Source organism: Lepisma saccharinum, chromosome 6 (genome assembly GCF_977018435.1).
Source record: "Lepisma saccharinum chromosome 6, izLepSacc3.1, whole genome shotgun sequence".
NCBI classification, from domain to species: Eukaryota; Metazoa; Arthropoda; class Insecta; order Zygentoma; family Lepismatidae; genus Lepisma; species Lepisma saccharinum.
In genome coordinates, this window is record NC_139234.1 from 43,197,964 (window position 1) to 44,125,634 (window position 927,671).

At 38.2% G+C, this 927,671-nt stretch overlaps 8 protein-coding genes and 1 long non-coding RNA gene across 17 annotated transcripts; 5 read left to right on the forward strand and 4 right to left on the reverse strand.

The window, feature by feature from the left end:
• Window positions 1-124,980: 124,980 nt before the first annotated feature.
• Window positions 124,981-126,549, reverse strand: LOC145989373 (uncharacterized). Its single transcript, XR_014441829.1, has 3 exons — window positions 126,460-126,549; window positions 125,692-125,841; window positions 124,981-125,271 (listed from the first exon to the last, which is right to left on the reverse strand). It is a non-coding gene; the product is annotated as an uncharacterized LOC145989373 (long non-coding RNA).
• An 87,468-nt stretch (window positions 126,550-214,017) lies between these two features.
• Window positions 214,018-443,620, forward strand: LOC145988719 (metabotropic glutamate receptor 5-like). Its single transcript, XM_083123827.1, has 11 exons — window positions 214,018-214,071; window positions 264,738-265,540; window positions 368,479-368,725; window positions 388,393-388,628; window positions 396,946-397,115; window positions 408,598-408,677; window positions 413,985-414,162; window positions 419,764-419,896; window positions 427,682-428,597; window positions 434,654-434,790; window positions 439,836-443,620. Exons 2-11 carry the CDS (start codon window positions 264,871-264,873, stop codon window positions 440,267-440,269), a joined length of 3,201 nt encoding a protein of 1,066 aa, XP_082979953.1. The 5' UTR covers window positions 214,018-214,071; window positions 264,738-264,870; the 3' UTR covers window positions 440,270-443,620.
• LOC145988718 (uncharacterized) lies at window positions 297,474-661,081 on the reverse strand. Of its 4 annotated transcripts, XR_014441777.1 has the most exons (24): window positions 660,615-661,081; window positions 650,854-651,027; window positions 648,563-648,764; window positions 636,961-637,142; window positions 634,044-634,139; window positions 632,835-633,041; window positions 631,017-631,781; window positions 623,694-625,114; window positions 571,455-571,516; window positions 568,487-568,692; window positions 566,990-567,277; window positions 565,767-565,931; window positions 560,567-560,763; window positions 559,199-559,406; window positions 555,087-555,572; window positions 553,384-553,482; window positions 540,421-540,681; window positions 538,395-538,517; window positions 537,089-537,262; window positions 533,655-533,778; window positions 526,579-526,714; window positions 525,663-525,865; window positions 522,684-525,199; window positions 297,474-297,485 (listed from the first exon to the last, which is right to left on the reverse strand). XR_014441777.1 is itself a non-coding variant. In XM_083123825.1 (23 exons), exons 1-23 carry the CDS (start codon window positions 661,023-661,025, stop codon window positions 525,105-525,107), a joined length of 6,282 nt encoding a protein of 2,093 aa, XP_082979951.1. In that variant the 5' UTR covers window positions 661,026-661,081; the 3' UTR covers window positions 510,784-525,104. The 4 variants fall into 4 exon arrangements, 3 of the variants coding, with proteins under 3 accessions (XP_082979951.1, XP_082979950.1, XP_082979952.1); XM_083123825.1 differs by lacking the exon at window positions 297,474-297,485 and having other exon boundaries at window positions 510,784-525,199; window positions 560,567-560,760; XM_083123824.1 differs by lacking the exon at window positions 297,474-297,485 and having other exon boundaries at window positions 510,784-525,199.
• LOC145988716 (malonyl-CoA decarboxylase, mitochondrial-like) lies at window positions 457,537-491,423 on the reverse strand. The gene is made up of 10 exons (XM_083123821.1): window positions 490,943-491,423; window positions 489,397-489,537; window positions 481,923-482,063; window positions 481,283-481,438; window positions 472,941-473,133; window positions 472,206-472,303; window positions 466,861-467,005; window positions 465,390-465,608; window positions 461,293-461,398; window positions 457,537-458,982 (listed from the first exon to the last, which is right to left on the reverse strand). The coding sequence occupies exons 1-10, from the start codon at window positions 491,378-491,380 to the stop codon at window positions 458,850-458,852; spliced, it is 1,770 nt and encodes a 589-aa protein (XP_082979947.1). The 5' UTR covers window positions 491,381-491,423; the 3' UTR covers window positions 457,537-458,849.
• Blos3 (Biogenesis of lysosome-related organelles complex 1, subunit 3) lies at window positions 491,618-501,044 on the forward strand. Its single transcript, XM_083123823.1, has 5 exons — window positions 491,618-491,753; window positions 493,692-493,773; window positions 497,437-497,524; window positions 499,662-499,808; window positions 500,661-501,044. The coding sequence occupies exons 2-5, from the start codon at window positions 493,699-493,701 to the stop codon at window positions 500,894-500,896; spliced, it is 546 nt and encodes a 181-aa protein (XP_082979949.1). The 5' UTR covers window positions 491,618-491,753; window positions 493,692-493,698; the 3' UTR covers window positions 500,897-501,044.
• LOC145989375 (uncharacterized) lies at window positions 571,881-597,085 on the forward strand. The gene is made up of 8 exons (XM_083124718.1): window positions 571,881-571,999; window positions 580,590-580,753; window positions 581,159-581,320; window positions 586,886-587,014; window positions 589,512-589,690; window positions 592,050-592,321; window positions 594,310-594,446; window positions 596,891-597,085. The coding sequence occupies exons 2-8, from the start codon at window positions 580,598-580,600 to the stop codon at window positions 596,960-596,962; spliced, it is 1,107 nt and encodes a 368-aa protein (XP_082980844.1). The 5' UTR covers window positions 571,881-571,999; window positions 580,590-580,597; the 3' UTR covers window positions 596,963-597,085.
• LOC145988720 (uncharacterized) lies at window positions 597,389-621,856 on the forward strand. Of its 3 annotated transcripts, XM_083123829.1 has the most exons (9): window positions 597,396-597,506; window positions 604,207-604,477; window positions 604,804-604,907; window positions 607,253-607,414; window positions 608,148-608,276; window positions 613,980-614,107; window positions 615,659-615,936; window positions 620,717-620,853; window positions 621,720-621,856. In XM_083123829.1, exons 3-9 carry the CDS (start codon window positions 604,860-604,862, stop codon window positions 621,801-621,803), a joined length of 966 nt encoding a protein of 321 aa, XP_082979955.1. In that variant the 5' UTR covers window positions 597,396-597,506; window positions 604,207-604,477; window positions 604,804-604,859; the 3' UTR covers window positions 621,804-621,856. The 3 variants fall into 3 exon arrangements, with proteins under 3 accessions (XP_082979954.1, XP_082979955.1, XP_082979956.1); XM_083123828.1 differs by lacking the exon at window positions 604,207-604,477 and having other exon boundaries at window positions 597,389-597,506; XM_083123830.1 differs by lacking the exon at window positions 604,207-604,477 and having other exon boundaries at window positions 597,442-597,528.
• A 422-nt stretch (window positions 661,082-661,503) lies between the features above and the next one.
• LOC145988722 (uncharacterized) lies at window positions 661,504-695,904 on the forward strand. The gene is made up of 4 exons (XM_083123831.1): window positions 661,504-661,659; window positions 672,681-673,169; window positions 685,753-685,995; window positions 694,709-695,904. The coding sequence occupies exons 2-4, from the start codon at window positions 672,700-672,702 to the stop codon at window positions 695,364-695,366; spliced, it is 1,371 nt and encodes a 456-aa protein (XP_082979957.1). The 5' UTR covers window positions 661,504-661,659; window positions 672,681-672,699; the 3' UTR covers window positions 695,367-695,904.
• A 2,055-nt stretch (window positions 695,905-697,959) lies between these two features.
• On the reverse strand, window positions 697,960-855,293 carry sev (receptor protein-tyrosine kinase sevenless). 4 transcript variants are annotated; one of them, XM_083123832.1, is made up of 38 exons: window positions 855,110-855,293; window positions 821,847-821,906; window positions 783,805-783,864; window positions 783,318-783,411; window positions 778,215-778,435; window positions 775,973-776,209; window positions 770,279-770,426; window positions 769,584-769,700; window positions 766,257-766,563; window positions 764,468-764,686; window positions 763,433-763,752; window positions 761,928-762,247; window positions 758,333-758,533; window positions 756,834-757,023; window positions 755,680-755,841; window positions 755,005-755,166; window positions 753,518-753,693; window positions 752,697-752,906; window positions 751,354-751,542; window positions 750,165-750,434; window positions 748,559-748,764; window positions 746,046-746,156; window positions 740,228-740,424; window positions 738,887-739,081; window positions 735,431-735,648; window positions 729,742-729,889; window positions 727,782-728,038; window positions 726,647-726,801; window positions 720,030-720,235; window positions 718,958-719,200; window positions 717,151-717,375; window positions 715,245-715,552; window positions 713,383-713,577; window positions 711,117-711,355; window positions 710,452-710,643; window positions 708,807-708,961; window positions 704,137-704,187; window positions 697,960-700,860 (listed from the first exon to the last, which is right to left on the reverse strand). In XM_083123832.1, exons 1-38 carry the CDS (start codon window positions 855,221-855,223, stop codon window positions 700,085-700,087), a joined length of 7,854 nt encoding a protein of 2,617 aa, XP_082979958.1. In that variant the 5' UTR covers window positions 855,224-855,293; the 3' UTR covers window positions 697,960-700,084. The 4 variants fall into 4 exon arrangements, with proteins under 4 accessions (XP_082979958.1, XP_082979959.1, XP_082979960.1 ...); XM_083123833.1 differs by lacking the exon at window positions 704,137-704,187; XM_083123834.1 differs by lacking the exons at window positions 783,805-783,864; window positions 821,847-821,906; window positions 855,110-855,293 and having other exon boundaries at window positions 783,338-783,411.
• Between the last annotated feature and the right edge of the window lie 72,378 nt (window positions 855,294-927,671).

Here is a 927,671-nt window from a genome sequence, read left to right on the forward strand (position 1 = left end):
TATTATTATTATTATTGTTATTGTTACCACTTGTTTTCTTAAAAATTACATTGAAATTTCCATATTCTGTATATCTGCATGTAATTTGCATAACTGTACACTTAACATTAATTCTTGCACGACAAAAGCTGTTTTTTATACTTATATCAGTGTAAAATAAACTGTAAGCATAAATGTAACCCTACTTCAAATAATAATAATAATAATAATTGCTGTAACTTTTGACCTGTAAGTCACAGAAAACAATATATTTTGTTGTAAAATATCGCTACAATTTCAGCATTCGAATTTATTTCCAGAAATCTAAGGGGGGAAGTGCCCCGCCTGACCCCCCTTGCAGGCGCCCTTGTTTTCTCTGTCACTCTGTTACTATATATTTTCCTCCAGATTTCTTCACTTGAGAGTGAAAACTCAACACATCTTGTTTATTGATTCACCTAATCACCATTCTCTCTTTTTCTTTTTTGCTCTCTCTCTCTCGCACGCTTGCGCCCACGCCCTTTTCCTTCTTCATTATATTTTACCTCTTCTTTTCCTCAATCACTATCTTCCTTTTATTTTCTTTAAACTTTCTCTTTCTTCTCTTTCTCTCCCGTTCATCTCTCTCTCTCTTACTCAATAATTCTTTCTTTCATTGATTGATTCATTGATTTGGTGTTTTAAAGTTCACTTTATGTACAGGATAGGGACACCGAGGGACGAGGTCCTCCAGCCTCCTCTCGCCACGCACACATATCACCCTCTCCTGGCGTACTTGGCGTCGACTGCTAATCTAGCTATAATCTTACCAGGAGCGGTAGTGTCCCAAAGGAAAGGATGAACGGAGGATGCAGGTGATGGTGGAGAGGTAATTAACCTTGGTGCCTATCTTGAAAAACCAAGGTGTGTTTACTGTTTTGATGTTTTCTCTATGTATAGTATTTGTGCCAGAACAAAGATAAGAAAGAATAAATACTATGAATAAATTCAAACAACATATATAAATAATATAGAAAATAATAATGAAAGTGATATGTCAGAAATGATTGACTTATTCAGTCCTTAGACCAATTCCAATGATGTTTGCTCAAGTAAAAGTATTTAAGACATCACAATCACAATTTACAATCCCTTGTCTTTGCTTAGTAACGTATAATAAAATATGATATGATATAAAATAGAATAAATAATATGGATGATTATATAAGAAATATAATACAGTATACCAAGCACAGAACACTGATACATAATTAAGATTAATACTGTGGATCCTTAGATCCTTTAGCCTCCCAAAGTGAGGGGAGTTGCTAGACCGGATGATGGCTTCTTCTTCAGTCTCCTTTCTTCGACTTGGATTTAGTCTTCCGCATCTAGAGGTTCCTGGACGTCATCCAATGGATAAATGTAAAGTTCATGACAGATCCGTGGATGAAGTTACGCTAGTCCATGGTCCATTACCAGGCTTCTTGGAGTGATCACACTCAGTATCCACTTATCACACTTTACTTTTAAATCTACACTTAGGGATACTCATACAGTCTTCCACTAATACACTATCCATTGAGGTCCACTAAGGCCAATTGCGGACCGTCTTTTAGTCCATGACGGTTCCTTGGTTGTTATGTCTGCCAGCACCAGCCAGAGTTACGTTGTTGAGTATTCTGGTATGGTTCCTCGTAGTGATTTTACATAGCATTTCCATTGTTTAATGCTGTAGGGCCCATTTCATAAAAGTTCACTTCACTGGATTCTTCAGACACTTCCAATTCTTGATATTGGGATTTCCTTTCCAAGTTACTGATTCTGCTAATCTTCTTTCTTGATAGAGTGAGTTGAATTGCGTCTTCATTACGCTTCACTCTCAATTCTGGGATGTAGCTCTCCTCTTCTAAGGTTGAGATTTTCTCTGCCAACCTATTGATTCTTGTAAACCTTTCAGGTTTCCAGATGTCAGCTGCTAAGGTCTCTTCTAGAAGTCGCTGCCTTAGACTCTTAATTTCATTACTAGAATGCTTAGTGCAGTATCTTCAACGCCACATGTCAAACATTGGTCATTGTGACTTAAGTTAAATTGCTTGAAGTAAGACTTGTATGGTCCATGGCCAGAAATCAAATGGTCCATGCCCCTTGTTGGTTTAAAAAACGTTTTCCTTATCCTCACTTTATGTACAGTAAGGCTAATCGGGACTGGACCCACAGTTTAAAGTGGGATCCGAACCACTTGTGGCTCCACCGTGTATTCAACCCAGAACTCATGTGTGTCAATTGACACACAAAAGTGCGTAATTTTTTTGACTCCAATGACACATTAAAAATGCATCAAACTGAAAGATGCACCTAAATGCATCAAAATAAATGTGTCAAATGATTCACTAAAATGCATCAAACTGAAAGATGCACCTAAATGCATCAAAATAAATGTGTCAAATGACACATTAAAGTGGATATTTCGTTTGATGCACCTAAACGTGTCGTTGGAGTCAAAAAATTTGATGCATCTTTAGTGTGTAGAGTGACACATTGAAATGCATCAATTTTTTTCTTTTTCTTGCTCATGCGGGTTGCATACCTGCAAGGCAAATGTTCCAATACATTTCTCCACTAAAAAATATTTCACTTTTCAAACACTCTCTTGAAGCACTTCACATTTAATGTGCTTCAGTAGTGTTGTATATGCTGAAAAAGTGATGGAAAGGAATATTGTCAATATTATATATTCTGCAAGTGTGTTAAGTGCATTCTATAAATTATTTTATCATTTATAGTACACTTCCCACATTTAGAACATGCTGAAAACACTTCTTAGTACACAACGAAAGAATTTATCAGTACTGAAATATTTTAGGTGGAGGGAGCTTGTAAATTTCTCTAGTGCAGGGTAATGGGGGTGCTAAGCTACATTTAATTTAAATATTGGGCTTTTCTTGTTCACATTTGTGCATATATAAACACACCTTTCTGTTTCAAAGTGGCATGGCCTTGTGAGTTCACGGTTGGTTATATGTGCAAATTTTGAATTGAATATTGAAACTGAAATGACACTTTCAGGAGATATTGAAAATAACTTTTGCACAATATGAGAGATCATAGCTGAAAAAAGAAAGTAAATAAATTTTTCTTCTCATTAAATCTACATGTTTATGCCTTGTCGTGTATACATGCAGATTAACAATCACAGAATAAACCAAATAGGAAAAAAATTCAATTATGAACAAAAAATAAATGATGCAGAAGTAAAGAAGCATTGTCATTAAACAGAAAAAAATCAACAACCTGTAACCTAAAATGAATATAAAACACAGAAACACTATGAATACCATTTTCAATCACCACACCATTGTTGCTAATGAACAATAAGATAAACTTAGGTGCAATTCATAGTAACAAATGATACAGAAGATCCTGAGACAGAACATTTATTGTTTGTCACAGATACACTGGTGCTTAATGCATAGTCTGCTTTCGATCCTTGAACTTCTCACATAAGATAGATGACTTGAGGTGACAGTCTGTCTTTATGGCCTAATAGTATACATATACTGGACTAATACCATACATGTAGCACAACTTTTGGGGTAGTCTAATTCAAAACTATAGTATATGTCAACAAGTGCATAGATAAATGTTCGTAAAGTGACACACTGCACTTTCTAGCATCTGCAGCTACCGGGACAACATTCCTTCCACTAATAGTGCCAGATAGGGTGCTTCTTTCTCAAAACTTTTGTTACCAAATGGTGATACTTCCTGAAAATAAATGAAGCATGCATAAATATCATATTTTTTTCTTGAATTTAATTACAAAACATCACATTTATTCCTGATCAAGTATTATCCAATTAAAACAATCTCTCTCTCGCAATGAGACTTAATGTCCTGACTATGCATCAACCCACAAAAAAAGAAAAAAAATACATGGTAGAACAATGCCCTCAAATGGCTGTTGTACACTGACATTAAATTTGACTTATTTAATATCTGCCATGATCCAAGAACACAAATCATCACCATGCTTTGACATTCAAGCAGATCTATGTACCAATTTGTTTCCATTTTACGTACACTAAATTACATGACTCCACATCAAGGGGTCAAGGCCTGCCAGACAGACAGCTTTTCATTGGATAATATGTGCTTAATGCATTGTGTACCATCAGCACTGTTATTGGTGTTCAAGCTCACAGTATTTTATTTATTGCATGTAGCTCCCCAACTGTTATGATGTTGGGTTAATACAGAACTTTGGAACTCCAAAGAGTTCAAACCAAGAACCACTCATATTAAAGACAACAACAGTAACCAAGAATTCAGCTCTTCTATTTTACTAATGACTACAAAATATTTAGAATCCAACTAGTCAACTTCTACCCCTTTAGTATATTACTTTCACTGTTCCTCCCCTCAACTACAGCAATTAAAGTTTGTATGCGCTTACCTTTGATGCATTTGAGCTTCGAAAATATAATAATTAGGGACTTATGTGAGACTAAAACAGATGAAGAGAATGCATGGTTTTAAATTATGTAATTTGTATATGAATTACAATTGGAAACCCTTCATGACTTATCTCTCTTTCCTTCTCTTCCCTCCCCCTCTCACTCTTTTCTCCTTTCCATCCCACCACCTCTCTTTCCCTCACAAAAGGATAGAAAATTTGAGAGGGAGAGAGAAAGGCATACGGAGGGCTCACTCTATCACTCTCCTCTCCTCTTCTTACTCTTTTCTTCCTTCTCTCTTTCCTTTTTCTGTTCCTTCAGAGAAAGGTTGACTGTCTCACACACATATTTCTCTGTCTGTCTCCCTCTAGGAGAGAAGAAAAATGGAAGAAATGCAGTGAGAGAAAAAGGGAGAGGAGAAAGAGAGAAAGGGAAGATGACACACACACACATATTTCTCTCTCTCTAAATGAGACACACACTCTCATACATATGTGTGTGTGTTAGAGAGACGAAAAATGACAAATCCAGTGAGAGACACAGAGCGGGAGAGAGAGATAAAGGAGAAGAGGGAATAAAATACATGAGTGAGGGAAGGAGTCTATTTCTCTCTGACAAAGAGAGGCTGAATAGAGAAAGCAAGTGGAAAGAAAAGAGAAAAGACAGGATGAAACAAAAAGAAAAACAAATAAAAGGAGAAAGAGTTCTCTCTGCTCCTCTACCACTTTCCATGACTAAATGTCATTGTAATAATTAAATTTCCAAGTCTTTGATGTGCATAAAAGTTTGTATGTTAACAGAAAAAAATACCATTCCATATCTCAAGCAATTAAGAAAGTGAAAGAGAATATACATGACTGTTTCTCGTGTTGGCCATTATTTATGTATAGTTAAGTTACTTAAAATAATTTATCATTTGCACAAAAAAATATTTAGAGTGGTGTATTCTGGATTTTCCATCTGTGGATGACAGTTTGTATTTAAAGGTGGTAGGAAAAATTTAGACTCAATATTACTTTATGACTTAAAAATGCATATTCCACATGTCATTAGGATAATAGGCATTGCTACAGACACTTTTGAAAGGAAGCATAAAAAGAGGTAATATGCACAAACAGATAAAATAAAATAAAAGAGGCAAGATATAGTTATTGCACATTAAGCAGCATAAAAGCAAAATTAAACAGCAAAATTGACATGATATCCTTATCTATAACATCTATAAGTATAAAAATAATTTTCCACAAGAGAATTCCACTACTGAAAGAGAGAGAGACAGACAGACAGACTACGAACATTAACAGTTAAGCATATTGAATTAACCTGAGTCTCATTTATAAAGCTGGTATCAAAGGTATGAGGGGGTTAAGATCTGATCATTATGTCATCTAATAAGAAGCTATTCAGATTGTGAGTGATGTTATGAGTTATCAGGATTTTTGAAAGGAGGAGGGGTACATATGCTTATTTTTTATTAATGAGCTCTCAATTTGCCATTTTTTCTGCCTTTGATGTTTTTTTAAACATTTTTTAAGGAATACTGAGCAAAAGAGGTGGTTATAAGTTGTGACCCCCACCAACCCCCTTTTGATATGCCACATGGATGTTGTGTCAAGCAGTTTAATAAATCTGAGCCTTAAATGTACCTAATGTTGAAGCGAAGGAAATATATTCTGAAGACAGTTTAATTTAATTCAACTTTGACTTCTTCTATTTATATTTGTTAACTCGCAAGTCCAAATTTCAAACACGAGGAACACTTTCATCATGGTAAATTGTCTACGGAAAGTGAGATCTTGCTATCACTGATTGATTTGGAAATGCAAATATTCATGTTTCAGATAACAATATGTAACATACACTTACCTTTTGCATCCTTGGTGGGTAGATATCCACAATAAGCACAGAATAATCCCTCTTCAGTCGAATCATATGCCTCACAATTCTCTGCACGACAATAGCTTCTGAATATTTCTCTCTTGTCTTCATGACAGGAACAATAGGTGCCTTAAGAATAATAATAAAAGAAACTTTTGCATGAGAACTAGTGATATCAAAACAAAATACTAGTTGAGTATATCAATTTAATGGCACAGTTAAGAATAATGAACAACAGACAAGTAGCATTTAATTTTTTTTTCTTTTAAAGTCCTAGGATGATCATTTCATTCTTATTACTAAGATGAGTGATATATATTTTTTTTTATTGTTTAAAGTGATGTTACTATGGAATGTTAATTCGATATTATCCATTGTCTAGTTCTTCAAACTACACTGGATATGGAAAATATCCAATTAATATTGCGTGCTAATGTGGCGCGCCCAAGGAGAGTTATTGGTGGGGGTTATAACCCCCTTTCGCCTGCACTTAAAAAAAAAAAAGAAGAACGCCAGACGTACGAAAAGATGGCAAAATGAGAACGGACCACAAAAAAAAGTGCACACGCCACTGATAGAACCATTGTCTCTAGCATTCATGGATTTTTTAATATAATATTTCTTATCTTTCACATATATAAGGTTAAGATATTCTAGATTTTTATTACGCCTACTCCTCTTTTCTAAAAGAAAAAAAACAACATCCAGAATGTGTAAATGCCTCTCGTTCGTTTCCCTATTTCTTTCCCCCTCTCTCTCTTCCCTATTTCTCTCTCTCCCATGTACTCGTATTTTTTCCCTTTACCCTCTCCCTCGGTCCTTGTATTCCGCTTCCCCCTCCTCTTCGGGGTATGTCTGTGTATCTTTTCTCTTTCCTTCACTCTCTGTCCGGTTCTTCAATTCTCTTCCTTTCTCATATTCTCTGCCGCTTCTTTCATCTATTTTTTCTCTCCTTTAAAGCACTTCTTTCTTATGATGACATGCGAACATGATGTAAATATGTCCAACATCTCCACATAAGAAAAAGTGTTTTAAAAGAGATAAAAGAAAGGGAGATGGAAGAAGCGGCAGAGAATGTGAGAAAGGAATAGAATTAAAGAGTCAGACAGAGAATGAAGGAAAGAGAAAAGAGACAGATAAAGATAAAGGAGCGAGTCGGGCACACACACAAGGTGAAGAGAGAGAGGAGGAGGAAGAGAAGATAATTGTTTGAATTGTTGGTTTTAACTCCACTTTATGTACAAATAGGTTGGTCGGAACGGACCTATAGTTTAAAGCGTGATCCCAACCACTGAGCAATGTGTCTGCAGCAGGTATCGAACCCGAGATCCTTTGATTACAAGCCAATGACGTAATCAGCCATCGGGAGGGAGACCGAGGACAAGAGAGGAAAGAGGCTGAGTCAGAGACAGACGGGCGAGAGAGAAATAGAGAAACACAAGAGAGATAAAGCAATAGAAAAACGAGCGAAATAGAGAAGCAAGTATTGGAGAGAATTATATATATATATATATATATATATATATATATATATATATATATATATATATATATATATCTGTGGAGATAGTAAAAGAGAGAGAGAGAGAAAGAGGAACAAGTAGAAAAGAACAAACAGAAATAGAAAAAGACAGAGAAAGAAATATAAAAATGGAGAATGAAATAGATGAGAGAGAGAAATATAGAAGCAAAGCAAGCGAAAAGAGGCAGGCAAGGAAGAAGAATAATAACAGAGAGACAGATAGAGAGAGAATAAAGAAGAAACAGGCCGAAAATGTGAGGGTAAACATAGGGAAATAAATGCTCGAAAACAGAGGAAATAAACAGGAAGGAAGAGATACTAAAATGAGAAATGAAGATGGGAAGCTTTAACGGAAAAGAAATAGACAAAAATGTTACAAACAAAAGGGAGAGAGGAATAAGAAGGCAGTTTTTTATTCCAAAAAGAGAATGAGGGATCAAGTGACCGCGAGAGAGAAAAAGTGTGCTTTCTGCCATTTTGAAATTTTATATGCCTGTATATTTGCTTCACGGCACTGGGATTGTCCGCAATGACAAAAATAAATTAAATAGGCAGAGAACAAAAACAAGGAAGCATTGAACTCTCACCTAACACATAACTTAGTTCTTGCAACTATTTAGATAACAACGAAGCTTAATGTGAAACTATTATGGTATGGTAAATAATGGGCCCTGAAGCTAATCTCCCATTTTGGTGTAATCGTTGGGTCTGACCAGGTTCTTTCCTTTATTCGCGCGTTTATAATTAGGCAGTTAAATCAGAATTTCAGCGAACAAAGAAACATATAAAATGAAATTGTAGAAAACATGCATAAATACTTACTTTTCTTACTCCGAAAATCTGTGGTGGTAGTTCGTTCTCTCCTGAATCTGCACAGAACTACAATACACAGTACACAATGCGAAATGAAGCACTACTGAAACACGTGTCGCGAGAAGACGCCAACCAAGCAAAATGCTTCCGGCGATTGCGAAAGTTGTCGTCAACCCCTCACGCCTCTGAAGATGTACCGTTACGGTGATGAGTCATTAGGGGTGGTTTGTCCAGAATTTTTCAGTAGGGAGCAGGTGGAAGAGTAAGAATAAACTTAGAACCAAAATAACCATAAGTTGGGACTCTGGGAAATATTTCAGGAGGATGTTACTAACATGACAGTAACTTATCTGTGCTAACATCATATTAAGGAAGGTAGGTTATTCTGTGTGTGTGGCTGCACCAAAACTCTTTCCTGTTTTGATTTGATTTTTGTTATTTAGCTTCGTATCACTTCCACTTTTGGCTAATCGCGACGATGAGGATGAGTGATGAAATTGATGAAGACACACGCACTCATCTCCAGTCCGGGATTCGATCTCGGGACCACTTTAGTCGTAGCTCGTTGTGGTCTTTCATATCTGTGCATCGTTAAAAATAATAAACAGACAAATAACTATTCGGAACAAATGACAATTGAAATTTGGATAAAATGTGCGGCTTATATTCGGGCCAATACGGTATACCTATAAAAAGAAGCGAGGCGAATCCAGTTTCTATCTAATGAACGTACGGAAGTCTCTCCAAAGTATATTCAATTCAATGTCAATTTTATTGTTTGTAAGGTAATAATAATAACCAGCGCTCTTTTTCTGGTATATTTTAAAATTTATAAACATGCCGCAATATTTTGAATAGTTCTTACGATGAACACAAGAACAAACAGATTTGAAGTGTACCGAAACCTTTCTTCCCAATAATAGAACATTGATAACAACACTAATAAAACGGAAATTTTAACTTCCTATGGCTGAAGGGCAATAGGTCAAATCTTACTCTTAAAACCCTGTGCTTAATATAATAATTTAAAAATCGGGACTTACATCTGCTACACTTAACATTCGCTAACATTTTTATCGAAGAGAGTTCACCAAAAATGTGCAAAACGGGTATTATTTTTACAGTGTACAAACAATGTACCAAAAATACAATATTAGTGGCTTGTACGTACATGCATGTGTGGCACCAATTGTGATGTGACATTTTAATTAGGAAATATAATTTAGTTACTGCAAATATATTTACTTTGTCTGTTGATTCTTTACATTTTTCTTACTTCGGTTTATTTGTGAGCTGCGTTGTCGACTTGTAATCCAGGGGTCCCGAGTTCGATACCCGGTTGAGGCACATAGTGGTTCGGATTCCACTTTAAACTCTAGGTCCAGTCCCGATTAGCCTTACTGTGCATAAAGTGGACTTAAAACACCAATTCAATCAAACAATCAATTTGTAAGCTGATAAATTAAAAATTCCTTTCATATTATCGTAAGAGTTCAAAATTTATTTTCCATATAAGGTAAGTAAAATCATCAAACAGTTGCTTAGAAAGAATTATGCATATAAGTGTGTAAATTGAAAGATATGCATTTAGATGCATAAAATCCCATCGGACGGGTAATTGACACACTAAGATGCATCAAAAGACACACTCCACAGTCGAAATCCCATTTGATGCAGTGAAAGTGCGTCAAACCCGAGACAATTTCTAATAATCCAAGATTACACGTTTAGGTGTGTCATTTGATGCACTAAAAGTGCATCAAATTCGATTTGATGCATTTCGAGTTCTCTGTGTAGGGGAGGCCATTTTTCATCTTTCATTTTAGTCATTCCACACTTCTACTTCGTTTTCTTCATTGCTTGACGTTTCTCCTCTCTCTCCCTCTCGCTATCTCTATCTATTTCCTTTTACCCTGTCTGTACCTTTCTTTTTCTTCCCTCTCTGTCACTGTGTCTCTTTCCCCACATTTCTCCGTCTGCCTTTGTGCATCTTTCCCCCTCTCTCTTCATATCACTCATTTGTTCGTTCTGTTTCTCTCCGCTAAGACGCCCCGAATCGCACAATACAACCTAGAAGAAATTTCCGTAGTCTTCTTCTTATGAAATCAAATTTACCTTGAATTAGGTTGAATTATCCTTGTAAATAAGAGAAAATATAGAAATTAAGACAATTCTATGAAACATTACTTTTTAATGGAAGACAAGAAAGATATAATACTCTATCCATTGTTTATATAAAGTTTCAAAGAGGAAGTTTTTGTACTGATTTGCTCGTTACTTTATAAATATTTCCGTCACGAGTTTCAGCTCCATCACTTGAAAAATCGCACAATCTACGTAAGTTTAGTTCGGGAGTCGAATTCAGATCCTTCTGAGTTGAGAACGAGTCTGGAACGAGTAGCCATATGCGAGAACACTTAAACTCGGCGATAAAGCAGTTTAATTTTGCCCGTCCTCCCGCTGAAACAACAGAGAAGGACAATTACACACAATGAGAGTTTGATTATCCAATTTAGCGGAGTTGCCCTCAAGCGGATGCTCTTGATAAGGCACGAGTCGACATTTATCTCTGTATTATTATGCATTATTTTAACATAAATGTGTTTTCCCTTAGCATTCGTTCAGCCTGCTTTTTTCGATAAGGAAAATTGCAATTCGCCCTCCTAACATATGATTTACATTACATTTTTTGCCTTCATATATCTCTTTATAATATATGCAATTTGAGGTTTGACTAAATCTCCGTTTGCACATTAGAATAGCGCGTCTCTTTACAGACAGATGTATAGGCGCCTCGGTGTGGTCGACTTTTGAGCTCACGACAGAAGTTCCCGCGTTTGAGTCCCGTCCTGGACACTGGTGTTCATTGTTAGTGCCCCTTCATCAATTTCATCCTATCATCACCAATCATCTTCGTCCCAATTAGCAAAAGTGGCCGAAAAGAAACATAAAATAATCCAAATGGAATTGTTAACAAAAATATGCTGTCAGAGTTGCCACAGTATATATGGCGTCACGTGACGTAAACTTTCAAATTTGATTGATTTAGACGCTATTCGTGACCCTCTATATTTGTTTGGGTTTATTTTTCAAAATCTATGTTCCTCTTTTCGTAAATTGGGAATTTTAGAATTTTAAACCACTTAGCAGAGATACATGTTTTTATTAAACAGGCACGTCTTATGGACCATTTTACAAGAAATCCAACTTACCAAATTAAAAATTAAAAAAGGAGAATCTAATGGGAATTTAATGCAATGACACAGATATTTCTCTTTGTGTGTAACGATACAGATCAGAATTGAAATAGAGATATGAGTCTATGAGATAAATATGCCCTGTTAAATACGCAAATAAATGTAATAATTTATAACAAGATTCATAAGTTCTTCACAACAATGAAACTTATTCTGTTGAAAACAAGACGCCTACAAATCAGTAACAAAATTCCATTTATTGAGCTAAATATGCAGATTCAAAATGTTAATAAAATATATTTTCCAGGCGAACGCAAAATAATGCTGTATAAGAAACTTTGCAATACCAACTTTGAGTAAAACCTTAGCTGCAGCTTGTTTTATTTTTGGTTATTATATTTGATTTATTGTTGATATTATTGATATTAATATTGAAGTTAGCTTCAGCAAAATCGGACGGTTGGTTCATGAGCTATAACTATTTACAGTTTTTCGATTTAATTTCAATATAAACATTTTTCACGTATGCTTTATTGACCAGTTTAAAAATATTAGTTTTCCTAAATAGGCTGAATGGACAATGCGCTCAACAATGTGCAGACAATATTCTGATTCAGAACCAACAGAAAAGGCTTTGTCGTGACAGCAATTGAGTTATCTAGCAACAGTTCATCTGCAACGGAAATCAAGCCTATTTCGAGATTTCAGAAGCTTTTCGAAGAATTGAGCACCTTTGATGGATTCTACCAGGACGTTCATTATCGTCACAATTACCAAGAGTAACAGATGATATTCACAGAACGAGAGAGATACGTTGATAGGCAGTGTGAAGAAAATACAATTTGAAAGGATCGTAGAACCGCGAAAAAAGTGATAAAGTTTTAATAGGTCTTGTGTTCAAGATAAGTGAACTACGTTCATTTTGCATCACGTTCTGAAAAGTCTCGGTGGAGCCACGATTTTAAGGAGAGTGTCATAGCCCTAGCGCGCAAGGAGATTGGACAAGTTACCGTGACGTGGAAAATCCCTACCAGAAGGGAACGTCACCTGCAATCAGCCTATGAAACTTTTACTTAGGTTAAAAGGGCAGATTGCAAGCATTGAAGTCTGAAAGGACATCTAATATTTTTGTTGTTGTTGTTTTGTTTACAATGATCGCAAATTAAAAGTTTCGTCTTTTACTTTATGAGAATGAAGTTATAATAACTACTTGTTACTCTTATGAGTTGTTCTGTAACAAGTGAAGCCATGCTTTGTTAACTGTGAAACCTTTCAAAACGAGGGAACAAAACTTGTCAATTTCTCTTCTTTGTCTGCCTCCCTCCATCTCAGAGAGTCCGAGGATTTAACTCTCAGTCCACTCATTGTCCCTTCGTTCTGCAAGAAATCACGCACAATGGTATTTGTTACTCTAATCCTGCTCTCGCGCCTGAAAGCACGCAACCAACAACACGGCGATCAGATGCTGATTCCCACGCTCTCAGGTCTTTGAACGAGTCCGACAAAAGAATCCGAATTGTAGAATGTATTTGCTTTGCCTGGCAGGTGTTATCCACGTGACCTTATAGAACTTATTGTCGTATTCATTTAGAATGTTACATGGTTTCCTTGTCATTCTTCACATTACCGTTTCCATCTTGTATTCGTGGAAGTCATTACTTTTGTGAAATCCCTGATTTCATGCTTCTTTTGTGGAATGTAATTTCTTTAATCTTAGGGAGAGTTCACACTGAAGCGACAAGCGGCAGACATGTGTAGTTTCAGGATTTCACCAATCGATTACAAGCTTGTGTGGCCTGCCATGGCGCTACGGTGTGAAACGTTGCTGCTGATTGGCTCGTTCCCAAACGTGTGCCGCTTCGATCTGAAATCTCACTTAATGTCGTGTTGTTAACTTTACACCATTGTTTTAAAATTTATTTCTACTTTGTACGTCGGTTTTCTACCTCACGGGATAATCGCAACAAACGTTAAAGTCTATCAAAGTCAATGAAAGTTTTAAGTCCAATTTATGCACCGATAGGATAATCGGGACTGGAGCTACAAATAAAAGCGGAATACGCACCGCAGATCGAACCCGGAACACCTTGAGTACAAGGCGACAGCGTCACTACTACGCCAATGATGATTTGATGAAGAAACACACCCCTTGGACTCGAAGGTCAAACTTTACTTGGGGAGGCCATCAATTGACCACTCAGCGCGTTTTATTTCTTAGGTCCATGCAGTGTAATTTAAGTGAAAGTGATTCAAAAACTAAACTGAACTCCTTGGCCCAACAACACTTTGAGGACCAGGGCCTGTAAAGCGGCCATTTCATTGGCTGACCTGTGGTCAGCGCGTCGAATCCCATCGTCACTATTTTCTGGCTTTCGAGACCGCGATTGGTTCATCTACACACCGTGAGTTTAAAGAAGACATGAAATTATTCACTAGATCTGCTCCATGATCCCTTGCTGAAAAGATAGATGCCTGATTGGTGCAAAACACCTAAGTGCTGACGTGCCTATCAGTTATACACAGAAGGGTCCCGGGTTCGAATCCCGGTCGGGCTTGGTTGTTTGTGAATGTCCATTCATCAATTTCATCACTTCATCACTCATCCCCATCTTCGCAAATTAGCCAAGAGGCACAAAACGCGAAGTAAAATAAACTAAATCAATCAATCAATCAAGTTATACACAGACTGCGATAATGCCAAGGTAATGGCGTCGCCAGAGTTGGTTCAAGAGTGGTAATCATGGTTTTCTTTTCCCCTCTCTTTCTCTCATTACCTTACTTCCTTTCTGTCTATTCTATATCATTGTTATCATTCTCACTCTCTCTCTCTCTCTCTACTTCTTTCCTCTTTTCCACATATTTTTCTATCTCTTTCTCTCTCTTTTCCTTCCTCATTCTTTCATCTTTTCCTTTCTTATCTTTCGTTTCATCTCTCTCTATATATCTCTTTTCTTTTAGTCTCTACCCTTTGATCTCTTTCTTGTTTTGTTTTCTATATCTTCCCTTTAATCTTTCCTTCAATTTATCTCTTTCTCTATCACTTACTATCAGTTTCTGTTCCTCATTATATTTTTTATTAAATTGTTGATGTGTGTTTCTAACTGCACTATAAATAAATTATAAAATTCTCATATTGAATTTTTTACGATGGCCGCGGTGGCTCAGTCGGTAACGAGTCTGACTACCATGCTATAGGTCCCGGGTTCGATCCCCGGCCGGTTCAAATCCGGGAACTTTTCTAACGTTGGAAGCGGCCCCGGCGCCCACCGAGCGTCGAATAACATAGGTACCTGGGGGAAACCCTGGGGGGTAAAGGCCGCCAGGGGCATGGTGCTGATCACATCACCCCCATTCACGACCGGATCAAGAAAGTGTGGGGCGTTACCCACGCACCCCCTATACGCCTTCATGGCGTGGTGCTAAGCACAGGGGAACACTTTACTTTTTCCATATTGAATTTTTGGGTGCTGACGTCACCTTAATTTACAGTCATTAATAAACATAATATCCTCACCGTATCCGCGCTCGAGAATTAATGCTCGGCATACATCGTAACGAGGTTTGATTTAATCCTCCAATTGCTCCAATAACTGCTGATGTTCTAATTGTTAAAATTAGAATTATGTTTAAATTGTCAATTACATAACTAAGTAATGTTGATGGAGCAATTTTTTGAATAGTTGCTATTACTAGACAGTTAATTCATGTTATTCCTTCTATAACTTCTGGTATCCAAAACGATGTATACATAGGTCTTTCCGCGTCATGTAGTATTTCGCGCAGTTTTGGATCCAAGGAAAATCTCCGCGTTAATATTCATAATATCTGCTTCTAGGTTAGGAACATTATCGAAAGTTTGACTTTTTTTTTAATAACGGTTTTGCAAACATTCGGAGATAGCAAATCCGTGGGAATATATTTGGCATATATTTGTTAACTTATTTACAAACATAAATTTACTTTTGACTCTTAGTGACTTTGTTCTGAGTGGTGGTAATCTCTATCAACTTTACCTTACTCACTAGAGTGCTTAGAAATTTTTTATGGGTAATATGCGTATGCAAGTGGGAACTGCTTCTTTCTTGGCATATTTTCCTAAATCCAGTGTTATTTTTATGAAAACTGGGCCAAGGAGTTATGTTATTACCCGCACCAATAGGCCTAAGCGCGCCATTGACTTTTCTTCCTTCCATCTTCCATCTCAACGCTGTGTGTTTTTTGAAAGCATTTCTGATAACATAAGTGCTACAGAGAATGCTTCAGTTTATAAAACAAGCCTTAACATTGGCCCACTACCTAGATTTACGAAACTATGGATAAATTATGGACGTATGGTGTTACACCTCGTAAGAAGAAAAGGTAGAAATAAGATTAAAAAAAAGATAGGAGAATGGAAATGATAACAACAGCTGCTCCGGAGTTCGCGGAAGAGAGAGAAGGGGGCGTGGTTATTGTGACGTAACGTGACGTCGACTCAATGTGTCTGGAACGCTGCCAGTGTCTGGTCCAGTGAGACCTCAGCCGCGAAGCTGAACGTTGGCGAACATCTCCGGTTCTTCTCGCGTTTTCTGTTTTACCACGTGGGACATCGCGTTACGTGTTTTCTGAATGAAGTGTTGTGTTATATTTTGAACGCGGTAAACTATGGGATTGGATATAAATAAGTGGTAATCATTATCGTTCCACTGTTTTTTTCAAAACGTCCAACGAACACTTTTACAGCGATGAACACGGTCACCCTATTAACTGAAGCGGTGTGATAAAACTACATGGTACTACACCTTAGATTGAATTACAAGAAGAATATTTCAATGCAAACAGCCGTGAAAAATTAGAGAAAATTAAAAAACAAATGCTTCATTTGACATATAACCACAATCTAGATTAAATTTCGGTTACCAATAGATTTTGGCAATTTGTGATAGAAAACAATAACTTCTCTGAAAAAATGGATGTCTATATTTGAACACAAATAATTTACTTAGAACCTGACATCTATCGGTGACTAAAGTAATCTCATTTTCATTCGTGAGATAGTATTGTTTTACTTCACAAACACTTTTTGTTATACATACGTAAAATAATATGGCGCCGTTTAACTTTTATCCTCTGTGAATATTTGTTATTTTCTTTTTATTTTATGCAGTGAAGGGCTTTGTAGTTTGTTTTGAACAGTTGCCAGTAACATTATTATTACTAATCAAAGCGTGACCTTGTTTTCGTGTGTTACTATACATTCGGTATGTAGCTACGAGTTTAGTGGCAGTGTATATTTGACAGTGTGGAAAGTGTACACAACGGCACAAAACCATCACAAGCTCGACATCAATCATATCATCATACTATACGTAAGTAATTTATGAGCAAAACTAGTTGCTTCTTTATGTAAAAAAAAAACTCTTTCGTGAATAAGTTTTTCGTTTTAATTTCTAATTGGATACAAATTAAATTCTCTGGTCGAATAAATCTTAGAGTTGGGTATTTAATACAGAAAGACAAAAATAATTTTATGTATGTGAAATAGATCTATAGTTTTTATATCTGATATAATATACAGGGTGTCATCATACATCACCGACAAATTTTCATAGGTAAAGGACATCAAAACGAACAACTTTCCTAGGTAAAAGTTTGCTCGTTAAGGCCTTGTTTCGATTCCATCAGCGCTCACAAATGTACATATGTAGTCATGTTTACCCAGATTCAAGTTGGCCACTGCCACTTGCCGTGTTATAGCTTTTTCGTACGTTTTCCGACAGAAACGATAAACTAGAGTGGCAACCTTAAATCTGTCACGCATGGTTGCATACGAACAGGCTAGAAAATTTGGTTTTAAAGAGTAGTATATTAGAAGCAAGGTCTAAACAGGCAAAACGTTTATATTAAAAGTTGTTCGTCGTGAAGCTCTCTGCGCGCGATGATTTTTTTTTGTCGACACCCTGTATATGTATATGCGGAGACGTAATTTCAATTGCAAGATGAGGTTTTAGATTCTTCATGAAAAGCATAGGAATACACTTTTGAGGGTGGATTCACTTTCTGCAGGATTGAGATCTGTTTTCAGGTGTGGCCAAGATGCGTAAATAGACGTTTGCGTAAAGTGGCTGCATCTATAACCTACATTTTTTTGTGTATAAGGGTCTTGTTCGGTGATAATTCCGGCTGATTTATATTGCATCACAAGCATTTTCCCTTGACTGGATGCCACATGTTGCCAGACACAGGATCAGTGACGTTAGCTCCCGAAAGCTCGTCCAAGACTCGCCTATACAAATTACCGAATGAATCTTTTGTTGCTACGAAAGCCGCTAGTCGAATTTCATGTTCATGAAGAACCTATAGACTGACCTAGAGAACCTTGTATTTTATGTCTTCTACACACACACACACACACACACACACACACACTATATCCTGAATACTGACATGTGTACATATTCCCATTTTTGTTAGCCATGATGCTTTTGGTTTGTGATAAAATAGAAACCGTCATTATTAATCTGTAAGTAATCGAGGTCGTCCTGAATTTAGCAACGCTAACTCAATGATAGTAACCTAAAAGTAATGGTAGTTACGATTACTTGTATAAATTCGATAAAGCTATAGTAACGAAATACCCAAAAGTAATACATTCCTTTCGATCCATTATTTCACCCCATCCCCAACTTTAGTCTTGTGTTCGATTCTTATTGGAGACTCATTTAAATGCTTTGAATCGCAATTTCAACTATATAGGTCTAGTCCTGTGTTTGTAACCGTAATTCTCTACCTTTAAAAGTAAGGGAAAGGCGAGATTTAACAATCCTCTTTCCAACTATCTGTGTTCTCTAGATGCTAAGGTGAAATAATTTTCGTGGAAAAGACTTGAGTGTTTTGGGTAGATGGGTAGATTGCAGCATTCATTCGGAATAAGGTTGTCGAGCTTGAAATAAGTCGTTTAATAAAGAAAGTGTACAAGGTATATTGCATATGTAGAAAGAATAGAATAAGGAGAATGGTCATTCAAGCAAAGCTGACACCCTGTTCTATCTCATTTTATTTGTTGAATACTTATATTATGTTCCAGAAACAAAAGAAAACACATTCAAGTTTTCATTTGTTTATTTAATTATTCCATTAATGATTGATTGATTGGGTTTATTTTACTTCACTTTTCTGCCACTTTTAGCTAATCGCGACGATGAGGATAAGTGATGAAATGATTAAATTGATGATGGGACACTCAAATAACACCTAAGACCAGGCCATGATTCGAATCCGAAACTACTGTCGTAGCGCGATGTATTAATCACTCCGCCATTGTACAATCTTTGATTGTGTGTAATTTGTTTGGAAGAAAAACTCCTGCTGAAGGAAACTGTAAAAGTAATTTAGTTAGTTTTCAAGCAGTAACTCAATAACTGTAACTGAGTTACTTTTTACAATGAGTAACTACTATAACTCGGTAACTTTTAAAAAGTAACTTTCCGAACACTGTAACGTATTCGAGCATAAAATTGATTTAAACCCTCGCTAAAAAGTTTTGAAACCGTTCGAAACCAGGAAATGAAAAGCAAACCAGTCACGTTACACGTGGCCATTTCCGTTTCCGAAAGAGATCCCCTTTAAGCCAAGTACAAAATGTATATTGAGCCCCTCCCCCAGAATTGAATTCTCATAGCGTCGTTATGTCTCTGACTAGAGTAAAGAAGTCTCGTCGTAAGGAGTGCTCTAAGCCCTTGTGCTTTGTCAAAAGGAAGTTCCAGTCTGGCGGATCCACCCCCTACACCCGCCCTGCCTTAATTCGCCAAAGCCCCTTTTCAGCCCTGAACACACTCTTGTTCTTTCATTAGGTTTCTAATATCTCCTCTTCTTCTCTCGAGATGGAAAGCATCTTAGCCTTTTCATTCTTTCTTCTTTTTAAATAAATCCCTATTCTGAGAGATGGGAGGAATATTACTCAGTTCTTCTTTTCTGGGTTCTTAGACTGACTGAAATTTAATGTTTGCAAGACTTAGTGTCCCTTCACATATCCTTCACTTGTTTCAGTGTGACACCGCCCCGAAGGGAAATCTCTACCAGACCCTTTGGATATATTTTTTTTCTCAAAAAATGTGATCCATTTTCCTGTTCGTAATTGTATTGAAATTTATTTTTCGGTAGCTGCCCTTAAAAAAGACGTTATGTAATGATCTCCCATAGTATCGATATATTTCCCTTAGATTATGCTTTGTTATTTTCAATATTTCAGCGTAAAATGATCACTATATGCTGAATCTGAAATATCCTAAATAAAAAAATAAACGCAAAACAATAATCATACACAAATCTTTATTGCAACCTGCGTAATCCTCGAACTACAAATGAAAATATTTTATAATAATTTTATTAATATGCTTGAAATACTGCACATTTAATGTTATTGTGATAATTGAAGTTTTTTTAAAAAAAATGACTTTTGAATTATTGTAATGTGGCCGCGGTGGCTCAGTCGGTAACGCGTCTGACTACCATGCTCAAGGTCCCGGGTTCGATCCCCGGCCGGTTCAAATCCGGGAACTTTTCTAACGATGGAAGCGGCCCCGGCGCCCACCCAGCGTCGAATAACATGGGTACCTGGGGGAAACCCTGGGGGGTAAAGGCGTGATGCTGATCACATCACTCCCACTCACGACCGGGATCAAGAAAGTGTGGGGCGTTACCCCCACACCCCCTATACGCCTTCATGGCGTAGTGCTATGCACAGGGGAGCACTTTACCTTTTTTTTCATGATTGTAATGTATGACACTTTTAATAATAAGTATGTGAAAAAGTAATGTTAAAAAATCATACACATCCATATTCATTCAATTATACACTAGTATACCAATTAAGAATACAATAGGGGCAAGCCAAGCACAAGAACAAACGCCAGAGCTTACATTGATGTTATTTGAATTATGTACTATTAGTAGGGAGACAAATTTATGGTAAATAAAAACTGAGGAGAGCGGTAAATAAAATGTTAGATCAGCGGTATATACCAGCGGTGGAAAAAAAAATGACACACACTTTTTAATTATGAGAGGAAACAACATACAAAAGAGCTATAAATTGATAAACTACTTCATTTTTATATACTGTACACATACACAAGAACTTAGCTGTCCAATCAAGAAGAAAACATCAACACAAAATCTCTTCATTTCTAAATTGCATATCTCAAGTGATTTATTTATTGTATGTATTTATCCTTGCTGTCCAACAAATAAAATAATCACTACTGCACATACACAACAACATGTTGAAAATCACATGATGATAAACAAAATTCATTCATGACTGAACACAAATGAAACCATTGTTTCCCTTGATGTGGGGGAACAGACTAATCTTATCGCTGTTACAGCTAGCAAGTTCAATGAAACTGGAAGTTGAGTAGACATTCGGGAGAAGAAAGGAATGCAGCTTGACAGGGACCGAAGTTTTCGAACTGAGATTATGTGCATGGGAAATCCAAATTTGCAGCGTCTTCCTGATGTGATCGAAGATAAAACGTTCTTCAGCTGCAAGTGGTAGGAAACTTTAGGCAAACGTGTCGTTACAAATCGGTTTTTGCGTGTTTTCTACTTAATTTGATGATATTTCACGGTTATTTCGCAAAAAAGCGTTCATTTCGTGGAAAAGCACACATTTCGCATTACTTCGCGAATAAAACTCATGCATATTTCATCATTGGGGGTGTAGTTACGTGCAGAATGTTCAAAATTGCATCTTATTTTCACATTTCGCGATTTCGCGGATCGCAAAAATTCAATGTCCCTAACTGTTAGTAAGAAAGGTTGATTATTGGCTACCATTAGAGACAGCATCTTGTAATGTTATATAAAGTGAATAATGTCCTCAGTTGAGGTTGAGGGTGGGTTAGAAGATAGAGTAAATCCTTTCTTCAACGCTTTGACCAGTAGTTCTGAATCGTTTTGAACGATTTACTCCTTCATCCAGAGAAGACACGGAAAAATAAGAAAAATACAAATGTAGTTTTTTGGCTGAAATAATACATGCTTTCTTACCGAAGACTGTTTTACTCTTCTCAGACATTTTAGCTGTAAGCTTTGGACAGATTATGTAATACATTACTTTTTGCATAAGTCGGAACACGTAACCTCTGGAGAAAGTTGGAACGTGTTAGCTTTGGCAAAAGTTGTAACGTGTTACTTTCGGGAAAAAAATGTAACACGTTATTCTTGGCAGAACGTTACTTTTGGGACATGTTGTAACGCGTTACTTTTGGGAAGTGCTGTAACACGTTTTATTGGGAAGAAGTTATAAAGCGTTCACTTTTGAAGGAGTTACAACGCGTTAACTTTGGGAAAAATTGTAACGCGGTACCTGTAGGAAAAGTTGTAACGAGTTACCTGTAGTTGTAACTCGTTACTTTATAGAAAAGTTGGAACGCGTTACTTTCGGGAAAAGTTGGAGCGCGTTACTTTCGGGAAAAGTTGGAACGCGTTACTTTCGGGAAAAGTTGGAGCGCGTTACTTTCGGGAAAAGTTGGAGCGCGTTACTTTCGGGAAAAGTTGGAACGCGTTACTTTCGGGAAAAATTAGAACGCGTTACTTTCGGGAAAAGTTGGAACGCGTTACTTTCTGGAAAAGTTGGAGCGCGTTACTTTCGGGAAAAGTTGGAGCGCGTTACTTTCGGGAAAAGTTGGAACGCGTTACTTTCGGGAAAAGTTGGAACGCATTACTTTCGGGAAAAGTTGGAGCGCGTTACTTTCGGGAAAAGTTGGAGCGCGTTACTTTCTGCAAAAGTTGAAACGTTTTAACTGCGGGAATAGTTGAAACGTTTTACCTTCAAAGAATTTGGAAGGCATTACTTTTTAAAATAAATTCTCCAACTCTGCTTGAGAATTATTGGCTTCCTGAATGAACCCGCATGCCTAAGGCAGGAGCAAGTCGATAAGGTTGAGGTTTATGTTTAAGTAAATTGGATCGTTATGTTAATCCTCCAACCCTCTGTTCCTGCAGTTCCGGACGCTGGACCGCGAATCAATGCGGAGGAACGTGTGGAATGAGGAACCTCGCTCCTCTCCATTATCAAAGGTGGATATTCATCATAGATAGCGCAGCGACGTTTCTGCCTCTTAATTGGAATTGTCTGCAAAAATAAGTAGCTCCATAGTTTGGTGGTGAGGAAGATGATATTCCAGAAAATCAAGAATCGGGAATCGATATGTGGGTTTAATTAAATCTGGCTCGGTAGAGAGAATGCTGGTAAGGTTTCTGGTTTGCGTACTGGTGTGTGGAGATTTCCTTTTCGGCAGGTGCTAAACTGGAAAAGCTTGGAAAATGACCTTGTGTTTCAGAAAACATCTCTGGAACAATTCACAATTTCAGTTTTTTACTCTGCTGGTGAGAGTTTTCGAAATTGCTGAAAATGTGCTATTGTATTGTACAGAGGAATGAAGAGAAACACACTTTAGCATTTAAGGTAAAGGCAATGTTGCACCTTGCACTGTTGGATTCTGGCGGTAGAGATGAACACATTTTCGATGTGTCAGCCATCTAGAGTCTTTCATAAAGTATTCAATACTTTTTGAATGCAACCGATATGTTGTTATTAACTGTCACTCCAACTGGCTCCGGGTTCGATACCCGGTGAAGGCACATAAAGGTTCGGATCCCGCTTTAAACTGTAGGTCCAGTCTTGATTAGCCTTTCTGTGCATAAAGTGGACTTAAAACGACACATTTTTGTTTCCAAGTGGCTCATTCTGATGTCACCAATTTCGGTCGGGTGGGTAGGGTGCGAAATATTTCCAGGTTTATTCTGCTTTGGTGATCATGATTGCTAATATATGTTTTCCTCTCTCCCCTTCACTCTCTACTTCTGCCTGTCTCTTTTTCTGCATTTCTTTCTTTATTTCATTTGATTTCTCTATTTATTTTCTTCTCTCTTATCTCTCTCTTATATTCTTGGCCTTTTCTCTTATATATCTCTATATTTATATGGTCCATTCTTAATTGTTTCTCGCTTTTTCTGTCTCCTTATCTGTCACGTTATATATTTCTGTCTATCTCTTTTTATTTTCCCTTACCCTTCTTTCTTAATTTATATATCTGTTTGTTATATCCCTGTCTTCGTCCTTTCATACGTTGCTCTAATTTCTTTCTATTGTCCATCCTGCCTTCATCATTCACTTTTTTTATTTTTGCCTCTCTCTTTTTCGTTCTCTATCATTCTTTTTTAATTTATTTCTCCATTTATTTTCCCTCTTTCTCTCCCTCTCTTTCTATTATCACCTTTCCTTATATATTTCTTCTTGTCGTCCTTTCTTCATTGTTTTTTTCTTTCCCTCTCCGCCCCTGTGATTCTCTGTCAATCTTCACTTTCTATCTCTCTGTATCCCTTTGTGTGTTTGTGTAATTCTTTCCCTTCTAAAAATATTTCTGCAAAGCCGTTTATGTATGCATGAACATTTATTCTCACCGTTTTCTATTTTTTCTACGGCAAATTGTATTGTAATTGCCGGATTCATAGTTCTAGCTACAATAAACTTGAGTGGACACTGAATTAACGGCACATCTATAGGAAAACTTTTCACATTTTCAGACTTTCGTTTACTTTGAACGTCCTGCTGCATGTAAACACGTATCCACACATCGAACGATCATAATGGTAGCGACACTAGCGCTCCGGTGGCAATTTGAATCGCGAATTGGAGCTAACGAGAGAGAGAGAGAGGAGGGGAGGAGAACTTTCGTGGACTAACGGACATTAGAAGGACGAGTATTGCTTTTAACACCTCTCATTCTGTTTCGTTTTCTCCCTCTCTCTCGGCAGGACAAATCATAATGTGCTGGCGCATTGTCCTGTTACAAAACCGTTCTGTTTAATTCAGCTCGCTCTTTCCTTCTAACATTTTTGGTCTGTTTCCTCAAATATTCTGTGAAATGTTCGTTTCAAAAATAACACCAAACGATTGATGAGACTAAATTCAAGTATGTTTTCTATGTTTGAAAAGATCGTGTTGTTTCCGCCAACCTTTTACGCACTGTTTCGTAGAACGTTGGCAAACAACAATTTTCTATGAGACTTCTCTGTAGTATGAGTTTCAAGAGACACGCTACAATAAAGAATATTTGTTTTCGTTATCGTATAACTATGAGGTAGGTTTAGGTGAATGTAATCCCGCTAATTGGAACCTACTGGAGATTTCCAGAAAACTAACAGGGAGTCCAGCTAACTGAAGCCTTCCAGGAAGGTTTTCCATAGTTCCAGCATGCTGGAAAGTATATCGAGAAATAGAAGACAACGAGTATGAATGCCAGCGGTATTTACATCTCATTCTATAGCCTCGTGCTATTTTAAATTTACATAATATCCATAAACAAACATCAGATATGCATAAAATAATTTATGGAATGTAATAGGAATATGTCAATAGGAAAAGCAATGGCGTCTCCAGAGAGTTTCGTTTGGAGAGGGTGCTAATAAAGTATGGACAAATATTATACTTCGGTGGTGGTAGTACCTTCTAATATTCCCGTTTTATTTTTTTATTTCTCTCTTTCTTGCTTCGTCTCTTTTTCATTCTTTTTTACGCTGTTTTTCTGATTCTTTCTGTCATACTGTGCTTCTCTCTCTCTCATACTTTTTATCTTTATTTATCTAGTTCTCTCTCTTACAGTTTTTCTGATTTTGACTTTTCTTCTGTTTCTCGTTTTTATCTTTCTTTCTCTCTTTCTCTGTTTATCTGACCCTTATTTTTCCTTCTCTTCCTATTTTTATCTTCCTCTGTTTTCCTGTCTTATTTTTCTTCTGTTTCTTGATTTTTATCTTCCTACGCCTATGTCTTTCTCTATTTTTATGTGATTTTTCTTGTATCCATTTCTTTTTATCTTTTACTCTTTCTTTCTTTCTTTCTCTGTTTTTCTGTCTGATTTTTCTGTTTCTTGTTAGTCTTCCTATTTCACTCTTTTTCCTCTTTCTGTAGCTTTCTTTCTTGCTTTGTTTCTGTATGTATCTTTCTCTCTCTCGCTCTGCGATTTCTCCTGTTTCTGTCATTCAATAACTTTCTCTTTATTTAAGTGTAATTTTCTATATATTTCTGTATTACATCACTGTGTGTTTCTCTCTCTCTCTCTCTCTCTCTCTCTCTGTGTGTGTGTGTGTGTGTGTGTGTGTGTGTGTGTGTGTGAGAGAGAGAGAGAGAGAGAGAGAGAGAGAGAGAAAGAGAGAATATCACTCTAGGATAAATAATTTTGCAAATGTCTCATCTAGGCTAATTTGGTGGGCAGAAGGGTGGGTAAAGATTATTTTACGGTGGGTTAGAGCCCACCCTCACCCATGCCGTATCGACGGATCCGAAGAGAACAAAAATAAGCAAAGCATAATTTACCTACTGTACATCTTAGCTGTCTCCTACACAGCATATGCCCCTTCAAGAACAGAGAAAAACTTTTGGTAGGTGGCTTCGGTGCGAGCGCGATATCACTGTAATTTCTCAGTCCTTCCACTATTTGGGCCCACATTAAATTGTGTATACTCTGTCTCTGGCATTCCTGGAGCAAGCTAACGAAAACAAGTCTCTGCGCAAGTAGTGTCGTGAGACGGCTCCACCAATGAACACGTAAGATGGAACTGGAGGGGGAGGAAGCGACTGCAGTTACCAGCCTTCGCAGTACTGCTTCCCTCTGCCCACTCATTTCCCCCACCCCCTTCTCTGTCGCTATGGGCGGCTTGCACCACAGATTACAGGGATGTGGTATAACTCTTGAGAGGGCAGATTTTTATGAAAAAGAAGTAGGACAGATTGCTCAGGTCTAAAATCGAATGGAATTGGTAATTGTTTAAAATAGAAGAGGGAAGAGCGGTTATGGTATTCGTAAGGCAGACTAGGAGTAAAATCATGTTAGTAATAAGGAAACAGTGGCTACTTTTTTCACAAGCATGAACCCGTCGACGATTTTTACGTGCTGTTTTCTAAGATTGATAACTGAAACTTTTAAGTGGAAAGTATTGTTTTCTGCTGGCTCTATTTTCGCCAATTTGGACGCTTTTCTTTAAAGACTATTTTCCTCGTTTTCTCTTAAGCACCCTTTTCAATGAACGGCAGCTATTGGACCATTAGTGGGGGCATTCATTCCAGAAGTGCCCCCTGTTTGCGAGCGTGGAGGGAAGGAACCTCTAGCAATCGGCTTTCAATCTAAATGAAGCGAACTGGATCAAGAAGGTTCCAATTATACCTCGCTCGATTATGCCTGCAAAATTTTCCGTTCACAACTAAACCGTTTGGAAGAGAAGGTTAATCTACCTCAATGGACGTCAAGTAAAAAATGATACGAATTTCTTAACTTTGGCACTATCTCCTATCTGCAGTATTAACGTTTCTCTGTTTCCTATTTTGTATTCTTACGTCATTCTCGTCAATCTCGCTTCTACCTGGTACATCCTGGAAACTGCATTCGTGCAGGCTAACGTGGTTCTGGTGCCTGCATTCACAGACAGGATCATGATCTGTGGGAAGTTTGAATTTGACTTAAAATTTTGGGTGCGTCAGCACTTAGGCTATTTTGCACCCGTCACATTATACGAGGTCCAGTCCCTTACCGTAACTAAACATAACTGTAATGTTGTGTAATTAAGATAATAAAATATTCTGGCTTAGGTTAAAGGCTGAGGCTGTAAAAGGGCACTCAGCACACATAAGGACAATAAACAGGACAATACACAGAATTGTACTTTCCATATGACCAGACGCCAGAGCCTCGTTAGTCTGCAAAATGCAGTCCAGGGTGTACTACGTGGAAGGTCACTCTTTATACACCTTGTGGGAAGTTGATTGTATGATTTGGTTTATTTTACTTTGCTTTTATGCCACTTTCGCTAATCGCGAGGATGAGGATGAATCACGATGTGATGAAATTTATTAAGGGACACTCACAATGAACAACCATGCCCAGGCACTGGCGTACGCAGAAATTTTTTTTCGGGAAGGACTGGAATTGTAAAGGTGGAATAGTACATAACTAAGGGGTGTCTCAGAAATATTTTCGTTTTTGAATCCGCCCTCCGGGGCAATTCACACATTACGGAGAAATGAGATAGATCGCAAACGCTTGGCAACATTGTTAATATTTAGTTGCCATGGAGCGCTTTCCGGGGTAGCAACGTGCTTTTTGTGTTCGTGGGTTTTATAAAAATAATGATTCTTATGTTGTTGTGCGTCGTTTGTACCGGCATCTTTATAACCTGGCAGGAATGAGAGACGTCCCAAGCGCAAATTTAATTAAATATTGGGTGAGAAAGTTTGAAAACACTGGAAGCACTATGACAATGAGACCGAAGACAGCATTATTTAAATTGAGCAATACGAAAAAGCAGATTCCTTAAATTTCCATCAGTCGCATTTTTCGCAATACACCCTGTGAAAACATGAACGGTCACCATTTGTCCAATACTCTTTTCCACAAATAAAAAAATAATGTTTAAGCTTTCTTTTGGTAATAAATTTATCTTTATACAAAAAATTTAAGTATTTAATAGTTTTATAAAAATGAAAATATTTCTGAGTCACCCTTTACTTTCTAGAAGGACTGTATACACAATAAAGTATTTAGTGTATTTAGTGTAACTTTCTACTCTTAAAAATGGCAATCGGAGGTTATTTTAAGGGAAGTTTGCTTTTAGCAGTGTGGTTTTTGACAAGTTCTTCACTGATTTCATTTGAAAAATGTTCATTTAAAAAAAAGAAAATAGGAGGGGGCTGTAGCCTCATCAACCCACCTCTGCGTACGACAGTGTGCGTAGCGCGCTGTGCGAACCACCTCGCCACGGAAGTCTTGTGTTTCATTCTCGTTGATATAAAATTAAAAATTATTATTATTAAAATTAATGATAACTATTATAAACCAATAATAACTATAAATAGTTTTGGGCGAAAAACTATTATTAAGGTTCCATTAGCTTCCCTGCAAACGCCACTGGAGATTGTATTGCAGTAAGGCAAACCCTGACGTCATAGTGCCACCTGTAAACACTGTATCACTTCATCAGAATAATTAACTGAAAGTTTTGAAGACGAGAAAATATAGAAATGACCGAAATGAGAAATGAACTTTAAAGCGGAGCATTCCAACTCGCATAGAATAATGCAAAATTATACAGTCGCGCATTCCTCTTTGTTACGCTCTTTCATTTAATTTCACATTAAAATAACTCGGGGTATTTGAATTACTACGGTTTCTCAGGAGCGTGAAATGAGGGTATTTGGCCACGGATGGCGTTATACGGGCCTAGACCTACTACGTGATTACGGCTGCATACCTGGTGAATGTTGTAGGTTGTATTGTTACTCAGTTTTTCCCTGAAGAGGCGCTGCTTTCCCTGAAGAGGTGCTGGTTTGTTGTCATCGTACCAGAGCGAAAATAAAAAAAGAGAAGAATTCGTTCCATTCAGTAATGTGCTTGGAAATGCACATATAGTCAGAAGAATTAACACTGGTGTTGAAAAGATGACACTTTTTCAGAGTACAATATCTCCTAAACTATTCACTCCAATTTATCGAATTACCAATTTTACCGTTATGACGTCATTTCTCGCCCACTGATGCCCTTTTACTAATCTTTATTAAGTCACCTGTTATCCACCCTCCTAGCGCTATGACAAGTCCATACATGCATAATGGAGACTGGGTTTTCTCAGATTTTATTCTTGATAAGCTTCATAGTTAAGTCACCTACGTGCAAGTGAAATCTAGACCAGGAAGATGCTCATCATGTTACATTTGAATGTCCACTTTATACCACTCAAAGGGAGATGTTATTCAAGAATCTAATAGAAAAAGGAATACCTCTCCCAACTTCTTTATTCTCTTTAATATCGTCACCAGATGTAACAATAGTATTTATCATTTGTAGATTTTTTCATAATATTAATGTAGACATATGAAAATTGTAAATATTCAAAATGTGTAACTTGATATAGTCACAATTGTATTTATTATCAATTTTAGAATTTGCATGATATTGATGTAGATATATGAAAATTGTATATACTTAAAATTTGTAATTTGATGTAACAGTATCATGTTACACGCATGACTTATTTTTTAGGGCACTTGGTGTAGAGCTGGCATAACGGCTAAAACCAATAAAGTATGTATGAATGAATGAATGAATGATAAGCTTAATGCTATAACAAGAAATAGACTTAAACTAACAAGAAAACAATAACAATGTATTTTGTTTGTGTTATTCCAGTGTCAAAGCTTTGGTTTCGTGGATAGAGACAATATGGAAACGAGAATATGAACACTATATTGAAGATTGGAGAAAAACTGGAAGAACAAGAAAGGTAAGTAAATTTGAAAACTTGTTTTTAGCTTATATGGACAGTAAATGTGAAATTTAAATTAGTTTCTGTACAGAGAACAGTACTTTATGTTCGCAAAGCATTTATTCGACCGTAAAATCCGGATCTTTTTACTGCGAATGTAAATATAAAAAGATCAACAACATAAATACTATATTTTATTGTTCAATTCAAGAAGGAACATTAATCAAAAGACAAAGTGAAGATGTGCAGAAAATTTATACACGAATTATACTCGTTTAACTGGTGAGGGAAAATATGTTCTACAGCGCACTATATTTTATAGCTTTCTATTGCTATACTTTTTACTATAGGCGGATCTAGATTTTTTTTCTGAAAGGTGCAGAGAATATACTGTAGCATATGATAATATTAACTCTGAAAATATAATGTGTAGACTTTTCTACTTACCAAAACATTCTCGCCTGTGCGTGTAAAATATTTACATCAAGACAATTACAATGGCTCGCTTTAGGTCCAGTTTGTGGTCAGATAATAATCTAATGGGAAATGGACCTTCAAAGTGAAATCATACGAACAATTATACAATAATATACCTCTACCAGGAAATAAGTCCAGAATCCTTTGATAATAAAGTTATAGTATTATTAGTTTCTTGGTTTAAGTTATTTGTATTAACAATGATTACAAAAAAGGGATAGGCTTGAGAATTAATTTCCTCAAGCGAAACTGTTACAAAGATGAGAAATATTTAATCTAGAATGCTCTCGCGTTGTGTCCACCAGTTAACCCTTTCACCTCCAGACAGAGAAACGTGAAAACCCTCTACATCCCAGGTTCTAATGTAAAATCTTCAATAATAAAACCATTTAATATTCCATGACAAATATTGCCTGAATCTTCATTCCAATTAATATTGTATTTCTTTGAACTTTGTAGGAAGTTCAGTGATAACCATAATATATTTTTGTTTTTATATACTGTGTTATGTAATAGTACATAAAGAAATAACAATACATAATAAACATTATATATAATATATATTGTATTATATATTGCGTCATTATTCACTCGTAGCTACACATTTTGTAAATATTACATTGTTATATGGATATGCATAATATAATACATATAATACATAAACAAATACATATTAGTATACATAAACGAAGTACAGAGTAGTACAGCAAGTCCAGATGAAAACTTCCTACTTATTCTTGTTCATTCTCTACTTCTTTGTTGTTTTTTGAACTTTGTGAAATGTTCAGTGATAACGATAATATGATTTTTAGTATTTATTTTTATATTTATATACTGCGTTATGTAATAGTACATAATGTAATAATATATATATATATATATATATATAACACATAAAAGATATACATTGTATTACATATTGTGTCTTGACTCGTAGCTACAAATTTTGTAAATTTTACATTGTGATATGGATAACATAATAAATATAATACATAAAACAAGTACATAATAGTACAGCAGATCCAAATGGAAACTTTCTACTTCTTCTTGTCCTTATGGTACTTAGCAAAGTGTTCCGGAGAGCATGAACCAGGTTCATCTGGCAAAACTTTCCACCTATCATATGATAATGGTGTGTCTTCTTCATCTTCCGAAATGGATTCCGAAGATACGTCAGATTTTGTAGAGGCTCCAGAATTCTCCGGAATATAGTATGAATCACTAAAAGAATTCATTTTCGGAATGAAAGAAATCAACCGTCCTTCTTCGTCAACTCTCAACAAATAGGCACAACAAACGCTCGTTGCTTCTTTCCATATATGGTCATAAGGGGCGCCACTGTTTCACACCCTGCTGGTTATTACGGAAGGCAACAATAGAACCTTCACGGTAGAGCGTCCCAGAAAGAATTTCCCTTTTCCCTGCCTCAAACCAGATACCCACGTTTACAAAGAAAACAATACATTACGAACACATCATACGTGATGTGCTTGGTCTGCACGACCATTCTGTCAACACATCATACGTGATGTGCCTGGGGGTGAAAGGGTTAATGTAACTTTTCTACGAACAAGCCCCGTATTCGATTTCAGGTGTCAACTTATCTAATTGTGTAGTAAATCTAATCCAGATTAATGAATTTGTACTAAACTTCGTTTAATTCTTTCATAGTCTGAAAAAGGGCTGCTAGAACATTTTTTGTTTGTTGCAATATGATGCTATGATGCTTATTCTTATTCTTTAGGAGGGGCAATACCTCTGTTTCCCTCGCTAAATCCGTCAATGTTTTTCATCACTTCAGGTATTTAATCTGCTTTTTATAGTATAACACTTGAACAGTGTTGAAACTCATTAACGTATTTACTCTGAACATCATAAGAAGATTGGGAACAGGCTATTATTGAAGAGTATCATAATTAACACAATGCGATTAACACTTCTTGCACTCCAAGTGTAACTATATCATTATTTCTTCAGCTTAAACAGCGAAACTTTCTTTCAAAGCTCCCTGTTTTGTATGCTAATTGGATGAACTCCGTGTTGCGTCTGAAGTCTCTTTAGCTGCTTGTATGGCGGAAACGAAACCACTTGTTGGTCCCACGCGATTCGCGGTACAAGATGCACTGCGAGCAAATTTGTGTTGCTAACGAATTTTACCACAGAAACGACAGCAACTTCTACGAAAGCCTCCACTGTGCTCCAGCAGTAAATGCAGTACGTAGAGCGACGCGGTAACCATAGAGGACCAGATGGTTTTCGCGAACAAGCAATATCTAGACTTCTATATGATAAACTGCATTAGCTGCATTTCCTGACAACGTAGAGGAAGGATGCAATTTCGTGAAACGTTGTAGAAGATTGTAACAGGTAATAAAGGGAAATGATGTTTCTGGAAGAATTCGAATTTTGGCTTGCTTTTATCTAATGCTTATTGATTTAATTAAACCCTTCACAATTGGGGAGTAGTTTGTGCATTTGAATTTAGATGTTTGTTTGTTTGTCTGTGTTTTGGACATGAACAGCATTGTTTCAGCTTTCTAGATGGTTTTCAGGTTAGAAATCATTGATAAATAACAAAAAAATTGATATAATTGGAAAAATTAACATCCATATTAATGAATTTTCTACGAAATACAAAAAAATAGTAATAATAACATAAGCTTCATAGAGAGAGACATGTCGGTCCAGTTTAAGGTGCCGGGAAACTGCCCGGTGGTGGGACTTCCCCCTTGAGTAGACAAAAATTAATTAAAATTACTGCTGCATAACATCATAAGTATATTGCAAAATCATTTAGCAATTTAAGGTAAGAGATTACTGTTATTTTGATATCGTTCTCTACGTATCAAATAATACATACCTACAATAAACGTGATCTTTAACAGTATAACTTGCGGCATATACAAAACAAGGCTATTTTTTTCCTCTTTAAAACCGTAAATATATAACATGATAATGTTTGTTATTGAGAGCTGGGGGAGGGGGGGGGCAGCGCGGAAAGTTTGGAGACGTTAGGATAGATATTGCAAAAGGGGGTGCCAAAAATGAAATTCGCCCGGGTCAAAAATTTATCTATAGCTACCCCTCGAGAGAGAGATATGTTGTTTTCGTCTCCTCCTCCTCCTCTCTCTCTGTAGGCTCATCCAGTTTGCTACACTTTTTGCCACCAGGTTTAGTGCAGGTGCATCCTATTATCCTATTGGCAGGCCGGTGCCAGGAAATTGATTTCAACCAAGTAGACAAGAATAGCGGTTGTTACGTCCGCGGTTAGGAGTATGAAAACTCTTCTACACCCAGGGCTTGTTGGGTTTAATTAATAGTCTCAGTTACTATATTTAACACTTTATTAACCGCAATTGACCTAACTAGAAACTAATTAGCACTCGTCACTCAACACGTTTAAAGGACACTTCCACTAAGAATCTTAACAATGCACATGCCTTGCAAAGTCGAATCCTTCCTTTAAATTCCAGATGCTATTTTCAGCAGATTAGAAAACAGTAAAAACCACAAGATTACTCACCAATAAGTCTTGGGAAAACACAAACTTAGAATAACTCTCATGTAGAGTTCGAAGTGGTCGAAAAAAAAACCCGGTTTTTTCTTAAACGGATTTTTTTCCCCATGGCTTTTTTGGTTAGGCAGACACACCAAATATGCTGCCTGACACCAAATCGACGAAGTAGACGGCTCGGTGTTAAACTTTGTAACCAGCTAGATCCGAGAATGCAAAGAGAGTCAAAAAGTGTAGAGAAACTAGACGAGGCTTGTGTGTTTGGGGGGGCGGATATTGTGTTTAAAACAAATTATGTTTAGGCAATATACAACACAGCTGTTCATAACAATACCATGTAGCTAACTTCTCCGAAATTTTTAAACGAAGAACACAATGATTTTGTCAAGTTCTATTTCAAGAAATGTTCATTACAGAAGTGATATCAGGTCGCACACACATCCTGTTCATCGTTGCTCCTCAAAAGTTCTTACATTCATATTTTAGAAACGATAATTGATTGCAAAACGTTATTTTATGTAAAGAAAATCCGTGTTTACTTTCTAAAGAGGAAATGATATTTGCTTTTCCTTCGGATCTTTTAAAAGAGAAATACAGATGAAATGTATCAATTGCATGAAAGTGTAAAGTTTCAAGTCCACCTGCTCCTTATCACTTCTTATAGTCATTGAATGAACAGAAAGAAGAGGCCAAAAAAGGACACAGCATCACGCACGCCCTCTATATTGAGAAATATAGCTTCTTTTATTACTTTCCCGCCGTGTGAAGGAAAAGTGGTGAGTTTATATATAGTGTCACTTAGCTCTATTCAGAGAGCGAACCAGGGCCTGTCAGCAGAGTGTCTAAAGGGTTGATTCATTGATCTCTTTTTTCAGGGGCGAGTTAAACCCCTCGTCATTAATCATCATCAACAAGAGGGCCCTGTATCATCTTTCCCTGACCGCAAGCAAGGGAGACAACGCGTGGACCACACTTTTAATTTACCGCCCATTACTCACTGTTGAGTAAAAAGATGAAGGGAAAAGCACAGTTAACATTGAGGATATAGAAAACAGCAACAAGAGGGCTGTGAGAAAGATCACGGATAAGAAGATTCAAAGAAACAAAATAATAGACACAGACAAGACAATGGAAACAAACAAGACCAGAATAAACCGTGGCAAGATTATTTTCCAGTGTTTGGTAACAGTGCACAAGTCCACCATCTTGAAACGCTTTTAGATAAAGGGATTTCCCCCGCATATACTGAAGGGTGCAAAATTGCCGATGCCCTCAAAAATTTTAAATCAATCAATCAACCATCTTGAAACGTGTCGACCGATTTCAGTGAAATGCCACATCAGAATAGACCTTCAGATATCTAAAGTAAGTCTTAAAGCTCTCCTGGCGACGAATGATGAAAGTTTATCGTATTATCTGCAAATGCAGGAAAGCATACATTGGGCAGACGGGCAGGACAATAGAAGGAACACCAAAGTTACATCAAGAATTTTCATCCGCAAAAAGTCGAGACTAGCTGAACATTCAATCAACGAGGGCCATAGATCAGATTTCAGCAATACAGAAATCATAGCCAAAACTTGAAACTACTGGGACCGCATCATCAATGAAGCAACAGCCATTCATGAAGAAAAAGAGAATCTTCATCGCGACACGGGGCTCGAACTGGACCCAGCCTGGCTAGCGACAGTTAACCAGAAACGCGGACGCAGCAGATACGGCCCGATTGGGCAGTGATAGCGTCATTGTCTTGTAATCAACGGTCCCGAGTTCGATACCCGATGGAAGCACATAGTGGTTCGGATCCCACTTTAAACTGTAGGTCCAGTCCCGATTAGCCTTACTGTGCATCAAGTGGACTTAAAAACACCAACTCAATCAATCAATCAAAAAAGCAGCAGACACGGCACCCGATTGGTCCGCCATCTTCACTGGGATCCCCTCCACGAACGTATATACACCGGGTCGACACTCAGGACTGCACTTCTACCCTGAAGATAAGAGTGACGTTAGCTCTCAAAAACTTAGAATCTTTTCTACAACTCACCTGATCGATAGCCACAGAGAATCTTTTCATCTTCAGATATCTGTCATCAAACTTTCGCCTTAAAAGTTTTAAATTTACAAATCATTCTGGTCACAATATTAGACAGCAGTGCTTTAGTCCCAGAATGTTCACAGAGTAGGGCGGAGACCATGTTTCCAATGACTTTATATACACGTACTCACACACTCTCTAGCATTCTAAAACAAGTTCTTTTGTTCATGGCTGCAGCAACACAACTTTCCACTTATTCCTATCCGCGGGAAGATGATTTCGAGCCTTGTACACTTATAAAATGTGGCACTTTGTATGAACAGAAGTCTACAGTCATTTGGATTCTACTTTGAAGGTCAGTCCCGATTAGTTTATCTGACAACAAACTCGAAATAGAAATGAACCCTATTGTATTGATGTGAAATTTCTTTCTCACACACACACAAACACGTATTTATGTACTTAGGCTGTTTCGAAAATCTGCATACCCGGTGGAGGCACATAGTGGTTCGGATCCCACTTTAAACTGTAGGTCCAGTCCCGACTAGCCTTACTGTGCATAAAGTGGACTTAGAAAACAGCAATTCAATTCAATTCGAAAATCTGCACGTTATATTTCCAGTGTTACATGTTATGTTCTTACAGTATATTCTGTGCCCTTCCTACAAATAAAGTTCTACAATTGGATGAAAAATTATAAATACTCGAGTTTGGACTCCGATTACAAATTAACCAGTAGACCTACAGAAGAACGAGTTACATCAAAATTTAGCTTATTTAATTCTGCGTTTATCTATGCTAACCAATTTTTTTCCGAGTATGCCTTCTGTTTTTTTATCGTCGTGAGAACAAAAAAAGGGCCGGGTTTTTTGAGTTTTGAAAACGGTCGCTATCTTTGAAATTCTGTAAATCAAAAACGGGTTGTCCGATCGTTATGATATTCTAGTAGCGTGCAGACAGAAAGGTTTTAAATACAATTTTTAATTTTCAGGTTTTCAAAATTGCTAAAAAGAAAATAGCAATTTTTCGGAACAGCGTTTTCTTAGTTTTGGGTAGTGCTACAAATACAATATTGGTCTTACGTAGAAATTGTCAGCGAAAAATGCAGGCTCGACCAGAACTCGAACCAGGGAGCGAGTCCTAGTCGAACCTGCATTTTTCGATGAAAATTTCTACGTAGTACATCTCCTGTGTGTGCCTAATCTTCAATAATATTGGTCTTGTTTTGAAGCTCTTTGCATTTGATTTTAAAATGCCATATTATTGTCAATTCACATTGCGAAACAGATTTTTATTCAGCGGAGTAAATCTGTACGTGGAACGTGGCATTGACTCGCAGCGCCCACCGGCAGTTTCCATGGTTCAACGGATATGGCTGTGTATTTCAAAGACAGCTATCGTTTGCAAAACTCAAAAAACTCGACCCTCCTTTTCTCACGACGAGAAAACATAGAAGGCATTTTCGAAAAAAAAACAAGTTTGCATAGATTAACGAAGAATTGAATAAGTTAAATTATGATGTAACTTGTTCTTCTGTAGGTCTACTGGTTAATTTTTAATTGGAGTCCAAACTCGAGTATATATAATTTTTAATCCGACATTAGATCTGCATATGCGTGCATGTGGTTTTTGTAGGTAGTCTGTGGCCAGTTTGTCGACGTTGCTTCTCTGTGCAGCCCTCGAGTTCTATTCCCGTAAGAGACCCAAGCATTTGTCTCTTCATGAGAGAAACATCACATGGAAATGCATAAAGTTTTCGAGTTCGTAATGAAACGCGCGGAAACTTATTTGCCTTTGGAAACACCGTGGATTTGTATGTCGTGCCCTAACGTAGAGAAGTAGTTGTCACGCCCTCTAGAGCATTTACGTGAAAAGTGACGACCTGTACCAAGTAGACAGTTGAGAAGAAGGAACCCTCAGCTTTTGTCGGCTAGGAACAAGGGGAAAACATATTGCTGCCATTTTTTGTTAGAAAAATTGTCGCCAAATATCGTAGAGTTTGGACAGCTCTGTATCACAAACCGTTATCATAAATAATATTTCGTATTTCCTTGACAAAGAAGTTAGTATTAGGTTTAATACTCTCAGCTGTGTCTTTCATATTTGTATAGAAACAATTTAGATAATTTATCGAGAAGCAAGAGCTCTTTTGCCAAATATATTTAGTGACATACACATATTTATATGATTTTTTCTTTCAAAATGAGATGTTTCTGGTTCCGGTTATTTGGAAGGCAGTGGTTTGAGTTGAATATTTGTTTAATTTGATTATATCATCTGGACGAAGCTACCCCCATCTCCCGGTGCACATATTTTAAGTCAGTGCATGGATTGAACATTATGCTCTTAGGATGATTTTGCTGGATTACGTGTAAACAATGAATCTCCAAAAAAGCAAGATAACTTGGATCATTTTTTAAAAGGGTAAAATGTATTAACCTTGTGAGTTTCTCCACATGAACTACTGCTGTACACATTTTCCGTTATTTCAAAATTTCTTGTAGCCTTACACAAGCTTCTACGTGCCCTTTGCGTACTAACGCCATTAGCTTCTTATTGGATAATGTAATTAACTGCACATGCGTAAAGATGTGCAAGATGTACGCGCAAATAGAATTTTCTTTCCGCGTTTACCACGTATACATTTAGAAGTTGAATATGTGCATTATGTGATTGAATAACATAACAATATCATTTATAATTTAACATCAGTGGCGTCGATTAGGGGGCGTAGGGGGCAGTTGTCCCTGTAATTCTTGTCTTTTTTGCCCCCAATATTGACTCTTAATGCTAAGCCTCGTCTACAAAGAGAAAGTAAACTGTCCTTGCCCTTTCCAGTTTTGGCATCCAATCTCCTCTACTGTTAAATATATTAAAATGTTATTAAAAGTTCACAACTGTACATACATAGTATGTCGCTGAATGAATTTCCTTTTCATCATACTTATATTCACCTAGCATTTTAGTTGTAGGTACTGAACTTCGTGTTTAGCCTAGTGCATTGGAATTCTCATGTTAATGTAGGCTTAATTCCCTGCTTCTGTGACAAAGCTAGTTGTTTTTAAGGAACTACATTTTTGAGTTTTGTTATAAAAACATTTAGACAGTGGGAAGATTTGAATAATACTGCGAAACTTCTAGCGTATAGTTTAATTTTTATTGTAAACAGAATTGTAGATGGCACTGTAAAGCAGAAAAACTTTCTTCAAACTTGAACAAGTTTGCAATTTAAACTTTTAAAGACCTATTATAAATCTTTGAATTATAATATCGATTTTATGTTGTTAAGAATGTAGAAGATCATATCATCAGCAGATATGAAAATATGTAGCGAAAAATCAACTGTATCACCTAGCTACCTACTTATACACATATGGTAACCCTTTTGGTTTTATTAGAAAACTAACTGGTTTAATTGACTTCGGTACTAACTCAATTTCTAAGGCAGGTTCATGATAGTGAGTGACTCTTATACTTGATGCAAACCTAACTTTACAGAGTTTGCAACTGCTCGCAACTATAAGCAGGCCCAAAGTGGAGGAAAAAATATGACTTGTATATTCCAAAGCTATCTTGTTCTTTCTGGCTTAGAAATTCCAAGGGTGTTGTTCAAGCTGTCGTGACGAAATTGTAAAGACAACAATTGAAGCGTTCACACGATAAACGTAAAACAGCAAATGAAACACGAAAGAGGGGATTTTTTGTTGTGCGTTTATTATTCCCAATATACTTCATGCACGGTACAGATAACAGTTACCTAGCCAACATGAATACTAATTCTATTCATACTCTGTGAATTTTGTCCACCTTTACGTCATTTTGGGGACTTACTTTTTTTGCTGTTTCAGAATACTAATCAGCATAACTAGAAACAACTATTCTTAAGGGGCCTCCACGATAACGTCGTCGCCTTGTAATCAAGGGGTGCCGGTGGAGGCAAATTGCACAGTGATTCGGATCCCACTTTAAACTCTAGGTCCAGTCCCGATTAATCTATCTACACATAAGAACAACAATTTAAACTATCCTTGGGGAGCTTTCGCACCGAAGTGACAAGCGACACGTGCACCTTCAGTCTATAGAAAAACATTCACCGCGCATGCGCGATCAAGACATCGAAACTACAACGGTCTGATAAATACGTGCAGCTACCTGTGTGTTATTTCTGTACGAAAGGTTTGCATTTATATCCGATGGTTCGTGTCCCAAGTGATGCGTGACGCCTAGGTCAAGTTTTCTGCTCATTTTTTTACTATAGAGAAAGTTGATTTAATTTCTGTTGCTATTAGTTCCCCAGACGACATTATTTTTACAATACTATAAGGTGTTTCACTGAATGTAGAATATACTACTGTCAGATTTTTTAAATTCCTGTTCCCAAAGGCATTTCAAAATAAAACTTACACAAGACAGAGATTACATTTAACTCTGTAACATACCCTATTTCTAAGAAAATTGAAGATACACCGTTTTCGATATTCAAGGTCAAAGATCACGTCATGTGAACTTGAAATGAAAATTTCCATATGTTTATATGAGACTACTTTTTACGATAATTATGCTCCCTTAGCTTCAAGGCAAGCCCAAGAATGAAATTTATGCTACAATTAGAAGAAAAGTTATGTTGTTTTTGTTAACCTTGTAAGCATATTTTTCTTATAAAGTTGGCAACCCTGCACCGAGGGTTAAAATTTTACACATCCAAGTTACTTCATGTACTCTACCATTCTACCAAAGTTCAAGAAAATATGAGAAGGTCAATTTGAAAAGTTCATTTTTTCTAGATGATTTGGCGTGGAATAACCGAGTTACTGTTTAGTCTGTGATCGAGAAATCACAGCATTCCCCATCACTGATACTTGCTAGATATTTTAACAAACTAATCGAATCGCCATAACTTGCAATGGAAATTATCACAGGTTCGAGTGATAAATCAGTACCACAAATTCGATGCAAATTGTGTATTATTGTAATGCAAATTGTCTAAAAATGTTTATTGCAATTCTCTATGTACAATATGTAACAATTACACGTGACATCGATATCTGAGAAACTACATTAGTAGTGTCATCTACGGTTATTAATATGAATATACTCACAACTACAGATCAAGCTAAATTAGAATGTTCAGAGAGCCTTCTCTGTATGTTTGGATGAATAGGAGTGTAACGCATTCGGGAGATGGAAGGTTCAAATCCCTTTGATGTTCATTCTAGCTGAGGTTTCCCGCGTTTTTCCTTTCTATTGTCGTTACAATTTCAGGCCATGAATAACAGAAAGGTGCAAATAATGACATGAAAATATAGTGAACAATGTGTTATGCACGTGTCAGACAAAAATTATAACCAATGACTTATCGTGATGTGGCGCTCATAATTGTATGTTTATATATACAACAATTACAACACTGTTTCTTTGTGTAAGCAGAGTTCGATTAAACTTTGTCTGCGTCCGTTGTTCTACATTGACCCTTGTCTACAGTATAACTGCTCCAATTCCGTATTCCCAAGGTCTTGTTTCAGTCAGTCCATCCATCTATAAGAGCGACCACAAGGAAAAAACCTTGGACGAAAAGTCCCCGCGCATCTTTCTCTTCTTCCATTCAGCTCGGGCCATAAGAAGCATTGTCCACTCCCCCCTCCCCTCCTCGCGGGAGTACAGTGCACAGGAGTCGCGGATCTGCGCAGGTTTCTTTGCTTGGTTTTTTTATATACGTTCTAATCTTGTCTTTTCAAGGTTCTTAAAGTCAGCTTTCTGCGTGGGTACTGCTCATTCATTGTAAATAAATTTCCCAACCATGGGATCTCCCCATCTTTGACGTTACCCTAACATTCGTTATTTTAATCGGTTCACGAGCCATTATCAGTGTCGTGCCTCCCTGGTAGCGTAGTGGTAACGTCGCCACCTTCTAATCAAGAGGTCCCGGTGGAGGCACAATGCACAGTGGTTCGGATTCCACTTTAAACTGTAGGTCCAGTCCCGATTAGCCTAGCTGTGCATAAAGTGGACTCAAAAAAAATCTCTATATTTGCACTCCCGTGTCTAGTTGGTTACAAAGTGAGTCATTGTTCGTTGATTTGGTGTCGTGTAGTGTATTTGGTGTTTGCATCGTTTGCACTATGTTTTGGAGCGGTGTACAGTGTGGTGTATCATCACGTGATACGCGATAACCAATCAAATGAACGTTGAAAGCAGCAGACAGTCATTTGTTTAATCTTTGGGACTTGAACACCTCTATTCTTGCGTACAGCGTCTAACTTGGTTGAACAAGATTTGCATGCACCAGCCTGAAAGTGGGATGCACCTGCACCACACCGAGTGTTAAAAAATGTAGCGAACTAGACGGTGCTATTGCTTTGTTGGCCATGTTTATCTAACTATGAGAATGAGGATGAACAATGATTAGGTGTCACGCTCTAAATTGTAGGTCCAGTCCCGACTAGCCTAACCGAGCATAAAGTTGGCTTAAGATGAAACTATTATCATATTATTATTCTTCAAATATCCTGAGCCTATATCCCCCACCCCCTTCACGATCGACGCCTGTCGACCTTCCTAATGGTTTTCCCAGGTACTTAGGCCAAATCCATTAAATCAATGCAGATTAGATCATTTACATCTACCGGATATGCCAGGAAAGACATAGACTCGGAAGAAAGTGACATCTTCTCGGGTTTCCCTTCGGAGACACTGTTACGCGCCTTTGAAGATAATCTTCCGAAATAGCTTATAAAGGTGGGGGGGGGGGGGAGCCAAGATTTTCAAGATCCTCCCTTTCTTCTCTTGGCACGGAATGATGGCTTCCTTATCCACTCGGACGGGAAGATCACAATTTCACGCCAATTAATTCTCTTACTTTCTCTCGAGCTGAAGAGGATAAGGAGAAGAGAGCTAACGTTCTTCAGAGTTGATCTTAGAGTTTGCAATGCCTCTAGCCTTAATTGGTCTGCAGAACTGCGCAATTTGGTTTCAACATTGCTGCAATGTCATTGTCTTAGACCATTGATAAAAAAGACTGACTGACGTTCCTTTTATTTTTCGAATGTCCTACATTAAATTACACTTTTCTGTCTACTATCGTTCTTGCGTAGCCGAATGGTTAAGGGAAGTAGCTAGGACCGTGTTAGAATCGACAGTTGTTGTCGCGTACACTCTATCTTGCAAAAATGTGGAGCAAGGTCGCACATGATGGTAGATAAGGGAAGAAAGCCAGTGGGCTGGTAGCTGCAGCCAAATTTTCCTCTTCATGGATTCACATCCTCTCACGCGTTCATTGGTCGAACCCTCTCGAGTCATTACTTACGCAGATACTTGTTTTCGTTCTATTGCTCCAGAGATTCCGGTGATAGAATATTCCAAGAATAGCGTAATTCTATCTGGCCTTGAGAGACAACAATCAATTATGTGATTTTCTGAAGTTAAGTACAGTATGCGCCAAAATATACAGTACTGAAATGAAAAGATGAACAAAAGTATAAGACATGTTACAATATAGTGACTGGTCTATATGCAACCCAAATAACAATCGTGCCTTTTGGGTTGCATGACTGTCAGGAAACCTAAAGTTAGGTTAGGTTAGGGCATGTGGAGTGGACGATTGTCATTTGGGTTGCATATAGCCCAGTCACCTTTTTCAAACTCGGTCCACCTTCACGACCGCTTCCGTATGAGCGGAAATAATGCTCAACTATGAATACTTTTTCCTCCGTCGAAAGACCCATTTCCAACAACAACTGCACAACACAACTTCCTTTTCACTACTGCGAACACGTGCAGCTGGACCTATGCCCCGTCGACAAACGCAACCACGTGTTCGAGATGCGCGAGTTTCAGTACTGTATATTTTGGCGCATACCGTATTTTGCAAATGTAAGTTTAACGCAACAAATTGTGTTATTGCCCCACCCATTTGTCTGTTAAAAGAATAATTTAATTTATTGTTACAGATTACATAATCCAAGGAATTATCATGAAAAATTCAATCGACGCAGTGTAGCTTACCCATGTATTTTCAAAAGTGGAAAGTGGGTCCATCTCGCGGTGACTTTGTGCATCTCTGTATTAGGCAATCAGAAAAGTTGCCACAAGTTCAACTTCTTATATAACATAATTTAAGGGAAAATTTGTTAAATTGGAAATTAAATTAACATTGTCAAATCGACAGTTCTGATCTAAGGAATCTGCAACATTTTCTTGCACTTTTTGATATATACCTGCTTACAACATAAACATTTAACAATCTTAATCTTAGCTGAGCTGATTAATGTGACTTTTTACTGTCCATAAGTTTAAAATAAAAACACCAGTACGAGAATATTCTTAAATTTTACTTTATTACGATAAGCAATTTTCCAAGGAGACATAGTGGCTAGCTATTTTTTTACTCGAATTTGAATGGAAGCAAATATATCAATTATACCGTCCATTAAGTCATGTTCAATGTACATTTCTGGAAAAGAATCGAGCTTTCTTCCACCCTGCATTCGATGACTGTACTATTTCAAATTAATTCTGGTGATTATTTATACATTTGAAAAATTGGCTCGGTTTTCAGTAGTACCTCGATATTTTTGTAGTCAAAACTTGCTAAACATGTACATAAATATGTTGAAAAGTAACTGAATATGTAAAAATATAAAATAATATTTTGTTGTTATTTTCTTCATTTCTGGGTCTCCCGCGGTAATGTCGTCGCTTTGTAATCAAGGGGTTTCAGATTCGATACCCGGTGGAGGCACACAGTGTTTCGGATCCCACATTAAACTGTAGGTCCCGATTAGCCAATCTGGGAATAAGGTGGGCATAAAACAACAATTCAGTCAATCAATGTCTATGTATATAAAAATTGATGTATGTGTGTATATATGCGTGTATGTTTGTTCCGGCATAACTCTCGAACGCCTGGAGCAATTTCAACCAAACTTGGAACACGTATCACTTGCAATCTCGATAGAAATTCTGTGGGGGGTAAGACAACCCTGGCACCCCTAGGGCTGGGGCTGGGAGGGAGTGATATGTAAAAATAATCGAAAACGACCAATATTAGTGTGGAATCCATAGTTGTTGGGGTCGCTAAGATGAATAGTGACACTCCTAATGCCTTTCAACTCCAAGTTCATCACCTATCGGGATGGGGGTTGAGATGGGGTGAAAATTAAAATGTCAAAAATGACCAAGATTAGTGTCGAATCTATAGTTTTTGGAGTCGCTAAGATGAATAGTGACTCTCTCAATGCCATTCAACGCCAAGACACTTCTGGCACTCCTAGGGATGGGGGTGGAAAGGGGTGACATGTAAAAATAATTGAAAACGATCAATATTAGTGTGATCCATAGTTTTCTGGGTCGCTAAGATGAATAGTGCCTCTCCCAATGCCGTTCAACTCCAAGACACTTCTGGCACCCCTAGGGTTGGCGGTGGGAAGGGGTGACATGTAAAAATAATCGAAAACGACCGATATTAGTGTGGGATTTATATTTTTTGGGGTCGCTAAGAGGAATAGTGATACTCCCAATGCCGTTCAACTCCAAGACACCCCTGGCACCCCTAGGGGTGGGAGTGGGAAGGGGGTGACATGTAAAACGACCGATATTAATGTTGTATCCAGAGTTTTCGGGGTTCCTAAGATGAATAGTGACACTCCCAATGTCGTTCAATTTATTTATTCTTGCTTTTGGAGGTGGAACTAAAAATGATGTTCATGAATTTGTAAAAGATATTACTTTATAATTTGTATACTGTACTTATACTTTTAAATACCTGTAGGACCTAAATAAAATTAATTACATTTTACGCTGTGGTTAGAATTCATTAAACACCCGGGCAACGCCGGGTGTTTAAATAAATAAATAAATGTCTTTATTTCTGTACTATTTTTAAAGTTCAGATAGATTTCTCGGGAATTTCCGTCAGGCGTACCACCACCTACAGTCACTTTGCGGAATCAGCAGGCGTTTGCGAAGTATGGCGTTAGGAAGGAACAATGTATAAACAGAACCTTGATTGTTGCGATGTGATTTTCATGAATTTCAAACAAGATTAAGTGGAAGTAAGGCGACAAGCCTGCCACAATCAGATAAAAATTACCGATCTTTTAAGAGAAATTATATATAGAATACATGTCCCACAAATATATCTGCATTACTCAATGAGTAGAGAAATGGCGCAAATACCAAATTATATGTAAAAATAAGTAGCCTGAACGAAAAATTTGTAATATACCTCAAAATATTTAAAAATGATATTCATGTACGTAATGGTTCCTAAGATTAAAATTCTCCGACTTTTGCCATTTTTACTTAGCTACAAGCGGAGAAAAATATGTAATTGAATGTAGGCTATAATATATAGAAATCCGAGTCCTACTTTTGTGTAATTTTGCCTATATTAAATGAGGCAAATCGAAAGTGAACAAATACACTCTTGAAGGAAGGTTCACGACAAAATGAGTAAACCTCTGCTGATGCATCCTTTGTAAGTAATGTCAATTGACAAAGTAAAGTGTAAAGTGCTCCCCTGTGCATAGCACCACGCCATGAAGGCGTATAGAGGGTGTGGGAGTAACGCCCCACAATTGGCAACTAATACACAATTTGTTAATATTATTAATTAAAGACGTAAAATAAAAATAAATAAAGGCAAAAGTTATCTATTTATCTGTTTATTTATATTAAGTTATGTTCACTAGTTTTGTAAAGTTCCATGATTTTGCGTTTTAAAGATATTCCGCCGCCTAGGCTACTGATTAATGTGCCACTGGATACAATAATTCTTGCTTTGGTACGAGTGCCTCTTTCACGTGACTTTACGGCGCATGCCTTGTCTTACTCTCAACTATAACACTTCTCTTTATCTATATTAGATCATTACATAATTCACACAAACAGTAACGTATACATACATATAAATAAGGCCATAACTAATAATATTCATTGTTGTTGAATACATACATACGTATATATGTTTTTGTCGTTCTTCAATGTACAAAGAATGTAGTATGAATCCAAAATGCTTCTCATTAATCTTCTATTAAAAATACGTGTTGAATGAGATTGCTTTATAATATGTTGGAGCGTATACCAGTCTTGGGCTACTGATAACAGTAAAAAGAGTTCGGAAAGTTGGTATTGTAAATGGATTGGAACTTTGAGACCTTCTGCTTCATAGATTGGGGTTTCCTAATGGAAGCAATCTCTCAAGAATCTCCTGGAGAAAGTACATTCTATACAGAAACCCTAAGCTTTCGATACCTATCTTTCGAGTTGCCAGTTCTAACCTCATTGGAATCCTAAACTTCTGTGTTCACTCAGCGCTGTGAGGAGAATTGGGGAAACCATTTGAAAAGAAGTAGCGGAGTCCTGTTAAGAAAGCCAAAGTACGCTTTAATGAAAATAAACTTGGAAGTCCCTGGTCCTGAGCGTGGCCCACCCCGTGCAAAGAATGAAATAAAAGGTGGGGACCCCCCCCCCAGAAGCACCCCATACATTCGAGGGAATGCGCTTAGTTCCTTGTACCTTAAGATAAACCAGGACGTTATGCTCTGAATCTTGGTTCCCCCATTTTACTTTGCAAAACAAATGTATTATTTGCAAAGAAAGAAAAATGGGACATGCACACATACAATTATGTTTGATCCCGTGATTGTTCCGGTTCTCCGGTACAATTTCGGTTTACATTTTGTCTTGCGTTTTACATTTAATACATGTGTCATTATAAAGCTTGATTTGTGAACATGATATATATAATACAGAACTGTGTATGCAATCATAGTAAATTAACTTAGTAATACGTAATTAGGATTAAATACATTATAGTAAACACTGGTATCTTTGATACTATTGTGAGATTAGTTAATTAACTGAACATCAATTTTTTTTTAATTATACGCGTACATCCATACATTTATGTTGATACCGTGATTGTTCCGGTTCACCGGTACAATTTCGGTGAGTGATATTAGTTAATTAATTAACTGAACGTTAACATAAATTGACACTCAACTAGCCAACATTTACAACTACTCTTAGTAGATAGCATACAATGCGGTATAACACATTACAGATTAGTAAGATACAAGAGGTAGAATTAGGTGAGAAATACATAATCGTGTGTTCACATAGTAGACAAAAATATAATCTATGTGAAAATGCAATAGGCAAAAATTTCGTTATCAAAATATGAATACCAGAATATATTTTTATTTGAAGATGTGCCCATCGCCCATCGAAATCCACTGGTCGGAAGTAGCGCGCCACTTGTAGCGTCGCTACTGTAGCTAGCTACAAAATTTGTAGCTGTAGCTGTAGCAGAGCTACATTTATAAAGTTGTAGCTGTAGAGAAGCTACAAAATTCCTGTAGTTGTTTACATTTCTTCTCAATATTTTGAAGTAAATTTTGAATGTGGCAACAGCGTCAAGAAAAAGTCGACAATGAAGCTTACTTGTGCAGGAGGTTCGTAAATACATTGAAATACAGATACTCAAGATTATAAATATATTGATATCGCAGATTATAAATATCCGCGTAATTTATTTTATTTTATTAGTATACAGGGTGATTCTAAAGGTATAGTACAAACGAAAACCACAGATACCTCCCATGAAATAGAGACGAAAGTTCCCCTTCCACTTTCCCGAGAGATGCCTCCGCGAGGAGCTAGACAACGCCGAAAACGTGTGAAAATGAACTTCACACCTCTGTACAGCCAGTGCCAGTGAAGATAGAAAGGCGGAACAAACGAAGTCAAAAGGAACACCAAAGTCGCCCATCCGAAAAACACTAGGCGGCAGCTGCGCAACGCATGCGCATGGGGTTCCACAAAGGAAATAGGAGTGTCCCGCAAGACAAGTGAAGGGAAAGGGTAGCGATCGACAACGGTTGGGACAAAAGAAGCAATGAAGCATGAAGTAGCAATTGCACAGCGGGAAACAAACACATGCAGCGCGTGGGGAGTCCCCAAACACAGTGGGGAGACACCGCAGCAAGAACAAAGCACGGTGCAACAAAAGAGAAAGAGGACCGGACGGGGAATGGTACCTGTCAAGGAGACAACAAATGCGGGACGAGGGATTCCCCGTAGCAGCACCGAGGGGATGTCACACAGAGGTCGTGCGCCAGCAGGACAAACACTGCAACTACGGGCACAGGAGGTTTATTGCCACGCAAAGTGCACTTACAGATAGGAATAGTACGTAGTACGTAGTCGTATCCCGGACTGACGTTGTTACAAAAGTTGCTCAAATTGACGACCACCACATTCAATGCAGGCATTGCAGCGTCGCAGGAAATTCTGGCGAACCCTATCAAAAATCCCTGGCATGGTACACACCTCGGCCGATGCTGCAAGTATCCGCGCTACCAATGTTTCCTTGTCAGGCACCGGGGTCTCGTAGACGAGTGTTTTCACATGGCCCCACAAGAAGAAATCCATTGGTGTGAGGTCAGGCGAACGAGCGGGCCAGGGGACGGGCCCTCTCTGCCGATCCAGCGCTGGGGGTAGGTACGGTGCAAAAGGGTTCGCACTGTGCCATCAAAATGTGCAGGCGCTCCATCCAATTGAAACCACATACGATGTCGCACGTTGAGGGGTACGGTACATCTTCTAGCAGCTCTGGAAGGACTGATGCAAGAAAGGTGCGATAGAGGCGGCCATTTAAACGTGGTGACAGCAGGTATGGACCGATAATCTGTTCATGGATGATACCTGCCCAGATATTCACTGCAAACTGGGTCTGATGGTGCACCTCGACTGCTGCATGTGGATTTTCATAATCCCACACATGGCTGTTTCGGCAATTGAAGATGCCCTCACGGGTGAATGTTGCCTCGTCCGTGAAAAGCACATGGCGCAAGAAACTGGGATCGTCGGTACAAAACTGCAACAGTCGTTGACAGAATTACACACGTCGTGGGTAATCCCCAGCCTGCAACGCGTGGACTCGCTGTGGATGATACGGATACAGCAGATCATCATGAAGGACACGCCACACTGTCGACTGTGATACTCCCACTGCGCGTGCAATGCTACGGGTGCTAGTGGACGGTGTGTCGTCCACGCGAGCAAGTACGTCCTCCTCGACCGCCGCGGTGCGCACATGTCTTGGGTGACCGACATGATGGCCTGCACGTAACACACCCGATTCACCAAGGGTACGGTGCACGTTCGAAAACAACCTGCTGTCGGGTTGTCGCCTCTCCGGATACCGTCCGCGATAAAGGCGTGCAGCTGCTCAGCCATTGCCATCTGCAAGGCCGTAGACAAAATGCATGTCCCTCAGTTCTACAAATGTGTAGCGTTCCATCGTACGGTGAGGATAGTGCCAATTATGGAATACTGTACTGCAGTGCACAGGTGGCACACACACACACACACTGGTCACAACGGCTTCGAAACAACGTACTCAAATGTCGTACGTCAAGCACACCACCACCGCATCGGCTCCCTGACGCTGCACTTCCAATCAACCCACACGTCCGCACGGCGCTGTGGTACAATCAGCTGACGTTCCTGAGCCACCCGTGCCTGTGCTCTTCACTACCTGACCACTGCCGTCAGGTGGGGCCATGTACTTTGGGGCCTTGTCATCGTGGAACACATGTAGCGTCCTTCATTCTTGCCCCATTCACCCACAACACGTACTTCGTCCGTCTTGCTCGAGCCGACGGGGAGCACTACGTACGATCGTGTGGTGTTTGTGTACACCAATGTGGGGTAACCCAGCAGTTGAACAGACGTGCATACCCGCACGTAGCTTCATTACACGATTGTCCCACGCAGTTTATCTGTCCAGCCTTGCTCGGCCCGGTCTCACACCCACGCGGCAGTGTGCGGCTGCGGTGGTGTGAGGCCACACTTGGTTTCGGAGCGGAAGGCTGCGGCCGAGGAGGGACTCGAGTTGTTCGGCTGGGGTTGCGCTCGGAAGCAAGCAGCCGCGTCAGGTCTGGGAACGGTGGACCTGGTGATCGGGATGGAAACATTCCGACCTCGTCCATTAGTGTCGTCCACCGTACGGAGTGGTGGGGTCCGTACGACACTCCAGCAGCCTTTCGCCCGCTCCCACCCAGCGATGTGCCTCCGGCTTCATTTCTAAGAGACTGATTGGGCCCCATCACGACGTTTGTTACAACGTCAGTACGGGGTACGTGGTCCTATCTGTACGTGCACCTTTCATTAGCAATAACCTCCTGTGCCCGTAGTTGTTGTGTTTGTCCTGCTGGCGCACGACCTCTGTGTGACATCCCCTCGGTGCTGCTACGGGGAATCCCTCGTCCCGCATTTGTTGTCTCCTTGACAGGTACCATTCCCCGTCCGGTCCTCTTTCTCTTTTGTTGCACCGTGCTTTGTTCTTGCTGCGGTGTCTCCCCACTGTGTTTTGGGGACTCCCCTTGCGCTGCACCGCCAGCGCCGCCATTTCTGCCCCGAACCATGTACGCGTCTGTTGCCTGTCGAGTGTCACGGACCACTTTGCTTGCATTCTCGGTGTGCTTTTACATCCTACGTCGTCCTCCCGTGGTTCTGCAACCCCGCACAACTTTTCTCGACTGCACTGCTTCAGTCATGGTGTTTGTTTCCCGCTGTGCAATTGTTACTTCATGCTTCATAGCTTCTTTTCTCCCTACCGTTGTCGATCGCTACCCTTTCCCTTCACTTGTCTTGCGGGACACTCCTATTTCCTTTGTGGAACCCCATGCGCATGCGTTGCGCAGCTGCCGCCTAGTGTTTTTCGGATGGGCGACTTTGGTGTTCCTTTTGACTTCGTTTGTTCCGCCTTTCTATCTTCACTGGTACTGGCTGTACAGAGGTGTGAAGTTCATTTTCACACGTTTTCGGCGTTGTCTAGCTCTTCACGGAGGCATCTCTCGGCAAAGTGGAAGGGGAACTTTCGTCTCTATTTCATGGGAGGTATCTGTGGTTTTCGTTTGTACTATACCTTTAGAATCACCCTGTATGAATAATTCTAATATCCAGATAACTAACTGACATATATGAATATATTCCAGCTAACAGCCTAGGCGTCTTTGAGTTGCATCGCTATTTTGGGGAGAAACATGCCTCATTTGCTCCACCTCGGGAACAAATCCTGTGGATATCATGTTGTAAGAGACAGCAAAATGCCATTAATTTTTGTGCAAAACACAACTTGATGGAAGAACGAGCGATACATTTTCCACTATAATGTTGAATTGCTGTTTTAAGTTCACTTTAGACACAGAGAAACTAATTGGGACTGGACCTACAGTTTAAAGTGGGATCCGAGCTACAGTGCCATCATGAACGTCCGGAGGGGGGGGGGCATGGCTCGCCTCCCTGGAAAATAAAAGTCAACCAAAAATTATATAATTCACACATATAATTTCATTTCAACCACAATAACTTGTACATATAATTATCACTGGCCAACACACATTTTGGTGCCTCAAATGTTAGGCCTGTTTCTGGGTATACTTGACCTGCTGATTCCAAAAATGGTACCAGTTTTCCCCTATCAGCTCTATTTTTTTTAGATATAGTACATATGTCATATGCCACTCTTTGTTCTGCTCGCCCATAATCAATATATAAAAAATAAGGATATTTTAATGTGTTTCTATATTAATGTATTTTAAGCATGAAGAAAACACATTAAAAATTAAAAGAAAATTGGTCTTAACCATCTTCAAGTCTACACAAATCACTGAATGATGTTCTTGGTACTTTATCTTTTCCAAGACTAAAGAGAGAGTGTTGTACTTTACTTTCATCCTGATGGAGTGGCCGATTGGAATAGAACCACGTTTGTTGTCGTTACTTGTAAGAACACATTTCAAACTACGCTTTGAACTGTCAATGAAAAGATGCCTACCACTTGGGTTATATTCTGAAAGATCAATTTTTCTCAGAAGGCTTCCGATGTCGTTGCAGAATACTAAGTTCTTGTCTTCGGTAATGAATGGCAGCAAATCTTTTTCTCTCGTTCGATAAGATGTAATTTTCACTCCAGTCTGGAGGCAAGACTCCTTGGAAAGATTTAAGTCCATGATCAATTACTCTATTCATTCTGGTCAAAACGTTCACTATGTGAAGTTGATTGGAAATTACTGTCACTGCCCCCACTTTCTTTACCTTGTGCGATATCAAACGATATCAGACATGCAAGAGAGCTGTGGTAGTTCACGGAAAGGTGGGAGTGCGGAACAGGTCTCCTGGCTGAAGGCAGATCTGGGTAAGACCACTTGAAGCGATTATTTCGATTGCTGCCTGTGATATTAACCAATAATAATAATAATAATAATAATAATAATAATAATAATAACAGCTATCGAAATTTTTTTCTGTTCCATCCACACCATTGGTACTCCAAATATCAGGCAGATTCTCATTCCATTTGTCCTCTGGCGCGAATGCTCCGTACAAGTTTTGCATACAATATGAGCGCCCATGGCTAATCCTGATCTTCATACTTGACACCAAAATAACCTACATATGCTCCTTTTACAAACTCGAAAATAGCTTTCCTACTGGCTTTCAGTGTGTACTCGCCACAAATATAACAAAATACGTCGAGATGATTGAAGCAACTCCGCCTTGAAGTAGCCATAACATCTACGCTGTTCGATCCGCAAAAATGAATTGATATGGGTGGGAATAGTTGTGAAACAAAGGTCAATTAAATTTTAAAATGTGGGTAATTTAAATACAATAATTGCCAAGTCAAATCAGAAAGCTTGTTATGACGTCCCAGTTCTGCAGAAGAGATCTCTTTTAAAGAGCGGACTAAAATTGTATACATTCATATCTATCATATCATATCCATATCTCAGAAACTAGAGCTGATGCAGTCAACCCAATGCAATTTTCGGAATCGGCGCCCTCCAAAATCACAGGAACAGGCTTTAAAAACAAGTCACCAAAAAATATTTTCTTTTGTTGGGCAGTGTTATCGCATGTACATGATAACTTCAAATTGAATGAATGTTTTTTTTTTATGGGGGAAAATGTGCCTTGTTTGCCCTCCCTGGAAAAAAATACTGTGGACGTCCATGTGTGACATGTGCCTCTCCACTATAATGACAAAACAATAGTGCTAGCAGTCAATGGCTCAGTACGCTAACAGTACATAGGATCTCACCAGCAAGAAATTATTGTTACAAGAATGATACACATACACTTTCTGAAATTGCAATTATTCTCATAATAATATTTCTTCACAAATTTTACAATTACAGTACGTTGGGTACATTCGAGTTCCCTCAATGAATCCCTGAATCCAAGACTACTCTGAATCCAAGACGACTCCGAATCCAAGACGAAGACCCCCCCCCCCCCATTTTTCAACAAGGGATTACAGAAAAAGTATTTTCAAAACTTACAAATGCTTACCTTATTACAAGTAACTGAAGGAGACAATAAAGTAACGGTACACAAGAAATAAAATCAGATACAGACATCCCTTAGTCAAATAAAGTCAAGAAGATAACGTATACGTACCACCTTTGTATAGTACGGTATATCACACTTTACTACAAAGTTTAAAAGTGTAATCTAGAACGTCTCACAACAATTGATAAAAAAAATGTTCGCCACAACACTCACTACGTGCTATCGCACAACAATGCTCAAAGCGCATGTGAACGTTCAAGGCTAATGGAAGCTCGTGGTTCTGTTCAGTAAAGAAAAGAAAAACTTCACATCATATGCCGCGAAAGCAAGACGACTCCATACTTCTGGGAACGAAATTGTAGCAAAAAACCTCGTCTTGTATTCAGAAATATACGGTTTTTTATGATATTGTAAAAAGTAAGTACGAGTTATTAACTTTCCTCCAGAAACGAAAATTTTCTTTAGCTAATATACAATTTCCAAATTTATGTAAAAGGTATGCCCAAATGAAAGGACACTACGGTTATATCTAAAGAATATCATATTACAGAATATTTGCATTGCATAATATGTGAAGTACAGTTAATATGTAACATGATACCTATACATAATTGCCATTGAAATTGATGCAATGATCCCAGTTCGTAGGAAGGGAGTGGATGGCTTCAGTGTAGAAACTCCTGGGTTGCTTAGGAAGTTAGGGATACAGTTTTCCACGGTGTTCTGCACTTCCTTGTCACAGATGAATCGTTGACCTTTCAGTGATTGTTTTAAGGGGCCGAAGATATGGGAGTCACATTGGAAAATATCGGGGCTGTACGGAGGATGTGTGAGGACTTCCCATTGAAATGTTCTCAGCAGGTCGAAGGTCCTCTTGGCCACATGTGACCTAGCGTTGTCCTGGAGCAGCACTATCCCCTTCGAGAGCTTACTTCTGCGCTTGTTTTTGATGGCATGTTTAAGCCTCAACAACGTGTTGCAGTACGGTTCAAAATTCACTGTTTCACCCCGTTCCAGCCAGTCGATGAACAGAAGATCTTCAATCCAAATTGGATTACAGCTCTCTGCACTGATCTGGAGGAATCCATAATGCACCCGTCCACGCAAAACCACTCTCGGCAACTGAGGAATCGGCAGGCGAAATCGTTCGCTACACCTGCAAACTGTGACATACACCGCACCATCTCTCGGCAAACATACTGTATTTACCTTCTTCGATTAGATACAATGCCGCTACAGCAAAGGTCTCCTTTTCATTTGGGCATACCTTATATTTATCCTACTTTTATGTCACTTTTCTGTAACTTTCGCTAATCATGACAATGAAGAAGAATGATGAATGGTGATGAGCAGTGTTGGGAATGGAGGAGCAGGATGATCCCATCCTCCCAAATACGCGATTTTCCTACTTTTTGTTTGGAGTCAGCTTTATACACAGATAACCTTATCGAGACTGAATCCGAACCACTATGTGCTTCCACCGGGTATCGAACCTGGTGCACTTTGATTACAAGGTAGAAGATAGAATTGATAAATATCACATTTTTATGTTATTTTTCTTTTGCACAACACATTATAGTTAATTTCGATTCATATGATAAATTCCAAATTATTTTTTAAAAAGCATTCAGTGACAGAAATATTTGTATAAGACTTAATGAGAACACACACACGCGTAAGACTTCGTTTCATTCATTTTCCACGTGGGCAGCATGAATATTTAATTAACAATAGATCATTACAAAGCATAGGCTAGTTTACCCTCCAATTATTGCTCCTTCTTCCATTTTATTTCATTATTAAAATCTGCACAGACGGTAAAACATATCAGGCTATTAAAAAATGAAATATTTATTCTCAAGAAAAATATGTTGGTATATAAATATAAATAATCCTACCAAACCTTACTTTATGTAGTTGTAATCATTGATTTGGGTGTCATCCTAATTGCAATACTCATCTATCAAATTTGAATTGATTTGCCGCTTATATAGGTACGTTACTCTCAAACACTATAGTAAAAATAAATATCTGAAGTAACACTGTTATCAAAATTATCGAATGGCTGGAATCATGATAACAATTAATATCTATTTTGCAAAGTACAAATATTTTACATAGGGACTTCTTTAGAATATCCATGTGGTTGTTTTAGGTTTTTTCATTCAGAAGTAGCGTAAAAGTAGCGAAGTAGCAAACAGGAGTAGCGTAGCGAGCTACATTTTGGTAAATGTAGCTGTAGCTGTAGCAAAGCTACATTTTGGACAAGTAGTTGTAGCTGTAGCGAAGCTACTTTTAAAATGCAACGTTCTGATCACTTTCCAAATCTATGACAGCCATCGAGTAACCCCGCCAAATCAAAAACTCTGTCCAATAACCATGGCTTCATTCATATGGCAAATTGTTCGCAGTTTCTCTTGTGTTTAATACCATTGGTGCACATATCCTGTATGAAGTGAAGCGTTGGACAGAAGTGTCATAGGAACTCATGGTACACTTAAAAAACTTCACCAAAATGCACCTTCTTCTCCAACTCTCGGCAGTATACCACTAAGTGAAGTGGATACATGCAAAAACTTGGGGATTGTGTTCGATAGACACTTAAATTGGGAGGCACAAGTAGAATGTATTGTGAAAAGCTGTATGGGGAAACTTAAATCTTTGTATCATTCAAAACACACTCTGGACGCTACCTTATGCAAGCACTCGTCCTATCTACACTAGACTATTGCGTTCCAGCGTACAGTAATATCTCCCAGGGCCTAAACTATAAACTTCAAAAAATTCAGAACTGTTGTATACGTTTCATATTTAACCTAAAAAGAAAAGAACATGTATCCCCATACTTAAAGAAACTTTCTTGCCTAAACATTACCAATAGAAGAAAATACTTAACACTCACCTTGATGCACAAAATACTTAGGAGTGACCCCCCAAATATTTATTCGATAAGATATGCTCTCGTAGAACTTCGGTCGAACATAATATCCGCAAAAAACACAATCTAAAAATCCCCAAACATAAAACCGCCACCTATAACAAGTCCCTCGTTGTTACAGGGATAAGGGAATGGAACAAACTGCCTGCACCATTGACTAACATTATTTGCCATCAAAGTTTTAAGAAACATCTAAAGAACTTACTATTGTCCCAACATTAACCTTAATATGTAAAGAATTGCACCTGCACTTACACATTACACAATGCATACCTAACACCCCCCCCGCCACACACAATGAACTACTGAAGACTTATTACTTATCTATTATTATACTTATCAATTCAATGTATCATTTTATTATTGTATAATCTTTACATTATCTTTATTGTATTATCATGATCAATGTGTTTTTTTTTCTATGTTTTTATTCATTTATTGTATCTTTGACAAGGGTTGGTTGTAAGAACGGCCCACGAGGCCGAAACACGCCTGCTTAAATAAAGACCATTCTATTCTATTCTATTTGCAAGTAGCTTCCCAATTGTCATCACGACGCTGGATCAAGGCCGAAATTTCGGGGACTCACATCGAGAATCAAACCCGGAACCTGTCACGTGCCAGTTTCGATGACACAATGAAGATTGCAAGGAGGAATGGTTTCTCGGAATCGACGATAGATGGCAGCACGCCATATAAAGAAGAGCAGAGCTCATTGTATAAACTAGGAGCGGAGAAGAGGGATTATATATATTATAGTAAATTGAGAAATATATAAAAGAAGAGTTCAAATACTATAATAGAAGTAAATAGAATGATGTATATAGTAATTTGAAAGAATTAAGAATATAGCCGCATATGAAACGTTTAGGAAATTTATTAAGCGAGCAAATGAATTCAGAAATGTATCTCAATTTCTTTTTGATTCTCTGACGAGGAGAACATCGTCAGCTTTTGCATTTGTCCGTTCCCCGGTGGCGCTGTGGTCAATTAGACGCCCCGAAGCACTTTACGGTTGCGCTTCTTTTTTAGTCGCACTGGGCCATTGGCAGCGCTTGTTATTAGCGATCCTGGTTATTCCCCTTTGGTCGTTACATAGGAGGTGGCGCTAGTGTCAGTTTAGTCGACCCTACTCCTTTATATAAGTATAGCTTGTATCGTTTGCCAGAGAAACCGGGAAAAGGAAAGAAAACATGTATAGGGCATAAAGAAAAGGAAGCGAGACGACGCAACTAGATTTCTTATATATAGAAGAAATAATAAAATAAGTATTTTCCATAATCAAAAGAAGAAGAAGCCTATTCGATAATCAAAAGGAAAAGAAGAAGAAGCTTTTTCCATAATCAAAGAAGAAAAGAAGAAGCCTTTTCCATAATCAAAGAAGAAAAGAAGAAGAAGCCTTTTCCATAATTAAAGAAGAAGAAGCTTATTTCCATAATCAAAAGAAGAAAAGAAGAAGAAGCCTTTTCCATAATCAAAGAAGAAGAAGCCTATTCTATAATCAAGAGAGAGAAGAAGAAGAAGCCTTTCCATAATTACGAAGAGAAAGAAGAAGATTTCCTTTCAAGAAGAATGTAACCGATGTAAATTTTCGATATATTTCAATGTCGCTATATATTTTTCTCTGTATTTTGTATAGTTCTCAGAATTTAGATCCGCATTTAACTATATCCTCTTGGCTATAAAACGCTTTGGAGGGCTGTTGCGCAATGGAGTTATTATACACACACATACACACACGTGACTGTGTGTGTGTGTGTGTGTGTGTGTGTGTATGTATGTATGTATCTACATAGTGAAATATACAGTTTATAAGTGTAGAAACTCATTTACGAGTTGAAAATGTTTTTGCACAATTTCTTTAAAGGATAATTATGGTGTGCCCCTTGGAAGAATATGCAACAGTTGTTGTCACTTGTCTCGAATGGAAATGCAGCACGAGTGTTGCATACGAATTTGTGCTATGTTTTGTTTTTGCTTCCCTATTAAAAAATAACAGTGTAGTGTGACTGAAAATAGAAGCCTTGGTTTCATAATATGAAGGGACTTACCAGAAGCTTCATCATTGGCATCTGAAAACTAACAATAAGCTGATCAATTAACATAAATGACGTCACGCTCACTTTGACATCTGAAATAAATCGATCATACCTCTCCAAGTAACAATAAACCTTCAATGAACCATTCACTCAGGTAAATAAAGAGATCATTCCAACACCTCACGAAAGATGACCGTGAACCAAAGAAGAAATACGAACTTCCAAACAAGAGTTACATGTTTTAGAACTAGAAAAGCTAGAAACTCAACTCCATTTTATCTCCACCGAAGAAATATACAAATCTCGTTATTTTTGTTTAATGTCAGAATTCTTCTTTGTGCGTAAGCTCTCTTCATCTTATAAACCGAAATAAGAAAATCTACGCAGTTCTGAAAACTCGAAAGTAAATTTAAATCCTTTGCTGAGAGATAAATCCTACATAGAGCACAAATGCACCAAAATCTTTGCTGTTCTAAAGAGGCATCACCAGTACAAGATGATATTAACTTTCTGGAACTTTTAATGTAACTTCTTTACAAACATTTAACTTTCGAGTCCGGGCTTAAACCAGTTGAATTTCAAGAGAGCGTTCTTCAGATAAAATGAGACTAGCAATTTACAAGGATTTATTCAACTGCTTCAACGATCATCTAGAATCGCATGTACCCTTAATTAGAAGCTACATCACTAGATGTCACTATTATCGTTCTTATAGCCATAGGCGTAGCTAGAACTTTATATTTGGGTGTGCACAAAGAAAAATAATGAGGTCTTATACCTTTTTAATAGCATATTTTGCAAAACAATCACTTGGCTCTTTAACTGCACTGATGTTTGTAAAGGAATATAAATTCACTAAATGACAGTGTTGAAAATTTCTGAATATATGTAGTAGAAGAAAATCAAATTGCATAGAAATTACACACACACACAAAATGTTCATAAATGTTACAAACAAATACATCAAAATACACGTCATCTATAACAAGAGACATCTGTCAAAAGGTACAATGTTCATAAACTCATCAATAACTTCATTTACATCAATCGACTAAGCTTTTTCCTGTTCCACAAATAGCAAGAGCAGGGCTTCCAATCTACCCTGCTTCTGAGTTGCTCTTAATTTAGTTTTAACTTGGGTAAGCTTGGAGAAAGCTCTCTCACACGTGCAGCTTGTGACAGGCATAGAAGAAAGGCGCTGCAGTACAGAGTAGAATGTAGTAAATATCTTCTTTCTCCAATGACATAAAAAATTGAAATCTATAGACATCAGCGATAATGCACACGTTTGTACCAAGTAATGACATTTTCAACTTCTTACAAACTGCTGCTTATTTTCTCTCTTATTGAAATATCTGTCTTTAATTCTCTTTGATAAAGCAGACCATTAGGGTGTGCCTAGGCACACCCGGCACACCCCGTAGCTACGCCTATGCTTATAGTGTATCGAAGTGTAAGAAAGCATATATGTTTAAGTAAAACAAATTTTCTAATATAAAGAATTATAATTTCTGTGTTTTTTTATAGTACGCAAAATATATTTACAATTAAGTATATACAATGTGCTTTTAAGTAGACTCATGTGCAGTCTACTTAATGCTATGTTACTACTATATTAATATGAAACTACTGCAGTGCTAACTACTATTGTTGATCGATAGGTTTTGTAATTTTGATTTCGTGAAAATTGTATGCGACGGAAACAACATCGAAATTTCACTCATAGGAACGTTGTTCGCAAAAGTTAAGAGTTGTAAAAGACATGAGAAAACTACCGAACGCATACACACGAAATACTGGTCTGAAACCTTTAGCGTTGTTTCTTTCAAGTTTCTACTTACCTCCCCCTATTCCGTGTAGATTCATCTTCTCGAGCTGGTATCGTCTTCCGCGGTCGGACAGTATATGCCAGCTACATGTTCTAGCGTTCATTATGTCAAGAGATTGAAGGTAACATGAATGATTTGTGAACAGTGCTTAAGGTACGCTTCATACAGAAGCATTTTGCTTGCATAAATGATACGTAAATGCTTCAAAAAACCTTATAACTTTTTTAAATACCTGACAGTACTTTACATGGAAGCATTTCGTGTAACATTCCGGTTAGCATTTGCGATTGTGATGTGGAAGCCTGTGGAAAACATTAGATAATATATACACCACGAAAGGTGCACAGAGATATACAGTTTTTATTTGATAACTAATAAATCTGAAGAGAAAGAAATGTAATTTAAGAGAGGACATGGTTATTTTATTAATGAGATTTCGTGTAACAAACTGAATCTCTGCAATTTTTTGTAACATTAAGTAACCACCAACCTAACCTATATATTGAGATATTTCTGTTAATGAGCCAGTGCCCGGTGTTTACAATTGAAACAACTATTGTATTCTTCCATACGTGTACTGCATGCGCTATGAACTATGTGTTTAAGCAGCGCCATTGATTTGTATCTAAATCGTTTCTTTCCTCTCAGTTGAGCAATTTTTACTTTTAAAAATGTGAAGTAATACAATGTTTACATCGCACTAGGACGCCGTGCACATGTGACGTATAGCTTACTTCTGATTGGTTATGCTACGCGAGATGCTGAGAAAACTATAATCTGTCCCGGAAATCTCTGAGGCGAGCGAACGAAAGCAAGTCTCTGCGGAAGTAGTTAATCGAGAGTGCTCGACCAATGAACACGTGAGGAGGAACGGGATTGCGTGGAGGGGGGAGCGACTGTAGCTACCAGTCTTTGTAGCAGCGTGTACTGCTTCGCTTTCACCCCTTCTCTGCCATTATACGCAGCCTAGCATCAGAGTTCCCGGGATAGAATATAGGACTAGTTCTATCTGTGAAATATGCCATGTATGCTATGACACTAAAATGCTATAAGATTTACACGGTAGAATTGGATCGTAGCTGAAATGTTAAGAAAAATGCTTTCGTTCAAAGCGGACCTTATCCCTACGCCTTCAGCGATAGGTAAATACAATCTCAGATTTAGTTCAGGAGCTTAAAGAAGAGATAAACACCAGGTCAACAGAAGACAGTGTTAAGAAAGTAATTTGGAATCACTTCATCAATCGCTTGACATCAATTTTAATTATATTTACATCTGGAGTTTTCAGAAGCTTGGAATCCGTATAATGAAATTATAGAGCAGTGAGTTCCTTGTATGAAACAAAGTGAAGACTTTGCCATTGAAAATGGTTTCCTTGTACCCATTTCCTTCAATGCCGAAACTTTATGCATTATAAGTTTAGATATTTAGTTGAGTAAATTAATTGAGTAGCGTTGTCGACCATGGTGAAGATTCTTCATGAAGTTGCTGAACTTTACAATTAAATGTTTCTACATTTTCAAATAGGAAATTCTTATGACCATTATTGCCATAAGCTTTTATTTGTTGAGCTTGTCGACTTTACAACTTATGATACTGACAGTCTACTTTTCCGTAAATCAAAATGGTCGTCACAGAGTAATAAATATAGGTCTTATTGGTTTTGAGTAAGGATGGATTTTTATGACCTGAATATCACCAAACTCTGACCGAAAATTTCTATAAATAAGCCCTAATAACAATATTTATTTGCAGTAGAAACTGCCACATGAAAAATGCTGGAGAAATCTGAAGGGGAATTGACTGTTGTTTATGATTATGCTGTGTCAATTGTATAGGTAATGAAACTTTTTGAGTCATACTGTTTCATATTTTTTTACATTTTACATCTGACAACATCGCCTCATTTTTTGTGCGCAATCCTGTACATTGTGACAGCTTGTCAACGGCTTATCAGATACCTCTGATAAAACCGGAAAAGTGTGCGCAATCCGGCTGTAGCCGTTCTGTGTGAGTGTCCCTTTATGAATTTCATATCATCACTCATCCTCATCTTCGCGATTAGCCAAAAGGGAAAGAAAATCGAAGTAAAATAAATCAAATCAACATCCATTACACGGAAATCCCGACAATATAGAATCGCCTTGTATATCCCCACGAAAAATGCAACGTGGGACACCTACATTACAAACCGCCTAAAAACACCAAAGCACGTCTTTTAGCAACAAGGGATTCTCCAACACTAAGTATCAAGCTCTGTTCGGCAGTTATCCTCCATTGTATCTTGCCAGGATCTAAGTTCATTAGTGCCTTTTCACGGACACCTCGAACAATAGAAGAAATAGATCTGGTCCGCCCTGTCAAGTTTTCCCAATATTTGGAGCAGAGCGAAAACATCAGCCAGCCAATGCCCAGCAGCAGGCTCGGCCAATTTGACGCCGCCAAAACCGCCCCGAAGTCATTTAAGAAGTTTCATTTCGCTTATGACGGTCTCTTGGCTCGCAAGGCATGTTTCCAGGGCGGCTAGATTACTTGGGGAAGAAAAGTGGTTGGTCCACGTAATTCTCGGCACGTTTCTATTGTTCTGTTTGTTGCGGCCGTGAATGGATGGGATGCAGTTGTAGGGACAGGAATCACAATATCGCTGGAGTAGCGTTGCGACAAGAATGTTGACCGCAAGTGTGGAGGAGGAAATATTACCAGGAAGAGTATTTCGGTGAGCGTGCTAAGTACGTTGTACTGTAAGCACTTGCGCTGTACAATCTGTCTTAGGAATCTGTGGAGAAAGGACGCGCATAACGGCAGAAAACGGGAGAAAGCTAGTGGGCGGACTGGACCTGCAATCTAAACTGGGATCCGAAGCAATGTGCTTCAGCGTGTATCTAACCGGGAACCTTTTGGTTACAAGGCGACGATGATACCAGTGCATCAAACTCAGTATGAACGATTGATGGTATAGTCTTCCACAATGCTTGAGCCAGATTATCCCCCCACATCCCTCCCTTGGTTTCCACTATCCCTTCTTGTCGCCGCAACCGAATTGCGTACACTTTAGATCCAGGATTGCACACAAATTTCACTGACCTGTTTTGCGCACAGATTTTGATCGAACGTTGCCACTTTGATAGTTTTAAAGTCTGTGCGCAAAACTGTTTTTTCTTTAGACAAGAAGAGAGAAATTAGAAATAAAATAGTAAATCATACCAATTTACACAAACTCAAAAATTAGGTTACGTTAGGTTAGGTTAATGACCTCAAAAACAAGTGTAAGTCCACACACACACATGCGCAAACAAACACAACAGAAGTGAGAACGGCTTGAGAACATTTTACATCTGACAACATCGCCTCATTTTTTTGTGCGCAATCCTATACATTGCGACCACTGATAAAACCGGAAAAGTGTGCGCAATCTGACTGTAGCCCTTTCTTGTATCCAAAATGTTTTTAAGAAATGGAAGTGTACTAATGCTGACACAGCGTGTGTGTGAGTGTGATGTGTGTATAGACATACGCTGTAACACAATTAGTACACACACACACACACAAGGCCGTAGTGGTACAGTCGTTGCATTGTACTGAAAATGTTCTGGGTTCGATACCCGGGATTCCACTTTAAACTGTATGTCCAGTCCCGATTAGCCTATCTGTGCATGAAGTGGACTTAAAAACTCAAACACACACGTACAAGGTCAATCACTTAGATTAGTAGATTCGAATGTTCCGAGGTTCGAACTGCGGTCTACGTTCTACAGGATGGCTACTCACCCAGAATCCCTTTACTTCCGGGAAATATCCTTGAATTTTTGCCTCCGGGAATTTGTGTGTGAATTCTACTTGAATTTTTTCGTTAGACGTGAAGAATTACAACTTTTATTAATCCAAATACCACTGATTTTAAATATATTTATAAATTCCTCCAGACACGTTTCTCACAGTTTAGCTATTATTTTTATTGAGGAAGGAAAAGAAAGCTGCGTGGAAAATAAAACAGAATTCTCTCAATCCATTTACTTTCTTAGTGTCCTTTGCAGAATGATCTATCTGACAGTGACAGGTGGAAGATTATTGCAAGATAAGATATCTTGTAGTTGATTAGGTACATTTTAGTTTAAAATTCTTATACAATAAACAATTTTCGTAGATTATCATATCCCGTAACATTTGTAACTTGTGTTTGTAGATGTATTTCGAGTCTAAATATGTGAAATGGCAAATGTAGACTCCGCACCTTAAATTAAATATTTTAAATTATAACTAACTAACTAACTAACTCTCTAGCCTTCTTAAACCCGAAGGTTCATGGCTGCAGCAACACAGGCCTTCCATCTGTCCCTATCTTGAGCAAGATCTATATACTCTTTTCCATCCCTACCGATTTCCTTTAAATACATCTCAACGTTGTCCCTCCATCTTCGTCTTGGCCTTCCTACAGGTCTCTTACCATCAGGTTTCCCAACAAGAATCCTATAAACTCCTCTTTCCTCTCCCATTCGTGCCACATGGCCTGCCCACCTAAGTCTTCTTGATTTAATTAAATAATAATATCTGGACATGAATACAAATTATGTAGTTCTAAATTATGTAACCTTCTCCACTCACCTGTCTCCTCATCCCTTTTAGGTCCAAAGATTTTCCTAAGGATCTTATTTTCAAATACTCTTAATTTATGTTTCTCTTTCAATGTAAGGGACCAAGTTTCACACCCATATAATACTACAGGCAAAATTACTGTTTTGTATATCTTAACTTTTAGTTTCTTAGATATTAAACGAGAAGACAAAAGTTTATGAAGAGAGAAGTAACATGCATTTCCTGAATTAAGCCTCCTTTTTATTTCCTCTTTAATATAATTTTCATTTGTTAATACTATTACTCCTAAGTACCTTTATTTGAATTTGGAAACCGGTTCAAACAAGTTGTTATCAATAATTAGATTTTAATAATATTTAAAATTATATGCAGATTAATTGAATTGAATTAGGAATGTTTGATATATTGGAATCACACAGATCCTTTATATTGTTAATATACGAGTATATTAACAGATATTCGTATATCTGTGGGTGTGGGAGGGTGGGTTGTGAGATTCAGTAATACGTAAGGTTGAAAGAGAGAAAACTTCTGCTTGTACCCTTGAATGTTTTGAAAGTTCACCTTGAAAACCGGGAGTTATACTTCAATCTTGTCATGTCCTAGGTTAGCCCCCTGTTCTAAGTGTCTCTCATCATTTTCACCCAGCTATTATTCATATCCATCGCAATTAATTAAAAGTGGTAAAAAAGAAAGACAAGAAAATTAAAAAAAAATATTCTTTAAGTGTTCGTGTATGTACTATATTCACTGGAGTTGCAAAAAAGCCGGCTTTTTTGAATGGACTGTTTTTTCCGATAAAAAGCCGTTTTTTTTGGCTTTTTTTGCTTTTTACCAATTACAGCTAACCTTTTTCACTTAAAGATACTGTTATGAGTTTACAGGTTTGTAGTGGCATATTTTACAACTAGTTAAAAAAAATTACATCATGTAGCAGCCAAAAGACAGATACTGGCCAATCCCAGTGAACACATATTGCATAGCGGTTCAGATACAATTTTAACCCTAGCTAACCAGGGAGTTGGGGGGGGGGGCTTCGCAGGCCCACCACCTCTATTTTTTTTAGATTTTTCAACTGTTTGAAAATAATAAATTACATTGTTTCCTAGAATGTTCCCAATATTTCTTTATTACTTTTGTTCATAAAAACATAAATGTAATGTAATTAGGAGGCAAAATGCACTTGGTGGGCATATCAGGCGGCATCTTTGAATGTGCCTCATTCGAGAAACTCATGCCAGTGACAGTGTATAATTGATTGGTAATGATAGTAATTATTATATTTAATTAACAAATACACTTCTGCAAACAAAAAAGCATTAATAAAAAATATGGATTTTGTGAGTTTTAGTGAATGATAAAATATAGCCTATGTGACACACATGGTTATTATTTTTTATTAATGACTAATTTTTGTAATTATTCTAATTAATAAATAACTGCTTATGTAATCAGCAAAGGAAGCAGAGATTCAATAATAAAATATTTTCTTGAATTTTAGGAATAAAAGAAGTGTGGGCCTAGTCCCCGGTATGTAAGTTTCTCGTACGGCACGGGTAAGCTAGGGTTAAAACTGAACGTGTAGTCCTGATGAGCACATTTGACCATGAAATGGACTTAAAAACAAGCTTTTACATGTTTGTGTGTCAACTTAATGTTGATGTCATAAAATATGAAACAAATGTTAATATCAAAATATTTTATGTTTCGGGACAATTAAAAATCTTTGTTCACAATACACATGCAGAAGTATACGAATTACGTGAATGTCTCAATATATCCTGTTTAACGGAGCTTTGAGACGAAAGCGATACGTGACTCTTGGAAACCAACCCTTAGAAGTAAATGCAATCTTTCGAACCGAAGCAACATAAGCTGCAAGTGTCGCTTGTCACTTGGTCTGTACAGTATTTTCAGGGAACTTTCAGACCGAAGCAACTAATGACACGTGTCACTTGGAAGCAGACCCTCAGTAATCCATTCAACCCTTTGAATCGAAGTGCGACAACGAGCTAAACATGTCACTTGCATGTTGCTCGGACAATACTGTTTTCTCAATGGCGTGCATCGTGGCGCTTCAGTCTGTTGTTCTTGCATGCAAGGGTGAATGCTTTGCTATATACTGAAGGAGACTGTGTCGTTTGTCATGTGTGACTTCAGTCTGAAAGCTCCTTCAGTGGCACACATCGTGTCGCCTCGTTCTTGTTTGTGCATGTGTGGTGAATGCTTGCTTATAGACTGAAGGGGTCCATGTCGCTTGCCACTTCAATGTTACACCCCCCACTGTCATGTGTTGCTTTGGTCTGAATGTTCTCTATAATTTTAACAAGATTGTTAGTTATTTCATCGGAGATTAAGATTTAATTTAGCCTGTAAATTACAGAAAACAAGTTGCAAGTACTGTCGGAAAAATGTTGGCGTTTTGATAAAAGGTTCCTTTCATACTCATAAATGGGCCTCTGGAGTGGCATAAAGTAATGCTGTTGCCTTGTAATAAGAAGGGGTCTGAGGTCCAATCCTCAGTGGATGCAGAATGCTTCAGATCTCATTTCAAACTGTAGGTCCAGGCCATTTGCGGCCAGTCTTATTTGCTTCTGCTTAATTTTTAGTGCCAGTGTTTTTCAACCGCCGGTCTGCAAAAGGTCCGTTGCACCCAGAAGTTGACGCCTAATTTAAATCTAATTTTATATTTGACAGCAAGTCTATACTTAATTGAACTATGATTAGCTATACCATAGTTTATATATTAATATTAATTAAGGGTGCATATTAATTTCCATATAAACTTTAAAGATAAGAAATGTATTTATGAGTGAAATTGTTGGGATCAGGGAATTGACTTGTAAGAAATAAATTTATCGGACTGTGGTCTCACAATGGTTGAGAATTTTTGCAACAAGCAGCCAAAATACCTCACTAGTTGCTCCGTGCTCAGGTTTAGCAGCCATTTAACCAAATTATACATGATGTAGGCCTACTGGAAAGCCAGAATACAAATATATTTTACTGAACACAAAATTTCATGTAAAGAGATTTGATACTAGATTTTCAAAAGGTATAGCAGTATTTTCTTTCTTGCTTCATGTACGTACGTGTTCGTATAAGAAATTCAAACATTGAAAATCATATCATACTATTAGGTTCCATTAGAAACACATACAACTACTCTAGTTATGTAAATATGTTTATACTACATCGATATATTTAACAAGCCTGCCGAAATATGAAAATAACACTCGGAAAGAACCGCCCATTCAAAAAAAGCCAGCTTTCTTGAAAACACTGTTTGTCTAAAGTGTAAATCACCAATCCCGAGACCTTCTGTAAACAAACCGTCTCACCGATTCGATGTATCACTCCGCGTCCGCTGATTCATGACCGCCGACTACCGATATCATCTGTTGTTACACTTATAGTTCGCCGCACCTATTCATTTTATATAAGAGCCAAAATTGATGTCTAACAGAAATATTGTTGAATTAAAAATTTTCAAATCTTATTTTCTACTGTTATATAATAACCTGTCCCATGTGTATATTTACTAACAAAAACATAGTACGCTAAATTTTCCTTTGTTATCAGTGACAAAGCAAAGACAATCGTAAGCATATTTAAACTATACTTTATTTCAGTATTTCACTCACACCAAAACATTTCTCAATATTGTTGACGTGCAGAGTATTGTATTCTGGTGGCAGAACGAAAAGATCGCCACTTTTTCAATCAGACTCAAATCAAGGGCAAGCCGAGAAAAATGAAACGTTGATTCTTCCTCTTCACTTTACATTTCATAAGTCACGACAATACCCAAACTGTTGAGACGGGGGGAAAATATGTATTTTTAATTCAATGGAAGAAGGGGTTCACTTATTGCCAAATATTCGTCACGGCTGTCTTCGGATTCACTTTCCCTGTCGCTGACTTGGACAATAAATCTTTCAAAATTCAAGTTCTCAGTTAAATTGTCCACATCCCACAGTTTTCTCTCTTCTTTTTCAATAACGTGTCAAACTGAATCTGCCCAGTTGATAGCTGAAATTTGAGCAATGCCACTCTCAGCCAGTCTCTTCACTTCTTCAAGCTTGAATGTTTTGTTGTTCCTGGCAACATACCCTTTGACTTGAGCCCATATCAGTTCAATGGGATTGAGGTTACAGTGGTAAGGGGCAAGCGCAACACAGTATGACCCGCTCTCCTTGTCATTTCCTCTATCACGTAACTATCGTAGCTTGGCTTCAAGTGGGAAACTTGATCCAAAAGTTCCAACTTTAATTAATCAGCAGAAAGTACGACATCTTTGCCACGTAGCCATTCTAAAATATCACCTTTCCTCCAAGCAGTGGTCGGTAATTTTTCGCATTTCACGCTATGATAGGGAGCATTGTCGAGCACAATAACACCGTCCGCATTAAGTTTAGGAAGGAAAGACGAAAACCACTCTTTAAAAACATGACCGTTCATGTCTTCATGGTAATCGCCAGTCGTCTTGGACACAAAAATAAGTTCCGCACCTTCAACAAAGCCATTTTCACTTCCAATGTGAGTGATAATGAGTCTTTTGCCTTTTCCTGATGGTTCTTTAAGTCAAGTTGATAGTCCTTCGAGGAAAGCTTGCTTCTTTGAGGTTATAGTGCTATCATGCCACACCTTGATTACAGTGTGCCCCGAATTCACCCACGTTTCATCCAAGTAATAGATTTCCTTACCTTGGTTTCGTCGTTCCCGAATGGATCGGAGGTATTTTCGTCGCCAAACAACAATATCATCCCTATCAACGAGTGCTGCTTGTCGGTTCCTCTTTCCAAAAATAAACCCAACATCCAGCCAGAGGCGGTTTAACGTAGACACACAGAAACTTGGAAGATCTTCATCATTATTAACTTCAGTTAATACCTTTTTCAAAGTAGGCACTTCTTGGTTTAAAAAGAAAGAATGCACTTTGCGTCTTATTGCACTTATTTCGAAATCGTCATAACACGAGACACAACTTTGTGTTTTTTTTTGGGGGGGAGACAACTTTCCCGGTCATTTTTCTCTCTTTCATAACCCTTAAAACTGCTGACACTGACACACCACTGCACTGGAATACCAACTTAACCACTTCTTTTACTGGTTTCTCAGGATACCACTGACAGAACGTTACATAAATATTGAGTGGAATCTGTTTCTCGCCCCTTTTCAAAGGCTGTCCTTGCTGGTGCTTTGAAAACAAGCTCGGAGAACACGGAGATTCCCGCACGCATAGAACTCGCCATGTTGAAAGTGGCACAACTTCCTTGCTGTTCACATGATTATTTTTAGAAAATAACCGATGTTATAAAATATCATTATGCACACAAATCTCTAAGCTCATTGAAAGTTAGAATGCATATTCCTACAAAATGTTCACACTTATCTTGCCTTGCCATGTCACCAAGTTATTTTCCGAAGTGCACTATATTTGGCGGAACAAAATTCGTTATTAGGATGCTTGCCAAAGTTTCCAACAGCAATAAATTTACAAACTTTATTTGTCTTGTTTTGATCATCATCATCAATATATATATTGGACTTACAGCATTGCATATGGCTGTTTATGCCCATTATATATTTTATTTACATAAAATCTACAAACAAATTTCAAATACACTCCTATCTATATCAAACCTTAGAAATATACATTACCATGTTATATCATTTTGTCTAAAAAAATGCAAGTAAAATATATTCAATTCGCATGCAAGAAAGAAGCCAAATATATGGGAAATGATTACTAGTGAAAAGAGTTAACCATAAAGATAAAGAAGTAAAAAAAAGTGCTCCCCTGTGCATAGCACCACGCCATGAATGCGTATAGGGGGTGTGGGGGTAACGCCCCACACTTTCTTGATCCAGCGTGAGTGGGGTTGATGTGATCAGCAAGATAACCATAGAGGTGAAGCAATAAATAGAAAAGAAAGAGCATTGGGTTTAAAGTGAGACGTCATTTGCGGCAGCGTATCCCATACTACAAATTGGCCGTTGTTTTACCTTACATAATGAATCCTGTAACAATGCTGGATTTTCGTGTGAATTATTTTACTTCTATGAGTTTGCAATGCTTTCTGCATGCACGTGGTTTTGTTTAGAGAAGGTCTCAGTGATTTGAACTTTAGCTACAAATTTCATATTGTCAATTGTATTTTATATGTAGAAATGAGTGTCTATTTTACGGTAGGGAGATAAACGAAAACCATGGAACAGGAAAAATACTGCCAACTCCTGTATTTTCAATGATTTGAGATACTTTTGTGAAAAAAAGCGAAGTAAAATAATACAAATCAATCAATCAATCACACACTCTATGAAAACTCACGGACATTTCAGGGTTGATATCCACGAAACTCAATGAAACTGTTGCAACCCAGATGTGTACGTGACTGTACGTATGTAGTAGGCTACGTAGCGGCCAAAACGTGTTATGTGATCAACTTTCGATCTTGTCACCGAAATTTCCGGATTCACATCCGGACCTGGCCACGAATGTACTTTGTGAGTGTACCTTCATATAATGTAACTTTCACACATTATCATCGTCGTGATTAGCCAAAACATAGATGCAGAGCGACGCTACATAACAAGAACACAAGTACAAGATCAATGGACAAACAACAACTTATTAGTATTCGATAATATCACCTTGCTAGCTTCTATCCTACACGGGTTCGACAACACCACCAAGCGCCACCTACATGCCTTACCTGGATAATGCAAATTACAATTTCAATTCGGTCTCCTTTGTAGAATAAAATTGTGCCAGCGCCCTTGGATAAGCTGGAAGATTCATCCGAATTGCAAATGATCCTCGCAACATGTGTTTTCATTTTTGCGGGTTTCTAAAGACTTAATGTGATGATTACTCCTCTTTTTCTCTCACCTTCATCGTTGAACTTTCTAAACTTCTCTTGTTGCTAGTTTCTGGCTTTGCACCAATTGGTGACGTCACCTCCCAGAATCCATTCTACAGTAATTTTACCGGAAGTTCACGGAAATTTGAACGTTAGTTTAATTGCCGTAAATTTGAAGTCTGCTGCACCAAAAAATGAATAAATTTCAATGCAAACTGAGGAGGGCACAGTGTTCAAAAGAAACTGCAAAATAATTAGATCTGTGTGGATCAGTCAGTCATTTTGAATCCAAATATGTTTTTACTTTTATCCACATATCTAGCTGTTTTTAGAATATAAAAAGGAAATATTTTCCACTTTTTTAGCACCTAAAAATCGGCTATCTTATAATCACTCATCCTCATCGTCGCGATTAGCCAAAAGTGGAAGAGAAGCTGCGCTAAATAGCAAAAGTAAAACAAAACCAAATCAAAGATATGCAAACCGCTGTGGTGCATTCGGTATGTCGTCTGACTGCCGTACGGGAGACCCGGGTTCGATTCCCGTAGACTGTTATTTCAGGAGGGACTGTTTCCAGCAAAGTCCTTAAACTGAGTAGCTTTGGGGTTCACCCAACCTCTAAGGGTACCTGGCTAATAAAGGCGATCCCATCATCTTCAGAAATGGCGTGGGCGATTGTGAATGAGTGGTGCTCTATCTCCATACCCCTCCACATTTCTTTACGGGATGTTGCAATGTACGAGGGGTACCCTTGCCTGTATCTCTCTCTCCCCCCTTCTTTTTCTCTTTCCCTCGCCTTGTGTCTCGAATATCGTTCTCACCTTATCTCCGTGCTTCGACTCCAGGGGTCCCTGGTTCGAATCACGGCCTGGGCAAGGATGTCTGTGAGTGTCCATTCATCAATTTCATCATATCATCGCTCATCCCCATCTTCGCAAATTAGTCAAAAGTAGCACAAAAGGCGAAGTAAAATAAAGCAAATCCATCAACCATCACCCTATCTGCCACTTACCCCAATTTATGATGGAAAGTAGTAGTACTAATTTTGAGAATAACTATCTCATTGTAGTTTTATTAAAATTTATATTTAGTTTTTTATCTGAAAGTTTTGATTGAGCTTGGCCCCTCCACCTACCCACTAAATACGCCACTGCTTATTTCTTGTTCCGAGACAAAACACAACGTTGTCTAGATTGTCGTTAGACTGATTAAAAAACATCCTCCATTTCATTTCTTAACTTCCTTTATCTAGGTCACTTTTACTTGAGTTGTTCTGCTCAATTTACTAGCTCCATCCATTCACTCATTCTAACTCTGTTCACGTAACAATCTTCCATGGTCCTATCTTCCATACACAGTCTATATTTCATACTTACAACTTCTTCTTCAATAACCTTACAATTCTTTCGCAGCAAGAAAAATGGAGGTCGTGAAAAATGGTGTTGTTTTTATGGCCGTATCAGCTCCTTGCAGCATCGAACTGGTCCGGAAAAATTTCTGGCAAATTTTGATCTCATATATTTTGTTCCTTCAACTGTTATTTCCAAGTTGCATCTCGGAACCATGCATTTCTCTGATCGGACGTCCTGTTTATTTTGAGCCACGAAGTCAGCAAACTTATTGAAGATGCACGTGACCGTTCATCAGTCATTGTTCATTGGAGGTTGAGCGTAAGGGTACTCTTCAATTAAAAGCTTACTTGACGTTTCATCATTCAGTCTATGTTTGAATTATACAGGGTGCTCTGAAATTCCCCTTACAAACTGCTAGGGCTAGTAGAGGGGACTGATTAGACAATATTTGGAATAGGAACCCATGTCCGGAAACGTACCATTTCCGTGCTACAACCATGACAATGTGTCGGAATTGCCTGTGTTGGTATGCAACCTTATAGGTAGTACATGGCGTCAGAAGATCACCTGATGGCACGTGACGTCCGTCAGGAACTGTGGTTTCAGCACGATGTGGTCCCGCCTCACTTTACATGTGACGTTCTGAGACATCTTAACCGAAAATTCGAGCAAAGGTAGATAGGCCAAGGTGATCCAACCGCGTGGCCCCCACGATCGTCGGATTTAAACGCCATTGAACCATTTCTTGTGGGGTCGTATGAAGAGTATGGTGTACGAGACTCCTGTAGACAGAGGACGAACTGCTGGCAGGAGTTATGATCGCTGCACAAGAGATTGACGAGACACCAGGTGTGATGGAGCGAGAGTACCGGAACATGCTTCGTCGGTACAATGTGTGCAATGACGTTCGTGGTCGTCACATCAGTGCCATATGCGACACATCCAGTGCAGAAGACAGAAACAAGTTGTTGCGTTCCACTGTCGACACAGGTGTTATTTCTTGTTTCCTTGGCATTGTTACCAAATAAATTTGTTTGTATTATGGACTGAGTCACACGTCATTCACTTCTGTACCTTACGTAACACCACACTTGACATGGTTGTAATAAATTATTACACTTTAGGTCATCAGGTGATCTTCTGACGTCATGTACTGCCTACCTGGTTGCATACCAACACAGGCACATCCGACACATTGTCATAGTTGTATCACGAAACGATACGTTTCTGGACATGGGTTTCTATTCCAAATATTGTCTACTCAGTCCCCTCTACTAACCCTAGGAGTTTATAAGGGGAATTTCCGAGCACCCTGTATATTATATATATATTATATCGTGGGACTTGGCACTACTCAGGTACTAACTGGTCATGTCTCCACATATAAAGGGTGCAGCAGAAATAGTTAGACGATGTTTTTTTGCAAAATTCTTACTTTAATGAACTTTTATTAAAAAAAAACATTTATATGCCAAGAATTTATATACAAAAGCATTACATATGGTAATTACTTCTTTAAAATTATTTCACTGAGGTGTGTACCATGGGTAGTCAAACAGATCTCTGCACGTCGCCTCAGCGCACTCCCAGCTCGTTGCACCATGTTGAGCGGGGTTTGTTGGATTGCAAGTTGAATTGAGTCACGCAAATCCTGTAATGTTGCAGGTTTATTTGCATACACTACTTGCTTCAAGTAACCCCACAGGAAGAAGTCACATGTCGATAGATCCGGCGAGCGTGCAGGCCAAAGAACATTGCCGCGACGAGAGATAACTTCCAGGAAACATCCTCCCAAGAATGTTGATTGAAGCATTTGCTGTGTGTGACGTGGCTCCGTCTTGTTGAAACCACACCCGTGTAAGGCGACGCCGTCTCAGTTCTGGGAGAACGAAGTTTTCGAGCATGGCCACATATCGAGCGCACGTGACAGTTACAGTGTCACCATCCTCGTTCTCGAAAAAGTATGGTCCAATAATTCCATCAAAAGAGACGCCACACCATACTGTTACTTTAGGGCTATGAAGGGGCACTTCATGCAGCAACCTTGGATTTTTGTTTGCCCAGTAACGGCAATTATGCTTATTCACACAACCATTAATGTGGAAATGAGCCTCGTCTGACATGATTAACCTGTGCAGAAAGTTAGGGTTCTCATTAGTCATTTGTAACACCCAATTACAGAAGTGAACGCGTTCATTGTAATCTTGAGGGAGTAACTTGTGAATCATCTGAATTTTGAATGGGTGAAAGTGTAGGTCCTGGTGTAATATTCGCCGCACACTCCTATCTGAAATGCCAAGTGACACAGCATGCCTACGAGCTGAACGCCTCGGACTTTGTTCCAATGCCTCTCGAACCATCTCTATGTTTCCTGGTGTCCTCACTGTACGATGACGACCAGGGGATTTCTTTGATGTTGCAGACGCCGAAGCTCGGAAATTCTTCACCCAATTAAGAATAGTTTGTCGTGTCGGTACTTGTCCATTTCTACCAATGTTAAAATGACGCCTGAACTTACGCTGCGTAATTGTTGCAGAGTCTTTGTTCTTCAAAAAACACTCCACAGCGAAAGCGCGATGTTCGTTCGGCCAACGCTACATGTCTACTGACGGAAGGATTACGTAATACTTAAAATACGGCACATGCGCAATGAACATTCGACCAAAACTACATGCATACAAAATGCTTTGAACCACTTTACAAAACAAAACCAACAATGAACATTTTATTTATCGGGATACGTTTCTATGTTCATTTTACATCGTCTAACTATTTCTGCCGCACTACTTGTTGCTAAATGAAGCTTCGAAGTATTCTTCTCTGTTCTACTCTCTCTCTCTCTTTTTCTCATTTCTCTTCAACCCGTCATATCTGAGTAGTTGTATTTACAATAGAATGAGGACCACTTATAAGTGTAGAAAAGAAGAGCTCAAATAATTAAACAGCCGATTTGCCTACACTTAAAACAATGCCAAGAGGGGCTTATACCCCAATTCTTCCAGTGTGATATGCTCTGATTTTTTAAGAATTTTGAATTCTAGTGTAGAAAAGATGAATCCCCCTCAGACAGATTTGCCTATACTTAAAATTATGCCAAGTTCCTATATCATCTTATTGTTTATAGTGTGTTTTTCTGTCAAAATCCCAGGAATTGAATTCAAGTGTAGAAATGGTGAGCCCCCCCTCAGATTGATTCTGCCATGTGTACAAAGGCTGAATTTCTCAGTTTTGTTGTCTATAAGCTTGTCAAAAAATATGCCTTTCTTGACATTGTATTGGCTATACTTGAAATTAAGCGAAAAATACTTATATTCTCATGGCAAAACTTCCCGATCAATACAATAGGACAGGTGCGGGCGTGCATAATTAATTGCCTGCATGTTCTTCTAATCTTTTGATCAGTCACATGTCCCGTGACTTTTATTTATTATTGCACGCCTGGGAGATTATATCTGCTGACATGCAAGACATATAATCTATACTCTGCTCTTTCATGTTTCAGAGAAAATTGCTAGCATAGCAGATATAATCTCTAATTTACTGGAAGAGCAGAGAACTTCACTCTTCCATGCTCGAGCTAATTCAAGTTTTGCCTTCTTGTGTTAATATATACCGAGAGAGAGTTACAAGAATATTTATTCCACAATTCAAAGTCCCACTTTGAATTGTATTTGGCAGAAGTACTGTAGACATAATTCCATGGCTTATATGAATCAAGAGGCCCCCCAGGTTTCAAAACCTGGCAGAGTGTCTGAGCCTTCCTGACGGCAAAATGTTGGTATTATTGCCTTGTAATCAAGGGGATTCTGTGTTTGAGTCGGACTTCTAGAATTGTTCTGTGACTCTCTCATTTCTTACATCATAAACATATGATTTTTCCCCTATGAGAATAACACTACATATGGTGTCATCGGGGAGTGTATCGTGGAATTCACAGATAATTTTAATGTTTGTCCTGTCATTAACCACAACTTGTTTCCTTTTTGAAGTGTTGATTACAAACATGGGTCTCTGTGCTTTGAATTCATCTGGTGTGTAATACATGTCAGTATTGCCAGTAGTGACTCTTTTGTATGATGAAAATGCCTCATATAATTTGAGGAAATCATCCTTGGACATGTCTAAATTATAATTTTCTCTAGGAAATACCTCATTTCTGCCATTTTTAAGATATATGTTCTTGATGTTGCAGTTATCAAATTTACTTGAATTTTTTTCCTGATTATTGTGTCTTCCAGTCTGAAACAGTACCACCACAAAATCCGGCATGTCGTATTGTATACTGGAGAATGAATTTGTAGCATCAAACTCATAATAGGTACCAGTTGCGGGCTTCTGTACACATTGATATGTATAAAATTGTAAAGGAACCTGTGGATTTTTTAGAATATCTGCTTTGTATTTAAGAGCATAACTGGCTTCATATTCAACAACCGGGATTCTTAGCTCCATAGTCTGAATAATGCACTTGCCCTCATCAGGCAGGGTATTAGGCAGAGCTTCCCCTGTAGAGTTTATTGCACTGTACCTCATCAAGGCATTATTATCATTGGCAGCTCTTCTAAATGTGATTCTTAAACCACCCTTCCACATAATATCTTTGTAATCTGAGAAGAATCCTGGCAACAGGCGCATGGGGAACAATACTGTGTGGCTTTTGGATAATATTTTATCACCAGCCTCAAATCCACCTATTTTGTAGTAAGAAGCCTCGGTTTTGGATAATTTTAGTGTGGCCAAAGCTGTGGAGGTAATGCCGGGATAATCTATTCTGTTTATAACAACACCATGCTTTCTGATCTCAATTTCAGAGAACAGATGTGGCACAAAATTGTCTACCAATCTTATATTTGAATTTGCCGGATAATCTGTACCATCGAGCTTTACAACATCAAATTTGATGTATAGATCTGCTCTGTGGGGGTGTATAAATCCATCCCCTACATCAAGATCAACCTCAATCTGTGTGTTGGGTTGATTTAAATTTGCAAATGTCCTCCTGTTTGGAGGGAATGATTGTAGCTCATAACTCTCAATATTTTCCATTTTTTTCTTGTATGTATTTTTATTTAAATATTAATCTCTATGATAGCAGTATTTGTGGCTCCAGCAAAATCAACTAATTCTTCTTTTTCATTAGTGACCATTAATTCAATGTTATCTATTCTATTATGGCACACAGGAAAATATAATGTGGGGGATGGAGTGTAGATGATGGACTCCATACATTCAGAATTAGGTTTGAATGTTGCAATAATGCCAGTTTGTTTGTGAGTGCCTATTCCATTTGATTTGGTGATCATACCCTCGGCCACATTAGAGTGAATATTTAGAGTCTCTATGGCTAAGAATTTAGGTATATTAATAGCAGTGTGTTTGATGGCTGGTTCAAGTTTTGTGTTGTTCTCAAATCCTAACAGCTCTCCTATAGTACCCAGATCCACTGTTTCTGTAGCAGATACAATCTCTACTCTGTGAGTGACAGAATTTTGAGTTAATACTATACCTCTGGGTAATTGAGCATTTAGAGTAGATAGATTATATTGCCCTGGAGTGATGACAATTTTTTGATCCCCTACTGCAATTGTGTTGTTGTGGTGTGTAATATTAGGGATCAAGTACATGCCTTAAAATGCTCTGAGAGCTATTGTTTTGGGATACACTATGTCATCATGTAATTTGAGTTTCAATATTGAATTTTGGCTGGTGAGATGGAATACCCCCATGATGTTTCAGATACCACAAGGTTTTTTGAAAATCTTTAATTGATGGTTTATTTATTTGAGACATATATCTAAGAACAGATAAACACAAATGTCCACAATTAACATCTTTGAAGTTTTGAACACGGGCATTATTGTAATAAAGATTAGTTGATTTTAGATATTTTACTAAATTTTCAGGTGGAACACCTCCAAATGAATCAAACACAAATGCCTCATCTTTTAAATATTTAAGATAACAAATCCAGTGAGTGCCCTGATTTTTGTACTTATCCAAATAAACAATGCCACACTCTTTGTTGAGTGGTTGTTCTGGTAAAGAATCAGACATGTACACACCTCTAAAATGTTTGATGCCCAGTGGCTTGATTAAAGCTTCAATATCTTGGTTTGTAAGCGGCTCTTGTTTTTTTAAAACTTATTCATGGCTCTGTTAACACCTTTGCCTTGTTTCTCCATGGCCAGGTTATGGCGCTTCAATTCATCTAATTCTGCCCTATTCTTCTTGGCATCTATTATTGTTTTTGCTATGGCAGCTGATCCCCCAGCCAAGCTCCCAACAGCCCCGAGAGCAGCTAAGATGGCAGGGATAGTAAATATAAATCCCCCCACATGTGATTTTTTTCTGGATTGTTGTATTTTTTTTTAATTGGGGGGTACTAAGTAACAATTTCATACCATGGCCCTTTGCAATACAAGAATTTTTTTCTTGCGCTGCTTTTTGGTTAAAAGGCTATCAATAGTTTTAAGAGATTTAAGACCTGCATAAGGTATTTGATACATAACACCCTTGTCCTTCATTATAGGTTTATTATATACATATTCACAACCCCCACCCCAGTTTTTGTTTGGTGTTCATAGCTATGGTGGTTCCCAATGCTGCTATTTTTTCACTTAAAGAAGCATCTTTGCTTACAAATCTACCAAATGCAGCCTCTTCTAATTTCTTGTCTGCAACATGTCTCTTGTCAAGATCAGAATGTGTGTTGTATGCTATGTCATGGTCTCTACAAGCAGCATCTAGGGGATTAACACCAGGATCACCTCTGTTCAATCTATGATCCAATTTTGTGCCTGGACCACAATACTGATAGCCTGGAATGTGTAGTTCAAATGGCAGCTTGTTTATAATGTCATTAACCAGCCCCCGACCCTGAGAAATATTCCAAAATTTAGGTGGTAGAGTATTAATAATTTTTATAAGATATCCAATCCCCTTAGTGTCATTCACTATAAAATTAGACAATTTTGTGCTTATCATGTCCATAATTCCAACCTTTTCATTGTAAAAATTGTGGTTGCCAGCATTTTCCTCCCCAGCTATCACCAATAACCTATCTACAAGTTTCCTGACATCATCAACCCACACAAATTCTTTGGGCAGGGTGTTGTATTGTTTGATTTCACTGCCAGTCTTGATCTGTGACCACATGGGCTTGATTAAATTGTTGTATTTTGCTCCACTGCTAGACTTGACTCTTTTTTGCGTGGGATCATTGTTCTGGTATAGAGCATCTGATTTTATTAATATTTCTTTGTAATGTTCATAATCTTGATCTGTATAGCTGCCAGGTCTCTTCCTAGTCATCAATTCCCACAATCCAGGTGTGCCAAGATATTTAACAAAAGCACCTTTTTCTCCAAGATGAGATTCTGAATATACAATTAGATCATCTCCCAGAAATGTTACTCTGAAATTGCCAATTCTATGTATGATGCTACCATCACGCTCTGTGTCAGCATATAGGCCAAATACCTCATCTTTGTTGTCTTTAGGTGTGCTTAAATATTTTTGAGCAAGAAGACCCAATTCAATAGGATCCTGAGTAGCTTCAATTCTTCGAGGAGCAATAGGACTTGGTGTATGAATACTAGAAAGTGGGGTGAATGGATAATCTAATATGTTCCTTGCAGCTACAGGTACAAGCTCTGTGATCAAATTTTGATTTTGCTCTGTAACAGTTTTGATATTTTTACCTAATTCACTAATAGCATCAATAATAGGCTGTTCTGTTTGCTTGTGTTTTTCATAGATTCCTCGGTTCTCTGATTTCCATCCCTTAAATCTTTTTACAAGATAATCTCTTAATTTAAGATCATCAATAATTGGCCTTTTCATGGTTATTTATATATGTTTCAATGTCTAGAAAATTGTTAATTTTATTTCTATATTTACCAGTATTAGGTGTTCTTGTCATATCAATTGTAACAAACCCATAACTGTCCTGGTTCCAGTACCTACTGCAAATCTTAGAAAAATCATTGTAGCTCAGGTCCCCACCTACATATTCATCATGTATGTGTTTGAGGTTGGTATGATCTTGATGAAACACACATATAAAATTGCTGTTGTCTCGGATCAGCTGCTTGGGTATTTTTGAAAAAGTCTGTGCCAGGTAGAAGCAATCAATGTTTTTGTGTCGGCCCTGTGTAAAGAAATTTCTAACCTTGTTTTGATTATCCAGTATAATGTCATCAAACACAACAACAGAATTATCGAGACATTCATGGAGTGGCTTATCATCTGGTTCAAAAGTGGCTATATCCAGTCCATCGTATAGCTTCATCAGTTGCTGATATTTTAATTGTTCCAAGCTCTTAGAAAAAAACATACAAGTGCCTATTTTTCCAGTCTAACCAGTTGGGTGCCAATAAAAAATTATCAATCATTAGTGTAGTTTTACCACAAGCAGATGGCCCAACAATAAGACATCTAATATTATCAGGCAGCAAGTTGCCATTTCTCTTATTCTGCTGTTCAGGTTCTGGCAGCCTTTTTATAACATCCCAGGTGTTCATATTATCACTTTGTTTGCCTCGATCCAGCTGTGTTCTGGAAGTCCTAGCCATTTGACAAGTAACTTGTTGCCTTTTCTGCGGATGATTTTTTCTATGAGATATGTGTCAGGCTGTTTAGTTTTGTTGAGTTCTTCTTCATAGAACCTGCCTTTGAGAATTTCTCCTCGGTGGTCTTTTATTATATATGTGTTAAGGGTCCCAGGTTTAACTTGAACCACTGTAAATAATTCAGTGCTCCAGTTTCTTGTAAAGCCTCTTTTGAATAAGTGCTTATATGTGCTGATTCTTACTTGATCACCCACCTTGTATTTGGCTTTTTTTGTTGTTGGCTGGTATCTAGGATAATAAACAGTGCTGATCAATTTCTGCTCATCAGATGAAGTTACTTCAGAGGGTTTCATGTTGATTGTGGAATGGACCGAGTTGTTATATTTTTGTAGAAGTTCTGGAAGAATATTAATCCATTTATAATTACCTTGAAGTGTAAATTGTTTATACATAAGATTTTTTAGGGTTTTGTTGAATCTCTCTACAATTGAGGCCTTGAGATCACTGTAACTCGAGTAATGTTGTATTGACTGGCTTTTAATAAATTGTTGGAACACAGAATTATAAAATTCTTTGCCATTATCTGTTTGCAAATAGCGCGGTGATCTTCCACTCTGATTGATGATTGTTCTGAAGGCTTCTGTAACATATTTTCCAGTCTTGGATTTGAGTGGCACAGCCCAGGCAAATTTTGAAAATGTGTCTATTACAGTGAGTAGATACTTGTAGCCCTTGTTGATTTTGTCTAAGTTTTTCAGCTGTCCACTTGCCATCTCAATCAAGTCGCTTTGCCATAAATCATCTATGCTTTTTGTGACTACTGGCAGTCTCTTAAAATTATGTCTGGCTTGTCTGTGTAATTCATCAACAATAATTTGTCTAGACATAATATGTAAACAAGTATATTGCAACTATAGGGTGTTCAGCAGCTGATACTGCAGGATTTTCTAAATACAGTTTGTCTCCTATTTGTATATTAAATTCCAGAGAGCCATCATCTTCAACATAAGATGTTTCTAATGTATTGGGATCTGTAAAATCCTCTAACTCTACACTGGTGATTTTCACTTTGTTATCAGCATTTGTTATTGATAAGATAGGGTAGTGGTGTGCCTGTGGTTGAAGCCATTATTTGATCTTGATTGGTCTCAGTGTGCCCCCAACAAAAAACTGGTAATAAAATTGTGCAGGGGACAGCATATATATTTTGCCACCTGGTGTAAATGGTGAATCATATTCTTTGTTGGGGATGCTGTACAATTCAAGAATTACTGTATGTTTAGGATTCTCGATTATGCCTGTTATTTCTTTTTCTGCTGTAAGCAATCTACTTGTTACAGATTCAAGGTGCTCATTGATGGTCCTAACAACATCATCATGGCCTGGCTTGATTTTTATGTCCACAACAAGTTTCTTGTATTGTTGCACAATCTCTTGTAGCTGCGTGGCAAAAACAGACAGAGCATTTGCTTGATTGGATTCCATGGTCCCCAGATGTTGCTTGATATTAGCTACAATTTGCTGTAAATTTTCAACAACTGCCAATTTTGAATTTTGAGCAGTAAGATCATGGACCTGTCTTCTGATATCCTCAAACAGGGCATGCAGTTCATTAATATGTTGATTGGTTGGTAAAGTGGCCACTGTCTGAGTAAGTTGTTTGATCTCTGTCTGGATATTCTTGATATCTTCTGATTTCAATATGCGATTCACAGCTCTCTTAATATTTTTAAGTTCCTGTGATGTAGGCAGATTTGATACAGTATTTTGCAAAGATTCAAGTGCCAATTTCACATCATTTAATTCAGAAGCATCAACCACACCACGCATAGCATCTTGGAGCAGGGCTATATCTGCCTGAGTAGGTGTCGATTGTTGTAAAATGTCAAGCTTTGTTTGGATATCATCAATCAAGTGATGAAAATGAGATAGCTCAGATTCAGTGTTGAGGTTTTCAAGCTTTGTGATTTGTTGCTGGACACTGATAAGAGTATCTACAATACCAGGCAATCGGGATTCTAGAGTTTCTTGTACATTTGTCAAATCATTTTGCACTGCTGCTATTGTACCCTCAAGATGGGTTATGGTACTTTGAATTTTTCCAAAATCTTCATATGTTTCAAGCTGCAACTTGATGTTGGCAACATTCCGAGTTATTGCACTCAAAGCATCAGAAGATGGCAAGTTGTTCATAAAATTTTCAAGTGTCTCAATTTTTTCTTTAACCTCGGCTATGGCATTGTTCAAGGGGTCCAGATTAGGTATGTGTAATGATTGAATCTGTTCTTTTAGAGTGGAAATCACTAAATCAAAATCTTCTTGTGATTTTATGCTTTTGACAATTGTTTGGAGCTGTGCCTGGACATTATTTATTTGCTCTTCCAATTGTTGTTTCAATTGCTCAGAGTTGATGGCCTGGGTCTTAAATTTGGCTTGAAGAGCTGCTACAGCTTCTTCTAAACTTTGAAAATTATCTAATGTGGCCAAATCAGTATATTTCTGAAGCAATAATTTGAGTTCAGAATCAATTTTAAGAAGAGGGGTCCATGCATTGTGATTGCAAATTTGTAATTTCTAGTTGAAGACTGGCATTCAGTGTGGTTTGTAAAGCTTGTAAATCACTTCTTAATTTCTTGACTCTGACATCAAGCATCAGAATCTCATCACTGTGATCTTCATGTCTTGTATGGCCAAATATATCATTAGGCATTTTTGTTTTAGTGGTTATTTATTATTGAATATCTAATTCTTAATTCTATAAAAAAAGGTATAAGCTTGTCATATGATCCCGGGACCTCAATATATAAGCAGTCACCAGCAGAAACAGTATATACAGTGCCAGAAACCATGTTTGAGTGCTTAATTCTATAAATATTTCTCCCTATTGAAATCTTGACATCACCCTCAGGGGTTGTAATAAATTGTAATTGCCCACCTACAGGTAATTGGTAATAATTTAAATTATTGTTAAATATGTACAATGTTTTACCTGTTTCATCATCAACATCTGTAAGTATGCTGTTCAGATGAATAATTAACAAAGCACTTAGTTTAGATATTATATCAGGAGAGGCTTGTGGTGTTGGCAGCTCCATAATAGCCTGTTTTTTGAACCCAAATAAGTTCATAGGCATGTTTATTTATTTCAAATCATGCTCTGTGATTGGGCATTGATTACCATTTTTCAAATCACAATGACCCCATGGTAGAGTATGTATGCCACATGACAAAATGCGTCTCTTATCATCATGTGGGTCCAGAGCCACTTTTCTTACAATATTTGTAGTCAACAAGTGATTTTTACTCTGAATTCTGGATTCTGATGTTCTGATTGTGCTACATGATTTGAGGCAATTTTTGTAATCTTCAAATTCAAGCTCTTTGTCTACAGTCACTTTGCCAATGCCCTTGGCCTTTTTGGCAACAACCCCACTACATGTTTCAAAACTGTACATCTTGGCCCTTAACCCAGCAAATGCCAGAATAACATCACCAAGTGTCTCATCTTTTAACTTGCCAGGCACGTTTTTGTTGTGGGGTTGAATCCTTGTATGTTCACTGCTATCAAAATATTCAAGCAATTCAGGCTGTGACATATCTTGATAAACATCTTCTGTCTGAATATCAAGAACAAAACTATCTGTGTCCATGTACATCAGTTTTACACGATCCTTATCAAAAGGCTTCAACACATCATAATACAATTTTAACATGTGTAATTTGGCCAATTCCAATATCACAGCCCCCACATAAATAGGCTTATCAAACTTAATCTTTGTTTTTTTCATGTTGAAGAGTGCCATATTTTCATCATAAATTCTTCTATAATTGAAATTAGGCTTTGCAATCAATTTTTTGCTCAGGCTGGGGTCAGTAATTATTTTAACATCGGTATGTTTTCTGACATTTTCAATAGTTTTGCCATACACAGAATTGACCATCAATTTAAACAAGGCCTTATCAAATTGGCTCATTGCAGATGTTCGAAGCTCTGTGTTTGTATCAATATATGGCTTCAACCATCTTGAGTGCCTGAACCTCAAAACTTTGCCAATTTTGGTCACTTGAACACCATGATGCATCAGGAACTGGAGGTTTTTTGTAATATATGACATAACCCTGTTTTGGCTCCAGAGTCATCATCAATTTCTTCTGTTTAGAGCCAGGTGAGCACTGAACCTCAGGAATTGGGGGCAGATCAGAAAATTTGTTGTGTAAATTATCAGGAATTGTCAGATCAACCTCTAAGAATAGGCCATAGTCACTGTCATCAAAATCCTTAAGATCTTCAATATTGAAATCTTCAACCCATTCAAGCCCTGCATATGGCAGTTTATCCATCATGGCATAACCATACAGGCTGTTTGCATCTACATACAATATATAATTTGATGGCAGTGCTGGATCATAATCAGGAATATATTTGTTATTAGCTCTGGCATATCTCTGAGAACATTGCACCATGCCCCCTCTTATACATTGCTCCAAAAACAGATACATATCCTGATCCTTGATCAGATCCAATTGCATTTTAGTGTTTAAAAACATTGCAGACCATGCTAGGCCCGGAGCACTGTAAAAATACATTGGATCCAGTTTATAATTTTGCATGCAAGATTTTCTGAATGCCTGAAGTATATCAGCCAAGAGAGTAACATCAAGTTTTAAATATGGCATGTGATAATCACCAAATGTCTGGCATTTTAAATTGTTCCACATCAACTGGGCATGGTGATAATCTTCATCAGTGATTCCAGATCCTCTGATTTTGCTGTAAAACTCTTGTTGTGGTGGCAGAGAACACTCATCAAATTTAGAAAAATCTGTAACATAGTCATATGGATATACACCCTTCCGCCTAATTAATTTCAGGTCCTGATTTGGAAACATGGTACATGTGATTTTGAATTGATCATCAGATAATTGAGTGGCCAGTGTAGCCAGGCTAGCCGATAAAATTCTGTATGAATCAAGAAATCTTAAGTGAATAGGAACACCATTAACTTTAATTATTTTGCTAATAGCTATATATTTCTCATCATTTTCAGCTAAAATATTTAAATTCTGCTTGTCAAATCCCTCGTACCTGATCAAATGATGAAAATCATAATTGGATGCTCCATGGCAAAATATAGGGACAAATTTTGGTCTCTGGATCTTAATATTACAGCTATTACACAGGGCCATTAAAAATTTACCATCTGTATGAGAATGGTGATGTACCTTGATATTTGTATCTGAAAATTCAGAATCACATACCGGGCATTTTTCTGCATTGTTGAAATCTTTAATCTGTTTCTCTGTTAAAGGCAACATAGGTTTTGATTTTAATAAGATATTAGATGCTATGTCATGGCACTCATTTTCTATTCTATGTGCAAATTTTTTGATGGCATCTGGTCCCATGTATATATATTCTTTACTAACAACACCATCCTGTACAATCACATAACAAAAACTGGAAGGTTCATGTAACTGGTATGGTGTAATTGAAGATTCTTCAGGATCTGGATTGCAGAATGCAAGAGGTTTGAGGTTTGATTCAAAATCAGAGACTATATATGCTGGGTGTTCCAACAAGGCTTCAAATTTTTTTGAATTTTGCATTTTCACTTGGATTAGGCATCACCATATGAACAGGTTTATGATTTTTACAGTATTTTAAATGTTCAATTTACTTGTTTTTAGCAATTTCTGCATTCTCTTCACAAACACTATTCACCATTTTTCTGCCATCAAATACAGTTAAACATCTTCTGCACAACTTGAATATTGTATTGGATTTGTCTAGTTGTGTTCTCACTAAAGCTTCAAGATTATGTATCAGAGTGTAATGATATGTGCCATCCCCTTCAATTAAGAGCAGATCAATCGGAACAGCAGAATCATCATCAAATGTACTGATTCTGAGAGGTGCTATCAAGCAATTGCCACGGCCAGTAGAACAAATAAATACATTAATAGATAATTGTTTACCATTGATATCCCGGGCCTTTTTTTCAAATTTATCAATATTCTGAACAGACATTGGTTATTCTAAGCCCTTCATTGCTTCATCGAAATTGTGTTCATATTGTTTATAATAAGTTATTCTCTCAGGATGCTTTAAAACTGGATACGAAGCAGCTAAAATACACCACAAAAAGCATTTCTCGTCATTATTTTCTATATTAACCACGGCTTGTTTGTTTTTAATATTGGCAGGTAATGGCAGATATGTAGATCCTTGTAATGGGCTGAATTCAGAAATATTAACATATAACTTGTGTGGAGAACCGCATAGGCTCCATCCAGACTCTTTTGCTGCAAATTCAGAGTGTTTAATATTCAATTGATCTATCAAACTGCTTATTATTTTGTCTAAATTTGCATTTGAATATACCGGTACAGTTTCTGTTATGTGCGGCTGTGTAAATTTTGTGCCATTTGGTTTCTTATATTGTGCAAACAATTTGAGGGACAGCTTATAAGAGCCATTTTGTGCATTTAGAATTGCCTGCACATCAGAATTTATACTGTTCAAAAAATTCTTAATACCACATCTTGGCTCTGATACAAACCGGTAATCCCTTAATTGGCCATTAAAACTGCTATGGATAGGTGCTTCATAGCGTGGCTGCTTTGCCGGTCTAGCATTAACAGGTGTTTCATGCTTCCTTTTCAGACCAGATGTAGATGGTTGTGGGGGCAATGTTGATGACTGTACATAAGAATTACACCTATGCCATTTGTAATATGCCTTGCTTAATATTTTATGGCATCTTGGACACATTTTTGTGGTCTTTCTGCATTTCTTACGGTCGCAAATATGCCGGTGCCTAGACCAATTAGAACTAGATATATTTTTATTACACTGATTGCAATATTTTTGATTTGGCATTTTTGTTGTTTGTTTATATAAAATTTCCTGGTCCAAAAAAACAGAACTATGGACAATATGTCAAAATAATTATAACAGCAGTTAATAGCTGAGCTGTTATATACCCAGACAACAGCAATAACTAGGCTCGGGTAATCCCCAATATAAAATAATTTTGCTCTTTTATGCTGTTGTATAACACACTTTACCAGGTTTCAGATCTGGGAGCTATTCAGTTGTATATCAACTAGCAGTAATTATTCTCAAAATCTCACGTGTGGAGATATTATTTTGCCACATGTATTTCAATCTTACACATTTTATCAAGACTCAAACCCGAGCCTCTTGTTTACAAAGCAGCAATATTAACACTTTGCCATCAGGGGAGGCCTCACATTTTACCAGGATTCAAACCCATAGCTCTTGTTTACAAGGCAGCAATATTAACACTTTGCCATCAGGGGAGGCCTCGCAAGCAATTTGCACACCTGCCCTTGCCCTAATATATTGATCGGGAAGTTGAAGAGCAAAAAAATATAAATATTTTTGGTTTAGTAATCAGGGGCTTCTGTGTTTGAGTCAGCCCCCTCTAGAATCAATCTGAGGGGGGCTCACCATTTCTACACTTGAATTCAATTCCTGGGATTTTGACAGAAAAACACACTATAAACAATAAGATGATATAGGAACTTGGCATAATTTTAAGTATAGGCAAATCTGTCTGAGGGGGATTCATCTTTTCTACACTAGAATTCAAAATTCTTAAAAAATCAGAGCATATCACACTGGAAGAATTGGGGTATAAGCCCCTCTTGGCATTGTTTTAAGTGTAGGCAAATCGGCTGTTTAATTATTTGAGCTCTTCTTTTCTACACTTATAAGTGGTCCTCATTCTATTGTAAATACAACTACTTATCTGTGCTTTCTGTCCCTTAATCTCTCTCCCTCCGTCTCTCTTTCTAGGCTAAGTTTTTTCTCTCTCTCTCTTCTTCTCTGTACGCGGTATTGTTTTTCTCTCCCCCCTCTCTCCCTATGCATGTGTGTGTGTATATATATTTCTTCTTCTATCTCTTAGGTTATTATTTCCCTGTCACTGTCTGACTGTGTAAGGGGTGACCTTTTCTCAACACACCCAACCTCTCTTCCAATATCTTCATAGTAGACCTTTCATTCTCATCTTCAAAAGTGGTAGGAAAGCGAAATAAAATAAAGCAAATCAATCAATTCGAATCCTTCCATTTCTTTCATCTGTCTATAGTCCGTTCTCCTAATTCTCTCTGTACATGTCTCTCCTTCTTGTTTATTCTCTATGTTCCTTTCTTTCAAATTCTATTTTTCTATCTTTATCCTTCTTCCTGATTCTCCCTATTTTGGTCTCCATTCCTCTGTTTCTTTTACCACCTGTCTCTTTCTTCTCCATCTTCTCTTCTGAAGCTTTCCCTATCTCTATTTCTTTCTCCATTTATCTCTCTCTCTCACACTTTGTCTCTCTTCCTCTCCGTGTCTCGTATGCCATTCTACCTCTTTCCCTTTATTTATCTCTGACTGGTGTCAACTATGTACAATGTTGCACCTTACCTGCCTCCCCACACGCCCATATTACGTTCATAGGAATAGCTATCCAGCTGTTACATTATAGTCTCATAACTCATAATGAAAGTTAGAAGATGCAAACCATCCTCTTAAGTTTAACGCCTAGCGAGTGTGTGAGAGAAGGGGAGATATGAGAGTATCTACATTTAAAAGTCAAATTCCTTACCACGAAGCTGCGGTTAGCATACTAAGTGGCTTGCCAAGCAAGGAAAAAAACTGTGATCGGAATGATTTATGCATTAAAGACGAAGCATGCAGATGTGTACAGCATCTTCTTTTTAAATTGGGAAAAATCTTTGAAGTTTGTGGAGAACGTGGTGTGAAGGGAGGATGTGGGTTGTGACGGATATCGGAGCTTGGACGGACGTCGTCAACAAATGATCTGTTTAATATATGTATATATATATATATATATATATATATATATATATATATATATATATATATATATATATACCTTTCTCTCACTGTCGCTCCGTCTATCTCAAAATATCTGTGATTTGTCTTCTCTTTCTTCTTCTCTCTTTCATGTCACTATCTCCCCGTTTTCACTCTCTCTCCTCTCTCTCTCTCTCTTTTTTCTCTCTCTCTCTCCCCTTTGCAATTTATTTATCACTGCAAATCTCTGTCCTTTTATCTATCTTCTCTATTTCTGCTGTCACTTTTCCTATTATATTTTCTCTCCCTCCCCCCTCTCTCTCTCTCCCTCTCTTTATCACTCCCTCTCCAGATTTTCGTTCGTTTCTTTATAACTTTGGAAGGGAAATTTGCCCCTCATGGCTTTGATAACAACTGGTACCGAAAATACTTTTTATTGACCACCACATTTACAAAATATCTTCATTCTGTTTAAAATCAAGTTGACTACGAATTCTACATGTTAAATTAAAAAGCAAATTAATGAATAAAGAATGATCTTCTACATTACTTACCAGCCAATATATTTAGTTTTAATGTAAGACAAATGTAATTAGGAAATTAAAAATTGTCCGCGAGAGGGGAGGGCACGCCAAATAAAATCATTCCTCATATTATATAAAACAAACAACTACTCATTAGCATATGTATTTTTTAAAAAAAGTACTAACACATTCGTTTTAAAAGAAATATGGCTATGATTAAATTGCATGCAATAGTAGAAAAAAAGCGAACAATCGCAATGCATATCTTGCAACAGAAACACACAAAAAAAGCTTAAATTCATAGCCGTTTTTTTCAAATGACAAATATCGTAACTAGAAATTCTTCCAGTTAACATTATACGATTTATAGAATATTACTGTTTAAATATATTTTGTACGAATAAGTTACACAATGAATAAAAATATGTTTCAATTCACAATAATACTTGCAAAAATTTATTAAATAATCCATTACAGCACAATAGATCTTCTATACGATCCAAGGCCAAGAAATTATCATACTTAACATTGTGGCGCCTGCGACGATCTGAGGCCAAGAAATTGCTCCAGTTAACATTGTGGCGCCTGCGACGATCCGAGGTTATGAAATTGTTCTAGTTAACATAGTGGCGCCTGCGACGATCTCAGGCCAAGAAATTGCTCCAGTTAACAATGTGGCGCCTGTGACGATCCGAGGTTATGAAATTGTTCTAGTTAACATAGTGGCGCCTGCGACGATTCGAGGCCAAGAAATTGCTCCAGTTAACATTGTGGCGCCTGCGACGATCCGAGGCTATGAAATTGTTCTAGTTAACATTGTGGCGCCTGCGACGATCTGCGGCTAAGAAATTGCTCCAGTTAACATTGTGGCGCCTGCGACGATCCGAGGCTATGAAATTGTTCTAGTTAACATAGTGGCGCCTGCGACGATCCGAGGCCAAGAAATTGCTCCAGTTAACATTGTGGCGCCTGCGACGATCCGAGGCTATGAAATTGTTCTAGTTAACATTGTGGCGCCTGCGACGATCTGAGGCTAAGAAATTGCTCCAGTTAACATTGTGGCGCCTGCGACGATCCGAGGCTATGAAATTGTTCTAGTTAACATAGTGGCGCCTGCGACGATTCGAGGCCAAGAAATTGCTCCAGTTAACATTGTGGAGCCTGCGACGATCCGAGGCTATGAAATTGTTCTAGTTAACATTGTGGCGCCTGCGACGATCTGAGGCTAAGAAATTGCTCGAGTTAACATTGTGGCGCCTGCGACGATCCGAGGTTATGAAATTGTTCTAGTTAACATAGTGGCGCCTGCGACGATCCGAGGCCAAGAAATTGCTCTAGTTAACATTGTGGCGCCTGCGACGATCCGAGGCCAAGAAATTGTTCCAGTTAACATTGTGGCGCCTGCGACGATCCGAGGCTATGAAATTGTTCTAGTTAACATTGTGGCGCCTGCGACGATCTGAGGCTAAGAAATTGCTCCAGTTAACATTGTGGCGCCTGCGACGATCTGAGGCTAAGAAATTGTTCCAGTTAACATAGTGGCGCCAGCGACGATTCGAGGCTATGAAATTGTTCCAGTTAACATTGTGGCGCCTGCGACGATCTGAGGCCAAGAAATTGCTCGAGTTAACATTGTGGCGCCTGCGACGATCCGAGGCTATGAAATTGTTCTAGTTAACATTGTGGCGCCTGCGACGATCTGAGGCTAAGAAATTGCTCCAGTTAACATTGTGGCGCCTGCGACGATCCGAGGCTATGAAATTGTTTTAGTTAACATAGTGGCGCCTGCGACGATCCGAGGCCAAGAAATTGTTCCAGTTAACATAGTGGCGCCAGCGACGATCCGAGGCCAAGAAATTGTTCCAGTTAACATTGTGGAGCCTGCGACGATCCGAGGCTATGAAATTGTTCTAGTTAACATTGTGGCGCCTGCGACGATCTGAGGCTAAGAAATTGCTCGAGTTAACATTGTGGCGCCTGCGACGATCCGAGGTTATGAAATTGTTCTACTTAACATAGTGGCGCCTGCGACGATCCGAGGCCAAGAAATTGCTCTAGTTAACATTGTGGCGCCTGCGACGATCCGAGGCCAAGAAATTGTTCCAGTTAACATTGTGGCGTCTGCGACGATCCGAGGCTATGAAATTGTTCTAGTTAACATTGTGGCGCCTGCGACGATCTGAGGCTAAGAAATTGCTCCAGTTAACATTGTGGCGCCTGCGACGATCTGAGGCTAAGAAATTGTTCCAGTTAACATAGTGGCGCCAGCGACGATTCGAGGCTATGAAATTGTTCCAGTTAACATTGTGGCGCCTGCGACGATCTGAGGCCAAGAAATTGCTCGAGTTAACATTGTGGCGCCTGCGACGATCCGAGGCTATGAAATTGTTCTAGTTAACATTGTGGCGCGTGCGACGATCTGAGGCTAAGAAATTGCTCCAGTTAACATTGTGGCGCCTGCGACGATCCGAGGCTATGAAATTGTTTTAGTTAACATAGTGGCGCCTGCGACGATCCGAGGCCAAGAAATTGTTCCAGTTAACATAGTGGCGCCAGCGACGATCCGAGGCCAAGAAATTGTTCCAGTTAACATTGTGGAGCCTGCGACGATCCGAGGCTATGAAATTGTTCTAGTTAACATTGTGGCGCCTGCGACGATCTGAGGCTAAGAAATTGCTCGAGTTAACATTGTGGCGCCTGCGACGATCCGAGGTTATGAAATTGTTCTAGTTAACATAGTGGCGCCTGCGACGATCCGAGGCCAAGAAATTGCTCTAGTTAACATTGTGGCGCCTGCGACGATCCGAGGCCAAGAAATTGTTCCAGTTAACATTGTGGCGCCTGCGACGATCCGAGGCTATGAAATTGTTCTAGTTAACATTGTGGCGCCTGCGACGATCTGAGGCTAAGAAATTGCTCCAGTTAACATTGTGGCGCCTGCGACGATCCGAGGCTATGAAATTGTTCTAGTTAACATAGTGGCGCCTGCGACGATTCGAGGCCAAGAAATTGCTCCAGTTAACATTGTGGCGCCTGAGACCATCCGAGGTTATGAAATTGTTCTAGTTAACATAGTGGCGCCTGCGACGATTCGAGGCCAAGAAATTGCTCCAGTTAACATTGTGACGCCTGCGACGATCCGAGGCCAAGAAATTCCCCTAGTTAGCACTGTGTCTGGGAGAGCAGAAAATATTTATAGGTTGGGCGTATGCATTACTTGCTTTAGAATCTTTCTGGGAACAGTAATGTTCTCTATTAATATAAATCCTTTTTTGAAATAGATTATGATAAATCGTTTTTACTTACACACATCATTTCTTATATTTTCTCATAATATTGTTTCTCGTAAGGTACATATTACGTTTCCTCTATATTTGAAAATGAACAACAGAGATATTGAAAATACTTCTCTCCTATGCAACAGAAAATTAAGTTGAAAACATAAGGACTGTTTTATATAAGGTATACTGTTAGCCTTTTTTAATTTATAGCGGTAAAATTTAAAGGAATATTTATTATAAATATTTTGGGACATATTCCATACATTAATATCAAGATTCAGGAATTCAAAAGTGGCTCATAGTAGTTATCACCCGTTCCAGTTTTCAAGTGAGATAAACCTGTTGCTCAATTTATTATTATAAAAATATCTACTGAAGAGGAGACTAAGGCATGTTGTAGTAGAAATGTCAGTTGTATTGCAGCGCGAACATATCCGTGCACTTGAAAAATATGCACTACAATCTTTCCCCTTAATTTTCACATTCGACACTAGGGCTGCTGCTTCGAGGTCAGAGCTTTAAGCATACTGTGGATCATTAGTAGAGATGATGGTAATGGTAATAACAATAGTATAATATACAATAAATATACAATTGTGTACGCCTGTGGAGTTCAGTGTGCCGAACAGGTGAAAGTCTGATGGGGGCAGGTCTGTACTGTATGCTGGATGCTTGAGAATTTCCCAATGCCAGGAATTGACTTTTTGCGTCACTGATGCTGCCACATGGGGACGAGCATTGTCACGAAGAATGATTACCTCCTCCAGAGATTTTGTTGGACGTTTACGGCGCAGAGCAGCTCGTAGACGATCCAGTGTTGCATAATATGGAGCATCATTTACAGTTGCTCTTTTTACCACAAAATCATCAAGAATGACACCCTGGCTGTCCCAGAAAACGGTAAGCAAATCCTTTCCTGCAGACGGATTTGTCCTGAGTTTTTTGGGTGGGGTCGAGTTTGTGTGTTCCATACCATACTCTATCGCTTTCGTTCCGAGGTGTAATGAAAAACCCACAATTCGTCCCCGGTAACAGTGCGGTCAAGGAATGCGTTTCCAACACTATGGTGCCGGAGCAAATGCTCAAGGCTGTATCCCATACGGTCTGATGGTGTATGCACTATCGTATGAAATGCCCACTGCATCCGCTGTTGTTTGAATTGTTGACCGCCGGTCCTCCTGAATCAATGCCTCCGCAGCATCAACATTGCGTGGGATGTGCGAGGCCGTCCAGAACGGGATTCATCGAAGACATTTACACGCCCTACGTTGAACATTGCACACCAGTTACAGACATTTGTGAATGTCGTGCACGTGACACCATACACTGCACACAACTCACGATAGATTTCATGTGGTTTCTGTCCCTTTGACCACAGAAACCGAATCACACTCCGGAGCTCAACTGTGTCGAATGTCTCAAGCGTAGCCGCCATTTCGAAACGACTGCCTCTCGGCGTGCGCGAGGTGCACACACCTGCCATCTCGTGGAGAGGGAGCGAAATACATGTACTTCCATTGTATATTTCAGTTTTTGTGAATACATTTCCGTTTGGCTGTAAAAAATTACCCAATTACTTTTTGATATCCCCTCGTATCTGCAGAAAACATAAAAGTATTCTTCGGTTTCAGGTAATTATACATAATGTCCAATGTTGTCGTAATATGTGAAAGCTAAGATAAATGCAGTACCTGTTGTATACTTTATCCTACGACCTTTATCTTAAAAATGTTAAATAGGTTACCACATAATGCACAATAATAATTACCGATTATGAAAGTAACGATAGAATGTTCTCACCTACCTATTTACTAACGAATATTGTTTAAACAAATGATACCGAAGTAAAAACTGACGGATTATATGCATACAGAAAATTTTAGCTTGTTATTGTGATACATAATGTGACGTTGCCATAGAAAAGATGATTGTTAAGTTTGATATGGAACTCACATTGAAGTCATACTTTGTTGTATACTGAAACCTGATGGAACGATAAGTGTAGATCACTTAAGTTGCCGATCAGTATGAGATGAAAATCATGTTTTTTTTGTTTGTTTTTTTGCCACTTCGAAACTTCCACAAATGAAGTATACAACTTCAGAGTGCAGAGGCGTCGTCTGAAGGGTGTTCACGGAGCACAGGAACCCCCAACCAAAAACGGAAAATTTTCAATTTGTTTTCTTTTCTGCACAATAAAACATTACATTTCAGTATACTTACTTTACAAAGCAGCTTTATTCGTTCTTAAGGTCTTCACAATGCTTCAAATTTCCCAATTTCTCCGACTGTTGACAAGAAAAGCTCACCAGGTTAAGGAGCGAGAGCCCGGGGCACATTTGGCGCTATGAACTCCCTCTTCTGTATTCTTCCTGTGTTGTTGTAGCTCTACCGAAGGAACCGAGAGAAACCAAGGGGAACTGGAGATCGGAGCACGTGCGCCTTCCGAAAGAACACTCAACAGATGGCAGCAACTGTTCGGAGCATGCCGATAGCGGCGGAAGGGCGAGGCATTTTATTTCTCTTTTCGTTTAGCTTGTGTATCTGTATTGGGGAAAAGTAAGCAGTAGTTAAGATATAATGCAAGCACTGTTTGCATTGTTATAGTAATTCCTAAAAATTAAGGCCGCAAACCTCCTCAACAACTCCATTGCAAATAGTTGTCGCGCAACCAAAACCTAGCATGGCGAAGGTTTTTATGTTCTAAAACACTATATCACCAAAATGAGCAGATTTACACTTACATCGATAGTTAAAATATGTTCCTTAAACCTTTAGATAATGGACATGAGTCAAAACAAAGGAGACTAAGACACTGTTAGCAGAAAATAATATTTATCTTGGTACATATATAAAACGAGTATGGATAATTACCAGTTACATATTTTGGAAATATATTATAATTGTTATAAACTCCTACAGATAAGCTTTAAAGCAATAATTTTTAAGTATCGCGAGTTGAAATATAGGGAAGCTGCTGTGAAATTACAAATAGCTATTATAAAACAAACATATTCGACGGAATCATGATTAGCTAAAATGAGAGCGAAGGTTAAGTCTTAGGAGCAAGAAAAGGAATTTCCGAAACTAAAATATAGAGAAAAGTAATTGTTTATTGGTTTTTGGTTTATTTTACCTCGCTTTTCTGCCACTTTTGGCTAATCGCCAAGATGAGGCTGAGTGATGACATGATGAAACGGATGAAGGAACATTGACAAAGAACATCCATGTCCTTGCCGGGATTCGAACTCTGGACCCATAGAGTTGTAGGACGCTGTGATAACCACTCTGCCACGGAGTTTGGCGAGGAGAAAAGTAAGGAATTTCAATAATTCAAACTTGGAAAAGAATTTTTGCATTGTTTAACTTGGTAATTTTTCCTTGTTTTTTTAGAGAGTTTTCACGGGCTACGGGCGGGGGGGTTAAGCGGACACGATAATTTGCAATAAATTAAAATTGGCCTGTATTTTGTAAATGCATTCTCTCTAAGCACACTTGCAGAGTGTCTACACAATGCGAAACAAATACAAGGTCGCAGGTTCGTATCCTCGATAAAACACGCGCTGTTATATTCGTACTTTTATGTTGCTTTTCTTCGACATTTGGCAAAGACACTAGAAGGGAAAACAAGAAATCTTAGCTTCGATTCGTGGCTAAAATTTCGCCTTTTCTTTCTCGATTTACCAATGTCACTTAGGTTCACTGTTCTCTTCTCTGCGATGGTGATCAATAATTGATTTCTGTGTGTGTTTGTAGCCCCCTCGGTCTGGGGGAGGAGGGTTTAAATTTTCTCTGATTTTAGGCTGGTTGTGAACACCCAAGGATTTACTCCACGCGACGCCACTGTCAGAGTGTAATAAAAATAAAATGGAAATACAGGGTGATTATAAAGTTTCGATCCATTTAGCTAAAATGAGAGCGAAGGTTAATTCTTAGGAGCAAGAAAAGTAATTGCTTATTGGTTTTTGGTTTATTTTACCTCGCTTTTCTGCCACTTTTGGTTAATCGCCAAGATGAGATATTAGAATCAGTAGTGGGATTGGTGATATAACCAGGACAAGAAAGGAAGAGCTCCCCTCAAGCAGATTTGTTTACACTTAAAACAGGCTCAACATGCCCATATGAGCTTTTTGCTCAAGTGTAGAACCTTGCCTAATCCAAGATTTTTGTAAAAAAGCCCTCATGGACTCCATGAGAAAGGAAGAGCCTCTCCCAAACAGATTTGTTTATACTTAAACCTAGCTCAACATGAGTATTGCTCTAGTGTGGAACTCTCTCTAATCCAAGAATTTTGCTCAGAAAGGAAGAGCCTCTTGCCTATACTTACAAAAGTTGCATTAGCCAGATTTTTGTCTATAAACTTGTTAACACCAGAAATTAAGCCAATACATACACACATACATACCTATATATACACATATTTACTTCCAATTTAAGTTCAATTGGACCCCTGCTACTCTCACAACACTGACTGATGCAATACTCGGGAATTTCTGTAACTAGCGGCGCTGGGGAGAACATGTAAAACAAAAATCAATACCAGTGCTGCTAGTTACAGAAATTCCCGAGCATTGCATCAGTCAATGTTGTGAGAGTGGCAGGGGAGAACAGATGTGTTGTTAACAGTGCTCCTCATACTTACAGACCTGTTTGGTTTAAATATTCATATTGAACAATATAAAATCTGATATTTGTTGTAATCCACTCTTATTTAGGGCCAGGCTTATATTTGCCCCAGCTTGTTATACAAAAATCAATACATAACAAGGTCATTGCTATTCGAGATATGCATGTTCGTGCAGGTATTTGCGGAAGGTCAGTGTGAATGAATATTTTTCCACTTGTGGGCTATTGGCCTTACAACCTGTCATAAGATAAGCATAGAGATTAGATTTAAAAACCCAGGAAATTTTATATAAATACCAAATACACACACACACACACACACATACACACACACACACACACACAGTACAGTGTTGAACCCAACTGATCCAGCATAGAGTTTTGAATTGAAGCCCGGGAAATATATATAATAAACCAACAACAAAAATGCCGAATCAAAAATATTGTAATCAATGCAATAAAAATATATTTAGCTCTAATTGGGCTAGACACCAAAAGATTTGTAACCCAGACAAATGCAGAGCTCCCACAAAAATTTGCCCCAAATGCCATAGAAAATATAACATGCAATACTTCACATATACACATAAAAATACTTGCTCTGCACAGTCATCAACATTGCCCCCACAACCATCCACATCTGGTCTGAAAAGGAAGCATGAAGTACCTGTTAATGCCAGAGCAGCAAAGCAGCCACGCTATGAACCCATCCATAGCAGTTTTAATGCCCAACTTAGGGATTATCGGTTTGTATCAGAGCCAAGATGCGGTATTGAGAATTTCTTGAACAGTGTAAAACCTGATCTGCAGGCAATTCTAAATGTACAAAATGGCTCTTATAAGCTGTCCCTCAAATTGTTTACTCAATATAAGAAGCCAAATGGCACAAAATTTACACAGCCCCACATAACAGCAACTGTACCCGTATATTCAAATGCAAATTCAGACACAATAATAAACAGTTTAATAGATCAATTGAATATTAAGCACTCTGAATTTGAGGCAAAAGAGTCTGGATGGAGCCTATGCGGCTCTTCACACAAGTTATATGTTAATATTTCTGAATTCAGCCCATTACAAGGTTCTACATATTTGCCATTACCTGGCAATATTAAAAACAAAACAGCCGTGGTTAATATAAAAAATACCGACCAGAAATGCTTTTTGTGGTGTATATTAGCTGCTTTGTTTCCAGTTTCAAGGCATCCTGAAAGAATAAGTTGTTATAAACAACATGAACACTTTTTTGACGATGCAATGGAGGGTTTAGAATATCCAATGTCTGTACAGAATATTGATAAATTTGAAAAAAGAGCCAGGCATATCAATGGCAAACAATTATCTATTAATGTATATATTTGTTCCACTGGCTTGATAGCACCTCTCAGAAACAGTATATTTGATGATGAATCTGATATTCCGATTAATTTGCTCTTAATTGAAGAGGATGGCAAATATCATTACACTCTGATACATAATCTTGAAGCTTTAGTCAGAACACAACTAGACAAATCTAATAGAATATTCAAGTTGTGCAGAAGATGTTTAAGTGTATTTGATGGTAGAAAAATGGTGAATGGGGTTCGGGAAGAGAATGCAGAAATTGCTAAAAACAAGTTAATTGAGCATCTGAAATACTGTGGCAATCATAAACCTGTTCATATGGTGATGCCAATGCCAAGTGAAAATTGCAAATTTAAAAAGTTTGAGGCCTTGTTGGAACACCCAGCATATATTGTCTGTGATTTTGAATCAAACCTCAAATCTCTTGCATTTTGTAGCCCAGATCCTGAAGAATCTTCTATTACACCATACCAGCTACATGAACCTTCCAGTTTTTGTTATGTGGTTGTACAGGATGGTGTTGTTACTAAAGAATATTCATACATGGGGCCAGATGCCATCAAAATATTTGCACATAGAATAGAAAATGAGTGCCGTGACATAGCATCTAACATTTTATTAAAATCAAAACCCATGTTGCCTTTAACAGAGAAACAGATTGAAGATTTCAACAATGCAGAAAAATGCCCGGTATGTGGTTCTGAATTTTCAGATACAAATATTAAAGTGAAACACCATTCTCATACAGATGGTAAATTCTTAATGGCCCTGTGTAATAGCTGTAATATTAAGATCAAGAGACCAAAATTTGTCCCCATATTTTGCCATGGAGCATCCAATTATGATTTCCATCATTTGATCAGATATGAGGGGTTTGACAAGCAGAATTTAAATATTTTAGCTGAAAATGATGAGAAATATATATCTATTAGCAAAATAATTAAAGTTAATGGTGTTCCTATTCACATAAGATTTCTTGATTCTTACAGAATTTTATCTGCTAGCCTGGCTACACTGGCCACTCAATTATCTGATGATCAATTCAAAATCACACGTGCCTTGTTTCCAAATCAGGACCTGAAATTAATTAGGCGGAAGGGTGAATATCCATATGATTATGTTACAGATTTTTCTAAATTTGATGAGTGTTCCCTGCCACCACAACATGAGTTTTACAGCAAAATCAGAGGTTCTGGAATCACTGATGAAGATTATCACCATGCCCAATTGGTGTGGAACAATTTAAAATGCCGGACATTTGGTGATTATCACATGGCATATTTGAAACTTGATGTGACCCTCTTAGCTGATATATTGCAGGCATTCAGAAAATCTTCTATGCAAAATTATGGACTGGACCCAGTGTATTTTTTCAGTGCCCCGGGCCTAGCATGGGATGCAATGTTTTTAAATACCAAAAAGCAATTGGATCTGATCCAGAATCAAGATATGTATCTGTTTATGGAGGAAAATATAAAAGGAGGTATGGTGCAATGTTCTCAGAGATATGCCAGAGCAAATAACAAATATATGCCCGATTATGATCCAGCACGGCCATCAAATTATATAGTGTATGTAGATGCCAACAGCCTCTATGGTCACGCCATGATGCAAAAACTGCCATATGCAGGGCTTGAATGGGTTGAAGATTTCAATATTGAGGATCTTCAGAACTATGATGACAGAGAACATGGCCTGTTCTTAGAGGTTGATCTGACAATTCCTGATGATTTACATAACAAATTTTCTGATCTGCCCCCAATTCCTGAGGTTCAGTGCTCACCTGGCTCTAAACAGAAGAAGCTCATGATGACTCTGGAGCCAAAACAAGGTTATGTCACATATTACAAGAACCTCCAGTTCCTGATGAAACATGGTGTTCAAGTGACCAAACTTGGAAAAGTTTTGAGATTCAGGCACTCAAAATGGTTGAAGCCATATATTGATACAAACACGGAGCTTCGAACATCTGCAAAGAGCGAATTTGATAAGACCTTGTTTAAATTGATGGTCAATTCTGTATATGGCAAAACATACCGATGTTAAAATAATTACGGACCCCAGCCAGAGCAAAAAATTGATTGCAAAGCCTAATTTCAATTACAGAAGAATTTATGATGAAAATATGGCACTTTTCAACATGAAAAAAACAAGGATTAAGTTTGATAAACCTATTTATGTAGGGGCTGCAATATTGGAATTGTCCAAATTACATATGTTAACATTGTATTATGATGTGTTGAAGCCTTTTTATGGTGATAATGTAAAACTGATGTACATGGACACGGATAGTTTTATTCTTGATATTCAAACAGAAGATGTTTATCAAGATATGTCACAGCCTGAATTGTTTCAATATTTTGATACCAGTGAATTGCCAGACCATTTGAATATTCAACCCCACAACAAAAAGGTGCCCGGCAAGTTAAAAGATGAGACACTTGGTGATGTTATTGTGGAATTTGCTGGGTTAAGTGCCAAGATGTACAGTTTTAAAACATGTGATGCTGTTGTCAAAAAGGCCAAGGGCATTGGCAGAGTAACTGTTGAAAAAGAGCTCCAATTTGAAGATTACAAAAATTGCCTCAAATCCCAGAATTTAATCAGAACATCAGAATCCAGAATTTAGAGTGTGGATCACTTATTGACTAGCAATATTGTAAGAAAAGTGGCTCTGGACCCACATGATGATAAGAGATGCATTTTATCATGTGGCATACATACTCTACCATGGGGTCATTGTGATTTGAAAAATGGCAATCAATGCCCAATCGCAGAGCATGATTTGAAATAAATAAACATGCCTATGAACTTATTTGGGTTCAAAAAACGGGCTATTATGGAGCTGCCAACACCACAACCCTCTTCTGATATGCTGTCTAAACTGAGTGGTTTCTTAATTATTCATCTGAACAGCATATTTACAGATATTGATGATGAAACAGGCAAAATATTGTACATATTTAACAATAATTTAAATCATTACCAATTACCTGTAGGTGGGCAATTGCAATTTATTACAACTCCTGAGGGTGATGTTAAAATTTCAGTAGGGAGAAATATTTACAGAATGAAGCACTCAAACATGATTTCTGGCACTGTTTATACTGTTTCTGCTGGTGACTGCTTATATATTGAGGTCCCTGGATCCTATGACAAGCTTATACCCTTTTTTATAGAATTAAGAATTAGATATTCAATAATAAATAACCACTAAACAAAATGCCTAATGATATTTTTGGCCATACAAGACATGAAGATCACAGTGATGAGATTTTGATGCTTGATGTCAGAGTCAAGAAATTAAGAAGTGATTTACAAGCTTTACAAACAACACTCAATGCCAGTCTTCAATTAGAAATTACAAATGTCTAGCAGAATTAGATGAGCAGAGGCGCCATAACCTGGCAATGGAGAAACAAGGCAAAGGTGTTAAGAGAGCCATGAATAAGTTTAAAAAAAACAAGAGCCGCTTACAAACCAAGATATTGAAACTTTAATCAAGCCACTGGGCATCAAACATTTTAGAGGTGTGTACATGTCTGATTCTTTGCCAGAACAACCACTCAACAAAGAGTGTGGCATTGTTAATTTGGATAAGTACAAAAATCAGGGCACTCACTGGATCTGTTATCTTAAATATTTAAAAAATGAGGCATTTGTGTTTGATTCATTTGGAGGTGTTCCACCTGAAAATTTAGTAAAATATCTAAATTCAGCTAATTTGTATTACAATAATTCCCGTGTTCAAAACTTCAAAGATGTTAATTGCGGACATTTGTGTTTATCTGTTCTTAGATATATGTCTCAAATAAATAAACCATCAATTGAAAATTTTCAAAAAGCCTTGTGGTATCTGAAACATCATGGGGGTATTCCATCTCACCAGCCAAAATTCAATATTGAAACTCAAATTACATGATGACATAGTATATCCCAAAACAATAGCTCTCAGGGCATTTTACGGCATGTACCTGATCCCTAATATTACACACCATAACAACAAAATTGCAGTAGGGGATCAAGAAATTGTTATTACTCCAGGGCAATATAATCTATCCACTCTAAATGCTCAATTACCCAGAGGTGTAGTGTTAAGTCAAAATTCTGTCACTCACAGAGTAGAGATTGTATCTGCCACAGAAACAGTGGATTTGGGTACTATAGGAGAGCTGTTAGGCTTTGAGAACAACACAAAACTTGAACCGGGCATCAAACACACTGCTATGAATATACCTAAATTCTTAGCCATAGAGACTCTGAATATTCACTGTAATGTGGCTGAGGGTATGATCACCAAATCAAATGGCATAGGCACTCACAAACAAACAGGCATTATTGCAACATTCAAACCTAATTCTGAATTTATGGAGCCCATCATCTACAATCCATCACCAACATTATATTTTCCTGTGTGCCATAATAGAATAGATTATATTGAATTGATGGTTACTAATGAAAAAGAAGAATTAGTTGATTTTGCTGGAGCCACAACAACTGCAATCATAGAGATTAAGATTTAAATAAAAATACATACAAGAAAAAAATGGAAAATATTGAGAGTTATGAGCTACAATCATTCCCTCCAAACAGGAGGACATTTGCAAATTTAAATCAACCCAACACACAGATTGAGGTTGATCTTGATGTAGGGGATGGATTTATACACCCCCACAGAGCAGATTTATACATCAAATTTGATGTTGTAAAGCTCGATGGTACAGATTATCCGGCAAATTCAAATATAAGACTTGTAGACAATTTTGTGCCGCATCTATTCTCTGAAATTGAGATCAGAAAGCATGGTGTTGTTATAAACAGAGTAGATTATCCCGGCATTACCTCCACAGCTTTGGCCACATTAAAATTATCCAAAACCGAGGCTTCTTACTACAAAATAGGAGGATTCGAGGCTGGTGATAAGATATTATCTAAAAACCACACTGTTCTGTTCCCGATGCGCCTGTTGCCAGGATTCTTCTCAGATTTCAAAGAAATTATGTGGAAGGGTGGGTTAAGAATTACATTTAGAAGAGCTGCAAATGATAATAATGCCTTGATGAGGTACAGTGCAATAAACCCTACAGGAGAAGCTCTGCCTAATACCCTACCTGATGCAGGCAAATGCATTATTCAGACTATGGAGCTAAGAATCCCTGTTGTTGAGTATGAGGCCAGCTATGGTCTTAAATACAAAGCAGATATTCTAAAAAATCCACAAATTCCTCTGCAATTTTATACATATCAATGCGTACAGAAGCCTGCAACTGGCACATATTATGAGTTTGATGCCACAAATTCATTCTCAAGCATACAATATGACATGCCTGATTTTGTAGTGGTACTGTTTCAGACTGGAAGACACAACAATCAGGAAAAAAATTCAAGCAAATTTGATAACTGCAACATCAAGAACATATATCTTAAAAATGGCAGAAATGAGGTATTTCCTAGAGAAAATTATAATTTAGACATGTCCAAGGATGATTTCCTCAAATTATATGAGGCCTTTTCGGCTTTCAAGAGAGTCACTACTGGCAATACAGACATGTATTACACACCAGATGAATTCAAAGCACAGAGACCCATGTTTGTAATTAATACTTCAAAAAGAAAACAGGTTGTAGTGAATGACAGAACAAATATTAAAATTATCTGTGAATTCCACGAGGCTTTACCCGATGACACCATATGTAGTGTTATTCTCATAGGAGAAAAATCATATGTTTATGATGTAAGAAATGAGAGGGTCACAGAGCAATTCTAGAAGAATTGCATTGTTTTAATATACAATTTGAACCTGGTATCCAATTGAACTTAAACAAGAAGTAAATATGTGTGTGTATGTGTGTGTGTATGTGTGTGTGGCCTATTTTTATGTGTAGCCAAAAAAAATATCAAGAGGGGCATATTTTTGACAAGTTTATGGACAACAATCTCACAGAAGTACCTTTTGTAAGTATAGGCACATCAATCCGAGAGGGCTCTTCCTTTCTCATGGAGTCCATGAGGGCTTTTTTACAAAAATCTTGGATTAGGCAAGGTTCTACACTTGAGCAAAAAGCTCATATGGGCATGTTGAGCCTGTTTTAAGTGTAAACAAATCTGCTTGAGGGGAGCTCTTCCTTTCTTGTCCTGGTTATAGCACCAATCCCACTACTAGAATCAAACCAATACTGAGAATGGAAAACCTAACACTTAGTAACACATAATCTATCTAAACTTGGGTCTCCCCGATGGCGCAGTGGTAGCGTCCTCGCCTTGTTTCTGATAATAATATCTACAATCTGCGCACGTCTTGACATTACAATTTGGACCAGGCTTTCATTCTCTTAATGTTCATACTCTTAAGGTGCGAACATTCTTCGAGTGGGTCACTTGTAAATATCTATCTATGTATAAAACAAGGAGAGTGACACGTGAATGACGGAACATCTTAAATACATCTGCTGATGTTCCTCACAACTTACTCATTTAATTTCAGGGGTTTTCTTTTTGAGAATATTAACGGTGTGTTTTATCACACAAGAATTTTCAATTTTAGCACTTGTTTTAAATATCGAGGCTTAGCAGCAACTAAAAAATCTCAATTTCAAGTAGTCTCGAGTAACAATCACGTTCTCTGAACGAGTAGTAGTCACAATTCTATTTTTGTGCTCCATTACGAAACCAACGTGCACTTGTAAAACAAGCAAATCCCGACAATTTTTATTTTACAAAAATTCAATTTTCTGTTAAAGTTAAATGAGAGGACTACCATTGACTTATTTTTAATAGCCTGGATGACTGATGTGGAGAGGGGTACCTCCTCTCATGTGCCCCCCTGGCTGTAACATAAACTCTTCTTCCTTTAGGATTTCTATTATTTTTCCCATCGCATATTCAGTGCCAACTTTGCGATTCTGTTTGGCAAAGTGTATGGGGAAGGGGTTTATTTATTCTTCAAGCTTTCTCCTGGACTAGGATAACACTATTTCCGAAAGAGTTTTTCTTGCATCATTTTCAGGAATTGCAACAGCACTATTTCTGTCTCGCTTATTCTTATTGCGTTTTTTCCTTTTCGTTATTTAGTGTTGCTTTTCTTCCATATTCGGCTACTCGCGACGATGAAGAATGCCCAAGCTCAGGCGAAATTCGAACCCGGGGCCCTCGCATTCTAACGAATTGTGATAACTACTTCGTCACGAATATAAAAAACGCGTTTCTTTTTCAAATAAATTTCAGAAATTTTTCACATTTACATTGTAAACGTGGAAAATCCAGTTAATTAATATTTACGCTGCAATCTTTCCTTTAGGCCTCTCTTTGAGTCTGAGACACACAAAATTCCCTACATGGTTAATTGATTGATAGTAAGCAACACTGCTGCTTTCCTAACACTTACTTCGGCTGTAGTTCCGGCCACGAAGCTGGACCAACTCAAACGAGTGTGCCACTTTTTGTGAACAGAAGTGTACAATAGACAGCCGCCAACGCGAAAGAACATTGGTCAGCAGTTATGATAAAGACTGGAATGGTTTTAAAGTGTACGACCAGTGGCAAACCTTTGCGGAAATGACTTACCTAAACATGTGTCAACCAACAGAACGCATGTGGAGTTCTACTGACCATGTTATGTGAAACATCCACAGTTGGCAAACATAATAGAAATATAATTTCTTCATTTTTTTCTTGTAGTTTTATTTCGATTATACTCCGAAGTTGTATACTTCATTTGTGGATAGCCGGTATAATGCATAAACTTTAATAAACACGCACAATATATATAAAAATCATTTAACATCACATAAGACCATAAAGTAAATAGTATAATATAGCAGAACAACAATAGAGGGCAAAGTACAATTATATTGTTTATAAAAGCAAAACGAAAACCAGAGAACACACGATTATGACTTCTCAAACAGAAAAATAACAAGCTATAGTTTTGTTTAATATGAAAACGCGATTTGCATTATAGGTAGTAGAGAAAAATTTACATGTCCCTAGTTCGTTGATTAGATATAATATAAGTAACGAGATAATAAGTGATAAGTAATATGAGTAATGTACATATTACAAACTTCCTACAATCTCGTTCTTGTAAACAGGCGAGCATATGAAGCTATATTTTACAGCACGTTAAAGTATCATTTACTATGTCCTAAAATTCCCTAATTCACAAATTATTGCAATACCTATCAATTGTTAATCTATCACAAAGAGGCAAAAAGTCTGCTCAGGACAATTTATGATGAGTTTATGTAAAATCGCAAAATCTTATTTTTGGATACCTGTATTGTTACTGAGATTGTTGACAAGGAACGGCGGGGAGGCACATTTGGGTATTTTATCTCTCCATTAATGATTAGAACCAACATTATTAGATGGACCAGCGCAAGGTTCTACGAAGGCAGTTGTCCAAGGTTCGAACCCAGGTTATATCTTTATGTCGCTCCCAACATCTTTTTCATTATATTTCTGAATGTTAGCATGTAATGTTGCTCTAAACTATACCTATTCTAGCACTACGTTTCGAGAGAGCCCCACATCTCTCGTCCTCAGGTGACATTTCTTTGGCCGGTGGTAAGAATTGAGCCTAACTGTGATTTTTACTACAAATCGATACAATACCTGGATCTAATACAGCCATGTTTGAAAGATATCTCGAGACATTGGAGCATGCTCCATCTCTCGAATATGCGAATCCCTCCCTCACATTTCCCTTTGTATATACTATGCATATATATATAAACTAGCTCGCGTGAGCATGAGCCAGCGATGGGTATTTTGCAACTGTAGTTTTCAGAAGAAACTACTCTGTTTTAACGAGAACTAAATTTAGCGTTCCACTGGATTCTTTCAGTGAAAATTGAGGACTGAAGAGGACAAATTTGTATCTTATTATTTCTACGCCGCTCGGCACAGCCAACCGAGCGTTTCTTTCCCTCCGCTGTTCTCAACTGGAAGGAACTTCAAAAGTACTTCAGTCTGGATTTTCTTTAGTTTCGTCTTTTCGCTTGTTTGCTAGTTTGTTCCCTGCGCGACCTTCTTTTTGTAAGAACTTTGCAGGTGCAGTGGAAAGGACAACACCGCCAGCGCCGAACGGCGAGAGTGATTGATCGGCGACCAATCAGAAGCAGGTAAACAGAAACTCGGCGTTTCTTTCTTTGATGTCAGGTAGCAGGTTTGGGAAATGCGTTCTTTTTTCTTGTCGTCTCACGGAGAAATTCTTCTTACTTTCTTTCTTTCACTGTTTTGTCCTCTTAATCTCTTAATCTCTTCGCTTCTCATTCTCTATCTCTCTTCATGTCCATCTGCCGGCTCGATGCCTGAGTACATTAAGTGATCGACTTTCGGACGCGCCACTAACGTTTCCGGGTTCGAATCCTTGTCTAGGCTTACCATACGTCCGGGATTAGCCCGGACAGTTCTGTTAGTGCTGTCCGGGGTGATGTTCGGGTTTACAAAATGTCCTGGGTTTTGAGAATCTGAACATAAAAATAGCTACCGATATTGAATATTCACGATCAGAATTTATGGCCGGCAAGGATCGATCGATTATAAGGATCGATCGATTATAAGGATCGATTTGATTATAAGGATCGATAGGTTATAAGGATCGATTATACATTTTCTTCCTTCGAGATATCGATTCCAAGCGGTTCCATTTCCGTACTTCTGTGAACGTGTTGGTGGTCTTGCAAGCGTGTGAAGTAACTCGTCTACCCGTTTTTGATAATTATAACTATTTACATTTGGCAATGGGCAAAAGATAGTGTGTATTTAACGTTAACCTGCAGCAGGAATACAAATTCTTGAAACTGTGTAACGACAGTGACAGTGAACGTGTGCAATGTACACTCTGTAATGGAGTATTTTCTATTGCAGATAAAGGAAGAGGTGATATTGAAGACAAATGGTTAAAAAGTTATGACCCAACATTTTCATCTACTAGAACCAAAACCGAGCCAATAATTGTTAATGTTATTTCGCCATTCATTTTCGATAATGTGTTGCGATCTTTTGAAAACATTAATTATGTTACAGTATCGATGGATAGTTCAAACAGAAGTGAAGTAAAACTTGTTCCAATTGTTATAAGATATTTCAGCATAGAGGAGGGAATTCAAGTTAAACTTTTACATTTCGATGAAGTGTCAGGCAAAACTACTCAAATTTTTACTCAGTATCTTTTACAGTGTGTGAAAAAATACGAACTTGAAGAAAAGTTGGTTTGTTGTACTGCTGATAACACTAACAGTAATTTTGGTGGTGTGAAGAGAAAGGGGGAAGAAAATGTGTTTAGAAAAGTTCAGAGTGATTTAGATAGGCCTATATTAAGAATTGGTTGTTCAGCCCATATTGTACACAATGCAGTACAAACAGCATGTGATTCTCTACCCCTTGACATAGAAGTTATTGTTGTATATTTTTTTTAAATATTTTCACATATATACAGTAAGAGTAACAAAACTTAAACAGTTCTGTGAATTTGTGGAAACAGATTACAAAAAAGTATTATCTCATAGCAGCACAAGGTTCCTTAGTTTGTTGCCTGCACTCTGAAAGAAAATAATTATGTTCAGGAACAAAAATTCTTCTCAAGCGTAGGCAATTGTCATAATTCTAGTATCCAATACTTAGAGTTGGGGAGAAACAGTTTTGATAAAGTTAGCAAGTTTCAGTGGATAAATTTACAAACTGAAATTGCCTGGCCTGATTTACAAGAGAGTGCACAAGTTCTTAATTCAATTGTAAAAAATGTCATAAATATTGATGACATATTTGATGAACGTACATTGTTGAACAAGGTAATTCAGAACCAAAAGGTAGGTTGCGGTTCAACTTCTGAAAAAGTAGCAGATACTATTGAAGAGAAGTGGCAAGCAATTTTTAAGATGTTTCAAAAGACTGATATTTCATGTACCAACATTTCTAAAATGGTTGAGTTTGCTATGTCTTTGCCTGGAACATCTGCTCCAGCTGAGAGAGTATTTTCAATTATGGGAAATATTTGGTCTGCAGAGAGAGGTAGGCTTCTAGTATCCACTGTTCAACATCTGCTGAATGTTAAATTAATTCAGAACTTTCATGTTGTGAATTTTATGATGTTATTAAAACAAACAAGCCATTTTTGAAAAAAGTCATGTCTAGTGAAAAGTACAAATGAGTCAACTAACAGATAATGCTACCTAGAACAGAGAGGCTTCCTATACATCAGAAAATGTATTATTCAATTAAACATTTGAAAATTAATTGATTGATTTTAGAAAATAATGTTAATATTTTCTCTTGTACAATTTATAGTTTAATGTTTCAATAAAATGTTAAGGCTTTTAAGTAATTTCAATGTATTTTTGTAAAAAAACTAACATTCAGCAGTAACGAGTTGATCGCGAATATGTCCTGGGTTGGACCCAAAAAAATATGGTAAGCATAACGATAATAGAAGCAAAAAAGTCTCAGTAAACATGGGTCCGCAAACGAGCCGTTTTCGATATAATTGCGAATGTGTGATTACAAGCCGCCACTGACTTCATTGGTTGTAAACGTCGTCCTAGTTGGTAAAATGCTAATAATACAGTAAGGAAAGCCATTGTAGATCTCATTGCTTTTATTGAACATTCTACTTACTTTAACAAACGTTAGTATGTTACATGTTTCAATTACTGTACACTCGTACCTGTTAAAGGAGGTGTTCAAAGTGTCGTCCTTGCATCTGGATGCAATACTGTACGCGATTCCGCATTGAGTTTCGAGTTCTTTCGAACACCCCAGGTTCATTTCGGAATTGATCACAAGCATGTACAATTCTCTGTACTGATTGTATCCATCCTGTTTGATTACAGCATGTAACATACTAACGTTTGTTAAAGTAAGTAGAATGTTCAATAAGAGCAATGAGATCTACAATGACCTTCCTTACTCTATTATTAGCATTTTACCAACTAGGACGACGTTTACAACCAATGAAGTCAGTGGTGGCTTGTAACCACACATTCGCAATTATATCGAAAACGGCTCGTTTGTTTTAATAACATCAGTGGCCGCGGTGGTTCAGTCGGTAACGCGTCTGACTACCATGCTAAAGGTCCCGGGTTCGATCCCCGGCCGGTTCAAATCCTGGATCTTTTCTAACGTTGGAAGCGGCTCCGGCGCCCACCCAGCGTCGAATGACATGGGTACCTGGGGGAAACCCTGGGGGGTAAAGGCGGTCAGGGGCGTGATGCTGATCACATCACCCCCCACTCACGATCGAATCAAGAAAGTGTGGGGCGTTACCCCCACACCCCCTATACGCCTTCATGACGTGGTGCTAAGCACAGGGGAGCACTTTACCTTTTTTACCTTTTATTTTTTATTACAACGCCACCTCTCGGAAATCTTCTGTTTTGTAAACAAAGAGCAAACTTCGGAACGCTCAAGGAGTAAAGCACTCGGTGTTTACAAAATGCAATCAGTGGAGGCTTCGAATCACACATTCGCACACATTATTAGCATTTTACAAACTAGGACGACGTTTACAATCAATGAACTCAGTGGCGGCTTGTAACCATACATTCACAATTATCTCGAAAACGGCTCGTTTGCGGACCCATGTTTACTGAGACTTTTTTGCTTCTATTATCATGTATTTTCAACTGTGTCAGTTTGTGCTATTACTTATGACACACCCTGTATAGTGTTGGTAAGAACCATCGGTTGAACAGTTTATGCCTCAGAAATAGATGAAAATATGGCTGCAAAACCACCCGGCGCAAGGAAAACTAATTCAGGAGCTTGTGCAAGACGTTCGTGACAAGTGTTGTAACATGTCAAAGGAGCCACTTTGGAGGTTGAAACAGCTCCAGAAGACTATATTGCTCAATGTCTTCAAAGTATTTTCTCCCAAGTTTTTTCTTCAAAAATTGACGTGATTATCAGTATTATTAAAGTTAATAACAGTATACAAACTTACAATTATATCAACAAGAAAATAATATACAATAATATGCTGTACTGTATCCCTTACGGGGGTGTACTTCCATGTAGTACACCCAATTGTTAACCTCACTTACACGTAGTACGTCCTGGACTGCATTTTGGAGACTAACGAGGCTGTGGCGTCTGGACCTACGGCCAGTTTAATCTTCGTAGGACTGTGTGTGTGTTGTCCTGTTATTTTTCTTTATATGTGCTGAGTGCCTTTTTACAGCCTCAGCTTTTTACCAATGTAAGAATATTTTAATCCTCAGAAACGTGGGCCCCGTATAGTGTGACGAGTGCAAAATAGCCTAAGTGCTGACGCACCTAAAATTTTTGATTCAAATTCAAATGTATGTCTTACGCTGAAACGCAATGGTAAAAATACGAGTTTCATATTTTAAAAATGCCTTCTCTGTTGTAATATGCCTCATTTATGCCAATCATCAGTATGTATTATCGATGCCATTTTTATTTTTGCAGACATTAATAATGTTTTCATTCATATATTTAATGAAAACATAACCCAAAGTTAAATGAAACATTATTGTGGTTTCCCCTTAACGTTTCATGAAACTCAGCGTATACCCTCTGATAAATTTGAGACTACACCACTGCGTACAACGTACTTTTTCCTTTATTTTTCGTAATAATAAGCACTGATTCGGTTCCCTTTACAATGAAAAGTAAAAATAATGAGCTAATTTAAATTATCGTCAGTTTTTGATAACTGACTGCCGGCGTAGAAGGGCCATTCAGCACCATGAGTAGGGTGATGACTAGGAAGCGGAAGTTGATGACCTAAAAAATATAGGTACATGACCTATAGAATGTCCTAAAAAATGAGGAAAAATGACGTAAAAAATGCAAACAAACGACCATTAAATTTGTTAGTTAAAAATTGAAATGAAAAGGAAATTAAACAAAATGCAATCTTTCTTTCAAAAAAAGGCACCAAATGATATCACATGCACAGTCAATTAAAATATGCATCCAGGATTTCCAATGGAAACATCCGAATAATTTTAAAACAATTTAATGAAAAAAGTCGTATACACTCAATCAAGAATATTACCAAAATGAAAGAAGTGACAAAATATGACGAAACAATACACCGAATATTGCGAAAAATGACTGAAAAATGCCAAAAATCGGGGAAATGACCTAAAACCTGAAAATTGGAAAAAATGCAAAAATATACACTTTAAAATTACCTTTTTTGTGTTCTAGACGAAGTGTAATATTGTGTGTATCTAATGGGCATCGTGTCCGAGATGTCAGAAAAGAGATGACATTTCATCTACTTTGCTCCCTAGTGATGACAAAATTAAGAAATAGGATGGGTCAGGTTACACTTGAAGCTTCAATGAAAGTGCCAACTGTAGGGTACGAGGAACTCACGGATAGTTTCATTGATTATGTCACCCACAGATAAGCGTATATTGTAAAAGCTTCCAGGCGTTAGTTTGCTGTTTCCTGTAAATTTAAGTTATTGCATGCTATGATACACTCCTCACAAGAAGTTTGGAATATTGTTATATTAGGCAATAGGTGATATGTCGGCGAAAACACAAGAACGTGCAGCAGGCAGATACCATGTGTTATTGCATTCCAAGGCTGTGGCAATCACCTAATGCCTAATTATCAATATTCCGAACTTTTTGTGAGGAGTATATTATGCTATTGATTCTCATAATCGCATTCTTAAAATGATAGTTGAGTATACTTAATTCGATTTAATTTACAATTTATTTTACAAATATTAGTAATACAATTTGATGGCTATGACATTCCCCCAATAGGACAATAGAACAGCGCTGTAAAGAACTCCAAAGCAACATCATGTATTTCCATCCTGAAAATTCAGGTCTAGCAGAACATTCAATCAATGAGGGACATAGACCAGATTTCAACAATACAGAAATCATAGCCAAAACTTCAAACTACTGGGACCGCATCATCAAGGATGCAATAGCCATTCATGAAGAAAATTATAGTCTCAATCGCGACACGGGGCTCGAACTAGACCCAGCTTGGTTAGCGTTAAACTGCAGGAGGCTTTAGAAAGAGCGCTTCGCGGGCTAACAGCAGTCGTCGCTCGCACACTATTGCCGATACTCTCGTGTCGTTAGGGTTACCAGATCGCTATAAGGGAAATGTAGGACATGCTGTCCCAAAATGTAGGACATTAAGTCAAAATGTAGGACACAAAAATTCTCAATAAATAATTCATATTTCTATAGAACACGTTAGAAAGTAACTAAGAAATGACAATTTTTAGTTCTAAAAAATGACTTTTTAATGAATTTTTAAATATAAAATTTCAAAACTTGCAATCATAATAAACAATGCACCTCTTACTACATGATTTAAGTGATTCTTCTCAGAGGAGCCAATGTTTCTCAAAATTTACGGTTTAGTCAAAATATATTTATGTTAGAGTGGACAGTCAAACTCCTTGAAATTATAGGGACCAGTACCAAACATTTTACAGACTTTAGGAAAGAACTAATTTCTATCGTGAGTCTGTTGTGCTGATGGTAATGAAAGTACTCTCTCAACATTTGAATTATGACCTGCAATGGCCAACAAATTTGGTTTGAGTTGCTGTTTTAAGTCCACTTTATGCACAGTAAGGCTAATTGGGACTGGACCTACAGTTTAAAGTGGGATCCGAACCACTTGTGCCTCCACCGGGTATCGAACCCGGGACCCCTCGATTACAAGGCAATGACGCTACCACTGCGCCATGGGGGAGGCCCGCAATGGCCAACAAATATTCAGCAATTACAGTAATTTGAAATGGTTCCAGAAGTTTCATCTTGAGTAGTTTTTAGTTCAATAACAGGGTGTCTACCAAAGTAACACATCCAGAATTCTCGACTTTTTCTGGACTTTTCTTGACCTTTTTCCTGTTTTTCTCAACATTTATTTATTCAACCCCTACTTAGGTAAAGTTGGAAATTAGTAATTAAGAAAATAAATATTTATTTAATGAACACCCCTACCAAGGAGCCAGTTAAGATGAAAACTGATGCTGTATTTAAGAAGCAGTGACGTGCACTAATGAGTAGCTAGTCTAGCACAGATAGATCAACCAATCTCATGTCTCTAATTATTTTCAAATCACAATATTTATTGTCTTGATGCCTCAGTTCATATGCAACACTTCTTTCCACGCGCTTCTCGTCCCTCGATGTGATCAGCTGGAAAGGCTGGATACCCTAGCTGGCTCTTCTTCCGCCTTACCAGATCCAGGTATAGACAACCGCCCGAAGGCAAAGGGAAGATTTTTGCCTGTAACTCCCTTGCCCCCTCGCCCCCCGCTCCAATGGTTGAAAGCCCGTGGTTTCAGGTCCTCCAGTCTATCTCCTATAGGACAGATAGGGGATTGGTTTCTCTTCGATTTCTTTGTAAATCCTCTAAAGAACTCAGGGGAAAATTTTGTGCAGTACTTATGTTCTCTGTACTTACACAACCTTTTATACGTTGTACAATATGTATGTATAATATGGGATGTAGTTTTATTTGTATATGAATGGGAACGTACTTGTATTAGGTGCAGACAAAAATGTTATGGTTTCTTTTCTCTTTTTTCAAATATGGAATATATAATGATTAAATAACAAATATTTGCTAACGCTCTTTCTCGCTCTCGTTTTAGTAGTGTTTTATTTAAATATACTAATAATTTAGCCTCCAATAAAAAAATGGGCAAGCTAAACAGTCGGATGTATAAATTTGGGCAAGAAAACGCGCGTTCTAATTGTTGTTGTTGGTTTGGTTTGGTTTATTTCACTTCACCTTTCTGCCACATTTGGTTATAGCGAAAATGAGGATGAGTGATGATATAATGAAATTAATGAAGGGACCTCACAAAGAACAATTCAGGCCGGGATTCGAACCCGTGACGAGCGCGCATTCTTGTTCCTATGTGTTGTACTCTGCAGTTAATAATGAAATAATTTGGAATGAAAAATGTATCCCAGAACTCAAAAAGCCAAATGAATATCAGTGAAGAAAGTTGAAAAAAGTTTGTTTTGTTACCTGTTTATCTCCTCTCATATATTGAATTTTTGCCACCTCCCATCGTTTTTGTATAGATTTAATCGTGATAAATAGCTAATAAGCTTATGGAAGTTACGAGGGACAATCATAAACAGAGAACTCTGGACTCCTGATTTCACAGTGCCCTGCGGATGCACTGGGAGGAAATTATTTCTATTTTTTTCCATCACTTTATAAATTCTGCCATGACGATGAACGTTGATTAAATTAAACGGATGAAGAGTGGTGACAAAGGAACACTCATGCACAGGCCAGGGCTCGAGCCCGGATCCTTCAGTAACGAGATCGTGAGATGGAGAAATTAGGGTAATCAAGGAATGCAATTTTCTTGGAAAAACGTTAATCATATACAAATATAAAAATACAATTGAAATTTACGTACCACTGAGTAAATACGCAGTTTGTTTTTCCGATAACCACGTATCCGAATAGTTAGAGCTTTCCACTCATCCTTGTTGCCGGCCGACCTCCGTGGAGGAGTGCAAGTGGCCCCGGATCGGTACTCGGTGGTTCGGATCCCACTTTAAACTGTAGGTCCAGTCTCGATTAGCTTCTATGTACATAAAGCGGAGTTAAACACCAAATCAACCAACTGCGGGGAGTGGTTATCACCAGGAGTTCTTGGTTCGAACCCCGACCTCGGCATGGGTGTTATTTGTGTTTCTCTCTCCATTAATTGTATTGTATCATCTTCGCGATTAACCAAATGTGTCAGTGATTCTAAGTAGAATAAATCAAATCAAATCATTGGTTGATTGTTTGATTTGGTTTGTTTTACTTCGCTTTCATACACTTTTGGCTAATCGTCAAGATGATACGATAAAATTGATGAAGGGACAAACACAAGTAACACCGATGACCAGATCGGGGTTCGAACCCGGGATCTATGGCTTAACAGTCAAATCAACATGTTTTGGATTTTCGAAAGTGGGTGGGATTAACGTGTGCTTCTTTTCAGTAGTCCTTCCTCATTTTGCAATCCTTTCCTTTCTTTGACGTTCTATTTTTAGGAATACTGGGCCCTAAAGGGGGGAGGGGGATTATGACCCACACCAACCTCCCTTGGGCACGCCACTGATTGCTACCCCAAGTGTCGACATCACCGCACGTCACTGTTAAGAAGAAAGACTGCTTTATCTATTAATGCATCCTGAACTGTTTTTGGAGAATAGCGAGGCTTTGGCGTCTGGACTCACAGCCAGTATAATCTTATGTGGGGCTTGTCTCTCTATATATTTGTGATTGTCCCATCATCCATCCTATCTTAACACCCTTCATCATCCTCGCGATTAGTCAAAAGGACAGAAAAAGTTAAGTAAAATAAACTAAATCAACCAATCAGTATTTGTTATAGCAAAAGTTCTTGACCTCAAGAATAATTTATTGCCTTTTTATTGACTTCTTGACCTACTTCTAGATTTCTTTACTTTTTTCTTGACTTCCATGACTTTCTTGACTGGCAGACACCCTAATTAACTTTATATCCCCTGCTTTACAATCAAATTATATTACATATTGAATAAGAATGGGAAACACCTTGTTCCATCAGTATAAACCCAAAAATTTGTTCATTAATTGCTTTTATTTTCCCGTTTATTTAAAAACAGGACAATCTTCTTTTATTTTTAAGCAATGATTGAATCAAAATAAATTTCACTATTGAGTTTGGAAGCGCAGTCCACAGACTTGTAACTTGCATAATTTTTTTCTCTTACGTATTTCCCTAATGAATATTATGTGACGCTCAAAATGTAGGACATTTATGATATTTTTCAAATTCCTCCCGGACGCCGGACATAAGGCTTAAATGTAGGACATGTCCGGTAAAATCCGGACGTCTGATAACCCTACGTGTCGTCTGCTCCTCGGCCGAACAAACAGGTCGAGGTAGCAAGAGGCAGAGGTCACTCACCAGAAGCGTGCAGCGAGCTAACTGTGGCAACCGGGCTCGCTCATTCGCGGACCTGATTGGTTATCGCAGACGCACCCCCATATTGTCGTCTGCTGCAAGCTCGCGAAGCGATCTATCTAAGGCCTCATGGAGTATAGTTAACCAGAAGCGCGCATGCAGCAGACACGCCACCCCATTGGTTCGCCATCTTCACCGGGAGCCCCCCCCCCCTCCCACGAACGTATATACACCGGGTTGATCAGATCGTACGAACTTTCCAGCCTGATCATTACCAGTGCGTAGTTAGAGATCGGTTAGTTCATCGAACTCTCCAGCCTAATTATTGCCTATTTTTGAGGGAGCAGGAAAAGGTTTATTATTCATTTTGCCTTGACTCATCTCACTCAACAGGTCGCTAGGTGCCGGGGCTTGCCCCGAGTTGGTAGCTTCCTGGAGATGAGGCCTTGCTCGAGAAAAGAAAAGGTTTATTATCCAGAACTGCACTTCTACCCAAGATAGAGATTAGGTAAAGCCTTCCGAAGATTGCGGATCTTGCGCGAACGCGTGACGTCACCGGAGAGGCAGTGAGTGAGCTCGGCTGAAGCAGACGGCCCCTAGCATTTATATGGCAGATTTAGAGAGCGAAAGTATATTATTACTTCTAAGAGGGGGGAAATATTAATTGTCATCCTCCAAGATGGTATTGAGGCATCCTTTTAATGATTCGTAACATAATTGAAAACGCGCTACTTTTAAAAGGGGGCAAAGTGCATGTGAAAAAATGTATTTTGAAAATCCATATTCCTGAAACTTTCTGACCGATACGCTACAAAGAAAGTTGCGTGTTCTCTTTTAGGATTTCGTCATTTTACAAACTAACTAACTCCCTAGCCTTCTTAAACCCGAAGGTTCATGGCTGCAGCAACACAGGCCTTCCATCTTTCCCTATCTTGAGCAAGTTCTATATACTCTTTTCCATCTCTACCGATTTCCCTTAGGTCCATCTCAACGTTGTCCCTCCATCTTCGTCTTGGCCTTCCTACAGGTCTCTTACCATCAGGTTTCCCAACAAGAATCCTGTAAACTCCTCTTTCCTCTCCCATTCGTGCCACATGGCCTGCCCACCTAAGTCTTCTTGATTTCATTATTCTAATAATATCTGGACATGAATACAAATTATGTAGTTCTAAATTATGTAACCTTCTCCACTCACCTGTCTCCTCATCCCTTTTAGGTCCAAAGATTTTCCTAAGGATCTTATTTTCAAATACTCTCAATTTATGTTCCTCTTTCAATGTAAGGGACCAAGTTTCACATCCATATAATACTACAGGCAAAATTACTGTTTTGTATATTTTAACTTTTAGTTTCTTAGATATTAAACGAGAAGACAAAAGTTTATGAAGAGAGAAGTAACATGCATTTCCTGAATTAAGCCTACTTTTTATTTCCTCTTTAATATAATTTTCATTTGTTAATATTACTCCTAAGTATTTGAATTTGGAAACTGGTTCAAACGAGTTGTTATCAATAATTAGATTTTGATTATTACCTAACACTTGGTTTCGGCCTGTAAGCATATATTTAGTTTTCTCTTTGTTAACTTCCAAACCTATCTCTTTAGCATTTTTGAAAAATATTTTAGCATTATTCTTAATTGTAATCACATCATCCCCTAGTAAGTCTACATCATCTGCATATGCTAACAACTTAGTCACACCATTTAATTTTAGTCCTTCGTTAGTTTCTTTTACCTTCCTAACAGCATATTCTAAGGCAAAATTAAAGAGCAATGGAGATAATGCATCTCCTTGTTTTAACCCATCATGAATTGTAAATTTGTCAGACACATTAATACCCACACGAATTTTACTTTCTGTTTCACTGGTGCATATTTTTATCATACTAACAAGCTTCTTAGGTATTCCAAACTCTACTAATATATTATATAATTTATCTCTTTTGACCGAATCATATGCTTTTTTGAAATCAATGAATAGCTGATGGACATTTTGATTATATTCCCAGTTTTTTCAAGTGTCTGTCTGATGTGAAAAATTTGATCTGTAGTTGATCTGTTACGTTTAAATCCACACTGATAATCACCTATAATTTCATTAGCATATGGTGTTAGTCTTGTTAAAAGAATGTTAGACAATATTTTGTATGTTGTTGAGAGTAGAGAAATTCCACGGTAATTATTGCAGTTCATTTTATCACCTTTTTTAAACACAGGAACAATTATGGATTCTTTCCACTGTTGAGGGATTTCTTCTTTATTCCATATTATACAAATTAATTTATGAATTTGACATATTTTACAAATCGTAATATAATTTTAACAAAAACGTGGCATGCTAAAGAGAAATTAAAGAGTTAAAAAAATTATTGATTGATGGACTTAGTTTGTTTTACTTCGCTAATCTGTCACATATGGCTAATCGCAAAGATGAGGATGCGTGATGATATGATGAAATTGATGAAAAGAGATTCGAACCTGGGGGCCCTTGGCATCGTAAAGCGTTGTGCTAACCACTTCGCCACGGAGGTCAGCATTACAGGAAAATAAACAGAAAATGACAATAGTATGGCATCTATGTTTTATTATGCGAGAAACATTTGCGAGGAGGTTATTGAAGTAACAAATATTTATTACAAGACGTTGTGATGAAAATTATTAATATATCTGAAATATCGAGAGTTGACCTTGCAGTCTCTAAATGTATGATACTTTTAGGGTTACGCAAAACCTTTACTCAAAATTGCTAGTGTAAATTTATAAGCTATTTAAATTTAAATCTTATTCCTCTTCGAAAAAAGAAACTGCCAAGTCAAATTAATATTTCGTATAAATACATATATATTTTTCTTTCATGAGGCCAGGACAGTATTTGGAGGGGACGGTGGCTTGGGAAGGCTATAGCCCCGGATCTCGATCTGCAAAGGGGCTTCCAGTGGGAAAACATTGCTATGAAATAGTCCCGAAGAAGGGGCGAATTATTATTTTTAAATGGCTCAAGAATACAAAGATATAAGTGGACATTTGACAAGCTTAGTCTAAAACTTACAACTGAAATCGTACGTGAGTGGGGGGGGGGGGGCTACGTGAGGTAACACAGTGGAATATGATTCACAATACTAAAATTAAAATAAATATGTGGGAACAATAGAAATCAAAATATGTTGTAGCTAGTGACGGCGCAATAGAAAAGATGGAGGGGTAAATCATATTTTCCCGGGGCAATCATGTTTATTATTCCGTTACATACGACACAAAAATGCATATTTTGGCTAAAAGAGCATTCATTCATTTATTTATTTTTGTCGTTTTACTAGGGGCAGATAAGAGAGAGAGAGAAATTGTCGAACGAGAATAGGGGGCGTTCCTGCCCCCTGCTGTAGTGTGGTCACTGCCTATAGCTATGCTGGAGAAGAATGCACCAATTAATACGTTATTAAATAAAACAGATACTTTTAAAAATTTTAATCAAATTAATGGTGACCTATGATTTAAATTTAGAGAGAGCACATACCTGTTCAATTTAATTTGGATGAGTTAACTTCTGAAGCCTGCCATTCCCGAGCCTTCTTCTGGTGTAACTGCACTACCCTTTGAGCCCTACCTGCTGCGTTCAGGTGGCGAATGCGAATGGAAGTCCGAGTTCTTGAATAGGTTTTATTGACTTCAGGATGAAGCCGCGGATATTTTTCTGATAGTATCTTGAACAAACTGTTCATGACAAATGGTTTATTAGACAAACTATTGCTGTGCAAGGTTAAGAAGACCATTTCAAATTGTTTAATGATGACATAATGTATCTACGGACAACCGCGCATACGATCTGCGCAGCGGAACGAGCAGAATACTAATTAAAACAAATATGTGACAAATATATATATAAAATAAAACAACGTGTTGAAGCTATTGACGGCGCCAAAGAAAAGACAGAAGAGAAACGCGAGTGCAGTGATATTTTACGGGAAGCAGTCACCCTTACATTTACATACAATATTCAAAAGTTCTGCTTTTAGATCTCGCACAATGCCTTTTTCACAAAAATGGGCAATCCCCCCTTTCTTCTATCAATCTTGTATTTTCTTTTACTTACGCAATTACCGACTGGAAAGCTGTGATATTTTAGATTTCCTCCGTTAGTTTTCTGATAATAGTTTTCACAGCTTTCCATAGCATTTAGGCATGGTTTCAGTTGACAAGAACAAAATAATATTTTTCAAAACATACAGCAAAAAGATATCCAACGCGCTTAAGTTAAACCTTCCTTACATTGGAAGCCTGGAGAGAAGAAAACAGGGGTTCTTTGGTAACACGATTTCTTGAAAACCATTTTACACATTTGAATCAACTTTGTGATAAATTGATTAGAAAGGATGAATCTTAACAGTAAAACTTGTAACTTTTCCCCTGCTACTATATTTTAGAAGATATTCGTTGTCAAATATCTCAATATTTGCATAAGGAACCAGCCTTTTCCGTGCCGAAAGTTTCGACGATGACGTAATGCATCCACGGACAACTGCGCATACGATCTGCGTCGCCGAGCGAGCACCCCCTGACTTCTACCCTGAAGATGAGAGTGACGTTAGCTCTCGAAAGCTTGGAATATTTTCCACAACTCACCTGGTCGATAGCCCGAGAGAATCTATTCAACAAAATCATTATTCTCCATGACATTTAGCATTTCCTTATGGGAGGGGCACGAGCTCCCGTGCCCCTCCAGCTTCAGTGATAGATTCAGTAATTATATTTAATTCGATTTAATTAGATATAAGAGGTAACAGGAAATTTACAAATATTACTATATTATAATTTGATGCCTATGACATTCCCCCCTGTGAAGTTTGATGCTCCCTCTGCAGTAAAGTGGCTGCATTCCCCGGTGCTCCTCATTAGACCTTGTTTCCGAAGTTCCGGTTGTACTCCTGGAAGGCGCAATACGCCAGCATCGCGTTGCCCTTGTCGCAGTGGCAGAGCCTGAAGATGAGCTGCACCCACTCGCACTCGCTCTTCACCTGGAGGAAGCGGCAGTAGAGCTTGGCCGCCTAGAACAACGATGAAACAAGTGAGAGAATCACGTTAGTGTCACAATCTGATTCTGATATAGGCAACCAATTCCCCAGCCCAGACTATGGATGCTTTATACGAATTCTTAGTTTTCATCGGTGAAAGCTGAAGCAATGTTAATTTTTTGCATCGATTTTAGTAAGCACCAACAACGAATGATTTGATAAATTTAGTTACATAGCGTCGCTTTTCTGCCACTTTTGGCTAATCGTGTTGATGAGAATGAGTGATGCCCATGCCTAGATATATATTTTAGAATCTAAAACTCGTGCAGTCAAAATGTTTGTTTTAAGTCCACTTTAAAACACAGCCAGGCTAATCAGGACTGGAACTGCAATTTATTAATTTAATATCAGAACTACTGTGGAGTCGAACCCAGCACTATTCATCCTACTTACTGTGCAGATGGACTGCGCCTTGAGATTCTCTGCATAGGAACAGCCGATGCCCGGCACTGCGGTGACAGGTTTGTCGCACATCGGGGCACACACGAGCTTGGCGTGCTTCGGTGACACTTTCCTTGGCATGGCTGCTGGTGCTGGAGATTCCTGGAAATCATCAGAAATGTTCAAGTATTTGCAGAAGTACTTTCCTACACAATACCTTACTCCTAGTCTTAATCACTAACACTTGAAATATATCTAAACACGGAAAAATAAATTTCTCTAATTTAAATACTGCCGTTAGAAGCATATTCTGACACTAGTTTTACTTTAAATGTACATAATGCTTAAATTCCACCTATGTACTTTAGATAGGACCCAGATCAACCGTGGTGATCACAGCGCGCTCCGACGCCAGGGGTGCCGGGTTCGAATCCCGGTCTCATCTTCGATGAACATTTCATTAACAGAGAGACCCAATTCACCATGAAAATATCAAAATGAAAGTGGAAAGTCAGTGGCATAAGCTGTGCAAAAACCACGAGGAATCATAGAGACGTATTTAGCTGCCTAAGCTGGTTTCCATATTACAATAAATATCTAGCTCTCAACTGCAATCTATATGGTTAAAACGCAATTTAAAAATGTCATTAAGATTCATGTATGATTCGAATTTTCGACAATCTCAAACTTCCCACTTTCGAGCATTAAATCTAAATATTAAGTTGTTATAGTAATTAAAATTAATATGCTACAATGAAGTAATACTACTAGAATACATACCTTCGAATTTTGTGAGTTACTTTAATTTTGATGTTCAGTGGGCCGAAATATTAGGGGTGGAAAGTTTTTTAGACGCCTAAATTGTTGCCAGGTAATAAATCAACAATAGATAAAAATGTCGTATTTCAATTGTTTAGTACCAAGAATCGAAATTAATATTTGGAGCGATTCTCAGAATTCCTCAAAGCAGGGAAAAGCTTGTTTTTAGGTTATACAAGAAAATAAATAGTTTAATGTTTACGTATAAGATCTGGTCAAGCTACAAATGTCCAAAGTCTATATAAAAATCAAAAATTATAATTCATCAATGTAATCATGTGAATAATCTGCTGAGAACCTAACACAGTTTCTATTTTAACTATTCTGCGGCAATAGATAAACTTGTTAATAAGCAGCTTAAGAGTCAAATTTGATTGTCTTTAACAGTTGCGGCGATTAGGGAGGCGTGGGGTGCCGTTGCCCCTGCACTATGGACTCTTAATGGTAAGCCTTGTCTATCAAGGTAAAGTAACCTGTCTTGGCCGCCCCCTTCCTCCATCTTTGGTATCCAATCACCGCTACTGGTCTTTAAACTTGATAATTTATTGTATGAGCCTAGAAACCAAATTGATTATACTTTCTTTCAAAAGATAAGCAGAACTGTCAATTTATCTAATTATATTTATCATTTAAAATTTCATGTAACTTTTATATCATTGACAACATTTAATGGAAATTTACAATATTAAGATATTTTAAGGTTCAATCTGGTCATGTAAAACCTTTTTTGGTTTGTCCATTAAATTTGTTTTTTTAACTCTTATTGGAAAAATTACATTTCCTATAATCCCAAGAAATAAATACATAGATTAGCACACTTCGTAATGTTTGAATTGTCAATTCTCAAAATTGACGACGAATCCAAAAGAAAGAAAGAACAGAGAGATAGGAAGAGAAAACAAGATAGAGAAAACGAAAATAAAGGATACAGAATGAAAGAGACACAAAGAGATAACCAGGAAGAAAAGGAAGGAAGAAGAATGAAATAGGAACAGAGAGAGGAAGAGAGAGATTAATGGATATGAAAGACTTGAGGGAGATAAAGAGAAAAAGTAAAGAAAGTAAACGAGATTGATAAAGAGACAGAATGAAAGAGAAACAAACAGATAAACGGGAAGATAAAGTGAGGAGGAATAAAGAAAGACAGTGAGAGGGAGAATAAACCTTAGCATCCATGATAGCGAAGCAGACGTACAGGCAATACTTTATCCACCCTTGAATCTACTCGAACGAAATTCTTTGACGATAACAATTGGCTCATCATTAGCTACAATAAAACCAAATCATTTTATTCACAAATGGAGTGCCATTATTTGTATAACCCTATTAATTTCCTCTTTAGTAACTAAATAACATCGACTTTTACAAAACATGTTCTTTAACGAGTTTCGTCACAGGCATATTACCTCGACACTTTTCAGGAAATACGTGGAGAGGTCGAGCTAATGGCACAAGTGCTTTGCAATCAGTCATAGAGAGCAAAGCGAATCACAACAAAGCCGTAAAAGAACCATATTTTCCAATGCCGTGTAATTTCAGTTCATCAACAGAATAATTCGGTTATTGTGGGAGTGTGACGTAACCAGAGAGAGGGGAAACAAAAACACCGCATTGTAATTAAACTTAATTGCTGCAGCTGACATTCGAGATCACCTCGTTACGATGCCGCCACAAGGTCTGGGGCAGTGAGATATGTATGGAGAGAGAGAGAGAGAGAGAGTGTGGGAGAAAGTGAAAGTGATGGACCAGAAAGTAGAGGGAGAGGAAGAGAGATAAAAAGTGGGAAAGATGAGAAGGAGAGAAAAGCGATGAATAACAAACGAAATAGAAAGGTAGAGCAGTGAAAGGAAAACAGAAAAATACAGCAAGAAGAAGAGAGAAGAAAATAACGAGATAGAGGAATGAGAAAACGAGCAAACGAGAAAGAATGGAAGTTAAGGGAAATGGAGAAAGAACGAGAGCGAGAAAGACAAGAAGAATATGAAAACAAGAGGAAAACAGATGAGAAACGATTGAGAAAAAGTGGGAACAAGGGACATATAAAGAAACAGAGATAACTAAATTATAAATGGACTAAAGGAAAAGGGAGAAAATAAATTGAGAAAAGAAGCAACTGAAAGATAAGAAGAGAAATGAAAGGATATGGAAAGATCGAGCCAGAGAATGGGAAGGAAAGAAAGAAACAAGAGACTGAGGAAAAAGGAGAAAGAAGAACAGAAAAATATAAAACTAAGAAAGTAAGAGAAGATATGAAAAGAGACGAAATAAAAACGGAAGAAATTAAGAAAAAAGGAAGAGAGGAACGAAAATGAACAGATTGAATGAATAGAAATAAGAAAGAAATGGATAACGGAAGAAGAGGGAGAGCAATATATAACGGAAAGTAGAAAGGGGAGAGAGATTTGATGTCACGACATCTATTAACATTCGAACGACAAACAATATAAATACTGCTAATTCTCCAGTAATAGTACAGGGAAACCATAGCAACTAATGTTTACCATTTAACTGTGATATGATTTAATCCAAAATTAGCTATATTTTCGATAAGAATATGCTACTTATAAAGCATGAGATATTACAACCCAAAACTGGGAAACTGTCAAACTAAATCAGTCAACATGTTGGTCGATAATGATTTCATTCAACTTGTTACTCTGCAATCTTAATCTGTTAACAGTACTGTTTCCATAAATACTATTTATGCAATGGCTGGTGCGGTACAACTAGTTTCGAGTATAAAACTCACACAGCATTATGATCTGTACGTTTTGAGCAATAGTAGCGTATTAAATGTTATTTTTTTTATCCATCAATATTGTCAATCTTTATCACCTATTGTTACACATATGTACTTTCAAACATTTTGTTTTGAGCAATGGTAGCGTGTTAAATGTTATTTTTTTATCCATCAATATTGTCAATCACTATCACCTATTGTTACACATATGTACTTTCAAACATTTTCTTGTGAACATTTGGATGCAGCTCCCTCTAGACAACTATGCAAAGTATTAACTGATGATTCTTTTGGCGTGATTAATTTTAACCAAACATGAGCACGTGTTTCATTTTCATATGCATTTCCCTCGCATAGTCTCCAAGATCTGCGTTGGTCCAGTCGATTGGCGACCTCTGTGGGGGAATGTGGTACCATGGTAGAGATGCCGGGTTCGAATCCTGGGAAAGACATGGATGTTTGTGAGGTATATATTAAGAATACTGGAAGTATCTGCGATTACTTTAAAATTCGCCATACTCACTAATTTTGGCCTCGTAATCACGAATCTGCAGCAAAAAATTGACGGTCACGTCAGAAATTGCGAAATAAGCGTGTCAATTACAGCTATGCAATAACATGGAAACCATGTTTCTGATATGAAGACGTCTTCCTTTCCGCACAACGGTCTTGCTACCGTAGTCATTACACAACGTTGCTCAAGTCTTGTGCAATAATTGAGACCCATTGCATGGAGCGTTCATTTGCATGTGAGAAAATGGCGTCTTGGGTAAAGTTGAAGTCCTCCTCCGTAGCCGAGCGGGTTAAGGCGTTCACTCGTCTTAAGATCGTTCGCTGCGGGACGAATCCGGCTCTGGTCGGAATTTATTCGGCCTACGTATAGGGCCGGTGGCAACCGATCATCGTGAGGAAATTGGGGAGCTTCGAATGAGTAAGCGTAATCCAGTCCCGGAAACCTCCTATAACGGCTGGGGATACGTCGGGTTGACCCCCCGGCTATTCCAATACTGGTTGCAGATCTCCACGCTTAGAGGTGACGAAGGAAACCGTGGGAGGGAGACCGGCAGTCGGTAAGTAAGCCAAGGCCCTTCAGGGCTGTTGCGCAAAGGATTATATTGGGTAAAGGTGAAAAATATGTTTACCCCACGAACCATTCACGTAAGGTTAGGTTAGGTTAGGTTAGGCAAGCATAGTAAAAATTAAGGGTGATCGTAAACATAGTTTTGAAACGTTAATCATTGCTAAAAATAGTTGTTTTCTTCATAAATCAATGGTGTTTACTCCAATTTTTTCAACTTATTTCTCAATTTCTATACGTGGACGCCAAATTTTAAATGCAGATTCGTGATTACGAGGTCACAATTAGTGAGTGTGCCGAATTTTAAAGGAATTGAAAATACTTCCGGTATTCTGTATTTGCTCGGTTTGTGATTGTGCCTGTCCTGTTAAAAGATTTAAGAGTTAAAAAGTTAATATTAGAAAACGAGAAAAATGACAATGTAATATTTGAAAAAGAGTTTGTCTGCCACGGGGAGAACCGAGTTCGATTTCCAGGATGGGTGATTTAAGGTGGGAATTTTTCAAGCAATATTCCTGCATGGAGCGGGTCTGGGTTTCACCCATCCTCTAAGAAATGGACACCTTGAAGCAGGGCCTTGATTGTGAATATTTTGGGGGAGCTATTTACACGTCTCCCTCATATGCTTTCACGGCATGGTGCACTGAACAGAGGATAGATTTGCCTTATCTTTCCTCGTATAGTTTCTAACCGGGTGCGCCTCCATTATCCTAGGAAAAAGTTACAGCCATACATCTTGGGGTTCAATACACATTGACAAATAAGGTCTAGTTCACAGCTACCAAGCCCATCCTTTAAACATGACAAGGGTGTGTGATTCCCAATATCATTGTATTGGGTCGCAAAAGGTTGCCCGGAATGTTCTTATCTCTTCCATCCTTGGCGTCTTCATCCTCTAATAAATGTGTAGCGGCGGGGAGGACGAGAGTGGCGAGACCGTGGTGCTGCTCACATCACCTCTACAGTGGCCAAGATCGAGAATGTTCTTTCGTGGCATAGGTTGACATAAGATTGCCTTTTCACAGCCCCTTTGTACCTTCATGGCATTGTGCAATGAACACAGTGAAACTTGATGTGTATACTTTGTATGGGCCGACTCGATGGCGTGGTGATAACGTTATCGCATTGTAATCAATAGTCCAGTAAAAGTAGGCAAAATGTCATCAAAGAATGGAAAAAATTCAAACAGAGATAATAATTGGTAGATATCACCAGTATGGTATTTCAAACAACATACTAAAAGTCCCCGACAATCCGAGTTGTGCTCTGTCCGCCATATTGGAAAATGGCGGATGAACGGTGACGTTTGATCATAATTGCTTTATTAACTAAAAATGGTGAAGGTTGAGCCGAAAATGTGTTCAGACATAAATTAAAGAAAATAAAATTTCCAATAACTGTAAGAAGATAAATTTTTGTGATTTAACCAACCTATCTAATAATGTTAAAAATAAATTTAACCAATATAATCCAATAATGTAAAAAATAAATTTAACTCTGTGGAAACTTTTCCCATTATTTTGTAATCAAATTTTCCTGGTGTTGATTGAAGTTTTACACTTTTATTTCGCGACTTGTAACGAATAATATATATTACTGACCAAGCTTCTTCCAATCCGCTTCTCATCATCATGTATCCTATCGCTCCCTTGTACGACATAAGCATGTGGAATCCACCTAGACGAAGGACAACTGACGACATATCTCCGTTGTCTAGAGAAGCCGCAACAATTTCAGAGGCATTCAGATATAGAGGTTGGTCGAAAGTAACAATACATGTATTTTGACCATGTTTCATGTATTCTTCAACTGCGAACATAAGGGATGAGTATATGGCGTCTGGACTTGTCGGCAGCAGCTTTATAAATGGTAATATACTTATTTCAGAAATGTGAAATGTATTCCTTGCTACCTTCAGTGGCAAGCTCCATATAAATACTCCAACTTGGACTTGGTGACAAGGTAAGGTGATTTCCACACATCTATACAAAATCAAGAAGTGATGCAACATGCACTGATGGTGCTACCTGTTTGGTGTATTCAATTTCTTTAATCTTGATTTTCTCCAGACCACGGACAGCAGGCATAACGTATGTGCGTAATGGAACATTACCAAATTTGGCAAGGTAACATTCTGGTGGTTGCTTCTTCAATCGAACAATTTATTTTCTGGGATGAACAGATCTTGCAGGAGTAGTGCACATAATGCTCCCCGTATTGTGGAAAGTTCCTAGTCTGTCCAAGGTCCGAACATTGACGTCTGCATTATCAAAAACAAACTGATTCAATAATTCCTTGTCAACAACAATTTCCTCATCACTTAACATTGCAGAACTAAGATACAATACGGCTTCATTGTAGGATGCACATAAACTCATGCTTGATAACATATCAATAATATTTCTTGAACCAAAATATCTATGTGGATGAACTGCAAGTCCAATCAGAATCATTGAATTGAATGACCGTGGTCTTACTTCTGATATAATAGCATGCTCAATACACGCACATTTTCTTTTGATGGAGTCTTCATTTCCTTTTATTCGTTTCATAATCACACCCTCTGTAAAGACCCTTAATGTCTCTGGAACCATATCATCAGCTGTCTTCAAGCATTAATGTGGATTTGGATACATATCTTTAGCATATGTTTCAGATCGTATATCTTCCCGAATTATTGCGGCAGCAGTTCTAACAATTCTAAGTCTTTCGTTCTTTGGATCTTCTTCTTCCTGTGTGTACCAACTTTTGGATAATATTTTATATCCTGTATCACGGAAACATACTGTAGTGGTTTGCCCTTTACGTGTTTTATTATCATGTCTTCTCCATAGTGATCACATAGGTGTTTCTTAAAAGTTGTTTCTGAGACATCAGTATCTTGTGGAAGATATTCCTTCATCTTCGTCATAAGTTGATTCATCGAGTACTGACACTTGTCGTTATTATTATCAAGGTAGCAGCATAACTGCAGAAATGCTATAGAAATACACTCATCTTCAGGCCTACCACGTTTTCCTGATGTAGGTGAAGATGTGTAAAATTTAGTGAAACAAGGATGGTGATACCTAGCCTCAAGTGCAACTAGATCAATAACGGTATGCATTCGATCAAGCACTGTCCTTCCCCAATCATCGTTCCTCTTGATGGCAGCTTCAATGATTTGCTCCTTGAATGCTAAGGATCGAACTTCAAATATTTTAACTCGTCTGTTCACATTTTTGTTTTTCATTTCTGCTTGAAAATCACAAATTTCACTGCAAGACAAGCAATCACATTTGAAGTGAAATATATGTACTGCTGATCGAAGGAGTATTGAATTTTGTGGTGAACAATTACTTGCAGCAGTAATACTACTCTCACGAGTATAGTCTTTACGACACTTAATATGTAATCTCACATTCGTCTCATTTTCCAATTTCTCAAATATTCCATCCTTTTGAAGTAAACTGCTCCTCTTTATAGCATTTAAGCCTTTTATCACAACCACAGTGTCACCTTCACTCAACGTTTGTTCACAAATAATACAGTATTGGGTTATATCCATTGTTGCCTTGCCAAAAAGGTTATTCAGTTTGTTTTCTGAAGATCAGATCCATTACATCGAAGTTCCACAACGGGCAGCACCCTTAAAGACATTACATATATTATTAACAGTGAAATGGTAGGTTAAATCACAAAAAATTATCTTCTTACAGTTATTGGAAATTTTATTTTCTTTAATTTATGTCTGAACACATTTTCGGCTCAGCCTTCACCATTTTTAGTTAATAAAGCAATTATGATCAAACGTCACCGTTCATCCGCCATTTTCCAATATGGCGGACAGAGCACAACTCGGATTGTCGGGGACTTTTAGTATGTTGTTTGAAATACCATACTGGTGATATCTACCAATTTTTATCTCTGTTTGAATTTTTTCCATTCTTTTTTCTAATTTGCCTGGACTACAAGGGGTCCCCTGGAATCTCGGGAGCGAACGAACGAAAGGAAGTCTCTACGCAAGTTGTGACTCGAGAGGGCTCGACCAATGAACAAGTGCGAGGGAAGAGGGTTGCATGGAGGGAAAAATGCGACTGCTACCAGCATTTGCAGCAGCGTGTACCGCCCAATCGTTTGCTCCCCTTGTCTACCGCATTGCTGCACAGATTCCCTGGATAGAGTATAGTGGTTCGGATCCCACATTAAATTCAGTCCCGATTAGCCTATATGTGCATAAAGTTAAATTAAAATCCCAAATTCTCAAGGGTACTTATATATATATATATATATATATATATATACACGTATATACAGGGTTCCTATAAATTAGTTATACAAAAGTTACCGTTAATTGTGAAGATAGTGTATTTGTAACAGAAATGTTTTATACATCAATGAATACAGCATAACTTCAAGTTTTTTCTACAAGTGTTCAATATGTGATCCTTTCAACACACGGCAAATGTCCCAGCGGTATTCGATTCCCTGCCAAAGCCTTTGGAGCATGTCTGCATCTACGTTATCCGGACCCGCAGCTCGTCGACGTTGCTGGGAAGAAGTAGAACAAACACACGTTATTTAATGTAACCCTACATAGATAAATCCATGGGGCTAAATCAGGCGAACGAGGTGGCCACGGAATCGTTCCACCACGTCCAATCCAAGTCGGTACCTCACGATTGAGGTAGGCGGTTACTTCTTTATGAAAATGCGTAGGAAAATGAAATCAGCACCCATATCTTCACGCAATTGTGGCATTAGATAATTCTCAAGCATGTCCAGGTATGATATGCCTCTGACAGTCCATGATGACTGGCGCAATACTAGAGAAGATAAGCAAACGTTCACGCCTCCAGTGGCGGCGTCTGAAACTAACAACTGGAAGCAAATGAATAATAAACTTGCAGATATGCTGTATTCATTGATGTATAAACTATTTCTGTTACACATACACTTTCTTCACAATTAACGGTTACTTTTGTATAACTAATTTATAGAAACCCTGCATATACGAAGGTTAAGTCATAAGTCATGACAACTATTTTTTTCCCTCGCAAACAGGGGACAACACGAAAAATCTAAGATGTACGTTTGAAAGTGTATGGATTGTAACTTCGAATGAAACCACCAGATGAAGTCTGGATGGAGGAGACTTTCGTAGGGAAGAGGCAGAACACAGGATATTGAACAACAGTGTTTTATTATGAGGCAGATCGGCAGTTGACACTCTGCCCCGTTTGAAGGCCTCCACCCACCTCGCCACTGTTCGAATACACCCAGAGCTTCCTGTAGCTCCGTATGGCATTCCCGTGTATTTCTGCCGCGGAGAACTTCTATTTTAACGTACGAACGTTGGTTCTGCTTCATGACCTCCATTTTCGAACGCTGTCACTCACCGACTGAACTTGGGTGTGTGCTTACTACCCCTTCGTTGCTCACATACACCATCTGGTGGCTTCTTTCGAAAGTACATTCCATACACTTTCAAACGTATATGTTAGATTTTCGTACTGTCCCCTGTTCGCGAGAAAAAGAAATAGTTGCCATGACTTATGACTTAACACCCCCCCCCTCACACACACACACATATATCGTATATATTATATGCAAATATAATTGTGCATATTATGGAAATAAATCAAGAACTGAGGGAAAGATGTGTAGCCTATCTCGGTGAGGGATTCGTTAGTATAACGTGCTATGAAGCAAGGGATCCTAGTAGGGTTTATATTCTGGATATGAATGTGCGTTAAAAGCAGCTATTTTTCATCTCTTTTCTTCTACTTTATACCGCGTTTGTAACAACCTGTCCCGCTTCCCGCTCTTGCTGATCGCTGGCTTTTCTAGCAGAAACCAAGCGGCATTGCCGCTGCAGACCGAGTGAACTCCGTGCTTGGAAAAACCGAAGCCAGGCTGTGAATAAAATACGCGGAAATGCACAAATACACACAATTTCCCTTCCTGAATGTTCCAGCTAAAATTACACTAAACACAAAAGGGACACAAGCAAATATCACCAGAATAAATTCCATCCTGGATGTTTTAAAACGCACACTAATCAGCACCACGCTTACAAAACAAGCTTCTTCAACAAGACACAAACAAAGCACGTGAGTTAGATCGCAACGTGGCAACAACGTCTACGTAAGCGCCTCTCTTTTGGCTTCCATTCGCTCCTCGCTGCCCAGCAGACGACTTTTTCCTCGTTTCTCATTGGCACCGAATCTGTCGAGCGATCGCTAGCGCGGGAAACGGGACAGGTTCTAACAAACGCGGTATAGATTTACGCATCGGATTAAAAATTATAGATACTCGATATTGGACTCCAATTACAAATTAACCAGTAGACGTACAGAAGAACGAGTTACGTCAAAATTTAGCTTATTCAATTCTGCGTAAATCTGTGCTAACCAATTTTGTTTCTATTTTTTATCGTCGTGAGAACAAAAAAAAGGGAAGTTTCTTTTAGTTTTGCAAACTATCGCTCTCTTTGAAATTCTATAAATCAAAAACGGGTTGTCCGATAGTGATGAAATTTTAGTACGGTGCAGGCAGAAAGGTTTTAAATACAATTCTTAATTTTCAGATTTTTAAAATTTGTCAAAAACAGTTTTTCTTCATTTTGCGAAACACCTTTTACTCAGTATTGCGTAGTCTTACAAATACAATATTGGTCCTGTTTTGAAGCTCTTTCCATCTGTTTTCAAAATCCATTATCATTGTCAATTCACATTGCGAAACAGATTTTGCACAGATTTCTATTCAACGGAGGAAAGATGTAGGTGAAATGTGGCAACATCGCAGGCAACGACTCGCAGTGCCAGCCCGCAGTTTTCACGGTTCAACGGACATCGCTGTGTGCCGTTTAAAACCGTTTTTTATTTATAGAATTTTAAAGAAAGCGATCGTGTTTGCAAAACATAAAAAACCAACCCTTTTTTTTTAAAAAAAAATTGATGGGCATAGATTAACGCACAATTTAATAAGCTAATTTCTAATTAGTTTTTTTAGGCCTACTGGTTAATTTTTAATTGCAGTCCTAACCGCACACTCCCTATACGCCTTAAAGGCGTGGTGTAAGACCACAGGGGAGCACTTTACTTTTTTTTTACTTTAGTCTAATCTCTAGTATCTATAATTTTTAATCCGATAGTAGGTTTTGAGCCTGGAACCTTCGGTTGCAAAATATTGAATCGATCACTCAACGCTAAGGAGCACGAACTGCTATCACCATCATCATTAACCTCGAGGATAGAAAAAAATATATAAATAATAGATATAAGGTTAGCGTGTGTACCATGCAGGAAGTGAAGTAAGAGAAGATTCTAGATTCATCGTCACTGAAGATCGAAGTTCATTACAAAATGATCACCACTTAGCCGTTAGCGAGGAACTCGTTTACACCAGCTGCTCTTCTTTCCACAACAACTCCGCTAATCCTGGAATAGCCCTTACTATTAAAAGGTTCAATTAGTTTTCATTAAAAATTTCTTCCGGGATAGTGAAGGAACAAATTGAATCTTGCAACTTGCAACGGGGGAAGTTGCACCTGTCAGAAAATTAGTCATGGCGGTCCGGTCGGTAGTGTGTCTTAATTGCCACACAGGAGATCCTGTGTTCGATTTCCGGGATGAATGATTTCAGGTGAGAAATTTCCCAGCAATGACTCTGCATGGATCTGCTCTGGAGGAAGAGCCAGCCGGAGTGTGGTGCTCATACCATCATCACCACAATAAATGTCCGACATTGATTGATTTATTTTACTTTACTTCGCATTTCTGCCGCTTTTTGGCTAATCGCGAAGATGAGGATGAGTGATGATATGATGTAATTGATGAAGGGACACTCACAAAGAACATCCATTTCTAGACCGTGATTCGAAACCGAAAATCTTAGCGTGCTGTGCTGAGAACTCCGAAATGTCCGAGATTGTGAATGTGTGGAACCCTACCTCAACAAACCTATGCGTCCATTCATGGCAAAGTGATTTAAGGTGTGACTTTTTGAGAAAGATTACAAAAGCCACTGTCACTTGCACGTAGTAAATACAGCGTTAAAGACCAACGAGGCTCTGGCGCCTGCAGTCAATATAATCTGCTGACTTCTGTGTTGTGTCGTTTATATGGGATTGTGATAGCGATGAAAGTTTACTCTGATATCGGATAATTTTCAAATTAATCGGATATACTGATATCTGATTTGTCCGGATATTCGGATTATCCTAATTATCCGGATACCCGATACATCGAAATTCGGATTATCTGTATATCCGAATGTGTGCATTATCCGGATAGTTTTATCGTTTATCCGTCTTATTGGCTATCCACATATTCTTTTATTTCATTATTTGTCGTTCTTATTTCACTGTACGGATTTTCTACAAATCATTCATCAAATCTGTACTATCCGGGTATCTGAATTATCCTGATATCCTTACTATTAGGATATTAAGATTATCAAGATATCCGTACTATTAGGATAATCGGATTGTACGGATATCCGTTCTATTAGGATATTAGGATTATCCGAATACCCGTACTATTAAGATATTAGAATTATCCGGATATCTGTACTATTAGGATATTAGGATTATCCGGATATCCGTACTATTAGGATAATCGGATTGTCCGGATATCCGTACTATTAGGATATTAGGATTATCCGGATATCCGTATTATTAGGATAATTGGATTGTCCGGATATCCGTACTATTAGGATATTCGGATTATCCGGATATTCGTACTATTAGGATATTAGGCTTATCCGGATATCCGTACTGTTATGATATTATGATTATCCGGATATCCGTACTATTGGGATATTAGGATTATCCGGATATCCGTACTATTAGGATTATCCGGATATCCGCACTATTAGGATTTTCTGGCTATCCAAATTATCAGGATATTCGGATAATTGAAATCCGAATATCCGTTATCCGGATTTTGTGACCATTCCTAGTGTGTGATTGTCCCTTGATCTCATCCCCATCGTCGCGATTAACCAAAAGTGCTATAAAATCGACGTGAACTAAATCAACTGATATGCGCAGATGTAGCTTTACCTTAAGCATACGCACACTTAAATATTTTACGAGACGTACTATACATGAGCCACGCTAACTCCCAGCTACCATTCACAGCGCAGAATGGTTAATTTGACAAAATCCTGTTTCCCACCTTGCAGCTTCAGGGAGGAGGTATTCTAAGGTTGCCTCTTGTTGCCCAAACAGGGCGGAACCGGTAGGCCTAATTGGCTGTTTGACTGCAAGTTTCTTCGTAGGTAAACACGGAAACAGCGATTCACTGACATAAAGACGAGTGCAAGGTTAGGAGTTGGCTTGGGTTGGTTCTAAAATAGATGAATATTTTTGGGGCATTCCCTTTTCACGGGTAGGACACACAGACTATATTTTTGGCATTGAAGTAACTATTTTGCTGATAGTTCAGCAACATTTTTCTTATAGTTTCAGTGCAATGAATTATGAAACTAAACACTGTTGATTAAACATAACTACCCTTAAAATACTTTCCCAGATTTATAGTTATAATTGAACAATTTTGTGTCACGTGCGGGACAGATAAAACCAGGGTTGTTAAATGTTCAGGAACCCATACATTCAAATGCGTTCTATTGGGTTCTGCTGTAGGACCGGAACCTTTTTTCTCGCACAATTTAAATTCGGTCCAAGTTGCGTATTGTTACATTGAAAATCCTGGACCGTATTTAAATTGATGCGGGAGAAAAAAGGTTCCTGGACCGAATTAAAATTCTTCCGGAAAAAGTACCTGGACCGAATTGAAATTCATTCTGGAAAAAAGGTCCCTGGACCGAATTTAAATTCATTCAGAAAAAAGGTTCCTGGACCGAATTTAAATTCATTCAGAAAAAAATGTTCCTGGACCGAATTTAAATTCATTCAGAAAAAAGGTTCCTGGACCGAATTGAAATGCTTTAAATATGAAAAGGTTATACACTGTCTAGAACTCATTTTTGTTTGCTTACGGTATTTTCTCTCCCAGTCCGGGATTGAACTTTACAATTCCTGGACTACGGTTGACCGATTAAAAGTTGCTTTCTAAAAATGTCCGCGAGTACGTTTTACATTGGAATGTCACACTGCGGTTGTAGAAAACGTAGCGCAGGGAATAAATCAAAAAGCTGTTGTTCTCTCGTGGGCCAAGTTCAAAATCTCCCTTGTCGAAGAGTTACTGTACATAAAGCAATGGACTATATTTGTGTGGCGTCACATTTAATTTAAACAAACCCGTCACGTGTTGCTCCGGCATCCGATTCAGGAACCGCAGCCATTAGGAGCCGTCGATGAGGTAACGTGAGGCTGCTGTGTTCCCAGCAGATTGAACTATATGAAATAAAACCGTCATAATTTCTGAACGGTTCGCTTGATGACGTCCAAACTGCGTGGCTGGCCACAGGGCATGATGGGAATTCGTATGCGCATGCGCACGCAACGTGTTGATGTCGGCCATTTGCAAGTGAAAATGTCACGGTACAGCGTGCAGGAGCGTATATCACTTGTGAAGGCCTATTATGCGAGCAATAACAGTCAGATTGTGGCGCAAAGGAAGTTTGCGACCGAGTACAAGTTAAAGACAACCGGTCCAAGTGTGCTAACAATCAAGAATTTGATTCACAAGTTTGAGAGAACAGGTAGTGTTTGTGATGTGGTTCATGCAAGACGGAGCTCGACCCCATCGGACCATGAGAGGGTTTGACGTCCTGTAGGAGTATTTTGGGGACCGCATTCTGGCTCTAGGGTACCCAGAGGCCACTGGAAGGGGACTCGCTTGGCCGCCATATTCCCCGGATCTGAACACATGTGACTCATTTTTGTGGGGCTTTGTTAAGGACAAGGTGTACAGAAATAACCCCAAAACCATTGCCTAGCTGAAAACTGCCATTCAGGAGGTCATCGACAGCATCGATGTTTCGACACTTCAGCGGGTCATGCAGAATTTTGCTGTTCGTCTGCGCCACATCATCGCCAGAGATGGCAGACATATCGAACATGTCATAACGTAAATCCGAATGTCTGTAGTGCCGTTTACATGTGCAATACAATTTGTGTACTACGTGGTTTATCACTAATTTCCGTTTTATTTCATATAGTTCATTAATTGTCACCCTGTATCACAACAGGGACGGGCCATGGTGGAAAGACCATGGGAACGGGCAGTGCCGATACAACCAAGTGAATGAACGCACGCGAGAGAATGGGGCTACATGGAGAGGGCCAACGTGACTGCAGAGTTTGCGTTTCGCCCATTTCTACCTTGTACAGTAACTTAGATTCTCGAGACAGCCAGCACCTGGATTCTTTCATGCTCACAAGTGGACAATTGTTTATCGTCAGGTCCGTATTAGATCCAAGCTGCGTATTGTTTCATTGCAATACGGAACTTGGACCCTATTTACACTGATTCTAAAAAAAATGTTCCTGGACCGTATTTAAATTGATCCTGGAATAAAGGTTCCTGGACCGAATTTAAATTGGTTCGGTAAAAAGGTTCCCGGACCGTAGTTAAATTCATCCGGAAAAAAGGTTCCTGGACCGTATTTAAATTCATTCAGAAAAAGGCTCCTGGACCGTATTTAAATTGATCTGAAAAAGACGTTCCTGGACCGAATTGAAATACTTTACAGATAAAAAGGTTCTTTACGGTCCAGAACCTTTTACGCTTGCTGATTTTCTCTCCTGGACCGGAATTGAATTTATCTAAAATTCCTGAACCTTTAACAACCCTGGATAAAACAGTGCCTCTTTACTTAATAAGAAATGTATTTTAATTTCTGTGAATTTTCAAATTAAAAAAAATAATTTATTTAAGACAAAGAGAGAAGGTAATTGACCTTTCAATATTCTAGTAGACTTCAAGTGTTTGAGGTTGACAATCATTTTCCAGTGGGGGCTTGTCCCCTTTGTCCCATTCCGGACGTCCGTGATTTGACAAGTTATTAACTAAGAAAGAATGAAGAAATCATGATGTATTTGACGTGGGTCTAGGAGAATTGTCTATTTGCTAATTTTTGCTACTTGGTGGGGGCGAAGGGGTCTATACCTATTGTTGGAATTTCCCACCTACTGGAAATTTTCAAAATACCACACTGAGATAAATGCTTCTGAGAGTAACAAATGAAATTTTAGTAACACTATCTTAACGCCGTGCTGATGGATGTCTGATCCATTACGAACCGTCAGCTTTTGCAATTGTTAGATTAGCAATGCTCCTTCATCCTTGTGACTAAAGCAAAGCACTTCGAAATTCAAAGCAGCATTGTGCAGCTAATTCGTCCACGAGATTGCTTTAGGAGTAATTGAATAAGGAACCGGTGGGGGGAAGGGGGGGTTCGATCCTTTGCCGAATTAAGTTCAACCGTGATTAATAAACGCCAGCACTTAAGCCGAACCGAGCACGTCCTCTACCACAATGGAGGGGCCAAGTGTCTCACAATATCGGTGAGAGGAGTGACTTAGCTTCGCATTGAAACTTAGAGCTCTGTTCGTCGCATTCATTGTGAAGGATATGTGTTGGGGCAAGTGGGAGTGTTGTGCTCTGTGTCTGAAGAGGAAATTATTGCCAACAGGATGTTCAAGGACGAAGCTCGTCCTGGTTTTAGGTTGTGTAGAAGTGTTTCAGTGTGATTACCGTTGTTAAACCTAGCCTGTTTTGTTATTTTTTTTCATTTAAGCGAGTTTCGTTTAGAGATGGTGTCAGAGGTGCCTTAACTCATCCTACTCCCAAAGGAGAAATTGTTAAAATCATTAGAACAAACGAAAAAATGAAACAAAGGGGAGAACAACGAGCTAGAGAATCCGAGGAAGAAAGAAAGAACGAAAAATAGAGGGAAAAGAAAATAGAAAGAGAAACAGGTGGAGAGAGATAGAAAGGTGAAGAATATAGAAGGAGAAATAACAGTAGAAAGAAAGAGACAGAGAGACAGAAGGAGAGAGAAACAGAACATAGGAGAGTATAACACAAGAGATAGGGTATGATAGACGAAAGAAAGAGATAGAAAAGAAAGAAAGAAGATACAGATACAGAAGAAGTAAGAAAAGGAGAAAGGAAAAAATTGAGACAGAATTAAGAATAAAAACTAGAAAGATAGAAAAAAGAAGAAAGGACATAAGAAGGATGAAAAGTAGAGAGAAAGAGATAGAGACAGAATAATGCATAGTGGGAAGAGAGAAGAAGAAAGAAACAGAGAAAGAAAGACAGAAACAGAAGAAGGAATAAAATGTGTAAAGAAGGATGAGAAACAGAAAAAGAAATAAAAGAAGAAGGAAAAAGATACAGAAAATAAATAAAAGCAGAAGGAAAGAAAAGAAAATAGAATAAATAGTAAAAAGAGAGAAAAATGAGAAATATACAGAAGAAGGAAAAACAGGAGAAAATTACTTACTGGTGATGTAGATAAACAAGATGGTTTGTTATTCTGTTCTCCATTCCTCGAGCATGCTGCATTACATGCGACCGCCAGGTGCTAGGAAATTCTTTGCTTTACTACTTGCAACCTGCTTTATGTTTATTACCACCATCCTTCAACCACAGGTGGAAATCTTCTTCCTCCAAACATGATTTGCGATATATGTATTCAATTCTTATTTGTATTAGAAGACTCAAATCTTGAAACATGTACAGAATTATTTATAACAGCATCTCATTCATTCACCACGCTCGATGGGAAGTCCAAAAGGATACCTAGGGAACTGTTTGAGCTTCAAGAATCAGATGTTCGGTTCCTTTACCATTAGAAAGCTTTTATGTATCATCTTGGCATAATCGGAATAACTAGAATAGTGTAGAGAAGCGGTCACAAACAGATGGGGAATTAGTATCTGCCCCATAATGCACTCCATCATGCATGCATGCAATGAAGTGATGATGTAAGCGTTCAGAGACATGAATATAGAGTCGGAGAGAATTGTAAATTTCGTGTACGGGACAATTGACTTCCTGCGAAAGATTGTCACGGGACATATTGACAAAATAAGGGACTGTCCCTTAAAATCCAGGACGCCTGGCAACCCTGTGCCGTAATGACCTACACGCTGTGAAAGTACGCATGTTTTTGGAATAAGTGTAACGTCGTTGATTTTCAAGATACACACGTTTTATTAACAGAAAGATGACGTCCTAGTTGCTGTACACACATCCGGATCCTCAAAGTTCCGCATTACCCTTGTCAACATTTCATCTGGCACAGCTGTAATTACTTCACGAATGACAACTTCCAGCTCGTCGACTGCACGAGGTTTGCGAACGTAGACTTTCGACTTGAGGTAACCCCATAGAAAGAAGTCGCAGACAGAAAAATCTGGGGAGCGTGGGGGCAAAGAGACATCGCCGAAACGTGAAATTATGTGGTGTGGAAACATTTGACGCAGAACTGCCATCGTAAGCCTTACTGTGTGAGCGGTGGCTCCATTTTGTTGGAACCACATGTCTGCCATGTTGACCCCTCGACGTCGAAGTTGTGGACCCAAAAAATTGCGAAGCATGCCGACATAGCGCTCCGACGTCACTGTTACTATAGCCCCTCTCTTCTTCAAGAAAGTAAGGTCCAACGATCCCCATTTTCGAAACGTCACACCATACTGCCAACCTTCCTACGTACTATGGAGAGGTATAATACTCGTGGGTACTCCGGTGCCCAATATGGACAGTTTTTCTTATTGACATAACCATCCACATGGAAATGTGCCTCATCGCTCATCATCAACACAACATCATCAGAAGCAACAATTGTTGGCAAGGGCAGTGCGGAACTTTGAGGAGAGGCTCCAGATGTGTGTGTAAGGACGTCATCTTTTCGACACCATCTTCCATACTTAAATCATCACTGTATACCTATTCAAACTGGATTTCTTACCGAAGGTTTTGGTGTTAATAAAACGTTTGTATCTTGAAAATCAACGACGTTACACTTATTCCAAAAACATGCGTTCTTTTTCGCCACGGGACAAGATCGAGATAGAGACGGATGTTTATAAAGTGAGACGATATTGAGATTCTGCCAATACTAGTTTCGTCTTGTAGCCTCTTCCAAATTGCAAAATATGGAAAACGCACGAACTCTGAAAAAAAAGAAAAAAAAAGAACCGATCTTTTCCATTAAATTATTCTCAAGAGCGTGGCTGTAAATAGGATGTGCCTCATGAGGACGTCATAACCGCTTCTTATCAGCTTTCGCAACGATTCCAAACCGCTCTATCCCTGGGCCATCCCATATCCCAATGGTCAGCCTGCCGTTGGTGTTCCTATCTTTATTACCAAACTTCGCTGGAGGCACAAGGTGAATAACTGCCCTTTTTTCCCCCAGATGGAAAGAGCAAGTGCGAGTCATGTGCTATCCTGGCTATAAACCACGTTGTTACAGCGTCTCTTGCTTTCTTCTTGTACTTTGGAAGGTCACGCGGTGATTCCCATTCAACGATAATACTTCCGTAGCGCGATGGAATTCTGTTTAGGAAAAATCCTAACGTTGTTACTTTGCAACCAACAAGTCTCGGGCCAATCCCAGGTGAAACAATTCCTCAAATAAACACCAATTTTATAAATTTTGGCTCAGATAAGCTAATCGGGACTGGATCTACAATTTAGAGTCTGATTCGAATCACTGTGCAATGCGCCTCCATCTTCAAAGCTGTATTTAGAGAATCACGGGGAGTCGTGACATCCACCCCAAAAGATTTACCAAATTCAAAATTAAAACAGAAAAATACTGTTTTACTGTTGTAGGTATAATATGAAATTGATTCATTTCCGAAAAACTCGTACTAAAGCAAGGATTAGGTTGTGATTATACACAACTTTCCGCTGTTATCCAGGAATATCAGGACTGCAGAAAAGAAGCAGGCAGGACTATGTTCCCTACTCGCAGCATTGCATCTGATTTTCTATCTGAGGAAATTTATCTCTATTACACGATTATCTTTCTGAGCTGAAAGCTTATGCGTGCAATATTTTCAGTTTGTACTAAAAAAAGAAAAAGGAGAATGTTCTTACAGCACTCAGTAATGAGATGTAGACTTGGAGACCTGTGTCGGAATATGGAGCATGTTCATGTGTGTAGAAAGTGACGATATGTATATGTGTGTATGTGTGTGTAAAGAGGGTGTGGTAAACGACAAAAAGAGTATATTCGATAAAGTGGAAGTTACAAAGCAAATTTAATCTCTTGTATAATTATACATATAATACATATATATATACATAATACATATATATATATATATACATATAATTATATATATAATTATAATCGAAGGGTTTTCAGTTTATTTCCAAATTCTCATCTAGATACCGTTGATAGTCTCAATTAACCTACACGTGCATAAAAAGGATTTTCAACAAACTTTGCCTTGGGGTTTCGCCACGACAACAGCCTGCCGTCTTGTAAGACGTTGAAATAGCAAGGCAAGATTTTAAAACCATCTCCTACCCTATATGTTAGCATCCATTAGAGCTTTGAGTCCTGAGTGTTGACACACATGTCAATCCAGAAGCCTGCCTCAGACTTTGCAAACACATTACTGCCATCTTTCGGCTTCCTCAGCAATTAACAACACTTCCTCCCCACCTGCAAATATTTAGAAAGATAACCGTTGTAGGGTCTTAAAACTTCAACCTTGTGTGCGTTTCTTTGTTCCTATTTTTACTTTCCTCTTCCCGTTGTCAGCCCATCATTAACATTGACGCAATTCCTGACCTTAAGTCCTTAAGAAAGCAATTTTTGAAATTGTAACAAATGTTATTTCTTATCAAACAATGACGGTTGAACAATTGAAATAATGTCGTATGCTTACTGTGTAAATATAAAAGTTTTGTTTTTAATGTATGCTTTGGTGATTTCTGGGAATATTCTCGATAGGATTAAATTTAAAGTCGATTTATTCCCCAGTTTCACTTATTCATTAGTATTAGTAGATGTGCTTCGATATGGACCAAAAGTATCTTAACATCAATGGCGTAGCATGAGCATTTCGGATGGGAACGCCAAGTTAGAAGGAAGGGTAGGCCTTTTTTTTTTGCTTAAGAGTTTACTTATGGAATTAGCCGACATATGTATTGTGTATTTAAAATCACAATCTCATTGTGTTTATTACATTAAGTCAGCCGGGTTCCGATAAAACATGATCCATGCTTGTTTTATGTAGAAAATAAGATGCCTCAGTGTGCAATAAATGCTTGGAGCACTGGTGTTTTATACCATTTTTAATTAGATTGCTCAAGTCAGAAACACCGCACACCATTCGGAGTATTTTGCTCCACACGTAACACATGTGTAGCAAAACAGTATTTTATAATCAAGGAAACCTTTCGGCATGACGCAAGTAATTAAAAAACCTACCTCAATCACAAGCGCCTTTAGAACAACAGTAGACTTCATTGTTGTGGATGATACAACTATTGAATTATTTGGCTTATTTTACTTCGCTTTCTATCACTTTTGGCTAATCGCAAATATGAATATGAGTGATGATATTGATGAAGTTGATGAAGAGACACTCACAAAGAACAAACATGCGTAGGCTCGGGATTCGAACCGGAAACCTCTCGCGCTGTGCAAAACACACTGACACGAAGGGGGGGGGGGGGTGGATGATCCAACAATCGTACACTCTACTGACGTAACAGTGCCTATTAGTAGTAATTCAGAGTTTCAGACCACTGTTTATTGTATCTTGAGAATGCTGATAAACATTTTAAAATAATTTTGACAAGAGATCATACAATGTTAAGAGTTTTGAAACGAATACTAAACATTTCCACTGGCACAATATTAGGCAGTTAGATACTAACGAAAAAATATTTTTTTAAATAAATAGTTTTGTGGGTTAGGTGGTAGAGCAGCCACAGGCTGAACTTCTACCACGAGGACTTTATCAACTTGTTTGACAAAAACTTTTTTGTTCTTTTAGTTTTTAATGCACTTCACTGTTCTTGCGATAAATTCCACGATGCAGTGGTCATTAAAGAAAGATACGTCAGTCAATATTGCTTATTGTAGCATCACACAGCATGAGCAGAGGCACGAGCGCGAAAAACCGGGGAATTCTACTTCTGTCGTCTGCATCGGAAGTACAGCGCCTTGAATCGGAAGGCAGGAAAAGTCACATGGCCCCTAGAACCAATCAGGTCTCCGTACGCCCGCGTATGGCGAGAGCATTTCACCCGTGCTGTAGAGATCCAAGCCACACGCTTTCCCTCCTTCTCTCTGCCTATAGGCAGGCATGGTCCCGTACGCCAAACCTAGCCGGCGTCCGGCAAGCAAAGACATTAGAGAAATGCTACAAGGAGAGCTGTTAGTGGAGCGTTGTAGACGGATCGCGAAAAATAGCTTTTATAATGCCATTATGCTCAAACATGTATATAATTAGTCACGTTTTACTTTATATTTACAGCATTTTCGCATTTTTAAAATTTTAAATCAGGGAACGCCGGGCGTATGGGCGTATTAGGACGCTACGCTACTGCTTAACATGTACTAATATTGCTATCCAGATTTTGAAGTGGCACAGCTAAGGATTACATTTAAACTACTCGATGTTCTTACGGATCTATTCTATTCCTCCAACTCAAGCACAATTTTAATGTTCGCTGACGATTGTAAGTTTGTAAGAGAAATTAAAAGTCATGACCAGTGGCGCCAACTTATATGGACCCATGGGGCCCGAGCCCACCCAATAATTTGTCGTGTTATTATTATTATATTTATTACCGCGATTCGTGGTGGAGTGCTTGTTGAAATCAGCTAATAGCAGACTTTAAAAAAAAAAATAAGTTAGGGTGTATCATTTGTGGGCATTATGGCGCAAAGGCTGGAAACTGATTATTAACCCTTCTTAATGTTTTTACATCACAATTTTGCTGAAACAAAGCATTCTTGAAGGTAATTATACGTTCAGTACCCTCTTTCCAACGAAAGAAGCATAATTACGGTATTCTTGTTATCCTTATCGACTCGAAACACACATCTCAACCATCACAAAAAAGGCAGTGCATTTGCTGTACAGATTCTCAGAAGTTTTAATCCAAAAGTTCTTTTTATATACTTCAAAACATTTCTGTCCCCCATTCTACAATAGATAGCGTTCACCGATCTGGAACGTGACTGTCCATTGTCATATCCCAAGATGGACAGTATTCTCAGCTTTCTCCTACGTCGTCAAGAGTCTCGGTTCGAATCCCGGCCTGGGCATGGGCGATCTTTGTGACTGTCTATCATTTCATCACTCAACCTCATGGTCGCGATTTGCCAAAAGTGGGAGAACAGCAACGCTAAATGATAAATCAAATCAGCTTTCTCCCCTCTATCGTTCGACATAGAGTAACAGGCCTGAGATCTTCTTAAAAACTTACCCAGAATCTCGTAAATACATTGGATATAATACATACGATCACTAATGGTAACTTCAGATGCAGCATCCCACTTCACGAACTCTCCCTCAGAGTGCCTAGACATAAAACACGGAGCAAGGAAACTTTCCACACTACAACTCCCAGGCTCTCACTCATACAACGTTCACTATTCCATAGGTTACCGAATCTATTTACCAACATTTTCAAACAAAGTAAATACAGGGTGACAGTTAATGAACTACATGAAATAAAACGGAAATTAGTGACAAACCACGTAGTACACAAACTGTATTGCACATGCAAACGGCACTACAGACATTCGGATTTAGGTTATGACATGTTCGATATGTCTGCCATCTCTGGCGATGATGTGGGGCAGACGAACAGCAAAATTCTGCATGACCCGCTGAAGTGTCGAAACATCGATGCTGTCGATGACCTCCTGAATGGCAGTTTTCAGCTCGGCAATGGTTTTGGGGTTATTTCTGTACACCTTGTCCTTAACATAGCCCTACAAAAATGAGTCACATGTGTTCAGATCAGGGGAATATAGCGGCCAAGCCAGTCCCCTTCCAGTGGCCTCTGGGTACCCCAGAGCCAGAATGCGGTCCCCAAAATACTCCTGACCGTGACATTTTCACTTGCAAATGGCCGACATCAACATGTTGCGTGCGCATACGCATACGAATTCCCATCATGCCCTGTGGCCATCACGCGAACCGTTCAGAAATTATGACGGTTTTATTTCATATAGTTCATTAATTGTCACCCTGTATCTTGTTACTCGTTTATTAACTCCAAGCTACAAAAATAGATATTCATAAGTTATGCTATTGTGAGTTGTGACACTGAACTTTTTTATCTTTGTACTGTTTTGTTTAACACTATTTAGTTTACTGTTAGAGTCGTTTCTTTCCGGTATAAAACGGCTTTTGCTGAATTGGAAATGTTCTTAAGTACATGGTGTTCCATAATTCCCTCCGGGATTTCGGAAGTCGGTTGTCCAGAGATCAACTCATCAACTGATGAGAAGAGATCCAAGTTGTTAACCCACCTTATAATTGTTTGCTATGTCTTCCCGTGGTGACTTGACAGACGTCATTCTGTAATATTGCTCGTGTACGGTCCACAATCTCAGGTGATGGCAACGACCGCCTGCCTGTCCGTTTTACGTCTACCGAGTCACCAAGGAAGGGCATATCGAACATTTGCAAGGTTGGTTAACAACTTGGATATATATACTCTCTTCACCGACATGCTCTCATCCCCACGGGTCGGTGTAAATAAATGGATTTTCTACCCAAACATTACGCCATTCAACAAGTTTGTGCAGCTATTTTTCTCCCTTTTTCCGCTGTGTGGCAGCAGCGTCAGTGGTAGGAGGCAGTGTGGTGCAGAATGGCATCGTTCTCAGCCAAATACCTAAGTCATGAACTGAAATTGCTACTGCCGAAAGTAACATAGAACATCTGTACCCCTCCCACGAAACTTGGACAGGTACTGACACAGTTGTTCCCGAATTCGATACTCCGTGGAGTAACATGGTGGGGCGGATCCAACTTTTGATTTGATTTGATTGGGGTGGGGGAGCATTTCAAGATGCAGGCTATTTTTTCCCGTCACGCAAAAAGGGGATAAATCCCATAACCAAAGCAAAATCGAGACGGGACCCTAACAGTAATATAAAATATATCCGATAAAATGTTTCTATCTCAAATAACCATTCATGCAGTATTTAACTAACTAACTAACTCTCTGGCCTTCTTAAACCCGAAGGTTCATGGCTGCAGCAACAAAGGCCTTCCATCTGTCCCTATCTTGAGCAAGATCTATATACTCTTTTCCATCCCTACTGATTTTCTTTAGGTCTATCTCAACGTTATCTCTCCATTTTCGTCTTCCTACAGGTCTCTTACCATCAGGTTTCAGACTCTGCACCAAGTACAAATGTAACAAGATACAAAAACATGACGATATATATACACAAAAACTACTCCTCCCCAGATTATTAGAAAGTTGTTCTGGAACATTTCCCTCGTCAACTGTACTTTCACCTAAAAGGCTAATCATATTTACTTCCATCTTGAATGTGGTTGGACTCTTTATCTCACGCTCTTTTTCCTTCATTCTTCTTCCTTCTTCTCTTCTCTTTCTCTTTTGTTCTTTCCACTCTTTCTAACACCTTCTTCCATTCTTTGTTTAACTTTAGTCCCCCATTCCAGTTCATTGTGTCTTCTTCACCTTCTCTATTTCCTTGGCCTCCTTCCATTTTCTCACTAGTATTCTCTTCTCCCTTCCTATCTGCTTTGCCTCATCCCACTCTATGTAATGTCCTGTTTCTCTCGTGTGTTTAAAAGCATGTTTTTGTATCTCGTTACATTTGTACTTGTTGCAGAGTCTGAAGAAGACCTTGCTAGAAGGTTGAAACGTTACGTTTAGTTTATGATTTATAATAAAATAAATTACTGCCTTGGTCAGCATATTGAGTTTTTTAAAACACAAATTCAATTAATCAAAAAAAAAAACGAAATAGCTTTGTTATGTACAAGCTTTTGTTTAGTTTTTGTATTAATACAAAACTATTATAATTTATAATTATGTTTGACTTGCGTTCTTCTTTTATTGCACGCATATTGTTATTGGTGTAGACAGAGTAATAATCTCTTGAAAAAGAGAGAAAGCATTCTGCACTCAGTATTTTGTGTGTTTTTTATATTATGCTTAGTAAAGTACATAAGAAGTAAATACTAATTGCATATATCTTGTTGTTACAAGAAAAACTCTCCCCCCCGAGAAATTTTTGGTGGGGGGATTTTTGAGGTCAAGATTGTTGGGTAGGGGGGAAATCCCCCTGTCCCCCCAGGGTTTCGCACCCTGGTGTTGAACGTTGCAACACCGCACGTACAAAGAATTCTGTTGAACCTTGGAAACTTCGGGCTGTCACTGCGGGTCATCCCTAGGCACGCCTTTGTTCATAATAAAATATCTCTACAAAGTTGCTAAAGCCAAAAATGCAAAGATGAAAAAAAATAATCATATTTCTCAGGATTGAACATTGAAATTAAGATAAGTGCAAGAATATTCCTTGAACAGCTCCGCATGAGATTCACGTCCAGCCTCTTGTAGTAATTAGAAAGAAAGGAGCTGATTAACGTGAGAGATTCTGAGCTTGAAAGGAACGAAAAAAAAACCAAGGAAAAAATCCAGCGAGAACTCAACACTAATTAAGATAACCCAACTTATCTCTTAATTCCCCGATCTTCACGTCCACCCCGTTTTGGTTAAAAAAGTTTGCAAGAAGTAACTTGAAGTTATTTATACAGTTGATTTGTTCCCTTTCTTAAAACCCCCTCCCCACCTTCCACCTCCACAACTTCTCGTGACAAACGAACCGAGACACACAAGTAGAAAAGACAGTGTCGAGAAGCAGCGTTGCCAGCTCTTGAATTAATAAAAGTACCAGATGAGATGTAAAATTATTAGTGTGTTGCCAAGGGGCTGTTGGAATTGCGCACATTCATAATTTTGAAAAACGAAGTTGTTGTCGTTATAAATAATATTATTTTCAGATGCTTGTTACTTATAGTAGGACCCTTCTCTGTTGTCGAGCGTATCGAGCGTTTGACTCGAGTGTGTTATACGAGGGGCGGCTGAAAAGTTCTCGCCCGATCACGAAGAAAATGATCTAGAACCTCAACCTGAAGTTCAACACATATAACAACAAGACATGACATGTCCCTGCTATGTTGCTGATATCACCTCTGAATCATTGCAAAATCTTTGACTTTTAGTGTATTTTAAGGTTAGGAAATATATAAAAGTCAGACAGAACAAAATCTGGTGAGTAGGGTGGATGGTCAATGCACTGAAACCGCAAATCCTTCAAAACAGACAGTGCCTTCTCAGCTTTGTGTGATGGAGCATTGGCCTGCAACAACAGATTGCCATTCATATTCTTCTCCACCACGGTTTCTTCAATGAAACAAATGAAAGAGTAGTGTTATGATCTTGCAAATTGGCACATTAGGCAACAAAGGAACGTTCTTTTCAGCGTGAATGATAAAATAGTATACATTAGGAAATGAGGTTGGGCCTGGAACTTTTCAGCCTCCCTCATATGTGTGTGTGTTTGTGTACACACACACACACACACACATACTCAGAAAAGGAAAATACCTTTAAACAGGAGGTACACTATTTTCTGGCTTTGCATCCCTCTTAATGTCCTCCCTCTTGTTAATGAATGTTGCCTTTAGGTGATACTTTGAACCAGTTCTAGATTAAAAGAGTGACAATGGACGGTAACCAACTACTAATCCACCACCGTATCTGTAGATCTGGCTTGGCAGTGGCACTAGTGTCGAATGTGTAAGTCATGAGAAAACCTGTAGTTCTCATACTTCCCGCCAGCACAGATATCTTGGCGCTGTAATAATATTGGACACTGTTATTTACATTTCAACATTGCCATGTTGGCTCCCAGTAGAAGTTTTCGTATGTAGAGTTTAATTATGCTAGGCGTCAGGACCAGATTTAGGGGAGGCTGGGTGGTCCTCCCTCTACAAAGATATATTCCCTAGAGAAAAATTGACTTTGAAAATAGCTATAAAATGGGGAAAATAAGATGTTTGAAATGTGACGTAGCCTAAAAGTAATAACTGAAATTGTATGATGATTGTATTGGTGAGTCCAGCCATGGTTATGGCTGTTCTTTTGTGTCTTTCCATCAATTTCATCTAATCATCTGTTGTCCTCACCGTTGCGATTAGCCCAAACGGGAAGAAAAGCGACGCTAATTAACACAAAAAATAAAGACAGCGCTATATAAGGGAGCCCTCATGATGCTATCTCCACACTGATAAACTTAGCACCAAAATTATGTGGTTGGCAACATTGCCGAGGAGCCTTCATTTGTTCTGCCGTGCTGCAAGATGGGGGGAAAGTCCCTGCGGAGATGGTGTCTGTTCTGAGATCACTGCGAATCCAAGTCTCCACCGACGACGTCTAAGAGTTCCGGAGATAAGAAGAGCATCTCTGCTGGGATAAACGACATCAGCGACGGTTCTCCAGCGGAGGAAAGTCTCTTTCCTCGAGCCCCCCTGGGGGTTCAGAAAACCGCTCCTTAAAGTCTCTCGCCGTTCTATGAAGTTTTGAGGTTCTCCCGAACCGGATTACGAGGCTGTGTTACAAGGGCTCTCGGCTCGATACAAAGAACTGATTGGTGGTGTTTTTCTAGGGATGTTTGAGAGGGAAACGCCCGAATCAGCTCTCATCTGTCTCTCCCTTCCCGTGCTTTTGTCTTTTGCGGGGTGGAACATACATAAATTCATATAAATTTTTTGGTCTCTTCTTGAATAATTCATGAGTTGTCGGTGATGTTGTGGAGTTTCTCAGATTGAGGAGTTACTTGTTACGTTCTTAAAGCTGTAATGAACGTATTAGGAAACAATTCGAGCAGATAGGAAGTTTCTAGGTTACTAACCAGTACAACTGCAAGAAGAGGAAGCATTTTTTTTTTACATTCAGGTAGTTTCTACGTTACTAAATCAGTGCAGCTGCATGAAGAAACGACATAAACTTAAAGTTAGCGTTTTTATTATTTCATGTAACCTGGAAACTACAATTGCAAGAGGAAACAGGGTATAATTTGAGGTAGCATTTATATTTAATGTAGTTTCTAGGTCATTAATCAGTACAACTGCAAGAAGAATCAGAATAAACTTAGAGCTATCGTTTTACTATTTCATGTAGTTTCCAGGTTACTAATCAGTACAACTGCAAAAAGAATCAGAATAAACTTAGAGCTAGCGTTTTACTATTTCATGTAGTTTCCAGGTTACTAATCAGTACAACTGCAAAAAGAAGCAGAATAAACTTAGAGCTAGCGTTTTACTATTTCATGTCGTTTCCAGGTTACTAATCAGTACAACTGCAAAAAGAAGCAGAATAAACTTAGAGCTAGCGTTTTACTATTTCATGTAGTTTCCAAGTAGTATAAAAGTATATATTATAAGCACAAAAATTGTACAAAAGAAGAGCTCTTATGATTAAACAGCCCGATTTGCCTACACTTAAAACTATGCCAAGATGCCCTTATTCCCTATTTCTTCAAGTGTGATATGCTCTTAATTCCAAGAATTCTGAATTCTAGTGTAGAAAAGAAGAACCCTCAATAGACAGATTTGCCCGATTTGCCTACACTTAAAACTATGCCAAGATGCTCTTATTCCCTATTTCTTCAAGTGTGATATGCTCTTAATTCCAAGAATTCTGAATTCTAGTGTAGAAAAGAAGAACCCTCAATAGACAGATTTGCCTACACTTAAAACTATGACAAAAAGGGCATATAGCCCAATCGGCTATGTGTGTACATATTTAAATCTAAAGAATTCTGAATTCTAGTGTAGAAATGAAGAACTTCTCTTAGACAGATTTGCCCATGTGTGTAAAAGCTACATCTCTCAGTTTGTTGTCCATAAACTTGTCAAAAATATGCCCCTCTTGTTATTGTTTTGACTATACTTAAAACTAGGGCAAAAATGCTTATAAGAGCTTTTGCTTACACAATAATATAATATAATATATGCTTAAATACTTACTACCTGGAATATGCTCAATATTTTAATTGGACACCAGCCTCAACTCATATATCTAGTACTAAAACAATGTAATATGCAGAAATCTTCTAGAATTGCTCTGTGACTCTCTCATTTCTTACATCATAAACATATGATTTTTCACCTATAAGAATAACACTACATATGGTGTCATCAGGGAGTGTATCGTGGAATTCACAGATAATTTTAATGTTTGTCCTGTCATTAACCACAACTTGTTTCCTTTTTGAAGTGTTGATGACAAACATGGGTCTCTGTGTTTTGAATTCATCTGGTGTGTAATACATGTCAGTATTGCCAGTAGTGACCCTTTTGTATGCTGTAAATGCTTCATATAATTTGAGGAAATCATCCTTGGACATGTCTAAATTATAATTTTCTCTAGGAAACACCTCATTTCTGCCATTTTTAAGATATATGTTCTTGATGTTGCAGTTATGAAATTTACTTGAATTTTTTTCCTGATTATTGTGTCTTCCAGTCTGAAACAGTACCACCACAAAATCTGGCATGTCATATTGTATACTGGAGAATGAATTTGTAGCATCAAACTCATAATAGGTACCAGTGGCGGGTTTCTGTACACATTGATATGTATAAAATTGTAAAGGAACTTGTGGATTTTTTAGGATATCTGCTTTGTATTTAAGAGCATAACTGCCTTCATATTCAACAACTGGAATTCTTAGCTCCATAGTCTGAATAATGCACTTGCCTTCATCAGGTAGGGTATTAGGCAGAGCTTCCCCAGTGGAGTTTAATGTACTGTACCTCATCAAAGCATTATTATCATTGGCAGCTCTTCTAAATGTGATTCTTAATCCACCCTTCCACATAATATCTTTGTAATCTGAGAAGAATCCTGGTAACAGGCGCATGGGGAACAGCACAGTGTGGTTCTTAGATAATATCTTATCACCAGCCTCAAATCCACCTATTTTGTAGTAAGAAGCCTCGGTTTTGGATAATTTTAGTGTGGCCAAAGCTGTGGAGGTAATGCCGGGATAATCTACTCTGTTTATAACAACACCATGCTTTCTGATCTCAATTTCAGAGAACAGATGCGGCACAAAATTGTCTACCAATCTTATATTTGAATTTGCCGGATAATCTGTACCATCGAGCTTTACAACATCAAATTCGATGTATAGATCTGCTCTGTGAGGGTGTATAAAGCCATCCCCTACATCAAGATCAACCTCAATCTCTGTGTTGGGTTGATTTAAATTTGCAAAGGTCCTCCTGTTTGGGGGGAATGATTGTAGCTCATAACTCTCAATATTTTCCATTTTTTTTGTATGTATTTTTATTTAAATATTAATTTCTATGATTGCAGTTGTTGTGGCTCCAGCAAAATCAACTAATTCTTCTTTTTCATTAGTGACCATCAATTCAATGTTATCTATTCTATTATGGCACACAGGAAAATATAATGTTGGTGATGGAGTGTAGATGATGGGCTCCATAAATTCAGAGTTAGGTTTGAATGTTGCAATGATGCCAGTTTGTTTGTGAGTGCCTATGCCATTTGATTTGGTGATCATACCCTCTGCCACATTACAGTGAATATTCAGAGTCTCTATGGCTAAGAATTTAGGTATATTAATAGCAGTGTGTTTGATGGCTGGTTCAAGTTTTGTGTTGTTCTCAAAGCCTAACAGCTCTCCTATAGTACCCAGATCCACTGTTTCTGTAGCAGATACAATCTCTACTCTGTGAGTGACAGAATTTTGAGTTAAGACTATACCTCTGGGTAATTGAGCATTTAGAGTAGACAGATTATACTGCCCTGGAGTGATGACAATTTTTTGATCACCTACTGCAATTGTGTTGTTGCGGTGTGTAATATTAGGGATCAAGTACATACCATAAAATGCTCTGAGAGCTATTGTTTTGGGATACACTATATCATCATGTAATCTAAGTTTCAATATTGAATTTTGGCTGGTGAGATGGAATACCCCCATGATGTTTTAAATACCACAGGGCTTTTTGAAAATTTTCAATTGATGGTTTATTTATTTGAGACATATATCTAAGAACAGATAAACACAAATGTCCACAATTAACATCTTTGAAGTTTTGAACACGGGCATTATTGTAATAAAGATTAGTTGATTTTAGATATTTTACTAAATTTTCAGGTGGAACACCTCCAAATGAATCAAACACAAATGCCTCATCTTTTAAATATTTAAGATAACAGATCCAGTGAGTGCCCTGATTTTTGTACTTATCCAAATTAACTATGCCACACTCTTTGTTGAGTGGTTGTTCTAATAAAGAATCAGACATGTACACACCTCTAAAATTTTTGATGCCCAATGGCTTGATTAAAGCTTCAATATCTTGGTTTGTAAGCGGCTCTTGTTTTTTTAAAACTTATTCATGGCTCTCTTAACACCTTTGCCTTGTTTCTCCATGGCCTGGTTATGGCGCTTCAATTCATCTAATTCTGCCCTATTTTTCTTGGCATCTATTACTGTTTTTGCTATGGCAGCTGATCCCCCAGCCAAGCTCCCAACAGCCCCAAATGCTGCTAAGATGGCCGGGATAGTAAATATAAATCCACCCACATGTGATTTTTTCCTGGATTGCTGTAATTTTTTTAATTGGGGGGTACTAAGCAACAATTTCATACCATGGCCCTTTGCAATACAAGAATTTTTTTTCTTGCGCTGCTTTTTGGTCAAAAGACTATCAATAGTTTTAAGAAATTTAAGACCTGCATAAGGTATTTGATACATAACACCCTTGGCCTTCATCCTAGGTTTATTATATACATATTCACAGCCCCCACCCCAGTTTTTGTTTGGTGTTCATAGGTATGGTGGTTCCCAATGCTGCTATTTTTTCACTTAAAGAAGCATCTTTGCTTACAAATCTACCAAATGCAGCCTCTTCTAATTTCTTGTCTGCAACATGTCTCTTGTCAAGATCAGAATGTGTGTTGTATGCTATGTCATGGTCTCTACAAGCAGCATCTAGGGGATTAACACCGGGATCACCTCTGTTTAATCTATGGTCCAATTTTGTGCCTGGACCACAATACTGATAGCCTGGAATGTGTAGTTCAAATGGCAGCTTGTTTATAATGTCATTAACCAACCCCCGACCCTCAGAAATATTCCAAAATTTAGGGGGTAGAGTATTAATAATTTTTATAAGATATCCAATCTCCTTAGTGTCATTCACTATAAAATTAGACAATTTTGTGCTTATCATGTCCATAATTCCAACCTTTTCATTGTAAAAATTGTGGTTGCCAGCATTTTCCTCCCCAGCTATCACCAATAACCTATCTACAAGTTTCCTGACATCATCAACCCACACAAATTCTTTAGGCAGGGTGTTGTATTGTTTGATTCCACTACCTGTCTTGATCTGTGACCATATGGGCTTGATTAAATTATTGTATTTTGCTCCACTGCTAGACTTGACTCTTTTTTGTGTGGGATCATTGGTCTGGTATAGAGCATCTGATTTTATTAATATTTCTTTGTAATGCTCATAATCTTGATCTGTATAGCTGCCAGGCCTTTTCCTAGTCATCAGTTCCCACAATCCAGGTGTTCCGAGATACTTAACAAAACCACCTTTTTCTCCAAGATGAGATTCTGAATATACAATTATATCATCTCCCATAAATGTTACTCTGAAATTGCCAATTCTATGTATGATGCTACCATCAAGCTCTGTGTCAGCATATAAGCCAAAGACCTCATCTTTGTTGTCTTTAGGTGTGCTTAAATATTTTTGAGCAAGAAGACCCAATTCAAAAGGATCCTGAGTAGCTTCAATTCTTCTAGGAGCAACAGGACTAGGTGTATGAATACTAGAAAGTGGGGTGAATGGATAATCTAATATGTTCCTAGCAGCTACAGGTACAAGCTCTGTGATCAAATTTTGATTTTGCTCTGTAACAGTTTTGATATTTTTACCTAATTCACTAATAGCATCAATAATAGGCTGTTCTGTTTGCTTGTGTTTTTCATAAATTCCTCGGTTCTCTGATTTCCATCCCTTAAATCGTTTTACAAGATAATCTTTTAATTTAAGATCATCAATGATTGGCCTTTTCATGGTTATTTATATATGTTTCAATGTCTAGAAAATTGTTGATTTTATTTCTGTATTTGCCACTATTGGGTTTTCTTGTCATATCAATTGTGACAAACCCATAACTGTCCTGGTTCCAGCACCCACTGCAAAACTTAGAAAAATCATTGTAGCTCAAGTCCCCACCTACATATTCATCATGTATGTGTTTGAGGTTGGTATTGTCTTGATGAAACACACATATAAAATTGCTGTTGTCTCGGATCAGTTGCTTCGGTATTTTAGAAAAAGTCTGTGCCAAGTAAAAGCAATCTATGTTTTTGTGTCGCCCCTGTGTAAAGAAATTTCTAACCTTGTTTTGATTATCCAGTATAATGTCATCAAACACAACAACAGAATTATCGAGACAGTCATGAAGTGGCTTAACATCTGATTCAAAAGTGGCTATATCCAGTCCATCATATAGCTTCATCAGCTGCTGATATTTTAATTGTTCCAAGCTCTTAGAGAAGACATACAAGTGCCTGTTTTTCCAGTCTAACCAGTTGGGTGCCAATAAAAAAATTATCAATCATTAGTGTAGTTTTACCACAAGCCGATGGCCCAACAATAAGACATCTAATATTATCAGGCAGCAACTTGCCATTTCTCTTAATCTGCTGTTCAGGTTCTGGCAGCCTTTTTATAACATCCCAGGTGTTCATATTATCACTTTGTCTGCATCGATCCAACTGTGTTCTGGAAGTCCTAGCCATTTGACAAATAACTTGTTGCCTTTTCTGCGGATGATTTTTTCTATGAGATATGTGTCAGGCTGTTTAGTTTTGTTGAGTTCTTCTTCATAGAACCTGCCTTTGAGAATTTCACCTCGGTGGTCTTTTATTATATATGTGTTAAGGGTCCCAGGTTTAACTTGAACCACTGTAAATAATTCAGTGCTCCAGTTTCTTGTAAAGCCTCTTTTGAATAAGTGCTTATATTTGCTGATTCTTACTTGATCACCAATCTTGTATTTGGCTTTTCTTGTTGTTGGCTGGTATCTAGGATAATAAACAGTCCTGATCAATTTTTGCTCATCACATGAAGTTACTTCAGAGGGTTTCATGTTGATTGTGGAATGGACCGAGTTGTTATATTTATGTAGAAGTTCTGGAAGAATATTAATCCATTTATAATTACCTTGAAGTGTAAATTGTTTATACATATAATTTTTTAGGGTTCTGTTGAATCTCTCTACAATTGAGGCCTTGAGATCACTGTAACTCGAGTAATGTTGTATTGACTGGCTTTTAATGAATTGTTGGAACACAGAATTATAAAATTCTTTGCCATTATCTGTTTGCAAATAGCGCGGTGATCTTCCACTCTGATTGATGATTGTCCTGAAGGCTTCTGTAACACATTTTCCAGTTTTGGATTTGAGTGGCACAGCCCAGGCAAATTTTGAAAATGTGTCTATTACAGTGAGTAGATACTTGTAGCCCTTGTTGATTTTGTCTAAGTTTTTCAGCTGTCCACTTGCCATCTCAATCAAGTCGCTCTGCCATAAATCATCTATGCCTTTTGTGACTACTGGCAGTCTCTTATAATTATGTCTGGCTTGTCTGTGTAATTCATCAACAATAATTTGTCTAGACATAATATGTAAACAAGAATATTGCAACTATAGGGTGTTCAGCAGCTGATACTGCAGGATTTTCTAAATATAATTTGTCTCCTATTTGTATATTAAATTCCAGAAAGCCATCATCTTCAGCATAAGATGTTTCTAATGTATTGGGATCTCTAAAATCCTCTAACTCTACACTGGTGATTTTTGGTTTGTTGTCAGCATTTGTTATTGATAAGGTAGGGTAGTGGTGTGCCTGTGGTTGAAGCCAATATTTGATCTTGATTGGTCTCAGTGTGCCCCCAACAAAAAACTGGTAATAAAATTGTGCAGGGGACAGCATATATATTTTGCCTCCTGGTGTAAATGGTGAATCATATTCTTTGTTGGGGATACTGTACAATTCAAGAATTACTGTATGTTTAGGATTCTCGATTATGCCTGTTATTTCTTTTTCTGCTGTGAGCAATCTACTTGTTACAGATTCAAGATGCTCATTGATGGTCCTAACAACATCATCATGGCCTGGCTTGATTTTTATGTCCACAACAAGCTTCTTGTATTGTTGTACAATCTCTTGAAGCTGGGTGGCAAAAACAGACAGAGCATTTCCTTGATTGGATTCCATGGTCCCTAGCTGTTGCTTGATATTAGCTACAATTTGCTGTAAATTTTCAACAATTGCCAATTTTGAATTTTGAGCAGTAAGATCATGGACCTGTCTTCTGATATCCTCAAACAGGGCATGCAGTTCATTAATATGTTGATTAGTTGGTAGAGTGGCCACTGTCTGAGTAAGTTGTTTGATCTCTGTTTGGATATTCCTGATATCTTCTGATTTCAATATGCGATTCACTGCCCTTTTTATATTTTTAAGTTCCTGTGATGTAGGCAGATTTGATACAGTATTTTGCAAAGATTCAAGTGCCAATTTCACATTGTTTAATTCAGAAGCATCAGCCACATTTTGCATAGCATTTTGGAGCAGGGCTATATCTGCCTGAGTGGGTGTTGATTGTTGTAAAATTTCAAGTTTTGTTTGGATATCATCGATCAAGTATGAAAATGAGATAGCTCAGATTCAGTGTTGAGGTTTTCAAGCTTTGTGATTTGTTGCTGGACACTGACAAGGGTATCTACAATGCCAGGCAGGCGAGATTCTAGAGATTCTTGTACATTTGTCAAATCACTTTGCACTGCTGCTATGGTACCTTCAAGATGGGTTATGGTACTTTGAATTTTTCCAAAATCTTCATATGTTTCAAGTTGCAGCTTAATATTGGCAACACTCCGAGTTATTGCACTCAAAGCATCAGAAGATGGCAAGTTGTTCATAAAATTTTCAAGTGTCTCAATTTTTTCTTTAACCTCGGCTATGGCATTGTTCAGAGGGTCCAGATTAGGTATCTCAAGTGATTGAATCTGTTCCTTTAGAGTGGAAATCACTAGATCAAAATCTTCTTGTGATTTTATGCTTTTGACAATTGTTTGGAGCTGTGTCTGGACATTATTTATCTGCTCTTCCAATTGTTGTTTCAATTGCTCAGAGTTGTTAGCCTGGGTTTTAAATTTGGCTTGAAGAGCTGCTACAGCCTCTTCTAAACTTTGAAAATTATCCAATGTGGCCAAGTCAGTATATTTCTGAAGCAGCAATTTGAGTTCAGAATCAATTTTAAGAAGAGGGTCCATGCATTGTGATTGTAAATTTGTAATTTCTAATTGAAGACTGGCATTGAGTGTGGTTTGTAAAGCTTGTAAATCACTTCTTAATTTCTTGACTCTGACATCAAGCATCAGAATCTCATCACTGTGATCTTCATGCCTTGTATTTCCAAATATATCATTAGGCATTTTGATTTAGTGGTTATTTATTATTGAATATCTAATTCTTAATTCTATAAAAAAAGGTATAAGCTTGTCATAGGATCCCGGGACCTCAATATATAAGCAGTCACCAGCAGAAACAGTATATACATTGCCAGAAACCATGTTTGAGTGCTTAATTCTATAAATATTTCTCCCTACTGAAATCTTGACATTACCCTCAGGGGTTGTAATAAATTGCAATTGACCACCTACAGGTAATTGGTAATGATTTAAATTATTGTTAAATATGTACAATGTTTTACCTGTTTCATCATCAACATCTGTAAGTATGCTGTTCAGATGAATAATTAACAAGCCACTTAGTTTAGATATTATATCAGAAGAGGGTTGTGGTGTTGGCAGGTCCATAATAGCCTGTTTTTTGAACCCAAATAAGTTCATAGACATGTTTATTTATTTCAAATCATGCTCTGTAATTGGGCATTGATTACCACTTCTCAAATAACAATGACCCCATGGTAGAGTATGTATGCCACATGATAAAATGCATCTTTTATCATCATGTGGGTCCAGAGCCACTTTTCTTACAATATTGCTAGTCAACAAGTGATCCACACTCTGAATTCTATTTTCTGATGTTCTGATTGTGCTACATGATTTGAGGCAATTTTTATAATCTTCAAATTCAAGCTCTTTGTCAACAATTACTCTGCCAATGCCCTTGGCCTTTTTGGCAACAACACCACTACATGTTTCAAAACTGTACATCTTGGCCCTTAACCCAGCAAATGCCACAATAACATCACCAAGTGTCTCATCTTTTAACTTGCCAGGCACCTTTTTGTTGTGGTGTTGAATTTTTGAATGTTCACTGGTATCAAAATATTTAAACAATTCAGGCTGGGACATATCTTGATAAACATCTTCTGTCTGAATATCAAGAACAAAACTATCTGTGTCCATGTACATCAGTTTTACACGATCCTTATAAAAAGGCTTCAACACATCATAATACAATTTTAACATATGTAATTTGGCCATGTTTGAGTTTGTAGTATTCCTTTTCTTTCTTTGTGTACTTATTTTTACCATTTTAATTATATTTCAATAATATGCTTTTTCTCAGTTACACGTTTTTACCCTTCTGTCCCCCATAAAACGTATAACTGAGATTTCACTGTACTTTCATTTTAGTTCTCTTGTCGATTAACTTGCTTTTGAATAACTTTAGTTATTTATATTTAGTTTAGTATCAGATTAGTACCGAAAATATGGATCAGATAAGTAATATATCATAAACAATAAATGAAATATGTAAAATGGTCAATTATAATCTAGATATGACTTACATAGATGTTAGACCTTCCTCAGAACAATTTTATTCTTCAAAAACTGACACACAACGTGAGATATGACTTTTGAGTTTGTGTCAAGATGCAGGAATTTAAATTCCTGTTGCAGGTCCGTATTGAAACTACAAATACATTTTTTAGCTATGCTTATTTTTTTCGGTAACACTTTCATATAGGGGTGACTGATTTCTTACTTTTTACAGGAGAAAGTACTTACGCAAATCATTTTTTGCAGCGTTGTGGAAGTTCGTAAATGTAGTTTTGATCCATTTTAATGCGAATGCATGTTGTTTTCTGCGAAAATCTCTGTCCGACACGCTGTTTCTGCTGCCGCCATTTGCTTTCTGCAAGAGAGCACAATGTTCTGTGTGGTAGTTGACGTAAACCCCGTAGTCAGTGTTTCAAACTTGCGGTGTTTTCACTATAACATGACGTGTCGAGTATTTTTTTTTTTTTTTTTTTTAACAATGGTTGTCTAACCTAACCTTAAAGAAAATGGTTTGTGGGGCTAACGTCAATGGTTTGCGAGGTATTAGCATAATTTCAAAGCCGGGCATGAAAGTAGGTATTTTCTGGTGAACAAGGTTGCAACACTGCATAAATCGACAAAGCACTCTCACAATGCACGATGAACCAGTACGCTATCACCATAATGTGTGTTGCAGAATCGAAATAATGAGTAACAGTAAGTACTCTTAAATGTGAGAAATAGACATTATTTTCGTTAGAAATTCATTATTTCACCTAAAGAAATGTTCCGCAATGCAGAATAGTACGTTAGCAATGTAAGAAAGTGCGAAATAAATGATTTATAGGTGTCACCCCTACAGTAAAGTAGTACCATTAAAAAATTGCAACATTTTTTTTTTTAGCGTGAAATGTCTCTTAAATTTATATTTGGTTTTCAAACTACAGTAGAGCGTCGATTATCCGAAGTAATTGGGGGACATGGGTGTTCGGAAAACTGGTTTGTTCGGATAATCGAACTGTACATGTTTATTTGCCAAAAAGAAGTACTGTACAGTAAATTTATTCATAAAAACAGGCATCTCTTTAAGTATGTATTACAAAGTAACGTACAAAGGGAACTTTAGTAGGAATATATAGTATGTGGTACAGTTTATTAAACAAAAATATGTACATATTACATACGCATTTTGCATGTGTAGTAGTTGTGATGTGCTTGTATGTGGGTTTGTCTTGTGTAGTAGCTGTACTGTCTAGTGTGGTTGTGTTTATCTTGTGTAGTAGTTATGCTGTCTAATGTGTTTCTATTTGTCTTGTGTAGTATCGGTGGTGTGTATGTATGTGTCTTGTGTTGTAGTTGTGCTGTCTAGTATGTTTGTGTAGTAGTTGTGCTGTCTAGTATGTTTGTTTTGCGTAGTAGTCGTGCTGTCTAATTTGTTTGTGTTTGTCTTGTGTAGTAGTTGTGGTGTGTTTGTGTTTATATTGTGTTATAGTTGTGATGTATTTGTGTGTGTCTTGTGTAGTAGTTGTGCTGTCTAATGTGTTTGTGTTTGTCTTCTGTAGTAGTTCCTCCATTCATATTGGGGGTTAGGCGTAGAGCTGACAACTCTGCACTGTAAAAAGCCATGTCAAGAATCAGCAATATAAGGCCATGGATGTTCCCAAGGTAAAATATTCCGGAGGTAAAATAGTCCCCCGTTCGGATCTCCGGGTGGGGACTACTTTGGGAGGTCCCTGGACTAAGGATAAGATCTACGTTAGGAATAAGGATATTAAATTAGGCACCTGGAATGTTCTGAGCCTTTACCGGCCTGGGGCATTTCAGTGTACAGTTAATGAGATAGTTAAGTATAAATTAGATGTAGTAGCTGTCCAGGAAGTTAGGTGGCCAGGAGAAGGGAATTGTAAAACTAAAAATTATACTTTTTTCTATGGTGGTACTGAAAATCATAATTTTGGAACAGGCTTTTTCATAAATAATAGAATTATCTCGGCTCTTAAAACAGTAGAATTTATTAATGATAGGATATCATATGCAGTTTTACAGGGTAGGTGGTGTAAAATTATTTTAATAAACATACATGCACCAACGGAAGATAAAGATGATAATACTAAAGATGATTTTTATACAGAGTTAGAACAGGTCTTTGATAAATTTTCTCAGTATGATATGAAAATTCTGTTAGGTGACTGTAATGCACAGATTGGCAAAGAAGAGACATTTAAACCCACAATTGGTAAAGAAAGTCTACATGAATTAAGTAATGATAATGGTATAAGATTGATTACTTTTGCAACCTCAAAGAATTTAATTGTGAAAAGTACCACTTTTAAACATAAAGATATCCATAAATATACGTGGTCTTCTCCAGATGGTAAAACTCATAATCAGATAGATCATATTCTCATTGATAAGAGAAGGCATACTAGTATAATTGACGTTCGTACACATAGAGGTGCTGACTGTGCCAGTGACCATTATTTAGTAATTGCTAAATTAAGAGAAAGACTCTCAGTGATAAACCATAAGCAACAAAATCTAAAAATTATAAAATTTTATACAGGAAAGTTTACTGATGAAAGAATTAAGAAAGATTACCAAATTAAACTGTCAAATAGATTTGATGTTTTGCAGGATTTAAATGATGATGAGAATATAAATGAAACAGACGTAAATAAGAATTGGGAGCACATACGTAATGCAATAGAATCAGCAGCTAAAGAAAGTATAGGATACCATAAACCGAGAAAAAGTAAGCCATGGTTTGATAATGAATGTCATAATCTAATAGAAATAAGAAATCAGGCTAGACTTAGGTGGTTAAATAACTCTGATGATACAAATCTAAACAATTATAATAGAATAAAGCAAGTTAACCGCACGTTTAGAAGTAAAAAAAGAGATTACTTGAAAAGCAAAATTAACGAAATTGAAACAAACAACAAAAATAAAAATATCAGAGATTTATATAAAGGTGTAAATGAGTTTAGAAAGGGGTGGCAACCTAAAGTAAACTTGATAAAAGATAAAGACGGTGATTTTCTTGCTGACCCAAGCGATATTCTAAATAGATGGAAGAACTACTTTAATGACCTTTTAAATGTCCATGTAGGAGATAAATCAGAAGAGAATGAAGTGCACACAGCAGAACCTTTAGTTCCAGAACCTAACTTGACTGAAGTTAAAGATGCTATTAAAAGGCTAAAGAATAACAAAGCACCTGGCATTGATTTAATACCAGCTGAGTTAATTAAATATGGTGGAAATTCATTAATATGTCAAATTCATAAATTAATTTGTTTAATATGGAATAAAGAAGAAATCCCTCAACAGTGGAAAGAATCCCTAATTGTTCCTGTGTTTAAAAAAGGTGATAAAATGAACTGCAATAATTACCGTGGAATTTCTCTACTCTCAACAACATATAAAATATTATCTAACATTATTTTAACACGACTAACCCCATATGCTAATGAAATTATAGGTGATTATCAATGTGGATTTAAACGCAACAGATCAACTACAGATCAAATTTTTCACATCAGACAGACACTTGAAAAAAAGTGGGAATATAATCAAAATGTCCATCAGCTATTCATTGATTTCAAAAAAGCATATGATTCTGTCAAAAGAGATAAATTATATAATATATTAGTAGAGTTTGGAATACCTAAGAAGCTTGTTAGTATGATAAAAATATGCACCAGTGAAACAGAAAGTAAAATTCGTGTGGGTATTAATATGTCTGACAAATTTACAATTCATGATGGGTTAAAACAAGGAGATGCATTGTCTCCATTGCTCTTTAATTTTGCCTTAGAATATGCTGTTAGGAAGGTAAAAGAAACTAAAGAAGGACTAAAATTAAATGGTGTGACTCAGTTGTTAGCATATGCAGATGATGTAGACTTACTGAGGGATGATGTGAATACAATTAAGAATAATGCTAAAATATTTTTCAAAACTGCTAAAGAGATAGGTTTGGAAGTTAACAAAGAGAAAACTAAATATATGGTTACAGGCCGAAACCAAGTGTTAGGTAATAATCAAAATCTAATTATTGATAACAACTCGTTTGAACCAGTTTCCAAATTCAAATACTTAGGAGTAATATTAACAAATGAAAATTATATTAAAGAGGAAATAAAAAGTAGGCTTAATTCAGGAAATGCATGTTACTTCTCTCTTCATAAACTTTTGTCTTCCCGTTTAATATCTAAGAAACTAAAAGTTAAAATATACAAAACGGTAATTTTGCCTGTAGTATTATATGGGTGTGAAACTTGGTCCCTTACATTGAAAGAGGAACATAAATTGAGAGTATTTGAAAATAGGATCCTTAGGAAAATCTTTGGACCTAAAAGGGATGAGGAGACATGTGAGTGGAGAAGGTTACATAATTTAGAACTACATAATTTGTATTCATGTCCAGATATTATTAGAATAATTAAATCAAGAAGACTTAGGTGGGCAGGCCATGTGGCACGAATGGGAGAGGAAAGAGGAGTTCACAGGATTCTTGTTGGGAAACCTGATGGTAAGAGACCAGTAGGAAGGCCAAGACGAAGATGGAGGGACAACGTCGAGATGGACCTAAGGGAAATCGGTAGGGATGGAAAAAAGTATATAGACCTTGCTCAAGATAGGGACAGATGGAAGGCCTGTGTTGCTGCAGCCATGAACTTTCGGGTTTAAGAAGGCTAGAGAGTTAGTTGGTTAGTTAGTTAGTAATTTGGCCAATTCCAATATTACAGCCCCTACATAAATAGGCTTATTAAACTTAATCTTTGTTTTTTTTTCATATTAAAAAGTGCCATATTTTCATCATAAATTCTTCTGTAGTTGAAATTAGGCTTTCCTATCAATTTTTTGCTCCGGCTGGGGTCAGTAATTATTTTAACATCAGTATATTTTCTGACATTTTCTATTGTTTTGCCATACACAGAATTGACCATCAATTTAAACAATGTCTTATCAAATTGGCTCATTGCAGATGTTCGAAGCTCTGTATTTGTATCAATATATGGCTTCAACCATCTTGAGTGCCTGAACCTCAAAACTTTTCCAATTTTGGTTACTTGAACACCATGATGCATCAGGAACTGGAGGTTTTTGTAATATATGACATAACCCTGTTTTGGCTCCAGAGTCATCATCAATTTCTTCTGTTTAGAGCCAGGTGAGCACTCAACCTCAGGAATTGGGGGCAGATCAGAAAATGTGTTGTGTAAATCATCAGGAATTGTCAGATCAACCTCTAAGAATAGGCCATAGTCACTGTCATCAAAATCCTTAAGATCTTCAATATTGAAATCTTCAACCCACTCAAGCCCTGCATATGGCAATTTATCCATCATAGCATAACCATAGAGGCTGTTGGCATCTACATACAGTATATAATTTGATGGCAGTGCTGGATCATAATCGGGAATATATTTATTATTTGCTCTGGCATATCTCTGAGAACATTGCACCATGCCCCCTCTTATACATTGCTCCAAAAACAAGTACATATCTTGATCTTGGATCAGATCCAATTGCATTTTAGTGTTTAAAAACATTGCAGTCCATGCTAGGCCTGGCGCACTGTAAAAATACATTGGGTCCAGTTTATAATTTTGCATGGAAGATTTTCTGCATGCCTGCAATATATCAGCTAAGAGGGTCACATCAAGTTTTAAATATGCATTGTGATAATCACCAAATGTCTGGCATTTTAAATTGTTCCACATCAACTGGGCATGGCGATAATCTTCATCTGTGATTCCAGATCATCTGATTTTGCTGTAAAACTCTTGTTGTGGTGGCAGAGAACACTCATCAAATTTAGAAAAATCTGTAACATAATCATATGGATATACACCCTTCCGCCTAATTAATTTCAGGTCCTGATTTGGAAACAAAGCACATGTGATTTTGAATTGATCATCAGATAATTGAGTGGGCAGTGTAGCCAGGCTAGCAGACAGAATTCTGTATGAATCAAGAAATCTTAAGTGAATAGGAACACCATTAATTTTAATTATTTTGCTAATAGATATATATTTTTCATCATTTTCTGCTAAAATATTTAAATTCTGCTTGTCAAACCCCTCGTATCTGATCAGATGATGGAAATCATAATTGGATGCACCATGGCAAAATATAGGGATAAATTTTGGTCTCTGGATCTTAATATTACAGCTATTACACAGGGCCATTAAGAATTTGCCATCTGTATGGGAATTGTGATGTACCTTGATATTTAGATCTGAAAATTCAGAATCACATACCGGGCATTTTTCTGCATTGTTGAAATCTTCAATCTGTTTCTCTGTTAAAGGCAACATGGGTTTTGATTTTAATAAGACATTAGATGCTATGTCACGGCACTCATTTTCTATTTTATGTGCAAATTTTTTGATGGCATCTGGTCCCATGTATATATATTCTTTACTAACAACACCATCCTGTACAATCACATAATAAAAGCTGGAAGGTTCATGTAATTGATATGATGTAATTGAAGATTCCTCAGGGTCTGGGCTACAGAATGCAAGAGGTTTGAGATTTGATTCAAAATCACAGACTATATATGCTGGGTGTTCCAACAAGGCTTCAAACTTTTTGAATTTGACATTTTCACTTGGCATTGGCATCACCATATGAACAGGTTTATGGTTGCCACAGTATTTCAGATGCTCAAGTAACTTGTTTTTAGCAATTTCTGCATTCACTTTACAAACCCCATTTATTATTTTTTTACCATCAAATACAGTCAAACATCTTCTGCACAACTTGAATATTGTATTGGATTTGTCTTGTTGTTTTCTGACTAAAGCTTCAAGACTGTGTATCAGAGTGTAATGATATGTGCCATCCCCTTCAATTAAGAGCAGATCAATCGGAACAGCAGAATCATCATCAAATGTACTGATTCTGAGAGGTGCTATCAAGCAATTGCCACGGCCAGTAGAACAAATAAATACATTAATAGATAATTGTTTACCATTGATATCCCGGCCTTTTTTTCAAATTTATCAATATTCTGAACAGACATTGGATATTCTAAACCCTCCATTGCTTTATCAAAATTGTGTTCATATTGTTTATAATAACTTATTCTCTGAGGATTCCTTGAAACTGGAAACAAAGCAGCTAAAATACACCACAAAAAGCATTTCTCATCATTATTTTCTATATTAACCACGGCTCTTTTGTTTTTAATATTGGCAGGTAATGGCAAATATGTAGATCCTTGTAATGGGCTGAATTTAGAAATATTAACATAGAGCTTGTGTGGAGATCCGCATAGGCTCCATCCAGACTCTTTTCCAGCAAATTCAGAGTGTTTAATATTCAATTGCTCTATCAAATTGCTGATTATTTTGTCTAAATTTGCATTTGAATATACCGGTACAGTTTCTGTTATGTGGGGCTGTGTAAATTTTGTGCCATTTGGTTTCTTATATTGTGTAAACAATTTGAGGGACAGCTTATAAGAGCTATTTTGTGCATTTAGAATTGCCTGCACATCAGGATTTATACTGTTCAAAAAATTCTTAATGCCGCATCTTGGCTCTGATACAAACCGGTAATCCCTTAATTGGCTATTTAAACTGCTATGGATAGGTAGTGCATAGCGTGGCTGCTTTGCCGGTCTAGCATTAACAGGTGTTTCAAACTTTCTTTTCAGACCAGATGTAGATGGTTGTGAGGGCAATATTGATGACTGTACATAAGAATTACACTTATGCCTTTTGTAATATGCCTTGCTTAATATTTTTTGGCATCTTGAACACAATTTAGTAGTTTTTCTGCATTTCTTAGGCTCACAAATATGCCAGTGCCTAGACCAATTAGAACTAGATATATTTTTTTTGCATTGATTGCAATATTTTTGATTTGGCATTTTTATTGTTTATTTATATAAAATTTCTTGGTCCAAAAAAACAGAACTATGGACAATATGCCAAAACAATTATAAGAGTAGTCAGTGGCTGAGCTAGTGCTTTTATACCCAAACAACAGCAATAACTAGGCTCTAGTGATCCCCAATATAAAATAATTTTGCTCTATTATGCTGTTGTACAACACACTTTACCAGGTTTCAAACCTCAGCAGTATATCAGCTAGCAGTGAATATTCTCAAAATCTCACGTGTGGAGATATTATTTTGCCACATGTATTTCAATCATCTTACACATCTCACACATCTTACCAGGGATCAAACCCGAGCCTCTTGTTTACAAGGCAATAATACCAACACTTTGCCGTCAGGGAGGCCCACACACTCTACCAGGTTTCAAACCTGGGGGCCTCTTGATTATAAAGCATATAAGCCATGGAACTATGTCTACATTCTATTGAGCATCAGAACCCAGGAGTTATGAGCTCTATATCAGCTAAATACAATTCAAAGTTGGACTTTGAAATGTGCAATGAATATGCTGTAAGTCTCACTCGGGTTTATATTATCAGAACAAAGCAAAACTGAATCCAATTCAGGCATATATGACAACATGCAAGAGGCCAATGTTCTTTTTACTAAGAATTTCCCTTGGAGTCAATAACATGATGGCATGTATAGAGAATTTTCCCTGAAAGGGTACAGTGTAGATTTTATCTCATGCTTGCATGCATGAGATAAAATCTCCCAGGCATGCATAATTTATTGCCGGCCAGGACATGAAACTGATCAAAAATTAGAAAGAACATGAAACAATTTGCACGCCTGCCCTTGTCCTATTGTATTGATTCTGTAAGTTGTAGAGGATGAGAATATAAGCATTTTTGCCCTAGTTTTAAGTATAGGCAAAACAATAACAAGAGGGGCATATTTTTGACAAGTTTATGGACAACAAACTGAGAGATGTAGCTTTTACACACATGGGCAAATCTGTCTAAGAGAAGTTCTTCATTTCTACACTAGAATTCAGAATTCTTTAGATTTAAATATGTACACACATAGCCGATTGGGCTATATGCCCTTTTTGTCATAGTTTTAAGTGTAGGCAAATCTGTCTATTGAGGGTTCTTCTTTTCTACACTAGAATTCAGAATTCTTGGAATTAAGAGCATATCACACTTGAAGAAATAGGGAATAAGAGCATCTTGGCATAGTTTTAAGTGTAGGCAAATCGGGCAAATCTGTCTATTGAGGGTTCTTCTTTTCTACACTAGAATTCAGAATTCTTGGAATTAAGAGCATATCACACTTGAAGAAATAGGGAATAAGGGCATCTTGGCATAGTTTTAAGTGTAGGCAAATCGGGCTGTTTAATCATAAGAGCTCTTCTTTTGTACAATTTTTGTGCTTATAATATATACTTTTATACTACTTTTCCAGGTTACTAATCAGTACAACTGCAAGAAGAAGCAGAATATACTTAGAGCTAGCGTTTTACTATTTCATGTAGATTCCAGGTTACTAATCAGTACAACTGCAAAAAGAAGCAGAATAAACTTAGAGCTAGCGTTTTACAATTTCATGTAGCTTCCAGGTTACTAATCAGTACAACTTGCAAGAAGAAGCAGAATAAACTTAGAGCTAGCGTTTTACTATTTCATGTAGTTTCCAGATTACTAATCAGTACAACTGCAAAAAGAAGCAGAATAAACTTAGAGCTAGCGTTTTACTATTTCATATAGATTCCAGGTTACTAATCAGTACAACTGCAAAAAGAAGCAGAATAAACTTAGAGCTAGCGTTTTACAATTTCATGTAGATTCCAGGTTACTAATCAGTACAACTGCAAAAAGAAGCAGAATAAACTTAGAGCTAGCGTTTTACTATTTCATGTAGTTTCCAGGTTACTAATCAGTACAACTGCAAAAAGAAGCAGAATAAACTTAGAGCTAGCGTTTTACTATTTCATGTAGTTTCCAGGTTACTAATCAGTACAACTGCAAGAAGAAGCAGTATCAAGAGTTATTATTAGCATTAGAGCAGTAGTTCCCAATGTGGGCTCCACGGCGCCCCAGCTGGCTTACAGGGGTGCCGAGAAATATTCCATTATTTATTGGATATTTATATGATTGTTACAAATATGTGCTTATTTGGTACAATTTACACATAAAATGTAGTGTCTAAAACACACATTAAGAAAATATTTTAGAATATCCCATCCCTTTGTCCCTTTCTTTACCATATGTAATGAAGAGTTAAATTATTTCTCTCGCACTTCAATATTTGTTGAGGCTGTACTTAAATAATTTAAATCAAAACTGGTCATTAACATGTTAAAAACATTTAATATTATTTTACTTCAATTTGGATCCACACTTCAGCATTTGATCCCATCACTTGATGACGTAAAAGTATAAATACGTACGTAAATAACCTGTCCCCTGTGCAGATGGATGTTGGGCTACAATTGTTCTCACGGGAACAATTATTCCTCCAGGAAAAGTAACTGCTACAAATGCAGCGAGTGTAGCTATTATCTGAAGAAACGCATGATAAAGTAAGAGCAGGAAATATTATTCATTCTCCTTCTTAAATGTTTTCTTTCGTCATCCTATTTTAAACATCGTGCTCTACGTAATTACTTTCTGTTCTTACGATTTGTATCATTCTCATATTGTTCACTAAAATATTAATATTCGCATGAATAACGTTAAATAATTCAATTATAGTTATATATTATTAGAGTAATCGTTTTCGAAGATTTCTCCTTTGAATTGCCTAGTCTTATTATTGATTGAGATATTTGAAAACATCCAGTAGAGGCGATATTCAGTGACCGTTCTTAAAATCTTAAAACTTTGTATAGCGACACAGTGTGTGGTCAAAGTAACGCGCTACGAGGCCAGAGATCACAGGTTCGAACCCTGGAATCGGGTATGAATGCATCATTGTGTTTCTCCCATTATCTATTCATCCTCATCGACAAGATTAACACACGCTGTAGAAAAGTTACGTAAAATAACGAACACAGACACACACATGTCAAAAGCTTTCAAAGTGCGTTTTAAGTCCTCTTGAAGAACATATGGGCTAATCGGGACTGTGGGCTTACAATTTATAGTGGAATCCGAACCACTATGTAACTTCATCGAGGATAGAACTCGGGACACCTTGATTACAAGACGATGACGTTATCACTACGCGATGGGAGACACACACATACACAGAGGCACCTACAGTCAGATAGATAGAGAGAGAGAGAGAGAGAGAGAGAGAGAGAGAGAGAGAGAGAGAGAGAAAGAGAGAGAGAGAACAATTTTTGCTTGATGATTTAAAGTTATGACCGATATTTGCATTTAAATATGGCGGTAAATGTCTGTTCTATCGGAGACACATTTCTAACGCATATTTTCAGTTTCAAATGGTTCGTACTTACCAATTGTGTATTGCTGAACCTATTTCAAGGTGCCATTATGCTTTTTACATGAAAATAACTTCGATTTTTTACATTACGAGTAATTCTTTTAGGTCCTTTCTTCCGTTGCGGAACATAGAATATTTCGCGCACAGCTGTGGATCATCACGCGTTGTGCTTGTGTTTTGTCGATTTGGAGTGGGCATGCAGTGTTGCAACCTTCTTAACCGAAAAATACCTACTTTCGTGTTCATTATGTCATCACAAGCCATTGACGGTAGCTCCAAACACCAATCCCGATAGCCCCAAAAACCATTCACGATAGCCCCAAAAACCATTGACGGATAGCCCCAAAAACCATTCACGATAGCCCCAAAAACCATTCACGTTAGCCCCACGAACCATTTCCGGCAAGGTTAGGTTAGGTTGGGTTAGGTTAGGTAAGCATAGTTAAAAAAATAAAAAATAAAAATTCTGGTAAAAAAAAAGGCACGTTTGGAAACACTTCTCCTCTCGCGAGACCGCGTGACTTTCGACACTCGCGCTATCTGCAGGTTCATAATGGAAACAACGGCATAATGTTGTCGCTTCGCACACAAGGCTACATTATTACATCAAAAGTGCTTATTTTCTGTTGTGCAGCATTCCATAGTGACAAAATACCTCCACGAAGTTTGATAAATGCAACAGAAACTCAGTTCCGTAAGTAGTTTCTCCAGTAAATTTGAAGAAAAGTGTCTCCGATATAACAGACATTTACCAAGATGGCAATTTCGTGGTACGTAAGCCCGGGACTGCTTCTAATTCTATTTCTGGTCTCACCCAGTGCTCGGAAGAGGAAATTCCCAGCTGGGGGGGTGCGTGGAGGATGCTTTCTCAAATGACCCTAGCTGAGGCAATGATACGTGATAATTTTCTTAACTCTAGTATAGCATCCTCCTCACTTCGAGCACTAGTCTCACCAAAAGCTCTTCTATAAAGGAAACGAGCAAAAATAGCTTATGCGTTCCCAAAATCCTGATAGGACTTTGTCAACAGTCCCAAGCATGGAGTGTCATGTAATGGTCCACTGCTTTACTGCCGCTTTAATTGCTTAAGATCTCTCCTCCGAACATCACCAAACTCATTACTCTCCGCCCTGGTAACGACCCTCTATCTACGCCACTGTTCTTTTATCTGATAGTGTAAACAGCGTGACAGCACGAGCAGCACTCTGTCACTTGAGAGCTTTCATTATCCTCCCCTCTCCTCTTCTTGCGTAACAACGTATCCCATGTCGCACGACACGTTTCGCCTCACTGAAAGTAAATATTGACCTTAAAATGTTGCTTGAAGCTACTTTCATGGGGCCCAAGAATAATATTTTCGAAGCTTTTTTTTTCTGCCATTTATAACACTGCCTTGTACCTATTTTCCATATAAACCCTACATTTCTCACACCCTGATTGCTACTTAATGGCATACATTGTCGGAGAGACGTATTGCTTCTCGTTTGAGGATTTCACTATTCAATTCGGTAGATGGATATTTATATATTTAAGGTGGGTCTTACAGAATCTTTAGAATGAGGGGGCAAGGCAAAGGAAATGCGAATTCTTTGCGAATTATGAACGAGATGCGTACTTATATTTTGAAATATGAAGTTAAAAACAATTTCTATTTGCCGTAAAACTCTACAAAAATCAATATAGTTAATAATATTGCGTAAATACGCAATGTGTCTTTGGGCACACACAGACGACGTGAACGCACGTGTAGTGGACATCACAGAAACGAATAACTATTTTTCTTCATAAAATTTTGCTAGTTCAGTCCCTTGTTCGATGCTACAGGCCCGCGAAACACATAATACATCCATGTGAACAGTTCAGTTAAAAACCATCAAACTAGATAAAAATATTGAATTTCAAAACGTGGTATAACTACCAATTTATTATTAATAATAAGTTTATTATAAACCTGAGTACAATTTATCAGCATTTAGTGTAATTTTTCCACATTTGGAAGTTTGAATGAAAATTAGGAGAGAAAAAGTCTCATGAATTGATGGCATGACACACATATGTGTAAAAAATTAACACATATTTGTTCGTAACAAAAAGTTCAAAGTATTATGATGGAAATTTTGTTTTCGGAGCAAAATAATGTGCATTTGATTGTAGCTACATCTTGCGGTTCTCATTTGAAACACAATTTTCTTCTTTAGTGCATAAGCTGATTATAAACCGAATTGTATTGCTAATGTAGATTTCGTTTCTTTTCTTTCTAATGTTCGAATGTAATCGCAGTTAAACAAGAGATTCCTGAATGACCGATTTAATAACATTATATTTCGGAAGAGGGAGGCCCTTCAAAACTCGAGACCCTATGCGATGGCACCGTAGGCGCCGATTTCTTCCGATATTTGGACGGGGGGCAAACCTAAGCAAAGCGTAAATACACACTTATTTCATTTGCGGGGTGGGGGCAAGTTTTTTCAGTAGTAGGGACAGACTTGAGAAAAACCTTTCAAAAATTGTAATTTTCTTTTGTGAAACATATAAATAGTCCAGAAGCCGTTCTGTTGACCTCTTTCTTTGTAAGTTCAAGAGCAGAGAGAAATAGTCCATATTACTGCATTGTCCTTAAAATTGGCGAGACACGAGCAAGGCATCTTGTTGGGCAAAGAGGTTTAATATTGAATGGAGGGCCACCACAAGAAGTGGATACTATATTTTCAAAGTTTAAATCAAAATAATATACCCTGAGTTTTTTTCTGAATCCACTGTGTATTCGAAACAAGAAATCTGGTAAAACACAGACATGCTGGACACTATAAAGACTTAGCTGGGCGATAGACTCTATATTGATTGATTGATTGTTTTAAGTCCACTTTATGCACAGTATGGCTAATCGGTACTGGACCTATAGCTTGAAGTGGGATCCGAACCACTATGAGCCTCCACCGAGTATCGAACCCGGGACCCCTTGATTACAAGGCGACGACGCTACCACTTTTTTTTTTTTTTTTTTCTTTTTTAATATTCTTTATTTTATGCAGTAGGGACTACTTACATGATCCTATGATAACAGTACACATATATCAGATCTATATTACATAATTAGGTGTATTTACAAGAAAAGGGCCTGCAAAAAATTTGCATAGAGTGTTTTGCGGTTGGCTTGGTCCATCTGGTAATAATTCTCACTGTAGTGATATTGCAGCGAAATTTGCATTGACACTGAATTATGTCCTAAAATATAATAAATATATTGAGCTACTAAAAACTGGACCGCTCTTACTTTAGTAAGAGGGAAGAACACAAAATCTGGTAACAGTAAATGATCTACAGTAAATGTATCGGGCGATGTTCTACATATAGTACCAAGGCATTTACACAAATACTTCCATTGATCTACCGTTGCGGGACATGTTGCGAGGCGATGTCGTAAAGTGTCTTCAGCTTGATGACAATTGGAACATACAGCACTGTCAGTCATTTTGTATCGCCACTTTCGAGCACCGGTCGCAATGGCATCGTGAACTACTAGGTACCACAAAGATCGAACGCGGTTAGAAAGATGAGAGGCAGATATATTTCTCCATACGTTTGACCACACTACATTAGTTCGGAGAAGCACAATTCGTGGCTGGTGTTGTAGTCTGCAAGTCAATTGGTTATAGAAAAATTTCACTGTCATACCATCGACGTCCATGTGAGGTGAACCGATTAGGAGATAGCAAAACTCGACAAGAGTTGTCCTCAAATAGTTGTAGTGGGAAGGGATCTTCCCTGGATAAATGGGTGTTCGCAGTTCCACTTCATCTATCAGCGTATGTAGTATTCTTGCTGTTAAACTATCAGGGTATTGCAGAAGCAACTCAATGTTCCGTTGTAGAAACAAGGCTGAGGCTTGTCTCTCCACTTGGCGCAAGTTCAGGCCTCCTTTACTTGCTGGGAGGCATAACGTTTCATGTGCGACATGAAACAAATGTGCATGCCATATGAAGCGCGTTATCATCTTTCGTACTTGCGCCGCGTCTTTCGCAGTAACAGGCAAAACTTGCGCAGCATACCACAACTTCGATAATGCAAACATGTTCACATACTGTATTCTAGAGCGTAAGGATAATTGTCTATAACGATTCATGTTCAACACTGCCTGGATTTTTGGGAGAATAGTTGTAAAGGTTCTGGAGACAGTCTCTGTGATGGTCGTAGTGAAGTTTATTCCCAAAATTGTCACTTTATCAACAATAGGTATAGATACAGATTCAGTCCACAGAGTGGGGTTACACCCTAGGGGTAGGATTTTAGATTTATTCTGGTTCAAACTAAGGCCCGTCTGCTTTCGTAACGTTTCAAGTACGGCCTCCATACGAGTCAAGTCTAACCGATCTTTCACGATTACGGTCACATCATCTGCGTACGCACATATTTTGTGGTCTCTCCCAAGAAGCCTGAGTCCCTGAAGTTTTGCATGCATCAGTCGTAAAAATGGAGCCAGAGCTGCGCAGAATGCAAATAAGGAAAATGGACATCCTTGACGAACAGAGCGCTGAATAGAAAAGGCTTGCAACAGAAAACCATCGATAGATAACTGAACTCGAGCTTCTCTGTATAAGCTCTGTATAGATTGTACAAAGAAATCACCACATCCCACTTTACCAAAGTATTGGAAAAGATAGTCATGTCTGAGGGAGTCAAAGGCACTTTTGAAATCTAACGCCACTAAAGCAGCTTGAGAACCTTCAATATCTTGCATAGAAGCGATGATGTCACGTACACTAGTTAGAATGTGAAATATTTTACCACTTGTACCATATACATATTGATACGGCCCTAATAAAGTATCCGCAAATTGTTGCAACCTTCGGGTGATCAAACGTGCAAAGATTTTATAATCAGCACATAGTAATGTGATTGGCCGGAAGTCTTCTGGCTTTCTGGGCTGAGATATTTTGGGAATCAAAACCATAACACCCGTAAGACTCGTTCGTCCAAGGCGTTTCTTCGTAAATACCTCATTGAGCCAGCGTGTGAACAGTGGAGCCACCGTTGTCCAAAAGGTTTGGAACAATTCTATCGGGACACCATCGATTCCCGGAGCTTTACCTCTTTTTCCACTGTGAACAGACTCGTACACTTCTTTCTTTGAGAATGGCTGTTCTAAATAGCGACGGTCATCTTCCGTTAACATGGGGAGGTCCATCCCTTGCAGTGGAGTGCGACGGGAACTTTGATCTTCCTTCTCTTTAAACTGAGCTGCATAAAAGTCCCGTAAGTACTTTCGTATTAACTGGGGTTCGTTTAGTCTTCCCGTGGCTGTATCGAGACACGTTATTCTCTTTCGCTGTGCACTGCGTCTCTCTGCTAACACCTGCACCAACGAGGCTTCTTCTTGTGCATCAAACATAGGAAGACGACTCCTAACATTGTAACCTTGCATACGCTCTCTGTGCATGCTCAGCAGCACTGCTTGCACTCGTTTCACTTCTTGACGCACTGGCTTCCCTTGTATTAGCTGTGTTGTTAGTTCGTGAAGCACTCTGTAGTAAAAGTTATATTTCTTATTGAAATCTGCGTATTTGTCACGACTATATGCTAAACAGAAATATTTAATGGAGGGTTTCAGAAAAGTGTCCCACCACATAATAATGTCAGTTTGACGTACGCTCATTTCTTCCCACTTCTTCCATTTTTGTTTAAATTCGGTACGAAATTGTTCATCTTCCAATAACCGTACATTGAACTTCCAAAATCCCCGCCCTCGTCCAACTGAAGGTACATCCAAACTCATGTCGAGTTGGACACTTAAATGATCACTAAAGCAGGTTGGGAAAATTCGAATCGCAGATATTTTGCTAATCATGTGTGCACTAACGTAAAAACGATCAAGCCGACTCGCTGTGTCGGCACGTATGTATGTGTAGCCGTCTATATTCGGACCTTTAGCCATCCAAACATCGTGCAGTTTAAACCCTTCAACCAGCGCCTGCAAGCTAGGTGATGTATGGAATCCTGGATATTGGTCCTGTCTTCTTAGAGTACAATTAAAATCACCCACCAGCACAATGTTTTGACGGGAGCCACCTAATGCCTTCGCCACGTCTGTAGCGTAAAATATGTTCCGAGTATTTCTAGCGTTGGTACCTGATGGTGCATAAACATTACAAAACCATATGTTTCCTATTTGGATACATGTGATACGACCAGACGGGTGATGGTAAACTTCCCTTATATGAAGACCTGATTTCACAACTATGGCGGTTCCTAGAGAATTGTGAGTAAAATTGTTATACACGGTATATTCACTGCCCAGACAGAAATCATCGGTCCCGACTTCTTGCAGGAAAATTACATCCAGGTGACTTTGCTTAATATAGTCTAAGAATGCATGATGCTTGACACTAGATTTCATCTTGTTAATGTTTATTGTTGCAAAATGATATATTGGGGTCGTCATGTGGGATTCTGTACTAGTGTATCCGGTGGGAATGTTATGTGCATTTACTGACGTTAAACTATTTGCCTTTTTCAATTTCACTACGACATGCGACAAACATAACCCTAATACCATTATAACGCGGACAACACACTTCATAACGAGGATATGGTAGACATATATCACACATTGACGTCAAGCGACCAATCAGAGCCGCCACTAGATTTCGCACTTTGTTCTCTTGTCGCACTCATCGTTCTACGCAGTCGCCGAGACACTGGAGACACCGAACGATGAGGGCCATCTTGCCGCCGTGTCGACGCCGTATCGTTGGCAGGGAGACTGCGTTTCTTCTTCTTTTTTGGTTCCTTCGTTGTTTTCGGAAGAGTGCCTGATGCGGGGGACGCCGTCTCGGAGTTCCCACCTTCACCTGCATGGTCATCATCTGCCTGCTGCATCGGACTATTGGGCACCTCGAGGGTAACGTCCATTGTTTCTTCCCCATTCTTCTCTGCTACGTGGGCTGCTTGGTTGACATTAACTTGGTCCACACTGACGGGGTTAGGAACGTCTGCTGTTGTCTTGTTTTCTACACTGGGTGGTAAAGTGGAATCTGGTACGGTATTTTTAGGTACACCCTGTAGTGAAGCTTGTACGTTGTGCTCATTTTCCTGGTCTCCGGAGCGTTTCAGATGCACAGGTAGTAGAGTGGGTGTCGGGGTCATCATTTTCTCATCAGCCGGAACATTCCTCGGGACAGGACGCGCCGCCCCGGCATAGGACGTATCTTCGGGTTTCTCCATTTGACGACGTCGGGACGGACAGGTAACGTAAAAATGGTCACTAAGGTCACAGTAACTGCAAGTACGGTCTTGCCCGCTATATGTCACCCAGTATCGTCCGCCACTGATTGTGACGTACGATGGAATCGCACGAGTTAGATTCATTTTGGCGATTTTACGGCCAGTTCTTACAGGATAAATGTGATCACTGGAATACCGTTCATCGTCCAAGGATATTATCTGACCGTACGTACTCAGGACCGATCGAATGGCGTCATCGGACAGTTCACTCGGTACTACGTGCATTCTAACTATCACGTAATTTGCATCCGCCCACGTAACAAGCACTGGACAATCCCCGTCTTCGTCACTATATTTATATTCTCCGTTTGACTGTAGCAACAACTGTTCACACACTACTTTCGATAGTAGTTTCAGAAAGATACAACGTCTATAATTGTCTACTTCAATACTTACGACTTGTTCCGGTTTCAATTTCATGGTCTTGCTGATCCAATTGTGTATTTCCGTCGAAGTTGGTTTCCTTCGCACTTGACTGAAGTTCAGTTTTAGTGTATTCAATCTCTTGATTACCATATTGGCAGCGTCGCCGTGGTTCACTTCAACCGGACTCGCGAGTAATACGCGCTACGTGACTTCGAGCTATTAGAGAGACGCGCAAACACAACCGTCTCAGACCACTGCTCGAGCCAGACTGGGCCACTGCGCCATCGGGGAGGCCTGATAGATTCCATTTTGTTGGCGTGCCTATTTCAAAAGATAATCCTGCGTAATGTACTGCATCTTTAAATCAAAGTTCTTGTATGTAAAAGTTTAATAATCGTAAAAAGAAGAAATAATTCTAATTAGAAATCGTAGGAAATCAGGATCTAAAATGTTCTCACACAGAATCCTCAATTATTTTATGACATTTTCTTCACAATATGTTGCTCCAAAATGAAACAATGTTGAAAGTTATACATTGGGCCCCTATAGATGGGGCCCAAGTGAAGTTTAGCCCCCGCCCCCGGCCATCCCCGTTTCGGCGCCCGTGGTTTGCACGCGTCGCCAACCCCTAACGTCGGTCACGCTTTCTAGATACTTAGTATCTCTATTCTGGATCCAAAATATTTTTTTGTTCTGGAGAACTAGAAAATAAAGTTTGTTTTTAAGTCCACTTTATGCACTGATATGCTAATCGGGACAGAGCCTAAAGTTTAAAATTGGATTAGAATCTTTATTTACCTCTTCAGAGATCTAAGCCGGCGCCCGTTGATTACAAGTGTTACTACCATGCCATCGGGGAGGCCAACTCTAAAGTACTTCCTGGAGTTAGATAAATTCCAAATATGTAAATAGTAGCTGTATGAATACACCGCAATGTGAAGTGACAAGTGTGAAATCGACTAAAATGAAGAAACGGCAACCATTCGGTTCCCATCTTATCGTGTGTAATGCATAAGGTGCATTGAGAATTCGTAGCTTTTCAATTTTGTATTTTTCGTATTTTGAGTCTCTTTTCTGTTAGCTTAGGTTAATTTCAGCGATAGTGATTAGATGAAAGTGAAGGAAATCGTGGACTAGAACCCGAACTATTAGGTGATCGATCAGCTTATCAGTCGACTACTCACGGAGCAGGCCAAATTCGTACTTAACTTTGTATAAGTTTAGACATACGTATATATATATGTGTGTGTGTGTGTGTGTGTGTGTGTGTGTGTGTGTGTTTATGTATTTATCTCCCTCCCTCCTTTCTGTCTTTCTTTTTCTTTTACTTTGTTGCCTTTCTCTATCTGTTTTCCATTCTTTATCTTGATTCTTCCTGTCTCTCTCTCTCTCTCTTACTATCTGCTCCTAACTTGATTGAATTGTTGTTTCAAGTCCACTTTATGCACAGAAAGGCTAATCGGGACTGGACCTACAGTGGGATACCTCTGCTTCTAACTACCTCTTCCTTTCCCTTCTCTCAATAACTTTTCTTCTTTCCCTTTCCTCGTTTCTCTCTCACTCTCCCTTTCTCTCTCCCTCTCTCTCCCTGAGTCCGTGTATTTGCTCTTTCCCTTGCCATTTGGAAGAATGTATTAGTTGAGCGTGTATATTTCCATGTATATTGTGGAACATTGGCGCTAATGAGGGAAGTTTTGATCCATTTTTTTGCTCAATTGTAATGTAAACAATTTTATAACATGTACAAAGACTAAGCAAGTACGTATACATGAGTCGAACCATACATGGGCATATCCAGCGGGGTAAAGAAGGCAATTAATTACCTTCCTTGGGAAACGAGTGGTGAACATGTTTAACCTGTTCATTGTGCTTTTTTATGTGAGAAGTAAAATAAATGTTATTCCCTTTTCAAATAATTCAAAATAAATCATTGCCCCCTTGGGGAAAGTGTTGTTTGCTCAACCTGGAAAAAGTATTGCTTTGTTTGTCCCTCTCGGAAAAAAAGTTTGTTTTTAAGGACGCCCATGGAATCGCGTTTGAATCACGTATTTACACTCATGAACGTTTAATTAACACAAGTGCATTCATGTGTAATAAAAAGATTTTCCCACAAATGGGTATCAAGTCCATTATTTTCAACTGAAAGTACAGAAAATTGTTTACGTAAGTCTACGTTTAAAAAAAAAAAACAAAAAAAAAAAACAACATGATTTATATTTTAACTGTCATTACAGCAGTGATAAGTAGAATGAATGCTGGAGAATTTGTTAGAGGGCGGTACTTAATTTGCACAGAAACTAGAGTTTGTTTTCCGACTACATAAGCTAACTAAAATACAGTATCTATTGTATTTGTTAGTAATCAATCAAGTGTTTCGTAAAATCTTACCTTCAATCCAATAAATCCTTTATGTGGAACAAGAAAACTGTTGACTCTGTTGAAAGCCGTTAAAATTTCTTAAAATATATTGCTTGAATACACTTCATTCATAAATACACGTAAGTTTTGAATTTGCATAATCAGGAATCAGCGGCGGCGCCAGGATTATTCATCTGGGGGTGCGATTCTGAAAATAAGGAAAACATGAAACGCGCATGCAACCTTTCAAAACTGGGGGAGCAAGGTGCAAAAACTGGAGGGGGACAAGGACAGATTACTTTCCCTTGGTAGATAAGGTTTAGCATAGTGCGGGGGCAAAAATAGCAAACAGCGGGGGGCAACTACATCCCTAATCGCCGCCACTGATTAACATAAATTGCTGACTGAAATTAAAATATATAACTTTAGATTGACATTCATTTTCCAGGAATGCTGCCCCCCACCCCCCGCCCTCCCTGGACGTCCATGATGATATGTATTAAATCTTCTACTCCAAGAGAGTGGTCATACAGTGTAAAGATTCAGATACATGTTGCAGTTTTATTGAACTATGGAGTGAAATACAAAGTAAAATCATCCTGCCCTTAAAAACACAATTTTTGAACTTTTTCAATGTAACCAATAGAGGTACAATATACATAGTATATTATATCTTCCGTCTGCCACAAGACAAAATGCGAAGAGCACAGCAACTGTATCTTCCTGCCGCACTATCCCCAACAACGAACTGTAAAATTTCTTCGTGAACATTGGCCTCATCCTAACAGTTGTTGAAAAAGCTTGAAATGTTACGTGGGACAAATACATAGAACGTATTAAGAAGAAAACTACCCTTCATGTTACAACTCGCATTAAATAATTTCCCGAGCACTACCTGGTGATGCCTTAAAAGCAGCTGAAATTTTTGCTCCAGTGTAAGGAAGAACAAGAAGGCGGAAAATAAACCTTTTATCGACAATGGAAAAAAGACAAAACATAACTCACATTAAGCTATAGGCAATTATAAAAAACCACGAACAGACCACTTGAAGAAACAAAAGAAGAAAAAATTCATAACAACAATGCTGACGAAAGGAAAAAAATGGCCGCTGATCTTTATAGAGGCTGCCGCCAGTACAGAAAAGTATTGGTACCTCTTTCAGTGCTTCTTGCCTGTTGCATACAATAATAACGGTCTTACTTCAGTACCTATCATTCGGCGCTCAATATGACGACATCACATAATATTACATATTAATGTTAGTGTTTTCAGTTGAACGTAGGGGGTGCTGAAAGGGGTGCGGAAGAAAATTAAGGAGCACGCAAGCACCCCCTCACCCCACCCTGGGGCCGCCCCTGTCAGGAATATAAGCAGTATTTCTTGAACTTTTCGTTGATGAAGGATGTGGTGATGACCCTGGATTTTATGGCGTTTAATAATTCCTCTCAATGCAAATAGTAGGGAATGTATGGGAAAATTTCTGCAGTTTTTAATAGAAGCATGCCGTTTGACACAGATATATACCATCCCTATAGAAAGCTGACGCAAAGAAATCAACCTTAAGATTCAAAATGATGGCTATTTTTAAATCTAGAGGATATAATTTTTATAAATTATGTAAGGCTCGTCGTATGCAACATATCGTTTCCTGCATTTTCGACCGTATCGCAATTGATGGAAACAGTTAAAATATCATTACTGAAAAAAATAATCTTACAGTTAATTTAATTTTTCCCCAAAAAAGTTAATATGGGTTAAAATTATATCTCAGGTAGATTAGGTATCAAATTTTATCTATGTATTCGAGAATCGTGAATGTGTGGAGCCCTACCTAAACATCCCATCATGTTTCAATGTGCGGGGAGTAGTTTTACCCACTGGCGTACGCAGAGTGAGAGCTTATGGGGCTGCATCCACCCTAGAAATTTTGAAAAAATCAAGAATTTCAAATAACGGCAGTAGATAAACATCTCGGGAAACACCAAAGTGATAAGTGAAATCCCGCCGATTGCAATTTTTTGTCTCTGAATAATCTTTAAGACGATGTTTAAACATGGTAAGTATGCAATGTTTTATAGTGTGTGCCCAGAACGCAGCTATGTAATATCCACCTGTACGTACAATACCAGCCCTCCCCGAAAAAAAGTCCTGTGTACGACACTGTTTTTACCAATTTTATTGCACTGTAAAAGAATAGATTTCAGTGTTTTTGTTGTTGTTGTTGTTGCGTTTACACGTATACAATCTACTCCAGAAGCAAAAGCAAAGTTATGCTTTTTCGTGCTCATAAGTTTCGAGCGTTTCATTTTATATTGTCGGTTGAAAAATCGTCTATACTGTAAAAAAATGTCCTTAACCTTACGGTAAAATCTACTGATGGTGCACCGTAAGTTCATTCTACATTATTTTCAAATAGGAGAAACAAATACCAAAATTACAAATACCGTACATGACTACAACTAGTGTACGCAGGTTTTCTTTCGGAGGGGGCTCGAATTGTAAAAGTGGATATGCATAGCTGCGTTCTGGTGGGGGGGTTTACACTATAAAATACAGGGTGGCACATATTGTATCTACCAATTTGAATTGGCAACCCTGCCAGAATGCACGTGTGGCATACCTACATTCGTGGAGAGTTGTGCGTTGGCCGATGCAGACGTCGCTTGTCCAAATAGGCACCAGGCACTGCTGTGGAACAAAGAAGATCGCCATGCACCTGTTCCAGAGACACACAGCGTTCTGAGGTGGCTTAGACAGTGGGTAATGTTGCGAACTGTCAGTTCAGAACGCGGTATTCCACAGGACATGTTGAGACGCGCGTCATGAAAGCCTTTCCGTATCGCCTCGAACAGTGCATGCAAGCAGAAGGAGGACATTTGGAGGACGTTGTCTTCAAAGTGCACTGATCTATGTATTGTCCATATTATACTTACTTACTTTACCTTGCGGTGTAGAGGTTTTCGAGAAGGATTGCCATCTGTCCCATGCCTTGCATTAGATCTTGCACTTCTTTCCAGTCACTGCCCCTTACTTCCACAGCTCTCTTTACATCGTCTTCCCACACTTTTCTAGGTTTTCCTCTTGGTCTTGTCCCCTGCATTTTCACTTCGTAGACCGCTTTGGCTACGTGCATTCCAGCCATTCTCTTCACGTGACCAAACCATCTTAGTTGGCTCTGTTCTACTTTCTCTAGTAAGGGAGAAACTCTCAAACAATTTCTTATGGTTTGATTTCTCAGTCGATCTCTTATTGTCTTTCCTTCAATCTTACGCAAGAATCTCATTTGCATCGTCTGCAGTTTACCTTGGTGTTTTGATGTCAACGTCCAGCTGTGCATATTATACACTGTATTAAATGCCTATGTGTATATTTTTATTTCATAACCATACAAAGTTACTACAAGCACTCACCTTCTTTCCATTGTCATTTGAAGTTGAAGTACCAATTTTGACCTTCGATTTAAAAGTTGTTCCAAGACAAGAATGGTAATCGGGTATCAATTTAAGGGTGGTTTTCCTTCATCACTTTGGTGTCCCGAGTTCTTTAATGATTTCATTTGGAAATTTTGAGGCGAACGCTAGCGATAACTACAAAGAGTTTAAAGTGTATTGTAGAACTGTTGTAAAACGTTTTTTTTTATTACCATGAAGGGTGCAGATTGCCACTAAAATACAAAATAGTATATGTGAAAGTCCATTAAGTTGATAATGAAGTAACAACAGGTTTACCCTACCGCCACTGGAGGGCACTGCATGCAAATAAATGAAAGGCGAATAACGCAGAGGCATTGCTATCCCTTTGCTTACGGTGTCGTGTGCTGTTTTTGCAGTTAGTGTTTCTTTTACGGTAGAGTAACTGTAATTTTACGGTCACGTCACTGAGAGTCCTACCTGCCGTTGATTTCGCACTAAAATTACGCTCAGTTTTGTGTACATTGTACATATGTGGAAAAAAGATCAACTGACGACGTAAAAAGGGAAGTTCATTTTGAACTGATATAACGTCAAGAACCAGCAGTTGCACGTAACCAAGAGCGGAAGTTTTTTATCACGCGAATGATAAACCAAGATTCTCCGGAAATGTATAAAACGAGATCATATCTTGATAAAAAAAATGTAGGCTAATGTGTTAGTATGACGTAAATGAAGAATTTTCGTCAAGGCGCATTATGTGGCAAACAAAGGGATCTCTATAAGCGTTTCCTTAGTTTTTCAGAATAGCACAAAAAGTAGAGATAATACCTGAAAACTGCAACATGCCGTGAAGGCATATAAGGGGATGTGGAGGTAGGACTCGACACATTCACAATCTTTGCCATTTTGTTTGTGGAGGTGATGTGATCATCACCACACTCTGGCTGTCTTTAACTGGATGAATCCCAGAGTAACTTCATGCAGGGGCATTGCTGATATCACTCATCCCGGGAATCGAATCCGATTTTCCCGCGTGAAAGTCATGCACTCTACCCACTGGACCACCGCGGCTCATCCCGCAGTGCACTTTGGGAAGAAACAGCATGAAGTCGGGCAAGCAGATTCACACGTGTTAAGCAAGGCGTATGAGAAGCCTTCTTACGGCGAGAAATTTGTGATATTTTATTCGTACACATTCCTCATATGATCATGATAATCGTACCTTAAATCGCTTCGGAAAAGATCATGCACACAATGCTTACCCGGTATGTTTCCAGTGCAGGATCTGATCTGTTTGCCCGAAGTAAGCCGGTGGAGCGTGATTTCGCGCAGTGAATTGTGGGAGAAGCTGCTGTTCGCTGAATATCATCCATTAGAAACGGCGAAGCGTGAATGTTCTAAATTTAGCGTGCAATAAGCCTAGCTTCTTTGACTTAGGCGATCCGAAACCGTTCACCTTAGCATCCAGAGAAGACACATCATTGGAATCAGCAGTGTTGCGAAATTTAACTCTTCCCCCGCGTTACAAATTTTCAAGTTAACAATTTAAGTGTCGTAAAGTAACTGTACCAATAAGTGTTGGCAATGTTACTTCTAATACAAAAAAGGTAACTCTGTTACAGTTACATCTACTTACATTTAAAAGTAACTAGTTAAAGTTAGAATTACACAAAAAGTAACTGTTACTTGTAAGTTACAGGTAACTTACTTCCAAATACTGCCAGTAATTCATAATAAGTCTGAGAATATATTTGAAAGGATGCTACACAACGTTACAGGCAATACTAGAAAGTGGATTGAAATGCTCTTTTTTTCTTCTTTTTTTAACAAGTTTATTGAAATTTTCGTCTTACAGAACTCCAGTCTGCTGCAAACTTCTTGGCCTTTCTTCCGAAACTTTGTCTCCCTTTGAAGTGTAACGTGGCATCTCTCTATCAAAACTTGGACTTTCATACCCAGGAGATCCCTCAGAGTTGGAAAGGCGTCCCAAACGTATAATTTGGGAGCCGTCCTCGGTGATCGAACCCATTTACCGGAGGCTTAGAGCTTTGATTAACTTTGTGATCACGAGCCTTCAGTCACTAGTATGATTAATGGCACGTGACTCGCCGCAGACCTGCCGGTAGACGTTTGGCACATTGCCATGCTTTGTAGTTGGCGCTATTCATCAATTGCTATGTGACGGGTACTTAACACCGTGATCAGGTTTGAGTAACGAGGGGAAATTTAACATGCTGGTAATCTTGGTTTAATAGACGGTTTGTTTGCAAAGGGGAGGGTGACATTGGCACCGCGGTGGGAGGGAATGTTATACTGTTATCTTATTTAGCATAAAATTTCCAACAGAGTTACTTTTAGGAAACAGTAGCAGTGGTGCCAACTTTTGAGAAACATTGGATGAGCTGAACTCGGAGATTTGTTTTATAATTTCATGCAATAATATGCCATAAGTAGTAAAATGCCTTTTTTGTTCCTTGGCCAGAAAATGTACGATTTAACGTTTAGAACCCGTTTTAGGTCATTTCTGTGCGAAATGCATGAATTTTATGGTGGCCGATTTTGCCTATTTTGAAATTCGCCAATTTTTGAGAGCTTCTAGTGCGTTTCGATCCTCATCCTGGTGATAAGCTTTTATATCCCTTGCTTTCCTAATAACGATTTGACTACGGATGATGTAAATAATATAAAACACTGAAACGTATCAAATTGCAGATGTAACAAACTATTATGAAATATTTTGCTAACACTCAGTCAGAGATTAAGTTGTGAGAATTCTTTAAATGTATAATGCTGAAACATTTTGTTATCTTAAGCGTGTGGACTTTATTTCTAAAATAAAATATATTAACAGGAAGAGAATTGGGTGGCCTTGAGCCCCACAGACCCATTTAAGTTGGCGACACTGACCAATAGTATAATACAGTAACTTCTTACTTTCAGATCACACAACAAATGTTATGATTTGCAAAAAGATTTTCCTTCATTGTAGTGAGTTAAACGTTTTGACAAATAGGAGAGCAACTATGAATTTCAGTCTATTAATGTTGAAATGCGAGAACATGATGAAACAGGTTGGAGCGATATGCTTCATGGGTACTAAACAGAACATTGCCATATCGCCTAGTTTATTTGTTGTAGTCTTTTAACGACTATCTATTGAGAATGAATTGATTATTTTTCGATTGCTGCTCTGATTTTATTAATTAGTATTTGAATCAGATTTCATTGCACTAGATTTCATCTTTCTAGCTTTCGCAGTTTCCTAAATAGCCAAATGGGAATAACTATGGCTTTTATGAAATCATTAATTATTTTATAAGAAAATACAGTGGGTTCGTTCTGGCTCTGGGCCGAGTTAAAGCGTGACCAACTATGAATAACTCTTATAGAACAGGTTAGTACTCGTTATGCAATATAAATACATAATGTATAATTGTCTACATGCTAAAGATATGTGCGTATATAAGCGACACGTTACGCAACGATAATGCGGGCATCTGCGCCATGTCACACGCTATCTCGGCCCAGAGCCAAAACAAACGAATTGTATATCTCTACTTGTGTTAAACGTGATCAGTGCAACTACAAGAAAAAATGAAAAATAGCAAAACGTGTTCACGGCGCCATCTTATGTGAACAACTGTTACTAGCTTCTGGTGACGAACCCCGTATCAGCACAGAAACTACATATTGCTCTACAAAGAAGAGAAAAACCTTCTGGCGCTGTCGTAGAATCTTCAAATGTAAGCTAGTTTAGGGAGCGTGGATGATGTAATTAGCTGCTTGCCAAAATATGCGGTGTCCTTCAACACATCATAGTCACCCTTATTCATTTCCAAGTGTTTTGTATCATCACGAAGGGGAATGCAGTACCCAGCAAAAGCAGAGATGTAATATTTAATGTAGTTAATTTCTTGACAATGAAAACAGGAGAGGGACTTTCCCGAAACTGTGGAGTAATAAACCCATCATTGGCCAGAGCCGTTCAGCAACTTTCACTATCAAAAATAACGAGTTACACAAAATCGTATAACATTAGAGGTACAATAGTGCAGATCATTATCCATATTTTCCTGGAAACTGACTGCAAAGCCGTAGCGTGTCCTTGTCAGTAAAATGCATAGCGCTGCAATATGGGAAAAATAGACCTACCATCCTGAAACACTTGACCAATTACACTCAAACAAGGCAACAGATCATTTCTTTAATTATGTTGACCCAATAACAATTTCAGCTGAAAACCCCTATATTTACGGCTGTTATGTTGGTTACAAAATTGCTGATATGTTCACTTTTACACTATTTCTCTTAGACTATTTACTATAGCCTATTGCAAACGTTTCATTCCTCCGTGACGGAGTGATTTGCACAGCGCGCTACGACACCAGAGATCCCGAGATCTAATCTCGGCAAGGGTGTTCTTTGTGACTATCCCTTCATCAGTTTCATCTTCATCTTCGCGATTAGCCAAAAATGGTAGAAAAGCGAAGAATAATAAAGCACATCAACCAAACGTTTTATTGATATATAATAACTGAAGAGTTGCTCTAACACTCTCCTGAGTTTTAGAAGTGTAAAAAATTGGGCAAGAGATGGATAAATTATTAAGGAGGTCATTGGTAGCATCGTATGTACGACATTCGGAAAGTAAAGAATGTTTGCGCATTTTGGGAAACCTGATGGTAAGAGACCTATAAGAAGACCAAGACGAAGATGGAGGGACAACGTTGAGATGGACCTAAAGGAAATCGGTAGAGATGGAAAAGAGTATATAGATCTTGCTCAAGATAGGGACAGATGCTGCAGCCATGAACCTACGGGTTTAAGAAGGCTAGAGAGTTAGTTAGTTAGTTATATAGCCCGTGTAACTGTTTCGTAGCAGCTGTTTCATTCGTTAAGTGTGATGTAGGAAGTTGCCTGGTACAGGAGCCGCAACGAGCTCTGACGTGACCAAGGGGTCTGTCAAGCGCGCGAGGCTCGCGTAGCAATGGAAGCTTACGGGAAATATCTTCATTGTTAATTGTCCATATCTTGGTTCTATCAACCATTTGCAGTAGGATAATAGGCAAAAAAGCAAGGAATGACACCTAGGTAATAATATGAAGAAGTTTACAGCACGTAATTACAATAAATGGCGTTACACAAATCAAGCAAAAAGTAATCCTCTTATATCACCGCTACATTGAAATCTGAAGTTGTGTACGGGTAAATAAATACAATTTTACATATTAAATATTTCGCTACCACATCAATACTTATTATCCATCATATCTTCAAATTTTCACAGATGTTTGTTGTTTATAATGTGTTCATAATAATTTATATATCTACATAGTGTATATATAGGATGTCGTTCTTGTTATTTGACGTCGCTTTTCTACGTTTTTAGGGTAACCGCAACAATAAAAATGAATGATGAAATTATAAATTTGATGTGAGCGTAGGCTAGATTAGTGTGGCAAGCACTGGCGTACGCAGGGGGGCTGAAGGGCTGCAGCCCTCCGAAATTCTTAGAAAATAAAAAAATCAAATGAAGGCAGTAATGAAGTGAAAAAAGATCTTAAAATGACCCCCGATAACCATTTTTGTGTCTGAATAACTTTTTAAACGAAGGTTTAAAATGGTAATTGGTGCTCATATCTAATGAAAATAGAGCACCGACAACGGGATATCATTTCGGCGATATATTCTATGAACCAATCTCATTCTGTTCAGTAAAGGTTAGATTCATGGCACTGAACCCGCGTTCACATGCAGCTTTGGTACAATTTGAATTGAATTAACATAATCCTTGAGTGAGGTGGAAATGTGTTTTGGATTTTCTTTGTAGATGTGCAAATCTTTAACTAGTGATGCACGGACACATGATTTCGCTTACATTAAAGTTCACCTAACATGTCATTATAATACACGCATTTTTAATAATCTAAATGCCATGTGTGTGGATTTAATAGGACTACATGCGAAAATAAACCTAAGTCTTCAAACCAGCTATTTATATTGTGCATCAAAGATTGAAGAAATTGCTTTCGAACGTATGGTTTGATCTAACTTCTGAACTAGAGACCTACTACACGGTGAATCAGTCGTTTTCAATGTTTCAGGAGTAACCATGTCAATATTTTTCTTTGTTATAAGAACCGAAGGATTTGGTGTTGCGTATACAATGACAGTACACTCAGAGAGTGTAGAGAGTCTTTAAATATAGCAAATTCGATCATATGTTCAAATGTTCTACAAATCCTTCAAACCTGAACCTCCCAGGAGTCGATCAGGATCCGTCTCGACTTGTTTAAGACACAACAAAACACTGCAGATCTCAAAACCGCTCGAACAAGATTAAAAGACATATGTCAAAAACACAGCCCATCGATAGAAAAGTTCTTGCGAAACACCAGCAGTCTGAAAAACACTTAATACGTGGCATCTTAAAGAGCGACAGCCAGGGGCTTTTCAAAAGCATTGAGTGGGCTTGAACACTTGAATTACAAGTTCACAAAAAATCACAAATTATTGAATTGACCCCATGATCCTATGTAATTTGGCGTCACTGTACACAGTCGCTATAAATTGCGTAACGTACGCAACGTTTGTATGTATGGTGAACTGAAACACCATAAGTACGATATAGTTTATAAGTGGGTTGGAAATAATTATCCCTGGTTGAGATGTGTCATTCACAACAAGAGATTTCATGGTTCAAAAAAACGGCGGTATCCCTCCTATCGACTCCTCAAATCGCACCCTGCATTAAAATGAATATATGCATGTTTGCTCGCTACTTTCCAATGACAAACTTCTGATTTTCCGTTCCATCATATTCGAAATGAGCCCAAAACGAGGACTAGAGCTGTTTCGGAATTATCTGTCTTTAAAAACTACCATAAATTCTAAAATAAATAAATAAATAAAATATATTTACGTAAACTTTGGATTAAAAGAAACAGAATACCGTGTGTGCTCTTCTAAAATGGAATTCTCTATACACCAATATATACATTATCATTATATACAATATATATGGAGAACGAATTTTGTACCCCAGATGAAAAATGTTCCTGCGCCACCGAACGCACTAATGCACCATCCAAGTTTAGAAGTTCAGCCCCCCGCCCCCCCCCGAAAAAAATTGCAGCGTACGCCAGTGGTGGCAAAGCTATTCAAATCAAAATTTCCCTGGTAACTGCCCACAAACTATGGGAAAATTGCAGAAATATTCTACCTAAACTGTTTTGTGTTTAGAAAACTGTAACTGAAATACGTATATTTTATTTTTGAAAAATTAAAATATGCTTTTTAGAAATTGTAAAAAGGATAAAATCTAATGTCGTGGGAAAACGTAATCCCTCAATAAAAGATTACCCACTCCCCCTTTGTGGATGAATCACAAAGGAACTCGTGCCAGCTCGATGGCCAATGTGGTCAAGCGCGTTAAGTGTTCCACTTTGGATCCCGTCGGTGATGTTCCCGAGTTCGAATCACGTCGTGGGCATGGATATTCTTTGCGACAGCCCTTTCATCAATTCCATGTGATCATCACTCATCGCCGCGAATAACCAAAAGTGGTAGAAAAGCGACGTCAAATAACAAGTACATAAACAACAGGCCTGGCCTCTGTCTTGGTTTAGCAATGTGATTTGTTAATCACTATACGGTGGAGGCTGCACATGCTTCCACACGCACACACACACACACACACACACACAGTAGAGAGGCTCTGGCGTCTGGACTCGTGGCCATTATAATCCTTGGTGGGTCTCGTATTGTGTTGTCTTCACATGTATATGATTGTCCCTTCAACCACCTCATCTTATCACCCTTCATCCTCATCTTCGCGATTATCCAGAAGTAGCAGAAAAGCGAACTAATAATAAATCAATATGTGTGTGTATGTATATATCCTGTATTTAAAGGCGAATTTCTACCACTTGGGTTGATCGCTACGATGAGGATGAATGATGAACTAATGATGTGAAGAATGAGACAAACATTGCTATATGCTTTACTATGGTTCGAACTGGTGCTTCTGGCTTCCTAAAGCGTTATGCTGTCATGAAAACCGGTCATATACATGTAGAGGGACTTACTTAATCCTTTTCGTCAAATCTTACTCTCTCTCGACCCTGTTGCACTTACGTCCATGGTATAATTAATTAAGTTAGTCATCTATTTGCACGAAAATATGCCCACGAGACACTACCCCCACCCTTCCAGCACACACACACAGGCCTCTAAAATTGTTTGACTTTACGATTTTTCGGGTGTTCTATCTATTGTGCTCGTCTCAAGATGAGACTCTCATTTAATAATCATTTCACTTCATTGCTGTGCCTTGTAATGAAGGGGTCCCGGGGTCGGTGCCCGATGGAGGCACATGGTGGTTCAGATTCCACTTTAACCTGTAGGTCCAGTTCCGATTAGCCTTACTGTGCATGAAGTGGACTTAAAACACCAAATCAACCAACTTTATTGCTGCGTGTAGAAGTGCAGACAAATAGTGTTAAGGAACCAAAGACATGGATTCCCTTTTTGCTGAATTTGTTCGTGTGCCATCAACAGTTAACTTGAAAAGTTACGGAAAAGCAGTGAAGAAGAACTACATCTTATAAACATTGCTTACCAAGAGTTATAATCGCCTCCATGAGGCGATAAACCTGTATGGTTTTACATGTTATTAAACGGCCCGCAACTGAGCAGCCTCCTTTTTGACGCCACTCTAGCAGAAGACATTCACGCGCCGCCGTAGCGCAGGAAGCCGGAATAGCACCCCTGCCGCCGACCTGTTCACGTGGTGAGTGTAACACGTGAACTTGCCGCTCGCTCCGACTCTAACGTCCGCACATCACACGGAACTGGATTTCCAGTAGGTATGCCCTAGTTGGCGCTGGACTTGCTATCAATTTGCTAGTTTTCGCCTCACACGACACTTATCAGCGTACTTGTCGATAGACTTTTGTTCCCATACGAGGGAAGTTTAAATGGCGGCCGCGTGAGATGTAAACAATGTATCACTTCACATTTTTAAAGGCCGATAACTATTCAACCGAGAGGAAAAACGTTTCGTATAAAACGTTATTAGGCACACAACAATGGCGCTGCTTAAATACATACTTTACAACGTTTACTGTACACGTACGGAAGCATATTTTAGTTGTTTCAAATGTAAACATCGTGCACTCGGCATAGATGGTATAACTCAACGCGCCTTTCATGCTGTATACGTTATACATTGCTGGAGTAACACTCGGAAACCACAGACAAAAACGCTCCTTTGCACACTCACAGATTATCATCACATGGCGAAACTTTGTTCTGATTGGCTGTTCCACAGAATCCAGTCGAGGAAAGCAAGTAGCAATTAGAACATGTCCTATTCCTCCAAACCAATCAAGCAGTCAGTCAGGCGGCCATGATTGCTACCTAGAAAGTTAGTTCAGCGCCAACTAGGGCATTCCTACTAGAAATCCATTTCCGTGTGATAGGGGCTTAAGGTACGTGGCGTGATTTGTTTTTGCAGGCGAAAAACGTTAGATCCAGTGACATTCATCGAAGACTTGTTGCAATCTATGGCAAAATGTTATGAACGTGGCAAGGATCAGGAAATGGTGTATAATTGTTAGGAATGGGCGAACAGGTGTTCATGACGCGGAGCGATCAGGGCGACACTGTTATAGCGGATGCACTGAGAGAAAAGGTGGACCACATCATTCAAGACTGTTACCTTTCTTACAAAGCTGAAGGAGCACTTTGCTGGTAAATGCTTTGCAAGTGATGATGAACTACAGGATGCTGCTGTTGTGGACTGGCTGAATTGCTAGGCTGCAACATGGTACGAAGATGGGATAGTTATACTGATGTCGCGGTACGAAAAGCTCTTCAATGTCAAAGGCGACTGTGTGGGGCAGTAGGTTTATTCTGTCTCTGCAATATTTTCAGTAAATATCTTTGTGCGGCGAAACGTTCCTTACTTTCCGAATAACCCTCGTTGATTTGAGTTACAGACACCAAGATCGGTTCTGAGGCTCACATTTCATCACGAGGGTTTCAGCAACGTTATATTGTGAAGAATGACTCAGATAACGTACAACCGAGATTCTACCGTAGCTCTAATTCATTCCTTTAAAAAGCAAGTTGGGATGATGTAATGCAGAATTTCATCTCTTATCTTCCACAACGAGTATTGGCAAATGGGTTGTCTTTACTTGCGGTTAATAATGGTAGGATGCTTATGTCGCATGACTAATATTACATAATGCTATCGTATACGCCAACGCATTTGTATAAGGAAACTAATTTCTAGGAATCCCTGAGGATTGCCACATCCTCCTGTTGGCCGGGGACAATTGGTCACATCCGGACTCTCCGCAGTAGCACGTGTGCCTCGGAAAGTGACAGTGGTCCGATCGTATCGTTGCTGTATCGCGTGTGGTGTAAGGCAGTGTCGCCGTTATTAGCTTCGGGTGGTGTGCATTAGACGTGTGTCTCCGTGAAAGTGAAACAAAAGATGTGATTGTATTGTGACGTTGCGTCCTTGCAGCTAAGTGACCAAACGGCAGAAGCTACGAGCGTGGAGTGTAAGGTAAATATTTTATATAATTGCTTCCTTTCCTGTAAAAGTAAGCAACATATGAAATGTAGCAGTGGTTAAGACGAGATGCTTTCGGTTATACTACAGATAAACGTACATTTATAATCTGCTCCGGTTGTCACGGCTCGTAAGATCCCTATTTCCCTTTTATACAATATATCTCTTTCTCAGTGTTAATCCGTCTCTCTCTGCCTTTCTCGTATCTTCTTTCTCTCTTTATTCCTCTTCCATTATACCCTTCTCTTTTCCAACGCTTGTTTCTCTTTTCGTCTGTTTCCCTTTTCCTATTCTTACACACTTCTCTCTCTCTCTTCTTTTTTCTCACTCTCTTTCTTCCTCTGTTTTTACCATTTTGTATCTTTCTCCCTTTTATTTTTCTGTCTCTTTTTCTGTCTTTTATACATTTTCTCTCTTTCTTCTTCTATCTTTTTTCTGATTCCTTCTCTTCCGCTGTTTTTAACTTTTTATTTTTCTCTCTCCCAACGTCGATTATTTCTTTTTCTCTTTTCTCAATCTGTTTGCTATACATTTCTTTCTTCTATATTTTTATCTCACTCTCCTTGCGGTTTTCATGCATTCCATTCTCTATGTTCCTCTTCTTCTATCTTTCAATTTACCCATCCTGGTTTTCCCTACGTTATGCTCTGATACGCTGTAAAAAGTTGACAGGAGAAACCACGGTCCAAGACTCGTCAATTTCCGTTGCCATCCAAGTACTAACCGTTTTTAATGTATTAACGACCATGACATAGTTACTTTGATTAATACTACTTTAATGTTTCCGTTTTTGAAAATGCATTTATGATGCAAGAATATTTTTTTTGTGTTTTCTGAGTTTCTGTTTTAAGTCTACTTTATGAACGAGCAGATAAGCTAATCGGGATTGGATCTACAGTTAATGTGGGATCCGATCCACTATGTGCCTCCACTGAGTATCGAACCCGGGACCACTTGATCACAAGGCGATGACGTTTCCACAGGACGTATCCCCTGCATCGGGCAGACTGTGAAATTTTAACGGTCTAAATTTTACCAGTGACTTCTAACAATGGAAACTCAGATTCAGGAGAACAAAACACGAAATATGAATCTTTACTTGGACTACAACGTTGCAATGAAAAGTTTAAGAAAATAATGTGTAGATTATAAGAATTCAGGGACAATTCATAAATCGTGTAACTAAGATAATGGCTATAAATTTAGTTTTGAGCTAATAATCTTAGATCAACTGCAACTTGTATTTGAGCAAAATCGGTCAACGTGTTTCAAGATAACACATTTTAAACCTGCAGTAACTAAATTAAACTTTTTCAGATCACAGTGTCCTGCCTGCTTATCTTAATGTGGAGGAGAGGTTAACAGAAAACCGTACTTTACTTTTGAAGAGACAACATTGGGAACTAATAACTCATGTTTTCCATTCCAGGCATACATCCTTTCACATACTATTAAAAAATGTTTAGACGGAAAAAAGAAAACTGTAATGCGATATACTGAAGGTTGTGACAATATTAATATAAGCCCCGTCAAGTTAGAACCTGACTTTGTGACTGTACCTCCTGGACCTTCTTTTTCCACAAAGTGAAAGTTTCGTACCCCTAACAAATTATGGTAAATCACGATTCAAAAGTCGGGTTCCTCCAATGTACAAATTAATTTTCTTGTCGCACGACAACGCGACTCGCTTCCAATAAAATCGCGAAATCAGTGAACACTATGAGATGGCTGAAATGTGGAACATCGCTTCCCCAAAGCAATAGTACCGCACATGTAAATTTCGTTACTAAATAATCAGATAGTTTACATGCTTCACTGTTAGCAATACACGGGGATCTGTCATCGGCCTGCTATCAACAATGCAATTCGTCAACGTGGAACTTATGGCAAAGTAATTTACATGTCAAAATCTTCCCTCGCCACAAATGCTTTCAATCAATCAGAACATCAACGTCGTTCCATAACGGAGGGAAATTGAAAACGATATAATTATTAAATGTGAACATCTCTCTCGTGGCCAACTCGTGGGCATTTCATCTCGCCCCCCCTCTCTCTCTCTCTCTCGTTCTCTCTGTGTCTATGTGTATGTTAGGGTGTGTGTGTGTGTGTGTTTCGCCTCTATGTTCTTCTCTCAAATTGTCTGCTATGGCTCTTCTCTCTTTTTCTCTCTGGCTGACTTATTTCCCTTCCTTTTTCTTTTTCTGTTTCTGTGTGTGTCTTTTTATGTCTCCTTTTTTCATCTCTCACTCTATCTCCTCCTTGCTTCTTTATATCTATTCTGTTCCATCCTCTCTCTCTCTCTCTCTCTCTCTCTCTCTCATTTCCTTTATCTATCTATTTTTTCTCTGTCTATGTCTGCCTCTCGAATCTTTTCTTTTAATTTTCTCCACTTTGTCTCTCTTTTCTCTTATTTCTTATATTTATCATATTGACTCTCATTCCACATCGGTTGCGTTAACCTCTTCTCTTCATTGTCTCTTTTAAAACGTTTCCTTCATGTGATGACACATAAACTTACCACTTTCAAGATCAAAATGTTTGAATTTGGTACCCCTTTGGAAAATATTCTGAGGGTGATTACTAGGGCTAGGATAATTATGCATTTTGCATATGCAAATGAATATTTAAGGATTTTTAACTAAAAATGCATATTTCATATGCAGATGCATATTTGTATGAAAATAAGTTGATGTTGTGCATATTTTTGTACCCACAACCAACATCGAGCATATACTGTATTTATTTTTCATCTCCTCGCTTCTCTTTTCTTTATCTTTTCTGTCTTTCTTCTTTACTTTTTCCTGGATTGTATGAAATGTGGCAAGTACGTCATTCTCACCTCAAGAATCGACTAAGCTGACAATGCTGCGTGTAAGTTTCTTATCGCAAATGGAAAACGTGTGAATGATCTGGAACTTGATGTGTCTGACTTTGTTGCCCAAGAATACAGTCCACTTATATCTTGCGAAGTGGAACGTGTGTTTACTGATTATAAGACTATTCTAGCTGAAAACAGAAGGAATTTCAAGTTCGAAAATTTGAGACATGTTGTTATCAAATGCAATCATGATTTTGATCTGTAGTGTAGGCTATTGTGTTTCATTTAACGCAGAACCATATTAATTGAAAAAATCTGTTTAGCGAATGAGCATTCAGAATAATGCATATTCATTGGCTGGCATGTAATCTTTGTAATGCACAGCATTTATAAATTAAACATGTTTTTTAAGTGCATATTTTACACTTTTTAGTGCATATTTTGCGTTTTTTTTAGTGCATAGCTATCCGAGCTCTAGTGATTACATTACATTATCTTTAGAAAGCATTAATTACACAAGTGTCGTTTGATATAAATTTTCAACGTCCGAGATTCTTCGACTGGCCACTTCTATGCATCCATCTTGGCGAGGCCGTTAAGAAATGCTGCTTTATGTATGGGATACATACAACTTCATTTGCAGGCAGGGAGAGGGGGAAGCGCCTGGTCTCAAAGTTGTCGGCGGAAAGGAGGGGAGGGGTAAAGTTTGTGCCTATGAGTTTGTAATGGATATAAAATATGTTGCAATGTGGCTAATAACCTTTAACGAACTCTTAATAAGTTATCGAAAAGAAATCAGGTGTGCTATACGGCTGAGCAGAGGGGTATGTTCAGATAAATTCGTGGTGGCCTAGTGATGTGCCTCTTGTCAATGGACAATTACAGTCCTACCGTTGTATCCCCCGGTGTCCAATCACAGCGCAGAACGGTTATTTTGACAAAATCCTGCTTCCCTGCTGGCTCCCTGCGGGAAGGGGGAATTTAAAGTTGTCGCTTCATGCCCAATCATTAGGCCTAAGTGGTTGTTTGACCCCGAGTGCTTTCGTAGGTAAACGCGGCAACAGAGGGTCACTGCCATAAAGGCCGCCTTCGCGCCGGACGGCGGGACTGTAGTTTTCACCATGATTCTTCCAGCGACCTCAGTGACGGAGTAGTCAGCATATCGCGTTACGACGCCAGGGGTCCCGTGTTCGAATCCCTGCCTGCACATGGGTGTGAATGGCCCCTCATCACATTATCACTCTTCCTCATCGTCGCGATTAGGCAATAAGTGGCAGAAAAGGAAAAGGGAAGGCTAAATAACAAACTCAAACGAAATTAAATTCTAGCGTACTAGTAAATTAGCCATGAACCTCATAGATAATCACCGGTTTTCGGTTGGCAATCGAAACTGATTTCTCGTCATTGGAAAAAAAAATCACTCTTAATCACTTTACTATTTGATTGACCTCTTTTCTGATTTGCGAGCCATGATGCAGCCATAAAGGCAGGCAGCCTATGCGAATGTGCTTCTGTAAGCAGTGACGATTGGCAGATAAATGGTAAGCAAACACAAGCGGATCATTATGCAATCTGCTGCAGTGTAAATTGCATCAATGTGCGGTTGCACGAAGCCTACCCTCGGGTGGCGAAGGGTGGTATTGATTAATGAAATGCATTTTTTGCAAAAAGGAGACCGTAATCTGCATTCCCCTCCTAGCATTTACATAGCAACAATAGAGATCGCATTTAGAGGGTTAGGTAGGCAAGGCATTCAGTGTGGTGCTGTTGAAACGTGCGAACGTTGACACGATAGCATTCACTTGCAAGCCCATAGGCAGTAGCTCGGGATAATCAGTAAATAAGATAACAAGTGTACTGAGGTGATTGGCTTTAGTGACAGGTACAGTTATGAAGAGAAGCGCCAATTGTAATAGCAACAACGAGAGATATACTTGGAACTTGAAACAGCTATGAAAGGCTCACAAACATGGATCCAAAATACTCTCTTGCTTTCTCTTGCATGTCTTCTCTCTCTCTCACTGTCTTGTCTGGCCATGTTCGTCGCCAGGACCTTTTGTAGATGTTGTTAGGCCGTTGTAATATTGAACAGTAGAAGCAATGATAATAATAATAATGAAAATCAAATAATTATTACAAACTATAATGAACAGTGATGTAAAAATAATAATCAAATAATTATTACAAACTATAATGAACTGTGATATTATAAGTATTATTATACCCTAGGGGAGATTTCTATTCGATATAGCATATGAGTGAATATCCGTCACAAGTGTTCAGAAAAGTATCGTGTTTTTTTACGTTCCATTTTTGGGCTTTAAAATGTGTTTCTTCCCCTTCACTTAACAGTTTTCATTATTCCCATATATTTCATGATGTCTCTTACAATCTTGCATCTACTTTGAACGATCAATATCAAACAAACTTCTCAAACTTTCCCTCTCTCTCTCTCTAACTCTCTTACTTTCTATCTCTCTCTAACTCTCTTACTTTCTATCTCTCTCTAACTCTCTATATCTCTTCACCTCTGTCTATCTCTAACTCTCTTACTCTGTATCTCTTTCTAACTCTCTTACTCTGTATCTCTTTCTAACTCTCTATCTCTAATTCCCTCTCTTTAACTCTCTCTCTCTCTCTAACTATCTCGCTCTCTCCCTATCTCTCTGCAACTCTTTCTCTCTAACAGGCACACTAAATCTCCTTCTAACACACACATACTCTTTCTCTCTCTTTCTCTATAACACACACTCTATCTATGCAAATTGCAACAATAAGTTCAACGCTAATTACCAATTAACCATAAGGTGGCTAAGCCATGATGCAAACACAACTAAACATGTCACTTGTCAGGGCATTTTCACATGTGATAAGAAAGAACCATTACTGGGAATATAATCACGTATCCCTGAATTTCAAGCCCACACCAAACCATTAGCATATCGGGAGATCTTACTTACCCATGGTGAAGCCTCAGAGATATAGCTTAACCCTATTTGGGGAAGGATGTAATGACTGTTATGATAGGTGAGAAGTGAAATTATCTCTGCTTAACGTGGCCATACCCCTCTACACATCACCTTGGATAGCGTAATAGCGAAAGCGTAAAGCACCACGTCATTACAATACGGTGCTAGATTCACGTGCTGTGAACGCACTAATGATGTTCCGACTCGCGAATGCTTATCCAGGCTTACATAGTTTGACATTGATGATGTTTTCGCAAGCGTTTGTTCCCAAGATTCCTTGCTTATTTTATTTCAGAATGGGATGTGTAAAGGACATAACGAGACATGTATACAGAGAGAGATGGGAAAGAAAGAGAGAAGAAGGGAGAATGGAAGATACGCAGAGAGAAGTTGGAGAGAGGGTGCTAGGGAGTTGAACGATTAATTAATTGTGAAATTGTGATCCAGTCAGCTTGTTGATTTAATATGGGTACAGCCTCTCAACAAGGCAATGTATATCACTCAATGAACTTGGAAACCTGCAGACAATTCCCCAAGAAGTAGATGAAATATGGCTACGTCATGATTTTGTCATCAGAAGAAGGAATTATTTTAAAAGAGAGAAACTAAGAAATTTAAGAAACGACGGAGAATAAGAGAAAGAAAGATAAAATAATACGGAAGGGAAATAGAAATAAAGTAGCGAGAGACTGAGATAAAAAAGAAATGGAAAAGAAGTTAAATAAGATGCAAGTGAAAGATGGAAGTACAGAACAGAGAGGGAGAGATTAAGGGAGAAAATGGGTAGGAAAATATGGACAAACGTATACTCAAGAAGAGAGAAGATATGCGCACTGGCGTAGCTATACGCGGGCTCCAGAAATTTTGCCCAACCCTGTTCTACAAGGCATTGTTTGCAGACACAAAAATAGCCATTCTTTATAGATTTTGAGATGCTAAATTAAAAAATGATATCACTTTTCATTGACTTGTTTTTGTTTTCATCATAAGCAAGGAAACGTACCTGATATCTCCCGCAAACTTTTGTTTCATTTGTTGTTTTAGTCTACTTTATGCACAGATAGGCTAATCGGGACTGGAGCTACAGTTTAAAGTGGGATCCGAAACGTTGTGCAATGTGCAATCTCCACCGGGTATCGAACCCCGCCACAGGGGAGACATCGAAATTTTTCTACTTCCCTATAGAAACAACTTCATCTGATTCACCCTTTTCACATCGTTGCGATTAGCCATAAATGTCAGAAAAGCCACGCAAAATTAGGATATTTCGAGAACGAGACTAGAGTTAGATATCAAGGCGAGACCGAGTACGAATTAGGTTTCCTCAGACGAGACTAAACTTGATGGTATCTTGAACTCACCACCCTTATCTAAACCTTAATTACATGGGTTTGGTTAATGAACACGCGAATCGAACACACAACGTCTGTTCTCGTCACGTGCCACGGAAGCTGGCTGCTGCACGTGGAGTGGAGGAGGAAAGGATGTCGAGGCAAAAACTAATGAATTTACGGCGACGCGAATCGTGGGTCGTGTACACGAGCAACAGGTAATGAATGAGGAAAACGTTCATTCAGACGATAAAAAGGCAAAGTGCAGGTTGAAAGATCGTAAATTACAGTGTAATTTAGCGTGGGAATTTTGTTTCCTTTGACAATGTACTATTTTAGACTGCAATGTTACTTAATGACGTCATGCTTTTCCAGAGACCTAAAGACGACGTGGTTGTGACAATTTGAAGATATTGCATGGCTTTTCCCCGCTTCCTTGGGCTAATCGCGACGATGGGATGAATGGTGATTAGATGAAGTTGATGAAGGAGTACTCTTTAAAGAAACACCCATTCAAGGGTTCGAAACCGTGATACTCGGTGGCGAGGACGCGAATCGACCACTCAACCCGCTTGACCACGAAGGCTTAATGACCTCAATAACCTATGCGGTGTTAAAATTAATGCGGTGGCACCTTTTATATGCTGTTTACATTTTCAAAAACCTGAGTTGACCGAGACGAGAACGAGGAATATTTATAAAGTAAGACGAGACCGAGACCGCCAATTCCCGTTTTGATAACATTTCTACATACACACGCACACACACATTTCTGCGTGCTGTGAAGACATATGGTGGATGTGAAGCAGGAGTCCGCGTATTCACAATTTCTTCTTTTTTACTTATTTATTTATTTATTTGATTTTTTAAGGTGATGTGATCAACACCGCGCTCCGGCCGCTTATACCCACCTGGAGTTGCCTGCAATTACCCATTTATCACCCGGACACGCGTTCCTATTCAAAAGACCATCTACTGCGTCCCTCTCTCTACAAGCCCTAGGAGTTTGTATAGTTAATTTTGAAACACCCTGTATAGAACTAAGGAGAAGAAGTCGGAAATTCGTAAGAAAATCACAGAAAAGCTATATCAAAAGAAGAAATAAAAAAGAATACTAAGGCACAGAGGGGATGATTTGACAACACTTTTTCACATCCATAACATCGTAATTGTATGAATTCTTAACACACGGGTATATTATTATTTTAAAAAAAAACTGTTGTGCGCCCTTAACATCTTGGATAATGTATCCTTCATAACAGTTTGTTCCTTTTTAGCAAATAATCTTGCTTTCGAATTTGTGAACAAAACTGATGCTTGGTTGAACAGTTTGGTACATAATTCCTGGCCACTATATAAAAAGACTGAAATGAAGCAGACATTGATATACGGGATAACAAAATAATTAAGTGAAGTTTCGAGACTGATTGACAACATACATGAACCAGGTCAGTGTCAAGTCGATGCATGCATTTATTTCTCGCTCAGCAAAAATAACGAGGTCACCATGGTGATTTATCGATTAGTGAAATGAATAATAAAGTATGTTTTCGGAAGCATTCTTTATGCACTTTATTCAGTCTGTTGGCGCGTTCATAGCTTATTGTGTTTAGCGTTGGTGGTGGAATTTATCACTTTAAATTTGCAGTTTATAAGATTTATTGCTGGAGTTTTACAGTGAGTACGGCTTACATCTAGCATTAAATTGTACTTGTGATAACTTCGTCGTGTGAGAACCAGAGTGACACGACTCGACCTTACTGCAAAGGATTATGAGTGAAGATATCTATCGGAATCCAAATAGTGCTCTTCAGAGGAGTTTATTTAAACATAACTGAAAACCGTATTTTTGGAGTAACGTTCCGCTGGTTCTTATACGACGAATTTAGGCTTCTTATCGGTGAAAGCGTAATTAATTTTCTGTGGTCTTTGCAGCGAGTCATATTCGACTTGGCTCGTCCCGGTGATTTTCCTGGGAATATAGCCCAGAATGCGCATGACTGTACTAGGGATGGTACCGGACACGAGACAAGACTCGATGTCGAGACGGTGTCGTAAGAATTGGACGACAAGGAGAACGAGACTTCACACCCACAGGTTAAGTGCGAAAGATTGATAGATTGGGTTTATTTTACTTCGCTTTTCTGCCACTTTTGGCTAATCGCGATGATGAGGATGAGTGATGATATGAAAAAATGTATGAAGGGACACTCACAAAGAACATCCATGCCCAGGCCGGGGTTCGAACACGAGACACCTGGCGTCTTAGCGCCCTGTGATAAGCGCTTCGTCATGGGTTAAGTGTGAAAAATGTGTATATTTACATACGTATATACGTGACACTATTTAACTTAACTAAAATGTGACATTTGTTGATTTCCTTCTGTGTTTGACATCTGCAACAACCATTCTTGCGCTCCACTTTCCCTAGGACCTTTTTGATTCATGACTGGGATGTTTTGGTGAAAATGTTTCCAGTGTTCACGCACGGCACCTACATATTTCAGGGAAGAAATCCAGATGGGAGTCCAAGAAATGTATTTTGAGGAACATATTCCACGCCTCCCTTCCCTCCAGTTTCTTTAATGGCTGTAAGATTTCTCCACCAATCTCTCTTTGTAAAACTTTCAAAAGACAGACATTGATTTTTCAACTTGGCATAACAGATCTTCCAATTTTTTTATCTCGAAGCAAAGCTCCTATTTGGGGGGAGAAGGGGGTAAAATATTTCCGGTCGTGATTTTAACATCAAGAATACGAGGAGGATTTTCTCTTCCAATTAAAAACCCAACAATGAAAATTCCTAACTTTATATGAAGTGAACAGGTAAGAATCATAAAGTTGACTAGAGAGTGATGAACAACCTTTATATATTTTGGTCCAGGAGTAAGATATTACTTCTTTAGCCATTCCTGCTTAATGTAATAATTTCTCTTACATCTGATGTCGTATTCCAAGAATAAAAAAAACAAAATTGAGTATAACGAAGCTTCAAGTCTACTAACAACACAATGATTTTTAAGTTGAAATATATGTGGTTCAATTGTACTTTGGCTTCCAGCAGCATTTTCATATAATCTCTTTATCTTAGTTGCATAATCTAATGGCACAGAAGGAAATTTGTTCCCATTGTGCAACATCACAGTCTTCAAATTAGTTTTAGATGTGAAAATGAACAGCCCTCATTCGTTTGTTTTATGTTCATGACCAAATTCATTCATCTCAGAGCAAACATTATTACAATAGAATAAATAATCTTCTTCAGAATAGAAATTTTGAAACTCTCCTTGTGTTTACGAAAGACGCGTTCTACAGTAGTGCTGAAGAAGGCAGTCAGTTTAGAACACCAAAGTTCTGCCTGACTTTTTTAGACACTTTCAAATCCTGAACAAGAGCGTATAAATCATTTTGTGCCAACAGATTATATTCACAGGAATTCTTATTTCACCTAAATTTGTGGGCAGGTTAGAAATAACATGATTTTGTGTCGATGAACGGGATTCGGCGAAGCAGGAATATTGAAAATCAGAAACCAAAATTTTTATTCTAACTATGGTAGAACATAATTTGGACCTTGTTTTACTTTTCTACATAACACTAGTCTAGTCAACACATTTGCGCCACCGTAACGTCAGCTGGGAAATGCCACTCTTGCAGAATTCCGTTTCAGCATGACGTAACCACCGGCGAACATCATCCTTCACCTCGTCATCGTTGTCAAAGTTGATACCCGAATGGTGTTCTTCAACGGAGCAAACAAGTGAAAGTCGGACGGGGCTAGGTCTGGAATGTAGGGAGCGTGGAGCATTAGCTCCCAGCCCATCATTTCAATTTCCAGTACTTTGCGCCTAGCTGTATGGGGACGGGCATTGTCATGTTGCAAAATGATCTTGTACTTGTGATAACCAAGAGTCTTTATGTTTAGCACTGTGTCCAATGTTCAGATAATGTGCAATTTCTCGTACAGTTATCCTTCTTTCACTTCGGCTAAGCTCATCAATCCGGTTCTTATTGTTACGCGTGGAAGCTGTTTTCTGCCTGCTACTACAAGGCTTATCAACAATGTCTGTGTTACCATGTCTAAAATGTTTCACCCAGCTTTTTCACTGTACTCGTACTGAAACCCATGCAGGCATCTCAATAGAAGTTCTGTAAATGATGATGAATTTCTGCAACTTCAACGTTTTCTCTAGCAAGAAATTCCACGACAGCACGTTGACGAAACGAACGCCTGTGGATGCCATTTTCCTTCTACCGACAGCAATGACAGTGAAACTGCGCATTTGCCAGCATGTGGATCATGCAGTGGACCAGGCACGTATCCAGGAATTCCTTTCGGGGGGGGGGAGGGAGCTAAATACTATTTTTTAAAGGTGTATAAATAGAACCTAACAATTGTATGTTGTAAGTTTAAGGCCAGTGGTGGTAATTGGGTTCAAAAATTGGGGGGAAAGTTTACTTTCTCTTGGTCGACAAGGCTTAGCATTAAGAGACCATAGTGTGGAGGCAAAAAAAAAAATGGGGAACAACTATCCCCTAAATCGTCGCCACTGTTTAAGGCTGTTATTTTAATCAGAACGTGAAATCGGAACATTTTCTACCACTCAACTCTTCTGTTTCCATGCATTAACATTGTGTGCCAAAACCATCTCAGTATGTGTGTTTGTCCATTTCTTCTCATCACGCATCAAAACGTCTATGTAACAGAAGTGTTTTTACGAAGCTGTTACACATGCATGAGATGCATAATCCACTCGACAACGCGAGAATCAAACTGTATGCTGGCAACTGGACGCAGACAGTTCTCGAATATTTCTCTCTGATTTGAGCCTGAACACCATTAATGTGACTTGTCCTCCCATGTTTGCAACTCTTACAAAAGCTGAAACCCACCAAATTGTTCATATTCAGGCCTAAGCACTCGGAAGTGTTCAAAATTGTCTGTTGAGTGAATGTCGGGTATTTTTTATGCCATGAAATTCTCGGACTGCATATACGAAATTTGGTTCTGGTACAACTAAATCATCACTCGCAACTTTGTATTCAGTTGATCTGTGCAGCTTATTTATTTTTTAATAAACCACTCCAATACCCGGTACTGCCGAGGCTCCGGAAATTCTGCTGTCGTCAATGTCTTTAGCTTTGGGCCCGAACTGGAACTAGTAGTAGACTTCGTTACTATACGGTATTTAGTCCTTTTCATTTTCGAATCACTAGATCTTGTAAAGCAACCAATGGACACTGACTGACCACTAATCGACTGTATGAACACTTACCTCTGAAGTCTCAACCGATTCTGTTGTGCAGATTAACCGCGAAATTGAATCCGCGTATTTATAGCCTCATTATATTCTAGAACGTTCCACAGATAAAACGATTCGTAAATATTGCCAGTAGTTCGACTCCTTCTCTTAATCAAGAAGTTCCTTCTCGCTCTCGCCCCTACCAGATATTAAAAATTAAAAAATTACAACGAATCGCCCTACGTGTGGCGCTACCTTTGTTGTGCAGCTTCCAAATGCTGACAAGTTTATACATAGTGCTCAAATTCGTTGCGACAACACCGACAGCGCAAGAAAAGTTTACGTGCAATATTATCAACAACAGGGTTATAAAACATTCTCCGTCTTGCCTTGATAAGTATTTCTCTCCATCGTCACATTATTCAAGAAGACAAAAACCTAATTTTATGTAGTATAAACTGAAAACTTTCCTGGTGAAGGCTCGAGTCCCTGATCCCCACTTTGGATACGCGCTATTAACAATAACAGGGTTATAGAACTTCTCCGTCTTGCCTCGATAATTATCTCTCTCAAATTATCATCATATTATTCAAGAAGCCAAAAATCTAATGTTATCTAGCGAAAAACTGAAATTTTCTGAAAGGGGGGGTCGAGCTCCCTGATTCCCACCTTGGATACGAGCTATTAACAATAACAGGTTTATAGAATATTTTCCGTCTTGCCTCGACAATTATTTCTCTGCTTAAATTAACGTCACATTATTTTATTTAACACCACAAGAAACAAAAAATCTCATTTTATCTAGTGTAAACCCCTAAGCCCCCCTTGGATACGTGCCTGCAGTGGACAACAGATGGCTGTACCTGCCATACATGTAGTTTCAACCCGAAAGGTCAAGGCCTGAGAGTAATCGAACAAGGTTCACGACTTTCAATACGTACCTTGCATATTTGGTTTCGGTGCAAGAAGTATTAGATTTTGTGTATCAAAAATCACGTTGACTAGTAGGCTATAAGAAAAAATTCGAAAGCAAGAACTCGAGATTCTCATTAAAATGATACACAAGATGCACACTTATTATTAAATAAACATTTGTAATTTTTAAATTGTGTTCCTTAAATGTGTTAGTAGTATTTACGTTTGTCTTAATTTACGCTAAGAATTTGGTGTTTGTGTAATGTTTGTAAAATGCATTTTAAATTTTGTCTCCATCTATTTCTAGGCGCTACAGTTTATGCTACACATGCTTTAGGGACCATTGCACAATATTCGTTTACCAGGTAGGAGAAACATTTCGCCTTTATTACTTAAGAAATTAGTTAAGATAAGATATACTTTAAATAATTTAGGTAACAGGTGCCGTATCGGACAAGATGCCGTTGTACTTGATTCAAAAATGTTGCCACAGTTCTTGGTGCCACTAAGAGCGGGAGTAGTTGTCGTTGAACGCTGTTGGAGTGTCAGTCGTATAGCTAGAGTAGAACAGTTAGAGATAATCTTGTGCGTACATTGTTTTGATGCAATGAAAATGGACTTAGATCTGGTAATGAATACGTATTAAGGGGAAGGAAAACAGGTTTTAATTACAACTAATGTTTGAAGCGGTAGCATTTCTGTTCTGGCCTTGCAGCAGCGACACCCATTAGATAGCTTTGAATTTATTCTCCTTAAATTGATGTGATTTCGGTTACGTCCTACAGTTAGTCACAACAATGAACTTGATCCTTAAGTGCATTACATAAAAGTCACTGTAACTAGTGGAATACTTCATTGTTTTTGGTGTTCCGGATTGCTTATAGTGACTTTCCACCATGGGCGTCCGAATTATATTTTCCTGGGAAGGGGAGCGAGGCATTTTCCCCCAAAACACTGCTTCAGTTTAAAGTTATCGTGTCCCTGCGACGATCTGAATCACTTCTACTAGTAATTATGGTTCCTTTATAAAAATTAATGTAAATTACCGTGACAAATAAACATTAGCATGTGTGTTAGGTATATAATATTTGAAAATAAATAACGTAGTGATAACGTAGTCGCCTTGTAATGAAGGGGTCCCGGGTTCGATTCCCGGTGGAGGCACATTGGACATTGGTTCGGATCCCCCTTCAAACTGCATAAATTGGACTTGAAACTACAATTCAATGCATTCAAAACAATGGTTTCGCCGTAATTCAAGTCACCAAAGCATAGTAAGCATGTAGTCGTAGCAGTTTTGGAGCTCCGTGTTTGTCCTTGCGTCTATCGACCCCGAAATGCACGATGGGATTGAACCAATTTCTCTTGTGAGACCGAGCAAGAGAGTGGCTTTAGTTTCCTGTCGAATGTCTATTTTTAAATATGACCTCTCCAAGAAAGATTTTCTGGAGAAGTGGTCGTAAAGCCATCAGAGGAGCAGTAGATTGGTAATGTTTGAGGGGGAGGATGTGTAACGATTGAGTGCAACTGTCTCCAAACGACATTGTGTTCTAACATGTGAAAGCTTTTTCGGGAATTTACTTCTCGAAGTGTTTTATTTTAGGTTAGGATTCAGGGTCCATGAACAAGCTACACATCCTCGTGTGGTGCTACGAAGAAGCAATGTTTTGTGAAATGCATTTTTCAATTGTTGAAGCAAAAGTGGGTTCAGTTGAGTGAATTATTGTTCACAGTGCAGGTAGAAGAAATAAATCTTGCGTTAAAACTCAAACTGTTGATTAATCTAATCAGTTATTTAATGTAATTGTAAACTTTTCCAAAAATACAAAATGTTCCACAATTACCTACATTGTAATATAGGTATAAATACACTGCCTACTGTACGTGCTTTTGTTTACTGTACATAAGCTGGCGCAACTTTTGCGAAATTCCATTAACAAGGAGAAAGACAACATAAAAATTTGAAAAGTTTATATTTGTTATTCTCATATGTAGAATAATTGGGACTGTACCTGCAGGTTACATTGAGATCCGACCCACTGTTCACTGTCCCTGACCAAAATCAAACAAAGAAAAGAAGAAAATTCCATTGGTTGACGCTTTATGTGGTCGACCGCCACGGAATTCCGGTCTAGCCATGGTTGTTCTTAGTGTCTCATCAATTTCGTATAATCATGTTCCATCCTCGCGATTAACCAAAGTGACAGAAATGCGACCCTGAATAATAAACATTTGAGCTAAAATCACGGCCCTTGAAATCGGCTGAACACGGGGATACCACAATAATACAGAAACTATATAGGGTAGTGGACAGTTTATTTTTATGCTCAGATTAGCTATTTGGGATGAGGTCTACGGTTTAAAATGGGATCCGAACAACAGTGTAAAGTGCTTCCATCGAGAATTGAACCCGGGACCCCATGAACGCAAGGCGACGGATTACCATAAGGAGACCTGTGTGAGACTGGTTTATTGTAAACAATGTCCATACTGAGCTTCAAACCCTTAAATACAGTTGATACACTTTATTAATTTAATTAATAGTGTATCTTCAAGAAGGCAGTCGTGCAATCCACTTCACTGACTGATTAATTTAATTAATAGTGTATCTTCAAAAAGGCAGTCGTGCAATCCACTTCACTGACTGGTAAGTCAACAGTGGCGTAAATAACACCCTGGCAACCCCCGTGGTGCGGGGGGCGCACGGACTTCGGGGGCGCAGTAACAAGCTAACATTGATAAAAAATTACTTGAGGAGGAGAATGACAAGAGTGAGATTATTCGGAATGGCGCTGTTAAGCATCAAAAGCAATCGGGCTCGATAATTGGACGACCAAACTAGCACAAGAATTTGCTCCCATCAAAAAATGCAGAGGACTGGTAATGGGCATTTCACAATTTTTGTAGTAAAAGTGTTTTTTTCATATAAAATTATAATATATATGTTTTTATAGTTTCTATGTTGTCTTAACCTTTCGTACCAGTTTTTACATTGATTCAAATTACATGTAAGTTTTTTTCATATTGGCATATACCTAATATAAATATAGGCATGAATTAATATTTTAACTAACTTTTTCTTAAACCCGAAGGTTCATGGCTGCAGCAACACAGGCCTTCTATCTGTCCCTATCCTGAGCAAGATTTACGTATCCTTTCCATCCCTACCGATTTCCTTTAGGTCCATCTCAACGTTATCTCTCCATCCTCGTCTTGGCCTTCCTACTGGTCTCTCACCATCAGGTTTCCCAACAAAGAATCCTGTAAACTCTTCTTTCCTCTCCCATTCGTGCCACATGGCCTGCCCACCTAAGTCTTCTTGATTTAATCATTCTAATAATATCTGGACATGAATACAAATTATGAAGTTCTAAATTATGTAACCTTCTCCACTCACCTGTCTCCTCATCCCTTTTAGGTTCAAATATTTTTCTAAGGATTTTATTTTCAAACACTCTTAATTTATGTTCATCTTTTAATGTAAGATACCAAGTTTCGCAACCATATAATACTACAGGCAAAATTACTGTTTTGTATATTTTAGCTTTTAGTTTCTTAGATATTATACGAAGAAGATAAAAGTTTATGAAGAGAAAATTAATATTTTAGGGGAAAATAATTAAACGAGTAGGGGCGCATAACTGAAAGTTGCGAGGGATGGGGGTGGGGGGTGCAGAGCGTTTTAGTTACGCTACTGTAAGTCAACCCAGAAAACGTACGTCTTGATATCCATCCACTTGGTCCTGGTGCGACTTGTTTTTTGATCCAAAACTTCCCTCCCTTGCTCCTTATAATCCTGCACCTGAGTTGAAAAGAGCTTTAAAACCTACCCCAACAAACACGAACGCCACCTAGGAAGATAGGACGTCGGTAAAAATAACAAATGAACAGCGTTAGAGATATCGTTCTCCCAACGTTTTCGCCGCGGGGACGAATTGAAAAGGCAGCAGAAAGAAGAGGAAGCGAAGTGGGTGAAAATATTGAGCCGTTTCTATCTATTATTCGTGAACTTTATCGCATTTCCCCCCTTCTTTCATTCCACGTGGAACGCATTTAACGTTTTTCAGTGCATGGGATGAAACGATAGACAACAGCGTCAAGGAATGTAGCTCACAGCCAGTTCCAGCCGCTCACACCTGTCTTCTTCTTTTGTGTGTGTGTTTTGTAGTCTGTGATCTCTCTCGCTGTCGAAATTCCGTATTCACTGAATGGAAGATATTCGAGTAAAAGACACAGGGGTAGACGATATGGAACGAATTTCTATCTGCAACTCATAAAAGGGAAAAATGTAAGAAAGACTGCGTGAAATATTCATGGAGAGAGGAAGCACACGCCAAGTGGACGTGCGAAACAAGATGGCGGAAAGAATACGTTCCTGTAGTCGCTCGAGAATCGACTCCAGAAGTACACTCTCTAACACGACGTGAACTACGTCCTCAGGAAATATGCAGGTACTGGAACTATCGGAATTCTATACGGGTGATATATGATGCCATGACAAGGGAAGTTCTTGTTGTACACGATATTGTTCATGTTTTAACGCTGACACATCGCGTATAACAAATAGACTCGCCTACCAGTGGTGCGTTCAAGGGGGAGGTGGGGGTTATTCTCCCTCTTCGGTCCAGCTTTCCTTTAAAAAAAAAGTCAGGGTGGATGATAAAATGTAGACCCAGCAACCGAAAAAAGTCATAACCGAGTGCGAAATTCCTGGACACGTCACCCCCCCCCCTCCTTTCTCGAGAGTCTACCAGAATTATACGTTCTCCCGGCTCCCGTAAAACCGCTAGAAGTAATAAAAAACTCTTTTGGAATTCCATGATTTGAATATGTATATAAATGTATATTTATACAGTACAGTTCGTGTGCTTCAAGAGTGTCGTATACTGGCTAACATTACACGCCAGGTCTGAAACATGTAATAGTCGAGTTTTTGTGGTTTGTTTGTTTCCTTAGTTACCTACTTTTTTTCACCATGGCTGTGTTTTAATGTGTATAGCTTGTGAAACTTTCTTACTTGCAAAGTCTGTTAATCTTTTGTGTTTGAATGTTTTTGTTGTAAGTCCATTTTATGCACAGATAGGCTGATCGGTTTAAAGTGGGATCCGAACAACTATGTACCTCCTCCGGGTACCAAACCCGAGACCTCTTTGATTACAGAGCGACGACGTTACCACTATACCATCAGGAAAGCTCGTAGTGTTTTGGATTCAGTGTCATTTACAAAATTTGTAAGACGTTCTTCGTCTAATGAGATCCGATAGAAAGTTTCTTGCGGTCATTTATTTCAATTTGAATTATGAAACATTTCCCAGCTTAATTTCATGAATGTGCCAATAATAGCTCTGCATGTGTTCACAAACTATCGAGAATATGCATTAATAGCGATGCATAAAGAAATACACTGTAAAAGATTTCAACGTGCAATGGTAATTTTCAGACAGTGTTATTTCTTATTTTACGTATTCCATGTAAATGAAGAACAGCGTACTCTGGGCCTCCCCCATGGCGCAGTGGTAGCGTCATTGCCTTGTAATCAAGGGGTCCCGGGTTCGATACCCGGTGGAGGCACAAGTGGTTCGGATCTCACTTTAAACTGTAGGTCCAGTCCCGATTAGCCTTACTGCGCATAAAGTGGACTTAAAACACCAAATCAAACCAAACAGCGTACTCTGTACGTCAACTTCAAGTATTGTAATACGAGTAATATATACACCTCGAAATAATTTGTAGCATGTAAATGAACTTAACTTACTCTTACAATGTAGCTACCGTACATTGACGACACATTTCTGGGAAATTGTTTGGTAACATTTTTGCTGAAAATGTGGAATCGTAATACAAACAAATAGACCTGAAGGGAGTGTAGGTATAACGAGTTAAGAATATTTTGGAATTGGCAAGCATAAGCCTAAACAAAAGCGACTGTGAAGTATCTGATTCGTGGGGCTACATCTAACAAAAAGAAGTTTTGTTGCAATATCCATAGGAAGTGGCCCAGAACTGGTAATTCTACAATATTAGAAAAAATATAATTTTGTGCATGATGTCACCTATCTATCAATATTTTAAAAGTTACAACACTTTATCTATATCACGTTTGTTTTAGAAATGGAAACTATGTTTCCATTGTGACACATAGTAAATTGTGCAGGGCTTTACGAAATCAATATTGCTGAACAATAGACAGCTGGAAAAAAATAATTCTGCTCAGCCGAGTTCGGAGTTCGTGTTACTATAACAACGTATTTACCCTCTTCCTTAAAATACACCATTTAGTTTTAAATGCTCGTCATATTTGTTAAGTAAGTACTAGGACCTCTCCGATGCCTCAGTGATAACGTTGTCGCCTTGTAATGAAGACGTCTCGGATCCCACGGATCCCGCTTCAAAGTGTAAATCCAGTACCATTAGCCTATCTTTGCGTAAAGTGGACGTATTGAGTAAAAGTAAGTACTTTCCAGATTGAAATAAAGTTATTACTTTCCTTAGTGTCCTGTCCTATACATGCCATGTATGAGCACAGTTTAAATACCAAAGGGGTAGCTTTATTTTTGTGTATTTATTATGGATACTTTGTAAACCAAAGCAATTAAAATGTAATTCATGTACTATAAACCTTTTAGGAAATATATGATCTTTAACAGTGGCGGTGAAGGGGGACGTGGGGGGAAGTTGTCCCCCACTTTTTGCTACTTTTGCCGCCGCACTATGATAAACCTTTTCTACTCAGGGAAAGTAAACTGTGCTTAACCCCCTTCCGCAGTTTTGGCCCCTTGCCCCCCTAGTTTTGAACAAAATCCCCGCCACTGATCTTTAATTCTCGCCATTTTTCAGTTTCATGTGAGTTGAATATGCGTATACATGGTGTTCTAGAGGTGATGGCGCAAACGGAAACGGTGAAAATTGCACGATAGTAGAAGCAAATAAGTCTGAATGAAACATAGGGTGTAATACTTACCGTTTGCGATATAATTACGAATGTATGGTTACGTTGACACAGTTGAAGAAGTGTGGCAGAGAATTGTACGTGCTTGTGAAGAATTCCGAAATAACCCGTGAGTGTTCGAACGAATTCGACACTCCACGCGGAGACGACTTCAGTCTTCCGTCCAGATGCAAGGGCAACATTTTGAACACCTCCTGTAACAGGTACGAGTTTCATTGTATAATAATTATAACATACTGTACATTACAATAATCCTTTGTAATATAAGCAACAGTAATGTCTAGCGAGGTGAACCTTTTAATTATGTTATTTGTTACTAAGTAGGACTGTAGCATCTCACACGTGAAGAGCACACGATGTTTACAAACAATCAAGTCGATGGGGGATCATAACCATACATTCGCAATTATCTCGTAAACGGTTAGTATTCGACCTCATATTTACTGAAACTTTTTTTGCTTCTACTATCGTGTACATACAATTTCACCGTTTCAGTTTGAACTATCACTTTTGGTACACCCTGTACTGTCAACAGTGACCAAGCGTCACACATCTGTCTTCCATGTAGATTTAAATGCATTACTTAGGATATCATTCCGAATGTTTCATATTTGACAAATTAATGACATAATTAAAATTATAATAGTCTTATTCTGCAGAGTATTGATATTTTAAGTAGTACAAACTGAGCATACACAACAAACGTACCTCCGACCTGGTTACAGGGTGGATAAAAGTCATGATTTTTATTTAAAAAATAATTTTTGTTGATTTTTTATTTAAATCTGATTTTTTTATTTAAATCGATTTTTTTTAAAAGTAACTGCTTAAAATTGCTTGCATGGTTTTTGTCACTATGCACATAGATATATATTTTTTATAGAAAGGCTTTTTCTAGTAAATGGCTCTGTTAAATATTTGAACAGTTTGATTAAAGCAAATAAAAATATATACGAAACACACATTTTTCTGTTTCTGATGCTGTAACTACAATGGAAATGTTTGTTGAGTTCGTTAATGAAACTAATAATAATTTCAGTAACTTTTCTTGAAGTGAAACTAAAACATTCTGGACTTACTCTATAATGTAACTTATAATATTAACTTAGTCTTTGTACCTCGATTTTGGAGATTTTTAATGATAGTTCGAAAAATATCAACTGCAATGTATATTTACAGTTTAATGAATTGACACTATTTATGGTTTAACATGATTATTACGACGTATTTTGTATATTTTTCTACACAAAATGTTTGCTATTTTTGCTCATAAAATTATTGAATTTTAAATCAAGATGAAACCTGTGTTTACCTTTCCTTTCGTATGAGCTTCACAGCATCAGTACATACATTTTATATCCTTTATTTTCCTATCTCAGAACCTAATAATCACCATTAAATCATTACGAGAGCAATGTACTTCACCAAAATGTTTCTGATATCTACAAAATCCTTATCTACATTATTCTATAAATTATTTATTTAGAGTGATTTAAATCAGTGATTTTTTTTAAAAAGAATCACCTGATTTAAATCGCGATTTAAATCGTGATTTAAATCAACCTGATTTAAATCAATCCACCTTGCCTGGTTATCTTCTGACTAAGAATTAAGGTTCAACTATAGTGGGCCTTAGACAGTACTGGAGATATTTATGCTTGTAACTATACTGTAATTCTTTCTATTTTTGGTTGAGGATTACATACAATCAAAATCCTTATGGAAAATTTGAAAACTTATTTGGATTTTTTTTCAAGATGCGCTATATATCTATATCTTATCTTGACCGTAAGGCGTGAATACACATGAGAACATTGATGAAAAGCGTTATGGCCGAAAGAAAAATGTGGAGACGGTGAAACAATTGCCGATAATGTAAAAATGAATGAACTATGAGGGAAATGTAAGCCGCTGGGATGCGTTCTTAAATTGTATTGTAGAGAGTAGCAGTGATTGGGTGCCAAAACTGAGGGAAGGGGGGGGGGGTAAAGACAGTTTACGTTTTCTTGGTAGACAAGAAAATTAAAGCATAGTCCGGGGACAAAAATGTGGCATATAGTGAGGGGAGGTAAGTACCACCCACATTCACCCCTAATCGCCGCCACTGATTGTAGAAGATGTCAGCAGAGAATAGTATGTGAATGAGGACGTCGACCTAGGGCGTACCAAAGGGAGGGGCTGCAGCGCCTCCAAAACGATAAAGGGATAATACAAAATTCTGAGAAAAATTTACGGTCATTACGTACGAGAAATATGGACTTACCCCATTTGGTTTTAACTTACTCGTTTTATTGTGAACAGGATTTTGTACTATTTAATCTTCATCTCCTCAGTGGCAGCTATTGGGAGGGAGGGGGCAGTTTCCCGTTCAAATTTTGCCACTTTTTGCCCCAGCACTATGCCCTCTTAATGCTAAACCCTGTAAAATGCCCTTGCACCCCCAGTTTTGGCACTCAATCGCCGCCACTGCGTCTCCTAATAGAATACTTGAAGCAATAAGTACAGCTCTCTGCATAATATTATCTTGGGTACGATACTTGATTCGACAGGTAGTGAAGCTGAGTAGAATAGAGTGAGAAATATTTCATTGAAGGAATGCATTGCACAGGGAGTGGGTAAGGAAGACCAGTGTGTGAGTGGAAAGGCAGGTTGATTAGATTGTGAGAAGAAGCAAGGGCTGGATCGTAGAGTAATGACGAAGTGGAAACTGTGGGGAAAAGGTCAGATGGATGTTCAGGTCGAAAGAGAAGTTCGTCGCATTGTTTTCGGAACATATTCAGCTGACTGCGCAACAATAGTTAGCGAGCCTACATACAATGTAGAGCGTCAGGAAGAGGATTAACGACAGGTGCGGAGTTGAGATTACGTCAAAGGCTCGCTTGCTGATTGGATGCGTCGGAAGTTATGGCTCGCTTCCAAGCTGCAGATCTACGAAGATAACCTCCCTCTAGTGCGGAGTGTGAGAAAAATAGTGAAGAAAGGAGTAGTGTGCCCTAAACGGTCAGAAAGAGTCCAAGGAATAGGTGGAAATAGTTGAAAACGTGGGAAGAAGAGGGTAGGAATGGATCAAAGTAGAGAAGTGGCAGATGGTTGGAGAAAATATAGATACGTGTAGGTTGACAGAGTGAGGAACCATGAAACAACAGATGAAGCCAGAAACTGGAAATAGAAAGTGTGATGATGCGAAGGAAACTAAAATCCAATGACCACAAAAGGAAAAGTCGTATTGGAAAGTATTTATTGTTGTCAAACTGAACTGAAATGTCAGTGTTTTTAGCTAAATAACTGTAGTTTTCTGAACGCAGGTAATTTCACTCTTGAGAGAACAGCTTTGTGATGGTGTCCAAAAAACGAGCCTAAGTTCCGGAGGCTGCAATTTACAGAGACATAGACGAGTACATTCGTGATCTGGTGGGCTGTCACACGCACTTCATTCGTCTAATGGCCATCGGATTCTACCATCAGCATGTTCCCACTTCGCGTGTCATTACGTCATTAGCAGGTGACGTAAAGTGCATTTGGTGTTGCCACAATAGAGATTGTAGCAGATCTGCTCGGAAGTGGCATTGTGACAACAGTACTTCAGGAAGCTCCAACCTTGCCGGGGAAAAGCCCACACACAACGCAATGTAACTGTCCGAGTGTGTACAGCCGCACATACACACGCACACGCATTATCTGCGTAATGAGTGAAAGCTGTGGACACTAATCGGCCATAATGTGACAATTATGATTGTACTTTCCAGTTGTATTGTCCAATCCATAAAAGGTACTGGACATGTAAATTGCCACTTTCAATTGGAATCCTCAGGGTAAATTATGAAATGTGTTTCAAGAATTTCTCTCCTTTTCCTTTCGACATTTACATTCGCAATATGTGAAACAATGTAACTACACGGTCACTTATACATGCGAGTATGTGCTGACCAATTACATCAATATTTAAAAGAGTTTGTCTTCACTCACGAATCATCAACGCACGACCCAAAGCTATGGCCCTAGAAACTTGTATGGACATACTCTCTATGTATGTATGACACACACACACTGATATATATGTGTACATATACTCGCTGATACAGTCGGTAGAACGTCTAACTCGGGTTTGATTCGTTGGTTTGGTCGGGCGATAGCGTTAGGTGATCGACTTTCGATCTCGCTACCAAAGTTCCCGAATTCAAGTCCCGGCCTCGGTGTGTGTCAATTTCATCTAATTGTCGCTCATCCTCATCGTCGTGATTAACCAAAAGTGTAAGAAATGCAACGCAAAATAACAAAAATACAAAATAAAATATCACAAATATAAATACAAGTATATTCCTGAGGTGGGTTATTTAAGGTGGGAATTTTTGCATCCATGTCCCTGCATGTATCAGCTCTGGGACCAACCACTAAGTCTGTAATAAATGAGTGCCGGTTGGGCAAGGGGGGTATAGTTAACTGGAGCGTAGTGATGATCACAAAACCTCCGTTTTGAATGTGTGGGGCCCTACTATCTCCACATTCTCCGTAATATACCTCATACCATATATATATATATATATAAGTAAATAAATAAATAATATGTGTGTGTATTTATGTATGTATCTGTGCAGGCTCGTACCCAAGGGGGGGCATGCCACCCCCCCCCCTCAAGCCATGCAAAATTTTTAATTTGAACTTATAAAAACCTACTAAAATTATGTTGATGGTTTTTCAAATTTTGCATGAATTTCGATTTTGACCTTGCACAAATGAATAGGTTGTTTCTGGACAGAGGCAGGCTCTAGAAGTCTGCAGTCTGCAATATTGGGCTATTTTAGTTCTATAACCATTGATGCAAGACCATCGGACGTTCCGATTTAGTCGGGATAGTCCATTACTTTTAATCCATGTTCCGACTTTTTCGGCTCGACTCGGACGCTACTTGTTGTAAGGGAAGAAAGACTCTTGCGCCACTACAGACATTGTACTGGTTATGTAGGACTTTCTGTAGAATACTGTGTACATTATTAAAATTGTCTGAACTTTTTATGAGTCAAAAACAGTTGTTTGACACTCGACAAATAGGAACCCCTTGATTATTGAATGGTTTCTTCTATTACAGTGTCACTAATGTTTAACATAATTAGAACAGAGGGGAATTTTCTATACTCTTTACATTATGGAAGAAAGGTTCCTCAATGACTGCAATACAAAACCAACTATATAAGGGCTATTTAGCTGTCCACCCGCACCGCAAGGTCTGTGACCCCTTTTCACCACCACTGAGCAGAAGGATAAAAAAACTTTGTTTCTTTCTCCGACATGAGGGTTTTTCTGCAACTGATGTCCATTTTGCCACTCAATGACTTAGAGTTAATTAATATTATGTAAATAGGAGAATCCACTTCACAGCAGAATCGTTGTAAGATTTTTGGGGCAAAAATTGCCTGAAGTACTTTTAACATATATTGTTATTTGTCCAAAGCACTCAAGAAATAAGTACATTATTATTTACAAAATTCTGTCAATCGGAATTTGTTTTACTGCAACTTTTCTTCTTTTCTATTTGTAATTGTCTTCAACATAAATACACAGTGGTGTGACCGTACAACAGACAACTTTCACAGTGTGCAGAGAACATCAAGGTCAAAAATTTCGATGCTACAAGCCGTTGAAAGTGGCATTTTCTATCCCATATGTATGCAACCCAATTTAAAAGCTTCTTTGTTGCCACTGCCATTTATTTTTACTGTCGAATAAGATTCTAAAAGCGAAAATACACCATAGAAACAATATTATGCCAGCAGACACACTGCCAGAGTGAAGTCACTTAGCCGTTCCCTTCATATAATTAATTTAGAAGGTTCGCACTGAATCCAAAGTCCTGGACAACTGGAGGAGTCAGGAAAACAAGGCTAGGACTGAAGTCATTGGAAACAAATGATTTTTTAAAAAAAATTCAAAACCTGGAAAAGTCGGGGGAATTAAATATTTTTTGCTTGGCAGAATTTGTAACCGGAAACACGTTTCGTTTTATCTTCCCAACAATTTTCCTTTTTGGGTAATATTGCTTATAAAAGGGTTCTTTCATTTTATTTTTAATTTATTTTCAAAAATGTTCAACAAATGTGATTCATTTGATTACCTTACAAAGTTGAAGTGTAACTCTTATTTTTTAGCATGTTAAATTATTGCACAGTTATGTAAAATACCTGGAAAAGTCAGGGACTTTGCAAAGTGGGTGTGCAGTGGCGTACGCAAGGGGGGGTTACGGGGTTCAAACCCCCCTTGAGCTTGTGAAATATTATGAAAAATGCTGTGGAAAAAAATTAAATGGCCAATTTACCACAGTCAAAGATCTGGGACAATACTATTACTATTACTACATATACTACTACCACTAATAATAATAATAATAATAATAATAATAATAATTTGAATTATTATTTCCATGTAGCATGGAGAAAAGCACAGCATTCCAAGCACACGCGTCTTTCGGAGTGATGCCTTGAAAATAAGCACAAGTTCTTGAAAGTGAAATATGAGGGTAACTATGATTTAAAAGAGAAATAAAATGTTTTGTATTTCAGTTGCAACAATGTTCAATACTCTGGCGTACGCAGTTTTTTTTTGGGGGGAGGGGCCGGAATAGTAAATGTGGATAACACATGGCTTCGTTTTGGAGGGCAGGATGCATAATAAAATATTTCGTATTTTTGGAGCTTTTCAGTCTATTAAAATTGTATTCAAAGACAAAAATGGTAATCGGGACTCACTTTAAAAGAGGTTTCGTATTTACACATTTTGATTTTTTAAAGTTCTTAACGGATTTTTATTTGAAAATTCTGATTTTCTCAAAATTTTGGTAGGGGCTGTAGCATCATCGATAGAGGCATGCATATTTCGTTTTTGACAAAAAGAAAACGAAATTTGAAATAACACATTGCAATGTTAATTTTTAAGGTTTCTGAAAGGTGTGAGGTGCATTTTCCTACCCTGTTTTGTCACGAAATGATGCGAAATGAACTGCAAAATGCGAAATAGACTCTTAAACACGAAATTTACCGTTTATATACCGACGCGACACTTTCTGAAGTCTGAAGTATCCTGTGTGTTATGCAATTCACGGAAAATTGATTAATTTTGCTGTAAATACTTGAAAAGCAAAAATGGACTCCTCTATACAGGAATAAACTTAATATTCTGGTAAGTATTTAATGTGCTATTAGAAGGGATATGTTTATTTTGTGTAATAGTACAGTTTTTAAATCAAATTGGGATTATATTCACATTTTTAAAACCAAAATGTAATTTTATATACCGCTTTTTCACCGCTATAACAGCGAAATTTCATTTTATTTACAGCTTTTGAACCCGAAATTGACTCTGTTTTTATACTGAAATTTTGCTTTTTTATTTACCAAAAGTATGTGCCTCTAACCATCGGCCATGCCTCTACGTACACCAGTGTTCAACGAACATGTATTTTTTTTTGTGTGAACAATGAGAATTAACTAAAGAAAGTTCTTGGTTCGTTGTTAGAGGCTAATGTATAGACAAAGGCTAGGCGGACAAGAATACAGTCACCAGTCTGCCTTCCCATTGTATTATTTACCGCAGCACGTTTGAATGTCTCTCTTTAAAATGTCTCACCTTGTTGACTAGACAATTATTCAAACGACAATAAGCTTAACTATTGGAAAATGTTTTGTTGGTAAGAACAGTGAGACAATCCAGATGTGAATTATCGGGGACATTTATGCGGGGAAGAAGCCGGAAAAATTCCAACCAATTTCGGGAATCGAATCCGGATCTCCCGCGTGATTGTGAGATGCTCTACCGGCCAGACCACCGCAGCTTCTTGGATGAGTTCGATCCTTTAATTATTTCAATTTATTTTAATATATTTTTTTTTGTTTTATGGATTTTCTTCACCCTTAAAATGTCTCACCTCGTTGAAAAAAAAATGCTGCCAGGATTTGATAAAAATTGAATTTCTCTATCCACCCTCTCCTATACACCCCCCATATATATATATATATATATATATATATATATATATATATATATATACAGTGTATAATATGAGAGATAATTTATGAAAATTCGCCTATGGGTCTGGCCCCCCTCAAAAAATCCAGGGTACGAGCCTGTATGTATGTATGTATGTATCTTGTGTATATACAATTACTGTGCTTGCATTGTGAAATGCGTGGTCTAAGGGAAGAGATGTGTGAAATTCAGACTAAGGACTCTCCCTCCCTGTATATGAATGTGTTATATAATATTAAATAGCACATCATTCCACTATATGAAAACTAAGACCTACAGATGCAAATTAATATTTAGTTGATAGGGCTAAAGAGTTTTCTTTCCTCCAGAGAAAGATCCACGAAATATACACTGCATTTGAAGAAACAATCCTTTCTTTAATTGAGAAATCGTGAACAAATCTTGCTTGATATTTCATTTCGATGTCGTGGATATTCTTACCAGATATTTTTCCGCAGTAGTGTTATAAGCGTTTCTGAAAACAACTTTCATGCTTTTTAATAGAAAGCAGAAAAAAGGGATAGAAGTTGAAAGCCTTATTTTATTACGTCTTTTGTAAAGTCAGCTTTCAGATGCGCTCCATTTATTGGTACCTACAGCTTCCTTTATAGTTTCCGAAAGAGGTTTTTTCGAAAAGGAGAAAAACGTCCCACGTTTCATGTTAGGTCAAGCTTCAGAAGTAGAGTTTCTTTCATTGCTGAAATTGAGAGATGTTGATGTCAATAGAAGCGACTTCAGTTCACGAACGATTGGATCGATAAAAGCGTTCAGAGCGCTCCAAGCGGAGATAAAACGTTACTAAAAGAGTACACAGAAAAATTTATTTCTCCGGCATAACCAAATGAATTTGGCTTAGCTATTTAGTTATGTTATTTGTTTCCACCTTAGTAATTTAGTTAAAATCAATAAAATTTTTTGCTTCAGAATGGTAACACACCGCTAGGCTTTATTTTTATAGCATTTTCAATGTCTCATATAGGGTGCCAAAATTATGCAACTGGTTGTACTTAATAATTTATCTCAGAAAAACATACCCTAGTTTTTTTTTAATATTTATTAAAGTAGCACAATTATTGAATATCTCTGATATTCAAATTTACAAGGAACAAAGACCATTTATATTACAATAGTTTTAGGTTTTCAGTTCACTTTATGCAGAAATAGGCTAATGGGAACTATACTTACAGTTTAAACTGGGATCCAAACCACTATGTGCCTCCACCGGGTATCGAACCCGGAACTCCTTCATTACAAGGTGACGACAAGAAATAATATTACAATAGCAGTTATCATATATGTATTTAGTACATGATAAACAATATTGTTTTGTCTTTCCAAGACTTCACAATATAGTATTGAGGTAACCAATCCCCAGACTTATACTCTCAGATTATATAGTAATAATAGCAAATATATGATATAGCAAATTGTAAAGACAAGAACAATTATTTTATGTTATAGTTACATGAATTGATAATATAATTATAACATATAACTGATGTTCTTGTAGCTATGCACTTTCTCTTTCGAATGCCGATTTCAAGGTTTTTGATATAACGATAATGATTACATCATCATATATGACAGGATGTCTACTTTACTTGCGGCAATTTTTTAATCCGTCATACTTGGTCGACACAGATACGGAAATTTTGGGGGCTTAAATACACTATGTTATTCAGCGTCATCTAAACTAACTCACCGCCAAAATCCAATAATTTCCTCAAATACTCAGTACATAAGCTTCACCCCACGAGTGAACTCTGAGCCAGCAAGGTTAGTGTAGCATTGTAAGAGGGGCGGAAAGGAGGAAAGCGAGGGAGGAGGCGTTGAGGTACAGTGCGTAGACGATCATCGTCAACAACAAAATATATTGGACTTTAAGCTTTACATTTGGCTGTTTTCGTCCAGAGCGTGGAGAAGAGAAGCGTGGGTGTTCAGAGTGCTTGCCAGCCTTCACAAGTGCACACGGGTTGCCCAAACATGTTTTGCACTGTGAATGTCCTGGATGTAGACCTCTTACTGCGCACTCTATATTTACCTAAATATTATCTGCTTTGGAATCCAAATAGACGCATGCAGACGATTTGCAAAAATGTTTTATTGGGGTAGTGTATACGTAAGATAATATACTAAGCTGGAAATGTATTCAGTTAATATTCTCCTTGCATTTATAGACATCCTAAGCTCATAACCATCCACGATATCAACGGCAGTGGAACGAGTGTGGAATATTTCGAACAAAAAAACCCATAAGAGCCAGTGCCAGGTATTCACGTTTCTCTCGAGATAGGAAAAGCGTGAAATCCCATCTGGAGAATCATGTTCACTCTGCTGTGTCATCTGCTTACAGGTCTTCGATTGGGAAGAGTTTCGTCTCTCTCTCTCTCTCTCGCCCTCTTTCTCTCTCTCTGAGATTCTAAATTAAATTCTTGATAAAGTGTCATTTCCATTCGGTGGCTCTGTGTGATGCAGTGGAAAGACTAGGAAATCTCATATGAAACACCAGTTTCTTGTTCCTAAAGAGAATACATGGCGAAGAGGATTAAGGAAATCGAATTGCAACCAGCTGTCCGAGAAATATCCTTTTAAACGCAGTATTTACCAACACAGGTTAAATTTCTAAAGAAGATTATCCTGGCAGCTGAATCCAAGAAGGACTTTTTTTATTGAAGCAAGGCATGTTCAGAAGAAATCTACATACGTTTCACCTACAATTGGACAAAAGTAATCACGTGATTATTGAAGAGAGCTGAAAGGAAGAGGTCCGATGTTGATTGAACTTTCTGTTCTAGTTTGTTTCTCAACAATCCTCATACATATTCATGGGTGCATAGTTTTTCAATGTAGTGAGTTACAAATTATGGAGATTACGTAATTTTAATACGTATGAAATTAGTATTCGCAACATTATCATGATCCATTTATGCCTAAGTAGATAATCTAAAAGAGAGTTGAGATATTCAATAGTACAAGAATAGTAAAGCTCCCTCCCTGTGCAGTGCACGTGCCATGAATGGGATTTTGAGATAGGGCCACAAACATTCTCGAACTCGGCCATAGTGGAGGTGATGTCATCAGCACCACGCTCAGGATTTCCATCATCAGCACCAGCTCCGACCCTTTCTATAGTGATTGTAGGTTGGATGAATTCCAGAGATTCTCTATGCATTAATGTATATTGTAAAACAGAATAATGTAACAAATACCTAATATCAATCGATTCATTACTTGAACAATTAGAATTAGAAGAAATTACTTACTTACTTACTTAGGTCTAACTACTTGAATGTGGAATCTAAACCTATCTCTAAATTTTAGTATATTAAACAATGTACAAAGTACATTCGTAAAATATTAAGACTGTAGGATTTAGGATCCTGACCTTCTTTGTATTTCATCTTTGAAAGCACAGGATGGGTCATTAGTAGGGAAAGAAACGTCATCAAAAGTCTAATACATGATATCGGAAAGGAGAAAAACTCTTGGGTATGTTATCAATTTGTAGCCATCTTGAAGTCCGCTTTCAAGAAGAGTCAACTTCATTTTGTTTTTTTGAGTTTATTTTAAGGTCACTTTGTGTACAGAAAGTCTAATCGGGACTGAGGCTATAGTTTAAAGTAAGATCCAAATTATTATGTACCTGAAATCCGGGACCCCTTGATTACAAGGCGACGACGTTACCACAACACCACCGGAGAGAGACCCAAATTCATTTTTCATTTTCGTGAATGGAAAAGTGATCATATGACATCAAAATGGGGTATAATTTCGTGATATACATGATATTTGATTAATTTCAACGTAACCTGAAGCTTTATGCTATGCTTGGTAAGAGTGAAATTAGATATACATGGAATCTCATGATAAACCTACAGCAGTCACAACGTAACACCTTTGCAGCAGCGGCGATTGTGTACCAAATCTGGTGGGGCAAGAACAGTTTACTTTCTCTTGGTAGACAAGACTTAGCATTAAGATGCTATAGTGCAGGGGTAAAAATTGGCAAAAGTGAGCGGGGACAACTGCCTATTCCCCACCTAATCGCCTTCGCCAGTAGACTTTTTTGTAGATCAAGTACCGTCCAAGGAATATACAGGTTGTGCACATGATTTTCTTATACTTTAGATAAACAAGTGTACAACCTGTATGCTTCCTGGAGGAAATTTTATCTGCGCAAAGACCTTACATTACGAACACAAAATCAGTGTGAGATTCCGTGTATATCTAAATTCACGACTTAATAAACCTTTTCGAGCAGGCCTCATCTTCAGGAAGGTATCAACTCGGGGCAAGCCCCGGCACCTACCAGCCTGTTGAGTGAGAATGAGTCAAGGCAAGGACTAAATAAACCTTTTCCTGCTCCCCCCTAAAAAAATAGACAATAGTTAGGCTGGAGAGTTCAATGAACTAATCGATTTCTAATTAAGTTATGCTTTTAATTTCTATCTAAATTCACGGTCAACAGATTGTAACAGATTGTGCATATGTTTCAACATTCTCTCTTACATTTCATAGCAAAGTTACATCATTATCAGACAAATTAAGACAACAGTGGAATAATTACCATAACAGTATGTAATATGTAGGAAAAAAAGAATCGTTTTGTTTAATCTCAAGAGACAAAACTTGGGACTACAGAGATATTTCGTCTTTCAATCTCGTGCTACGCTCTATCGGAAAACAAACCAACTTAAACATTTCTGCGCATGGAAATAATGACAGCGCAGTATAGAAGTGAATTTTCATTCTATGGAACACCAGGATCGAAGTGGTTAAAACTATGACCTCATTATCACTGCTCTAAGTACATGAGCTTTGGAATAATGTTACTGAAAAATTACAAATACAATCTTGTTCACTGGTGGCGTTGTCGATTCCGCATAAGGCAACACTATCGTATGAGTTTTTCATGGAAAATTTCACTCTACACCCAGACTACGTCATCATAAGACACACACACTGTAGTTCTAGTAACCTTTATATCTAATTTTTCGTATGATCATACCGAATTCCGAACATTATAATTTGATTTACGGTACTCAATGCAAGGCAGTTATGGACTTTGAATCTCAGAAATAGATTCTAATTACTGCAATCTGATTGGCAACTCTAATGGTATGAATGTTGTTGAGTAGGTTATTAGCCAATTATCAGATAGAATTACTAATAACGTAACCTGCTACTGTTTACATTGAATGGATTAATTAGCATTTGTGTTTCAATGGCTTATTACAAGCGCAACCACTAGCATACGCAGAATTTTTTTCGGAGAGGGCGAAATTGTAAATACACACCATAAAATATTTCATAATTACAATTTATTTACAATTCGTTTTGAAAGTTGTTCTAAGACAAAAGTGAGAATCGCGTTTTCAGGTGAGTTCGCATTTATCACTTTGGTTTTTCCCGAGTTATTTACTGCTTGCATGAGAAAAATATGATTTTCTCAAAATTTCCCTGCGTACGCCAGTCACAACAGATGTATCCTTGCTTTCCCTGAAGTGGAGAGGTTTGCGAAAGTGTCGGGTAGTAAAGCAACGTAAGAAAGGCAGCACTGTAACTTGAGGCTTACCTGGGGGGGGGGGGGAGGGGGACATGCACCTAAGGTTCCACTGTGATCAATTTTAATAAACCTGAAAAGTTTGGGGTAGAGCACCCCTTATTCTACCGAAGTTACATTTGTCAACATACATACAGTGAAAGTATGGTTAATAAAATCCAATCCAGGCATTTTTCGGCTACATCTACACTTATACAGTCACGGACACTTCTGGGATGTAACGAATCCTTTGAAGGATATGTTACATACAATCCACAAGGGTCCGTGACTACTTGAATGTCACACAGACACATATTATTTTTTTTGACGCCGTGTGTTGGAGAGGGGACGGAGAGAGGGCGCTTTCTCATTCCACAATGTTGATCACTTTAAAAGCCCAACCGCAAGTAGTCTACATGTGTAAAACTTTGCATTTTTTTTTTTTTCTACAAGCATGTTTACAGTCATAAAATCTATATCATGGTCCAGTAAAAGAGCAAGTGCCGAAAGTGTTTCCTTCGTAAACAACGGAAAGCGATTTGAAGGTAAATATTGTACACAGGGAACTGAAACTGCTGACTCGGGAATATGGATTGAATCCTTTCGATATCCAGAACGATGGAAAAGGAGCAGAATCAAAATAAGTGGAAGCAGCTCTGGCAGTCTTCGGATCAAGAATTTTAGTGCAAACAGCAGCACAGTAGACAAGGATAGTGGCTTTGTTACAGTTGGATGTTCTGGAATGCTTTTCCTCGAATGTTTGCTATATGTAACGGGAACGGATTTATAGGCAGTAAAACATGCAAAATTAGCAGGCAAATAGGCACCCAAAACTGACGAATATAGGCACTTAAAAAGCAGGATAAAGTTTTAAAAAGTACACCAAGCCAGCAAGTAAATGTGAACCTGTAATTAATTTTCTGAGTCAGTTGACTTGAATTGTTTATATACTACATAATGTTTCCGTCGTTTTCCTGTTACTTTTGGTAAATCGCGACGATGATGATGCACAGGGGTTCGATGAAATTGATAAAGGGGCACTCACAAAATAACAGATTACCTTCTGGTACTTTGAAAAGAGCCAAAATATCGAAAGCAAAATGGAAATAAGCAATAAATGCATTTCTATGCAATTTTACCTAATTCATAATAAGCATTTATTGGACTAGGAACAACATAAGACATATTTAAAGCATTAATGATTAGGTTTTACCACAACCATGGAGGGCTTATACTTGTGCCAAGCATGGACTTCCGCCACCCGCCGCCCCTGCAAAATGAATGTACACCTAAAAAGTATATATTTTACACATCATTTCATTTCAGTCATAGTAGTATACGTTAATTATTATAAGGATGTTCAAGGAACATAATAATTTGAGACTGAAGCAGTGTTTTCAGGGGGCATCACTATTATGGGGGGGAAATATGCCTCCTTTGCTCCCCTGGAAAAATACCTTTCTTGCCCTCCCTGGAAAAAATCCTGCAGACGTCCATGGTGCTAAGATATCTGAAACCTAGGAAAATATGAGAATTATTACAGGCTTCCCCTCCTCTTTCTTTCACCCCCCCCACCCCTTGCTGTTCACCGCGGTGCTGTTAAAGCTAGGTCATTACTATCTGCATGACTTAACTAGCAACTCTCTATACCAAGGTGTCAATCAAGTACGGAGATAAATCAGTGATAGTAGCCGGAGCGTGGTGCTGTTCACCTCAACTTCAGTTGCTAGTAGACCAACAATAGCTGAACCTCGCCTACCAATAAAGTAATTGAATTCGATACAATACAATTCAATTGAGAATGTATTTTGTGTCATAACACAGTGCAATGTACAGGAATATAGATAGCTTAATACATTTTATAATCACGCGTCATCCAATGAAAACGCCGCTTTGGTAGGTGCTGGTCCCTTAGAGGCCTGTTGCGTCATGTTTTTTTTTTAGTTTAACTTAGTTAACATAACCACGTTAGTCCATATGGCGTCTTACTGATTCGCGGGAGACAGGGATTCAGCTCCCGGACTTGGCCGATTTTAGGTGGCTCTGAGGTTCACTCAGCATCTAATAAATGGGTACCTGGAAGCAACTCTGGAGGTTAAAAGCAATCGAGGCATAGTTCTGATCACATCATTTCCACAAATGGTCCAGATTGTGAATATGTTGGGCCCAACATCTACATTCAGTCATGACATGTTGCAATGTGTATGGGGCAAGCTTTACCTCATATATGATACGTCAAGAATCGGTATCATTGGTATGTGATTCCCTTGTAAGTTAATACTATGAAATTATAGCAGACCATAGAATGATTGAAGTTTCGTGCTTTTGTTCCCATAATAAGCAATCAACATTCTGACCCTGCTCTCCCTCAGACACACACACACACACACACACACACACACACAGACAAACACGAGATCTCGAGCAAACCCTGTCGTCAATGGATATTGGCTAAATTTCCGAAACTCCCTTCCGGCAAAATGGTCCAGTAATCATTTAGACTACGGGATGCTGTAATGGACATACGTCGAAGTTCGTCTGTTTGAAACACTAACTGCTTTTTAGGTCGTTCCCAATCTAACCACCGAGGTTTGAGTCGTGAATTCTGTAGGATTATCCAAAGCGAAGGAACACATTACCCTCCGTTAATATTGGAATGCTGGTAGTTGCACTTGTAATAGGAGAGTAATAACGTTCCATCAAGGTATATAGGGCGATGGAGATAGAGTTCTCGGCTTTCCTTTGATGGGCCTGGAATTATTAATGGTGAAGAGGTTATAGGTTTGAAATGAATCCGTCTACTCTGGCGCAACCTTGCTCCCGTCAGCTTTTTGTAAGCCATCCATGGTGAGCCTCAGGGCCGTATCAAAGTTTGTGGAGGCCCCTGGGCAAAATGTTTTGTGGGGGCCACCCATTTTTTATTATATTTTACTAGGAGCTTTATTTGCTAAATATGTTAACCACCAATTTTCAGCAGTTGACATTGTAGACATGATTTTAGAATCAGTAGTCATTCACAATCGAACATATCGCAGATAGGTTTGCAGGGAGAATAGCGTAGTGAAAAATAAAGTTACAAAACGAAAATTGTAGCGCTATAGCAGCAGTAAAATTCTGCGTCTAAATGTCTACAGTATATTATGAAGAGTGAACACCGTATCTACAATATATAGTAAATACTAAGGAGGTTCAGACGGTAATAGAGAACTGAGCAGTAGACTGTACTTACGTACATAATTTATTATAAATGATATTATTTACAATTAAGAGTAAATATGTCACTACAAATGCACGGTCCATCTACTGGACAATTACCGATAGGTTCATTGTGGAAATTGTAGTAACTACACTTTCTTCAAGAAAATTACCAAAGTCTTAACACTTACAGTAGATACACTTTTCTTGCCTTTTTCGCCGAAAATTAATCTACTATATCATCGAAGTCCAATTCACGAAGAAGTCCATGTTCAATTAATTATAAAGAGAGATTGATAAGCAATCCTGTCCCATGGTAGCACGAAGCCTGTTTTTCACTAATTTCATTTTTGAGAAAGATCTTTCTCCGCTGCAGTTTTTTACCATTAAGACCAAATACATTCTAAAGAGAATTTCGACATTGGGAAATGTACTGCGGAACGGGTCCTTACATACAATATTATACATAGTTCCATTGGGATGTCTTCCTGATGTTTGACATTGCCAGTGCTTAGAACTCACAGTTCAAATACGAGGTTATTAACGAAAGAAAGTTATGTACTTCGTAGGGTAGTTTATTATCTTAATCGTAACTGAGAATTGATTGTTTGAATAGGTGTGCCTTATTTCCACACCACAGCCAAATCATTCCATGGTATAAAGTATACTGACCTTCAGATATCTACAAGCGACTGAGAGCTGTGCTACAATTGGATCCAGAAGAGTGTAGACGTAGGCCAATATTGAAGGTTTTTTTATTTTTAAAATACAACTTCTTATGTAATTTTTCAGAAGCATAGCCAGCTGGTTAAAATATTTTTTGGTGGAGGCCCTTCACAGCTTCCCTTTGGTGGGGGCCCCGGGGCAATTGCCCCAGTTGCCCATAGGTTAATCCGGCCCTGGACTGAGCCTTCTTGGCACCTTTTCCAAAACAATTTTCCGCACCCTTTTGCTCGTGCTGTTTGCAATTGTTCACAGTTAGAGCGGAGATGAATCAACCCGTGCCTCTGTCCATGCAATGCAGTTCGTAATGGAATGAGGGGAGCTTAACATAAATTCTGATCTGTGGTAAAAGAAGCACCAAAGAATCAAGCAGAGAAAAATTTGGTTTATTACCGCCGCAATATAAGTTTTCCACCTGTCTGGGCAATATGAAACCACTCCTGACCATCCTTGCTAATTTCTTCTAGGTTCCGTCTTAATTGTCATTTTTTTTTATTTTCTCTTCCTCTGTTTCTCTGTCTTCTGTCTCTACGTCTCTCTTTGTTTTTCTTTTTCTGTTTCCCATTCTTTTGTCTCTCTTTTTCTTCATGTCTCTGTATCTTTTCTCTTTCTCCGTTTCTCACTCTTCTCGCCTCTGTATGTGTGTGTGTGCAAAAGAAATAGTTCCTGCCTCTTCCTATACTTCTCTTTATCTGTTCGCGCGTGTGTATTTCCTTTATTTTCCTCCCTCTCTTCCCCTTTCTCCTTCCGCTCTCTTTTTCTCTCAGTGTGTTTATCACTTTCTCATTTTACCTGTCTATCTATCTCTTCAACTATTGAGCATGTTAGAGTCGAATTACTTTCGGAACATCTCCAGCGGACTACGCGAGTCTGTCTAGCGAGCCTAGTGGGCGTGTAGAGCCTGAGCAGGGGGCTTAGCAATAGGTTCTGGGTTGAGATTACGTCAGCGGCTCGCTTCGTTGATTGGCTGCTTCGAGAGTTGTGACTCGCTCCAAAGTTTCAAATGCATAACAGTCAAAGACGTTATGGAAATAATCTCCCTCTACTTACCACTTTCAATTCTGACACTCTAACAGCTAACTGTATGATACATTTCTTTATTTAAATTTAAGAAGGAGAAATTTGTATATTACAATATGATCTTTACAAATATAGGCGCGACCATCTCAGCTGAGCGACTGGGGAGAGTATCACTCTTTCGGAGCAGATTGCGTCGAAGGCAATCTCTCCCCTAAATGCCCTTTTTTACCGGTTGTAATCAGTCCCAATAGCCCCTGTGGTCGCCTCCATCAAGGGTAATAAAAGACAAAGCCTCCAGATGAGGTGCTGAACCAACGCTCTCTTTTGAGCTCCCGTTGAATTCGCCCAAGGAGAAGAATAATCCCTTAAGTGGGAAGGTAAGTTCCCCATATTTTCCATTCCTGGAATTTCAGTCCGGGTCCATTACTGGCTTAATGACTGTTTTTACATGCGGAGATTCCCCGCTGCGAGTTTAATGGATACTCTCTGAGAACTACTTTCGGCTTTTTTTTCCTTCACCAGGTTTTCGTTTTAGCTTCTTTACGGCTTCGAATGAAATTAGGGAGAGTATTGCATTAGGCAAGTTATTTCTCCTTTGCTTAACATGCTGCAGCTTTCGTTTTCAAGTAAATACGCGCATATTTATGAAACCACAGTCTAAAAACTCTGACTTTATCTCTGTTGTATTTTTACTTTCTTTTTCTCCTGTTTCACTCTCTCTGTTCGTATCTTTCATATCTCCAAATGTATTTGTCTCAATCTCTCGTTCTTATTCCCTCTCTTACTCTGCCTCTTTTTCTCTCTTCCTGTTTATTTATTGGTTTGTTTTTTCACTATTTTCTTTCTTTACTTATTTAATTCTTCCCTTGTTTCTCATTGTTACTGGATATCTGTGTCCATTGCCTTATACGTATAAAGGGAGGGTTTAACGGGTACAAACCCCTCCCACTGATTTAGTAAATAATTTCCACTAATTACAAAATCAAATTAAGAATTTTGAAAAATGTATTTATTGTTCATGAATGGCCATAATTCTTCAATTACAATAATGTTTATTTTCTTCATAACCTAAGAATGTTTCAGAATTTCTTATGGAGAACTTTACTGTAATTGGCAATAATTAATTGCATGTCCCAAGAAGTGAAAATTCAGACATATTCAGATAGAGTTTTCAAAAGTTGGAAATAGGAATGAACTCCTACAATAAACATACTGAAGAAGAATATTTAGTTATTTTTATTTATTTAAGTGATGAGCATGATTTTACAACAAGGTGCATCACTATGTCAAAACTGGTTAAACAAAATTACAGAATTGAATTATAAAATAATACAGTGGATTCCATTGTCTTATATTTACATCATCATAAATTCAAATTGTAGGTTTCAACACGATTAGCTCGTAAACCTCTGGCCTTATTTGGACATGTAAGAATTGAGATATACCTATGGGAATATCTGGGAATTTTGGTCATCCAGAAAATAAAGACCGTTTGGTTATACAAAATAAAAAACAGAATATTTATTGGAAAAAATAATTCTGTTACCTACCTGAAGCTTCCTTCACTTCTCTACATAATCACCTGCTACATTTAAACATTTGTCGTATCTGGGCACGAGCTTCAGAATTCCCATGTTATAATCTTCTGCCGCCAGTTCACTATGGTCATGGCAACCGTCTTTTGGGATCGTAAAGGTGTTCTTTTGGTGGATTTCATGCCAAAATGCACTACGATCAATGTAAATCGTTAATGTGAGACTCTAAGAAAACTACGGCGAGCCATCCAAAAGAGGAGGCGAGGAATGCTTTCTGGAGGAATTGTGCTTCTGCACGACAATTCCCGCCCTCATACTGGTGGTGCAACTCAAGAATTGCTGGATCAATTCGGATGGGAAATTTTTGATCATCCACCCTATAGTCCGGACCTTGCTCCTAGCGTTATCCACCTTTTCTCTAAGCTGAAAGAGTTTCTGGGCGGTAAACGTTTTGGAAGTGATGAAGAGTTGGAGAATGCAGTGGCCACCTGGCTTAATGAACCTTACTCACATATTATCAAAAAAATATTCACTCAATTTGGAAAGTTAAGATCTGTACAAAATTTATCCTTTTCATTTTTCTTCTTTCTTCTAACGTAAACATATTCAACTGTGTTAACCATTCAGAGTAATGTTGGTCATAGTATTTTTTTTAAACTTTGTGTATAATAACATGATAAATAGTTTTTGAACTGATTCAACTTTTTGAAGGTGGACTGGTGGCTGTCAGAAACCATAATTCATTAGTATATTCAAGAATAGGACGAACTATAGTTTTTATACAGGAATATTAAGGTATCTTCTTTTTTAAAAACTTTCCATTAGTCATCATTTTATAAATATAATAATTAGCATCAAACAATAGTTATTACTATTATTATTAACGGTCTATAACTATTAAAATTTTACTATCCTTTGGCTGCTGAAAGTTAAACCCCTTCCAATATTTCACTATATATACGGCCATGTCTGTGTCTTTATACATCTTCCCGGGAAATTTGCCAAATACAACACTGTCTAAATGTTTGTAGAATCCTTCAAGGTAGTACCCTGAAAATAAACCAATACCTCTGGGGCTGACGCCATATTGAAGGCCTTACCATAGAGTTGGAACAACGGACACAGCAACAAATTTGGATATCATACAGGTCCTTTAATTCACTTGACATTATACAATAATTAAATACGTTTGCACACACACTGATGAATACAAAAGCCCACATACGACAGGATAACTGAAAATGTCCTTCCCCCTGCCGCGAGCCGACATGCACCATGTCGCTGGGTTATGAATATCGCGCGATCACAAGAAGTTCCCAGCGGGAGTAAAAAGAAAACAAATGCGGAAACAATTACATACAATCTCAAACACCGTCTCTGTCTGTGTGTGTGTGGATGTTGAGCTTTGTATCTCCCAAATCAAAAACATTCCTGCACCACCATGCGAGGGTACAATAGAATGACAGTGTGACGTGAGAAGTGTTAACATTTTCGAAAGCTAGTAATTCAGAACCTAAAATGATAATAGTGTAGTTAGCGTTAAATTTAACCGAATCAATACAACTCGGATTAAAACATAAAACTCTTCACGTTGCATACAGACCTGTCATATCTTCGCCCAAAGTGGAGGTGTTCGATGTAACCCGCCGTCATCTTGAATTTCTTTCTTTGATCTCTTTAACACTCAATATCTTGAGAATCACTGAATCGATTTTAACGATCTTTGTGCAATTAAGGAAACAAAATATTACTACATATATAATATATATGCTAATATATAACATATGTGCTAATATACACATATAGTGTATAAACAAATTATATTGAAAAAATAATAAAGGCTTTGTAGATTTATTCTTTGTTTTCCAGACATAAAGAATAAAATTTGAATCATTACTTAGATTTACTCAATTTAGGTCGGTTTATTGAAAAGGGTTGTCAATAACGTTTCAAAGAATATTAAATAATCTTTAATTGTAGGTGTTAAATATGAAATTTCATTAGATATGAACGGAGTGACACCCTTTTAATTGACGGTGTGGTTTAGAAATAAACAATGCAAATGCGATTGATTAATTGATTAAGTTTGTATTTTAAATCCACTTTATGCACAGTAAGGCTAATCGGGACTGGACCTACAGTTTAAAGTGCCTCCACCGGGTATCGAACCCTCGACCCCTTGATTACAAGGCGACGACGTAACCACTGCGCCATCGGGAAGGCCCTCAATGCAAATACGAGTAGTCAAACATTGCACATTAGCACATTTACGCGCATACACTTACTTATATACACCACACCACAAGGCTGACAAGGATTGTTGTTCAAAGTTCATTTTCATGTTGAAATTATCTGTCATATCAGGTTCCTTTCCTCTTTTTTGAAAAGAATATATACGTTGATTTTGTTCTAGGCGTAAACTACGTCACTATCAGTCAGCAGATTACAATGTTCTGACGTCGTATATTACAGTGTCGCATAGCTCACAGACCCATTTACTAAGGATGGATTGGCCTTGTGGCTTTGTATTTAGCACGGAGCATATCCTGCGGGCAATAGAACGAATATGAATAGGGGACTTTTGTTAACTCAATATACATAACGTCCAAAAGTTTCCATGCCTCCAGGCGCCTGGAACTTCTGCAAGCACCAACTGAATTGTTCAGTCTCGAAACGGGGTGGAAGGATATGTGACGTTACGTTGGTAACAATGCTGTGCCGTTTTGCATACGTTAAAGTATATTGCTCGTTATAATGGCGTTCTTCAGAAACTCTTGTCATTAATAGGAAACTTTCCCAAGGTATACAGCTTACGTAAATTTAATTATTTGTATTTAAACTCGCTTCCTATGCCGATAATTCTCGTTATAATTCCACTTCATGCGGACCTCCGCGGAGAAGTGGTTGGGGCTTGGGTGTTTGTGAGTGCGTCTTCTTCAAAATCAAAGTGTCAGAGAAATAGAAGTAATATAAACGAAATCAAATCAAATCAAATAGACTTTATGCTCACATAGGTTAATTGGGACTGGGTTTGCAGTTTCAAGTGTGACCAGAAGCACTAGGCAATGCGCATCTTAACACTTGATTACAAGAAGACAGAGGGTACAATGTTTCTATTGAAACTACGAGACCTATCCAACCCTTTTTCCCATTTAAAGATCACGAAGTATTCCTGCAGGACGTCCCTCTAAGCGTATAGGAAATAATTTTCAACATTCGAATTGCTCTGTAGTGTTTTGTGTGCTTACGTAAGATTTTTATGATTCGTTCTTCGTGAAAATATCATCCTCTTACGATGATCAAGACTCGTCGAAATCGTAAAGTTTTTGGGAACCCATTCAATAACCATTGACCAAAGAGAAAATGCTTCCTTGAAAGGTTGATCAAAATTAAAGAAACTATCAAACGAGGCGTTTCGGTTCACTATATTCGTTTTCTTAATTGCCATTGTCAGTTTCTACAATTTAAAAGCCATTCAGAGAGTATTAACCTGTTACATAACTACAGACTCATCCTGTATGTAGCCGCTATGTAGAGTGTCTGACTAGCACGCGGGAGACGCGGGTTCGATTCCAGGCGGGGTGAAATTATTTCAGGTGAGATTTTTTCCAACAATGTCCCTGCATGAAGAGAACTCTGGGATCCACCCTGCTTCTAATGACAGAGGTAGTAAATATGTGTGACCCTAACTCCACATTCCAGTGTGTGTGTTTGTGTGTAATGGTGTCGCCCTACAACAATATTTTCACAGCATGTAGAGGACATCAAACGAACAATATTTCTTAATGACGTTTTGGAAAATTAAGATCTTGATTCGAAGTTACGAGTCGGGATTTGCATTTTCTGTCCTGTGTAAATGCATGGCATTTATTTTTTCTGTCGAAAACGACGAACGTATGAAATCTTTACCTAACATAAAAGCATACAATAGGATGTGCAGCGTAATCATAGATTCATAATTTAAGGGGCATTGATTAAATCCAACGATTTAGCATTGCTGTTCCTCTGCTGTAATGATGCTGTATCTGTAGTAGAATTAATCGTTTTTTGTGTGTTATCCGACATAGAAATAAGGGACAGTAGCAACCATGGTTCTGTGGTCCATGCACACAGGATAGAAAATGCCGTCTCTCGAGTGCTTGTAACTGTGGGCAGCTGTTGAGTAGTGTGGAGGAAAAGCTCCTCACATTCTTGATTACGGCCATACTTGATCTTTCGGCCGCCTTTACCCACAGGTTAGACCAGAGGATGGGTGTACCCCAGAGCCACTCTGACTACCATCCATCATTGGTTTTCTAAAGCAGTTCAATTGAAGCAAAATCAGATATTTGACATATTTGCGTTTCATAATACTACTGATAACGATGTGTATGTATGTAAATGTTTGTTCAAAGTTAAATTCATAGATGTGGTATTGGTTCTAGTCAAAGTTGTGCGAGTTAAGTGTATACTCACCTCAATTGGTACTCCGACATTTTGTTTCTTTATGCAGCATATTTGCAGAAGATATAATTCAATCTAAATGTGTATCAATATACGCTGTATAAAGCACAAGTTATTACCAACTTCGTTGATCCTGTACAACATGAATATTGAATATCTTAGGTTCATTCAGCAAGCGAGCAAGGTACTGATAAATTTTAGCTGCACTAGTTTCGAAGCCAAACCGGTTTTTCCTAAGAAATTCTCCTTTCAGGGAACATACTATTCAGAAGCACCCTCTAGGGAGCACTAAACATGCCCCATCGAACAGCAGGAATTTCAATCTCGAAATGCTCATCATTCAATCTCCTTTAGCAACGCACCCCCTTGATTAGGCACCCAGAAAGCCATGAGTTCGCAATCTCCAACACAGCACGATATCCTTTTGTTTAACAATTCCGACAGCACTCCATGTTTCTATTGTGGAACTGTCATGAATAAGTTAGAAAAGCATATCGCAATACTCATTTGGCTTTCAAATGAACTCGCTGGTGAATGGGGGGAGAGCATGCAATATGGTAGCAATACAACGTCGACGGACCTTGGTAGCAATTCATTGTTTTAAAACTGGGTTTGTGAGCGTGCCGATTCCTTTACCGAAAAATACGTTCCAGCGGTTTTCGAAACTTTTCCAGTCAGTGTATCAACTCCCTTTTACAGAATGCACGAGCATAGCTAGGATTTCTTTTCGGTAAAGAAACGGTGTGTTGGAAAATAGTTGGGGGAACATGACCATCCTTGCCGAAGTTGGAAACATGTTGCTTAACACAATATGTACTATAGAAAACTTTTATCGCACATAGAACACCAAATGTGTTGATCGACATGAATGTGTATATATAATTTTTAAACTCCAGTAACACACTTGAGTGCATAAACTGCTAATAATGCAGTTTCTGTGCATCAAAATAAACCGAGAATTCCTCAAAGGATGCTATGATCGGCCACTGTTCGGTGCGATGCACTAAAATACATAATTTGAACAGATGAAATACTATCATTTCAAAGAAACAAAACTTACTCTTTAACTGTGACAATTGATGCACCAAAAGTACATCATGCTTGATTTAATGCATTCTCAAGTTCTGTGTGGTATTTTTATTATTATTATTATTATTATTGAATTAAATTGTTGTTGTTTTAAGTCCACATAATGCACAGCTAGAATAAATGAAATCAAATAACATCAGTTCCACTTTATGCTCCCATAGGCTAATCGGGACTGGATCTACAGTTTAAAGTGGGATCCGAACCACTGTGCAACGTGCCTCCACCGGGTATCGAACCCGGGACCCCTTATTAGTATACAACTATGGACAGTAAATTTTGGCTGTACGAAAAGGGATGCATGGATTAAAACAGAGATGTACCCTCGTTTGCCTCCTCCCCTTTCCCCATCACAATGGCACTCATTTACGAATAGGGATTGAAATGGAAGCGATTTTATGACAAAATGCGAATTAGTGATAACGTGATAACTCGTATAAATTAGGACTTCGACTTTAATACTATCTACGACCGTTAGATGACAGAAGCGAACTTAATAGTCAAACTTACAAAATTCTCATGTTTCCAATGGTTTTGCTGACCTTTTTGATAAATTGAATGATGCGGTTTAATAACAGTTGTATTATGATTTTTACGAATAGTATGAATTGCAAGTTGGTATAGTTTATTGTTCACATTTGTTGTGATGGAAAACAGAATGAAGTTATTTGATGACAATATAGGTTGTACATGGGGCATGCCAATTATAATAAAAAAATAACCCGTGGCTCGACAGCCCTTGAAAGGTCTAGGCAGATCTCCCGACTGCCAGTCTCCCTCCCACAATCCTGCCTAGAGGTGTGGAGATCTTCAACCGGTAATGGGGTGAGGTGGGGTCAGCACGTCGAACCCCCAGTCGTTATAGGAGATTTTCGAGACCGGGTTACGCTACTCACTAGCAGCTCCCCAATTTCCTCAGGATGGTGGGTTGCCACCGGTCCTATACACAGGCCGATAACCCAGAGACTGAACCCATGCCGTCCCGCAGTCGCATACCAATCATACCAATTAGGATATTAATAGCATCCTATGTTGTTGACTTGATATTTCATTTGTCAATACACTAACACAGTAAAGAATGTAGAGGTAGGACCTCGCATATTAAAAATCTCTGACATTTGCGAAACACACCACTCACCGGCCTCGTTTAACTCCCCTTCCAGGTACACAGTTATTAGAGGCTGGGTGACCCCCAGAGCCGTCCATGCAGAAACATAGCTTCAAAGATTTCCACCTTATATCACCCAACCCGGGAATCGAACCCGGGTCTCTCGAGTGGGTTGAACAGTCGGATGACGATTTCGCTACACTAGATTCCGGTTTCGAGTCCCAGCTTGTGCGTTGGTGTTCCTTCGTCAATGTGTCTTCATTAATTGTATCTAATAATCACACATTATCATCGTCACGATTAGCTGAAAGTGGATAAAAAGCAACGTCAAATAAATAATGCAAAATAATATACAGCGTGTCCACAAAGTCCTGCTACCGTTACAATGTTGCAACGTGTTCTACCACTCTCAAAGTTTTATTTACAATTACCAGACTCAATATACCACACACATTGTGCCTTCTCCTGTGCTGTCGTCATTTTGATGAGCTGTAGAACACGTTGCAAAAACCGCATGTCTTTATCTCATATAGTTTAGGAGTTAAGTTTCATCGTAGTGGTAGCAGGACTTTGTGGACACGCTGTATTTTCATTCACTTGCTTTACGTTCATTGTCACAGTTATTCTGTCCCGGAGTTACACCTTTTCTAAAGCGATATTGCGTTGGAGGAGGGAGGGGGGGGGGCGTGTATGTTCACGTATGTGTGTAAGTCAGCAGTGGCTTTGATTGATTTATTTGTTCTATTTTATTTCGCTTTTCTGCGATCAAACTGATGAAACGACAATCAGATACGCACATGCACAGCCCTACAGAGCATTATACTGGCTGAGAGACCAGACGCCAGAGCCTCGTTTGTCTGCAAGATTGCAATCCACATTGCACTACTTGGAAGAGAGGGAGTGAGCAGTGGCGAACACTCCCTTCCAAACAGGGATGCTTCAAAACACCCATCCACGTCTTCGTATTTAAGAGCGTGCGCATATATAAATCGCTTCATCTTTCTTTCCAAACTCACTATGTTGATTATAATGTCCAACTTCAAGTGACCACTCACCCCTACGCAGAGGTAGCGAGCGCACTCTTCTCCGCTGTCAGTGAACCGACTTCTTTGGAGGAATGGTTAGCACAGCGCACCACGACGCCAGAGGTCACGGGTTGGATATGGGTGTTCTTTGTGAATGTCCCTTCATCAATTTCATCATATCATCACTCATCCTCATCTTCGCGATTAGCCAAAAGTGGAAGAAAAGCGAAGTAAAATAAACCCAATAAATCAATCCACTTTGAGAGAGTGATGACTAGAGCCCGGAAGTTTGGCAAAATGCCTCTTTTTATCTACTGCATATATTGATAAAATTTTTCCGGATATACGTTTTTTATGTTGTTTCGAATGTTTTGGAAGCCTTTTCATTTTGCCTATTTTGCCTATTTGGGACCCCACTGCCAATTTTTAATTATAATGCCTTTTTCTGCCTTTTTCAATGAAATTTGACCAATTTTCTTTAAAAAAATGTTGGCATTTATTTTTCTTCCGTTTATTACTTGAATAATTTTCGCCTTATTTAACTCACGCATGTTTCAACATTGCTGAAGGAGAAAAGTGTGAGAAAAAAGTATTTCATGCTGAGTTAGGATATTGCCTTTCGGTTAACATTTTCTTGTGCATGATTGACTGCTGAAGTGGAGAGGTTGATTTCGAACACATAGAAGATATTTCTGAAATCTCCCTCTCGAACCCGAAAATTTCAGGAAGTTGCGCCTGAGCTTAGTTTACCTCCGCAACCAGTCTTGACAAGATGGGGTACCTGGATATCAGCAGCTATATATTATGCTAACAACCTTGAAAAAATCAGTGAGATGATCGATGCTCTTCCAGAAAATGAAGCGGCTTCAATTCGTGAATTGAAAAACCCCTGTGCTATTCAGAACTGAAGAATGAACTGTCGTTTATTTTTGCACATTATTGTGCATTGCCAGAGACAATTACAAAGCTAGAAAAAAGAGGCGAGACTCTTGTAGCATCCATGAAAATCTTCGAGGAATCTATGCAGCAGATGATGGAAGTGCCAGGAGAAAAGGGGTCAGCTGTTGCGGAAAAGTGCAAACGTGTAGTGAGTGCAAATAAGGACTTGAAACAATTGAAAACAATTTGTGATATTCTAAAAGGTGAAAATGCTGTTACCAAAATGAGTCCAGCTACATTAGCTTGTTTTATGTATGCTCCAATAACTTCTGTCGAAGTAGAAAGATCATTTTCTATTATGAAGAGCATTCTCTCTGACAGACGACTATCAATGAATGTTGAGAACTTAAAAAAAACAACTTGTAGTTATGTGTAATCAAGACGGAGAAAATTGAAATGCTCTTCCCAATGTAGATTTTAACATTTTGCCAGAGATGATAGATAAAAGTAAGTGACTTCCAAATGTGCCTTTCTTCGCTTTATTTTGCCTTTTTTTTCATTTTTAGTGCCTATTTTCCACATTATAAATGCCTTTTTGCCTGCCTATTTTAACGAAAATAAATGCCTGAACTTCCGGGCTCTAGTGATGACTCACTTCTTTGTGTTTCGCGCTGTCTAATGGAGTTTTGAGAGAATTACGCAAACGCACACACACACAGCGAACGAGAGAGAGAGAGAGAGAGAGAGAGAGAGAGAGAGAGAGAGAGAGAGAGAGAGAAATGCGAGTATTTAGGGAATATAGCATTGAGTAAAACTAAGGAAATTTTCTATACGTGTGTATCGGAGTAAAGACTCTATTGAGTATACATGTGTATTAGGGTGGTCCATTATAATATGGGCAAAAAAAAAATACGATTTCAAAGCATAGTTGCTAATTTTGTTCCATTAGTTCTATACATACTCTGTGCAAAATTTTGTGGAAACATAAAAATATTTTGAGGTCGCTCAAAACCCTCAAACATTTTCCACGCTATATGCTATATGAAGTATCAAACAGTTTTGCATATACAGTAGAGTCTCGTTTATCCGACCTTAGCTTATCCGACATTCCGTATTATCCGACATACCACCGGAAAAAAATATCATAAATCGGCAACAAGAACTGCAAGTTGCGAGCGTGAGCGTAGCCTAATCTATTTTTAGTTTCTCTCGACTCTACCCTGTGGCGCGCCCACGCAGTTAATTTTTTCTGTATTGTTGTAAAACATGATTACTGTATTAGGTTCATAATGTGTAAAATTATAATATTAGTTTAACGTTTAATAGGCTTTTTCTTAACACCTCCCTATTATCCGACATTTTCACTTATCCGAAGTTCCGCCGGCCCGTTTATGTCGGATAAGCTACACTCTACTGTATACCATGTTGTTATATAACTTAAAACAAATAGGTTATTTTACATTACTTATTAGCGTTCACATATGTTTATTCGATTTACTAATAAGATGAAATAAGTGTATAAAAAAACAACAGTGGATAAAAAAGTCCTGCAACATAATTACTTCAGTTTGAGTCAAAGCTTCATGGAGAGCAAATGTAGGGGACTGATTGTGAAGAAGAAATTTAGAAGGTTCTGTAGAAGTTAATATTTTAATGAACTTCATCTACCACTCAATTAATTGTTTCATATTTGTGTGTTCATATTTTGAACAAGTTAGGTGGGGGGGGGGGGCTGGAGTTGAGGTGTTCATTTGAATTTCTTGCAATCTTAGATTCTATCAACCTTTAGGACAGGAAGTTCACGATACTTACAGCAGCTATTAGTGCTACAACTAATGGCAAGAATCTTGACAGTCGAATACTATAAGGTTCCACAGTGAAGCACAAGCGAGCTGCCCATCAGGAAATCATTGACAAAACGTGTACGTGAGGAAGTTTGTAACACCTAAGAACTTCCCTTAGCCTTGTACTGGGATAGTATGTTGATGAAAGATAGAACAAATCAATCGAATCTGAAAGCAATTGTGGATAGACTTCCAGTACATACCTGTTACAAGTTACGAAGGTAGCAAAATACTAGGTTCTGCAAAGATATCATCTGGAACAGGATAGATGGAAAACCATTCAAGAGCTAGCTGCTCTTTTGGGAGGTGGTTCATGACATTGTGTGCATGGATTTCGATACAACAGCCTCTAAAACAGTAACGATGAGAGGTGTCTGCATTCTGTTGGAACAATGCACTGCAAGAAATTTGATATATTTAGCTTGTAGGCACCATATCCACAAACTGCAAGGAACAAGTTGGAGGCCCATTTGCAGTATCTTGGAGCTGAGCTGATTAGAGAGATGGTATCTTTCACTTAAGGCTTGGGATGAATACTGGAGTTCAAGATGCATGAAACTGATAGACTCCCAAAGCTTGGAAATAAAGGGTCTGTTTGATTTGATTAATTCAGTCTCTCGTTGCATCTTCTTGTGTTGATTTCAGGTTCCAAAATGAACCGAAGAGATAGACTGACTCGCACAAATTCTAAGAAATCAACGCAATCGTTGTCACGATACTGTTGAACGTTTAGTGGCTCTTATCTCCAACTTTAATGAGTCAATAACAAGGAAAGGAAGTGAAATAGAGAGCCTAATTCAGGTAGTTGGGCACCATGGAAGTCATGTTTCAGACGCTTGGTTTTGTATTTTATAGAAGTTGATAATGATATGAAAAATCTAAATTTAATTTATTTTTGTGACAAATTGCAATTCTGAGAAAATAATTGTATTTTGGAGATAATAATTCATTTTATAGTGCAAATAGTACAATTTATTTACTAATTTTTGAATGATGTAAACGTCACATATATCCCATATACGTTACGTATACATCCTTATGGCAAAGCTTCACGTCGCTTGAGCGACCTCTAAATTTTTTTCCAATTTGGCTGAACTTTTGCAGTAAACTATGTTCATGGGAAAGGAACAAAATTAGCAACTAAGCGAAATTAAATTCGATTTCTTTTGACCACCCTAATGTGTATAAGCAATCATGATGTTCCTGCTAGAATTGTGATCAGAACTGTAACTGCAACACACCATTGGGCTAACTGAAAGAGATCGCCGACGTGTTGCCCGCCTAGTGAATGCAAATCGCTTCCAAATCAGGCAGGAATTTCGTCAGGCAGTTAGCGACGGTCTTCGTAGGACAGAGCTGAACCTGCATACCAATTACAAGAAGCGTATGTGTCAAAGCTTTCACTGAAGTTTAAACAACATCCGTTAAAGTAAATGTTTGCATTAGTGCGAACCATGAAACGCATACAATATATGAACATTCAGAAAAGTTTAGTATCTTTATGAACCGGGATGCAAAATATAGCAAATGCTAGGTATTTGCCTGTTAATTATGGCGTTGCCATCGGAGGAACAGAGTTGAAACTGATTGGAGGCAAGTTGCACAGTGGTTCAGATCACATTTAAACGGTTCCAGTCCCGATTAGCCTATCTGTGTATAAAGTAGGCTTAAAAGAACAATCTCTACATATCCATCCAACTCTCGCTTTTGATTGCACGCGCGTGTGTGTCTGGTGCTAATTCTAGAATGATATGATATAGAAGATTTCCCTTGTAAGCTGTTTGTATTATGCAACATACTGAGTGATACACTAAGACTATGTCACATTGGCCTTCCCATTGCCCACCAGCTGACGACGGCTCTGCTCGAACACTTGAGGCTCTTTCGCCTTCCCGGTAACGTCATTGCCGCCGTGTAATGAAGGGGCCCCGGGCTCGATACCCGGTCGAAGCACATAGTGATTTGGATCGCACTTTAAAATGTAGGTCCAGTCCCTATTAGCTTCTCTGTGCATAAAGTGGGGTTACAACGAGAACTCTAAAAAATCGAAGCTATTTCCACGCCCCCTATTGTAGTTAGTTATGTCTCTGACACACACACACACACACACATACACATGAAACTATCATGAAAGTAAGTTAATATATTCATACACACAAATCTCTAAAAGTGTATGCTCTACAAAACACTAAAGAAGATTGAATTGGTGTTTTAAGTCCACTTTATGCACAGATAGGCTAATCGGGACTGGACCTACAGCTTAAAGTGGGATCCGAACCACTATGTGCCTCCACCGGGGATCGAATCCGGGACCCATTGATTACAAGGCGACGGCGCTACCACTGCGCCATCGGGGAGGCCACATTAAAGAAGAGAATTTACATTCCACTTTGCGTGTATATACGGCTTTGATGTGTTGGGAGATTGGAAACACTGTCGATTTCCTCTGCCCAATACGATACCCATGGTTCGGGTGTATGTAGTCACACGGCGTTTTGAGCTCCCTCGTCTAGTGACGTCACGATAAATGTTCTCGTTGTTACGTTTAGTTCTCAGCATAATACAGTGGCGGCGATTAGGAGGGCGAGGGGAGCAGTTCCCCCCACACTTTTCACCATCTTTGCCCCCGTACTATGCTAAAACTTATCTAACATGTTACATAGGGAAATAAACTGTATTTACCACCACCCCACACACAGAAAACTAAATGCATCATATCGATTGATGAACCGTAATACATCGATTGATGAACTAAAGTGTGTTTTGTAGCTTCTTCAAAGAATCAGATTCATATTTGATGCATTTTGGAGCATTTTTATATGTGGTGAAAGAAACACCAAAGTGCATCATTTGATTCAAGTGAGGATTTTTTTCAGTCGAGATGCACTTCAATGCATTAGTTGATATTCCTTGATGCACCTTCCTGCATCTTTTTGGATGATGCACTTAAACGTTTGGTATGAGCTAATGACTTATATAGCTCAGACGAAACGTTTAAGTCCATCATCAAAAAATATGCACTCTGGTGCATCAAAACGCATCAGCTATAGCATTAAAATGTATCTCCACTGAAAGAAAACCTCACTTGAATCAAATGATGCACTTTGGTGTTTCTTTCACGACATACAAAAATGCATCAAATGTGAATCTGATTCTTTGAAGAAGCTACAAAACACACTTTAGTGCATCAATCGATATGATGCATTTAGTTCTCTAAGTGCAGTTTTGGCGTATTGTCCCCACCTCCAGTTTTGGAACCCAATCGCCGCCACTGAGCATAAATAATACATTTTTGGTCAAGTTCCGAAATATTGCAGTGTATTTCTGCTAAGAGAACTAAACCTAACCAAACAACGAAGGCATTCCGCACTGACGTCACTAGACGAGGGGCCTCAAAACGGTGTGCGACTAGTGAGACCCATGGCTCAGTGGTTCAGGGACGAGTGACAAAGTAGAAGTATTGCCCCTTCTCGCGTGGATTAATACATAAAACACTGCTGCAAAGTTAAGTTGCCTTCAAGCATGGAGTAGGCGAGGAGGAAGCTCTTAGTTCAGCATGTATGACACCAATGATAATAAGTAATCGTCAGAAACAAGACGTGCACACCAGAACACAAGTGTTGCGATTGGCGGAATTATCCGTCGACAAAAACTGTGCCATTATCTCTTGCCTGAAGGCCCTGGCTCCAAGTGAAGGTCAGGCCTACGCAGTCGTCATTCCTTCCACCCTGCAAGGCCACGTTGATTGTAACTTCCTGCTTGGCTTACTATCAGTGTCTACAGTGCAGAAGTCATTGGAGATATGATACGATGAACTTTCAACATCAGGCCGGTAAGTTTTGCGAATGTTACTCCTTGTCCACGTGTGCTTGTTATTGTTATCGATTTCATCATCATTCATCCTCATCGTCGCGATTAGCCAAAATTGAAGAAAAGTGACGTAAAATAACCAAATCAATCATTCAAGTGTACCAATGTAACAAAACGTGTCAGAACCTAAACGCATGGTCTATACTTGAAGTGCGAAGAGAAATTACCGTACACGCATATCTGGGAAGTAAAAGTTATTATGTAGAGAAGTAATATTAATGGTAAGGTATAACGTTTTCATTTTTCTACGTATTTGAAAATGTAATAAAAGTGTTAGTTATATATCAGATAAAAACTCAACTGCAATTGAAATTGAAATAATATCAGTCTTTGTATGCAGTGCCATCTATTAGACGTATTTATTCATATAGTGATGCTTTCTTGAAAATGAAGGAATGATAATATATAGAGCATTTTCCTGTTTATTAAATTGAAAACCATAATTTTTTTTATCGTTTTCTTACAATACAACACAAATTCATAAACATACTCGTATATTTACTCAATGATAACTAGGATTGATCACTAAAAATAACAGAACATCTTCAATTTCTTAAACTTTCCTCACTCTGTGGAAATATAAAAAGAACAGAGAGAGAGAGAGAGAAAGAAGTGGAGAGGAAGAAAGAGAGAAATAAAAAGAGAGAACGAAGAAAGAGATTCAATGGAAGAAAAGAAATGATTGATTGATGTATTTGATGTATTTTACTTCGCTTTTCTGCTCCTTTTGGCTAATCGCGAAGATAGGGATGAGTGATGATTTGATGAAATTGATGAAGAGACTTTCACAATCCATGTTCATGCTAAAGCGGGATTCGAACGTATAAAGACTCGTAGAGCGCTGTGCTAACCACTCCGTCACGGAGGTGCGCAGGCAAACAAATAGAATGTGAAAGGCCACGAGGAAGAAAGAAAATGAGAGAGAGAGAGAGAGTAATTGAAGAAGAGCAACAAGGGAAAGCCTTACTCTTGCAAATTATCCTCTTGAATACACATGCTATGAGTACCACACAAAATATTCAGAAACTTGATATGGTATTGGTTTCGTTGTATGCCTTTCTAGCCAGTATACAGTGGACCTTCACAAGGTATATCAAAGCTATTAGGTTACATAATTTGCTCGACATAGTGCGTTTGGTACATTTATAAAACAAAACTAGAAAAAAAATGTGCTTTGTTGGCCCTTCCAATAGAAGCACCAGTCCTTTGTGTTCAAGTATTTCTCCCGCTTTAACTCTCCCATTTTTCATGCAACTCAGAGGCGGATTCTCCAAAGAATTCCAGCAAGACACTGATTCCCTGTTGCATCTGATTCATTAACTGCAAAAAGCGCTTAACCATTTGATATCGACACGTCTTCCTTCTGGGATTAATTAATATCATTTTAAGTACCAAAATGGTAAGGGATTATCTCATAAAATGGCTGACACTGTTCTTTATCCCACTGCTGACGCGATTGTTGCAGATGCGTAAACACAAACATCGAATTTGGTAATGAACTAGCTGTTTGCGGAAGGTTTGCATTTGACAACATTACGCCTCTTCCCCCCTTTTCACTTCTTCGTTGCTAATGCGCTTATCCGATGTTCATTCTGGCACCAGTTGGAATTGTTGAAACCATACAGGTCATGTGGGCATGTTCGTAAAGCCAGAAACGCACATGTATAATTTAACGGTCATCTGCCTATACATACATGATGTGTAGATCTGTGTAGTTCTGTGCTTGTTTCCGGTGATGAAGTCCTGTTATGCAAATCTGGTTTGGTGGACGACCAACCAAATGAAGTACTTCATTTGTTGCTATGATGTTTAACTCTCCGCTAGTGTGTATAATATCCATCAGCTACATATTACTTACTTGTACATCCAAAGACACTTGCAACCAATTTTCTAAGGGTGGGGACATAGGTGGATGTAGATTTTTCTGGGAGGGGTACAGATTATGTTGTAATGATATGTTACACATCGTAGCACTGGAAATATGATGTACAAATTTTTCTTCATAAATTCCTATTACACACTTCTAGGGGTTGTAGAGGAAACTTAGTAGATCAACTGTTGATAAGGAACCCCTTGTCCGGAAACGTACCGTTTTGGTACTTACAGATGAAAAGATCACCTAATTTCATATCTCCCGCTTTACCTGCGTCACTACAAGAGCTGGTCGATGTCGCGACCCTGAAGTTCGTTGCAAACAGTGTACCTCCGAAGGATGTTTGTTTACACAGCTCAAAAATACTTGGTGTGTGGTGAATCGTGTCTGCTGCAGCCAGAACTCATGCAACCAAGTCTTCCTCCGACAATACAGGATTCTCATAAACAAGACTCTTCATGTGGCCCCATACGAAAAAGTCAAGAGGAGTTAGATGAAGCGATCGTGGTGGCCAAGGAGTTGGTCCACCGCTACCTATCCACCTGTCCCTGTATGTTTGATTGAGATTAGGTGTGAAATTTAATCAGGAAAAAATGCGCCCGGGAAAAATGCGCTCTTGCAATAAAAGTGGGAAAAATGCGCCCTCCCAAGAGTAACCACATTAGAAAGTGGGAAAAATACGCCCAGCACACATGCCCTTTACCAACTAATCCATTGAAGGGTTGGAATTCCCGGTTATCTAACTCTGTTCATTTGTTTGCTTCTATCGCACACCTGGTAAGCTTTCCAATAACTCAGCAGTCATTACCAACCCATCTCTGGCACAGGTCAGGTGTGTGTGTGTGTTTGTGTTTCTATCATCAGCTCAACAGATCACAAGTGCAAACTGGACGTCGCCAAAACAGAAGTCCGAATTAAGCGAGTGACAGCTATAAAAAGCGAACAAGAGAAGGTGACGAATCTATGTCTAAGCTCTACCAGGAAGAAATGGGTCCCTTGTTTAATCAAGGATTCGACCTCGTGGCGGAAGTTCCTGTGTACTCCAGCTTCAAACGCAGCATGAACTATGTGAGGAGGCAGGTACAAGGAGATCGTCGGGACCCGAATTCCAGACAGAACATTGTTTTATCTGAAGAATACCTGACGTACATCCAAAAAATGTAGTAAAAGATCTTCAACGGAGGTCACAAGATATGGTAATACAAATGTAAATAAAAACTTTAATGAAATAAAATACAAATTACAACATATTAAATAAAAATTACAACATATTAAATAAAAATTACAACATATTAAATAAAAGTTACAACATATTAAATAAAAATTACAAAAGTAAAATAAAAGAAAATATGACAAAGGACATCATCTCCAGCTTCTAAACACGCCAGAAAAGAGAATATTTTTACTGTACTTCAAAAAAAAATATTCACGTCAAAACAATAACAAGAACTTGCTTTAGGGACAATTTGTGGACAGATACACAAATTGGGACTGGATCTTCAAAGTGGAGTCCAAACCACTGTAAAATGTATCACCACAAGGAAACGATTTGATTATAATGTGACACCATTAGTAGATTTTTGGAAGTGGAAGTAGTTCCAGTTTATTTGTATTAACAATGATTACAGAAAGGTACAAGCTTTGGAATTAATTTCCTCAGGGGACACTACCAGAAACATGGGAAATATTTGACATAGAATGCTCCCGCTTTGTGCCCTGTTGCATTGTAATTAACAAGTCAAGGATTCGATTTTAGGTGTAGACTAATTTAAGTGTCTAGTAAATTTAGCGTCATAAATATATTATATTTGTGCTAAAATTTGTGTATTTTACTGTCTGAAAAAAGGATTGCTCGAAAATTGTTCGTTATAATACAATGCTCTGAATACTTTTTAAAATATTAATCTTTCGTATTGGGAAGGGGACGTGTCCCCATGCCCCTCCCTTTAAAACTTCCAATGGATAGGGTGATACGGCCTAAAATCTTTCTAGGTCAATGTTAATTTGCTTTGTTAATTGGTTGGAGTTGGATGGAGTTCTGTATAGGAATGTACGCTTTAGAGACATGCATTAACTTGATGTTCATATTAAAATGATCTGCGTGTATTATTAGGCTACTTCTATTAGTATTTTGTTATTTTGCGTCTCTGTTTCTACCAGTTTTGCCTAATAGCGACAATGAGGATGAGAACAGAAAGGGTATATATAAAAAGATCTGGAAAGGGGCAGGGAAACCAATGCACTGACCTCCCGCTGAGTATCGCCATTCGCAAGACGTTTTGTAATAATCCGTTGAGAGGCGCTGAGAGGCACCACTCACACTCTTGCTTCCACTTATTCTGCAAAAAAGAATAAGAGATGGCGCTGCTGAATTTCACCGCTGTCGAGGTCAAAAACTGACGTCACCAAACTACCCCCTCCCCGGAGGGATGGGGGTTCCCGAGGAAACTGCCTCTTATATACCCTTATCTGTGGTATGAGTGATATGTTGAAATTGATAAAGGGGGAGTTACATAGAACACCCAGGGTCAGGCCGAGACGGTGTTCATTGTTATTATTACTACCATGGTTGGTAATATAGCAGCTTTATTGATCAATATAGTTTCTTTTGACAATGATTAGAACAAAGATCCCTTAACTCTGCGTTGATCGAAAACGGTCTCTAGTTCCGGGTGTGTGGTTTTAATGTCGTTATTTATCAAGTATTATTGTGTTGTCAACGCCTTCCCTCTGTCTAGCTGAGTTTCTAACCTTCCTCTTTTACACCGTCATTTTGTTTTCAGTGTTAGTTAGCTCTTCGAGCCGCTAGGGGTGATTCGTTGATGCCCCTTGCTGTCTGAGTGCTGCATTGCGCGACTGGAGAAGGGAGAACGTGATTTTTATAATTTTATAGAATTTCAATTTTTATAGTTTTATAGAATCTCGATTGTTGATAGAAAAGATCTAATCGTAATATTTGAGGATTTGGTATTTTACACCATTAATTTAGTATATTTGAAAAACCCGATCTCTGGTACTGTGCGCGACTATCGACATAATTTTTCTTGCGCGACCCACGAAGGAAGGGTTAGAGACTGTGGTTCGAAACTAAGCCGCGCGTCAGGTCAAGTTTGCAGCATGTTTTATGTATTAATCCGCTTTTGATCATCCATGCCAGTCTTACCTGAACCACCGAGCTCTTCGTATCGCAGACAATGAGAGAATCGGCAGTATTGCCAACCCATCAACACATCAAAACCCGTACATGCATGTCAAGTGGAATGTATTTCTACTTCTTTAGTCTCCTAAACCACACAATTTTTAATTTTTAAATCACTTTCTGTGCATAAACTGTGTAATAAATGTGTTATTGTTTAATCGCGAGATATCTTCGAAACATGAGGGTGCGTGTGCAGGGGAGAATTAGGTTGTATCGAGCGATCAAAAAGAAAGAAAGTAAAAGTAAACGACAGGCGTCCCTTCAATTTATGGTGAGTTATTGCTTTTGGTTTACAAAGATTCAATTTATTAAAAAGTTTGTTGCACCATATGCAAGCATCCGTTCCTTTTAAGACATATAAACTTGAAGTTTATATACCACAAAAAACAGCGTGATTTGTTATTGATGGTGTTATACAATGTACCAGTTAACGACAAGTATGATACGTAAAATAACTTTTTGAAAATCCGGAATGTGCAGTTCAATTTTGTATTCAAAATTAAACTTATTTTTTGCTAGAGAAGGGCATTCACTTCTCACAAAACTATGCCATTTGTGCTACGGATTCCTTACAATACCGGACCTCCCCGATGGCGCAGTGGTAGCGTCGTTGCCTTGTAATCAAGGGGTCCCGGGTTCGATACCCGGTGGAGACACAGAGTGGTTCGGATCCCACTTTAAACTGTAGGTCCAGTGTACTGTGCATAAAGTGGACTTAAAACACCAAATCAAACCAAAACCAAATTATCCTTACAATACCAGAAGTTACTGTTTGCGCGATAATATTAAGGGGGTGCTTCGCAAGGATAATTTCATGCAGCAAGCACGGGTGTTCTTTGAGAATGTTACTTCATCAATTTTTCACATCATCACTCAACCTCATCTTCGCGATTAGCCAAAAGTATCAAAAAAGCTAAGCAAAATAAATCAAATAAAAAAATGTTAAAAATAACTTTTTGCGAGGAAGAAAGGTTCCGGTATTCTCCATTTTTGTGTGCGTCTCTTCGTTTTCGACATAAGGACTACTGAAAACATTGTGTTATGTTCATAAATGATCGTGCATCCTATACACATGCACGCCCGCGCACATTTATTTTGTTAAAAATGTCATTAATCAATTTTATTCTCAATTTTAAAACGCGCTACGACGCCAGAGGTCCTGAATTCGAATCCCGGCCTGGGCATCAATGTGTGTGAGTGTCCATTCATCAATTTCATCATATCGTTACTCATCCCTATCTTCGTAATTAGCCAAAAAGTGGCATTAAACCAAAGTAAAATAAAGCACATATAAATTTTAAAAAGGAGCCTCATCCAAGCAAAATATTATCTTTGTTTCAAAGTTGGTTCATTCATTCACGGTACAGTAAACAAGCGTGTTCGACAAAGCCTTCGTTGCTGCCAATGTGTGTAACAATAAGCCTCTCCCCCTTCCCAGTCGGCTGCTTTAATCAAGTGCTCAGCCCTTGAACGAAAGCCTGGCGGTGGTTTCGCAAAGTGGTATCCTCCCACGCTTTATTCAAAGTGTATCCCGCGTTGACCCATGTCTCGTCCAAATATATATATATATATATTTTTTTTTCGCGGCAGTACCTTTTTATAGCGCGCAGATACTTGTGTCGTCAAACAACAATATCTTCCCTCTCCAGCAACACAGACGATCGTTTCCTCCTACTAAACTCAAAACCCAAATCATTCAACACCCGACACACAGTTCGAGCGCTCATCGGCGGTAAATCACTCTCACTTCTTATTGCCTGCGACAGTTTTTTTGAGGTTGGAAGTTCATTGAGAAGGTAAAACTCGTGTACTTTCTGGCGAATAACTCGCTTGGAGAAATCATCCAACACCACCATTCTTGAACTATTTCCTTTAGCAAGGGGCCTCTTCTTGCCTGGTGTTTTCATATTGCCCGTTTTCAAAAAAGCACTCTTCGCGGCGTAAATGGAACGTTCACTGACACCTGTCAACACTGACGTCATGCTCATCACCTCACGTCCTCTTATCCGGATATTGTTGCCTTAAGGATGAATATACATCTAAAACAACTTGTTTGGCTTGACTTTGGAGAGCTTTCCCTCTTGAATGCTGCCTAAAATAACATTCGGGGGAAACCGCGCGCTCAACAGGAGACCTCGATTCAGCCATTCTCGTTGCTGTGCAGCTCGATTACCAATGAATGACAATAAATGTAGGGTTAAAATTGTACGGTCTGCAACACTGGTGTCAGACGTATTGGTGATTCCACGCGTACTTCAAACCGTCTTCAAGTCCACCTCGACTCACTCTTGAGTTTAAGTGTTCATTGGCCGCTATCGACAGCCTAGTTGGCGATCTGCGGTTCCAAGTTCGTCTGCTCAGTGATTGCAACCGAGCAGGTACATATCTGCTAATGTATATATTATTTTGTCTACATGTTATAAATCTATTAACTGTTTCCTTGCAAGTATGCACCTATGTCGGAATAGAACCCGCCTCAACGGAACTATATTCTGCGCACACTTTTGGATCTACATGTGCGAAAAGTTGCTGCAAGGTTGAATTGACGCGCGGCTTAGTCTTGTTTAGGAGACCCTTTAACTCGAGGAGCTCCCGCCGGCAGTGATTACACACTTTTGTGTGTGTGTGTAAAAAGAGAAAAAAGTACACTCTCAAAATAGAATTTTCAATCTTCTGATTGTAGTTTGCTTTGATTTTATTTTTGCGCATTCTCCCGTAAATATTGGCAACGCTTGATGTTGTCTGGATTAATTAGATTGAGGCATTAGCACGTATTTATATTTGCGTTTTCAGCAGATTTCATATTTCCTCTTTATGCACACGTTGCTTCCGTTTTATTTGCTCACCTCCATCCCTAACCGGCTTAGTCTCTTTTTTCAGGTTGGGGTAGTTTCAAAAGGAATGATAGCAAGAGAGAGTTGTAGTTAGCTAACTGTATAATATACAGTGAAAGTGAATTGAGATTTGGTTGTTAAACTTGTTCATATTCGGTAATCTGGTTTAAAAGATGTAATCCTATTTCACAAGTTGATTTAGAACAGGTTTAATGAAAATATTTATTTCCAAAAGTGCCTTTGCCTCTCTGATGGATTGGTTATCACAGCGTGTTACAACTGTAGGGGTCCAGGGTTCGAATCCCGGCCTTGGTATAGGTGTTCTTTGTGTGTGTTTCTTCATTAATTGCATCATATAATCACTCACGCCCATCGTCGCGATTGGCGAAAAGTGACAGAAAGGCGACGCTAAAAAAGAAAAATCAATCAATCAATCCAAAGCCATAGGTGCTTTTGTTTGCGGCGGAATAGAAGAAATTACGGATGTGGAAATTTCCAGAATACCGTTAGTCTAGGTAATGAGGCTCTTTTCTTGTTACCGTAATTTACCTGGGAAGTCAAGGTAAGAGCAGCAAAAAGGAATGGGTGGACATGAAATGTAAATTAGAGAAACGGAAGAGAATGTTCTTTTTCGTCTGGGAAGTTTCAGAACTGAGGAAAAGATGGAGAACATCCTTTGCTACCTTCTTGGATTGTCAGACTCTGTAATTGTCAACCTATCATTTGAATATGCTTTATTATCCTTATGTCTTCCTCTCTCAGCTTCTCTCATTCTCTTCCCCTTCTTTCTCTTTCTGTTCCCCCTTCCACCAGCTCTCACTCCTCTCTCACTTTTGCCGTTTCACTCTTTTCCAGTCCCCATTCCTTCTGCCTACCCTCTCTTTCTTCAAGAAAGCATTCAAGAATCTTCGAGAAGGTAAGATCTGGAAACGTAATACCCTCGCATTATCTTCATCTCTCTCTCTCCTCTGAGCTCATTGATCATTCTCAAAGTTCTTGCCTTGTGGCTGGTGACATTCTCGAGAGCCGAATTTCAAGAGAAGAAAAATGATCTTACTTTTCCCACACACCTGAGAACGCATTTCAAGGCCAATTTCTATTCAATCACACAAGATACACTTGCATTTATTACACTGTAAATAAATAATAAACCGAACAGTCATATTTCAACACAGTCGATACAATGTATGAGTTTTTGTGGTGAAATGCTGATATTTTTATGGTCATTCATTATCCACTTGGAATTAAGGTGTGTTAAACGTTGATCAAAATATAGGTGGACCTCCTGAGATGAGTGTCTATGTCGTGTGTTTATGTAGTGATGGCGTGTGAAGAGAGGAAAAACGTTCTCTCAAAAGCCCTTAACAGAAGAATATGTTCCCTCAACAATCCAAAGAAAACTACACGAATGACTATAATGAATTGTTAGTTGGCTAAAAATCATTAAATATGGGAAATAATATCTTAGTGTTAATACGTAATATGATCAAATTAAAATCAAATCGACTTGCTTATACTGTGGCTATTTCCATTTCATTTCACAGTCTATGAGTAGTAAGAAATACCTACTTTAATGAGACACATATAGAAAAATGTATACATTTTAGGTTACCTATTATTGAATCACATAGGCCCATGCTATTGGATGCAGTTCAATTAACTAGAACTTCTTGTAGTTCTGATATTTGTTGAGGTACTGAAATTTTAATAGATGGCACCACCGTTGTAACTTTGGTCTTCAGCTTTCCAATGATGAATAAATGGAGTCAAATTTCGTGAAATTTGCAGGTTACGTTTATGTAATAATTTCGTCACAATGAACTTATTTAAACGCTTGTTTTACAATGTACAGTTGGAATTCTATTCAACATAAAATTTCTTCTCTTTCAGGTGAAACTATTTGGCTACAAAATATGATGCATCAATCAGAAGCTAATGTACTCGCAGCCAAGATGTGGACGGGCGTCGTCGTGCTAGAAGTGCGGCAAGCAACTCGAGCGGAAGCAGTTCGCCTCCCCACATCATGAACGGCCTGTGGGTCCTCATCCTCTCCCTGCTCCTGCTTGGCTGGTGCGACGCGGATCCGCGACAGAAAGGGCCGGCCATCGTGAAGGGCGATTTCGTGATCGGGGCCCTGTTCTCGGTCCACCACCAACCAAAGCAGAAAGGCAGCAGTTCTCTCACCTGCGGGGAGATACGCGAAATGTACGGTATACAGAGGGTCGAGGTGACTTTCCAAACGCTCGATCGTATAAACAGCGACCCGACGCTTCTGCCGAACATCACGCTGGGGGTTGAGATCCGGGACTCGTGCTGGTATGCTCCGGTCGCGCTGCAGCAGAGCATCGAGTTCATACGTGATGCGATCGCACCAGAACCGGAGGGTAAAGATATCCGGTGGCGGAACGCTAGCGATACGTGCGCGGCGCTAGTCTCGAAGCCCCGTCAGAAGAGGCCCATGATTGGCGTTATTGGACCCGGTTCGAGCTCCGTTGCGTTACAGGTCCAGAATCTTCTGCAGCTCTTTCATATACCTCAGATCGGCTACAGCACGACCAGTAAGGACTTAAGTGACAAAAGACGGTTCAGCTATTTCATGCGAGTGGTACCCTCCGATTATTTCCAGGCTCAGGTTATGATTGACATTGTACGGAAACACAACTGGACCTACGTGTCTGCGGTCAACACTGATGGTAAGTAAAAAATGTTCTTTCCATTATTACATTCTTGTTTAGTGTCCATGTTTCTCTTACAGGTGAGGCGCTCCCTTCGGTTAGGGATTACTACGTCACGCTCACTTGCCTAATCTCGTTACACTGTAGATTTATGAGCTGATCCTTCTCAGGACGTTGATGAAGTATATTTTACCCAAGGTTTATTGAAACACCACACTATTATCGTACACAGTTTCACAACCATCTGAGCTTAGTACAACGATATTTGCAAATTGTCTTCTCTATCAATCCGTCTCGACTTATCTCCCTCATTCTGTCAAAGCTGCCACCTTGGATATTGCGACGACAGTGGACCTTTTTTGGACTTGCCCACTTGCACGACAGAAGCTTTGCATCAAGAAGGGTTGTTGGTTCTGATTCAGATTATTGGCCGAACCGAAGTTAGTGTTGAGCATTGTTTTTTCAGTCTATTTGTGCAAAATTCAGAGGTATTGTTTTTAAACTGGTTAATAAATTATATTAATATCATGTTCATTGCTGAAAACCATCGTTATACACTCCTCACAAAAAGTTTACAATATGTTATGTTAGACAATACAGTAGGTTACATACCCGACTTTGAATGCAACAACAAGGGCTCCCGGGTTCGGTACCTGGTGGAGACACATGGTGGTTTGGATTCCACTTTAAACTGTAGGTCCAGTCCCGATTAGCCTTGCTATGCATAAAGTTGACTTAAAACACCAAATCAATCAAATCAATCAATTGAATGCAACAACACATGGTATCTGTCTGGTGGACGTTCTCCTCTTAAAAAATAAAAAAAATACTCGACACGTCATGTTCTAGTGAAAACACGGCGAGTTTGAAACACTGACTACGGGGTTACGTCATCTAACACACGGAACTTGTTGTGCCTAATATAACATTATTCTAAACTTTTTGTAAGGAGTGTATAATATAGTTTGAACTACAGGAAACTCAGCTTGCATCTTAATGACAGGAATAATCATAGGTGCGCATAAAAATATTATAAAGGCAGGGAGGCTCAAAACCTTGTCCCTATTATATTTTTGTTATATTACGTCACATTTCTGTTACTTTCGGTGAATTGCGATGAGGATGAGTAATCATACGATGAAATAGATGAAGGGACACTCAACAAAGAACACTCATACCCAGAAGGGGATTGGAACTCGGGACCCTTGACACCCTGAGCTTACCACTCCGCCATGGAAGTCGGCCGAAATAAATTAAGCAAGACAGAGAGTGTCTAAATGAGAGAGATCGAACGGAAAGGAAGTTTGAGAGGCAGTAAAGAAAAAGGCGAAAATCTACAAAGGTATATAAAGGAGAAAAAAACAGAAAGGGTAAAAAAAAAAAGTACTACTATAGTATGGGGGTGACACCTATAAATCATATATTTCGCACTTTTTACATTGCTAACGTACTATTATGGAATGCGGAACATTTCCTAAGGTGAAATAATGCATTTCTAACTAAGATAATGTCTATTTCTTACATTTACGAGTACTTACTGTTACTTGTTATTTCGATTCTGTAACACACATTATGGCGACAGTGTTCTGGTTTATCGCGCGTTGTGCGAGTGTTTTGTCGATTTATGCAGTGTTGCAACCTCGTTCACCGGAAAATACCTACTTTCGTGCCCGGATTTGAAATTTTGGTAATACCTCGCAAACCATTGACGTTAGCCTCACAAACCATTGACGTTAGCCCCACAAACCATTCATGTTAGCCCCAAAACCCATTCATGTTAGCCCCAAAAAACATTTTCCGTAATATTAGGTTATGTTAAGTTAGGTTAGGCAAGCATAAGTAGTGCACTATACCCGGTTCTAAATAATCTTTTGGGGCTCGAATCATCATTTGGGGCTCAGTGTTGCCAACTCACCCCACGAAAATTTCACCAACTGATATTTTGAAGCCTTTCACGGTGTATGTTAACCTCACAAGCAGTGTTGCCAACTCGGGCGAGGCGTAGCCTTTCACGGTGTATGTTAACCTCACCAGCAGTGTTTCCAACTCGGCGTAGCCTTTCACGGTGTATAATTTTTTAGCTTTTTTTTTTGTGTGTGAGTGTACATGTGTTCGGGCGAGGCGTATCCTTTTACGGTGTATGTTAACCCCACTAGCCTCAGCGTACATGAGAGTTCTGAATCTTTTTTTTGAGGCTCGAATCATCATGTGGGGCTCGTCGTAGCCTTTTATGATGTATATTTTGAGGGCACAGAGTTGGCAACACTGTGGCCTATTACTGTAGCTTTTTATGAGGGGCCTATGTGCGCCCAGTGTTGCAAACTCTGTGGGCCTTTGTTGTAGTTTTTTATGATGTATATTTTGAGGACAGAGTTGGCAACACTGTGGGCCCCTTACTGTAGCCTTTTATAAGGGGGCAATGGGCCCCCTGTTTACATCTGGCAACACTGCCGTAGATCCTTTGACAGTGTTGTTAACCTACTGGGTTTTTCACTGTAAATTTTTATCAAAGGGCCTGAGGGGTTCATGTATTTTTTATGTCTGGCAACACTGTTGGGGGCCTAGTGTTGGCAACACTGTGGGCTCTTACTGTAGCCTTTTATGAGGGGGACCTATTGTCCCCTTTTTACATTTGGCAATTTTATTGGATGTTTCTTTTTTGAGGCTTGGGTTTTGCCAACCCATCCGAAGAAAATTCCACTATATGATTTTTTCACTGGCTAAGCTAACCTACAAATAGGAATTGGCAACACTGACGAGGCTCGAATCATCATTTGAGGCTCGAATCATCATTTGAGGCTCGAATCATCATTTGAGGCTCGAAATCATCATTTGATGCTCGTCGGTGTTGCCAACTCACTCTACAAAAATTCCACTATATGATATTTCGAAGCTTTTCACGGTGTATGTTAACCTCACAAGCAGTGTTGCCAACTCGGGGCGAGGCGTAGTTTTTTATGGTGTATGTTAACCCCACCAGCAGTGTTTCCAACTCGGCGTAGCCTTTCACGGTGTATAATTTTTAGCTTTTTTTTTTTTGTGTGTGTGTGTGTGTGTGTGTGTGTGTGTGTGTGTGTGTGTGTACATGTGCCCGGGCGAGGCGTAGCCTTTCACGGTGTATGTTAACCTTACTAGCAGTGTTGCCAACTTGCTTTACAAAACACTCGCTGAAATGGCGCTCGCTGAAATGGCGCTCGCTAAAAATGGGCGCTCGGGGTCAGATCTCGGAGAGAGGTTAATTTAACCTAATTTTTTTTGTACGAAGCAAACATATCCCACTCCCTTCTTCCCCGGCATGCGTAGGGGGTAAAGAAAAAGGGCTTTGCTTTTCCAACGCTGAAATTGGCTTGCTCGAAACGAATCGCTAAATATAAAATAAAATAACAATGCCTATGAACCTGTTTGGCTTCAGGAAGCAGGCTATGGAGGCATCCGCCCAAAGCGCACCGTCGCCACCTGCAAGCTGGGACCTGTTACCCTCCCTATTATCTAAACTCAACGGTTTGTTGATTATACACTTGAATAGCATCCTGACCCAGTACGACGAGGATGTGGGCAAGACTTTCTACATATTCAACAACAACTTGAATTATTACCAATTCCCCATCTCCGGCAAACTGCAGTTTGACATGAATCCCGAGAATAAAGGAGAGGCCAAAATTTCCTCCGGCAAGAACATCTATCGCATCAAACACGATAGGATGAACAGTACCACCACGTACGATGTATCTGCTGGCGATCGCCTGTACATAGAGCTCTTGGACGACTACGACAAACTCATCCCTCTTTTCATAGAAATGAAAATTAGCTATCCTATAATAAATAACAATAATGCCTAACGATATTTTTGGCCATACGAAACGCGACGACCATGGCGACGAGCTTCTCATGCTCGACGTCAGGGTCAAGAAGCTGCGAAGCGATCTGCAGGCCCTCCAGTCCACGCTCAACTCCAGCCTCCAGTCCGAGATAGCCAGCTTGCAGTCTCAGTGCTTGGACCCTGTACTCAAGATTGATGCAGAGCTAAAATCGCTGCTGCAAAAATACACCGACCTCGCGTCGATAGACAATCTCGACAAGCTGGCACTGAGTGTGGGCAATCTGCAGAACGAACTTCTGAAGCTGCAACAAACGCAAACCTCAGACGTTGAACAGCTGAAACAACGCTTGCAGGATCAAACAAGCAACATCCAGACCGAACTGCAAACTATCATCCAAAGCATTAAAACACAAGGCGACTACGATCGCGTGAACGCTAGTATTGCTAAATTGCGCGAGCAGTTTCAATCTTTCGAAATCCCTACGTTGGAAAGCATCAAGGCTGAGCTTCAAACGGATGCTTTGCATGCGGCCATCAACGAAGTAAAAACTAAACTCCAAACGCTGGAGGATTTTATCAACAATCTACCGTCGTCCAGCGAACTGAATGCCATTGTCCGTAGCGTGGCCAACATCAAACTCCAACTTGAGACCTACGAGGATTTCGGAAAGCTGCAAGGCACCATAACCCATATTGAGGATGCTCTTGCTGCCATTAGAAATGATCTGGCGAACGTTCACGATGAGCTGGAAACCAAACTGCCGGGCATCAGGGATACACTGGCCAACGTCCAACAGCAAATCGCCAAACTGGAAAATCTGAATGCAGAATCCGAGTTGTCTCATTTCCATCACTTGATCGACGACATACAGACTAAGTTGGAAACCCTGCAACAATCTACCCCCACCCAGGATGACATAACGCAACTGCAAGAAGGCATACGTGCTGCTGCCGATGCCTCCGAGTTGGACGCGGTGAAAAAAGCTTTGGAATCGCTCCAAAACACGGTGGCCACCCTGCCTACCTCTCAGGAACTGAAAAGCGTGAAGAGAACTCTCAACCGAATACTCAAATCCGACGACATCAAAAACATTCAAACCGAAATTGAATCGATACGGGGGTCTGTCGCGACTTTACCTACCAACCAAAACATCACCGAGCTGCATGAATTGTTTGCGGAAATTAGAACCCAGGTCCACGACCTTGTAATACAGAGCTCCAAGTTGACGCTTGTAGAAAGCCTGCAGCAGATTATTGCCAGCGTGAAAGAGCAAATTGGGAGTATCGAGGCGAGTCAGGAATCGACTATAGCCAATTTCAGCACCCAACTACATGACTTAAATGAAAAATTCAAGAGCCTTATTGTCGATGTGAAGATCAAGCCTGACTACGACACTGTTGTTCACGCTATCGAGGAACACCTGGAATCGGTGAATGGTAGATTGGAGGATGTGGAGACTGAGGTTCGAACCAACGTAAACACTCTAAATGCCAGCATCGACAATCTCAAGTCTACGATTGTCATCGAACTGTACAGCATACCAAACAGAGAGTTCTCCTCCCCTTTCAATCCAGGTTACAAACTCTACATGTTGACTCCTGCAAAAGCCTATCATCAATTTTTCCTCGCTGGCACACTTCAGTTCGTCAAGGTTTCCTACTGGTCTTTGCCTCACGCAACCCACTACCCAACCATGACCGTAACGAACATTGGCGATGAGCCTAAAATAAGAGGAGTTGAGCTGGTCGATTTCACACACCCCGAAAGTCGCGAGACTGCCTATGCCGAAGATGCCACTCAAATTATCGACATAGAAATAGGTGACAAGCTGTATATAGAAAACCCAGCATTGTCTGCAGCCAGAAATCCCATCCAGGCTATATTCTTATTTTCGCGCCATGTCTAGGCAGGGTATCGTGAACGAGCTTCATAAACCTGCACGACGAAACTACAAACGACTGGCGGTGGTGACCAAAGGCGTGGATGACCTTTGGCAGGCTGATCTTGTGGAAATGAGTAGCGGCAACCTAAAAAATTTACATAAAATCAACAAAGGATACAAGTATCTTCTTACTGTTATAGATATATTTTCAAAATTTGCGTGGGCTTTGCCCCTCAAGGCTAAAACAGGTGTGTGCGTAATGGAAGCATTCAAAACTATTTTCAATGAAAGTGGCAGGCGACCTCGATTTCTTCAAACGGATAACGGAAAGGAATTTTACAACTCGATATTTCAACAGTTTGTTCAGAAGCAAAATATTCAACATTACTCGACTTTCAGTCACATCAAAGCCAGCGTAGTAGAACGTTTTAACCGTACTCTCAAAACACGCATGTGGAAACGATTTACGCTTCAAGGTAACCACAAGTGGGTCAATGTGCTTCCGGAACTCGTAAACGACTATAATCACAGTTTGCATAGCACGATACGCATGAAGCCTGCCGATGTCAGCAAGTCTGATGAGGCACAATTGATCTCTACTGTTTATTGCCCCAAGTACCGGCCCACTAACAAAAAACCGAAATTCAAAATTGGAGACCAAGTAAGAATTAGTAAATTTAAGCGCATGTTTGAAAAAGGCTTTACCAAAAACTGGAGTACGGAACTTTTCACTGTTGCTCGATTGTTACCCGGTAACCGTCACACGTATATAATAAAAGATAATCGCGACGAAATTTTGAAAGGGCGATTCTACGAGGAGGAACTCTCTAAAACAAAATACCCCAATACGTATCTTATCGAAAAAGTATTACGTAGAAAAGGTGACAAACTGTTGGTGAAATGGTTGGGACTCGAGGAAAAAAGTTGGATCGACGCAAACGAGGTGATTGTGTAACGGGTGCTTGGGATGTGGTGAGGCGACTGCCAGATTTTCCCTCGGAGTGTCAGGCTAGGAAAAACGGTGAATTGTTGCCGGACAACATTCGCAGCCTTATTGTCGGACCTTCAGGGTGTGGGAAAACAACTTTACTTATTGATAATTTTCTTCTTGCTCCCGACTGGTTAGATTGGAAGAACAGGCACTTGTATGTTTTTTCCAAAAGTTTGGAGCAAGCAAAATATCAACAGCTGACAAAACTGTACGAAGGGCTGAGCATAGCTACTTTTGCCTCCGAAGTAATGCCACTAGACTGCTGCCATGAAAATTCGGTGGTGGTCTTCGACGATGTCATCCTGGAGAACCAGAACGAAATTCGCAATTTTTTTACACAGGGGCGGCACAGAGGCATGGACTGCTTCTACCTTGCTCAGACTTTTTCTAAAATTCCCAAGCAGCTTCTCCGAGACAACGCTAATTTTATTTGCTTGTTTCGTCAAGACCACACCAATTTAAAACATGCTTACGATGATTATGTAGGCGGGGACATGAACTACAATCAGTTTTCCAAATTTTGCTCTTCATGCTGGAATCAAGATGATTTCGGATTCGCCACGATAGACATGACGAGGAAACCCAATGACGGAAAATACAGAAACAAAATAAACAACTTTCTAAACGTTGCGACGTTACATGAAACGTCTTGACGTATTATAAATAACAAATAATGAAACGCAAACTCGCAGACGACAACTTGAAGCTGCGCGACTACCTGGCCAAACGCTTCAGGGGTTGGAAATCAGAGAATCGCGGAATTTACGAAGAGAAAAAGCGACAGGACCAACCTATTATTGATGCTATAAGTGGACTAGGTAAAGACATCAAAGATGTTACCGAGCAAAATAAAGATTTAATCAACGAGCTCGTGCCACTTGCTGCTCGAAATTATGCTGTGCCTACACCGATATCCAGTATTCACACTACCCCGTTCGAACTTGGAGCTGCACCTCTGAGACGTCAGGTTCTAGGCAGTACCTCTTCGGACAAGGTAGTTGAATTAGGTCCGTTGGCGAGAGATTACCTGAGCACTGGGAAATTTGAAAAGGACGAGGTGTTTGGATTGTACCCCTCTGTGGAACTTAACGAGGGTGTGGTTTGGAAAATTGGAAAGTCAAAAGTTACGTTCGAAGGTGACGACGTGAAAATTAATTTGGGCGAGAAGAACAGCTGGACTAGGTATCCTGGCACTGTGGGCCTGTGGGAACTTATCACCAAAAAGCAACCTAAAGATTACACAGACGAGGATTACCAAAGTTACACAGAAATTTTAATCATGACGGATGCCCTGTACCAAAACAACGATGCAACACAGAATCGCGTAAAATCAAGCAGTGGAGAAAAATACAGGAACCTCATCAAGCCAATATGGAACCAGCTCAAGACTGGCAGCGGTGTCAAACTCTACAATACCCTACCTAAAGAGTTTGTTTGGGTAGACGACGTAAGGAAGCTTGTAGATCGATTGCTGGTTATCGCAGGCGAAGAAAATGCAGGCAATCGCAACTTCCACAACGAGAAGGTGGGCATCATGGACATGATTAGCACCAAGCTTAGCAACTTTATTGTCAACGACAACAAAGGTATAGGTTACCTTATCAAAATCATCAACACCCTGCCTCCCAAATTCTGGAATGTGGCCGAGGGTCGAGGTCTCGTGAACGACATCATCAACAAGCTACCCTTCGAGATGCACCTACCAGGTTACCAATACTGCGGACCGGGTACTAAACTGGAACGGCGACTGGAGAGAGGAGACAAGGGGGTAAATCTGCTGGATGCTGCATGCAAGGATCACGACATTGCTTACAACACATATACGAATTTAGATGCGCGTCACGATGCTGATAGAAAATTGGAGCATGCTGCGTTCGGGAGACTCGTCAGCAGAGACGCCTCGCTGGGTGAACGGGTTGCAGCATTAGGCACGACCATTGCCATGAATACAAAACGAAAATTGGGGTGGGGGCTGTAATTAAATAACATACAGTAAAAAAATGTCTACGCATATAACAGACTTACCAACAGAAGTGTTATACAAAATATTTATATTTACTTTCGACGATAGTCACGAGGATGTTAAAAAGCTTATTGATTTAGTTAAAATAACACCACAATTTCGCTTGCCCTGTGAAATGCTACTTCTGGATCATCTGAGAAAAATAAGCGGTGTGAAATCTTCTTCTTCTCCCTATGCTTTTTTTTTTCGGGCTGCTGATGAAAAATTGGCTGATAAGATGGACGAACTTCACGAGTGGAGACAGGGGAGGAGACGATATACAGACGACTGGTACGCTTCAAATGCAGAAACCAGTAGGATCATCGATCACCTCATCGCATTAGGCAATGCCGAAACTTTTTTCTATAAATAACACACTGTAAAAATCTACGAGACCAAAAAAAATATTTCTTCGATATGAGTGAAAAAATTAGTGACGTCCAGGCATTAAAACAAATGCTAAATTTGTCAGTCGAGTATGTAAAAATTCAGGAATTGGAAGTGGACAAACCTTACGCAATAACTTCCGGTTCAATTGTTGCAACCCAGTATGGTCCCAAAGTACGTCTGTTGCTCAACGGACAATACAGTCTATTTTTACCAGATCGATACGCTAGCATGTTATCCGACGAGAAGCTATCTATTTTAATCGAGAGTAAAACTCGAATCGTGTACAAGGGGACAAAAGAACTTCTTGGTAAGAAAACAAAGCACATAATCGAATTTGTTTAATAGCTGCAAAGTATATATAAATAACAAACCGTAAAAAAAATTACACGGGAGGGAAAACAAAAAATCTCTGAACATATATAAAATAACATACCGTAAAAAAAAAATTACATCATGAAGCCCAAGGGCGTCGTGTACCAGATACCATATTCGAATCTGAAAACGCTGGGTGCCCTCGATGGGTTACTCACCAAGAAACAACGCGAGAAGAAACGTTCATGCTTGTCTAAAGGACACGGAATAAAATTGCTGCTCAGCACTCCACAATTGAAAAAGTTGCAGCATTCGCGGAAGCAGCAGAAGATTGGAGGTTTCATATTCAGCATTCCGGCCATCCTGGCAGCATTGGGGGCCGTTGGAAGTTTGGCCGGCGGTAGCGCCGCCATCGCCAAAACCGTCATCGACTCGAAGAAGAACAAGGCCGAGCTGGAAGAACAGAAACGTCACAACCTGGCTATGGAGAAGAAGGGGAAAGGTGTGACCAAAAAGCAAAAAAGCAACCTCGATGCTTTGAAGAAATATAAAAAAAAGAAAAAGCCCTGTCCAACTTCGATATTGAATCTCTGATCGAACCGTTGGGAATAAGGAACTTCAGGGGTGTTTTCATGTCCGATTCTCTACCCTCTGCTGTGAAGAAAAAGGAGTATGGCGTGGTCAACCTGGACAGTTACAAAAATCCTGGTACACATTGGATATGCTACCTCAAAATTGACGATAACAATGCATTTGTTTTCGATTCGTTCGGTGGCACACCGCCTGCCAGGTTGGTGAAGTATCTCAGTGTTGCCAACCTCTACTACAATGACAAACGCATCCAGGGTTTCACCGATGTTAACTGCGGCCACCTATGCCTTTCCGTTCTCGCATACATGTCTATAATAAATAACCCGTCGGTGGAACATTTTCAGAAAGCATTGTGGTACCTAAAACACCATGGGAGTGTTCCATCTCACCAGCGAGACTTCGGTCTTGAAACTCGCGTTGCATGACGACATCATCTATCCTAAATCTATTGCTCTTCGTGCATTCTACAGCATGTACCTAATACCCAATGTCACGGAGCACAATAACAAAATTACTGTTGGAAATGAAAAAATAGTTATCACGCCAGGACAGTACAATCTGTCTACCTTGCAAGCCCAATTGCCAAGAAATATACTGCTATCTCAAAATTCTGTAACTCACAGAGTTGAAATTGTGTCTGCTACGGAAACAGTAGACCTAGGCACTGTTGGAGAGCTTCTGGGATTCGAGAACAACACAAAGCTCGAACCTGGCATCAAGCACATCGGTGCCAACATTCCTAAATTTCTAGCCATCGAGACTCTGAACATACATTGCAATGTGGCAGAAGGCATGATCACCAAATCCTCGGATGGTATCCCAGGCAGCCACAAGCAAACAGGTATCATCGCTACGTTCAAACCAAACTCTGAATTCATGGAACCGATTATCTACACACCCTCACCACCGATATACTTCCCTATATCTCGTAATCGCATAGACAACATAGAATTGGCAGTGACAAACGAAAAAAATGAGGTGGTGAATTTTGCCGGAGCTACTACCACCGCCGTCGTGGAGATTAACGTATAATAAATAACAATCATGGAGCAAATCGAAAGTTACGAGTTGCAATCTTTCCCACCCAATCGCCGCACGTTCGCCAATTTGAACGAGCCGAACAGGGAGATCGAATACGATGTGGACGTTGGGGATGGGTTCATTCACCCTCACAGAGCTGATTTGTATATCAAGTTTGATGTGGTGAAGAGAGACAACGGCGAAGCATTCCACGCCAATGCAAATTTAAGACTTGTGGACAATTTTGTGCCGCATCTGTTCTCGCAAGTGGAAGTTAGAAAGCATGGCACCGTCATCGATAGGGTTGACTACCCTGGGATTACTTCTACAGCTGTGGGAACACTGAAACTCTCCAAGACCGATGCAGCATACTACCAGGCAGGGGAATTCGAAGCAGAAACAAAAATCAAAACTCGAAGCCACACAATACTGTTTCCCATGCGCTTGCTTCCAGGCTTCTTCTCCGACTACACGGAGATTATGTGGAAGGGTGGCTTGCGCGTCACTTTTCGCAGAAGCGCCAACGACAACGATGTGCTGATGCGTTACAGCACCTTGGGTGCAGACGGTGCAGCACTTGCCAACACACTACCCGACGCAGCCAAGTGCGTCATCCAGTTTATGGAGCTGCGCATGCCTGTGGTGGAATACGAATCTAACTACGGTCTCAAGTACAAAGCCGACATTTTGAAGAACCCCCAAGTACCCATCCAATTTTACGGTTACCAGTGTGTGCAGAAACCTGCTTCCGGCAGCCATTTTGAATTTGATGTTACTACGCAGTTCAACAGCATCCGGTACGATATGCCTGAGTTTGCGGTCGTGCTCTTCCAGACGGGGAAAGATAATAACCAAGAGAAAGATTCTAGCCAGTTTGATAATTGCAAAATTAAGAATGTTTACCTCAAAAATGGAAGGAATGAAGTTTTTCCACGCGAGAATTATAACTTAAACATTACAAACAACGATTACCTGAAACTTTACGAGGCGTACACAGCTTACAAGAGAGTGACCTCCGGCAATGTGGACGTGTACTACAACCCCGACGAGTTCATAGCTCGCAGACCCATGTTTGTCATCAACACATCTAAAAGAAAACAGGTGGTTGTTAACGATCGTACCAACATCAAGATTGTATGCGAGTTCCACGACGCCTTGCCTGCAGTTACTCTGTGCAGTGTCATTCTTATTGCAGAGAAAACATTTGTGTATGACGTCAAGAATGAAAGAGTAACTGAACAGTTTTAAATAAATAAAAAAAAAATAGCACACAATAAGAAATGTGGAATTTTATATATATATAAGTACAAATTGCAATTAGCAGTTTCCAGAAGTTTAATTTTGCTGTGCCATGCATGCATGTAATCGAGGAAGTGGAAGTAAATTAAAATTGTTTTTTTTTCTTTTCGCATTGCCTATTACTTTTTGTTACACTCTGGGCAGGCCTTACTAGTTTGGAGGCGATAGTGGCCCCACGGAAGTGTATGGACCCCACATTCAAGAATACACCTCTTGTCGTCGTGTGCATCCAGAGCAACTTTCCTGACAATATTAGTTGTAAGCACATGATCGACGCTTTGGATACGATGCTCTTTTTGTAGAATGGGCGATTTTGTTCTGAGGCACTCGAGGTAATCCTCAAACTTGAGGTGCTCCCGAACCACTTGCCTGCTTACACCCTTTGCCTTTTTTGTTACACAACCCTCAGCCCGGATCGCATAGGCTTTGGCACGAAGTCCAGCAAACTCCACAATCACATCCCCGTCTTTCTCGTCCTTGAGTCTGCCGGGTATTTTTTTGTTCCGGGGCAGAATTCCATACCGGTTTAGCTGGGGATAGCCCGATGTGTCGAAGAGCTTGACAAGAGCTGGAACTTTGGCTATATCACCATACGCATCGGCCGTGCGAACATGGTACACCAAGCTGTCTGTGTCTGTGTAGAGGAGCGAGATATTGTGGTTGTAGTGTGCACGTAGTATGTCGTAATATGTCTCGAACATGCACAACTTGCTCAGATCCAAAACTGCAGCTCCCACATAGATGGGTTTGTTGAGTAGCACCTCGCTCCGGTTCATGTGAATCAGAGACATCTGTTTATTGTAAATTGTTCGAGACCTGAACAGCGGGCTTGCAACAAGTCGACGACACTGTGTTTTCTCCGTCACCAACCTCACATCAACGCGATTTCGCACATTCTCCATGGTCTTCCCAAATACCGCATTGTTCATTAATTTGAAAAAATCGCGATCAAGTTCCGAAGTGGCAGCAGTGCGATGTTTGGTGTTCAGTTCGATGTACGGCTTCAACCATGGAGACTGCCTGAACAAGAGCACGCGGTAAACTGCTTTGACCGAGACCCCTTGCTGCATTAACCACTGGAGGTTCCGGTAGTGTAGCACATAACGCTTTTTGGGCTCCAAGTCCATGACGAGCTTCGGTTGATCCGAGCCAGGTGGACACTTGAATTCCGGAGCAGGCGAAAGGTCACAGAATGTATCCTGTAGCTTCTCGGGGAAGTCAAGGTCCACCTCGGCAAAATACCCAAACTCGTCGCACTCTTTTTCGATGTCGTGGTATAAAGGATCAACCCACTCAAACTGTCCTGTTGGGAGTGGCTGCATCATGGAGTGCCCGTAAAGATTATTCACATCAGTGTACATGATGTAGCTTGATGGTTGGGAGGGGTCGTAACCAGTGGCCATGTGGTGATTGTTGGCGTGTGCGAAGCGTTGCGACACTTGGACCATGCCGCCCCGGATAGCTCTCTCGATGAAAAGCATGATGTCAATATCGGAGATTAGTGAAAGTTTAATTTTAGTCAGCAGGAGCATGGCCGACCATGCCAGTCCAGGAAGGCTGTAAAAATATACAGGGTCCAGGTTGTAAATGTTTATCGCAGTCGCTCGAAACGCCTGGAACACATCGGCAAGAAGCGTCACATCAAGCTTCAGGTATGCATCGTGGTAATCACCAAAAGTTCGGCAACCCAACTTGACCCACATAGACTGAGCATGCTTGTACTCCTCGTCGGTAATACCTGAACCTCTCAGCTGGCTGTAGAACTTATCCTGGGGAGGTAGCAACTCTTCTTCGAACTTGGAAGGGTCGGTGACGTATTCGTAGGGGTAGACCCCTTTACGTCTGATGAGTGCGACATCTAAGTTCGGGAAACTTGATGTGGTAATAGCTAGTTGGTCGTCTCTGAGCTTCCCAGCAAGAGCATCCAGGCTTGCCTGGAGGAACCTCAGAGAGTCGAGGAACCGAAGCTCGATGCTCCTGCTTTTTGAGTCGGGGATCGGCACCCACTTGCTGACGCTAATATAACGCTCCTCGTTTTGTGCCAGGACATTGATTCTTGCATTGTCGTACCCTAGATGTGTGACCAAGTGATGGAAATCATATCCCGAGCCATTGTGAAAAAAGACCGGTATGAAGCGCGGGTCCCTGGCTCTCAAGTTACACCTGTTGCACCACGGGCCAATGTAGCTTCCGGTCCCATAATGGTCATGGTGGTGGACCTTTTTGTTATCGTCAGTGAAGACCGAGTTGCAAACAGGACAATTTAGAGCCATTTCGTGCTGATGCTCGTCTTCGGGAGACAGAGGCAACATGCGCTTGGGGGCCAACAGCACCTTCCCTATCTTGATGCCTTCTTGTTGCATTCTCTCCAGGAAGTGTTTGACCGGGTCGGGACCGCGATACACATAGGGCTCGGAGGCAATATGTTGGTCTCGCCACACCACAACATAGGAGTAACTGGAGGCCTCGTGGATTTGGAAAGGAATAGTAGAGGATGTCTCGGGGTTGGGATGGCAGTTAGACAGAGGTTGAAGAAAGGCCTCGAAGTCTGCTACAATATAGGCAGGATGCTTCACCATAGCACTGTGCTTGCGAAAACACTCTACTGCACCAGGTTCGGGCAGGATAGTTTGTGCAGGCTTGTTGGTACCACAGTAGAGCATGTGGCGAGCTAGCTTCTCAGCAGCAATGTTGGGTCCTCGAGAGTGTTTGAATTTATATTGTTTTTGGTTGTCGAAAGTGGACAGGCACCTGCGACACACCTCGACATGGTGACTATCACTGCTCCGTTGGCTCGAAACAAGCCGAGAGAGGGAACGGATAAGGGTGTAATGGTGATGGGTTTCGTCCTTGATGAGCAGGAGGTTGATTTCTCGTGCCTCGTTGTTGTTGCTCACGTTGCTCACCCGGATGGGGTGGACCTCATGTTTGTTCTGGGTGAGACCGTAAACATTGATGGCTAATTGCAGGCCCAACAAGTCACGAGCACGAACCTCAAACTTGCGAATATGCGAGACTTCTACAGGGTAGGCAATCCCGGCCATTGCATCCTCCAGTTCCGACTCATACTGCTTGTAGTGTGCAACATAGCGTGGACTGTTTTCCCAAGGTATAGGGTGCAATGCTGCCAGCACCGACCAGAGGAAGCATTTGGTGTCTTTGTTCTGAATATTGAGAACAGCTTTCCTTGCTTCAACCTCGCGTGGCAGGGCAATATAGCTAGACCCTGCCAGTGGCAGGAACTTGTTAAGTGTCAGACAAAGTTCGTGGGGGTCGCCACACAGCGAACCGCCCGAGCCTTCAGCCTGATGCTCCTCGTGCTTTGCCACAAGCTCCTCGACAAACTTGTCGTAGATGCTGTCGAGGTCAGTGACATCTGCCTGATGCAGTGTTTTTGCTTTTGTGGCATGGAAGAATTTATATATTTCATCAGACGGTTTCTTATACTTGCAGCATAGCACAGCATAGAATTTAGTGGAGTGTGTGGCCAATGCATCGTTGAGGATGGATATTATCTTAGCTCGCTCGCTCCCCAGAAAACTACGCACATCGCAGAAGCTGTCTGATGTTATGTCAAAGTCTTCCAATAAATGCTCAAACGCAAACCGGTCTGCTTTCTTCGCCAGCTTGACGCGTTTGGCAGGTGGCGATGCATCGAGGGGGGTTACTTCTACCTTTCGCTTGGAAGGTTGCGGTAGAGATGTTCCAGTGCTCTTGCAAGTAAGCTGGTGTCGCTTGAAGTTGGCAATAGTAATATTTTTTCCACACTTAGAGCACAGTTTGGTCGCACATATTCGCTTTCCCGGCACACAAGTACGACAGTGCCTTTGAAAATGTTTACTTGACACAGCAGTTTGGCACGTAGGGCAATTTGTTACAGAACGCATAATGCAGAGATTTTTTGGGGGTATGTTATTTAATACCCAATGCTGTGCAATACAAAATATAATTGTTCATTTTTTTTTTAACTATTCTCTATGACCTTACTTGGGTTTTTTTTTCGCCAAATTATATGCTTCTAGTCTCCTATACAATACAATATACGTACAATATTGTCAACAGTATCATATTTGAGCAGGTCGCTTGTCACCTAAACACTACAGCTCACAGGTTGGTAAAATCTCACATGAAAGCAGATAATACGCTTAAGTCTTATTTATATGTAATTTTCACGGGCGTACAATATTGTCAACAGTATCATATTTGAGCAGGTCGCTTGTCACCTAAACACTACAGCTCACAGGTTGGCAAAATCTGACATGAAAGCAGATAATACGCTTAAGTCTTATTTATATATAATTTTCACGGGCGTACAATATTGTCAACAGTATCATATTTGAGCAGGTCGCTTGTCACCTAAACACTACAGCTCACAGGTTGGTAAAATCTCACATGAAAGCAGATAATACGCTTAAGTCTTATTTATATGTAATTTTCACGGGCGTACAATATTGTCAACAGTATCATATTTGAGCAGGTCGCTTGTCACCTAAACACTACAGCTCACAGGTTGGCAAAATCTGACATGAAAGCAGATAATACGCTTAAGTCTTATTTATATATAATTTTCACGGGCGTACAATATTGTCAACAGTATCATATTTGAGCAGGTCGCTTGTCACCTAAACACTACAGCTCACAGGTTGGTAAAATCTCACATGAAAGCAGATAATACGCTTAAGTCTTATTTATATGTAATTTTCACGGGCGTACAATATTGTTAAGAGCGTCAGTTTCCGTAGAGCTCTCTTTTTCCATCCTCCCTCTATACAGTGAAGCTGTAAAAAAAAAAAAACGCAATTAGCTAACCTAGCATACAACATACCTTCCTAATTAATATGGATATTGTCACACATTCCTTTTATTTTATACTGTTGTAAATGGAAAAGATTATGTACGGTAAATGTTTTGTACATTATAGGGAAAAAATGCAAAATATCCCCTAATTTTAATTCGATCCACCTCTGAATCGAATTTTTACATATTCTCACGCCGGCACATATGTTGTTCTATTTTGCTTCTTTTACTTGCCTTGCTTAATTAACTCTCGCTAATTAGCATTTTTTTGGAAGAAGTCAACTAGAACAACATATGGCGGTATGAGAAATATGCAAATTAAAGAATATTTTAGTAATATAAGGGCCCTAGCAATTAGCCTCGTCGACTAAGAGTACTCTTTTAAACGTCTTTAGCTAGATCGTATTACTAAGCGAAGACATTCAAAATGTTTGGGTATTGAAAAAGTTTGACCTATTTTTTATTTCTATTGTTTGCTAATAGATGGCGCTGATAGTACCTCCTCTCTCTCTCCCCTCTTCTCCTCTCCCCCTCTTTCTCCTCCTCCTCTGCTGTATGACAAATAGCACAAACATAAAATCAAGATTTTGGAGAGCAAAACATAAAATTTGCATGCATCTGATGTCGAACTAGAAACTTTATCTTTCGGGGAGTCAACATTATTTTTTTACTCAGTCGTCATATAACATGAACACACGCAAACATTCACATGTGCTTTTATTATTTTGTGTTCGGTAAGTACAAGTATATTCTTACATAAATTATTGTTTAATTTAATAAATTGTAAACTCGGAGCCTGCTATACTAACACTCCTTCTGTGTTTCATTATACTATTGAAAGCGAATGTTGCGTGCATACGGAAATAACACAGGAAAAAAAAAGCGGATGGAAGCAATTTAAAATCAGTGGAGCAAGGTTAGTATTACGAGAACGTAAAAACATGTGCTTTCATTCAACTTCGAAAAATAAGAATAAATGTGTGCATACAGAACACATATGCTTTCTTTTCACAGTTGTAAAATCATATAAATTGTACATGAAGTAAGTTACGGGAAGGCTCTCTCTTTTATGTCTGTGTATATGTATGTTGTACAATTAGGTACAAGTATTGTACAATTAGGTACAAATTGTTGTACAATTATTTCCCCCAGTTGCCCAGTTGGAGTTGGGGGCAGAACACTGGTACTATTTGTCCGTTTCTTCTTTTAAAAAAAATACCCACAGTGCTTACTCATGTATTTTGTTTAATATTTTATTTCAAATTCACTGTGAGAAACTAGTGTTGCCAGTTCCTGGATGTAGGTTTACCTACTCTGTTGGTTGTCACTGTCAAGCTTCCAGTATTCGTACAGCATAAAAAGCTAAAAATTATACACCGTGAAACGCTACGACGAGTTGGCAACACTGCTTGTGAGGTTAACATACACCGTGAAAGGCTTCGAAATATCATATAGTGGAATTTTTGTAGAGTGAGTTGGCAACACCGACGAGCATCAAATGATGATTTCGAGCCTCAAATGATGATTCGAGCCTCAAATGATGATTCGAGCCTCAAATGATGATTCGAGCCTCGTCAGTGTTGCCAATTCCTATTTGTAGGTTAGCTTAGCCAGTGAAAAAATCATATAGTGGAATTTTCTTCGGATGGGTTGGCAAAACCCAAGCCTCAAAAAAGAAACATCCAATAAAATTGCCAAATGTAAAAAGGGGACAATAGGTCCCCCTCATAAAAGGCTACAGTAAGAGCCCACAGTGTTGCCAACACTAGGCCCCCAACAGTGTTGCCAGACATAAAAAATACATGAACCCCTCAGGCCCTTTGATAAAAATTTACAGTGAAAAACCCAGTAGGTTAACAACACTGTCAAAGGATCTACGGCAGTGTTGCCAGATGTAAACAGGGGGCCCATTGCCCCCTTATAAAAGGCTACAGTAAGGGGCCCACAGTGTTGCCAACTCTGTCCTCAAAATATACATCATAAAAAACTACAACAAAGGCCCACAGAGTTTGCAACACTGGGCGCACATAGGCCCCTCATAAAAAGCTACAGTAATAGGCCACAGTGTTGCCAACTCTGTGCCCTCAAAATATACATCATAAAAGGCTACGACGAGCCCCACATGATGATTCGAGCCTCAAAAAAAAGATTCAGAACTCTCATGTACGCTGAGGCTAGTGGGGTTAACATACACCGTAAAAGGATACGCCTCGCCCGAACACATGTACACTCACACACAAAAAAAAAAGCTAAAAAATTATACACCGTGAAAGGCTACGCCGAGTTGGAAACACTGCTGGTGAGGTTAACATACACCGTGAAAGGCTACGCCTCGCCCGAGTTGGCAACACTGCTTGTGAGGTTAACATACACCGTGAAAGGCTTCAAAATATCAGTTGGTGAAATTTTCGTGGGGTGAGTTGGCAACACTGAGCCCCAAATGATGATTCGAGCCCCAAAAGATTATTTAGAACCGGGTATAGTGCACTACTAGCATAGTTAAAAAAATTTAAAAAATAAAAAAATACTCGACACGTCATGTTCTAGTGAAAACACGGCGAGTTTGAAACACTGACTACGGGGTTACGTCATCTAACACACGGAACAAATGGCGGCAGCAGAAACAGCGTGTCGGACAGAGATTTTCGCAGAAAACAACATGTATTCGCATTAAAATGGATCAAAACTACATTCACGAACTTCCACCACGCTACAGAAAATGATTTCCGTAAGTACTTTCTCCTGTAAATTTGAAGAAAACCGTCACTCCTATACTATAGTGTTACCAAAAAAAATCCTAAAAAAGATTAAAAATGAATACCGTAGCGATTATTCGTAATTTTAGCGAGTTAAATGTCCACTTTAACTCCCTCTGTGTGTACTCTTGGCAACAATTATTATTATTAATAACGAAGTTTTACATTGGTCTCAGGTATCGACTGTCGGTACTCTAAACTTGAGTGTATCTAGAGTGGTATGTCGCACAGCAAAACAGTGATTACCAATCGCATTGTGTTTTAGCTGCAGTCTGGCAGCAACTTCCGTTCGGTGCACCCATTTATCGGACCAAACGGCTAACAAAAAAGATTCAGCGTAGGTTTGAGCGAAAAGTTCTCTGAATAAGTACTGCTTTGATTTGCATTTAAACTTAGAAAATACAGTTAACTTATTTTTCGAACAGAACTCATAGACACGCTGGATGAAAGTGAGAAAGGTAGAGAATTTAATCCTTTCCCTCTACCCCCCCCCCAAGAAAAGGCTGGATAATTTCGTAAATTATCCAATTGTCTAGCTTCTACCTGGAACACATTACTAAATTACAAATTCTATGTATTTTTCAAACTGTTTATTCATTTTCGGATGGACACTGTAATTTGTATTGATGAAAGTGTTTTTCTGGACGTGCTATCCTTTCTACTGAAAAGTAAGAAATGAGTACAGTAAAACCTCGTTAATCCGGACTAATGGGGGGATAAGTTGACTGGTTTAACGAAAGTCCGGATTAACTGAAATAACCTAAAAGAACAGTAGAAAGTGCATTAAAACTCCGTTTATAGCAACAAAACACGTTTATTATGGTGTATTTAAAGGGCATAGGCCTAAATACACTCAGTACAAAGTCTGTGCGATACAGAATTACATCAGTAGTTGACTGCATTTTCTTTGGGAAGTTCTCTTGTTGGCTTCTAGCCACATTTATAACCTTGCATTCTGCTTTATTTTTCTTTTGCCATTTTTTGCCTGTCCGGATGAAGTAAAGTCCGGCTTATCGGGGTCCGGATTAACGAGGTTTTACTGTATTCAATTTAGCGCAATTATATTCAATACACGTATGAAGCCGCGGTAGCTCAGTCGTTATGGCGTCTGACTACCATGCGAGGGACCCGGGTTCGATCCCCGGCGGGGGAGAACCGGGACCTGTTCAAGCGGCTCCGGCGCCCACCCAGCGTCGTATAAAGTGGGTGGTACCTGGTGGAAACTCTTGGGGGTAAAGGCAGCCAGGGGTGTGGTGCTGATCACATCACCCCCAGCTCGGCGGAGATCATATCATACCTTCATGGCACTGGGGAGCACTTTACTTTTTTTACATGTATAATATTGAAAATTTATAATATTAAAATAGTCAGTCTCATTTTATATGAGCACCAGGTTTCATGCTTAATTGGAACTGAAAGTATAAGTTCGGTGGGAAACAGTTTTATAGAAACAAATCATTAATCTGTCCATACGTCATGTGAAGTTAATTGTTGCAAAAGCCTTTCCAGCCCATCAAATTTTGTCTTTCTAGTTGCTGTGGTTTCTGATGTTAGTTTTATGTTTGATTTGTTCCTTTAACTCCACTTTGTGCACAGTAAGGCTGATCGGGACTGGACCTATAGTGTAAAGTGGAATCCAAACCACTATGTACTTCCACTGGGTATTGAACCCGGGACCCCTTGATTACGGGGCAGCGACGTTACCAATGCGCCATCGGGGAGGCCCCCAAGACAGAAATTATTTAAAAAATGATAATCGGGGGCCATTTCCCGAATGCTTTACTGCTTTCAGTTGACATTTTTTATTTTCTCAAAATTTCGAAGAGGACCGTAGCCTCATCAGCCCTCCACCTGCGTACGCCAACGCGTCTGCTTTAGTTTTGTCGTTAGTACTCTGAAAACGAATGCGGCAATCGGTTAATTCGTGAGAATGCGAGAGATGGCGCAGAAGTGTGAGTGCCTTTTCTCTTCTTACCAATTACTGTGAAAGGAACCATTGTGATATGTGTGCCTACCATCACAATTGATTCTATTGTTCGAAACGGCATTACGTGTAATAGATGCTTACAGGCACATTACTCTTCAACGGCAGTAAAAGTCGTCGCAAGAACTCTTAAGTTGAAGGTAGTCTTAACAGCTAGTGAGTATATTTTTTAATTTGTATCTAATTTCATGTATGATATTCTTGCACTCGCAAGTTTTACCAAATCGATTAAGGTGTTTCCAGGTAGTAAACATCAAACTTGTTAAAAACAATACTTTAGATAATACACTTACTCGGTGTGGTAGATTTTTTTCCCATGAAATAAAATTCATCTTTTTTGCTTTAGTAATTAAGGATTTTGTAAATAAGCATTTAAAGCGATACTTTTCAAAATTCAGTAACTTCTTTGCACCTATTAGAAATGCAGGTGGTCCCAAAGCAGGGTTGTTAAACGTCCTTGAACCCATAAATTCTAATTGGTTCCGCTGCAGGACCGGAATCTTTCTTCTCGCACAATTTAAATTCGGTCCAAGTTGCGTATTGTTACATTGAAAAACGGTTCCTGGGCCGTATTTAATTGTTCCTGAAAAAAGGTTCCTGGACAGTATTTAAATTCATTCTGGAAAAAAGGTTCCTGGACCGAATTTAAATTCATTCTGGAAAAAAGGTTCCTGGACCGAATTTAAATTCATTCTGGAAAAAAGGTTCCTGGACCGAGTTTAAATTCATTCTGGAAAAAAGGTTCCTGGACCGAATTTAAATTCATTCTGGAAAAAAGGTTCCTGGACCGAATTTAAATTCATTCTGAAAAAAGGTTCCTGGACCGAATTTAAATTCATTCTGGAAAAAAGGTTCCTGGACCGTATTTAAATTCATTCTGGAAAAAAGGTTCCTGGACCGAATTTAAATTCATTCTGGAAAAAAGGTTCCTGGACCGAATTTAAATTCATTCTGAAAAAAGGTTCCTGGACCAAATTGAAATGCTTTAAATATGAAAAGGTTTTACACTGTCTGCAACTCATTTACGTTTACTGATTTTCTCTCCCAGTCCGGGATTGAATTTATTTACAATTCCTGGACCAGGGTTGACCGATCAAAAGTTGCCTTCTAAACAATGTCCGCAAGTACGTTTTACATTGGAATGACACACTACGGCTCTAGAAAACGTAGCGCAGGGCATAAATCAAAATGCTGTTGTTCTCTTGTGGGCCAGGTTCAAAAACTCCCTTGTCGAAGAGTTACTGTACGTACATAACGCAATGGACTATATTAGTGTGGCTCCAGCATCCGATCCAGGAACAGCAGCCAATAGGAGCCGTCGATGAGGTAACGTGAGGTTGCTGTGTTCCCAGCAGATATCACAACAGGGACTGGTAGTGTTGCTACAATCAGGTGAAGGAACGCGCGCGAGAGAATAGGAGTACGTGGAGAGGGGTAACGGGACTGCATCGTTTGCGTTTCGCCCATTTCTACCTTGTATCTTAGATTCTCGAGACAGCCAGCACCTGGATTAGTCTTTCATGCTCACAAGTTGATAATTGTTTATCGTCAGGTCCGTACTCGATCCAAGTTGCGTGTTCTTTCATTTCAATACGGAACTTGGACCCTATTTAAATTGGTTCGAAAAAAAAGGTTCCCGGACCGTATTTAAATTCATCCTGAAAAAAGATTCCTGGACCGTATTTAAATTGATCGGGAATAAAGGTTCCTGGACCGAATTGAAATACGTTACAGATAAAAAGGCTTCTTTACGGTCCTGAAGCCATTTACGCTTGCTGATTTTCTCTCCTGGACCGGAATTGAATATAATTAAAATTCCTGGACCTTTAACAACCCTGGCCCAAAGTTTTTTAACTATAGCTCTCGCCACGATAACAGTCCAGTGAAGGTCGGAGCTTCCCCTTGCCTCCTCCACACCCCTGGCCTTAAGGGTTTCCACACTTCTAAGCTGCTCAGTCTACACTTCGCGCGTTGTACGTATGCGGTTGATTTCATGAATTGAAATTGTTGCTCATTGGCGTGACCTTGACTGGGACTGTTATGTATGTGTAATACGTAATTTGTGTTACACTGTAAGGTCATATTTATCCTGTTACTGAAAAGTCGGCATGTGGCCAGCAGAACATGAAGCGTCAGGAAAAAGGAAGAAAGTACCTTTTAGAGCAAATCATGCTCGGAAGCCTACCTCATGTTTGTCAAAAATGCATACAATAATGATATGGGATTGTTATTTCTTTAGTTCTTAACAATGATCAATATTGACCAATTGACAATTGTTATAAATTACAGTTGCTATGTTTTCTGTATGCAAGTAGCTTGAAGTGATATATTAATCTGTTAGTATTTTAAAATAGAATTTCATCAGTTTGGAATATTCTAGGTTTGTGGACTGTCAACTTTACGGCGTGAGTTCGGAAAATTTAAATACTTCTTTGAGTGCTACTTTATATACGTATGTTATAGCGGTAGAAGAGCATAAATAATGCTGTCCCTGTATCTCCATTCCATCATTGTCATTAACACCTAAGTAAGTTTTTCCATACTTTTTCTTCAGTCACTCAAGATGAATATCAGAGTGGTACCATTCTTTCTATATGCTTCACGTTTGTTTTTGCGCTTTTGCCTTTTAAGAAAATTCCTCTACATTAAAAGGTAGGCGTCAGTGTTATAAATGCGTTATATTGTCTCGGACCTTATGTTGTGTTTTTAAAGTGCTTATAAAGCATATTCTACATGAAATTGCATAAATCCTGTATTTTTCCTGCTTTCTGTGTCTACTGTAGAAGGTAATCTCTGCGAGTTTCGCTTCATCAGTTTTAATCTAATCACCATTTGTCATCATCCTCGCGATTGGTCAAAATTATAGAAGCGCCAAATAACAAAAGTATAAGGGAGTACAAGAATACAAGTCAATAACAGTGCAATTGACTAAGAGAATTAACATTATCTCTTTTAGGACCAACTCTTTGTTCCAGCAGAAGAAATGAACGTTTTCATTGTCTTACTTCCATACATCTACCATCAAATCAAATAATTATTATCTGTTTTACGTCATAATGTTGATATTGACCGATGGAGCACTTGTTCCGTTATTGGAATAGCTGTCCCGAGAGGGAATTGTTTCTCTTAAGTGTTATTGGAATAAAAATTGCAAATATACGCCTCTATAGTGCTATCTTTAAAATGTTCTACATAATATCTTTTGAAGGATATGTTGGTCTATATTGGCATTATAATACGTATAATGCAGGCTACAAAACTATGTGCCAATAATGGGACCGGTCCTAAATGGTATTTTTATTGTGTGCCTATATTTATTGTTTTTGCCTATTTTACAAGATTTTGATGCCTGCAAATACTTAACAGCCAACCCGAGAACAGAATGACATCCACTAATTGAAGAAATGTTATTAATACAAATGCATATGACTTTGTAGACCTAGAAGCATACAGTGTGATAGCTGTTGTATGGTATGAAAGAAACAGATACAGTGTTAGGACGGGGCGAGGGTCAGCTGCTGGGGAAGTATTTGAATGCAAAAGTAACATACTGGAGCGGGAATTAATTACATTGAATTATTTGCGTCAGTAAAATAAATAATACCCTACTACACACCATACCACCTGCCTTCATGGCAGCATGCAATGAACACGGTACACTTTATCTTTGCCTTGTAATTAAAAGAATGAAATTAAATAAAACCCAGAGGGAGTGAGTGACTCTATGCATTTCCTAGTTTAATGTTAGAATGGAAAGGCCAGGTGGTTGATGTTGCAAGTTTTATACCTTGGGTTCGAAACCCGCCTTCATCCCTCTTGGGTTTTGCCGCAGGTTCCCGCCTCTCCCGTTGGAGATGTGGATAATTTGCTGCAAGACGTAAGGATGTCTCGTGCAGTGTTGCCATATCTCCTACTGAAGGGATGGGAATCTTTGGGCTGTAGAGAGCGCAAACTTTCAATTTCTTCAAAACAACGAGTGGAAACTTTCATTAACCGCATTAACCGCCTCGTACAATAATTTTGGAAGATCTACAGAGAAATATAAATTAAGAACCTGGGAGAGTCTTAGGATGCAAGGATTTTATATTCAGTTGAGAGCTCTGACGTCGGACACAGGAAATTTGATGTGATGACGTTGGCGTAACCGTGCTAATAATGTTTCTGAGTTAGCACCGTTATCTATTAAAAGGTTCGTGTTGAAATTTGAAGAAGGCTACATTGGAAAACGGTTGAATCACAACAACGTAAGTTTCCATTCATCTTCTAAGAACGCACGTCATAAAGCGCTCTCTACAAAAATTTCAATGCATATTATTTATTTCAAATTGACGAATATCTTCCCACAGTTAATTTTTAGCTATTATCAAAACATAATTAAATAAGAAATCTTTGAAATTACTAAAAATGTGAAGTACATTTTCAACAGTTCTAAATTTATTATTGTCCTGTAAGGTGCGACATTTTGATAACACTTTATTTTGCAAAAGTTTCTGAATTATTGTCAAACATTTCAATTCGATTAGAATTTCAGAAATTGCGATAGATAAGCCATATTTTATTATGAATTTAAGTCTCTGTTTAAATCCATGCAATATGCGAACAAGAAAAGAAAATCATTTAAGACCTATCGATTCGACGAAATTGAATTATAATTAGTTGTCACGTGCCAGTTTCGATGAGACAATGAAAGTTACAAGGAGGAATGGTTTCTCGGAATCGACGATAGATGGCAGCACGCCATATAAAGAAGAGCAGAGCTCATTGTACAAACTTGGAGCGGAGAAGAGGGATTATATATATTATAGTAAATTGAGAAATATATAAAAGAAGAGTTCAAATATTATAAAAGAAATAAGTAGAATGTTGTATATAGTAAATTAAAATAATTAAGAATATGACCGCATATGAAACGTTTAGGAAAGTTATTAAGTAAGCAAACGAATTCAGAAATCTATCTCTTTATTTTCCACGAGGAGAACATCGTCAGTGTTTTGGTTGTTTGTCCCCGGTGGCGCTGTGTCAAATTAGACGCCCCGAAGCACTTTTCGGTTGCGCTTTTTATTAGTCGCATTGGGCCATTGTCAGCGCTTGTTATTAGCGATCCTGGTTATTCCCCTTTGGTCGTCAAATAGGAGGTGGCGCTATTGTCAGTGTAGTCGACCCTACTCTTTCTACAAGTATAGCTTGTATTGTTTGACAAAGAAGCGGGGGGAAAGCGAGCACATAAATAAGATTACGCTTTAAAGGAAGATAATAAATTAAAGGAAGAAAAGAAGAAGAAGCCTTTTCTATTATCAAAGAAGAAGAAGCCTTTTGATAATAAAAGAAGAAGAAGCCGTTTCCATAATAAAAGAAGAAGCTTTTTCCATATTCGAAGAAGAAGCCTTTTAGAAGAAGAAGAAGCCTTTTAAAAGAAGAAGAAGCCTTTTCGATTAAACATATATATATGTATGTATATATATATATATATATATATATATATATATATATATATATATATATATATATATATTGCTTCTCTGTATTTTGTCAAGTTCTCACAATATAGATCCGCATTTCACTATATCCTCTTGGCTATAAAACGCTTTCTTATTTGTAATTCTCAAACAAAGAACCTATCCCCCTGAGATTAAGATATCTGTAGCCGTGGTAAATAACATTTAAGTACGTACCCCCAAGGGGCGTAGCATAGTTTACAAAATTTGACAATTGTTTTATTATTGTACCATATTGTGGATAATTTCACAATAACTGAATTGTGTCATTGTGTATACAGGGTGTTTCGTAAGTTCGTTTACAACGCTTGGGAGGTGATTGTACGAGTGAAAATAAGGTGGAAAGTTCATGTAACGAAATTCCGGAAACGGCTTTGTTGCCAAGTTATTGACGTTTGAAAACGTGGGAAAATGATTTTCCGAAGTGAATAATGGCAAAACGGGTGGAGAGAAGTCGTCGGTGTTGGGCGGTCCACTAAGAAATTGGGTACGCTCTTGTCAAAAAATCACGCGGCAATGTTGTGCAATGTCGGCGCAAGGGAAGATGTTGACGGGATTGGGGTGGGTGTGCGTTCTGCGTGAGCTGGTATCGACGAAAATTAGCATGTGTTGAATGGCAACAAAAAACAAAGAAAATTTCCTGAGCGAAGGGCACCATGACGTAAAAACGAAAAATGAACTGTCATAGGTTGCATACCCTGAAGGGTACACAGTATGCTTAATGGAGATGTGAAGGTAACCTCATCACATACGGTTTTCAAGGTGTCCACCATGTACTTCCAAGCAGAGGCGTCAACGGCGAATCAAGGATTGTCCAGTGCGACCCAACAACCCCGGCGTTTCTGCTATCGATGCCGCAGCTACATTGATACGGGCAACGAGGTCCTCGGCTGACACGACAGGTGTTTCGTAAACGAGGAATTTCATCTCTCCCCAGAGGAAGAAATCTAGGGGCGTAATATCAGGCGATCGAGATGGCCATGGCATCCTCTCCCTGCAGCATTCTAATGCATACCTTTAATGTTTTGGAATCTTTGATTCGGTGTTGGTTTTAAAAGAGCAATACTGATTATGTTTTATTCTTATTTTTCCATCGGTTGAGCTCGTCTTCTTCGACGTATCTTGGATTAACTGGACGGCATTGGAAGGGCTGCATTGGTGGACGATCTTCAGGAATGAACAACGCTGCCAACAGCAAGATGTCCATCGAGTCCGAGAAAGGAAAACATTGACCATCGGAAGTCCATCAAAATCAAGAACTGGGAAGAGGAAGATGGGTTCAAGGACATCCTCCAATTGAAAGAGACTTTCTTTTATTCTTGAACGGAAATGTGTACTTCTCAGTAATTGAAAATTATTGTTATATGTGGTTAACCTAAGAAGATGAATTAAAATTTAGATTAAGGAAATACGAATTACCTCATTTAAGGTTTGAATAACCTACTTTCAAATTTTTTTGTGGACCCTCAAGTGTTATCATGCAAAGTTAATTGGGCCTTAACCATTGTCTAGTCTTTAGGGCCTCCCCGATGGCGCAGTGGTAGCGTCGTCAAGGAGTCCCGGGATCGATACCCGGTGGAGGCACATAGTGGTTCAGATCTCACTTTAAACCGTAGGTTCAGTTCCGATTAGCCATAATGTGCATAAAGTGGACTTAAAAACACCAAATCAATTAATCAAATCAATCAATCCTTTCAACTATACTAATTCTAACACTACATTTCGAGAGAGCACTTCTTCTCTTGTCTTCAGTGAACAAATTTCCCTTTTGCTGTGGTAGGGTTGATTGATTTATTGATTTCTAAAATTTTGGGTGCGTTAGCACTTAGGCTATTGTGCACCCTCACCAGACCCTTACCATGACTGAAATATAACTGTCACAGAATACTGTAATGTCGAAGGACTAAAGTATTCTTACATAGGTTAGAAGCTGAAGCTGTAAAGGGGCACTCAGCACATATAAGAACACAACACGAGACAGCACACACACACTACGAGGATTATACTGGCCGTACATCCAGACGCCAGAGCCTCGTTAGTCTGCAAATTGCAGTCCAGGGTGAAGTTGACAATTGGATGTACTACGTGGAAGGGTCACCTCTCCTGTGGTAGGGATCGAACCTACGACAGCCCTGTGACTTTATTACAAATAAGACGTGATAACCAATTACTCTACGCCCCTCAAGTGTTAATCTGCCAGGGTTCTTCTTTCTGAGTCAGTGCGGTTTTGCCTACAACCCGTGGTTGGGCCTTGGAAAAATTAGGTCGTACGCAAGTACAAGTGAAGCCAATGCATAGTTTGACCACCGGCCAAGTTGCAGCTGTTCACGATCCATAAAACTTAACAAGAGGGGAAGAATGTTACGGTAATTTTAGGACATTCGTAAGCAGGCGGTTAACTCAGCTAACCACACAATTTGTTGTCATACTTCCCAGCTCTGTCACAGACACGTTGTTATCCAAGGTCGCTACACTTTACTGATCCATACCGAGTTATTCTTAGCCCTGACAACGGTTTACGAAATTGCAAAAGGTTTGCTTGCCAGACTAGCTATTAAGATAATGAGCGCTGCAAACTTAAATGTCAGATTCGCAAAAATTATGGCGCTACATGCAGATATGGAATTTTCATGGGTGTTTCCAGTCCAAAATTAGTACACATCCGGCGCATTTGCTCGAAACATGAATTTGACATGTTAGAACGATTTTCAATATTAATTCTAGAATACATGACAGCATTTAGTTGTTTAGCAGGCATGTTGCTTGAATGTTGGGCCTGGAAGGGCAAAAGTAAATGCTTAGTGATTAAGAAATATTATATTGATTAATTTGGTTTATTTTACTTCGTTTTTTTATGTAAATGTTAGCTAATCGCGTACATGAGGATGACTGATGATATAATTAAAGGAAAACTCACGAAGAACGCCATACCCAGGCTGGTATTCGAACCCTGGATCCCTGGTGTCGTAGTGCGCTGTGCTAATCGCGAAACACCATATTCATAGTCATGTTGTTGAATGTTGTTTGAATTTGAGGTTTGGTAGGGCACAAGTAAATGGCTACTGAATGGCACACTAAAGAAAGATTCGTCACCTGTGTAGATGTTATACACGGGCTTTTGAAGCACCACGATTGTATTTTGTGAGTATTTGTTTGCACCAATCGACACGAGCCTTTTTTTGAGCGATTGTCAAATTATCCGGGATCCAACGCGAACAAATCTTATACACGGCTAAATGTTCATGCAATATCTTATGTATGCTAGTCATACTAATGGCCAGGGATGCCTCAATCTCATGTCACATGACGATTTTGCATTATCAGTTCCCGCACAGCATCAATGTTGTCTGGCACAACAACCGATTTTGGACGGCCTTCTTTAGATTCGACCGTGAGCGAACGACGGCCACGATTGAATTCACTAAACCAGTGATATACAGTGCTTTTACATGGTGCTTCATCACCAAAAGTCGAAGTGAGTTGATCAATGCACTGTTGTTGAGATAATCCACGTCGAAAGTCGTAGAAAATCATAACTCGAAAATGTTCTCGAGTTAATTCCATTGTTGGCCTCCGTTGAAATTTTCAAGTCCCTGTAACAAACAAAAATAGCATCCGTAAGCACAACATTCTGGGTACATATACCATAGAAATGTCCAACTTTACGATGGATATATTAGATGTTACCTAGCAACATTAGTGTTGCAAGTTCCGGATACATAAATAGCAACCTATGTATTACTTCATGACATTATTATGTTACATCACTTTTCTACCGTTTTTCTATCACTCCCGATCTTGGATCTCTTGGAGTATTGGCAGGAGGGGCAGGGAGTACCTTGCTCCCCTAAAATCTTCGCCTGTGAGTCACACTATTCTCTGTTTCGTTAAAGTACTGAGCACACCTATTAATCCAAGTTTTCATCTTTGAAATATACTGGGGAAAATATGTTCTACATAACATCATATTCCCACGATCTAAATTTGTGGCGCAGATGAAGTTCAGACTTCTAGTTTATCATGTTTCGCGACAAAATTTAGATTCCACACCCGAAGCAGCCGTGTGTTTTCCAAAGGCTCTGATTTACGAGGCAGATTAATGTCTGTTTATTGACCCATCCATATGCAGCACTCCGTAAGTTTGCTTATCCCGCGTACAGCGCGTGTAGATGAATGTGTCCGTGTATAAGGTTTACACGTGTAAATTACGACCTGCATTGTTACGGCTTCTGAAGCCTGCTTTACGCGAAACGCTGTTTCAGGTATTTGGTTTCCGACTTATTTGGAGCCGCTTGTGATCTCTATTTTCATGCAAGGGTAATTACAAGGGGTGGACGATATCGGAAATTTGATATCGCGATATATCGTCAAGAAAATATCGTCACACACGATACGATATGATATTTTTTCCAATGTCGTGATATCGGCAATATATCGTCTCCACGATATATATCGCCAAAATATCGTGACCATATATCGCCGACACGATATATATTGCTAGAATATCGTGACGATATATCACCGACACGATATATATCGTCAAAATATCGTGACGATATAGCGCCGACCCAGTATAGACTATATCGCTACCACAATATATGGTCTAGACCAGTGGTTCCAAAGCTTTTCGTTTCACGGCGCCCTTAGTGTTTCAAGATTTTCCGCGGCTCCCAAGCCAGAATGTGGGCCTATCTAACACTTGCAACGTTCAGTTAGTATGATTAGGTTCCTTGCCTTAAATTTAAAAATAAACATATCTTTCAAATTCAGAAACATTTTTTGTTTAAAAAGTTCAAAAACCCTGTGTAGACTAACAAGGAAGTGTCATTTCAGTGAAAATATTGAAATATTTCGCGGCGCACGCTTTGGGAAGCACTGGTCTAGACGATATATGGCCCAGCACTAGTAATGAATCGAATGAGTAGCTTCGCCGAGTGGTTATCACATTGCGCTGCGACGCTAGGGGTCCCGGGTTCGAATCCCGCTCGGGCTTGGTTGTTTGTAAATGTCCATTCATCAATTTCATCATTTCATTCCTCATCTCCATCTTCGCAAATTATCCAAGAGGCACAAAACGCGAAGTAAAATAAACTAAATCAATAAATGAATGAGTAACTTCATCTACTGTTTTTTTCAGACTAGTGCTCTCCAAATTTTTAAAATTTATATTATTGTGCAGACCTTTACATTCTTACAGAATAATAAAATATTAATCAACAAAATATAACAGCCGGTTATGGTTCTTGGTTTTGATTGATTGATTGATTGATTTAGTTTAGTTTACTTCGCGTCTTATGCCTCTTGGCTAATTTGCGATGATGGGGATGAGTGATGAAATGATGAAATTGATGAATGGACATTCACAAACAACCATGCCCAAGCGGGATTCGAACCCGGGACCCCTGGCGTAGCAGCGCGATGTGCTAACCACTTTATATATATATATATATATATATATATATATATATATATATATATATATATATATAAAAGGAAAGCCCCTGAGCGGAAGCTTCCCCCATCACACTTCATTTACACATATCATTTAACTCAATCTCAATTTCAGGACTATTCAGCGCAGACAATCACAAACATCCACGTCCAAGCCGGGATTCGAACCCGGAACCCCTGGCGTCGTAGCGCGATGTGCTAACCACTCCACCACAGAGGCCGACTCGATGTGCTAACCACTCAGCGACAGAGTCCGGCTTCTTGGTTTTGATCCTGAGCTTATAAGTGGCATGCCCTAACCAAATGCTCTCGCTTTCGCTCAAAGAATTGTGAAATCGGCATGAGATTTGAACTTGCGATCTTCAGACAACTGGGCCAGGTCTTCACGACTTCTCCACATTCTTGGTCTTACTGAACCACCGCTGCCCCTATGCACGGGCAAGGTGATGAAGTGTGTGTGTTGACAGATTGGTCGTTTCCGGGGACTGCGTAAGATAGAATACACATCGTTACTTAGGAGAACCAAACCGTCTTTATGGGGAACTTTCCTTAGGTTCTTAGAAAATAATCATTATAATTCCAGCGAAACATCATAAAACAGTGTCCTGGCATAATTTTGAGTTAATTCTTCAAAGTTCCTCAAATAGTGGATAATTTTCAAAAAGAAAAAAAGTGTGTAAATTTGTTTCTATCAAGTACTCCAGGTGGCAGCACAGATGCAATAATATGTGTCATCTGCCAGAAGTGTGAAAGCCCAACTCTTTATGAAATCCCAAAGTGTGTATTGATGTACTGGGACCCATACATAGCCAGAAAACTATATTTGCCCACTAATCCACTCACTAATAGATAAAATACTCATTTTACTAGCATTAACTCACCATTATCGCTAACAACATGTAATATGTAAACCTAGCTTGTTCTGGATACCAGAACAACCAGGATTTTTATAATATATACCGAAATCTGTGTAATCGTAAATATAAAGAAGTATGAAATCCCCCAATTTATTTGTGTGTGTATGTATGTAGAACCACTTGCGTCGATATGAATGACAGTTAAATTATATCATCATTGCTGCAGTTGGTTGGACAAGCAATCAACGCTGCAAACTATGCACGTCTTGTAGTTTGTCGCATGGTCACTAAAACTTCCGGGAAGACCGGAAGAAAAATTATATTTAAGCCAAAGGGAGGAGGAAGTTTGCGAAAACAGTGAGTGGCAATGTCCGACGAAACTCTTCCGAGTCTGGACGGAATCTCCAATGGCATGAATAAACCTTGATGTTAACAGCAAGAACTTGTCCGTTTCAATCCATTGCAGCAATTAGAATGCTGCCGAATTAGCGCTGGATTCCGTCCAGGAACACGGTTAGAGTAGAATCAACACTGAAACAATTGCGATGCATTTGCATGAGATGATTCCAGAATCTCCAACTGTGACGGGATTGGCTGAATGCTTTACGACAGTGGAAAATAGGCTCTGCGCTACGGTGTGGGAGCGTTGTCGCCTTTAATAATGCATTCTGGGGAGCCGTACTGTAATTTGGCTCCCGCCATCTGTGACATAGAAACCATGTTCCCACTTTTGGGGGAAATATGCCAAATTATGTGACTGTCAAGACTCTTTTTGTGTTTCGTGTCATGTTGCTCTTCTGCCACTTTTGGCTAATCGGGACAATGAGGATAGGCCATGGTTAGATTAAATTGGCGAAGGGACACACTAAAAAAAATACCAACCGCAGACCAGGATTGGAACCCGGAAACTTTGGTGGTGAAATGGAAAGTCGAAAAATGGTTTTTGAATGCAGATACACATTTTATAAAACTGTATTTATATTTTCAAAACACACATTTTCGTTTCTGTCTTCAAAACCTGGAACTAATTCTAACTGGCTTCCTGTTATATCTGGTGTGCCGCAAGGAAGCGTTCTTGGCCCTCTGTTATTTGTATTATATCTGGATGATCTCACAGACCTCTTTAATTCCCCCATCTCAAGCACAATTCTAATGTTCGCTCATGATTGCAAGATTATGAGAGAAATAAAACAGCCATCAGACATGCAACTTCTCCAAAATGACATAAAAAGATTCTCTGAATGGTGTAAGCGATGGAAACTGACCACAAACCCTTCGAAATGTTCTTACATAACAATTTCATTGAAGCAAAACATTCTTGAAGGTAATTATACACTCACCGACATCACTCTAACAAAAGAAGCACAACATCGAGATCTAGGTATCCTCATAGATTCTAAACTAACTTTTGATAATCACATATCAACCATCACAAAAAAGGCAATGCGTATGCTAGGCTTACTTTACAGATTCACCGAAATCCATAACCCGAAAGCACTTTCCATTTACTTCAAAACTTTTGTGTCCCCCATTCTAGAATACTGTTCACCCATCTGGAACATGGCTGCCCCTTCTCATACCTCCAAGATCGACAATGTTCTCAGTTTTTTCCTCTCCATCGTTCGATATAGAGTGCCGGCCCTGAGACACCTACCTAAGAGAGATCTGCTTATAAACTTAAACATAAATACTCCAGAATCACGCAGATACGTTGCAGATATGAAATTACTACATAAGATAATTAATGGAAACCTAAGATGCAGCATCCCACTCCACGAACTCTCCCTCAGAGTGCCTAGACACAAAACACGGAGCAAGGAAACTTTCCACACTGCAACTCCAAGACTCTTACTCATTCAACGTTCACTATTTCATAGGCTACCAAATCAGTTCAATGTCATCTCAAACCAAACCGATATATTCAGTTCATATCCATCTTTTATCACAAACATAGAAAAAATTGTATATAAGTAATGCTTTTGTGAAACACATCTGTTTATCTTGGAACTGTCTCGACTTGTTTATGTTTATATTTATATTTGTTTATTTTATTTTATTTTATCTTGTTTCGTGTGTTCATTTTAACACTAGTGTACTGTTTTACTGTTGTTTCTTTCCGGTTTAAAATGGCTTCTGCTGTACTGGAAATTTCAATAAATAAATAAATAAATAGAAATTTCTGTTGCGGTTTCAAAACTGTTCTCATGTGAAAAAATTTATTGCAGTTTTCAAACTTGTATTTTAGTTTCTGACATTTGCGACATCAATTATCACTCACTTACCTTCATTCCACGGTACTTTTCGAAATCGGTGAGGGTGCGCTTTGCAAATGAGGCCCTAATTCCTCCCAAGCTCATCCTAAATCCGCCGGACCTTAATACAACAAACTAGGCTCCTCAGAAAAAAATTACAACTCCACGGGATGCTCGAGTAAGGAAGATTGTCAGGTGCATACAAAATTAGTCCTTCGAATCGGCATGTATTCAAGGTTCGCCACCTGAGTTTGAGGGACGATGAACCTCTGCTTCTCATTCCGAACCAGGACGTTTATCATGGCCTCCTTATTGTGCAGAGTAATCGAAAATTCACAGCGAGCCTTGTTTAAGTAATTAAGCCCAAATTTAAAAGGAGCACATCACATCTCAAAGGCGAATCCCGACCAGATGCATGGCTGAACGACGAACCTTGTGAATTAGTATTTGCAATGCGTAGGGGTTAGTTGAGAGTAAATTAGCCACGTGCGCGTTCCTCCATCAAATCACTATTTGTTCGAACAAGGAACGGATTCTGCTTTCGAAACTCACCGGAGATGGTTCCTTGTGGCCCCTTTGGGTCGCGACCCTAGAACTTTGGATATCGGATTCATCCCACGGGAAAATCTCTTGTCACCGAACCTCTTCGGGAATCCTTGACAAATCGTGGTCGACTATGGCTCTCGGGAGACAATGTCCAAGAGAAGTTCTTGCGTTACTGCCTGGACGGAAGAGTGTAACTTTAAGGCATGGTGGTTGAAAATTTAAGAAGATTGTAGTCTCAAAATATGTAAGGTCGGTGTTCTTTTCATCTTTCAATTTATTAGTATAAGAACGTTTCAAGCTAGAGCCAGAATGTCTCATCGACTCACAGCCAAAATATTTGAATCCAGGGTTGTTGAACGTCCAGAAACCCATAAATTCTAGGGTTCTATTGAGTTCCGGAACCTTTTTTTCTCGCACAATTTAAATTCGGTCCAAGTTGCGTATTGTTTCATTGAAAAAAATGTTCCTGGACCGCATTGAAATTCATCTGCAAAAATGGTTCCTGGACCGTATTTAAATTCATCCGCAAAAGAGGTTCCTGGACCGGAAGAAAGGCTCGTGGACCGAATTGAAACACTTTACAGATAGAAAAGTTATTAACGGTCCAGAACACATTTGCGCTTGCTGTTTTTCTCTCCTGGACCGGAATTGAATTTATTTCAAATTCCTGGACCTTTAGCGACCCTGCTTGATCTATGAAATCGTAGAAATCTGAAAGTTTAGTACAAGATTTCCTCTTATGACATAAGCACGCACACAACAAATCCTCCTGAAGTTCAACCTCTAAAGGACGGAAAATGATACGTCTACAGGGCCCAAACTACTAGCCCTCGAAACATGAAAATACTTACAAACAAAAGTCCTCAAGAGATGGCGTTGTGTATATCATTTAGATATTTGCAGCGATCTATATAAACTAAAACATGCCTGACATATTAATGTAAAACATGTAAATGTAATAGAACATGGGTGAAGCCGCATACCGGAAGCTATATTTAACAATATTTAAGTTAAGAAAATTCACCCTGTTTTTCGTTTTTTTGTCTGGTTTTTCTCTATTGTATATATCAATGCTCTTTGTCTTCAGTTTTTTTCAGTTCTGCATTATTTTCCAATTTGTTTCTTGTCACTTTTTCTCTCACTCAATAACTTTCTAGCATTCTTTACTGTTTCTTCTTGCATGTTTCTCTCTCTCTCTCTCTCTCTCTCTTTCTCTCTCCCTCCCTTCCCTTGCCATAATTTTCTTATATTTTTCTCTCTCATTTTCCTTTTCGTATCATTCTCTTCTTTTTTCCTGTCAGTTTCTCTGTATCTTTCTTTTCTCTCTTTTCTTTACATTATCGTTCCTATCTGTTTCCTTTTATCAGTTTCTCTCTTCCTATCTAATCTGTACATTTCACATTTATCTTTCCTGTTCATTTCTTTTGCACACTCTACCTTACTCTTCTTTCTGTTCCACTCGCAATGCTTTGATTTTTTTTTATTACAGTAACTCCGATTTATACACGTTAAAATGGAAATATGTTTCGATCCCAAGTCCACCAAGTATATCTTAAGAAGGGTCAGCCAAGAAGCCAATAGCCTGATAGTAACACGGTAAGCATATCAACAGAAGTATATGTTCCCATTTTCTATGATTGGCCCGTTGTACTCACGGAATGACAAAAGAAGATCCGATGATGTAATATTGCAGCCACACGTTCCAGAAGTGATACTGACACTAGATCACTTCTTATCTTCTCGGCGGCCTTCGGAGAGAAAAAAATATTGCCTTTTTCCTGAACAGATTGAATCAGGGACCAATCTCGCCGCGTCCCCATCGATTGTCTCACTGCACGTCGACCACACAGTGCAACAAAGAATGTGCCACGAGGCCTCAGTCCAAGAAGGAACGTTTCGGAACCTCCCCCCACTTTCCTTGTATCGACTTGCTTCTCGTTGGGCGAGTCAGAAATGGAGAAAGAGAGAGAGAGAGAGAGAAAGAGGGAGGGAGGGAGAGAATGATGTTGGGCAAGTGTGAGGCGATTCTCGAAGCGGAACTAAGTGTGTACTTATCCAAGAGACGCTCTTTTAGCAATATTGCTGCAGAGGCTGCAATATTGGCCGCAACGGTCACCAGATTGAAACCACTTTAGGGACGTTACTTCTTGAAGACCTTCGTACCAGGCGAATTATTTCTTTGATGGTAGATTCTCGAAGTTCAAAGTTATTATAATTTCCATTTGGGGAGAAGGTAGTTGCCTACGTTCAATTATTACCAGTAATACGCACAACCAAGTGCAGACTTCCGTGGCAGAATGGTTAGTACAGCGCGCTAGGGCGCCAGGTGTTCCGGATTTGAATTCCGGCCTGGGCATGGGTATCCCTATATGAAATTCAGCACTGGTCCTCATTTTCGCGATTAGCCAAAAGTGGCATAAAAGCGAAGTAAAATTAACAAAAAAAATCAATCAAAGCAAGTGTCAAGATATTACTCGTGGTTGCTTCTATGTACACCCATTTTTTGCGATTAACCTATGTTCTATTTTTGTTATTCTTATTTTTGTGCTGCGTTGCTTGTAGATATTTTCACCAGGTGGCAGTTCTTAACCGACTGTGAACTTCTATGAATCAGTTATTTCTCCTAGAGTGGGTAAAGTGTGGAGTGGCCGATTGTATAGCATGTAATTACAACTGGACACATGTTGTTTGTGGAACGTTATTTCAGGAGAGTGACGGCGATTAGGGGGCAGCTGCCCACCCACCTTTTGTCCCTTCTGCCCTATCTACCAAGGGAAAGTAAACTGTCCTTGTCCCCCTCCACTCCAGTTCTGGCACCTTGACCACCCAGTTTTGGAACCCAATCGCCGCCACTGTTTCAGTATGATTATTTATGTGAAATAACAATAAATGTACAGTCGTGGACATTTCTGGGTCGTTACAACCCACTGACTACCGCTTAAGGCATGCAGACAACTCACAATTGTTTATCAAAACTCCTCTGTATCCACAAAAAGTAGGTACTCCGTCTTGACTCGGAGCAATAAGATCGTTGTTTTTTAAGGTATTCTGGATGTAATTCCCGGCCAACAGACAGTCAATCCGTATTCATACTAAAGACGATGAGCTCGGGCTGGTTCCAGCAAGACAGTACAACGTGCCATGTTGCAACAACCTTAATGGCTATGCTTCGAGAGTTTTTGGAAAGGATAAAGTTTAGGCCTACCTACAGTTTAAAGTGTGTCCAAGCCACTGTGTGCCAATGGGTATCGACCTCGGGATCCCTTGATTCAAAGGCGATGACGTTACCATTACGTCGTCCGGAAAGCCCAAACAAAATTTCTAAAAGATTGTCTCCGGACCTAAATCATCCCCCCAACACACACAAACTGAACTGGAAAGACATGAGCAATACAGCTACTACAATCTAAAATAGAAAGAATTATCAATGCATGTGCGTCTGTGACACGTCAAACGTTGCGCAACGTATGGATTGAGGTTGAGTACCTACTTGACGTTTGTCGAGCCACCAAAGGAGCTCACATTAAGATCTACTGAGGTGAGTATGCACTTTTCTTTTGCTTATCATAAAATTGTATGATTCCCTCTTCCAAATAAACGTAACCGGACATTTCTATCACCAACGGTTGCCTAGTTATGCAAATTTTTTATTGGTATATTTTCATCCGGACACACTGTACAACTGGTAAAAAATTTCAAAACACGGCCAGAAATACGTGAGACATGTTTCAGATAATATCTGCAGAATGGAGGTTACTTTAAGCACTTGCTGTACTTTGTAGAGTACACTGAATCAAATTTATCAGTACTATTGTTCATTATCTATGATTTGGTATTGTACATTATTGTGAACAATCAAAATTGAGTGATAGAAATAACTTCAAGAAGGAATATTTTATAAGGGGGAAGTTCAGAGTTTGATATTAGATTCCAGACCAGAACTTATATGAACTCACTATCCATCCTTTACTACGTAGCAAGTTAATAGAACCGTCGAGTCGGCAAAGAATCTGTTCTGGGAAGGTATTACGTTTCGACGTCAATATTTCCTCTCTTTTTCCTCTTAACAGCGACATCTCGTAGCATCTATTATTACGATTTCAAGTGGGATCAAATATGTTTTTCCTCTCTATTTTATTTGTTTCCGATGTCCCTCATCTTCCTTTATTTTTGATTTACGTATTCAAGTATTAATACCGTGAATGACTATTCAATCTTTTTATCCATCAGCTTATAAATAAGTCCTAATACAAATCTAATTTTAATTTACTATACAATACTATGATGTACGTAATCAATTTTTTTTTTATATTCTATGGAAAATCTGTTCCCAGCAAACAGACGCTATTCCGTATCTATTTCCTTTCTTTGTCATTTTTCAAGAATTTTTATTTCTATTTTCTATATTTTTTGTCGCTTTCTGCTTCTTACGGCTAATAACGATGTTCATTAGTCACTGGCGTAGGTACATAGGGGTCCGGAAGCTAAGCCCCTCTTGAAGTTTGCCCCCGCTCCCCATCGTTGTAGCTATTTGTCGACATCTTTCAGTTGATTGAATTCTTATTTTACGTCTCTTTTCTGCCACTTTTGCAAACCGTAACGCTGGCGATGAATGGTGATAAGATGATATGAATGAATGGACAGACACAAATACTTATGGACATAACACAAAAAAAATCCCACAGAGCATTATATTGGCTGGAGTCCAGACGCCAGAATCTTTGATATCTTTCAAATCCCCTTCCATGGCATTTCCTCATTTTCTTACCAAAAGAAGAAAATGGCGTGCAAGAATCTCAATTGGGTGATGTAGAACTGGAATGTACAGGTGGGGCACGAAAATATGGGGCCCCGTGATCACCAGGCCGTCGATCGTAAGATATCGGTATCTCGCGGCGATATTTGTCAGTGGTTTGTGAATGGTTGGCTACACGGTGTAGGTGCTAATGTCGCATTTTCCTGCTGATTACAACCTCACCATATCAATAATAGTAATAATAATCTTAGAATACACTCACCCTCAGTGTCACGCGCAACTAAACCTTGCCATTGAGATCCATCACTAGCCAATCAACAGAAATGACTTTACATATTCTTTCTGGTAATCCGGAAACGTACCTGCTTTAGTATTTACTTGCTTTGTGACAAATGAGGGCTTCAAGATGAAATCGTTAAGTCATTTTTGTTCATTTTATAAAGGTTTTTTTTTGTCCAAATAAGGCAATATTTTGACATGTTAGGTCAAAACATTTCTTACTTCTAGAGCTTAGGTATTTTATATTTAATTATATATTAAAATATTGTCTTTTTCCTGTATTTGGCGTAATGGATCGATCTCCATTATAGAAATAATCATTTTCATTTGAAAAACATTTTTGTACATTTTCGGTCATAAGTTATGAGTTTGCTGGTCAAATTATTTACTTGTAACATACCTAATAAAAATAATAATCCGTGGCTCGACAGCCCTGAAAGGGCCTTGGCCTATCTCCCGACTGCCAGTCTCCCTCCCACAATCCTAGCTAGTGGTGTGGAGTTCTTCAACCGGTAATGGGGTGACGTGGAGTCACCACGTCGAACCCTCAGCCTTTATAGGAGATTTCCGAGACCGGATTACGCTACTCCTCTCGTAGCTCCCCAAACTCCTCACGATGGTGGGTTGCCACCGGTCCTATACACAGGCCGAAAACCCAGTGGACTCGAGCCCATGCCTTAGACCGCACGGCCCCGGAGGAGGATTATAGCATACCTAATACAAGGAAAAATATTTTAGTTTTTCTTTCAGTTTTTAGTAATTTTGGGGGAGATTTTAGGTCATAACTGAAATGTTTTTATGACATTTTTTGGTAATTTATTGGTCAACAAAATGTTAGCCCTACTGATCATTATAGCCGAAAAGAGGGACCCTCTTTCACTGTGCATTTTCAAATATGAGGATAAGTCTATTCACAGCTATCTCCCAGGCAGTTTGCTGATGCCTGGCTTAAACCAATCACGGTGAAGGTATCTGCCCTTTCACATCGAAGCGACAAGCCACATGGCGCTACGGCGTGGTAGGTTTTATAGTGGCATGCCACATTCGGTCGTGGCGCTGGGAATTTCCTGCAAGTTAATTTTGTTTCCGTTGAAAGCCAAAAAAGGCAACGACCATGGTGTAGTCTGACACGGCGTCGCTCTGCTGTCCAGGAGTGTTGCTGAGGGAACTGATTTATAACGGTAATAAACGAAAAGAACGGTTATTGCAAAATTTATGGTCTGCTGCTCACTGCCAAATCAATAAAGGCAGAAAGTATATGATGGTGAAAGGGACTAAAAGCTTGAACGACTTGTACTCCAGTTGTAAGATTGTCAAGTGCGTTAGAAGGTCTGGCAAGGAACTTACCCACTTCCATTCGCAGCTAGTTAGCATTCTAGTTAAGAGGATTATTTGTTTCCACAACTTACTCTCTCTTCTGTACTGATGTTACGATTTACGAAAATCATGGAATTATGAAGAATCACAGTGATTCGTATGTCACAATCACTATTTGTAATTGCATTTTAATATATGGAATCAAATGACATTATGTGTTCAAACATAAGCATGATATCACCTTAAAGAGTGATAACTGAAGCATCTGTATTCCACGTGATGAACTCAGTTTCATAAACAGCTGTCTGTGCTATGCCTGCATGCAGGAAAATTACTAAAACTGTATAGTTCCCATCAAGACACCGAATGCAACTGAAACTACTTCTAAACTTGTCCCTGCTACAAGAATGTGAAAAATCGCAATCACAGAAAACACTATTTAATATAACGACTGCTGGCTAATAACAATCACAGTTCAACGCCTGACGGAGAACATCTCTCTTTTTATGTTCAAACATATTCTGTCATTATTTTTGGCACTAATTCGAAGCAGAAATGTAACTAGTTTGTGCATATTATATCAACCATATATACCTATTATGTAACTATATCTTTCGTCATTATAATTTGCGGTGGAGGCACATAGTGGTTCGGATCACACTTTAAACTGTAGGTCCAGTCCCGATTAGCCTTACTGTGCATAAAGTGGACTTAAAACAACAACTCAATCAATCAATCATTATAATTTGGCTCGTCGGTATACAAATATACGTATTTATAGTAGTGTGAATGGACTTAATTTGTACTTTACAAACTATGAAATTAAAATAAATGCACAATTGTTATTATGAAATCTCTTACGTCAATTTTGGTAACAAAATGCCATTTTTCTTTACTTATTGAATTAAATAATCATTAACAAAGCCCGCTATGATCATTTCAATCTGGGCGCTTGGCCAGTTTGCTAGTCATTGAAATGATTTACAATTTCGGCCGCTGTTCATCTAACGGCGCTGATAGCCGACCCGTCTGATCCTACCGATGATGCTTCTAAAGCGGGACAGAGGCTTGTGGTTTAAGGAATTTAGGTCTCATGGATGCCACCAGAAAATTTCGACCGGATAAGCAGGAGCAAATATCGATAACTAAAGGTGGGTAAGTATAGAATCATTATTTGAGTTATTTACATGTATGAACATGTATTCTCACACCCATTTCCTTCGTATTTATTTCTCTTTTCCCTGTGTCTCCGTTTCCTTTACGTTGAGGACTTCCTTATTTATTTCTAGCATTCTTTATCTTCTCTTCTTACCTCTCCCCTACTCTCTCTCGTCCCATTCTTTAAATCTTCCTTATTTTGTGATCCACATTCTGTCTGTTTATTTAACTTGTGTGTTTCTCAGGTAGAGTACCGACACTATATCGGGAACTAGGAAAACCCCTGCCAAATAAAGACTATGCCGAAACTCTTTTTCTCAGTGACGGATCTAGAAAATGGCGGATACAAGACAATGTAATGCTCTCACTCGATACATCCTACATGGTCAAAAAATACGTACGGAACACCTCAGCTATAGGGATGCAGGGTGGCTTCTCACCGGGAATTCTGCATGAATTATTGGCTCCGGGAATTCTGCGTGAATTCTGCTTGAATTTTTCTCCGTAGACGTGAAAATTGCAACTTTTATTAATCCAAATCCTATTGAATTTATACATATTTATAAAAGTCCTGAGGCAAGTTTTTCACAGTTTAGTTTTTATTTTTATCGAGGAAGGAAAGGAAAAGAAAAAAGAGCTACGTGGAAAATAAAACGGAATTCTCTCAATCCGTTTGCTTTGCTAGCGTTCTTTGCAGAAAAATCTATCTGACAGACGGAAGATTATTGCAAGATATCTTCAAGTTGATTAGGTAAATTTGAAACTTTTATGCGATTAACAAGTTTTCGTAGATTACTGTATCCTGTAGCATTTGTGGCTTGTGTTTGTATATGTATTTCTAGTCTGAGTATGTGAGATGGCAAATGTAAACACCGCACCTTAAATTAAATATTTTCAATACCTATATATACCGTTTAATATGATTTAATTATACGTTTTGGATACTTTGGAATCACACAGACTCTTTATATTTACCTTTGGAGCGTTCACCCATTTTTGAAAAAGCCATATTAGCAGTTCATTCAACAGTTTAACAAGACCTGGGGTGCAAATGATAGACATTGTGTTTACTTAATTTTTATGGTGCAGAATATCATTACTATGCATTTACTTTACAGATTTTTTATATAAAAAAAGTATATGACTGATGAAGGTAGCTGTTGTAAGCTTTTGTTAAATGACGTTTTTGTATTTGTAAGGCACACAAATCGTTCTCAACATCCTCGTGTGCTGCAATTAGTTATTTGGTCGATTCACAATTTCAACCTAGACAGGTCTGTCCGCATAATGTCATGGAAGTGGTATACTTTAGCTGACGAGACTTTTTATTAATGTCATATCAACGGGGGAGGACCATGAGCTAAACGGATTATTTATTTAAAAAGTTATATTTTGTTCATATTAATTGGAAAGTCAATCCATTAGTAGTCAATGGGAACTTGTGTTGCTTGGTGTGTGTGTGTGTGTGGGTGTGTGTGTGTATATATATATATATATTCAGAATAAAATCCCATTTAATCCCATTCCATTATTCTTGGAGCAGAAAAATACATTCCAATTTCTCAAAGCTAGCAGTATTTGTTCTCTAAACACACTATTGGTAACAGAGACACATCATTTTAGATGAATATTTGAACAGTAAATAGTAAACGAATAAAACTGGGTAATGGATAATGCATTACATTATTCGATTTTTGTCACTTTTAGAAATTAAGTCCAGAAGTGCCGGACCCAGAATCAGGTAGATAAGGACAGATATAAAGTTTTGGTCCGATTCGAAATAAAAGGGGAACAAAATTATATAAAGCCTTAATGAGTTTTTTTCACTTCGCTAATTTTTGTTTTCCTCTGTGCATGTGCCATGAAGGCAAATTGATGTTGTACACTTCGGGCTTCATCCATTCTCGATGTAGGACATAGTGGGCGTGATGCGAATATCACCCGCTCCGGCTCATCCAGGGCTTCCCAGAGCCGGAACACCGATGGAATTTTTCCTGAGATGACTACACAGAGAATCAAACCCGCGTGATAAGCTAAAGTCCTAACAACTAGATCATCGTGCTCCCTTCCTCCTTAACGTATAGGAAATTAATTGACAGAAGAAAGAATTATGTTGAAGATAGCTCTTACGTTTAAAGCAACACGTAGTAATATCAGAACGTGAGCGGCAAAATCTTTTGCAAGGTTCCTTTTCGGAATGATATGATAACACACGGATCATTGTCAAGCCTCCAGTGGCGAAGTTCATTTCTAAATATTCTAAGTATTTTTGGAATTAATCCAAAGTTAACAGGAATCTTCATTCATGACATAAAACCTTTCATTTTTAACGTTTCACCTCTACTTGGAAATTAATTCACCATTTATTTTTACCATAGTGAGGTTCGTATCACTTTGTAACGATAATATATCTCTTCATGCATACAAAGAATAACAATAACAATAAATATTCACTAACTACTAGCTCAGAGGTGCACATCCTCCGGCTGATCTGCAAAGGTAGGTATTGAGCGCCTCTAGCGGAGCAAACTCGAGCTTTAGCCAACACAGAAAATCGTATTGTGACGGTCAGAGCTCGTAGACTGGAAGGATCGCGCCGGGAAGTGACTAATTATTTTCATCATAATTATCTAGGTGTAGTTCAATATTGATTTATTGAATGGGACATAGTGGATAATAGAAACAATATTATGCATATCCATGGTATACCTTAAATACGTCCTAAAATGTGAAGATAGTGCAGATTGCCAAGTCTTCTTTAAATGTCTAATTACGTAGGCTATGTAGTTAATCAGGTTTTTTTATGAAATTATCTTCATTTACCTGTTTTGTTGGGAAAAAATGGAAATCTTAAAGACAGATTACCAAACGAACTTCACTTTCAAAGCTTTTATTCTTATAAGCATAAGATTTAGGATTTTACATGAGAGTATGAACAGTTTTAATACGGAAATAACGGCATAGTTAAAAAAATTATTAAAGGTTTACAAATTAAATGGAAAGATGTTATCGCATATTGATATCATAAAATATCTACAAAGAAAACGATAGAGTTAAGGGACAAAAACTGAGAAAAGGAAATGCGGATGTGCGTGACATCTACTTTTGTACGGAAAAGATAGTCCACTGAAAATTGGCTCAAGGCCAAGTTTCTGACCCACACTTTGGACCAGTGCTGTCATTTCATTCTACCTCTACCCTGAACACAGTGGCCCGGCTGCAGTGTTGCCAGTGGCAGAAAGCAATTCTCACTGGATCGATCTGTCCGTATTCCACCTAAATTTTATGTACGCCACCAAATGTTCACGTATCTTTTTCTTGTTTCTAAAGAGGGGGAAGGGAAGGTACGTCCTTCACCCACCCACCTAGTAACACCGAGAGTTCTTACAGTGTGTCTGATCGGAGAAAAGAGCAAATTTATTCTCCAGCTGTGCGGATTTATTTTTACCAAGTCGGAAAACATCTCGAAAATTGTATTAGTACCTGCCAGGAGTGATTTATTCGATTATGGTTGGACTCGACGTCAGAACTCGTAAACAGCCGAAGGAGAAATGTGAAAGTTGTATTTTCTCGGGGAAATGTAAAGTTGCGGAACGAGAAATCAATGTGGATGACATTTTAATTATGTACTTTTTTTTACCGAAACTGGTAAGTTAATGCTAGTCTTGCAAAACTTTTTGCACGGCCAGGCGATCTCTCTCAGGATGGATGCAAAAGAACTATGCTACTTTACACAGTCTAATCCGTGGGAGTTCTTTGCAGTGTTCTCTATAACACTTCATAGTAAGAAACTCTGCACACACTTCTACCACCGAGTATTATACCAGTGCATAGTTAGAGAATCCGTCAGTTTACTACACTATGCAGCCTAGCAATTCCCCATTTCTGAGAAAGCCGGTAACGGTTTAGAGGATTTTTAGATATTCTTCATTCACTGTAGGAACGAAGTTAACAAAACCGCATGACTTCTGAAAACTGCTCCTTTCCAGTGTGCTAGCTCTGTTGTTATTTTGCCCATAAACACACTATATTCCCTTTCGATCGACCCGAAACACTCAATTGTTCCACAACCCTACCGCTAAGCTATCCCTTATACAGCGCTCTCTGTTCCACAGGCTGCCCCAGTTCTATAATAAACTACCCACAAACAACGAAATTCTTGCCGCTGAAAGTATTTTCCGATCTTCTCTAAGAATGAATATGTAAATCTTTTGTTTGTTTCCTTGTTTATGTATTATTATGTTTATATTTACCTTTTTTGCTTTTACCTAAAACCATCTTCACTTGTCCTTGTTGATTTCTTAGAGTTTTCAGTGTAAAATGGCCTTACAAGTGCTGTATCTGAAACTTGGAATAAATAAATAAATAATGTCCGGACATCCCCTGAACTGTAGGGAGGATCGCCTATACGTCATCAGTACTCGTCATGAGTCACTAGAATGACTCATGAAGTGACAGTGAGTGCGCTGTAGACGTGTATAGCGCTGCCAGCAGTCAAAATGAGCAGACGACACGAGTTGTTATCGGCGCTCACCGATTCAGCATTCCATCTGTGAGATTTGGGACAGGTTCCAGATACCCAACGCAACAATCAGTGATGTAGCGATGGAATGGAAACTTGAGGGTGTGATAAAACCTCAACCTCGACCCGGGAAGCCGAAGAAATTGACCAATACGGATCGACGGCTCCGACGTGTGGTGAAGTCGAACCGGCCGGTTTCATTGGACACTGTGGTCAGAGACTTTCGAATGACATCGAGAAGTGACGCCAGTTCTCGTTGGAGGTGGTGGCACTGGGATTCCACGGGACAGCTGCTGCACATAAGCCAATGATTACTACCCGGAACGCGGCAGGTCGGTTACAGTGGTGCAAAGAACGTCGCCAGTGGTTCATAAAACAAAGGAAAAACATCCTATCGCGTGACGAATGGCGAATGCCCGGGGACCGGTTCTTACCGGATTGTCCCCACCGTGAAATTCGGCAGTGATGGAATTATGGTAGGCGGAGAGTATACTGGGCGAGCTTAATTAAAAAGTAACCAATAGGAAAGCAACAAGTCACGTGTGTTTGTTTACATTGATTTCGTTCTCACTGTGGACGAAGGATAGTTAGTGGACTTTGGATTTGGATTCACAGAACATGGAAGAATCGACGAACCGGCTTCCGACAACGGTATCATGATACGCAGCCGAACGAGTCGCGAGAGTTTCCACCGGATGATTTCCAAGCAACATCGCCCGAAGAGCAAGCTGTCAGAGCTGTCAGGACGATTTTATCACCGTAGCGAGTCTCCAACAGGATCTTCCTCCTGGTTGTGATGAACCGGGACTACATGAAGGGTAAAATGGATTCCGAGAGCAGCGAATATGACCACTGTCTATCTGACTTTGGTATCGTATTACAAGTATACAAAGAAGCGAACAGATTCATATTTTCAGAAGCTTTCTCTTAGAGCATAAATATTAAGCTTTAACCAACTTTAATTTTAAATCACACAAAATGACACATAAGGATACATATGGTGTGCCAGTAGCGGCTTCTGCCTATTCGCACATTCGCACCCAAATAAATATGTAATGCAAATCATTATTATTATACTTATTTATTGAACTCTATCTCCTTCGAAACATCAAGTGTTCCCACGCCGGTCCACCAAGAGAGATGGTGGAAAAGTCTGCGATCCGTGATATCAACCCGCGTAGACCAGGCCGTGATCGGGGCTGGAACACAATTGTAGTTTCGCTCGCTATGACGCTGTTACAGTAGTCGCGTAGAGGACGCTGATTGGATGTTTTGGCTTGAGCGCCGTGTGAGGGGAGGTTGCATCATTTAGGAAGGCTGTGAACGCAGCGATCTGTGTGCGAGCGAATGTAGTGTTGCAAACCCACTTCATTGGAGATCGTGTGACGCAGTCGATGCAACCCATACATCATCGCAAATTGAGGGATTTTTTTTATGAAAGGGAAATTTCGATGGTATATTGTCCCGAGCATAACGGGGAAGAAAAGGAGCAGGGGGGGGGGGGGCAACTGAAACCAAAACGGGAGTTTTAGGCATGCCTTTGGCTCGTGCATCTTGTCAAAATAAACGACCTCTGTGGTGCAGTAGCCGAATTATCAACCCGCATCAAATAGTCAGCTGTTTTGCATTGTGTGGCTGTTACTGCGTTACAAAATTATTTAACGCTCTCAAAAGGTCGTCCCTGTTTCAGTGCAAAGTGTTTGATTTCATGATGAATAGGGAAACTGTGTACATAGCGAAAGCAGACTTAACGTTATTGAATTTTTGGAGGGAAGTTAGCTACAAAGCCTGTAGCAACTGCAGTAATATATGGATACGGCGAAAGACAAGGAAAATTCTGAAGTACGATTACGAAGCAGGGCAGTGTGAACTTAGTGAGTACTGTTATTTGCTTTAACATTTATTATTCTCTTGATTTCGCTTGATTTGCTTGGTTTGATCAGTCTGTCATTAGAAATAGACAACAGCTAGATAGATTATAACTGGTTTCCTCCATGTGGTAGTTGGATCGGCTTCTTTGGTGTACGCCAACGTTTTTATTCTCCTTGTTCATTAATATCATCAGAGCCTGGGAGAAAGTTTTTACGAAATATTTTGCAAGTCGACAATAGTATTGATATTGTAGATCGGAATTTTTATGTTTTGAGTGATTTTGTCAGGTTATTGAATGCTGAATTACACACTGCACAATAACATCGCTCTTCTCGTGATTGGCTGGATAATTTCCAAAATATTTGAAATGTGTAAAAAAAATCGTGTTAAAAAAAATCATGAAATACGTATAACTCTGTCATAGCGCCATTTTCAGTGAAAGGTGATCAAAACTTGGGTTGTCAATATATTAAGCTTCATTATGTACGCAAAAACGGGTGTGATTATTTCACAGGGTGGTATAACACTTCTGGATGATAGACTGAAGTGCACACCCATAGAGCCAGACCACGAGCCGCCACTGTTGTGTGCATGTACGTACAGTCACCAACAATAAAAATGAGACACCTATATCACTTCTCTGCAAGGTGTTATGTGTGTTGCCTAACACTACGGCGATAAGTGGATTTTAATAGCAAATTTTCAACGGCAACTACTACAACCTTATAGGCAACAAAATGTCAACCGCTCATCCCTGTAGTACACCCTGGACTGCGTTTTGCAGACTAACGAGGCTCTGGCGCCGCTGCCACACAATCTGTTGTCCTGTCCATGTGTGTGTAATTGTTCTTTACCATTTCATATTATCCCCTTACATACGTAGTAGAAAATAGAAGTAAAATAAAACAAATCGGTCAATAAGTTTTCTGAAAGCAGGAAGTCGCATTTTTTTAAGCCGTTCTTTAGTAATTCTATACTAACCTTTTCTAGATTAACCTGAGATTATCTGCTAAACGAATGGATGATTTGGAGAAATAAACCTTATCAAGAGTTCAGATATATACAGTATTTTTCTCTAACTATTTGAAATCAAAACTATTAAATGAGAATTAATATTTAAAGAGATCCAAAAAGGTACCTTGCCCCCTTGAGGTAGTTTGATGGAAAAGAGAAAGAACATTGTTCTCTACTCCCCCTATGATTGTTAAATGAAGAATAACTTTACACAAGCTAACAGCGTTTTTTTTTGCTTTCAATGTAAGCCAAGATGGGTAGTTAGTTAATTCAGAATTTACCTTTATCAAACAGCAGCCCTGGTTATATTACATTCTTTTTAGAGGATTGTGTGGTATTCTTCTTCTCTGGTGTCAGATAACATTCCTCCCAGAGATTTATTACTCTGAATCAAATAGGCCAAAAAATGCAAAGACTACAAGATGGCAGCATAATCTCGTGAGTCTCTTGTGTCAAAGGGAATATATGATAAGTCACGCATTCAGTCCAGCTTTTGTACTGATTTTAATTTTCTATTCTCCGTTCAGAGCAGCCTTTTTCTCGCATCCTCCCTACAAACGGTCCTCTCGTAAGATTGCTAGAGGCTGTATCTCGTTCATTATTTACAGAATTTTACTTCACACGTTTTGAAGAAAATATAAGTTATAGCAGGTCTTGACTTGTTACAGTGGAGAAGGGAAAAACCGGGTAGAAGATCGCGAAAATAATAAATGTACTTTTCGCAAAATCAACGGTAAGGTAAAAAAATGCATTAATAAGGCAACTCCAGAGAACCATAGATCTACGGAGCAGATCAATATTGGGACCCTTCCCGCATATATGTGCTTTTCTTGCCTCTCCGATGGCGTACTGGTAACGTCGTCGCCTTGTAATCAAGGAGTCCCGGGTTCGATACTCGGCGGAGACACATGGCACAGTGGTTCGGATCGGATCCCACTTTAAACTGTAGGTCCAGCTCCGATTAGTCTTTGTGTGCATGAAACTGACTAAAATTACAAATCAAACAAACAGAATGTGTGCTTTTCCACCTTGTACACAGTGGCATGTATTGCTATCAAGTGTGCATATGTAAAATAGAGATACATAATTAAAATTACATTGCCTAAAAATCTGTTTTCAACACGAATAACGGCTAATTTGGAATCTGTATATCTGTTATCTGGATTTCATTGTGTATCTCGTAAACTAATTGATAAGCAAGGTTGCTGTTAAAATAACTCCTACCTTAATATCACAGTATTTAAATTTACAACTTACATAAATTTTCAAGGCTAGACCTTGTTCCGCAAGCAATCTTTCCTTGCTACCAAAATATATTTGTACTATCTATGAAAACCATCACTTCTGTAACACTTCCACCATTCTTCCATTGCCCAATGCTTTCTCCTCGTTGATACTACACCCGACCTTATAGGATACAAAGATTCTTCTTCTTCTTACTGACCCTATCAACTATGAGTTGACTTTGGTCATCTTGTCTGAATTATTTGTCAAAATAAATTTAGTTCACTATGCACTTGTTACCCACAGCAAAGAAAGAAAAAAATTACTGTTTGCTAAATCGTTAAGTTATATCGTCTTGCATACCATAAAGGAGCCGTATAATGGGAAGATTTTGATACGTGAGGAGGGTATTTAGGGATGCAGGGAATGGAACACCATGACGGCGTAAACCATTATATAGTTTGTCTCGTTCTCTATCAAATTCTGGACATTGTAGAAAGAGATGTATGGCATCTTGAATAATTTCCCCACATGTACAGGCTTGTTTACATATTATGTGTTAACGTGCTAGGTGATCATTAGTGCGAACATGGCCCGTACGTAGAGGTATAATAAAAATTATAACCGATCTTGGAAAATTATATGAATAGAATGTTCTGCAAGCCATTTGTATGTTTTACACGTGTATTGAAATTGTACTATACACCAACTGGGTCCATTTATTTTGAAGTTTGGAGTAGGTCCGTATATAGGCAAGTGCGATAGATTCCGATGATCGGGCAACTTTGGCATATATGTCCACGTGTTCATTTCCCGTATTTACATGGTGAGCCTTTACGTAACTAAACTGAACGTTTATGTTTCTTCCATAAGCATACTGGATTTGTTGAATTAAGAATGATAAGTAACGGATGTTTACAAATCTGAGGATATGTAGAACTCAGCGCCATTAATACGCTTAAAGCATCTGTAATAATGAGAATTTTTGTGTAATTATTATGGATAGCGTATGTGGGAGCTATATATATTGCATAACGTTCTGCAGTGAAAATAGAAGTATGAGGTGGTAAACGGAATTGTTTGTTTATATTCTGATCTGGAATTCAAGCGTATTTGTCCACGGTATAGTTCACTGTTGATTAACCATGACAACAGAAGTGACTGTGCGAATCTTATAGATTTACTAATTTTATTAAGTGTTATGATTGCCTGATAATAATAACTTATTGTATTTCACTTAAGTTTAACATTTATTATTCTTCTGAAAAGAAAAATACGATTTCTAAAATCAAAATCTGTGATTTGCGATATGATCTGCATGGTCGAGATTGCACTTCAAACAGAAACGCGTCCGCTAATACGACAAGAAACTTCGATGACGGGCAATGGAAATGGCTAATTTCAAGACATCAGACGAGAAGACGAGTGTTTAGAAATTGTTACAAGAACGAGCAAAGACCAGAGAGTGCTAAGTCTTGTCTCGATATCATACATAATTCGTTCCTTCTCTTCAACCCATGCAAACTACATTCTTGAAGATTAAAGAGCCTCTGGTGTTTAGATACACAGCCAATATACGCCTACGTCTATGTCCTGTCCATGTGTGCTTGTAAATTGCTTCTTCCTTGGTGTCATCTAATTACCACATATTGTCAAGAGTAAACACAGAGTAGCAAAAACACACAAAACTCGAAATACATTAAATTAATATTGATGCATTTTTCGTGCATTCATAGGCAGTTAAACGTGTAATTTTGGTTTCTTTGAAATAATCGTGTCTGAACTGTTCAACTGATGCATTTTACTGCATCACACGAAACAGCTGCTAATGGAAGTACCCTTTGTTGCATTTCTCTGGATAAGTTCTCGCGGTGTAAAAGTATTTTGATGCACCAAAAGTGCATAATTAGCACTTTAATCTGTTACTGGATTCAGAAAAATAGTGCATCGATAGTCATTCCACGATCCGCCTCTGTATTTGAAGTGAAAGTCTTGGTTAACTTGTTGAGTTAGAATGGAACATATGAGAGATGGTATCTGTACTTTACTTTTCATTGTTCTCGGATAATAAACCTTTTCCTGCTCCCTGAAAAATAGGCAATAGTTAGGCTTGAGAGTTCAATGAACAAACCGATCTCTAACTCCGCACTGGTAGCTTGTGTCTTCTCTTTATTCTCCACATCGAACCCACACATTTACATTCCTGTCCAATAACATCATTCCTGGCTTATTACGTCATCGGGTGGATCTGTATCTAAATCACCCCTGTTTCCTCTGATAACATTTAACACCGTGCTATTGAATGGCTCGCCTACGCTCAGTGATGAGTGGGAAGGTTTACTGATGCAATTATTCATTTGAATGGTAAACTAATGATGCAGATTAGGTTGTATCTATTATTCCTTTCTGAAATTCCCACTCCATAACTTCCTCCCTTGCAAAATAAAAAATGTGTGCGATTTCCTCGCCGAGGATGCTTTCCTACGCTCTATGCCAAAGTCATTAGCGTGAATCTTTCTCGCTACGTGAAATAAAATGAGCATATTTCATCGCAAGATCTTCGACTGCATTTGTAAGTTTCTTGTGGACAGTTATGACGACACAATCGACACGTGCAAGTTGACGTATTTACGATTTTATATCTAAAGGTCGAATCACACGGAATTGGATTTCCAGTAGGAATGCCCTAGTTGGCGCTGTACAGGCTGCCTGCATTGCCGCCTGGATGGCTGCTTGACTGGTTTTGAGGAATAGGCCATGTTCTAATTGCAACCGACTTTCCTCGACTGGATTCTGTGGAACAGCCAATCAAAGCGAAGTTTGGCCATGTGAAGATAACCTGTGAGTTTGGCAAAGAAAAGTATTTTGTCTGTGGTTTCCGAGTGTTTGTTGTTTTTGTTCGTTTCTCGATAAAAGAAAAAGTAACAGAGATGATATGCATTTGTATTCAGTTAATTAATGTTTATGTATTTATACAAAACGATGAGATTTGTACGTGACAAATATGATTAGCCGATAATAAAAATCCTTAATATTACAAGTGTATTAAATGTTTGATATATTTAGTTGAACAACATATTTTTTTTATGAATGAATCATGCGAATCTCATGTATGAGTATGTACGCCCGAGTTTATAAAAATCTTGTTCTGTACACATTGATTACCATATGTTCTTTCGAGACAATTTCTAGTCCATACTTTTCTTTTTACTTTTTTAATAACAGCAGAATTCAAATCGCTCCTCCATCTTGTTTGCTCTGCGCAATGCATTGTGAAAACAAAAGTATACCGACAAGTACGGTAACAAGTATCGTGTGAGGCTAAAACTAGCAGATGGTTAGCCAGTCCATCGCCAACTAGGGCATTCCTACTGGAAATCCAGTTCCGTGTAATTACGCCTTAAGGATAAAGTTCCCAATTTTGAAACTGACTTATGTATCTTTTGCAGTCGAGGTACTTCACGATTGCATCGTCATGTAATCAAAGGGTCCGTCCCATGGTTGATACCCATGATCCCACTTTAAACTGTAGCTTCAGTCTCATAAAGTGGACTTAAACCCGAAGTCGTGCTGTCCGGGGGTTACTTTGAAAAAATTTAATAGTAAAGGGTTGTCGAGTAACCCCTTGTTTGATAGGTCTCCTAATTTCAAGATACGGGCTCCCGTATTCCAATGTGTAATCGAAATTTAATTTCTATTTAAGCATGCAAAGAAATTGGTTTTTGGTCATCTACTCTTTCCCAAGGATTCCACATACTAGTTGTGAAATTGTCAATTCCTCACTCATAAATCAAGTTCAAATTTAGCAAACTGTTCATGTAATAATAAATAACTATGGTAGTGAATATATTCTGGGAAGGAAGGGGAGGGGCAATTTCCTTCCTTGTTTGCGAGCGGATTTACAAATGTAGAGGTTTAAAAAAAAGTCTCAGGTACAGGTTCGAACCATTTCATGTCCTCAACATTCATCATTGTCGTGATTAATCCAGGAGAGAGAAAGAGAGAGTGTTTACTTATCAGACGTCACAAACGCAGCTTCGAAGATCTGTGTTCTGTACTTTCAAAGCGATAGAAGTTGAGGTTTTGTTTTAAAGTACATTTTATGCACAGATAGGCTAATCGGGAGTGGACCTACAGTTTAAAGTGGAATCCGAACCACTATGTACGTCTACCGCGTATCGAACGCTGGACCACTTGATTACAAGGCAACTACGTTACCACTACGCCATCGGAGAGGACTAAAGCGATGGAAGTGGTAAAAGTGATAAAATAATCAACGCGCTTACTTCCTAAGAAACCAACAAGAAATTGTATCAAAGCTCTTTTTATACATCCTGTTTTTTAGTAAACATAAACATTTCAGTCACTTGTTGCACGTAGTTTACTGATCAATTATGTAAGTTAGTTTCAAGTTTGCATCTCAAGCTTCCATTTTCACGGACCTGATATGAACTAGCTTGAACAAACAAATTACGACGAAGAAAGTTCTCTAATAGGAGCATCTGGTACGTTGAGGAACATGGTGTTGCGAATATTGACAAGACGGGAAAGTCCCTAAATCAATTATGAAGTATTTTTTCTCGAAGCGAATGAAGATAGTGGCGGGAAAACGCTACAGTGCCACTTATTTCCTGTTGCTTCTAGTTTGCACAGTGCTGCCGATAAAAAACGAGACAATGCAAGTGCCCACTTGCCTTTACATTCAGTGCAACTCATACAGTCGTTTCTGTTTCACACATCTCCAATGCATAGATTGGTATTTGGTCTTCTGGTTACTGTTATAACTGGTATTATCCAAGACATCAACATTTTCTTTATCTGCGACTTTAGTTTAATGCCAAGTCTGGTAAGTAAGGTGGATTCTAACCAAACCATACTCAATTCCGTTGTCCTCCAAGGAGTTGCGCACCGTTCTTCTCTTTTTAAATCGTTTTAGTAACATGAATTTTCGCTACTGCGTAAGTGATGCTGTGACTATCATATGCACTGCTAATCCAGATGTTTTATATTTTGAATTCCTTGCAGGGCCTCCTCGATGGCGTAGTGCTAACGTCGTTGCCTTGTAATCAAGGGGTCCCGGGTTCGATACCCGGTGGAGGCACATGGCACACTGGTTCGGATCCCACTATAAACTGTAGGTCCAGTCCCGATTAGCTTTCCTGTGCATAAAGTGGACTTATACAACAAATCAATTGAATTCCTTGTATGTATTGAACCTTAGAAAACACTTACGCAGAAATGAATACAAGGGAACGAGTAGAAAACAAATTGGCTGGGCAACCTCCATGAATTATTAAGTGACACTTTATACAGTAAGGCTCAAAATTTGTCCAGTTTTACAAAACATACCATTTAGCAACCTTTTTTACTACGCCTTACCTAATGCTGTGAATGAATGAATGAAATTTTCTTGTTTATCTGCTGCTGAAGTGCCGTTGCCTTGACTTCTATTTGTTCTCTTCCCCTTTTCGTCGGTGGGTGTTGCTGTTATCTTGCTATGTTTTCCTCTGCGACTATCGCTCGAGGTGCTTTTCTCCTTGTTAATTTTGAATCCTTTTTTAACTAACTAAATAAATAAAAATAATGTGAAAACGGAGACCTATAGGCCCTATCACTTAGTATTCAGAGGATATGGCATTAGTTTTTCAGTAAAGATTGTTTATTGTATATATTTCATTACATTTCAAACGAAATTTGGAGATGACAATTACAAACTGGACTACAGTTTAAAGTGGGATCCGAACAACTATGTGCTGCCACCTGGTGTCAATTCAAAACCCGTTGATTACAAGGCGACGATGTTACTACTAAGCCATTGGGGGGGGGGGGGGGGGGCGTAATAAATCTTATTGAGGTTTCTTAATAGGTTATTGGATAAGATGAATTTCACAGAATTGCGTTACAGCGTTGTTCCGACCAAAATATTGGTATAAAGAAAGAATAAAAATCTTTATGGTCTCTAAATTCGATTTAAACTCGGAACCGGAATGCAAAATCCAATAAGTTGACAGCAGTATTGCCCAAAGGAACCACAGCACGTCAGAGGAAATCTTAAGAGCCACCACTCAAGGCTAATTCCCCCTCCTCTCCTCTTTCCTCGAAGGTTTCTTCCATGGGAGACACGGCAGGAAACAAATTGCTATCTATTCTGCTGAACAAGCAGCCGGAGAAAGAGGGGTGGGGATGAAGGAGAGCATTTCTCCGGGACTCGCTTTCCACCGAAGATTCCGAGCGAAACAATGGAAACTTGTTTTTTTTGTTGTGGTTTTCTTGTCTTTGGCTCCGTAGACAGTCGTGGCCGATTTTCTCACCAACTTGGCTTCTCGAACACTGATGTAAAGGGAAACAAACCGCGAATGCAAAACTTTAACGCTTATTCGCGCTTATACCTTCTAGATTGATCCTTTTCATTGTTGTTCCATTCGGTCTCATTTTCCTATGGCACTCAATTCTTATCTCGTGTATTCCTTTTATGTTTGCTCCTTATCGCATTTCATATTTTCACGCTTAATCCTATTGGCGTTCATTCGTTTTAAGCTTAATGTTTATCGCGTTTATTCGTTTTAAGCTTAATGTTTATCGCGTTTATTCGTTTTAAGCTTAATGGTTATCGCGTTTATTTGATTGATTGATTGATTGATTGAGTTTATTTTACTTCGCGTTTTGTGCCTCTTGGCTAATTTGCGAAGATGGGGATGAGTGATGAAATGATGAAATTGATGACTGGACATTCACAAACAGCCAAGCCCGACCGGGATCCGAACCCGGGACCCTTGGCGTCGCAGCGCGATGTGCTAACCACTCGGCCACAGGATCGGGCTATCGCGTTTATTTGTTTTAAGCTTAATGTTTATCGCGTTTATTCGTTTTAAGCTTAATGTTTATCGCGTTTATTCGTTTTAAGCTTAATGTTTATCACGTTCATTCGTTTTAAGCTTAATGTTTATCGCGTTTATTCGTTTTGAGCTTAATGTTTATCGCGTTTATTCTGTTCTGCGGCATCCAAGACTGAGTGGTTATCACACCGTGCTCATCCAAATGCAAAACCTGTTTTTTTTCCGGGACCTTTAATATGAAAATGCTTTTTACCTCGAAGTAAGATTTAACACATTCGTTGTTTTGGGGCCTCCCCGATGGCGCAGTGGTAGCGTCGTCGCCTTGTAATCAAGGGGTCCCGGGTTCGATACACAGTGGAGGCACATAGTGTTTCGGATCCCACTTTAAACTGTAGGTCCAGTCCCGATTAGCCTTAATGTGCATAAAGTGGACTAAAAACACCAACTCAATCAATTGTTTTGGTGCGACGATATACGATCTATGTTGTGGAAGTGTACGCAAACAGCGCTCCGGCGGCCGAAATTTGAACTTCGAAAGTGATGCCTGAAGTAAAGGGAATATTTGAGTTTGTGTTTAAGTCCACTATATGCACAGATAGACAAGTTGGGACTGGGCCTACTGTTTAAAATGGGCAATGAAGTACTATGCACCTTCACCGGATGCAAAGATAATGAAATGACTTGAAATTAGCGAGTAAATAAACGTCGCCACATAAAAGCCCTGTCTTCTCGATGAAACTTAGGTCTCGTCCTTCAATATTTTATGCCTCGTTCAATGACCCGCACGCAAGATTTCTCCCCTACACTCCACCGCTACAATTCATTACAACTCTAAATTAGATTTGGCGCCGCAGCGAAACCCAATAACCAACTTCCTTCGAAGAGGCACAACATCGTCAATTTTTCAGGCGTTTTCCTCTGGAACCAAACAAACAAACTTGGCCGGCTAGGGAGAGAGAGAGAAAGAGAAACGTCTGGTCCGTAGTCGTAAGGAAGAAGAACCAGTGATGTTACATCTCTCTCCCCCTCCTTCCCGCCCTTGAATCTCGACGGCTGAAACCTTACAAGGTTTCTCGATTGGATACACCAACCATCGGAAGAGGTAACATGACTCTTTCTTCGAAAAACAAAATAATTCAATGTTATTGGCTCGAAGAATGGTTCGGTGATATCAATTTCATCCTAGCCGTAAAAAATTAAATTCCGTATGAAATAAACATTTTGTAACGATCAGGTTGCGTACATTTATTTGCAATATATTTAATTTTCTACGCAAAAGAATAGACACTAACTGTAATGTGTGTAGTGCAGAGGTCCCCAGCTTCGGTTTCCGGTAGGGTACATTACACAATGGTAAAAGTAACGGCAGTCTCGATTAGTCTATTTGTGCATAAATTGAAGTCTAGCTAGCGAGACTACCAACGTTCTACAGTCACCTGCAATAAAATTGGGGGAAAACTAGATCCTGAGGTACTCGCTTCCCTGCAAGGCGCTATGTGTGCTTCGTAACTTGATAAGTGGATTATAATAGTTAATTTTCAATGGTAACTTCTACCAGCGCCGTAGAGTTAGGCAACACACACAACGCCTTGCAGGGAAGAGAGTATCTCAGGATATAGATGTCCTATTTTTATTGCCGGTAACAGTACAACGTGAGCAAGAGCATTAGCGATAGGTGCAGAGTTGAGATGACGTCAGAGGCTCTATTCTTGATTCGAGCATTCGGGAATTCTTACTCGCTCTCGAGCTGTAAATACAGAATAGAACGCGTCAACCCATCGGTGGAGTCAGCAGATAATTTCATTCTCAATGGTGGGCTCAATTTATGGGGGAAATATCTTCAAATGAGCTCTCCTTAGGTGATTTCTATGATTTCTCTTGATATCGTCTTTCTCCGTCCTGCTCTATTTCTCTAATTCCTCCTTTGTCTCTTTTTTGTACTTCTTTCTCCATCCCTTTCAACGTCTCGCCTCTCTTTTTACCTATCCTCCTATAATTCTCTCTTTCCATCTTTGCTTTCCTCCTCTTATTCTCTCTTGCTGTGTCTCTCTCTATTTCTTCTTGTGTTTCTCTATATCACTCTTTCCATCTTTCATCCACCCTCCCCTCCCCCTCTTCCCATCTTCCTCTTTTCTTTCTTCCTATGATCCTTTCACCTCTCTTTTACTCTTCTTCTATTCATTTTTCTATTACTTCCAGTCTCTTCTTTTCCTCTTATTCTTAATAATATTTGACTCCTCTGTCTCCCTCTCTTTCTCTTCCTCTCTTTGTTTGCAATTGTTGCCCTGTTACTGTCTTTCTATCTTCATATCTTCTACCGATTCTCCCCTCTCTCTTTATACTTCTCTCTATCATTATTTCCATCTTTCGGCTTTCCTATATTTCTTTTTTCCCTTTCTTACTCTTATTTCAGTCTTCCTTGTCGCTTTCTTTCACTTTTCTCCTAATTATTTCTAATGTTGTTTTATTCCTATCCCTGTGTCGCTCTCTACTCTGCATACGTGTGTGTGATTCTTGCGCTACTCAAAATGATTCCAAAAATTTCTCATGTAGGCTATTTGGGCGAGCTGGATGGAGAACTAAGATTATTTCACGGCGGGTAGTGCCCACCCTTGCTCACCTACGGCGTCGCTTGTGCTGAATTATATGGCCACGGGTGTTACTTCCATTCTGAGCCTCCATTTGCAACTCGCATATGAAATTTCAATTTGCCCCATTGTTTCAAAAGTTTTCATTACAAAAATACAGATTTACATCTCAACAGCAAATGTAACTTAATGCCGTTTGTAAGAATTCTGAAACTATTTTCCCTTGTTTCACCTGTAAAAGAACGAAAAGCGGACGATCGTTCGTCCTTTGTTTTCTAGAGAAACCTTTCAAACAGGAATTGTGTTTCAGGAATGCTCACGTGTTGAAGGGAGTTCGCCTCTTTGTTCGCCGAGGTGTTCAAACTAATTGCTAGACTCTGGAGCTGTTCCCTCCTGGGGGAAGGAAGCCTCAATATCCTCAAGGAGAAGAAACAAACTTCCCTTCTCTGTTCCCAACTTTGTTCTCTCACTCCTTCTCTGTAGCTTCCTTCAGATACATTTAAGTGTTTGTCTGACGGTTCTGTTCAAGGGAGGTTTGCGTGGGTGTTGTGAGGCGAACTATTCCCCAGTTGATGCAGCCCCGGAAATGGTTCTCTTCATCTCTTTTTGCATCAAAAATTGAGGGTTTTTCAAAACGGATGGTGTCAAAAAATATGGCTGTAGATAGAAAAAAAACCTTCGGAAGTGGAAGGGGAATTCATTCATAATTGGTCCTATACTTATATTATTGTGTACAGTCACTATGCCCTATACAAGCATGTGTTATATGGCACCATCATACTTGGTAAATTATTTATTTATCTTTTGGGGAGCAATCTTCCCCCTACCCTCCACCAAACCACGCCTGTTAGAAAGTTACTCAACAGACATGGTGTTCATAACGTAATTAACACTTAGGAATTCTGTACTTACATCTATCACTTCAGTTTCGCACTCGAAGACACTAGATACGAAAGTTTCAGTTTGAAGTCACGGCCACGATGGGAGCTTTTCAATGTGCTCTTTCCTTTACCTATTTCCCCATCCTCAAGGTCGCGGTAAATCACTCCACGTTTTGATTCGTTGTACCTTTTAAACTTTTTTGTCAGTGATCCAATGGACGCGTCTCTTTACACAAACATGGAGGCCCGATCCGCTCAGTTACTCTTGTTCCGAACCTGTAACTAAATTCCTTTCTAAATAACCTCTAACCTATTTTCATCCCACAAGGAATGTAATTTTGCTCGGTACTATGAATATCCAGAATGCCTGGATTCCACCCGAATTGCAATAAACCACAACTCGAATCTAATCGTCTGGTGCTCTGTTACATGTATGTATGTATCCTATTAGTAGGATAGAATTGAAGGTAGCATTCCAATATTACGTTGCTTAATACTCAGCTGGAAAAAGGATACCACAAGTATTAGATATCAATTACGAAATAGATAACCAACAGAAGCTTCCTAATAAATAATGATAGACTACATCCAGATTAAGTTATAAATTATTGTTCACTTCATTACATAGAACATTAGTTAATCGATAATGCATTATTTACAGGACATATATAGAAAAGTGTAAAAGAAATGTGGAAGGATGAGAAGATTTATCTTGGTTTGAATCTCGTACTCCTGTGATTTCATCAGAAAGTCATAATCTTTTGAAGTAACGCATTAAAAATATTCGAATATACAATAGATAAACATGACATGATTAAGAATCATTTCATTTTTAGCAAATGTATGTACATACATCGAGAAAAATTATTGTTAACAGATTTTCGTTAGCGAAGTGCATTAAGATCTTTCAACTCTTATTATGACGTAATCAAAAATATGAAAATGTTTTAATAACATTTTAGTTATTATACATTTGATTTATTTATTTACTTCGCTTTTTGCGCCACTTTTGGCTAATTTGTGAAGATAGGTATGAGTGATGACATGATGAAATTGACGGACTCGAACCAGGGAACCCTGGCATCGTAGCGCGATGTGCTAACCACTCCGCTACGGGGCGGGCTTATTATGCATTTGTTTGAATGTTTAATTGTTACAAGGCGTAACAAGTTCACTCATTAATAGTATTGTCAGGCGTCCCGGATTTTATGGGACAGTTTCTTATTTCAGTATACCGCGTCGCGTGACGTCAATTGTCCCGTATTTGAAAATTACATTTTTCCTGGTTATATTCATGTTTCTGAACGCCTAAACGCAAGGCCATGGAATTAGGCGGGTGGCAAAAGTTCGCGATATTGCCACGTCGGAGCACAACCCCGTGTTCGGAGGTTTAAGAGAATTAAATATCTCGTTGTAGAGTTGGTCTTTGTAATCCACGTGATACAAACTGACAGTCTTTGCTTTAAAGGTCAGGGATGACACAAAAGGGCCACGGAGAGAGGACGGTCTGACGCTCGAACTAGGCAACGCAGCCCGGTTGACGTTGCCACACCGTGCGCGTGAACCAGAGACTTTTGTCCCGCTCTCGCTTTGCTTTTCCCATATGTGGCACCAGCGCAATTCTGCCCAACCGCCTATTTTCATGGCTGTACGTTTAGTTAACTTTACTTTCACCCGTGGCGCTGATATATATGCATTCAACAATGTGTTTTCTTAGTATAAGTTTGGGAACTAATTCTGGCAGATATAAATACGTTCTGTATGTATGTTGACTGCCTCACTTCCAAACAATACGATTCGCTCAACAGTTAACGTAATCTTATTCCTGCGCCTGAATTGTTTGTCGCCTTAACTAACAAGTACTTACACCAGAGAGCATTAGCACAATGGGTTTAACTTCTTATCCCTACGGAATAGACTAAGCCGTTGCACCTCGAATGTACTGTTCAACAGGTTTGAAATTCTTACCCTTCGACATTTGGCATTGTCGTCTAGGCAAAGTGGTTGCCGTGTTCAATTATGCAGGTCTCCAGTAGTGCGTGCGCAAAACAATGACAGCTTGGAAGACATTCGCCAGATTTTGCACTGTTTAGTTTACTTATGTCTCTGTTAAGTAAACAATTGTTGGCAGATTGTTGCTTTATGACGCTTTGGCAAACTTCGTGCAAAATTTCGCAACGTGTTGATAATTTACTTGAGTTGGCTTGCGGTGCTGTTTAAATTTTAATTAGATTCAGTGGCGGCTCGAATAAACGCCAGGGACCTGATTAGCGTTCTCAAAACTGAGTCTGGCTCGTAAACTTTCTGGAAATATTCTGTGCTTGCTTGTATTGTTAATATGCAATTGTCGGGCTGCTTGTGTTGGTAGTCCATCTTTAGTTTCTCTTTTCTTCTGTAAGATGACGGGGGGCAACGTCCCCTACTGGTATGGGAATGAAATGTTACATCGCTTTCTGCATTTTTATACTAATCGGAACGCTAAATTCATGAGATTCATGTATGCGACCGGTGGCCATACCAGCATGAGGAAACTGGGGAGCTACGAGTGAGTAGCGTAACCCGGTGATGGAAACTTACAACGACGACTGGGGCTTCGTCGTGCTGACCACACGTCACCCCGTAACTGGTTGGATGATCGCCCACCTCTGCTGAGGCATGTGGGAGTGAGGCCGGTAGGGTAGGCCTTTGCCCTCATGGGCTGTTGCGCCACGGGGTATTAATATAGGCAGCTCCGATGGCCGACCATCGAGGAGATAGACTTTCGATCTCACCACTGAAATCCGCTGGTTCAGTGCTCGTTCTGAAAATTCTTAGCTGGGGTCGAGTTTGGGGATAGTAGCGGAGGTGTCAATGAAGCAGACGGGGGGCGCTTATGCAAATAATCCTAGCTGGGAAGATGCTTTACGATTATTTTCTTAACTTGGGGATGGCATTTCCCTGCGTTCCTCCCCCTCCTTCACCCACCTCGATCTCTGCTCAGATCCGAGTGTTCCTTAATCACTTTAATTTGATCATCACTCATTGCGATCGTCGTGATTAACCAAAAGAGGCAGAAATGCGACGTAAAATTCTACAAATACAAGTAATGAACACTGAAAACAGCATAACTAACTTCAACCCCATTTTTGCAGCATGTTGATTTCTCTCGAAATATTTACTATTTTCACGATTGAAACTAAGAACGAGAAAAGCATTCACAACTCGAGACTGTGAAAAGTCTCGTTTCCTCTCGTTACCATCCCCAATTTATACAACCCTTTTCTTTCGTTCCATTCCCAATAAAGCTGATGATTCCCCATTCCCCATCTTAGAGCTTTAACTCCTGGCAAAGTTTCAACGGCCGGTAGGGCATGATATCTGCAAAATCAGCCAAGAGAAATCTTCGAGGACTTCCCAAGGGATTTTTTTTTATGATCCATGATCTTTATCCCCTCCCAGCATCAGTTCTTGTTGTTACTGGAGTCTCTGGACCAAGGCCAAAAACCTCCGGGCGACATTGTCCAGGTGACGCCTGTCTCAATCTTAAGGGCTCCTACCCTAAAGATCAAAAGTCAAGCCGGTCGGTTTGCACCGGGCTAAGGAAGTCGGAGCACTCCCGCACTGGTCCCAGCGGTGAGTTATTGGAGTTCACGTTTTACAAAGGAAAATTTCGAACTTGACAAAAAAAACAACTTACATGTGCACCGAATCGATTCTGTGGGAAAAGTAAGATTCAAAAAGTTTCCGGAATTATGTCATTGTGGATGAAAGGAATGAGTTATGGCAATCCTGCTACAGTACCTGTTAAGTGTGCTTCATTATTATAGCTGACAACATTGTTGCCAAGTTGTCTCAATTGGAACTAGACGTGGTACTTTATTTTTGAGTGGCTTTTTTTAACATTTGGCTAATCGCAGCGATGAAGATAAAAGGATACATGAGTAGGAGAAACTGGGATAATAGAGAAAATAAAAACAATAATTTTCTCTATTATCCCAGTTTCTCCTCCTCATGTATCCTTTTATCTTCATCTAATCTAGTTTTCTCTATTCCCTAATTTTTCCCTTCACCTAACACAGAGCCAACAGCCACCGTTGATAAGCAAGGGAAGTGTCCGTTACTCAGGACTGCTCACTATTGGTCTACCGATAGAGCTGGTCTTTAACACCGATACTTATGTAAGAAGTTTAAAAAAAAAACTCGCTTGCACACTATATATATATATATTCTTATACGCAAGGCCTGTGCAGGAATACTTTCTTTACATTGACAATTACGGATCGCAACACAATATAAACATCACTGTCGCAAATAATTGTTGAATAGGAGAAACATTGATATACGAGGGTCATACTGAAAGTAATGAGCACCAATTTTTCATGAGCCAAGTGCCGGCCCCCGTGGCGGAGTGGTTAGCACATCGCGCTACGACGTCAGGGGTCTCGGGTTCGAATCCCGGTCTGGGCATTGATGTTTGTGAGTGTTTGCTCATCAACTTCATCATATCATCCCTCATCCCCATCTTCGAAAATTAGCCAAAAGTGGCACAAAAACAGAAGTAAAATAAAGCAAATCAATTAATCAATCATGAACCAATTTTTGGTTTTATTAAAGAACAACATGCTACATCACAATCACTTTGCACGCATTTTCCCCACCTTTCTGGAAGGTTGAAAATACCCTTACGGTATAACTCCGTTCCAGCTGCTCACATACAATGCCACACTGCTTTCTGTATGTCCTACTTCGTCTGGTAGCGTTGGCCTCGTAACTGTTCCTTCACAAAATCGAACAGATGATATTCGGAGGGTGTAATGTCGGGACAGTAGGGAGGGCGAGGCAGAAGTTCCCACCCATTTTCCCCAATTTCCCCCCTGAGCAGAGTGCGGGCGTGTATTATCTTGTTGAAGGATGATTTTCTTTCCAAGACGTTTATCCCGCAATGCACGACGGATCTTGTGACGTGTGTGGATATAACGTCGAGCATTTATGGTTTCACACGGTTCAAGAAATTCAACCAGAATGCACCCCTCTGCGCCCCAGAAGACTGTGCCCATAACTTTGCCAACAATTCGTGGCCTACTGCTCCGAGGCTGATCTTTGATGCTCGTGTTCCTTCTTTAAAATGTTTACCCACGTTCTAATACTGCTGGCACCCATTCATACATCTCTATACGCACGCTGAAGTCTATTCTGAATTTCAACAGCAGGAATTACCTCTTTAACAAGGAATTCAATCACAGCACGTTGTTGAAACGAAACATCACTGTCAGCCATTTTGAAACAACTGCCTGCGCTCATGCGATCGAAGGTAATGACGTCAAACTACCTCAGTAAAGTCTCTATTTTGCGATGATTGACTTTATTTGCGTGCATTGATGGATTCTGATATTTAAAAAACTGTTGCTCTTTACTTTCAGTATGCCCCTCGTAGTTTGAACCTAGTGCTCGTAGATGAAGTTCAAGTTTTACAATATGGGGATATTGTGTGGCTGTGGTGGTGATATCTTGCTGACCTACGAACGATGACGTTACACGTAAACAAAAAATCTTTGCATAGGCCTTGTTATAAGAAGGTGTTGTCGAGTGCATCTGTCACAATGGTTCATATCTTTAACTGATGTTATTATTGGTAAAAGGGGTATACATGTACAGTGTACAGTGTGGTTCGAATGTCTTATTACCAGGGTTATTAAAGGTCCAGGAACCCATAATTCTATTGGGTTCCGCTACAGGACCGGAACATTTTTTCTCGCACAATTTAAATTCGGTCCAAGTTACGTATTGTTTCATTGAAAAAAGGTTCCTGGACCGAATTTAAATTCTTCCGGAAAAAAGGTTCCTGGACCGAATTGAAATGCATTCTGGACAAAGGTTCCTGGACCGTATTTAAATTGATCCGGAAAAAGGTCCCTGAACCGAATTGAAATGCTTAAAATATGAAAAGGTTGTACACTGTCTAGAACTCATTTACGTTTGCTGATTTTCTCTTCCAGTCAGGGATTGAATTTATTTACAATTCGTAGACAAGGATTGACCGATTAAAAGTTGCCTTCTAAAAATTTCCGCGAGTACGTTTACACTGGAATGTCACACTGCGGTTGTAGAAACCGTATCGCTGGAAATAAATTATAACGCTGTTGTTCTCTCGTGGGCCACGTTCACAAACTCCCTTGTCGAAGAGTTATTGCACATATCGCAACAGGCTATATTAGTGTGGCGTCACATTGAGTTCAAACAAACCCGTCACATGTTGCTCCGGGATCCGATACAGGAACCGCAGCCAATAAGAGGCGTCGATGAGGTAACGTGAGTCTGCTGTGTTCCCAGCATATATGAAACAGGGACGGAAAGTGTTGCTACAACCAAGGGAAAGATCGCGCGGGATAGAATGGAACTACATGGAGACGGGTAACGTGACTGCAGTGTTTGCATTTCGCCCATTTCTACCTTGTACGTACCTTAGATTCTCGAGACAGCCAGCACCTGGATTAGTCTTTCATGCTCACAAGTGGATAATTGTTTATCATCAGGTAGGTAATCGATCCAAGTTGCGTATTGTTTCATTTCAATATGGAACTTGGACCCTATTTAACCATATTCGGTAAAAAAGGTTTATTTAAATTGAACTTGGAATAATGAATGGTTCGTGGACAGAATTTAAATTGGTTCGGAAAAAGGGTTCCGGACCGTATTTAAATTCATCCGGAAAAAAGGTTCCTGGACCGTATTCAAATTGATGGGGAAAAAGGTTCCTGGACCGAATGAAATACGTTACAGATAAAAAGGTTTTTTACGGTCCAGAACCCATTTACGCTTGCTGATTTTCTCTCCTGGACCGGAATTGAATATATTTAAAATTCCTGGACCTTTAACAACCCTGCTTGTTGTTGCACAACAACTTAGGAAGTTGCAATTCCAGAAAGTCGGTATGACTTCCAGGATTTTCGTGACAAAAAATAATTAGTCTCAATGTTCTGTGCGAGATTTTATAACCAGACTTACCAATTTGTTAAATCTTGCAGTTAAGGCACGTTGCACTTTTCTTACTGTTTCACCTGTCCATACTAATGCTAGTAACCGTTTGTCCACACTATAGTTGCTTGTTTCAGCAGCAGAAAAGAAATTTATGTGGCTCCGTTCTAGAGGTAAGCAGACATTCGAACCACCCTGTACATTGCACAGCTGCCAAAAGCTCCACATTAAATCCTGTTAAACGTGAGTGCAATATGACGTAAATCGCATTCCCTTCTTGATCCAACCTGAAGCCAGAACTATTATCGCATCAACCAACTCCAAAGGAGAAAAACAAAAAATTCCATTAATCAAATTCTTGTTCGGAATCCGTGAGTTAAAATCAGACTCCAATGTGTTTATCAAATGAACACGTGTTGAGGCGTGGTTGCGTATGTGGCCGTCCTTGCGAAAGGAGAGCTCGCCTGGCTTAACGTGCGATTCTGTTACAAATCTGCTTAATAATATCCCTTTTGGTCCTGTGCATGTAAGCATTAATTTGGGAAACGGGGGGGGAGGCAATTTTGATTACGGAAGCATGTTAGAATAATTTAATTCGTGAGTTGTTTTCCAATTCATCTGATTTAGTTTGTCCGTTAATTCCTTGGAAATGGTTAGTGTGGTGGGTGGATATTGCAGAAAAGCTTATACTTATGTCGCATTGTGAATCAGAGCCATAAAGGGGATGGAGAAGAGAAAGCAAGGGCAAATTAAAAGAGATTGTGGAAAAGGAGGGGAGAGAGAGAGAGAGGGAGAGTATATATCGTATACATATGTGTGTGTGTGTGTGTGTGTAAAGTACAAGGTAGAGCTACCCTTACGCATTGCAACATGCAGATAAGACACATTAGGGACATGTAGGTATAGCCTCACACATTCTTAATCTCGGCCTTTTGTAGATGTGATATGGTCAGCACCACGCTCCGATCACTTTTACTTCCACGTACTCATGTATTACAGGCTGGGTGAATCCCACAGCCTCCCCTATACACGGACATGGTTAGGAAATTCTTCACCTGATATCACCAGAGATAGAGAGAGAGAGAGAGAGAGAGAGAGAGAGAGAGAGAAAAGGGTAAGAGAGAAAGAAAACTTGGGACAGAGCAAGGAGATTGTGTGTGTAGTAGACTGAAGTCTCCCCGTTGGCGTAGTGGTAACGTCGTCGTCTTGTTATAAAGGAACCCGATTTCGATACCCGGTTGAGGCACATATCAGATTGGATCCTACTTTAAACTGTACGCCCAGTCTCGATTAGCCTATCTCTGCATAAAGTGGACTTAAAAAACTCAAAACTAGAAAGAATATATGAGTGTGTGTGTGTGTGTGTGTGAGAGAGAGAGAGAGAGAGAGAGAACGAGAGAGAGCGAGACAAGAAAGAACATTGAAAGAAAGGGGAAAAGCCAATGAGACAAAGAACGATTATGTAGAAATATAGGAAAATATTTTAATACTTGCTCTCCAGTTGGAGTTTTATTTTTTCTGAAGAAAAGCAGCCATAGAGGATGAAAAATTGTATTGAAATTATTTATACCAGTCTACCCCATTGTATTGCTCAACAAACGAAGGTTGGTTTTGATACTAAAAACTAACGGCAGCACATAAAGGTAAAAAAAGAACTGTATAAAAGATCCCCAGTGCACATATGATCAAAAGCAATTGAAAGCCACGAACTTCTCCTTTCTGTTGCATTTTTATCTGTTACCTGGGCTGGACTGGCCCACCGGGACACCGGGCAAAAAAAGGGTGTGCCCTTCTGTAAACACATTTAGCGCCATTTTTCACACAACTGCTCACAATCGACAGGCGTCCTGTTGAGGACGATTTACACCGCCCTCTTGGCAGTCCCAGTCTGGCTCTGTGTGTTACGTCACATTTATTCAATATCTGCTAATCGCGACGATGGCGATGAGTCATGTAGGAGACCTGGGTTCGATTTCCGGGATACGTGACCTGAAATGGAAATATTTCCGAAAATCTCCCTGCCGGAGACGTGTATGGGGTTTACCCAGCCTCTAATAAGGATAAAGGCCGTCGGAGCGTGATGCTAACCACATCAAGCTCACAGTATCGGAGATCATGGCACGTTATAATGTGCAGCGGGAAAAAACATCCTTATGGTACAATTAACTTAAAGTTATCCTCGGTACGCTCGTCCATTTCATTTTTTTAAGCAGTTCCGATACGTGAAAAGTGCCCCGCCCTTTTTTAGAGTCATCAGCACACGCCCATGATTTCAACACGACGCTAAGCGCTTTAGCTCCGGAATGAGGGCACGTCCACACCCGTTCCCCAGCCAGAAAAAACTCCCGTAGGGTATAACCTAGCTGTAGATGGCGGCGGCCCGAGCAGAGAAGCCTGGCTTTAATTCTTGTTCCTTGGATGTACGAAGTGATCTTGCGCGAAATATACATTTCAGTTTTTGTTCTTGCTTACAAAGAAAAGTTTGCTTTTGTGCATTTCCTTTTCTACTCTTTCCCTTCGTTTATTACGTTCTCTTTCCTTTCCTTCTCGTATCTTCCTTTCCCTTACCTTAAACCTTTCCATTCCCTTCCTTTACTACCGTTTCGTATCCTTTTCTAAACTTCCATTTCTTTTTGTTTTCGTAACTTCCACATATTTTCTTTCTCTTATCTGCCTTTAGTTTATTTTTCATTTCCCTTTTTCCCTTCTCTCATCTTTCCATTGTCTTGCTACTTTCCCTTCCATTACCTTCCGTTTTTTCTTTCCTTTTCCTTTGTTTTCTCTCATTCTCTTGTTTTTCTTTCTTTCTTTTCCTACCTACCATTTCCTTTTCATTATCTTCCCATGCCTTCTCCTCTCCTATTATTGCCTTTTTCACCCCTTCCTTTCCTTTCCATTCCTTCTCTTATCTTATCTTGTTCCTTTGCTTTCTTTTTCCTCCCCTTATCTTACCTTCCATTTTCCTTTCCTCTCTTTCCCCTTCTTCATTCTACCCTTTTCGTTTCCTTAACTTCCCTTTTCCCTACTTTCCCTCTCTTATCTATCCTTTGTTTTATTTTCCCTTTCCTTTCATACTATTTTTTTTAATAAAGTAATTCTGCACAAACTGAATTCCAGAAATATTTGAGTGCTTGTAGTTAAATTATTAACCTTAATGTAACGTCGAAATGGAAATAGTGGCACGAATACAAGAGAATCTCTTTCGAACGCGCCTCCTGGTCTAAATGTCACTATAATGGAACTAAAAGAAAGCTGGAACTTCACATACTCCATTAGCACTGATTTAGCATTGCTTTTGGGCAAACTTCTTCTTGTGGGCGGAAAGACTGAAGAGTTAGCGAATGGAAAAACTTCCTTGAATTAACTTAACAGTTTACTTCCTCCGTGATGAAAGAAAAATCTTATGGTTGCTACAACTGGAAGCTACAAGGAAAATGAAGATAAAGAAATGTTAATCCCTAAATGAAGGGACCGATGAAGACGAACCGAATTTTATCAAAAAAGCAGGTCGAGAGCTCTTCAGCCTTTGACTAACAAAAGAAGACGAGCGAAATGTTTCCTTTTACGTTCTACCAAAATATTTTTACAAATTTGTCAAACAAGTTTCAGTTGGGAGGACGCGTAGATAAGAGCTCGAGCCTGTTTTCTTATCCTTTATCCTATTTCTCTCTTCTTATTCTACCTCTTCTCCTACCCCCTCTCTTCTGACTCTTCAAAGATAAGGCAAGATAAATGAAGTGTACATTTGACGGCTGTTAGAACTCCATCCTTGTAGGCTTTATACAATCAAACATCTTGTTCAAAAAGGGTACTTTTAACATATTGACCTCTCGATGGCGTAGTGGCAAGTCGTCGCCTTGTAACCAAGGGGTCCTGGGTTCGATACCCGGTGAAAGCACATACTGGCTGCTTCGGATTCAACTTTAAATTATGGATCCAGTCCCAATTAGCATATTTGAGAATAAAAAAATATTTCTGCGTGGCAGTCAGTTGTCCTACCGACTGGCATCAAAAGAAGAAAACTTTTTAGGGAGAGAGAAAAATTAGTGATGTGCCGTAGACTATAAGTTTACGTCTACATGTGTTGTCTACACGTAATCTACGCGTAGATTACATTGGGTTGTAGTTTACATAGACTACGTAGGCTATCTAAAGTACATTAAAATTAATTTTCAAGGCTTTCATGAAAGAGAAGTGATATTTTCAATTATATTGCTTCCTATCGAACTGACAAGAATCCTATTTACAACAAAATTTCTCTTCTCTTCTATCATCAACTATGGAAGAAGGTATATGGTATGCAAAAAAAGACAACAGATGGCAGTCGTGAGGCAAAAGTGGTATTTTTTCTACAAAACACTAGAATATTTTCTATGATAGTAGGTTTTCCTGGTGAGAAATTGTTCAAATTTGCAAGGAAGTGTACGAAAGGTTCTTCTCACACATTGCCAACTGATATGCAGTATAATTTTCCTCTAATTCCACAGCGCTCTTTGCTAATTTATCACCTTTTGTCATGTTGTTTACATATATTACATCATTTACGTGTATAAAAAAGTCTACGTGTAGAATGTAGAGTATCGTTGTTTACGCGTAGACGAACGTTATTGAGAAAAATAGATTGAAGGAAGATAATGGCAAGTATATAAACAACAATGTGAGACAAACACTACAAGATACAGGCATAGAGAAGCAGAAATACAGAATAGAGATAGGAAGAAAATAAAGTTATGAGAAAGAGTAATAAAATAGGGAGTGGCAAACACATGCTCTCACAACGAACTAGAGAGATATGTGAAGAACAGACCCAGGAAAAATGAAAGAAAGTAACTGCTAAAGATAAAAGAAGTGAAAGGGAAAATAAAGCTAAGGCTCGAAATGGACTGGAGCGGCCTTCCGTCGTCAAAAATAGCAACGGACAGTTCAGGTTCCTAATTTATATATATATATTTAGATATTTCACTACCTTTTCGTTTTCAGTGTGAACTAAATTATTAATACTCTTTAATAATACATATTATAGCATTCATATTAGATTACCCTCTACGTGGAAATGGTTGTTGCAGCGAGAGAGCTTTGATTTAATTTGCTTTATTTTACTTCGCTTTTTGTGCCACTTTTGACTAATTTGCAAAGATGTAGATGAGTGATGACATGATGAAATTGATGAATGGACAGTCACAAACATCCACGCCCAGGCCGGGATTCGAACCCGGGATCCCTAGCGTCGTAGCGCGATGTGCTAACCACTCCGTCACGGGGGCCGGCACGCGAGAGAGCTTAGTATCATGGCGTCTATGTTGTTTTGTGGTTTATGCTTTCGTTTTTACCTTTTTTATTTGTTAATGTTATTATTATTTGTCGGTGAATTGGTTTGTTCTGACAGATTAGCCCAACTGTAAACTTTCAAGTCAGTCAAAAAATAAATACAATCCCTGATCGTATGCAAATTACAATATGTATATTTCACTTGCACAAATTGATTTTTTTAGTATTATTAAAACAGAGTATCGCGGATATGCACATTTAATTCCAATTTTTCCTCTTTTGAGGGAAATTCCAGAAGATTCGTTTCCAGAGTATTTTATATTATTCAATGTTTACGTAAAAAATTTAATATTATGTATTATTAATTGTAGTATAGCACATCATTTCGCTGGTAGTTTTTTCGTCGCTCTAGTAACCAGAGACAAAAAAATATCAACACCATGTTAACTAAAGTAAAGCATTCTGTTTAGTGACATTTTCCATTTTGAGCCCTGAATAAAGCAAGAACATAGGCGCCGACTCCATGGGGCTTAGGGGGGCTCGAGCCCCCCCCCCAATGTTAATTACGTGGGGGCAGAGCACCCCAATGTTAATGATGTGAGGGCAGAGCCCCCCAAATAATTTTGATAAGAGGATCTAATGTATTATTTTTCTTCTCTTGTAAAGTTTATTCTGAATTGTGCCACATGAACTTAACTTTAAATACATATTTGAAATGTTCTAGACCATCAACTTTGGGGGGCTGAGACCGCTAAACCATCAACTTTGGGGGGGCTATGACCGGAGACAGCAAAACACATGACTTAATTACTATATACTAAGTATATAATTATTATTTACTATTTTACATATATTAATCAGAGACATAATGAATTTAGCCAACGACTTGTTAAAGACTGTTTGGGAATCCCCTAAAAGAATGCAAATATTTAGGAATATTATTGATGTGAATGAGAAGGCTGGCCATACTGTGCGACCACTTTGCCCTCGTCGGTGGACGTTGAGAGCCTCCAGTATGCAACAGATCTTAAGGAACTATGAAAACCTTTTCTTGAGAAATTTTCTGAAGAAGATTCTACTGACGCAGCATTAAAATGCGCTGGATAACTGGAGACAATGCTTCACTTCCAAGGCATTTTTCTTTCTCTCTCTCTACTGCCATGTGATGGGCCCAATAGAAGAGGTAAACTGTAAGATTCAGTCTCCACGCATTGGTGCTACAGAAGTGGAATCAAAACTAAAATACTTGACTGACATCTTTCAAGAAAAGCGAATGGGTTTTGAGCAGTTCTGGCAGAAATGCACAGAGGGCAAATCAAGCCTCGTTGATGAGCCAGAATTGCCCCGGCAACGTCACGTCCCTAAGAGACTTGAAAATCCTGATGCTGCCAAACATCACAAGTTCTACACTCCAAAATAGCATTATAAATCAATATACACTGACGTGTGTGACACAGCAAAATCATGTGTTAAAAAAGGACATGAATGTACAGGACTACAAAAAGTAACAGCCGTAGAGAAAGAATGCATCTCATCTGTGAACAGTTGCACAACAAACTTTCAGCAAACGCGAGAATTCTTTCGGCAAGATTTGGATGCCGATAAGCTCTCCTTACACATGTCCATGCTTGGTGTTATCGCCAAACAGAAGAAAGTGGTTCTAACTACCATGCGTGACATAAGGAAGTTTCTTTTGCAAGATACCACCCTCCAGGAGCCAAATTCATCATGGTCCTCCGCACTGTGCCAGTGACGACAGCCACAGCCGAAAGGTCATTCAGTACTATTAGCCGACTAAAGACATATTTGAGATCTACAATGACGCAGAAGAGACTAAGCAGCTTGGCGGTACGAGTACTCCACATACATCAAACTGTGCTTGATAATTTGGACCTGAGACCGCTCGTTGATGAGTTCATAAAAAATAACCCACTGCGTAGAGCAACTTTTGCTTTATTTTTAAATCATGTTCATATGTTTTTGTTGTTTATGTCACTTTATATCTTAGTGTACATGCTATTTTTTTTATTATTGCAAAATTAAATTAAAAAAGTAATATATTGTAGCAAGAACAAACAAGTAAAACTATTTTCCTGCGATTTGTGTTAGCATTTATGTAAATAATTAAATAAAACTGTTAAATATTCATTATTTGCAACCCATCACATGTCTGTTGCGGACATTAAAACACACCCATGCCCTCGCCGGGACTCGAACCCGAGACCTCTGGATCAAAGCGAGTTGAGTCGACCACCCAACACGCTCGGCTACTGAGGCCGGCATAAAACTGTTAGGTTGGTCTCTTAATGTAAATACATACTTTTCAATAAAAATGTTAATTGTTATCTAAAAAACAAATGAGCAGACACAAAAGACATAAAGAGACTTTGAAACATTTTATAAATGTTTTTCCTGTTACATTTCATTTGCATGAGGAATATAATAGCTGTTTAAAAACTGCTATACGAGGACGTAATTTTTATTTTAAAAAAAAGGGAGTGAGTGAGTCATTCTTTCATTTATTTCAGTGATCAGAGCCCCCCCAATAATTTTGACAAGTCGGCGCCCCTGAGCAAGAATGAAAATAGAAACGGAGAAAAAGTAATGAACAAGACAAGAGAGTAAGGGAAAAAAACAGAGATTAGGTCTGCGAAAATGAGAGAACGCTACAACGAAACGGAAAAGGAAAAAGATACAAATTGAAAAGGGAGAAGCGAAAAATAAATGGGCATTTTTTTCTTATTTCAGGTGATTAGTTCTCCCTGTAGGCACCCGTGCATATATAGATCTTAACGTAACTCAATTCCTTCCACACTACTCAGCGCCTAGGGAAGGAAATATTCACAAAAACAACGCAAAAGGTCTGTTACATCACGAACAGATGTTCCCTGGTCTGATTCCCCTTTCGAAGCAACCCTGGGGGACAAGAGCTGTCTCTCGCAGGCCACAATCTAGAATATGAAAGGATAGACAAAAGCACACACTGGCATGTCTCTAGCAGTCGAGACTAGGATTCATAAAGCTCATTTGCAGTTGCAGTAAACAGTGATTTATTTACGACTTGAAGTTTGCCAAACAAACTAGTGGAAACAATTTTGAAAATTTGTCGGCATGGTCTGGCTCATTTGGAGAGACTGTTAATTCTGCAAGTGGTTCCCTCTGTTGTTTTCTTGGGGAATATATGGAGGGGGAGGGTTCTGGGGAATATGATTTATGGCTCTTCCAAGGGTTTTATGGCCTGTTTTGAGTAACAGCACGTAAACATTCTACTGAAGGGCGTGTTACGCAAGAAAACAGTAGAGCAATTACCCAAAGGCAATTATTCCACAAGCCTCTTACTGTATCACCTCTCCACGAAGGATAGTCAGTACTGATAGATACAAGCAGTTATTTCTGGAAGAAAAGATTCCGGTACTCAAGTTGGTATGCTGTTATTGTATTCATCATAAGTACTACTCAAAATGCTGTGGTATATTCATAAATGATCGTACATTCATGTAGTTACACACATAGATTTCTCCCGTTAAAATTAAATGATGTTTGTTTTATTCTCATCTATAAAAAGGTGCCGTTGCGTATATCCCAAAAAATAGCAATGGGTATAATTGTTACATGAGACGTTCTGTTAAGTTGTCTCCCTCTATGGTTGTTTTCGGCCATAGTGGTCAAGAACAAGATTGCACTTAATTCTAGTATCTAAAATCATTGTTACATCCATGTACAGGGTGAGGCAATGACACGGGAAGATTTAAAAAATTCACAAAAAATAAAGAGTCAAATATTAGTTTTCTTTTTTAACATGAATGTACTGTACATGAGTGGAAATTACTAATGTGCCTTAAAAATGTTATTTTTTTTAATATGGTGTCACTAAGATGGCGTCCTTGGTTTTGCACACATTGTCGGAGTCTCACAGTAAATCCGCCCATGACGTTGCGAGAGGCAGTCAAACGGGATGATTTCAGGAATGGCTGGCGGGCGTGGTTGGGGGTTATGAGAGTGGGGGGGGGGGCTACTTTTTCGAAAATGAACACGGTAACACGGTGACGGTAAACGCTGGACGTTATGCTGACATGTTGGTAACCTTTTTCCTGCCTGCCCTCAATGACTATGACCTAGATGAAGAAGCACTCTTCCAGCAAGATGGTGCAACTAGCCATACTTCCAGAGTGTCTATGGATGTGCTTAGACTCGCATTTCCTGGTCGTCTCGTCGTCAGATTCGGCGATATTCCGTGGCCTGCCCGTTCACCCGACTTGACGTCTCCTGACTTTTTTCTTTGGGGTTATCTCAAATCCAAAGTATTCAAGGACAACCCTCCAAGAACCAGGGATGATTTGAAGGAGCGAATTCGGCAAGAGATGCACAAAATTCCGTTGGAGATGCTACGCAACATCATGGGCGGATTTACTCTGAGACTTACTGACACCATATTCAAGAAATGAACATGTTTCAGGTACTAGTAATTTCCACTCATGTACAGTACATTCATGTTCAAAAAATAAATAATAATTGATCTCTCTTTTTTAGTGATTTTTCTAAAATCTTCCCGTTTGACTGTCTCACCCTGTATATACGTCGACCCCAGTGGTGGAATGGTTAGCAAAGCGTGCTACGATGTCAGGGGCCTCGAATTCGAATCCCGGGCTGGACCTGGGTGTTCTTTTTGAGTGCCCCTTCATCAATTTAATATAAACATAGCCCACTTTCGTGGCGGAGTGGTTAACACAGCGAGCTATGACGTTAGGGATCCCGAATTCGTATCCCAGCCTGGACGTTCTTTGTGAGTGTCACCTTCACCAATTTCATCACATCACTCATTCTCATCGTCGCGATTAGCCAAAAAATGCACAAGAGCAACGCTCAACAAGAAAAGTCAGTCAAATTATCATATCACAGGGTGTCTACCAGTCAAGAAATCAAAAAATAGGTCAAGGAACTCAACGAAATGTCAAGAATTTTTGCATTTTTTTTTTACAATATAGTGAATTTACATTGTTATATACCTGTACTAGGATTTGTTAAATTGAATATTTGGAAATCAAAAATTGCATTGAGTTGAGGTTATGATTTGTGTACTTTATTTCTTAAGGATTTCATTCTTGCATGTAAGTTGTGTAAAAATATTAAATAAAGTAATGTGGCCATTCCCCATCCAGAATGAAGTCTCAAGCATCAAATTTTATATGCATTAATAAAATTAAAGCAAGACTAAATCTCTTGTTGAAGTACAGCTTCAGTTTTCATCTTAACCGATCCTTTAGTAAGGGTTTTTCACTACATAAAAAAATATATTTTCTTAATTTCCAACTATTCCTAAGTAAAGAAAAAGAAAAAAAAGTCAAGAAAAAGGAAAGATTTTTCAATTTGTTATTTTAGTAGACACCCTGTATCATATCCTCATCAAAGCCACGTCAAATAACCTAAATGAATCAATTAAGCTTTTATGGTTAAGCTTCTTCACAATCATTCCTTCGCTTTGTTTCTTAGTGGTTGTTCTCTTCCAGTTAATCAGTTTCGCTCCCAATCCTTCCTTATTTCCTTCCTGCTCTTTCATTTTCTTTGTTTTGCTCTCGTTGACGGTAATCCACAATGAAGATTAACCCCTTTCGGGTATGAAAGAGAGATTCATGCTCCTTCCTACCATGAAGTCTCACTCCAACAGAATCTGAGCTGAGGTCGGAAGTGGTTTCACCGCAGGGTGACATCCCTTTGCTAATTTCTGCTTTCGCGTTAGAGACAGTTGAACGTCTAACTGTCTTCTGCATCCACCGTTCTTGTGGCGACACCTGTCGCTGAAACTTTGCACAGAAAGCGTAGTAGCCACCAGGAACTGGGATCTGGGGTCGGGGATGCAATACTTACTATAAAGAGGTGCGATGTGTACTTCCTCGAAATAAACACTACAAAAAATGTGTGTGTATACTTATAATTATTCTCAAACATCGTTTACGTTCTTGACAACTACAACAACATCAACAAAATGTTCGAATCACGGCATGGGTGTTCTTTGTGAGTGTTCCTTAATCGCTTTCATCATATTATTACTCATGCTCGTCTTTGTGATTAGCAAAAAGTGGCAAAAAAACGAAGTAAAATACACAAAATCATCAATCAATCAATCAACAACAATAAAGAATTAGGAGAAGCAATGTTGCACTTTTATTTCTGATAAATAGGGCTCGAAAGTTGAAGACCTATAAATTGTCAAAAAAAAACTATAAAAAGACCTTATATTGTCAAAAAAAGGACCTAAAAACGGAAAAAAGGACGTATAAATTTGATCCAAATTAATTAATAACTTCAGTTTTAATTACATATTTAATGAATATGGGCGTTACCTTCTTATCTGACTTGAGATCTTTGCAGGCACGTGCTCTCTGGTCGTATACACCGTGCTGAACGCTTCAAAACAAGAGAATGTTGCCACTTACAGAGCGACCTTCCAGACAAGTTACGGTTAAAGGACCTTGTACCGTACCTGCTTCAGTCGTCCAAAAGTGTTTTTCTCTCGTTTCAGGGATCGGTTCAAATATATTTCTTTCTTTCTTTTCTTTTTTATTTCTTTAGTACAGAAAAGATGTTTAAGAGGTAATGAACTGATGATGATTCAAATTGAGAATGGGCAGTAAAAACGTAGTCGAAAGAAGATGAAGTTGCAAAAATAAAAAGAGCCGTTAAGACCTAAAAAAGGCTAAAAAAGGACCAATAAGCCAAAGAACGTCGAAAAAGGCAAAAAAGGACAAATAAAACCCACCTTTTTCTGGCCTACAATCACCCAAAATGAACATATATTATGTTGGGCCTCGTCTTCGGACACTAGGGAAAAAAAGTATTTTTCCTCAACTTCCGAGCATACTACAGGTCCCGTAAAATCTAGGTTGTCTTAGATTTGGAAAATGGCGGCAATCTTTAGTATTTTGGCTCGTATTTCATTAACCCTTGCAAACATTATTCTTGTTACCTTCGTTCCATTTTTATCCTCGTCGCCAACTGTAATAATCTTCAATTAGGCAAAATGTCAACCAACAAAACAACATTTATTTAACTTATAACTTCATGTTATAAAAACTACATGAAAGACATTCAACAAAGACAAAACACAATCTATCTCCAACTAGACTTGTTCACAGTATATCTTCTTAAATACTTTATCTTTTTCTTAACTTCTATCAACACTGACCAGTCTAACCTAACTACGAAAGCATTTCGGGACGTTATTTTAATGCTAAGATCCCTAAGTCTGACCCGCCTAACTACAAAAAGCATTGAAATGTGTTATTTTAATAAAATACCCCATTCGCACTTCATGTCACGTGGGGTAGATGGCAGCAGCAGTCCGTATCCAAGACGACAGTAAACTAATGGCTGCTCACAAACAAATACGCACGTAAGAGTTACGGAAAAATCATTCTTCAGAAAACACGCAGTAAGTAATAACTAAGACGATGAAGTATGCGTTAATAGACATAAATAGAAATCGAGCCATGTAGAAAATGCATGTGTATCATGATAAGTTCGGAATTAAATAATCAAAACTTGGGCCAAAGTAACAATTTGGTTGAAGTAAGGTACTATGAAGCTATCCAGCGCCCCTTGGGAAATCTCTAAACTCGGCTACTATGAACCTCGCTCAGCGCTCATTTTCGTGGCTTGGTACTGATCGTCAGATGTTCTCTTCGACGATTTATACGCAACTGTGGGAACGAAAAAGTTTCCAGAAAAATCACAATCTGACGAAGAGGAGCGTATTTTACGCGCACGCCGACAAGTGTCCCACGCACCTAATGCGATGAGCAAGCGGTCCAATCCAGTCCAGCATTAAGTATGCGAATTTTTCACTCACTCGGAGGAAAGCAATTGACAAAGCTATCGAAAAAATAATTACATTCGTTGGTTGCGAGTGACAGACCAGTCAATATAACACGAGGGCGGAAGTAACAACAAAGAGATTGGCTTGTCAGTAGCACACACTAGGGCCCATGTAGACGGCTGTTCGGCGGTATTTATTATCTGGCAAGCGAGTCGCAAAGGAACGACGGGAAATTTAGAAGCCGAACGAGTTTCGTATAAGAGTAAATATGGTGGACGCATTAGATTAAATTAAAAGAGGCATATATTGTCTGAAAGAACTTGAGACTTAGAAAATGTGAAAATGAGGTTAAATTAAGTGAGGAAGTGTTGCTAACTTTATATTTTTAATTTTCTCAATATCCAGTCCTGGAAAGTAATTGTAACGTGGTAACGTTTTAATATATTCCAAGTATTTTCCATAAGGGTATGGCAACATTGGATCCAGTTTCAGCCGAACCGATGAAGCGGAAGATAGAGCAGGCAGGCCTTATCCAGAGTTCTAAGTTCGCCTTGGAGACCGGCAGGGGTGACCAAAGGACAAGAAACCAGGGTCGTCAAAGATCCAGGAACGCATAAATTCTAACGGGTTCCATTGGATTCCGCAACATGACCGGAACCTTCTCTTCTCGCACAATTTAAATTCGGTTCAAGTTGGGTATTGTTTCATTTCAATATGGAACTTGGACCGGATTTACATTGATCCGGAAAAAGGTTCCTGGACCGTATTTAAATTCATTTCGAAAAAGGTTCCTGGACCGAGTTAAAATACTTTACAGATAAAAAGGTTCTTTATGGTTCAGAACCCATTTACGCTTGCTGATTTTATCTTCTGGACCGGAATTCAATAGGTATATTTAAAATTCCTGGACCCTTAACAACCCTGCAAGAAACTGGAATTTGGAAGACAAGAACACGCCATGACATGAAAAGGGTTGGCGCCCTCTATTCCGCCAGTGGAAAATATTCCGTATACAGCCTGGCAGTGTGGTGAGGACGTTGAATAGGATGGTATAACTACTTTTTAATTTCCAAATTATCCAACATCTAGGGCAGAGGGGCAGAGAGAGAGAGAGAGAGAGAGAGAGAGATAGAGATAGAGATAGAGATATGGTGTCAATTTTGTCCTGCCGTACTTTCCTCACAACAACTGTGAACTAATTACCTATTTTGCTGTAACCGAGGTTAACAAATAAGTTAATACACTTGTGGAAAAGTTAGTACAAACTAAATTTGAAAGTGACGTAACGTTTGCTTGTCTGAACAGTATTTCCGAGTAATTGTAACTTAATTAGGTTATTTTCAATTAAGTTTCACATACTTCTGCACCCTTCTCTCCTTTTCTCATACCATCACTGTCCTCCATTCTCTTCTATCTCTCTCTCTCTTTCTCTCTCCACTGTTATCTAACTTTCTCTTCCTTCTCTCTTACTTTCTCTTTTTCTACATTATTTCCTCTACTTTTTGCCTCTTTCTTCCTTCATCTCTCTCAACTATATTATTTTTTTTTCTCATTTACTCCATCTCTGCCTTTCAATTTTTCTTTAACTCTTTCCTTATTTCTCTCTCTTTCTCTGTCTTCATATATCCCTTTCCTTTCTATCTGTCTTTGTTTTTCGTATCTCCTTCTTCCTTCATTCCTTTTTCAGTGCCCATTCAAAGTACCTGAACGTACCGTCAACACGTTTTTGATACATTCTTCGATAGTACGCCTTTAAACATTAACATAAAGACATGAAAGAAATACTAATAGAACAAACGTTGGCTGATGCATTCAAAATTGCTCTAAAGAGAATAGTTGTGGAGAAAAGAACTAGAAACGTGTAGTTTGGGGTTATTTTGACACACAAGGAAGAATCTATGAGACAAGCATTGTGAAGCGTTCGAGAGACAATGTATCCTCGGCATGAGTCACAAAAAGAAAAATTATATATATATTATTAATTATATATATATGTACACATATTATTAAAAATCTTGCTTTTATAAAACAAGTCTCTCAAGTGACTTGTATATAAAGGTTCCTCGCTTAATTTTATACGGAATGGTCGATTTTTTTATTTTTTTTTTTGCCATTTTTAATTACATGTAGGCGCGGATTGACGGGAAGGGCGATGGGGGCGAACGCCCCTTCCAAATGCCTAGACTAAGTGTTTGTATATTTGAGGGCCCACTATCACAGACTACGGTTATAGTGTACTACTGAGCATCGAGCGTATATTGCTCGTTTTGCCTGTTCGAGCGGTATTCGCTCGAGCGAAGAAGCTCTCGATTCCGTGTGCTATCTAGCGTTGTTCGTGCGAACTATTTGCGCTGGAGCGAAATCCTTTCACTGCAGCATTCTACTAGTTCCTCAGCACACTTAACAAGAGGAGCTTGGACTCGTTCAACATTTCGCATATATACGGTCTATGTCTCTGCTGAAGAATCCTTGAATTTCTCTTTCCTGAAGTCGAGGCACATTGAAATCCACAGATGAATCGTGTCGTTGCCAGCTCGTCGCCTAGCAACATGTGAGCAGATGCGTCAGGGCGTGGTTGGGCAACGTGAAGAAAAGATGTGTTTCGACATCTTTCCACACGCAATAGCCTTGCAAATCCGTCAGGATCACGTGTTTTCCCTCACGCGCGTCCAAACCGTCCGCTTCCGTATGAGAGAGCTGGGAACGCTATTTCTCCTTTAAGGCGAGATCGAACGGAATGTACCATTGTACAGTCATCGGCAATAAAGACCAGATCACACAAACAAGCTTCCATGCATAGCATTATGTGTGTTGTCTAACTGTACGGCGGTGGCCAAACTTGCAATTGGAATCAGATGTCTCATATTTGTAGCGTATGACTGTACAGTGGGATCCATGAGTATTACCGTGCAAATTGTCAATGACTATTTTCATTAATTTTTTTCTTATATCCTATGTGATTTTAAGCGATGGATTTTTATGTATGCTGGTGCAGAAGATATCAACATCTTGTTTTGAGTTTTCTTTTAATTCATGAAGCTCTTATTGGGTCAAATCAAGTGCACGAACATGGTGATGGACAACTTGCACGATAATACTCATGGATCCCACTGTACGTAGTCAAGAAAACGACAATATACATTTTTATGAATACATTCCCGAACGTCTGTCTTTTTAAGCCGACATACTTTCTAAAGTAACCAGGTGACTTTCGGTCTTGATACCCAAGTTCCCAGATCTAAATCAATGAAGGAAGGATGAATGATGATATGACGAAATGGATGAAGGGCCACTCACAAAGAACGCCCACGCCCATGCCCGGATTCGAACCCGTCACTGCGCCACGGATGTTGGCGACCTGCCCTTCAAGTATCAAGATCTGTGTTTATAAATGAAGACGGGACCAAGTGTAACCTCTTCGCAAATAAGACGAGACGAGACTCTGCCAAGACTGGTCTTCTCTCGTCTCGACATACCTAATCGATTTTGCTGGAGTTAACGAATCAATACACAGATGTGGGACACAATCATACTATTTTCAGTGTTTCAAATTGTTCCCATAGTTGCCAGATATGAGTGTGTGAGAATTGTGATTAAAACATGGGATATTCATGTTTTGTGATTTTAACGAATTCTTCATACACTGTGTGTGTACAGTCAGCGGCAATAAAAACACATAACGCCTTGCAGAGAAGCAAGTTTTTCAGGATCTAGGTGTCCCATTTTTATTGCCGCTGAGTACATATCCAGATAGAGAAATATAAGGAACTATTGTTTCTTAAAGGATTCGAACCGGATTAAAGTTCTATTCAACTTCTATAACACCCTATATTATGCTTACACATTGAATACCATATTATCACATAGTTTACTTTTTTTAAAAGCTTGCCAAGATTTGTTTTAAGTCCACATTATCTTCAGATAGGCCAGATAAGTACTGCTCCTACAGTTTAAAGTGCGATGCGAATCAGTGTGAAATGTAGCTCCACTGGAGATCGAACCTGGACTCCTTGAGTTTACGATACACTGTCTACAAGTATAGGGTTTTCCAATAAGAACGATATGTTTTTACAATGAAATAAAATAAAAACTATTTCAGATAGAACCAAACTTTTTATATTATTTTGAAGCATAGTTTATTACATTATGTTTTGAATAACACATCATTTAAGTGTCCACCTCGACTTCGTGCACACGAGTGAATTCGATGAACTCAATTTTCGTTGACTTTGTGCAATAACTCGGGCCTAATGTCACGAATGCAGCGTTCGATGTTCAATCTTAATGCATCAAGGGTTCGTTGTCTGTTTGCATAGACTGTAGATTTCAAATAACCCCACAAAAAGCAATCTAAAGGAGTTAAATTACAACTTCTTGGAGTTGCATTTCTTGAAATTATCCTTTCACCAAACTGTTCTTGCAATATGTCGATAGTGGCATTAGCAGTGTGACATGTGACACCGTCTTGTTAGAACCAGATGTCCTCTAAATCAATTTAATCTAAATTTGGCCACAAAAAATCTGTTAACATCAATCGGTACCGCTCACCAGTCACTGTAACTGCATCTCCTACCTCGTTTTGGAAAAAAAATGGTCCGATGATGCCACCATGTCATAAACCACACCATATAGTGACCTTTTGCAGATGCAAGGGCTTCCCCTGAATCTTTTGTGGATTGTTTTCACACCAAAAACGACAATTTTGTTTGTTAACATATCCACTTAACCAGAAATAAGCTTCATCTGAGAAGATTTGTTTGCCCAAAATGATGATCCGTTTTTTGTTTCGAAAGAACGTCTATTACATAAAATTTTTGGATAATAACCAAACGTTCCTGAAGCGTGTATTTAGCCATGATGAATTGTCACAGTATACTAAACACAAATAACAACTAGTGACAGTTATAACATTTGAAGCATTGTTGCCAGTTCATTTCAAAATCATATCATTGTTATTGGAAAACCATTTATATGCGATTCACAATACCTGCCAAGCGCTCGCTCTGTATAATTATTTCTTTTATGATCCCCCTTTCGCAGATATTTAAGCGAGAAACTCAGGCTCAGCCAGGACTCGAATCCAGGTCTGCTAACTTAGCCACCGAGCTGATTTCTCGCGTTTCACTGTTTTACCTGTAGTTCGGTTGGTGGAGCAATGTTGCTGTATGCCAGAGAATTGAGTTCGAGTCCCGGTCCAAGCTGCAGTTTTCAGTAAAACTTCTACGAAAGCACATGTCCTGTGTGTGTCACAATTTGTGTGTAATCCCCCCCCCCCTTTTGTTAATCTGTTGACAATATTGGTTTGTTTGAATTTGGAGCTTTTAGTTCATTATGTACTTATACAGTTAGTGGCGTCGTGTTTACATAGCAGAAATTTGCCGGGCCCGTGGCGGAGTGGTTAGCACATTGTGCTACCATGCCAGGAGTCCGGGGTTCGAATCCTGGCCTGGGCATGGATGTTTGTGAGTGTCTATTCATCAATTTCATCATATCATCACTCATCTCCATCTTCGCACAAAAAAGCGAAGTAAAATAAACCAAATAAAAATAAAAACATAGCAGAAATTCGCTGCGAAACATGAAAATTGTTTCCCGTTCACTTAACATTTGAAACCTAAAATCATCTTTCGAGTTTTTAAAATAGAAAATGGTAAATAGAAAGCCATAACAGTAGAAAACAAACTCGCATCCAAACATTGTGAAAAAATTGCCAGAGCGTAAATAGACACAACTTGTTTCGGATTTAAAACAGAAAGCAAGAAAAACAATAGAGATCAGCCATACATTCCTTTTTTTGTTTTTAGAGTACATGGCAATTACACAGATTTATAGATAATGAGATTTTTATTGCGCTTGTGACTAACAAGCGTTATACAAATGTTCCATGTATTGTAACAGTCACCCAGGAGCTCTAAAACAGTAAAACTGAACGTTCGCCATAGTGTTATTGTTACGTTTGTCAACTTTATGTCCACATTTTGCAAATATTATATCACCCCCTTGATTCATTTGCTGAGCGATTTTATGTTGTTTTTGTTTTAAGTCCATTTTATGTACAAATGTTTAAAGTAAGATCCCAACCATTGTGCCTCCACTGGGTATCGAACCTGAAGCCCTTGTTTACAATGCGCCGACAATACCACTACGCCATCGGGAAACAATATTTGGAAGTAACTAATTGATTGTAATGCAGTTACAAGTAATACAAGTAATGTTATCAATAGGTACTTTTACAGTTAGTTTAGGGCACTAAAATTGATAACTTGAAAATTTGTAAGGTGGGGGAATGTGTCTTCTCTGGATGCTAAGGTGAAATGATTTTCCTGGAATCTTCTAATGCAAGGAAGCTATACACCGTTACATGATCAATTTATTGCAATTCGTCATTTCTAATTGCATGCGAAGAACTTCAGTGCTTTGGGTGGATTACTGCATTAATTTTTCACGTGGTAGTCATAGAAAGAAGTCCTTCTATAATAAGAGAAAGTGAAAAACTCAATATGCTGACCAAGGCAGTAATTTATTTTAGTAAAAACATAAACTAAACGTGACGTTTCAACCTTCTAGCAAGGTCTTCTTCAGACTCTGTATCAAGTACAAAAGTAACAAGATACAAAAACAGGGCATTATATATACACAAACATTACTCTCTCCAGACTATTAGAAAGTTGTTCTGGAACTTTCTAGCAGGTGGCTTTCCCTTGTCAACTGTACTTTCACCTAAAAAGCTAAACATATTTACTTCCATATAGAATGTAGTTGGGCTTTATATCTCACGCTCTTTTTCCTTCATTTTTCTTCCTTGTTCTCTCCTCTTTCTCTCTTGTCCTTTCTAATCTTTCTAACACCTTCTTCCATTCTTTGTTTAACTTAAGTCCCCCATTCCAGTTCATTGTGTCTTCTTCGCCTTTCTTCTCTATTTCCTTGGCCTCCTTCCATTTTCTCACTAGTATTCTCTTCTCCCTTCCTATCTGCTTAGCCTCATCCCACTCTATGTCATGTCCCGTTTCTCTCGTGTGTTTAAATATCGCATTTCTCTCTCTCTTAAGTCGTACATGACCCCTATGTTGTTTCAACCTGTCTTTCAGCCTCTTTTCCGTTTCTCCTATGTACACACTCTGACATTCTTTACATTTTACTTCGTAGATAATCACTTCTGAAGTTAAACAAAGAATGGAAGAAGGTGTTAGAAACAGTGGAAAGGACAAGAGAGAAAGAGGAGAGAAGAAGGAAGAAAAATGCAGGAAAAAGAGCGTGAGATATAAAGCCCAACTACATTCTATATGGAAGTAAATATGTTTAGCTTTTTAGGTGAAAGTACAGTTGACAAGGGAAAGCCACCTGCTAGAAAGTTCCAGAGCAACTTTCTAATAGTCTGGAGAGAGTAATGTTTGTTTATATATAATGCCCTGTTTTTGTATCTTGTTACTTTTGTATTTGATACAGAGTCTGAAGAAGACCTTGCTAGAAGGTTGAAACGTCATGTTTAGTTTATGTTTTTAATAAAATAAATTACTACCTTGGTCAGCATATTTAGTTTTTCATAATCATGGAAACAAGGCTTAATGGTGTTATAATAAGATAAAGTGTTAAGGTATATACTCCTACAGAGAAATATAATGAATGAACATTCAAGCAAAGCTGAAATAATAATATAAATATGTGAAGACTTTAAATTATGTACAAGAAACATAAATAAAGCAACTGCAAGTCTTCGTGTATGTTTTATTACAATTAATAATCACTGATTTTTGTAACTTGTTTGCAAGAAAATTTTCATCATAAAGTAACTTTAAAGCAACAACTGAGTTACTTTTTAAAATGAGTAACTCTAACTGTAACTCAGTAACTTTTTGATCCAAGTAACTGTAACTCGGTTACTTTAAAAAAGTTACTTTCACAACACAGGCTTATCCACTTGCTGAGAAATGTAACATTGTGAAGCGATTTTTTACTAGCTCGGAGGATATTTTCCTGTTACAATGAAGGAAATTAGCCTTCCGTGATGTAATGGTTAGCATAATCACAATGCGAATGAAGGAGTCTTTGAGACATGAACATCTTCCTGTGATTTCTCTCTCGTCTATTTCATCATTCATCAGCATCTTGTCTATTAGCATGGAGAAGCGAAATATGTAACTAATTAAAATAAAATACAAATAGGCCTACAACAAATGAGCAATCAATTGTTCCGGACAAACGTAAAGAGACTCGGACCTTATCTGAATAACAATCTTGACGAGACATGTTGTCCGTTCTTCTACATGTGGTGCCGATACGCCTCCTCAACATTGTGAGGTCTCTTCAGAGTCCAAGTTTATTTAAATTTGTACACTCCTCTACTAGTTCATTGTCTGCATAGCACGTAATTGAAAGTAATTGAGGACTAAAAGTGGTAAACGTTGTAAGTGCCAAAAGCAAAAGTGTTGGGAAATCGCATCGTTCAGCACATCAGCCCGTAAGAACGTTCACACTAGTGACCTCTTTACATGCCCTTTGAACTACTTAGAGAGCTACCAGACACATTTCTCGTTTACCACATTATAAAGCATGGCACATTTCACAGTTTAACGTGAAAAACGGTGTTTGAATTATTGTGGCACTTACAGCGTTTACCAATGTTAGTCTTCAATTTGCAAAAAGTCGATTTTTTATAATTGTTTTGTGTTATTAATGAAAAACTTAGCTCTTTTCGAAAAGTTGTATGCAGTAGGAAAGTATTTTGCAAATATTTTGGCGCTTAATAAATAAAGCTGTTTAAAACATCATGTTTTAAATGCTTAAAACGGATGCCTATGTTTTTATAAGTGTTTAAAACACTTATATAGTTGAATAGTTTACGGAGGAAACAGTTTCGTTCAGTATTTAACGCACATTCTTCTTAATGTTAATGTATTTCGTTGATTCCCAATAAAAATGTGATATTTCGATAGTTGAGCCTTCACGTGAGAGATTTACAATTAACATAAATAGGTATTTTAAGAACTTTAAAACCACAAATTTCGCCAATCCTGTTGATAAAGGTTCTTAGGTTTTTAGAAACCGGTTGTGTGTGATTGTCGCATTAGAATGTGAGGCAAGAACCATAAAAGCTACTCTCAAGCTTACTCTCGTAAGCCGCAACTATCACTACTTTTACGGGAAAACTTGAAAACCTTCAAAGAATTACGAGTTGTGTCTTCAAATTATAGAGTATATCATTCTAACCATTCGTTGCGAGAAGTAGGGATGTCTGAACTAGCTGGAGTACAGAACTGGAAGCATCCCATTTCCTGGAAGAATCCGTTGGATTCACAATGACACATTTCTGTGGTCCTAGATCTCGCGTTATACCGAAGCATTGTTTTTCTTTCTTTATACACGCAGCAGTGTCTGACGAGGATTTCTTATGTTGGAGAATCACGCTGTACAAAAGACACGCACATAACGAGTCTTCTCACAAGGCTAGACTTTAGAAGAGAAGCTGATGGCATTTTACGACTTCAGATCTCTTCCCTATGCAGTTCAAGATGAAACAAGAGACGGTCAAAAGACCGCAAGTATGGCGGACTCGTAAAAAACAAGGACTTGCCAAGCTTTCTGTTTGCTGTTTCCTTCCGCGACGCGGTAATGCCCTACACAAATCTTCCTTGGCGAGAAGGTTACAAGGTTGGAAGGGGTCTTATTTACGAGGCGAGAAGCTTCTCAAGTCGGCAAGTAACTTTGTTACCTTTTCCCCCCGTCTGTTCTTCCAAGGTCTCTATTTCGATCTCAATCTCTCTCACAAGTCTATTTTCCCTCTTCTTTCTATTCTACTTCCTGTCCATTATTTCCGCTCCTTTCCCCTTTTCTCTTCTTCTTCATTTCTCTGTCGTCCTCTCCCTTTCTTGTTAATCTTCATCTTCTCTCCCTTTTCCCGTTCTCTTTCTCCTTAACCCCCCCTCTCTCTCTCTCTGACCTTATCCTTGCTTCTCTTTCCCTCTCCCGTGTTCTCTCTTTATCTCAGTCTTTCCTGTTTATCCTCTTCTCCATTATCATCAGCTTCTCCCTCTATCTCAGTCCTTCCTGTTCATCCTTCTATCCATTATCATCAGTGTCTCCCTTTATCTCAGTCTTTCCTATTTATCCTTTTGTTCATTATCATCAGTTCCTCCCTCTATCTTAGTCTATTCTGTTTATCCTCTTGTCCGTTGTCATCCGATTCTCTCTTCTTCTTCTGTTCATCTTTATGTCCATTATTATCAACAGTTTTTCTTTCTCTTTCCTGTTTATCCTTTAGTCCATTATCATCAGCTTCTCTATCTGAAACGTCCCTGGAATTAAGAATGGCGATATGCAAGTGAAACACGAATAGACGAAAGAAAAAACACAATGTACATAAAACACAAAACTAGGGTTAATAATCCTTCAACATTCAAGCAAAGTTGCCCCCAAGGAAACTAATTCAACTCTGTCGTAATAAATAACAGACTAATGAACATGTTTGCTTTTCTTCCTCACAGCTGATTATATCACCTGTTCATCCATTTTTCCATTATCATCAGTTCCCGCTCTCCCTCCTCTGTTCATCTTTTGTCTATTATCATAAGTTTCCCTCTGTTTCTTTTCTATTCATCCTTTTGCCCACAATAATCAGTTTATCTTCTTTCTTCTGTTCATCTTTTGTCTATTATATTCAACTTCCCCTTTCTCTCTCTCCTCTATTCATAATTTTATCCATTATCATCAGCTTCTCTCTCTTTCTTTTCTCTTCATCATTTTGTCCATTATTTCCAGTTATTATGTCTTTCTGTCTCTTTCCTGTTCGTTCTTTTGCCAATTACCATCAATTTCTCTCTTTTCTGTTCATCCTTTTCGTACATTATCATTAATTTCTCTGTTTTCTGTTCTTCCTTTTGTCCATTAGCATCAGTTCCTCTCTTTTCTCTCCGTCTCTGTCACTGTCTCTGCCTCTCGAGATGAACACACGGAACATGATCCATCACCATGTTTATTTGCTTCGTCCTGTGAAAGCCGAGATTCCAGAATTGAAACGCGGTACAACCTCTGCACCACCAACAGTACAAAGCAAAAAGGACATGAAAGAAAATTGAATCAGAATGACGATGGACAATTTCTATCTTTGCACCCGGTCGTACAAATTGCCCACTTACATCTGCACAGTCGAGACCCAATCTCTGAAAACGATTGCCACGGACTAATTTACAACGACAACCCAACCTCCACGAAGTCAGCAGCAAAAACCAGCATAATCTATGGACACGACCAAATGTTTCGACATTCCTGTGGGGCCTACAAGTCCTGAGGCAGCGCTTCGAACCATCAAACCCCCTGGCGGAAATGCCACAAACCAATTTTTTGCTCTTGGCGATCGATTTCCGTTTTACCCGAGCCTCGATAATGCCAATTACTCTTACCTTTGAACCGGCGTAACTTGATTCTCGTGCTTTGACAAGGGACCGCAAAACGCCGCTTCGGATGCCTCTGGATCGCAATGCCGGGTGGGTAATTCCAAACAATTGCCTTCCGACGTTCCTTCTTGATCATTGAGTAAACAAAAATAACATTCTTTTGAAGAACGGAATGGATTTTTTCGCTTGTTTCTGTCGTTTGTTCTTCTGTCCACGCTTGACAAAGTCTCCCTCTCTCTCTATTTTATGGTAGTTTTAACTTCGTTCTCACTTGTCATTCGCGGATGGAAAGTAACTCAAGTTTCTATTTCGTGTATTGTTTGTTATTTTGCGTTCCTTCTCTATCATTTACGTTAATTGGGATAATAAAAGTGGAAAATTAATACTCCTTCTCTCTTTTCCTCAATTTCTCTCTTTTTCTCATTTAACTATATTCTCTCTTTCTCATTCTCTTTCTAATTTTTTGTCCTCTCTCTTCTCTGTCTTTCCTGTTTCTCGTTTTCTATCTCTCTCTTTCTCATTTTCTCACTTTCCTCTTTCTCTGTCTCTCCCATCTACCCCTGCATTTTCCTCTCTCATTCTTAGTTTCTCACTTTCCTCTTTCTCTGTCTCTCCCATCTGCCCCAGCATCTTCCTCTCTATCTCTCACCCTCTACAGTAGAGTCTCCATAATCCGATCTTTCATATAATCCGGGGCACGAGTATTCTTCTGGTAAGTGCTCAGATAAGTAAGCCGAGGCAGAATAACTTGACCATTTCTTTAAAGTGTAAGTTCAATATTGTTTAATTTTTCCTAACATCATTGCTACTACTGTACCGAGCAATGAAATTACATTTAAAATACTGTAGTTTTCTTTAGATCTCTTTCATTTCTTCCGATCTTTCTAAGATTACTCCGTATAGTAAGTTTTTTTGTTTGTAATTCCAGGTAGTCTTGATTTTGTACACCTCGAATTATTATCGGCACTATACTATATACCCTACAAATCTTTCAAATAATTTTGAGAGTATTTGTGACACAAATTTCCACATAACATATCATTTACGATTTTAACTTTCTATTTACAAACCTATCTATAGATTAATATTCATAATAGCAATAAATGTGAGACTCATATTTAGAAACTTCCCAACCCTTTTCATGGTTCCTCTTACAAGTTGCATCAGAATATTCAGGAATGGATCTGTCCCTAATGATGTTTCTTCAGCCAAAATTAATCTTGCTCCTGACTTAAAATAAAACTGCAATAATAGTTCGCTTCTTTGAAATTTCGACGCACGCAAAGCATTCGTGACTTGTTGGTGGTGGAATTCAGAATTCGAAATACACTGTGGTCCGAAGAACATAACTGAAAGTAGTAAGTAATCAGCATTTCGGCTACATTTTTTTGACACACCCTGCATTTCGTTTATGGTAAATGTTATTTTTTTGGTGTTTTATAAAGTACAGTTTTGCCTTAATTCAAGAGGGAGTTTAAGAGAACACACTGAAATTCCTCCAGCGATATTTTCCGTTGATAAAAGTTGAGTTTCGAAAGTAACAATATAAAAACTTGCCTAAGCGTGAAATTCAATCCTTCAGTCCTTTTGTTGGAGAAAGTTATCTTGTAACAAAATCGATGTTTGTTACATAGCGCCATCTTACGTATTCCAACTAAGTTTTGTTAAAAACAGATTAAAAACTTGGCAAAACAAGGGGAGATAAACTGTTTTTTTTCCTTTCTCTTTTGTTCCTATTAAACTTCATCGTGAGTATATTTTGTTTAGGCGTTCCTTATTTTCTCATCTTTACACGATGCTCTTTGCGAACTTCAATTAACTGTTATCTTCCTTAACCCTTTTATATAATTTTCGCTCTCATTTTAAATTCTCCATGTTTCTTCCTCGTAAGAGAAGGGAATTCTTTGTGTGTGTATTTATGTGAACTCTATATTGTACAGCCAACGGCAAGGATAACAAAACATAAATTATCCATCGCTATTTTCATTCTTTCTTTTACATCCTGTGTTGCTTTAAAGAATGGAATTCTGAATTCTGATGCCAAACAAATGTTTTCTTTCTCTTGACGGTTTTTCTTTCAATTCAAGATTATAATATTGTGGGGAAATATATTAAATGTTAGGCCTAAATCAATCAATTTGCCTCCTATGGCCAACCTCCGTGGCGGAGTGGTTAGCACAACGACCTATGACGCCAGAGATCCCGGGTTCGAAACCTGGCCTGGGATTGGGTGTTCTTTGTGGGTACCCCTTCATCAATTTCATCATATCGCTATTCATCCTCATCGTCGCGATTAGCCAAAAGTGTAAGAAAAGCGACGCTAAATAACAAAAGTCAGTCAATTTGCCTTGTATTACTTTTGCAATTGGGAGTACGTACAGTGAAAGCGTAAAATTAATGTTACGTAAAATTTCAAATTTATTTGGAACTTTCTGGATAAGGAGATCGTCATTTTCCGTGGAATATGGGGCCAACAGGTTCTAGAAAATTGTCCCATCTTTCAAAATATAACGTGATTTTCACTTCTATGGATTTTATTTTGTGTACGTAAAATTTCAACTACCACTGCACCTTACAGCTCACCGTAAATGCATACATGGAGCATATGATGTGATCAGCACCACGCTCCGGTCATCTTTACCAACCCAGGGTTACCCCCCAGGTACCCAATTTATTAGAAACTGGGAGAACCTCGGAATTGCTTGTATGCAGGGACATTACCGAACAAATTCCCACCAGAGATCAACACCGACAATCGAACTCGGGTCTCCTACGTGGCAGTCAGACTCCCTACCGACTGGATCGTCCAGAAACTCTCTCTACACATACGTAATGGCGGTATTGTTTTCTGATTACGAGTGAGCTATATCATTGACGCTGGTTTTGGAGAATGTGCCATGTTAAATGGGTACCACAACCACCTGATCTCAACCCCATGTACTTCGCCTTATAGGGAATTTTAAAATGGGAGCTGTGAAAATACGGGATCGGTTCATCTCCACGGATAATAACCACCATAACAGAAGCTCTGGATTCTCGTACTTTGAAGAGAGTTCAAGGAAACATGTTTAAACTTTGAGGAAGCGTGTTGAGACTTGTGGCGAACATGTGTAGTACGTTTCGCATTAAGGAAATGTGCTTTTTATCACTTATACCCTGTATAAGTACTAACTAATGATATAAAATTCAACTAAAACATTGAAAGGTATACATTTGTTGAGGTCCGACCAGTTTTGGCGTTGAGTGAACATACTTCCACACGTGAATCACTAATGAGTAAATTGCATAATCCACTTTGCTCTCTCTGGTACCAGTAATTGAATATTTTCCAGATCGCTCTCACATCTATGACGTCATCAAGTGTTGACCACCATCCACTCACGGAAACCTCAAAAATGAAGCGGGGTGCGACTGGAATGAAGAGCATCCGCAGTAAATAAACCTCTCCTTATTAGGGTACATGGGTCGACAGATAATCTCGTTATACCACGTGTTATGTTCTCAAACACTCATTACTACAGCAATTATACGCTACTATCACAACCAAGGACTATTCTCTTAACATTCGTGAGAGCTACGCAATCAATTGGTTTCAATTTAATAAAACTCCTCGTTCAACTCTGCAAATGATTACCTTACAATTTGGCTAACGCAGGAGATGTACTACAAAAACAAATTAAGCAAAATTGGAAATGCAGAAATCAGGTTGTCAGAGCTGGCTCACAAGCTCATTAGGTAAAGTGGTTCATCGGACATTATACAGGGTGACACAGAAAAACGGGAACGTTTGAAAAACCCACCAGACACCACAGAAATCAGATAAAAAAACATATATTGACAGAAATTGAACTGTTACAACTTGCCATTTAAGATACAGTAATCCACAGTATCACTTTTTGAAAATTACGTCCTTAAAGATGGAGTCCTTTGCTAGCTCTGCATTCTTACAATCTGCCATTGAGGTCCCTCGTTGATCGCTGCAACACGTCAGGTGGGATGGCACGAATTTCGTCTTTAATTTGTTGCTTCAATTCATCCCCTGGTGGCCCCACAAGAAGAAATCACATATGGACAAATCTTGGGATCTTGGTGGCCAGGGAATGTCACCAAATCCAGAGATAACACGATTACCAAACAATTCTCGCACAGTTGTCATGGACTGCCTTGCAGTGTGCGCTGTCGCACAACCCTGTTGAAACCTGGCTTCGTGAAGTTGCGGGAACCTGTTAAATGCAGGTACAGCAATAGTTTTCAGCATCTCAACATACCGCTCCGAATTGACAATCACTGTGCTCTGTTCTTCTTTTTCGGAATAGTAAGGTCCGATGACCCCGTGTGACGAAACTGCACACCATACCGTCGACTTGCTGCTGTGTAAATGGCGTTCATGAAGTTCCTCAGGGTTGCTGGGTGCCCAATAACGATAATTTTGGTTGTTCACATAGCCTCTCAGATGAAAGTGGGCCTCATCTAACATCCACAGATTTTCCAGAAAGTCACTGTCCTCGTTTATCTTAGTCAACATTTGTTCACAGAATTTCAAACGCAACTGGTGATCGTTTTTCGTTAGTTGTTGCACGATCTGCAGCTTGTATGAATGGAATTTCAAATCTTGGCGGAGAATTCGGCGAACACTCTCTCTAGACAACCCGACCGCACCTGCTTGCTTCCGAACCGAACGCCGTGGACTGTGTGAGACTGCATCACGCACGACCTCGATATTCTGTGGAGTACGAGTATTTCGCTGTCGTCCTGTTGGTTTCTTTTTCATAGCCGATCCAGTCTCTTCACAGTTTTTTATCCACGTTTTTATCGCGTGTTTTGAGGGAATACCACCATGACGATCTACACTGAAAAAACGTCTGAACTTCCTCTGCGCAACTTGCAAACTGTCATTGTTTTTGTAAAACATTTTTATGGGTAAAGCACGATGTTGGCCGTTTCACTGATTCATGATTACTAAATGGCAAGGTTGCCTGTTGCTCAAGATACCGTTATGCAGTGCTGCCAACTACGCTTTTCAAAAGTTCCCGTTTTTCCGTGTCACCCTGTATTACGGGCCTCCCTGATGGGGCAGTAGTAGCGCCATCGCCTTGTAATCAAGGAGTCCCGGGTTCGATACCAGGTGGAGGCACATAGATGTCTGACTTTTCACCCACTGGGTAACTGGAAACAAGTATGCAAACTTTTTAAATATATTACTGTATGGTAATTCAATTAATCGAAGTGTTGAAAGTAAATGTGATGTTGGTGTACAAGTTTGATAATGCATACAAATACAATGAAAGAAAAGGTTTGTAGAGAAAACGCACGGTATGCCTGAGACCCAGGTTGAAGTACCGGTCGAGCCTCCATTTTAAACTTAAATTTCTTTCAGTGACATTTCAAGCAGCCCGGATAATATGTGGATTTCCGTTTTTTGAAGAGAAAAGTTGGTTTTATTTAATAATAATCGAGACGCCATTTTCCCACAGAAATCTCTGATCACAGAACATAGCCTTTTTGTCAACAAACCTTCCTGCGTATCAGTGTGAATTGGTTTCTTCCCCTAGATTCCTATAATGGAACCCAAAGAATTCGATAAAACACTACTTCTAAGAACACGTGGTAGCAGAAGACCACGTGAGTTTCTGGTACAGTGGGATCCACTAGTATTGCTCGGCGAATTGCCCATGACTATTTTCATTATTTTTCGCTTACATCCTATGCGTTTTTAAACGATGGATTTTTATGCATGCTGGTGCAGAAGTTGTCAACAGCTTGTTTTGAGTTTTTATTTCAATTCTTGAAGCTCTTAGTGGGTCAAATAAAGTGCACGAACATGGTGATGGAGAATTTGCACGGTAATGATCATGGATCCAACTGTACCTCTGCAATCCGCAAATACCCCTGGACTCTTCCTCCATATATTTGGGAATCATCTTGTCAGCGAACAACTTTACGTAGACAATAATTACAAGGGTGTTTACGCTTTGAAAATGTTCAGCGTTCCTAATTCTTATGCAACCCAACCATCGGCGGAAAATTGTGGGTTGCCTGACGCTTTGGGAAAACGTGCATCGCATCCTCTTTTGAGGAATTCCAAACTCGCGCCACGCTGGTCACGTTGTTGCCCTCACTAACGCTTCTTGTAGCCCATACGTGCAACGAGAAGTTTAAATTTAAAACATACAATTTTTTTAAAATTTGAAGCACAACAAGGCTCGTTAATAATTCCCAAGCTGTACATATTCGTTCATAATCATATACAATCACAGCATTTGAATATTAGCCTTGTTTTGAATTAGAGTACTGCATGCCATTTCGCTCGCCCGTACTCGTTCGAGGCTCCCTCCCTCCGGAGTTTACATTGGAATATCATTTTAATGTGATAATCGTAGACACATGTATGTAAAATATCCGTCCTGGCAGTTTCAGCCCACGATCATCTGTTTCCTGTTCATATAATATCTATCTGTATTAGTAAGATAAACTACATTTTAACATGGAGATTATGACTAAGTCACTGCGTCTGTCACCTCACGACACATCATTGAGGGCCAACTACTACAGACAAATTACGGTTATACGTGTACTACTGGGCTCCGAGTGTATACCGCTCGTTTTGCCTGTTCGAGCGTTATTCGCTCGAGCGAAGAAACTCTTGATTCCGTACGCTATCTAGTGTCGACCATGCAAACTATTTGGCGCTCGAAACAAAATGTTCTTCCTGCAGCATTCTAGTAGCCCTGTCTAGTTCGCTGCACTTTCTGACACTCGGTGAAGTGCAGGTGTATCCAGTGTCAGGGTGGTACAAGGAAATGACGTTCAGCCAACTAGACGGAAAGCGGTGTTCAAGTTCAAATGATTCAACAATGCGTGTCTACTGCCATAAACGGTCATTTGATTAGTTAGTACGCACCACGTGATCATACACCACGCACTATACCACTCCAGAACGTAGTGCAAACGGTGCAGACACCAAATACACTACTTTACTCCAAATCAATTGCTTCGGTGCAAAGAGAGTCAAAAAGTGCAGTGAACTAGACGAGGTAATTTTGAATGTCTTGGAGTCTTCATTCAGAATATAGGTTGGTTTCAATTTTTCGCTTTAAAAAGCCTCCCCCCACCCCGCCTTTATGGATAGATAGGCTAATCGGGACTGGACCTAGTGCTTAACGTGGAATTGAAACCACTTTCTATCGAACCCGGGATCCCTTGCATAATTGTAGAACAATATTTGCGCACACGTTGAAGGTAACAGAAGTGATACACTACCCCAAAGCTTCGATCACCTACTGACAAGGCTCACTGCAAGGGAGAATACGTAATCATGCTTGAAAATCCTGGCAGCAATACTAACATGACAGCAAAAATGAAAATGTTCTGGGATGGTACACCACCACTGTTACCATCGAAGCCCAAAAAAAATATTTCATTATCTACATTAATTTTGATTCGATTTTTCTCATTTAGCGTCACTTTTCTGCCACTTTTGCCTAATCGCGACGATTAGGATTAGTAATGGTATGATGAAATTCATGAAGGGGCCCCTCCAAGAACAACCATGCCCAAACCGGGATTCGAACACGTGACACCTGGCTTCGTAGCGCTCTGTTCTAACCACTCCGCCACGAAGGTCGGCATTATGTACATTAAGTCAATCAGGATTAATAACTTAATAGGTTTTAGAATTCTGGGTATTTTGTTTATTTACTCGTACAATCTCATGCCTTTTTTTAAATTAATTATCTGTATACGCGGAGGCAATTTTTCGTACTGTTGGGAATGTTCAAGATACTCAATGTATTATAGGAAGCTTAAATAATAAAATTCCTTTAACTTTTTATTTTTATGTGTTCGTCCGATCTGATACTCTGGCCAACAAGAGCCTATTTTTTCTAAACAGTTTCTGGAACCGCTACAGATAATTACACCCTATACACCTTAGTAGTACTATTTAGTTCCTTCACCGTCCGATCTTGTCCAAGGTTAATTGATACTAGGGCTTATTTTGATTAAGATTGAACTATATATTTATATCTTTTGGTGGATTTAGCTACTAATTTGTAAGTGTAGCAAATTACCTAATCATGCTACAAGGGTTTATATCCTAGTACTCTGATGATTAAGCGACGATGGATGCTCAAATACAACACCATACACCCCATCATGTACTTGAGCATCCATCGTCGCTTAATCATCAGAGTACTAGGATATAAACCCTTGTAGCATGATTAGGCAATTTGCTACACTTACAAATTAGTAGCTAAATCCACCAAAAGATATAAAAATATAGTTCAATTTTAATCAAAATAGGCCCTAGTATCAATTAACCTTGGACAAGATCGGACGGTCAAGGAACTAAATACTACTCACCCTGTTCGGGAATCTTCGGAGCAAGCAATCGAAAACAAGTTTCTGCACAAGTAGTGACTTGAGAGGGCTCGAGCACTGAATGAGTGAGGGGAAGTGAGTGCATGGAGGAGAAAACGCAACCGCGGATACCAGCCGCTTGCACAGCATCGCGCACTGCTTTTCCCCCCTTCTCTGCCGTTATGCGCGACCTTGCTCCACACATTCCCGAGACGGAGCGTGTGTTTTAATGTTCACCTTCTTAACAGTGAGAGTAAAGTGCATTTATTGTTCTTTGCAGAGAACTATGGACAGAGCGGAATCCAGGCGTTCCGGGAGCTTGCCGAACGCAACAACATCTGCATCGCGAAGGAGGATTCTGTGCTGAGCAACGCCGAGGAGGATAAGTTCGATAACGTCATGAAGAACCTCGGCCAGGACGAGAACGCCCGCGTGGTGGTGTGTTTCTGCGAGGGAATGACCGTGAGGGGTCTCCTGGCAGCCATCGGAAGGCTTAATATGACAGGTCGCTTCCTTTTGCTGGGCAGGTGAGGCATCAGCTGTAAAGTTCCTTGTACAACACCCTATTTTACAAGACTGCGGCTCACCGATTAGAAAGGTGCTGAAATAATTAGTATTAGGTTTTCTCCACAAATGATAAACTTTAATTGCGAGAGTGTTGCAACTTCGTGGGCCTCTTTTACAAGAAACCCTTGTCAAAAAGACATTTGAACCTTCCTTTGTAATAGGCCTTGTTATCAAGCAAGGGGTTCCTGGTTCGATAATTGGTGAAGGCACATAGTGGTTCGAATCCTAGTTTAAACTGTAGGCCCAGTCCTAATTAGCCTATCTGAGCGTAAAGTTGACAAATTCAAATACATATTGCAATTGGTACTTTACCGTACACTTCCTGAAAATCAGATTCAGTAGAAAGATACAGAAACAATAAAACATGAGTAAACAATGAATGTACCGTTGATACAGTTAAGTCTAAAATTACAATTAATGCACTATTAATAGAGAGTTATAACACAACCAATACTTCATTCCTGTTCATTACAGCAAAATCAAAGCTAGGCGCTATTGTTTGGACACTAATTGCTTCTATAGGTTTAATTTTTGTATTACAAGGTGGAGCAACCTGATGGGGGTAGCTTTATTCCATTCTTGTATCGCTGCGACTATGAAAGAATTTCAGTATTGTGTTGTTTTGTGTATGGGAATCGTGAATTTACAGGGTAAATTCCTTGAATTCCGGGAATTCTCCGGGAATTAAGCTTGAATTCTGCGTGAATTTTTCTCTGTAGACGTGAAAAAATGCTATTAATCCAAACCCTATTGAATTTATAAATGCCCTGAGGCAAGTTTATGATTGTTTAGGTTTTAATTTTATCGAGAAAGGACAAGAAAGCCCCATGGAAAATAAAACCAAATTATCTCAATCCGTTTACTTTATTAGTATCTTTTGCAGAACAATCTATCTGAAAGATTGAAGATAATTAGGTGAACTTGAGTTTGAAATTTTTATGCAATTAACAGTAGTGTAATCGGGTACGTTCAAATCCATACTTGGTTCGAGGCCTATTATTTTTATTAATTTAAGCACAATGGAAAACCTATTTTTACGATGTTTTTGTCGATTTTATACTATTGCAAATCTGTGATTTTTCATCTCGTACTTCGTACGAATGTCATAATTTCTTTCAAGTTAAAGTACGTAACGCCTACACCCACGCACACCTACACCCACCCACCCACACCCACCTACACTCACCCACACCCACGCACACCTACACAAATTTACTTCCGGTCCACTTCCGGTCTACTTCCGGTCCGCTTCCGGTTTACTTGACAGACTCCTGTGGGTTTTTCTAGTTTTTTTATAAGTACAAGTAGTGTATTTTTAGGGCTTCAAACTAATACTTGGTAGGAGGAATATTATTTTTATTAATTTAAGCATAATGGTAAACCTATTTTGACGATGTTTTTGTCGATTTTATACTATTGCAAATCTGTGTTTTTTCACCGTTTAATTTAATTCAATTAGAATTTTTGTATACATTGGAATCATACAAACCCTTTATATTGTTAATATATGTGTGTTTGTGTGGGTGGTGAGAGGCGGTAATTCGTAAGGTTGAAATAGATAAAGTATCTGCTTGTAGCCCTGAATTTTTGAAAAGTTCTCCTTGGAAACTGGAAATTATACTTGAATTTTATCATGGTTCTAGAGTAGCCACCCTGATTTAGTTTTCTGACGAAGGTTAATTTGTTTTCCGTTCTCCCTGTGCGGGAAAATTGGGTCATATAGGTTATTAGGATATTTAGGTTCCTTGCTCTAAAGAATCCTACACAGTAACGACTATGCCAAAAATATTTTGCTGTTCAACATTTTACCAATAAAGTTCATTTAAATAGGGAAATGTGTTCTCTTCAGACATTAAGTCTACATTAAGACACAACTATTGTGATCGCACTTAAAAATACAGACCCAGTCCCGATCAGCCTATCTGTGCATAAAGTAGACTGAAAACAAATTTTGTGAAGAACTCACATGTAGGGAATATCTGATTTCGCTATCGTTATGTGCAACAATGTTTCCAAAACTGTCCAGGACCTTACGAACACTATATTCGATTAAACAATGCAAGCAAAGAAGCTCTAACGACATTGTCAACACCAAAGTTCTCGCAAATTCCCAACAACAAAAGTTAAGGTTGTGATTATCATTCGAGCTGTTCTTTGGGGTCTAGTTATTGTCGGGTAACATTACATTTGTGTCCAGCGCTTGCCTATATTAATGAGACTTCGCGCTTCTGTTTGGATCCTACGAGTTACATAAATAAGAAGATGTTATGACGAGTCCTTTGCGCGTCCCGAAATCCCACGGAGATTCAATTACGCTTCTCTCTCGTGGCTCAAACATGATTTTCGTTGTTTTTGTTTGCCTTTCATTAAAGTCGCGAGAACTTCAGCGCTCTCTCGTTCTGGACCGACGCACGGCAACAAAGGAAGCTCCATTTTCATCTTCCCGTTTCTTTCTTTTCCCCTCTCGCATTCCTGTATATTTTTTTCTCTCGCTTTCATCTTGTTGGGAAGTTAGCTGTGTATCTGTGGCATCGCGATTCGCCAAATTGTATAATAGGGAGTGTTTTTCTTTTTCCTTTTTGATATGGTAAACAGAAGTCGAATTTGGTTCTACTACTGTGGGTGCATTCAAACGATGCTGTTACAGAGATTTAGATTTTGCCTACAAGCGTGGTTGGAGTTAACGCGGTCGGAAGCACGGAGTGTGTGGTTAGATTAGGAGGTGTGTTCAAAAAGTTTCAGGAATCGCGCCACTAACGTTGTGTTCTTTTGTAATAAATAAAAGAAGTTTACAGTAGTAGCGGCCTCACGAACAATGTTGTAGCCAAGAAATGTTGGTCGAAATGTAGTATACTGAAAATCTATACTTACTTTGATTAATTGATTTGATGATTTGACTCAGTTTTCCTGCCAATTTGACTAATCACGACGATTCATGACGATAAGATGAAATTGATTAAAGGGTAATCACAAACATCGGCAGGACACATGTCACGTCCCTCAGAGGATTTTACTGGCCATGGGACCAGACGCTAGAGCCTCGATACTCTACAACACTACAGTGTACTACGTGGATGTGAGGTTGTCACTTCAGTGTCTTATGAAAAGGCCACGCCTTACACCCCTATACTTACTTTGATACCTATAATACGAGAGTATCTGCCACATCCTAAAAGTGCACTATCTTTTCTGTAAGATTGGTTTACGACTTGAATCTTGCCACCACTCTTGAGTATATATGTATGTGTGTATTGCACTGCTATTGAGGACCTTAAATTTATCATCTCAATCTACCGCAACTTGAGTCTGCTTGCAATCTTAGCCCATATGGTTGAGTTGTGTCAAATACTGCCATGAACTGCTATTCCACATGTAGTGTTCAATTGATTTGGTTGATTTGTTGTTTTAAGTCCGCTTTATGCACAGAAAAGGCTAATCGGGACTGGACCTACATTTTAAAGTGGAATCCGAACCACTGTGCCACGTGCCTCCACCCGGGACCCCTTGATTACAAGGCAGGCAATGACGTTACCACTACGCCATCGGGGAGGCACAAGTAGTGTTCAAGATTGGAACGCTATGCAAATCACTCTAAAAATAAACGAGTTCCATGTTCTACATTATTGTGCTACTTTCATTCCTCGGTAACTTAAGTATAGTGGAACCACAAGCAAAAAAACCTGCGCAGAACCGCATTGCGCTGGCGGATGTGGGAAAGGGCATGGGGAAGGAGCCTTCAGCTCGGCCCACGTCAGTGTTGCCAGGCCTATTGATTTCTCGGGAGAATTCCTTTATAAACTATTGCTATGGAACCTCCAACGGTCTGCTGAAAAATACGTTTCCTGAGAATCTTACTGGAACATGGAGGGGAGAGGTAGAGTGGAACTCCACTCAGCCGTGAAAAGTGCTGTTTGAACTGTGAAATTATGCCAAACGTCTACTCAATTGTGCTAGGACATAATTATTATTGAAGTAAGACTTGAAGCTTTCCTGGCGACGAATGATGAATAGTTTCTCTAGGGTTATCGACCAGGTGAGTTGCGGAAAATAACCCGAGAGAATTTATTCATAATTATTATTATTTTATTACTATTACTACATTACTATATTTAGATGGTTGTGTTTTATCCCACCCCAAAATCTATTTCTATTTTAGTTATTTTACGTCGCTTTTGTGACTCTACGGGTAAGTACAACAATAAGGATGAATGAAAAACTTATGAAATGAATGAAGTGACACAAACACAGTGAAACGTCCTTGCCTTACTAGGTAGAACCTCTGACTTCGTAGCGTGGGCAAATTATTTTATACATGTACTTGTATATGTGTGTGTGTGTGTGTGTGTGTGTGTTTCTAGCAGATGGGGAGGATAGGTGGCACCATAGCATAAGCGTTGTTATCTTCAATTATTGAGGAAGACATGCTGAATAATTCACCAATACATTTCACATACGCAATGCATTTTCTCATTATGGTGCAGCGTAGGACGCGTGCCCACCACTAACGATACCTGTACACCAAACATCAGCAGAAGGCAAATTGATTTGTTTGTTAGCATTCGACTTGAAAGATTGTGGAAAATCGAAGACAACGGAACATTTGTGAACACAACTTTCTATGATTTCCTGTCATAAATATTCTTCGCGAAAATAGAGGCATCGCAAACCCTTTTGTCGGTGCTGAGAAAGGGCAAACTTGAGGGTGTGTTCCACGCACCCTCTTAGATTTTACCACTGGAAGATGCGGAAGTGATGAAAGACGTTGGTCCGGTCCCTCGGACGGTTTACTTTCTTTTGTTTGAAACATGTCCACTCCTGAAATGGAGATGTTCGGTTTCTTTTCGCCAAACACAGGGTGCTGGGTTTAGCACCATTGTTGTAAAAGTATCTGTGACGTTTACACCGTAAATAACGCGCGCCACTCCAGCAGGGAGCTCTTATTGTGACCCTTTGCTTGGCGACTCTGTTATTCACAACCTATGTCGTCCCTCCCCTTCTGGAAAATGAATGTTGACATAAAAGTACCTATTATTTCAGACATATTAGTTGACTTCAGTCACAGTAAATTAAATCCACTATTATAATAGGGATGTAGGAACGTGATAATTTGAAACTCAAGTGATGTTTTCTGAGAGGGCAACGCTATTACGGGTTAATATGACTCGTTTACCCGCCTGATAAAAGTACATTGTTTCCCTCTCAATGGAAAAAATCTGCGGACATCCCCTTGCCCCCCCCCCCAGTGCGCACATCAATGCCCCCCCGCCCCCCTCTTCGAGAACGTCGTTCATCCGCTACTATTAGATCATCGGATTTTGTAGCAGATCTTCTGGTTTCCGAAGGAACAATCTCCCGATTTTTTCAAGTCTGACCTGGCAACACTGCCTCGAGCACCGATAACGGCAGGGAAGATGCGCGAACGCTTTTCACCGAAGTTTTTTTTTTCCCCTTGTGGTCGAACTATAGTAATATATAGTAATTTTGAGAACCTGCACACAAGAAACCTGAACGCAGATTGTCACTATTCTCTTTGAAAACTGATTTCAAACACTTGTACCCAGGAAAGTGAATGAAAGTTGAAATTACAGTCTACTTCAATTAATAGTACAAAGAAGCATGTTATACATTTTGCAGAAACTTTCATTTAAAAATTAATTCTCTATATGTTCATTCAGAAGTTCTACTCTTACACTAGGATGCAAATTGTCCAATACAAAAAATATAGTGACATCTTGTAGAAAGATAGCCAATTTTATATGTGCATAAAATGGTTTTACCATCTTGTGGGTGTTTGTTTCATTCAATTTATAATATGCAAATATGCAATTCTTGTACTAATAACTACAACTAGTGGAAAACTACAAGTAAAAAAAAACTACGTTTTACACCAAATCACATTGGTGTATAACATTTATTCTTGTGAATTAATATCCTCGTTTTGATAAAAAAATTCTAGGAGTCATATCTTACGATGCAATCTCATGTTATAGTTTCTTATTCTGTATCTAATAGCAAAATGGATTGTTCCTATCACGAATCCCTAATTTACAACTACGTTATTCATATTTTTCTGCATGTAAGTGACCATGGTTCTTTATTACTAGCAAGTAGTATTAATTGGTCATTATTGATTACCTATCTTTTACGCAGTGGTGTAGTTGGTTAATGTAACGGATTTGTAGTAAATTCGCATCTCTCTCGAAGGTTCGATCCTCAGCACCGACAGAAAAAATTGTTCACCTGCTGTCTTGAAACGTAAAGTGTTGTTAATGCTATGGTATTCAAAGGTTTGAAATTCCATTCACCCAGTCAAACAACTAAATCTTAATTGAACGCGGTAATTAAATATTTTTCCGTTGTCAATCAACGAGTACTATATCATTCATGGATTAATGGAGCTCCCCCTCCCTGTAACGCTGTGAATGAAGCATCTGTTGTGAGCTAATGCGCCACAAATGTGACATCTCGATTTTCCTTAATTGAGACCATTAACAGGAGCGCCATCTGTGTTTCTCAGTGTTGCCTCAGACTATGCTTGTTTCCACTAACACCTTCACCGAATGAAAGATTCATTCGACACGTTGCCAAACAGGAAAACTGATATAGTGGTTCTTTGTTCGATGGAATTCTCTAATTTCCGGCCTAGTACGTCTCCCTCCCCTTTCCCGTCCTTCCTGTTGCGAGATCGCGCCAGCTGTGACATTGTAGCAAGATATTTCCTACACCCTTCCCCACTACCTCCCCCTGAGGTGTCGAGTCGGTTTAATTGATCCGCCAGATTTATTGCCGTGTCGATCCCCCCCCCCCCGTCTCTCTCCTACTTATCCTTCCGGCGATATTCCGTGACTTTGTGGATTCCCGCATGCAGACACAAGGCGCACTTGTTCCGGAAGTGCGAAATGGAGATGGTGCTACTTCACTCGGACACGAACCACACGACTTGTTCTTCAAACGTTTCGGATAGAGTAGAAATGCCAATTGAGCAGTCTTGTTTTATTCCTCAGGTGCCACTGCGACAAAGCAGTAATTTATCCACACCTCAACACCCGCCGCCCTCCGTGGCGGAGTGGTTAGCGCGCGCTACGCTGACAAGGGTCCCGGTTCAAATCCATGTTTGAATCCTCCCCGATGGCGCAATGGTAGCGTCGTCGCCTTGTAATCAAGGGGTCCCGGGTTCGATACCCGGTGGAGGCACATGGCACAGTGATTCGGATCCCAGTTTAAACCGTAGGTCCAGTCCTCATTAGCCTTACTGTGCATAAAGTGGACTTAAAACAACAAATCAATCAATCAAACAAATCCATGCCTGGGCATGGCTGTCCTATGTGATTGTCCCTTCATCAATTTCATCATATCATCATTCATCCTCATATTCGCGATTAGCCAAAAGTGGCAGAAAAGCGAAGTAAAAATAAACCAAACCAATCTTACGAAGCATCTCCCTGTAATCTTCTTCAGAACCACTTAATTCATGACCATTTACTCGCTACGTTTACCTTCATTTTTACAGGGTGGGATAAAAGTCGCTTTCCCCAAAAATGTACATTGCTCATTTCTTGACTCAAAATCTTACATTCCCCATTCGTTTACAAAGTTTGTTCAAAATGGAGACCCTGTTTCGTGATACACAATTCACATCGTTCAGGAGCTTATTTACAGATTTTGGAATGTAAATGGCGATCTTTGTCGATGTCAAATCGTGTGTTCAAATTTCTCATCGCTGGACGTGACGGCGATTGAACACCAGGAAATCTCTGCTCAAAAGTCTGATATCACCAACGCTGTGCTTTATTATGTTGCCACCAACATTGTAGCACAAAAACACGTTGATCTTTGGTTATTTGCGCTTCATTGCAAGAGACACGAACAGTTATTACAGACACAACTCAACACACAAAAAACAGTAACAATCCAACACCACAAAACAAATTAAGCACGGAAAACAAACACGAACAACAGGGTTGCCAAGTCCCACCACTCACACAACGGTGTTTGCTTGTTCAAGTTATGACGTATGACGTCTATATGTGTTTATTCATGAAGAAGTATGAAAACTGAGAACCAATGTTTGGGGAAAACGACTTGTATCCCACCCTGTATGTCCTTACATATCACTCCTAAGATTAAAAATTCTGGTAAAAGTCCTGACGGGAAAGTAGGTAATAGAAAGTTTTTAAAACACAAATAGAACCATTGTAGTACACAAGCATGTGTTTGTTTTTTATTTGATATATTTTACTTTGCATTTCTTCCACTTTTGGATAATAACGAATATGAAGGTGAGTGGTGATATGATGAAATTGATGAAGGCACACACAAAGAGCACCATTCCAAGGCCGGGATTCAAACCCGAGATCCTGGCGTCGAAGCGTAGTGTGCTAACCACTATGCCACGGAGGCCGACACTAGTATATGTTGAAATCTAGGTCTTATTTAAGTAAAACTTGGGTATTCAATATGCAGTGTTCATTAGACGAAATAAAAATTATAACTTTCGATAATGAAACAAAAGTATGAAGAGTGTACAATTAATGTTCTAACATCATCAGCTCTTCCTCTGTCTCTAGTTCTTCGTCTGGCTGTGTGTTCTCAATCTCTCTCCATCTCTCTCTGTCTCTCTCTCTCTCTCTCTCTCTCTCTCTCTTTGTGCCTCATCTCCAAATATATTCGATTCCATCTGTGTGTCTGCCTGTCTCCCTTTTTCTGTCTTTGCCATTCCTTGTTTATGTCTTCCTGATCTCTCTCTACTCTGTCTGTACATCTAACTCCTTATGTCCATCCCTGACTCTCCCTCTGCTTCTCTATCTTTTCCTGTTTCTATCTGCTTGTGTGTCTATCTCTGTGTCTCTCCTTCCTCATCTTTATCGTTGTCTATTCATCTCACTTTGTTTTATCTCACTCTCCTTATTGCTCATCTTCAGTCTCTATCAGTCTATATTTTTGTCTCAGATGCTCTCCTGTCTCTGCTCTGCATCTCTTGCTCTCTTTGTCTCACTATTCCTCTTTGTTTCTCTCTGTGTGTATCTCTGATCTGTCTCTCTATTTATCTCCTTGTCTCAGTGTCTCTGTCTGTTTGTCTCTCTATCTCTGCTGTATCTCTATCTTTATCTCTCTGTCCCTCTCTTTATCTCTATCTCACCCTCTCTGCGCTATCTCTCTTTCTCTCTCTCTCTCTCTCTCTGCTCTATCTCTTTCTTTATCTCTTTGTCTCCCTCTCTGCTCTATCTCTCTCTTTGTCTCTTTCTTTCCCTCTCTGCTCTATCTCTTTCTTTATCTCTTTGTCTCCCTCTCTGCTCTATCTCTCTCTTTATCTCTTTGTCTCCCTCTCTGCTCTATCTCTCTCTTTATCCCTTTCTCTCTCTTTGTCTCTTTCTCTCCCTCCCTGCTCTATCTCTCTCTTTATCTCTTTGTCTCCCTCTCTGCTCTATCTCTTTCTTTGTCTCTTTCTCTCCCTCTCTGCTCTATCTCTCTCTTTATCTCTTTGTCTCCCTCTCTGCTCTATCTCTCTCTTTGTCTCTTTCTCTCCCTCTCTGCTCTATCTCTCTCTTTATCTCTTTGTCTCCCTCTCTGCTCTATCTCTCTCTTTGTCTCTTTCTCTCCCTCTCTGCTCTATCTCTTTCTTTGTCTCTTTCTCTCCCTCTCTGCGCTATCTCTTTCTTTGTTCCTTTCTCTCCCTCTGTGCTCTATCTCTTTCTTTGTCTCTTTCTCTCCCTCTCTGCGCTATCTCTTTCTTTGTTCCTTTCTCTCCCTCTCTGCTCTATCTCTTTCTTTATATCTTTCTCTCCCTCTCTGCTCTTCTCTCTCTTTGTTTCTTTCTCTCCCTCTCTGCTCTATCTCTTTCTTTGTTTCGTTCTCTTCCTCTCTGCTCTATCTCTCTCTTTATCTCTTTGTCTCCCTCTCTGCTCTATCTTTCTCTTTGTCTCTTTCTCTCCCTCTCTGCTCTATCTCTCTCTTTATCTCTTTGTCTCCCTCTCTGCTCTATCTCTCTCTTTATCTCTTTGTCTCCCTCTCTGCTCTATCTCTCTCTTTGTTTCTTTCTCTCCCTCTCTGCTCTATCTCTTTCTTTGTTTCGTTCTCTCCATCTCTGCTCTATCTCTTTCTTTGTTTCTTTCTCTCCCTCTCTGCTCTATCTTTCTCTTTATCTCTTTCTCTCCCTCTCTGCTCTATCTCTCTCTTTGTTTCTTTCTCTCCCTCTCTGCTCTATCTCTTTCTTTATATCTTTCTCTCCCTCTCTGCTCTATCTCTTTCTTTGTCTCTTTCTCTTCCTCTCTGCGCTATCTCTTTTTTTGTTTCTTTCTCTCCCTCTCTGCTCTATCTCTCTTTTTAACTCTTTGTCTCCCTCTCTGCTCTATCTCTTTATCTCTTTCTCTCCCTCTCTGCTCTATCTCTTTCTTTGTTTCTTTCTCTCCCTCTCTGCTCTATCTCTCTCTTTATCTTTTTGTCTCCCTCTCTGCTGTATCTTTCTCTTTGTTCCTTTCTCTCCCTCTCTGCTCTATCTCTCTCTCTTTATCTCTTTCTCTCCCTCTCTGCTCTATCTATCTCTTTGTCTCTTTCTCTCCCTCTCTGCTCTATCTCTTTCTTTAACTCTTTGGCTCCCTCTATGCTCTATCTCTCTCTTTATCTCTTTGTCTCCCTCTCTGCTCTATCTCTCTCTGTCTCTTTCTCTCCCTCTCTACTCTATCTCTTTCTTTATATCTTTCTCTCCCTCTCTCTTCTATCTCTTTCTTTGTTTGTTTCTCTCCCTCTCTGCTCTATCTCTCTCTTTCTCTCCCTCTCTGCTCTATCTCTTTCTTTGTCTCTTTCTCTCCCTCTCTGCGCTATCTCTTTCTTTGTTCCTTTCTCTCCCTCTCTGCTCTATCTCTTTCTTTATATCTTTCTCTCCCTCTCTGCTCTATCTCTCTCTTTGTTTCTTTCTCTCCCTCTCTGCTCTATCTCTCTCTTTGTTTCTTTCTCTCCCTCTCTGCTCTATCTCTTTCTTTGTTTCGTTCTCTCCCTCTCTGCTCTATCTCTCTCTTTATCTCTTTGTCTCCCTCTCTGCTCTATCTTTCTCTTTGTCTCTTTCTCTCCCTCTCTGCTCTATCTCTCTCTTTATCTCTTTGTCTCCCTCTCTGCTCTATCTCTCTCTTTATCTCTTTCTCTCCCTCTCTGCTCTATCTCTCTCTTTGTTTCTTTCTCTCCCTCTCTGCTCTATCTCTTTCTTTATATCTTTCTCTCTTTCTCTGCTCTATCTCTTTCTTTGTCTCTTTCTCTCCCTCTCTGCGCTATCTCTTTCTTTGTTTCTTTCTCTCCCTCTCTGCTCTATCTCTCTTTTTAACTCTTTGTCTCCCTCTCTGCTCTATCTCTTTATCTCTTTCTCTCCATCTCTGCTCTATCTCTTTCTTTGTTTCTTTCTCTCCCTCTCTGCTCTATCTCTCTCTTTATCTCTTTCTCTCCCTCTCTGCTCTATCTTTCTCTTTGTCTCTTTCTCTCCCTCTCTGCTCTATCTCTCTCTTTATCTCTTTGTCTCCCTCTCTGCTCTATCTCTCTCTTTATCTCTTTGTCTCCCTCTCTGCTCTATCTCTCTCTTTGTTTCTTTCTCTCCCTCTCTGCTCTATCTCTTTCTTTATATCTTTCTCTCCCTCTCTGCTCTATCTCTCTCTTTGTTTCTTTCTCTCCCTCTCTGCTCTATCTCTTTCTTTGTTTCGTTCTCTCCATCTCTGCTCTATCTCTTTCTTTGTTTCTTTCTCTCCCTCTCTGCTCTATCTCTCTCTTTATCTCTTTGTCTCCCTCTCTGCTCTATCTCTCTCTTTGTCTCTTTCTCTCCCTCTCTACTCTATCTCTTTCTTTATCTCTTTCTCTCCCTCTCTACGCTATCTCTTTCTTTGTTTGTTTCTCTCCCTCTCTGCTCTATCTCTCTCTTTATCTCTTTCTCTCCCTCTCTGCTCTATATATCTCTTTGTCTCTTTCTCTCCCGCTCTGCTCTATCTCTTTCTTTATATCTTTCTCTCCCTCTCTGCTCTATCTCTCTCTTCGTCTCTCATTGCATTTGTTTCTCTCTCTCTCTCACTTTCTCTTTCTCTCTCTCTCTCTCTCTCTCTGTCTCTCTCTCTATCACTTTGTCTCGGCGTTTCTCTATGTCTTTTTCTCTTCCTCTGCTCTCTCTATTTATCACTTTGCCTAAATGTCTACGCTTTCCTTTCTCTCTCTCTTTCAAGTTGTCTGTTTCTCAGTCTCCCTGCACCTCCTTCTCTCCCGCTCGCAAGTGCTAGAGACCCTGTTTCTTTCTCATACTTTCGAAGTGTGTACTTACATACAATCAGTGCACATGGTTGTTCGCTCAATGTATGCAGTTTCAAAGTGAAAACCTTGAAAATCAAGACAAATCTGAGTACGATGACTTTTAAAATGGGCGAGTATCTGCAATTCCAAGCAGCACTTCAAATCACGGTATTTCCCTGAAAGCCCGATTTCCGCAGCCAATGGAAAGGAATCCGTAAACGTCTCCTCTCGGCTTCGTAACCGGTCGACCATTTTACGTTAGGCTGTAATGTTCCGAAAGATTCCCCACGGCCTCTGCAAAATTACCCTCTCTGTAATTAGGAATCTCGTTCAGGTTAATGACGGCGTTGAGAGTGGCAGGTTTTGGCAACAGTGCGAGAAAGCTCGGCTGGATTAAATTGCCTTTTATCTAATCTGGGGGATACTGCTCCTTGGCAGTCATTATATGCTTATTATGGCTGGAACCTTCTGCATTTCCGCATGCTCTTAATGTGTCCCTCTATGCTGTTATTCTGAAAGCTTCCATATTGTTTCGAACTTCCTGTTTTTGTATCTCATTGTTTTAGGAGTTTGGAAAGGAATGGGCAAGTCTTTGGGGATAAGTGACGTGAGGTTGGCACGAAACATTAACCGCTAGATGGGAATAATGACGTTTGGTGCTTTTAAATGCAATTTACCAAACAATAATGGTTCCACCTTAACGTCTACGTTAGTACGAAGCTTGTTCGACTGAAACTCGCTTGAGGCGCTTCAGTAGCTTCGTATTTAGTGCCGATGGCGATTCTGGAAAATCAAGCGAATTGCTGCTCTCGTGGTAAAGACAGAGTTGCCAACCATTGACTATAGCCGTGACTATTGTAACTATAGCCTTCGTAATATCGAACAAAATATCCAGTTTCGATTAATATTTCGTCATCTTTTGATATTGATAGATTGATAAAATGTATTTTAGTTCGCTTCTCTGCCAGTCTGGGTTAATCGCGAAGAGGGGGGCCTCCCCGATGGCGCTGTGGTAGCGTGGTCCCCTTGTAATCAAGGGGTCCCGGGTTCGATTCCCGGTTGAGGCACATATTGGTTCGCATCCCACTTTAAACTGTAGGCCCAGTCCCGATTAGCCTTACTGTGCATAAAGTGGACTTAAACCACAAAATCAATCAATCATCGCGAATGGTTGATGGTGATAAGACGAATTGGGAAAAAGTACAATTACAAACATACAACGATGACACAACACGAGTCCCATTGGAGGATTATGCTGGCTGTGGTTCCAGACGCCAGAGCATCGCTAGTCTGCAAAAAAGCAGTCTAGTGTGTACTGCGTCGAAGGGAGGTTGGCATTTGGGTGTCCTCAGAAATGACCACCCCTTACATTCAAGTCATATTCTGGGTTGAACCAGGCTATCTAACGACTTAGGTATTTTTACACCAGTTAAAAAAAAACCTTGGGTACATTGAAAAAAAAGTCATTGGGTGACGTCATAAAGGCATTTCTAAGTCCTAATCTAAGTGCATCCCTTAAGGGCTCACGTTAACGGGTTTATAGTATTTAGGAAGGCAGAATATTGAAAAGCAAATTCCTTGTTTTTTAAAATTTAATTAGATATTATGCAACCAAGATTAGATATACAGTTCGGTGATCAAAGCAGTACGTTATTGAAAATTCAGAAGGATTTACTCGATTTACTGCACTGGAGATGAACTCATATTAATCAAGGCAAATACGAACTGGAACATTTCGTACAGTAGGATGAACTCATGAGAGAGAAAAATATATGGAACGTGCTTGTACTTGAAATTTTAAAACTAACTTATTTCATAGTGCGTCTTCTCGCAAAGTAAATTACAGAAAATATTCGTGAACTATTATATAATCTAATTCAATCTTCTTCAAATGTTACTATAATTATGATTAGGGTTCGGATTTATAAGCAGTGAAAAAACAAAAGTGTGCTCATATATATGCAGATATTTTCCTTGAAATGTGCATTTATATATGCACTTGAAATTGCAGAATAAACAGGTTAGAGTGAAATTTGTCAAAAAATTCTCATTGAACATATTTTATATCTATTTTTTTATATTTTTTTGTTATTAATTTTTATATTGTTTGTTACAATGACATTGTTTACTTAAATGATTCAAGAGATGGCGTGTTCATTTTTTTTATTTTTCAAGATTTTTTGTAAAAACTCCCATAAAAGAACTACAGATATGGTTAATCGTATTTGTTAGAAATTAAAATCCTTGAAGTGAGAATTTCATTTTTTACTGTCTTGCACCATGAAAGTCACTTTGCTTGTGAGTTAATATCTGTTTCCAAAGCATAGCAAAGCGTTTTCTAGGTAGAAATCTTGAAAAGTGAAATTCCTCGGCGGCGATTGGGTTCCAAAACTGAAAGGGGCGGGGGGGGGGCAATGACAGTATATTTCCCTTTAAGTAAGATTTAGCATAGTGCGGGGTCAAAAGTGGCGAAAAGTGGGGGCAACTGTCCCCCTCGCCCCCTAATAACATTGACTTGTACTGACTGAAACTTCTTTCTACACCAGAACAAATTATACTTGGAGCACGTGTTTTTAAATTTACAGTATCTGTCGAGGATACTTCTGATACTGATTCGACACTTGTACATCACTGAACACAGCACTTGTATGAATATGCGTGTCTATTAGAGAGATAGCGAGATAATTACCGGGAAATATCGCCTTTTCTCCTCATTATTATTATCCTCAATATGTCAGCTCTGTGAAGAACATCAATATCACGAATTTCTAGTCCTTACTTCCTAAATGTTGAGCGCTATTCATTTACACCACGTTAACTTCACTTAAATTCTGCTGATGGTCAATCAATAAATTCGAGAGTCACTCCTTACCCTATTTTCATTGGATTGTCAGCAGCACTAAGTAAGTAAAGTGTATTCAACCGAAACAATCGTTAATTCAATTCCTATCTATCCCTAATAAATGATCCTCGTCTACATCCGAGGACAAATCCAACCAACCCTAATTACATCATTGGAAAAGAACTTAATTTAACCAAAACCGTTTCTCATGTTAACTTCAACCCTTATAGAGACTGCAGGTTGAAGTTTGCATAGATAGGATACCCGTTAGTGGTACATAATAGATAGAATCTCACTTTAAACTCTAGGACTAGTGCCGGCCCCCGTGGCGGAGTGGTTAGCACTTCGCGCTATGATGCCAGGGGTCCCGGCTTCGAATCCTGGCTTTGGCATGGATGTTTCTGAGTGTCCGTTCATCAATTTCATCATGTCAACACTCATCCCCATCTTCGCAAATTAGCCAAAAGTGGCAAAAAAGCGAAGTAAAAACCAATCAATGTAGGACCAGTCTCTATTAGTCTATATGTGCATAAAGTGAACTTTAACTTTGAATAGCCTAATTGATGAAATTTTTGACGCCTCCTTTCTGATTGGTGCACGTACAGCAAATCACGCAAATCATATTTGCATTAGAAAATTTGTAATACAGGGTGTCTCAAAAGTCACGATCTGTTTTGTAATATATTTTGAAATTTAAGACGTGAAATACGTATACAGGATTTCGCAGTGTATGTCGCGAAGAATAAGTGCTTCACATGGCGACTATTAGTGTACCTATAGAGCTGAAAGTAATAACCCAAACATTATCTTTCCAATTAAAGAAATTCTGGTGGTTTCGCGCCTCCCCAAATGCGACAATTATGTCGATTAACCTCTCCAAGCGCGTAGAAGGTTGCTTATTAAGTGAACAGATTTTTTTTATTAAATATGCAGTTCCTCGATGTTCATTATCAGTGATAAGGGTCTAAAATGGAAAGTTTAATAATAACCAATTAACGTTTTGTAAATACACAAATTTGCACTAATGATACATATCTTTTTTAATATTTCGTATCAGAAATTGGTAGTGACTTTTGAGACACCCTGTATTTCCTGGTACATAAATAATTCACGTTTTTAATTTTTAAGCAGAAGTTTTTTTTTTAATATTATTTAATTTTACAGTCTCTGATTTGTAAATTCGTCTTCAGTTTATTAAAATAAGAGTTGCGTAACATCAAGCAACATCAAGGATCAAGCTTGTTCTCGTACCAACAGGTTGAGAGAGAAATGTCATTGGTCCATTCCCCTAGCGAGACTTTTTTCTTCCGATTCATTTCCTCGAGAGATCTCGAAGGGACTTCTGCCATCTTGGTTGGCATTTACCTTCAGCGGAATCGACTTTTCGCTTCCTTCTTACCAGACAATCCATACGAAATCACTGGACGGAAACCCAGGAAGAAGATAAACAGCATCTGGGAGATTCAACGGGGTTGACATGTGAAGGTGGTTTTGATTCGTTTCAAGGTTGTTTCTTCTCAAGAAAAGAAGTACCGAGTTCAGTTAATGATTAGTTATACTAATTGGGACTCGACCCGGAGTTTTAATTTGGATGCGAACCGTTTGTGCGTGGTGGTAGTAGGTGGGGAGTGGAGAGGGAGAAAGTGTATTTATTGTTGCGTGTGTGCGATTGTGTGAGGGATAGAGAGAGAGAGAGAGAATGTGCGAGACAAAGAGAGATTATTATTTTTCTTTACGTCGCCTTACTTCTACTTTTAGCAAATCGTGACGATGAAGATGAATGGTGATTAGTAGGGCTAAGATTTTTATGACCTAAAATTACCAAAATATGCCAAATAAAATATGCTCTAATGACCTAAAATTTTACAAAATATGCCCTTATAACTGGACTGTTTCAAACATTAATATCTAACATATGCTGAAATATTTTCACATACTATTTTTAGTTCACTTTATGGGCTCTGAGTTGCAATGCCCAATGAATACTTTCTGTAAATTTTCAAATAAAAATTAAAAAGATTTTGCTGCAGTCCAAAAAACAACCTCGAGTGAACGAATCCACTCCGAAAATGACTGTATATTTCTTGAAAAAGCGAAAATATGATGAATATGATCGAAAATCCATCAAAATATGCCAAATATGTCAAAATATGCCCTTAAAAAGCACCTTCATTCAATTAGTTTCTTCATAATATGAATTTCTATATGAAAATCCTAGCCTTAGTGATTAGATGAACTTATGAAGGGTCACTAACAAACAACAGTGTTCAGGACTCAATCCAGAAACTTTCACTCGCTAGATTAGATGTATCTGTCCTCTTAAAGCTTGGGTAGACCTTTGGCCGACTTCCTCTCCTATCGAAAAAAAAGCTATGGTATTATTAAATCTGAAAAAAAAATACATCTGCTTAGAATTCCTTCTGGAGCGTTCACGTAAATCTTCGTATGGTTTATTTTCGGTGTTGTCTAGATATTCGCAATAGTTTTAATAGGTTTAAGTACACACAGAAAACTAAATGCATCATATCGATTGATGCACTAAAATGTGTTTTATGGCTTCTTCAAAGAATCACATTCACATTTAATGCATTTGGGTGCATTTTTGTATGTCGTGAAAGAAACACCAAAGTGCATAATTTGATTCAAGTGAGGATTCCTTTCAGTCGAGATGCACTTCAATGCATCAGTTCATGTTCCTTGATGCATCTTCCTGCATTTTTTTGCATGATGCACTTAAACGTTTGGTCTGAGCTACAGAGATGCAGGAAGATGCATCACAACGCATCAAGGTGCATCGAAACACATCAACTGATACATTGAAGTGCATCTCGACTGAAAGGAATCCTCACTTGAATCAAATGATGCACTTTGGTGTTTCTTTCACGACATACAAAAATGCACCCAAATGCATCAAATGTGAATCTGATTCTTTGAAGAAGCCATAAAACATACTTTAGTGCATCAATCGATGTATTCTGATGCAACAATCGATATGATGCATTTAGTTCTCTGAGTGTAGACAAGAAACTATTGCCAGCATCTAGACCAGAGCGAAAGCAAATCACACGAAGATTCACGTGAATGGTCTAAAAGGAATTCAAAGCAGATGTATTTTCTTTCCAGATTTTGTAATAACACAGCGTTTTCCTTCGAAAGGAGAGGAATTTTGGAAACCGGCTTCCCTGTCGGCCAAAGATGCAGACGAGCCACTAAGGCATTTAGAGAGATAGAATGTGTTTTATGTGCCTGGCTGCCTGGCTCTCTCTCTCTCTCTCTCTCTCTCTCTCTCTCTCTCTCTCTCTCTCTCTCTCTCTGTGTGTCTGTCTGTCTGTCTGTCTGTGTGTGTGTGTGTGTGTGTAGGTCTCGGACTAACATCTGTAATTTATATACACCAATTATAACTTTTAGGCAAATTATGTCCGATTGTTATACCGGGTGTCCCAGAAGTCTTTCCCTGATTACAAACTTTATTCATATCCGCTATATGCAATGTAGAGATGTGAAAGTTGTGCAAAAATGGAAAACTAACCAAGTTTTTCTTGTTCCAGGTTTGAGTAACGTGGCTGTAGTGTAGCAGTGTCAGTGCCGAGGGAACCGGAAATGTTCACAAATCAGGAAAAATCTCAGTGTGTCACGAGACCAGGTCATCAATAACAGTGCAGAGTAACTTTCAAACAACTTATGGAAAGATGCCGCCCGATGTCGAGAGCATTAAGTCGTGGTACGACAAGTTCAAGACCTAAGAATCTGTTGCTGACTTACCGAGAAGTTGCCGAACCATCAACCTCAGTGATTTCAAACAACGTAAAACATCAGCCAAAAAGTTATCTTTATGATGTCTTACACAAACGTTTATTTTTTCGTGCATACAAAGTGCAAATTGTACAGGCTTTGTTGCCGAATGATACCAGGGGACACACTGAGCTTTTTCCTGATTTGTGAACATTTCCGGTTTCCTGGGCACTGACACTGCTGCACTACAGCCACGTTACTCAAACCTGCAACAAAAAAACGTGGTTAGTTTTCCATTTTGGCACCACTTTCACATCTCTACCTTACATATAGCGGATATGAATAAAGTTTGTAATCAGGGAAAGACTTCTGGGACACCCGGTATATTTTTGTTTATTTTTTTCCACACCTCAAGTGTCACAGTATTTCCATTTTGTGACACCTTTCAAAGCATCTTTCTCAGCGGAGGCCCGAGCTCGACCTTAAATCGAGGCCTGAATGTGTGTTTATGAAACAGAGAAACTGACAGAGAGAGACAGAGAGAGAGAGAGAGAGAGAGAGAAAGCGAATCAGAGAGAGAGAGAGAGAGAGAGAGATAAAGCGAATCAGAGAGAGATAAAGCGAAACAGAGAGAGAGAGAGAGAGAGAGAAAGGTTGAGTGTGCGCATGAGAGAAAATATTGCTCTTGAAGGTGAATCTCGACCGACGATGCCGATGTAGAGCAGACAGTCATCTATGAACATGAACGTACTCTACCTTTATATTAACATGCTCCTGGCTCCTCTTTCCTTTCAGTGATGGTTGGGCGGACAGGGCAGATGTGGTGGATGCCTACGAGAAGGAGGCTGAGGGAAGTCTCTCCGTGAGGATCCATTCTCCGTACGTCTCCCACTTCGACGAGTACTACTTCAAGCTGAACCCGTTCAACAACGCGAGGAATCCGTGGTTCAAGGAGTTCTGGCAGAGCAGGTTCAACTGTTCCATGCCTGGGAATACCGACACGCAGCTGCCCTGGAGCGAGAAATGCACAGGTAAATCCACTTTTCAGTTAAAGCTCACTCTGTGTGTATCTTTTCTCTTCCTCTCTCTCTCTCTTTATCTCTGTGTCCTTTCTCCTAATCTCTCTCTATCTCACAGAGAAAGAAGATAGATCTTTCTCTTTCCCTCCTTCTCTCTTTTTCTCTTTCTTTTTCTCCGAGAGAGAGAAAGAGTGAGACCTCTCTCTCTCTCGTTACTCTCCTTTCTCTTCATCTTCTCGTTACCTTCTCTTCCTCTCTCTCCTTCCCTCCTCCTATCTCTCTTCTCTTCATTCTCGTCCTATCTCTCTATTCTCTCTTCTCTTCCACTCTTCCTCTTTTCTCTCCTTTATCTCTCTTATTTTCTCTCTTTCCCTCATTCTCTGTCCGATCTCCTTTCTCTTCATCTCTTTTCCTCCTCTCTCTCACTTCTCTTCTTTGTCGTCCTCTCTCTTTCTTTTTCCCTTTTTTGTCATTTGTGTATGTGATGTGATCAACACGACGCTTCGGAGGCCTTTAACCGCTAGGTAGCCCCAGATCCCCATTTATTAGAGGCTGGTTGTACTCCAGAGCCGCTCTGTCGGAAAATTCTCCACCTGAAATCCCCCTCCCCGCGAATCGAACCCGGGGGTTGCAGTCAGACGCCATACCGAGTGAATTATCAAGTCTGTTTGTCTGCCTATCTTTTATCTTTGTCCATCTTTTATTTCTGTTTGTCACTCAATTTCTATTTTCTCTCTTCCTCTTTCCTTTATATCTGTTTCTCTACATATATTTTTCTCGTTGCATTCTTTTTCTAATTTTTATTTCCTCTCTGTCTTCCATTATTTCTGTTTATATTATGTCTCTCTATTCTCTTTCTTTATTTCTGTCTCTCTCCCTCTGCTTTATTTGTTTCTCTATATATGTTCTCTCTCTCTCTATTCACTTCTTTTTGTCTTCCTTTTTTTCTGTTTCTACTTAAACGACAGATGACGTATTGTTGGACTATCTCCTTAAAAAAAATCAGAAATTACCCCCCTCCCCCCTTTGTTGCGGACGTACATCCCTTTACGATAATCCTACAAACGGCACAACGCGTAACAGCTTTTCAGCGGGTCCATTTCGAATACACAACCACCTGGTTTGCCATTCCCCTGCATTGCTGCATTTGCAGGATTTATCGTGAAAGCATAATCGTATTATCGCTTCCTGTGTGCTCAGTGAAAACAATGCGAGGCATCCATCTTTCATTTCGAATCGCGCAATTGTTGCGGCGGTTCCTTTTTGCGTCCCGATCACTGTTCCGCGGGCTCCGATGGAGCATCAAATCGAAACATGCCAGATGGACGCAGGTGGTTCGGTCCCTGGGTGCGAGAAATTTGAGGATAGAAATTCTTCACGTCTCGATTCATTTTGCAACAAAGAGAAATTTCACGAACCATCGTGGCGCGCGATCATTTTTTTCTCGTTCCGTTTTCGCACTTGAGAGAGTCTCGTCAGAGCATGAGGATGCAATAGGTTTCAGTTTTGCATAACGTTTTTCTGCACATCCCGTAGCATTGTTGGCAACTCTTATCCTTTGCAGCTAAAATTGGTACCCTTTTTAAGTTATGATATTTATTCAGTCCGTAAGCAGCGAAATTCTGCATTGGGACTTTTTTTTGGTACTTCATCAATATATTATTAAATAAAATGCAGGAAATAGTTGCTAGAGTTAATAAGAAAGAAAAAAGTTGAGGAGATTGAACGGGAATCGAACCCACAACCTTCGCCGCGTGAAACTTCTCAACGCGGCAGCTTTCCCCATCACACGTCATTCACTCATATCGCATTTTGACTCAATTCTTTGTATCATTTCTTTTAAGACAGACAACAGGAACGTCCATGTCCAAGCCGGGATTCGAACCCGTGACCCCTGGCGTCGCAGCGCTCAGTGCTAACCACTATTCCACGGAGGTCCACTTAATAATGTTTTTGATTTGCTTTATTTCACTTCGCTTTTTGTGCCACTTCTGGATAATTTGCGAAGATGGGGAAGAGTGATGATATGATGAAATTCATGAATGGGCATTCACAAACATCCATGCCCAGGCCGGGATTCGAACCCGGAACCCCTGGCGTCGTAACGCGAAGTGCTAACTACTCCGCTACGGAGGCCGTGAAACTGATACACTACCGCCGGTAGTGGTACAATGTCTTCGCCTCATGAGGCTCACTGCGTGCTAGTAACTTGACATACCGATACGTAAAGGATACGTACGTATACTACCACAATATGAAATCCTGCCCCAAACTCAATTATCCAAGCCGTAGCTTCTAGTAAGTTTAGAAATGGTCTTTTGAAGGCTGAAGCCTGCCGGAACGTCATCGAGTTGACTGATGGAATTGTTGTTTAAGTTCACTGTATGCACAGAGAGGCCAATCAAGACTGGACCTACAGTTTAAAGTGGGATCCGAACAACTATGTGCCTCCACCGGGTATCGAGCCCGGAACCCCTTGATTACAAGGCGATATTACCACTACGTCATCGGAAAGGCCCAGTCATGAGTTGAGTGGGCATCCTAAGGGGGAAAAATGTGACCGTGCCCACTTGGAAAACAAATGTCCGTCTCAAGTTGTATATTTCACACGTATAATTTAATATCAGTCACAGCAATTTGTTATTTATTTTAAAGGACTGATAAATTACAAATAGAACCGGTATAAATCATTGCAATAACACAACTTCAAACTGAAGTAGTATTGGGAGGGGGGGGGGGGGTGTATTGCTTACACTCCCCAGGCAAAGATTGTTTTTCTTTTCGAAGCGCTGAAACACATCTGGAGATTTCTTTACAGCATTTCTTTAGGGCCTCCCCGATGGCGCAGTGGTAGCGTCATCGCCTTGTAATCAAGAGGTCCCGGGTTCAATACCCGTTAGAGGCACATAGTGGTTCGGATCCCACTTTAAAACTGTAGGTTCAATCCAGATTAGCCTTTCTGTGCATAAAGTGGACTTAAAACAACAATTCAACCAACCAAATCTTTACAGCCTTCAAACCCTTTACATTAAAATCTTCTGGAAGACTAATGTCCTGAATATCAGCTGTTATCTATTTCTGGTCTTACTACTGTGAACAAAATTGAAACAAATTGATTTGCTATATTTTACTTCGCTTCTTGTGGCACTTTTGGCTAATTTCCGAAGATGAGGATGAGTGATGATATGATGAAACTGATGAATGGATACTCACAAACATCCATGCGCAGGCCAGGATTCAAACTCGGAACCCCTAGCGTTGCAGCACGATGTGCTAACTACTCCACCACGGGGGCCGGCTCAACTTGATCAAAACAACCTATCAATCATAATTTGTAAGTAAACAAATAAGTAAGTGAAAATAATTAATAATTTTTTCGTGCCTCCGAACTGCCATGATAAACAACACCATCACTTAATCCCACTGGACCATGCTACGAACTAAATCTATATAATGAATCAACGGGTGGTGAGAAATAAAAAAAGTCTCGACACTTTGACGCAATGGCTTTGTTTTCGTTTTGTGCAGCTCTTGTGGTGCAACATTGTGCTTACACTTTTTATTTTTCCCTCCTCCCACTTGTTTAAAAAAAATGCTCAATTTTTTTTCACTACTTTTTCACGTCTTCGAAATAATATTGTGAAGTTCAATCGTTTGGTTTACAATAACAAATTTCTTCGCTGGCAAATGCATACCAAAATAAAATAGAAAGATAAATTATAAAAAGAATATAATACTAGTAAATCTCGTAATTCCGGGAGATCAGAGTTTGTCCGGGAGAGTCAGTTCGATTCCGTGAGGGTTGGCAACCCTACAGGCAAGCCACATACTTGCGTACGCAGAGGGGGGGCTGATGGAGCTACAGCCTAATCCGAAATCTTGAGAAAATCAACGTTTTCAAATACAAGCAGTGAAGAACTCGGGGTGGAAAAATAGAGTAGTAAATGCAAATTCGCCTTAAAATGCCATTTTTGAGACTGGACAGTTTTAAATATACGAAATATCTTATTGTGTATACCGTCTCCCTAGAAAGTAGCTGTGTACTTTTACAATTCCAGCCCCTCCCGAAAAAAATTCTTGCGTACGCCAGTAAAGCCACCTACTGGTAGAAATCGATTACAGCGCACAACGAAGGGTTTTCTTATGGATAGGTTTAGTTTTTATGAGAATTAGTGATGATGGGGTGAAGTTTATGAAGGAACACTCACAAAGGAACGTCCATGCTCGGGTCAGGACCGAACCCGGAACATTCGAACTTGGATCTTGGCTCGATAGACTTTTATCCACGTGAAAGCAAGTTTTTAGGTATGATTTAGCTCATTTTTGGCCTTCCCCGTTGGCAACACTGAATTGATTGCCGTGTGCATGAGATTTTTACACAGATGGCCAACAGGGAATTACGAATCTCGCTGTCCGTTTTTTGTTCCAAACTGTAAAATTCGCGCACCGTCCCTGCGACGTAGTTTGCACCATAAATTTCTGCGCATCAATAAATTCTCTGTAAGGATATTACATCGTATCTCGTCTTTATTCTCCCCATATACATAAAAGAGAAGAAAAGTAGGAGATTTACAGACAAAAAATTTGTTCTTGAATTATGGATATGTTCCACGTAAAGTGTGACCGTTGCACGTGCTTAGCATAAGCTCATAAAAAGACAGGCATTGGGTGTAATATTCAGGACATCCGAGCTACAAAGAGAATATGACAGAATGGGTTTTCAATATTCGCTACGAGATGGCGGTGAGGGGCAATTTTTAATGTTTTATGAACAAGGGCGCAATAAAGATTAGCTTTGATAACTCTGATTTGGAGGCTAATAACTGAACATATAAAGACAAACCTCCAGGATGGTTATTTGGGTATTCCAACTGTGCATGTTGAAGATAGTACTGAAGGGACACAAAGTCTCGCTAAAAGCGAACATAGTTTTCTTCTTTTCTAGTGATTCTAGATAGGTTTAATATACTTACATCTTCGGGAATAGTGTTTTGTGATTGATTGTTAAGATGTCCGAAAAGAAGTAAGTAAAGAACTCTAAACACCACTCCTCAAAATGGACTGATCAGCGCGGGTACAGTAGTGAGTGAACGCGGGTACAGTAGTGAGTGAACGCGGCAACAATAGGGAGAGCGTGCAGTTTTTCTCGCGTGAAATCTACAAGTGAACAGTCTGGTCAAGTGAATGACACTTCGCGCTCGCGTTGAAGAAATAAAGGACACCGAAATCTTGACGTTCGGTTACTGTTTGTCCATTATAGTTTTTCGGAATCCACGAAAACTGCAGGGTCCAAGTTGGTCGTCCCGAGAGCTGCGCTGAGGACGATGGAAACGAATACACGGGATCATGAGTGGTTAAACGTTAGCACAATCGCCTCGAGGAGATTTCGCCAGCTGTTCGTGGAACTTTCTTCAAGTTGGATGTGAGTTTTAGGGAAAAGGGAGTGTAGTGAAAGTAAAGTGCTAAAGTGAGAAGTGATTACTTCGATGATAATTAGAGCTCTCATGTTTAGTGATTAAACCGAAGTTAAATCACCAAAGGGTGTAAGAAAAGCGCTATTCAGTTCGTTGTAAGAACAAAGGTAGAGATCTCAAAAGCAGGCTAGCCGTTATTCGTGTAAGTAGGTGTAGTAATGTCTAGTTATTATTTTGATCTCAATTAATACAAGAGAGTAACTACTTTCTAAATTGTCATCAATACAATCCAAGGTACCGCTTTGAAACCTCGTATTAAATTTAGTTTTATAAACCGAGGACAAGCGAGGACTTAGGGCCCTTTCACTTTAAACCTTTTAATTGTTTGCTAAAGGTTATTTTGTAATAAATGTAGGAAAATATAATTTTGTTTTTTTCTCTTTGCTACACAATTGAAGAAGAGAAGCAAAACCTGAAAGGAATTGTTTCCCGCTGAACGAAAGCAACGGACAACGAAAACAGTTTACAGTTTCATCTGACGTTTCGTGCTTGTATTAACCCGAGTTAAAGTAATGAAAGGAAGTAATCACAAACTACAGTTTTTTAACACATTGTGTTCAAAATCAATGGAAACTTCGAATTTCGAATAACTTCCAGGATAATTAGACTCTGCGAAACTGTCGCGCGGCATTTTTGCGAACCCGCGTACGATCAACAGGAAGAATCAACAGGTAGGTGAAGAAAAAGTCAAGAAATCATGCTCGTGGTGAAGAATTTTTGCTATTTTTTTTCTCAGTATAGTGAATTTATATTGTTATATACCTGTACTGGGATTTGATAAAATTGTTGTGGTTAAGATTTGTTCACTGTTCAGTGTTCGAATTGAAGGTGGGGAAGTCAGGGAATTTCCCCCTTCTACTTTTTTCAACCCCTGCTCTATATTTATATTTTCATTTCCAACCAGGAAAGGACCCCTCCCTCCCTCTAATTGTGTACTCTATTATTATTTGGGATGACATAACAGTCATTCACTTTTTGAGTCATAAATTCGAGCTTGCTGTTCACTATGTTGTGAAAAAAGATACAGTCATTTCACTTTGAATCTTTTATGGATGCACTTTATTTTATGTTCAGTCAAAACAGCAAAAATCAAAAGGATCTGTTCGAGAGTGGTCAAGCAGTGACAACAACAATGATGGAAATTTACAAAATGTTTGAGATCCTTTTGGTGACATCTTATCAATCTGTGTCGGCAGTAATAAATAATCATCCGGTCCTTGTGTACATTTCTTTTCGAGTCGTGAGCTCAGTGCAGCTATCGTAAGAAACATAAAGTGCAAAGGAATGCTAAAGAAGGTACCAACTTAGTTATTTGTGGTAGTACATTGTCTTTCCCATGGTGTATTAGATTTCGTCAAACAGTTTTAATTGCTTCTACACAGAAGTGCTGGTGTAATTACTGCACGGCAGGAACTGTCTGTGGCAATACAATCACTAACTACAATGAAACAGCACCCTGGAGAAAGCGTAAAGATGTAGAATTTTAGTTTTCTCAAAACAAAGCATTTATGAGTGTACCAGTAACTGAAACATCTGAAGCCGATGAGAAAAAAAATAATGTTTTCGGAAGCAAAGATCGCTTTGTTGTGTGGTAGAGTTAAAAGAGAACGGGGCTGCTCAGTTCGCAACGAATGCATAAACATGATGTGACGAGCTCAAAAGGTGCTTTGCTGAGTGGACTTTCTGCAAACTACAAACCATTCCAATATCAACGATTGAGTGTGACAGAGGTTTCAGTAAAATTAAACATTTTACCGAACAGCGAAATCGATCGACGGATGAAATAGTACGAGCATTGTTATTTATCCCTGTAAATGGCTCTAAAGTCAGAGTTGCAAAAAAGCCGTTTTTTTTAATGTATGATTTCTTTCCTGAAAAAATGTTTTAAAAAAAACTAATATTTTGGCTTCCTGCCAACTTCTGCCAACTTACAGTATTTCACTACCAGTTTTAGTTGTGAGTTTTGAGGTACGTAATGCCAAATTTTGCAAAGAAGAAGAGTCGAAAGAAGCCCAACAATAAAGCCGCGGAAAACTCCCCCCCCCCAAAAAAAAGCCTTTTTTCGGATAATTTAAACTCTACTTACAGGGACGATTTTCCTGTGACAAAAGTTTCTGAAATGAGGCTACAGGAAGGACGCCATGCTGCAACACATCATTTATACATTGAAATCAGTAGCAGCGATTGGGTGCCAAAACGGGGGGGGGGGGGGGCGGGGCGCAAGGACAGTTTAATTTTTATTTGTAAACAAGCTTAGAATTAAAAGGGTGTGGTGGCAAAAAAGTGGGGGACAACTGCCCCACCACGCCCCCTATTCGCCACCACTGATCAGTAGTTATGAAGTTCCCCCTTCCCCTCCTCTGCATTTTCTTTAATTGGAGAAATACAAATGTGGCCATTCCTCATCCTTGATGAAGTCCGAAGAATTATTTTTACATGCATTAATAATTAAAGCAAGGCTAAATCTTTTGTTAAAGTACAGCTTCAGTTGTGATGGGGTGTTTTTCATTGGATAAAAATATCTATTTTCTTAATTTCCAACTATACCTAAGTAGGGGGTGATTAAATAAATGCTACGAAAAATGAAAATAGGAAAGAAAGGCCAAGAAAAAGTCAAGAAAATGCCGGAAAAGTATCGGGTGGTATCGGCTCATCCTTAATTAGTATTTCTGTTGACCCATTTATTAGGGAAATGAACAATTTTATGCACACTTTCTTACGTAGGCTATTTAAGTAACTGGGGCTCGCATATAACATAGTTTCCTGTATGCTTTTTAACTCTGTTGTTACCCTTCATCTTAGCTCAGGTAGTAGTTTCGTGGATGTGTAAATATTGTATCTTTTATACATTCCAGGATTTGAGAAACTGCAGCACAGACACAAGCAGGACCCGAAGATGTCCTTTGTCATCAAGGCGATCTACACGATGGCTTACGGTCTGCATAATCTCCAACAAGACGTCTGTGGAAGAGAAACAGTGGGTCTCTGCCCGGAGCTCTTTCCGTTCAACGGGTCTCTCTTCAAGGTTAGTCACTTTTGCTACTGCGCTGTTATATTACTTATCGCTGTCCGTACACGATCAAAGTATCCACGAACATCACCTGAATTCCAAGCTTAAAGGAAGTGACGTCAGAGCATACGTCATATTTCTTCCCGACATCAAGTTTGACGTCCAAAACTTTCTATCTATGAACTCAATAAAGCCTTTCAAGGCAGACTGTCGACAAGTAAGAGCACATGATATTGAAATTGATTATTATCTAAAAACAAGCATCGAGGTGCAGCAAAATGGTATTTATTTCTATTCAGGACTCGAAATTTAAATTTTTGCGAAACGGAACGCTTAAATTTTCGATAACATGGTGTTGCCTCTCTTTTCTTGTCTTTGGTTCCTGGAGCAACGAGATAACGACGAGTGAAATGATACCCTTTATTATAATTAATAATAGTTAATATCAACATATTTACAAAAACATCAAATAGTATGAAATACATTTAACACGAATCTTCTGGAATTTTCTTTCCCTTTTAAAATTTAAACAGGCGAAATCGTGGATGGTAGTCAGCTCGCCGAATTTGGGTAAAAAATTGAATTAAATGTACATATCCTCAGTAATATGTCTAATTGATTGATTTGTTGTTTTAAGTCCACTTTATGCACAGTAAGGCTAATCGGGACTGGACCTACAATTTAAAGTGCGATCCGAACCGCTTGTGCCTCCACCGGGTATCGAACCCGGGACCCCTTGATTACAAGGCGACGTCGCTACACTGCGCCATCGGGGAGGCCCAGTAATATGTCTAAATATCACTTATTAAAAATCAAATTGTGCAAATGAAATATATTTCCATGTTGTTATTTTGGTAATGGTAAGAGATTTGATTTGTTGTTTGACTAACTTGATATTTGACTTTGAGTTAATCTGTCTGAACAGTCGAATCCACAAGACGAGACAAATAATAATAATTAACTAATAAATATGTGAAAACGAAAACCATAAAAACACAAAAATATGAAGGCAACATGGACGCTATCATGCTCTGCTAAGCTCCCAACACCGCATAAGGAAGTTATATTAATGCTTTAATATGTACTATTAAAGAGTTTTAAATATTTAGTTCACGGTGAAAAGGAAAATGTGTTGAAATATCAAAATAATAATAATAAATATGCCGCCGCTCCCCGAATGATGTCACGGTGGACCATATATTAACTCCAGAGTTTCAGTATTTTCCTCTCACAAGAACACGTGCAGTGCAATTTCTCATAGGACATTATGTTTATTATGTGCTTGGCAACCAACCTCATGTACATAAACTGTTATTTAATTTCTATGCCAGTGAAGAATATTATCAAAATGATCAGATAACCTGTAAAACCTTGTATGCAAATTTCCTACATGTGATCCTTTGGAACTCGCGCCCAAATGTAAAATTTGTGTAAGTAATAACTACTTTCAATAAAGAAAATTTAAAAAGAAAAAGAAAAGTTGGTAAGAGCGCTGGTTGGAATCCGAAAGGACGAGAGTTCAAATCTCCTCTGAGAAAGTTGGATCTTTTTTTTTTTCAGGCATATTTAAATCAAACGTTAGAGAAATACAAGTTCTGATAAGAAGTTGCTCCTGTTCCACCGTAGTTCAGTTGGTACATACATAGTCTGCCTGCAACTCTTGCAGGAAGCAGTTCGTAGTGAGCTCCGCTGTCCGCGCGAGAAGGCTGTTATCGAACTGCCCGAGTTAGCTAGGGCCATACAAGGTTTCCTAGTGGGTTTGGGGGGGGGGGGGGTGCGAGAAGTTCTGTAATATATTTCTCGAGTGCAGTGAAGACGCGATGAACACACAAAGACAAAACCCCTTGAAATTTGTGTTCACTGATGTTAAAACGAGGCCCACGTCATTAAATTTTCATCAATGGTTTCACGATACCTATCAAGTGCCGACGAACCAAGTGCTAAGGCTGTGTCCGAAAGCTGCAAGACCATACTTGAAGCGAGCATACTTCGAGAGCATACTCGCAGTGCGGTCTTGAAGCCTGGAAGCGGAAAGCTTTCGAACTGCACTTCGACCGCAGCGCCAACACAAGTGAGGAATGCAACAAAAGTTGCTTCGAAACTAAAATTATCAAACATCGACTGTATGTGCCACTCTTGTTTTCCGTGAACAACACACACATGACTCGGCGTGCAGTTTATATAACACAGCACGTTATTAATTATAGAAATATGAAAGAAATTTGCTCTTTCAAATTAATTTTCACACATTCCGCAACATGGTTTACGATCGCGGGAAAAGAAATTGTTTTCTTAATTTTCTAACACCTTCTCACTATATAAGAAAGAAACCACGCATATATGAATAAAACCAATAAATAAAATTACATAGTATTTTAAAAACTTGTTTACTTACATTTCCACACAATGGAAGAACTACAGCTACCAGCTGATTGACTTCAGACATCCATTTTTTTAACAAATGAAAAGCAAGCACAGATCGCAAGTGTGCACCGCTCGTGTGCTGCGTCCTCTGGTCTTGTACACTCGTTTGCTTGGCGCTTTCGAACTGCACTAGGTGACGTCACTTCCGTCAAGACTGTACTTCAAGTATGTACTTTGTACCTTTTGGACACAGCCTTAGTTTTGAAATAGATTACTGTCGAAAGTGTTTGTACGTGAAATTTGTGACAAAAATGGTAAGCGAACGGTTCCTCAATGATTTTGGTAATGAGGTTTTCTATAGAGACGCTGACGGTGACCATAAAGTTGAAGTAGAATGGGTCCACCAGCGACATGTAATCGTAAGAATTCATGTAGTTCCAATTGAATTAAGTGAAGAAGTTATAAGTCGAGTCATGAGTTCTTATGGTGAAGTGTTGAAACTTGAGGACGAGACTTATTCTGCTGATCATGTCTATCCTACACGTACAGGTCGTGTTTTGATCAAAATGATATTACGTAAACCCATACTCTCATATGTAACGCTGAATGGAGACAATTACTGGGTGACATATCCTGGGCAGGTGAGAACTTGCATAGCTTGTTCAGAAGTGAGGCACAATGTCGCACAGTGCCCTAAACGTCGATCCCCTGAAACCCGCCCCCACAGGGGCCCAGTCAATATACCCGCTGACAAAGTACCGATGGCATATGAAGCTACAGTGTTACCAGCGATACAACCCAGAGATTCAGCACCATCAGTCGTAGACGTGCCACAGACGACAACACAGGAGAAAAACAGACAGCACCGTACCTAACAAAAACGAGCCAGGTCCAAGCCACGAAGATAGTGTAGAGCGTCCACTAACAGGTAGTGAAGAAATCGAGCGGATAACTATGACCACATCAGAGGAGGTCCATGCCATACCTCCCCTCCCTCCCAGTGTTTTGTTCACGGAGACAGAGTTTCCCGTAGTTACCTCCCCTCGAAAATCACGTTCGAGGTCTGTATCAAGGTTACGGTCAGTGGCGGAAGAGTCAAGGGTGCTACGTAGAAAGAAGAAGGAAAATAATGAATGCGTAAATTCCACAATAGTTCATAATGAATTTAGAGTAGAAACTGGTACCCCAAAACAAGATTTTCAAAACGTTAGTTTAACACGTAATTCAGGAAATGCAACTAAAGAAAACCTTCAAACAGTAACACTTACCCCAGATTTATTTAGTGGAAAGCATAGTTAATGTATTCTAGGCAGAAGTTGGAGATCTGTAATGTTGAAGAATTTAAATTTGAGATAAGAGTGATTTACGTGTGTAGTGTGAGACATAAATTGTACTATTGTGTTATGATAGAGGTGTACATGAATAATAACAGTGGCTATACACTGTTCAGAGTGACCACCCAACATGTTTACGGGATTATTTCATATGTTTTTCACTCTATGAACACAACTGTTAGAGTAGCGACTATTAACATAAATAAGTTAAGTTCCACGATGAAACAACGAGCTTTAGGTGATTTTCTCTCCGATCCTCAGTGAATGTCGTCCTTCTGCAGGAAGTGTGTGTGACTCAGCTTGAATTACCAGCCCAGTATGTGGCATATTTAAACCCCAAGTGTCACGCACAAGGAACGGACTTAGTTGTCAAAAAAGGACTGCCGATCTCTCTCACGTAACTGAACATCAATCTGGCCGTATAATAGCTACAAAAATAGCAAATATTTGGTTATTAAACATGGATGCTGCGTCTGGAAATACAAACCTTCACTTGCGAAATGAGTTTTTTTGGTACTGATGTAGCAGCAGGATTACAAGGGAGGAAAGAGCATATAATATGTGCAGGTGACTTTAATTGTGTTTTATATCCACAGGATCAACGACCTGGGTTCTCAACATCGAATTCATTACAAAAATTAGTTCATGGTTTTAATTTTGTGGATGTTTGGATCGCTAAGCATAATCGGAAATTGAGATATACATATTTCCGAGACAACTGTGCATCACGTTTAGATCGTTTCTATGTCACTCCCCAATTAAGTCAAAATGAGACATCAATACAACTCGCTCCCACGTGTTTCTGACCATTCAGCCGTAATTATGGGGATAAATTTGAATATCCCTCAGGTTTCGAAAGGATACGGATATTGGAAATTAAATACTTCTATTCTCGTAGAGCCAAATTTCAAACACACCTTTCATGAACAATGGAAAAAGTGGGAAAAAGATTTAGAGAAAAAGACAGATATTCTAGGTTGGTGGGAAAAAATTTAAAACCTGGTATTAAAAATTTTTGAGTTCAATTTTGCAAAGAACGATCCGAAGATTGGAACCTCAAATATAACTTCTATTACAGTGTGTTGCGTGAGCTTATAAAGGATGCAACGAATGGTACAACAGTGCAAACTGATATAAAGCAAATTCGAGCCACTTTATTACGTGTGCATACTCAGAAACGTAATGGGGTCAAAATTAGGAGCAGGCTCCCACATTTAGATCGCCATGAAACTGTATCTCTCGCTCATGTTATACAAGAGAGGGAAAACGCGACGAGGCAACAAATTGGAATCGTTCAAATGGATGATGGACGGGAGTATACAAAACTTTTGGACATTAAGAAAGTACTTTATGATCATTATAGTCACCTTTATTCGGATACAACTACTAATGGTAATTCAAATGCTGATGAATTTTATGAAAATATTTTCACAGTGCTTCATGATACTGATAGACATCGTTTAGACAATGTATTCTGTACATAAAGCAGTCATGGCGGGGAAACCCTTTTCCTCTCCTGGAATTGATGGACTTCCCACTGCTCTCTTTCAAACCTTTTGCAATTTGATGGGGGAAACGATAACAAAATGGGTGAATGCAGTTTTTAGGAACCACATCACAGGTAAATACTGGTGTTATAGTATTAGTACCAAAAATAGCGCAACCAAAGAAAGTGTCTCATTATCGTCCCATAACTCTACTGTGTGCAGATTACAAAATATTTTCTCGGTGTATGATGCAACGACTGGCTCCTTATGCTGAACAATTAGTTGGTAAGATGCAATATTGTTACGGTGAAAACAAAAATATAAGGCTCATTCAATATATAACCGGAAACATGTTCTAACAAATATTTATTAGTTACCAAAAGAATTATAGTATTATGTTTAACATACCCCTTTAGTTCAATGCACCTACGCCAGCGCTTGATAAGGGCAAATCTTTTGGACGCGTGTGTAACCGCTCATGTACCGCTGACTGGATTTCGTGGTCATTCTGGAACCTCGATCCACTTAGTGCATTTTCAGGGGGCCAAAGGTGGTGCGAGATCGGGTGAATATAGAGGGTAAGCACTCAAACTTTAGGTCCTCGATGGTAGACAATGTCACACTGGCAGTGTGTGGTCTCGCATTGTCATGGAGCAAAAGCACACCAGACCACGTCGTCCCTGCAGAATGGCTGGTTTCAGTTTTTCGTACAAAATGTTGGAGTAGGTGGTACCGTTTACATTGTGACCTCTGGGCATTGTACGTATGAAGTAACGGCGGGGAAAGAGAGGGAAATCATCTGCGGTATCAAATCCTCCACTTGAGCAATGTTTGCTTTCCGTGACTGCATTGACAGAGCGACCTGGACGCGGAGAATCTTCAACACTGGTTATGCCCTGTTTGAACTTCTCAGCCCACTCGTACACTTGTGATCGACTCATACAGTTGTCACCGTACTTAACTGTCATGAATTTCTATCGGCTTCACGCCTTCACTCAAAAATCTCACGACAATTCGCTGCTCCAGCTTGGAGCACTCCTGTAAGGATGCCGCCATCTTTAGTAACTATTTCCCAGAGTCCCGTGCCCGAAGCAAGCGTGCCAGCCCCAGCTATGACTACCTTACATATGTCTTCACAAAATAACAAACATATAACAATCACGGTCGTATGTTATATTTTTTATACTAGTTTTCCGGTTATTTATTGAATGCACCTTGTATATAGACTATGGGGTGTTGTAAACACTCCGTGAAGTAATTGCTAGTTCAAACTCCAACGCTACAAATGTAAATCATGCCATTTTAGCTGTAGATTTCCAACATGCTTTTGACTCTGTTGATCATGAACATAATATGTTCAAGGTTTTTGGTAAACTTGGTCTAGGTGGAAATTTTCTAAATGCCTTACAAGGTCTGTATAAATACGCAGAATCCAAAATCCAAATAAATGGATTCTTAACGAACCCCTTCCCTGTGTGTGCAGGGGTTCGACAGGGAGATCCTCTCTCCATTGCCATTGTTAATATCCTTAGAAAAGGTAATATTTGGTGTTACAATTAGCAATCAAAATATTAAAGTATTATCGTATGCAGATGATGTCAGTATTTTAGTTCAGTCCCAGACTGACACAAAAATTATATATCAGCAACTGGAGAAATACAAACTGGTTTCAGGTTTAAAGATAAACTATGAAAAAAAAACTCGTATGATGTATTTAAATTCTACAAACCAAAACAGATCTCAAGAACATTTTCAGGTTGTTCCAAAACTGAAAACACTTGGAATAATGTTTACTATGTCAATTAAACAGATACAGGAATTAAATTATAATTCGGTAATAGGAGCTATAAAAGCTGTTTTATGTAAACATAAGCTTAGGAATTTAAGCTTACTATCACGTGCAGCTTTTGTAAATATTTTCGCGCTCTCCAAGGTCTGGTCTCTAGTGAAAATCCTTCCACCACGAAAAATAGACCTTGCGAAACTGAAGAGTGCTGTAAATTGGTTGATGTGGTCTGGACATATCCTTCGGGTTAGCCATGAAACAATGTGTACCTGTTGAATGCGGCGGATTAAAATTGGTTCATGTGGCAACCAAATGTCAAGCACTAATGATTCAGGCTAACGTTGCCGCTCTGATAAATCATCCTGAAGGTCTGACAGATACGATCCTCCAGCAATGTTTGAACACTATTGTATTAGAATATCCACTTGATATGAGCACTATTCCCAAACAGTATAAATATTTGGTAGATTATATTGTGGAAATATGTTATTATTTGTTACTATCGGGTAATCTTCAAATACCCACTGTAAAAAATATATACAAAATTATCTGTAAGACTAGGTATAATAAATGTAAAATAATATTGAAGTACCCTCGTGCCCTAAGGAGTTTGGTCTAATGTGCATGCAACACATTTATCAACAAAGCTAAGGTCTGCATGGTATTGTATTGTTCACCAAATCGTGATAACTGGAACTAAACTTCATCGATTCCGATTAGCGGAAACTCCGCTGTGTAAATGGTGTAATGTAGAAGAAAGTTTAGAACACCTAATCAGTGAGTGTATAATTACAAAATCAACGTGGGAGTATATCACGAAAATGATCAGTATAATATGCAGAACAAGCCAGAGGCAAATCACGATTGATCATCTTTTGTACCCAAATTTTACTTATTACCCGAAAACAAAGGTACATAGTGTACAATGGATATTAGGAAATTATCCTTGGTTTGTTAGTACCTATAAGAAACATGATTTTCGTGAGAGATTTGAAATATATATGCATCAAGAATATCAACATATTTCTTCATATTTTATGCATACTACGCATACAAATTTTTTAACTGTCATGCATACTATGTAACCAAAAACAGTTGTATTGGATGAACATACTTTGTATTCTGGAAATGTAACAAGTAAATAAAGTTACTTGAAAATAAAAAATAATTTTAAAAAAAAGTTGGTTAGAGCGCTGGTTGCAATCAGAAAGGACGCGAGTTCAAATCTCCTCCGAGAATGTTACATCTTTTTTTTTTTTTCAGGCAAGGAGCAGGTTATAATTGATTGAAATATAAGTTCCAAAGAATATCGAGTGAATGCCGTTGTTAGCTCAATCGGTAAGGGCGTTGCTTCAAAATCCAGAGGTCCCGGGTTCGAATCCCGGAAGTGAACGTTGGTTTTGAATATCCTCTGGTCTTCTCTACCTTCCACTTTGCCTAAATCCTCACTTCCTCTCAACCTCTCCACTTTCCGTGGGCAGCTGCCACTTTCTTTGGGAAAGACCTTTTCTGTTATATTAGCTTCAGCAAAATCTATAAACTGTAATAATACAACTTCGGTATGGACATGATTATGTCTCTGAAAAAGTTCTCGCTGATGGGAGGATTCGATCTCACGATTGTGGAGCAGCTGCCTTAACCATTAGACAAAACTGCCACTTGCGTTGGAACCACCTATTTCTGCTGTATTAGCTTCAGCACAATCTGTACACTGAAATAATACAACTTGTGGTTGAACACATTTCTCTGTTAAAGTTGGAGGAAATATGCTCGAAATGTTTTGCACGGTTTGAATTTACCTGTGGTAACTTTTTCTTTCAGTTTTAATTCATATTGATGAGGAATACACATATAATAATAGTATCATAAAAATATAGTAATTGTTACATCATTTCTGGTAGGGATGAAGATTTACGTCAATTACAAACCACTGGCGTATTCAGGTTTTTGCTTCGGAGGGAGCTGGAATTGTAAAGGTGAATATTACGTGAATATTGCGTTCTAGGTGGGTGGATGGATACATTATAAAATATTTCGTAATTCCTATTTTTTTTACCTTCGATTTAAAAGTTATTCAAGAACAAAATGATGAACGGTCATTGTAAGGGGAAGGAGGGGGGGACTTTCATCACTTGTACTTTTATAGAGCTCTCTACTGCATTCATGAAAATTTAGATGGTAAAGTCGCCACCTTGTAATCAAGGGGTTCGGGGTTCGAGTCCCGGTGAAGTTACATTGCACAGTGTTTCGAATCCCACTTTAAACTGGGTCAAGTACAGATTAGCACATGTGTGCAGAAAGTGAACTTCAACAAAAATTCAATTCAAAATTTCGGGAGGGACTCCATCAGCTTCCCCCTGAGTTCGCTAATGATTACAAGGGACAGTGGGATCTAGTGGGAGAATCTTCCATGTTTCCCCATTAATACACACTCTATTTGTATATATGGGAGGGGTAGGATTATATTTATATGCTTAGAACTCCAAAGACACATAGTAAAGAGTTGGTGTTATCAACAGCAGGGAACAAAAGCTGAGGAGATCAGCGATAAAATCTTCAGCTTTTTTGTCCATGTAGCTCCAAAATAGAGTGGTTTAGACCTCCTCTCTCGCCTCTAATTCAGAACAAGCCCACCGTAGCTACGGCTGATACACTCTTACATTCTGCTTGATGAATTACCTTAATCTCGTCGACGTTAATTTATAAAGTCGTTCAACAGATGGCAGCACTAGCAGCAGCAGATTTATTTACTCGTTTTTCGCAGCTCTACCACGGAAACGGAAGACAAGGGACGAAAGATAGGAGACGCCTGTGTTATTCAAATACGAAGTAATTAATCTAGATGTAATTAAAACACCATCACGATGTTGTTTCTTAACAAGAAAGTCGCTTTTTATGAGGGTAAAATTCATTCTTTAGAATGACTGGCATAATGAATGTAACGAATGGCTTATTGCAGAAAGGGACCTGAGTCACTTTTGCATAATTCTGAGAAAAAGAAGAAAAATCGTATAATATTGATAGTGAAAGGAAGAAATGTACCGCTGTTGGCTCAAATATTCAGCATAAAGAAAAGTTAATTTTGCAACCCTCAATGCGCCCCCCTGCAGTATGCTGCTAGAGACAGTGGAGATGAAAAGGTTGTGACTCCGGTACCTTTCTGCAATAAAAGTGAAAACTGTGAGAAATAAGACAAGAAATTTCCTACAAACGCACGTTTGTCGTTGCCACATAAGCTAGGTTAGGTTAGGTTATGTTATATATGCCACAGAAAATTATAGATTCATCAATAAATGACAGTGTACTGCACTTTCTGGACTTTATTGTCGGTGTTTGAAGTACAAAAATGTACGAGCTCATACATGCATGTGTTATTCTACATCTGAGTCTGTTTCATTGCCGTGTGTAGTGGGCCACTGAAGAATATCTTCATAAAAATCATTTGACGTCGTCTGGTACATACGACAAGGTAGTTCGTATGTCCTTCAATTTAGTAAGCTTGATCGGCATACGTGCAACAGGGAACGTACGTGACGTAGAAATTACAATTCTTGCACCTTTGGACAGATAGAAGGTGTAAGACGTCAAACCTTTGATGAATTCGGATACCTTGACAGTACCCTTATGTTCAACACAGTATTCAAAGTAATGATACTTGGAAATCTGAAAATACTGCCTATTCTTGTAGGAACACATGTTAGTTTTCAAAGATGCCACATTTTTTTGTAGACATGAGGCCACCACGTTGCGAAACCAATAATGTTACTGGTGTCAATAAGTTTGACAGTATTTTTACCACCCGAGCTGCATTACAGATTTGCGTACACAGTTCGTACAATGTATAAATACGGCTGTTTATTGCAGAAAAGGACCCGAGTCAGTGACTCAGGTACCTTTCTGCATTAAAGTACACTTTTCACTGTGCATTTTCTTGGCTATAGCCTCGTGTGACCTACGCCCTTTTTGCGCTAAAAGATGTGTCTGTAACTAGGAAAATCAAAAATACCATTAACTCCGATTCCTCAAAAATGTGACTCAGGTCCCTTTCTGCAATAAGCCATTCATTTGATTCACCTGCGACAGCTGCGTGGCGTTATCTAAACACCAATTCAAGATCATCTAAGTTAGCGAGGTAATCTAAGCTAGAACTACCCAAAAATCAACGAACGCATGAATGTAACAAGCGTAAGTTGTGTGAATGTAAATTTAAGATGTCTGAAATAAAGAACATAACGTAGTGCACACGATATAAACAATTATTGACGTAGGTCCCAAAGATTATCGCCGCAATTGCGGGAATATGACGTCATACTGGATTTTCCTCACCGCACTCTTTCGAGCGTGTTTTCTCATCAACCAAATTTTTTTATAGCAATCACAAACCTTGGTTTACAGATAAATAGTGAATGCATCTACAAATGTACAAAAGTACAGTATGAAAATTGTCCAATTTGCTGAATATTTGTATTGACGGTTAAAAATATTTAGAAACATTGTAAAAATCCTAATTTTCCTTGTTTTTGCAGAGCTATCTGCTCAACGTTACGTTCACCTACGAAAATGACACTTTGGTGGAATTTGATAAGAAAGGAGATCCGCCTGGGAGGTAAGTAATATTAGTAAGTAATAACAACATTGATAATAATTTCTTGAAAATAAAGGAAAAGGACAGAATCTCTTCATTTATTAGAACTGCAGCCTCTTGCATGTAAACTAACAATAACTAACCAATGGCGCAACAGCCCTACCTACCGGCTGCCCACATGCCTCAGCAGAGGTGGGAGTGACGTGCTGTTAACTTTAACACGACGGGGTGACGTGTGGTCAATACGAGGAACCCCCAGTTGTTGTTATAGGTTCCATGACCGGGTTGCACTACTTATTCGTGGCTCCACAATTTCTTCTCGATGGTGGGTGCCCACCGGTATTACACTGGCCGAAATATCTGAGTTCCCACAGGGGACTCGAACCTGAGCACCTTCTAACGCAAGGCTTCGGTGTGGGACTTGCATATAAATAATGTGACAAAAATAAATAATACAGAGTGAGCACAAAAACACTCCCTGGTTTTGAAATGGTATACCAAAAGTAGTATTCTACAGAAATGTTCACAGTAGTTGTAAAAACTCATAAAGTTTTCGTGGTGTTCATTGGAATTACAAATGCTCAATGTGCGCGCCACCTGTTACGCGGGAAACATCGAGACGATAATCCAACCACACCTTCTCAAGCGTATCCGGTGTGATGAAGTTGACAACTGTACTGATGCGTTCCTGAAGATGATTCAATGTTGTGGGTAGTGGAGGTACATAGACCTGGTCCTTCACGAACCCCCAAAGGAAAAAGTCACAAACTGTCATATCCGGTGATCGTGGGGGCCACTTGCATAGATTTTGATCATTATGTCCAGCTCGTCCTATCCAACGGTGTGGGAGGTTGTCATTCAGAAAGCTGCGTACAGATTGATGCCAGTGTGGGGGCGTTCCATCTTGTTGTAGAATGTAGTCACCTCTCTCTGTAGCAAGTTGAGGAATTAACCAGTCACGTAGCATTGTTAAGTAGCTTTCACCTGTGATTGTTGGCCCCTCAAAGAAGAACGGACCGTACACTCGACGCTCTGACACTGCACAAAAAACATTCACCTTGGGTGAGTCACGTTCCACATCAAGAGTGGCATGCGGATGCTCGCTTCCCCAGATCCTAACATTATGCCTGTTCACTTTTCCACTCAAGTGGAAGGTCCCGTCATCACTAAAAATGATCTTTGTCAGAAAGGTTTCATCGTCCTCCATTAAAGTGTGGATAGTCTCGCAAAACCCACGTCTTGTCTTGTGGGTATAATTTTTGAACCAATTGCAGCCGGTACGGGTGAAAACGCAAACGCTTCCGTAAAATCTTGCTTACGGTAGTTTGTGGCACCTGCAACTGCCTGCTGGCTTGACGTGTTGATTTTCTGGGACTGCGTACAAAGGCTTCTCGCACACGCTCCACAATTTCCTCAGAGATGGAAGGTCGGCCAGAATGTTCTTTTCTTTGATCACAAATGCATCCTCTCAACAAATGTTTTATGCCACTGCAGAATGGATTTGTGTGTAGGTGGATCAACATTAAACTTCCGTTTAAATGCACGCTGCACTCTCACAACACTGCTTGTTTTGGCAAATTCTAACACGCACCAGCTTCTTTGCTTCGGAGTGAACGCCATTTTCGATGTTACTGCCCTCTAGCTACCGAATTCACAACTAGCGATTCTGAAAAGAAAGATAGTCTATTAAAATATTTTGAGTTAACTGAGCTTTGGATATCAATTTTATCAAAATATTAAAGTAACTATTAATTTTATGACATCTTGAAACCAGGGAGTGTTTTTTGTGCTCACCCTGTACTTTGTCCGTGTTAATTTAAGCATCTGAGTTTATTTTATAAAACATTACTTGTCGTGGCCTAATTAGTTTCAGCCTTGGTATTTTCTTCAATATTATTATTACTGTAGGTGTTAATTTATTATTAAACGGTTGTAACTAGTGTAAGGGATTATTATTATTCTCTGGATTAACCATATTTATGGCGGGAAGGTTATATTTGAATATGACTTAAAGAGGATTATCTTCAGTTATCTAAAACAAGAACTTAAACTATGGGTTTTACAATTGCAAATTTTATTAGCATATATACACTACAAATTACAATTATTAATGTAAAAGTAAGAAGAATGATGTACAGTACAGTATAATAGGATCTCCATACTAACAAGAATAAATTCACTTCTGTTCGCTTACATACCAACATCTTACGTTTTCCAATGTACAGTAGTAGCAGAGCGTATAGAAGAGGAAGTGTGCGCACTTCGGTTTCTTCCCGTAAGCCAAGTGAATAGAGCGGTGCCCCACCGAAACACTGGCAGCACCTTCGCTTGCGACGAGCGTCTTCTGCTTGCAGTGCGGCCGCGCGTTATGTAGAGCGTTGTGTTTTGTTGTGCTAGAATAACATTGTGTACTTTTATTAATGACAACGTTGTTACGTTATTCAGTTTAGTGTCGTTACATTTGTGATTGATCCGTTGTGACTAGTTTGTGTTGTGTTCAACGCATTATTATTGTGTTTGAGACAGCAGCAAGCGAAAACTACAAGATGCCTGCGTGTTTCGTACCCGGCTGTAGATCTGGATGACTCCTGCACAGGCAATATATAAAGTATCAGAAGCACATACAACTTTAATAAAATGGAATGCTGTCCTTAGAGATAACCGAAATTCCTTCGCTTCAGAAAAAAAAAAATAGAGTCCTTAAGAGTGACTTTAGAAAGTACTTTAGAAGTGTCCGAATATTTGTGGAAGAACAATTACAAGTTCGTTTTGACAGGAAAATTTAATCAAGATCCTCTAGAACGCCATTTTGGTATATTGCGGTCGTTCACTTGTGATGATCATCCCTCCACTGTGGATTTTCTGCACTTACATATGCTGCAATCAATTTACGTACCAGCAAAACTTGGTTTATTTTCGGGCGGAAACTGTGAATACAGGACTGAATCTCCTCTGACGTCTTTTGTTAATGAAATGCGAACTCTGGCAAGAGCAACCGAAAATAAAAATCTTTCGGTGAAGAAGCAACCTGAAAATAAAATAAGGGAAAAAAATTCCATTGTTGAAGATGAAATTCAAATACCGTACTTAAATGAACAAAGTGTTGGTAAAGAATACTTGGTGTATCATTTGGCAGGATACACAGTGCGGTATATTTCAAAAGTGACGCATTGTAAACGATGTACAACTTTTCTGCACGCGGAACCAACTAACGTACCTGCCTCACTTACGCTAACCCAAGACCATAGGCGCCGACTCCATGAGGCTGAATTGTGCCACATGAACTTAACTTTAAATTCACATTTGAAATGTTCTAGACCATCAACTTTGGGGGGCTGAGACCGCTAAACCATCAACTTTGAGGGGGGGTATGACCAGAGACAGCAAAACACATGACTTATTATTATATATTAAGTATGTAATTATGAGTATTGTTAAAATTGATATTTTTGAGGAATTCATGGGCTTTTATGAGATTCCGAACACTGAGGCCAAAATTTAAAAAGGGAGAGTGATTCATTCATTAATTTATTTCAGTGATCAGAGTCCCCCCCCCCCAATAATTTTGACAAGTCGGCGCCCCTGGCCAAGACTATGGTTCGGGTGACGGCTGTAAATACCTTACCTATGCATCGAAAAGTGTTTATGATGTGCTGTTACGAGTGGAAGATGTTGTTGCAGAGAAATTATCATGTGCTAATAGTTTATGGGGTGATATATTTTTTGAGTGTTTGGACAATTTAAATATAATTGCTGTAAAAACCTTGCAATTAGGATGCTGTGAAGATCATGTGCTGCATACGCTACCTAAACTCGTATTTCACTATCTGAAATGTCGATTTTTCTTCCGCACCAAGGAGATAAGAAAGGAATTAAGTGCCTCGAAGACAGCAAAATCATCTCCGAAATTCTTCAAACTATCCAGCTGCTGAGCTCTTCTCCAAACGTAAGTAACATGCATTTTTGTTTCTTATGTAGTTAGCTATGTAAGCAACGCGAGCATCTTCCGCGCAGTCTCAAACGTCACCACTGCCACCTAGGCGGTGGACCACGGCAACTCAGGGAGTGCACACACTATTCCTTCTATACGCTCTGGTAGTAGCATAGGCGTAACTTGGTGCCCCGAAATCAGGTTCATTAATATGTACAAATTATTGGTACTTTTGTTAACCTCCTGGGACCTGAATAGAAAATTAATTATAATATCTCACATGCAACAGTTATATAGTAAACAATCCTAAACGCTACTTTTATGGAATGGAAAACTTTTCGATTCTACAGCATCCAAAGTTAAGCCCCAAATTCGATTCTGCCCTCCAAAGTTAGGCCCCAACCTCTATTCTACCTCCCCCCAAAGATAAGCTCCAAGTTCGATTCTGCCACTCAAAAGTTATGCCTCATGAGTAATAGTACAATAATTTGAAAATAAGTATAAACACAATAAATTAGTATACTCTTCATTATAACTTCCGTGGCGGAGTAATTATCTATACAACTCTGTCTGCTGTAAGAAACAAGTCGATGTAAACAACTGCACGTGACTTTTAATAGATACTATTGGTTGTTCGAATTACAGCAGTGCAGGAATCTTGCGCGGAGGAATACAGTGCATGTGATATTGTTGACTTGTAGGTAAAAATTAGAAGGTGTACTTGAAAACGAAACATTACGGAGACAGGATGTTCTCGTCGGTTTGGAATGCAGACCTTACAAATTCCATTACTTGCCTCATCCGTGGAAAGGTACCAGCCTGACAGACGGATCTGAATCGACAGGTATTGGAATTTGTATAGCGAAGCAACCGAACCGATCTGAGAAGATCGGAAGGAAATTTCGAGATCAGTTTTGGATTTGGTTTGAGTGAGTCAACATCGTGGAAGAAAGAGCTCAGATATGTACCTGGAGGACGGAGGCGTCACTCCGAACTTATAAAGGTCTGAGCCTATTTACACAACCTCTCGCTAGCCCCTTTTCTTCACCCTATACTTAGATCCCGGTAATAAAATAACAAATAAGGGAAGGGGGAAACAATATTGAAGCTGATGGATCTACAGCTGCAATCAGTATATTCATGGGCAAAATAACATCAGAACTAACACATAAGAAATGAACTATTTCTAAGAGGTCAGGTGGTTGCGTTTACATTAACTTCATTCTTGCGGTGGATAGAGTACAGTAGTGTGGATGTGTATTTCTCCTATCATCAGTTAGATCTGCTCAGTATTCATCCTCATCGTGGCGATTTTCTCAAAGAGGTAGAAAAGTAATGTTAAATAGCCTAAATTGAAATTTTTCATATGTGTAAAATGAATTATTGTGTATCAACAGGTATGATATTATGAACTTCAGGAGGCTCCCGAATGGGACATTCGACTACGTGCACGTAGGGGACTGGAACAATGGGACGCTGGATTTGTGGGACGACGGGATCCAGTATAGCGGACAGGACGAGAATGGACGCGTGGAGTCTGTGTGTTCCAAACCGTGCCCTCTTGGATATTACAAGGTAAGATATTGAACAACGAATACACCTACACCCTGTCCCGGGAATCTCTGGAGCAAAGGAACGAACACAAGTCCTCTGCGCAAGTAGCGACTCGACAGGGCTCGACCAATGAAGGCCGAGCTGAACGGATACCAGCCGTTTTGCATCAGCGCGCACGGTATTGCTCAGGCCACTCGCCTTCTTCACATATTCCCGACAGAGTGTATTTAGGTAATTCTCCAGTACTTGTGTTTTGTTTTGAATTATACACACAGAAGCCAAAATGACACAAATATAGCTCATTTTTTTTTTTTACTTAAACGCATTCAAGGGCATTGCTGCACTTATGCTCTTCCCTCTCTCTTTATTCTTTCTCTTTCGTCTTTCTTTCTCTTCCCATCTTTCTCTCTCTTTTTATTTTATATTTCTCTCTATATCTTTTTATCACTCTTATACTTCTTTGTTTTTCTTTCCGTCTCCTCCTTTTATTCTTTATTTTCCATCTCTGTCTTTCATTCTAATTTATTTCTTTTTCCTCTCTTCTTATGTCTTTCTCTCTTAATTTTACTCTTTCCTCTCTCTATCTTTCTATTTTATTTACCTTATCACTCTTCTTCTTATTTCTTTTTCTTTCCCCTCTTCTTTTTATTATTTCTTTTCATCTCTTTCTCTCTCTCTTTTTAACTATTTATCTTCCTTCTCTCTACTTCTTTCTTCTTTCCACTTCTCTCTTTCATTTTTATTTCTTTGTCTTCTCTTTCCCTCCTCTCTCTTTTTATTTATTTCTCTTTAAGTTCTTTGTATCTATTTCTTCTCGTCTACTGTTTTATCGCGTTCTTCCTCTGTTCCTCTCAGCGTGTAGGGTGTGCAAGAATTCTGGCAAATGAAAAAGTCCGCGAATAAATCAAGCTCTTCCTTCGGGAATTATTTGTTTATATGATTAGCGCAACACTTCCCCTAGGAGAAATTTAATCCAGCCGGTCCCCGTGAGAGAAAAAGTGGAAGATGCGAGGACATTAATCTATCGAAGAGACAAGCACCGTGTTCGTCATGATAGCAGCAGATTAGCATAAAAGTGGAACGAGGAGGGGAGACAGATTGGAAAAAGGGAAGCGACAGAAAGCTTCCAACATTGATGAGGCAGAATCTGGATGATAAATGGATGTGACTGTATTAAGAGCGACGCAAAAACGAAGAAGAGTCGAGAAGAAATGCCAAAAGGGGGAAAGAGAAGGTGGCAGTGAACTGGAATGTTGAAGTTCGGGAGTCAACCTAGTCTGAAGGAGAATCCCCCAAAAAATATTGAAGTTGCAAAAAACTTTAGGAATTATAGATGGTTCTTTGATGCCACTCAAACGAAAATATCTTCAGAATTCTTTTCTGTGATAGAAGTCGCACAAAGGTCTTCAACAGTAGATAATAGATCGTTCTCAATAAGGAATTTGTACGAAACGTGACGTTGGATGTGTCTTTCTGAGAGAACATGCATTTTCCGGGCTGGATATTAACTGTAGAGGAGCGTACAAGATGGATAAAAATTCTTAACGGTTTTTCCGTGGCCCATAATTTCAAACAAGAAACAAAAAAAAAATAGCCCGCGGAATGAAAAGTAACTCGAGAAGTTTTATTTAGCAATGTTGCACTCGCCGCATTGATGTCTGGGAGAGTATGACGTTACTCTTCAGAATCGTGACTGTTCCAAGAGAAAGCAACGTGTATATTTTGGTTTTCCGAAAAGAAGTTCCCTGTAACAGCGCAGCATAATTAAACATTACAATATATAGTTCTATCCGACACAGTGATTTTCATGTCGCCAGATAATTCCATTTGGTTGATTCATTGTTTTTATTTATAGTCGCTTAAATAAGGGACTGTTCCTTAAAATCCTGAACGCCTAGCAATTCTTCCTACGCATAATTGTTAAATACCTGATTTCCGGCCGGGTAGCAATTAAATACAATAAAAACAGTTCAGAACACCCCCGACCTTTAGAAAATATAAGTATTCTGTCAGCGACAGAATCTTCTGGTGAAGTTGTAATCACATTTGATACAAAGGTTCTCTCCAGGGAGGATTCGAGACGATATTCCAAACACAAACATTTCTGGGAGCAATGTCAACATGCCGAACATTGTCTGGTCGATTTCCACATTGAACAAAGACCGTAAATTGGGAACCCCGTGAGGGCGCAATCCAAGCATCCCGCCAGTCTCGATTCTTATCTTCCAATCATCAGAGACCCAATTAACCACTCTGAGTTGACTTAGAGCCCCGTTTTTTTTTCTGATGATGTTTACCTCTTCTCACTATCTGATGCTTGTTGTGTCAAAGTAAAGCACATCGTCGGTAGTGTTACAATAATAAATATGTACTGCGAAGAATAAAGATCTTTTTTTAAAAAAACAACTGAGTTACAGTAATATGATTGAGAGACTCTGTTATTAAGTTTAAAAAATAACTCAGTTACAGTTATTTGAAAAGTTACTTTCTGCTGGAGACTTACTTTTAGTTGAGCATCAGTCATCCTCGAATTAAATACATGATCTCTATCCACTCTCTTTTTACAAATGCCTCTCGTTACACAGCAAGGAACTTTTGACATTTTGTTTTCCTTGCAAATGCCTGTCTCCCTTTCTTCTCCTCTCATTCTCTACTGTTATATTTTTCTCTGCCTCCGTCGTTCATCCTCCTCCTCTCTCACTCTATTTCCTACATTCTGTCTCCTTTCTCATTTTGTCTTGATTTCCCTTCCTCTCCCTCTCCACCTTCTCTCTTTCTGGCCCTCCCTCTCTTTCCACTGAAGCAACAGTGTCCCCTATAGGTCCTCCCCGATGGCGTAGTGGCAACGTCGTCGCCTTGTAATGAAGGGACCCCGGGCTCGATACCCGGTGGAGATACATTGCACAGAAGTTCAGATCCCATTTCAAACTGTAGGTCCGGTCAAGATTAGCCTATCTGTGCATAAAATGGACTTAACAATTCATACAAACAAACCGTGTCCTATAAAGTCGTAATGAACAATCAATCTATATTTGGCGAGTGTAGTAGTGGGTCTGGTGTGGGCTTCAACCAAACGTGAAAACTTTACGCTAATAGCTCTAAACTTGGGCCTCCTAACCTAACAATTCCTAGCCTATAATTTAGCTTAGATGTAATAATATATGTGGTTAGGTTTGGGGGGGGGGCAGATATAGAGCTCTTAGCATTTAGTTTTGGCGTTTCTCGAAACTTGGATTTTTCCCCCTCACCAAGCCCTTTTTTTTTTCTGGAGAGGCTCTGAAATTGATTCTCAATGCATTTACACACGCTTGTTCATATTTACTTGTACTAATCAACCGCTCAAATATAGTACAGTCAGGAACATTTCTTGGTTTGCAACGAGCCGTTCAATGTAGTCGTTAAAAGCCTGTACATACTGGAAAATCATTGAAAGCGACAAAACGTGAATCACGCCCAAATCGATCACTAGTGTTATGACTAAGGCTCGGAAGTTGAAGACCTATATATAAATTGCCAAAAAAAAGACCTATAAAAAGACCTAAAAATATCAAAAACCTCCTTATCTGACTTGACATCTTTTCAGGCGCGTGCTGCCTGGTCGTATACACCGTGCTGAAAGCTTCAAAACAAGATAAAGTTGCCACTTACAGCGCGACCTTCCAGACAAGTTACGGTTAAAGGACCTTGTACCGTACCTGCTTCAGTCGTCCAAAAATGTTTTTATCTCGTTTCAGGGATGGTTCAAATATATATATTATTTTTATTTCTTTACTACAGAAAGGATGTTTAAGAGGTGATGAACGAACTGATGATGATTCGAATTGAGAATGGGCAATAACAACGTAGTCGAAAGTAGGTGAAGTTGCAAACAAACGCCGTTAAGACCTAAAAACAGGTTAAAAAAGGTCCAATAAGCCAAAAAACGCCGAAAAAGGCAAAAAAGGACAAATAAAACCCTCCTTTTTCTGACCTACAATGACCCAAAATGAACATATATTATGTTGGGCCTCGTCTTCGGACACTAGGAAAAAAATGGATTTATCCTCAACTTTCGAGCCTTGACCATTGTAAAGTTTTGGAGGGTATGCTTCGGGTCTGTGAATTTGTCGAACATTTACGGGAAGGGAGTTGGTTTCATTTTGAAGGGTAGGAGTGGGAGGATATAGCAAAATCAAATCCTTGAAATTAAATGTTCCACAGGATGTCAGTCTTTCTGAACAGTAAATTTGAACATGGACAAAGAAGCATTCGCGTAGTACCTCTGTTGGGAAAGAAGTGAACCTTGTCAAATCCCCCCCCCCCCCGCCCCTCTCTACCACTCTCTGAAGTCACTTGTTTCCTGCTTGATCTTGGCTTCCTTTTCCTCCGTCGCATCGGAACAAACTCGATTTTCTTTCCATTCCGAGCAGAAAGAAGGGAGGGAAAAAAACCTTCACACATCCTCCCGAGAGAAAATGAGGTTTGACGTACCCGACGCTCCGCTGAAGGGCAAGAGCTATTGGACAACCTCGGCTGGCTGTTTTGGTCTCCTGGATACGCTGGGAGAGAGAAAGGTTCTTTATTCGCGCAAGTGGATTACCGGTAAGAACGTGTCGCGACGCCATGTATTAACATCTGGGGTATCCCGAACGTCTTGGCATCCATGTGGAGCATCGTGTGTCTCACTCTGACCCTGCCAACACTTTTATCGACGGCCGTTTCTCTTATTTAAGAGGGATTCTATCAAGAATAGTCGTAACCTTTACTTTGAGGGATAATCAAGTAATCCTTGGCTCAAATTCTAGACTACTCTCGTTGTTGTGTTGTTCCTTTCACAGCTATAGTGTTGCTCTTGACCATTAAAAACATGGCCTGTTCTAATTAAATTTTCCTCCACAAGCGGCGCTGTTGAACCTACCTTGATATTCTAATCCGTTTGGTGTAGATTTGTGCAACTGGAAACTAAGATTCAATGCATAAAATGGGACTGTCTGTCGCACACTTTTTTGTTTTTCAAAAATTTGCACAAAACAGCAATTCTAGACTTTTTAAAGCAAGGGTTTCCAAGGATAATTCAACGAAAATTAACGCATATATACGAAAGTAATTAGCATAAAAATGTCAAAAAAAAATAACTAATTTTTCAGAAAATCAAAAACCTCCAAGTGACCTCATGTTAGAGTTCTTCTTGAATATCCCTGACAAAACCGTCTATGTATCTAAAAATCCACCTTGGCCGGAAACATCTAAATTTTGTTCCGATTTTAATGCAACGTAGCTACAAATTAATATCACATGTAGTTAAACCAACTGATATTACTGTGGTTTTGTATTAAAATCCGGTAGATTTTATGCGGAATATACTAAAGATGTATTAAATATTTAACTTTTAGCCGATTTCATTTTTTAAAAACAAGCATATTTTGTTTGCTTTCGACTTAATCTCTAGCACTACTGTGAATTCTCGAAATTATTTAAAGCGATTGCCATTATATGGCCTCTTATTTCTAGCCTGAGAATACAGGTGTATTGATGATGTTCCAAAATTTGAATTATTAAATACTTTCTGAAATGTCAAGTACTGATGATTTTAGATTTGTCAAAATGTGTCTCTGAAACGGCTTTGTCTTCCTTTTTTCGCAGAATTTCCAGTCCGGGGGCCAGGAGCAGAGATGTTGCTGGGTGTGCGTTCCCTGTGAAAAATACGAGTTTCTCCTGAACGACACAACGTGCAAAGCTTGTCGTCTTGGTTACGTCCCAAACGAAAGCAAAACATGTAAGATATGATTTGATTAATCTCTTCATTGGCAATGCAAGTAAAGAGAATTGCGTTAGTTTCCGCTTTACCGAAATTATATTAATAATTTTAACTGTAAGATGTTACTTTCAAAAGAAAAAGGAAACTAGCAAATGTGAAGATGTAAAATTTTCTTAAATTAAAATCTTCAAAATTCTAGTTTAAGAAAGTTTATGGAAGTAAAATAGCCGAATGTTCACCACAATGGATCAATTGTTATTGTTGCGAAATCTTCAAAACTCTTCAAGTTAACAACTATGTAATTTGGAGAGTTGAATTAACTGTTAGATCTATGCGTTATCAATTTTCATATGTTCGTTTGACTGTTCTGGTTATCAACAGAGCCCAAGCGGTTCGTATCGGTTACTTAGAATCTACGAGAGAAACAACGATATAATTCAGTAGACTGAAAGGTCCATGTAGCTGTGTATTTGAAGTTCACTTTATGCGCAGATAGCCTAATCGGGACTCGACCTATTGCTTAAAAAGTGGGATATGAATCCCTACGTGCCTCCACCGTGGATCGAATCCGGGCCCCTTGAATACAAGGCGACAGCCTTACCAGTACGCCACCGAGGAGGCAGGAACTGCGTGGAAATATCTTGCCAAGCAATACAGTCAACAATCGATATTCCAGAAACAACTAAAGGTGCAATCACAGACACTTTTGAATTATAATGATCCCATTGAAATTCAACGAGGTTGTTTCAACACTGTACAAATATGACATTCGTGGCACCGAGCGACCTTTAGAATACCAAATTCCTGCGTTGCAGATATTCTCTCAGAGCAGAGATGAACTAGTCGGTAGGGGCATCTGACTGCTACGAGAGAAGACCCAGGTTCGATTCCCGGGAAGGGGTGATCTCGGTGGGAATTTTTCCAACAGTACCTCTGCATAAAGAGGCTCTGGGGTATGCGCAGCCTTTAATCGATGGATACCTGGGGGAGGGGAGGTAAAGACGTCCAGAACATGGTGCAGATCACATCACATTCACTTTGGCCGAGATGAGAATGTATGGAGCCTTATGGCACAGTGCAATGCGCAAGGGGTAACTTTACCTTTTTATATAAATACGTACTGAAGATCAGCTTGTTAGTTTATGTGTTCGAGCTGCGAATGAATACTGGAAGATAGTGGCGGCGATTAAGCGGGGCAAGGGGGGCAGTTGCCCTACAACTTTTGCCACTTTTGCCCCGCACTATGCTAAACCTTATGTGCCAAGGGAAAGTAAACTGTCCTTGCCCCCCACACACTTTTTTCACCTTGCCCCACCCCCCTGGTTTTGGAATCCAATCGCTGCCACTGCCGGAACATGTGTGTATGTATGTGTTCTGGTTCGAACAGAAATACAAAATTGAGTATACTGATAGATATGTAATATAAATCATGTGTGTAATTAGCCACCTGACAGCGCCATACAGAGCATTTGGTGACAGTGTTTTACATTATGCCCATGCAGGCTATTCGGAACCGAATATACAGTTTGAACTTGGTGGTCGACTTTTCATCCTACCATCGAAGATCCCGGTTTCGAGTTCCGGCCTGAACATGGGTATCCTTTGTGAATGTCCCTTCATCAACACAACTCATTCTCATTGTCGCGATTACCCTAAAGTTGAAATGCGAAATTTAAAGTGGGATCCGTACCACTGAAATGTAAGACAACAATGAGCATCAGATCGAGCTGTAATGGAAACAAAGAAAAATAACACTTCCCATTTATTTTTGTTGATTAGACTACTTTTAGATATAAAATAGGACGACGCTTCGTCAGGCTAGGCATTACGAAATTCTTTAGAGATCAATATGCTGATTTGGCAACACTGACGAATGAAACTAGTACTAGCTCGTAACTCAAATAAGACCAGCTTGGCAAGAACATCGACCGCAGCATATGATCCCATAAGCCAAATCTAGTCCTCGGTAATCGAATCCAAGTTACCGTCAAAGAGGTGAATGAGATTGATTTTATAGTCAATGAATTCGACTGTGTGGGAGACGAATCACCCCCCCCCCCCCCGCTCTCCTCTTCCCTGTGGAAAGCTTTCGTTGCTGTGCAGCTCGTGAAATTTACGTGCGAAGGTAATACAGGATGCGCATAAAATGCCCTTACTATTCCAATAAGTCATAAAGTTGTTTTTTTCTCTCATTAAGTACGCCTCGGTTTGTGTAAAGGATCCTTCCCATATTGATGGCGAAAATGTAGCTCATTGGCTGGCAATTGATGACTTCAAACGAAGACACCATTGAACCTCGTTTTGTGTCATGCGTCAATTTTAGTCAGGTGCTCCAAATTATAGGAATGAAACAAAACTTTCACAGTGGCATAACATTTTACAAGAGACGGAAGTGCTCTATCTTGTATGGATAGAACTTTATGATTTATTGGAATGGTAGCGGTACTCTGTATTATTATAATGCAAGTAATACAAGTAACATTCAAATTAATATAATCCTGCTACATTGATCATGTGTAGTACTCATATTTCAAGTGGGGTCTCTCCGATGGCGTAGTGATAACGTCGTTGCCTTGTAATCAAGGGGTTCCGGGTTCGATAACCGGTGTGAGCACATTGCACAGTAGTTAGGATGCCATTTTAAACTGTAGGTCCAGTCCCGATTAGCTTATCTGTGCATAAAGTGGACTTAAAACAATAATTCAATCAATCATATTTCAAGCCTAGACTATAGGCTTATTATCCTATAGGATTAGAAGGCAGATGACGACCAGACATCTCGAGTTCTATCTGTTTCGTCATTGTCCGCGTCTCAATTTATAAATACCTGTCTCGTTCACGTTGCGTTATCATCTCGAGTCTCGAAATAGATCATACATCTTAACCAAGATAAGAATACCCCGGCAAACTTGCGTACTAACTTGCACAGTAATTTGTTTTCTTCCTTCGCTTCCCCTTTTCTCGTAGCTATGAGCTCTGCGACTACAGCGCCACAGGAGCATTCTTAACTTGGTCAAGCTCTATACGCAACAAACACAGTGTCCCGGCAAGAACTTTCAGTCTTAGAGGTTATTAAGGCACACAACTCTTGTCAATATTATTTGTTTACTTTGACGCATCGTTTCAATCCAATACGAACTCTCTAATTTTATTCTGAATATATGCAATAACGCTGCACACGTTCATAGTTACCACTAGTCTAATGGAATAACTTTGTAATTATGATATTTTTTAAAGTCTTTAAAGTCCACTTTATTCTCAGATAGACTAATCGGGACTGGACCGACAGTTCCAAATGGGATCCAAACCAGTGTCTCCACCAGAGATCGAACGCAGGACTTCTAGTTACTAGGAGACAGCATTACAACTACGTTATCGAGGCTTGGCTCGTGTCGGCACCAGCCCTAACATAGACCCTGGTGTTTCCAACAAATATTGATATCTTTTTTTGTATAATGTTCATAACAGAGACCGATTGGAAAACAAACACATATATTGTAGTAAACCTCAAACAAATCCAGATGTGAACATGTGCTCAGGATTCGATGTGGCAAAACCGCAAATGTATCCAGCTGCGGTTACATGGAATATCAGGCTTCGGTGCTCAAAAAGTTAGACGGAAAGGGTAATTTTCCTTTAAGGAAAAATCTCTGATAACAACGTAACTTATATGAACTAGGAAATTGGGTTTGTGGAGCAAAAGTACACACAATGGAGAACGCAGACATTTTTCGTATCAGCTAGGGAGAGTCGATCACCATGTCAGCGCCACATTCTCCTACATGAGCTGGAACGGGGGGGAAATGGCACCATTTGCCACGAAGCTCTCCTCGAGGAATACTCTTGCCTCTTCAGATATTGAGTTGAAGTAATAGGTTTGGCTGAAGAGTCTCCGTGGTGTAGTTTGACTTATCGGAGAATTCATTCTTCTTTGAAAACGACTTTCTTGTTTATCAGCCCGCAGTACGTTTTGTGGTTATTACGTTGCAGTAATGTTTCCCTCGAGGAATGAGTGTCATTATTCTTCATAAACTGTGAATAACAATGTCACATAGTAAAAGATGCAGCTTTATGCGATTCTGACACCCGTTGTTGAACAAGGCATACTCGCAACGAGATATAAAAAACAACATAAAGAGTAGTGTATAATTTAATTTTTTGTATTGTGAACCCACGTTAGCTGAGAAAGACTAAAATGACACAAAGTCTAGTGCTCTTTGTGTATACACATACGCTGCTTTAATATATTAAGTTTTAGCTTCACAAGAATGCCATTGTCAGAAACTTACGACTTGGTACATTATCTGCAACGTTTACGAAAAAACGTTTTCATTATCAATTTAGACGCGAAACTATTCTCTTCGGTGAACATGACGTTTCAGTGGCCAATCTATCGTGCTCCATCGTAAAGCTTAAGACAACAAAATGATGAACCAAATTATCTATGCTGCCGCCGCCACCGGAAAAGTTTGGCAGTGAACAGCCCCAATAACATTACACGCTAATGAACAAATGTGTATACAGCACACTAACCACTACCATGAAAACTGGACAAAACGATATTTCTCAATAAGGTTTTTAAAAAAATACGTGAGGATTAAACTACGAAGTGGCAGCATGACTTGCGCTTTTCTCTGTCTAGCAGATAGTTTCCTGGATCCCGATTGGCACAGGAACTGCGGAGAGATTGCTAGCTGGAGAAAGATAACAGATTGGACCAAACCAAACACGGTTTGTTTGTTCACCCAGGCAGGGGTGCCCATCCCCCCAAGGCCCATGGCGCACCTCCCCCCAAAAGGTAGAACATCCCCCCCCCCCCCGTTTATGCCGAATTAATTTTTCAAATTATTTTTGTCACACAAGATTTGCGGAAGAATATACCAGAGGTGCAACCAAAAATTTTTGTCGGGGGGGGGGGGGCAACTAATAGGATGAACGTACCAATAATAATAATAATATTAATAATGGCTTCATTATTATTATTATTATTATTATTATTACTACTACTACTACAGTAGTATCAAAGACGTTATTATCCTCGTAAATTACGCAAAAAGGGGGTAGAAGTCTGTGCTAAAGCATTTGTTTGGAACAAACGATTTGAAAAATTTTTGAACACTGTCAATTTCACATTAGCTAATAATGGAAATCAAGCACACAAACTGTATTTTTGAATGGCAGAAAATGTGAATGCATTCCGAAGATACATGTGTGACTTTCATGTACAGCATATGTTTTACACATCGACATCGAGCGACATAAAATAGAGAATACATATGCAACAAGTTAACACTAAACTGTGTACGTATTCAAAGCTTATTCAATACAAATATACAACACATATTATTTAAATATATTACATTACAGAAAAGAAGTAGAATGCGAGCGAAGCGAGCAATAACATTTTTAGATCCAATATTTGCAATTGAAAACAATATTGATTTAATACGGCGTAAATAATTTCACTGGACGCAATGGCATTCTCTCTTTTACTTACAACGTTTTTTTAGATCATTCAGCGCCCATGCGCTCCCGCCGCCCCTAGCTACAGCTCTGAACTTGACGAAAACGAAAAAAGCAGATAATGAGAGCGAAGCAAGCAAGAAAATTTTACAAAATAAATTTATATTTGCATAAAATTTGAAGTCGAAGGGGTAATTGCTCCTCTGTGCCCCCTGCAGGTGTCCTTGTCAGTCAATGTTTGTCCACCCCTTGTTACCCTATAATTGACTTCCGCCGAAGGTTGTGGGGGGGGGGGGCAATGACCCCCTGCCCCCTGTGGTTGCGTCACTGTATAATACAGACATATTTAAGCAATATATGTTTACTTTAGATACTTTAGGCTCACTGCCAATGTTAGTGTCAACCTTATTCTGTACAGCTTGTTTGCTCGACTAACCTTGTATTAACGCCCCCCTCCATCCAAACCGATTCTAAAGACATAAGAGGTGGTGTTTCATTTCAACCCTATCGCCGCGATCCCCAACAGGTAGGTAGAAAAACTGTACATGATAATCAAAACTAAAAATCAATAACAGGTCAATCAAAAGATACGATCCCCCCCATTTTTGTGTGAAGATATATACGAGAATTGGTATACAGGGTGTCATTTTAATGGCGCCCACGGAACCCAGATTCGTATAGAGGACATCAAAACAAATAACTTTTCTCAGTAATATTTTTCTCGTTGGTGCGTCGATTCGACGCTACAGCCGTTCAAAAAAGACCGTTTTGCCGCCTGGATGCTGGCAACCCAACACAACATTTGATCGTATCTGTGACGTCATTTCCCGCGGCGAAACAGCACACGGCAGGGTTGCAAGGAACACACAAATTTTGTGAAAAATGACAAACTACCAACCACATAATTAGCTGTAAAACGAGGCTTGAAACGCGTCCAGAAGACCGAACATCATAGCCTACCAGCCAGAAGATCAGCTGTCATCTCCGGGGAGGGAGAAGTGAACCAACGATATGAGAATGGTAAAAAAAAAAACATATTCAAAATGAAGTATCAAAATCAGATTTTGTCTCAGCCTACATATCAAATATCAACAACAATAAATTTCATTTGGACTTACAGATTACATGTGGCTGTTTACGCCCAGCAACATGTCAAATATTTGCAAATCTCTGTGCAAGGTTGATATCTACGGTTTGTGTCCAGATGCCTTGTGGTACTTTTGTGTTGATAAGGGAAGTATCCGAGGTTCACGTTGTTACATTTCGGCTAAAACAAGTACAACCACAGTAACAATCTAATGATGAATCAGTAGCGAATATACTTTCCTGTTCACAGTTGCAAACTATTACATGTGTATCCGGTGCATAGATAAACACAGTCGTCGGAAAGCTTGTATTACTACTACTTATGTCCCTGTATTTTCAACCATTTTTGCCACTTGCCTCATAATGCCCTGAATATATATTATATTTGCTATGTGTTGCTTACCTTTGGAATTTTGAGTTCTATCATTTCAATTTTGTCGTCTGTTCAGTGTGTCACAGACAACTAGTATCAGAAGAACGAAGTGTATAAGACTAAATTTTAGATGCCAACTTGGTAACTACATAGCATGTAAGCTGAGAAAAAATTCGATATGACCACTTTTACTTGAATTCGATTTTCATTCTACCATTTTTAGTATCGTTTATTTACTTCCTGGAAGGTTACAGAACGTGTTTTCTCGTTTAATTTTACGGTACATAATGTGGCTGATTGTAGCTATGTCATTTTTCACAGAATATGTGTGTTCCTGGCAACCCTGGAACGCATCGCTTCACGACGGGATATGACGTCACAAATGCAATCAAATGTTGTGTGTGGTTGCCAGCATTCAGGTGGCAAAACGGGCTTTTTTGAACGACTGTAGCGCCGAAACGACACACCAACGAGAAAAATGTTACTGAGAAAAGTTGTTTGTTTTGATGTCCTCTACACGTTTCCGTGGTCCGTGGGCGCCATTAAAATGACACCCTGTATAACTCGTAGAATTGGTATAAAATTTTGTCCCCCCAAACAATTTCCATGACGCAGGCGCGTCACCTCCCCTGTGGGCACCCATGCCCCCAGGAATCCTACTTTCTATATCATCCATCTCCGCACTAAAAATCTTAATGGATTCAATTCCGGTGAACATGTTGACCAATAAATAATCCATCATTTTTTTAGAGAGAAGTTAAAATTACACAGTAAAAATCTAAATACTTAATAATGCATAATAATATTTTATATAATGTGAGAAATTAAGTTACTAAATTAAACTGGGAACATGTTCTAACTTGTGTTGTTTTACGTTGCAGCGTGCTACAAGATTCAAGAGGAGTTTGTCCAATGGAGCGACACGCAGGCTATCGTCGCCATATTTTTCGCCTGCCTAGGATTCGTCACCACGGTCGGTTCGGCGACAGTGTTCATTCGCTACAATGACACGCCAGTAGTGAAGTCTTCCACGAGAGAACTCAGTTACCTCATCCTTACAGGCATGTGCATCAGCCACGCGTCAACGTTCCCCATACTCGCTCGCCCATCGAAGATATCCTGTTATCTGACGAGGGTCATGCCCGGACTGAGCTTCGCCATGATATACGCGGCGCTTGTCACGAAGACGAACAGGATCGCGAGGATCTTGGCGGGCTCCAAGAAGAGATTTCCCACCAGGAAGCCTCGCTTCATGTCCGCCACGGCGCAGGTGCTCATATCGTGCAGTTTAATCGCAATCGAACTGGGCGTCATCACCGCCATGCTCATTATCGAACCTGCAGACTCGACGCTGGTGTTCCCTGTGAGAAACAGGGCCGTGCTGACTTGCAACACAACCCCGCAAGGAGTCGTGGCGCCACTGACGTTCGACTTCCTGCTCATCGCCCTGTGCACACTCTACGCTCTAAAGACTAGGAACGTGCCCGAAAATTTCAACGAAGCGAAGTTCATTGGGTTTGCAATGTACACGACGTGTGTGATATGGATTGCCTTCGTGCCCATATACTTCGGCAGCGACTCGAAAGCGATAACAATGTGTATGTGTGTGACCCTCAGTGCCATGGTGACTCTAGTCTTTCTTTTCTTTCCAAAGCTTTACATAATCCTTCTGCGACCTGAGAGGAACAACAGGTCGTTCTTCACCACGTCGAAGACTATCAGGTGCCACATCGGTAGACGTGTCGCCAGCAAGAGCTCAAATTCAACCAGCGATTACAGCGCCGCAGACTCGCCGTGGTAAGTTCCTGAAGTGTCATTCTTTCCTATTCTTGAGATTATTTTCTGTCGCGTTTATGCTTCTTGGATTAATCACGACGACGAGCATGAGTGATGAACTGACGAAGAGACAAACGCAATGATACATCGGAGTGTAAGAGGCAATGAGAACCCGAGAACATCTCTTCTACCCAGTGGCGTGCCCAAGGGGGGGTTGGTTCGGGTTTATAATTCCCCCATTCAGCCCAGCATTTCTAAAAAAAGAACGTCAAAGGCAGGAAAATATGGCAAAATGAGGACTGACTACATAAAAAAGTACACATAACCCCTCCCTTTCGAAAGTCCTGGGCACGCCACTGCTTCTACAGTTTCCTCTATCGGTTACATTTTGCAGACTATAGCGAGGATTGATTTCTGTCCTATCGATGTGTGTCTGCGACTATCCTGTCATGAAGTTTATTTTATGGATTTTCTTCATCTTTGCGATTAGCCAAAAGTGGCAGAAATGCGAAGTAAAATAATCAATCATTCAACACTGATACATCCATACCTTGATCGGTGTACGGACCTGGTATATCTCGACTTCGCAGATACATTTCCACAGAGGCCGGCAGTTTTCATAGCTGATGGTTTAATTATTATAATAAATCACCTCTGGAGCTTCTCCGATGGAGTAGTGGTAACGCTTTCGCCTTATATCCACGAGGTCCCGAGTTTGATCTGTGGAGCAGCACAATGGTTCGGATCCCACATCAAGCTGTAGATCCAGTTCCAAAGCCTATTTGAGCATTAAGTGGCCCAACAACAAATAAATTAACTTTATTGAGGAAGTCTCGAAAGGCCCTTTTTACAACAAACATTTTATTTGTGATAAAATGTATTGCCCAACTTTACTCCACGTCCCTATACTAGACCTAAAACACAATGGTGAAATGTTTATATTGTTCCTCACAACAAAAAGTTGGAATCGATATTCAGCGTATTGATAGCGAATAAAACGGAAAAATTAAATACGAAGATTAATGTGAGAATATTTGCCATTCTGTATGGTACAATTGCAAGCAGAGAAACTTTTCTGGAGTTGGGAACACTACTTTCTCCCCCTATGAAAATATTTAAAAGTGCAACTTAAAATAACTCAACTGCCGATATTTAGAAGCAAGGCGGCGCTAAACTTTGGTTGCATGCAAACATATTAAAAGCAATTCTATTCTGCGTTGGACATCCCCTTTGTTACGCCACAAGTGAGGCGGCAAAATCGTAATTGTATAGGCCTGAAGGAAGGATCGCTAATAATCCACCAGGTTTCTTTAAAGCAATTACATCGATGCCGATAGCAGCTCGAAATGAAGACCTTCCTGTGACGTAGCTTTGAGCAAGTTCGTTTCATATATCCTGGAACTGTCGAAGTTCGGAGATAGTTGCAGAATAATGACCACATCGTACACAGCCTCGGGGTCTCACGAGGGTTGCTTTATCTCTGGAGACTGAGTTCTTCGGCGAGGGAGCTCGTTGTCTATCTACAGGAGATACATCCGGACTTGGCTAATTAGTTTGGGAGCTCCTAACAACTTTCGTCCCAAGTTGGATTTCCTTCGAGAATACCTCGTTGACCCCTCCAAGGCACTCTCTTGAGAATGCATGTCTTCGGCAGAGGCAATAAGTTGCTTTCCTAGAGTTCGTTCCATACCTTGGACACAAAGGGTTATAATTGGTATCCGCAGTGGTTAATTTGACAATGAGAACAGCCTAATGTTTACCCAGAAGCTTCCTCTTTCGAACGCCATCATTTCGTATTTGGGAATTCCTGAATATATTACACCGCGCTTTCCAGATTTCACCGGTGGACGGGCTGGTGCACCGCTGATGCACGCTTCGGCTTTCCGTATTTCACCGGTGCGCACCAAACCTTTCACCAGGTTAAACCATGACGTCATCAATTTACACCAGCCTCAAGAGCTGGTGCGGCTGGTAAATCAAAATGTCGTCGTCTGCACTGAAGCTTGTTTTGATTCGTGATATGCGTCCTGTAGGCAATAGTACGGAATGACACGCCGATTTTGTTGCACATAGGGCGAATTAACTGGATGCAGGCATAAACTGTCGACATTTTAAATACTACTGCTCCTTCACTTGCACGCAAAGTGAAATAAAGTATGCCGATGCATCAAAACATGCATTTATCTTCAGCTGCAACATGAAGGAAAGCATCCATTTGCAAAATTTGATATCTTTACAAAAGAATACCACTTAGATTCGTACTGCACATGCAAAATAAGGTGTCGTGAAGTGAAAATATATTTAGGTCTAGGAATTAATTCGTGCGGTTGTTACGCACACATTGAAGCTGTAGTTCAAACACAAAATACATAAATACCTTAAGAAAAATATTGTCCATCGCGAGCCACCACTTTCGCCCATCTGTCAGGCAAGTTACGGATTCCGTGGCGAAAGAAGTTCTCATCCTTTGAAGCGATCCAGTCAGAGACCCATTTTTCGATATCTTCTGAAGAAGTGAACCGCTGTCCAATCAAATCGTTATTCATGCAATCGAATTAGTAGTAGTCCGAAGGAGCAACGTCTGGTGAATACGGCGGGTGGGGTAAAACTTCCCATCCGACATTTTCTAAATAGGTTTTGACCGGTTTTGCGACATGTGGGCGAGTGTTATCATGTTGAAAAATAAGTTTATCATGTCTGTTCTCCCATTCTGGTCGTTTCCTGGCCAGAGCTTGCTTCAAACGCATTAATTGTCGTCGATAACGTTCTCCATTAATAGTTTCACCCGGTTGCAGCAGCTCATAGTACACCACACCTTTCATATCCCACCATATGCACAGCATAACCTTTGCACAGTGAGTGAATATCTCGTTTCGGTTGTGATGGACCTGGTTCGCCTGGCTTCACCCAGGCCTTTTTTCGTTTCAAGGTTCTCGTAATGGATCCACTTCTCATCGCCAGTGACAATGCGATGCAAAAACCGCCTTCTTTTCTGTCTTTGAAGCAGCAATACGCAAATGGTTTTTCGTCTTTCAACGTCTTTTGAATCATTCCCATGGCTTTGAGGCGTTTGGAAACTGTTGTTTAATCAACGCCTAATGCTTCTGCAAGTTCTTCCTGCGTTTGACACGAATCCTGATCGAGCAATGCTCTCAATTCTTCGTCTTCAAATTTTTTTGCCTGTCCAGGTCGCTCTTGGTCTTCCAGGCCGAAATCACCACTTCTAAACCGTGCAAACCACTTCTGACACGTTCGCTCAGCTAGTGCATGGTCACCATACACTTCCACCAAAATACGATGACTTTTAAAGTTATGCATGTTAAAGTAATGAAGCAGAACACCCCGCAAAAACACTTCATCTGGCACGAACTGCGCCATGTTCAGTTGACTACAAAATGCTTTTGTTGACGCGTCAATCAACTGCCCTATACTACGAACGATGCGCGCTGACAGGAGTTTTCAACGCATATGTGGATACACGGAACTGTGGGACGATACGCTCGTTACGCCATCTCTTGTCCAGGCGCACGAATTAATGAAATATCTTCTGTGATTTAGTCACTGATAGTGATTTTTTTCCTGATAATCGCGGATATGCGTGCGCATTCCGAATCTAACTTTCATTTGTTTCAGTATGAAACTTTCCGAAATTCACCGAATTTGACGTCATTTTTGGTGCACCAGTCTGATGCACGCTGGTGTAATCTGGAAAGCACGGATAGTTTAAGGCATCCAGTGGATTTTGCAAGTAGTTCGCGCCAACTCTTTTCGAAAGATATCTCTGGTTAAGAACAACACTGTCGTTATGTCAGAGACAAGGGCGCCCCCTGAGGTATCTGGAAAATGATCATGTAATTAGAATGGTGAAATTTTAGTGATAGTTTATTATAAAATTATATTGTTTTAAGTTATTTACGGGCTGCAAGTTACAGCAATTAACTGCCATGTCCAACAAAATAACGAGAGAAAAATTTTACCAGATTATAATCATGTTGACTGGGAATGGAAATCTTATAATCCCGACGTTCGAGACAGAAAATAGCAAGAATTAATCACTTTTAAATGCGATCCTTTGGGATTTCTCGACTGTTAGGGATCTGACGATGATAATTCACGTGCCCTAACTTTGAATTATTTTTACAATGCCCTTCCGCATGGATAGATGTTTATGGAAAGTAGTGTCTATTTAAGTACTGAACTCATCAATTTCAACTGTATGACAATAATAAACGGTGAAATATAAGTTTCTATGACTGAAGCGTAAGATGCGAAATCTTATTCTGTCCCTCTTGAGAAAAATATCCAATATACAGATATTGTTTGTATGGTATCGGTACGAGACTTGGCACAGACCATGTCCGAAAGGTGCAAGACCGTACTTTAAGCGAGCATCCTCCGAGTATGGTCTTGGAGTGCGGTCTTCAAGCCGTGGACTGGAAGTTCTGTCTTTCGAATTGTACTTCGACTGCAGCGCCAAATACGATCAGTAGATAAAACTGAGTACTCGTTGTTTTCCTCGCCATTTAAACACTTGTTTTTCACAATGGAAATCACATAGCATTTTCAAATGCTCGTACACATAGAAGAACTATAACCAACAACTTGCTGCTCAATAACATTTATCTACCTGTGCTGCTCGCTTTCTACCTCCGTGATTTTAAACAAATGAACAACGAGTGTGGAAACCACGTGACCTAGTCACCAACCATCTGTGCTGCACGCTGTGTACTTGCGTACTTCAGTTCTTGGCGCTTTCGAACTGTACTAGGTGACGTCACTTCCGCCAAGACCATACTTCAAGTCTGTACTTTGTACCTTTCGGACAGAGCAACAATCTTGTCTCGTGAATTGAAATACTGGTCTTGTCCATACAATCCTGACGCAAATAGCTGTCTCGTTTCCTGCTGCAAATTTCTGTCTCTTTCTCGTTGTAAATCTTAGTCTCGTTCAGGTTCTCGCTCTTCTGTTCATTATATTTCTCTTCGCCACGTGTAATGGCCCCATCCCGTTCTTGTGCTGCCAAAGTCTGTATCGTTCTCTAGTGTTGAAAAGATGGGTTTCGTTTTGGATCGAATGGTCCAAATCCCTGTTTTGTAGGGGTGTGCGGGATCCCGAAAAGTCGGGAAATACCAAATGATCATTTTAAAAAAAGTTGTTAATTCTCGACGTATTCTGCATTGCAAGTGTCTGGAACTTATCGGAAATAGTTTGTTTTTATTCCAGAAATATAAAAACAATCACTTAAGTTGAAAATGACGTGTAGAATTCGAGGTTTTCAGAGCTTCGGGAAATTTCGAACATTTCCCGTCCCGAAAATTCCCCGACCTTGTCGGGAAATGGCGAATTTTTCCAGTCCCGACCAAAACAAATCTGTCCCGCACACCCCTACTGTTTTGTTTTCGCTCTCATGTTGCAAATGCCGTTTCAATCTTGATCTTGTGCCGCAAATGTCTGTCTTGTTCTTTGGTTTCAGATGTCTGTGTCGTTCTAGTGTTACAAATGCCAGAGACAAGAATAATGTGCAGTTTGCCAGGACACTCCAATATTAAAGGATGCATTCATTTAATTCTGAAGGTTCGTTTCCAAGTGTCACTTGGTGGCATGTCACTTCAGCGTGGAGAGACAGTTACATGTAAGTCGCTGGACGCCTGCTACACGCTACCATTTAAACTAATTTAAAACTTCCCCACATAAATGAGAATACTTCACAACGTAGTAGACTCAAATATAAATGTTTCCATTTTTTCTACAGGTTTTAATGAAATCAACGAATCAATTTCGGTTTTCCTGATAGTGCGCCATGGACATTTGGAAAGGGGGGGGGAGGCAATTATACATTTCACACAATTTCATTTATCAGTCGCAGTTCCAATTTCAAACTGAAGCACTGTTACCAGGGGGAAAAAATGCATTCTTTGCCCTCCCTCCCCGGAAACCATGCTGCACACGTCCGTGTAGTGTGCACATTTAATGTAATAAAATATTGGAATATTTTTTCTTACACAGCATTTATTTCCATTTCCAGCATTACTATTTCCAAATATTTCCATTGCTTCTAATATAATTCTTTATTTCAGTGCAATAGCTTTCAGAAATTCCACCCCGCTGGGGCCCAAGAGAATTACCATCATGGAGAAATCGTTTTCAGAGAGGGACAAAAGATGCTACCAGAACAATGGGAATTGGAAAATGGGTAGCGAGCTGGATCTCGCAGGTAGAAACAATAGTCCATTTGATAGAAATGCTTAGTTCTAAGAGAAGTATAAGTTCTTTGTTAGTTGTGTAAATTCATGTCAGATTCTCGTAACAGAGTTGTCAACTTTTGTTTCAAGTGATTAATTTATGTAGCACAACAAATAACATGAAGTTGATGAAAAGATTATCTCAGGCTATTCGCGATTAAAATTACCACCTGAGCGCTAGTCTCGCTTCCAATATGGCCGCTCTAAGTAGGATAGATCTTTGTTTACATTCAGCAGTAGTACAAAAGAGCAGCGTGTTGTCATGACTGGTATGGTAGAAAACGTTTAAATTACGCATTATTTTTAAATATTGCGAATGCGATGTGAATTCCAGGTACTCTAACAAACGTGAAGCTGTACTGAGAACGAAGCATTTAATTATGATAGGCAAAAATAACACGGAAAATGCAGACGAAGTATGTATACGCGCTGGTTGTCCAAAGCAGTGCTGTATCATCTGCACGTCATGTTGTATCTGGGGTTCTCGGAAATTATTTGAAAATAAAGAAATTGAAATTAGCCTGTACTTGAAAAGCTGAGACAGGAGAAAATTGCGAACATATCGTTGCAGTTCTTTCTCGAAAGAGAAAGGCTGGTTTAATAATAATATTCACGATTTCATGACCAGGCTATACTCACTGAAAAAGGACATCGTACTGAATGAAACAGTAACATTAGCTTATCCACTTTTTTTCTGGTTACATTTTACATTAATTCATTCTCAAACTATTTTCATCTTCCCTCTTAATCGACTTGCACCTGTTCCAAATTTCACACATACGTAACACCGGTAATACATGGACGCATTGGTTAAGACACTTCATTATTTTTTCGAAAAAAAAGCTTTATTTATAAAGTACAATTTAAAACTTTACTTTCATGGAAATATATATTTATCTCTCGATACATAAAGTAAGCAGACTCGTGCATTCTTCGTAATTTCCTTGCCGAATTACAGAGTTATATCCCCCATACCAATCTTCTGTCAATTACGTTTTCCCTGATTTATTAACAAATTTCATTTTGTTCATTCCACGGGGTGGAAACACATGAAAACTTTTAATTTGTTCTGACCCATAAAACTATTTAGAGCAAAAAAAAAAAAAAAAAACCTGAACAGTAGACCTTACTTTCTCGCATATTCACCATGCTTTAAACGACTTCAACACAATGTATCCTACTTAGAGTAGTTCCTGAAAATCCCGGCAGATGGCATATCGGTTAATTTTAATCGCGAATAGACCAGGTGAGTTGTGGAAAAGATTCAAAGCTTTCGAGCTTAAATTTGTGTACGATAAATTTCAACTCTCTCATTTCATCTGGTCATTAATTGAATAACAACATTGGCTACCCGAATTTTGATTACACCAAATTCTACATTTACATTTTAGTTGCAAAATTCAGATTGATGAAGGGACACTCGCAAAGAGCACCCATGCGCAGGCCGCAGGCCCATAGCCAGAAATTCTTTGTTGGGGCGGGGGCGAAGTCAATCCTAGAGGGGGCAAATTTTTAATATATTGTGTTGCATTGGCAGATATAACAGGTTACACAGAGGCACTTGCCCCCTCCCCCAAAAGAGATAAGTAACAGAAAAGTGATGATATCTTGAAACTGCAACGAACAAAAGAACTTCAAGCAACATCAAATGGCAATATTTCGATAATGATCTTTCCAGATTGCCAAAGAATATAAAGTTTAACATAAATAGGCTAATAGGGACTGTATCTATTTACAGGTCGATAATGTTAATAGATGATTAATATGCACCAACAGCTTTGGGCCTCTCTGCAGAACTGATTAAGGGAGTCCTTTATAAATCATGCTTCATAATGATTCCCTCTCGTTTCCAGTATGTAAGATTTTTACGCACAAAGGAATCTAACGAGAATCCAACAACACCATTGTGTTGTGTTATGCAAGAAAAATCGAATTAATTAAATAATAATGGTTACATATTACCTACACTTTGATGGATTGTGTAAAAATTTGTAACTAATACATTTTTTTTTGTACTTGCTAAAACATGGGTTCCTTAGTCCACCACGGGCTCTATTTCTTTCAAAGGGGAGACTCTTGCATCACCACAGACAACGTTTGCCTACCGTGTGAATTGTATTATATTATAGTTGAAATACATGTTTTGACACCTGACAAACAAATAGGAATTCTCTTTAAAATTATTTTTTTCATATAGATCGTTTGCCTCTGGCTGTGGTTCTGAACTTGGACTATAAGAACAGCAGCCACTGCAAGTGAAGCAAGCAAGAAAATTTTACGAAATGTTTTTTTATTTGTATAAAAGTTGAAATCGAGGGGGGCAATTGCCCCTTTGTGCCCCTTGCAAGTGCCCTTGGCCGTCTGGTAGAAAAATGCAAGGAACACGTAAAAACTAATTCCATCATGAGTATCCAATTGTCCTGCTTTTCTTAGATTCTCCTAGTCTTGTTTTTTTACTTAAATGCTTGCTTCCCCTAGAATGGACTTCTGTCCAAGGTCAGGGGGAGGGGACAATGCCCCTTGCCCCCTGTAGTTGCGGCACTGATTATGAGTGTCTCTTCATCAATTTCACGTCATCCTTCATTGTTGCGATTAGCTAGAAGTGGCAGAAAAGCAACGCAAAGTAAAAAAAATCAAATATCCACTCCCTCTTATTACCAAAAGATAGACTTGGGAAACAAAAATTTAAGCAATTCAAAGTTCATAGCAACACATCCAAACACATTAGGCACCTTTAATACAATACTACTCAAAATGTCACAACTGCTCTAGATACTGAAAATTGTGAAATCATTTCCCGAAGTCTAGTCATTTCCTCCCCCCCCCCCCCCAATCCTGATATGACATTATACGGAATCCCATACACTCTAATAAATCACAAAATCAATAAGTGTCTTTGTAATGTGCCTAGAGTAACACATGATATAATTGTAAAGATTAGTTAAAATTCCAGGTAGGAATGTGTTCTATATTTTTCACAGAGGGGGCAGAGTAGGCCCTCAGGGGAAGCAGTTGCCCCCACCCCTGCCCCCCTCTAGCTACGGGCCTGGCAGGCCGGGATTCGAACCCAGGATCCCTGGCACCGTAGCTCACTGGGCGAACCTTGTTGCCCAAACGGGGGGGGGGGGGGGGGCAGCAATAAGCCTAATTGGCTGTTTGACCGCAAGTTTCTTCTTAGGTAAATGTGGCAACAGCGGACCACTGCCATATAGGTCCCGTGCAGCACAGAAATTTCTAGCTACTAGCAAGGCCTGGACGGGCTCCTCACCAAGAAACAGCGTGACAAAAAGCGAGCATGTTTGGCCAAGGGTCACGGAATGAAGTTATTGCTCAGCACCACTCAATTGAGAAGGCTGCAGTGGTCGAGACAAAGGACGCACACCGGTGGCTTCATATGCAGCATCCCCCACCCGGTTTAAAAACTCTTAATTTTATATTACTTATAATATTCAACTCACCAAAACAACAAAATACATGAACCTAAAAATAGAAACCCTTAAGATGAGAGTGACGTTAGCTCTCGAGAGTGTGGAACCTTTTCCACGGCTCACCTGGTCGATAGCCAGAGATAATCTTTTCATCATTCGTCGCCAGGAAAGCTTCAAGAATTACTTCAAATAACATGTAGTTTTATAACTTTTTCGCTGTTAATTTCATGATCAAGTAATTGCTATACTATAAATATAAGTAAGTATTGTAAGAGCAAAGTAACATACAGTGTTCCCTAACCCTATCCCAGCAGGGGCAGCTTAGCCAGACAACTGCCCAGGGTGCAGTCCTTGTAGGGAGGGGGTACCAAACAGTGACATCTCTCTTGATTAGTGCCAAAACCTTATTTCTGATTACATACGTGTAGCTATTTGTTTGTTTGTTTGATTTTATTGTAAAGTCTACTTATAAGTTAATCGCGACTGGGCCTGCAGTTTAAAATGGCACCCAAAGCAGTGCCTCCACCATGTTTGTGGCTTTTTGTTTTAAAAAGAGTTGCATTTATTGTTGATACGAATCAATTGAAGTTACTGCTGCATAACATAATAAGTATATTGCAAAATCATGTAGCAATTTAAGCTAAGATATTACTGTTAATTTGATGTAATTATGTAGGTATGTGTATTAAATAAACACATACCTAGAATGACCATATTCCTCAACAGTAATGCTTAAAGAATATTTAAAATAAGGCTACTATTTTTCATCATTAAAACAGTAAATATATAACATTGTCAAGTTTTTATTGGAGGAAGGTGGAAAGTAAGACGGCCATGGTAGAAAGATTTGTTGGGAAAGGGGTGGAGGATTGCCAAAAATCCAACTCGCAGGGGTGAAATTTTATCTTGAGCCACCTCTACCTCCCAGTTTGTTTATTTGGCACTGTGTGTACAAATTTAACAGTTCTATGGAACAGATTGGGTAGCACTTATCGATCAACACTCAGATAACAGTTTCTTTTTTTTTACATGATCTGACCAAATTGTTCTTGCAGTATAATGCAATGAGTAATTTTTCTTGTATGTATGCATTGTAGAATTATTTCTCTTGTAGTCTACAGTTATTACAAGCATAAAAACACACAGACCCACTATGGAGTTTTCTTTTTCACAAGTGGAGTAGGGCACCATCTTTAAAATTTAATGTAAAATAAAACATTAGGAATCTTTGTGAAAGCAATAATGATTTTGAATTGCCTGATGATATTTTGGATTCATAATTTTTTTCTGAAATAATAATAAAACAGACTGTTTGCTTCACAGTTAAGTTCCTATATTACAACAATGTAACATTGACAACATCCATCGTATAACTGATTCTTTTTTGTTAAAAATTTTTAACCGTTGTTATAACTGTATCTTTAATCAAACTAAAAATAAATATCTGATGAAGGCAGCCTGTGTTCTGAAATGTCACAATGAAAAACTATTTTTATGCTTTATAATAACCGTAGACTACAAGAGAAATAATTAGTGTGATGAGTTAAGCTTGAACAGATTAGCTAACAGTGCCACTTTCCTTTTTCCAGGAACAGGTGAAAAACATGTGGAACAAAGAACATTATCGTGCCAAACTGGCGATGAATTACTTCAATACTTACTGCCAAAATTGGAAAGGCACATGCAAAATTCTGGACGGTGGCTGGAACTCAGTCCACGAGCTCTATTGCAGCAGGCTGCACACATCATAGAAGAGAGTGCCAGTGACCAAAGTGACGAAGACAGTGGTCAGTTCAAGCAAATCACGATTAGTCTTGGCAGCCTAGATCCCCTGCAAATAACGCAAAACCATGCACTGTTATTTGGAGCCAACAATATGGTCTTCACAAATCCATTGCAAAGCGCACAAGAAACCGAAAGAGCTTCGTCAGTGTGCGACTCACCATGGTCTGATTCGAATACAAAAACTCCACCTCCTGACGAAAGTGATTTAAGTGATTCATATTCTCCCAGTCCCATATGAAGATACGGGATTTTAACCTTCAGTTTTGTATTCTTAACAGATACGATAGTTATGCTGACGTAATGTAAGTAATTGGAATCACAGTAGAAGTAATGAACATATCAGAAGACAACATGACAATGCAAGCAGAAATGGGTGATATCAAATGATCTTCAAAAAAGTTTAATTCAAAAAAGAAGGTAAGCTTATTTTAAGACCTTTTAAACTGTTGTGTGAGAGGGATGAACTCATGTGATCCTGCATTTGATTCTTAAATTAAACTTTATTATTGCTTAACGAAACCAATATAGTAGTGTGCTGATGTAGCTAAAACACACTAGAGATGAAGTTAAGGTAAACAATCCTATGTGAAGTACTTTGTGAACAAAGATTGACAATGACATGCAATCATTATTGTTGGATTTTTTACACACAAACACCAAGATGTTTATCTAATTCACATCTAGCACAAGAATCTTCATTCTACCATTTATGAATCATATTAGAATTAGTTCAAATTCGAGTAATTACTTGATAGTAGCCATAATGGTACCGAGAGACTGAAAGTTCAATTAAGAAAAGGTGTTCTAGTTCAACTTCCTCTTTTCAAAAAAGGAATTGTTCCAGTTCAAGTTCCTCCAAAAAGGAACTAGTTCTAGTTCTTCCATTTTCTCTCCTTGCACATGTCATTCCCTTTGCTGATAATGTTTTGCTGTGATGTGTCTAATCCCAATTTCAAGGGTGAATGGCTGATTAAAATATATTTAGCTTTAAAGAAGTCAAAAATGGCATTCTTGTTCATGTATACAAGCAACAATGTTTGGAATGCATCATTTTTACATACATTGGCAACAATAAACACTGTACAATAAGTATTAGGGGAAATAGTGAAAAATATCAGCCAATATCGATACATCAGCTCAGCCCTAAAATTTACGTCTTTATACCTCTATTCATAAAATTGCAGAATTGACAGCCATAGGCCATACGTACATTTTCATTTTGCACTGTGAATCAATCACTTTACAAATAGTTTGCTGAAGTTACATCAAAGTTTTTTCTTTATGAATGAAGTTCATAAATAACACATAGAAAGCTGCTCATTTAACTTAAAACATGTTATTCTTTCTTAAAGAATATGAAATTTTGGCTATGCACAAAATACACAAAAGAACTTTCAAAGTTTGCAAAATGATGAATGTGAAAAAACAATATTTTGTATTATGCACGAAACAGTACCTTAGTACTTAAATATTTATGGTTTTCATTTACAAATTAATGTAGACTGTATAGTTATACAGGAAACAAATGTCATTTTCTGAAATAAAGCAAAACTAGACAGAATCTGATTAGAAACTGACCAAACGTAAAGCATTAGGAGCTTCTTCGCTTTCAAATTATATTAGCAACCTGTAGGCTGATCTTCAATAGTAGTAGTTACATAGTTAAAAATTTGACATTGAACAAATTTCAGCTTGAATGTGCTCTCTTTGATTTTTATAAATATAGATACTTGAATGAAATTGATCATGTTCTTCTTTCTACTCATGGGACCATAATAGGCTTGCATAGTTAGTGAGATGGCACACATTTTTTACTTCCTCTACAATCAAATTTATTGTTCATCAATACTTTCATGTAATTTGCTAATTGCTTTAGGAAATAAATCTAAAGGCATTCAAATATGTGCTGCAAGAAAGTCTTGCAGAGAAAAATTAGAAGTTAATGCAATAAACCATTCTTCTGTTTTTACTGTGCAAATAGTTGTACATTAATATCTTTTCTCTGGTGGTTGCCATAAAGAAAGCTATTTCCATTATTGTAACAACTAATTCATGTGTGCATCATTTATATTTTACTTCTATAACACCATGGAAAACAAACTATTTTTATCATGTTATGGACAATCATAAAATGAATATTCTCTTATGTGGAACTTCAATATATAGTAGTGTATAAACATATTTTCAGCATTCGAATGTAACGCTGTCAAAACATGCTGTCTTTTGGAAGTGTACAAATGGGTCTTTTGTAAATATAAATTTTATACAATATTTTAGGAATCAATCTACCAAAAGAGTAGTGAGCCCTAAAGGGGAGGTGTAGGAGCACTTGCCCAATGCCTTCCATTCATGAGGTCTTTTGTCACAGGAGCAGAATATTGAAAAAAAAAGACTATATTTATATAACAACTGTAAGATAATTATTAGGCACATCCAGAAAGTAAGTTTCCCTGGGGTCGTGCACAAAAAGGAAACATTATTTCATTCAATGATTTATTGCCACAGATACAGCACATGTCCAGTTACTTGTCAACATAATTTCCGCCGGAATTCAGGCACTTGTTATAGCATGGGACCAACTTCTGTATACCTGCGTAGTAGAAGTCCGTCGCCTGGGCACTGAACCACTGTGTGACAGGTGTCTGAACCTCTTTGTCGCTGTGAAAATGTTGACCAGACGGAACTTTTTCAGGTGCAAGAACAGGTGGCAATCACTGGGAGCGAGATCCGGGCTGTACGATGGATGATCGAACACCTACCAACTGAACCTGTCCAGAAGGGCTGCAGTGTGCCTAGCCATATGCAGCTTCACATTGTCGTGCAGCAAGATCACACCGGCACTCAGCTTACCACGTCGCTTATTCTGAATGGCTCATCGCAATGTCCCCAGTGTTTCACAGTAATGGTTAGGGTTCACAGTCTCACATCTGGGCAGAAACCCGATGAGCAGAATACCTTGTCTGTCTCAGAACACTATGCACATCACTTTTCGCACCGACACAGTATGTTCGAACTTTGTCCTGCATGGAGATCCACTGTGACGCCTATGCAGGGACTGCTGCTTGCTTTCTGGGTTGCTGTATGCAACCATGTTTCATTCCCTGTGATGATCCGGTTGAGAAAATTGTCCTCATCATGGTAATACTGCAGAAATGTCAGCACCGTGCCCATGCATTTTTTTTTGTGTCAGTTGTTTCGGCACCCACTGGGCACACAATTTCCGGAACAAGAGGCATTTGGTAACAATGTCGTGCAACAATGCCAGAGAAATCTACGGGAAATGGCTGCAGAGTTCCGTGACCGTGACGCGACGATCCTCCGATATGCGCTGCTGCACCTGCTCCACAAGCTTTTCCATAACGGCCGATGGCCATCCACTGCACTCGTCGTCATGCACATTTTGCTGGCCTTCAGTAAATGTCCTGCACCAACAACGCACCATCTGCTTGCTCATGACATCTGGCCCATTCACCTGGCACAGCTGACGATGAATTTCGATCGGCTGTACGTTTTGTGCATTCAAGAACTTGATCACCGAACGAACCTCGCACGTGGCAGGAGATGGAATAAGAACCGCCATGTTTCATCGCTGCCATGATGCTACCGAGGACTTTCGGGAGGCGTCTTCTAGAACATTCAATAGCCAGGGCATATGCCTCTCACGAATCCGCAAAACCAGTTTGAATACGCATGGCCTGCTACCTGTGGGCGAGTGGGAAACTTACTTTCTGGATGTGCCTAATATTAGGAATAATATTGGAGCAATATACTCGTATCGAATGGTCATCTCCTCTCTATAAAGCTTTTATTGTCTTTGGAAAAGCATTTGGCTTGGTCAGCAATAAAGCTTTGTGAAAGGAGTGAAATGTTATGATGGAGTGTCGACACAAATTCTCGATTTTGAGAATATATTTGAACATATTCTGGCCAAAGGTGATTGAAAACTAAGAATTCCTGACAGCAGAGACACTGAGGTGTCGATACAGATAGAATCATAGGATATACAGTACATTGAGGAAAGGAAATTAGGTTATTGAGTGAGTGAGAGAGAGAGACAGATATATATATATATATATATATATTAGATTAGAACCTGGACAGTGGCATAGTGCAGTTTTCTGTGTCCCTCCCCTCTCTTTCCAAGTAAATTTTGGGGATCTCTTAGTGAAAGACATCATGGAGACTAGCATAATGTGAATATATGTATTGATGATGTATGTCTTATGTACAATAGTTAGTGCTTCCCCCACTGTTACAACGGAAAATAATTTAACTTTTACCCAAAATACATTGCTTACCTCCTTATTTATTTTTTGTTACTGACTTATACGAGGGAAGTAGATTCTGGAAACTAAGTCAGGATGATATGAATCTCTGAAAAATAATTGGAAGAGGAAATAGGAATTATTTAACACAATGATGCAACCAGGAATCATTCTTGGAGGAAGGGGGCAAATATTTAGTCTATTATCTTTCATATTTTGTTCTTTATGTGCAGACATTTAAAAATATACTGTTTTGGGAAATTGTTTACATGTTCCTCTTTTGGGACTTCGAGGTGGGTGGAACTTCAACACCAAAAACCACCCCTTGGCTGCAAAAGTCCAAAATTCAATGGAAAGTCACCCACCACATTTGCCTACAAATACTAATATAATAAAGCAAACTTACCATTTCAGTTCTAGGGGTTGAACTGAAGTTTTACATTGTTCATATTGAATTAACATCACAAGGTCAATTGAAATTGCTTCATTGCTCTCGCACCACTCAATGAAAATCCAATTGAAAGGACTTGACTATCAAAACATTGTTGTCACGTGGACACACAGTTTACTGTTAATGTTAGTGGACTCGATATTATTATAATCATAATTTTAATGATGCCATTTCTTTTGGCTATACCATTCAACACACATTTCTTAGTATTTTCATGAGACAAGGACTTTTGGAAAATATACCATACTCATAACACACTGCAAAGGAAGAACTGGTTTGACTGATTAATGTCTACAAATCTTCAATATGGGAAAAAAAATGAACGTCACAAAATCCCCAAAATAACTGCGATATTTAAATCATATATGGTACCATGTGTGGCAGAAGAGGGATGAAGAATGCAGGGTGTACTGGCTCTTAGGTCAAAGGAATGTCTAAATATTCAACTTCTTTTGCACTACAGTCACCTTGAAACACACATTTATTAAGGAGGTGAATGATTGATCTGGGTTCTTCATGGATCATTTCTAATTTTATATCAGATCAGTAAAATATCGGTTATCGGTATCGACCAAAATTTCATATCAGCCCATCCATAGTTACTGGGAACACACTCTACTTCCTGTCAAACATATTAAATAATAATATACTGCTGGACAATGAAAACCGGACACTTTAATATTTGACATCTGAATTGCAATAACAGCTAGCAGGTATATTACAGAATGTTCGGCAGATCATGTAGTACCATATGCACCATTCATAGGCTCGGACTTTGTTTATGCATTCGTACTTAATTCAGTTTCTGCAACATTTAGTTAGCCCTTGTACCAGAGCTTTTATCGACCCATTGCGTTATCACAAAAAATGCAAGTGTCCGGTTTTTTTTGTCCAGCAGTATATTAAACACCAAGTCATGAAGTCATATGTGGTGCCCTTTGATGCATATAATACAGCTAAATTATGATTGTTGATATAATTCTAAGTCCACCGACAGTCAAAAGATACAATTCTATTATTACCTCTTTCATTATTCTATTCTGTGCTTGCATAAAAAAAAATCAGTTTAAATTATGTCATTTTTGATCCAAATCTCTTTCAAAAATAGAATTTTCTTTTCATTTAAGCCACTATATGTTGAATTTCTGAGATCATTAAAATTCCAGGACTACAGAGAGAATATTGCTGGGTCCCTACACCTTGGGACATTCACCCCCTCCCCTCCCATTGCAGAGACAGCTGCTATGCCACTGATCCTGGAGGGGAAAGAGGGATGTGAGGAAGATCTGTTCATGTCGAAGCACTGGAAGATGAAAAAAGTTGGAATGAAGCAAAGAGAATGGCAATGGCTTGTAGCAGGACTAAATGGCAGTATTTGTTGATGCCCTACGCTTCACAAGGGATATAAAAGAATTAAGACAAGTTTTAACTTCAGAATTTTCCATCAGTATAACAAAATTTTTAAATTCAAATTAGCACCCCAAAAGGGGATAACAAAAAAGGCTGATGTTTAAATTGAATTTGTATTCAAATGTACAGAATATCATGACAGAGACTTCACAGCAAAGAAGGCAAGGCAAGTGTTATTTGACTAAACAGACAAAAAAAAAAAAAAGAGCATTAGACAGAGGAAAATATGAAAAACAAAGCACCAATTGTTAGAACTATTAGTTCTATTGCACATTATGAAATTACTGGACCCATTATCTCTGAAATTCATTTGTAATGTGTATGGTAGAAATGTGAGCACAAAAACATACAATGTGAAACAAAGAATAATTGCTTGAATTTAGTTTTTAAATATGAAATCATGACCAACATTGATATGTGTAACTGTACCTGTGTGTATAATATGCAATGTATTTATAATTCAGTGTTATATAAAATTTGCTTTTTATTATTGACAATTACTCTCCTGGGACTTTTCAAAACTAAAAAAATTGATTAACAAATGAGACTACAAATAAACTTACAAGTTATGTTATTTATATTACTAACTAGTAGAAAGAACAATCATTTTTCTACCTGGATGTCTCAGGGAGATTGGAAGGGGAAACATATGACCTGAAGTGAAGCTTTATTTTAAAATTCTCTATATGTAGACAAGACATACTTAATATTTTCCCTAAATAGAATATAGCATTATTTTTCTCTTCCTAGCTTATTCAATAGGTAAATAAATAATCTCCTCTGTTCTTGTTATTACTTCAAGATGTAAAAGTTAACTAAACTAGTCAAATTATATTTTTGTTCACTAGTTTTAATGTATAATTGCATACCAAAGACTGTAAAATATGTTAAATAAAATATTTCAATATTCTTGGTTCCGGTATTTTAATTTACCTTGGTGTTTAAGCCTATTTTATATTCATATGGGCTAATTGGAACAGGAGCCACAGATTAAAGTGAGATTCAGACCACCGTGTGCCTCCACCAGGATTGAACCTGGGCCCCTGGATTATAAGGTGACATTACAGTATTACCAGTGTGTTCCCCTCCTTGGCTGTGTGGTCTAAGGTGCTGTGCTTTGGACTCAGACTACGGGATGGCCTGGGTTCAGTCTCTGGGTTTTCAGCCTGTGTATAGGACTGGTGGCAACCCACCATCATGAGGCAATTGGGGAGTTACGAGTGAGTAGCGTAACCTGGTCATGGAAATCTCCTATAACGGCTGAGGGTTCGAGGTGCTGACCCCACATCAGCCAATTACTGGTTGAAGATCTGCACATCTCTAGGTATTGTGAGAGTCGGGAAATAGGCCAAGGCCCTTATGGGCTGTAGAGCCATGGATTATTATTATTTAGTATTGTCAGGAATACTTTAATCAACCTACATATATTAATACGTATGTATTAGAACGCAAGTAGATATTCATAACAAACTTCCAAGTGAAGAAGGGGCTCAACAAGGAGGGAAATCAGTGTCAACTGGGCAGAATTAACACCTGGCAGGCTTTGAAAAATGCAAAAATTGCCATTTTTCAGACCAAAATAGTTTTTTAACACTAGAATCGTGAAAGTGGTCATTTTGACCACTGTTGAATGTCAAATTGCTGTTAAGACGTTAATATTTCTTCGAATCATCTGAAATTCCTTGACTTTTGTTCTTTTTATGTTGAGAATATATTCTTGATTTAAAAATTTTAAAAAATAAATTTATTATGTAGTTATTCATCAAAATACCTCCAACCGTGGGAGTGGTCAAAATGACCACTGTGCATTACCCTTCATTTTTTATGCAAAGGTAAACACACAAATGCAAACCTCCTTTCGGGAGATGTTTTACAAAATTCGCCTTCAAGCTACTGCCACCTGGTATGTCATTTGTTAGATTTATCACTAGGTGGCAGCAGCTTACAGGTGAATGTTCAATCTCTTTGTTTGAGCCGAATAGGGAGTTGCAAAACATTGCAAGCACTGTCTTTGTTTGTTGTCTGTTCTTGATATTTGTTTCTCGCACACGTGAGTGATTATTGTGCTCTAAAAATGGCTGAACGTGGACTATCAGCTGAAGATATATCAAAGTATTTAGACTCGATTCTGGACATAGATGCTGACAATTCCGATGGAGGTGAAAGTGAAGAGGATCCCGAATTTGTTCCACTAGAACAAGACATTGAATCAAACAATTCATCAGAAGATGGAGAAAACGAAGCAGCACCTGTTTCTACAGTTCAACGGGGAGCAAAAAGAAAAACCACAGTGTCTCCAGGTGAGTCTCCTTTTCTATCTGGAATGAAATACAGTGCTAAAGATGGAAGCGAATGGACTGTAATTGATGCCGATGTAAATGTTCCTGGTAGGTGTCCAGCACATAATGTTTTACAAGAAAAGCCTAGCCTGTAAAGAAATGCTAAATGAAATATCCTTGAAGGAAAGGTTTCAAGTGCATGGCATCTTTTTGTGAATGAGAGGATGCTTCGTCACATAAAATTCTGCACTGAAGTAGTAGTTCATCATCAAATTGGAGGAAATGACTGGTCTGTTACATTGCAGGAACTTGATTCATTTATCGCAATTTTGTATACTCGCGGAACACATTGTGCGAAAAAGTCTTGAATTAAGACAGTTTGTGGGACAGTACCTGGGCACAATCATTTTTTCGTGAAACCATGGCTACGGATAGATTTCGTGAAATAATGCGATATCTGCACTTTGAACATAAAACAACAAGGTCCAAACGCATAAAAAGTGACAAGTTTGCGCATGTGTCCAAAATATTGAATTGTTTCATTGAAAATTGTGGCAGAAAATACATACCAGGAGCATACATCACTGTAAATGAACAGCTATTTCCTCGTGTAGATTTGTGCAATACATGGCAAATAAACCAGATAAGTTCGGCATTAAATTCTGGCTTGCAGTTGATGTCGACAGTAAGTACCTGATAAATGGTTTCCCTTATTTGGGTAAAGATGAAGATCGTCGAGCAGATCAGCCTGTTGCAGAATATGTTGTACATCACTTGATGGAACCCTTTGTTGGAAAATGAAGAAATGTCACAACAGATAATTTCTTTACGTCAAGGAAACTCGCTGAAACCTTGAAAGCTAAGAACACTACCTTGGTAGGAACAATAAGACGTTCAAGAAAAGAAGTGCCTCAGCAGGTAAAATCATCTCGTCTAGAACAGTATTCTACAGTTCTTCTGAGTAGTGCTGACAGCACACTCACTGTGTACCAAGGATAAATAAACAAAAACATTCTAATTCTCAGTTCCATGCATTCAAACATGTGTATTGGTGGTGATGTAAAGAAACTCCCTGAAACTGTCAGCTTTTACAACAGCATAAAGTTTGGTGTAGATGTAGTCGATCAGATAGCTCGTAAATTTTCCGTAATAGCAGCATCGCGTATTCTACAACATTTTGGACCTAGCTGCTCTCAATGCATATATTTTGTACAAGAGTACAACTGGCGAAAATTTTGGTTTCCTGATGAAACTTTCTGAAGAACTCCGAGAAGGAAGCAACAGAATCCCACAGCCCAATCTACAGATTGTCTCCTGTGAGCCTCCAGGAAAACGACACCGTTGACAGTGCCAAACATCCAAATGCAGAAACAAAACAGGAGACATGAGAGGAGTGTGGAAAAGCAGTATGTGGAAAATATGTAAAAATTGTTAAAAAAAACACTGCACCAATTGCATTGCAGATGATGCCAAATAAGTAAATTTATTGTTATTGCATGAAATAATTTTTGTTTGTATTCATGTTTGTGAAAACAAGAATGGAGTCATGTATTTATTTCTGTGAAATTAAAGATGTGTACTGAAACAATTAAAAAAAATTATTACGGTCAATTTGACCGCTGTCGCGGTTCTAGTTATAAAAAAAAGCCCGTGGTTCTAGTGTTAAAATCTGATTTTAACATGAACCTGATCCCCAATTACTTGAGAAAACACTAAATTGTGATTTAGGGCTTGGCCTTGAATGTCCATTATCAATCTCTTGGTAGAGTAGTATTTACAGGTAACAAACACTAAATTTACCATACAATTATGTTGGCCCACCCTCTACAATACATACCTGAATGCAGCAACTGAACTGAATTACATGGTCAATAATAGAACCAATAGTTGTCAATATTCTTCAAGACTGAGGTTCAGGTTGAGGTTCTTTCACTACAAAACATAATTAATAACACAGACAGTTTGGCAAAGGAGAGAAATTTCTGCTGCAGGAGTGACTACATAAACTTTATGCACAATTATGTACAAATTACATATATTTGAATGCTCTTCATTACATGTCACTTATATTATGCATGTAAGTAATACACATCTGCAAAAGCAGGGCAGCTATTTTGCATATTTAAAAATCTGATATAAAAAATACAGTCACACCTTCATTATGCTGAGTTTACAAGTACATGGCATATATTTGCACAAAAATGTGCATGAAAACCCAAAGAACATTCTACAGAAACAATAAATGAAATATGTACATCCACACCTCAAATCATGCGACAAGTTTCTACAATTATGGAGCTCAAAAAGAGTTGAGACATCGATTTTGATTATTGTTGGAACAAATAAAATGAGTCTTAGTTGGTACTTATTGACAATCTAATTTAGCAGTGACATGGGAGTGCAAATACCAACACACATCTCCTAAATATATTCATAGTTTGCATTGCTGTTACTGTACTGAAGTTCTTAATAATAGATTTTTGTGCACGGTCCACTTATAATGAACCCTATGGATTCAGATAGTTAGTTCTCCATATCTGAAGTTTACTAACACCAAAATGTCTTCACTTAAACAAATTGAGGTTATAGTTTTTCTTGTATGTGCGCATTGCTTGCATTGTAGAATTATTTTCCTGTAGTTTACGGTTATTACAACAACGAAAAAAATGTTTTCTTATGCTTATAATAACCATAAACTACAGAAAAATAAAAAAAATTGAGGTTAATAGAGACTTACTCATGGGCATAGTGCAGACCCCAACTCAAAACCCACTTCTTCAAGTTAATATAAAAGAGTTTGTTTTGAAGTACTGTACTGTACTATTGAAGCTAACAATGATAATCTTTCATGGACACTTCATTTTTAGATTCACTAAAACTGAAGTTGAGGGTTCACACACGACAGACTTTGGCATCTGAAAATATGCATTTTTTTGTACCCAACTGCATCATATGTAGACTTTTACATACATGGTAAGTGAAAGTCTTCTTTATGCACAGGTAGGCTAATCGGGACTGGACTTACAGTTCAAAGAGGGATCTGCCTCCACCAGGTATCGAACCTGAGATTACCAGCTAACATCATTATCACTATGACTTCGGGGAGGCCCCAAATATATGTTCCTGTTAATTACAATAGGCAATGGAGTTTTATTACAAATCAAGCCATCTATAAAAAGAGAAGGATTGCTAACCAACACTGAAGTACAGCTGGTGAATAAATCAAAGTCAAGAGAGACTGTCATAGTGTAAGAAGTGAGTGGTGGGCAAATATACCATTTGTTCAACCTCAGCACTTTCATGTGGGGAAAAAAATCTTTACACATGTAAGGCAAATAGGTCTTTGAATATTTGCAATAAAACAATCCACGTTAGATGGACAAATGGAATTAAATGCCATCTGTTATTGGACAACATTTCTTGTGCTTTCTGTGACAATCAAGGTCTGGATTTCAATGCACCTGGATTGATACATTCATTTTCACATGTCAGCAAGTCAGTCTGTTCCTATGTCACTGCTAAGATAGGTCAAGCACTACACATTATTTACTATTATTGGTCTGGAAAATTTTCAAAAAAGCAAATACCATCCCAATTCTACAAAATTGATACCCCCCCCAAGATTTTAGAAAATATTTTTTCTATATTTTTTCACTTTATATAACATCAAATGAGAACACAACCCAATGATGTATAACACCATTTACAATAAATGTAAGAAGTACTTAAAATATGCATGCATGCTTATATCAAGAATAATTCACTGAAAATGTAGTGTTGCTGCTGTTAGTTTTTAAGTAATGTACAGAGACTTTAGTTTAATTTGCAGTAAAACACACACTCAGGACACATTGACATAAATAGATTTAAATAACTGGCATGTGGAAGAAAAAAAATGAACTAACAATCAACATAATAGCCATGGTTGAAACTTTTTGGTTTGGCATAAATTGACCATATCAGTGAAAACCTCATTCTATTGTCAATTAGAACATACTAAATTCCTATGATCTCATAAATAACATCTTCGCCACATTTTTTTAAATTTATATTCACAATACTTTGACTTCAATAACATGTTACAATCAGATGAAATTGATAGTATGTGGATCCTTCTTTCATTTATACATATGGAAACTTTGTACTTATTGGGTTGGTGCGAATGAAATGTCCGGCCCAGGTGCGTCATTGCCAAAGGCCAAAAAAATCAAAACTACAATACCTGGTTAATCAAAATAGTCACCGTCTGCAGCCACGCACTTTTGTCATCGCTCAGCCAACAATTGGATTCCATGGCGAAAGAACTCTGGAGTCTGCGACGCAAAGAACTCCTCAACGGCATGTTGCACCGCCCGATCAACAGCGAAGGTCTTTCCTGTCAGAAAGTGATCGAGATGCCGGAAGAGATGGTAGTCAGTCGGAGAGGGTCGGGAGAATATGCTGGATGAGGAAGGGTTTCATATTGCAACTCATGGAGAGCCTGCTCCATCCTTTGCGCGACATGTGAGCAAGCATTGTCGTGCAACATGAGGACACCATGTCTGTGGACCATTGCTGGATGCTTCCGGAGAAGTTTTCGGTGCATTTCATGGAGTTCAGCACTGTAACGATCTCCATTGATGGTTTCACCTCTCCTGAGAAAGACAAGATGGATCACACCCACCATAGACACGATACCAGCAACAGCACCTTCCGTGGGTGGAGAGGTGGTTTCGGAGACCACCCTGGACGTTGATCACGATCCAACCATTGTCCTGATCGTTTATGATTGTCATAGCAGATCCATTTTTAATCTGAAGTGACAATCCGATGCAGGAAACCATCCCGGTTATTCCTTACACTCAGAGAACTGCACACCTCCAGACGGCAAGTCTTGTTGGCCGGTGTCAAATCATGTGGTACCCATGAGTCCAACTTTTTCACTTTACCGATCGCACGGAGCCTCCGAACGACAGTGGTATGGTGTATGCCTAACTCGTCTGCAATGGCACGAACACTTTTCCGAGGGTCCGCTTCCACGGCGTTCCTGAGGAGCTCATCTGAACATGATGTTGGTTGATGGCCACGGGGTTCATTTTGCAATGCTGTTTCACCGGAACGAAATTTGACAAACCAGCGGCGAATGGTGCGTTCATTTACCATTCCTGGTCAAAGTACACTGTTAGTATTTTTGGTGGCTTGCTGAGCAGAATTTGAATTCTTAAAGACAAATCACTCGCAATTGTGTGTTCTCCATGGTGCACTTTCAGATGACCCTGTTCAGCAACACACTGCCTGCTGACTGTCTGGGTGCTCCAGATTGTTTGAGGGACATATACAGAGTTTATGACGTTAGACCTCTGACCTCAGTCAATCCCTATGTTGTGTTGTTGAGGTGAGTTTCCCACCAGACGTCAAAGCGGACATTTCATTCGCACCAACCCAATATTTGTTTCAGAATTTTTAACACTTACAAACTTAAACACTTGACTCCATGATTAGCAAAAATGTTATTTACTAAAGTGGTATCTGGAATTTATATTTTCACAAAAAATACATTTAATTTTCAGTCCACATAAAACATAAATATATTTTTCAAAACACTGAATTTTCAAATTATATATTTTTTTTGACTCGAGGGTAAACGAAAACATAACAATGTGCCTACATAAAAGAAAAACGAAGTAAACACAAACTTACAACATATGCATATTAAGATATAAACAAATATATGTGACTGAATTTTTGCAAATTGAATAAATGAAATAATGAATGCTTCAACTTTTTTATCGACTTAAATTACCAACTGCTCAAATAAAAAATATATCAATTTTTTTGCACATGGGAAGAATGAATGTACTAGTTACACTTGAACTGCTGAGATTACAGTGATGATGAAGTTGCAGCTAATATAGTATTTCAACTGCCCCTGTGCATATCAACATGCATCCTTTATTGTAAGTTCACGTAATCTAAAATCACGCTCCTTCCGCTGCTACAAATATATATGCCCCATGCCCTGTATGTACTGCTTTCTAAAAGCCCACTTTATGCACAGAAAGGCTAATTCGGACTAAACCTACAGTTTAAAGTGAGATCCAAACCTTACATACTTAGATAATGAACTACTGAACCTTATAGACAGTGATCTTAAAAACTATTAGAACAAAAGTGCATCCATGTATGCTATAAAAGTCATGGGTAGTTAAGAGAGCTTTATCATTTTTGTCTCAAAATATTAATTACTTTTAGTTGGTGTGTTTGTGATTGTGTGTATGCTTATATGAAGGAAACTGATTACGCTTTTCCAATTAAACAGTTCCAAATGTTGATTTGCAAATTCACATGTATGAAAATGAGTAGAATTTGTAAAAAATATGCATTGTGTCAGTGTTAAGTAATATGTCCTTAAATATCCATACAAAAATAAAACAGACAATAATTTACGAACCTATCTATCCATCTTAACAATACAGCCATTCCACAGAATGTGAGTCCTAGATGTCCTGACTGTAACAGTGCTTTCAAGGTTTCTCTGTTGGTTACCACTTAAAAGAGAAATTGGTAAAAACACATTCCAGATTGCAGACCGTTAGTACTATGTGATGTGCTAGATAACTTTTTATCATGCTGTGTGGACATAATTGTGTTTTATGCACTGTTATGGTTGGGACATCTAGGGCTCACTTTCTGTGGAATGACCCAATAGTTAATAGTTTTTTCATTGCATAGTATTTCTTGACACACATCACATATCTATCTACATATATGTGTATATACTGCAAAACACCAATTTTAAGAATGCTTCAGAATCAAATTCAGTAGATTGCAACTGTAAACTGCAATGTGTATTATTAGGACTGAGCATCTGTACTGGTATGGGGTAAAAAAGGTTGAAATTTATTCACCAACACTGGCTGATACAACAACGATATCAGTTCAAAGTAGTACCACTCAGTCCTAACAAACATCGATAATCATACACAGAAATTTCAAATTGCAAAAATGCCCAAATATTGCTACTGGTTCAGCAGACACCAGGAAGAGTATTGGTGTCAATATAAGTAAAAAGTGGTATTGTACCAGTTGTAATTTTCCATACCCATAACACAGAGAGAGTTTAAAAGGGTAGATATCAAAAGTGAGTTTAAAACTCACATATTGACAAATATTTATAATTGCTAAGAATTATGCCCACGTAAGCTTTTGAGTAAAAATGCAAAAGTTTTATGTTAATTATAAATTAATATTTATAATCAACGCTTACTTTCCAATGCTTGCCAGACTTCTGCCTGTACAGTCAGGAGATTGATTGAATTGTTGTTTTAAGTCCACTTTATGCACAGAAAGGCTAACTGGGGCTGGACCTACAGTTTAAAGTGGGATCCGAACCACTGTGCAATGTGCCTCCACCAGGTATCAAACCTGGGAACCCTTGATTACGTTACCACTATTTCATCGGGGAGGCAGGCAAAATTCATTTTTACCTGTGGTTAACAGAATGAAACAAATAATATCTAGAGTTTAAGTCCACTGTTTCCATAGGCTAATCAGGACTGAACCTATAGTTTAAAGTGGGATCCAAACCACTATGTGCCTTCACCGGGTATCAAACCTGGTGCCCCTTGATTACAAGGTGACGACCACTACGCCATCAGGGAGGCTAAAATAAATCATATCATGATAGTTTGTCTGTCAGTACTGAGTTTTAGGGTGTGTGTTCTAATGATTCCATAACAATATCAATTTTCTGTGGACTATACAGTCAGGAGCAACATTGGATTGTACATAGTCATAAGAAACTAACATTCTATGATCTATTTGTTTGAGATTACAAACACTCACACATTAATTCATATTATGCTCACTAGTTGTATAATCAAAAAGTCAAATATAATAAATTTGCATACCAACCTTTCACCAGTAAAAACACACTTTTGCATTTGACTATATATCAACTGTCCCAGCATGGACATATGTCTGTCAGTATGCTGTATTTCTGCATACTTAATCAAAATATCATCTAACAAAGCATACAATCATGACAAGCCAAAACTGCAACAAACACTGGGGATAACAGAAAAGAACTTAACTATTAAAATCTTTTCCATCTCTTCTGCCATTAACTAAATTATCAAAATCTTTTTTTAAAACTTTTGTCACATGTTCGTGCAATATAAATGTTTCCTGAATCACATCTAAAGAAAAATAATGGTATATCTTTGTGCAACAGAGAGCAGTACAGAACTGCTCAAACATACTGATACTTGCTTTGCAAGTACATATTATGCACAAATAATGAAAGAGCAAAATATAAGATGTGAGAATTGTGCATTGTGAAACCCAAAGACCATATTTGGGTGACCCTCTAAAATTTCCTACGTGGATGACTAGTATGATGGCTATTTTTTTTTCATAATAAAATACCTGTAAAATAGATACATGGCATAGTGCAGTACATTTACTAATAAACATTGCCTCCACCAGTGGTTCTCAAACTGTGATACGTGTACCCCCAGGGGTACATGAAAGACTTGAAGGGGGGTTCGCTATCAGCTTGGAAGAGAAATGTTGAGAATACCCACACGAGAACATTTCTGTTTCATAGCTTTAACAATTAACATGAAAATAAGGCTGATTTTGTCACTGATATTCTTATCTTTGTTTCATGTGTTTTGAAATAACATACTAGTTCGAAATCTATAATTTGGAGCCAAATCTCAGTTTGAAAGTTTCAAGTGCACAACCAGACATCAAGTAACTGCGTTGGGCTACACAGGCACATCTTTCTCACTAGAATCTCTTAGGATTTACAATAAAATCTCCAAAATTGTGCTTGCCAGTTTGTTTACAAACTTATTTTTGTTGTTTACTTTCATTTCAATAACTCTGGATAAAATATATTAAAATTATGTACTTCTTAGCATACGTGTGTTTCACACTTTTATTTTTGTAACTAATCATAAAGATTGTAAACATAGGAACACCCAATAAAATAATAAACTTATGATTTTAATGTTTATTTGCTTAACACCTTTCCACATACAGCTTGAACGCCATTTTCTTCTATTGCAGGTACTCACCTCCAACATATCAAAAATGCTCCAACAATCAGGCAGCCAAAAAAATTCTCCAAAACTCACTATTCAGAGAAAACCAATGTTGTGGGTACATTAGACATTTAGTTAGGACTAAAGGGTACAATGAGAAAAAAGTTTGAGAACCACTGGCCTACATCACATTACAATTTAAAAAATCAATTCACTTATCCATATCTATAATTCACCTTATCATTCATTTTCATTATTAAACAAGTAACAATAATTTATACATATGTCCAAATTTTCATTTTAGCTTGTACACTAGTGCTCGAAGCATGTAAAGCCTACAACCAGCTAGAAACTTCCTCTTTTGAGTCCTGCTAGTAAATATTTCTAACATGACAGGCAAAAAAACACAATACTCTCCTGTATTGTACTAAAGGTACTGTAGTACTAGCATACTTATGCATGTGATTCAAAACACATATTATGCAAATTCAAAACAAATCATACTTTACACGCAATTGTGCATGTACTGTCATAACTGCATATAAATAAGCATCAGTGTTTGGAAGGAACTGGCTACTTGTTATGCAATTACAAGTAACAGTCATGTTTTTGAGGAATTTTAACTAACTAGTTACTTCTAAAAGTCAGTAGCTGTAACTGTAAAGTTGCAATAGAAGTAATGTTAACAACAGTTATTTTTACAACTACTTTACGACACTTTTGGCTAATCATGAAGATGAGAATGAGTGATGATGGGACACTCACATGCCCAAGCCAGGATTTGAACCCAACTACTTTAAACTGTTGGTCCAGTCTCGTTTAGCCCGTCTGTGCATTCAGTGGACGTAAAAAAATCACGTGTTTATTTTTAACTTAAACATTCCAACCCTGAGGGAAGAGCTAAATTGGCAACTATGTGCCTTCACTGGATGCTAATATGAAAGTGTTTTTGTGGAATCTCCTACAGTAAGGAAGCTAGGCTTTGTTGCATACTAAATTTTGAACATCCTAGCATTATTGCAATTCGTCATTTCTAATTGCACTTGAAGACTTCAATGATTTGTTCCATCATGTGCAATTTGTTTAGCAGAAAAAAAACATTTACTGTTTTCCAACAGCCAGTATCAGTAACTGTAACTGAGTTACTTTTTAAAATGAGTAACTGTAACTCAGCTACTTTTAAAAAGTAACTTCCGAACACTGATAAGCATCACAGTGTATATACCAGAGACCGCATACATACCCATACTGTATAAGGAATTTACGGCATCACAGCTATCATCAGTATATCCACAATTCAAGAAAATTAAGTGTGCCTCCTGGGATGTGTAGCAAAATATTATCAGTCATTTTTGTCATCTTCTTCTACTTTACGTGCTAGATGTCACATTTTTGAGGACAACTGATTCATTACTTCCATGGATTGTTTGGCTAAATGTAATATTTCATCTGAGGCTTGTATGTGTTGGTTCTCTAGATAATGTTTACTGTTTGCTTCACAGTTGTCTAGGAAGTACCTACAAAAAGAAAAAAATGTTTCTGACAATGCATAACTTAAGCCACATGTGAACATATGGGGATTGTCCACATTAAAAAGGGAATTTACTTTTTTAAACAGGTAAATTGGACAAAATTTGTTACCAGTAAGAACATTTATTTTTTAACATAATATTTTTGTCATTGATGTCCCAAGCAATTAACACCGGAAGAATAGAAGGATTTGTCTGAAGTCTAGTGACTGAAAGAAAGTGCCTGTCACCCAAATGCTAATTCAAAGGGCCAACCAGATTGCCAGTCAAATAATTTGTTGCACGATGTAAAAATAAATTTATTGAACATGACACTTGTTACTTATTGGTATTTTGAATATTCATGTTGTTTGTGTGTGCATGTTTTCAGTATGTCTTTTCATTAATTGTGAAGATGAGGATGAAAGAACAAACACAAAGAAATAAGTGGGTCAGTCAAAAAGTTAGTTGCATTAGTATGAAAGAAATAGTGTATGAAATATGGAGAAAAGTTATTGTATTTACATGAAGGTACACTACCAAAGCTACATATCAACGTCATCCCAAAGTCTCATCAAACATTTGTCAGTGTGTAACACAAGTTTCTCTATACTTCGTTCGAAAAATTTTTGTTCAACTTTCAATAACCATTCTTGCATGACAATTTGAACTGCCTCATCCGAATGATATCGCCGCTTCACAAGTTGTTCTTTCATGGACACAAAGACATGAAAATGGCAGGGTGCGAGGTCTGGACTATGAATCAGTTCATTAACATGCTTAACATTGTTCCTCGTTGTTTCAGTTGGCAACCTTCTTGCTGGTAGTCGTCCTCAATATCTGTACGCCGATTGCTTTATCACCGCACACTTAATGCAATTGGCGATGAATCTCAGTAAGGGTACACCTTCTTGCCCACAGAAAGGGAGTCACTGCGTGCACTTCCAGTTTGGATACCATTCCAACTGAAGTGGCATTTTCACCACTGACAACATCCAATCCCTCCAGCTTTCAAGGGAACTGTGAGCAGTATTCTCAGCCATTTCTTCTTTCTAACAAAATGTTATGGGTAAGTGCAACTTATTTTTTGACTGACCATAGTATTCATACTCTACCTACTGCTACTGGTCAATCCCTAATTTAAGTACCGGGTGTCCGAGAAGTCTTTGTATGAAAACAAAAATTAACTGTATTCGCTATATGCAACATAGACATGAAAAAATAGTACCAAGATGTTCGGAAACTATTCAAGTTTTTTTTGTTTCAGATTTCTGTACCATTGCAGTAGTGTAGCAGTGCCAGTGTCCAGCAAACCGGAAATGTACACAAATCAGAAAAAGGCTGAGTGTGTCCTGTGGTTTCACGAGAGCAGGTCACAAAAAACAGTGCAGAGACAGTTTCAAACATCGTGCGTATCTGGGGTAAAGAGCCCCCTCATGAGGTGAGGAAGTCGACCATGGGCAACCCGAAGGTGAACGTTTGGTGCGCGCTGCTGCATGACAGAATAATCGAACCATTCTTTTTCTGTGAGAACACCGTAACATCTGGAGTGTATCTACATGTTGCAATTGTTTGCTGTTCCTCAATTGCTAGAATACCACCCAGATGTTATCTTTTAACAAGACGTTGCACCGCGACATTGGAGTCTGGAGGTTCGTTCCTACCTTGAACAGACATTTCCTGGAAAATGGATTGGTCGAGATGGACTGACGGAGTGGCCTGAACGATCACCAGACATAACCCCTTTAGATTTTTTCTATGGAGTTATGTGAAAGACAATGTGTACAGAACTCCTGCATCCGATCTTGCAACTCTGCAACAACGGATAACCCAAGTCATCACATCAATCCCTCCTTTGATGTTGGCTAATGCATGGCGAAAAGTTGAATTTCGACTAGATGTACTCCGTGCTACCAAGGGTGCTCACGTGGAGATTTATTAATTTCTTTCCTATTGCCAATAAAACTTGAATAGTTTCCGAACATTTTGGTACCATTTTTTCATGTCTATGTTGCATATAGCGGATACAGTTAATTTTTGTTTTCATACAAAGACTTCTCGGACACCCGGTATATTCAATTAAAAATTATTGCAAATTTCAATTACAGGAAACTTTCCCTCTGTTACATATAATCAACTGCACAATCTTCAGTTGTAGATCTTCAAGATACCTGTTTGATGTAAACACCAGACTAAAATTTTGCACAATCACTGGAGAAATTACACTCATGTCTGGCTCAACAAACTTAACACATGAATTTAAATGCATTTTATGTTTAACTCTTGCAAAAATAAATATGTACTTTAGAAAGAACTCACCTGTAATTGACCATCATTCCACAGGAATTGGAAAGACCTCTTGGAGTTGTGTCTGCATTCCAGTTTAAACGCCACATCATTGCACCATTTCTTAAATGGAAGTTTGCTAACAAATAAGGGAAAATATTACAGTATATGTACTTCTTATATATATCCCATACCAATTACATGTAAAGAACAAATAACTGTTTGCATTGTCAACTACTGCTGTGCCGATACTACTTTGGACCAATGATGATACCACTGATTACCATTGTTACCGATACTGGTGCTTGAAAATTGCAACAATTAAAATTTGTTCAAAATATTGATTAATATTACTGTGTAAGTAATGCACTGAAGTTATATGCATCAGTTTACCAAGAGTTTTGCTTTAGAATACTCAAGAATGATATCAGAATATTAAAATACCTGTTATGTAATTACAAAATCAATTTTTTCACACAGAACTCGGTGCAAAATAAATGGAGACTTCAAATTTTGACTCTGCGAAAGTGTCTTATGACATTTAAGAGAATCAAGCAAAAAATCAAAATGCCAGAAAAGTATTGGGATATAAGCAAAAAAAAAAAAAAAAAAAAATCCAACAGATACTTTTGATACTGACACTACACATCGATATCGGCTCCGCCCAATTGTCAACCTGAATGACATCCATGAAGTAACAAAAAAGCTTCAAAAGAAACCTCTCAAGTATATTTAGAACAAAAATTATTCAAGGAAGCTATTACAAAGTACATCTCCTGTCTGTGCCAAACCATAAGGTAAAATATATTTTACTAGTTTATCTACCACCTCTATCTTCACACAGAAATGTAGAGGGAGACTGATTCTTGAAAACTGAACATCATTTTCCTACCTGTAGGTTAATCAGGACAATAGGCGATGAGCAAATGATTAATTAAATGTTAATGGGTCTCACACAAATACCCACGTCTTACCTCGGATTTGAACCAAGGACCTTTCATTGTATGGAATCATAGGTTTGTACACCAAGGTGTGGATATTTGTGAATATTTTTTTGTGACTACCAGTAAGAGCTTACCATGCACAAGGAGTGGGAATCAGGCCAAGGGGGAGACCAAGATGTCGGTTGAAAGAACAGATAGCAGAGAGTGTTAGAAGAGGACAAGATTGGAAGCATTCAAGAACCTTTGGGTTTATTCTTAGAATGGGGAGGGATTTCAAGAGTATACAGTCTGCGCAGAAAGTATTGATGCCAACAGCATTGACATCAATTATTTTCGCGTTTTTACATAGGACCACCTATCTCCTAAACGACACCGTGAAAAGAGTTGTCGTTCATGGGCAGTAAACTACCACCTGCGATCTTCCTTTGTTCGTAGCTGCAAGTTTCAACTCGCTCAGTTTCGAGTGGGAGACGTTGTTGTACGTGCGCAAGTGCGTGTGGTATTTCCTGCGAATTTTGGGCTGTTGTGTTGGTGTTCTGAGTTGATTTTGTGTGTGAAACGATGCCTTACAACATATTGAAGCCTGGTGATACTGAGCAGGTGATTGACTTGTTTAGAGCAGGCATAAAAAGCACAGAAATTGCGACACAAACAGGCGTGAACCTGAGAACAGTGCAACGTTTGGTGAAACGCTTCAAGGACGAAGGTGGGGTCAAAATGCCTTGCTCAAAACCTAAGTCTGGTCGGCCTAGGAAAGTGTCTGAAAAAACACTGCACATCATGAAAAGGCAGCTAAGGAACCAACCTTTGTTAACAGCTAGGAAACTGAAAGAAAAAAATCCTTTGTTGCTTGATAGTGTGTCCCTCCGGACAATTCAGGAGAAGATCCATGATGACTTAGGGCTACGCAGTTACAGAGCTTGCCCGAAACCTCACCTTACAGAGAAGCATCGTAAGAAAAGACGGGATTTCTGTAAGAAATACAGTACCTGGACTGTTCATGACTGGAAAGAAGTGTTGTGGAGTGATGAAGCCACTTTCTTTGTTACTGGTAGTGGTTCCAAGCGAGTGTACCGTTCTCCCGGTGATGATCCCACCCTTCCTCAGTACACACATCCAACTATAAAACACCCTCCCAGTATTATGGTCTGGGGTTCCTTTAGTTATGGTGGTGTAGGAGAGTTAGTTATTCTTCCTAAAAACCAGACCATGAATCAGTACTCCTATTTTGAGCTCTTAAATGATGTTTTGGAAGTGTCCTTTGAAAAAAGTGGAGCAGGATGGGGCTTTTTTTCACACAGCCAAAAGTGTGGTTTCATGGCTCAAAGATGCTTGTGTCCCTTATTTTGATGATTGGCCAGGACAAAGCCCCGACCTCAACCCGACTGAAAACCTGTGGTCTATCATGAAGCGACGTTTAAGGAACAGGGACACATCTACACTCCTTAAGCTAGAAGCTGCCATAAGGGACATTTGGGTCAATCTGCCAGTTAATCTCCTCCAAAACCTGGCTTTGAGTGTTCCAAAACGACTGACAGAATGCCGGAAGCATGAGTAGTACAACATTGATTTTGTTGTTTGTTTGGTGTATACATCTGTTGTGGTTCTTGCATTCACTGGTATGCCCCCCCCCCCCCCCCAAGCCCCCTTCCTCGGTCTGGTGTTCTAAATTGTACACGGTTGCATGCTAAGATGTTTTAGCTGCAAAACTAAAGTTATCCGAAGTAGATTGCTCCCATAGTGCCCGAATTATAGCAATTTTTGTCAAAAGAGTGTTCGAAGTCAATGAAGACGAAATTCCCTGACATTTCCCTGACTTTTTTTTGACACCTCAAATTCCCTGAATTTTCCCGGTTTTCCAGGTCTGTCGCCACCCTGTGTAGGCTTACTGACTATTCAAATTCTTCCATGCTTTGAAACTAAACTAAACTAAATTAGAAGTATGGCATATCAGATTGCACAGAAAGCGAGTAAGAGTAAACTCTTGAACTGAAAATATCTGCACAGGTTTTTGACATGCCTACTCTCTCTTAGCAGATTCTAATCTGCTATGCATATTTTCCTTTTTTTTATTCTGCACTTCAGATATTTACCTAGTCATATCATAAATTCTGATACAACTACAGGCACAGTGAGCAAGCTAATGTATTAATATTTGGATGTTACAAAGGTACAGGTCTTGCCAACACAGAGCACCAATCACTGTTCAAAATGGCCACCTCTGGCCTTCACACAGGCCCGAAGTCTCTGAGGCCAGTCATCCATCGCAGCACGCACGGTCTCGAGGGGAAAGCCTGCCACTGCCTTCACAAGAGAATGCTTGAGACTCGCAAGGTTTGGATGCCTCTTCCTACAGACCATGCCCTCCAAAACAGACTACAACCTGTAGTCCAATGGGCTGAGGCCGGGGCTGCTGGAGGGCCAATCAGCCAGAGCAATGAAATCAGGCACATTCCTCTGAAGAGACTCCAATGTGGTCTTTGCCTTGTGGGCCGGTGCTGAGTCCTGCTGGAAGCTCCACGGCTCATTGTTGAACATGGTGCGAGTCAACGATTTTACAAGTGGCTCCAACACTGTTGCTTGGTACACTTTTGCAGATGTTTTAACACCATGATCACAAAAGTGGAGGTCAGTTGTGCCATTGTACGAAAGCCCCCACCAAACCATCACTGAGGAGGGATGATGTCCTCTGAGGATCCGTGGCCTGTTTTCACGAGCTTCCTGAGATGTCGAGGCATAAACACGGTCGTTTTGACGATTGTAAGACTCTTCAATCGTGAAGATTTTTTCGTCTGTTGGTGGTCCGATGCACAAACATGCTGCTGATATTCAGCTTTTTCAGGGTGTTGAAAATGTCCGATGGTGATTTGCCAACTTTGTGCAACGCGATTACTGCCACACGGTTCTCGTATACACCCCATTCCATTTGACTCGTAGTGAAATTCAACTTTCCGCTACCACAGCCAAACACACAATGTTACTGGTTGTTGTTTGATCCAACATTGCGGGGTTACCTTGCCAACCAGTGTAGCCATCCCTGTCTAAACTTTGTAACAGTATTTATGATATGACTAGGTACATGCTGTTTTCTCATATTGAATTGAGCATTACCTCTTTCAATTGAACAATTACACCTTGTACTTTTCATGTTCATAAGGAGAAGTAAAAAAGAAATTTCCAACTAACCTACACTGTCTAATGCATATCCTCTTCTTTTTTCCACAAAAAGATACCGTGCACACAGCCTCATTAAAGGAATTTCTAAAGTTTGTGAAAGCTCCTTATTTTTCATCCACTCGTTACTCTGAATGGATCTCTTTAGCTCCTTCCACATATCCTCTATGGTATTAGACTCAAAGAGTGAGCAAAGTTTAGCAACCTCTGAAGTTGTGAAACAGTCTGTACCTGTGGATAAAAAAAATGGTCAAACTAAAATTATACTCCAAAATAATGTTTCATAGAATATACCTTAAAAACTTCATCAAGTGTTTGACAACAATATTTGAGCAAAAACTAACACCATGTGGCTACCAAGAGAGTCTGTTTTATTGTCAAAATTGACATGAAAGTGGAAAAAAGAACATATCTCTAATAACACATTGAGTGGTGTGCACCCACTGGTTCCAACTGATTGAGTGTGGTCATGCAAACTGATGTTCATTGGTTATCAGGTCCACCATTAGTGGTGTGGGATGCTCCAATAGGCACACACACAGACAGACAGACTGTCGAGTGCAGGTTCTTCGATATTCCAGAGTGTGGAGGAAAGAATATGACCAGATTTAAGTCACAAGCAAAGGTGTATAATTCTCAAACTCATTAACACGATACGCAGAAACAACTTACATCATAATACAGTACAGACACTACACGTAATTTCTTCATCGCGAAGGACAATGTGGAATAACAATATCCAAGATGGAAACAGGACAATATAATAATGTTAGACAACATATAATAATAAGGTCTGGCGCACACAGATCAGGTCTGGTGTAGATTTTCAGTCGGTATACGACACAGACAGAGATATATTGATGTTAAATTATTTATTCACTCATTATTATGCACACACTATCACATTCAATTAGAAAATAGATAAAACTAAATTAGCAATAGAGCCCAATTTGTAATCAGCATATGTACTAGAGAAAAACGAAACCTGTAGAGTACTAATATTTTAGTATACTAAATGAAAAATAAAATAATTGTCAGTGACAACAAAGAATCTGTAGCACATGGCTGCATGCACAGAGATTAAAATATTATGATTTTCAAGGGCTCATAGTGCAGAAATAAGGCATTCTGCATTACATGATTAAAAATACACAATACTCGTTTCAGTGTAAGCGAAATGGAGGTTATTTATATTTCTACCTTTCACAACACAAGACCTCATGGATCTAGTTTTGCACAGAGCTTCATGCATTCTCATGGCAACCCTGATGATTATAACATAATGAAAAGTTATGTGAAAATGATGGCTTAATCAGGAATATCTCTACAACATGTATTTCTGATGTTGCATGTCAATGCTTTACCACTGAGATACATGTGTGTTTCACCAGACATATGCATATCAGTGTTCAACATGTTAACCCGAAAACTGTTACATTCAAACTAATGTTTGCTAGAAAAAATACTTCAATATGACCCTTACCTTCTTCATTAACTTTGAGTTTTGGAAGCAACCAACTCGTAAACTTTGGTATAGGAGAAAGACTTGAAAATTTGTCCATTTTGGGAAATTCTGCCTGCAATTCCTTAACAACTCTTTTAATTAGATAATTTCCTAGTTCGATGCCCTAAAATATAAAAAAATATATCATTTAGATATAGTTAGAAATACAGGAACAAACATAGTACAAAGACACTATGCTGAATACAACATTGAACTGCCTGGAGATAACCCAAATTTTCTTCTGCATAAAATAAATGTCTTATTACTTCCTTTTTTAAAAATGTTTGTCTTCAAGACAATAATCTTTCGTAAAAATATCTTTGCAAAACCAAAATATATTTATTTTCTTTAAATTCATTGCACAAACAAAGTTGCATTCAAATCTTACGTAAATATATAATAATTCAGTCTGACTAAAGTCACTTATAAAGCAAGGAAAGGTCAAATGCACAATACATGTGAATGGCAAAATGAAGAACACAAAATATCATCTGAAACTACAAGTAGGATTTTGTATCATGGATCTACCGGGTGAAATTCATGTTCTATCAGTATAAGGAGAAAAACTATCTGAAGCTGGACTAACAAGTGACTGATTCCACATTAATCACCCAGAAAAATTTGAAAATGCAACCTACCAATTCAGATTTTCATGAAACTTTGTGTATTTGTTGATACTACCAAGGTATAAACACATGCAAAAATTTTACTCTACAACTCATAGTTACTGAGAAACAGGAGGCTAAAGTTTCAGAATTTTGCACGGATTGGTCATTGTCGAGTCCATGGTAGTGGCCTGCAGTACTTAACAGAAAAAGTTATATCTCAAGAGTCAAATCGACATATTACTTTCATTTATTTTTTTCTAAATTTCACAGATATATGTATATTCCATTTAAAAAGTTGTCACCAAGATTGTAAGTAATGTTGATTTTTTGTGTCAACATCTGGCATTACTAAAATTGCATTATCACTAAAAGGCTCTGCAGTATTACGCAAAGTTAAGAGACAGAGTGAAAATAAATATAGAGAAGACAGCGTGGTCAACCAATTCTGCTTATCTCCAAGGTAACCAAAAAAGTTCTTGCCATTGTAGAGCAGTGATAAACAAAGAGCAATACAGTGGACGGTACGTACCTTTAGGTTTCGATTCACCAATGCCGGCTCCTTCTGCCGCAATGCACGGTGCACCCTTTGCAACTGCTGAGAGTAGAGGTCAGCAGTGATGGTCTGACCAGGTGGAAGGAGCTCGTAATGCACCACTTGCCGACAATTCCACCATACAGAGAGCATAACCTTTCGTGGGTGCAGAGGATCAGGGTCACGTGGCAACAACCAATGTCTGGTATGCTTGGGAGTGTCACAGAGGACCCACTTTTCGTCACCAGTGAGCAGGCGATCAAATATGGGTGTGTTCAGGTGCCGAGTGAGCAAGGATAAACAGGCTGTCACTCGTTGTTCCTTGTCGGCTGCCGACAATGTGTGGGGTACCACCCACTTGCTTAACTTGTATGCCTCGTCATTCAACACATGTGGTTGTCCACTGCGAGGTTCATCCGAAAGGCAACATCTCCCGAATGGAATTTCTGGAACTAATGCCTGGCAATGCGGCGACTTGATGCGGCAGCTGACAGACCCACTTTAAAGTCATACAACAAGCACACGCGAACAAGCTGCTTCGATACCTCCATTTCTCTTCGACACTGGATGAGCTATGACTGCTGTGTGTGCGCAACGTGCCTGTATTACTGACAGTCGATGGTCAGACTAACTCCAGATCGCTTGGCAGGCACGTGCGTCATTTCTTTTCCTCTCTGTGAGCTCATGATTAATGGGATGTCAAAAACGGCAAGAACTTTTTTGGTTACCTTGTACCTCACTTATCATCTTGGTTGCAACGTCCCACCTACACACAATTACCACACTCTAAACACTTCAATTAGGAGGATGGCAAAAGTCTACCCATAAGTGCTAACTTCTTCCAGTCGTTGAACATAGACTGAAGTATCTCAGGGCTTGCTGGGTAAAACGTGAACAACAGCTTTATATATATATGTTTATTATAAACTTATCATAAGAAAGTCTGTTAGCACACTAGTCTTTAACCTTTATCACTTACGTGCATTTACATTTACCCTACACGTGCATTTACCACTTCTGGACTCAAAGGGGGGGCAGGGACCATTCAATTTATTCCTCGCAGTGAGGCGCCAGGGGGAGTATAGGGACCTAATTTTATTTAGGGCGCTGTTTGCGGCTGACGTCACGGGCTCGCCTATAAGAGAAAGTAGAATGTGCGCGGTACCCCCAACCACAGCTGGGAACTGGCCTTAGCCAGCCGGCACCTCCGACAAGCGGGCGCTGAGTAAAGGATTAAAGGATGCCGCGACACCCCCGGCGTTAGCTAGGAATCGGCAAGCCGACCGGTGTCTCCTGTACAAGGGCGGCAGGTTAGGAAGGAGGTCTAGGTGCTCCTAGACAAGCCAGGCAGGTAGAACCTGGCACCTAGACCGGCTAGTTAGGTTGCTGCTAGGCTCTTCTTCTTCTTTCTTCCTCCTTCCTTCCTTCTGGGATGGCTGCTAGGCTTCTGGCTGGATGGCCGGTTTTTCCCCAGGATGTTTGTCAGTTGACATCCGGGAGCCAACTGAGCTCCGGTCTCGCTGCGCTGGGTTTTATACTCGCTGTGGTGCATGGGTGGTGAAAATTTTTACTACAAGTAGGCGTTGCAAACTCATTTTTTTACATATTGCAACCTTCGTACTGAGAAATATCAAGGTTTTGACATTGAGAAATCACTAGTGGGAAAATCACTAGATGCACGTGACAATATAAACTAAAACTGTGTGCATTCAGATAATACAATTAATAATGAGCCTCGCAGGACTCTGCTATTCTAAACAACACGTTGAACAATGTAAATGACAATAATTGATAACATTAAAAAGAATATAGCGACCACGCAGGGTCTAATAATGAGTGAAGCTAGTAAACGTAGAGGTGGAACCATTAACGTTTTCAGAATACATTTAAACTAAAAGCGTACGCCTCGCAGGGACATTCCGCTTAACTCTTTCATCAGATTAAAAAGAATATAGTGACCACGCAAGGTCTAATAATAATTAAATGGCGACCAAGCTGGGTCGTTACATGGTAAATGCCTTCGGTTAATTCTGAAGTCCTGACTGGCACATCATTTTACATATATACCTATCTGGTGCGTAATAGTAACCAATAAGAATTTAAACTAATGTGTTAGCACAGTAGGAAGCTATGGATATATGATGAAAAGGAATACCAGCTTACATTTGCTATGTGATAGCATTTATTCTGAAACAATTATAAGCATTTTTATGCCAAATACATTTAGAAAAACAAGAACAAACAAAAGTTACAACAACATCAAATTATGCATTTGTTATCACCACCATTTATAACATAGAAATGTAATATAAATAAAGAAAATGTTCCTTCGAAATTCCCTCTTGAAGAAGAGTGTCTTTTTCTTATAATTTAGGATGCATCATTTCTAATTTGAGTATATTCAATATATCAATTACTTCATCCACGTTCTACAAGATGGCTTCCATTCTTCAATTTTTAAAACTCCACATTTGGTTAAATCACATCCAAAATGTAGAAGATATTTGTATCACTTTATGTCTTATTCCTCAAATCTTTAATTTCAGGTATTGCATTATTCATATACTTGCTTGATAATGCAGATAACAATTCCCTGCTTCAAATAAAACTTGGCACTTTTCACAAGTTCCAAATCTTTTTTAAAGATTATGCCATTATCAAAGCACTTACAAGATTCTGTTATGAGCAAAAATGTCTCTATATAGTTTAAACAAACTATTTAAGATTAACTTGCAAAGTATAATCTTTTCCAAATATCAATGATAGTACAAATACAAATCCTTCACAAATTGCTACATTTGTACTTATTCTTATCCCATCCTCCGATCTTTTCAATGTCACAGACAACTAGTATCAGAGAAACTAGTTCAAGGAAGATTTTTAGTATGTGCCATCTTCATTTTTTTAATATTTTTGTCCCTAAGTGCTTAACAGCCTGAATGTTTGTGAAGTAAATGTACATACGTATTTGCTCTGTTACAGCTATTTTGCAATGTTGATGAAGGATTGGGAGCATGAAAGGGAAAATATCAAAAGTGAAAATTTCAATATTTTCATATAAAGACATATTTTTGTGAAGGCTATACTCCCTTAGCATGCCCAAGATGAAAATTATACCATAATTGGAAGCGAAGTTATCAATTGTTTTATTTAACCTTGTAAGCACATAAATTTAATATTTGTTATAAGGTTGGCAACCCTGCTGTATGATTACAGTGTATCACTGAGGGCTAAAATCTTACATATGTAAGTTACTTCATGTCTTCTACAATCTTACCAAATTTCATGAAAATCCGAAATGGTCGGATTCAAAAGTTCATTTTTTGTGATGATTTGGCATGGAATAACCCATATGAATGTACATAAAATTTGTTTTAATGAAGATTTATTAATAGAAGCAGTGAGAAAGCCACTAATTTTATTTTATAGCCTTTTAGAACATACTTAAAGCTTGAATTTTAAAAAAATTGGCATGATCACTGCAGAGCCTTTTAGTGATAATGGAATTTTATTAACACCATATGTTGACAAAAAAATATTTTTACTTTTGACTGATGGTTATGAGAAGTGAAAAAAGATAAAGAAATTAGAACAATTGAAATTTGTTTACTTCCTGTCCGGTGGTTCTCGTACCCAAACAACAATGCCGGAAAACGTTTTTCCTCAACAATGTTCACTGGCTATCAATTGTAGGTGTGATAAAAAGGGGGGGGATTATTGTTCTGTACTAGTTAGTAAGAAAGACACAATCTGCTTTTAATTTCTTCATCCGGAATTTCCTTATCCTGCCATCGATAATATAAACTATCTATTGCAATAAAGGCACAAAGAATAAATTATAACATGTATTTTAATATTCTGATGTAATTTTTGAATGTTTTAAAGCAAAGCTCTTGGCAAATTCATACATATAATTGGAGCGGAATATTTGCACATGAATAGTAATCAGTATTTTGAACAATTTTAAATTGTTGCAATTTTCAAGCATCAGTATCAGGAAAAAATGGTAAAAGTATCGGCTCGGCCCCAATCAGCAGTTGGTATCAGCAAAATTTTGGTATCAGTCACACCTGATATACACACATAAATCTAAAAAGTCCTATTAATTTGAAATTTGTTATCTGGCAAATGAATTACGTTACACAATGAAGGAAAAACATAGAAATAAATTAACAAAGATTTACCTGAAGTCCTTTTTGCGTTGATGATATCGAGTAGAACACTGCAGCTTGAATATCATCAGGATCTTCCTCAGTTATATCATAAGAACTTGAAGCGTCCACTGAAAAAAAAATGGACAGTCAATACCAGTCAGCCATACTATACAATATACGTACTAAAATAGGAAAGTGAAAGGAAATTAAAGATTGACTAAAAATTCATTTAGCAAAAAATCTATATAAAAAACTCAAAAAGAAAAAAAAAGACTGAATAAACCACACAGAATCTATTTCATACAAGTATCAGGCAAAAAAGGAAAAATACTCATTTAATGCATGATATATCACATATGACAATGAATTCCACACAATTTAATACATTGCTGTGATGTGATTATTGTGAGTTAAGTTCATAAAAGTAGTAAAAAATGGTAGGATTATACACTGACTTACACACTATTGATCAAAATGTCAGACTGATATTTTCACAAAAAACTGATATATCAATATTGGCTACCCCAACAAAGAAGTGACAGGTCTCAAAAAAGAAAACAGGTGTCTCTGATGGATTAGTGGTAATGATGTAGCCTTGTAAGCAAGGTGCTCTGGGTTTAATCAGTGGAGGCACTTTACAGAATGTTTACAGAATCCAATTTAACCTGTAGGTCCAATCGTGATTAGCCTCCCTGAGGATAAAGTGGACTTAAAAATAAATTTTAACTTCGTCATCCCTAAAATTAAATGATACGGTATACATACCTGACATTCGAGAAACACGTACAATGCTCCTCATATTACTGGATATATCTGAAGTTAAAGCAGTGTGGAGGACCATGATTGGTTCCTTGGGCATGCTACTGTGTGTGTACACAAAACATCTCCTGTAGGGACCAACACGTATTTTTAAATCTTTCCAACTTCTTACAGGATGAACAGCTTCATACTCTGCAATCTAGAAAAAAATAAAAAATCTCACATAAGATTTCTCATTTGGATATTGAATATTCATATTTAGTAACATTTTTGTATGATGTTGCACAAAAACAATTTAAAATCTACACAACAAGATTGATGAAATCAGCTACTTTCTAGGGTGATGATTCAAAGGAAGCAAGTACCTGTACTGAACTTGTTGTGAACATGTTCGACAACAAAAGATAATATGTGCATTATATTTTATAAATTTGAATAAACTCTGGTACATTTGGTGTATTTACTTGATATTTTGGTGCTAAAACGTCCATTCACTTCAAGAAAAAGAAACATTTTTCATAGTGAGATGCTTGTTCGTAGCACTGAAACAACAAGCAAATATAGTAACAGCTGTACCACAGAAAGAACATTAGTTATGTGTAGTTGCTTATATACATATATATATTATGGATGGGCAAATTTGCGCAAAAGTCTAACATTTTATTATTATCCTCATGAATGAAAACATATAATTCATGATTTTAGAAAGTAAATGCCTAAATATGTTGTTTCTTATTCAAAGGCAAAACTCTTGACAGTCAACTGGTTACAAACTTGGACTTCAATGAACATTTGCAATTTCAGATTGGTAGAACACTGGTTATTGTTATCAGTAAATTTTATACTGGAACCATTTTGGTATAGGAAAAATGTTAACTTTGTCCATTCCCCACGCTCCCACACATACATACAAATATATGGATGCACCTAGTGATTTGGATCCCACGTAGGTCCAGTCCCGATTAGCCTTATTGTGCATAAAGTGGACTTAAAACCCCAAATCAACAACAACATACAAATATAAATGGAAAGAAACAGTAAACACTTACAACACAAAAATAAAGATTGATATCTCACTGTCAAGACTGTAGGTTGACTTTAGAAACAAAGAAGGTATTGTCAATGGCAGTGTGGCCAGAAGAGGAAAGATGACAGACAACAGGAGTTGAGCAAAAATGCACTTTCAGCAGTTTGGTTGATGGGGTGGAAAATGTCAGAATGTTTATGGTTAAGGCTAGAGTGGGGGTGTAAGTAAGGCATTGTTACTGGTAGCCAGATTCAGTCTGGTGTGATGAGCCGGAAATAAAATATCAGCCAGCTCAGGTAGAAAGGGTTACACAAAGTTGCTGAGTGAGGGTGAGTGAGTTTAGTGAGAGGTTGACCTAAGTGACGTGCTGCCAAAGTTAGTTCATATGGAAGCTCTGACTTTACCCATCTTGGATACCGATAATCGATATGATGCAACACGACCAACCACGAGAAAGGTACTGTGATAAACAGCAGTCTTGTTATTATCAGTGTTTGGTAGACAGTGATCCAGCTCAAGCATGATTCACCCCCCCTTTTTTTAAAAAAAAAATGTGAATAATAAACTGGTAAAGTGACTGGAGCATTGAATGATTCAGCATTTCTCAAGAAATAACTACAAGAACCTCTCGTAGATGGCAAATAGCCTAAACGTAATATGGCTATTGTAGTATGCATAACTGATAAAGGGGGGAAAGATGCCCAACCTCCACACACATACATTCTAGGGTATGCACGTATCGCTCTGGTGCCTTAAATCTGTATCCTCGGAATTGTGGTGCCTCCGTCTTTTCTTGTGTTCTTTATTTGTTTTATTTCATTTTGATTTACAATGGTTGATTAGTTTACAATACATGTTTGTGTCTGAAGTTGTTCCTGTGCCTGGGACAAATTCAGATATTAGGTTTTACAATATAAATGTACTAAGAGATACATAAAAGAATATATAATATTTATAAAATAAATAAAAAAAGCACAATATAAGCTACTTCATAAGTAAACATTGCATATCTAAAAGGTAAAGAGGGAGAGGAATTTTGATATATCAATAAGGGTTGCAGAAAAGTAGGATTCGATGAGGATTTTCTGGAAATTCTGGAAATATAGGTTCCTGGAAATTTCAAGAAAGGAAAATTGTGTATACCCTGTTCCAGCTAACTGTGGAGCAGGGCCACACATAGCGGCAGAGGAGGAGGAGAAAATAGAGTGGTGAAAGTGCAGCATTGCCAACCGTACAGTCCTGACTGTACATATACGGAAATTTCATGGCATGTATGGACGTGCGGTCCAGACCTTAGTCCATACCCTAAATGTAAGCCTTGTCAAAATTTGCACTTGCTATTTTATCCCCAATATTTAACTAAGAAATTCTTAAACCAAGCGTACGGACCTGACACAAAAATGCAGTCCGTTTGCCATGTGCGTATGGTATTGTCGCTTTCAAAAGTTTGTAATGCTTACAGAGCAAAGCAGGGAAATTGGGTAACTCCAGTCGCTCATTACACAATCATGCTTCTCTCACTATTCACTGGTGGAGCAGTTTCGCATCACTACTTGCGCAGAGACTTCTTCTCGTTCACCTGGTCTACAGTTAGCTGGTACATGGTTTAGTTGTGAGTGTATTAGAGTTTGATTTATGGTTTAACATTCTTTGTTTAATAGGTTTCCTGGGAGCACAGGGAATTGGAATTCCTAGGGCATCAGGAAATAATAAGGAAGATGAGTTTCAGGTATTCAAGATTAATTAGCAAGAGGTGTTAGAGTAGTGGTAGAAGACGATTGATTAAATAATGGGTTGATGTTGAGGAAGGTCTTATATCTAGTACTTCTTCTTTTTCTCTAGACACCCCTCATCTCATTGGCATTGCGTAGACTCTTCTTTTATGAGTGCCTATGTCCTGTGGGCACTCCGTAGCTGGTGATGGTGAGGGTAGAGGTTGGATCAGTGGTGCGCTCTGTCCCCGAGCCTTGCGGATTTTCTTGGTGGGATAATTTCTATGCTGGGTAATTGGGGAGGTTGAGGATTACTTGAGACGAATTTATTGAGTTGTTCTTGTGATACTAGGTCTGCTAGGATGTTTAGCTTGGTGAAATGCTCGAATCTGATTTGCTGGTATGTGCTTAAATTTGGTATTTCCAATATTAATTTATTAATTCTTTCGTTGTTTGTAAACTCTGTGTTCTGGTATGTTGATAGTTCCTGGACAACTTGGGTATAGGTTGCTCCATCTTAGGTTGTGCCTTTCAAGATGGGTTCCATAGGAGCCGTGTCCCATAAGAAAATGTATGAGTCCTCTTGTAGGCTGTAGGTGTGACATAACTAGTGTTTCTTCGATGTTGGGTAGGAACTTTAATAATATTCATTCTTGTGTGGTGTTGGACCATTCAATCTGAAATACCTTATAATTTTGATGCCCAATGGCAAAGCAGTAAATTTTCCCATTAATTCCATAATTTTGTTTTCGTCTTCTCTTTTAATCCAGCATTTGGCTGCTCTGTATGTGATTATCTTGTCAATGGGCCAAAGACTGTTACCACGAGCATTGCAAGGGAGGATGTAGTCCTTAAAGCAAATGTCATTCTTAGGATTGCCTTTCTCTGGGATGATCTCAGTTTCTGGACGTATGTGCAATAGGTTAGGCTCCTTGCCAAAGTTGGTGCTGCATATGATACCTTGCATTATAAATTGCATATAGATATGCTTTTATAACTGATATGTGAAACATTTCTCGCCATTTGCTAGAAGAGGTCTCTGGATAACAGTAATTTGGAACCGGTAGTTGAAGACAGTGTTGTGGCCGTTGGTGTGGGTGGCAATGGTGAAGTTAAGTTCTTTGTGGTGGAGCAGTGATAGCTCGATTGAAGGTCTCACCCAGTCGCAGATGAGAACGTGTATAAAGTTAGAAGAGTGGTAAGTGCCTTGTGTGAATAGGGTGTCATTCCTTACTGCAGTGTGATCCTGGATTGTGTTGAAAGTGATGAAAATTGGGTAGAATCATATATACAGAGTGTTCATAATAAAGTAATGTAAAGGGTTTTTCATTAAGAGCGCTCGAACTTTGAAATGAAATAAAACAAATTGTGTAAGTGATATCACCATGCTTGTACTTTTGTTTTGAAACCAATTCGATGACATTATGTTTTAAAAATGCCAAATGGGCTTCGCTGGGTGATGCAAATCCTGGAGATCCAATTTTTGATGACATTCTCGCACAAAAATGGCTCAATTTCACCAATGATGCGAGTTATGTTGGCCTTGAGGGCGGCAATCATCTGTGGTTTGTCGGCATAGACCCTAGATTTCACGTAGCCCCACAAAAAATCTAATGGCGTTAAATCACAGGATCTGGGAGGCCAGCTGATGTTGCCACCTCGAGATATAATGGAGCCTTCGAACTTCTCATGCAACAAAGACAGTCTATCGCGTGCAGTAAGGCACATTGCGCTGTTCTGTTGAAACCACATGTTTGTCAGATCCATCCCATCAAATCTAGGCCAAAAAAAATTGTTAACATCGCCCTATATTGATCACCATTGACAGTGAGTGTGACTCCTTCTGATTTTTCGAAAAAATATGGACCGATAATTCCTCCGGACCAAAATGCACACCAAACAGTGACTTTGTCGGAAGGCAGTGGAACCTGATGAATCTCCCGTGGGATTTCATCGCTCCAAATCTGGCAATTCTGCTTGTTCACGAAGCCACTCAACCAGAAATGGGCCTCGTCACTAAACATGATTTTTCGCCCAAAAGCAGGATCAGCTTCAAACTGCTCTAGAGCCCAGTCAGGCTTTAGTTCTTGAGTTAATTGCACCTTATACAGGTGAAGACCCAAGTCACTATGCATAATTCGCCAAGTTGACATCGGAGAAATGCCAAGTTCTTGTGCACGACATGGAATGGACTGTCTTGGATTCTCCCGCACACTGTCCCGGACTGCTGCAATATTTTCAACGGATCTTGCACTTCGTTGACGCACAGGTGTTTCTTGGTCTACCACTGAACCAGTTGTTTCGAACTTCTTGATTAGACAGCAAATTGTTGACTCTGCAAGACGACCGTGGAGACCATAAATTGGACGCAGCGACCTGAACGTTTGGCGAACAGAACACTGCTTTTGATAGTAAATTTTAACAATTTCCACGCGTTGTTGAATTGTGTAGCGTTCCATGGTGAATTATCAAGACTAACTGAGCACACCTACTAAAGATTACGGCTGAGTCACTCTCGGCTTGGTCATGCACAGTTGCCAAACTTCGAGTGTTCCTATTGAAAAACCCTTTACTTGCACCAAAAAAAAAAAAAAGCTAACTTCTACAACCAATGAATTTATCACCTGCTTTCTGTTACAAAAGAAGCAGTTATAAATGTAATGTATCTGATATCATGGTAGCCATAAATATAATTTTAAGAACATGTACCCTCTGTTATACATGTATAGAATACATTTCAAGGCTGAGAGCACAAATTTTCAAAATTTACGCTAAACATTTCCAGGGTAGCTACGTTTTCTTAATTATGAAATTCTCTGACATTTCCAGGTTTTCCAGTCCAAAAATGAAATTTTTCCAGACACGTTTATCATCATGATGTTTGCATTTGACACTTGTGTTTTTCAATTAAATATATAATCCATTAATTATTATGAATATTCACCTTTACAACTTTTTTTTTTACCAAATTTCATTCTACATGCTCAAAAACACGTGAAAATTCGAAGAATAAAATGTAAAATTACAATCGGCATTAACTGTATTGGATGCTACAATCACGTGCATCTAGCCTTCAGGCTAAGTTAACAGAAGTACATTATTTCACCATAACAGATCTCCACAATATAAAAACAACAGAAAAAGTTCATAAACAACTAATCTTCATACACCATACACAATTTTTCATTTTCTAGTGGATTTATAGTGTCATAGAAAATGCTGCTTTTTTGCTTACATTTATAAGTACACAGAATCTGGAGAAATTTTTGTTGCATATTGGAATTCTATAGGAAATGTGAACAAGACTAAGATCTATAAAATTATAGAGGGTGGCACAAAAGTCACCATACAGCTGATGTTGTCTTTTCTTTAACATTCCTAGGTTTTAATTGTTTTTTTTTTGTTTTTTTTCAGTTTGAAAGATGTCACTGACGATCCAGAAGGGAACTGAAGTAATCCTTCTTGTCAGCAAAAATTCGATCCGGCAGGTTGCCCAGAGGTTCAACGAGCAACACCCAGACCGTGATCCCATCACACATGACACTGTTGGTAAGTTGATAGCTAAGTTTAAGGAAATGGGTAGTGTGGAAGACAACAAGAGAACTGGACGTCCGAAGACAGCAACTAATGAGCAGATGTTGACATTTATCATTGCGTCCATGGTGAAAAGCCTGAAGAAGAGTACTCGTTGACTGTCAAAGGAGACAGGTGTAAGCCATTGGAACATCCAGCGAATACTCAAAGTGAATAAATGGCACACCTACAAGATGCAATTGCTCCATCAGATGAGTGAAGATGACCCTGATCGCAGACTCCAGTCCTGTGAGTGGCTTTTCGGAATGCAGGCTCTCGACCTGGATTTCACAAGAACAATTCTCTTCTCGGATGAGGCTGTGTTTCACGTTAGCGCAGAGGTCAATAAGCAAAACATGCGATACTGGAGTAAGGATAATCCACATTGGACCATGGACAGCAAGGAAACAGGAGGTGAGAAGGTAATGGTGTGGTGCGGAATTTGGAACATGAGCATCATTGGACCAATATTCATTGACAGAAACCTCAATGCCGAAAGGTACCTGAACATGCTGGAAGATTCTGTAACACCCATGATGGCCAACCCTGATGGAACTGCCCCCACCTTCTTCCAGCAGGATGGTGCCACTCTACTCTTTGGGATTGACGTGCGGCAGTGGCTTGACACAAACTTCCCGGGGCACTGGATCGGGAGATGAGGTCCTATGGAGTGGCCACCGTGTTTGCCTGATCTGACCCCACTGGATTTTTTCTGTGGGGTCACGTGAAAGCCAAGCTGTACGAAGAGAAAATCAGGAGCTTGGATCACCTCAAGCAGTGCATCGAAGCAACATGTGATGCCATAACTGGGGACACCCTTCAAAACGTGCAGGATGATTGGATGGCCCGGATTCACCTGTGCATGGCATTTGAAGGGGGGGACACATCAAGCATGTTCTTTAAAAGCAGACCTATGACCTTCATTATTAATATTCGAGCACTGTAAGTTATGTAATAAATGTAAAACATGTCAGTAAGAAAAACATAATGTATACGTTAGCTATATGGTGACTTTTGCGCCACCCTGTAGATGATAACCTCATCTTCACCAACCTTTCTGATAATTATGATCAAATTGTCAATGTACTTTAGTTATTAATCAGATATCTGGACTGCAAGTCTTGCTTTGATATTCTTTCTAAAATTAGTGAATTATAAAAGTGAAAATTTATTACAGAAATTCAAAGGAACCATAATTTTGCACATGACTGAGAATCATAAGAATGAAAGAAACAAATTTTTGAACTGAATATTTTTTGAGACTGAAATCACAAGAACCGAATCCAGAAGTGGAAGTGAACTGCTTGTTCATTTTGCAACATTTTCTCTAGCAGACTCCAAAATGCACATAAATTCCGGACGATCTGCAAAATTCCCTGACATTTCCCCCATTTTCCTGTGACAAGCAAAATTCCCTGACATTTCCAGGTTTTCCAGACACGTTGTAACCCTGATTTCTTCTCTTTCATAACAAATAATCATGAAACTAAAAAATTTAGTCATAGAGAAAGACCACTAGCATTATTTTTGTGGTGATAGGCATTTTTATTAGCACTGCCTGCAACATTTAGTTTCCTGTATCCAGAATGGTCTACTTATCCTAACAACTCCTACAATTCATCTGATTCATTAATGTTAATTATTCACTAATGAGATAAAATAATTGTTTAACGAATCCAGATGGATTGATCAATTGATTGATTGAATTATCTTATTTTACGTCTTTTTCTTCCACTTTTTTGCTAATTGCAATGATGAGGATGAGTGGTAATATGATGAAATTGATGAAGGGACATTCACAAAAAAAAGCCTTGCCTAGGCTGGGATTCGAACCCCACAAAAAATGTATCCAGACATGCAACAATGAAGACACATTGTTAATGTTATTCACAACACACTAAACCTAACATATGTGACACTCTGCAATGAGTAAGTTAATATATCAGTATAGTACAATAAAATATTACTTCAACACAAACCTACCTACCGCCCGTTATTCACTCTCATATTGGAGGCTGGATGGAGATTATTATTACCTTCTGAAGCATCCGGCAAGGGGCATCCCACGTGACCCTCTCCAAATCCAGAAAGCCACTTGAGAACCACAGTGACAGAAGATCCCGTAGGGTTGCATTAAGTCTCTGCATATGGACCGTGTCCACATTTTGGACATCCATTTCATTTAACAAGTCCTACAAAAAGAAGTGGCACTTGTCACAAAAGTTTCACTTCATTCATAAGTTAGTTAATTTCCAAGATTTTCATAATTACTCCACACACTACTTAGGATTCATATTCTGGATGCCATACTTGAATAAATTTTCCAGCTAATAATATCAAAATAAGGACTAAGGAATGGTTCAATAACAGGTGGGAGCACATAGTGGTTCAGATTCCACTTTAAACTGTAGGTCTATTCCCAATTAGCCTATCTGTGCAGAAAGTGGACTTAAAACGAAAACTCAATTCAATTAATTTTCTACCACAGGTTTTCCAAGAAAAAATGAAGTATCATAGTAAATGCAGTACACAGTTTATGTGCTTTTAAATTTAATTAATATTGGATTTCACAATATTATTCTTTAAATCGCTACAACATATTCTTTAAGATATACTTTCTTATTTTCACCTTTAGATATTATCATACAATGCAAATATTTCAGGATTTGAACATACCAAGATATCAGTTCGTAGATCTACTAAGAATTTCACACCCTGCTCTAATCTTCCCATATGGGTAAAGAGCCAGCTATACTGTGGTGTAACTGCATTCTTTATATTGTCTTCTGCTTTTAACATCCTTACTTCATCACCATCCTGTAATGTAATAAAAAAAATATTTTAAAAACCTCAAAAATATTTTAGGAAACACTATGCAAATGCTATGGACAGCAGCTTAACCTAAATGCCATTAAATCAGCCACAATGTTGTATCCAACATAAACTAAGTGCTACAGAAACAACAATCAGCCACGTGGCTCTCTCTTACGCATTATTCCTTCAATAGAAAGTTCCACAGTGTAGAAAACTCTTCTATCTGCTCATAAAAGGTGTCACTACTATATTCTCAAAGTCAAAAACATTTTTTTCTTCATTATGTATCTGTGCCAGCAACACTGTTGGATTGTTGCAACATTGTTTGTGTGATGCAGGGTGGATAAAAGTCTTATTTTAAAAATAATTTTTGATGAATTTTTATTCAAATCACAGATTGTGATTTTTTAGAAGCTCGCAATTAATTGATTGTATGTTTTTTGGCAGGGTATATATTTTTTCTTTTACATGAAAGTTGTTTTGGTAAATGGCCCTGAAAATTGTTTGAACAGTTTGATTTAAGCAAATAAAAAAAAATATCTAAATATGCACTTTTCTGTTTCTGATACTGTATATATAAACCTACTTTGGAAAAGTTTGTTGAGTGTGCTAACGAAACTATACAGGGTGTCATTTTAATGGCGCCCACGGACCACAGATTCGTGTAGAAGACATCAAAACAAACAACTTTTCTCAGTAACATTTTTCACGTTGGTGCGTCAATTCGACGCTACAGCCATTCAAAAAAGACAGTTTTTGCCGCCTGGATGCTGGCAACCCAACACACATATTTGATCCTATCTGTGACGTCATTTCCTGCGGCGAAACAGCGCATGGTAGGGTTGCAAGGAACACAAGTTTTGTGAAAAATGACAAACTATCAACCACATTATTACCTGTAAAACGAAGCGAGAAACACGTCCAGTAAACCAAACATCATAGCCTACCAGCCAGAAGATCAGCAGTCATCTCAGGGGAAGGGGGAAGTGAACCAACGATATGAGAAATGGTAGAAACGTATTCAAAATGAAGAGTCAATATCGGATTTTGTCTCAGCCTACATGTCAAATATCAACAACAATAAATTTTATTGTACTTACAACTTACATGTGGCTGTTTACGCCCAGCTACATGTCAAATATTTGCAAATCTCGTTGCAAGGTTGATATCTACAGGTTTGTGTCCAGATGCCTTGTGGTACTTTGTGGTGATAACGGAAGTATCCGAGGTTCACGTTGTTACATTACGGCTAAAACACGTACAACCACAGTAACAATCTAATGATGAATCAGTAGCGAATATACTGCCCTGTCCAGAGTTGCAAAGTATTACATGTGTATCCGGTGCGTAGATAAACACAGTCGTCAGAGAGTTTGTTTTACTATTATTTATATCCCTGTATTTTCAACTATTTTTGTCACTTGCCTCATAATGCCCTGAATATACATTATATTATGTGTTGCTTACCTTTGGAATTTTGAGTTCTTTCATTTCTATTTTGTCATCTGTTCAGTGTTTCACAGACAACTAGTATCAGAAGGACAAAGTGGATAGACGAAATTGTAGATGCCAACTTGATAACTAGATTTGCAAATATTTGACATCTAAGTTGAGACAAAATTCGATATGACCATTTCCATTTGAATTCTATTTCCTTTCTACCATTTTTAGCATCGTTTGTTTACTTCCTGTTAGGTTGCAGAACGTGTTGTCTCGTTTTGTTTTACGGTACATAATGTGGCTGATTGTAGCTATGTCATTTTTCACAGAATATGTGTGTTCCTGGCAACCCTGTAACGCATCGCTTCACGATGGGATATGACGTCACAAATGCAATCAAATGTTGTGTGTGGTTGCCAGCATTCAGGCAGCAAAACGGGCTTTTTTGAACGACTGTAGCACCGAAACAACACTCCAACGAGAGAAATGACACTGAGAAAAGTTGTTTGTTTTGATGTCCTCTATAAGTTTCCATGGTCCGTGGGCGCCATTAAAATGACACCCTGTATAATAATTGCAGTAACATTTCTTCCTGTAAAGATAAAACAAAAATGACATTAACCATTACAGATTGACTACTGCTTTCATGTTGCGCAAGAATGTGTAAGTAAAACCACTGGCAAATGTTGTGTACTATGGCCTATATTTAGAGACCTTTATTATAATAATGATGTAACACAAGAAAGACTAAATCATTGTCCAGACTTTTTTATTAAGTAGATGAAATAGCCCTGAGAAATTGTTCCCTCCCACCACATGGTATAAATGATCCAAGTATGTCATAAGATTCTTCTTCATTTGTACCATTACGGTTCTCAGTATTCGCACATTGAATTAGGGAGGGGGGAAGTTCATGCAGTTGCCACACAGTTTTTGTACTACTGTATATAAAAAAAATAATGCCATTGGAATATTTTATGTTTGTACCATATTGTTTTGGGTTGTACTGTAACATTTAATTAAATTTAAATTTGGGAAGGCTGCCCACTCCCTCCCATGAAATTTTCTTGAAAACAGTTATGGTACAAACAAAAATACAAATGTGGTAAAAATGTAAAACATTCTAATTGTACTATTTTTGTGACAGTACAAGACTGAAGTTAGCCCCAAATCCAATTTGTGATTACTTGAGAACAACAATGGTACAAATGAATATAAAAGTGGTGAGGTTGACCAGGGCCGCTGAGATACAACATACACAGCTTCCATGACATCACAGGATTAGACAAGTACAGTCCATTTACAACATTTGACATAGTGCATATAAGTTTTCTCACTGAATCGCCCTTACTTATTCATTCAGAACATTGTTCAAGAACATTTCAAATGTTATATGGCATTGGAAAATACGTCAATAATATTGATAAAAGAAAAATCCAATCTTTACCGTGATGAAAAGGTTCTCTCGATAGCCTGAGAGAACCTTTTCATCATTCATCACCAGACTTACTCCAATCTTTACCGTTTGGCATAATGTACATTTATTTTTCAAATTACCAAAGGAAAAAAGGCGATATAGATAAAATGTTATCCTACATTTGAAACTTACTCTAAATTCGTTATGAATTATCGTTGTTAGTATATAATTGCTATTGAATTCCTGTGGAATGAAAACTTAGGGCCCAAGTTACATATGCCTTGCACCTTGAGATAATTTTGTAGAAGTTTACGTTGAGGATGAGGAAACAGCATGTAAGGTTGGAATTTCACATTAAATAAGCATTCCATCTTTGGAACCTCAATATTCCTGTGTAATGTGAATAAATTTTTAATTTTCTAGAAATCTGGTAAATATTTGGCTGCACAAGTTCCCGTAGTTTGGTTGTAGGTTACAATTATTTCAAATCATTTTCGTATTAAAAATTTTACATGCAAGTAAAGAGAGAAAGTGTACACATACTAATGCAACAAATGTACTACCCTAACCTATTTTAAATACCTGGATACTAAGAATAACATTTTAAATGGTCTAACAGTAATTCTAGCCTAAGAAAGGGATTTACGATCACATGGAAAATGAAACTCGTTGAGAATATTAATGCAAGCTACTTATTTTAATTAGAAAGTCAAAAGCAAAAAAAGAGAGATAAACATCATGTTCTACCAGAAGAATATTGTTAGAAGAATTTCATATTCTAAAATTCGTAAGATTTACATCCCTTTCCGGTAGACAAGCTAGATAATGGTAAAAATCAAGAGAAATTGTTTTTCAGGATGCATGGAAGTTCAAGGAAAATCAGTGTGTTTCATTCATCCCTAATAATGACAATTTACTTCTAACTGTATCTGGACATGTATTGAAATCATGTCATTCAAAATTCACCAACATATAAGTTGATTATTTATTCTCCCTTTGTACTTGTGACATTTACAACAAGTTGAGATAATATCTCGCTCCCGTACTTTTCCACAGATCATAAATGTAAATAAAGCAAATAGGTTACATAAAATCACAAAGACTGACTGTGTTAAGTATATGAATTGTTATTCTTTATATAGTCAATTTTCACTTTAGTAACTTGTCTACAGATTTTCGTTCTACATTTCCAAATACCTTAAATGTTGGAGACACAAGTACACATCTTTAAATAGTTCGATATCATTACCAATGAAAAAGAAGAGTTAACAGATGAATAAAGATTATGATTACATCAAAATAATCACAAAGATCTTTCTGTTTTTGACAGAAATAATCGACAAGGAAAAATATAACATCCATTATTGAGTACAAAAGTACAAAATTATCCACAATGTGTGTGAAATATGCAATTCAAATTAAATGAAGTCATAACATTCTATCGATGTACATTATATTTCTTTCATGTCATGTATATCATACAGCACATAATTCTTGTAAAACGGAATATAGCATATTATTGAATAAGTAAGTGAATATCCTCTAATGTGGCTAGAAAGTAAACAAGATGTTAAAGATGTGACATTTACACTTCAAACTGCACAATTTCAGACAACATTTACACAAGAATATGGACATATGAATAACAATCAAGGAATATAATAGTTACAAGTTCGTCATCCATGTAATTAATTACCATTCAGCTATGTTCACAAATTCTATGTTCACTGGTTGAACACAGACTTTTATTTTTTACTAACATGTAATCAAATGTTGTATCATATGCAAACACATAAATTTACTTGTAACTGATCACGATATAACAATGTTTAATTGGTTTGAGTTGGTGTTTTAAGTCCACTTTATGCACAGTAAGGCTAATCGGGACTGGACCTACAGTTTAAAGTGGGATCCGAACCACTTGTGCCTCCACCGGGTATCGAACCCGGGACCCCTTGATTACAAGGCAATGACGCTACCACTGCGCCATGAGGGAGGCCCAACAATGTTTAATTTGCGATAATAATTATTATTCTTACTCTGAAACAAATACATTTACAGGAATTCTCTTTCACACAACTTGTTCATTTAAATAGATGTATTTCCCTAAAACATACGACTATTCTTTAGATGTCATCAGCCCTTTAAGCATCACAGATTGAGGTGTGCAAACGGAGTATACGCATCTCGGAGGTGCCAGGTTGACCCCCATGAAAATGATATTGATTTTTTTCTAATCAACAGATTCTAATGATTTTACACAATATAAAATTGGTTCCAGCAAATGGAAAAACAAAAAACTGAGATATTTGATCCCAAATATTCCCTGGGTACCCCCACACCCCCTATACACCTTCATGTATAGTGCTAAGCACAGGGGAAAACTTCACCTTTTGTTTACCTTACTAAAGTATTACATTTTAGTCAAAATTAATTGACATAGGTGTAACTTAGCGAGAATAAACGGGGATTTTCCCCATAAAATTTTCAGATAATGACGAGGGTATTATTGTTACCCTCCTCGGACCTGAGGAACACAAACAAAGAGTGATTTCTATGATTTATCAAATTTAATCGTTATTTAGCAAAATAGTCATAGACACTATTTTTATCGGATGAAAAACATTTCAATTCTACCCACTTCCAAAAGTTAGGCCCAAAGTTACGCCATTAAAATTCCGATCTCCGGGAAACGTCTCAAATTTGTTTTTGTTATTTTTCCAATTCGTACTTACCTATTATGCATTGCGAAAGATTCTTCAAGGTGAGATTTCGCTTTTTTCACGAAAATAATTTCAATTTTGCACATAGCGAGTAATTATTGTTCATTCCTTTTCCGCTTGCGTTACACACAATATGGTGGGCAAATCTTGACTAGCGTAGTCTACCATAAGTGGATATGCAGTGTTTCCAACCTTGGTAAAAATTTACTATCCTTCGGACACCTATAACTTCTTAGTTTCATCAATTTTTGACATTCGTACTTACCTATCTGTTTCGCGGAACATTCCTTAAGGTGTATTGACGTTTTTTCATCAAAGTAATTGCAATTTTTCACATTACAAGTACTTCTTTCTCGTGGTCTTTTCACTTGCCTGAGACACAATATGGCGCATACAACTTCCTACATAATCGCGTGTCGTGCTTGTGTTTTGTCGATTTTCATTCGTTATGCAGTGTTTCAACCTTCGGACCCCAATGAACGTAATCCATTTTGTTTTCTTAATTTTTTATAACTTTTTCACATTGTTTTACGAAGAAAATTGTAATGTTTTGTGGCGTTATCCGTGAATGGTTTTTGGGGGTATCCATTTATACTAAAAAATTATTTTCGTTTGGAATCTTTGAGTCCAAATTTCCCACCGATTCCAGGCTCCGCCCCTGGGGTAATCGACCTACCGCCCCCAACCGTTAACATGACCCACCTCCACTCTGCTACGGCTCCCCGGCTTTCTCTATAGATTCCCTGTTAAAGGCATGTTAAAAATTGGCCGGAGTCACCTGCCCCCAAAAGAGCCCCAAACTTTCAAATTTGAAGAAATCCGTTTCCAAGATATGGAAAACTTACCTGAATTTCACCACGCATCCACGACACGTCAAATTAGGCATATACCCACAGCCCATTCCTTCTAACGAATAGCTTACACTGCCACATTTTCGACATTCCTTTCCTTTCTTCACAATCCCGTGTTCAAATAAATTATAAAATCCACTGGATCTTCCACACCGGGCACGAATTTCAACATGCATCCACAACACGTCATGTTTCTAACTTTCGTTGCAAACACAGACAGTTCGAAACACTGTATACCCAATGAACATGAACAAAACACACTCACGACACGTGATGATGTACGGAGGTGTACGCGCCAAATGCTATGTCTGTCAGAGAATTAATTTTCAAGAATGAACATGAATTTCCCCTATCATACATTCCCACATCACACAAAACACCTTCCCGATGTTAGACAATACTACAGGAACTTATTACGGTAAGTAGTTTCTTCTGTAGAAATCTGTCCGAACAATAGTAAACTAGTACCAACATTTTCGGTCGTAGTAATATCAGGAATGTTATTTCGTTTCTTCATCTTCTTGCAAAACAACAGTTTGGTTGGAAACACTGACTGGGGGTTATGTCAAGAAACGCATGCAACATCCGGTTTAAGTAGTGAAAGGAAATAGAGGCAACAGCTTTTGTGCATTGGAGAGACATTAATCTAGAAAAAGAAATGATTTACTGGCCAAAAAAAAATTGAACGATGGGAGAAAACACTTCCATGACCTTTCAAAAGGATACAGAAACTCAGTTCCGTAAGTACTATCTCCTGTAAAATTGAAGAAATACGTTTCCCGGAGATTGGAATTTTACTGTTACGCCATATGTTAGTTAGACCCCCACTTATTTCAAGCTGGCACCATCACTGGGAAAATTACTGACTAGACTTTGGATTTCACTACATTTTTGTAAGAACTAACCTCGAGTTTAACAAGAGCTTGCGCTGCTTCTTTCACTGCTTCATGATTTGTGCTGTACTTCACAGAAAGATTTTTAAGGAACTTAGACTTCTCTTCTTTGTTAAGAATTGCATAAGCCATACATAAGACCTTGATGCTTTCCTGAAAAAAAAAAAAAACATGTTTATTAATTACAAGGAACTATTTAAACATAATCAAGTAATAAGAAGCTCATTCAAAAGAATTCATTGCATGTATCATAAAATAACCCTTGTTTTGAGTCATCTGTTATCATATATAATTTTCTACTGAAAATATTTTAGTATTTAAAACAGGAATTATGCTCTTGGTACAGGCCACAATTTCCAGTTTTGTGAAGGTATTTCTGATGCTCCCCATCCATCACTGTTCAAAGGCATGGATTTAACCAAAATATTATATTAATTTACTAAATTCTATATCTTTCTACAAACTTGTTAAAAACATTAAAAAAATTAAAGGATTTTTTTGTTCTCTATATTTAGATTTTTTTGTGTAACAAGTTGAGTTAAAGAGCAATGAATATTTTTTGGGCAATCACATGATGCCAGTGTGTTCATTTTTTAATTCACATAGAAGAATGTAACTTTTATTTATGTTAAATCCTGTTTATTAACTCATGCACAAAGTTAAAGGTTTATCCATAATAATGAATGCACACCTCCTCTAAATGGGAGGATGCAATACTTCCAACCTCTATCAAACACCCCCACCACATAGGAATTTCTACTTCAATCATTCGTGTTGGGGGCCATTCTTGTTTCCGAGAAACTTGAATTACTTTGTTTCAACCTGACTTCCAGTGGACACATTTCCTCTAGAAATGTCCAACAACTTTTTCAATGAATTCAATCCATTTATCATTCTCCCAGTATGCCATACCTAAAAACACCCACGAAACGGCACACAGAAATATTGCATATGTTCCGTAAATGAAATGGAGAGTGAGTTGGTATGCATGAAATTGCTCATGCTGTTCCATGCATGCTTGCTGTTCAAATGGTACAGTTTGATCTCCTTCCCAAAATGAATAATAATTTCATCAGCTGTGACGGTGGTTATATTAGGCACTTAGGTTCAGTCTTTCTTCCTAAATAATATACTTCCATTTTCTTTTCATTTGAGATGTTGGTTGGGTAGTGTACAAGAACTCTCATATGATTCCATGCTAAGAGCATCACTTATGAGACAATTATATGTGTGAAATACAGTTTCTTTATTTTTTCAAATGAAATATCTCACTTGACCACCTACTTAGGAAATCATTCATTTATTAATTTAAACACAATCCTTATGAGGGAAAAATTCTCAAACCTAAAAATGTAAAGTGTGTGTTTCCTTCCAAAACATTACACAAGTATTAGTAGGCACAGTCATGTCTAGATTTTACATCAAAAATCATAGTTTCGTTATAATCAAAACAGTATAATATCTACATTATAAAAAGTGTAAAAAATTCCGACAAAACGGAAAGGTTGAAATGGTCTTGGGCTGGTTTGCCCCACGAGAGAACTAATTAAAATCCTACCTCTACAACTAAGCTTGTTACATTCGTATCACGATAGGAAAATATTTTCTGCAGCAAGTCGTTGATTCGTGTTCTATCATCAGACATTGGTTTCTCTGCGTTGGAGATATCGCTGCTAGTACTCAAATGTCGAGATCCTGACGAACCATCTACACCAGCCCCAACTTCTCCACGTTGGAGATGGTACAATCGTCGAAGTATTCTAAACCATTTTATTTTTGCTGGACTTAAAACCTCAACGTCTTCGTCTGAAAATTTGTCAGCCATAGGATGAAATCCAGCCGATTGGAAAACACTACTACTTCTTGTACAACTACGAACGTGACATGTTTTCAACTTAACTCCAAGTTGATCCCTAAAGTAGTTGGAAGGGCACCGTGGAAGTAGATTGTACGAAATCTTCCTTCTCGTGTGAATAATATTTCGTAAAACGCCCATATCATTATTTGCAACTTTCTCCTGGATGGGCCATATCCGCCATTCAACGGCAAACGTACTTCATTTGTTTAGCGTGCTGTTGCCAATTTGTTTTGCTTTGAAATTAAATTTATGCCCTCGTATGAGAACTACATTTTTGAAACTTCCGTAATTTTGTAACATGAAGTGTGAAACAAACTATTATGTGGTGTGTTAACTGTATGCTATTTCTTACAATCAAGGAGGGATTTCTTAAGCTGTTTTAGATTATTTGAAAGCAGATTTGGCAACAATGCTTACAGTCGTCTGCTGTGTTGTAAACAACGCACAATACGGAATTTCTTTTCTTCACGACGTAACGTATATAAAAAAATATAACTACTTGGTGTCAGAAGTAAGTGTTAATGTTTTTATTAAGCCCATTTAGAAATACATATTTACTACATGTAATACACAAATCCGAATTTTAGTTGCAAAGAGATTATTTTTGTATGGTCTATTCAATCAGCGTCAGAAATTGTTTGTGTGTGTTTGGAAAACAACGATGATCAGAACATGATTTGCCTGACAGTTCGTTGTTACGCGCATTTTATTCTCATATTGCCTAATAGACGCTGGACCTACAGCGTAAAGTGTTTTTTGTACCACTGTGCAATGTGTTCACCAGGAATCAAACCTGGGACCATCATTTGCAATGGCTTGCCCAGGATTTTAGAAAGGGGAGGGGACGTCATTTTTCAAAAAAAGGGAAATATGGACCAAAGGGGGTTTATGAAACCAACAAATCTTGGGCACGCATCTGGACATTTGCAATTATCACAGCGCTTTAGCAAGATCCAACTTCACATTTAAATATATAAGCCAGGTGGTAAAATTTTCGGTAAGAATTTACGGTACTATTATCGTATGAGGGAAACACCTACGAATCATATATTTCGGACTTCTTTACATTGCTAACGTGTTATTTCGCAGAAAACAACACGCATTCACATTAAAATGGATCAAATCTACATTCAGGAACTTCCACAACGCTAAAGAAAATGATTTCCGTAAGTACTTTCTCCTGTAAATTTGAAGGAATCCGTTTCCCTCATACGATAATGTTACCGGTTATTTTATAAGGAATTCAACAAAGTAAATCCCAAGGCGAGGAAAAATTTCCTGGAGGAGAAAATCGAGAAAAACCGATGTTGTCCGGATATGCGTGATTGAACTTACTGAGGACATTTTTCGATGATGAAGCACATATTTAGGGGTGAAATGAGTGCTAATGGAACCTAACCTAACAGGCCTAACCTAACCTCGTAGGCATACCTCGTTCCCGTGAATGGTCAGTGACAGAAAGTGTAAAAAGAAAAACTTACTTACCCTACGGATGCCGGAGCGCCGGCTATCTGCTAGCAGTTTTGTAAATGGGCAAGAAGGGCGTAAACTAGAGTCTAGCCATGAATGGTTCGTGGGGTTTTGAACCCGAGAAAAAAATTCTAATTTTGAAAAACAAATTTAACTATGTTTGCCTAACCTAACCTTGCCGTGCATGGTTCGTGAGGCTATTTATGAATGGTTCGTGGGGTTTTTGAACCTGGAAAAAAAATACAAAATCAGTAACACGAAAGTAGGTATTTTTCTATGAAGAAGGTTGCAACACTGCATAACCACTGATCATGGACTACGCTAGTCAAGATTTCTCCACCATATCGCGTGTAACGCAAGCGAAAGCGAACAAAATAAAAATACTCGATATTTCAAAAATTGAGATTATTTGCGTGCAAAAAACGAAACGCGAACTTGAAGAACCCTTAGGAATGCAGAATACGTAAGTATCAATGTGAAAAATACGAAAATAAGGGAATTAGGGACGTTTGGTGGTTACTGAAATTTTAATAAATGTGATTCTTGAACTAAAGAATAGATTCCTGTAATGAGCAGTCAAAAGAGAAGCTACAATATTCAGGCAAAGAAGAACTAAACATGATTGAATTCGCATATATGCTTGCATAAGCTATTTTTCAAATCATAATTTATCCAGTAGATAGTAAGCTTTTGACTGTGTTAATTAGTTTCTCAAAGGTCCTGACTTACTTCCACAATAATTTACTATACTCGTAAACACTTCCTAATACTCCTATAGAACTTGTGAAAATCATTAAACATTCAGAACTGTAGCCTTTGTTTTATCCTTTTTTTCTTCAGTGGAAATTGGTGAGTTTATCCAGATGCTTTATGTATAACATATCCCAACCTACAGTATATATTTGTATGCATTTATACATTTTTTTCAATTTGCATTTCTTTAGCTAATTTAAACATGAAAAAATATACTTTGTTTCAGGTGAAAAATGGATGGAAAGCCTCATGTTGTATTTGGTGAGGCTTCCGAATCTGATAATGAAGAAGAACAAAAAGTTCCTGTGGTAAGCATGTATATAAATACAGGGTAAAACTGTCAAAGCTGGGAATCGGATTTCTTCAAATTTACAGGAGAAAGTATGGAATTGAGTTTCTGTGTAATTTCGGAAGGTCGTAGAAGTGTTTCCTCGCATTTTTCAATGTATTTGGCCGCTAATTCATGTATTTTACTATAATAATGTCCGTCCGATGCACAAAAGCTGTTACTTGCATTTCCATCCATGTACTTGAACCAGATATTGCGAGCATCTGATGACATAATACCTGGTAAGTTTTTCCAAACACACAGTTTTTTCACTATATTGCCCAACCTAACCTTACCGTGAATGGTTTTTGGGGCTATTTGTACATGGTTATACGATCCAGAATGGTTTTTGGGGCTATGCATGAATGGTTTTTGGGGCTATGCGTGAATGGTTTTTGGGGATATGCGGAATGGTTTTTGAGGCTATGCGGGAATTTTTCTATTAAGAAGGTTGAAACACTGCTTTGCCGTTTGAAACACAATGCTAGTCAAGATTTGTCCGCCATTTTGCATGTTCAGGAAGCGAGAAAAAGCAAAACAATAATTACTCGATATGTTGACAATAGATACTAATTTCGTTAAAAAAAGCGAAATCCCTTGTTAAAAAATATTTCGCAATGCAGAATAAGTAAGTACGAATGTCAACAATTACAAAATAAACTAGTTACAGCCGATTCCCGGCTTTGACAGTTTTACCAAATACAGTACTCTCTTCACTTCATTTGGATAATATTTACCAAGACTGATAAGTAAGATTTCTACAAAATATTTACCAAATATTAACTCTTTCCCTATGAAATTACAATTCAGCCTGTGTAACCTATAGATCAATTTAGTAGGGATGGGACCGATTAATCGGTACTCTATCGGTATCGGCCGATATAGGCATATCGGTTTATCGGTAAAATTACCGATTATTTTACCAATCCGATATATCGATAAATATCTTATAATTTAGTGCAAAATTCTGCCATTTTGTTGTAATTTTTATGGATAATCTCAATCTCTAAAAAAGTAAATGTCTAAATATTCAACTTCTTTTGCACTGCAGTCACCTTGAAACACACATTAAGGAGATGAATGATCAATTCAGGTTCTTCAAGGACCATTTCTAATTTTATATCGGATCGGTAGAATATCGGTATCGGTAAGTTTTATATCGTTACTTTATCGGTATCGGCCAAAATTTCATATCGGCCCATCCCTACAATTTAGTAAAACATTTGTTTTAGGGTAAGTGCTCTAGTAATGGACACCTTAGGAAATAAATTCTTTGTTATGGACATTTGGTTAGGCTTTTCCTGTTTCCTGAAGCACAATTGACTCCATTGGTTATTGGCAAGTAAGGCTGCACCTGATTGAGCTTCAAAGTACCATTTATTATGGAGGGAAACATTTTTGTGTGTGTGTGTGTACATGTGTGTGGTGGTTGCTGTGTGAACTTCATTTGAACTTGATGCATGAGGTGTGTATCTAGTTACATCCATGTAAACATTAATTATGAATACCTCATTTTTCCATTTCATGTGATTCTAAAGACAGTAACACATATATTGGACATTTTTGCTTCACATGTAGAAACATGTAGTGAGAAGAAGGGGTCCATTACTGAAGCACCAACTGTGAAAAATTTTCAAAGATGGTCACCTCAATGTACATCATACAAGCATTGAAAAATACAGCCTTTTTAGTAATGGACACAGGGTGACCACCTGCCAAAATCCCAAGTAACCAAAATTGCTGAAAATGGGGGTACTTTAGTATTATATGGACTACCTGATTATGTTAGGTTAGGAGTATTAGCCCCAATTTCAGGATCGACAAAATCATGTTTGCAAGGGGTTTTGACCTAACCTAACCAGGGAGTCTGTATAATACTAAAGTACCAAAATGGGTGGCGAAACCTAAGAACATACAGTTGGGCAATGGTAATATTGGCCGTTGGCGCAACGTGTGGTTCTTAAATTGGGTCAATGTGTGGTTAACATTGGGCCAATGTATGTTTTACGTTGGCCCAACGTACTGAAAACTAAACAATGGATAGGTTTACGATAGTACAAATAATTTATGAAAATGATAATACAGCACTTTTTCAGTCAAATGGTATCATTGTTTTGAAGGCACCATACCTTCAAGTGATAGCACAAAACTTTCTAGAGTTTAAGGGAGTTGTTTGTACGTGACTGTAAATTCTTCCAGTGTCAATTTGTCCATTATTTCAAATATTGTTTAATAGTATGTGTAAAATGGAAGAAAAATTGTCCTGTAGTCAATCCTTAGCACTTGTAGATAAGTTACCAGCAAGTGTCAACAAATCTATTACTTGTAATGTGTTCTTCAAATGCTTCATAACGGAGCACTTGGGAATTCTTCTGCAAAACAAACTTAAATTGCATTTTTCACCAAGAAAAAAACGTAATTTTAAATTAAGTGTCCATTACTGAAGCAGCAGTTGACAAGAACTAATTCATTGATGTCCATTACTAGCTCATTATGCACTTCAGTGTAATATGTTCCCAAAGACCTAAACAGCCTGTTCACTACCATAATAACTCATATGTTTTATAGAGCATAGTCTTCTACATCAATAAATATATAAGAGGTAAATGAAATGCTAAATAATAATTTCTTATAGATATTAACAATAATAATTTTGTCTTCGGTGTTCATTACTAGAGCATTTACCCTACTGTCACGAAATTGATTTATGAAAAATGATATGTATGTATGTAAAACATGACTGTCGACATCTGGAATACGTATAGTATTCTGCTGATTGCAATATGATCTTGATAAGAGGAAGGGGAATGTGTATTAATGAAAATGCTGATGCTAGAAAAAAAATATTTCCTCTGGGATGTTCATTTTAATCCAGTGTGTGGTTTTACAGAAACATCAATCCACAGAGACTAGAACAGCACATTCCTTGTACATGTAAAACTTGGCCAAGATGAGAAAAACCCTTTGTCACCGATATCAAATTCTCAAATGTAATCCTGCCTTGCATTACCAAAGTGTTTGACATTCTTCAACCCATCATCGCCTGTTATTCAGTGCCAAGTGTTTGCATTATTATGAAGAGGAAAACCATACGCAGCAAAAGTAGACTTGCAATGTTAACATTGTTGCAGTGTTTGACAACAAAACAAGGGGAGTTATGCATCCTATGGCAACACAGGGACATTCAGGCACAAGCGAAAATAAGAAAAAAAAACAAATGACTGTCCATTTTAGTTTGCCATGGTTTTTCTCATCTTGGTTGAGCTCTATCTGCTCTTCTTTGTTTCTGGAGCTGTGTTAGCAAATATTTAACATGACATTTTCCCATGGATTCATGTGCAAGCAATTCCTGAATCTATGGTGTCAAAACCATCATTGTACATTCAGTACAATGTAGCTGAGAGGAGGGGGATATGAGTTGTTAACACAACTGTGGTACAGAGACCATAGTTCAGGTTGAGAGCATTTACATGACCAGGTTAGGGAAAAGGTTAAATATCTGCTAAATATGGGAGGCATGTTATGTATTCATAGCAAGTTGAAGTTTAATCCTTTGATTAATGAGACATGACAGAATGCAAGAAGTAACGTTAAAACAAATGTATTTCCTTGGACAAACCAGCCAATACGATTTTTTTTTCAGGTTCCTGTATATGGTATGAAAAGTCCTACAACTCCACAAGGAACAATCATTGCAGGTGAAGCCCCTGAATCTGATGAAGAAATTGATGGTGAGTTGTCTTTTAACAATGTTCTGCAAAAAAAAAAAAAAACATATATGAGGGCCACTATTTATATTTTGAGCCTTGGCAACACTGATTGAAGTTAGGCACGATTTGACGTTTGCAGGAATCGTCTGACATTATTGACCATAACGTACTTCAAATGTTTTGTCAATAGCTTGATTTGTGTTGTTTATGTTGCCTTGGAGATTGCGCGACAACAATAAAATGGAATTAACTCGTGAACATTTTTGTGCGATGATTTTTTACGATTTTCGACATGGATTATCAAGACAAGAGTGCATCGATCAACTTGCTTCCACATTTGGAGATGAAGCCCCATCCTTTGCCCCTGTGAAACGCTGGTATAACGAATTTAATCGTGGCCACCATTCGCTCACCGACGAGATTCGCGAAGGTCGTCCAAAATCAGTTGTTGTTCAAGAAAACATTGATGCTGTGCAAAACCTAATACTGCAAGATCGTCATGTGACATACTGTGAGATTGAGGCAACCATAGGCATTAGTTCCACCAGCATATATAAAATATTACATGATCATTTAGCTGTGAGAAAGGTATGTTCTCGTTGGATCCCACACAATTTGACAAAAACTCAAAAAGACGCTCGCGTCAATTGGTGCAAACAAATGCTCAATAAATACAATTGTGGTGCTTCAAAAGACGTATATAAGATTGTAACAGGTGACGAATCATGGATATATGCATATGAGCCGGAACGTAAACAGCAGTCGACTGTTTGGGTGTTTCAAGATGAACCCAATCCAACAAAAGTTGTTCGCGCTCGAAGCACATCGAAACAAATGGTCGCCTGTTTTTTCGGGAAAACTGGTCATGTGGCAACTGTGCCTTTAGAGGAACGTAGAACGGTCAACTCTGAATGGTACACAACAATTTGTTTGCCAGAGGTCTTCGGTCAAATACGGAAAACAAACAAACGCCGTCGGATCATTCTTCATCAAGACAATGCCAGCTGTCACACATCTCGTCTAACAACCGACTTTATGAACAGTCAAAAAATCGAATTGATGGGTCATCCGCCGTACAGTCCTGATTTGGCACCCAATGACTTCTTCTTGTTCCCGAATGTCAAGAATAAATTGCGTGGACAACGATTTTCGTCGGCGGAAGATCCCGTTGATGCGTTCAAAAACCATATTATGGAGGTGTCTCAAGAAGATTGGAAAAACTGCTTTGACAATTGGTTCGAACGAATGCAAAAGTGTATTGACCATAAAGGAGAATACTTCGAAAAACAATAAAGCAGTTTTCAATGCCAAATTCCTGTTTTTTCATTGTTAGGCTCAAAATATAAATAGTGACCCTCGTATCTACAATATCAGAGTGAGTCACCTGTCTTATGTCAAATGTCACTCACTAGGTTATACATGCACCCTGTCTAGTTTCTACATTGTGTGAAATCAGTTCCATGGCTAGAACAACTCTCTTAAGGAGGCATAATGAATACTGTGAGTTCCCCCCCCCCCAAATGAATTTTATGTATATACGAGGGTTACAGCAAAAGTCATGGCTGTATATTTTACAATTTATTGTCTGACCTGCATTATCATGGAAAAAGTAGTTGCCATGACTTTTGCTGTGACCCTTGTATTTCACCACCAATTGTGTAGTTTGCTTCACTTAGTTTTGCTGAATTAAAGTCAGCTTCTGTAGATTTGCATTTTGTGTGTGTGTGAAAATATCCATACCAGTGCAAGTATACAGCATTTTTTTAAGCCAAAGAAATAATATTCCCTTAAAAAATACTTATGCAGGTAGGTTAGATTCCCTTGGTATATCTGCAGTTCCTCCTCCTTCACAGTTATACATAACACTATTGGTTCAAACATTTCCGTCATCCTCCTATACACAATGTGAAAACAACACAAATGGAATTATTTACCTACATCACCAATGTATGCAAGTAAAGACAATGGTATGGTTTTCCTTAGAAGAAAAATGCCTGTGTAAAAATATATTTGAAAACTGTGTACGTAAATTTTGTATTCATGAGAACAGTAAGTCTCTGATACTAAACAATCCCATCCATTGTATAAATCTATTTGAAGCATGTGACTTGATTAGTCTAAAGTTAGTTGCATGCTGAATCAATTTCCTAATTTTCAGATGCTGCAAGCGTAAGCAGTGTGAGTAGTGCAGCAAGTGTGTCTTCTGTTGCATCCTTGACAACTGGGATCACCAAGTCAAAGAGTTCCTCAAAGGATAAGAAAAAGGAAGGTGCTAAATACAACAGTTTGTTACATAAAAAATTGCGTAAGTACCTTCTTTACAATTCAAGGAACTCTTGTCAACTGTAAACAAGTACGACAGCACCTCTTACATGCAAGAGGTGTGGGTTTGATCTCTAGTGGAGGCACATTGCACTTTAAACTGTAGGTCCAGTCCTAATTGACCTATCAGAGCATAAAGTGGACTTAAACAAATAAGATGGCATGTTTATATTTTATATTACTTGTTTTTGTGCCAGAAAATTATAAAAATAGCACATTCTATACAAGTGCCATTGACATTCTGAAAATTATGATTACAACTTTCAACATGTATTATTCTTGAGAATTTACAGCACAACTTAAAATTACATTAATTCTGTTTCTCTGGAATACTTTTTGAATTAATTACAATATTTATATATATAAAAAAAGTTATTTTAAGAAACTCATGAAATTTATCTGAATTAATGTCGAGCAGTGCCTATGAATACATTTTGAATTGACACCACCTCTGGTTCTAGGACGTTCTTTTGATTGATTTTGCTTTTCTGCCACTTTAGACATCCTGAAAATGGGGATGACTGATGAAATTGATGATGAGATACTCACAAAGAACATTCATGCCCAAGCTGGGGCCCTGGCATCGTAGCATGCTGCACTAACCACTCCACCAGAGAGGTCAGCATAAGACATTCTTTTGCATGCCTCATCTCACTGTGCCTTTCGATGGCATTGTGATAACTCTGTCACCGTAATCAAGATGTCCTGGCAGAATTACATAGTGGTCTGGATCCCACTTTAAGTTGAAGCCAGTCCTGATCAACAAATTAATGTGTTTAGAAACTATTTATCAAGTGTGTATTCCAATAATTTGCACAAGTATTCTTTGTTTTAGGGGAACGAAACATGTCTCTCCACAAGAATATTGGAGATTTTGTACATCAGGTGGTGTCGAGTTCATGCAAGGAATTGAATGTATCTAACCAGCAGCTTCTCCGATCTCAAGTGCAGCTACAGGAAGCCACATCATCATTACAACTTCTTCAGAATACTATGTTGCAACTAGAAGAAAAGTTGAACAGATGTCTTTCAGCTTCCTTCTTGCCCCATATCAACACAAAAAGTTTGTAGCAAAATGTGTTGCTACTTTGAATGAGACTGCATTTATTTGAGCAGTGTAAAATAATTCTGTACAATGTATGTATATTTTATTTGTTCATTGTGTATTGACATTAATATATCTGTGCTTGTCAAAATAAAAGTATCATCCGTGCGTAATTTTGCTGTAGCTTACTTGTGAGGAAAATATATATTTGTACATGTTTTGAGGATTGGGGGGGGGGCAGGGGAATAATTCTGTACTGAAGAATGAAACTATTGGGGTGTGAGTGTATATATTATATATATATATATATATATATATTTCTCCTCACACCGATGATGCTATGAAATGAGCGAAAATTTTTAATTTTTCTACTGTCAGGTGAGTGTTTCCTTTTACCTTCTTTGATTTTTTTGTGTGTGTGTGTGTATATGTATGTATGTCTCAAAGAAGGTAAAAGGAAACACTCACCGGACAGTAGAAAAATTCAAAATTGAACCACTACGTGCCTCCACAAGGTATCAAACCTGGGACCCCTTGATTGGTAGTCACATCACTTGGAAACACAATTGGCTGTAGGAAAACATCCAATCAAGATTGAACATATGTGTAGTGGTTCTTTTATTCTTAAAGATAATTTTGGACAGTGAATTTTTTACATGTTAGGGAGAATTCACACCAAAGTGACAAGCAACAAGGAGAATTCGTACCGAAGCGACACTAGCCCATTCAGTGTAAAAAAAAAAAAAAAAAACATTCACAGCGAACAAGAGCACGAGGCAAAATGGGGCAACTAATCCGAGCAACACGCAAGCTACAAGCAACATGTGCAGCTTGTCATGTCACTTCTGTTTGAAAGGTTGAATTGATTACTGAGGGTTCACTTCCAAGCGACACATGTCGCTTTGGTGTGAAATCTTCCTTAGGGACAGTGATTTCGGTTGTTGGCTTCTTTGGGCTTTTTCCATGAAATGAGATAATCTCAACTTGACAAAGACGACATGTGATCTTTGAAACGTTGTTTTTCTACACTTTAGTTCACCAACATAAAGTGAAACTAGACTATCACCGATTACCTCAGAAACTAATATGAATAGTATAACTTGCTGGAAAAATAGTGAAAACTGCATCATTGAATGTCACTAGCTTGCACATAACTTATTAGGTGTGAACATATATCACTTGAATGTAATATCCAACAACTGCTAATACTTTTAAAGAGCCTATAAGAATTTACCTCTGCTACCAGGGATACTAGAGTACTGAGGGGGAATCCCTGACATTTCACCTGTTAATTCAAACCTTGGTTTTAAGTAGGAAGTAGCTAAGAAAAAATACCCCTTGCAATATAACATGAAAAATACAGGTCCAAATATATTCTACGTATTATGCAACATGTGCAATTTCTTCAAATCTGCATCAGTTATATCAATATTATAATTATTTAATATGCAAATCGGAATATTTTTAAAGCAATACTTAGGTAGACTGATATGACAGTTCTAAATGAAATCTTAACATTTATAACTGCATTGGTTTTCATATTAGAATCAGCCCAGCCTTAGTTTATACATATAAATAAGGGCATGCATATTTCGTTTTTAACAAAAAAAAAAAAACGAAATGTGAATTACCGTATTTACGCATGTAATGTGTGTGCGTGTATAATGTGCACCCTGGTTTTTGATAGGGAAAAGTGACAAACAATTATATCTCGTATATAATGCACAGTATAATTCAGGTGCACGAAATGGCTTTCTTAGTTCCTGTGTGAATTCCCCCAGAACGGACTGCTTTTGTTCGTGTAGCAGAAAATTACATTTCAAAGTGAAAAGTTGTGGGATGTGGCCTTTAGACTTTTATATGCAGTTTTGCTCATTTCCTCTTTACTTTTTCTAAAAAAAACCTTCAAAATATATACTTTTTCCACAACTAACGTAACATTTATAGGAGGCACATTCAGGACCTTGAAAATAGCAGTTAGCAGCAAAAGATTTCTTCCTTCGAGGCATTTACACACTGCAGATATGTGACATTATTTGGTCAGTAATACATTTTAATTGTTATATTATTTTTCCTTATCTTTCTATTCATCCAAAGCAACATAAAAATCACAATGTTCCTTCATTTTGTGATGAGTTCATTTCAACCGCATTGCACATTACTGTCATCATCCTGAATGGAATACTCAGGGTGTCTAGCAAAAGCCCTGAGTAAAATTCCCTGTTGACAAGAAATTTTCCCTGACTACTCTGGAAGATGAATGTATTCACATGTGATTAGCTAAAATAATGCTTAATTAAGCTGCAATTATCAAAGTTCAGGGATTACATAGTTGCACTCCATTCACTCTAGGCTATCATCAATACACAATTCTTCACTATTTACAAATAAGCAGTTTGTCTAAATTTAACATGTCACTTGACCTTGAACGAGCCAGGAACACTGACGTCAACTACCGTGTCTTTACTTCCCCACAATCGTTGTCCCAGAACCTAACATTTACATCCATTTGTTGCCGCTGGGCTACTTTGTTTAGGGATTCGTCAAATCCAATGATCAACGATTCACACTTTGAAAGTTTCTCAAGCAAAAAAAGGTGCAATACCAAAAGCAATGGTATAACCTATCTTATTTTTCTGCAGCTGCATTTTTTTCGCGATATCACTATCGGGAAACATGATACTGAACAAATTTACATTTCGCCCTGCAGTCCGCAGAGAACTTCGTGTCCGCAGAGAACTTCGTGTCATTGCGGTCTGAATGCATCACAATATTTCAGCTTTAGTTACACTGTCATTCAACAGGAATGCTTCTGCAGCCAGTTGACTTGAAAAAACTGTTTTTTTTTCTGCGTCATTTTAACACGTCGAGAACGCGTAACACGTTCTGCAGCGTAATTTCACCCTTCTGTCGTTGTCTTGTGAATGGTAATAAGTCTCAAAATTGCTCGACACCTGAACGTGATTGGCCGAATGACGTCACATGGCAGCTGGGTCACGTAGCTGTTTGCTACTGCTCTTGTAACGCGTGCAACCACAGAGTTTCCGTCCAGTTTATAGTCTCTATACATTGGCACGCACTGGCGTCTGTGGTGGAGGAAAGAAGCACAAGGTAACTCGGCAAACAAACTTACAAAAGACTCTATTGAAAAATTTATTGAAATAGTATTTTGATAAATTACTGTTACTCAAGAATTCACACGACTTTTGATAAGTTTGTGGTAATTTAAAAATCTTAATTCATGCAGAAATTAAAATTCCCTGACTTTTCCAGATTTTTTAAATTCCCGATCGCTAGTCACCCTGAATACTGTTGCCATATTTAGAAACTACAGAATTTAAGCTTTACAACAATATATAACATGATAGGGTTCCGTAAACACAAAAGATCAATGCAGGTGTCACAAAATCATGGAATGACCATGTACGGTATCATGTTAGCTGTCCGAATTATTCCGTGCATAATACACACTACAGTTTTTGGGGACAAACATTTTGGAAGAAAGTGCGCATTATACATGAGTAAATACGATAACACATTTGTAGTGTTAATTTTCCATGTTTTTGAAAGTTGTAAGGTACATTTTGCTATCATGTTTTGTCATGAAATGATGCGAAATGAACTGCAAATTACAACATAAACTCTTAAAACACAAAATTTAGGGTTTATTTACTGACACGACACCTTCTGAAGTCTGAATTATCCTAAGAGTTATGCAAATCATGGAAAATTGATTAATTAAATTGAGAAGCAAAAATGGATCCCTTTATACAGGAATAAACTTAATACTCTGATAACTATATATGTAAATCACCATCATCATCCTTCGCAGTTTCCTGCCTCTGGCTGGGTTGGCATGGAAGTCAAGCCTCTCCATTTTTTCCTGGTCTTCCATCCCCCTCTCTTTCCATGGTGTTCCAATCTTGTCCTCTTCTCTTAACACTCTCCACTATCTGGTCTTTCCACAGACATCTTGGTCTCCCCCCTTGGCCTTATTCCCACTCCTTGTGCATTGTAAACTCTTACTGGTAGTCTTTCTGCATCCATCCTCTTCATGTGTCCGAACCACCTCATCTGTGCCTGATCTATCCTGTCCTGAAGCTTCACCACACCCACTGTCTGTCGGATCTCCTCATTCCTTATTATATCCCTTCTAGTCTTCCCCAATATACTTAAAAATTTCATCTCCACTGCCTGAATCTTTCTTTTGTCTCTCTCTGTCATTGTCCAAGTCTCTGCTCCATGCATAATTAATGGCACATAGTATGTGTTATATAATACCTTCTTGCATTTCATATGTACATCCCTGTTCCATATTAATCTTCGAACACACTGATATAGTCCACCACCCATTTGTCCCCTTCTGTTTACCTCCTCATGTATTCTTCCACTTCTCTCAATTATGCTTCCTAGATATTTGAAGCTCTCCACTACCCTCAACTCTTCCGTGTCCATCTTTATTCTTGGTTCATTTCTGGCTCTGTTTCTTGTTGTTATTAGCACATTGCCCTTTTCTGCACTGAATTTCATTCCTGCTCCTCTGATTTCCTCATTCCAACTATCAAGCTGTCTCTGTACTTCTTCTTTTCTGTACCCCCATATTACTAAGTCATCAGCAAACAACAGGGCATTCACCTCTTCCTCTCCTATATTCTTCCCCACCTCTTCGTTAATTGCATCCATTGTAATTATGAAGAGCAGTGGGGAAAAGCACTCCCCTGTTTTAGTCCATATATATACCGCGTGGTTACAAATTATTGGACGATTTAATAAGGCTATATTTTAACTAATACTGAAGATAAATACATTATCTTAGTGTCATTTGAAAGAGGGAAGTTTGAAGTTTTTTTTTACTGACTTTAGATGCACTCGATGTGAGCCCCACATGTAATATGGCAGACGTCCAGGTTGTGATCACATTCTTGCCAAACCCTCTCAAGCATGTCTGGTGTGATGTTCTCGATGGCTGTTAATGCACCTTCTCAATTCTGGCAGTGTAACTGGAAGCGGAGGGATGTAAGCATTTTCCTTGACAAAACCCCACAGGAAGAAATCACACACTGTGAAGTCCGGTGAATGTGGTGGCCATATGCGGCCGTTGCACAACCAATCCATCTACCTGGCAGGTGTCGATTTAGGTATTCCCAGACATCCGTATGCCAATGTGGAGGGGCCCTGCCTTGTTGGAAAATGAACCCCTGTTCTTCCTCTTCCGTGAGCTGTGGCATTAACCAAATTTCCAACATGTCCAGGTACACGTTTCCTGTGATAGTGTTCTCGGGGGGGGGGGGGGGGGGGGGAATGGGCCAAACACACGTCTCTTAAAAACGGCAAAAAACACGTTTACTTTTGGGCTGTCACGTTCTACTTCAATGACAGCGTGGGGGTTCTCGGATCTCCATATTCGGACATTGTGCCTATTGACTTTACCTGATAAATGAAATGTCGCTTCATCACTCATGATGATTCTTTCCAACAAACCTCATCCTCTTTGATCTTGGCCATCAAATTCTCACAAAATGCAAGCCTCTTTGCTGGGTCATCAGGCTGCAGTTTGTACGGGAACAACTTCAATCGCTTCCGTAGAATCTTCTTCACTGTTGATGTTGGTATCTGCAACTGCTGACTGGCTCTCCACACTGATTTCTGAGGGCTCTGTGTGAAACTTTCACGGACTCTGTCAACGCCCTCTTCACTTACACTTGGCCTCCCTGTGCGTCCTTTTCCTTGATGACAGATACATCCTCTATCGCAAAATTGTTCGAACTACCTACGGATTGATGACGTGGGGGGGGGGGAGCACGATGTCCAAATTGCTGTGTAAATGCCCGTCGAACAGCAACAACACTGTCTCTTCGTGCATATTCAATGACACACCAGCTACGATCCGTTGGCAGCGTAGCCATTTCTCCAACACTGCTAGAAAATAAATGAAAAGAAATTAAAATCACATGACAACTTCGAAAACTTAAAACTTCCCTCTTTCAAGTGACACTATTATTTATTGATGTTCAGTATTAGTGAAAATATAGCCTTATGAAATTGTCCAATAATTTGTAACCACGCTGTATATACTAAACCACTCTGTTCTTCACACAGCTCTGGTTGGCCTTGTATGTGCTCTGCACTCTATACACTATCTCTTCCTCGACTCCTTTCTCTTTTAGAGCCTTCAAAATCTTTCTTCCGTCCATGCTATCATATGCCTTTTCTATATCTAGGAATGCCATAATCAAATCATTCCCATACTCATAGTGCCTTTCCTGCATTTGCCTTATGGTGAATATCACATCTACTGTTGATCTGCCTCTTCTAAATCCATAGTGTTCCTCTCTCATGTTCAGATCTGTTACTTCCCTTATTCTTTTCTCTAATATTTTCGCATACACCTTTGATGAGTGGCACATAAGTTATATTCCTCTGTAGTTTTTACATTCCTGTCACCCTTCTTGACTATGGGAACTATTAGTCCCTTTGTCCAATCTCTTGTCACACTGTTTTCAACACTCTGTACAGCCACTGCACACCAATCACTCCTGCTCCTAGTATCATTTCCACTGGCACTTTATCTACTCCAGGTGCTCTAACTCTCGTCCTCTTCAGAGCTTCCTCCACTTCTTTCCATGTCAGATTCACTTTTTTTTTTCCATTTTCTTTTTCCTTCACTTTTTCATGTTCATGTCCTTTTTTCAGCTTCAGCAATTTCTCCAAATGATTTAATTTTTTGGTTCCGTGTGACTTACTCACTATCATATATAAGCATAAAATCAAAATTAGTTAATTTACTTACGTAAAGTGAGTATGAAGTTGTCGTAGACGACGTTTCGGTGGCAACTGCTCCCTTCTTCAGGTCATGAAATCGGCTATTACGTGCCTACGTAGGTGGCAGTTGCCACCGAAACGTTGTCTATGACAACTTTATACTCACTTTACGTAAGTAAATTAACTAATTTCGATTTTATGCTTATTCTACAAATGATTTCTCCACATTCTCGTTATTTATTCATCCTCTTCTACGTTTCCCCTTTCATCCCTTAGCTTACAGCTGTCTCCTTTTTCTCACTAATCCATACAATACTTTCTTGTTCCCATCTACATCTTCTTCTAGCACTTTGGTCCATTCTTCCATCCACTTTCTTCTTTCCTCCTTTACTACTGTTCTTGCCTCTTTCTTCTTTTCCACATACTTTTTCATGCATTTTGTGATTTAACTTTAAACAATTTTCTAAATCCATCATTTTTGTTTATCACTGCCTCTCTAGTTCTTTCATTCCACCATGGTGTTTCTTTCTTCTTTGTTTTCTTGCTTGTCCTTCCACATACCTTTTTGGCTGCCTCTACTAATTCTGTTTTAAATCTTGTCCATTCTGTTTCTACTCCTTTGGGTTTATTTCTTGGCACTTTTGTTCGCAATATTTCTTGATATTTCTCTTTTATCATCTAATCCTTCGCTCTTGTTCCTCCCTTCTATCTTTTATTTTCCATCTCCTCACATCTCCTACTAGTAGCATGTGGTCAATGTCTAAGTTCTCACTGTGTGTTACTTTAATGTTCATTATCTTCTTTACTTCCTTGTTTACCAATATACAGGGTGTCATTTTAATGGCACCCACGGACCACAGATTCGTATAGAGGACATCAAAACAAACACCTTTTCTTAACATTTTTTCTTGTTGGTGTGTCGATTCGACGCTACAGCCGTTCAAAAAAGACCGTTTTGCCGCCTGGATGCTGGCAACCCAACACAATATTTGATCGTATCTCTGACGTCATTTCCTGCGATAAACTGCGGGGAGATTGTATTACTACTACTTATATCCCTGTATTTTCAACCATTTTTGCTACTTGCCTCATAATGCCCTGAATATACATTATGTTATGTGTTGCTTACCTTTGGAATTTTGAGTGCTTTCATTTCTATTTTGTCATCTGTTCAGTGTGTCACAGACAAGTAGTATCAGAAGAACGAAATGGATAGACGAAATTGTATATGCCAACTTGGTAACTAGATTTGCAAATATTTGACATTCAAACTGAGACAAAATTCGATATGACCACTTCCACTTGCATTCTATTTTCTTTCTACCATTTTTCATATTGTTTGTTTACTTCCTGTTAGGTTACAGAACGTGTTTTCTCGTTTTGTTTTATGGTACATACTGTGGCTGATTGTAGCTATGTCATTTTTCACAGAATATGTGTGTTCCTGACAATCCTGTAACGCATCGCTTCACGACAGGATATGACGTCACAAATGCTATCAAATGTTGTGTTGGGTTGCCAGCATTCAGGCAGCAAAACAGGCTTTTTTGAACGACTGTTGTGCAGAAACGAGGTAAAAGGTAAAGTGTTCCCCTGTGCATAGCACCACGCCATGAAGGTGTATAAGGGGTGTGGGGGTAACGCCCCACACTTTCTTGATCCGGTCGTGAGTGGGGGTAATGTGATCAGCATCACGCCCCTGACTGCCTTTACCCCCCAGGGTTTCCCCCAGGTACCCATGTTATTCGACGCTGGGTGGGCACCGGGGCCGCTTCCACAGTTAGAAAAGTTCCCGGATTTGAACCGGCCGGGGATCGAACCCGGGACCTTTAGCATGGTAGTCAGACGGGTTACCGACTGAGCCGACGCTCCGAGAAAAATGTTAGAGAAAATTTGTTTGTTTTGATGTTCTCTATACGTTTCCGTGGTCCGTGGGTGCCATTAAAATGACACCCTGTATAATCTATTACAGATTTTTGTTCATTATTCCAACTGTATCTTGTAATCTTATGGCTGTCATATTTCTTCTTAAACCAGCTATTACCTACTAACAGTCCTTTTCTAAAGTCCAGTAGCCTCTATCTCTCCTCATTCCTCTGTCTCCATCCGTCTGCTCCAAGTACTTCCGTACACCCTTTTTTGTCTCTTCCCACTTGTGCATTAAAATCACCCATCACAATTTTCCATTCCTTTCCTACGTGTTCTTCCAAGTCTTGCCTGATGTCTTCTTCAAATTCTTCTTTCTCCTCCCTTGTACATACGTTTGTGGGGCCTACACTTTAATTATTTTGATTTCTTTCCCTCTTACATTTATTTTTAGTTTCATAATTCTGTCATTTACCCTTTCTATTTCCTCACTTATTCCACTTCTGACTACAAATCCAACCCTACTTTGTCTGCCCTCTTCAGTCCCTGCCCAGTATAGTTTATAGTCTTTCCTCAATTTCATTTCTCCATTTAGTTTCGCTCATTTCAAAGATGTTGATTCCTCTTCTCTCCATTAGATCCACAATTTCTTCGGTCCTTCCTGTCAGTGTTCCAATATTCAATGTCCCTATTCGTAGCCCGTGTTGTCTCCCATTTCCAGTCCAGCTTGCTTCTTTCCTATCTCGAATTGTTTATGTTTTCGGCTGTCAGCTAATCAGGCCTGTCACAGCCTACACCTGAGCGGTGGGGCTGCCACCTGTGGGTTCTCAGGTACACCCTTGTTTTCTGTCAGGATTTAAACTCCCTTAGCCTTTCTGGATCCCTCCAGGCCCACAACGCAGTGGGGGACATACACTTTTATTGCGGTGTTTATTCACCATGACACAAGGCTGTCGATGGGTATCTGTGGTATTTGCAGAGTATGTCCATGCCACTGGACACCTTCCACACCCTGATAGCCTTGCTGCCTCAGTCCAGTACTGCTTATTTGGGTTTCCCCTTATTCGCAGCTCCCCCTCATATCTTAGGGAGCTTTCACTATCTGCCACCTGTGACCCATCCAGTAGCCGAGGCTCGCACTATATACCTGTGCTATTAAAAGTGAAATGTTAATTTTGTGTAATAAGTGTACTTTTTAAATCAAATTAAGGTTTTATTCACCATTTTAACACCAATATACCATATTATATACATACCACTTTTGATCCCGAAATATGTCCAGTTTTTGTATCGATGTCTGGATTATTTTATGTACCATAAACGTGTGGCTCTACTTATAAAACAAAAGCAACATTTCTTTATATTTATTTTCTCCTTCATTTTGGAAATTTATAACAACATTACAGTTTGAAACTTGTTAATAGTACTACAGTTACAATATGTAACATATGTGACATGCTTAACTCATCCCAAATGGAAAACACCCACGGCAAGGCATTTTAAAATGAGCTACATAAGAAACGAGAAATGCATGGAGAAATATAAGTGTCATTCATCTATGAAAAGCTTTTATTATTAATATTATGGTCTAGAATTTAAAGCAAATAAATATTGCCAGATGTAGCAACCTGCACACCAAACACTTACTGACTCAAGGTTTATGGCACTAAAGGAAGTTTTGACTAGTGATGCTGGTATACAATGAAGTTTTCTGTTAGAAAAAAAAATGGATAACTTTTATTTATCAGCATCCATATTTGTAATTAACCCTTTCTGGATGAGCATCATTCTCTGTGCACTTGTATTGCAAATGAACGACGGACTAAAATCACTTGTCTTGTGCACATGTACTGTAATCACCTCATTCAAATTTCAACCACTAGATCGTCTTACTTTCCTCGCTGAATTTTACTTGTATAGTGCTGGTCTTCAAAGCAACGTCACTTTACTTCAAAGAAAGTTACAAAAGATCAGTTTTCCCCATAACAATCACATGTCAGATCCACGTGGAGTCCAATAAATCGTCCCCAGAAACCTTTCCCACCAATAGCGTTCGTCCAAGAAATGGCAGCTCTTGTCAGATCCAAGTGGAGTAAATAAGATGTTGCTAAGTCGATTTCTTTAGAGATTAATGAACGCAAGGTTGTGGTTGTGTTATCTTTGCTAGGTTGTGTTATTGTATTGTGCTACTTTTTTATGCAAATTACGTTGTGCTTTTGCTTATACACTTGAGAATAGCATTGAACAATTGACATGCACATTGTAGTAATTCTTTACGAGGATTCCTCTTTGGATTTAGCAGTTAGTGACGATTTGGATCCCAAGAAGAAATATTTAGGTTATTTTTCATTAATTATTTCTATATTATGTATTGAAAATATGTTTTCAGTAATTTGTATTACAATGTTTATTTTTTTCTTTCAAAATATTGTTACAAAAAAATTCATAAATGAGAGAAAATGTTTATAAAATGTAACATATATATCTATGGAAAAAGGACCGCTTGTAGATTTCAGAAAATATTGGTAAATAATAACTCTTAGCAACACCAAAAAATCCAATCTTCTGTGAAAAACATGATACTTTTCAGGCCAGTCTGCAAGATACTAAGTTTTGTAGAATGAGATAGACCAACATTAGTATTTGATCAGTTGAGATACATTTGAAAACCACAATCAAAAATGTCTGCACAGACCCACGACTCCCGCATGGAGAGGAGGGGCAGAGTGGGAGTGGAACATGCTTCCTTATGAATGGAAGAGACTTTTCGCCGAAGGTGTGGTCGCTCTATACAAGGCCACGACGTTACCACTACACCATGGGGAAAGCACTTTTCAATGTTTGAATTTGCACATAAAGAAAAAGAAGAAATCTTGTTACATCTTTTAACACAATCAAATGTATCCTTGATGATACAGTTTCTTCTTGAACTATGACTATGAATGAAAATCTAACAAAGTATATTACAATGCCAGGGGTTTGAATCCGAGCCTAGGCATGGGTGTTGTTTGTGAGTATGTTCCTTCATCGATTTCATCATATCGTCACTCATCCTCATCATCACGATTTGACTTAGCAGAAAAATGATGTAAAATAACCTAACTCGAATCAACCCTACAAAATTTTGGATCTTCACCTTGTTCCACATTTTCGGATCTCCCCCTCCCCCAAGGTCATATTTCAGACCTACAGACTCCACCAACCCCAGAAAGACTTACCAAATTCTAAAATGAAATAATGAAAATATACTTGTTTAGCATTTGTTGTATAATTGAGGGTTATTTACTTTCGTTGAATTTATTGGAAGGCAAGGATTATATTGAGATCATATGGCTTTGAAGGACAGTATCAGATTTATGCACGCCACTATTTATGCATAAAATATTAATCAGAAACTTTGCTTTTCATCCACTCGATCTAATATTATTTTTTGTTATTCAAAAAATATTCAATACTATGTCTTTTTGACATTAAATTTCTTAACTGTACAGTTGTTTCATACAATTTTGTTGTCTCAACTACACATAAGCTAGATAATGAATATGTACTGTTATATCTCTATTCTTATACCTTCTTTTTATCAATTCACATAATAATAATAATAATAATAATAATAATAATACAGTATTAATTAATTAATGCATTATGAAGACCAATAAATTATGTTAACTTAATATAATATTCAATAAAAAATCTGGCAATTTTCCAACAACAGTACATGCATTTATAAGCAACTTTGGGCTCTAAATCTGCCTTGTAGTAGCATACTGATTTTAAATATTAAAGGGAGTGTATATGCATGTAGTAGTTCTGCATACGTATTGTGAATAGTAAATTTTTTAATTGTCCTGAAACATCTAATAGTTTAATATTAACATTTCTTCATTTGATTGATTCAGTTGGTGTTTTAAGTCCACTTTATGCACAGTAAGGCTAATCGGGACTGGACCTACAGTTTAAAGTGGGATCCAAACCACTATGCACCTCCACCGGGTATCGAACCCGGGCATTTGCTTCATTTTTATGACATACATCACAGGAATGCAACTTGAGTATATCCAAATTATTTTTAGTTTTTAAATGGTCCATGATATGATGACAATGGTACAAACATGTGACAGTTGTATTAAGTGCATTTTGTGCTCAGATAGGTTAATAAGGACTCGGCCCTACAGTTTTAAAATTGAATCCGAATCACTACGCAATATGTCCGCTGAGGATCAACCTTGGTACCCCTGATAATAAGACAGTGTTACCACTATGCCATTGGGTACGTAATACACAACTCGCTTATGGTAAAAACAAACTAGTAACTAGCAGAAATGGCCAATGTGTGTCTCTTGGATGTAAAATTATTTAAGTAGTTCCAAAATATAACATTAGGAACTCTTACTTGACATTGCAAGTGAAATAGGTTAGCCGTAATTAGTAAAAAGCCAAAATTTCCAGTTCCTTTCCACAAAAGCTGGATTTTTATAAAGAAAATGGCTTTTTTGCAACTCTATACTTTAACATTTCTCAAATCACAAATACGTTGTTCCATGCAGTTGCCTGCCTCATAAAACTATATTCCATTCTGGTTACAGGAGCTGTGAAAGACACTTATATTTCTTCATGTAATGATTCCCAATTTTCTTTTTCTTTTGTTTTACAGATTCTTCACAGTCTATAAAGATTTACATGATCTGAATATGGAAAATTTGTCCAAACTACACTCTTGCAATTCTTATCACTTCTGTTTCATATACAATTTGTGCCTACAGCTACATGGAAGAAAAATATTGATTTCAATAATATGTTCATGAGCAATGGAATACAAGACACTCTATAATAAGAACAACAATTTACAGTTCACCTGCCTTGCATAAAGAATGCTACACTTCCACACAAAAATGTAAGTAGCGCCTACGTATAACTCAGAGGTAGAAAATCCAAAGCTGCACTCATATTAGTTTGCCTAAATTACAATAAATGATAAAAACATGGTAAAAATATATAATTTTATACAGAAATGATTTCATGTACTTTAACCTTCCACTCTGAAAGGAACATACGCAATGTTTTGGGGGTATGAGATTCTAACTGGAAATAATATAATTGTTCTTGAAACTAATAAAACACTACGAGAAAATATCAAATAGGAAGACATTTCACAAGTTCACAGCATGATGAAATAGGGAAGTCAATCTAGGGATGTGATGAAGCCAATTTTTATGAATATCAGCCGAAAATGGCAAATTGGTACCAATTGTCTCAATCCATTTCTTAATTTTGAAATTTTGATCACAGAGGATATAGTTTTTTCAAGTTTCATACAATAAAAATTTGTACTGTTGTACTTCACAACCTAACAAATGTGGTTCCCAAGCAATGTTTTCTTGTAATGATTTCAAATTTTATCCTTTCTCACCAATATGCAAGCAACGTGCCTTGGTGGCACCACAACACCAAAGGTTCCAGGTTTGAGTCGCTGCCATAAGAATAAGTGTTCTTTGTGTGTGTCCAGTGATAAGCCCAGGATTTTTATAAGAGTAGGACTTGACCATTAGAGTTGCCATCTTTTTCTGAAGACCATTAGGGTTGCCATCTTTTTCTAAATTGACATTTTCTTTTTTAGGAATGTTGGGCCATGAATCCCTCACCCTTGGAACACACACTATATGTGCCTCCATCAATTCCACCTAATCGTCATTCATCTTCACTGTAGCAATTAGCCTAAAGAAATAGAAAAGTGACGTACAATAATAAAAATACAAGACCTTTATGATACATGAACTTACTTTTTTACAGCAATTTTTACTTTTCCGTGCTAAAAATAATAATTTCTGTTAAACAGTGATGTATATCAGAATTGGTTCAAAAAATTATTTGTAAATAAATTGCTTCATCACATCTATAGTAATTTTTTTATAAACTGAACTCTCTCAAAATAATAGTGCTGAATAAAATTAATATATAAGCTAAATTCAAAAGGAAAAGAAATAACTGTATTTCATGAAAATTACTAGCTTTATAAGTTCCTCAGATCTAGAATATGTTGCAAAAGTAAAAATAAAAAAAAAATGTTCTCTTGAATCAATATTTCATGTAAGTACAAAATCCATAAACACACTAAATATATAACACTATCCAAAAATAACAATATTCACAGTATTTCTCTACAAATATGGCATGAAAAAAATTAGCAAATAACAGTCTCAGCATTAACAAATAAAAAAGTTCACTTCAACAATACTTTCTCGGTAATCTAGCAATATAATACACAAAACCATATACAGTGGACATCACATACAATTATTTCACATATTTATGTTAAAATAGCTTATATATGTATATACAATATATTCATATACCGTATAGTGAACATTTGTTTTGTGCGAATCTTTAACAAGAAGAAAAGTGCTTCACATTTACATAAAAGTTCTCTCACTACTTTTTCTTGAACAAGAAAATAGAGCTGGAGCGCTGAATTTTGTTCTAAAAACAGATCACTATACAATTAAATTTTCCTCTAACAAGTATACTTCAACATATTTTGTACCTCATATGTTCCATATAATCTACTCTAAATTCCCTGTATTAATTACAATATGATATAGGCATAATGTAAATACAAGGTGACTACAAATAGGAATTACTGATAATACATGGCTTATACAGAGAAAAATCATAATGTGTGGTACTAATTTATTCTACAAGGTGGAAATGGCGCATCTTGACATTTATCTGCACCAAAACATGTTATTTGAAAATATAATTTTTATTCTTCTTTGGTAGCTCAGCATTAAGTGTAACTAAAGTACACACATTACTATTCGCTAACAATTTGAGCTGACAAGGACATCTAGGAAGATGCATGTATTTCTAAATGTCAAAAGGAAAATTACTTTGGGATTCAAGGAACATATACTGGATACTTAAACTTATTATTTTCTTCATGCACTTGCAACTACACTGATAACTTGATTTCATCTATAGGTGAGTTTCACTGGCATCATCAAAATGCATATTATGGGATAGAACTACCATGACTGCAGGCCAGCTAGGTAAACAAATGTGACCTAACGTTGGAATGGAGGAGAATTAAACACAATGGTTTGTTGTGCAATAGAAAAATGCTTTTAATTTAATTATCTGAAAATGGGTATATGGTTTTTCTGCATACCAACAATCACCACAACTGATACGAGGACTCAAGAATTCATGACAAGAAGGCGCTCACTATGATTTGTGAGAATACCATGATTAAAGAAACAAAAAGGAATGAGTGCAGTGAACATTTTATCTCGGGTAAATATAATTGCCACGTATTTCTCCGTATTTTAAAGTGCAAGTGGATTATGATAACGTGTTTAAAAAATGCTATCGGGATTTCACTTTTTGTATCATAGAGCTAATAACCATTATTTCAAAAGGCAAGGAATGGACAGAGTGATCTTTTTACAAGGAACGTACTGTAAATTACAGTGTTTCATGAACAGTAAAATAATAGTTGTAACAATACAATTAATAATAATAAATCTGCAGCAAGTGAAATGGACATGATATTTATTTCAATCTTTGGCTAAATATTTATATCCTTTTTTATTTCTTTTACATTAAGTTCATGCGGATCAACACGACAATGCAACTTCACTATCTGCCGTATATCTTTCTGTCGATTGCGCTAAGTTTCCACACAGAAAAACTACTAGTACTTTTTCAAGAGGGCACAAAATTGTTTCCAATTGCACCCAATGCTCCCGATATGGCACACACAGCTAAAACGACTGTGCAATTTACGCTAAAGCAAATCTCTGCAAATGTAATGCACCTGTACTATCCTACTTCTTGTTTACAAGTTGGCTTGCAAACATGGCAGCGCTGCACGCTATGACATCACATGAAACTCGCCTATAACAGCTCAGATTAGATTAAATGTGCATAAAGTCGAAGCAAACAAAACATAGTAGTTTTACTATACTGCAAATATATAACATGGATGAGTTTTCTTCACGTCATAGTGCTTGATTTCATATTGAACTTTGTCACACTATACTGAATTACAAATCACTAATAATAAATTGTGGCTAAACAGTGATTTTCGTACAGTATTTTGAACTATATTTTGATATCAATATACAAAGGATCATGTCATAATTACTGATCACTAAGCAATGAAAAGCATCTAGTGAAGCATGCTTGTCAGTTTTGTTAGAGGGCCTCCACAAAAACCATACAGCACACAAACACATATTCTGGATATTCATACACAAGTTATGGATATCCAAAAAAATATCCATGATTATCCAGAAGATATCCAACCATATGTCCGTCCATCCAGGGGATTATATTCATTGGACATCTAGATCTTCTATGGATATGTTTTGAACATCAGTACTGTGTTGTTCATGTGAATGGGGCATCTGGACATATTCAAAGATGTTGTGGATAGAAAGAATATAATTTGGACTAGAACTGGACAAAACCTGTAAATTTATTAAACATCGTTTGGGCATTATAAGGATATTTTTCACACATACTTTGAATAGGAAAAGAACATTCCTTGACTAGAGTCAGGCATCTAAAGGATCTTGTTCAAACATGTTTATAACACACGCACACATATCTGAAAAATATTTTATATTCATGTGCACGACATGTAGAAACATACACACTGAACTGAAAGAAAGCTGGAGAAAAGGTAACAATGTCCGCTACACATTCAAGAGGGAAATGAATATGGTGTAGCAGTCAGTTACTTGATAAGTAGAGAATACAGTCAACTCTCGATTCTACGACCCTGGGTATAATGACCCCCTCGAAGTAACGACCCTTTTCCCGGGAACCGTGAAAAATTTAGAAAAAGTTGAAAAATTGAAGGAAATCGGCCGAAAAATGCGTTGTTTTTTTAACCCACTCATTCCCTTCACGAGCGCTCCACCACTCACAATTGGGTCTGAACTAAAAATAAGACACCACCACACCATGCTTGAGTGATATCCAATAGGACTTGACCATTGCCCTCCCCTCCCTCAAGCGCACCAATGTTACCCTGCATCCGACGGCCACTACCCAATGCACCAGGCTTGTTTTGACACACTTTCTCTTGGATACGCGAGAAGAGAAGATCGAATGTGCTTGGATGTTATTTTAAATCGACCTTGACTTGTTTCCTTGTCCTAAGAGCTGCTGAAAACTCGCAGGTGAGGAGGGGGGGCGGGGGGAGCAGCCCGAAATGACTGCTGGACTTGCAGTCTTTGCCAATGTGTATGGCAGGTCAAGCTCTTTCATCGATAAATACACCACCTTGAGAGATAAGATCGCAGGAATGTTCGAAAATACAGATGTGTGGCACCTGGAAGTCTGGCCCATCTGTCCAGCTCTGACCTTGATTTCAGTAGGTTCCCGTGAGTGAGCAACTCTCGGCCTTGTAGCCGACAACTTCCAGTAACCGCTTTCATTCAAAACGTGTTCTTTGTTCCCTGCAACACTTCATAAAAAAGCGAAACTGTTAGAGATAATCAAAGCCACATAGGGGAACTAAAGATAGTCAACCCGCTTAATGCGTTGTCATCCAGGTTTCCACAAAAGTTTACTTCGATCTTACGTGCATCATAACTCCCGTTTCCCACTTCATACATTTTCCTAATTGTGTCGTAATATCTGCCAAAAAAGTGTTCCGTTGGCTGACTGACTTCTCCCTTTTTTCCTGTCAGCAAAGGGGGGGAGGGGCGATTTTCTTGCTCGTGTGTGCACACGGGCTGATTACAGGCGAGGGTGGAAGTGGACCCACTCCTCTTCCTTTCCTTTGACGTCTAAAATGGGGAAAACCAGTTCTGGATATATTCTTGAAAAAAAAAAAAACTCCCCCCCTTTTCCCGCCACTGGTGTGCACGGCAATGTTGATGATTGCAGAATTCAGGTCTTTTTTTTTTTATGCTGTTGTCTGCATAGGAAATATTACCCGTATTATTGTCTGTTGCATGGTAAAACGTAAAGCAAGGGTCATTTCTTTCTTCTTTACACTGCTGTTAAAAGTTCCGTCTTCGACAGTTGCTTTATCTTTAAAATGCTGGGATTTTTCTCTTCCGCCACCTGTTGCTCGAACTTCCAGCCGGTCTCCTTGTTTTTACGATGCAGCTGGCACCAGTGTTTTGTCTAGCGTCTGCAAAGCTCTTGCTTGCCGATAACAGCGATGACTCATCCAGCGCGACAGAAGTTATTGTTTTGAATCTCGCAAAGCTGTTTTGATTTGACGATAACGAAATTCGATCTCCAGAAAGGAAAACAAGAGTTAAAATAACTTCATGATGTGCGCCTTCTGATAAGCAAAACTGTAAATTTAATTCGCATCTGCTTTTCTTTAGAACCATTCATGTGAAGAAAAAAAAAGTGCTCAATGTAGGAATGGTCGCTGAGATCGATTAAAAAGACATTATTCAAGGGGAAAACTTTTGAAGGAGTGGGTGTTTGACATCGAGAATACTCCTAAATCCAACATTAAATCATCGATTAACGTGAGAGTAAATAACGATCTACCATTCTATGTAAAAATGCGCAGTTTCATAAAGCTTGTTTTCAGTTCATTTTATGCTGATGGGATCATCGGGACTAAATATACAGTTTAAAGTGAAATTCAATTCCAAACCTAAATGACTTTCGACTGGGACGCTGTTTAATGACGTGTCCTAGAATACGCATTGGGTGAAAACAGATCGCAAGTTGCACGTTTCCTTTTTCACACTGGATTACAATGCAAGTAAAGGAAGGAGTTTGGACTGCTCCCTTGAATGGGGAAGGGGGAGGGTGAATGAAGTTGGTTGAAGCAAAGAAAACGTGGCTTTTTTTTTGCGATGTATTTTACACAGCCGAACCAGAACGAAAATTACAGCCCCGCCTTTTTTTTTTTTTTTGTCTGGTGCCTAGAAAGGTTGTGTTGCTTCTCCCGAGAGATCTAATCTTACCAGTTAATCTTGTAACAGACAATGCTACAGTAGACCCGTATAAAATCCAACATTCATTCTGCCCGATTATCTCCTGACGTCTGCTGGCGCCAGTGTGACTAGTGTCAAGATTCTTCAAGTTTCGCTTGCAATAAGGGAGAGATTGTTTTCCTTTTCATAGGTCTCGGTGCAAACGGGTTTCTCATGAATTATAATTGTAAGAATTTTCTGGAAAGCAACGACTGTGCACAATTGAAAGTAACATTATTTTAAATTATTTTTTGTGAAAACGTTTTCATGTTCTATTTTAATTCTCATAACACGCATCCTGTGCAGAACAGGTTGTATAACTACCAGGATAAATGGTGTTGCCATCTCCTAGGCATCTTTGTGTCAGTTTCAGCTCCGTTTAAGCAGAAAATTGGGGCAAATTCCAATAACGACCCCTTCAAAATAACGACCCTTTTCCCGGGAACTGTGAAAGGTCGTTGAATCGAGAGTTGACTGTATACCGATTAGGATCTTATTCAAATATAAGCATTGTGATGTCCTCAATGTTAGACCCAAAGATGTCAACTTTCACCAAGGTTCAGTTACATGATTGTGCGACTCACTGGCCAAGAGAATAGAACTACCCATTCCTATGTCTTCAGGTGATGTGATTTACACTTATTCATGTTACAGGACTTTAGATGTGGTAAGATATTAAAACACAAAACGTTCTTAACGTATCCATGTACCTATTTATTTTGCTTGATTAATTTCAGTGACTACGGATAACAATGAGCTCCAAGCAAAATAAATAGGTAAATGGATACTTAAGCACATTTTGTGTGTATATTAATATCTTACCATATCTAAATTCCCGTAACATGAAGAAGTGTTGTAAATTCCAGATACTTAAGCATGTTTCGTGTGTATATTAATATGACACTTATTCATGGTAATTGAACTAAATGAGTTATATTTCATTTCTTACTTTTATTTCATTTCTAACATTTACTGGATATCCAAAATTGGACAAGTCTTAGTTATTCTTTTTACATTCAAAAGATGTCCCATGGATATCCAGAATTTAATACCTAATGGATGTCCAATTCATGGATCTGATCTAGACATTGTGGATATTCAATGGATGTTCTATGAAGATCTGTGCTGTATGGGTAGTCCCTGATCATGTTTTGCTCGTATTGCCAAATCTCCAGAAAGAGTCTGTTACCTTCAGCAGTGTTGTTTTGACACGAACTGCCCTATTGCAGCCAGAATGACATCTCTTGTCAGAAATCTTTGACCATGCAAAAGCTTCTAAAACCAGTTAAAATCACAACATGGAAAGTATTCCAGGCTTTCTTAATCTCATTTCTGCACAAGTGTTGTTACCACAACGAGCATTGTTGTGTAGCAAAATGGCTGTTCACTTTCTCACTGTTGAATAGAGCATGGCATTAATGTCATGCTTCTGACCCCTTATGACATTGTGCAGCATTTCTTCCATGAGCAACCCACATTTTTGCCAAAAATCTCTGCTCTTTTTTAACAAATTGTAGTTCAGACCATTGGCACTCAACACTGCCTCCTAGTGGCTAGAACACACAAACTCTACCCAAGGATGGGGGAAGTTATGACTCTGTGACTTCAAAATTCGTAATCAATAATTATGACCTAATCTTAGTGTATACATAGGTGCACTGACAGGAATTTTTTGATCAAGCATTCAACTGCTGAACAAAAACTGAATGCAATTAGGACTATGAAAATAAATAAATTACTTATAGTGCCCTATGTTTGTGAGGTAAATGTAGTCCAAAAGTGGGAGGAAGTTCTGTCCTTCTTAACTTCACCTTCCAGTACACTCCTACTTATATTACCTTAATCTTCAAATTCAAATATAATTTGTACAATAATTGAACATTTTGTGTACAATATATGTAAAAGTGTGTGCCTTTACCCAATGATTTCTAACAGTTTAGGTTGTATTTTTGGTTTTCAATGAACCCCAAACTTTTCCCATTTTTCCCCCAACATGTACAAAGTTGTACAAAAAAACAAATTGGGGCACAGAGTCAGGTTTCAAATTGTGTTAAAGTGTTATCACATATATATACTGAAAGCAAAATAAAAGATTTGAGTGCAGGTTATAGAAATATCAGATCAGTAATGTTATCAGAAATTGTAATTATAAATTGATATACCAATATCCATTATCAGTCAATAATATCTTATCAATCTACGAGGAGTGGTTCCAAAGTAAGTTTTGCACTATCTGTAAACATGAATGGGGGAAATAGTGCTATCTGCAGATATAGGCAGTTGTCTGCCTCCAATATGCAATACTTGGCCTGCTGGGTTTATGTCATGAATGAGCAAGAGAGCAGGTGGCAGCAGAAAGCATGCTTCCATTATTACAGCAGAAATAGACATGACGAACAGATGCACGTTTCAGACTAAAATAAAGAAATTGGCGATTGGGTTCCAAAACTGGGGGGGAGGTGCCAAGACTAGTGGGGCAAGGACAGTTTACTTTCCCTTGGTAGATAAGGTGCTGGGGCAAAAGTGGCAAAGAGTGGAAGGGGCAACTGTCTCCCCCATGGCCCCCTATAAAAACAATCGCCAGCGCTGCCTGTGGCCCTTCTCATTGTGTGATGACTAGTCAGCAAAACAAGAGCTGCTCGTTTTCAGACTCTCAAGACCAGAGTTTGTTACTACTGCTTTCAAGTAGCTCCCCTTTTAACTCGCCTTCGAATTGGACACAGCTGTCTCACCAATGTGCATTTTCTGCAGGCATTGGACCCTCCGCTGTGTCATGTATTTAATTTTCTTTTAAGTATTCGGCATATTCTTCTCGAATGTGCAGATTTTACCTTCCTCAGACACAGTTTTAAACTTCCCAATGATTTGTCATTCATGTTGGGAGATGATGACAGCATTTTAGCAAATGTTTTTGTTTTTTGAGAAGTGTGGGCCATTTACACTGTTTCTGATAATTTTTTTGATATACTTGCCTTTTATAATGTTGTGTTTGTCCTGTGCAAGTCCTTTTGCAACTTATACTTTTAACCTTTTTCAAGGGGCTCTATGCACCCTCTTTTTAACTTTAAGGCAAGGGTTTTACATAAGGGGATTTTCCTTCATATACTTAGAAGGGTGCAAAATGCAAAATTACCTCACTCAATCAACCAATTGTTCTCACAATGCTGTGTCAACATTGAAATTTTGGTGCTTCCACCACACATCAAACTTGAGACTACTCCTACCAAAGGTGTGAGGACTAACCATTTGGCTACGTGGGAATTCTGCAAGATGTGGATGAAAGATGAAGCACAGGTGGTTGTCTGCCAAAGAGGATTCTGTAGCTGGACTTGGAAGGTCAAACAGTGAATGCTGCAATACACTGCAATATGGTGTATTGATGAAAGAGGTTAGCATTCGCTTTCTTTATAGCACTGTGAAATCCAACATATCAGCAACATCAGCAATTCATCTGACAAAGTTTGATCTGAATGCCTTCACCACCCAATTTACAGTCCTGACCTGGCAGCCAATATCTTCTGCTTTCCTAACTTTGTTGAAGATGCGAACTGGACACTGTTACACCAACAATAAAGAGAAAAAATATGCTGTTCACAAATTTGTTTGTATGTGGGGGCTTCTTTGACTTGGTAAACTGGTACAAGTGCCTCAATCTTAGTGGGGCCTATGCCCCCCAACTTTTATTTTATTACCATAATTGGCATTTCTTGCAGATAACCACGTGAAACCTACTTTGAGATTATTCCTCGTAGTGTTAAACAGTCTCAATACCAGATACTTTTTATATATCAATTTTAAAAATTACAGGGTGTCAAAATTCTAAAATTGTGAATAGCAAGAGAAATTACTGGATAGAAATATCAGATTGGTTAAATTACTGGCATTTTTCTGATATACTGGTAATCCATTATCCACTGATAATTTCTATGACAATTAAATGTTTTTTCCCCGACCTACCCCACCCTTCTGTGAATGAAATGCATAACCCAGCACATGTAGTAAGTTCTTCAAATGTAAGTATTTATAACTATTGATGGCAATTTTAAATCTGTGAACTGTATAATTTTTTGGCATCAACAGGATTTAGTACAAGTATTAGACACAAGCATGAATTGAACTCAAAAAAACTTCCATAGCAAGGGTAGGATTTACCTATTTGCAGTAAAATATATGTACTTACTCTAGTAATGTCATTACTGGAATACAAAACTTTGGCACTCTCATTTCTGTAAATGCTCTCTACATATTTACATATTCTATGTTGTAGCTAAAGAGATCAGTTTTCAAAACACCCTGCATTTTGTTAATTCCTCACCTGAGGACAATGATGTTGAAGAACATAAACAGGTTAATTTATAAATATCATGGCCTACGAGCATGGAAATTATATAATTTGTAATACTTTTAATACTGTATGGCACAATTCAATAGAAACCAGATATGCACGGTTCATGTTTCACACACACACACCACACACAAAAATGAGCATAAATATGTATAATAGATTCATATGTAAGCATGCTAAATTACCGTAGGCTATATGTATATATTATATTACGTCTTTGATCTGCAAGTGTCATTCCTTTTCCTTCAATTTTAGAAGGTAGCAGGTATTTAGTATTTAGTTTGTACAGAAAGCAATGCCTCTACTCTAAATAAAATATTTTTTCTTCAGAAGCTCCATGTAATCTTCTGTAGCTGCTGGAACACTGCTGTTAGATGAACGTGCTTGTATTTCAGGAGAATCTGGGGGGAAATCAAATTCTGTTAGTATCTGTTTACTGGTTTTTCTTTTTTTTTAAAAAAAAATCCCTGATTTTCCTTTTACTTTTTCACTTTTAAGCCAATGTACCTATTTTTTTACGTTGGAATGGTCAATAGAAACTCTGTTGGTGTGGTATGGATGTATGTTAATAAGGGCTAATGCTTTTCCACAGACAGAGTACCATCCAAGATTAGCAAAATACAAGTGACACTTTCGTGGAGTTCAAATATCCAGGAAATTATGGAAAGTGCAGAATATTAATTAATTCTGCACTAAATTGTGTGTCAAATCAATTTTATCATAGTTTTGAAAGAACATATTCATACTTTGAATGAGAAAACATTTTACAAAATTTACAAGGACAATCTGGAAACATGCAGTCTGTCAAAATATCATTTCACCCCTCTTTGTTCACAAAAAATCATTTATTTCAAAATTACTTACCTGTTTTTGAATACTTCTTAATAGATCTCTCCAATTCTCTTCTCAAAACATGGCTGAAGGGGTTTTCGGCTGGCCAACTCTCTGTTGAGATAGGAAAAGCTGAGTCTGGCTTTTTTGGTAAACTACATTGCACAGGGGTAGGCTGGCGAGCAATGAATGGCTTATCTCTAATAGGAGGCTTGGGTTGAAACTGCTTGTCTTTACTGCAAAAATTAAAACAAAAATATTAATACTTGTCAAAAACTATGTATGTATGTATGTATGCACACACAGAGGTGCACTTGGTAGAAACAAGGATAAATCAAAGGAAGAGTCAAGTTTAGCTAAGTTGTTGTTTCAAGTTCATTTTATGCACAGATATGCTAATCGGGACTGGACCTACAGTTTAAAGTGGGATCCGAACTACTGTGTCTCTCCACCAGGTATCGAACCTGGGACCCCTTTATTACAAGGCAATGATGTTATCACTAAGCCGTTTGGGAGGCCGATAAAACAAAGGAAAACACACAAACCCACAGAGGATTATCCTGGCTGTGGGTCCAGATGCCAGAGCATTGTTAATCTGCAACAATGCAGTTTCTAGGGCAAACAAGATACAAGAGTGCCTTCCAAGAAACTCAAGACATTGCACTTTGAATACCTGCACTACCGTTTAGCAGTACTACATGAGTAACAGTAATAATAATACAGTACTACATCTTATACTAAAGTACAGGAAATGGAGGGAAGTTCCATTGGCCATATATTCTTCAGGTGATAGTTATAAATCTTTAAAAAAAGTGCAAATGAAATTTAAACTAATGTTATTATATCGCTATTTAAAATATTATTGAAATATGGTGAATTGAACCCTCTTGATAAGAAATATTGAGGAACATACATTTATGCTAAATAAAAATTCACACAAGCTACTTACAGTGTTTTGAAAGGAACCAAGTTCACATTATATGACTTCTCAATTAAGTTCTTGCGTCTCTGCTGATTATTCTTCTCACATTCTTTGGAAAGCTTTTCACATTTTTCACGCAGCTCTTTTTCTACTTCACCCTTAGCTGAAATTACACATTCAAATTAAATTTGCTTATTATTTTTTAAACGTAAATAATATACAAAAAATTGGGAGTTCTTGGCATGTAATGTGGTTATTAATGTTAATTGCAACAATGAGGATGAATGGTGAAAGAGATGAAAGAACAAACACAACAAAACATTCATGCTTTACTCAAAATTCAAAAGTACGAACTGCACTGAAAACCTTTGCACAGAGGCTGGCAATAGAGTATAAAAATCTGTATAGGTTGTTTCCTGATGCAATTGATTCATGAACATTATCTATGCGTTCAAGTGCACTTCGTTCATGTTTATTAATATCACAACCAATCTTCATTGTATGCTTACTTGCTGAAACTGTTGCTACAAAAAATAAAGGTTTGTTCTCATAAAATTCACAATTGAATACAAAGAAGAGGATCAAGGAAACAATGCAAGCAGCTGATTGCATCACGCTCCCCCCACTCGCTTACGATTGAAATTTGATTACAGTACAAAAGGGACATTCTTACCTTCGTCAAGCTGTAATAGAAGCAATATGTATAGTATATTTTATGTTATGTTAAGTTATCACTTTTTGTAGAATAATTGATTTCCTGTGTCATAAATCGATGAACTTTTCTTCAAAGTTAATGAAAAAGGGTTTAATTCTGTTTAGTTTTGTAAAAAAAAGTCACCCCCACCTCGAAATTTCTAAAATCGTATAGAAGTAGTATATACATTTTGCAAGTATGACTTTCTGGAGCCTTCTAGAACTTTATGAAGCTTTCTAGAATGTTCTGGATGTTATAGACTTTCTGGAGTCTTCTAGAACTTTATGAAACTTTCTAGAACTTAGTAGAAGTCTCTTGAACTTTCTGGAACAATCATTGTTTTAAAGTATATAAGCTTCCCGATTGAGCAGCGGTAATTGTTTTTCTGAAAGATCTCTGTTCCGATTAATAACGCCCTCTTGATGACAGACAGGTCAGAATCGTCTTAATGTAGTATTGGAAGATGCCGGCAGTGCTGGCACGTAGGTTGGAGCGCACGAACCAATAGCAGGACATCTGAGAATGAAAAGGAGACGACAACAAGAAGGAAGAAGACAACGTAAGGTGGCCCAGTAGTGGATGTGACTGTGACTTGAAATGGGAGGGAAAGAGCACTATATTCGGCAAATATTGTTCGCATGCTGCATTGGGGAACAAAGGAACTTACAAAACTGAAGCAGTGTTGTGTCATTTTGTGACGCAGTGTGGCGTGTTGTGTATAAATGTGCGCTTAGCCATTATTTTGTTGAAGTACGAACTATTCCGCAATAATTCCAATCACCAATTATTATTTGTAATCATAATGTCTTATAAGAAAAGTGCTTCTACTACTGAAAAAAACAAGAAGATCTGTACGAAGAATCTAGTATGATTTCAAGAATTACAGGAAAAGAAGAAATGTTCAACTAGAAGAGCAATCACTGGAAACCTACAGCAGGATACCACTCAAAATCCAAATTGTTGGTCGCCACCTGTTCCTTGGAGCATAAAGGAAATCATGAAAGAAGTAACAAGTTTATGGCAAAAGAAATTAAATGTCCCAATCTTATCAATTCAAGTTGTAGAAGCAAAACTGAGTAAGGTGCTGAACACCTATGATGAATGTGTAAAACGAGGAAAATATAATCAACTGAATGAAGTTTTTGACATCACAAAAGAAAATGGTGAATGGCTGTGCAGTGAGGACAGAAGGTTATATCATCTTTAGATCAAAATCAAAGGACATGTTGGTTATACAACTGGGAAGGTTGCAAGTTCCAAAACTATCCATCCATTCAAAAGAAGAAAAATGCCCTTGCAGCCCACTTCAACAACAGCAACAACAACAAACTACTACTACGTCAACTTCCGAAACATTAGAGACTGAGAGTGAATGTTATCTCAAGATGGGATCGACATTGAGGCACCTTCACAATCTGGTATTTACAGGTCCACCATTAAAGAAGCTGTTAAACTTAAAGAAGAAATGAAGAAAACACTACACTTAGAAAATTGGTTGTTGCATTTTGATGGTAAACATATTGATGACCAAGAATATCAAATGCTAGTGTTGAAGAATGAACGAAGAGATGTTAAGTTAGAAGCACTAGATCTACCAGACAGAAAAGCAGATACCATTGTCAAAGGAATGACAGCTGTTCTCGATGAATACAATTTATGGAAGAGTATAAATATGATTGTTGCAGACACTATGAATGTGAACACTGGAAGAAAGAATGGGATTGTAATTCAGTTGCAAAGACTGTTTGTTCAAAAAACAAAAACTGGAAGAATCATAATTCGTTGGTTGTCAATATCACGTTCTTGACAGAGTGCTTCGCATAATAATGGATGATGAACTTGGAGGAAACAACACACATCGCCCAATATCAAATATCCATTTATCCCAGAACTTGTAAAGAACTACGAGCAACTCAAGATTAATTTCAAGAATGATAAAGAAGAGATTACTGAAACAGCAGGATGGCGTGATGATATGAAATTTATATTTCATTTAACTCGGGTTTCCTGTTCTTTTTGAAGAATGTGGAGGATTTCCTGAAGTGAAGTTTCAGAAATTAGATAAATTTAGTAATGCAAGATGGAATTCCCAAACAATACTAGCTCTTTTGGCATTTATTCTTCTACCAGAGAGAAGAGACTCACTATGCAAAATTTGTAGTCTCTTACAGATGTGCTGACCATTGGTTTACTGACCAAATCTACAATGCAGATGATTATCAGAAGCTATGTAGCAGCTTGCAAGTTCATCAAAAAGCATTAAACTTTGTGAAAAAGTTTTGGAATCAAGAACCATCGGGACTGGGAATTACCAGAACAAATCAGTGTGCAGAACGGGTAATCAAGTGTCTTCAAGATCTTAATAACGTCTGTAAAATGAAGGAGAAACTTCAGCTCAGATTCAGATTCAACAAGACATGATCATTATATAGTCTATATATATAAAAATGGATGTGTGTGTGAGTGTGTATATACAGGGTGATTTCGAACTCCCATTACAAACTTAGGGGGGTGAATCTAGAAGGAAAAACAAGCCAAAAGTGCCATGTGGCAAAATTACGAAAACGGCACCATGTGGCTGCCAGAGCCGTGAGAAAATCGGTTCACACCTCTTTCAAAGAGCAATAACGTCTGAACCACGAAAGATACGAAGATCGGCTCTGGCGGAAGTGGAGGAAGTCGTATCCAAACAATATCAGGGCGTTGAAATTGCGGCGCTTTTCGTAATGTGCAAGGGGAATCCCCAAAGGAAATGGGGAATCCCCACTGCATGTGAGCGGAAACTCGCGCAAAATGGAGAAAGACGACGAGGGAACATGCTGTCACAGGATGGTCGAAAAGTGACACATGGAGGGAGTCCCCAGAGGAGCGCATGAAGTGCGACAAATGGAACATGCTTGGACAGTGACTGTCGCGCATCCCAGATGGTACGCAAAATGGAGTGATGGATGTACACGTGCATGCTACGTGGAACGCAATGTGCAATTACAATTGCGATATGAACCACTACGTGCCCCTCCCACCGGGAATTCGTTGAACCCGGGACCTCGGGAGTACAAGGTCAGCCGAAGTCTGCTCTCTGAGGAGCAGCACCAAATACGTATCCACGTGCCCCACGAATGCTGGGACACGTTCGTATTGTTCTGTACTACATTACTGCAGAGCGTGTAGAGGTATCCCATGCGAGTCCGACGTTAGTCATTAACGTTCTCACGTGAAGGACATGGAACGGGAGCGACCAACCCGTACTTACTGACGTTCCTTCCCGTTCGTAGCCTCTGTGATGCATGAAGGTGTGCGCTGACGTCATACTAGGAGTCACTCGCTATCCCTGGTCGAAGTTGACCCTTGCGCCCTCTGGGTATTGCAAGACTGTATGGAGAGAGCGCTGGACGTGACACATTGGTTGAGTACGTACACACGACGTATCTTCTGGGAACATTACGACGTTGTGGGTGTGTGTGGATGTGAAAACTCCCACGATGGTGCAATACAGTTTTGAGGAGTATGCAGACATGATGCTCATTTACGGGGAAGCGAGATGCAATGGAAGGGCTGCCCGTGCGATGTACCAGGAACGTTTCCCGGAACGTGTGACACCATCACACACCATATTCGAAAAAGTGAACCGTCGTCTTCGTGAATCTGGAACATTTGTTGTGAGTAGAGTGGACACCGGTGCCCCAAGGACGAGGCGCACGCCTGCGGTGGAGGAGGCAATTCTTCATGCTGTGCACGAAGACCCTGGTACGAGTACCCGAATCGTAGCGCGGGATGTTGGTGTATCTCAGACTGTAGTGTGGAATGTCCTTCATGATCAACAACTGCACCCATATCACCCCCAGAAGGTGCACGCCATGGGTCCCACAGATTTTGAACCACGTGTTCGCTTCTGCACATGGTTTGTGCGTCGTTGCGTGAATACGCCTCAGTTTCCACAGTTGGTGCTCTTCACGGATGAGGCGAAATTCACCAGAGAGGGTGTTTTTAATTCCCACAACAGCCATGTGTGGGATGAAGAGAACCCATTCGCAACGAAAGCTCGTGGGTTCCAGCAGCGAATGGGCATCAACGTCTGGGCAGGAATACTGGCCGGTCGTTTAATTGGCCCATATGTACTTCCCACCAATCTCACAGGTCGTACTTATCTGATTTTTCTCCAAGAGACATTGCCCGAGATGTTGGAAAATGTGCCATTGGCCATTAGGCAAAACATGTGGTTCCAGCATGATGGGGCGCCATCCCACTTTGCACGGGACGTACGGGACCATCTGACACACAGATATGAGAGGCAATGGATAGGGTGTGCCGGGCCGGTGCCGTGGCCCCCACGATCTCCCGACTTAACTCCCCTGGACTTTTTTCTATGGGGGCGCATGAAGAGTCTCATTTATGAAACCCCCATCGAGTCTGAGCATGACCTGGTTGCTAGGATTGTGGCAGCAGCGGACTTCATTCGAGAGAATCCACTGGTCTTCAATCGTCTGTATGAGGACATTCTTCGAAGGTACAATGTGTGCATCGATGTTGGTGGTCGTCATATTGAGCCCCTGTTGTGAGTTTCCGTTCTGCACACGCCAAAGGATGTTTTCATACTGTCCTTCGCAGTGCTTACGTGCTGCATTCCGAGTTCATCGTCGTTCCTTCATACCATCGGTAATGAACAGAAACATCAAGCAGCAATGATTCAAGATTTAGCACAAGTTGCCTATTTTTCAGGACAAAGGGTCAATATCTGTGTTACTGATTTTTATCTGTTTGTGCTACTCTCTGTTTTCCTTCCGCCAAAGTAATACTGTACATTCCAATGTGAAACCCTTCATACGTACATGCCAAATTTTTTTTTTTTTGCGCGCGCGCGCGCGCCTTTTAGGGAGGTGTCCCTGCATTCGTGGGGCACGTGGATATTTGGTGCTGCTCCTCAGAGAGCCGACTTCCGGCTGACCTTGCCTTGTACTCCCGAGGTCCCAGGTTCAACGAATTCCTGGTGGGAGGGGGCACGTAGTGGTTCATATCGCAATTGTAATTGCACGTTGCGTTCCACGTAGCATGCACGTGTACATCCATCACTCAGTTTTGCGTACCATCTGGGATGCGCGACAGTCACTGTCCAAGCACGTTCCATTTGTCGCACTTCATGCGCTCCTCTGGGGACTCCCTCCATGTGTCACTTTTCGACCATCCTGTGACAGCATGTTCCCTCGTCGTCTTTCTCCATTTTGCGCGAGTTTCCGCTCACATGCAGTGGGGATTCCCCATTTCCTTTGGGGATTCCCCTTGCACATTACGAAAAGCGCCGCAATTTCAACGCCCTGATATTGTTTGGATACGATTTCCTCCACTTCCGCCAGAGCCGATCTTCGTATCTTTCGTGGTTCAGACGTTATTGCTCTTTGAAAGAGGTGTGAACCGATTTTCTCACGGCTCTGGCAGCCACACGGTGCCATTTTCGTAATTTTGCCACATGGCACTTTCGGCTTGTTTTTCCTTCTAGATTCACCCCCCTAAATTTGTAATGGGAGTTTGAAATCACCCTGTATGTTTGTTCCGGCATAACTCTCGAACGTCTGGAGCAATTTCAACCAAACTTGGTACACGTATCACTTGCAAATCTGGAAAGAATACTTTGGGGGTAAGACACCCCTGGCACTCCTAGGTGTGGGGTGGGAAAGGGTGACATGTAAAAATAATCGAAAACCACTGATATTAAATTCTGCACAAACAGACATCTGTGACTCTATGCAATCTGTACAACGATAGTGTTTCTCAGGTTGTCTAACATTCAGGCTGTGTTGCGAAAATGTCCGATATTAGTGTGGAATCCATAGCTTTCGTGACACTCACAATGCAGTTCAACTTCAAGTTCATCACCTATCGGCATGGGGGGTTGAGAGGGGGTGAAAAATAAAATGCCACAAATGACCTAGATTAGTGTCGAATCCATAGTTTTCGGAGTCGCTAAACTAATTGGTGACATTCACGATCACATATAAAATTTGTTACATTTTACACTATAGTTAAAATTCATCATTTTCCTGTCTAATACAAGATCGGGATAAATAAATACCCAGGTAATGCCAGGTAATCAGCTAGCTTGCTATAATTATGCTATTCCTACTTGTAAGTTTGTAATTTTGTATTTATTTGTAATTTTGTATGTTATGTTATAACAATAAAGTACATATAGGTTAACGCGTATATAGTAAAATCATTTTTTTGGTTTGGCGGTGACCTTTTTCCAAAACTAAATCTAATTATTTTATTTTTCATTACCTTTGAACAAAAGTTCCTCGATTTATGACACGGGAACATTGGGTTACAAAAAGTCGTAACCCTAAACACAAGAATTATTATGTTACGCTGATTTCTCATTTTAACTAACAACTAATAAAAAGAAAATCAAGGTTACCTTGTAGAGCTGCCTGAAGTTTAGTTAATTCTCCCAGCAACTTCTGTTTCGTATCTTGGAAATCTTGCCTCATTTGTGTCTCCGCAGAATTCCTGAGTTTCTCCTGGCGAACTTGTTCCTGAAACTAATTACAATTTAAATAGCATAAAATAAAATATCACATATTATAGCTTATTTAAATTCGGAAATATTACTCTTACGTGGGAATGGATAGATGGCTGAAATTTCCACATCTTCAAATGCAAACTGATGTAAAATTACTTACGTGAAATTTAGAAGATTTCGCACTGCCGCGTTGCACAATTTAATGGTTAAATCCTATTAATTTCGAAGATCCACTGTCTTCATTCACAAAAGGGTAAGTAATTTTAAACCGCGTTTACCGCAACCACCGTGATGTAAAATTGACCAATATATCAGTATCTGTTATGCACTGATCTAATTTTAAATGGTTTGTTACCGTTGAACCTGAATGATATATTTACTTCCATAAATGCGATAAATTAAGTCACTCTACTGGGTTTTGTCCTAGAAAAGAAACTAGTTTTGAGTCATTCCATGCCAAATCAACACAGATATGTGCAATTTTTAACCTGACCATCTCCGATTTTAATGAAATTTGGGGAGTTGAAAGTATGCATAGAACTTAGTAACTATGAAAATTTTTAGTCTCGTGCGTCTCGTAATTGTTAAATTAATCAAGGTCAAAGTTTGCAGAAATTGCCTTTTTTGAGCCCTCTTAGCTATACTAAATCTGCTGTAACTCCGCCACTATTTTGCCTAGGAAGCTCAAATAAAGCTTATTGTACAGGGAATTGAACATGCTTTCCAGTGATATATAACAAACCTACCTTTGGATAAAAATATAATTTTGTCACGTGACCTTGACTTTTGACCTTGAATATCTCAAAACATGTCATCACCAAAAATCGTGAAAAAAATATATTTGGTCCCTCATACCATACTCTAAAACATATCAAAAAATCATTCTGGGACTGCAATGGGATCAGAAGATACTAAATAATATGTGTAACTATGTGACTGATAAAAGCCCCATTACATGAACTATGAAGAGTCAAATGTCCCTTAACACCCCCTACAAAATGTGAAGGAGTTATCCTGGGTATAATTGGTCATAAAAGAAATAGGTTAGGCACAGGGAGATCCCTAGCCGTGTGTGTCAAGCGCAGGTCCGGCATATTGTTGACGCCATATTGAATTCAACGCAAACATTTCAAAGGAAAGGGGGGTAATGTCATATATCAAATGAGGCTAGAATTTCATGAGAAATGAAGTGACGAAGGATTTTCCAACGTATCTTACGCCAGCAAAAAGTTATACACATATCTTTCACTTACGATATATGCACATTATAATGTTGTCAATGTTCCTGTGAACACACTCGTTGACGTCTCTCACACTCGCATAGAACATTTGGTAATGTAGCATGTGCAACAACATCGCAAGCAACAACTATGCCTTCTCTCAGATGGTCAATATCAGGGACTTTTAGTGCATGCACCATTCTCTTCAAATGATTCTGAAGGTAAAAGTCCTCCTAAGATGTTAGATCTGGGGAATGTGCAGGCCTTTTAATAGATCCCGTGTGCCCATCAATCTACCTAGAAAATAACCATGAAGAAATTGCCAAAATGTCCACATAGTGTGGTCACACACTGTCCTGTTTCAAAACTCTCGAAAAATGCCATATCCCGTAAGCAAGGGTGAAAAAACCTGTTCACTTAACAAATCCAAGAAGCCCTCACCATTTAAGGTTCCGTTGTTGAATATGGACCAACCATTTCCATTCGCCATACATTATACCACATAATTAGCTTACCAGCAAAAACCATTTGACTGAGCAAATCACAGGTATGGCATATTATTTTTATTAACTTCACCGTGAACATAAAAATTTGCCTAGTCACTGAAGAATTTTTCATTCCAAAGGAAGTGTCACATAATTGTTTGAGATACTTTTCCCAATATTCTTCACTATTCAACTATTTGGTGGATGTAGCTGATTAAAATCATATGTAATGGTGCGTATACTTCTTTCTCTCCCAAGATGTCAGCATGATCTCGATGAGTTCCTAACACGTTAGGAGCATTCCAATGCTTTGTTTTTAACACCTCGAAAAGGAGAAAATTGTTACAAGCATGCAGTAATAAATTTTTGCCGGTTAAATATATGTTGGATAAACCTTCGTCACTTCATTTCTCGTGAAATTCTAGCCTGATTTGATATATCACATCACACCCTTTCCTTTGAAATTTTTGCGTTGAATTCAATATGGCGGTCAACAATATGCCGGATCTGCGCATGACACACACGGCTAGGGATCTCCCTGTGCCTAACCTATTTCTTTTATGACCAATTATACCCAGGATAACTCCTTCACATTTTGTAGGGGGTGTTAAGGGACATTTGACTCTTCATAGTTCATGTAATGGGGCTTTTATCAGTCACATAGTTACACATATTATTTTGTATCTTCTGATCCCATTGCAGTCCCAGAATGATTTTTTGATATGTTTTAGAGTATAGTATGAGGGACCAAATATATTTTTTTCACGATTTTTGGTGATGACATGTTTTGAGATATTCAAGGTCAAAAGTCAAGGTCACGTGACAAAATTATATTTTTATCCAAAGGTAGGCTTGTTATATATCACTGGAAAGCTTGTTCAATTCCCTGTTCAATACGCTTTATTTGAGCTTCCTAGGCAAAATAGTGGCGGAGTTACAGCAGATTTAGTATAGCTAAGCGGGCTCAAAAAGGGCAATTTATGCTAACTTTGACCTTGAATAATTTAACAATTACAAGATGCACGAAACTAAAAAATTTTATATTTACTAAGTTCCATGCATAGTTTCAACTCCCCAAATTTCATGAAAATCGGAGATGGTCAGGTCAAAGGCTGTGTTGATTTTGCATGGAATGACTCTTTTGCAAGTGTATTTATAAAATGCTGTACATGAATCCATCTCTTATATTCACACGAATAGTAATAGGAATACAAGTACAGACGTTAAAAGCTATTTTATGGATGGGACAGAAAAATCTGCACTCTACTGTATGGGCTAATACATTCGACATGGGACATTTGTGTATCGATAAAATTAAGTTATCACTCTATTATTATAAATAACCTGCAATTGAGTACAATTCTGATATTTGTCAAATGTTTTTTTTCTGAATATAAAAGTACAATTTGTGCACAATGGTTTCAAGGAGTGCAATTCAATTCTACAAATTCAAAATTTGGCTAAAAATAAGGAATAAGATTATTAAGAATATTACGTTAGTGCCAACTTATTGAATTGTTCCGGTAAGAAACCTATTGAATTCTTTTTGTAAGATTAAGGAGTCTCACCAAATCTGATACAATGAGATCAGTCATACTTTGGGCTGAATATTTTAACAGCATACCTGGGCTAGCCTTGAATTTAACTGAGTGCAAGTTGCGAGTTCAGCCTCTTCCCTCGTTTTCCTCAGTAAAAGCTCATATTTCTGACGTATCTCATCAAGTTCGTTTCTAGAAATGAAGTCATTCTCCATCCTACCCTGCAGATGGTTTAGCTCTCTCTCCAAACTGCACTTCTCCTAAAAGCAACATATAATAAGTATATTAGTACTCTGAGATATAGCAAATCAACAGGAAGAAATTGAATATTCTGTGAGTTTTAAATGATAAGTCTATATTTTGTCTACATTATATTCTACTAAGCCCCGCGACAGGTTAAGTTTGCAGCAGATGTTATGTATTAAACCAGGCGAGAATGGGGCTTAGCATCTCCCATGCAAGTCTTGCCTCAACTGCCGAGCTGTTCATATCACAGACAATGAGAAAATTCGCAGTATTGCAGCAGGACTACATTCTGTGTGCACGTTTGGGTCTATTATATGCGAAAAGTTGCTGCAAACTTAACCTGTCGCGGGGCTTAGGTATGGACCAATATGACATTTTTTCTTACACTAATACCCATAAGCAACATTCCACCATTCTGATGTAAAAATGCAAATGTTTCTTGAGGAACATAAATGGTTCATTAACTTTCTTAATGCATGTAGCATGTGACTGCCATTAGTAATAACAAAATAACAGAAATTTACACAAAATTACAGGCTACTTAAAGATATATCTCATTGGTAATTTGACCAATACTATCACACTGATATGGCCATATTTTAGGGATGGGACAGATTAATCAGTATCAGCCGATATTGGATATCGGTGTATCAGTATATCAGTAAAATTACAGATTATTCTGCAATATTATTATAATTTTTATGGATAAGCTACATGCCCTACTTTTTAAAAAAGTAAATGTCTAAATATGCACCTTCATTTCCACCAAAACTTTGTATTGGTCCAACCCTACTATATTTTATGAACTCTAATTTCTTTAGAAATATAAAAACAACATTCCTTCCATGTTATATTTTAATACATTCAAATTGTTTCAAAGCTTCAAACATGTACCTTTTTTAATAACTATGTTGGATGTAGGACATTGTAAGCCAAAATGTTTTTAACACTGTGTATAAAATGTTGACTGTGCATGTCTTGAATATAATGCCTCCTGTGCTGTGTACAGCAAACAACATCAGAACTACTGTAAATCAAAGCATTTACTATTGTTATTTTCCAAATGAGAACTGAATGACAAATGCATTAATCACAGATATGCTGCACATTACACCTATTTGGAAAATGAAGAAATCCAAAGTTTACCTCCTGAACCCGTGAATGTGCAGATGAAACACCATCAAGATCGTATTTCATTTTCTTAAGTTCTACCTCAAGACCAATTCTCATGGATGTTTCTTCTTTGACCTTGTGCTGAAGCTCTGAAACCTGAAGGGAAAAAAAGAAAGTGCTATGTAGGTTTTTGAGTCACCCATGGAGATCATTTACCACACACATAAAAATATGCAATTAACAGTAGAGCCCCAATTTTACATTCACGCATTTTATATTTTCCCGCATTATACATTCAATCTTTATGTTCCCAAAATAGCATTGTTATAAAATTTTCCTCTATTTTGCATATTTCCATTGTCATGTGCCAGTTCCGACGACACAATGAGAAATGCAAGGAAGAAATGTTTCCCGACAGCAACAATAGATGGCAGCACGCCATATAAAGAAGAGCAGAATTCATTGTAGAAACTCGGAGCGGAGAAGAGCAATTATATATATTATAGTAAATGCAAAATACATAAAGGAAGAGTATAAAAATTATAGAAGGAGTAAATAAAATGTTGTAAATAGCAAATTAAGATAAATAAGAATATGCTCGTATCTGAAACAATCAGGAAAGTTAATAAGTGAGCAAATGAATTCAGAAATGTATCTCTCCTTTCTGATCCTAGTGATCAAAATTTGATTTAATACCTCTGACGAGGAGAACATCGTCAGCTTTTGTGTTTGTCCATCCCTCGGTGGCGCTGTGTCAAATTAGATGCCCCGAAGCACTTACGGTTGCGCTTCTTATTAGATGCACTGGGCCATAGGCAGCGCTTTGCTGTTAGCGATCTTGGGCTATTCCCCTTTTGGTCGTTACATAGGAGGTGGCGTTATTGTCAGTTTAGTCGACCCTACTCTTTCTATAAGTATAGCTTGTGTCGTTTGCCAAAGAAGCAGGGAAAGCGAGCGCATATATGTAATAAATAAGATTACGCTTTAAAAGGAAAGACAATAAATTAGAAGGAAGAAAAGAAGAAGAAGCCTTTTCCCAAATCAAAGATAGAAAAGAAGAAGAAGCCTTTTCCAAATCAAAGATAGAAAAGAAGAAGAAGCCTTTTCCAAATCAAAGAGAGAAAAGAAGAAAAAGCCTTTTCCAAATCAAAGAGAGAAAAGAAGAAAAAGCCTTTTCCCAAAATAGAAAGAAGAAGCATTTTCACAAATCAAAGATAGGAAGGAAGAAGCCTTTTCCCAGAATAGAAGGAAGAAAAGAAGAAGCTTTTTTCCCAGAAATTACGAGAAGAAAGAAGAAGATTTCCTTTGAATTATTCATGTATATATAAGAATATAATAACCGACGTAAATTTGGAATCAGCATATATATATATATTTCAATGTATATACAAGCTTCGTCATATATTTTTTTCTCTGTATTGTGTACAGTTTTCAGAATATAGATCCACATTTAACTATATCCTCTTGGCTATAAAACACTTTCTTATTTGGAATTCTCGAATAAAGAACCTATCCCCTGAGATTAAGATATCTGTAGCCGTGGTATAAGTTTATTTTAAGAAGTGCACTAGAGGGACGTTGCACCATATTTTAAGTTTTGCCAGCTTGGTCCTCTGAAAAACATCAAATCAAGGTTTCACTGTAATTTCAGCAGTCACAGCATGGATAAAGTTTATAACATTAGAGAATTCATTGAAATAGAACTGGGAAATGAATTGACCCCCAATATTACATTCCTGGATTTTTACATTCTCAGCAGGAGGGATGGTACAGAAAATGCCATGTACCAATCGTGAACTTGATAGCATGAAGGTTGTTACTTGTTACCTCATCTCATTATTTCTGTCAGCTGAGGATAGGAGAAATAAAGTGAGGAAAGTAAGAAGTAAAAAAGAAAGAAAGAAATTAAATATAAAAATATAACTGTTAATAACAATCTGTAGGATAACTGATTGCACAAAGTTTTACTACTATCTCTGTAGCATCAAAATGCTGAGAAAATATGCATAATGAAAGGACCATAAAGTTACATATGTTCTTATAGAGCATAAAAGACTACCTGCTTCTTCAGCTCCACAATATCTTCATTAAATAATCTGGAACTGTCTCCATCTATACGGAGGAAGCTCACTGGCTTGTTGCTGTTTGAATGCTTTTCATTCTTATCCTCCTTTTCAGAGAGCTTTGTCTTTAGCAATTCCACTTCATTTCTAAGTTTCTTTACTGCTTGTTGATATTTCTTCAGCTTGTCTCGCTCTGTCTGCAATTCTTTCTGAGAGTCCAAATTCTGCACATGAGCCACCTTATTGAACTCAACATCCTGCAAAAGAATATTGTTCCCTTTATATGAAAATAATGAAAAAAACATTACAATTCAAAAGCAATGCAGTTAAGAAAGATCTTATACTGATCTCTTAGCATTGGTTTATACTGTACCACATGTAATGAAAGGCATGGTGTGAATTAAGAGAGGGTGGGGAAATGTCGGGGATTTCCCCCCACTAGGGTCAAGCAACCTTTGCTTAAAAAATTAAATATTCATTCTTGTCAGGAACGATTTTATTCCTTTCTCCATTAATTAACAGTCACATTTGTAACGAAGATCTTGCTATTAGTTTTTCAAATGTTAACTAGTTCATGAAGCAAGTACATCGGGTTTGTAAGGTAAATGTCAAAATACACAGTTTCTTTTTATATGGCACAAGCTATTGCAGTTATCTGGAAAATGTACCATTTTTGTTCAAGGAACATTTGAAAATTTGAAATTTTTATATGAGATTGATAGAATATTGGTTATTGGTGATAAAAATCACTTTCCTTCTGGTCAGAAAACTGAAAAAAGCTCCAACTTAGCTCAAACTTCTGACCCTTTCTCAGGGTCATCATCAGGGAGGAAAACATGCAGGTTGGGAGAGGAAGGAAGTTCAATTGCATCTGCAAGTTTCTGGCCACAAGGTAAGCTGGATTTTGCCAAGATTCTTCCTGCATGTAGTGTAAGGACATTTTTTAAAAAGTTAATTTTGTATCAGTAGTTTATTGGTACCAGTTAAATTTTCATATCAGCCTATCCGTAATATGTGTTAAAATATTTGCTATTTTCATATTGGTCCCTGTGCAGTGGTGACTCGTGGCTTTTTTGGAGTGTAGGAAGAAATTATGGTAAACCCAGGAAGGTTTGAAAAATTCGTTCAATTACAGTCACACATATCGCTTGTACTACGTATTGCATTTTGAATGTTAGGTGCAGGCCCTTGCCCCCCTGAACTATGAAATATTTTAATGTGAAGCTTTAAAAACCTACGAAAATAGCATTGACGATAGTTTAGATTTTGCAGGAATTTCGATTTGTCCCATCTCCCTGTTGTGTGGATTGAGGATAATAGAAAGTGCTGCTAAAACTGAAATTATGACAAATGCTTCAAAATGGTGCTAGGATTTATTATTAATTATTTTTTTTGGATAACTGCAGTTTTGAGTTCAATTATTCATATACTATTTGAGTTTCGAACTTGCGTTTCTTATTATTCACTACAGTTATGTGATATTGTTAATTCTCCCACAAAATTGTGTAGAATGGCTCAACAAAAGAAATGAGTTCAGCATAGAACTTGAAACGGTTTGAGAAAACTGTTTGTTCACCCCCAACCTTCTATCGATTTCCTGCCATAAAATCTTCTCATGAACAAAATCGACAGGGTAAAGAAAAGATAGAGGATGGATCGTGGCATGGTTGTAAAAAAATCTTGTCGCTGTGTATGCATACTCCCTTTTTTTAAACACGTCCGCTGGTGAAGTATAAATAAGATTTGACAAAAATACATTAAAAGTATTAAATTTCGCCTACTTACGTAAGTGAGTATATATTCATTGTAAACTATGTTTCGGAAGCTTTACTGCTTCCTTCTTCAGGTGGTTGTATTTTAGGCTCGGAACCTCAAGCCACGTCGGAGAAGTGTCATACGAGGATACTAGGTAAAAGGTTGGGGTTAAAAACACTTCATGGCACTCGACACTTACAAATTTAAAACTAGCTTTGTTAAAAACCCTTAAAACTCACAAAGAAACATGTTAAAATCACCAAACACGGTAAGCTTGAATGGCCGTTGAAAGCCCTAGTTCCCTGCCAAGGTGAAGCGTGCAAGCAGCTGGCGCCACGCTACGGAGTTATGGGAAACTTCCTCTTTTCGAGTGCCCCCCCCCCCCCCCCGTCACCAATCCATGGAGAATTCGCATTCCACTTCGGCTGCTTTCTTTACCTCCGTGGTGACATGGAAGCCTATCAGGGCAGTTTTGTCATACATATTGTTCCACTTTTTAAAAAAGCTGATTCATACATCATCCAAATTGGCATCGTCTCGGTTCAGTTTATTTCTGTTTCCCATGCAAATAAGTGCCGTTTCGTATACATTCCTATCCAATTTACTGTTACTTCTTTTGATAACCTCCCTTTTTATGATTCTACGCCCAATGTTTATTACGTGCTCCGCAAGCCCCGTTTTCAGATCCCTTTCCTTAATATTCTTATCGTGTTCCCCCCATCTAACATGCATGTTTCTGCCTGTCTCTCCAATATATTCCATACTGCAATCACACTTGATCTTATAAACCCCTTTTGTTCGTTTGGGTTACTTCGGATTTTTACCTCGCTCTTATAATCTGTGAAATGCTTTTCAATATTTCTAGGGGCTTTTGTCCTGCATTTCACACCATACTTTTTCACTGTCTTTTCAATTTTCTCTGCGAGTCCTTTCCAGTTCTGGATCCCAACATAGCGAACTTTACTATCCAACTCTCCCTCCTCATATTTCTCCTTTCCTAACCTGCTATCGAAATCGGGGTTCCCCTTCATGATATTCTTCCTCGCTCTTCTGGCTAACACATTCATTTCATATTCAGAGTACCCATTCTTCAATCCTACTTCTATTATCCATGATATTTCCTTTTCTTTTGCCTCGGCATTACTACGTAACCTCTCAGCCCTTACAAAAAAGTTTAAATAAACATTCGATTTGACCTTACTAGAATGTTCGGATGTTTTATTAATATAAAGATTGCCTGCTAGGGGTTTATGAAATACTCCCGTTCTTATTCCCTTTTCAGTTTTAATACTCTTTAGGTCCAGGTTGTTAATTTTCCCATCTACCAAGTTCTCCCTGGTGAAACCTATTCTGTCTTCTTGTTTCTCTAATTCAGCAAACACAGTGTTAAGATCCTTTTCTTTTCCGATTATAAAGATATCATCTACATATCTACCATAATACTTTAAGCTTACTCCTACTTGTTCCAAAACATCTTTTTCTAGGTAATGCAAGAAAATATTTGCCGCAAAACCCGATATTGGGTTGCCCATTGCTAATCCTTCTTTTTGTCGAAAAATCTTATCATTCACGCGGAAATAATTGTACCCGGTTACAAGAAAGAACTACCTGACGTATTCCCATGATACTATTATATCCATGCCATGGTCTAATAGCCACCTCTGAAGGCAGTCACCGACTTTCTCTCTCGGTACACTAGGGTACAAATTTATTACATCAAAACTACTAATTTGGTCATCACTCCCGATTTCTAAACTTTCAATTGACTTTTTTACCTCAAAGGAGTTTTTAACGCTATACTGAATGTTAACATTAATCTTCTTCATTATTTTAATTAATTCTTTTGCCAACCCATAGCCTGGGTGTTCATAAGTGGGAATTATTGGTCTAAGTGGAATCAGCACCTTGTGCGTTTTTGGGATGCTGAATGCTGTAGAGATATTTCCCTCTTTCACTTCTTCCATGAGCTTATTTTTTTCTCCACTGCCCAAGGATATACTGGTTTCTATCCCACGTCTAATCTCATTTCTAATTTTGTTAATTGGGTTGCCATTAACTAACTAACTAACTCTCTAGCCTTCTTAAACCCGAAGGTTCATGGCTGCAGCAACACAGGCCTTCCATCTTTCCCTATCTTGAGCAAGATCTATATACTCTTTTCCATCCCTACCGATTTCCTTTAGGTCCATCTCAACGTTGTCCCTCCATCTTCGTCTTGGCCTTCCTACAGGTCTCTTACCATCAGGTTTCCCAACAAGAATCCTTTAAACTCCTCTTTCCTCTCCCATTCGTGCCACATGGCCTGCCCACCTAAGTCTTAGAAGTCTTCTTGATTTAATTATTCTAATAATATCTGGACATGAATACAAATTATGTAGTTCTAAATTAGGTAACCTTCTCCACTCACTTGTCTCCTCATCCCTTTTAGGTCCAAAGATTTTCCTAAGGATCTTATTTTCAAATACTCTCAATTTATGTTCCTCTTTCAATGTAAGGGACCAAGTTTCACATCCATATAATACTACAGGCAAAATTACTGTTTTGTATATTTTAACTTTTAGTTTCATAGATATTAAACGAGAGGACAAAAGTTTAGGAAGAGAGAAGTAACATGCATTTCCTGAATTAAGCCTACTTTTTATTTCCTCTTTAATATAATTTTCATTTGTTAATATTACTCCTAAGTATTTGAATTTGGAAACTGGTTCAAACGAGTTGTTATCAATAATTAGATTTTGATTATTACCTAACACTTGGTTTCGGCCTGTAAGCATATACCAGGTGGTTATAATTAAAGTGACGGTGTTCAGAGTGGTACAGCACGGGCTGTAATGAGAGTAGCAGTCTGAAACTTCGTAGATATGCTAATGAAGCAATGCGCTCACGAATTATGCAATATATATAGATAGATAGATATATAGTTCCAATTCTCGCCACCAGGGTAAAAAATGGCACTCTAAGCAGTCAAAACGTGGAATTTTCCGTAACTCTCACGTCAAAGTCGGTGACATTGCCTAACAATTGTGTGAGCTCCCTGGTTGTTGTTGGTGACGCTTGTTGCTTTTTTTCCTTTTATTGATGTGAATGTTTGCCGAACATTAAAAGTTTGAATTTTTCCGTGTAAAAAGCAATGGCTATTGCGAAGAAAGACCGTGCACTGCTAGTGAAACTGTTTTACCAGAATGGGAGCAATAGCAACGCTGCACTGCAGAAATATTGCTAACAGAAAGGGCTGAGAAGAGGGCCCATGTCAATTAATGGGCTGAAGAAGATGATGAAGAAATTCGAGGAAACAAGTGAATTGGGTGTTGCACCAGGGAGAGAAAGGCGGCCCATCCCCGTGGAAGTTGTGGACAAAGTTGCTGTAGCTGTAGCTGACTGTGCAGCACATGCCTCAACTTCTGCAACCAGTGCTAGAGCTGTGGCACGTGAATTGTCACTCGCCTGGTCAACAGTTCGCAAGGTTTTGCGGTGCATTTTACACTGGTATCCCTACAAGATTCAAAGTGTGCACTAATTGAAACCCCAAGATATTCCACAACGCCCATCGGTTTTTGGCACGCGTGGAAGTGGATGACATGTGGTCGGGGAATATTCTGTGGACTGATGAGGTGCATTTACTCTGGACGGTGCAGTGAATACTCAGAACTGTCGCATATGGGGTTCCACTCGTCCACATGTTGTGCAGGAACAACCATTGCACTCAGTTTATGTGACTGCTTGGTGTGGATTCACTAGCTCCTTCATTCTTGGTCCATTTTTTTTTTGAGGAGATGACACCTCGAGGGCCTGTTAGGTGTACAGTGACATCTGCACGTTATAGGGACCTCCTTGTGCAACACGTGATTCCAGCTTTGCAAGAACGGAACTGTGAACACACCACCATTTTCATGCAAGATGGGGCAACACCACATGTCGCTCGCCACGTGAAAGATTTGCTGCGAGAAACCTTCACTAATGACCGCACCATCTCTAGGCAGTTTCCAGATGCATGGCCTTCCAGATCCCCCGACCTGGGGAGGTGTACACTCATTTACACCTTTATATAAATCTCTGATATTTTTATTTTTGCTGTTTGTTTCAATTTCGTTAATTTTGCTTTTCAAGTAATCTCTTTTTTTTACTTCTAAACGTGCGGTTAACTTCTCGCTTTATTCTATTATAATTGTTTAGATTTGTATCATCAGAGTTATTTAACCAAGTAAGTCTAGCATGATTTCTTATTTCTATTAGATTATGACATTCATTATCAAACCATGGCTTACTTTTTCTCGGTTTATGGTATCCTATACTTTCTTTAGCTGCTGATCCTATTGCATTACATATGTGCTTTCAATTCTTATTTACGTCTGTTTCATTTATATTTTCATCATCATTTCAATCCTGCAAAATATCAAATCTATTTGACAGTTTAATTTGGTAATCATTCTTAATTCTTTCATCAGTAAACTTTCCTGTATCAAATTTTATAACTTTTAGATTTTGTTGCTTATGATTTATCACCGAGATAAATTGAGATAACAATGGTTGTCATTAACCATTTCGAAATCACTATTCAGAAAACATTCTTCAAACTTACTTTGATACACATCTTTTTCTATTACTATCATCTTATTTTCCTTGTCAGATCGAATGAGATACATATTATTATCTTTAGCCCATTTTTTTTACTTTACATAGTGGGCTTGACTGTAAAAGCCAGAAAACAGCAATGGGACCCAATGCGCTAACCAGATGTCACCCAATAATAATAATAAAAGAAAAAGCTACTTTGTAGGCCCTGGACTTTGGAGGGCTGTTGTGCCATAGAGTTAAGTTTATAATATCATATTTATAAAATACAGCGTCCTCTCAAGATCTCCTTTTTTTTCGCTCATGACAGAATGGAACAGCAATATGAAAACACCAGAATTAACAGGTTAACACTTTAGCTGCCACATGTACTGCCGGCAGTACAAGCGTATGCTTCACTAGCAAACCAGGAGAGATTTTGGTTAGCATACCCAGGAGATCAAAATTTCATCTTCAGTAATGTAGTCTTATTTACTTTCTTACCTGTAAGGCCCATTATTGTCAATAATATGTCGGATAATTGTACTTTTCCTTTGTCAAACTCTTTGTGATTTACCATTAATTGATGCATGTGAGGCCAACACAACATAACAGCCTGAAACCTTCTTTCAGTTTGATTCAAAAACTGAATGAAGCCTATCAAAATACTATGCTATTTTTTCTGTCATTTTATTTACAACATTGTATTGATAAATGGAAATATATATATACATAAAAATGTATTAACATATAGTACTGTATTATTATTAGAAGCAGTTCATTGCACAATTCATATTAATTGTGATAAAAAGTGGAAGAAAACCCAATGAAAAGTATTTAGTGTGTAATAAGTTTATGCTGTAATGTATGTTGTAATGTGTACTAAATAAATGAGAATAATGTTTTATAAATATATGATAAATAAAATATATGTAAATATGAAAACAAATATAAGAAAAATACGAGGGTCACTATTTATATTTTGAGCCTAACAATGAAAAAACAGGAATTTGGCATTGAAAACTGCTTTATTGTTTTTTGAAGTATTTTCCTTTATGGTCAATACACTTTTGCATTCGTTCGAACCATTTGTCAAAGCAGTTTTTCCAATCTTCTTGAGACACCTCCATAATATGGTTTTTGAACGCATCAACGGCATCTTCCGCCGACGAAAATCGTTGTCCACGCAATTTATTCTTGACATTCGGGAACAAGAAGAAGTCATTGGGTGCCAAATCAGGACTGTACGGCAGATGACCCATCAATTCGATTTTTTGACTGTTCATAAAGTCGGTTGTTAGACGAGATGTGTGACAGCTGGCATTGTCTTCATGAAGAATGATCCGACGGTGTTTGTTTGTTTTCCGTATTTGACCGAAGATTTCTGGCAAACAAATTGTTGTGTACCATTCAGAGTTGAACGTTCTACGTTCCTCTAAAGGCACAGTTGCCACATGACCAGTTTTCCCGAAAAAACAGGCGACCATTTGTTTCGATGTGCTTCGAGCGCGAACAACTTTTGTTGGATTGGGTTCATCTTGAAACACCCATACAGTCGACTGCTGTTTACGTTCCGGCTCATATGCATATATCCACGATTCGTCACCTGTTACAATCTTATATACGTCTTTTGAAGCACCACAATTGTATTTATTGAGCATTTGTTTGCACCAATTGACACGACCATCTTTTTGAGTTTTTGTCAAATTGTGTGGAATCCAACGAGAACATACCTCTCTCACAGCTAAATGATCATGTAATATTTTATATATGCTGGTGGAACTAATGCCTATGGTTGCCTCAATCTCACAGTATGTCACATGACGATCTTGCAGTATTAGGTTTTGAACAGCATCAATGTTTTCTTGAACAACAACTGATTTTGGACGACCTTCGCGAATCTCGTCGGTGAGCGAATGGCGGCCACGATTAAATTTGTTATACCTGCGTTTCACAGTGGCAAAGGATGGGGCTTCATCGCCAAATGTGGAAGTAAGTTGATCGATGCACTCTTGTCTTGATAATCCACGTCGTTTTTATGCACATAGCTGGAAATTGGAAAGTGTTTGCGTAAGAATTTATTTCTTTGTAAATGCTCTGGACTAGGTTGGTTTTTGCCCGGTAGTCGGGGAAGCCAACAGCTGGGTTCTCTCAACGTCTTCCCTGTTTGAAAGGTAACAATAGGACCTTGCCCCGGTGGTTGGGGGATGGGTCCTTTGTCGGAGGTATAAATACCAGTTACGACTTGTTACGGTCTCTCATATCTCAGAATCCCAGGTTCGCAGATACTTCGATACAAGGCCCGATGGAGTGAGGCAGTTTTATGGATGCATAGAAATACACACAAGAGTGAGCGCCGTATGTATAGTGACCTCTGCGTGATAAACTGCGGGGGCGGGTTAGCACTATGGTAAATAGTGCACTCGTAGCTCTACTAAGACATACTGCACTTAATACGAGGAAGGCGTAGGGACCTCTGCATGATAAACTGAGGGGGCGGGTTATTGCTATGGTAAATAGTGCACTCGTAGAGTAGAGTCTTGATAAGTGCAATTCTCTGTGTTTTGGGGCAAAAGGCAACCGGGAGCAGTTGATACTTGATTTGTAATGAAAAGATGTATACGGCGAAGGGTAGAAGTGTAAATAAATGTTGTACATAAAGACAGTGGTCGGAAGTAGCACGCTACTTGTAGCGTCGCTACTGTAGCTAGCTACAAAATTTGTAGTGGTAGCTGTAGCGGCGCTACATTTTGAAAATTGTAACTGTAGCTGTAGCGAAGCTACAAAATTCCTGTAGTTGTAGCGAAAATTTCGCTACAGCTACATTTCTTCTCTGCATTATGAGGAAACTTTTGAAAGTGACCACAGCGTTAAAAAAAATCGATACTAATGCTTACTTTTGGAGAAGGTTCATAAAGACAGTCTATTAATGGAAATACGAATAATCTATATTATAAATATCTTGATATCACAGATTATAGGTATCTGCGTAATCCAGATAACTAAACTGAACTGGCATATATGAATATATTCTGGCTAACGGCTACGTTTTTTAGCGGCATCGTTATTTTGGGGAGAAACATGCCCCGTTTGCGGCAGCCCTAAAAAAAAAGGCCTCATTTGCACCAGGCCAGGAACAAATCCTGTTGATATCCATGGTGTAAGAGGTAGGTAAATGTCATTAATCTCTGTGTAAAACACAACTTACAGCGCAAAAACGAGCAATCCAGTCTCCACTACAACGACAAAGCAATAGTGCCAGCAATCAATTGTTCAGCATCAATCATTGTTAGCATATAGGATCTCACCAGCAAGAAATTATTGTTGCAAGAATGATAGACATACACTTTCTGGAATTACAATTATTTTCGATATAATATTTGTTCAGATATTTTAAAATTGCAATACGTCGAGAACACTCGAGTTTACACACCACTTTCCTCAATATATTTTATGATATTGTAAAAAGTATGTAAGAGATATTGACTTTTCTGCAGAAACGATATTTTTCTTTACTTAATATACAGTTTCCAAATGTATGCATTTCTTCTACCTTTACGTAGCTTTTCTGTAACTTTTGCTAATCATGGCAATAATGACGATGAATGGTTTATTTTGTTATAATCTTATCTAGAGTTGGTTTCTGCCACTTTTGCCTAATTGTGAGAATGAGGATGAATGGTGAATGATGATGATGAGCAGTGTGGAGAATGGAGGAGCAGGAGAATCCAACAAGATGTGTTTCCTAGTTCTTGTTTTGAGTCCACTTTATGCACACAGACAAGCTAATCCAGACTGGATCTGAACCACTAGTGCCTCCGCTAGGTATCTAACCTGGGACCCTTTGATTACAAGGTGACAAAGTTTCCACTGTGCCTTCAGGGAAGCATTTCCAACAGGAATCTGACGTAAAGCATCACTCCACCTGTCGCTCATTTAGCTATACCAAAGAAGCACCTCCCAGCTATCCGCAAAGTTAGAGCAAACATCTAACGAATTTCGCTCGTATAACGATCTACGATTGTATTTTCCAGTAAGTACAACTATCATACTAGGGGCTTCTATTGAATATCCATGTGCTTGTTTCAAGTAGTTTTTTTCTTATGCAGAAGTAGCGAAGTAGCGAGTAGTTCACATGAGTAGCGTAGCGAGCTACTTTTGGTAAAATGTAGTTGTAGCTGTAGCGAAGCTACTTTTAAAATGTAGCGTTCTGATCACTGCATAAAGAGACAACTCCGCGAGACGTAATTTCTTGTCAACAGTATGAAGCTGGAATCAGTTATATTTTGTGCACCATGAAATGTAGACTCCAAAAATTCAGTTTTTATTTTCTATATTTGTACATACATTAGGTTTTGGCTCACATTTTACATATTTTAGTTATTTTTAAATATTATTTTCATATTTCAGAACATTTCTCAACATATGCTTCATATTCACACAATAACTACATCTCTCCATGTGACTGAAAGACTTGGGTGATTTTTTTGCAAAAAACTGACAAATTCCGAAGCAACGTTAAAGAAACGAAAGTTTACAACCTTTTTTATACCCTCCAATTGCGTTAATTACAAGTTTCCTGTCATCCAAACAATATTGTTTTTTTTTTCATTTTCTTCCCAATTTTACACCTCCCAACTCTTTGCCTTTGCTATTGTAAAACACTTGAAATTCCTGTTTATTTACAATTGTTGTCAACAATAGAGAATGAGGGCTCAAGCATCGGCTCCTTGTTGCTCCAAATGTTATTTTGGCAATGTTGGAAGAGAGTCCCAAGTTGCTAATCCCACCCTAGCAACAATTTTGTGGCCCACATACAGGATTCTCTTCTGGTTTCTCTTCAAGATGGTAATAGTTACATGCCGAGACTGTATTTTATGTAGCTCGTGTAGTGTCTTATATTATTAAAAAGGTAATGCTTTATAATTTTAAGTCTATATTTAACTCCACATTTTCGTGAAAATAACTAAAAGTGTATTTACATATTTAGCACATTTTTACTACGTATAAATCTGTTCCCTGGTCATTACACTTAGTGTTCTTGACCAGAGCCTTCTCCTAGTATCTTTCAAGTAGTCTCTTAATTGTTATCATGATGCTGGGTAAATGCCCAAATCATGAGGAACCTAGTCTTAACTACTACTAGGCTACCTAAGAATCCTTCTTATTTCATGTTTGTACAATATTATCTGTACAGAAGATGTTTTCAATCATTGCAATTATTGGTAAATAATATGAATACAATAGCGCAAAGAACTAAAACTATTTAAACTGATATAGGTTTGTCGCGTGTTACTCACAAATCCAGAATATAGAAAAGGAAAGTTAAAAATTGTACTTACGTATGTGAGTATAGTGCTCTTATTGTAGAACGACGTTTCAGAGATTGACTATCTCTTTCCTCAGGTTCGTATAAAAACTAAGTACTTGGCATAGTACTGCGTCAAAAATGTAATATGAGGATTGTGGTTAAGGGTTGGTTAGGGTACATTTAAAATATTAAGTTTTTGATATTAGAAGTACGTAAAAACCAAGCCGTTCCCTAATAAAACTTGTACAGTAGACCTATTCACAGGTAAAAAAGTTAAAAAAGTTAAAATTCTAAAAAACCTGCATAAATCACAATGCAACCTGCAGGTTTGGCCTTTCCTACCCAACTGTGCTTATCTATCCACATGAAGGTCAATTCTCAACGAATATTTCCCCTCCCCTTAATTTTCTCGTTTCCCCTTATTACGTCACAAATCCAACGTGAATTCACGTTCCTCTCTTGCAGCTTGCATAACTTCCGGAGTGACGTGGAAACCGATATTGGGTTCAATCTTCCAGGCTTTATCCCATTTTTTGAGGAAATTGATCCACCCTTCTTCCAAATTTCCTTCGTCCCTATTAAGATTACTCTTCCCCCCCTTTCCCTCGAAAGCGAGTATTTGTAGGGGGGGAAGAGTAATCTTAATAGGGACGAAGGAAATTTGGAAGAAGGGTGGATCAATTTCCTCAAAAAATGGGATAAAGCCTGGAAGATTGAACCCAATATCGGTTTCCACGTCACTCCGGAAGTTATGCAAGCTGCAAGAGAGGAACGTGAATTCACGTTGGATTTGTGACGTAATAAGGGGAAACGAGAAAATTAAGGGGAGGGGAAATATTCGTTGAGAATTGACCTTCATGTGGATAGATAAGCACAGTTGGGTAGGAAAGGCCAAACCTGCAGGTTGCATTGTGATTTATGCAGGTTTTTTAGAATTTTAACTTTTTTAACTTTTTTACCTGTGAATAGGTCTACTGTACAAGTTTTATTAGGGAACGGCTTGGTTTTTACGTACTTCTAATAGCAAAAACTTAATATTTTAAATGTACCCTAACCAACCCTTAACCACAATCCTCATATTACATTTTTGACGCAGTACTATGCCAAGTACTTAGTTTTTATACGAACCTGAGGAAAGAGATAGTCAATCTCTGAAACGTCGTTCTACAATAAGAGCACTATACTCACATACGTAAGTACAATTTTTAACTTTCCTTTTCTATATTTTAAACTGATACTTACAATAAATAACTGGGAATATTCAACTTTAAGCTCTACAGATTTGCTGAACAATTGCATGCTGTGTCCCTACCACTGAACTAGCACGTACATAGTAACTTACCTCAGAAAGTCTATCATGCCTAAACAATGTCTCAACACTGGTCTCAGAGCTTGAGGTTTTGAGTGGCAACTGTTGTTTCGAAACTGTAGAGGAGCGTACCTGCAGTTGTGATATTTTACAATTAGCACTGAGATGATACTGACATTGATATTAGTCTTGGAATGTTTGAATTTAATGAGATATACTTTTCTTGAGTGCAGGTATGCACTATGGACTTCCACAGAGTCCAAATATCTTGACACTTATGTAAAATTCATAATTTCAACTAACTGAGCATGAGGATAGGGTGGTAAAACTGGATTTTATGATTAATATTTCAACCTGACGTGTTGTTAGATAAAATCTAACTTCTTAACGTGTGCTGTTAAATAAAATCTAACAGTCGTGCTTTCATTATTATAGTCTGATTGTTGTTGAGAATATGGAGTTATGTGTTTTAAAAAATCCTTTCTACCATATCCCAATTTGTTCTGTAATCAAAACAATTATTTCTAGTTGAAACATGACTGTTGGTGGAGATTTTATTCAAAGTGTTGATTTTAGCAGTTTTTAACAGCATTCTTGCATAACACATTCTTCTGCATCGCATGGAATGCCCAAGTTGCCTTAGCAGGTCATTGGGTCGATAGACAGAGCAATACATAAATTTTGGTTATTTATATCATTCAAAGTTCTCTTTAAAAATATTTTTCAAAAAAGGGCGTTCTTTGTATTTGGCTTGTTTCAGATAACAAAAGAAAATAGGGCCATTTTGGGTGCAAAACCATGCACTTTTGTCCCCTAACAAGCAAACCACATAGACTCTGGATTATCACCATCTGTGTGCAGGAAGTGGAAATTGATAGAGACCATAATTCTACCTTGAGCAAAACGATAAATAACGATGGAGAAATAAAAAAAAAAGGATGCCTTAAACAAGATTCGAGCACAAAACTTTGCAACATGACGTTCTAACCACTCCACTAATGAGGCTGACTTAAATTCCCCATGCTAACAGTAAAGATGGTGTATTAAAAATATAATCTTGTTAGGGAATATAACCAGGATTTTCCACTCAGTTTGCCAAAACAAATTCCCTGACTTTTCTAAGTTCTTACAGGTATTGGCTAGTAAATCTCCAGGTGAATTTGCATTGTTGTGATTCAGTTTAAACTTGAGTAGAATATATTTTTAAATTTCGTTGCAACAAACAACATATTTTTAAGCATAATATTTACTTGTGGCCACTAACGTATGCAGAGGGGGAAGGGGCTGATGGGGCTACAGCTTACACTGAAATTTTGAGGAAAGCAAGATTTTCAAATAAAAGCAGCGAAGAACTCTAGAAAAACCAGACTGGTAAATGCAAATCCTCCTTAAAATGACCCCAGATTGCCATTTTTGAGGAGAAAGTTCTAAAAATACAAATTATCTTAACGTATGCAGCCTCCCCCCTCCTCGCCCCCCAGAAAGCAGCTATTGGCTATCCACCTTAACAATTCCAGCCCGTACTGAAATAAAATCCTGCATAAACCAGTGCTTGTGCCAACAACCTGATGTATGAAATTAGTGTTAACAACTATGTAAGAAATCCATTTTCATGGTACGAACAAATCATAATTAATTTTCCCTGACTTTTTAGCCATATGTCAATTTCCTGGGTCGGTAGCAAGCCTGGTGAAGAAGTAAAATAACACAATTTTTGTGCATTTTGTTGTACTCACCTGTGAATAATAGCATGGAGCAGAATTCTTCCGTGCTAATGCAGCAGGATATGATATATCTTCCACCTCTATTATTTTCTTCTGCTCTGTGAATGTATTGCTATTAATGGCCTTCAGAAGTTTGTCTTGGAGACTGGAATTCTGTTCCATCAACTCAGTTATCTCCTTCTCTTTGCCTATCAGCTCCTTCTCCTTCTCTTGCAATTCCTCCTTCAGCTTCACGTTCTCCACTTCTAGATGTCTCATTGCATCTGTCGTTTGTTGCAAAGCAGCTTCCTTCTCCCCTTTAGCTTGCAAAACTTCCCTAAGTTCAGCCTGCGTTTCCTTCAGTTGAGTCTCTAGCATAACCTGCCTTTTGGAAGAATTTTCAAGATCTTGTTGCAGCTTGTTCACAAGTATTTCCAATTTCTCATTGTGCTTTCTCAACGAGAGTTCCACTTTAGAATATTCTTCCTTTAACGTATCAACTGCATTGCTGACTTCCTCCTACAAAACAAAACATTACATAGTTTTACTGATCTCATAGATTTATACATAAAGGAAGGTTCAATATGGATTATTTTCTGAAATTGATCAATTACGGTATAACGGTAACTGTAGCTGCACTGTTCAAATAGATAGGGCATCTAACTACCATGGGGGGAAACACCCAGGGTGGGAATTTTTTCCAGCCATGTCGCAGCTATGGAACTTACGAAGACTCCAATGAAATGGTGCCTGGGGGCAACCCTTGTAGGGTAAAGGCAGCGAGGGTGTGTAGCTGATCACATCACATTCACTGGCTGAGGTTGAGAATGTGTGGGAACCCTACCTCCACACCCTGTAGTGTGCTTTTATGGCAAAGTGCAATGCAAAGAGGACTAGTTTTATCTTTTATTTTATCTGATAACCAATATTCTACCAATCTGATATAAAATTGAGAATGTTCTGAGAATTGTTTATTCACATCCTTCATTAATGTGTCTAACTAGGCAATTGTAAGAGTTTTATCTTTTAAGAACAAATTGCTTATTTAGATGTTTACTTTACGAAGGGGAATACCATATTTACTCATGTATAATGTGGACTTTTTTCCCAAATTTTTGCTACCAAGTACTGTGGGTGCGTATTATGCATGGAATAATTCAGACAGCCAACATGAAACCATACAGGGTCATTTCATGATTTTGGGACATTTCCATTGATTTTTCATGTTATAAAAAAGGTAAAGTAAAGGTAAAGTGCTCCCCTGTGAATAGCACCTTGCCATGAAGGCGTATAGGGGTTGTGGAGGTAACGCCCCACACTTCCTTGATCCGGTCGTGAGTGGGGGTGATGTGATCAGCATCATGCCCCTGACTACCTTTACCCCCAGGGTTTCCCCCAGGTACCCATGTTATTCGATGCTGGGTGAGCGCCGGGGCTGCTTCCATCGTTAGAAAAGTTCCCGGATTTGAACCGGCCGGGGATCGAACCCGAGACCTTCAGCATGGTAGTCAGACGCGTTACCGACTGAGCCACCACTATCATGTTATATATCATTGTAAAGCTTAAATCCTGCAGTTTCTGAACGTGGCAACAGTATTCCATTCAAGATAACAACACTAATGTGAAATGCGGATGAAACAAGTTCATCACAAAATGAAGGAACGTTCTGATTTCTATGGTGCTTTGGATGAAAGAAAACATAAGGAAAAAGAAAACAATAATTAAAATGTATTGCTGGTCAAATAATAATATATATATGGAGTGTGTAAATTCTTTAATGGAAGAAATCTTGTCCTGCTAACTGCTAGTTTGAAGGTCCTGAATGTGCCTTGTGTAAATGTTACATTAATAATAATAATAATATAATAATCCTTTGTGCAACAGCCCTGAAGGGCCTTGGCTTACCTACCAACTGCCGGTCTCCCTCCCATGCTTTCCTTCGTCACCTCTAAGCGTGGAGATCTGCAACCAGTATTGGAATAGTCGGGGGGGGGGGGGGGGGTCAGCCCGACGTATCCCCAGCCGTTATTGTAGGTTTCCGGGACCGGATTACGCTTACTCATTCGAAGCTCCCCAATTTCCTCACGATGGTGGGTTGCCACCGGCCCTATACATAGGTCGAATAAATTCCGACCAGATACGGATTCGAACCTATGCCGTCCCGCAGTGAACGATCTTAAGACGAGTGAATGCCTTAACCCGCACAGCTACGGAGGAGGACAAATGTCACATTAGTCACGGAAAAAGTATATACTTTGAAGTCCTTTTATAAAAAGTAAAGAAGGAATGAACAAAACCACGTATAAAAGTTTGAAGGTCATTTCACATTTTTCACTTTGTAATGTAATGTCATGCAACACCAAGAAAAGCAGTGCAACTCTGAAGGAATTTGAGCATGCACCTTCCGTCACATGGGATCCATATCAGCAGTATTTGTAGGGCGAGAAATAATCTTCCTGAGCACTGCAAATTCATAATGTAATTTTAATATTGCTGTCTACTATTACAGAATAAATAAGGTGGTTAAAGAGTGAAAGATTTGGGATGCTATACACAGTGGAGGAAGAAGGGGGAGGTGGCATGGGTTGGAGACTTATTGTTTACACAAGAGGATATTCTCCTATTGGTCTACATAGCAACAGGTGACTCATTGAATAGGTGATGTTATTCACTCTTGATCAGCATAGCAACAGCTTTATGACCTACTACTAAGAAAGCCATTTCTTGAAACTGGATTGTACTGCACATTATATACGAGATATAATTTTTTGTAACTTTTACCCATCAAAAACCAGGGTGCGCATTATACACGCACATGCACTATACATGCGTAAATACGGTATATGAATTGAAGGGCTTGGGAGTAAAACATGGTGACATTTTGTTCATTATTGAATTACGAAGTAAAAAGGGCCATCCTTCAATTTTCATGTGTAATTGCCATGTCATGCAATATGCACTGGACTCATTGAACCCTTCTGAAATTGGCAAACACAAAACAAAAATAATTTATCTACAGTATCGCTTCTAATAACCTTTCTGCTTAAGAAATTCAATAATGACCAGAATGTCACTCACCATGTTTTACTTCCGAGCCCTTCAATTTTAAAGATTAATTAAAGATATATATATATATATACATGGACGTCCGCAGGATTTTTTTCCAGGGAGGGGCAAAGAAGGTATTTTTCCAGGGGGGCAAACGAAGGCAAATTTTCCCCAAAAATAATGTTGTTCCCTAAAAAACATTGCTTAAATTTGAATTTATGGTGTTCATGCAATAATTAACACATATTATTGTGGCTAAAATGAAATTATATTTGTGAATTACATATTTTTTGGTTGACTTTCATTTTCCAGGGGGGGGGGAGGCATGGCCCCCACTTTCCCCCCTTCTCATATATATATGAGACTGGTAAAATAATTGACAATTTTACTGATAAACCAATATCCTTACTGGACGATACAGAGAATACCAATAATTCTGTCCCATCATTAATATAAATACCCTGTAATTTAATGCAAAAGACAGGCAAGCCCTTGTGGGATTCACATTCAAACACATAGAAAAAGGTGTTTGCTCACTGAATTACAGAAGTGGAAATTAATTAGTTGAACTACATCAGTATTGTATCAATGATAACACAGAAGTTATCAAAGCTATTTCATGCTGGCCTACAAAATCAATAGACAATTTTGTACAAAAAGTAAGTTGAAAACATTTTTTTGTTTTTAGTACATAAAACTAATCTCTCACATATCTTGTTTTAATATCAGACTTTCATTTTCATCAAGGACATTAGAAATGCAGCAAACAAGAAAGTGACATCTCGTATAACACATTTTGTCTTTCAAACATATGAATTATAATATACATTAGGGTCAGAAAGTTATATCATAGCATGTGTACTTCAATCCATAAATTACAACTATCTAAATCAAATATACAATATAAGAAATTTTGCAAAGATCATATTTGCAAAGATCACATTTTAGAATATTTTTATTCTATAAAATGAGAAGTAATTGTTTAAAACATAAAATAAAATTAATATTGAAATTTGTTAATCTTGTGCTCAGCCTGTACAAGTAAGTTATGAAAAATGCTAAAAAAAAAATATATATATATATATATTTCAAAATACCTGGATTTTATTCTGCAAGAGTGAGCATTCTCTATTTTTTTCTCCTTCCAATTTCTGAATTACGTTCCTCAGCTCCTCCCTGTATTGTTGGGCTTCAGTGAGAACCTCTTTGTTCAATTCAGACTCGGAAATCTTAAAATTAATTATTGCTTTCAAGTCTTGTGTTTCTTGCTCAAGCTCACTCACCCTTTTCAAGGCTGCTTCTTGCCTGTAAGATGATAAATATGACACATAAAAGACAATACGAGGAAGGGGGGTTAGGAGGGTTGAACGATATAAAATTTACAAGTACAAACAATATTTTAATGTGAAAAGGCATACTATTTTAGGCCAAGCACTGGAAAATAGACCACCTTAGCTGTTTAATAGAGATGAACTGGTACCACTTTGAACCCATACCCACCGCACACCAAAACCAAAGTTGTTCAAAATATTTATTAATATTAGTGGGTGAATATTTCACTACAATTATAAGTACCAATTTACCTGAGCTTTGCTTCAAAATACTCACAACAGAATATAAAAAGCCTGTTATGAAATCAGAAAATAGTTTCCACATAATATTGTTGCAAAATAAATACAAATTTCACACATTTTTGCATAATTTCCAGGATAATTAGGTTACTGAGGTAGTCATAGCTCACTTAGACAGACATGATTAGTACTCTACTGATATGTATGTAGTATTATCAAACAATGCTCATATTTGTAAATATTATTGCACCAGAACGTTTTACAAAAACGTATCTACTCCAATACTCTGTAAAACCCTAGCTTACCCAAGAGGTTGTCAGGCCAACAACCTCTATTTTTTTGATTTTTTCAACTGGAAATTTTTATAAAAAATTGAAAATAAATTACATTGTTCCCTAGGATGTTCACAATATTTCTGTATTACTTTTCTTCATAAAAACACAAATGTAATGTAAATAGGAGGCAAAATGCACTAGGCAGGCCTATTAGGTAGCACCTTTCAATGTGCATCATTCGAAACCCTCATGCCAGTGACAGTGTACAATTGGTTGGTAGTGAATGTAATGTTTGTAATTATTATAATTAATTACAAAAGTATTAATGAAAAATTATGCTTTTTGGGAGTTTTATAGTGAATGGTAAAATATGTGAGTCATACTCATGCAATAATTGGTTAATATTTCTTATTAATGATGGTAATTTTTTAAATTATTATAATTAATAAATAACTACACATATATAGTCAACAAAGGAAACAGTGATTGAATAACAAAATGGTTTCTTGAATTTTAATGATATAAAAAAAAGTGCCCCCCCAGGTAAGTAAATTTCTCATACGGTATGGGTAAGCTAGCGTTAATCTAAAAAAAAAAGGATTTAAGACAACTAGCTTACAAGTCTCTCCACTTTTGCACTTCCTGCTGCAAAACAGTTATCTCTGCTGAATATTTTGCACTGACTGTAGCTTTTTCTTCTCTTAACTCCTGGTTACTTGCTAGCAGTGAGGAAAGTTTATGCTGAAGTTCTTCTTGGTTTTTTTCAAGTTTTAAATTGTCTTCTTGTTGCTTCTTTCTTTCACTCTCCATATACTGCTGTAAATGGGTAAAAAGAGCTGATACTTATTACAACACACATGTGCACTGTCTAGCACGCAGCTAAAACCTGTGCAAACATTTCAACATAAGAGTTAATAATGTGAGACACCAATTGTGGCCTTTTCATGATGCTACCCAATTTGACTACAATGCAAACTTTCAAAACAAAATGCATATGCAAGAAATGCTGTGTTTAAAATAGATAAAGAAGCAAAGAGTCACTAACATATTGGGTATGATTCAACTGAGTCATATTGATTGATTCCTTGTCATAATTCTATTACGACTGATAATACAAATCAAAATTTGTTTTGTTTGTATTTTGGTTATTTTGCATAACTCTTTATTTATGCTTATTGCAATAAGGATGTTGATTGATGATTAGATGAGATTGGTGGAAGATTGATTGATTGATTGATTTAGTTTATTTTACTTCGCGTTTTGTGCCTCTTGGCTAATTTGCGAAGATGGGGATGAGTGATGAAATGGATGAATGGACATTCACAGACAACCAAGCCCGACCGGGATTCGAACCCGGGACCCTTGGCTTCGCAGCGCGATGTGCTAACCACTAGGCCACAGGGTCGGGCAAGAGATTGGTGGAAGAATAAACACACATGATGTAACCACAGCTCACACCTCGAACCAACCATGATATGATCACAAATGAAGCACTTAATGTAATAGACCACCAAGGGGGTGGGGAAATTGGTTGCCTTATTCAATGTGTATACAGTGGAACCCAGATTTTGCATTTTCCAGTTTTATATAATCCCACATTATACGAGGACAAATCGAAAAGTCTTTGCCCCAATTTTTTTTCAGCCGAAATAATAAACATGCAGGGAAATCAAAATATATATGAATTGTTCTATGTACCTTGCACTATATTCCTACAGTCACCACAGCGGTTCAGGCATTTGTCCCATCACACCACTAGTATGGAGATTCCGCTGTTGTGGAATCCGGCTGGTTGATCGTGGAACCACCAGCGGAACACATGGAAATCACTGGGGGCGAGGTCTAGACTATACGGTGCATGCTCCAGAATCTCCCATTCAAATGACTGAAGTCTGCCGATGGTCCTGTTTGCCACATGAGGCCTGGCGTTATCGTGGAGGATAACCACATTGTCCACATTGAGAATCGCTTGGCGCTTTTTCTGATGGCAACTCGCATATGTGAGAGTGTGCCACAATAGCTGTCAGCATTGATGGTGTCACCTCGTGGCATGAAATCCAGCATGAGTGGTCCTCGGCGATCCCAGAAGACCATGAGCAATGTTTTCCGTTGTGAGCAAGGAGCACATTGTCATGAAGGTCTTCTAGGCCATTTTCGAACTCACAACAGCACCACTGCACACTTCTCTAAGGGAGACACTTGTCCCCATGCATCGGCTGCATTTCCCTATGGATCTTAATGGGCATTCGTCCCTTGCTCCCTGGAAAATGAATAACAATTCACTGCTCATAAAACGTGGACGTGTTGAGTACTACAGCCATCTGACAGCAGCGCCGTGCTGCGGAGCAGCCAAGAGATAACTCTTGCCGTTCCAAGAAAAACTTATTGCATTGAATGTATATCTCGGTTTCTCAATCACACTAATATTTCAGCTGAAAAAAATAGGGGCAAAGACTTTTCGATTTGTCCTCGTACATTCAATGTCCATGCTCTCAATGAAACAAAATGCTATAAATTTTTTCCGGATTTTACATTTTCCTGCATTTATGTTCCTTCAACTTGGTCCCCTGAAAAACGTAAAATTGAGGTTCCACTGTAAATGGAAATGTGCTATAAAAAAACACTTTTTAAATGCAGTTCTTACCTTTTTTGATCTACTTTTAATGAAGTGACATTGTACAATCTTTTAAAAATACCCATGGTGTGGTGAAAATTTGAACAAAAACAACACTATTCAATGATGGAAGGTATTTCTTATTTCTGTGCTTCATTTCTGCTTGTACCTATTTAAAAATTAATAGGTTCAAGAAGAAAGGAAATAGAGGAACAAGAAATACCTTCTGTCACTGTACATAACTTTGTCATAGCAATACACCATGAAACGTATCATTCTTTTTACCTTATTCTTACACACCCACACAATCCCCCTCTCTTGGGCATGTTCTCAACTAGAGTACTGCATGAGACCACTTTCGCTCGCTCATACTTGTTCAAGTCATAACACAATTGACACATATATGTAAAATATCTGCCTTAGTAGTTTCAGCCCACAATCATCTATTTCATTTTCATATATCCCTGTGAAATGGTATCTTAGACTAAACTACTACTTAACATGGAGATGATGACTATGTTCACTTAAGCTTCAATTTCACTGTATCTTTCACTTCACTATCCATATTTGAGGGGCCACTTCCACAGACAAATTGCAGTTATACGTATACTACTGGGCTTCGAGTGTATATCATTCATTTTGCCTGCTCTAGGGTAGAAAATTTAATTCCATATGCTATCTAGTGTCGTCCGAGCGAACTATTTGGCGCTCGAGCAAAATCCTCTCCCTGCAGCACTCTACTCCCAACATTTACACTATTTATATTAACATACAAGAAAGTGTTGCCTTATGGTTTGGTACACACATGAGATATACTTTGTAGAATTTATGTGTACCATATTGGCTCTATGGGGACTTAACAAGGTTCTCTGGCATATTGTGCCACTACTCCACCTACTGAGTTACTGAGCCAACCCTGGCAATGCCTTATTGTTTGCTTCCAGTTGTTTTACCTGTGTGGTTTTGGTCAGTGAAACTGCAGAGGGATCTGTTGCCTTTGAAATACTGAGTGCCTAGAACCTCCCAGTGTGGCACTGTGGTGGAGAAATGGCATAGTAAGCCAGAAACATAGGTTTGAGTCTTGGACCAGCCTAAATTTCTCGCTTATATTTTTAAGAAGAAAATGTAGATTTTCCAGATTTTACGTATCCCCACTTTCTTTTAGTTACTTATCCACAGACTCCTGAAGAACATATACTCAGGGTCATCCTGCATATTTAAAATTATAATAAAGGAAACGAACGGAAAAAAATGACCTAACCCGGAAATAATTGCAACACAAATGTTTTTTGTGCCAGATTGTGTAGAATGATATAGTGAATAATGCATTAAATGAATTAACATCCACCATCCAAATGTTTGTGGAAAATCCACCATCTTGGAAAATGGCGGTAAAAAATCACCATAAAAATTAAAATAATATAATATCTCGAAAACAGTGCATTGTACACAAAAAGTGATGATAACCAAAACTAAAGACCAGAAAATTTGCTAAATTATAGTTTTTGTTTGATAGCACTACCATAAATCTTAATTGAATTAGAAGAATTCAAATAGTTTCTTTAATTTTTAGAATTAGCGTGAAAGTTGGTTTCCGACACAAAAAACAGCAAATATGTAAGAAACTATGTAATTTACATCCTAAAGCCACTGAACCAAATTCATACATTATGATTTTCTCTAGAGATTGGTTTTTGTTTCGTGCCTTTCGAGTCAAGGGTTGAGGTGTAGTTTAATGCCTAGTCATGTTTTTCCCTAAATTTACGAGTTTCATATCTTATTATATCGGTCAGAACGTAATATATTCTTTTCTGCAGTGTTTTGTTCACTTGTGTTTGTTACATGTTGTTTTTGTTGTTTAAAAATGTAAGCACACAGTAGCGGTGATTAGGTGTCTTAACTGAGCGAGTGGGAGGCCAAGGACAGTTTACTTTCTACTTAACGCAATTAGAATCGTATTGAAAATGGAATTTGGGCAGATGATTTTAGGTCAAATCCACTGGTAGACAAGACTTATCATTAAGAGACCATAGTGCGGTGACAAAAAGTGTGTGTGTGTGGGGGGGAGGGAGAACTGCTCCCCATGACTTCCACCCCTAATCGCTGCCACTGTTGATATATATTGAACTAATATGATACGGGAAAATACGGTTCTAAACTGGTCACTTTGCCTAACTTAGAGTCCATTGAAGAATTTTTCGTATTTGCCTGGTGATAACATGTTCAATTTCATCATTTCCTGTACATTTCCTGCACTTGTAGCACAGGTGTTGACCCTGATGCAGCAATAGAACATATGCGTAACTGATTGAAGATGTAAACTCCACTTCCCAAGGTGTCATTTCATAGTTTATGCAGCACTCTTCATGCTACTTGAAGAAGCAAAGTGCATTGCAAATGAACATATTTATGAGAAACGTTCAATAATCGTTGGTTTTGATTGACTGATTTGCTTTATTTTACTTTGCTTTTTGTGCCACTTTTGGCTAATTTGCGAAGATGGGGAAGTGGTGATATGATGAAACTGGTGAATGGACACTCACCAACACCCACGATCAGTCGGGATTCGAACTTGGGACCCCTGGCGTCGTAGCACGATGTGCTAACCGCTCTGCCATGGGGGCCGGCAATAATCGTTGGACTCCTCAATTCAGAAGTAGACACTAATGTAAGTTCAAGCTCTGAGATGCTGAAAAATCTTGGTCAACATTTGGTTCAACTTTGAAAGATAACAGGATACTTCTGCTCTGTGACGGCAATACATTAATATGCTCGATATTCTTCGGAATTTCATTAAAGCTGAGCATATTGGGAAGTGGAGTTTACATCTACAATCAGTTACGTATATGTTCTATCGCTGCATCAGGGCAACACCTGTGCTACAAGTGCACGTCTGTACGTACAGGAAATGATGGTAGTGCTATCAAACAAAAACTATAATTTAGCAAATTTTCTGCTCTTTCATTTTGGTTATCTTTACTTTTTGTGCACAATGCACAGTTTTTGAGATATTATATTTTTAAGAATTTTTTGGTGAATTTTTGCTGCCAACAACTGCCCCAAACATTTGGATGGTGGATTTTTAATCCATTACTCACTATACCATTCCGCACAATCTGGCACAAAAAACATTTGTGTTCCAATGATTTCTGGGTGAAATCTTTTATTTCCTCTACTATTATGGTCACACAAAACCACAAATCACCTTGTGTATATTAAGTTCCTTTTGAGTACTTTCATTCTCTTTTTCTTTAATTGTGAGAACAAGCTTTCTTTCTTCTTCTTTATCTGCTATCATTCTATCAAGATTGTTCTTTTCAATTTCCTTCAGCTTGATGATTTCTTGCAAACTTGTTTTCTCCTCTTCATGCTGTAATGGATAGAAAAAAGTATTAGACGCAAGGATGCAGATTAGAAAATCTTGACATTTAGTTGAATAAAATTATATATTTTCCTTTTTATAGTGTCTTAATGCAATACCAAGATGGTAGACTTGAATGTTCTTCTTAAAATTTCACATAACTATGGATATTACAAAATAATATAGTAAATTTTACTACTAAAGTTGTTATTCTTGAGATGACATTTCTTCCTCGTTTCCCAGAACTTTTTCAAGCTTACACTACCAATATATAGTTTAAATATTATGATTATCTCACGTGAACCTTTGAATATGTTAACACAAAACTCTGATATACATAGTTGGAATATTTTAATTAATATATGTTAGGGATAGACCCATATGAAATTGGCCTATACTGATAAAGTGCTCTTATAAAATTTACAAATACTTATAACTAATATAAATGTTCTTGAAGTACAGGAAAACATTTAATGCTTTGCTTTGAAACAAAAACTGCATACTTTGACATTTATTTTACAAAACTTGGTCATATGAATTCTTTTTTATGTACAGAAAAAATAATAAAAAATTGTAAAATATCTGGTCAGTCAAATGATCAGTAATTTTACTGATAAAGAAAATCTCTTTCTCCAACTTTTGGCCAATAATGACAATAAGATGTGAGTGAAGATATGATGTATTTATGAAGGCACACAAACAATATCCAGGATACGAACCTGGGACCCTTGGTGTTGTAACATGCTGTCATGAAGGTCAGCAGCAACAAAGACATATTTTGTCTTTTGATTATACTGGCAATATTGATAGCATTCTAATTAATCTCTTCCTTCCCTGCTATTAATACATATTGAGAACAACTTTGAATTGTTAAAATGTTCAAGTACTGGTATAAATGGGAATCAGTAAGTGTGTTGGTTAAAAGTGATATTGGTGGATTAATTGTACCAGCACTTTGACATATACATAAGGCAAAACGATGGATCTCGTGTAGATTTTGTATCTTAATAATTTCTGAGTACTTGGTAAACTTCAGTGTGCAAGCTTACAGTCAGAGGCAAAATTACCTTTTTCTGCAGTTCTTGCAAGTGGTCAACCTCCTGTTCCAAATTATTTATTTTCAGCTTCAATCTCTGACACTCCTCTATGCTGCGCGAATACATTTCTTCAAGTCTATTTATTTGCTTCTGCATTATGTAAATGACTTCTTCGCGGCTCTTGGTCATTTCTTTTGAGTCTTCCAGTTCATACTGCAAACGCTGCACAACATCATCTAACTCGGCTGCATTTTCTTCAAGTCTTCCCTTCTCAGCATTTGACGTCTGCAAATTTCTTTTTAAAACTGCAAGATGACTCTGAAAGGAAAAATGACATCTTGTCATTCATATACAAAGAGAAAATTTTGTCATGAAATTGGACGTTCGCTTATTCAATTGGGTTAATTTTCTACAATGATGTCAGAGGGTAATAGAAGGAATGTGGTACGGAAATGAGAAGAAGCATACATATCCTGGATTGACTCAGGAAACTAAGTGAAACCCTTAGAAAACTTGATATTTCACACGTAACACTGTAACTTTAGGTTAAGTTAAGTTTGTTTTTAAGTCCACTTTATGCACAGAAAGGCTAACTGTGGCTGTACCTACAGTTTTATGTGGGATCTGAACCACTATGTGTCTCCACTGGGTTTCAATTCCAGGACCACTTGATTACAAGGCGATGACATTAGTGTAATTTTTAAATTTGACAAAAGTCACAACATGTACCTCATCTTAGTTTCCTAATTTTTTCAGATCAATGAATGTCGATGCTACATCACAATTCAGATTTTTGTTTGTTCTGAAGCGTTTCCCATATCTTAGGAAGGATAAAGTTGTATCCAAAAATTAGAAAATTGAAAATAAAATACATTTTCTGACTTCGGACAAGTTTGATGTTATAAAGAAACTCCTGCTGAAATGTTATTAACTACCATTTTAAACATTCACATTATCTACTATAAAACTATCATGACAAAACCAAATCTTTTGCATCAACCCAGACCTTTGTGTAACTCAGAACATGAAACGTACTCACTATAGAGACAACTAATGAAGATAAAAATGCAAAACTATCAAACCATTATAGTGATGTAATGTATAAAGGTTAAAAACACAACATGAAACTTGATAATCTTCCAACATGGCCGAGATCGAAAGAATGGGTGGAGCCCTGTACCCACATCCCCCTACATATGCCTCATGGCATGGTGCAAAGTGCACTGGGAACTTTACCTTTTCTTTTTACAAACATAGTCATGTTGAGGTTTTGGACTTTTAACCACAGTTTTAAGTTTCTATACCTGTGTTTCAGAGATTGGTTCTGTCTCCATCCTCAGGGTAATGTGGCAAAGCATGATTGGGATGGATCCTACACTTAAATTGTATGTCCCATCTAAATTATCCTATCTGTGCATAAAGTAGACTTTAAGCAAACTTTGGCATCAGTATCATTATTGGGTGTACCCTACATTTGATGCTTCTAGATAGTCCAGCAGAATAAAGTGTGAATATACAGATATTTACCTTTGAGCTGCACTCCTGGTAAGAGAGTGTATCTTCTTCTGGTGTCGGAGCTCTCCCGGAAGTTGATCCGATGGATGCCTTTACCTGCGGATGCCGTTTCTCTTCAACCAAGCCTCGTTCATAAGCTACCTGCATGTTGTCCATGGCCTTCTTCTCCTTATTGCTCATGACAGCAATGTGCTTCTCTAGGTACATTCTGCTTCCTCCTGTACAAATCAAAAATCTCAATGTAAATGGCTAGGGATATGAGTGCAGGACTCTTGTTTCCTGGTCTACACCACATTTCTATTTGCCACGGTATAGTGTCCTTACCCTATCAGTCTTATTGCCGAAACCAGAATCAAAGTAAGATGACATACAATTAAAAACTTACATTTCCTGTGAATTATTTGGAAATATATTATCTTAAACTGGACTGAAACTAAGTAATAATATATGTATTATTATTATTTTTGTCATTTATTTGCACACATGCACTGTATATATTTCATATGTTTTCTTGTCATTTCTTTGTGTTGTAGTAGTAGTAGTGTTTTTTATAATTTCTTTTTATGTTATTTTATTTGTGTAGTACCTTGTAATTTTCATGTCTAAAAATGTACTTTGCTACATCTTTTTTTGTGGCGTTAGGTGGTAAATCAGCATTTGCTGAACCTTGCCCAATAATGAAGACCATGGAATATATTTTTCATGGATAAGTAAAATGAAAGAAGAATGCACAATACTGAACATAAGAAGCAAGTGATTAAGAAATGATATTAATGTGTATGCTTTAAGGGCAAGAGGTACAGTTTTCTTCACGAATTGCTAACGAGTCAAACAAGAGGAAGATCTATGCACTCTGGTGTCAGAAGGAAACTACAAGGGAGCATATGGCATTATTTTACTTTTTAAGTAGCTTAGGAACATGTTATGCTATGTAATTGTTCAAGGCACATGAAAGGTGCAGAAAAACAGGTTATTACGAACAATGCCGTAATATTGTCCTGAATAGTATAAACTTTAAGCAGAAGAGTAAGCATTTTTATTACCTAGAAGAAATTAATGTGAGTTGAAACAGACTTCTTAGTGATACATTTAATCAGCTTCATCTAGGATAATATTCGACTTTCAGATCTGCTTGCAACTGCAACATGGGAAGTCAATAGCCTAGAACTCACTGCTCTTTTTTTCTAATACTTGCACACATTTTGACAGAATAGAAACAAATGTGCATCTTATACGAGATTGTATCTCATCCTCTAACATTTGGAAATGCAACATTATAAATAAATACAATTCATAATTATATTACTATTACACTAGCATCCAAAAGTTAAGCATAACTAAAATAAGAAAAATAAATTATTAGAAGTGTCCAAACTGCACAAAACATAGTAAAAATTAATCAAAATATTATCTGGTATACAATAGAGTAGAATACATAAAATTAACCAATGTTTTTTTTTTTACTGCAAAGACACACATGCACAAAATAACAAAATTTGAAGGTCACTTTCTCTAACAACAACAAAAAAGTAATATGTGGTGTGATTACCCCTTTCCCTAACACCCACACATGCCTCGCAATGACTTGGCATGCTCTCTACAAGGTGGTTCAAGAGCTCTATGGGCAGCTAGTTCTATTCCTCATGTAGAGCAGTGCAGACCTCTGAAATTTTCTTTGGTGGAGGCTGTTGGGCTGCATCCCAGGCAAGCTCTATAGGGTCCATGTCTACAAACCTTGCTGGCTAGTCCATGCAGTGGATTTCTTCACCTTGAAGAAAGCAATCTGCTATGTTGGCTCGAAGCAAAAGTGTATTATCATCCATGAAGATGAAGTCTGAGCCAACTGCACCTCTGAAAAGTTGCACATATTGTTGGAGTACCTCATCTCTGTACCTCTGGGTAGTAACAGTAACTGCAGCGAAGATGTGCAGCCTCCGTACATCCTTTGAACATGATGCCTGCCCACACCAGTATTCAACCACCACCAAACTGATTCCCTTCAACAATATTCCTGGGATTAAATCGTGTTTTGAGTTTCTCTCCAGATGTATGTCCGACACGAATCATTTTGCAAACAGAATATGGGTTCATCTGTGAAGAGTATGTTTCTCCATTTTCATTCAGGATCCAATTTTGATGGTGTTGATGCCACTGCAAATTGGCCCTTTTGTGCACTGGACCAAGTCGGACACACACTAGTGGACATCTAGCATAGAGACCAGCTGTCTTGAGTCTCCGGTACACAGTTAGCAAAAGAAACTAGATAGCACCTGAGGTGGCTGCAAGTTCTGAGGACAGTTATCTTGCAAACATCGTCCAGTTTTGTTGTGCAGTTAACGCCAGATATTGGGCCTGTTGTGGCACTGTTACTGTTGGATGACATGTACTGGCCTACAATGAACATCTCAATCTTGGTACCATCGCCAAATCTGGAAATGACGCTTTGTGGCATTCAACGCTGGTGAGATTTCAGTCTGTGTTTGACCTGCTTGTCCGATGTTTATTCCCTTTAAAAAAAGGGCGCAATGATGTGTTTGTGCCATGTCTTTACTGTACAGCGCACACTGAACCAAGAGATTGTCCTCTGATCACAATCAGAGTTCAATACATAATTAGGCACTCCTGGTCTGATACGCTGTATTTTGTTTACCTTTCAATCAATGGTCTACTTGATGCTGGCAGTACTCTTGCCTATGACCGTAAGGTGAGTTACACTCCTTGGTATTTATTTACAGTGATCACAAAACTCTCCTCCTTCCATTCTTCTAGTTTTCTAATTATGCTTAACTTTTGAACAATAGCATATTATTGACATAATCTTAGATAAAGTTTATTCTTAATCTATGGAATAATCAAGTATTGAAGAACATCACAGCATCTCACTAGTTATCCTAAATGGCTGCTATACGAATACTAAAACTTTTAATTATAGTTTATATTTTGAGCTGAACACAACTACTAAAATTCTTAATATGCTTACCTTCCAAATCTTCTCCTCTGTATTCTTCACCTGGAAATGATATTTGATCATCATCAGCAACACTGTAAAAGAAGAAATCAGTAAGTAATCGCATTAGAAAGAAAGAAAGAAAGGTATATCAGAATTTCTCATGCAGCTGCAAATCAAAACTATTAGGAGAGCTTAATCAGTACTGGTCAATTCAGACATACCGGAAAAGTTTGGTGATAATTTTAGAGATCTGATATTTCAATAAATGTACTGTAATTGGTGTAAACATTGTGTCACTTTGTTATTCTTTATGATTATAAAGGTATAATTCATATACCCTGGCTATGTAAAGTACATGTCTAAATATATTTTTCTTAAAATAACAATAAATTTTTAACAATGTAAGGATTTCACCATTCTTGCATTTCAACTTAATTATCATTATTTCAGAAGTTACCAAGAATCAAGAAATCTTAAGGAACTAAATTTCATGCCATGCTCCAGGCAAAGTGTTTGGTGTATTAAATTCAAGCTCTAGTGTAATTTTATGCATTCAAAGCCAGCAAAATTGTAAGGTAATTTAATGTAGTGTTGATTTAAAATTCTTGGGAACATAAACATCCATATAATATGGATTACAAGCAACATAAACATACTGATGTGTGTGAGAGAGACACAAGTTAACTTATTATTGAAACTCTTCTTCTTCTTCTTCTTCATGCCCCTCACTGCTTGTATGGTAGCAGTCTTGGGCAACGGTCTGAAAACATTGAGGGCTGGAAATTCGCGCACTAATATGAACAGCACAATATTTTGTTACACTTCACTTCACTGTCACTATAACACTGCAATGATGAGGGATGCTATCAAAAGCGAAGTTCACACTGTCGAGCAAATCCATAGAGAATCCACATAGTAGAGGGGGAAGGTGATGAAAGTAAAGAGGGCAAGGAGAGAGGAAAAGGAACCTTTTTTCGAAGGAGTCTGTGAAAGAGTGCCTGACGTTGTGTATTCCATAGCGGGCATTGAAAAAGTAAATGGGTGGGGGTTTGTTTATGTTCTCCACAGGTACAATTGGGAGAGGGAGTTTGGTGAATTTTTGCCAGATGATCGTTTGTGGTCACGTGTCCCGTTCTAAGGCGTAGGATACAAGTGATCACTTCACGAGGCATTTTTAGGTGATGAAACCAGGGTCGAATAGGGAGTTTATCGATGAACCATTTATAAGTAGTGGTTTTTGCCACTGCGGCATGAACCCAATTTTCCCACTGAGAGTGAATTTTTTTTTTGACCCGAGGTAAAAGATCAGTATAGGCAAGTCGGATAGGCGAGGGGGAAGGAACGTCCACAGCTGTTTTGGCATAAAGATCCGCTAGGTCTTGATAAGGATTAAGATTGCTGTGCGCTTTGACATAAGTGAACTGTACGCGTTGGTCGTTGTGGTGGAGGTGAAAGTACTCCTGTAAAATTAAGGTGGGAAAGAGTTGCAAACGATAAGCTGCCTTACCACAACGAGCGATCGTAAATAATACACTGAGGGCATCTGTGAGAATTAAAGTTTGCGGGTAGTGTGCTTCACGAGCGTGGAGCAAAGCCTGATAAATGGCATAGCACTCTGCCGAGTAAATAGACGCTTCTGACGATAAGGAAAATTGACGTACAACATTGTATCGAGGGACATAAAAGGCACATCCAACGCGGTCGGCATCTTTGGAACCGTCTGTGTAAATAAACGTGTAGTCGGGCCATAATTCTTTGTAGTATTCGTGTCGACCGAAATCGGTATAATTAATATTAGGGAGAGGGGCGGTGAGTATCGGTAAAGTGTAAATCAAAGGAGATGTAAATGTGAAGCTGAGATGGTAAGCGTCTCGATCAATATTATAACAAGACAAAAAGAAAAGCCGAGGGCGAAAGCGATCGAGGGTTAAAGTTTCGTTCAGTTGTCGTTGAATAGCGAATACGGTATTGAAGGGGTGAGGGTGTCGTTCCCATGTTTTCAATATGTATTTCATGGTAGAGTATTGGTATCTAAAGGAGAGAGGCGGTTCAGTACTCTCTCCATAAACGCTAACTCTTCCTGAAAATTTACACAAGATAAAATTACTATGGCAATGCATTTTGTTATGAATTTCCTTTTTCCCGTTTACTGTATATTCTCTGATAGAATTATACAATTTTATCAAATTACATAATAACTGTATTCAACTTGTTATTAGTATTTTCATTATTTTAAATGTGTGTATTAATTAAATTAAAGTTTAAGGTTAACAAAGATATAACAGATATGGAACTGGTACTATTACTGTTATTGGGATAAGTTTGAATGGGATATGTATGATATGTTACTCAACAAAAGTCACTTTGTAAGCCTTAAATAGCAAACAGTTTACTTCAGTGCGTGTACAAACCAGAGAGGACCACCTCTCTCTGACTGACTCGGAAGCAAAGAAGAAATCAAAGAATTGATTGATTGATTGGTTTATTTTACTTTGATTTTCCTACACTTTTGGCTAATCACAAAGAAGGATGATATGATACAATTGATGAAGGGATACTCACAAAGAACACCCATGCTCGGACCAGGACTCAAACCAGTACCAGTTTCATAGATCGGAGAGACATTAAAATCAGATATTTTGTGTTTCGCATGGTTCATACTTACCAATTGTGTATTGCGGAATATAGTATATGCTTTTTACACAAAAACAAACACTTTTCTACTAAAATAATGCATTTTTTCTAAGTGCTAGCAAACGCACGTAACGGTGCGATATTGCTTACTTTGCAAATGATATTGCTTCTTTTGTTTTAGAATATCAGTGTTTCCAACCTTCTTCACCGAAAAATACCTACTATCGTGTTCATCACATGTGCAAATTGTACATTATGCACGGATAGCTGACAGATAGCCCCACGAACCATTCACGGATAGGCCCACAAACCATTCCAATAAGGTTAGGTTAGGTTTAGTTAGGTTAGGCAAGCATAGTTAAAAAAAAAAAAGTGTAGGAAACACTGACAGGGGGGTTACGTCATCCAACGTATGGAGCATCTGGTTCACGTAAGAAAGCAATGGCAATTGTTCTTTGGTGAGATATTTCTATTGAAAAATACATGATTTCCCGGTCAAATAGATTCCACGATGAAAGAAAATTCATCGACTAACGTTGGAAACCTTAGAGAAACTCATTTCCGTAAGTAGTTCCTTCTGTAAAAATGAAGAAATGTGTCTTCGATGTATGCAACTGTTACCCTCAAACCTGAGACCCCTGAAGAAATCGAAGAAAAAAAACACACACACACATATACATACTATATATCAAACATTAGAACACCAAAATTACATTTAAAATTTACCATGTACGTGTGTGTACTCTTGTTTACTCCAAAATATTATTTGATACATCATAAGATGGCCAAAATGTTAAAAAGGAATTAAGAAGTTTTGCCATAGAATGAGGTTCTTAGGGTACTTAAAAAAATAAAGTTTGGAATTTCTTTCCTCTCACCCTCCCATTTTTTGACAATGTACATAAACATGATTAATTCAAAATTTCAGCTCAATCGAATAATATTTAGGGGTCACGCAACACCATCCAATTTTTATTGCGAATTAGCACAATGGACAGATGAAGGTAATGGATAATGTGTTACTTAATGTAAATATTAATTAAGTCAAAAATGGTACCATGTTAGAAGTATAACATCTTTACAAGTTAAACAGTTTCTGTTCTGTTAATGAATTAAGATGTTCCCCACTTGTCCTGGTTTTCTCACTATCTTGAGGGCAATCGTGAGGTGGTGCTCGTCGTGTAGTTGTGCATACTGCGCACTGCAAGGTGCAGGCAGGATTTTCCAATCTCTCCTGTGTAAAATAGGCAGCTTCGCAGTTGTGAGCTGTGTTCTGTGCTCTATTCTTTTTATGTGTATGTTTATCCGCCCCACATATCATGTTATTGCAGCTAATTTAGTGTTTCCAGACTGTATTTGAAGATGGCAGCTCCCTCACGCTGTGTTTGATTGAATGCTTGATTATGTTTATTTTACTTCACTTTTCAGATGCTCTTTGCTAATGACAAAGATGAGGATGAGTGATATGATGAAATTGATGAAGGAACACTCGTAAAGAATACCAAAGCCGGTATTAGAACTGGGACTCCTGTGCAGTACTAACCACTCTGCCACAGAGGCTGGGCTCTCGCTCTGTGTATCGACAAGTCGCAATACCACAATTTACGTGTCAGGAACATCCGAAAAGAGTGAAATTAAAGAGAGTAAACTACCATGTAACCGGCAAGTTCTAAGTAATTTTCTTACCACCATAAATCACTGAACAAGATTGTTGGAGGGAGCTCACTAGCTGTGATAAGAGACAAGAAGATGCATTATTTTGGCCAAAGGTCCACATGCCTAACCTGCTATCAACAGCACTCCATTGCTATGCTGAAAAAAAAAAAAAAAACTTTTTGATATGTGGATCAGAATAAAGAAAGGTATCAAACGAACGAACAAAACTCAGCGTTCTAATGTAATAGCACCCATTGATTAATTGGATGACTTGCTCAATATGGCTCATGCTGATGCCATGAGCATGGTTAAAATAAACGATGATAGGCAATTTGTCATTAGACAACGAGAAAAATGTCAACAGTTCTCTATGATAGGAGTAGATAGAACATTTACTAAAAAAGAACAGAGGTGAAAAGAGGAAGAAGGCAGAGATGCTCAGAATCAAACAAGAAGAGCAGCGGACCTCCACCAGTGCTAATACGAGTGTGACTACCTGTGTTATGTCGGAAAATAATTGAGCAGACAATGTAACCAGCAACGAAGCTGTTGAATACAGTGATGATAGCAAATAGTATGTTCATTATCAAGGATCATACTGCCAAGGCACAGAAAAGAGAAAAAAGGATGACAAGTATAAGTACGCCTGTGGTGCACACCAAAATTAGCTTCCACTCTAGATAGGGCCAATAGAAGTGACAAAGTGAAAGATAAGCTACCTTGATTTGACTGAGGGTTGCCCTCAGGTATCCATTGATTTGAGGATGGGCGAGACCGAGCTGCCAGAAATACAGGGTGTCCAACGAACGGCGCAACTGGGAATTAAGAGTGGCGTTACTTTGTAACCGAAACCTGTACATACACAAGTTATACATCAAATGTTAGCCCTGTCCAAGTAGATATTTTTAAACATAGAAACAACAAACGGGGTGCAGTGTTGTTCATGCAGTGTTGCCAAATGTAAGTGAAAGTGTAAATTTATTTTTCCACAAAGAATGGAAAATTGCATGTCAAACATTCGTACGGAAATTTGGATGTCAATTTCCACCTTGAATAGGTGGACTATTTCGCCATCTATAGTTCAGAGAAGAAAACCGATCGTTTTCGCATATAGCCAATCCTGAAATGCCTCGTAAAGGCGTACCAGTCCAAATGGGTGTTTTAAAAAAATTATGAGGTACAGTGGCAACACTGTTGATGTGTGAAGGCAACAAAAGGTGTGTTTAGTGATGGTCTATGACATGGATATACTGGAAACAGGAAAAAAAGAAAATGAAAATTATGGTGAAAAAAGTGTTACTTACCTACTCCTGGCAACCATGCAATGCGATAAGAGCGCCCACCGAACGATTGATTGATTGATTGATTTAGTTTATTTTACTTCGTGTTTTGTGCCTCTTGGCTAATTTGCGAAGATGGGGATGAGTGATGAAATGATGAAATGGATGAAAATGGACATTCACAAACAACCATACCCGACCGGGATTCGAACCCGGGACGCCCACCGAACGAGAACAAAAGAATCAGTTAGTTGTGTACTCAGAACTGTTTGGGCCGTGCATTTCGCATTGTTCGTAGGGGAAGATTAGAATTGTTCTGTGAAATGAAGTACTCTTTGGAAGAGAGGGTGTTCATTGTGGAACATTATTTTTGTTCAAAATCGTACGCTAGTGTAAAAACTGTGTTTCGCGAGAAATATCCGAATAACAGTGTTCCAGAAAATTCGACGATATATTGACTTGTTTCCAGATTTCGTGAAACAGGATCAGTTAATGACAAACCCTACCACAGACAACCACCAGTTTTGACACAAGGTGTGCTGCAGGATGTGGAGCAGAGAATATCACAATCTCCCAGGAAATCTGTTCGTAAACTTGCTGCACAGTCAGGTGTATCAAAAACAACAACTCACCGAGCGTTCAAACAATTGCACCTACGTGCATATAAGGTACAGGCTGTGCAAGAACTGAAGGAAGCAGACAAAGGTGCACGTGTAAGATACTGCCAGTGGTTTAGAAATTTTATTAGAGACAATGGTGTGAATATTTTGGATAAGGTTTTTTTCACGGATGAAGCATGGTTCCACTTAAATGGATATGTCAACAGTCAAAATTCTCGACACTGGTCAAGTAACAATCCCCATTTTTTACATGAACAATCACTTCATCCACAAAAGATCGGTGTGTGGTGCGCGATTTCGCGGAGAAAAATAATCGGTCCATTCTTTTTCAACACAACAGTTGACGGAATAGTTTATCGTGACCTTATCACACAGTTTATTTCTCTGTTGGTACGTGATGAACGTGATTGTTGGTTTCAACAAGACTCCGCAACATGTCACACGTCTAATGAAACTTTAGACATGTTGGCAGAGTTTTTTGGCGATCACATTATAAGCAAAAACTTATGGCCCAGTCGCTCCCCGGATCTGACGTCTTCAGATTTTTTTCTGTGGGGTTATTTGAAACAAACAGTTTACATTAATAACCCAAGAACACTTGATGATCTAAAAATAAACATTTTCACAGCCATTAGCAATATAAACCAATCAAACTTGCATAAAGTTGCTTCCAACATGATAAAACGTGTTGATGAATGCCTCAGGGAAAATGGTTGTCATTTTCAACATCTTTTGTAAAGCTACACTGCCTGTTACGTGCATTGCATGGTTGCCAGGAGTAGGTAAGTAACACTTTTTTCACCATAATTTTCATTTTCTTTTTTTCCTGTTTCCAGTATTTCCATGTCATAGACCATCACTAAACACACCTTTTGTTGCCTTCACACATCAACAGTGTTGCCACTGTACCTCATAATTTTTTTAAAACACCCATTTGGACCGGTACGCCTTTACGAGGCATTTCAGGATTGGCTATACGCGAAAACGATCGGTTTTCTTCTCTGAACTATAGATGGCGAAATAGTCCACCTACCCAAGGTGGAAATCGACGTCCAAATTTCCGTACGAATGTTTGACATGCAATTTTCCATTCTTTGTGGAAAAATAAATTTACACTTTCACTTACATTTGGCAACACTGCATGAACAACACTGCACCCCGTTTGTTGTTTCTATGTTTAAAAATATCTACTTGGACAGGGCTAACATTTGGTGTATGACTTATGTATGTACAGGTTTTGGTTACAAAGTAATGCCACTCTTAATTCCCAGTTGCGCCGTTCGTGGGACACCCTGTAGTATAGGACCAAAAGCCGATGATCAACTATTGGCAGAAGAGCAGAAATAATGTATTTGTCAAGTCGTTCAGGAACATCCAAAAAGTACCAAGATTGTAAAAAAAGTAACGTTAAGAAATAATTTTAGAAATTAGGAGTGAGATGTTATGTATTTCATATATTGGGTATGGTGCATAAGTTCGTAGTGTTTTGTTATGGGTTGGAAACACTGCATTGCCAAGAGTTCCTTGCCCGTTATTCCATTGTTATTGCTCAGTTTGTAGTTTTCTGTTCGTGAGAACACTTTGTAGTTTTGTGTTCGTGAAAAAACAGTGTATTCTAATTCTGAGCACATTTGGTCTATTTTGCATATTAATTAAAGTGTCAAGTGGACTAAGTTGAACATTTCCGGCACATTCTGCTCTTCGAGTTTAACTGAGAATCAAGTGCAGCAGTAGGAAGTATTTCCTAATGAAGCTGCTCTTGAAACTTGGCTAACTGACTTCTTCCAATTCACAAACAATTTGTGCTGTGTACGAGGCTAATGCCATATACTGAAAACACAGCAGTTCTCCAGGCGAGGCATCTAACTCCTCCCCAACATTCGCAGATGATCATTGACAATGGAGGTGACTACATTACTGTCTGAGTGAGTGTTGCTGTGACTGTCTATTGTTAGACTACAATAACAATGTTTCATCTTACCATCTGTGTACTTATGTTAATTAAATATTATATTCCTGTTAACTTATGTTATAAAATGCTATGAACTTATGCACCAACCCATTACTTGATTTGTCATCATATTTTTCATGTAATAAATATACATATTTTGTTTTTATAGATATAAAAAAGATATCAAGCTCTATTATTAAACATGCATTGTTGCCCATTTTCGTACATATTACGGATTCAATATGTCTGCGCAACCTCTAAATACGGGTATAAACCTATTTTACCAAATATTTGCACAAATTATCTTTATATATATTGGCACAAAATAAGGGAGTGAGATCAAGAAACATTCAAAGATTTTTTTCCCATACGTCTTTGAAGCACCCTAGAGGTTCTGTATGTTAACTACTACACAAGATGCTCAGTTTGCTCATGTTCTGTAATGGTATACAGTACGACTCACATTAATTAATATTAACTTCCGCCTAATAACACTGTCCAATGACTATATCCACTACGGGGATGTGTGAAGTGAGCAGAAGATTGCATTGTACTGTATTTTTCATTTCTTAACCTCAGTGTTCTATCAACAAGGTTATTTGTAACAGCGAGGATGAATGATTATTAAATTAAATAATTGACAAGAAACATAATAATTTACTGATGCTCTGAATGGGTATCAAATCCAAAACCTTACAAGGAAATATGAAGAGCCAGTTTGGCATAAGATCAACTAAGTAACCACAATCCAACATGTCAATGTCATGTTGTTGATTTAGTTTTGCTCCGAGTTCACTTTATGCACAGATATGCTAATCGGGACTGAACCTACAGTTTACAATGGGGTCTGAACCACTGTGCCTCCACCAGGTATCAAACATAGGACCTCTTTATTACAAGGCAATGGCGTTGCTACTAAATCATCAGGGAGTCAACTGAAAAGTTGTCTTTATCATTCTTCCATTTCTTCACAATCTCACAATTTCTTACTTACTTACATATGTATCTCTGTAATTTTTATTAGAGATAAAAATGGCATCAATTGCATGGGATGAAGAAAATATCCGAACAGCTAAAACCTCAACATATGAGAATGAAGAGAATAGAACTTCATTTGAAACAAGGAAACGAAGAAAATCAAGCACAGAATGGGAGCACGAGAAAAAGATTAAGAGGCATGCTGAAATTGTAAGTATATTATGTTTATGAAATTAACATTATTTTCATGTACTATGGAATCTTTTTTTGTAATTTTATAGTTTTGTCAGGTAATTTACACCAAAAATTCTGAGTTCAACAACATTGCAGTTAAGTACATTTTGCATGGACAGAAATGTTTCACGATTCAAAGTATTCAGTGCTTACTTAAACGAAATATTTACTTTGCTTCCTGTTGGGATTAATATTAATATGAACCTTGTTGGCTTTTAATTTTAAGTAAGATTTAGTGAACAAAATGTCAACATGTCAAAATTATATTTAAGTAACTAATAACTCGTAATGTAATTTAAAATTCTGACTAGCCAAAACAGGAAAAACCAATGTGCTTTCGAATATTTAAATGAAATAATTTAACACATTTTTTCTGAACAGATAAACAGTGTACGGTCCATGACTGATACTTCACCACCAAAGACAATAGCTACTAAAGAAAAAAATTTCCTGAGGACAAAGGTAGAAAGCATCAGAAGTGCCGTTCAAGAAACAACAGACTTGGCACTAGTGCGGGGAATATGCACTGAATATCGTTCTAAGGTAAGGAGGGATGATTTAGTATGGGTAGAGACAACAGTGAAAAAATATTGGTTGCAATTTAATCAGTAGGGTGTGGATTTTTAGGCACTAGAAATTGTATGATAGGCACCAAAAAATATGAAAATAGGCTCTTAAAAGTGAGCTACAAGAAAAGTGCTCCAAAATAGGCATTGAATGTTAACTTATTAATTTTCTTGGTCAGTCGCACAATTACCAACTTGAATTTTTTTGTATTCTGTTGTATTTTTCTTGTCGTTGCATCACTTTCCTTTTGGCCAGTTGAGACAACAATGTTAAATTGTGGTTCAATTAAATTTATGAAGGAACACTCTCAAAACAAAATATTGCCTTGTACAACATACTGTGGAGAGAACCAAAGTGGTGAAATATTACAATAAGAAGGAAAAAAAAGCATTACTAAACATCAACATAGACATTTTATAGATACTACAAAAATGCATGAAGCCGATGTTTTACTACAAATGAAAATAGGCAAAAATCCACACCCCATTAATCACCAATACTGATCAATAGTTTTATAGAGTCTAATAATAGACATTCTAATATTTGAACCAATTTTTGTTCATATACACAGTGTAATCTGTTATAACATTGTTGTGGACTCATAATGTTCAGCCATGATTGATATTTTGTTTTTTAGCCTAATGTTATTTAAATGAACCTAAAAAAATAAAGACAGTTCTACCAGCATAGAGCTGCTGCGATGTGTTGTTACTGGGTCATTCCACATCAAATCAATGCAAAAACCTAAGATTTTGTTACCCACTATCTTCAATTTCGAAGAAATTTGGTATACACCCTTCCTTTATGGTTAAAAGAAACACCCTATTTTTTTTTTACTCTATCTCAAACGGTTTTCATTTTACAGCACATTGAAATGTCATTAAATCAGTGTTGTCTGCACAATTGAGACCCTACACACAAGATACCTTGCTTACATTTTATTTCTTTTCTCCTTAACCAATGATCAGATAGATCTCCTTGAAATTTTAGACACATTTCAATGGAATAATGAGGATTTCAGAAAAAAATACATCAGAACTCAAAAAAATGTACAAATGCCTATATGTTGTTGTTGTTGTTGAGTTGGTGCTTTAAGTCCACTTTATGCACAGCAAGGCTAATCGGGACTGGACCTACAGTTTAAAGTGGGATCTGAACCACTTGTGCCTCTACCGACAAGTGCCTATAAAAAGACTAATAATGGACTTGTAGCCTAATTTTTGTGGTGGGAAAACTAGGTTACGAAAATCTGCATTTTCATCGTGTGGGTATGATGGAACCAAAAGCTTTGATGTTGAAAATCATTGCAAAGACATGCTCTTTCTCTACACAAAATAAAAATTTGGTTTCTTTATTCATTCTAACGAAAATTTTACATTTTTTGGACATTGCCTAAAATTTCAGGATCAATCTGTACCAAATGGTCCAGCACTGGTTGCTCGACAATTTTTAAAAATTTTCATTTGTTTGTCGTCATAACCCCTGTACAAGGGTAGTTCAAAACAGGTATTACTTTTCTAAAACTAGACTTTATTTGAAAATGGCGGCCATTTTTGTATCATGACTTGCAACATTTTTGGCCTATGCAGACAGTTGCGATAATTATGATAACTCAGCTAAGAAAATTTATAGAAATCTGGGGTAAAAAACATTGTTTTCAGTACATCTCAAGCTACATTTTATGTTCCGCATCTTTTTTCACCACATCTCATGCAAATGGCTGAAATTTAGGGTCAAAACTGACTGATATTCAATTTTGAAGGGAAATCAATGTATAGGATATATTTCTTTAAGTAGGTAAGCAATGAAATATCAGAGCTATAATTTTTTTTATAGGAAACATGTACATCCAAAGTTTCAGCAGCAAATATTTGACACACAGCCTTACACACCTTTTCATTGATAATAGCTACTAACAGGCTTACTATGCCATTCGTATGTTGCAATTAATTAACCCATTCACGTCATATGACGAGCAGGACTCACATGAACCTGTTATGATGTTATGTCGTATGATGAGCTCAGCTCACAATGCTACACTGCTTGATACAAATGCACATATTTCAGTGTGTAGCTCATAGATGTCACTTGCATTCATTCTAAAACGAAGTCCAAATGTGTGACGTTTGAAATTCTTTCAGTGTGGAGCTACACGATGTGTTTGTGTGGAGTAAGAAAAAAAACATTTCTTTATTGTATGACACACTCCTCAGCTGCCATTATGGCATCAAAATTTCACATTTTCCGCAGTTTAGTAACCAATTTAAATTTATAAGTCATTTTCGAGTTTTTATGTATATTTAGCCTCTCAAAATGCATATAATCTGCTATTTCGACACTAGGATCAAAACTTGATTTTTCAATGCTAATATTCCTTTGAAACTCGTTTTCTACATATCCCAAACTAGAGATAATTTTCAGAAAAATATTGGATTATTACACAGTTCTGAGCCAATAAAGCTTATATATTCTCACATTTCAACCCTTTGATCTGAAGTTTGGTTTTTATGGAAAACTTAGAAAACTTAACATTTTCAACTTTTATATAGGCAATTTATTTTAATTTATTTTTGCACTCCAAACTGCCGTACGACGAAATTTAAATACAATTTCTTGGTCAACTCCGAAGATATTAAACATGACGTCAATGGGTTATTACGTACAATAATTGTAATTGCATGATAGTTCATTAAAAGTAAATAATTATAATTGTAACTAATAACATAAATTTGCCTGTTTTTGTCAAACTTCCCCTTGTAACTTTGTTATCCATGTAATATCAATCTCGAAATTTTTTACAGGTACCTCTTTATGCAGTAAATATCAAATTTTATTAGGTTCCCAACCAGATATTGGTTTGATTTCAGTTTTAAGTCCACTTTATGCACGGAAGGTTAATCGAGACTGGACCTACAGTTTATTAAAGTGGGATAGGAACCAGTATGTGCCTCCACTGGGTATCGAACCCAGGACCCCTTGATTACAAAGTAACGACATAACCACTATGCCATTGGGAAGACCCTTCCAACCAGACATATATTTGGGGCCAAAATTTTGAGAAAAATGAACATTTTAAGAGAGCTTTAACTCAATGCGGAAACCAGTAACAGAGCTCAAATATTTTGTTCTAAAACTTTGGATGTATATGTTTCCTCTAAAAAATATATAGCTCTGATATTTCATTGCTTACCTACTAAAAACATATATATATATATCCTATACATTGATTTCCCTTCAAAATTGAATATCAGTCAGTTTTGACCCTAAATTTCAGCCATTTGCATTAGATGTGGTGAAACAAGATACGGAACATAAAATGTAGCCAGAGAGTGCCAACTATTTGGCTGTGACTTATTTGGCCAATTTAATAATAAGCTAATAAATAAGCCAATTTAACTAATAACATGAAGTACTTCAGACATTAATATTATGGTAAGAGTCTAGAGTTATTCAAATGTCTTATAATACAATCTAGATATTCTTTAATCTTATCAACTACTTGAGATCTAAAATGAACCTACTCATCACATGTCACGAGGAAGTTTCAAGTCATATTTTGTCTAGACAGATTTCCTCTGAATATTATTGGAAGATGTGCAACACGAAAAATTCAAAGTTTCAAAAACTCTGCAAGAACCTTTTTTCTTCTTGAATCAGATTACAATGCAAATGAACATTACCTTGATTTTCTGGAATAAAAGAGCTCCACTTCAAATTTATTACATCTACATTACAAAAGAACTTTTAAAAAAGTGCAAATCTTGCATTCTTTCTTACCTCAAGTACAATTAAAGATCTTCAGAAAAAACACTACATATTCAGTGGAAAATAATTTATTTCTAAATAAACACCATTTACTTTATGTCTGAAAATGCTCAGTTGTTACGGCATATGACTACCATGCGAGAGACCCAGGTTCGATCCCTGGTGGAGGAGAACCGGAATTTTTTCCACCTGTTCAAGTGTCTTCGGCACCCACCCAGCATCATACAAAGTGGGTACCTGGAGGAAACTCTGGGGGTTAAAGGTAGCCAGGAGCATGGTACTGATCACATCACTCCCACCTTCTGCCGTGGTCAAGAAAGTGTGGGGTCCTAACTCTACAACCCCCTATGTGGGCATACCCAAAAGAAACCGAACTATTTTTTTTGTGAACTTATTTATTCACAATTTAAGTACAAACCTTCAACCCCCTTCAAAGTACTCTCCACTTGCATTAAGATACTTGTCCAATCTTTGATTCCATTTTTCAAAACATTTTTTAAAGTCATCTTTTGTGATGCGTGACAGCGCCTCTGTCGTTTTTTCCTTCACCTCAGCAACATCAGCAAAACGCTTTCCTTTCATGTCTCCTTTCATTCTAGGAAACAAAAAAAACTTGCACGGGGCAAGGTCGGGGGGGGGGGGGGGGGTGAGGAACAGGGGTCATACCATTTTTGGTCAAGAATTGTTGTACAGACAGGGCTGTGTGAGCCGGGGCATTGTCATGATGGAAAAACCAGTCACCCGACTGCCACAAATTGGGCCGCTTCCGCTGCACACTGTTGCGCAATCGTTTCAAAACTTCCAAGTAGAAAGCCTGGTTAACTGTCTGACCCTGCGGAACAAACTCTGAATGGACGACTCCTCTCACATCGAAAAAACAAAGCAGCATTGTTTTAATGTTTGATTTCACCTGACGAGCTTTCTTGGGGTGCAGCGAACGTGAAATCTTGCACTGGCTTGATTGTTGCTTCAATTCGGGATCGTAAGCATAGCACCACGTTTCGTCACCTGTGATAATTTTTGAAAAAAAGTTTGGATCATTTTGGGACTCTTCTTTCAAAGCACGGCATGCTTCCACGCGACCTTGTTTTTGTTCAGCAGTCAGCAGTCGTGGCACGAATTTGGCAGCCACCCTTTTCACTCTCAAATCATCTTGTCAGAATTCGCTGCACTGAACTCCAAGTCACTCTCGACAGCTCCACAATTTGTTCATGGTCCGTCGTCGATCTTCGTTGATGATTTTACAAATTTTTTCAACATGGTCATGTGTTCGGGCCGTGGAAGGACGACCAGAACGAGGTTTGTCATCAATTGACATTTCACCATTTTTGAAACGGGAAAACCACTCAAACACTTGAGTTTTCCGCATAGCATCGTCCTTGTATGCCGTTTTTAACATTTCAAGAGTCTCTGTTCCACTCTTTCCGAGCAAAAGGCAGAATTTCACCGCCGCACGCTGTTCCCGAAAATCAGCCATTGCAAAACCGACGATCACACAAAACAGCTGTCAGTCTAAACTCTGCCGAAAACTGTCCTGACCTGCTTCAGCGACAGCACTCGGCTTACGGACTCAGGAAGGTTCGCTCTATGCGCTCCTAGCAGCAAAATGCGATACTACAAAAGCTCTGCCCACCACAAAATTAGTTCGGTTTCACCCAAAATTAGTTTGGTTTCTTTTGGGTACGCCCATGTATATGCCTTCATGGTGTGGTGCAAAGGACAGGGGAGTACTTTACTTATTTTTTTAACTTTCACTTATAAATTTCCATCACACAGGGACGCCTAGGCACACTTGAACCAGAGCCAAAGAATTACACTCGTGAAGCATGGGTACGTAACCAGCGAAGAGCTTTGTTAAGATTGACTGAAGAGAACAAGATGATGCAACAGAGACTCAATGATGAGGTAAAAACATTTGCTCATGAAAAAACTACAATAACAAGATTTTTAAAAAATTGACCCTTTGTCATTTAAAAATTTTGTGTCAATGGTTTTCCAGAAAGCTGTAAATTTTGTACTAATCATCAAAGTAAGAAGTATATAAGAGAACAGAATCATAATCTTACATAAACAAGCAAGCCCAGGTAGAGCATGTGCTAAATAAATGTACATCATGAAACATGACAGCTCTATGAGACTAAAAAAAACACAATTTGCTATGAAGAAGACTGTATGAGTTTCTACGTCTAGCAAACATCACTACTTATCCACTTGTACAACAATCGATCCTACAGTTTGGCCAGATTTTGCGAATGTCATCACTGGCACTTTATTCGGTGTTTAAAAAGGTACAGAAAATTTTTAATCAGGTTTAAATGTGGTGATTTTGTGGGTCAGTCAAGATGCGTCGAATGTCTAGAAAGTTCTTCAAACCAATCACACATAGTTTGAGCTCCTTCAACATGTGAATTGCCATCCTGGTACATAACGATAACCATCCTTTCTTCCATCCTGCAGACAAGGTATGAAAGTTCATCCAGCATCTTGATGTAACCTTTCTGGTTAAATGCATTGTCACCTCAACCTATTTCTGAGTAATTTAAATATCCTCAAAACATAAACAGAGCCACATTTAGCCTGAACAGCACATTGCACACAGGTCTCATTGAAAACATCATACGATATAGGATGTACTTTTTGGCTACAAACAGAAATGAGACTCATCTAACCAGATAATAAGTTTCCAGTCACCATTAATTGTGCCTCCATGCCCACTATAAACACACCACTTTATGTGCAACTATTATCAAGAGCCTTTTCCAATGTACCCACCTCCAAATGTTCATTTCAGTTTTCTTTGGAGAGTTCCAAAATGACTTGTCAGGAACTTGCACTGATTGCCTGAACCAATTATTGCTTGTTTGCAAAGCAGTTTACAACCACAATGCATGACACATTGAGATGGTCATTATTAGGAATGGCTACAATATCAGGATAACTGATATCCGGATTTCAAATTATCCAATATCCATTTCGGATGTAACAGATAATCTGGATATTGGAATATCTGAATACCCAGGTAATTTGGATATCCAGATAATTTGAATATCTGGATAACAGTTTTGATGAAGGATTTGTAGAAAATCTGTGTAGTGAAATATGAACACAGAGATTGAAAAAAATATGTGGATAGCCTGAAAAATAGACAAATGATAAAACTGTCTGGATAATGCACACATTCAGATATCCAGATACTTTGGATAATCCAAATATCTGAACAACCTGGACAATTCACATAACCAGATAATTTAGATATCTTGATAATCCATACATCTGGATGGAAAATTATCCAATATGTGGATAAAATTTTGTCCAGATTTTCCCATCCCCAGTCGATCAGAATCATCTGTCTGCTACAATTCCAGTGACTGAGAGGAACACCATATCTGGCAGATTTGTATGCCAGTATCAACACTATGGCAAATTTAGCAACTTTTTTTTTTTAATCTGTGTCCTTAGGCAAAACACAATTACCCCTTTTTGTCACTCAGTCATGCCTATAGGATGACCCATTTTCCCTGACCAACCAACAAACCAAACCACCACTGCTTATTAAACTATAAACATCGAAGCAACAACACAGCTATTTGTTGGCCAATTTTTTGTGCACTACCATTGACTGGTCTCTGAAGTTACAAAGCGAGGTGTTTAATTTTTTGTCTGCTGAGCTTATGTACACACACTGAGTTCTGTGCATGGTTAGCTTGATATGGCAGTAGGGTCACATATGATTTTGCCTTAGAAAAATAATTCAGAACTGGCTCATAAAAATTAATTTCTTCCAAGTAAGAAATATTACTATCATCAAGTTTTTGTCACGTATACCTACAAGATTTTGAAAAATTTATTTAATTTCGATAAAACTTCAGTAAACAACAATGAAACACTCCTGCCTCAGTGGGTAAGCACATTGAATAGTTGATCCACAATTTCACTACCTAAGGTTCCAGGTTCACATGGACATGTGTGTCTCTCTGCAAGTGTGCCTTCATCAACTTAATTTCATCATCACTCATCCTTATTGTTGAGATCAAAAATGGTAGACAAAACTATGCAAAATAAAACAAATGTATACAAAATACAATACTGAAATAACAAATATGGAGGTGCTTAAAATGGAACATCTTAACTTAAGCCTTCTAATTCAAGATTGAAAGGGTATTTTACAAATCAGTTATAGGTCATACCTGCAATTTTTGTGCAAGTCAGAAATTATGACATCTTAGTCATTTTGTCATAGAATAACAACATAAAAAAGGCCTGCAATAATGACAATGATTTAGTCTTGTGTGTTGTATAAACAAATGCATTATAAATAAAGGAACAATATGTTAAAATAATAGTTTAATGCATATTAATCACACTAAAAATCATATTGTTGTATATCATTTTATTGTTGAAGCCACCTAGGTATAGCACAAAGAAATTTCTGGATGAATTTAAGAAAACAGAAGAACAAATGCAAAGAATGGCAAGGTATCCCCTGATCTGGAAGGTGAAAAGGAAAAGTGGAGCCAAAGAAAACCACAGACCAGTACTAACTCCAACAATAAGAAGAGACCTGCATGTACCTCGGACAAGGTATCTACATATGGATCATTCCACCACTAAGAGTAGAGAATAGTAACTAATGAAAAAAAATGAATAACGACAACCATAAAAGCTTTCATTATGATACATCTGATAAGTTAATCACTGGAAACAAATATTACCATGTGGCTACATTGCATCTGGTTTCGGGCGAACTTTTACACTGCCATGTTCTGCTCAGTCTGACGATGTGTTTGGTCACATTACATAAAGAAAATCAGTCAGTTTGATGGGCAGAAAGTATCAATATGGCCAATGAAATGGTAATGTTGGAAAACCCTACAGAAAATTTATCTGAGATGGTGAAAGCAGCGAGTTAATGAAAGTTTGGACTATTTTTGTTATTTGTGCAACCAATTGTAGTTAGTTTGTAACTCAACCCCATAAACTTTTCGTTGTCCACTGTTGCCATACGAACAATGCAAGAAATCAGGCATAAAATGCACACAGAACTACACTTTTGGCCAAGACAAACAAAATGATTGGTTCCACTTCAGTGGTTGGTGAAACACAGCTGTGCATGCCACAGGAACTCGGCACCAGTGTGACTGCTCACACTTATTTACATGGTGCTTCTTGTTTTATGCCATATACACCATCAGCCAAAACTGGATCCATTGTGACCATGCTCTAATATATACAGAATAAGTCAAAAAGAATGAAACAACTTTATACAGTTACTATGACATAATTATTTGTGATAGAATATCAAAGAAGGCATTAATGAAAATAAAAACTATGGAAGTTTTATTCCCACTTGGCACGCTTATGCTGCTTTGCCGCTGTTCTGCCAGGATCGCTAGTGTGGAAAAATGGCGAATGACCAGCAGAAGGTGTATTGTGTGTTGGAGAAGTGAAGGCTGATTCAATGGTGCAAAGATATTTCCACAGTTTTTGGTAGTAATTCACCTTCTGTGAATAATATCTACCGTTGCTGAGCTGCAACTCACAACTTACATGTTGAGTGGATTTTTGTGGGCTTCTTGTAAACACTTCCGTAATTCTGTACACACACTCATCAGATACATGTTCTTATCCAGTGTTCTTCCTTTTACACACAGATTCAGTCTCTTCAAATGTGTGTGTGTGAAACTAACACCCAATTACAACTGTTTTTCTTGAAATTTCACGTACTTACTGTTGTATATTTCAAAATAATACAGTAAATCTTTTTTTCTCAAAATAGCTTTTATTCTTTCTTTTGGGGCACTTTGTTCCACCCAACACTACCACGATATATGTTGCCACAAGACAAACTTTCAACATATGATTTACTCTATTATCTAGTATTATTACAACTCCCATTTGAGACACACAAACATTAGTAATTGATGTCAAAAGTTCGTTAAATTTAGAAAAACAATGTTCAATAAACACCACATGAGCATGGGTGCCCAAAATTTAAAAAAATAGTACGTAGTATTCTAAAGGGGTGAGATACAGTTTTGCATAATGTGCACATTAATTTTGATTCTGTGAAAATGCACGTGAGTATTAGTACAAATAGAACAGTAAGTTCTACATTTTGGATTTCTCCTCAATCTGCATTTGTAAGTGAACCTCTAAGTCGATTACGAAGCTAGATAATCTTGGTTTTGCCTTCCTCTTCCCAACTGTTTGTCATCATTGTTGGCAGATGACGACATAGCTTTAAGAAATGTTTTTAGCTCTTTACAAAGAACTGGTCTCTTCCACAGTCTGTGATGAAATTTTCAGATAACTCTTACTTTTTAATAGGCATGGGCTGATATGAAATTTTAGCTGATACCGATAACTGATATTCAACCGATCCAATACAAAATTCCAAATGGTCCCTGAAGAACTTGAGTGGTTCATTGACCTCCTTAATAAATGTGTGTTTTGAGGTGACTGCAACACAAAAGAATTTGCATATTTAGACACTTACTTTTTAAAAAAGTAGGGCATGGAGATCATTCATAAAAAATGTAACAAGACAGAGTTATAAGATATTTATAGATATATATATATGAGATCGGTAAAATAACTGTTAATTTTACCGATAAACCGATATGCCTGTTTCGGCCAATACAAATAGAGTACCGATTAATCTGTCCCACCCTTACTTTTTAATGTGTTGTGTTTGTCTTATGCAGGTCCCTTTACAATCTTGCACTTTTAACCATTCTCAAGGAGATTCTTACACCCCATGCTTTAAAATTTTAAGGGGCTATTTCCTCATATACACTGAAGGATGCAAAATGACCATATATGCCGACACACCAACAAATTTTAAATCAATCAATGAATCAGTCAATCATACTATAATTTCTCTGTTTCTGTTTTAAATATATATCTACATGTTCCTAACATGTCTGTTTTCAAATCTCAGATGCTTCTTGGATATTGTGGCTGGAGGTTACGGTTTAGAAAGAATGGAGATTCTGTTATATGATGACATAGTTCCCAAAACGGCAGCTAACTTCCGTGCACTTTGCCTCGGGGAGAGTTGCCTGTGCTATAAGTTCTGCCCATTCTATCGAATATTGCCAGAGCTTCTATGTGAATCCGGTGACGTTACGCATCACAATGGGTTAGGTGGATGTTCAATTTATGGTGAAACGTTTGAAGATGAAAACTTTCAACTTAAGCATTCTGGAACAGGTAAGTGTTTTTTCAAACAATTCTTGAATGCATTCCAAGTGTAAATAGAACACACCTAATGACAATCCATGTCTCATTTAAAGCCTGCTACCTGGTCCCTAGCATGAAGTTTAAATTATTTTCTAGGGTATGTTGTTAGGAAGGGTTTATCAAAGGTGAAACATGTTTTCTCATGTGAGGTTCCTGACATCACAAATGGAGTGTGGCACTAATAAATGCTATCAGATGTTACACAGCATTCATTAAATTGAGGAAAATGCCATATTCATGATTTTTCTGACTCGTGCTGATCTTGAATTATAACGATACATTCATATATCACTATAAGGATGTTATTTTGTAAATAATATTTGCACAATTTATGAACAAAAATTGACTGCTGTAAAGTAAAAAATATTACCATTTATCAACCTCATGGTCAAACACAATCTAATGTCATATGACTCTTATTTTATTATGAGAACAATATGATTCCTTACATTACCTTTCAAGAGAATTAATTGTTACTAAAAATTAAATATACAGTACTTTTGAAGGCTGTAATGAAACAACGTGAAAATATAAAAACAAGATTTTTTTAACATGTTGCTTACTGGGACCAGGAAAGTGAAGTGTATAAAGCAGGAAAATGTACACTTGGGATCATAAAGTTGGGGTTCTACTGTATATTATAAATAGCAAACGATGCTAAACAATAAATGGTGGATAAATTACATCTGACACCTACTTTATTTACAATATAACATTATGAAAAAAATGTTTTTGAGCCAAATATAAATTCAGCTGGAAAAAAGGTTCCGTGACCAAATTTTAATTCAGCTGGAAAAAAGGTTCCTGGACCATATTTAAATTCATCCAGAAAAAAGGTTCATGGATCATATTTAAATTGATCCGGAACAAAGATTCATGGACCAAATTTAAATTCAGCCGAAAAAAAGGTTCCAGGTCAAAATTTAAATTCAGCTGGAAAAAAGGTTCCTGGACCAAATTTCAATTCAGCCAGAAAAAAGGTTCCAAGACCGAATTTAAATTCAGCCAGAAAAAGGTTCCTGGAGCGTATTCAAATTGATCCGGAAAAAAAGTTCCTGAACCGAATTGAAATACTTTACAGATAAAAAAAGTTCTTTACAGTACAGAACCCATTTATTCTTGCTGATTTTCTCTCCTGGACTGGAATTGAATTTATTTTAAATTCCTGAACCTTTAACAACCCTGCTATTGTGTTTATAGAATTTCTAAGCATGTGATTTGTTATATACATAATTTAGATATATTTTTTTTATATATATATTTATATATACATTGTGAATGTTTACAGGATGAAAGTATGCACAAGGTACTCTCTGTTGTGTAGATGTTACTTTTCCATATTTCTAGCTCATGCTTCACAATACAAAGTTAATGCAGCTACATGGTTATAGGTAGGGACATCAAATTTTCACAATTAGTGAAAACATGAAGTATGAAAAACAAATGTAATTTTTAGAATCCTGTACATAATGACATTCCCCAGTGATGAAATATATAGAAATTTTACTTATGACAAGACACAAAATGCCTGTTTTCGTTTTTCCATGATGTGAACATCTTTATGCAAAATATTGCCGAATTCAATCAGAAAAAAACAGCGTACAAGGCTGTATGTTGGCGCTGCACATTTTTGATGGAAGATACAAATGTGAACTACTATTTTATTCCCTGCCCCTTCCAATCTCTTTTATCACAGTTAGCAGTTATAACAAACAGGCAAGAGCTACGTTATGGTGATATTTTTCCCTAACACATTTTATTTGATACCTCAAGAGACAAATAATTCAATCACAAGAAAGACAGCTCTGAACAAATAGTTCACATGAAAGAATGTTGATACAGCTTAGATTTAATAACTATGATACCTTCTGAGCAAGAAAAGCAAATACTGTAGATGTGTGAGTAATTATGCTGCAGAATGTTCTGATTATACATGTATTTTTTATATTTTTTTCTAGGATTTTTATCTATGGTGAACAGAGGACCTGACACAAACAACTCCAAGTTTCGAATAAGTTTCAAAGCATTGCCTACACTCGATGGAAATAATGTGGTATTTGGAAAAGTTATCAATGGACTACGTACTTTGTTGCAGGTATGAGAGTTACATACATTATGAAGTTAATTCATATGCACAGTACCTCAAAAATTAAACATTTTGCATCACATTTTTCATTAAAAAAAGCAGTAAAGCCCTACATAGTGCCAACCTCCATGGTGGAGTGGTTAGCACGACATGCTTATAACAGGGTGTCTACCAAGATAACAAATCCAAAAATCTTGACTTTTACTTGACCTTTCTTTCCTTTTTTTTTTTACCTTCCCCCCTTTTTTCTTAACACTTATTTAATAAACCCTTACTTAGGTATAGTTAGAAATTAAGAAAATATATATTTTTATTCAATGGAAAACCCTTACCACAAGGTTGGTTAAGATGAAAACTGAAGCTGTATTTTTAACAAGAGATTTAGACTTGCTTTAATTATTAATGCATGTAAAAGTTAATGCTTCAGACTTCATGCTGAATGGGGAATGGTCACATTACTTTATTTAGTATTTTTCCAAACTTCACGTACACAAGAATGTAATTCTTAAGAACAAAGTATGCATATCTTAACCACAACTCAACACAATTTTAGATTTCCAAATATTCAATTTTATCACATCCCAGTACAGTAAATTCACTATACTGTAAAAAAATAGCAAAAATTCTTGACTTTCTTGACTTACCCGTTGATTTCTTGACTTCTTCTTGACATTCTTGACTAATAGACACCCTGTATAATGCCATAAATCCTGGGTTCAAATCCTGGCCTGGGTACGGGCGTTCTCTGTGAGTGTTCCTTCATCAATTTCATCACATCATTCCTCATCTTCGTGATTAGTCAAAAGTGGCAGAAAATCAAAGTAAAATAAACCAAATCAATCCATCACCTCCTGCATACATAAATGGTTAGCGCTTTCATAAGTTCAACCCCAGTGAGTGTTCCAAAAATTTCAGAGATGACACAGCATCACAAGTACAAAGGGGGTACTTGAAAAGAAGAAGTATCAGACTCAGCTCTAGAAAGCCACATAACAGTAGCAATAAGCCTCAGTACACTGATCACAAAAGCTCTTTTTGCTCTCAGGAGGTTGTTACAGCATGGAGTTTTGTTGGTACGCATCATTGGGTGATGTGCAATCATCTGGTATTGTGGTTTTGTAGACCAAGATCTACTATTTCTATCCAGTGTGTCTATAATTGGTTTCCTAATGCTGGGTCAAGACATGAGTGCTAATTATTCAGTTATGCAGGATACATTTCTTAATACTAGACCAATATGAAGAAGTTTAAGAAAGAAAAAAAAGGCAGGCTTGATAGGGACTCGAAACCAGGTTTTTGATCTACCGTCTACAGACTGAGCTACCAAGCCAGCCCTGGTTTCGGCTAATTTATCACTTGCAAAGTTTTATCTGTACACTAGGCAACATCGACAGAATATGAGTTTCAAAGGTATCAGATTCTGTTGTAGTAGCACAGACAGAGACAATTTCATGTACAGTCACGGACACTGCCGGCTTATAATGAATACATTGACTTTCAATGGAATCGTTACAAGCCGGCAGTGTCCGTGACTGTACATAAAACACACACATGTAGAAGGGACCTGGGTTTGAGTCCTAATCGAACTTGAAGTTTTTGCTTAAAGTTCTTTGATGTATATATCTTGTGCATGCTAAATTATTATTATTAAAACATTTATCAAGGAGATTAAAATTCAGATTTGGAACTGAATTTTGCCATTTTTGTTGAAACTATCAGTTTAATATTCATATCTTTACACTACATCACTACTGGTGTAATTAAAATAATCAAATCAATATAATATTGGCCTGTCCCAATTATTTCTCTTGTATAGTTATTTCAAGCACATACACAATATTTTCAATGTAACCAGAATAAATGTCTATTGAAGGGAGTATGTGTTCTCCTGCAATGTCACATTGAAAATTGTGTTTATTTTGAATTAACATTTTTTGGGTGCATCAGCATTGAGGCTATTTTGCACCTGTCACACTATACGGGTCCAGCCCCTTATCATAACAAAAATGAAAGTGTGTCTGAAAACTAAAATTTCCTTACCTTGGTTAGCTAAAAAGGGTGCTCAGCACAAACAAGGACAAAACACAGGACGACACAGAATTATACAGGCCATGGGGCCAGTCGCCAGAGCCTCATTAGTCTGAAGTCCAGGGTGTACTACGTGGAAGTGAGTTTGACTATTGGGTGCACTATGTGAAAGGAGCACCCCTTACACCCCGAAAATTGTGTTTATGTACTTGTAAGAACCATAAACTACAAGAGAAGTAATTCAACAATGCAAGCATTGTACATACAAGGAAAAATTATCCCAATTATGTAGACACTTCAACAATAAGTTTCATTTGGTGGGTTGTATTACAGAAACTAAATTTCAAGAATAATTCAAAATTAATAAATTATTACTTAATGATCCCAAAGTGCAATAATCAACTAATTTAGTTCATTTCTTTCAGATTGAGGAATATGGCCTTAAGACTGGCAAACTAAGGAAACCTGTCTTCATTGTAAATTGTGGTGTTCTATGAAACCTGTCTTCATGGTAAATTGTGGCGTTCTATGAAACCTGTCTTCATTGTAAATTGTGGTGTTCTATGAAACTTATCTTCATTGTAAATTGTGGTGTTCTATGAAACCTGTCTTCATTGCAATCGTGGTGTTTTATGAAAACTAACAGAATGTTATGGTATAAAATGTAATGTTAAGAATAAAGAAACTCGAACAGCTGTCATCTCATGCTATTCTTATTTTCTTCAAATATAGGCTTAATAATTAGTGATGTGACAAAGCATGGAGTTTATCGATTTCAATTATTCACAAATAATTTTCTGAACCAATGGATTAGTTTTCGACTGCTCTAGGATAAATATATAGATCTTCACATAACAATGCTCTACAATGATAAAACACAGGCTCACACACATTTTAATCTTGAGGTATTGCTTTGGCTGTTAACTGGCAACCAATTATTACTTATGGATGTGTTCTAAGACTTAAAATTTATAGTAGACATGACTTAAAACTTACAAATGATTTGGAGAAAAGTTCTAAAATTTAACAGTAACTACAATGGTAAGCAGAAGCAATATGATAGGTGAATAAGGTTTTGATTTAAATAGTTTTGCTGAGACCTCATGAATACATGTTTTGGCACCTTAAAAATTTCACATCGATTTTAAAATACCTGATCTTCACACGGGGAAAATAATTCTATAAAATTTGAGGTGGGGGAGGGGTCAAGTATATGGGACGACCTGTATGCTCTAGAAAACCAATAAGATATGGTAACAGAATAAAACAACTGAACACAAAACACCTAAAAGGGAAACTGCCTAAGGCTTTGTTACAAAAAAAAAGTTCCCTGTGCACATTGTACCATGCTATGCAAGCACATTGGGGAATTGTGGCAATTTTTGGATGTGGGGTGATCAGCACCATACTGAGAACAATTTGATCATCTTCCTTACAGTCTAGATTGGGTACCAAGTGATTTTCATATGTTTCTGTATCTGAACTCCTTCCTTGCTGACCAGTGGTTCCCCAACAACAAGAAGGTCGAAAAAGCCATTACCATGTGATTTGTATTGCAGGCAGTATTATTCTATAATGAAAGCAAACAAAAACTGGTGTCCTCTGTGGCAAGTGCCTCAATAATAGTGGTAATTGTGTTGAAAAGTAGTATGGTATGTACAGGGTGTCTGGGATTATATAACATAGTGCTTATCACCCCTAGTTATATAAGTATTATTAAATTAATTACATCATATGTGCTCTCCCCAACACCTTATTTGTCCACCCTGAAAAAACTGAGTCATGAATTTGTAAACTTTGCAACACTGCATGTCTACTCCAGCTGAGAGTATCCAACTTTAAGTCAGTTCCTCAACTAGATGAGCAACACTGCGGTGGAAGATTTCCAATTTCGCACATTCCATAAATTTAGAAACTATAAATGCTAATATAATACACACTCAAACAGAAATTGCAGGTTCAAATCCAACCCTTTCCTTTTTCTTTCTGTTAGCTGAACAGAGACTGTTGATATTTGAACACTGTAAAAATATCCGATGCACACTTCGAGGGATGTCCCTTCTGCACATTTCAAAATACTAACACAAAAATACACACAATTATATTAAGCAGTAATGCACTACAAATGAAGAGGAGAGTTTAATGAGTTCAAATTGGTAAGATTGATTATGTTATGTCCGTTCCTTAGTAATGACTGTTCTTATTCCCCTCACCTCCATCTTCCGATGCATCTAAAACTAATAATAAATCATCAATTAACGTAAGTAAATGGCTATTGCGACCAAGGCCGATGCGATAAAAGCTACTAATAACTATTTATATAGTGAGTGTGAAATCTAAAAAATGCAAAACCTGAGAATGATCATTAATTTGCCACTGCTTTGTATCCAAAATACTTGTCTTATTTCAACAAAATACTTGTCTTATTTCAACAGAAAGTATTAGGTCTAATGAACTTTCTACTAAATTTGCAATATTCTAAAACAACCACCTTTAGGCTTTGCTATACGTAACTTGATTCTGCCATTTTGCGTGGCACGTGATTGCATAATATCATTGATATGGCTTCCGAAAATGCTAAACTCTTCACCTTTACTTGGAACTCGGGAAAGAGAGATCATCTTTAATTTCCAAGCAGGTGAATAAACTTTACGTCTGACACTATACTCCTTCTGAAAAAAGTCCTGCCGCATGAGGAATCGTATGACCACGCTCATCAGGAACAGGCACATTATCAGTGATTACTTCAGTCCCTGAAGATAAGAGTGACGTTAGCTCTCGAAAGCTCGGAAGAATATCCGGAAATCACCTGGTTGATATCCAGAGAAAACCTTTACATCAAAGTTCGTATGAGTTTAGGTGAAATTTGATCAAAAATATACTGCACAATATCGAGCACTTCTGTAGAGTGCAACTTTTCCACAATCTGTGGCAAAAAAATGGTTTGGAACACAGGTAGGTGGTTGTTGCTGCTAATACCAACCTGTTATGTAACTTGTCATCAGTGATGTTATCGAGAAGTTCGTAAGAAGTGTAATGGTTTATTTTTCTTTCATCTAAAATGAAAGATCATATGTTAAAATGCCACCTGATCCAATTCTTTAAAATTTTCCTGTACAAGTGAACTTAGCAGTACGATATTTACTGAATACAACAACGTTGTAATAATTTAACATTTGATTATAACAGATCACTCTGCGAGAAACAAATCACATGATTACAACTCTACAGTTTCAAGAGTAATCCTTATGCATACTTTCATTGGACATCTTCAGGGTGGCTACTCTAGGACCATGATAAAATTCAAGTATAATTCCTGGTTTTCAAGGCAAACTTTCCAAAAATTCAAGCAGATGTATTCTCTATTTCAACCTTACGTATTACCGCCTCTCAACATTCACACACAAATATATTCATAACATAAAGGGTCTATGTGATTCCAACATCCAAAAATTATAATTCAATTAAACGGTATACGTAATATAATTAAAATATTTAATTTAAGGTGCTGAGTTTCTATTTACAATCAGAGGCGCAACCACGAATTTTTGTCTGAGCGAGCAGGGAGAAAGTGCCAGGATAAACGTACTAATACTAATAATAATAATAATAATGTTAATAATAATATTATTATTATAACATTATTATTATTATTATTATTGATTTGTTTTATTTTACTTCGCTTCTTGTGCCACGTTTGGCTAATTTGCGAAGATGGGGATGAGTGATATGATGAAATTGATGAATGGACAGTCACAAACATCCATGCCCAAGCCAGGATTTGAACCCGCCGGGACCAACATTGTTATTAGTAGTAGTAGTAGTAGTAGCAGTAGTAGTAGTAGTATCAAAGATGTTATTACCCTCGTAAATTATGCAAAAAGGGGGTAGAAGTTGGTGCTAAAGCATTTGTGTTCGAACCAACGATTTCAATTATTTTTTCTCCACACGGCACAGTAGTTCGGATCCCACTTCAAACTGTAGGTCCAGTCCCGGTTAGCCTTTCTGTGCATAAAGTGGACGTAAAACCACAAATCAATCAATCAATTTTACATTTTTCATTTAGAATGTTCGGCGTCCAGGGCCAACTCCCGCCGCCTCCTAGCTATGGTTGGTTATAAACTTGATAAGACAAAGAAAAGCAGGAATTGCGAGCAAAGCGAACAAGAAAATTTTACGAAAATAATTTTTATTTGCATAAAATGTGAATAGGATTTGGATTAAAAAAAGTTGTAATTTTTCACTTCTATGGAGAAAAATTAAAGTAGAATTCACGCATAATTCCCGGAATTCAAGGAATTCCTGGTGAATAGCCACCCTGATCTTGTGCATATTTCCATAATTTCATGAGGTTGTATTTAAAGCATTGACCACAATGTGTCTCCAAACTTTTTCCTTACCCCCCCCCCCCCCAGTGTGCCACAGTGCACACTTTGGGAACCACTGCACAAGAGAAAGCCATCCCAATAGCTAAGAATGCCATAATCCAATGTCTAAGCTCAAAAGTTCAAGAGAATCCACTCAAATCTGGCAACAAGGCATGAACAGGAGCACATCATAGAAACAATGGGTATCTATCAACCATAACTAAGAGACCCATCCACAGGAAATGGGTAAGGATGTCCTTATAGAAACACATATCATACATCGTTAGAAAGGGTATGAACCAAGGATTCCAGAAATGTGTGATTTAGGATGAGGAAACAATTGGAAGTGAGAAAAAAACTAGTATTAAGTTTGTGGAACCTTCATTATAAATGAAACATAATTAGCCTAATTTACATGCAGATGTAAGGCTAGATGCCTAATTTGTTATTTTAGGCTTGTTGGGTTTAGTTATCTTCACATAAATAATATATTTACAGTGTATTTATGCTAAGAGAACCAGACCTAACCTAACAAAGTAGGCATTCCTCGAGTGACGTCACAACACAAGATTGTCCTTACTTTGTGTGATAAGGGAGACAAGTGAAGTAAGGGTCTCCCTTATAGCACAATGCTAGGACAACCTTGAACACAAAAATCACCAAAAACCATATATTTTCGAAACAAATTGAAGAAAAACAATTTAAATTAACGAAAATAATTTACAGCTATTAAAAAATAGGACAGCTCCTATGGTAAGTAATGTAAGAAAGTTTATATTATTTCACAGAGCAGGAACTTCTAATTGAGAAATGCACAGTGGCAAATCGAAACATGAATTAAGTACTACGAGTGAACATATATTCCTTTTATATGGCAAAACTTTAAAACACAAGGGCCGATTGTGCAGTATACCCAGTTAACAGACAAACAGAAAGAACCAAAGACTAACTCAAAAGTGACAGTATGGCATACCATACCTTACCGAGTTATGAGGAAAGATAAGCAGAATAGGACAACAATCAGAAGTAAGAAAACACTGAGAAGCACTCTAGCAAATGCTATCCAGACAACCCAATATAAGATAGCAAAAACTGCAAATACAGGGTGTCCCAGAAGTCACCGAACCCAGTGTTTATGACCGTATAACTGAAAAAAGCTAAACGGAATGAGAAGAAACGCTTTCTTCGAAGATTAGGCCCTGTATGTTAGGAAAATTATGTGATACAAACATATGGAATATCATGCATGATTTAATAATAAATATTTAAAATGTTGCCAGAAACGAAAAATTTTCTTTTTGCAAATCATATTTATTAACACACACAACTCACTGAGGTAAATTATTGCAACAGTTTTCAATATCACCAAACAATCTGGATGGAATTCTGTCGAATTTGACAGAAAAAGTATGTTGATGAAGTCCTACAAACATTACACAAGGGTATGAATGAGCAATTCTCTAATTCCATGTTTTTGCAATATTACGAACCTCACTGGCAACACTGTTGCTGGCAAGTGTACTGACAAATGTGTTTCACCTCTGGCTATCACACTAAGGCACTTTTAACGAAAAAGGAGAAACTGAAGAGGTTTTCTCTGGCAATCGGCCAGGTGATTTCCGGACAGGAAGTCCAAGAAAAATTCTACAATATTCGCCGCCAGAAAAGCTTCAAGAAAAAGGAGAAAGTTGGTTATTTTAGAAAATTTTTGATAACTTTCATACACCTTGCAACCCTGAAATGTCAGTAGTGAATTAAATTTGTCAATTGTTCTCTGTGCGTGGAATAGGTGGTTATCCAGTGAGCAGGTTGTTGTGTAATAGCGAATTGTGTTTTCTGTGTGCTGAATTGTGTGTGTTTTCGAAATGCCATTCTCTATAGAGGAAAGAGTGTATATTGTTGAACAATATTTTCAAACATTGTCTTATTCTGGTGTAAGAGAAGGATTCAGTGCCATGTTCCCAACATCTCCCTTGCCACAGAAGTCGACAATTTTATTTCTTGTGCAATGGTTTCGCCAAACTAGGTCAGTACCTGACAGAAAACGTTCAGGCCACCCTTCTGTTTTAGGAGCTAATGTTCTGCAGCATGTTGAAGAAAAAATGGTGGCATCGCCAAAAAAGTCAGTTAGGAAGCTCGTCGCAGAATGTGCATTATGCAAATCAACTGCTCACAGGGCTGTACGGAAATTGAAATTGTACCTGTATAGAGTTCATGTTGTCCAAGAATTGAAAGGGGTGGATTTCACGGCATGGTTGCGTTACTGTCGTTGGTTCCGATCATTCATCAGAAGAAGTGGTGTCAATGTACTGAATAAAGTTTTTTCAGCAATGAAGCTTGGTTTCAATTGGACAGGTACGTAAACAGCCAAAATTCCAGATATTGGGCCACAGCAAACACACATCAGTTGCATGAACTGCCGTTGCATTCCCAAAAAATCAGGGTAGGGTGTGCAATATTGGGACGTCATCTTGTGAGACCATTATTCTTTGAAACAACAGTAGATACCGCTGTGTACGGGAATCTCATAATGCAATTCGTTGCTCTCCTGGAAGAAGATGAACGTGATGCTTGACTACGACAAGATGGAGCAACGTGCCACACAGCTGAGAGAATTTTCTGGCAATCATCTAATCTCCAAAAATTTAAGAGCCAGTTGTTCGCCAGATTTGATGTCTGCAGATTACTTCCTGTGGGGTTACTTAAAGGACAAAGAATACCAAAAAAAAACAAGACATTGGACGATCTGAAACGAAACATTATAGAGGAAATTGGGAATATTGGTGCTGTAACCCTCAGAAGGGTATCCCAAAACATGATAAAACGTACGCACATATGTATCCAAGATAATGGTAGACACCGAACATTTGCTGTAATTTGCAGTAATAACAACTTTTCAGGATTGCAAGGAGTATGAAAGTTATCAAAAATTTTCTAAAATAACCAACTTTCTCCTATTTCATTAAAAGTGCCTTAGTGTGATAGCCAGAGGTGGAACACGTCTGTCAGTGACACTTGCTAGCAACAGTGTTGCCAGTGTGGTTCGTAAAATTGAAAAAACATGGAATTAGGGAATTGCTCATTCATACCCTTGTGCAAAGTTTATACGACTTCATCAACATACTTTTTCTGTCAAATTCAATAGAATTCCATCCACATTGGTCGGCGATATTGAAAAATGTTCCAATAAATTACCTCAGTGAGTTGTGTGTGTCAATAAATATGATTTGCAAAAAAAAATATTTTAGGTTCTGGCAACATTTTAATTATTTATTATTAAATCATGCATGATATTCCATATGTTTGTATCACATAATTTTCTCAACATACAGGGCCTTTTCTTCAAAGAAAGTGTTTCTTCTCATTCTGTTTAGCTTTTCACCGGATTCAGCGACTTCTGGGACACCCAGTACAACATACCATGGTAATGCAGATGACTTTCCATGGGAGAATCTGGATAGCCTCTAGAGAAGAGGATGATAGATGAATACAAGAAAGAAATATAACATAAAAAATAGAAAGGTCAAACATTGCTGAACTCGCATGGAATGAATTTCATAGAATAAAGTGAAACAACATAACAATACATGAAGAATCAAACTGGAAATAAAGAGAAAAATCAAAGCAGCATCCAGAAGCATTCAAGTAAATATGGTTTCCCCTTCAAATAGGATAAGTAATGTAAATGTAACAAAGAGAAATATAGAATTCTGTAGCACGTCATGGAGTAATTGTTTGGCACACTGAATTTGTAATAAATCACAGGTCTGTTGTAATTTGATCTTCACTACTGGCAAAAAAGAAATTAAGTGAAGAGATGCACTCTATAAAATTAGTGTTAGAATAAGTAAAAGTAAAAGGTACTAGAGTTTGAGTAGTGCCCAACTGACAATGTAAGGTAGTATAGTGCCATTGTGACAAGTATTCAATGGCACAATGTGTATATTAATTTTATTTTGTCTATATTTCAGACACATGATTAAATTGTAGGCTAAACTATCAACTCTATTCAGATAACATTTTCGCTATGGAAGACAGAGATGCCAGACTTCAACTTGAATTCTACAATAATGTTGTAAGTAGGCAAATTTACAATTTACATCTACAAATCATGTAGTATCTGCAATGTACTTTATTTGAGAATAGAAAATGTACTAAGAAAACATTGAAGATTTTTGCAGTGTGTCGTACTTCCAATTTTTAAATTTTGTGCGCTGATTATATCATTACACTGATAAGGTGCTTCCTTATGTTGTCATCATCTTGTTTATTTCACAAATGGTATAAATTCCACTGAAAACAGTTTAAGAAAATCACTTCATTTCCAAAAATACACATGCCCACTCTTATTTCCATGCTGCCATTAACAAAGTATATGTCTGTCATGTGACTGGTTGACTTGCTTATTCATTCTTGTCACAGGTAATTGCTTCTTGATCACATGCTTGGAAGAGACCAGAAGTGTGCAGTAAGGAAAGGCAGGGCACGCACCGCTTGCGTTGTTTTTTAAAACACTTTTGATATCTTAAGTCCGTGTTTTTCAATGCCTTTATACACATCAGTATGGAATTTATTTAAGATATTTACATTGCAGAATTTTCATTTCCCCTATTTTCTGTTCTTTTGGCTTGAAACATAAACCGACTACACCCTTGACGACGCTGGGCGATGCGGCAGGACTGACCGTGTTAGAAGAAGAGGACTGCTCGCCTTTCACCCAGCTTTTCGAGTGACTTATGCAGTTCTTGCATGGTCACTGTCCATCCCCGTTCACGAAGAAAAAAGGCCCAGGGCAAGCAACACCAAGACCGCATCTGTCTTTGGCAAGGGTGTTGGAAAGAATTTGTCCACACGGGCCACAAGTGTTGCCAACTTCCAGAATTTTCTGTGCGTCCGTAGCACCACCTAACGCGGTACGATTTTCATGTTTGAAACTCTATAGTAATCAACAAATTACATTAGGAAGTTAGCCAGTGATCACCAGTCGTATGCTATTTGTAAGAAATGAAATCACAGCCGGTACTTGAACATATTCGTCATGTGGTCAGTTACTCGGAAATATGGAGAGTATGTAACACTGCAGGTAGGGTGAAAAAAAGGAAGATTAATTTAGAAGCGTGGATGCTGCGGATGCATGTTGTTTTTTACTGTGATATTGTGCTGTGTTTTTATGTTCTTTGTGTCGTGTTTTTGTACCTGGTGTAAATGTAGGATTCTACATTGAAAATTTCCACCATGGTTGACATACCAGACGAGCCATCGATTTGCAGTGCTGCAGGTAAGGACTTGATTAGGGACCTTCTTTCAAAACCATTCAGTTCGAGAACATACGGTGTAAAGTTGGAGCTTGTGATTGTGAACCATGAGCGACCGTGTCCTGAACTGTGCATAACCAAACCAACTAAGAAAGATGGGAAAGTTTTCATTAGGCAGTTTAAAACATCTCAGTACAACAATATTATGTGGTTATGTGGCAGCAATGATCTTAATAAATTATTTTGTTGGCCATGTGTTTTGTTGATTACAACGTTAGGACCATGGAACTATACAGGCTACAGTGACTTGTGCAATTTTTATAATGCAGTACAAATACATGAACGATCCCAGAATCACATCTGCGATTGCATCCAACTGGAGACAAGTCATGATTCACAATTCTAGCCTAGTAAGAAACCGAAACCCGTCCGTTTATTTAAGATCGAAACTTTATGCTAATAGGATGTTAAAAAAGAACGTAATTTAATTTACAGTAGCCCTCAAATATAAAGTAAATCATTATTTTCTTCATGGTTGAAATTTACAAGTTTATATCGAGAGGCTGTTTTTCTTCTTTAAAAACCGTGCAGCGAAGATTTGATTTTAGGTATGTATGCACTTCACACACTCAAGCTCAATACTTCACCATTATGCACATTATTGTAAGTTGGGATGTGTGTAGGCCTATATTATATTTGAAATTATAATTAACCGAAACGAAAAATTAACCCATCGCTTGCCTATCACGAAAGGTCACGGCACGCCCCTGGAAGACACGAAAAACAGATAAGAAAGACTGAAGTGCTTCTCTTCCAGCAAGCAAGACAAGTGCATATTCTTTTATTTCTCTTGTAGTTTATGGCTGCTACAAGCATAAAAACACAGTTTTTGCTGTGCTGTTTCAAGAGAACACAGGGGAACTATGTTTGACATGTAAGTAGGATACATTTTAAGATTTCCAATACAAATGTGAACTTCAGGTACAGTTCATTTTAGTTTATCTGTGTATGAAGTATATTTTAAAACTTTTATTTTTGCTAGGGCACTGACATTTATATTGGATTTAGCCAATGAAAGATGGGGCAAAATGCATACTTGCTTGATGTTTACTGTTATTCTACATGCAAATGATTAGTGTTGATCTTTTTTCTAATTCTTTATCAGGTAAAAAAAGCAAAAGCCCATGTAGACTGCCAGCCTTCACATTCGATTCCATTCCAGGAACAGAGCATAAAAAGAGCAGAAAATGAAATACATAAATCTGAAAAGCTTGAAGCAGAAAATAGGATAATAGTACAGGGTATAAGCAAATGTCTTCGAAGAAGGGTAAGTTTCTAATATATGCATGTAGAATCAATGTGTGCATGTGTGTGCGTGTGTGTAAGGGCAGAGTTGATAACACTTTTAACTGATACCAATACCAATTCTAACCTGTGTAACAGATTGTATCATTTCTCCAAGCCTACGCAAGCCTTCTGGTAGAAAATGGAAGCTTTCTGGAGGTCTGTCGATCACATATTAAGAATTGCTGATCTAGAGAATATATATTTTACCAATATATGAAGTAAATCATATTGAATTTGATATATGAAGTAGTTTATATAATATATCCTCAATGTTCCATAAGCTACTTTACATGGATAGTTTATTTGAATAACTTCCTTGCAGAGAGGTAAGTTACAAGATAGCCAATGGTAATATGGACTTAAATTTACACAGAGACCAAAGTTGTGAAAGCTAAAGGCAAATGATTGGATTGGTAGGATTTGTGGAACATTATTAGAGAGATACAGATCTCATACCTGATTGAGTTACAATTTTCACATAAATTTTTCTTCAACTTAACTTTGAAGTCTGGTTTTGGCATGTGCACTTACTTTTTTGCACAAGACAAACTTGTTTTAAACTTTGACTATTGTTAACTTCTGAAGAAGCCACAAGATGTGGAGACAGCTTGGGCAAAAAGTAAGTACATGCGAAAACTGAACTTCAGCTACTTAATGATATGATTGCATGTTGTGTAAGTTATGCTTTAACTAAAAAAAATGTTTATTTACAGGGATCATACAACCGAATTTCACTGACACCCAAAATTACTTCAGACAATATGAGAAAAGAAGCTCGTCAAATAAGGTTACTAAATGTAACAAAAGAAAACTACAAAATAATGAAGAAAATAGAGGAAAAGGTGACACATATTTTGAGTTAAAGACAGTTCTGTAACCACTGTGTGTTTTACAGGTTAAACTAATCATAAATGGTCATGAAGGTACTCCTAGCATAAAAATTTTGAAATTGTTTGGAGAAGTTCTTGAAATTAGATCTCCTGAACATCAGCCAGAATCGCTTACTAGGCCCTCCTGGCTGGCGAGCGGGCGAGTAAAACTATATACCTGGGTTTTGACCCGTCAAGCATCGAAAGACCACGGGTAACTGGAAGGCCTTGCAAGATGAAGCTCGCTTAGCTTCAGCAAACGCACATTCCGGTTTTGCACCGTCTCCAGATACATGAGTCACGCAGTCACCGTTGCCAACTTTTAGATTCTAAACTGGTCAAGGAGCACTTAAAATGTTCATCACTTTTATCAATTTGAAATTGCAGACATTTATTCCTTGGTAGAAAACATTTGTATCACTCACACTTAGTGGCGGCGATTGGATTCCAAAACTAGGGAGCGAAAGTGCAAAATTGGGGGGAGGGGGGGGCCAAGGACAGTTTCCCTTGGTACATGAGGTTAGCATGGTGCAAAAGTGGCAAAAAGTGGGGGAGGGGCAACTGCACCCTCTCAGCCCCACCCCTAATCGCTGCCACTGCTGACACCTGTAAACGAGTGGGGGGAAGGGGGTCCGCTAAACCACAATCCTGTCTACGGGCCCTAAGTATCTACCTACAAGCTCTTCGACACAATCGGTTTCAACATCAACAAATCTTAAAATGATAGTCTCATAAATGTGAAATCTTTAGTGTAATCAATTGATACAGCTAATTTGAGTTTTTTTTAACTAACAATTTTGACATTGTTGCACATTAATTGTACCAGTTAACTTTGAATTTTAGGACTTAGATGATAATAATAATTGTGAATCTCATTTTGTTGTTACGTCTTAATGATTTCAGTAACTTTTCTTACAGTGAAAATAATAAATTCTGGATGTACTTTATAATTTTAACTTAAAATAATTTTTACAGTCTTTGTAGCCAAATTTTAGTGTTTTTAATGATAGTTAGCCAAATATCAGCTGCCATATTTATTTACAGTTTAAAGAAAATGACACTATTTACAGTTTAACACGATTAGTATTTTGTATATTATTCTATTTAAAAAATGTGCTATTTTTGCTTATAAAAATTATTGAATTTTAAATCAAGGGAAATTTAAGTGTTTTTTTTTTTTTTTTTTAAGATGACATATTGCATTTACATTCGTATGAGCTTCACCCCATTAGTACATATATTCTGTTTCCTTTATTTCCTTTCTTAGAGCATAATAAACACCATTAAATAATTACGAGATTAATACTTTCACAAAAAGTGATTCTGATATCTACAAATTTCTTGTGTACATTATTCTGTAATTTTATTTAAAGTGATTTCAATAAGTGATTTTTTAAAATAGAATTCCCCAACTTAAATCTTGATTTAAATCAAACCATCTTGCTTAACAGAAAGCAGGCTTCTGGGCAGCAAATGACACTTTTCTCATTCAAGGGTGAGATTACTGAGTCCGGTAAATTTTGGCTGAATCATACCATTTGACACTACCTTCCAGAAGTTTTTCCTAAGTTTCAATTTTGAGATTTTTTTTTTTTTTTTTTTTTTGTGGTTGTTACTTTTTACTTGAAGAGTAGGAAACAAACAGAAGGCGGTACAGGATACAGAGAACACTGGAAGCTAGCGTAGAGTTATCAAAGAGAAGAAACTTTGCCAAAGCACTTGATTTCAGATTTAAGCACATTCCTGAAACACAGAACTTGATCAGGAAATTCGGAAGATAAATCATCTTTGTGCCCGTTACAGAGGGCAATAGCTGCATCTGAAGTTGTAGGAACGAAGGAAGAATTGCTAATATTATCCATACCCTTCTTCAGTTTAAAACACCGGAAGCATTTAAATGCCCCATACTTTGTTCCGTGGCAGTTTGAGGTGCTTTATCATTAGCCTTTTCTATCTTTCTCACTTCCATTTATTACGTTTTTCGTATCAACCTCATGGGACGCGAGGCCCAGGGTGGTCACTCATTTCACCCACCCCTTGCTATGCCAATGGTTATACAACCTCAAGGCACCAGCACCTCGCAGAAATTCAAATATTTCCATGCATAGTGAAATATAGTGGCTGTTGGCTACACTGACAGTTGTGCTCGCGTCTACCTGCAAGAATACATCGAGTCTCACGGGTCTTCTTAAGATGCAGGTGATAGAAAAACCTGGCAAGCATCGATGCCTGTGCACAGCTTGCACGATGTCGAACACTTGGGCTTGACGTGTATGTTGCATATTATTGTAGGCGCGCCTCCTCAGAGATGGTTTTTTTCCGGGTCTTGAAACAGGGGTGCCCATCCCCCCAAAAAAGGTAGAACCCCCCCCCCCTTTATAACGAATTATTTACTCAAATTATTTTGGTCAGAAAAAATTTGCAGAACAATATAATAATATATATAATATAATATAATAATATGGCCACGGTGGCTCAGTCGGTAACGCGTCTGACTACCATGCTCAAGGTCCCAGGTTCGATCCCCGGCCGGTTCAAATCCGGAAACTTTTCTAATGTTGGAAGCGGCCCCGGCGCCCACCCAGCGTCGAATAACATGGGTACCTGGTGGAAACCCTGGGGGGTAAAGGCGGTCAGGGGCGTGATGCTGATCACATCACCCCCACTCATGACCGGATCAAGAAAGTGTGGGGCGTTACCCCCACATCCCCTATACGCCTTCATGGCATGGTGCTATGCACAGGGGAGCACTTTACCCTTTTTTTTATATAATAATATATAATATAATAATAAGCAGTATATGTTTACTTTAGGTATTGTTTACAATATAGACATTTACATGTATATTATTACCTTGACCTTGACATTGATTGGAATAACATTTTACATAAATGACAATAACTTCTGACACTGCAAATTTGTTGCAGCAAACTTATTGATAAGTTCCCCACTTTCCACCATTTTAAAAATATCGAACTCAAGATGAATAATGTTTCCCATTGCAAAGCTTCAGAAACAGTTTACCATCAAATCATGTGAAACGGAAAGATACACTCCTCACAAAAAGTTTGGAATATTGTTATATTAGGCAATAGGTGATAGGCAACATCTTGGAATTCAACAACACATGGTATCTGTCTGCTGGATATTCTCGTGCTTTCGCTGACATATGCCACCCTGGCTATCACCTTTGCCCAATCGTCATCGCCTTGTAATCAAGGGGCCCTGGGTTCGATTCCCGGTGGAGGCACATAGCAGTTTGGATCCCACTTTAAACTGCAGGTTCAGTCCCGATTAGCCTAACTGTGCATCAAGTAGACTTTTAAAACACCAACCAATCAAAACCTATCGCCTAATACAACAATATTCCCAACTTTTTGTGAGGAGTGTAGTATGAAAAAGTTTAAAAATAATTACCTTTCATGTTTCTCATGACACATCTCATTAGGCTGATTTTGTTCACCCTGGTCATGAACCTGAACCTGAAGCACTTTCATCATTGATTTTGCCAAGGTCCACTTCCAAACTTAACTTCCAAAATTTTGTACTTTATGGGAAGATTATTCTTAGTTTTGTGTACATGTTTAAGCTCACAGTACTTCTTCCACTTATCCTGGCGATGAATGGTATTACACAGGTACTCCATACACCTGTATTTGAACTGCCTTGTAAGACTTTTTGGCATGACTGTTCCTTTTCAATTTACATGGTCAACAAAAGTAAGCTGTAGACAACGAAAACTGACAGTATTTTACAAATTATCCAGTCAGTCATAGCACGGAACACATACAAGCGAAACAAATCATGCCTGAAATCATCCACACTAAAACTGAATCTGCATGTCGGAAGTTCCGAGCTGACTCGTAACTACCACAAAGAAAACACCAGACATTGTTTGCCACTGGCCGAGATGCAAACTATCGAAAGGCGCACGACATTCGAAACCTTTCATTGCAGTTGAAAATAAAAGAAAAAGCACGGCTCACTTTCATGTTTGCTAACATAAAACGTACAAAACTGCTGAGGCTCACTGCCATTCTTAGTGTACTGAACCTTATTCTTAACAGTTTGTCAGCTTGACTAACCTTGAATTAATGAGAACAGCATGCCCCAACCCCTCCCCCTTCCAAATCGATTCTGAAGGCATAAGAGGAACCCCATCGCCGCAATCACCCATACGTAGGTAGGAAAACTGTACAAAATAACCACAACTAAAAATCAATAACAAGTCAATCAAACGAAACGACCCCCCCCCCTTTCTCTGTGAAGATATATAGTAGAATTGGTAGCTAAACTATAAAATTTTGTCCCCCAAAAATTCCCATGATGCAGGCACGTCATGAATCATCCCCTGTGGGCACCCCTGTCCTGAAATATACAATTGAAAATAATTTCCCTAGCAACTGACCGTCACATAATATGGTAGCTTCAAAATGCACAAGTTTAGAAAGAGTATATAATCAGGGCAGAAGGTGTTGGTAGTTATCACAGCGTAACGAATTAAATTATTACATGCGTAAAGTTTTGTGTTTCCGCGTTGCAGAACTGGACAGTTTTTTTTTAATTAATTAATTAATTTCGAAGGCTCACTGCCTTCATTCACTAAGGGTACGGTACCTGGAATGGAGATGGAAGCACGTCATTGCTGATGCTTCGAAAATAATCGGGGAAAAAAAGAAAGAAAAACTATCCATTTCTGCAACATGGAAACAGTGAGCCTTCAAAATTGATCAGAAAAAAACTATCCAATTCTGCAACATGGAAATACAAAACTTTAGGTACATAATACTTAAACCACTTTTACCATATCCATCATAAACTATATTATGTTCTCTGCCTTCAGATGGCTGACACAAGTAACTATAATGTGGATGGATAGGACTTCACTGCAAGATTTAACAAAGAGGCCCAACTGAGACAGACAATAACCTCACAAAGAACATGCAGATAAATTATCTGTGTCAAGAAAACAGTGGAAGTCATACTGAACTTCTGGATGAGTAACATTGTAAATTGTCCCATTGAAATGACATGTTACAGGCAACAAGTGACATGCGACACAGACCTCTTAGTGTCACTGCTTATGTGCGTCTAACAGACCGAGGTGACATGGTGATTGCAATTCAGTACAGAGCCCAGACCAAGTAACATGCAAGCTACAAGCAACACATGCATCTTGGCATGTCATTTCGGTACGAAAGATTGCATTTTATTTCTGAATGTTCACTTCCAAGTGATACCCGTTGCTTTGATCTGAAAGTTGCCTTAGACTCCACAAAAATGTGTGACACTGAACTCACAAGACCCTACTTCCAGGAAAACATCAGCGATAAAATTTGAACTTTTCCCTTCTGCCAATATCACTGGGATCAGTGGATTCTGATGCATCAGTATTGGTTTCAATTTGGGTCTACATTTTTTTTCTATTTACTGAATTGGTTTTTGTACTGGATTTCCTTTTTTTTTGTTTTCTGCATTTATTCTTCCACATTAAAACAGCAATGACTAAATGGCATAACTTGTGTAACTTCTTTAGTTAGGAGGAAATTACAATTACTTAAAGAAAACACTGCCTTTGCAAAGTTACTGGTGCATTTATCAGTGCACCAAATTACTGATATGCCTGATTTCCATTAACCTAATACATATTCTTAATATTTTTAAATTCACTTTCAGGAACCTGTATATAGTACAAAAGCATTTCTAGAAGAGTGGAAAAAGAAAGAAAAAAACATACAACTACAAGCACATTATCCTCTATTCTGGTTAATAAAAGATCCAGATATTATTGATTCACGTTCAAGGTAGGCAAGTACATTACAAATATTTATTTCACTAAAATGCCTTCTAAATCCATGTTCTGATAACTTGTCAATTTAAAACCATAAGAAAAAACAAGCAAATATATTTATTTGTCATGCTTTGTGTTAAATGATCTGAGTATAACAATAATTTTGATGTGGTAGTTTGAGGTTCCCTTCACGTTAGATTTTCTAGTACAAGATATCTCACATCAAGCCAGTAGGTGGCTCCACAGAGGGACAAACTTGCTGAGCCACTCCCACTTCATAGACCAATAAAGTCACCAGTGAAAAGTCATGCATCCTACTACAGAATCTAGCATATGTGAATGAAATGAGATACTTAGTGGTGCTTTGTGCTCCTGTATGAACTGTCTCTGAATATGTAGCTGGGAAACAAATCTGAATAATGCCATTCCATGGAGCTTACATCACATAAGAAAAAAAACAAAATATTGTATTGTAAATTACACTGCACCATGAAGGTACATTTGAGGTGTGGAGGAGATGGGAACAAAACCATGCTCCAGTAACTTTTACCCAGCCCCTACCTGCTAAGTTGCTACCACCTATCAATTGATGTGAGGCAGGGTGTACCCTAGAGCCATGTAAAGGAAAAATTAATACCTAAGATAAACCATTATCTGTGCTAAAAAATAATACAGGGTGTCCACATGAAACCTCCCTAATTTCAAATCAAAATTGTGAGGAAACTATTCGACATAGAACCTTGAGGTTTGCGACATCATGTAAAGCAACTCAAAAAGTTTTCGTTTTCCTTTTTTGTGCATTTCTACGTGGGCTTCTTTTGTAACCCTCCCTCCACATGGCTAGCTGATACTCAATCTCGACCCATGTGCACACTAGCATGTCAGGGGTGATGGAGTTGATGGCATTCTAAATTCTTCTGCGGAGATCACGAAGGTCAGGTACAATGAAGTGTAGACCGTGTCTTTCACATAACCCCAACAAGAAGAAATCCAGAAGGCTTATGTCCGAGATCGCTGGCCTAAAGCCTTCCTGATCACTTCTACCATTTCATCAGATGTGCATTTTCTGCCAGAACCTGACTGTCGGTTAACACTCCCAGTGGCTAGGAACTTGTCATACCAAGCCTTAATGGTCTTTACGTCTGGTAGCTCCTGTTCAAATGGACGTCTGAAAAGTCTTTGGACTGAACTTGGCGACTTAGTTTCTGGAAACTATACCATGCATTGCATTCTCTCTTGTGCTGTCATCATCATTGCTAATTACTCAGCACCTTATAAAAAAATGTTTGAGTTTGCATAATGCCGCAGATCGCAAGGCTCTATGTCAAATAGTTTCCTCACAATTGGAATTTGAAATCAGGGAGGTTTCATGTGGGCACCCTATACATTTTTACTATTATAAGCACAAACACCAGATAAAATACACTAACAGTAATCCATGGACAACATGTAAATGTGACTATAGTGTGTTTAATATATTCTTTGGTGGATTAATTATAAAAATACTGGATATGGTTAAAATATCACATCATCAGTATACTTACAGTATTGTTTTGATTTACAGGTGCTATTTTGACATTACGATTCCAGCAGAAGGCAGGAAAGTTGGAAGGTTGAAAGTCTTACTGTATGATGACATTGTTCCAAAGACAGTTGCCAACTTTCTTACATTCTGCATTGGTAGGAAATGTCTTCAATACAGGTTCTGCCCATTTTATCAAATCATACCAGGGTTACTTTGTAAAACAGGAGACATCATGCAGCATAATGGGATGGGTGGAGCATCAATTTATGGAGAAACATTCGATGATGAAAATTTCCAACTCAAACATTCTAATACAGGTAAGGTTAGACATTTCGTGAGTCTGATCTTTACTGGAAAAACTTCAATAATTAAGATTTTGAATGATAAAAACAAAAAGCTATTGACTTTTTATGTAAATAATAACAATTTCAGGTTACTTTCGAAATTTTCTTTTTACTTGTACGCAGGGTGTCCAGATTGAAACAGACACATTTCAAATAATTTGCATAATTCGGCAAATAAAGATAAATGCATACAATGTGTTGGAAGAGAAAAGGGGACTGTGCGATTTTTCACCAGAACACGTGACACACTAAACTACAGTGGCAGCACTGCAGTCATGAAAGCTAAAAGAGCATCTGTTAAAGAATGCACAGAAACCATATTCTTCTTAAAGGTTCGCATAACCACTTATGCAAAATGCAAAATAATCTAACACAGGTATTTTTTGTGGTTTTGATTTTATTTTATCTGCGACGTTTCGTCCTGGTTTCCCAGAACTTTTTCAAGCTACACCAAGATATACTGGGTGACTTGTGGGAAACGGAAGGTTTGCGAGTGGCTAGTACACAGCCGGTAGTGGTGGGAGGGAGCTCCAGGAGGTGCCACTCGCTTCGGAGCAGGCTGCCATTTCAGTTTCAATGGAGCAGTGGACGATACAGCACGAAATGTTCGCGTACGATACATTTGTTTGAAATGGGGAGTCTGTCATCGCAACACAGCGCAACGTCCGTCGCCATTTCAATATTGGTCGTAATGGCGCAGTGCCAAGCCGCAATACGATCCTGCGATGGGTCAAAGCTGTGAGAACAACAGGGAATGTTGCCAAGAAGAAGCCGTGAGGCCCTGCAAGAACAGTGAGGACATCGCCAGAGTGACGGCAGCAATCAACAGGAGTCCGAGTCGATACACACGTCAACATGCACGTGAGCCATGAATATGTGTGCAAAATCTTACAGTTGGATTTGAAATTCCACCCCTACAAACTGCAGGTGGTGCAACAGCTCAATGTGCGGGACTACCCACAACGTGAAGATTTTGCTGTGCATATGCAAGTGGCATTTGAAGAGGATCCGAATGCAGTAGTGATAATAAGCGATGAAGCTCATTTTCACTTGAATGGGTCCCTCAACAAACGTAACTTTCGATACTGGGCACTACAAAATAATCGCAGCATCCATGAAAAACCTCTCCTCTCGCAGCGTGTGACACTGTGGTGTGCGGTTGCTTTGTTTGGTGTCATCGGGCAGTATTTTTTTGAGGAGAATAACGTCATGGTGACAGTGAACTCTGAATGTTACGTGCACATGCTGAATATGTTTCTTCGACCAGAACTGCAGTGAGGAGGCATCAACATGCGCACAGTTTATTTCCAACAGGATGGTGCCACAGCACACATGGCCAATGCATCTATGGCAGTTTTGAGGATCATGTTCCCTGGACACTTCATTTCGCACTTCGGTGACGTGCCGTGGCCCCTCAGGTCACCGGACCTGTCTGCCTGCGACTTTTTCCTATGGGGGTACTTGAAAGAATGTGTTTATTGTCACAAACCCTGTACATTACGGGAGTTGCAAGCTGTATTACCCACGAGGTGCATTTGATTGACCACGAACTGTTGGCCCGTGTCATGGCAGACTTCTGGCGGAGAATGGAACTATGCATTCAAGAGGATGGCCGCCACCTGCGTAACGTTATTTTCCATACCTGACTATGTCAAATCAAATGGTAACTGTTGCTCTTATGTTTCGTACCAATAAACTCATTTTCTCTTGCACAGCAACTGGGTACTCTTCATTTGATAAACGTCTGTTTTACACAAGTCACCCTGTACATACAACAACACAACCTCACATGGCTAGTGAATCTACACTCTCGTGTGGTGGTATGCCAGGACGAATTCTATTGTGCAAGTTCAGTGTGACATTCTCCATTGTATAGAACAACAAAGGAACATAAGAAACTGTATCTGTCAACAGAAACTGTGTTGAATGATTATAGAGGGAATCAACCTCGACTGCCAGACGGTAATGTGGTGGCGATCGGAGGTTTTCCACCGGAGCTCACATGATCATTCATCAGGCAAGGTAACTAGGGATTCCTGGTTTGACTATTTGCAATATGGTGCAACTACACTTTTGAGCATGCAAAGAGCAACTTCTGCAAAAAATTCACTCTCACGATAACCAGTGGCAGATTTACGAAGAGCCTGGGTTTTTACTGCACATTGCTTTCTCAGATGAGGCCATTCTCCAACCACACAGAAAAGTAAATAGAGCCAATGTGCAAATTTTGGAGTCAGAAAATCTGCATGTCTTTGTAAAAACATCTGCACATCTGCAATATCCTAGCTTAAATCTACGATGTGACTAATGCAAACTAACATCATTAGGCCATTCACCTTCGAGGAGCTGACGGTCAAAGAAAATTCATACTTGATGCTTCCAACCATTGCTGCCAACTGTTCCAGTTGGATGGCACTCCTCCACATTGAAACTGTCAATTGAGAGATTATTTGAACACATAATTTCCTGCTTGCTGCACAGGGTGAACCAATTAAATGCTCCCTCCCAACAAACTTTCTTCTCAGTGTACATCAAGGATTAGGTTCATGCTGGCATAAAAATCTGTGATCTCCGAGAACTTTCTGTCTACATACAGGACACGGTTGCTTTTGTCACACTTCAGATGTTGAAGAACACATGGAGGGAGATTGCTTATCAAGTATATACTACATGGAGGAAAGAAGTACAGGAGGTACTGTATTGAGTTCACAAATTTTACTTACAGCTGCCCTGTATAATTTTTTAATACAACTTGGCGAGTTTATCTTCAAAGTGCATAGCTTCATTCTTTGTATCCCTATATTTACTTTACTTATTGCAAATCAAAACGTGTCAGTCTCAATCCGGACACCTTGTATATCGAATTAAGCAACTCACTGTCACCTAGGTCAAAACAAACAGCCTTTGTGACTGGTGGTAGTCATCACTAAGGCCAGCTGCACACCAGATCCGACATGACACGACGAGCCATTTTTGTTACTAACCGACTTGGTGAAGGTTTAACATGAGACTCTTATGGGTGGCTGCACACCAGATGAAACATTTGACTCTAGTCACGTGGCGATGGTTTGCGAATGTCTGCGGAAATTGGTATCGCAAGGATCAGCTTGCGACAAAAACAATCTGTGCATGCGTGAACCCATTCAATTCAGCCACAGACGACTAATTACAGACCAGAAATGGAGGCAAATTCAGTCCAAAATTTGCGGGGGACAGTATCATGGCAGCGATATCTTCATTTAATTTCAAATTAAACGTGGTTATATTCTGACACAGGAGATCACCGAAACAGAAGATCGTGTCGGATTGGGTATGCAGCTGGCCTTATTAATCCCAGTAAATAATCGAAGCTATTTACGCTTAACCTCCTGAAATTAAATAACTTGTTCTCATCTTTGCATAGTCCAATTAAAAAGCCATGTTCATTCCTTTATTGGATGCATCCATACACTGTGGAAGATTCTATTGTTAGGCACATGGGGTACAGGTGTCTCCTATCGATGTACATGGCGAGTTTGCAAAACTATGAACTATACTGCACATGGGTACTTTTGTGTAGCTGCACATTCTATCTCGATCTTGTTCTAAGCTCAGCTGTGTTGTTCTGTTGCACTTCTAAGCCACGTAATATTATAAAGTTAATGTCAGTCACATGCTTGGGGGACTACATATGTAACAAGAAAAATGTCAAAGCGAGAAAGACAAAGCATACAACAGATTCAGGTAGTATACGGAAGTAGGTTAATGAGGAAGGGGAGAACATGCAAGTATGTGTTAGTGACAAAACATGACACTTCTTTGGTTGTTACATATTTAGGTACATGGGGAACGGCCATCCCCCAAGCATGCAACTGACATTTACTTCATAATATTACGTCATTCAGAAAGTGCAGCAAAAAATTGCAGCTGATCTTAGAAGAAACACAAAGAAAGAACATCTTGCATGCATGATCTGTATAATTCACAGTGTATTTCATTACTTAAAGATAGTTAAAGGTTTGGGGCAGGTGTACCCCATGCACCTATGCATGTTAAAGAAAATGACATGCCTAATGACAAATTTATCTGATCTTACGTTTATCAGTTATATTTCCTGTTTTGTTTATCCAAGTGGCACAAACATACAGGACAATATGCATCAAAGAGATAACGTGTTGAATGGTGGGTGGAGAAAGTGTCAAAAATTACAGGCAATCAAAAGCAATTCCTGACAGTTCACATGAAATTTGTGAGTGTTGGGTTTATTGATTGATTGATTGATTGAGTTGGTGTTTTAAGTCCACTTTAAGCACAGTATAGCTAATAGAGACTGGACCTACAGTTTAAAGTGGAATCCGAACCACTATGTACCTCTACCGGGTATCGAACCTCCCTTGATTACAAGAGGACAATGCTACCACTGTGCCATCAGGGAGGCGAGTGTTGGGTTTAGAAGTGCCTGTCGAGCATAGATGCTAATTAATACAAGATGTGCATATTTTTCACGTAATTAATCCTAATAACTCAAACAGCCCCACTAGACTCAAACAAAGGAACCCTTTCATTACATGACGGTAGCCTTAACCACTGGACAATAAGGCATCATAAGTGCTGCTGCAAGCATCCATTCAAAAGCAAATATGAGTTAATGTGCATCATCTATGAACCTCATAGCAGCCCTTATATAATAATATCAAATTTTTAATCTTACAACGTCTTATAAATATATTTTTCAAGATAAATATACATGCTGAAATATTAAATTGTCTCTCAGGTATCCTGTCCATGGTCAATGATGGTCCAAATACCAACAACTCCAAATTTCAAATTACTTTCAAGCCTGTGCCTTTACTTGATGGAAAAAATGTTGTGTTTGGGAAAGTTATTGAAGGATTGCAGGCATTACAAATGGTAAGTTAGTTGCTATATATTGTATATATTGTTTGTTTATATTTCATGAATTAGCATAGTGTCTTTCTAAAATAGATGACAGAACAAACACAATGAAACATCCATGCCCTGGCTGGGACTTGAACCCAGGACATTTGGAGGCAAAATTGTGAGACGATACCAATGAATGTGAGAGTGAGAAAGGGTGTGAATGTATATTAATGTTAATGCAGTGAAAAAGCGAAATAAAGTGACAGAGTGATGAAACTTACAGGATATGTAGGACAGGATGGGGTACACCACATGTCTGCGAGATGAGTTGTAGAACACACCTGGGAACATTTACGAGCGTATGACTGCTGTGTGTGGTGGTGAGTGCATGTCCCGAACACAAGTGTATGAGTGTAGGGGGATTAGTCTCAACCAGATTGCATACACTCATAAATGTTCCCTGGTGTGTTGGCTTCTGCCGTCAAGAACTCTATCACGGATCGCTAAAACCTCCATTGTGGCACCTGACAATGTGAACGCCATGACGCACCTCACTGAATGACTGACTGGTGCCTTAGAGGCAAATTGCACATAGACAACCTCCCTTCCCTTCCAGTGCTGTTACCTAGCAAAGTGGTCTGGAACTCGTCTTGCAGACATATCGCGTACCCCAGCCAGGCCTACATATCCCGTAAGTTTCATCGCTCTGTCACTTTATTTCGCTTTTTCATGACATTAATTATTTATTGACCGTACCAAATACATATGTGCATGTGAGCAAGTGAGGCAGAGGGATGTGTGTGTGTGCGTGCATGCACAAGGACCCTATAAACTGCATTTAAACTATTGGTATAATTTTATAGTAATTTTCAATATTCTTATTTTCTATTTTCTAGATTGAGGCTTATGGGTTTAAGACTGGGAAACCAAAAGCAACAGTTATAATTGAAAAGTGTGGAGTTCTCAGACGAAAATTGTAAAATCACAGCAAAAAAAAACATTACATTATCATCTAAATCTTGTGAATTATTACTCCCAATAATAAATACAGATTTTAAATCCTTTCTCAGAGTTACAGTGTACGATTCTTAACAACTACATGCTCTTCATATCCATTCTTATACTAAAGGTTTACCAAATAATCTTAAAGGGTGCCATATAGTGAAAAAGAAAATCACTGAAACTTGTTGCACGAAAAAGCTGAAAAATTACTAAAGAAAGAAACAGAGTCAATAAACTAACTTCTTGTGTACTCAAGTTATTTCAATAAATATTATGTAAACCAAAATAACTATTAGAAATACCTCTCAACACACAAAGTTGAATTATTAACCAAAAAGTTATGAACATAGTAGTTTTCATGATTGGGGAATAAAATATGCTGTTTGTATAATAAATACACATAAACAAGTTACCAACTTTTTCCGCGAGACTGACTTTTAAAGGTAGCATGCAGGAAAATGACAGTAATCGGAAGCCAGCCCAGCAGTGAAGCAGCAAGTTTCCAAGTGGATGGTGGCAGAGGTTACCGAAATGAATAGAACCTTTAAAAGTAAGTCTCATGGAAAAAGTTAGTAACTTGTTTATGTGTATTTATTTATTGTAGTTTTCTTTGTATGTTCTTAAGTCCATTTTTACGCTCAAAAAAGGTAATTTGGACTGGATCTACAGTTTAAAGTTGGATTCTAACTACGAACTACTGTGCAATGAGCCTCCACTGGGGATAAAATCTGAGACCCCTTGATTACAAGGTGATAGCATTATCATTCCAACATTAGGAAGTCCTGTATTTTTAAGTGAACTAGCTCTATGAAATAGATTACGGCACACAGAGCATATGCAGTAGTGGAAAAGTTTTCTGCATTATACTTTAAATTTGTTGGATATTTTATCAAAACAGCAAAATATTGTGTGATATGCCCCAGCTGTTGTGTCATCCTCTTAATGTTGAGTATGTAAGCTGATGAACAGTTTGACCACATTAGAGGAGTAAAGACAGCTGTTCAAGTTGTGTATATTTGTGTGTCCTTGTCCGAAGTGATATCACGTAGATGACTCCTCGAAAGAAGAGTATATGTGCTATGATTCACAATTAAAACTTACCTTTATTACAGATGTACCGTACAACAACGTGTAATTTATTAGAGAATGGGCAGATTAATCGGTACTCTATCGGTATTGGCTGATATAAGCATATTGGTGTATTGGTTTATCGATAAAATTACCAATTTTTTTACTGATCCGATATATTTAAAAATATCTTACAATTTAGAGCATTATTGTGCCACTTTGTTATAATATTTAGGATATAAACATATACGGTAATATCGATTTTTTTAAATAATAAATGTCTAAATATGTAGATCGTTTTGCTTTGCAAAAAATTGGTTCATCGTAACATACATTTAATAGGAAGGTCAATGAACTATTTGGAATTTTATATCAGATCGGTAATATATTGGTTATCGGTATCGGTAAATTTCATATCTGTATTTGCCAAAATTTCATATCATCTAATCCCTATATTTCACATCCAATAACTATGGAACTTCCATACATACAAGGAAGTTGGAGAAATATAAAAAGGATCAACATAAACTGATTCTGGGTACTCTAGATTTCAAAATGGAGTGGCATGTGTCATATACTGCATGTCACTCAAAGGAGGACCAATTGAATGCAGGGTCGAGAGGCATGTAATGCCACTATGGTATGAAACATTGCTATTTATCACTTCACTCTTTAGTGACATATAACAAATGTTAATAGTCAGTTTGGAGTGAAATCTCCTTATCGGCATAGCGAATCAATTAATTCTACTCTACATATCCATTTAAGAGAGGAAAAAATTTAAAAATGTAAAAACTTACCTTCTACGTAAAGCTCTATCTGAAAATACTGGATACTCTTCCCTTTGCACGTACTGCTGAAGTGAATACTCTCCAGACAAACTCATTTTATGAGGAAGGAAACTGTTCATAACAATACTGGTTGAATCAGTTCTATCCACTACACAAAATGGAGACCTTTCATTGGCATGTGAGTTGAACTCGGTCACACTGGTGGCCTTTGGAGACCAAACGGGTTCATCCTGACTACTCACAGATTCCCCTCTGAGAAGTTTTGTCTTCTTACTTTTGAAATTGAAAACTAATTCACCCTTATCACTAAGTTCTTGTATCTGCTTTTTCTTCTTTCTTTCTGGCTTCACTACTCTATCTTCACTACTTAAGGAGTCACTATTAACTTGACTTTGAGATGATGGTGACTTTATCACTGGGGAAATCTTATCTAGACTCTGAATTTGATCAGAATTTGTGTTAAATAAACTTCGATTTTTGTTACGTGTAAGATGAAACGAAGAAGACCGATTGAACATCAAATCTGAATCTTGGCACAAACTAGTTTCCGTGTCTCTGGTGGATGTGAAAGATTTCCTGCGCCGTCGGGGAGGTTTTGATGGGATGTCGGTTCTTGCAGATTCACTTGACAACGTTGGTGATAGTATTACCTTATGTTTTGTGTGGTCTGAAGGAAGAATCTCGCCGAAGGATGTCTCGTCAACTAGAACTTGAAGATATTTGCCAAAGTTTTCTTCTTTAGCTTTGGGTCCTTCCTTTTTCGGCATATTTGATGATATTTCTGAATACTGAGATAATACTACATCGGAACTTTCCTTTTTATGACCGTCAACTTCATAGGATTTAAAATGTGATGGAAACTGAATGATAGTACTTACACTATTTTCAACAGAATGATCAAATGAATCAAACGAGTTCTCCTTCTCTTTACCATCAGCCATTGTGTCATTACTGGAGGTACTAACTTTCCTTATCTCCCTTTCTTCAAGATTGCAACTTGACCGTTGACTCTCTTTTCGAACGCTTCTACACTCTTGCTCCTCCTTGGTACTCATAAGAAGGGCATCAGCTGTGTGATCATCCTCCCCTTGGCATTCTTCCCCACTCTCCAAGTTGTCGCTGATTGCAGATTCTGGTGAACTGTCCTTCGATCTTGGATGGTTGCTCTCTTCGATGAAAGGAGGTGGTGGTGGAAATACATCATCGTCATAGTCTTCATCGTTGTTCTTGAGGTTTTCGTGGTAACCTTCATCTTGAATTTTCAGATCGAGCTTACCCAATTCACCATTGTCTTCTACTGTTCCACGTCCCGAAGAAGGACTAGATATTGAAAGACTGTTGGGTGAAAGATAAGCATTTGCTTCCCACACTTCGTCATAGCCACGTAGAGTGCCATCTCTGCCCAGAGTTCCAAACACTGACGGAGCAGACTGTTGGGAAAATGAAAGAAGAGTAACTACAGTGCATAAATTACATGTACAGAAATAAACTTAAGATACTTAAAAACTACAGGGTGTACACAAATGAATATCGGAGTTTTAAGCATGTGTATTTTTTCTGAGATATGCAATACAATAATGAATCATACTCGAGATGAGTAACTCAACGAGTTTCCATAACACATGTCATAGATTCATCACTGAAAATCACATGACTGAAAAACTCGTGCTCTTCCTGATCCAGCATTTGTTCGCAGAAGTTGGTACAGGCTATATTATCTGCAGGTTTTAGGGCCTGTAACAGCCGCAGGTGGTACATTCTCAGTCAGAGTTGTTTTCTTAATACTTTCTACATTGTCATGGTCACTTTTGTTAGCTCTCGACTTGCCTGCTGTACAGATTTCCTAGGATTCCACACAAAAGGTGCTTTGACACGTTCCACATTTTCATCTGACAGTGACACACACGGTTGTCCGATACTCTTTCCCTTACACAAGCACCGTCATCTGGAATTGGTTATACCACCTATGAATGTTGTTGTCATATGGGGCATCACACCCAAATCTTCATCAATAGACCCATTGGACAGTAATATTACACCTCATGAATTCCAAGAACACAAAAAGCCTCATGCTCAGAAGTTTACAACTTTACATCTTCACAACTGGCACTGTCATGCAGCAGAATTAGGAAAAAAATTTGGGTGCATAGAAACTTCCACAGTTGCTCTTTCATGTATGTGACAACTGGCTGGGTTACATAACCATAAAAAACACTTAAAACTCTGATTTCATTTGTGTACACCCTGTATTTTAGGAAGTTAATCAAAATTTCCACCTACTGACTTACATCAGTCCCAGCAATAGGCCCCACAAAACTTCTGGTTTGGGGCTAATTTTTGTATCAAAATTAATACTTCACTGATACTTGATACTTTAGCAGGTCCACACATCGCATGGAATTTTCAGAATGTTAACTAGCATTACCATGGCAACCAAAGGTAGCTGGAAATTAAGTCTTAAGTCTACACCTAATTGTGTGGCAAAATGGTTTCATACTTAAACGAGTACTATTTCAAGATTCTGATATCTTGTATGTGAACCTATGAATATTTTTAAAGCAGATTTTTTATTAATTGATTAAGTATACTTACAATGCAATATTTCCACATAGCATAACATTTATTACTATTATGTAGGGATGGGACAGATTAATCTATGGTCTATCAATATCAGCTGACAGAGATGTATTAGTTTAACAGTAAAATCAAATTTACCAATCCAATTTAATAGTAATTTAGTGCAAAAATCTGCTATTTTTTATGAGTATAAAAGCATAATTCATATATGAGTGTTTTATAAAGTAAATGTTTAAATATGTAAAAAGATGAAAGGAAATAGAATAAAATATGATCTGTGGACATGTCCTTCAAGTCAATCAAATAGTGGATTGACTAATCGCTTAAGATATTGTGTTATATAACACCAAAGTTTGACCAGTTTCAGAACAGTTTGAACAAAAACTAATTAAGTTCCTATCAACAGCACCTACAGTAAATGGACATCATGCTTGGAGAAGCAGAAGTATGATACCTTCCAGAAACAAGAAAATCTGCAAAATAATCTGATGTGTTTTTTGGAAAACATTTCTTGTGAAATTCTAGCCTGATTTGATGTATCACATCACCCCCTTTCCTTTGAAATTTTTCGTTGAATTTAATATGGCGGTCAACAATATGCCGGACCTGCGCTTGACACACACGGCTAGGGATCTCACTGTAAAGGTAAAGTGTAAAGCGCTGCCCTGTGCATAGCACTATGCCATGAAGGCGTATAGGGGGTGTGGGGGTAACCTATTTCTTTCATGACCAATTATACCCAGGATAACTCCTTCACATTCTGTAGGGGGGTGTTAAGGGAAATTTGACTCGTCATAGTTCATGTAATGAGGCTTTTATCAGTCACATAGTTACACATATTATTTTGTATCTTCTGATCCCATTTCAGTCCCAGAATCATATTTTGATATGTTTTAGAGTATGGCATGAGGGACCAAATATATTTTCTTCATGATTTTTGGTGATGACATGTTTTGAGATATTCAAGGTCAAGGTCATGTGACAAAATTATATTTTTATCCAAAGGTAGACTTGTTACATATCACTGGAAAGCTTGTTCAATTCCCTGTACAATAAGCTTAATTTGATCTTCCTAGGCAAAATAGGGACGGAGTTACAGCACATTTAGTACAGCTAAGCGGGCTCAAAAAGAGCAATTTATGCGAACTTTGACCTTGAATAATTTAACAATTACAAGACAAACTAAACTAAAAATTTCCATAGTTATTAAGTTCCATGCATAGTTTCAACTCCCCAAATTTCATGAAAATCGGAGATGACCAGGTTGAAAATTGCACATATCTGTGTTGATTTGGCATGGAATGACTCCTGTAATGAATTCCACACTTATGTACCATCCTATATACATATGTGTAATTGTACATAACTATGAAAATTATTATTTTATAAAAACAATGTTAATACCAATTTTTGCAATGAAAACTTAACATAAAAAGTCCTCCAAAGTGAAGAAATGGATTTTCGCATTTTCTATATTGTCAAACCAATGCCAAAACAGAGAATATGCAAATTTTCACTTTTTCACCAAGTGCAGTTTTTGTTGAGAGATTCATATACTAACTTATATGACCTAATAAACAACCATAAGTAGGTACATTTTACCGATGACATTTATCCAAATGCAAAACTTTGTTTTCCTAAGAAATTGGATATTAAAATGCCTATACAGGAAAACCTCGTTAATACAATATTGGTTAATACGAAGTACCCTTTAATCCGAAGTTCTTCCCATTCCCCAGCCGATAAGATAGGATTTATAATGTATTTCAGTACGGATAAATTGAAATACGGATAATTTTTAATACAAAGTTGTTTACAAGACCCTTCCGCAAAACTGGTTTCGCTTAATTCGAAGTAGACACCTGTGTAAGTCGACAAGAGAAGATCGAATGTGGAGAGAGCTTGGACGTTACTTTAACTTGACCTTGACATGTTTCCTTGTCCTAAGAGCTACTGACAACCCCAGAAAAGTAGCCCAAAATGCACGCTGGACATTGACATTCTTTGTCAATGTGCATGGGAGGTCAAGCTCTTTCCCCGCTGATTGCGCCACCTTGGAAATATTCACCAGTGCTAGATGAGAAATGCAAGATAAGATCACACGAATCTTCCACAATACAAGATGCGTGGCGCCTGGAAGTCTCACTCATCTGTCTAGCTCTGAGCTCGAGATAAAGCAATTTCCCGTGAGCGAGCAACTTTTGGCCTGGTAGCCGACAACTTCCGGTAACGACTTTCATTAAAAGCATGTTCTTTGTGCCCTGTAGAACTTCATTAAAAAATGGGAAACTGTTACAGACAATCAAAGCCGCATAGACCAACTAAAGATCGTGAACCCACTTAATGCATTGTCATCTAGGTTTCCCGCAAAAGTTGACGTCGATCTTACGTATGTTGCAACTCCAGTTTCCCGTTTCATACGTTTCCCAACTGTGCCGGTCATAAAATTTGCCAAAACAGTGTTTTGTTGTCTGCGGGACTTCTCCCCTTTTGCTATCAGCAAACGGGGGAGGGGGGGGTCCCTTGCTAATTGTTTCGGCCACAATTTTCTTGCTCGTGTGCGCACACTGGCTCCTTTCCTTTGGCATCTAAAAAAAAGCAAACAGTTCTGAATACCTTCTTCAAAACGAACAAAAACCGCATGATAAGTAAAAGAAAAGTGACCCCCTTCCTTCTCCTACAACAGCTCATTATCCGCCACTGGTGTGCATGGTAATGCGATAATTGCAGAATTCAGGTCCCTCTTTCTTGTTTGAAAGCAGCTGTCTGGATAGGAAATATTGCCCGTATTATTGTCTGTTGCATGGTAAAAGGTAAAAGGATCATTTTTTTTTTCACACTGCTGATAAAAGTTCGATCTTCGACAACTGCGTTATCTTTAAAATGCCCATGATTTCCCTTCTGCCACCTGCTGCTCTAACTTCCAGCCGATCTCATTGTGTTTAAGCTGCAGCTGGCGCCAGTGTTTAGTCTAGCGTCTGGAAAGCTCTCGCTTGCCGGTAACTGCAATGACTCATCCATTGCGAAGGAGTAAGCTTCATTGTTTTGAATCCCCATTAGCGTGCTGCTGTTAAAAAACAACAACAAAAAAACCCGCAATGCTCAATGTAGGAATACGAGAGGAAAAGTTTTCGCGGAGCGAGTGTTTGACCTCCAGAATATTCCTGAAACCTACAATAAATTGTCGATTAATCTGAAAATACGCAAGTTTCGTAAAGCTTGTTTTTAGTTCATTTTATGCTGATGAGCTAAGCGAGATTAAATATACAGTTTAAAGTGGGATCAAAACCAGAGTGATTATCGAGTGCGCCGTGCAAACAGATCGCAAGTTGTGTGTTTACTTTTTCAGAGTGGATTACAATGCAAGTTGAGGAAGAGTTTGAACTGATCCCTGCAAAGGGGGAGGGGGGGGGCAATTATAAAGTTAACTGAAGCAAAGAATACGTGACTTTTTTTACGATGTGACTACCATCAAGATTCTTCCGAGTTTCACTTCTTGCAGTAAACGAGATTGTTTTCCTTTCCCTAAGTCTCCGTGCAAACGGGTTTCTTATGAACTAAAATTGTAAGAATTTCGTGGAAGAGCAACGGCTTTGCACAATTAAAAGAAAATACCGTTTGTTAAAAGACTTTTTGCCACAACATGCATCCCGTGCATAATCGGTTGTATAACTAGGCAGGATAAATGGTGTTAACCGTCTCCTTGGAATCTTTGTGTCCGCGTTAAGCTCCGTGTTCTCATTTTGTGTAACATTTTTTACACTTTCTTTAAAACGTACAATATTATTATATAGTACATATAAAGCTTATTTTCTGAGCTGCCACCAAGTATAAAACATCCTTTTGTGGGGGGAATTTATACTCTACTTTATTTACACCTGAAAACAGGTGCCATCTTGAAAAGTTTGGATAACTCGAAGTCGTTTAATACGAAGTTGACATTTTTTGGTCCCTTGAACTTCGTATTAACGAGGTTTTCCTGTATCTCAAAGTAAGATTTGGTACATGAATTTCGCATTGGTGCAACATTATGGTGATCAAATACAAGAAACAGATTCAGCTAGTAATCCTTTAAACAGGCTAAAAATTCTGTGAGATATTTTGATTTGTGCTTTAAAAAAAATGGGGATGGCTTTTTTTTGACACAGCATGTTAAGCAGTTTTACACAGTGGAACCCTGATAATAAGTTTTTTAGACGCTTATGATTAAAGTACTTAAAATGCATGAATAAATAAAATCTGAAAAATAATCATGATATTTTCTTGTATTGGAATCACGATTCTCAATTGTGTAGTGTGAGGAAATTTACAATTCATGAAGTTTAAATCAAGTTCCAATGTGTTTGATTTTTGTTGGTATATGTCAATTCTATTTATTGTTTTCAGGTTAATGCATGTATTTGATTGATTGAGTTGGTGTTTTAGGCTAATTGGAACTGGACCTACAGTTTAAAGTGGTATCCGAACCACTATGTGCCTCCACCAGGCTTTGATTACAAGGCGATGATGCTACCACTGTGTCATTGGGGAGGCACTAATGCATGAATTTGAACTGACAGAATGGCAATAGTATGAAATTAATAGAAACAATGGGCCAGTAAAAATATTTGTAAATTATACACAAACTTGATTACTTGCAATATTCATTACATGCTGGTCAATTGGCGCTGGTTCAATTTTGTAAATCAACTACATTCAAATATTCATAACAAAAATATTTTAAAAACTTTTAAAAAGTAAAGTGAAATAAATTACCTCTTCCTTGTCACCTCTTCCAGTTTCTGTACCATTCTCATTTTCTACCACTTTTCCATCTGGAACTTTTACCTCTTGCTCCATTTCCGCATCAGACAGCTCTATCGAGCGTGATCTCATCAAAAATCTTCCCCTCTTTTCATCCAATGAAGTCGTAATACTACTACAATGGGATTCAATGGATATTTTTGGAATGATCAGCTTAGGTGGGGCGACACAGTCATTTATCAGATCGGGATCCACATAGGTAGTCTTTCCATTTGCGCCATCTTTGTCTTTTGCGTTTTCTTGCGCTGCAGCCAAACCATTATCAAGAGGAAGAATGTCCTCGCTGTCCCAATCACTGTCCGAGCTTGATGTCATTTCTATCTCGACAGGTAACTTCTTCTTTTCGACGTTATCCCCAAATATGTGATTCTCCAGCGGATGAGTGCTCTCTTCATTCTCTGAATTATCGTCTTTCTCACCAGTGTTGCTACTTAGACTCCAATCCTCGTGGATAGTTTTCAGTTCCGTGCCTTCAAACTTTGGTATGCTGTGCTCATACGTGACGCTGTTGGCAACATTGGTCTTGTTCTCGGGGAATACATATGTAGGGCCATTCTCTTGTTCATTGGCGAGAACTTGCGGAAGCTGATTCTCCGGCACCTTCAACACGTTTTTGGAAGCAACAATGTTCTCGGGGGAGGCCTCCCCATTTGTCTGCCTGTCAGCAGTATCAGATTCAGAGGGTGGTGACTTTTCCTTTTGGAAAGGTGGTGACAGCTGAAAGAACATTTGTGTCAATGTTAGTTACAATAATACCTTGTTATAAGCATGGAATATTAGGTATACATTATCCATATCAATTATATTTCTGTAAGTAAATTTCAACACACACACACAGTTATTGTTTCTTTTGAATTTTCATAGAATAGACAATTGCTTACACAATCATGATATTTTCTAAAAAAATCTTGGCAAAAACGTTAATTCAAAAATTCACAGAGGATGAAGCCATTCAGATAAAGCAAGGAGGCAATACTAGCTACTGGAATTGTTACAGCTTCCCAATAATTACTCTGCTTGATGTCTTAACCTATTCTGACAAATGCATAAACACCTTTTCACCGCATGATGGAATTAATAAATATATTAATTCTATCTACTAACTAACTAACTCTCTAGCATTCTTAAACCTGAAGGTTTATGGCTGCAGCAAAACAAGCCTCCATCTGTTCTTATCCTGGGCAACATCATTCCTTTCCATCCTTACCGATTTCCTTTAGGTCCATCTCAACATTATCCCTCCATCTTTGTCTTGGCCTTCCTACATGTCTCTTAGTACCTCACAATTCTATCTACATGATGGTTTATTAATAAGTAAATACAGTGAAACCTCGATTTTACATTTCCCACATTATGTATTCAATATTGATGGTCCCAACATAGCAAAATGTTATAAAATTTTCCTCGACTTTACATTTTGACTGATTGCTAATGTTTGGTTATCTTATATTGCTTTTCTATCTCTCCTTGTGGATCATAATGATGAGATCGGAGCAGATGAAGGGAAAAACATAATTACACCTAGACTTGTGTTATACAAGATTCAAACCTAGGATCTATGACTTCCTAGCATGTTGGAAGGACAACAGAGGACTGTTTTCATTTCTTGAAATGTTTTAGGGGGTACAGCTATGATAGCTGGACCATTTGGCATGATCTATTTCTTCTACCAGTATCAAAATCATATGAAATTAAAATAATGGAAATTTAAAGGATTATCTGAGGCTGAGCAGAGGTAACATACTAAACATATTAATGAGACACACCCACCTCATCTTCATTTAATACAGTATCATTGTATTCAAAACTTCTTGGGGGTTTGGCTGGAGGTAACGGATCCATCACAGATGTCATCCTGCCTTCATCCAAACTAAGGGCACTCTCCCCCAGGTGATCATCAGACACACCTTTGAAGCCTGTGTTGATTTCTTCATCAGAATGGGAAAGAAATTTCTTCAATTTGGCACTGATTACAGTCTGAAAAGAAAAATACATGTCTGAAAACTTATCTTTGGTATATTATATTACATGCTAAAAGAAATTAAGTTTGACGAATGGGACAGTTTCATCAAATTTGGCACCGATACGATGCATGTCTAATTCAGCAGTGAGAATATGTTAGCATATCCCATAACAAATTCCCACCTCATGAGCAAGGTGATGCATGGTTACGCATCAATCCTCACAAATGAGCTGTTGAACTTTGGCTACAGTGTTGGGCTCTGTGGAGTTAATGGGCCTCCCTGTGTGTTCATTGTTCTCAATGGATGTCTGACCAGCCCTGAACTGAGTATGCCATTCAATCACCAAGTGTGGCACCTGTTGTGTAATCATTGTGATGGTTTGCATTTCACTTTCCATAGATCTGCACAAAATTTGATGTACAATCGCTGTTTCTTTCTCATATCCATTGTGAAATCACATACATAAATGGCTAGCATGTTCACCCACCCGCAGGAAATTTTGTACACTAACTCCCAAGATATGCCAGTACTACCAACTACCATTGCATTATTCTACTACAACTGCTGTCTACATGACAGCACCAGTTCCAAAAATTCCAGGTGATATCTCATATCTATAAATACCTTGAAATTGAATGCAGACGTCTGATATTTTTTATTATTTTTATGTACATAAATGTATCTAATGGTTTTAGTTTTTGAAAAATAAAAACTAGGGCTTCGCTGATACCACTTTGATCCAATGCCACTGTTGATACTTGGAAATTGTAGCAATTCAAAGTAGTTCAGAATATGTATAAATTTTAAGATATAATTTTCCCTGTGCATCATAGCAATATACCTTGGTTTTGATTTAAAATATTCATAATTTCACATATGAGATAATCATGTGATAAGAGCAACAAAATGGAAGTATTCCATTCACTTCAAGCTTCGTTCATTTACATTGTCATTGAAACTTTTGTATGAACATCTAAACAACAGTAATTCTCCGTCATGTCAGAGAAAAACTAACCTTGCTCTTGAAACTATGATCTGATGGAGTGTCATTCCACGTATCACTTGCATCTTCTTCTCTATCTGATTCTGATATCTCAACTTCCTGTCCCACCTATAAGAAAACGCAAAAAGAAATAATAAATTTAACAATATTTTTTAAACATACTTGCTTTAATTCCATTACAGCACAGAAGTACTCCTCTACCAAGAAGAGAAAAACCTTCTGGCACTGTCATCAAATTTTCTGTTCTCAGGAAACAAAGGGGGCATGGGTGATGCACTGAGCTGCTTCCCATGTAATTCTGGCTCACACTGCCAAATGTTGTGCATTCCTCAACACATTAAGATTACTTTTATTCTGTGCCAAGTGTTTGTATCGTAGGAATGGGAAACCAAACACGCCGAAAGCAGAGCTGCATATTTAAAGTTGAATTTTTTGAACAATGAAGCAAGGGAGGGAAAGTTATAAACATGGCAACAAGGGAGGTACTTGGGCATAAGTGCAGTACATTTTCATCTGCATAGGCGTGCGCATGGGGGGCAGGGCAAATGCCCCCCCTAATCATTGAGGTCTGCAGATTTTTTTCCATGGAGGGACAATCAAGGAATTTTACCATGGGGCATATTACCCTGATAATAGGGTTGCTCCCTCAAAAAACACACCTTGAATTTGAAATTATCGCATTACTGCATCCCCATTATAATAATTAATGCAAATTAGGGATGGGCCGTTATGAAATTTTGGCCAATACCGATAAAGTACCGATATAAAATTTACCGATACCGATAACCGATATTCTACCGATTCGATATAAAATTAGAAATGGTCCATGAAGAACTTGAAAGGTTCATTGACCTCCTTAATAAATGTATGTTTCAACGTGACTGCAGTGCAAAAGAAATTGCATATTTAGACATTTACTTTTTCTAGATTGTAGGGCATGGAGATTATCCATAAAAATTACAACAAAATGGCAGAATTTTGCACTAAATTATCAGATATTTATCGATATATCGGATCGGTAAAATAATCGGTAATTTTACCAATAAACTGATACACCGATATGCCTATATCGGCTGATACCGATAGAGTACCGATTAATCGGTCCCATCCCTAATGCAAATTATTTTGACTGAAATCAAATTATACATGTGAAAATGTACTTGTAGGTTGACATTTGTTATCTAAGGGGGAGATGTGGCCATCCTTGCCCCCCATTAAGATGTCCATGCCCCTATATTATCATATTTCCACCTAGAAATTTAGGATAGAGGAATAAGCTCAAAGCAACTACAGGGTAAGAGGGTGCAGTGGCACAACCACAGGCAGCATTCTCCCCCCCCCCTCCCCCCTCCCCCAACATTGGATGGAAATCAATTTTAGGGGGCAAACATGGAAGTAAAGGAAAGCATGACTAGTAGAATCTAAGAGTAGCAGGACAAAAGGATACTCAAGATGAAATTAGTTTTTATGTATTTCTTGCATTATTTCTTCCAGACGGCCACGGCCAAGAGCACCTTCAGGGTGGACACAAAGATGAAATTGCCCATCAATTTCAAATTTTATACAAATAAAAATACATTTCGTAAAATTTTCTTGCTCCCTTCGCTCACAATTTCTGCTTTTCTTGCAGTCTTGTCAGGTTCAGAGCTCTAGCAGGTCAGCGGGAGTTGGCGGATGCCGAACGATCTAAATGAAAAAAAAATTGTGAGAGAGAATGCCATGGCACTCAATGAAACTTCTTGCACCATATTAAATCAATATTGTTTTCATTTTGCAAAAATTTGGATTTGAATATGCTCTTGCTCGCTTCGCTCGCAATTTATTGTCTGTAATGCATTGTAAATTACTAAAGAGAGAAGTTTGAGTTGCTGTTTTAAGTCCACTTTATGCACAGTAAGGCTAATTGGGACTGGACCTACAGTTTAAAGTGGGATCCGAACAACTTGTGCCTCCACCGGGTATCAAACCTGGGACCCCTTGATTACAAGGCAATGACGCTACCACTGTGCTATGGGGGAGGCCTTCTAGGGAGAGAAGTACTGCTGCTGAACGGTTTTCTCTTAAATGCATGAACAATTGTTTGGAGGAAAAGGAGCGTGCACATTTGAGAGACAATTTATTTGATTTTTGCTGTTGGTTTGTTATGGGGCGGATAAATTGATTAGGCATGTATGGGTTATATTATATATGTGTATGTGTGTGGGGGGGGGTGTATATACACACACACCCATCAATGCAATAAAACTTGAACAGTGAGATAAAATTAGGTTTTTATTTCCTGACTGAACTTTCAGCAAGGAGGGTCTGCCGACGCCTATGTTCATCTGCGGTGTCCACAACAAGGTGTGAACAAATGAGTGTCTACTTTGATTTGCAGATTGGCATCAGTCTTTGTCTTCTTGGTATGGCTGCAAGATTAAAGCAATATCAATGTCTCAATATTGTTTATATCAATGGCATGGTCAAATATCACTCTTCTTTATAAAAGAAGAGGAACATTGAAAAAGGAAAAAATGCCTTGCCTTAGTAAGTTAAACCATGTGTTTTTGTGCTTATGTTAACTTTTTATTTGTGGTGGCACAAAGAATATTTGAGAATTCTTAAGTACTCTAATTTTTATGACTTGGAGAAATTTGCCAATGACCCTTTATCCTAATCTCGAGATTCTTTACAAGAAATTAAAATTTGGAATAGGGACAGGCTGATATGAATTTTTTATCAACACTAAAGTACTTATGCAAAATGCATTGATATAGATAACCAATAATATCCCTTGTGATTGCTTACGTTACCACAATGTTACTTTAACTTTGTTTTACATATAAATAATGTTCTTTCCATTGTACAACTTTTATTTTCTTGATGTTTTGATGCCACAAATGTATATCTCTCCCAAGTGATATTTTGTTCATGTTTCGAATTACAATACCTGCTTATCATCTGCTTTGATAGAAGGTGTAGATGTTCCATGTAACAGTGTAGCTCCCTCAAGATTTTCAACATCTATACCTCTCTCACTATATTGCAGTTCATTGGTCTCAGGTTCAGGTTTTAGCAGGGATGCAATTTCATGATGATTCCCATGTGTAGCATAATCTTCAGCACACCAACCTACAATAGATCCAGCTTTTCAGTATGCAAGCACAACGTATGATCAATTTCAATTTCTTCACTGTACAAAGAGAACAGGGGAACATTTCAACACAACACATGCACCCTAAAGAACCTCAAGATGGCTGTCCAAGTTTTGGAAATATATCACGTTAAATGGTGACAGATTATGTATGTATTACGAACAAGATTTGAACACTCACTCACTCTACCAGTACAGGATTTTTCAAAATTATATTTACGACTCTAGCTCTCCACAAAACAAGATACCAAAGTTATGTTTTTGTGGGCCCCCTTTTGGCATAGTGGCAATGTCATCGCATTGCAATCAAGGTTCCCCATTTTGATACCTGGTGGAGGCAGATAGTGGTCCGGAATCCACTTTAAAATGTAGGCCCAGTCCCGACTAGCCTTTCTGTTCATAAAGTGGGCTTAAAACAAATTCAACAATTTTGTTCTTGTACATGTAACAAACTCACATGGTTCTATTTGTACTCAAAGCTTTCGATCCATATCTTACAATAGCTACTCCACAGTAAAAGATCCAGTGTGTGACGGTTGATATACATTATGTAAATATCATCTCGCCACAGCTTCACTCTTCTCTTGACATACGAGAGTGAAATATGCCATGCACCAAATAAGTCACTGATGGTTACGTAATGTATCAAGTTGCGCAGCTTCTCGATAGAGGGTGCTCGCTGCCTCGGCACGTCACTTGCGCATGCGTAAAATATACTTGTCGACCGAGCAGCGTTGGGAACTGGGTGAACGAGAAACAGACACAACACAGTTCCGATACACTCGATACCAAGGACGGACCAGCATTAGACGCCAGCCGGAGTGGAGAAAGACAGGTATATCAACTAGTTCGCGCAACAGGTGCCCGACCTTTTACCTCCCCTTCGTTGCATAATTGGCATGGCATTTTAACTGATGTTATACGTTTGAGTTGCCATATCTTCCAAGCCATCTGGATTCTGCCATGTTGCGTAACGGGGAAGGAAGGTCAGTATGGGGATTTTGTCTAATTCATTTTTCGTAACTTGGGTACACGACTGATTTAGTAACAAGAGATTAATAATTCTAAATTAATGAGCAACTAGAATGGACTTCTTTTTTACAAAAATAAATTGAGCAGTAATAAGTATTATTTTTTTGTCTCTCCACTCCGTAAGAGGCTGAATTATTACGTATACCTTTTTTTTTTAACTAATTCTATCAGTGACTTGTTTTGGCACCACCTCAAATAGTGTATGCACAATTGTTGGGACGTATTTCAAATGGGTGTATCTATTTATATTTATTGGGTTTTAATATTTGAATGAAGAATTGGGAAGGGGATTGAATGAGTGTATATAGAAATTAAATTTGGGAAGAGTTCATTGCTGTTTATTGTAGGCTGTTAGAATGGGAACTGAAATAAGTAAATGACAAAGTAAGGGATAAGTGAATGTAAAAATAGTATTTGAGGTCCGCTTAACTTTAAATTGTGAACATTATTGACTCCGTATATTTTCATTGAATTGTTATATTCCAGGATATTTAAGATATTGAACCTATTGTGCTGGTCAAATCACTGTTCCTTTTTTTTTACAAAGCAAAACTGTTCTTGAATAAAACCTTGTTAAAATTGAGTACAATTTTTGATCAATCAAAGAGTAGACTAAGTTATTATTGTTTTGCAAAATAGCCGTTGACGTAGAATAATTTAGGGCAAAAGTGATAATATATCTGGGTTGTTTTGGGCATACGTAATTTTCTTGGGAGGGGGAACTAGACGATTCCCCCACTTCTCAATAAGATTGCGTTAACCCGGATTGGTGCACTCGGCGATTTGAGTTCTTTCTCTCCTGGAGCAAGCCAAAAATCGATCCACGTAGTTCAGGGTAGTATATTGGGCTGGGCGAAATAATAATAATACTAAGGTAGCAGCTTCCAAAACATTGTACGCTTCAATATTGTATTTAGAGAATTTTGCTATCGGGTAGCAGTAGTATATGCAAAATTGAAGAGTAACAAATAATATGATAGTATTCGCCACAAGTGCATGGCATGGTTCACAGAAACAAAGTCAGACACACGAATCCAAAGTATTTCTGTGCAAAATACTGGAGAAATCCACCTTCCAGACCCTAAATACACAAGTGACACAAGAAGATTATGGAGGGTGCTTCATTAAGGCTACCTAAATACAAGTGAGAAGGATATAGAATTTGTTCATCTGATTTTCCAATGAAGTCCATGTGTCCGTGAGTTTTATTATGAAACCTCACCTGATAGGTGGATTGGAGGGGACAGTCCAATTCTGTAGCCACCACGTTCACCGGATCTTATCCCCTATACTTTTTTTCTGTGAGACTGTGTTAAGGATATTGTATACCACACAAGGTTATGGATTTGCAAGAACTGAAGCACAGGATTACAGCTGCCACCACATTCCATTCAACATGTAGGATGTCAAATACTGTTGTGACGCTATGCGTGCAACTAAAAGTATTTATGTGGAGCTCTAGTAGAATCACAACAAACTTTGGGAACTGCTGTTCAATATGCAAATAAATGTATAGGGTATTTTGAATATATTTTAAGCACAAGGTGTGACAGTTTTTGTTGCAAAAGCAATATCTATATTATCTTATCTGTTTGTGTTTTATTGTAGGTGAAAGTTTTAAAGATAATTTTGCAACATGCATGTTCTGTTGGAGATTAGAACCTGCAGCCTTAAGGGACCATGAGTCAATGTCATACTGGTTATCATTACATAAAGGGAACCTAAATTAAGCAATATTTAAGCCAGAAAACACTTTCAAATATTGATGCACATATTAGTCTAATAGATTTAGTATTAGAGTTCTGAATGTTCTACAACCAGTTGTGGAAAGTTCTACAACCAGTTGTGGAAAGTGTTCTGTTCTCTTGACCTTTAAAAATTTAGGACAGCTCGTAGTAAAAGTTTATCATAACTTCATGCTTTAAGGTTCGTTCTTAAATTGTAAAATACGACAGCTAAGAAGCTAAAGTCTCACCATCTACCAATCAATAGTTTACATGTTTATGGAAAATTTACAAATTAGTATACTTGTATATTAGTAAAGATTATTAGTTCTCATATTGTGAAAGTACAAGGGCAATCACATAATTGTGGATAGCATAGAGTATACAACAAATCATATTTTGTTTTGATCATGTATTATTTGGTTCAATATCCTATTGGGCTCATTCCATGCCAAATCAACCGATAATAATTATTTTCTAACCTTAAGGGTTTAGATTTGTTAGATTTTTTTGATTATACAATGCACCTATCAAGAGGACGAAAACTGCCAAATTTCAGATTTTTTTGGCTCTTACTTTTTGAGTTATTGACTTTCGAAAAAGCAAAAATCCCAAAATTTGATGACATTTTGAAATTTTTAAAAATCTGTAGATCAAAAACTATTTGACCTAGAGAGCTCAAATTGGTCTTATTCTCTTCTGCTTTTAATGGGCTTTAATTTCAAATGCAATATCAGTGCGGTATTTGAATTTTGTAATTTTTAAAAAACTTGAAAAAAGTTTTTTTTGAAAATCTCAAAAACACCATTTTTAATTTTTTTCAAAAAGATATATGATTTGAAGACATCAATTGATTATTTGTATGCAAAGTTCATAATGGGACGGACATGGGTTCCCATGGAAATTAAACTTTTGTATTGTAATGTGTGCGAAATTTGCTAAATTTGTTGACTTCCATGTTATAACCACATGCAGAGTGGTTGATGTTGAAGTCTTCCTGTTGGTCTATTTTATAATTTTTGGACCACACATAATATGAAAATGCTTCAAATTTATCACTTTTAATATCAGACAAGCAAACTGAAAAATGCACGAGGGGAAGTCATTAAGTAACAGGAATCTTATTCTAAACTTCATGGAGATTTATGTACAACAAAAATTTGTGTTTCGGCACTCAAAATGGTTCCTTAGCAACACGCCATAAAGTTGTCGTGATGATCGAGCAGTATGCGCCTGTGCAGTAGCTCGTACAACATGGCCGCTCCACTGTTGACTTGCACCGTAGAAGATTGTGAATTATATTCTAGAGCTACTAAAAAAAGGAACAGTGCATGTGGTGCGATTTGTTTGTCATGTGTATTAATAAATGGCAAATAATCATTGAGATATTTGTTAGTTGCAATTTTAAGGGATATTTTTTCCCAAAACTTAGGACATTCAGTTCATCCTGAACTGGATGAGTCTTGCACAGCAAGAAGCATACCTCTCAGAGAACCAGATTAATTAACAGGTTACGGGGAGAAAAAGTACAAAGATACATTGAAACAAAATATTAACGTAAATTTTGATGATACCCTAAGTATCTAATTTTAGTAGTCTCACGTCAGTAAGCAGAATTTGTTGTAATACGTACTATTGACTTTTTGAACTAAGGACTATTGTATTGTATTTGAGAAAACTAGTTAAATATGTCTCATAACAACAATAACACTTTTCACCGATTACCACCTTAAGTCCCATAAAATCATAATTTAGTTAATACAGGGTGGCTCAATAAGTCACTTAACACCCCCGGTACAAGGCCACTGCAGCGCGCAACATGGAAATGGTGATGACCAATCGTTATCAGGCCAAGGGGGAACCACATTGAAGACACCCGCAGGGTCGGCGGCCATCCTGATGTACGCCATCTTGAATTCAACTTCAGAATTTTAAATGGGAAGGGGGTCGTATGACATATCAAAATGGGCTAGAATTTCACGAGAAATGCAATGGTGAAGGTTTTTTCTACGTATCTTTAACCAGTAAAAAGTTATGACTGAATTCTTGTACCAATTTGCTCCTTTTCGAGGTGTTAGAAAAATGCCTTAAAATTCGTTTAGCGCATTGGTAATGCATTGAGATCAAAGTGACGTCTAGGGAGAGACGTTCGCATGCCATTGCACATTATTTTAATCGGATACATCCATGAAGAGCTGCTCATTATGAATGGTTGTCGCGAACAATTTACGGTGTTACGCTTCCATTATTCCAGGGAATAACCCAAATCTTTGAGTTAATGTAATATTTACAGGTTCACATTTTGAAAAAATCTTTTAACTCTTTTTACATGGTTTTTATTCCTTTTTCTTGACAATGCAAGGTAGAAATTTTTCTTTTTTTGTTTCTTGATATCAACAACACATGGCATATTGAGATATTTAGGTATTCCTCAAGATAACAAAAAGAAGCTAAAAATTTACAGTCATGCAAAGTTAAGTTTTAAAAAAGGCATAGAACACATATTTCTATGACTGGTTTTATTAGTCTTCAGTTATGAACCCCAGTAACTCTCCCAGTTTAGATTTTTACGTCCCCTGAAAAGAATACATGACTGTTATTCAAGATCATGTTAATAGCCCAAAGTGTGAAATTTATATTGTTCTAAAGTTATTAACATTGCAAAGTTTTTCCTCTGTTCTATTATTTCTTCTATTTTTAACTGTCTATCACTATCAAATTGTCAAAGTATAGGGTAATTGTTTAGGGTGAATCCTCAATCTTTTCAGTTTGAATGAGCGAGCAGTTTACGTGAACAAGTGGAAGCATGGCTACTTCTCACTAACTGCTGTGGATCAATACAAGTGTATTGTGACAAGGTACATTGATCATTCTCTTACCTTGTGGGGTAGAATCTTTCATTCAAATTTGATGACTTATAAACATGAAAAATTAAATTCCTAGGACAGTAAGACAAACTTGCAGTATGTTGGAATATATTTGACCTATATTTTCAATATGGACACTTTCCTTTTATGGACAGTTGTATTATAATGCTGATACAATACTGCAACCTCAACATTTTGGTTCCTACTGGTGATTGGCTCTGCCAATGCAAGTATCAAAGGGAGGAGGAGTCAGTCACTGATCTGTGAGGGATTTGACTTACCCTACCTAAGGTTGCAAATTTTGACTAATGCCTGAATCACACGAGGCTAGATTTTCCAGTTGTACTTGGACTAGTTGTGTGGTACTTGCTCACCTGCTAGTTTTCGCCTCACATGATACTTGTTACTGTACTTGTTAGTAGGCTTTTGTTCTCTCAAGGCATCGTGTACATCAGCAACTCAAGGGAGAACATTTTAGGAGAATAACTAGCTACTGCTGCTATTTTCCTCACAATTTCCAAAATTAAAAGTAAAGAATCACATCTTCCATGTACAAATCTCATTGCTATGGATAAATTCCTAATGAACTTCATTTTTGTTGCTCTTTTCTTTCAAGTAGCAAACAACCAACACTCAGAGAGCACAGACAAAAAGCCATTTTTCTTTCCATACTCACTGACCAACCTTTCATGCTGATTGGCTGTTACCACAGGCATCTAGCAGCCAGTGGTGTATTCTGAAAATTTGACATGGTTGACTGCAACAATTCTCATTTGTTGTACATATTTATTTTATATTAATTAATTATATTAGAAAACACAAAAACCAACAACTTAAATTTTTCTGGGAGTGACAAATCTGTGTCTAGGAATAGTACAGAAAAGTCGGTGTCATGAAGAGTCTGGGTTAAGAAGCCAGTGTCCGTCAGTGCCCAGAGTATTGCACATAACATTTGAGTTAAGATGAACTGGATAGTTTTCGTCACAAAATAAACTATATATTTTTTACATATAAAAGTATATATGTAACTGGTCAGTGTTTATCTTGTGTAGTAGTTATGCTGTCTAATGTGTTTCTGTTTGTCTTGTGTAGTATCGGTGGTGTGTATGTATGTGTCTTGTGTTGTAGTTGTGCTGTCTAGTATGTTTGTGTAGTAGTTGTGCTGTCTAGTATGTTTGTTTTGTCTTCCATAGTAGTTGTGCTGTCTAATTTGTTTATGTTTGTCTTGTGTAGTAGTTGTGGTGTGTAGTTTGTTTGTGTTTATATTGTGTAGTAGTTGTGATGTGCTTGTGTTTATATTGTGTTAGTTATGATGTGTTTGTGTGTGTCTTGTGTAGTAGTTGTGCTGTCTAATGTGTTTGTGTTTGTCTTGTGTAGTAATTGTGCTGTCTAATGTGTTTATGTTTGTCTTGTGTAGTAGTTCCTCCATTCAGATTGGGGGTTAGGCGTAGAGCTGACAACTCTGCACTGTAAAAAGCCATGTCAAGAATCAGCAATATAGTGTTCCCAAGATAAAATATTCCGGAGGTAAAATAGTCCCCCGTTCGGATCTCCGGGTGGGGACTACTTTGGGAGGTCCCTGGACTAAGGATAAGATCTACATTAGGAATAAGGATATTAAATTAGGCACCTGGAATGTTCTGAGCCTTTACCAGCCGGGGGCATTTCAGTGTACAGTTAATGATATAGTTAAGTATAAATTAGATGTAGTAGCTGTCCAGGAAGTTAGGTGGCCAGGGGAAGGGAATTGTAAAACTAAAAATTATACTTTTTTCTATGGTGGTACTGAAAATCATAATTTTGGAACAGGCTTTTTCATAAATAATAGAATTATCTCGCCTCTTAAAACAGTAGAATTTATTAATGATAGGATATCATATGCAGTTTTACAGGGTAGGTGGTGTAAAATTATTTTAATAAACATACATGCACCAACGGAAGATAAAGATGATTTTTATACAGAGTTAGAACAGGTCTTTGATAAATTTTCTCAGTATGATATGAACATTCTGTTAGGTGACTGTAATGCACAGATTGGCAAAGAAGAGACATTTAAACCCACGATTGGTAAAGAAAGTCTTCATGAATTAAGTAATGATAATGGTATAAGATTGATTACTTTTGCAACCTCAAAGAATTTAATTGTGAAAAGTACCACTTTTAAACATAAAGATATCCATAAATATACCTGGTCTTCTCCAGATGGCAAAACTCATAATCAGATAGATCAGATTCTCATTGATAAGAGAAGACATACTAGTATAATTGACGTTCGTACACATAGAGGTGCTGACTGTGCCAGCGACCATTATTTAGTAATTGCTAAATTAAGAGAGAGACTCTTGAGTGATAAATCATAAGCAACAAAATCTAAAATTTATAAAATTTGATACAGGAAAGTTTACTGATGAAAGAATTAAGAAAGATTACCAAATTAAACTGTCAAATAGATTTGATGTTTTGCAGGATTTAAATGATGATGAAAATATAAATGAAACAGACGTAAATAAGAATTGGGAGCACATACGTAATGCAATAGAATCAGCAGCTAAAGAAAGTATAGGATACCATAAACCAAGAAAAAGTAAGCCATGGTTTGATAATGAATGTCATAATCTAATAGAAATAAGAAATCAGGCTAGACTTAGGTGGTTAAATAACTCTGATGATACAAATCTAAACAATTATAATAGAATAAAGCGAGAAGTTAACCGCACGTTTAGAAGTAAAAAAAGAGATTACTTGAAAAGCAAAATTAACGAAATTGAAACAAACAGCAAAAATAAAAATATCAGAGATTTATATAAAGGTGTAAATGAGTTTAGAAAGGGGTGGCAACCTAAAGTAAACTTGATAAAAGATAAAGACGGTGATTTTCTATCTGACCCAAGCGATATTCTAAATAGATGGAAGAACTACTTTAATGACCTTTTAAATGTCCATGTACGAGATAAATCAGAAGTGAATGAAGTACACACAGCAGAACCTTTAGTTCCAGAACCTTGACTGAAGTTAAAGATGCTATTAAAAGGCTAAAGAATAACAAAGCACCTGGCATTGATTTAATACCAGCTGAGTTAATTAAATATGGTGGAAATTCATTAATATGTCAAATTCATAAATTAATTTGTTTAATATGGAATAAAGAAGAAATCCCTCAACAGTGGAAAGAATCCATAATCGTTTATGTGTTTAAAAAAGGTGATAAAATAAACTGCAATAATTACCGTGGAATTTCTCTACTCTCAACAACATATAAAATATTATCTAACATTATTTTAACAAGACTAACCCCATATGCTAATGAAATTATAGGTGATTATCAATGTGGATTTAAACGTAACAGATCAACTACAGATCAAATTTTTCACATCAGACAGACACTTGAAAAAAAGTGGGAATATAATCAAAATGTCCATCAGCTATTCATTGATTTCAAAAAAGCATATGATTCGGTCAAAAGAGATAAATTATATAATATATTAGTAGAGTTTGGAATACCTAAGAAGCTTGTTAGTATGATAAAAATATGCACCAGTGAAACAGAAAGTAAAATTCGTGTGGGTATTAATATGTCTGACAAATTTACAATTCATGATGGGTTAAAACAAAAAGATGCATTATCTCCATTGCTCTTTAATTTTGCCTTAGAATATGCTGTTAGGAAGGTAAAAGAAACTAAAGAAGGACTAAAATTAAATGGTGTGACTCAGTTGTTAGCATATGCAGATGATGTAGACTTACTGGGGGATGATGTGAATACAATTAAGAATAATGCTAAAATATTTTTCAAAACTGCTAAAGAGATAGGTTTGGAAGTTAACAAAGAGAAAACTAAATATATGCTTACAGGCCGAAACCAAGTGTTAGGTAATAATCAAAATCTAATTATTGATAACAACTCGTTTGAACCAGTTTCCAAATTCAAATACTTAGGAGTAATATTAACAAATGAAAATTATATTAAAGAGGAAATAAAAAGGAAATGCATGTTACTTCTCTCTTCATAAACTTTTGTCTTCTCGTTTAATATCTAAGAAACTAAAAGTTAAAATATACAAAACAGTAATTTTGCCTGTAGTATTATATGGATGTGAAACTTGGTCCCTTACATTGAAAGAGGAACATAAATTGAGAGTATTTGAAAATAAGATCCTTAGGAAAATATTTGGACCTAAAATGGATGAGGAGACTGGTGAGTGGAGAAGGTTACATAATTTAGAACTACATCATTTGTATTCAAGTCCAGATATTATTAGAATAATTAAATCAAGAAGACTTAGGTGGGCAGGCCATGTGGCACGAATGGAAGAGGAAAGAGGAGTTCACAGGATTCTTGTTGGGAAACCTGATGGTAAGAGACCTGTAGGAAGGCCAAGACGAAGATGGAGGGACAACGTTGAGATGGACCTAAGGGAAATCGGTAGGGATGGAAAAGAGTATATAGATCTTGCTCAAGATAGGGAAAGATGGAAGGCCTGTGTTGCTGCAGCCATGAACCTTCGGGTTTAAGAAGGCTAGAGAGTTAGTTAGTTAGTTAGTTAGTTACGCTTCCATTGAATTAAAAGTCCTTCACAGTGACAAGGCTAATGTTTATGTTCAGAAGGAAGTTTATAAACAGAATATTCGATGCTTTTTATCTGATAACCCATTTTTGACAGATCAAAGCTGAATGGTTAGTGTTGGTAAGTTAATGGTGTGACGTGCTGTGTGAAACATGATTGGTTAGTCAATTTTCCATCAACGGAACCTTAAATGCTTAGGGCTACTTGGATTTGTTAAATAAACAGGTTTTTTCATCCTTGCTTGTGAAAGAAGGTACTTTTTACAGAGTTTTTTCAATAGGGAAGAACACCAGAACACTTATGGGAACGTTATGAACCAGTTTTTGTCCAAAGTTAGTTATCAGATGACAAGGGTCACATATTCTGTTTATGAACTTCCTTCTGAACATATACATTAGCCTTGTCACTGTGAAGGACTTTTAATTCAATGGAAGCGTCACACTGTAAATTGTTCGCGACAACCATTCATAATGAGCAGCTCCTCATGGATGTATCCAATTAAAATCGTGTGCAATGGCATGCGAACTTCTCTTCCTAGATGTCACTTTGATCTCGATGCATTACCGATGCGCTAAACAAATTTTAAGGCATTTAACACCTCGAAAAGGAGCAAATTGGCACAAGAATTCAGTCATAACTTTTTACTGGTTAAAGATACATCGAAAAACCTACACCATTGCATTTCTCATGAAATTCTAGCCCATTTTGATATGTCGCACGACCCCCTTCCCATTTAAAATTCTGAAGTTGAATTCAAGATGGCGGACATCAAGATGGCCGCCGACCGTGTGGGTGGCGTCAATGTGGTTCCCCCTTGGCCAGGCAATGATTGTTCATCGCCAATTTCAAATTCCATGCCGCAGTGGCCTTGTACTGAGGGTGTTAAGTGACTTATTGAGCCATCCTGTATAAGTTTATACATAAAAATTTATGGGTAAAAAAAGTTTAAACTAAATCTCTGTTACTTAAAAATAAAGATCAGGCTTTTATTTTTGTAGGAATGCTGATCAACCAAGAAGTTGTGTATTCCCAAGATAATTGTCAGAGATTGAATGTGTATGTACTCATGTCCTAGGTGTACTAATATAAATAAGGTAGGGACACGTGCAGTTGTTGGTTTTTTGGTGATGGAAATATAACATTAAATTGTAGATATAGTTACGAATCAGTTTTTGAGGCAATGCATTTAATACAAAAATCACTCTCTCACCTTCATTATCCTTTACGTGAAGACGGGCACCATATTCCAAGAATAGCTGAACCAGAAACAAATTCCCATCCTTGGAAGCTAGCATAAGTGGGGTTCTTCCCTGGGAATCAGTAACACTAACAGATGCCCCGTATCTTAACAAAAGCTCAACAAGATCTTTGTGGCCACAGACAGTAGCGATGTGGATGGGATATTCTCCAGCCTGAAATTACGATAAAAGCAAAAATTTTAAAAAGGAAAAGTTTGCACTTTGTAGAAATCAAATTATGAATACATTAAACATAATAATAATTATTAATCATAATAAACCTGTGGCTACATGGACAATTTCCATTGTTCTGTGAAGTTTTTAAATTTGTATTTATTCCTTTCTTTGTTCTCATTTCTGAGTTTTATCTTTTCTTGTTTTTCTATCATGAAACTCCCAACATTGGCTGCTTATACCTGGTCTCATCTCTTCTCTACATGGTCCATTTTCCTACATCATAGGCTATTATTGGCCAGTGTCTGGTTCTGCTATTGTTGCAGTGTTAACACCAATTATCATCAAATAACAATTCTTTAATGTAACAACCCGACCTATGTGTTTGAGTGGTTAGCACAGCACATTACGACGCCGGGTTACCAGGTTAGGCTGGGGCATGGGTGTTCTTCGTGATAGTGCCTTCGTCAATTTCATCATATCATCACTCACCCTCATCTTCACGATTAGTCCAAAGTGACAGAAAAGTAAAGTAAAACAAACCAAATCAATCAATCCATTGAATAAAATATTTTCAATTCACTATCTTAGCACTGTATTATACCGACAACATATATCAGTAAGACACTTATTTATCACATCTGATGCAGAGTGGTACAAAACAGTTTTTCTTTTAGACTACCATAGGAATTTGGAATAATTATTAAAATGAATAGCCTACTTATATGATCATCTTGATCTTTAACCAAATACATGCCATTGTATTTAACATCAGTGTGTTCCCGTGTAGACAAGTGGTTAGCACTCTCGCCAAGCAGTCCCTGGTTTGATTCCCGTGGGAGCCTCCAAAATTTCGGCATTCATCCAGCTTTGTGAGGACAATTGGGAAGCTACTTGAAAAGAAGTAGCCGACTCTGGTCACAAAAGCCAAAAACAGTGGCGATGGGATCCGATGCTCTGACCATGTGTCACCCAATGAAAAGCCGCTCTGGCAGGCCCTGGCCCTTCGAGGGCTGTTGCACCACGGAGCTTAGTTTATTTACTTTTATATTTAACATCTCTTACAAAGAAATTGGAATTTAGAAGATTTGGGTTAGCCTTTTGGACAACAATGTGAACAATCAAAGAATACAGTACATGCTTTTGAAAGTTCCAACATTTACTGGTAGTAGGAAAAAAAATTAGATTAAAAATATATTTGTCGATACAAGGTTAAGAAATGCAAGCGAGACTTGGCAGAATGACAATGGTTTCGTTGTTAATATACGTCCATCTTCTTGAGAATCCCTTCCATGTTGCTACCTTTATTTTGGGCACCAACAGCAACAATGACCATCTTTGGAGAACAACACATACACAACCTTACCCACAGCCAGTCAAAAAATAATAAAAGACCTTCTGATATAACACAGAAACATTCAAAAATGTTCAATCTACCATTTCTATCCTCTGTGGAGGACTTTCTCTTGTGGTCATGCAAAACAACTAGCCATTTAAGGAAGGGATATGTCAAAGTAAATCTCCCCAATCCATATCCTAACATCTCACACTATCAGGGTACTGACACATTAACCCCTTCAACCTTCCCCCAACCCAGTTATATTTATAGGGAGCAGAATGCAGAATTCAATCAGAAGGTATGTTACAAATTCAACACCACCCATCTAAGTGAAGTGCAGTCTACAAAATTTTATGCCAAAAGTACTTTCTTTTTTAAAATGCTTCATATTCAACTTTTTTATTGCTTTGCCGAATAACATAGGCTTTAATACTTTAAATTAAAATCCTTGTCTTGGGAAGGTGCCACTTTTTTTTTTTTTTCCACATCTATGACGAAACATGATGCAAAATTCACATGTAATTCCTTGGTCAAAAACTCGTTAAGCAGCATTGTGTAAAAATCTCTGACAAATTCCAATTACAGTGAAGCTCAGAAAACAAAGAAATTTTCAAACATATGTTATTTCAAATTTTACTGCTATAAATAAAGCAAAGTAAAGGATTAAACATTCAGTGTTCTATTTTTTCTTATCACTTCAAGCAAAATCTAAAACAATTATTAAACTACATCAAGAAAATAAGAACTCACAGTATTTGACAAATCAAAATTTGCCCCTCTTTTGAGCAATTCAGCTGCTACATCATGAAAGCCCAGCTTTGCACATATATGTAAACAGCTATTTCCAGCGACATCAACAATATTGGTATCTGCACTAGCCTCAAGCAAAGGAGAAACACAGTCCTTCCGTCCACATTCTATTGCCTGCAAAATCAATATTAAGTGGTTGAAAAAAAAAATTAAACAATACATACATAAATACAAAATATCAACTTTTATACATAAATTAATATATACTAAGCTAACCTCCATGGTGTAGTGTTAAGTATAGCACTCCACAATGTCATGGTCTTGGGTCGAATCGCGGTCTTTGCACGGATGTTCCTTGTGAGTGTCCCTTTATCAATTTCATGATATCATCACTCACCCTCATCTTCGCAATTTAGCAAAGAGTAGTAAAAAAGTGAAGTAAACTAAACCAAATCAATTAATCAATCAAATTAATGCATAATAACTAGTATTATACGAGGGCCACTATTTATATTTTGAGCCTTGGCAACACTGATTGAAGTTAGGTGCGATTTGACGTTTGCACGGAATCGTCTGGCATTATTGACCATAACGTACTTCAAATGTTTTGTCAATAGCTTCATTTGTGTTGTTTATGTTGCCTTGGAGATTGCACGACAACAAAAAAATGGAATTAACTCGTGAACATTTTCGTGTGATGATTTTTTACGATTTTCGACATGGATTATCAAGACAAGAGTGCATCGATCAACTTACTTCCACATTTGGCGATGAAGCCCCATCCTTTGCCACTGTGAAACGCTGGTATAACGAATTTAATCGTGGCCGCCATTCGCTCACCGACGAGATTCGCGAAGGTCGTCCAAAATCAGTTGTTGTTCAAGAAAACATTGATGCTGTGTAAAACCTAATACTGCAAGATCGTCATGTGACATACTGTGAGATTGAGGCAACCATAGGCATTAGTTCCACCAGCATATATAAAATATTACATGATCATTTAGCTGTGAGAAAGGTATGTTCTCGTTGGATCCCACACAATTTGACAAAAACTCAAAAAGACGCTCGCATCAATTGGTGCAAACAAATGCTCAATAAATACAATCGTGGTGCTTAAAAAGACGTATATAAGATTGTAACAGGTGACGAATCGTGGATATATGCATATGAGCCGGAACGTAAACAGCAGTCGACTGTATGGGTGTTTCAAGATGAACCCAATCCAACAAAAGTTGTTCGCGCTCGAAGCACATCGAAACAAAAGGTCGCCTGTTTTTTCGGGAAAACTGGTCATGTGGCAACTGTGCCTTTAGAGGAACGTAGAACGGTCAACTCTGAATGGTACACAACAATTTGTTTGCCAGAGGTCTTCGGTCAAATACGGAAAACAAACAAACGCCGTTGGATCATTCGTCATCAAGACAATGCCAGCTGTCACACATCTCGTCTAACAACCGATTTTATGAACAGTCAAAAAATCGAATTGATGGGTCATCCGCCATACAGTCCTGATTTGGCACCCAATGACTTCTTCTTGTTCCCGAATGTCAAGAATAAATTGCGTGGACAACGATTTTCGTCGGCGGAAGACACCGTTGATGCGTTCAAAAACCATATTATGGAGGTGTCTCAAGAAGATTGGAAAAACTGCTTTGACAAATGGTTCGAACGAATGCAAAAGTGTAAAGTAAAGTAAAAGTAAAGTGCTCCCCTGTGCTTAGCACCATGCCATGAAGGCGTATAGGGGATGTGGGAGTAACGCCCCACAACACTTTCTTGATCCGGTCGTGAGTGGGGGTGATGTGATCAGCATCATGCCCCTGACCGCCTTTACCCCACAGGGTTTCCCCCAGGTACCCATGTTATTCGACGCTGGGTGGGCACCGGGGCCGCTTCCATCGTTAGAAAAGTTCCCGGATTTGAACCGGCCGGGGATCGAACCCGGGACCTTTAGCATGGTAGTCAGACATGTTACCGACGGAGCCACCGCGGCCGAATGCAAAAGTGTATTGACCATAAAGTAGAATACTTCAAAAAACAATAAAGCAGTTTTCAATGCCAAATTCCTGTTTTTTCATTGTTAGGCTCAAAATATAAATAGTAAAAAAAGGTAAAGGTAAAGTGCTCCCCTGTGCTTAGCACCACGCCATGAAGGCGTATAGGGGGTGTGGGGGTAACGCCTCACACTTTCTTGATCCGGTCGTGAGTGGGGGTGATGTGATCGGCATTACGCCCCTGACCACCTTTACCCCCTAGGGTTTCCCCCAGGTACCCATGTTATTCGACACTGGGTGGGCGCCGGGGTCGCTTCAATCGTTAGAAAAGTTCCCGGATTTGAACCGGCCGGGGATCGAACCCAGGACCTTTAGCATGGTAGTCAAACGCGTTACCGACTGAGCCCTCGTAAACAACATGAATGTTTGCTCAGTGTACACAACATATTTCATGTAAATGTACACCAAAGGGCAGTTTTCTCTTGTGTAAGTTGAAGAAGTTGCAGTGCAAGCATGCCACTTGCAGGCGGAATCGGATGTACACTTCGCAACATCTTATTTGACCGCCCCGAAAGAATTCTAAGTCTCGAAATCGTAAACTTAGCAACATTGCACTTCAGCTCCAGGTGAGAGTAGCCAACTTTGAGTAGGTCCTTCCACTAGACGATAAACGCTGCGGTAATAGGTTTTCAATTTAACACTTTCCATTAACTTAGAAACTATAAACCGCTATTATAATACACAATCAAACAGAAATAATAAATTGGAAAAAGAACCTTGAAGGATATTTACGATTCTGCTTGCTCGACTTGAAATTTTGGGGGTTTGAAACACTGAATAGAGTTTTTCTCCACCTGGAGGAAATTGCCATCAAGTTTGTGCAGAAAGAAGCAAATTTGTGAGGAGTTTATGCGACATTGTATTTACAATACCTTGCATAATATCGAACAGTTCTCAAAAACATATATTTTACACGACTTGTCGAGAAAATGTGCTTGAAACACAGGAAGGTGGGAGTCTTCATAAACGTCAACATGTTTATAAGTATATAAAATCATTAAGTTAACGTAGAGCAGTTGGTTAGGAGCTGCTATCCTTATTTTTCATCAAGCGTGAAAGGTCACGGGTTCAAATCCCACCCTCTCCTCTTTCTGTTTTTTGTTTGCTGAACAGATAGCGTTGATATTAGAATATTTAAAAAATGCATCCGATGCACACTTGAGGGATGCGCATATTTCCCCTTAGAAGTTGCAGATTTCCAGGATTTAAAGTTAAAACTTTTCTTTTTAGTTATTGCTCATATGTTGTGTTAACACACACATCATGATTAATTCACAAATCACATATATGTATGTATTCAGGATGCAAAATGTAATGTTATTTAAGTTATGTATTGTTTGTTCTTCACTGATACCTAAAATATTGATTATTTGATTTCGATATACTAAAAGTAGATATACAGTTATGTTAAGTAGTGATGCAGTGCAGTACTGTAACGAAGGAGAGCGTTTAATGAGTTCAAATTGCTAAGATTGGTAATGTTATGTCCGTTCCTTCGTAATGACTGTTGTCAATCCCCTCACTACCGTCTTACCATGCGTCTAAAACTAATAGTAAATCGCTAATTAACATAAAAAATTGTTATTGCGACGAAGGCCGATTCGATAAGAAACTACTAATAAGTATTTATATAGTGAGTGACAAACAAAAAATTCAAAACCTCATAATGATCGTTAACTCCTCACGGCTATGTATCTAAAATGTTTTGTCTTCTTTGAACAGAAAGTACGAGAATCAGATATAACAAACTTTCCCATATTCGAAACCACCATTACAGACTTAGATCTTGATTCTGCGCATTCCACGTGGCATGTGACTTCCTCCTATCATCGAAATAACTTTCTCTTACTATTTCCTTTCGTGAAATACAGAGACCAATGTTAACTTCTTAGCACAGTGGATAAACTTTACACCCAACGATATACTCCTGAAAAAAATCCTGCCTAGTTGGTGAATCGAACCTACGACCTCACTCGTAAGAATCAAGCACGCTACCTCTTCTCCATGTAGCTCATGTTAAATTTTGCTACCAGTTTGTAGAAACCAATTCACACATAATGTCATATCTGTAATTTCCTCATGGCAATTTTCATGAGGAAACGAATTCAGATAAAATCGAGAAAAGCTGAAAGGGAAAAATGTTGAACATGTCTATTGGCGTTTTGTCATATTTTGTAAATTGTGTAAAAATTCCGTGTTTTGAGCAAGCAGTCGTTTAGTTACGAAGTATTTTGTTGTTCGTTTAATGTAGGAACAGGAGAGCGAAAAGGAGGCATTTTAACCAGACCCTCTTGACAAGAAACTTAAGCTTTTTTCCAAAGACTGTATGAATAGAGAGAGGAACGTATGAAATATAAAATATGTGTGAAATTAAAACAATGGAAACCTTAAAAGATAATACTACCGAACTTCAAAATATGAAAAACATATTTTCGAAATATGAACTTGATGTTTTTCTTTATTATGAAGTGGAGATATGGGACGATACGATCCCGCAGCAAGAAAATTTTAAGTAAGCTACCTCCAACATTTTCAATGGTCATAATTACTAATTAGGGTCCGGAAGTTGATGAAAAATCAACTTTTTTCTGACCCTTAAAACAATGCTAAACCTGATTTCATGTCCGTTTCCCTTCAGTCAGAGCCGGAAAACAATTTATTTTAATTTTTTTTTTTTTGGCATTTTTCGGCCTTTTTTGGCTTTTAGTTTAGTATTTTTAACAGTTTTTATTGCATTTTTACTTATTTTTTAGGTTTATTTTGCTCCTTCCCTGTTGTTTTGTGCATTTTAAATGCATTTACTAAGAAAACTTACATATTTAGGTTTCTTGACATGGTCCTTTTAGCAAATTCACCATGAATCGAAAATACGGTCAATGGAAAAGCATAATATTATTCTTAGCTGAAATGTTTGGCAATGGATTAAAATACTTTGTGTAAAGATCTACTTTGAGGTTCTTTGTCTGGACACTATTATCGCTTTAATCTGTAGTTTTCAAGTAAAATTAGTCACAATATTAAATGCAATTACACTCTGGTATACGTGAAGCAGAACTGTATTTTCGGATGCTGGCCGACTACAGTATCATAGAAGGCCCACTCTGAAAGGAGACGAATTGGTTTGTTTTGGTGTTTTAAGTCAACTTTATGCATAGTAAGGCTAATCGGGACTGGACCTACAGTTTAAAGTGGAATCCGAACCGAGTGCATAAAATAACGTGAACCGTGTGGTGTAGGGGGATCGTTTGCTTATGGAATGCAAGGTCATGGGTTCAAACTTACTTCTTTGCAAAATCTTTTTCGGGACGTAAACGGCTTTCGACGAGAATGCTTATCTACGTTTCTTGGATATTTCCGTTGATATTTATGCGATTTATGTCCAGCATTTCCGGATGCAGAAAGTTGACATGTAAGCTCTTAATATGTTTTAACTTATAACAGCTGAATGAAACGAAAAGTATTTCCTAAAATCCTGCCAATCACTGAAATATTAAAAACATTAGTAGAAGCATTACTTGAGGCATGCACAGTGGCGACGATTATGGAGTGTGGAGGGGCAGATGACCCAGCACTGTGCTAAACATTATCTACCAAGGGAAAGAAACTGTCCTTGCCCTCCCCCTCCCCCCACCTTGCCTCATCAGTTTTGAAACCCAATCGCCTCCACTGAGCATGAATCGCATAAATATTTACTTTAATATCATATAATCTTATAATACGTTATTAGAACACTTCGTACTCGGTAAATAAAAAGGAAAAAATAATAAGGAGAGGGTGGGATTTGAACTTACGATGTTTCGATCTTGACGAAAACAGTAAAAAAAACGAAAGTGCTGTCACCTAACCAACTACTCCAGGAGATTGCTAACACAAAGCTCTGTAAAACACGCTAATCTCAGTTAAAGCAACATTGTGCCGGAGTTTCGAACCATTTTTCGCTAAGAACCAAGGAAAAGACACACTTTGCAGAATCGTTTGGTGTTGTGCAAGGTATCTTTACTGAACATTTCGCATAAAATCATCATAAATTTGCCTTCTTGCATTCAAATTTGACAGCAATTCTTTCCAGGTGGATGAGAACCTGTTCAGTGTTTCACAATGCACATACATATTCCTATTTTCAAATTCAGAACGAAGAATCTTGAAACATTTTCAACATTCGTATTTCTACTTAACATATTTTTGTCTACTCATATATTTTATTACTGCTTTAGGGTATCTTTACTTTATAGAATGTGAAAGAATGAAAAAAAAATCACGAGCGTTTTCATTCAGGAAGAAGAAATGTTGCAAAGTTGGCTACTCTGAGTTGGCTCTGAAGCGCTGTGCTGCCAAATTTACGAATTCCGGACTTTGAAATTTTTCAGGGCGGTCAAATAATATGTTGCGAAGTGTACATACCCCCCCAACGCAAGCACATAGCGCATTTAGTAGTTTTCCAAGCCAAATTTGTGTCAAGCATCTCTTCAGTAAGAACAATGCTGAACACAGTAATAGGTCTACCTCTATTCAACAACGTATTATCGAGAACAGACACATGCTTCAGGAACGTGGTACCTCTCTGTCTGCCATGAATGTTAGAATTCCCTTTCATATGGGCAGATGTGTCATGCTGAAGAAGGGTTTATATTTGTTTCTATGTAGTTTATTGAGGTAATATGTGGTAAATAGATAAGTGGTATTAGTGTTGTTATAATGCCATACCCAGTGGCATGGCGACTTTTCCAAAAGTGTTATCGGCCATCAGTACGATGATTATGCCTCCTAGACATTATCCCCCTGTAAAAAAACATCTTCGATCTAGATTTTTGTTCATTTCGTTCATTTTTTGCAATCCCTTCAGTGATCTTGCCACAAACACTCCTAGAAAGAACTACCACTCACGAAACAGTTACTGTGAAAATCTAATGAATAATAGTGGACCCTTGTCAAGTTCTCATTTCTTTGCAATGAGGTGCAAGAGAGAAGAAGAAGAACCATACTTTTCTTGGGTCAGTTTGGCGTTTGTGTGGGGAGCAGACGACAGAACTCCGCTCTGCTCCTCCAGCAACAGTCAATGTGGAAGAGAAGCTCAGCTGTACGTACTACTGTTGCCAACTTATTATTTTGGGGCAAGGTTTGTCCAAATCACCAATTGCACCAAGGAACTATCTTTTCGTCTATTACCTAACTGGTCTCAGTCGTAGTTAAATCCAGCCTTCGCTTTGCAGTATACCTCTAGTTGCTTCACAGAAATAATATCTCCATTTTAGGTGAGATTTAGCTCATTTCTGCCAATTCAATGTGGACACTGGCCTGATCCAGCAGGCCTGCCTGCTAACTGGGCCACTGAACAGGCATATGAATAACCTCGTAGCACACTCCCAAAGTCATCCCCCGCTCTTCCGTTGCATTGGCACCCTCTCCTCTTGTTATCTCTTCAGGGTAGCTGAACGGCCTCCCTCGCTTCTGTCGGCTGGAGAAAACATGTCCTATGCAATATCTACTCGACGGCAACTCTGCTGGTTAACGTATTTAACAATGTTGTCATTTTATTGAAGAACTTTTTAATTCTTTACATTTTGCTGTTACTTGCGGTAACCGGTTACATGAACGCCACACCTCTGGCCACACCATATGTACACCTTAGAACAAAGGATTTTTTTGTAGAATTTTGATGTGAAAACAAACTTGTGCAGAAGTATGAGGAGGTGATTTTTGAAGAAACTTCCTCAAAAGATGTGAAACATTTGTGGCAGTACATGGGCATTTCCAACATTTTCTGTGACGAAAGTACATAATTACTGGTAATTGTAAAATATTTTAATCATAACAATTAAAATAAATCTACTTTCTTGAGTTAAGGGGTTACACACAACCAGTTCAAAAAGCACGCAGCGTGCTACCAGCCACACAGTTTAAAGTAGATCTGAACCATTATGTAGGGGTATTTTATTAATGGCAAAAGCCCTAAACCTGGCCTCCCTAAACTAATAACGAAAGTATTTAGACATAGTAACAGTGGCAGTCTGTAACCAAGTCAACAGTAAATGAATGTGTGCTCGCAAAGAGCTATGCATGCTGAATTATACGGAAGAGGGAAAATGCTTCTTGACTCAACATGCAGCAAGTAATCACTCTTCCAGCATAGTATGTGTCTCAAGACACGAATATAACTTAAAAGTGTGCTCGCGGGCGATTATTAGTTCAGGATCAAACAATCAGAACTTGTGTCACTACTAGTGTAGTACAGGGTAACACCTCTGACTCATTTATCTTGTTACTTTAAACGTTCCTACTTACCTATTCTGCATTGCAGAACATTCTAGGTGTGAATAGGCTTTCCTCATGATATTTACGACAAATTTTCACATTACGAGTACTTCTTTCATCTCCTTCTTTGAGTTGTGTAACATACAATATGGTGCGTACAGATTGACTACCGTACTCGGTATGCAGTGTTTCCAACATACTTTACCGAAAAATACCTGTGTAGCTCGATGAACCATAGCCCCAAAAACCATTGACACACAGCCCCACAAACCAATTCCGGTAAGGTTAGGTTAGGTTAGGCAAGCATAGTTAAAATTTAGTTCGTAAAACTATACATAGCCCCACAAACCATTGACGCATAGCCCCAAAAACCATTTCCGGTAAGGTTAGGTTAGGCAAGCAAAGTTAAAATTTAGTTCATAAAACTATACGTAGCCCCACAAACCATTGACGCACAGCCCAAAAAACCATTAATACATAGCTACACAAACAATTTCCGGTAAGGTTAGGTTAGGCAAGCATATTTTCATAGAAAAACATAACATTTTTCACACAAAAAATGATACAGAAAGTGATTTCCGTAAGTAGTTTCTTCTGTAAAATTGAAGAAATCCATCACCCCTATACTACACTGTTACCCTTGTGTAAAGTACACTTAACCTATCGCTGGTTGACGGGTTGGCGCTGTGCTAACGTTGAAATTTATCTGCTGATATATCTGTTGTAAAATACGAAAGCTCTTTGTGACGCAGTCTAGATGTTTTGCTTCATTATGGGCGGGAAAATATAATAGGGTAGATTGTTCCCTTCCATTAGTAGGAGCTGTATTATGATCCTGTCAACAAATTGTCAGATGTTAGCATGATGTTCAAATGTCGATCAACCGCGGGTCTGTTTTCTTCGTATATTTTTTGTTTTCGTGAATTGTATTGGTCTTCTTGAATTTAAGAGACTTTATTTTCATCATGATGGACAATACTCAAATATTGCAATGGATAATGGACGATACAGACCATAAAAGTGTACGTGAGGAGCAGCCTGGCATAAGTTATCATGACAGCAACAGTGAAGTATCAGCCGTCGAAGATGACAATCAAACTCAAAGAAATGTTCAGGGCCACAGTACACTGGACGTGATGAAACAACAATGTGGAATAATCTCATAATGAACAAAAAATGATATTGAGAACCAAAAAAAATTAACGAAATTTGACAGTCGACCAATGCTGGGTTAATAGCATAAAGAAAGTAATAAAGTATTTTCCAAAATACTTTCAACTCTTCGAGGATTACTCTTAGTCTGCAACACATTTCTTTCTAGTAGAAATTGCAATATTTCCTACAAATGAAGGGTGGACGGATGTATTGTGCAACCAATCCAGCCCTGTTACCACACTGTATTTTATTTTTTGTGTATCGTATCTACTTAAAATTCAGTTATTATTCTCAACTTACCCTCAACAAAGGAGTCTTCCCATCACTGTCACAGACATTTACTTTTGCTCTGTTAACTATAAGATATAACAAAACACTACGATTGCCTTGGGACGCGGATAGATGTAGAGGTGTTCGATTAAATCTATCAACAACATTTATATCAGTTTTCTTTACACTTGTTTTTAATTTTTCTAGATTTCCTTGTAAGGCTGCTTTATGAAGTTTACTAATAGTTTTATCCTTAAGATTTATGTCAATACTGTATCCAGCTACATCCTCGAGAGAACTATGCAGCTGTTTAGTTGTCCTATTGTCAATTCCAAAACCAAGTCCACATGAACTACGCGATTCTACAGAACTTGCACTAGTACTCCGACGACATTTATTTTCCTCTCTTTTACCCTTGACGAACTGTATCACCTTCTTCATTCTCAAAGTATTAGAAGTTGACACTTGTAATTCGATAAAAGTTAATCCTCTCCCGCCATCTTTAAAATTTTCTGCTGGTAGCTTCTGCTGTTTGTTTACTATTCCATAGAGAAACAACTCTGGAATGGAAGACTTTAGAAAAGACGTAATGCTTCATGTGCAGATATTTCATTTCAAGGGACATAAACAAGTTTTTCCTTTACCAAAACCAAATGACAGAAAAAGATAAAGTGTGGAAGAGGAATATTTTTATCTTGTCCCAAATCCTTAGCCCACCCCACGCATTAAATTTTATGTTCACATTATTTAGAATAGCCAGAACAAAGTTAACCGAAAGTATAAATTACTGAGAGTTTGCTTCAGTACTGTCTACTGAACATCATTTCAACTAAATAGAATTACCAAACTACTCGAATTCAGCCCATACAGTGATATTGGTGCAACGACATATGATCAATCTCAGGACCGCACAGGACGATACCTGGCAACTATGGGTAAGAAAGTCTGTTTCTAAAATGTCCGTTTCTATTATATGTTCCGACTAAACCAGTTAATTTTTACCGATTCAACTCATAAATTGTAAACATAATAGCAATTAACTTGTGAAAGGCTTGAACATATATTTCAAAATCAGGTAACAAAAACAATTTTCTATATAAGTCGTAATATTTAGCAACGTATGATGTAAATATTGTTCATGCACGTTAAATTTATGGTGTTTTCCAACAAATAAAATCCGCCAAATGTGTAAGTTATGAGAACTGTTGTTTCTTTTCTCTTCTGATTCATGTAGCTACACGCTTGTTCCCTGTAAAATGTATCCGTTATTAAGATTATTTCTCGTGTACAATTTACATGTGTTATGTTCTGATAGCATAATATGGCCATTTTTTTGTTTGCATTTATTCCTTTTCGCAAGAAATGGGAACTAATAAAGGTGCTTGACCTACTGTGCCCCCCTCTAGAATTATGTCGAATTCGTTTTTAGTTGATAAATTTCTATGTTTTATGTAACATAAAATGTTTTCGGTTGCGGAAATCTTTAATAACTGATATATTTGATCTGAAAGTATGTCCCGCATAAGTGAAAAACCTCCCGTTTCTAAATACTTTCCCCGTTTTTTTATTAGTACAAACCGGTTGTATGTACAGAGCACACTCAAATAGCGAAAGAAAAAAACCTGCAAACCGATAACGCCACCAAACGTAGCATTCCTAACCTACCAAAAAAGTCGAAAATTGCTATCATCCTCAAACCTAACACTCCTAATGATAGTTTCACTCCTAGATTGGTTTCGTAAGTTTTCAATCCTTCGTGTTTGATTTATCAGATACCAGTTTCATAGATCGGAGACACATTAAAATCGGATATTTTGTGTTTCGCATGGTTCGTACTTACCAATTGTGTATTGCGGAACATAGTTCAAGGTGCCATTATGTTTTTTACACGAAAACAAACGCAATATTTCACATTCTGATTGCTTTTTTTATTCCTTTCTTCGCTTCCGGAACACAATATGGCGGGCACATCTTGACTCAAGTTGTGGGTATGCAGTGTTTCTTCCTTCTTCACCGAAAAATACCTACTATCGTGTTCATCACCAGTGGAAATTATACATTATGCACGGGTAGCTGATGTATAGCCCCACGAACCATACACGGATAGCCCCACGAACCATTTCCGATAAGGTTAGGTTACGTTAGGCAAGCATAGTAAAAAAAAGGGGGTTTGAAACACTGACAGGGGTTTACGTCATCAAATGTATGCAACATGTGGTTGTTGTAGGCAAGCAAATGAAAGTAATGGCAATTGTGCGTCGGTGAGCTATTTCTCTTGAAAAGTACATGTTTTCCCGGTCAAATATATTCCACGATGAAAGAAAATACCTTGACGAACATTGTAAACCTTGGAGAAACTCATTTCCGTACGTAGTTTCTTGTGTAAAATTGAAGAAATGTGTATCCAATGTATGAAACTTACCATTTATTGACTTCTGTCATTAGCTAATATTTTGTGTTTATGATGGAGTTAGCAACATCCTGTCTGATGTTTTGGATTGTTGTGTTGGTGGTATGTTCACATGCACGAATCCTTCAGGCTGGGTTGCTTCAGCTAAGGTGACAGAGGTAGGGTGAATTGGGGTAAGTGTGATCTCCAGTTATAAACCGAAGCTGCAGCTTGTTCTAAGTATTTGGAACTGATGATCATGCATATTTTGAATGTATCTGGATATGTGGTCATTGCTGCAAGCATACAGGAGTGGCATGTGAAAATGCCATTACAAAATATTTCGGTAAAAATTTACTATCCTTTGACACCTCTAATTTTTTTCGTTTCGTCAATTTTTGACATTCGTACTTACGTATCTGCTTCACGGAACATTCCTGAAGGTGTATCAACATTGTTTTGATGAAATTAATTGCAATTTTTCACATTACCCGTACGTCTTTCTGATAGGTCTTTTCGCTTGCCTGAGACGAACTTACCTAACCATGTGCCAATGGTTCGTGGGGCTAGCGCCAATGGTTCGCAGTTATTTCCAATTTCTAGATCCTGATACTAACACGACACCAAATTTTAACTATGTTTCCTAACCTAACAGAACTAACCTAACCACGCACCAATGGTTCGTGTGCCTAGCGCCAATGGTTCGCAATTATTTCCAATTTCTAGATCCTGATACTAACACGACACCAAATTTTAACTGTTTCCTAACCTAACAGAACTAACCTATCCACGTGCCAATCGTTCGTGGGGCTAGCTTTTCTCCGTCGGAGAATTAATTTTCAACAAACAACATGAATTTCAGCCATGAAACATTCCCCATCACACAAAACACCTTCCCGATGTTCGACAATGGTACAGGAACTTATTACGGTAAGTAGTTTCTTCCGTAAAAATAAATAAATGTGTCCGAAGGATAGTAAACAAGTACCAAGTCAACTGATGGAGGAGGCAGACACACTAAGATTCCTGATAGAGAAGGGGAGGAGTTAGCTTCACATTTACGTTCCCTGACAAAGTGGGCTTTGGTTTGAGCATTAAAGAGTGTATCAACTTAGTGGAACAGTACGTGACTGGAAATCAGTTGCAAACAGGATTCAAAGATGGGCGACCCAGTCATGAATGGTTTCATGGGTTTACACAGAGGCATAAACTGACCCTCCGAAATCACAGCGCACGCGCTTGAAGGTTCAGAAGGACCCCTTCATAGTGTATGGGTTTCTTGATCTTCTGGAATGTCTGATAACAGAACTGCAGCTGCAAAACAAGCCTGAAAATGTGTTCAACCTGGATGAAACATTCATCCATGATGTAAACACTGGAAAGGTTTTTGGTGGCATAGGGTTGCCTGCTAAATGACGGACCCAAGGAACAGGAAGAGAAGCAACAACTGTCCTCGCATGTGTCAATGCTGCCCGTGACATTTTACCATTCCCCATAATATTCACGGGCAAGAACATGTAGTCCAGCTTGAAGAGTAAAGATGCATTCTCTGGTACAACCTACCGTGCTACAGAAAATGTTTGGATGGACTTTGCAACGTTTTTATTCACGGTTTGAAACACAATTTCTTCCATCCGTTCCGAAAGAAAGACAGCCGTTGCTAATCATTTTGGACGGTCATGTGAGCCATCTCTCCATTGAGGTGCTAACCTTGGCACAGCAAGAAAATGTATCAATACTCAAGCTGCCACCACACAGCAGCGCAATACTCTAACCCCTCGATGTTGCTGTTTTTAACCTTTAGTCCCCCGCGTTGCACCTGTGCAACGAAAAACGTATGTCCCTTGTACCCGTTGTTGCACATATGCAACTAACAGCTTTAGATACAATTATCGAGGGTTTGCTACACTTATATTTGTATATTGAGGTTGAAACACTGGCAGTTCGGTCGGGAACAGGTTCTTGCAATCGTGTTTACGAAAATTCCAAATCCCCACCCCCTCTCCTTTCTTGAATATGTCACGTGTTTGGGCTTTGGGCTCACGTGTTCGCTGTTCAGTTGACAGACACAATGAATGCTTGGTATTTACGATGCTGTTTTCCTCCAAGCTTCCAACGCTGTGATTTAGTACTGATAAGGCACACATTCTTCTTTGTGTTTAGACCTGGTGATCCAGCTGAAGTAGTGGCGGGGGGGGGGGAGCAAGGAGAGAGGGGATATGATGAGGTTTGGCGGTGTCAGCTTTCTGTCGCCTCTATGTTAGAAATGCAATGAAGCTTGGCGATAGCCAGAGGCGACAGAAGCATGAGTCTATCCAGAAGTAGAGACAAAGCAAACAATTGCAAAGGCTTCCTTCCTTCCTCTGTTAGGAAAACCAGTTCGTATCATATAACAGCTCATCGATTTCCCTAACGCACAATCGTTTCCTTCCGGACATATTTCCACAAAGAGTCAATAGGGAAGAAGTAGATTGACAGTAGCTACACAAGATGCAAGTGCGAACGAAAAGAAGCAAAAGTTCGGGTTTTCTCCCCAAAGTAGCTGGAGAAGGGGGGCAAACTCCACATTTTTATGATTTTTTCATTGAAATTCGGGGGATGCAGCCCCCGCCCGTAACCCCCCCCCGTGGTTGAGACATCCAAATTTTACATGGTTGCATGCACTGATGTTCTAGCTGCAAAACAAAAGTTATCCGAAGTAGATTGGTCCCATAATGTCAGTTATATAACAGTTTTATGAATAATATGCAAATTGGCTAAAATTCGCTAGAGTTTTACGTTTTGCCTTATTATTCAAATTGTATTGCACCCACGAACATGAATCAAGTTTCACTCTGTTGCGGAAGGTCCATTCTTTGAAGAAAAAAAAAAAGCAAAAGTTCCGGTTTTCTCCTCAAAGTAGCTGGAGAAGAGGGGGCAAACTCCACATTTTTATGTTTTTTCCATTGAAATTCAGGGGATCCAGCCCCCACCCCTAACCCCCCCTGCAGTTGGGGCATCCAAATTTTACTTTGTTGCATGCACTGATGTTCTACCTGCAAGACAAAAGTTATCCGAAGTAGATTGGTCCCATATTGTCAGACAGGGTGGCGACAAACCTGGAAAACCGGGAAAAGTCAGGGAATTTGAGGTGTCAAAAAAAGTCAGGGAATTTCGTCTTCATTGACTTCAAACACTCTTTTGACGAAAATTGTTATAACTCGGGCACTATGGGAGCAATCTACTTCGGATAACTTTTGTTTTGCAGCTATAACATCAGCGCATGCAACGGTGTACAATTTACAACACCGGACCGAGGAAGGGGTGCTTGGGGGCACGTCCCCCGAATTTCAATGGAAAAAACAAAAATCTGGAGTTTGCCCAATTTTCTTCCGCTATTTTGGGGAGAAGGCACATATTCTTGTCAAAGAATGGACATTTCTCAAGAGAATGAAACATGTTTTATGTTCTTGGGTGCCATACAAGTTGAATAATAAGCCAAAATGTGATTATTATTTTTTTTACGAAAAATAAGTAATTTGCATTGTTGGAGGAAAATTGTTATAACTCGGGAAGTAAGGGAGCAATCTACTTCGGATAAGTTTTGTTTTGCAGCTAAAACATAAGAGCATGCAACGGTGTACAATTCAGAATGCCGAACCGAGGAAAGGGGGTTTGGGGGGAGCGACTACCGAATTTCAATGAAAAAAAAAACATAAAAATCTGGAGTTTACCCCCTCTTCTCCCGCTATTTGGGAAGAAGGTGTGAACTTTAGTATTCTTTTCAAAGAATGGACATTTCTCAAGAGAATGAAATATGTTTCATGTTCTTTGGTGCCATACAAGTTGAATAATATGCCAAAATGTGATTTTTCTTTTTTTACGAAAAATAGGTAATTTGCATGTTTGGAGGAAAATTGTTATAACTCGGGTACTATGGGAGCAATCTACTTCGGATAAGTTTTGGTTTTCAGATAAAACATCATAGCATGCAACCGTGTACAATTCAGAATGCCGAACCGAGGAAGGGGGGTTTGGGGTGGTGCGACCCCCGAATTGCAATGGAAAAAACAAAAATGTGGAGTTTGCTACATTCTTTTCAAAGAATGGACATTTTTCAAGAGAATGAAACATGTTTCATATTCTTGGGTGCCATACAAGTTGAATAATAAGCCAAAATGTGAAACAGTTTTTTACAAAAAATAGGTAATGCATCGGTGTACAATTCAGAACGCCGAACCGAGGAAAGGGGGTTTGGGGGGAGCGACTACCGAATTTCAATGAAAAAAACCATGAAAATCTGGAGTTGACCCTCTCTTCTCCCGCTATTTGGGAAGAAAATGCGAACTTTAGTATTCTTTTCAAAGATTGGACATTTCTCAAGAGAATGAAACTTGTTTCATGTTCTTTGGTGCCATACAAGTTGAATAATGAGCCAAAATGTGAAATAAAACTCTGTTCGGAAATGTGGCATGGATATGTTGCGGAGGGGGAGGTTGGTCATCAATATGAATTTCCCAGGCTTGCTCCAGACCTGAGTCAGAATTTCCACCCAAACATAAGAGTATGAAGGTCCAAAAAGCACATTCATTTCGTAATGAGCACCATGATACCATATGGTATCATCGGGCCAGTACGACCTTACTCTGATGATACCATTTGGTTGGTATCATCGGAGGAGTAAAGGTTAAGCCTCTAAATATTATGTGGACAATGCATTGAATTATCATTTTTTCTTGTCCGTATGGGAGTAGTAAGGGGACCTGTCGACAGATGGAGGGGATAAGAGCGGGTGGCGCCATCCGATAGTTGTCGGACGTCGTAGTAAGGCATTTTGTTGGGCAAACTGAAGGAACATGGAAACAAATATGTTCCATTGATACATACGATTTTTGTCGAATATCACCACCCGACAAAGTATCTCACTACAACATGCGACAGAAATTGCATGGACTGAAACATCCAACAAAAATTGCATGCATAAACAAGAAGAGCTTTAGACTGCAAATATGCTGCTGGAATTTTATTTCTCTTCTGGCTCACTTCACCTTATTGAATGTAGCTGTGCTTGCGAAGGCTTTCTTTTATCATCCTGACGTATTACTGGCTTCGCACAAGTTACATTCGTTTACAATGACATTGCAATATTCTTAGATATCAAGAAGAATCCAACCAAACTGGATATATATTGAATACTATCACGAAAAAGCGAAACATAAATCTACATTGGTGAACGTTTTAAAAATTGGCAAGTGCATGCTCCCAACCTCCAATTTACTGCAACACTAGTATTGCAATGAAATTAACGCCACTCTCTGTCCTGTCTGTTTAATCTTGTGAGAGATGGTCTTAAATCTCTCACTGAGTGAAGTTAATGTCCAATATTATGAAATAAAATACTAATAATAAATACGTAAATATTTTAATACCATATTTACTCGAATCATTCAACTCATTCAAGAATTGAGTTTTCTCTGCCAGCCCTGCTAAATTTTCACTTTCCATCTACTGATTTATACGAGAGGTGGCCAGAAAGTAATTTCCAATTAGTAGGTACATTGATTTTTTGCAAACGCCAAAACCGTGAAAAATAGTAATTGCTGCGAAACTATGTTTATGAATGTGCAGTGATGTCGGGACACATTTTTTTGTCTGTTTGAAATATCGAAATAATGCGAATTTGGCAAAAAAAATGCGAATTGTAGGCATTTTTAGCAATTTTTTTTAAAGAAATGTCCTAAAACAATTTTAAAACATGAAATCCAACATCCTTGTCTTTTCTAGGCCATGTTAGTGTACATAGAACATGCAAGTTTTCCAACATTTTACTCAAGAGTAAACTATAGAGTTATACGTACGTGGAATAATTCCGACAGCCACATTAAATCATTTATTTCCCACGATTTTTTCAACTTCTATTAAAACCATTTGCATCACGGAGCAAAGTTTCAGGGTTCTAACAGGAGATCGAGTGCGTATCTACCGTCACACGGGATCCACATCTTCGTATTTGTCGCACGAGATATGTTTTGAATTACCAAGCTAAGTGCACACTATCGGCATTTGTAATAATGGAGCTCAGTCGTTAGGGCATCTGACTACTATGTGAGAGACCCGGGGTCGATCCCCTGTGGGGGAGAACCGGGATGTTTTCCACCTATTCAAACTGCTCCGGTGCCCACCCAGCATCATATGAAGCTGGTACCTTGAGGAAACTTTGAGGGATAAAGGTAGCCAGGAGTGTGGTGCTGATCACATCACCCCCACCTTCAGCTGTGATCAAGAAAGTGTGGGGACCTAACTCCACCCCAAAATTCCATTATCTAAAATCCTTAAAATTAATAAAGGGGTATGGAAAATAACTTTCAAGATATCAAACTCTCGCGAAGAGGCAATAGCCATGTGACTTACAATTTGAAACAGTAGTTTAAAAACACCATGAAGGTATAATTTCAGATATTTACCAGAAAATGCGCTAAAATGAAAATGTGAATTTTGGGAAAAATTTTCAGCATAATCACCACCATTGTTCTGGCATGTGTCGCAGCATGGCACTAAATTTTGTATGCCCATGGTATATGTGTCTGACAGCAAAGACTGGAACTATCTCTACCGCAATGTAGCTGTCAAATTCTTGCCTTGCTAGAAACCTCTTCAGTTAAACAAAGAGATGAAAGTAGGTACATTCAAGGCCAGGGCTGTACAGGGAGTGGTCTAAGATCTCTCACCTGAAGTGATGCGAAGAACCCGTGTGTACTCAGCTCTATGGGGTTGTGCACATTCAATTGGCCTTCTGTGAATTGTCTGCACCATCGTCTGAACATACTATCACTCACGACGTCCGGTCTGCACAACTCACACAATTGCTGGTGGCTCTGTGCCAAATTCTGAGCATGCAATGTAGGCTACATCGCAGTCTGTGGGAGACTTTATGAGAGCTGCAATCTTTAACCTAGAACTGTCTTAAACCGGCTACATTGCAACTGTACCAGATTACAGCTACATGCCACTTCTTCCTGCCTGTATGTGTGTGTGTCGCTCTCCGACCACTAGTGCTGCGTATAGGCACCATTGGAGCTTTTTCAGGATGCCCCTCGTATATGAACTTTCAGAAGCTTTTATTATTAGTGTGTTCCTGTTTTTAATGTGTTGGTTAGCTAAATCAGGTACCTATACAATGCAATTCTATAAATTCCTTGCGTTAAGTTTCTAATACTTACATACCCTTTTCGTCAGAATTAATGGTATAACTGCATGTTGTCAGTTTCACAGCACTTCACTTGGATATACTGTACTGAAGCAGAAATCCCATCGATAATGTAAGGAAATATGACACTTTCTTTTGTTCGATTCAGTTGTTTCACTTATATGCAAGAGTTAAGTTGTTTGCTTTACAGAGAAGAGAGAAGTAGCTTTATGCATTGAAAAATGAGTCCGCACTCATAGTTTTTGCAAGCAGAGGGTTCCAAACCTCAGTGGAAATATCAACATATAATACCGAGAATGTATAAGGAGACTGATAAATTACAAATTGTATTTCTTAATCAATCACTCTTCACTCTTATCTCATTTAGTCGTAACTTTAAAAATAATCAAGTATTTTATTTTAAACTTACTGCGTATGACAAAATTCCATAATCCTTCCTTAGCTTGTGAATTGTAATAATTTTCCAAATTCACTATTTTGCAGTTTGAATTCAAATCATAGAGAATAGAGAAATTAAGTCAATTTAATAGAAGATAATATTGGTACTTAACAAAACCATACGTGGATCTGTATGAGTTTATTATTTCCATTTGCAAAAACATCGATTTAGTTTAGTTTGTAATTGTCAGGGAAAAATGTAAATTTTGTCCTGGAAAACCTGGAAAAGTCAGGGAATTTCATTTCTTCTTGTTTGTAGTAGCCACCCTGGTCAGAGTTATAACAATTTTATGAATAATATGCAAATTCGCTGTTTTGAGGAAAAAAAGAGAGTTTTACGTTTTGCCTTATTATTCAAATTGTATTGCACCCACGAACATGAATCAAGTTTCATTCTGTTGCGGAAGGTCCATTCTTTGAAAAAAAAGCAAAAGTTCCGGTTTTCTCCCCAAAGTAGCTGGAGAAGAGGGGGCAAACTCCACATTTTTATGTTTTTTTCATTGAAATTCGGGGGATGCAGGCCCCGCCCGTAACCCCCCCAGTGGTTGGGCCATCCAAATTTTACATGGTTGCATGCACCGATGTATTACCTGCAAAACAAAAGTTATCCAAAGTAGATTGGTCCCATAGTGCCAGAGTTATTACGATTTTTCTCCATTATGTATACAAATTCAAATTTCGCGCTCAAAGCCTCGGCGACACTGGGCTTACTTTCGTCAGACCGTGCGGCGTACTAAGGGTTAAAGCATTGAAAAGTAATGTGTGGAATCCTTTATTGTTAGACTGGCAAGAAAAATATGTTGGAAATTCACTGGGTAAAGATGCTTTTTCTGAACTCCTTGGAAAGGCGTGGCAAAAGATACCTGCTTCACATATAATAAGTGCGTTCTGGGAAATTTTGGCTAACACATAAGTCCATGTATCACACTTTTCCACTATAGGTTATAACATTCCTATAAGGAGAAAATAGCCTTGATCACACTTTACCTTGCCCTGATCACACTTACCCCACTTCATTGGGGAAGTGTGATCATGGTAGTTGTAAATTATTTCATTTTTGTACTGGAAACTGAGTACGGGGAAGTTATTGAAATTCACTCAGTAATCAAGAATAAATTGAACCAGGAAACATCTTGGTCCTAATGAGGCTGCGCAAATTATGGAAGACTAAAGTGTAATTATCCCAAAACGTGATCACACTTACCCCGATTCACCCTACTTTACTTACCATAAGACATCTCCGTGATCTAAAACAACAGAAAATGTTCATAAACAACATAATTTTCATAAACCATGGAAAGTTCTTCACTTTTTCGTGAGGATACACTGTGTCAAGGGTACCTGTTGCAACTTTAAAGTTTATGTCGAGTTTTGAAAGTGCCACTGAAGTTTCCAGGTTCAAGTACCTGACCATCCTCTTTGTGAATATTCTTTCATCAATTTCATCCTTATCGTCGTGATTTGCAAAAGTGGCAGAAAAATTATGGTAAATAACATAAATGCAAACATCAACTTCAACGGTATTTTACAGTCGTGTTGTGTGTTGTGTGATTTTTCTGTCTTGTTTTAATCTTTTACTAAATGAACGTAAAAAGAAGCATTCATGAAATGTTAACTTTGAATTCTTCAGCTATATTGGGTAGTGTTGGTTGCACCCAAACACCCTAGGTTCATATTCCAGATGTAACATATTTTGCATATATTCCTTCTTCAATTTCAAAAGTTCACTATACATCCTCATTGTTGTGATTAACAGAAAAGTTGTGCAAAACAAGAAATATCCATATGTGGTGATTTTGATTGTATAATGTATGTAAACTGTTATTTCTTTCATCTATTGTGATTAAAAGTCACCTGTCTATGATTTTAATTGTCAGAAGTGGCGAAACAACTGAAATGCCAATTACTTGATCAGCTCATCTCACATTCAGGTGTATAATTAATAAAATCTTGAGGTGTTAGTAAAAGGAAGGAGCTTAACTGCATAATTGAAGACTTGCAAAAATTGTAGTTCATAGGGGAAGAACAACTTCTTATATTACAGTTCCTTTATTTTTGATTCTTCTGATTGTTACTTTTTCAGGCTGCAGTCAAAGTAGAACATGGGACATTCTCATGACTTATCAAAAAAATTGAAACACAGGAGAAGGAAGCATGATACTTCATCATCTTCTTCATCATCCTCCTCAGTGTCATCCGATGATTCAAGCGACTCAAACTCATCTGACTCTCAGGTCTCGAAGAAAGAGAGGATCAAACGAGAAAATTGCAATGATAGTCCATTGTCTATATCTCTGTCTAGTTCAGATGAGTCCATTCCTAATGTGAAGGTGAAAAAATGTAAAAGGAGACACAAGAAGCACAGCCATGAGAGAATAAGGGAAAGAAGAGATAACAGGGGCTCTGATTTAACCAGAAGTTCTGGTACGAGTAGACATGGATGCACAGAGATTTCACGACATGCTCGAGATAATAGAGAAAGGGATAGGATAGATAATCGACAGTCTTCAAAGAGGAATCATGAGAATTATTCTGATGATGGGAATGATCGCTTTGATGCTAATTTGTCAAGGTAAGCCTGTTATGGATGTCTATATATTTTATTTTAACATACATTATTTTCATATGAGCTGGTAAGTCTTTGACCACTGCTCAATTTGTATAGGTTTTTATTACATTTTATTTTCACTTGTCAAAATGAAATGCATTGTTAAAACTGCCAACATTTCTAATGCACATTACCAGATTTCACAAATAAAATAAGTTGTTGTTGGTTTACATGTTGCCATTGCTAATTTTTATCATGATCCCTACATTTTTTTTTTATTTATGTAAAGAAGAAGATAACTGTATGACCACTTAATTTGTAAATTTAAGTTTGTATGCCAGTGAAGGTGTGTTCTTTACTTTGGCAACAAAAATCCAGATTATATGCCAATGTTTGAACTGTGTCTAGTATCATTAGTACTATTGGTAACACCTACTGCATTGAATTGTATTAGGAGATATAATAAGCCATATTCACCATTTTCCAAAAATTTAGATAATTCTGTTCCTGCCATGTGCATTAGTACATGTATATCACTTTTCTTTAAATTCAATTGTTAGGTTTTGTGTACATTTCAACAGATATTTTACAAAATTACAGAAATTGATAATACATCAGTGTTTCTAAAGTTTGATTTTTTTTGTAATTTAAGGTCATCCACATTCTTTTCTATTGTTTTGATTTTTACCTGAACAAAATATGTCCATTCTCTAACATAGCATATTTCAGGTTAATAGGTGGAATGTATTGTGCAATGATCTTGTATTCGAACTCATTTGTAAACTTGTTGATAGGTTGTCTGCCTGATTACTCCCAATATGAAACACCTATTGGATACCAGCATGTAACTATGCAACATTTTACAATCTAAAAGGTGTGGACGGAGACTGTCAACATGTAATCTACCAGACAAATACCTTTCTGCACTGATTACAGAATTTTTTTTCCTGGCAATGTTGACACTCCCATGGTGGAGGTACGATGTTCAATTAAATATTCAATAACAAGGTAAAGGTCTTCTGTAAATCTGGATATGAAGGTATGTTTTTGACAGTAAATTGAAGATGAATGGTGAACTACTCTCTGAACTTTACAAAGAAAACATGGAAGTGTATTTATCTTCTAAGTTAAACATTACTATCTGTAAGTGACTTTTATCAGTTGCCGCTGATAACTTCAAAAATGGTCTAAGAATATTAGTTTACCATTAGTCATTAAGAGCATGAAACAAATTGCTTTTAAAAATGGGCTTGCATGTATTGTTATTAATTAATATTTATTTACAGTACAGAATGCAGTTTCATCAATAAGTAAAGTAAGAATAGAGCAGATTAATCAATACTTTATTAGGATCAGCCAGTAAATGCATATTGATTTATTGATAATATTTCTAATAGTTTTTACTGATTTTGTATATTTATAAAAAAATTATTCAATTTGTGGTTTTGTGAAATACATTTCTATTTACAAATTATTTTTCAATGGTAACTTCATCAGATTAATTTATTAACCACTGTTTCACAATAAGAAAAAAATATAAAAAGTAATAATGAGTAGTGCAAGAACATATTTTGGAAAAAGAACTACTAATAAATATTTTAATATTTTTTAAACTTTTTAAATATTTTTCTCATTATGATGAATGAAATGTTAATTATTTTATATCGGATCATTCCAGTATTGTATTTAATTGATATCTGTCAAAAGTTATGAAAAAAGGGGAACTTGAATTATACTTTTTACAGAGCACTGTAGATAAACTTTTATTTTTGTTATTTTATGTCGCTTTTGGATATCATGGCAAGGACAAAGATCTTATCTAGGAAAATGTATAATTCCGAAGTGTAAAGTTCTTAGTTTCGCTGAGATATAAACAGACATTGAAAGTACAATTTATGTTTTATGTAGGCTTCAGTTTCAATTCTTGTGTTATATTTTGAAGATATTGCGAACAAAATCAAGAGCAAATATTTCTCCTCTTTGCTTAAGGCTAATTTAGTTGCACTTGATAATTCATACTTTTTGCAAATACTTGTGGGCATAGCTAGGCTGGTGTGTTTTATTTGTGTGTAACTTAATATGGCTTATATTGTACATTGTTTTCTATATTTTCATAACCTTTGTTACACATATTGAACACTTATAATTGTATGTGCCATGCAAAGTTTTATTAATATATATAGTAGCAGTTTTCAGTCAATACATATTAAAAACTGCTACTATAAATGTGCACATGCATTTAAAAGAGGGTGTTGAAGTGATTTCAGTATCTTGATCATCTTGAATAGTGAAATGTGGGGTCACACATGAAATAAAAACTTAAACATTTACTATTTTTTAGGGATGGACTGATATGAAATGTTGGCCGATACTGATAAAGTATCAGTATAGAATTTACCAATATTCTATCGATCCTATATAAAATTCCAAATGGTCATTGAAGAATATAAATGGTTCATTCACCCTCTTAATAAATATATGTTACCAGATGACTGCAATGCAAAAGAAGCTCCATATTTAGAGATTTACTTTTAAGAAAATTAGAAGATGGAGATTTTATGTTTACATCCATAAAAATTATAACAAAATGGCAGAATATTACACTCAGTTTAAGATATTTATATATATATCGGATCTGTAAAATTATCAGTAATATTACCAATACACTAATATGCTTATATTGGCCGATACTGATAGAGTACCGATTAATCTGTCCCATCCCTACTATTTTTCAAGTGCTTGCAAGAGGCACGTCAGGGTGGCTACTCACCGGGAATTCCTTGAATTCTGGGAATTATATGTGAATTTTTTTGCGTAGACGTGAAAAATTGCAACTTCCATTAATCCAAATTCCACTGAATTTATACATATTTATTAATGCCCTGAGGCAAGTTTTCACAGTTGTAGCTTTTATTTTTACCAAGGAAGGAAGAGAAAAGAAAGCTGCATGAAAAATAAAACAGAATTCTCTCAACCCATTTGTTTGTTAGTGTCCTTTACAGAACAATCTATCTGATAGATGGAAGATTATTGGAAGATATCTTGAAGTTGATTAGGCAACTTTGAAATTTTTAGACAATTTACAATTTTATGTAGATTACTATATCCCGTAAGATTTGTGACTTGTGTTTTGGATGTATTTCGAATCTGAGTATGTGAAATGGCAAATGTAAACTCCGTAATTTAGATTAAATATATATACACACCGTTTAATTGAATTAGAATTTTTTCATAAATTGGAATCGCACAGACACTTCATATTGCTAATATATTTGTGTGGGGGGGGGGGGTTAGATGGTAATATGTAAGGTTCAAATAGAGGAAACATCTACTTGTACCCTTGATTTTTTTGAAAGTTCGCCTTGAAAACTGGGAATTATACTTGAATTTTATCAAGGTCCTAGAGTGACAACCTTGTACATACATGTTCAACTTTGTCAATATTCCAATTAGAACAATGGGTAAAAAAGATTACACCAATTGTAATTATACCAAATGTGAAATTTTCATTAATTCTGTAGAAAAAAATAGTTTTCTGATTAAATGGCATTGTTAATATTCCTGTCTTACATTGCAACATCGATTATAAGTTCTTGAAGGAACTGAGACTAGAAAACTCCAAATGGGGGGGGGGGGGATATAACGTGTTGTTGTATTTATACTGAGAGTATCGAGTGTTTTGTGTGAGGAAATGAAAACAAACAGTATTCCAGTGTATTTATATCACATAGATTGATAAATGGTCCTTGTAGCCATATACAGGGAGGTTATTTCAGTCGTTTACCGTCAGCCGTCCCCTTCATGCAACAGTTCCCGGCAAATTGACTTACAGGAAGTCCGTAACAGAAACCACTTGCTTTGTAATGTTTCCACTTTTCACAATTACAATTACAATTGAAATAAGCACATACCTTGTCACAAGGATGCTGGAAAAGGTGTCCTCCCAAATCCAAATATTTCTGGCACCTTATTTCTGACATCTAATCCTAGATTAGACATCGCTACTTTATCCTCAGTTGTCGCGACAGCGCCGGCAGCTTATTGGGAGTTGGGGGAGTTGTCAGCCGCGAGAGGGTGCTTCATACTGAACAAACGCATCACCAGTCGCCAGTGATGCCAACCGTAGGGACATGTCCCTACGCATAGGGACTTTCACTATATTTCGCCTGCGTAGGGACAGATTTTACCAAATGAGGGAAAACGAAGGAATTTTTTTCAATCTTGGAAAAGAACATTTTTTTTGTGCAAAGGTGCAAAGTTTAATATAAGGCCATGGATGTTCCCAAGGTAAAATATTCCGGAGGTAAAATAGTCCCCCGTTCAGATCTCCGGGTGGGGACTACTTTGGGAGGTCCCTGGACTAAGGATAAGATCTACATTAGGAATAAGGATATTAAATTAGGCACCTGGAATGTTCTGAGCCTTTACCGGCCTGGGGCATTTCAATGTACAGTTAATGAGATAGTTAAGTATAAATTAGATGTAGTAGCTGTCCAGGAAGTTAGGTGGCCAGGAGAAGGTAATTGTAAAACTAAAAATTATGCTTTTTTTCTATGGTGGTACTGAAAATCATAATTTTGGAACAGGCTTTTTCATAAATAATAGAATTATCTCGGCTCTTAAAACAGTAGAATTTATTAATGATAGGATATCATATGCAGTTTTACAGGGTAGGTGCTGCAAAATTATTTTAATAAACATACATGCACCAACGGAAGATAAAGATGATAATACTAAAGATGATTTTTATGCAGAGTTAGAACAGGTCTTTGATAAATTTTCTCAGTATGATATGAAAATTCTGTTAGGTGACTGTAATGCACAGATTGGCAAAGAGACATTTAAACCCACGATTGGTAAAGAAAGTCTTCATGAATTAAGTAATGATAATGGTATAAGATTGATTACTTTTGCAACCTCAAAGAATTTAATTGTGAAAAGTACCACTTTTAAACATAATGATATCCATAAATATACCTGGTCTTCTCCAGATGGTAAAACTCAAAATCAGATAGATCATATTCTCATTGATAAGAGAAGGCATACTAGTATAATTGACGTTCGTACACATAGAGGTGCTGACTGTGCCAGTGACCATTATTTAGTAATTGTTAAATTAAGAGAAAGACTCTGAGTGATAAATCATAAGCAACAAAATCTAAAATTTATAAAATTTGATACAGGAAAGTTTACTGATGAAAGAATTAAGAAAGATTACCAAATTAAACTGTCAAATACATTTGATATTTTGCAGTATTTAAATGATGATGAAAATATAAATGAAACAGACGTAAATAAGAATTGGGAGCACACACGTAATGCAATAGAATCAGCAGCTAAAGAAAGTATAGGATACCATAAACCGAGAAAAAGTAAGCCATGGTTTGATAATGAATGTCATAATCTAATAGAAATAAGAAATCAGGCTAGACTTAGGTGATTAAATAACTCTGATGATACAAATCTAAACAATTATAATAGAATAAAGCGAGAAATTAACCGCACATTTAGAAGTAAAAAAAGAGATTACTTGAAAAGCAAAATTAACGAAATTGAAACAAACTGCAAAAATAAAAATATCAGAGATTTATATAAAGGTGTAAATGAGTTTAGAAAGGGGTGGCAACCTAAAGTAAACTTGATAAAAGATAAAGACGGTGATTTTCTAGCTGACCCAAGCAATATTCTAAATAGATGGAAGAACTACTTTAATGACCTTTTAAATGTCCATGTAGGAGATAAATCAGAATTAAATGAAGTCCACACAGCAGAACCTTTAGTTCCAGAACCTAACTTGACTGAAGTTAAAGATGCTATTAAAAGGCTAAAGAATAACAAAGCACCTGGCATTGATTTAATACCAGCTGAGTTAATTAAATATGGTGGAAATTCATTAATATGTCAAATTCATAAATTAATTTGTTTAATATGGAATAAAGAAGAAATCCCTCAACAGTGGAAAGGATCCATAATTGTTCCTGTGTTTAAAAAAGGTGATAAAATGAACTGCAATAATTACCGTGGAATTTCTTTACTCTCAACAACATATAAAATATTATCTAACATTCTTTTAACAAGACTAACCCCATATGCTAATGAAATTATAGGTGATTATCAATGTGGATTTAAACGTAACAGATCAACTACAGATCAAATTTTTCACATCAGACAGACACTTGAAAAAAGTGGGAATATAATCAAAATGTCCATCAGCTATTCATTGATTTTAAAAAAGCATATGATTCGGTCAAAAGAGATAAATTATATAATATATTAGTAGAGTTTGGAATACCTAAGAAGCTTGTTAGTATGATAAAAATATGCACCAGTGAAACAGAAAGTAAAATTCGTGTGGGTATTAATATGTCTGACAAATTTACAATTCATGATGGGTTAAAACAAGAAGATGCGTTATCTCCATTGCTCTTTAATTTTGCCTTAGAATATGCTGTTTAGGAAGGTAAGGGAAACTAAAGAAGGACTAAAATTAAATGGTGTGACTCAGTTGTTAGCATATGCAGATGATGTAGACTTACTGGGGGATGATGTGAATACAATTAAGAATAATGCTAAAATATTTTTCAAAACTGCTAAAGAGATAGGTTTGGAAGTTAACAAAGAGAAAACTAAATATATGCTTACAGGCCGAAACCAAGTGTTAGGTAATAATCAAAAGCTAATTATTGATAACAACTCTTTTGAACCAGTTTTCAAATTCAAATACTTAGGAGTAATATTAACAAATGAAAATTATATTAAAGAGGAAATAGAAAGTAGGCTTAATTCAGGAAATGCATGTTACTTCTCTCTTCATAAACTTTTGTCTTCTCGTTTAATATCTAAGAAACTAAAAGTTAAAATATTCAAAACAGTAATTTTGCCTGTAGTATTATATGGATGTGAAACTTGGTCCCTTACATTGAAAGAGGAACATAAATTGAGAGTATTTGAAAATAAGATCCTTAGGAAAATCTTTGGACCTGAAAGGGATGAGGAGACAGGTGAGTGGAGAAGGTTACATAATTTAGAAGTACATAATTTGTATTCATGTCCACATATTATTAGAATAATTAAACCAAGAAGACTTAGGTGGGCAGGCCATGTGGCACGAATGGGAGAGGAAAGAGGAGTTTACAGGATTCTTGTTGGGAAACCTGATGGTAAGAGACCTGTAGGAAGGCCAAGACGAAGATGGAGGGAAAACGTTGAGATGGACCTAAGGGAAATCGGTAGGGATGGAAAAGAGTATATAGATCTTGCTCAAGATAGGGACAGATGGAAGGCCTGTGTTGCTGCAGCCATGAACCTTCGGGTTTATGAAGGCTAGAGAGTTAGTTAGTTAGTTAGTTAGAAAGGTGCAAAGCTTACTCGCTAGTCAGTTGCACTTTCTTCATGCTCGGTTTGGAATGAATGGATTACTTTATCTGGATACTTTAGCGAGGAGGAGAAAAATAAACTAATCAACAAATCTCCATCAGAATTTTGAAACGTGTTATCGGTTACCAAGAACTTTCAAGGCAAGTTCTTTTTGGAAAACATTTCCACTCTCGCGAAAATATTGCTAACATTGCCACATTCTAACGTGGAAACGGAAAGAATATTTTCAATGTTAAGTGATACAAAAACAAAAAAAGATAAATAAAATGGGACCAGAATTGTTCAAGACTGCAGGAAATACAGCATCACCAACCAACATCTATCTCTTCACAGCAGCGGCATGTATGACTTCAAATAACATAATCAACAGTAAACGACTCAACGTTATTCATTAGAGGTGTGCGGGATCCCGAAAAGTCAGGACCAGGATCGGGAAAAAAAATTTCACGTCCCGATCCCGATTTTGGGAAATGACTTCCTGACTTTTCGGGATCCCAAACAGTCGGGGAAATATCGAATGGTCACTTTAAAAAGTCGTTAATTCTCAACGTTTTCTGCATTGTAAGTTTCTGGAACTTATCGGAAATTGTAAGTTTTTATTCTAGAAATGCAAAAACAATCACTTAAAGTGAAAAGCAAATTTTTTCGGCCCGAATGTCGGGGTTTACAAAAATTCCCGTCCCGACCCAAAAAAGTCTGTCCCGCACACCCTTATTATTCATTAAGGCAAGAATTTACAATTACGGACCATTCTGTAATTTCTATGCTATGTCTTATACTCATGAAATAATTAGTCGTGATGATTTATCTCAAGTTAACATGGGGTGAGGTAAAAAAAAATGTTCATTAACGTGTAGAAGTTGTAAAATAAGCTTTTCAATTCTCGCAATGATTCTCAGTATACAAATATGGTAGCCATATTTGTTGATATGAACAATTGACGACGTTCGCAATTAGTTACGCTGTCTACAGCGTTGGCACACTGTTGATTTCATACTTGGAGAGCATGGATTGTGTAATAATGGCGGAAGAGAACAGTAAAAATGTTGTTAATGTTGTACAGATTGTTAGGTGGAATGTGCAGGAGGATGGCCGTGGGCTAATTAATAAACTTATGGATTTCGGTATATTGCCCAAAGAAGTTGCTTACATGTGACAGCGACAGTCACGATGTAGAAGAACATGTGGAGTGTGGATTGATTTGATTACAGGTAAGTTTGGCAATAGTGCATCGATCGTAAAAGTGCAGGATACGAAAATGGCATCTTCGATGATGAACGTTTGCCGTTAAAGTGCTACGAATATAAGATTTTTTATCGGTTCGTAATCACAATTAACGCAAAACTATTCACGTATAGCCCCACTGACCATTCTAGGTAAGGTTAGGTTAAGTTAGGTTAGGCAAGGCAAACAGAGTTAAAATTTGGGGTCGAAAAACCATGCTCTGGTAGCCCCACAAACCATTGACGAATAGCCCCATGAACCATTCAGGTAAGGTTAGGTTAGGTTAGGATAGGCAAACAGTTAAAATTTGGGGTCGTAGTAATATCAGGAATGTATATTTTGTTTTTTTAAGTATTGGAAACACAAAATCTTCCAGTAAATAATGAGCAATCGTGCTGATCGCGGACCACTCAATTTCACTTATTTTGCAATTTCTACACGTGAGCCTCAAATTCGTGATTAGGAAGCCTCAATTAGTGATTATGCGAAATATTACAAAAATCGGTCAGGGGTCCTGTATTGTAAATTCGCTCCTTCATTAATTGTGGAAGCACCGAGCAGAAAGATTTGGTAAGTAAATGTGTATATTTTATCTTCTGTTTTGCACGCTCATGAGGTGTTGTTTTTTTTTAGTCGCTTTACTTGGCGTAGGGACATTTGGTCAGTTGTAGGAACATTGCCGAATAATGGTTAGCAACACTGTCGGCTACCAGACGTAGTGAGTGTACCGTACCCTCATGCACACTTCTGTTTGCGTTTATCAGTACGCGTGTTTTTTATACTGTTTTATTGAGTTAGTGCTATTCAGTGCTAGTGCTTTATTGTGTGTTAATTGTTATTCATTCATTAGTTATGCCGCTAAACAAATATAGTCTTGAACAAAGAGTTTTTATTTATGATAATTACATGAAAACGAATTCTTGCAGAAAAGTGGTCAGGCAATTATGAGAGACAGGATCTCTTGAACCTAAGAAACGTGTTGTATTGCTGTTAAGGAGGTCATTTTCAACATCTCTTATAACACAGGAGGTTAGTGATCATCATTATTATTATTACTTTTAAATATCATTTTACGGTTTCGGTTTGCTTTATGCGCCGGGATGCTGTCTTCCATTCCTGTCAAACTGAGGATAAAATAGCGATGTCTAATCCAAGATTAGATGTCAGAAATAAGGTGCCAGAAATATTTGTATTTGGGAGGACACCTTTTCCAGCATCCTTGCGACAAGGTACGTGCTTATTTCAATTGTAATTGTAACTGTAATTGTGAAAAGTGGAAACATTACAAACCAAGCGGTTTCTGTTACGGACTTCCTGTAAGTCAATTTGCCGGGAACTGTTGCATGAAGGGAGTGCTCGACGGCCGACAGTCTGACGGTAAACGACTGAAATAACCTCCCTTGTACATCTTGTATAAAGAATATTATTAATATTAACTTGACTCTTTGAAAAAGATGAATGTGCAGTGCATCAAAACATTGAGCAAGAAATTGTAGCCACTAGAGAAACATTCTTATTGATAATATTATTTACTATCAATTACTTAATGTTCTAATATTCATAATTTTTTCCATGTTTAGATATCAGTGTATATCGGTATTAGTATCAACTCAAATTTATCTTGCAGCACTTCAGTTTTTTTTTACACTGTATGCAAAATGTTAACCAAGAACAAAATTTAAAAAAAACAGAACAAACACAACACATTAAAAATTCAATGTTTCATGGGTTTCCATCCACATTGTTAAAGAAGAAACCAGGGAGAGAAAAGAACAAAAACTCAAATTAGTCCACCTCAGCTTCTTCCTTGACAATGTAGGTTGGAAACTTGCCAAACATCAGAATTTTAATGTGTTATTTTGTGCTGTGTTTTTGTATTTTGTTCCTCATTTTTGACAGGTAAGAACATGCTCAGTCCAGAAGATATTTATAGGACAAAAGGAACAACTGTACCCGTTTCGTGCCAAAAAAAAGCAGATGATAGTACCTGAAAACAAACCACATCTTTTAACCAGCAACCGCTGCTGTGGAGTAGTATACACCATTGCCTGTAGATTCCGGCACCAGCCTAACTTTAGAAGGGGAGGGTGGTCAGAACACGAACATTAGGTTCCAAAAGATTTTAAAAAATTCATCTACCATTGTACATTTTAATAAACATGAAATATTTGGTGGGGAAGGAGTGCCCTCACTTGCACTTTGCCCTGTCAAGTTAACCCTATAGGTTCCGGCTTCCCACAGCAGCAACCCCTCCCCCATCCACCACTTTCACATCTGGTTGCGGCAGCAATAAACCATTCTCATGCCTGACGCGAGGGTCAACAACCTTGAGGGGGAGAAAAGGATGCATGCTTCCTTGCAAATGGATGGCCCACTTAAGTGTCTATCCTGCTCCAATGAGGTTTTCATCATGGCTTTTGCATTTGGATGCAAGGGAGTTGGTGCTGAAGTGCAAAAGCAAATAGAAGCAGCATCGCGTGAAGAATTCTTGCAACATGTAAAGTCCTGCGGTGAAGCAGTCAATATCATTCTATTGGCAACAGCATCCAAATAACAGCACAGACTGACAGGAAACCAGTACAGTTGTATTTTGCCCTATAGCCAAACTCCATGCAAAACGTAACTTGCATTTTTGGGAGAAGGTAATTGAAGGCATCCCCAAACAGTAGAAACTTGAGCATCCCATTGGACACAGAAGTGATACTATAACCAGTGTACATTCTAGCTGCACATATTGCAGTGTCATGGTGGTAATTGTGTGTAATTTGTTTGTTTCCATGTTGGCCATGGCAATAAGTGCATTGCACCTACACCCTCACACATTTTCTGGAGGGTGAAGTCTGTCCTCCTCCAGATGGTGAACACCTCTATTGAGTAGTAGATCATATTTAACTTGACATGCAAATCTGTGTAATTATAAAGGAAAGGAAGGCATTTCTGCATTACTTTACCATGGAGGCACAGTGGAGTGGTTGATTTGTAGTAAAATCACAGGTCTGTCGCAGTTCAATGCCCTCCACCAGCAAAAAGAAATTTGTCCACCTATAGATGTGAGAAGAGGTGCTCTCTAAAAACGTAATATTAGGTATAGGTAAAAGCACCAAACAAAGAATAATGTCCAATTAACATTGCATGGTAATAAAAATCCATTGTCACTAACATTACCATAATCTTTGTTATGGATGTGCAATGGTGTCTGCATTGACCATGAGCAATCCCTGAAAATATGGCATTTTTCCTCCTTTTAGGGCACATAGTAATTACAAACACCAAATGGAAGTCCCAGCAAGTAGGGTTATCTCTACTACACTTGTCTTTATGAGAGTTGAAATATGGGGCTACTTAGCAATACCCCTGACTGGAAGACTACAACTGGATTCATCTGCCCATATTGTGCGTAAATTTTACTTATAAATAAATAGTTAACACAATTTTACACTACGGTAGTTAAATCTAAAGCTGCTGTTAAATAATTCCATGCCTCCACCATATCAACCTCTGTGTGATTCTTCATTAGGTTGAACAAGTTCATATTACCACATTGTGCTTGGTTCCCTTTTTGACCGTAATATGTAAATCTTGCTACCTCTCTCGGGAACTTCCAAAAAAATATTTTTTGCATTTGCATTGCATTTGTAACATTTCGTGCAAAATCATGAGATTATCAATCCTGCATGGTAATATTATCGAGAGGTGAAAAAAGCCAGTAACATGTTAACTTTTAGGGAGCTTTCTGACTGAAGCCACAAGTGACATTTACACTTGGAAACAAACATTGAGATTGACACAACAAACTGCACAAGTTACTCATTCAGACTGGGCTGTTTTCTTAATAGTGTGCGTGAAATTCCGTCTGTAGATCATGCATGTGTAGCAAACACCCCCCCACCACCACCACTTGTTCCTTCGGTCCAAAAGTTTCCCTAGGAGAAGGCAGCTGTCGATTAAAACAAATTTCACATTATGGTTTAAATTAATACTCATTTGAAAGAAATTTATTTCATAGACCCCACAAGAGGCAGAATACAAGTCACGGGCTAGTTGATGGAGAAGGGGATGAAGGCAGTGACCACCGAAGACCTCTGAACCATGAGAAGAGGAATGAAGCACATGACAGAAGGAAAAGGCATAAAGCCAATAGATACAATGAAGAAGAAATGGAAAGCAGCAGGACTGATGATAGGAGACAGAGAGAGAACTCAAGGAGGCCACATTCACTTGAAAGAAGGAGAGGACGTGATGACCAGCGGTATGTAACAACCTGAGTGTGCGCATATGTTTGCTTATATGTAGACAATATACAAAGTTTTTCCTTAACAAGTGGTTATAATCCCCCCCTCCCCAATTGGTGCAAAAGTTCCAAAATCTTTCTTTATTTATCAGTAAAGTTGTCGAGATAATTATCCTGGTCTGATATTTAAATTGCCTATATTTTAGTGCATAAATATGCCATTATATTTTTTTATGTGTACATAGATGCTGGTTGTAAAGCCAATGTTTAAATGCCGATTCATTTTGAGAGGCAAAGATCATTGCAATTAGCTGTTACATGCATTTACTAATTATGTGAATTAAACCATGTAGGTTCTTCATTGCACACATGCAATTTTATATTCCTCTTGGTGAAATTTTCTCATCTGTGCATTCTTAATAAAACTGAATTCACATTAAATTGTTTTTGCACAAAGTATTTGGTCTAGGAATTAATTCGTGCGGTTGTTACGCACACATTGAAGCTGTAGTTCAAACACAAAATACATAAATACCTTAAGAAAAATATTGTCCATCGCGAGCCACCACTTTCGCCCATCTGTCAGGCAAGTTACGGATTCCGTGGCGATAGAAGTCCTCATCCTTTGAAGCGATCCAGTCAGAGATCCATTTTTCGATATCTTCTGAAGAAGTGAACCGCTGTCCAATCAAATCGTTATTCATGCAATCGAACAAGTAGTAGTTCGAAGGAGCAACGTCTGGTGAATACGGTAGGTGGGGTAAAACTTCCCATCCAACATTTTCTAAATACGTTTTGACCGGTTTTGCGACATGTGGTCGAGCGTTATCATGTTGAAAAATAACAGGGTTCCCACACACCTGGAAAACCTGGAAATCTCAGGGAATTTGAAAAAAATACAAATCTCAGGGAAAATCTTGTAATTGTTTAATGATTCCCAATGAAGCAAAACTGAGGGATTATAATATGCTCATGTCTGTGGATAATCCAAGCTGTTGTAGCATTTCTCTTTCAGCAAGGAACTCATATCTATTTGTTTGTCTGTTTCTTGTTTTTATATGTGATTCCAGGGTTGGTGACCAAGCATATACCCTCATAAATTTTGCACTTTTTAAAATTTAATTAACTGATTTCGATCATTTACATGACGTAAAATATATTTTAAGATGTGGAAAACACATAATAAAGATAACCTGTTCATCTGATTTTCCTTATTAGGGAGTAGTTTTAAGTTTTTTCTTCCTTCTTTTTTTACAAAATAGTAAAAAAAATGTGTCCTGTTTAGGGAAATATTTATTTTCTGCCATATTTTGTGTACAATATTGTTGATTGTGTATTTAGTGCATTTAGAACAGAATTTTAAATATTTACTTACTAGTGCTGTATATGAATTATGTACTGTTCATAAATACTTGTTCATATTTTAAGTTTTTGATCATGTTCAACTATTGTTATAGTCATGACATGACACGTGAATTTTTACATGTCTCAATAGCTCACATATGTGTAAAATGGAATTACTTGTAAGACCAGCAGATCTACATTAATATCATGTAGTGAAATAGTTTTCTCAACAGATATGCCAGAATGACATATTGGACAATGTTCCAAACCCCCAAACCTATGTTCCCATTTCTTCACGACTCCCTAGAAAGTGTTGTTAGAGATGTAATGGGGAGATTCGTAAAAAGTGACATCTTGAACAATGCAAAAAATAGTTTTGAATTAATGCAAATTGATGTCAGGAATTCTGACAACTCGATTCCTTTGACAAAGATTGATATTGGAATTGGTGCCAAAGCTGCTTTGGAAGCTAAAGAGGTGAATGAAAAGAAGAAGCTTATGTTTTTTACTAGCTGCAGAATTTTTTTGCAACCAACAACAGAGAAGATTGTGGAACGTAGTCCTCTTAAGTTCAGGTTGGTGAGAGTCTCCAGTTGTGTAGTTCTAAAGCAAATGACTCAGTTTCCAAAGGGATGTGCTCAGCGCATGGAAGACCTGATACAGGAGAAAGAGAATGAAGGCTGTAACTGGTGATAAAGTAATTCGCCAGTTTAAGACATTGTTGCACGATGTCAGTAGTGAAATTGAAAGAGAAGTTTTGTAACTTTTCAATCAAAACTGATGCACGAGATTCTTTTTTTACAGGTGTCATGAAGGGCAAGGATGACTTCTCTGAGTTATGGAGCACTGTTAAGTTGGTTTTGATTTTATCACATGACAATGCATATGTGGAATGTGGGTTTTCTGTAAATAAGCAGGTTTTAATGGAAAACTTGAAAGAAGAGTCTGTTGTGGCTATTCGGCAAGTTTATGATGCAGTGAAAGTGGTAGGAGGGGTGTCAAATGTAGGAGTAAGTAAAGATATGATCCAGAGTGTTACAGGTGCATGTATTAGATATGAAGAAGCATTCCAAAAGATGAGAAAGAAATGTGATCACAAAGAAAACAAAAGGAAAGAAATGAAACGTAAAGCAAGTGAGATCTGTGCTTTACAAGCCAAACAACAAAAGATGCAAGAAGAAGCAAAGTCTATTGCAGAACAATTAAAAAAACTTGAAGCTTCTGAGAAGTAAAGTTTCTTAATTTGCTGTTTCCGACATTAAGTACATTTCTTGTTTTGTATTTCAGTCTCAGTAACTTATTATTCCTTTTTAAATCAGTAGTAATAATTGTCACTTCATTGTTATATGTTTTAAAAATTCCAATAATTTGTTTGTCTTAACTATTATTGTATGCATTACAGATTAATTGATATTGTATCCATCTATGAAAAGTGTGAAAATATTTCAATGTTCTATATCAGATATGTTAGAAATTGTTTCAGAGTTGTTTAAAGTTCTAGAAAACTGGTCATCTTTGTTCTTAATTACATGCAAAGAAGTGTAATTTTATTTTATTATTGAACTAGTTTTGTTATTTGCATCAGAAAACAACAGTAATAAAGAAGGTGAGGATGGTATGGCTCTGAGGGGAAATGGAAGAGGCCATTGTAAAATTATAGTAGTCTTTTACTGTGCATTCAATACTCTGGAAAAAATATGAGGATTCTGGAAAACTCAGGGAAAATGGATTTGGAGTTTGCGTGGGAACCCTGAATAAGTTTATCATGTCGGTTCTCCCATTCTGGTCGTTTCCTGGCCAGAGCTTGCTTCAAATGCATTAATTGTCGTTGATAACGTTCTCCATTAATAGTTTCACCCGGTTGCAGCAGCTCATAGTACACCACACCTTTCATATCCCACCATATGCACAGCATAACCTTTGCACAGTGAATATCTCATTTCGGTTGTGATGGACCTGGCTTCACCCAGGCCTTTTTTCATTTCGGGTTCTCGTAATGGATCCACTTCTCATCGCCAGTAACAATGCGATGCAAAAGCCCTTTCTTTTCTCTCTTTGAAGCAGCAATTCGCAAATGGTTTTTCATCTTTCAACGTCTCTGTCTTTCAATTCATGTGGAACCCAATGTGACATATTTTAAATCATTCCCATGGCTTTGAGGCGTTTGGAAACTGTTGTTTGATCAACGCCTAATGCTTCTGCAAGTTCTTCCTGCGTTTGACACAAATCCTGATCGAGCAATGCTCTCAATTCTTCGTCTTCAATTTTTTTTGGCTGTCCAGGTCGCTCTTGGTCTTCCAAGCTGAAATCACCACTTCTGGCACGTTTGCTCAGCTAGCGCATGGTCACCATACACTTCCACCTAAATACGATGACTTTCGGTAGCACTTTTCTGCATGTTAAAGTAATGAAGCAGAACACCCCGCAAAAACACTTTATCTGGCACGAACTGCACCATGTTCAGTTGACTACAAAATGCTGTTGTTGACGCGTCAGTCAACTACCCTATACTACGAACGATGCGTGCTGACAGGAGTTTTCAACGCATGTGTGGCTACACGGAACTATGGGATGATACGCTCGTTACGCCATCTCTTGTCCAGGCGCACAAATTAATTCCTAGACCAAATATGTACAAAATATTTAACTACAAATTAACTGATCAATAATACCATGTTTTGGAGCGTATATGCTGCACAGATGTAAAGCCACTGTTTTTAAGACTGTTCCATTCTAGAAAAATAATTTCTTGGAATTTTGCTCAAGGATGAAATCAGAAACAAAATATCAACCACCACTATAATGTACAATATGAAATTTTGGCCAATACCGATAAAGTGCCGATATAAAATTTACCGATATTCTGTCGATCCAATATAAAATTCCAAATGATCCTTGAAGACCTTGAAGGGTTCATTAACCTTACTCAATACTTTCATATTGATGCAGGTGTGACTTACTCACGTAATATAAATTATCAGTACAATATAAAAAGAAAAAACTATTTTAGAAAATACCTAAAAGTACTTACGTTGGTGAGTATATGATTTCCGTGAAACTACGTTTCGGGATGTAACTACTCCCTTCATCAGGTAGACATGCTATGCCAATTTAATTACACCATTGGCTGTGTCATGGCTGTGTCAAATAAACATGGATCAAGAGGTATGGTAAGAATGGCATAGCATGTCTACCTCATGAAGGGAGTAGTTACATCCCGAAACGTAGTTTCACGGAAATCATATACTCACCAACGTAAGTACTTTTAGGTATTTTATAAAAGATTTTTCCTTACTCAATAAATGGCTGTTTCCAGGTGACTGCAATGCAAAAGTAGTTGCTTATTTAGATATTTACTTTTTTAAAAAGTGGGGCAGGGAGATTATCCATAAATATTATAACAAAATGGCAGAATTTTGCACTAAATTATAAGGTATTTATAAATGTAGCGGATCAGTAAAATAATCAGTAATATTACCGATACACTGATATGCCTGTATTGGCTGATACCAATAGGCTACTGATTAATCCAGGGTGGCTACTCACCAGGAATTCCTCGAATTCTAGGAATTATGTGTGAATAATTGGTTCCTGGAATTCTGCATGAATTCTGCTTGGATTTTTCTCCGTAGACTGGAAAAATTGCAACTTTTAAATCCCATTGAATTTACACATATTTATAAATGCCCTAAGGCAAGTTTTTCACAATTTAACTTTATCTTTATTGAGGGACGAAATGAAAGTTGTAAGGGAAAAAAAAACAGAATTCTCTCAATCCGTTTATTTTGCTAGAACAATGTATCTGACAGACGGAAGATTATTGCAAGGTAAGATATCTTGAAGTAAATTTTAGTTTGAAATTATTATACAATTAACAATTTTTCGTAGATTAGTATGTCCCTTAATATTTGTGACATATTTATAGAAGTATTTTGAGTCTGAATATGTAAAATTGTAAATGTAAACACCAAACCTTAAAATAAATATTTTAAACGTAGTATATACCATTTAATTCAATTCAATTAATTTTTTTGGATATATTGGAATCACATAGGCCATTTATATTGTTAATATATTTGTCTGTGTATGTGTGTGGCTGGTGAGAGTCGGTAAGACGGAAGGTTAAAACATCTACTTGTACCTTTGAATTTTTGGAATGTAAGCCTTGAAAATCTGGAAATATGCTTGAATTTGTGATACTCCTATAGTGGCCACCCTGTAATCTGTCTCATTTCTACTATAATGGTACCAGGCAGAACAAACAGTTTTGAAGTTGAGTTATTTTGTAATCAGCAATTCCTTGAATTTCGGGGATTATGTGTGAATTTTCTTCTGTCATGCAAAATGGCCGTATTTTAATTCAAAATGCACTTTTGCAGGATTTTCCCCCCTCTTCTCTAGTTTCATTATAACAAATGTTCTAATTTTTGCCTTGAATTTTGTGTTTCTCCATCATTACTTTAGTTAAATGGTCAGTGGCGAGTCAAATGATGAAACAATAAGTACTCAAATGGGTGATTCTCTACGTGATGCACGGTGCATTCGCACATGGTTAAATGAGTCTGGTATGCTGGTTAATTGATATTGCACAGATCTTTCATATTCATTGTTTTTAATACTGGGTGGTTGCTTACCATATGCCGAGAAATAAAATCCTTTCTCAAATTAACAATGCAAAATTAAATAAAAAAGCTGTGTGATGCACAGGACTTAGAAAAACATGTGAGAAACACATAGTTGTTTTTAATTGATTATTTCTGTGATTTGAAGAAGTCTCAGGGTACCATATTTAGACACAGTTTGTTAAAGACTTTGTACTACAATATGCAATGAACAACATTTTTATATTTAAAAAAACAAATTTTTAATATTTTCTTTCCTTGTGTGATGCACGGGACATTTAATATGTGATGCCCGGGGCCTTTCTCTCCATTATGTTGTCACTCCACTGCAGGTGAGAGGTCTGTCTCCATAAACTCTCTCAAAAGATGGCAACACTATTTTTAAAGTATCTCAAGGACAAAAGATTTGGTATTTTAAGCCTTTAAGAAAAATTACCTCATAAATATATTCAACTATATGTTATTTAATTCTGCATAATGGTATTACAGATTTGCAGATAACAGTGTAGGACTAAACTCCTGTATCCTAAGGGCCTTCCCGATGGTGCAGTGGTAGCATCATCGCCTTGTAATCAAGGGGCTCCGGGTTCAATACCCAGTGGAGGTACATGGTTCAGATCCCACTTTAAACTGTAGGTCCAGTCCTTTAAGTGGACTTAAAGCACCAACTCAATCAATCAATCCTATATCCTGTACACTGTTTACAGCTGCTTCAACATTTCATGGGGAATGCCAGATATATCTTGTGTGCTAAGATAAATGCTTTAAGGTAAAATTACTGTTACTTGCTTTGTTGGTACTCTGTATGAAGCAATTGATTCTAAATCGGAAACCATCACCAAAATTGATGAAGTTATATGATCGAATGAACGAACATCTTCAGAATTCAAAAGTAATAAGCCTTGTTTTTGCAAGAACTCGGTTGCAAATACAAAAAAACAGTAATGCGGGAGTATTTTGCAACTTCACATGGGAAGGAAGTAGTAGGTGGAATCAGTGGACAAGCAAAATCACTCATTCGTACTCATGTAATGAGCAAAAAAAGTAAATCTGCACCAATTGTACAGACTACTTCAGATTATTCAGAAGTAATTAGAAATCTTATGCCCAAAACTAAAGTTATTTTGATAAATGAAGAAGCATTTCACGAGAGAGTAGTTAGGATGATGCTCAGCCAAAGGTAGGCACCAAATCTATACATACCATCAAAGCTGTTCAAGGTAGATATTTATATACCCCTGAGAACGCATCACCTCATGAATTAGAAATTCATGTGAATGCAAGTACAGGCTCCAGCACTGGTGACTGGGACATAGTAAGATATGACGACGAACACTATTGCGGTGCAGTTGCGAGAAAGGTTGCTGATGATTATGAGATACCCGTAATGGTGAAGGTTGGTGATACCAACCACTTGGCCGGCCCCTGTGGCGAAGTGTTTAGCACATCGTGCTACGATGCCAGGCGCTCCAGGTTCCAATCCCATCTTGGGCATGGGTGTTTGTGAGTGTCCATTCATAAATTTCATATCATCACTGATCCCCATCTTCGCAATTAGCCAAAAGTGGCAGAAAAACTAAATAAAATAAACCAAACCAAATAAAATTAAATCAAAACAACTACTGGAAGTGGCCTTTGAAGACTAATAACTTACTGTACCCAATCAGGCAAAAAAAAAAAAAGGCCTTATCTCATAGTTAATTAATTACTGAGGACGGTTCAAGTTTCAAGATGTTATGCTTTGAAGTGTGATGCACGGGACACGAAAACTATTTGCACTGGTGTCTCAGTGGCTTGAATGAAATTGTAATAATTGCATTCCCAGTACTTCATGCTCTGTATTGAAAGTATATTTTAGTTTTGAAATGTTTTTCTACAAAAAAATTCTTTCTCAACAAAAAAAAATAATATTTTGCATGATGCACAGGACAAGGGCACGGAGTACTTTAAAAATGCCAGTTTTGCATTGTATTAAAATACTAATTCGTTTATTTCCATATTCAATATGCAATACCCTTTATTTGATAAATAAAAATTATTCAAATATGTTAATTATATATCTATAAAAATATAGGATAAAAGCAAGGAGGACCAAAAGGGCTAAATAAAAATCAAAGAAGGAGAAAGGAAGCACTCACCAGACAGTGGAAAAAATTCGAAAGAGACTGAACCCTACTCTGAAGATGCTAGGATTAAGCTAACGAAAATTTGAATTTTTTCCACTGTCTGGTGAGTGTTACCTTTCTCCTTTGATTTCTAGAAAAATATATCCGTACCTGAGATCAAGTTTTATAGTTTTTCACTTGTAAATTGACCTTCAGCTTGACAGATGTTTATTTTTTAATATATTCTAATTATTTACCTGTTTCTCATGATGGTTTGGATTGTACTCTACCTAAATACCAAGAATATAAAATTAATATTGCAACTTCGTTATTTGATATTCTGGTTTCACTTTTCAGATAATTGCCCAAATGAAGATGTTGGTTGTATCACTAGTTTTTAAAGTTAATTAAGAATAAGTTGTTGTTTTTTTAAATGAACATAAGCCATGCCCCATTTTTTCTGCCAAATTTTTTGTTAAAAAAAGTGTAGCCTATGTAAGCATAAATATAGTCATTGACTTTAGTGAATATATTCAAAAAAGTGTAACACTTTGCTGAGCTATAGTATTCACACATATTGATTTCTCAGCTTTTTTTAAACCCTCAAAATGAAATTGCCTAGTTCTGTTACTTTAATTGCATGCTTCTCTCTCACTCCAGGAATCATAATAGGCAAGGTAGAGGAAGAAGGGAAGATGATGATGTAAAATTTGATCCAAACCGTCCAATAAAGGAGGAACCAGTGAGCGACAGTGAGGAACCACAGTGGGGCAAGAAGGAAGACAATGGTGACGTGAAAAAGGAGAAAGAGAAAAATAAAGGAAAACCAGATTTTGGACTCTCCGGAAAATTAACAGAAGACACTAATATGGTGAACGGTGTTGTTATAAAATACAGTGAACCGCCTGAAGCTAGGAAGCCAAAGAGAAGATGGAGGCTGTATGTGTTCAAAGGGGAACGTGAAATGCCGACACTGTACATTCATAGGCAGAGTGCATATTTGATGGGTAGGGACAGGAAGATTGCCGATATCCCAATAGACCATCCATCGTGTTCGAAACAACATGCAGCCCTGCAGTACCGGATGGTGCCGTTTGAAAGAGATGACGGTACCGTAGGGAAGAAAATTAGGCCATATATAATTGATTTGGAATCAGCCAATGGGACGTTTGTTAACAACAACAAAGTAGATTCAAGAAAATATGTTGAACTGTTTGAAAAAGATGTTATCAAGTTTGGGTACAGTTCAAGAGAATATGTTGTTCTTCACGAACACAGTAAAGGTAGTGATGCAGATGATGATATTAATCAAGATTAAAGGAGAAATTTTGCATTAATCTGTATATATGTAATGGAATATCTTGTGTATTTTTCTTAATATGGATGACATATTTGTGTTAGATGTGTGAGAGTGAATAATGTCTTACAAGAAGTGATATAAATTAAAGCATAACTGTCTGTAGGTATGTAGAGATAGAATTATATAATAGTTGGGTCATAAAGAAAGTACTATAGTACAAAAAATACATATTTCACTGTGAAATTAATGACCAAATTATAAAGTGACTGTATTTTTATACATGATACCCATGAATTTTATTGTTTATTTCTGTTGGTCATGCCGTTTATCTATTTCACATCTAAAGTTGTAATGCAGCTGAACATAAGAAACCATGTTCATATATATATTATTTTGTAAATTAAAAAAATTAACTGGTTGTATATAATTGGAAAGAAATATATATATCAGTGTTGTAATGTACTCCACATTGAACATTGCTGCAAATGAGCAATTAACATTGAATGGGATCCAGTTTCATCCTGAAGGTTTGAATCGCAGTGAGAATAAAATTCAAAACCTATTCATGCTGTGTATTATTTTCAAAACAGTTCAGATTTTCCCTTTATTTTTTTTTTCATATAAATAATCAATCATAGTATTAATTTTTACTGGCACAGGCAGACACTTCTGTATTGTAACAACACCATTTCCTTTCAGTGGGATTGCTACAACCAAGAAGTGTCCATGAATTGTATCTTGTAATGGTAACCTGTGGCCACCAGCGCTTGAGGACCAGGACCACATAGCCATGGTGCAAAACCAATTGTATCTTTCTATTAATAAAATTAATTTCAAAATATCAGAATTTTGCGCTAAGTTCCAGGCTGTAGAAATATCACATTTGGAAAATTATCAGCCAATACTGAGAGTACTTGTCTATAGGAAATGTTCCCCAGACAATGGAAATATCTGAATATTTCTCAGCTGTAGGAAAAAAGACAGTATACAAGCACTATTATTATTTCAAATTTTTCCAATATCTGGCGAGCTGTAAATGTATCAGCAACAGCACTGGACTGGTAATATTGTAGTTCTGGCAAACGCATAAATAAATTTGTTAATCATGTGCAGATGAATTTATCACACGTGTGCAAGAATCATTAACAGTTTTTTCCACTTTTAGCAAAAGTCAGTTATAGAGAGCATTACATTAAAAAACATTGCTCTCAAGGTCATGCTATACAACACTGGTCATAACAAAGTTACAGTATCAACAATACATTTTGGGACTCCCTATTGTCTAGGGTTCCCTCCAATCTCGCCCATCAGGCTAGTCAATTCAAATTGTTGTATAGAGATATTGCCGAAAAGTTGCAGCACAAGTTCCCTTCATTTAATTGTAAGAGTTTATCATGAGAATGTTTAATAGTTTTATGGTAAATAACTTGACATTTAAATTGAAATGTGTGTATAAGATGTGAAATTTGTTCATTTAAATCAAAACTCAGAAAGTAGTATCTAGGAAACAAATTTTAGATGAGACAGGCCCCATCACACACAGCTTGGAAGTTACCTTTATATTTACAAGATAGTGACTGACAGATGGACCTACAGACTTGGACATTATCAATATCTTACGAAATGCAGCAACTAAAAAGTTACTTGAAACTGATAAACAATGCAATTGCTATTTCAGGCACTCAGTTTATCAGAAACCAAGTTCATTTCAATTTTTAAAATTTGTGCATAAGTATTCAATGCTAGAATAGCTTTGGAACTCGAGTGCCTTACAATTTGCATGTGTGGGTGAATACATGGTGCACCCACGAAAACCTTAACAATTACAAAATCAATGTATCAGAATGATAACTAAGTCCAAAATATCTTGTTTTGATGGATTAATCTTAAGTCCCCATGAGGGCCAGGGCCTATCTTACCTACGGACCTCACTTCTACTTGCCGAGGTGGGAGATCATCTAACCAGTAACGGTGTGAGGTGTGGTAACCCCCCCCCTCCTCCTGAAGTTGTTTGATAGATTATACCAAGGAAACCTACAATACCTTGTAACATATATCATGACAAATCTGGTTCTTGAAGAGCATCTCTCTAGTTATTATATGTTGTCAGAATTCCTATTCTTGAATCTTGGAATCAGACTGAGAATATGTAATCCAAGCTCCGTGTGTGCACAAAATATGTATAATGTAAAAATACTATGTATAAAGATAAAATTATTTGGAACATTAAAAGAATCAGGTTCTCGTAAATATATGAACTTGTTTATGCCAGAAATCCGAAAATATCTTCCTATAGATCAACAAATACATACATTTTCAGTGACATACCTCTTTCTTTTTTTTCCTCGTAGTTTCCGTTTCATCTAAAGCTCACCATTCTTGAATTGCAGGTGAATTTTGGAATAACCTTTTAATGATTGCCAATGATGCTTTCTCCTACTCTTTAATCACATCTTCCCTTAAAATTTATCCTGTCTATTTAATAAATATGCAACATTTATTAACTCAATTAACCAAAACACTATTTTATGTACACCTTGCAAGACTAAAAAAAATAGTAAACTACACTTGTGTAAAGTATTTTCTCATGGAATGACAAATAAGTCAAAAGTTAAAAAAAAAAAGGCAACAAGTTGCAGGTTGTATTAAATATACAAAAGCAATTGTACAAAAATTGAATTCTTTGAGTCGCAGATACATATATACATTATGTAAAAGAAGTGTACATTTAACTGCAGAGCAGTTGATAATGAAAACGATGCAATATCTATGTACATTGAACACTTTTAACAATCTTTGTGCACTTATAACATTATAGCCCTAAGGCTAAGGCAGCATGGGAAATTGTACACCTTGGTAGAAATGTAAATGGTAACAATCTGCCTCATAATCTAAATACCTGTAGAGTATAATTTATTTTACTTTTAACTAAATGTGTATCACAAATACTGTAGTGTCTCTTATTATGCAAATTGTCGAGTGAAAATAAATACAGGAATGGTAAATGCAGCCTTGATGTATAAACAACAAATTTAAATTTTGTTTGCTTTAGGGAGTTTTCAGACTAAAGTGACATGTGACATAGGGGTTTTACACCAGAACAGGCACTTTCCCCTCCAGTCTGTAAAAATGCAGCTTTTAGACTGAAGTGACATTTCACAGGTTTTACCCCAGAACAGGCACTTTCCCTTCAGTCTAAAAATGCAGCTTTTAGATGACTGACATTTGACGGGTTTTACACCAGGACAGGCACTTTCCCTCCAGTCTGTAAAAATGCATTCATTGTACATGTCAACTAGCAACAGACTGAGGAAACGTGATACAGACTATAAAAAAACTGCTCAAACCGAGGATACCCAAGTAACACATGAAACATAAGTTGCTCTGATGAAAATGGTTGCATTTATTTCTGAAGGTTTGTTGCTAGTGAGTGTTGCTCGTCACTTTGGTTTGAAAGCTGTTTACATGTTTCTTCTGTCTATCTCTAAATCTTCATCACGTGAGTTAGTTTGGAAGAGAGCTAAGGAGAAGGAATTATTAAGTGAATAGAAGGAGACATTGCCATTTCAATATTTCCTTGACCTGTGCCAGCAAAGGCCTTTTTCTCCTTTTGAATTCAAAAAAATTACATCTGTTTAGAATTCCTTCTAGAATATACAGGTGCATCTTTGCACGATTTGCTTTCACTGTTGTCCAGGTATCTCTGATAGAAAATGGGCTTACATAATCACAAAACTGTTGCAAATAGCTAAAGCAACCCACATAAATATTCATGTGACATCTAGAAAGAATTTGAAGCAGACATAGTTTTTCAGAATTTGGAATATCATAGCAGGTTTTCAAAAGGAGACGAATTTTTGGAAACTGCTTCACTGACATCGGCCAAAGGTCTAGTGTGGCCTTAAATATCCACATGCTGGAATAATTTCAGAAATAATTAAACTTGTTTAAAATTAATTTTGAATGGTAGAATATCTGGTGCTCAAAATTAAAGGATAATATACAAATATGTAAAAATGTATCTAGGATTTTGTGTTACAAATTAATATTTAATTAATCTTTCTTTGGTATGGAATCAACTTTCCAGGAATTTTCATATTTCACAGGATATCTTGGCTATTAATCAATGCCATTAAGTTTAGAAATTAGATTAGTATTAGGATCAAACTTAATTTTTGGGTCAGTGACACACAATGTTTTTTTGGCAGGTTGGGAAAATATTTTTTTTATTGTTATATTTTTTTCCAAAGATGTTATCAAACCTATCAAATACCTTGCGGTGTTTCCTTGTTGATTTATCCACATTTTGACACTTCAAATTGAGTTTCCTACATTCAAGAAGACATCCGTGTAGAGCAGAAAGCAGTTAAAAACTTGCTATATATTTAACGTGATGAAAATTTAATGATAGATAGGAAAAGCTTGCCAACATAAAAGTCATCAATTTTTCAACTTGTTGAAATGCTTGCTTGTACTTAGTATAAGTTATGTTTAACTCAGGAGTTTGCAAATGGTTACTAGTAAAAGTTATGTTTAAGTCAGGAGTTTGCAAATGGTTACTGTCAAAACTCTGCTTTTTTGTACAAAATACACACAACAATAGTTGTTACATTTCCATCTTGTAAAATGCCGAAAGGAAAAGCACCGACTTAACTGGCCTTTATAGCATTTCTTCAAATATCAAACAAGAAAATGTTCTTACAAGATGTTGGAAGAAGTAGTAAGAAAGAAGTGTATTAACATATTGAGGTATTCGGGGCGTAATCAAGAGTCATAACTGTTTCTTCAGACATACATTCCGATGATGTTTCATTTTCTTGAGTAGATGACTCACCAAGGCCATTTAGCAATGGCTGTTTCACAACATTACAGTAACTCGGTTTCCCATAATGCCCCTGAGCACTGTCAATATCATCACGACCTTCCGTGTCCATTTCTTTGCTTGCAGGAAGAAGTTGCTGTAAACCGACTAAGTCTTTCTCCCTCCAAAAGTTTGTACTTCTTACAGGTTTGCTGTAGGCACTTACACTAGAATCCACAGCCAAGTTCTGTTTCTCCGTGGGCGGGTTGTTTTTCATTTGCATGTTTTGATACGAAGCAGATACACTATCACTGCTGATCGTGGATGAAGTTGAGAATGTACGAGTTCTGGGTGCGTCGGTAAAAGTATTCGCTAACTTGCTCCTGCTGGTCTCGTCCAAGCTCTGTTGTAGCGACCTTGGAACCTCGTAGCCATCGCTTCCTAGTGCCGCATCACTGTCGTAGATGAGCTCCAAGTATTTTGGTATGTCTGGAGTGGTTCCGCTGCCTATGCTTCTTCTGGATGTTGCACTTTGGTTTTCTTCTGGACTTGGCTGTTGTGATGCTGAGATGGGTAAGGTGGAAGCAGTAGACATACTCTCGTCATTTGAATTCCTCTCGCTGTCCTCGGGTGTGTTGTATGGTACTCGACCATTTTGTGGATATATAATTCTGTTCTGGCTTTCACCACTGCTGTTTGTTTTCCAGGACCCTGTTGAAGGATATATAAAATGAAGTTGTGAAATCACAGGTTTCAATTTCGATTACAAACAATAATTTGCAGATTGTATAGCTCAGATGAAAAGTTCGAAAAATTATTTCTAAGAGCTCCTGTTTATAGATTATGGCATGAATGAAACCTGTATATATTATTATTATTATTTGAATGTTAACATTGTCAAGGCAAAGAAATTATTGCAATTATCTCTGACAACATATACAGACATTTTGCTGAAATAGTGAATTGTTTGATTATTCCCACATGGTTAATTTCACTTCTTTTTATAAAATAACAATAATTATTATTTACACAGACATAAATTGTCAATATTCTCTATTGATATTGGGATTTGTTCTCCAGTGTAAAAAGTTATGAAGACACAACAGCAAATTAATCTTAATACAGTAAAAATTCTCAATAACAGACAGGCCAGGGGAAAAAATAAATGTCCGTTATTAAGAAGTGTATTCAGAAAAAAGTGTAGGATGTTACACAATAGGATAAGCATATTACAGTATGTATTTTACAAACATAATGTTGACGACTTCAACTTTTTCCTTTAAAGTCAGTAGTTTGCGTTTCTGTGACATCGTAGCAGAAGTGACATACACTTCTCAAGATAACTAACTAACTCTCTAACTTTCTTAAACCCGAAGGTTCATGGCTGCAGCAACACAGGCCTTCCATCTGTCCCTATCTTGAGCAAGATCTATATACTCTTTTCCATCCCTACCGATTTCCCTTAGGTCCATCTCAACGTTTTCCCTCCATCTTCGTCTTGGCCTTCCTACAGGTCTCTTACCATCAGGTTTCCCAACAAGAATCCTGTAAACTCCTCTTTCCTCTCCCATTCGTGCCACGTGGCCTGCCCACCTAAGTCTTCTTGATTTAATTATTCTAATAATATCTGGACATGAGTACAAATTATGTAGTTCTAAATTATGTAACCTTCTCCACTCACCTGTCTCCTCGTCCCTTTTAGGTCCAAATATTTTCCTAAGGATTTTATTTTCAAATACTCTCAATTTATGTTCCTCTTTCAATGTAAGGGACCAAGTTTCACACCCATATAATACTACAGGCAAAATTACTGTTTTGTATATTTTAACTTTTAGTTTCATAGATATTAAACGAGAAGACAAAAGTTTATGAAGAGAGAAGTAACATGCATTTCCTGAATTAAAGCCTACTTTTTATTTCCTCTTTAATATAATTTTCATTTGTTAATATTACTCCTAAGTATTTGAATTTGGAAACTGGTTCAAAGGAGTTGTTATCAATAATTAGATTTTGATTATTACCTAACACTTGGTTTCGGCCTATAAGCATATATTTAGTTTTCTCTTTGTTAACTTCCAAACCTATCTCTTTAGCAGTTTTGAAAAATATTTTAGCATTATTCTTAATTGTATTCACATCATCCCCCAGTAAGTCTACATCGTCTGCATATGCTAACAACTGAGTCACACCATTTAATTTCAGTCCTTCTTAGTTTCTTTTACCTTCCTAACAGCATATTCTAAGGCAAAATTAAAGAGCAATGGAGATAATGCATCTCCTTGTTTTAACCCATCATGAATTGTAAATTTGTCAGACATATTAATACCCACACGAATTTTACTTTCTGTTTCACTGGTGCATATTTTTATCATACTAACAAGCTTCTTAGGTATTCCAAACTCTACTAATATATTATATAATTTATCTCTTTTGACCGAATCATATGCTTTTTTGAAATCAATGAATAGCTGATGGACATTTTGATTATATTCCCACTTTTTTTCAAGTGTCTGTCTGATGTGAAAAATTTGATCTGTAGTTGATCTGTTACGTTTAAATCCACATTGATAATCACCTATAATTTCATTAGCATATGGTGTTAGTCTTGTTAAAATAAAGTTAGACAATATTTGGTATGTTGTTGAGAGTAGAGAAATTCCACGGTAATTACTGCAGTTCATTTCATCACCTTTTTTAAACACAGGAACAATTATGGATTCTTTCCACTGTTGAGGTATTTCTTCTTTATTCCATATTAAACAAATTAATTTATGAATTTGACATATTAATGAATTTCCACCATATTTAATTAACTCAGCTGGTATTAAATCAATGCCAGGTGCTTTGTTATTCTTTAGCCTTTTAATAGCATCTTTAACTTCCGTCAAGTTAGGTTCTGGAACTTAAGGTTCTGCTGTGTGGACTTCATTTACTTCTGATTTATCTCCTACATGGACATTTAAAAGGTCATTAAAGTAGTTCTTCCATCTATTTAGAATATCGCTTGGGTCAGCTAGAAAATCACAGTCTTTATCTTTTATCAAGTTTACTTTAGGTTGCCACCCCTTTCTAAACTCATTTACACCTTTATATAAATCTCTGATATTTTTATTTTTGCTGTTTGTTTCAATTTCGTTAATTTTGCTTTTCAAGTAATCTCTTTTTTTACTTCTAAACGTGCGGTTAACTTCTCGCTTTATTCTATTATAATTGCTTAGATTTGTATCATCACTTCTCAAGATAACCACAAAGAATACTGTCTACTGTCTGCACTTTTAAAAAGAAATACGTTCGGTGTAACATGAAACAATGTGTGCTAGTTCGAAATGCTGGCCATTGTTGTATTGAATTCCAGGAATTGCGATCGTTTTCTTTCAGGCTGTCCGTTATTAAGAAGTTTTATTTGCATTGGGGGGGTGGATTTCAGTGTCTGAAGTAATATTGCCATTAAACCCCATGTATTTCTGCCAGGGAATTTAAAAATGTCCGTAATTTAGAGGTGTCTGTTAGGAGAAGTTTTACTGTATTGTATTGAAAAAATAAAGATATTTTAAAATGATTTGTTTATAATTAAAATTAAATTATGTTCCTACACCTATAAATATCAATAATAGAATATTTAATCAAATTTAGTATAATTGTAAATAGGTGTGAATTTTTGAACATAGGTGTTACATTGCAACTTTGTCCTTTCAAGAAATTAGTTCTCATCATACAATTTTGCCACAGTGGTGTCAAATTATATCTTCCACACCTCACAGAATACCCAGATTACAGAAAAGAATTGCTTGATTTTGAGCTATACATCAGGTTAAGTTGAACCCTATATTTTAATATACCAAATGATAGTCCTTCCTATCTTTTCCATCACATAAAAATATCCCACCACATGCACAAAATGGGCAATCCCTTATCAGTAGTTTAGTAAACATTATGCAAAGACATTTTCTGCAGTATTATCCAACATAAAAGCAGAATTAGTTGTACCTGAGCTATTATGGTTTTCATCCTCAAAGAAGCCAAGGTTTTCAATGCCACCTAACAAGAAATAAAAGCAAGCATAAATTAACATGCACTAGCACATATCAACATTCTGGAATAATTAGTAAAGGAAGTTAGTAACAAGGCAACACAAAACATCAAAGCTCAATTCTCCTGAGTTAATTAACGTTAAGTTAATCATGCCCCAATACTGAATTAATAATTGAACAAGAACAATAAAACACACACATGGGTTAAGATTAGATAATATGCCACATACAGTTACTTTGTTAGACATGACTATGTAGTCCACATCTGCTAGTTAGTGAATTTTGTAATCTCGAAGCATATGATAGTTTTGCAGAATAAATTAACCCTTTTTAACATACTTATTAGCAAATAGCATGCAGTGTTAATTGGACATTCATTGTCTCCAGATTTTACTTCTACATTTTCTAACACTAAATTTCAAGAGAGCACATCTTCTATCAGAGCTGTGGTTTGGTAGAGCATCCAGTTATCACGTGGAAGACCATGTATGATAGCTGGAATGGGTGATTTAAGGTGGGAATATTTTCCAGCAAAATCCCTGCATGAAGAGGCTCTAGGTTTCACCCAGCCTCTGATAAATGAGTACCTGTGGGCATAAAGGCAGTCAAAGATGGTGCTGAACACATCACATCCAAAATTGGATGAGACTGAATGTGTGGGGTTCCCCCACCCCATATCCCTTCATAGCATGTTACACAGAGTAGCTTTACCATTTTTTTCATCTTCTATCATCTTAAGGTGAACATTTTTTTTTAGTGCTGAGGATCAAACCTGTGATCTGATCAAGAGAGAAATTTGGTCATCTAATGTGAGAGAAGGGCCTCTCTTGAAACATAGTAATTACAATATACAGTATGCAAAAATTTAGACAATGGATCAGGGTCTTGATTTTGTGGTGTTATTTGTCCCAAAATCCACATTTTTATTTTAGCACACCTTTCCGTCAAATATACATAAAATCATACCATCATTGGGCTTTTTAAACTAGTATTTTAATTTGTATATCACATGGCCTAGGCCTGTTCGTGACAGTGCCATGCACTGAAAACAATTTTTGAGAAGAATTTTCCATTATTTCTCACATGACAAATACCAATGTTACAACTTCCATGTAATGGTAGGTGTGCACTCAATCTTCCACCAGAACCTTGCTGCTTTGCTCGTTGACGCAAAACGTTCCAATAGAAGGTGTCAAATCGTGAGAAACATCCATTTACACGTGGTTTCATGTATCTGTCAGAATTATTCCATGTATAACATGCATCATAATTTCCTTTTGGAATAAAATTTTGGAAAATGAGCACGTTATACACACGCAAATGTGGTACATTTTATTTCTTAAAGCCTAAAACACAAAGAAATGATGTATCTTCACAGTATTTTGTTTTTGTTTTTGTAAGAGCAAAATGTGTGAAATTCATGAAAAAGGCCACAATTTGCATTTCATGCAAATTATTCATTATTTTGTAATTTTGAATGCACGGAAAATGTGTTTACATTACTGCACATACAAAAGCATTTTTTCCAACAATTAACATTTCGGTGTTATAGCATTTGCAACACTATTATTCTGACAACTAGTATTAGCAAGTAGTAGAACAAAACAAAAATAGGGACCATGCCCAAGCCTTGAACAAATAATAAACATTTAATATGTCCATGCTATTGTACCTACCCCATACAATAAATATAAATGGTTGACCCATGAGAGTTGTTAGCATAATAAGCCAAGGATCCTGATGTGCAAATGCAATCTGAATTGCAACAAAATTTCGAAACTTACTGAAAACATTACATATTGATCTAATATTTTCCTTTTCTAACACACTCTTACTTATGAATGACTATTACTTCTGATTTTTTTTATCCATCTCTTTCTGCTTCTTGAAGTAAAATGGCGTCGAAAAAATTATTATCTTTTACTTGGTCAAGAATTTAAACTGCTGTAAACTCTCCCCCACCTTATCTTTCCATAACCACTTGTGAAAATAAACAGATGCTCTTTTCACATTTTCTGTAAGACAATCATCAATTTTGAACTCAAAATTGAAATTTGCATGCATTTATGGCATATGTGATAAGGAAGATGACTTTATTTCTTTAGAGTTGATAATGATGCAATGCAATGCACTTGTCTCATACATGTATATTAATATTAGCATTCTTTGACTGTAGATGCAATAGTTTCATGCTAATAGTTGCTATGTAGAAAAAAAATGCAATCCAATTGTCCCTAATGCATTATCAGCAATATAAATGACTGCCTAGAATGAAAGATGCTATATGCATTCTCTGTTAACTTGTCCATAATCAGAAATGTAAAAAATTACAAAGTTTCTTTAAGTCAACTTTACGCTCACATAGGTTAATCAGGACTGGAATTCGAACAACTGTGCATAGTTCCTGCATCAGAGATCAAGCCAAGGTCCTCTACATTACAAGGTGGCAAACTGTATGAAGGAGGCCCAGAAATGAAAGGAAACTAATTACTTATGTAGCCTAGATAATGTGAATGCTCCTATCTGAAGTGCTCCAACAAACTGAAGGTGTATACTGAATGTCTCTTTGAAACAATCCTCAGATCTAATTCTTCTAGTAATAAATCAAGTATCATTTACAAATATGTAAGTGATATATATAGGGCTCGGGAGTTAATGACCTAAAACATGTAAAAAATGACCTTAAAATTCTTAAAAAATTACTTAATAGTTTAAAAATAATTTTCACTGAAAATAAAAGTTTGATTTTTCATAAATATATGAGACAGTAGTTGAATAATTCAATAAAAACCCGTTGTTTGGTGCTTTAAACTACTGAAGCAAAGGGATAAAAGCAATTAAGTGCTAATGTAGTTTTCTTTAATTTTACTTCAAGGTTACATAATGTACACTGGATGTACAAGTCATACATCTCCTTTCAGAGTGGACCTTCCACAATACAGTAGTCGGCCAGCATCTGCAAATACGATTAACACAATTGTGTTCGCATAAATCAGATTTTTTTTTTTAATATTGTGACTAATTTTACTTTAAAACCACAGATTAAAGCGATAATAGAGCAGAGGCCACCAAGGGAACCTCAAAGTACGCTTCACACAAAGTATTTCAAGTTTTCTGGAGGAAAAATAAATTTAGCAAAATAAACTAATTGCCAGACATTTCAGTTAAAATAATATTGTACTTTTCCATTGACCTTATCTTCGATTAATGGTGAATTTGCTAAACGGACCATGTTAGGAAATTTAAATATGTAAGTTATGCTATCAAAATGCATTTAAAATTCACGAAACAATGAGGGAGGAGGAAAAAAAGCCTCAAAAATGAACAAAAATACAATAATACGGCAAGAAATACTGACAAATGACCTTAAAACCAAAAAAGGCCAGAAAATGCAAAAAAATGCAACATAAAAATTATGTTTTCTGCTTCTAACTGAAGGGAAATGGACTGATATCAGGTTTAGCATTGTTTTCAAAGGTTCAGAAAAAAAGATGATTTGTTATCAACTTCCGAGTCCTAATGATATACATATATAATCTTTAAACTACATTTAAGTGCCTCCCCAATCAAACATCTTGTAATCAAGATGTTCCAGTATCGATACCTAGTGGAGGCATATAGTCATTCAGATCCCACTTTATAGGTCCAGTCCTGATTAGCCTATCTGTACATAAAGCCAACTTAAAACTCAAACTACAATTAAAATGGTAATAATTATTGAATCTTCATAAACTTCTTGCTTGCCCTTTTTTTTAATTCTTTTTCTATGGATGGAAATTCAGGGTAGCTACTCACCATGAATTCCAGGAATTCTGCGTGAATTATTTGTTCCGAGAATTCTGCATAAATTCTGCTTGAATTTTTCTCCGTAGACGTAAAAAATTGAAACTTTTATTAATCCAAATCCCATTGAATTTACACAAATTTATAAATGCCCTGATGCAATTTTTTCACAATTTAGTTTCAAATTTTATCGAGGAAGGGAAATAAGGCTGTGTGGAGAATAACACAAAATTCTCTCAATTATTTTAATTTGTTAGTGTCCTTTGCAGAACATCTAACAGACGGAAGATAAGATATATTGAGGTTGATTTGGTAAATTTCAGTTTGAAATTCTTATGCAATTAACAATTCTTCATGGATTTGTATATCCTGTAACATTTGTGACTTGTGCTTGCAGATATATTTCGAGTCTGAGTGTGTGAAATGACACCTAAAATGGAATATTTTAAATTTATATACCGTTTAATTGAATTAAATTAGAATTTTTGGGCACATTGCAATAACACAGACCCTTTATATTGTTAATTTATTTGTGTATTTAGGTGGTGAGAGGCTGTAATACGTAATGTTGAAATGGAGAAAACATCTGCTTGTACCCTTGAATTTTTGGTAAGTTCACCTTGAAAACCAGGAATTATACTTGACTTTTATCATGGTCCTAGAGTGGCCACCCTGAAATTATGTTCAACAAAAACCCTTATGGGTACCCCTTTTCCTTATCCTCTAATCTCTAGCTGTGTTGTGGTATCCTTTGTCTTATGAAAGGATATTATGTTAGAAAAAGAGAATAACAAAATAATGTGAAACAAAGGCAAGCCACCACATGTTAGCATTTCTACTTACCATTCCTCGTTCTTCCAATGTAATGACCATTATGCACTGATGTTAAGGGTGCATTTACTGATTTTTCCTTAAGGTCCTCTAATATTTCTAAGCAATACTTAAAAGTTGGCCTATTTTCTGGATTGTAGCTCCAACATTTCATCATCAACTGGTGTCTGAAGAAAATCACAGATACGTATTATTAGTTGTCTGCTATTACTATATCGTACACTAATAAATAGTGTTGATATATGTGTACATATGACCATGAATTTGAAGTGAAGATTTCTAAAGTACTGTACATCTGAACTAGCTATATGAAATAGCTTACAGCTTACTAAAAATTTATGTGGAAAATGTGACTCAACCAGGGATGAAACCTGGGTCTTTGACATTTCATAGCAGTGCCCTATCACTGAGCTAGCAAGCCAACCTTTAGCCTCCCAACAACCATTTCCACAACTTAGTCCTGTAAGTCACAATTTCTTAACATTAAGTTAAACTGGATATCTGTTCACTCTAAGGAACTTTTAATTTTGGTTTCAAGAGAGTTCCAAAATATTTTTATTTTGAAAAATTACAGTGACAGTAAGAAAACAAAATGTACACAAAATGCTATGCAGTAAAACAAAATGATGTAATTGTGTATGAAGCTTTGCATCATAGCCATTCCACAGAAAGTGAGCCCAGATGTCCCGACCGTAACAGTGCTTTCAAGGTTTCTCTGTTGGTTACCACTTCAAAGTAAGGGGTCCAGGGTTCGATACCCGGTGGAGGCTCATAGTGGTTCGGATCTCACTTTAAGCTGTAGGTCCAGTCCCGATTAGCCTTACTGTGCATAAAGTGAACTTAAAACACAAACTCATTCAATCAACCACGTCAATGTGAAAGTAGTGAAAACATATTCCAGACTGCTGACCATTAGTATTACATGATATGCTTGATTACTTTTTATCATGGTGTATGTATGAGGAGATAATTGTGTTTTAAGCACTGTTACAGTCGGGTGGAAATCATAGAACTTAAGACCTTATGTAAACGAAAGCACATGTTCCCTAACAGTGTTGCCAACTTATGAAAATAAAATAATCCACACAGCCTACAAGGTGCAAAGACATTCCATTTGTCAACCGACCTGTTGGAAGTTAATGTACATATGTAAAAAATGAAAATCAAAATGTACATCTTGCCTGTTGGCTGACTTTCGGACATGCCACCAAAGTTCCCTGGTTCGAATCCTGGAAATGGGTGTTATTTGTGAGTGTCCCTTCATCAATTTCTTGTAATGATCACTCATCCTCATCGTCAGGATTAGCCAAAAGCGGAAGAAAAGCAACGCTAAATAACAAAAATCAAATACAAAATTAAATTAACAACAGTTTAGCCCTTCAGATCTTATGAATATAAAAGAATGACAAAGAGGGCTGGGTAAACTAGACTTTAGTATGAAGAAGTAGCTAAACCTAGAATGCAGCTATACACAGCTACCTAGCTGCATCAATATATTTCCTGATCTTGCATACCATTGGTAGATTGCTTGAAAAAAGAAGATCTCTCAAATGTTTGTAACTTATAAGTGACTAAACTAGGTTCATATCAGTAATATACTAACAACAGGTATTTTCCCGTGACTGATTCAAGTAGTACTGAGTACACTATTACTCACAGGTCTTCAGGACAGTTGTTTGGTCTTCCAAGTCTACCACCATTTCTAACGTAGTGTAAAACTTCCAGATTTGTTCTTGCTGGATATGGTTGCTGTCCCAAGGTCATAATTTCCCATATGAGTACTCCAAATGCCCACACATCTGACTGACTGGTGAAAACACCATCTACTAAAGATTCTGGAGCCATCCATCTGAAATATTATAATACTGTCAATCATAGGTTTTCCATGTATTAACACTGTTCTGTATTTCTTCTAAACAGAGTTATAAGTAATGATTGCCCCTCTCATTTACTCGTAAATCAAACTTCATTTTCTACAACAAATAATTCTAGTTTTAAAAGCAATGCCATTCATTTGAAAACCCTGTGCTATAAAATTCTTAACCATTCAAAAATAAAACTCATGTTGGAAAAACTTCCAATACTGGTATTGTGTCATATCTTCATGCATATACAAATTAACAAAAAAAAATAAAGAAAAGATTAAAGTAAAATTATGGGATGCAAGTTAAATTCAAACATCTGAAAAACATTACCATTTAAATAACAATCCTGTTTATATTATTTATAATTTAATTGAATTAGTGAGAATTAAAACAAGCAAACTGGAGAGAAACTATGCATAGTGCACTCCTCAAATGTAACTGAATAAATCAGGCATACCTGACTGGAAGAAGACCTTCTCCCTCTTTCCGATAGTAGTCATTCTTGTAAATATCACGCGCTAGACCAAAATCCCCAATTTTTACAATACGTGTGCGGGGATCACTTGATGAGACAAGGCAATTTCTACAGGCCAGATCTCTATGTACAAAATGCATTTCTTCTAAGTACCGACAACCTCGAGCAACATCCACACACATTGCTAACAGATCAAGGAGAGTTAGAGCATTTGCTGTATACTGCAACAGAAAAAAATGCAATAATTAACAATCAAGTTCGATCTCAACAGTAAGCCTATGATTTATCTAAAAAATATAAGTTGGTACGTACTGAAGTGTGAATGAGCACAAAATAGGTTTCTGATATATAAGCATACACAACAATATTCTTAATTTCTAACTCATGCAAAGTGTTTGGGCAAATTACATGCATGTTAATAGTATCAGTTGCATTGGGAAGTCACATAACACAAGTAATGACTTACTTGTTCAGTACTTGTGTTAGTAATGTGTTACTAAAATTACGTGAGTAATTGTAACAATATTCCTTTACTTTGCGTTACCTTCATAAATTCAGAACTGGAGGATTTATTTGCTAGGACTTTGTTGGGTTGTTTTTAAATGTGCATGAGAAGTAACAGTGGGAAAATATACGTACAGAAAACAGATGTGATGCTTGTATAAAAAGTAAAATGTCCTTATTCTACAAGAAAGTGACAACATCTGATCTCCAGAAATCTGATGTGATATAAAATCACTGCAATACTTTTCAAATTTTCTATTAACATGACAAGAACATATAAGTACGAAAACTCACTAGAAACAGGACAGACCTATTGACTAAATAATGAGCAAATGTAAATAAAAAATACATAACGTAATCGGTTGTGTGTGAGCTCTGCGCTCACTCTGACAACACTATTTCCACAACAATGTTCTCTCTAATAATGCAGTTTACGTCATCTCATAAAGATGTGATCAGGTCGCTCTTGAAACTCTAAAAGTCAGCTAGAGAGCACCACAGGCCATTATTCTAAATACTGTTAAAGTGGCACTTCATTAAAATTTAAAGTGAGTGTAGTGCTCACCTGCGACCGATCGCAGGTTAAAATAGACTGTATTCAGTTTATAATACTGGACTGGAAAAAGGTGCCAGTTCAATACATACTCCATACGTGAAAAAATGCTTAACTAAAATTAATATTCATAATGAGGAGAAGAGAGACACAGTAGTAGATAAATGCGGAGAAACTAGTATGGTGGATGGTGTTAGTGGCCACTGAAATTAATAGAACAAAAGAAAAAAGTTTTGTGGATAAAATGAGTACTAGTTTCTCCGTATTTATAAAACCAATATGTCTAAAAAAATTTTAAAAAATAGTATTATAACTTATGTGAGTAGATGTGTAGATAACCAGGAGAAAATAGTAAGGAAATAAAAATATGGTAAATTAATGAAAATTATTACATAAATGAAAGGGTGAATAATGATTAGATGAAATTGGTGAAGAGATACTTACAATGAATACCCTGCTGGGACTTGAACCTGGAACCTTTGATGACATTATTGAGTCAACCACTCAATACCCTCAGCAGTGTTTACATAATTTGTATTTATTGTTTAATTAATGAGACTTCGTTAAATATACTTTTTCTAAAGGGTGATCCAATTAACATGCACATCAATGCACTCAATGTTCATAAAAGGAAATGCATGTCTAATGTAACAAAAACAAACCTAAATGTTCCTTTGCACAACTTTCACCTACAACGGGTTAGATAACATAAATTGGGAAATTTTTATAGTGTTATGGTCTGTTGGGACCATGAAGATTGAATGTATAATGCGGGAAAATGTAAAACCAGGAACGTCAAATCGGAGTTCTACTGTATATAACTTGACCTTGAATACAGGTGCAAGCACATTTCATCATTTTGAAAACCTTTTGTGGAAGCTGTGCCCTATACTGATATCAGCAATGGCTGTCATAAGATTATTGAGAGATTTTTGCCTGAGTGCCCTCTGATAGTGGAAATATGACCTGGAATCCCTTCAATATGCAACACCACACTGCAGACATTACATATATGGCACTGATCATGTAACTATGCCTCTCCATTCAGACTGCATGTCGCAGGTTGTGGAACTAGACTGGCCTTGGCCACAGTCATCTCTGCAGATGCATATGATAATTGGATCAACCTGTATTATTCAAAATGCTTTGACATTAAAATGTGATTTATTGAATAACCGTTATTTTACTTACAATGAGTGGTCTGCTTGATCTAAGGAAGCTAAGTAAGTCTCCACTTTCCATAAGTTCAAGGATAATGAAGTTAGGATCATTGTCCAGGCACACACCAAGCAGCTGAAGAATGTGTTCATGTTTAAAGTTACTCATAAGCTGAGCTTCTTTCAAAAATTCTGCCTTTTCTTGTTCTGTTGCTCCCTTTCGTAATGTCTGCAGAGAAAGAATTAACAATTATTCACTTGCAGCTCAAAATCGAATACTAGCTCTTATAATGAGAACATATCAAATTCACAGTTCCTTTACATGATCAGAATTTGAATTGTTAAATTTACTATCAAGAAATAATTCAATAAATAAAATCTTTTTTGAAATTTATGCAGGTAATACTTAAAAACAATAACAATAATGATTATATTATACTCTTTATATCACTGTTCACAACATGTACACCATTAGACAGTAAACTTAAAGAAATTTATAACTAAATTAATTAATGACCAAAAAAGATGTGTGCTACCAGCATTGTTTATCTATGAAAATAGCATTTATATACCGAGCATTTCATATGTTCTTTGGCGTTAGGATGTTTTACATTAGGGCTATTGGAGTTAACTTGATGAATCAAGTGCAGCAACTCAAATAGTTTCTTGTGTAAATATTTTGTTCTGGTGTAATTCAGTCATGCTGCTTGGCCATGTTACTGTTTTTGTTTGTTTATGGGAGAATTCACATTGAAGCAACAAGCAATAGGCTTGTGCAGCCTATCATGTCGCTGCGGTGTGAAACATTGGTACTGATTGGCTTGTTCTCAAGCAGCATGTGTCGCTTCAGTGTGAATTTTCCCTAAGTTCAGTTTATGCTCAGATAGGCTAATTGGGACTACACCTAGAGTTTAAAATTGAATACAAACAACTGTGCAAAGCACACCCACTAAGAATCGAACAGTGTACTTATTGTGCAGTGAGGCTAGTCTCCAACCAGCTAACAAAATCAATGGGAACTGCAGCTACGGAATATCAATTTGAAAACAACAAGAAGAAAGGGTCTCTGTAAGTGTTTGTGTTTCATATTCTGCATCCATTCAACAGTGAGCATTAACAACATACCCATGTTGGTACGGGTGTGGCGATAACTTGCATTAATATTGTTTAAATTAAATACTACATGGCTTAATTGTAATCCTGTTAAGTTAATATTGGGTTGGTGCATAAGTTCGTAGCATTTTCTTAAGGGTTTGGCAACGCTGCGTTGCCAAGAGTTGCTATGGAGTGTCAAGTGGACAAAATTGTTCATTTCCGACACATTTTGCTCTTCGAGTTTAACCAAGTTTAACCAAGGATCAGTGCTGCAGTAGGAAGTATTTCCTAATGAAGCTGCTCTTGAAACTTGATTTCTTCAACTCAAAAACAATTTGTGTTGTGTATGGGGCTAATGCCATATACTGAAAAAACAGCAGTTCTCCAGGCAAGGCATCTAACTCCTCCCCAACGTTCACAGATGATCATTGACAATGGAGGTGACTACATTACTGTCTGAGTGAGTGTTGCTGTGACTGTCTATTGTTAGACTACAATAACAATGTTTCATCTTACCACCTGTGTACTTGTGTTAATTAATTATTGTATGTTATAAAACGCTACAAACTTATACACCAACCCAATAAATAATGTGTGCTATGTCACCCATGGTGTACAGATTTAACATTTCTAGGTGTAAAAAAGAACAGAGTTCTATCATCCTGTAATTGTTTTATGAAGTTAGGTCCATTAGTCCATGTGTACAGTATCAATACAACCCCAAAAGAACATTATGGAACATCCTGAATATAACTGAATTATATAGCACAAGATGTAATTTACAAATTATCGATAGCATACCTTTATGGCAACTCTACTATCGTCATTGTCTGCATTGGGAAGATTTCTTGCAATTCCCTCAAACACTTCACCAAAAGCACCACTGCCTAAGAATTTTGTAAGAGTAATCTGATCCCTTCGAATGTGAGGTAAAGATGCAATTTCCTCGTCTGTAGGAATATCAGCGGAAGTGTAAAGGGCATTGCTGTGGTGGATGAAATTACCTCTCCTTGGTAACTCCCTCAGTGTAGCTAGTTCAACATCTGGACCTCTTACATTGTTCAAGACAATCTGCAGTGCCTTCTTTTCTTTTTCTCTCCTCCTGAAAACTAATGATTGACATTGCTATAATCACATTTTACTTCATTCCAAGCTTGCAAAGAAAATACTCATTTTTACATTCCATATACTCCAGCAGTTGTCACCAAAGGTATGATAAACACGTATCTCTTATTTTATGGTAAGAAATATTCTTCATGTGTGGCACATGCCCAGGGGTAGAAAAATACAGGGTGTCCGGTCATCATGGCACCTGATAATTTTCACCTGGAGCCTAAATTTTCAAATTCAGTTCTACATTTTTCAAGGTTGTTTATCTAAATTTCCACTGCCTTTCTAAAATGTTTGTGTGTTTTCTGTATCATTAAATCAGAATAATAAACATGCCATTGTAAATTTTGCACTGTTGCTACCCAAATTTTAAAAACCGGTGGCAATATGGATGAGTCAGCCATATATTACAATGTATTGCAGTCATTCATGCTGTTAATGGTAGGGCCTTCTTTAGGAAGTCCACTCTGGTGCAAGAATTAATTACTTTTAATCCTATCTTGTATTAATTGAAGGGCTCGGGGGTAAAAAATGTTAAGCAATATTTTGATCATTATCGAATTTATTAACCCAAAAGGTTTTTAGAAGCTGTACTGTAGATAAATGGTTTTTGTGTTATGTTTACCAACTACAGAATTGTTCAATGAGTTCAATGCAAATTGCATGGCATGGAAATTACATGCAAAAATTGAAGGATGACTCTTTAACTTCATAACTCAATAATGACCAAAATGTCACTTACCACATTTTACCTCCGAGCCCTTCAAATAATAAATTAAATGTTTTGAGATCACATTTAAAAATGTGTACTTGTAGTTTCATCTTAGTTGGATTCATGGCTTTCTTAGTCCATATTTAAAAAAGAAAGGAAAAAAGGCAAAAATAAATTCTAAAAAATTGTTACTTTCTGAGAAAAGGGGGCTAGCACCTGAATTATTTTTAATTTTGTTTACCCCTGCATATGCACACATTGCAATCTTATATTCTTGTAGGGTAAGGACGGACCATTTATGAAGACACGCAAAATTATCTCCAAGGAAGACTCCATTAGTGGAGAAAATGAAATGTGATTTTAGTACTCAAGAACACTTAACTTCCCCTACTTTTTAAGGTTTTTAAATGTTTTGAACAAAATTCTCCAACATTTCCACGGCATTCATTCATATTTTCATTTGCCTGAGATTTCTAGGTTTTCATGGTCAGTGGGAACTCTGTAATAATCAGCTTCTGATTACAGCTGAGCTGATACCAATACCAATGGTATCAGTGTTAAAATTTAATCACAGATACTGCCCATACTTTCATGGGGTCTGGAAATCCTGCAAAATTTGCCTTACACTTTCATGCATTCTAACTATCCTGGAAGTAATGCAAAATGCATAATTTTCTTTGTTTTGCAAAAATATTGTGGGGAGAAATAGATTTTCTGATTAAATTATTGTCCCATGTGAAATTATAACTATTTTAATGCAAAACTATGGTAGATTGCTACGACATAGTTCCAAATATACAATTTATCTATTACAATTTATGCAAGGATTCTGAAAATCTTTGAATTGAATAATTTTCAAGCATCGGTACTGGTAAACATACTTACAATAGAAAGAACTCAGCATAACAGTTACACTGAGTACAATAACTATTGGAATGGAAGTTCCTAGAACAACTCCTAGCTCTTGCTGTTCTGCCAACATTGCTGCTTCAGTGAAATCAAAGGATTTACTTGGTTTACTAAACTCGCTGTAGCCATATTTATTCCTTGCTCTCACTCGAAATATATATTTAAGGCTGGGACTCAAGTCAGTTATTATCCAATAATTATCTGGAAAAAAAAGAAGAAAATCTAAAACACTTCATGTATGAGATAGATAATGAATAATTTGAATGATACATCAGTTTTTCAGCATGGAATTTATTCCATACAGTTAAGTGGTGGGTCACAAAATAAATTAAACTTTTAGAAATGAATGTAAAATTATGTTTGCCAGCTTCCTTTCCATAGTGGGGTTCTAGATTCAAATCCTGGTTGTTTCATTGTTTCTCTTAATTCATCAATTCATTCATATCATCAATCATCTTGTATGTATGTATTGCTTGCACCATAGCATTCTTCAACTTTACAGTTATTCCAAGCAAGTTGTTGACGTAACATGTTTACTTGTTTGTAACAACTATGTTCAAGAAATCCTTGTTGTGAATAACATAACAATGCAAATGGATGGAACAAATTAATCACTAGTCTATCAGTAACATTACTGACACTATACTTTGATAAATAACCCATACTTCATACAAAATTATATCGTTTTGTTATTTTATTTATTTATTTTCAGTAAAAAGGCATAGTTCTTATGCCCTTCTTTCAAAAAGTAAATGCCTACTCAATATGTTGCTTAATTTTCGAAAGCAATACCTATTACAGTCACCTGGTTACAAACATTAATTAAGGATGTTCATTAACCAGATGAGTTCTGGACGGAGTATTTGCTGATTTATATCGATTGGTAGAATGTTGGCTATCAATATCAGTAAATTTAATATCAGTGCTTTATTTACGTTGCCAAAAATTTCATACATGTCCAACCCTAAAACTAATCAGAAAATGCATAATAATGATGTCTATGAGGTTTTACTTTAGACTCAAAAGTTGAATAGAAACAATAACAAGATCATATAAGTAAAGCAGGCTCTTTACAGATTTATTATATTAGTAAAATTGTCAGAAAATTTATTAGTAAATAAATATGTTGCTATCAGCCACTATCAACCAATTACCAGCTCCATTCATATTAAAAATTAGGAATGGGACAGATTAATCAGTACTATACCAGTATCGGCTGATAAAGGCATATCGGTGTATCAGTAAAATTACAGATTATTTTACCAATCCAATATATCTATAAATATCTTATAATTTAGTGCAAAATTCTGTCAATTTGCTACAATTTTTATGGATAATCACCATGCCTTACTTTTTAAAAGAGTAAATGTCTAAACATGCATCTGTCTAAACGTAATCCTAATTACTAGAATTGGATTATCCACAATTATTGGAGCATTAGGGGGGTTAAATCAAACTTCCTTACAAAAAAAATAGCATTTTCGTCAATTAACCACATATCCTGAATCATCCTAAGAATAACATCAGAAGACCACACATTTATTAAGGAGGTCAATGAACCATTTAGGTTCTCCAAAGACCATTTGGAACATTATATCGGATCAGTAGAATATCAGTTATCGGTAAATTTTATATCGGTACTTCATCAATATCGGCCAAAATTTCATATCCGTCCATCCCTATTAAAAGTATACTACATAAAATAAACAATAAACATATGACCAGATTTACAAATTTGAAAAAAAAAAATCTCATTATTGGTGCATGTGAAAGAACTACACACCTGTTCCATTATAAACCAAAACCCAGTCATCAACTATATTTCTGTTAGTTCTAGAGTTATCGGGTTCAAAGTCCCATGTGAGATCGGTCGCTCTCTTCACTCGATCTTCAGAATGTTTTCTACCTTCTAGCACATAGAATTGAATCTGGGCACCATTGTCTTTAGAAGGTTCCCATATCACTTGATAAACATCTCTTCTCAAATTTTGCACAATGGGTGTGCCAGGAGGAGTTGGTCTATCGCCTGAAAAATAAGATGGGATGAATTAGAAATACGTGAATATTCTCAAAATAACTGAAAATGAAAAAAATCCTGCCTGAATTTCACTCAATAAACTGTTATAGTTTTCCTGTTAAGGGAGAATTCACACCAGAGCGATGTGCAACACATGTCACTTGGGAACGAGTCAATCAGCAGCAATGTTTCACACCATAGCAGCATGACTGACTGTGCATGCCTGCGTTCAATTGGTGAAATCCTCATGTGACACGTTTCGCTTGTCACTCGGTGTGAATTCTCCCTCAAACATTCCATATACCTTAGAATTTCTTATTTAATATGCAATGCACATATATGGCATACAAAGAATAGTTCATAACTTACTGAAAGATTTATGAAAAATGTGGCTGAAACAAGGATCAAATGATGGTCCTTAGCATTCCACGGCAATACTCTACCACTAAGCTACCAAGTCAACCAACCTCTCACAATTTATCAGCACATTACAATGGAAAATATAATATGGGTCTAAGACATATACTGGTCTGGATTCTTCAAAATTTCACCGCATTGTGTCACTGTCAATTTTTTGCAATGCAACTGGGTGTATTGACGAATAAAGAAATTATACTGAACATTTTAAACATGCAAATAAACAACTGTAAAATAAATAATGTAACAATAATAATCATATGTTGTAAAGTTACACAAAATAATAAAATGCAAGCACAAAGAGTAAAACAAAGAAATTAATGAATAATCTCATTGCTAACGAACACATAACACACCTACGCAAGAAAAGTTATGTCATTCTATCACAAATAAATGGAAAAAGCAATTACGGAGAACTAACCATAAGTCTCAAAAATAATTCCACCATCAGTAGGCCAAATGTATGGAACTGGTGACAAATCATAGGTGAGCAAAAGACGAAAAGCATATGGCGTCTTTGGCAACAAACCTTCTATCGCATAATTATGCATTTGATTTGTATTCACTGGTGTTGATGGCAAATTCTTCCAATCCCAAGAACCAGTTTTACAATACTGTATAGTATAACTGAAAGTGGAAAAAGAAATTATGTTGCTATCCAAAAATCACAGAAACCATTCTCCTTTTTCTTAATAAATGCTACAAATAAAATCTTTACAGACTGTTCATGAATTTACATTTACAAAGGCTGTTGGAGAGAAGGTGAGACAGATTTGTTCCTCGCTTGGCAACACTGCCTATGATTTCGGTACTAGTCGCGTTGTGTAGGATGACTCATTACTCATGACATAACTCATGACCACGTTAGTGAGCAGCTGTGTTCATTTACGTGGAATGTGTTTCGTCTACCTCTCCAGGTTTTTGTGCATAACATTGCTTTTTGCGATGAGTATTCAAGATGAACAGTGACATGCTATAAAATTTTGTTGGCGTTTAGGGAAAAGTGCTGCGGAAACATATGCAATGTTTGAACAGGCATATGCCAATCAAGACAGACTGAGTACAGCCACACCGATGGCACAAGTTGTTCGAAGATGGGCACGAATCAGGTGCTTTGCTTCTGCATCCTGGTCAAAGACCGTCCGTGATTAACGAGACGCTAGTGAATACTGTTGCAGCAATTATTCGTGATGATAGGCATATGTTTGTGAGAGTGCTAAGTGCACATCTGGGCATATCGAAGGACACCGTCAACCGAATTTGAAAATGGAAAAGGTTTGCTCTGCATGGGTACCGCATTTTTTTACAGCAGAACAGATGCAGCAGCATGTGGCTGTTTGCACCCCACCCAGTGCAACATGGATCCATTACTTTGACCATCGTACAAAACAAGAAAGCAGTACATGGAAGTCGCCACAGTCGCCTCGCAAGAAGAAAGTGCGGCAACAGAAGAGTGCAGGTAAGGTGATGCTAATCGCATTTTGGGATTGAAGAGGTATTGTGTACAACACATTGTCCCTCCCGGGCAAATGGTGAATGCAGAGTATTACCAAAGAGTCATTGAGACTCTGCGCCAGCACGTAGCAAAAAAGAGGCCGCATTTGAACTCCTTCATATTGCACCACGATAACGCACGCCCGCATACCGTGCGGGCTTTTCAGGATTACGCGACAAAGAGAAAAATAGAAATTTTCCTGCATCCAGCATACAGCCCGGACCTTGCACCCTGTGACTTTTGGCTATTTCCACTTTTAAAGGCCGCTTTATGTGGTCGTCATTTCATGACAAACAAAGATGTGATCACCGCAGCTCAAGTTTTCTTCAGTTCGCTGCCTGATGACGAATTTTCAAAGACATTCACAAAGTGGCACGACTTTTTACCTATTGAGCTCATTTTGGTCTCAATCGGCAGCTAATGAACCAAATTTTCATCCTAGTACATTTGCTAGCCAATGGAGGTCGCTGTTTTCCTATACAGGAATTAGTCTCACCTTCTCTGCGACAGCCTTTGTATATTAGAATTAATAACATTAATAAAATCTATACTTCACTGACTAAACTGTTTAACTTACTTAATGCTTCCATGAAATTAATATGCATCTTTCTTGTTTATGCTATTTGACTGGAATATCAAAAAAATAAAACTTCAGTTTTCACATTGCAATGTGACATTAACACACAACAGCACAAGCAATAGGATGAACACACATGTGGCACAATGTTACTAATTTCCAACCATAATTGATGCAAAAGACATGTATGGGACAAAGAAATTTAGCAAGTCAGTTGTCCTGTTAAGGTTTCATACATCTCTCAATCTATTCATGACTTATTCACATACAACAAATAATTTCAATGCATTGTATTTCTAATTCCGTACATTTGCTTGGTAGGTTTCAAACAAACAATAAAAGAAACCAAGGAGAAATATTCTGGCTTTCCACAAGACAAATTAATTGGTAATATGGCATTTCATTTTATAACCAATAATACGAGGGTCTTCCAGAAAAAAAGGAATTTTTTGGTTTAAAACACAAACGACAAATGATGCGCACAAAAAATTATGGTACAGAAACTACATGCCTTGCTCTACTTTTCCACATATTCGCCATATCCATTGAAGCAATTATTATAGAATGATACCAGTTTGTTGATACTGTCAGAGGCGAGGCGTCCGGTCATCGGGAGATGCGGCGATGACCAAGGAAAAATAATGAAAATATTGCATTTTATATATTTTAGAGAAGCAGTAAAAGTAATAAGTCAGAATACTCACATACTTGTGCGAAATAAGCCAAGTGACAGCATGAAACAGCTCGAAATACTAAAGAGATTCGCTAATTTTAGCGCATCGAAATGAGGCCTCACCCAGTACTACCCCTCGCTCTGAACCCTCCCGCCAAGATTCCTATTGAAGTTATTACAGTAAATGAAAAGAGAAGAGAGATACAAACAGTGAGACTAAATATCGAGAAGACAATTCAGTTAATCTATCTCACTAATCAATCACTTTGATAAATGCCCTCTCTTAAATATGAAGTCTTGATTGGCACATCATTTTATGGATATACCTGTCAGAATTCAAATTAATGTTATAACACAGTAGGAAGCTATGTTGAAAAGGAATAACAGCTTACATATGCTGAGGAATAGTATTTATGTTCAAACAATTATAAGCATTTTTATGCAAATTATATTGATAGATAACAAGGAAAAACAAAATATATTTCTTCATTATCTCCTTTGGAGGTAGAGTAAGTCTTTTTCTTATATTTTAGCATGCATCAGTTCTACATCTGAGTATACTCAATATGTCAATTTCTTCAACCAGGTTTACAAGATGGCTTCCATTCTTCAATTTTTAAACTCTACATATGGTTAATTCACATCCAAAATGCAGAAGATATTTCTCTCACTTTAAGTCTTATTTCTCAAAACATCCATTTGAGGTAATGCATTATTCATCTACTAGCTTGATAATGCAGATGCAAGCAGATAATAATTTCCTGCTTCAAATTTAAACTTGGCACTTTTCACAAGTTCCAAATCTTTTTAAAGATTATGTCATTATAAAAGCATTTTCAAGATTCTGTTATGAACAAAAATGTCTCTATATAGTTTAAACAAACTATTAAAGATTAACTTGCAAAGTATAATCTTTCAAAATATCAAGATTTATACAAATATCAATCCTTCACCAATAGCCACATTTTTACTTATCCTCCATCCATCATGAGATTACTCAAAAGTCACAGACAACTAGTATCAGAGCAACTAGTTCAAGTAATATTTTTTAGCATGTGTTATCTTCAATTGTTTTTGTTTTATATTTTTATCAATAAGTGCTTAACAGCTTGAATGTTTGTAAAGTAAATGTACATATTTGCTCTATTACACCTACTTTGCAATGTATATCACAATATACTTATCTAGTGATTACAATTATAGTTTTTTGAATGTTGATACAACATACCAAGAATGACATCATATTATACACTGAACAATTTTAAAGAGTTGACCTTTGTATATGAACCTTGATGCTTATACAAATGTACACAATAATTAATAAAATGAATTATAAATTTGAATGTATCTTATCTTGCTTGTCTGTGAAGATATTTGTTTTTCATATTGTCAGTCAAAAATAACTGTTATGAATATGAATCCAAAATATTGCACAATTTGATAATTTTGTCGTGATATACAAATTGGCTTTTTTAAACATCATATTTAATAAAATTAGTTTAAATAGTAATTTCAGACACTTAATTGCATTATATGAATAAATTTTGAGCAATCATATGACCAAAATTATTATAACTATTACACAAATGTGGAATTCTGAACTTAGCCTAACCATTTTCAAATGTCATTATGACAATGTATTAATTTTATTGTCATAAAGTCAATGGTGTTCGTCGGCCCAGCTCATCGCAGAATGGTGCGAATCTCTCTGGTCTCTGCCGGTGCCGAGAACAACCAAATGCTTCCGAACAAGGAGACAGGTCCAATGACTTGTACTTTCTCCCACTCTTGAAGGTCTGGGTCATAACAGGTACTTTTTTCAGCCCCCATCCCCATGTTTACAGCCACGGCAGGGTTTGTCTGGAGTCATCAAGATTCTTCCGAGTGTCCAGTGGCATGCTCAAGGAGGGGTAGTGAGGATCATAATTCTGCTTAGGTTAAATATTCTTAGAAGAAAAAAGAAGAAAGAAAAGGCAGGAAAATATGGCAAAATGAGGACTTCAGGAATGACTACTAAAAAGTACACATAACTCCCCCCCCCCTCTTCGAAAATTTTGGGCACACCACTTGAATGTCAAGTGGTTAAGAGGAAAAGCACACATTGGACGATATGAATATGCTTTTCATTATCAAAACAACAATTGACGGCGAACCGTAAAGGTTCTCTTACCTTTAAACGCGACAATTCTAGGTGTTTACATTTCAGTTTCCATCATACTTAATAATTCTCATCGTAGTCGTAAGATCTGTGGTATGAGCTTTTACACTGAATTCGCAGTGACCTTGGCGTTTATCATAGAGAAATATTGTGCCCCTTCCTCTCTGTTGAAAGATCGACCCTGACGTTTGGCAAATCTTGTGATGACTACGTAAAAATGTCACGCTTCGCCACTGGATGCTGTCATTGTACTCAGCTGCCGCCAATGTATTCAACCACCCATTGGTTTTGTGTGGTATGGCAGATCCTTTGAAGCGTTTGACAGTAGGCCACAGCATTTATTGTTGCTCCCCATGGTAGAAAATCAATGAATAAGATGCCTTTCTTGTCCCAAAAGACAGTTGCCAGAACCTTTCGCATGCTGAGTGTTTGGCCTTTTTTGGCTTGGAAGGTGACCCGGTATGGTGCCACTCCATTGACTGACACTTGGTTTTGGTTGTTGAATAGACAGTGGCGGATTAAAGATGTTCTCTTGGAGGGGGCGGACACCCATTATGCCCCCTCCCCCTGAACTTTCGGTGCCCATCACACTTCCCTCAGAAACTACGGTCCTACCATAGACATATGTCATAAAATCACTGTCGTAACTAAAATGTTCCTGGCTCAGTCATGTGTCATGTTTCTGTCTCTTGTGGCATCCTATCTTTCGTCATTCTTATCTTTGTTTGCCCCCATCCTTTGTCATTCTTATCTTTGTTCACCTCCAGTCTCTTGTTGCCCCTATCTATCTATCATCACTCTTATCTTTGTTTGCCCCCTGTCTCCTTTCACTCCTATCCTTCGTCATTCTTATCTTTGATCACCTCCTGTCTCTCCTCGCCCCTATCTTTCGTCATTCTTATCTTTGTTCACCACCTCTCTCTCATCGCCTCATATGTTGCATTTTGTTTTGTTTTTGATTGATTGATTTAGTTTATTTTACTTCGCTTTTTGTGCCACTTTTGGCTAATTTGCGAAGATGGGGATGAGTGATGATATGATGAAATTGATGAATGGATACTCACAAACATCCATGCCCAGGCCAGGATTCGAACCCAGGACCCCTGGCATTGCAGCACGATGCACTAACCACTATGCCACAGGGGGGGGGGCTCATATCTTTCATTGCCCCTATCCTTCATCATTCTTATCTTTGTTCATCTCCTGTCCCTCGTCATCCCCTTATTATTCATCACGCCCTATCTTTCGGTATTCCTATCGTTGTTTGCCCCCTATCTCTCATTGCCCCCTTATTTATCATTCATCGCCTCATAACTTCCATTGGTACCATCTTTCGTCCTTCTTATCTTTCTTCGCCCCTGTCTCTCATTGTATCCTATCTTTCATCGCCCCTGTCTCTCATCGTATCCTATCTTTCATCGCCCCTATCTTTTGTCACTCCTATTTTAGTCACTCGCTGCACTCACCATTAAGCTTCCTGCTCCCTCATAACGATAATTCTTCGTAAAATACCACAATATTTGCTTTATTACATTTCAACCTTATCAAAGAAATGAAGTAAGGCCCTTAGGCCCTTTTGCCCCTTGGGTAGTTGGGCACCCTCTCTGCCCTCCTTTATTACTTTCGGAAAGCACTTTACCATGGTGGAAAAACTCAAAGACATGTCACTACATGGTTGAATACATTGGCAGCAACCGAGTAAAATGACGGAATATACAAACTGGTATCATTCTATAATATAAGTGATTCAATGGATATGGCGAATATGTGGAAAAGTAGAGTAAGGCATAATTTTTTTCCACACATCATTTGTCATTTGTTTTATACCACAATGTTCCTTTTTTCTGGATGAACCTTGTACAATGTTGCTCTTCTCTTTACAAGGCTTATATTGTTTATGGTCTATCATTTTCATTGCCAAAGCAGAAATCACATACAATTAGAGGATAGTTGCATATTGTAAAACATTCTTACACTCTACCCTTAAAAACAAATTTGCATCATGTATTTCCTGCCGATTTTTACCATTGTCTGTCTTGTCTGTAAACAGAATGTAAATTATAGAGTGATGATTCGAAAAACAAAGGCTATTTTCTTCCGAGCTCTACATTATTTGAAATCATATATATACTTACTTTGTTATTTTATCATTCTGGAATGGTGACCAAGAAATGTTCAAGCTATAGGCAGAAGCAGTGTTTAATGTGATATTATTTGGTTCAGGAAACGTGTAAACTGGAATTTCGTCACTGTCACTGTAAGTTTGGTTATTCTGTGAATATGCTCGTACCTGAAGACATAAAATAAAAAATAAGCTTTCCTGGTGACGTGATTCGAACAGGTGTTCTCAGGTTACCAGCCAGGTTAAATTGGAGTTAGCTTCCAATGTTTCGAAGCTGGTCTCCATTTTTACATTCCCTGAAGATGAGAACAATGTATGCCCTCGAAACATTGGAAACTAATTCCAATTTAACCTGGCTGGTAACCCGAGAACACTTGTTTGAAGACAGAACACTTTAGGTTACCTAGAAAAACATATATACATCAACTTCTTTATATTTACATGCACCTGAAATGTACTTACATATCCACGTACTAGTTTACTTAATGAAATTCATATTGCATAGTGTCCACAGTTAATCTTTCATTGAGTACAAAATGTTGCTAACACAAACAACAAAAAAATATAACTATATGATTGAAGGAAGGGACCATAATTTTTACAAAAAATTAATCAACAAGTAATGGTATTAGCATAACACTTTTTTTCCATTGAATAAAATTTTAATTCTCTCTACACTTTACATGTTGAACTGTGCATTACAAAAGTTATGCACTTCCCATATATTTTGTCTCCTTTATTTACTTCAAGTTTGAAACACAACCACCCTCTAATTTGTAACAGAAATTTTAAGGAATAATTTGCAATAATAACTTTAATTATTGGCTGGTTGATGAAATACATATTGCCTGCTGACATGCAACATGCCATCTACAAAGATTTGCAGTCAAGATTTTAAGAATCAAATCCTGGGTAAGGTGTGGACATATTTTTGTTTTTGTTTCATTAATCAAATCATCATTCGTCATTTCTTAACCTAAAACCTTACAAAAGAACATAAAATATGCGAAATACACACACAAAAGTAGGATTTTCAATGTAATAGGTAACATTAAAAAAAATTATACCATTATAGATTGATACAAATCCACGTGATTCTATAATCACTATTGAAATGACAATTCTAGATATACTGTCTAAGCACTAACCCAAATAAAATATGTTTGGCCAGCGAGGAGTTTCTTCAGATGTATTTTCTTGAAGTCGTCAACTTTCAATGAAGTGGAATTTGTGTGGGAGACAAAATGCTCCCCCTTTTGACGAACTCCAGCAACAGTTCCTTCTGTCCTCCAGTGCACCTCGTACCAAACTGTTCTTCCATTGAATTCTACCGGAGGCAACCACTTCACTATAACTTCATTCGGATTCAAAACATCTACAGTAACATTCTGCGGTGGAGATGGAGCTGAAATCAAAGGCATATTGTTATTATTTTTCTTATTTATCAATATTATTATCCTTGTATTTCTTACAGTGAACAACTCCTATATTACTGTCGAGGATGGGACCAAGTAATGAATACTTCATTGATTACAGGTGAAAATAGTAATTTAACTAAGGATGGTAGAAATGGATTAACTGGTACTCTATTGGTATCTGTTGATACCGACTTATTAGTAAAAGTAATACTGATCAGATATATCTATAAATAGGCTGTAATTTAGGGGAAAATTCTGCCATTTTGTTATTATTTTTATAAATACGGAGCTACAGTAGCCTAGTCAGTAGGGCATCTGACTGTCATGTGGAAGACCCAGGTTCAATTCCTGTGGTTCTTAGGTTGGAATTCTTCCAGCCTTGTCCCTGCATAAAGCAGCCCTGGGGTTCACCCAGTCTCACATAAATTGGTACCTTCGGGCCACTCTCAGGGAATAAAGACAGCTGGAGCATGCTGCTGATCACATTACTTCCAAAAATATTGGCCGAGATCAGGAATATGAGGAGCACTACCTCCACATCCCTCCCCTATATGTGCCTTTATGGCATGGTGCAACAAACACAGGGAACTTTACCTTACCTTTATGAATATAAATGTATGATTCATATGTGGTTTTATACCAAATGTCCAACATGCTATTTCTTTTTAAAGACAAACCTATTGCACCCAACTGGTTACAAACATTAATGAACACAAAGCCTTCATGTTCTTCAAGGAACATTTACAACTTTACGTTGGGTCAGTACAGTATTGCTGTTAGTATTGATTGATTGATTGAGTTGGTGTTTTAAGTCCATTTATGCACAATAAGGCTAATGGGGACTGGACCTACAGTTTAAAGTGGGATCCGAACCACCATGTGTCACCTGTATTGCTGTTAGTAGTATCAGTAAATTTTTATTGGTGCTTTATCAGTATTGATAAAACTTCTATGTTAGGCCATTCCTAAATTTGACAACTGGGTTAATGCCATCCCAGTCAACCAGTCCACTACCCCTTATCATTCCCCCAACCCAAACAGGCATTTTTGAACTGTATTAAATGCAACTGCCCCTCCCCTAAAATATCCCTCCCTCTCATTTTTAATGATGCCACAACTGGGTGTGTGTGTGATGCAGTCTTATTGGAGACCTAAACATTCTGTACTAAATACAGCTCAAATACTTCTTCAATCAAACACAAAATTTGTGTATTTTCATGTTTAATTAGTTAATTCTGCTCTCCTACATCTTTATTTTAACTATGATGATAAAGGGCCGAAGTTGATTTAAGTATACCATGCTCACATAATTGGGGCTGTACAGTCATGGACAGTACTGAGTTGTGACAAATTCATTGATTTTCAACAACCCAGAAGTGTCCACTGTACCACAGTTTAAAATGGAATTTGAACTACTAAAATGTGGGGGATTACAAAGTAACAGCTATATCAATTTTGCTATCAGGGAGCCCCACGTAACTGTGACATAATGGTTAACTTGCCCATAAATCACATAATTAACTTCTGTTTCATGGTGAAGAATTAAGTTTGAGAATGACTTATAGATAATACAAGGAAAACATATATGCACTTTTTATAATTAAGTTTGCTTTTAACAGTATCTAAACCACTATTATTTTAATTTTAGTAGCTAAAAATAACTAAAATTATTCTTAATGATATACTTTACCTCCTGGAGCAGTCGTAAAGGTAACTGGAGAACCTCTCACTGGAGCAACACCTTCCAAGTCACTGTAGTAATTCCTTAAAGTAACTATAAATGTGTAGCTTGAAAATGGCTTCAATCCAGTTATTTCAACTATTTGGTTATAAGATATCTGTAAAATATAGTTACTTGTAATATCATATATTAAGCAATAATCAAGTTTCTCAAGATTAAAACATAAATATGTTAGGAATAGACTGATATGAAATCTTTTCTGCCACCAATAAAGTACTGATATAAAAATTATCAATATCAATAACAGAGATTCTACTGATCCAATATAAAATTGCAAATGTTCCTTGAAAAACATGAAAAGTTTATTTATCAGCTTAAATGCAACAGATTTTGTTTTGAAAAAGTAACTGCATATAAGGCACATGAATTATATATATGTATATACCTGTAAAAATAACAACACAATGGCATAATTTGCACTAAATTATAGTATATTTATAGCTATATCAGATCAGTAAAATCATCGGTAATTTTACTGATAAACCAATACACTTCTATGCCTTTATTGGTCGACAATGATAGAGTATCAATTAGGCTGTCCCATCTTGGGCCTCCCTCGTGCTCATGGCATAGTGGTAACGTCATCACCTTGTAATGCAGGGATCCCACTTTAAACTGCAGGTCCAGTCCCAATTAGCCAATCTGTGCATAAAGTGGAATTAAAAAAAACAACTCAATCCATCCCTCAAAGTTATGCAAATGTAGGGTAGAGAATATTATATTAATAAGAAATGCAGTGTTACATAGTTACAATGAATGGCATTTATTTAACTTTCTTTTGGTAGAGATTATTCTTAAAATTTGCAAAAAGTCATACATTTCATCTTGTATGGCATATTTTGCAGCATATACAAATCAGAAAATTTTGTTAAAACTTGTGTCATTTGATTTGATTTGGTGTTTTAAGTCCACTTTGTGCACAGTAAGGTTAATCGGGACTGGACCTACAGTTTATAGTGGGATCCGAACCACTATGTGCCTCCACCGGGTATCGAACCCGGGACCCCTAGATTACAAGGCAACAACGCTACCACTGCACCATCGGGGAGGCCCTAAAATTTGTGTCATGGATTTAGAGATATTTATAAATATGAACCTGTATGTTTAATTAATACATTCACAGCATTTAATGGCTGAGCTCTACAAAAATTGCGTCCAGAAAGAGTGATTTTGCTCTGGGCCCAAACTGTCTTTTTAAGGCCAAATATAAAGTAAAAACAATGTGAAAGGCCATAATATTTCATAAATTCTTGCCATAGTGTTTTTATCCAGTTTCCACAGCCACAGACATGGTAAAGTATGAGGCGCATCCAGAAAGTAAGTTTCCCTATTTTTTCCCGTGAAAGTAAACATAATGAGCCGTGTAAATTGCGCATGCACAGCAGAGTTAAGACGTATCAATCATATGCCAGGCGGACAGATCCCGCCCGGCGCCAGTAGCGAGGCAGCAGTGGTCCGAAGTGGAAGCTCGTATTCCTTCTCCCGCCACATGCCAGTAGCAAGGCATGCTGGTGCGGCAGCGCATCATAGAGAACCGTCGCTTCACGATTACGGAGTTGAGTAGCCTTTTTCCGCAGATATTGTGATCCGTGTTGCATGAGATTGTCACGTAGTGCCTGCTGTTCAAAAAATTGTGTGCCAGGTGTGTGCTGAAAAATGACACCCGAACACAAAATGAAACGTTCAGGAGCAGCACTGACATTCCTGCAACGGTACCATGATGACAGCGATGATTTCCTCGACAGGATCGTCACGAGCGATGAGACGTGGATTTCGCACTTCACCCCGGAAACCAAGCAGCAGTCAATGCATTGGCGGCATAGTGGATCTCCGGTCAAGAAGAAATTCAAACTGACGCTGTCGGTACAGAAAGTGATGTGCACCGTGTTTTGGGACAGGAAGAACATTTTGCTCATTGACTTCCTCCCCAGAGGTGAAACGGTGAATGCTGACCATTACTGTGAAACACTAAGGAAATTGCGACATGCCATTCAAAACAAGAGGCGTGGCATGCTTACTGCAGGTGTTGTGCTCCTCCATGACAATGCTCGTCCACATACGGCTCCACGCACAGCAGCTGTTTTGACGGAATTTGGCTGGGAGTCCTTACAGTCCTGATCTGGCTCCCAGCGGTTTTCACGTTTTCTTGCACCTCAAGAAATTCCTGTCCTCTGGTGAGCGTTTTGGCAACGACGAAGAGCTGAAGACGTCTGTCACACGCTGGTTCCATTCACAGGCGGCAGAGTTCTACGACAGTGGGATCCAAAAGTTGATACCATGATATGACAAGTGTCTCAATTCTGGTGGTTGCTATGTTGAAAAATAGCTGAACCTTTCCTGTACCTGTTGCCAATAAATGGTTTCCTGAAACTGTGTTGGTTTTTTTTAAAAAAAATAGGGAAACTTACTTTCTGGATGCACCTCGCATGATCTTTTGGGGTACGTCAGATTCCTAGAATGGAATTGACCATCTTTATAATATAAGACGAAATATCAGGAATCATCGGTACACACAACTCTTGTCTATTCACGAAAATTTAGAAATTTTGTCAGGTTGACTTTGGAAGATGAGAAAGTGCAACAATATTGATGTTACATACATTACTAGCATCGATGTTCATGAACTGGTGTATCCCTACTAAACATACAGATTATGCAAGACGTAGTATAGATTTTGTAACTTTATTCAAAGTGATATTACTACGTTGAACTTTGACATCCAGAAAATCTGATTTTTGGTATTGATTGTTGTATACTGATTGTCACTTTCATATTGTCCATTGACGTATGTAAACTCATATGTAATATTCATGAATTTGTACCATGTTTGATGTACAACATTAATCTTGAGTTGGGATGCATCCTGCATAAGTTTTCATTCATTGTGCAGTCTGAAATGCTATATATTTCTTTATGTAAATATCTTTTACTGGGTTTATGAATTATACTTGTTTGTTCATAACTCACTTTTTTATTGCACAAATTCAAGCAGAAATATTAAGATTGTGTGATAAAATTTCAACATGACTCATGATACCATACCCATCTAAAGTAAGTGTTTTAATCAAAGTATTAATATTAATTCAGATAGTTTATTATGCAGCACACATCACAATATCCCAATTGTTGTGTTACTTTACTGCGTTAAATAAATTGAGGCTAATTCTTGGTCACACTCATTCAAATAATAAATATTAGTGTGGTCATATCAAATTTAAGTGACTAAACTGTCTCTTGTAAAATCAAGTAATGGCGGTCACCATAGCAGGAAGTACTAATTTCTCTTACATATTTTGCAAGATCTTCTGTTACACTGATACTAAATCTGATGTTTTGATATTTGAAGTAGAGATACATTGCTTGTATATTGAACCAATGCTGATTTGATATACCCTTAGGGAGCTTTAAGACCAAAGCTACAAGCAACAAGCCAGAAGTGACGTGTGTCACTTGGAAATGAACCATCCAAAATAAATGCAACCTTTCATACTGAAGCTCCATGTCTTGCTTGTTGCTTTCCGGTAACTCAGACTGGGTTGTTTTCTCAACAGCATGCATCATGTCACCTTGGTCTGTTGGTAGCTCATGCACAGTGAATCTATTTTTTATGAGCAGGAGGGGCCTGTATCGCTTGTCACTTTAGTGTGAAACCCCCATGTTACTTGTCACCTGTCATGTGTCATTTTACTTTGAAAGCTTCCTTACACTCCTGTCAATATAATGCCAATACTTGGCACCACAGTTTTACATTACATTTGCACCCACACATGAGATGAGTCTATTGTAGAAACTTAGCAAAATATACAAGCTTGGCCAGAACTCGTCCCTTATTCTCATGCATACTGTGCCATTGCTCTTCCATACAGTACCAAGTCTCTTGTGTGTGCCTAACATAATCTAGTATTCACCTGTGCACTGAAAGATACTTGGTACTGTAGAAGCCTTCGGTGTGTCATAGTTAACAGATCCTATTTTTCATTACAGTACCACTTACTTAGTCAATTACTGCACAGGTAAAACAATGAAAACAAAAAAATCAGATAAAATCAGTTGGCACAACAATAACACAGCATGCCACAGACCCAGGTTCGAGTCCTGTTCAATTCTTAATTTTAAATCTTTTAAATAACTCATAAAATATTATTGCAATAATTTACATAATTTTAATAATGTTATTTTTTAAAGATTTTAAAATAGGTTCCATGATTTTTTGTTATGGGATTATTCACCACTGTTGCAATATTCTGCACACCTCGCAAAACGTATGGACCCTAGAACAATAACTGCCAGTATTGTTGAACCAGAGGACCCTGGTATTGACCAGATTAATTTTAAAAATACATTAGAACCTCGATTTTAAATTCTTCAGGGAACCAATGCGAAAACACTAAAAATGTGGGAAAATGTAAAATCCGGGAAAATTTTATGTTTTGCTCCATTGGATCTATGAAGAATGAATGTATAATGGAGGCAATACAAAATCCTGGAATTTAAAATCAGGGTTTTACTGTATACTGAAAGATAATTTATCAGTTTTCAAAGAAAATTAATCCCAGATAGCACATAAGCTTGTGGCAAGCTTGCGATAACTTCCTTTTAGCTTGTCAAAGCAAGCTTGACATGGCAAGCTCGACGTAAGCCTGATGCATGTGATAACTAGCGTGAAAGGATGCATTTTTTTAAAAAAATAAAACAATAGACACATCCATTTAATATAACAATAGAGATACTTATTGAACATAAACAATAGTCACAAAATGAAATAAAACCGAAATACAGTGGAAAAAATTCCAGTGCGAATAAAGCACCAAAGCTTTTGTTCCATGCAACATACACTAGATGGCAGTGTGACTCAAATGTTAAAAAAAAACATAAGTTTTAGTAACGTCAGTAAGGATAACTTTGATTGTAATTAGTGAAAAAATGTGTTTTATTATCGTTCGAAAGGTGTGTGAATATTGAAGTTGCAACGAAGATCAGAAAATAAAATGTGGTGAATAAAAGTGAAACTTCCATGATAAATAATTTTATCCAAGACTATATAATCCGGAGCCAAGTACTGCAAAGAAAAACTTAATACCAGTGTATAGTTAGAGATTGTTTGATTATTTCAATGAACTTTTCATCCTAACTATTGCCTATTTTGGGGGAGCATGAAAAGTTCCTATAATTTGCAAAGAGTAATTGGGACGTTACAGATGTGGGTGTTTCTTCTTAATAAGCCCCAATTGTTCCTAGTTTTGCTATTGTGAATATAAGTGTATTCAATGTACATTACAGCCATGTTTATACAGATATATATATTTATTATCGCTTACTTCGAGCATTGCATTCTGTAAGCCTACAGCTAGTTATGAAAAGCTTGATGCAAGCATGCCTTGGCAAGCTTGCTGCAACTTCCAATTGCGGTAACTAGATTGCTTAATGCAAGCTTGCAACCAGCTAATAGCTTGTCATGGCAAGCTTGCTGCTAGCTACTTAGCTTGCCATGGTAAGCTTTGCTTCATACTTACAGCAAGCTGTCTGTGCTATCTGGGTTGTAACATGAAATTAACTTCAATCTTAACAGTTCTTGAGCATAAACTGCTCAAACAATCAACAAATATGAAAATGCATATTGCAAATATTACTTACTTACCAATTTTGAGCAGTTCTGTAATGAAATTTCATTGCAACTTGGTATTTCTTCCTCTGTAATTCCTCCATAATAAACTGTGTATTCCACAGTTGCCAAGGATATGTTAATGCACTCAGGATATCTTTCTGGTTCTGGAAGTTGAAGTATTATAGACTGGGCAGTGTTGCTAACCATAGCGGCTTCGGCTTCATGTTGTTTTGGAGAGAGGCATCTTGGTGCTGTCAAGACAGAATATGATTTTAAAAGTGTTGCAATTCTGTTTATCTGTGAAATTAATTTGTAATATTCTTTCTGTGGTTTCCTGTTTTCTCTTGGCATTTCCACACTACTGATAAGTGTCTTCCTCACTTTGTTCATGCAACCATTTAGTGTTGATTTGTTTATTAAAACTTTATGAAATATTCACTCACTTAAAAAGGATAAAGATCCAGGATAAGATTCTGGAAGACAACCATCACATAAGAGTGTGAGGTGTGTCCCTTTTTAGATCACCCAATTTACTTTTAACTTGTGCACATCCATGAATAAGTACCAAATAGGATTTTTTGTCAATACCATTTGACAATACTATACTGATCAAATACAAAATTTCTTGAAAAACATAAATGATACATTAACATGCTTAATTAACATATGTAACCAGGACTCTGCAATGGGTTTTGCTTTGAAAAAGAACTGTATATTTAGACATTTATTTTACAAAACTATGGCAGACCATGAATTATATCAGTGGCGTGGCGTGGATTTTTAAAAGTGTTACCGGTTATTAGTAGGACATTTAAGGGAGACTTGGGCGCCTCCCCACCTCATGCCCCCCCCCCACCCAATGTCTTCCAAGTAGTTAATATAATATTAATCTGGTACGTATGCAATTCAATACTAGATTTTGGTAAAGTTATTAATCAGGAAAAAAAATTTTGACATAAGGACTGAAGTGAAATCGCAAACATTGGTTGTTGACACAATAATACGTAATTTGATACTTACAGAAACATCGAAGGCTACTTATAGAACAGATCAATCCGACTTTGAAAATAGTTATATGATGCTGGGATCCCAGGTTCGAAACCTACCTTGGGCATGGGCGTTTGTGATGTCTATTCATCAATTTAATCATATAATCACTCATCCCCATCTTCGCAAATTAGCCAAAAGTGGCACAAGTGTGCAAAATCAATCAAGTCAAATCAAAAAACTTCTATGATGCTGTCATAAAGAGAAGTTTTTCATTTGAATTTGAATTTTTGGGTGCGTCATGGTCCATGTTATCCACATCTGAATTCGACACGTTTTTTTTTCCACCCGAAAATAGAGTACATGGCCAACAAAAGAGTTTCGACAACTGCACATATCCACATAACCACGGATAGTCGTTATACCACGAAACATTGAAATGTCGGTCATATCCAGCAGACGACTTGGTTTTTAAATCGTTCAAAATAGGCTTTGGCCTCCCTTTCGCCACAATTTCGATTTTTTCTGCAAAATAACGAACCGTAAGGTTGCTTCAAAATATCTGCTATCGCACGATTACACGCACTGTCCAGATAGGATGAACCTGCCACCTCGGAACTCGGAGCAGGCTTCATAAATTAATTGACAATGCCCGAAAACAACATAAAGACAAAAGACACCAGTCACAAAACTCCCACTGCACAGTCCCTCCCACAAACCGTTGTTTACTTTTGTAACACGTGAAGCACCCTCCTTGCCCCCTCCCCTCTCAGCATCAGCCCTTCCCCAATATTTCCTTCGGAACCTGCAAGAAGTCCAGGTCTACTAATGTTGCCATCTTAGTTCTTTTGAAACCAGATTTGCCCAAATCGCGAAACTTTTCGTTTCAAATAAGACGTATGTAGAGTAGATGTAGTCTTCATCTGTTTCCTAACTACTCCCACTCCCACGTTTCACTAAATCCACTGAAATCTCATTTCTGACACCACTACTATTTCGTATATTTTACGTCCTTTGCTACCTTTAAGGCTTTCGCTTTATAGGATAATCGTGACGATGACGATGCATGGTGAATTATTGAAATAAAATTATTATTTCTTTGTGTATGTAATTATTAATTTTTATAATTATGTAAGTAAAATAATAACAACGAACATTGAAATAACCATTTCTTGCTGAGGATTTGAACCTGCGACACCTGACACTTCAGAGCATGCTAAGATAACAATCGGGAAATTATGCTTGTAAGTATTGTTTTCACCCAAAAACAGATCTACCACCTCAAAAACATTGCTTCAATCCGAAATTATTGCATTCCTGCGACAACGTATGTCAATCTCAATCAGTATTATCAACAATTATCACAAATTCCTGTAACCGAAATAATATTATATGTGTGTGAAATATAGAATTTTAGGTTGACATTTTTAGAAGGACAGCGGACCCCTTGACCATACCCATCCCTCTCCTCTCCTTCTCGCCCATGATGTCGAAGAAGGACAAAGAGGACTTTCATAATCGCTGATATTTAGTGTAAATACAAAATATCACTTGGTAGTTTGCTTTTGCCCCAGTGTGATTTGATTTTTTAAAATTTTGATTTGGCGATTTAAGTCCACTTCATGAACAGTAATTCTAATCGCGACAATTTAAAGTTGGGTCCGAACCACTTGTGCCTCCACCGGGTATCGAACCCGGAATCCCTTGATTATAAGGCGGCGACGCTACCACTGCGCCATCGTTCCCCAGTGTGACTGGACACCTTCAGAGTAAGATAGACCCGATTAGGCGACTTAGCTCTTTTCTGTCAATTGAATATGGCAACACTGGTATGTTTCCGGTAACGATCACCGGCAACTGCGCCAGCTAAACAGGAATGCCAAAAACCCGCCTCTTCCTCCCGCGGTCAGTCTTTGCCGCAACGCGAAGTCTTCCTTGCGTGGGCTCAGGGTCCTTTCCTCATGTTGCCTGTGGAGGGTACCGGATCAGTCCTCCTCTTCGCTTTTGCCGGTGTCAGAAAAAATGTCAGTCTGCAATGTTTACTTTACGACAATATTACCAGTTTATGTACGTAATAATATTTTAAGACGGGTTCTTCGATTCTTTATATTTTGGTGTTACCTGCGGTAACAGCGGCTACATGCACGCCACGCCTCTGATATGTTTATATAAATATAATAACAAACTGGAAAAATATTGCACTAAATTACAGACTACTTATAAATATATTGGACCAGTAAAATTATCTGTAATTTTAAACCTATATGACTATATCAGCCAATACTCAACAAGTTCCAATTAATCTGTCCATTTTTAAAATCTATCATTTCATAAGTATCTGATTTGTAATAAGTACATATATTATAATATGTGTGTACAAATTTTAAGATATATTGTGATTTATGACTGATTCATTCAATATCATAGCACATTTGCAAATAAACTTAATTTAATCTAATCATTGGAAAATACAAAAGTAGTGTAAAATGCTTTTACTCTTACTTGGGTATGGTTGAGTATGGGGTCCAACTGCTTCAATTCTCCGCACTCCTGATATATTGATAGCTGTTACACCTCTAATCAAGCTTCCAATTTCACTTCCATCTGATGTCTTAGGTACAGAGTATACTTTCCCTTCAGTTGCATTGGACCAATATATTAATTTGTGGTCTGCTGTGATGGAAGTGGGTGGTAAACCTAGAAGGTAGAAATGTTATTGTTTCTTTTCTTAGGTTTTTTTTTAATCTAAATGTACTATTAATGTTAATACAATTTATGTATACAATAATCATTTTCATATAAAAGGAACTAAAACAATAATTACAAAAAGTTTCTGGAGGGAAGGTTTTAATAAATTTGGGAGGAAGGGGTTTTTAATTTTCCTTTTTCATTACACATACCAGTTTATCAAAACAAATTTCTAAGCTTAGCATTATTGTTTTAAAATAGTCATGATCAATTACATTGGTCAACATGTGTTTCAATGTCTCGCATATGATTGTTGTCTCCGAATAATTTCAGCATGCTGATTCCAAAAATTAAATCCATTTTTACCCATTATGTCTAGTTTTTTCAGAATACAGCAACATACTAACTACCTTAATTTCACAATAAAATGTGTGGTTTCATTATTTCCCCAATAGATGGCTCTGCTTAGATGGTGGTAAAATATTGATTTTTCTACAATACAAATTCTCCAATTTTGAACCATAAATGCATGTAAAATTGTTTGCATTTAATTCACCTTCCACATTCACACAACACATTTAATTGGCATGAAAATAGTATTGACTTCACAAAATGTCCAATAATCAATGTTTTAATCACGAAATGTCCAATAAGCAATGTTTTAATGTGGTGGTTTGATTGAACGTACTGACGTGGAGAAAAATCCTGACCTAGGGCAAAATCCTGATGTGATGGGAAGAAATTGATGTAATTTCCGTGATCAAATTAAAAATACTTCCAGAATCACCTATTGGTTTGTAAACAACCGAAATTTCCTTTGTGTAAATTTATTTTGTTGTGTTCTGTAATAGGTGTAATGGAACGGCGAATATGAGAATCTTGCTTGTGAAATTGTGAAAAATCCTGTCGTGATGCAAAAAAATGGATGTCATTTCCGTGATCAGCATTTAAAATACTTCCAGAATCACTTATTAATTTGGAAACAACTTAAATTTCCCTTTTGTTGCATCATGTAATAAATGTAATGTAATGGCGAATATGAGAATTTTCATGTGAAAAAATCTGACATGGTGGGGAAAAAACATTAACCATAATTTAGGCAATAAGTGGCAAGCACAGTAATTTAAATGCATAATGAGAGAACATAATACCAACCAGAATCTGCATTGAGAGTTGCATTAACTAGAAGGCTGCATTTACAACCATCCATTTCTGCCAAGTAAATGTGGTTTTTCCAACCATCAACCCAAATAATTTTTGGATTAATATCATCTGTTTGATCTATTGTCATTGCCTGGCCAACTGCTGGATTTTCTGGGCAGTTGCAAGAATCTACAAACATTGCATCTCTCCTGAAAAAATGGAAGGAATAAAAATACAATATGCAACAAGAGTGATATCATAAGTTATTGATACTGCTTATGTTCTCAGGTCTCTTTAAATTGAGTATGGATTCACTTTCACAATACAATATACAGTAAAACTTCTCCTAACGGACAACTCTGAATAGCGGACAGCTCTAAATTACAGACATTTTTAAAATTCCCAGCAGAAATACATGGGGTTTAATGGCAATATTAATTATCAATAACAGACGAGGACACTGAAAGTACCTCCCAATGCAAATCAAACTTCTTAATAACGGACAGCCTGAAAGAAAACGGTCGCAATTCCTGGAATTCGATACAACAATGGCCAATATTTTGAACTAGCGTGCACTGTTTCATGTTACACCGAACGTATTTATTTTTAAAAGTGCAGACAGTAGACAGTATTCTATGTGGTTATCTTGAGAAGTGTGTGTCACTTTTGCTACGATGTCACAGAAAGACAAACGACTGACTTTAAAGGAAAAAGATGAAGTCATCAAGGTCTACGAGAAAGAGAAACTTAGTGTTCGGGACATGGCCGTGTGGTTTGCTGTTGGAAAAACACAGATAAGTGACATTACTGTATTTTCTTTTTTTTAATTTGTAATGTATGTAGGGATACTTAGTAAATTTAAATTCACCGTATGTAGTACAGTATTTTGTTCCTTGAATGTAGAGAAAATAAACCTTATGTTCGTAAAGTACATACTGTAATATGCTTATCCTATTGTGTAACATCCTGCACTTTCTTTTCTGAATAGCGGACACTTCTTAATAACAGAAATTTATTTTTCCCCCAGACCTGTCAGTTATTGAGAAGTTTCACTGTAAATTATAACCATTGTATCTGAAAAGGGAGGGAAAGAGAAGAAATTGAAGGAAATAAGAGAGACCACACAAAATGCAACTGTTGATATTTTGTGGCCTGAGCACATTATTGTTGCAAATATAAAGCAGATTAGAAGGAAATAATAACCACTTATCAGATACTGGAAAATTTAATTTTTGTCTGTGCAATTAATAAGTACATGCTACTTACATGAATAAAAAGGATAAACCGTTAAAATAGATAAATTCTTCAATGCAAGCAATATGTACAAGAAGAATTATAATTCATGTAGTCTTGTTTTCTAAGTACAGGGTGACAATTAATGAACTATATGAAATAAAACAGTCATAATTTCTGAACGGTTCGCGTGATGATGTCGGCCATTTGCAAGTGAAAATGTCCTGGAGGAGTATTTTGGAGACCGCATTCTGGCTCTGGGGTACCCCCAGAGGCCACTGGAAGGGGGCTATGTTAAGGTCAAGGTGTACAAAAATAACCCCAAAACCACTGCCAAGCTGAAACTGCCATTCAGGAGGTCATCGACAGCATTGATGTTTCGAAACTTCAGCGGGTCATGCAGAATTTTGCTGTTCGTCTGCCCCACATCATCGCCAGAGATGGCAGACATATCGAACATGTTATAACCTAAATCCGAATGTCTGTAGTGCCGTTTACATGTGCAATACAGTTTGTGTACTACGTGGTTTGTCACTAATTTCCGTTTTATTTCATATAGTTCATTAATTGTCACCCTGTATGTGTAAGAGCCACCCCTAGGGTAGTGACACATAGTGGTTCAGATTCCACTTTAAACTGTAGGTCCAGTAGGGTCCCAATTAGCCTTACTGTGCATAAAGCGGACTTAAAACACCAACTCAATAAATCAATCAATCTATGTATGTGTAAAAAATAGTTTCTTTTCTAAGGCAATAACAATAAAAAATTGTCAGGATCTCAATTATAGATCAAAACAAAACAAAAAATGATCGATCAGACAATTCGATTTGCTTAGCACTAAAATGTAGTAGTAGATGTGCGTTTATGTTTTTTCTTGTGTAGAGGTTGTTATATGTTTGGGTGTATTGTGCAGTAGTTGTGCTGTGTAGTGTGTTTGAGTTTGTCTTGTGTAGTAGTTGTGATGTGCTTGTATGTGGGTTTGTCTTGTGTAATAGCTGTGCTGTCTAGTGTGGTTGTGTTTATCTTGTGTAGTAGTTATGCTGTCTAATGTGTTTCTATTTGTCTTGTGTAGTATCGGTGGTGTGTATGTATGTGTCTTGTGTTGTAGTTGTGCTGTCTAGTATGTTTGTGTAGTAGTTGTGATGTCTAGTATGTTTGTTTTGAGTAGTAGTTGTGCTGTCTAATTTGTTTGTGTTTGTCTTGTGTAGTAGTTGTGGTGTGTTTGTGTTTATATTGTGTAGTAGTTGTGCTGTCTAATGTGTTTGTGTTTGTCTTCTGTAGTAGTTCCTCCATTCATATTGGGGGTTAGGCGTAGAGCTGACAACTCTGCACTGTAAAAAGCCATGTCAAGAAACAGCAATATAAGGCCATGGATGTTCCCAAGGTAAAATATTCCGGAGGTAAAATAGTCCCCCGCTCGGATCTCCGGGTGGGGACTACTTTGGGAGGTCCCTGGACTAAGGATAAGATCTACGTTAGGAATAAGGATATTAAATTAGGCACCTGGAATGTTCTGAGCCTTTACCGGCCTGGGGCATTTCAGTGTACAGTTAATGAGATAGTCAAGTATAAATTAGATGTAGTAGCTGTCCAGGAAGTTAGGTGGCCAGGAGAAGGGAATTGTAAAACTAAAAATTATACTTTTTTCTATGGTGGTACTGAAAATCATAATTTTGGAACAGGCTTTTTCATAAATAATAGAATTATCTCGGCTCTTAAAACAGTAGAATTTATTAATGATAGGATATCATATGCAGTTTTACAGGGTAGGTGGTGTAAAATTATTTTAATAAACATACATGCACCAACGGAAGATAAAGATGATAATACTAAAGATGATTTTTATACAGAGTTAGAACAGGTCTTTGATAAATTTTCTCAGTATGATATGAAAATTCTGTTAGGTGATTGTAATGCACAGATTGGCAAAGAAGAGACATTTAAACCCACCATTGGTAAAGAAAGTCTTCATGAATTAAGTAATGATAATGGTATAAGATTGATTACTTTTGCAACCTCAAAGAATTTAATTGTGAAAAGTACCACTTTTAAACATAAAGATATCCATAAATATACCTGGTCTTCTCCAGATGGTAAAACTCATAATCAGATAGATCATATTCTCATTGATAAGAGAAGGCATACTAGTATAATTGACATTCGTACACATAGAGGTGCTGACTGTGCCAGTGACCATTATTTAGTAATTGCTAAATTAAGAGAAAGACTCTCAGTGATAAATCATAAGCAACAAAATCTAAAAGTTCTAAAATTTGATACAGGAAAGTTTACTGATGAAAGAATTAAGAAAGATTACCAAATTAAACTGTCAAATAGATTTGATATTTTGCAGGATTTAAATTATGATGAAAATATAAATGAAACAGACGTAAATAAGAATTGGGAGCACATACGTAATGCAATAGAATCAGCAGCTAAAGAAAGTATAGGATACCATAAACCGAGAAAAAGTAAGCCATGGTTTGATAATGAATGTCATAATCTAATAGAAATAAGAAATCAGGCTAGACTTAGGTGGTTAAATAACTCTGATTATACAAATCTAAACAATTATAATAGAATAAAGCGAGAAGTTAACCGCACGTTTAGAAGTAAAAAAAGAGATTACTTGAAAAGCAAAATTAACGAAATTGAAACAAACAGCAAAAATAAAAATATCCGAGATTTATATAAAGGTGTAAATGAGTTTAGAAAGGGGTGGCAACCTAAAGTAAACTTGATAAAAGATAAAGATGGTGATTTTCTAGCTGACCCAAGCGATATTCTAAATAGATGGAAGAACTACTTTAATGACCTTTTAAATGTCCATGTAGGAGATAAATCAGAAGTGAATGAAGTACACACAGCAGAACCTTTAGTTCCAGAACCTAACTTGACTGAAGTTAAAGATGCTATTAAAAGGCTAAAGAATAACAAAGCACCTGGCATTGATTTAATACCAGCTGAGTTAATTAAATATGGTGGAAATTCATTAATATGTCAAATTCATAAATTAATTTGTTTAATATGGAATAAAGAAGAAATCCCTCAACAGTGGAAAGAATCCATAATTGTTCCTGTGTTTAAAAAAGGTGATAAAATGAACTGCAATAATTACCGTGGAATTTCTCTACTCTCAACAACATATAAAATATTATCTAACATTCTTTTAACAAGACTAACCCCATATGCTAATGAAATTATAGGTGATTATCAATGTGGATTTAAACGCAACAGATCAACTACAGATCAAATTTTTCACATCAGACAGACACTTGAAAAAAAGTGGGAATATAATCAAAATGTCCATCAGCTATTCATTGATTTCAAAAAAGCATATGATTCGGTCAAAAGAGATAAATTATATAATATATTAGTAGAGTTTGGAATACCTAAGAAGCTTGTTAGTATGATAAAAATATGCACCAGTGAAACAGAAAGTAAAATTCGTGTGGGTATTAATATGTCTGACAAATTTACAATTCATGATGGGTTAAAACAAGGAGATGCATTATCTCCATTGCTCTTTAATTTTGCCTTAGAATATGCTGTTAGGAAGGTAAACGAAACTAAAGAAGGACTAAAATTAAATGGTGTGACTCAGTTGTTAGCATATGCAGATGATGTAGACTTACTGGGGGATGATGTGAATACAATTAAGAATAATGCTGAAATATTTTTCAAAACTGCTAAAGAGATAGGTTTGGAAGTTAACAAAGAGAAAACTAAATATATGCTTATAGGCCGAAAACAAGTGTTAGGTAATAATCAAAATTTAATTATTGATAACAACTCGTTTGAACCAGTTTCCAAATTCAAATACTTAGGAGTAATATTAACAAATGAAAATTATATTAAAGAGGAAATAAAAAGTAGGCTTAATTCAGGAAATGCATGTTACTTCTCTCTTCATAAACTTTTGTCTTCTCGTTTAATATCTAAGAAACTAAAAGTTAAAATATACAAAACCGTAATTTTGCCTGTAGTATTATATGGGTGTGAAACTTGGTCCCTTACATTGAAAGAGGAACATAAATTGAGAGTATTTGAAAATAGGATCCTTAGGAAAATATTTGGACCTAAAAGGGATGAGGAGACAGGTGAGTGGAGAAGGTTACATAATTTAGAACTACATAATTTGTATTCATGTCCAGACATTATTAGAATAATTAAATCAAGAAGACTTAGGTGGGCAGGCCATGTGGCACGAATGGGAGAGGAAAGAGGAGTTTACAGGATTCTTGTTGGGAAACCTGATGGTAAGAGACCTGTAGGAAGGCCAAGACGAAGATGGAGGGACAACGTCGAGATGGACCTAAGGGAAATCGGTAGGGATGGAAAAGAGTATATAGATCTTGCTCAAGATAGGGACAGATGGAAGGCCTGTGTTGCTGCAGCCATGAACCTTCGGGTTTAAGAAGGCTAGAGAGTTAGTTAGTTAGTCAATTATAGATCATTTATTGAAATAATTTTGAACACCTTACTGATATAACAACATGCTGATACAAAAACCTCTGGTTTTATACAACCGATGCTTCTACTTTTGAGTCAATTGCTCTGAGGATCATAAACAATTTATAAGGATCATGCAAGTTACCTTTTTCTACTCTTTCTATGTATAAAGAAAGGTTGTACATGTGTCCCATCTGATTTGCTTCTCATTAAGTTCCCTACGCCATTTCTGTTGACCTCAATCCAAAATAATGAGCTGTAAAAAGAGATGAAAATGCAAAAATTATTTTCTGTAAAAATGAAACTTCAAATTTTCTGCGTCACAAAATTAGATTTTTTAGTAACTTTGCTATCATTTTCAGATAACTTACATATTTATTACTTAGTATGGGAACTAATTCCCAGTAATGTTATGATGTAAATTAAATCTAGACTTTCCTCCTCACTGTCTCTTTCTTTAGGCCTCGGAAAAGTCCACAATTAGACAAAAACGCATTTAAAAAAAATCCTATCTGCAAAAGTTTATTTTGCAAAGTTTGTGGAAGATGAGTATGAGTGATATATATGATATGATGAAAGGGCACTCACAAAGGACATCCATGCCCAGGCTTGTATTCAAACTCAAGAACCCTGGCAATGTAGTGCGCTGTTCTAACCATCGAGCCAGAGAGGCCAGCAGCACAGAGTAAATTCCATCCATATAATATGGAGTCCAAGATAATTGTTTGTTGACGACCTTTTTGAAATAGAGGATAAAAATAGCATATGGTATCCAGAAGAGCTGAATTACCTAACAGCAAAAATTGTGAAACTTGCACAACATTAAGGACACTGGTTTGGTCCCTAGTAGAGTACAAATTTCAAATATTTTTTTTTTTTTTTTTTTGTTAATATGCATTTCTTCTTTTAAAAAGTTGAACTTTGTTTTAGATGTGACTCCTATTTACAGTTGTATCATTATTTCAGTACAGCAGAGGTACATTTTGCTAATTCTTACTTATAAGGTATAATTAGAATGCATGGAGGATTACTATACATCAGTGGCGAAGCGTGCTGTCTCTGGAAGGGTAGGCACAGGATGGAGAAGGGTTTGGGGGAGGGGAAGATGTGATTTTTTTAACAGTATTATAATATGTTAAAATATAGCCCCTAGAAAATAAAAGATAACATATTGCCTGAATCTCGTCTACTTAAGTCGGGATAGTGATTGTAAAGGATAATGTAGTGATTAACGCTCTTATAATCAAGAAGTAGAAGGTTCGATTCATCCTGGAGGCATTGGTTCAGATTCTACTTTAATCTAGTCTCGATTAGATATCTGAGAATAAAGGCGCTTCTGTCTCGAAGGTCAGAAAAAAGTGACAATGAGACTCGATGTTCTGACCATGCGTCACCCAATGAAAAAGCCGTTCTGTTAGGCCCTAGCCATCTTACATTCTCTTTAATGCTGACCTCCGCGGCAGCATCCTACGACAAGGGCCTCAGGTTCGAATTCCCACCTGGGCATAGGGGTTCTTCGTGAGTGTCCCTTCGTCAATGTCATCATATTATCGCTCATTCTCATCTTCCCAATTAGCCAAAAATGGCAGAAAGCCAAGTAAAATAAACTAAATCTATCAATCAATTATTTCTTTTTAACTTTTTTATGCATATAATTCTTCTTCAACAGGCGACTTTTTTAAAAAAAATATAATATAATTTAGAAAATGATGAAATGCTAAATGAGAACATGGACTGTGTAACACACCGACCAGAAAATTTCAGTAACATGGATTTTCTCTATACGTTTGCATTGTACGTACTTTGCCCCATTTTAAAAGTAGCGCATTTTCAGTTATGTCACTAATCATAAAAGGAAATTTCGTCTCAATATCCCTTTCCTCAAAGAAATAAAACACTTTCCCTCTCTGAATCGAGATTGGTGTGGGGCACATCCAGCAGCTAACACTTCGCGAAAAGCGGTTCCTCAAAAGAGCTGAAAGCACCAAACTTAACACTGGTAACCAACTTGCATGCATTATTTGCAGTTAGAATTCTAATAATGCCTACTTTGATAGGTTAGGAGGCCAGGCTTAGAGGTGTTAGCAACACATTTTCGCTACATGTTAGCAGCTGGGTGTGCTCCGCTCCCGGCACAGCTCTGAATCTTCCATGGAAACACTGCTTCAACAAGCTCTGTACGTCCACTGCCTGCTTCATCACGAGCTCGTACATGATCGGCACTCTTCGGAAGTGAGGGAGAGGGGTGAGAGAGAGAAAAGAGGCTGGCCTCTCAGGTTACATGACAGGCGAACGCACCCCTGAAATTATGCTTTCCCTCACGAATCACATAGGTTGTTATGGGACCAGCTGAGGCACTCTCGGGCGGGTCTCGCTGAATGCTCAGATATGGTTCCAGGCAGGTTGCAAACTTGCGGTAATTATCGGAAGACCAAGAATTTCAGTTTTCTTTTATTAAGCGTCGTTTAATGAAATTTATAAGTAATAAAATAATCCATTATAGACAAATATATTAGGGTAGGCCCGGCCTCCGGGCCTCATAGGATGATTCGCCACTGCTATACATATGTATTTCATACAACCCACAAATAGCACCCTATTCAATACAAATGTTACATCTAGAATATGATGCATACTTAAATTAAAATCATATCTTACCTCTTAAATGGTGAAATATCAATAGTCTGAATATATTTTTGCCTCTTGAGCACCACTTTGGAATGAATAAGGCCTTTTTCAGCTTGATTTAAATCTAAATAGTGGACAACTGATTCAGTGCTCTTCTCATCCACTTCTGACCAGTAAACATATCTTCCCACCCAATCAATGGCAATACTCACTCCAGTTCTGTTTAGTGTTAATATCTAAAAACACAGAAAACAAAATCTATATTAAAAGAGTGATTATGTTCTCAAACAAAAGCAAATAAAATATAATTATTAGGTTAACCAAGTGCAATGTACTCTAGCTGTTACTATTAAATATAAAGGGTAATACATATAGCCATTCAGATATTGTCTTACTGATATATTGACCACAATATCTGTGAAAAGTGTTTCCTATAGAAAGACATATGCCATACAAGTTAGAATATAGTAAAGGTCTCAAGGTGGTGTATGAACCCACAATAAAAATAGGGAAAATGTATGATAAACAATCACCTTTTCTACCTCCTGGGTTAGTCGTGCCAACGGGGATAAATAATGAACTGATGAAATGGTTATGGAACAAACATGATGATAAATCTTGATCAGGGTTCAAACTTGGGGCCTTTGGCTTCATTGCATGCTATGCTGATCACTCCATCATGGAGGCTGGTTGAACATGTCATCTATGAGACCATCAATAGGGGACATTTGTGTGAAAGTGATGCAATGAAAATAAATTAGCATTCTTTCACAATATCATACAAAAGCTTAAACATCACTATGACACATGTCTCAAATTGCTTGGTGGTAATGTTGTGAAGTAGTTCAGATATGGAAGCAGTGCCCCTCATACATTCACAATCCCATCATTTGTGAAGGTGATATGTTCAGCACCATGCTCCAGTCACTTTTAGCTCCCAGGTACTCATTTATTAGAGATTGGGTGTACCCCAGAGCTAATCCGTGATGAGACATTGAAAAATTTCCATGTGAAATCACTCATCCAAGGAATCGAACCTGTGCCTCCCATATGACAGTCAGATGCACTACTGACTGGGCCACCCATCTATGTAAAAAAAATGTACATTTTAATTTTTACTCCTCTATTTTTTGTTTGTTTGTTTTATTTGACCAGAGACTGATTTCCAGTAACCCTTGCATTACTTTTCCTCATTTGTTTTCTCCCTACAAGTATTAGAAACATACAGCTATTGTGAAAGTAGAAGAAAAGAACTGAAAGGAAAACATTTAGATAGGCTGAAGTTATTTTGCATGAAGATCTCAAAAACAAAATATTTAGATAAGCATAGCATCACTGAAGTTATTTTGTATGAAAATCTGATAAACGAACTCCCTGTCTTTGTAATGAAAGACACTCAAAGGTAATGGTGAATGCAACATTGGTCAAGATGTCATTCAACATGATACATACCCAACTTATCACTAAAAATGTGGTTGCAAGTTCCTTACTGACCAAAACTGAAAACAGGGCCAGAACCGCAGGATGTTTGGCAACTTTGGGTAAACATCTTACTAAAAAATTCACTAGATGTTTCTCTATACTAATGCAAGTGTCTGCAAGTAAATATACAGTTCTGTTTGAAAGTAACTCTTACTTTAGAACGATTTGAGCCATCCAAATTTGAAGTGAGCAGCTCCTGCATCTCATTTAGCCAGAACACCTTGTTTTCTTGACTAATATAAGCTAAGTCTACTGCTGGTCCACTGTTTCTTGACAAAGCTTCATTTTCCTTCTTGTCAAAATCTGTAATTTTAACAGCATCAGGAGTGGACATCAGCAGTTTTGGAATGGGCATTTCTATGTTAGTGTCTGCTCTTACTGGTGGTGTCAAAGCACCTGTTCCAATTTCTGTAAATGCCTGTACCTAGAAAAGAAAAGAGCATTAATGTATGAAGTAGAGAATGTAACCCAAAAATATGATATTCAATACCGTGAAGAAAGCAACATGAAATTTTTGCTAATACCAACAAAGCACTAATATGAAGCTTATTGACACTGCTATTCTACTAATCTGATATTGGCAGATATTCCATAAAACCCTGAATGGTTCGTTCAAAGCTGTGATTAATGTGTATACATAACTAGCAGATGCTAATGGGTTCTGTTTAAGTCCAATTTATGTACATATAGGCTAATCAGGACTGGACCTACAGTTTAAAGTGGGATATGAAGCACTGTGTGCCTTCACCAGGTTTTGAATCCAGGATCCTTTGATTACAAGGTGATGACGTTACCACTATGCCATCAGGGAGGCAATTTTTTGACAGTTACGTTAGAAAACCTGAGTATACGAATTATACTTTTACACTCATAAAAAATAATATAAAAATGGTAGAATTTTGCACTAAGTCAAAGATATATATGTAGCAATATTCGCAATTTTTACCAATATTGCGATATGCCTATATCGGCTGATACCGATAGAGTATAGTCTCAGTGCTGAAACCCAAGGTCTTCTGAACAGTTCTTGCATGGTGCACAACATCAAATTCCATCACCGCCATTATATGGTGTCCTAAACCTCTGCCATTTTAACTGGGTAACTCCAATTGCCCTAATGATGCTAAGCCAATACAAAATATTGAGCACCTGGGAACATTCACACCAAAGGTGAGCATGCTAACCACTGAGCTAAGTGTGAACTTGTGAACTCAAAAGCATGTGGCTCAACACTCAACATACTAAGAAAGATGTTATCATAATTTTAATGTAGAGGATCTGTAGTCTGACAAGTAATATCATATAAACTTAATTAACTGTAAGTATGTTTTTCTTTCATTTACCTGGAAGTAATATGTGGAATTTCTTGAGAGATTTCTTGCAATATATTCAAGCTTTCTCTGATCCAAATGATACGGCCCACAATCATGATATTCATTGTCTGGTGTAACAAACCAGCATTTGACTTTATATCCTTCAATGATGCCATTTGGAGATAAAGGTGGTTTCCATCTGAAAGCAGCAGTGATAACCTAAAAATGAAAGGTGCAGAATCAATTATTTTCAACTCAAACTGTATGATAGATTATGAGCACACTTTATTCGGTCAGTGTGTGATGACACAGTGTACATTATTGAGCATAAAGCTTGAAAATTATAGCAAAAAATGAAAACGCAGAACATTATTGGACATACATTATGAATACATCAAGAGTGCATTCCTAAAGTCTTAACGAGATGCATGAATTGAACGAAAATAACTGACCTCGTGAACCTGGTGAAACCAGTTATTTTACAGACTCATGGAACGGACTAGGTGTAAGTGTCAGTCGTGTTGTTTTGTATATAGAAAGTTTGCACATGGCGTCCAGTGAAAGGCATGTCCTTCTGGAAAAAATAAACTTGCTGAAGACATTCATGCTCATTTTAATCACATTTTAAGAACAGTTTATACACGCTCATGTTATGCATGTTTTTCATATCGCTCTCTGTTAAAATTATGATATATTTTCCAAACCAGTGCAGTTTGAAGCCATGTTGAATGTTGTCTGTAAACAGCAGATGACTATCAGTGAATAAACCAGCCTCCCGATTTGTGTGTTTCGTGTGAGAACGAAGTTCATGCATTGCACGAAAATCAAGGCATTAACAAACTTCACCAATTTCACGACAGGACTTTTTAAACTCGTGCAACTTTCAAATGAATGAGTTTGTTTTTTAAGTCCACTTTATGAACAGTATAGCTAATCAGAACTTGACCTACAGTTTAAAGTAGGATCCAAACCACTTGTGCCTCCACCGGGTATCGAACCTGCGATCCCTTGATTACAAGGCAACAACGTTAGCACTACGCCATCGGTGAAGCTTGTGCAACTTTCGAAATGCACCCCAAGTACAATTATTAATTTGGAATGACATTTTTTACTCAAGAATACTTTGTATATTGCAATACATTAACCCATTTCAGTTATAATATTGAAAGTTAAGATATAGAAAGTTCTACACTATAATATCAAATCTAATCATTCCAACTTCATACAATGTTCATGTAAATAATATTGTAATAGAAATTGAAAGAAATCCTTTAATATATCTATGAACACTATGTTAGAAGTTAAAAGTAATAAGCATATTAATTTCCAAAAGAAACTACGCTTCTAAATGTAATAATCCACATGTTACTCACCGTCTCATCTCTAACTGGATTTCTCTTGCTGTACACAAATACGCGAGGGTTTGTGGGTTCTGATGGTACAGAAGGTGGGGAATGCAACATTGCTTGAGCCTGCTGAGATGATCCCCAATACGTGAAAGCTTGAATGGTCACTTTGAGTTTCGTATATGGCTTCAAGGTCGCCGACTGATTGTACATTAAAACTGGATCTTCAGTTACCTGCTAAAGATAGGAAAAGATGGTGCCTTTAATATCATTTTGAAATTTTGCAATTAAGTTTTCATGGAGTCATTGTTGAAATGTATTACATTAGTTACATTACACTTTCTTGGATGTTTGCATAAGTTTGAAGTTTGCTTTTAAGTCCACTATATGAACAGATTCGCTAATCGGGACTGAATATACAGCTTAGAGTGGGATCTGAACCACACTAGAGATCGAACCTGGCACCCATTGATTACAAGGCAACAACGCCACCACTATGCAATCAGAGGGGGCCTGGATGATTGCGTAAGTGCTCAATATCATCATTGAGAAAAATATGATCTTTATCTTTGTTGTTGTTGTTGTCCTCATAAACAGGCCCTTTTCTAAGGCATCACAATGATGAATTTCATATTGTTAAAAATGGTTATTCAGGTTAGGAAAGGTAAAATAAAGTAGTGTATTGAACTTTGAATTTTAAATCCACTTCATGCACAGTTAAGCTAATTGGTACTGGACCTACACTGGGATCCGAAACACTATGTACTTCTGCCAGGTCTGAAAGTTCAATCTTGATTACAAGACAACAAAATTACCACTATGCTTGAAAGTTGAAAAGCTATACTTACAATTATGTCCTTTTTGGAATAATCTTCAATCTTAACTTCGTAGAATATAAGCCCATAATTTACATTTGTAACTGGTCTCCATGTGACATTAAATGCCTTCCACTCTCCCACAATTTGAATAGAACTTGGGTATACAGCATCAGGTATGACGTTAACAGCTTCAAGAAAGCTGTTGTCTAAAAAAAAAAAGATATACATTTAAATAATTTACACGAAAGAAACTGTCATGAAACAAAATTAAAGCTTTGCAACATTTATGAATTTAAAGGAAAGCACAAACTAATTTAAATTATAGAACTACATTCTGTTACCTTTATTCAAGAAAAATCACATTGAACGAGATCATGATAAATCAACATTGTAAGACTAAAGTTCTGTCCTTCCCTTCTGGATATTCCCTTCCCCAGTTTACCATTGTTACCACCTTAAACAATGACCATGAGAGGTTAACAAATTCCTGCCCATTTAATGTATTGTTCTATCATGTCATGTTGTACAGTGTTTGGACACTGTCCTCTTTCTTAATTTTGTTTCCATGCCAGCTTTGCACCTGTGCAGTGAATGGTCAGTTGAGAGAACAAAAGTGCAACGAACTTGTGCAGCCTGCAATAAACCTGTAGATTTGGTGGGAAACATTACAACCTTTTCAGTGTAGTGAGCACTCATTGAGTTATTATAGTGTTGCAGCATCTTCTGTACATGTCTCATTGTTAGGAGCAGCAGGGAGTCTCATTGTACGTTACTCAGCCATGCTTCAACTTTGTTTCATATGGGACAATTATTTTGTTACATGGTCACATCACTCAATGCATGTTAAAACCCAGGAGGAGCCTTGGCAGTATGAAGAAACAGGTGCACATCAGCTGATGATAACAATGCAAGTACAGTTTTCTAACCACTTTTTATTCCGTTTTTTCCTTAATGTGATTTCTAGACACCTTTGAGGAAGGATCAGGCAATGGATCCAAAATGTCAAAATCAGTAAAGGACTTACAAACCGCACATGTTGAGACTTATGCTTTGTTAATATCATTATGCAAAATATATAACTTTATTTAATCTTGAACAACATTGCGTGCCAAAAGTGACTCTCATGGTGTTTTTTTCTTAGTTTTCAATTCCACATAGATACGATAATCAGGACTGGACCTACAGTAGGATTTGTACCACTATGTGCCTCCACCTGATATCGAATCTGGGACCCCTTGCTCATAGAGGCCCCACTACATTTGTGCTCCAACAGCTAAACATAATACTAAGTTATTTGAATGTGCCTTTTCCTCAAAACAGACTTGAATGGAGTTACCCCACTTGTGCTCTGAACCCCTCATATAATACCAATGAATTTAAAAAGATACAGGTTTGTGGGAAAATCTTGTGTTTGTATGAAGCACAGAGAAAATATAAAAGTTGTCAAACAGAAGGAACATTACTTGTATATAAATCAAAGTTTAAAAGAAGGTTTCTCACTGATTTTTGTTACTTACTTGGATAATTGTGTAATGCAGGATCCATCACAGCAACCATATTCAATCCAGATAAGCTCATCCCACTAATGACTGCAGCATTCTGACCAGAAAGATCTCCAATCACAGCATTGCGATCATCTTGCAGCCACAGTAAATGATCACTGAAGTAGCATAATGGTCCTAGAAATTCAAGTATTGTTATTTCATTAATAATGAACCAAATTATGTGGAAGCAGAACAACAATAAAATGTACTTCTATCTTGCAAATAGTGAACCTTGCTGGTCTACTCATTAGGCCATCTATTTGCCACTCAGATATCCCAGGAGGGGATTTTTTTTTTCTGACTGTTGCTGCACAAAGCAGCTCATCCAGCCTTGAAGGAATGGGGAGCCACCCTAGTAAGTAAAGGCAATGTCAGGGGTCCCTGGTTCAAATCCTTGTCTGGGCATGAATGTTCTTGTGAGTGTCCCTTCATTAATTTCATCATATAAAAATATTTTTCAAAGCAAATGTTTAATCCTCACTATATGATATCCAACCTACATTATCAACTTGTGTAACTTTGTTTCTCAATTATTGTCTTCGGAACGTACTAAAAAAATGTACTTCCTATTTCTTAAAACCAACTGCTTGATTAAAATAAAACTGTACAAAGTACATAAAAACTGGAAGCAAAATAAAAATCACTTACCTTGAACAATTGAATATTGGAGGTTTGAGATCTTTTCTGCATGTATATCTATTCCAGCTGTTTCTTCTACAGCCATTTCAGCCTTATACAATACCGAACCTTCATAACTACGGACAATCCAGTAAACAGCTCTTCGGTCCATGTCTAGTGTTAAACCCATGACTGTAAGAGAGACAAATTATGTCCCAGTGAAGTCTTCAAATATATCGTTGATACTGTAGTTACTTTACATTAATATCAATTTAGCAAGATTTACAGAGATTATCATACATGAAATCAGAGAAACCTTAGAAGAAAGTTAATTGAGAATCAGTAGAAAAGTGTGGTATTACTGAGCGTGTATTTGCTAAAATGAAATTGTTATCTCCTTCAAACAGACATTTTGTTCAAAAGATGGAAAAATGTCAGTGATGGTGTATTGAAAAGACATTTATATGTTACATAACACAGAACTATACTCTATCCTGGGAATCTCTGGAGCGAGCAACTGAAAACAGTCTCTGCAAGTGGTGATTTGAGATCGACCAATGAACTCGTGAGAGGGAAAGCAAATGCGTCTACCAGCTGTTTGCAGCAGTGTTCACTGCTTCCCTCCACCTATTCACTTTCTTCCCTTCTCTACTTTTATGCATTGCTTTGCTCCACAGATTCCTGGGACAGAGTATATATTTGTGTTTGTTGGAATAATCTAAAACAGAAAGACTACTAACACACAGACAATGCTTTATAATTTTACCTTAAAGAATCCTAAGATAGCTGAAACAATGCAAAAAATACATTTCAGAACATAGAAGGAAACATGCACAAATGCCAAGGTCAACAAATAACTACAAAAGTGTGTGACGAGTATAAATTTAGCATGTTTAACACTGAGTGCATAATGTAATACATTCATTCTCTGACAACTAAATCCTGTTACAGGCAAATCAAACCCCAACAATGTAATAATCTGCACTATTATACATTAACGTCTTGGGTTCAAAATAACTGAACAAACATCATATGAGCGTAGAAAAATTAAAAATTAACCACTAGTTATTATCTTGTATTTGCACTTAAAACGAAAATTGTTTATATATGAGAAATAAAATCTACAGAAGTATGGTTTATATGTTATTATATATTAAAAATTCTCAATAAACAAACTGCATTACCTTGCTTCCCTGAGAAAAGTTCAGCTGGGTAGTATGTCCTCCTGTCTCTCCCATGTAGCCTTGCACATTCAACAGCATGTCCTGTCGACCAGTAGATATATGCATGCATGGCATCAATGTTCAATTCTTTTGCAACTGTCAAAATAGGAAGGGGCTCCTGCTGGGAACCATCCAGATTTCCCCTGGTAATCTATAAAAGAGAAAGCACTTTGTGTAGTGTTGCTTCCTTTAAGTAACAACAAATACATATTGTATTTATTGTACAGGTGAGGTTCCGTATTTCGACATTGCAAATTTAATTGATTTTATAATTAATTTAAAAGGACTCCTGCCTTTAATACAACAGGTTACATTTGGGCCCATAACCTTTGTTAATGACGGCAGTGGTCTTAAATTAATTCGAAAACCAATCAAATTTGCAATACAGAAATACAGAACTCCGCCTGTACCATATTAAAACTGTGATTACCACATCCAGCATGAATTCTGTATGTAGTTTTATATCCGACACACTTTTCTTAGACAACGCCAGGGGTTCCAGGTTCAAATCCGGCATGGGCATAGGTGTTCTTTGAGTGTGTCCCTTCATCTATTGCATCATATCATCACTCATCCTCATCATCACAATTAGTCAAAAATGGCAGAAAAGCGATGCTAAATGACACAAATCAAATCAAGAAAACCTAACAGAAAATATTGACACCTATCAATTATGGATGGGCCAATATAAAATTTTTGCCGATAGCTACAGTTACCAACATCGTTATTCTACCAATCCAATATAAAATTGCAAATGGTTCATTCACATGTACAATTAATGTTTGTAACTAGCTGACTGCAATGGGTTTTGCCTTGCAAACATTTGCTCCACAATATCAGGGTACATGAAATTCACCTTTATAGTTATTAAAGACAAATTTACATTTCACATGGCATCAGCAGCCATTCCCAAACCTGAAGAACCTAGGATGATATCTGCTTACAAACACAGAGCAAGTGGATGATAAGATGGCTGACCACGATCTTCCGTCAAGTATTACTATTTACATTTATCCTTGGCTTTTAACTTTTACATTTTCAAGTTTATGTTGCAGACACTTGATATCCTCCCCCCTCCTCCTCCTGCCATACAGCAGACACCACTCACGTGTCCTTGTAGCCCCACAACCCGAGAATCTGCAATGGTAGCAACTATGCGTCACTGTTATCGAGTCCATCCTGGTGGATATGGTGGAGCAAGTGCAGAGAGTGTGGGAAAATTGCTTTGATATCCACTGTGTGACATGAAGGGTGCATGAGTGTATATGAAATAATCATGAGAATATTTTTATTACTCTTTCTTGAGATACTAAGTGATGTCATGCTTGTTTAGAAAGAAAAAAATATTTGTGGGCAACCTGTATATTTATCACTGTTCTACATTTAAAATGGATAAGATTAAATAGAAATTTGAATATCATAACTTCATAAAACTCACATTTATTTAACTGGAAACTTACCAACTGCTGTTTTGGATTTGACCAGTATAACTTCTTTCCAATCCAGTCCACGGCAATGCTTCCAACTGAGTCTATTTCCTGAAGACGTCCTCTCGCATGATTGGTGAGATTGTACCAGTAGACATGAGTGATGTTAGTCACCAAGAATAATAAATCACCAAACCATGCAATATCTGTAATGTAATATGGTCCACCAGCTTCCTGAAAACAATAAAGTACAGTGATGATTGATGATGTACACTACCGACAAAAAGTTTAAGACCACCATGAAAAACGGCCAAAAAATCAGTATGGAGTGTTGTATGAAACCAACGGTTCCTGTCCAAGAAAGACGTGACGATGATACACATGGAAAATGCAATGTAGTCTAGTTTGAACCTCGCAAGACGCGAAATGATTTTTTTTCCGAATGTGCAGCATGTGGTTGGCAAAATGGAAAGTGACAAAAATGTTGCTGAAGCTGGCAACATTGCAGCTGTGTGCGTGAAACCAGTCAGTACGGTAGCCGGCCTCATGCACATCCTTATCAGTGGCTCAGGGTCAGTTGCTGTTCTTGCAGGCGACATTGCGAGCCCATTATTGTGTGTGAGGTGTGCAAGGTAAGTGGAGCTGTGTGTAATCGCCCGTCATCGTGGGGAACAGGCGATTTCGGTTGAAAAGCATGCTGTGATATGTGCACTGAAAAATGAAGGTTATTCGGAACGCGAAATAGCAAGAAAACTGAATATTTCCAAGACTGGTGTTCATTGTGCATTGGACAGATACCGTAAAACCAACAGTCATGCTGACCGTGCACGTAGTGGAAGAGCTCGTGTAACGTCTGCAGCTGATGATAGATATATTACAGTAACTAGCAAAGGGAACAGGTGCCGAACAGCACTAGTCATCACTGCTTCCCTGAATAACAGCAGAGTGACGCCTGTGTCTGTGTCAACGGTGAATAATAGGTTGCGTGAAGAAGGGCTGCATGGCAGAGTAGCTGCTAGAAAGCCATTGTTACGACGTGTGAACAAGACGAAACGATTGGTCTGGGCTAAAATGCACCAAGGTTGGACTGTGGGTAACTGGAAACAGGTACTCAGGACCGACGAATCCAAATATGAATTATTTGGCAGCAATAGGCGAACCTTTGTGCATCGAAAGGTTGGCGAGGGAATGAAAGAAGAGTGTCTTGTTGCCACAGTGAAATATGGGGGTGGAAGTGTAATGGTGTGGGGATGTTTTGCCGGAAACCAGATGGGGGACCTTCATAAAATTCAAGGAACATTGGTAAAAGAAGGGTATCATCAGATATTGGTGCACCATGCCATCCCCTCTGGTCGTCTTCTTGTTGGTAATGGGTTTATTTTTCAACAAGATAATGATCCCAAACACACATCCAAATTGTGCACACGGTATTTGGAACGCAAGGCAACAGAAGTGGCATTAGTTCTCATGACATGGCTACCACGGTTTGCTGATCTTTCACCAATTGAACTGCTATGGGACCAAATCGATAGGGACATCAGGAAGAAGGTACCCAGCAACACTCAACAGCTATGAGAATTCATCAACGATGCCTGGCGTAACATTCAACCATCCTATCTGGAAAAACTATTGGAGCGCATGCCACGTGTTTGCGCTGCTGACATTAAGGCCCATGGCGGACATATTGATGAAAGCAAAATATGAGGTGGCATTAGTATGTATAGTGGATGTACCTATGTTTGTACATTGCCAAGCAGATTCTTACATCTGTTTCTTGTACATTAATTACAAAATGCATTCATTTCTACTGATTTTTGGCACTTTTTCCTGGTGGTCTTAAACTTTTTGTCGGTAGTGTATACCAACTGAAATATTTTTCTGGTAAATGTGTAATAACACTGTTAAGTAACATTAGTTACAACCATGAAATAAATGAACTTCCTATATTAGAAGAAATATTTTTAGTCATTATTTATTTTAAAAAGTACCATTTTATTCATTTCCAATGGTAGCAGCATTGATGATTCCTTATTTCTAATATTAGTATTATTAGTGTCCTCCTCCGTAGCCGAGCGGGTTAAGGCGTTCACTCATCTTGAGATCGTTCGCTGCGGGACGGCGTAGGTTCGAATCCGGCTCTGGTCGGAATTTATTCGGCCTACGTATAGGGCCGGTGGCAACCCACCATCGTGAGGAAATTGGGGAGCTCCGAGTGAGTGAGCGTAATCCGGTCACGGAAGCCTACTATAACGGCTGGGGATACGTCGGGCTGACCCCCCCGACTATTCCAATACTGGTTGCAGATCTCCACGCTTAGAGGTGACGAAGGAAAGCGTGGGAGGGAGACCGGCAGTCGGTAGGTATGCCTAGGCCCTTCATGGGCTGTTGTGCAACGGATTATTATTATTATTAGTATTATTAGTAAATGTCCATTCATCAGTGATGTTTTTTTACCCGAGAGAATTAACTTGACCATTATGATTAATTAGACCATATCAGTAAGTAGTGTATAATCATCCTATAAATTTTGCAAAATGCATAATTTTATTTAGTTTTTCACTAACATTGAGTGGCAAAAGTAAAATTTAAATATTTAATTTAAATATTTTTAAATATATTTGGATTATCTCATACGAAATCCTTTGAATATTTTAAAGTAGAAATGGGACATATTAATGGTTCTATATTGATAATGGGATCTCACTTTAAACTGTAGGTCCAGTCCCAATTAGCCTTACTGTGCATAAAGTGGACTTAAAATACCAACTCAATGCAACTCTATTGATAATGGGCAATATAGGCATAATCAGTAAAGGTAAAATTGCTGACAATTTTACCAATCAAAAAAATATATATATATATAATTTGGTGCAATGATCTGTCAATGTTTTATTATTTTTATGGATATAAACATATAATCTAAATGCACTAGTTTTTTTCTTTAAATAAATGTCTAAATGTGCAGCTTCTTTTGCATTGCAGTCATCTGGTACATTTATTAAGGAGATCAATGAACCATTCAAGTTCTTCAAGGACCATTTGGAAATTTATATCGGATCGTTAGAATATCAGTCATCGGTGTTTGTAAATTTTATATCAGTGCCAGACAAAATTGCATACTGATCCATTCCTGTTTTAAAGCAAAACTCTGGTAGATTTATGTCGCATGATTAATGGAATATTTATACATGTTAATACAGTGGAACCCCAATATAATGTTCCCAGATTTTACATTTTCCCACATTATACATTCAATCTTCATGGTCCCAACATAGTAAAATGTTAGTAAATTTTCCTCGATTTTACATTTTCCCATATTTTAAGTTTTTTCAGCTTGGTCCCCTGAAAAACATAAAATCGAGGTTTCACTGTACTCATAAATATCCTGGACAAACTTAATTGGTACAATGATCAAGCATCAGTTTCCATGTCAGTGGGAATAATTAAAGAGCACTGACTTCGGTTCAAAGTGGTATGGATCTGGTATTTTCCATTAACGATACACAGATATGAGCTGTGCCTTAGTTTAAAGTTACCCATGCTGTATAACAGTGACTGTTTCCATGTTTATTTTTCAAATGTGCTACTATACACAAAGACACATGGTAGAACTGACGCTCATGCTTACCTGCAAATTTGATTTATGTATTAGTGTCTCAACATTTTCTCCAGTGACGTCAGACTTCAATAAACCTTCTGCTGCACTCCATAAAATGGATGCATATTTGCCATCTTGGGGAATCCTCAATGTTTTCCCTCTGAACTCCGAAGACCAAGGACCTTTGCCGGAAGTGGTGTAGGCACAAACTTTGATTATATATTCAGTGTTTTCCTTCAAGTCATGGATAGTTTTGGATGATAAATTGATATCTCGCCTGAAGATAGTATATTCCCTGGCTTCATCCACAATGTGTAGTTCGTAAGACCAGTCCTGCCAAGCTCCTTTCCCTACAACACAAAATACAAGTAGCTGATTGACTTAAAATTATGTGCTTAGGCTTTTTATGGCCATTGCATTGCATGGGTTCAAGCCTCTTTTCACTATATAGAACATATGAACTTCTTTCCAAAACCAAAAGTCATAGATGTACGAAGTACATTGTATGTGAGAACTAAAATCTCCATATAAATGAGAAAAGCTGATTTGCTCTGAACACAAAGACAATATACATAAGCATCGTGGCTTGAGATCCAGGTGCCCGAGCCTCGTTAGCCTGCAAGAATGCTATTTTCAGGATGTACTACATAGGATAGAGGTTGGCTATTGAGTGCCTTTCAAAAAGTCAACCTTTGCACCGTAAGAATAAGAAAAATAGGATTGCAAACATTTGCTGACCAAAAGATCATAATTTTGCTAAAGCTATGCTACTGCATGTACACTGAAAATTCATATATACTGATAATATCCTGATCATGTTATACTAAACCAAAAATCTGGTTTACCCAAAACTATTTTTAGATTATATTTAAAAAAAGCGCAAAACATTTTTCTGTAACTATAATAATTATTTAGTCCTGCACTGTGGCTGTACGGTATAAGGCATTATGCTTTGGGCTCCGGCTACGGGACGTGCACTGGTCCGAATCTCCTGGGAGAAGTGTAACCCCGAGATTTCGGTTTGTGTATGAGACTGGTGGCAACCCACCATTGTGAGGAAATTGGGGAGCTACGAATGAGTAGTGTAATCTGGTCATGAAAACACAACAATGGGAGTGAGGATGGCATGGGATATTATGATTTAACATTGAACACATACGTATATACTGCAACTCTATTAATAACAATATTCAGAACGGTGCTCCAATATTGAAAAAGAATTTTAAAAATGTTATATCTTTACAACAGTAATTACACTCTTACTACAGTAAAACTCGTTCTAGCACCCATTGTATGCTTACGAGTGAACTGCCCTGATTTTCATGACTGCACTAATGCGCCATCAAGCTCCTGTCACGACAGGGCATATTTAATACAATATATTAAACATTATCTGAAATTTTGATTATCCAAAATAAATGGGTGTGTGGTCCCATCAAATTCAGATAAATGAGTTTTAGTGTACTTCCTTCTTACATACTTCATGAAACATGTATTGAGATGTACACAGATAAAAAAAAAGTTGCAATATTTACCTTGTCCTCCTAGCAGATGTGGAACTTGCCATGATATCTTTGCTATTTCTGCTCCAAGAATAGCCTGAACATTAATTGGAGGATTTACAGGTATTGGTATTGGTTGAGACGTAGGAAGGTTTACACTTATGCTGAAAAATGATCGACTTGAAAGTCCAGGGTATGCATTGTGGTAATATTTGTTATCGCCAAGGTGATATTCTTCTATCCATACTTCATCACCACTGATCCAGTAGAAAAGTCCATTTGTCATAGCTAAGCTCAACACATTTTCGAACTTTGGTTGTTGTATGTTTTCACGGAGATCTGATATTTCCTTGCTGAAATCAATATGAAAAATAAATAAATAATGTTACAGAATCACAAGTACTGAAGTTAGCATATTTTGAAGTTATCACAAACACTATTGTAACAAATTAGTTCATTGCTACATGTGGGGACATTAATCTTATACTTTATACAGTGCAAAAGTACTCAGTTTTGTTTGCTTTAGGTCCACCCACTTTATGCACAGATAGGCTAATCGGGATTCGATCTACAGTTTACAGAGGGATCCGAACCACTGTGCACTTAAAACTCATAATAATGTTATAATAAACTGAAAATTTGGATTATCAAAACCTATTTTTAAATTATATTCTTTTAAAATACACACACAAAAAATCTGTCACTATGATCATTGTTTAATAGCATTCATCAGGGATTGAACCTGGGATTCCTTGATTACAAGGCAACAGTATTTCTACTATGCCATCAGGGATGCTCACTACCTCACGACTTGATTACCGCTGCAACTGTAAATCATAAGCTATAATCATTTACAAGTCAATTTAAGATAGTTCAACTGTAAATTTTATCAATGACCAGAACAGATACACTAGGCATATAATTGTTCTACACGTATTTGCCAGAATAAGTTTAAAATACAAACAAAACAATTATTCAAATTTGAAATCAAATCACTAAACACAAAAGTTGAAAAAATACTAGTTTCATAGAATTTGAAAATAGGTCTTTAGCTGTAGCAAAACTTACCCATCCAGTGAAACAGAAATCACTGTATTATGCGAATGATTAATCTTCTTTGGGACAAGAAGTCTAAAATTTGTATGATCGACAGTGAATGCTCCTAAATGGGGATGTTCCAGTATGGCATCTGGTATTACTTCATGCTTTACACCATTGCTTATGTCTGCTAGATCTAATCTGTACAAGCCACTTCTTGACATACCTTGTATTAGCCAAAAAATATACCTGAAATATAATGAATATATAAAGTCATATGAAGGGTAAATATGCTCTTGCAAATATAGGTAATGTTTTTCTTATTTAAAAGAAAAAAAAACTATAGTATAAACTACTATGATAATTCTTAAAATTATGCAGGAAATAATAATCAAATAATGCTGATTTGAATTTATTAATTTTAATTACGGGTAAGCTGATACCAATATGAACCAATACAGATACCACTGATACTCTTAGGGAGAGATTTCAATAACGAAGATGAGGTTGAAAGACAATCAGATGAAATGGATGAAAGGGCAATGACAAACACACAAGGACAGCAACAACACGGGACTCATGTAGGATCATACTGACCACCAGGAATCCAGATGCCAAAATCTCGCTAATCAAAATGCAAAGGGCATCCCTCACACCCCAAAGTACTTCAGAATATGTGTAAATTTTAAGATATCCACTGGAACTACAGTATATCATAGCACTATCCCAGAGCTTTGCTTGAAAAGGTTCATAATCTTACATGATAATCATTTAATCACAAAATCCATTTCTTTCCCAATGTTGTTTCTAAAATAATGGAAATTCTGCATTTTGCATAATTTGCAGGAAACACAAATTCCATGAAATTGTCATGCAGCATTTTTGCAAATTCTACAAGACACCCAGACCCCGGAAAAGTATTGGCTGGTATTGGTGTTTAAATTCAAACTGATACTTTCTGATATTGATACTAGTGGTATCAGCTGGTAATGGCTCAGTCGTAATTTTAATTATAATAAAAATATTAAGACAAAATTCATACTCTGATAAGTAGTATAATTTAAATTGATGTTTCTCTTGTATTATATACCCTGAAATGGGAAAACAAAATGTAGTAAAATACCTCGTACATTATTTTGGTTAAAATTTGTTGTATTCTATAGTTAGTGTTACTTCATAAAAAAAACTCCTCCCATTACAAACATTCTGTCAGTGTTTATTTCATAAATTCTATTTATATGTATTGACAGCTTATAATGTATTACATGTCATCCACTTTATAAAATACACTTATAACTCAAAATTAAACTATGTAGCATGATGGCAATTTATATTTTCGATTCCAGTTTGTCTTTTACAACAATAACCTTGGTACATCAACTGCCATCACACAGCATTACACATTTTGTACCTAGCTAACCTGACTTAAGTCTATGCTAGACTAGGCATATTCACGGAGAACACCCTGTGTTAATAAAAAGGTAAAATTTTAGAAATAAATCTTAAGGAATAAAGAAGATAAGACAGCTTACTGAACAATCCCCTTTTGATACATGCACATGCATAATACTGTGCAATTATGTGAAAATACACAAATGCATTAATCAGAGATAAATATAATGCACCAAGCAGTAACACATGCACGAGACCTTAACATGCCAGGAATAGTATTTCAGATAGGCACAAAGAATTTCATTCATAATACAAAATAAGTTTTAACATTGATGATAAACTAATACATAAAGGAAATCATCCATATCATTCACCTCCAGCACTAAAGTAAATCATACTAGCCGTAACTCAAGACACAATAACGTACCCATTGTAAGGATCAACTTCAATATGCAGAGGCTTTGTGAGTAATCCTGCTACAGCCACCGTGACTCCTTTCCCATCAAACTGGCAGCGAGCAATTTGCCATCTAGGTCCGGTTGCATGGTTGACCACACCCAGAATGTAAAGATGGTCATTTAGCCAGTCAACACTCAGATCCAAGGGCATGAAACTCAAATGTGCAGCTGTCAAAATAGTAATTGGGGCTTCATATCGAACAAGCGAAGATCGAGTTATGTAACCTGCCGAGTCTGATACGAACAATAGTTTCTTATACACATGAATGCCCAAACCTGTAAGTAAATATAAACAAGAATTTTGCAAAAATATATGAAATCTATTCATGTTTCATGGAAACACTTTGATAAATCAGTTTCAGAGATAAGTAAGTACTTTATTCCAGTATTTTAATATGAAAACTATATATTTATGTTTGTTTAATCAATAATAATTTCAAATATTCAATAATATTTTGAATAGTTTAGTAATGAAATTTCATAGGTCTCAAAATTACTGCACATGTAGGATGTCAAGCAATTTATTAGAAGCAATTTCACACTATGTGTCATCAGTATGTTCTCTTGGGTTATCAAACAAATGAGTTACAGTTAAGTTTCGGAGCTATCAAGAGCTAGTACCTCTAAAGAAAATTGCATTAGTTCTCATAAGATGCAGTCTCTTGGTCAACCTGAGGCAAATTCTTCATCATTTGTTACCAGCTAACTACAAGATGTATTTTAAAATAACATGCCAGGAAAGAGAGATTTGACAAAGAAATATTGAAATAATTCTTGAAGCTTTCCTGGCGGCGAATATGGAAGAGGTTTTCTCGGGCAATCAGCCAGGTGATTTCCGAATAGGCTTCCGAGCTTTCGAGATCTAACGTCACTCTCATCTTCAGGGATTGAAGAACAGAGATAATTTAGGGTGGAGTTATATGTATTTGGTGTGGGAGGGGTTCAGTGTAGGTGGCGTTTCTCAGACATCCGCGTTCCCAGTCGACTATCGCTAATCAGGCTGGGTCCAGTTCGAGTCCCGTGTCCCTGTTGAGGTTTTCCTTTTCCCCATGAATGGCTATTGCTTCTTTGATGAGACAGTCCCAGTAATTTGATGATTTATTGATGATCTCTGTGGTTGTGAAGTCAATTCTATGGCCCTCCTGGATGGAATATTCTGCTAACCCTGATTTTTCAAGATGAAAATTTTTGATGTAGCTGGTGTGTTCTTTGCAACGCTGTTCTAACCTCAACAGGGACACGGGTCTTGAACTGGACCCAGCCTGGTTAGCAATAGTTGACTGGGAGCACGGACATCAGAGAAACGCCACCTGATTAGCCCGCCACCTACACCAGGCCCCTCCCACACCAAATACATATAACTTCACCTTAACTTATCTCTGCACTTCAATCTCTGAAGATGAGAGTGACGTTAGCTCTCGAAAGCTCGAAAGTCTATCCGGAAATCACCTTACTGATTGCCCGAGAACCTCTTCAAAGAAATATTGGTTATTCAAATAGAACTGCGCTCAGTATTATGTTCTTACCTTAAAAAAACACACAAAAAGATAAAACACATTATGAAAAGCTCAGACTACTACCAAAGAACCTTTCATAACCACCATGTCCTACAACAATCCATTTTACAGGTGCTGCGAATGTTGAAGAGACAAAAAATTCTGGTTTTGTTTTTTTATCTCTATGTACAGAACAACAACCACCTTGATTTTACATTTTTTAGGGGACTAAGACAAACCCAGAAAACTTTTAACATGTTGCTGCATTGGAACCATGAACATCGAATGCAAAATCCACGAACTTGACATGGATTTTGTATTTTCGTTATTCAGCATTGCTTTTCTGCCATGTTTGGCCAATCAAGACAATGAGGATGAGAAAACTGATGAAGGGACATGCCCAGGCTGCTACTCGAACCTGGTAACTTCCTGCAAAAAGGTCAACTTAATGTGCTCAAATATAGAGGCAGCCAGCATTATATATTTATTAGAGTACTACTACATGGAACCACCTTTGCTCCCTCATACTTTTTCGTGTCTCCTACACTTGAGCATTTACAATAGAATATCATTTTAATGTGACAATAATCATAGACATATGTATGTAAAATATCCATCCTGGCAGTTTCAGCCCACAATCATATATTTCATTTTCATATATTATTGTATTGGTGGCCGCGGTGGCTCAGTCGGTAACGCGTCTGACTACCATACTAAAGGTCCTGGGTTCGATCCCCAGCCAGTTCAAATCCGGGAACTATTCTAACGATGGAAGCGGCCCTGGCACCCACCCAGCATCGAATAACATGGGTACCTGGGGGAAACCCTAGGGGGTAAAGGCAGTCAGGGGCGTGATGCTGATCACATCACCCCCACTCACGACCGGATCAAGAAAGTGTGGGGCGTTATCCACACACCCCCTGTACGCCTTCATGGCATAGTGCTATGCACAGGGCAGCACTTTACTTTTACTTTTTACTTTATATTACTGTATTGGTAAGACAGACTAAACTACATTTTAACATGGAAATAATGACTATTAAGTTTCAATTTAACTGTCTCTTTCACTTCACAATCAGTATTTGAGTGTTCACTACCACAGACAAATTACAGTTATATATGTACTACAGGGCTTCGAGCGTATACCGGTCATTTTGCCTATTCAAGCATTATTCGCTCGAGCGAAGAAGTTCTCGATTCCGTATGCTATCTAGCATCATATGTGCGAACTATTTGGGGTTTGAGTGAAAAAATTAACAGAAAGGGATTATTTTAAACAGGGCACCACAATATTATTTAGCATTGGCATTTAATTCAATATGATGTTGAGTAAAATTAACTGTTAAAGAAATCATATTTTATGGGTTTATTTATCCCTACCTGCTAAAATGGATTGTACTTGGAGAATTGTCAACTAAGCATATCAAACTGATTAAAAATAAGTTTAAGGAAATCCTTTTTATAAAAAGGAACTGTAGTTATCAGTACAAGAAGTTTTATCTGGCCCACCTGTTTTCAATAGATAAAGAAACAAGATGGTTTTAACTAGTTTCTGTATATTAATACACAGCAAATTCTTCCTTACGTTATATTATATGATATTTCATGGTTTCCGCCTAACTCAAATAGAACTTCTTATATTGTACAAGTACAGGTATTTATATTCTCTTGCGAAATGAACAAACGATATTTGAAAAATATTTGAACAAATAAATATTTAAAATGAAATGTACATTAATATATTAATAGACATATTATTTTAATCATTAAGCAATATTATAAAGAACAAATGTTACTTACCTTTAATTTGATGAGATGTGTTATATATTATAACTGGTTCATCTAGCATGTCAGGTCCTTGTTTGATGACTGTGTGTTGAGAGCCCAGAATAAAAATTGGCTGAAGAGTATCTTTAACTGAAAAATAAGAATGACCAATGTTTCATATAGAAGCAAAGGTTATTTTTTTTATTTTGAATGTTAAAATATAAAAATGTTGTTTTAAATCTAATACCTAACATGCTCACCTTTATTTAGCAGCAAGTGCTCCTATTCAAATTAAAATTAAATCCCCCTCCTGTGCTTATACAATGTTAAGCATGTAGAGGCTGCTCAAGAACAAGCTTCTAGCTAGCTTGCACCCTGAAGCAATTCTCTCCCTTCTATCTACCTCTCCTCCACACACAGTGACCTGGCTGCAGTGTTGCCAGCAACATAGTGGTAATTTCCACTAGATTCTCTGTATATTCTGCCTAATTAGATATACACATACAATCAAATGACCAATCTTATATTACACTATAATATGCAATTTTAAATTCTAAAAATTATATGCTATAGAATTTCATGTGACCACCATATCAATCAAATATTAAATCTCTTAATCAATTGCTCCTCCCCCTATCCTCCCTTCCAATACACGGTGCCATGATCTTACAAATAGGGTCTTCTGATTTGTTTTGTTATGAATGATGTAACATCTTAACTATTCTTACCAACAGGTGCTGCTGGAGTTGAAACTTCAGTAGTGGCAGCTGGTCCTTCACCAACACTATTTCTCATAGCAACAGACACAGAGTAATTCTTTTCAGGCATCAAATTTCGAAACATATAAAAATTTGTGTTTTCCGAAGCTGGAATGTCCTAAAGCAAGACAAGTAAGTGTTAAAAATTGAAAGATTATAATTTTTCTATTGATATTATCATCATGTGTACCTAAAAAAAAATATCGAATGGTCTTTCCATGCCAAATCACCCCCTACCAACCTGACACCCTCCAAAATTTTATTAAATGTGGTAAGGAATGCGAATTAAAATGTGCTTATTTTCAGAGCTCTGTGATCAATAGACTTCAAGCATTACAGGGTTGCCAACTTTGGAAAAACAACATTTCAGCATGCATAATGAACAAAAAATAATCCTAACTTTTGTTCCACCAGTAGAGATATAATGGTGGGACTATTTTGAAGCTAAAGGAATTTTCTTTTCATAAAAATTGGCAATATATCAAAATATTAAAATTTTGATTTAAAAGTCTTGCAAAGTGACTTTTGAACTTGGAATTTTGCACAAAGTATAATTTTTGTTTTTCTGGTAAAATATATATGTATTCTGCATTGTTATGCTGCCTCTCTTTCCTGTCAATTTCATTTTGGGATGCCTATTTTGGACTTATGCATTTCTTATACTAAATACTTAATAAGCAAGATAAGCTCATTCCTGAAGCATACCTTTCTCATGGAGACAGTACATAACAATATACAGGACATATATCATACATGATTATGACAATGAAAAGTACACATTTCTGTGCGATTTGAGATGGAATGACCTCAAAAAAATATAAATATGACATTTTGTTTAATAAACATCATTTCCTTTTTTTTTAAACAATTGTTAATGTTAACACCTACAATCATATATAATAACATGAACCACATATATAAAATCAATATTTAATAGGATGTGTGCATTTTAAATCAATACTACTGCATTTTGTAAATTTTCCACCTTTAACAAATAAGGTAAAACTAAAATATGGTAAATAAAATAGAATGGAAAATAAATATAAAATACATTTCATGCAAACCTGTTAACCAATTTTGCAAAAGAACATGCTGATTTTCACTACTATACCAATTACTGAAAACTGAACCCACCTCATACCACATTCAAAAACAAAACAAAAAATCCCAAAAATTCACATAAAACTTCATTTCCCACATGAAAAATGATATAAATAATTTTTTTTTTACATATAATCAGAATGACGGCAAACTTCTTCCCAAATAAATTGAATCTAATTTTCTGCATTCCACTGCAATCCAGTTTTTAAAATAAACACAATGCACATACCATTGCAAACTTGTCCCAAGTATATCTCTGGGTAAGTAATGTTACCACTTCAGTAAGACTAACATCTTTCTTAAAAGAAAACATACCAAGAATTGTAATCCATAACACAGAACTTCCAAGAACCTTCCATGCATAACACCTAGATCAGTGTGCTAGAAGGGCTCAAATGTTAACTCTTCTGTTACTAAATATTTCTCTATATACTACGAGGCGTATTTTTAAAGTAAGTACCATTTTGAAATTCCGCCGCTGCAGCGCTGCGGTCGGTGTCCCGTGCATGCGCACTGTGTACCTACATCTGTTGGCAAGCCACAGACGCCATTGCGGCAACAATCGATTGTGTATACATTTGCTTTTGCATATTTAAAATGCCTCCAATGATTGAGAATCCCGCCGACTGTGAAATACATGCTGTTATTCGTTTTCTTAGAGCTAAAGGCGTGAAAGCAGTTGAAATTCACCGTCAGATTTGTGAAGTGTATGGACAAAACATTATGAGTGATGGAATGGTACGCAAATGGGTAAGAGCTTTCAAAGATGGCCGAAAGAATGTTCATGACGAGGAACAGAGTGGGCAACCCTCAGTGATCACTGTCGATTTGGTGCAGAAAGTCGATGAAAAAGTGAAAGAGAACAGATGCTTCACGATTTCTTCGTTATCAGAGGAGTTCCCTGAAGTTTGAAGAAGTGTTATCAACGAAATTGTTACCGAACGCTTAAACTATCGAAAATTGTGCTCACGATAGGTACCAAAAATGTTAACTGAGGCGCACAAAAGCAAACGTTTAGGTAGCACCTCGACTTTTCTTGTCAAGATTTCATCACATCATTTGGCTGGGAATAATTTGATCATCCTCCATACAGCCCCGATCTAGCGCCCAGTGATTACAACGTGTTTCTACAACTGAAGAAGCATCTCGGAGGTCAGCGCCACGATGACGACGATAGCCTCAAAACAGCCATGTTGCAGTGGCTGTCAACTCGGGCGGCAAACTTCTATGATGACGGAATACAAAAGCTTGTTGTTCGATATAATAAGTGCCTTAATATTGGTGGCAATTATGTGGAAAAGTAGATAAAAGTGTGGTCTTTCATGTAACAATAAAATTGTTACAAAAAGTTTATTTGTTTTTTGTACATATCAAAACGGTTCTTACTTAAAAAATACGCCTCGTACAATTACACGGTCCCTATTTCAGTATTCATATTCCTAGTACCAGATGCACAAGAGGTTCATTAACTGATAAAATTATCACAAATATTGATATTTAACAGATTACGATATATGTGATTATTCCACAATAAAATGCTGAAAAAATTCTGTCAAAAATATCCCGATATATTTATGCAGGTGTATAAATAGTTTTCACATTTTAATGAGAAGGAAAAGTTAAGAAATTTGAAAGCAATACAAGAAAGGTTTCCCAGTTGCTGAAAAGAAAAGCAGAAGTTTGAAACCACATTTGTTAGGTTTTTCCTTACTGCTTTAATTTGATCAAAACTGTATTAATATATCCCCTATGGACATAATTTTGAAAGTAAGAAATTGAATATTGGAATCAATTTTTCAAGAGTTTACCATTTTCAATTTGCTATTTTTGGCTGATATTCATACAATGGAAATTGGATTTGTCACATCTCTAATAGTATCCAAGATATTTTCCTATTATATTAGGACAGTAATTCATATAACTGACCATCATTAAGTGTACATGATGTATGCTTCCAAGTTTAGAATTAATTCACAGCCATATTGGTCAAACACCTGCAGCAAGATTTTCATCCATTTGTTAACAAAGTTTTAACTAGGGTTGAGCTGATACCGATGCATCTGTAAGTATCGGTTGAAATTTTTCCACCAATACCATTGTATTTGAGTTGCTAGAAGCGCAGCCAAAACCAACACTTGTTCCTTTTCAAATGTTCGTTCCACTTTTCCAGCTTACCTTTGGCTTTCAAAAAAAAAAAAAAATTAAAAATATTTGTGCATTTGTTAAATGAATGTAGACCCAAGTTTCCGTGAACAGCAAGTACGTGACAAAGATCCATAAGCAGATAAGATTCGCATAAAGTCTCTGCAAATCAAGGGTAACCTGAAATTGTAGGAGTTCGCTGCTTCTGTTTAGTTTTCTTTTGAAGTCTACCAGGCTTTGTTCATATAGGTGCGGTCTCGTGTAACAATAACCCCAATGAGGTCCCGGTAGCCAACGAGGCACCTGGTGTTTGTGGACATTTCTCTCCTTAGAGACCTTCCGCAGTCAAAATGGTCATCGCTCAAGTGGTGGACGTGTCTCAGACATAGTACATAGCATATTCCTGGAAATACATGGGCTAAACTCCCTTTTCCTATCCAACTTTAGACTTTTGTTTGTAAGGTAACTGGTTTCAGCAGGCATGTTTCGGCACTGGGAACGTGGCAAGGGAATATTTTTCTTTGAACGACTGTTGATGGCAGTTAGTCATTCTCTAATCTATGACAGTTACTTTCTGGAAAGTGTAATGATGAGTTTCGATTTCTTTCCACACCAAGGGATAGAACTATGCATTTAATATTCATTTAGAAATAATTTGCAAAAGTATATATTGAAAGCAGTCACATCAGAGCATCACTGTACTGAAGTCAATCGCCTGATATAGAACCAAGAGACTGGTAAGTTTTCACTCTCCTTACGTTTCGTTTACTAAATTTTATCCTCTTTGTTAAAGGACAAAAAAAGATACAAGGTAGATATGCACATTACAGCTTTACTATTAGTTTTAGACGTCGTGTCCGGTTGGGGCTGATAAATCGCCAATTATTCTTGTGTTCATGGATGATTTAATATTAGTTTGGGAAGAGTGATCCCTTAGTTTTAGAGGAGGTTGAAGAGGCATGATCTCATTTTTCAAAATTTGGGAGGAGGAGGGGGGAGACGGTCACCTCACTCTTAGCTCTCATAAAATATTTCTCTCATTTTGAATCATTTGATCGATTGTGATTGATCTATAAAAAAAACTGTAAAGTTGAGATGCATCGTTGTAACAGAGCATCATTTGGTGGATTTATTTATTCATCCCAGCTTGTCAGAAATGCATTTCTATAAAATGTAATAATAATAATTATATTCGAACATTTATATGTATGTATATATATATGTATATATATATATATATATATATATATATATATATATATATATATATATATATATATATATAATATAGTGATCCTGAAGTGGTAGAATTAAATTGCTAATTTGTGCTTTCTCCTCAGAGTGACAAGAGCAGCCCATACTGGCCCAATGTCTGGCACTGCATGAGCATGCCCAGCTGGCTTTCCATTACGAAGTGTGGCAGTCTGTGGTACAGAGATGGTGGCGGGGTGTTCACAGATCTCATGCTTCGTTGGATGACAAGACCATCCAAAACTGCAATTGCAAGCTGACGACTACAGGATCTGCGTTAGATACTTGCATAAGCTGTTGTCCCTCAACATACAGATTGACGGAAAATTTGCAGGTAGTTCAGAATATGTAGAAGTCCTGTAGTCATCTACTTGGAATGGCAGTTTCAGATGGTCTTGGTATCCAACAAAGCACGAGGTCTGTGAACAAACACCCTGCCACCTGTACCCACTGACTGCCACACATAGTAATGGGATGCCAGATGGGCATGCTCATGCAGTGTCAGACATCAGGCCATTATGGGCTGCTCTTGTTACCATGAGGAGAATGCACAAATTAGGAATTACATTCTACCACTTCAGGGATCACAATACATTTTGTTTCATATAAATGCGACTATATTTACAAAAATTATAATTATTCTTCAATAAGGAGTTACTTTCTCACCACCCTGTAGATATACTAGATTCACATACACTTTCATGTTTTGTATTGCTTTGGTAAATTTGAACTGGTAAATATACCAATAACCGATATTCTACCGCTAGGATACAAAACTGAAAATATTGATAATAATCATAACATGAAAGATTTGTTAACCTCCTTAATTAATGTATGTAACTAGATGATTGCAATGGTTTTGTTTTGAAAATGAAACTACATATTTAGGCACTACTGTTACCAAACTGGGGCACATGAATTATATGTTGATGTCCATAAAAACACAAACAAAATGGCAGAATTTTGCACTAAATTACAGGCTATTAATAAATATATTAGATACCAGTACAGTATCAATTATGTCCCATCCCTAAAATTTAAGCTGAACTGATAATTATGAAATCACCATACACAGCTTATTTGTGATTATAACACCATATTATTGCCAGAAATCTGTTTCAAATACATTAGCTACATTGGCACAAAAAATTACTATTATTACATTCACACCTTCACAGCAGAGTACCCCTTTGGTAGCTCACTGATCTGTAACAAATAAGACAGCACAGGCCCATTAGGAAAAAGACCAGGTTCCCAAGACACAGATATCCGAGTTGAATCAATCGCTGTAGCCCTGACAATCTTAGGAGCAGAACAAGGTACCCCAGTTGCCAAAGTGCTGATCACCACGCTTGGCTCCGAAAAAATAGGCTCATTTTGCTGAGCAACGAGGATAGCAATCCGAAACTGAAAAAGAAGAAAATTTGCATTACTGCAACAATTTAACCAATTTACATAGTAAAACAAACTAAAATACCAATGCAAAAACAAACAATGAAAATATGGTGTTGCATGGAAAACATGGTTTAAAAATACATAAAAAGCTCTGTATCTATATTGCTTAACTTAGTTGAAACCCATTAATTTTAAAGGCTTAATTGTCTGAGGATGCAGGTTGTTTCACAGGCACTCAGACAATGAAGGCAGTGAATTTAATGGATTCCAACTAACTAAAACAAGCAATACAAGTACAGAGGTTTTCATGTAAATAATTAAATGCTGAAATTACACAAAAATTGGAGTCAGTTGGCCCAAGTTTCACCTTGAAATAATGACTATGTAAAGATTTTAAAAAATACAGAATTGACTCAAATAAAAAAAAAGCAGTTATTTACACCCCTTCCCTCCACACACTTCTGGTAGAAGGATATGCTGTTGTGATGTGAAGCAAATGGAGAAAGTCAAGAGATATTAAAAGGTTCTCTCTATATTGTATGAAGCTGTGTTGAAACACATTAAAAGTTTTTAATACTTTTTCACGTTGCATAATTCTTTAAATTAGCAGTTATTGAGGTTCAGCAAACACAGGGTAGAAAATAATTTAACCACACACATAGAGAAGAATATCTAAGTATATTCACAGAAATTATTGTGTGAAAGGCCTTGTCTTGTGGTAAGAGAAGTCGTTTGTATAAATTCCTTTCAAAAAGATGTTTGATGAAGAGATAAAATTGTCACAAGGCTATAACATATCTAGACAACAGCAAAAGCAAACCATATGAAGATTCACATGAATGGTCCAGAAGAAATTATAAACATGTAATTTTTCAGAATTTGGAATATCATAGGGATCTTTCGAATGGAGAGGAAATTTTGAATATGACAGTACAAAGTTTCAGTGTAACCTTAAGTTGTGGATCCACTAAGTGGCCTAGTGAAATGGTCAAAGACCACAGGTGTTCATTTTAAATCAACATCCCTCACCCTCACAACTTGTCCTTACCCTTACCCCTGCACAGCCTCACCCTTATGACTCGACCTTGCCCTTACCCTCATCGTCTACCCTGCCATTGCCATCACCCTCACAAGTCTTCCAGAGGGTGAAGGTGAGATTTGCTCTCATGAGGGTCTCCCTCTGGATGGTGAACACCTCTTCGACGTGTCTGAGTATTTCAGGAAAAATAAATTTAAAATTTTCGTGCTCAATCTGTCGATCTGCCATGATGCCTGTGGCTCATGACAACAGTATGGCTGTTCCAGGTGTCTCACACGCAAGGTTTTCCCTCATCTTTACCTTCACCCTTATGACTTGCCACATCATCACCCTCAACCCCATCCTCACCCTAATGACTAAACCTTGTTCTCATGAGGGTTGCGATCAAGATAGTGAACACCTCTAAGACATATACGAGGGACAGTCAAATTAAAACCTTATTTTTTTATTTTTTTTATCTAGTAGATTTCTGTATGTAAAGTTACACAAGTTTGCTGCACTTTAGCATAGACCTATTGCTGATCCATGTATATTTTCAAGTCTGAGTTAGTGCCTGTATACCTCAAGAAGAAGAATATTTAGAATCTATCTGCAGTCACTTATGAGCCACCGTGAAGATCTTTTCAACCATCTGCATGTGGACTGAGGCCATTGTGTCAATCTTTTTCATCTATCTGTAAACTTGCTGGGGTGGTAAGAATGCTTAGACACATTGAATATTCATTTGCCGTAGAATGTGTATAAGTTTTGGGCTTCCAGAGGGCAAGAAACCACTGCTCTTCACTGGTGCATGTGTATGCAGGAGGCGCCATCTATAAAATGACAAAAATGGTGTTGTGAAGCTCACTTGATGTGTTGCAGCCTTGAGGTCATTTTGTAAATAACAGTCAATACCTCATGTAAACCTCAGCTGTTTGCCCTGTAATTTTTGTTGGGAGTTTTAAGATTTTCATCTCCCTCCTATAAGGAAATACTCACCCTATATTTGGTGTATGGTTTCAGATGTTCCAAATGCCGGCTAGTGTCTGGGCTCCATGCTTGGTTTCTATAATATTGCCATGCACCTGGCAGTTCTTCATAGCTCCACTGAACCATGTAACTAACGTTTGCTATCTTGGAATCTTCCCATTCCAGGCTAAGTGACGTGGCAGTTAGGGTATCTGCTACTAACGCTGGTGCAGGAGGAATTCCCATTTCATCTGTAACAAGTATTCAATTATATTGATCAAGTAATGGTTTCATTAAAAAATGACAATGCTATATTATAATTGCATAGTCTTTAATAGCACTGAATCTACACTAACGTAAAAAGATGTAGAGTATGGGATTCATAGAATAAATAACCCGAGGTGCAGCAGCCAGTGCAGGCCAGGGCCTACCTACAGACTGCCAGCCTCACTCACACCAGAGGTGGGAGATCATCCAAACCGTCACAGGGTGACACGTGGTCAGCACAACGAACCTCGAGTCATTGTTGTAGGTTTCCATGACCGGGTTATGCTGCTCATCCGTAACTCCCCAATTTTCTCACGATGGTGGGTGGCTATCGATCCCATACAAAGGCTGAAATCTCAGGAGAAAAGTTGTTATGCTTCCTCTAGGAGACTCAAACCTGCATGCGTCCCGTATCCAGAGCCCAAAGCATGATTCGTTAGACCGCACGGCCACGGTGTGGGACTCATAGAATAATAAAGAAAAGAGAAGTGTATTTGCATACAAAATTACCCCCTCACTGGCCAAGCAGGGCCTTGTCACTGAAAGTTCAAGATTCGAGTCCTGGCCTGGGTAAGTGTTCCTTCATCAATTTCATCTAATCATCATTCATCCTCAATGTCTCAATTTGTCTAAAAAGGCATAAAAGAGATAAAATAAGAAAACACAAAATACATAAACAATGTCAATGTATAGTAACAACTATATCTGCAACTTATCGTTGTAAATTATAACAAAGAATTGCTAACTGGTCACTAGCTCAACATACAGTCAGTAAGAATATGAAGGAAAGTATGTACAATCTGTTCCATGCAATATTTCATCACTCAAAATTTTAGTAAACCAAGTGCATAACTTCTTTAAGACAATTTTCAACAGCCATTGACATTAATAATTTCTGTTGTCTATTTGAATACTTTATTCATCTTAACCCACCTTATAATCTATTACATAAGGTTTTAATCTGTAAATGGATCCATCACGTGACATGACAAAATGTCAAATTTTCGCACTTAGTCAAATCATGACTTTTTTGTTGCATTGATGAAAAATTTGATTTTATAACAATTTGAAACTACAGTATTTCATTTCTTTCTCAACCAAAAAATTGAGTCTTTACCTGTAGAAATTCCTGTGATATTGGTGATTTGGACACTTGTTAAACACAATACCACTGTTTCAACATGGCCTTCAAAATTACAGTTCACTTTAAATGCATGTGTTTATTTAAAAAAAATAAAAAAAAACTTTTGGCTCTGTTATAACAGTTTACTGACTCATGCAACTGTAAAGTAGAGCCAGTTGAAGAAATGCAGTTGTTTTGAATGAGGTTTTCTAGCAGAAAGCCTAAATCCTAGTATTTAAATCACTAAATGGAACACAGTATTAGTACCTCTAAAGAAATAAATCATATATGTTATGTAAACATGCACTGTGTTTCTTGAGTGGGAGCCAAAGGCAAAATGGTAGTGCCTTTCAATAAAGGGGTCCTGTGGAGGCTGGTTCAGATTCTACTTTAAACTGCAGGTCCCATCTCATTTAGCCTTTCTGAGCACAAGGTGGACTTAAAACCTAACTCAATCAATGAATCTTTAGTGGGAGATGTTTTAAATCGAAAACTTGTTAAGCCATGTAACTGATATTTGTTGCAAGTAACGATTCTATTATTTTAGATATTGAATTTCCATTTCTTAGATACAAGTAAGGAACATTAAAATCGGAGTCTTACACAAAAATAAAAACTGCTGGCAACATGTACATTCTGTAGCCTAGATGGTCCAGTCCGTGACTGCTAGGTTTGAATCCTGAGAACGGGGGATTCAGGTGATTTTTTCCAGCAATGTTGCTGATGCTCCAGCAGCTCTGTGGTTCACTTAGCCTCTAATAAATGGGGACCTGGGGGTAACAAATAGTTGGAGCATGGTGCAGTCACATTACCTCCACAAAAAAGGACAAGAGCATGGAAGTATTGGAACCTACCCCCGCATCTCCCTATATGCCACCATGGCATGTTGCGCTGTACAGGGGTAGTTTTACCTTCACTAACATTTCTTTTTTAAAAAATCACACACAAGATAGGCATAAAAACAAGCTTATGGACCAATGTTGTAAGACTAGGTATCTAATTGTGAAGCATAGATGCTGAACATGAGAAGGAAGAAGAACTGATAAGAAAGCACACCACAAAAAAACATAGTTACTTGCAAATATCAAATTTATAGCTTGATAAAATTATATTGTGTGTGTATCAAAACGTTCCAAATACAAGAAATGTGGCACTTCTTTGCATAACATATATGATTTTATTGTTTTGTAGTTTAAGTACAGCAAATACACTATGCACCTTTAAGAAACATAAAATTATTTCACAGGAAAATATCAACAGAGCACAAGAGTTAAAATTTATGATATATCTTTTTACATGAACTGAACATACATGTAACACCATCTGGTACAGCTCTAATCCAGTTTACCTCTTATCATAATAAACAAAAATAAAATTTTCTTAAGACATAAATATGTTACAGAGAACATGATTAGAGCAGATAACAATTTATCAGGTGAACAAAATCACAAGGAAAGTACAAACTGGGGTTGAGCGGATACGACTTTGAACCAATATCGATGTTGACATTTGAACAATTTAAATTTATTCAGAATATTTACAAAAGATAATACAGTGAAACCCCGATTTTATGTTCCACAGTTTTACATATTCCTGCATTATACATTCAATATTCATGGTACCAATAAAGCTAAATACTATAAAAAATTCCCCAATTTTACATTTTCCTGCATTTTAAGTTCTTTCAACTTGGTCCCTTGAAAAATGTAAAATAGAGGTTTCAATGTATATTCAATCCGAACATCTAGCAAAATCTGATAGCAAAATAGATGTGCATTTTCATATAACATGTATTACATTTACATGTACTTTTTTCTTCCCAGACAAAAGCACTGCACTGACTATATTTATGCATAAGCATAATCATCATTATTTTTTATTCAAATAGCTTCTGGATGTTTGTCCCTCCCCACGACACACATTTCTTCTATTGAATTTTACTTTTCATACCCTGAATCATGTACGACATATGAAAGAACATTGATTAAATTCTGTTTAGATTCACTACAATTACTTTTCATAAGAAAATGGCTCTCCATTAAAATCTGTTACATTTTTTTATCCCAAGTGTTTTTGTGTACTTTTGGAGCCATCCGTACTAAAGTTGCATACCAGTTTTTATTGAAGTGTTTGTATTGTTCCTGTTTGGCTCAAATAAAATTTGAAAGCTTTAATTTGTGCCTTCAGGAACTTCATAACCACAACAGCATTCCAGTGTATATAATTATAGTAATGCTTGCTTGCATCGTGCCTAATAGCTCTTCACTTTTACTTTCATAATCCTTCCAATCAAAAATAGTTTCATTTAGTTGATTGAAAATGCATTCTCATGTAATTAATTTTGTATACATACCGAGCCACACTGGCCTCGCCTGATTTTTCGCTCATACTGTTTTACCTGTGTGGAATCATCTCTGCCAGTGCTGTGAGAAACCAGGCAACATCGAAGTCTACAGTGTTGCAAAAGCAACAGATCCCATTGCACTAGCACTGGCAGAGACGATTCCACACAGGTAAAACAGCGAGAGCTAAAAATCAGCCGAGGCTGGGCTGACTCGGTAGCTCAGTGGTAGAGCAATGGCACGGTATGCCAGAGACACGGGTTCGAGTCCTGATCGCTGAAAATTTCTACCTAGCACATCTCCTGTGTGTGCCTAATCTTCAAGTTACTTACATGTGTCAAAAAGTCAAAGTTTGCCTTTAAGCTCACTTTATGCTCAAAAAGGCTCATCAGGACTTGAGCTACAGTTTAAAGTGGGATCTGTACCATTGTGCAGTGGCATGCCCAAGGGGGGGTTGATGGGGGTTATAACCCCCCCCCCTTTCGCCCAGTATTCCTAATAAAAAAAACGTCAAAAGTAGGAAAATATGCCAAAATGAGAGCTGACTTAAGGAAAAGTATACATAACCCTTCCCTTTCGAAAATCCTGGGCACGCCACTGCCATTGTGGTATGTGTCTCCACCAGGGATAGAACCTGGGACCCCTTAATTGCAAGGTGGCAGCACTACTACCAGCACCACACCATCAGAGGGGGCCTGCTTGCACATGGATAGTTAACTAGACAGATGAACAGGCATATGAATTGAGTGGCTTGGGAGTAAAACTTGATAACCCATACTCCATTCAAAACTGAGTTAACATTGAATTCAGTTGCTGTACAATGGTGAATGAAGCTGGGGACAGTCAGTAATACACGGGAACATCTGGGTAACCCTTAAGCCACAATGTAATGGACAAACTTTAACCTCCATTTTTTGTCAAGCTTTACTCCCGAGCCGCTCAATTAAACTTTCGGGTGTTTAGCATTAACATACCCAGATTAAATGGGAGCTTAGGAAGACAGAGAGCTTCAACCTCTGGGCATCTACCCCACGATGAAGGAAAAAGGGTCCACGAAATGAAAGAATGACATACTGGAATGTTAGCGAAACTATGAGAAACTACTAACTATCCAATGCAAATTGACCTAACACATGCAACAAGGATCATGAAAATTTACAAAAAAAAATCACATAAAGTTCTTTGAATATTGTGAATAAAATCTGGATAAATCTTGAAAGCATCCACAATGTTAGACCTAAGCTTCCATACAAATTTGTGCCTGTGTATTAATAGCATTAAGTTATCTACAGCTACTAAGTTTATACATACAGACTTATTCAATTACTGAAAGTGAATGTTTTACGAATTATGATACTAAAGAAACTCTATGGTTTTAATAGACTATAGCTTTTTGCTTACCCCTGACTTTGTGAACATACATTGTCACCGCATAATTACACCCCATAACACAGTAGAGATCTTTGGTTGGTAAGAGATATTTTGTTGTTCCATTCTGGAAAAGAAACAATATAAGAAAAGTTAATGAACATCAAAATGAAAAGACAAAAATTTATTTATCTTTCCATTCAAGTGTTTAACGCAAGGCACTTGTGTGTTTAATATGGAAGTTGCCCATTTTCACACTTTTCAAAATATGCCAGGCTTGTAGATATAGTTTACTCAGAGTCTAGATCAAGAAATAACTAGTCTTGGGCTTACTAAAAATTCCCCAATACCTAACAATCAAAATTAACATTCATTTGCCTCGTATTAAAACAAATTAAATGTGCCAAGAAATTTTGTAGAAAATGTCTATCAGCAATGCAGATAATACATTTTAAAACTATATTCTAAAATCAAGTCAGCTTTATGCAAAAGGAGAAATGAATAAATATAGGCTACTTACACAGACATTCTGGCAACTGGATTCCAAAGCCTTGTTCCACACATTGCAGCCACGAGAACACTGGAAAAATGGAAATAATAAAATTAGGTATGTTGTATTCAAAGCACAGAACACAGATAGCAAAAATCACAAAGAAATACAAAAGTAATGGTAAGGACTTGACATTGAATTTATTATAAGTAACACTAAGAAAAAATATTTATGGAGCCATGTGAAGTAATGTGTGGCTGATTTTATTACTATCCACCTACTGCCAAAATTCTGATGTATGGAGCCCATGGTGGATATAATGACTCTGTGGTACCTGCATGCTAAGAGGGTCCCAAAGCTGTCATGCGACCACTCTTGACAACAAAGAGAGGCCCATGCTCCTCAGAGATATTACATAAGCCTAATTCTCCACCTGGGGCTACTGCGTAGCCAAATGGTTAGCACTCTTGCCTTTGGTGCAAGTGGTCCTGGGTTTGTTTCCTGGTGGGAGTCCGAAACATTTCAGTGTTGGCTCACCATTGTGAGGGCAAGTGGAAAGCTACTTGAAAAGAAGAAGCAGCAGACTTTGGTCTCGAAAGCAAGAAGCCAGCAGCAATGGAACTTGACATTGACTATGCATCGCCCAATGAAAAAGCTGCTCTGGCAGGTCCTGCTGTTCCTGAAGAACTTACATTTTCCACAATAGTTGTCCCACAATCTCTAAAGTCTTACCAAACAGAAAAATATGATGCAAATTATTCTTTTGAGTTTTAGAATGTGTAAATACAATAGCAAATAAATGCCCTGAAAATTCTCAATTTTTCACATAACATGGGGATGACAGGACACAGGAAAACTCCCTGGAAAAACCACATCTGATTCTACATTCACCCAACCAAAAACATATTTTGAAAGAAATATGACACTAGTACTACATTAGTCCAAAAACCATGTGACAACTCCTGAGACAGCATGAAAACAAATTGTCATTTCAGCACAGAAAGTTACGGAAGGTGTAGCACCATGGGTGGAAAAACCCAACAAAAAAAATGTGACACGAAATTCTTGTACCCATGGTTCCAATAATAGAACATATGTCACAATGAGGTGATAAGAGGATGCTTAAAGGTACTGATGATGGGTGGCCTCGAATGGCCACATGATGATTAATTTTGTTTGAGCATCAGGTCCAATCCACTCATGCACCACCTCGGGGATTAAAGTAGCATGACAACATCTGGGTCAAGTTTGTTACAGGTCTGAATTGGTTAACATGAGCAAATGAGCCACACCTTAGTTTTGCTCCCAAAGCAGTGATTTATCCACACACCCCTAACACCCCCCCAAATTTCGACGAACACCCTCCCAAGCAGAAAAGGGGATTCTTTTATCAACAATAAACAATAGAATAACAATACTTCAACATTAACAGAAAGGAATCATCTGTAGGTCTACAAGAAGTGAAGTCCAATGGACCTTTCGATCAACTAAAACCAGTGTCAAGGAAGGAGGGTGGATTGTGCAACATGGTAATTTCCTGGAAGACAAGGCTTCGGTCAGCTCTAGGGAAGGGACACTGCCATCTGAAAAATGTCAAACTGATCTCTCGCACTCCTTCCAGGGAGCACATATGTCACACAGTGTCGACAGTTCAGCATTTGAATACCTAAATATTTTTTAAACACATTACAGATTTGTAAATTCAACCCATGAGTCAATGAAATTTACATTTTGTTGCATTTTCCTTTCGATTCTTCCATGTGAAAAATGTACGATAAAAGTAAGGTAAGAAATTCAAAGATACATGTTTGACTCCTTGTAGTGAAATGTGTTACTATGGTTAGCAACACTATTTTCTGTAACTTGGGCATGATGGATGATTTTGAAGTGGTAGAGAAGAGAACAGTCAAATGCCTTAGGCCTTAGGTCAGTCTGTGTAGCATCTCAGTTTGTGTGTTGTCGTTCTGCTTAATGTAACAAATGTCTGAAACTTTAATGCAAAACAGGCTGAAGAAGATAGAGAAAATGAAACCAGACAGAAAGAAACTGAAAGTGGTGAGTAGAAGAGTAGGAAAGCAGTGACACTATATGTAGGTATAATTTCTTCCAACGGATAATCATAAAGTACCATAATAAAATTTACTGACTGAGTATTCGATATAAAACAGTAGGTATTTCATGAAGAACCTAAGTGATTCATTCACGTCTACAGTATAGTTGATGTATGTGACCATTTTTGTGGCTCTAAGAGTTCTTACCTTTAGTTGATGTATGTGACCATTTTTGTGGTTCTAAGAGTTCTTACCTTTGTAAAAGAAATTATATATGAGAGAGAGAGAGAGAGAGAGTTGTAAAATGGAAAGGGGAGGGAGGGTATTTTAAATTAAAGTTATTGTCAGTTTGCAAAGATATAGATTTAGTAAAGTTGTATTCCTCATTTTATCTAGTCGGTTCCCTGACATAATGACATATTAAATGTTTTCCAACTTTCCAGAGGAAACAAAGGAAGTATAAGGAATTAAATATAAAAAGAAATTTAATTTACATTAAGTGCCAAATTTATATCTGACCATAGGCGCACCAGTGGGGACATGATAGCACTTGCCACTCACTGCCTGCTGGAAAACATGGAGAGAAAAATTTTGTTTGGTTCATTGTGCTCTTTGTGTTGGAAAGTGAAATAAATGCTATTCAAAAAGTAAAAAAAAAAAAAAAAGTAAAGTGCTCCCTTGTGCATAGCACCACGCCATGAAGGCGTATAGGGGGTGTGGGGGTAACGCCCCACCAGTAGCGAAGCGTAGTCTTACGAAGGAGGCAAGCAATGTTTCAGTACAACAAAACATGTAGTACAACGACATGCCGAGGGGAAAGATTCAAGGTTTATAGCCTCATTTACCCAGTCGCTGGATTTGTCAAAATATCGTAATAAAGTGACTGTACTAAAAATAAACCATATGATCCGCAAACGTCACATTTACTTTTTTAAAAAAATCCAGGTAACGTTATTCATATGATATTAAACGTTTTGCATATGCGAACTTTCCGCATACGACTAAAGGGAGACGGAATTTCTTACTTACTTATTAGTACCTTTATTTGTTCATTATTATTTAATATGGTCAAACGGTGACCAAACCGATTTAGATAAAAAAAAAATGGGAATCATTTGTTTATTTTACGCTGCATGATGTAATTTAGTATTTTTGGGCACCCTAAAACCGCATTGGAGTAACTTAAACACTAAATAAAAAGTTAAACACAAACAATAAAAAATTCATTTCAAAGCAAAGAAACACATGCATAGACGATGTACTCACCACAATAAATTTCAAACTCTTGGTGTTGGTCGACCCCCTTCCACGATTTTCATTTTAACACTTATCTCTCTCGAGCTAAACGAAGCAATTTTCAATTGCTCAATAATACACCCGCACTTCAATCAACCGTTCCTAAATACGCGTTCATTCCGATAAATTCACAGCACAAAACACGAAGCAACAAACACTCACACTATCCCACGCGCTTTCCACAACTGCAAATACAAGCATCCACACAAGATCAAATTGAAAATCTCTGAAACAACAGAAAGTGATACCAACCTATTTCCTTAATTTTATCCGTCACAAAGGAAAGATATATCAGTTTGGAGATAAAAATTACGCGGAGGAATCAGAATCATTTCAGCAGAACGAGTATGTACATTAATATTTAAGTAATAAAGTGTCATTCAATGGCGTGCCCGGGGTGAAGGGGGGGGGGGTGGATGGTAGACATAACCCCCTTTTGGCCCAGTATATCTAAGAAAAAACGTCAAAGGAAGGAAAAGATGACAAAATGGGGACCGTAAAAAGACCCTGGGAACACCACTTGCGTCATAATAATAGAACTTAAAACATATTCGGGCCTCCCCGATGGCGCAGTGGTAGTGTCGTCGCCTTGTAATCAAGGGGTTCTGGGTTCGATACCCGGTGGAGGCACAAGTGTTTCAGATCCCATTTTAAACTGTAGGTCCAGTCCCGATTAGCCTTACTGTGCATAAAGTGGACTTAAAACAACAAATCAATCAATCAATCATTAAAACATATTCTTGTGCTCATAAAATGCAGAATGTATACGATTTACTTCTATGCCATGTACAAATATCAGTAGATAGTTCTTTCTCAGATAGCTTTATTTTCACCCCAAGTTTTATTCAAAAGCAGTCAATTTATTGATTGTAAAATTTGTGAAAGAGCTCACTTGAATTACTGCGTAAATAATTTGGCAGTTGCAAACACTGGTAGTGGTCATCACTTCTGGCGTAATTTGAGCTGGACCGACCAGGAAGCAGGGTGCGGGACCAAGGTCCGTCCAATCTTCCCTCCCTCCCTGAGAAAACTCTTCACGGGGGTGCAGAAATTCCACTGCCCCAACTCCCAATGTCAACTTTTTTTACGCGTTTTATATTTCGCGAAATCTAAAATAATTTGTAATATAATATGATATATATGGAATTTAGAACAGTGATAATAACTTCTTTTAGTTATTTTATGACTAACAATTATTATTATATTTGCGATCTTGTTTACGTGTTCATGAAGACAAATATTCGTTACTAGTTTTTTGCTGGCAACGTACCCATAGATGAATCCTTCTGCTTTCGGTTGAACTCGGCTATTTTCGGGAATCACGCAAGCTCGGAAAGCACAGCTTTTTGTAGAAGCTTTGTGGACGGGTTCCACCAAAATTTCACGCTTCGCCATGTGACTCCTTCGGAGGCCTTATTTTCCCGCAGAACGGCTGCAAGCATTGAGGCTGGTGCTTGCTACAGAGCTGCTGGGGGAGTTTGCGGCCGCATTTTTTCGCGAAATCGAGTGCAATGGAAACTAAATACGGTTAGAACATTAAGTACATTAAATGATATTCGAATTATGCAAGCAGTGCTTGCATTGCTTGTACTATATCTTCGCCTCTGCGCCCCACACTTTCTTGATCCGGTCGTGAGTGGGAGTGATGTGATCAGCATCACGCCCCTGACCGCCTTTACCCCCTAGGGTTTCCCCCAGGTACCCATGTTATTCGACGCTGGGTGGGCGCCGGGGCCGCTTCCATCGTTAGAAAAGTTCCCGGATTTGAACCGGCCGGGGATCGAACCCGGGACCTATTCAATTTTTAAATAATTGAATATAACGTGAATATAAATTAGAAGTGAAAATTCCTTGCCTTCCCTTTGCAGCTAACATGCCATGTGTTTATTTGCAAATGTAATGTAATTTTCTTTTAAGGCAAAGAGGTACATGACTCCCAATTCCCTAGAGTCTCTCTTTTAGTATTTGAAAGCTAAACTCTCAACAGCGCCAAGCGTATTTTCCAAAGTTTTGTAAGGTAAGGGTATAAGACTCAAATATGAAATTTCTTGACCGATTTCATTCGAAAGCAATATCACGTATCTATCTAATGTCCTTCCCAACTTCCCACTATAATTTAAAGACTTCATGGCCATGCTCTAAATATGCAGAGAGTTTCATTACTTTATTCAGTTTGTGAAGCATTGTTTAAGCAGATTTGAAAACACCAGCAGAATTTGGATCTCACTCGCAATATAGAACTATTAAAATTATAGCTATGTATGCATATTTTCTAAATGAAGCTAGAACAGGAGGGGATAGGGGGCATGTGCTGAGGTAAAGAGGCTGCTGAACGAGCAAAGCAAAATTGTAAAGAGTAAACATTACTGTGAAATGAAAGTATTGTTGCTATGTTTAATTAATAATATACGTACATTATCAGTTTGCAAAGAAATAGTTCTGAAAATTTTCTTGCTCGCAGTGTTATAATTTATTTCAGAGTCATATGTATTACGTATATCTGTGATTATTACTACTACTTCAGACCAGCAAGCGTGCACACACCCATGGAATGCATTGTCACTGATATTTCGTCGATGAATTGGGCATCCCCCAAGATAAACTCCAAGTTACACCTATGACAAGAAACATACAAATACAGTTAAAAAATATTGCCCAAGTCAGGCACGTATCCAGAGGGGGCTTACACTAGGTTTACACTAGATAAAATGAGTTTTTTTTGTTTCTTGTGGTGTGAAATAAAATAATGTGACAATAATTTAAGGAGAGGAATAATTATCGAGGCAAGACGGAGAAAGTTCCGTAACCCTGTTATTGATAATAGCACGTATCCAAGATGGGGCACAGGAGGCTCGACCCTCTCCCCAGGAAATTTTTCAGTTCACGTTAGATAAAATTAGCTTTTTGGCTTCTTGAAAAATGTGAAAATAAATTAAGGAGAGAAATCATTATCGAGGCAAGACTGAGAATGTTTTATACCCCTGTTATTGTTAATAGCACGTATCCAAGGTGGGGATGAGGTGGCTCGCCCCCCCCCCTCAGGAAAATTCTCAATTTACACTAGATGAAATTAGATTTTTGGCGTCTTGAATAATGTGAAGATACTATATTTATAAATCTGAGAGAAATAATTATCGAGACAAGACGGAGAGTTTTCTATAACCCTATTATTGTCAATAGCACGTATCCAAGGTGGGAATCAGGAGGCTCGAGCCCCCCTTCACGAAATGTTTCTGTTTACACTAGATAAAATTAGGATGTTGGTTTCTTGAATAATGTGATGATAATTTGGGAGAAATAATTATCGAGACAAGACGGAGAATGTTCTATAACCCTGTTATTGTTAATAGCACGTATCCAAGGTGGGGTTGAGGTGGCTCGAGCCCCCCCCCCTCCCGTTTTTTTTTATTTTTATTTTTCACTAGATAAAATTAGGTTTTTGGCTTTTTGAATAATGTGACGATGATTTAAGGAGATAGACAATTATCGAGGCAAGACGGAGAATGTTCTATAACCCTGTAGTTTATAATATTGCACGTAAACTTTTCTTGCGCTTTTGGTGTTGTCGCAGCGCACTTGAGCACTATGTAGAGACTTGTCAGCATTCGGAAGCTGCACAACAAAGGTAGCGACACACATAGGGCGATTCGTTGTAATTTCTAATCTCTGGAAGGCGGGAGAGGGTACGTTCTTGAATGAGAGAAGGAGTCAACTACTGGCAATAGTAACGAATCGTTTTATCTGTGGAACGTTCTAGAATATAATGAGGATATAAATATGCGGATTCAATTTTTCGGTTCATCTCTACAAAGAATCGGTTAATGAGATTTCAGAGGTAAGTGTGACAATTCATACAGTCGATTAGTGATCAGTCAGTGTCCTCTGGTTGCTTTATAAGATATAGTGATTCCAGGGGCGCCGACTTGTTAAAATTATTGGGGGGGGGGCTCTGATCACTGAAATAAATTAATGAATGACTCACTCCCTCCCTCTTTTAAGTTTTGGCCTCAGTGTTCGGAATCTCGTAAAAGCCCATGAATTCCTCAAAAATATCAAAATTTTCATTCACAGTTCGAATGCAGAATGTCAATTGTTCACATTCCCGACTTTTAATATCTGCTACTACGGAGCGCAAAACAGATCTCCCTAATATATCAACGATCTCGTTCTAAATGTCATGTAAGAGCCATTTGTAGCCCCGAACGTCCCATCCACTCCCCTAGTTCATGCACATCGTCTTTTGAAACTCTCAGGGCCGGATTAAGATGAAATTGGGCCTGATGCTGCATACCGTCGATTTTTTCTGTACAACTAACTTTCAAGGTGAAAAATTTACTACGTCGCACTTACCGAACAATAATAAAATGGCAACAATCGCCAAGATGTAAACTGTTTAACGTAAAATTGATAGCATTAACTTGAAATCTTCGGTGAACAATAAACACAACGACGTTATAGTTACGTCACAGCGCAAAGAATAATAGTAACTGTATAATAAGTAACGCTGTGTCTAGGAGTCCGAAATTGGGACTTCAAATTTCATTCTAAGGTTTATTTTCAGGTTAATTTAGCAAAAGAAAACTGTTCAGCTTTCGGAAAATTCTCGTCTGTTTTCATCTGGGCCTATTTCAGGAATGGGCCTAATTCTGCAGCCCACCTTAATCCGGCCTTGATGTTAACAATACTCATAATTATATACTTACAAGGGAGGTTATCTAAGTGTCCCCCTCAGATTTCCATGAAACTTGGCAGGTGTATAGAGGGAACCAAAGGAAGAAATACGTGTTTTTTTTTGTTTCAGCTAAAAATCTGTTTTAGGGGGCAAAACCCCCTCAAATGTCAAGATGAGGACAAATTGAAGTGGGGATCTGACCCCTGTGTCCCCTCCGACTTCCATGAAACTTGGCAGGTGTATAGAGGGGTCCAAAGGAAGAAATACGTGTTTTTTTTTTTTTGTTTCAGCCCAAAAACGGTTTTAAGGGACAAAATCCCCCCCCCCCTCAAATGTCAAGATGAGGAGAAATTGAAGTGGGGATCTGACCCCGAAACCACGTAAATATGGCATAAGAAGAACACGCACATATAATTGGAACACACAACGCAGTGCAATTATAGAGAGATGCTGAATGCATAGACACCGTTGTTCCCGGATAGGCATGGGCATAACAATAGATGGACCAAAGTAGGGTAACGGAGCATGGTTAGCCGAAACAAAAAAACACGTATTTCTTCCTTTGGGCCCCTCTATACACCTGCCAAGTTTCATGGAAATCGGAGGGGGACACAGGGGTCAGATCCCCACTTCAATTTTTCCTCATCTTGATATTTGAGGGGGTGCCCCCACTTAAACCAGTTTTTAGCAGAAACAAAAAAAAAACACGTATTTCTTCCTTTGGGCTCCTCTATACACCTGCCAAGTTTCATGGAAATCGGAAGGGGACACAGGGATCAGATCCCCACTTCAATTTGTCCTCATCTTGATATTTGAGGGAGTGCCCTCTAAACCAGTTTTTATAGCAGAAACAAAAAAAAAAAACGTATTTCTTCCTTTGGGCGCCTCATTACACCTGCCAAGTTTGATGGAAATCAGAGGGGGGACACAGGGGTTACATCCCCACTTCAATTTGTCCTCATCTTGATATTTGAGGGGGGTGCCCCCTAAACCCGTTTTTAGTTGAAGCAAAAAACACGTATTTCTTACTTTTGGCTCCTCTATACAACTGCCAAGTTTCATGGAAATCGAAAGGGGACACAGGGGTCAGGTCCTCACATCAATTTGTCCTCATCTTGACATTTGAGGGGGGGTTGCCCCCTAAACCAGTTTTTTAGTTGAAGCAAAAAACACGTATTTCTTCCTTTTGGCTCCTCTATACAGCTGCCAAGTTTCATGGAAATCGGACGGGGACACAGGGTCAGATCCCAACTTCAATTTGTCCTCATCTTGACATTTGAGGGGTGTTTTGCCTCCAAAACCCGTTTTTTAGCCGTAACAAAAAAACACGTATTTCTTCCTTTTGGCTCCTCTGTACACCTGCCAAGTTTCATGGAAATCGAAAGGGGACACAGGGGTCAAATCCCCACTTCAATTTGTCCTCATCTTGACATTTGAGGGGTGTTTTGCCTCCAAAACCCGTTTTTTAGCCGAAACAAAAAAACACGTATTTCTTCCTTTTGGCTCCTCTGTACACCTGCCAAGTTTCATGGAAATCGAAAGGGGACACAGGTGTCTGATCCTCACTTCAATTTGTCCTCATTATGATATTTTAGGGGGGGGTGCCCCCTAAACCAGATTTTTAACAGAAACAAAAAAACACGTATTTCTTGCTTTGGGCCCCTCTATACACTTGCCAAGTTTCATAGGAATCGGAGTGGGACACAGGGGTCAGATCCCCACTTCAATTTGTCCTCATCTTGACATTTGAGAGGTGTTTTGCCCCCTAAACCCGTTTTTTAGCCGAAACAAAAAATACGTATTTCTTCCTTTTGGCCCCTCTATACACCTGCCACGTTTCATGGAAATCGGAGGGGGTCACTTAGATAACCTCCGTCATGTGTTTTGATGTGTCTGGTCATAGCCTGTCCCCAAAGTTGATGGTTTAGCGGTCTCAGCCCCCAGCGTTGATGGTCTAGAACTTTTCAAATGTGTATTTAAAGTTAAATTCATGTGGAACAATTCAGAGTAAACTTTACAAGATAAGCAAAGTAATACATTAGATCCTCTTAAGCAAATTATTTGGGGTGCTCTGCCATGTAGTGCTAGTTCGGGTCGAGGGCCGAAGAGATCAAAGCCTGCCCCCCTCTCCTTCTCCCTCTCTCTCTCTCTCTCTCTCTCTCTCTCTCTCTCTCTCAAGTGAATATTTCAGCAGTACCGGATATTGGAGTGGTTTATTAAAACAGAAATAAGCTGCATAAATCAACTGAAGATCATAGTTTTGATTGATGATTTAGCCAGAACTAAATTTTGTATATGCAGTCCGAGAATTTCATGGTATAAAAAATATTTTTGTTTAAGCCTTAACACTTAACTGCCATAAAGAGACAGCCGAAAATTTTATGAATGTCGAGAAGAGAAAGCAAGAAGATGTTGCATGTGTAGACATTTTAGGCGGAAATTGCAGGCTCTACCAGGACCCGAATCAGGGCTCTACCAAATGAGCCACCTAGCCATCCTTGACTTCAACCGATTTTTCGTTAAAATATCTACATAGTACATGTCCTGTGTATATCAAATCGTAAGGTGTTGCCTGTGTAGTGAACAAGCACAGAAAATATAGGAGAGAGCAGAAAACTGAAGCCTAATAAGGGAGATTTCACACCGTGTCGCCTGAGGATTTCACAAGTCGAAATTAGGTTTGTGCGATCTTTTGTGTCGCTACGGTATGAAACGTTGCTGTTGATTGGCCCATTCCAATCAACATGTATCGCGTGTCCCTTCGGTCTGAAATCTTCCTAAGTCTTGAAAATCCAAGTCACAAGGATGGAAAATTAGGGCCTTGTTAAGGTTAGGTGTGAAGGCAGGCAGACGACAGCATCCAAAAGGATCATATCCAAACCTGCAGGAAGAACGCATCTTACTTCAATCTCCAATACGGAATGATAAAAACTTCTGGTGAGTTGATTTTAAAAATGTGTCCGAAATAAAGAGTGGCGTGCCCAGGATTTTCGGAAGGGAGAGGGGTTACGCATACTATTTTTGGTGGTCAGTCTTGATTTTTGGTGGTCAGTCTTTGACGTTCTTCTTTTTTTAAAACATAAAGGAATATTGGGTCAAATGGAGTTATGACCTCACCAACCCTCCCTTGGGCACGTCACTGGAGATAAATGAATAAGCATTTGATCATACTGGGAGACGAACATTAGATGTGTTGGGAACGGAAGGGTTTTCATTGTGCATTAATTGTTTCGTGATCCAGCTGTATTCGAGAAGACTGCCTTTGTTTCGTGCCGATATACGTATGACAAGACAGCGGATGTTGTGACAGGCATTTTTGAACCCTTGTGAGTGCTAAGGCCAGAATCTGAACAATTTGGTGGGTTTCGGCTTTTATAAGAGCTGCAAACATGGGAGGACAAGACAAGTTAGTGGTGTTCAGGCTCGAATCAGAGAGAAATATTCGAGAGCTGTCTGCGTCCAGTTCGCAGCCCACAATTTGAATCTCGCGTTGTCGAGTGGATTGTCCATCCCATGCATGTGTAAAAGCTTCGCAAAAACACTCAAAGACACCATAGATGTTTTTATGTCTGATGAGAAGAAATGGACAAACACACATACTGAGATGGTTCGAGCACACAATGTTAATGCATGGAAACAGAGGAGTCGAGTGTTAAAAAATGTTCCGATTTCACGTTCTGATTAAAATGACAGCCTTACAGTGGCGACAATTTAAGGGATAGTTGCTCCCCATTTCTTTGCCTCAACATTATGGCCTCTTAATGTTAAGCCTTGTCTACCAAGAGAAAGTAAACTTTCCTTTCACCGCCCTCCGCCCCCCCCCCTGTTTTGGAACCCAATTGCCACCACTGGTCTTAAACATACAATTGTGAGGTTCTTACTATACCCCTTAAAAAATGGTGTTGAGGTCCCCCCAAAAGGAATTCCTGGATACGTGCCTGGCCCAAGTGTTCCTAATTTATTTATAACTAGGTTAAGAATTTCATGAAATGTTCCTGGTAATAATATGTTAAAATTTTTGTGTCTTTCATTGTCATCTCTTGTGTTTTGTCTAACGATTGATTAAATCAAGTACTGAACATTATTGGAAAGCAATACTCGAAACGTTAGACTGAAATGTTAACATTATCACAAAAATCTATTTTCCATCTGTTTCTGCATTTGACATATTTTTTCTTCTGAAATGTTACGTGAAGAAAAGGGAGGGGAGATTAATCTCTGGAAAAATCTATGAACAAATTGAATTAGGGCGAACATTTTAAAAACGGTCCAAAATATGCACTTAACATCCCCAAACTTACACCTCCCCCAAAAGTTTCCAACACCCCCCCCCCTCCCCCAAGGGAAAAATCCTGGCTAAACCCCTGCCCCAAAGGACAGCACCACACATGCTGGGATTGTATAACACAGAAATTGGTGTGCGATGTATGGTACAAACTTGGCTTTGAGTTCCCTCGAACTTGTTCTGTTCTTTTGGTGATGACTAGGGCCTGGACCGAATTGAAATACTTTACAGATAAAACGGTTCTTTACGGTCCAGAACCCATTTACGCTTGCTGATTTTCTCTCCTGGACCGGAATTGAAATTATTTAAAATTCCTGAACCTTTAACGACCCTGCATTAAAGTTTGTAATGAACATTTATGCAATATGCTACTTTTTGTTTCATTAAAACCAGAAACACGAAACGACTTTATTTCTTCAAAAAAAGGATGATTGTATTATTTTTAAAGTAACGATAAAGTAATATTTTCTTCGTCACATGCAGTGGCGGTGATAAGGGGAGGCGAGGGGGGCAGTTGTCCCCACTTTTTACAACTTTTGCTCCCGCACTATGCTAAATCTTGTCTCACAAGGAAAAGTAAACTGTCCTTGGCCTTCTAGTTTTGGCACCTTGCCCCCCCCCCTCCAGCCCTGGATCCCAATCGCCGTCACTGGTCACGTGTTATTACAGAAGCAAATGCGGATTACAATCACTTAGAAAGGTAACAAGGCCGAATCGTATGGAGCGACATATCCTACTGGAATATCCTAATTGGCGCTGAACTGGTTACCAGGCTAGAAATGATGGCTGTCAGACTGGTTTTGGCGACTAGACCGTGTTGTAATTGCAGCTTGCTTCTCTTCTCGATGCTGTGGTAACAACCAATAAGAGCACAGGTTACGGGTTCGAATCTCGGCCTTGTCATGTGTGTTCTTTGTGATGCCCTTTTATCAATTTCATCATATTACCACTCACCCTCATCGCCACGATTAGCCAAAGGTGGCATAAAAGCGACGCTAAATAACAAAAATCAAATCAAGTCAAACAACCAACCAGAGCGAAAAATCTGAGTTTGGCAAGGAAAACCTGTTTTTTGAAAATATTTTTTTTGCGTGTTGTTCGATAAAAAGTAATATAAATTAATATATGTTCATACAGAAGATAATCACAGGATTCATTCATTCGATTTGCTGCTTGGACTTGGACTAGTCACTAGTGGTGTGGTACTTATTCACCTGCCAGTTTAATAGTTCATTGAAAAGCATATTGAATACACTTTGGTTATCATTTCTTCTTTCGAGCCAATTTCTAGTCCATGCTTTTGACAATTATAAGGAAAATAGCAACAGTGGTTATTCTCCTTCGACGTTCTTCCTCAATTCACTCATCCATTTCCTCTGCACAATGCCTTGTGGGAGCAAAAGGTCTACCAACATGTGCGGTAACGAGTTTCGTGTGAGGCGAAAACTAGCAGATGAGGAAGTACCACACCACTAATCCAAGTCCAAGCAGGATATCTAACCTCGTGTAGTTCAGGCTTTACTGGTGATAAATGCAACGTGTAACCTTATTTTTATTTCTTTTTTTACCCAACATAGAGTAAGTGGTTGAAAATACCACATACTTTCATTCTCAAGAACGCGCGGTGAACGTAGATCTATTTGAGTCAAGACCATTATAATGTTAAATGGATTAGAGGCCACTTTTCGCCTGCCTTTACTACAAAACTTCCTCATATGCGTGTGGCCCAATCCATTTCCCGGTAATAAAGCGGCTTGTTAAAAGCTGACGGGCGCCATTCGGGACGAACCAACAATGTGGCAACATCGACAAAGAACAGAAGACATGTTCTGATATTCGAGAGGTCAATCCCCCTTGTTCAGAGTACAAGCTTAAATGGTAGTTTTCACCCTACCGACAGCGTGGCTGATAAAGCGTAAGTAATATGCCACAGGCTAAAAGAAATTTAGACTTTAGAGAGCGAGGGATAGGTATTCGGAAAACTTCAAGGGCCCTTGTGACAGAAAGAAGCCTGCCTGAGAAACAAACCAGGCACAGGAGATGACGGAATGGCTTTGTAAATATCTGTCAGGTCAAATTTTTGGGACGAAAAGAACTTGCACTGTAATCATGACTGAAGAGTTAACGCATTTGGGAACAGCGCCGTAGGTCTTTGGAGAAGATCAATATAATGGGCAGAGGCCTCGCCGTCGAGTGAGCGAGGTGGGCTATTGCCCACTGCAAAATAAATTTGGTCCACCCTAAAGACTCCTACTTTCCATGGAGAGCAAGGAATAGGCCTATATACTTCGAAATTGTGGCAATACTATATTCTGATTTATTTGAAAGGGAATAACATTTTATTTTACTTTCCAGCACAATGAACGAAATTAAATTTTTCATAATTCGTTGGATACGCCCATGCCCCCTGCCTACCCAAATAGCCTACATAAGAAATTTTGACAATCACAGTGAAGAAAGAATCACACAATACCCCACCCCCCACACACACACAGTGATATAGATAGCGAGGGAGAACATGTGCTACGGGAAGGAGGTCGAAAGGATCCGTTGACCCATTGGGAGGACGTGCCCCTCCCAGAAAGAATGACTAAGTATTATGCAAGGTTATATAATAGCATTATATTGCAACTTACAAAAAATCGTGCGACAAGACAAAAAAGAATAAATCAAAGTTCGGCACGAATACATTAATCGGGACTAGATTTACTAGACACTTGAATTAGTCGACACCGGACACCGGGACTTGGCGATACAATTCGATAACTTTAGCTGTAGGGACACAAAGAGCGAGTCAAAAATTTCGCATAATTGTGACAGTTTCACCTGCGAAAATCACTTCTCAAACTTATCCTATCCCTCTATACAATCATGGATAATACAAATTAACGTAGAACCACAGATAAACGTTCTACGTGTGGTAGAACTACTTATATTTTGCAAAAAATCTACTATCACCTCATAATCAAAGAATCCTTTTTCCCTTTCTATTTTTTTTTTTCTGGCGGAGGTATACACTGTGCAGTTGTTCGGATTCCATTTTGAAGGCCCACTCTCGATTAGTTTATCTGATTCGTTTAGGTCCAACCCGGACCTGGTAAAGTCGCCGCGTTATAAGCAAAAGGTCCCGGGTTTATACCCGATGGAGGCACATAGTTTTTAAAAGTATTAACGGTAGTTACATAGTTAACGTAAATAACATAATTTTAACGATTTAGTTTGAAAAAATAAATTTGTGGTCCAAGCAACTGCAATTTATAATCATTACTTTTCTTTGTACATGATAAAATATTGAAATTTAAATCCCAAATAGTTGCGTCGCGTTTTTGTAAATTAACGGACAAACTATTAAAATTTAACGGTAGGTTATTGTAAAATTTGCGGTAACTTCTAACAGGCGTCCGTGGCGTCGTGCATACATGAATATAAGTTTTTGTACTGCCACCTCTTGAGTGGTAAGTTTATTTTCATTTTACAAACAGTATAATGCATAGGCGTAACTTGGCGGAGGCAAGGGGGACACTTGTCCCCCCCAAAATGTTCAGGTTTCTTAAAATTTACAAGTTAAGGATATTTTTGTTAATATCCTAAGACCTGAGGAGCTAAGTAATAAATAATAATATTTATGATTTTGCAAATGCAACAGTTATTTAGCAAATAATCCCGGACACTATTTTTATGGGATTTAAAACTTTTCGACTCTGTCCCCCAAATAAACTTAAGCCTCAAGTTCGTACCTGCCCCCCCCCCCCCAAGTTAAGACCCAAGTTACGCCCATTAATGCACTAATCAATTAACATTTATTCACCGCCTCTGTCCCCTCCTTTAACCGGTTGGTGGTTACGGTTGTCGACTTATGATTAATGACTTCCGCATTCATTACCCACCGAGCTGAAACTTCCTTCCGATTACCATCTGTGCATAAATTTCTGGTAAACTTCCAGACACGCCTTGTATAGATATTTTCCCTCTCAAAACACACACACAAATACATAGAATTTTATGGTCAAATAAGAATTGAAAGATATATATACATAGATAATCACGCCTGTCAATGGCATGATATACTTTAACCACTTTGGTCAAGCTTTCATTCAAAAATTCAATTCACGAAAAAACGATAAAATATAGGGCTACTAAAAAATGTCATAATCTTCTCCCACTTTTATAACCCCGCTCATGGGAAATTCCTGGACACACTACTGTCTGTCTGGATCGAAATAGCGGCTGAGAAGGGGTGGGGGAATAGAGAGATAGTCGATGAACGTAAGAGGGAGGAACAAAGAAAACGAAACATCAAGAAATAAATAGAATGAGAAAACGGCAGAGAAATTGGGAGCTGTGTTATTTCCGTAACACCTCTAGCTGTTGTGCATTTGTAGCTTGCTTGGAAGCGAGTCGTAGTAACTCCCGAAGCCTCCAATCAGCAAACGACCTGCTGACGTAATCTCAACCCCGCACCTATCGCTAACGCTCTTTCTCACGCTCTGCTCTGTTGGTAGGTTCGCTTGCTGGGCTCGTGCGGTCAGCTGGGGATGTTCGGAAAATAACCGAACTATACTACAATAGACCTGGGGAACTCGTAATAAAGACTGGAAATAAAGGCAAGGATAAAGATTTTTAAAAAAAAACAGGCATTTTTTTCTTATTACTGAGAACTTATGACCCCAGTTTTTATATTCTGAACAATGCTGAAAACGTAACGGAGTTATGCAAGTTATTTGGTTCATGATCTTCCTCTCGACTATCTTCCAAATACCTAAGATACAATTTCAATATTGAAGAAGTGTGAATTGCTCACCCATATCTGTCGTCGTTGTAGCTAAACGAATCGGGTAATTTGTCTCTAACAGTGTGTAAACATTGTCTGAGCGTTCAGGGATTATTTGGTTTCACAGACCTAAACATCGCAGTTAAGAGTTTCTCTTGCAGCCAGTCTTGATACAAGAGAGAGTATTATATTGTAAACAATGAGATGTGTGCTTAGGTTTGGGTCTTGGGAAAAAGACGTTCCCTTGCTACCAGTAGATGAGGAACAGATGCAACGGGTTGTTATTATTCTTCATCAGTGAGGTAGAGCAGAGGTTTCTAGAGTGGTTGAAGAGATTTCCCGGATGAAGATAATTGAATGCGATGTTGTGCCTAACTATCGGCAAGGAAGAAACTGCTGCCAGCCGCTAGCAGAAAGTTTTAGGCAAAACTCAATCTTTAATTTGTAAATATTGTTTATTAACAGCTACAAATTTACTAAATCTCTCTCCACTGAATTTCTAAGTGAAAATGAGGACAATTGGTCCCCTTTGCCTCCTAACTCCTGTGGTTTCTTCATCAATTTCCTCTCATCGTCCTTTACCATTATCTCACGGTTAATATGAAGAGGTAGAAATACAATTAAAAATAAACAAAAGTACAAATTACCATAAGGAGAACCACTTCATTGTAATAGTACTCCAACATCATTTGGAACTGAAAGAAAAAGTGGTTGTAAGATGTCAAAAAGCCCTTCAAAGAAAACCGGGACTTTAAGTGTTCTGAAGAGTGTTTGTTGCCCGGGACACAGGACTTGCATGGGTGTCCGGAGGGTGGGCCCTGACCCCCACCCCTGGAAAATGAAAGTCAACCAAAAATTATGTATTTCACACATATAATTTCATTTTAGCCACAATAATATGTGTATTGCATGAACACCATAAATTCAAATTTAAGCAATGCTTTATTTAGGGAACAACACCATTTTTGGGGGAAATGTGCCTTGTTTGCCCCCCCTGGAAAAAAATACCTTCCTTGCCCCTCCCTGGAAAAATTCCTGCGGACGTCCATGAGGACTTGCAATGTCAAAACTGTGGCAGGGTCAACCATTTTCCTACCTATTTGTTACGCATTCTTCCGCAACCCTATAAATTTATTTGATTAGCACAACAAGCTATAATGGATGATATTCAGCGAACAAGTTTACCCACAATTCATTGCGTGAAATCATGATTCCGGCAAATGTTTCGGAGCGTGTTAGAAACACGTTTCATAAGTATTGCGCTCACAGCTCTTGTGGCACAAATATAACGATTATATGCCAAATGTAGTCTTTCACATTTTGCTAAGACTCGTAACAATAACCAGAGTGTCTAGAAAGATGCTATTTGTCACAAAACAATTGTATTAAGCTACGTTTTGTTTGAGGGGGTTTGAGGTGGTGTTTTAAGTCCACTTTATGCACAGTAAGGCTAATCGGGACTGGACCTACAGTTTAAAGTGGGATCCGAACCACTTGTGCCTCCACCGGGTATCGAACCCGGGACCCCTTGATTACAAGGCAATGACGCTACCACTGCGCCATGGGGGAGGCCCGTATTAAGCTACGTAACATACGAGAAAAATACAGGACTATGGAGTCTGTTTCTCATGGAATCAATCGGGCCTATCCGAGAGTGCAGTGGCTAATGTCCTTGTAATCGAAGGATCCAAAATTCAGTTCACGGTGGAGAGAATTTTAAAAAAATTCTAAAAATAAATTTTAAAAAAGTAAATTAAAAACAAACTTTGTCTCGTGAAAATGACAATTTATAGAAATGTCCCGAAGTACAAAATTGTGTACTATATTTTTTAAGGCCGTAACGTATCAATGTCAATTTGCGTATGTGCATTGAGAGAGGCATAGAAGATATGCTGAAAAGTATTGTATATACAAATATACACATACTGCGAACGCATCTGCTGATTGATAATCAGCATTTCAATTTATTTTTATTATTATTATTATTTTGTGAACATTATTAGAGATCGCACAGCAACCTCATGCGTTGCAAAGCATGCGGATGTAAAGAGTAGCATAAAAGTCGTATTAGCCGTGAACACAGTACTTGCCTTTAAAAGATTCATATTTCACCCCGGATTGGAAAAATCACGCCATCTTAACAACCGAAGAAACTGTATGAAGGTACGATTTTCTCTCACAATAAACAGTGGCATACACATAACACACGCAAATACAACTCACGAATTCACCAAAAGAAAACTTCATTTGAAAATCTACAATAATACAATTAAAAATGTTAAAAACATAGGGTCATTTTCATTCACGCAGCATTTGCTTCGATTCACGCTTGCTATGGCTTGCCGGACGAGTGCCGCCGGACCACGTGCGGTTTTGGCAAGATTTCCCATCATGCTCTGCGCCGCTGACGTCACATTGAATATCATCCATTGGCTACATCTGCAAACTATTTAATGCGCAAATCGACAAAATAAGACATCCAAAAATTACACAGTTTGGTAATTGGTGGCCAGGGGGCCTTGACTGGGATAAATAATTTTTGAAAAAGGGCTACGTAATGAGAGATTTGAAGTGTAGCAAAAACATAAAAAGTATAAGTAACAATCTGACATAACTTAGCCTTAAGGTTGAAAGTGAAATTGTATAGCTATAGAGTGTTCTTTGTGAATGTCCCTTCATCATATAACTCATCCTCATCTTCGCGACTAGCGAAAAGTGGCAGAAAGAGAAGTAAAATATGGCATGGAAAATTCACCTACTACATCTTTTGTTGTTATGAAAAACTAAATATGCTGACCAAGGCAGTAATTTATTTTATTAAAAACATAAACTAACGTAACGTTTCAACCTTCTAGCAAGGTCTTCTTCAGACTCTGTATCAAGTACAAAAGTAACCAGATACAACAAGAAGGGTAATATATATACACAAACATTACTCCCTCCAGAGTTTTTAGAAAGTTGTTTGGAACTTTCTAGCAGATGACTTTCACTTTCCAACTTTACTTTCACCTAAAAGGCTAAACACAATTACTTCCATATAGAATGTAGTTGGACTTTTTAATCTCACGCTCTTTTCCCTTCATTTTTCTTCCTTCTCCTCTCCTCTTTTTCTCTTGTCCTTTCCACTCTTTCCAACATCTTCTTCCATTCTTTGTTTAACTTCAGTCCCCCATTCCAGTTCATTGTGTCTTCTTTGCCTTTCTTCTCTATTTCCTTGGCTTCCTTCCATTTTCTCACTAGCATTCTCTTCTCCCTTCCTATTTGCTTAGCCTCATCCCACTCTATGTCATGTCCTGTTTCTCTCGTGTGTTTAAATATTGCATTTCTCTCTCTCTTAAGTCGTACATCATCCCTATGTTGTTTCAACCTGTCTTTCAGCCTTTTTTTCGTTTCTCCTATGTACACACTCTGACATTCTTTACATTTTACTTCGTAGATAATCCCTTCTTCTTCCTCTTCTCTGTTTTCCTTTTTCTTGTTAGCATTCCTCGCTATTCCTAAGATGCTTCTCCCTCCCTTCCTGTAAGTTTTAATTCCTGCTTTCCTAATACATATATGATATGCAAAGTGCTTAGGAAAGCAGGAATTAAAACTTACAGGAAGGGAGGGAGAAGCATCTTAGGAATAGCGAGGAATGCTAACAAGAAAAAGGAAAACAGAGAAGAGGAAGAAGAAGGGATTATCTACGAAGTAAAATGTAAAGAATGTCAGAGTGTGTACATAGGAGAAACGAAAAAAAAGGCTGAAAGACAGGTTGAAACAACATAGGGATGATGTACGACTTAAGAGAGAGAGAAATGCAATATTTAAACACACGAGAGAAACAGGACATGACATAGAGTGGGATGAGGCTAAGCAAATAGGAAGGGAGAAGAGAATGCTAGTGAGAAAATGGAAGGAAGCCAAGGAAATAGAGAAGAAAGGCAAAGAAGACACAATGAACTGGAATGGGGGACTGAAGTTAAACAAAGAATGGAAGAAGATGTTGGAAAGAGTGGAAAGGACAAGAGAAAAAGAGAAGAGGAGAAGGAAGAAAAATGAAGGGAAAAGAGCGTGAGATTAAAAAGTCCAACTACATTCTATATGGAAGTAATTGTGTTTAGCCTTTTAGGTGAAAGTAAAGTTGGAAAGTGAAAGTCATCTGCTAGAAAGTTCCAAACAACTTTCTAAAAACTCTGGAGGGAGTAATGTTTGTGTATATATATTACCCTTCTTGTTGTATCTGGTTACTTTTGTACTTGATACAGAGTCTGAAGAAGACCTTGCTAGAAGGTTGAAACGTTACGTTAGTTTATGTTTTTAATAAAATAAATTACTGCCTTGGTCAGCATATTTAGTTTTTCATAATCATGGAAACAAGGCTTAATGGAGTTACTTTTGTTGTTAAATGCACAAGAAAGTGGACGAACGTGACAGTGGACAATTCGCCTGGTAATATTTATGTTACCACCAGGGGATGAATTTGCTTGAAGAAAAACAAAGTTCGACTTGTAAGGAAGCACAACTGCGTACGGTAGCCTTGGGCAAGGCTGCCAATGGTTACATTTTGATGAACGAAAGACCTGTTCGCAGAGAAGCACAAAACTGGTCCAAGGTTCACAGCGAAAGACGAAGCCAAACGATGCCATTCCTCAATCGATTATATCCACCAATCAGAGTTATTTATGATTCCAGGCTTATCGGGTGAAGCAGCATTTCTAAGAAGGACTCCTTCAAGAGCAGTGCCACTGGAAGTGTGGATTACCCGGCAAACATGTAGCAGATGACACCTCTTACGTAACGCTTGAAAGTGGCTCATTGTTAGGCAAAGCAAAACTACAAGGACGTTCCTCTTGGTTTTACAATAAGTGATGTATTATTCCGTTAAGTGCAATCCAGATCCTTAAGTGTTTATGAGCGTATGCCCTGGTTTTGACGCCTCAATAAAGCTCTGTTGATTCTCAAGGAGTACGGTAGGATTCCCGCGAAGTATCGAATGCCACTACAGGGTGATTCTAAAGATGTAGAACCGTAACACTAATCTTCAATGGACTGAAAACCGTAATAAATATTCACACCATTCCTTTTTACATTAAAAAGTTTCATATAACTAGATAATTTTGTTGCATTAATTTAGCTGTGTATCATAAGAACATATGTAAGAGTGACGTTAGTTGATTTGGTTTATTTTACTGTGTTTCTGCCACTTTTGGCTAATTGCGAGGATGAGAATGGAGTGGATGAAGGGACAAACACAATGGACCGACACAATTCATACAGAGAATTATACTGGTTGCAGGTCCAGGCGCCAGAGCTTCGTTAGTCTGCAAAATGCTGTCCAGGGTGTACTATGTGGAAGTAAGGTTGACATTTCGGTGTCTTCGGAAAATGACGTGAGTGAACTGAACATGCTAATTTATTTTTGGGATTTAGGATATGAGCATAATGAAGAAAAAAAGCCTTTTAGAACTATATGCAGGAACTTTAACTATAAGAGTAGTGTGACTAAGAGACGTGAATTTATGAGTTATACCCCCCCCCCTTTTCTGGGTCAGTGTTTTAGAAGAAAGTCATATGTGAAAACACCTTAAAATATTGCAGTAAAAAAGACGTCGTAATCCTTCATTGAGACTATGCCTCCCATAGATTCTTCAGCACGTCATCTATTGCAGACTTAAGTATACTTAAGATTACTTCAATTACCTACATGATTATTGCCATTATAACTATTACAATGAAACCACTTGAATGAATGAAGTTATACTCTGTTAGACCAAAATCGAAAAAAAAAAATCAAGTTTCCCCTCCCCTCTTCCAACAAGAAAAATAAAAAACTAAACCATTATGCCGTGTTGATTATAAAATATTTTATAGTTGGGCAAAATTCACGTATTGCACAGATAAGCGAGCAAAGAGCGTTTACTGCCTAGGATAAACAAATATGACTTATGATGTAACAGCTTTATAATAGACGCTTTTGATTGTTGGGAATAGCTTCTCAATGGGGTTAATTTTTTGCTTGCGCGCTCTGCTGCTTTTGTTCCACTCTCTGCAAGAGATCAGTGTTGTCAACTACTTTTTTAGCAATAACTCCAAAAAGATTGACAAAGTTTGTTTTGAAGATACTATGCTCGGATAGGTTTATTGAGACTCGGTGGCAGACTATGTAGAACGCATGGGAAAGGATAGAAAAATTTACAGGGTTCTTGTTGGGTAACCTGGTGGTAAGAGACAAATAGAAAGGCCAAGACGATGATCGAATGACGATATAAAGATCGAACCTGGAGGAAATTGGAACGGATGGTCTTGCCCTTGCCCAAGATAGGGACAGTTGGAAAACATGTTGCCGCAACAGTAAACTCTTCTGGTTTAGGAATGCCATAAGTTAATTTAATGCTTAAAGAGGGATTCGGACTGCTAAAAAGAGTGCCCCAATCGTGAATGTGACCCGCTACGAACCGATAAGAAGTTGACAGCTTCAGTCACACCAGTGTCGTAAATTAGCACGTTCAGAAAACCAGTTCTGACACAGCTCAAATGCTGCTGTGTGCATGATGGTAAAGAAGATCCACCGCCATACTTGTATACCCGTGGCCTGGGAGCAGTGGAGCTATAGTGTCGAACGTTTAGCTTCCAGTTCACATGTTTTCCTATGGCACAGATATATTGGTTCTAAAGTACTAGTCTCTTTTACGAAATCGAGGCAAGAACGATAGTGTCGGCCTGCGTGGTGAACTGGTTATCACGTCGTGCTACGACGCGAAGGGTCCCGGATTTGAATCCCGGCCTGGGCATGGGTGTTCTTCGTGAGTGTCCCTTCATCAATATCATCATATCATCACTCATCCTCAGCGTCACATCCAAAAGTGGCAGAATGGACTCTCGAATGGCGTAGTGGCCTTGTAATTAAGGGGTCCCGGGTTCGATATCCGGTGGAGGCACGTACTGGTTCGGATCCCACTTTCAACTGTAGGTCCAATTCCGATTAGTCTTACTGTGCATAAAGTGCAAAAACTCAATCAATCAAAAAGTGGCAAAAAAATACATCAATCCATCCTTTACTGGACTCATTCACACATACGAGGTTGGGTGATTATTTAGACAGATATATATGTACAAATTAATATTTTATTATGTTTGAATAAGAATTTTTCATATTATTCGTATCTATCACCGAGGCGACAACGAGACTGTCAATTTCAGCTCGAGAGGTTTTTTCCTCGACTCGGTACCATCCCATGACAAAATATGGTGAAATATACCTCCCGTTGGCAACACTGTAAGAGATGCTTAACTGACTGAAAGCTACTGTTACGAAGCCAGACCTTCAGTTATGAAGTTTTTGGAAGCTTCGCAGGGAAGAGGAGAGGGAAGGGATACTAATTTTCCACTTCCTCATTACGAGAACGTTCTCTCTTTCTCTCAGTGTGTGTAGTGTGTGTGTGCGAACTGACGCGCGCGCACCGTTAGCGCACACACGGTTCTGAAATTCTGGAAGCCGGCCAAGGAAGCAGCTAGGTCCACGTGCGTGTGCTGTGTGTGCCCGTTGCTGTTGGCGAATAAATATGGGCGGTGCGTTGACCCATTGTTGCAGACGTTGAAAGATCGCAGTCAAGATTGATGTGGCGCGGTCGGAACTACGCGAAATTTTCTCATTGAAGTTCGAAGTAATCTTCTTGAGAAGTAGCGTGCCTAGAAATTACAAGAGGACGGGCATATCTACCCAGTAGCAGTGCATAGTATCGTCCAATCTCGTCTAGACCCCCCTCTCGATGGCGCAGTGTTGCCTTGTAATCAAGTGGTCCCGGGTTTGATACCCGGTGGAGGCTCATAGTGGTTCGGACCCCACTTTAAACTGTAGGTCCAGTCCCGATTAGCCTGACTAGATAAAGTGGACTTAAAACACTAAGTCAATCAATCAATCTAATCTCGTCTAGTTCTCGGTATCGTCCCACATAAAAACTCCAGTTTTCTTCTTGTTTGAAAGAGAGATTCTCGATCTGGTCATGGTCTTCTCTAGAAAGGAAACCTCTCAAGCTGGTCTCTGTCCAGTGTTGAAGTGAAAGTCTCAAACTAGTCTTTGTCTGTTATCGAAGGAAATCTGAATCTGGTCTCCGTCTATTCCCGAAGAGAAACTCTCAATTTGGTCATGGTCTTGTCTCGAAGGGAAAGTCTCAATCTGGTTTGAATTGAATTGAGTTTGAATTGACGTTTTAAGTCCACTTCATGCACAGATAGACTAATCGGGACTGAACCTACAGTTTAAAGTGGGATCCGAACCACTGAGCAATGTGCCTCCACCAGATATCAAACCAGGGACCCCTTGATTACAAGGCGATGACGTTACCTCTACGCCATCAAGAAGATCCTGTCAATCTGGTCTTGGTCTAGTCTAGAAGGGAGTCTCAATCCGGTCTCCGTCTACAGAGGCGTCAGCGCATGCGTCAATTGTGGGGAAAAAGGACAGCTTGCTCTGCAACGACATTCATGAGCATTTCTACATTCTACTTTCTTCATATAGGAGAAGTATTTATTTTACACGAGAGCGCTGAACTAAGCTTATATTACATTTCTTGGATCTGAAGTGACGCATGCATCAATTGTGGGAAAAGAATTATTACTTTCTTTCACTTCAGATCCAAGAAATGTAATGTAAGCTTAGTTTAGCGCTCTTGTGTAAAATAAATACTTCTATATGAAGAAATTAGAATGTAGAAATGCTCATTAATGTCGTCGCAGAGCAAGCTGTCCTTTTTCCCACAATTGACGCATGCACAGCATGCACCGTATGCGTTCACGTGACGTCTCGGCTAATTCTCGAAGGAAAAGCGTCAATCTAGTCTTGGTCTAGTCTCGAAGGAAAATTATCATTCGAGTATGTCTAGTCTTGAACGGAAAGTTACGATCTGGGGTTTGATCTTGTCTAGAATGGAGTCTCAATCCGTTGTTCTTTGTGAGTGTCCCCTTTATCAATTTTATATCAGCACTCGTCCTCTAGACCAAATCAATCAATTAATCAATCCAAATACATCTATACTTGTAAGCAAATGCTTTGTAGACCCAAAAGTATAATCTAAACATGGGCATCTGTACTCCGTTCCAGGAGTCTGTGCTGCAACGACTCACATAACGCCAGAGGAGGGAAGAAAGCGAGTGAGCGGAGCAAAGCAGTGCGCCCTGCTGCAAACGGCTGGTAGATGCAGTCCCGGTGTCCCCTTCCTGCAATTCCTCTCCCGCGTTCAGTGGTCGAGTCCTCTCGAGTCACTACTTGATCATAAGACTTGTTTTCGTTCGCTTGCTCCACAGACTCCTGGGGCAGAGTATGTGTGGAATTCAGACGTATTCTGTTCCCTCAACAGTCACTGGGAAATCACGTTTCTGGAATAATTCTCACATGGTATGTTTCGTGTAATCCCCTATTCCCAGTGACTTGAATTCTTAAAAGTGGCGTGTTGCATTCTTCACAGAAGAGATTTTCAAGAATTTGATAGCCACGGATGACTTGCGTGATTCAAGGATTGAAGAAGACATAAGCTGGAGGAGGGGAACGAAAGAGAGAGAATTGTTATTGAAAAGACACATTTGTCTTTTCAGTTTCTGCAGTACTGAGAAGTGATGAGTGTTGCGTGTCACAGACAAGGGTTCTCGCCACGTCACATTCATTTCCGAACCATAACAAATAAGCATTTGAATCTTCGAAAAATATATGCTCCTATGAGTAAGTATATCTTGTTGTGGGTTCTGTGTTATTTTCCGTTGCGAATATTGTCGATACTAGAACTGTCCATGAAGCACTTTTGATGATAAACTGACACAGTTAAATGTGTGTTTGAAGTGGTCGTGTCTGATCTTCTCAATTGATACATTTTAGTGCATCTTACGGAACAGCAACTGAAAAAAGTATGCTTTGATGTATTTATCCATGTATTTTGATGCACTATGTGTGTGTCTTACTGGAGTCAACATATGTGTGTCCATTGGCACATTTTGGACCTTGTATGTGGAACTCAATAGTGCTTTATGTTTTGCATCAGTTTGTATATAACTTCACATTGTGTAATAATGACTATGTCAGGGATAGAAAACACTTAAAATAAATCAGACGCCATCTCCTTTTTCTCAGGAACCTGCCTTATTTTTTCTTTTCAAATACGGTCTAAGATAGCTATGAATCCAACCAAGCTATGAGATGTGATTTTGAAACATTAAATTTATTAATTAATACAAAATTGGATTAAAAGTAATTATTTTTTTGCACCGGAGCGGCCTTTCTAATGAAGGCTCTACAAGTAACCGCATAAAAAACTACAGTATACATTCTAATGTATTGCCTACTATATCGCCCGAGATGTTAAAATTCTGCTGGCAACACTGCAAAAAGTTATAATGACATGTTTATTATTATGATTTAATAATACACGTGATACAGAAAACACAAACATTAAAAAACACATACTGTACTCGTTATTTTTTTAAAAAAAGAAGTAATGGAAATTTTCGTAAGCGAGCTCGATATTTTTTTAAAATTTTCTTTGGAACTGAATTTGAAAATTCAGACGCCAGGTTGAAAATTTTCGGACGCCATGGAAACCGAGCGACCTGTATTTTTCTACCCCTGGATTATGCTATGTGGAAATTTCAAGCAAAAACTGGTTGCTAGATCAACGGCACGGTATACTATAGAAGCCGGGTCGAGTCTACATTTTCTGTGTGGGACACACAATAAGTTTAGAATGCCTATGCTACATATATGGTATTATTGCAACGATACAATAAGGTGAAATTTTATTAGAGGTCATTTTGTTTGTCATTTGTCATTAAGATGATAAGTCTAAATGCTTGACTGCGAAAGGTAAATCTGAAATAAAATCTCTAAGCAACTAGAAAAGACAATGGTCACTCATTCGGTTTTATGAACCTTCAAACCTGAATCATGCATGTTGGTTGGATAAATACCTGTCTATCTGAAGAATGACAATGATGAATTTAATTGTCGTAGAATACAATTTATCTAAACTCTCTTTGGACTTCGTTGCTTGTTGACCAGCGACAGACACTCTGACCTCTTCTCAAGCCCTCTCTCTCTCAAATCCAAATCAAAAGTCACTCCTCTCCCAGCCTGTCTACCCTCTAAAAACCCAGGCCATGGAGCTCTCTTCCTCCATGCCGAATCGTGAATTTTTCACCTGTTTATTGCAAACAGCTGACCGTCTATTTTCCTGATGAAACTCCTGTTTCCTCAACACATCAGGAAGTTGCTTAACTGTGCAATATCGAAATACCACAGGGGCTAGACGACTAGTGTAAACAAATGAATGCCCTGGTCAATATGAAGCTTCCAGAGAAGGTTTAAATAAAATACAATCTTATGGATTAATACGATATATTTCAATTCAAGTAATAATGGCTACCGAATTAGAGTGAAAACACCAACATGGCTCAAATAATGGAGATGATAATGTAATTTATTCATCTAATGAGGTCAGTGGCGTGGCGTGGATTTTTAAAAGTGTTATCAGTAGGACATTTAAGGGAGACTTGGGCGCCTCCCCACCTCATGCCCCCACCCCCACCCAATGTCTTCCAAGTAGTTCATATAATATTAATCTGGTACGTGTGCAATTCAATACTAGATTTTGGTAAAGTTATTAATCAGAAAAAAAATGTTGACATAAGGACTAAAGTGAAATCGCAAACATTGGTTGTTGACACAATAATACGTAATTTGATACTTACAGAAACATCGAAGGCTACTTATAGAGCAGATCAATCAGACTTTAAAAATAGTTATATGATGCTGGGATCTAGGGTTCGAAACCTAGCTTGGGCATGGGCGTTTGTGATGTCTATTCATCAATTTAATCATATCATCACTCATCCCCATCTTCGCAAATTAGCCAAAAGTGGCACAAGCGAAGCAAAATCAATCAAATCAAATCAAAAAACTTCTATGATGCTGTCATAAAGAGAAGTTTTTCATTTGAATTTGAATTTGAATTTCATGGTCATGGTCCATGTTATCCACATCTGAATTCGACACGTTTTTTTTTTTCACCCGAAAATAGAGTACATGGCCAACAAAAGAGTTTAGACAAATGCACACATCCACATAACCACGGATAATCGTTATACCACGAAACATTGAAATGTCGGTCATATCCAGCAGACGACTTGGTTTTTAAATCGTTCAAAATAGGCTTTGGCCTCCCTTTCGCCACAATTTCGATTTTTTCTGCAAAATAACGAACCGAAAGATTGCTTCAAAATATTTTCTATCGCACGATTACACACACTGTCCAGATAGGATGAACCCGCCACCTCGGAACTCGGAGCAAGCTTCATAAATTAATTGACAATGCCCGAAAACAACATAAAGACGAAAGACACCAGTCACAAAACTCCCACTGCACAGTCCCTCCTACAAACCGTTGTTTACTTTTGTAACACGTGAAGCACCCTCCTTGCCCCCTCCCCTCTCAGCATCGGCCCTTCCCCAATATTTCCTTCGGTACCTGCAAGAAGTCCAGTTCTACTAATGTTGCCATCTTAGTTCTTTTGAAACCAGATTTGCCCAAATCGCGAAACATTTTCGTTTCAAATAAGACGTATGTAGAGTAGATGTAGTCTTCATCTGTTTCCTAACTACTCCCACTCCCATGTTTTGCTAAATCCACTGATATCTCATTTCTGACACCACTACTATTTCGTATATTTTACGTCCTTTGCTACCTTTAAGGCTTTCGATTTATAGGATAATCGTGACGATGACGATGCGTGGTGAATTATTGAAATAAAATTATTATTTCTTTGTGCATGTAATTAATTTTTATAATTATGTAAGTAAAATAATAAAAACGAACATTGAAATAACCATTTCTTGCTGAGGATTCGAACCTGCGACACCTGACACTTCAGAGCGTGCTAAGATAACAATCGGGAAATTATGCTTGTAAGTATTGTTTTCACCCAAAAACAGTTCTACCACCTCAAAAACATTGCTTCAATCCGAAATTATTGCATTCCTGCGACAACGTATGTCAATCTCAATCAGTATTATCAACAATTATCACAAATTCCTGTAACCGAAATAATATTATATGTGTGAAATATAGAATTTTAGGTTGACATTTTTAGAAGGACAGCGGACCCCTTGACCATACCCATCCCTCTCCTCTCCTTCTCGCCCATGATGTCGAAGAAGGACAAAGAGGACTTTCATAATCGCTGATATTTAGTGTAAATACAAAATATCACTTGGTAGTTTGCTTTTGCCCCAGTGTGATTTGATTTTTTTAAATTTTGATTTGGCGATTTAAGTCCACTTCATGAACAGTAATGCTAATCGGGACAGTTTAAAGTTGGATCCGAACCACTTGTGCCTCCACCGGGTATCGAACCCGGAATCCCTTGATTATAAGGCGGCGACGCTACTAACACTGCGCCATCGTTCCCCAGTGTGACTGGACACCTCCAGAGTAAGATAGACCCGATTAGGCGACTTAGCTCTTTTCTGTCAATTGAATATGGCAACACTGGTATGTTTCCTGTAAGGCTCACCGGCAACTGCGCCGGCTAAACAGGCAGGCAATAACCCGCCTCCTCCTCCCGCCGTAAAAGTCTTTGCCGCGACGGAAAGTCTTCCTTGAGGTGACTCAGGGCCTTTTCCTCATGTTGCCTGTGGAGGGTACCGGATCAGTCCTCCTCTTCGCTTTTGCCGGTGTCAGAAAAAATGTCAGTCTGCAATGTTTACTTTACGACAATATTACCAGTTTATGTACGTAATAATATTTTAAGACGGGTTCTTCAATTCTTTATATTTTGGTGTTACCTGCGGTAACAGCGGCTACATGCACGCCACGCCTCTGAATGAGGTTCAGCCCAACGATTCACAAAAACCTAATTGCTTGAGGTCGGGTCACCTCAAACTCAGCCTTAGGCCGAAGAAAATTGGTAACTGGACTTCCGACCTTCTCACATTACATTGAATGAAACAAAGGGGGACCCGTGGGAGATAGACGCGATCCTCCACCATTGTTCCACTCCGTGGAGCGGTTCTTTTCCCCCCCTTCAAACGAAACTCTGTAGCATTGTGGCAGAAGCCGTTTGCGTACTCCGGATACTCTCCGTTTGTCCTCCCGCGGAAGAGGAATCACAGCGTGTGACCCGACTGAAAACTGGCGGCCGGATGCTCGCACACACATTCCCAGCACGGCATCATCATTCATTGTTTGATTGATCGGGGATATTTCTCTTGGGCCGCAGTGATACGTATATAGTTGCGAGAAAGTGATGGTTGTGATCAGGGTGAATGCGGGGCCAGGCTGGAACATACAATGTAGGCGGGACCTGCAACCAAAATGTTTTCAGAGGTCTGAAAATATTTGATATTTTCGTTCCTTATTCTGAAGTACAGGTGTACATGATCACAATTCAAATTAAGGGTACAGGGGAAAAACAATCAAAGTCCACTTATGGCGAAAATTGAGATTATTATATCATGGTATTATAGGGGTGGTGTACTACAACCTGACATGCCTAACTTTAGGGAAAATACTCATATTCGGGCACAAATTATCATTGAAAAATGATTTTTCTGCTTCATTCTGTAGCATTTACAAACTTCAAATTGCATTCCTGTAAAAAGTTAGAAAGTGGACTTTGATTGTTTTCCCCCTGTATCCTTCAAATATTATTACATTTAATAAACAATTACTTTATATATTCTGCCTTTTTTTCTAAGAGAATGGAAGGCTCCTTTAGCTGCCGCCAGGGCTATTGTCTTCAAATTTCCCTCTCCTGTCGAAAAACAGCTATGATACTCCAAAATGTTAAAAAAAATATACAAACTTAGAATTCCTTCTAGAGCTGACGTGAATTTTTGTTTGATTTGCATAACAGGGATTAAAATAATGCACTTTCCCGACTAAATCGAATCTTGTAGCCTTGCATCAATGTTTATAAAACTAGCATTACCAAATTGCAGATTCCAGACTTCTGGAGCCTGCTTCTCTCTACAAACAACCCATTTATTTATGGAAGAACAAGATCGAAATTCTTGCGCAAGATCGAAATCTGACAAATTGCCAATGTTATTTTCGTAGGTTTCTATAGGTTCATGTAAAAACATTTCATAGTTCGAGGAGCGGCATGACCCCTTGGCTTCCTCCCTTCAATATACCAGAGCCTCGTTCATCTGCAACGAGCGTTCTACGTGGAAGTAAAGCTCACACTTGAGTATCTTCTTAAAAGGCCACTCCTTATACCCTAATAATAACAGCGAATTATTGCAACAGCGTCTATGAACGCTAGGATGAGTGAATAAAAAGAGTAAAAAAAAGATTTTAGAAAGAAGTTTCAAAATTTTCCACCCTGGACCATGACATAAGGCTCTGCATACTAAACACTCCAACATTACACACCATGTATCGTCTGGGAACACTAAATCCTCCTTACAATTAAATTTTACATAATAATCCTCTAATGTTGAATGTTACTTAGGTTGACTAAATGTAAAGAGTAGTACAATAGAACTGCAATGGTATTTGGAAATCTTCGTGCAGCAGAATAAGCACTAGAATTCTCCTTATTGTACTCGTATTCATATAAATAAATTACGTAAAACTGTTGCAACTGAAATTTTAGAGAAAAATTTACAAGAGAGATAGCTTTGCTACTTGGTAAGTTAGAGCAAAAGTCGGTTATTACATCAATTTTTTGCGTGATTTTCTATTTCTCTAAAAATTTACATTTTCCCAAGTTTTCTTTCAGTATTTCAATAATACAATTATCCATGTCTTACTCGGGATTGGAACCCGGAACTCCTGGCTTCGTAGCGCTCCCCTTTAACTACTCCATAAATGAAGCCTTGTCTCTTCCATCGTGGAGCTGTTTGTTATAAGACTGTTGCCACTTGATAAATACAATACATCAATAACCTGAGTTTGAGTTGTCCAATAAATTTCTCGTTTAAGTCTAAGGTTAGTCTGAAATACTCTACATTCAAGTTTTCTTTAAGTCTGAGAAGATGGTCTGATTGCTTGTTATCATTTCCTCCTCATATCTATATTTCTTCTCACTATTTCTAATTTTTATTTTCCTCCTGAGTGGCAGATTTATGGCTTATGTGGATGACCTATTAATGAAGTTCACACAAATCAGATGTGGATTGACACGAGGTGCTATCCTTGAAATAACTCTTCATCTCGCTTTTTTTTCAGCACGTATCGGTTTGAGCTCTGAACTCTTCGTTTTTTCGTTCAATTTAAAGCTTCGTTTATGTAGCCAGGACATTCTATCTCACACTGCAGATTATATTAATTTAATATTTACCTTATGAGTTGTCTCCAGATTCCTCAGATGTGTGTGTAGGGGGAGGATTTTATTCAATAATACGGAAAAATGTATTGCACATACGCAATAGATTGACATAACATCAACTGAATACTTTTCGGTGCACGTTGCTACTCATCGCACAAACTAATTTACAAAAAGTGAAACTAAAAGAGATTAAGATTACGTATCTATAAATCAGGATAGATTGTGCAGCACAGCGTATACGTAACTGTAGCTTCATCATATTTACAAATATAAACAAGGTTCTAGTTTTATTGCTGTTTTTACTAAATTTGCGCAACCTCTCCCTATGTATCTTGATTGCTGCACTAAAATCACGGTGGAATATGTACACGTTGAATGTTACAAAATTAATTGCTGTTTCAGTATGTCAACTCCATCACTTCCGGTCACTTGCCTTAGTTTTGTCTGACTCACAGATTCGATTTGTCATTCGGTAACACCATTCTCGCTTTGAGATGACTCAAGTACCAACCTTCAAGGATGCAAAAAAAATACAAATGTCTTCTTCGATGATTCACACTTCACGCTTCCATCAGCAGATGATTATAATGACTTTGCCCTTCTTTTTTTTAGCTACGATTGATGTGTTGAAGATCTAAGTCCGAATCCTTATATTTTGATTTTTTTAGATTCTGCTTTTGAGTTGTAATTCCTGGAGTCTCTATTTGAAGCCACTATTGAATACTCTATCTGAATGTTCTACGAGAATGCTAAATCCGAAGTTATCTATCATAAAGTTCTCTCCGATTCCAAAACCCAGGTTACAATATCTGAATTTTGAGTCTATGTTTCTTCAATCGATTCACGTATTCTCGTTTCTTCACACGAATCTCAAGCACATGTTTCTCCACAAAAATCCCAAGCTAATGTTTCCCAATTAAATTTCGAGCTCACGTTTCTTCATCGTAAATCCAAGCTAATGTTTCCCCAACCGAATTTCGAGCTCACGACTCTTCACGTGAATCCCAAGCTAATGTTTCCCCAATCAAATTTCGTTTCCCCAATCAAATTTCGAGCACACGTTTCTTCTCGTGTTTCCCAAGCTAATGTTTCCCCAACCGAATTTCGAGCTTACGTTTCTTCACGTGAATCCAGAGTCCATATTTCCCCATCCGAATTCCGAGCGCACGTTTCTCCACACAAATCCCGAGCCCATGTTCTTCCCATTCGATTCCGAGCTCGCGTTTCTCCACATGAACCCAAAACCATGTTTCCCAGTTCGAGTCCACGCGTTTTGTGCCAACTAGTCCTTTTAATATATAAATGATTATATTATCCGGTAATAAAACTTGGAAATATGTCATTCTAAAATTGGAATAAGTTTAGTTTTGGAAAGGAAGAGACTTGAATTTAATTAGATTTTGATCTTAAGGAACTTTTGAAGAATTGATCAGTGCACTTGACACCCAAGAATCTTTTGAATCAAGTTTTCTCTGTCTCTTCCATGTATCCAATGCTTTCCTCCCGCCCGTTTTTTTTAATTATATGTTAGGTAATTGGGGATAGTGTCTGAGTATAACACTCCTTTAGCATTGCAGATACGAACGGTTACATAATTTCCAAAACAAATCATCATTTTTAGAATAACAATTCGCACGTATAAGCTACCCACTCTCTGGAGTTCATTTGATAGCTGAATATACTGCATTATCCCACCACCAACTTAGTTTCAATGGCGAGAAGTAGGTCTAATTGCTTAAGCCTTGAAAAAAAATGGCACGTTGATTTAAACCATGTATGTTCTCATTTCTTTCTCCTGTGAGGCCACGCAGTGTGAGATCTAAAAGCGCTTAGCTGGGTTGGCAAGCTTGATTACCATTCTGACAAATCATTCCCTCTGTGGCGAGGAATTTAATGATCAGTTTAACGAATGACTTGTCTAATAAGTGCAGATTTCATGCTAGGAAGTACAATCGCCCTTCTTTCGAGTGACCTTCATGGTGATATTTCTAATGCATCTTCCTTTCTTTATTGCTTTGGATGTTCAAAGGGCTATTCATTGAATGCATACCAGATGTCTCTCCGTGCAATAAGCTTTAATTGATTTCGTATCTTTTTTCTTCGTTCCTGTTTTTAACTCTGACCTACAGCAAAGGCAGAACCTAATGCAGTGCTTATTTGTTGTTTGCATTATCAATTTTTTCGTTCAATGTGTTAAACATTCTTAGTTGATTCAATGAAAATGCTGATGACAACGAATATATGAAAAAAAGAAGATATATATTGTTCTCCATCCAACTACATGACATATGCTTTGGTCTGCAATCATAATGGATATTATCCATTGTCTAGTGCCTTTCCTTTTTCAAGAGATCGCCTTTCTTTCGCCTTCAGTTCAGCAAATTTCCTTTTGCCGGTGGTATCGATTGAACCTACGACACACCTGTGATATTATAAATATAGTTTAAAGAAGCACTAGACAATGGACAATGTACAATTAACATTACATGCTTGTTACTAACATCATTATCATCAACATTCAGAGTTACTAGTTATTAGTCAAGTATTAGATACCTGGTATAAACCCGGTGCAATGTTACATTTTAGATCGTATGAGAATACTAAGTAGATATGCAAAGCATGAGAACCACCTTATATTCTTCTGTAACAATAGACAACCTAATCTATTTCCTAAAGGCCTGAGACTCGCTACCCGTACAATAGGTACAGGTCAAGAAAAACAGTACTCAGAACTGGCCAGTGCCTATCTTCAGAGATAGGATTAACCAATACACGTATATAGTCATGCAGATAGACATAATGAAATATAGCAGGAAATAAAAAGGAAGGTTTTAGTATAATATTTCGACCGCACAAGACAAGCAGCAAGATCCACCCGGACAAAGGCTAAAGTTAAACAGAAACAACAAGAGAAACTCGCAAAGCTAGTAGAAGAATGAAATCACAGGCCTGTCGCAGGTTCGATACCCATCACAGGCAAAAATAATTTTGTTAATCTGAAGACGAGAGAAGAAGTGTTCTTTTGAAACGTATATTAGACAATGGATATTGTCCGATGAACATTGCAAGCTGAAACTTAATTCGTTTAGCCTGTTTCCTTGACTTGGATTGGGGGCAGAGTAACGGGATAGGATGCAACTGATCACATCAAGCAATCTCCATCGGAAGTTTTGGTAGATTTTAAATGAGAAATCTATCTTTGTTTCAAGAAGTTAGTATCCATTGACATTATAGTCGTAAACAGCTTGTCTAGATGTTTTATAACCTAACCGCTTGGAATTTCTCGCCCTCTGGGCATTGGAAACAAGGCCTTGCTGTCAGGTTATCAGTGACGTCAGAGGTCAACAGCAGCAGGGCCTTTAGGAACAGACAACGGTAAGAAAAAACACTTAATGTTTCTATTTTCCGCACTTTCGTGTCGCTTTTAATAAAATTTAAAAAAATATCAAGAAACTAAAGCAGCTGTGTTCGTAGATGAACCCTTCAACCTTGGTTTACAAACAATCTGGAAGTATATATACGTGCTGTATGTAATGTTGTTAAGTTGCTCTTTTAGTCCACTTTATGTACAGATATGCTAGTCGGAAATAGTGGGATCCGAACCACTATGCACCTACACGGGGTATCGAACCCGAGATCCCCTGGTTACAAGACGACAACGTTTACACTACGCCACAGGGAAGGCACTATAATGTAATTACTATCACGTTTGTTGTATCGAAATTCTGCCGGTACGGTGGCTGAGTGGTCGACTTTCAATCTCGCGACTAGAGTTGCCGTGATGTTTCTGAGCATCCCTTCATCGGTTTCATCCAACCATCACTCAATCTCATCGTCGTGATTAACAAAAGTGGCAGAAAAGCTACGTTTGTATTTTCGTTCCAAGTTCACATTATGCACAGATACCATACGTTAATTGGAACTGCACCTACACGTACAGTTAGTTAAAAGTGAGATCCGAGCAACTATGTTCCTCCACCGGGTATAGAACCAGAGACCCCTTGATTAAAAGGCGACGGCGTTACCATCATATCATCGGAGAGGCCCAGGAAAGCTACGTAAAACAGCAAAAATACCAAACTATAATGCGAAAAGATTTTCTTATTGAAAAAAAAATAAGTGTTGCAATTCCCATTTCAATTTTAAGAAATTCCTCTATCTTACAATAAAATCTTCCATATTCAAGAAAATTATCCATTTTAAATAGAGTATCTCCTCATGGAAAGTCTGCCTTCTTTTTATGCAAAGGTTCCTGTCTTTTCAAAGAAAAATCCTAGTTTTCTAAGCCTAGTTTCGTGCAGTTTTGCATGGGAAAGTTACTGAAGACTCGGTGACGAAACAAATAGGTGAATCACTTGTTCACTTTCAACTTTCTCCTCAATTGTCGCTTGTTAAAGTTGCAATTCAAACATTCGCACTGGGCAGTGGCGGCGATTGGGTTCCAAAACTAGGGGGCAAGATGCCAAAACTTAGGGGGCAAAGACAGTTTACTTTCCCTCGTAGATAAGATTTACCATAGTGCGGGGGCAAGGGGGGCAACTAACCCCCTCGCCCCCCCCTAATCGCCGCCACTGGCACTGGGTGATCCTTAAACTAAATGAAACTCAACAGAACACAAGGATTGGTAAAGGCGAATTTGAATTTATGAACGATGCTAATAGCTTTATACTAATGAATTTCCAAGTCAATACATAATCTTACCTGATCAATTTTACATTCATTCCCACACCTCACGTCCAAATCAGCTTCCTCGGTTTTGTTCTGAAAGCAGAGAAAGAAGATTGAGTTAGACCTTGTATTTCAGACGATTTCAAATAATTGGAAGGGGATCCGCATGACTGACGTAAATACATAGCCACAAAGACAAACGTAAAATATAGTGTAATAGAAATACTACTGAGGATTCAAAAGTATTTAGATACTAACAGTATAACAGTAATTGCAACATCAAAAACGCGAAGCAGGGGAATTCTCTCTCTCTCCCATTTTCCTCTAGATTTTCTTTCCTTGACCTTTCATCTCTTCTAAAGAATGTTACTTTTATTATTCATCATAAACTTAATTTTAAGATGAGAATGAAGCAATAATTATACTACTGAAATTTCAAAATTCTTTGTGATAAGAATGAAAATCCTGAAACGGTAAGATATATTTGTACAAAATTGGATTTTTTCAAGAACTTTAATAAATATAAGTACTATACATTGCTGCAAAAAAGGCACCATTTTCATTGTCTTGTGGACAGTAGCGACGCCAGAGGAGGGGGGGGGGCATATGGGCGGACGACGACAGCTCTACCAGCCCCTCCCATCGTCACCCAGCAAGCAAGAAAATCTAGATAAAGAAATGCTTTTCTAAATTCATTACCTAAGCATTTTTTTCTGTCGCCGTTACTACTCCTCGCTAAAAATACTTGACAAAAAGATACATATATGGAAAATAGAAGTTCTGAAATGTTGTTCCTTATATGTTGTGATCAATTCGTACATTGTAGACTCTACACCATGCTTAATGAACAATCGGGACTAGTGTTGCTCACGAGACGAGACTTTGGCCTGTCTCGTCTCGTGGAGTCTCGTAGAAATGCTGTCTCGTCTCGAAAATATTCGTTTGTCTTATGACACATGGTCAATCTCGTCTCGTCTCGAAATTTTAAAAGCCTGTCCCGTCTCGTCCCGTGGGCAACACTAATCGGGACTAAATCTACCGTTTAAAGTGTGCATCCGCCTGGGATCGAACCCACGATTCCTTGATTACAGTGTTACCCACCACAACGCCATCTGGAGGACCTTGAACACCGTATACCACTGGCCAATGGCGTATGCAGGGAGGGGGAAGCTAATGGGTCTACGGCCCCCTCCTCCCAAAAAATATTTGTGAAAATCGAAATTTTCAATTGAAAACACAAAGAATTCTCGAAAAACAAATTGATAAATGCAAATCTCCCATTCTTGTCTTCGAACAACTTTCAAAACGAAGGATTTCTGAATTTGTTTTCAAGTCCACTTCATGCACAGAAAGGCTAATCGGGACTTCGACCTACAGTTTAAAGTGGTATTCGAATCCGTATGTGCCTCCAACAGTTACGAAATAGTACGAAGATATTCACCTTTACAATTTCAGCCCCTTCCAAAAAGGAATACTGCGTACGCCAGTGCCACTGGTTGTAACAGGAGCAATTTATTGATTGATTTGATTCACTTAACTTCGCTTTTATGCTTATTTTGGCTAATCGCGAAGATGAGGGTGAATGGTGATAAGATGAAATGGATAAAAGGGCAATCACAAACACACAAGAGCAGCTCAGAACACGAACCAGACGCCAGAGCCTCGGTAATCTGTAAAATGCAGTAGGGAGGTTGACGTTACGTGAACAAAATGAATCCGAAATATGCAATATAGCCTTCACGAAAATATGAGAATCCAGGTGCGTTCCATCCGTTCCCGTTCGTTCCTCCAGGGAACCGGCCATGTTCCGATTTCGTTCCCACGAGCTGAATTTGCTGAGGTGTGATGGAGCCCTCGCAGGTGAAATCTGGGGCGCGGCGGCTTCCGGTAACTGTGCATTGGACATCCGGCCTGTTGAACGGACAATGCGTAGAAAGAGAGGGACAGACGATAACAGGTGGCGAACGAGGACTTCAACCCGCATCAGATGGGAGCAGCAAAGTCGAGGAAAACAAGACAAGCTTCCATCTTCCTTACAGGTATTGGAAAACAAAGCAAGGTGTAATGGCTCAGGTATATTGGCGTTGGGTGCCAGATGGTGTGGCAATATGCAGCAAATCCGTTCGAAGCCAAAGATTGCAGGTAGTAAAATCTCTGCACATTGTTTATACCTCCCAAGTATATTCGTAAGGGATCCTTAATGGTGCACTTATATTGAAGAATGGATTTCTAATTAGTCAGTTCAATCTTCGAGTACCCACACGAACAACCAGCAATGTGAAACTCTTCCACAGTTCTTTATCTCTGGGATGTTCGCAAAAAAGCACTTTAGTCATAAACTGCGATTTTCTATTAAAAGAATTAACATAAATAAATGCGTGCTGTAAACTTTCATGTTTTTGACTTAAGTGCTTTTCCCCCCAAAACACCCTAGATCAATTCTGCAGAATTTTTTCAATTAGTTTTTTTTAAGACCAGTTTATGCACAGATAGGCTAATCGGGTCTGGACCTACAGTATAAGGTGCATTATGTGCCACCACTGCATATTGAACTCGGTACCCCAAAAGTGGAAGAAAAACGGTTCTAGATAACAAAAATTAAATCAAATCGGCAGAAGGAAGGAAAGACAGAAAGGATAGCAGAGAAACAGATGAACAAAGCGCAGTTAAAAGAATGAAATGGAAAGAAGCGGGAAAGAGTACAGAAGAAAGATAGAAAGTTCGAAAGATGAACTGAGGAAGAAGGAATAATGTTAGAAATTGTATAGAAGAACAGAGGAAGGATAGAAAGTGGTGCGGAACAGAGGAGAGGAACAGAGGTAAATAAAGGGAGCAGAACGATAGACGGAGAGTTAGAGAGATTCTCAATAGGCCTATACATGACCCATCTGAAAATAATTATTCCACCCTTGAACCCACCAAATCATATTCTCTGGCGACAACAACGCTACAACTAAGTATAGTAAGAATGGAGCGATAAACATGCTTTGTTTAGCATATACAAATGTAATGTTTGCCTAGACTGGTAAGAAATGATAACCGAGGAAGAAACAAGGGATTAAAACTTGTTGATTTTGAGAGACCACCCTCAATCCGTGCGTGCTATGAAGAAGCGCCAGTGCAACAACTACACAAGCTTAAATACACAGCATCCGAGCGCACAAGTCAGATTCTATACCTTTTTTTATTGTTTGAACAGTAAATCTGTTACATGCATGTACCTTGCAAGTGTAAAGATAATGTTTGTTGGAATGTATCTCCTGTCTTCGGCAAACATGCTTCTCTCGTTCCATGTCTATTTCTATGTACAAGCTGTGTTCTATATGGCTGTAGACTGGGATTACAGTATATTACCGCTACGTAGTAGCATATAGCATAGCACATGAATACCACTTTCGTTTTGTACGTGAAGCGTGGTATGCCTAGTAAGAGGCTATAAGCTCTAATTGCTTGACATGATTAAAAAAGAAATGGGGGTTGGGACTAAATAAAGGAACATATATTGAATGGAAGAAAAATTAAGGAAAGAAGGAAAAGAGAAATTTGGATTTTTTCTAATTTTATGTCAATTTTCTGAAACGTTGGCTAATCGCGACGATGAAGATAAAAGTATTGATGAAATTAACGGACACTCAGGAAAGCACTCTGAACTAGAATGTGTGTCTCTGTAATGAAAGACAGAAGACGAAAAAGAAACGAAGAAAGAAAAATTAAACGAAAGACAAGAAAAGAAGCAGAGAAGGAAAGATAGGGAGAGAGTCAGAGAAAGAAGAGAGAGAGGCATAAACTAAGAAGAAAAGCAATGAAAGAAATATGAGGAGAAGAAAAGAAAGAAATGAAGAGACAGAGAAAGAAATAGACAAAGAAGGAAAAGCGAGAAAGAGAGAAGAAACCAAGAAAGAAATTCAACGAAATACAAGAAAATAACAAGAGAAGAAAGAAAGGAAGGAAGAGGGACATAGGAAGACAAGAGATACATAAACAAAGAAGGAAAAGCGTGAAAGAAAAATAAATCAAGAATGAAAATTAAATGAAATACAAGAAAATAAGGAGAAGAGAAAGACAGAGAGGAAGATAAAGAAGATGTCCGACACAGGCATAGAGACAGAAATAATGAAAAAGGATATGAGAAAAAGATGGATCGTAGAGAGAACGACGGGAAGAACAGTGCAGTCAGTTGTCTAGCGTATTGAGTTCGTCAACGAAAGGTTCCGGACTCGAGTTCTCGACAAGGCAATGATTTTCATCCCATTGTGTTAGCTCTTTTCTCATCCATCCTCCTCATCGCGATTGTTCCAAAGAGAGACATAGACGACGAACGTTAACCAAATCACGGGTGGTTATCCAGTACTGGTAAATGGAAAGTATAACAGCTGATCCGGAACATGTCGCTAATAATTGCTGTTTTTATTTTTAGAAGTTGCATAATCTTCATAAGAATTCTTTGACGCCTGACCTTTTACACATGACACGACCCTGAGAAATGGCGGGAAGACAAGTTGGCAACATAAAGGAGAGGTCGCTTGGGTGAACGACGACGATACGCGAAATGGAACACCCAAAGAGACAAGCACTTACGAGAGTTCAAGAGCCGGCCTCTCCAACAAAACAGCAGAGCCTTGTCTCCGAGACAGTTCGAGGTGGCACCAAGGCTTGATAAGTTGTCTCGGAACAAACTATTAAGCTCATCGTAATTGCTTTGGCCCCTCCTGATACTTTTAATTGAAATAATTAGATAAGTTTTAGTGTTCGTGATAAAATGAGTACATTGGCTATAGGGTTATGGTCCCAAAACAACTTGCAGATGATACATGATTTTGTCAGTATATTAAATACTAGCTCTCATTTCAAGCATATACAACTCCCCCCCCCCCCACCTCAAACACACACACTCTATCTTTCAGTCTTAATTGCGTAAGCGAGCACAGTAAGGCTAATCGGAACGGGACCTACAGTTTAAAGTGGGATCCGAACCACTGTGCCATGTGCCTCTACCGGGTATCGAACCCAGGACTCCTTGATTACAAGGCGACGCTACCACTGCGCCATCGGGAAGGCCCTTAGTACTACAAATAGAAAAGCAAAAATTATATTTTTTTAAAAAAATTATAATTTTTATCGACCCGATACTTCTTTTTATGAGGAGTTTCGGGAGAATTTTCACTAACTTACGGAAGAAACATTGCCCAAAACTTTAAAAAGAACTCTCTTTGGTGAACTTTAGTTACCTAAGTGTTTATGTGATCATTAGACTACTGACAAAGCTCATCCGCTAGAAAAACTCCGGATCATATTATATGACAATGTGTACTCTCGTGTTGCAGTCCTCATTTGTACTACATGTTACACAAAATGTCATTGCTGGAATAGTCCGGTATTTCATTGCACAAACTGTACGAAATAATTGCCGACCTTCGTGACGGAGTGGTTAGACAGCGCTCTATGACGACAGGGGTCCCGGGTTCGAATCCCGACCTGAGAATGGGTGTTCTTTGTGAGTGTCCCTTTATCAATTTCATCGTATCATTATTAATTGTCGCGATTGGCCAAAAGTGGCGGGAAAGCGACGCTAAATAACAAATATCAATTAAGTACGAAATAATTGCAACAGTAAAAACTCCACACGCGTTCATTCACATCAGAAAAATCGTGACGAAAAACATAGGAATATATATTTTCGTTATTTCTAAATCAGAGACTTTAGTCTGCGGAAAAGTTGTAAAGAAGTCTTCAAATAACATTTTTATTACATTACATTAATCACCTTGTATTATTGTTTATAGTTTAACCTATTAGCAAAATTTATGAAACAAGTAACAACATACTTTTTTTGGGTAGTTTTCTGTCGACTCATCTTCAAGAATCCTGTGCTCTAGGCTGCAGCCTATTGAGCCTACTGGTTAACGTCGCGCAATACAGCTACTGTTATCTAACTATCATTAAAAAACAATGATTTTACCTGTCACGAATCATTTCGTTTATCCTGTTTTAGTTTGCCTCCTACATAAGTTAATTACGAAATTGTTTTTATCCTTTTTTATTGCCTTATATCTCAGTATGCATGTTAGTAATCTTCAGTACTTCTGTTATATTAGCAAATAATATGTTACATAAGTTTTAATATTTATACATATTTAAGTGCAAAAAATCTACCATGTATTCGTCGTAACGTATTTAAAGTATAGGTCCTATTGCAAGCTAAAAATAAATTAATGATTTCACAATGCTGAAAACATATATTTGGCACATAATAATAATAATAATAATAATAATAATAATAATAATAATAGGCTGAATGTTTGAGAGCAGAAAAATATGTAAATGTTGGTGCTCTTTCGACAATATGAATATTGCATCCCTCATAATTATCTCCACACTCGTCTACAATTCACACTAATCGTCGCGATTAGTCAAATAATAACATTTAGAATTCAAGTACAACTTAAAATCTAACCGCACTCTGCTCTATTCTATGTAGTTCATCCTCATCAACATAGCGATTAGCCAAAAGTGGCAGAGCAGTGACAGAAACTGCAAACAGCATTATCGACGGGACCTATTTATCCAAACAAAACGAAATGAATATGAGAGTCGTCGCCACCTGGTGAGCTAGGGTGGGCTATGACCCCCCCCCCCCCGATAAAGTATAAGTAGTTTTAGTCCAAATAACCAACATGGGAAATTTTCAGAATCATTTAATGTAATCAAGAATCACACACGCAGAGAGAGGTTGGGGTAGAGAAAGAAAGAAATTACATAAATAATGAGACAGAATTAACAAGAATGTGAAAATCGGGAAAGAAATACAGATGCAGGTGAAGTAAGAAAGATACAGAAAAATATAGAAAAAGAAATAGATAGCTATAAGAAACACAGGGGGAAAGAGAGAAGAAAGAAACAGATAACAGGGTAAGAAAAAGACAGAAAAGGGAGAGAGAAACAGAGGAATAAAGAGATAAGATGTTGGTAGATGGAAAGTAACAGAGAAACAAAGCAGGGATAGAGAACAAACCAAGAAAGAGAAAAGCAATAAAAGGAGACAGAAAAGGAGAGAGATATACAGAGAGAGAAAGAGATATTGCAAACAAAGAGATAAGATGAATGAATGATGGAAAGAAACAAAGGATATAAGAAATGGAGAGAGAGAGAGAAACACAGAAAGAAAGAAAAGGAGTAAGAAAAGCAAGAAGAAAGAGAGAGAGAGAGAGAAGGGCAAATAGAGAAGAGAAAGAAAGAGACATCGAAGCAGAGCTCTCCTGAATTTATCCTAACCGGCTGAAATTCGCTAGCTACGTTACTGGTCATACAAACAGTTTCAATAGTTTGAGAAATTCTTCCGGGACAATACGTAGCGTTTGTTCTCCTTGAAATCCACGATCAACTCTGTCGGTTGAAGCCATCTCGCCCAGTTACTCACAGACCAAACATCAATTGTGGCCCATCTGCACCAATTAGCTCGCATACTGCGAGCGTCTTCGAAGGAGAAAGGAAAAAAAGAACCTCGTCAGCTGTTGTCCGTACGAATTTCGACGCCGTGCCGTATAATTTGGCGCAGCCTATTTAAGAATTAAAGCAAGCAGAGAGCGGGTGGTATGTTTAGAGCGTTTCTCCTTGAGACCGTGTTTAAATTCCACATCTGATGGATGTGATGAGAACGATCAAGTTTTGGATAGATTGGGGGAGGGGGGGGGGGGGTTGCTTCTCGTTGAAAACGTCAAATTTCATATGTTCAAAATACCGTCTCCTTTAGGGATGGTATCGAGATGAGGCAAGACAAGGTTTGGCGGTCTAGCCTCGTCTCGTTTGTCTTGATCTCATATCGATTCGCAAACGGATCTCTCGTTTTTGTCTCCATCTCGAAGGGCAAGTCAATATCCTTCCTCATCGTTGCGATTAGACAAATGTGTTAGAAAAACCTAAATAATCAATCCTTCAATTTGTATTCGTTTTTCTTATGTTTTACGTTGCTTTTCTGCCCCTCTTGGCTAGTCGCGACAATGAGAATGAGTGGTGATTAGATGGAATTTGATGAAAGGCCACTCGTACATAACATCAATGCCCATGCAGGGGTTCGAAGCCGGAAACTTCGGTTCAATCAATTCAACTCTAGCCTAGATGGCTTGTGTGCATGAAATGGACTTCAAAAACAAATCGCAAAAGAATCGCGACTCATATGTACATACGTGTCCCGGAAAACGGATACTACGTTGTCAGTGCTATTGTTAACCTTACCAAGGTTAGCTGTGCGTGGGCATTGTAGCCTACTTCACAAAGGTATTTATTTACTTAATCGCGGTGTATGATGATCATATTGGTGATGAAAGAGAAAAAAAAAGAGGCGTACTGAAACGTCTGTGCCTTACTCAGTATTACGCCAAACCTTCCACAACAGGGCTAGCTCCTATAGTCTCTTGCTAAAAACAAAAGAAAGTAATTTTCACTGATGAAACCAAAGTTAAAATTCAAAGAACGTTTGTTGAAAGGGTAAACTCCAATTTATCAATAAAAAGGCAATTCTTTATTTATCAATTTGGAGAAATATTTAACATTTTTTAAAAATTTTGTACAGAGCTTAGAACTTGTAAGTTAGAGTCATATTTTAGAGTGCTGGTTACTGTAACAATAATTACTTTCTGAAATGAGTACTTGTAACTATGTTACTTTTTTATGGTAACGTGTAACGAAATTAACACTTTTGCAGTTACTTTTCTGGAGTTAAAAAATTTGATGAAAATATTAATCTTCATACAGGAGCAAGTGTTTGTGTGACTTAATTTTTGCAAGTAAGGGTTATATTTTGAATTCCCTTGACTCTACATTTTCATATTTAGGAAAAATTCCTATTAGCTTTAGACGGTGATTAGTAAAAAAAGATTGATTGATTGATTTGGTTAATTTTACTTCGCTTTTCTGCCACTTTCTACTAATTGCGAAGTTGGGGATGAGTAATGATATGATGAAATTGAATGGACACTCACAAGGAGCACCCATGTCCTGGCCGAGATTCGAACCCGGGACCTCTGGAGTCGTAGTGCGCTGTGCTAACCACTCCTCCATGGAGATCAGCAAAAGATTGAAAAAATATGGAGAGAATACCAGGGAAACGCATGGTTCTTTTAGTAGTATCTGCAATGTGCTCGTTAAAGATTAAATTTTCGTCGAAGATAACACCAAGATCATTTTGAGATTAAACTCTGTTGATGAGATTGTTTTCAAGAGAATGGACAGAATGCACTCTTTCCTCTATTAGGGAAATGGCGAGGCAGTATCAGCAACAATGTCTCGAGTAAATTAATTCAAATTGAGCTCTTCGATTGGATAAGGTTGCGAATGACTGGAGTAGCAAAACCCCAATGATCAAGGCCACTGCAATAAACAGGACAACGAGACTCTGAAGGTGAAAACATCGAAAGTGGCTGCAATTAACACTTCGGGAACCAGGTGGCGAAACAAGCGAGAGACATGAAGCAGAAAATTCATTCAGAGTAGCACACGGAAAGTAGACAGAGCAAAACCTGAATTACCTTACCACGAAATTTAAATTAACGTTCTCCAGCGGTTGGTCCATGTTATATTTTTAACTTTCCCTGTTTCCAGAATTGTGCGTTTAATTTGTGGGGATGTTGATGAAATAAAATGTTGGAAAATGGAAGGCAAGTAAAAAATGAGAGGTCAAAGAATATCTAATGAGAAATTAATAGAAAAGAAAGCTAAGGGAAATAAAGGGAATAAATATAATAAGCGGTAAAATTAAAGAAAAGAAGGAAAAGGAAAAAGTTTTGGTCATAAAGAAATGAAGAGAATGGAAAGAAAATGACAGAGACAAGGGGGAGAATGAAACGCACAGAAACGAAAGAAAATAGAAATATAATAGAGAAAGTAAGAAAGAACACAGATAATTTTAGCAGGCATGTCTACAGAAACAGAATCTCACCTGAAAAATATATCATCCAACCCTTGAACACACCCAGGTGAAATTATCTGTCTAGGACACTGTTGATGAAATACAAAGAAACAAGCACTTTACCGCAAGGCTATTCCTGTAGTCTCTTACTTTTAAGTGCAAGAAATCAAGAGAAAAATAAAGAAAAGGAAACGAGGTGAAATAAAGAGGCGCCATAAAATAATACCTGGTTGGAACTAACCAACAATCTCCTTTCTTCCTTGCAGGATAAAGAAACGTCATCGATGGCTCAGTGGTTAGCGTTTCAGGTATACATTATTTTCAAACCCCTGCACTTGCTTTCTATGAAAGTTTGTGCACGCACGCTAAGGTATCCAATCTATGTAAGGTGAAATTTATAAGCGTTTTCAGATTTTTCTCGCTTTACAAAACTGAGTAACCGCTCATTAATCTTCTTTGCTCTGAAAAGGTTTCAATGTAAGCGAAAAAATATATTTTTGTTGTAAAGCACATCATGCCTACGAATACGAAAAAAAAGACAGCGAATGCCTAAACAGCGTTTCATCAGCTGCGGGCTGAAGTTTTTAGCTTCGAAAGAAAAAAATGGACAAGACTCGTCTACTTTTGCGGCTGCTTTGAGCCATAAATCCCAACTGCTATCGGAAACCTTACACCAATTCCACAGCAGGGCTGATTACAGTCGCGTGCTGCGAAAGAATATAGCCTACAAAGAACCTCTACACATGATTCACAGCATTCTAGGGAGCATGGTTGTTTAACACATCAACACGCATATCTTCTTCGCCAGAAATTTTTGTAGGGGATGAGCTAGAGGTTGTATGATCGGGAGTGCCAAGTAAAAGGCCTTGGTGGGTAGATTGTGACCCGCGGGCTGTAGTTTGGGACGGTCCAGGTGTAATATTACGTATTCTTAAAGCATTCATCATATTTTACAATGTTGCTCTATTACTGTACGCAATAAACTGTAGTCACATGTGCCTGAAATGGTTCTTGAAAATCGGCGTGAGAATCAGGAAAATGTTGGTTCCAAGTTTCATACCATTGAGAACAATTTGGTTTTTCAAGTTTATTTTACGTACACGGGCTAATGCGAACAAAATATGCAGCTTTATATGACATAAAAAATATACTGAAATGCCGTCACCGGAAAACGAACACGGGATAGGAAGCAAGATTGTGATTTTCCTTATTTTAACAAATTCTCCTAGTGTTACAATATCTAGTCCTGTAGCTACTCTTGATTCCTATTTTTCTATTTCTTTATGCATCTCTTCTTCCATGCATTAAATCTTTCAAGACATTGTGTTTGTTACCAATACTTAATTTTTATTATTTAGAATCGCTTTTCTGTCACTTTTACCTAATCGCAAAGATGAGGATGAGTGATGAAATGATGAAGGGACACTCACAAAGAACACTCATGCCCAGGCCAGGATTCGAAATCGTGACCCTTGGCGTCGTAGCGCGCTCTGCACTACCATGGCTGACATCGAGAATGTGTGGAGTCGTGCAGCCCCAACTCAGCATCACCTGTGTGTCTAGTACAATGGTGTTTCCTCCATCCTTCTAGTTTTCCAGTACACCTCTTAATTGTTTCCTACAAGTCAACATTCCTAATTTGGTTATTCTACTTCGCTTTTCAACCTTAAGGGTTAATCGCGACGCCGAGGATGAATTATGAAATGAATGATAAGGGACAAACACAATGATAAATCGATGTTTCTCCCAGGGTCCGAACCTGGAACCTCTGACTTCGCAGCGTGTTACTCTAAATTAAATTAAAATTCTGCTTAATGGATGAATATAACACATATATTACTCACCGCATAGCATTAACAAAACACTCGAGGTTACAGTCAAAGTATAGTTGAAAGAGGACAACAATTTTAGAACTTTAAAGGGGGAAGAAGAATGACTTAGAGGGCGAGCCAAGGAAACGCCTACAAAACCAACGCTTTGAGGAAAATTTTCGCACGTGTGTCCCTGGTTAGAAGAGGAATTCTTTTCGCAAGGGGACGTTTCCTTCTTAACTTTTAACTGGTTCGCTTCCTTCCAATTAAACCGTAGCACGGAGAAGTTATTTTTGTAAATTCCTTTCTTTCGAGTTCTTAAAGAGCATTTGGTAGTTTTCGTTTGTATATTCTCCACTTTCGATGGGAGCGTGCTCTCAAAAATTTGTGAAGCTTGTTTTAAGTTCACTTCTATACGTACGGATTTGCTAATCGAAAGATGAGGAACACTCAAATGTCATCAAATCGTCCACAAAATCGGGAGACGACTCTATAGTAAAGCGACAATTTTACTTTGCCCAATATAAATCTATGTGGGATATTTGGGGGAAGGGGTCACTTAACAGGATGATACAGAGACTAAAGGAGACCAGCCTTGGAAATGAGAAATCTTGTTTGTTTGTTTGAGTTCAAGTCCACTTTAAGCACAGATAGGTTAATCGGGACTTGACCTACAGTTTAAAGTGAGATCCGAACAACTGTGCAAATTATCTCCACTGGGACCCATTGATTACAAGGCGAAGGAATATTGTCTCGTTCTCACTCCAGTCTCGAAATAGTAGGTACAGAAAAGTAAAAAAAAAAAAAAAACTTAAGCAAAATAAAAACCTAAGGTTTTGTGGAGTGTCAACCTCGCTCCCACGTACTACACCCTGGACTGCATTGTGCAGACTATCGAGGCACTGGCGTCTATATTATAGAGCCAGTATAATCCTCTGTGTGGTTCGTGTTGTGTCGTCCCAATGTGTTTCTTCCATCCATCTAATCTTATCGTCAGTCACCAAAATACCCTTTTATGCATTTGTGTGTATAATTTGATGCGAGAATGGTTTCCAGACATCCCAATAGGTGTCTAGCAGAAGCAGATGAACATTTATATTGCATTCACTTTCAGGATGTATATTTTCTATTTCTTACAGGAAATGAAGAAATCGTTGAGATTGGCAGGTTCAGATGGAAGACAGGTTGAACACACCCTCCAAGATTTTGGACGGCCCTTTTGGATATCGACGTTTGCCATATGGCGCATCCCTTCCTGAATGACCTTGTTTTTTTGTTACTCTTCTCCTTCACCCCATTATTTTTAGGCCCGCAGGTTTCATGCACAATTTTTCTCATTTAATTAAATCTCACTAGCCTTGGCGATGCACTGGCTGCAAACATCCTGAAGCCTAAAGAAATGCGCATCGCTGCTATGGACGATCAGAGTTTTGAAAAGAGAATCACAAAAGGATTTCAGTAAAGCCAGAAGCACACCGGATCGGACATCTCGAACAGTCACGGTTTGCAACAAAACAGCAAAAGTCAGTATAATTTTGTCTTGGACGGATCCGACGAATCCATTCAACTTTTTTGGTTAGTATTTTTCATAACGCAGGGCAAAATGTTTCAAGATGTATAATTGTACAATTGACATGATCGATCGATTTGTAACAGGAATACACGGGTTCAGTCAGAAGACTGAGACCCAACCGAAATGGAGAAATAACTTACTTTCTCGCTGACGACCATCAATACGAAAAACTCCATTCATATCTTCATACAAAGTTAGTCTTTCACTTAGAGTTATGAAGCCAGAAGGGAGGGTTCAGTTCGTTAGCCAGTCTGCGAGACTGGGTCTTAGAAAGGAAGGCAAGAAAAATATACTAGAAAAGGGACAAAAGAAGAATGAAATTACTGGAAAGTTTATCGCTACGACGAATATAAATGATGATTAGATTAAATTGACGGAGGAGTAAACTCAAAGGCCAGGATAAGAACCTACAACCTTTGCTGGCGAGACAATGAGACGAACCTTGCGGGTGGTCGAGGGGGTGGTCGCCCTGGGTGCCGAGGCAAAGAGGACGCCAAAAAGAGAAACGTTGAAATTCTTAAACTGTAGCAAAACTTGCCAAGACATGTCGCATCGCCATATTGCCGGTAAATTAATTTCATTTCTTTCAAGAAATAAATTTAAAAATTCTCTTTTTCTCTTCGTTCGCTCGTTCGCAATGAAAAAATTTTTGTATTCGTGTAGTTCGTGGAACTTCCCCAATAGCGTAGTTGGTACACGTTGTAATCAAGGACTTCCGGATTCGAATTCCAGAGGAGGCACAAGGCACGTAATTCGAATCCCACCTTAAATTGTAGTCCCAGTTTCTATTCGCCTCTGTGGCCGTAAAACTGAACGTTGCATCTTGTTGTTATTGTTATTATTTATTTTGGAATGAGAATAACAGCAATGATGGGTACGCCCACGCAATTATGTATATTTTCTACAGCTGTAGCTGGGAATGAGTACACTTGCCTGCGTGCTCCGAATGCATTGTGCGAAGGGAACCAAACGTGAACCGCGGGGCTCTCCCCTATCTCACTCACGGACGTGGCTCCTTTGGGTATAAAATTCCCCTCATTAGGTTTATCCGCCCACCATGAGTACATGACGTCACAGAAGGGGGTGAGGTGGGATCTCGAGCGACATTGCTCTGGGTCGAGCCGCTTGAAACGATACACTCCACGGTCTCGGGTTTCACCCAAAAGTAAACATTCTTGACCTCTGCGGCTGTACCAGTGAAGGAAGGCGGTGCTTTGCAGGGGCGTAGCAAGAGGAATGGAACAGTGGTCCAACAAGAATCCAAGATTTTTTTTCTGTATTTCGACCAGTGGCGCATTTAAGGTGGAGCTATCGGGTATGAACCACCCGCTCTCAAATTTCAGCTGCCTTGTAGTGTTCATGCAGCAGTGCTTGAAGCAAGCGGGGGGATGTTATCACCCCAGTCAAGAAAATGTTCATAGAGCATTCCTCCAGCTGGGATAATTTGCGAAGGCATCCCCCACCTATCCCCAAATTCGACCATGCATCCCGCAAACTAGGAATTTCCACTTCAGCACTGAACTGCAGTACGAATTTTTCAGTATTTTACTATTGGCAAGCACGATTCAGTTACCAGCATCGTCCACAACCATCCGCTACCATATAAGGACTCTTAAAATTGGTTAAATTTCCAATATATAGTAATTTCCAAATGTATCCCAACTTATTAATCGACTTGAATACATCTCACAAAAATGGTGTTGGTCTTTATGAAAGATTCACAATCTAAGCACTTTGCTGCTGGAATGAGGGGGGGGGGAGTCTACTCTCTGCCCAATCGCTGTTGGTGCAGTTGTCTTGCAGGTCACGTACGCGGAAACTTGGGTTTAACCTCAAGTGAAGTTGGCCACTGTGACAGTTTTTGAATGTAATAGCGTAGGCGTTGCCACCACCCCACCCTTCTGCCCAACCACATGAGATATTTTCAGGATCATTTAGCAAGAATCACGGATACGGAGAAGCATATGAAGAGAAGGAGGGAAATAGAAAGAAAGTTTGTGAAGGGATACGGAAAAAGAGAAGAAGAAGGAAAGACACAGAAAGAAAAAGGCTGGGAAAGAGAAAAAGCGGAAGAACGGAAGAAGTAAAAAAAGAAACGGAAAGAGAAGGGAAATTGTGAGAAACAGGAAGAAGAATAGAAAGAGAAGAAGAAAAACGAAGGAAAGGAAAAGATGAGGGAGATGGAGAAAGAAAAGATCTTCTGAAAGCAGGAAACAGAAAGATGGAGAGATACGGAGGAAGAAGGAAAGAAAGATGTAATTGAGAGATCAGAGGAAGAAATAAATAAATGGATGACAAAGGGAAGAAAGAATGAAAGGAAAGGGAGAGAGATAAAGGAAGGAAAGAAAGATAACAAATATAGACGAAGTAAATATGAGAAAGAAAGAGAATATTTAAACCTCGCCTATCAGCACACCGAAAAAAAATTCTCTGGTGACGACACTGTAATGGTGCGACCACAAACTTAACCATTGACTTAACCATGTTACTTCGAACATCAAAAAGTTCCATATGAATAAATCTATGCGCCTAAATTGTGCAGATTAACTGTCTAGACTTACTGGCACCAGTAAACGGCTTATTCACAGCAATTGTACTTCTTTAGCCAACGATAAAAACTAAAGTTCAATTCCAGGATTTCTTGGACATATTTTCAAATTTCAAGGCTAGGAGGTAATGATGTGTGCAGTTCTTGTTATTATTGGTTCCTTGTCACACACCAATCATTGAAAGTGAACTTTATCAAACTTTCTAAACTGCACTTTAGGGTGCGACTAAAGACTAATTAGTAGGGACGTGAAGTTGAGGAAAGCAAAATAAAGTGTTTAAAATGTATTTGGGTAGGTAAAGAAGGAAAGTTTTCAATGTTTCGGAATCGCGAAATAACGCGAATTATGCCATTTTTCAGAATAACACCGAATTTTACATTTTAACGCGAAAAACGCCGCGAAATATGCAATATAAACTGGGGATAAAACTTCTTCTGTTCATTGCTAGCGAAATGTGATGCATATGATTGTGTTCAAAGATTTGGGTGTTATCATTCAATAAACATTTCATATTTGGTGGCTGATGAGATGAAATAGTTTTTCAAATGGAAGAAATTTGGTTATTTCTCACAAAGGTAAGCCATATATTTTTTTGTCATTAAAACTAAAATTTGTCTCAATTTTCCAGAACTAAAATAATGTGAAAATCTTAAGCACAGAAGGAACAGTAAAAATGCATGTAAAAATAACACCGATTTTTTTGTATCGTTCTAGAATTACACTGTTCATTGAAAACATGATTCCACAACGATCATTACAAACACTGTTGCCAACTTAGTTCTTCTGGAGGCAGATTAGGCTTTTAGTATTCCCATTTGGAAATAAAGTGCGTTTGTTTTGGCTCTGGGCCGAGATAGTGTGTGCCTGCAGACGGTGCGGCATGCGCGAATGCCGGCATTTTCTACCCGTGACACCCCGCTTATTTTTACGCACGTATTTTTACCATGCAGACAATTATATTTAAATTACATAATGATTACTAACCTGTCTCATATGAGTTGCTCAAAGTGGTGGCCAACTGCATTCACACATTCCCGGCATCTTTTGACGAAATTTTGATTGACACGAAAAAGTTCCTCTTCCGTAATTCTTATGTGTGTATATTGTCTTCTAGTTCACCTATGGTATGGAGGTTGTTTCTCTTGACTCTATTTTTTAGTAAGTTTCAAACAGTGTGAACCCTTCCGAGTGTCGGGACCTTGAATCGACTGTCAGTAGGGCCGTAGAACATTGCCTGGGTACATTTTACCCAACGCACGGTCATACGTTTCAGTTTGGTATTTCAACATGTTATTTTTTCTCGTTTCTATAAATTGTGTGATTTAATTCAAATGTTCAAAATTAAAATTATATTAATCACTGAAAGATATTACATATTACATGATTTAAAACAATTAACATTCGTGCTTAAGTCATTTTTCTTCTGGACATTTTTTCCCAAGCGTGTGTCCTTACGTCACAGAAGAAAACGCTCTTCTTACAGTCTTTTCTTTCTCATTTTTTCTCAACTTCATCTTTGCGTAATGAAATAAAAATGTTCAAATTTAATTAAATTAGGTTCTTCATTGAAGATATTGTTATTTACATGTTTTCAAACAACTAAAATTCGGACTTAAGAAGCAATTTTCTTCTGGGTAGTTTTTACCCAGCGCACGTCCTGCTGGGTTATAACAATGGCAAGAAAACAACTTGCAAACAGAACAGAAATTTCATCAAAAGATGCCTGGAATGTGTGAATACAGTTGGCCACCACTTTGAACAACTCGTATGAGACAGGTTAGTAATCATTATGTAATTTAAATATAATTGTCTGCATGGTAAAGATATGCGTAAAAATAAGTGGGGTATCACGGGTCGAAAATGTCTACATCCGCGCCATACCGCGCCGTCTGCAGGCCTGCGCTTTCACGGCCCAGAGCCAAAACGAACGCACTGTATATAGCTCCTAAAATCAAGAAAAGTCTCAAGGAGCTTTTTTAACTCCACAAGGGAAAATGTAGCTGTAAATCCACCCTTTTAATTGGTTAATATCACATTTCCAACTTTATTTGGGTACATTATGGATTGATTGATTTATTTACTTCGCGTTTTGTGCCTCTTGGCTAATTTGCGAAGATGGGGATGAGTTTTGAAATGATGAAATTGATGAATGGATATTCACAAACAACCAAGCCCGAGCGGGATTCGAACCCGGGACCCTTGGGGTACATTTTTGGCAAATGAAGGATTGTATGACTAGCACAAATTAAGTGAGAGAGCAAATAATTTCTTCTTGACATGTGTGTTTAAATTAGAATTGTGAAAAGTATCATGATGGCGAATATTGCCTTTCACTATTTCCAGGATCCCTAGTTTGGGACTGTGGTAGGACATGGAGAAGGTTTAAAGCATCTTCATAAATCCTTGAAAGGCATTGTTGTTCAATTTCATCTCTTTTTTATATTCTGGTTGGGCAACACTGAATTTACAAGTTCATTTTATACGAAAGATTAAATATGTTATGCGTGAAGTCATTTCAATGCTGCATAATATCTTCAGCAATAGTTAATTACATACTCAAAAGAAGTGATAGAATTTCTTTAAAAGTAAGTAGGTAAAATTAACCCGTGCTCATTTGCACCATGTCATGAAAACACAGGTGAAGATAGGGCACCACACATTCACGACTTCGGGCATAGTGAAAGTGATGTGATCGGTATAGTTGTCGTCCTCTTCTGACCGCCACTTTACTTCAAAGGAAGTTCCGAAAGACCAGTTTTCCCTCTAACAACCATATGTCAAGTTCACGTGGAGTCCCGTAAATCGTCCTCTCAAACCTTTCCCACCAATAGTGTTCATCCAGACAGAACTTGTCAAGTCCACGTGGAGTAAATGAGACGTTGCAAATTCGGTTTCTTTAGAGATTTCTGAACGTGCGATTGCGTTATCTTTGCTAGGTTGTGTTATTGTGTTGTGCTCTTTTTTATATATATAGAATACAAATACCTTGGGAGCATAACGTCGCAGTGAATAAATGGATGTCTAAACACTGCAGGCAAAAGTGACAAGAGCCTTCTCCGAAAAACATGTGGTGGCTCGAAACCAGATACGTGTCCGCTCGGCTTCCTGTGGGGTTGTGTCAAAGATATCGAACTGGCGCTGCGTCCAAGACTTCAGCTATACCACTCTCCGACCGCCTTTACCACCCAGGTGGTCATGTATTAGAAGCTGGATGAACCTCAGAGCCGCTTTAAGCCGGTTGGTCAGGAGCCCTACCGAATCGACCAAATTTTCTTTGCTATCTATGGTGTAATGGAGGGAAAGGGGGAGGTTCAAGGTGAAACAAACCATTGTTAACAAATTTCGTGTACAATCCACATTTGATCTCCAGTCTCCTAAACGAGTTTTTGCCTTCCAGAATTTTCTCTTCGTTGCGGGAGCCGTATGATTAATTCATTTTACTTTGCTTTTCTGCTGCTTCTGGCTAATCGCGAAGACGAAAACGAATGGTGATAAGATAAAACTGACGAAAGGACAATCATAAACACACATGGACAGGACACAACTCAAGTCCCGCAAAGGAGTACACTTGTTCTGAGTCCGGACACCAGAGCCTCGTTAGCCAAACATGGGAGAAAGGGGAAATAAAATAAATATCATCAAAAAATCATTATCCTGCGACAAGAATTTTCGAAATAAGCATTTGACATTATTTGTTTATTTGTTCTAGTGGATAATTTTAAATGATTTACTGTACAGAATAGCTGCAAAAAAATGTGTGTGGGAAGGAAAAAGGATCAATGGTATTTTCTACAGCGGCATTCACATTTTCAGATGTCAAATAACGGACATTTTCGTAGCATAGGATATAAATGAGGACATTGTGAGAGAGGTTGTGAATCACACATTCATCTTCCACGCCTGTCCTGAGAATACAAACAATACAAATAAAAAAGTATAGAGGGATGGGCGGGGGAGTGCGATTCGGTTGTAGCAGAAAAAGATGTGTGTGACACTAAAGAAGAAGCAGTAAATTTTCTTTTGTAAGTGCAGTGATGTGTTGTTAGCCCCCTTCAAAAAAGTTTTGTTTTGCTCCCCCGGGATATGTCTGGGTACATACATGCCAATACCCCAAAATCAAGATCATCATGTTACACAGAAGGCAATCCAACATGTCTTACGATTTGAAGAAAACATTTAGAAACTGACTTCCATGAATTCTGCAAGTGAAAAGAAAGATCCATTTGAAGGGCCAGGAGGGTAAAAAAAAAGAGGTAAGTCAATTTTCTGTCGTAATCGAGGTAGTGGTGTCATCTCCTGCCATGTTGATGCTGTTCTGGACTTTACAACACGCTTTCTCTCATTTCATACATTTGACACTTCCACTTGTCAAAACATATGTTTTCCTACCTTTTCATTTACATGTCCAGTAACGTTTTACAATAAAAAAAAATCATTTGATAGAGTTTGACGAACGTTGACTTACCTGTTTTTCTCCCCATCTGTCCCTTCATTCATGTTTCCAGTCCAGACAGTGAGATGATGGCTCAGATTTGAGTCCCAAGGGGAGACATGCGTCTTCTCGACAGACGTACAAACAACACCAAGTAAATAAGCGTAGGGGATTACATTGAAATCGAGTTATCCGGCATGCACGGCCGTGTTTCACAGATCACCGATTCGAACCAAACCTACCTTTTTTTTTTTTTTTTACGGCCGAATTCGCCAAAAGTGTGGTTTGATGCGCTCTTGTGGTGTTTGAGCGACAGTAGTGAACAATAAAAGTTTATTGACTTGGTTTACGAAATATCAATCAAGAGCAATCACGATCGAGACCCAAGAAACTGTGGCTTAAAATTAATTTTCTGATATTAACAATGCTAGGAGTGTGCGAGACGGAAAATTTTTGGCAGGAGGAATATGAAATTTTAAAAATCCCCACGTTCGGGACGAGACAAATTATTCAATTCCAGATTAAGTGTTCGAAATTTCCCGACGGCGTGAAAATCTCGGATTCTACACAGTAAAAAATGATGTGTTTGAATTAACAAAATACGTTTCGTTAATTTTTTTTACCAAACAAGCAAAAAATGTTGGTAACCTTTACTAAATTTGTTCATTTTTACCAATTATTTTTGATAACTCTAAACAAATGTGCAAGATTACTAAAGGAATTTGTTTGTTGGCTATTTAAACCAGTACTTGGTTACGAGAAACTATTTTTTAGATTGCTCCAAACAAACTTTTTTATGTGTGTACAAACAATTTCCCCCTCAAGTGATTGTTTTTTGCATTTCTGGAATAAAAACTGCTAATGCAAAGAAATTTCCGATACTTATAGCATTAGAAAACATCTAGAATTAACTGCTTTTAAACACGATCATTTCCCGATCCCGGTGCATTGATTGTTCATCGTCGTACTGATAGACTGCATAGTAATTAATTCAATCAAAAAGCATTATGCTAATATAACAGCCATTTCTCTACATATCTATCATATCCTTTGGAAACAAATTAGTTCGAGAATGCTTGCTTCAACATTGTTTCCTCTACCTAGAGAAACATGTGAGAGGACTATTGTGAAGGGGGGCCTGTATTGGATTCCCATGGACAATGACTGTCATTCTCTCGTCGGGAACAGGATGTCGGGCAGTCAGGTGTGAACATATCAAGGCCAATGGTAACTCTATGAAGTTTCAGGGAAGCGGAGAGGGGAGAAAAAATTGGATTTGTATCCTGTGACGTTGGTTGGATGCTTTTTGTAGTTATTCAGAAGATGGCTCATCTAAGCATTCCACGTGCTGGCAACAGCTCACGTTAATATCTACGCAGTACTTTGCAGCTACGAAAATATGCCGTCATTGGCCAATGTAAGGTCAGAAGCATGTGTGTGTGCGTGTTTTACACCTGCTACAGAAAGCACGTATGTGCAATTACATGTTTCGAATGCTTATATGATTGGACAGTTTACGATTCGAAACTAATGATGAGTACATCACCGTACTCAGTTGATACACACACAGATGAAGGGAATTGTATTAGGGTATGAAGTAGAGACTCGGGATTGGGGTGCTGATTTATTCCAGGTTTGACGATTAAGTAGGTTGGTATTTGAGGGGTGGTTGAGAAGGAATTTCTCCTCTGGGTATCTTTTTTTGGGAAGGGGGGGGGGGGGATAATAAAATTTGGTCCACTAGGTTTTTCTTTGATCTGGACTCTGCCGACATTATTATTATCATTATTAACAGTTTTGTTATCATGGTACTTAACTTCCACTAATTGCATGCCCTGTATTAATAACACTCGTTAACATTAAAATATAGACACAACTGATTAAAAATTATTCATTAACTTTCATAAAATCTGTTTTAGTTTGCTATTATCACAATATTAAAAAAAATTAATAGTGGATGGTATTTGTGCAGCCCGTAGGCTATAGCCTAGGATAGCCTAGTGACAAATCTCCCCCTGGGTATTTTCCTTCTGATTGCAAATATTTATCTCTGGAAATACGGGCTATTGCTCCTTGGTAATATTGATAATGTAGTCAATATCACTTCCTGCTCTTCATCACTATAGGCTACATTCTGCCCTATCATTTCCAGAATCATATACATTAGAAATTTACAATAAATATATTTTCTCTCTGTCACTTCATTCATGAACATTATATCTTTCATGGACTGCTCACGATTTCATGTTATATGGCATATGAAAATGTCACTATATTACTTAAATAAGTACGTGATTCACTGTAGAAGCATGTTACATGTGAGACATGTTACAAGGTAAAGACTTCAATAAAAGAAACATACTAGTCCATAAAGTTTTGATTAGTCATTCATGTTCATCGCCGCAATTAGCCTGCCAAAAGTTGCAGAAAAGTGAAGAAATCAATCAATCAAAAGCAAAAGGAATTCACTGGTAATTTTTCAAATGCCAAAGCGAAGATAAGTGAAATACACAGCAAATTATGGGAATTCAAAATTCCAGATTCAGGAAATTCGTTCTTGACTTTAGTTTCTGTGCTCCGGTAACAAATTCAAGATTCGAATAGCAAAATCCACGATTTAAAAGCGATGTGACGGATCTGGGATTTGGTTTGATCGATTGATTGATTTCGTATTTTAAGTCCACTTTATGCACAGTAAGGCTAATCGGGACTGGACCTACAGTTTAAAGTTGGATCCGAACCACTATATGCCTCCACCGGGTATCGAACCCGGGACCCCTTCATGGATGGATTCAAATGCCACATAATTCTGATTCGGATAATTCTGAATCTGTAATCTGAAATTTTCTCAATACGGAATGGTTACCTCATAATTAGTTGACACTATTAGCAAATACTGTTTCTCTACAGTTCTCAGTACATACCCAGCAAATGATCTTTCATAAATCTGAGCTGAAGTTTCGTAAAAAAATGAAATTATTCGCTGACAACGATTTACAACAATCTAAACATTCATTTTCTTTATACAAAGAGGCTAATGTGGACTTGACGTATTGTTTACAGTTGAATCCAAACCATACAAAAAGTAACTCGGGTGTTTATTACAACCTTTGATTACAAAGTATCTATTGTTAATTGACATGCCAGTCGTAAAAGCAATACGGTAAATAAGCTAACAAAGACATGTAAGTACTGCAGACGAAGACATGTATTAAAAAATGTAATTTGCGTTAGTATTTCAGTTGGAATCTCCACATGGAAAATCTTTTAGTAATTTCAAGCAAATGTCTATTTGTATGTTACTAGATATACTACTTTTTCATGTTTCCTGTTTGATCTCAATTTCTCCACACCAGATGTTTGACACGACCTGTGTGTGGCACCAGCTACCCTTCACGAATATAAAATAATTTTATGTTCAATTACTAGTTGAACGTTGATTGTTGATGCCTTGAATTCTCCGGCTTAGAGTTTAAATATAGGTTTCCTATCTAATTAGGACACTTTAGGCTAATATCAATGATTAGGCTCAATTATCACTCGATGGTAAGCTCTCAACAATCAAACCGGCTATAAGTAAATGCAGGAATATGCATTTATAGCAATTGCTTTCTGTGGTGTTCAGTCCAATGTTTTAAAACCTTTTCTAAAGCTAATTCTATAACATTTTGGAAAATCATGTTCGCATTTGCATCGACGATGAGTGCAAAACTATTGGCGCCATTGTACAGTCACGGACACTTCTGGGTTTTAACAATTCCATTAATTTTCAATGGAATCGTTAGAACCCAGAAGTGTCCATGACTGTACAGTCAGGAGCAAAATTGTCGTTGTTAGGGATTTATTGAAAAAAACATGATTCAATTTTCTACAACTTCACCTTATCCCTAAAAACAACCTTGCATCTTGCATTAACTGTTTATTTTTACCATTATCTGGATATACTATTTATTGACAGATGTTTTTGTTTTTGTTTTTTGCTTCGTTCTTCTGCCACTTTTGGCTAATTGCGGAGATGAGGATGGTTGATGCCATGATGAAATTAATGAAGGGACACTCACAAAGAACACCCATGCCCAGGCCAAGATTCGTACCTGGGTTATGAATCACAGGAATTTTAGGATGTGTTTTAAGGATTGCATGACTACAACAACTTTCTCTCGAATGTACAGCCACTGTACAGTAGGGATGGCCAGATCCGGATCCTGGCGGATCCGAAATCCGGATCCGGTTGGTTTCGGATCCTAAAATTTTTCGGATCCGGATCCGTGGATCCGGAATTTTCAGATCCGGATCCGGATCCAAAACTTTCGGATCCGGATCCGGTATTTTCAGATCCGGATCCGGTACTTTTGGATCCTGATCCGGAATTTTCGGATCCGGATCCGTTTTGCCATCCCACATGCGCTTCTTTGGAAAGTAAGAATGTGCTTATAACATATTGTTACCTGCTAATATACATATATATATAATATACATACACACACATATATATAGTGTGTGTGTGCGCGTGCGCGATTTGTAATTAATTAATACACTTACAAGGGAGGTCTAAGTCTCCCCCTCCGATTTCCATGAAACTTGCAGGGCCCAAATGAAGAAATACGTGTTCTCTTGTTTCGGCAAAAAATTTGTTCTAGGGGGCAACCACCTCTCAAATGTCAAGATGAGGACAAATTGAAGTGGGGATCTGACCCTGTGTTCCCCTCCGATTTCCATGAAACTTGCAGGGCCCAAATGAAGAAATACGTGTTTTCTTGTTTCGGCAAAAAAATTGTTCTAGGGGGCATCCTTCTCTCAAATGTCAAGATGAGGACAAATTGAAGTGGGGATCTGACCCCTGTGTTCCCCTCCGATTTCCATGAAACTTGCAGGGCCCAAATGAAGAAATACGTATTTTCTTGTTTCGGCAAAAAAAAATTGTTCTAGAGGGCAACCTCCTCTCAAATGTGTATAGAAGGGCCCAAAGGAAGAATTACGTGTTTTTTTTGTTTCAGCTAAAAACTGTTTTAGGGGGCAAAATCCCCTTAAATGTCAAGATGAGGACAAATTGAAGTAAGGATCTGACCCCTGTGTCCCCCTCCGATTTTCATGAAACTTGGCAGGTGTATAGAGGGGCCCAAAGCAAGAAATACGTGTTTTTTTTGTTTCGGCTAAAAAACTGTTTTAGGGGGCAAAACCCGCCTCAAATGTCACGATGAGGACAAATTGACGTGAGGATCATCTGACCCCTGTGTCCCCTTCCGATTCTCATGAAATTTGATAGGTGTATAGAGAGGCCGTATGCCCCTTGTTTCTTCCTATGCCATATTTACGTGGTTTCGGGGTCAGATCCCCACTTCAATTTCTCCTCATCTTGACATTTGAGGGGGGGGGGGATGAAAACACATAAATGTGAGACATTCCATTCCAGGATGAAACCTTTAACACATATAACAAGATAGAAATGTTATACAAAAATTATACAATTGTTCTACAGTTACAGTTCTACAAATTAAAATAAAAAATTTCTGGATCTGGATTTCGGATCCGCTAGGATCCGGATCTGGCCATCCCTACTATACACCTGCCACGTTTCATGGAAATCGGAGGGGAACACAGGGGTCAGATCCCCACTTCAATTTGTCCTCATATTGACATTTGAGTGGGTTTCGCCCTGTAAAACAGTTTTTTAGCTGAAACAAAAAAAAACACGCATTTCTTCCTTTGGACCCCACTATACACCTGCCAAGTTTCATGGAAATCGGAGGGGGACACATAAGTCAAATGCCCACTTAAATTTGTCCTCATATTGACATTTGAGGGGGAGGGTTGCCCCCTAAAACAGTTTTTAGCCGAAACAAAAAAAAACACGCATTTCTTCATTTGGGCCCGTTTATACACACACCTGCCAAGTATCATGGAAATCGGAGTGGGACACAGGGGTCAGATCCTCACTTCAATTTGTCCTCATCTTGACATTTGAGTGGGTTTTGCCCCCTAAAACCGTTTTTTAGGTGAAACATAAAAACACGTATTTCTTCCATTGAACCCCACTATACACCTGCCAAGTTTTATGGAAATCGGAGGGACACAGGGGTCAGATCCTTACTTCAATTTGTCCTCATCTTGACATTTGAGGGGGTTTTGCCCCCTAAAACAGTTTTTTAGCTGAAACAAAAAAACACGTATTTCTTCATTTGGGCCCGTTTATGCACACACCTGCCAAGTATCATGGAAATCGGAGGGGGACACAGGGGTCAGATCCTCACTTCAAATTGTCCTCATCTTGACATTTGAGGGGGTCTTGCCCCCTAAAACTGATTTTTAGCTGAAACAAAAAAACACGTATTTCTTCATTTGGGCCCGTTTATGCACACACCTGCCAAGTATCATGGAAATCGGAGGGGGACACAGGGGTCAGATCCTCACTTCAATTTGTCCTCATCTTGACATTTGAGGGGGTTTTGCCCCCTAAAACTGATTTTTAGCTGAAACAAAAAAACACGTATTTCTTCCATTGGGCCCCACTATACACCTGCCAAGTATCATGGAAATCGGAGGGGGACACAGGGGTCAGATCCTCACTTCAATTTGTCTTCATCTTGACATTTGAGGGGGTTTTGCCCCCTAAAACTGTTTTTTAGCTGAAACAAAAAAACACGTAATTCTTCCTTTGGGCACCACCATACTGCCAAGTTTCATGGAAATCGGAGGGGGACACTTAGATAATCTCCCTTGTTAGTCTTACACTTTGTAATTATTTAACACTGCATATATTGTAATGTTTTATTTTAATTTGTAGAACTGTAACTGTAGAACAATTGTATAATTTTTGTATAACATTTCTATCTTGTTATATGTGTTAAAGGTTTCATCCTGGAATGGAATGTCTCACAGTTATGTGTGTTTTCATTTCCAATACATTCGAATGAATACATATTCGTTTCAATGGCATTTACAAAATCACCTCTGACATGTGTGCACGAGTGTGTTAGCCGATGCGTAGCAAAGTATTGTAGGAACAACACTTGAAAAAAATTCTTGTAGAACTAACGAAAAATTTATTTGTAATCGAAGATCATAATACCCTTTAAGGTGTGGTAATATTATAATGGGATTGAGATACGAAACTCTCGGATCCGTATCCGGATTTTCGAATCCGGATCTAGATCCGAATCTTTCGGACCCGGATCCGGATCCAAAATTTTCGGATCCGGAACTCTCGGATCCGGATCCAGATCAGAAACTTTCGGATCCGGATCCAGATCCGAAACTTTCAGACCCGGATCCGGAACTCTCGGATCCGGATCCAGATCCGGAACTTTCGGATCCGGATCCAGATCCGAAACTTTCAGACCCGGATCCGGAACCCTTGGATCCGGATCGAGATCCGGAACTTTAGGATCCGGATCCAGATCCGAAACTTTCGGATCCGGATCCGTTTGGCCATCCCTACTGTACAGTCGGTAGGTTGTGACCCAACAACGTCGGACAACCTAGAATTGCTCGTGACTATACGAATGAAGGAGTTCCCAGTAAAGAGTAAAGCTCTTTGGAGGGGATGGGGTAATTAGATATTTTAGAACAAGAACGTAAACGGATTATCTATTTGAGTACTGCTATTGTAAAGAGCATCTCACAGCACGAGATATGCAGCATAAGTGAAAGTACAATGGAAAAAGAAGGAACACATTTTCATACGATAACCTTTTAGGTTGTGTGTCGACATACAAGTTTTCAATAACCAGCTGCCTGTGCTTTAAAACGAATCAGAAAGCGTCTGGGACGCTTACGCAGTGGCAATGCTCTTATTTTACGATAACACGTATCAGTTTATAAAAAGAGAAGAAAAGGGAGGACCATCAACACATGGAACCTCTAGCTTTTTTGGCGGGAAGACTTGCTTCTTCTCTCCGGATCGCCTGGACGGGGTCCAGAACAGCGTCACATGACGGTCACTTAAGATAATGCGCTTTAATCAGTCGCGCACGAAGATATATTGATGTGGAAGACACCGTAAACACTTCCCTTCCGGTTACAACCATCCCTCGGCGCATGTTGTTCGTTGTCCCTGCAGACATGACCACCGAACACTTCCCGTTCGTTTGGGCATGGAGAGAACGCATTAAAAGTAACACATGAGAGTTTTATAGCTTGAAGATTGCTTCAGTTGGTTACCTAACAGTTCCATTGCTCGCCCTTAATATTTACATCCTTGGTTTGTGGTTGTTGATAAACTGGATCAGTTAAGAGTCATATTCTCTTCATGAAACATATCAGGTTCATGTGAGAATTGTGTAGCCAACGAAAAGGGGAATGTCAGACTTGATTCTAGTAAAGAGCAAAGTTGCACAAGATAAGATACTATTGTTACGTTAGGTTAGGTATCGAGAACTACGAATCGCATTACAACAAGAGGGACAGAAGGAAATATTTTTTTATTATTATCTTTGTTTTCTGCCATGTTTTTAATTTTTTTGTTTTACGTAAACTTTATGCACAGAAAAGCTAATCGGGACTGGGCCTATAGTTTAAAGTGGGATCCGAACCACTATGTGTGCTTCCACCCGGTATCCAACTCGGGGTCCCTTGATTGCAAGGCGATGATGTTACCACTGCGTCATCGGGGAGGCTCTTTCACTTTTGGCTAATCGCGACGATGAGGATGAGTGACGATATGATGAAATTGATGAAGGGCCAGTCACAATGAACACATTTGAATCGAACCCGGGGCCTCCGACGTCGAGGTTCGTTGTGCTAACCGCTTCGCCATGGAGGTTGACAGAAGAAAAGAGAGAATGACAAGAAAAATCGAAAGAAATAAGGAAATTTGGGAGAAAAACGGATTATAAGTAAGAATATCATTTTATCACTCCCTTCAGTCAGAGAATTTTCAAAAGTGTCTGCGCCTTTAACCGTTGTTAAAGGCAAAGCTTACAAATGATCATAAGGGGAGGAAGGGGGATTTTACTCCAGTTTTATGGATAATTCGACTAGAATCAAAGTACACAGGTAAAACTCGGATAAAACTTCTTTATTCTTGAAAAGATTTGAAACTGTCAACAGTACCTTCTCTGCTTATCCTAACAGAGGGACAGGGAAACATGGCTTGGAGTTACAGTGCGAGAATGAATTTTCCACCCACCACCTCTGTCCTCTCCACGTGGGTGTCCTTACAACAATTGGCAACATCGAAAGGACAGGTCTGTTTAAGTCTTGTCAAGATTGTGAGGAAGATGAGTCCGAGTTTCTTTAAGTTTGTCCGGAACTGTATGTATGTATTGACTATTGGATACTGCTATACCGAAATAACAATAATAAATAAATAATAGGTTCTCAGCACGCACAGGTAAAACACATTCAAAGCCTCGCCAATATAATAAAACCATGACTTGAAATAATTCTCAATTTCACAAAAAACTGCACCAAAGCACTTGCATATCAATTGCACACGTTTTCTACTAACCGTTGGCTTTCTTGATTCTCAATTGTCCTTATTCGAATGTGTTCATAAAGTCACATATACATTTTCAATGAGCGTACAACAACAACGTAAGACAACTTTCCAACATCGCTGCTCATCACAGACTGCATAGTACGTACATATAAAAATATGGAAATATAATTGATGTCATTGGCGTACGCAGAGGGGGGCTGATGGGGCTACAGCCCCCTTCGAAATCTTGATAAAAATAAAACCGCTAAAGAACTCGAAAAAACCAAAGTGGTAAATGCAAACTCTTCTTAAAATGACTCGAAATTGTCATATTTGAGAGTGGAAAGTTCCAAATATACGAAATACCTTGTTTTCTGACCTCTACAAAGCAGCCAGGGATGCTTTGAAAAACAATGGGTTAATATACCGTAGATAAGTTTAAAAAATCTCATAAATCCTTCCATGTATCATGATATTAATGCTCACCAACAATGCATCCTTACTAATTTAAATCTCTTATTTACTGATTTCAATAATCAAATATATAACAATAACAAATAATAATAACAAAATAATAATGATAACACGACAAATTATTGAGTTGGCTCGGGCCCATATAAGTTGGTGTCCCTGAAAGCAGCTATATACTATCCACCTATATAATTCCAACCCATCCCGAAAGAAAATTCCTGCGTACGCCAGTGGTTGATGTATAGTTTATTTTACGTCGCTTTTCCGCAACTGTTGTCTAATCGAGACGATGGAGATGAATGGTGATAAGATTAAATGTATGGAGGGGGATAATTAGAAACATACTACAAGTATATGGACGATACAAAACAAACCTCTCAGTCATGTAGCCAGGGGTGTACTACAAGGAAGAAAGGTGCCTTTGAAGAAAGTCACCCCCTAAAACCCTAATATCGAAGTGTAAAGTATCCAAATATTAATATACCAAAACACACGAATGCACGACAGTTTTTTATCCGGAATTTTTCTAAACTGAGGGGAAGTTGTAAGTTTTTGATAGACGAACCAATGATAATTGACGTTGATTAGCCTCACTGTGCATAAAGTGGACTCATAACACCAACTCAATCAGTCAGTAATTGACGTTGTGTATTCAAGCTATTAACCGTCTGGATTTCTTCCAAAACACAGTGAAACAATTTATATTTTTAGTTTATCTAAAGTCTACTATATGCACAAATATTGGATTTGCGGATTATATCAAGCTTCAAATGAATGCATTTTGTATCTTGTTCGATAGTGGTATAGGGTGTGGGTCTACAGTCGCTTCAAGCGAGATCTTAACCACTTGAAATGCACCCTCACTAGGAATCGACACCGGAGCTCTTCATTATAAACGACGACGTTATCCATTTCGTCATCAGAAATATCCTCGGTATTTTCAACACCCATTATTGGATAGCCTATTTCATAACATCAATATACTTGCCCTTGGATAAATCCATAGAGATTCTAACCAATAGTCAAATGGAAAGAACTCAAATTTCACTAATATTTATTGATTGTTGTTATTAATATCATGAAACAGCTTGCACTTAAACAACAAAATATTTTGTATGCAATATTTTACAAATGGTACTTTCACTTACTGTCCCCAATCCTACTATATATTAAGGTTCAGCGCCATGATAATGGTTAGGATTTAATTTTTAAATATTCCCATTGTCTAATGTCAATATAGGCTATGTAATAATTTCCAAAAAAAAAAAAAACATGGGTTGATTATTGCAGGGCATTTGTGCATGCATCTCTGTAGTTTCACAATTTATCTCCTTTATTATAATGTATTTTTAAAATATTTTATAGGCCTATAAGATAATAAATGTTTGCACACATAGCATAATGTAGTAATGAAATAAATATGATAAAGTAGTGGAATTGAAGCAAGTAAGTCACCTCCTAATTCATAGATTAAATTTTCTAAACCTTTTCAAACAATGCCTCAGTTATCATATATCGTTTATTTATTACTTACAATATGTAGAGCACATATTGATGGATAATAATATATCAAGATTTCGTTACAAAAACTGGGCACATTTCGGAATTAAATGCGATATATAAAATGATACTTGGATGTTAGAATTGTGCATAAAATTCCAAAATTAATTTGTAAACTATTTTAAATTTTACGTGTAGAATTTTTAAAAAAAATCATCCTAATAGCACATTTACGTAGTTGGACTATTATTAAGTTTAATCCTGTGTACAGGAGACATTTTTTCCATCCCAAAATTTGAAGCAGAATTAATCGAAGTCCCAGGATTTTTCATAGCTCACATGATAATTCAGATTTGGAACTCTCAATTTCGTTGTTGAAGTTTGCTTTTAAGTCAGCTCTATGCACAAATAGGCTAATTGGGAATGGACCTACAGTTTCAAGTGGATTCCGAACCACTATGTGCCTCCATTGGGTATCGAACCTGGGACCCCTTGATTACAATGTGACGACATTACCACTACGCCATAGGAGCGACCTCTCTGAATTTCGTGTTTAAAAGTTCATTTTACATTTTGCACTTAATTGCGCAATAATTTAGAGGTAGAATATCTACCTCGAACCTTTAAAAAATATAAAAAAATGATTGATTGATTTGCTTTATTTTACTTCGCCTTTTGAGCCACTTTTGGCTAATTTGCGAAGATGGGGATGAGTGATGATATGATGAAATTGATGAATGGGCACTCACAAACATCCATGCCCAGGCCGGGATTCGAATCCGGGACATCAAAAAATGTAAAATGAAAAAAGTGTAATCTCACATTTCGTGTTTGTCAAAAACGGAAATTTTGCTCAGTCATGCGCGATGTCAACAACAGAAAATCAACGGGGGAAACTTATAAAAAGGTGCTTGTCACATGGCTCACGTGCCTGTGGAATTTCGTAAGGTATTGGTTGTGGCCATGGACTTACGGAATGAAGAACAAGGAGATCCACGTCTATACCCTGTCCCCAGAAAGTGAATATTTAACTCATTTCATCCCATTTCAATCGCAGTATTTCATTAATGAGCTGATTATTACAAGTTACAAGTAAGACTGGTTCGTCGCAAGGCTGGCTCGGAGACGAGCAGTCGATCTCCCCCCCCCAACACCCCCCTTAACACCTTCGTAATATAGTTTTTATAACCCAATTTATTGTCGTTTTGGTTCTAAATTTATCCTTGCGACCCCCTAAACACAAACTTACCCCCCCCCCTCCCCCACACAAGATGAAGAATTCTGGATAAACACCTGTTTGCCACCGAGGTTCCCGGCCTGGGAATGGTAAGTCTTTCTTCATAAATTTCATCAAAACAACACTAAAGTCCAAAGTGACAGAAAACTGCAGTGTTGCGGGGGGGGGGGTGTTACTATTTTGGGGAAAGGGGGAATGTCGTGCTTGGATACGGTGACTAGAAGGTTTATGCCTTTTCTAACTGTCAGTCCTATATTTTGGTCATGCTCTCCATGGGGGGATTGTGCCCCCCTCCTACTTCCCTGCATCGTGCATGACAATGCTTGTATACATAAACAGTTCCGCTTTGAAACACACGCTGTTGCGATACATTAAAAGTGAAGTAAACACACTGTACATACCTGAAAGGGACACTGCAGCCTGCACAGGTCTTCAATGGTTTGAGCGCCAAGAGGAGATATCACCAGCGCCCAGGCAACGATTGTCACTAGACACACTTGAAGGACCGAGTTCATGTCTCGTGTGAGGGACCTTCGCAGCAGGAGGGGACTACGCGCGCTTTCCGACCCGCATCTCTCAGACCGCGGCACTCGACTGATGCCAGCCACCGCCTGTCACACTCCTAGCCTGTTAGCTGAAGGGGCGGGCGATTGGCCTGGCTGCCTCTCGCACCAACGGTCATCAGGGCCCACATGAGCTGGAGAAGGGGCGAGCATGTTTGTTGGGAAAGAGGGTAGGTTGGCTCTGGGTATTTGCTATGCTAGTTAGTTTTCTCTCGCCCGTGTAACGTCTGCGTATTGACAATACCCTCTCTGTTAGTGTTCCGTCGCGTTGTGTGGCCTGTGTTCCTAATCCAGTGCAATTGTTGTTATTGTTATGAATATTTTGATAAGACATTGTAATCAAATTCCATATTAATCAGAGTCAAGGGCAAGTATTGATTGATTTGGTTTATTTTACTCCGCTTTTCTGCCACATTTGGCTAATCGCGAGGACGAAGATGAGTGATGAAATTGATGGAGAGACAGAAATAACACCCATGCCCAAGTCGGGATTCGAACCCATGACGCCTGGTGTCGTAGCGCGCTATGATAACCACTACGCCATGTAGGACACGTATGTACAGCCAAAGATAATACTTATTTGATTTTTGAGTCTTCAAGTCCACTTCATGCACAGAAAGGCTGATGGGGACTGGACCTACAGTTTAAAGCAGGATTGTTAAGGTCCAGAAACCCATAAATTGTAATGGGTTCTATTGGGTTCAGCTGCAGGACCGGATTCGGTCCAAGTTGCGTATTGTTTCATTGGAAAAAAGTTTCTGGACCGTATTTAAATCCAGCCGGAAAAAAGGTTCCTGGACCGAATTGAAATACTTTACAGATAAAAACCATTTAGGCTTGCTGTTTTCCTCTCCTAGACCAGAATTGAATTTATTTAAAATTTCTGGACCTTTAACAACCCTGGTTTAAAGACGTTTCCAAACCACTATGTGTCTCCACCGGGTATGGAACTCGGGGCCCCTTGATTACAATACGACGACGTTACCAGTGTGCCATCAAGGAGGTCCTTGATAATACAGAGCATTCCCTGACGTTCGCTACAAGACTCGGCGGCAAGCGGCCCGGCATCAGCGCTTGTCTTTCCCGGTGAACAGGTCCTCGACAGTCGCTCGCTTGTCTGTTTTTTTCGCTCTTCCTGCCTTCGCTCTCTTTCCCCTTCTGTTGACGTTGAAGACTGACGCCAGTATAATCCTCCCTCGGAAGTTGTGTCGTGTCGTGTCCATGTGTTGAAGATTGTGGCTTAATATGGCACCACAAAAGTTTACATTACAACAAAGGATTTATCTTGTCGAGTGTTACTTCGGAAAGAGGAATTGTGGAGAAGTGCGACGACGTTTGGCAACGAAATTTCCTGGTGTTCCCGTTCCACATAGGACCAGTATATCAAACCTCGTAAAAAAGTTTAGAGTAACAGGGTCAGTTCTGAATAAAAGTGGGGAAAGAAAAATGGGGAAATAAAGTATACAAAGACAATCCGCACACCATCCGTGAGTTAAAAGAGAGTATTGTACGAGAAATCGGGAGAATTACAGTAGACGAACTTGCACGTGTAAATGGCAATTTCCTTCGGAGATGCCAGGAATGTGTTGCAGCAGAGGGACATCATTTTCAAAACCTTCTGTAGTCAAGGTTAGTACAAAATATGAAAACTGTAATTTCAATAGCCGATTCTAGCGACTGTCGCTGACCCGTTCACCGGGAAAGACAAGCGCTGATGCCGGGCAGCTTGCCGCCGAGTCTCGTAGCGAATGTCAGGGAATGCTCTGTACCTTTCTCTTCCTCTCTTATTATTCTCCCTAAATATCCCTCTTCCAGTCCATTGATTTTCTTCACTCCTCACAGTCGTTCTCTTCCATTGTAGCCGCCCCCGAGGCGGAGTAGTTAGCACATCGCGCTACGACGCCAGGGGCTCCGGGTTCGAATCTCGGCCTGGGCATGTATGTTTGTGAGCGTACATTCATCAATTTCATCATATCATCACTCCTCCCTACCTTCGCAAATTAACCAAAAGTGACACAAAAACAAAGTAAAATAAAGCAAAACAATCAATCCATCTTCCATTTTACTCTCACAAGAGAGATTCGTGAAGATTCATCACTGTTAGCATTGAGTTAATTTAAAAATCAGAAGCATTAGTTATTTCGCGATTAAGATTGTACATTTGTATACGTTTAATAAATCTTGCGATACAGATTTGAATAGTACAGTTCACTGTTAACTTGTGCTGCTGAAATTATTGCACACTTTCGACTTTTTCGAAAATGGTTTTATGAAACGGAAAACATGTTTTGAAAATCGTATTATTGTTATTTTATAGTACGTCGCCTTTCTTCAACTTTTGATTAATTGCAACGATGAGAAGGCGTGGCAATGAAACTGATGAAGGAACATTCACAAAAAACTCCCATGCCTAAGTCGGGACTCGAACCTTGGAACTTCTTTTTGAAGTTTTGAAAATCGAAAATAATTTTGACAGCTCTAATTTTAACCCTCTCACGCTCCCCACCTGGAGATCCAATCCAGGGGTCCAATTCCTTGTGAAGCATTTGTCCCGAATTTCGACCTCTTCAATCGCGCAATCTATACTAGCGTTAACTTTCAGTACCTGAAAAAATAGCATTTGACTTCATACCCAACGTTCTTCGCAAACACCTGTCTCTCCTCCACCCTCACCCACACAGATTACCCCTAACGTATTTCAACTCGGAAGACCGTAGCCCGGAAATCGTCATCACCCTGCCCAGCGAAGCACAGCAGTCTTGGAAGATGAGACAAGCTTGCATTGTTTCCCTCCCAACCGGCGTTCCTGTCAAGAACTCTTATATCGGCTTCCCCATTTGGCGCCTTCCTGCCAGAACGCTCAGGCAGCTACAAGAATGCTTGCTTCCTTATCTGCTTCTTTTGAGCCGCGGGAAAAGATTCTTGTAACGCTTCCTCTTTAATGGGGCATGCTACACCTTCCGTGACGTAACTGCATGCAAGACTTTTCCATTCAAACTGAAACCGCAAGGTCACGGTGTATCTCCCATTCATAAGCTTTACTGTGGCTGAATGAGTTGTTTTTTTTAAGTACACTTATGCACAGTTAGACTAATTGGGACTGAACCTACAGTTTAAATATGATCCGAAACACATGTCCCTTCAACGGGTATGATTCTTGTACTTGGCGTGAGTAGAGCCTTTTCGGTGGCGCAGTGGTAGCGTCGTCGCCTTGTAATCAAAGAGTCCCGGATTCGGGTTCGATAGCCGGTGGAGGCACAAGTTATTTGGATTCCACTTTAAACTGTAGGGCTGGTCCCGATTATCCTTCCCGTGCATAAAGTGAACTTAAAACCAAAACTCAAACTCAATGAATAAACTTTACTCCTAATTTTAAATACTTTTCTTGAACATGATGTATAAAGGACAATAACCAAATAATGTAATTATGCCTTTCAATATGTTTACGGTATGAAATTTAAAACAAATTAAGAAAAACAGTTGTGCCGGATGTCTACTCATCTGGTGTATCGAGTAGAAGCGTTTTTCCAGACGCTTCTATATTGTAATAAAATAATAAAGGTATACCAATTTGAAAGTCAGAACTTTAAAATTAGATAGAATGAAAACCACAAGTGATAATCACATATATATATTTTTTTAATTTTGAAGAGCAAACAATGGCATTAACAATATATTGTTCAAATGTCCTCCTCTGTTTCGGTGGGTCGAATGGATTCTGAATGTCCAATTTTCCAGCACGTCTGTACACATATTGAGCGGTATAGCCTCAATGGTTCGTTCGATGTTCCGTTTCAGGTCACGAACTGTGCGTGGCTTAGTCTCATAGCCCATAGATTTGACATAACCCCATAGAAAATAATCCAGGGGGATTAGATCACATGGTCTTGGTGGCCAGCTCACATCACCCTTTCTGGACAGTTCTCGTCCGGGGAACTTTTCCTGCAATAATTCCATTGTTTGGCGAGCTTTTTGAAAAACGCATTGTTGATGTCAAGATTTGCCAGTTTAGGTCACAAAAATGGCACCACCATATTCCTGTATCACTCCCTATTGACAGTCACGTGATTTCCATGTTGGTCCTCAAAACAATAAGGCCCGATCACGCCATTGGTCCAAAAACCACACCACACAGTCACTTTCTCAGGATGAAGGGGTACGTCCAGAATCACTTGCAGATTTTCATCTGCCCAAATCCTACAGTAAATATAGCCTTCTGTCGGTCAATTATTGACCATAAATTCCTCTCAACGCATGAAATGTCTGTCGAACTGAACACGAATTTTGATAATAGATTCGAATAATTTCTATGCGTTGTTGCATTGTGTATCTCTCCATGATAACTTGCCACAGACTACTGCACACATATGTCACAGTCCAATCTCATCATTCTAGTCAGTGTTGCCACAACACTCTTTCAAAGTTCTGTCGTTCAAATTGGTAGACCCTGTACCTACATTATTAATAATGTACAACAATAATGTTACTTTATCATTTTACTTTATCAATCTTGATGCATCAAGGGTTCGTGGTCTGTTTGCATATACTATAGATTTTAAATAACCAAACAAAAAGCAATCTAAGGGAATTAAATCACAACTTCTTGGATGCCAATTAACAGTTGCATTTCTTGAAATTATCCTTTCACCAAACTGTTCTTGCAATACGTCCATAGTGGCATTAGGGGTGTGATATGTGGCACCGTCTTGTTAGAACGTCCTCCAAATCAATTTCATCTAAATTTGACCACAAAAAATCTGTTAACATCAATCGGTACCGCTCACCAGTCACTATAACTGCATCTCCTACCTCGTTTTGGAAGAAAAAAAATGATCCGATGATGCAACCATGCCATAAACCACACCATACAGTGACCTCTTGCGGATGCAAGGTCTTCTCGTGAATCTCTTGTGGATTGTTTTCACACCAAAAACGACAATTTGTTTGTTAACATATCCACTTAACCAGAAATGAGCTTCATCTGAGAAGATAATTTTTTGCCCAAAATTATGATCGATTTCAAGTTCAGTAGAAAGTCTACTTTCATAAAAAATTTGGATAATAACCAAACGTTCTTGAAGCGTGTATTTAGCCATGATGAATTGTCACAGTATACTAAACACAAATGACAAATAGTGACAGTTATAACATTTGAAGCATAGTTGCCAGTTCATTTCAAAATATCATTCTTCTTCGAAAACCCTTTATATTTCAATGATTCGATTCTACATCAACGGTCTGACCTTCCCCACAATTTTTTTCGTCGACACTCGTGTATATCGATTCTTCATTTTTACAAATACAATAACAGGCTTGTCTGCTAACAAGGAATATATATAGTGTTTCATTGTTTCCATAAGATGCAATTCTTGATTAATTGATTTGGTTTACTTTACTTTGCATTTCTGCGAATTTTGACTAACAGGAAAGATAAGGATTTCTCATGATATGATGATATTGATGAAGGGACACTCACAAAGAACATCCATGCCCAGGTCGGGATTCGAACCCGGGACCCCTGGCGTCATAGCACAAGAGGCAATTGAGTAAACGCCATTGATTGATTGATTGATTTGGTGTTTTAAGTCCACTTTAAGTACGTACAGTAAGGCATCGAGTATCGAACCCGGGACCCCTTGATTACAAGGTGACGACGCTACTGCGCCATCGGGAAGACTCTACTCACGCCATGTACAGTCAGCTCAGAAAGAACTCTTGCATCTAATCTGATAATGCCGTGCTAAGCAAGGCACTCCTGGCTAGTAATAAAACATGTCCGAGGCCTCATTTCCATCCACACTGCCCACCTGCTTATCGCTTGAACACGATTCAAACAAGACCTTGCATGAACTCGATCGACACAACCTACAGGAGGAAGGGGTGTTTACATTTGCTGATATTCACTGAGAAGCGTGCATTTCCCTTCGACAGCCGAAGGCATTACGTAGTCGATTTTCAATCTTGCCACCGAAGTTCCCGGGTTCGATTCACGGCCTTCGCATAGATGTTTTTTGTGAAGTTCCCTTCGTCAATTTCATTGAATTATTATCCATCCTGATCGTCGCGTTAGCCAGAAGTGGTAGAAAAATGACTCTATATAACCAAAAGTAGTGCAGGTTGGGGAGTTCAACGCCATCAAGTGGTGAGCTGAAGTGGTGAGCAGTGTTGCCAACTCCTCACTTGAAAAAATCACCAAGGTTTTTGGGGTAACCTAACCTAAAACAAGGAGCTGGCAACCTTTTTCTCGCAGTGTTACCAACTTCTCACTCGAAAAAATCACCAAGGTTTTTGTCTTGGCCTAACGTAACCTAAAGCAAGGAGCTGGCAACCTTGCTTGAGGCTTGCCTTACAGTGCATAAAGCAAGGTTGCCAACCCACTGGTACTTTTTCCCATAGCCTTTTACAAGAAAAAAAAGAGAGAGGGAAAAGTTAAACAACCGACAACTTACTAACAGCCTTTTTTACTCTAACCTAACCTAAAGCAAGGAGCTGGCAACTTTGCTTGTGCAATCAACCCGGTTGACCGCCCTCAAGTGGAGATCAGCGTTGCCAACTCCTCACTCGAAAAAAAAATCACCAAGGTTTTTTTTGGTCTAACCTAGCCTAAAGCAAGGAGCTGACAACTTTGCTTGTGCAATCAACCCGGTTGACCCCCCTCAAGTAAAAATCAGCGTTGCCAACTCCTCACTCGAAAAAAAAATCACCAAGGTTTTTTTGGTCTAACCTAGCCTAAAGCAAGGAGCTGACAACTTTGCTTGAGGCTTGCCTTACAGCGCATAAAGCAATTTTTGCCAACCTACACACACTAAACAAGGAGAGCCGACAACAAATATGTACTGCCGTAAAAGAGAGAGAGATGGGTGGATGGTAATATAGTATGTGCGTGCGTGTGCGCGTATAATATGTAGCATTATTAACTAGAGTGTGTTGGCAATTTACTTACAACTAAAAAAAAAAAAATAGAGATGCCAACGTTGGTGTAAGATGAAGAGAGAGAGAGAGAGAGAGAGAGATTTATGGCTGGCAAGAGTAATGAGCGAATGCGCCATATCGTAATTTTCCAACTCCGTATATCGTGACCTTTGTAAACCTCTCTCGGGGGAACATTGTAACACAAACAAACAAACAAACAAATAATAATTGTTGTTTTTTAGAATGCCTGGCCCCTATAACCTCGCCAGGGTGCGTGGTGCCCAACCAAAAATGTAAAAGTTTTCTAATGGCTGCGGTTATAGATTACCGCACCTCTGTAGAGTTTCACGTGTTTTTTTTTCCCCCAAACTTCCATGAAACCCTACAGAGGACCTCCGTAATGCATGCAACGTGTACTAACGACTCTAGTGTTATTTGATGTTGTGATATTTTTGGATATAGAGTTTTATTGTGAGATATAGATAAAAATAATTATGTTTATTATAATATTTTCTTGATGAAGATGGAGAATATGTGTGTGTTACAAATAAAGTTGCATGCTTTTTTCTAGTGTGTGTGTATGTGTTTTTGATGTTTCGACAGCATCTGAAACGATAAAAAAAAATTTATTGTTAATTTTTACGTGTAAAAAAAACAACAACAAATTTTTTTGTGCAAATTTTCTGATTGTCTCGTGCTATAGTGCAAAAAAGATATTGTAGCTGATAGCTAATGAAATTGACATTTGTAACTGATCTGAACTAGTGAAATTCGTATTGTGCTATTGTAACTGATTGTGCTAGTGCAGAAAATTTCTTATTGTGCAAGAAAAGATGTTAAAAAACTTGTTAAAACTGCTCTGTGACCCTCTCGTTCTTCACGTCGTAGGCAAAGGACTTCTCTGCAATCAGGATGACACTGCATAGGGTATCCTCGGGCAAGGCATCGTGGAACTCGCAGACGACCTTGATGTTGGTTCGATCGTTGACCACAACCTTCTTCCTCTTAGATGTGTTGATGACGGTCATGGGTCTCCGTGCTTTGAACTCGCTGGGCGTGTAGTACATGTCCACGCTTCCCTCGGTCACGCGTTTGTAAGCCGAGAACGCTTCGTAAAGTTTGAGGTAATCGTTTTTGGTCACGTCGAGGTTGTAATTCTCGCGCGGGAACACTTCGTTGCGACCGTTCTTCAGATAAACGTTCTTGATCTTGCAGTCGTCGAACTTGCTGGAATCTTTTTCCTGATTCTTGTCCCTCCCGGTCTGAAAGAGCACTACGACAAAATCTGGCATGTCGAACTGTATGTTGTTGAACTGCGTCGTCACGTCGAATTCCATGTGACTTCCCGACGCCATCTTCTGCACGCACTGGTAACCGTGAAAGTGAATGAACACCTGCGGACTTTTCAAGATCTCCGCTTTGTACTTGAGGGCGTAGTTCGTTTCGTATTCCACCACCGGCATTCTCAATTCCATGCTCCGGATGACGCATTTCGCTGCTTCGGGTAAAGTGTTGGGCAGCGACGTGGTGCCGTCCGGACCTAAAGTAGCGTATCGCATCAGTGCGTCGTTGTCGTTGGCCGCTCTTCGAAACGTAACGCGCAGTCCTCCCTTCCACATGATCTCCTTGTAGTCCGAGAAGAAACCCGGCAGCAGACGCATGGGAAAGAGCACCGTGTGACTTTTCGTCGATATTTTGGTTCCTGCTTCGAATCCTCCCGCCTGGTAGTACGCTGCGTCCGTTTTGGATAATTTCAACGTTCCCACCGCCGTCGACGTGATGCCTGGATAGTCTATTCTGTCTATGACGGTGTTGTGTTTCCTCACCTCCACCTGCGAGAACAGGTGAGGCACGAAGTTGTCCACGAGTATCAAGTTTGCTGCTGCGGGAAACGCGTCTCCGCTTTCCTTCTTCACCACGTCGAATTGAAGGTAGAGGTCCGCTCTGTGAGGATGAACGAATCCGTCGCCTACGTCCACGTCGTATTCGATCTCTCTGTTCGCTTCGTTCAGATTGGCGAACGTGCGACGGTTGGGAGGGAAAGATTGCAATTCGTAACTTTCGATTTGCTCCATTTTACATGTATGGTTATTTATTATATGTTGATCTCCACGATGGCAGTGGTCGTTGCACCTGCGAAATCCACCACGTCTCCTTTCTCGTTCGTCACCACCAACTCTATGTCGTCTATGCGGTTGCGACATACTGGAAAATAGATCGGCGAAGAGGGCGTGTAGATGATCGGTTCCATGAACTCGGAACTTGGTTTGAAAGTGGCTATGATTCCCGTCTGCTTGTGACTTCCTAATAATCCGTCCGAAGATTTCGTGATCATGCCTTCCGCCACGTTGCAGTGTACGTTCAGAGTCTCTATGGCCAAGAATTTAGGAATGTTGGTTGCCACGTGCTTGATGCCAGCTTCGAGTTTGGTGTCGTTCTCGAAACCTAAAAGTTCTCCCATGGTGCCCAGGTCCACGGTCTCCGTCGCGGATAGGATTTCCACTCTGTGCGTGACGGAATTTTGAGAAAGGTATGTGCCTTTGGGTAACTGAGCTTGCAAAGTGGAAAGATTGTATTGTCCTGGCGTGACGACGATGTGTTCGCTTCCGACGCTAATTTTGTTGTGCTGCGTAACATTGGGTATGAGGTACATGCTGTAGAATGCACGCAGAGCCACAGATTTAGGATAGACGATGTCGTCGTGCAGCGTGAGTTTCAAGATCGAAGATTCGCTCGTGAGATGGAACACGCCCATCGTGTTTTAGATTCCACAATGCTTTCTGAAAATGTTGCACTGAGGGGTTATTTATTTTAGACATGTATGCGAGAACGGAAAGGCATAGGTGGCCGCAGTTAACATCGGTGAAACCCTGGATGCGTTTGTCATTGTAGTAGAGGTTGGCAACACTGAGATACTTCACCAACCTGGCAGGTGGTGTGCCACCGAACGAATCGAAAACAAATGCATTGTTATCGTCAATTTTGAGGTAGCATATCCAATGTGTACCAGGATTTTTGTAACTGTCCAGGTTGACCACGCCATACTCCTTTTTCTTCACAGCAGAGGGTAGAGAATCGGACATGAAAACACCCCTGAAGTGTTTGATTTGTAACGGTCCGATCAGAGATTCAATATCGAAGTTGGACAGGGCTTCTTCTTTTTTTATATTTCTTCAAAGCATCGAGGTTGCTTTTTTGTTTTTTGGTTATACCTTTCCCCTTCTTCTCCATAGCCAGGTTGTGACGTTTCTGTTCTTCCAACTCGGCCTTGTTCTTCTTCGAGTCGATGACGGTTTTCGCGATGGCGGCACTTCCGCCGGCCAAACTTCCAACGGCCCCCAATGCTGCCAGGATGGCCGGGATGCTGAATATGAAACCTCCGATCTTTTGCTGTTTCCGCGAACGCTGCAATCTTTTCAATTGAGGTGTGCTGAGCAGCAATTTCATTCCGTGTCCTTTCGACAAGCAAGAACGTTTCTTCTCGCGTTGTTTCTTGGTGAGTAACCCATCGAGGGCACCTAGATTTTTTAGATTGGAGTATGGTATCTGGTACACGATACCCTTGGGCTTCATGTTGATGCTCTATGTGTTATTTTCACGGTATGTTATTTATATATATATTCTGAGATTTTTTCTTGTGTAGTTTTTTTACGGTATGTTATTTATATATTTTCAAGGCCTCGCAGTCGTTACACAAATTCTATTACGTGCTTCGTTTTCTTGCCAAGAAGTTCCTTTGTCCCCTTGTACACGATTCGAGTTTTGTTCTCGATTAAAATAGATAGCTTCTCGTCGGATAACATGCTAGCGTATCGATCGGGTAAAAATAGACTGTATTGTGCGTTGAGCAACAGGCGTACCTTGGGACCATACTGGGTAGAAACGATTGAACCGGAAGTTATCGTGTAAGGTTTGTCGACTTCCAATTCCTGAATTTTTACATACTCGACTGACAAATTTAGCATTTGTTTTAATGCTTGGAGATCACTTATTTTTTCGGTCGTCATATCAAAAAAAATTTCAGAGTGTTAGAGAGAAATTTAATTGTTTTTCACGATGTGTGTTATTTATATATACTGAAGATTATTTTTTTTTCACGATGTGTGTTATTTATATATCAAGTTTTTTTTGACACGTATATATATTATTATTTTTTTAACAGAGGAAGAAAGTTCGTGCTTCGGAAAACGCGAGGATGTGCGTAGTGATATCTTCCTTCTCCTGCATAGACTTGTACCAATCATCAGTATACTGTCTTCTTCCCTGCATCGCCTCGTACAGTTCGTCCGACCTCTCCTCCAATTTTTCCCCTGCAGCCGAAAGCAGAATGTTGAGATCACCGCACCTCAGGCCGCTGATCTCCCGAAGAAGGTCCTTGAGAACCATTTCACAAGGGATGCGAAATTCCGGCGTCGTTCTTGCTATGTTTACAAGTTTATTAACATCTCCGTTAACTACCTTTTTGAATATTTTAGATAGTAGCTCGGGTGGCAAATTAGTTATGTAATCCATGTTGTTTTTTTTTACTGTATGTTATTTATATACCCCACCCCAATTTTTGTTTCGTGTTCATGGCGATGGTGGTGCCTAGTGCGGCGACCCGTTCACCCAACGATGCGTCTCTACTCACGAATCTTTCGAAAGCTGCGTGCTCTAACTTTCTGTCTGCTTCGTGACGTGCATCCAGATCCGTCTGCGTGGTGTTGTAGGCGATGTCGTGATCTTTGCATGCGGCGTCCAACGGATTCACACCCTTGTCTCCTCTCTCCAATCTTTTCTCGAGTTTGGTACCCGGTCCGCAGTACTGGTAGCCAGGTAGATGCATCTCGAAAGGTAACTTGTTGATGATGTCGTTCACGAGTCCTTTTCCTTCGGCCACGTTCCAGAATTTCGGAGGCAGCGTGTTGATGATTTTGATCAGGTAACCTATGCCCTTGTCGTCGTTCACGATGAAGTTGGAAAGTTTCGTGCTGATCATGTCCACGATGCCAACCTTCTCGTTGTAGAAATTACGGTTGCCTGCATTCTCTTCGCCGGCTATCACCAACAATCGGTCTACGAGTTTCCTAACGTCGTCCACCCAAACGAATTCTTTGGGTAACGTGTTGTAGCGTTTGACGCCGCTGCCTGTTTTGACCTGGTTCCAAATCGGTTTGATGAGATTCCTGTACTTCTCGCCGCTGCTCGATTTCACCCTATTCTGCGAGGCGTCGTTGTTCTGATACAAGGCATCCGTCATGATCAGAATTTCCTTGTAACTCTGGTAATCTTCGTCGGTGTAATCTTTCGGCTGCTTTTTGGCGACGAGTTTCCACAGTCCCACCGTACCCGGATACCTGTTCCAACTATCCTTGTCGCCTAAATTGACTTTAATGTCGTTGCCTCCGAAGGTCACCTTCGATTTCCCAATCTTCCACACCACACCGCCGCCTTCGCTGGTTTCCATGCTGGGATACAATCCGAACACTTCATCCTTGTCGAATTTCCCCGTGCTCAGGTAGTCTCGTGCCAAAGGTCCCAACTCGATTTTATCCGAAGACGACGACGTGCTGCCTATGGCTCGACGTCGTGCCGGTGCATCCTTCAGTTCGAACGGCGTCGAAGGAATGCTCGAAATGGGCGTGGGTACGGCGTAACTTTTAGCTGCGAGCGGTACGAGTTCATTAATCAAATTTTTATTTTGTTCCGTGACACTTTTAATTTCTTTACCTAGACTGCTGATGGCATCGATCACGGGTTGATCCTGACGTTTCTTCTCTTCGTAGAATCCGCGATTCTCGGATTTCCAACCTTTGAAGCGTTTCGCGAGGTAATCGCGAAGCTTGAGATTTTCGTCTTCAGTAGTATAGTTTATGCTACGGACAGCACCACTTACAAGTGTAGAAAAGGCGAGGCTATTTGATTGTTCAATCAGATTTGCTTACACTTAAAACAATGCCAAGAGGGGCCTATACCCCAATTCTTCCAGTGTGATATGCTCTGATTTTTAAGAAATTCTGAATTTCTAGTGTAGAAAAGGCGAGGGCTCAACAGATAGATTTGCTTACACTTAAAACAATGCCAAGAGGGGCCTATACCCCAATTCTTCCAGTGTGATATGCTCTGATTTTTAAGAAATTCTGAATTTCTAGTGTAGAAAAGGCGAGGGCTCAACAGATAGATTTGCTTACACTTAAAACAATGCCAAGAGGGGCCTATACCCCAATTCTTCCAGTGTGATATGCTCTGATTTTTAAGAAATTCTGAATTTCTAGTGTAGAAAAGGCGAGGGTTCAATAGATAGATTTGCTTACACTTAAAACAATGCCAAGAGGGGTTTATACCCCAATTCTTCCAGTGTGATATGCTCTGATTTTTAAGAAATTCTGAATTTTTAGTGTAGAAAAGGCGAGGGCTCAACAGATAGATTTGCTTACACTTAAAACAATGCCAAGAGGGGCCTATACCCCAATTCTTCCAGTGTGATATGCTCTTAATTTTAAGAATTTTGAATTCTAGTGTAGAAAGGGGCGAAAGCCTCTCAGACAGATTTGCTTATATTTAAAATTATGCCAAGTTCCCATATGATCTTATTGCTTATAGTGTGTCAAAATCCCAGGAATTGAATTTTAGTGTTTCAGATTGATTCTGCCATGTATATTAATATAAAGCTTATAGTTACTGGGTTCTGAGGCCCAGTGGAGTGTGGTGCATGGTTTTTATTGCCTTGCAATCAGGAGGCCTCTGGGTTTGAATTCTGATAAAATGTGAAGCCTCTCCTGATGGCAAAATGTTAATATTGTTGCTTTGTAAGCAAAAGGCTCGGGTTTGAGTCCTGATAAAATGTAAAGCCTCTCCTGATGGCAAAATGTTAATATTGTTTGTCTTGTAAACAAGGGGCTCCGGGTTCGAGTCCTCATAAAATATTTAAGATTGAAAACATGTGGCAAAATAATATGTCTACAAGTGAGATTTTGAGAATAGTTGATATACAACTCCCAGATCTGAAAACCTGGTAAAAAGTGTTTTACAATAATATATTGTACAAAAAACTGAATTTTCTTATTTTCTCATGTTTTATAACCACCTCCTCAAATACAATGGGAGAAGAAGCGGGTAAGCATTTGCGTGCTTTGCCGGCACGCAAGAGACACGCTAGAAGGGGGGGCATTAATGATTTTTCTATATGATTCACTGAAGAGGTCATTAATCTTTCAGCACGACAGGGGAAAAAGTGTAACAAATTCCTAGTCATGCAAGACAACATGTAAAAGTGTAACAAAGATTATTGAGATAAAGATACATATTTTCACACAGTGGCAATGAACTGTACCCCCCTCGTGCTGAAAGCAATTCTGTTCAGATAATATGAGCCTGGGCAAAGACTTAGAAAATATTATGGCAGTTCAAAATCCAATTTTGTCTGCATAAGGGTCTCAGAACCCAGTAAAATATGGGCATATTCTATTTGGAGACGTATTAATATTGTGGCATTGTAATCAGAGGCTTTGGGTTCGAGTCCTGATATAAGATTGAAATATATGCAACTGCCCACACATAAGATATTCACTGCTAGCTGATAAACAGTTGAGGTTTGTGTGTTGTACAACAGCAAAACTATCACCAAAACCTAGTTACTGCTATTGTTTGGGTATAAAAGCACCAGCTCAGCCATTAACTGCTGAACCCAACTGATATTTTTATTAAGTATAAAGTTTGGAATTGAAGCCCAGAAAATCTTATATAATAAACTACAAGAAAAAATGCCAAAACAAAAATATTGCAATCGGTGTAATAAAAATATATCTAGTTCTTATTGGACTAGGCACCAATGTAAGCCTAGGAAATGCAGAAAGGCCATGAAAATATGTCCAAGATGCCATAAAATATTAAGCAAGGCATATTACAAATGGCATACGTGTAATTCTTATGTGCAGTCATCAACATTGCCCCCACAACCATCCACATCTGGTCTGAAAAGAAAATACGAAGCACCTGTTAATGCTGGACCTGCAAAGCAGCCACGCTATGAACCACCCATACATAGCAGTTTTAATGCCCAACTTAGGGATTACCGGTTTGTATCAGAGCCAAGATGCGGCATTGAGAATTTCTTGAACAGTATAAATCCTGATCTGCAGGCAATTCTAAATGCACAAAATGGCTCTTATAAGCTCTCCCTCAAATTGTTTGTACAATATAAGAAACCAAACGGCACAAAATTTACACATCCCCACTTAACAGAAACTGTACCTGTATATTCAAATTCAAATTCAGATACAATAATAAGCAGTTTAATAGTTCAATTAAATATTAAACACTCTGAATTTGCGGCAAAAGAGTCCGGATGGAGCCTATGCGGTTCTCCACACAAGTTATATGTTAATATTTCTGAATTCAGCCCATTACAAGGATCTACATATCTGCCATTGCCTGCTAATATCAAAAACAAAAGAGCCGTGGTCAATATAAAAAACACCGACCAGAAATGCTTTTTGTGGTGTATATTAGCTGCTTTGTATCCAGTTTCAAGGAATCCTCAGAGAATAAGTTATTACAAACAGCATGAACATGATTTTGATGATGTAATGGAGGGTTTGGAATATCCAATGTCAGTTCAGAATATTGATAAATTTGAAAAAAGGGCCAGGCACATCAATGGCAAACAATTATCTATTAATGTATTTACTTGTTCCACTGGCAATTGCCCGATAGCACCTCTCAGAATCAGTACACTTGATGATGAATCTGCAATTCCGATTGATCTGCTCTTAATTGAAAAGGATGGCACATATCATTATACTCTGATACATAATCTTGAAGCTTTAGTGAGAACACAACTAGACAAAACTCATAGAATATTCAAGTTGTGCAGAAGATGTTTAACTGTATTTGATGGTCAAAAAATGGTGAAGGGGGTTCCTGAATGTAATGCAGAAATTGCTAAAAACAAGTTAATTGAGCATCTGAAATACTGTGGCAACCATAAACCTGTTCATATGGTGATGCCCAATCCAAGTGAAAAAGCAGAATTCAAAAAGTATGAAGCCTTGTTGGAACACCCTGTATATATTGTCTGTGATTTCGAATCGAACCTCAATCCTTTTGCATTCTGTAGCCCAGATCCAGAAGAATCTTCAAGTACACCATACCAGTTACATGAACCTTCCAGCTTTTGTTTTATGGTTATACGGGATGGTGTTGTTATTAAAGAAGATTCATACAAGGGACCAGATGCCATCAAAGAATTTGCACATAGAATAGAAAATGTGTGCCGTGACATAGCATCTAACATCTTATTAATATCAAAACCTATGTTGCCTTTAACAGAGGAACAGATTGAAGATTTCAACAAAGCAGAAAAATGCCCGGTATGTGATTGTGAATTTTCAGATACAAATATCAAGGTTCATCACCATTCTCATACAGATGGTCGATATAAACAGGCCCTGTGTAATAGCTGTAATATTAAGATCAAGAGACCAAGATTTATCCCCATATTTTGCCATGGAGCATCCAATTATGATTTCCATCATCTGATCAGGTACGAGGGGTTTGACAAGCAGAATTTAAATATTTTAGCTGAAAATGACGAGAAATATATATCTATTAGCAAGATAATTAAAGTTGATGGTGTTCCTATTCACATAAGATTTCTTGATTCTTACAGATTTTTACCTGCTAGCCTGGCCACACTGACCACTCAATTATCTGATGATGACTTGAAAATCACACGTGCATTGTTTCCAAATCAGGACCTGAAATTAATTAGGCGGAAGGGTGTATACCCATATGATTATGTTACAGGTTTTTCTAAATTTGATGAGTGTTCCCTGCCACCACAAGAAGAGTTTTACAGCAGAATCAGAGGATCTGGAATCACTGATGAAGATTATCACCATGCTCAGTTGATGTGGAACAATTTAAAATGCAAGACATTTCGTGATTATCACATGGCATATTTAAAACTTGATGTCACTCTCTTAGCTGATATATTGCAAGCATTCAGAAAATCTTCCATGCAAAATTATGGACTGGACCCAGTGTATTTTTACAGTGCCCCTGGTCTAGCATGGGCTGCAATGTTTTTCAACACCAAAAAGCCATTGGATCTGATCCACGATCAAGATATGTATCTGTTTATGGAGGAATGTATAAGAGGAGGGATGGTGCAATGTTCCCAGAGATATGCCAGAGCAAATAACAAGTATATGCCTGATTATGATCCAGCACGGCCATCAAATTATATACTTTATGTGGATGCAAACAACCTCTATGGTCACGCCATGATGGATAAATTGCCATATGCAGGGCTTGAGTGGGTCGAAGATTTCAATATTGAAGATCTTCAGGACTTTGATGACAGTGAATATGGCCTCTTCTTAGAGACTAAACTGATATTTCCAGATCATTTGCACAACAAATTTTCTGATCTGCCCCCAATTCCCGAGGTTCAGTGCTCACCTGGCTCTAAACAGAAGAAGCTCATGATGACTCTGGAGCCGAAAGAGGGTTATGTTATATATTACAAAAACCTCCAGTTCCTGATGAAACATGGTGTTCAAGTAACCAAAGTTGGCAGAGTTTTGAGGTTCAGGCACTCAGAATGGTTGAAACCATATATTGACACAAACACGGAGCTTCGAACATCCGCAAAGAGCCAATTTGATAAGGGATTGTTTAAATTGATGGTGAATTCAGTGTATGGCAAAACTATTGAAAATGTCAGAAAACATACCGATGTTAAAATAATTACTGACCCCAGCCGGAGCAAAAAATTGGTTGCAAAGCCCAACTTCAATTACAGAAGAATTTATGATGATGACATGGCACTTTTCAACATGATGAAAACAAAGATTAAGTTTGATAAACCTATTTATGAAGGGGCTGCGATATTGGAATTGTCCAAATTACGTATGTTAACATTGTATTATGATGTGCTGAAACCTTATTATGAGGATCGTGTAAAATTATTGTACATGGACACGGATAGTTTTATTCTTGATATTCAAACAGAAGATGTTTATCAAGATATGTCACAGCCTGAATTGTTTCAATATTTTGATACCAGTGAACATACAAAGATTCAACCCCACAACAAAAAGGTGCCTGGCAAGTTAAAAGATGAGACACTTGGTGATGTTATTGTGGAATTTGCTGGGTTAAGTGCCAAGATGTACAGTTTTAAAACATGTAGTGCTGTTGTCAAAAAAGCCAAGGGAATTGGCAGAGTAACTGTTGAAAAAGAGCTTGTATTTGAAGATTATAAAAATTGCATCAAATCACAGAGTTCAATCAGAACATCAGAAAATAGAATTCAGAGTGAGAATCACTTGCTGACTAGCAATATTGTAAGAAAAGTAGCCCTGGACCCACATGATGACAAGAGATGCATTTTGTCATGTAACATACATACTTTACCTTGGGGGCATTGTGATTTGAAAAGTGGAAATCAATGCCCAATTACAGAGCATGATTTGAAATAAATAAACATGCCTATGAACTTATTTGGGTTCAAAAAACAGGCTATTATGGAGCTGCCAACACCACAAGCCTCTCCTGATTTACAATCTGTAATGTCTAAACTGAGTGGCTTGTTAATTATTCATCTGAACAGCATACTTACAGATAATGATGAAGAAACAGGCAAAACATTGTACATATTTAACAATAATTTAAATCATTACCAATTACCTGTAGGTGGGCAATTGCAATTTATTACAACCCCTGAGGGTGATGTTAAAATTTCAATAGGGAGAAATATTTATAGAATCAAGCACTCAAACATGGTTTCTGGCACTGTATATACTGTTTCTGCTGGTGACTGCTTATATATTGAGGTCCCTGGATCTTATGACAAGCTTATACCCTTTTTTATAGAATTAAGAATCAGATATTCAATAATAAATAACCAGTAAAACAAAAATGCCTAATGATATATTTGGCCACACAAGACATGAAGATCACAGTGATGAGATTCTGATGCTTGATGTCAGAGTCAAGAAATTGAGAAGTGATTTACAAGCTTTACAAACCACACTGAATGCCAGTCTTCAATTAGAAATTACAAATTTACAATCACAATGCATGGACCCTCTTCTTAAAATTGATTCCGAACTCAAACTGCTGCTTCAGAAATATACTGATTTGGCAACATTGGATAATTTTCAAAGTTTGGAAGAAGCTGTAGCAGCTCTTCAAGCCAAATTTAAGACCCAGGCTAACAACTCCGAGCAATTGAAACAGCAATTGGAAGAGCAAATAAATAATGTCCAGGCACAGCTCCAAACAATTGTCAAAAGCATAAAATCACAAGAAGATTTTGATCTAGTGATTTCCACTCTAAAAGAACAGATTCAGTCACTGCAGATACCTAACCTGGATCCTCTGCACAATGCCATAGCCGAGGTTAAAGAAAAAATTGAGACACTTGAAAATTTTATGAACAACTTGCCATCTTCTGATGCTTTGAATGCAATAACTCGGAGTGTAGCCAACATTAAGCTGCAACTTGAAACATATGAAGATTTTGGAAAAATTCAAAGTACCATAACCCATCTTGAAGGTACAATAGCAGCAGTGCAAAGTGATTTGACAAATGTACAAGAATCCAAATTGCCTGGGATTGTAGATACTCTTGTCAGTGTCCAGCACCAAATCACAAAGCTTGAAAACCTCAACACTGAATCTGAACTATCTCATTTTCATCACTTGATAGATGATATCCAAACAAAGCTTGAAATTTTACAACGATCAACACCCTCTCAGGCAGATATAGCCCTGCTCCAAAATGCCATGCAAAATGTGGCTGATGCATCTGAATTAAACAATGTGAAATTGGCACTTGAATCTTTGCAAAATACAGTATCAAATCTTCCTACATCACAGGAACTTAAAAATATTAAGAGAGCTGTGAATCGCATATTGAAATCAGAAGATATCAAGAATATCCAAGCAGAGATCAAACAACTCACTCAGACAGTGGCTACTCTACCAACGAATCAACATATTAATGAACTGCATGCCCTGTTTGAGGATATCAGAAGGCAAGTCCATGATCTTACTGCTCAAAATTCTAAATTGGCAGTTGTTGAAAATTTGCAACAAATTGTAGCTAATATCAAGCAGCAGCTAGGGACCATGGAATCCAATCAAGCAAATGCTCTGTCTGTTTTTGCCACCCAGCTTCAAGAGATTGTGCAACAATACAAGAAACTTATTGTGGACATAAAAATCAAGCCAGGCCACGATGATGTTGTTAGGACCATCAATGAGCACCTTGAATCTGTAACAAGCAGATTGCTTACAGCAGAAAAGGAAATAACAGGCATAATCGAGAATCCAAAACATACAGTAATTCTTGAATTGTACAGCATCCCCAACAGAGAATATGATTCACCATTTACACCAGGTGGCAAAATATATATGCTGTCCCCTGCACAATTTTATTACCAGTTTTTTGTTGGGGGCACATTGAGACCAATCAAGATCAAATATTGGCATCAACCACAGGCACACCACTACCCAACCTTATCAATAACAAATGCTGATAACAAAGTGAAAATCACCAGTGTAGAGTTAGAGGATTTTACAGACCCCAATACATTAGAAACAGCCTATGTTGAGGATGATGGCTCTTTGGAATTTAAAATACAAATAGGGGACAAATTATATTTAGAAAATCCTGCAGTATCAGCTGCTGAACACCCCATAGTTGCAATATTCTTGTTTACATATCATGTCTAGACAAATTATTGTCGATGAATTACACAGACAGGCCCGACATAATTATAAGAGACTCCCAGTAGTCACAAAGGGCATAGATGATTTATGGCAGAGCGACTTGATTGAAATGGCAACTGGACAGTTGAAAAACTTAGACAAAATCAACAAGGGCTACAAGTATCTACTCACTGTGATAGACACATTTTCAAAATTTGCCTGGGCTGTGCCACTCAAATCCAAGACTGGAACATGTGTTACAGAAGCCTTCAGGACAATCATCAATCATTCAGGAAGATCCCCGCGCTATTTGCAAACAGATAATGGCAAAGAATTTTATAATTCAGTGTTTCAACAATTTATTAAAAGCCAGGCAATAAAACATTACTCGAGTTACAGTGATCTCAAAGCCTCGATTGTAGAGAGATTCAACAGAACCTTAAAAAATCTTATGTATAAACAATTTACACTTCAAGGTAATTATAAATGGATTAATATTCTTCCAGAACTTCTACATAAATATAACAACTCGGTCCATTCTACAATCAACATGAAACCCTCTGAAGTAACTTCATCTGATGAGCAAAAATTGATCAGGACTGTTTATTATCCTAGATACCAGCCAACAACAAGAAGGGCCAAATTCAGGGTGGGTGATCAAGTAAGAATCAGTAAATATAAGCACTTATTCAAAAGAGGCTTTACAAGAAACTGGAGTACTGAATTATTTACAGTGGTTCAAGTTAAACCCGGGACCCTTAACACATATATAATAAAAGATCACCGAGGAGAAATTCTCAAAGGCAGATTCTATGAAGAAGAGCTCAGCAAAACTAAACAGCCTGACACATATCTCATAGAAAAAATAATCCGCAGAAAAGGCAACAAGTTACTTGTCAAATGGCTGGGTCATCCGGAAAACAGCTGGATCGATGCAGACAAAGTGATAATATGAGCACCTGGGATGTTATAAAAAGGCTGCCAGAACCTGAACAGCAGAATAAGATAAATGGAGTGCTGCTACCTGATAATATTAGATGTCTTATTGTTGGGCCATCTGCTTGTGGTAAAACAACACTAATGGTTGATAATTTTTTATTAGCACCCAACTGGTTAGACTGGAAAAACAGGCACTTGTATGTTTTCTCTAAGAGCTTGGAACAATTAAAATATCAGCAGCTGATGAAGCTATATGATGGATTGAATATTGCCACTTTTGAACCAGATGTTAAGCCACTTGATGAATGTCTCGATAATTCTGTTGTTGTGTTTGATGACATTATACTGGATAATCAAAACAAGGTTAGAAATTTCTTTACACAAGGGCGGCACAAAAACATTGATTGCTTCTACCTGGCACAGACTTTTTCTAAAATACCCAAGCAGCTGATCCGAGACAACAGCAATTTTATATGTGTGTTTCATCAAGATCATACCAACCTCAAACACATACATGATGAATATGTAGGTGGGGACTTGAGCTACAATGATTTTTCTAAATTTTGCAGCAAGTGCTGGAGCCAGGACAGTTATGGGTTTGTCACAATTGATATGACAAGAACGCCTAATACTGGCAAATACAGAAATAAAATCAACGATTTTCTAGACGTTGAGACATAAATAAACAACCATGAAACGACCAGTCATTGATGATCTTAAGTTAAGAGATTATCTTGTAAAAAGATTTAAGGGATGGAAATCAGAGAACCGTGGAATTTATGAAAAACACAAACAAACAGAACAGCCTGTCATTGATGCTATTAATAATTTAGGTAAGAATATCAAAACTGTTACAGAGCAAAATCAAGATTTGATCACAGAGCTTGTACCTGTAGCTGCAAGGAACATATTAGATTATCCATTCACCCCACTTTCCAGTATTCATACACCTAGTCCTGTTGCTCCTAGAAGAATTGAAGCTACACAGGATCCTATTGAATTGGGTCTTCTTGCTCAAAAATATTTAACCACACCTAAAGACAACAAAGATGAGGTTTTTGGCTTATATGCCGACACAGAGCTTGATGGCAGTATCATACACAGAATTGGTAATTTCAGAGTAACTTTTATGGGAGATGATCTGATTGTTTATTCAGAATCTCGTCTCGGAGAAAAAGGTGGTTTTGTTAAGTACCCCGGAACACCTGGATTGTGGGAACTGATGACTAGGAAAAGGCCTGGCAGCTATACAGATCAAGATTATGAACATTACAAAGAAATATTAATAAAATCAGATGCTCTGTACCAGAACAATGATCCTACACAAAAAAGAGTTAAGTCGAGCAGTGGGGCAAAATACAATAATTTAATCAAGCCCATATGGTCACAGATCAAGACTGGCAGTGGGATCAAACAATACAACACCCTGCCTAAAGAATTTGTGTGGGTTGATGATGTCAGGAAACTTGTAGATAGGTTATTGGTGATAGCTGGGGAGGAAAATGCTGGGAACCACAATTTTTACAATGAAAAGGTTGGAATTATGGACATGATAAGCACCAAATTGTCTAATTTTATAGTGAATGACCCTAAGGGGATTGGATATCTCATAAAAATTATTAATACTCTACCACCTAAATTTTGGAATGTTTCTGAGGGTCGGGGGCTTGTTAATGACATTATAAACAAGTTGCCATTTGAACTACACATTCCAGGCTATCAGTATTGTGGTCCAGGCACAAAATTGGACCATAGATTAAACAGAGGGGACCCTGGTGTTAATCCCCTGGATGCTGCTTGTAGAGACCATGACATAGCATACAACACACATTCTGATCTTGACAAGAGACATGTTGCAGACAAGAAATTAGAAGAGGCAGCATTTGGCAGATTTGTAAGCAAAGATGCTTCTTTAAGTGAAAAAATAGCAGCATTGGGAACCACCATAGCCATGAGCACCAAACAAAAACTGGGGTGGGGGTTGTGAATATGTATATAATAAACCTACGATGAAGGCCAAGGGTGTTATGTATCAAATACCTTATGCAGGTCTCAAATCTCTTAAAACTATTGACAGTCTTTTAACCAAAAAGCAGCGGAAGAAAAAAAGCTCTTGTCTTGCAAAGGGACATGGTATGAAATTGTTGCTTAGTACCCCCCAATTAAAAAAATTACAGCAATCCAGGAAAAAATTGCATACAGGGGGATTCATATTTACTATCCCTGCCATCTTAGCTGCTCTCGGGGCTGTTGGGAGCTTGGCCGGGGGATCAGCTGCCATAGCAAAAACAGTAATAGATGCCAAGAAAAATAGGGCAGAATTAGATGAGCAGAAGCGCCATAACCAGGCCATGGAGAAAAAAGGCAAAGGTGTTAAGAGAGCTATGAATAAGTTTAAAAAAAACAAGAGCCGCTTACAAACCAAGATATTGAAGCTTTGATCAAGCCACTGGGCATCAAACATTTTAGAGGTGTGTACATGTCTGATTCTTTACCAGAACAACCACTCAACAAAGAGTGTGGCATTGTTAATTTGGATGAGTACAAAAATCAGGGCACTCACTGGATCTGTTATCTTAAATATTTAAACAGTAAGGCATTTGTGTTTGATTCATTTGGAGGTGTTCCACCTGAAAATTTAATAAAATATCTAAAATCAGCTAATCTTTATTACAATAATGCCCGTGTTCAAAACTTCAAAGATGTTAATTGCGGACATTTGTGTTTATCTGTTCTTAGATATATGTCTCAAATAAATAAACCATCAATTGAAAATTTTCAAAAGGCTTTGTGGTATTTGAAACATCATGGGGGTATTCCATCTCACCAGCCAAAATTCAATATTGAAACTTAGATTACATGATGATATAGTATATCCCAAAACAATAGCTCTCAGAGCATTTTACGGCATGTACTTGATACCTAATATTACGCACCACAACAACACAATTGCAGTAGGGGATCAAAAAATTGTCATCACTCCAGGGCAGTATAATCTATCCACTTTAAATGCTCAATTACCCAGAGGTGTAGTGTTAAGTCAAAATTCTGTCACTCACAGAGTAGAAATTGTATCTGCTACGAAGACAGTCCATCTGGGTACTATAGGAGAGCTGCTAGGCTTTGAGAACAACACAAAACTTGAACCGGCCATCAAACACACTGCTATGAATATACCCAAATTCTTAGCCATAGAGACTCTGAATATTCACTGTAATGTGGCCGAGGGTATGATCACCAAATCAAATGGCATAGGCACTCACAAACAAACTGGCATCATTGCAACATTCAAACCTAATTCCGAATTCATGGAGCCAATCATCTACAATCCATCCCCAACATTATATTTTCCTGTGTGCCATAATAGAATAGATTATATTGAATTGATGGTCACTAATGAAAAAGAAGAATTAGTTGATTTTGCTGGAGCCACAACAACTGCTATCATAGAAATTAACATTTAAATAAAAATACATACAATGGAAAATATTGAGAGTTATGAGCTACAATCATTCCCCCCAAACAGGAGGACATTTGCAAATTTAAATCAACCCAACACAGAGATTGAGGTTGATCTTGATGTAGGGGACGGTTTTATACACCCCCACAGAGCAGATCTATACATCAAATTTGATGTCGTAAAGCTCGATGGTACAGATTATCCGGCAAATTCAAATATAAGATTGGTAGATAATTTTGTGCCGCATCTGTTCTCTGAAATTGAGATCAGAAAGCATGGCGTTGTTATAAACAGAATAGATTATCCCGGCATTACCTCCACAGCTTTGGCCACTCTAAAATTATCCAAAACCGAGGCTTCTTACTACAAAATAGGTGGATTTGAGGCTGGTGATAAGATATTATCTAAGAACCACACAGTGCTGTTCCCCATGCGCCTGTTGCCAGGATTCTTCTCGGATTACAAAGATATTATGTGGAAGGGCGGGTTAAGAATCACATTTAGAAGAGCTGCCAATGATAATAATGCCTTGATGAGGTACAGCACATTAAACACTACAGGAGAAGCTATGCCCAATACCCTACCTGATGAGGGCAAATGCATTATTCAGACTATGGAGCTAAGAATCCCCGTTGTTGAATATGAGGCCAGTTACGCTCTTAAATACAAAGCTGATATAATAAAAAATCCCCAGATTCCTCTGCAATTTTATACATATCAATGTGTACAGAAGCCCGCATCTGGCACCTATTATGAGTTTGATGCTACAAATTCATTCTCCAGTATTCAATATGACATGCCTGATTTTGTAGTGGTATTGTTTCAGACTGGAAGACACAATAATCAGGAAAAAAATTCAAGTAGATTTGATAACTGCAACATCAAGAACATATATCTTAAAAATGGCAGAAATGAGGTATTCCCCAGAGAAAATTACAATTTAGACATGTCCAAGGATGATTTTCTCAAATTATATGAGGCATTTTCGGCTTTCAAAAGAGTCACTACTGGCAGTACTGATATGTACTACACTCCAGATGAATTCAAAACACGGAGACCCATGTTTGTAATCAACACTTCAAAAAGAAAACAAGTTGTGGTGAATGACAGAACAAACATTAAAATTATCTGTGAATTCCATGAGGCTTTACCTGAAGACACCATTTGTAGTGTCATTCTCATAGGTGAAAAATCATATGTTTATGATGTAAGAAATGAGAGAGTCACGGAGCAGTTCTAGAAGATATTTGTTCTATTATCCTGTTGTACAACACACAAACCTCAACTGTATTATCAGCTAGCAGTGAATATCTTATGTGTGGGCAGTTGTATATATTTCAATCTTATATGAGGACTCGAACCCGGAGCCCCTTGTTTACAAGACAAACAATATTAACATTTTGCCATCAGGAGAGGCTTTACATTTTATCAGGACTCAAACCCGAGCCTTTTGCTTACAAAGCAACAATATTAACATTTTGCCATCAGGAGAGGCTTCACATTTTATCAGAATTCAAACCCAGAGGCCTCCTGATTGCAAGGCAATAAAAACCATGCACCACACTCCACTGGGCCTCAGAACCCAGTAACTATAAGCTTTATATTAATATACATGGCAGAATCAATCTGAAACACTAAAATTCAATTCCTGGGATTTTGACACACTATAAGCAATAAGATCATATGGGAACTTGGCATAATTTTAAATATAAGCAAATCTGTCTGAGAGGCTTTCGCCCTTTCTACACTAGAATTCAAAATTCTTAAAATTAAGAGCATATCACACTGGAAGAATTGGGGTATAGGCCCCTCTTGGCATTGTTTTAAGTGTAAGCAAATCTATCTGTTGAGCCCTCGCCTTTTCTACACTAGAAATTCAGAATTTCTTAAAAATCAGAGCATATCACACTGGAAGAATTGGGGTATAGGCCCCTCTTGGCATTGTTTTAAGTGTAAGCAAATCTATCTGTTGAGCCCTCGCCTTTTCTACACTAGAAATTCAGAATTTCTTAAAAATCAGAGCATATCACACTGGAAGAATTGGGGTATAGGCCCCTCTTGGCATTGTTTTAAGTGTAAGCAAATTTGATTGAACAATCAAATAGCCTCGCCTTTTCTACACTTGTAAGTGGTGCTGTCCGTAGCATAAACTATACTACTGTCTTCGATTTTTCGTTTCGTCATGACGTTATTTATATACGTCGTTTCTCACAACGTTGCAACGTTTAGAAAGTCGTTGATTTTGTTTCTGTATTTTCCATCGTTGGGTTTTCTCGTCATGTCGATCGTCACAAATCCGAAATCGTCACCGTTCCAGCAAGTAGAGCAGCCTTCCGAAAATTGATTGTAGTTCATGTCTCCGCCTACGTAGTCATCGTACGCGTGCTTGAGGTTGGTGTGATCTTGACGAAACAAACATATGAAATTGGCGTTGTCGCGCACTAACTGTTTTGGAATTTTGGAAAACGTTTGAGCTAGGTAAAAACAATCCATTCTTTTGTGACGACCTTGCGTGAAAAAGTTGCGAATTTCATTTTGATTTTCCAGGATGGCGTCGTCGAACACAACGACTGAATTTTCACGACAATCGTCGAGTGGTTTTATTTCCGAGGCGAACGTTGCAATGTCCAGACCATCGTACAGTTTCATCAGTTGCTGGTATTTGGATTGCTCCAAACTTTTCGAGAACACGTACAGGTGCCTGTTCTTCCAATCTAACCAATTCGGTGCGAGGAGAAAATTGTCCACGAGCAGTGTCGTTTTCCCACACCCCGATGGACCTACGATCAGACAGCGGATGCTGTCGGGAAGCAACTCGCCGTTCTTTTTCTTCGTTTGACTTTCCGGATCCGGTAGACGCTTCACCACGTTCCACGTACTCACAAGATCACTTCGTTCGCGTCGATCCAACTCTTTTCCGGAAGTCCCAGCCATTTGACAAACAGTTTGTCACCTTTCCTACGCAATACTTTCTCGATGAGGTACGTGTCGGGGTGTTTCGTTTTAGAGAGTTCCTCTTCGTAAAATCTTCCTTTCAAAATCTCGCCGCTACTATCTTTTATTATATACGTGTGTCGGTTTCCGGGTAGAACTCGAACCACCGTAAAGAGTTCCGTGCTCCAATTTTTTGTGAATCCCTTCTCGAAGGTGCGTTTGAATTTGCTGATCCTCACCTGGTCTCCAATTTTGTATTTAGCTTTTTTTGTCGTGGGTGTGTACTTTGGACAGTAAACTGTAGAAATTAAACGCTGCTCGTCGGACTTGGTAACGTCAACTGGCTTCATGCCTATCGTTCTGTGTACCGTATCATTATAGGTGTCGACGAGTTCCGGCAGGACGTCGACCCATTTGTAATTTCCCCGAAGCGTGAATCGTTTCCACATGTGTGTTTTCAAGGTTCGATTGAATCTTTCCACGATGCTGGCTTTGATGTGACTGAAGCTCGAATAATGTCGAATCTTGTGTTTTTGAATAAACTTTTGGAATACGGCGTTGTAAAATTCTTTACCGTTGTCCGTTTGCAGAAACCGTGGTCGTCTGCCACCGCTTTCGCGAAAAATTAATTTGAATGCTTCCGTGACGCATGTTCCCGTTTTCGCCTTCAAAGGTAGAGCCCATGCGAATTTCGAAAACGTGTCTATGACAGTGAGAAGGTACTTGTTGCCCTTGTTCAATTTATGCACGTTTTTCAAATTGCCGCTACTCATCTCCACGAGGTCACTTTGCCAGAGGTCGTCGATGCCCTTGGTTACCACAGCCAAACGTTCGTAGTTACGGCGCGCAGGTTTATGCAATTCTTCGACGATGGCTTGCCTAGACATTTTTTCTTAGAGATTACGTTTCAAGAGAAGCACAAGCGTGATGGGATTCAAAGAGGGTGGCACTTCGCTCGTGTTTTGAATGATCAGCTTATCGCCGGCACTCACGTCGAAAACGGTGAGATCTTCGTCTTCGTGTATTTCATATATGTTGCGCGTTTCGTTCCAACGTGCCAGAGGAATATTTCCTGCTTTCTGGACACCACGATTCGATATCAAGGTCATGGTGGGAACGCTAGCTTTTCTACCGTGAGACCAGTACGAAAATTCGTTTATCTGAATCGTGCCATCGAGGAGAAACTTGTAGTACGGATGATAAGGATGCAACATGTACAGTTTGTTACCTTCGACGAACGTGGAGATTCTCTGTTGATTGGGTATGCTGTTGATTTCGATGGCTTGCAGAGAATGCAGTTTAGCGAATTTAGTGTCGACGCTAACGAGGTTGCTGTGAACTTGTCCGAGTTTATTTTCGATGGGCAGCAAATGCTCGACTATGGTATCCGTTACGGTAGAAAACGACGGTTTGATTTTCACTTCCACGTTCAACTGCTTGTAGTTTTCGTTGAGTTCTTGCAACTTGGCACCGAAAGAGGCCAGCGTCGATTCCTGCGTGGATTCCAGCACTCCAACTTGATCTCTGATGTTGACGACGATGTTCTGAAGGTTCTCGACTTGATTCAATTTCGAGCTCTTCTCGGTAAGATCGTTCACGATGCTTCGCATCTCTGTAAACTGCGTGTGAAGGTCGGCGACGCTCTGGGAAGTGGGCAGCGTCGACACCAGCGAACTAATTTCGTCTCGAATCTGTTCCACGTTCGCCGTTTCCGTTTCCAGTCGTTTCAGCATTCGAGATATGTTTCTTTTCAAAGCATGCAATTCTTTGGAGGTGGGGAGATTGGCCACTTTACTCTCGAGATCGCTCAACGAACTTTTGATGTCGTTCGAATCGGATAGTGCCGTCACCGCCGTTTTCAATTTTTCCAAATCTTCGCTCGAAGGCACGCTCGTCCGTAACGATTCCAAGTCACCCTGTATGTTGTCGAGTACGTGATGAAAATGAGCGAGATTCGTTTCGACGTTCAAATTTTCTAAATATTCGATCTTCTGCTGAACCGTGCTCAACGTGTCTTGAATGCTCGTCAACGCTCTCGCTTCAGCGTGAATATTTTTAATTTCTTCGTTGATCAATTCCAAGGACGCCTGAAGCATGGCGATGGTGGTTTGAATGTGTTCGAAATCTTGATAGGCCTCCAATTGAATTTTTATGTTCGCGACGCTTTTACCGATGACCTGCAGTTCGTCCGACGATGGTAGGTTCGTCATTGTATCTTCCAATGTCTGCAACTTGGATTTAATTTCTTCCAACGTGCCGGTGAATTCATCTTGTAATTTGGAAACGACGACGTGCAAGCGTTCTGCGTCTATATCGTTCACGACGGTTTGAAGTTCAGAGAAATTCTTTTCTATTGCGGAAGTTCGTTCTTCGATTTCGAGTTTCAATTTTTCCAAATCTTCATTTTTCGATTGAAATTGCTGTAATTTGGCCAAATCATTTTGAAGCGAATCCACGCTCAATTGTATATTTTGAACGCTGTCGTAAGAAGGTACGTCGACATAATTTTTTATCAGCGTTTTCAGTTCGGAATCGATTTTCAGAATGGGGTCGAGACATTGCGTTTGGAGCGTGGCGATTTCCGACTCTAAACTTTTGTTTAAGGTTTCCTGCAAAGCAATCAAATCGGTCCTCAACTTCTTAACTCGAATGTCCAACATGAGAATCTCTTCTGCATGGTCCACACGCTTGGTGTTGCCGAAAATGTCGTTAGGCATTTTTGGTTAACGGTTATTTATAATAGGATAGACGATTCGTAATTCTACGAAGAGAGGAATAAGTTTGTCGTAATCTCCGAGGAGTTCCACGTACAGGTAATCTCCTGCAGACACATCGTACGTAATGTTAGAAAGCATCTTGTCGTGCTTGATTCGAAAAATGTTCTTGCCGGTAGAAATTTTGATTTCGCCTGCGTTCTCCGGATTCACGGTGATTTGAAGTTTCCCGTCGATCGGAATTTCGTAGAAATGTAAATTGTTATTAAAAACATAAAAAGTTTTGCCGACGTCTTCATCCAATTTCGTCCAAATGCTGTTGAGGTGAATGATCAACAGACCGTTGAGTTTAGGTAACACGGAAGGTAAGACTTCATGATCTGGTATGGTTTCCATAATGATCTGTTTTTTGAAACCGAACAAATTCATAGGCATGCTGGTTATTTAAGAATACAGTCAAAGTTTTTTGTAATGACAGTCAATGTTTTTTTTTTTGTTTTGTTTTGTTTTTATGAATCTTCTGTTGAAGATGGACATATGTTGCAGGTTTTGCTTTCTGCTAAGCGATAGTGCCCCCACGGCAATGTGTGAATACCACACTCGAGGACGCACCTCTTATCGTCGTTGGGATCCAGGGCAATTTTTCTAACTTTGTTTGTGGTGATGATATGGTCGACGCTCTGGATGCGCTGTTCTTCTCTTAGAACCGACGACCTGGTCTTGAGGCAATCGACAAAGTCCTCGAATGCGAGATGCTCCCGAACCACCTGTCTGCCGACACCCTTGGCCTTCTTGGTAACGCTGCCCTCGGCTTTGATGGCATAGGCCTTGGCGCGAAGACCCGCAAACTCGAGAATTACATCACCGTCCTTCTCGTCTTTGAGTTTGCCAGGCACTTTTTTGTTTCGGGGCAGGATACCGTACTTGTTGTGCTGGGGATAGCCCGAGGTGTCGAAGAGGTTAACCAAAGCTGGTACCGTGGCTATATCCCCGTACGCATCGTCCGTGCGAACGTGGTACACCAAGCTGTCCGTGTCCGTGTAGAGAAGCAAGATGTTGTGGCTATAATGTGGACGTAATATGTCGTAGTACGTCTCGAACATGTGCAGCTTGCTCTGGTCTAATACTGAGGCACCAACATAAATTGGCTTGTCGAGTTTTACCTCACCCTTCCTCATATGCACCAGAGCAAGCTGCTCATTATAAATGGTCCTCGATTTGAATAACGGGTTCGCTACGAGCCTGCGACATTGTGCTTTCCTCGTTACCAATTTTATGTCCATGCGATTCCGTACATTCTCCATAGTTTTGCCAAACACCGCATTGTTCATAAGCTTGAAGAAATCCTTATCAAGCTCGGACGTGGCTGCAGTGCGGTGTTTGGTGTTGACTTCAATATATGGCTTCAACCATGGAGAATGCTCGAACTTGAGGATGCGGTGAACTGCGTGGACGGTAACCCCTTGCTTCATCAACCACCGGAGATTCTGGTAGTGTAGGACATAACGCTCTTTGGGCTCGAAATCCATGACGAGCTTCTTCTGGTTGGAATCGGGTGGACACTTGAACTCGGGTGCAGGGGGAAGATCGCAGAACAAATCCTGCAGCTTCTCGGAGAACTCAAGGTCCACCTCGGCGAAGAACCCATGTTCCGAATCGTCGAAGCTTTCGACGTCGAAGTTGGAAGGGTCAGCCCACTCGAAGCCTCTAAAGGGGAGTGGCTGCATCATGGAGTGTCCGTAGAGGTTATTGACGTCCGTGTACATGATGTAGCTGGACGGTTGTGAGGGGTCGCATCCGGTGGCCATGTGGTGATTGTTGGCGCGCGAGTGTCGCTGCGACACCTGGACCATTCCACCCCGCACGGCACGTTCCACAAACAGCATCATGTCCACGTTCGAAAGAAGCTCCAGCTTGATCTTCGTCACCAGAAACATGGCTGACCACGCCAGTCCGGGGAGACTGTAGAAGTAGGCAGGGTCCAGCTGGTAGATCTTCATTGCGGTCGCACGGAACGTCTGGAACACGTCGGCGAGGAGCGTCACGTCAAGTCTGAGGTAGGCGTCGTGGTAGTCCCCGAGAGTTCGACAGCCCAGCTCGCGCCACATGCACTGGGCGTGGTGATAGTCATCCTCAGAGATGCCCGAGCCTCGCAGCTTGCTATAGAACTTCGCCTGGGGAGGTAGCGTCGTCTCCGCGAACTTGGAAGGATCTGTGACGTATTCGTAGGGATAGACCCCCTTACGCTTGAAGAGACCTGCGCCCAAGTTCGGAAAGTTTCCGGAGGTAATAAGCATTTGCTCGTCGCTAAGCTTCCCTGCGAGAGCATCGAGGCTGGCCGGGAGGAACCTCAGGGAGTCGAGGAAGCGAAGCTCGACGGTAGAGTGTGATCCTGGGATTCGCACCCACTTGCTCAAGCTAATGTAACGCTCCTCGTTCTGCGCCAGGACGTTGATTCGCATGTCGTCGTACCCAAGATGCTTGACGAGGTGGTGGAAGTCGTATCCCGAGCCATTGTGAAAAAACACAGGGATAAATCGCGGGTCCCGGGCCATGAGGTTGCATCCGTTGCACCAAGGGCCAACATACCTACCGTCAAAGTAATCGTGGTGTTGGACTTTACGGTTGTTGGCGGTGTACTCCTTGACGCAGACAGGGCAAGCGATGGACTCGTCGTGTCTACGCTGATCGTCGGGAGACAGTGGGAGCATAGACTTGGGGGCCAACAGTACCTTCCCTATCTCGTTGGCCTCGACAACCATCCTCTCGAGGAAGTGTTTGGCTGCGTCGGGACCACGGTACACGTAGGGCTCGGGGGCAATGTGCTGGTCTCGTCGCACCACAACGTATGCGAAGCTGGATGCCTCGTGGAGTTGGTAAGGGGTGGTGGAGGAAACTTCGGGATCTGGATCGCAAGTGGACAGGGGTTTGAGGAAGGCCTCGAAATCCGCGATGATGATAGCGGGGTGCTCCACCATAGCACCGTGCATGTGGAAACGCTCCACGGTGCCAGGTTTGGGCAAGACTGCCACACCTGGCTCGTTGTCATTGCAGTAGATCTTGTGGCTGGCAAGCTTCTCTGCAGCGATGTTGGGACCTCTGATGTGCTGATAATCCTGCTGTTCTCGATTATCAAAAGTTGACAAGCACCTGCGACAAACTTCTATGCTACCATGATGCTTGCTTGTTTGGCTCGACACCAACCGGGAGAGGGAACGGATAAGGGTGTAGTGGTGATTGGTCTCGTCCTTGATAAGTAGGAGATGGATTTCTCGAGCATCATTGTTGTTTACGTCACTCACCCGGATGGGGTACACCGCATTTTCGTCAGTGAGACCGTAAACATTGATGGCCAACCGAGGGTTGTGTGTACGGGCCTCAAACTTTCGAATATCCGGGACCTCTACCGGGTAGTCGATCCCAGCCATCGCAACTTCCAGCTCTGCCTCATAGGGTAGGTAGTGGTTAACCCGGTGTGGATGGTTTTTCCAGTGGACAGGGTGTAATGCTGCAAGCACCGACCATACGAAGCACTTGGCGTCACTGTTCTGAATGTTCAGGACGGCCCTTTTTGCCGCAATGGTAGGTGGTAAGGGGACGTAGCTGGAGGCGGAGAGAGGTATGAACTTGCAAAGTTTGACGCACAGTTCGTGAGGCTCGCCACACAGCGAACCCCCCGAGCCTTTAGCTTGATGTTCCTCCTGTTTCGCCACCAGCTCATCGGTAAACTGGTTGTAGATGACCTCGAGGTTGTCGATATCCGCCAGATGCAGCGTCTTCGCCTTGGTGTTGTGGCAGAAGCTGTAAATTTCGTCAGACGGCTTCTTGTACTGGCAACGTAGCGATGCATAGAATTTGGTGGAGTACGTAGCCAGTGCATCGCCGAGGATGGAAATAATTTTGGCTTGCACGTTCTCCAAAAAGCTACGTACGTCGCATGAGCCCTCCGAAGTGATGACAAAGTCCTCTAACAACCGCTCGAAAGCAGTCTGGTTCGCTTTCGCCACAGGCTTGACGCGTTTGGCGGATGGTGGCGAGTCGGCTTCCGCTTTCCTCTTGGTCGAGCTGGTCGACGGTTGGGGAACAGGTGCTTCGACGACAACTTTGCATGATGTTATATGCCTCTTCAAATTATTAATGGTAATAGGTATACCGCACCTGGGACATGTTTTTTTAGCGGTTACACGCTTACCAGGTGTGCAGGTACGACAATGTCTTGCAAAATGTGCGCTTGATATGGTTATCTTGCACACAGGGCAACTTTTCTCAGATTGCATTTTTTTGGGGGGTATGTTTATTTATATGTGATCTGTTGGTGGTAGAGTGTTTACAAAAAAATACCTTACGAGAAAAATTTTGTAGGCTAATTCTAATTAGTGTTAGTTTGAGGGGTTTATTTATATATGGGTGGCGTTGTTTTCCTCAAATATGTACTTTAATAAACCCTGTAAAAAAATTTAAAAAAATATATAAGAAGTTTGAGAAAAAAACACGTGAAACCCTACAGAGGTGCGGTAATCTATAACCGCAGCCATTAGAAAACTTTTACATTTTTGGTTGGGCACCACGCACCCTGGCGAGGTTATAGGGGCCAGGCATCCTAAAAACAACCATTATTATTTTGTTTGTTTGTTTGTGTTACAATGTTCCCCCGAGAGAGGTTTACAAAGGTCGCGATATACGGAGTTGGAAAATTACGATATGGCGCATTCGCTCATTACTCTTGCCAGCCATAAATCTCTCTCTCTCTCTCTTCATCTTACAGCAAAGTTGGCATCTCTATTTTTTTTTTTAGTTGTAAGTAAATTGCCAACACACTCTAGTTAATAATGCTACATATTATACGCGCACACGCACACACATACTATATTACCATCCACCCATCTCTCTCTCTTTTACGGCAGTACATATTTGTTGTCGGCTCTCCTTGTTTAGTGTGTGTAGGTTGGCAAAAATTGCTTTATGCGCTGTAAGGCAAGCCTCAAGCAAAGTTGTCAGCTCCTTGCTTTAGGCTAGGTTAGACCAAAAAAAACCTTGGTGATTTTTTTTTCGAGTGAGGAGTTGGCAACGCTGATTTTTACTTGAGGGGGGTCAACCGGGTTGATTGCACAAGCAAAGTTGTCAGCTCCTTGCTTTAGGCTAGGTTAGACCAAAAAAACCTTGGTGATTTTTTTTTCGAGTGAGGAGTTGGCAACGCTGATCTCCACTTGAGGGCGGTCAACCGGGTTGATTGCACAAGCAAAGTTGCCAGCTCCTTGCTTTAGGTTAGGTTAGAGTAAAAAAGGCTGTTAGTAAGTTGTCGGTTGTTTAACTTTTCCCTCTCTCTTTTTTTTCTTGTAAAAGGCTATGGGAAAAAGTACCAGTGGGTTGGCAACCTTGCTTTATGCACTGTAAGGCAAGCCTCAAGCAAGGTTGCCAGCTCCTTGCTTTTAGGCTAGGTTAGACCCAAAAAAAAAAACCTTGGTGATTTTTTCGAGTGAGGAGTTGGCAACACTGCGAGAAAATACCTCAAGCAAGGTTGCCACCTCCTTGCTTTAGGTTAGGTTAGACCCAAAAACAAAAACCTTGGTGATTTTTTCGAGTGAGGAGTTGGCAACACTGCTCACCACTTCAGCTCACCACTTGATGGCGTTGAACTCCCCAACCTGCACTACTACCAAAAACACAAATACATTAGTGATGCGGTTGCAGATATATTCACATATATAAATTTCAGTTTGCGTGTGCCCACCCGTAAATGTGTTCTGATTTTATTCATGTGTGTCGGCAACAATACATCAAGTATAACACTATTTTTTTTTTACCTGAAAGCAACTTCATGCGATCTACTAATTGCGACGTATCTACAGTTAATTACAGGATAATTTCACTGTAATGTCACCATACTAGGAAAAGAAGTGCGGTTTTACAAATGCAACACGGGAATGAATCTACGTGTATCTGTGGGAGTTAGGATTTATATATGATAGTGACAAATGTGTCTCTGGTGTTTTTGTGTGTGTGCATGTTCGCTCACACACGTAATCTCTTAGATGAGTTGAGGACTAAAAGTGGTAAAAGTTGTAAGTGCCAAAAGCGAAAATGTTGGGAAATCGCATCGTTCCGCACATCAGCCCGTAAGAACGTTCACACTAGTGACTTCTTTACACGCCCTTTGAACTACTTAGAGGGCTACCAGCCACTTTTCACGTGTGCCACATTATAAAGCATGGCACATTTCACAGTTTAACGTGGAAAACGGTGTTTGTATTATTTTGGCACTTACAGCGTTTACCAATTTAAGTCTTCAGTTGTGTCAGTTCAAAAACAGCATTTGACATGTTGATCTTGTTACAAAAAATATGTTCATTACAACTAATGTAGGGGAATTAGAGCCAAATAAAGACATCTGAAAACAAATGGACAACGTAATGCGTTGCGAAGCCAGAGGTCCCAGGTTCGAATCCTGGTCAGTCAGGAATGTTTTTGCTATCGCCATTTCATCAATTTATCCTTTATCTTTGTCGACATTAACATGGGAGATAGAACAGCGACCTATAAAATAACAAAAACCTTTGCTGCGTTACTTGTCTCTTCACGGTCTCGTCGTCGAAGGTTCCGGGTTCGAGTTTCAGCTTGGACATAGGCGTGTCCATTGGGAGTGTCCTTTCACAAATCTCACCCAACAATCGTTCATTTTTATTCTTGCGACTGGGCAAGAGTGGCAGAGAGAAGCGACGTCAAATTAGAAAAATGCCAGTTTCTAGAGAGATAGAAGGCATCTGAAAGCCTGGTCGAGGGTAAATAGTATAGTATTGTGTGTCATTGTAAATTTTAAATATATACCTAGATAACCAATCAAACGGAAAACGAATTTTAAAAAAAATGTTGGAAATTTTAACATATTCCATGGCTCTACAGTCCTGGAAGGGCCTTGGTCTGTCTCCTGACTGCCAGTCTCCCTCCCACAATTCTACCTAGAGATGTGGAGATCTTCAACCGGTAATGGGGTGACGTGGAGTCGGCACGTCGAACCCTCAGCCGTTAGAGCAGATTTTTATGTTACACTACTCACTCGTAGCTCCCCAATATCTTCACGATGGTGGGTTGCCACCGGTCCTATACACCGGCCGAGAACCCAGAGACTGAACCCAGGTGGACTCGAACCCATACCGTCCCGCAGTCGGAGTCCAAAGCACAGCGCCTTAGATAACACGGTCACGGAGAACTGTTGGAAATTTTAGGCTCTTTTTTTTCAGGTATATATGAAGGTATTGACTGATTGATTTAGTTTATTTTACGAAAAATAACGAAATTAAATCAAAATTAGTTTTTTATGTTGAGTTGCATTATATTCCATTATTAGCGTTAATTTGTTTATATGAAATTTTAAAATGTTCTTCATTGCAATTTTAACCACATATTAATTTTAGTAATTACAGCAGCTAAATTCGTTTATTTTAATGTTGTTTAAGTCTATTTCTTATGCTGACAGACTAATCTGCGCTGGACCTGCAGGTTAAAGTGGGACCCGAATCACTTATGTGCCTCCACATATCGAAACCGAACTCGTCGTTTACGAGGGATGATATTACAACTACAACATCGGAGAGGCCTGCATGTTAGTTGCTTGATAAACGTTTTACAAATTTTTCGTCATGAAACGAATGTAATCGGGAAATCATTAGTGCTTTCTTCTTCTCTTTTTAAAAATATATTAACAGCAATTAGAAGACCTGAGTTATGTTTAAGAATTAGCGGGAGGGGTTCATGTTGAGACTTTTTTGGTGCTATGTATGAGAAAAGGGTAAGACTGATTGATTGATTGCTGTTGTTTGTTTTCGTCGCTTTTCTGCCACTATTGGCTAACCGCGAAGATGAAGAGGAGTGACGATATGGTGAAATTGATGAAGGGACACTCTTAAAGAACACCCATTCCCAGGTGGCCGGGAATCGAACCCGTGTCCTTGGCGACGTAGTGTGCTCTGCTAACCACTCCTCCACGTATGTCAGCAGTGTGGGTCAAGAGTTTGACAAGTGGTGGCACCTGCAGAAAATTTCTTGAAGAGAATCATTTTTTTTAATATTAAAATACTTGTTGAACATAGGCGTAGTTAGGTAAGCCCTCCCCCCAGAGTCTGACCTTAGCCCCCCCCCCCCCAAACGCATGTGGCCTTGCACAAAATTATGAAGGAAAGAGAAACTGCACAAAAAAATTAGAAATTTCATGAAATATTCTTGTGGTGTGACAGTTACACTGAAGGAAAGAGGTTCAAATTATGTTTTGATGCAGGAAGTATACAACAGAAGGTAGATGCAGGGTGTTATTTATTCTCTATAAAAGTTGAAGATCATGTTTATTTTACCATATGTACGGAGAAGATTTCAAAGATAATATATCACCGTTTTTCTCTTGATATTGCACCTTGGAGTTCATAGTAAACAATGATGTTGGATGTTGCTTTCAAGCAATAGCGGCTTGGTATACACTGTTAACATAAATGGAGTCTCTCCTCAATGAATTCCTACAATTGAGTTTTTCTGAACATGAAAAAGAGCTGTCATTAAAAATAGACTTGTCCTTGTAATCAAGTGATCTCGAGTTCGATACCGGATGCACAGTGGTTCGGATCCAATTTTAAACTGTAGGTCCAGTCCCGAGAGCTTATACAGGGTGTATCATAAGTAATAGCGCAAACTGACACAGTTGAAAGTACAATCAACAGCAAATGAATTAGGAGAAAAAAGATTTTCTCGACGAAAAATGAGTTGGCAATGCTGCGAACACCGAGGCAATCTTGATAAGACGCTTGAGGAGCGTCGAGCAAACTTTCCTGAAAAGCACAACTCAACTCCAGTATCGAAGGTCATGCTACACGTGGATTGGCAACTTTCGGGAGCATGGTGTCTGTCTACACAATTCTCCCCAAATACCTGTTTGAAGATGAACCTTCGGCTCGCATTTTATTTTTCAAATGTAGTTCTGACGTTGTAGTCATTTTACAATTATTTGTATTTGTTCTTATTTTGCTTTGCTTTTATGTCACCTTTATAATTAATCGAAACTATCAAGATGGATGATAATGAGATTAAATTGATGAAGAGACACTTAAAAAAGAGATTGCCAGACCAGGACTCGAACCCGGAACCTAAAGCGGATAAGGTGGGGAGACCGTCAACAACTCCCGGCCATGAACTGGAGTATAAAATTTGTAATTGCTCAGGAGTATCTTTTTGTTCTGTTCATGACTAATACTGCTTTCGGACACTTAATTTATAAGTGACACACTTCGTTCGGTGGGGACAAGCCACGTATTGTTTGAGAGGAGGGACACATCTCGTTCATATACTAGATACAATCATGGACTAAACTTGAAATGTGACGTGCTAAACAATACTTTCGGAGATCAGTTTGACATGGCAATTTTGATATACAAGTTCCATTTTCTCTACTTATTCATTATGCCTCATGGATAATCTCGCAACAACGCAAAATGTTTTAATTGACTCGAATTCACAATGACTAATATATACTGGACCTACATATTTTAAATGCAAAATCTAGGTGACGAAAATATGCCTCAACACGAAATGAAAATGCAATATTCATTCAATACACTAAAAAAGCTAACCAAAGCAGACTTTTAACAACACTACCCACGTAACGTTTCCATCCTCTAACAGGGTTTTTGTTGGGGTAAGATTCACATGGCGTAATAGGATTATCATTCACTACAAAGCAATAGCTATAAACATGAGATAAACCTGAAATGAGGGGTTAGAATTCACCATAAGAGAAGTGCAGCAGGTAAAACAAAACACATATGTAAGGAAGAGGTGTGTAAGTGTAAGTTTCTATGTGAAAATTGACTGAGTGGTAGCACTAGACGATTTTACATCAGGGATACTAGGTTCGAATACCGGTCTGGGCATTGGTGTTGTTTCTGAATGTTCTTTTTATTTTATCTTCACTCATCTTCGTCGTCGCAATTGACCAAAAGTGGAAGAAAAGCGACGCTAAATAAAAATTAAAAATATATGTGAAAATTAGAAGGTTAATTAAGAGCTGATAGGTAAAATATACTCTATGAGCGATGTTCGATAGACGTTCTGTTAAGATGTCAAACCTGTAAGAAGCCAATAGCGAAGTTGTGTGAAGGATTGAAGATAAGCTTCGATAACATGGTCACCTGGATTGTCTCGAGCTGAACCAGTAAATGGGCGATGTTTAATCCCCAAGGCAATTCTGCAAAACGAATGCCAAAAGAGGTTCGTGTGTGGATTTGGTCAGCATGAAATTGTTGGGTGATGATAAGTGAATGGTATTTTTTCTGTTTTCGTTATTTTACGTTGCTTTTCTACCTCTGGATCTTGAATGACGAATAAATTAATTGGGTGAACTGATAAACACAAAAAAGCCAACCCCGTGGCTAATTGGTTAGCGCACACGCTTCGAAGTAAGGTGAGGATGTGTCATTGTCTGCATCCCACTTCCATCTATCACATCTTCAACCTTCATCATTGCGATTATCCGAGACAGGTAGAACAGTGACGTGAAATAACAAAAATATCACCCTCGGTGTCGATTTCAAAGTTTGAAGTATTGCTGTTTCTGCTTTCAATAGCGGCTCTAGATTGTGACAGTGATGTGAAATGCTTCTGATTTTATAAGAAATAGTAAAACGAGAAGAGCGATAGATATTCCTCTATTTTCAATTTTCTCTAAAACTATTTTCCCCGACTGTGGTGATAATGAATTCTATGTAGTATGAGAAATATACTTTAAATTAATTTATACTAATTTATGCATATGCAACTGATTAAGAGAGCCTCCACGAGGCGCAAGGAAATCGTCGCCGCATTGTAATCAAGGAGTTCTCGGTTCGATGCCCGGTGGAGGCACATAGTGATTCGGATTCTAGTTTAAACTGTAGATCTCGTCCCGGTTTGCCTATTTGTGCATAAAACTTAGACTCAGAATGATTAAGGACTTTTCGAAATATTCTCTCTGTATCGGAATGGCAACTTTCTTCAGAACGAAAATGATACGCATAGCACCTCTAATTACCCACTGCCATTCAACACGCTACTATTCGTAAATTCAGAATTATTATTTTAGGGTTCAAATTCTGGCATCTGAAAGAGGGACACTTGGCCCCAAAAGTTTCAGGTTTGTTAACATTTACTAGTTAAGGATATTTTTGTTAAGCTCCTGGGACCTGAGGAACAAAAATATAGATCTTTTAAAATGATTTCTCAAATTAAATGTAGAAATTATGCAGCACACTAGCCCAGGGACGCTATAGCTTATTCATGGGATGGAAAAATTATCATTTCCGCCCCCTCGCCAAGCTGTATATTCGATTGACTTAGATTCGAGTGTTAATATTGGTTATGATTCTTGGTAAGGTGATAAGGGGTTACATCATTCATTGAAACTTACGTAACTATGCTATTGGTTATACAGTATAAACAATAATAATGACAATTATCGTGCCTAGCACTCTGATTACTCTCCTGGGAAGATAATTTACACCTGTAAATTTTCCGAAACAAATACACATTTCACTTCGTATGACAAGAATCGGCGATGAAATTTCGTAAGTAGAAATTCAGTAGCATTTGTTTACCTTAACTTTCGCAAGATATGAAAAATTCCGTTTTGGAATTTTTGGATCGTAATGTCGTGACCATCCCTGATATTTTCCTTGCATATCAACGATATTTTTTTTGAAAATAGGGTTAGCAACCCTTAATTGAAGACCAAGTGAATGACTTGCGATGTGGTAGTCTGAAACCTGGCCAGGACGAGCAATCGTTCATTGGAGCTACGGAGTCAAGATGCCATACACGTCTGAAGCTACTCGTGGCCGTATAATTTTCATGTTCCAATGTGGCGGCACAATTTCCGATATCGCAATAGCCATTGGAAGGCATGAAAATGTTGTTCGTCATTGGATAGAGCGTTTTCGACATGAAGGACGAGAGGGCCTGAAAACAAGAAGGAAAACAGGGCGGGCGCCCCAGAGTGACATCGGGAGAGCAAGATGCTGCTATTGTGGAACACATTGCAAATCATCCATTTTCTCCAGCCAGTATTGTTGCCAGACATTTACAACTGCAGTGTTCAAGTGATACAATACGAAGGCGTCCACAAGCTGCGGGGATACGGCACAGAACACCAGCGAAGAAAGTGCAACTCACAGCGCAACACGTAAATGCTCGTCTTGAGTTCGCTTTACAATATCTACCCATGACAAATGACTTTTGGGAAACAGTAATTTGGACTGACGAGAAAGTGTTTTGTTCGGATGAAGATGGCCAAATTAATTTGTGGCGACCGGACAGAACTCGTTATGATCCAAGATATGTTCGTAGCAATCGAGGAAGTGGAAGAATTTCAGTGGCATTTTGGGCGTGGATCAGTGCAGCTGGTGCAGGAGATATCGTAGAAATATCCTCGAGGATGGATTCCGAAGAATATATTAAAGTGCTTGAAGAACATATGCTACCGACAGTTCGCGTTATTTATCCTTGGGAGGAAATGTCCATCATCAACTTCGTTCATGATAATTGCAGTATCCATACGTCCAAAAGAACGAAGCAATGGCTTGTACATCACCCTGACATTCAGCCATTCGAATGGCCAGCAAAATCACCAGACCTCAATCCAATTGAAAACGTATGGTCCATTATGGTGAGAGAATGGGAACCTGGCTATGAAAGAACAAGAGAACAATTACGTGGCCATGTGTATGACGTATGGAGAACTATACAGAACAGGCCACGTATTTGTCATAGACTTGTTGAATCTATGGCCAGAAGATTACGTGAGGTAATGGACCAGTAGCGTACGCAGGATTTCATCAAGGGGGGTGTTATTTCTAAAACTTTTTTCCAAATTCACATTACTATTGTTTTATTATACTTTAATAAAATAATAATAATCACAATTAATTAATAATACTTATAATTAATTAATTAGCTGAATTAATACTACTAATACTACTAATACCACTACTACTACTATTAAGTAGTAGAGATCTACATAAATATAGTATTTATGAAAACAATAGAACGAAATTACTTTCTGGTCATTCGATTTTTATCAAATCCTGGGAGCATTTTTTTGTTTCTTTGTTACGAAATAATTGTCTGGTCAACGAGGTGAGACATTTCAAGGGTGAAGAAGATCCATAAATACAAGAAAATATATTAAAATAAATTGAAATAATCAAAGTATGGGACTCATCGAAGGAGCTGCGGTGATCTGGTCGGTAGAGCGTCTGACAAGTGACAATCACGCGGGAGATCCAGATTCGATTCCCGAAATTGGTTGGAATTTTTCCGGCTTTTCCCCCGCATAATTCACATCTGGATTATCTCGCTCTTCTTACCAACAAAACATTTTACAATACTTAAGCTTATTGTCGTTTGAATAATTGTCTAGTCAACAAGGTGAGACATTTTAAAGAGAGATATTCAAACGTGCTGCGGTAAACGATACAATGGGAAGGCGAACTGGTGACTGTATTCTTGTCCGCCTAGCCTTTGTATATACATTAGCCTCTTACAAAGTACCATTAACTTTATTTAGTTAATTCTCATTATTCACACAAAACAAAATACATGTTCGCTGAACACTGGCGTACATAGAGGGATGGCCGATGGTGTTCCAGCCCCTACCAAAATCTTGAGAAAATCAGAATTTTCAAATAAAAATCCGTTAAGAACTTTAAAAAATCAAAAATTTGTAAATGCGAAACCTCTTTTAAAGTGAATCCCGATTACCATTTTTAATTTTAATAGACTGAAAAGCTCCAAAAATACGAAATATTTTATTATGCATCCTGCCCTCCAATACGAAGCCATGTGCTATCCACATTTACTATTCCAGCCCCTCCCGAAAAAAAATCCTGCGTGCGCCAGTGTATTGAACATTGTTGCAACTGAGATAAAAAACAACTTTTTTCTCTTTTAAATCATAGTTACCCTAACCTAACCTCATAAACTCGTGTTTATTTTCAAGGCATCACTCTGAAAGACGCGTGTGTTTGGAATGCTGTGCTTTTCTCCATGCTGCATGGAAATAATAATTCAAATTATTATTATTGTTATTAGTAGTAGGAGTAGTGGAAGTAGTAATAGTAATATTATTGTCCCAGATCTTTGACTGTAAAAAATTGGCCATTTAATTTTTTTCCACAGCATTTTTCATAATATTTCACAAGCTCAAGGGGGGGGGGGTTAAACCCCGTAACCCCCCCTTGCGTACGCCACTGTAATGGACAACAATGGCTGGTGGACTCATTACTGAACACACGTCAACATTATTTGAAACATTAAAAATCAAGTTTATTTTTGTTTGTTTGAATGAGTGTGTCCTTTCTTTGTTTCTGTTTTCCCTAGAGACAATATATTTATTTTCTTTGAAACATTTTGAACTTTGATTTTTACAAGGCTGCATTAATTTAGCATGTGACACAATGGTCTCAAAATATGGCATTTCGGTTTGGAACAGGCAAACTAAAGTCGAGTTTGCAAAAGCAAATACATTTTTTTCGCCCTTGTAACTCATTGTTTCTTCCAATTATCGAGTGCTTTCTTTGCTTTGCGTTGCTCTAGGTCACTCAGTCGCCATTTTTGTTTGTGAACATATACTAAGTTTGATTGAAGCTTATCCTTTATCCTTTCATCATACAACTTGACTATGGGCTTCAGGTTTGACATCTTAATAGAATTTATATCAAATATAAATCATCAACTTGAAATATATTTCACTTACTAGCTCCTACTTTCCAAAATTTGGTATATTTGGTTTTTTGACGATACACGTGATATCGTAAAATTTGAATACGATCGATTTGTATTTTATACCTATGGAGGTTAGTTACTTACTTTTGTATCTCAGATCTCTTGTAATTACCTACAAATTATGCGTAACAATACACTAAACATCCCCTCCCCCCGACCTGTTTTCAAGGATCGATCCAGCATCCACCTCACAGAAATTTCCATCTCTATCATTGCATATCAAATAAGTGTGGGTCTTCGTGAATCTTCCTTGTAATGCAGATCCATAATTTGCTCTAGAACATGTGAAGATAACTGAAAGCAATACTTGTGTATATAATTTCAATTTTGAACTATTTATTCATCTATTTACTTCTTTCATTGTGGGAGGGAGACTGGCAGCCGGGAGATAGGCCAAGGCCCTTCCAGGGCTGTATAGCCACGTTTTTTTTATTTACTTCTTTCAGTCCGGGGTTCCATACCCGGTGGAAGCACATAGTGGTTCGGATCTCACTTTCCAACGTGTGTCAAGTCCCGATTAGCTTTTCTATGCAAAACGTGGATTGAAAAAATTACTTAGTCAAAATTTGTGACAGTTAGTTACTGAACGGAAGTTGCATTGTTGCAGAATATGCGGATACTAGACGTGTTGAAAGCATAGGTGTTCATTTGGAATCAAACTCCCTCACCCTCCGAGATTGCAGTAGCCCTCACCCTCCACCGCCCTCACCCTCACAAGTCTTCCGGAGGGTGAGGGTGAGGTCTGTCCTCACGAGGGTAAACACATCTGGTTAAAGAATCACGACGATGAGGATGAGTCATGATATGATAAAAGCACACAAAAAACAATGCCCAGGCCGGTATTTTTTTTTAAAAAAAAGGAATATAGTAAGTGGGGGGAATATGACCACCTTAAGACAAAATTTAAAATATTTCAGAGATGTATTGAAATACAGAAAAAATACATATTGCAAAATTTAGAACAGTCTTTCCGCAATACATAGTAGTACACATGAGCGGAATTCTCTTCATGCAAATGAGAAACAATAAAAAAACAAAACGACTACAAAACCCATTTTACCCCGAACAGTGGGGGTAATATGAGCACACCGTTGGGGAATATGAGCACGATGAGTTTGAAAGTAAATATTACAAAATATACACTAAAGGCAAGTCACGATATAAAACTTAATGATTCTTCAATACGGTACATATCATAAAATTAACTTGCATGTCTCAAATAGCCCTTTACCCATGACAAGCAGGGCAGATAAAATGTACTTCTTCCTCCTCTATGCCAACGCAATTATTATGATACCACACGGAACAGTGTTCACAACGTATCCACTCTTCACCTTGATTGTCTTCATGATACCAATCCTTGCATATAGGGCACTCGCTATCTTCGCCGCTAGATGCAACTGTAGATGGAACAGTACTCGAACTTTCCATGGATCGTGCAGACACATGAGTGAGACGCTTCTTTTTTACTGCAGAAATAGTTTCTGATGAGGTAAGCTCCCTTGCTTCTCTTGGTTGCCTTCTCCGGGTCACAGGTGGCTTGTAAAGAACTGGAATTGGTGACATGTGCGCACAAGTTTCCGAGGTGAATATCTTGTGGGTGCAAGCGTGTTTGCACACTTTGATCTTACTGCATGTGAAGATGAAGGAGAAGCAGCGTCATTGAGCGATCCACAAACTGTAGACTCACACCTCTGAGATCCTGAGCAGGATGGACTGTTGACAGACTGTTCCACGACCACTTGAGAGCTTCCGCTTGGAATTGGTTGGGCCGGTGTAGTTCTATCCTCTTGGTTGAACGAGGCTGTGTCATATTGCAATAAGGATCTTTCATCATGTGTTCTCCATGTGCTCTGCTTGCCAGGTTTGCTAATTGGACGTCCGTCTGTACGTTCCTGGCATCTGGAATGCAAGAATGAAACAATGACTAACATACAAAACCAAGGGACACGATACGTGGATGAATGTAACACAACTCTTAGCAAGGGCAAGAAAATATCTATCTCAGGAGGTCACTAGGATGAAGAATCAGCAAAGGAGGACTACAATTATCTATGGTACGTATGTTTGATACCAACCTGCTCACCGCGAGCGAGATAGCATTTCTATACACTTCAGTTAGCAATCCACAGTACAATGATTGTAGATGTTTTAAATATTTCAATTCAAACGATTCACACAGAATCTATACTATAAGCAGCAACATATCATAGGATGCAGTTTTTCTTTACAGCGTAATGAGATTTCTGAGGTTTGGAAATATATTCCATGTCTCTGAATTATTTGTTTATGAAATACCCATCTTCCCCTTATAAGAATTCCTATGCCCATTTTACCCCGACTTGCTGTGCTCATATTTCCACAACTTGCAACATTTTACGTAAGTTTGTACTACTGCATTCACAACGCGGGACACCACCACACACAGCTGGTGCTGTGACTTAAAAACCTTACGTGTACCCATATTCCCCACGTGCCCATTTTCCCCCCACTTCCCCTACACCTATTTGGTAGTATCCCCCGTCATTCACACATTTCTTAAACTTTCACACATGTCAATTTTTACTCTAATTGTTTCTCGGATATGAACGAGATGTGCCTCCCCAAACGCCCCGTCAAACAAAAAGCGGATTCTCCCCGACGAACACATTTTGGATCTAATACCACTCATAAATTAAGTGTCCAGAAACAGATATTAGGTATGAATATACGATTAAATACTCCTTAGCAATTTCAAATAATTATAAGCTAACTCGTGGCCCAGAGTTAGAACGATGTGACTAAACTTCCCCGCTCTTGCTTCCGAGTTCGAGGCCAGGTCTCAGCATGGAGTTCTATCTCTGCAGTGTTTCCTTATCAATTTAATGTAATTATCATCCAGAGTTATAGTTGCGACAAATTATAAATGTGTCATGGTAAAAACAAAGCAAAATAAGAAAAAAAATATTGTAACATTACTGCAATGTCAGAACTACGTTGGCAAAAAAAAGTGAACACCAGATAATTTTCAAACAGGCATTTGGGGAGAACTGTGTAGAGGTAGACAGACAACATGCTCCCGAAAGTTGCCAATCGACATGACCTTCGGTACTGAAGTTGTGCGTTGAGAAAACTTTGCTTGAGACTCCTCAAGCGTCTTATCACAAATGCCTCGGTGTTCGCAGCATTGCCAACTCATTTTTCGTCGAGAAAATCTTTTTTCTCCTAATTCATTTGCTGTTGATTGTACAAGATAATAGAAGCAAAAAAGTCTCAGTAAACATGGGTCTGCAAACGAGCCGTTTTCGAGATAATTGCTAATGTGTGGTTACAAACCGCCACTGACTTTATTTTTGTAAACGTCGTCCTACTTGGTAAAATGCTAATAATGTGTGCGAATGTGTGGTTATAAACCGTCACTTATTGCATTTTGTAAACACCGAGTGCTTTACTCCTTGCGCGTTCCGAGGTTTGCTCTTTGTTTACAAAACAGAAGATTTCCGAGAGGTGGCGATGTAATCAAACAGGATGGATACAATCAGGTACAGAGAATTGTACATGCTTGTGACCAATTCCGAAATGAACCGGGGTGTTCGAAAGAATTCGAAACTCAATGCGGAATCGCGTACAGTATTGCATCCAGATGCAAGGACGACACTTTGAACAACCTCCTTTAACAGGTACGAGTGTACAGTAATTGAAACATGTAACATACTAACGTTTGTTAAAGTAAGTAGAATGTTCAATGAAAGCAATAAGATCTCCAATGACTTTTCTTACTGTATTATTAGCATTTTACCAACTAGGGCAACGTTTACAAACAATGAAGTCAGTGGCGGCTTGTAACCACACATTCGCAATTATCTCGAAAACGGCTCGTTTGCAGACCCATGTTTACTGAGACGTTTTTGCTTCTATTATCGTGTACTTTCAACTACCTCAGTTTGCGCTATTACTTATGATACACCCTGTATAAGCTACTCGGGACTGAGCCTACAGTTTAAAATTGGATCCCAACTACTGTGCAATGTGCCTCCATCCGGTATCGAACCCGAGATCCCTTGATTACAAGGACAAGTCTATTTTTAATGACAGCTCTTTTTCATGTTCAGAAAAACTCAATTGTAGGAAGTCATTGAGGAAAGACTCCATTTATGTTAACAGTGTATACCAAGCCGCTATTGCTTGAAAGCAACATCCAACATCATTGTTTACTATGAACTCCAAGGTTCAATATAACGGTGATATATTATCTTTGAAATCTTCTCCGTATATATGGTAAAATAAACATGATCTTCAACTTTTATAGAGAATAAATCACACCCAGTATATGCATAAAGATAACTTACAAAATAACAATAACAATTCATTGTAGAGACTTGAATAGAATAACAGTTTTGATAGAGAAAGGGCGTCAGAACAAAAGTGAAGTTAGTTCTTGTGGCTCTGCATTACGCACGGGTCATTTGAAGTCGCACACCTGAATGTCGTGTGAATGTAAATGTGTCGCGATTGTGTACAAGTGATTCAGTCGCACACTATCACATTATTACAGTTCATTTCCAAGTCATTTGTGTACATTGCGCCAGGGTTGTTAAAGGTCCAGGAATTTTAAATAAATTCAATTCCGGTCCAGGAGAGAAAATCAGCAGGCGTAAATGGGTTCTGGACCGTAAAGTACCTTTTTATCTGTAAAGTATTTCAATTTATTTCAGAACCTTTTTCCCGATCAATTTAAATGCGGTCCGGGAACCTTTTTTCCGAACTAATTTAAATTCGGTCCAGGAACCGTTATTACAGGATCAATTTAAATACGGAACGGGAACATACTTTTCCGAATCAGTTTATATAGGGCCCAAGTTCCGTATTGAAATGATACAATACGCAAATTGGATCGAATACGGACCTGAAGATAAAGAATTATCCACTTGTGAGCATGAAAGACTAATCCAGGTGCTGGCTGCCTCGAGAATCTAAGGTACAAGGTAGAAATGAGCGAATCGCAAACGCTGTAGTCACGTTGCCCCTCTCCATGTAGCCCCATCCCCTCGCGCGCGTTCCATCATCTGGTTGTAGCAGCACTGCCCGTCCCTGTTGGGATATCTGCTGGGAACACAGCAGCCTCACGTTACCTCATCGACGGCTCCTGGATCGGATGCCAGAGCAAGACGTGACGGGCTTGTTTGGACTCAATGTGACGCCACACTAATATAGTCCATTGCGTTGTGTACAGTAACTTTTCGACAAGGGAGTTTTTGAACCTGGCCCATGAGACAACAACAGCGTTTTGATTTATTCCCTGCGCTACGTTTTCTACAACAGCAGTGTGACATTCCAATGTAAAACGTACTCGAGGACAGTTTTTAGAAGACAACTTTTGATCGGTCAGCCCTGGTCCAGAAATTGTAAATAAATTCAATCCCGGGCTGGGAGAGAAAATCAGCAAACGTAAATGAGTTCTAGACAGTGTAGAACCGTTTCATATTTAAAGCATTTCAATTCGGTTCAGGAATATTTTTTCCGGAAGAATTTCAATTCAGTCCAGGATCCATTTTTCCCGCATCAATTTAAATACGGCCCAGGAGCCTTTCTTCAGGAAAATTTAAAATATGGTCCAGGGACCTTTTTTCAATGTAACAATACGCAACTTGGACCGAATTGTGCTAGAAAAAAGGTTCCGTTCCTGCAGCGGAAGCCAATAGAACCCATTAGAATTTATGGATTCCTGAACCTTTAACAACCCTGCATTGCGCCAATTCATGAATATGTATGCAGATGCGCGGCACTTATTTGAATTTTTCATTGTGCGAGGACGGTGCAGTTTGAATGTTGTGTTCAACTCTCCTGCTGACGGGTGAATCTTCTGGATCACTTCTAATGATGCTTCTCTAGGAATCTAAGTTATCTCTTGGAGTCCCCGGATAGATTAATTCTGCTGGAGGTAAGAAGAACCTTATTTGTTGTTTCAAGTAACCCACAGGAAGATTATCGTGGAAGTATACGTGCTTATGCTAGTTATACAACAGCAAGAAATCTCTTATTCGTCCTTTGGAAGTCTCCCCGATGGCGCAGTGGTAGCGTCATTGTCTTGTAATCAAGGGGTCCCGAGTTCGATACCAGGTGGAGGCACATAGTGGTTCGGATCCCACTTTAAGCTGTAGGTCCAGTCCCTATTAGCCTAACTGTGCATAAAGTGGACTTAAAACAGGAACAACACTACTCACTACTCCATTCAGGCTCGAGCCATGTTGGACACAAAGTTTCCTGGTCGATGGATAGGACGTGGAGGACCCGTTTCTTGGCCAGCTCGTTCACCCGATCTCACGTCGCCTGATTTCTGCCTTTGGGGACTACTAAAAAGAAAAGTGCTACCACGAAGTTCAACGCCAGAAAACATGCGGCAACGAATTATTGATGCTTGTGCCTCTCTCACTCCTGACATTTTGGGACGAACAGTGTGGAGCTTCAGACACCGTGTTTTGAAATGCATTGAAGAGAACGGTCATTATTTTGAACATTTGCTCCTTTAAATATTTATTTGTGTACCTCAAATGATAACTAATTTGTAGTAACATACTTAATTTTGTTTTTCATATGAAATTGTTCCTTGAAACCAAAGAGTTGGAACAAATCAATATTATTTATTGTTACACAAAAACATAAATTGCAAACAATTTTCTTTTGCCGAATTCTTTGCACACATTTTTTGAATAACATTCGTTTTTGCAATGTTCTCAACGGAAACCAAAACTGTTATTACATAAAGGGAACAAAATTAAACTGAAACTACCAAATGTTTATAAATGTTCGAAGGTAGCAATTTTTTTACAAAATTTTTCGAACAAAAAATACTTCTTTTTCAACACGGAATCCAAATATGTAAAACGAATGGGGTGTTCCATTTGAAATTTCACATTTACCCACCCCCCTAAGGGGTGGGTGGCGGCGACGAAATTTTTGCGGCCTTGACTAACCCCCTCAATAGTATCAAACTTTTCTTCTGTGCAATTTTTCGATTGGATGCATTCTGCATGCGATATTCCATACTATCATTATAAATGGACCACCCTGTATATATATACTTTTAAAAAATATTGCACTTTAACTAATTTGGACCATGTAGGGTTGTTGCCTTTGTAATTCATCTGTGCATATTTAAACAAGAAATAAATAGTGTTCATATAGCCTATATGTATTTAACGGAACGTCTGGACTATCCTTTATAACAAAGAACTATGATTCGCCTATATTCATGGTACGCAATAATAACAAGAAACTGTATGGTAGTTATTCTAAGATGTGTAATTCGATTGAACCGCATTGTTAATTTTCTTATGTTTTTGCATCTTATTCGCCTGTGGCAGTAACGGAACAAGTAATTGGTAGAGCCAAGGTAGGTTACTGTCTAGGAGAGAAAAAGAATTAAAACAGCTTTGACCAAAAAAACATTCAAGATATGGATTCTCTCTGGAGTGTGAATCTGTATGTAAGTACAAATGTTACATCTTTAATGTGAGCATCAAATATTTTAAGCAGCAGTATGTACGGATGGTGCTATATCATGATTTTAAAATGTAGGATTGAGTTACGACTGCCAATTAAGTTCGAACATACGAAAACTCCAGAAATTTTATTGTTCTATAATTCACTATAATATACACACTTCAAGACATTTCCCTGGTGCGCTCGTGAAACAGGAATGTAGGTCTTGCCAAGACATTCTTGTTACTATTTACAATTACAGTTCACAATCTATCTAATCTTCCCCCCAACTCCCTGTAATACACTCCTATCCAGTACCTCGGCGATAGTCCTATAGTACAGGTCCTTAACAAGACCTTTGTTAAGCATATCGTTAAGGATCGTATCTATGATCTGCAAGGACGGCTTCTGTTCAATAAGGTTCTTCACAGCCTTCTCTAGGAATTCTTTGAAATATTTTTCCGTAGACATATCTTTGAAAACTTTGTTGGTGATCTCATTCAAGGTGTTGTTCTTATCGAAACCTTCTTCGTTGATCTTGCTGACAAATTCATTCAGATACATTTCGTTGGCTATTTCATTGAACATCTTCTCTATAATGTCGTCCACGATTCGTTGATCGAGAATATCGGTCAAGTCGGGAACAGATGAGCTTCTCATGATTGGATGAAGTTTAGCATCCCCTTTCGAAGGGGTGACGTAGCGGTTCGCTGGTAGCTTCATGCCGGATTGCTTGAGTTTTGGGTTCCGGAAGCGAGGCCTTGATAAGAGAAACTTGGACTTCCTCATTGAGGGTAGAGAAGCAGCCCTGAGTGACATTGAAAGGGTTGGTTTCCCCTTGTGGAACGCAGGGGTGCTGGGAGAACGTCTGACCTGTTGCTGCCAACCTTGTCTGAACTTTGCAAAGAGATATATCGTTGTTGTGCTCCCATTCACTTGAACACTGTTCTTTTCAGCAGTGCCCAAATGCTTTTTGCTCTTGGGGTTGCTTTCCGAGTTTATCACATACACCTCGACGCTTTCCTCCTTCACATGCTCTTCCCTCGCTTCCTTCTTTCCATCTCCTTCATTGGCATCATCCTTCGTCTTTCCCGCGATGAACTTCTTCCACGCGTGAGACAGGGATGATGCCGCCGCCAGCCTTCCGACCTTTAGGAATTTGGAAGTGAGGGTGTACTTGCCGTCGGAGCTCTTGAGAACATAACCTAAGTTCCTAGCAACCTTGATGGCCTCCCTCACCGTCCTCGGAACCTTCCCCCCGTTCACAACATAATGTGACTCGATGTAGGTGGCCACTGTAAGTAGATTTGCTTCTTCTCCTAGCGCTTTGAAATGCTCGATAATGTCCACTGCAAGATAAGGCGTGACTGCGATGCTAGGGAGCGCTTTGGAATTGTCCTGCCTGTCAGCGCCTTGAGGTACGTTGCTCATCGCAAATGTTCTTCACACACACTCTCCTTATGGCTCCTGTACTTACTTCAATTTTGCAAGAAACTAACGCTACGTATGAAGAAGTGGTAACTTTGGTAACGCTCTATAAACAAAATGCATAGTAATTGTTGCATCGATATGACGTTACAAGAAAGCGAATGAACTGACTGAGGGAATGATTGGGGCGATATTTCGGCAACATATCAAGCTACATCCGAAAATATATCAATCGAGCCTTGGTTATATAATTCCAGACCAAAAAATAATTCAAGAAGCTATGGTGTATTGCCCCGTGCAACGAAGACACTTCTGACGACTTCAGTCTCCTTCCTGGTTACCATATTTAACCTCTTGTTTGTCAGGTATCTCGATCGAGATACTTACCGGTAAACCCTATGGGACCAGGTATCTCGATCGAGATAGTCTGACATGATCGTAGTTTTTATGTCATAATGTCGCTATTATTCGCTGGAATTGCGATTTTCTTCTTTTATTTTGTTGTTTACACATATATTGCACCGTAAGGACTCTTTATTTATTTATTTATTTATTTATTAACACTAACACTACAGGCAAATGCCCAGTTACAGAGAGTGCTTTGAGGTTAAGTTCACATACATGTTGACAAAACAAAGGTAATAAAGAATTGAAAAGCGAAAACAAAAACAACAGAATAATCGTTACATAACAACAATATATAATACAAGGGTGCATGGGCGTATTAAGGGGGGTTCAACGGGTCCAACCCCCCCCCCCGTTATGGTTCAGTAAAATTACAATATTACCTGTCTTATCCACTATGGGCAGAGATTTGTTCGTAAACATTTATTTGTACTTATGTTCTCCTAAATTAGAGGCGTACGGGATACGGATGTGAAAGAAATTAATTTCACACACCTTCGAAAGGTCTGTCATAATCAGACAAGTTTCTGTAACATGTGCACATTATGTATGTCACAGGGACAGACATATTTTTGTAACTTGTACATTAGTACATGTGTATGTCACAGGGTTGCTTGGTTTTCCTTTCATGATTCCTACCAACAAAATATCCATAATGGATACTCTTTCAGTTGTATATAACAAATTTTTAATACATCCTTCGAATGTCGAATTATTACTGAGTTTCCATGACTTACTCCCCAACCCTCGTATTAGCTATTGTATGGCACTGTCTTAATCATCGACTCGAACTGGCTGTTCACGATTCTATTGCCGACATGAATGCTATAAATCATTTCAAAAGTTTCATCGACACATTGTACGCTTTATTCAATCAATAACCAAAACAAATGAATGAACTGAAAAGAGTCGCAGCTTCTGTAAGTGTACAATTACACAAAATTGGCAGAGTGTTAGATTCGCGGTGCGTTTCGAGTAGCTTAAATTCAGTTTCTGCAGTATGGGATGCGTATGTAGCATTGGTGACTTCCTTTGAAACTGCTGCCAATGATGGTGCTAGATCACTGAATAAAAGAAATAAATTACATGGTATGTCTATTATGGTCCTCCTCCGTAGCCGAGCGGGTTAAGGCGTTCACTCGTCTTGAGATCGTTCGCTGCGGGACGGCGTAGGTTCGAATCCGGCTCTGGTCGGAATGTATTCGGCCTACGTATAGGGCCGGTGGCGACCCACCATCGTGAGGAAATTGGGGAGCTCCGAGTGAGTGAGCGTAATCCGGTCACGGAGACCTACTATAACGGCTGGGGATACGTCGGGCTGACCCCCCGACTATTCCAATACTGGTTGAAGATCTCCACGCTTAGAGGTGCCGAAGGAAAGCGTGGGAGGGAGATCGGCAGTCGGTAGGTATGCCTAAGCCCCGCGACAGGTTAACCTTGCAGCAACTTTTCGCATATATAGACCCAAATGTGCGCGGAGAAAATAGTTCCGCTGCAATACTGCGAATTTTCTCACTGTCTGTGATATGAACAGCTCAGCGGTTAAGGTAAGATTGGCACGGGGATGCTGAGTGCCGCTCTAGAGTGGATTGATACATAAAACCTGCTGCAAACTTAACCTGTCGCGGGGCTTAGGCCCTTCATGGGCTGTTGCGCAACGGATTATTATTATTATTATTATTATGTCTATTATGAGAAAACACCGAAGGGAAGGTACACCCTGGTACTATTTATTTTACCACTACACCGCTGTATTTATCCCCACCCACGTTTGTGGCGGCAGGTTTCTTTAGTCTTCGACGTTAACGAAGTAAACGCGTGGACTATATACGAAGTGGCATTCTTCTTAGTCTGTGCAGACACGCTATTTTGATAACAGTCTGTGTTTTGTGAGCGCCACGATCACATTTATACCAACCCGTAACCATTTTTTACACACATATTTTATTTCTGTGTACACCGAATTCGTGTTGCATCACTGTTTTCTGTTTTGGTTCTTCGGTTATTATTTTATTTGATTTCATTCAGTTACTACTGCCACTATTTCTGGTTAAATGAACTTTGAGACCTGATATTCGTTCCGAATGAACGACATCAGTTCCGAGCATTGCTTGCTGAAACAAGTAATCACAAAAGGAAAGAACTAGGTAGTGTGTTAGGCTCTCAAGGCCCAGAAGATAATGTTTTACTGATGAGTCACTGTAAAGTGATAATGAAAGCAACACGGATCAATCTCCTTTTGAAGATGAACCTATTTTTACTTGCTCTTTTTCCTCAATATATTGGGCGGGATGAAACTACAAAGTATAATGTACATCTCTACAACAAGTAATAAATTATTGAATTTATTATTAAGTTATGCAAATTACTTAATATAAAACGTAAATTTGAAATAAAATTATAAAAATTGTTGTGGTTTTCTTGATAAGTTGTATTTTATTACAGGTAATAGGTAACATTGCAATACAAGAATATAATTTTGTTATTTTATAATAAATAAGATACATTTTAATTTATAAGTTATAAATATTAGGCAATACATAATTATAAAGTATTTTGGATATAATTGCTGTAAAAAGATATTCGAAAAAGTGACAAAAAGCAATGAAATTCATGTGTGAACGTCACGCTCACAGTATACAAACCGCGTTAAGACGGGCATACACAGCCGTAAAAACACGTCGAAGTCATTAAATTTTGCACGCAACGCAGAAATCCGACAGCAATTGGGGAGCTCCGGATGATACGCACCCTAATTTTCGTACGCACCCAAAAGTTTAGGAGGCTTTAACTTTCCACCGTATACGCGTCCGTAAAGGACATAAGTGGAGATAATTGCCCTGCTGCACCCTCGGTCGAGACTCAGCTATTGGCCTCCCCGATGGCGCCCCCAGTGATAGCGTCGTCGCCTTGGAATCAAAGGGTCTCGGGTTCGATACCTGGTGAAGGGCACATAGTGGTTCGTATCCCACTGTAAACTGTAGGTCCAGTCCAATTAGCCTTACTGTGCATAAAGTGGACTTAAAACACCAACTCAATCAATCAATCAAAGACTCAGCTATTGTGAACCACGAGGTACAACCGCTAATAGGTCCGGTTGTGGACCCTTTCGCAGAAAGCAGGTAGGAAACGGTAGGGGGCACTACCTGATGCTCTTTCTTGTAACTTCGCCGAAAAGATAACTTGAATCCCAATTCTCTGCTGATGGATCTTGACAAGTCTCAAGATTGAGAAAAAATTTTGCAGAGTGAATATTTTCCTCTTTCATATTCACTAAATTCAAAAGACGAATTAATTTTTCTGCAAAATCTACTTTCGCTGTCTGTTATAAAATATTTGCCGCTGCCTCAGTTTAGTGTTGAGTGATCTAATAATTACCTCGCCAGACCTGTACATATGTATTTGCCTTATCCCAATTTGTTTTTCTTTCATCGTATCACCATTAATACTCATTGTCATGATTAATCTACAGAGTAATCAAATACAAGCAATACAAATCTTTTCATCTCAATAAATATGAAATAATATTACCGCCTTGACATTCCTTAAACAAACATATTAAGTTTTTTTGGTCTGAATATTTGTGTGTAGCTATGCGCCGACCCCCGTTGCGGAGTGGTTAGCACATACGACGCCAGGGGTCCTGGGTTCGAATCCTAGCCTGGGCATGGATGTTTGTGAGTATCCATTCATTAGTTTCATCCTATTATCATTCATCCTCATTTTCGCAAATTAGCCAAATATGGCAGGAGAAGCGAATTAAAATAAAGGAAGTCAATCAATCAATCAATTGTATGTAGCTATGCGGTAGTATTCTACAGCTGAAGTAGAAATGAAGAGATCTGCTATCGTGGGGAGGGGTCTTCCTAGTATCGAATTCAAAGCTTGAATATTGTTTTTAGTTTTGTAATGAGTAATCGAAAATTACTTCCTTTTGTTTGTACCTCCAACATGTATCTTGACAGGAAAGTTGAACTAACACTATAAAATTCACACAGATTAACAAAAGTTAATTATTCAGTTTCTAAATTTAAATATTTTGGAATGATAATAACTAATAAAAATGATATGATTAATTAAGGTTTAATTTGGAATGAATGTTTTAAAAGATGTAAAATACCATAGAAAATAAGGCATTGTGGGTGGTAAGGACATCATTGCCACAGGTGCTTTAAATACATGGGAAATTTGATGCGGCGAATGTGCTGCTGTTATATTAAATTGTAACTTTCATTTCATCTTCATCTCAGAAATTATGCCGAACCATGATAGATTAATAATCAGTGCTGCAAAACTAGGATTTTAAAGAAAATATGATCGTTAACAAAAAAAGAAAAACGGAACTAAAAAAACGCAGCATTTGTTTACGTCAATTGTAATTTTAACAATTAAAGTGCTTTATTGTTTTGAGTCAGTTAAAGAATAATTCATAAATATTCTGAGCGACACTATTAATAACTGACGCTTTATTTTACATGATATCACACTTTTCGATAGCTGTAAATATAACCTTTTGTTTTATGTATAAGCATTTATCGTGAATAGTTATTACAAAGAGCATCTTCGGTTTCATGTCTCGCAAAATCTAGGGAGTTCTTATTTACATGAATTATTATTTTGAAAGTGTGGTAACAAAACAAAAAAGACGAACGAAAGTACGAATGCAAAATGTCTACTTTATGCAAGGAAAACATACATAACATTAAATTATCGGATAGGGTATAGAGTATAATAATAAAGATCGTGCGCATACGCAGCACTTAATACACACTACTCTACCTACACATACTATGAAAGCGCATGTATTATCGAAACATGGCAGGTATAGCGACGACCTGAATGACTACAAGTTTATTTATCCCGTTCGAGCTACCCCGCCATTGCGCTTTATTATATTAATTGTTAGATTCAGGAGAATGTAATTTTCGGAAACTTATGACTTGCTACATAATCTTAAAGGTTTACTAAGTACATTTGTATTGTAGATTTACCCAAGATACTCTTACATTTGATGTAAATCACTCTTGAATAGCCTTTCTATAACGCTCCAATGAAAAGCTGAGGCAACCAAATGACGAACGAAATTATTTTTGGACCCAACCAGCCTGGCGCCGCCACCGGAAATATTGGCCAATGAACAGCCTCAATCAAGTGACAATTTATGGCTTACTATGTAAGAATTGAGAGCCTCGGTGATATAGTCGGTATGGCGTCTGACTGCCACACGGGAGACCCGGGTTCGATTTCCGGGGTGGGTGATCTAAGTTCGGAATTTTCTCCGGCCTTGTCCCTGCATAAAGCGCTGAGCTCACCCAGCCTCAAATCAATGGGTACCGGTGCAACCCCGGAGGAGAAAGGCGACCGGAGTGTGGTGCATATCACATCACCTCCAAAATGACCGAGATCGAGAATGTGGGGCCCTACACCAACACCCCCTAAACATGCATTCATGGCACGGGGAACCTTACCTTTACTACTTTGTGTAAGAACTGCATTTCCCCCATAATAATACGTACTTACTACTAATTATTTATTTGGCAATTTACAATGCAGTGTTATGTGTGTGTGTGTGTGTGTGTGTGTGTGTGTGTGTGTGTGTGTGTGTGTGTGTGTGTGTGTGTGTGTGTGTATCAGAGGCGTATATCCGGGGCTATCCAGGCTATCTGCGAAGCCCAGATTCAGGGAATAAAATACAGAGAAAAAAGTATCTATCAGAAAATGTGCATAAAATTGTTAATTTCAATAAAAAGATGAACCTGATTTCTTAGAAGTTGGAAACATTGCTCGCTTTCTTTGAATTCGCGAGACGGCTGGCCCAGTTGGCGGGCAACTCCACGGGGGTGACGGGTAAGCTTGACAGGGCTCCGATCAAGGTTGCAAACCAATTTTTCCCACCATGTAATTTTCCCAGGATCGGGGAATTGTGGAGTCAAACTGTTGCAGGAGAGAGAACAGGGTTGCATATGGCGGGGAAAAAACCCTATGAACTTCCTCAACAGTCTGTGTCAATGTTGCAAACCAATTTTTCCTAGCATGTAATTTTCCCAGGAATGGGGAATTTTGAAGCCAAATTATCGCGGGCAAGGGGAAAGTGTCATGTGGCAGGGACAAGAACATCATTGAACGCTTGCAGAGGAGTTGAAAAAGAGGTCGTTGACCTTCAAACAACTAGAGATACAGTGGGGACTAGAAAATTGTTGGCTGAGCGGGAATGGTTTGCCGAAATGACAAGGACCCGTTCTAGTCTAGATCGCGTCGAGTGGTCTTGGTGCGTGGAATTTATTTAGAGGCAGCGTGTGAATACAGTAGTGAGTGGATTGTATTTTTGTGAATGATACGTGCTGTGTTGTGTAGTGAACTGAAATGAGGGGCATAATTAACAAGCTGTCTATTCGGCTTAAGAATGACGATAAGCTCCAAATCGTTGTGGATTTTTATTTTATGTCCACTTTATGAACAGATAAGCTAATGGGGATCGGACCTACAGTTAAAGTGGTATCTAAACCACCATGCATCGAACCCGGAACCCCTTAGTTTCAAGGCAACGACGTTATTACTGCGCCAACAAGGAGTACCCGAACTTAAAATTGTGAAAATAGGTAGGTTGAAATTTTATTTTTATTCTCGTATATAGGCCTACATAATATTTCACAATATGGGCCTCTCATTTATGCAAATAAGAATGAAATTCTTGAAATCCTTTCCTTACTGACAGTGTATATTTCCATGTTTTATTTATGATGTATATATTTTTAATCACAGAGTCACATCACTTCAACTCGCCACCCAAAATGAGTTAGAAAAACAAAAACACCCCCACCAGCAAATTTTTGTCCATTCGAACACTATGATATGGTGCGATAGCCCAGGTTCTTAACCCAGTATACGCCACTGATATATATTGTGTATATATATATATATATATATATATATATATATATACAAGTTGATGTCATGATCGACCTATATATGCCACATTTATTCCAGCCAAATTTATACAAAGAAATGTGAGATAATTGTCCCAAACGCAGGGTGAGTGAGTGATCAAGTAAGTTTTGATACATACATTCGCTTCAATTTGATCAATTTCATAGTCTTTATTCATGGGCGAGGTTCAGCCAACCTCACAAAAGAAATAAGGACATGACAGAGTACATGATTATGGTTATACAAGAAAATTATGAGACATTACATGAACGATATAACAAACAAGAACTTGTATAAAAATAGATACTATGAAATGACAAAAGAACACAGATGAAATATATAGAGTTTGTGCAGTGCCGGATCTACAAATCTTGTCTCCCCCACAAGATATTACCAAAGGTCACCCTCTACCTACCTACCTTTACACACACACACACGCATAAATATGCGATTCTTGATCTCATGTTGACAGAGCGGGCCTGCAGGGTGATTCCTTTTTTCTTTAAAGGAATACCCCTATTCGGTGTAAATAGGGGCATTTCTTTAAATCACACTATTAAAGAAACAAGGAGAATTGGAATATGGAAAGTAAGAATCCTGCGGGAGAGTGGAAAACTGCGGCAGACAGTGGCCTGCACGAAGAGCTATTGTCTGAGCATCCTAGGTATAAGTGAAGTGAGATAGTCAGAGTTTGGAGAGGTAAATACCCATGAAGGAGTTACATTCATATATTCCGGAAGACCTGAGAGTGAAGATGTGACCCGTGATGGTGTGGGTATATTGATGGACAAGGAAGCAAAAATGAGCCTTATTCAATGGTATCCAGTGTCTGCGAGGATAATTGTGGCACATTTAAAAACCAATATCAGAAACATCGTTATGATACAGTATTATGCACCCACAGAAGTAGCAGAGCCTGAAGATAAACAAGAGTTTTATAGGCAGCTCAATGAAACAATAAAGAAGCAAAAAAGGAAGGATATCATAATAATTGGAGGAGATTTAAACGCAAAGGTTGGTCAGGACAACGAAGGCCTTGAGCATGTCATGGGTAAACATGGCTTAGGAAAGCGAAATGAGAATGGTCAATTTTTTGTGGACTTTTGTGCTAGCCATGACTTAGTTATTTGTGTTATTATATTTCTTCACAAGAAAAGCCATAAGGTAACGTGGGTGTCACCAGACCATAGAACAGAAAACCACATAGACCACGTGGCAATTGGATGTAAGAAACAAGAGAGGTGCAGACATTGGGAGTGATCATCATTTGGTAGTGGCTAACTTTAAAATGAAAATTTAAGCTCAGAAGAAGAAAATGGAACAGACAAGAAAACGGTATGATGTTGTCACGTGCTAGTTCCGACGACACAATGAAAAATGCAAGGAAGAACTGTTTCCCGAGAGCAACGATAGATGGCAGCGCTTCATATAAAGAAGAGCAGAGCTCATTGTAGAAACTAGGAGCGGAGAAGAGCGATTATATATATTATAGTAAATGCAAAATATATAAAGGAAGAGTATAAAATTATTGAAGGAGTGAATAAAATGTTGTATATAGCCAATTAAGATAATTAAGAATATGCTCGTATATGAAACAATCAGGAAAGTAAATAAGTGGGCAAATTAATTCAGAAATGTATCTCCTTTTTGATCCTAGTGATCAGAATTTGTTTTAATACCTCTGACGAAGAGAACATCGTCAGCTTTTGTATTTGTCCGTCCCTCGGTGGCGCTGTGTCAAATTAGACGCCCCGAAGCACTTACGGTTGTGCTCCTTATTAGACGCACTGAGCCATAGGCAGCGCTTGCTGTTAGCGATCCTGGGCTATTTCCTTTTTGGTCGTTACATAGGAGGTGGCGCTACTGTCAGTTTAGTCGCCTCTAATCTTTCTATAAGTATAGCTTGTGTCGTTTGTATAATGTCAAAGAAGCCAGGAAAACGAACACATACATGTAATAAATGAGATTACGCTTTAAAGGCAAGGACAATAAATTAGAAGAAAGAAAAAAGAAGAATAAACCTTTTCCAAAAATAGAAAGAAGAAAAGAAGAAGAAGCCTTTTCCTTAATCAAAGATAGAAAAGAAGAAGAAGCCTTTTTACAAATCAACGATAGAAAAGAAGAAGAAGCCTTTTCCCTAATCAAAGATAGAAAAGAAGAAGAAGCCTTTTACCAAAATACAAGTAAGAAAATAAGAAGAAGCCTTTTCACTAATCAACAATAGAAGAGAAGAAGAAGCCTTTTCCCAAATCAAAGATAGGAAGGACGAAGAAGCATTTCACCAAAATAGAAGGAAGAAAAGAAGAAGAAGAAGCCTTTTCCCCAAAATGGTGAGAAGAAAAGAAGAAAATTTCCTTTCAATTATACATATATTTATAAGAAGAATATAACCGACGTAAATTTGGAATCAGAATATATATATATTTCAATGTATATACAAGCTTCGCTATATATTTTCTCTGTATTGTGTACAGTTTGCAGAATATAGATCCGCATTTAACTATATCCTCTTGGCTATAAAACGCTTTCTTATTTGGAATTCTCGAATAAAGAACCTATCCCCTGAGATTAAGATATTTCTGTAGCCGTGGTAAATAACATTTAAGTACGTGCCCCCAAGGTCGTAGGAATGTTAGTAAGTTGAAGGATAAGAATCTCCAGGAAAACTTCAGAATTGAACTGAGATATCGGTTCCAAGTATTTGACCGATGAAAGTGAGGAGAATGAAACCATTGAAAGAAAATGGACAAAAATCCGATCTGCTTTCGCAGACGTAAGTGAAAAGGTTCTGGGCTTTAAGGATAGGAGGAAAAAAGAGTGGATGTCTCTGCAGACCTGAGAATAAATTAATGAGCGAGAAATAATTAAGGTGGCAATGAACTCAAGCAGGACAAGGGCAAGGAAGGCAGAATTGCAAACACAGTATACAGAGAAGGATCGAGAAGTAAAGAGTAGTGTTCGTAGGGATCAAAGAAATTGGGTAGACAATCTGTCCCAGCAGGAGGAGGAAGCAGCAAAAAAGAGGAATCTTAAAGAACTATACAACATCACTAAAGTTCTGTCAAGGAAACAGATGCAGAGAAATCGACCAGTCAGAAGTAAAGATGGTACTCTCCTTACGAATGCTGAGGACCAACTGAAACGTTGGAAGGAGCACTTCTCTGCAACCCTTTATCGCTCTGTGGATGCTCAGACAGCCCAGGGGGAAAAGGAAGATGAGAATGACGGTGCTGTTGGCCCCAGTGTAAGAATTAGGACGGATGTTCCATCAGTAGGAGAGATTAAACAGGCTCTGAAAGAGGTACGTAATTGTAAAGCAGCTAATGTCGACAACATACCACCGGAAGTGATGAAAAGTAACATAAACACCACAGCAAATTGCAGCCCTTATTTGAGAAGATATGGATAGGGGGATTGATGCCTAAGGACTGGAGGAGTGGCCTGTTGGTGAAGCTAACGAAAAAGGCGGATACAACAAAGTGTGACAACTGGAGAGGTATAGCACTTCTCCCCATTCCGAGTAAGATCTTCACTATTGTTATCCTAAACAGAATTAAGGGACATGTTAACTTAAGACTCAGAAGAGAACAGGCAGGGTTTCGATCAAATCGCTCTTGTATCGACCAAATTAACACCTTGCGGATAATTTTGGAGCAATGTATAGAATGGTCATCTCGTCTCTATACAGTTTTCGTTGACTTCGAGAAAGCATTTGACTCAGTCAACAGAAATGCAATGTGGAAGGAAGTGAAACGATATGAAGTGACCACAAAAATTCTTGATCTTATCCGAGAAACTTATCGTGATTATACATGTAGATTTATACATGAAGGCCGTGTATCTAAGCCGATAGATGTGCAGTCTGGAGTGAGGCAAGGTTGTATATTATCACCTACAATGTTCCTGATTGTGATCGATGCAGTGATGCGAAATGTAATAGGAGGGAAAAGACGTGATATCCAATGGGGATTGAATAACAGACTAGAAGACCTTGATTTTGCAGACGATTTGTGCTTCTTATCTGAAGCACATGGTGATATGCAAACAAAACTAGCAGATCTGATAGAAATGCAAGAAAAGGAGAACCAAGGCACTGAGGATTAACTCCACAAAAACAGACCCGTTTAATATTGGTGAAGAGATTATTGAAAATGTGGATAGCTTTACTTACCTGGGTAGTGTGGTGGCAAAAGACGGAGGGGCTGTACAGGATGTTCTTCAACGTATCCAAAAAGCAAATCGTACCTTTGTGAGGCTCTATTCAGTATGGAAATACAAGAAGATATCTATGAAAACCAAACTTCGTATTTTTCGAAGTAATGTTAAGTCTGTACATTTATATGGGTCTGAGACATGGAAGGTAACAAAAACGATACCTCTAAACTACAGACCTTCATCAATCGCTGCCTGAGAAAAATTTTGAATATCTTTTGGCCAGAAGTGATTCAAAACCAAGAACTTTGGAGAAACCGAAGTGTCCATACAAATAAAGCGGCGAAAATGGAATTGGAAATGGCATACGTTGAGGAAGGAAAATGAGGCTGTTGAGAGAGAGGCACTAGACTGGAACCCGCAGGGAAGAAGGAAAAGAGGGAGGCCTAGACAGACGTGGCGAAGATCTGTTCACGCTGAGGCCTTGGAGGAAGGAAAGAGCTGGAATGCAGTGAAGAGAATTGCCGTCAGTAGAACCTGGTGGAGATGCTTTGTTGATACCCTATGTTCCACAGGGAACAACAGGAATTAAGTCAAGTAAGTCCTATTCGGTGGTATCCCCGTCATTCACACTCTCTATCAACATTCGCACATATCAATTTTCTTTTTATTCTCGGTTTTCTCATTTTTTGGACAACACCAACATCCAAGTCCTAGCCGGGACCCGATATCTCAAAAATATCTACGTATATCTATTTTTTGAAATATCTACGTAGTACATCTCCTGTGTGAGCCCAATTTAATGAAGTAATACTTAAAGTATTTAAATAATAAGGCTATTATCTTTCGTCATTAAAACTACAAACAATAACCTCGACATGTTTTTATTTTATTATTTTTATTGGCGGTAGGTGGAAAGTAGGAGGATCAAGGTAAAACGATGGGAAGGGGGCAGGGTCGGAGGTACCAAAAAAAATTGGGAGTACCACAAAAATTCAAAAATGTTATCATTATCCACCCCTACGCTCGGCCTCGAAACAGCATTATTCCAGGATAGCAAGACTGACACCTGGAGCCACAGTTACGGTAATTTCAATTAGGAATACATGGGTTGAGCTGCGGAGTGGTAAGCGGACTACACATGTCCCGAGTTCGAATCCCGACCTGCGCATGGATGTTGGATGTTCTTTATGACTGTCCCTTCATCAATATCATTCATATAGTCATTCATCCTCATAATCGCGATTAGCCAGAAGAGGCAGAAAAGGGAAGTAAAATAAACCAAATCAATCCATCAAAGTGCAGAGCTCCGTATACCCGTGAGTGTGTTGAGTGTCCCTTGAAATTATAGACGTGAAGATTTTTCTTCTGATATTTGCTTTTTGATAGACGATGATAATATGCTTTCATCAAGAGTAAATTTCAATCATAATATTTTTGTGTATGTCAGACTTTATACATACATAAGTGCTCCCCTGTGCTTTGCACCACGCGATGAAGGCGTATGTGGGGTGTGGAGTTTGGGCCCCACACTTTCTTGAGTGTGGCCGGATGCCGGGGGGGGGGGGGTGATGTGAACAGCACCACACTGCTGTTCTCTCTCTCTCTCTCTCTCTCTCTCTCTCTCTCTCTCTCTCTCTCTCTCTCTCATATATATATATATACCTAGGTAATGCATGTGTGTGTGTTTATTTATATAATGAACATATACAGGGTGAGCATAAAGTCTTTCCCTGATTATGAATATTTATATCTCAACTTCCACGGTAGATAGGCAAATAAAACCTATGGCAATAAGTAGTGCAATACATCAAGTCTTTTTCCATTTCTTTGTTTTGTCTGATTCTTATTCTCTTGTCTGATTTCTTCTTCTCTTGTGTTTCAGGTAGCGTAATTTAGAATGACAATGACGTATAAGCAGGAGAAAGCGCAATGAGTTTTGTGGTTCCATGAAACACGATCACCTGTTACAGTTCATCGAGAGTTCAAAAGGGTCTATGGTCGAAAGTGAATGTTTGGTGTGGCTTAATGCACAACAAAATTATTGGACCGTTCTTTTTCATTGAGCCTACCATTACGTCAACAGTTTACCTGGACATGTTGAAACTTTACGTTGCGCCTCAGTTACAGGAATTTCAACCATGGGTAGTGTTTCAACAAAATGGTGCACCGCCACACTGGGAGTTAACTTTTCGCCAGTTCTTGCATGACACCTTTCCAGACAGATAGATCGGTAGAGACGGTCCCATATCATGGCCACCGCCTTCGCCTGACATAACTCCTCTTGACTTTTTTTTATAGGGTTACGTTAAGGACACAGTATTTAGTTCACCAGTTCCTGATATGCAAACTCTTCAGACACGAATACGGGATGCTATAGAGACGGTGACGGAAGAGATGTTGGCAAAGACATGGAGAGAAATTGAGTATCGCCTAGACAACAAAGGGATGTCGAAGTGTACTGAAATGTACTGATAACAAAACATTATGACTTAAGCTACCATTTCCAACAAACCGTATATATCTGTATCTAGCATAGTTCTTTAGCAATAAAAGTTTGTAATCAGGGAAAGACTTTATGCTCATCCTGTATATGCATATATTTTAACGTGACTAGAGAAACAGCGTGAGTTCTGAACCATTCTGAATTTTAATTTAATCAATCCAATCTATACTTCTACGTACATTTGTAGGCACAACATTTTATCCTTTATATTGATTGATTGATGTAATTTATTTTACTTCGTATTTCTGCCTCTTTTGGCCAATCAGGATATTAAGGATGAATGGTGATAAGATGAAATGATGAAAGGTCAATCACAAACACACATGGACAGCACATAACATAAATCTCACCGACGATTATACTTGGTAAGAGTCCAGACACCAGGGTCTCGTTAATCTCAAAATGCAGTTCAGGGTGTCCTAGGTAGAAGTGAGGTTGACATTTGGGTGTATTGAGAGAAAGTCATCCCTTAAACATCTTCTTTCCCTTTCATTTTATGTAACATAAAACGTTCCGCGGAGATGCGATTGGTAGTGTGTGCTTTCAATACCTATAGAACAATTCCGCATACAGAATTGGAATTTTAAGTCGAATTCTATAAATTTGGGAGCAGATAAATTATAGATAAACATATGATGGTTAAATGAATATAACGTTTCTGCGAAACATAGGCCACCACTTCGTGAGCCTGGATGAGAGTTCCGCATTCAGTTATCCTCCATCCACAGAACCCACTCCACTGCTGCTTTTGGTTCTTGGTACGACCACCAGAGTCCGCTCGTGCTTGGAAGGAAGAGAAGAGCGTGCGGATAAAAGTGTACGTCGTTGTGTATGGCCGAAGAGCTCGCGTAACGTACTTGCGTAAATACGTTGCGGATTTGCACGGTTGTGTATGCGCGGCTTTACTCTGGAACACGTATACCAACGAAGAGTTAAATTCCCTGTGTTTGCTGGATAACGTGTTTTAATCCCCCTTTGGCAACAGTTTCAACGTATGACCTCTAACTTCCTAGCGCTATACGATTACCATGCCCTCCTTCCAGCGGTCGGCGCGTAGTGTATATCTACGAAGCTTTAACCTACAATCGGTCCCATTAAATACATGCTTGTATAGTGCATAGTGGCTGCATAAGCTGTTAAGTTTAGGACAATTATCGGTGAACACCCCCTCCCCCTCCCCCTGAAAAAATCTTAGGTGAGTGATGGTTTGTCGAACCTTACGAATGGATGGGAACATGGGCATTATAGAGGTTACTTGACCCCTAAATAAGCAAAAATTGTCGACTTAATCTTTTCTTCTCCCTTCTATTAAGTTTCTTGTACCTTCTATCTAGTCTTCTGTTTATCTTAGCAGCCTTAGTATCCGATCTCTTTCTTCGTACCTATTAACTCTACTTTGATAATAATTTCCATTTTTCTCTCATTTAGTGTTTCTCTCTCTGTCCATCTTGTTTTATTTATGTTCCTTCCTTCTCTCTCTCTCTCTTTCGTTCTCTGCTCTAGGGATGGCCAGATCCGGATCCGGTTGGTTCCGGATCCTAAGATTTTTCGGATCCGGATCCGCGGATCCGGAATTTTCAGATCCGGATCCGGAACTTTCGGATCCGGAATTTTTAGATCCGGATCCGGATCCAGAACTTTCGGATCCGGATCCGGTACTTTCGGATCCGGATCCGTTTTGCCATCCCACATGCGCTTCTTTGGAAAGTAAGAATGTGTTTATAACATATTATTACCTGCTAATATACATATACAGGGTGATTGGTAATTCGACCTATTCCTGGAAAGGGGTAATACTAGAACACAACTGTTACAAAAACTACAAATCCTGCGGCGTACTTCAGACACAATCACTCGCGTTGACACTCTGTAGTTTTTGTAACAGTTAATTCTGACAACCTTGAATCATGTGAATGGTAAATAACATTATTATTTCACTCATTTTCGTTCCTTTATTTCTCACAAACGACAACTTCTTTTCACTTTACAAAGAGGTCTACAACGCGCCTTCTCCGCTTTTTATTTGGATTTTTCCCCCAACCCGTGTGTCAGTTGACAACATTTTTATCTTTTTGGAGAGCTTATGAAACGAGGAAGTTTTTTTCCGTAATTTTTACGCCAAGTGTGTTACCAATTTTTTGAGTAATCCTCTTCGATTTAAACGATAATTTCCAAATTTCTTCATGACGTTTGCACCAATGACTGTTTCTTTCTGTGGGTATGGGAATTTTGGGCATGAATTTTTCCCCAGTAGTCACTCATTCGTCAGCTGTTAGCAACATGTCGATTATATGCTCAGGGTGTAGTAGTTTTTTCAGAATTAGTAGTTTTTGGTCGCAAGTCGGAATATGTCACGAAAATCTACAAACTGCAATAACTCGAAACCCATTGATTTCCGACCCCCGATGCATAAGGTCAAATTTGTTGCAAATGTGTTCTAGTATTACCCCTTTCCAGGAATAGGTCGAATTACCAATCACCCTGTATATATAATATACATATATACACACATATGTATAGTGTGTGTGCGCGTGTGCGCGATTTGTAATTAATTAATACACTTACAAGGGAGGTCTAAGTCTCCCCCTCCGATTTCCATGAAACTTGGCAGGTGTATGGAGGGGCCCAAAGGAAGAAATACATGTTTTTGTGTTTCAGCTAAAAAAAAAAACTGTTTTAGGGGGAAACCTCCCTCAAATATCAAGATGAGGAGAAATTGAAGTGGGGATCCGACCCCGAAACCACGTAAATATGGCATAGGAAGAAGCAGGGGGCATAGGGCTTCTCTATACACCTGCCAAATTTCATGGAAATCGGAGGGGAACACAGGGGTCAGATCCTTACTTCAATTTGTCCTCATCTTGACATTTGAGGGGATTTTGCCCTCTAAAACAGCTTTTAGCTGAAACAGAAAAACACGTATTTCTTCCTTTGGGCCCCTCTATACACCTGCCACGTTTCATGGAAATCGGAGGGGAACACAGGGGTCAGATCCTTACTTCAATTTGTCCTCATCTTGACATTTGAGGGGGTTTTGCACCCTAAAACAGCTTTTTAGCCGAAACAAAAAAGACACGTATTTCTTCCTTTGGGTCCGTTTATACACACACCTGCCAAGTTTCATGGAAATCGGAGGGGGAAACAGGGGTCAGATCCTCACTTCAATTTGTCCTCATCTTGACATTTGAGGGGGTTTTGCTCCCTAAAACCGTTTTTTAGCTGAAACAAAAAAATACGTATTTCTTCCATTGGGCCCCACTATACACCTGCCAAGTTTCATGTAAATCGGAGGGGGACACTTAGATAACCTCCCTTGTTAGTCTTACACTTTGTAATTATATAACAGAGCATATATTATAATGTTTTATTTTAATTTGTAAAACTGTAACTGTAGAAAAATTGTATAATTTTTGTATAACATTTCTATCTTGTTATATGTGTTAAAGGTTTCATCCTGGAATGGAATGTCTCACATTTATGTGTGTTTCCATTTCCAATACTTTCGAATGAATACATATTCGTTTCAATGGCATTTGAAAAATCACCTTGACATTTTATGTTAAACAAGTAAGATTATTTTTGTGCACGAGTGTGTTAGCCGATGCGTAGCAAAGTATTTTAGGAACAACACTTGAAAAAAATTATTGTAGGACTAACTAATGAAAAATTTCTTTGTAATCGAAGATCATAATACCTTTTAAAGTGTGGTAATATTGTAATGGGATTGAGATACGAAACTCTCGGATCCGGATCCGGATTTTCGGATCCGGATCCAGATCCGATACTTTCGAACCCGGATCCGGATCCTGAATTTTCGGATTCGGAACTTTCGGATCCGGATCCAGTTCCGAAACTTTCGGATCCGGATCCAGATCCGAAAGTCTCGGATCCGGATCCAGATCCGAAACTCTTGGATACGGATTTTTCGGATCCGGATCCGTTTGGCCATCCCTACTCTGCTCTCAGCATTTCTCTATCTCTGTCTCTGTGTCTGGTACCCTTATTCCCATTCCTACCCCCTCTCTTTCTCTCTCTTCCATTTTAATTTATTTTCCTCTCTTTTTCTCT

Bases quoted from the DNA above. Each gene is read 5' to 3' on its own strand.
- LOC145988719 (XM_083123827.1), top strand. From the start codon at position 264,871: ATGAACGGCCTGTGGGTCCTCATCCTCTCCCTGCTCCTGCTTGGCTGG. The intron at 388,629-396,945 runs GTAAATCCACTT...TATACATTCCAG, and splicing joins CTGGAGCGAGAAATGCACAG to GATTTGAGAAACTGCAGCAC. The intron at 419,897-427,681 runs GTAAGATATGAT...TTTACGTTGCAG, and splicing joins CCCAAACGAAAGCAAAACAT to CGTGCTACAAGATTCAAGAG.
- LOC145988716 (XM_083123821.1), bottom strand. From the start codon at position 491,380: ATGGGCGTTTTACGAAATATTATTCACACGAGAAGGAAGATTTCGTAC. The intron at 489,538-490,942 runs GTAGGATTTTAA...TTTTTTTTTCAG, and splicing joins TAACAAGCTTAGTTGTAGAG to GAAAGCATCAAGGTCTTATG. The intron at 473,134-481,282 runs GTAATAATAATC...ATTTTTTTCTAG, and splicing joins CTTGCCGGATGCTTCAGAAG to ATTGCAGAGTATGAAGCTGT.
- Blos3 (XM_083123823.1), top strand. From the start codon at position 493,699: ATGGATGGAAAGCCTCATGTTGTATTTGGTGAGGCTTCCGAATCTGAT. The intron at 493,774-497,436 runs GTAAGCATGTAT...TTTTTTTTTCAG, and splicing joins AAGAACAAAAAGTTCCTGTG to GTTCCTGTATATGGTATGAA. The intron at 497,525-499,661 runs GTGAGTTGTCTT...CCTAATTTTCAG, and splicing joins ATCTGATGAAGAAATTGATG to ATGCTGCAAGCGTAAGCAGT.
- LOC145989375 (XM_083124718.1), top strand. From the start codon at position 580,598: ATGGCATCAATTGCATGGGATGAAGAAAATATCCGAACAGCTAAAACC. The intron at 580,754-581,158 runs GTAAGTATATTA...TTTTCTGAACAG, and splicing joins TTAAGAGGCATGCTGAAATT to ATAAACAGTGTACGGTCCAT. The intron at 589,691-592,049 runs GTATCTACATAT...TTCAAATCTCAG, and splicing joins CTGCATGTACCTCGGACAAG to ATGCTTCTTGGATATTGTGG.
- LOC145988720 (XM_083123828.1), top strand. From the start codon at position 604,860: ATGGAAGACAGAGATGCCAGACTTCAACTTGAATTCTACAATAATGTT. The intron at 607,415-608,147 runs GTAAGTTTCTAA...GTTTATTTACAG, and splicing joins GCAAATGTCTTCGAAGAAGG to GGATCATACAACCGAATTTC. The intron at 620,854-621,719 runs GTAAGTTAGTTG...TCTATTTTCTAG, and splicing joins GATTGCAGGCATTACAAATG to ATTGAGGCTTATGGGTTTAA.
- LOC145988718 (XM_083123824.1), bottom strand. From the start codon at position 661,025: ATGAAGAAGGTGATACAGTTCGTCAAGGGTAAAAGAGAGGAAAATAAA. The intron at 631,782-632,834 runs GTGGGTGTGTCT...ATGTTCTTTCAG, and splicing joins CTGTATTAAATGAAGATGAG to CTGTCACCACCTTTCCAAAA. The intron at 567,278-568,486 runs GTAAATATCTGT...TTTTCCTTTCAG, and splicing joins ACCAGGAGTGCAGCTCAAAG to AGTCATCTTGCAGTTTTAAA.
- LOC145988722 (XM_083123831.1), top strand. From the start codon at position 672,700: ATGGGACATTCTCATGACTTATCAAAAAAATTGAAACACAGGAGAAGG. The intron at 673,170-685,752 runs GTAAGCCTGTTA...TTTATTTCATAG, and splicing joins TTTGATGCTAATTTGTCAAG to ACCCCACAAGAGGCAGAATA. The intron at 685,996-694,708 runs GTATGTAACAAC...CTCTCACTCCAG, and splicing joins AGAGGACGTGATGACCAGCG to GAATCATAATAGGCAAGGTA.
- sev (XM_083123832.1), bottom strand. From the start codon at position 855,223: ATGAACTCGGTCCTTCAAGTGTGTCTAGTGACAATCGTTGCCTGGGCG. The intron at 758,534-761,927 runs GTAAGCATGAGC...TATTGTTTTCAG, and splicing joins TACATAAATCAAATTTGCAG to GAAGCTGGTGGACCATATTA. The intron at 708,962-710,451 runs GTGAGTAATAGT...GATTTTCTTCAG, and splicing joins AACAACTGTCCTGAAGACCT to ACACCAGTTGATGATGAAAT.